This window comes from Peromyscus maniculatus, chromosome 5 (assembly GCF_049852395.1).
Source record: "Peromyscus maniculatus bairdii isolate BWxNUB_F1_BW_parent chromosome 5, HU_Pman_BW_mat_3.1, whole genome shotgun sequence".
Classification (NCBI taxonomy): Eukaryota; Metazoa; Chordata; class Mammalia; order Rodentia; family Cricetidae; genus Peromyscus; species Peromyscus maniculatus.
In genome coordinates, this window is record NC_134856.1 from 24,095,854 (window position 1) to 25,214,632 (window position 1,118,779).

Genomic DNA, 1,118,779 nt, shown 5'->3' on the forward strand with positions numbered 1-1,118,779 from the left:
AGGAATTACGCTTGTTGGCTTGTTCTCAGGATCATGCTTAACTAGCTTCCTTACGGCAGTTCAGGACCACTGGCCCAGCAACGCTGCTACCCAAGGTCAGCTGGGCCCCTTACATCAATTACCAACCAAGATAATCTCTTACAGACCTGCCCTCGGACCATTGTATGTGGTACCATGTAGACACTCCCTTCTTGGTGACTCTTGGCTGTGTCAAGTTTATAGTTGAAGCTAACTAGGACATCATGGACAGTCAGCTAGGGCAACTGTGAAGCATCAAATGAGTGAAGAAAAACCGGGTGAAAGTCACGAAGAGTTATTCCACCCAGCAGTACAGATGGTAAAAGAGGACATGAAAAATGCTTCAGTATCATGGACCACTAGCAAAATGTAAATGAAAATCACAGTGAGGTATCACCAAATGCCTGCAAGTGGCTGAAATGGGGAACAGTGACTACAGCAATGGCTTGTGATGGAGAGAACCCGGTCACTTGTGCATTACGAGAATGGAAACGGCACAGTGGCTCTGGCAGACAATTTGGCCGTGTCTTAAAACTACATCATAAGGCACAGCACTGGGAAGGCGGCTCGGTGTTTAAGAGCTCATACTTCTTTCCCAGGGGACAGAGTTGGGTTCCTAAGACTCACATCAGGTGGGTCACAACACCTGCTACTCCAGTTTCCGGATGTTTGATACTTCCAGCACATACCCACACATCGGCATGCAGGCATATGTGTAACTAAAAATAAAACAACATCAAAAATGCATAATTACATACATACCACACACCTCAGCAAATGTACTTCAAGATATTTAGCCAGATACATGAAAGTTTATATCCATAAAAGAAACTGCTTGTGAATGTTTATATTAGCTTTATTTTCAGTATCTAGAATCAGCAGCAACCAGGTATTCTTCAATGAATGAATGGGTAAGTAAATTGTGACACAACCATACTGTATAATCCCATTTGACAAAACAAAGGAATGGCTGACTGATAGGTCTGGATGAGTCTCCAGAAAATGCAATGATGAATGAAAACAAACCAGTCCCCAAGGATACACTCTATATGATTTCACTTATTTAACTCACTTGAAAGGGTAGAATTATAGTAAAAGGTAATATATTGATGGCTACCAGAAGTTTTCAAAAAGCCTAGAGATGGGGGGGTGGGACTGGAGAACTAACAAAGGGCACCTGGAGGGATTCTGTGGCATGGCAAAGGAACTGCTCTAGGTCCTAACTTTTTCAGTGTCAGGGTGCTGGTGGCTGTATTGAGAGCTGTTAGGTGCAGGACAGCCCTGCTGTGTCAGCAGTTACTGCTACAGGCCCAAGGGAAAAAAAGGTCTGTATGTCGTGGCAGAATGGGCAGTCGGCTCTAAAAGGCCCCTGCGTTTCATAAGTGACTCTTCCTAGTAGGTGAATCCAGGAACTGAAACCCCAAGGCTCTGATTCGTCAAGGCCTTGGCTAGCTCCCAGCCTTTGTTTTTCATTTTTCCTCTCCCCCTTGGAATTTTTTGACTGTCTTGCAAAGACAACAACAAACAAGAAGAAGAAGGAAGAGGAAAAGGAAGGAGAGAAAGAAGAAAATTTATCAAGTCTTCCTGAAACTCCATACATTCACCCACCTCTCAGAACTCCCAAATCTGCTCAGATTAGCCCATCAGATTTGTCTCAGCTAGATTCCTGATATATGTGTGGACAAGTAGTGAAGATCAGGGCAGACCCAATCAATCATGCCCACTATAATCCACTTACTTAGAAACATTTATATGGGATGAAATTGGTCTTTTCCTAGGGTATAAAAACAAACAAACAAGCTGGGCGGTGGTGGCGCACGCCTTTAATCCCAGCACTCGGGAGGCAGAGCCCGGCGGATCTCTGTGAGTTCGAGGCCAGCCTGGGCTACCAAGTGAGTTCCAGGAAAAGGCGCAAAGCTACACAGAGAAACCCTGTCTCGAAAAACCAAAAAAAAAAAAAAAAAAAAAACCAACCAACCAACCAAACAAACACACCAACCTGTTCTGTAATGACTCTTGGCATTCATTTTCATCTCTTTTCACCACTTATTTTTCTTGATCATGAGATAAGAAACTCAACTCTGAGACAAAAAACTAGTAACAATATTAACATGTCGTTTTGCCATATAATACCTTTAAAGCAGTGGTTCTCAACCTTCCAAATGCTGCAACCCTTTAATACAGTTCCTCATGTTGTAGTGACCTCAACCATAAAATTATTTTCATTGCTACTTCATAATTGTAATTTTGTACTGTTATGAATTGTAATGTAAATACCCGTGTTTTCTGATGGTTTTTGGGTAACCCCTGTGAAAAGATCTTTCAACCCCCAAAGGTTGAAAATTCAGAGAGCTGAATGATACCTGCAATCTCTATCCTTTCTACAACCACAGAAGAAAGGATATTATATCAGCCTCTGGAAAGTTAAAAAAATATCACAGCGCAATGCCCTCTAGTAAGATAGCATCATAGGTCCAGCTACTAGTAAAATATCAAACCTGGGAGAATGTTGAATTTCTTCTTTCAGATCAACCCACAACAGTTACAGGAGAAAAATAAAACCAAACAATAAAGAAATGCAGGGAATGATTTGAAACCCCCTGAAGTGACAGGATTTGCTTTGAACCCTCATGTGGGAGAGTGGCTTTTACCTAGAGAAGAGGCCATCAGGTGATACTTTGGGGGGGGGTGCAGGTGATGAAATGGATGTGACTCTACATCCCTTCTCCCCTTTGTAACTCAAGAGAAATGGAGCCTTTTCCTTGTACCCACTACTACTCAAAGCTTAAGGTCGGCTGTCATCAGATGTAAAATCATGACAAATAAGAAATCTCATAATTTCAAAGAGCAGATTTGAAAATCGAGTTACTTTGGACAAGATACTTTAAACTTCCATTTCCCAACATTTCCAACTACAGATTCTCCACAGGCTGCTGAACCATAATTTTAAGAAACATCAAAACATGCTTTTCCCTAGGAAACAGAGGAGTTACTTGGGGGGGATTAAGAATTGTTTTTATTGTTTATTGTATTGTTTTGCTTATTTTTTATACTCTGATACTGCCAGACAGTGTAGTGAGTAACCTCATAAGATAAGAACATGGAAGCACAAACAAATAGAATTTTAAAGAGTTCAAATACTTCAAAGGAAGGCAAAACAGCACACTGTATTGAAGGTTCTGATGTACAAAAGGTGATACAGGATGATGGTGATATTGTAACATTAAACAGGTGCAAGAAAGTTTTCAGACAAGATACATAAGTTATAAAAATTAAACATTTGAAGTAGAATCATAAAGAAATAAATTTCAAAGAATGTAAAGAATATGGAAGATTTCATACTGAAATGACCAGAGAAAGTCAAAGGAGAGAATTAAGGGAAAAGGTAAAAATCATAGCTCTTTGTACTAAAATAACATAACTGAATAACAAAGGCCAATAGAAAATGTTCTAAGTTTTCAAAAGCAAAGTATCACATGTAAACATCACATAAAGAAATGAGCTCATGGTATTTTTTTTCAACAGAAATTGAATATGAGAAAAATATAAAATATTTTTCCACGTACTGGCGAAAGGGGCAAAGACTGAAATGTTTTCTAGAGGCAGGCATTCAGTAAGACTTTCATATCTGTGGTTATTTAATACCTGCACACAAGTGGATCTAGACTTCAGGAGAGGAATGTGGAAATTACAAAAGGGAGTCTTGATTAGCTGGTCAATATCCCTTTCTTCCTACAAAGAAACCAAGCCTTACAGCAGGAAAATGATTCCTTGGAAGGGAAGGAGGGAATCTTTGGGCTACTGTTCATTGTATGTAAGTTTCTTAGGGATAAAGATAAGACAATCCACAGTTTACAGTCCTTGAAATATCTCCATGTGTATAGATTTTCCATCATTGTAATGATTATAATTAACTGGGGCAGTGGTTTAAATCAGTTTACACTTAGGGAAATTCTGTTCTGTGATTTATTAGCCACCCTGCCTTGAGCCTGTGGCAAAGCACACCATGGTAAGAGTGAGGGAAAGCAGGGTCACTTACACCATGGCCAGGAAGCCACAAAGAAAAAAGGGGAGAGGTGTTGGAGAGCCCCATGACCCTTTGGGGCATTCCCTTAATAACACAAAGAGCAACCTCCACTAAGCTCCACCCTCACGGGGTCCACTACCTCCCACAAGGATTCTTTGGGAAAAAGCTTTTATCCATAAACCATTGAAGGGAATCTGAAGATCCAAACTGTGGTATCTGTTTATGGGTTCCAGCTGCCTTTGGAGTACAATCCAGCCTCTCCATGCACATAATTCACACAGAGGGCTTTCATATTTTATTCAGTCTTCATTTAACTTTCAGTGTTGATCATGTAACCAAATATCTGCATTATTTTTTCTACCCAGAAAAAGCCCAAACAAACAAAAAACTGAAAAGGGAAGAATTAAATATTCTCTGATTTCAAAGCTTCAGAAAATTGCAGTATTAGAATCTCCCTCAAAAATTGCTTTGCATAAGTACATAGATAAGAAATGGTACATTCAAGTGTTGCAGAAGCCATATGAGGAGAGAATGATTAAAATCTGGATAAAATTACGTTCATTCTCAAGTTTCTTAAGCAAAATTAAAGAGGAAATAGGATACAAATACCCAAGAAATAAATGACTGCTGTGTTGTAGAATATTTTAAGATGTGTTACTTTTGTTTGTGTTGCATTTGTTTAACTCTTTGAAGCTGTGATACTGTGCCTATCTAAAACACCTGATGGTCTAATAAAGAGCTGAACCACCAATAGCAAGACAGGAGAAAGGATAGGTGGAGCTGACAGGCAGAGAGAATAAATAGGAGGAGAAATATGGGAGGGAAAAAAAGTAGCCAGAGAAGAAGAAGGACTCCAGGGGACAGCCACCCAGCTACACAGCAAGCCATGAAGTAATAAACAAAGAAAAGTATACAGTACAGAAATAGAAAAGGAAAAGCCCAGAGGTAGAAGATAGGTGGGATAATTTAAATTAAGGAAAGATGGCAAGAAGCAAGCCAAGCTAAGGTAATAATAAGACACTTATTGTTATAAGTAATAATAAGCCTCTGTGTGTGATTTATTTAGGAGCTGGGTGGTGGTCCCCCCAAAAGTGTAGTAAACAAAGAGCAACACTAGTGAATTCTACCCACAATGGGGAAGAGTAAATGGCGGAGCACAGCCCATAGGACGTGAGAACTGGCCAATATTCCTGTCACTCCTTGGAAGCCTAGTAGCAGGAAATAATAAAAATGAACCCAGAAACAGAAGGCAATATTGAAAAAGAATGAAAGTGACAGAAACAAACACGAATTCATTAATAATTATAAATGGGGATGCAATAAAGCAATGTAGTGACAGAATGAAAAAGGAAGAAGTATTAAAGACACAGTATCTAGAGTGAGTGTCAATAAGACAGCATACCCGGCCAGGCCAATGTCAACCAAAAAAACTATGCAAAAAAATGAATGTGGGATAAAATGGTTACTAACATAGAAGGTACTTACTGGTGATGGAGTATCATTATACTATGATACACGTTTCAAATACATCATGCCAGCACTATCTCTGTATGTTTAGTATGGTAGGCCATTGATAAGTGATGAAAACAGGAGATGGGGACAACTGAAGGGGTTGTTTCTTGGGCCATGATCAGAGTTAAAACAGTTTCCATTGTCACACCAAACCTCCCCGATGTATTACATCATCCCGAAACAATCTCTCGCTGATATGTTGGCATTGCAGGGTAGAATTGGGTAACACAACGGAAACATGTTTATGTGTAAGCACATGCATTCACACATAAATTAAATGATATATTTTAACCCAGGAAGATTGATGGCTAGAGGTACTAGGAGCTCATGTCTGGGGGTGGGGGGTTGAAATAGAGGGATCAATGAATATTCCTCCCCTTTCTAAAATGACTTGGGGTTGTAGATGGTAAAAACATTCCAGCTTTGCAGGAAAATTACTCATCACTACGAGTCATCCTAGTGTGTTTATAAAACAGAATTCTGGATCTTTCCCCAGAGCTTCTCATTTGTGCTGTCTGGCTTCTAGCCCAGGCTTCTGTATTTGTGACTTATGCCCTCAGAGCAACTTGATGATTAGACAAACTTAAGAAACATTACACTGTCAGCTCCAGAGCCTGAACTCCATGCACACATTACTTTGGTGTGGTTTTTATTCTTTCCTGTGAGACTTATCTGATGTCACACTCATTCAACTGTGACAGGTAGTTCTCATTCATTCCCCATATCAATTAATGCAACTCTGTCTTACACTTGTGCCTTGAGCCACTATGGTAACAATATCTAGTTCAGGGAGTTTTAGAGAATGCAACAAACTGGCATATATAAAGCCCTTACACAGAGCAGAGTAAGCATAGAATGATTTCACTTACCATAATCATTAGTTCATATGATAAACACATTTACTTGCCTAATATAATAACTGATTTAGAAAAAGTATTGTCATTATTCTTCTTGTGCCCAAACTCTTTATCAGTTGGATTTGCAGCCATTTTTATGGAGAGATGGAGACTACTTCTCTTACCATTGAAATTAGCGTGGTCTGGTCAGTTGTTTTAGGCAACAAATGTAATGTAACAATGCAATTCTGTTAATTCAGAATCTAGGTACCAAGAAGCCTTGCATACCTTGTCTTACTAGCAAAAACATACTGGCTTGATGAAAGGTGAGAGACCTACAGTTAGCTTAATGAAAGAGAAGAGGCCCAATGAGTGCAGTTGACTCAGGGACAAGAAGTCTGTTCCTGGGGCAAGACTAGGTGGTCCCCTCTGACTGGTCCAGGAGGAAGGGAGCACATGCATTAGGGTAACAAAGACTCTACACAAACTTGGATATACCTAGTTTTTCTTAAGAGAGTATCAGAGTCAGGTACATGCTAATCCCAGGGTCTGGTTGTATACTGCTGAGTCTTTGGCATACTTGTAGTGTGCTGGGAAACTATGCAGGAAAATTAACAAGGGCTATGCTGGGGCAGTGTTAGAAGTTGCACCTAGATATGGCAGCATTCTTGCCAAACTAAATTTACACATTTATGAAGGACACATTTTTGCTCCACTGTAGATGAGTCATTGAACTGCAGCATTAGCATTCTTGAATATACTGAATCATTCTTTTCTTTCCGGGAATACTAAATAAGACCAAATGCAGCACTCACAGATCTCATTCTAGATGTGAAGATAGGCAAGACCACCCTAATATGAAAGTACAGGCTGACCAAGAACATCGTGCTTAGGGCTCTCAGCTTCAACTTCTAAGCTTGAGAAACTTTGTAACAATCTGTAACATAATTTATCTGAGAGATGAGTTTGGCTACAAGAGTGAGCACAGAAGTATTATATTCTCTAGTTGGTGTATTGATAAAATGGGGAAGGAAACAGAAAAGTTTCCTGTTTAATTTATTCCACCAGCTGATACATTATGAATATGAAGTGTGGTCCCATTTCATAAAGCTGCTGCCATCCATCTCAAGGAAGTGAGAGAAAGGCTCTGACCTTTAGGAATACAATAAATTTATAGAAAACTAGTCCTCCAGGCATCCACATTGAAAAGTGCACTCTTATCTATAAACGACAGAGGCAAGCCACACTCTTAACTCAAATAATAGCTGTTCCCTCCTGAAAACTGCAGAACTATTCTGGGACTATAAAGAAGTCCAATTGTGAGAAAAGCTGTGGATGAATTTAGTGAGTTATTTAGATTGGACTGTGAAAGTAGAGATATGCCTTTTCCTCCTGAGTACAAATGCAATCTCAAACAAGCACATTTATGGATACGGGATGTTAGAAGTTGTAGAATTTGGTCCTGATGCTCTTGTCCTTAAATGGTATGTAATCATTTTATTAAAGTGAGCCAGTTCATACTTAGTGGAATAATTCTTTCTTTTTTGCTTGACTCTACTAATTCACTGCATGGAATAGTCCTTCCTGCCTTTTGATTAAAACTCTGGTGAATTTTAGACCTTCTGCAATCACTGAAATGTGTGAAATAATAATCGTCTTTTTAAAAGTCCCAGAATATGTAGTCAATGTAATTATCGTATCTATTCAGTCTTCATCAGATGTTAGCTTCCTTGACCAACTTATTTACAATTTCAGACTTCATTTTCACCCCATGATGAAGACATTGATTTTTTCCTGCCTTTTGAGCAATAATTTTCTGATTTTATTTATTTATTTATTTTGCTTTCCTTCAACAGTAAGTCCATTGAGGGGCAAGAATTTTTCATTTCCATTTTTCTTTTTCTGGTGTGTGTGTGTGTGTGTGTGTGTGTGTGTGTGTGTGTGTGTGTGTGTGTGTGTGTATGTATTCAATGATTTATTCCTTGAACCTAAATGGGTGGCAAGCACAACATCAATACTTAACAAATACTTATTGAGTGAAAGAGTTAGTCAGATATCTGGATTCTCATGCCGTTTGAAGCTTGTCTGCTCTCTTAGTCTGGGTAGACTTACAAGGAAGAAATGAGGAGTTGAAGAGGAAGTAACTTCACTTACTGTCTTCCTTTACACATCAGGTTTTACCTGTGGCTTCAAAAATCGGCTGCACAGCAGGATGAGAGGCAGGTGAATACAGAATTATTTATGGTCATCAGTTTTCATGAGAAACAATTTTAAAACAACTGCGACAGATGCTCAATTTGTAATATTTCCCACTGAGTGATATTTTAAAAGATATTCATGTTGATGGTGTTTTGAATGACAGGTTGGTTGTTATATTAAATAGCTTCTGTGTTCAAATGTTTTATGACTCAGAATAAAATAATTTTATAAAATATTTTATCACAAACAAAATAATTATATAACAGATATAAATACACAAAATATCTTTGCTCCTTATTTTACAAACACTCCCTATCAAGTTATCAACATTAGTAAGTCTTTTCCATAACTTTCTTTTATTTGTATAAATACATGCAAAATATGGAACACATTTTGCATATTTATATTTATTTAAAACTGTGTTCTGACTGACAAATTTGTGTATGTCACAGCTAAATTTTATTCAGAGACAATTGCTGTCTTTAATTTGAATATTTAAGTCCATAAGCAAACTTTGCTTTTAGTTTTTTGTTTCTTAACATATTTTTTAAGTGTCTTAATCTTTTTTTAATACTTGGATGAACAGTAAGGGATCACTTTAAGTCCTTCAGATAGAGACTCAATTAGGCAAACATAATATTCATTCTTAGACATTAATTAGTATTCAGGCTAGAGCATGAATTAAGATCGTCCTTTCCTGGTTTTGGTTCACTCTGATGGGGTAAGTTTCCATTTTAGCATGGAAGTTTCCAACAAACTTAGGATAGAATTACCACATGACCCAGTTCTGCCACTCCTGAGGAGACACCCAGGGGTTCTAAGTACTACAACAGAAATGCATGTAAATCCGTGCTTCTTGTTGCCCTATTCACTATAGCTAAAAACGGAGATAAAGAAAATATAGTGCATGTGCCCACTGGGATTTTATTTAGTTGTAAAGAAAAGTTAAATCACGACTTTTGTAGGAAGAATGATAGAATTAGAAATTACATTAAGTTAAATTACACAGGCATAGAAAGACAGAAATCACATTTTTCTCTCATAATTAGATATTAAATTTTAATTACACACACACACATACACGCGCACGCGTGCGGTGGGCTTAGGTACAGGACATAAAACTAGAGTGGAAACTGAAAGGAAAAAAAGGCAGTAAGATGTGAGGATGAAAAAGAATAATCTTGAACAACAGGAGATGTCTGATTTGTAAACATCCCCAACCATCCATTTCTCTGCTCCCATGACAATGGAACAGTGGCTAAACAAGCTTCACTCTGAGGCCTGATATTAGATGTCACTATACTTCTCTTAAATGCTTTCCTCCATCCAAATGTAGCATTTAGATTTTCCCATTATATAATTGGATTCCCTTTGGACATCCATGTTTTATCAAATATTCCTATTTAGCATGTTGAATTTTGAGGATAATATGGGGTGTCTGACTGTATTCTCAGAACTCAAAAGGGACTGAGGCAAGAAGGTCATGAGTTTTCTTGGCTATGAGACCCTGGTTCAGCCTCCACTCACCCCCAAAATGTGGAATTATTTTTCAATTTTGTTTTGGAATTTTACTATGTTTATGAGTTATATTTTATAGTTTTAGTTGTATAACTGTTTTTATTGGATTTATTCCCAGGAATTTATAGATTTGGTTGTTAATGTAAACATTGGTTTATTTCTACTTTCAAGAGTTAATGTCTAAGCTAGAGAAAGCCTATTAATTTTGTATTTTTTCTTCCTAACAGCCATCTATACACTTATTTTATTTATTCTGAGAGTGATTGTGAATTTCTTGACTGGTAAATAATCATATCATCAATCAAAATCAATAACAATAACAATAACTAATTTCCTTTCCAATGTTTATACATTTAAAAATTGCATTTTGTTTACTAGTATCAGATGTTTCTAATGCCTGGTTTAGAATTTTCATTGAAATTATTTCACTTTTCTTTTCAGAACTCAGTTAAAGGACAATTTCATGTGTTCAAGTCTCCCTGATTTATTATAATTATAATCTAGCTTATAATTTGAATTTCAAATGTGTTTTAAAATTTTCTTTTAGTTTCTTAGCAAGAACTTGGTAAAATATTTAAATTCCTATTATTTTATATATATATATCAGTATTTACATAAAATATTTTATTGCATCTTTTGTAAAAGTTAAGATCAGAGAGAGGATATTAGTACTGAAACTGTGTTGCGTGCAAGTGTATCCTGACAGCATCACAGAGTCCATGACCTGAAGACAGAGTGCCCTCCAAGTGGAAAGGTGGGTCATGGTTACAAAGCCATGTTGAAGCCCCTGCTTCTAGCTTGGACAAAGATCGACCGTTTAGTAGCTTGTTAAGTCTAGGTGGAAGGGACAACTGTATGGAATTTGAAGGAAGAAATTCAGGACTCAAACCACTCCTCTGCTATTTCTTTAAAGACAGTCACGAGCCCATAGAGGCTCAGTTTCCTATCCATGAAAATGAGATAAAAATACCATCTCAGATGATCGCTGGGAAAATATGTAAGATCACACACAGCCTCTCGGATAGGTATCATTAGGCACTCAAGGAACACCTTGGTCCCAGTCATCACAACAGAGTGCAGATATTTGCCTTAAGACAGTAAAACTAATTTGAAATTCAAACCTCACATTTCTCCTGCAGGGAATAAGAACAATTGGAAAGAAAGCACCTTTTCCCTCCAGCCAAGCATGTCTGCATCCATTTCTCTGTTCACTCTTTCTCTCCAGACACACATGCAGAGTTGAAAGTACCTCGAACTTGCAGGTTTATGTCTCAAAAATATTCTTTAGACTTTGATGAGCAGGTACTTTTTTGGCTCGTCTCTCTCTGTAAGATGTTAGGAATCATTGGAGTCTAAGACTTGAACTCAAGAGATAATCAGGTACAATGTAGAACAAAAATTCACAGTAGCTGAGGGACATAATTAAATTTTGATTAATCTGGTATCTTAGCATGTCTTAGAGTGAAGTAGACCTCCTTACAAAATGATTTATCACTTAACATGGCACTGTGGGAAATACACAAGTCTCCATCTGAAAGGGAATTGTAGAGGCAACAGAGCCTCACTGCCCTCCAGGTACAGAGGTTTCTAACGTTGTCACTACTGAAAGTTCTCTCCTTTTGTTTTCTTTTCATCCTTTGACTTCAGGGCTTGGACCTTTGTATTGAACGCACAAAACCTGAAAGCTTGTTTCTCAAACATAATTCATCACAGGGCCTTGGCTGAAATCTGATTTTTGTCATTCATCACAAAATGTGAACTCTGTATTTCAAAAAACCTGGTACTTATATCGCAGATAAGTATGAATCTTGTGATCTCCTGTAAAGTTTTTCATCATACAGCCAACTGTGATCAACTCTGTGGAATTTTTTTTCTAGGTGTATAATTAGACGAATCCCACCTAAAGAAGCCATGGTGTTCAAAATTACTGACCAGACAAGTGTCACAACATCACTGAAAATTTTTGATAGAAGTGAAAAAAAGTGAGCTCCACTCCAGATACAGCAAGCTAGAAATGTAGCAATCAGAGTTTGAAAGGCTCCATGTGTGAGAATGTGCACTAAAGTTTGAAAATTACTGGACTAAATAATAAAGCAACAGATTTAAATAAAAACTACTTGAAAACTAATAAACATTTTGTATGGTGACTCAGCACTTCAAAATTATAGCTGATATTCATATGTTTTAAAATCTACTATCCATTTTATAAATGGATAAAGGAGTTTGATTAGTCTGTGATTGTAAATATCAGTCACCAGTTTGATAGTATCTAGAGTTGCCTGGGGGATGGGAATCTGGGCATGCCTTTGAAGGATTGTGTTAATTAGGTTTACTGAAGTGGGAAGTCTTGCCCTCTGTGAGAGGCACCATTCCCTGGGCTGGGAGCCTTGCCTGACCACGTGAAAAGGGAACTGTGAGCTGTGAACAGGCTCTCATTGCTTTCTGCTTCTTACTGTAGAAGCAGCTCCTTCCAGCTCCTGCTGCTGCCTTCTCCTCCCCAATGTCATAGGCTGCAATCTCAAACTGTGAGCCAAAGTAACAGAAAATGTTGCAATGACAGGTTCCAAACACAAAGGAATTAGAACATGGAAGTGTTCCTTGACTTATTTAATTGGTATACTGTGTTGAAATATCACAGTCACAGCAATCAAAAGTTCCATGTTTAATGAGCTGGAACTGTTAGCTGACTTGACCATTACATATAGTCTACAGTTACTAAATTATTATGCAGCACCCTACAGATTTGAACAACTGCAATAATTTTAAAACAAACAAAGATAAAGAAAATTGCCAAGAGACCATCCTCATATGCTGTGAGGACACAGTAAAGAAACCACCCAAATGGCCATTCCATGGTTAGGTGGAAGGTTTCTATTGTGTGTGGGGGGGCAGAGACAGAAGCACCTGGAAGAGTCCAGACAGAGAGAGAAAGAAGCAGACTAGCCATGGCCAGCTTGTGGAAAGATCATGGAGGTATAAGGACAATGAGTAGCTGAGGGGAGGCAGGCCTGTGCACTGGAGCAGCCAGGAAGTTTAGGGTACAGTAGGAAGTAAGAAGGGTCAGCAGGCTAGCAGGGACTTGGAAATTTATAACAGGTACATATGAGTAGGGACTGAAGGAGTCTGGAGGCTTACATGGGCTTTGATGTGTAACCACAGGCATACCCAAGTAAAGTGGCCTTTCTGGAGGGCAGAGACCCTTATCACAGGTTCCCAAGGAACACGGATTGTTGACTTTTATCTCTATGCCAACAATTCTTTTATAACCTAGCTTGAGTTGAGCTAAGACTGTCATCTTGGACATAATCAGTGGGCTTGCCCTTTGGGTGTGTTTGAAGATTTTCCCTTTGGACCTAACACACATCTTTGGGTTAGTGGGTCAGTATGGACCACTCTCTGGGAAGCAGTTATGTCACAAAGTTCTTTGTTAAGTGTCAGTCACATAGACCAGGAAGTCCGGGTTCCTTGTGAGAAAGAAAACATAGTGTGAAGAAGGAATTCTGTTCTCTATTGATCTATTTCTAGGCCTCTCTGCCTACAATGGCTCCATTGGACAGCAAACCAAAATTTTCCTATCAAAGAATTAATACTTACCTCTCAGGAAGTTGTTGTCTCCTCTGAAAATGTAGAAAATAATTAAAGGTACTTTTGACACTTTTCTAGAAGAAAGTAAACTCAGGATTGCCGCAGTTGAATTCATGACCTCTGACTTCAGTGAACATAATTAAGGTGATCCTCCAAAGGTCTGCTGTCATGCCTTTCCTCACCTTTTCACAGAAAGCTTGAAGAGGCCCTGGTTTGTGAGGGGAGGAAAATCCTCGAGCCTGGCTGTGAGGAACAGGCACTCGACAGGTGACATGCTCGAAATGTTACCATCAGACTCTTCATCCTCCCAGGCTCAAATCTTATACAAGATTCGGCCCCTTTAGCATTCTCTCTTTGCCTTCTCTGATGTGAGTAAGACACTGCCATTTAGGTCTGTCTACATGTTACTTGACGCTGAAGGCTTCTGAGTATGTAGACCCCTACCCACACTCCCTACCCCTAGATATGGCTACCAGAAAACAAACAAACTTCAACAGTATTTCCATGTCTACTGTGAATTTTACAGTTTTCAAATTGGATGTGCCATCCTTGTGGTGGTATAAATGAGAATGCTTGCCCTGAGACTCATACTTGGTCCCTTAGTGGCGAGGTTTCGTGGATGGATTAGGAGATGTGGCATTGCTGGAGGAAGAGTCTCACTGGAGATGGACTTTGAAGTTTCAAAAGCCCAAGTCATTCCCAGTTAACTCTCTCTATCTCTCTGTCTCTGTCTCTCTCTGTCTCTGTCTCTCTCTGTCTCTGTCTCTCTCTTTGTCTCTCTCTGTCTCTGTCTCTGTCTCTCTCTCTGTCTCTCTGTCTCTCTCTGTGTGTGTGTGTGTGTGTGTGTGTGTGTGTGTGTGTGTCTGCCTCCTACTTGCAGTTATGAATGTGAGCTCTTAGCTACTGCTCCAGTGCCATGCCTGCCTGCCTGCCATCATTCTGCATGGACTATAACTCCCTGGAGCTGTAAGACCCAATAAACTGTTTCTACTAATAAGTTCCCTTGATCACAGTGACTCTTTAGAACAAGAAAAAAGTGACTAAGACAGAAGTAGGTACCAAGGAGGGGGCTATTTCTGCAACAGGCCAGATCATGCTGTTTTATGGAGAAATACAGAAGACTGAGAATTTGGACTAGGAAAGTGGTTGAATGCTGTAATCAAGGTCTATTAGACAATTCTGATGAAAGATTGGAAGACAGTTGTGCTGAAAACAATGAGGACTGTGGGGGCCTGACTCAGGAGATTTCAGGGGGGAAGATATTATCAGCTGGAATAAAGGCCATTCTTGAGATATTTTGTTATTTTCCTACATCCTTGCTAGCATTTATTATCATTCCTTTTGCTGGTTTGCTTGGTGTGTGTGTGTGTGTGTGTGTGTGTGTGTGTGTGTGTGTGTGTGTGTGTTATCCACTTTTAGTGGGATAAGATAGAATCTCAAAGTAATTTTAATTCTCATTTCCCTGATGGCTAAAAGGATGCTAAACACTAACAAGTACTTGTTGGCTATTTGTATGTTTTTCTTTTGGAAACTCTCAGTTAAGTTCATGGGCTAACTTACTGGTTAGTATTTTGTTTGATTTTGAAATTGTTTCAGTTATTTATGTAGTCTAGATATTAACCCTTTATCTGAAGAACAGTTAGCAAAGATGGTCTCTTTTTCTGTAGTCTGTCTTTTCACCCTGATGATAATTTTGTGCTGATATAGTGTGTAGCCCAATAAAGCTTGCCTGGGGATCAGAGTACAAAGCCAGCCACTAGATTAGACACAGAGGCCAGACAGTGGTGACACACACACACTTAATCCAATCACTTGGGAGGCAAAGATTCTTCTGGATCTCTGTGAGTTCAAGGCCACACTGGGAACAGAGTCAGGCAATGGTAGCATATGCCTTTAATCCCAGCACTTGAGATCTCATGTCTTTGCTTGGAAAGCACACACACCTTTAATCCCAGAAAGTGACAAGGCAGGGTGGAGAATGGTATGTAAGGCATGAGGAGACAGGAACTAAGTAGCAGTTCAACTGAGATCCTCGGGGTGAGGACTCAGAGGCTTTTATTCTGAAGATTCATGGAAACAGGATCGGCTAAGAAGCGGGCAAGATGAGGTTGGCCGTGGCTTGTTCTGTTTCTCTGATCTTTCAGTTTTCACTCCAATATCTGGCTCTGGGTTTTTTGTTTTGTTTTGTTTTGTTTTGTTGTAATTGTAAGACCTTTTAAGATTCGTGTTACATAATTTCTTTCATTATGAGGAATTTTTAAATTTCATGCAGTCCCACCTGTCAATTTTAGGCCTATGTGCTTTGCTCCTGGGTTTTATTCAGTATATTCTTTCATATATTTGCATTCTGAAGTATCTCCCCTACATTTTATTCAAGCAGTTTCAGGTTTTGAATTAAGGCTACTGATTCACTTTGAATTTATTTTCTGTGAGAAGAAATAGGCATGGATCTAATTTCATTATTTTGAAGGTAGACATCAATTTTTGCCAGTACAGTTTGCTGATAGGCTGTCTTTTGTCTAGGGTATATTTCCTACATCTCTGTTACAATTTAGGTGTACAAGGCTTGCAGGTTTGTTTCTAGACCCTCTATTGTATTCTATTGGTGTGTGCATTTTTTTTTGTTCCAATATCATTCTGTCTTTGTGTCTACATCTTCCCAGATCAGTTCCCAGATACCTTATACACCTTTGCCCATGCACATATACAAGCCCCCATTCTCAATAGACTCTGTGAAGTGGGAACATTGCTGTTATTGATTATCCTACATTAATGTTCTGTGATTACATAAACCCCATAGTTTGCATGAGACTTCACACTTGTTATTGTTCTTTGTGTGGATATGGAAGAATTTGTACCTGTGTTCACTCCTATGGTATCATAAGTTATAAGGAATATTTTCACTGTTCTAAGCCACATCTGTGATCTGCCTGTTCAACCCTTTATACCCTCATCACAGTTTTAAGGAATTTAAGGTAAAAGAAGATAAAAGAATTTCCACAGTGTGCAGAAGAATAAAAACAAGATGGAATTTGTTGCAGATTCTCATTGAGAATCACAAAATAATGGGAGAGAAACACAGGAAAGTAGGTGGCAGTCACTCACACAAAGAAATTGAGGCTCCTTGTGAGAAAGGGAACTGAGTACAAGGAGGGAAGTCCCTCCCTACTAAGTCTATTCCTTGGACTCTCTGCCTAAAGTCTCCAGTGAAGAATAAACCAGAATTTTGTCCACTAGATCTGTGTTTTATCTCTGACAATTTGGATATCATTTTACTGGGTAAAAAGAAAAACGTGATTACCAATGTGCCTGTCACTGCCCAAGAACATCCTATGTCTGGCAAGATGAGCATGATCTCTATCTTCCTCTTTCTTTGAACACTGTCCCTCTGAGTCATCACTACATAAACATCTTTTAGTGCTGAGATAGGCAGGTCCTTTCAGAATTCTGACCTTATCACAACAAAATCTGAGACTGAGAAACAGACAATTCACTTGCTCACTGCTTGAGGCATCTTCTCTTGCTTCAGGGAAGAAACATGGCAGGGTTCATAGCTTATCACAGTAATTGTTTCTTGTGGAAACAAGCCTTCTGGAAGCAGCTGTCTGTGAGGAAAGTTCAGTCACTTTCAACTTGAAGCTTTCCTAGGCTGGTTGCATTTGATACATCTATAGATAAAAGGGTCCAGCCAAGAGGTGGGCAGATCCTACTGGGTGCAAGGAGCCCCGAGCCAGCCCTGGGTCCATTGCCTTCAGCTGCCCCTTTGTTATTTCCCACTATACCTAGCCATAGTATATCAGAAAATCCTAGAGATTTAGACAGTTATTTCAGTAGGCTAGGAGTACAAAAATTTAGAAATTTGAATCTCTCAAATGTGATTTCCCCCCATCTTACGTTATCACCAGAATCCTATCCATTATTTGCTTAGCTTAAAAAAAGAGTCTTTTGATACATCCTTGATGCTCCCCATGGTCCCAGGCCTCAAGCAGAAATCACATGCAATGTGAAGAGTAGATTGCTGGATGTCATCTACAGAGATGCTTCTGCCCGCAACTGCAAAACTACCTAGCCTAGCTGCTAATGTGTGTCTGAGAATTTTTCTGCTAGTGCCTTTAGAAACCCGTTCAAAGTCTTCCTGTATCAACTGCATGGGGTCTCCCTGCTGAGGGTGCACCAAGGGCTCACTGATAAAGAGATAAAAATGATGGTTTTTTATCTTTCTATAAATTCTTTCTGTGTTGCTCTAACATTCATTCCTTTCTGCAAACAAGATTGCATCAATCTACACTGGATTAAAAAATAATAAATGTTGATGGTGTCCAGTGCCAAAGAGTGAAGTTGTGACCTTTGGCTCCAATGGTCATAGTCTCTGTGCATATGTATTTTAATTTAGCTATTCCTTTACTAGAGATATGTGAGGTAGATTAGTAAAGCATAGACACTATAACAAAATAATGACCTTCATGAAAATCTTTACAAAGTAAAATCCAAGTTAGAAAATAAATCTAACCAAAGTAAATGTATTACCCATAATTCAGCAGAGAGACCCTATACAACGTCTACAAGTAGACTTTAAAAGGGCTTCTAAATTGACTAGCAGAAACATTTTTAGATGCATATCATTGGCTAAGTGAGGCAATGGCCAGGTGGGGAAAAGCACATCTCCCACCTAAAGAGGAAACTATGTTCTTGATAATGAGAACAGAGATAGAATCTTGTGGATCTTAAAAATGCACACATATTGTGATATAATGGACAGTGCTCTTATAGTAATATAAACAGTAGACTTACTGTTTCCTTTCTCGTGGTGTTCATGTCTTCATGTACACAAGTCGGTGGCTTAGAACATGACATAAGCACAGTCTATAAATGCCTTGATGGGATGGAGTAGTCTCTTCACCTCTGGCCAAAACAAGGGGCAAAAGTGAACCTCTCTAGAGGACAGTGTTACATGCTTTTCTTGGAGTGAGGAATGGGTTAACCAGCATTTATTAAGCTCCACCATAGTAATTGGACATAGCTCTTCACTTACCTTCAGGCACTCAGTTAAATATCCATAGTACAACTCTTGCATGATGTTGTGTATGCTTTAAATAGTCCCAACTGCCAAAGAATCTGAGGCAGGAGGATTGCAAATTCTAGAGCCAGCTTGGATAAATTAGTGAGAACCTGTTTCATAGTAAAAATGGCTGGTGGAGTGCCTGCCAAGCATATGCAATGCCCCGGGTTAAGTTTAATGTGCGGAAGACAAAGGAAAGGAAGAGAAAGGAAAGGGAGGGAGGGAAGGAGGAAGGGGAGGGAGGAGGAAGGGAGGGAGAAGGGAGGGCAGGGCAGTGGAGAGGAGGGAAGAGGAATTAACCAGTAAATAAGTAAGTAAAGAAAGAAAAGGAATGTTAAACTTATCGTGTTTACCTTGTTTCTTGCTCTTTGGGGAGAATCATTAATTATAAAAATTCCTCTTCTGCTCCATAACCAACTTCTTGTAACCCCAAAGATGCAGGTATCTTAGCAAAATACACAAGGGTTTCAGATTTAAGCAATTCTCCTTAGTCCATCATTTCTGCACATTTACTCTGGTCTCAGGGAAACTAAACCCTTCCTTCGTGGGCTCTCTTTTCTCTGCACATCAGTGTGCTGTTACTCTGTACAAAATGCTTTCTCTACCATAATGTACTTGGCAGGCTCCCTACCTACACTTCCATTCAAACATTTCATATCATTTACCCAGATAGGATAGCATATTCCATATGAAATGAAGATGCATGCATTTTTACAAATTGGTTTTTAATCAATGCTGTCTCATTAAGTACTACAGTGAGCATAAAGAAGACCACACTCCATGGTGGGGTGTGGGGAGAAAAAGGTTTCTTGAGACAGCCGGATACAAAAGAAAAGCGAAGGTGTTCTTTGCATTGAATTAAGGTTACACATCTCCTTAATTACCTCTTTTTTTTTTTTTATGGAGTACGTGTGAATGATTGTCAGGTTCATCATTTGTAATCAGAGGCTGAAACAGATGCTGAAGGTGTATCTTAAAGTGATGTGGATCTGTTATAACAAGTTGCAATATGCTCTCCAAGGACTACTTACCTCCCACATTCTACAAACTCGGCAGAAGAGAGTTTATTCTTAAAAGCATTTGAGGTAAATTAGGCACAATGAATGCAACTTTTTCAGAGATAACATTTAGCAAAGTTATAATAGGGCTTCCTGTGTTGACTTTGAGGTGTGCGTTTTTGCTGCAATGGCTTTGATTAACAAGATTGCGTTCCTTGCTTATGTGATTTAAAGTGTTCTTACAAGTATTTGCCCTCCAAAATTTTATACCAGTATGTGCCAATCACTGCTGAGACTATTCTAAAAGCAAAATTGGTACTTAAGAGAAAAAAGTGAATAGGCTTCAATATCGAGGGTTAATGGTAAAAGTCTAAGTCTGTTATTCGTGATCTGAATCTAGATGAGTGGAATCTGATCCAGGTTCCTCTGATCCAGGTTCCTCTGACACACACAATATTTTGCAATTCACACATGAGTATCAAGTGTCTTTGCAGCATGGCCAGAGGGACTAGGAGAAAATACAGTTCCCAAAGCTAAGATAAAGCCATTACAATAGGTATCAGCTGGACAAAATTTGGGGTAAAGGATCATGGGAGAACTTAATTTAGTCTAATTCTGGGCTTTATATAGAAAATATGTTTATTTATCATTAATATAACTAAAATATGGTTGACAATAAAAAGGACTAGAAAAATGTACTAGAAAATAGGCCAATTTATAAATAAATTGGAGGGAGAACTTTATATAAAAGACTGCAAGAATTGTTTTTAATCTAATCTAATTTTACTACAAAATGAAACAAAATACTGGATGCTATTACAATTTTGATTGAGACACGGTAAATATTTTAAAAATGTTTTGTACAATAAAGCAAGTGAGTGCTATTCCATCTGAGATACTTAATAAACACTTCATTGGTCTAACACTCAGGATTGATAATTGGCCCTTCAGGGTTTCCCAGAAGATAAAATAGATCTGCAATGGTTATCCTCAATGTCAACTTGATGAGCTCTAGAATCACCTGTAGCAAGGGCCTCCAGACATGTCTATAGGAATTATCTTGATTAGACTAATTGATGTGGGAAGGCTTGCCCATTGTGGGCACTTCCTAGGCTGGGACTTTAGACTACATTAAAAGGAAAACATGAGCTGAGTCCATGGATCTCTCTCTCTCTCTCTCTCTCTCTCTCTCTCTCTCTCTCTCTCTCTCTCTCTCTCTCTCTCTCTCTGTGGGATGGTCTGTATGTCAAATCTGTTGCTCTGATTGGTCAATAAATAAAACACTGATTGACCAGTGGCCAGGCAGGAAGTAGGTGGGACAAGGAGAGAGGAGAATTCTGGGAAGCAGAAGGCTGAGGCAGAGAGACACTGGAGACAGGGCCAGGACAAGCAGCATGTAAAGACGCTGGTAAGCCACCAGCCACGTGGCAAGGTATAGATTTATGGAAATGGATTAATTTAAGCTACAAAAACAGTTAGCAAGAAGCCTGCCACGGCCATACAGTTTGTATGCAATATAAGTCTCTGTGTTTATTTGGTTGGGTCTGAGCGGCTGTGGGACTGGTGGGTGACAAAGATTTGTCCTGACTGTGGGCAAGGCAGGAAAACTGTAGCTTCTCTCTCTCTTTCTCTCTCTCTCTCTCTCTCTCTTGTTCCTGACTATGGATACAATGTGACCAACCATCTCAAACTGCTTCCCAAGGACTTAGCAGACATGATGAATTTTACCCTCAGGCTATAAATAATCTCTTTCTTTAAGTTGCTTTTGGCAGAGTATTTTATCGGAGCAACATGAAAAGTAACAAAGAGAAAGTATTTTCTATAAAACTGGGATATCTTTGAAGTGAGGAAGTGTAACTTCAGGAAATGCCTACCTAGCATGCAAGAAGCCTTGAGTTGGATTCCCAGAATCACACACACACACACACACACACACACACACACACACACACACACACACACACACTCACACACTCACAAGCATAGCACACAATATCTAGCTCATAACTGGATTTTCAGATATTTCTCCAATTCCATGTTTTTGAACTATAAACTATATATGGCATGTTTTGTGCAGTTCTTGTCTTTTAATGAAGTTGGCTGACTTCTTACTAAGGAAGTGGGTAGTTTTATTCGTTTACAATGAGTTTTTCTTTCAGGAGTTTTATCCCAACATATCCCAACACTAAATAAAAAATTAGTACTTAAAAAGTACTCTTATTTAACAAAACATAATAACGAGGTGGGGAGTGGTGAGCTAACTGTTCTGGTCACTCCCGTCTCTGGAAGAATGGCTGGGGAACGTTCCCAACTGTCTGCTCTCTCCCTCCCCTTCCTGTCTGCAGAGCCCTGTGTAAACTCACAGCTGTTGCCCCAGTGCCATGCCTGCCTCCTGCTGCTGAGGCGCTTCAAATCTCTCCTTCCATCCCATGTGGAAACTGCCACTTGTGCCTTTGTGGAGATAGAAATTTCTAGTTCAGGAAATGGATCATAGAGGACTTGAATAAGGCCTTGGGTATATCCTTCTTTCCTTCTTTCCTAGTCTGTCCCACTGTCCCATATGGCATATGCTCAGTAAGGGAAGACTTTTAATTTCAATAGACATTTTCAGACATTCACTCTGGGTAGGGTATAATCTATTTCACACACCTTTATCAAATGTAATGCTGCCGATCAGCCTTGCTGCCCACAGACACAAAGCTCAAGCTCCAAATGAAACTAGGTCATTGAAAACTTTCCAGTACTGATCTGAGTAGTATGCTTTATTTTACTCAAATATAACAATTTCTTCATTGATTAACATAGAAATGATTAGTGAGATGCTTTATTCTTTTGCACTAATCTGAAAACTGTCCCTTTGAACAAGCCATAGTTCAGGTGCTACAAACATGTGGATGGTGCCAACGGCTGTGGGCAGCAGAGGGCGAAACAAGGAAAGGTTTCAGAATGAGGTAGTTCTGGGTCTAACTCCTGGTTTAAGCTATACTCTCAGCAAGAAGTGGAGGACTTTAAAATTTTTAAATTCTTGCCGGGCGGTGGTGGCACACGCCTTTAATCCCAGCACTCGGGAGGCAGAGGCAGGCGGATTTCTGTGAGTTCGAGGCCAGCCTGGGCTACCAAGTGAGTTCCAGGAAAGGCGCAAAGCTACACAGCGAAACCTTGTCTCGAAAAACCAAAAAAAAAAAAAAAAAAAAATTTAAATTCTAATTTTCCAGCAGTTTTGAAATAGGATTAATCATATCTTAAACATGTTTGTGAAAACCAGAATATATGTACACAGAATATATATATATATATATATATATATATCCATATGTATATATACTTATGTACAGACATGTGTAGGCACACACATGTTTCCTACCACACTGGGACCTCAAGAGTTATTACTTCAAGAGGAATTTGGGGTTTCAGCATTTAAAGCATAATTTCTATTAAGTACATGATATTACCGGTGCCATTTTATATCTTTGAAATTCTAGAAAAAAATCTTTAGTTCAGCTTTCTTCACAGAGAAGCCTGTGCTGCACTGATGTGTGAAATGAAGCTTGTGATGGAGGGCCATCTTTAAGGTGACCTCATTAGCTCACAGTAAGAGAGATAATGCTCTTGTCACTTACTGTTAAATATTCATTTGTCTTGAAGCAGATCACCTTGCTCCCGAGAGGTCATAAGAAAAGTGACAGGTGATGCCTTCATTTTAGGGGAGGCTATCTTTACTAAAAGTCACACAAAACCTTGGAAACATTAAAATTCATCCTGGAGTAAAATAAAGCATTTGTGTGCACACTGGACTTCAGTTCACATTCCCATCCCCATCACTCCAGGAACAGAAACAAGATGTTTTTCCTTACACCACTAAGAGTATCCACAAGGAGAACAACTCAGGGTTCCTCTAGACAAGAATGCATGCTGATCTCTCTAAATGCTGTAAACAGATCCTAGAGGGAGAGCTTTGGGGCTTAGTTTAAAAACAAAGCAAAAGAAACTCACTGTCTTCCCAGCTTGAACACAGAAACACACTTCCCTTGGTTTAGAACACAGAACTCAAAGGCAGATGATACAGTTGAGCACTGTGTGGTGCATTTGTAAGATTTCCCACAGCGTTCTCATGCCCACTCTCTCATCTGACGAGGGCAGTGACTAGTGAATGACTTACAACAGAGCTGGCTGATTCTGTTGGTCCATGTTAGCCAAATAGTTATCAGTGTGGGGAGCAAACTGTTCTGTGAGCTAAGAAAGGCTGGTGGACAAGCTGAAAAGAATTTACTTTAAAATATAATAATTTAAAAATAAGTTGTTGTTGGTTGCTTTTTTACTCTTTACATTTTTGATTCTTTGTTCTTTTGGGAGGTTCACCGTCCAGCTCCCAAATAAATCACACACGGAGCCTGGCTTTAGCTTGGCTTGTTTCCAGCCAGCTTTTCTTAACTTATATTATCCCATCTACCTTTTGCCTCTGGGATTTTTCCTTTTCTTACCTCTGTATATCTTACTTTCACTCTTACTTCATGGCTGGCCGTAAGGCTGGGTGGCTGAGCCCTAGCATCTTCTTCTTCTTGTTTTCTTGTTCTTTCTTCCTTTCCTCCCAGATTTTTTCTTCTATTTATTCTCTCTGCCTGCCAGCCCTGCATATCCTTTCTCCTGCCTTGTTATTGGCTGTTCAGCTCTTTATTAGACCTTTAGATATTTTAGACAGGCAAAGAATCACAGCTTCACAGAGTTAAACAAATGCAACACAAAAGAATAGAACACATCTTTTCATCATTAAACAAATGTTCCATAGCAAAAAACAAATGCAAACATCTTAAAATAATATCCTACGATAGTTTTTTTTAAAGATTATGTTCATAATTATTCATGAATAATTAAAGGAAAAACCATTGTTTAAAAAAACAGGGTAATTGGATACTTTGATCTCTCTCTCTTTCTCTCTTTTTCCTGTCTGGTTTCCTGTCCTACATCTGCTCTGCCTTAGTATTTATCCATAGTAACTTTCTCTTTAACAGGACAAAACAGAAATAAAGATCAACAGGATAGTTGACTCTCTGGACTACCATCATCTGCCACCTGCACTTTATAGATGAGATACAGAAAAGAAACTGTCCTAACTGGAGAGAGAGGGGTTTCATTTTGAGCATCACAGAAATCTGAGTCCTAAACTAGTATTTCTTTTATAGCATGAAACTGTCACAAAGGAAAGTGAACACCAGGCTGGGGATGGTAGGGGGGGTGTGACTACCTGAACAGATCAAGTGGGGTGTTTTCTGGCATTTATTCCCCTTGGCTCAATCATTCACACATGATAAAGTAAAGACAATAATTAAATTACACTTTACTCTCAAGTCTTACAGCATAGCAAACTGAGCTGAGAAAATGATGACTACCTCTGGAGTGGATGGAAAAGAAGGGTGATTTATTCAAATAACTATTTCAAAGCCGTGCCTTATTGTGACCAGAGATCCCACTGCAATTTTTTTCAGTATGACTTTTATTTTCAATTGTTTTTGTATTTATGGATCATGAGCAAAGAAAGAGAAGTCATTCCTGAGGCATTTCTAGGAAATTCTTCTGGGTAATTAAGCAGTCATTTTTCTTTGAATTGCTGCAGAATCACACTTCCATGGTTCCTTGGAAATGGATCAGATGATCACTGGTTAAGGAAACAAGCAGCTGGAATTCTGAGTGTCTCATACAGAACAGGACCCTCTATATCACTGTTTTATTTTAGGGATCCATAAATCTGCAGGTGCCTTGGGAAAGGGTTTTCAGGAAAGACTCATTTTGTCTGAGATGTGAGATACTGTTTGATCTGACTCCCAGTTCTTTGACACTCTTTGTGCTTCCTGGGCACAAAGGGAGGTTACTTTTCATGACATATGAAGGTACAAATATTTCTGTGCTCTGAAGGGAAATCACACCTGCCAGTGTTAAGAGTCCCTGAGTCATCCCACAAAAGACCATTCCCGTATGCAATCAGCAAGTGTTTATTTCTCGAGAGTAAATATTCCAGCATGCAGGGGTCAGCCATATGATAAGATGGTAACCCTGAGAGAACCCCACAGGCTCCTTTTAAGCACAGCAAGGGGGAATTCCAGCTGTGGTCAAGTGTACTTAGAAGTGATTGGATATAGATCCTTACTGGTACAGGCATCATTTTATGATTGGCTCATGACATCTGGTCAGCAACCGTGGTTGCAGTGTCAGGGGACTGTCTACTGTGTGAGGGGTCTGTCTGCTATGTCAGGGGTCTGTTTGTCTGCTGTGTCAGGGGTCTGTTTGACAAAATAGCAAGAACAGTTCCTGCTTGTGGCTGGATAGGACCCTGATTGGCTACCAGATTGGACATACTTCCTGAGAGTCTGATTGAAGCCAGACATGAGTCATCATAGGATGTTGGGGTAATATGGGACACAGGTCTTAGCAAACTGACCCCCGGAAAAACAAACAAACAAACAAAACAACTTGTCTTGTTGAGGTCAGTCCTGTGGTAAGAGGGAATGGCTGTTTCAGTAGGCACTATTAAAAGAGACTCTCTAGAGAAAACTTAAGCTGTGAGGGCTGAGAGAACGAAGTGGAATATCTCAATAGTACTTCCCCTTCCTGATAGTAACATCAGGGCCAACCCCAGAAGTCAAGGTGAGATAAATATATATAGTTAGCAGGTGTCTCCATCTTCAAAGGGACAATTACCAAAGTTGAATAGTTTCAGTTTCCACAAAGAATTTAGTTTATAATTTCCTTAAGAAAGATAGCACTCACCCATGTGTACTTTCTTGTGATACCACACTGCCCCCATGAGCAACTGCTTGTGGTCACTGACAACAATTCAATTTTGTGTTCTCTGTTGTATACACTTCTGTTTCAGCAACACTTTTTCATTCATCCTGCACTTTTTAGGTAATCTATCTTTGACCTTCTTTACAGAAGTTTTGAGTCAATTCTAGTCTAGGTTAGATTTTATAAATATAGCATTCTTTCATGGCATTTATAGTCTTAAGCCTCATGACAACAAGTCTCCTTATTGATTTAACCCTTCCTAAGATTCTAGAATTAATCTTACTGTACATAAGGAGAAAGCAAAGGCTAATGAACTGGCTCAGCATGTGAAGGCACTTGTAACCAAGCCTAAGGACATGAGTTCAATTCCTGGGACCCACTTGGTGGGAAGAGAGAACAGTCCCATGCTCTCCTCTGACCTCCAGCCATTTGCAGTGACCTGCACATGCCTACACACACACACACACACACACACACACACACACACACACACACACACACGGAGGGTGGATAAGGATATTAAGTTAAGATTTCTGTGTCTGTAGGTAAGTCTGTAGAAAGTCTGTTGGGCTGCTGATACAAAATACCCGATTTTTTCTTTTTCTTTCCTTTTCTCAGCAGAAATGTATTCCTTGTAACTCTGGAGACTTTGAAGTCTGAGGTCAAGGCTTTATCAGATTTGGTGTGTGGCATGTACTCATTCTGCTGTATTGTTGATGCTTTCTTGTTGCATCTTTATGTAGTCAGAGGCACAAAGAATTCCCTTCAACCTCTTCTACCATTTATATGGAGTTCTTATGTTTTAGTAAATTCCCTTAGGTTCTTCTCTTAACTATATCCCATTCGACATTAGGTTACAACATATGATAATAGTCAACATCAAGCCTTGTCCTAGTTATAGTTCCCAAATATGGCAGAGATTGGCTATCTGCTTGATGACCCTGTCTTCTGCTTAGCAAGTGTACAGTTAGCCTCCATGGTCCAGCTATCTTTGGTCACACTCCTGAGTTCTGTCCCCCTAGAGTGCGATTAAAGTATGTGTGTTGATTTCATCCCTTGTCTGTGAAAAGGATATGGTTACTGACCATTTCATTTGCTTCCCTGTCTTTTGGCTGCTGAATGCAGATGGACATGGTGACCTTGAAAGCTCCATGATCAAGCTCACAGAATTTTAAGATGCAAGGATAGAGGATTTCTTAATATCTGCCTGGAGGAGGAATAGTCATCAATCAGAAATACATGCTTTAAATAACTAGAAGTGTTTCTCTATGTAAAGCTACTCAATATTTTGTGCTTTTTCTGTTAGTTTCTCTATATAATACCATGACACATACTTTTGAAAAAAAATGCTGATGCTTAAAAATATGGTTCCCACTTTATCCATCTTTGCTAAATCTCAGATGCCTCATAAAGCCTTGTCTTCTGTCTCCACACAGAAACCAAATTCTGTCCTGGACACCCATTCCAGATGACAGACACTGGTTTCCAGAAGCCCACTTGCACATGAAAGAGTGTTCTGTGCACTCAGCCCTCCAAATTGCTTTCCCACTTGCCTGTGTTGTGATATGGCTGTTTCCTGTGGGTACAACAATGCCACGATGGACCAGCGATTACTTTAGTATGTTCACGGGAAAGGTGCTGGAGCTGTTAATATTTTTCCCTGAAGGGCAAGGTCACCAGATGCTCACCTGAGATTTCACTTACAACTCTCAACTCTCCAGCGGGTTCTAGAGAATAGATAAGGGTAACTAAAGGTGAGATTCCAGGGATGAAGCTTCGTGAGTCATCATTCACATAGTGATAAAAGTCTTCAATGACGTGGTTGCCTTTCTGTCAATCCACTTTCCTAAAAGTAACCTCTAACCCATGTTTCCATGGGGACCCAGATAAACTCACTGGCTCCCTGAGCCAAACTTGGAAGCATTACTGCCCTCTGTCTCTGTTCTATATGAATAGACATCACTGTATGTCTCTCTAGGAAAGTCACATGCTGACCTGACTTTAGCATTTTCTACAGCATCTCAGGATTTGTTATTGCTATCTTTTTTTGGCCATATAAGTGGCTTATAGTTTGAAGTATTTCCTATGGTGGAAGAAATGTGTTGTGTATTATGTTTTAAAATTTGGCTTTTATCATTTATTTTAACTAAAGAAAAACACACAAGGAAAAGCAGATACTCTTCAAAATGAAAAAAGAAAGCACTCAGATTCATTGAACATCTTATAAGTTCAATGAAGTCATAATCAGTATTTAGTCAGAGCTTAATTAGAATAAAATTGATGAATAAATTTCTACTTTCAATGACAAACATTAAAACGTAAAGCGAACAAATTATACTTCTGTCTAATAAGCCTTCAAATAAATGAAGCTTCTTATAACAAACATCCATGTTTCCAATGTAACAAGCAGTGGTTAATCCCCTACACTTGCATACACATTCTTAATATACCAAGGCTCCTGGGAGTTGGGTGACCACATTAGTTTTTCACAAACTGAATCTGGATTGTCCATATGTATGTACTGAACCCCAGAAATGATGTTTATGTTTCAAGGATTCCAAGTCTAGGTCATGTAAAATGCTACATTGTTATCTCTTGAGACAGATCTTCTTCGGGAAGCCAGTAACCACTGAGAAATCTAATCCTACAAGACCCTTATGCTGCGCAGTGATGTAGTAGGTCATGAGATTCCCCAGTCTTCCCATGTGAAAGAGTCCTACCTAGTCAGGTGGAAAGAACACAGAGTCATCCAACCAGTGGCAACTAAATCCTCACCATAGGGATCCAGCTTGGCATGAGCAGCCATCTTGGTCATCATTGTTATCCCTCTTACCAACTAACCCTGACATTCACGAGATAAATGCCAGTTGTCGCATGAGCACATTGTGTCTACTACAGACAAGTACATCATAGTCACACTTTTGAAAATGCCTCCAACACCATGTCTTAGCCATGGAGGCACCAGGTTTGCCTATCTTAGCCTATAACTCCTTTACACATGCCATAGCTTGTGGAGACCATCCTCTTTTGCTGTTACCTAATACATGCTTCTGTTTTTAAGTAACCACAAAATTGCATTGCAGGCAATCCTGGATTTGCCCACCTCCTGCTTTCGTCTCTTTGCTCCTTATACCTTTGATGGTCAGTTATTATACTGAGATTTTTGCAAACACTTGCTATCCTACCTGAGGTACCAGCCCTGCAAATTAGCCTAGACAGCCAGCTAAAGGACTAGCAGGTGAATATCACCCCAGTCACCTGGCCATTGTCCTAGAATCAGGCAGCATCTATTGATGCAAATAATCATGGCCACCCGAAATACATTTGTTTTATTTTGGGTTTTGGTTTCTTGAAACAGGATACCCCTTAAATATTCTGGGCTTGCCTCAAGCTCATTGCCCTCCTGCCTCATCCTGTTGAATGCTGGTATTACAAGAATGTGCTACCAAGCTAGGCTTAATTATTGGTTTTAACCACTAAGTTGTGATGTTGTTTTCATGTTATTTGAAGGAGATAACTATGACAGAGGTCAAAAAGTTCTTTACAAAATATTAGAGCAAATATATATCCTTTATATTTTCTTTTCCTTATCTTTTTGTGTCTACATTGAATGTGTGCATTCAAGTGTGTGTGTGTGTGTGTGTGTGTGTGTGTGTGTGTGTGCGCGCGCAAGCAAGCAAGCAAGCAAGGGTGTGCACACATGTGCACATGCACACACACTTGTGGTCTAGACTTGAAGTTAACTCAGCAGCATTCCTTGCTTGCCACACACCATGTTTTCTTGAGACAAGATCTACCAGAGAAAGACTGGCCAGTGAGTCCAGGGATCTGCAGGTCCTCCCTCTGGAATAACAGGCATGAGCTGCATACCCTGCCTTTTTCTGTGGGTTCTGGGCATCACTCTTAAGCCCTCCTGCTTGTGTGCTAAGCATTTAACCCAGTGAACTGTGTCTCTAGCCCTCTTCCTCCCTTTCAATAAGCCGATGCTTTTATTTCCTCTCCCCACTTGAGCTCTGAATGAATAGAAGGGAAAGAGAGCAGCAGAGGCCAGTATGTCATTGTCCTTGTTAATCAAGGCCAAGTTGGAGGTTGTATGGAAGCCAAATGAGTCTCATTATATTGAAAAATTAAGCAGGCTTTTCCTACCTTGGCAACTGGAGCAGGGAAAGTGCCTGGCAGGGACATCCTGGGAAAGTTTCATGGCAGACAAGAACAGAAGAGAACTTGTGGGCAGGCTTGCCTCCAGGAGGGACAACGAAGTCACTCACCTGGGCTGAGGTCAGAGGACAAGGAGAGTACTGATGTCATATGCACCCCTAACTGCACAGGGAAGGGGGCTAAAAGGGCAGAACACGTTTCTCTTTAACATCTATAGATGTAACCAACCGTCTTATTAAATAAGAAACACAGAAACAATGTAAAGGAGAAAGCCAAGAGGTCAGAGCTCAGAGCTAAAATCTCACCCTTCCGCCTGCAGTGTCCCAGCTTCCCGAAAAAGAGCTACTTCCTGTCTGTAAATCGATTTTTCAGTCATTCTGCCTTCTCATTTGTTGTAAACACAAACACGTGACTGCCTCGTCACTGTCTGAATGTACAGCCCCCTAGGTCTTAAAGGCATATGTCTCCAATGCTGGCTGTATCCCTGAACACATAGAGATCTATGGGATTAAAGGCGTGTGCCACCACCGCCACACTCTTGCTATGGCTCTAATAGCTCTGACCCCCGGGCAACTTTATTTATTAACATACAATCAAAATCACATTTCAGTACAATTAGATTACCACCACAAACATCTGATAAATACTAAGAATATACATATATGTAATAAACATATATGAACTAAATGAATAATAGTGTGTCAACATTTTCTAATTGTCTTATTTTTAATGTTAGCTTATGTTCATGGTACAATGGGCTTCACTAAAGCTTCATACATTTCTGTATGAAATGTGCTTCACTTACCCCCATTGCCTTCTCTTGCACCCTGTTCTCTTTCTCCCTCTAGTCCCCTCATGCTTTCACTTCTTAGGACATTATCTGGGCCATTTGTAAGCAGAGAAAGTGCCCTCTCCTACATGCATGTACATCTATGCATTTATGCACACCCTGGCATGAACACATGTAAATGCCCCTACTCAAGACATACAAAAAGTTGTGTGTTATTTACTATCAGTTTTAGTGTAAATTATACTCTGCTCAATTTTAGCTAACAGCCTCTGTGGAGGGAGCGATCAGACACTGACACGGGGCACCACAAGGACACCCACAGCTTGTGAAGATACTTGGACAGTGTCTGTATGTCTGAGGTAACCGTGAATCTGGACGAGGGCACTCCTCTGCTTTCACCTGTTTCTTATGGCAACTTTGCCCTCGGTTTTCATCAGCATCACAGATCTGATCTGCCCTTCATGTTAACAAGAAAGGCTCTTTCAAGCTCTAGGCTTACTTAACACACCACAGGGTTATTCAGCTTCCACAGCAGTATTTTACTCAACAGTATACTTCTATGTTATCACATAAATGACTGTTGTGATAGGTCCCTGGTTCCCTCACCACCTCCAGGAAAGGTAACTTCACCAGCATGGTTTACAGTCAGAAAACACAGCTAAGGATCCGGTGCTTTCAGCTTGAGTATCACTTTTACTGCTCCTGGGTTGAACATAAAATCTAGTCAATGGGAGTGAAAAGGGTTCATCAGTAACATTAAAAGAAACACACAAAGCTGTGATTCCTGAATGGCTCTAGAATCCAGGAATAGTTACCAAGGCAAAATTCTAGACCTGTAGTCCACCATGGCATATGGTGAAAGCAAAGAACTGTACTACCCAATTTGGGAGATATGGTGCCTAGGAAGACCGTGATGTAAGAATCAGTGTATGCTCAAAACTTAAGTCCAAGTGGATCAAAGACCTCAACATAAATCCAGTTACTCTGAACCAGATAGAAGAGAAAGTAGGAAGTAGTCTTGAACACATTGGCACCGGAGATAACTTCCTAAATATAACACCAGTAGCACAGACACTGAGAGAAACAATTAATAAATGGGACCTCTTGAAACTGAGAAGCTTTTGTAGGGCAAAGGACACGGTCAATAAGACAAAAAACGACAGCCTACAGAATGGGAAAAGATCTTCACCAATCCCACATCTGACAGAGGGCTGATATCCAGAACATATAAAGAACTCAAGAAATTCTACATCAAAATACCCAATAGTCCAATTAAAAAATGGGCTATAGAGATAAACAGAGAATTCTCAACAGAGGAAACTCAAATGGCTGAAAGACATTTAAGGAATTGCTCAACATCCTTAGTCATCAGGGAAATGCAAATCAAAACAACTCTGAGATATCATCTTACACCCGTCAGAATGACTAAGATAAAAAACACTGAAGACAGCTTCTCTTGGAGAGGATGTGGATCAAGGGGAACACTTCCCCACTGTTGGTGGGAATGCAAGCTTGTACAGCCACTTTGGAAATCAATATGGTGCTTTCTTAGAAAATTGAGAATCAACCTCCCTCAAGACCCAGCTATACCACTCTTGGGCATATACCCAAGGAATGTTCAATCATACCACAAGGGCACATGCTCAACTATGTTCATTGCAGCATTATTTGTAATGGCCAGAACCTGGAAACAACCTAGATGCCCTTCAACTGAAGAATTGATGAATAAAATGAGGTACATATACACAATGGAGTACTACTCAACAGAGAAAAACAATGACATCATGAGGTTTGCAGGCAAATGGATGGAACTAGAAAATATCATCCTGGGTGAGGTAACCTAGTCTCAGAAAGACAAACATGGCATGTACTCACTCATAAGTGGTTACTAGATATAAAGAAAAGATAACCAGACTTCAACTCACAACTCCAGGGAGGCTACCTAGTAAAGAGGACCCTAAGAAAGACACAGGAATCATCCAATGACAGAGAAATGAATGCGATCTACATGAGCAAACTGGGGGTGGGGGGGTAATGGAGGGCAAGGGTTGGGGGAAAGAGAGCTTAGGGGAGCGGGAGGTCCCAGCTGGATCAGGAACAGAGTGGGAGAACAAGGAAAGATACCATGATAAATGAAGACCACATGGGAACAGGAAGAAGCAGAATGCTAGAGAGGTCCCCAGAAAACCACAAAGATACCTCCACTATAGACTACTGGCAATGGTCTACAGAATACCTGAGCTGACCTATTCTGGTGATCAGATGGCCGAATACCCTGTCATGATAGAACTCTCATCCAGTGACTGATGGAAGCAGATGCAGAGATCCATGGCCAAGCTCTAGGTGGAGCTCCAGGAGTCCAATCAGCACCAGAGAAGAATTATATGAGCAAGAGATATTGAGACTATGATTGGAAAAAGCACAGGAACAAATAGCCAAACTAGTGGAAACACATGAACTGTGAACCAATAGCTGAGGAGCCCCCATGGAACTGGACCAGGCCCTCTGGATAAGTGAGACAGTTGATTATCTTGAACTGTTTAGGAGGCCCTCAAAGCAGTGGAACCAGGACCTGTTTTTGGTTTCTTGAGCTGGCTTTTTGGAACCTAGGGCCTATGCTGAGACACTTTGCTCAGCCTTGGTGTAGGGAGAAGGGGACTGGACCTGCCTCAACTGAATCTACCAGGCTGGGCTGACTCCCCAGGGGAGACCTTGCCTTGGAGGAGGTGGACTAGGGGGTGGATTGGGGGGGGGAAGGCTGTGGGTGGGAGGAGGGAGGACAGGGGAATCTGTGGCTGATATGTAAAATTAAATTAATTATAAAATAAAAAATTTTTATATAAAAAAGAATCAGTGTATTCTCTTGGGTGCTAAATGTTTTTTGTGTGCTAAATAATGAGAATGGGACTTAGAAGTAATATGTTTATATTGCATAACGTTACAATTCACAGTAATCTTTTGTATTATGCTTGCTTGCATTTGGGCATTCTAAAACTCTGCAGTTACAGAGCAGTCTGCAGCCATCTCCAGGAGAAAAGCAACACAGACTCATCATATTCAAAAGTATTTTATTTTCATCCTTACGTTGATCAGAGGATGATGCAACCACTCGATGCTCAATGACCTCTCAGGTCAATTGAATCAGAATCTTGTGACAGAGATTCAGAACTGTGCACGCAGGCTGGCATTAGATGCTGGGAGAAACTCTGAGAGATGGGAGATTAAACCTCTCTGAAATTTGATGTATATGACCCTCAAACTTAAAGCAAGTCTAAAGATTTCACATCTGCGGTCTGTGTTACACAGTCTCCCAACTGGTGAGGTAACAGACTTTGTTGACTGGGCAGGAGATACTGGCTCTGTCTCTGAGGAAGCAGTAAGTACATTCCAGTCTCACAAAGAGAATCTGTAATCACTATGCCTGGCCTTGATTTCAAACAAGATCTCTTTATTTTACCTTGTAGTGAAAGTAGTTCACCGAAGCCTGGTCTAAATCGGCTGTTACAAGGAATGTGATTTTGTTTTAGGTTTTCTGTGATGACCCTCTTGATAGACTGCATGGCCACTGCATGGAATCACCCCAGTGCTTGCATCTGCATATGTTGTTTTCCCCTCATATTCTGCAACTGTTCCAAAAATTTACAACTCAATTACTTGGAAACAGAGTTTTATCAGGGGGAATCATAACATCAGTGAAGAATTGAGGGGTCACTGTATGGCACGCTATTAGGGGCAAAGGATACCAGCCTTGAATTAAGATGTGTGTGCTGCTCTCAAGTAGGTCATTCTATACAACCAGTGACCAAAGCTAAATAATTAGGACAAAATAAATACATTTAAATGAGCTTTCAGTATTTTTTTAAAGACATTTTGTGCCCAAGAAAAAGAAACACATGGGCAGAAGGAGGAAGCCGCATAGGAACTGTGGGAACAAATGGCCTTGGTTATTCAAACACTTTTTATCTGACGAAAGTACAGACAGGAAGAAAATATAGAAAAATCAGTCACTATTGCCAACAATGCACAATACAGAAAAAAAACAATGTGTTTCACATTTATATGAATGCATACATGGATGTGTATGCATGTGGCTTATATGTAACATTTGTGTATAAGCATGCATGTGTACTTATGCTATACATCAATATATGCTCTCACAGTTGCACACACATGGCATATGGGTATATTTTAGCACACATTTATACACTCATATATGCTTCTGTACTCATTTGTTTATGTATGTGTACATGTAAGACGCTAAATGACCCTTCCTAATGTTTCTATCCCTCTGGGTTCAGATGGAGGAGCACACCACACCTGACTAAAGAGACGTTCAGCAAGCTCATCCCAGGAAGGTGCCATATCCTCAAGGTCCTCAGACATTCTTTTTTAATCAATTTTTTGTATTTTTCTTCTTTTATTAAAAATGGATTCTTTTCTAATATGATATCTCCTGATTAACAGTTCCCGCTTCCCCTGCTCCTCCCAGTATCTTCCTACCTCTTCTCCCATCCAGATCCACTCCCTTTCTGTCTCTCATTAGAAAAGAAAGGCTTCTAAGAAATAACAACCAAATAGAACAAAATAAAATATAAGATAAAGCAAAAATCATCACATTGGAGTTGGACAAGGCAAGCCAACAGAAGGAAAAGAGCCCCAAGAGAAGGCACGAGAACCAGAGACCCACTGGTTCACACAGTGAAGGGTCTTACAAAAACACTAAACTGAAGGCTATGGTACCTACTCAGAGGACTTAGTCCAGCCCTGTGTCAGCTCTGTGCTTGCTATTTCAATCTCTGGGAGTCCATACCAGCCTTTCTCAGTTGATTTAGAAGACCATGTTCTCCTGGTGTCCTTCTCCTCCTCTGGCTCTTACACTCTTTCTGCCTCCTCTTCCACAAGCCAATCGAGTTACCTTCTTGGAACCCATGATGTGCTATGATAGTTGGTAGGAAAGCCCTAGCAGATGCTATATTTTTATCTCTAGGCTATGTTATCAACCTTACTAGCTGCAGTAACACAGTACCTGACAACACAATGTGAGGAGGGCAGGATTTGCTTTGGCTTTATGGTTTGAGGGACATGGTCCATGATGGTTGAAAGGTGCAGAAGAACAAGCTGATGGCCCCTGGAGATACTGTCTCTATGAACAGAAAACACAGAGATGAGTCTGATGCTGAGGTCACTTGCTCTTTCCTTTCCATTTAGTTGAGAACCTCAGCCTATGGGTTAGCACTACTCTCAAGCAGTCGCATTTTTGCTGTTCAGTTAAGTCTCTCTGAAAATGCCCTCACATACTTGCCCAGAGGTGTAACTCCTACATATTCCTACAAAGAGCCAATTTGATGGTGAAATATCACAAGTCCACACCTTGTTGACTTGACACCCAACACATCACTTTTATTTATTTTAATTATAACAATTTTTTCATTTAAAATTTGTTCATACAATATATTTTGATCATGTTTTTCCCATTCCCAACTCCTCTAAGATCCCCCCTGCCTCCCTATCCACCTTACTATATGTCCATGTCTAACATCACTTTTGTAAGATTCTACCTCTGGCTCTCAGAATGGATATCTCATAATGCAAAATACATTGATTTCAGCTTCAAAAATGCCCATAGTATTAACAATTTCAACACTGTTGAGAAGTCCAAAAATCTCTTCTGAAATGCAAACCTAGTCATATATTCCCAACATGCAATGTCACAGAGTTAACATTCTTGTTTCAAAAGGAAGCATGGGCGCACAGCAAATCCAGCACCAAATCTTGAAATCCCATGGCACCTGAAGATTGTGGTAACATCTTCTGGGGTCCAACAAGTTTGGACAGCCCTGCTCCTCTAGCCCCAGGTCCCACAGAGAGAGGAACACCTCTCTTCCACACCAGCAGCTTTTCTCAGTAGATTCTCCACAGCCTTGACGTGATGCACGTCCTCAGGCTTCACACAGGCTTCTGCCACTTTTTAGAACCCCCCAAACCCTGTCAGTCTTACATTTTGAATGCATTGATGCAATGATACCATCAGCCTGAGATGTCACCTGCCCCTCTTCGCCTTACCTGTGGTGGCCACAGTGCACTTTGGTGGCTAACATTAGCAAAGTACTTTCCTATGTTTGTAAGTGCCTCCAGATGTGTTCCCAGTTTACTGTCTCTGGGCTTTCTGGTACATTAGCATTGCCACAAATTGGGGTCCCCTGAGTCTGGGGTCTTTCCTTCATGGCTTCTTTCCTATTTCCCCAATGGAGGACAGGGTTATTTCTCTTTGGTGACATTAATGTCTGCCACAGTTACATCTGCTTCGTCTACATTTGCCTTGTCTGTTTCTTTAAATTTCATACTCCTTTCTCCATCACACTGTAGGGTTTTGTTCTGGCTGCGGCTGTTTTCTCCTGTTTTTCCTTACTCCTTATCTCCGTGGACACTAAGAACAGTAAGTAGTAACCCTGCCACAGTTTGGACATTAAGCGGTCTGGAAATTCCATCTAAATGAATTAGTTGATTTGTTTCGGATTTTGCCTTACTCAGATTTTCAGGACCGAACCAGAATGCAGCTAGGTTCTTTGTCAGCATGTACCATGAACAGCCTTCACGCTCGTTCCCAACACAGCCCTAGTTCTCTTCTGAAACCACACCAACTGGGCCTTCACTGCTTGTGTTCCGGTTAGCATTGCGGGCTTCAATGCCCCGTAAGAACGGCTGACTAACCTACAAACTGCAGAGCTTCCCCAGACTGCAGAGCCTAACTCTTCCACACTCTTCCCACAAGCCCACAGCCACAGCGCATGAGTCCAGTCAGATTTAACACAGCAATGACCTTACTCATCAGTGCCAATTTCCTGGGTTGCTCTTCCTATTGCTTGGGCCGCCAAAAGCGACAGAAGGATGAAAATGTTTGGTTTGGCCCATGTTTTGAAGGGCTGCAGTCCGCCATGGTGGAGAAGGATTGGCAGTGAGAACGGCAGGGACATGAATGTTGAAACTCAGTCTGCTTTCTATTCTTTCCCTTTATTCAATGTGAGCTCCCACGAGATGCTGACACCCAGATTTGATTCGTGGTAAGTCTTCCATCCTCAATAAAATCTGTCTGAAAATGCTTTCACAAAATCATAACAATTGTGTATCACATAGACGATTCTAAGCCAAGTGGAGCTGACCATGAAAATGAACCTTGGGCTGTGGGGGAGGACAGGAGTCCAGATGTGTCTTTCATGTATCTCTTAAGAAGGGCAGCACTGAAGCAATGTTTGGGTCTTTGTCTGTAAGGGCAGCAGCTTCCTCACTCAGTGCTCAGAATGATTGCTCCCCCCAACTCAATGTTTTCTAAACTTCTTGACTCCCATTTCACTTGGAGCACTTCAGCCCTGAAGATGGGCTCTACTGAACAGCACTGACTCTAAGGTGTCCTCTGAGCAGGCTCTCATACACAGGCGTACAAATCCTTGAAATGGAATTGCTATTGTCTAAAAATACACGCCGTCTATAAAAGCATTTACTTCAGAGCCAGTAGAAAATCGCTCTCTGAAGACTGCTGGGCTGAAACTGATCTGGAGGCATGAGGGCAGGTGTTTGTAGGGATTGTATAGGGCCAGGCAGTTTACAGTGAGAGCCAGAGTCCCAGTCCTGTGTTCCTCCAGCGTACACAATGGCTGTCTTTTCCATGTCATAAATTTCTTAAGTACTGTGAGAGCCACATGCCCAGCTACCATAACCATCATTTTAAAGTTCACACTAATGCTCTTCAGCATATTTCTATTATTGAGCTTTTGGATTAACACATAGAAAGGGGTAAATTTTGAATAGTTTGAGGCTGAGTTCTAAAGGCAGAAAGATGGACACCTATTGCCACCTGCAGCAAGAGACCTGAGATGCGCTCTGGTGTCTGGTGTCTGGTGTCTGCAGCCCCCATGTAATGGTGCCGCCTGCTCTGTAGATGCAAGTAATAACCCTACTTTTGTAGCAAGCGACACCAAGCCAGACTGTTCCTGCGTGGTAATAAACTACCAGAGCCTGCAGCCCGAGGCCCCACACCTGCCAGGAAAGCTGCCTTTCTTTGCTGAGGCCCTTGGCTCACACAACTCAAGGACAAACTGGTGCAGTGTGTACTCTGAGGCCAGCCATATGTGCTGGCTTTGGTCCTCTACTGAAGGTCACCTGGGGTCAGAGGCACAAGTTTCAGCCATAAGACAAAGTCAAAACTACCTCACGTCTAGGGCTGAAGGGCTATTTATGGGTCTAACAGTACAAAGATAATTATGCCGAGTAAAATCTATTGTGCTTAAACTAATCTCTACAAAGCACCAATGTTAAATTGTCCCCTAGATAGCATGGCATAATGCTGCATCTGAAATTTTGATAATTTCTTTTGTAGTTTATCTTTAAACATTCCTTCATCTCATTTTCAAATGTTATTGGTCATTGGACAAAAAATGTTGTTTAAAAACACGTGTGTACATACAAACATCTATATGCTTTGTCTTTACTTTTCTTCTAAATTCAGTTCATTATAAAACAATGAAAGATGTTGATAATCAATAAATTAATGAGCAAGAAGTTATTAAGCAATATTAATAAATGGTTTAGAGGAAAAGCTTTGTACTATTTAGTATGTCAGTGCTTATTGTTTCCAAATAAAAATAATACAACTAAAGTTATTTCATTTAAATGAAAACATCAATCATTCACAGAAGTGAGAATCTCAGCAGATCCAGATATCTATCCTGCATGCCTTTGCCCACCACCAATACCTTTACTTCTTTCTTTTCTGATCTCCTTAGCCCTCTAGCCATAATTGGCTGCTTATTAATCATGCCACAGACACAGTACAAATGATGGTTATTTGGTGAACATTTTTGAGTGTCATTATTCTGTCTCCTAGATGAATTATGAGAAATATATATTTTATGATAAATATTAGAATAACATTTTTTACTGAAATGAGACAGAAAAATGCAATGCTTGTTTTATGTTTGAGTGTAATCTAACTTGTTTTAGTTTTTCTTACTATAACTATAATCTTGGATTTTAATTATTTTCAGAAGAATTTACTGCACTTATTGATACCTTGAGTTAGGGCTTAATGCCTTTCCACAGGGAGGTGATTTGGGAATGGGTTGTATCCACTATGCAGATGTGCAGGCTAAAACTGATTTCTGATGTTAGATATGAACAGCTCGATTTACTAAACAAAAGAGTTAGGATTCAATTTGAGGTTTCCTTATTTATCTACACTACAATACTTTTTGCTGACATTATTCCTGCAACTGCTGATCATGTGGTGATGCCTTCAGTTCTTAAGGAGCTTGCTTTCCACATGACTTGACTCTACCCGTCTACATTCCCACCAACAGCTGGAAGTTTCTCTTTTTCTCTGATTTCTGAGGAGTATATGCTGGATATCCAAAAAGATGAGCAAAATCGACAAATCAAATCAGAAGTGAAAAAGGAAAACATTACAATTAACCCAACAGGGACATTAGACATTATTACAAACAACTGTATACCAAATGTTCAGTATCCTACAAGGAATTGGAGAATTACTGGATATGTGTTTACCTACCTAAGGTTGAATCAGAGGAAAATACAAAACCCGAACAAGCCAATAACACACAATAGTTTTATCAGCAAAACTATGCTATCAAACCAAAGGCCAAGACAAGATGGTTTCATGGCCAAATGTTATCAAATACTTATAGTAAAAACAATATTCTTAGATATGCCAAAAAACTTGAGGAGGTAATTCTTCCAAAATTCTGATGCCAAAACCTTATGAGGAAACTCTACCAAGAGGAAACTACAGGCCATTAACCTTGATGAATGTAGATACAAATTCTTCAACAAAATAAGTACGAATAACCATGTCAACAGAATGAAGATCAAAGACTAAAGACCATATGATCAAGCAAACAGGTAGTTGAAAGATAATTTATAAATAATACTTTATAAAAACTCTAACACAATTCAATTAGGTATAAAAACTTTGCAAAAGAAACAACTTCTAAAATCTTTGGCAACATCTGATACTTTTTTTTGTTTGTTTATTTTTAAGATTGTAAATTAATTACAGCATTTCTCCATATTTTTTACTCCCTTCAAAGTCTCCCACATACCCCTTTCTCTCTCTTCTCCTTCAAATTCATGGTCTCTTTGTTCACTAATTGTTATTGCATGTGTGTATGTTTTTGCATATATATATATATATATTCTCCTAAATATAACCTGTTGAGACATCATACAATGTTACCTCTCTGTATGTTTTCTTTCAAGATATGAAAAACACTGATGTCACTGTCAGCACTTTATTCAACACGGTACCAATTATCTACATTGCAGAAACGAGAAGGATCATCCAAACTGGAAAGGAGGACATTTGAAACTTCTTGTTTTTAGATGCTATGTCTGGCATGCAGAAATTCTAAAGATTCCACAAAAAAATAGTTGAGCAAATAAATCAATTCAGCAGAGTTTTAGAAAACAAATCAACACACAAAAATTAGTAGTGTTTTTATGTGTAAAATTTAATCATCTGAAAAACAAAAGAATCTCATTTATAATAACTATAAAATAAGAATCCAGAAATAAATTTAATCAAATAACTAAAAGATATCTAGTTGCAAGTCACAAAACATTGATGAAAGAAATTGTGAAGGACAGAAAAAGATGTGGAAATACACCTCTTATTTACAAATTAGAAGAATCCATGTTATTAATGCATCCACACTACCCAAGGCAAGTTGTTGATTCAGTGTCATCATATAGAAATACCAATGGCACTCCTCCTATTTCTAGGAAAAAAAGACATAAAGGTTGCAGGGATTTTCACAAAACCCCAAATAGGTAAAGCCATCTTGATCAAAAATAACAAAGCAAAAGTTATTACCTGTCTTAGTTGCTTTGCTCTTGCTATGATAAAACATGATCCAGAGCGACTTCTAGAGAAAGATTCATTTTACTTTACAGAGTAGAGCCCTTCATCAAAGGAAGCCATGGCAATAACTCGAAATGGGAACCTGAGGTAGGAGCTTAAACAGAGACCACAAAGGGTTGCTGTTGACCAGCTTGCTCTCTGTTGCTTGCTGGGCCTGCTTTCTTATTCAACTCTGGACCATGTGTCCAGGGATAGCATTGCCCGCAGTGGGCAGGACCTTTCCACATCTATCATTAATCAGAAAATACCTCACAGAGTTACCCATAGGCCAATCTGTTGGAGGCAATCACTCAATTGTTGTTCCCTCTTTGGAGAAGATCCTGTCTGATGTCATAATATTGTATTAGCTGTGATAATCAAAACAGCATGGTATTGACATAAAGACATCCCACATAGGCCAAGGGACCTGGAGATGGGTAGTAGAACTAACCTCTCTAACCTATGGTCAACTGATATTTGACAAAAAAAAAAATACTACAACAAACATCGGAGAAAGGACCACCGTTTCAAAATGGTGCTGAAAATGCTGTATATCCATATGTGAAAGAATAAAATAAGACTGCTCCTTCTCCCCATTTATAAAAATCAACTTATACAAGATTAAAGAATAGTGTGTGAGACCTGGATTTAAGAAATTACTTGAAGGAACATAGGGAAGTTTTCAGGGCATCAGAGAGAACAAGGAGTTTTAGACAAGTCTTCAAAAGCAAAAGAAACACAATTAAAAACAGGCAAATCGAATTGCATCTAGCTAGAAAGCTTTTGATCAGCAAACAAAACAATTGCCAGTGAAGGATAAGAGAAATTGTTTGCAAAGCATATCTGACAAGGATTGTGAGGAAGAATATACAAGGAACTTACAGTACTCAGAAGATATAATAACAAATATCCCATTTAAAAGTTGGCTGAAGTTCTAATTAGAAAGTAGCACATGTCTACAGTCTGAGTTCCTGGAAGACTGAGGCATGAATAGGAAACACCTGGGAACTATACCATTCTGGGCAATAGATACAAAGACTCCATTCTCAAAGTAATAGCAATGATCTATTACTTTATATACCATATGATATATAAAGAAAGAGCACAGGTTCTCATACCCAAATGAATGAAACCTGGGTTAAAATTGTTATACTACTAAATATTTAAGATTGTAACATGTTGTTATGCATTAGTTACCAAATCCCAAATAAAATTTAAAATCTTTATAACATGTATGATATGTCAAAACCTTTTTGCAAACATTGATTACTGAAGATTTACAAGCTTACTTAGTATTAATGATTTTGCAATCAAGCTGTGTGTTTACAATGTGTATGAAAACAAACACATCACACATATCTTTTCTGAGGTAGGCATTCATTGTGTAGACCAGGTTCGTCTCAAATTTGTGATCCTCCTGCTTCTGACTCCAGAGTTCTGGGATTACTGATATATGCCACCATACCTCATTCCATATGATCTAAATTTATTTTAATAGTAAATATAGACACATATAAAATGAAAAAACTATATGCCAGTTCATTTTAATAAACCAGTAGATACAAGATGCATAAGAAAACAAAACTGAAATAATTTTCTTTGTTTTTCAAAATATTATCCTTCACATGGGATATTAGGAATGTTTTCACATTTCAGGTGTTGCAAAAGATATTTTGATATAGCAACACAAGAACATTCTGCTACATTTCAGCCCTTTATCTCAAAGACAAGGCCATTCAACTAAACTGCTCAGTTGTCAGCATGGGCACAAGAAGGAAGGAAATTGCATCTCTTCTCTGTTGAAATAAAAACACGATCCACAGCATCCTTAACATACCACGTTAGTTATGTATCCCTCTGTTTTTTCTTCCAACATCCTTATAATTTGACATATTTCCTCTATGTCTGGCATCAGAAATTTATTCTTTGTTGTGGTATTTGTTTATTTAAACTATGCTGACAGCTTTGTTTATTAAAACTGTTTAAACACGCCGGGTGGTGGTGGTGCATGCCTTTAATCCCAGCACTCGGGAGGTAGAGCCAGGCAGATCTCTGTGAGTTTGAGGCCAGCCTGGTCTACAGAGTGAGTTCCAGGAAAGGCGCAAAGCTACATAGAGAAACCTTGTCTCCAAAAACTAAAAAAAAAAAAAATGTTTAAACACAACATAATTTTTTCATTTGTTCTAAGGCATCTGTCAGTTCCTTTAGCCTCTAGATGACTGATGAGGTGTGGATATTAATCAATCTGCACAAGTTTAATCAGAGAAATGAGTAAAAATTAAAAGTTATACAAATATATAAATATAGCCTGATGAGTCCTTTTTTGCTGTTCATACACATGTAATTTCAGGAATAACTTCTCTGTATCATCTCTCTCTCTCTCTCTGCATATGTGTACCAGTAATAGTCAAAGAAAAAATGCCACCAGTTTGAGAGGAAAGGGTATCATTGAACTTCAGAGGAGGAGGGAGGATGGCATGGGTTGGAGGGAAGAAAGGGGAGTGGGGGAAACGATATAATTATTTTTAGATTAAAACATATCAAGTATATAAATAAAATAAGAATTGCATTGCCACTTTTTAAGAAGACAATGTCTTCCCAAATGGCCTTGGGAGCTTATGCTCAATTTAGAGGTACAGACTACTTTTTACTGAAGAAATGCAATTAGACCAGATTCCCAAATATAATTTTGTAATGCCAGCTGTTAAAACCATCATATTATTGATATCAAGTAGCCACTAGGAACTGAGAATCCAAGAAGAAGAGAAATCAGTATTTAAATTACTATTTGAACAAGCTGCATTTTTGGTACTTTGTAATTAACATGAAATCTTCAGTGCAGGTACCTGATTATGAAATTTGTTTCTACCCAAGCCTCACAATTACCTTGGCCTTTAAAACAGACTTTTAAACCAGCCAGTGCATGAGATATTTTCAAAATCACTGTTATTTGCTTATTTCCTTCATTTTTCATATAACCAATGTAGATTATGACACGCTGCCTTCTCCGCTAACTCATTTGATAATTAGATGTTCCCTATTGGAAAGGCAGCTTATTACGGGGAACAAGCTGTCTTTGAAATTTTCTCAGCCTGTTTAGGAACCATCAGCTACACTGGACATCTGTCTGCTCTGCTGTGGGCTTCTGAGAAGAGATCATTTCTGTCAAGTAGGCTCCAGGTTCCTTTCTACCTTACCAATGCAGCATCTAACCCATTTTTAAATCTATGGTTTGCTATTTTCCCTTCTTAGAAAAGAGTTGGAAAAGTGGGAGATGCTCTTTATTAACACTTTCATGAAAATAATTAAACATCATCTCCGAAGAGCAGGGGTGTGGGCTACCACACTGTCAAAAGGCTGAAATTGCTTTTGTGTGATTATCTACTCTCAACACTTTTGTCAAAAATTCAACATTTAATACATTTAAATGTTTCTTATTGAGTTTAGTGAAGTCTATTAACTACTTCAATGGGAAAAGAATCAACTATGCACAATGGAGTCCCAGATGAGGCCTGTTCTATATTAGAGGTCTTTTGCATGTGTTGGGGCTTAACCTTTTACAAAATTCAAACCAATTAGATTGACATAAAAAATCACTACAAATATTTGACAGGAAATTAGTGATATAAGCTATGCATTGTGTAACTACTTAAAATGCTTTAATTTGTATTTGGTTTTATTGACTAAGCAAATGAATTGTAATACTAATAAAACCAACTTTAAATTTTTATGTAAACATATGCTGTTGAGGTCCTTCTCCGAAGGCTATTAATATGGCAGATAAGCAGACAAATAAACAGATACTGAGTAGGGGCAGTCTTTACTTCAGAGACAATCATTATTATAAATAAGTCACAAGCTTGTATTTTAGCAAATAAGCTATATTACTCATTAAGCGGCTATACTATTCTATAGTTTTAATGAAGTCCTGTGTCCATTGACCTCAGTTCCACTTATTAAGAGAAATCAACAAATGAGAATGTAATCCTTTATGTTATGTGAGCTGATTAAATTGGCCTGGTCCAGAAATGTATGAATGGAAAATACCGTGAAATAGTTAAGTACACACCTCTTCCCATGTTGCCGAGAAATGAATATCGTCTTGAGAAAGCATCAGGTTTAGCTATCAGAGCACCTGGAAAAGTGCTGACAGGCCTTTACTAGCTTGCATGGTCTCCGAACTCCTCAAATAAAGGAGATGAACCAACATTTGTCATACAGAAACTCTTTACTTAGCTTAAATGGTACTGTTTTGTCAATTTTAGTCTTTAAATTGGGCTAGAGTTTCCAGAAAGGAAGAAAACAATTCCATATATTCCATAGAGTCTCATGGTAACATATTTTTAAGTGAAAAGAAAGTTATTATTTTAAATTTTTGTTATTTAAAACAATTTTTAAATTTAAATATATTTTGATCATATTGTTCCCCTCCCCCAATTCCTTCCAAGTCCTTCCAGGTCCTCTCCCCCTCCTTATGCACCCAACAACCAAGAAAAAAATAAAACCAAGATAAAAACATAAAACAAACAACATCTTAAAACAAAATTCTAATTAAATAAAAGCACACACACACACACACACACACACACACACACACACACACACACTCAAAACAAAATTGAAGTCCAATGTACGTTGGTTAACTACTCCTGAACATGAGGCTTGTCCTGGAGGGGTTGATATACCCAGTGTCACTCCATTGGAGAAAATTGATTTTCCTTCTCCCAGCAGGTATAAATGACAGTTCAGTTGTTAACCTTCACCCTAGTAGCTATATATTCATTCATTCATTTTTAAATATAACAAAATACAATAAGATAAAACAAGGCCTATCACTTTGATGTTGAACAAGACAAATGAACAGAAAGAAAAGAAGTTTTATGTAATGTATTTGATTATGTTTTCCCCTCTTCCAAATCCTTCCAGATCCCCCTGCACTCTGGCTACCCAACATTATGTTCCATTTGTCTCTAAGCAATGAACAGGAAACGAAAGAAAGGAAGGAAGGAAGGAAGGAAGGAAGGAAGGAAGGAAGGAAGGAAGGAAGGAAGGAAGGAAGGAAGGAAGGAAGAGAGAAAGAGGGAGGGAGGGAAGAAAGAGGAAGAAGGATATCATCATATAAGTTTTTAAACTCTCATCATCTGCCTGTGTGTTTTTTCTTCCCTCTAACTCCTACAAATCAGAATTAGAACTACTTTTTTTTTTTTCAGAGCATATCTCTGTAACACCATCATAAAATATATTGTGTGGTGAGCAACAACTTAGGCTAGTAAGATTGAGTAATAGATGAACAAACAACTATTTCACTCTAAAATCACCTCATCTCCTTGACAGCTAGAGATATTCATAAAGTAACTGTAGCTTGCTTATCTATCACCAGCCAATACCCTACGTGCTCTGGGTGGTAATCAGTAGTATCATTGGAGAGCCCAAAACTGCACTCATGTCATCCCACATTCTCTTCAACATCTTCATCTGGCCTTTTCCTGTGTTACTCCTTTAAGAATCCTGGTAATTTCCCTAAGGAATTCATTCTACCTTCTGCTTGAGTTGAAAGCAATATCATATTGACTATGCCTATATTGACACTGGATTTCTGGTGACTCCTAGGTTTCTCGTTGTACTTAACTATTTCACGCTATTTTCTGTTCATACAAAGTCTCATCAGGTTAATGAAGAATGTGCTGACTTTGAGTTTTTGTTTTACCTGTTTGCAAACTAAAACTGCCAGGTTGTATTAGCACAAAATAATTTTGAAAGTCAGTGTGGGAATGGATGTAATTATTAAAATATGTGTATGTACCCACCACTCCAGCACCCCACGATGTGGTATGTACCCACCACTCCAGCACCCCACGATGTGGTATGTACCCTCCACTCCAGCACCCCACGATGTGGCATGTACCCTCCACTCCAGCACCCCACAATGTGGCATGTACCCACCACTCCAGCACCCCACAATGTGACATGTACCCACCACTCCAGCACCCCACAATGTGGTATGTACCCTCCACTCCAGCACCCCACGATGTGGCATGTACCCACCACTCCAGCACCCCACAATGTGGTATGCCCCCACCACCACAGGTTCTAAGAAGATGAGACTGTGTTGAAAGCGATGCTACACAGAAAAGCTGACAGCAAACACCAGTGTGGGCTGGTGCTCAGCTAAGCTTTTCAGAGTGTGGGTTTGATGAGCAACTCACAGTTGGAGCAGGCAGGTTTTAACTGAATAATTTAGGAATCCCTCCTCCGTGTGTATTCTTGTCCAACAGTCTCAGCACTGCATAGGGAGCAATCTCAGGAAAGAGATGACCAATATAAACACTTTCATAAAATAGAAAACTTTTCAGCTCCCTCAGAATGAATTAGGCATGAATAAGAACAGCACTGTTTTTATTTATTTTTCATTATCTTCATAAAAATTCACACAGGAAAATGCATTTCCAGTCTGCTGTCAAATTCAATTACCACTCCATTTGTACTTCTTTTATAAAGAAGAGTGGATACCAGTTTCAAAAACTTTGGCTTGATCTTCTCTAACACAGCTACTCCTTATCATGGCTATTCAAAGTCTTCTCTAGGTCTTGGAAATTGCAATACAGATATTATAATAATTACATCCATTCCCACACTGACTTTCAAAATTATTTTATACTAATACAACCTGGCAGTTTTAGTTTACAAACAGGTAAAACAAAAACTCAAAGTCAGTACATTCTTCATCAACCTGATGAGACTTTGTAGCAAATGATCCTTCCTTGAAGAAACAAAAATAGTTTGAACAGATCTGATCCTGAGCATCCTCTTAAGATTATCACAGCCCTTAAAAGCAAACTGCTGTGTGCCACGGTCCTTTAAGCCATGCTGGTGAATCAATAGTCTAACAATTTTATTTGCTGTCTTTTGCTCCAACAGTATTGAAGAACTGTCGGGAAGAAAGGCTCCCAGAGAGGGGGTTCCTTTTAGTCTGCAGAGCAGAGGCTGTGCTATTGATCTATTTATTAAGGGGAGAAATGGGGACTGCAAACTTGGATATAAGGCTCGTGTTTTCCTTTCTTTGCTCATTGAGAGGAATACAATAGAATAAAGAGAACCGTAAAGTGCATCAGCAGATCTTCTTTCATCCATTGGACGGCGCCTCCCCACTGCTGCTGGGACTATAATTATGGCTTGGTTCTGGTCAGAGGAGTGCTAATGACAATTTACAGGGATTTTGTGAAGGAGACACTAAGTACAGAGGGCAATAATGAAGCTGAGGAGACGTGGATATTGCACTCTCACATTCCAATCCGGTTTCCTGTCAGCCTGGTTTCCCTTTGAGACATATGTCATGAGTCACCCACACTCAAAGCAAGGGATGACATGGCAACTGCGGTATCCTTAACTGTCACCCGAAGCACTAACCACTGTCACTTTATCTTTATTTTCAAAACTCGCCTATTGGAAATATGTAGATAATTCCTATTTAGTAACTGACTCTTTCGTGCTGAGAATATCATGTGTGTTAATTAGTTTACTCAGCACAATTTACCCAGGACATATACAGTTATTCTCTTAACAGTTGAAGTGACTGGGCTTTTGCTTTGTAAGCTGCTTAAGTTCACACAACAAATAGAAAGAGAATGGAATTTGGTTTTTATTCTATCTTATTCCAAAGTTCACTGTTTTTTTACTCTATACAACAATCCAGTGTTTTGTTTTGTTTTGTTGATGTATGTATATGTGTTAATGTTTGAGTCTGTATGATTGTGTATACCTTGTGTGCATATATATGCATGATATATACACACATGTGTGTAAGGTTTTGTCTTAGTTAGTTGCTGTGAAAAAAGCACCATGACCAAGTGCAACTTGGAGAGGAAAAGGTTTATTTCAGCTTAGAGCTCTCAGATCATGATCCATTATTGAGGTAAGTCAGAGCAGAAATTCAAGATGGGAACATGGAGGCATGAACTGAAGCAGAAGTCCTGGGGTAACACTGCTTCCTGCCTTGCTCCTCATGATTTGCTCAACCTGTCTTCTTAAACCACACAGGACCACCTGCTCTGGAGTAGCACCATCAATAGTGGGTTGGACCCTCCCACATCAACCATTAATCAAAGACATTCTTTAACATGTGCCTATAGGCAATTTTATGGATGCATTTTCTCAATTGAGGTTCTTTTTTGCAGATATAACCAGTAATTGATGGATACAGTGGATGAGCCAGCCTTTTACTTCCATCATTTTCTTTAGGTGACTTCTCTTAAGTTATTGATGAGAACCTGCCTTGAGTTTCTGTCACAGTTCATTGATAAGGGCAAAGCACTATTCTAGGAGTTAGTACAGGTTATCTTCTATCCTCCTCCCACCCCACCAATCATGTCCATCCCAGGGTCCCTGTCTTCCTTAAGAATTTCTGTCACTACAGCTTCTGCTGTGGCTAACTGCGAGGCCACCTTATCAGCAGCCAGTAAAGCTTTTCTTACAGCCTCTGTTGAAGAACAATTCCCTTTCCCATTGTGTTCACAAAATCTCCAAGCACAGCTTCATAACCAACTTCTGAGGAACTTTGCAAGAGCATCCTCAATGAACAAAGGTTCCTCAACACCTGCATTCTTAGCAATGGTCACTGCAGAAATCCTGAGTGCTTTTGAATAATTTCTTTAGCTCTTTTCTGATCTTCATTAGCAGGATTTAATGAGGCCAAGACTGTGATGGGATGCACTGATGTGGCATGCAGCCCCTCCTAGAACAATGGCCTTTTTAGCAGCTGTTCTTGTAGCATTGAGGTCATCCAGAACTCTTAACTCTGTCTGTGTTCTCATTCACTGGACATAACTTGTTCCTTCAGCCTCTAGCACAGCTAGTCCTTCTGAAGGTTTAGTGAGTTTTCCCCTTAGCCTTACCTCTTCATGTGCACTAGTTGGGATGTGTGATTTCTTCAATACATTTCTCAATTTGAGCTTTTTTCACCTTTTCTTTTCAAAACATGACACCATCTTAGATAACAATGACCTCTCCAACTTCTAAGTCATGAGCCTGAACATCTTCAAGACTTAGATTCAACCCCACCTTCTCCAAATACTGCACCACCAATAACAATAGTCATAATTTCAAGTGGTTGTTCCTATTCTCCCCAAACCCTGGAATTTTGACGGCTACAACCTGAAGACCAACTTTTAGCCTGTTCAAAGCCATTGTGCTTAGAGCATCTGCATCAATATCTTCAGCAATTTTGACCAAGGTCACCCTTCTGATGAGCATTAGCCTTGTCAAGAGCATGTACAATGGACTGAACACTAGACATTTTCTTTTAACTCAACAGAACAGAGGTATTTTGGAATTTACATTTTTGAGCTTTTGATATATTAATAAAATGTGGTGAAATATATCCTCCATCTAATTTCATGTCTGCAATAATTTCCAATTCATAATTCAGGGTTTTCCCATCCTTCATTGTGATGATGCCCTTTCTTCCAACCTTTTTCATTACATCAAAAATGATGTTTTAAATGTCTTTGTCTCCATTTGCAGAAACTACAGCAACCTGAGCAATCTCTTTCTGATTGTCATAAGCTTAGACTGCTTTTCAAGTTCAGCAATTACAGCATCAGCAGCCAGCATCACACCTGTCCTGATTCCACTGGATTAGCACCTTTGCTGTGATTCTCGAGTCCTTCCTAGGCAATAGAGCATGGCAGAGTAGTAGCAGTCATGGTGCCACCTAGCTTCTTCATCTTGAACAAGTTTAGCTCTGATATTGCAGGGGACCATGGGAATATATAGCAGGTGACAACTAGTGTTTGACAAGTCGACCCACTAGACGTATAACTTCCTGATGGGGAGCCCCACCTGGCAAAGCCAGAGGGTCACTGGCTGTGGAAACCAACTGTTTTCTGTCTGTAACTTTCTCAGGTGCCACCATTATACCTCCCTATAAGAAGAGCTGTGGGGTTCCTTCCACAGTCCATTGATAGTGTGTTTTAACATCTTTGGGCATACTTACAGTTGTGGATGGTCAGGTTATGATTTCTGTTTAAGATGTATAATTCTGATGTATAAGAATAATACCACAATATTCTTCTTTACTGACACAGGAAAGTAACAGTATTCTCCGTTTCAAAGACAGCTAATTTTAGACTTTAGAACAAATTCAAAGCAGATTAAACTGCCCCTGCAAAAAATACACAAAGACTAACTAACTCTCAGGTGTTGTTTTTTGCTAAATCAAGACCAGGCAGTTTACACTGAGATATAGCTCCTTGCAGTAGCTCTCTTTCTGCATGTACCCTGACTGCCCAAAGTTCAGCCAATGTTTAATGCCTGGGATCCCTCACCAACTTAGAGCTAAGTGCATGAGTCAATGTGACATCACTATCCTAAGAAAAACTATGTGACTTATTTTGTGTTTTGAGAATGTGTAAGGCCCTGAAAATGTAACTTATAATTGTCCAGAGTTTGGCTGTGAGGCAACCGTGTTGGTGTGGAGAGAGACAGCTGTGTAGAGCTATGTGAGACCTGCTGCAGTGTGTGTGTGTGTGTGTGTGTGTGTGTGTGTGTGTGTGTGTGTGTGTGTGTGCTGAGTGAGAGATGAAGAAGAAGCATAAGAGGAATGTGTAGATGGAGTGAGTGGGTGAAAGAGTGAGAGAGTAAAGAGTGAGTGAAGAATGCAGAAGTATGTGTGTGAGTAAGAGAGAGAGAGAGAGAGAGAGAGAGAGAGAGAGAGAGAGAGAGAGAGAGAGAGAGAGAGAGCTGCTGCTATGCAGAGGAGCTGTGCCTAGGAACTGTGTAAAGTGCTGTATGGTGACAGAGCTGTGTAAATAAGATGTTTAGCTGTGGCTGGGTGGAGATTTGTAACTGTGTGGAGGCAAGAAAGATGAAGCTGTAGAAAAAAGATATGTAGAAGAGAAATGTATGTAAAAGAGAGATGTGTGGCCATGTGAAAATGTGTGTAAAGATGTGTAGCTGTGTGCAGAGAGCAGTGTGGACATATGTAGCTGTGTGGAGTCAGAAACAGGCAGAAACCATTCCTAAGATGATGTAAAAGAGAAAGTTATCATCAGAAAGCATGTGTTTCCTTATTTACATCTCAGACAGAAAAAGGCTAGCCTTTAGATATATAAGAATTTTTCCTAAGCCCTTGCCACATTTGAGGATTTTCTTACAAAACTCAGGAGGTGGCCTTGGAACAGGTTCTCCATAATGCCACTGATATGATGTTTTTATGTTTATCCTTTCAATCAATTCACTTGACAGCTGTAATCCCTCTTGGAGAATATTATTTTAAAGTGTGCTGCTTTTGTTTATGTTGCATCTGTTTAACTCTGTGAAGCTGTGTCTAAAACACCTGATGGTGTAATAAAGAGCTGAATGGCCAATAGCAAGGCAGGAGAAAGGATAGGTGGGGCTGAAAGGCAGAGAAAATATATAGAAGGAAAAATCTGGGAGAGAAGAAAAGAGCAAGAGAACAAGGAGGAGGACTTCAGGGGCTAGCCACCCAGCCACTCAGCCACCCAGCCACTCAGCCACCCAGCCACCCAGCTACACAACCAGCAAGCCACAGAGTAAAAGTAAGATTTACAGAAGTAAGAGAATGGTAAAAGCCCAGAGGCTAAAGGTAAATGGGATAAGTTAAAGTTAAGGGAAGCTGGCTAGAAACAAGCCAAGCTATGGCCAGGCAATCATAATTAAGAATAAGCCTCCGTGTGTGATTTATTTGGGAGCTGGGTGGCAGACCCTCCAAAAGAGCAAAAACAAACAACACACTCCATCTTTTGTTACTTTGGAACTTCCCAGCTCTGTTCAATACTCACTGTTCTTCCCTTTGACCCCATTGTCACAGCTACAACAATGGCTAAAGGTTGAAAAAAAAAAAACCTTTAAACAGTAAGATGAGCATTCACACCAATTTTACTTCTTTACAGTGAGAAGAGGAGCCAGTGCTACCTGGACATTCCAGGAAAGGTCTCATCTATCAGAAGACTGTCGGTATTCCAAACATTTCTTTGGAGTGGCTATTGAAGAGCACATAGCAAGGCAGGCCTTCAGCAGGGAGTGAGGACTATTTCTTGATTTGCTTACACAGAAGCTGGTTTCATCATGGCATTTCAAAAATAGCTTTTCTTGACCCCCTCCCCCTCCCTTCATCCCCTGATCCTCCTGCTTCTCATCCAAACGAAAACCTGGGTTATCTACCCAGGAGTAGTACAACTGGGCCACATGGCAGTTTTAGGTTTTTTGTTGTTGTTTTTTTTAAGGTTTCTTTTTTTTTTAAATTTTATTTTTCCTTCTATTTTATTTTACAATACCATTCAGTTCTACATATCAGCCACAGATTCCCTTGTTCTCCCCCTTCCTGCCTCCCTTCCCTTCCCCCCAGGACACCCCCCCCATTCCCACCTCCTCCAGGGCAAAGCCTCCCCTGAGGGAGAACTGAGATCAACCTGGTAGACTCAGTCCAGGCAGGTCCAGTCCCCTCCTCCCAGATTGAGGCAAGTGTCCCTGCATAAGTCCCAGGTTTCAAATAGCTAACTCATGCAACGAGCCCAGGACCTGGTCCCACTGCCTAGATGCCTCCCAAACAGATCAAGCCAATCAACTGTCTCACCTATTCAGAGGGCCTGATCCAGTTGGGGGCCCCTCAGCCTTTGGTTCATAGTTCATGTGTTTCCATTTGTTTGGCTATTTGTCCCTGTGCTTTATCCAACCTTGGTTTCAACAATTCTCGCTCATATAAACCCTCCTCTTTCTCACTAATTAGACTCCCCGCGCTCCACCTGGGGCCTAGCCGTGGATTTCTGCATCTGGATTCCTCAGTCCTTGGATGGAGTTTGTGGAACAACTATTAGGGTGTTTGGCCATCCCATCACCAGAGTAGGTCAGTTCTGGCTGTCTCTTGACCATTGCCAGCAGTCTTTTGTGGGGGTATCTTTGTGGATTTCTGTGGGCCTCTTTAGCACTTTGTTTCTTCCTTTTCTCATGTGGTCTTCATTTACCATGGTCTTCTATTCCTTGTTCTCCCTCTCTGTTCTTGATCCAGCTGGGATCTCCCACTCTCTTTCCCTCGACCCTCACCCTTCATTGCTCCCACTCATGTCCAGGTTGTTCATGTAGATCTCAGCCATTTCTCTGTCATTGGGCAATCGTCGTGTCTTTCTTGGGATCCTGTTTTCCAGGTAGCCTCACTGGTGATGTGAGTAGCAGTCCAGTCATCCTTGTTCCACATCTAGTATCCTCCTATGAGTGAGTACATACCATATTTGTCTTTCTGAGTCTGGGTTACCTCACTCAGGATGATTTTTTCTAGATCCATCCATTTGCCTGCAAACATCATGATGTCATTGTTTTTCTCTGCTGAGAAATTTATTTATCCATTCTTCAGTTGAAGGGCATCTAGGTTGTTTCCAGGTTTTGGCTATTACAAACAATGCTGATATGAACATAGCTGAGCAAGTGCTCTTGTGGTATGATTGAGCATTTCTTGGGTATATGCCCAAGAGTGGTATAGCTGGATCTTGGGGGAGATTGATTCCCAATTTTCTAAGAAAGTACCATATTGATTTCCAAAGTGGTTGTACAAGCTTGCATTCCCACCAGCAGTGGAGGAGAGTTCCCCTAGTTCCACATCCTCTCCAGCATAAAGTGTCTTCAGTGTTTTTGATCTTAGCCATTCTGACAGGTGTAAGGTGGTATCTCAGAGTTGTTTTGATTTGCATTTCCCTGATGATTAGGGATGTTGAGCAATTCCTTAAATGTCTTTCAACCATTTGAGTTTCCTCTGTTGAGAATTCTCTGTTTAGTTCTATAGACCATTTCTTAATTGGACTGTTGGTCGTTTTGATGTCTAATTTCTTGAGTTCCTTATATATTCTGGATATCAGTCCTATGTCAGATTTGGGGTTGGTGAAGATCTTTCCCCATTCTGTAGGCTGTCGCTTTGCCTTGTTGACCGTATCCTTTGCTCTACAAAGGCTTCTCAGTTTCAAGAGGTCCCATTGATTGCTTGTTTCTCTCAGTGTCTGTGCTACTGGTGTTATATTTAGGAAGTGACCTCCTATGCCAATGCGTTCAAGACTACTTCCTACTTTCTCTTCTAGCAGGTTCAGAGTAGCTGGATTTATATTGAGGTCCTTGATCCACTTGGACTTAAGTTTTGTGCACGGTGACAGATATGGATCTATTTGCAGCCTTCTACACGTTGATATCCAGTTATGCCAGCACCATTTGTTGAAGATGCTTTCTTTTTTCCATTGTACACTTTTGGCTTCTTTGTCAAAAATTATATGTTCATAGGTATGCAGGTTAATGTCAGGGTCTTCAATTCGATTCCATTTGTCCACATGTCGGTTTTTATGCCAATACCAAGCTGCTTTTATTACTGTAGCTCTATAATAGAGCTTGAAGTCAGGGATTGTGATGCCTCCAGAGGTTGTTTTATTGTACAGGATTCCTTTGGCTACCCTGGGGGCAGTTTTAGTTTTATAGAAACACTTTACACTTATTTTCACAGTGATGGAGCACACTGAATAGCAGTGTGTAAAGTGTTCTCTTCCCCACATCCTTCCCTCTGTTATTTGTTTTCTTGATAATATTCCAAATGTTGATAATGTTACTTGAGGTCTACAGTGTTTGGCAGCAGTCAGATAATCTGCTCAGAAGAAACCAAGCAAATGTTAGATAACTATTTTAATTTAAATGGTACAGCAAACCATTCATGATGTAACTAGCAGAAGTTTCACACATCTCTGTGTTTCCCCAACATTAGATATTCTCTAATTTAATATTTATTTATTTTGATTTTGTGTGTCTGAGTCTATATGTATATATGTCTACAATATTCATTCAGTGCCAGAGGAATCCAGAAGAGAATACCTTAATCCCTGGAACTGGAAGTACAGGAGGGTAGGGGAACCAAACCTTAGTCCTTTGCAGGAATAGCAAGTGCTTTTAACTGCAGAGCCAGCTCTCCAGCTCTGATTATATACTCTTAACTTGTGAACCGTGTCTTACGGGATCATTTTGGAGAATGAATTGTATTGAAGACCTGTTCATACAAAGAAACAGAGAAAATTGCAGAGTGACATTTAAGTATCTGGATTCAATGAAGAATCCTTCAGCTTTCACCATGAAATTAACTGCTTAGAATGCAATCCTCTATGTTCTTGATTAGTCCATTATTTCCAACATCTTGGGGCACCTGGAGTAGATTAATATTATTAGGTAAAATAATGCTACACATACCTTGAGGCAAAACTTTACTATTATTGTCAGCAAGCCAAAGACTGTCTATGAGATCAGGTCTGTGTCCTATCTCATGCTTTACCACGTTCTTCATGAGAGAATGAATTCACTCTGAGAGTTGCTTTGTCTTTAATGAGGTGGGGAGACCCGTCTTCTCATATACACATAGCTATTGGAGACCACCAATACTCATGAAATGGACTCTAATAGAGGAGGCTGACCAAATTGACTAAGATTAAGTCAAGAAAAAAGGTCAAATCTTGGTGGTATATGATCCTTAACTGTGCCGTTAACTAAAGGGCATTTATTTCTCTTTCACATTTACTGTCTGCTTTATTCTAGACTTGGTCTTACTATGTAACTGAGGTTGACCTGTACTAGTTATCCCCTTAACCAACTGAGGGCTGGGGACACAGCCTGACTTACTATTAGTACCTTTATGTCACCAAAAAAGATGTGTTTCTGTCAGGTTCTTACATAATTTCCAGGCTGGATTTTGGATATATTTGAACTTGTAGTAGGTATCTTCAGAGACTGATAGATTTCCAAGAAACTTTCATGTTCCTGATCTACAGAGCAGTGTCCAAAATGGCTGAACCCACAACATAATGAAGCAAGATTTCCATTCAAACTTGAACATAAAATGAACATCTAAGATTTAGGATATGACCCTTCAAAATATCCTCGTGAAAATCACCAAATATGCACCCTCAACATTATTTTCAAGGCGAGTCATTGGGTTATTAGGCCTAGAAAACTTCCGTTCACATTTGCTGTCTCTGGTGGTGGAGAAATATAGAATAGCTTCTCAATTTCTCATGGCTGTAAGTAGAGTTAGCTTGGCAGAGAAGTTGGTTCCCTCATCTGGGACCTCTGAGCTTGATGAAATGAGTTATGTTAGTAGATTTTTAGCACTGGACTTAAATAGATCAATTTCACCAACGGGAAATCACATTTAATCGGTATATACACATTTGGATGATATTTGGCAAAAGATTTGACTTAAGGCACAGTCTTTGAAAGCAAGCAGATTTTTATTTCTACAAATATCTAAAATCTTAATAAAAAACATATTTCTGAAATCTTGTGACTCATTCCTAAAATCTGGTATTATTGCTTGTACCAAGGCTAGAAGAACATAACTCTTCTTAGGTATTGGTGGTTAAAGAAGCCTGCAGTAAGAGGAGGTCGGCAAAACAGTAGCCAAATGAAAATAAAATGTAACTTCTCACTTGTTCACTTAAGTACTGCTGGAAAGAGAATACACTTCTAAGGCTACTCAAAACCTAGTGACTTTTAATGTGAAAAGAAGTCTATGAAAAAATTATATGGTAATTATGAGTAAAACAAGTTCTGGATTCAGACTTGATAATAAATTTCAAATTTTCCTCTTTCCAGTTAATATCTACATCAAGCAATTGTTTTGAAGATTCAATGATATAGTTGACATTAAGTGTTTAAGACAATATTTATAATATTTACATGACTATAATAAATGGATACTTCAACTCCCATTTCAATTTCTTTAAAATGGAATTATTTATTTATTTCAATAATTTGGAATTTTTCATGAGTCTTATTCGCTTCCTTAGGAGGAGTCAACAAATCATTGAGAACAACACAAAAACTAAGGATGTGGAAGAGAAGCCCTGCTCTGAATTCTTGTGATGTAACTGACAGTAGGCCAAGTAATCTTTGTGTTTCATCTTAAACTTGTCCTGAAAATTTAATGAAGAAGACCATAACAGCAGAAACAGCTGGTCCAAGAAATTGTCTTAAACACTTAATGTCACCTATATCATTGAATCTTCAAAACAATTGCTTGATGCAGATATTAACTGGAAAGAGGAAAATTTGAAATTTATCATCAAGTCTGAATCATTAGTAGATTCTCCCATCTAAGGTGTCTACTGGGGGATAAGAAGTCTGTTATAGACTCCTCTTTATTACTGTTGTTATTTGGAAAGTCTTGGAATCCACCTGCCAATTAAGTATCTCCAGGCTTCATAGGCAGAGTGCATATCCACTATATTTGAACATGTGACTCTGTAACTCATTATGTAAGCTTGATTGTTTTCTCTTCGATGTGTCTGAATGCTCTTCTACACCATAGAACTTCAACCATGCTATTTCCTTTACTAATGATGTCCAAACATGTTAAAATAAATTGCAGGGAGACACAGTGGGAAATGAGGCTTACCAGGTGGAAGATCAAATGGAATTAAGCTCTTGACTAAATGTCTGTAAAATTGATTTGACTTAATAAATTTGATGCAAATTGAGTTGTATCATTTGGGGGGGGTGCGCACACATACATACATGTCTTTAACTTGCCAAGTACATCTTTCCACTGTCCTCTTAGAAAATCTCATGAATAAATAAATATAAATTGGTCATTTTCATTTTAAGAATTCACACTTTTATCTGCAATTGAAAAGCAAGTATAAGGCAGCCTGAGTGCGGACAGACTTTAAAGGCCACGAGGAACTGAGGCTGCCCAAAGATAGCTCTGGTTGTTAGGTTGACATGTTGTTTTTGAAGTTAGGGTTACTCTAAGTTCATCTCAAGTTTCTTTTTACATCTGTTTATTTGTGGAGGGAGCAAGCATGATATGGCATGAATGTGGAAGGCAGAGGACAGCTTGCCGGAGGCAGTTCTTTTCTTCCTCCGTGTGCACTGAACTCAGGTCTTCGGGCTTAGTGTCAAGTGCCTCTACTTACTGAGCCGCCTAACCGGCACCATCACAGGTTCTTCATTAAACCCGATTACTTTCCCTAAACATTTTTTTTGCTGGGGAAGGAGAAATTCCCATACTTGTGTAGACCTTCAAGTTTGTACAAAGAACTCTGGGGTTTCAGTTGTGAAACATCTACCATTGAATTCTCTGTGTTCCCGTGAGTATTCCCTCATTCATACTCCTGTAAGTAGCCCCACTAAACTCATTAAATGACCAAGTTCTACTTTGATAGTATCATTTCACTTATCTGTCATTGGTGCCCTATATGGGTTGAATAGTGCTCTTTTGTTTGTTTGTTTGTTTTTTTTATTTTTAATTTGTTTTGCTTCTGCATTCCAACCAATGTTTCCACTCCCTTTTCTCCTGCCAGACTTCCTTCTCCGCTCTCCCCCACACCATCCACTCCTCCTCCCCTGTTTTTGTTCAGAAAAGGCAGGCCTCCCATGGATATCAGCCAGCCATGGTATAACAAGTTGCAATGAGGCTAGGCACCTCCTCTTCTATTAAGGCTGTAGTAGGAATGGGTCCCAAAAGCAGGCAATAGAGTCAGAGACAGCCCCTGCTTCCACTGTTAGGAGTCTCACACAAAGACCAAGTTATAGAACTATAACATATATGTAGAGGCCTAGATCAGTCTCATGCAGCCTCCTTGGTTATCTGTTCATTCTCTGTGAGCCTCTATGAGCTTAGGTTATTAGGTTCTGTGAGTTTTCTTGTGATGCCCTTGACACAACCGGCTCCTATAATCCTTTCTCTCCCTCTTTCACAGGATTTCCCAAGCTCAGTCTAATGTTTGTCTGTGAGTCTCTGCTTCTGTTTCCATCAATTGCTGGGTGAAGCCTCTCTGATGACAGTTGGGCTAGGCACCAGTCTACGAGTAGAGCGGAACATCATTAGGAATCCTTTCACTGACTTTTTTTCTAGTCATGTTTGGTTCTATTCTAGATTTCTGGGGTATATACCTCTGCATCCTGGCCCTCGGGAGTAAGTTCTTTCTCATGATATGGGTCTCAAGCTGGGCCAATCATTTTGTTAGTCATTCCTACAATTTCTGTACCATCGTTACAGCACATCTTTTAGGCTGACAAACTGTAAGATGAAGAGTTTTTTGGCTGGGTTGGTATCTTAATGCCTTCACTGGAAGTCTTGCTTGGTTACAGGAGATGGCCAGTTCAGGCTCTGTATACCTCCTTGCTAGGTGTCTTACTTAGAGTCACCCTCATAGATTTTGGGGAGTTTCCATTGCATTAGATTTCTAGCTTGTCCTAGAGATGACCCCAGAACCTCCTAGTACTCTCTTACTCCATCCTCCCTATACCTGATCCCTTATGTTCCCATCCCAATCCCTCCCACCCAGACTCCTCCCCCATCCATCAGCATTGTCTATTCTATTTTCCCTTCACAGTATCCCCCCTTGAGCCCTCCTTGCTACTTAGCCTCTTGGATCTGTAGATTGGAGCATGGTTCTCCTTTACTTTATGGCTAGTATCCACATATAAGTTAATACATACCATATGGATCTTTCTGGGTCTGGGTTACCTCATTTGGGATGATCTTTTTTAGTTCCATCCATTTGCCAGCACATTTTGTGATACCATCCTTTTTAACAGCTGAGCTATATTGAATTGTGTAGTGTACCACATTTTCTTTATTCATTCTTTAGTGGGGGACATCTAGGTTGTTTCCAGTTTCTGGCTATTACAAATAAAGCTGACATGAATATAGTTGAGCAAGTGTCCCTGTGGTATGATAGAGCATCTTTTGGGTATATTCTTAGGAGTGGTATAGCTGTATCTTGAGGTAGATTGAGACCCAATTTTCTGAGAAACCTCCATATTAATTTCCATAGTGGCTGTACAAGTTTGCACCCCCACCAGCAATGGAGGAGTGTTCCCCTTGCTACACATCATTTCCAGCATGCACTTATGTTTTTGTTCTTAGGCATTCTGACAGGTGTAAGATGGAATCTCAGGGTCCTTTTGATTTGCATTTCCCTGTTGGTTAAGGATATTAAACATTTCTTTAAGTGTTTCTCAGCCTTTTGAAATTCGTCTGTTGAGAATTCTCTGTTTAGATTTATACCCATTTATAAATTGGATTATTTGTGGGTTTTTTTTTTTTGGTCTGGTTTCCTGAGTTCTTTACATATTTTGGATATTAACCCTCCTGTCAGATGTGGTGTTGATGAAGATCTTTTCCCATTCTGTAGGATGCCATTTTGTCCTTTTAACAGTGTCTTTTGCCTTACAGAAGCTTTTCAGTTTCATGACATTCAATTTATTAAATGCTGATCTTAGTGTCTGCACTATTGTTGTTCTGGGCAAGGAGTGGTTTTCTGTGCCAAAATTTCAAGGTTATTCCCTACTTTCTTTTCTATCAGATTCAGTGTATCTGGTTTTATGTTGAGGTCTTTGATCCACTTGGACTTGGGTTTTGTGCAGGGTGGTAGATATGGATCTATTTGCATTCTTTTACATGCTTCATTCAATTAGACCAGCACCATTTATTGAAGATGCTTTCTTTCTTCCATTGTATTGTTCTGGCTTCTTTCTCAAAATCAGATTTCCATAGGTGTGTGGATTTACATCTGGTCTTAGATTTGTTTCCATTAATCAACTTGTTTTTTACACCATTAACATGCAGTTTTTTATTATTATTGTTCTGTAGTACAACTTGATATTATGGATGGTGATAACCCTAGAAGTTCTTTTATTGTACCTGATGTTTAGCTATCCTGTTTTTTTGTTTATTTGTTTTTCCATATGAAGTTAAGTATTGTCTTTTCAAGGTCTGAAAAGAATCATGTTGGAATTTTAATGCAGATTGTGTTGAATCTGTAGATTTCTTTTGGTAAAATGGCCATTCTTACTATGTTAATCATACTGATCAGTGAGCATGGGAGATCTTTCCATTTTCTGATATCTTCTCCAATTTCTTTCTTCAAGGACTTGAAGTTCCCATCATACAAGTCTTCCACTTGCTTGGTTAGAGTTACCCTAGATATATTATGTTATTTGTAGCTATTGTGAAGGATGTTGTTTTTCTGATTTCTTTCTCAGCCCATTTATCATTTGTATTTAGGAGGGCTGCTGGCTTTTTGAGTTAGTTTTGTATCCAGCCACTTTGTTGAAGGTGTTTTACCAGCTATAGGAGTTCCCTAGTAGAATTTTTCAGGTTGCTTATGTCTACTATCATATGATCTGCAAATAGCACAGCAATACTTTGATTTCTTCCTTTCCAGTTTGTATCCTCTTGATATCCTTAAGGGTTTTTTATTGCTGTAGCTAAAACTTAAAGTACCATATTGAATAGATATGGAGAGATTGGACAGCCTTGTCTTGTTCCTTATTTTAGTAGAAATGCTTTAAGTTTTTCTCTGATAAGATGTTTGCTATTGGTTTGCTGCATATTGTTTTTATTATGTTTAGGTATGTCTCTTGTATCCTTGATCTCTCCAAGACTTTTTATCATGAAGGGGTATTGGAGTTTATCAAAGACTTTTTCAGCATCTAATGAGATGATCATGTTTTTTTTTTCTTTCAGTTTGTTTATATGGTGGATTACATCGACAGATTTTTGTATGTTGAAGCATCCCTGAATTTCTTGGATGAAGCCCACTTGAACATGATGGATTGTCTTTTTTATGTATTCTTGGATTCAGTCTACAAGTGTTTTATTGAGAATTTTTTCATCTATGTTCATAAGGGAAATTGATCTGTAATTATCTTAATTCTCTTTCTTTGTTGAGTCTATGTGTGGTTTGGGTATTAGGGTGACTGTAGCCTTATAAAAAGAATTTGGCCATGTTCCTTCTGTTTCTATTTTGTGGAATAATTTGAGAAGTAATGGTTTTAGTTCTTCTTTGGAAGTCTGGTAGAATTCTGTGCTAAAACTATCTGGCCCTGGGCTTTTTTGATTAGGAGACTATTAATGACTGCTTCTATTTCCTTTGGGGTGATAGATCTATTTAAACTGTTTATCTGATTTCAGTTTAACTTTGGTAAGTGATATCTATTGAGAAACTCATCCATTTCATTTAAAATTTCCAGTTTAGTGTGGTATAGGTTTTTGAAGTATGACCTAATGATTCTTTGGCTTTCCTTGGTGTCTGTTGTTATGTTCCCCCTTTCCTTTCTGGTTTTGTTAATTTAGATATTATCTCTCTGCCTTTTACTTAGTTTGGATAAGGGTTTGTTTATCTTGACTTTCTCAAAGAACCAACTTTTTGTTTCATTGATTCTTTGTATTGTTCTCTTTGTTGCTATTTTATTGATTTCATTCATAGGTTTGAATATTTCCTGCCATCTACTCCTCTTCATGGTTTCCCAGATTTACTGGGTATTTCTCATTTGGAGTTTTTTAGAATTATCATTTTCTTTGACTGATGAATCTATTTTTCTTCTATTGCATCTTCAATACCTAAGATTCTTTCTTCTATCTCTTAAAATCAGGTGATGATGCTTGCCTCTGTAGTTCCAGTTCACTTATCCAGATTTTTCATTTCTTGAATTCCTCCAGTATGCATTTTCTTAATTGCTTCTATTTCAATTTTCCCTCACCTGTTTGTTTTTGTTTTGCTTTCTTGGCATTTTCTAAGGGATTTATTTATTTTTTCCAATGTTTTATTAGTCTTCTTCTTGATTTCTTTAAGGGGGCTTTTCATTTACTCTTTAAAGGCCTCTATCATCCTTACAAAGTTGTTTTTAAGGTTGTTTCCTTATGCTTCAGCTGCATTGGAATATCATAGGTTAGCTGAGCTCTAGTGGTACCATATTGTCTTGGCTGTTGCTGATTATATTTTTCATTGCCATTTAGGCATCTAGGTTTGGGATAATTATTATGTCTAGGCCCTTATTTCTGAGACTGTCTTTGTTAGATGGATGTTTTTCTTTTTCCTCTTTGTTTTTTTAGTCTTTATGTCTTAGATATCTGGCAGCTGGAATGGCCTTTGATCTAGTAAGAAGTCTCTGTCCAATTTGGGAACTGGCCTTCCATAGGTTAGCTTGGCCTTCGATACAGTCCATAATCATCATGGTGGGACATGGTGGCATGCATTGGTACAGGAGGTAACTTTCTGAACAGAAAACCATTAACACAGGCACTAAGATCAACAACTAATAAATGAGACCTCATGAAACTGAAAAGCTTCTGTAAGGCAAAGGACATGGTCAATAGGACAAAATGGCAGCCTAGGGAATGGGAAAAGATTTTTTACCAAATCCACATATGATAGAAGTCTAGTAACCAAAATATAGCCAAATAATACAATTTAAAAATGGAATATAGATCTTGACATAGAATTTCTAACAAAATAATCTTAAATGGCTGAGAAACACTTAAAGAAATGTTCAGCATCCTTAGCCACCAGGGAAATGCAAATCAAAACTACTGTGAGATTTCACCTTACTCCTAATAGCTAAGATCAATAATACAAGTTACAGCTCATGCTGCTGAGGATATGGAATAAGAGGAACACTCCTCCATTCTTGGTGAGAGTGTAAACTTGTACAGCCACTATGGAAATCAACTTAGTGTTTCCTCAGAAAATTTGGAATCCAGCTACCTCAAGATCCAGCTATACCACTCTTGGGCATATACTTAAATGACACTCCATCCTACCACAAGGACACTTGACCATCTATGTTCATAGTAACTTTATTCACAATAGCACAAAACTAGAAACAATCTAGATGTCCCTCAACTGAAGAATAGATAAAAAAAAGTCTGACATTTACACACTGGTGTATTACTCAGTTTTTAAAAAATGACATCATGAAATTTGAAATTAAATGGAAGAAATTAGAAAAAAATCATCTTGAGTGAGGCAGCTCAGACACAGAAAGACAAATATGGTATATATTCACTTATAAGTGGATATTAGCTCTTAAGAAAATTATAATCAAGCTACAATCCATAGACCCAGAGAGATCAGGTAAAGAAGAGGGCCGTAGAAGTGATGAATGGGTCTCCCTGGAAGGGAGAAATAGAGTAGATTTTTTTGTGTGGACTGGGGGCAGGTAGGGATAGAGGTAGAAGTGATCAGGTGGAGGGAATGCAATGAAGGGAGTGTATGGGGGTAGAGCTATCTGGAATTTGGGGATACCAGGGGTGGGTAGCATAGAAACCTAGCACAGTGGAAACTTCCTGGAATCTAGGAAGGTGATCCTAATGAGGACTCCTAGTAATGCAGGATATAGAGTCTGAACTGGCCAATCCTCATAGCTAGGCAAGGTTTCCAGTGGTGGGAGCTGTTGACTGAGAGGGTTCAATGTAGATTCCTAAGCAACCCAGGCTAATTCTAGGACAGAGGGTTTCTCTCCAAAAAACTGACAGTTGGCCACAGTGCTAAGCACACCATACACACAGCTCATTGAATGTAGAGTGGTTGAGCAGGTATCTGCATGGAGCCTTCACTGCTATGTTCTAGTTTCTTTGGCACAGGAAGGTACTTTGCAGGCTATGGAAAGAGAAACTTGGATATCAACCCAGCCACAAAACCCTCCACCTACAATTTGTCTAGCATGCAAGATCTGCTTGGGTAATGGTGGCACAGAAATTGTGGGCGTGGCCAACCACTGTCTAATTTAAATTGAGACCCATGCCACAGGAGGGAGCCCATGCTCAACACTGTCTGGATGGCCAGGAACCTGAGACTGGATAGCCCAGGGACCTAAAGTAGAACCAAACATGACTGGAAAAAAATCAATGAAATGATTTCTAGTGATAATCTGCTTTATTCATAGATCAGTGCCTTGTCTGATCATCATCAGAGAGGCTTCCTCCAACAGTAGATGGGAGCAGGTGCAGAGGCCCACAGACAGACATTATGCAAAGAAAGAGTGTCGAAATTGGAGGCCTCCAATAAGGTCCTTCCCCTCAGAACTTGGGGAGTCCATCAGAAGAGGGGAAAGAGAGATGATGCAGGACACCAGAACTTGGCCTATGGAGTCAACTAAATAGGGCTGTCATGGGCTCACAGAGACTGCACGGTTGGCACCAGGTCCTCTGCTTACATGTTATGGCTTGGTGTTTTTGTGGGACTCCTAACAGTGGGAACAGGTGTGTCTCTGACTATTTTGCCTACACTTGGGACTTCTTTCCTCTTATTTGGTTGCCTTGTCTAGCATCAATATGAGGACTTTTGCCTTGTCTTATTGTATCATATTTTGCAGTGTTTGGTTGTTGTCTTTTGGAGATCTGCTCTTTTCTGAAGGGAAACAGAGGGAGTAGGTATGGTTCTGGGGGAGGGGGTGAGGTAGGGACAGGAGCTACGAGGAGTGGAGGAAGGGGAATCTGTGGTCAGGATATATTGTACAGAACAGGAATTTATTATCAATTAAAATAATTAAATAAAAAATTTAGAAGTAGAAAAACCTGTACATCTGACAAGGAATTAGCATCTAAAATATATAAGGGATTCCAATAAATCAACAGCAAAATCTAAAAACCAGAAAAATGAGTATTTTAAATAAATAGGATATTTCTCAAAGGAAGATTTACAGTTACCCAACAGGCACATGCAAACAAATGAACAAACAAACAAACAAACAGACAAACAAAACAACCTTACTCACTCAAACATCACTAGTCACAAGGGAAAGGAAGATCAAACCCAGAATGAGATATTACCTCACTACAGGAAAAATGACTATTTCCTTATCAGAAAGACAAATGATGTAAGTTCTGGTTAGAGCTATGGAGAAAAGGGCAGATATACATGCTGTTTATGGGAATGTAAATAATGCAAACATTATGGAAAATAGTATGGATATTACAAAAATATTTTTAAAACTATTGGTACTAAAGAGATGGCTCAGCAGTTAAGAGCATATACTCCTCTTTCAGAGGACATGAATTTAGTTCCTAGAATACATATCAGGAAGCTGACAAACATCTGTAACTCTAGTTCTGGGGCATGTAACACCTGTGTCTTCTGTTGTCACTCTCTTCATGTGATTGTAACCCTCTATAATGGAAAATAATGAACATATATATGTTATCATATATATATATATATATATATATATTATATATTAAATTTAATGTGTATGCACACACATATAAATAAAATAAAACTACCCAAATAATCCAATGCTTCCACTAATGGTCACTCATCCAAAGGTAAGGGTCAGTGTGTAGAAGAGACCTCTGAACTCCCAGTCTGTTGGAGTTAGAGTCATAATGACTTAGAAATGAAACCAACAGGGATCCCTTTACTTAGTGAAGTGATGAAAAAAATGTGGCACTATGAATAAGACAATGCTCTTTGCCCACAATACAGTGATTTTCTGCTCTCACTTGTGACAGCACAGATGTAGTTAAATATTCCTACACTACATGAAATGATCCAGACACAGAAAGACCAGTGCTTGTGACAATTTCCTGTGGGATCTGAAAGTGCTGATCTCAAGAGTGCTAGAGGAAGAACAGTGGTCAGAAGAGGCAAGGACAAATGGAGTGGCATGGGAAGGGCATGGGGAGGGCGTGGGGAGGGCTGGGGAGGGCATGGGGAGGGCGTGGGGAGGGCTGGGGAGGGCATGGGGAGGGCATGGGGAGGGTGTGGGGAGGGCTGGGGAGGGCATGGGGAGGTATGGGGAGGGTGTGGGGAGGGCTGGGGAGGGCATGGGGAGGGCTGGGGAGGGCTGGGGAGGGCATGGGGAGGTATGGGGAGGGCATGGGGAGGGCATGGGAAGGGCATGGGGAGGGCATAGGGAGGCCTTGGGGAGGGCATGGGGAGGGCGTGGGGAAGGCTGGGGAGGGCATGGGGAGGGCGTGGGGAAGGCTGGGGAGGGCATGGGGAGGTATGGGGAGGGCATGGGGAGGGCATGGGGAGGTATGGGGAGGGCATGGGGAGGGCATGGGGAGGTATGGGGAGGCCGTGGGGAGAGCATTGGGAGGGCATGGGGAGGACATGGGGAGTTATAGGGAGGGCGTGGGGAGGGCATGAAGAGGGCATGGGGAGGGCTGGCCAATGAGTACAAACTACAGATAAATAGAAGTAAGAAGCTCTAGTCTCTTCACACTATCAGTAGACTGTACATGATAATTGCACAGTGTCCATTTCAAAAGAACAATAAAAGAGGTTTTAAAGTATAAATAAATGATAAACAGTTGAGGGACTATATATTTTTAAACTGTTTTATGCAGGATATAATGCACACATGAATAGAGAAGCATCAGTTGACTCCCCTATAAGATGATTCCCCTATAAATAAATGATATATATTTATATCAAAATATTTTTAAAAATTATAAAGTAAGTCATGTAATAGCTTCTACAAAATACAGTTTAGATTTGTAGATGGGCATCCATGTCGCATATTCTAGGCTAAATGAGTTAATTCTCTTTGTTCATTTCCTTGCCACTGAATTTAATAAAGGAGAAATTAGCATGGCTGAGTGGCAGGTGCCTTGTAGGTTGCCATGGTTTCTGCATCACCTTCAAGTGCTATTCTGGAGTAGCATCAGCAAGCAAATTCTGTTGAACATTCTGAGCAGGTTCTTCTTGTTTCTTTCTGAAAACTCATTATGCATCTTAATATATTTTAAAGGCTCCCCACCCCCAGTAGTCTCGTATTAGTTTCTGGCTCCAAGGGATTAAGCCATATAATGTATTCTCTTGCTTACATTTGTTTAAGTGCTTTTCTTCCCCTCTGGGGAACAGTACTAAGCATTGGTTCCAAGTTGATCTAAGCAGTTTGAACTATAATATATTCAGTATCTATTACATTTGGGTTAAATGGCAGATTAAAAACTTAAAATTATTGTTATAGGGACTCACAGGTTATATTTGGGAATATATGCTTATGCGAATACATATATGCATGTAATGATAACTTTGAAAAAAGAGGCCATGAATGTAAAGGAGAGTGGTATATAGAAGGGGTATATAGAAGGCTTGGAGAGAGGAACAGGAAAGATGAAATGTAATTAAAATACAATCTTGGACAAGACAAATAAACAGAAGGAAAAGAGGCAGAGAGAAGGCACAAGAATCAGATACCCACTAGCTAGAACACTAAGGAATCCCATAAAATCACTAAACTGGAAGTCATAATATATGTGCAGAAGACATGGTGTAGACCTGTACAGGCTGCTTCAGTCTCTGAGTTCCTATGAGCTTCGCTCAAATTGATTTAGAGGACATTGCTTTCTTGATGTCTTTCACCTTCTCTGGCTGTTACAGTTTTCTACCTCCTCTTCCAAGGGGTTCCCTGGGGCTGAGTGTTCCAAGGCCTCTCACTCTCTGTGTAACATCTGGCTGTGGGGCTCTGTATTTGTTTCCATCTGCTGCAGGAGGAAACTTCTCTGATGATGGCTGAACAGAATATCATTAGAAGTCATCTTATCACTACCCTGAAGCATGAATCTAATTAGTAATACTCCATTGTATACATTACCACAATTTCTTTATCAATTCACTGTTGAGGGACATCTAGGTTGTTTCCAATTTTTGCCTATTATAAATAAAGAAGCTATGAACATCATTGAGCAAGTGTCCTGTGATAGGATAGAGAGCACCCCAATACCTCAGAGTGGTATAGCTGGGTCCTGAGGTAGATGAATTCCCAATTTTCTGAGGAACCTCCATATTGACTTCCATAGTGGCTTACAAATTTGCACTTCCACCAGCAATGGAGGAGTGTTCCCCTTGCTATACCACCATCATGAGCTGTCACTTGTGTTTTTGTTCTTGGCCATTTTGACAGATGTAAGATGGAATCTCAGTTGGTTTGATTTGCATTTCCATAATGGCTAATGGTATTGAATATCTATGAGTGTTTCTCAGCTATCTGAGATTTCTGGGGAGCTCTCTGTTTAAATATGTAATCCATTTTTTAAATTGGATTATTTGTTTTTGATGTCTAGTTTCTTGACATTTATATTGATATATATTGGAAATTAGTCCTCTGTGGGATGAAGAGTTAGTAAAAATCTTTCCCCATTCTGTAGGTTGCTGTTTTGTCCTATTGATGGTGTCCTTTGCCTTACAGAAGATTCTAAGTTTCATATGAGGTCCCATTATTGATTGTTGGTTTTAGTGTCTGCATTAATGTTGTTCTGTTCAGAAAGTCATCTCCTGTGCCAATGCATTCAAGGCTGTTCCCCACTTTCTCTTCTACTAGGTTCAGTGTAGCTGGGTTTATGTTGAGGTCTTTGATACACTTAGACTTGAGTTTTGTACAGGGTAATAGATAATGAAATATTTGCATTCTTTGACATGAAGACATTCAGGTACACCAATACCATTTGTTGAAGATGCTTTCTTTTTTCCATTGTCTATTTCTGGCTTCTTATAAAAAATCAGTATGTGGATTTATGTCTCAGTCTTTAATTTGATTGCATTGATCAACCTGTCAGTTTTTATGCCAATACCATGTGGATTTTTTGTTTGTTTGTCTGTCTGTCTGTTTTTTTTTTTTTTTAAATACAGTTTCTCTGTGTAGCCCTGGCTATCCTGGAACTCACTTTGTAGACCAGACTGGCCTAGAACTCACAGAGGCCCACCTGCCTCTGACATTAGAGTGCTGGGATTAAAGTTGTGTGCCACCACTATAGTGCCATAGTATAGCTTGAAATTAGGGATGGTGATACCTATGGATGTTCTTTTATTGTAGAGGATTGTTTTAGACATTCTGTTTTTTATTTGTTTGTTTGTTTGTTTTTCCATACAAATTTGAGTTTTGTCCTTTCAAGTTGTGTAAATAACTCTTGGGATTTTTATGGCAATGTGTCAGATCTATAGATTGCTTTTGGTAGGATGGCTATTTTTACTATTTTAATTCTACCAATCTATAAGCAAATGGAAGATCTTTTCATCTTCTGATATCTTCTTCAATTTCTTTCTTAAAAGACTTGAAGTTTTTGTTATACATTCTTTCACTTCAAAGGTTAGAATTATTCCAAGATATTTTATGTTATTTGTGGCTATTGTGAAGGGTGTTGTTTCCCTGATTTCTACCCAGTTTATTTTTCATTTGTATATAGGAGGGTTACTGGTACTTTTGAATGAATCTTGTATCCAGTCACTTTGCTAAAGACGTTTAACAGCTGTAGGAATTTCCTGGTAATTTCTTTTTTGGATTGTTAAATTATACTATCATGATATTAACTGCAAATAGTGATACTTGGACTTCTTCCTTTCCAATTTGTATCCTCTTGATCTACTTAAGTTACCTTATTGCTCCAGTTAGAACTTCAATTACCATATTAAATCGATATGGAGAGAATGTGTAGCTTAGTCTTGTTCCTTATTTTAGTGGAAATGCTTTAATTTCCTGTCAATTTAATTTGCTGTTGTTTACAGGTTTGCTGTATATTTCTTTTATTATGTTTAGGAATGTCCTTTACATTCCTAATTGCTCCAAGACCTTTATCATGTGGGTGTTAGATTTTGTCAAAGGTTTTTTTTAGCATCTTATGAGATGATCATGTTGTTTTTCTCTTTCAGTTTGTTTATGTGGTGGATTACATTGACAGATTTTCATACGTTGAATCATCCCTGGAATGAAGCCTACTTGATCATGGTGGATGATCTTTTTGATGTGTTCTTGGATTTGGTTTGCAAGTACTTTATTGAGTATTTTGGCATTAATGTTCATGAGAGAAATTGGGTCTGCAATTCTCTTTTGTTGTTGAATCTTTGTGTGGTTTAGATATCAGGGTGACTACGGCCCCTGAAAATGTATTTGGCAGTATTCCGTCTGTTTCCGTTTTGTGGAATAATTTGAGGAATAACAGTTTTAGCTTTTCTTTGAAAGTCTGGTAGAATTTTGAAACTATTAGGCCCTGGGCTTTTTTTTTTTTTTTTGGCTGGGAGACTTTTAATGACTGCTTCTTTTTTTCTTCAGAGTTATAAGTTGTTTAAACTGTCTTTCTGATCTTGGTTTAACTTTGGTAAGTGGTATGTATGGAAAAAATTCTTTTAGATTTTCCAGTTTGTTGGTATACAGATTTTTGAAGTATGACCTAATGTTTCTTTAGATTTCTTTGGTGTTTGTTGTAATGTCCCTCTCCTTTTGTTTCTGATTTTATTAATTTGGATAGTCCCTCTGTGTCTTTTAAGTTAGGTTTATTAAGATTTTGTCTCTCTTGTTGATTTTCTCAAAGAACCAACTCTTTGTTTCATTGTTTTTTTCATATTGTTCTCTTTCTTTCCATTTTATTAATTTCAGTCCTGAGTTTGATTATTTCCTGCCATCTACCCCTCTTGAGTGAGCTTGATTCTTTTTGTTCTAGAGCTTTCCAGTATGCTGTTAAGTTGCTAGTAGAGCATTAAATGAAAATGAATGTACAATATACCCAAACTTATGGGACACTGTGACAGTGATGCTAAAAAGAACATTCATAACTCTAAGTACCTGCATAAATAAATTGGAGAGTTCTCATACATTTCTCTTTTGAGAGCATGCAGAGTACATTCTTGTACCAAATATGCTGGAAGGTAGATTTGAATGATGTATGTAGGCATTGGTTTAACTTTGTCTTCATCATCAATGAGTTGTGTAGGTGTTGTCTTTGGCAATGGACCTCGCTGTCAGTTTGTGCAGAGCAACCTATTGCCTGGCAACAGCCTGGGTTGTTTGGTGATTTGGTGGCTCCCTTTGAGCCAACAACTCAATTAGATATAATCCAATCCTGGTACTGGAAGCTTTATTTGGTGACAAGAGGTGGCCAATTTGGACTCTATCTCCCCATTATTTGGTGATTTCAATCTTTTGCTTAATCTTATTATATTTTATTTTGTTATTTTTTTTTAAATGAAGACTGAACCTAGTCCCTAGGGTAAAAGCTAACAACTGAACTGTCACTTACACCTTCTGGGAGAGGAAATCAGTTTCCTTCAATAGAATGACACTAGGTATATCAACCACACCAGGACAGGCCTCCTGTTTAGGAGCAGTTGACTAACATTTAATGGACTCCACAGTCTTTTGTGTGACAGTTTGGTGGGTTTGGGGAAGATGGGTGTGGTTTTATTTTGTTTTCTTTGTTTTGGAGTGTTCTGTCATTGTATTGTGGGGGTTTTGTTTGTTTGTTTTGAGAATGAACTCAAAGTTGAGTAAGTGATGAGAGTGAGAAAATCCAAAAGAACTTAGGGAGAGGGGAGGGGAAGAATATGATCAAATGTTTTTAAATTTTAAAATTGTTTTAAATAATAAAAGAAAAATATGCTAAAAATAAAGAACAACCCCAAAATCTTGTTATAAATATTAAGGAGCCAGTTAGAAGACTCAGTAGGTAAGGGTGCTTGTCACCAAGCATGGTGACTGGAGTTCTGTCCCTGTAACCCACAGGGTGGAAGTAGAAAAGACTATCACAAAAGTTATTCTTTTGTACACACACACACACACACACACACACACACACACACAGAGAGAGAGAGAGAGAGAGAGAGAGAGAGAGAAATGAATAAATGTATATGTGTTTTTTACTATGAAAACTGAATATTTACATGTAAAAGAATGTAAATTGGTCTTTATTCATAGCCTTTATAAAAATGAATTAACCTTTTAGTGTTTTTTGATTGCTTGGAAGTTTTACGCATGCATGCAATGTGTTTTGATCAAGTCTATTCCAGTCCCTCACCCCTTCCCATTCTTCTTCTTTTCCTTTCCACCACTCTTCCTTCTCAACTTAGCCACTGAGTCTACTTAGTGCTACAGATGTGCACAGGTGCAGAAAGAAAATGCTAGAAGAAATAGTAATGTGAGAAAGCAAGAAAAACAAACACATGTGTTTGTGTGTCTTTTATTGTAATAAGGAATTCGAATTTTATCCCAATGCAAATATTTTAATTAGTTTTTTTTACAATTTTTCTTTTTTATTATATTTTTGTTATCTAAATCAATATTAAAATTTAAATATATCTTGACCACATTCTTCCCTTGCCCCAAATCCTTCTAGACCTTAGCCTCCTTCCTACCCATCCAATTTTAAGTTCTTTCTCAAAAAATAAACAAAAACTCAATATAACAAATCACTTCAAAACAAAGAAAACAGAATAAAGCCAAGTCCAAAAAGAAAAAACAAAACAAAACATCAAACTACAACCAAATAAAAGCACACACACACAAATTATGTAGTCCATTGTATGTTGGTCAACTACTCCTAAACATGAGGCATGTCCTGGTGTGGTCAATCACCAGTATCAACCAACTGAGGAAATTTGATTTTCCCTCTCCCAGAAGATATAAGTGACAGTTCAGTCGTTACCATTTACCAGAGTGCTTAGATGTTATTCCTTCACTCATTCATTATAAAAAAAATAGCAAAATAAAATATAATTATATAAAACAAAAATCATCACTTTGAAGATGAACATGTCAACCAACTGAAGGAAAATTGTCCAAGAGAAGGCACAAGAGGTTCCATTGCTTAGTTTCCAATCTCATCCCATTCTCTTAATGGGTGGCAAATGTGCTGGTTATTCTAGACATGCCACACTTCCGGGTTCCGATAGGAGAAAGAACTGATCCGGGTATGTAGCCATGCTTGTCCATGAAAACAAGACAGAGCAAGGGATTACAAATGAGAAAGAGGAAAACTAGGATGTACTCTCTGATTTCTACCTTTTTGTGAAAAGTCTCAATTCATTGTTGAGTTCCTTACACAGTTTGTAGCCTTTTTCATTCACGTTATTGATTTCGTGTACATGTGGCTAGCTTTCTCACCCAGGTGGCTGATTCTTCTCCAGGTCTTGTATTATCTCACTCATCTGTTCATTTGTATCCTCTTTGAAAACAAAGATCATTTCACAAGAAAACTTTCAAAGTAGCCAACTAGCATTTTTCATATTTCTGATCGTCGCATTGGTTTTTCATGTTTATGTGCTTCTGTGTTGTGATTTGTGCAGTCTTTGGAATGAATATCTCATCTGGGGTGCATGAATATTGTATGTGTGTGTCTTATTCTCATTTTCCCACGTAAATGCCAGGATTGTAGAAGCTCACACCAATGTGTTCATTTTTTCATGGGAGTTCTGGGGATTCTAGGGATTAAAATAAAATGACAAAAGAGTATGATAAAATAAGGGGATTCAAATGCAGGCCCTCAGGCTTGCTCAACAAGGGCTTTTCTCTACTGAGTCATTTCCCAGTTCAGATTTGTTAATTGTCCTGATGAGTAGCCTTGCCAGATGAGGTGCATTTCTGGTCCAACTTAGAGAGGGGAAGTCCATCCCTGTGACAGCAAAAACAGTAAACCAAAACAAATTAGATATACAGTCTAAATAGAGTCAAGCCAAGCACTCTACTACACCACCCATGAGGAAATATGTTGTACAGGGCACTATGCAGTTAAAAAATTACATAGATAAAGTAAAATAATAATCACACAAAAGAAAGAATTGGCAAGGAAGGTGAAATGGGAAAGAAGAATGTAGGCAGAATATGATGGTATCATAGACATATAGGAAAGAGGAACACATAAAAACCAACTGTTTTACAGAGAAGAAATCTTTAAGCAAAATTACTTAGATATATGAAGATTCCAAAACTTCACGAGTTGCATTAAAATAAAACAAATAATAAAAGACTGTAATAAAGGCAAAAACATTCAAGGCAAAAGGAAATTTAACCAAAATCAAAACCATACAACAACAACAAAAAAAAAAAAAAAAAAAAAACTCTAACACAAAAACAAGGGAATGCAGAAGCTTCCTTCTGAATTCTCGACCACCAGACCCTGCCAGCTGGAAGGCTGCTTGCTGACACTGGAGGTCTTCTCTTTAGACTCTTCCAACCTGTGCTGTACCCAGAGCTGGTTGTGGCTCACAAAGCTGCTGAGCAGTGCTGCTATCTCCATTTTCTTCTATCATTTCTGTACCAAGATAAGGTTTCAAAAACCATAAGCTTTGCAGCTAGTAGACATGCTAGTTTCTCACTCACTCAAAAGTCTCCCGGTTTGTACATGTTGTGACAGCTAATATCAAAGCTATGAGATCTCTCCCTGATGTATTTGGGTGTGGATCAGGCAGATAGAACACTGAGATCCATCACTAGAAGACCCCTCTTGGTTTTCCTGATCTTGCTGATCACAGTATTGAATGTGTCATGTGAGACAGCTGAAGTCAGGTCCCCTGCACGTATCTTTAGAGTTTTCATCCCGGAGTGGAACACTGTATGCCTTTCTGAAGCTACCAATTGTTTTTGTTGAGGGGCATCAGTCTCCACTGCAGTTATCCTTTCAAAAGCAAACAAGTGAGATCATGAACTTATAAATAAGACCTTCATGACTCAAGCTTCATGTCTGTTGAATGTCCCAGTGTAGCTAGGTCCATCCCTCTCCCAATCCACAGCAGCCTCATGTGAACATTCTCCTAAATAGGGAAGGGAAATGCTGACTTCCGGTTTCCTGGCATGTAACTGTCCCTTGTCATCCCACCCTTAACCAGTTCAGTCTTAAACAATATGTTCCCTCTCAACATGGTTCTCAGCCATAACACCCTAAGGCAACAAGTATAACAAAACGAGGGTCTTCTCCACTGACTGTCCATGCTATCAGGGTGCCTGTCTTGTCCAAAGGCCCAGCTTGATTGAGGACAGTAAGAAATGTGATCTAAGCCTGTGTTAGAACTGTTAATCTCTTGACCAGGGCTCCCTGGATTACCTTTTAACATTGCTTCTGCTTCCTCGTCCTCTGTGGGGGCCCCATGGTGGGAGCCAGGTGATCCATACTTCTCTTCCTTGGTCACTCTCTGTTTTCAGCAGACCTTTCAGGTTTAACTATTTGTACCTTTGGGATAAAGTCTACAGACTGTTATCTCTGCCCCCCGTGTTCACTGCATCAGATAGTGGCAGCTCTTAGTTCACTGTTGTTCTAGTCTTGTTTCTCCTGCTGTGATAAAACAAAATTTCCTTCGTGAAGAAAAGTTAATTTTAGCTTACAACTCAAGGGTCACAGTCAACCACTGAGGGAAGTCAGGGCCAAAACTCAGAAGTCATGGAGGGACGCTGCTTCCTGGATCACACTCTGCCTTGCACTCTGCTTGCTTTCTTCTACATCCCAGACCCACATGTTTATGGATGGCCCCTCCCCCAGTGAGCTAGGGCCCCCTGTCAATCATCAGCTCAGACAAGCTCTCACAGATATGGCCACAAGCCAATCTGATCAAAGCAATTCAACTGAGGATCCCTCTTCCGAGGAAATTTATGTTATGTCAAGTTGATATAAAACCTACTGAATGTAACTATTATATCCCAGAACCATCTCGAATGAGCTTCCACAAGATGTTCTAGGTCTAACAAGAGCAGAGATGGTCTCCTCTTTTCACGAATCTGTTGCCTGTCTCATTTTGCTGTTCACTGTAACTAATAAATCCACAGCGAAGCTGCAGCAGTCTGCAGACTTAGTACCTCCCCTTCCTGAGGCTGCTCTAAGAGCAAGTGAAGACCCATAGGGTGGTGGAGAGCCACCAGAAATCCCTTGAATGAGTCAGGACAGATTGCAGATTTCCAAGGCCATGGGTTTCAATCTGAATTTTGTTTCCTATACAAGTAAAAGCAGCCACATGGTTATAGATTTAACATTAGTGGTTCTGTGACGAGACCAGATGACTCTGTAAATTTACTCACCTATGAAGATCTAAAACCTGAAGACTTCTTGTAAATTATGGTGCAAAGATTGTTGAATAAGTAACTTTAAAGATTATTTTCTTATGAGTTACAAATCCATGGATTTTAAGTATTCACCATTTCTTCATTCTATTTAGTCTCAATTCAACATCAGGCCTTCATGGCTGGGGAGAGGCAAGGTTTTTCCAGCAGGTCCCATATGGGGTCTTCTGGGAACGGGTATAGTTCTTTCAGGTACCAGAAGTTGTAGTAATTTATAGACAACTTTCTCACGACCCACGTTTTTGAAGCATGGAAAGTCTTATTGAGGCCTGTTTCTATAATACCTGGTGTTGGGAAAAACAACCCAGAAATTCAAATGACACCAAAAGACGGAGAAAAACAAGAAAATGGTAAATGTTTTATTTATTTAGTCCTATTATTGTCCCATTACTGTTGGTTTTCTGGAGGGTTCATGATTTATGAATCTAATCTCAGTAAGTAGAAATCTTTTAAATGATTGTTACCACACTTGGAGATATAATCTGGAGACCCAGGGAAAATTCAGCACTGAACGCTTTCTATTCTCACAGTGGGCAGTACTAGAAACATTGGTACCATTTTACAAGGAGTCTGGAGGTCAGTACAGACAGACAGGAAGTGACAGAGAGAGAAAATCATATCAAATGGCAGAAAAGCAAGAAATATTGGTGTGGGTAGACAGAAAGTTGCTCGCATTTGGAAGCTGAGGTATCAGTGAGGTGTGGTTAGCTGGTGGCTGTTTCTCTGATCTCTCTCAGGCTTTAAGCCCTATATCCGGCTCCGTGTTTTTTGTTTTTTTTTTTTTTTTTTTTTATTTAATAAGACTGTTTAGAAATTTGTCTATAGTTCTCTCCTGTTTTGTAGGTGACTGTATGGAATTTGATAAGTGATTAACAATACTTTCATGGTATAATGCAGGACAATTTCACCACCCTACAAATCCTCTGTACTTTGTTCAAGACCATGCCAGTGACATTTTCATTTTCTTCAGAGTTTTGCCTTTTATGTGGTCATAAACTCATGTCATACAATAGGAATCATGGAATATATAGGTATTTTAGAGTGGCTAATTCCCTTTAAAGATACGCTGTTGGGGAATATTATTTTTAGGTCTGTTACTTTTGCTTATGCTATGGAACAGTTGTCTAATGATGCAAAGATGTGTTGCATTTTCTTTGTTACATTTGTTTAACTTGGTGAAGCTGTGTTACTTTGCCTGTCTGTAACACCTGATTGGTTTAATAAAAAGTTGAGTGGGCAATAACAAGGCAGGAGAAAGTATAGGTGGAGCTGGCAGACATAGAGAATAAATAAGAGGTGAAAAGGGGGTTGAGAAGAAGAGAGAATCAAGGAGAGAGAAAAGAAGGGACCAGTCACCCAGCCACATAGCCAGACATGGAATAAAATGGAAAGAGAAGATATACAGATATAGAGAAAGGTAAAAAAGCCCAGAGGCAAAAGGTAGATGGGATAATTTAAGAAATGCTGACAAGAAACAAGCCAAGCTAAGGGCAGACATTTATAAGCAAGAATTAAGTCCCCATTTGGGGGCTTGATGGTGGATCCCCCAAAGAGCCTAAAGAGTAAAAGTGTAAAAACAACCAACTACAATATGCAATTAAGGTTCCTCCATGTCCCTGTATATTCTAAAAAGTATGGTGTTCTCAGTGCTTATCTTTTTTTTTTTTTTTTTTTTTGAGACAAGGTTTCCCTGTGTAGCCCTGCCTGTCCTGGAACTTACTTTGTAAAACAGGCTGGTCTTGAACTCAAAGAGATTCACTTGCCTCTGCTCCTGAGTACTGATATTACAGGTGTGTGCCACCATACCCAGCCCTAGTGCTTATCATTTATTCAGGTTTGGGACAACCCCTTCTTGTGCATCCACTTAAATACATTTGGTGTCGATTCTTCAAACCCATCTTTGCCCTTTTGAGCACATCTTTCTAGTATACCATCCTACACTGAAATTGTCATTGCCTTCATCCTTCTTATAAAATGCAGTTTCATCTTGATTCATTGTGATGGATTCCATCCCTCTGGTCATGTTATCATCCCTTTACCCTTGTCTGTTGAAAATTTGGCCTCAGATAAGCACTCATCAGAAAGCCTGCCAAGGCTTAGGAAGAACCACACCTCAGCTGTGAACAGCTTTAGGAAGGGAGCCGAACTCCCATTCTATGAAAATGACTTATGTAAATCTCAAAGCAAATGATACTACATATATTTACTTTCATATTTTTTTCTTTCAGATTCTGGGTTTTAATTGTTACTTCAAACTATTCCTCCTGGTGGATTCAAGGTTTCTGCTCTTATGCATTCAACATCTTTAGGATGCATCTGTTGCTCGCAATCCGTGTGTTACTGAGCTTGTTGGTGTGTACTTGTTTGTAATAGTGTTTTATGAAGCATTGTATTTCTGAGGCACATGATGTTTGCATTCTCCCTTTGAATTTTATAAACTTGAGACTTTTTCTTTCTCTAGCTTAATCTTAGAATTTGTTGGTTGATTTTCTTAAACTTTAAATAACAACTTTTAGACTTACTGTTATTTTCTAATTTTTTTCCTGTAGTATATTTTATTTTATTTTCCCTTTGCTCTTTATTATTTCCTTACTTTGCTGTCTTTGATTTACTTTGTTTTTCCCTATTGTAGTTCCTTGGGGTATAATGTTAGGGCATTTGTTGGAAACTTTCCTGTCATTTGATGTAGGCTGTTATTGTTCAAATAGTATCTGTTGCATCCCCCTTGGCATCGGCTCACAATTTTTACTCACATTGTTGTTTATCTAGAGAAACTTTGAAATGTTCCTCTTGAATTTTTCCTGTGGTCACTTGATTTATTCTTTCAGTTTACTTAGTTATTTAATTGGCATGTTGTTTATTTTTCACATATTTGTATGTCTTCCAAAATTCCTCATATTTCATAAAATTTTGGTCAAAAACAGTACTTGGGATGGTTTCAGTGCTCTTAAATTTGTTAATAGTTGTTTGTTTCTCAGCATATGGTCTATCCTGAAGAACGTTCTATGTGCACTAAAAGGATTTTGTTACCTACTATTCATGTATGTGAAGAAATATATACATATGAATATATATTCTTTATTAAATTGTTATTTTATTGATTCAAGGACAACATTTAACTATTCAATTATTATTTCCTTTCTTTTTGTTTATTCTTCCATATTTATTACAATGTTTATGATTTAGAGACTCCCAATATTGAATGAATGTATTTATTTGTAATTGTTATGTGCTTTTTTTTTGTTTTTTTGTTTTTTTGGTTTTTTTTGTTTTTCGAGACAGGATTTCTCTGTGTAGTTTTGGTGCCTGTCCTGGATCTTGCTCTGTAGACCAGGCTGGCCTTGAACTCACAGAGATCTGCCTGGCTCTGCCTCCCGAGTGCTGGGATTAAAGGCATGCACCACCACCACCTGGCATGTGCTTATCTTAAAGCAATCCATTTATCAACAATCTTATTTTATGTCTGTTGGCTGCTATATCCATGGTATATCAGCTTCCATCCCTTACCTTTCAGCTTAAATATGTCCTCTAGGCTAAAGTCAATCTTATTACTTAGGGCTGATCTATTTGGTCTGTGTCTTCTGATTGGACAACTTAGCCATGAACATGCAAAAATAATAATAATCGGTTTGATGGTTAACTTTGACTATCAATTTAAAATGGCTTCACTGAAGTATAATTTTATACAGTATATGAAACTCATTTGAAATGCAGAATTTGGTGAATTTTGAAATATAATTTGCTATTATCATTCTGATGGTATAGTTTCCACTAACTCTCCTCCATTTATTTATAAGTTCCATATACATCACACATTAATAAATGCTTATTCATCACTTAAAGATAGAGATATGTTCTAATAAATACATTGAAAGACAATTTTGATTGTGTGAACATGATAGAATTTCTTACATAAGCTAAGGTATCTTCAATGTCACCAGGCAACATGATTTTATGCAATTACCCTTCTTAAGGGTTCCTCATTAAACAAGTTGTTATGTGGTGCATGACTCTGTTTAAATAAAATATAAACATAATAAAGGCAATGAAATCACAGAAATACCAAGTTGATATTCTATATCAGTGACACAAATCTATCCCTCTACCTCCAACTTATACCAAAGGCAAGCGTTCATCTTCTTTCTACAACTGTACATTACATTGGGTTCCCCAGAATTTGTATAAATATAGTCATGTAGCATACACTGTTTTTCTCTTTTACCAAAGTCAGCATAGTTCTCTTGAAGATCATCCATGCCCTTGTCAACACTTGTTATGGTAAGTCATTTCAATTTTAATTGTTTCTTGATGTGTGTAGCTGTATATATGACTTCTAAATTTAAATTGTGTACTAACTTATTTTAAAAATCAATTAGTAATTGAAATTTAATCGAGAAAATGGATAAAAACATTAACTAAATTTACACAGATAATGTATTATTTTAACACCACAACAGAGACACATTATGTCCTGAAATTCTTTTGTGCTCAAGTGCTACTCTCAACCCATAATTTTTGGCAATCAGTGACCTCTCTATCTGCATTGTTTTCCCTTTGACATGTGACACACTTGAAGCAAACAGTACGTGAACCTTAGGGTCTCATTTCTACCATTTTGTAAAGGTGAATTTGAGAGCATTAGTTGTATATAGAAATAATTGGTTATTTTCTAGTTAGTATTTTACTGAGTGTTATTCCAAGACACATGTGAATCATGGAATCTTTATCCATCCAATGACTGAAGAACATGTTAAAAATCCAGGTTTAGAAATTTAAATTAGAGTTTGAAAATTATAATCAATGTAAACAGAAACATTCATATTTTTATATAAGTGTATATTTTCATTCCCCAAGGGGAAATTACTAAAAGTGAGGTGCATATACCATGTGCAGATGTTTGTTCCATCTTATAAGAAACTGAAATCATACTCAAAACTAGACACATTATTTTGAATTCTCCATTGCTGCAGTGTGTGAATGTGTGGTTTCCTCCACACTCTCATGTAGGACTACTTTGATTTTCATTTGCTTCCAATGATCAATATTATAGGCATCTGTTCATATTTTTACCAGTGAACTACAGATCTCCTTTGTAAAATGTGTCATTTCTAATGTTTTGCTCATGATAGTTTTATTTTCTTACTTGTCAATACTGAGGTTTACTTATATTTGTAATTTCAAGTCATGGGTCATACACAGCTTGCATACTTTTTTCCCCATAGTCAAGCTGTCCCTTATGTCAATAGTGTGACTATAAAATACATATTTCTAATTTCAATGAACTTAAGTCGATCAATTATTGTACTTTCATATTTTGTGTCTTTGATATTATATCTAAAATCTCTCTACCTCACTAAATATTCAAACTTATTTTTGTTTCCTAGAGAATTTTATCATACTTTGGTCTGTCTTTACATTTTTAGTGAAGCATATGTAGTTTGAAGCTTGGTGAATATTTGCCTTCATGAATGTGTGAAAATCTATCTTCCGTTTTATTTTGTTGCTTTTATATCTTTGTAAATGCTTCTTTTTATTTAATGTGAGTTGATGAGTTAGAAAACTTTAGTATAGGCAATTACATATCTATGTCTGTCATTTATCTTACGTTCTTCAACTTTGTTAGTTTATGTATCACTTCTTTTGTATAAATTTCACTAGACTTTCTACATAGTTGCTTTTTTCTTAAGAGAGAGATAATTTGAAATCTTTAGAAATTTGTGTGTTATCTCTTGGGTTATTTCACTGATTTATTTGTCTAGAACCTTCAATGCAATGCCCATTAGAAGTGAGAACAGATGTCTATATCTTATTCAGATCTCAAAGAGAAAAACATCAGTTTTCACATTAAGAGGTTCATTAATTTTTTTTCAATGAATGCCCAGTGTCAAAGATATTGCTCTCTTTTTTTAGTCCCTTGGACTCAGCTGTTTTTTATGCTGCTGCTGAGGAAGATATTACATTATTGGTCCTTCTGTAATTGGTTCATATGAACAATCATGCTGATTGGATGTGGAACATCAAACCATACAGTCCTTGCACTAATTGCCAATTATTACATTTGATTTCCAAAATTTTTCAGAATTTTGTATTTATTTATAAGTAATATTAGTTGTTGTGTTTTCCTCTCCCTGTAGTGTATTTATTCATAGAAGAGTAACACTGGCTTTCTGGGAGATTTGGGGATATTCCCTCTTTCTCAGTTCTATAAAATATGATTTCTGTAGGTAGGAAAATATCAGAAAACAAATAGGTATTAGGTAAACTATACCTGTTCTCTTCATCTTCCCACACTGAACAATCAAATCACAAAGGCAGTGCCAACAGTCTGTACGTCATGGAGGACAATAAATTCCACGTCAGAAGTCAGTGCTAATAAAGGTGAGACACAAAGTAAATTTTCGTAATTATATTTTCTTTTTTAACTATACAAATAAAATAAATTCAAGACAGCATTTCCCCCCAGGAGGCAGTTCAGGACTTCTAAGATCCAACATGAACTGACAAGGAATGTTTCAGAATCCCCCAAAGTCAGGTTGGTTTGTTGTTCCCAGCCGTTATGGGCCACAGAGAAGCAATTCCAGCATTGTTAGTTAACATAGAATGAAGAACAGAAAACAGACAGGAATTCATTTGTCTTTCACTACGGCCTACCCCCCCCCCCCCCCCGCCACCGCCGTGTTCTTGTGACATGGAACGCACAATGGAATCACCTTGCACATTCATCTTATTGGTGACTCTAGAGTGTAGCTGTGAATTATCTGCACCTTTCCTTCAAGAATCCTCCTTAAAATAGGTTGTTTTTTATCTGCAGCCTTGATTCTTGATATTGGAGCTTCTTCAAATTTATATCTGGGAATTTTCTCACTACTTTGACTTTGTAAGTGGACTTACCTTTCTTTTGTGTTATTTCTTTGTGGGAATTGGTACTTTCTGGTGATAAAGACATGGCAAAGCTGTCATTAAATGTACTCTGTTCATTCACCATAGATACAGAGAGGAAAATCAAACTGGCCCATCAGTCTCCACATAGGATTCAGTGATGAATAGAGTCTATTTGGTGAGTTATATGATTTTTTTTTTTTTTTTTTTTTTTTGGTTTTTCGAGACAGGGTTTCTCTGTGTAGCTTTGCGCCTTTCCTGGGACTCACTTGGTAGTCCAGGCTGGCCTCGAACTCACAGAGATCCGCCTGGCTCTGCCTCCCGAGTGCTGGGATTAAAGGCGTGCGCCACCACCGCCCGGCTGAGTTATATGATTATTGAGAGGCCAAACATCTTCTATTTTGTTGATCATGAACTGAAATTACCTTGCAAGCATGGAGTTGGTAGAGTCATTCTAAAACTAAGTAAATATAATATAATTCAAAGCTACAGTCCATGAAATGTACACACACACACACACACACACAGAGAGAGGGAGGAAGGGAGAGAGAAACACTTTTAACAAAACATTTACTGCTATTGGAAGTGGTTTGAATCACTTAACATATACTGAGAGCTTGCCTTATTATATTTTCATTTATGCTCTGCTCCAAATTTTAGATTCACATCTTTGATTATACTTATTTGACTTTCTCCTTGGGCTGCATGACTAAGAGGCAACTGAACTCATAATACTCAAAGCCAAACATTAGTTTCTCCCCAAAATTTATACAGATTAGTGCATCTGCCTCTCAGTATGTGATTACTGCCTTCCTGTCAGCCGGCCCATAGACTAGTTCTCCTGAATCACCTGTCTCCTCTCACTGGTCACACCACCCTTCAACGGGACTTGGCTCTTGCCTTCTAAATGCTGCATCAAACTCTCTACTTCTCTTCTTTCAAACCCAGTCCATGCCAGCCCACCTGTCAGTATACACTTCTCCAGTTGCCTCAGGACTTTGCAGTTCGATTCCCTACAATCTGTTTTCTGTACAACATTTAGAATCTTGGAAAATGTAAGCTGGATTCCTTTAGTTCCCGCTCAGAATGTTGTATTTACTTCTGATTGCATATAAAGCCTGAATCCATTCTTATAGTAAAACAGACTTCTGATAACTCTGATCTCAACTCTATTTCATCCTTCACCATTGGTCACTACACATGCCATCCTTTGTGTGTCCCCATCTTCTTCTGACTGAATGTTTCTCCTCCTCTATAGCTCAGTGTAGATTACATCTCTTTGAGAAGACTGCCTCTACCTACCATCTTTAAAGAAGCAACTCCTAACTAAAATGAGAATAAATTTATCAAGCCAACTGTAGTGTGTTATACCTGCAACTCAAGGTTGAGAAGAATAAATACAGATCACGAGTTAGAGGTGACCCTGGGCTACATAGTGGGACTGTTTAAAATCAACAAAATCAAAATCCTTAGATAATATTCCTCATATCTTTTTGCAATTAGTACTTGTAGTTTAGCTAATTTTCTTTTTAGTTGGTTCCTACACTAGACCAGACTGGAAGGTCTATTAACAAGTAAGTCATTACTCTTACATGCCACAAAGCATGCTGGATCTAGAGCAATGCTAGATTCATGATGCTCAGAGACCTTCTGACTGTGGCTGTGGCTGTCAGAGGCCATGCAGGGCACCAGCAGGTAGCATTAGAACTCATGGAACGTGGCTGGGTGGTTGGCAAAGCTATGCCTGAGTGAGCCTTGGAGAGGCAAAGCCCCAAGGACTATGTGTTCTGAGGATCTCATGCCGTTATTGAGTATAGCTCTGATTGTTGTTGTCAGGGTCACCACATTCCTCATCATCTGTGGGTTGTGTGAAAGCTCTCAGGAGGTTTCTAGCCCCTCACTGGGAAGTGTTACTGGTACTTAAATAATAGTGATGGACTTTTTCCAAACATTGCTGCTGGAGCAGATTAATGATTCAACCACCACCCTTAGAAAGAATTCAGACAATTGTTAGGAAGGTTAGCTTAAGATGTTTTTGTTTATGGCTTTGAGGTAGAAAATCTTGGGGAACAAATTACAGTTTATAAAGACACACTTTTCATAGTTGAACAAGGGATTTGTTGAGGTCAGAGAACAAGAAAAATGAGAGCCTGGCTATTGCTGGCTGGCATATATTTCTTGATAGGATGGGTTGGTGATCAAGGGTGATGATTAATCCTTGTGCCCATTTCTGCCCTCAGCTTCCTGATATAAAAAACTGTTGATAAGTGGGTATGCACCCTGGGGATTTACACATAGAGCTGACTGATTGTTTTTCATATGTAAAAGTTTAGGTTTATGATTATTTTAAGAATTTGTATAAGATTGCTTTTTAAGATAAATAATGAAGTGATTGATCCCTTTTTGTAACTACAAAATGCATGCTGCCAGCCAAAGAACTGGCTGTAAAAATCCTGAGCCCTCTGCTTCCCCTCCTCATGAGGGAACACCTTTGTTATCTCATTCAAGAGTTAAGAAAGAGGCAGCAAAGTATCATTATCCTAGTTGGACTTCCCTGAAAGGCTTAAATTAACTGTAAATGACTCTACAGGACCCCCTGAGAAACATAAAAAGGGGCTGGTGGAACTTGCTGCCACCACTACTGTAAGTGAGGCCCACCAGCAAGGGCGATTCATTAGGGAAAGAAAAGAAAGAGTTAACTTGCAAAATGCTTGGTGGGTGTGGGAAAATAACTTGGAGTGGTTGCTCAACTTCAACTAACAAAGAAAGCTTTGCTGACAGCGTCTGCCCTGCTATATCTGGCCCTGAAACTAAACCAAAAAATTTCAAAAGGTGATCCCCAATGTCCACCTTAATCCTAGCACTCTGGATAATTCTATTTGCTCATCTCTCCAGCTGTTTTCCCCTCTTCATGCTCTAACCACTTGTCACTCCCCTCCTACTGGGTAAGTGTCATTACCAGCTTCCTGCTTGGCTTATTTTTACTATGAAAGCCAGCATGCCAGGAAGCTTCATGTCGCCCTACCAGCCCCCATCACATGGAGAGAGACATTTCTGTCTAACAAGTCATTCAGTCCACTTAGAGATGTCCCTGATTGAAACTCTTATTACCAAGACACTTATCCTCTCTGCTTCCTCACACTTCCTCTTAGCCCCCTCCTGTAACTTCCTTACCCCTCTCTAAGAGCTGCCTGCATTCTCCAATTCTCATTTAACCCTGAAAATCCTTCTAAGGGTGGTGGTTGAATCATTAATCTACTCGAGCAGCAATGCTTGGAAAAAATCAATCACTACTATTGTTAAGTACCAGTAACATACAGTGAGGGGCTAGAAACCCCCCGAGAGCTTTCATACAACCCATAAATTATGAGAGATGTGGTGAATGAAGGCAAGAACTGTAGCTATGCTCAGTACAGTATGAGGGCCTCAAGGCTCACTCAGGCATGGTTTTGCCAACCACCCAGTCATGTCCCATGAGTTCCAATGCTGCCTGTTGGTCCCTTCAAATGGCCCCCAACATGTGGCTGAGGAGCAGAGAAATCCCTTCCCCTGGCATTTCTGAGGATCTGGGTTTGATCCTAGTGCCACAAAATTATATTAAATAAATATATAAAGGAATGGACATGAGGTATGATACAGATAAAAATTAAAAACAAAATGAGATTGATTCTGTTTGAAGGAATATTATAAGATTTCTGTGTTCCAGCTCAACCATCCCATTCCCTTATGTTCTCATTCACCATCCCCTACCCTCCATTGACCACTCCTCATCCCTAGTTTACTCCTGGAGATCTCATTTATTTCTCCTTCTCAGGGCGATCCATGCGTCGTTCTTTGGGTCTTCCTTGTTAGCTAGCTTCTCTGGAGATGTGGGATGTTGTCTGGTTATCCTTTGCTTTACTTCTAGTATCCACTTATGAGTGAGTACATACCATACTTGTCCTTCTGAGTCTGGGTTACCTCACTCAGGATGATATTTTCTAGTTCCATCCATTTGCCTGCAAATTTCAAGCTGTCATTGTTTTTTTTTTTCTGCTGAGTAGTACTCCATTGTGTATATGTACCACATTTCTGCATGGCGAGACAGTTGTATAGCTTGATCTGCTTGGGAGGCTCCCTGGCAGTAGGATCAGAATCCATCCATAGTGCATGAGCAGGCTTTTTGGAGCCTACTACCTATGATGGGACACCTTGTAAAGCCTTGAGGCAGGGGGAAGGGCTTGAACTTGCCTCCCATGGATGTGCCTCCCCATGGGAGGCCTTGCCTTCTTGTGAGGGGGAGTGGGGTGTGGGTTAGGAAGGGGAGGCTAGGGGGGTGGGAGGAGGGGAGAGGGGAATCTTTGGTGTGTAAAATGAATGAAAAAAAATGCTTAATAAAAAAGATAAAATAAAATAAATAAAAATAAAAAAGATTTCTCTGGAATCGAAAGTGTAATTGTTTAACCCGAAATGTGTGTGTATGTGTGTGTCTGTACTTTTGCTTAATGCAATGACTCCCATTTTGGAAGTCAATGATTTTCCTTAAAGGGAAAGTGAGGCCAAATTGTAGAAATGATTAAATAACAAACTTCACTTATTTGGGGTGGAACTACAATTATAAGGGTAATGGAAAATGCATTTGAAAGAAATCCCTTTGGCAATGGAAGGGGGAGGCATGCTTACAAGGCTCTGTGGTGGTAACATTTACAACCTTAGTGACAAAAGGAAGCTAACACACACCAACAGACAAGGAAGAGTCAAGGCTAATTCAAGCTTACAGGTCTTTGTGACTACTACACTGATCCCTTGAACAGACAGGAGGGCTATGCATAAATCGGGGTGAGAACAAGGCAATTATGAACATCCTGAAGCAGGGACATCACTCACAGAAAGCAGATACCCTGAAAGACAATGCCAAAACACAGCTTACAAAACATGAAAGATAAATATGATAACTAGCAAAAAAAATGAAATAGGAGTTTGATTTTAAAGAGTATTATTATTTATAGCAGAAAATTGAATGCTATATTTTATAAAGAGAATAAGATAAAATCATCGAAACAGACTTTGAATTCATCCATCGTAAGTAAGTGTTGTGGCTTCAAGGACTCTAAGGAGCTATCAGGAGCCACCATTGTTACTTTGCAGTCAGGAAGATGTGGTTTGGTGTCTTCTGCCAACACTGACATCATAGACACCCCACGCGAGGAGCTGGGGAATTGAGCATAGATGAGGGAATCCACTCAGGCTTGCCTGTGTGCCCACACGGGTGCAGAGAAGCCGTCCCCTGGCCCTGCTGCCTTCTGGGTGGGTATAGATGGATGCTTCTCACAGAACTTTTATAGTATCCTGAGCAAACATGTGGAAGCGATGAAGTTTTAGGTTTTAGCCCCTGTATTTCAGGTACGTGGTCTGCAGGGGTGTAAAACATAATGAGGCTGGGATTTTGAGTGACAGCAAAGGAGTAGATCTCTGCCCCAGAGCCACTGCTGTCGGGACCATACAGGTATACATGCTTTTCTTATGCTTCACAAAGCAGTAAGCCATATTATTGCCCTCATCTTACAGATACGCAAGAAGGTGAAGACATAGAAACATTAAGTAACTTGACATATGCCCTCATCTAATGAACAGGGGACTGATGGTTTCTCTCTAGGTACAACCACTCAGAAATGCACATTCCTTAGCTTTGTGCTAGAGTTTTCTCCTTGGAAACAATAGCTGTGAACCTGAAGGGAGAGCAGATTGAGCGAAGATGAAGAATTCACCTAGAATTTAGGGTATTTATTAGAGGCAGGAAATGGATACAGAAGGCAGGAGATATAGAGTAACTGGGACTGAGGACATTTAAAAAAGAATAAAAACTACAGATGGGTTGAACTGTCACCAAGGGTGTGGTAACTGATTGAAGTTTATGATCAAATGAAGAGGGGCGAAGCCATCTTTCCAGGACAAGGAAGCTGACTATTTCACAGTTCACAGTTCTGAAACTCGGGACCACATTGAAGAGTAGTCTCATGTACAGGAAGGTATGTGTGATGTTAGCAAGATGGGGTCACCCTCCAGTGTCCTACTCCAATTGACTTTCCCCATCTCTCACTATTTGACTTAAAGATTATTGAAAGAATTTTTCTTAATCCATGGTTTTTATCAAAATCAAGAGAAGAGAGAACTTGGTGCTTGCCAGTAAATGGACAGGTGGACAGAGCCACAGAACCATGTCTTGGTTGCTACACTGGCACAGACAGGTGTTGGCTTGACCAACAGCAATTATACCCACACTTCCTCCTGAATCCACTCTCCAATCAAATCAAAACAGTGTCCCAGAACAGTCTCTCTGCGTCCATTGTGGTACTCTTATCATGACTGATGATTTCATCCCTTGTAAGAATCCAAGGGCCCACACACGGATGTTTAGTACTATTTCATAAGGCCATTATCCAGTTCTCTAGTAAGCAGCATTTTACTGTAATTTACTGTGGGCTATCTCACATTACATCTACCTCCAGCAACTTTCCTGTGCTGATACAGAAAGATGCATTATTAGTAAGAACACGTCCTGACGGGGATGAGCTCACAGAAGAAGAATTCTCTCTCTGCTGTATCAGCTATGTTCCTGAAACACACCAGACGGTAAAAGTTCACTCTTAACATGTGCCCTGAGGCTCCCTCTGGTTAATTCCTTTGCAAAAAGATCTAAATTAATGTCTTTGGAATTTGTCTTCTATTGCTATCTGCTCTAAAGAAGCACAAACAAACAGCTTGAAGAAGTCTATAAGAAAAAGAATTAGTTTGATATGTTCAAATGACTCTACATTTAATCTAGACAACAAAGATTAATGATTTGCTCACTCCCAGCTGGGGAGTTATCAGCAGAGGATGGCTACTTGTGGAGAAAGAATCATATTTTTAAGAGTGTGGCCACTGGTAAGTTGCCTGTGCCCTGGAGGATGACCTTATACACACACATTGGGCAGCACTAATTGGACTCAGTGGGTTAAATCTACCCTACCCTATCTTATCTTATCTATCTATATTCTGTCTATCATCATCAATCTATCTTACATCTATCTATCCATCATCTAAAATTTTTAAATAATTACTGATGATTCCTTAGTGTAGAATCATCACAGCTGTTTTTGACTTTATTTGGGGATTGTGCTTGATGCTTCCCTTAGACCATGGAAGCCCACTCTGCCAGGAAAATTAGATTAAATAGTCATCAATGTAAAACACGCATTGCTATTGTGGTCTAGCAGAAGTGAGGTCTATTCTCCTTGAAATGTTATTTGTGCTATCCTTTTGTTATTTTCAATAATGTTTAAATGTTGCTAGATGGATAAAAATAAAAAATAATGTATAATGGGGGAAAAAGACAGAAACATAAAAATAAAACCATATTTATTTCAACAAAAATATACACACAGTGAACAATGAATATGATTACACAAAATAAAATGAATGTGATATTTCTTCAAATGCTAATATAAAACAATGTATCTATTTGTGGCTCATTTCCTAGGAAAACACATTATTGGTTCATGTAGGATATATATTTAACATAAAAAGAAAGCAAGTGCTGACCTTTCAAATGAATACCACAAGACTCTGAAAATGCATTACATGAAAAGATAAAATGTTCACCTGAGAACACATGTGCACAAAGGGTGGCCTGTGCAGATAAGACAGCCCTGCCTTTTGAAAAGTGTGAGGGTGCTTCAACACAGAGAAGTTATGATGTTGATAGTGACACAAATAATTCCAAAAATTATGTAGATATAATAGACATATTGGCCAAATTTGAGTCTCTAGAGTCTGCTGATGAACAACATCATGGGAAGACATACTATTATATTGTGCCCTTTCATTACATAGGAATAATTTTAAATGTTTGTAGAAATTCTTCCAGTGCAGAATGGTATATATCTCTCTCTTTTAAATACTGCTGTTACTGAGAGACATAGTATATTGGTGTGTACCTACAGCACATAGCTTGTAGACTGAAGCATTTTTACAAGTTGCATTTACGCTAATGCCCATGCTCTTTGGAGCTAAAGTCTGGACTTTGAATACATATGCCTGAGTATGTATTGGATTCATCATTTGAGGGATTAATATCATCTTATATACATTCCTTTCTTTAGTTAGCATTTTCTGGTCTTCCTAAATCAGAAGTATAATTGATGTATTTTATTGTCTTACAAATCAAATTTAAAGAGAAACTGACATGTCCCATTGCTCAGAAAGACAGAGTACAAATTCCTGTTCCTTAATTCCATATTAACTCTCATTGTATTTTATCTAAAATGTTGATTTTTATCTTTCTATTTTTAAAGACAGTTTTTTGCTATAGTTTGCATCTTTGTGTGGAAAGATGCAAACGAAAAAAACCTAATTTCAAGCTGTCAGAGAAAGAAAACTCTACAAAGACATTTTACTTAAAAAGCTAATATCATAAATATGGGAGCATAGCTTAAACAATTGGAAGTGGGCTAGATGAATACGAATTTATGTTAAACCTGTCCATCAATCATGCAAGTTTTTAGAAAATTGAATGTCATGTTCAGTTGTGGGTAGTGCACACTGTATACAAGCTTCTAGACAGTAGAGATGTTTGTGTCCTCTCTGCTTGCTTCCGGCCACACTGCTGATCAGTGCCTCAAACAAGTTTCTAAAACATGTGCTAAAAAGGGAACCCTGCCTTGAACACCCCAAAAAGTTCATTTAGTTCATAAAAGATTACAAAATGTGTACCTCAGATTGAACTAAAGTAATATGACATTTGGGATTTAAATAGCTGTATCTGGTTGTCTTAGCATATTTATTGCCAGAGTCTAATGTATTTAATCAAACAGTTTGGGTTTCAACTGTGTTCAGTTTAGTAAACATCGGACATAGTGGTATGATTCTGTTTTCCTCTCTACAATGCCGTCACCATCAGTTTAGAAAGTGAGATGGAGTGTATTTCAGTGATATTATGAAGAGCTTAACATTCTCCTGACTTTAGTCCTGATGTATTATTTACAATAAGGCTATTTTGCTAAGGGTCACTTGCAGCACATTATTGATAATTTTTAAACTCATCTCTCTAATTAAATAACCAATTATGAATAGAATATGTTTCCACTCTACTGTATAGACATGCAGGTTTCCTTAAAGTGGACAAAATCCAATATAAAATTATAATATTCTGATTAAAAACTACTTTCATTCAAAACCTTTCTAATAATCATAACCTCCGTCCAATAATTTGTTATTTTTGGGAGAAAAAGGTCGTAGTGGCACAGAACCATGTACTGGTTGATAAATGCTTAACAACTGGTATTTCAGGACATAAATATTCTAGGTTATAGCCTTTGCCAGTTTTTGTGGTGTAAATGTTCCCACAGTGGCTGATTTCAAGATACCAACATTGTGTTCTTAAATGTGGATTCAGGAGATTCACAATTGCATATTATCAATACAGCATTTGTGCAATGCAGAACCACCAGAGCCAACTACATTGGAGCAATGAGGGTCAAGACCATGATGGGAAAAACCAGAGGCAGCTGACCTGTTCTAGTGGGCACTCACAGACTCTGGACTGACAACTGGGGAACCTGCATGGGACCAAACTAGGCCCTATGAATGTGGGTGACAGTTGTGTGGCAGTGAGACCAGGACTTATCCCAGGTACATGAACTGGCTTTCTAGAGCCCATTTCCTATGGTGGAATGCCTTACTCAGCCTTGATGCATGGGGGAGGGGCTCAGTCCTGCTCCAATTTGGTATGCCAGCCTGTGTTGACTACCCAAGGGAGGCCTTACCCTCTGTGAGGAGTGAATGGGGTTGGGATGGGGTGTGTGGGGGGAATGGGAGAAGGGAAGGGAGAAGGGGGAACAGTGGTTGGTATGTAAAATGAAAAATGTTTAAATAAAAAGAGAAATAAAAAGAAAAAATCTGGTTTTAGAAAAGCCAGGAAGTTATAAGCTTTGACTGTCATCTTTACTTTTAATAAACTCAGTTCATATCTTATGGTTAGCCAGACAGACACTGTGCAGCAACCAGCTTGTACAATTCTTGAAAGCTCCATCACTTCCCGTGAGTCAACTACCACCAGTTTTGACACCCGAGAGAACGTCTCTTTGCACAGCATCTTTACAGAGGGAGGGATTTGATTTGATTAGGAAAATAACTCAATTTTCCCCCTTTACCATTCTGAGTTCTACTTTATGAAAACACCAAAAGGGTGGGTGTATCATGCAGTCAATGCCAGCTTTCAAGGCTTCCCAGTTTGTCAGAAGCATTAGTATTATGAGTGGTTAGTGGCCATAGGGAGCATGGCCCTGACTAAGGCATGGCCTAATTTTATATAATTCATCAGCAACATCATGTAGTTACCAGGACCCTGCTGCATTGCCAGACTGACCAAAATTTTAGCAACTAGAAGATGTTTTAAGCAGTGTGTGGGTAAACTCAAGGCAATATTTATGAAGAAAAGCAGAGGTGGGAATTCAGTGAGCTGGTGTACCCAAATATGGCCCTGTTTCAGTCAGATATTTCAAGTATATATTTAACTGTCCAGAGCACACGTGCACACTCTGGACCTTTGGGTAATAATTATGGCTTTGTCTTTTTTTACTTTTAATATATTTTTGCTAGGGCTCTGTAAATAGTTAATCCAGAATTGATACTTGCATTTGATGAGATTAGGAGAAAATCTTATTTGTGGGAAAGAAGACCGCATTGTTTAGAAATGTCATTTTCTTGATAAATTCTTTGCCTCAATGTGCTCTCCCTAGATATGGCCGCAGTACAGCTTTTCAGTGAAAACGTGGATAGCACAGCATGACAGTGGCTGATAGAACTGCGTGAGTACAAACTTATGTTTGTACGAGGGCGACTCTGATTCTGAGGAAGGTCTTGGTAATAATGAGTCATGAAGTGCTTGTCTGAGTGCATTTGGAGAAGTGATCATGTGTAGGAAATGAGGATTTTCTTGGTGAGATCCTCTACTCATCCTCTGTTCCCACCGGAAATGATGATAGTGCTGTCAATGACTAAGAATTCGTGTGCATGTACAGTGTAGACAGGTCCACCTTTCATGTTTCTGTACTAGCATTTGTTGACAAAGAAAAAAAAATGTCCTATGAAATGTCATACAAAACTGGAAAACCTTATTATTGGCTTTCCAGTTAATAAATATTTAGCATATTTGAGTTAAGATGGTTAATCTATAAAAATATATAAACTATTATTGTTTATAAAATATTTATGAGCTACAAACATCATATAAGATGTTCTGGGATGCATATCACCACTTCAGATACTAAGAAAAGCTCAGAGCTAGACACAAAGTTCCTGTGATCACAACTCTTTCTATCTTAAATCAATACAGTAATGAGAATAACCACAAATCCTACCACCTAGTCAAAAATCAATTAACAGATTACATTAAATCACTGAAATGGAGACTAGCTCTCAGAACACTAGGATAATTATTTCCATATTTAGATGCAACTTTTCCATTTTAAAGGCTACAAATAGTTTGGCAACTGCTTTGGCAACAGCCACAGGCCGTTAGCTAAAATAAGAAATGAGTAGTTGCATGGAGAAGCCTCAGGGGGTCATCGGCTGTTCTCAGACTTTTGAAAAACTCAACACGGGACTAGAGATCTACCTAAAACTCCTTTACAGAAAGCATCTTAGGCAAATGGCTATCATGTTACTTTTGAAGACATGAAATACAGCCCCTTGAATGAAGTGATGACCAAGAGGTGTCTGTGGAGGAAACCTCTAGTGTCCTTAGAGGAGACGCAGCTTTGGACAGTACTTCCCACAGGTGAAAATGGGGAAAATGCAGGGTTTTTTTCATATCACTTTACCAAGCATCAACTCCAGTGATAAAACCTAATTTCTATTTGACCCTCCTCCTCTGTGTATTTTCATACATAGTGTAGCAATCTGCAGAAGACAGAAGCCACAGGTTAGGAAGTTTAAAAAAGTTAGATGGTAAGGGTGGCCATAATTGCTCTTCTGCAGTCATCTAAGTGACCTGCTTTAATTTACCCACTTTTCTGAATGATGGTCTTACACAATGTAGTCAGTCTCTAAGACAACCACTAATCTGGAATGTTTGTAATTTTACATATGGTGGTATTTTACAATAAGGACAAATTTGAAATCTCAATTAACTGAAAAATACTGTGTAAATGTATCACTGTTTATTGCTCATGTATGTTATAGGGTTCTCCACTCTACATATATTGACCTATGATAGACCACAAATTCACACTAAGAGGACTGCCAGGGAACACCGTATAGATATGTCTCTCACTTCTGTGAATTCTTCCAAATGAAATTCACGCTGCTGAGGATTTTCATTTGGGGCACCAACAGACACTATTTTTAAATTTCTTTGAAATTTTAGTTCCTTAAAACGTTTTCCCAGGACAGAGATAAAGGTTCTATGCTGCTCTATCCCTAGGTGGGTTTCTCAACCCATATTAGAGTTCTTCAAAGATCCATAGTTTGCGTTATAGCTCCTGGCTGTAATCACACTTTCATGTACAGCTTAGAAGGTGGAATCACATCTGAGTTGGGTGACAAAGATGTGTGCAAACATATCTGCAAACCGTGTCAGTAATCAAGGGCGAGGGTCACCATTACCTAATTGCATTTACTATGCATGTTTTATAAAGCCCACTAAGCTAGGCTGTGAGGTTGTCTGGAGTCAAGAGTCTGAACTATTGTCACGTGAACTCAGTACCTTTACTTGCTCCTCTCTACAGCTTAGATGGAGTGTGACATTCTCTGAGTTACCTCTGGCACCATGGGAACAACCTTGTTTCCTCAGGACATGGTTTATTTAAATACACTTCAAACAGAATTGCATTTTCTGAACTAACCTCAACCAGTGAGAGTTAACACAAGGGAGAGCAGATAGACAGGACACAGCAGTGCGGGGTCACTTTCTGAGTGAAGTATTGGTTTTGGTATGAGCAACACCCATGAGTGCCTCACCCCACAAACTCATAACAACATAAAACAAAAAAGACAGAGGTGGAGATCTTCCACAGTGTGTCTGTGTTCCTGCTTGTTTCCATGTTGGTAAGCTTAGGTGTCAGCTTTTCCATAAGTGCCTTCTGGAGGTCGGTAGCACTTGGGGAAAGCCATCAGCTGGAGCATGTTGAAAGCATACCTTCTGCATTTGATATTCTTCAGTACATTCTCTATGCGGCATCCTTCTCTGGTGAAAGGGGAAAAAGTACAACTTCATGAAACACAGAATAAATAAATACGCTTTATTTGTTCAATGCAGAGTTGCAGCAACAGTCCAAGTAAAAATAATAAAGATTCAACTCTACATTGTTTTCCCCACAAGTGATGATACATCTTACAAAATTAAATCCTAGGCCAGGCTCAATACCATTATTGCCTTCGGAAAGATATGATTAAGTTTCTTAACAGATATTTAACTTTTGATAAACTCTTTAAATATAATTTGCTCCACAATACAGCTATACTTTAGTTTCATAAATATATCTGCCTTTGTATAACTTTTCCACAAATTAACTACCGGTCCCTTAAAACACATTAAAATCTACATGTAGCCCTAAGGATGCAGCTCTAGGAATAAGGCATTGAATTTATTAAGTCTGGCCCTATAGATTTTTAAAAGGAGGTTCCGTTCCTAATTGACTTTGTTGTTTTAGCTATGCAGTGAAGAGAGCAGATGTCTTTTTCGGCAGCCTGCTCCAAACGCCAGCTTCACAAAAGAGGAGCGCTCCTCAACCACGGTACAAAAGTCACAGGTGCTAAAAATGGCGCAGCAAGACACAGATGAGACCTTGTTAAAAAGAATAGAAAAGTAGTCTGAAAGCCAAATCAACCCAAACAATAGTTACAAACAGGTCAATTTAATTACAAAACAAAAATAGCCATTCTTTCCATAAAGTTACTTGACACAAGAAGGTTAAATGCCGAGATGAATAAGAGCCGAGGAGGAACAGAGTAAGAAAACAGACACATTTCTATCAGCTGATCGCAACTATGTTAGCACAGTGGAAAGAAAGTCTGTAACCTCCTGCTTCCCAGATTGTCTCCTGGGTTTTACTGGTGCACAATGTCAGTCCTAATTTCTCTAATAAATGAAATGGGAAGGGGAGGTTCAGAACTTCAAGCTTTCAGGATTCTATTTTTTGTCTTGTTCCAAAGACAGTAATTTTAAAACGCATCTTTAGCTACTTAACAGTGGGAAAACACTTTTCCGTGAACAAAAGAGGAAAATAATTCACTTAATGCATAGTACTTTTGCCTTTTAGGATTTAGGAAAAACAAACAAAACCACAATTCAAACATTTCCTTTTTGTTGTTGTTTTTTTAAATTCTGTGAATCTGAAAGTGTATAAATATTACAACATTGTCCCCAGAATTAAAGTCCATTGTCGTTTGTAGAAAAGGAAAGAACACATCATAAAATTTATTGGTATTTGGCTAGGAGTAATGCAAGACTTAAAATAAGCCACACAACGAGCAGGTGAGAGCTGACGAGAAGCAAGGCGACAGGGTAGAAGTGTCGAGAAGTCGGCTTGTTATCAGTTAGACAGCCTGTCTCGGGGTCATCGGATTCACTCAAGGCTCCCTGGGTTTGTCTGCTGTTAGACAGGAGGAAGGAGAGGAGAGAAGAGAATAGAACAGCATTTGCAGAGCATCCAATGTAACCTTAGAGAAAACACACACATACCTTATGCAGTACATCTGCACCGCAAGTTTTTATGCTAAGCAGCCTCTGCATCTGTACATTTTTTCTCTGTGCTACATGGACAAACTTTTTTTTTAAGAGGATATTTCCTTTGATTTTTGGAGGAAACAGCACAATGGTGATTCTTAGACAGAGCTACATGCAGAAGGAGGAATTGGGTGGGTACAATGGCACTGAATAAACAAGACTACATGAATAAAATTAAATGATGGAACAGTTCATATAAAATGATCTGATAAATATACCATTGGGAAATGGAATCAAGATGGAATGAAACACAGGATTTGGGAGACAAGTGGATATGTTTGACACATTAAATATACCTTCTTCTGGTATTGTATCTGTGTAATGTATTTAAAGTTGTAAAGTGATTTCTCAACATGGTTTGGCCTTTGAAAGGGCTGAAGCACCTGGCATGTCATCTTTGGCAGCCATATTATTAGTTTAAGAAAATCCCATGCAGAGCCCTCTGTTAGCTCAGTTCATAAATCATGTTGTCTTCAGCTCATCTTATTTACAGGGCCAAAGCTATCACTATACCCTGTTTGCTGAAAACAGAGGCATATAGCAATTCTATTTCAGGAAAGAAAAGACTCTCATTCACGTATGTCCTGTGCAAGAGAAAAATATTTTACTTAAAGGCAGTTCTAATTATGACAAATCTAAAACACATAATCAAAATCTCAGTATAGTCAATGGGACAGAAGCAGTTTCCTGTCTATTAGCTTCTCCTGTATTTGGTCACAGTCACAGGCTGTCAACGTATGGGAGTGGACTGTGTATAGGCTCCTCAGCCATGGCCCCTTTCTAAGCATGTGCGTTCCCTGAAAACTTCCTGTACTGATTTTTGACCAGGTTCTGACACCACAGGGGTCACATTTGATAACCATCACAATCAGCTCACAGAGTGACATTTAAAACACTGAGTTGGTGGTCATGGGCCTGGTCTCCCTGCCCATTAAGACCTAAGCATTGTAACCAGAGACAGCTAGATGATCTGAAAAACGTGAGTCATTGCACAAAAGGGAGGTAATTTTGGACTGGCATAATTCATGTTCTCATGTTTACAAGAATTTGATTAATTGTTCCACTTCCCCCTAAATGTCTGGTGAACTAGATTATTTTATTTTTGTTTTAATTTTTTGAAATATTTTTACATTGCGTGTTTGTGTGTTTTTCCTGCACGTATATATGTGTATCATTTGCATACTTGGTGGCTGGGATGCCAGAAAAAAGGTGTTTGATCTCTGGAATTGGAGTTACAGATATTAGTAAGCCATGATGTGGGTTCTGGAAATTGAACCCAGCTCCTCTGGGCGAGCAATCAATATTCTTAACCTTGGAGGCAATTCTCTAGCCCAAATTTTACGTTTTAAAGATTTGTCTCTTTTTATTTTATGTGCATTAGTGCTTGTTTGCATGTATATATTTGCACCACGAGCAAGCCTGCTCACTGCAGCCAAACTGTACCCAGAGATGGCTGTGAGGCACCATGTGTATACCTGGAACAGAAACCAGGCTCTTGCGAGAGCAGTCAATGCTTTTTGTTGTTTCTTTTTAAAATTTGAAATCACAATGTAATTCTCCCATTCCTCCCCGCCCTTTCCTTCAGCCAACCCATCCCACGTCATCACTTTCTCTCTTATTCTCTCTCAAGTTCATGGTACCTGTTACTTTGTTATTACACACACACACACATACACACACACACACACACACACACACACACACACGTATGTATATGTATGTGTGTGTGTGTGTGTGTGTGTGTGTGTGTGTGTCCTTGCTCACATTAGACTTGGCAAGGCCAGTCTGGGGCTGGGGCTGGAGCCTCAAAGGAATTAAGGTTTCAGTTCCTGGGAACTTGGCTTTTCCTCCTGAAAAGACTGGAGTTATCAGGCCCACGGCTGCTGTGTACTTTGCCTGTAATGCTCTGGAGTACCCTGTGTTCGCTCCCTTTGTGGACATTGCTTGATAACCTCCTGCTGACTTTGTCCCGCTGAATGAGGGACTGCACTGACTCTGCCCCATTTCTCTCCTGGAAATAGCACATAAGGTGCTGTACTTCTTAAGAGTTTACTTGGCATAAGACCTAGCTTGAGTAAGACCTCCTGACTTCAACCTTTATCTTCTCTGTCTTCTATCTCCTTATCTTCTGACCTCCTGGTCCTCTGGCTAAAGAGAATGACCTGCTGGTCCAGGTCAAAATGGCATCCAAACAGAAAGAAGAAGTGCTGCCATGATATATAGATAAATAAAAGAAGTCAGCCTGGAGGAGGAAGCTCAAGCATCAGAGTAAAACATGGGAGAGCAGAATTTTCTCTCTCTCTCCCTCCCTCCTTCTCTCTCTCTCTGAAGATTTATTTATCATGTATACATTGTTCTGCCTGCATGCATGCCTGCTCACCAGAAGAGGGCCCCAGATCTCATTACAGATGGTTGTGAGCCACCATGTAGGTGGTAGGATTTGAACTCTGGACTTCTGGAAGAACAGTCCAGTGCTCTTAACCTCTGAGCCATCTCTCCAGCCATGGGATAGTAGAATCCTTAAGAGCACAGTTTTTCCTTTAGATCAGAGGTTCTCAATTGACAGGTCAGGACCCCTATGAGTTGAACAACTCTGCCTAAGACCATTGGAAACACAGATATTTACAATAAGATTCATGACAGTAGGAAATTACAGCTGTGACGTAGCAACAAAAAATTTTATGGTTGGGGGTCACACAACATGAGGAACTGTGTTAAAGGGTCTCAGCATTAGGAAGGCAGAGGACCACTGTCTTAGATCCCCCCCTTTTGTTTTTTTGTAATGCATTGCTACGGTGCCTAGAGAAGTTCTTTTCTTTCATTCTAAAACTGCCCTTGGTTCCCTGAAGAAGATCCTATAAACTGTAGACATAGAAATGTATAGGTAAATATCAAAGACAAAATACCACCTACAAAGGCCACATGCGTTTCCTATAATTAATTTGCATGATAGAATTTGATTAGAGATCGTTTAGACCCACAGCATGAAGTTGACTCAATTATGATTCAATAGTCCTGTAAATCTGATCACTATACCCCGAAACAGACTCCCAGACTTGAGATGGGGGGGGGGGGGACTTTTAGAGATAAAAGGCCTCAAGGACGAGAAAGCAGGGTCAGTCCTGGATTTCTTTCCCTTCAAGGTGCCTCTCTCCAGGAGAGGAGACTGTTTCCGCTTCAGTTGATACAGTCTGAAAGTCACCGGAAATGGCCCTGACTCATTTAACTGAGGCGAGCCCCCTCCTCTTTCATCATGCAGGATTATTAGGTCTCCTATTAAAGCCTTCTGCTCTTCATTTGGGGAAACTGCCGGAGCCTGAGCCCCCTGATACTTGGCGGGGGGGGCGGGGGGAAGCATGCTTGATGTTTCCACTACAGCAGGAAAAAGGGGGAGTGAAATCAAAACACGGTGGCAGAAGCTGCGTGGACTGGAAGCCCGCTCAGGCGGCAACAGAGCACTGGGCTCCTTGGCAGAGTGGCCCACCCATGGGTCCCTGGGAGACCTGTCTCCCCACAGCAGGCCTGCTAGGGGCCGCTAGGTCCCAAACAGGGCTGGTGGGGCAAAAGTGCTTGAGGGGCTGAGACAGAGTCGGACAACTTCACCATGACAGAAGGTCCAGAACATTTCCCACACCAAGTGTCCTTTCTGTTTTCGCTCCTTTCACTCCGCACATCGGCTTTTACCAGCTCGACTTTGGATGTTGCCGGGCTAATGAGCCCCCGCTTGTAAAGCAGAGCGACCAGCGCTGCCAGAGACGGACCCTGACATCTGGGATTTGGCCCTCCATTTCATATTCAAGCACGGATTTTCTCTGTATATCTTTGCCGCCTTTCCTGGGCCAGACTGGCCTCTGACTGTGGCAGGGAAAAGGAGGAGAAACAGATAGATAAATATAAAAAGTAAAAGCTGGCCTGAGCTGTTACCATTCCTTAGGGAGACTTGGAAACCTAACTCTCTCTTCCTCCTTCATTCATTCCTTCACTCCTTTCTTTCATTCGTTCTTTTTTTGTTGTGTTTTTTGTTGTTGTTTGGTTTTTTGTTTGTTTGTTTTTGGTTTTTGAGATGGATTTCTCTGTGTAGCCCTGGCTGTCCTGGAACTCACTGTAGACTAGGCTGACCTGGAACTCACAGAGATTCACCTGCCTCTGCCTCCCAAGTGTTGGGATTAAAGGCATGTGCCACCACCACCTGGCTTTTCTTCATTTCTTAAAAAAACAAAAACAAAAAACAAGCAAACAAATAAGTGAACACACACAAAATTATACCGCCTCTGTCTACTACCTTAGTTCAGCTTCCTTACGTTAAAAGATATGATGCTATCATTTTAGTATTTTGTTTTTATTTTGATGGTTTTATATGATATTATATAACACTAACTATGATATATAACTAACACCAACAAAGAGAGCTAAACAGCAAATCTCAAAGCTACTGCCAAGATGGGCTCTGCTGGGTCTTAGTCTCACTAAAAGACATTTGCTCCAAGAAGGCCTTCTAGGCCAATTTTATATAAAAATTGAGGGGGACTTGTCTATATAGCTATAAAATCTCTTGGTATTAAATATAAAATTTTATAGGGATAAAAGAAAAAATATTTTAATAAATGAAGAGTTATTTATAATGATCGAGATATCCATAATTATAAAGTAAACTAACTAAAGTACATTTATAAGTTATAAATGTTCTAGTAAGGTCTGTAGGCATATAGACGATAAGCTTAAAGATAATGTGTATGATATTAAAGTTTATAAGATATAAGATTAACAGTTACAAACAAAACTGACTATAATGTACATCAAATCAAGGTTTATTTAAAAATAACTGACTATAAAAATATCACATAAAGATAAATATATAAGACCAGTGCAATTGATCCTTTGTGTGTTTCTCATCTGAGGCACTACACTGCTCTCTTTAGCTAAACTGGGGACTCATCAATCATTCTTTTTTGTCTGTCATTGGTGATTCAAAACAGATACGTCCTTCTGTATGAATGACATGTATGGCCTATGACTTTGGAGTCTATGAGAAATCTAAAGTATACTTTCTCATACATTGTCAATTCATTTCTCACTTAAGTTTTCCAGTTTCTAACCATGCACGTGTTTCCTCATTGGTGGACATTTCCCAGTTTGCAGTGAGAATCTGGTGCCCTGGTTACAGAATGGTAATCCTTCCTGGGTGCATGCTTCATCATGGTTCAAAAGAACTCTGCCTCTGAGTAGATGAACTAGAGTGCTGATTGACTTGTCCTGGAGCTGTCCACCTGGTCTGGATAAAGATAAGTTCCTTGATTTCCTCATTGGCTACATCCTGTTATAATGTTCAGAGAAAAAGCTTCAACTGGACCTTTGGCTATTAGCTACCCCTGGACAGTGGGATCGTCTATGAGACTTAAAGGAGAAAAAAGAAAAAGAACAACTATAACACGGGCATCTTATCATTTGGACTCACTGCTTATGTCAACCCCCCTTATATAGTACTAAACAGGACTTCCTCTATTCCAGAAAATGAGAGACACTGCTAAATTACCTGTTCAATTGTCCCTTCACTAGTTGTGAAGTTCACAGAACTTAGGAGTCTTTTAAACATTCAGGCACCAGTAACTCATCTGGCCTTAAGAAATAAAATAGGAGCAGCTGGACCAATCCAAGGCTTTCTCACAGGCCCTGATGGAAGGACAAAAGGAAGCTAGTTCTGGTCCTTGCTCAGGATTGGACTTGGCAGGGACAGTCTGGGGCTAGGGCTGGAACCTTGAAGAAGTTAAGGTTTCAGTTTCTGGGAACTTGGCTTTAGTCCTTAAAGAGACTGGAGTTATCAATCCTAGGGCCGCTGTGTGCTCGGTCCGTGATGTTCTCCAGATACCCTGTTTCTTCTGTGCAGCATTGCTTGACTAGCCTCCTGCGGACTCTGTGCCTATGCACGAGAGATTCTGCTGACTCTGTTCCATCTCCCCCATGCAAATACTACATAATTGTAATTATAAATATCATCCTTACTAATATGTCCTTCTGACTTGTCAAGTTTTAAAGTGAAGGTTATCTCTGCAATTTTGACATTCTTCTTCAATACTCCCATAGAACATCCATCTATTGAAATCCCCCTCTCTTCCTTTCTCTTTTCTTTCCTTCCTTTCATTCCTTTTCTTCCTTCGTTCTCTTCATCATCACTATCATCATCCTCTATCAATCTTGTATCTACCTATCTATCAATTTATTGCAGTGCACATGTTACATTCTGATTGCAAATTCAGGTTCAAATGCTATCTACAATTCACGAGCATCAAGTACAGAAGTGCCCTGTTTCCTACTGAGGTGATCCTATAAATAGATACTACTTGAGGAATAGAGCACTCAGACTAAAAGAAAATGGAAAAACTAAGGGTGAGAAAATGTTTTCTAATAATGGTCCTTACTCCAAGTTCAGAGTGCTAATTTAGATCAGATTGCATTCCCCCCACCCCAAAACTCAAAGAAACACTTCATATTTTCCAGTCTGAATGCTTCATATGCTTTCCAAGTCAACATTACTAAGTCGAAGGGTTTTGTTTCTGGAAGGGTAATTTTAGAATCAAATTAATTTGTTGCTTATTAACTTCTATCTCTGGAGATTAGAGTAATGCATTAAAATTGCCTCCCATATAATCATGATATTACTCAGCTAGAATTCAAAATGGTCTCGTCACGGAGCTACTTGAGGTGTGAAGGTGGTGATGTGCAACAGAGCAGACAGGTGGTCTTGGAACCACCTCCCTTATTCCTGCCAAATATAGCATGAATGGACATTTCGTCATGGACACCAATGGGTTTTTAAGAACTCTGCTTGAACAAAATGTAAAGGATGCTATCAGCAATTGTTTCACCAGGATATTATGGTAAGTAATTAGTGGCTCTCTTTCAAGGCACCCTGACAATTCAGTGCCATTAGTGATAGCTAGCAGTGACTGTGTATCACCATGAAAGCAAATCTCAGTGGTGTCCCCAGAAGAAATGCCACATGATCAGACATTTAAGGGCAGTTGAATATGAAGCCTATAAAATAATCCCCAAATCCCTGTCAAATGAACCACTTAAGAACAGGAATGAGTCAAAGACATGTCTCACTTTTAAATGCACTGCTGTCTACAAGAATAGATCATTCCTCAAACAAACCGCAGCACACATGACTCGATAATATTTTCTTTTTTCCTGGTTTTGACAGTTCTGAAGGTGGAGGTCTTAACCATTCACCACCGGTATTCTCTCAAATCATTCAGAACTCTGCACTGAAAATTCAGATGCCTTGCTTGCCTTGTGGAGATAATTATTCATTGAGAGTTTTGCTATTTGATATTGTGTTTCTTCAACTGCTACATTACTTCAGGCTCCCCAAAGGGAAAATCAGAAATTAAAACAATTGAACACAAAAACTTTTCTTCTGACCAGCAAACAGAGACCATTACACATTTAATCGTCTGCTTTAAGTTTGGAGCTGTGGAAATACCATCCTGACATTATGACCCATTATTTTAAAGCCAATATCTTAAAGAGCTTTATTTGACTCAATAGTCACTTATGAATCAGTACTTACAAAGAACCATGTTTTAACCCCCAGTTTCAAACTGTATAAGAGTTTAAATAGTCACATTAGTGTAAAATAAATGTGATGCATGCTGGGTACCCATGATAGCTTTGGGAATGCTACAAGCAATCAGAGAACCAAATACCCTCACATTAAAAAAAGACTTTAAAGAAATCTTCAGTTTGAATCTAAACACTGAATACTGGAGGAACTAAAGCCACCCTTGGGCTTCTATGCAATAAGAAAAGGAAAGCTGCCTTAGAACATAATTTCTCTGGTCCATATTTTATTTATATCATAGTCTCAAGTAAAGAGCAAGTAAAGAGAGAAGTTTGTTTATATTTTTTTCTTTTTCAAGTTAGCTCAAGATTCATGAGACTAGATGACTCCAGATAGACTCAATGAGTATGCTAGGTCTGTACCACACATACAAATATACTTGATGACAAATGATCCTCCAACACTTTTCAAACTTCTGGGTTATTGTTAGAATATTAAGAGAACAGAACTATATAACAACTGTGTGAATATTTAAATGCATATGCAATTTTATTAAATTATATCTAGGGAAAGGTAATTTCTATTGACCTAGAGGTAAGGGAAGCCTTTATGGCCAGCCACAGGGTCATCAGCCATATTTAAAATCTCTTCTTTCTAATGTAATTCCAGATGTGAGTTCAGAATGTAATGTTAGCATGCAAACTTTAAGAACAGTTCTGTTCTAGGGCTGGAGAGATGACTCAGGCTTAAGAACACTTGTTGCTTTTGAAGAGGACCTGAGCCTGATTTTCAGAACACATGTTAGATGGCTCAAAACCACCATCATTTCCAACTCTAGGAGATCCATTACGCTGTTTTGGCCCATGTGGGCACTTGTGTGTGTGTGTGTGTGTGTGTGTGTGTGTGTGTGTGTGTGTGTGTGTGTGTGTACATGTGTTCATGTATATATGTGCCTATACATACACACACACATAGATGAATGCATCAAAATAAAAAAATGTAAAAATAATATTTCTAAATCTTCAAAGAAAGTGACTTGGAAGACACAATTTTATTTCTACAGTAGTCCAGGCTATGTTAGGCAGTGTTTCTGGCATCCTTGGAATGAAGAGGAAGTGTGTGAAGCAGAGAAAGATGTATGCAACTCATTCTTCCATGAGAGAACTATCTTTCCTTCTCTATGCTTTATTTGTTCCTTACAGATGACCAAAATGGAAATGTCATCTCCAGACCATGGCCAAGCAATGGTAGAGGCTTTGAAGCCCATCTCTTATTGAAATACTCTGCATCCCTTTCCTGTCGTGACTGGAGTCCCTATAGACATGTGTCCTGCGATCACTCAGATGCAGGCAGATGCAATGTTCCAGAGGTCATGTTTTCTCTCCTAAAAGCACAAGGAACAGTTCACCAAGATATCGCAGGTCAAAGGGAAATTAGAAGAATTCCAGGCAGGCTGAACTTCTATTGGGCAGCAATGTAGTTATCATTCAAATCTACTTTGTCTCAATTTTGAGAATTCAAATGAACTAAAACTGACCGATTAGCTAAAGTAATCTGATTTTCCTTGATACTACTTTTGGGTTCTGTTTCGATGTTTTCGTTTCACAAAATACATAGACAGCAGATGATGCCTTCTTGGGGGTGGCAAGCACTTGGTGGTCATACCTTCGGGTGTGTACAGATTATTTTAAAAAGAAAGTTCACACCCTCAGAGTTATAATTTGTGAACATATGGCAGGAGTGACCATATATACAGTCTAAACTTTCGTATTACTGTAAAAGAAACAGAATGGGGGGAGGCATGAGAAGTATAACTGGTTTTGGTCTTTGGACTTTAGAAAGGAGAGTATTTAGATCAGGTCCAGAAAGAAATACTATAAATGAGTAAAGGACCAAGGAGAAACATTTTGGTAAAACATTTATGCTTAGTTTTGTGTGTCTAAAAAGCTAATGGGCAATGTGCAGGTTATTTTTGGTGTATGCAAGGAATGGTGAAATGAATTTGATGTATCCATTTGAGGTTTGCTCTCGATTTTTCCTTCTTCCTCATGTTCTTTGAGGCTGGAGTTTAAAGCATGTGCCCCGGGGATGTTCAGCAGTATTGAAAGTATAGTCTTGCCTGGACTAAATAGATTTGCCTTCTTTCGTGACAGAGGAAATGTGAAGTGTCCACTGGGAAGGACAGTGCACAGTGACAGGATGTGTGAATGCTGAGGGAACAGGAGAAGAAAAGGGAGGAGAGAAACGGAGGGCCAGAGCACATACAAAACACCACCTTGGCGTAGGACGCAAAGACAGAGGCTGGTGCCAGGAGGATCTTGTGAACTGGCAGAGAGTGCACCCAGGGGACAGGCTGTGGAATGTGGAAGGGAGGCTAAACCCAGCTCAGCCATGCTCTCCAAAGACACGTATGTGAGGATGGACTGGATGCAGTGAGGTAAAGACGCTTGATGGCAGGAGATAGGAAAGGCGGGTTAAACTGAAGACTGGTGCAGGCAATGCCAAGCTCTAGTGCCAGGCAAAACCCATGGCAGGACCAGAGCACAAAATCGGAGATTTTGTCTTCTCTAGGCAGAGATGAGCCGAAATGTCCACTGCCACTTATTTCAAAGACATTAAAAAGAAACGTGCTCAGGAGATAGCTCAGTGGAAAAAGCATTTGCTGCCCAAGAGTGATGGCTTGAGTTCAGATCCTTAGCACTCTGTAAGCATCTGGTGTGCCTATATGTGCCAATTACCTCAGTACTCAGTGCAGGTGGGCCAGACACAGGGAGGACTGCAAAGGCTCATGGGAGTTCCAGACTTCTATACCCTGCCCTATAGTCTCCTCTGACCTTCCAACATGAGTGCATGGGCACATGCACCTGCACACAAACACACACACACACACACACACACACACACACACACACACACACACACAAACACACACACACACCACATACAAAGAAACAAAACCCCAAATACATTACACCTTAGTGGACAAAATAAATAAGGTACTTCTGCAAAGCAAAGGGTACATACATAGAGATATACACTGTCTAGTAACTATGTAATTATGATTTCATTTGTAAAGAAACTCCAACAACATGCCTTAGTTCTAATTGATCCAAAGAAACGGACCTAAGAGTGGTCACTAAAATACTGCTAACATTTATTTCAAATGTCAACCATCGTAGGGTCACCCTCTAATTAATAACCTCCTGAAGTTTATAATGATATACTCCCAATTAATAGTCAAACCCTCAGGCTTCTATCCATCTTGATAAACCTCAGCAGAAAGTAATGGGGCATGGCTATCCTTACCCCACTTCCCTGGAGGGAGCAGGATGCCCAGCCTTGTAGCTGCCTCACTCTGGCTCTTTCTGAAACTTCTAGATACAACCAGATGCCATGCATGTCGTTAGACTGAGCCTACTGTCTTTTCTCAGCAGCCAGGGATGTGAGGCAGATTTTGGTAACAGGGCACAGTGCATATAAAAACATAAGCAGGAGGAACATGAGAGAAAATAGCGCAGCTTCTTCTTATCTAACTCCATTAAGTCTGAACTTCTTCCTTTAAAATGAGAACATTTACGTCTCCCACAGGATTTCTGTGAGAATTACACAAAAGCACACAGCACTTTCACAATAGTCAAAATGAGTAAATAAAGCAATTTTAAAGTTACCTTCTGTTTCTCTCCTCTACATAAGTCTTTTGTGTGTGTGCAAACAGAGCATGTCCTGAGGAGGCACGAGGCTGCTTATCTCTTCCTTTCTGTCTCTTATGTATTGATGAAGAAGCATGAGGGATGTAGGGCAGCACTCTTTTCATTATGGATGAGCCAGGGTCACCCTTTATGTTCAGGCTGGTCAGGAATTCATTACAGACCAGGCTGGTCTCTAAGTGGCCTCAATCCTTCATCTTCTGCCTCCCAAATGCTGGGACGGCAGGTATGTGCCACACTCGGTTTCTACTTTCTCTATTTCAAAATGTTTCCTGAATTTATCCTTATGTTATGCTGATGAATCTTAAAATTGTGTCTCTAGCTGTCATGTCTGAATTCTGCTGTTACATCCAGTTAGGTGTCTAGCTAGCATCACAAGGCCAACATTCACCTCGGTGCCCGCTACTCAGCTTATGTCACACCTTCCTTCTCATGAAAGGTGCTGCGCTTCGGATGGAGACTGTAGAGTGCTCCCCAGAGGCTATTGGGCTTGTATACTTGGTCCGAAGCTAGTAGCACTGATGTGGAAGGTTCTAGAACCTTTAAGAGGTGGAATCTTGCTGAAGGAAGTGTGTCACTGGGCTTTGAGGTTGTTTAGCCTGGCCTCACTTCCTGTCCTTCTCTTCCTGACTGCTGATGCACTGTGGGAACGGAAGTGAATAAACACGGTCACCCACCTGACGAGAGGGCAGGAGTGGCGGCGGTAAGCGCTAAGAGCAGGCAGTGTTTGCTCAGTTCATTTTCTGTTTTTCTCTGTGCCCTTTTGTAACAACACTGAAGATGATCACCCGGGTCCAACAGAGCCATCATCTGTGCCACTTAAAACAATGTGCCACAGTAATGCTGGAAACGGCCGTGCTGTTTGCCAAGCAGATGGCCATCAGGAAGAGTAAAATACCACCCGGAGCCAATTGTGGTAATGGCTCAGAGCTAACTTTTCTGATTAAAATAATAAGTTGTTGCAGCCGCTTCATTCGAGAATTACCAGGAGAAGTCTATGGGTACCACTGATTCTGTTCCTAGCTATTTCTTAGTGCTTTGCTGCACATCATTCAGAAGGCACACTCTGGATCAGCTATTGTGTTCAACTGAGTAAGACAGACAGGCAAGTTTGGAAAGGCGTACTTTTCCCTGCCCCTCCCCCTCCACTATACTCCCCTTCTGTTTAGATTCCCTATAAATTGCTTAAAGCCTTTCTGCCACTCACATTGGTAGCATTAATAGAGACTCCTAGTGGCCCTCTTCCTCCAGCCTCTGTTTTCATCTGAGGCTCAGAACGCTAAGGGAGGAAAGCTGGCTCATTAGCAGTCTAAGGGGCACAGGACTGGGGCTGTGTGCAGAAGAAATGGATTAATGAGACTCTGTAGCTTTACCACACACATTTCTGCTCTTACATCCTATCTTTAACAGAGGATTCACTAACTCCTCGGCTTTCATAGACCATGGGGGCTCCTGAGTGCTCTCCAGCCCCTTACTCCATAGGATTTACACACTGTGGGGCCCATGGCCTATTCCTAACAGAGAAGTCCCTAATGCCACAGGTTTATGCACTATCGAGGCCAGTGGCCCATTTTTGTGCTGAAATGCTTCCAAGGACTGGGAGGAGCAGAGGTCACACATGTGATTGAGCTGTCTCTGCCTCAGTAGACCTCAGGGCACATAACACTCCTTTTGCTACATACTGATGAGTCTGGCAGGGTGGCTGCCACGGTAACAAACCAAAAGAATGAGAATTCAAAGACCTGCTCCAAGAAGAGCAACCGAGAAAGGCCACAAGTGTAGGAAAGTGGCATCACTAGGGCTTCTTTGCAGTGACAAGCACCATGACTGACTTGAGGGCTCTCCCCACATAAATAAACTGTGGTCAGGATGTACTATATGAGATATGATTTTAAAAAAGATTACAACAATATTTGAGACTACATCAAGAAGTATATACATGCACGCAAAATTCTTAAGGAGGGATTGAAAATGTGGTAGAAGAAATAAAACCAACAATGTAATCTACGATTGGCATTTCAGAGTTGGCCCAATACTTGGCGTTGATTAAAGGTGAGTGTTATGTGTGGTAGATATTTACTAATACATTTCTTTCCACAAAGCTGATTATATCAACAAGCAGGAATCCATTTCCTAGGCAAATTAATGGATGGTGATTTACAAAGAACTCTAAAAACAAAGTATCAAGAAACATGGAAAACACTTCAGAAACCACACATAACTTCCCCAAACCACAAATTAATTATCTAAAGGGCTTTGGCTTAGTCTTTGGGAGGCCCCATGGATGTTAGGAACTGATTTCATGTCATTTCATCAAATGGCTTACAATTGTCGAGTTCTGGAATCATAGAACGTAAAGTACTTCCGTTCTTTTCATTCCCTTTCCTAAATAAAAGCAAATATTTGGTGGGAAGCCAGATGACAGGAAGTTGATGATAAAACTTTGTATAAATGAGATTGCAAAGACAATTTAGTAGTGACCCAGGACACTCTTACTTAGAAATGGAAGGATAAAATTCTAGTTCCTTGTGCTTTGGATGGCTGCATTCTAATAAATGTCATTTCAACAGAAGACACATCTATCTCCTTCATTACCTAAAAATACTTGCCCAGTAGAAGCGGTAATAAAAGGCAATAAAAGATTAAAATGAAAATGTGTATTATTACCCTGTAAATTTCTATAGTTCTATAAATATTGGGATATTTTTTGTCCTAATGAAAATCAGTATACACAACACATAGTAATTCTACTATGAAATGATGCTTTCATCCCCGAGGACAAGACAGTTCTAGGATGGAATCTGGATTTCCCTTTGTTATTTGTATTGTTTGGACAGGATATATAATTTTGCTTTACATTAATATAGTGTTACTGAAAAGAGGGAAGATAATTGTATCATTACATATGAGTTAATGTGAAGCTACATAATGAGTGTGAAGAGTCTCTCTCTCTCTCTCTCTCTCACACACAAACACACACACACACACAGATCAATCAGTCTTATACTTTACCTTGTCTGCCTGAAGTTTTTATGTATGTGTGTATACATATATACATATATACACACATATCTGTATTAGTATGGCATGTCTGGAGTACTTGAAGTCACTGAGAATTAGGAAGTGCAATTATTGTGACTATTGCTATAAATATTGATATTTATTTATTAAGAAACAATGAAATGACCATGAAATATTTCTATTACTAATTAAAATATTTTGGAAAGCATAACATGTAAATTAGACTAATGATGCCACAGTAAGAGTATTTAATATCCATTACTATTGTAGTCTTTAGATTTATAATTATGAATAATTCATAATGTATTGCTTTTTCTAAATTCTCTTTAAATTTTTCAACTCCAAATTTGATGGGATACTATAAAGGTTTAGTTTTGCTTTTCTTCTTATTTGGTCCTCAGGATTGAACCTAGACTTCATGAATGCTAGGTACGAACTGTCTCCCTATGCAATCTCCTGCCATACATTCTGGCTCTTTCTATCAATAACCAAAAAGACCTACTTAAAAATACTGCTTGCTTTTATCATGATATAGATCATAGTGCTAATGTTTCCTATTCCATGTCTAATAGAATACTATTCACAGAGACACTGAATCAATCAATCTTATTATTTACTTTGTGTACCTGAAGTAATCATTAAGTTCTGAAAATATTTAGCTGTAATTTTTTCAATCATAAATCATTAATATGTATTGCAGTTTTTGTTCAAATGTTTATATCTTTAATAATTGTGAGAATTTAATCTCTTTAATTTAGATAATGGTAATTGGAGATTGGATGCAGAATAAATTAGTAACATGCATAATAATTTATAAAGAAGAATATTGTTGCATCTTTATTACCAACTTAGTTTATTTATTCCCCAGGAATTACTTATTGAGAATTAATTTATCCAGAAAGTATTAACTGATTACTTAAGTATAACTCATGTTCTCCCATGTTGATAAATATAAGCTAGTGCCATACAGATACAAGACACATATTTATAAAATAATATGGAATAATTTGCAGTAGAGAATGAATTGACATTCCTTATACATTAAAAAATATATAATGCATTTGTTTCATCTACTAGCTAAAACTTAGGCTCAAATTGCCTGGTGCCTTAAGACAGAATTTGTATATTGCATCTCATGGGTGTGTAGAGCTGGGTTCACAGAAGTAAAGTTCTTTATGGTTGGGTTTTTCTATGACTTTAATGTATAAGTATAGTTAACAATATATAACTTGCTGGACTTTGGTGGTATTGGTTATGTATTTACCTTATAATTATTTAATGTACATTTTTGTTCAATTCACATTACCACTAATAGAAATAGAGTGGCCCCTTGGTTCCCTTGGGGAACTGCCTCCAGGATGCCTCCTATGGTTATCTGATTTGGAGGGTGCTCAGGTCCATTATCAAAAGTATTTATATACAGAGCTACACATCCTCCAAACATTTTGTAGATTACTTACACTAAACTAATATCTTGGGAATGCTTATTAAATGGTCATTTTCTGATTAAATAATGACAAGGACAATAAGTCTAAATTTGCTTAATGTGGACACTTTTTACAAAGGGTCATCTGCAAGGGACAGAGGTCCCAAGAACCTGGAGATTTGGTTGGGAGGGACAGGCAAGGCCACAGCAACACTGTGAAAGGCCACTCAACTGCTCCGAAGGAGACAGTGGATGGATCAGACGTGTTTTGAGACACAAATCCGAGCCATGAATGCAACATTGGCTCCTAGAAGGCAGTCAAGAGAGGAGCCTGGGGAGGGCTGCCAAGCTGGAACGAGAACAAGTGGCAGCTTGATGTGACCTTCTGCTGTAAGTAGCAGGATTCTGCATTCTCTTCACACTAGTTGTGGTGTCGATACTGTTTGGATATGGGTGGGTAAAACTGTACATGGTGACTTGTGTCCTTTGTTCCATTGGTGATCACTACAGTTTCATACAGACAAGAGTTAAAGTTGCATGTGAAGTTATGGCTCAACCTTTCAGAATATATACTAGTTAAAATTTAACCTGAATTTATTTCAATTATCCCCAAGAAACCGAAGAGAGGATTACCCTCACCTAGAAAACCAGAAAAGTAAATGACAATGATATAATAATTGCCAGTTTCTATCTGAATGGTACTTTAAAATTCCAACTGCAGGCCTTAACTGCTATGGCATTTCCCCTTTCATTTGGGCTCTAGCAACCATTCTTTAGCCTGCTCCAAGCTTAGTTATTCCACCTTGAATTTTAAACTCTTAAAGTCATAAGGAGCCATGGTAAATTCATATCTACAGAATATATTTCATCATCTCAATAATAAAAAAGAATGGAAGCATCTTCCTAAGAGTTTAAATGGAGATAGGATTTTTTAAAAAATTAATATTTGTTTTTATTTTTAATTATGTGTGTGTTGTGTGTATCTGTGCATGCAAGTGTGTGCATGCATGTGCCCATGAGTGTAGTGGCCTCACAATCCAAAAGAGGGAGTGAGATTCCTTGGAGTTGGAGTTACAGTTATATGTGCGTTGTCCTGTGTGGGTGTTAGAGATTGAACCCCTGGCCTCTGCAAGAGCAGTATGGTTTTTAACCCATGAACCATGTGTCCGGTCTCAGTAGTAAGAAACTTTTAGGGGACTGAAAAACAAGATCTGTTTCTTAGAAGTATTTTATAGTTTCAGTCAACCTTTGTCCTCATGTAATTTCTTTGGATAACACTAGTTACTTTTAGTATATTAATATGGAAACTTCTGATACCAGTCTTCCCAGGTAATTTATTTGTAAATGACAGTATACTGCTGTGTGTCCTCTGCTATGAAGAAACTAAAGTCAATCTGAACCTGGCTGGCTGCCCCATGCTGTGTGATAGTATGGCATTCATAACCCTTGCTTTGTTTTCTGATTCTGAAGAGCTGGAAACAGCTGTGTCTGAGTGCTTTGCTGTGTGTGCATGAGATAACCACTGCTGGAAAGCCAAGTTCATCACAGCCTCACTTCAGCTTCTAGCTGGAAACTGAACTTAAACTGACCCGGGAATGAGTTTTGTTATCCATACTGTGTAGTTTAGAGAAAGATGCATCATGGTGATAGGGAGAGTGATTGTCCCTGGGGCTGGTAACAGTTTGGGACAGTGCACATGTACTCACAATGATCTAAAAATGAGATCATGCCACAAAGTCTCATAGATACTTTTCTTCCTTGAGGATCGAGTCAGCCATGGTGTCTGCTTGACAGAGTTGGGAATATGTAGCATTACTCTTAATGTTCTCGGACCTCTTACTGTGGTAGGGGACATTATTTGAAGACGCTGGATAGAAAGCTCCATAAATTATGTTTAAACACATCTACTGACAGATAATGACACCATTGGGCAGTAAGTTTTGGAGATAGAGATAACAATGTACATAAGGTCACTAAATTTTCATTATGTACTCTTTATAAGAGTGACAGATAAAAGCCTCTCCCTATGTATGGTCACAGTCACAAATACCTGTGGTTGCTTTAATATCACTTACTTTAGCAATCAGTTGAAGATACACAAATATTAAGTATATATGTCATTAGTTTGAAGTCTCTAGATTTCTGACATTGTCTCATAAATTAAAAATATTTATTCCATTACGTACTCTGAGAATTTATAATTCCAAGTGATGTGAATCACAAAACTAACTTCTAAAAATACCATTTTTATACCATACCAGGTTCAAACTGGTTTCATCATTAAAAACACAAATAAGTAACCAACACTTAAAATAACAGAACAATTAGTACATTAGTAACGGTTACCAACTCTAAGAAACACTGAAATAGCAATTCAGGTTCTAAATTCATTGTTGTCATTTATAATGGGATGCATGGTGTTAAGGCACAGGTGGACTTTGTTTATATGGAAAGTTAACTCAAAATAACTATCAACCTCTAGCTAATGAATAAAAGCAGTTTCTTGTCAAATACAAAAATTATTCTCTATCATTTAACTGATTGGGTTACACATTTTGTAGCTAGAATGGTATGACCATTAAATTATTATAAAATAATTAAAAATTGTACTGCACTATTATCTAACTCAATCTCAGGGCTTGCTACACACACTTAAGGCATTAGACATCATTAAGTGTGCTGGTTGGTGGTGGTGCACACCTTTAATCCCAGTACTTGGGAGGCAAAACCATGCAGATCTCTGTAAGTTCGAGGCCAGCCTGATCTACAGAGTGAGATCCAAGACAGGCACCAACAGAGAAACCCTGTCTTAAAAAAACAAAAAAAGAAAGAAAGAAATCATTAAGTGGCCATTCTGAGTCCCGAGGGTCATAACTAGCACTTGTTTAATGCTATACAGATACATATTTATTTTCTACAATGAGCTTCTATACAATGTTTGCAGAAAGTTTTGTTCTACAGAATGTGAAAATAATCTTTCAATAATCAAGAAAGGAAGACTCAAGCAACCAGAATTTGTGAGTTTATGTGATTTATTTTTTAAGTGAGATTTTAATTCTGAACACTTCTATATTAAATAAATTTGAATTTTATTAAGAATGTTAATTTTAGATTAAACTTTCATTAAATCTTTTTCTGTAAGGACTCTTTCATTTTTTTTCTGTGAATAAATGAAGTTGTTAAAAGTGAGCTATTTAACACATCCTCCTCCATTCAGGCATGCCTGACAGATTTGACCTGGGAGCGATTGAAGGGGATTATATTCCAGCTGTAAGGAATATTCTAATCACAGACGTTGAAGACGTGGCTTCTGTTTCTGAAAGCTTCATGACAGTATCACTGGTACTGGCTCCAAAACCTTCACAACACCCCAGTCAAGTCCAGATGAACTTTGCATAACCCTGTTTTCAGCTCCTCTAGAGAGTCCTGGTTCTGGCTAACACTTTCTAACAGTGCCTTCAGTTGAGTCCAAAAGAACAGTTCAGTAGTGATTCATAGACACTTTTATGATGGACAGATGGATGGGCTGTGCCTATCTTCTGCTGTGATTGGTCTTTATAATGCTAGATGTTATCCTGTGATTAGTTAGAAGTTAAAGTCAGATTTTTATGCCATATTCTGGCCAAATCCACCTTTACCAGATTGTTAAATTCACTTTTGGAATCAGCTGGCAGCCCCTTCTGTGCTGTTCCTAACTCTGCATTAAACACAATAAAATGGGCTTTTCTCAAAGATCTTTGCATGCCCACTTGTGAGTTGTATCATAGATATCACTCTATGACCTAAGCTTATGACATACAGAGGAGGCAGACGCAGTGTCAATCAGAAACATCAGTAGCAGGGTCAGGGAGGGTAGTAGGTTGTGGAAGGCAGCTAAGAGAATGACTAGGGGAAAGGCAATGGGAGCAGAGACAGCTGGGATAAGGTAGGGCCATGGAACAAAGAAGAAGGTTATTGAATTAGAGTTTGTATTGCTGTGATAAAACACCATGACCAAAAGCAACTTGGTGAGGAAAGGGTTTTAGTTCACTATATTTCCATGTTACAATTCATTATGGAAGAAAGTCGGGCCAGAAACTCAAGGCAAGGTTCTGCAGGCAGGAACTGATGCAGAGGCCACGAAGGAACACTGCTTACTGGCTTGCTCCTCATGGCTTACTTAGTCAACTATCTTCTAGCACCCAGAACTACTAACTCACAGTGAGCTGCACCCTCTCATACCAATCATCAATGAAGAAAATGTACCACAGGCCAATCTGGTGAGGACATTTTCTCAAATGAGGTTCCCTCTTTCCAGATGACACTAGCTTGTGTCAAGTTGACATAAAACTAGCCAGTAGCCAGCATAATTGTCAAAAGCCAAAGTTGAAGACATTGCTCCTTGGAGGACTTCAGGGTAGCTGCTAAGCACCAAAGGACCAGGGTTCTGACAGTTAAGGCTTTGGAACTGTACTCTGAGCTGCTATGAATGGTGTTTTTCACTAACTGCTGAAAATGAGATTCCAGAGTTCCTGGGTTCCTGATAATCAAATATTAGGACAATAACCCTGCAATATCAGCAGCTAGCTCTGAAGATCCCCAGTTTCTAATGGTAGGGTGACAAGTCTCTGGGGCTACCAGCCTCTAATTCTGTCAGTCCAACACTCAGTAGACCTTCAACACTAAAGGGCCAAGGATTACCAAAACTAGAAAAAAGCCTCCTTGCCTTCTCGGTATTTCTATACAACCAGGGAAAAAAGGACACAAGCCAACTCACTGCTAACATCTTGATAGCAAATTAGACCTCACAGTTCAGGAAACAGAAAGTGCCAACATGGTAAGATGATGTGATGATACTTGAAACAGAAATCTGATCAAGGAAGTTGGTGATAGGAAGATGAAGAAAGTCAGTCAAGAGTTTTTTGTTTGTTTGTTTGTTTTTAAATTATCAAGACCTAAGTTCCAGGCCTCATAAAGAAGCTACAGTTGAAAATACTATGGTCAGTAAAAAGGTACACCAAATTCCTAGAAACAGCTAAGCATAAAATCACACATATTACAGGAAAAGAAAAACATCAAGTGCTAAGTTGGAAATATAACTTCACAAAGGGTTAGTAACCCAATCCTATCATGTCCATGATGAAGATGGGATGCACTGTTTAGTTGGAAGACTTTTCTATTCACCCTTAGAGGAATGAACAATATTAACAGGAGTAAGCTAAGAAGTCCAACCAAATAGAGCCTACCTTTTGCAGTTCTCTCAAATCTTGGCTGCTTGGTATGGTGGTTTGAAAGAAAATGGCCCCCAAAGGGAGTGGCACTATTAGGAGGTGTGGCCTTGTTGGAGGAAGTGTGTCACTATGGGGGTGGGCTTTGAGGTCTCTTTTCTCAAGCTTCACTCAGTGTGATAAGCAGTTGACTTCCTGTTGCCTGCAAGGTGTAGCACTCTTGGCTCTCGCACCACATCTGCCTGCTTGCTGCCATGTTCCTTGTCATGGTGATAATGGACTGGATCTCTGAAACTGTGAGCAAGGCCCCTCAATTAACTGTTTTCTTTATAAGAGTTGCCATGGTCATAGTCCCTCCTCATAGCAATCGTAAATCCTAACGAAGATGCTTGGGAATTCCAAAAATGTTCAAAGTCCTCACTTTCCATGTGTCAAACATATTCATGACTGAGATGAGGACCATTCTGAGAAGGTAACTTATTTTCTAAAATTGCATTATGCTATCTATGATGTCAGTATGCCCACATTCAAGAATGACAGGCATCATCAAAATGAGTGATTTAATAATTGAAGGATTTATGATGACTTTGTCATGTCATGAGTCAACAATAAGAAAGTGCAGCACATTTATATGAAGTGCAAAAATGACAAAAACATTGTATTTTAAGATAAGAATGTTAAAAGTTAAGCATATGTTTTCTATCTGTATCATTTTATCATTATTTTATTTTAAAATTACTGAAACTTTGCCTGTCATTGGGCTCACTGGCTGCCACTTCAAGCCACATTCATCCTTCAGTTATTGGTCAGTGAGGATAAGGTAAAGTTTCATTCAAAAAGATAGATGAATTCATTTGTTTCTACTCAAGTGTTAAAAATGAGAGAGCATCATATCTATTCCACATGCCAAAGTCAACTGGCATGTATGTGCATCTTTCATTTTGGATTTGAAATTAAGAGGGATGCAGTGCTGCCATTTGTGTTAGGAAAAACCCATAGGCCAGGCCGGAAATAAGCTTCTGTTTAAATAAACATTATGGAAATTCATACATATCCATGGGCAAAAGATGATGGTATAAAATCCAGAATGAGTAGAATCATATTTCCCTTGAGCTACTTCTGCTTAAATTCTGTCAAAATTATGCCCTGAAAATCCACAGAAATCCAATCCCTCTTTGTGTCATGCTCTTATTACTCCTCATTAAGCATTTCTGGAATCCACAGTGCCTAAGATCATGAAAAATGAAGAAATCAGTCCATTATCCCTCAAGTCCCAACTCAAATGCACCAGAGGCTGTCCCCTCCTCCTGAGAGGTCTCCATGCTCTACCTCCCTGCAGCAAATGATGCCCTTCAAAGCAGCCCTACACCTCTTTGTATGCTGTCCTTCACAACAGACTGGAGCCAATTTATGGAAAGGAGTATCTTATGCTATCTGTATACCATGCTGTATACTAAAGAACAACATATAAAATCACCCATGAATAAGGTCCTCCATGAGATAAGAGCCAGGTACTTTAATCTCTTTGAACTATGCTATATTTATTTGGGTCTATTAATAGGTTGAGTACTGTGGAAGGTGAACACATTACTTCAAAGTTATGTATGTCTTAGTAAACATCAGAGGATTTTGCACTACAAACAATGAAAGAGTTATTTTCATACTTTTCTGATTTTTTTCATCAGTTTGTATTATCAAAAAAGCTTCTCGACAGGTGGTGGTGGTGGTGTACGCTGAGATTAAATCTCAGCACTAAGGAGGCAGAGGCAAGCAGGTCTTTGAATTTGAGGCCAGCCTGGACTACAGAGTGAGCTCCAGGACAGCCAGAGTTACAGAGAGAAACCATGTTTCCAAAGACTGAAAACAAAACCAAGAAAACAACAACAAATGCAAAACCCAAAACAACAACAACAACAACAAACAAATGAGGAAACTTAAGTGAGAACAAACCCCAATTTCTTGGACCCATTCCCAGGAAGATAATCCTTCATTTTCATAAATGGGTTCACCTGAGCAGTGCAATATCACAAGGTTATTATTTCTCAGATTAGATGTGGTGTCTTTTTCTCCTTTAGAGTATCACCAAAGAAACCATTATGGGCCCAATCTGTTCTCTGTCCCAACAGCACATAGCTGTATGAGAGAGACTCTGCATTATCCAGTTCAATATCATGTTCAAACACCTGCAGAATTCAGGTAGCATGCTCACCTAACAATTATAAATGAAGGACTGCAAAGGAAAAAGGAGTTGAGAAAAAAAAAGACAAAGCCTGTCATGCAGTTCTATCTTATGTAACTACAATTTTAACATAATTTCACAAGTCTAATTGAAGATGAATGCTCTTGGGAGTGTTGTTGAAACAAACCACCACATGAGTATTTGCTGAAAGGTGGCTTGCTCAGACATAGCCGTCCTTGTCTGAGAGCAAAAGGCTGTTAGCTAGGCTTGAATAGTCATGGGCTTATTGGTGTTAGGTCAACTGCGGTAGAAACTAACAGGGAAGGGCGTTTTTGTTTGTTCCACATTTATGTATCTATTTATTCGCTCATTTTTAAGGTATATTTTCTTACTGGCCTAGACCTTACCACTAGGCTTGGTTAGCTGGCAAGTCAGCCCTGGGTTATTTGCCTATCTCTGATTTCACAATGTTGTGATTACAAAGGCAGGCCACCATGCCTGGCTTTTCATAAATGGCTTCTGAAGATCAAACACAGATCCTCATGCTTGGAAGGTAAATATTTTACCAAGAAAACCACATTCCCTAGCCCTAGAAAGAGGTTTTCAAAAACAGAAATCTTTGTAATTTGCTATGGGTAGAAAATATATCCCCTAACTGGCAACGATGCCAGGTGAGAGGTACCTTTTCCTCATAGCCCCCAACATGTCCTATACATTCTCCCCTTTCTCACTGACTTAACTATTCTCTGATCTTTGCAGAAGGATCCTGTACACAGGGCCATAGAGGAATATCTCTGTCACTGTTTATTCACACCTGATTCTCTCCAAACAGGTTTGGAGCTTTTTGAAGAGAAAGAACCTAGTACATGTTTTAGATGATTCCAGAATGTGGCATGATGTTTGTTAGACGATGTATAGCACCCTCAGACATTGCTCTCTTTGCTTTAGCTACATCCTGTGGTAGCTGTCTTCCACCACTGTGGTCTGATGACCCAGTATAAAATGGAATATGTTTTCTAGCTTTAACACACAATCAAGTCTACCCTGTGTTGTCTGCACATTACACAAAGAAGCAGAGTGGAGAAGCAAATCAAATTCCTGTGGTAGATTTGCTCTTTGTGGTGGTTGGCAGATTACTGAGCATGGCTCAGTGCTGTGACTTGTACCTTACTTCATCAAAATCAAGGGCATGGCCACTGCAACTTCACCAAGAGACACTCTGTTCCATTTGGCTTAGTTGTGCTGCTTGTGTTCAATGGGGAATTGAAGGGACCAAGAACCAAGCTGCAAATTAGCTATCTCCCAAAATTTCAAATTTGGTCAAGAATTCATGGTCCAGTTTAATCCCAGAGTCAACTGCAAACTAGTCGCAGAGTGGCTTCCTGTGGTGTACACTCCACTGGTTTTTAGTCTATGCTTTCATGATTTCGAAGTGTAGGTAACTCAGTACCCAAAGGCATCACTACTCTGGATTTACCTGTTAAATGATAATTTAGAGTACTTGCTTACTTATACAAATGCTGCTTGCTGAGCCCTGATTACTGATTAATTGGGCATCACTGGAGAGAGCCATGTTCTCTGAGAACTGGGAAGGCAGCTTAGCCAGCTAGTACTTTCCTGGATTCCTAAAACATACACACAAAAGCTATTCTTGACAGTAGGCACTTTTAAGTCCAGCATCAGGAGGCAGAGACACACAGATTCCTGCTGCTTGCCAGCAAGAAAGCCCTGCCCACTTGGAGAATTTCAGGCCAGTGAGAAACACTGCCTATAAATGAATGAATGAATGAATGAATGAATGAATGAATGAATGAATGATAAAATAAATAAAAAACAATCAAACAAATTAATAAATGTGGCTTGCACCTGAGGAACAACACCACAAGTTGTCCTCTGGCCCCTACAAGCAAGTACATGCACATTGACACACACACACACACACACACACACACACACACACACACACACATACACACACAACACCACATAATACATAACCATACAGAAAAATCAAGTATGTCCTATCATAAACTCCATCCCACTTCTTAAAACACAGGAAGCACATAATCCCCATTTACTTTACTGTTTTTATCTTAGTGATAATGCAATAGTAAGAGTGTATCTACTTGTATGTCATTGTGAAATATGAAGTAAAGATAGCCAGAAACCCTGCTGCAGAGGATACACAAGGCACTGGAAACATCTTTCTACTTAATTATCCAATGAGGCAGAGCACTTTTAAAAAATGTTATACAGTACATGGATCCAGGAATAAAGACAAATACAAGCTGGCCACCTTCAGCTCTTAGAAGCATGGATTTGAAGAAAGAAGGCCTCTCTCCAGTACCACATAGACATAAAAACATGAGCAACTGTACAACCGTATTCTTCGGACTTATTTCAAGACCTAATCCATGGGGTTAAAAGAAGATTCTAGGAACTGACACCTTTGGAGGACCTGGTATGTACAGAAGGTAGGAAGGCAGGAAGGAAGGTGATGGGAGAGAGGGGTGGGGGGGCATCGAGAGGAGGGAGGCAGCAGGATGAAGCTAGTTCTTTGACTCATGTTACTTTGTGTCATTCATATCCAAAACAGGCCATCTGGTTTTTGCTTGTAAATAGTTGTAAAGAATTAAAATAGAAAATGTATTGAGAAGGCAGAAATGACATTGAAGGAGAGTGGCACATGCTTTTCCATCATGAAGGATTTATAATAATTTCCTGCAACCAGGAAAGCACTTTCAAACATTTGAAAAGTGGATACAGGAGGAGGCAGTGACTTAAGATCTGTTGATCTAGATGGAGAGTGCATCCCCAGCAGGAGGAGATGAAGTGACATATTTCAGCTTTTCTGAAGCTTTATTAGGCACATAGCTGTCCACCTATGGGAAGGATTGTTGCATGAAGTAATGACCCCTGGTGATGAGATGTATTCAGGGAAAGGTCAGCTGACAACATGCCACGGATGTCATATAAAAAACCCTTGCCTTGGTTGACAGGGTCACTAGGTAATAACCAAGGTCTCTCCCAAATCCTTTCATAATAAAATAACATTAACATGGAAGGCTACAAGCACATCAGAAGAGAAGGCATTTGAAGCTGACTGATGACAGACGAGTAATCAATACATAGTGGTTCACCAACTCATGGAAACAAAGAATAAGGCAGTCAAGAAAAGTTAACACATCTATTTACAGTGCTTTTCTCAACTTTAGCTCACTTTAATAAGATCCATGAACACAGGGAAATTGAAAAGTTGGTATTAAATTTAGTTACTAGAAGGGTCTAAGGGTCTTAAAAGAACAAATCAGTCTCTAAGTACAGTCACAATGACTGGACGATGTGAATAAATTTACAAACACAATCAAGGTAGGTCTACGCAAAAGGAACATTCAAATAATTTTGTGCTTATATAGTTTAGTATAGATTATTATTTATGGGAACTAATTATATTTTATATATTGCTTAAATCTATAGCTTTGGTCTCCAGATCAAGTCAAAGAGTGACATTTAAAAAGCTTATTTCAATTCATTTTTCAATTTCAACTATTCTATTTGGATTATAAATTTTTCAATGTTTCCAAGGTAGGCAACTTTATGTTATTTGCTCAGACACATAGATCTAACCTTAATTACATATAAATTCTGACTTCTGCTCAGAGAAGCATCCCTTCATAGAGTGGAAACAGTTCAGATGCATGAGAACACCCCTGTCACTCATCAGAGAACAGGTCTGCCCTCATCAAACACACCATCAAATCCCACAGTACCTTGAGTGAGACATTCACTTACATTCAACACAGAATCCTCGATGGAAAAATCCCAAAGGGTTAATGCAAAGAATGATGCACAGACTAAAAATATGATGACGTAATTGTTCTCTAAAATATTGTGAAGTTTGAGAGAAATGATATCTACTTTGCTTCCCAATACTGATTTAATAGAGAAAAGTATTAATAGACTTTACATGTGTATGATGAAAAAATGGAAAAGACACTTACCTCTATTGAAGTTACTGAGGAGGATTTTTGTGTTCATTTGACATACTGAATCTTAGCCACATGAGCATAAGGCAAAAGTGTTATTTTGTATCTGAGAAGTGTTATTTTGTATCTGAGAAGATGCATTGTTTTATTATCTATGTTTCTTCAGGAGTATAACAAAGCTATCAAATGCTGAGCAGTTTCTACAGGGAGAAACCTGCACCTGTGGCATGCCATCTACCTTACTATGGAAGCTTCTCCTTTAGCCACTGGGAGAGGAGCACAGGTGAAGAGCTAGCTTACGGGGGAAGGCAGTCAGCTGTGTGGGAGCCACACACCACCCATGTGGGCCATGGTATCTCAGCCTTAAGAGGAAGAAAGAATCCACAGATAGTTCTGTGGTGTCAAAACCAAACAAAGGGGAACACTTGTTCTGGGTCTCCTTAATGAGCTGCATGCATGATTCTAGAGTCTAAGATCCTTTTAGTTTTATTCTTTTTCATTGTTTTCAATCAGTTCAATACATTTTTTTGTAATTATTTACCAAACGAAGGAAATGATCAGAGTCCATCGGCATTTGGAAATGTGTTAAGACATTGTAACTTATCTTTGAGATTAACATATTCCACCATTGCCCTTTTCTTTTTCTCCAAACTGCTCTGTGTATGGCTCTTTCCTTTCTTGATAAACATCTAACTGAGGTAAGGATGCCTAAAAGGGGAGTACTACCTTTCAAACTGAGGTCAGATATGAAAGAAGAAAGATACACTTTTGCCAAGTATTTTTGTGTTAACATCCCAAAATTATTAAGGCTCCTAGAATAGAATATTCTTCACTTTCATCTCAGCACCATTACAAGATTATTAATGTAACCCCATTCTTTGCTATTCAAGGGCTATAGCTAAAGGCAGCAAAATAACCATGCTCACATTTATCACAAGCTATATAGGGCAGACTGCAGAGAGTCATGACATTCCTTTACTTTGCCCTGTATAGAAAAAGAATACACCGTCCTTTTTCCATTATGATTTGAAACCATAACCTCTGCAGCATGAAATTTTAATTTATGAAAGAAGGAACCCGAAGCTCTGTATTAGAGCAGGTTACAGTGGATTATATGAATACCACAACTGTACCATTTTCTAAAAATAGATCTATTAACTCCTTCCCCACAAAAGAGCTATGGTTTAGAGCTGAGTTCTAATTAGACATAATGCCTGTAGATCATGGATGAGGCTTTCAAAACTCAAATTCACTACCAAGATACTGCAATACAAAGTTACATGGACCTGGATCATTTCCATTTCTAGCATATCTCACTTGCATTCATTATTAAGCTTATAAAAATAGGCTCAATTCTCTGTTCGGGAACTGCACAATTTATCACCAAACTTCAAGTTATTAATATACTTGTTAAGTTTGTATGAATTTACCCAAATCATTGAAATCAAACACCAACCTATTAAACACAGTTGGAGCTTGGGCTCTGGAAAGCCACCCAACAACAAATGTTCTGTGGTTAAGAAGCACTCGTCTATAGTTGGCCAGGGGTCATTTAACGTTATCATGAAATGCTCAATAAAATATACCATTGCTCTGTGTGTCATATGGATTTTGTATCTTATAATTTCTCTTCTTTAGAGTCACTGGCAATGCTGTGGATTTTCTATGAAGCTGTATATGTCAACTGCAGCTGCTAAAACCCAGCTGACTTCTACAGAGGGAGAGTAATTTCTTCTCCTACTCTGTCACAACTAATATCTCTTGGAAGCTCTCGCAGGCCTCTATCTCTTGTTCTTGTCTCTTTAAGAGAAAAAAATATTCACAGAATCAAATAAAATCTCATGTCATAAGAATTACAACAGTTTATGTTGTAAAGTTAAGAAATAAAAAGTTAACAAAGATGGTATAGATCGCCTTTCCACATTCAAGAACAAAGGAGCCATCAAGGTGATTGGCAAACTCTCATGCATGTAAAAGCATAGAGGCTTTATTTCTCAAATAGTTTAGAATATATACAATTTTGAAAACACATATATGTAAATGTAAGAGACTAAATTTGCTTGAAGTTTAGAAAAACTGCATTAGTAATACTCAATGTTGACGGAAAATGCATGCCACTCCTTTATTGTTGCTTAAGTGCTTGCACTCTGTCTTATTTTTTTAAAATTAGAACAATTTAAATGAGTATAACAAATTCAGCAAGTTATAAGAATGAAAAAGTTAGAAGCAAATGGTAAATGAATGAGGTGACTGCATTCAAAATGAAAACAAAAAGCCCCTAAAAATGCTACAGATTTGATATGGATGCGTCACAAAACTGGTTCTGAGCTTTTGACTAGTTCATCCAAGAAAGAATCCAATACATGTACACACACACACACACACACACACACACACACACACACACACACACCAATACACAAATAAATAGATGCTTGTTTTTAGAAAAAGAATGTTCTAAGTAAGTAAATCACTTAAGAGCCGGTTCTTTTCATTTTCTCGGTATAGTCTGAGGACATCACATCACCTACAGCTTTAGTAGAGACACTCCTATGGATATCCATCCTGACAAAGCAGCAGCTTACAGGGAAAAAAAGCAAATGGAGACCATTACTACACAGTGAGAGTGTCAGCCACAGCACCCTTTAATGCTGACTGAGGCACACTGTGAAACTAGTACTGTGTTATGTGCTTCGGGATGTTAAATTTACTACATGTTCATAAGGATCCTGGATGCTGAGATGGGGTAGCTGTGAAGGTATCACATTAAACAGTTCAACTTTATGATATGCTTTCCAGTCCCATTGTGTGTGTGTGTGTGTGTGTGTGTGTGTGTGTGTGTGTGTGTGTGTGTTTCCATTTTTACAGACAAATATCTAAGATCTTTTAGAATTTGACTCTCCTTGTTAAGAGATGAGAGAACTAGGTAATTTAACTCTGGACAGCATCTTTCTCCTCACTGTTCTGTGATTACTTTATGGACCATATTGAGGCACACTGTTCTCTGTAGGGCTAGCTCCACTTAGAGAGTCTAAGTATTTTTGAACAGTGATTCCCCAACAAACAATGCTGCAATGCTCTAGAAATGTCATGTGATTTGTTACAGCTAACAAACTACCAATTTTGCAAATGATATGCTTTATAAATTATATTCTTGATTCCCTATAATGATGTCACCCTTGCTCATGTGGATTCAGGGGTGCTCACTCAGTGGCATAGAATACAGTGTAATTGTACGTAATTACATGGGGCTTTTGGCCATGATCCTGCGGGCACAAATGTATTAAACTAGACATCTGAACGTCGGCAGCATCTGGGATCTCCCATTCTGGAGAAAAGCTTGCAGTCTTTTGGCTTGTGAAGACACTCAGTGTGTTCCATTGGACTGAAAATGGAGTAGCTTAGATAGAATTCAAGTTAGAAGGAGGATTGGAACTCTTTAATGATGACTGAAGGCATTCTGATGGAAGGCAAGAATTTCAGGTGGTACAAGATAATACATCATTTGCATCATCTTGTATTGATTTCTATTTGTGAGAAGGGTAATAGGAATATATTACACTAAGTATGTATATTCATGAAATCATCATCCAGCAAAGGGTTCAAGGACTGCTTATAGGGAAAGAACTCATGAAGAAATGCTAAGGTTGGGACTTGGTTGGTAGAGCGCTTGTAGGCTACGTAGGAAGCTCTGCATTGGTCCCCAGTACTACAAACAGAAGATGTGGTGGGAAGTAGAGGCAGGAGGATCAGCGTTTTAAAGTTATCCTTGAATCCAATGGGTTCCAGGCCATCCTGAGGTAAGACAACCTGCCTTGAAAAACAAACAAATCAACAAACAAGAAAGCATCACTAGGTTAGGTGACTGGCAGCATCTGGGAATCACTTCCTTCATTCTCCTGTCTCAGCCTTCTTGGACATGCACGGTCTTCCTAGGGTGGCCGTAAGTGCTTTAATAAAGATCCTTAGGTCCAAAGCTGCCTGCATCTTTGCTTCTTTAGTGAATACTGCTTTCTAAGACATGCTTCTACCACACCTCCTTTCCCAAGTGCAGAACCATCGGTTATTTTCCTAAGCTGCTGCAATTCCGTTTGTATCTCTGCTGGGACTTCCTTTTCCTTGTCTGAAATACAGTCTGCTCCTCTCACCCCACAGGCTTATAAAAATGCCCGAGCATTCCACAAACTCCCATCAAAACATCCTGTATTTCTCTATCTAAACCCAAGAGAGCCTCTTGTCCTATCCCACTACACTTCCCTGTTTTAAAAAGTGACAGCAGTTTAAAAAATACGTCCGCAACAACCACCGCCACTCCACCCTCTGGAGCCTGACAGAACCCCAAAGGCCAGAGGTTAATACGCGGTTGGCTCAATCTACCCTGTAATTATCCACAAACTCTCCATAACAAAACATCATGAAAGAGAAACTGGACCTAGTCTGGAGACTTCTGGAGAGGATGTAAATATGTTTGCATTATGAGGTAAATAGGAGTCTTCATTGGCCAGAATGGGATGTATTAACTTTTATCTGAACTGGTCCCCACCCTTTTTTTTAGTAAAGGTATGTTGCGAATCTGTTGTGGCATGAGGAGGTGGGACCCCGGTTAGAAGTAGGTTAGATTATTCTGGGTCTGTCTTTGAAAGCAATAATGAGTTTGGCTCCTTTCTATCCCTCTCATTTCTTCTGTGTCACTCTTCATTGAGCATCCTCCTCCACCACACACTCTAGTCATGATGCATTACCTCAGCAGGACCAAAGCAAGGGGGCAAGTGATGGTGGACTGGAGCTTCTGAAAGCATGACCCCAAATAAACATTCTTACACATCACTGACGAATCCCTCTGAGGTCATTCCTATTACTGGTCACATATCTGGACAGAGATAATACAGAAGCACATCATTGAAGTTCTTGATGAAGGCAACAGCGCTAACAGAAAATGTATCTCTGCCTACTGTGTTCTCTGCTGACATAGCCTTTAAGACAGTCTGCAATCATCTGCCAGCTTCAGTTACTTGTGGCTTCAGTGCTCACAAATCTCCTTAATTCTGAAACAGACTCTAGCGACTCATAAAACTAATCTGACCAATGAAAGTGAAGAAAAAGAACTGACATGGACAAAACAGAGACAGCCTGTACCTATTTGATAACAAATGAACTACCCTTCTTCGGGAGTCTTCTTACAAAGAAGCATCCTAAATACCATGTTGTAGACTTCAGTGCTGCAGGGGACACTTACTTCACAGAGCAGAGCATTTTGCAAATCATATCCCCCATGTTAAAGGCCAGGTGCAATATGTTGGGAATGAGGCCTTCCACTTGATAATAAAAATCTAGGAGCAAGAGAGAGGGCTCAACCAGACCAGTGCCAGCCTGTGAGAGAACCCTGAGGACCCAAGTTGTAACTCCATCAGTGACATACAAGCCAGGCATGGAGGTGTGCATAAATAACCTGAGCACTAGTGGGTCAGGGGACTGAGATGGGTGAACCCCTGGTGTGTCCTGATCATCCAGTCCAGCTAGTCAGTTGGCTTCAGGTTCAGCCCCTCTCTCCAAGGAAGAGGTGGGGGAATCAACTGGAGAACACAACTGACATCAGACTCTGGCTTCTACATGCACCTAGACACGTAGGCATGTGTACCTGCATGCATTGGAGCACAACGGCATGCACAACACACTCACATATTACCTCCCCCCTCTATCTCTCTCTTTCTCTCTCACACACACACACACAAATAAATTTACATAAAATCTAATAAGGTCACTGAGCCTTTAGTCTTTTACTAAAGAGGAATAATTACAGCCCTGTGCCTTAATGGAGATAACTGATCTCATACCAAAACTTACACTCTTCTGTCTCGTTAATGATTTATCAACTATTTTCATTTCAAGGGCCCTGGTGGAGTGACAAAGGGAGACAACTGAGAATATGTGTTCTATGTGATTCATACTATCCACAAGTATAACCTCTTGGTTCTTACTTAGACAAATAATTATCCCATGGCATTTTGTTGTCATTTACTCTGTAGTGGCCATTGAACTTCCCAATATATTATGTTAAAACAAAACTTTAAATCCAGTCAAATTTATTGAGCTTTTAAAGACTGGACCTGTATATCTATTAATCAAATGTGAGTTTATATTTCTGGAAAAAAAAATGCACCAAGATAAGATAGCTTTTAGCTCTCAATGGATATTCTAGAATTGAAAACAGAGGCCTCATTCCTATACTCTCTTCCTAAAAAAAAATCCTCAAATTCCAGGATCAAGAAACAACTAGCCAAGTATGTATCCACCATTTTGTGAAACTGAGTTTTGATGAGGAAGATTTTGACTAGACAAGGCACCTCATAACTCAAGAACATGATAGAAACTGGCTGTTAAATAAGTGAATTCCTTAGAACTTGTTTAAATGAGGCAGACTTGGAGTGATTCTCATTCTTGACTCCATCTCAGTGGCCAGCCTTCTGGGACTCCTGCCTTTTTGTTTATCTAATCTATGGATCTTCTGATAGAGTAGGGGATGATTGTTGCTAATCATTGCCCTGTAAAACACAGTCACTACAAAGCGACTGTGACTGAAGAGGAGGCACCCAGATTTCTTGCTACCTTTCCCATATGAAGAGATGGTCTGAAATCCACCATGTCTATCAAACACATCACCATGTCACAAGCATACCACTGAAAGTAACTCAGATTGTCCCCAGCTTGTGACAGAATCAAGTCCCAGGAATCCCGCTATGAGCTGACAATGCTGTACAAGTATTGCATCATATCTTAGTGCCACAGCACCACATGGCATTACATCAGTCCCCCATGTAGTTGTGTGACTGACTGGGAGCTGCAGGTCACTGCCAATACAAGCATCACAAGAGAATAACCTGCAATAGCTTTGACAAACTTTTGAAAAAGCCTGAAGAGTGTTTGGAATGATTCAAAGAAAAATAAAATGCAACTGCTGATAAATTAAAATTACAAGCGCAATAAGTAAAAACAAACAGTAAAATTTAAAACACTGGGCAGGTCAGGGGGTAAAGGTACTCCTGATAAGCCCAAGATCGGAGTTTGATCTCAGGAACCCACATGGTAGGAGAGACTCAGCTCCTAAGTTTCCCTTTGACCTCCATAAACATACCAAGACACATGAGTGCACTCACAAATTCGTATACACACAGAGAGAGACACATACACACACAACATATGCACACATACACAACACACACACACACACACACACACACACACACACACACACACACGTTAACTAAAACCTTAAGGTATTATTAAATCTAGTGTGGTATCTTAGAATATTAGTTAAGTTCTTAAATATTTTTTTATTTCCATACCTACCTAAGATCTTTCAATTATAAGCCATACAGACCTAAGCATAAGTATTTGTATAACTTCCTGAAGGTGTCTAATAATCACTCACGGTCAATGTCTGGAGAGTGGAACTTCACAGACCATGGAGTAAAGAGGTTAGAAAATAGCTCTAGCACCATGAATGAAAAGCTCGACTATTTCAATGGTAAAAAATTACCAGTTCAAGTTTCTGGTAATCAATTAAAGTCAACCAACAACTCGAGACATTCTTATTCCTGAGAAACTGCTGCCTGTACAGGAAGAACAAGTATCCTCTGTTGGGTTTTTGACGTTCTGCTACCTGCGTGTCCCTGTCCTGTTATAGTTATTTTATCGAGGACAAGACACTGCACTCAGTGTCTACATAAATTGGTGAACATAACAGAGCGTGCTGGCAGGAAGGAATATGAACTCTGCCATTATATTTGACTCATTATGGGCCAGTGTGGACAGTGCACTCTAGTTTTGTACATAACCTTGAAGTTCTAAAAAAACATGACTATTTTATATGATTTCTATTTTAACTAATGAACTTGAAGTAGTTAAACACATAATAAAATAATTTCATGTGATACCAGTACAAAGGATGAATGTGACTGGAGACCATTGGCTGGCTACAATGCTTCCGTGAGTGGTCAACACCAAACACTGGACATCAGGTCTATTGTCTGTTAGAAGTAATTTTCCAGATGACTTTTTGAGACCAAAGCTCATGATTCTTTGTAAGGACATATAATAATATATGTAAACATCAGTTATATTCAGAGGGAACCTTCACAGGCTTCTTTTGATACTTCTTTTTTATTTCCATAGTTAGTATCTGTAAACACACACACATACCTTTTTAATTGCTGATTGTTCTAAATTTGTAAAACACATGATTTGATGTTGTAGAATATTATTTTAAGATGTGTTACATTTGTTTGTGCTGTGGAACATTTGTTTTAATGATGCAAAGATATGTTGCATTCTTTTATGTTGCATTTGTTTAACTCTGTGAAGCTGTGTTACTTTGCCTGTCTAAAACACCTCATGGTCTAATAAAGAGTGACTGAGTCAGTAGCTAGGCAGGAGAAAGGATAGGTGGGGCTGGTAGGCAGAGAATAAAAAGGAGGAGAAATCTGGGAGGAGAAGACGAAAGCACAAGAGAACAAGGACACTCAGCCACACAGCCAGTCATGGAATAAGAGTGAAAGTAAGATACACAGAAGTAAGAGAATGGGAAAAGCCCAGAGGCAAAAGGTCAATGGGATAATTTAAGTTAAGGAAAGCTGGCTAGAAATAAGCCAAGATAAGGCCAGGCATTTATAATTAAAATAAGCCTTTGTAAGTGATTTATGTGGGAGCTGGATGATACCCCCCCAAAAAAAGCAAAGAGCCAAAAGAGTAAAAAACTAACAACAACAATTTCATATGTGGTACTGGAGTTAAACCTAAATCCCAACATTTCACAAACATGAAACTACAAAGGCTATACTTAGTTAAGTTTATTTAAACTGCAATGATATAATACCAACATTATAAGCTTTGATGTCTAGTTTTTATTTAATAAATGTAACTTACACTGTCAAACATTAGTCTCATTAGTTTGCATTTATCAATTTCTTTCATTCATGACACTCCCAAGAAGTGATTACTATTATGTGACCCTTTTACAGATGAGGACATTGAAGTACCAAGAGATTGACTAACTTCCCTGAGGCACAAAGAACCAATGAGATTAACTTGTTCCTGGGTAGTATTCTAAGTTAGTCCAACTGGTTCCAAGCTCTGTCCTCTGACCTCCAGTCCTCTGACCTTCCCTGCTGTCCTCTGACCTCTGTGTTGTCCTCTGACCTCCCCTGCTGTCCTCTGACCTCCGTGCTGGACTGATAGAGTACATATTCCTATGAGCTTGTCTTACATAGACAAATGCCCAAAGATGGAAACCCAGGCAGACACAAGTTTTTTTTTTTCTTTTCAATCAACTTGCCTTAAGTTTTTGAAATATGTGCACACCTCCACTCATTTCCAAAGAAACCCTCACACTCTAAAATAACCATTTTATATACACAAACTAAGAGATAAATTTGACTGGTTTGAAGGTTAGCATAAAAGAAATTTAACAGGAAAATATTACCAGGGTAATAGAGACATGAAATTTAAAAGATATAATTGGTTTTAGGTTAAATCTCCAGCAGCTTAATTTTTAAAAAGAAGAATAAAATAATTCTAAATCACAAAGTCCCATAAAAGTCACATCATAAACAAATAAGTTTCATATACAGTGCCAATTGTGTGCAAACCTATGTAATACAAAAAATATGCAGTCTTATGCTTCAGCATGTATAGGAACACATGCCTTTTGTTTACCTGTTTGAAGAATTTCCTTTCTAATTTAGAGGTCCTTTCTTCCAATCTTAAACAAATAGATGACAGTTTCACCCTCCAGACACCTGATAGCTAAGTCCTGTCAGTCCTGTGGTGGCCCTGGCCTATTTACTGTGCTCCCCCACTAGCTGGGCATCCATAGTGACATCTGCATTCCTGTTTGGCAATTAGATTCCATCTTCGCATTCAGCATTTTCCCCATTAGTACTGAAAGATCATGTTTGAAAGACATTTATGGCAACAAAGCATATTTTATATGGCTGAGACGTTCATGCCAGGCTTCTAACCCATCCTCAAATGGTTATCAAAACTGATGACAGAACTCTGCTGAGCAATGAAGATACCAGGAGACATGAAAAGATGTAAACAGAAGCCTCTTGTTAGTGGAAAACACAGGCATTGCATCAATGCAGGCAGGCATGCATCTGTGTCTCCACTGGGAGACTCGGAACCACAAAGAAAGTGCAGCCAATGGAAAGACAGACAGGAAGGAGCAGGAAGCAGCTCTCAGGGGGGCCGAAAATCTCTTCTAAGCTGACCTTTGTCACCTTTATATTAACACGTGTCCTTGCTCATAGACATCTTGAATGAGACACCTTTTCTTTCCAATTATGGCTTCCTTCAAGTTCTGATTTAATTATTGTAGAAATTAATCAAGATATAACTTGGGGCATAGTATTTTAAATGCTGGCAGAGTTGTAATATCAGATCTCTAAAGTATCAAAGTAACTGCCTTTCTGATGGCGAATGTCACCAATGTGAAGACCATACCAACATGGGTAGACAATCTCTTTGTCACAGTCTGGAGAGATTTTGTTTGTCTATTGACTTAGTGCTATTTTGTAAATACTCAAACATGTCAAGAAAATGTACTCTTTAAGGGGTGCCTTAGCTATACAGAGCCATTCACCTCAAGATGAAAAGCTAACCGAGTGTGTTTTCCATGCACATTACTGAATGCGTGCATAGCTGTATTTCTTTTCATTGCCCCAAATGAGTGGAGGGAATGCTTCTAATTGAAAGTGCGAAATACAAAGAAATCATGAAGTGTTTGGTCTTCTAGTGAGGTCTGTATTCTAATTTTTTTTAAAGTGACCTTAACATAAACAGAATTTAAGACATATTTGATACCTTCTCATACAGTCCAAGGCTCGGATGAAAAAGTCTTTGTGCAACTGATGCTCGTCTCTCAAGATGGAGCACTGTTCCAGCGTCACTGACATCGAGGTCCTGTCTTTGGCACTTTTACAGCAAGTAAATCGAATACCGTTGAGTTTGCGACAAATCTACAAGACACAAATGAAAACAAGGAATCAAGTGGTTCTGTCTACCCTAGAAATTCAGCACATTGCCTTGTCCTTTTCTAAGCTAGAAGGCTAACTTTAACTTGTTTATTTCTTTGAGTGGGTATGGGGCTACCAACCACTACATGAGATGTCCCAGATCCCACAGAGGAGGCATGCAGGATGCCTGATTTGCATAAATGCCACTCACAGCTCAGGAGCAATAGCTTGGCTGGAAATGAAGCAAGCCATTTAGCTTATCCCAGATTAAATGCTTGATGTTTACCTAAAGCTATTTTTTTAAGATCAACAAGCCAAAAATCTTATTACTGATATGAGAGGGTCTCATGAGTTCCCACCCCTAGCTGAGAAACTATTGGAAATTGATGACTGCTGGGGGAGGGAGAGTCAGTTTACATCATAGTTCCTGTATCCGAGAGGCTACTCACGCTCCATAGATGGCTCTGCATGCATTCACATATAGACAGCACTAAGTGGATTTAAAAATTCAGTATGTTTAAAAGAGAGCACAAGACACTGGGAGGGAGAAGTGGTGGTGTGGGTAGAGAGGAGGAATTAGAGGGAAGTGATTTGGGTAGATTTGATCAAAACACATTATATGGAGGTATAAAATTGTCAAATAATAAAAAATATTAAAATCACCTATTGGAAATAAAAATATTTTTTGGACTTGAATTTATGCTTCAAAATATCTATATAGATAAGGGAACCCTATGGCAATATTGGGAATACTAAATAGGCTACCATTACTTCACATTGATTGTCACAGAGCACAGAGTTACAAGTGACGATAGATACACTCTTCTAATGAAGTGAGCATGAGCCCTGGCGGAAGTCATAGTACCCTCACTCTACAGTGGGGAAAATGGGAACTTATGTAAACTGTGTAACCTGTCCGTGCACAGCAGAGCAGGAACAGGCTGGAAATGCAGGTCTGCCTAAGTCCAAACACCACGTTTTTCACTTCTGTATATCTGGTGTCCCTCTGTGACTTTTGTTATTATAAGACAGACAATGGTCTCTGACTCAGGAATACTCATTTTCTCATTGTCTTACACTTAACATGTAGACCCTCTGCTCCATTTTCTTCTAGCCCATGATGGTTTCTGAGATGAGATACCAATAATTAACTGCAGCATCAGCAATGCTAATCAATGTGCATTTAAGATAAATTTAATGTGACACAATAACCATCTACTTTATTATCTGTAATCAACGGGGCCTTAAAAGTGCCTGCTTGGAGAAGAAACATTAAAACTGTTTTTATTGAGGATTTCTTTCACTGTATTTTAATTGTAATTTGGTACTTAAATTAAGATTTATATGTCCCTATTAATTCAGATTTTTACTCCTTTCTATTTCCAATAAAAGTAGCTAAAGAAAAATGAGAGTATGGTTTTATCATATCATCTCTTTTTACTTAGAAAATTTTAATTATTTCAAATAAATAGTATTTTACATTTTCAAAAGCTGACTATATTCACAGTCATAAAATAGACCTTAATGTATACTTTTGAGTTATAATTTTAAAAGAATTAATATTCCTTAAAATATATCGCTACTTTCACATGTACCTCTCCTGCTGGAGATATTTAATGCTTTGCATTTAAAGTCAAGAGGAGGTGGAATTCTCCATATCAGGCAAGAAAAGTTTCCTTTTCAGTCTCTCTACAGCTTTTGAGTGATACAAGCTTGATTATACACACTCAGAGCACATTTGGTTTTTTAAATTTTTCTTTTTATTATTTAAATTAAGTAAAGAAAAAATTAAAGAGCTGTGCATTTTAATTAGACTGAAAAATCCACAAAGGCAGTATTTCATTAGACAGATATAAAGGGGACAAAGGGAAACCAAAGTAAAATCCTTTGGAATGTCAAGGAGGATTCCTGGATTTCTTCATTTTAGTTGTATTATTCAGTTGTTCTGGTTAGGAAGCTGGTATTGAAACTGAGCTGTCGCCTTACAATAGTGCTGGGAACACACAATCACCGGGGAGTTGTGTAAGAACCTTATGTGATTGGTACACACACCAGAATAACATTTAGAGATAAGATTGATGAGAAGTGTTTATATATTCAAATGGGGAAGAGAATATACCAAGAGAAGATATGCTTTCACGAATCTATGATTGATCTATCTTTTTAGATGATTTTATCTCATATATGCAATGCCATAGTCATAAGGTCCCCAGATATTGGAGGGCCTTGCAAATGATCAGACTTCCTGCATCTGTTTTCAGCAAAATATGAAAAATAATGTAAAGCTTACTATAGTGAATTTTTGTGAATTAATAACCATGATGGTATCTAAAGATACATGGAAGGCTGTAGCTGGTGTGGTGGTGAGTGTGGCCAGTGTAAGTGGCCTGTCTGAAAGCAGTGCTTCCTGGTTTGGTTGCCTTTCATGTTTTTTCCAAGCATATCAGGGAGGCATGGCAGGAACTTTCCTTTGTCTTCTTTGTGGTTGATTATTTTTTGTGGTTTCATGGTAAATTATCCCTTCCTTTTTTCCAGAAGTGGCTAAGTAACATTGGTAATAGTAGGAAAGGGTGATTTAAATGCTTTTGATGGGGCTTAAGTAATGTGTGCTGCAGGGCTAATGAATCTGAACTCTGAATTATAGGAGTAAAACAGCCAAGGCTACAAACATAGACTCTTCACAGAGGTCTCCAGAGTGCCTTTCCTGGTGAAGGGATGTTTTTCCAACGAAACTTCCTAGGATTTGAGATTTTAACAAAATTCATAAATTTAATATGAACTCTGTCTCAAGTTGTCAGAGAAAAGCTTAAAACCACAAGCATGATTCTCTCCCTAATGCTTATGGAAGTCTAGGCAGGAAAACAGGCGGATCTTCACCCTGAAGGTGCCATTAAGCAAGAGAGATAGAGAGATAGAGAGATAGAGAGATAGAGAGATAGAGAGATAGAGAGAGAGAGAGAGAGAGAGAGAGAGAGAGAGAGAGAGAGAGAGAGAGAGAGAAAGATCCATTCACAGTCCAGCTTGTTAACCCATGGCAATCAATCAATAATAAATTCTGTGCCAATACCTAAACTAATAAACACATTTACAAGCTCATTAACTGAACAATGGGTCTAGGAGTCTTAAGTCAGGGATCTGGTAACCACACAATTGGAATCACGTGTCTACAATGGCAGTTCAAAATTCCAATTGCCACATAACATTGACAAGATACTTCCTTTTGACCTTGGAGTGATAAGCAAGCCCAAAGTCAGTAAGGAGGGTCAATAAGGAGCATTTTCCGTGTTGAGCTCATCTTTCTCCATCTCTGTTGATAAAATGATCAGCAAAGAGATGATGCCTTGTTAACTAGATAATGCAAGATGAAACCTAGGAACCAAAGTACGGGGCTCAGACCCTGCATCACAGGTTCCTGACAACGCTTGTTGGTAATGGTGTGAGGGGAAAAGGTGGAGAGGAGTGCTTACAGTTGCTGCCAGCCACATGATTTCTACATTCTTTCTTTTTTTGGCTTGAATATTTTGATGGAGATTGTCCAACAATCCTTTTAAATCATTTTGTTCTTGAAAATGTGAAATATCTAAAGGAGAAGAAACAAAGGAGAAAACCATGAAACAATGTCAGCATGAAACTTCCTCTAGAGTTTGCTTGCACCATTTCTCCAAATGCAATTTTCAAAACAAGAAATGTCCTTCGGAGGAAAAGGTTTGTAAGGGGAAGATATCAATCTCTTTAGTTTTATACTTTATCTGATGAGGTGCTTCTTTTTCATCTCCCTCTATTTTATTTAACTATGGTAATATTAAACTGCCCATGAAACAACGAGGGAAACATTTTCCATGAATGTTTTCCTTTCCTGCTGCATAAGTCAGAGATGTCTTGAGATACCATCTCTTTGCCACTATGTAGCTAGCCTGGATCGAGGCTGTATATTAAGTTAGACATCATGTGTGAGAGAAATCTGAAAGTTCAGTTTATAAATACAAAGCCAGTTTCTAGACAGGAAGTTTCCCCCATCTTGATGCGATTGCCATTTGGGATCAGATAAGATTCGCTTTTATTTGAGAGGGAAGTACTGACTATTACAGGATTTCCAACTGCCTCTGGAAATCCAGAAACTATTTGGGAAATTATTATATTCAGACACCAGAAGCACTCTTTCCAATTTGACAGTGAAGACTGTGTCTGAGCGTTACCAAATGTTTCTCCCAAAAAGAGGAAGAACCACTGCTGTCAAGGAGCCCATGCGTGACAGGGAAGGGGGACAGCACCGGCAGTGGTGAACAGCTGGAGAGAACCGTGGGACCAGGGTCCCGCTGCTGCTCCGATGTGTGCACACTAACAAGTGAAGCACAGATGGCGCAGCAAATACACCCACCGCCAACCGAAGCCGAAGGCCATGTACAATTATGAACCAAGTGTTCCCGGCACCTGAGGAGATGTGAGTCAATGAAGAGGACAAAAGTGATCCTTGGAAACAGCATTGGATCTGTAATGCATAGTATGGAAAGGTGATAGGCAGCTCACAAGCTGAGACATGAGGAATTCCTGAGATCCTAGACTAAGGCTAAAGGACAGGAGTTACGTAACACCTAAGGACCAAGTCTAGTTTATCTAATTACATGGAATACACGGAACAGACATTCCCAATTCTAATCATAAAACTAGCCCAGATTTGCTTTAATAGTGGTAAGAGTTTGTAGTTTAAAGTTTGTGCCAGATGCTTCATTAGCCAAATGACACAGACGAGTAATCCCTGACAGAGTTTCCAGAGGATAGAGGTAGCATCTCAGTGAAATATGCAGGTAATGCATATACACCAACGACCACGAATGGTTGTGAGGAAACACACTCACTGAAAGTGATCGTATTTCATCTCAGGTATCATGAGAATAGAATAAAGTGAGTATTCTTCCACTATATATCCCATGTTATAGAAAACAAATTTAAAACATCTATCTGAAATATACACATGATTTTACTAAATGACATAAGTTTGAAAAGTAAAATTTTCATCATGGAACTAAAGCTGATTCTCAAAGAGAAAGTTTGACCCCCAAATGCTCTCTTAGTTAAGGCTGCTATTGCTGTGATAAGACACCATTACCAAAGCAACTTGAGGAAGAAAGAGTTTGATTTTCTTAGACTTCTAAGACACAGTCCACCACAGAAGGAAGTCAGGACAGGAACTCAGACTGGGAATCTGGAGGCAGGAATGAAGCATAGACTATGGAGGAACATGGCTTACTCCTGACTTGCTCAGCCTTCTTTCTTATACCATCCAGTACACCTTCTCAGGGGTGACATGCCACCCCACTGAGATGGCCACCTACATCCATCACTAATCAAGACAATCAAGAAACCATAGATTATAGGCAAATCTTATAGATGTGTTTGCTCAACTGGGCATCCCACTTCTCATGCGACTCTAGCTTGTAGGATATTGACAAAAACAAACCAGCAAAACAGATAACATCACATTGCCAGGGAGGTCACACTCAGTCAGACACCAGTGTTTATACTGGCCAATTGGAAAGAAACACTTAGTAAGAAATGAACTGGTCACCTTAAGATTATAAAATGATATACATTTTTCAACTGCTTTTTAATCATTTAAAATAAATATATGTCATTTTAAGACAATGAATTTCTTATAAGACTGGCAGAACAGAATATAAACATGAGAGAAAGACTCTAAAGACTGTGTTGTAAAGGCCTGTCTTTAAAATCTCCAGAATCTAATAAGGACAAATAGATGCCCAAGCTCATATTAAGTGTAAGAGAGTGTCCTGAGGCTACAGCACACCAGTGAAGGTGTCAGGACTGAAGGAAGGGGTGGCCAGGTTGGTGCAGAGGGTCCTGCAGGGAATATTCTGGGTTGCCAGGAGCCTTTGAGGCCAAGGGACAAACAGAGAAAGACATGGGCACAGGCGGCAGTGCTGTGAAGGCTAGAAAGTTGGGGTGCTCTAGACAACATGCCCCAGCACTGCATGGCCCTGAGTGCAGGGTTTGCTTAGATGCAGAGTCTGGGTTCCAGCCAGAAAACAATAGCCACTGGTCACTCACATCTTCACGGTCACGACGGTTCTTTCGAAGCAGTTCACTCAAGTATATTTCAACGATTTTTAAACCAATGTAAAATAATATATTTACTCTAATGTAAGATAAACAGTCTGGAACTGCAAAGTAGGATGATCACAGTTAATTAATTAATGTGTACTTTGTTATATATTTAATATCTTCTCACATACAAAGAAAGTGGTAACTATTTGAAGTAATAGATACATTAAATAGTTTGGCTAGGGTGATTATTTCATTATATGTATATTAAACCATTAAATTTTATTCCTTACATGTGCAGTTTTTAATTATTAAATATATTTCCATTAATAATTAATACAACATCCTGTGGAAGTCACATATTATACACACATACACATGTCCTCTCTAAAACAAAATTTGTGTGAAATAACATTTAATCCTAGTGTGTATGCTGCATCATAAATGTGTTTTAGCCATTTAAAAATTCCAGTTGTAACCTACCAAAATTATACAACATCAACACAGAGAATCAGTAGATTAGACGTTATCTCAAGACGGAGAAGAAAGAAATATAGAATAATGATTTTCTAAATACAGAATATCTGTTTTGTGGGACAGAATTGCCCCACAAACAGACAATAGTATCAGTACATAATATCATGAATGTAATAAATCAATACAATTAATGTAATTAATGAATATCATAAATATAATTGTTGAATGAATACTGCGAATGTAATCAATGAATTCCACAAATGTAATTAATATTATGAGTGTAATTAAAAAAATAAATAAAAGAAAAAAGAAGGAAAAAGCTGAAAAAATAATAACTTTCAGTTCTAACATCAAAATAAAAAATCTGCAAAGTATTGACTTGGAGAAGACCGACCACAAGATGCTTGCTGTAACTTGGGTGTCGATTGTCCTCCCAAAGCCACACAGTAAATGCGTGGTCCCCAGGAAGAGCACAACCTTGGAAGCTGGAGGCCTAGTAGAAGCCGCTAGGGCGCGTACGTTGTGCTCTCAGAGGAGACTTCGGGACTCCAGGTTTTTCTTCCTCCTTTCTTTTGCTTCCTGGCCATAATGTAACTTTTCTCTGCCATGTATTCCTGCCATGTCGCCACAGGTCCAAAGCAGTCAAGACCTGGGACGGCCAACGTAAAGCTGTTCTCTTCATGTTTGTTAACTGAGTTATTTTCTTACAGTAACCAACGCTGCCTAGCACAAACTTAAGGAATTTTTTTTTTTTCAAATAAACTTACAAACTAGTTCCTGAGCTCCTCCTCTACAGTTTTCCCTCAAGTCTTATTTGTGCTTGCACAGTTACTTGGGGATTTACAAACTACTCTGGCATTTTTAAGATAGACCAATATATAAAAGAACAAAACATTTCTGTTTACTAACCGAATATGTTTTCATTGTGGACATAGAATTTTAGGCCCTGAGCATTATAAAGGAGTTCCTAGAAGATGGTGAGAACCTGAAGACTACCCATGCACTCAAAAATACAGTAACCTAAACAAGACAAGCATAATGACCACACCAACTGACATGACAAAGTTGTTGGGGGACACTTATAAGGTCCTGCCCCTAGATGAAGAGCTACAGGCAACCAATGGCTGCTGAGAGGAAGAATCAGTTTTGTTTTTTGTTTTTATTCCTGGGGCACAACTTCCTCATAGAGTCAGCTCTTAAGATTCAGGTGTGTGTGTGTGTGTGTGTGTGTGTGTGTGTGTGTGTGTGTGTGTGTGTGCATGCTCAAGGGAAGGTCTTGAATTTGGAAGTGAGTGGGGAACACAGAATAAGTTGGAGGGGCAAGACAGGTTGGAAAAATAGAGCCATTTCAAAACAGACTGTAAGTCTCCTAAATGTGCGTCAAATGGACACTCTCCACCCACTGCCATCTCATAGTGACTGTTTGTTAAAGCACAGCACACAGCTATGGTGTCCCCCAGAAATCCCCGCCCCCTTGGGCCACGCTATGAGAAAGAAGCCAGGCTGAGGGTCTTTACATTCCCAGGTTCTTCGCCTTTCTCTGTCCTCCTTACCTTTTGTCCTCTGGCCTCCGTTCCACTCCACATGCTCTCTCTCTCTCTCTCTCTCTCTCTCTCTCTCTCTCTCTCTCTCTCTCTCTCTCTCTCTCTCTTTCTTCCTTCTTTCTATGCTGGAGATCAAATCCAGAGCCTTACAATGTGCCCTTCTCCTCCAAACTATACACCTAGCCTTCTAATTATATCTCTAGAATGGCAATTACGGAAATTCATCAATTTTTTTCAGCCAATATTGTGGTTGGTTCCAATTTTTTCAGCCTAATAAAAATCCATGCAGGGCATAAAATCGGGTATAATTTGAAAAAGGGTTATCACTAATAAAGACCATTTATTTGTTTGTAAACTTTCAAGATGCAATGATAAGTTCAGATATATGAATAAATTCATGATCATGAAGTAACATGGGTTTGCTTTTGATTTACACCATGCTTCCTGAAATGTCCATAAAGTTAACAGATCCTGCTTTGGCCATGTGTGCACACATTATTCTAATATCAAATTTAGACAGTTCAATTGAATCTCTGAGCAACCTCCATACATGTATTCTTTTACTGTTTTTCAAATTGGGTTTTAGAAAGCAATTGGAGGTAAAAGGTGCAAAATCCTAATTGAATTATTGTTTCTAATAATAAACAATAAAGGGGAAAAGGTTGATAAAGACAATGGGAAAATTTTAAGTGTTAATTCACTATGCTATTACATACACTAAGAAATAAAATAAGAAAACAGTGCCACGCATATCAACATGGATATATTAAGCCAGAAAAAGAAATGAAAACAATAGTATGATTTAATTGTATAAAACTGATATACATAAATATATACATATATTAAAAACATACATGAGGATAAAAAATAATAAAATCAAGGTGTTGCTTTCCACAAAGGAAGAAAGACTTATGTGTAGAAAAGCTGAAGGGAGGGGTCACAAAAGGGGCTTTTACTTTATCTGCGAATATTTGCTTTTTATAAAGGTTTTTATGCTGGGTTATAGATTCCAAATTCCTAAACCTTTCTTATCTATTTTTTTTTACTTGTGTATTTGAATCTCTCAGAAGCCTCTGAAAACAAAGGCATGATTCTAGGAAAATTACTTTCAATGCCAGTTCCACCCCAGCTCGATGTGTGGTGTGGGGTGAGTGGTTTGGCCCTGTGCCCCTTCCACAACTGTAAACTGTAGAGAGTACAATTAATCAAAGCTGTGGCAGAACTGCCTACATTATTCAGTCCCGTGACAACTGTAAAAACAGAGAAAGACATTTTTTGCTCTTGGGAAAGCCAATCTCATTAGGACAAAACAGACTATCCAGGAGAGCAAACACTTTCCTCACACACTTGCGGATGCAAACGCTACCACATTCACAAAGCAGTGTGCACCTGTCCGCCATGCCCTTATGTAATAGAACAGGCAAGCAAAGGGTTACATGTTATACTTTTATCTTCCGTGGTTCACAAAATGATGCTACTTTAGCAGCAAGTGTTCTAAACAAAATAATGACCAGAACCAATGGCAGAGTGCTTGTACATGAACAGGATTGGACTATTCTTCCCAGTGGGTTGAGCTATACCACCAAGGAACTGTGGGATTGACTTCATTATCTCATGGTCATATGACGTTACATTGCTAGAGTGTGCCAAGTTCATAGGCATCTTTAGTCATGAGAGACTAGCTGCATAGTTAAAAGCATAATGATGTCAATGCACTAAGAAGAACACAGAGATTAAATGGGGCAAAGCTATCTACTTTGTACTTCCGAGTCACTGAAACCACCCTACTTTGAAGCTTGCCTTACTGCTGGATTTCTCAGGGACATTAACCAATCAATATTCTTTATTGTTCAAAATAGTTTGAGTCGGGGTTTCTGTCCTTTGCCACCATTTAAGGTAAATACATGGTGGTGTATGTGTTTTTAACACTAACCAGTCACTTTATAAATGTGTGCTGTTATAGAATAGGACAGACACATAAGATTATTTTTGGATAGCATCCAATCAGCCAGTCCTGTGATGATGGCTTTAAAACACTGCACCTTTATTCCTTGGCATGTTCTTCTTAGAGAGCTGGAGTCTATGTCCTCTCACATTAATTTGGGTAGAATTGTGACTGTCTTGACTAATGAGGAAGACATAAATAGTGGCATTTTCCAAGGCCAGGTTGGAAATGACTATGCAACTCTTATCTGATTATTCTCTTTGGTAGTCTTCCTTTCAAGATAGTCTCTTTTTTTCCTATAAGGATAAATCTAATATAAATTAGGAGATGATCATGCCATCTGCAAGTTCCCCTTAGGTGACCATGGCCTTGTGTCGAGCTATCCCAGGTACCAGGGAATGAATACAGAGACCTCTGCATGACTCCAGCTTCCAGACACTGCAGAGATCCCTGACCACTCTCCCTTCTACCCCAAGTCACAGATACAAGAGAGAAACTGCCTTGCCTTCCTCTTCAGACTCCCCGACCCAGCAGATCTGTGAGCCAGTTAACTGGCTCCATTGTGTGTAAGAGACCGTGGGATAGTTTGTCCCGTGACAATGGATAGATAGAAATGCCACAGTGGAAACAAGGTAGAAGGGGCCATGCTGCAGAGACGGCAGGGCTTTCACAGTGCTCTCTGTCCACACTGCATTCTGCAGTAGGACTCTGCTTTAAGTAACTGAACAATGAGAGTGATTGTATTAGCAGGAGACAACCACAACTGGGGAAAGTTGCTGCACCATCTTAAAATTATCAATTACATTCTTTTAGAGGCTGCAGAACCTTGAAAGGCATAAAGAGAGAGAGTGCTGCACTAAAACTAGCTGTCTACTAGTTCACTCTCATCACTTACTAGTTTACTGTCATCACTTACTAGTGTACTAGTTCACTCTCTTCACTTACTAGTGTACTAGTTCACTCTCTTCACTTACTAGTGTACTAGTCCACTCTCACTAGTGTACTAGTTCACTCTCTTCACTTACTAGTATACTCTCACCTACTTTTATGAAGGAGGCAATATAAGAAATCAAATACCAAAATTCCAACCTGCTCAGAGATGAATATTTTGGCTTACACATGTTCAGAATTTCCTCTTCAATTAATTTAGAAACTTGTCACCAGAAGCCACAGGGAAAATACCTCAAAATTATTGTTAAAATGTGTTTCAGACACAGTACTAAAGATTTTATGAAATTCCTTTTTTGTGTATTACACATTGAAATCCATGCCTGTATTGAAAAGAGAAGAGTGAGAGAATAACGTATTAACTATCTTATTTTTAAAAATCTCATAGATATAGATTATGGCTGGATTACAGAGTCCCAAAACATGTGACAATTTACAGCAGGCCTGAGAGATTCTTCTTTGTTAGCTGGCACTTCAACAGCTGAACTTGAACTGCCTGTTCTTCGTGAGCTGGCTTTCCACAGCAACAGAACTAGGTGGCCAAAGTCTTTGTAAGGGAGGCTTTGTGTGCAGACCAGTGCAGGACTTCGGGAGTCAAAGGGAGTGTGTGGATCATCACTTCTGTTTGTGCTCAGGTGGTAAAGGTCCTAGCAATGAAGGGAGGTGGGTGAGCACCCCCACCCACCCACGCCAACCTCCATGAACCCTATTTTATCCAACAACAGGTGAAGACAGGAACAAGAATGGAGTTTTCAAAATTTGGCTAAAGAAGGAACGCAGGTTTGGAGGTAATCTCAATGTCCTACCAGCTGGCTGCTGCAACAGAAGAAGGTCAGAAGGCAGCCCGGGGGCAAAGGTCAGGCCTTCTCCGTCCTTCTTTATCCCTCCTTTCTGATGACAGAGAAGGAGCTGATTCTTCCAACAGTCCTCTTCCTTAGCTTATCACTTGCCTTTGAGGGAAGTGAGATCTTAGCATGTAATCCCACAGGGTCAGTGAGGCATCGGGGAGGGTATAAATGAAGTAAAACATAGAAAGAAAATTATAGAATGAAAAAAAGTACACCAAAAGTCTCCAAAAGAATAAGGGAAGCACTGAATAAATAAGCCCATGAAATGTACATTTTATTTCTCTTCTATACCACTTCCAAATTGAAGTGGCCTCTTACTTGGCAAGCTGAGACACCCATATTCCCAGTTTATCAAGAGAGCACCAAGTACTAATTAATTAGCATAAACAGATGGCTCCCTTTTGACCTACCTGACCTACCTAATAAAGATACCCTTTAGTTCTCCCTGTCCTGCTCGCCCAAGGCCATTTCCACTTTTCTGGAGATTTGTGATGCAAGAATGGGAGGGAAATGATGATCTAAATTGGATGAGAAGATGGATTGAACACAGAATGTCTCACCTCTGTGGGTTGACAAGAAGAGGCATAGTAATTAAAGAGTAACTATTCATATTAAATGCTGGAGGGATTTAGAGTATAAAACTATGTAAAACATAAAACTATGACTATGTAAAAGGTCAAATTCTAAGTTATTAGCAGTCCCTTCTGTGAATTATTTTTATTTATTTACTTTTCTCTTATGTATGAGTATTTTGCCTGCATGTGTCTGTGCATCCTCGCAGGCCAGAAGACAGCATTGGACTTTCCTGGAACTGGAGTTACAGGGGCCTTTGAGGTATCTGTGGGTACTGGTGAGACCTATGGAAAGCAACATAGGCTAAACCATCTCTAACTGCCCCACTTTGATTTTAAATTAGAAGTTGAAATTACATTTTAGTCACCCCTAACAGATGTTTTATTTATTGAATATGACATCAAATGACACTGAGCCATTGGAGACCCAGGTATTAATCCAGGCCAAATCCAGATACTTGTATTCTAAATACAGATCTTAAAAATTGAGATGATGGGCTAGAGAGATGGCTCAAAGGTTAAGAGCACTGGATGCTCTTCCAGAGGTCCTGAGTTCAATTCCCAGCAACCACATGGTGGCTCACAACCATCCATAATGAGATCTGGTGTCCTCTTCTGACCTGCAAACATATATGTAGGCAAGACACTATATACATAATAAATCATTAAAAATTGAGATAATACTGTTAACCTACTTCTTACTGTAAGTCCAAAATATTACCTTTATGATGATTTTCTTAGAAACTCTTATAGATATTCCAAAAAGAAAGGTAATTATTTTTGAAAAGCTATCAGCGAATTGGTAATCACTTGAAATGGTAATTAAAGTTAATACAAGTCTGAAAGAGGGCATGCAAGACAGAGAAATAAAGGTTATTCAATAGAAAGAATGTATCAATTCTTTCAAATGATAGAAAGAATTCACAGCCTCTATAATGGGAAGGATCAGTTGACTTGTCAGAACCCTGCAGAAACGAATTCCCTGAGGAGCTCAGAATGCACAACAACCATTATCCCATCCATCTCTCTAGCTTGCCTACATGGAGTGGGACATCTTTTTGTCATAGAAACTGACAGTGGAGATATTAACTTTCTTTCCCTAGAGAGATAACGGAGGAATGTACTTTGGAGTACAAAGTGTATGTGTGTTAATTACCCTCCTGTGGCTGACAAGGACATACGGGTGCTCCAAACAGCCAGAGACCTATCTAAGTGAGCTTTCAACCGAATTCTTGTCTTTTCATCCTAAGCCATTGCATGCTGGCAGAAAAGGCTGGTGTATTGGGAGACCATCCAAATGCAATGCTTGGCAGAATGTGAAATGCGTGATGGGGCATTTTAAGTTTGGAAACCCAGTAAAAAGGAAAGAGGAAGAAGAGGGAAGTTGACAGAAGGTCAGACATCTGCCTGTAGGGATGATGGAAGGTCAGATACTCCCTGTGCACCCACACATAGCAGAGCAGAGGAGGGAGAAGCAGGAACTTACAGATCTAAGCTGTGAACACAGTAAGGCAGGACTGGGGATTCAGAGGTCAGTTTGGTTTTTGGTCAGCCAGGCTGGTAGCTTTTTGAATGCCTGCCTATGTGACTAATTTTGGTTTAGAAGCGTTTTTATTTCATGCTTCTGGCCAGTCTATAATTTAATGACAATTAAGTATCATTATCTCTGATTTTATGCATATTGAGAAATAATGATTGACTACTATTTTGTAGCACATTAAATTTTCAGTGTATGTGTGGTGTGTGTATGTATATTTCTATATGGAGGCCAGAGGACAACCTCCAGGAGTTGGCTCTGTCCTCCTACCATGGGGATTCTAGAGATCAAACTCAGGTGATCATGTTGAGTGGCTTTTCCTTTCAAGTGGGTCTCAGAGGTGTGTTGGAACTGAGTTGAGAACAAATTCCCAGTTACAAATACAGCAAATGGAAAAGCAAATCTCCAGCATAGACCTGGAGATTCCCAGATATCTTAGTATCTGTCTTTTCAGTCCCGACCAGAGGTTGTAGACAGCACTGGTAGTTGGTTAAAAGTTAAGAAGACATCCAGCGGCAAGTCATCATGTATGGAGCTGAATCACTGTTGTCCCATTATCCAGATGTGTGGACCTAAAAGAACTCAAGGTGGAAACCACGTCCTTCCTAACAAATGATAAAATTGACCTACATCATTTTCTAAAATGATGTCTTCAGGAGCACTTATTTTATGATATGCTAATGATGTATTATATGTGTTCATGGTCTCCCAATGCTAAAATAAAATAAAAACTATACCTTTAAGCACAGGTTTATTTAGAAATGCTCCTCTAGCACATGAACTATTATCTATTGGGAAAATCTGAAGATTCACAAATTCGTGTGCTTCTCACTTGGAGGCTAAAGAACATAGGTAGCCAGAACATGGTATCCTCATATTTTACCACAGGATAGCTGATTGCAGTATATCCTGTCTGACTTAATCTTGTCTTCAGGATAATCTCTCATGCACAGCCTGACCTCCTTTCTGAAACTCAGAGACAACAACGAAAAGCAAGTTAATACAAAATAGGTGTTTGGGCAAGAGCTATGCCAAGGGAGGAGAGTCTAGCAGCGCTGCCAGCTGCCCACAGTCCAAACCCCATACACGGGTGGTGTTCTCTCACAGAGTTCTTGCTAGCATCCATAAGAAGCAATGTGAACAGTTCAAGAAAATCTAGTGTTACTGCAAGTGGGGGGAAAGGTAGTAACTTACATATTCATTACGGAGCCTGGAAAATAGTCAATCACTGTGAAAACGTCTCTTTGCTAATTAGAAATGATTATACCAGTTTTGTTTGAAGACCTTAGTGATGCCCTGTACACACATATGTGTGCGTGTGCATGTGCGTGTGCGTGTGCGTGTGCGTGTGTGTGTGTGTGTGTGTGTGTGTGTGTGTGTGTGTGTGTGTTCACACACTGTAGTATAATTGCCTCACTTCATTTCCCCATTCCATAAACACAGGTCATTTCCAGAGCCCGATGAAGTATGGGTGACCAGGCTCAGGGTTAACATCAATTTCTGACGCTGGGAAGCATGGCCAAAAATACATGACAGCAACACATTCAAGCTCATGCTGTGGTGAGCCTGATGTGGCATCAAAGCATGTGTCATGTGGATGGTGACTGGACAAGACTCACAGGTTGTAGACACTGGCAGTCTTTGTGGCTCGGGTAAGCAAGCTGTCACTTGTCACTATCAATTCTACTGCATAGTCCTGTCTGAGACAGAGCTCATAGAATTATCAGTAACTGAAGGACACACCCATTTAAGTAGTCACAGTCTTTACTGATATGTAAAGCGCGACACAGTCTTCTCTGACCTATGCACCCACTATACACAGACCTGAGCTCTATTCTGTTCTCTAATGAATGGGTGACTCCATGACCGTGAGCATTATGTGAGGACAACAGTGTGGTTTGCTGAAGAAGCTTTTCAAACCTAAGACAGATTGTTTTGTCCTTATAGGATGGGTCACATCATCCCCCTCATAAACTGTCACTTTCAGTGAAACTCATAGCATCCCTTGTAGGGCAGCTTTTTCTTAGAATCCAGTCCTGACTGATCACCTGTCAGCTCTGCTCTTTGCATTCCTTTGGGGAACAAAATCCAATAATTTTATTCAGGAAAGTATTATCACATAGCTATTTCTCAAAACAATATATTATGTGGATTTTTGAAAAATATTTGTCCCATGTTTAAAAAGCCAGGCAGATATTAAATGGCTGGGTGGCAATATTAAAACATGAAAAGCATTATGAGCTGGAGAGATGGGTGACTTGGAAAAGTTCTTGCCTCCCAAGCATGATGACCTGAGTTAGACCCAGAACCCATGTACAAAAGGCTGGGTGAGGTAGTGTACAAGTGTAAGTCCAGTACTAGTTAGGTACTTGGAGCTGGCTAGTCTTCAACTCTGGAGAGCCTCTGAGAGATCAAATCCAAGATCATCCTCTGGCTTTTACACTCATTTGTACACATGTGCACTTGTACAGATATGAACACACACTAAACAAACAAATAACATTATCTATTAGGAGTCAGTTGTTTCTGTTTGTGGCACAATAAAATTCAACTTGAGTTATTGTACGTTGTATTTATATGTAAGCATCACTTACCTTCTATCTGGTCCTTTTATCTACAGGGTTCCTGTCTCAATGTGGTGACATTACTTTATAAATGTTTATAAAATTTGTATCATTGTTGGTTTCACTGTTTAAAGTTTCTTTATTATGTTGTCCTGAGAAAAGACTTGATACATGCAATCTATGTTTGGTTGAGATTAAACGCCAACTGACAGGGTACAAATAAAAAATGCTGACGGGTTCGAGAACAGCTCAGCAGCAGAGTTCCCTGGGTTCAGTCACAAGCATAAAGACAAAGAGAAAGTGGACACTGACAATAAGGTGAAAGGTCAGCGACGGAAAGCCTTTCGGCTTAAGTAAACTGCAATGTTTATATTATAACTGAAAAGAGTTCTCAGCATGCATGCACAGCTTTTGCAAAAATTATCTACAAAGTATATGATAGTTGAACATGGTGGCTGATGCCTTTAATCCCCAAACTCAGAAGACTGAGGCAGGAAGGACACTGAGTTCAGGGTTAGCCTCAAATATGTGAGGGAAACCTACATCAAGACAATAGAAGAAAATGAAAAAAATGTGTTTTAGTAATTATGATTGATACTATGATTGATTTAAAGATGGTGGAGTAGATATAAATCTTTGTTTTGTGATTTCTTCTTCTAAAGCCACTGGAGAACAGTGGGAACCCCATAGCTATGGAGAACAACTCAAATCATACTATGAGCCCTTGGAACATCACCTGCATGCAGGATACAATGCTTACCGAGCTATAACAGGCCTAATTCTGAGAGGCTTCACACTGGCAGGTTCATGGACTCCACACAGCCAGGGCAGCTTTCTCTTTCTAGAAGCCAGAATTCTGATTTTCTTCCCCTTAGGATCATCTAGTTTGCCTCACAAGGAAGTGGAAACCTCTGCTCATTCTATGGGCTTTACTTTGTCTTTCTGGTGGTGGCAAGGGTCCCATTGTCCCCATCTCTAGAACCTCTCAGGAAGACCATCTCCTTAGACCATATCTACCACCCTGAACTTTCCATCTATCCTTAAACATGCTCATCTGTTGTGCTGGTTTGAATATAATTGGCCCCCATAATCTCATTGGCAGTGGCACTGTTAGGAGGTGTGGCCTTGCTGGAGGAAGTGTGCCACTGTGAGGAGGGCTTTGAGGTTTTCTATGCTCAGCATACCATCCCATGTATCAGTCTACTTCCTGTCACCTGCAAGATGTAAAGCTCTCAGCTACTCCAGCACCACCACTGCCTGCAGGCCACCATACTCCCCATCATGAGGACAATGGACTAAACCTCTGAAATATAAGTGAGCCATCCCAATTAAATGTTTTCTTTGTAAGAGTTGCCGTGGTCATGGTGTCTCTAAACAGCAATAAAACCCTAAATAAGGCACCTGCCATCTTGACAAATGAAAGGGAACAAAAGATGAAACAGTGCTCCTACTTACTTCTATTGACTTGAGCCTGCCTGTGTCTCTTAGTGCACATTGTTGAGTTTCCAAAGGGTATGACTTTTACTCTGTCTTCCTACATGTACCATATGGGTTCTCTCCTTAAAAGCCTATGATGGACTTGTATTTTACACATTTTATTAAAAACCATTCCATGAAATGTTGCCATTGATTTCCCAAGTCTAATTGCTTTTTCTTGTTAATCCCCATTGTTAACAAATGCACTTGCTCTCTCTGTTCACCTCCCCTGGATGACAATTCTGTTACTTTCTTATTTGACTCCACTCAGAGTAACTTCCCATTGTGGTGCACTGTCTCCTGTTCTCTGCATGGACAGATCTTTTCTTCATTTTCTATTGGAATTATATAGAAATCTATTCACATAATTTATCTAAAATTAATTCTAATAGAACACAAGAGTCATATTTTATTTCCTCATTTTTGTCAGGGGAGGAGTTATGTAAGATGCTTCATTTTTTTTTCTACTACAGAACTGAAGGCTTTAACCATGTAGAGGCATGTGTATCAGAAACTATCCAGGAGAAAGTAAAGCAACAGCAGAAAAACCATAGAGCTAAATTACTTGAGAAAAATTCATCACCCCCAAACCACTCTCTTCTGCAAAGGGGTTTGGAGTTAATTGTAGATTATCACTTGATTACACTGACTCATTAGACTGCAAGCTACCAGGGCGCAGCCCTACTCATCTTCATCTTCTTTGGTGATTGACACAGAGTATTATAAATAATATCATCTCTGCCAGTGCCTGCTAAATTGAATGTGAATTCCAGCAAAAATTGCATATGTATGATGAAATATATGACAATATTACTTATTCTCATTGCAAACCTGAGATTTTTTTTCCTGCAACAAAGTATTTTATATGCAATTCTTATTGTTACAATGGATGAAATATTATATACGACAAGGATGTCAAATGTTTTAATAATAGTTTAGAACAGCTAAAATGTCCTCCCTGTTTTTCCTTCTTAGCTCTCCAAGCTGCACAGCCCATACTAACTGTGTGAAGAAAGAAGTTCATTTTGGTGAATTTCTAGTAGACCTGGGTGTTAATACCATTCACTGCATTTTGCATAAATAAAAAAAGGTTTGAACATAATATTAGAAAAAGGGACATGACTTTGGATGTAATAAATTAGCAGTCAGTCCTTCCTCCTTTAAGGAGGGGAGAACACATCTCTGGCTCCTTCTACTAAGCTCTTGCTTACATCTGCAACAATATGGAGACTTTGAAATATGAAGCTATCTGCACTAGTGAGTTAGAGAAGAGCTCTTTCTTTGACTTTATTCTGAATGCAAAAGTTAAACCTTAGTGCTTGAGGGAGGCAGGAAAGCCTTGTGAGACAGTTGGTTAGCTTGAACTGTTTGGGAGGCAGCCAGGACCTGTTCTTAGTGCATGAGCTGGCTGTTTGGAGCCTGGGGCCTATGCAGGGACACTTGACTCAGCCTGGGAGGAGGGGACTAGACCTGCCTGGACTGAGTCCACCAGGTTGAGCTGAATCCCCAGGGGAGTCTTTGTCCTGGAGGAGATGGGAATGGGGGGTGGGCTGGGGGGAGGGAGCACAAGGGAACCCGTGGCTGATATGTAGATCAGGAGGAGTGAAGCGCTAGTCTGGCCTGCTGATTGCCCCAGCTGGTCAAGGTGCAGGTGACTAGCACAGCAATGGCCAGGGGGAGACAGCTCCAGATTTACCCTGCCTTGGTGTCAGGGCAGAAAGCATAAACCCCTGACAACTGTAACACTACAGAGAAAACCAGGAGTAAGAACCCACAACAGCCGGCTGTAGACACTTGGACCAGGTCTTTATTTCTGATACACGCTAGTGCTTCGGACCAATGTTCAGCAAAGATTGGCAGGAGAGTGACTATGTACTCTGGAGAACTTCCGGCCCACTAAGCCTTCCAATACTGGTCCTTTTTTTTCATGTGAGGGAAGATGAGAGCATAGGATCCTACATGAATTTAAATGAGATTCTTAAACAGATTAGCTGGTAATTCACTAGACTGTACCAAGCATCTCAGAAGGACATGGGTAAGGCTGATGGGCCACTTTTTATTTTACATCACACTCCTACTTACTAACACATAAGGCTAAATGCTCAGTAACGTTCATAGCAGCTACTAAAGGAAAACATTTTTATAGATTACTGAATTGAGAATATCCACTGAGTCTGTGAATATGTCATGGAATTAGTGAATACTTGGGGAAGATTATACTTGCACCCAAATTTTCCTATATGAGTAAAAGAAAAATAAGAGCTCTCTGACACTGAGTGAAAATATAGCTTAGGGAAGACCCATCATAGTCTTGATGTGATAAAGGTAGAGGATATGCATTAAGATTAATGGCATCCTCAGAGAAGAAGTAATTTTTACTTCAAAAACCATATAGAATCCAAGCATTTCACTTGTAAGTAATTTAAAACACAGGGTTAGGAATTTCACAGGCAATAAGTATACATAAGTATAGTGCATTAATAAAAGCAAGTATTATATTTGATAAATTATCTGTCATTTAATATAAGCTCCTTAAGTTTATTGTAAAAATAATAACAGATTTTATGGGTTAAAGAGATGACTCAGAATGGTCATATCTACCAGAATGGTGGTTCTTGCCATCATAGCTAATTCTTTAGCCCCTCCCTCTCTTTTCTCCTAACACAGCTCTTTGGTTGCCATTTGAAAATATAAGAAACAAAGTAGGGAAAATCAAGTACACTAAGATTTAACACATCGGATGTGGTTGGCTCAATTTAATTGTTTCAGTGTGGTTATAAGGGTTAATATTTAGAATGTAGATAGAAATTTTGCTCGGTTTTGTAAAGTGGCAGTTGTAGGCCCTCCAAGATCCATGACTTCCACTGTGAAGTGCAGATCTGACCCCTCATCAAAGATGTGTCTCCTTGGAACAGACAGAGACCACCACAGAAAACTGCAACTGATCAAAATGCAGAGAACAAGTTTTAACTTGATAATTAGCCCCAAGTTATACATGTACAACACAACTTCTTCACTAAAGGACCACGAGGGAGGAGGTGACAGAGGAACAGGAAGTTTGCTCTGAGATTTAGTTACCTAGAAATGTTAGAGAAACTATGCCCACAAAAATCTCATCAACATGGCTGCCTATACAAGACCTGAACAAGGACACCAACAGACATGCTGATATGGAAGACGGAAAGTTCATACTGCCTCAGTCCTTGATAAAGAATTTCAGGCAACTAAGGGATGTTGAGTCTTTCTCAGGAAAGAGATCCCAAGTTGGTTACCCAATGCCAAGTGGTCAGCTCCAAAATCATACTTACAAGTAACCTTACACAGACAGATCAAATTAATTTAATATATATTACAAATAGTATATATAATAGTATAATAATATGCAAATGTGTTTGTGTGTATATTTAACAACAATTAAAGAAATAGAGGTCATGAAATCGAGAGCAAGAGAGCAAGAGAGCAAGAGAAGGTCTAATTGAAGGAAAGGGAAGGCAGAAATGATAAAACTATATCTTAATTTCAAAGAACATAATGATTTAAAAAGTATCACACTTTTAAAGAATAACAAGAAAAATTCTCTTGTACACTGTAAAGAATTGTCACTCAAATTGGTTTAATAAAACACTGATTGGCCAGTAGCCAGACAAGTAGTGTAGCCAGGGCAACCAAACTAAGAATGCTGTGAAGAGGAAGGGTGGAGTCAGAAGTTGCCAGCCAGATGCGAAGGAAGCAAGATGGGAATGCCATACTGAGACGTGGTACCAAGCCATGTGGCTAAACACAGATAAGAATTATGTGTTAATTTAAGTGTAAGAATTAGTTAGTAATAAGCCTGGGGTACAGGCCAATCATTTATAAATAATATATGCCTCTGTGTGGTAATCTAGGAAGAAGCTGCTAGGTATTTGGGAGTTACTGGTGAGACAAAAACTTCTGCCTACATATGGCAAAGGTCCAGCAAGAATTTTCACATAAAGCCTGAAAAAGCTTTGAAAATGATTCTAAACACACAAAAGTCGTGTCAAACTTGGCTTCTTGGTAACTGCTTTTTGGGGGGTAGGCTCTGTTTGCTAGTGACAAGCAGAGGCACTGCTCTTTTAAGAGAAAGTTTCCTGACTCAACATTAGCAGCAAAAATGGGCTCTTTTAAGAGGCCTTGCTATTAAACACTTACATGGTATTTATGAGCAGCCGGCAGCAAGCTACTCAGTGGCAACATGGACCTAAATACTTCTCAGAGTTGGAACCATAAACATGGCTCCCAGAGCTGGTGGTAAATGTACCTCTGCCATAAGACGGAGGGAACCAAGGAGGAGGAGTCAGCACCAGCACAACATGATCTAAGTCACACAGCAGGTTTTTTTTGCTCATGGAGACAGAAAGAAAAGGTTACAGATGCACAATAAGGAAATATTCAGAAAACAAGAGCCTCTAAATGAGTCAAAGTGTATTTAAAAAATATACATAGTTTTGGGAGAGAAAAGAGAATGTATAGACAGTTATAAAAAAGAGATATATAGTTTTAAAATAATAAGTAAAGTCCTTAAAAAGGGAGTAAAGTAATATTTTAAAAAGCCATGTAAAGATGAAAAATACACAGAGAGTCTGGATATTGTATGTTGTTGTGTTGTACTTGAATTGTTTGACTGCTGAAGAAGAAGTAACAGCTGCTAAGAGACATTTGATTATAAATGGTGCTGGATTCATCCAATTTATACATTTTTATTTTTTTTATTTTTTTATTTTTTATTTTTTTATTTTTTTGGTTTTTCGAGACAGGGTTTCTCTGCGTAGCTTTGCGCCTTTCCTGGGACTCACTTGGTAGTCCAGGCTGGCCTCGAACTCACAGAGATCCACCTGGCTCTGCCTCCCGAGTGCTGGGATTAAAGGCGTGCGCCACCAACGCCCGGCTACATTTTAAAATTATCTTGACTTCAAAATTTAAGTCAAAAGATATGTTGCTTTGGGGGAGAGGCTATGCATTTGTTTCCACAGGAAATCAAAGGCTGTGTATTTATTCTGGGTTAAGAAAAATCAGGTTTGATTGAGGAAGACCCCCTCAAAAATCTGACTACAAACATAAAGAAATCTAAAAGAACTACAAGACATGTGATGTTTATTCTACATGCTCAAGCATAAAACAAAAATTATCTTTGGCTGACTTGTGTACAATGCACAATCTGTACTTGTACTAATACAGTTATGTACGTTACCTTTAAAAGTTTTTATATTTTTCAGAGCAAGGGAAACAGACACCAATGAAAATAACAACCCAGGTGATCCAATATCCAAAACAGCTTCCAGATTGCTTACTGCAATGATCCAGCATCACAGAACACTCTAGTCCAGACTTAACCATAATCCTAAATTTTCTCAGGGTCCCCCAAAGATTACCAGCAACCCCAATCAACAAGAAGTAGTCTAGAAAGCTATGTCCACATTTCCAAAAATAAATTATGGATATTTGTAATTGTTTAGGGGGATTGGTTACAAGTTGTTATGGATAATAGTCAGGAAAAAAGCTAAACAAAGGAGACTAGATTCAGGGATTTTCTTCTGAAAAGAAAAGGGAGATATAGAAAGGATAAAAGAGTAGATTATTGAATCTACTTTAATCCAAAAACAACTATTAATCTTACATATTTTACATTAGTATGGATTTTGATTTGTTGATACAAATTTAATATTAACTTTATTTTCCTGTATGTATATTTCTACTCTTATTTAGAGTATTATGTTTATGCAGCTCATTTAAAAGTGTAATATAGCCGGGCGTTGGTGGCGCACGCCTTTAATCCCAGCACTCGGGAGGCAGAGCCAGGCGGATCTCTGTGAGTTCGAGGCCAGCCTGGGCTACCAAGTGAGCTCCAGGAAAGGCGCAAAGCTACACAGAGAAACCCTGTCTCGAAAAACCAAAAAAAAAAAAAAAAAAGTGTAATATATAATTAAGAAATACAGATTAACAGTCATCTATATAGCAAACTTATAATCATGTTAGGTATGTTTTCAAAGTCATACAGAGATATATTTCAGATAGATAGGCCATCCTCAAACACTTCAAAGACCTACAGAATATGTCATTTAAAATGTTTTAAGAACTTAGACTTTTCTCAACAGTGAGACATGTCTGCTCCTGGCAGCACAAATTACTTCAAAGAGGATGACGGACATTCAAGAAACTCCATATAGAGTTTGTTTTCTTTATGGCAAAAGTTAGCCATGTGGGCAAAGAAACTGCCCTTGTCTCAATTGCTGACAGTTACTGTCCAAACAAGACCAGCAGGATGCAAAAAAAAAAAAAAAAAAAAAAAATGACTGCTGAACTTTGCCAAGACAAGGTAGGACAGTCCCTCATAATTCCCGGCTTCATTGGACAATCTGTCAGATATGCTAAGCCTGTAGGCCAGAGTTGGATGTCTCAATGTTGTAGAAGAACATCAGGTGACTGTCCAGGAAGATTGAGATCCCTGACATTAGGTCGCATTTCACCCTTTTGGGGTCTTTAGTGGAGCTGAAGACTAAATAGTTATAATTATAGTTTTCCTTAGTTATAATAGAAAGTAAATTAGATACAAAACTTAAGACTAGCCATGATAAGGTAAATAATTATTTTCTATAATTTTCCAAATGCAAATGTATTAGATAATGTTACTGTAATTCTTAATAACTGCTTTTATTGTATATAATATAACTATGTTAGTTAAAACCTTCCTTTCTAATTAGACAAAAAGGGGGAAATAATGTGGAATAATATTCTTGTACACTGTAAAGATTTGTCACTCAAATTGGTTTAATAAAACACTGATTGGCCAGTAGCCAAGCAGGAACTATAGGCAGGGTAACTAAAATAAGAATGCTGGGAAGAGGAAGGGCAGAGTCAGGAGTCGCCATCAAACGTAGGAAAAGCAAGATGAGAATGCCATACTGAGAAAAGGTACCAAGCCACATGGCTAAACATAGATAAGAATTATGAATTTAAGTGTAAAAGTTAGTTAGTAATAAGCCTGAGCTACTAGCTGAGCATTTATAATTAATATAAGCCTCTATGTGGCAATTTGGGAAGCAGGTGCTAAGTATTCGGGAGTTGCTGGTGAGATAACTTCTGCCTACAAACAAATTTAACAAATTTATTTTTATATAATATATTTTAAGTTTCTAAATACACTTGGTTATATAGTCAGCTTTTCCACTCATGGGATTACCATCTATGAATTCAAACACCATAGACCAGAAGTGTTCAGAAATTCAACTACATCTGTCCTAATCTGTCATAGACTTTGTGTATATGTGATTATTCCCTAGAAAAATACAGCATAGTAGACATTTTCATACAGCTTAGATTGCATTCAGTTTTTATTAGTAGAAATGATTTCATTTAAAGTATTTGTAGAGTGTCGAGAAACCAATCCCTCATGGACATTAGGGAAAAATTCTATATAGTTGGTAATATAGAACATTTAATGTTCTTAAATTTTTAAACATTTATTTATTTGAATAGTTTAAATTACTTGAGTATATAAGTATTTTATATTTCATATGTTAGGCAATGCTTGTAAGTACTTTTACTTATTTCCTTTTTAGGTGATATGGTTGTTTTTGGTATAATGAAACCCTTCACAGTTTTCCAATAACCTGCTTTTGATTTACCCTGTGAATAAGGATGGCATACTCAAAGCTCTCAAACACTACTATGGATCAGACATCACTGGGAAGCATGGGCTCCTGGAGGATGCTGGAGTCTTAAAGGGAATGGAGGACCTGCATTACTGATGGGTTCCCAGGGATGATGATGCTGTTGTACTGGGAACCATATATAGTTTTCACAAATTCCTCTCTCCCCACTTCATGCTGCTTTAGTCATAGCCCTTGTATCCAGCCTCCCCCGAAGATTTTTAATCAACAATTGATTGTTAATGTTTTCTACAACTCATATACTTACAATCAGGAGGCATCTTTTCCATAAATATCGAATAATATTCTTGAACAAGTTCAAAATTTTCTTGGTTAATACTTTCTTGTAAAGAAACATCACCAAACCTGAAAATAGGAAAACAAAAACAAACAAACAAAAAAAACAACAACAACAACAACAAACACAAAGAAGGGAGTCAGGTGGCATGAAACAACACCAAAAAGTCACATTTCCTGTCTTGTCCTTTTAGATAGATGGCGATGCTTTTCCTATAACCCACTCCACACCTCTTCTGCAAGTCTGCACCCCATCTGTCTCTATCTATCAGGATCTCATGCTCACATTTACACAGAAGTCTAGAAGAACATATCTGGAAGCTGGACTAGATGTCATCTTGCCCTTTGCCAACCACGGGGTACACTGGTATAACCCTGAATTCTGCCAGAGAGGACTTAACTCTGAACACATTCGGTGTAGGCCTGTGACGTCCAGCAGCTGTGTACCTGTGCCTCTCATCCCCCTTCGTCACAAAGCTTGTTCCTGCATTCCATTGTGACTGCCTTCTCTTTGAGTGTGTCCCAGTTTCATACTTGAAGTTCATCTCTCTAGCAAGTGGCTTCCAACAAGAACCTCCATTCAAATTTATGTATGTTTTTCCTAGGTGTCAACTGAAGTCTCACTGTAGATTTACTATTTGTTCCCAACCACAAACGGAAATTATTTTCTTCTATTGATTATTTCTAAACTGCTTCTGATTTCTACCACAAACTTTTGGAATCTAAGCAGTACTCAGATGCCCTCACTTTCTCCCATTTTACTCACTGGGGTTTTCAAATTTCTGCTTTTATCACTACCGTTATACAAGGTGCAATTCCTCTCAAAGTGCTTTGCAGACACTTCAGTGTTACACCTCCGGCCCCTCTTTCCCCTTCCACCCTCATTTAACGTATTCCTAGAACTTGATTTCAATCAGAAAATGCTTATTAATATCGGTTGTGTATCAGACAGCCCACTGTGCATTAAGTTAAAATGTTAGAAAAGTTCATCTAGTTTTATCATATCAGGTCACTAAACTGAAGTGTTTCCCATCTCTCTATAAAAACCAAATTCATGACGGTGGTGGTGGTGGTGGTGGTGGTGGTGGTGGCGCACGCCTTTAATCCCAGCACTCAGGAGGCAGAGGCAGGCGAATATCTGTTGAGTTCGAGGCCAGCCTGATCTACAGAGTGAGTTCCAGGTCAGGCTCCAAAGCTGCACAGAGAAACTCTGTCTGGAACAAACCAAGTTCAGCCCCATTAGTTGTAGCATCTCACCTCCACAAATTCTTGAGAAGATGCTTGTGGGCTACAGTTAGACCATTCTCCCTAATTTAAGCATTATAATGCCGATGAGACTTTCCCCATGTTATCTTCCTCTAGTAAGAGTATACTATCTTACCTCCCATGTCAGCTGGATGACTTTCTATCTGTCCTTCAAAGCCAGTGAAAGGCAAATTCCCCTACAACAGTGGTTCTCAACATTCCTAATGCTGTGGCCCTTTAATACAGGTCCTCATGTTGTGATGACCCCAACCATAAAATTAGTTCATAGCTAATTCATAACTGTAACTTTGCTACTGTTATAAATCATAATGTAAATATCTGATATGTGACCCCCAGTGGGATTGCTACCCACAGATTGAGAACCACATCCCTACAAAGAAGTTCCTATCCCAGAATTAACATTCTTTCTTAACTAGCTTTGTCTCTTCAACATCTCTGATTATTTCATGACCCAAATTTCATGTGATATTTGCTGACCTACTTCCTCTAAAGGAGGGCAGTATTTTCTCACTATGTCCTAGAGCTTGGCAAAGCAGTGACTGGCAGAAGCCATAGTCTACATCTATATCAAACTGCCTGAAGAACAGGAATATAGTATCCACAAAACACATGCGACAGTTTCCTCAGGGGTCTCAGACCTGGCCAGATGCTGTAAGCAGCTGGAGGACTGTTGGACTAAAGTTTTGTGTTCTCACAAAAGTCATGTGGCAACTGTAACCTCCAGTATGTCTATATTTACTGATGTGGCTTCTAAAGAAATAACTGAGTTTAAACAATGATATGAGAGTGGGTTCTGACCGCATGGGATTAGTGTCCTTACAATGTGATATCAATGATCTCAGCCCTTCCCCTACCTATGTGTAAATTAGAGGTCATGTGAGCATTTAGATAAAGAGCCATCACCAGAAACCAATGCCCTGGAACTGACTCATGGATTTTCCAGCCTCTTAACTGTGAGGAATAAATTTTAATCTTTCAAGCTGTCTAGTCTTCTAGGCTAGTCAAAGTTGATTTATACAATTCACATTTATTTACCTAAAAATGATCATATAAAATATGTATTTATTATTTGAGATAAATATCAAATAAAATGTTATGGGATTTATGCAGTATATCTCACATGCAAGAGTTGCTTGGATAGACCAAAATTTGAAATCAGAAAAATAGGCACCCAAGAACAGAGGGGAAGTGATTTGGCTGGATCAATAGTGTGTTGATGTGAGAGTGCCAAGCAAACTGGCGTTCCCGCATCCCTCAGCTTTCCCCTCTTCTGCAATTTTGTTTGTTCTTCAAATCCTATCACTCTCATACAGCTCCCAGGTAATTAAAAGATACATTTTAATTTACCAGGGAGATAGAGGAAAGGAGAGTGCTTTCAAAAACAGTCACCTATAGTGCAGTTTCAATGACACAGATGATAAAACTAGTCTAGTCTGGAGGCTAACTGGTCCTTGAAAATCTTAACTAGCTCTTCAAAAGTCTGTGAATGAGAGAGGCTGAGATTACTCTACAGGTCACACTCACAGGCTGTGTTCATATTTTCCTATTACATTCAATATATTTCTCAAAGTTTGGACACATTTAAATTTAATTAGGGGCATGATTCCTTCATATGTACAGTTTATCTTGTTACAAGAAGTAACTAGATAGTGCATTGATTGAAAGGCAAATGCTATACATACATATGTCTAAATTCTCTAAGCAGAAATATGGCATTTCAAGGAAACGCTGAACATCATCCTTCTCACGAAGCTTACCTCTCAGCAAGGGTCTGCTGCTCATTGATCCCAACATTAAACAGAACTGGATACACATGAAGCAACTGCCCTTCTTTAATCTGCAGCGGGAGTGACTCAAACAGTGTCGCTGGAAGCTTGACCTCCACCACATAGTGTTCACTGCGGACAGCAAAGGACAAAGAAAGAACGGCACTTGCTATTGCTTTAGGTTGTGTGTGGTTCCTTCAGAGGAAAAACAGGTTGGAATACAACACTGACTTAGGCTTTTGGAGGTAAAATAGTTTAATAACTGAATATGTAACCTTTGGCATTTGCGATTCCTTTGAAAATTTTGCAGAAAACAGAAACATTTTTCATTGGAAAATTCCATTAAAAAACGATCCTAACTATGCAATGTTGAAAATTTAGGATCCATAAAACGAGCTCTTCTCCTTGCACATGTTACACTTGTTATCTGATGCAGGAAAGACTTGAGTGTAGACATGTAAAGTATTTACCCTAGGAAGTGGATAAAGCATATGCAGTAGGCAAGAGCATAATTCACATATTGGAAAAAGAACAGGACAAAGAGTGAGTCTCCTTCAGGCAATCCTTCTAAATTCTCCAGTAAAACATTTTGTTAAACACTGTTGATACTCATGTTATGGAACGGAATCTTTGTTTAACTATGTAAAGATGTGTTGCATTTGTTTGTGTTGTAGAATAATTGTTTAGCTATGTAAAGATGTGTTACATTTGTTTATGCTGCATTTGTTTAATGATGTAAAGATGCATTGCCTACCTTAGGCTCCTGATTGGTCTAATAAAAAGCTGAGTGGCCAATAGCTAGGCAGAACAGGGATAGGCAGGGATGGTAAACAGAGATAAAGGGGGAGCCAGCCAGCCTGCTAGGGGCAGCCAGTCAGACATTGAGGAAGCAGGAAAGCAGAATGGGCAGTATATAGATGAGGTAAATGAGCCTTGGTGTAGTACATAAATGAGTAGAAACAGGTTAAATGAAGTTAAAAGAGCTAGTGAGACAAGCCTAAGCTACAGCTGAGCATTCATAATTAATAATAAGTCTCCGTGTCTTCATTTGGGAGCTGGTTGGCAGTCTGAGAAATATGGCTACACATTCACATTTGTTTTTTCCTTGTGATGCCTGAGAAAACTGGGAGCCCCATGGATCCTGCAGCCATGGATACTGGCAGCACCCTTCAAATACAGAAACTGTAATTTTCTCTGTTCACTTTCTCTTGGATTATTTCTAATAGGCTGATATTTATTTCAACTCTTTCAAGAATATTAAGACACAAATGAGTCACTTTTCATGTTGAAACGTCATCCATGTTGCAGCATATGTAGGTGATGCGTGTTACTAAGTCACATTTTAGCATGTTAGTACACCTTGTCACATTTTGTCCATGCATTCATTAGTGAATACAGATAATGCCTAATTTTTATTGTGAATAGTCTCACAGTGAATATTTAGGTAAATATTTCTGGGTTGGCAAATGCTTCATTTTCTCTTGGGTATATAGTTAAGAATTAAAGTGTAAGTTTGGATTTGATTTTTAAAGAAACTGTTTAGTTATTTCCTTTTAAATTTTCTAATTACACTGTTTTTCTTTCCCTTCTTCCCTTTCCTCCTTCCATGTCCTCACATCCTTGTTATTCCTTCTCCAATGAATGGCCTCCTTTCCTTGATTATTATTATCACATATATGAACAATACACAAATGCAACCTGCTGAGTCCGTTTAGTGTTGCTTGTGTGCATACAATTTCAGGGCTTAGGACTTGGTGTTGAATTAAGGTACTCTATTTTTCCTTACATTATATTTTTAAGTTATCTTTGAGATATGAAAAGTCTTATTATATTTTGGGAACAAGTCCTTTAAAATACATACAATTTTTATGTTTTCTCTCAGTTCGTGGCTTGTTTTCCCATGTTCTTAGTGATATCTTTTAAAGGTATACATATATATGTGTGTGCATACATGTGTGTGTGCTTGTGTGTATGTGTGTGTGTGTGTGTGTGTGTGTGTATGTGTGTTACTTTCTGTGAGAAATATCCCTACATGTATTTATGTAACCTGTTCCCAGTTGGTGGTGCTGTCTGGAAGGTTATGGAACTGTTAGGAAGCCTTGCTGAAGGAAGTATGTCCCTGGAGCTAGGCTTGAAGATGTTCTAGTAAGTCTCACATCCAGGTCTCTGTGTGTGCCTCCTATGTGCAGATTAAATGTGATCAATCTTCTTCCTGACTACCAGGTCTCCCCTGCAGTGATGAATAATCTCCTCTCTGGGACTGTAAAACAAAATAAGTCTTCTCTTTCCTTTCCTTGTAACTTGCTCTTTGTAGGGATATTTTATCATGGCCACAAAAAAAGTAACACACACACACACACGTACAAATATACACAACACACATGCATACACACACACACACACACACACACACAGTGATGGTGATAGTTTTCTCTGGGCTGAGGATCAAACCGAGGTCTCTGAGCTTGATATGCAAGTAATTCAACTAACTAAGCCTCCTCCCCAGACAAAACAGCTATTTGAGATGGCTCTTGTTATAGCAGAGAGGATGTGCCCAGATACAGGTTTTTGTTTTTTTTTTTGTCCTTCTGGGAATCCTGCACTTTTTTTTGACAAGTTCTGAACATAAAGGCAGCTGAAGGAATGTCTTCAGCAAGAACATCCTTCTCTTCACTTGCATAAATGGCTTGGTAAACTTCTTCATGAATTGTGACGGAAGTATCAGCTTGTCACATTCGGTAATAAACTTCAGAATAATGTACAAAGCTGTGCTATTTGTGAACAATTTTTATTCATTTTTTCCTCCAATGAATAGAAAAGGATACATTAACATCCAGATGAGACATTGACTTTCCTAGGGCTCTGTTTCCTGTATGTGCCAGAGTTATCTTTCAACTATGCATAAGGAACTGGCTGTTTTGTATGCAACTTTAACACACAGTTCTAAGTAATTACTCTATGTTTACTTAGTCTGTTCTCCATCTTTCTCTAGTACATGTTTACATTGTGACCTGAGACTATTTCAAAATTAAAGTAACTCATAGAGTACTTAGTACTTAAATGTGTTAACATCAGATCACTTCAAATCTGGATGACTTCTGATTGAAACAACTTATTATATGGTATAATTCTTCTATTAAAAGTCTCTTTTACACACCATCATTTTTTATTATTTCTGGAAGTTTGCCTGTCATAGTCTGACCCTAGAAGCTATTTATTAAAAAACCCTTCTCGGAAATCTCACAGTCTGAAAATGAATTGTCAAAAATAATTAAGAAAAATGGTGGCATATACACCCGACATAGAATATGTCCTTCCTTCCATGTTGCTGCTTTTAACTGATTTAATTTGAAGTCATCTCAAGAATTATGAAGCTATTAGCTGAGCAATTCCCGCAAGCGTAGAAACACCCAGAGCTTCAGATCAAACAGTATTGAAGAGGAGTCTCTGGATGCCACCGCTGCTTCAGATTTCTTATATTTCACAAACATTATCAGGTTTAACCTCATGACCATTTTACAAACACTCATGGGACTTCTCAGTTTTCAAGACCTCCTTGTATCATCCAATCTGCATGTATTTCTCACACACACAAAAACGAAGAAAACTCCCCAAGCAGAATCCGATCTATCCAAGGACATTTGCCCACAAAACACCATGAGCATGACAGCATCTGGGCTTTGGGCAGGAGCACCACTCACCGCCTTCCTGTGAGAACGGGCAGGTCATCACTAGATTTGGCTTCGGTTATTTTAAATGCAACTTTCCTCAAATCTGAAATGCCAACAGCCATGTCCTCCAGCATTCCAATTTCATCACCTGCAAAGGGAGAGAGGTGCCTCGTTACACACAGACTATTAAGATAAAATAGTGCTTCCTGCTGTGCCTCCCTGCTGGAATTTTTCTAGCAGTTCAGTGAATGAGTTTCTGAATGCACTGAGTCCATTCAGCATACTTCCCCCAATTGGTTGTGAAGATTTTATCAGTGAAATAGAATGGTTTCAGTGGACTCCAAGTCAATGTCCCTTTGAGGGAAGAAAAATGTTCACCTTTATTGGGGGCCAGAGAGAGATTTCTAAGACTTATATGAAGCAAAGTATCATTTAGACATCTTTTGATTGACAGGACTGTTACTTGGTATTTTAGAATAGAGAGAGCTCTACTGATCATTTTATCAATTATCAATCGCCTAATGCTAATTTTGTCTTCAAACTCTGAAAAATTTAGCCTGGAAGCATAATAAATATTCGAGATTAGCATAATCCAATAGAAATAGATGAATAGGATGTGGGCTACATATATAACTGCACATTTTCTGATCTTCATTTCTTTAAAGGAATAAAATAAAACAAAGCAACATTAATTTTAATAATATATTGTATAAAATCCCAGTATATACAAACTGCAGATTCACATGTAAAACAATATAAGCTACTATAAAATGCTACCTTTCCTAGTCTTTGAAATCTGATATTCATGTCTAGAACATATTGATTTGGAATAGGTGAATTTCAAGCACTCCATAAATACACGAGGTTCCCATATTGAACAGCACAGTTCTAGACACAAAGCTGCTGTGTCTTTAAAATCCAGTCAATGAAACCATTGTTATCAATGAATCTCTATATTTAAAAAACATCCACATGGCTGCTCAAGAGTCCACTCTGAAATAACCTGCAATTCCATTTTCAAAGCATACTATGAATCCCAAGGGCGAATGAGTACAGAAGTTAGAAGCTCTGTTATTTCTGTAATATGTGGCATAGAAAAGGCTCACTTTTTATTTTTGATCTTATCTGAGGAGACTGATGTATTATCACTACAGCTAGCAATAAGATCTTCATATGAACCCACGCAATACTTACTATAGGTACTTAGCAGTCCTTCATACTGTACCAGCAAGCCCACCGTGTGGAGCTGCTGTAGGAAGTGAGGATCATGCAGACTTGTATGCAATTTGATGATAAAGCCACACACCAATCCAGCAAGCTAAGGAAAGAAATCAATCAAGAAATTCACTGGGGTCAGCAAACTCATCACTTCAGTTTTTAAATATCTTCAGACTTTTGAGACATCACAGATTTAATTAAAATTCCTCAAGTGTATATAACAAAGCTGCTAGAATTTGCACATATTTATTAAAATAAATTGATGGTCTTTGATCTAGGGTAGCATTGTCTAAGGGCTTGGGAATACAGAATTGAAAAGAAGCTAGATAAATGGATTTTAGAATCAGGGTGGGAAATCTTTGAATTTAATGTCTACCGTCTAAAACCATGGCCCCACTAAACTTTCTTAAGATTTTCAAATTATGCTATTATTGTGTTTTTGCACATGTGACTAGAGTCACTAAAAGAACATCATGGATGAGTAGTCTTAAGGGAGAGTATAATGCCTGATTAGGCCCATCTGCCACTGGACCACTAATAGCACAATATACTAAAAATGGGCAATTTGGTTAAAATACCCCTTTGCAATAACAACCCATGAAGTGAAGCTCTGTCCTCTCCTTTCCTCCAGGTACTTGACCTATGAACCTGAATCATTGGCTGGAGAGAGGGAACAAAAGGAAAGAGTATCCTTGCCCTGGGGGTAGAACTGGCCTTGGAGTCATGATTAGGGATGGATATGCAAAGGGAGTCATCCTGCCAACAGACAAGTCTTGCAGCCTTGAAAACTTCTTTTATGAATGAAAGAAGAGGTCACTGTGAAACCCTGTCCTGAGATCTAAGAGCAAACTGAATAAATAAGGGGTTCTATACAAACGGCCCCTTTGCTGCGCTCTTGGCCATCACTTGCAGTGCAAGGCCACAGTCCCTTCCTTTTCACCCATAGGCTGTCCCAGGGATGATGCAGGGAACACCGTCTCTTCCCCACAGAGGCCATCCACTGTTCAAGCAAAACATACATTTCACATTGAAATGTATCTTTTCACAAAGCAATACCAAATGTTCAAAAGTTGTCTGTGATGTATCAGCCTGTTTATCCACATAAACAAAACAAGGTGCCAGGCTCCCAGAAAGGATCTTTAAAAGTAAAACTAGGCAGGAGCTCTGCCCCTGTCATGGATGGGACGCCAACAGTTCACATGGCTCTGTACAAACAACAGTGGGCACCCACCGCCTGACTGAAGACGATGTCTCTTCTCAGAGTCAGCATCAGACACTGAGGCAGGCTGTAGGCTAGTTCCTGAAGCAGCACAAATGTCAGGGATTGCTTGGCTCGGCTCACCACTTCTCCCATGCACTCCTTCAGGGTAAGGATGAGAGGGTGTAGCTGTCCATACCAGTCCTCTGTGACAGGGCGTGCGGAGCAAGAACAGTGGGGAAGATGTGAGTCTCTGAGAGCAGAATCAACATTTCTAGTAAACTTGTACCTCCCATCCAAGGTTCCTGGATCTTTGCCCCTAGATGTGTGTTGACTGCTGGCTGCTTTTCTGCTTTACTCTTCTTTAATATGGGCACTGTCTGTCTGTCTGTTATGACGCCATCAAATTCTCTTTATGCTGAAGACAGGACTTTAGCAGGATTTCTCCAAAGATTTCATAGAAACTTGACCATCAAATCAGCTTTACTACCACAGGAGCCCATTTGAGACCAATCTTCCCTTCCTCTGCCCATCATGCATTGCTATCCCTAGGCTGTTCTGGTCTATCCCTAACTTATGTCCCCTCCCGCCTCCATCACACGCAGCTCATCATATCCTTCCTCTATAGTGTGGATGGGAACTTCCCAATCAGTCCAAATGTCATTGTTCTCTTTCCCTTATTTGAGTGATATAAAGCAAAAAAGCCAACCAAGCACCATCATCACATGTAGAATCAGTCCAAACTCATGAAGAATCTCCTCCATGATCCGACCTCGGCACACTTGTCCAGAACCACCTCAGAAGATACTTTGCAATGTTGTGCTCTAAGTGTATTAAAATATCCCCCATCCTGCCCTACTTTCTCATCCCAAGGGCTTTCAAGATATTCTCTCTTCTAGAAGTTTACTTTTCGCTACTTATCTTTCTGGCAAACAGTTTAGCCTCTCTGAAAACTTAGTCTGGGACCTCTATCCTCAGCGATGTCGCCCCCCTGAGTCTCCCTGTCTTCCCAGCAGCTAGGGCTCTGCCATCCCCTTTGTGTGCACAGCTTCCTCCTGTTACTGCTGGGAACTCTTTTGAATAAGAAGCTTGTTGAGGAAGAGGAATATGTTTATTTATTAATCATTGAAGCCCCAGAAACTAGCACAGGGCCAGCTTTTAATAGGCACCAAAATTGTCAACGAAATGGTCAATTTACAACAAATATTGTATGTTTTTATAAAATGCAGGTATATATGAGAAAGTCAAACTTTTGACATTATTGGAGTTTCAAATAATGTTCTTAAAGAATTGTGGTGTGTGTGTGTGTGTTGGTAACAGTGTATGTACATGTGTGCACATATGTGTACAGGTATGCATGTTTGTATAGAGTACAGAGGTTAATATCATGCATCTTCTTCCATTGCCCGCATCTTACATTCTGAGACAGTCTCAGACTGTCCCTGGAACCCACCCATGGGCAAACCTCCGGCCAGTGGGCTCTAGTTTCCATCCTTTCTCTCTGCTTTCCAGTGCTGGGAATGCAGGTGTCAATCACTGTGCCTGGCCTTCTGTTTGGGTGCTGATTGGTTGTGTTTTGTTTTAAACATTTTAAATAATGAAGAAAGGATGATGAGATAAGATCCAAACTAAGGTCTTCATCTTTGACAGCAAAAAGTATACTCACTGAGCCTCTCTCCAGCACCCAAATAGCCTTTCTTAAAGTCAAAATAAAAATTGAAACCAATTAGGTACTTACATTTCTAACATACATCAACTGCATAATTATGGATCTGTCACATGATATAAGAACAAATTATGTCTTATTCAACTTATTTGGAGAACAAAGACTTGAGAAATATTAAATACAACTTTTTGATTGTGTGACATTCTATTCAAATATAAATTAATTAATAGTTGACAAATACAAGTTAACAAGAATGATGGAAGCTGCAAAAGTAATTATCAAGTCAGTTTGTGATAACATCATATCCTCAAGACAACACGAATCATCTTCAAGAGTGAACTAAAAGGTCAATAATCAGGACCTTGAACAAACACCAGAGAGTGATAAAAATAATCATATCAAGGCCATGCTGTGTTTACTGCCATTTATTTGATGTTGTGATTAATAAACCAGATGACCTAATCCAAACGGTTGAAAAGATAATGAGTGACCCCAGCTTCACAAAGAGAGAAATGAGACAACATAAAACAGAACATTGTATGTCATCTTTTCAAAAGATACTGTAAACTTAAGTGTTAGTACTGGATTGCAGGGGAAAAAAAAACACTAGAGAAGGGGAGATTCAAGGAAGGCTCATTACAGCTGGATTCATTTGACAAAGAATCAGCTTATGCCTCAAGATGAAGTATGATCAGTGGTTCAGTTGAAGCTGTTAATTCTCACACCATTGATTTTATAGGAAATGGGAAGATCACTTCTTTTCACAATAAATGACATTGCAGGCACCAACAGTGTGTCCTATGTTACTCTGTGTCTTCCATGTTTATATTCTTGTGTATCTCCTCTTCTCTAACTCTATAATTGCTACCCTCAATGTGTAAGAGTAGTCTGTATGTGTGTGTGTGCGCACACGCACGCGTGCACACGCACTGACATCACCACCCTCACACATGGAAACACCAGGAGAAGGAAATTCTGATAAATTTCCTCACAGTTCAATGCTGACCATTAGCTGCAAAGCAGTCCTGTTTTATGATTGGTGCTGTAGGGTTGAGGTTCCACTGTGCAATTACGAAGCAGAAAATTCAGATTTTGTGCAGTAGGTGGAGCTGCTCTATCAGGCTGAAGTAGAACTACCTTTCACTCATTTCATTCAAGAATGAATGAAACATTTTTGTGTATGTTTGCACAGTCCTCAAGAAACATGTATCTATTGCTTAAGCACCTTAACTCATACTCTCCATGTCAGGGGGTAATAATGGCTCAGAGGTGTAATATGTTCTTTCTAGTTTGAAAGCAAAAGGCCAACTTAAGTGTCTAAGGTTTTGTCCTTGAATGAATTTGTCATTTCAAATGAAATACAGCTGTTTGCTTTTCTTAAAGGGTTTTGCAAATGGAAGCTCCATGGACCACTGGCAAATACCAGGACGAGAACCAAGGGGAGAGGAGAGAGGGCAGAGCAGGAAATGAAGGAGAGAAAGATAGAGAGAGAGGGACCATTTCTAGTCCTCCTAGAATGGGCTAGAAGTACACTGATGTTCTAATCCTGGGAGAAGCAGGAGGCACATCTCTCGCTAGCAGCATTCCAGCATCTCCATTTAATACAATACCTTGCATTCCATATAAGATGGCAATCATGTGTTTATGATTGTAATTCAAGAAGAATGAGAATATGGGAAGAGATTAGTAATGAATGAAGAGTTAGAAGTATGAGAAAGTGGTAAGGTATCTTGAAGGCCGACATTATGCTTTCTGTGGAGAAGCACAAACCAGGAAGGTAGCAGATGGGTATTTCCTAGAGAGAGAAACAATCAGCTAAGTCAGCAGATAAAGGAACTTGTTGCAGAAAATTTCAAGGACTACAGTTTTAAATCCATGGTAACAGTGCCCTCCACCCCATAACTCACAGATTATGACACTAAACACAAAAGGCTGTGATGGCCAAAATAAAGGCTGTGTTCTTGTCACAAATGGTCTTTCTGCCCCAGTGATCATTTCATATCATTCTTACAAAGAGCAGAATAAGCTTCCGTTTTCCCTTCAATAGTGACGGTTGTTTTTTGGTGGGGGCAGCTCCTGGTTTGGGAAGGAGCTCAGTCTTCACATCCTTCCATATTCTGTCATTGGCATGGTGGCTGTTTTCTCCTTCACATAAAACCATCTCTTCATGTTGTGTGGTCAAAGTAAAAAAATCCCCACATATCTACTTTCCCAAGGTTTTGTTTTGTTTTGTTTTTCTGATTCAACTGCGGTTTTACACATGTGCGTGTCTGTGTGTGCAAACACAGATACTCATTTGTGAGACAGGAAGCAGGGCAGCTGTGCTTGCACCCAGGTTTCGTTCACACTGGTGCTCCCTCACGCAGCTCATCAGCTTGGCAGTCCCTGACTTTGCTTCTCACCAACGGGCTTCCTTCAGCGACAGAGGAAAACACAAAGAGAATGCTTCAGGGTCTCCATAAAAACTTGCTGAGACTCCTTAACCCTGAGCCCACCAAGCAGAACCTTGTCTTGGGAAAACATAAAATGCGTGTGGCTTAGCTGAGCTTTTCCTGAGCTCTGTGAAGGCGCTGGAAGCTGTCCAGGCAGAGCTCTGCTTCCCGGCCCTTTATGGCCTGCTCTAATGTATTCAAGTGAAACTAGCCAAAGGATTCAAGGAATGAGTGCCGGGCGCCCTCCCGCCCCCCACACACCATCCATTTCCTGTACAGGATGTCCCGAGTCCTCTGAGCTTGATAGCTCTTACATTGCTCGGGAGAAAAATAAAAGGGCCGTGGAGCAACCGACTGTAGCCCGGCATAATGCCGTCTCGCCAGCTTCAGAGCCATTTTCTTCTCCGGTGTTTGACTGTCTGTCCTCATTTAAAATAATTAACCTCACAAAAGCATGTCACCATTTTTAGTTTTGTTATCACAACTTTTCATCGGGGGTGGGGCATCTAAAAGACTGAACGGCACTAAATGCTCAGCAAAGAGCTGAGAGATGTCCCAGCTCTGTCCATGTACTCAAGAATGTCTATGAAGCCAAAGAAATGGAGCAGCTCTTAAAGCAGCTGACAAAATTCCTAATGCCTGAGATGAGCTCAGACTAAATCCTTACTTAACATGTGTTTTATATTTCATACAAATCCCACATAATACCAAAATGAAAACACTGTCATGGCTGGGTGGAGAGGATGGGGAGATGGGAATGGATAGCTATGCTCTTAGAATTTCCCAGCACTTTCAAAAAACCCACGTCCTATAACAGCATAGATATGGCTTTTTATGAGACCCTCTGTGTGAACATGTGTTGTAGGTTCAAGTTTACAATGTGAACAACACTATACAATTTATCGATATGGGTATGGGTAAATTACCAAGAAACTTTCCTCTGCACAAACTTTCAGCAAATTTCTCTGTATGAGTCTAACACATGTGGCCAACTTCAATTATAGACCTAGACACCTGCTCGCTGGAAGCCTGAAATCCAGACATGTCCCGAGGGGAGGATGGGTGAAATCCAGACAGGAATGGGTAATTGAGAGAGGAAAAGTGTCTGCTGGGTCTTGACTGCTCGAAAGGTGTTTGCTTTTGTTTGTCTATCTGTCTTTGCACACTCAGTATCTTCTTCCCAGCCATCCCGCCCCTTTTCTTGCCCTTATGATTCATTTCCTATATCTGATCCAGGAATTGAAAACTCAATTTATATTTATTTTACCCCGACAAGAACCTATCTGGCTCCCTTACATTATACCCACAATATTAGTCAAAATACAGCAACTTTGAAAAGAACAAAGGTCTATTTTGCCTAAGAGCTTTGAAGTATCTAGTCCACGGCTGGTTAAATCCACTCCTCCATGGTGGGCATCCTTGGGACAGTGACAGGGAGTAAGAGAGGAACATATTGCTCACTTCATAGCTAGGAAGCAAAGAGGGAAAGGAAGAGAACAGTTCTCCACATACTGCTCAGGAGCACATCCCCAGTGACCTGTAGACTTCTCATGGGGCCCTACCTCCTGAAGGCTTCATCATCTCCCAGGAGTGGTGTGCTAAGGAGCAAGCCCTCAGTACACAGCAGATGGTCAGCTCCAAACCAGAGCACCACATCTTTGCTTTCACAGAGCCATCTTGAGAAACACATTTTTTTTTTTTTTGGTTTTCGAGACAGGGTTTCTCTGTGTAGCTTTGCGCCTTTCCTGGAACTCACTTGGTAGCCCAGGCTGGCCTCGAACTCACAGAGATGCACCTGCCTCTGCCTCCCGAGTGCTGGGATTAAAGGCGTGCGCCACCACCGCCCGGCGAGAAACACAATTTTACTGGACCACAACAGACATGCATTTGAATTCTAATGAGTGTAGCAATGTTTGTACCATACACCTCCTAACTTCAAGTATCATAAAAAATATAAGACAAGGAAGGTTAAAAGCAAACAGTGGTACCCACAATTGGAGTGAGTATGGAAAGTAGGAGTTGAAAGAATGATTTTAAAAGTGAGCACTTAGAGGGAAGACAATTGGTCTTCTGTGAGAAGCTGTGGTCATGTATGGATGTGGCCTGTTTGGAAGAAAGGGAAGACATCACGTATGGAATGAGTTTAGTGAGGTTTGTGTGGTGTATAGGCAGCCATTATCTACAAAGCTCTGGAGTGTTGGGGTTCAGAGTCTGAGTCTCATAAATATTGTATGTGCTATAAACTGTCCATAAACCAGAGATGACTCAAGGACCCAGAGAAGTAGGAATTTAATGCAATAAATGTTGCACATTTAAAATATTATTATTGTGTTGCATGGTGGGGGCATCTACCTGCTAGGACACACTCATGGAGTTCAAACAACAACTTTCGAGAACTCTCTTCTACCTTATGTGAGTTTCAGGAATTAAACAGACTGTCCAGTTTGCATGGAACTCATTGTATCCACTGAGCTACTTCTTCGTACCTATACTTGTTAATATTGTAATTCAAGTCAGTTGGGTTGATGTGCCTAAGATAATCAAGCCAAATACCTGGGGCCTCTCCTAAGGTTTCCAGAAGTAAAACCAGCCCCTAATGCAGGCTGCACCAGAACAGACAGGTATCAGGTAGACTAAGAGGCAAGGGACAAAGCCTAAGGGAACAGGCATGTTTCTCTCTGCCACCTGGGCTGCCATGACTTGAGCTACTCAGCTGCACCACTTTAACTTGCTATATCAAGCATTTTGTCCAAGAAACCAGAAAAGTAACTAATATAGCTTGCAGCTGTAGTGGCTGTTAGCCAATGGAAAACTTGAAGTGTGAAGTCATCAAAGGAAGAATAGGGAGCAGAGGAAGGTGGAGGTGAGGAGAAAACAAGACAGGTCATATTATCTATCTGAAAAGTTTGAGAAAAAGTCTAGAAACAATGTATGTCAAAGCAAATGAAAGCCCTGGGAGGGAGGTAGCACTTGGGTGATTTTCCCTCTCTCGCCTTCCCCACAGGACAGTATTGAAGCAAAGGACCAAATTGCATCTTAAAGGATAATCACTCTAGTGTCTGCTGGGTACATGACTGTTCTTGACAACTTTGAGATGTATCAAAAATGAGCATGCTGCTTAGTCCAAGACAAATGAGCATGAGAAGAACAGAGGGAACCTTCTCTCATGTCAAGGGACCTTGGGAACCTTCTCTCATGTCAAGGGACCTTGTTTGTCTAAACCCTCCTAGGCTGAGAATAGTATCATAAAACTTTCCATTCTCGCTTTAGAGAAACAGCAAAGGAAATGCATCAGCTGAAACCCTGGTAAAACTTCTCACTTCACAGCACAAAGTTGGAACCTTCAGTAAATTCTGCTAAGACAGCTTCAAGCAACCATGTTCATTCGTCACACAAGCCTTGCATTTGCCGCAGCACTGAAGCTATGACCCAGGTTCTGGACCAAGAAGGGTCCCAGCCCCACACGCCTTGGTGTTATTTGGCTCTAAATAAATCGAAGTCTTAAGACTCTGGTCTACATGTGGGCTGAGTGAGACAACAGCCGTGGGTGCTACATTGACTAAGTAGAGTTCTATTAACCACAGGAAATAACTGTATTTTCACCCTCAGTCTACCAACATAGATTCAATAGAAGGTTTTAGTGATGTTCAAGGGCAGTGGAATATAGTACACAAGATTTTTTTTCTTTATACATATAAAACTGGAACACTAATGTTAAATATGTACTCAATTCACCAACAGTAATGTGAACATACATTTACTAGGATGTTTTCTATTCAGTAGTCACATGTCCTAATGTTCTTGGATGGAAAGGAGCATGTCCTCTATCCTAACCTAGCCCAGGTTATCTCTAGGTATGAGAATGTCTACCCAGACTGGAATTTGGGTCGACCAGGACATCAGAGATGGCAAGTGATAGAATATTTCAACTCTATATATCACCCACATTGGTTGTACAGCATTCCTCCTCTGAGTGTTATGAGTTCCTGCTCATGATCTTCTGCAAAATGGGGACGAAATAATCATACTTCTCTGTGTGACTGTGTATCTCTACATCCACTAACATTTGTCTTTTGTGTCCTTATTTTCTTCCTACTTCTGAAGATGAACTGAGCTCTCCCATGCACATCATCAACTCCACTCAGGATACATTAGATGCCATCACTAATACCCACTTAGGAGCATCATTCTGGCAAGGCTCTTTCCTCCCTTCTGAGTCTGCAATTTTTACTAATTTATTCCCATCAGCAAATCAACATGATACTTCTATTTACCCCTAAGTTGAGCTCACTTCCTCTACAGTTCCTAACCTGTTTCTGTTTCCTTTACTGGTCACCCTTTATAAATGAATATACAACTGTCTCCAGTTCCTTTGATTTACTTCCTCTTTGTGCTCTCCAGTGTGCTTTAATCACTACCTACTAAAGTGAAATCAATTACTCACTGTCACCAAGGACTTCCACCATGCGAAGTTCAGTCCCACCTCAACCCGGCTTTGCTCAGTGCACCTAAGCCTGTTTCCGGTGCCACAGTCCTAACTCATCAGTGATTTTCCAATAAAACATGGCTGCTCTCTCCACTTCTTTCTTATCTACTATTACTAACATTTCCCCCCAAATAATCTAGAGATGATTTCCTTATTCTCTGAAAATTCAACATATTGTTGATATTCTTGAATAAATTACCTTTTGTTTGTTGGAACCCCCCCTTCTTGTATCTAATGTCATAGCTGATATTTGTATGTCAAACTTAACACAGTCTGGATGAATTCCTACACTCCTTTCCACAAGATTTATCCTATCTAGAATTTTCTATAACTCATACATGGACCATTCAATCTTTTACTCCTTCCAGCCAAAACTTTTTAGTTATTTTTGATGCCTGTTTGCATGCTTCTGTTTAAACTATTAAACCACATTAAATAAGACTTAAAATAGGTCCAGCACCTCAGTACTGTCTTACCCGCTCCACACCAGGAACTGCGCCATGTCTCACCTCTTTCTTACTGGTTTAACTAGGTTTGCGTCTTTCCACTTACATTCTAATTGCAACACAACTCTGTTTCTATCCAGATTTCACTGGGTTAATCCCTGTTAAGCCTCTCAACTGCTCCCCATTTTCCTCAGAGTAAAAGTGGACTCTGTAGAGATGTCAGAGATGATCCTTCCCAGGGCTTACCTCTGAATTTCATTTTTTCTCTTGCCTCTAATTTCACTCACTGTTACTGGAGCCTTGATGTCTTCTGGATACAGCAGGCACATGTACCCACCAGCTGTTTTCTACATCCAGTAATCCCTCCCCCAGATATCCATGCTGATCCCCCTCATCTCCTGTGTCTTTGCTCAAATATTAACGTTGAAATGAAGTTTTTGTCAACTGATTATTTCATTATCCCAGTCTCAGACCCACAGCATCATTCAAAATGCTTTGACTTGCTCCCTATTTTCCAATACCTTTGTCCTCATCCAGCCACCCATGCACCATGCAATGCCTACCATCTCTCATGTTGTTTCCTAGTATCTTTTCTACTAAAACACAAATGTGAGGAGGGCAAATGCCCCATCTGCTTTATTCAGTGTTTTATCTTCCATGTCTAAAATAGTGCCTGGCACAGAAGAGTTATCCAAATAAAATATGTTGAGTGACTTTAGAAACATGCTGTATCTCTTTTACCATCAAACAACTTTAGAATGGAGTCTCCCTTTAATTTTTTTCTTTTAGATAATCACCATTTGACTGAAAAAAGAAAGTGGGCTCTAAGAATTTCAGTGATTTTCAAAGGCCAAACAAACAAGTAAAGAACACATTGTATACCTGCCAAGTATTTTCCAAGTCCCACATAGCTATGCTACATCATAATAGAGTGTATGATTTTAAAAGAAAACAATAATAATTTTTCTGACAGGAATAGCTATTACAAATTTAACTTATGTTCAAGTGTTATTGAAATTCTACCATTATAGAGAACAGATATGGTCCTGTTAGATTTGTAATACATCTATTAAGTGGTTATAATTATAGTATAGAAGTCATTTTAGCTATTCAATAGTGAATTTTTAAAGCCAAATCCAAGGATGTTTAATGAGATTGTGCTCATTCAATATGTAGAAATCCATAGAATTCAATAATATTAAGCCCCTTTAAGAAACCAAGCATTGTTTTTGATTTTTGTAGTTTAAAATAGCAAGGCAGATTTGTTATATATGGTAAAGTCACTAAAATACTTACCTAGTATAAAGGACAAGTTCTCAGGAGATCAGCTCCTTTCCATGTCTTTAAATGTGCACACACACTGTAAATGTGTACACACATTGAAGACATAAATGGCCTGAGCATTTCTGGTGGGTGGGAGACGCAGAGAAGGCAATGGTGTCTTTATTCCATAGTATGAAGAACTCACTATTTGTCAATAATTACATTATGTGCTGAAGACTCAGTAATAAATTATAACACTTAGTGTATTTCTCACAGAGCCGAGTCTAGTAGGGGAGGTAGCATTTAAGACAATGTATGTTGGACTCTGGACTCTGGACTCTGGGGAACATGCATGGGGCCAAACTAGGCTGTCTGAATGTGGGTGAAAGTTGTGTTACTGGATCTGTTTGTGGGGCCCCTGGCAGTGGGACCAGGACTTATCCAGGGTGCATGAAATGTCTTTTTGGAGCCCATTCCCTATAGTGGGATACCTTGCTCAGCCTTGATGCAGCGGGGAGGGGCTTGGTCCTGCCTCAACTTGGTATGCCAGCCTGTGTTTACTTGCCAAGGGAGGTCTTACTCTCTCTGAGGAATGGACTGGGGGTGGGATAGGGGGCAGTTGAAGGGTGGGAGGGAGGAAGAACTGTGGTTGGTAAGTAAAATGAAAAAAAAATTAAATAAGAAAAGACAGTGTGTATAATCAGTGAGAGACCTGGAGTTTACCAAAGAATTGCCAATGAGGCAGTCTTACTCAGACTGAGAATATACCTCCCTTGGCTTCACATGTTTTACTAATTCTGAGTCCTTAAACCTTGAGATGTATTATAAAGAATCCTGATTTACTTGAGAAATCTTAAGAGATGCTAACTTTTGGCTTGCCCATGTCCCACTGTGGAACTGGCAGGCTGGAGTCAGAGTGGTGGCCACTTCTGCAGAGATTCTCTCTCCTAGTTTGCTCTGGTTTCTGTTCGCTCCTGGCTTCATTCTTATTATCCTGTATGATGCCTTCAGGCTTTGTGCTTGCAGGCCCTACAGAAAGTGGAGCAACATAATTGGCAGAAGCCAGTGAAAATAAAATCCTGGGGCTTTATTCAAAAGCTGTAAACAAACGTCATCTTTTCTTCCTTGGTGGCGGTGGCGCTGCTGCTGTCCTGTCACAGCAGTTGGTAGCTTTAATTTACTTTCTCCTGTCACACTCCCTTGAGCACGGGGGTATGTGCCTGCCAAGCCTCAAAGACCCCAGCCTGACCCTGACTCCACAGTAAAGCTAATTTCCCTCAGGCGAGTGGACATGTGAAGTCCCTCCAACTGGGCAAGGATGGAGAGGCTGGGCAGACACTGCCAAAAGCAACCATAGGAGAGGGCATGGTAGAACTCATGAGTCAGATCTCCAAGTCCTGGCATGGGCTCCACTATCCCATCGGCCTTCACTGATGACACAAACCCATTGACATCACCAGGATTTTCCTACAGCAACACAGCACATTAATCCCAGAGCACTGAGTTCTCTTTAGGGACGACTCAAGAGCACTGACTCCATGAAGGCGGCTGAGGGAAGGCACACCAGAGCCGTGAAGGTCTGGCCTGTGTGAAGTGGAGCAGCAGCATCTTTCAAGGGCTGGCAGTGAAAAGCACAGGAGTTCTGAGTTCATGGTATATCAGAATGAAGGATGAAACCCAAGGAAGGAGAGCATGTCAAAACCCTTCAGCTAGACACCTGGGGGTTCAAAATCACGAGGGCTTGTGAAATAGGGAGGGCTTAGTACGCAAGTTATGCTGCCCGGTGACTCAGACACAGCACCTTAAAGTATGTCGGGAAAGACAGGCAGAGCAATCCACAGGTACAGAACTATTGAAATTTACGCATTCATTTTTTCAAGGGATATTCTAAGAACTCCAGATTCTTCTTGACTTAATTCTCCAAGTAGGAATCACTCTGTCCAGACTGCAATCCAATTTTGTGATTTTAGATAAATTGTTGAATCCCATCTATGAAATGAGGATCAATGGCAAATCTGCCCCCACAGGATTTTCATGAGGAGGGAGAGAAGAAAGATGGCTTGGATGTGTGCTTTACTATGTATGTAAGCACAGACCCTTGAGCTGGGAATGTGATTCTTATCAGGACCGACACCATGAAGGCTCTGTGCCATCCCAGCTCTGCATGGCTCCATGAATGCACATTTTATTACAGAAATGTGGCTGTTGGCTTGAACACGCTTACACTTTGGTATATCAGGACAAAAAATCCAGTTGCGCGGGATATTTGACCACAATGCACTGGAGAAAGACAGAAAGGAAGCCTATGCAACAGCCGACTGAACGCACATCCCAAAGGACACGACTCAACAAAGACGTTCAGATATACACAGTTGTTTCGGCCTTGTATCTTAGGACCTGGACTCAGTCCTGTTTTTCCCTCATTTTATCAGTGAACTCTATGAGCAGAAAGGGAATGTGTATGAAATGTGAATAAGATAAGCCTGAGTGGGACAGTAGATATGATGGATGAAAACACAAGTATTTATTAGAGTGTACTCTCAAAAGTGCTTCATACTGCAGTCATGGTGGACATCCATCTCTGCAGCAGCATCGGGATAGGTCATCTTACGCTCCTAAAGCCACAAATATTTCACCATATCGAGCATAGAGTGGTGCTTAAATGGTGTTTCAATCTTAAAAAACACCCGAGGCCTATGCCTGTCCATATTACTCCTAATGAAATGTGACTGCTCAAGCAGGTGTTATGGGTTTAGCTATCATTAAATTCAGCGGTAACTAAGAGTAAGGAGGTGATTCCCTTTATCACTCTGGAGTTACCAGAGGACACTGAGTCACTGCATAATTCTGGGGAAAGCCAAGACAAATGAGTACAAGCTTTGAGAAAAGCAGCTGGGGAGGGGGCTTGAGGCTGTTCCTTTGAAAAATGCCCCTCAAAAAGTGTCAGTTCAAACAGGACATGATAGCTGTTTGCAGAGATAATTTTGGCTTAATGTGGGAAAAACAAAGTAAAATTGTGTTTATTGCAAAGAATCACATCTGAGCCGGTGGGCAGAATTAAAGGAAGCATCTTTGGATCACTGTCTAGATTGTTCCACACTAGAAACAAAATGATGTTTCCTGTAACCACAGCTGTACATTACAGTCTAGGCTAGAGTTGGCAGAGAAAATGTAGGTAAGCCTCTTAACATAATTCAGGAGGCTTAATTGCATAATCGTTAAGTTCACATCAAAATCTAAGAGTTTAATATTCACTGATTTAATCTTTGCAGCCTCAATTTATTATGAAATTGAAGGCATGTGGTGCTACACAGAGAGCAGATGTCCATAATTGTGTTTCCGTGTACTGAAAGTAAAGGGGCAATCTGTGTTCATTAGCCACTCACACACAGATATATGAACACATACAAATATATACACACATATACATAACACCCATCTACATGCACAATACATACACTCAATATACACACACAAATGTACACACATATATACATAATAAACATATATTACACATGTACACATGTATACACACAAATACACATACATACACACACATAAATACAGACATTTGGAAAATCTATTTCAGTAGAGAAACAGAAATCTAAACAGTAGAGAAAGTGAGACTTCTTTTCATACTATTTATATTCATGATGAAAGAACTCTATAAAGCAAGTCACAGATCTATCTTAAAGCCCGCATTCTGAAGCAGATGATCCCACCCAAAACCCACACATCGCAAATGCAAAATAGTATTACCATGCTAATACACTGTTAGGAGAAGAAACTATCAACTCAGAGGAAGAAACGTGTACAGACTGAAGAGGAACACAGGAAAAGGATGAGTGTGCTGGCATCTTGGAAGGCTATCAGAAGAGTGATGTGCACACACATCAGCAAAGCACATAAATCAAGGCTAGAATAACAAATGAAGGGGGCAACAAAATGGAATTCAGCATGAGTTTGATTTACACTGTGAAATTTAAAAATATATCATAACATAAAGAACAATCTAAACATGTTACATAATGAAATCCCAGCAATAGTTTAAAAATATTTGCAGAATTTAATTTATAGAAACAAAGAGAAGCAGTGCAGCATGAAGAAATGGATCACTCCCAGGGTCAGTACTGTGGCTCAGAGAGTGCGAGCCCGGGCCACAGCCCAGTGACCTGAGTCTGACTCTAGGATCCATAGTGGAAGGAAGGAGCCAACACTCCGTAGGTTGTCTCCTCTCCTCCACGGCATGCCATGGCACATCTTCACACAACACAAATCAATCAATAAATAAATGAAAACACAACGTTTTAAGAAGCACTAACAATGATTTTGTAAAAATGTCAGATGGTATTTGTCATGTCAGATATACAATAAACATTAGATGCTGGAAATCACTAGGTTCATTGTAAGAAATAGAAACATATCATTTTTCTTTACAGCTAGTAGGTATGGATAATATGAGACTATTGAATAAACTTATCTCATTATTAAGACTATTTTGTGAAGATTGTATCGATTAATGCATTTTTACACTGTTAAATTTCCCATGTAAGCAAAATATAATTTTTGAAAACCAAATGTGGCATGGAATCAGAAAGGCAAAGGAGTGCTCTTGAGAGTGCATGCGAAAACACAGTAGATTCAGGATCTATTGTTACAGGAAAATGCTTCTGTAAACCAGGTGCTGGATCTAAGGGCAGTTACCCAATTAAAGCGACAAGAGTCCTTGGAGACTGTCTGAACATAGGGCTGTGGCAAGGAACTAAAAACACTTTCTGTTGCTAAAATCACAATGATTTGAGTCCAGAATAAATGGTAATGATATTAGATCATAAAACAAAAATAAAGAAGCATGTATGAGTCCACAGTGATAAAAATGATTAGTTGGATAAGTAATGCCTAAAAGGCAGGGGGATATCATAAAATATTCCCTCTCTTAGCAGTCTAACTTAAATGAGAATATCCACAGAACTGATGAATTAAATATTCAAAGACTCTTGTGTGTTAATTATAGCATTAGTAAAATAAATGAATATCTAAAAAAGCAGTTCCCATTTTGCTAAATTAGTTTACAATCATTAGAATCTCATTTCCACGAAACATTTATGGGAGAATGCTGATATGTGAGACATAAAAACATACAGTTTATTTATGATGTGTATTCCAGCTCATTTGAAGTACATTTGTGAGGGTGTCGATGTGTCTGCTTACAAACATAAGAATGCTTATATCCAGTTGAAATAAAAAGCATTTTCAATCCTATCTACTGCTTTTCAACAAACTTTGTAATGTATTACCTTTAATCATATGATTTTTACATGTAGATAAATTAGAGAACATAAGCACATGTCTCAAATATCCTTATCAATAATAATTTGCACTACAGCATGGACCCAATATATAACTTTACTTGATTTTTTTTATCAGTTCAAAGAGCATTACGTGTTTTTGTCCCATATTGCTTTGTGTGACACAAGTCAGTATAGAAACTGAAAGAGCAATCTGCCTCCATCAATGAGGAAGGCGATAAACTGATGAAAGGTAAAGAGATTTTTAATTAATAAACTGACTTAACTAATTAATGTCATTTTAGCTAAATGGTATCATCTGAAATTTATTTAAGTATTCTTAAAGACAGAATTATTTTCAAGACTCATTTACATAAGAAAATTACATTATTTTTTCATATCAATGGCTTACTTAAAACATACACCCTGTGTGCTGTTGACCAGAAGGTAAAATGTTAACAAAATATTTAACTTTGAAATTATTGAGAAAATATTCTACACTAAACAACTGCACATTATACTTTAGATAGTAACATCTAGGGAATTTTATAACACAAAAATATAAAATGAAAGAAATATCTATATAATAAAGTGAAAATAAGAAAAAAATATAAAACTTAGTTAGTGGGTGCACACTGTACCACAACTTGACTACAATAGTTCATGAGGGGGATCAGGTTGTTAATGTACTGTACCTTTTAAATTTTTATTTTTAATTTTATATGTATAAGCATTTTGCCTTCATGCATGTTTACATGCCTGGGTGCTGTTAGAGGCCAGAAGAAGGTCTCCTTCCCTGGAAATAGAAGCATGGTTGTGAGCTGCCATGTGGGTACTGAAAACTGAAGCCAGGTCCTCTGGAAGATCAGCCAGTGCTCTTAACCATTGAGCCATCTCTCCAGTCCCATTTTACTTTTGAAAAGTGTAACTTTAATCCAGAAGCATTGCTCTGGTTAGATACAAGTTGGGAAAAATTGTGTCATTTCAAATATTTCAGACCTTTATTTATATTGCTGAGCTATTTGAGGGGTTTCAAAAGGTAACAAAATCAGATACCCTTTGTCTCTGCTCTAATTAATATGCACTGACAATCCCCCAAGGAACAGCCTGATGCATTCTCCCTCTATCTGTGATCCTTGGGTTCTACTAACCGAGTCTGTTTTCTAGAACACAGCTGACTCTAGCCCACACTTGTTAGCCAATGCAGGTCCAACTGAAGAAAGTTAAACAGAACTATTTTTTAACACATAATTACGACAAGTTTCCATCTTGATTCATGTGAAATTTGAGACTTACTAGATTCATTAATTTTAAAAATTAGCATTGTATTATTAAGAAAACTTCTACAGACAGGGATACAAACACCCTGTGAGCATGAAGAACACTGGCTGTTCACTGATGTGGATGCACTAAAGAGGAAGATGGGCCATCCACGGAAGACAACTCTAGAATTCTATTATTTCCAAATAGAATTTAGGAAGGAGTCTATCATCAATCATGTGAGGAAACATGAAATTTTAAATTTATTTCTCTTATTTTTTTTAGATTATAATCATATCATTATCTCGTCCCTTTTCTTTCCAAAGCCTCCCATATACCCCTTTGTGCTCTGTTTCAAACTGGTAGCCTCTCTTCACATTAATTATTGTTGGTATATTTTATATATGCATATAATCACTGATATATGCATATACATATTAAACTTATGATGAAATATGAGCAATTGAACATTAAGATAAAAATTGGGAAAACATTAATTTTATAAAAGTCCATCCATACTTTGTTATGACTTCTTTTCTTAAAAACAATAAAGAATTGATTTTAGAAGTCAGTGTTAGAGAAATGCCTTTTAACTCCCTCTAAACACAAGATTCCCAGAAAAATGCTAGTTCAGTTATGATTGAATTACTGATGTCAATAAATATATGGGACATTGTTTGTTCTTGTTAACATTAATAGATTCACAACAAAAACAGCAAAACTATTGATAAATACATAAATATTGTTAAAATGTTCATTATGCTTATAACCAAGGTATCAATATGGCAAGCATTTGGATGCAGTTACCTGTCATCTATCTATGATCTATCTATACATCCATCTTCTATCTATTTAGTTATCAATTTCTATTCTTTTCTCTTAGATTCTGTCTATACAGTCTTCTATTCATACACACATACAGTTACATGAATATGCATATGTATATGTGTGTTTTGTGTACCTGTCTGCATGAAAATATAGGACTCAGATATGATAACAGACTAATGAATGATCAGAATCAAATCTTCTTATATGTCTTAGAATAACTGACAAAATGTCCTCAGAATAATGTAAAACTTCTGTATTGTGCTGCAGTCTGTTCAGGAACAGTGAGAGATACCATGTTCTGAAGCATCTAAGAATTTAAAAACACATGATTGATTGTCTCTCAGCTATCAGTTGGGAAAGTTGTAAAATTAGGTGAGACAGTAGCACACTCTACAGCAGTGGTTCTCAACCTTCCTAATGCTGCGACGCTGAAATACAGTTCTGTGGTGATCCGCAACCATATAATTATTTTTGTTGCTACATTATAACTGTAATTTTGCTATTGTTATGAATCATGACGTAAATATCTGTGTTTTCTGATGGTCTTTGGGGGTTGTGCCCCACAGCTTGAGAACCACTGCTCTAAAGAATGCACTTTCAGGAAGCTTTATGTAGTTAAAAAAAAAAAAAAAAAGAACATGGCAAGCAACCCTGAAATCACACCCACTGCAATTTGACAAATAACCCCCCCGTCGTCCACGGCAGAACAACGTACAGTCTTTCATGAGCTCTTCATGAAAGGCACAATTGACTCCTCTCTATCTCATTTTACCATGGGGTTCTCATTTCCTTTACTCAGCCAATGATTGGTGAAAAATGACTTCTTACCCTTTGGGTGAGATGTGATAGAATCCTCTAGGGAAGGAGCCGCGTCTCCGTCATTGCTACTGCTGCCTCCGGTACCTTCTTCATTGTGACTGTCTCTCTCAATCAGTTTGTCCACTGTAGCGATAATGCAGTTCAGGCTCTTCCCCACGTTGGCCCACACCCTATCCTGAAGATAGCATGGGTGTCACTACAGGTTTTATTACCAGATCATCACATTAACCAGCTTAAAGAAGCAGCCAGAGGTACAGTCATCAGAGCATTGGAAGGCTATGATAGTCTCACTATTTGGATTAGATTTCAGTTATACACAAAATCTATCTTCTCCCAAAAAGGTCAAGGTTAAATTCTGTTAATTCCTTAGTTAATATAGTATCTTTGAAACAATAAAGTACTATATAATGTTAACCAATAATTGAGCATAAACTGTGACATTTTGCTAGATACATGTCTTCTTTATTTACATAATAAAAAAAACCTAATATTTTAAAGAAAGGCTATCACATCAGAAAGTGTTTGTTCTTATGTCAACGTTCATATAACAGAAAAACTTGTGGACTTAGGTGTGTATCACTGCAGGGCTCTCGGTCTTTTTTTTTTTTTTTTTAGATAGCAGGGTTTCTCTGTGTAGCCCTGGCTGCAACTCTCTCTGTAGACCATGCTGTCCTCTAACTCAGAGAACCGCCTACCTTTGCTCCCCAAGTGCTGGGATTAAAGACGTGCACCACCACCACCCTCATCCTCATGTCACCAACATCTTCTAGAATGTGTTCATAAACTAAAAGTCTGTTGCCACTACTGATAACCTACCCTTCCCCCATGGCAACACATTTCTGACAACCAGATCCTTAGATCTTCTGCTTTTTATGTACGTGATGCACTGCAGCTACACAACTCACATCTTTTGTGTCTCCGCTCTGTGTGATGCACTGCATCTACACACCTCTGGTCATTTTTCCTTTCCTGGGAAACAGCTCATGTTCCTAAGGGGCGTCTTTACCACTGGTGTCCCCAGTTATGACAAGCTTGCACTTTTTGAATTTATTGATTCATAAGAACTGCACTGCATTTTAAATTAATATTTTAAACATAGTTGCTTTGATAGAGGAGACCAGTCTCCCTTCTTCGTATTCTTCTTACATAAGTTGGACACATAACTTGGAGAAAGTGATGACTCTGTCTCGATATATAGATATGAACCAAGTGGATTTGTGGTGTTTTTCACAAAGACAGAAATGTTTCAGTGGCTACCTCCTCTATGACAGAGCTATATCAGATACCTGGAATGCTGTTAACATAGAGCTAAGTAAAGCAAATACTGAATAATAGCACACCATCACTGGTTTATACATTTCCCTTAAGTGTGCATTTTCCATCTAAGTTAATTCTGTAAACACAATGATTTGGAACAGGGCAAATGTATGAAGAAAAACCTAAAGCTGAATTTAGATTATTTGATTGCTGTCTTGTAAAAGTTAAGTTGAACAATCTAGCCATGTGGGTTAGGTACACAGTTACTCTGTTTAGCTGAGAAAGTAACAGAATTTTCTTTTAAAGAGGCACATTCAAAGTGAGAAAGGTAATCTTGAGGATTTATGCACCACATGAATGTTGGACTGTGGGCAAAGCACCTCGTTTCTGAGGTCTCATTTGCCACCTACAATTTGAGATGATAATTCTTGCTCCACCTCCTTCACCATGGTGCCTTCAGAGCCAACTGCGCACTGTGCCTTGTGTGAAAGTGTTCAGGGGAAATCATTACAATTTAGCAGGCCCACATCCAGCCCAGCCTGGCTTTCCTCAGTGTGTCAGGCTTGCTTTCTTTCAGCCTGCAATCTTGCTCGTGAAGTATGCTATTAATCACAAATAATCATAACAATCTTTCCACAAGAGGCAGATCTTTCCTTCAAAGCACAGCAAGGACTTCCCCTCTCAGGGAAATTAAGACACTAATCACATCTGCGGATTACATCCATCCTCTGTGTGCTGCCTGGGGAAATGAGGCACAGGTGGTCCTTAGCTGAAGGGAGCTCAAGTATGCAGAAAATACTGGGCAAAGGAAGAAGCTGGAAGGAAGGCTGGGCTCCTTTCAGCTTTGGATTTGGGGGGAATCTACCTTCCAAACACAGTGACTTACTAAATGACCTGTGACCTCTATTCAATACATCTTAACCACTACCACCCACTTTATCTGTAAAGTGATAACATTAAAGAGTGACACAATTTTCTAGCTGAGCCTGGTAATAAACTCTATTACTGAGAAGCCGACAAGAAATAGACTCTCCTCAATTTTCACATTAGTTTTGCATGGAAGACAAATTTTCAGTTCTCTTTCTGCTGCCCATGTTGAAGGAAGCTTATGTTTTGATCCTATTGGCTCTTAGCTGCCTTTCTTATGTAAAGTAATACCAGAGATGACTTATTTTGCTCTTAATTCTGTCTCTGAAGAGCCAGAACACAAAGATATATAGAAAGGGATTTGAGATCCACATTCCTATGGGGTTCTCCATGTGTGTATCCCAAGACTATAAGATTCTACTAGTAGAGAACATGACTTCGGGTGTAAACAAAGGCAATGTTTTTGGCCTGAGGAGCACAGTGAAGCTTGTTCACTGAGCAAGGCCCTCAGGAATACAGTAATTGTGACAGATAGAAGGCATACATGCAGTTGTTCATGGTCAGAGGGCATTTCCTGAGAGTGAGAAATGGGCAGTCTCTTGTGCAATTCTTACATGCAATGAGCGGACAATCAAACTTTTATTACCGCAGCTGCAAACTCTGAGCAGAGTATTTCACTCTCCACCTGTGGAAGGGTGAACCTGTCTCCCCAAAGGGGGGAACACTGTGCTCTGCTCATCACTGTTGCCTCTTTTATGATCTCTGCAGATTAAACTTGCTGATTTGTGCCTGCCTCTAATGCTAGACTGTAAATTCTTTGAGAGTTCTGTTTTCACTCTATAGGACAGGAACTATCCCTCAGCAGACTTTTAGAAGTAAGGAAAAAGGATGAAAAGGCAGAAGGAAACAAGATGGGGGGGCAGTTGCTGTCTATATTCATCTAGCATCTATATACTAGTTAATTTCACCTTCAAAAAATATCAAATAATTACATATTTTGACTCAGTTTTTCTGAGGGATAAGACTTTAGATAAGAGAAGAAGAATAACATTCAATAGTAACATGGAAGAAATAAACTGGAACTTCATTTCTTTGACTCCAAAGACTTGATTCCTCCAATGAAGGAGTGCCCAGATAATGATGGCACACCATACCACATAGAACAGAGTCATGAGAAGATGTTCCCATGCAGGGTCAGAGAGACAAAGGTCATTTCACAGCAGTAAGGTTAGGCTTCAAGTATCTGAGATTGGACATGAGACCAATAGAAGCCATATTAAAATACATCCAACTACAACCACAGGTTAGTCACACACACACACACACACACACACACACACACACACACACACACACCTGTAAGTCTGATAACAAAGGATGTGTCAAGGATGCAGGACTGAAGAAGACACTTTAACAGTTGCCGATTAGTCTACTTCAACAAACCTAAGTGGCATGGCTAGCGGAGGAGGAGGAGGATATGTTCCTGATCCACTTTCTAAGTGGGATACGCAGAAGAGAAAGTAGTCCAGGGAGGAAAGATGACAGTTCAATTATGAAGCAACTGGACTCAATCATTTTGGAAGAGGGACACTAAAGACTTATTGGCAAGATTCTCGAAAGGGAACCTGGGTGTCTGAGTTCTCTCCCGAAGGAGCGCATTCCTTTAGATCTGAAAACACACATAGAAGGCAGTGAGCAACAAACAGGCCTTCTCTTTCAGATGGTTATTGCTGTGCCAGTCTGTGGCCGGGCTCCTGGAGCCTCTGCTGCTGACGTGATGGGGCCTACTCCTTTTTCCTCTCTATTGCAACCACACTGTACATTTCAGTCTGTTCCCAGGTCGAGGAAAAGCTTCTTAGTGGTCAGTGAGAAGACACCAGAAGCACAGAGATGTGACATTAATCCACATCTCTACCCTTTTCAGGCCAGACGTGCTAAATTAAGCTCGAATTCTGTGTGGCTCTTCTGTGCCCAGAGAGGTTTTAAAACAACCATTCCCCATCAGAGATCTAGCCTGGAAGGCCGTTCCCCAGAAATAGCAGCAATTATCCTACTGTGAAGAAGCAATAGAAGGTTGGTAGTCTACAGGCTAACCTTTACGAAATAGATCCTGAACTTTAATTGATGCCCTTAACCTTGATGAAGACTCCAGGACTACCCTTCTCCTGAGAGGTTCTAGTCACTGAGGGCACAAAGCAAGAGGGGAGTTATGGCAAAATTGACTCCATTCTAAGTCAGGTGCTAATCTAGACCCTCATTTATTTGAGGGTTAGGATGTAAGCTAACATAAAGGTCAAACCCAGTGGCGTAATTGACCACATTTGATAGATGCAGTAGCATGTAACAGGGGGAACATTACAGCTGCCAGAGTGAACCATGAAGGTAGAAAGCAGAGTGATTACTCAGTATACCACGTTTATGAACCCTGCAGCATCAAGAGAGAGCCTGGATCAGTAAAGAACTTGAAAAAGACAGCTCAGTAACGCTTAGATGATCAGCTTTTATGAGGCCAATTTTTGATCAGCAAAAATGCAATAACTCAGCCAGAACTGATGTGGATGTCCAAGGGAGAGAGGGGGGTGGGAGGGAGGAAGAGAGGGAGAGAGAGGGGGGGGAATAATTTTTCATTGGCTGTAACTCATTTTTAAGGTCTTTGATTAGAAACACCCAGTTAACTAACAAGGTCAATCTTCTCTTCAACTCATCCTTGGGTTAAGTAGAGGCTACTCTAGACTAAACACATTCTTTAACACTACAAATATCCGCTCCTTGTATGGATTGGTAGGTCTTCTCTCTGACTCTTCATCTAGACTATTAGTTAAAATGAGCTGCACATAAGATGATCTATAGGGCAACCAGCACATACATGATCAAGGCGACATAGGGCTTAAGCACTTATCTGTGCACATAAGTCCACTACAAATGCTAAGACCCATGGCTTCCATTGGAGTCAAGAGCAATTTCCTGGCTTTGCCTATTATAGATCTTCCTGCTTTACTTTGACTCAGCTGCAACCAAACTGAGGTTTCATTCATTCCTGACTTCATCCTGAGTTCCAGACTCTGCTCACCCTAATAGCCTCAGATAGCCACTATTGCAAGTAATGACCTCTCCACATTCACTCTTCCTGTTGGGGTCCTTGTCCAGTCTCACAGTCAGGGAGAAGTTACAGTCATCTTCAACCACTCCCAGGATGAAAGCTTAGTGCCAGAGCTGGTCCTGCACTGTTTCTCAGCCCGGAGCCACCCAGATAGCCAGGAAGACAAAGATAATTCCCATTCCTCTTAATCATCAGGAAAAATGCTTTAGCTAAGGCTACCATCCTTTCTATCCCCAAAACATCCTGTTAAAGTAGATCAGCACATGCTTCTCAGGCACCTGCTAGGTGCTTGGTCAGTACAAACATCAAAAATATGAAGGAAACATTGGAGGAAGCAAAGGAAGCAATATTTCTATTGTGAAGCGTCCTGAGTTTTATGTCCACTGATGACACAGTAATGATTTTAACTTTTTTTTGGAGGGGGTTTGTTTGAGACAGGGCTTTCTCTGTGTAGACCTGGCTGCCTTGGAACTCACTCTGTAGACAAGGCTGGCCTCAAAATCAGAGATCAACCTGCCTCTGCCTCTGACATGTGACACCATCCAGCTCAATGATTTTAACTTTTAATTGAAAGTTGCATGGACACATCACTATACACTCATATAATTATTAGCACCTGTTTTCACAGGTTATTACTTTTAATTGAATTTATGCTAATATAATCAGTCAGCTCTCTGTGTATAGCTCATCATTTTATTTACTTACTCAGTTTGGGAGCATCAAAAAATTTTTACACTGAAAAAAATCTCATCTTTCTTTATAGAATTTACATTGATGTCTGAGGGTACCTAGGTTAAAGGTATTAATAAATTTCTAAGGTATATAAGTACAAATCAATACAGTCAACAAAATATGTGAAACTAGACCAGGAATTGAAATAATTGGGAAAGTGTTCCCAAAGATATGGTGATATTCAGCATAAAACACCAATGAAGAAATCACAGTTACTAAATTTAATAGAATAAAACATCTCTGCTAAATCTCAGGTTGAGTTGGGGGATGACTAGTTATGGCTTTGGTCAATCCATCCAATCCATTTTTCCCACATTAACATAGAAGACTATCTTCCATTGGTATGTATCAAACCCCATGTTAAGTGCCATAAAGCAGGGACTGAAGGTGAAAGTATTAATTGTAGGTTGGGAAAATGTAGCTATGGGAGGGTTTCATGAATATGCATGCACATAAAGTTCTCATTTGGGGTTTCTTTTCTTTAATAGAACATTTGTGCATTTTAATGGACAGCCATGAACTCTGCTTAATCGCCTTTTGTAGACCTGAATAGTGGATAAGTATTCCAGGCACATATCTCCTGGGTGAAATGGACTGGAGAAGTTCAGGAATGCTTCCCATCCATCAAGGAAACTGATGAGCAACTATGTTCAGTTGCCACGTGGGGACCAGCTGGCTAAATTCCCTTCGCCTCTTCTCTGCCCTTTCTGGTGCTTAGGGCAACTGCTTGGAAAGACCCCATTTTTTCTTTTTGCTAGAGTATTTTTTCTCTTTATTTATTCTTCTTTCATATAATACATCTTGACTGCAGTTTCTCTCCCTCCAACTCCTCCCAGCCCCCCCCACATACCTCCCCTCTCCCCCAGATCCACTGCTCCTCCATTTCCCTTCAGGAAACAGTAGGCCCCCCTGGGGAGGAACATTCTAGAACATGAAATGAGTGCTGAGGAAAATACAAAATCCTTTCCTCTTCATTGTTTACTTGGATTTCCCCAATGTTATAAAAAAAATCAATAAAACAGGTTGTAAAACCAAATGAGTATAAAATTAATTCATTTGAATAGCCTGATAAAGAGCAGTTATGATTCAAGTTCTTAATAAATATAGTAACTCATGACTTTTTACATAAATAACTGAAATATAGATCACTAAATGATAGAAATAGTTCATATTAGACTACATAATTTAGTGATGTTTGCTTTTTTCTTTAAAGTTGTTGTATTTCCTTAATTTTTAAAAAGGAAAAATGAATTATTTTAATGAAGTCAGTTTCACTATTTTTAAGAAAATTTAAGGTCTATATGGGGAAAAACAAAATTGCTTTCTATATCAATGGTTCTGCTATTAATCTGCTAATGGGAATTGATTTTTAAAAGATATAGTATTATACAAATCACATAAATTTTATCAGCTGAAGAAATGCTGACTCAATATAACGTCTAGCCTGCTGCCTAATTCCTCATTTTTGCTGTCTCATGTGGACAGACACTGGAATCAACTACATGAAATAAGTGAAAGCAATCCACTCTCTATTATGTAACCTTGACCTTGTAACATGGGAGAACTCTGACGAAGTATTCCTTGTTAACTGTAAAACTGAACTTTATACTCAAGACAACTACCCCATCACTTATTAGAAAGACCCCATTTTAATCACTGTAAGATTATTGCATAGTTGTATAGTGTGGCTGAGGGATGAAAAGGAAAAAGTGGGACAAGGGAATAAGCTTCTTTGAATGTATTATTTATTTCAAATGTCTAAATTAAAAACAATGACAGAGCTTTGTATTCTTTGGAGGAATACCAAGCAAAATCAAAACTGCTGCCACCAAATTTCTAAGATGGGCAATTTCTCAGGGTACTTTGGCTCAGTAATCTCTGATGTAGTGATGTTGCAGTTTTCCTTCTCTCTGCTGAGAGATGAATAGTCACTGCAGTGCTAAAGAGTGGGGGATATGCACCCAAAGAGGAGTAACTGGAAGACGGAGGAATAGTCAGTTTGTGTTGGGACATTAATAAATAATAATCCAAGGCGCCCACAGTGCAGTGGCTGGTCCTACACCCACGCACAGGCAGGCAGCGCTGAGTGCACTCAGCAGTTTGAACAGAGAGCCCTGATGTTGGGATGGAAACGTGAGACGGGGAATAGGGAAGAAACTGGAGGTGAAGAAGTGGGAGGGAGGTTGATCAAAGCACATTAGTTAACTGCATGAAATAAAACGAACCTGAACTTTCATAAAATTTCATCCTACCAAAGGGCAGCATAGTTCACAAATATTAGTAGAATCTTGAAACGAATAAGGAATGGAGGAGATAACTGGGAACTTTTCATTATTTGGAGAATAAAAATTTTAAATTAATTAATGATTTCTAATACAGAACAATGTAGTAGACATAAGTAGATAATTACATGAAAATCAAATATTATGTTATTCAAACTAAGAAGATAGATATGAGTAATACATTAAAGGATAATTTAAAAGAAATCAATTAATTATATAACTGTATATTGATCACTGTTGGTAGGTATATAAGCTGTTTTGCCAACTTTGATAATATAGTAGTGAACAAGAGACTGAATTTTCCTATAGAAATTTATACAGTACACGAACAATATGAAAGAGAGAAATAAGAACAATTTACTGGGAGATGGTGGTGGTGCATGCCTTTAATCTCAGCACTCAGGAGGCAGAGCCAGGAGGATCTCTGTGAGTTGGAGGCCAGCTTGGTCTACAGAGCAAGATCCAGGAATTCCATAGACTATGTGAGCATGGGATTACAGAGTAATTATTAAAGAAGATCATTTAGATTTGAAAATATATGTAAGTAAATACGTACATACATACGCACAACTATCTGTCAAAACCTTCAGAAGTGAGTGGTCATATTTCAATGTGTAGAAGACTTATCCAGACAGCTAAACTACAGGTCACTGCTGCTGAAGAAGCATAACCAGAGGGTAGCTAGTGTCAGGCTGACTATAAGGATTAACCACCTCTAAGGAATGAAGAGGATTTAATTCCCTCTTAGTAATACCAGGTCAATAGTTTCACATAACATAACCCTAGCTAGTCAGAGAACAGAGCAGAATCTGTTTGAATATCAGTTTGCATAGGCATCAGAGTGTTTGCATGGAGTCTGAATCTGTCACTACAGGTGAGGTGAAAGATGGACGGGGTAACCCTCAAGAGGAGGTCAGCATGCAGACTACTACTGCTTGCTTATGGGGGTACCTGTGACTGAGTGTGTTTTGTCCTGAACAGTCTATAGCGTTTTACAAGCGAATATGCTCACTTCCACTACTTAGGGCAGTACACGTATACCAACATTCCCACAATCTTGAACACTTGTATTTGCCCCAGACATTACTAGACAAGGTGACAGTAAGGTGTTTGTAAGAACCCTATCAGAAAGCCATTCATAGAAATATGATTCCAAAGCACAATATTTGGTATCACTGAGTTACAGAAAAGCCTGAGTTTATTTCAAATTATAAATATGGACCTGATTAATGGGATGCTTGATATGAATATTGCTATGGAATCAACTATAAATTAAATATGACAGTTGTTTTCCTTATGTTAACATAAATACATTTATCTTAATATGGAAAAAATGTACTCTAGCTTAGGAAAGATTAGAATTTTTTTAATGAAATCAGGCTTATGACTCATTTTAAAGTTTGTATTTACTGGCTCTATATGAACAACATTTCCACATACAAACTCAGTGCCTTGTAATATGCAATGTATATATTCATGACCTAATGTTTAAGTCAGGCTAAAATACGCATTCTCTTAAACCTTAATTATTTCCTCCATGGTTAAAACTGTCACATTTTTAGCTTTTGGAAATGAACAGTGTGTGCACCATTCTTTTCCATAGCCACCCTTCTCAGGAGGAGCACATGGGAACATCTTATTCCCAGAATAAACATTAATTTCTGGATATAACTTGAAGTAGAAATCAGTTGGGTAATTTGAATGCTGAAATATAATCCAATTTGAAATGATAGTTTAGACGATTTCAATAATAAGAACAGTTTTGCTAGTTGTGTACCCCACTAGAATGGATTAGAATTTAAAGTATGATAAGATCATTTTTAAAACACTTTATTTGACTAGGAATAGCCAGATTTGGCTCCAAATCCACCAATGTATAATTCTGGAATTAAACCCCAATGTTGTAGAGAATAGTGTAATTACTGTAGCCACAAAATCTGGGACAGCCTAATCGTTTGGTTAGATGATGCGCTTTCACATGCTGGACAAACTAATCTTGGGATCCCAGCTGCTGGAAGCATCTGCTCTAGCAGGGTACAGAGAGAAATGCAGTATGTCATCTTCACAGGCTGAGAGATGAAGGATGCTGCACTCGTCAGTTTCCTGGCATAGACTGTCATAAAATCCCAAATAGTCTATTGGGGTTTAATTGTTTACTAACTTTTCAGGAAAATAAACCTGTAGAGCTTTCAATCATTTAATAACCAAAGTTTAGCAAATAACAGGCTTTTTTTAGGTATCACTCATTTCAGTTTCAACCTCCGTCATATCTACTTGATAAGTATCATCCACATTCATGTCATCAGTTTTTCTCCATTGAGCCATTTGACACTAAAACAGCCTTAGAAAAACATAGAGTTACCAGAGATTCTCTTTCATGGCTACAAAGGAAAAGTTGTTAGATGCATAAAAATGGAGTCAAGGGGAATTTACTAAGATGTGTGATGATATATTGTGTACCCTAATAAAATTTGCCTGAAGATCAGAGAACAGAACAAGACACAAGATTAAACACAGAGGTAGTACACGCATTTAATCCTAGCACTCGGGAGGTGGAGATTCATCTGGATCTCCGTGGGTTCAAACCTACCCTGGATCACATGAGATTGACTCAGTCTAGGAGAGAAAACAGAGCCAGGCAGTGGTGGCACACACCCTTAATCCCAATACTGAGAAGCACATACACCTTTAATTCCAGGAAGTGATGGCTGGGTGGAGAAAGGTATATAGGGTGTGAGGAGACAGGAATTAAAAGCTTTTTGACCAAGGAAGCACTTTCTGCTAGTGGCCTTTTGGCTAGGCTCTTTCAGCTGAAGGCTTTTGGCTGTGAGGACATCTTTCAGCTGAGGACTCAGGGACATTCAAACAGAGGATTCATTGAATTTGCGAGGTGAGACATGGCAGTGGCTTGTTCCTTTGTCTCTCTGATATTTCAGCATTTACCCAATATCTGGCTCCAGGTTTTATTATTAAAAGACCATTTAAAATTTGAGCAACAAAGATGTATTCACTTCCCATATGTTTATTGTAAGAAATGGTAGGCTTCAAACTAAGTGTTGTTACAGTGAGTGAGTGGAAGCTAAGAGAAACAAGTGGTATTTCTAGCAAAGGGACCAGTATAACTTCACGTTCAAATTCAAGTCAGCTAAAGTCGTCAGAGGACATCTTCATATGTCACCAAAACCTGATTACATTCATTTGAACATGGAATTACTTTCAGAATTTGACTATGTTAGTCATCAATACTGATACTTTTCTAACAAAAAATTAAGAGCTGTAATAAGTCAAGCTTATGATCCAAATCATATACTAGCAATATATCTAAAGACATTTCAATTATCTATATTTTCCTCAGGTTTACTCCATTGGTCAGAGGTGAAGAACATTTTGAAAATAATATGTTACATGGCTACTATGACTGCTGAATAATTTTAAGAATATTAAATCCCCTGGCAGAGAAATCTTTCTAGTAGAAAGTGGTTGCTGAGAAAAATCTGTAAGAATGCTATATGACCTTCACAATAATGATTGTAAACAAAGATAAAATATTTAGAGGAGAGAAAATTTAGTGAGTGGGAGTTTCCTTCTAACTGCATTCAACTTGTATTAAACATGAACTATTTCTAATATTTCAAGAAAAAAAGTGACTTCCGGAGGAAATTCTTAAGATGTGCAAGGAGACACAGAAACATGCAGACCTACTGTGCTCAAGATGAAATGTTGTTTGAATCTTAGATTGTCTTTTAATAAAAACCCTAAGCCAGATATTGGGGTAAAAGCTGAAAGATCAGAGAAGAAGAACAGCCAGCCACTAGTTCTTACCACTACAAAATCCTCAGCCTAAAGAGAGTGAGTTCCTGTTTCCTCACACCTTATATAACTTTCTCTGCCCTGCCATCTTACTTCCTGGGATTAAAGGTGTGTGTGCTTCCCAAGCAAAGGCATGAGATCTCAAGTGCTGGGATTAAAGGTGTGTGCCATCACTGTCTGATTTCTATGCCTAATCTAGTAGTGGCTGGCTCTGTCCTCTGATCCTCGGGCAAGGTTATTAGGGTACACAATATATTACCACAATGAAAACCAAAAGAAATGTGGAAGACACTTTATCAACTGCAGAAACAATCAACAAGCCTTTACCCTTCCCAGAGAATGGCCTGTGATGAACAGAGAACTATGCCCACCATTGGCTGGTTCCTTAAGGGTGGGAATCCTGTCTATTGTTCCAAATATTGCTAAAATTGCACCCAGTCAGCTCTTAAGCTTTCTCCTGTCCCTTCTTCCATCTTATGTCCTTCTCTCAGCACAAGGCTCTCATTATGAACAAAGGAGCCCATCTAGTCCAGAACACCTCATCAAAGCCCTTTCAAGTCCTTTGTATGTCTCAGCTGAAGAAAAGGTTTCTCTGGAGACGCCTCAAATGAGAAGTGAGTCTATTTTGTATTCTAGGAGGTTCTAGAGCTGTCCACCTCCACCTCTACTTTCTAAATGGTTATTTCCATTACAACCAAGGTAAACTTTCATCAATTAAAAAAACAAGTAAAATGAATAATAATCAGATATATCTGTATGCTGTGTCCATAGCCACTACTTCTGGAATGGTTAACTTCTGTTCCCGTGTCCACTTCCACTCTGACCACCACACTCTTACACTATTCTCTGTAGACCTCTAAGGCCACCTTATACAATAGCCACTTGTCTTTCTAGATTTCTGAATATGCTGAGGGCTCTAGGAGGCCCTAGGGTGTCGTCAGGGGCTCCCAGTGTGCAGTGCAGTGAATCAGGCAGAATGCCAATTCTGACTGAAGAAAAAGGCTCTCTGTAAAACTTCCCACCAATAATACACCTCTGTCTTTTCTTCGTGCATCACAAGACACACACTCCTGAATTCAAACTGGGTGAAATAAAATCCTATTACCAGAGGCTATCACACAGTATCCCGGCCTTTGCTTCAACATTTTATATCTGTTAAAATGTTTTATCTCCCCTAAGTCTCTGAACTTCAGGTGAGGACCAAACATGGCTAATCTTTCCATTTCAAATACCTACTGGACTGAAGACCTCAAAAATTATCTGTGGAACAGAAAATGAGGAAGAAAGAAGGGGGAAGGCCAATATTAAACAGTAGGAAAAGTAGGACTTTGTGGGAGGGATCACAAAGTAGTACAGGAAAATGATGGAAAGAAAGCACATCTATTTCAAGGTTTTTACTTGAGTCAGGATAAAAGTGGTAATTATTTCTCAAAAGCTTAAATTGGTTTAGTTAATTAAGTGAAGTAATTTCTTTTATATGTCTACTCAAATTCTTCAAATTCACAATGCATATTTTATTATATACATACATGTCTGACATATATATATGTGTGTCTGATTATATATATATGACTTGTTTATTCATGTATATATGTATATATATATTATAGAATATACATACATACACACACACACACACACACACATATATATATATATATATATATATATAGAGAGAGAGAGAGAGAGAGAGAGAGAGAGAGATCACAGAGATCACAACTAGAGGTCTCTAGGAATAGATTTAGTTGTCATGATAAGACTATAAGCCACATGCTTTAACCAAGAAGCACATATCAATACACCACCACTAAATCTGACTAGGCCTGTCCAGGCAGTAAAGTATCACCTACAAATAAGCCACTTATTGTACATCCATCCTAAGAGCTAAGCAGAGCAGATACAGTTTTCATTTTATAGCTGAGAAATTGAACTTCAGAGAGGTTAAGAGGTATGTACATCTTGGAGCTGTGAATGAAGTGAGGAAGGTGAAGTTAAATTGAAGAAATATCTAACTTGCTCTTTTGAAATGCTGTCGTGTGGGAAATACAAACTTCATCAGCAGCAACAACACTTACTCAGCACATACGTTGTGAAGCCTGTAGGTGGGTTTCCTGTGGTCGAAATTTTATAAAAAGAAAGATCGGTTGCTGTCTCGTAGACACTCAGATGCTATTTTAGAGACCTGGACCTCTCAAACACCTTATCCTCAACACTCTTAAATTTCAGGCTAACAAGAAAAGAATTGTTAACTAAAAATTTAACATGTAGTGCAGCTAGCACACTTCTTTTGTTGAGCGTGTGACTCAACAAAGGGATACCAGTATGCATATATATGTGTGTGAACACACACATGTATACATGTACCTCAGAGGCACTTGATGATCAATAGCACTCTGTTCTTCCTACCTCTGCCCCTTCCTGTTCCTCCCATCCTCTTCCTCTCTACTAGAGTTCTTTTCACACTTTTGTTTCCTTTGTTAATTTACCTTCTCCGGTAATTATGCACATGCATACACAGGGGATATGATGTCGGAGCCCTGCAACCAGTATCAATTTAATCACAGAATCACTAGATGGTGGGAATTAAGAAATCTTAATGTTCACTCTCATTTAAACATGAATAAGTTTCTTAGAATATGCATATGAGTAAACCTCTCCCTAGCAAGGGTGGAAATACTTGTATTCTATGACAGCTGACATGACTTTGGAGGGGGGGGGATGGGTGGTTCAAGACAGGGTTTCTCTGTGTAGCCCTGGCTGTCCTGGAACTCACTCTGTAGACCAGGCTGGTCTCAAACTTGGAGATCTAGCTGTCTCTGCCTTTCAATTGCTGTAATTAAAGGCAGGTACCACCACGGCCTAGCTGATTCTCACTCTTCTCCTGAAAAGTTTTTAAAATTTTAGTTTGGAAATGAATAAGGAAAGGCATTATAGGATTTTGCAATTTTAGTAATTGAAGTCAAGACTTATTCTTGGTTGTACACGATTTGTTTGATAACATACATATTTATAGCAAATAATTGTGATCAGGAATACAACTTTCACCTGCAACTTTCTCCTAAGGAGAAGTGTGGGCTATCTATGCACAGATGTATTTGTGACTGGGTTCCAATATATTTTTGTGAGAAGTGGAGCTTTCTTATTATGCTTGCTGGACTTCTTAGGGCTAAACCATGAGAGCAAATACAGTGAGAAGACTTACCCACTCTTCTTCATCATAGTCAGAATGATGTGGGATGGAGTCCTGCCTTCTTAGCTGAGGGGGCTCATCCTGGGGACAAGTCTCCTCTGTGCTGTCCTTGGGAGATGGTGGTTTCTTAAGGATGCCTCCTGGCCTTGCTGTGTAGAGAGCTAAAAGAGCACTCCTGACCAGCTGGTCCTTGAAGGCATGTACAAAAAGCTCAGTCTGGAAAGAAATTGATGAGGATTAGAAACCCATGGTAGGCATCTCTGTACAGAGCTGTGAAAAGGTCAATTGCAGATTTGTTGGTACTTAAGTGGTGTTTGTGGAAAATGCGCGGGCACCAAGGAGGGAGAGTGATTCATACCAATCAATGGGAAATAGTTTGGTTTTGGGATCCTGCCAAGGATTGGAGTCCTCCTGTTTTAAAGTAAACGCTGAGGTTTTAAATGCACTATAAACACCATCTGTCTCCTCAACTGCTTCTCTTTGAGCTCCACAGTCTTTGGAGACAGATTTCACTGGGGATAATCATTTCAACAACTACCTGCTGTACCTCTCATGCAATCTCAAACAGCCCCAAAGAAAGCCCGAACATACTATGTCTATTTTATATTTAAAGCAGGAGTAAAGGCCACAGGGGGGAAAGCTGCATTACAAAAAAATATTCAGAGTGCTTTCACGCCATGGAAAGATCTCAACAGGAGAGACAGCCTTCCCTATGAAAATATTTGCTATTTTATAATTTATTATCATCTCCCAAACTGTCTCCTTCACTACATTATGGCAGTAATGCAGTGTTAATGAGGTTAGGGTGAAACCTGGCATGGTAGATTTTACAATCTAGAAGTGAATACTTAGGAAGTGCTAGAGTAATGACAGTGTACCAACAGCAAAGAGTTTTACAGCTGTACTTTGCAATTTCCTGATCAAATGTTTAATAGCTTCATGCTATAATAGACTGAAGGATGCAGTAATTGATTTTCTTTAATATAGTAAACTTAACATGTCTGTGACCTAACAGTGTGTTCAAAGACTAGAGATAAGCCAGCATTGACCATTATGGTTCATAGTTGGTAGTCAGAAAGAGCCCCTTTACCCAAGTGTTATTTTTTGAGGGTTATTGATATCATCATCCAGTAATGTAGCAATCTCAGATAATGCTAACTTTATTATTGCAACATTACAAAGTAATTGTTTCTTAGTCTACTCTCAAAATCCAACCAACAGTGCCTTGGCTAACTTAAAATTAGTAAATTTTGTCTGTATCTTTTTGTGAATGTCAGTAATTAAAGAAATTCAGGTAATTCCTATGAAATAAGTATAAAATTGCTTATTATATCTGTATATTTTCTTTATTTCAATTGATCATAGCATTCTAGAGCTGAAACAGAATTGTGGTTGACCCTTCATTAATGAGATATAAAACTGTATTAGCTATTTTTCTATTGTTATGATATGACACCATAACCAAGACAACTTACAGAAGGAAGAATTTGTTTTTATGGCTTACAGTTTCAAAAGGTGAGTCTATGATGGCCGGGGTGAAAGGCATGGCAGCAGGCAAGGTGCAAGAGAAATAGCTGAGAGTTCACGTCTCAACATACAACCAAATGACAGAAAGAATAACTGGGACAGACACGGGTTTCTGAAATGTCAAAGCCTTCTCCCAGTGACACACCTCCTTCAACAAGGCCACATCTCTTCCAAACCCTTCCCAAACAGATCCACCAACTGGGGCCTAAATATCAAATGCATGTGCCTAGGCAGGAAGTTCTCATTCAAACCACCAGGGTCAAGGGAAGAGAGAGGAAGAGAGGAGGAGAGAAGAGGAGAGGAGAGGAGAGGAGAGGAGAGGAGAGGAGAGGAGAGGAGAGGAGAGGAGAGGAAAAGAGAAGAGAAGAAGAGAAGAGAAGAGAAGAGAAGAGAAGAGAAGAGAAGAGAAGAGAAGAGAAGAGAAGAGAAGAGAAGAGAAGAGAAGAGAAGAGAAGAGAAGAGAAGAAAGAAATGTTAACACCCTGCTCTTTGTCAGTCCAAATAACACTGGTCATGAGTTATCTAATAAGCTCAGTGGTCCTTCCTTAATCCACTCCAACCACCACTTGCAAGCAGTCTAGATGTCTGTGTCTTCCCTCAATCTACATCCCCACACATTTTGAAAATCTACTATTTTCAAAATGTATTTCCCTACTACAAATTGCCCATGGAATTATTATTGATGTAAAAATTCATTGACTATTGTCAACTTTCAACAAATGTATTAGTTACTCTGTAAGAAAACAATAAATGTGAAAAGCCAAATATAAAACACTAACAATTGGAAAATACTTTAGAATAAATTATGAGAAGTCAGCTAGCTTATAATGGAAAAGCTCAGTGAGTATTCACTTATGCACTAAATGTGAAAATGACAACGGAAAATGCAGAACAAATAATAATAAAGAAATTAACTAGATAGTACTCCATCTAGTCAGTGTGCATAAAGGAAAATGGGTAAACATGCTATTTACATAATTTCTCATAGCCTGGATATACCCAGTAATGCTAATTTAATTATTAAAAATGTTAATTTATTCCCTTTCAGGTTACCAAACTTTTTATTTCTTGCTAGTTTCAACACATTCTTTTGATTTACTGTTTGAACAACAACAAGACTCCTCTGCATCCCTGCTACTACAGCTACAATTTCTGCAATGCTTATGTAATTACCACGTAGAGGCATGGCAATTCACACCAACTAGAATCTTCTACAGTGCTGGGCTATTCACACTAACTAGAATTTTCTACAGTGCTTGGCTGTTCACCCCAATGAGAATCTTCTTCATTACTTGGGATTACTTTTCTGCAATACTTACATGATTCCTAACTACAGAGAGGCATGACTTGTTGACATCAACTAGAATCTTCTACTGTACTTGGGATCACTTTTTCCCAAACATGTATACATAGAATCTCCACTTCATTTATTTAAATCTCATTTGGGAGATAATGCAATAGTGTCTTGCAGACTCTTTTTACAACCAGGACTTCTTTTAGAGAGCTAAATACAAAGTAGTAACATTTTATACAAAAATCATGAGAGCTCCACTTTAACTTTCTGTTTCTATGTAAATTTTATCTGGATCAGTGGAAGTTCTCTGGATCTCTTGAAACCTGCACATGCAGAGTCTCATCTGCAAGATCTATGTGACTGGGGAAAATGTCTCAGTTTTCTTGATAAGCATTACTTATTATATAAGATGAGTAGAGAGGTTAGATGATTTATGATCAAAGTGGAAGGTTCAGGAAATTATAAGTCACTTCATCCCAATCCATTTGCATACTGCTGTTCTTGCAACTGGACAGTGTAAGGAAGACTAGGGAAGTCACACTCATGGGATGTTATGACCTTGTTTCTGAGTAAGTCATTGACTCTCTGTGAAACACTCTTCCTTTTTGACTCAGCTTACATTAAGAGAAAACAACAAAGCTGTCTAAATGTTGTCATAAGTGTAGGTCAAATAACTCATTTAAAATGTTGATTTAATGACGAAAGGATAAACTCTGAACCTGAGGATGATCTATATCACGCATTTCAGAATTTTTAAAAATGAAAGAAAACGCTATCTTAGAAGTGAAATATTTTACTCTTATAGCATTTTTTGAAATTCGTATTTCCATACAACTATTCTTCAAGGCAAAACACAGAATTACCTTAAAGTTTAAAACTACTAAAAATTACTTCTCTTGGGAATGCCTGAAGAAAATTTCCTAGGCTTCTGAATATTAATGACAGGAGAGTGGTTAGGATATGTTCATTTAAGACTACTCTTTTCCACGAGAGAATGCCACAAACTCAATCTATTCTTTTTAGAATTTCCTTCTCATTGAAAATGAATTCAAGGCAATGAATTACAGGTGCAATCTGGTCATTGCCCTTGTAACATAGAAGTAACCGGTGGCATGAATAGGTGACAGTTACTTTAATAGTCATTTATACAGCAAGAAAATCTCCATTTATTTGTATATTTGATATGCTTTATTTATTTCAAAGAGAAAATATTTTTATATTCCACCATTGTTGTACTGATATTTTTCAAAATCCCTTAAGGAAAATTATACTGAGCAGCCAGGAAGTTACAGACATCCCAGGCATTTATGTATCATGTATTTGACCTTGAATAAATCATTTCCCAGTTTATACAAAATAGAACTTTCAGCCTGTGAAAGTCTTAGTTCAAAATAAAGTGTAAACTTCTCTCTTCTGTTTACAATCCTGTTTTTTGACTGAATTTGTTATAAGTTTTCCTTTTGTGCCTCTTTACACCCTGGTCATTCTCGACACTGAAAGGGAAATCAGGAACCTTAAGTCACTTTTTCAAAAGCATTTTTCCCCTCTCTTGGTGATATACTGTTCCCTCATAGTCTCAATTACCATCATTATACTCAGGTCTCTGAAACCCGTCTCCATGCACGTTCTGAGCAATCTTCAGCAACTTAAGGTTTTTGCAGGAAGAGTTCAGTGCCAATCTGAATTCAAAGTGGGATTTTGCTCTTACTTTGTTTCTGTTCGGTTGTGTTCTAAGATATTTTACCCAATGACATCATTGCTTTTAGCAACCCACAATGCAAATTCCTGGAGTATTTTTCCTTGACTTCTTTATGTGGGATGTTGACCGGTTCCTTCTAGCTAAACCCTCCCAGTAATGGTCTAAGATTTAAACCCTGTCTTTCCACCCACAGTAAATCTCCTTTCCACAATCCAGTAAACAACTTGCCACAGAACCTTTATGGAATGATTTACTTTTCAAATGCTTTCTCTCTTTTTTTCCCAGGATGTTAGCTAAAAGCCACAAATATTAAAATATAAACTACGGAGTCTTGGCACTGAATAATGGATTAGAATTTGTATCTTTAGTAAGGTCTCCCGGAAGGTGACTGACATAACGTGATGCCCAATATTGACCAGAAAGGCAAATATACATCCCACTCTGCCTTTCTGTTGCTATAGGGATGGCCTGTGCAGAGCAGGGCACATGTGCAGACGTCAGAAGACAAGCGGGAGCCTCGGCCTTAGTCTACTTGGTCTAAGATTGGGTCTCTCTGTTGTTTTTAACTGTGTTCACCAGGCTGTCAGGTCTGTGAACTTCAGGAGATGCTCTGGTCCATTTTCCACCTCACTGTAGGATACTAGAATTCTATTTCTGTGTCTCTTTACCCTGCTTTACATGAGTTCTGGGAACACAGACCTAGGTCTTTATACTTGCACAACAAGCCCTTTCCCTACAGAGTCATCTCCCCAGCCCAGAGACTAAACCACTGGACAAAGAACTCCATACCAGTTAGGTGTCCAGATATCAGAGTTATGTGAAGGAGGGTTTTAGTTCTCCATTTCTTCATCCACATGTACCACATTTTGCTAGCTGCTTCAATAGGTGGTTAGTGGAATCTCATTTGAATTTCCTATTTCAATATGTGGTTAGTGGAATCTCATCTGCATTTCTCTGCTGAGAAATGATGCTGAGAAACTCTGCATGCACTTACTTATCACTCACATATATTTTGTGGTGGAGTGCCTTTTTAACCTTTTTCCATTTTAATTTGGTTGCTGGTCTTATTAAGTTGCATGAGCACTTTATATATTCTGATACAGGACCTTTATGAGACATATATTTCCCATATATTTTTACCAGGTTCATGACTTGACTTTTCTTTTTTTGTTGTTTTTAATTAAATATTTATTTGTTTGTTTATTGCATATGTGTGTATGTATGTATGTATGTATACATGTGTGTGAACACTTGCACCATGGGAACTTTTGGAGGTCAGAGGATGATGAGCGCCTTGGGTGTATACAGCAGTGTTTGACAAGTTGACCCACCAGACAGATAACTGATGTGGAGCTCCACCTGGCAAAGGCATGGAGTCACTGGCTGTGGAATTACTTTTTTTCTGCCTGTAACTTTCTCATGTGCCACCATTATACCTCCCTACAAGAACAGCTGTGGGGTGCTTTCCACAGCCTTTGGTAGTGTGTTTTACATCTCTGGGCACACATTTAGCTGTGGATTTCTGTTTAAGCTTTATAATTCTGATGAACAGAAATATTACCAGAATATTCTTCTTTACTCACACAGGAAAGTAACAATATTCTTAGTTTCAAAGACAGCCTTTTATACATTTTGCAAAGACCTTAGAACTAGCCCCAAACAGACTAAGCTGCCCCCACAGAATATACGCAAAGACTAACTCCCAGGTGTTGTTTATTGCTAAATCAAGGCCTGGCAGTTTACATCAAGACATAGTCCTTGCAGAAGCTCCCTTTCTGCACGTACTCTGACTGCTCAAGGTTCAGCCGGTTGTTTACTTCTTGGCATCCCTCACCAACTTAGAGCTGTGTGCATGGGTCAATGGGACATCACTAGCCTAAGAGAAACTCCGTGACTTATCTTGTGTTTTGAGAATGGGTAGGGCCCTGAAAAATGTAACACAATTGTCCAGAGTTTGGCTGTGAGGCAACAGCGTTAGGGTGGAGAGACTGCTGTGTAGAGCTATGTGAGAGCTGCGGCAGAATGTGTGTGTGTGTGTGTGTGTGTGTGTGTGTGTGTGTGTGTGTGTGTGTGTGTGTGTGTTGAGTGAGAGACGAAGAAGAAGAAGCATGAGAGAAGTGTGAAGGAAGGAGTGAGTGAATAATCTAGAAGTATGTGTGTGAGGGAGAGCTGTGTGAAAGAGCGGCTGCTGTGTACGCGCTGTGAGGAGCTGTGCCCAGGAACTGTGTGAAGTGCTGTCTGGTGAGAGAGCTGTGTCGATGAGATGTTCAGCTGTGGCTGGGTGGGGATTTGTAAAGATTCCTTGTGGAGGCAAGGAATGAAGCTGTATAGAAAAGAGATGTAGAAGAGAAATGTATGGAAAAGATAGATGTGTAGCTGTGTGAAAAGTGCACGTATGTAAAGATATGGAGATATGCAGCAGCGTGGAGACAGAGTCGAGAGACCATTTTTAAGATGAAGTAAAAGAGAAAGTTATCATCAGAAAGCATGTGTGTTTCCTTATTTCACCAGTCATAGATAGATTAAAACTTGTTCCTAATTACCCTCAGATGAAAAAGTTTCCTACACCGAGCTGCTCTGAGGCATCCCTTGTATTTCCCTGAGTGAATCGTGGCAGCTGGTCTCTCACAGTCTGTGTTAAGAAGACAACATGCAGGATTTTTTTCTTTCTTATTACCATGTGAGTCCTGGAACTTGAACTTAGAATGCCAGGCCTGGCCACAGGTGTCTTAATTCTCAGAGTCATCTGACCAGTCTGTTTTCACTTTTCCATCTTCTTTACTTTCTATTACATACCTGTGTCTGTCTATCTGTCTGGTGTGGATTTGTGCACACGAGTGCAGTTTCACTGAGGCCCCAGAGGGTGTCAGATAGTCTGAACCTGGAGGTAGGTGCTGAAACCCGAACCACGATCCTCTGGTAGAGCAGCTGGTTTGCTCAACTGCTGAGCCCCCTCTCCAGACCCCACCTTTTATTTACTTAACAATGTCTTCTCAGAAACATTTATATTTTTGTCATTATCTTTTTAAAATCCTGTTTCTCAAATTTACAGCAATATACAGTAAATAGTATTTTCATCATTAATCTATCCTTTCAATATCTCCTTTGGGGACTGGATATGGTCAAAATACATTTTATAACATTACCAAAGAATCAGTAAACATTATTTATTTATATAGATGAGGAATGTTATTTTAATAAAGTCATTTGTGTATCATTTGTTTGTGGAACCGGAAGTGGGCATGAGGTGCCCTGGAAGGAGCTACAGACAGTTGTGAGCTACCATGTGGGTGCTAGAAACCAAAGTCAGGTCCTCTGCAAGAGCAATTAGAGCTCTTAACCACTAAATCATCTCTCCAGCAATTTTTCAATACAAGTTTGGTATTTGTTTATATATTGGCATACAGTTTAATTTTATATTATCAATTTCTCAATTCTTATTGTATTCTTTTAAAGACTGTGTTGTTCTGAGGCAACTTTAGCTTACTTGAAATAAATGAGACCCTCTCAAGCCTTGTTTTAAAGCCTTATTTATGTGGATTAACCACAAATCATAATCTAATTTTCTTTTAGCTGAACCATCAGACCCAAATTTTCTGAGGACTCTACTCAGAAAATACTGAGTAAGTCTTTTCCCTCTGCTGTGTGAATATAAAGTATTCATAGCACTGTTTGAGAACAGAGAAAGTTCTATTGACTAATGTCTGGTGTTTCTTTCCCTGGACAAGTATAGTTTATTCATAAGCATCCATAGGTCAGACAAATCTTAAACACACTCATTTATGGAGCTTCAGAGTTCTTCTATGTTAAGTCCCATCCTCCTTAAACTAGCCTTTGTGAATCTAGCCAACTTGGAATTCCCAAAGTCTAGTTCCTGTCTTTTCTTTGAGAAATACAGTTCAGATCCTCTCTCCTGTACTACAGCCTTAGGGAGTCAGCTGGGTGTGCACAAGGATCAGCCCTCGTCCTCTACTCCGAAAGCATGGAGCCCATTTGACCGGCGTCCCTCTTGAGGAGGAGTACCTGTGTATCTACATCACACATAATATCTTCTGACACCGGGCGCTTCATATGCAAGTCAAATGCTTAATATCATCTTTGACATTGTTTTCTTTGTGTTTTCTATTCCCCAGTTTACCAATAAACACAATTCTTCATTGTATAACATTTCACTAATTAAATATTTATGATTTGACAGGGACTATGGAAAGCAGAAAGTAAATTCAAACCCTGAAGTTTCAACTGAATTTAATGAAGTAATTCTGGAGTTTTGTTTTGCCCTCCACATCTGCTTTTACCAACAACCATTAACAACCCCTTTCTTCTCTTCTTCCTTTCAATTTGAGGAAGAGACAGACCTTAGGATGGTTGAAGTGACTGAGGAGTGAGAAACGCCCTCTTAGGAACTAAGTATCAACACAGTGTTCTCTTCAATACCACACATCACTTTAACTTCTGAAAGACCAGAAATTGTAGAAAGAAATTTAAGGAAATCTTGAGTTTCAGAAGGAAACAGTTTTCATTTTCTTTTGGACATAATAGGGTGTACAGTTCTCTGTGGCTAAAGAGATGCTAGTACCAGATTTCTTCTGTACGCTGTGAGTTTGGCCTCTCAGGTTTGCATTGTAATTTCTTAAACCGTCCAGATGCAAATCTGAGGTTGTAAAAGCTAACGGCCATGTCTATGTAGACTTTATCTTATGGCATCAAGTACAGTACCATGCACTATTAAGTGCCCAATGGTGCTTCCTGCTGAGCAGGACAAAAATGACTTTTTATGCAGTGGAGGGAGAGATGGACATTTGAAAGCCAATGTCATTCATATTTCTGATCAATGGGTTATCTATATACTATCTATATTTTCCTTACTTTTCATTTGGAATTTATTTACATTAAATAATTTTCTTGAATTTTTGTCAAAGATCTTATCTGTATTTTAAGGAAAAGAAAACTACAATTTTAACTTACTCCGATATTGGCCATTCATATCATTTGTTAAAATTCTGACATTTATATGAAATTGTACCTTTTTTTGGACTTATTTAGCTAAAATCAGAGTTTTCTGTGTGTTAGATTAGTATGTAATTAAACTGCATCTTCAATATTTTTATGAACTAATAAGTTCATAAATACTAAGTATATACTAATAAGTTATTACAAAGAACGACTGCCCATCAGAAGATATTCCACAACAAGGGCTAGAGATTTAGCTCAGTTTGTTTGACTGGCATGTGTGAGACCCTAGGTCTAATCCCACATACCACAAAAGGATCTATAAGAAATATTAAATCATAATGCAATTTAACTGACTTTGTGTAGTCTAGGACAAAAATACACAGTAATTATTCATTATTATAAATTTCCCTTTATGCTCTCCATCACACATATTCCTTAGTCCACTAGATCATGCATATATTCAAAGATATTGTACAGTGGTATGAGCTCAAAGAAGCTTCAGCTACAGACACAATTTAGATGGGCACTAGCAATTGTTTAACATTTCTGTGTCCTAGTTTATAATGAGAACACTAACTTGATGGGATTATCAGTAGTGAATATTGGAAATGATACTAGCTCCCTCATGCAGTTGTTAAAGTTGGGAATCTCACTGTAAAGAAGCCTTCCACTGATCCTGAGGCAAACACCACTCTCCTCTGCCATCATCATTACTAACAACCATTACCATCAATGAAATGGTCTGGAATCTCTTGTTGGGAACAGAGCTTTTCTCATTCATATTCTATTCTGTGCTCCTTGGTTTGGGCACAGGGACAATAAAATTGTATGAATTGAGAAATTACACGCACACACACACACACACACATATGCTTTTATGAATTGTTTGGTCTTTGTTTAGAAAAGGACACAGTCCCACAGCATGGTTTTCAGTAGCAGCAGAGATGGCATGAACTGCTTTTGAATCAACAAATATCAACTCCTCTATCTGAATATGCCGCGCAGTCAATTGAGATCCCCTCTTGCTCTAGATTGAGTTATGGACATTGATAAGGCCTATTGCCGTGATCTCTGGGTGCCAATGCTTGCCTAAGAACAGAAACACTACCTCAGCTCTAGACTCAAACACTTCCTTTGGCATCAGTGTGCACTGTGCTTAGCCTGCCTCAGACAACCGAGTTTACTGTACAGAGCTCTCCTCTACTGTGTGCAGATGTTCAGTGCTGAGTACACAGGCAAGCATGAGCACAGGCAGATGCTAATGTTTCCTACGTGTTCTGTAGCATGAATTTCTAGACCAGAAAGACTAAGAAATACTATCCCCCAATGTATTAGTTTAGAAACAATAAAAGCGTGACATGTCAATCAGATGCTACAAAATTGCACACAGGTAGGATGATCAGGTCTTGAGACCAAACACACATGATAAACAAATATGAAGTTGTCCTGTATTGTGATTTGTTGAAAATGGATAGATTTTATCTATTCTTGCCTCAAAGGCACCAAAAATAAGAGCTATGAAATTACAAAAACAAACAAACAAACAAACAAAAAACCCAAAACACTAATTTGCTTCATTCTACTGACCTTTGAACTCTAAGATTATGTTTATGCCTTAAATAACACTGTAAATTTATTTTAAAAGTGAATACTATCTCAGGGTGTGGTGACACATGCTTTTAATCCCAGCACTCAGGAGAGGCAGGAGGATTTCTGAATTTGAGGCTAGCCTGGTCTACAGAGTGAGTTTTAGGACAGCCAGGGTTACACAGAGAAACCCTGTCATCCCCCCACAAAAAAGTGGATACTATCAATGAGGTAACTTTTATTCTCTAACCCACAGAATTGTAAGAAATTCTGAAACATAAGCATGCCAGCATAATATTAGATTATATTGAGATTTATGATATCTCTAAAACAACTATTTATGCTCAACTCAGGGACTAACCCTTCTTTTAAAGACCATGCAGAACTGTTAACTTTCATACCTCTTTGAAATTCCAGGCATGAATCCTTAAAAGGATGTGTGGCTTACAAACTTCTCTTTATCCTGTTAGTTTCTAGGGTAGAGAGATTTATCAGTAGACAAAGCCTGTCTACTCAACAGAAAACTTGAGAAAAATTTGGAGCAATTGTGGATTAAAGGAGGCGATAATACTCCGCCCATCCCGGTAGTGAGCTGCACATCATCTGTGAAATGACACAGCCCTGCCCAGGGCACAGGAAGGATATAAATACCACTCTGCAGATGCACTATTTCCTAAAACTTTCTGCTTAGGTGAACTCAGAAAAACTTCATCTCCTCCACCCACCTACCCACAAGAGAGATGAATCAAAGTGAGATTACATTATTTCACTGTACATAATCACCTTAGGGGTTTTCTCCCAACCCACCCAGTCCTAAAGGAGTTTTCCAAGTTAAAAACAACTTAAAAGCATCAATTAAAATATGTAAAACATTCACTTTACATAAATTAATCTGGCATACGTAGATAGATCACTCGGACTTTATTTGATTGCTAGGAATGACTCAAACTTTACGGCTTTGTGGCTTTTTTACTTTATCAGATTTTTAGACCTTTCCTCTGTGAAACAAAGGCAAAACTCATCCAACAACTGTGAAGATTAAATAAAATAGCATAAGCCTGGAGTCCCTTCCTTCCTTGACACAAAGTAGCTACTGGTAAAATTTGACAAGCATTTCTCTCCTTTGTAAGATAGACAAATCGGTTGTAGCATGGAAAGCCACTGGGTTGAAATGAGAAAGCTTGTGTTGAGTTCTTTTTCTTTTTAGATTTATTAGAAAAGTCATTTGACCCTTCTGAACAGAAACTGACTATTTTTCAATTAATGTGGATTTTAGTTTTCTCCTAGAAGTAAAATGTTCATAGAATTTAACAATTTAATGTAAAATTTTAAGTACAGCATTCTTAGTAGCAGTGGACATAGATGAATAAAAACCACAGAAATGCATGATATCCAGCTCTACAAATGCTGTCTTTAGAAAGGCAAAAAACCACAGATTTGGTTTATTCTAGAATTATTAGAAATGTTTTCTTTGGTCAGGTTCTTCACTGTGTCTTTATTAGAAATATCTTCTAACAGGTACAAAAAGTGTGGACACATAGGTGACAGATGAGCTCAGGAGTAGAAATCTCCAGAATGCTTTGCTTCACATTTAAGATCTTGCTCTGATTGGCCCATTTTCACCTCGGTTCTGTGTAATACAGCAGTTCTAATTATCTACAGAGTCGGCTACTGTGCATATGCCCCAGGCTTGACCACTTTTATTTGCTGGAGATATGGAGAAAGTCAATCTTGGAAAAACCACAGCTTGGGTTCTATCATATTTTTGGTAGTGTTGATAATCTTTGCCTGTTTGATAATGCTGTAGAAGACAAAAGGAGATGGAGGGATTGTCCCTTGTCACTGATGGGATCTACATTCAGGCTCTGCTTTGAATCAAGTGATCTCCCCATTGCAATTCACAACTACATATGCATAAAATTATGTGATTATCAGAGGAAAATAATTTTCAAAATCTAATTCAATTCACTTACCCAAACCATAAACCAAAAGAAGGAATAAAAATAGCAATAAAGGAGGAACTATATACCAGGCAATAACAGGTTTCATTTCCTACCAGAGAAAGAAATAATTCATACGAAGCCCACAAAGAGAATGAAGCCAATTCATTTTGATCCTGTGGCGATGCTTTGAAGCTTCTTTTAACCCAGTCTCTTTTACATTTCCAGATGCCATGAAAGTTGATGTAGGCAGAAGGCAACACTTATGGGACTGGGGGATTTCGTGTTGCCCACTAGAGTGAAGGTTTGGATCTTACTTTTTCTGAGAGCAGCTTTAAAGAACTCTTCAAGCTGTCTGCGGAGTGCTGGCTGGCAGAGTTTAGCAGCAGGTCGGCGTGGGTTGCTATGAGAGGCTGCAGCTGATTGATGTTGCTGAGGACTTCCTTGGCCTTAGCAGTGTTTTCCGGTGAATAGTAGATAAACTGGTAGCCCGTACTGCAACAACAAGGACAGCAGTTATGGAAGGCACAAGAAGCCTCCGCAGCTCTTAACAAACTCACTTCATTACTCTTACTTCATCAATAAGAACAGACGTAAGGCAGGTTTACCATGTCCTGAGAGTTTATGTAAAGTTAAGGCTAGATCATGTAAAACCAGCCCTCGATCAACCCGAGGAAAGATTTTATATGATTACATATGTTCAGAATTACTATAAGATGACTGCTAACATACATAATAAATCACTAAACCACACCAGGTGAAAGAGTAGACCCTCAACCCCGCCCCCCCCCAAGATCAACTCAGTTGCAGTATAAATCCTGGCTTGTGGCTCACTAGGCTGCTTTGGCAGGTTTTTCATCCTTAGTGGAAAAGAGGATCAACTTTGTAAGCAAATCTATGAAATGGTTAAATTTAGAGACACTCACATGCAGAGACGGAAACAATGCTTGGTAGGAAGGAAGCATTCGATATACTACCTGTAGTTTTCTCTGTGACATTGACAAGCACAAGGCAGTAACAAACACCATGAGCTCAAAAGTGGAGAGAAAATAAATCAACTCCAAGTGGCCAAATAGCCCATTCTATTTTAAAGAGAAAAAACCGAATCTAAAGCTCCATTTATTATCTTATCTCCACATTTGTTCTTAAATGTAGCCTAAGAAACTGAAGACTGGTTTATTAATTAGGAACTTTTGACTTTCATAATCAGTGTGTAGGAACTGCTGGGGAACCTGGTGAGAGGAAGGGTCCCCTGAGCAAAGGAGCCCGGAGCACAAAGCAGGGTTTGCGTCCCAGGATGTGCAGCAAAAAAAGAAAGACAAATGAGAGGTGGAGGAAGGGAAGAAGCAGGCAGAGCGGCCACATCCACGGGCTTGGTGCAATCTTTCCACATCCTTTTATAGCCAAGAGCCAAACTCTGTTTATTAAATACATTAAGCTGGGCAGTGGTGGCGCACACCTTTAATTCCAGCACTTGGGAGGCAGAGGTAGGCAGATCTCTATGAGTTCAAGGCCAGCCTGGTCTACAGAGCAAAATCCAGGACAGGCACCAAAACTACACAGAGAAACCCTGTCTCAAAAACAAACAAACAAACTAACTAACTAACTAACTAATTAATTAATTAATTAAAACCTGCTTTGAGTATTTGTGAAATATCTTCCTTATAGTTACTAGCTAAATTATTTAAATTCCCATAATTTTATTTTTATTTTTGAAAACTTAAAAATCACTGAAAAAAAATACTGTCTAGAAAGCAGTTTTTCTTTCTCCTTTCTTGGTTCTTTGGTAGAAATTATTTAAATCTTAAAAAGATGGTAATATTTTACAAATACATAATATATTCCTCACAATTTATATCCTTTTTTGTAAAGCAGTTATGAGCAATGTTCTGGCATGTTTGAACTAATCAGGAGAGAGCACAAGGAAGCAACGACAATGGTCACAGTGTTGGGGAGCCAGGAGGAGGCTGCAGCCTGGACAGCGCAGGGCTCGTCCTCTTGGGCTCGTCCTCTTCTCTCTGGTTGAATTTCCTGGTGGGAATGCTGCAATGCTCAACCCTCCGGTCCTTAAGAAATAAAACAACTCCACATTCCTTTTGTAAAGAAGACAGTTGTCTAGAGGTATCGATGTGGCATGACGGCGGCAATGGTTCTGGATACCCAACAGCTGTGGTTAGAGAGCTCAGGACTCACTGCACACCATGCACGGAAAATGGAGTGCAGTGGCTCATGGTGGCCCTCTGCACTGGCCTACTTTCCTGGTATGAATGTCTGCTTCCTGATCTTATGGGGTCTGACAAGCTGAAGCTCCCCACTGGCTTAGTCCTCAGAAAGCTAAAGTGCCCACGGCCAGCGTTCTCCCATCTTTCTGCTCACAGGACTTCTTTCTCGGTACATCATTTCTGACTCTCCTTATTCTTTCTCCCATCCCTTCATTGTGATGGCTGCCCCTCCCCCTCTCTGCTTTTCTGACACTTCACTTTGATGTTATTTGTAGATATCATCCACTTTCCCTTTATCCTTTCCTCATTCTGTGCCCTGAAAATTCTTAGCATTCTCCACCTGACTCTCTTAAATACTTTTTTTTCTTGTGCCTGAGGTGAGTGATGCCCAAATGTTAGCGGGCATAAAGTGCACTGACAAATGAAGGGACTTCGGCATTTTTTTTTAAGGATATGGAATCTCTTTGCAGTACCAAGAGACGTTGCTTCAGTGGGCTCTGCACTGTAATACACCATTGGGAGGCTTTACTGCCAGTGAACAGCTCTGTCATTAGAGACACCCACTGTCCCTGATTTGCCTCTGATGTCCCTGTAAATGCTGGGTCACACTTCACAAGGAGTCTGGTAAAAACCTCACTTTAGCCACCCTCAGTTTCTTAGAACTGTTTTACCGGGCTGCCTCTATTGTCTCTCTCTGTATTCTAAGGTCCTCCGGCTCCTCCCCCTGACCACTGCTTCTTCCGCCATTCCCAGCATTCTCATTTACCCTCTCGATGACCTCACCCTCTCACCCTGAGACAGTTCAGTCAAGCCTGGGACATAAACCAAGATCCTGCCACTTGTGGCTCAGTCACGTCTCCTCTGAAGCTGCTATGTAGCAGACATCTTGGTGAGGCTGAAAGATTCATTTTCCATAATGGAAGCCAGTGTTGCTGTCCACGATGACACAATATGGCATGGAGAAAAATCATCATCCACAAAATTATACTGAGTATGCACAGATTTCATCTAACTATTGAATGACTCACTCTTGAAACATGTCATATATTTAACAGTTATAGTTTCTTAAATGGGAAATTATGAATATAATTTAATTATCTAGAAAAAAAATAAGTATTTTATAGTGGTCTGAGATTTAGACTCAATCCAAACATTTGAGTCAACTGTCAGGATAAAACCAGAACAAGAGGAAAATATTTTTTTAGACTATAAATATTTTATAGACTATAAAAGCAAATTATGGATGATAGAAATTGAAATTGGTTTCACATTGTATTTGTATGAAATAAAAGATGATTTAAAGCATGTCCTTAGACTTTACACACAGCTAAAAACAATGAGAGTGTGGATACATGCCCTCTTACATATTTCATATGGATGTATGTATGACCTTAGTCTCCTATTGCTGGTCTAGCTTATCTCTTCATCTTCTAGTGCCAGCAAGACCCAGGTCTCAGCCCTTGGAGCTTTGGATTTTAGGAACCATTTGACATTCCTGAGCATTGAATCTAGTGGTTTAAATGAGTCAATCATGTGAAGGGTTCCTCTAGCGCTAACTCCAACCGAAACAAAACTTCTTTGGGCATTTCCAACTCAATATGTCCAAAGGAGATCTCAGGCTGCTCCCCATCCTCAACACCTAGCTTGGCTGGACTCTTCTGCACTTTTCTTCGGGACACGGCCACTAGCTTCTTCCACAAGGCCCTTACCATTATCAGAAGAGTCGCCCTTTTCTTTCAAATAAACCCAGAATCCAACCCCTTGTTTCCATGCTCACTACAAATATCCTGGTGCAAAGTGCCATTACCTCTTACCACTAGGGTTATACTACACACACACACACACACACACACACATACACACACACACACACACACACACACACACACACACACACACAATATAGCATTACATTTGGCTATTGGGGAAAAAGTGCTTTAAGATATGGACAATTTTTACTTCTATTCAGGGCTTAAAAGATATAGCCACACACACACACACACACACACACACACACACACACAGAGAGAGAGAGAGAGAGAGAGAGAGAGAGAGAGAGAGAGAGAGAGATATTTTTCTCAACCCAAGTCCATATAGCCCAGGACTTAACTGTAACTTACCTGTTCTTCCTCTACCTTCTCCAAAACTGCTTAACCCATTGCTCAACCTCATTACTATTATAGGCAATGGAGATATGGAACAATGTATATAAGAAACAAAGGACAGGCAGGAAAGGAAAGAAGAAGAAGAAAGCCACAAGGGAGAATAGCAGAAGACAGGGGCTGATGAATTTAAAAAAAAAAAAAGTATTCTAGAGTAGTAAATCTCTTTTTGGTGGAGTTAATTCTCCAAAGGAAAATTTCAGAATGATTTTGACGTACTTTTCCCCAGTGTGTGTGTGTGTGTGTGTGTGTGTGTGTGTGTGTGTGTGTGTGTGTATCCTGAATCCAAACAGGCATCGACATGCTCTTAGTTCTGAGAAGAAAACCATATGAATAATACATAAGAATTTCCACCTTAGTCCGTTGAATCTGCCCTTCTGGCTTCACAGGGCTTCACAACAAGCATCTGAAATGGCTGAAGGTGCCCATCAGCCCGCTCTGCCTCCCCTTGGCTGTTTTTTTTTTTTTGTTTTTTGTTTTTTTTTTTTTTTTTTTTTTTTGTTTTTTTTTTTTTTTGGATGTGAGGCTTAGAAAAAAGAACTAGAGAAAACAACACTTGCTTTCTTTGCCTGCAGTCGGTCCATTTATGAAATTAGATGACTTATAAGAGCTGTGCTTAAATTGGTCTTTGTTTTTCACGCTAGTCTCCTTGTGGAAAAACAAAAACAAAAACACGAACCTTGCACTCATGGAAACTTTAGGGTCCACATATGTTTTGATCAAAGCTTGATTCCACCACTCACTCTCTGTCAACTGGTGCTGATGCGGCGACAGAACCATGAACGGTATCAGCCACTCCACTCCTCCCTGGGAACTGTTTGTTACTCTCCTCGGTGTCTCTTACTACCTGTTTTAATTTTTAAGCTCTTGACTGTGATTTCTTAACAATGATGGCCTCTCTTGTATACAAGTAGATGTAAAAGGTCATCTTCATGATATGCAAATTGTATTTTGACAAATCTCTTTAAAAAAAAAAAACCAGTGTCCTTAGCATACATTCAAGAAATGGTGATTATTACCCATGGATAAGGATACAGGAAAATAGAAGGCACACTCATGAGCCATTTCATTTTCCCCTGTTAAATCTAATGTAAAAAGGAAGTTTAATCAAGCAAATAATTGATACTATAGATTTAACTAAATTCCAAATGTTTTCTCCATCAGAATAATAAATAATTGAGCCCATACTTTATGTGTCTAGTATTACACTAATGTTTTCGTGGGCTACATTATTTTATTTCCACAACTCTCCAGGAAGAAATACTATTACATTATGTAGACATTGAAGGTGAAGGCTGAGCGGGTCTTTGCATGGGTCCCACAACTAGTATGTGTGGCAGAACATGGATTCCAGATTAAACATTCATAATCACACAACTTGAACTCCTAATTATGTTTGCCTATCTCTTGAGCATTGTGTTGAGTCATTTTAGATTTTAAAACTTATGAAGCTATAATTAATGTGGGAAAGATCTACAATGTAATAATATCATAGCAGGTACAGACTATAAAAATTTAAAATTAAATCTCTCATCTTCTAATTAAGACTATTCATTAGAGAAGGTTATGATTCTAGTTTATAATAGAGATTAGTCTAAAGAAAAAATCTGGGAATCATCTGATGCTAAGTTACAATCAACACATTATTTACTGACTGCTACTTGGCCAATGAATTGAGCAAATGGTCAGAGCTAGCAGCCAGGCTGTAAGAGGATACATATTATAATTCCTGTTCACTAAATGTCACTAAATCCCATGGCTGGCTACATGGGATTAATAAAAAAGAATGAACCTTTTTTGGGGGGTGGGAGGGTGTCTTTTTTCTTGAAAAATTTCCAAAGTTGAACTCTCAATTCTGAGTGTCCACTAATACCCTGAGGGTGTCTACCATGACACAGCTTGCTCACTAAGCATTTTACTTTAGTCCCTGATGTTCACATCACACTACATAGATTTTCCCCACAGTCAATGACGTTTCTGTTCTTCAAGGTTTTATGATTGTTGGAAGTAAGTTTTCACACACACACACACACACACACACACACACACACACACACACACACACAATCTGCAACCTATAAGGAAATAAAGACCAACTATTTCAAAGCAAGAATGGTTTCTGTTCCGATCAGCAAACTTGCTAACTTTTCCAATATATTCACTAATGTGTATAAATTTGTGTCCTATGAAATGTATGTATGCATAAGTTCGTGTTTTTTTCCTTGTTACATCTGGATTCTCACCTCCCATCTTAACAAGCACACAGAACCCAGGCAATTCCCATTCCTTTCTGGACACTATTATCCTGATCCTCTTTCTTTTCACCTGTGCTGACCTCATAATTGAAGCCATCTTTATCTTCTGTATGCTCATGACAAGAGTATGATACTGGAATTTTTCAGAAAAAGTCACATTTAATAGATTTTTTTTCAATAATAAGTCATCTCATTTTAGGTAAGCCTATTTTCCCCCATGACATAAATCTCATGTGTACATTTTAAAGTTAGTATTTATTCACAATCTTACAAAAATGAGATTCTTCCTAGATTATTAAACGCTTTTTTTATGTATGTGTGTATGTGAAAGCCTGCTTATCATATGTGCATCATGTGTGTGTTTGTTGGCCATGGAAGCCAGAAGAGGGTTTTGGATCACCTGGAACTGGAGTTACAGGTGGTTGTGAGCCACCCTATGTGGTTCTGGTGACCAAGCACATCTCCTCTGTAAGGGTATCAGATGTTCTTAATGGAACCTCAGGCTCCTCCCTAGATAACTTTTTTAAAATCTGGAAAATACTGTTTTTAGATATGCTAAATTATTTTCTTTTGCTGCCTCTGAAATGATGATGGCCAAGTATATAGATTAATGAAGAGTTCTAAGAATTATTCTGGAAATCTCCGTGCAAGGAAGTCCCCACTGCTCTCATTCAGTACGTACAGGTCGACATGACACAGTGTCATGTCACATGCTTTCAAGTATTATTTTACTTTATGGGAAGCAAGTCCTCAGAATCTGCTCACAGTGTTTCAAAATAAGCAAAAGGAAATAGTTCTGGTCATTTGTTTATTGAAGCAATATTCTGGTTTTAATTCCTAATCTTTCTGTGGATTGACATCTTTTCTCTGATCCCTCCTTCTGTACTTCTCAACTCTCTTTCTGTGTGTCGGCATTGAGTGTGTGTGTGTGTGTGTGTGTGTGTGTACCTACATACAAACTTATTAAAAGCTAGAATCTTCCTAATTTTTATATGCAATTAAGACACTGAGTTATAAAATAAAATCATTTAAATTATTTTTCTGAGTAAACTGTGACTCGTTTACTTAATGTCAGTTCTCAAAAGTGTAAGATTTTTATTTATGATTTCCAGCAATTCAGCTGCAGCAACAATGTGGTAAATCAGGAGGAATCAGCCGTATATTTACATTGCAAATGAGGACCAAGGATGAATGGTTTTCTGAAACCTCACAATTCAAATTCTTCTTGTTTTGTTATTTTTACACAGCACTATTTTGACAAATTTAGTATCAAAACTTCTAGAGTTATTTACATATTGTCATTTATAAATGCGTAAGTCTTTTTCTTTAACAATTTTATTTCTCAAAACTTTGAACTGTCAAGTGCTGTTTCCTACCTAAACAACAGAACACACTTGGTCTCCCAAGCTACTGGTAGTTATTGGAGCAAATCCCCAACTTTCAAATGTTAAGTGGGAAGCAGACAAGGGGTATTATTAATTGTCAGCCATTAAGTTGGCTCGCTTTTATAAAAACTTCCACCTTTCTTGTTTAGAATACATAACTGTATATTTCCCTTCTTAGTGAGATGGGAGGAAGAGCACTTTTGTAACACATGCCTTGTGGCTGCTGTCTAGGACTACAAGACATTGTCTGCAAGTGTATATAAGACACTTTTACAAGTGCATGTTTCTGATTCTGATCCTGATTCCACTGTGTGTCTCTATGATCATTACTTCATTCAGTCACATCTGTCACTACAGGGAGAGTTACTGACCTCATAGGGAACCTTTTACTTCATGTATTCACTCCACCATTGTGCACCATTAACCTTGTCAGTGCACCAAACACCTGTTGAGACAGTTCCAGGGGATCTGGAGTATGCCAGATAACATAGTCCATGCTTTCAGAATAAGCTTTGTCTAGAAGGATGCTTACACTGAAGGCTGAATGCTGATGGAGGAATGTCTTTCTGTACGTTGGGAATATGTGTTTCTCTGATTGGTTGATAAATAAAGCCATTTGGCCTATGGCAAGGCAGTTTAGAGGCAGGAGGGAAATTCAAAGGGAGAGACAGGAAGAAGGCAGGAGGAGACACCAGCCCACTGTCCATGGAGCAGCATGTAATGACACACAGGTAAAGCCACAGACCATGTGGCAACATATAGATTAACAGAAATGGGCTGAGTTTAAGTGTAAGAGTTTGTCAATAGTAGGCCTGAGCTAATGGCCAAGCAGTTTTAATTAATATAAGCCTCTGTGTGTTTACTTGGGGGACACAAGTCGGAGAGATTTGTCCAGACCACTGATGGGCTGGGACACAGGAAATCTTATGTCTTAGCTACAGAATCTAACTGGGTTTCCAGTCAGTGCCCAACCTTAAAGTAGGGTCTGTGGCAGTGAGTGTGGATGCCCATGCTGGTTTGCTATGGTGGGCACTGTGTGTGAGAGGGATGGAAGTGTTAAGTGTGAGAGAGGAAGGTTAAAAGAAAGCACAGACAAATTCCACATGAGAGAGAACCCCTGTGTTACAGTTCCAATGTCAGATGTACTCCAACATGCTTGTGTGTCGAATGTTTGGTCCTACCTTGTAGTCCTATTATGGAAAGTTCTAGAAATTTCTGAAAGGGAAAGTATGTCAATGTGTGAGGACATCAATTTGTTGGGTATATCAGGTCTCTATATCCTCCCCTCAATCTGCTTCCTGTTCATCTTAATGTGAATAGCCTTCTCCTTACCACAGGCTCAGAAGCAAAGGAGCCAAATATGTGGATTGAAATCTGTGAACCCATGAGCTACAATAAACCTCAACTCCTCTTAAGTTGTTTATCTCAGGATTTCTAACTCAGAAAACTGCCTAACATACTCCTCCTTCCAAGTTATGCTTTTCATACTTTCAATGATCTATGGTCTACCATAATCTAAATGGAAAATTATAGAAATAAATGGTTCATATAATTTTAAAGTTACATGAATTTCTTAGTAGTGAGATGGAGTCTTGGAGCATCCTGCTCTGCTTGCTGATGGCTGCCCCATCCCTCTCTGCAGAGTGCTGAACACCCCACTTGATCACAGTCCCTTAGTAGCTTTCCTGGATATCAGCTCAACTATCAGGATATCTTAGAGCCTGGGAGCAAGTAAACTTTATTTTACTTAATAATAGACCCAACTATCAGGTATGATGCTACTGGTTACCTTATAACAATATATTTTTAGAGTTCTATTTTATTATTCATCCTTCTCCTTCTTCTCCTTATCCTTCTTTCTTCTCCTTCTTCTTCTCCTCCTCCTTCTTCCTCTTTTCCATGCTTATATTATCATATGTGTATGTATGAAGAAGTACAATAAAATGGTCTGGATCTATCTGAGGTTTAAGGTATTCTCCATGGGTTTGGGGATGCACCCCTTGAGGAAAAGGTAACACTAATGTACAATATGCACCTCAGATCATAACCTTCAAGTAAGAAATAGCCAAATTGTTTAAAATTATTAAATCACAAAATTATATTTGCCTTATAGAAATGTCATTCCAGACAAAATGAACCAAATGGTTGGATCAATGCCAGCCGAGAAACAAGGACAGTGATTAATCTCCTTGGCAGAGGAACACCTATAAGATGGTGCTCTGTGGGTCAGGATTATCTTAACCCATGATTCATTAGTGAAATGAAAGACTTACAGAGAAGTTTGGAAGCAGAACTGATATTCAATCTTTTCCTCTATTAAAATGAAGCAAAGGGAGTAGGATGCCAGGGATGTGCTGACCCCCGAGTAGAACATCTGAGGGGATGACAATGCAGGGTTTTTTTTTTTTTTTTTGGCTGTATTTTGTGCTTGCTTCAAGACAAAGAACCCTCAGGAGAGGAGACTGTGAGAGCCAGTGAAGTGGGAAGTGACTTGATATGGCCACCTTGAGGGTACGAGGGAAGTAGAGCTACCTATGGGTGGTTTTACACCCATATGTGCGCCCCCCACACACACACATATGCGCACGCACAGGCATGCACTCACACAGGCACATGCACACACACACACACACACACACACACACACACGCATGAACGCACACATGTGCGTGCGCACACATGCACACGAACACACACACACAGGCACACACTGATTTTACAAGACAGTCCTTCCAAATCTGGACATAACACAGGACTGTGTCTGAAGCCCAATGTTTGAGACTGAGTTGTAAACTGTGTATTTATGGAAATTAATGCTTTTTCAAAAGACAATTTAATATCATCTCTGAAATTTATGCACCTTTTGTACAAGAATTTATAAATAAGAACATAAATTTCCAGAATTACACGAATAAGGATATATTTTGGGAGTATAAGTGATTATAAAATTAATTAGAAATGATCAAATCTATGGTATATTTATTAATCATGTTATGTCCAATCAATAAAATCCAAGTCAAATTTTATAGAGCATAAAATCTGGACCTGGAGAGACAGCTCAGTTGATGAAGGGCCTGCTGTGAAACCATGAGGACCTAAGTTCAAATCCCCGGCACCTACCTAAAAAGCTCGGTGTGTGTGTGTATGTGTGTGTGCAACCTCAGTGCAGATGCCAGCGGCCTTGTAGCATAGACAGCCCAACCAAATTAATGAGCTCCAATGAGATATTTTGTCTCATAAAATGAGCTTGAGAACAACTGAAGAAGACACACAGTGACCACCCCTGGTCTCTATACCTATGTGCACAGCCCCACATGAATATGTACATGTATGGCACGTGCACAAAAGAATGAACATTTAAACATGGATTGATGAGATGTTAAAGTATTTTAATGAATACAAAGCTATTTATATGTTTTATATAACAATAGCTAATATTGATAAGTTTTTACCATATACAAGGGACAATTATAAGTATTATCAAAATTCCAAAACAACCTCACAGGGTAATAAACCTAATTTCAACTTTACAAATGAGAAAACTAATGTATGGAAAGGTGAGGTAATTTCATTAATATCACAAAGGCAATTAAATGAGTTAGAATTCTTTTTACATACCAATCAAAATGAAAAAAAACTTTTTAAAATAAATAAATTTTAAAAAATGAGTTAGAATTCAAACTCAAGCAGGGATTGATGTCTATGATCTATCTACAAGTAAAACTTTCTGTTTGCCCAAAAATAAAGAACAGAAAAATTAAATAGGACTAGAAAAACAGTCAGTCACATTACATTCAATGACTTGAATTTGTGAGGACACTGAGTAACATGCTGACATGGTTTTGACACATCTAAAATCATTTAGTGGGGTATACTGAACTGGTTTATTCTCGGAAAGGAGCCAAGGCATTTAGGATCTCAACTATATGTTCCTTTAGTCTGAACTGTATGCTACCAGCAAACATAATATACAACTAAGACAGGAATTTTACAAAGGAGAAAATAACATTTAAAATTCATTTAGGGTCACACATAAATTAGTGAAAACACTTCTGATCCCATGTACCATATTCCATCTGTGCTCTGCAAGCCTTGTCCTTCAGTTTGCATATATTCCCAAGCCATGGCAGGACTGTGTACTTAAAAGTACATATATATACATTTCCCAAGCTGTACATAAAAGACAACGCCCTTTCCTTCAGAAACATTTGGCATCATGTACAGAGGCTGTGCACAGGGGAGCACCCTTGAGCAGAAAAGCCACACGTGCAGGTTTGGCAGAAAGAGTTTTGTATTTGCTAAAAGATAAACTGAACTGTGAGCTAGAAGTAGCCGATGAGAACCAACTCACAGCAAGTAGAAAATAGACCCTTAAGGAATCAAATCATAATCAACACAAAAATTACATTACTGTCTCCTTCAAAATGACATTATTTCCAGCACCTGGATTCAGTTCAAGAGAAAAAGAAAAGGAATTGTCAAAGGCTTTTCACTTGGCCTTATTTCACTGTGCTGATGCGATTTCATCAAACCACTTACAAGAAAGTTTTTAATGGAATATGTTCTTTCTGAAAGCAGAAACAAAGCTGCACTTGAAAATGGATGATATGAATTTGAACTACTGGTTCAGAGACTGAACTTTTAAAACAAATTAGTTTGGGTATATTGGACACAACTCCCAAAGAAACAAAAAGACGTATTTTGTTTTAAAAACAAAGGGCATTCACTCATGAATGGGCCAAGTATTTCACACACCCTTCTGGCAAGACTTAGGAAAAATCCTGGAAGAGGGATAAAGAATTTTAAGAGCTGGAGGTTGGCAAGGACCTGAGAAAACAGTGTCTTCTGGGAGAACAGGACTGATGTATCCATGAACTTACATCTACTGTGCCTATACAAGATCACGTCAGTAAATATTCCAGTAGGTATGGAGTAACGGCATACAAGCACCCACCCCTAGCTGAGAAGTTGGTGACTATTGATCACTACTAGGGGAAGGAGAGTCTACTATCAGAAAACTCTGGACTGTCAAGTCGATGGTTAATATCACATAGGATGTCTGAGAAGAAGATAAAGATAAAATAATACAATGGCAGTGAAAGTTTCCCTAAACCATGGCTTAAAATGCCCATCTTTACCCATGTATCAAAGCAAAGAAGACCAAGAAGAGTTCCATCATTTAAAGTGATTTTCTGCCTTACAAAATTCAACCTCAACTTCTATTTATTCATTTTATATTCTGAGATATACTTTCTGGCATTGTCTCTCACTGAAAACACAGTATGTGTTTATTCAAAAGACTTCAGGAATATATGAATGGTGTGACAGCTCTTTTGATGTTGAGTTTGCTCAGGCTAGCTTTCAATGAGTAGCCCTAAAGCATTTTCAATTATATATGTCCTCAGCAAGTCGTATTTGATTCATATATTTCCCTGGAGCTCAGTACTTTTTGATTGACACTAAGTTCACTGATATCATTTTAGTGTATTTTACAAGTAAAACAGCAACAACAGGATATTTAACACATGAGTATTGCAAAGAAATCAGTGTTTAAAAGCACTGGACATATCTTTTCATTTACCTTAAATTTCATCCTTCATTTATACCCTTATGTGCAACTTCCCAGTGAGAAGTTATTAGTAAAGACATAATATATTCATGCAGATATTTCAAATGTCAACCTGTCTCAGAGTGCAAAGATGAACTCAACAATTGTCTTTGTCAATTGCATACGATGATAAATTATGAAATTGTAGACGTATGCCTTACATCTCACATATTGACAATTTGCGTTCAACTAGATTCTGGATGTCTTGTGTATTCATAAGTCTTGAGTCTTGTAATTATATTGTTATTCTCTTTAAAATATAATTGGTTGAAAAATAAATAAGACAAAATTACTAAGTCAATAAGAAATTTCCAGTTCCAGACAGGATAGCAGAAATAGCAACTATTTAACTTCTGCATATCACAATAAACCACTCCACATAAAATGTAGTACTCCTAAGAACTCTAAGGGGCAGAAGAAAAAAGGCAGAGGTTTGGAGGCCTCGGGGTGTAGAAGGTAAAATGAAAATGAATCTCTTTTGTTACTCTCTTTGCCCTCTATGTGCTGTTATTTGAGTTTCAGGGAATGCCTCAGAGCAGAAAAATGCCAACACCAGCAATAAAAGTCATAGTAACAAAATAACACTAAAAGAAAGCCAAGACCTGGTGAAATTGGTAGCCCAGTGAATCTTGCTTATTGGAGTCACTTCCATCCATTCCAGGGGATGAATGTGCAAGCCATGGCCCTTCTACCCGAGGCTGGTACGGAAGGAGATTGTAGGGAACACCTCTCCTCAGGAGGACGGTGGGCAGAAGAACACTGTCTGCCACTCACACTTGAGTAAACACAGAGCATCTCCTCTTCCTTGGAGTTTGTGGTTTAAACTGACTTCCCACTCCCCGCAGGAGGTAAATTCCTTCCCTGCAGAGAACCACTGGAACTCTGACTGTTACTTCCCAATGTCCCAATGAAACCAAACCACTTTCTACAACAGAAAGATTTGGAAGCAGGACATAGACAGTAAGGAGAAGCCAGGGGACAGGACAGGACTTCGTTATGACTACAGTGATGGGAACTCTATGATCCCCATGTGATACAATATTACAGACACACAAGCCAAAACTAAAGAAATGGAACAAGGCCTACAGCTGAGAACACAGTATGATGTGAAACTGGTAGTTTGAAGAAGGGGAGTTGGAAGAAGGAAAATACATTTGTATTGGAAATACAGTGATTCAGTTCTAGAACGCTTTCTTCTGAAACATCTGGCCTCTATGGAAATGGATGATTCTATGACGAATGTGCTCAAATGTTTAAAAGTTCTTGGTGTGTCACTCACATAAAGTGTCTAATAGTTATAAACCCAGCTGTCATTGTAGAACAGCTTCCCCATAGCTTTCCATTTGGAGGTTTCTAATCAAAGAAAAACCATTATTGTGAAGGAAAATAATTGTTCTAATCCTAATATGGTTTTTATGGCTTACACAAATGCAGTCATAGCTAGAGAAATTTACAAGGTGAGTACTCCTGAATGTGGGGTGAGGGAGGGCATATGTTACCGAGGCGGACGCTTTGATAAGCAGCATTTAAAAGTAGTTAGTGAGCAGAAGTGGAGGGACAGTAATGCAAACCGTTAAGAGAGATACTGTTTGAGATTCATGCTTTCTTTTTTCCTAAGTAACTAAGCTTCCAGCATTAGTTTAAACATCTAATGGACAGCTCTCCTTTACAAATGACACAGTTACAGGCTAGGGCAGTTTTACATTGTTCCTCAGTCCAAGGCATCAATCACCTACAGGGTCATCACTAACAAATGAAAGAAAAAAAGGATCTGTGTTCGTCATTAAGCATCTTTGTCTCCATGGTTATACCAGGTTATCAGTCTGCACACTACTTTTCCAGTGAGTAAGAGTGGTACCAGAGTATCCCATTGAGCTTTCAGGACAATGTTCTGCCAGCAGAGCTCTCAGGAAGCCCATTCATGAAGTTTGTGGGTTCTAGTCTATTCTCAAGTAATTGAGAGAAATTCAACAACTTTCATTTATCTGCTGGATAGAAATGTTAAGAACTATTCATTAGGATAGATTGATCTTCAATATACTAACCTTGTCTACAGACTTATTCAAAGGAAAGATGATGTCATCAATGAAATGTTTGTTTTCATTCTTTTTTTACTTACTTCCTTCTCTCTGTCTCAAATCTGTGGAGTAGTTTTCGAAGACCACCATTCTTGAATCCCTGAAAATGGGCAGCTGGGGCTCCCACAGTGATGACGTCATAGAGAGCATCTGGAATGAAAACAGGCAAGGAGATGAACACTTTGCAAACACTTGTCTCCTGCACTAAAGTATCCACTCTTCAGGAAGTTTCAGAAATTATTCTGTTTCAGTTTGTAGGAGTAACTATGAACTCTCATCTCAAGGGGGTAAGAAGAACTAATCAATCTTTCTAAAAGCTACCTATGCACATCAACAAGTTATAATATTTTGAAGATTTATAACTGCATCTTAATTATATGCTACACTGCAGAACAGCATGTTCTCCATCCCTCTATGTACTTACTGAGATAACATGTTAATTGGTCTTTTGTGTGTTTTACTTTATTGAGTTTTGCATCATTTAATTTGCAATCATATTGAAATTCAACAATAATGAACAATTTCTCAACCAAAGTTTTCAAAGAGAAGAACCAAAAATATTAATTTATTTTGGCTCAAGGGCAGAATGGTACAATCACATTAAAAACAAAATCTATCCAGTCATTTCCTGCTTATCTATTCTGAAATGTACACAGTTCGGAATACATACTTTTGTAATGTCTTACATAACGTAGAAAGAATGCAAAATGTCTCATTTTATTTTCCATCCAGATACTTTTTATAAAAATAAATCCATACATTTAAATTGAAATTAAATCTTTTGACCCTGAATGTTATGGCTGCAAAACATGTCATCATTTTTATATTCAAATGGACGATAAGGAGGGCAGAGTGTATGTTCTCTAGTTAAACTAAATTTTTGTTGAAAAATCTAATTTTATAGTAGATCTTTCTCAAATTGATTTTGATATTGACATATTTGTTGTTTCTGAGATATGTCCTACTGAGAAAACATAAATCGTTTTATTAGTCTTGGATAAACACCATTGCTTCTTCAAAATTATTCAATCTAGATCCACCTGAATTGTTATTGTTTTACATTTGAACGTCTCCACTCTGAAAATACAAGATCCGGAAAAATAAAATACAATTTTCAATGTGACCCAACCCTTCATAACAATCAGTTAATGGACTGTAATAATAATTACAACATGATAATAACTTTTCAACTTTTGAAAAGTCACTAATAAACTGAATTATAATAGTTCTTGAGATAGAAGAATAATTGTTTTATAAGAAATTTAATTATTTCCTACCCCAGAGAGTTTAACTTATGGTTAAGAAAAGGAATCTAATTCTAAGGATTAGCTTTTATAGTATCAGAAGTGCCATAGAGAAAGGCAATCAACAGTCTTACTCAGCTGTGAAACCTATAAACCACAATGACCAGCATGTCAAGAGATTACCAAGGATGGTAGTGGCAATTATATATGGGCTGTAACCAACAGCTGTCTAGTTTGACTTTAGACCTGCTCAATACAGGGAACACATGCCTAGCATTGAAAACCTAGCCAACTACTAGTAGTAAATGGACCACAGACCACGACTACTGCCACTTTCCCAAACCAGGATAATCTCTAATTGCATTCTTAATAGATATCCTTTTACCCATAGATAAGAGAAGCTCTTACCCATCTCTTCCTCTCTTTTCATTAGATGGGGACCATTATAGAAAGCCACAACTGTTCAAGATACAAGGAACAACTATTGTCTTTTTTTTTCTTTTTCTTTTCTTTTTTTTTTTAAGACAGGGTTTCTCTGTGTAGCTTTGCACCTTTCCTGAATCTTGCTCTGTAGACCAGGCTGGCCTTGAACTCACAAAGATTCACCTGCCTCTGCCTCCCAAGCACTGGGATTAAAGGCGTGTGTCACCACTGCCCAGCTACTATTGTCTTTTGATTAGAAAATGAAACATATGAATCAAGCCCTGAGAATTGGGTATGCTCTCTCCTATTAGAATGTCACCATTCCTGCCAATAGACAGAATAGGAAAACATTGTATACTTATTCACTACTGCACACAAACATCAGTATTACTCATCTATTTATCTCTACTAGACAACTAACAGAAATGTGAGTCATACGGATATCCTTGACTTCAATACAGAACTATAAAACTGACTCTGGGTTCTTCGACATTTATTTGTAACCTCTTTCTCTGTCATTAAGGAAGTTGATTCTAATTATCAACATATAGGCATATGTAATCAACCCCCCTATTCACATGAATTAGCTTTGTTGATGACCCACAAATGCTGCAAAAAGTTGCAGCACTTGCATTTTTTATAAACAGTGTTATTAAGAATAGCCCTCCTTGTCCCATTCACTTAATGAAATTACCAGCTTGAGTATTTTAAGTGTCATTTATTATCACATTTACAAGAAAGTAAAAATAAATTAAAAACAAAAGAAGGTAGAGTCTATGAAATTCTAGGGAAGATTTACATATTAATAAAAAGCAAGTTACATTTCTTCTTGAAGGTGAAAGGCCAGGATCCAAAAAAAGCAAGAGAAAAGAACACACTAATTGGCTACTCAATACCAAAAGCTCATCCTGAAAACATATACATACAATTAACACTATATAGACCAAGCAGGGTGTATTTATATCCTTAGGAAAAACTCTCCCTCTGTGTGTGTGTGTGTGTGTGTGTGTGTGTGTGTGTGTGTGTGTGTGTGTAACCACAACTGAAAAAATGCTATGAATTTGAATGCACAAAAAGCAGTACACTGGAGGGGTTGGACGAAGGGAAAAGGGAAGTGATGTGAAGACAATTCTAATCTTCATATAGAAAGACAAAAAAGTCAGGATAGTTCAAACAAAAGAACAGCAACAACAACAAAAGTTGCTGGAGGTATCACCATCTCTGATTTCAAGTTGTACTACGGAGAAGTAATAATAAAAATGCATGGTATTGGCATAAAACAGACAGGTGGATCAATGAAATCGAATTGAAATCACAGACATAATTCCACACTTCTAGGGACACCTGATTTTTGATAAAGAAGCCAGAAGTACACACTGGAAAAAAAAAAGAAAAAAAACTTCAACAAATGGTGCTGGTCAAACTGGATGTCTGCATGTAGAAGAATGCAAATTAGAACCATATCTATCACCCTGCACAAAACTCAACTCCAAGGAGATCCAAGAACCTTATTGTGACACTACATATACTGAACCTGACAGAAGAGAAAGTGGGGAACAGCTTTGAACACATTGGCACAGGAGACAGTTTCCTAACAAGAACACCAGTAGTGCTGGCACTAAGATCAACAATTAATAAATTGGACCTCATGAAACTGAAAAGATTCTGTAAGGCAAAGGACATAGCAGCAGCCTATAGAGTGAGAAAATTCTTACCAACTCCACATCCAATAGAGCTGTAGTATCCAAAATATATAAAGACCTCAAGAAACTAGGTATTTAAAAACTAAATAATCCAATTTAAAATGGGAATGCAAACTTGTATAGCCACTATGGAAATCAATACGGTGGTTCCTCAGAAAGTTGGAAATTCATCTACCTCAAGATCCAGCTATACTACTCCTGGGCATGTACTCAAAGGACACTCCATCCTACCATAAGGGCACTTGCTCAACTATGTTTATTGTGAATTTATTCATAATAGCCAGAAACTGGAAACCACCTATATGTTCCTCAATTGAGGAATGGATAAAGAAAATGTGGTACATTTACACAATGGAGTATTACTCAGCTGTTAAAAACAATGACGTCATGGAATTTATAGGCAAATGGATAGATCTAGAAAAAAATCATCCTGAATGAGGTAACCTAGATCCAGAAAAACAAACACAGTAGATACTCTCTTATAAGTATATATTAGCTGTTAAGTAAAGGGTAATCTAGCTACAACCCACAGATCTAGAGATGTTATGTAAAGAGGAGGGCTCTAGGGGCCACACATGGATCTCCCTGGGAAGGGGAAATAGATTTTGTAAGTGGACTGGGGGCTGAGGGGAGGACAGTGGAAGGAATCAGGTGGGGAGGTCAGGGAATGAGTGAGTGGACAGAGAGAGCTGGAATTGAGGGGCTTTGGGGGATTATGTGGAAACCTAGTATGGGAAAAATAATTTTATAAAATATTTAAAAATTATAAAGAAAACAAGATAGAAGTAATAGAAGAAACACAATGTTCATTTCTGATTTCTACATGCTCACATCAAAAACTTTAATGCTTAAATTAAATATGGCATGAATATTTATGACTCAAAAAGGAAATAAAATTCAGACCTAAATTTTAAAATTTATTTATTAAATTAAAAATGTCAAAGCATAACCAATGTTACATGATTAAGAAACTCCAAATCATCACTAGATATATTTTAAAGAGAGAAAAGACCCTAAAACATGCCTCATATTTGACCTTCATAGAAACATGTGAGATCATCCAGATGCAGGATCAGCACTTTATCTAAATTCTAAAATGGTGTCTCTTTCCCTTTCCCATGTCTCTATTCACCTGTGACATTCCATTAATGCAGTCTCTTGTACAGGGCACCTAAACTTTGTGTCTGGGTATTGAAGAAGCATTTAAGGTCTCACTCTGGTCTGCATTCCTGTGTGTATAGATAAATTGATTCTTCTTCTTAGCCAGACTCAATGCTTAGAAATCTTGGATCATTATGAATCTATTCTATGTTCATAAGTTTTGATGGTAGAGCTTTTTCCTATTTCACAATTTAAAAGGTTTATTTGAATTTTTAAATTTCAGCATTAAGACACAAAAAGAAACACTAAAGACACCAACTAGAAAATACTATTGAATCTTCTTCCTCAAATGAATATAGATTTCAGGATGAACAAACAGCTTTGTTTTACAGCTACAGATATGAATATGTAAACTTTGTCTCACAGTCTGAAAAACAGTGTAATGTATACAGTGTATAACTTAAAATCAGAGAGTCTGTCATATTCAAAGTAGATCACTCAGTTTCTTTTTTTTTTTTTTTTTTTTTTTTTTTTTTTTTTTTTTTTTTTGGTTTTTCGAGACAGGGTTTCTCTGTGTAGCTTTGCGCCTTTCCTGGAGCTCACTTGGTAGCCCAGGATGGCCTCGAACTCACAGAGATCCGCCTGGCTCTGCCTCCCGAGTGCTGGGATTAAAGGCGTGCGCCACCACCGCCCGGCTAATCACTCAGTTTCTTAAAAGCCACTATTTTCAATGGAACTCACAAAATTATTATCTAAGAGAGGCTTAGTATTTTGGAACACTCATCTGAGAACAAGTAGTTACTAATAAATGTTTGAACAAAAGTTTCTCCCGTTGGGTCCCAGAGCCTTGAATTTCACTTGCAATTACTACAAAGTAGCAGATTGATCTATGTAGGTAGTTAATTTCCTGGTCTCAGAATAATTAAGAAAGATGTCCAATTAAAGAGCCATATTTATTCTTAACCATATTCCTTCAAAATCAGAATTAACTACAATTTATTATTTTTCTTTAGGCAAGAGCAGATAGAATAGAATCATCCATATAATAAAATCCAAATTGAAAGGTAGCAATTTAATAACCAGGAAAGGTACTATCAGTTTAAATTATTCTTATTTCCCCACTCTTTGTGTATCTTCATAATTTGAACAGTTTTTAGTTGTGAATGACAGAACTCTTCAGATTTTGGTGCCAAGAAATAATCATTAAAAACAAGGTGGGGTGTTTCATAGAAAAATTAAAAAAAAAGCACTTAAAGCACCCCTCCCTTTGTCTTTCTTTAAAAATGTGCTGTAGCTGAAAGTTTTCTTGTGTCCCACCCGGTCAGCATCCACTCAGACCCAAGTAAACACACAGAGGCTTATATTAATTAAGACAGCTTGGCCATTAGCTCAGGCTTACGACTGACTAGCTTTTGCACTTAAACTCAGCCCATTTCTGTTAATATATATGTTGCCATGTGTTCTGTGGCTTTACCTATGTGTCATTACATGATGTTCCCTGGATGGCAGGCTAGCATCTCCTGACTCAGCCTTTTTCTTCCCAAAATTCTCCTTGTCTGCTTATCCCACCTATACTTCCTGCCTAGCTACTGGCCAATCAGCATTTTATTAAACCAGTGTACAAAAGCATTATCCCACAGCATTTCCTCTCTTCTCTTAAATTAAAAAGGAAGGTTTTAACTTTAAAATTGTAAAATTACATATAACAAACAAGAATTACAGTTTCAATATCTAGTCTATTTTGTAAAATTAAAGAAAATATTCTATCTATCCTATATTTGTGAGTCTAAAGTTTCATATCTATCATCTCTTATCATAACCAAGGAAAACCATAATTATAACCATCTAGTCTTTAACTACTTCAAAGACCTCAGAAGGATATAACATTACCTAAGTAAACAGGAAGTGCATTGCAGGCAACTTTCAAAATTCTAGAATGACAGAGACAGCTGCCTGCCTGGACAGTCACCCAAAGTTCTTTTGTAATATTGAGGCATCCATTTTCAGTCCACATGCCTAGAGTCTCTCAGTCATTTTTCTCTGTGTCTGGTAGAATATCTGGCAGTTTCTTCTGAAAAGCAGGAGCCTGAAGGACCATTTTGTCTTGCCAAGTTCAGCAGTCATCTTTCTATAGGGTCTGCATGTCCAGTCGATACAACCTTTTATCAAGCAGTCCAGGCAAGAACAGTTTCCTGCCCAAATTGCTATTTTTGCCAAGAAGAAGATAAACTCCATATGGAGTGTCTTTGATGCCCATATATTTTAGAAAGACAGGTCATCTTCAAACCCTTCAGAGATCTACAGAATATGGCATTTAAAATATTTTAATAACATAGATTTTTTCTTTCTTTCTTTTTTTTTATGACTATGAGACATGTCTGCTCCTGGCAGCACTAATCTACTTCAGAAAAGATATGAGCATTGAAGAAAATGCATATGGAGTTAACTTTCACTATGGCAAAAGTTAGCCACTGGGCAACAAAGTGCCCTCACATCGACAGGGGACAGTATGCTATCCAAAATGGACAAACAGGACACAAAACAAAAGACTGCTGATCTTTGCCAAGACAACTGTAGTTGCAGCTTTGACAACAGGCATCCTCTGAGGCCAGAGCAATATGGCACCATTGCTGAAGTGGCTTTGCAATCTGGAAAAGGTACAGTGCCCTCTTTCTTCAAAGGCAGCTGAACAGGCAGTGAACTGATGGCTTATAACAGTAGCTGAAACCATTATTCTTGAAGGAGTAACTAGGCTGACGGAGTCTAAGCTCTCAATGGTGGACAGACATTTAATAAAGGAGATGAAGCTACCCACAAGCTGAGAAGAATGGGCAGCCAAATTCCAAAAACACAAGCAATTTCCATGATTTAAAATCCTGAATCATGACAGGACACTGGTAGAATTCAAGTTTATCTGGTATATGGAAGACTCACACCAAATGTGAGGTCGAGCTGTAGGCCTTGTATACATCCTACTTCACAAATGAGTCTGTCAGATATGCTAAGCCTGTAGGCCAAAGATGATGCCCCAAAGTGCAGAGAAGCCCTAGGTGACTGTCCAGGCAGCTGGCTGTTTCTGTCAACTCACATTTTTTTGGAAGTCACTTGTTTGTACTTCCTGTTTTACTAGATAATATTATTTCCTTCTTGGGTCTCTGAGGGAGTTGAAGATTAGATAGTTATAGTTACAGTTTTTCTTGTTATGAAATTCAGAAAAGAAACTCACTAAGAGGTGTTAAGTGTGTGAGTTTGAAAGACATCATAAGATAGTTTTCTGTTGGTAATATAAGTCAGGATAGAAAGTGAATTAGGTACATTTTGTACTCACCAAAATAGGATAGATAATGGAATATTTTCTCTGAATTGGTCAATGCAAATGGACTAGACATTGTTTATGTATTTATTGCATATATATAGTATATAGTTATTGTACTTAGTTTTTCTTAATATGAGTTATAATTATTTTTAATTTTTTAATTTTTATTACACAAAAAAGGGGAAATATAGTGATATTTTATTTGTGCTGAAATGTGGTGATATTTTATTTGTCCTTTGATAAATAAAGATTGCCTGGAGATCAGGGGGGAAAGGCCAGCCATTTTAAGTAAACAAAGTCAGGCAGCACACGCCCTTAATCTGATCACTTAGCAGGCGGGGTCTCTGTGTGTTCAAGGCCGTACTAGGGAACAGAGCCAAGTGTGGTGACACACACCTTTAATCCCAGTACCAACCATAGAGACCTGGAAGTCTATACAGACAGACAGTGACAAGTAAGTGAGATAGGTGGGCTGAGAGCCAATGAGAGGGCAGAACAGCAAGACGTATAGAAGCATGGGTAGACAGGGAGTAGCTTGAATTTGGAAGCTGCAGAGTTGGTGAGGTAAGGTTGGCCATTGGTGATCTAAGTTTGGCTGGTGGCTCTCCCTATTTCCCTGATCTCTCTAAGGCTTTCTCACCCTTATATTTGGCTCCATGTTCTTTATTTAATAAGACCATTTAGAAATTCATCTACAATGTGCCTTCCTTTGTTGACATCACATGTATCTCAACAGCAACAAGTCCTATGCCAAAGGGAAGCAGAATTTCAGTGGGTGAGTTTCATCAAGTTACAAAGACCAGATTTATTTCAGAATTCATAATAGAGCTTTCTTGTAGCTTTTAAATGGCATTTAATAATAGAAATGAAATAGCTCTGTTTTCATAGGAGATCTCATTAAAATCTCTTCAGCTATAAAAATGTGTTAATAGAAAAATCTATGCATGATGATCTCATATCAAGGAACAATTTAAACCTAATCCCTGACTTCAAAATGGCACACAAATTCATTTGACATGAATCAGCAGACATTGGTAAGTTTGTGTTTCTAAATAGCTCAAACAATTTGGGATCGTCACTGAACTAATCTGAGAAAGATTATCCATACTGAGGAGGTGATGCATCCTGACTCTTGAGATACAGGGTTGAGGAAACTCTAACAGCCCCTCTTGTTTGTTTCTTCCTCATGGAACTAACACTCTCAGTTGCATTGAAAAATCTAATTGGTGTTGAATCTGATTCTAAGTTCATTCTCATGATATTAATATTTTTGTTTTTTATATTTTTAGATAGACATTATTTAAGGTACTTTCAATAGCAACCACTTGAAATAGTTAACAAGGAAAATCAATGAAAGTGCATGTGCATACAGTATGCTTGCAAGTTTTATTTTATTTTATACAAACCCAGAGCTGGTCCCTCCCCTATGGACTCAATTAGCAACTAAAAGGCTCCCATTTTCTGGTTGGCTTTAGTGGTATATCACTGATTTTCCTTTCCATGGTATAGGTTTGAATGAGAATCCCTCCCACTTCGTTCATATATTTGAAGGTTTGATTCCCAGTTGGTGGAATGTTTAGGAAGGGTTAGATGGTATGGCCTCGTTGGAGCTGTATAAGTGGGGGATGGGCTTTAAAGTTCAAAAGTCCACACCAGGTCCAGTCTTGCTTTCTCTCTCTACCTTTATCTTGCAGATAAAACATAGGCTTTTAACTCCCACTCCAGCTTTATTCTTTCATGCCTGCTTAGATGCTTCCTGCTATGATGATCATGGACTAGCCCCCTAAAACTATGCAAGCCCCCAATTAATGCTTCCTTTTATAAGTAGCCTTGGTCATGGTATTTCTTCACAGCAATAGAACAGTTACTAAGAAACATTGAAAAGAAACCAATGGTTGCTTCACTAGAGTGCAGTTAGAGTTAAACTCATGGACAGGATTGCCCAGGAAACTGAAAACTGAACCCATGAGATAGCTTCATTGAGTCAAGTTGGGTCAGGCATTCACTCTAGGGTCGTTCATTCTGTCTCTCCCCGCTCCTTCCCTTCCTGTTTCTGTAGCACAAACTCTGGCATCAGGGCCCTTTAACAAGTTCTACCTAGAGGACTAGAGTAAAGTTATAAAATTCTGGTCATATATCTAAGATTTATAGAGCTCTCCTATCCAAAATTAGCAATGTATTAATAGTGCAGTTCCATAAAAGAATTCAATGATATACATTTCAAATAGACCTGCCAAAATGTTGCTGCTCAATTACAGGATTAAGTGTAACTTAACTAACACTAAAGTTTTACTTCTTTAAAGAAAAACAATTGCTTTCATTTGAATTCATTACATTTTATACTCCCAATATAGTACTTTATTATATCTAACATATAAAAGAATTATAACAGATTATTATACTACTATAAGAATATGTATTTTATGGCCGGGCGGTGGTGGCGCACGCCTTTAATCCCAGCACTCGGGAGGCAGAGGCAGGTGGATCTTTGTGAGTTCGAGGCCAGCCTGGTCTAGAGAGCGAGATCCAGGAAAGGCGCAAAGCTACACAGAGAAACGCTGTCTCGAAAAATCAAAAAAAAAAAAAAAGAATATGTATTTTATAATGTTTGTAAGTGATAGACTGTAAAAGTAAAATACACTGAAGTATTCCAGAGGATGTACTTGTAATTTTCATTCTGGAGATTCTGTTTCTGTTATCATTGTCACTTCATCTCTATTGGGAATATTTGTTACACTTAGGTCATCAATAAAGATGAAAAATTAGTAGTCTGAGGGAACCTGAAGTTAACTGCAGGTTATCTCATTTGTCAGTTGGAGACATCACAACATTGGTGCTGCTCAGTCACCTGATTCAAGAGCTAGACATTAGCCTTGCATTGGAAGGATCTGTCCACAATCAAACCACTCTTTAGAACAGAGTCTTTGCAACACACTCAAGTTAATTACAGATCCCTGGGCTATGCCCTGGCCTAATATGACCAGTGTTCTTATAGAAGAAATTTGAACAGAAAGCTAGTGAGTGAGAGAAAAATAGGAGAGAGGGAGAGAGACAATGTTATAGAGGAGAAATGCAGGCAACATGTAAGCCTGCAGGATTAACAAGGTGTATATTCATATCAATAAAAAAGAAAGATCAGAATCCACTTAATAATGAAGGAAGGCTTCCTCTCAGGTTCACATGGTACATGGCCTGGCTGACACTTGGATTTCTGGTTGTTTCAGGTATTTCATCATGGTAGTCATTGGAGGCCAATATTCATGCCAAACCAGATTAAATAGATGAGGTTTTGTTTGATTTTCTAAATTCCTGCCTTTTATTTCCCAGTTGTTTTCAGAGAATCAGAGGCTAAAAAAAGTACATACATCCTACTCCACTATAGTTTATCTTTTAGATAATATTTTAGAACATGTCATAGTATACAAATTTTTATAAGAGATAAAGAGTATAAAAGCACTGTTAATAGATAATACAGCCTTATAATAAAATTATATATGAAATCATTACTAAATATTATAATGCCTAACTCAACCTGAACCCAAATCTGTACCCATTTGGCTCTATATGGTATATGTGGGTGAAGACGAAGACATTATCATTTGTCTGTGGTAAGAGTAAAAATTACTCTCTCCTTCCAACTTTCCTGTGCCTGCCATTAAGTACTTATATCTAGAAACAGTTCCAAATAGTTCTCTAGTTCACCTATTCCCTAATGGCCACTTCCTACTTCAAGACATTTGTCCTTGATTAGAGTTTGAGTTTTCTCTAGTTTTAATGGTTTTGATGACATACATGGATACATTTTGGCTTCATGATATCAAAGGATAACAACATGATCAACTACTATTCCTACATTGCTCTAGATGTCTTCCATAGTTCATCTCACCTAATTGTAAACAATATTAAGAGCCATAATCACTTAAAGAATTAAATGAAGGACCCAGACCATATGTAAAAGTTAGTACAGCTCTAATTCACACTCAAATCTGCTGCTGCAAGACATAGACTTTTCCTGCACCATAAACATCGTTTCACATTAGTTATTAGGAAAAATACATGGTGATTGTTCTTCAATATTAGATCTTACATTTTAGTGTCTGGTGGCTTTAAAACTATTTCATATCATTAATGTTGAAATTACTGACAGAGAGCAATCAAGGAAGAATTCTTGAAGGCCTTGATCCTGCCATCATATCCCCAGGACATAATAAGGTGAAAGGTATGGGCACACACCATAATCCCACAATCAGGAGGTGGAGGCATAAGGATCATCAACCTCATCATAGTAAATTTGAGGCCAGCCTGGTCTACATGTAAACTTGTCTCAAAGAAAAAAATTAAAAACAAAAACAAAGCATAAAATAAAACTGATAGATAAATAAGTTAAAGGGACTTAGGAGGAACATTTAAAATATTTTATTTTCAAATGACAAGGGGGGCTAGGAGCACTTGTAAAGCACTTGTCACCAATCCCAATGACCTGAGTTTGATGCTTGGTAGAAGGGAGACATGATTCCGACAGGTTGACCTCCACATAGGTGCTATGGTAGTGCATGCACACATACTATACATACCACACCCATATACAAACACCTTAAATGGGTGTTAAATAATAGAAGAAACAGTAAAGATTTTACAGAACAATAATAAATGTATTGCATCAGTCACTTGAGATCCTGCTCAGCTGTGCTCTAAGAACCCACATGATTCTCTTGGATAAGAGGTCAAACAAAATATTCTACCACTTGCTATTGACTTAATTTCACCAGCTCACTTGTTCTCACAAGAAAGAGAGTGTTGCTGTTAATAGTTACTAAAGCAGATAAGCAGGGCACTGATTCATTCTGGAGTTTAGGCCTCTACCAAAGATTACAATAGAGAGTTTGCTTCCTATTTTTCTTTTTTCCAATTAAAGCAGTCACAAAATGATTACCCTTCAGCCATTAGGAACACTATTTAGAGGGCCAATACTCTGAGTTTTCATCTCTAACTCAAGTCACGTGCCACATTTCTAACTATCCCAGGAAAAGCAGCAATGCTGTGGCTCTGTTTCATCTCTGAGGGCCAGCATCAGCTGCAGTTATTTTGTCCTCCTGCTAAGCGAACTCTTAATTAGGGACTCTGCTATGGTCAAGCTCTGTAAACAAGCACACCCGTGACACAACCTGACTCTCTTGGGGTATCAGATACCTTTGAGGTGGGGGCTGTGCACCTGCATCCGCTGCAAGTGTAGATTGATTGGAACAAATTCTAAGCTTTTCTCTCCTTTGCTGCTGCTGGATTTGAAAGAGGACCCTAGAAGATGAAGATTGGAAATGATTAGCAAATGAATAAACAGACACATAAACAAATATGAAACGCGTGTGTGTTCAAAGATACATTTGGCAAAAAATGATGTTACAGAACTTTAGAAAGGAAAACGCTAATTCCTTCACTTTCCCCATAAATATTAATTCAAAATTCTTTCCTTTATTATTATGTTACTATAATAATACCATAACGCAGAGTAACATAGTTTACTCTTCCTTGCTTTTGATGTCAAGATAAGAGAGCTACGCAGAGTTTAATTTTTGGCTCCCTTATCTCTACAGCAGCACTTCTCATCCTTGTTCCTACAGGGCATCAGTAAACATAATTCGGCTTGGGGAAGTGACGTCACTGCTTCTTACCTGTTTCCTTGCTGAGTTCTGTCAGGATGTCTTGGTACATAGTCACCATTTGATCACAGTGAGTAAGGACATTTTTCCGTAGGTTGTCCCAGTGTGGGGACAGGTCACCAAGGTCTTTTAACTCCTGGTTTCTGTTAAGAATACAAAACAGGGTCATTTATTTCTCAGAATATTTATCTACAGTTATTTTTATGTTTTGGTTAGTCACATATGTGATTTTTAAATAAACATGATTTATAAATACAAAAATAAAGAATACAAAACAATAGAACATTTTTTTTCCTTTGTCTCAACAATCAGAACTATTAATTAGGGCTATCAAATGAATAACAAATTGTTTCAATGTCCTTCTTAGGAAACTGAGTTTACCAGCTTGAAATAAAAATTAAATAAATAAATAAAATAAAAGTACAAGAAGTTTAGATGATACAAATATCAAAAAAAGTAAACTTTTTTGATGAAATCTCACAGATTGTAGACTCTAGTACAATTTCCTTGGCATTCACTTCTCTCAAGGACAATTTCAATACTCTGCATGCATATATGTTATCCCAGCTTTATCCAAAGGAAGACCTAATCCTGCCATTTAGGTTTAAATTATTAACTTTTATCCAAGTTCTAGCCTTTAGCCAAGTTAATTTAAATAATCAGATTGCCTTTTAAAAGTGATGGTGATGAATGGTTGGATACTTTGCTTAGTTGGATGGATCCTTATTTCCATGACCTTTTGCTGGCCACATTTTCGTGATGCTAATTTAACCAGCAATAATGAACTGTCTTTGCTATTTTGGCCATGAAACATGCTAAATACCAAGCTAATAAATTCAGGAGATGTAGAATCTTTACTATGTAGGAATGCTAAGTGCAAGAATAATTGATGGTGTATACAAATATGCCTTGTTTGCTGGTTTTTGCTGTTGGCTTTGCTTTGTTTCAATGGGAATGCGATGAGGTCCACTTCATCTTTCAATTGAGGTCTTTACAGTTTTTGCTAACATTAATCTCATTCTCAGCTTTTCCAGAGATTATCTTTCATGACACAATATTCATTGGAGAAGTAATTAATAGTGGAAAATGAGAGTAAAAAGCTTGTGATAAAATGGGAAGTGCAGATAGTGGAGAGAAGTTTTAAATATGGAAGAGTTACGTTCTCTGACCTCAAATCAAAATGTTCAAATTGATTACAGAAGAATGACAAAACAAGCAAGTGACTCCAGAAGGCCCCAGAAAGCCAAGCCTAGAAGAACCAAGGTTGGGTCTGAGATAGAGAACTGTGTGGTACATCAGCCTAATTAGTTCCAGCCTTTGCTATAAACACACAGCTCTATGTGAATAGTAGTACTTAGTATTTTTATGTAATATTAATAAATGTGATTTATGATGGCTCTAAGTCATCATCAGAAATCCTAACTAAAGGTTTCGATGATGAAGGAAAGGAGGGCGCATAACAGTGTTGCTGAACTTCATGTGCGATGAGTCCAAGTGGTTATGCATGCCAGTGACTATGAGATGTTTTCCGGAAACGTGGTCAAACAAGTTGAGCATTCTATGGGGAGTGACTTGAGAAGAACTGGAAGGATTTCATGAAAGATGGGATCAAATTTATTGTATTTCTCCAATATGTCACAGTCTATACAAAAATACATACATAGGCCTGGTAGTTCTAACAGATGAACTGAGAGGTACACACAGAAACATCAACATATGATTACTTCAAATTGAGAAAAGTTCAAATCATAGGATGAAACCAGAGCCAATGGATGGAAACAGCCAATGAGGCACCGAGTTGCTGGAAGGTTAAAAAATAATTGAAATAAAGTAATTATAACAACACATTAAGGTAGATTAAAAAGAGTTTATAGCAACAGAAATGAGTGAACCTTGCAATCAGGAGATCAGGGGCTATATGATCTGATATTGTACTTTATTGCTAAGTGAGCAAAACTTCAAACACCTTTTTCTACTACATGCTATACCTATTGGTTAAGAATTATCCTATAGCACATTAATTTTCTACACTTCTACCTGTGTATGTTCCCTGATAAGTTGCTACTGAACAGGCAATTTTCCTAGGTGAGAAAAAAAATGCTTCTTGACTATAAGAAGAGGATCCTACCTGCATTGCTGAGGATCCTACCATGACAGAAGTCATTTGGAGTATACTAAAGCCTGACCTTCCTCTCAAGGGGAGTTGATATACCTAGCGGTGTGGGAAGATAAGGTGACAATTTTGACAATATTGGGCTCACTACTGAGCAAGAGGCGAAGGCAAAACATGAATATGTACTTGAATTCAACAAATACAGAAAAGCCAATCAACTGAGCCACGACTAGCAACTACTTGCAAAACACGCATACACACAATTTTCATAGATACCATTAGCATATAAAACAATGTCTTTCCTCTATTCCAAGTTCAAGAATAATTGTTGAGGTAGGAAGGGGAAGCACTGCCTTGATCAGATTGGCAGATGGCCATGTCTGTGAAAGAGTGTTTTGATTGATGGTTGATATGGCGGAGCCCCTCCCACCATCTCTAAGCAAGCTGAGGATGACCCAGAGGGTGAACCACTGAGCAGCATTCCTCCATGGTTTCTGCTGCAGTTCCTGCCTGAGCTGTACTCTGACTTCCCTCATTGCTTAATCGCATACAATAGCAATTGGGGGAAAAGAGGCCATGAATTTGAAGGAGAATTAGGAGGTATAGATGGGAGGGATTAGTGGGGGAAAGGGAATGGAAAATGTTTTCATTAAACTATAATCTCAAAAAAGGTTAAGAAGAAAAAAAACTGAACATGGAATAAATTACACTGTGGGAATTTTTCCTTCTAATATTTTAGCAGTGCAAAGTAAATGAAATTATGTAAAATGTAACCAAATGAATAAGAGTGTCCTGTTCTGTAGGGCCTGTGTCCTCAACTCTCTAAGCCCCTTCATGAATATCACAGCAACCTGATGTTACTGCTGTCATTAATGACATGTTTTCACTAAGTCTTTGAAGAAAACGACAAAGGACATGAATTATGTAAATCTCTCCTTAATTCACAGACATAAAATTTAATAATCCTTTACAATCTATATAAAAATTATATCACTCACAGTATTAAGGTTTCTATTTTCTGTCTTCTACAGGTATTCCAACTTAAACACACAACCTGAAGATGCCAGGGTAGGCTCCATATTCCAGCCGAGGGGGCAGAAAGACTCTAAAATGCCAGGATTCTGGAAGGCTGCTGTGAAGTGGTCATTCAGTACATGATGGGGCCACTGCAATCATGAACTTGCAGCATTTGTGGGTGGCTGCACAAGACCTACACCAGATCCAGCCAGTCAACATGCCCCAGGACCAGAGAGTAGCTTATGAGCCCCGGGCTCTAGCTGAGAAGCTATTGACAACTGGCTGCTTCTCCAAGGGTCTGGCCCCTTTGAGAGTGCTTATGCTCTAGTGATGGCCCCACATCTGTGAGCATGTGGGCAGCACTAGTTGGAAGCAGTAGGTGATGACACAATTTAAAAGAAATAAAAAAGAAAATGTGGAAGACATGAAATGGAAAGGCAATTTGGGGTTATGGGGGAGTTGGATGCAAGAGCTGTGGATAAGATCTAAATACGTTGTATTCATGTATAAAATTACCAAGAAATTTTCATAAAAATAAAACATTCAAATCTGCCTTTCCATCATGCCTCTGTGTCTCCAGTAACACACTGATTCTTCCCAGAGAATGCTCTCCCCTGCCAAGAGCAATCACGTCCTCCCACTGCATTCCCTCATTGGCACTCCTCATCTTATGCACTCTTCTAGCCTGTCTCCCACTCCACCTCGTCCTTTAGCAAACAAAGGTAAATAGAGAAGGTTGAGAAGAACAGCTGGATATCAAAATATTAATAAGCACAGGTCCCTCACACATACAACATCTGCAAAGAGATTGATGATGGCTCAGGCTTGCTACACAGATAGCGCATGCTCCGTAGTTCTGGCCATCCCATGTGCCAAGTGTGACATTGTTCCTACCCAATCAGTAACTGCCACAGATCATAGCAATAACTTTAGGAAGAATCTACTGTGTGTGTGTCTGCTTTTGTATCACCTTATCTAACTATTTCAAAAACACATGTTTTTCCTGGCAGTGGGTGTGTAGTTCCCGGAAAATTGTCATGGTCCCCTGAATCTTCCACACACAGACTAACAGCATCCCTTCCCCATGTGAAAACACAAGCCACTGAATAATACAGATAAAAGAGATTTAAAAACAAAACATGGCTGCGAAGAGTGAAGGCAAATAATTGAACATAGAATGAGTCTCAAGAATCTGCATGAAAAACAACCAAATCCACTTTTTATGTTTTATCCTCAATGCATAAAATTTGCATGAGTACTCAACTGGTAAATGGTGTTAAAATGTCCCTTATACCTCGGGGCTACTGTGAATAGAGCAATGGGGGAAGATATTAAACTAAGGAGGCCAAGTGTGTGGCCAGGCACTAGCACTTCACCTTCACCTACCATCTCCTCCCATGAAGCTGTTCCATTTATATTTGATTTCAGTGTACAGTAATATTGCAGTGGGTAGGGTGTGCCTGCTGCTAAAATAAATGAAATAAGGTTTAAGGACAACTAAACAAAATTTTAAGACTGCTGGGAGGGGACAACTTGCAGAGGAGGGGATTCCAACATGGCTCACACGCACTAGGATCCTGTGAGTGAGAGCCATTGAGAAATTGTCACTTACTGTAATACTATATGTCAAATCCTTATTGCAAATCATACAAATATATGTATATCTGAACATGTATATGCATATAATATGATATACATGTAAAGTAGTTTGTGAGTCTGTATAGGAATATATCCTATATATTTTATCCAAAGAACCATAGCAGCAATAACTAAGCAGTAATTCCATAACATATGCTACATTTCTCTCTGCATGATACCTAAGAGGCCAAGAGTGGTAGGAGAAGATTGATTATGAAAATGGGGGAATCAGAGAGAAACATCTAGAATATAAGTGGTTCAGCCCCTCCCACGGACTTTTATTCCTCATTATTCATTTCATAAATAATCGCTTGACTCTTCAAAGTAAAAATTGCTATAGAGATGTCCAACCTGTCTGTGGGCTTTTACACGCACAGGGAATTTCTTTAATTCTAAAACCAAGACACCACATGTGGACACATTTATATTTAAAGGGTGTGTCCACAATTATAATTTTAAATGGGTTCATAAATTTAAAAATATCCTGGAAATTATTAAAAGTAATTATTGCAACAAGTATCTGAGACTAATGTTAATTCAGTTACAAGAATGTAGTCAGACCAAAGAGCTTGAGGAAAATTTATATACCAAAGACTATGGCTGAGTCATAGAGACAGTAAAACGGTATTTTAAATTGTTATTATTGAAGTAAATAGAAATATTTTCCCCACAATGAGCTCTATAAAACTATTTTGTGGAATAAAATAGCTATACAATTTGAATGGAACACTTTGGTAGTTAGACTATCATAAAACCACATGTGGGTGTGCATGGGTGGAAAGTTGCACGGCCAAGCTGTTTTCATTCATTAAGCAAAATTAGACCTTAACTCAAACCCAAAAGAAGTCACAAAAGATGATCTGTGAAGGACAACAATGAAGTACTAAATTGCCAGTGAAGAGGAGAGCACATAGATGATTGGTGGGTGGCTTCAGTTTCCTAAAGGGGTTGGTTGACAGCATGAAGCCAGCCAAGCTGAACTAGCTGTCAGGTTTCACAGTGCATGCAACCCACGAGGAAAACGTGCTTTCACTGACAGCAGGGTGACAATTCCATCCATAGATTGCAGGTTTCCTTTTTTAACACGTACTTTATAAATGACTGTGTGGTTAATGCTGTAATTGATGATCTACCATTTCACAGACAATGATGGAACCTTCTGAGTGGTCATTCACTCTGATTTTGACTTGACATTAAAATAAGTGGTTTCTCTACACGTAATAAGGCTTCAATTTATATGCAAAGACTGGGAACTAGAACACAGTTATTTCAGGATTTAGTTGTAATCACAGAATCTGTTTGTATGTGATAAACAGTAGGATTCTATAATTTAATTTTAGGCAACTGCATTAGAAGAAATGAGGGGCAATCAGCATGCCTTGTTCCAGGCTAAGAGTCTATTTGTTACTCTTGATAAAGGTGAATTGGTGTTTGCATCTAAACAATGCCTCATTCCTGTTACTGTTGGAAGTCATAAAACATGAACTGCAATTACTTCTTAATACCTGAAGCTCCCTGCTGACGTTCTGCTAGATCGTTAGGACACTGTGTTGTGTGATGGTTTCTCTCAATCCCTCTGTCCCATGCCAATTTGTTTTAACGAGTCATGAAAAGCACAAACTACACAGACACTGATAGAGAAAGGGAGGGGGTGAGGTTTTCTTTGTCTTTGCACCCTGCCTCTTCTCCCTCCTGAACACACAAGCATTTCTGGATATCATCTTTTCAAATTCCACAGCTGCATGGGCAGGTGTTACCCAGGAAGGCATGGAAGGTCTGTGCAAAGCAGGAGGTTTTGCAGATGTTTACATTGTATTTGGCTGGCTGGTGAGTGCCTCAAGACCGTCCTGGTAGTCTTCCTTTGCTGTTCTATTTGGTATTCAGAGTTAACTCGGCATAAAATACATCTAATCATTTGATTCTTACCACAAGACCCAGAATTCACTGTTGCGTGGTTACACTAAATAAATGGGGGATTTAACTGCACTGGGCACCTCTTAATGCTCAGTAGCCACACAGCTAGCGTCCTATGTGACATATTAGCAGCATAGAACCTTTTCTATCCGTGGAAGATGTCTTGGGCAATAACTTCTCTAGACAAGAGGGAGGAACATGACTGAGAAGTGAAGTGACAACTTCTGGGCCCCACTGAGGATGGAGACAGAACTGGGATGTATAAACAGGGCTCACGAGTGTAAATTCTACTCACTTTCTTATTTCCTAGTGAGAACTATTTTTTTCTAAGAAAGTATCTATGTGGGGGACTCATCTGAAGACTGTCCAACACCAAAAAGAAGCTGCTTCAAATGTTCTCAAAAGTGCATTTGCCACATAGTCTTGGCCGTATCAACTGCTGGAAAATCCAACCACACAGAAAAATATGTTTCTGCTATGTACTGATCAAACTTGTCTACGCCTGCTATTGCTCTGAGCACCTGACACATTCCCTCTTTTATTATCTGTAACCTGTTGATGAAGGTACAGTTTTCATCATTGTCATTATCATTTTACAAGTGGGGAAACTGAGACCCAGAGAAGTCAAGTAAGTCACCTATGGTCACCTGCCTGGTGCGAAGTTGAGCTGGTATTGCTCCCAGACAGTTTGGCTCTAGACCTGATAAAGGCTAGCTAGAGCTGTGTAACAAATACCATACTCTGGCTTTTTGATGGGAATGTATTTAGAGACTTCTGAAGGCTCCAAATCCAAGATCAAGGTATCAGCAGTTTGGGTTCCCTGATGCCTTACGGATCATTATCTCTGTTAAACTGTATCATTGCCTTTACTCTGTGTACATATTCTTGCTTTCTTCTTTATGCCCAGATTTCTCCTGTTTACATGGACATTGGCCAGGGTTGATGAGGATTATTAATATGGTAATGGCCTCATGGTCTCTTAACTACCTCTAAAGTGTATCTCCAGTACACTGAGGCTGTAGGGGTACAGTAACAGTCAACTGAAACAGAGCATGTGCTTTTAACTACTATTCTAGTCTGCAGTGACTTGAATCTTAAATTTAGCACCAAAGCCTAAGTGTTAAAAGTATGGTCACCAGCCATGGAGGACACATTAGGAGATGGTTGGGATATTTAGGAAATGAGGCTTAGCAGGAGAAAGTTAGATCGCTGGGGTCATGGTTTTAAAGGGAATGCTGGGACCCTGGATCTTTCCTTTATCCCTTTGGTTTTCTGGCCACCTTGAGGAAAATCAGTGTTTTCTGCCATGTGCCTCCCTCCCCCCCCCTCCTCACTCCCTCCCTGCTTCCCTCCCTTACTGCCTCCCTCCCTCCCTCTCTTCTCTCATCTTGAATCTACCAGTCTGGGAAAAACATAAGTGGAATAGCACAAGAATAAAGAGAAGGACGTCGCCCTTTGCTCCAGCGGGCAGAAGGAAAGGGTGCGAAGTTATTCTATCTCTTATTTCTACAGGCAGAGAACACCCACTGGTTCTCAATAGCCAACGGTCAGCCTGAAAACATACACATGAGTTAACAGTACACAGACAGAGCAGGTTTTGTTTAAGATTAAATACGTATGTGCGTATACATACATGCACACAACAATAATTAATGAAAAAGGAGGCCATGAATTTGATAAAAAGGCAGAAGGCAGAGACAGTTATCTGGGATGGTTTGGAAGGAGAAAGAGGAAGAGAGGAATGTTGTGATTATATTATAAATTTAAAAATAAAAATACAGACTCAACTGCTAAGTATCTTGGATCAATCCGATCACACAAAACTCTGTAATATCTGTGCTGTCTAACCTCGAGTAGATATGGCAAAACTGAAATAAACCCAGGGCATTAACATACAATTTTAACTTTATTTAATTGTAAAAAATGTAAACAAGGTTAAATAGCCACAGGTTGCAAGTATCAGATAGTGCAGTTTCAGTGTTAGAGTAGGTCATCAGTCAGGCACCCAGTAGGAGGCTGAGGCTTCAGGAGGCCGTTACAGCCGCCCTCTACATTCCACACGCCCTTTTATAGAGCTTGTCACAGTACTCATATATAAATGAGTCAGAAGACAGTCTGGGGCTGTCACACTGGCTGCCCCAAACAAGTTTAATTTTTCTCAGGAAAAAGACATTAACTAACTTTATATTTATTAGAGATAGTTTGACATGAAAATTCCAGAAGTACCATTAGCAAATTTGAGGTGTCCTTTTTTTTTATAATGTAGAATTCCTGAGACCCTAACACCTGATACCACATAGCTAAAGATATACCTATGATTAAAAACTACAATTAGCTGTGCCTTTCTGTCTCAAAGCAAGCAAAGCTGAGAGTAATAAACGTGGTTAGCTATTGTTTATCTGGGCCACAGAGAATAGCCTTTTGGAGCTCACTCACTAGCTCCTATAGCAATGAATTAGCCTTATAAACATTCAGGCAAGCATGATTGAGTCATCCTTGACAAAGCTCCTTAAAGATTTGAAGTTCATATGTTTATCTGCTTCCTCTTGGTTTAAAGTTTAAGGCAACACATTTGATCTCTACCCAGCCTTCTAATTTTCCAAATATAATCATACTGGCCTCTAACAATTTTGAGTTTTCTCAGAAAAAAAAGACAACATTATAACTAACTTCATATATACTAGAGGTAGCACTAATGTGCAGAAGTATCAACAGAATATTTGAAGTGTTCTTATTTTTATATTTCAGAATACCTGAGACTCTAATGAATCTGAAGCCTTATTGCTATTCCTAAATCAGTATCAGCTCCAACCTCCCAGCATGGTGGACAGAAAGTGAGTTCCATCCTTTTTTTTTTTATCACTGGGAGTTTTTGACACAGTGTATTAATGCTGCTAATGGTGTGTGGTACAGTATTAATCCTAAAGGTACACACTGACACATATTACATGCTCAATTTTGTGCCTCAAAAACTACCAACTTCCCATTGTGATAAGAAAGAATAATAATAACTTTGCTATATACATCATGTGGCTGCTGTGTTCATTATTTATTATATCAAGGCAAGGAATCTCAATATATTAAAGACACATGTGTTTATGTACCAGATATATGTCATTCATTGATCATTTTGCACATGTATGCATATTACTTAGGGGTTTTTGCACTTGGAAGAAATTGAAAATTTAGAAATGTCACACAGCTATTCACCATCACTGTGCAAATGGAAAAGTCAGAGGACAACTTGCAGGAGTTGGCTCTACCTTTCTTCCACAGAGACCCAGGGATCAAACTCAGGTATTCAGGTACAGCAGTAAGTGCCTTTTACTGATGAACCATCTCACCAGCTCAATACGTATAATTTAGTGTTTATGACACGCTCTCATATTAATTTTAAATAAAGAATCTTGGCATAAAAAGGCTGTAGCTGTAGCTCAATGACAGAATGCATGCTTAGCATTGAGGAAATTCTGGGTTTAATCCACAGTACCTCAAAAGAGTAAATAAAAAATAAGATAAAAACAATCACAACAGGACCGAATCTGCACACAACAGAACAATGCATCCTTCTAGATGAATTTCACCCCGTTCTTTCCTGTGAAGGTATTTTAATATCCGAACAGTAAAATAAAACCCACATTTTGTTGCCAGCTTGATGACACAAAATACTCCACAGGACCTCTCATTAAAGGATTCCAAGAACTCACAACAACGAACTTAATGGCACACAGCATCTGCCCTCTCTGTCAGGAGTTGGTAGGTCAAAGGCACTCATATGATGAGTAACATACCACTGTGCAACACCATAACATAAAGAAAAGTAAGCAGAAAAGTGGAGTTTGTCAGCACGAGCCCACAACAGAATCAGAATGTGGGGCTGTTAATTCATTCCTCTGCATCCTTAGGGTTGGAGTATCCTCAACGAGAGCAAACAAGGAAACAAAGAAAACACGTGAACAGAGGTGCTTGGAAATCTACACACCATCTATGAAACTCATCGGTTTGGGGCTGACTTGCTAAGTATACTGTCTAAGAAGAGTAAGTAGCTCACTCCTGACTGCTTGTCACTCTAAGGCATGTTCCTTTGAAGTCCGTAAAGGTTTTCATCATTTTTTTGCTTTTTTGCTTTTTTCAAGTATGTACAGCTCAAAGGACATTCTGAAAGGCTTAGGCTTCAGCTGTGTGGGAGAAAACAAGACATATTAGCCTGCCCATACACCAGGGACAGATCCCGATGCCCCTGCCTGGGTGCTCCCCAAATAGTTCAAGCCAAACAACCGTCTTCCATATCCAGAGGGCCTAGTCCAGTCCTGGGGCGGGGGGGTGGGGGGGGGTGGGGGTGGCTTCACAGCCACTGGTCTACAGTTCATGGGCCTCCAATAGTGTGGCCGGTCAACTCTGCACTTCTTCCCATCATGCTCTCGATGTTCCCAGACGTTATTCTGCTAAATGGACATAGCACGAAGCAGCCCTCCCTAAGTTTTTATACTTCTTCACATAGATTAGCGCACCTCTCAAGCCTTATCAGGAAATCTGTTTGCAGAAGATGGCAATCAATACGAAAACCTATAGCTTGTCAATGTATAGAGAATGAGTACATGGAATGGTCAGCTCTAAATATCATACCTTTCCCCACAAGGCTCGGGATCATCACAGGAGACAAACGGGGAAGAAAGACCATATGAGCTACAGGCTATAGATGTCTGCAGCAAAACTTCATTTGCGGGGTCCTTGTACAAAGAGCTCACAGTGTCTGCGGCTACATGCACAAGACCTGAACATTATTGAGTCAGTCAAATTCCCAAAGCGAATGGGGATGGAACATATAAAGTCCCATCCTCATCTGAGAAATGCTGACAATTTCTCTAAGGATGTGGTCACTGAGAGGCTGTGTTCCAGTAGATAGTCCTATACCCAGGTACATACAGGCAGCTCTAAGTGCATTCAGTAACTTCTATACACAAAATGAAATGAAATTGTGAGGAAATATCAGAGGGAGATTGGGAAGGCATTTGAGGAGGGCTTGGGATGTAATTTCAAGGAAGGCTTAAATAAAATATTTTATATACATGCATGAAATTTTCAAACAAAATTTAAAAATAGTATATAAGTAATGAAAAGCTCCCAGTTTGTGATCATTAAAAAGTATTTCAGATCTCTGAACCTCATTAGCAAACTTTAAATAATTATAATATTGAGTTAAACAATTACTGCAATAAGAAATTTAAGTAAAATTATAAGGATTCAATGAACATCTACTACTGTAATGATTGAATGATCTGTCTTCATAGTGCTTACAAGTTTTATTGAAGCAAATTTTATCATTTAAAAAGAAAAATTGAAGTATTTACTGACAAATAAACCACATGGTTGTCATTAATATGATTTATCATCATACACATGTTCAATTTTGGAAACTGAAATACTCAAGCAAAGTCTATCTATTCTTTCCTAGAAGTCAATGTAATTTTGCATATAAAGTGTTTTCAAACTCTGTTTCAGTTTTCTACACTCAAATACTTAGCTCATTTTTTCAGTGTTACTTCGTAAGTTTTCTCTGCATTATAAAACAAAGCATATATTTCTGTTTGATATAAAATTTGAAGAGTGGCTTCATGCTCATGATTATGAAACATTCTTATCCTCAGTTCCAACTTCATCACCCTATATACTGGAAAGATTCTCTGTTCATTAAATTAATGATTAAAATTGTAAACAGGAAAGGGATCATGGGAAAAAGAGATAAAAACTGACGCAATCGAATTATTTTCTTCTGGAAAGTTACATTGACTATAGAGTTCATTTATAGTAAAATAGAGTTTTAAATGTCATTTTATGGTATAAGAATTTATATTTCTTGATAAAGATAATACTACATAGCCACAGGGGTCTCATCTAAATACATGCATACCACACTAGATTTAATACAATATTTATAGTCTCCATGGAACTTATACCACATAGATACAACTATTATGTAGACTGAGCCTAGCAAGCTTTGAAATAGTGTGAAATCTAAAGGAAATACTCAACATAAAGAAAATATGTGGTGACATTAAAACAGACTATAAAAATTTTATGTTAGTAGTTTGAAAAGACTTATATAACTTACCCTACACTCAACCATGCTAGAAGAACTATAAACACAAGGAAAAACACACATAAACACACACACACACACACACACACACACACACACACACACACACAGATGTTGTTTGTAACATGTCTTTCTTTCCTTCTCATCAAATCACTCCACAGTATACTAGTTACTTCTCCTTCGTTCTCTAGTTACACTAGATCACATAAGTAATTTGCTTGTGAGTAGTAACAAACCCCCTATGTCTAATTATTATCAAAACAATTACACTTCTAAAAAGAACAGTGTAACTCTGAACACTCTATAAGGAGAAATTTGCCTCCTCATTCCATCCTGGCATGTAATGCTGGTCCAGTTCTCAAAGGGCTAAAAATCAAAGCTATCTCCAAAAAGCTCTCATTGCAACCTGCATTTTAGATATATTTCAATCAGACTGTATGAGCCTGCAATGTGATTTGTGGGTGTGATGTAAAAGTTAAGGCTGTGGGCAAACAAAAGCTGTAACTAAATTATCACAGGAACAGAATAGCGGGGTTCAGTCAGAGCAAAGATGGGGAGACAAATGTCATGGCTTTGTGAGAAATAGTAAAACAAGAACAATAAGAAATTGGAGTTGATGTGGGGTAAATTTAGTAAGATATACTATTAGGTTTGGAAAGGTTGTTTTGATTTTTTGAGACAGGGACTAGCTAAGAATGATTTTGGAAAAAAATCAATGAGTTAAGCTTTAGCCACGGTGGGCAACTGCAACAACTCATATAGGTAGTAGTGTTTAGCTAGCAATTAGAGGGGAGGATCTGGAGTGAGATACAAGGTTTAGGAAGCTACAGCATCAGAGAGCAGAAAAAGCAGGAGAGGTCAGCTGCCTAGACCTAAGCAGGAAAGCAGGACCATCCTGTAGAGCTCAGATGAAGGAACTGCTAGGGAGAAGCAGAAGGCACAGTGGGTTAAACTACCAGGAGAGTGTGTCTACAGAGAGGATGTAAGACTGTTTCTAAGTGAAAAAAATTCTGCTGAGAGAGCAGACACACAAAAGATAAAGGATGTTCGTTCTGAGTCATCGGCAAACTTAACCAATAGATTTTTTCATGATAAAACACTTAAGACTTTTGAAAGATCGAGCAACAGAAATCAACAACAAAGATGGAAATAATATCAGTAATATAGTGCCAATGTTACTTTTATGTTAATTAAAAAGAATGATCATATTTTTCTACATCTTGGATGCAAAGTAGAGTTTACTTTCAGCTATTCACGAAAACGTTGGGGAAAAGGTATATGTAAAAAAGACAATAAATAAGAAATCAGAAGCAACGTAAAACACTTAAGTTTGCCGGGCAGTGGTGGCACATGCCTTTAATCCCAGCAGTAGGGAGGCAGAAGCAGTCAGATCTCTGTGAGTTCAAGGCCAGCCTGGGCTACAGAGTGAGTTCCAGGAAAGGTGCAAAGCAAGACAGAGAAACCCTGTCTTGAAAAAAACAAAAACAAAATACTTAAGCTAACTAAAAATAAACACTGGTATCTTCATGAGGTTACAGAAAAGGAACAAATCTTTCTAAATATAATTTGGACAAAGGATGAAATCAAACTAAAGTTGAAGGCTTTGGAAAACAGTAAAATGTCATCATAAATCTCACAGGTGGCAGAGTATGTATGTGATCTCAGAAATATTCATTACAAGTCATAGTTTTAACTATTTCTTAATTTAAACAAACAGAATAAGAAAAAAAGCAACATGTGATCCACACAAGATGGAAGTTTAAACAGTGAAGATAAAATAATTTAATGAGATAGGAGAGATATACCCATAGAAATTCTTTTTAATGAACACTAAAAATAAAATACATTAACAAAAAACTGTATGAATGAAACTATAGATCTATATTAAAATAAATAAAAGATGCCATGGAGCTGGGAAGTTCCACAATCTCCTGCAGCTCCAGCAGTTGCTAGGGATTGGAGGGGCTGGCCCTGTCCTGAGCTGGGAATAGTGTTGTGCTCAGACCTCATCAGAGAATCTCCTTTGTGTAGCAGATGGTGCTTAATACAGAAGTTACAATTGGTCAAAGTGCAGAGAATAAGCTGAGCCACCAATGGGCCATCTATATCTCAGGCTGTTGTGATTTATTATGTTTGTGTTCTGATCAATAAAGCTTGCCTGAAGATCAGAGGGTGGAGCTAGCCACTAGTTAACCATAGAGGTCTAGAGGTCTGTACAGACAGGAAATAGGAAGTGATATGACTGGGCAGAGACAGGAAGTGATAAGGCAGGGTATAGACAGGATCTTGGACCCTTTTTGGTCTGAGGAGTTGGAGAAGTAAGAGATGACTGTGTCTGCTCCTTTACTTCTCTGATCTTTCAGCTTTTACCCCAATACCTGACTCCAGGTTTTTATTATTAAGACAATTAGGATTGGGCTACACAATGCCCTCCCCAAGGCTCAGAGACAGTTACCCTAGAAAATGGTGCAGAAAGAATGTAAGAGCCAGATTTGGGGAGGACTGGAGTGAAACAGTATCTTCTCAACATGACGAAACTGATACACTCACAAACTCACAGCAGCTGTGGTTGCCTGGACAAGATCAAGCTGGTCAACATTCTAGCATGGAGCAGGAGGGGATCAATAAGCCCTCAATCATGAGAAGCTACCAAGAGTTGATGGCTTCAAGGGGAAGCATAATCAGTTTTCTGTAAAAATATGGCTCCTGGCAGGCCAGCCACACTCCACTGGATGATGCCACACCCAGAAGTATGTGGATGGCACAAACTGGAATTCATGTGCTATTAAACTTAAAGAAATGAAAAGGAAGCAAAGTTGGAGGAGTAGGGAGGTAAGGCTAGATTTAGGAGATAAAGGGTTTATTAGGATGAATGTGATCAAAATACATTGTACAACATTCTCAAAGGATTAGCAAGAATATTTTTTAAAAGAGAGAGAAGATATTACATGACCACTCTCCAGATAAAAGAACTGTTATTACAAAGATATCAGATTCTTATTTCTTTTATTGAAAATAGATTTTCTTCTCACATAGTATATCTTGATTAAGGTTTATCTTCTTTTTATTCTTCTCAGTTCCTCCCCAACTTCTCTCCTATCTAGATCCACTCCATTTTTGTTTCTTATTAGAAAACAAACAGGCTTCTAAGGGATAATAATATAATAATAAAATTTAATAGGATAGGATAAAACAAACAGTAACATCTTGGAATTGGAGAAAACAAACAAACACAAGAAAAGAATCCAAGAGAAGGCATAAGAATCAAAGACCCACTCATTTGCACACTCAGGAATCCCATAAACGCACTAAACTATAAGCCACAATATACACAGAGGACCTGGTGCAGACTCATAAAGGCCCTATGCATGCTGCCTCAGTCTCTGAATTTATATGAGCTTTGATCATGTTTATTTAGAGGTTGTTTTCTTGGTGTCATCCATCCCTTTCTGGCTCTTGCATTCTTTCTGCCTCTTCTTCCTCAGGGATTTGATGGAGACATCCAAATTAGGGCTGAGTGTTCCAAGATCTCTCACTCTGCACAATGTCTGACTATAGGACTCAGTAACTGTTCCTATCTGCTGCATGAAGAAATTTCTCTGATGATGGCTGAACAAGGCACTGATCCATGAGTACAGCAGAATGACACTAGGAATCATTTCATTGCTACATTTGTTTATTTTAGAACAGTAGTATTTGAATTAGACTATCTAGTCTCAGGTTCTTGGTCACCCAAGAAATGTTAGATACAGGTTCATTCTCAAGGAGTGGGCCATAAGTCCAATCAGACATTGGTTGGTAACTCCCTCAAGCCTTGTGTCACCATTGCACTAGCTCATCTTGCAGGCATCGTATATCAAAGGGTTTGGGGCTGGATTGACATTTATGTTTGGTAGCAGGCAGAGTGTGTTTCTGTACAGAAGATGCTAGAATGTAGAGGTGAAGACTATGTAGGCACCAACTCAGCTTCCCCATGTTCAATGAGTTGTATAGGTGTTGTCTTCAGCAAAGGGGCCTTTCTGTCAGTTTGTGAAGAGCAACCTATCACTTTTGAAACAGCCTGGGTTGTTTGGGGATCCCCATGGGACTTCCTTTGGCCAACAACTCAATTAGGTACAACCCAGTGAAAGAAGTAGAAGCTTCATTTTGTGACAAGAGATGGTCAGTTGTGGCTCAGTCCACCCTGCTCCCCCACCATTATTTCCCAATTTCAATTAGACTACATTCATTTATAAAGAAGCCTCTACTTTATTACAGTTCCAAACTACCCTCAAATGGACCTTAATTTTCTCCTCCATCTCCCCATTTGATCCTGCTGTTTGCAATTCATCCATAACTGTCTATTCTATTTCCTTTTTCTAACAAGATCTATCTGACCCCCTGGAAATCCCTTTCTCTATACGTAACCTTTGGAGTTCTATGGATTGTAGCTTGGTTATTATTGACTTAACAGCTAATATCTACATATAAATGAATACATATCATTTATCTCTTTTTGTTTCTGGGATACCTCACTCAGGATGATTTTTTTAGTTCCATCCATTACCTAAGAATTTCATCTTTTTTAATGACTGAGTAATAATCCATTGTACAATGTACTACAATTTCTTTATCCATTCATCTATTGCTTGACATCTAGGTTTTGTCCAATTTCTGGCTATTATGAATAAAGCAGCAATAAACATAGTTGAACAAATGTCTCTATTGTAGGATCCTTTGGGTATATACCCAAGAGTGATATAACTGGAACTTGAGATAGATCGAGTCCCGTCTTCCTGAGAAACCACTACATAGTGATGTATAAGTTAGCATTTCCATACTGGCTGTATAAGTTAGCATTCCCACCAGCAATGAGTAGTATCTCCCTTACTCCATATTTTTGCAAGCATGAGCTATGATTTGTTTTTATTAATTTTAACCATTCTGATAAGTGCAAGATGAATTCTCAAAGTTTTGATTTGCATTTTCCTGATGGCTAAGGATGTTGAACATTTATGTGTTTCTTAGACATCTGAGTTTTCTCTTTTGAGAATTCTCTGTGCAGACCTGTACTTCATTTTTTATGGGTTATTGTCTTGATATCTGAGTTCTTCATGTATTTTGGATATTAGCCTTCTATTGGATGTGAAGCTGGAAATAAATCTTTCCCCATTCTGTAGGCTGCAGCTTTATCTGAATGACAGTGTCCTTTGCTGTGCAGAAGTCTTTCCATTTCAAGAGGTTCCATTTATTAATTGTTGGTTTTAGTACAAGGTGTCAGCTTTTTAAAAGGAATTCAGCTGGGCCAGCAAGATGGCACAGGAGAAAAGGTAGCTGTCACCCAGTCTTAAGACCTTATTTTGATGCTGGGGATTCAAGTATGGGAAGAAGAGACCCGATTCTGCATGGTTCTCTGACCTCCACACTTACATTGTGGCACATCCATGTGCACTCCTACCAGTCACAAACTTAAAGTAATAGTAACAATACTGTAATAGTAACAATCCTGGCTAAAAATTAAGTACTTCTTCCTGTGGTGACTGCTAAGTTCCCTTAACTTAGCGATGGTGGTGGGGAGCTGTGGGTATTCAGCCCAGAATAAAAGGTGAAAAAGAAATAAAAATTGGCCACATTTTCAGCAGTATGGCAAATTTAGCAGTTCCTTCTGCAATGCTAATAAGCTTCAGGTCACAAGACTTCAAATGTAAAATAAACAAAACATCAAGAGACTGATTAATATTTATGAGTGTATGTGTATGTTTGTGAATGCTGAATCTAGAGAACAACGTATGGTGTCATTCCTCAGGAGATGAGACAGGCCTCTCGGTGGCCTGCAGTTTGCCAGGTAGTCTAGGCTGGATGGCCAGCAGACCCCCCAGATCCTTGTGTTTCTCCCTCCTCATCACTGGGATTTAAGAATGGACCTCCAAACCCAGCTTCTTTTTCCCGAGTTCTTAGGACCGAATTCAGTTGCCACTCTTACAAACGAAGCACTTTGCTGGCTGGATCATCTCACTTGCTCAAAGCTGGCTTTTTAGTTACAACACAAAAGATCACAAAACATACACAAAAACTTGAAATGAAAATAATATAATGTAAAAAATATGATTAAAACAATATTTAAAACATGCCGTAGTATATATGTTAAGATGACTCTTAAAAGTAAAAAGGAACATTTTTATAGTTCTAACTAGGTCAAGGATCTTTTTGGTTTTGGTGGTGGGTAAGTGCATGAAAATATATTTGATAGTTAAAGCATAAAATCCATTGTAAAGTTCTATGACTTCAGAATGGCTATTCTAACTGTACAAAAGTTCAATGAGACATATAGACTTTGGGTCTGGTTAATTTTGGTGTGTAATATTTTTAATTTTTATGTTTTAAATAATAAATTTACTTAAAATTAAAAAAATTAAATATATTGGATTTCACATTGACATGTTCCTTGTGTTTTGTGTTATTGGTAATCAACACATGGGTGAATATTCATCCACATATGAGATAAAATATAAATGTCTTAAAAACAGTGAGTTTATGATTTGCATGTATAAGTAAAGGGAATTTTTCTATGCAAAGTTGCCAGAGATAAGTTGGAAATAGGAAATCAAGGCCATAAAATTCAAACAGACTTTGCCTCTAAACTCAAAATATATTAATGATATCCACTAATGTGTCCCTCAAATGTTTACTATTAAAATTATATTACATAATATAGAGCTGGGGACATGCCTCAGTAGTTTAGTAGTGCAGCAGGAAGACATGTGTTTGGATCACCAAAAACCCATGTAAAAGCTTGACATGGCAGCAAATACCTGTACTCAACACTGGCAAGGGAAGGTGGAGCTAGGCTGATCAGAGGAGCTCCCCAACCAGCTACTGTAGCTGAAGTGGCAAGCTCTAGTTTCAATGACAGAAATCACTTTAAAAAGTAAGGTGGAGGATAATAGAGGAAGATATGTAAAGTTAATCTCTGGCCTCCACATGTGCATGCACAGGCAGGTGTGCTCACATACAAGTGTCCTATGCTCTAAACACACAAAATAAAAAGAGGTAAATTAAATTGCATAGTATATGTGCAAACATTGAAGCAACAGTTTATATGTGTATTAGCAAACACTTATATGATAGAATACCATGTAATTATTACAAACAAAATTTTAGGAAAACTCATTAAGGCACAGAAATATACATAAAACTCAGGGTAAGTGAATGTCTTGTGTGGTATAGTATATATTTTAATATAATTTAAATTGTTTGAAAGAACATAAATGGAGCTACATAGCCTTGATGATGAGGCTATTTTTGTTGTTGTTGTTTTTGTTTTTCAAGACAAGATTTATCTGTGTAGCTCTGGCTGTCCTGGAACTCACTCTGTAGACCAGGCTGGCCTCAAACTCACCGAGATCCATGATGAAGCCATCTTTCCTCAGTACAGTAGCTAAACCATGCTGTGGAATTGCTGGCAGAAGACAGCAGCTAGAGGACTGCTTCCCTCTGACCCCACAGACAGCACAGGGTGTGTAAGAACGCTCAGTGACAGCACGTACCCACTGAGCTCTAGTGGAACGGCCGAAAACCCTACCATTTCTGGTGCAGTTGCACGATCAATATCAAGGAATAACCATGGGGAAGCCCTTTGAGATCAGATGCAGAGGCACACGCTGAGATGCCAAGACATTATCACCTGCCCGGAAGAGCCTTGAAAGCTCTGTGATTACAAGTGCTAACTACCAGGGAATCAAAGAGCCAGGTCTCGGGGTTCGTGATGTCTATGCAATACACACAGTAAGTCGATCAGCTACTGAAACATTTCCTTGGGGTAAATATAGGAGAAAGCAAACTTCTAAAGGTTTGCACAAGTATGTATGTGTATATATATGTATATATACAACAATAATAATGAAAGAAAAGAGGCTATCAACTTCAGAGTGGGGATGTGGGGAGGGGATTTGAAGGAGAAAAGGAAAGGGGGAAGTAATGTAACACTTTAATTAAATTGTGTTCTACAGATATCATTTATTATATATGTTGGTATCCATACATAACATATAAATTAGGTTAAGTTATATAAAAAACCTCTTTCAACTATAAAAAAATACAAGCAAAGGATAAAGGTTTGATAATTTCTCTAAAATGAAAGGAATAAAATATTTAAAATAAGGCTGAGGAGATAAATTTTGAATAGACAGTCATATTACTTGATAAACTAGAGAAAATGAACCTGCTATTAGCTGACAAGCCTAAGCTTTGTGTAAGAAGAGCAAGTGTTAGTATTTTAACTTTATATCACTGTGAAATAAATTAGCTTTTTCAATCTATAGTCCAGAAACAGCATTGTTAAGACATTAGTATATTTCCTTCCATGTGCTTTTAAAAATACTTATAAAAATTAAGACAAAATCTTTAATTGGTTATTAGCCTGTACTTTATTTGATTTCATATTGACAAACTGTAGATACATTTACAACATAAAGCAGACACTGGACATATAGATCTGTGTTAGAGTATGGTGGTATTCTATTTGTACTGAAATGTGATTTTAATTGTATGTTAATAAATAAAGTTGCCCGGGGGTCAGAGCTATTAGAGCCATAGGAAGAGCATGGCGGTGGTGGTGCAAGCCTTTAATCCCATAGATCTCTGTGTGTTCAGGGATATAGCCAGCATTGGAGATATATGCCTTTAAGACCTAGAGGGCTATACTTACAGGCAGTGACGAGGCAGTCATGTGTTTGGGTTTACAACCAATGAGAAGGCAGAACAGAAAGACTATTTAAAGACAAACACACAGGAAGTAGCTCTTTTTCAGAGAGGAAGGAGCACCGCAGGAGGAAGAGTGAGGTTTTAGCTCTGAGCTCTGACCTCTTGGCTTTCTCTTTTACATTGGTTCTATGTTTCTTATTTTAATAAGATGGTTGGTTACATCTACATTAGAGTGTTTCCCTGGCTTGTGCAAGGCTCCAGGTTCATTCTCCAGTACGATACATACCCAGAAAGTTACATATTAAAACACAGCTCAAGTAAGGAAATACAAACTTGATACCAAGGAGGTCATGACGGCCACAGATGGAAATTCTGCTTACCACAACCAGAGTAAATACTGGAGTTACAGACCCTGCCTTTTCCTTCTGGTGATGGAATTTAGAGTGATTTTACTCTTTATCACATTTTCTTTGTTTTATTACTTTAATTGTTTATATGCATTCTTTTCATAATAAAAATTCACTATATATTTCAGATCTGTATTATAAATTATATCTTCAGGAACAAATGTCCTGAAATCACTAACCACAAAATGAGCCCATCTTCCCATTTTCGCCGCAGTAAACCAGTGATGGCTCGGACTTTCTGCTTGTGAGGTTCCTGGAGCTAAACCATAATATAGAATCCAAAGTGCAGCACTATGAAAACCCTCCACTGCCCATTCAAAAGATTATTATATTTGAATTTAAACTGAGAAGATGCCACTGCCCAGGCCAGTTGGAGGGAGCTCCCAGAGGATTCAAACTCTGTCATAGCCATAAGACTGTGTATGTACAATCTCAAATCTAATAAAAAACGGTTCAGACTGGGTCCAAATGTCACACTCACTGTGAGACAAACAGCAAGTGTGGTTTTGGATGTCAGCTGCAGGCAAGGACAGATACTGTGAATGAATGATATGAAAGTGGCTGCTGTGCCACTTGTCACGTTCCTGCCAGCAGCATTTAAACTCGGGCAGGGTTGGCTGCAGAGACTATGCTTTTCTTCACTTACACGGTAAGAGGATACATTCTGCAAACAAGCAAACAGGGAAGACATAGACCTTGCAAACATGCCCAGACTAACTCACAAACATATGTCAAACTCAGATGCATGGAAGTCAGCGGTATACTTGACTGTCAAGATTTTTTCATCTTTAGAAGCAGATTTGACTATAAATAATTAGCATTGCATTAACCATTTCCTTCAACTGCTGTTACCTTTCAAAGGCAAATTCACAGTCAAACTTGAAGAAACTATGGGTCTCTGAGACTCAAATTCTCGAACTGATACCATCTTTTTCTTTCATTATGATTGCTACACACACACACACACACACACACACACACACACATGCATGCGTGCGAACACATGCAACCTTTTAGAAGTTTGCTTTCTCCTATGGTTACCCCAAGGGAATGCTTCAGTAGAGGACAGACATATTGCGTATATTGTTGCATATGCATCAAGGACACAGGGATCTGGCTCTTGGTTCCTTGCAGTGTCTTTAATTGCCCGGTGCTTTGTGCTGTGAGATGACTGGTAATCTCAGAGCTTTCATGGCTCTGCCTGGCCCTTTAGAGAATGCCCTGGTATCTCAGTGGTGCATGTCCTCGCATCTGATCTCAAACTGCTTACCATGGTAGTTCCTTGGTGTTGATAGTGTACCTCCACCAGCAATGGTGGGCTGCTCATTATTCCCTCTGTCATCATTTTCCTGTCCCTTTTCCTCCCTGTGGTCTTTTCGTGGGGACTGATGACGGCTCCTAGTGACTCTGTCTCCTCACACTGCAAAGATGGCTGGTCCACTTTCTATGGCTGCTATCCTGTTTCCATTTTGAATCTTTTGTAATGTTCTTTTTCTCTTTTTTTTTTTACAACATTTTAAAGGTTGATTTTTGAATTTTTAACAAGTTCTAACAATAGACGATTTATATAAAAATGGTAGCAAAAGGTTTACAGAGCAGGCTGGTCTTTGCTGTCCCTAGCTCTCCTATATACAATGGACAAAGAAGCTGAGAAGGCAATTAGAAATACATCACCCTTTACAATAGCCACAAATGACATAAAATACCTTGGGGTAACACTAACCAAGCAAGTGAAGGACCTATATGACAAGAACTTTAAGTCCCTGAAAAAGGAAATTGAAGAAGATGTCAGAAAATGGAAAGATCTCCCATGCTTATGGATAGGCAGGGTTAACATAGTAAAAATGGCAATCTTACCAAAAGCAATCTACAGATTCAATGCAATCCCCATCAAAATACCAACATAATTCTTCACAGACCTGGAAAGAATAATACTCAACTTCATATGGAAAAACAAAAAACCCAGGATAGCCAAAAGAATCCTGTACAATAAAACAACCCCTGACTTCAAGCTCTACTATAGAGCTACAGTAATAAAAACAGCTTGGTACTGGCATAAAAACCGACATGTGGACCAATGGAATCGAATTGAAGACCCTGACATTAACCCACACACCTAAGAACATATAATTTTTGACAAAGAAGCCAAAAGGGTACAATGGAAAAAAGAAAGCATCTTCAACAAATGGTGCTGGCATAACTGGATATCAACGTGTAGAAGGCTGCAAAGAGATCCATATCTGTCACCGTGCACAAAACTTAAGTCCAAGTGGATCAAGGACCTCAACATAAATCCAGCTACTCTGAACCTGCTAGAAGAGAAAGTAGGAAGGAGTCTTGAACGCATTGGCATAGGAGATCACTTCCTAAATATAACACCAGTAGCACAGACACTGAGAGAAACAATCAATCAATGGGACCTCTTGAAACCGAGAAGCTTTTGTAGAGCAAAGGATACAGTCAACAAGGCAAAGCGACAGCCTACAGAATGGGAAACGATCTTCACCAACCCCACATGTGACAGAGGACTGATATCCAGAATATATAAGGAACTCAAGTTTTCAAAATCTATTGGGTTTTATATAGTTCAGGTTCCTAAGATTGAAATATATTTTTTTTAACAATCCTAGTTCCCAGGTCCAGCCCTAGCCTTGGGACTCCACCCAAGCTTTCCACCAGCCTTCTGCATGTTCTAGTGAGTATTTGCTAACAAAGTATTTGAAAAAAGCAAAGATACAGGAGAAGAGGGAACCAGGAAACAAGGATGCATTGCAATTTTAAAGGAAAAAAAAAGATAACAGAAATTACTATGGCTTGTACCAACAAATTCGGCAACTTCGAGCCTTTCCTGACTTCATCCTCACTGATGCTCCTGATTTCTCTACCAGTGAATAGACTGGACAGAGAAGTATTAGTGAAGTAATGGCAGGTAGGAGGCAGGGGTTGGAGACGGGAGCAGGGGTGAGGCAGAGGAGCAGCTCTTCAGCCTAGGGGATGTTTTGGGGAGAGTAAGAAAGAAAGGAGTCTTTCTCTTGCACAGAGTTTGTGTACTCCATTCACTAATTTGTTGTATTTTTAAATAAAGTGGAATTAATGACACATCAATCAAGCTTTTCAATCCCCAAATTAGTCTAAAATAAGATGTATCAAATACAGAACATAGCATAATTATTTATTAGTGTGTGGACAGGTTTCCATTATCCACTCTCTGAGCCTTCAGCTAGTTTCTTGGGCATCTGGGACAAAGATGGAGTTCCTTAGATGCAGTTTTGGGGGTTAGGTCCAGTCATCACCTCTTCATCTGTCTCACTGGGCAAATCGTGCTTCTCAGCTGAGTGATGGTCCAGGTCCTGCCTGGTATTCTGCTGCAAAGCTCCCTCCTCCAGAACATGTCTGGGTCTTCTACTGGAAATCCCTGGCCATGCTTCCTGTGGCCTGAGTTCGTTTATACGATGTGATTTCTGTGTCCTGGTTTTCCTCATCCAGCCAACTAAACACCCACCTCCCTTTTCCTTTCAATTGTTGTTTCTCTAGACCCACACCAGTCTCCTTATATCCAAGATGATAGGAGTTCCAACCATGCTCCATGGTCGAGCATGCCTGGCCGGACACTTAGTCATCTCCTCCTAGTCATTTTTGGGTCATACGTCCTGTGTGACCCACGCCCCATGGTTATGTGGTCACTTGCAGGGACGTAACCACATGATCTCTGCGGGTGGGCCTGTGTGCGCAAATGCATCCTGGCCTTTATAAGGTAGCTCCATGATCGCCGGGTCTCTGTCTCTCTGTCTCTGTCTCTGTCTCTGTCTCTCTCTCTCTTTCTCTGCCTCTCTCTCTGCCTGGCTTCTCCTGTCCTATGCCCTCTTCTCTCTAATAAAGCCCATTCTAACTCTGGTAACCATGGCTGTGACTCTTCTGCCGAACAACCGGCACCATTATCCTTTCACAAGACCCTCCTTAATTTTTGTAAGTTTCAGTTTTTGCTAATACTTCTCCTTTTTTGATAAACAATAGTGCTGAGGCCGGGCGTTGGTGGCGCACGCCTTTAATCCCAGCACTCGGGAGGCAGAGGCAGGCGGATCTCTGTGAGTTCGAGGCCAGCCTGGGCTACCAAGTGAGCTCTAGGAAAGGCGCAAAGCTACACAGAGAAACCCTGTCTTGAAAAACCAAAAAAAAAAAAAAATAGTGCTGTATTTATTCCTACTCTAACTAATTTTGCCAGTAGTGTACCCACCCTTCTCTTGGGGAATATTATTTTAAGATGTGCTACTTTTATTTATCTTGCATTTGGTTAACTCTGTGGAGCTGTGTTACTTTGCCTGTCTAAAACACCGATGGTCTAATAAAGATCTGAATGGCCAATAGCAAGTCAGGTGAAAAGATAGACAGGGCTGGCAGGTAAAGAGGATTTTAATAGAAGGAAAAATCTGGGAGGAGAGAGAGAAGGAATAAGTAGCCAGAAAAGGAGGAGGACTCCAGGGGCCAGCCACCTAGCTACACAGGAAGCCACGGAGGAGTAAGAGTAAGATTTACAGAAGTAAATGGGAAAAGCCCAGAGGCAAAAGACAGATGGGTTAATTTAAGTATAGGAACGTTGCCAAGAAACAAGCCAAGCTAAGGCTGAACATTTATAATTAAGAATAAGACTCCATGTGTGATTTATTTGGGACCTGGGTGGTGTGCCCCCCCCCAAGAACAAAGAGCAAAGAGTCTGAAAGAGTAAAACAAACAACACCCTCCTGGTATGCCATTTCTGGTATAGGTCAATTTGGAATCTCCAGGGACTGCAGAGTCTACTAAATGGTACAATATCCCTTGTCATAGGTGTATGGCTGTTGGCCTGAAACAGGAACCCAAGCACAAAAATTTTACTTTCTACTATGTGTTTCAGCAATTATAGAATTATAAAACTATGAAAACACTGACAATTATGAGATTTTGGATGTTAAATGTGTTTCATATGATACAGTATTCTGTATTTTTAAGTCACTACAGGCTTGTTTGAAAAGCAGAAAATCAGATTATCTAATTATTCATGGTTCAGAGATGCTCTTACAAACCAATGAACTCACAAATCCTCCTGTGTTATTATAGAAATTGATTTGATTTCATTGTAAAAAGTACTTTCCATTAACATGTCTCATCAGTTATCTTTAATAAATGTTGGTTTTTTAGACCAATAAGTGTTTAAAAGCCTTGCTAAGTTGCACAGTCCATAGATAAGGCTACTCTCCTTCAATTCAAATAGGAACCAAAGAGTAATCTTATACAGATGAGGTAAAGACATGAATCAGCACTTGTAGTATTGGTTCACTACAAAGCTTTGCATAAGAATTGCAGCTCAAGATACAAAATAGCATCATAGTTGCAATTTGTATGTGTGTGGAGCACTGCACTGCTACTTTTGCACACACATTCCCAGGTAGATGAGCAAAGGTCGATCCTTGGTGTTTTCTTCAGTCACCCTCTACTTTTTCTTTAGAGACGGAGTCTCTCACAGAACCTGGAACTTGGCCATGCAGCAAGCTGAGCTGGCTTCAAGCTCCAGTAACCTCTGTCTCCACCCCCACAGCACTGGGACTGCAAATGTGGGCCACCTGCTTTTGGACTTGGCCACTGGGGAGTTCATGCAGGTCCTTCTGCTCTCACAGAAAGCAAGTAAGCTATCTCCCAATCCCCATAATTTCAAATTTTATATCATCCATATTGGAAAAGGTAATAACAAAAGTGAAAAGGCAGTTGAGGTCAACTTTAACATCATAAACAGGTGTATGAGGTAATGTATGTGTGAATTAATTGTAACCACCTCTCAATTTGCTAACTTCAAACAACATATTAAATATCTAGGATATAGAATTTTAGCTACAGCACAAAAAAAGAAATGGGAGAGATGATTGATATCTCTTACCTACACAAGTCTTCTTTTATGTGAAGGGAGATCAGTTCTTTAGGAATATGAAAAGAAAGAATGCTCTCTGACATCTGCTCACGGATCCGCATCCACTTATTGTCGGATGTGGGAAATCTATATAATTTACACACAGGATTCTTTAACACTGGCAAGAAGAAAAGGGCAACAGTTAGATTAGAAGCAAATGATGTGCATCACAAGAAGCTCAGTAAAGAAAACCATTAATCAGGGCAATATTGTGCTTATCCATTCAATAAAATCCTGCTTATCAGAACCCATAAGTGAACTTGAATTTTTAATAATTTTATTTACATCTTATTTTGTTAGCTTCTAGAACTCTTAGTTTTTGTTAAATTTGATAAGCACACCTGAAAATTCAATTACTAAATGCTACAATGGGGGTTCTTCATTACCTACTCAGTTCTTTGTCTTTAAATGTTTTCTAAAACACACACACCTATTGAGAACTGCTGGTAGCAAAAGTCCATGGAGTATACAGCAGTGACAAGTAGAGTTCAGAAGGTCAACCTATCAGAACTGAGGGTTCTGTTAGAGGAAACCATCATGCAAGGCATTATGGAGTTACTGCCTTTTGAATGAGTCCCAAACTCACAACATAGTCCCAATCATACATTTAAGGGCAGAATGTTCTTCCAATTGCTACTGAGTGATGATACCATTGTAACCCTCATACACCCAAGTTTAAATAGCAGTACAACCTCAGACATTACCAGTCAGAGGGAGTCAGCCCCAGTTCACCAACAGAGCTCATTAAAACTATTAGTTGAGGCCAGGCAGTGCTAATACATGCCTTTAATCCCAGCACTCGGGAGGCAGAGCCAGGTGGATCTCTGTGAGTTTGAGGCCAGCCTGGTCTACAGAATGAGATCCAGGACAGGCTCCAAAACTACACGAAGAAACCCTGTCTTGAAAAACCAAAACCAAAACCAAACAAACAAACAAAAAACTATTAGTTGATATTGAAGTGAATCTATCAGATTGTAAGTAATTCTGAGCATAGAACACGGATTAGGTCCACTCACCATAACATGGAAAAGGACTTTCAAATCTTTAACATTCTGTAAGAATACCATATCTCATTTGCTACTTGAGTAAAGATAAAATGTCTTTCCTGAACTTTGAAATGAGAGTATGTACACCCATCCATCTATAACCATCTGCAGGAAAGCCTCTGAACGTTATCCTTATGAATATGTATGTATATTATTAGAAGCCTTGATTCTAAATGTCACTTTTTATTTTGTATGCATGTTCATGAATACATGTGAGCATGGGATAAGTTCATGTATTATATGAGCGTATGTGTGCAATGAGTACACTTGTGCATGTGCTCTCAAAGGACAGAGGGCTATATCAGGTCTTCTGTTTTGTCACTCACTGCCTTCGTTGGAGACAGTGTCTCTCATCAAACCCGAAGCTAAGCTAAGAGCTTGTAAGTCCCCATACACCCTCCTGTCTCGTCTCCAGCCGCCCAGTGCTCAATGTTCCCATGCAGAGACATGGCTGTATCTCGTCTTGCCTGTGGATGTTGGGATCTGACTCAGCTCCCATACCAGCACCGTGAACATGCTTATCCACGGACACAGCACTGAATTCTTTAAATGTCTCCTTCTCAAACCAGCAAATTCAAGTCTCTTAAAACACTTCTCTACCCAGCCAAGAATGAGACAGAAGACTCATCTTCTGTGAAACTGACGAACCCACAAAGCAGCAGCAACTTTACAGGATAATGAGAGAAAAGAATTTAACATCTAGAAATGTATGCTCAAAGAGATCGTCTTCTTGATATTTTCATGATTATTCGAAAATTTATCAATTTGATTACACCACAATACTTACAAAGTTTACTATACTTTTTCATCTGAAAGAAGAGTCAGTAAAGACTTATAGCCAGAAACTATATGATTTCATCCATTATTAAAGTAAGTGTGTTTCAAAGATGTGAAAAGTTCACTACCACTTCTATTAGCCTATCTCTAAGAGTTGAGAAGAGAAGAGAAGAACAAAGAAAAAACATGAATTGAATTCAATAAAATACCACTTGGGTTAAGATTTTATGAATTCACATATGCATACTGAGTTTAGAAAGGTGAAGCTTTTTTGTGGTAAAACAAAACCTCAATATCTGAACTGTCTAAAGTATTTCCTACTAATGTATGAAAGTATTAATCAGTTATTATGTAACCACTCTGTTGCTATGCCTTAAACATCTTTTCAGAGTTACAAAGCATCTTTCTGTCTCCCAAAACACTTACAAAGGTTCTTTGGATTTTTCTTGCCCTTTAAAGATCAGTAATTATTTTTTTCATAAAATTTAGATTTTGAGTTCTGTCAGAAAACATAAAGCTCCCCGTTGTCTCTGCTGAGCCCCAAACAAGTCCTTCACCTTTTGATGTTTTGTTTGATTTTCCTTTCAATGCTCCTCAGGTTTTCTAAATATAAACCTGTGTTGAAATTTTTTAAAGCAGAAAACAAGGACAGCTTGATTAATGATCAGTAGAGAAACTCTCCTGTGACCACTATACACACAACACCCAGACTCCACAGAGGGGCCGCTGCTGTTGGAGGAAACCTGGGACAATAACAAAGTACACACAGGCACACACACACACACACACAAAAAAAACATGTATGCACACATACACTCACATACACACACAAGCACATGCATACACAAATACACACACAACACATACAAACACATACACAAGCACATGCACACACAAATACACATGCAGCACATACACACAAATGTATATAACACACCAACACACGGCAATATATATACACACAAACACATATACAACATACAACACACACATTGACAGAAACAAATACACCAACACATTCAATACACACCCACACACCCCCCCCACACACCCATACCCACACACTCTTCTGGTAACTTAACCATGAAAGAAAACTACTTCACGAATGTCTTCCATGAAACTTGTATAGTATGGGTGCTGATATTTGAGACTCGGGTTTCCCAAAGCAGTACCAAACTGCATATATTTGTCAGTCTCAGAACAAATATGTAATATGCTATGTTTTGCATCTGAAATGACTTTTAAAACCTTGTTTGTATAAGACTCGGCTGCCAGCCTTAGCTCTGTGGAGAGGTGGCAGAGCCATTGCTGATGTCCTAGAAACCATCAGACTTCACTCCTGCTTCTCTTTCTCTGCTTTCTGGCTACAATGAGTTGACCTACTGTGCTCCATCGCACATTCTGCACCATAATGGTCTGTCCTGCCACAGGCCCAACGGTATTGAAGCCAACTGACCAGGCCAAAATAAACCTCCCAGTTCTCGGGGATTTTGTCACAGTGATGGGAAGCTGACTGCCTATCTCATGATGGAATCCTCTTCACAACTCAATTTAATCCAACGGCTTTCCTTTATGACACTAGGTCTCAGGCAAGGATTTCTCTTCTATATCATAAAATACCATAGAATGGAGCATGAGTTTAAAATTGGTATGGCCTGATCTTTAACCATCATGAGAATATTCTGGGCAATTGAAAAAAAATACAGACAAGATGATCTCAAATCAAATTTTTACTTGGCCAATGATGGCAGGTTTCACATCCTCACATAAAAGGCTGCTGAGAGACTCATACATTAAAAACCCAGCAATGGACCCAAATGCTGAGTGTGTCTGCCAGCTCTTTTCCAGCCATTCTGCATGCACACTCCAACTGTGTAAATGAACATGTGACTGGGACCTTGAACTCTGAATCTCCATTATGCCTCTTGTTTACGCTTTTCTGACTGTACAATGGGCTTACCCCCCCCCCCAATTATAGGTGTGCAAAACCTAATGAGTCACAGTTCAAAGATTTACTTACTTTTATGTATGTGTATGTGCTTGCTTGTATGTTGCAGAATATTTATGCAAAGATGTGTTGCATTTGTTTAACTATGTAAAGATGTGTTATATTTGTTTATGCTGCAGAATATCTGTTTAAATATGTAAAGATGTGTTGTTGTTTACCTTGCCTGCCTAAGGCACCTGATAGGTCTAATAAATAGCTGGATGGCTAAAAGCAAGGGAGGAAGTATAGACAGGACTTCCAGGCAGGGAGAGTAAGTAGGAGAAGGAATCTAGACTCAGGGGAGAAAGAGAAGAAAGAAAAAGAGACACCAGGGAGACGCCAGGGGCCAGACAGACAGACAGAAGAAGCGGGAAAGTAGGACATACAGAATGAAAGAAAGGTAAAAAAAGTCCTGAGGCAAAGCGTAGATGAAGAGAAACAGGTTAAGTTAAGTTATAAAAGCTAGTGGGACAAACCTAAGCTAAGGCCAATAAGTCATAATTACTAATGTCTTTGTGTCTTTATTTGGGAGCTGATTTGTGGCCCAAAGAAAATTCCAAGTATATTTGTGGTTAAATGCATCACATGGATGCAGGTTCCTGTGGAGACTGGAAAAAAGTATTGCATTCCCTGGAACTAGAGTTATGAGAAGTTGTGAGATGTCTGATGTGGGTGCTGGGAACCAAAGCCAGGTCCTCTGCAAGAGCAGTAAGTGCTCTTAACGGCTGAGCCATCTCTCCAGCCCTACAGGAGTCATTTCTAAAGACTTCGTACGTGTATCCCCATTTTCATATTTATTATGTTTTTTTCCAAAGCAAAGGTTAAAAGTACCATATGACAGATTCCACAGAGAGAAAAGCTCTTGAGATGTTTTGCATCGTATTATTTATGATAACTTAATGAGTCTTGTTCTAAACTGGTCCAGATCTCAACTGATACATTACCCTCTTGAGGTCCAGCCCCAGGCAAACATAAGAGCAGAGAGGAAATGGAAGATTTCTGTCATTTTAGCATCTCTATTTAAATATCTGTATCATCTCTCCCAGACTCTGTAACAGAAATGTGCTAAAAGGTGGCATGCCACCTGCTTTCTACAGGGTTCATCAATTATAAAAGCCAAGCTGTGACAATTCTGAATAATTCAAAGATGCTGAGGAAATGTTCAACAAGACCAAGACAGACAACACATAATAGCCCTCTGTCCAAGCAGCCTGGGGCAAAAAGACAAATCAGAATCAGCAGAGATGTTTTTCTCCTGTCTATTTATGGAAATAATGAAGTATGAGGGGTATCAGTGGGCTAACTGGGGTTTTGAAATGTGACCAAGGGTCCAAAGGATCACCAGAAAGCACTATTACTTATTTTATCATGTTCTCTTCATCTGCTTCTTCAGAAGTACATCTATGCTCATCTTGATTCCCCACATGGCTGTGAGGAGGAGGTAAAAAGGACTTACTTAAGTAGGAACTGACGTCATTAATTTCAGATCTTCCAAAATGATGACTTTAATGTACTGTGGAACCTTTGAGGAAATCCATTCTTCCCATACTTTCAATTATACAGTTGTTTAATTGTTTAATTTTCCAGCTGCTTGTACAGATCCTGCCTCTTCTCTAAATACTGTACTGTATTATTAAGGGTATGTCCGTGTAATTCAGTTAGATACCGATGCACCTCAGTGGTGCTCAAAATTACCTTAGATTTATACACATCTGAAATGGTACTCAGCTCCCATTAAGACTGGACAAGAACTAAACAATCTAAACAGAAATAACAGACACCCTGACAAGAAGAGGAAGTAAGAAAACCACGAGAGCTTAGAAAGCAGAAGCAGAAAAATGGGGAAGAGAGAGCTCTGTAAAAGGCAACACGTGTGGTATAAACTGTTCACAGATTAAGCTCCCGGGGCTGGCAATGAGTCTGTGATTAACAGTGATGACTATTCTGCCAGAGGGCCTGAGTTCAGTTCCCTGAACCTGTGTTGGATGGTTCACAGCTGCCTAAGATTCCAACTCTAGGAAACCCCCGTTCCTGTCCTCTGTAGTCACCTGCACCAAGTGCACACACCCAAGCACAGATAAATGCATATGAGCATAACTTTATTGTTAATGATAAAAATAAGCTCCTAAGAAATTTGTAGTGATTTTCTCTAGATACATTATGAAATCTAAATTGTGTTGCCATCATTCAATCACAAACAAAAAAATACCACATAGAAATGGGTTCTAAGCTGAATTGACAACATTGCTTCTCTCATCCCTCCAGACCCATGGGTTCTTGGTCTTCCAAGTGTTGATTTAAGGGCAAGAACAATAGAAAACCCTAGCCATCACCCCGATAAAGAATAAACAAAATAAATGACTCCATGGCTGATGCTTGGTGAATTCAGTCTACAGAATTTCAGTAGTCAGAGAAGGGGTATGTTTCAGCTCTGTCCATTCTGTGATAGATAGGGCAGGATGCACCTGGAAAAACTCAAAGGCAGTTCACATTTCACGCAGAGAAGACTAGTTACTTACTAGTACACCTCTTCTCAAAGCCGTTGATATGCCTCAAAGAATCACCCCCTGTCTACCAGCCTCAGTTAGACTTTCTATAAAACCACCTGAGCCAACACTTAAGAAGACTTCCTCAGTCTCTACTGTTTCTGTCCATCAGGGGTCTCTTGTTTTGACTGCACATGCTCCATGCTTCTTAGTCTACAACTGTGTTGTCAGTTTAGATGTTGTGCTATGTCTTCTAAAGGTCCTTGTGTAAAACATGTGACCCTCTAAGCCGGGCGGTGGTGGCACAAGCCTTTAATCCCAGCACTCGGGAGTCAGAGGCAGGCAGATCTCTGTGAGTTCGAGGCCCGCCTGGAAAGGCACAAAGCTACACAGAGAAACCCTGTCTCACGGCCATCCCCCCCAAATGTGACCCTCAGGTGGTACTAGTAGAAAATAATCTAAATTTTAAGAAATGAGGCCTCTTAGGAGACTGTTAGGTCACTGAAGACTGGAGACATTCCCTCCAAAGGAAATGGGAAACTGCAGTTTCTGGTCTCTTTTCCTTCTCCTATTCCTTCTTGACTCCCATTGCAAACCATTTGCTCCATGGGTGCTCCCACGATGATGCGTCAGTCAAGTCAGAGACTGCCCATGAATGATATCACTTGATCGTGGGCTACAACCTCTAAACCTGTGAGCCAAAATAGCTTTCTCTTTATAATTCATTGCCTCAAGAGTTTTGTCACAGTAATGGAAGGCTCACAGCGCTGAGTTAGCATGGGACACGAGCCACCTTTGGAGAGTAGGTAGGGATGAACAGGTTGTTGGTTTCCCTGTATCTGCTGCAGGACTCAGGGCTCATTCCACAGAAATGCAACTCACAGATTCCCATGAGCAGAGAGGACACAGCACCAGCCACCATGTTACCTGAGAGGGCGAGGCAAGAGAAAAGGACAAGGCCGAATGCCTTGCTTATTAAAGCACAGAGCCTCAGGATGGTGGGAAGAGTAACCCTGGCTGAGAGTGCTCTGCATATCCTTCCAGCAAATTCTCCTGCTCAATGTCATCCCCCTGCATTGGTTAACTTTGTCTATCTGAGGTAGACAAAAGCACAGATAAATAGAATGCAAAGTTGGAACATAAAAGGGATCTTAATGATTACACCACTGGTTAGATGACATTTACCCTTTCATGGGAAGCTGATTAACATCCTAAATATGTTAGCACAAACTAAATGAGAAGAGCTGCAAAGTCCCCATATGCAAGGGGAGTTGATTACATTCGATTATTAAAAACAACAAAGGACAAGGGCATCTGGCATGTGGCAGCAAGAAGAAACCTGAGAAGTTGGAAGGGGACTCTTGGAGGGAAGGTGGGGCCAGTGGGAAGGCCTGAGCAAGAAGGGATAACGGAGGCTGAATGTGAGCAAAGTACAAGATGTGAGTGTGAGAGGGTGTCACAGAGAAAACCACTGTTTGGTAAGCTAATTAAAAGATAAAGAAATAAAAGGAATAAGGACCAGAGTTTTAAGTCAATATAGCCCTAAGTTTTATAATTACAGAGTAATGCTGTGAGATAATCCTTTTGTATGTTGTGAATATGTTCTATTCCCATTGGTTAGTAAAATAGCTGCTTTGGCCCATAGCAAGCAAGGATAGAGCCAGGTGGGAAATCCAAGCAGAGATATAGGGAGAAGAAGTGCAGCTTCAAAACAGACACCAGCCAGGCAGCCACCAGAGGAGCAAACTGTGTTAGAGCACAGGAAAAGCCACAAGACACGCGGCAACACATAGATGAACAGAAATGGGTCAATTTAATTGGAAGAGCTAAGTGGTAATAAGCCTGAGCAATAGGCCAAACAATTTGTAACTAATACAAGATTCTGATTGATTGATTATTTGGAAACAGCTATGGAATGGGGCAGGACAGAGAAAAGCCTCCATTGACAGAGCAACAATCACACAGGTATAGATCTTAAACTAGTTGAGCAAACACCATCTCTGACATGAAATGGCATCCCTGTACACTTGACAAGGTAACCATCTTAGTTCTGTATGAAAACAAGCGAAAAGGAAAAATACTGGAGAGCTGATAACGAGCTGGAATCCATGAGCACCCAGAATGAACAGGGTGAATATTTTTACAGCCTCAAGGTATTCTAAATCATGGATAGGGTGTTAGTGAGGAGAATACAAACCCAGTGTTTAGTTTAGTTATGTGTTTCTGTGAATGTAATTAAATCCTAAGGCAACACATAAACTAGAAAAAATGCTGAGGTGGAACCTGCCTATAACTGTAGTATATGGGGAAGGGCATAGCAAGAAGCATTATAAAGCCGGGCGTTGGTGGCGCACGCCTTTAATCCCAGCACTCGGGAGGCAGAGCCAGGAGGATCTCTGTGAGTTCGAGGCCAGCCTGGGCTACCAAGTGAGCTCCAGGAAAGGCGCAAAGCTACACAGAGAAACCCTGTCTCGAAAAACCAAAAAAAAAAAAAAAAAAAAAAAAGAAGCATTATAAGTTCTGAGGTAGCCTGGGATACAGGGCAAGATACTTTCAAAACCCATGTGCGCACATGTGCACGCACGCACGCACGCACGCACGCACGCATGAATTTCACAGTGATTTTTAAAGATAACAAATTCTATTATTCAAAACTTAAATGCAATTATCTGTTAAATGAAGCATATAATCTAGCAAGAACATGTATCACTGATCATTTGACAAGGTGGTATCAATTTCTTATGGTATTCTGTTATGGAAGAGTCATGTATTTGAGAGCGAAGAATGTATCGCTGATTCAAGTGCTCTCTCTGCACCTGCTCTCAGGACTTCTGAGCTCCTTGCTACTCTAGGCACCTTCCATTTCCATGTGTGCCTGTCACTGGCCAATGACCACCATCATCAATCACAAGAAAGCTCGTCTTGGGTACCTTGTGTTTTAAGAAAGTATCATTGAGAAGACATAGATATATCAAGCCCCCCCCCCCATTCTGGAGCTGGAAGTCCATTACCAATAATAAAAGTTTCTCTCTTTCCCTCCATCCTACCCTCTCTCCCCCCACCCTCCTTCTCTGTTTTGTGATCACTGTTAAATAAAGGACCATGTGGAAGAACTGATTGTTTTGTCAGGCTCACTTGAAATATCAAAGCTGTGCATTCACCAGGACTGAAACTACTATTTAATAACTAAACTTTATTTTACCAATAAATTGTTGGTCAGGTTCTACAGGGCTGAAGCTTCGTATTGTGTCAGGAGAAAAGGGTTATTACTAAACAACGGGAAATCGAACTGGCCAGGCTTAAGGGCCCCGCGTTTGTTAATGTGTGCAGCACGTTTTCAAATGAAGATGTGGAAGCAGCATCTGTGCAGAAGCTGGCAGTCTACATCACCTGCAAAGCGGAGCAGACAGTGGCTGACGCTACATACTGGGCCTATTTGGAGAAAGGTTGTGGTTCATCTCTGAATCAAAAAGAACTAGTCAATCCTCTAAATAGAAAGATAGTCTGTAGGTGTTGGTGGATGACAGGGCACATTCCCTATGTCTGTTTAGGATCCACTTATATGCCTAGAAATCACCACTGTTTGATAAGTATGCCCTCCCAGATTAGGAAGGGCAGTGACATCTTAATATACAACATGACAATAATCTTTAAAGGACAAAAGCTCATTTCATGACTCAGTAAATAGGGATGTATTCAAAGAAGATGATTCGTCAAAACTAACACTTGCTGACAGCCAGAAACTCATAACAGGGTCATTCACGAGTCTGATTTAACATCCTAATAAAAAGATTCAGAGGATTATTTACACTTCAGAAATATAAAATATGTGTACATATTTGACAATATAGAGAGAATCATTTCCTCAAAAAATTTTAAATGTTTTTGGATGTAAATGAGAATTTCCAGAAAAAAAATATTACAATGGATTAAGAGTTTGTGTGTGGCTCCACAAGAAAGTACTTCAAATGAACGTGCTTATGGAGTGTTTCAAAAAAGATGGGAAATTTTCAAAAGCAAAATTATGCTTGCTGCATTCAATTCAAATATTTAAGGGTCAAAAAGAAGCCAGGTCTGGGAAGATGGCTCAGTGCTCAGATCCTTACTACACAGGCTTGTGGGCTTGGGTTTCAATCCTCAGCTTCCATGCAAAGCACTAAGGAAAAGTTTGCAGCCAACAAGACAGACTGACTCCAGGTGCCTGAAGGCAGCCAGTCTAGATGAAACTGGGAGCTCTGGGTTCAGTGTCAAATCTTGTTTCAAAAAAACATGGTGATGAGCAATTGAGGAAGACACCTACCGCCTACCTCTGGCCAAGACACATGCATGCAGAGGTGAGCATACCCAGCCACACATGCACTCACACACAAAGCAGAACAAGATTTCACAGGGAAGCCCAAGACTGCTCAGGAGAATTTGGTCACTGACATGCAAAGGCTGAATGCCAGCTAGGTCACCTTGCTGCTTGGCAAGCCGAGGCTTGGACACCAGTTCTGGGAGCTTGACTATCTATGCTCCTGCTTTAACAATGCAAGCATCTTCCAACACTACAGGAACCTGTCTGCTACTCAGAAGCACAGAGGCAGAGGAGGTGCCTAGGCAGGAAAGCCCAACCTAGTGACTGTAGGACAAACTACCAGCTATACTTCTCTAAGTTCCAAATTAATTGTCCCAATTCCCCATTCCCCAACATGAAATAAGTTCAATTTTCTTACTACCACCCTGCTTAAATAAATAAAAATAGGACACACAGTGGGGAGGTTGAATGAGAAGTGTTAAAGTGTGGGAATGTTTAGTCCTTAGTGGGTAGTGCTGTTTGAGATGATTATGGAATCTGGGGAGGTAGAGTCTTGCAAGAGGAAACACACGGCTGAGAGTGGGTTTTGAGACTGTATAGCTTCACCCTAACTCCAGTTCACTATGCTTCCTGTTTGGGTTGAAGATGTGATCTCTCAAGCTTCCTGCTCTGGCCACCATGCTGCCACTTCCTGCCATGCCACCCCACCATGATGGACTCCTCCCTCTCTGGAACCATCAGCCCCCAAAAACTTTCCTTAAGTTACTTCTGATTATGTTTTAGCACAGCAACAAAAAGGAACCAACAACATATTTCCAACTTGATTGTATGAATTATATAATTATAATATGCAATTTTATCAGAGCTTCACATGCATGAAGCTTGCTCTGCTTCTAGGGTCTTGTTTTCTCACATAGTTAAGGTACTTGCAGATCTTTTTTTTGTGACCTATAGGCTCCTCCTTGAGTTTTCTCTGCTGCCCTCAGATCCCCAGATTCCCAACACACACGTTCAACTTTGCAGCATCAACAAGCCAGGGAAAGGATGAGACCTTCAGGCAACAGTTTTTGCATTTTACAATAGACAAGAGAATTTCCTGAATAGTGAAAAACACCTCTAGAGTTATAAATGGAAGATTGTAGATATGACATTCTCTCACACTCAGTAAGGATCCATAACTCACTCCACGCTGCCAAGTTGCATAGACTATATTAATGCAAGCCTAGAGAAGAATGCCAATAGCTCCCTTTGTCTAAAGATTAAAATTCCCACGGGGGAATTTAACCAGGTTCATGCCAAAGCTGCTGAATTTAGATAGATAAATAAAGACAAGGAAAGACAGGAACACATAGGCCAAAGTCATAGTAACTTTTTTATCATCTGCACAATGCACTTCTTATCTGTCTAATGTGTACTTTGGGTTTTTTAAATTTGGAAACTCTAACCCTTAGGGCCCTGACTCAAGTGGCCTCATTCTGCCTAGTGTAAGGTGACATCTTACATTCTGCACATTCCTTGAGGTTGCCTAGATTAAGACATTTAGAAATATATTCAGAAATGAGTGGATGGTCACCCTCAAACCTGTCACCTCCATGAAAAGAGAAAACTGATAATTCATTATGTTTTATTCCATCAAGCACGGTGTGAACTCAGTACTCAGGAGTGCCTCTGAGAGGATGCTGCCCAAGTTCAGCATCATAGAATCCACAGGAAATGAAAATGTATGTGTTCACATAGCATTAATGCAAGTATCCAAAGTTGAGTTACATACCTGCATTTAATAAAGGCAAGTTGTCCTTTCCGCTCACACTTTCTGGTGCTGTACATTCATATGCTAGCGCACACTAGGAATTAATAGAAAAAAATTAATCACACTTTAAAATAATGAAATGAGAAACTAAATGATTTACTTTTGTTTGCAACAACATGGAGCTCTACATGTGATTTCAAGAATTTTAAACAAATTGTTTCTAACTTCATCTTGAATGTATTGTTTGCTTAAACTGTGACCATTTGCTCATGTCTATATCTAATACACTTGGACTGAGTAATTACAGAGTCCACTTTCGTTCTGATTAAAGGGCACTCAAGGAATAACTAAAAAGAAAAAAATGACTGTCGCTCAGTACAAAAATAAAATATACAACCTTAGGAAAGTGAGTCAAGGACCCAAATATTTACATTCCCTTCACATTGGTAAATTTCAGCATGTCATTACCTATATTTTAAGTAAAGGAAACATCAAACTAAAACAAAAGCATATTGAATAATCTCACTTATAGGACAAACAGATATTCTTTGTCTCTAGCTCATAAATTAAGATAATCTGCTTTGCAAAGCCAATGATTGAGAGTTGAGAACATCTGGAACTAAGAATTCTCTAGATAGAAGGAGAGGAAGGCACAGAAGAGGACAGTCACTTGTCCCCAGCCACCAAAGCACAGCAGGCGACAGTGTCCTGAACATGTCCTCACTTATCCTCCTACGAAGCTGTAATTGATAGAAGAAACAAACCCCTTCCAGCCCCAAGAGGCTGGTGAGAGACTAATGTTCCTTCCTCTCCTGCCAAAGAGGAGAGAAAGCAGGGAGAATTTCCACAGCAAGCATGCCAGATATTAACAGTCAACAAAAACAAAACAAATAAAAGGCCTAGAATGTTCTTAGGTTGGGAGAGTCTAAGGAAAATGATTATCCATCTGTAAGTCCCACCGGATGCTTCAGGGAAGCATCTACAGCCTGAGAACCCGTTCCCAGGGAGGTGACCCAGAATTCCTTGGGCTATTTCCTATCTGCTCTAATATGCACCCCCTCACCCTCATTTCCACTCCTTCCTTTCCTCAGGGACTGGTCTTTTCTAGAAGCTCAGACACAGAACCCTCATAATAAAGGAATACACATATTCCTGAAACACTTTTGAAGAAGAAGACAAAAATTCCAAGTCTTTGTTAATAGCACTAAATTCTGTCTAGTACTTATGCCTTGACTGTGACATTTATTAACAATATGCAGTAAGTTGGCTAATACAGTTTTGCAGTTTCTGTATTGAGTTTACAGAAAAGTTACTACAGACTTTATTCTTTTAAATGATTCTTCTAACCAACTACAAGTCATCTGTGGTTATCTTCTTTCACTCACAGCTAGGCTGGAAAGGTATTCTTTTCTTTTTTCTTTTTTTTTTTTTTTTTGGGCGGTGGGTTTCAAGACAGGGTTTCTCTGTGTAGCTTTGGTGCCTGTCCTGGAACTCACTCTGTAGCCCAGGCTGGCCTCGAACTCACAGGGATCTGCCTGCCTCTGCCTCCCGAATGCTGGGATTAAAGGCATGAACCACCACCGCCCGGCTGGAAAGGTACTCTTCAAACCCCTGGAGACCCTTGCAGTGAGACTTGGGTTACTTCAGGCTCATTTCTCCCATTTCCAATATGTCCTCTTCTCTTTTCAGTTCCCACAAAGCTGTTAAATGATCACTTAGGAGTACTGTAATCATCATATCAGCATGTGGTGTCTACGTGCTGAAGTCAGATCTAAGGGCCTCAGACTGGTGTAGAAACTCTTCCACAGTGTGTGTGTGTGTGTGTGTGTGTGTGTGTGTGTGTGTGTGTGTGAGAGAGAGAGAGAGAGAGAGAGAGAGAGAGAGAGAGAGAGAGAGAGAGAGAGAGAGCTGCCCATGAAATAATTAGATACAGTTTTGAGACATCGTCTTTTGAAGAAGCATGCTGTCAACAAAGCACAGCAGAGCGATCTATATGGAACCTTTTTAACAAAATACTGAATTCACAGAGATCAGGACTGTTCTTCTGAGATACTGTTTTCCTCCATGGAAGCAACACTGGCTCTTTGTCGTCAAAGACCACTTTACGATTAAATACAGATGAGGACCTAATAGAAAGTCCTCATCTGTGACAAAGGACACATGGAAATGGGACCTTCCCATCCCACATCTCCCGTCCAAACTGGAAAGCAGATAGTATCATCTCAACTTAATAGCATTCTAATTTTGAAGGGACTATTCACAGTTCTCTGGAGATTTAGATCCATGACATAAAATCATACAACATCCCCCACAACTGATTAAATCAACAAATACTGCTCACTAGGAATCAGGATAAATCAACCAATTCTGCTCACCAGGAATCAAGTTAAATCAACTAATAATATCAAGTTACCAAATTGGCATACTGATTTTTAGGTTTATACACTCTAGAACTATAACAAATAAATTTCTATTTTTTACATTACCTAGAGCACGTACTTTGTCATGGAATCCCAAACTGTCCAATGCAAACAGCCTTTTGTAGGTTTCAATCCACGTGACACACGTCACTTCCTGAAGCACCAACTATAGTGCTAAGAGTTCTACTCTTTCCTTTCAAGTCCATGCAGTTTTTATTTACTGATTTCTTCTCCCCTCTCTCTCTCTTTGTGTGTGTGTGTGTGTGTGTGTGTGTGTGTGTGTGTGTGTGTGTGTGTGTGTCCATGTGCACACTGTGGAAGGGAGGGCAGAACTCTGGGTGTCTGGAGAGGCTGTCTCTCACTGAAAGGAAGCTCACCATTTTGGCCAGGCTGGCTACCCAGCAAGCTCTCAGGATCAGCCTGTCTCTACTCCAGGTCCACAGTGTTGGGGTTACAGGCACTCACAGTCATGCTCAACTTTTTAGTGGGTGCTGGATCTCAAATGCTTGTTTGGCTAGTGCTATTATCAAATGGGCCATCTACCCAACCATTCAAAACCATGTAGACTATAAAGATGGCTATTATTTCAGTAGTAACTCCTAGACTAAATCTTTTATCAGTCACCAGCCACATACATTTAGATCAGCTCTGGTGACAGATGGTGTCACACACTTTATAACAATTTTGAGTGGGAAGATCTATGGAGAAGTTTATCCTTGGCCGTTCTAAAAACATGTTGCAAAGTGCTGAAATAAAATTTATTTTCATGTAATTCATATGAATATTATATACATGAGAACTTAATATACATTCATCACTTAATCATAAATATTCTTAAGTGTTGGCAGAAGACTGTAAGTCATTTTATAAAAAAGAAAATTACAAAAAGTCAAGATTTGCTGAAAATCCAAACAGGACCAAGTTTATGCCAACAATGTTTGGCATATTTATGAGTTCTATTAACTTCCAACACACACCTGGGACTGCCAATGTCTATCAAAAACAAAAAATCCATTTCATCTGTTATGAATCCACATTTCTGGCCCATAAAAATTATGTGGTACTTTGGTGGGGCATCCTGGGTAACAAGTTCTACAGTTCTGAAAAAAGCATCTCTCTGGTTACACAGTTTTGTCATACTACTAAACTAGAGTACAGGGCAGGTGAACTGTGAGGAGAATTCAGAGGGGGCTCAAGGCAGACCCAACAGCCCTCAGTTTGCACGATCTTATCATAGCAGTGCACTGAGGTCCAGGAGTGGGTAAACAGTTGAGATAAAGTAGAACATTCTGGAACAGACTTAGCATCCCTCAGTTTACAAGGCTTTGTTCAAGTAATGGCCTGGTACCAAGGCGCTGGTCAGTACAGGGCCATCCAGGGACAGACAGATGAGGAAAAGCAGCTCATCTTTGACATGAGGGTGATGCTATGGCAGCTGGGGTCCCGGTCATTGTCACAGGTTCAGGCAGCCCTGTCTGCTTTCTTCAGTACTTGGTGCCCAGTTTAGAATTCGAATTGTCTTTTGTCCGAGGTAACGGGAGAATGAGCTTTATGTGGCGTGCTCCAGGGAACGTGGCTGGAGTGGAAGGACTGAGCCCTAGGCCAGACGTCTCAAATGCACAACCCCAAAGATCTGCTGCAGAAACTTGTCATGGCCCTACTTTCAAAGGCAGCCTTGGCATATGTCAGAGTGTCTGATAAGGCCCCTGGAGGATGGGAGAGGAGAATGCATTTGGGGAAAGAGGAAATAGCAGCCTGATCAGGGAAAAGAGAAACAGTTTTTGAAAGACAGTCTTAGATATTTTTTAAAATAAATAAGTATGTTTTATAAATGTTAGGTAAACATAATCTCCCAAGTAGATATTTCACAAGGCTCAAACGTCAAGCACATTCTATGCTGGCTAATCTTGGTTGTCAGCTTGACTACAACTGGAATCAACTGAGACACAAGCTGAGTGGGCATGCCTGTGATGGTGTCCTCAGGCAGATTATATGAAGCAGGGATATCCATCCTGAATGTGGGCTGTACCTTCTGGTGGCAGCCCAGAGCTTTCTGGACACAGAAGAAGAAACATTGCTTTTTGCCTGTTGGCCTTTAATCTTGCTGGCAATTCCATCTGTCCTGTGGCTGTGGCATTCCTTCCCCAATGTGAGAACCAACTTCTTTGACATGCCAACATGAATAAAGACCAAGAGCTCTCCAGGAACCTCCAGGCCTTTGGCATCAGATCAGGACTGCAGAGGTATCCAGCCTCAGCATGGACTGAGCAACTGCTGAATTCCCCACCTCTCCAGTGAGACAGCCATTGTCAGTCTCCCTGGACCATACCCTTATAACACACACACACACACACACACACACACACACACACACACACACACACACACAATCTATCAGTTTCAGCTCTGCTCCTTTACATAAACCTGACTAATACATATTCTACGTTAAGGAGTAACAAACTAGAAAGTAAGTCACAGCAGGCTTTATCCTTGAAAATGATCATTTAATACAAAGTATAGGTTATAGTATGAAAAAGCATTTTGTTGTTAAAATTATAGTATAAAATGTCTTCCTGTTAAACTCTTGGAAGTTTTTTAAGCCTGAACTGTGTGTCCTAATTGCTTTAATATAATAAAAATTACATTTGTAAGGAAAAGATTAGGCTGATGTTTATATTGTCTGTTGTTATTGCTGTCATTACAGAAAGGGGAAAAGAAAGAAAAAGGCCTGTGTAGATCTTCCTCAGGTTCAGACCTCAAAAACACTGTTTTATTTTATTTATTATATTGCTAGCATTGACTGTCCTCCAGACCTATGTCTCCATTCTATTCTGCTCTCTCCCTCCCTCTGTCCCTCCATCTCCCTCTCTCCCTCCCCTCTCCTCCCTCTCTGTGCAATTTTATAAAATACAAAGTTCCTGTTAAATATGCCCTCCTTTATATAAAATTCAAATTAGAATTGCATCTCTTTCCAAAGATGTCTTTGGGAATAAAGAGCAGGCTATGCTTGGCAGTCACTTTCCCAGAATCCTCCCTGTGTCTCACGCAGGGTAATCATGGCAGAATGCAACAATGATCTCCACTTTTGTTCCAGCTGAGAAGAGATCATATCAACATGGGGCTGGCACAGAAGAGAAAGGTGTTCTGAATGGCACAAAGCTTTAAGTAGCTCTGGGGAAATGGGCACTCTGCTTCAGAGAGGAAATGCACATATTGTGCCTTGATTCCAGGGATGATTTCTCATTTAGCTTTTGAATAATGAGATTTCAAACCCCACAGGATGTTGGCAACACAGGCTTCTGGCCAAACTTATCATTTCTAATTTAATCTGTGCAATGAGCTGACTGCAATCCTACCTTTTGTCCCTGCACATCTGTCGTGATGTGGTCGGTGTCCCCATCCTCAATCTCCCCCATCTTCACAAGGCTGACTTCTATGGTGCCGACCACTTTGCCACCATCTGAGGTTCTGCAAGTGAAAAATCAATGAAATACTAAGATAAGTATCCTCTCTCTTATAAGACATCCGGAACACATTTACTTCTGAAAAACAGGAACTGTTACTTAATTTAAACAGATCTGGTCCGTGCACCACAAATCACATCGCTAGCACTGTGTCATTTTCGTGAATTCATGAGGTAGGACCATGGACTGCAATGTGAAGAGGAACCTCCCAAAGGGCTCTCAGGAGCACCCCCAGAGGAAAGAACACAATGCCAGAGATCAAAACCCTACACTACATTGTAAACCCTGGGTTATAAATGCAAATCTCTACAACAGCATAAACTGGTGCTCCTCTATCCCAACCACATGAGATAAAACTCATGTCTACTACAGAAGTACTGCTGTGTAAAACCAAAAAGAAATATCTATGTATAGTGGTACAGCTGGGCCACTGGCACCAAAATGTAACTCTGTTCCTATTCTTTAGTATCGTCTTCTCAAGAGACAATGCAGAGATGTGCCAAAGAAAACCTAAGTGAAGATGCTTGAAGCAGAACCACGAGCATCTTAGTAGTAGTAGTAGTGGTAGTAGTAGTAGAGCATCTTAGACAAAAGTGGGAATCTAAAGCAGAAATGACTCATCCAGGAACAAAGCGGCAATGCTAGGCATCCATCTTCTTAATGTTTATTAGTAATTGAAAGGCTCATTTATATTTAGTGATGATGCTGATTGTATTAGTAAGATTTTCATCATCATAATTTTTATCAGTATAAAATACTACGATTGGCAATAATAAAGCACACTAAAGGGCTGGAGAGATGACTCAGAGGTTAAGAGCACCGATTGCTCTTCCAGAGGTCCTGAGTTCAATTCCCAGCACCCACATAGTGGTTCACAACCATCTGAAATGAGATCTGGCTCCCTCTTCTGTGTTCATAATAAATAAATAAATAAATAAATAAATAAATAAATAAATAAATAAATAAATAAATAAATAAATAAATAAATCTTTAAAAAAAATAAAGCACACTAAAGATAAAATTAACAAACCACAAAGTTTGAAGATTCTCTAGTTTTGTTTTGTTTTTCCCTAGGCAGGAAAATCTGAAGAAATGGTTCCATCACACCATGGAAACACCAGCACCATGCTACTAAGTTTCCCTTCAGCCTTGTGAAAACAGGGGTTGTGCCATTCCAGAGGTTTGATGTGTTAGAACTGCCTTCTAAGCCCTGTTGGCTCAGTATCTCAGGTTAGACTAATGCTCTTTGCCAGCATTCTGTTCTGAAATCTGTCTAACTTTATTCTTGATATTGATGTACATAATTTAACAAGCACCTTCTAAATATCCTTGTTATAAGAGGTGTTAGAAAAAAATAAGAAAATTAATGTAGTTCATCAAAATGCTAATTAAAGAATGAGTAAGTGAAAATGATGCTCAATTGTGTTACTATTTCTTCTAATAAAATAAAACGTAGAAATTAAAATGTACAAAAAGAAACTGGAATAGGGAAATCCTGGTGATATTTGTACAACTAAACTCACGTTAAAATAAAAATAGATATTCTTCACATAGAAGAAAAGTTTGATTTATTGTTAAATAGTATGCCAAATTTCTTACTAAGATATTAAATAAACGCTTCTTATAACTTTAATTTCAATAGTAATTAAAATATCATCTCCAGTTTTGAAATCAAAATAGAAAAACATTCATCAGTTGCTTTTGTATGTGTGTGTTGTGATCTGTGATAGTGTAGAAAACCACATTAGTGTCAATTCTGAGATAGTTTTAAGTAATTCATTTTATCATTTGCTGCTTAAATATGTCAAAACAAGGCGTTACGAGTCATAAAATGGCACATCTCTGAATAACTCTTCAACACCTGTAGTTAAAAAGTTTAATCATGACCTTTATTGGTAGTATGAATCACTGTTTCCTAGAGATGTGCAGACTTTCCCCCTGAAATTGCTTACCCATCACAAAAAAATAACTTTTAATTCTCAAAAAGAAGTATTTGAACATTTTTGCCTGAGCACACTAAGCTAGTCTAATTTTAAGTAATGTAGCGCCTATGTATAACATGCTGGATTTCTCTCTCAGCTAACACACGCATTGCATCTGATGACTGAACACCTGGTAAATGAGTGTCTCTCTTCTAGTGCTGTGTAATAAAGGGATTTATCCACACCGTGTACAGATAGGCACCTGAGGACTGGGTTTGCAGTCATGGGATGTTTAGTTTTCCTCATTTGAACTTAGTCCTTCTTTTCCCGACTAGATTTTGAGAGGTGATGAAGGTTAGATGTCCAGCCAGTGTCTTACCAAGGTCTCTACTTCCTCTCCACTTGGACCCGGTGCTAGAAGCTGTACAGCAGCAGGCAAGCGGGCATGAATAGAGTCTCCATGGTCATCACATTTAGTGTAATTCTCTCCAGACGGTTACCGAAGTGGACAGAAGGACTGTGACCAAAGCCTAGGCTGCATCTTGGCATCTTTATTTCAGGAGTATTTGGATGCTCACAGCACCTATAGGAGCTTAGTGCTGCTGTGACATTTAAAATCCTAATGGTGGAGAACAGGTCAATCACTATTGCAATGCAAGATAACCTGCTCAAAATGCTAAGGTAGATTAATAGACAATGCACAGGGTGTGTGTGTGTGTGTGTGTGTGTGTGTGTGTGTGTGTGTGTGTGTGTGTGTGTAAATTCTGATTCACTGATCTTTTGTTCCCTTTTAAAGCATCTGGCTGCTTGCTCAATGACCTACCTGCCTTTTGTGTTTCCTACATTATCTCCTATATCAGTGGCTCTCAACCTTCTTAATGTTGTGACACTTTAATACAATTCCTCATGCTGTGGTAACCCTCAACCATAAAATTATTTTTGTTATTACTTCATAATTGTAATTTGCTGCTGTTATGAATCATAATGTAAATATCTGTATTTCTGATGGGTAGGCGAACCCTGTGAAAGAGTCATTACACCACCCCCCCCAAATGGGTCATGAACCAGAGATTGAGAACCACTGCTCTATAGACTTCCATTTAGATACTGAGTGGAATAAAAGGAAGGCTCTTGCTAAAACTACTGATATTAGAATTCTAGCTTTAATTTCCCCCATAATCACTTTCCATAGGTAGCTGTTTGAAGTTCTCAGAAGTGCACCTCCCCATTTGAGATCTGTGACACACAGAGGTGGATCAGGTTAGATACTAAGGAACTGAATCCATGACCGCCCAAGCCTGCTTCAGCCCTTTACTGAACTAAACTGTAATGTACATTTGAGGTTCTTGGTTGTGTTACAATATTTTTCCACTCAGAGTACAGCCATCAACACACTTCTTAGATGGCAAAGTCACAGTTCATGAACCTAGAGGTCGTTACAAGACAACTTCTGAAAGATTTAGAAATAGATGTTTTAGTTTGTTTTTCAGATTCAGGACTAAAGACAAAATTTCCTTTATTTCAACATGGTAGTCTTAATGCCATTTCATAATGCCTTCCAAAACCAGAAATACTGGCCAGTGTACCAGCATCCATCATCCTCAGATGATGTTTAACTATGCTTCAGCTCATCTCTCTTCACAGGGAGAATGTTTTAGCAACAATAGCTTAATCATTATTCAGCATGAAAGCCCTAGCAGATTCTAATTTTTGAAAATGGATCATTATCTCTACAAAAATATATTGAAGAGAGTTTTGGACTAGGAACCAAGAAACCCCAGTTCTACACCCAGCTCAGTTATGGATTAGCTCCTTGAGTTAAGGCATACTACTTCTCTGGGTTCAGTTTAATTTACTGGAAAACAGAGTTCAAACTGGTTCTGGAAAAAAACCATTCTAGCTCCATGTTCTAGTCATTTCTGTGACCCCCTTATACACATCAGCAGCAAACATGTTGATGTACATGTGAGAACAATGTCAGGCATCATGCGGCCTCCCTGCTTTTACCTTATCTACCTACCCTTCTCCATTTACCCCCAAACAAACCAAATGTCTGCCAAACTTGGGGAGTAACTGAACAACAACTTCAGTTGAAGCAAATACAAAGGCAATCCCGGTACACCCTAGTGATCATGTGGCAATGCAGTGAGGTTAAAGTGTTACCACCCCTCTGCACATGAAGAGATAAGACTATGTGCTCTTATGTGGTGCACTGACGGCTCATTACTACCAGGAAGAGCACCAGAGAATATGCCCCCTGCAGTATTTCCATCAGACCATCAAGTTCCCTTCCCATCATCAAAGGGACCTAAATATTTCATTGTGACCAAGTTGTGGAAGGAAAGAATGGGGGATTTCAGCCACACAAATCTATACACCCTTCCTACTTAGGATTTCAGAGATATGAATGCAATAGTGATGGGGGCCCTTGGAAGTCTGACTTTAAAATATACCCCCTCATGCTTCCTAATGAAATATTCAACCTCACAGGCAGAAACATGCATATATTTTTAGAAGATAGAAGGAAATGCAAAAGATGGAGTGTGTGTCTTTTAGTGACACACATTCTCTAAGTGTTTTCCTACCTATTTTGCCATCCTTTAACAGATCAAAAAGAAAAAGAAAAGAAAAACACTCCGGAAGATGTTAAACATCAAAATGTAAACAAGGCCTCTCTTCTGGAAATGCCACTGCAATGCAAACCAACAAATGTCTCTGTAAACATCCAGGGGAAAGCCATCATTAGCCCTGTCAGGCTTTGTGAATATCAAGCAGTTCTGGTGTCATACACAGGGATTTGCAGCCGTGAGACATGCTTTGCATCTAAGCCATCTAGACATGCAGCTCGGAAATGGGAAATGAAAATCTCATCCGGACAAGAAAACAAACAAAGGCCATATGTAGCAGACACAGTGAGTCTTTCTGGTGCATATAATTATACTGTTAGATTAACCCAGGGTGCATGGAAGTAAGAAGACCATGTAGGAATATATAGCTGAGGACATCCGAATTCTGTAGGACATTCATGAATAATCAAAGCCGAAAAACTCTTCCAAGCAAGCTGTTAAACATTAGGTTCCAACAGGTCTCAGTCTTACAGCCCACACCCCCCACTGTGTCACCCTTGGGGCATTTATCTTTCTCTTTAGAAACTCATCCCCAGAAACTCTACAGGATTCAGCCCCTCTTCTGTGAAACCCTAACACAATTCAATACATCCAGCTGGGCCCCCAGCATCCCCATCTAGAACTCCAAATTCCCTTTCTCCTGACCTCACTATTTTATAGTCTATCAATTTATACCCAGACCTCCTGTCTTCAAATCCCAACTCGTTCACATAAACAGTATTGGTTTTGGAAACCCAAGCCCCAAGTATCCGGTTTCTACCTTTCCCTAGTCCTCCAGTCACTGAGCCCCAGTGTTTCCTCCCTGCCCCCCCCCCCCGCCACACACACACACACACACACACACACACACACACACACACCAAGCAGCTTCGTCATTTCTCTTGCATTCTACCCAAAGAACCTGCTTCTTCCCTGACGTCTTCCTCTCACATCCCAGCCACACCAGGCTCTCTGCCCTCACTCTTCCTTTTATTATTTTATTTTGTTTCTCATAGTAAGTCTTTAGCCATTGTTCAATCTAAATTACAGAGGCTAAACAGTATGATCTATCTTTCCAGACCTTATAGCAGGAACTGCTAAATTTTATGGAAAACTTTGTATTTTGATTTATAATGACTTACCTCATTACTAAGCAATTGTTTAATAATTAAAAAAAAACTATTTATTTATGTGTTTATGTGTGCCTAAGTGTATATATACATGTATATATAAGTGTGTGTGTGTGTGTGCATGTGTGCATGCGTGTGCATTATATGTATGCAGTGCTTTCAAAGGCTGGAGGAGCGTACAGGATCCCCTGGAACTATATTTATAAGCAGCTTTTAGACAATTGATATGGGTGCTGGGAACCCCAACCTCTACAAAAGCAATGTGTGCTCTTACCAGCTGAGCATCTCTCAGGCCCTTCTCTGTTTTTGAGAGAAGGTCTCATGGATCCTAGGCTTACCCTGGACTCACTACGTAATCAAGGATGACTGTGACCTTCTGCTCCTCTTGCCTCCTCCTCTCAAAGCCTGCAACGCAGGGTTATATATTATTATAGAATTATTAGTATAAAGCTTGGGTTACCAAAAAAATGCACAGGATGGAACTATTGGCCATCAATGTTTCAGACTCACTGGTTTGGAATTCCTCCTTATTGCTCAAAAAAAAAAAGTGCCAATCAGACATGAGGAATTCCAATCAAATAAATCAACAAAAGCAAATATTACTCTACTAAATTAAAATAAATGAATTTTAGTTGAGAAGCTGTTGGTTTGATGGTAAGTGTGACACATAAATGATTTCCTTGAATTGAGGCATATGGATCATCAAGATGAGGAAACAGGTTGACTTATTATAAACACCTTTGTCAGAATTTGAAGCAACTAAGCCTACACTGAAGTTCACAGGAGACTCTAGGCTGCCAGTTGAATTTCAGTTGTAGACAACGTGGAAGGCTACTGTGCCATCACACACTGAGTGAGCCACCCAGTCAGTGCAGAAAGCACAATCCCTGCAGTATTTGAGGTCTTGAAAGCAAATAGCAGCGGGCATATGAGACGAGAAAGTCAGAATCTCAAATATCAGCGAACCAGCAGCTATGAGCATCCATTTCCCTTCTGATCTTCCTTGACCTAGACTAAACACAGTCCCGGTCTTAGAGATTATCCTTAGTGTAAACAGGGTCCAGACCTCTGCTGTCAGCTCAGGATACAGAAGTTAGGACTCCTGATACTCCAAGATGAAGGAGTCTCTTTCTTCAGTCTCTTGTGCTCTAGATCCCTGTAACCTCATGGTGACAGTGGTGGGGGGCAGTGATCAAAGTGGATGGAACCAGGGCTCGTAGTCTGCTTTATCATTCACACCTTCCTATACACTACGAGAGGAGAGCTTCTCCAGGTGGGGCAACGATCCCGATTGTGTGGGATGGTGCCCTTTACATCTCCATCATTTCTGTTCTCCTCTCATGTGGGAGTACACAGAAAAAAGGGCAAATAATAATGATGGAGAACCAACAAGGGAAAGCTGCAGGACACAAAGCAGAGCCAGAGTGGTCATGGAGAAGACGGAGGAAAGGAAAAGGAGCTCCAATGTTGTTAGTGGGCTCCCAGGAACAGGCTGTGGATCTGATGTAGACTCTGAGAAGTGATGTATTAAGACAGATCATCAGGAAGGCTTGTGTACTTGAATGACAGATATCAGGATGGATCCAAAGGACACATGGCTTGGAAAATAGAAATGAGAATAGAAGGTTTCTCCAGACAAGAAGTTAACACACAAACATTCAGCCATAAACAACTGGAAAACACAGTTTTAAATACCTTTATAGGAGGTTCAAAGGAAATAAGAAGTTGAAACATAACTGTATCAAAAATTGTAAAAGGTAAAATCCTATTAATGCCAATGATATACATAAAGAAAGTCTAGATAAGTGGACACACATTGATAAAGGATTGGAAGATATAGAATTATTAAAGTTGTCACCTCTCCCCAACCTGGTCCACAGATTCTGTATGATATGACCAAAAGTCCAAGGACAAGTGTTTGGTGACTTCCTTGAACTGATTTTATGGAGTTCAAGAAAAAGGAAAGAGAATTGACAAAACAACTTTGAGAGAGAAAAAGTGAAATATTTGCTGGAACTGATGCAAGATGTAGTAGAAACCTATATAAACTATACAGCTATAAAGAGAGCCCAGATGCATTAGTAAAAGCTAAATAAAAGAAAAGAAAGGCAATATGCCTAATTGGTTTCTGAAAAAGTTATGAGCAAGTCAGTAGAGAAAAGTCTTTTCAGTAAATGGTGCTGAGACAATAAGATCTTTATTTGAAATAAATAAAAAAAAACCACTCGGCTTGAACTTCACAACTTTAGTAAAAGATAAAGTAGTCCATGAACCTGAACTTATAAAAATGATGCAGGGTAAATTGTGTACCAGACTTTAGCAAAGAACGTGTGACTCCAAATTCATGTCCTCTGAAGGGAGAAAAGTGTCAGGATATGGGAGCTAATTATGGTAAAGCCAGCATTTGGGAAATGAAGGTAAGAGGATGGGTAATTCCGTGTTAGCCTGGGCTAAAGGATATGACTATCTTAAAACATCAAGCGGTGGGCAGAGACCGCAGGAAAGAGGGATCAGGAGACAGGGGAGAAGGAAAAAAAGAAGAGGAAAGAGCCAGACTGGAACATCGTCAGAACGGACAACTTCAGTGCTGGGAAAGATTGTTACAAGAATAAAAGGTCAGGGTGGTGGTGCTCACACACCTTTAATCCCAACACTCAGGAGGCAGAAGCAGGCAGATCTCTGTGAGTTCCAGGACAGCCAGAGCCGTTACACAGAGAAACCCTGTCTTGGAAAACCAAAGTAATAATAATAATAATAATAATAATAATAATAATAATAATAATAGTAATAATAATAATAGTAATAGTAATACTAATAGGACAAGTATTTAAGTAGGAAAAAAATTCCGATGTGGCATGTGTGAAAAAGAATTTGAACCTAAAATACACAGAACGCTCTCAGAGCTCTGCAACAATGAAACAAGAAAACACCCAAATAATGAATATGTAAAATACGTGAACACTTACATTTGAAAAGGAGGGTGTACACATGGCACAATCACGTGACGAGATGATCTACAGCGTGAGAAAATGAAAACCGCTATGATATGCTGCTTCGATGGCTTAGGCAGCCAGCATGGCTACACAGTGACGGACACTCATGTAATGCTGACAGGGAAATAGTTCAGCAGCTTCTCAGAAAGCCAAACACTTACCAGGGAAGCTAGAAGCAAAAATCCTAGACATCTATCCTAAGAAGTGAAAACTTGGAATCACTTGTAAAAGTATACAAAAAAAAAAAATTAACAGTTTTATTCATAATCACCAGATAATGAAAGCACCCCAAATGTTACATAATGTGAATTATTCAACAAACGGTAGTATACCCATGGTATGAAATATTATTTATCAAGAAAAAGAAACCTGACCCACACAAAAAAAATTGTATAAATTTTAGATATTAGACTTAGTGAACGGAGTTGATTTCTATGGTTTTAGACATTATTAGATTCCCAATTGTTCAATTTCTATCTTAAAAATTAAAAATCTACTAGAAAGGACAATAGACCCTTTGGGGACAGAGGTGGCTTTGGGGGGGTGATCAGAGCTCAGCAGCAGCAGGAGGGCTTTCCTCGTGGTGGTGGCCCGACCTATACTCTGCTTCTGGTCCTGTTATGCACACTTCATCATGTGTTATAATTCACAGAAATATACAAACACTTTTACACTATTAGGTTGTAAAGCTGAATAAATGAGAAGGAAGACAGCAATCTTCTCTGAAAATAAATTAATAAAAAGCAAAACAACAATTTAGTCTGGGAAAATAAAAAAAAAATCCCCTCATCTTAAAGGGGTTTCTTTTCCATTTCAACCAAATGTAATTTTTAATATTTCCTTGGGATGGCAGACTCAAAGTATGCATTTTATCTTATGCACTAAGCTTTTAAAGTAACTAAAGACATTAGAAATCTCATACATGAACTGAAAAAATAATACCACAATTCATCAAATTGGATAGGAAATTGCTCATTCAAGGACACACAATGAATTTCCCATACCAGTGACCCAAGATCAGGGTCTAAGTCCTTCGGTCATCTACTGCAAAGGCGTTCATTGAGACAGATATAAGAAAACTATTGCTAGGCCTTTATTTTGTTTATGATGTTGACTTGTCAGCATTGATCACTTGAGTAAGAGTAGGGGGAAGGGTGGGTGGAGAGGAGGGTTCACATGAGGAAGAGCCAATTGAAAGAAGAAGGAAGTGGTGTCAAGACCAGGACTGTGCAGGGTTAATACACAAACAGCCACTAAACTTGAGTAAATGTGGACTTTTTTGAAAGGAAAAAATGGGACTGGTGAAATGACTCCCTGAGTAAAGGTGCTTGGTCAGTATGCCTGATAACTGAGTCTGATTCTGGAAGCCCCCACAGAGGAAGGATAGGCCCTATTTTTGAGTGTTTTCCTGAGGTCCACAAAAGTGTTGTGACATGCACATGTCCACACAGGTACACACAAACAACAAGAAAAATATAAAAATAAAAAGATTTAAACGAGAAGAATGTATATATATTTAAGGTTGGGGCAGAGCTTTTGTTCTTTCTACAGAACTTTTTATGTGAATGGCTTTCAAATGTTACAATGGTAATCAAAAGGCACTTGGATACTAAAAAACATACATGACAATCGTGGAAAATTGGCACACTCAGTTATTAAATGCTGATGATAAGAATGTATTTAATATTAAAATTTTGAGGTACATATTTTTAATCAGACTTTTTTGTGCTTTTGAGTTTTGTGTCAGCTTCTAATAGCAGGAGGCAGTACAAGAGATTTCTCAAGAATGCCAGAACCCAAAGGTCAGAATTATGGTGTGCGAAATGATTTTAAAGTATAATGTATTTCAAACCTGTACAGTCAGAAATTCAATGAGTTTTAAATTATAGGAGACATGTACTTTGAGACTGAACAGCTCTCATGACCTACATTCTTATGCTTAATTGCTTCTGGATTTGTTTTAAATTCTTCTAAGACTCACTAACAAAATCTTTCAGTTTTTCCAAATGGCATTTTCTTTTCTCCTTTAATTTAGCATCATCTTCCACCAATGGTAATTTGAAATTCATAAAAATTCTATAGAAATATATAAATAATGTAAAATTAATAGAAAACAGTCATTACTTAAAAACACTTGTTATTTGTATTATTAATCATTATTCAAGTCACAGGAATGGAACAGAGCAAAGGACAACAATGCTTATCTTTATGGAAATTACATTCTAGAAACAAACAAGCTATATATCAGATGGTCAGACCCCTGGAGGAAATGCAGTTAGTGGAGGATAGTGAAGTGCTGTGTTGAGGTTGTTACTTTGCAATCAGGGGTGGACAAAGGTCTCTAAAATGACATTTGAACAAGCACCAAAGGAAGAAAGGCTGAACTGTACATCTCCCTGAAGGAAGAGCATTCCAGGGAGCAGAACATTCAAAGGTCTTGAAATGAAATGGTGCTGCCATGTTCTAAAAACAGCAAAGCAGAGATCCCAGGTCACTGGAAAAAAAGGACTAAGAGATCCATCCTAGTTTCATGTCTATTTCTGTGATCAAATATCTTGACCAAAAGTAACAGTGGGGAGAAATGGCCAATTTGACTAGCAGCTCCAGGTTATCATGGGGAAGTCACAAGCTCAGGGCCTTTGGACAGCCATACCACATCCACAGTCAAGAACAGAGAGAAGCTCTATGGTTGTGGCACACACCTTTAATCCAGGAGGCAGAGGCAGGTTAATCTACAGGTTCGAGGCCAGCCTGGTCTACAGAGCAAGTTCCAGGACAGCCAGAGATACACAGAGAAAGAAACCCTGACTGGAGTGGGACAGAGAGAAATACACCAAGGCCTGCACTCTCACTCTCTCTCTCCTCTTCTCATTCTTGCAAAGTTAGGATGTAGCCTAGGTAATGTTGCTATCCACAGTGAGCTGGGTCTTTCTATATCAAGTCATGCCACAGACATGTCAAGAGCCCAATCTGATCTATTCCTCATTAAGACTTTCCAGGTGGTTCTAGGTTGCAAGTCACAGTCAAGATACAGGCTGGGTATAACAATCTCTTTCACTTATGGAGGCTCTAGGGAAGAACATGCTTCCTATGAGAGCTGGGAGAATGTATTCCCTTGAGGCTATGTTTGATTGAGGTGTCCATTTTCTGTCACGTTATCAGTTGGAGTGATGCTTAGTTCTCTATTCCATAAGAGTCTCTCCAAAGAAACTCCAACACAGTAGTTTGGTTTTTTCAGAGCTAACAATAGGCTTGCCATGCCCGGTTAGCTAAGACAGTATCTTACATGGTACCCTGGCCACTGATATATAAAGTATATGATTGGCTACACCACTAGCAGAGGATGAGAGCCGAACTGATGGACAAGACGGTTCCCCTGTCATTTTCCCAAGTCATACCCACACAGAAGAGGAAGGTGTTGTGCAAAGCATTTCTCTAGTGGTGGGGATCTTTGGGACTATCCTAGCATCCTGTCTCTCATTAACAAAGGTTTATGAAAGAGTTTAGACTAGAATTTTACAGGCCACAGTAGGAACTTTCATTTTCCTTCTACCAGAATAATCAACAGAGCATTTTGAACTGAGGTAAGCTTTGAAGCGAGAACTTGAGTTACGAGTGGAGACGTGATGGGTAACTGGGAAAGTAAAGCCCCAGGAAGACAACTGGGAGAGACAACGCTAGAGTCGAGGTGGATCGGAGTCTAGTTTAATTTGAAAATATGATTTGTAAGATATCTGAGTGGTAGGATGGAGAGAAAGAAAGAAAAATGGATTATAATAGTGAAGAGGATAAAATTAGAATGTCTTGAGTTGGGGAAGCTATGACAATTAATATGATTTGGGGAGAAAGGCAGGCAATATGCAGGAAGGGGGAATTCAATTTTGAATAGTTTAAATTTGAGACACCTATTTGGACTTCACTTATCAGGAGGTGGTTGGATAGTTGGCTTTTGAAAGGAAGTGTAAATCTGGAAGATAAGTCCATCATTACAGTGTGAACAACTGTTAAATTTTGCTTTCCATTGAAACAGAAACCAGGTAAGTCAGGAGAGAAAGAGAAGAGGAAAGATACATAAGGGATTTTATTGACATCAATATCAGAATATAGATCTAAGGGCTGGAAGAATAGCTCAGTATCTGGATGCATACACACACACACACACACACACACACACACAATTATTTATATAATTTTTCTCAGCACAAACACAAAATTGAGGCTATTGAAAGCTTTGGAGCTATTGAGAAAAGAATGACTGATGAGAGAAAATAGGAGAATTCCTATACTAAATTGCAGTGTAAGAGATATCAATACTTAGAAATCAGACCAATGAGGAACAACCAGGAGGAACAGAGAAGAAAAAGTCATTGGTGGTAGGAAGTGGGTAAAAGCCTGGTGTTCCAGATATCAAGTGAAGAATATCTTTTACAGAATAGGCAACTGATCCACTATGTCGATATATTTTATGAGAGGTAGTGGGAATTATTCATGGGCTTTAGCAGTGAGGCTACCGAGGATCATACGAAGTGCTGCTCAGGTAAAGCACCAGGGATGAAAGCCCGGGAAGGTGTTTTCAGAAATGCTCTAAGCAGGTGAAGTGGTTCTGCTGTAAAGGATGCAGGAGCCGGAGCGTGAGTCAGAGAGGCATGTGGAAGGGGGAATGGAGTGTTTCCGTGCTGATAGACAACTGGCAGTTATCAGTTTATGATGTATGAGTCAAAGTGGATAATCCCTGGAGCCAGCTCTCAGATGACTATCTAAAGCACGATTTTTAGAGAGAAAGAGAGAAAGTTAATTTACAGGAGGGCAAGAAGAAAATACTAGTGATTGGAAAATACACTGTGGGAAACTGTCAAATTATTCCAGTGAAGCAGAAACCAGACAAATTAGCTGAGAAAGAGGAAGGGGTGAGAAAGTTTCCAGATTTGAGGAATGATGTAGCATAAAGCTATGGCCCAGACAGTGAGACCATGAATGAATCACGGGTTAAATGGTGGTACTACACTGTTATTGAAGATACCCAAGAAATTAGGGTGCATGCTCCCAAATGCAGCCTGTGAACATGGAAGACAGATGCCTCTACACAGTTGAAGAAATGTAATTGTGAGGTAGGTGAGCTAGATAGTAGTTTAGTTAGATTTATTTGTATCAAAAATAGTAGCTTATAGTTTTAATTCAATGGTTTATTACACTACATTTTGCTCAATAGGAAAGGGGAGACTCAGGAGTTGAGGGCATATGATTTCTAGGAGATGGACCATGAGACCTTAGTTAGGCAAAAGGACCTCTCCTGTGAAAGACAAGGATGTGAAGTGGCAGTAGTGACTCGGGGATCACAGACATACTACTTGGAGTGTTCTAGAAAGATCCAAAGCCGTATGCTTAAAGTGGAGACTCTGGAGGGATGGGATTAATACCATCTGTCAGGTAGCTAAAAAGTAACCTTAAGATAAGATGAACTACTAAAGTAGGGTAGAAAAGCCCTAAGAGTTCAATGATTTCTAAAGGTCACTGACATGGCTACCGAATCCAATTGTCTGAGAGAAGTCATGCTCAACTGATACTGTGTGGTCAATAGTTAAAAGGCCCACAGATGGAGGTGACAGATAAAGTGCACCATAGAAAGGGGAGAGACTCCGATGGTAGGAGGCATCAAATTCAGAAGATTCAGATACTATACAAAGAATGAGGGTTAAAAACAAAGGTGGTTGGGGAGAGCTGGCCAGGCTGTGAGAGTGGACCTCAGATTCCAGAACTCAGTCAGTGAGCAGAAGCCAGCAGGGGGAGAGCCAGAGCACCAGAGAAAGAAGGCTATGACACAAGACAGAGGATGACAAAGGGCACCCTGGAATGCCACATGATGACTAAACACTGCAGTGAAACACAGACTGAGTTTAGTCAAAGCATGCCAGGGTAGGCAGTCTTAGTCATGAGGCTAGAATAAAGGCCTTCAAGGACCTGTCTTCTGGTTCTAGCTTGTTCCGCCTTATTGTCTGAACTCGGCATTGCTCAACCATTTGGTAAATATTCTGGAAGTCAAATGATTTCACAGATGAAATGGATTAAATAGAGTCATAAAGATTTGGACAGAATTCTGTTATTTTTGTTGAGGAAGTAGGGCGAGTATATTGTTTTTATCTGCACCAAATAGGGACATCAGCAAAGACAAATCAACAGCAAAATGAAATCAACTGTCTCCTACCAGTTATCTATAGAGTAGCCACGAAGGATGTGTGTCCTCTCTCCTCTACTTCTTCCCTCAAGATGTCATTTCAGATTTCTGACAATAGCAAGATGCCTCTCTTAGTAATTCTAAGCACACTTCTAAGGATTCATGTGAGGAAATAAATTTGGCTTTAATTTAGACTGAAGTGCAAACAGGACGGGGCGATAGATGGCCAGAAGCCATAGAATTAAAATTTATAATTCCAAAAACGTCATTATATTCTTCTGTACATTTTAGGTAACTAGAAGAAATGTGTTCCGAGTAAAAGGATTCACTTGTTTACCTAACACCGGATTTAGCATTTCTTATCTGTGAATATTCGAGAAGCTCTTAAGTCCTTTGCCCATCAGTGGGGACTACAGTGAGTGAATCCTGTGGTCCATGCTCACCTTCAGCCTCTCCTGGTTCATCTTGTGGAAACTGAGTAATCAGAGGTACTGATGATTGCCTAAGATGATTACCTAGGGTCAGAAGATTGGCTTGTATTTATTTTAAATGTATTACTGAAAGCCAGAAGAGAAGAGTAGCATTATTCTGATTTTTGCAGTGTCCGTGGGAAACAGCAGTGGTTTGGCTCAGTTCTCAGCAGCCTGCTCTTCAGCTCTGAGGAAATTTTTCCTTCTGCTATACTAATTGATCTTTCCTCAGAGCAGGCCACGTTTGGGAGGAATTCATCGCTCCTCTTTATTTCCTTCCCTGGGTTTCTTCTCATGGGCTGCATTGTCTACACAGCAGCAGGAGCTCCCACTCCTGTTTCCTCTGTGCTGGGTTGTGCTGTTCTTTATGTGTAGAGAATGTTTCTTATAAGCATCTTTATCTTCTTCCAGGAGAGTACACGCATTATCTGCAATGTTCTGGTCCATGGTGTGCTTCCAAATTACTGCTACAGTGAATTTTGCTTCCCAAATGTGACTGTGGGATCGTTCATTATCAAGAATGATAGACTAACTTCCTTCTATAACTCCCTTCAGAGCCTGTTAAATACTTTATTTCCAGAATATTCCCAACAAGAAGTGTAAGTGCAAAACATTTTCATGTCTTGTGAGGGGAGTTCAGAGGCGTGAGCTGCACAGAATGCCAGGCTCGGTCCCTGTAATGATCAATCCTCACTGTCAGCTTGTCTGGATTTAGAAAGTCAATGGAAATGCACCTTTGGGAGTGTCTATGAAAATGTTTCCAAAAGATTTCAGTCAGTGGAAAAGACCACTCTGCTGGTGAAGGACATCACACCATGGTCTGGTGTCAGGAACTGAGTAAAGTGAAGAAAGCAAGCTGCATCCCAGCATGCACCTGTCTCTTCTCCCTGACTATGGACACAATGTGAACAGCTGTGTTGTATTCTTTGGTCATGTCTTCCCTAGGATGATGGGCTGCTCTCAACAGTAAAGCAAAATAACCCCTTCCTTAAGCTGCTTCTGTTAGGCATTGTATCACAGCACCAAAACAAAAAGCAAGAAAGACCTAGTCCACCCTTTCATGCAGCCATGAGCAAACTGTCCTGTCGGTTGCACAAACCATCATCTTGGATAAGGATTCAGCGCATTTTTATCCTGGATGACTATGTGTCTTCAAATGCTGGCACATGTTTAACTCTTGCCTTCTTTTAAGCACACTGATGTCTTTAAGTAGACTGTATTCTTCACAACTTCAATAAACTTCCTTCTATGGAACTGAGTATCACATCTGTTGCTTTCAGAAGTGGAGTAATGGTATGTTTGGGTTTTTACTAGTAATGAGGAAACACATATGATGCAGCCAGGGTACTGCCTGAAAGTGTTTAAAGAACTGTAGCAAAATCTAATAACCTTCATTTTAATCCAGAGAAGTAGCAACTCACAACCCCACCACCAACCTGGGAGTTCCAAACTCATCGGTTCCCTCTCTCATAGTTCTGGAGACCGGATGTCAGGCTCAGGGCTCTCATTTCAGCTTGCAGGTGGCTGCCTTCAGCTGTGTCCTCACATAGGGCAGAGGGAATAAGTTCTTAGCACATTGAATTCGAGTGCAAATCCCAGGAAGACCCCTCCCCATGAATCCACAAAGCTCTAACCATCTGCCTAAATCGCCATCTTCAAGTTTAGCATGAGAATCGGAAAGGATGAGCCTCTAGCAATCTTCAAACACTCCCATTTCTAAAATTACCAAAAAAATCTTAATTTTGGTCACTAAACATAGTTTTTATATAATGAAAATCTTTGAGTCATAATTTGAGAAATCTGGGAAGTTTTATACTGTGGCTTTGAGTACTTGATCTGGTCCACCTTCTTTCAAATAACCCTCTTCTTGCATTCTGCAAGATCCCGTTGTGTACAAGTTGTCTTCTCTCGACAGAATTGTCCCAGGGGGCTGACTCAGTTGAAAACATTCTGTAGTTATTTGGCTGAGTTGTTTGTCCACAAGAACTATTGTTATTAAAGGATGTAGCCACTGCTTTCTCCCCAGAAGAGAGGGAATGCCTGGACTCACTGGGTGGAATTTTATAGTGAAATGAACTCAGATGATGCCACACACATTGTTTCCCTAGGATGTGGTGTTTCTAAGCGATATCTGGTCATACCTGGAGCAAAGAAAAGAGCGTGGGAATGAGAGAGTAAATGTGACGGTAGCTGTGTACCTGCACCTAGCTGCAATGTGACCATCTACCGAACAGTCCCACTGCCCTAACTGGAACCACTTCTGCCACCACACCCTCCCTGCCATGGTGGACTGTAGCCTCAGACTGACGTTTCTGCCTGTCAGTGAAGATCTTCTCAACAGAAGTCAAGAATGACGGCAGAGTCCCAGGAAGACACAAGGACTGGGATTCTAGAGACAAGTTACTATTTTCTTTCTATATGTATCAAACTCTACCACAATGAGTAGACATAGGAAACACACCACCTAAGGGTAACTATTAAACACACTAGTGTTCGTTGTCCTAGTCAGGAGACACTGATCAATATCGTGTCCCTAAGAACTTAGAGAGCAGGCATTCAGAAACTCCTTGTAGGATACAAAGGAACTTACATAGTCAATCCTGTGATGTTCAATGTTTGCCTGAGCCTTCTGCCTCTGAGGCCCAGTCAGAAGATGCTCACATTCAGGTTCCCTGAAAATACTCACAAAGATGTAGATTCAGAGAACAATGCTAGGAGGAGCCTTGAGACACTATGCTTCTTGGACAGTCATTACTCCGGCTCATAATTTTCAAGGGTCACTATATTGTTAGAGGATATATATATATATATATATATATATACATATATATATATATATGTATATATATATATATATATCCTCTCTATATATCACTTTTTCCTATATGGACTGATAGTCTCACCATGTATAAACAACATGTAAGTAGTGGTGTAAGCTCTGTATTTGATTATACTATAAAGCATAATAAATGTCTACTTGAGTACAAAAATCTCTGTGAAAATTTTAAGTGCATCAACTCTGGAAGAACGATAGCTGGAGGGAAGGCCTAGGACAGTTGGAGGACAACAAGAAGGCAGTGCTGGCTCAGAGGGTTTGGCTTCGCTTCACTCTTGGCTGTAAATTATACTTGTTAGTGCATTAAAATAACATTTTCTCTCTCTTTGTTTTCCATTTTACTTGCATCTGAAATGAAATAGCATGAGCACTCCACACATCGTTATTTTCTGGTACTTCTGCAGAAGGCAGGTGGCCCTAGCAATGCTAGGATTTTAACTCTTCAAATATGACTTGGGTTCGTTGTCAGTCTCAAAGGTTAACTTTTCTCCAGTAGGAAATTACTATTTTTTTTAAAAAATTTTCATTGTGTGTTTTATATAAGGCATAGGGTTCGTTTATCTCTATAATAGTCTCTCCTGCTATTTTTTAATGAATCAATGTGTTACAGACTATTTGTTGTTGTTGTTGTTGTTGGTTGGTTGGTTGGGTTTCTTTTTGTTGTTGTTGTTGTTCTGAGACATGGTTTCTCTGATCAGCCCTGGCTGTCCTGGAACTCACTCTATAGACCAGGCTGGCCTCAAACTCAGAGATCCACTTGCCTTTGCCTCCCGATTGCTGGGATTAAAGGTGTACACCATCATCACCAAGTTAATTACAGATCTTTTTTGAAAGCACTGAACAATGCTTTCTAGAATATCCTTTAATCACTGAATGTTAAGGCTTTGGTGATGATTTTTCTCCACTTAATCAGAAACATATGTCCTTGACTATAATTTTAAAGACCTTCCTGGTCTACAGGGAGTGTTATGATTATTTTCATATTAGTTCATTATTGCAGACTTCAGTCATTTAAGTGGATGAGATTCAGAACTGAGCTCAGGACTGTCTTCTTAACCCCACTTCCTGTCAGTCTCCAACAGCAGCTCCACAACCAAACCAAACCAACAAAACAAAAACAACAAAACCTTGCATTCATTTTGTTCTGTCTTTTCCTCTCACATCTCACATCCACCCTATTGCCAAATCAAATCCATCCTATCGCCAAACCAAGTTTGTCCTTTTATGGACAATGAATCCAGAATGGGATTCTGTCTCACCAACCCTGAACTACCTGCTTATTGCCAACTCCCAACACTGCTCACATGACCTGATATGGTGGCTTCCCAGTTCTCATTTTCCCTGCTCCCACTCTTGCCCTCCTGAAGTCTGTCTAATCACATCTTGGAGGTGAATCTTGCATTTGTCAGTTCTGACCCCTATTATAGCTCAGCTTTACTCTGAGTACAAGATGATACTACGGGTACCATGGCCTTCACCCATCCACCAACTGGATGTTAGTACTTCCTTAGTCTCTTCCTTGGTTCTGTGGCTTGCTCAACTCACTCAAACATTTGCTCCATAGGACTCTGCTACTCCTGGTACACAACAGATAACCTCCTTCCGGAGCTTCACCTGACCTCTGGTTTTCTGGGAAGAGCACCATCACCATCACCGGTGCCAGACTTAGATCTGTGAAGTGGTTTTTTTCACTGCTGACCTTGCTCAGATAGTCTTCCCAACAAAATCTGCACTGCAGTCTCAGGACTCAAGTGACAATATGTGAGGACAGTATAGGACAAAAGCAAGAAGGCATTAGTCAGCCTGGGTCGTTTAAATCCCATTTGACGAAAACAAAACAAAACAAAAAACCAAAACAACTGTGTCTTGGTGTCATGGATACTTGATGTCTGTGACAGCAGTAGTGAATAGCGGCCAGTGTTCATTACAGACTATGGAACAGGCACTGCCTCAACTGCATTGCATGTGTTACTAAAAAATTACAAAACACATGCTGTGCTTGGCTCCGTTTCCAGGTGATATTTGTGAGACTTCTGGAGAACCCGAACTAGTGCCTCTGTTTCCCTCTTCCTAAAACTTATGTAAAGTCACCAACTGGCAGCCCTACAGTTTGCCACAGACCCTCACGACTCATAAGGATGTGGTGACAGAGTACAGAGGACTCAAAAATTAAAGGGAAAACTCTCTCAGAGTGGCTGTTCATGCATTAGTATAAAACATTGCTTCATTCTCTGGTTCCGGGCTCTCTAACAGTTGCATGAGTGACCCAGATCCTGTTTAAAACCAATTACACTTAATGTAGCTTGAAGAATTCTCAGCTTCCTTTCCAACTCACCTCCCTGCAGGAGGGCACAGGACAGAAAGGGTGCAAGGCTCCCTTTGAAGACAGATCCACAAGGTGTAAAAATGGAAAAACTCTACAGGGACGGCACGTATCCCCATTTTTAGTCACCCTTATGAGGAAATTCAAATAAAACTCTTTTGTATCATTTTATTTTCATGACTGGGCATCTTCAAATTCAAAGAATTCAAAGACATGACAAGGATAATCTTTTAGGAAATACTATAATTCCATAATAAATATTACAAAAGAAGATATATGCATTTCTAACATTTTCCTCTTCCCACAGCCTTCATGCAGCTTACAATTTCTCTTGGTCTATTCTTCAAGTGATCACTTGAGTAGAATTTGCTTCATGATGTAGTGAAGGTGTTGGGGACTGAGAGATGACATGAAGAAGAGGAGGCAGAAAATCCTTGTGATCAAGTGATAGCATCATTTACTTTCAACCTGGCACTGGAGTTTATAATTTACCTCTTCTTATTGGTGTTATTCTCACCACTCGACAGGTTGGGAAATTTAAGCAAAGTAATTAGTTCCTGATGACAGTGACTTCTTTCATTATCGTCTCAGCTGATCCTTTCATGTTCTTAAAGGCCGATGCACTTATGCCCTGCAGAAATCCATCTGTGCTGGAACTAGTGGCAAATCTCAACAGCCAAGATATTTAGTGTCAGTGGGCAATTTGCCCAATAAGCAAACACAAGGCCCCTTGGAGACCATCTCTCCTATTTACCGTGTAAGCCACTGAGAAATCTTCAATTTGAGTTTAGATAAGAAAACAGTATTTTTCATGCAAATCTAATAAGTTCCAAATACTCCAATCAGGGAATCCAGTGACTCACTGGTCTAAAAACAAATGTCTCCCACTGTAACACAGCATTGAGGAAAACAACCCTGATACATTGGTTTTAATTGTGTTTATTTACACATATATTTATTTTGTTGTGCTGAGGATGGAACACAGGGCCTGTGTACACTAAACAAGCACCTTGTGCCTGAGTGGGGGAGCAATGCAATGACGTAGAAAGGACAATTTGCTGGAGCTACTTCTTTCTTTCCAGCGTGTGGGGCCATGCAATGAAACTTAGGTTGTCGGGTTTAGCGGCAAGTGCCTTCAGCCACTGAGCCAGCTCACTAGCCTCTGAGCTATGATTCTACTGTGAGATAGTCATATTGCATTCCACAGCAGCAGGACTCGCTGAATTCCACTAAGTGAGTCAGCACAGGGGTCCTGAACCCCAGAGCTTGCCAAAGGAAACACTCTACAAAGAAGGAAAGTTTTCCCTCTGCTCCCAGGCAGCACTTTCGATTGCTCTCACATGTGGCTATTAAATAGGACTGATCATTTATCAACAGAAAATCCAAAGATAGCCTCACAGTTAGGAGCTAATGACCTTCTTTGGCCATTCAGACTCTATTAGCTGGACTAGGAATGATGGACTCAATGGAAAGACAAGAAGAAAGTCATTGGTCAAAGGAAATTGAGGAGTCAGTGGGAAACCATGGACATGTCAGTGACTTGACCTTCCTGAGAACATGCCTGGATTGTTTCGGGTTTTCTACGGGGATAAGAGAATTTGGGGGTGAGGGATATGAAATGATCGCCAGACTAGTGAAGCAGTTTGATCTGCACGCCAACATACACAGACATGGCCACGCTCTCATCTAAACTGAGCTCAGAGACCATGAGAAAAAGGGCTAGCTATCACAGGAATGTAAGAACTCTGATCCCACACTAGGACAGGGACGGATGGAGCGAATGTGAGATTGAAACGCTACCTGGCTAAGGTGGAGAAGCTGCAGTGCCTGCCTGAAGTTCCTGTATTCCTGTGTGCCTGGTTCTGCTCACTGTGGATAGGAGGCCTTAGGTGGGGCAGGAGGAGCAATATGTGAAGTTCTAAGAAGAAAAACACATAATCAGATAAGAATTTCAGGAAGAGAGAGTTGCAAACGATGCTGAGATTCCTACATCAGGCTGCATTTTAAAAAGCTGCAAATGTTTCATTTTATCAAGAAAGGGACAGAGCTAACAGGAGGAGCTCTCAAAAGGAGAGTATAGTTCACTTTGTCATGGTTAAAACAAGCAGTCATTGTGAAATTTACATGTTCTGTGTATCCAAGCTTAGAAGAATTTGCCATGACCTCAACCCTTGATAAACAATTAGAGGTAAGTAAGGAATGCTGAGAGCAAGAGAAATAGTCTTCCCAGGGAAGAGCACCTCAGTTGGTTATCTAATATCAAGTGGTCCTACCTGACAACAGGCATGCAAAGAGCATTATTCACACCAAGCAGGTTTACTTATGTATTAGGAATGCTCATACACATATATTAACAATACTTAAAAAAAAAAGGAGGTGATAAATTTGAAAGAAAGCAAGGGGTAAGGGACATGGAAGTGTTTGGAGGATGAAAGGTAGGGGTTAAAGGTGTAATTATATTACAATATAAAAAAATCAAAACACCGTAGAAGAAAGAGATAGCGGACAATTTGAAAGTCTTTCCTTGAACATTTTGTATGACTTGCAGAAGTTGAGATCTACACAGTCCAGTGGTGTAGCTGTAAGTGTTCTGGGACTCTAAAAGCCTCCACGGGGAAATGGGGAAAGAACAGTTTGATATGTGAGTTGAAAGTGAATGTCCATTTGATAAAGTCCCACACACCAACCTACTTAAGTGCGTGCTAAAGAATATGCTATGGTAGAAGCTCATACGTAAAGGTAGACAGTGCATCTTCTATTTTCTTATAAAATTCTGGTTTTTCTTTACTACTGCTATGAAGGAGGATTTTCTAAACTACATAAGTATATTGAGCCATGGACTTAACTAGCTGTTAATCAATGGTCTGTGAAGAAATTGGCTCATAGTCAACCCAAATAAAGTTGTCGTCATGACATGTGTCCTAGGAGTCTCCCAAAGTGCCTTGGAGGACTAGTGAAGACCGAGAAGTCATTTCAAAACAAAGCTTGCCTTTCTTTTCTTTACAATGTAGGAGCTTCAAATATATTTCACCATCAAATTCCTTTCCTTGAATATATACCAATAACAACTGTGATAACTAGTAATACAAAAATCACTGTTTGCATAGAGATGATATAAATGCAACAGAGAGCAGAAACATGGTGATAATGATGAATATGACTCTGGTAAGTAGGAGAACATCTAATACAAAATGTTCAAGTTGAATGTAATTCTTTTCAGGCTAATCATTCCTGAAAATTATCTTCACAGGTAAATTAGGTCTCAGATTTCTCAAGCAGGTATGTCTTTGTGTACAGAGAGTAACTTCATGCAATTCACATTTTAAAAGAGGAAAGACTTCAGGCCTTTCTGTAAAAATTGAGTAGCTATTGAATGTACTCTAGGCATGTGCTATCCCATCAGTGTCTGAGAACTCTAAACCAATTTACAACATGACGGATTCCACATCTTTTGAACAATGCAAAGGAAGAAAGTGCTAATTGGCTTCCATGGCCTTATCTCTAGTCATGAAAATGACTTAGGGCTATAAATAAAGGTGCAGAATAAATACTTGCACAGACATCTAAGATGTAATGAAAGCCTAGCTGAATGCAAGGGAAAATACCATGTTGATATAATATGATAGTATTATTGTCAGTTAAGCAGTGGGTGGCTGAGGAGAACCTGTGTCATCTACTATTTCAGCCAGACTGCATACAGAATGCCTAATCTAGTCCTATAAAGAAAACAGAAAACTCCCTTTAGATACCAATAAAGAAAAATATCAAAAATAAATATTAGCATTCTCTGTGCTGGGCATCATTATAAACACTTCATGTTAGTGATTCACACAATCCTTACAACAAGCCCTGTGAGGGAGGCAGTACTGGAATCCACATCTCACAGACAGGAAACTGAGCTTAGGACTGGTGATGAAGCCCATTTGGTAGCTGGCCTAGCATTCTCAAAGCTCTGGGTAGACTTCTCAGTAGCTAGGAATGATGGTGTGTGACTATTGTCCTAGAACTTGGCAGATAGAGGAAGACCAACCAGAAGTTCAAGGTCATCCAGTCTCAGAGCACTCAACCATTTGGCAAGGCCATAGAAGAGCCAGGATTTAGGCTCAGGAATATTTTTAAATTAAATATTCTTTCTTTATTGTAGTGAACTGATACTTGTATGATTTTCATTTTCCACTAATTTTTAACGAATGGATGGAATTTCAAGAGATACTCCAAGATGGCTCATGTTAGAGACCTTTGGTGATGTCTCCCCTAGGGTCCTTAGCACAGGCGCTTACAAGAACTTAGTTTTCTAAGCAAACTCCCTGCTCTTCTCTTTGATGTATCCCTTCATTCTTAGGGTGCAAGCAAGAGAAAGAGTCACTTGAATTTATTCTGTACATAGTATTCGGTATATTCTGTTAAAAAAATAGTATCAATATGGGAGTGGTTAGGAGGCAATCAAAGGGGAAGTGATGTAAGTGTACTGAAACTTCAATAAAGTGAAAACTATTTTTAAGCATATAGAAATCAATAATAAAAATTCCAGATACAAATTATAGCCACGTGACATTTACAAAGTTCTGTCTTGATTTTAATCCTATACCCCTAACATTGTTAGTAAAAAGTTGTATTTACTTCCCCCAGGAGGCTTCATCCAAACAAACTGCTGTGTGTGTCCTCTGATGGGATCCAAAGGGATAAAAGCCAGAATTTAAGCTCCAGATAAGAATCCGTGTCTTGGTCATTGAAATTTTGCATTTATATAAAGAGTAAGTCCCTACTGCTGCCATTGGCAGATTAGAGAATTGTGGAGGTTATAGTTCCAAGCAACTAAATAAGCAAACTAAACAAAATATTAAGGGATATGTGAAGAAATTAACTTTAAAGCAAGGAGCAATGGAAAAGATATTATAATGCTTTTCTCTAGCACAAGGCAGGGCTTGGGACCTTACTGCATTTATTAATTTACCCAGAACCACCCACCTCAGAAAAGAAATCTTTACAACCTTCATTAGCAGACATTAGAGAGGGAGAGCAAGCAGCCTGACCCCAGTGACTTGAGTGGTCACAGGACAAGGACTTGAGCTCAAGGCCTCCTGGGACCTCAGCGCCCCCTGATAAGAATACTTAGGGTTGGGTAGAAAAGATGCTTTCAAAAGCATCAGAGAGCAGGGAAACTTCTACTCAACTCCGGAAAGATGAGCTGAAATTTAGGAGAAAGTACAAATACTTTTCTAATACCAGGCCTGTCTGTAAATGGAGAGATCATCAAGTGTGAGTACCTCGTCACTAGTGGGGTCCACAAAGAGCATCAAATGCCAGTTTGAAGGTCCCTCCCCATCCTCAAAATAACTAAGTGCTAACACGCTAAGAAAGATAATGCACATGCTCTGGGGAGTCCTTGGTGGACAATATCCAGTCTTCCTCCTGCAGAGGCTGTGGAAATTTAGGAAGTCAAGCTGCTGCTCAAATATTTGCTCATCCATAACACGAGAAAAATATCATTATCTATCCCCTTAGAAAATGAAATAACACAAAAGATGAAAACGCTTCCTCTGTGGAGATCTAGTAGGTGTCAGAGCTGCAGCAAAAACCTCCTGTAAAGTTCCCGCAAAGAGGTCAAAGGTCAGCAAGGGAGGGGTGGAGGAGGCTCCTGGGAGTGCACCATGGAGTCAGTGCTTTGGGATAGAGCTCTTCCAAGCAGAGCCTCTGGTTCATCCTGCTGTGGGGCTGCTGTGACTCATACACACTCCTGCACACTCACTTCCTGTGATAAGGATGCAGCATCTTGATGTACTGTTTTTGGGCACTAGTACCGTGATTTTTACCTTTGTTGCCAAAATAACAACGAAGTCCATGCCGTCCCTGTCATCTATATCTCCGCAGATGTGTTCCACAATATTCAATACTATTCTCCTTTAAAATTAAGCAGAGATGTGCTACTCTCTACAAAAGTGGATGTTTCGGGTGACAGTTCATTTATATTAACATTTTTTTAACACAGAAAACATTTTAGACATATATACCTGTGGGACTAGCAGGTAGTTCTGTCATAATCATAATTGATGCTCCAGTAAGAACGCTGACTTAAAGGCTAATAAAGCCTAATAAAAGAGAGAGTCTAGGGAGATGGCTCAGTGGATAAAGCTCTTATTATACAAGTGTGGGAACGGGAGTTCAGATCCCCAGAACTCACATGAAAGTCACACAGGCATGGCAGGATGTGTTAGGATGAGCTGAAAGAGTCTGTGATAAGGTAGGTAAAGGATGAGGGTACTGAGGTCTACGTTGAAATAAATGTAAATCTTAACCCGGGATTTAGCTTCTCAAGGACACTACAATCTATTCCTTGCTACTGTCCTGCAATTTACTTCTCTTGCTCCTGGACAGACACTGGGTGAGAAACAAGATAGGGAGGAAAGGTTTATGTCGGCTTACAGTTGAGGGGTTCTGTCCATCACAGCAGAGAAAGCAGGCAGCAGCAGGAGACGGAGACCGTTGTTTACCAAGCATTCCCTTAGGAAGCAGAGAGTGGACAGGCAAGGAGTCTGGCTATGAAGATTCAAGATCCTCCCCTAGTGGCCCCTGTCCTCCAACAGGGCTCCACCTCCGAATGTTTACATAGCGATCCAAAACAGCTCCACGGACTGGGAAGCACATGTTCAAACACACGAGCCTAGGGGGTGCATTTCACATTCCAACAGTAACGAACAGATAATCTTATGCTTAGACAATCATATTCACCGACTTACATGGAACCTACCTAGAAATAAATTCTTGGTACTATTCTTACATAAAGCAATTAAAAGATATATACAATGAACCCATCATCAAAATAAATTTCTAACTGAAATTCATTCACTGAAGCTGTGTTTTGCTTCAGGCATACAAAATTGAACTTTATGATGGAACATCAAGAAATTAAGACTTCCCAAACTGTCCAAATGGGGGAGTAGCTGCCAGAGATATAAGTAAGGATTTTAGTAAGGCTGTGAGCTTCCTACAAGGTGGTAAACTAGAAAGTGAACACATTAAAGAATTAACCTAGTTCTACCGTTCTGTGGATAGCCAGCAGCCATAGGATCTCAACCAAGCTAATGCCAAACAGAAATGGTGTCGCAGGAATTCAACAAGCTGGTGCATAAAAAGGATCGATCACAGTGCTTGCACGGAGTATTGCTTAATAGATTATTCACTAAACACGCTCTCCGTATCAACTGCGAAATAGTTACCACTGCTATGTTTTGAAAACCTGTCACTGTCCTTAGCACGTCCAAAACCTTAGCATTTGCTAACTGAATATGTGCTGAATGGAAGTTCACTGTGAGGAAAACGAACAACAAAGCCCAGGGAAGTTGGAAACACTCCTCTCTCTCTCTCCCTCTGAGGATTTTCTAGTAGAAAAGTTTAACCATTTTTATTGCTTCACGTGGCTGTTGGTTTGCCAAAGTGTGGTACAAACAATGGGATTGTTCTCTTGATTGCTAGCCCACTCAGTAACAGATCCTTGAATTTTCCACTCTGACACTAAATAATACGAAATACTACAGCTCTCCTAAGTTCTACTTGGATGGCCTCAGAGGTTTGAGACAGGCTAGAAGAGCACATGAATGCCAGGTACTTGGGTGGCAAACCGTGCCCAGTTGCTTCAGGTGGCCACATTTCTGAAGCTGGTTGGAACAATTTTCATTGTTTCCCTCAATAGTTTGAACTTGGTTCCCACTCTGGCACCATGGCGAACATATCCGAGTCCCCCACAGCATACTGATACTCATTTACTTGTTCCCTATTGTAAAACTGGGTGCTGTGAGGAAATCAGAAAATACAAACCAGTGAAGAAATGGCCCTGTATCCAAGTCCTTGCTATCACTCAGCCACCAAGCATACATGGCAGGTGATATTTCATACTGAATGCCAGCTGTCTCTTGCTAAGTTGTTGAAATGAACACCTCTCCAGTCAGAAGAATGTAAGCTTAGATCAATTCTTTCCTATTTAAGAACATGATAATCTTGGAAAACATGCTAAATTCTTTCCACTGCTGTTTGATTTATGGGATGGGTTAAATAGCATTGTTGGTTAGTTTGATAAAGATCAAATGAGCTACCTCCAATAGACTCTCAGAACAGAGCACACGATGTGCTGTTGGTGGTGTGTTTTCTTCTAACTTCAGTTACTAATGTAAGAATCCTCAATATCTGCCACAATTAAAATCATAATCAGCCGGGCGTTGGTGGCGCACGCCTTTAATCCCAGCACTCGGGAGGCAGAGCCAGGCGGATCTCTGTGAGTTCGAGGCCAGCCTGGACTACCAAGTGAGCTCCAGGAAAGGCGCAAAGCTACACAGAGAAACCCTGTCTCGAAAAACCAAAAAAAAAAAAAAAAAATCATAATCAGTCCTCTGATATGCGCAAGTCAGGACAGTACAGCAGCAAACTGCACAACCCCACAGAAAACAGAATTAACATACGACAGAAGTGGGGGATGGGCACACATATAAACCGACAAAACCAAGTCAATTAACAAAAAACCATAGAGGTCACTATTAAATAAGGACACCAAGTCCATTTGGGAACTGGTGACATGTGGGTAGGAACCAGGTTATATATTGGAGGCCTTTCTCCAAATATATGTAAAGAAATGTTATCCTACAATCTTAAAAGATACACACATGAAATTTGAGTCTAAATCTACAAATTATATGTATGTTTCTTTCTCCTTTAAGTTTTCTGTAAGAAAAAAAAATCCAATGTACTTGATGTCCAGTTCCAAGTGTGTGAGAGGAGCCACAATGAACACAGGCTCCTCTTCTAGGGGACTAGATGGAAGATTGGAATTTGAGTTTCCTGTTAGCTCCAGAAGGGCCAGAACCCACAGTCTGAACCTTCAGGTTTGGGGAACGTGAAACAAATGGGCCATAAAAACACCAGTGCCTGGAGGGACGTCTACCACCATGCCCTCATTTCTAAGGATGCGTTCATTCTACGGTTTCACAACAACAGCGGGAGTGTGGAAAGGACAACGGGCATGGATAACCACATGAAGATAAAAAGCAAATGAAAACAAAAATGTTCCTCAACCCGACTTACTGTATTCCAATGCAGAACCCCACAGACAGTCCATCAGAAGAAGATAAATTACATCAAAACCAAACCAAACCAATTACAGGTCATGTGCTGGAAATGCACAGGCTAAGGTAAGCTTATAATCTGCCTGGATCATGGGAAAGAGTGCCATGATTTGTTGCAGTTAATATTTTTCATACAATCAAAATCAAATGACTATGAATTAGAGACATTTAGATCAAAATAGGAAACATTTCTATTTCATGTAATTCTAGAGATTTTTACACTGCTTTTTTTTTCTCCTCAGTATTTTAAACTGGACCCTCCTTACACACTTTCTAAGGCAGTCTGTGTGTTCACTAATTTTTATCTCATTGAAGAGTTCTTAATTCCATCATTTAAGAAAGAAAGCAGGAGGATCCAGGCAAGTCTGAGGGCCACCTGGTCTACAAAGCCAGTCCCTTGGGCCAGCCTAGGCTACACAGTTAAAGCATGTCTTCACAATACAAACCTGGTTTCTGTTTTAGCCCCAAGTGCCGCATCAGTGTACAGCACGTTGCAGGTGCAAATGAAAGAGAGTCATAAGATGAGGAATAAATGTTCCTTAATTGCACTAGAAAGCACGTGGGCAAGCCAGGCACACTGCTGCCCAGTCTGCACTCCCTGTTGGAAAGGCTGAGGCAGGCAAACTGAGAGCTTAAGGCCAGAGCAGGCAAGATCCTATCTTTAAAAAGAGAAATGAATAAATAATCAGGCATGCAGGCTGATAATTTTAAGTAAGTTCAATGTTTGATATCTTCAGCTGATCCAGGGTCTTGGGGGTAGCCTCAGTTTCAAGCACCATGCTCGGCTGATATATTCCAGAGTGATAGCTAGTCTTTGTAGCTGGCCCATCCATAACCCAAACCAAAAACCACAGCAAAATTTATTGAGGAAAACATTACAACCCTAGAAAGAGTTTTATGTCTTCCCAGATAAAATATACTACCATACCATGTTTACAGAAACTCTCCGACAGAAGCTAGAAAGATTAGGATTGCCTTTCAGAACTTGCATTCTGCTATCTATAGAGTATTTATTAGTATAATTGTATAATATAACATAATATTTGGAATAAAAATGCAGACACATGAAGATCAGGGAAATTAAGTAAGAAAAACACATGAATACAGATTCCACCAAGAAACACAGAATACTTAAGGAAATAGATCGGATGAAAACTAATTGCTTAAATTTAATAAAATAAATTGTGGCTCCAAGTGGTTCTTGGAAAGAGAAAGTACAACAAATTTAGGACATTAGACCCTGAAAATAACCTCATCAGAACAAGAGCTTTTTGAGATTAATGAACAACTAACTATATATACAATTTTGTATCCATTCATGTTGCATAATTGCAGAGTGGTGTTCTTTACATATATTATGTCATAAAGTTTGTTATACACTAGAAATAATAAACTATTTTCAAATTTATTGCCAGTTTAAAAAAATACTCATTCTGTATCCTTCCTAGTACGAATATGCCACTTTGTAAGGCTGTTTATCTGATATCAAAATAAATTAGGCTCAGAATAGCTAGGACCCATTGATCCACTTAAATGTCTCATTGTCTTAGGATTAATACAGTAGTGACAACATGGAAGAAGTCAGCTCCCTTTTCCTATCATAAAGCTACCACTTTGCACCAAGCATAAAAACTGACCCATTGATACAGTGGCATTTTTATTAGAGAAATTTCTTTCACAGCATGATCAAGGTTTGTGCTTGTTTTATTCCAAAGACTGTTAACACCTTACTGCTGGCACAACTGTTTTCCTAACACAGACTAAGAGTTCCGCCTCTGGAAGTGATCCTGGTGAGTTGCTGTTCCGCACTCTGTCTGGGAGCAGTTGCCTGTGAGAACCGGGCTCCTTCAGTGCGCAGCCAGCCACACCCTGGCTGTTAACTCTGCAAACAAAGAGACTCACCTCAGGCTCAGCGACAGCGGTTGCTCCTTGGACCTCAGCAGTTCTCCAACTTTAAAACTGGCCCAGCCCAGGAAGCTCCTCTGAAAATGAGGGAGAATATTTTCATCAACTCCTGCGATTCTCTCTCTGTTTTTGTTCTCACACCAGTTACACAGAATTAGCTTTGAAAAGAACAAAATACTGAATCAATTAGCCCCCAAATAATTTACTGACAGAAATACCATGCTGAAATATCAGCTTGGTTAAAGAGAGACATTGACGGCATGGGAAACAACAAGAAGTAAAAGCCAGCAGTCAGGACTTCCCACTAACTACAGTTTCCTCCCCACAAGAAAACCAGGGTCAAAGAAGATGCTAAACTTTCAATAGTCACCAAGATATCCACTTACTAGAATGCCTCAAATCACTGGCAACAGCAACTCTGTTGAAAATAATGAGAAAATCTGCCTTCGGGAGCTATTTTTACATGGGGCTCTGCGTGAGTTATAAATAGAAAGACAATATTTCTCCCCAACACAGAAGCATTTCGAAGCATTTACTTCCTTTGTTGGTTTTTACTAGCCTGGGACAATTTCATCCCAAACACACAAATAAATCGTACTTCTGTTATATTTTCTCAAATTAGTTTTAAAACATCTCACAACTGGGCGTCATGTTTACCAGTAAACATTAGCTGTCTACTCTTTTCAACTCAATGGAAAGAATAAAACTGTAAATTGTTCTTTACTGGTGTTAGGATTGCAGTCCATTGACTGTTCTGGTTGCTTCTGGTTTGAATGGGACATTATGGCATAAACACCATAGAGAGAATTTCTTCTAGCCTTCCTTGAGGGTGATGGCCGAACATAGAAGTGTCAAGCCCATGTAGTCACCTATGCCACTGCTGATGGGCAGCATGTGATGCCCACAAGAGGCCAACAACACTTCTTCCAAACTTCCTCTGGCACAGCTCTGCTGCCAGACTATGCTTGATGAGAAGCTGTGATAAAGAGCCTGAGGCAATGGAATGTTTTCAGAAAAAATTGAAAATCACTCCATACATCAAAAAGGGCAGTGTGTGTGTGTATATATACATATATATGTATATGTATATGTATATGTATATGTATATGTATATGTATACTGAGTTATTGCTGAAAGAAAAATTTCTGGTCAGAATCTTGTATTAATGTGTACGTATATTACCTGTGTATGTTTTTGTGCTTTGGGATGAGCAAGGAAGCCAAGATGAGGAATCAGATTCACTGGAATTAGAGCTACAAACAATTGTGACCTGCCACATGGGTGTTGGGAACCAAAAGCAGGTCCTTTGCAAGAGCAGAAAGTGTTAACTGCTGAGTTATCTCTCCAGCTCCAGGTTGTAGCCCCCGAAAAAACTTTTTTTTTCTTTTCTTTTTTTGTCTGTAGCAGCAAAAGCTATATCCACCATGCACCATGCTGCAAGGCTTGGAGACGCTACTGTATACAGTGGCAGGAATCAACCATGTTGCACTCAAGCCCATACTCTGTAAACCCTCATACTGTAGCTCAAGTCCACACACCAAGGCATCTGAGTTCCTTGGCATCTCTATATCTCGACCAGTATGAGATGAAGTAGAAAGCTGGTTTTGGATCTGTTTCTGTGTGTTTAGAATCCCTTTTTAAACTCTTTTAGGCCTTAAGGAGATTCAAGAGTCCCATGTGGGCATGGTGGGACCTGGAGAAAACTTCCAACTACACCAGGTCAAAATTTTTGAAGCTCTTTTCAAAACTCTACCTTAGAAGAACAGGCTCAAAAGGGTTTAACGACAGACATCTGAAAACACAACATGGTTTTGAAATTGTACACAACCACCATTAATAGTAGCCTCAATTAGAAAACTTGAAGCTCAAAATGCTATGGTATGCACCCAGTCACCAAGGACTGGAAATTCTGAGCTCATAGTGTTAGATGGAAAAACACTGGGTCAAACCAGAGGATGTAAGGAGCAATGGTATAAGTCTGAATGGAAGCTGAAAACCGACAGCAGGGGCTTATCAACAGAATACAGAATCCGAGTGACTAGTGTGGTGGTATTGTGTTCCCCAAAATATTGTGTACCCTAATAAATTTATCTGGGGTTAGAGAACAGACAGCCACTAGATACAAAGGCTAGAAAATGGTGGCACTCACACCTTTAATCCTAGCATTCCAGAGATAGAAATCCCTCTGGATCTCTGTGAGTTCAAGGCCACATTGGAAAGAGCCGGGCATGGTGACTCACGCCTTTAATCCCAGAAAGCAAGCCTTCAATCCCAGGGAGTGGTGGTAGAAAGCAGAAAGATATATAAAGTGTGAGGATCAAGAACTAGAGGCATTTTGGCTGGTTAAGCTTTCAGGCTTTGGAGCAACACAGTTCAGCTGAGATTCATTCTGGATGAGGACTCAGAGGCTTCTAGTCTGAGGAAACAGGACCAGCTGAGGAATTGGCAAGGTGAGATAGCTGTGACTTGTTCTGTCTCTCTGATCTACCAGCATTGACCCCAATAACTCGCCTCGGGTTTGATTTTATTAATAAGAACTTTGAAGATTCATGCTACAGACTGGTGAATAGGCAGAGGGCAGGGCATGCACCAAGCCCACCCAGGCACTTGAACTCCCTCCTCAGAGAGCCTCTGGAGCAGACACCGACAGAAGGCACTGTCTCTCCTCCTCTCTGTGGGTCTCTAGTCATTGTTTCTTCTCCATTTGTATTGAACACCACCTGATATATTTAAAATGGCTTATCTTGAACCCCTGGAAATAATTATGATTTCAAGTTCTACAAGGATGATTATTTTCTGTTGTACTTTGCTGAATGCACACTAGACTTGGGAACAAAATGTTAACTGGCAATGAACGAGAGGCTGATGGAGCCCAGTTTTCAAGTAAGTGACTCACAAATTTATTTTTGAGATCAGATCTTGATCAATAACCTAGAAATCACAACATAGCACATGGTAGCCTTTTGTCTCAGGCTCCTAAGAGCTGGAATTACAGGCATGTACCATCATACCCAAGTCAATCAAGTTCTTTTAATACATGGGGGAGACATTTCTTGCAGTTATTTATAAATCACCGTAACTCACAAAAATGAGAATGAGATAATATAGCAGAACACCATTCCAGCAATTTGTATTTTAAATCTTTGTAAATGTATATTTTGCTTTTTTAAAAAATAATATGTATGTGTGTTTGGGGATGGGTGTATTCATGTGCACTCAGGCTTCCCTGGAAAGCTGGATTCCTGTGAAGTTGGAGTTAGAGTTGTGAGCTGCCAAGTGGATGCTGGAAATCAAATCCGGGTCCTCTGAAAGAGGAGCAGGTGCTCTTAACCCCTGAGCCATCTCTCTAGACCACACTATAAACTTAAAAAGCATATCCAGTTTACATTCTCTCTCATTGATAATTAGGAGTTTTAACTTAAATCCCTATATCCCATTCTATTCATTGTTTACCTTCCAATAAAATTCTCAACAGCTTGTGAATTTCATGAAGCCCCTGACTTTCTAAGCTTGTTTGCTGTACCCTTGAAAATCGTGTAGGTCTGGAGGAATGTAGAATAAAAGAACACATGCATGATACCATGGTGGCCTTTCAGCCACAAAGCAGCAATAGTCCCAGACTTGGATTCTGCAGCTAGAGACAGGTAGAGTGGCCTATCTGAGCTATGAGCTACGGCCACACCATAAGGCACAGCTGCAAACGAGGTTGGTGACCACAGCAAGGGCTGGCTCTGTCTGCCGGACCAGGAGCCCTTCCGGAAGCAGAGCTGCAGCCCGTCAGTCTCAGAGACAACCCAGGGCTGCAAACAGAGGGGCGTGTGTCATGAATTATGCTCTACAGTGAGCATACACAGTGTGCCACGGCCGATGACCTGAGGCAAGCACTCCCATCAGAACTGCCGGCCCAGGCTTGATCTTAGGCTTGATCCGACACTTCAGAGCCTTCCAAAATAAGACACATTAAAAATTAGTGCTGGTAAAGGCCTGAGAGCATGCCTGCCAAATGAGATGAGAAGTTACTTAGTTAGAAAAGTTTATTTTATTCAGTACCTAAGTTTATCTAGGGACTTGATGTTGGATGAAATGAACCATCGGAAGGCCCAATTTTGTTAAATTGTCTTTATTTACTCACATTCTAATTAAAATATAACTATGTCACTCCCCCCAGATCCCTCCACATCCCTTCCCTCTAAGCCTTTCCATGCTGTACCACTCTCAAACTGATAGCTCATTTTTCTTTAGCGTTGTCTGTCTGTCTGTATGTATGTATGTGTGTATGTATCTACATGCACATTAACATATGTGACTGCCCATGGAGAGGGGAAAAACAACACACAATGCTAATGTAAAACCATAGTGATACAGAGTGATATTTGTCCATATACATATAATATATGTATATATGCTATGTTATAACACTGTAACACCAAATAAAAGAATATATGTAAACACAATAAATTTCACAAGGTCCCTAACTTTGTTCACCTTGTGTATGAAATTGTGTAGGTCTGAGTGACTCTAGAATAAAGCAAACTAAACATGCTGTGACATTATGACAGTCTCTTTAGCCATCAAGTAGCAATTGCCAGATATATTCATGTATTTATCATTATGTATTTGTGTATTATATATAATATGTAAACAAATTCATAAATAAAGTTTTATGTGTAAATATAATGTGTGTGTGCTGAGTTTATTTTTATTGTTTATATGCATATGGTTTCAGGGCTGACCACTTTGCAATGGATTCTCCAATCTGGGTGCTCATCTCTGGAAAAGGCTAATTCTCCCTTTCTCAGGAGTCATCAGCTGTCTGTAAACTCTGTCCAGGGGTGGGGGCTCTGTGAGGTCTTCCCCTTCCGCTATAACAAGCCTGCTGATCTGTGCCATTGTTCAGGTCTACTTCTGGAACATTTCTAAGACAGGCAGTCGCACAGCAGACTTCCTGGTCCTCTGGCTCTTACAGTCTTCCTGCCCCTCTTCCATGATGTTCCCTAAGGTTCCATTTTTAAAATAGGATATTAGTGTTTTACAGTGTAACACCAAACAGGAGAATTATCTATACATTTACATTCCTGTATGTCTCTGTTGTCGTTATTGTGTTCCCTTTACCTCATTATAAGCCAACATAGGATCCTCTTGACCCCCAGCCCCCAGAGAGAAACAAACAGTCCACCTATGTGAACACTCACTGGACACACTGAAAGAGCATCAATTGGGGAAAAATCGGTCTTCTTTCTTTCTGAGATCTGAATAGCCACAGAGAGGGGACAAACAGCACACAAGGTTCATGTAAAACAATAATGATATAGAGCATTATTTCAAGCATAAAGTAATCCAGACAGAACCCTAGTAGCTGTGTGAGGAGAGCAGACCATGCATCATGGACACTGACCCAGGGACTGAGATGACACACCCACGGATCTACTGCCTTAGAGGTGTCTCTTGACCACCCAATGGGGAGGATAGAGAGTTTGAAGAAGGAGGGGAGGAAGAAGGTGGTGAAGAGGAAGAAGGGGGATAAAGAGTGGGAGGACTAGGGGGAGAAGGAGAGGAGGAAGGGGAGAGAATAAAGAAGCAAGAGAAAGACAAGGGGAAGATGGAGAGGGACAGAGAGAAGATGAGGAGAAGGCGGCTTATTTATTATTTAGTTGAAAAGTATCTGTAATACAGAAAGAAAAATATATATGCAAAAGTAAAAATTTGATTCAGGTGAAATCTAATGAGAAGGAATCTAAATATGATAAAAATAGAAGATATAAAGGCAATGATGTCCTATGCAGTTACTACTGTTGAGAAATATTACACATGACAATTTGCTCACATTTGTGTTAGCACATGTGAAATATTTACAAGCACTGTCTATAAGCAGAGGAAATTGCTGGAGTCCATAAGAATAATCTGTCTTGTACACAGCCACAATAATTCAGGTTCAGGAAGCCATGTTAGACCAGGTTAGTACCCTAGTCTCTTGCTCTCTACCCAGCATCTTTTCATCCATAGTATGCTGTGCCTAGATTCCAGGGCAATTCCCTATCCTGATAGACTCTTTGTTTGCACAATTCATAGCTCTGACTGCCCTTGCCTGCTCCTGACAATAGAGCACTCCCAAGTATCATCCTGGGGAAGACGATCATTTCAGCACACGATTTCAGTCACTCACTGGCTGGAGAGAATAGCCAGGTGAAAAAGAGGTCATCAATAGCTCTTCCTGGAATCTCCACATAGGGAATGTGGGGCCAAAAGTTTATCCTGATGCACTCTGTAGGGACATAGAGCATGTTGTAGATAGACAAACAGCTCACAAGACTTGAGACCTCATGCTGTATGTCCACAGCGGCTTCCTTGATCAGTATTAAGGATGCTGGCTGAGATATAGAACCACCCTCAGTGCTACAAGACGGCAAACCTCCATCATGAAGGCTTCTCACAGCATTAACTTGGACGTTAGTCCTTTTTACTACTATTTACAGGGTTCTCCTCAAAATATTTCAACTACTATATAGAGCTGTATTACACAAATGGATTAGTTACTACTTTAATAGCTTAAAATGTGGCTACTCCATGTAAAGGGATCAATAAAACTTAAAATATCCACTGGGTTTAGAAAACTCAGCATGGCAAATACAAACATGGACTATAACTTCGTATTATATTGAGCATATTTTTAAAATATATTATTTTGCATATATTGAGTTAAGTAAAAATACAATTAAGTTAGTCTATTTCTTTAAACTATTTAAAAACCTAGCTACTGAACATTTTTAAATGACATAAAAAATAAAAAAATAATTTTAAAAATTACATGTGGCAAATCTTATATGTTACTCATTTAATTTTGACTGGATACTGCTACATTGCAGATTAAATGAGTTGACCTTTCTTATAAAGCCATATGTATGTGTATTTATAATTATATAATGTATACATAAGATGTACATATACATAATCATAGAATAAGAAATTTTATAGCCTGGGAATTTGTCTTCACTGTCAACCATAATGAATTTGGTTGCATGGTGTCTCACTCTACAATAAGAACTGTTAATAGTGATAACAGCACCATAAAGAAAAAATGGAGGCTAACTATTAGGAGTTTATGAATAACCCCCAAACCAAACTAAAGAGTATTTTATGATGGGTCATCTACAAAAGAATTGCATATTTGTTATAAATATGGTTCCGAAGGTCTAAGGGCACAAATTTGTATCTATTTGACTAAATCCTGGGAAAGGTTTGGATATATCCAGTAAATGTTGCTGAAGTATGCTCAGAAATAAGCGGAACACAATTGTAGGAATCGCAGCGACAGCTTTCAGCTTAAGTTGGGATGAGTGTTCTTAGTACATCATAAGGACAGAGTCGCTATCAGCACTGTGTTCTTGACCAATAGCGTCAACTCTCAAACCCGTTAGTAGCATTCAAGGAATTATTCTGAAAATTGATGGGATATGTAATAAAGAGTGGTCCTTCACAGGCGCTCAACATGTGTTAAATCTTCACTATGCAGAATAACATGACTTAGTTTGTCAGAAATTCAAGCTATGTTGACTCATCCTTATTTAAGGTAATTCTTTCTGAGATTGATTTAATGATCCTGTTTAACAACTGATTGGAGTGCTGATGTCATAAAACATGCTCGATTTTCTCATGTTAGTATGATCATTTCTAGACTCTCCTCTGCTTTGTCTGTGATTTGTCCTCTTACGGCTCTAAAAACAATGGAAAGTAGTTAGTAGATCAAAAGGAATGCTCTTTGATTATTTTATCAAGAGTCTATGTATAAACCTAGAGTGAACCAAGTCAAGAAGTCATTTTTGCCACAAGCACAGTGCCTAGAAGTGTGCAAATATTACAGAAATCTAATACCCAAATTTCCATTACTAATAGAGTTTTATTTGTTGCTGTTGTTTAAGCAGGAACCATTTGTAGATGCTTCTGGAAGGACTCAGTTTTTCTCAATGACACATAAAGGGCAGAATACCAAGCAGGAATTCCCAGACAGTTTATGTTTTCTAAACCTGAAGGAGCACGGTGACCTGAATTTAATATCTTACTCTTCCAAATAGGAAGATGAGGAATATATTATCTGACATTGTGGTCAGAATGCACAATACCATATGAAAAGAAGCTTATGTGCTTATGATACTGGGAACATTTCTCAAGATTAAACAAACAAACAAAAAAACTACTAACTGATTCCTTTTAAGTCAGTTTGCCATTTTCTGTACTCTGAATGGCTGACTGGTTCAACAGTCATGTCACAGAATCTCAACTAAGACTTCTATTTGAGACCAGGAATTGTAGCTGAGTTTTGTCAAAGAAGGGACACGGTATCAGAGGCACCCCATCTCAGGTTCAGGGAACCTCCATTAGGAGCCGCGACCCATAGTGCTGGGAATAAAGTGCTGAGAGGAAATAAGTTTCACAGAACTGGCCAATCATCCACCCTCAAGACCTCCCATTAACAAAAATGTAGGGTTATGGTAAAGAAGGCTGGAGTTTCAGGTGTACTGCCTAGGTGCTGGGTCTTTCTCCTAATTGTTCTCTAGGAAAATATTTCTATGCCCAAGGCTAGTAGTGTTTTGTCCTAAACAACAGATTGGAGGCATCAAAACCATCTTCCTTCTGTAAGGATGTGGGATGGTCTTCTTTGGGAATCATGGGTAATCTAATGCTGAACGTCATTGGGTCCCATATAAAGGCACAGTGGAGAGAGGACACAGCAGTGAAGATGCCTGTGGGGCTTAGATGTGACACAGTAAACTTACAGGGGTTTCACAGGGTCAAGCTGGTGACACAGAAGGTGGCTCCCTGGCATCCCTGTGCTTAGGAGGAATCTTGGCAGGAAGAGTGCAGGGTAGGAATGGGGTTAGACAGTGAAAGAGCGGATCCTGAGCCACACCCTCCAGGCTAGGGAAGTAAACAGTAGGGGAAAACACACAGGGTCCCTTGGATCGAATCCACAGGGCAGCTTGACTTTCTGTATTGGCCATACTGAGGACTCTGACAGGTGTCAGAGCCACAAAAAGGCCATACCCTCACCCTGGCAAATGCAGAGCGGTCCCTGTCCCTACCCCTCTATTTCACAGCCTGAGCAATAAAAAGGGCACAAACATGTAAAACTCTTGGCAACGGCTGGAGTTACAGAGATGTGATTGTCATGGAAAAGGGTGGGAAGATGGGGCAAAAATAAAATAAAATAAAATCAATCGCCAATAAATTGACAAAAAAATTAAAAGTTCACACATTTAAGTCAAGATATTATTAAGTCAAAAACAAGTGTGCAATTGAAAACGAGCAACTTGGGGGACAGGGAATTAGAGTAGAAAATTCAACCAACTCATTCCTTGAACCTCAATAAATAAGCAGAACTCTTTAATAAAACACTGTATTAGTTATATCATGGGTTAAAATTTTCTGGGGTTCTGGGGTTTTACAAAGGCAGTCTAGGTGTGGTGAGGGCATGCCCTGGAGCCTGGTTTGCAGGAGGCCGTGGTTGGTGGCCGGATGGTGACTGTGGCTCAGAAGCAAGACAGAACAAGTGCAGAGTAGCACCAGGGTCAGCAGAGGCCTGGGCTGTGGATCCTCCTCGGCTGGGAAGAGCTTGCTGGGCCCTTTGCGAACTAGAGTACAAAGAGCGTGTGTGGCCTGAGGACCCACGGACACGAGTGCTGGAAGAGCTGTGCTGGGAGCTCGTACAGGCAGAACACCAGCAGTGGAGGTGCCGTGGTCTCTGGAAGCCCGACGCTCTGGTGGGGAATAAGGGAGAAGAATGCCCCAGCCTGCCTCCCTTCTCCTCTGTCCCAGCAGATGCTCTGTGAACTGTCATTCTGCTCAGCCAACTTGCACTTCAGCGTGTGCTTTTGAAAGATCCCCTTGGTACAATGGCAAGCGGCCACTTTCGATGAGAAGAATTGAATAGCACCTCAGCCCTCACGCCTCGCACAGTGGAAGAAGGCTGGCAGGTTCCTGAAAGATTTCTAAATGAGCTCTCAGTCACCTACTTTACTCCTGAGTGTAGAGGCCTCGGGGATTCTGCTGTGGGGCTGTTTGTTCAGATTCTACCACCGCCAACTCTGGCCTTGTCCAAGCAGAAAACACTGGTATCTTGCTCTTTCACAGGTTACAGATGCAGTGTCAGGCAGCCCTCAGTGGGTGCTCGATGCTGCACTAAACAGACATGGTAGCCTGCTGCTTGCTTCGCATCCTAGGCAGCAGGAAGAAGCATCCTGTCCTGACTAGCCCTCTGGCACTCTGCTGCGATTTCCCTGGCCCCCCAGGAGTCCAGGAGTGCTGGCTTATAGTTGCAATTCTGCAGGACAGTGTCTAGGCTCATCTCTCCCCATCTAAACTAAATAAAAAACTCCTTTAAGAATGGATTATTTCCAGGAGACAAGAGATGAATTCTGCTCAACTCAGCAACAAGACACGGTTGACTCCTCAAATAGTCACACCCTGGTAACTCACTTGCTTTTGGCAGCTATCAGGCAGACAGGAAGTCAGAGAAAATCCACAGAATTAATTTACAAACAATGTGTGTACCTTTGGAGTTATAAGAAGCACCTACCCCAACTTCTGGCGGGGGATCCTTGCGCTCCGGAAGGACACTGGTTCGAATCTACGGAGAAAAACAAACATTTCCTCTGTGACTTCTGAATAGGAACTTGGGCAGAAGTTTCACACAGTTCTGGGCTTCTGTTCTCTTCTTCTGATGTCAATTCAAACTTGTGAGTTAATCATCAACGAAAACACCTGCCCTCAATGTCCGCTGCAGGGCAATAAAGCTGTCTTTTTACAGTCCTAAAGCTTCCTGGCTTTTGGAGAAGACATAGCTCCTTGACCCTCACCCATCTCGTCCTTGTCAGAAGCAGACATCTGGGACTTAAGTGAATCGCCTTTTATTCCCTCCAAAACCAGCTTTCATTCACTGTCCCAAAGGAATGATAGAATGGGAGAGAGAAAGTAATTCCATGCATGCTGGATAACTGTTCTCTGAACGAGAGAGCCAATGCCCAAGCTCCTTCTAAGAGATTCCTTCCCTGTGAAAACGCTGGGCCATAGGATAGGGCAGTCACATCTGAATTAATCTGAAAAGTAAGTCTCATGCAGTGGTAAAAGGATCAAACACCAGTCACCAGGAGAAGCATGCCACATGAATATTCCCAGTGAACATGAACGCTTTGGATAATTAGACATGCACATTTTACTGAGGGGTGGTTATCTAACCTTGTTTTTAGCTAGAGTTATGGGGGTATTTTCAAACTATTTGTGTTCATCCTTGCTCCTGGATTTTCTGAGTCTGGTATGTAGCTACTGAGCCTAGTTCTCCTGAGGACAATAAAAAGTTCCAAGTAGGGGAGAGAGATTACCTTTCTCACCTAAGAGAAAAGGAAGCAAGAACAAAGAAGCCTGGTGTAACAGCCATTGAAATAAAATGGGATGATCCATTTGAATGGATGCAGGGCAATAGGAAACTGTGACCTGTTTAACTGGAGAGCAAGAGTCATCAGGCATGGGAATGGATGAACAGACAAGAAGTAGGCCATGGAAAAAATGTTTCTTGAGGTCATTCTAAGAAAACCCTTTAGAAGCACAGCCTGTGAGTCCCTGAGGTTCTGATACACCTGAGTATTAACAGGTCAATGGTTCCAAGAAGGGGTGGCTACAATATCCCTGGTATGTCAAAGGCTTCATCCAGCTTTTATGGCCTGTGGCTCTTTAACACAGTCTCCATGTCAGAATAAATTCATGTGCTTTGGCAGAACATGCCTTAAGGCTCTTCATTTCTTATGACAGATTCAGTTCAATCACTTGCACAATTTCTCAGTCATTGTACCACCAAGGTGTTTACCAGTGAGCAAAAGCAACACCAGGAAGGATGCCCAGAGTGTGAACAACACAATGTATGGCAGGTGCTCAGCTCAGAATGCATGAGGGAAGGCTGCCTTGCCAAGAGTTTGGTAGCTGCACGGATGCTCTTTGGCCAAGTTCACTATTAAGTCTCATTATCTGAGAACTGTCAGCTATCCTCGGAACGATGAGGAAAATATATAAATATTGAGCTTTTAGGGATCATGGAGAGCACACACACACACACACACACACACACACACACACACACACACACACACATCATAAGCAACTGTCCATAAGTGCAGCCTTGTTCCTTGTTCCTTTCTTCAAAGTTCGCAGACTACGAAGACAATATATCAAAGGTATGTATATATGTATATACAACCTATGCACATATACACACATGCTATTCACATTCTTTTTCAAACTACTGACTCCCAAAATCATTCTCAAAAGGGAAATACTTGTATTGAGAAATACAGTGAAAAGTGAGAGAAAGTGGTGAGGCTCAACCTGCCCAGGACTGATGAAGTAGTTGATTTAGGGAATACTGTGTGCATACAGAGAGACAAAGTTAGAATAATATTAACAATTCCAACACGGCCCATTAAACTCTGATATTCATGCGATTTTTATGATTCCTCATAAATATGAATAAGCTATAGAAGAAAGAAGATTCTTTATCTCAAGTCATATGCATAAAAAATTAAAGGTATCACAGACTGGTTTGCTCTATTCTGTGCACGGGTGTTTTTATGTATGTAGGGGAGGGAGGGGAGGAGTAGGAGAAGACACAGAAAATGAACTTAATATTTATTTTGAATAGTAGGAGGTTAAGTGCAGGTTTGCACAGTGCTAAAATGTTGGAGTTGATACTGTTGATGTCCTGGTACAGCTTTCCTTCCATGCCATGTGTCCTATTGCGCATCTCCACTGCTGCATGGAGGAGAACAGTGGTGTGCCAGTGAATAGGGACCTGTCCTTCTCTCTGGGGTTTCACTGTCTAGGGGCTGTGACAAATATAAAACGTCCACGTACAATAGCACAAGTGCTACAATAGCAATGTCCGCTTTGGCTATCAGTGTTTAGACAGAAGACTAAAGATTTGGCCTGTGGCTATCAGGGGAGGCTGCACAGCAGAGGTGCTCAGGGTCTTGAGAAATGGGGAGGAGTTCTCAGCAAGGAAGACCACAAGGGAGCATGAAGGGTGTAAGGCGGTAGGTGTGCACCATATAGCAGCTGAGGCCCAAATGCCTTTGCACAGTCTTTCTTCCTGAGGATGCTCCAGGGAGCCTGCAAGGAAGAGACTTGATTTAAATAAGTTTGGAGAAGTAGATCGGGCCCCCAAATGTATAAGGCCATGATGTTATATAATTGGAACCTTTTTATTTATATGCTTCTCCTAGGCAACAGAAAGCCGGGGAAGGCTTTGGGGGCAAGCATTTGAATCATCCCAAGTCCTTCTGAGAGCTCTGAGCCTCTGCCCTTCAGCCTTCCTGTTGGCTTGTGAGATTAGTGTAGGTCACTGTACTCCATCCTTTTCAGCCCTTGGAGCTGTCCTGGGCTAGAGAGAGGAGGTAAGGAGTAAGAGGAAAACTAAGGAAGTGGAATAAACGAGGCAGGAAAGGGGTGAGGTGAGAGGAAAACAGGCAGAAGACAGAGGGGGTGAGAACAGAGTAACTGGAATGTGGGAGAGGGCAGGAGTGTGTGACTCATGACTCAGTTCTACACAAAACTGGATGTGGCCTCTAGGCTTCCAGCGGAAGAAGATATGGAGTCACGGCTGTTAGTGAAGTATTTGGAATGTTCTGGTTCCTCACCATGTCATGCCTCCTGAGAATTAATGGCCTTCCTTGGGAATTCATTTTTCCCTTTTTCGGCCTTATTAACATTTTTTTCCTCCTGAGTGTCTCCAATGTGCTTCTTTTAGAATTTTCCCAGAGCAACAACAACAAAAAATGTTTATCCAACTATATAATTGAAGCCCTCATGGCTTTGGTCTAGAGTTTTATGACAGCAAATGAATCAAGGTGGACCAGGTGATATGTGCGACCCGATGCATGCTCACACTCTGAGTGTCATCGTCTTATCCCCTAAGTTCATGTAAAGGAAATTGCTTTCCTGTCTTTTCTTACCCTCTGTCAACCCCAGAAGTTCAAGGTTCACATATGTTAACTTTGAAATGATAAATATAGGTAGTTAACTTTGATATGATAACCACAAGCTAGCAGGTAGGGAAGTCATCCTGACTCTCTCATCAACTCCCTGCAGAATACTTTGCTAACTTTCAAAGCTTTAAGGAACTGTCAGACTATGACTCCAATAGGTGAACACAGCACATTCAAGCTCAAATCCACAGAGGAAAACTCCGGAAGCAAGTGAATCTTATTATACAGAACATGGGTAAAGACTGCTGCATTTTCACTGGGGAGTAAGTAACTGAGCATGTGGCAATGGGCTGTGTTGGAGATCCAGACCAGCCAAGGAGAAGGTCATGCTATCAAGAGTCTATGTTCCTGGCTGCATTCCCTGGACCTCTGGTTGGTCCATTTCTACACCAGTAGACAAGGAAGGAGCAACCTTCTCTAGACAGACACAGATGAAATGGGGAAGTTGGAGATCATCTGGGAGGAATACCCATGAAAGAGCCTCCGTCCTCCACCAAGAATGTGGTCTAACTTGGTAATGTATTTGGAAGTGAACTGCATATAGAATCAGTCTTTATTTCTTAATATAAATGTTGCTCTAGACCTCTGTGTGTCTTGACATTGTCTTGCTCCACTTTGATGAGAAATGTACCTACCTTGATATTAAAATATGAAACCATGATGGGGACAAAATATCTACTTCCTTCTGTAATATGAACATTCTGTAAGGAAGTGTCTCGGGACTCCCTTCACTCAGGTATGACCCTGTGACTCAATCCCACAGTCACAGTGTATGTCAGGAATAGCTGTTGCATTTACAGTGGGGTTTCTCAAGAGGCTACAGTATGCCATCTTAGTTGTCTCTTTGTTCTAGTGGCCAGTAGTCAGGTCATCCAATTATCTGGTAGTACACAAGCTGCAGACTTAGAGAGCCAAGTCTTACCACCAGAGCAAATGATCAACCAAGAGCCACTAACCAGCATATCTCTATACTAACTGGTTGTAGAATTTTTACTGATGTGTAACAAGCTCAACTGCCTAAAACAATGTGCACTGATTTGTTCTCAGGTCTGTGGGGACTCAGGATGTGGAAAGACTGGTTCTCCAGGCAGATCTCAAAGGCTGCAGTCCAGAGCAAGCTGCCCATGCCCTCACTTAGAAACTCTACCAGGGAAGACTTGCCTCCAAACTCCCACAGGCTGTGAGTAGAACTGAGTAGCCCACAGATTGAAAACAGAGGTCCTCATTTTCTAGATGATTGTCAGCTGAGACAAATGAAAATGTCACAGGCCTCATATCTGCACTCTGCTGTGTGGCCTCCTCCATGTTCAAGTCAAGCACTAGAAAATTCTTTGTGAAAAGAGACCCATATGCAGACCCGGGGCAGACTTCCCCTGGCTCTGAGGAGGAAGCTAATTCCTTCCCAGTGCCGTGATGGACCAAGCCGGGCAAAGAGACCCCTACACAGGCCTGCCCAGGCTTTGAGGAGAATGCATGGGCAACCTCGTACCTTGTGGCTCCAGGCAGACGGGGCACTATTATGGTGAGCAAATGTATGGGGGGGGGGGTTCATTTCCTGTGGACAGAGGCATATCTGAAGAGATGAAGCAGTGAGGAACAGGATGAGGTGGGAGGCTTCATTGCCACCCGGGCCCATGGTGATGTCTGGGCCTGGGCTGCTGCTGTGGCACATGTCTAGATTCATAGCCCTGATGCAGCCACAGTCTGTGCTGATGTTCCAGGTTCCCGATACCACCAAAAGCAGAGAGGATAGGGCTGTACAGAGTTGGCCCTGCCCCTCACTGGCTGCAGCACTAGGGAGAACTGGTCCTACCCCTCTCCAGCTCAAGTACTCAGGAAAGCGGGTCCAACACCTTACCTGGGCGGCACAGTAGAGCTGACCCTGTTCATAGGGGGCATGGGTGAGCTGGCCCTGAGGGCATGAGAATAGGAGAGCATATGGCGCCCCTCTCATCTGCCACGTGGTGGCGTGGGTGAGGGAAAAAACGCCCTCCTCCCCTTACCCTTAGACACATGTAACAGGTGGGAGACCTGACCCAACCCCTCACCAGCTGGAGCACTTGGGAGAACAAGCCCTGTGCCTCACCTCGGCAGGACAGTAGAACTGACCCTGTAGACACTGGTGAGCCAGCCCTGAGGGCATGAGAGGGGCATTGTTGGTACCACTTCCTTTGTCTGCTGTGTGGTGGTGGAAATGATAGAAAGATGCCTCCCCCCTCGCCCCTACCGCCTCCAGAGGGCGAGGGAACCGACCCTCCCCTTTACCAGCTTCAACACTCGGGAAAGCACAGCAGGCCCTGCACATCATCTGGGCAGCACAGCAGAGCTGACCCTGTGATGGGAGTCACAGGTGCGCCAGCCCAAGAACCAACTGTGGGAGATCTGGCCCCGCCCCTCATCTGCCTATGGCAGCATGGGGTGGGGGAGGGAGATGCCCTCCTCCCGCCCCTCTGCAGTGCCTGAGGCAGGTGGGAGGGCTGCTCCTGCCCCCACCACTGCAGCACTCTAGAGAGCAGGCCCTGCATAGGCCGGGCAGTACAATAGAGCCAACCCTGGTGGTGGATGGAGGTGTGGGGGAGCCACCCTGAGGCTATGAGTGTGGGAGAACTGTCCCCACTGCTTGTCTGTCACAGGGTGGTGTGGGTGGGGAAGAGATGCCCTCCTTACCCCTGGACCCTAACAGCCTGCAACGGACAGGGAGCTGACCCTCGCCCTCACCAGCTGCAGCACTCAGGAAAGCGGGCCCTGCTCCCCTCCTGGGCGGCACAATAGAGCTGACCCTGGTGGCAGAGGCATGGGTGAGCTGGCCCTGAGGGTGTGAGAACAGGATAGCTGGCCACACCCTCCTCTTCTGACATGTGGTGAGGGCAAGGGAAAGATGCCCCCCCCCCCTTGTTCCTGCCACCTGTGGTGGATGAGGGAGGTGACCCTCCCATTTACCAGCTGCAGCTCTAGGAAAGTGGACCCTGCACCTCACCTGGACAGCATAGTAGAGGGGACCCTATTGACCAAGGTGTGTGTGAACCACCCTGAGAACGTGAGCATGCGACAAGGCCCCACCTCTCATCTGCTATGTGGTGGTGTAGGTGGGGGAGAGATACCCTGCCCCCCACCTCCTTCAGTCCCTCAATGTCTGAGGCAGTTGGCAGAGCTGACCCTGAAGTCGTGAGAACGCGAGAGCTGTTCCTGCCCCCCCCCCACCAGCTGTAGCATTTATGATAGTGTCCCCTACACCTCACCCTGCTAACACAGTAGAGCTGGCCCTGAAGGTGTAGGTGTGGGAGAGCCAACCCTGAGGACAGGAAAGCAGGAGAACGGCCCCACCCGCCCCTTGCTCACTGCTGCAAGGAATGAACTCACAAGGACAACGCTGGAGCACTCACCCTGGTGGTGGAGACAGGGGACAGATAGCTGGCTGACCAACCCTGTAACTACCCAGGCCCAAAACCAGGGTTATGAGGTGGCCCACCCCAGCATCACTCTATATGTGATCTGCTGGAGCATGAGAAGGGACCCAAAGTTGCAGGATCTCCACAACACAGGGCAACAACAGGATGACCAAGAGGAGCTCCAGTGAGGGCCCAGCATGGATAGTGTAGCAGAAACCAGAGGCCTCAGACCAAACCAACAACTCTGCAATGAACACTTGCAAGTAAAGATACATGGACAAGGGCTTACTGTGTGACTCACTGTGCCACACTGCAGCTTCCATGATGAGATTTTTCCTTTTTTCTTTCTCTTTTTTTTCTCTTAAATTCTATTTTATTTTATTAGGGGGCGGGTTGCGAGAGCAGAGGGTGGATAGGAAGGGATGGAAAATGAATGGGATGGAGATGCGTGATGTGAAAGACACAAAGAGTAAATAAAAAGAAATTAAGAAAAAACAAGAAAATTCTTTGTACCAAATTCTTCTCACACAGCAGATCTTTGTCTTCAGAAAAAAATCTATTCCCTCTTATAATCTTACTTAGCAGGTCAGGGTGTCCTCAAAACACTTCTCTTTTCTCTTTCATTTAAAATAGACTTATTAAAACCGATAAGAAAATATAAAAAATAAACACGTATATGAATACCAATTTGGATCACATGGTATTTGGGCATATGTATGTATGTGTTACTATATTGCATACTGTTTGTGGTGCTGGGGACAGTACTCAGCACCTAGTACCTCACACTAGGTAAGGACTATGCTACTGAATTATAACCAGCCCTACATGGTGCTCAAAATCAAGTTAAACACTGCCATCTCCCCAAACACACATCATTTCTTTATCATGGAAACATTAAAAACCCTTCTCCTTTTGAAATCGAGAACATCTAACTGCTACATGTACCACTCTGTTATGCAGTAGCCCACTGGGATGTCCCGCCTCTCTGTCAGTCTTCCCTACCCGTGGCCGCCTGGACTCTCCCCAACATGCTGTAACCACCAGTTTACTCTCAGTGGCTGTGACCTGGTCTCTCTCGTAAAGGGAGCCGCGAAGACTGACGGGACCATGGGACTAATGCTATCATGTCATAGTTCTGGGAATTATTCTGGAATATGTGGCATAGAAGGAGGATCAAACAGCTCACTTTAAGATTCTGCCTCCCACAGTGACCACTCAATGAGCTTTCAGCATAAGACACAAGGGTGATTGATGTTCATAACTGTCTCAGAAGCCAGCGGAATTTACAGTTCTCATTTGTTTCTAATGGAAGTTTACAGTCAGATCGTAGTTAGGATGAAATAAAGCAAAATAGTTTATGCTTAATTGTTGTTTCCTACTTAAATCTCACTAAACATATGGCAAGCACTTAGTATGGTCCAACCACCATTATACATATTGTAGTTCTCAGAAAGTTAAAGGTTAATAAAACAAACGGGTTTTTTTTTCATGTTGGTATTTTTTTAGGGGGGTGTCATTTGGGGGTTATTTTGTTTTTTGTTTGTTTTGTTTTGTGTTTGTTTGCTTGTCAATCTACAGGCAATAAGAATGACCTGGATAATTAAGTGTCAAACGTCCAAACGTAATGGATAATAATTTTTAATTTTCCAAAACTCATCAGTGAGTCTGGGCTAGTACATGATTTCACTTTTGCTCAATTTTTTAAAGTAGAGGACATGTGACATATGTAAACTTAAGTGATTTTTGACAACAAAATGAACCTCGCAACGTGGAAATATGATTCTCAATATTCTAGAGCCATACTTAGAATTTCTGAATCCTGAATACTTCTAGTTTACTAGCTCATTTGTGAGGATCATAAAGCCATTAAACAAACCCAGGAGCAAGAGACAGGTTCCCTCCATGTGGTTGTTTGAATAAGAATGGCCCCCATAGGCTCATGTATTTTAAAGCTTGGTCTTTAGGTAGTGGCACTACTTCAGGGATTAGGAGGTATGGCCTTGTTGGAGAAACCCTGCCAGCGTCTGTACATTGCACTTCCTAACTACAGGACTATGGAAACGTCTCAGTTTCTATTATGTCAATATCCCTTCTGTGGTGTTTCTCCTGAGCACCTTGGTAATGACACTGGGTTTGTGTTGTATGACTTTCCCAGATTTAACTAAGATCATGGTTAGTCTTTGTTTCTCAAGCCCCAAAGAGCCCACAATTATCTTACAGGGCTTCTGTGTGTCTCTTTAAAAGCATTATACCTCCCACTGCCTCAAAATCTGGCAAATTTCTTTAGCATAAGACTAGCCTGGAATTTGAGTCCTTTTTTGGTCTCCAAGTTTGACACTTCAGCTACACATGCAATCCAGAATCTTTGCAGAGTTCTGATTGCCAGGATCTCTGTTCTGTTCAGTGAAACCTTGATATTTCAGACTTTCGGTTCCAGCAGGATCCGTGGATGCCTCGAGGTGAGAAATGGCCCTTTTGTCCTTCTGTGTCAACTCACTCCCTCTGTGCTTCTCAACTGTCCTGCGTTTTGTCCTTTTCCCTAGTTTCCAAAGCACTGGAGAACTCTGGGAAATTCCGTTCTGCTCCCCACCCCCATCCTTTGCCTGGTCCCTTAGCCTCCCACCTATCCAGGAATTCAGTAGATCAGTAGTTTTGAACTAATGAAAACAAAGCTCCTCAATGAAAACCTTAATGTCTCCATTTCTCACTTAATCCAATAGAAAGACTGAAAGCCTCACTGATTTGTCTTCTTCTATGCAGGCAGAGATCCTTAATGTATAAAATTTTCCATAGATGAAATTTCCTCTATCTGGTCATTTCTGCTCACACAGCTGGATGGTATGTTCAAACAACAGATTTTGTCATCTGTCTGGCTCTTCTTCTACATGTAGTCAGAGGATTTCTTACTCATATCATACTCCAATAGAATTTGAATGCACGTTGCGTGTGTGTGTGTGTGTGTGTGTGTGTGTGTGTGTGTGTGTGTGTGTGCGTGTGTGTGTGTGTGTGTGTGTGTGTGTGTGTCTGGAGATTGAACCCAGGGTCTCATGCATACTGTGCATGTGTTCTAGTATGAGGCAATACCCTGATCTCTGAACTTCTTAATATGCAGAAGTTGTTGGAAAGCTAGTGAATCTTCCCAACATGTGACTAAAGGATAAAAAGCTAACCTTTAATAGAGGTCATAAAGTGTGATTGCAATGGTAAATAAAATGATGCCCTTATATGTTAGTTTGTTCATTGAGAAGTCTCTGAATAAACAATTTACAAATGCATATTTATAAATGGCTTTTCTGGTAAATAGGATTTGTTCAAAAGCCTAAATATCATCCAAAAATGATGCAGTAATTATTGACAATGATAGGCTATATTGGTTGATACTAGGTAAATGCAATCATCTTTCAAATGCCAAAACACAATGTACCAAATTGTATGCATAAAAACATTCTATAGACTTCAAAGAAAAATATGAATAAAAGCAAATGTAAGCACAGTTTTAGTTTGGATGCATCCCATGTGCCCAAGATGTTTTTCATTTCTCTAAGGCAGTGATTTTCACACCACAGATCTCTAGTCACATGGGTCCCCTTACATTGAACGGCTGGCTCTTTAAGACGTCTAATTTCTCTCTATGAACATGCTATGATACTAAAGTCTAGCAAGCACACAGGAGGCCTATGGTTCTTCAGGTTAATGGTGACTATGATGGGGCTCCTGAGTCCCATAACTCTCAGTATCCCTGCCGTTACCTCCATCTTATTCCATGTCCCTTTCCAATGATAAAAGGATCTTTGCACACAGGTGAAAGAATAGGGAACAGTAAAAATGTCTGTCTATTTTCTTTCTTCTGAAGGCTGTGTCTGGAAGACCCACCTTCTGCTGAAAATATGAGCTGTCAAAAGAAAGGGTTCAATTCTGTGGGTAAAAGACTTCTCTCTTCAGCGGTTCTACTCTGTTTCCATATAGTTTATTTCTGTATCTTTCCAAACCCAACATCAGGCAAGGAAAGTGAGCATCCTCCAGACATAGATGAGTCCTGCCCTTTACATTTACCTAAAGTAAAAAGAAAAAATCTCCCAAGAGTAGTGCAGTTGAAAACAACAGATTTTCCTTAAGTACTAAGAAATGTTTAAACATTTCAAATAGAAATAAAGTACAATGCCCCTTTGCAATACAAACACATATTCTAAAGTTGGTATCCACAGGTGCTAAAGAAAAGACCTGGATCCTGACTAAGCATGTGTTCTCTGGGTGTGGACTCCCATCCTGCTGACTCACTACAGGTAGTCTGTGCCTGTAATGTCCACCTGTCCATCAAGGGTGTGGTGCCCAGCTTGGCTCTATGAGGATGCAGTGGAAACTTCAGGAGGTGAACCTTAGTGGGATGGCTTGAGGTGGCCAGGGGTGTGCACTTGAAGGGGAAAGTGAATCTGGTCCCTTCTTTTCCCTCCTATTTTCTATCACCTAGCTGTGAATTGGGCAGCTCTGTTTCTCCATACACTCCTGTCAGATCCACTACCTCACCAAAGACCAAAGCCAATGGCACTGATGTAAACCTAGGAACTGGGAATCCAAATCAGCCTTTCTTTGTAAGTTGATTTTCTATGGTATTTTCACGGTGATAGAAAACTAGCATGCCCCCCCCCAAACTCATGCATGTCTATTACTAGCATCTAAAGTATTTGTAGACCCCAGTTCACTTCCATATATTCTACATCAAGAGTTTGTCAGGTCAGACCTCCATAGTACATCCATCAGCCTCCCTGTCCTTATCCAGCATCTTAATATACAAACATAATTGTGTCATCATTCTGAAAAAAGAGAAGAAAGTCATTAAGGCTGATTCATTAATCTCACACTAGACCTATGAAAGTTAAAGTTGGAGCCTCATTTTTTCTCCCAACACATATTTGAAACAAAGAGCTATGAAGGAAAATTCGGTGCTTAAAGTGATCTAAAAATTTAAAGCAGTGAAGATCTATGTATTTCTAAGAACTTTCTACCTTCAAAAGACATAATTGAAAGCTTAGAGCTGGTGAATAAGATAGTGAAAGCAAAGTAAAAAAATAAAAATAAAAAATAAAATTAGGCTCAGGTTTATTTATTTCAGGGATGCATGTGCTAATTTTAACTCAAGGTCACCTCAGTTCTGTACTGCATTATTATTGCCCATTTTGCAGGTGAGAAAACTGAGTTTTAGAAAATCGAAGGAGTTCCTCCACATCACTTCATTAACAAGAAGCAGGTTTGACCTCAGATGGTCTGCTTGTGGAGCCCATGCCTCATGGCAGTGTGTCTCTTCAGAGCCAGGACTGATGGTGACTCTAATGGACTTCCCTAGGGTTGCTTAATGAAAAAAATTTAAAACTGAAACTTTATTAGCCTCCAGGAATAGAAACAGAAACAAGTGATCACACTACTAGATTCAAAACCACCGTTGTTACATATTAACAGCCCCACAATTAAGACCACAGTCATGAGTCAATGAACAAGCCATTAGACAGAAAACAGTAATATTAACACAGCACATGTCTATTAATCTGTTGCTCCCTGGAAGTCATTATCTCCAATAACTTAAGGCTAAATAATTTCTAGGCAGAATCAAAACAAATGTGGTATTGCCCAAGTATTCCATAAGGTCATTTACAACTTAGAGTTTGTTTATTCTTGTCAAGAGATTATAGAACCCTGTTGAGAAATCGTTTATGTAGTATACCTTTAAAGCCTATTTTTTTCATGAACTAGAAAATAGAAGGTTAATATGAGGCATGGGATGTAATGGCCAATGCATCTATTCAACAAGTATTGCCTTCCTTTCTAGGCAAAAAGGAGATGGTGATTCCAGTAGGTAGATTCTACTATCACAATAGATTCCTTCCCCATGGAAATTTTACCAAAGCCTCTAATACTTTGGTCCATAAATCTCAACACAGATCCTGATTTGAATTACCTGTAGAGTTTTAAAATATGCTTATACCAGGGTCTTTGTCCTCACTGATTTAAATTTTTAGATCACTCTAAGCACCAAATTTTCCTTCAAAGCTCTTTGTTTCAAATGTGTGTTGGGAGAAAAAATGAGGCTCCAACTTTAATTATCATCTTACAAGAAAACAAAAATCAAAGTAGCTTTTCCACCAAGACATATGAGTGATGAGTGGAGAGATTAGCATTTCAATATAAATTTGCTGTTTCCCAAGCCAATGCTTAGGCCTGTGATCATGTAGAAAGTGATAGTATACCATCTACCTGCAATTATTGACATTTCGGTTGTAAACCTAGCCTTTACGGCTGAGCTATCTTTCTAGCCCATCCCTGCAGCTCTTATCCAAACCACAGGTCTGCAGTTCTCCAGTGTGATCCAGTAAGAGGGCAGGTATGGTCAAAACTGTGTCCATAATCATGCTCGGGTAATAGTCTCCTTTTAAATTCTCATCCTTTGCCCAGGACACAGTAGAGTATTCCAAAGATTGTATGGTCTATAATACCACAAAAGATTACACCAGAACACACATTGTCTTTCCTTATTGATCAGAACTTAAAGAGATTTATGAATATAAAATAGTGCTACCTTCTTAGGACAGATTTTGATTTCTCATAACAAGACTCAAAATTACGTTTAATTTAACTTACAATAGATTGTTTGTGACTTTATACAAATCTGAACTTTGAAAGTTTCTGAGCTTTGATTTCTAATAAGGGAAATGTTCGTGGCTAGCACAACACATGTAAACAAAAGTGCCCAAGACTTTCAAGAATTCTTAAGATCCTAAAGTGTCTGAAACCCAATGTTTCAGAAATACTGGTGCAAGTGGGCTTCAGTTTTGGGTCAGTCTCACCAAGTCTTTGTCAGAGGTGAATGGATATTTGTCACAAGCACGTAATACCCCAGGTACCAAATATCCTAGGCTGCCCTGTGCCACAATGCTCCCCTGGCCTGGGTTGCTCTCTTTGCCTCTAGTGTCTTCATACATTTTGAGGAAAGGCAACACAGTCATGAACAAGGAACAATCTCTTCAGGGATCACATTTGAACATCAGGAAGAGATGGAAAACATCAAAATAGGGAAAGTGTGTATAATAGTGAATCAGCGTTGTGCTCTGAATTGTAACTAACTGAAGTTATGTCACCAGCTCTAGTGAAGCGAGGTTGCTCTGATTCTGACTTTAAGTCATTGCTAATGAGAAAACCCAACTCAGTGGAAACTCAGAAAGAATAGCATCTCAGCAGGCTAAGGAAACCGTAAGTGCAGAAGCTCTGAAGCCAGAGTGACTGACAATTCAGAGAGAAGAGGTAAGAAGTGAGAAGCAAGGTCAAAGAAAGGCAGGACTCCAGTAACACTGCTTCATACTGAAATTGCCATAGGAAACTCTGGTAGGGTTCTGAGCCAAGAAATGGTGTGACTTTTTTCATGCTTCAAAAATAGCATCCAGTCTGTGGAGAACAGATGGCAAGAGGTCAGCAATGGAAGACAAGACAGGAGCCATTTACAAATGAGAGTTGGAGGATAGCGATTCTCCTTTTTCTAGTCAGGACCAAGCTAGGCATGCAAGTTTGAGGGAACCCATCATTGAATTCCCTTAAGTCACTTGTTTTCAAATATTTATACAAAGCACATTGGTATTGACAGAAAGCAACACATGCATGAAAATTCCCTTGAGTGTGATTGCATTCATCCTTGAGGAAAATAATTCTCAAGGGTCACAAACATATTTGTGGGTTAATCATTATTTTAGTAATTTTAGCACTAAATAATGATTGATAAGTTGTTCATAGCCTATTTATATTGCAGCTATTAAACAATAGCACAGCTCTTGAAATATAGGAATAGTTAGAAGAATGTAACCTAGAGAATGAGGTTCTACAAAAAAAGTATATGCACTGAGACAATCATACCATTACAATTACCTGTGGGAGCCTGTAATGAGTGTGTCAGTGGAAGGACATGTGCACTCGGGCAGGAACCTACAGCAGTGCTGAACAGCAAATGCCTGTTGCTTCTTTCTGCATGGGGACCATATCAGCAAGCAAGGGCTCAAAGACGGGCCACTGGCCAGTGGTCACACATGTGGAAGGACACAGAAGGAAAGACAGAGCCCACAGGTTTAAAAGGAACTAGTAACAACAGTCCTATCAACAGGACTCGGTGAAAATGTGTGGGCACAGTAGTGTGCCTGATGGTACCTGTATCTGGCTTTGTCACTGAAGTAAGGAGGCATGCTTCATCTGCCTTAGCAGATGTGACGTGATTAAAGCCTTAGCCCTGTGACGTGATTCTTTGTCTACTGAGCAGTTTCCTCCATGTTTTACAAAGCAACACACACACACACACACACACACACACACACACACACACACACACGCATGCAAAGGAATATTCTACAAAGCAGATCAATTTCAGTGAACTGCATTTATCAAATGACCAAAATAGACCTGTACATTCAAACCATAAAATTTTATAAAATGTATCTTCTCATGTGCTTAAGGATTTTACTATCTCAAAGAAACTACATTTGAAATCAAAAGCTAAAGCGTCGGAGGATCTCTGTCATGGGTCTCTTTGTGCTTGAGTTGAGTTTAAACTCAATGTTTGAGCTGACAAACTGTAGGTAATGGGTTCAGGCATCTTAGAGAATTCTAAAATCCCATGTACTAAGCAATGTCCACTCATAAGAGAAATAAGAAATGTTGTCACAAACTCATCTTGACACAGATATGCTTTTTATCTCTGTCATTTCCTAAGGTGAATTTCCCTATGATGCAGTCAAGAAGAAACTAAAACATCTCACCTAATGATGTTCCTCATTCTCACAGGGTAGATGAAGCCACGGAGAGCAATGGATTTAATCCAAACTGGCTTTTCCCTTTCCTTTCCCTGTTTTAATGTTCTGTTTCATTTTGTTTTCACTAGTACTTTGAAAGTTTTAATTTTTGAGGTTTCAATATTTTATTCAGGTTTTATTTTCAGTAATGTTAATTGCAGCATTTGAAGTGGAGAAGCAAATTCTACACAAAAGAGAAAACTACATACTGTCGGAGAAGGCTACACTGAACCCATTAAAGTGCTGAAAATATGAGTGGTGAAGCTGTAACAGAAGCCAGGTTAGACCCCTCATGTTGTCATGGTGACTGCAGTCAACTGCCCAGCTCAGAGCTGGGGATCCTGGAGATTTCATACTCGGCTGCAATGGGAATCAAGGCAACTAAAAAGAAGAGGAGAGGAGGAGGAGGAAGAACAAAAGAAAACCATACCACAACACAAGGAATTAAGAATTAAGTCCTGAATGACTGTCTCCATCATACCCAACCTCTCCACCCTAAAATGGCACAAAAGAAATAGCTAGCCACACCCTGAAGACTACTTTTGGTGTAAACCAGGTAACTGATGGGGTAGAGATGGGAACAGGGCATGGAGATCTGTCTGAAAAGTCCCTTTCACACAGACGTGTACACGCTTCTCAGCAGTGAGCATTAGGATGCCAAGACTCAATGCTCAGGAAGCCACAGTTTCATGTGTGGACTCATACAGGTTTACAAAGGGCCAGCACATTCCCAGCTTCCATTTGCAGCCTGCCATCTAGAGGGGATCCTCCCCAACCCACATCTACAGCTAAAAGGATCTTTACTAGGCTGGAGTTTCTTCTGTACATCCCAAAGAGTAGCACTTTAAAGCTGAGCCATCCCTAGCCAAGAGATCTAAGGTGGTACTTATCAGTTCTTGCATCCCCAACATACAACATTAAATGGTACCCTAAATTCTGAAGGTAGCTATACTTCAGAACAGTTTAAAATGAATGACTGTACAATGTTCATTTCTGCTTTAAATTCAAGTCCTAGACCAGACTTGTGGCTACCAGCACTGATGTTCTTGCCATCGAACAGAGCTGGCATCATCAGTTTGATATCTGGCTTTATGGTGTGAGTGAGTGTACCCTAAGCCGATCAGGCATCAAGGCTGACCTAATACTTGGCTGCTATTCCAAAGTGAGTGTTACTGTTTCCTGATATCCAGGAGAGACTGAAAGCAATCTCTAACTTCTTGTTCGCCTTCTGATAAATGGGAGCTTTCAAACTCTGTCTGGTCGTTCACATTGGTATGACCCTGGAATTTGTCCATCGTGTAGTCAATTACGAAGTTGCTTTGGGTCACTTGGGACTTCAAGGTCTCAAAATTCATCTGATAGCCAGCCAGCCCTCATAGCCAAGCTCCAGGTCGCCTGGGACGGAGGGCCCAGGAGCGTCAAAGTTCACATCACAGCGCAGGTTAATATGCTCCCTCTTGTACTGTCTTGGTCTTAGCATTCCTCCCTCCCCTCTTAAGTAAGAAGGATGAATCAAAGGTCAGCTTCAGTGCATATGGGAATGGTCTTCCACGGTGACCTCAGTGCCCAAGGCACTGTCTGTGTTCCACTTCTCTGTAAATACCCAGCAGTACTCGATCCATCTGTACTTGGTTTCCAGGCTGCCACTCACTTTGATGGTCTCCGTGTTGGAGGAGCCTGAGCTGGTAAATTCCAATCCATTCTCGGTCTCATTTTAAAACCACACTTTACGAAGTCAAAGCTGTAGTCCTTGGTGAAGACTTCCCTGGCGAGCTTGCCAGCATAGGTGAGAGGCACAGCCATTGTCTCTGAGGAGGTGATGGCAGGATTATCGGCTGCTACCTTGAGGCTCAGTTCTTTGAAAGTTTTAAACAAGATGTTTTGATCACATTTACCCCTTCTCCTCAGCTTCTAAAGACTGTAAGCTCCTGAGGCAGCAGATGACCACAAGGAAGATGCCACATCCAAACTCCGAGAAGCTGTGACACTGGGTACAAATCCTGTGCACTGGGCAGCCCAAGCAGACCAAATCCCAGGTAGGGGAGAGGAGTTGGGCAAACAATCTCACCCCAAGCCATGGAGTTACCTGAGACTGACAGCTGCTGGGAAAGGGAGAGACGATTTCCCATAAGAGTGTAGCTCCCAAACATTTTTGTTTTTTAAGAACAATGGTATGCAGTAAATGTTTAACTGTAAACTCTCAGAAGCTAGGGGTGGAATACTCTGAGCTATCTGTGGCAATAAACATCTCAACTAGAGATACCATACTATTGACTTGAGATTACCAACTATAGGTTGGGTAGGGATGGGAGTGACTGGCTCTCTGGGGCTATGACAAACAGATTCTAACACCTATTATAGGATCACTGAGGTCCAGTGGTGGAGATGTCTGTGGGACCCATCCCTTGAGATTCTGGTGTATTACGAGACTGGCTACAGCTACCACAGGCTTTAACAAGAAAAAAAATTAGCATGCAACTACATTTTCATGTATAACCCTTTCATCTTATGTGTTACAAGATAAGATCATGTCTCTGAAACCAATAATTTTAATTAAGAGTCAGTAGAGTCTAGATGTCTAGCTAAGATGAACCCAGAGCTATCTGCTCAAACAGATTCCTAATTGAAAAAAATCTTTAAAAACCAATGGAAACTTTGGTCATGGGAAAGACACACACACTCCAGGAATCTGGCTCACTACAACTGGTCTCATGACATATCTGGGCCCCAGGGTCAGTGTTAAGTGCCCTGGCAGTAAGTACTGGATGCTTCAAAATTTTCTCTATCTTTGGAGTATCTAACTGCGAGCTTTGTAGACCACAGATCACGTTCTATACCCGTGTTTAGAAAAGTAATCTCACTCAAGGTCCCCGAAAACAAGGGAAAAAGCCCAGACTCTGCCAGTCTGTAATGGTTCATAGTTTCTAGGTAAAAGTCAACCCATAGAAAAACCTCCCATTAAGGAATTTTAAAATGTTTTACAATTAAGAAGAGGGTTTTATTTTGCTTTAGTTTTTTTTAGTATATTGACCATACTAATAATATCACCTCCAGAAGAAACTAAGTTCTTTGGCTTCTTTATATTAGTATAATTGCATCGTTTTGTCTCACTCAAGCTCTATAGTATGACAAGTTTTGCTTTGTTACCACGTTTTGGGAACATTAAATTATTTTATTGATGATAGAGGAAGAACATTTATAACCCATAATGAGACCCTTTATTTTTGGCTTTTCTTGAAATAAAACAGCCAAGGGGTTAACTGTCAGCAAGCATCTAGAACAGCTTTTATAAGGATTGTTAAATCAGTAGCCTTCGTGGGGTATACCAATCTTCATGAAAAGAACAAGGGGAGAGAAAAGTACTAAATGCTAACTTGAAAAGAAGCTAAACTGATCCTCAATAAACTTTGGGAAATGAACAGCTAGCTTGACTAAAGAGGAATAATATGAATCCGGTGACGAAAGAGAAAGAGAAGAAACAGGGTTGCTTTGTCGTGAAAACCCAAGGGACAGCAGGACGGTGCACCTGTGGACAGACAGATATTTATGAGCAAATGGTTATGAAGACTAGACAGGGCCAAGGAAGGAATTCAACCCTGCAATTTCTTCTTCTCAAGAACAAAATTGTGTCTAGACTCAATGTTTTCTTTTCTACTCTGTTTTTCATTTAGTACCTTTTAAAGCCACAGGCATAGACTCACATGGTAACCTGAAAAACATAAAACCTGGAGGTATCAAAGAAGCCATCCACGTGCATCCTGAGCATGGGTGCTGAGCAGGGACATGCCCAGTGTGCCTGCTCTGGTTAGCAAGTGTCATAGGTCTGTCCCCTCTTGTCTCACTAATCTAAGTGAAGTCTGTGGGTGACAGTCCCAGAATTACCTGGGAACTTGTTAGAAATGCAGACTCCTTTGGTGCCATGTTGGTTGGATTACAGCATTATACTCTGTGTGTTGCAGGGTGGTCCTTAAGTACATGGAAGTCTGAGAAAACCTGGAATAAAGGACTCATTCATCAAAATGTAGGAGTTTGCTAAACAAATGAATCGCCCCATTCTATCTTATCTGTATTGTGGAAGTCAGGAAGATGGAAACATAACAGAGTATTTAGTAAGACATATGTTTAAAATATTAAGGGTACTCCATCATAGTAAGGTTTAAACATCATAAAAGTCAACTGTAGAAGTTGATTGCATCATCTTGTCTTTATGACCGATAATGTATTTTTCTTTTTTGGTTTACTTTTATACATACTGCATTTATATCACTGATCTTCTTTCTGCCTTTATTTACCTGGGCTTTGTTGATGTACCCTTGACAATATGGACTGATGAATACATATACTGTGTACAACATGATGTTTGGGTATGCATGGATTTTGAAATGATGATGAAAAGCTCATTAACCTTTTAGCCACTTCCCAGATAGATTTCTTCATGGACATCTGAGATCTGCTCTCCTAATAAGTTCAAATAAACAGTCTAGAATTGTTAGTTGTAGTCACTACACTGCACTTGAGACCCTCACAACATTCTTATAACTAAACATTTGTGCCTTTGGCCAACATTTCCCCACTTCTCCTTCCCCTGCCTGCAATGACCACTCTTCTAATTCTTCTGTCTGTTCTATGAATTTGATGTTTAGAGATTGCACAGGTAAGTGAGATCATCCAATCTCCCTCTGCCTGATTTATTTTAATGTATACAAATATATATATTGTATGTGTATGTATATACATTATAGTATTATGTGTGTATATACATTATAGTATTATGTGTATGTATATACATTATAGTATTATGTGTATGTATATACATTATAATATATATATATATATATATATATCCCTTAAGGCTTACCCGTGTTATATTCCTCCCAGCAATGGTGTGCTTATGTTCCTTCCCTGTATCCCCACCAACATTTGTTTCCCTGTCTTTCTGAAAATAAACACTTTTACAGGTATGAATAGATCTATCCTCTGGTTTTGTGTCCATTCTTTTATGACTAGTGAAGTTGAACATCTGTTTCTTCTGCAATCATCCTTGCAGAGATGTCAGTTTGAGTCTTTTAAAAAAAATAGTTAACTTTGCATGTGTGTGTGTGAGTGTGTGCATGTATTCACATGTATGAACACCTGAGTGGAAGTCAGAGAGCAATTTGTAGGAGTTGGTTCTTTTCACCATGAGTTCTGAATACTGAGCTCAGTCAGTCAGCAAGATCTTCACCCTATGAACCATCCTGCCAGCACCCTCTGTCCATTTCTAGATTAGATTACTTGTTTTGTGCTATTAAGTTATGTCTTTTCCTTTACACATTTCTTACATATTTTGCCTATTAACTCCCTGTTACACACACACACACACACACACACACACACACACACACACACCAAATATTTTCTTCCACTGTATATATTGCCTTTTCATCTTCTTTTTTTAATTCTGTAATATTTACTAAAAATATTATCTTTTTAGGGGTATAGGAATTTATTAAGATATGTTAGGGAAATACTCTCATGAAATGCAGATTTTCTTAATTATATGTCTTTAAATACTACACACAAACAATTTAAGGAGTTACTATACATTTAACAAACACAAGCTGCCCAGTTAGAGTTTTGCGCTGTAATACCTCCCAAGAATAGTGCTTGAAATTCAGGCAGCTTCCTGGGAAAGAATGCAGGAGAGCGTATGTCTTTCTGAAGATTTGCAAACTCCCAAAGCAGCAGGAGAAGTTATAAAAAGAAAGGCATTCGACCATTTCCATGGGAACATTCTAATGACTCCCGTTATCTTTATTAAGTGAGAAAAAAATCTAGTGAACAGCTACCTAACATTTGTATGGGACAAAGGATTCTTTCTTTCCTAACTTCTGATACAGTGTGCTCTGTGTGTGTGTGTGTGTGTGTGTGTGTGTGTGTGTGTGTGGTTTGTGTGTACATGTCTGTTTTGTGTATGTGTGTGTAAGCTTGCATGTGTGGTGTGTATGTGTGACTGTAGGGATTTTTTGTGTGTATGTGTTTGTATGTGCCTATATGTGTGTCTGCATGTATATGTGTGTGTAGTATGTGAGAATGGATGTAATTTTGTATGTGTGTGTATATGGTTGTCTGTGTGTGTCCAGGTGTGTGCATGGATGCATGGATGTGCCTGTTGTGTGCTTGTGTTTAGTGGCCAGATCTGTAGAGCTGGTTTTCTCCTCCTGTCTTTGCATGTTCTTCAGAAGTTCCAACCATTGAACTCCAGCCAGCAGTCTGACTTCGTTTACCCGCTGAGCCTTCCTGCAGACCCACTGTGTGCCGACACACGTCACGGAGCAAAGTCTGCAGTTTTGTCACTAACAGTAGCTGTAGGTTTTACCCCTCAGAACCCACTGGATCCATTAAGCTCTTGAGAAATTCACTCTCTGTGTACCAAAGAGACAGTGCTACAAGCTGAATGGACAATAATCATGTATTCACTCAGCCTGAAAGTGTCTGATATTCGAAACTCTCCAACACTAGAATGAAATCTGTGATATAAAAACAATGCCACTACATCCCTGAAAGACAGGCAGAATTAATGATGAAACTACAGGATGTGAACAGGAGAATCAACGACTTTTAAAGTATTTGATATATATTTGTGGGACGGAAAACTGCGTAATTGTTTAGATGCAGTTAAATGACTGTGACTTATCAACATAGTGAAACTACTACCTGGGGAAAAATCATACAGCTTGGCCAGTAACCCGTCGAAGCCTTTTCCCCATGTGACTTCTGCCTCTGCCGCAGAGACGATCACGTCCTGCGCACGGCTTTCCTTTCTTTTCCTTAAAGTATTATCATGAAAGAATATGCCAGAGGCTACTGTGTCCACGTCTCATGCTTACTTTCATGTCTAGCTGAAACCACATAAATCCTGTACATATTCTCTTATTCATACATCTTTTGAAAGTTACTCACATTATTCCTTACTGCTAAGGTTTCTTTTTATTGCCAGATGTTAGGTTTTTGTTTTTTTTTCTGTGATTATACATATACAGTGTTCTATCCCTATTACTCTCAGTAGATATTTGGTTCATTTCACTGTATTATTGGGTTGCAATAAAAATAATCTGCTGTTATGAAATTCTTCTGCATGGGTCCGATGACCATGTGTAAGTCACATTCCAATATACAGACTCAAATCAGTAACTGCTACATATCTTTAGCCATCACACCTGCAACTGGACTCACATGGTTTATCACCCTGGATGCCTTCATGAACCCCCAGTAATGTGAAAGTGTCAGGGCTTGATCTGTTCTGGAAATGGTTAGAATTTGTTTTGGCCCTCATTGTAGTTTTAATGAGGCTGGTTGCTGCGTGTTTATTGGCATTTGAGATTTCCCTTTTGTGACCTGTGGGCTTAAGTCTCCTGCTCTCTATTTCCCCGGTTGACTTGCCTGTGCTCACTTATAGGGGTCTTGGACATGTGTTACTTAGCCATGTCTCTTTGTCCTTTGTAGCTTATATTTGTTGTAAAGCGTTCCTCATTCCTCTTCTTTTGACCCCCCGTGGTGCCTTTTCCACCTGACCCAGAAATTTGGGGTTGACAACATTATGATAAAGCAATACAAATGAACAAACAATGACAAACAACAATAGGCCACTCATTTTATACCTTTAAAGGGTCACTTCTTGAAAATGTGTCCAATATCATCCTCCCCGATTCTCTATCCTAGCGGTGATCCATTAGTACTTACACATCTGGCTTAAGCCACATTGGCTCAGAATTGTCTTTGTAAATGCTTTTAGGTTTTTCATGTGTCTGAAAGTTTCTCTCCCACGAAACCTCACCACTGAAGTCTTAACCAACATCCAACAAATTAGTTTTTTAAAATCCAGTTGATTAGTGCCACATGAGAGACTAACTTTCCAATTTCTCTAGCAGTTTGCAATTAAAGGCAACTCACAAAGAGAATAAGGTAGATTGTGTATGGAAATCTCAGTGGAAGTCTCACTGTTCACCTCAGCATACAGACCCAGCTAATGAGTAAGCTGGATTTTTATTTCCTTTCAAATTCAACACCACAAGTTTCTTGAAGCCTAAATTCCTCATAAACACCAAGCACTAGCGGCTTTACTTAGCATGAAGAACTCCACGCACTTCCAGGCTCTAATTCCGACACCCTGGAAGTAGTGTTCAAAAGACCCAGTCTTCCATGTGCCTCTCCCGATCCCTGGCCTGCCCTTCTCTGTTTTGACATTGGTGCCTGGAGGCCAAGCCCTGGACTCTACCAAAGGAATTTCTTCTGCTCCACTTTCCTAAGGTGTATAACCAGTAAAGACCATGACACGAGAACAGAACACCCAGAAGGGAGCTTGAGGTTGAGATGCAGGCTACCCTGTCTTCCTTCCTGCTCAGACACCCTCTGCTCAGTTCTGTCTGTGTTTCCTGGGAACTCTTCCCTTTGAACCCGGGAGTGCTGATGGTTCTACAATTCCCAAGCCATGCTATTGCATTCTCCGAGCTTCCGCTTGCAAACAGTCCCTTTGTAAATAAACTCTCCTGGAATTATTCTCATTTGCAAGTGCCATCTGTTTCCTGTTGGGACACTGACTGATACAGCTTTAATAGCCAGGCCATGCATGTGGCAAAAGGAGAACCCAAACAAAGCATTAAGGCACATTACTGTGAAAACTGCTCTCTCAGGCCCATGGAAAAAGTACAGAGAGGCACATATACTTTTTCCTGAGGATCTCAGAGAATGATGAAGGAGCACATTCACTATGTGGAGCTTTGGAGATATATGAAATAATGAACATGAGATTATCTGTCTCTCTGAAGGACAGGTGCTCTCTCCCAGGACTGGGTTGTAGACCTCAGGCATTGGCTGACAGCTGGATTTCATGCTGTTAGTTATGGAAAGCATTGTCTCTGTACAGTCCCTTCAATCTTCTTGTTAATACTTTAATAGTCACTACCACACTTCGAAACTAAAATGAGACATTACTGTAATACACTTTATTCATGAGCCAATGAATCCCAGCTATGAACTGAATTCACAAATTTTCTCCCTTACTATTTTTTTCTTTCTTCCCTTTGTCCAAAAATGACAAGGCAGATATTTTTGATACTTATTCATTGATTTCATATTCTATATTCTATCACTCTTTTATTTTCTCAAGCTTTGAATATTAAAAATTAAAATACCCCCTATTTAGTAGTTCACATTAATCCTGAAAAGTAAAATAATTATGAGAATGTGAATAAATGTATGTCAGGATACTTTAAGAAAAGACTACTTCTCAGATCCAGGATGGTTTTTTAGAGACAAGTGTCGTTGTTTATGGACCACAGGAAGAAATGTGTGCACACTAAGACGCATTTAACACTGCAGGAAAAGCACTTTGATCTGTGGAGCCTGTTAGCTGAAATCACCAGTTGGAAATACACAGGGTATCTGGACAGGGAAGAGCTGTGGGGCGCTCTCTGTAGAGCTGCGGCCCCTACAAAAACTGCGGCCCTGCTGTGAGGTGACAGGTGAGGAGTGATTGGCCTGAGGTCCCCGTGCTCCCCAGTGCACTCACTTTTGCTACTTATGGAATAGGCAACAGGAAAGTGAGGGCCACCCTCCCCACGCCTGCCCCCAGTGCATCATGGTTTCTCCTTTCCTTCAGCTGACAGTGGTGAGGAAGCTCAGGCCTTGCACTGCTCTGTAATTAGCAGATCATTCGGTTAAACAGCTGGTGATCTGAAGGCCCTGAAAACACACACAATCTTTTACTAACAGGCCATCAAATGCTGTCTGTATTAACACTCTGCTCTTCTGTTGGCTGAGTCTTGCTTCTGAGACAGGACCAGACATCTAAACCTTCACAGCTGGAGCACTGCACCCTAAGAACTGAAACTACAGCCCACTGAACCTTCACAGCTGGAGCACTGAACCCTAAGAACTTAAACAACAACCCAGAGCACACACTACCACTATTCACTGATGATTCTGATGGTAAAAATTAAGTTACATTTTTAACAGAAAAATACCACAAATTCTATGGTACTTAATGATGAATATTTAAGTATACTTATTTATAGAAAAGCTACTTTGGCTACTCTTTTGCTAATATTTAACACTTTATAGAAAAGTAAAAGTGGGTCTCTATGTTAATGCTAGTTGATATCTAAACTCAACTGCATGTTTATTTTTTTAAACATAAGATGTGATACAAAACATGGATTTTTTTTCAGGGGATAATTTAGATCGGAAAAAAATTCACCTATAGAAGTTTTATCACTTACATTCTACTTTTTAAGTCTATCAGAATATGAATGATAATAACCTTACATAGTTGTACTGGAATTACTTGTGTTCCATGGAGATTGAAGAATACAGTGGGTAATATATTGTATTGCATGTTACTTTTCTCATTGATGTGAGCAACACCAAAAGCAATCTAACGGAGGATGGGTTTGCTTTGGTTTACAGCTTGAGGGATGCAGCCAATGGTAGAAGCCATAGCAGCCGAAGAAGAGGGAAGGGGCTGTTGGCCACACTGCATCAGCAGCCAGAGGCAAAGAAAGAGAGCAAAGGGTTGCTGTAGTAAACACCTCAAGGCCTGGCCCTCAGGAACCTATTTCCTCCAGAAAGGCCCCACTTCATAAGCTTCTCCAGCTCTCCAAAGCAGTGTTACCAGCTGGGGACCAAATGTCCCAACACATGAGCCTATAAGGAGTATTTTGTTTTCAAACTACAACCTGCAAGCACATTTAATTCCGTGAGATTTAGCTGTAATGTGATCTCTGTGGCTATGATTAATTCATGGTGTTAAAGGTAGACCAGATCTCTAATGATCCCTACATCATGTAAGCCTCTCAAATCCTCAATATCCTTGGCCCACGTAATTTCTTTGCCTTGAGTGAGAACGAGACTTGAGGCTTGCTCCTAACTTAGGCAATGACAAAGGTGATGGGCTATGGCTACATTAGTGGTCATACTACATGGAAACTGATGATATCGTCTTCATGGACCTTTATATCGTCGTTATGGATGATTTAGCATAATGGGCCTAAAGGCTGTCTTTACAGACTGGGAGAGGTTCACATTGCAAGAAACTGCAAGTAGCCTCCAACATCTGAGATGACCTCAAGTGTAAAGGTAGCAAAAGCTGGGGTTCTTATGCAGCTGAAAGACACAAAGTTCTGCCTACAACAGGAATGATAAAAACAAAGAAAGAAAGAAAGAAAGAAAGAAAGAAAGAAAGAAAGAAAGAAAGAAAGAAAGAAAGAGAGAGAGAGAGAGAGAGAGAGGGAGGGAGGGAGGGAGGGAGGGAGGGAGGGAGGGAGGGAGGGAGGAAGGAAGGAAGGAAGGAAGGAAGGAAGGAAGGAAGGAAGGTAGAAAGAAAGAAAAAGAAAAACAGTGTTCTTGCCAAAGTGAGTTCCAAGACCAGAAGAACATGTGTTCAATACTTTGACTCTATCATCTGAGACCATGGGCAGAGAACTCAATGAGGACAAAGTTACTGGACCCAGAGTAACGAGGAGACAGTAAATATGTGAGGTGGTAAGCTACTAAATTGAGTTATTATACATTTCTCTACCCTCAGTTCTTTTACATATAAAATAGAAATGTTGAATCTCCTATATTAGGCGCTGTGGGCACTAAGGGCTTTAGTGATTTCATCACACACACACACACACACACACACACACACTTCATCACACACACACACACACACACACACACACACACACACACACTTCATCACACACACACACACACACACACACACACACGCACGCACGCACGCACGCACGCACGCACGCACGCACGCACGCACGCACACGCATGCACATGCACACACATTCCTGGACCTGATTCTGGGAAAATCTCAATTATTTCTACTGCAATGATGCGAGATAATTACATTTCCAAAGAGTAAATATAATTGTCTTAGCAAGATGTGAACTCAACTAAGGTTAATAGTGAAAATGAAATCAAGAAGAATACTGATTAACCAAGAACTTGACAAACTTAATTGCATTATATTTGACTTTTCAAACAATCCAAAACAAAATTGAAAGCCAGGAGAAATTGCCTCAAGGCATGCTTCCTTGTCCTTTCAAGCTTTCTCTCCATCCTTCCCATAATATTCTCCGGCCTCCAAGGCACAGTTTTCCTTAGTAACTCTGTATGGTGGAAAAGAAGAAATCTATTTTAAACTTATAATAGCTCAAGCCATGCTTAGAACATAATCACTTCTTCTGCCAAAATGTAAGAATTACTCCATATTTGTACAAGAGGATAAATTAAAATTATAGAGAAATATTTATAACAAAACAATTCCATAACACATAAAAAACTCAAAACAGAATTCATGCACTTAAAATAGATAAATCCCATGGCTAAAGCCCCCCTTTTCTTTAATAGCCACCCAAACTGGCTAGCTTTCAGCCTGAATCTCTGAAAGTGAGCTTTATTTATTACTCTCATTTTGATTTCAGATCATTTTAATTACAAATAAAAAGCAAGCACCAATACAGAATGGAATGTTTATGGAATGTTACTTATGTGGATGTTTTTAAAGCGAGAATAGATAGTGGCCTCATTCCAAAGGCTCTATAAAACACTTTTATAACTGAATGCTGATCATCAAAATTTTGTAAAATCCCTTTTACTAGTAGAGAAAATGCAAAACAGAATGGCTAGTGTCTTAAAGCATGCCACATACAAGTCTGGATATTTTACCTAACTATGTCAAGTGTCACCCATGCCTCAGTTCTGTTATCAGAATTATCACTGCCAATATGAAGGATTGCCTTTGCATACTTTCAGTGCAGACACATGAGAGGGCATTTGAATATTACCAGCATCAGAGCTGATGTGAAACAAACTGTGGTTCTAGTTTATCACTCTGAAACCAAGAGGACACTTCGCAATACAAGCTGCTGAACAAGAATTGGTAAAGTGGTATGCTGCCTGGTGAAGTCGACAGGGATCCCAATGCCGACTAGAATTTGTAGCCTGTCCTGTTTTATGATGAAGAAGATATTGATGTTCTAGAGATGGAGGAAGAGCCAGGAACAGAACATTTATCTAATGGATAATCAGAATATCTTTTGCTTCTAAGTTCACATAAATTCCCATAGCTATGAAAGCTTTAAAAAAATCCTGAGAGTTTATAATAAATCACACTAATATAAATTGGCCTTTCACAAAACTTGGAAACTGGAGTTTTGCCTGTGTTTTTAATAATGAATTCTACAGGCAGAACTACTGGCTGCTCTGTCAAAAAAAAGTAACCAAGAACTCCAAGTCACCCAAAATGCCTTTAATGCCCTCTTTATCTGCCCTACAATCTGATTTATATACTTTCTCATCAACTGAAATGCTAACAAAATTCAACTATTTGCTGCTTTTGATAGCTCAGCCACTAACTGCTTGTAAATTTGGTCAGACTATTTAATGTTTTTGACCCTTTGTCTCTACAAACAGCAAGGAATAATGTCCTTCATTCTTTTGTCTGAGGGAGGGGAGGCTCCAAAACAATATAATGTGAGTGTACCTTAAAAATAGCAAGATACTATGTAAATGCAACACAATGTTACCATTAATATTAATACAGCATTTCTAGCCCATTGGATGTGACTGTTGCTAATTCATAAACTGAGTTTCACAACATTTATTAGCAGTGGCACTTTGGTGCTTTCAAGATATCACCATTTAATAGTCAGCAGACTTTGCCTATCCTTTCTAATAATGGCTATAAATCAATTTCATTCATACTTTATAAAATACCCCCTCTCTTGCAGCTAATGGGGACCAACTACAGGAATAGCAACTTGACACTTCCTTCTTCCACAAAGGTTTCTTAAGCCGCTGACTGTTCCTGCCAGATCAGGAATGTAAAGGAATGTAAACCAAGTGACAATGGGACACACACACACACACACACACACACACACACACACACACACACAAATGCAAAATTTAAGCAAAGATAACCAATTCATTTAGATTCCCAACAGAACAACAGTAGCCTACATTTGAATCATTTTAAGATCACTAAAAGAGCTGGAACTATCACAGAAACATGTTTTTTGCTATACTGATACTAGGAACAATAACTGTCCATGCCCCTCCCTTCCCCAGTAGTCCCCTTTCTATAGTGTACAACTCACTTACCAAGCTAACCTCTGGACTGTGGTTCCCAGATCTCTATTTTTTTATTATGAGATTATGGTAATTCGGACAAACTTTCATCTCAAGTGCCCTCTGTTTACTGACACGGGCAAACAGCTATCCATCTTTCTCAGGAAGTCATAAAGACATAGTCACAACAACAGGAAAATGAGCCCTAACTCATCGCATGTCATTAGTGTCAAAAGGTGTGCAGACCTGGGCACTTAATTCACATAGACACAGTCTCTGCACCCTAGACGTTTATGAAATAGGAATCAACAGCACTTCCTTATTCCCTTCCAGGAGAATTTGCCCCGCAGACACCTTAATTATTAAACCCACATCAACGCTCTAAAACAAAATGGTCATTAGCTTGGTTCCATCTCACTTTCCATCTTTTTGTCTCTTGCCTTCTGTTACTCAAGACTTTAAGGAGATTTGTATGAGAGAACATACAAAAAGAATCAAAATGCAAAATATTTTCAAATACAAAATGCCATGAAATATTTGAAGCTGAAATGAGACCACAAAGAGTGGTATACTGATGAGGTGAGAAAGGATAAACAAACAAACAAACAAAACATTACCCTTATAAACCAAACAAGAAGCCAAATAAACAGAAGGAGAGAAATTTTATCTGGGTGAATAATGATAATCAACACTGTAGATTGAAGCCAAAAGGGAGAAGAGTGAGGATTTTTGTTTCCAAAACATTAAAAGGGAGATTTTTGGATCTGTTAAAATAAAATGTATTTTCCTAAGTATGATTTCTGCTCTAGCTACTCAGAAAAATAAAACAGATTAGAATACTGTCAAGTCAAGCCTCTTCTGTCTAGATCACTATTTGGTTTAAATCGGGGCCCACGTTCTAAGTCATAAGTGGTAATATTGAGTAGCTTCGGTGCTGGATTGGGACAATTCAAGAGGAGAACACGTTCCATAAATTGGAGTCCTCTGAATTTAAAATGGCTCAGGGAAGGGCATCTGGAGCCATTTATTCTCCCAGTGACCAGGTTCAATTTCACAGCTCATCTGGATTTCATTAGATGGCAGGCTTACTTGGAAATCTGCAATTGCTTTAATTTCCATTTCACTTTGTGAAAACGAAGCTCAGTCCACCCTTGTAGAAATTTTGAAACAACCTATCTACAGACTAATGTCTGAAAGTGCCTTGATAAGCAATTAATCTTCAATATGATAAAAGGAGGTAGAGTCGTGATGGTTCCTGTCATTTGACTCCATCACAGGAATGCCATCCATGGCAAACTTCTATGGCAAATAATGAGTTCTTTCTTATCGAACAAGCCAAATGGGAGATATATAAAAATTCATGTCATTTACATTTCAAATTTAATAAATAGTCAACAAATAAATATTAAATATCTACTATGTTCCTGAGTTTTGGAATGAAAATTCTTCAACTTTCTGCTTATAGATGTAAAATGAAAGTTGTAAAGAATTAGGACATGTATGATTTCAGTTTTCAGATGAAAGCACTACATATATTCAAAATATTTGATTATTATTATCTGGCCACTGCTCTGAGAAAAAACCTAGACCATTATCACTATGGAGCAAAATACTACATCATCACTGATGTACTTTGATTATGCACTGTTCTCCATGGACCCATGTGTTAAAGATGTGGTCTTCAGCTTTGTTCAATGAAAGGCAACAGAACCTTCAGGGTGTGACCTGTTGATAAGTCTCAGGTCACTGAGACAGTGTCCTCAAACAAGATTACGATGGGGTGATCCTTCTGTCTCCCTTCTTACATCCCAGCCACCATGAGCTGCACATGTGTGTTCTGGCATGTCCCCAACCATGCCGTGTCTATCACCACAGACCAAGAAGCCGTGGAACCAATTCACTATGGACTGAAATCTATGAGAACAGGAGTCAACGAAGACGTTTTTTTTTTTTTAAGCTGGTGACCTCAGGTGTTTTGCAACAGTGGCAGAAAGCTGTCTGACACCCAAAATAACGATTAGAGAAAGCCAATTAAATATTTACTTGAGCATCTGCCTGGGGTAGGATGTGTCTAATATCTAGTAAATTAACTTTCTTACTATTACACACATTAACAAAGAAGCCATTCTTTTCATTTAACTGGCAACTTGAGAAAATCGAAGTGAAAGATGGTAAATTTGAATAAAATATTATTGAAACTATCCAATGATGAAAATATCCAAGCAAATAAAGCCTGTATGAAGGTTGGTGACATCTTCTGGTGTCATGGACATAGATGACTGCAACAGAAATACAAGGCATTAGGAGAGTTGGGAAGACTTCAGCAGGTGAATATTTTCTCCTAGATTTAACTATACTTCGAACAAGGGTGGTTCATAAAAATGGGATTACCTTGCAGAAAGGGGAGGGGAAATAGGGTTCCAGGTCCCAGTGTGAGATGCAATATTCTCATTCTAAGTAAAAATTATTTATTAATATTTTGAAAGAAATAAAAGACAGAGTGTGGTGATAAATTTTCATGAAACCATCACTTGGATTCTAAGAAACTGGAACTTTTGCTGGACCTCAGAGCCAGAGTTAATAACACACCTCGAGATCACTTAAGACTTATTATTCCACTGTGTGCTCAGTAGTTTGTTTAACCCAATATTAAGAGAACAATAGAATGGCCAACCTCACTTGTCTTGGATTCCCTTGTTTAGTGAGCTTTTATAACCTAAGGTAAGTCTAGTTTTCATCTTAAATTATGTACTCTTCTATGCCCCAAACCAAAGCAGTGTGTGTGTATGTGTGTGTGTGTGTGTGTGTGTGTCTGTCTGTCTGTCTGTCTGTCTGTCTGTGTCTGTGTGTCTATGAGCAATAATTTACTGAAAACAGCAAGCAGGGTGAAAGAGACCTTATACAACAAATATCTACCATAAATGTTGGAAGCAGCATATTGCTTGGTAACAGTATGCTTGCAGTAGTGAATTCTTTGGGGTCAGGTGAAATGAATAATTTAATCCTTTGTTAAAAAAAAACTCTTCAAGCTTTCTGTAAAGCACCCCTCGTTCCTTTTCCATGTAATATTTTCTACACTGTCTAGTAAAGATAGACAAAGTTTTTCTTAGGGACACACACTGATAGGAATAGAGACACTTTCAAATCAGACAAACACAGGCAGATTACAGGTAGGTCAGCTACAAACTACAGCCAGACAGAAAGCATATGGAGTGAAGTGGAGAATTCAACCTTGGGCTCACTATCAGGCAAATTAACCCAGGAGGAAGTCTGTGATTTTTGTTCCTGAATTTAACATGGAGGCAACAGAGAACTGTGATTATAAGAAGCATACCAGAATATGAGAATAACATAACTCCAAACGCTACCCTGTAATTATGAAACAAGACATCATCACGTGACTGCAAAAGACCATGAAAACCAAAAATACTCTTAGTTCCATGTTGGGAATGATATCCTTCCATCTTGAAGCCTTTGCTTATGCTACAGCAGTGGGTTGAAACCAACCCTACCCTGCTTTCCCAGGAGGCTACCAGACAGCCTGTGCACTCATCAACCCCTAAGTCAGTTGTCTCACTATTAATTGGCAGAAGGTAATAATATATATATATAATGTTAATATTGCCTACTTATTGAGCTCAAGGCATTCAGCAGTTAGATACACCAATATCAGGTCTCATTGAAAAAAGTAATTTTATTTCCAGAATATTTTACTTTACCGGATAAATCACTAATCACTTAGGAATTAAAATCAGGCTTGCATCCATCATCTGCATAGAATGCTCTATCAAGGAGAAGCTCAAAATCACTACATGGAAGGCCTTTTGAACTTTCTTACTTCCTTTGCCTTGTTGGATTCAAACCCAGAGTCTTAGGCATAAGAGAAAAACAGGGTCCTGTCCATGTAAGTCACAAGTGTAGATCTAAGATATAAAGAGTAAATTTAACCTTTCTGAACAGGAGTTTGGTGATGGGCTAAATCAAGTAGTAGACCCTCTATTTTGCAGACCAGAGCTGGCCCAACTCAGGGCAGTGGCCGTGTAAACCATGCCTGGTAAGGAGTCTATAGGAAGGGCAGTTCCTTCTAAAGACATGACAGGTCACCAGAGCCAAGCTTTACTGTCCCACAAGCCTGCACAGTCCTCCTCACTGAGGGCCTCCTCCAGGCAGAGTCATTCTGTTGGTGCCCGGAGTGGCTTGAAAGCGTTTGCAGTGGGCCGGATTCGGCAAGCTGAAGGACTGACTGCTGAAGAAGCTGGTATTCAGTGCTCAGTCTTGCCAGCACCAGGGAAGGAAGCAGCTGTGAGTTTTCTAGGGTTTTTACAGCTCCTTCCCCTCAGCAAGAAAGATTTGTTGTTTCTCTGCCAGACTCCTACTACATTTGTCTGTTTATTAGCGTTTGCGGCATACTCTGTCCGGTAGCCAAGATCGTCATGGTGATAGCCACTTATTTACAATCTGTGTTTAGATAAATTAACTCCGAGTCAATTATCAGCTACATATCTTTATTTAGATAGAAACTCTGGCATCACTAGAGACAAGCCATTCTCGGGAAGCGAACCCCAGAGAGGAAGGATGGCAGCACCTGAGATGAAAGGGGCATTGCAGAACCAGTTCCCAAATCAGAGGGAAACTCCAACACAAAGGGATGCTATTTTTGCAGTCTGCCCTGCTCTCTCTTTGCAAGCAAGATTGTTAGGAATCCAGATCTACTTTTTCACAGTAACTTAGCACCACATGAACCTCTCAGGGAGGGAAAGTCAAAGAACTGTCAGCCAACTGCTCAGAAAGGCGGCTTGATTTAGACCGGCAGAATCTCAGGGATCAGTCTCTCTGTTTCTTGCAGAGACAAAAATGTTTCTCTAAAAATGTGAAGCACAGGTTTCTTTTCAGCGTCAATTGTTTCTGAAAATACTCAATAAAGATTCCTTATATAGCACCAAAATGTCTTTGAAGAAAAAAATGTATGGAAAAGGGGGAAATACAGGAATGTGTCCATCAATTTGGTGTTAAGAATGGCTTTCCATAAATGCTACATCTTTAGGTTCTTCCTGCTTCCAAAGGAACCAAGGGATCACAGATTCCATCAGGGTTATTTCTATTTTGTTGTGGCACTGAGGATCAGACCCAGGGCCTCTCTCAGGAGAGCCAGGCGCCCATGGCTGAGCTACAAGGCCAGCCCTGCTTCACTGTCTTCAGTCACTGTGTAGAAGCAAAGAAAATGAAACCTTGATGCACAAATAGTTTAAGATCTTCTTGGACTCTATCGACCATAGGTAAGCTTTGAATTAAACCATCAGCACCATGTGAATCTGTCCATTCCTTTTAAGTAAGACACAGTTGAAAGCAAACAAATAAACCACAGATACTGGACTTGTTCTGAAAGTGGTCTTGCTGGAGGACTTGGAGCATCATTGCCACATTGAACGTGGTGGTCTCTGAGCCTTCAGATGCATACAGGGAAAGCTTCCCTGAGCTTGCAATGCTGAGGAATGTGGGCTGGATAGAGTTTTCATTGTGGAAAATGCACATCTCCATCCTGCTTTCTCTGCACATCACAGGTATGGGCTGTGAGTTTAGCCCAAGCACACGGGCCATGCTCTTTCTCAATGAAGGCAAAATAATAAGAGCAGAATCTTTGTTCTTACATTCCCTGATCAATACTGGCTATCCATGTTTCAACTGTAATTTTCACAGGACAATTTAAAGATAAAACACGAGATGTATGACTTGCCTTCTGGCTATTGTCCTTGGCAAAACCAATAGGAATGTAAACCCTAAACCCATTTTTCTTACACATCACTAATATAGATACAACTACAATTCTCGGCACATTCTGTCTTACTCGGGTTAATTTCATTCCTCATTAATGTTTTTAGCATTACTTTACGATACTGGAATATGTATATTACTCATAAGCCATTGAGCCTCAATCAGAAGGAGACCTCACATGATGTAAACATTGGTTAAGAGCCCTGCTACTGGGAATCGATCTGATAATGTTGAAGTCATTTAAGAATATCTATCCTACTGTTATTTTTGAAGATTTAAAAGAGCCAGAATGTTAATACTTAGAAAATTCTGCTTTTACTTTGCGAAAATAAATTTGTATTTCTTATCCCAAAGCACTTTCTCGATCTAAGCTCAAGTTCTGGTTCTTTGTATTTGCTTTGTAATCTAGGACCCGAGACTCCCCGGATGATCTTTCTGTTATTTCAGCTGGTTCTCCCTCAGGCTTTCCCAACAGGGAATCTCTTACAAAGACTGAAAGATGCTCTCCCTCACTGAATCACCCATGGGCTGTCTTTTCCCCAGGGCTAGTGGAACCACCTGGCAATATTTCCAGCAAAACAGCACTATTGCGAACTTTGTGGGACCCCCAGGGCCAGCCACCCTGCTCCCTCTGAGGAGTATTTGCTCTCAGACCTCAGCCAGAGTTCCTACCCCCACTCATCAGATGCCAGTTAACTTCAACTCCACTGGTCATTTCCTTCAAAAGACCAAGTGTTAATTATTCCTGTTTTCTTATTGTCTCCCTAGATCTAGGGGAGGAAGTTGCCTTCTGCCTCTGGTACTTTAGTGACAATTCAGAGGGCTCTTTTGGCACTTTCCAGAGTCACAAAAGCTTCCAGCCTAATAAATGACCCCTTAAACACCGTGTTCAATAGGCTGTGTGGGTTGTCTTCTGACTGGGCCCTGAGGGATGTGATAAGTCTCTGAGACAACTAGGTTAGTGTCACTGCCCCGGCCTTGCATAGGTAACATTTTGCTAATCATGTGGTGGGTAGGAGGAGACCCTGGAACTTGAACTCAGTTCAAACTTCAATGTGAATAAATTCCTGGAGAAACTGCTTGTGCTCATAAAGGGAACAAAGTACTTGTATACTTATACATCAATCAAAACTTGTATGGATAGTTAAAGCAGATCTTCTTTATTATGCAAATGCAAAGCTAATTTTCACATCATGATTCTCCACTTGCAATCATTGCTGGAAATAGGTTGAGATGTATATACCATTAAAGCAGGGATGCCCCACAAAATGTGAACTTGCTGAAAATGTCCTAACAAACCTATGCACTTATTGTTTCCTTTAAAGCCAGGGAAGCAAAGTGTCCACGGAAATGGCTCTTGTCTCCCATTTGGTACTTTCAGGCACTCTTAAACATACACACAGACACACAGACACACAGACCGTGGAAGTAACCGGTCTATTTCCTGACGGGTTCTCGGTACAGATTTCCAGACAGGAGTATCCTTACTGTGGTCGGCCAATTCATGTGTTTCCCTTTCTTCTTGACTGCTCAGTGGCTCTGCTTCTAAAGACTGCTTTGTGTGCCCATAAATCACAGGAATTCCTGCCCAGCACAATGAGAGACACCAGCCAAAGTCTAATCAAGTTTATGAAAGTGTCACAAATACTTCCCCAGTGGCCGCCCGCAACTGGTGGCCTGAAGACAAGAAAGGAAAGTGAAGACAGAGGCGCCAAACCTTTCTCCTCTTCCCCCAATGTCAGAACTGAAGCAGGAAAAAACAAAGTTGCAATATATTTGTATTCCTTGCACTGTATGAATATGCTAAGATGTGTTCTGTATGCTATGAATACAATTTTTTATTTTAAAATCTTATATGTGCATATATTTACATGTGTGCTCTATATTATACTATCAGTTTTCTCCAACCGTATGTCTATGACTCACCAGGAACTGAATAAATTTATTTCTTTAACGTTTCCTTCTTTCCTGTGTGTTTGTATGGATGTATGTGGGGATGCTTGTGCCGTGGTCCATATGTGAATGTCAGAGGACAAAGTACAGGAGTCAGTTCTCTCCTTTGATCATGTAGGTCCCAGGGATTGAACCAGGTTGTCAGGTGGCAAGTGCATCTGCATGCCGAGCCTCTTTGCCTGCCCTAAAGACTGGAACAGCCTTCGTCCTACTTAAATGAGATGGGACTTAAACTGCCTTTTGGTAGCGGCACACAATGAGCAGAAGTCAAAGGAAGATACAAAGAACAAACCAAACAAATATTTCCACCTCTCTGTTTATTTGTTGTTGATGAGATTCCTGAAAGTGTAAACTTCTGATTTTAAGACCCAATGTTATCAGGATGTATCACTGAGAAACTAACAGCAAATGACAATTTCCAAAGTGTCTCTGTGTATTGGTGAACACGTTCTCCTGCAAGGGGCCGCTTATCACAACAGTCATGGGCTCAGTTATGCGTGGCAGCTTTTGCTGACAAGCAGCCTATTGAGCTATGAGTGCTCTTTCCGAGAAATCCATAGGCTGATGTCTCCCCAGACCATCACTCAGATAATTAAACTTTATCACTCCTCTTTAGAGAGTTCCTGTACTTGGAATCACTAATGCCTATGGTGCTATCTAAGAACATATATTAAAAAGTTAAGAGTAGAGTGAGGGGAGATGACTCAGTTGGTAAAGTGTCTGCTGCAGAAGCATAAAGACCAGAGTTTGCATCCCCAGAACTCATATAACAAGGCCTGTGTGGTGATCTGTGACTATAACCCCAGTGGAGGGGGCTGAGAGAGGCAGCTCACTGCAGCTCACTTAAGAGGCCAGAAACCATGTGCTTCAGGTCAGTGAGAGACTCTCAAACATAAAGAAGAAAGACACTAGACATTGACAGCCAGCCTCCACAAGCTTGCACAAGCACCACTTGCCTCTACAAGCTCATGTGTATAAGTACGCACATACACACACACACACACACACACACACAAAATTTACTAAATACAATTACATTAAGCATAATAGAAGCAATATCTACACCTTTAATATTTTATGAAAGAGTTGAAATTGTGTATATTCTAACTTTATCCCTCAAAATTTGTGAGGGTATTAGAGATCTCACTAGCATATTCAGCAGCAAATTGTCAAGGCTAGAAACACCAAGACTGCTCAGTTACAGTGTCTTCAATCTGCAACTGTGTGTGTGTGTTGGCCTCTAGGGGGAGCACCATGCTCTTCTCTCACTGTTGCTGATCAGATGTCAGGACACTGTAGGAACTGTGTTTTCAGGACTGGGGCTTTTAGAAGCATTGAGAGGTTAGTATAGTATCACAAGTATGACAAACAGTCTCCATCCATTCCTTCCATGTGGCAAGCCAACACAATCTGTCTCTGTCTCTCTCTGTCTCTGTCTCTCTGTCTCTCTCTGTCTCTGTCTCTCTCTCTCTCTCTCTCTCTCTCTCTCTCTCACACACACACACACACACACACACACACACACACTCACAGACACTTTTGGCATTTTGGGTGAACTGGCTGTAATACTGAAGCACATTAGTTCTTTTTTCTGGCTTCTAATAGTAGTATGTGATGATATTATAGAGGTGATTTGTTAACTTCATGGAAGATCAACTAGTTCTGTGACTTTAATTGTACCCGTTGCTCTCTGAATCCCACTTTCCTTACGAGATGGTTTCTGATGCACCCCTAACTACACAACTCTGTGCATCTTTATTTGTCACAATTTATTCTCAATGGCGTTTCTTTCCAAATGAAATTGTGATCAATAACTCTTGGCAGTCTAAGGCATTTCTCCACTGTGTGATTTAATTGGAATATTATTCCTAAGGTCACAGAACAAGAACAAAACCATACAGAAAGCACATAAGAACTCAGGAGAGATGCACATGATTTTTCAGAAGCAGAAATCTGACACAGAACAGCCCCAAACCACCTAAATAGAAAACTCACCAGCAAAGTCACATCTACCAAAATGTAATCTATCTTATTGTGCACCACATGCCACCCCAGCCTTGCCAGAGCCATGGGACTTGGGCTCAACAAATATGCACACATATCCTTACACCTACAATTTCAGAGGGTGTGCAGACACCCCGCCCCTCACAAATCATTGTTCTGCCTGAGCCAGCTGCATTTCTTCTATAACTATGGCAGTTCAGGCACATGTAGGGATGGCACACAGCTCATCCTTGTGGAAAAGTGCTGTGGATATCTGTATGCTGTGAAATGTTGCTCTGACTGATTGATAAATAAAATGCTGATTGGCCAGTAGTCGGGCAGGAAGTATAGTGTAGGCAGGACAAGCAGAGAGGAGAATTCTGGGAAGTAGAAGCCTGAATCAGGAGATGCTGCCAGCCATGGCCATGACAAGCAACATGTAAGATACCGGTAAGCCACAAGTCATGTGGCCAGATATAGACAGAAAAGGGTTAATATAAGATGTAGGATCTAGCTAGCAAGAAGCCTGAGCCATTAGGCCAAACAGTTTAAATAATATAAGCATCTGTGTGATTATTTGGATCTGAGTGGCTGTGGGCCTGGGTGGGACCAGAGATTTCCCCAGCTACAGAAAAGGAACAGGGCTTTCACAAACAAACAAACAAACAAACAAACAAAACAAGTGGGATTCCTCATCTCTCCCTTGCATATAATAAGTTCTCACTTATTACAATTTGTGTGTGTGTGTGTGTGTGTGTGTGTGTGCATTTGTGCATGTATGTGCAGGCACACCTATCTGTGTGGATATGCATACACATATGCACATGTGGAAGCCAGAGGACAGCACTGTATATTATTCCCCAGGAGATGTCTCACAGGGTTTCTCACTTCCCTGGAGCCTGACAGAATAGGCTGGCTCACCAGCAAACCCCAGGTCCCTCCTGTCTCCATCTTTCCACCATTGGAATTGCAAGCACATCAACATTTTATATATATTCTGGGCATCAAATTCAGGTTCCCCATGTTTTACAAGGCTTGCTATTTACTGAGAAGCCATTTCTCTAGCCCTCCAATTCTACCCCTTATGTATTTAGGGTACTCAGGAATTTACCTGAATTGAACTGGGCAGATCAATTCAGGTAAAGGACAGAGAAGAGAATTAGAATCATAAATTCCAACCCTTCTAAAGAATTCATCTGAACAAGAGTAGTTGAAATTACAGAAGAGAGGACAAAAAAACCTTAAATTGCATTTAGCCCATTAACCTAAATTTTCAAATTAGGAAAATGAAAGAAGAGAGGCCCAATACTTCACTAAAATGAACTTTATTTGGGCTCATCTCAGGTATTATTATGTTATCTTCCATATGGCATATGGGCAATCACCTTCTGACTACACTAGAGTTTAAGGACTCTGGTTAAAATATACTTGAAACATGATTTACCAGTCCGTTATCTGTTTAGAAACTCTCTTTAACATTTATTTATTTATTGATTGATTGATTGTCTAGGGGTCTGTGTGTGGGCATATGCACACCGTGGTGTGTGTGTGTAGGCCAGAGGACAACACAGAGGAGTTGGTTCTCTTCTTACACCACATAGGTCCCTGGAATAGAACTCATGTTATGGGGATTGGAGGTTGCTGATTTACCTACTGAGCCATCTCCCTGTCCCTGGTTACCTACTGGCTAAATGATGTTCTGTCATTCCTCACGTTGTTGTGGACTGACTAAGCAGCTGCATCTGGCTCACTCAGGTATTGGACGAGCTACTGGCTAGGCTGGAGCCAGATGCCCGAGGAGAGCTAATCACATGCCTGGATCCTCAACCAAGATGGTTGCAATAGCTGTCACATCTGGGACTCACTCCTTTAGCCATTCTTCATCTGAGCTTTTATTTGATGCTGGAAGTCTCCCAGGAGGGCAAAGGTAGACCCTGGCGTGCCTCTTAAGTTAGAGGACCAGAAGCCATCATACACCACTTCTGCGGCAGCCTGCCTGTCACAGCACAGGAGAGGGAAGAAGGGACCTAAAAGGTGGGAGATTAGACTTCGCCCCTTTATAAAAGAAGAGTCTAAGAATCTTCCAGCACATCTGACCAAACACATAAACACAAAAGAGAGGATCCAGGAGGTTGGATAAGCAATAAGATGTAGGCCCGTTTCTTTCTACAGAGTGTGTACTGACAGACAGATGAGAAACCGGAGGACCTTGGCATATTGCTCAGAGTAATTATTTTGAATTCTAACAAATAGGAGTCATGCCAATGCTGTGTTTGCATACCGCATGATTCAGGCTCAGCAAACCCTCACTCCACAGCAACGGGGACAGAAGTAGAAGTGAGATTTTCACAGAAACTGAGCTGGGCCTTGTCAGTTTATTTACCAGGTACATATTCATTCTTATCTGCTATGAAAGACCATGACCTTCTCAGCCAAGGGAAGCGATTACTGTAGCACAGAGAATTGTTATGTAACAACAAAAGAGATTCGGAAGTCACCGGTTTCAGGCAAGACTAACACATTCAAAGCAGCCACTGTTTAATCACAGAAACCTCCTGGAGCAGTTCAGCTTATCAGAGCATGAGGCTAATGAAGTCAAAGCTTTGATCCCCAGATAGGCCAATTAATTTCAAGGGGAGAAATACTTCTGTACAGAAGGATTGCCTCAACCGCACCCTTCCCTGCTGAGTCCTGTCTTAACCTCCAGAAAAATGGACAATAGGATTCAATAGGAAGCATCTATTTTTGTGAATTCCACATATGCTGCTAGATGCTGATGTGGCTACAAAAGTATGACCTATATAACTATGTTTCCAGAAAAATTCAGATTTGTGAAGGAAAAAATAGGACAATTCAAACATCTAATAGCTAGCAGGTGTGTCCAAACTGTGGCCTGAGCCATGAACCCATGTGTCCTGTGTAGCCGTGAATGTGACAGGTCATACTTTATAAATGCCACAATGTCTAACTATTGGAAATTCTTCTTTGCTGTGTCTAAAATGAGTAATAGCTAGATGAGAGGTGCAGATTCTGCACTGTGTTCAGGGGAGAAAGGTACTTTTTAAAAAGGAGTATAAACAAGGTACAAAGGGCTGGGAGATGGCTCCATATCAAGAGAACTGACTGCTCTTCCAGAGGACCTAAGTCTGATTCCCAGTCTTCACTTGGTGTCCCGTGATCATCTGCAACTCCAGTTTCAGAGGATCTGATACCTGCTTCTGGCCTCTATGGAATAGGGCACACATGTGGCACATGGACACACATGTAAACAAAATATTCATACACATAAAATAAAATAAAATTCTTTTACATGTACAAAAGTAGTGATATTCACACTACACATTTAAATATGAATCAAATGGTCCAAGTTAAGAGGAGGAAGTAGCATTCTGGATTTTCAAAAGGGGCTTGGGGAAGGGAGAACAGAGAAGCTTGAAAAATCAAGTTGTATGTGCATGTTAGTCTAAAAGGGGACCAAGACAGTGACTATGGATGCTAGTGAGGTGGGAGAATTTGGAACTGTGGGAGGTGATACATGCAAGCAATCCCCGAAATTAAGAGGAGGGCAGGGATGCAGTTTGCGGTCTGCCTGGGCTGAGAGAACCTGTCTTAGAAGAAAAATCAAAAAGAAAGTCAGAAAAGAAGAAGAGAGGAAAGCAGGGAGTAGGAGGTAGCCAGAGAGGAAAAAAAAGCAGAGAAAGAATCTACATTGTTTGGGAAAGTATTAGACAACAACTGTAGGTCATTGAGCAATGAAAGAAATAAACCAAGTATTTTTGGAAGCTTATTCTGGCCACAGAGAATGCAATTGCACGCAGAGGAAATGAATGGTCAGGAAGGAGACAGTAGTTACCCGATACAATAAATTACATGAGTACACAAAAGGCCAACGCCATGTGGAAAACATCCAGAGCACCAATGGACAGGTCACATCTCCAGGGTGATGTGTGGTTGATTAACTGTGCTCAGAAAAGAGTTGAGTGAAAAAAGAGAAAATGGAAATTTTCTATAATGCTTGATAAAAGAGAAAGTGTGAAGAAAACCTGCACAGCACAGAGTCTTCTACTATTGACTCTGCAGCTTCTAGACAATGACCAAAGGCTTTATTGGGACCACCCATTAAGTCTGGGGACTTCTTGATTTGTGTGTTAGGGTGGTGACCAGTTATGAGACAAAAGGTTGTGAACAGTGTCAAGAGAATAGCTGAGGTGAGTGAGGGCTGGCGAATCTGATGTGAAATTCTCTTCAGCCACACTTAGTGCCCTAAGAAAAACAAAAGTAACTGGACAGTGGAACATATCCAGGCTGGAAACCCAGAAACTGCAGGAAATGTTTTAATGAGGACATCTGAAACAATCCCATCATATGGCTGTGGCTAAAGAAAGGAAGCCAGGTTAAGTAAGCAAGACTGACAAGCCTGGTTAAAAAGGAGGAGGAGGGGAGAGCGAGGAGGAGGGGAGGGGGGAGGAGGAGAAGGGGGAGAGGAAGAGGAGGAGGAAGAGGAAGAAGAGGAAGAAGAAGAGGGAGGAGGAGAAGAAGAAGAAGAGGAGGAGGAGGAGGACGAGGAGGAGGAGGACGAGGAGGAGGAGGAGGACGAGGAGGAAGAAGAAGAAGGAGAAGGAGAAGGAGAAGGAGGAGAAGGAGAAGGAGAAGGAGAAGGAGACTTGGATCCTTAGTGGAAGAAAGGAAAGACTAATGTAAGACTTCCTAGCTGTTAGGAGACAACACAGGGAAACATTTCAAGATACAAAAAGGCAGGAACTTTCTAAAAAGGACAAACAGGATTGCATGGAATTAGAAAGGTTCTAGAAAAAAGGAAATAACAGAATAGAGAGATGTCGTAAAAAATGGGAGGAAAACCCTTTGTAGCTATTCATATAACAGGGAATTGGTACCTAGAATGTGTAAAGGTCTCACAAAGTCAGGAGCACAAATAAATGGTCATGCCATCTTAATGGTCACTGAAATCTATAATTTTATATTAATTCAAAACATTTTTGCAACAAAATTCTGGGAGACTGAATTCAATATAATTATAACATTATTGATATCTGAATAATTTTTAATCTGAAAGCTCTATCTTAAATCCACATATACCACTTTGAAATGACACCTCAGCAGAGATGAAATACAATATGTACAAGGTAAACTGATGCAAAGAGAGGCAGCTACTCACAGAGTGTAAAAGGGGACCTGTCCCCTGCTACATCACCAAGCACACCCAAACCCACCAAGAGCTACAGTGAATTAAATCTCACCAGACTGAAATTTCTCCAGCTTCCAACATAGCTGTATGGTGTGAACATGCACTGAGTCACCCTTTCTAAAGCAAGAATTCTCAAATTAAGCTGCATGCTGGAATTTGTCGATAAGTTTTAAAAATTCTGCTAACTCATGTTATGCCAGACAAAAAATATCCAGAGGAAAAGATCAAGACAATATTGTTTCTGAGAAACTCCCTGGTGACTCTAACACAGCCAGGGTTTAAAGTCATGCTGGTCAATGGGATTCCCAACTCTCCTAAAGTAAGGGAATCAGGTGGAGACCTTCTTACAACGTGAATCTCCAGTGCCTAGGTTCCTAAGCAGCCAGGCTGGGAATCTGTACATTCAAACGATGCTCCAGACAGAGAGCAAGAAGAAAAGTTCCTATGTCTCAGTGAATAGCGCTCAGAGGCAGGCTGTAAAGCCACTTGAAAGCTCTTATTTGCTGGAACAATCAATTTAGGAAGCAATCTCGTCTTTCCAGATAACACCCATGTCTAAATGGCCATTCTGACCTTCCTGCTGCAATGGTCAGTCTGGCTACAATTGAGAAAATCAGTTCAGAAACCATTACAAAATGATTCTGGCCTATGGAGGGACTTCATATGATGGTCAGTGGCTGGAGTTGTCATGCCTCTCACCCCATGGACATATCATCTTAGAAATAACCACCGATATTATAGCCTCAAAAGTCTCTGTGACATTTCTTCAAGGAGCAGCAAAGAACACTGGTGAATAGGCTTCGGGGCAGGGCTGCAGGTGCCTTGCCTCATAAAATTAACCATGCAAACTTGGGTTATTCACTGAATGGTATCATGCTCTGGTTTCTCCTTTGTAATCTCAGGAACTGTAATCATAGTACCTACCCTCACATTGTCACCATGCACATGACAAGAAAAACAAGGATATATGAGGACAACCTAAGCCCTTGGCAAGGTCCATATGTATTACTGCTAACCTCACAAAATGTACAAATCCTGTACAGTTAACCAATGACATCAAATGGCTTTTATGTCCATTCTGTTACTATCAACAAATTATGTTGAGATACATGAATTTAAAAGTAATGCATTGATTATGCTTACTTTGCTTAAAACTTTATTTTCCTTTAATTTGTGTTTTTCAAGGCTTTTGGGATCTTGAAGTCCTGTAAACTACTTCAGTAAGTTGTTGAGTTAATATAACCTATCTCAGCAAGAAATTCTTTTTCATGTCAAAGTTTATTCAGTCATGCTGAACTTTAATCCCATTTTTGTCTGGGTTTGGTTTCTGTGCCCATTTAGAAAAATGGTAAAGTGATAGCTTCTATTATATAATACTGATTGTAGAAAGAACATAAAACCTAAAAATTAATAGTGGAACCTTGAGATGTGTTTCCCTTTGCACTGAATGTCATAGGTAAGAAAAGATTTTAAAGAATGCCAAACAACGCATTATTAGAGGTCATTTTAACCACAGTGTAGACACCACTATAGACCATGAGTTCACAATCCTACCATCATCTTTTCAAATTCTGACTCTATAAGAGTATTCATATAAGAATAATGCATACATGGATGGTAATTATGAAAACAACCCTTCAGAAACCACTGTGTATAAGGGTGAATGAAGAGCCAACCCAGCAGGTATCAAAGAGGGGTCAAAGTAGAAAACTTGTGTACTTAAGATTTCCAGTACTATTTAGAGATTATTTTGTATTTAAGAAACAGCTGGTCATCTAAAACCATTTGATTTTTTATCAGATAGAAAGATATTATAGTCAAGATGTTTCAGAATCATTAAATGCACTTAAAACCAGGGAAATTCATGGGAATCTACCCTGAAAGTTCATTTCAGAGATTCATATTCCTGAGGAATATTTTATATTCAAAAGTCAAGTGTAGTTATAATATACTAGAAATAATTAATGCTAAAATCCTTCTCTAGCCTGTGAAGAATTTAGGTCATTCTGTGGATAGGATAATGTCTATGTTAATTCTCCAAATCCCACAGGATTCAGGTCAGAGACCTACACACTGCAGAAAGAGAGAACATAATTTTAGATAACGTTTGAAGGAAATCTTGAAAAATGATTAAGAATCTGCATCAGCATTATCCTTATTGGAAGCTCACCATAGGCAAATATTTATAGTATATAAATACTATACCTGCTCGTTATGTTCTATAGATAGCACACACGTGCTAGTTTTGCTCTTCGGGCATAATCTTGATGCTGTCTCATTATGCCAACTACTCTCTAAGGATCTGCTAAGTCCACTGTTTCAAGTGTATTTAAAGTCTCAGCACTTTGCTCCATTACACTGCCAACACACTGATGTGGCCACACTGCCTTACACTCTGTATCCCACAGAGCAGATGGCACAATCATTTAAAAGTGCAGAGAGGGGATTTGGGGGTCAGAGAGATGGCTCGGTAGTTAAAAGTACTTACTGCTTTTGCAGAGGATGCGGGTTCAGTTCCCAGCACCCACATGGCAGCTCACAACCGTCTTTAACTTTAAGGGTTCCTGATGCCCTCTTTTGGCCTTCGCAGGTACTAGGCACACTCATGGTATACATACATATAGGCAAAACACACACACACACACACACACACACACACACACACACATATACATATATATAATAAAAATAAATGTTTATTTTTAATTTAAAAACTTACAAATGTGGTTATGTCTTTTCCATGTCTAAGAGCTTTCAGAGTCTGAGAAAACTGAAAGCATCATTAAGATCCTAAGTGGGATGGTACAAACTACAACCCTAACACAATCTCTAGTGGGATATGAAGCAGTTTTGTTAAGTGGGGCAGACACTGTTATTTGCCTACCCTATATCAATTTGGTATATGTCCCCTAATGACATAGCCCCAAATTTGTCAGGACATGCAATTTTTCCAGCTTTTTGTATAGTCAAGGTACACTCTGCCTGATTGTAGCATCTATGACATGTAAGAGGCTGTATCTAATTGAGGGGCTTCTGCTAAGTTTCCAGTAGGTTGTTGAAGAGAAATCCCCTATCCATCCTCTAAAATTAGATTCCCTACTGTTACTGTGCATCATAGAATCCTGTTCTTTGTAACACTGTGTTTTTGTAATTTCACTTGTGTCTCTTGACTTTTCTGCACGTTCTATAATCATTATTTCTGCCTTATTTATAGTTGGTCATTGCCACCTCTCACAGTATTGGTACTAGATAAATATTTGTGGCAGATAAGAAAGAGTAAAGTCATTTATTTTATAAGAATTAAACATCATAAATGATATGATAAGTCCATTACATCAATGAGAGGTTGTGACACTTTTATCTTGTTTAAGGCATTAATGTTGACAATGCAAGAGTAATGAACAGTAATTATGACATGGGTCATGCCCTGAAGAATGACACAGACCAATGCAAAGAGAAATTCATGGGCACATGCGATTATTATGGGTGTCACAAACATGACGCACATGCCATAGAGTTCAAAGGAAAAAGAAATCCTTATTGCTGAGCACTGGTGTTGTGGCTGAACTGATGTCTAGGCTCACAACATTCAGTCCTATATGAACGAAGCAGGGAAGATGTGTGAACAGTGAGGATGAGCAACAACATCTCAAAGAGGTTACCCAGGAGGTGCCTCCACAAGCTCAGGTTGTGCATAGGGAACATGGAAGAGCTTACTAAATATGAAGACTACAAACAGCATCCCTGTGTGCTCACTTCCTTTAGCTCCACCCTCAAGACAATCCAGGTGGATGCAAGGAATAATAATGCTTGTGTTTTGGGCTGGCAAGATTGCTCAGTGCGTAATGGCGCTGGCTGACAAGACTGATGATCTTTGTTTGATCTCCCAAACCACATGGTACAAAAAGAGAAGCAACACCCACAAGTTGTCCTCTGATCTACACATGCATGCCTTGATAAGCACAGGTACACACACACCACCATCACCACCAACAAACACCGCTTGCCTGGGCATCAAAGGAAAAAGCTAGTCACTATATTAAACATAGAGGTCAGGCAGTAGTAGCACACGCCTTTAACCCTAGCATTCAGGAGGTAGAGATCCATCCAGATCTCTCTGATGAGCTCAAGGCCACACTGGGAACAGAGCCAGGCATGGTGGCCCATACCTTTAATCCCAGCACTAGCTAACTATAGAGGTCTGGAGGTCTGTACAGAGAGACAGGAAGTGATAGAGCTGGGTGGAAAGAGGAAGTGATGTAGCTGGGTGGAGAGAGGAGGTAAGATGGCAGGGCACAAAAAGATACATAGGCATGAGTATACAGGAAGTAGCTCTCTTGGGCTGAGGATTTCCTAGTGGTAAGAACTTGTGGCTGGCTTGTTCTATTCCTCTGATCTTTCAGCTTTCAACCCCATGTATCTGGCATTGGGTATTTTTTTTTTTTATTAATAAGACCATTTAGCAATTCGTGTTACAACCACATGACATGTAAATTAAAAGCAAAGTTTTAAAAAGAGTAATTATGCTCTAATGTGGAAAACTTACAAAAGTTCACTGTGGAGATGGAAGAGAGAGGAGGCACAGGGTGTGAATGTGGGGTCCTAAGCAAATTCTATCAGCATTTACAGAGGGTATGAATTAAAATTATTATAAAATTACATCTCCATAATTTGTAGAATCTAGAAAGATTAAAAGAGAAGTTACTTATTTAAAGGTATGGACATCATTTTCTTTCATGTCCAACAAAAAGTTGAAAAATGAAAGAAAGGAAGCACACGGGGCTTCCAGAATTTGCAGAGCAAAAAGACTTTGCCTCTGACAGCTGCTCTCTTGTAGGCATTCCCTACTTAGAACTACTTTGCCCTCACTGTAGCTTAAACACCACCACCAGAGGCAAGGTTCAGAAAATGCTGGCGCCTAAAACAAATTTTAATTACCTCTTAGAATCTAGTAACACAAACACACATGCACAAGTGTGTGTGCACACATTTTCAACTTTTCAAGGAGTTCCGCTGAACTGATTATATCATAGACTTATATCAATTCAAGAAATAGTATTGTCCCTTCAGATGGGCCACCTAAATAATGCAGTAACTGGAGTGTGCATGGATATACATAAAGAAAAATATGTAATGCAGTGTTCTATTATTTCATGAATGCTATAGTTTGAATGCTGAATGCCCACAAAGGCTCAGGCATTAAACCTTGGTCCCTAGAGTGATGATATTAGGAGACTGCGGAATCTGAAGAGTTGTAATCTTATAGGATATACTTAGAATAATGAAGGTGTGCTCTTTAAAGGCATTTGGGGACCTGGGAAATTCTTTGCTTCCTGGCTCGTTTCATGAAGTTTGCTCCAAATGTACCCTCTCCCATAGCTGGCTGGCACTGCCATTCCGTGCTTTTACCAGAAGTCCCAAACAATGGGGACACCAATCTTGAACCTCCAAAACTATGAGCTAAAGGTTCTGCTTTATGATTTAATAGTCTCAAGTGTTTTGCTGCAGTAATATATAGCTAATATACAATATATAGCCATATACCTATTTGCATAATACGCATTTCACAATGTTCTCATGGCTCATAGATTTCTCTTACTCCTTGAGTTACTGGACTCTCCCAGTGCCTCTGCAGGTTGAATCAATTTTGCTGCACATTTTTAAATATGGAAATAAACATAAAGCATTGTATGGTACTGCTTGCTTGAAAGGAACAAGAGAGTGTTTGTGCCCCAAAAGAAACAGAACAGAGAGTTCAAAGACTTTCAAGTCTTCTACATCCAGAGCAGCACAAAGACCCCTCTTGTGGCAGGGGGAAGAATGACTGAGGTGCGTATCACATGAAACATTTTCCAAGATTATACATCATATTCCTTCCAAAGGTTTTTGGATATTAGCTTATTTGTCTCCTTGCATCTCTGAAAGATAAATGAGAGCATGCAAGTTCATATTGCTTCTCTGAAAGGGGTCACCTGAGGCAGGGAAGGGTGAAGCTGAGAAGAATTGCTGAACTCAGGCAACATCGGACAGAATTGGAGTCTCCTCTCTTCCATACATAGACTCTTCCTCTTAACATAATGTCTCAGTGAGGGTGGGGGTGGTCCAGGGGAAGAGGCTGTGCCTATCACTGGAGGACCAGACTTCTTATATATTTGTGTGGTGCTTCTGCACATCAGACCATAGGATAACAAGGTAATGAACCTTAAATTTGACCAATTTGGACATTATGAGGAAGACCAGAAAGAATAGTAGTACCTCCCATTCTAAACAGAACTGCAAACAAATGGGCTACTTCTATGGCAAGCCTCCTCAAGTATCTGAAGTGGACTTAAAGTCACAGTAGCCTTCCAAGTCCCCTTAACTATAAAATACACAGAAAAAGAGATACAGAGGAAATCACCAAAGCCTTACATTCTTGCCACAAGCTGTTGCCCTGACGGGAGGCAGCATCTAATAGAGCTAGATGCTAGTATCTTACTTGTTTCCACTCACAGTCTTTTCCTGATCTTTCTGGTGTTCGTCAAGGATGAGAAAAAACAAACTGAAAAGAAGGCAGACAGCAGAACACAGTGATGCTCTCAGCACCACGGTTTGCTCTCCCTTCATGTATCAGATGGGAAGGTGGGCATCTGGGAAGAAAGCTGGATGGGAACCTGTCCCGCTTCAACCTCAGAGCAGTGGACACTGGCATTTCTAAAGCAAAAACTCCCAAGTGCAGTCATGAGATCTGGTTCAGGTGATTGCCAGGAAAACGTTCCTAACCCCTGAGCCATCTGTTTAGCCCTTATATGTCCCCAGGACAGACAGCCATGCCACTAACAAGCAATTGCCTAGAAAGCAACGATGATCCCCACAAGCAGGACACTCCCAGGAATGCAAAGGATGACTGGTCTTACTGGTCCCCTTTGCCTACCTCCCACTTCTCTAAGTAAGAAAGAGAAGAGGAAGAAAGAGTGCAGACCCCAGCCAATAACCTTTCCCTGAAGATGAAGAAGTAGATGAAAAAACCAAACCACAGCATCCTCAGAAATCAAAGAGCCCAAGACTGGCCTGTAATGTTGAAATTTCTACCTGAGAAATGATACTGGAGTTTTCAACCAGACAGAATGGGAGTTGTGAAAAGTGACTTGAAAGTTGTCTAATCTGCCTAGGATGTTGCTAAGGGATCTGTTACCCCGCTGGGAAGATGAATTTGACCTAGCACAGCAGGGGAGCAAGGACTGGTGAAAACTAAAACCACTTCATGCTTGTTTCCCACTGAGCCTAGCCTTCTCATTCTACTAGATAGACATGGATGCAAAAATCAACAGAGACCACGGGGGAGGAGGGGCAGGCACTGGCAGGGAAGGAAGACTGCTATTTCTGCTTCTTCACAGAGATGATTTACCGCCGTGAAAGCAGCCCATCAGCGCTAGGTGTAAGAAACACAAAGAAAGGAGTCTGCAGCCTTTCTTACAGCAGCGCCTGCTGTTTTCAGGTTCCCGCTTTCACACTCGGACGTGGGCAGTGCACACTGAGCAGTCTAGAGAGGGTCACACTTGATACCACAAGAACATTTATTTCAAGCATGAGCTACACCAATTAAATGCAATGTGTATTCACAACATTAGTCATTTCACACAGCAGCTGATTATAATGCACGCTCCCTGCAAAAGCAGCCAGGATTTAGCAAGGTATAAAACCACAAAATACTGTTCTCAATCATCTATCATGATTTTTAAAAAAATATTACAATTTTTAGTGGCTTAATGCATGCCAAGACAATCCATTATTTTTCCTCACTCCTGGTAACTGCCGTTCGACCTTATGATCATCTTGTGCAGATGAATTGAGCCTACAATAACCTTAATCTGGCAATAATTTTTGAAAGTATTTTCCCACCACCACAAAAATAATAGCTGTGAAGTTGCCATAAATACTGACAATAAATACTACCAGATGCAACTATCTCTGATTTAAAACTCCTGTGATTAAGTTTCAGACAAGGACAGCTACAGTAAGTCATATAATTGAGAAGTAAGAGAGGTGAGACTTAATTCTATATTTGACTGTTAGTTTATGTAAGGAAACTGCCACTCTGTAATCTATGTGCAGTTTAACACACTGCTGCATAGAGTGAAAATAAAAGAATCTAGTGTGTGTTCAAATCAATTCAACAGACTCTAAGCATCCTAGAATAATACATCTTGTAGAGGATTTATCAAAACTCACAATGGTAAAGATAAACAAGATACTAGAAGCATGTAAGTGTCACCATAAACAAGATGCTATGGAACAAGCCAATATATTTACAGCCCACAAGCAAGTCCCACTCCCTCTAACACTCAAAATGGTTGAACTATAAAAGATTAAAGGAAATGACAGTCTATAAAGGAGAGGAGGGTCAAGAGATACAAGAAGGATTAGGGAAGCAATGAAGACTAGAGCTAGATGGAAAGGTATAAGGGAAAGAGCCAGGTTAACAAAGGATTTGTTGAGAGAGTGAGTGAGGAAGTGGATAGGCCAGCCGGAACAGGAACTGGAGCAGGAGAAGGAAGCAGCTAGATCCCTAGAGAGGGAAGCTGATCTAGGGCTGGGAGGGTCAACAGCCCAGCTTTGCTCACCTTCCATGTTGTCTGCTGGTAAGGGCTCACACTGCCTAGAGCCAATGTCAAATTCACAGCAAGACTGGGGGCAGAAATCAGAGAGTCCAGAGCAGGGCACAGACATGTGGAGGGGATGGGTTTGGGTGCTGGAGGGAAAAGGTGAGTGAAATGCCTGGCTTGTTTGTTAAAAATAAGAATTCAGAAAACAGTAAAACAGATTTCTTGGTCAGGTGTTTGAGGTCACAAAATCCTGTCTTGATCCTGAAACCTAGCACAATACTGATAGAAGAAGACGTTGAAGAGCCTAGTAGTATACTCTGGTCAGGCCTCCTGACACTAAGAGACCATGCCACCGATCATTAATTAAAGAAATGACTAGTGGAACACATCAGCTTTTTTCCTTCTCAGGCACAGGTAAAAACTTTGGTACAATGAGTGCATTATTTTATGAAGCTCTGAAATCTTCTCCAGCTTACAGGACAAATTCATTACTCAATGAGTACTTAAGAAAGGCATTTAAGTGACAAAAGATTCTACGAGTCTTTAATGACTCAGAAAACATATAGGAGAAAATCCACAGATCTTGAAAACATGTTTAATTCACAATACAACAGATGTACAAAGGGGTTAGGAAAATGAAAGTGAATCATGGAAATAACACCATTAAAGCCTGAAAGGATTAACCCAAAATACAGTTTCACCACAGTCCTTATAGGCTGGGGGGAGAAGATGGAATAGCCGAAGGTTTTAATAGGAAGTCCAAGAGGTTAGGTCTCCAATGTTTGAATATATATATATATATATATATCTTTCTCAATGATTCTTGGTATTTGTGGTCACTGAATTCTTTGAAATTGATATACACAAGTCCTGAGATAGTCAACTTATTATTCTCTATTTTCATGACTGCATTCAAGAGAGAGAGTGCATTTTCAATTATAAGTGGAAAATTATGACATCTCTCTCCCACAGGATATGAGCAAGGCCTGTGTCCTTCTTTTGAATTACTGAATCCCAATAATAAAGAATAAATTATGAGCTAACATGTTGCAGGACTTTTCTGAGAGGCCACCAGCTGCACCTTCATCTGACACAGAGAGAAACACACAGACTATTCTCCTGCGAGTCATGTGAGCATTTTGGTGTACCTGGGCTACAAGACTGCATGAGTTCATATAAGGAGGTTTGATTTCCTGGGGATAATTTGTGTGTAGGAAAGGATATAAAAATAGATATGAAGAAAAATAATTACTCCTGGTCCCTTAAGATTGGCTACAAACATTAGTTCTGACTCACAAACTGGTATGCAAAAACAAGAGAGAGTTCTATCTTTTTCATCATTAAATTTATATGTATGTGTGTGTGTGTGTGTGTGTGTGTGTGTGTGTGTGTGTGTGTGTGTGTATGGGCATTTTGACTGCATGTATGTCTGAGAATATGTATGAACAGTGCCCACAGCAGCCAGAAGTGGATGTCATATCATATTCTCTGGGACTGGAGTTTCCAATGATTTTGAGGCACCAAATGGGTGCTGAAAATTGACCCTGGGTCCTTTAGAAGAGCATCCAGTATTTTTGACCACTGAGTCATTGCTCCAGGTCCTGGTCATTGATTTCAAATACAGAGGATCAAAGAAATACAAGATTAAAAAAAATAAACCTTTTTAAAGACACACTTTTGTGCTTACTGCCCTCCATCTCAGGTTCCCCCTGCTTAGCCTCTGGGTTCTGGATTATGTTTACCACCACTGCTTGCCAAAATTTAAATACTAACTGATCCATTGTGTGGCACATATTTACAACTAACAAGGTCAAATAATTGGCTCAGCACAATTTCATAAATGTTGTGAAGAGTCAACCATTTTCAGCTAGAGGAGACACTATAGTATCACACTTAGAAGCAACCAATGAGATAGAGAGTGGTTCAGTAGATAAGAGAACACATCGCTCTTGCAGGGGACTCAAGTTCAGTTCCTACATCAGGTCATTTACAACTGCCAACCAGCCCAGCTCCAGGGCAGCCAAAGCTTCCCTAAGGCACTGCACCCATGTTCATACAGTCATACTCAGACAGAAGCACACACATAAAATAAAAACAAAAACAAAGTCCTAAAAAGAAAACAAACATCTGTATTTCGGTTGTTTAAAGGACTGAGTTGGGAAGGACCTCTTTACTTAATTACCTGCTATGCTGGTTCCTTTTTTATCAATTTGATACCACCTAAGGTCATATAAGACGAAGTAAGCTCAACTGATAAAACTCCTATATTATATTGGCCTGTTGGCAAGACCAGCAGGCATTTTCTTGATTAATGATTGGTGTGGAAGGTCCCAGCTCACTCTGGGTGGTATGACTCCTGGAAGAGTGGTCCTGGGTGCTTATAAAAGAGCAGATGAACAAGGCATAAGAAGCAAGCCAGTAAGAAGCATCCCTCCATGGTCTTTGCTGCGGTTCCTGCCTTGAGTTCTTATCCTGACTTCCTCCATGATGGACTATAAGCTGTAAACTGAAGTAAACTCTTTTCCTCTCAAGCTGCCTTTGGTCACAGTGTTTATGATAGCAGCCACACAGTGATCACCACACCTGTCAGTAGTTAGTGCCCTCAATCTGTGTCACATTCCTGTAGTGTGGGAGGCTGTCATTCAAAGCTCTGTTCTCTGGACAGCATTGATAGACTACTACCAAGAATTCCCAATGTAAATTCAAAGGGATGCAGCATTATGAATGAAGGGAATGTGGTAGACTATCGCCTGAAATTGCCAATGTAAATTCAAAGAAATTCAGATGTATGAACGAAGAGAATGTGAAATAAATTTTGAAACAAACTTGTTACAATCATAACAATTATCAGAAATATATACATGCTTCTACTTTCAGGGAAAATGCCAATCAAATAACTAATAATCTCCCTCCAGAATCTCTGAAGATATGTCTCTATACACAAATCTCTTACTAAAGCCTCTTGTCTTCACTTCCACAAAGTCCATTCATTTCTTTTCTATGAGGAAATGATCATCAATATTTGGAACGCTTCTAATGCTTTTGTCTATCATTAATTTTAGATTGTATATGTAGACATACAAAAGAGGTGTGTGTGTGTGTGTGTGTGTGTGTGTGTGTGTGTGTGTATGTATGTGTGTCTGTGCACGTGCATATGTGCATGCACTCATCTATAATTAGAGGACTTCCTATTTGACCTGAGGAGGGAAATGGGAAATGGAGGAATGACCTTTCTTTAAGGGGCAGTGCCTTGAGAATGTCCCTAACTTTCTAAACCAGCTTTTACCTATTAGATGTCATCAGATGTTAGACAAGAGCAATAGAGACAATTACATGTATAGAACCAATGGTATATCAGGAATTCTGCCCAGGGCTCCATGTGACTACTTATTATTTATTACTTACAGTGGATGAAGAATAATTTATTACTGCCCCCACTTCAAAGAAGAGAAACTGGAGCCTTAGTGATGTCAAATTTGCCCAAGATCACAGAATCAGAACTCTGGAGCCAAGGCTCAAAATTGCATTTGCCTGATGCCAGGCATTGCATTAACATCATCCTTTAATGTGCCAAATTGACACACAAGTCACCATTCCTAAGGAGTCACAATAGGTGTGTTAGGCTCAAAGCTGAGAGAGTGTTCCCTCTGGCTATGGCTCTATAACTGCAGTAGGCTGAGCTACCTTACCCTGCTATGATGATGTATATAGTTTGTGTATCTGGACAAGTTGCAATCTGTTCTTGGAGGTAGAAAGATAATGAATTTTTTAAGAATTTAATTTTTGGTTAATGATGCTAAACTATTGAAAAGAAGTGTTGGAAGTATTACTTGCTAGGCTTTGTAAGTAAACAATAAAAGTCCTAATAAGTGTTGTACTTCCAATATCTCTGTACTAAGACATTCACAAATATGAAAGCTCACTTTTGACTGGCATGACTTATATGTGGCCTATGTAGTTAGTAAAGTCTCAGGGATTAAACAACAGAATTGTCTGCAAATCTACGATAACACTCCAAAACAAAGCCAGTGCCTTCATTACTGTGATGAACACAGATTATTATTGTCATATATATGTCTTCTAACTTGAAGCATCAAATAAAGTTATAATAAATGGTTTGATGTCAAGTAATGAGTCTCTTTTTCTGTTGTTCAAATATTGAATGAAAGTATGTCATTTTCACATTCTACAATAGGCGGACACATCAAAGCATCACACCAAATAAAACAAATACATGCTATTCTGTTTACTAGCTAAAAACTAAAGCACAAACCAACACAGATAATTTTTAAAATGTGAATACAATGTCTTTAAAACCAAGCAATAATTTTTCATTTCTATTATTCACTGTGCAGTTTTTCTTATAGTATTCTTAGTCCTATAGTCATGAAATATGAATAATAGTGTCTGTCTTAGTAGGGTTTCTGTTGCTGTGAAGAGACACCATGACCATGGCAACCCTTACAAAGGAAAACATTTAATTGTGGCTGACTTAGAGCTTCAGAGATTTAGCCCATTATCAGCATGGCAGGAAGCAAGGCAGTATACAGGCAGACATGGTGCTGAAGAAGTATGTGAAAGTTCTATATCTTGATCCTCAGGAAACAGGTAGTGAACTGTCTTCCACATTGGGCACCACTTGAACATATAAGACCTCAAATCCCACCCCCACATTGACACACCTCCAGCAAGGCCACACCTCCTGATAGTGTTATTCTCTATAGACCAAGCATTCAAACATGGGAGTTAATGGGGGCCAATTCATTTAAACCACTATGGTGTCTTTCCCCCTTTAATATGTGTAACAACTGAAATCTACATAGAATATCACCATTTACCAAAAAAAGCAATTGAGCAAACTCTTCGTTCTTCCAAAATACATACAATATAAAGGACATTGAAACTAAAGAGCAAGAAAATATACAAAAAGTTCTTCAAAGGCATGCCATGCAGCTATGACTGTGCACAAAGAACATAATTTTCCACCTATTCAATGGGAACTGCTAAGATGCATTTTATACAAACAGTGTAGAAACAGAAAAAACAATGAGAAGGATTGAGAGGTGCCTCCCCAATGGGGCACAGAGGCAGAAGCAAGCATTACATGTAGAAAGAGGCATAGATGTAGGGTGGAGCTCTTGAACATTTCTCCAAAGCAGGAGTGAGAGAGGAGGAGGGGGAGGAAAAGCCAGGGGAGAAGGAGGAGGGATGACAAAAGAAAACCTAGAAGTTGCCTGCACACCTACTATGTGCAGTCATCCACATCTGTCCACACTAGATACTGGTACCTACACACCAGGTCCATTTTTTTTTTTTTTGCTTTATGTTCATTTCTTCTTTGTTGTTCCTCTCCTTAATTCTTCTCAAATAATTGATGAGATTCTTCATCATATCCCAAGGAAAGATTCCCTTGATAGTATTTCCAGAGTGAGAAAACCAAAACCTTCAATCAGGATCAGATAGACTCCCAACTGGTCTCTTAAGCCACATGTCTAGGAAACTTGAGACAGAACTCTGTGATATACCAGTAGGCACACAATGGTAGCTTACAAAATGATAGCATTTAGGAAGTTAAAGGGTTAAGAATGCAGACACCTGGTCAATATTCAAACCTATTTATTAACCCTCAGTGTCTATCTTTATGGTAGTTCCCAGCCTGGGACTTTGCACAGCAGTTGCTTTGAAACCCCACCCCAACCTCCCATGCTGAGGCACAGTGACCCGTGCACTAAATCCCCATGCAGTGTGGGTAGAGCTCTCAAACCTTCCTTTAACACAAAGGGCACTAATAATAAAATGTAGGTCAGACTTGGTAATTTCCAAATTATAAGAGCTATACAACATAATTCAATGCATAAAAAATGGTAGGACTAAGATAGGCAGAAAATAGGAGCTGTCATTGGTTCCGCCATAGAAATGTTTTAAGAATATGGGACAGAGGTGACTGCCAGGCAGGCCCCCCTCACTAAGTCCTAAAGACATTTCCAGTGTGGTTTCTGACCTCTACTGGGAATGTGTGCCTCAGAAGGAGAATAAAGAGCAGAGTTGATGAGCACTGCCTACAGTGCTCGGGAGTCCTCCCTCTGTGGGGAGAATCAGTGAGCTCAGTGTCAGGCCAGAAGCAGCAGCCCTGGTGTGCTCACTACCCCATCCCTCCCTTCTGAGCCACTGCACAGAACCTCCCAATTGCTTACTTAGTTTTTCACACTCTGAACCAAGAACTTATCTTCTGCTCCACCTACCAAAAAAATGAATGCAGATGTACACACACATAAGGGCATCTGGACACGAAAGAGAAATAGTTTTAAACTGAGTCATCCCTTTTCTGTACCAGAACAGGGCTCATTCCCAAATAGCTGCTGACTCTTGCCACTACTATTTTGAATGTCTGACTCTATGTGGTGTGCCTTAGTGGAATGAGCCTGACTGAAGAGCCAAGGCCACGTGTGTCATAGCTTCTATTTTTGCATCTATATCTAACAGATCAGTGCCCTTTCTTAGAGCCAAAGGTGAAAACATGAATAGAATTAGCAACCTTTGACCTTTTAAAGTTCTGAAAACTTGAGAGAATAAATCTCAAATACTTACAGAAAAACATATTTTTGTGAAACAATTGGAGTTGTTCCCATTGAGGCTTAAAATGCATAAGTAAAAACACTTGTGTGGGAAAATCGACAGATACACAAGTACAATGCATTTGATTTAGCATGGTGCTTACTGTCATGTTAGAGCATGAAGGTCAAGTGCACAGGTTCTGGAGCTGAGCAGCTGTTCAAACCTTAACTGGCTTTATGATGGTAGGACAAATTATTTATTTCTATGTCTCTGCTTCAGTCTCTTAATCTAGAAAATGAGGATGAGTCAAATGTATCTTCCTATGGGATGTCTTTATGTATGCTGTGAATATTGTTGCTCCCATTGGCTAATAAATAAAGCTGCACTGGCCTATTGCAGGGCAGGATGGAGGCAGAGGTGGGAAAATCCAAGAGAGATAGTAAGAGGAGAAAAGAGTGTGTGTGTGTGGGGGGGGGGGATGCCAAACAGCTGTCCAAGGAGCAACATGTGATAGGAAGCTGGTAAAGCCATGGAACATGTGGTGATACATAGATTAATAGTTCTAGGTTAATTTAAGATGAAAGAGCTAGCTAGCAAGAAGCTTGCCATAGGCCATACAGTTGGTAATTAATACAAGCCTCTGAGTGATTATTTTATAAGCGGCTGTGCTATCTTCTGTTGAGATAGTATAGAGAGGTTAAGTGAACAAACGTGCTAGAGAATACCAGATGGCTTGATATCCCATCATGCCTCTGTGTAGTTGGGAGTTTTCCCACAGCACCTCTGTTTAGTTGATATGTGATAGAGCACAGTGTATGAAAAATTTGCTATTAATGATCATCAGTATAAGGATGATTAAAATATAAATAGTTGGGCATGGTAGCAAATGCCTGTAGTTCCAGCTAATAGGTACTTGTGAGACTGAAGTTGAAGTTGGAGGGAGGCTTACTTAAACTCATGAGTTTGAAACTAGCTTGGGAAAGATAGTGAAAACTGAGATTAATACAAATAATAACACATAACACAAGTATGCCAGGTAAGAGTCATTCGAGAAAGGCTGTCTTTGATCATACTCTTGAGTAAGAAATTTTCCCTGGTTATTGTTAAAACAAACAAAAGTGAGACAAAAATCATTCTAATGTTAATTATAGAATGAAGGTACAAGTAAAGATTATAGAACGAGAGGCCAGTGAGATGGCTCAGAGGGTAAAGACTCTTGCTGCCAAGCTTGATGCCCTCTGTCTAACCTGGAACTACCTGACAGAAGGTGAAAACCAGACCTGGCAAGTTATCCTCTGACCTCTACATGTGCAGGGAACACTTGTCCTGCCCTACTCAAATGAGCAAATGGAATAATTGTTTGAATTACAGAGGATGAAGGCCTCCAGGAAGAGCAACAGTGACTGTGTGTCAGGCACACTGTGAGAAGTTTTGCAGTGATGATCTCACTCTGCCCTTACAAAATTATCCCGACTATTCGTAAATAAAAATAGAGACACATTAAGTAACTGGCCCATGCTACAGAAGCAGAAAGCAGAGCCTGGATATAAACCTGCTGTGGGATGGTCTGTATGTCAAATCTGTTGCTCTGATTGGTCAATAAATAAAATACTGATTGGCCAGTGGCCAGGCAGGAAGTAGGTGGGACAAGGAGAGAGGAGGATTCTGGGAAGCGGAAGGCTGAGGCGGAGAGACACTGCGAACCGCCGCCATGACCAGCAGCATGTGAAGACGCCGGTAAGCCACCAGCCACGTGGCAAGGTATAGATTTATGGAAATGGATTAATTTAAGCTATAAGAACAGTTAGTAAGAAGCCTGCCACGGCCATACAGTTTGTAAGCAATATAAGTCTCTGTGTTTACTTGGTTGGGTCTGAGCGGCTGTGGGACTGGCGGGTGACAAAGATTTGTCCTGACTGTGGGCAAGGCAGGAAAACTCTAGCTACATAAACCTCAGGGCACAAGCTAACGATAATGTCGCTTCCAACAATGGTACATTTTCATGTTAACATTAACTTTTGTGAGTTCTCTGGATTTATCAGGGAATCTTACCTAAGTAAACATTTTCAAGGACAAGAAACAAAGAAGTTGATTTGTAATAAAATGGGGAGCTTTCCATACTGCAGTGTGGCTGAGCTGGTTCAAGGAAACAGCACCTCTCCCACGACTGAATGCCATTTCTTTCACAGTCTTCCTTCTATTCTTCCACAGAAGGTTTTAATCATGTTTACTTTGAATCCTTGTTTTTGTCAAACTAGTCAGAAAAATGTTTGTTGACCATGCTGTACCTAGTAAGAGATAGCCAGACAGCACAGATCTCCTCTTGCCTTAAGAAGCCATAATGGGGCCGGGCGGTGGTGGCGCACGCCTTTAATCCCAGCACTCGGGAGGCAGAGCCAGGCGGATCTCTGTGAGTTCGAGGCCAGCCTGGGCTACCAAGTGAGCTCCAGGAAAGGCGCAAAGCTACGCAGAGAAACCCTGTCTCGAAAAACCAAAAAAAAAAAAAAAAAAAAAGAAGCCATAATGACACTCTTCATGAAAAGTAATTTACCCCCACCTTCAATTTCCAAAGGCATCATGGAAAATAATTTCCCCACTTGGAATTCAAATAGTGTGGAGACTATTATTTTCCACTTGGTAGATTGAGCCAAAGAAGGAATTGAAGCATAAATAATGTTGCATAAGAAAGTTTGCAAATTAAAGTATACAAAGTAAAACATGGTATTTTGTCTAAAACATTTACTTAGAGACTCTAGCTCTGTCTTCTAGAATCCTATTGCTCACTACTCCAAGACTGACAGGAACTCAGCCCAAGTTGCTGCAGTGGCCTACAACTCACGAATAGATATGATCAGTCCAAGCTAAGATGACCGTCTTTCCATCCACTCACCGACACCCAGTCCTTCCAGTTCTGTTTGTGATTCAGCTTTGATGGTCTCTTCTCTCTCTTTAATTCCTCAGCTATTCTATTATTATTATTATTAGTAGTAGTAGTAGTAGGAGGAGGAGGAGGAGTGATAGGAGTAGTAGTAATACTCTTTGGTAGTAGTATTCTCTAGCAACAGTATACTCCAGTAGCAGTAGCAGCAGTAGTAGGATTCTCTAATACCTTGCACCCAGACTGCGGTTTCCCCTCCCTCCACTCCGCCCAGCTCTCCCAGGCACCTACCTTCTCTCCCACATCCTTCTCCATTTCCCTCCAAAGAAGAGCCGGGGCTAGCAACCAAACACGGCATAACAAGATGCAATAAGACTAGGCACATACCCTAAAATGGAGGCTGAACTAGACAGCCCAGTATGTTCTCAGTTACTTTAAGGATTTTCCAAGTTGTCAGTGTTTTTCATCTTCCTGGTATCTCTGTAGATCTGGCAGCCCTTTGTCTCCATCCTAAAGCTCTCTTCTACGTTGGTTTCCACATGTGCTACCTCTGTCTCATTCCTGTTTTTCTTATCATGCTTTCTCTTTGTAACAGAGCCTGACCATCCCTAACTCCCACTATGCCAGCATGTTCCAAGACTCTAGTCTATATTTGGACTATTTTCTCAATCTATTTTTTAAAGTCTTTCTTCGTTTCCCATGATCACTTCTGTAAGCCTGTCTCCCCATCGTTATTTCAAATTCACTGTTACTTAATCCAAAAATCATCCCAACTTGCTCCTTTTCCACACATCCCAGTATAGAGAGGAAGAACAGGCGCATAGGGCACAGACCTGGCCAATGAGACTCAAGAAAGGGTCGGGGAGAGCTTGTGTTCTTTAGTAGAGGTGCAGTGGATGGAGTCCTTTCTTTGTGACCTCCTAGGTTAGATAAGCAAACACAAAGCCCTAGAGCGCAGCATCCATCTTGCGCCCATGCAAGGGTAGGAAAGGAGGACTGGAGGTCAAGGACATTAGAGGATCGACTAGGAAAGAGGACCCTGGGCCTCTGATGGTATCGTCTCACACACAGCTGAAAGGGCATCAGCAATGGCCACATGTGACCTTTTGCTGTATATGTTGGGGCACGGGGGGGGGGGGGGGGCGTGTGCCATGGGGAGTAGACCTAATCACTTATGCAACTGTTAGATAAATGTTTCTAGAAAACAAGACAAGTCTTCTTGCTGTCTCTTTGTTCCCTGTGTCTACTTCCAAATGACTGCTTAGATTTTTCCACATGGATTTTCCAACTATACCAAATTAATCATAATGAAAATCAACTTGACAGAAAAGAGCCAGATATATGTGGCGTCTTTATAGTTAATACATAGCCACATTTTGTATAGAATAATAGTTAAAGGCATTTTCAAACCGTGATACAACTAAACCCTAATGCAGCAAACACAGCTTCTGGAAAGCCCTTTGGGGAAGTGGCCCTGGACTACTCAGCTCTTGTCTCACACTTCTCCGATGTTATCCTGGCATCTGCTTCCTGGAATAAGATCTCTTGATCACTTGTCATCTTGTCTGAAATTCTCTCAGATGTCACTTAGCTCATCGATACCTAAGCTTTGCTTCTGTCACTCAGCAAACCATGGGTGGGCACCAATAACCTTCAGAATTGAACTCTGACCACAATTAAATATGATCTTTAGCAAATTAAATTTGGCTTCCAGTTCTATTTACGTACTGAAATAATGGGGATGGCATGGGAATCAAATGCAATACTGTATGTACAAATTATTTCTTATCTGTTATGTTGCAAGTCAGTTATTTGATCTTTATTTTTGTAAGGCTCCAAACAGAATTAAGTAAGTACATGATTGTAAAAGAATTTACCTTCCCCTTAACTCTACCATTCATTAATTACCACCTCTTGTACACTGCCCAATGTGTAATCAATAATGGTATTATGCCTTTCTTTTATTGATCTTTGATGTTTCTGGGAGTCTCACTGGTTCATCTGTAGGGTGTGGAAGGGCAGACTTTTTGCATATTTGGGAGATGGTGATGTTCTCAGATGTTGCTTCCAATAACCTAATCTAGTTAGCCATTCATGAATTTCAGGAGGTTGAGCAATAGAGGAACCATTCAGCTAATCTTTTTCCCCTTCCTAACATTTTTTAAAGCAGAGAAAGCCTACATGAAGCATAGACAATTATTTTCTCACTGTTTTTACTTTTTGCCGTGTCCAAGGTCAAAGGATTCTACAAAGACCTTTGATTTGGTGCCCTATGAATCACATCTCAAATACCAAATTGGATGGTGACTGGGACAGAAAGAGGAACAGGGTGACTTTCTTGTCAGTACAGCACATGTAAGAGGGATTTATTGTGGTCTTCTCATTCTTTCTCATAAGTCATTTGAGGAGACAGAGACATATTGCCCATTATAACGGGACAGAAATGAGAACACGGAATCAAGATGGCTTGCTTACAGTGGAACGTGTGGACATAGCTGTGTACAGTGTTCACACTTTACAGTTTTCCTCCCCTTCGGAAACAAAGAGACTCAGGAAGCGGATGTCACAGTATCAGAAGGCAGAGGAATGGGCTTTTGTTCATTGTTCTTCACATGTGTTCAAGTGACCCAGCCCCGGAGCATCTTACAGACATGTCCCAGCTGCAGGTCACCCAATAAGAGCACAGATGAGATGTTGGACCAAAAGGCACATGGCAAGGACAGTGAACCTCATGGTGCCTGGTACCATCAAGTCTTCTCTTAGACATACACAGTGTCACTCAAAATGAACCTCTGAGTGCAAAACATGGAGCAGATGTGGCCAGTGTTGGCATTCCCACCGCATTCTGATATTCTAAAGCAACATTGCAGGAGTTTTACATTTTCCAGTCATTGAGAGAGCAGGTACTGAAGTCTCCACCTGAGAACAGTAGACGCTGAGATCCACATCCACACAGTCTGTAGCAGATCTTAGGCCAAAGTCGCTGGCATTAAACTCTATCTTGGACTCTCAAGGTGCCTTTCTGGCTGTAAAGGTATCTATGAGGGGGCTAAGCAGTGTACCCCTGACCCCAGCTGTGACATGTTCTTGGTACAGTGTTTGCTATGTATCCACTTTCTCTCCATGTTGTTCAGATCTTGGTTCTTGCAACCCCTGGTGAGGCTTCTAAATGCTTCTTAATATAATCGTCCATTTCCAGCTTGGCATCGTCTTTTCTCTGATACCTTCTTAGGTTGCAAGGAGATGCAGCCGTGTAACCCTGTGCATGCTGAGGACAGCAGCAGAGGGAGGCAGTGTTGCCCCACCCAAAAGGAACGCCCTGCCTGGGGGCTGCATTAGCTGGAAAGGTTCTTTGTAGAGACAAAGAACATTATTGTTATTCTCTGAATAACATTTCCAAGCATACCTTGGCCTTTTTTCAGCTGTAAATGAACTTAAGCCTTGAATTTAAAATTTAAAGCTGTACCTAACAGCACACGTGCACACAAATACATGCATGCACACACACTCGTGAATATTAATGTATAGATTCACACTTAAACGTGTGTGTATGTATGAACCACAACTACAGACTAGAGTTTCTGAGATAAGGCCCAGGTTCTCCATTGTTCTGAGGTCTGAGAAAGCAGCCCCGCACATTCCATTCCCTCACAGCTAAAATTGGAGAACGACAAGCAAGTATACCAGCTTAAACAATCTCCTCAATTCTAAGAGGAAGCAGAGTAAAGCTATAGTTGAATACAATGTGCTTATCAATAACTTCTTCAAAAAACTCAACTGGCAATATAAAAAAATAAAAAACTGTATAAAATAATAAGCCACGTGTCTAGTTAAAGAAATCTCTATGACAGCTTCCAAAAGCAAATCTTCATTAGGGTTCAAAGCTATGCCCATAGTTAGTATACAAGACTAATGTCTTTGCATACTCACACACTGAATTCCTCAGGACATGGTACAGAAGCCACTGCCAGCACAGCATTTAGAGCCTTCCTCAATGAGCACACTTTAAAAAACAGTTTGACTTCGTTCATGATACTCAAACAATCATGATCATGACAAGAGGAAAAGAAAATCTTTGTGATGTGGAAACAGATAGCCCTCGGCACTCATCAGCATGGGCCATCACCTTCTGTTGATATGCACACGACTTTTCCGTTCATTTAAAGATAATTTTCACTTCAGTTTAACCTAACCTGGTTGTAATTATCATTCCATTCACATGACTCCCAAAGAAGCCTATGTTTCTTCAGACTTGTCTTTTGTTCCCACTGCGCTGTGTATATAAACTTGCGGTAATTAAAAGCTATTCCTAGCCAGAGCAGTGAAAGCTTTTGAATAACTAACTGCTGCTCCTTTCAAAACAGAAGAAATATTTTGGCAATGTATCACACTTCAGCTTTACAAAGCCAAGCATTAGTAGGAATCTAATACAGGACACATGTCCCCACTGCCTACATTTGGCTATTTAAGGGTTCGCCACCATCAAACAGCGAGCTTACCAAACATCCGCCCACAGAGACAGCTGTGCCCAAAGGGCTGCAGGGTAGAGAGACACAGCACTGACGGCCAGGCAGACAGTAAGGGCTAAGCCACCAGGCAAATGTCAACAGCTGAAGAAACCTTGCAGATAAGAGGAGCAGGGCCAAGAGTCCAGAGTAGAGGAAAAGAGCACAGAGTAGAAGCGAGCTTTTTCAGCCCAGGGCTCCAGTTTCACTCACAGACCTCACAAGTTGGTCAGGCATCGGGTGATTTAATAAGCAGGTAAATGATGTGGGGGGTCCACTCTGAACCGGTGACTGAATTACTGTTTATGGATTCTACTAGCATAAGAAGGCTATGTGATATGCAACAGCCCAGGTAAACTTCCCCCATAGTTCAAAGAGTTTTCATATGCTTCAGGAAGTGTCAGGGTGACTGCCGTTCTTGTCCTTCTCTTACCTGCCTTGGGTTATTTTCACTGACAGATTTCACTGCATGTGGACTGTCACTGATGGCACGTCCTCCTACCTTCACAGGCCCACACCTGCTGGCCAGCTCCCATGTGCCCCTTGTTCACAGTGGACCCTCCTGTGTGTGTGGGCGGGGTGGGGGAGTTTTCACCATGACAACCCTGATTATGGAAACCTCCGAGTATGAAGATGACATTCTTCATAGGACTATGGCAGAGACACCCTTCTTTTTAAGTGATTTTATTTATTTACTTTTGTTTTAAGTAAGGAAATCTATTACCATGATTGTTTTATTCTTTTTTATTTTATTTCATATTTTTTCCTAATTTTTAAATTTACTCTCCTCCATTCCATCTATAGTATGGATTCTTCTACATCTTTCTATGTATTCATAGTTGTCCTATACAATAACACATATACGTAGTCACCCTTTATCATTGGCTATTTTAAAAGAAATGATAGCCAGGTACTGTGGCTCATACCAGTAACCCTAGCACTTTGGAAGTGGAGACATGTGGATCAGGAATTTGAAGCTTGTGTTAGCTACATAGAAAATTTAAGGCCAGCCCTGTACTTCAGAATCCGCCTCAGAAAATAATACTAATATTTAAATGGGGCTTTTAATGGCTTCTGCAGCATCTTTAAACCAGATGGTCTTTCCAGCCTTTGCCCTTTTATAGCTCTAACACATGCACTGCATCCTTCTTTCACAGAGACTTCATGAGGTCCTGCTGGAGTTCCGTTTGCACACATTTCCCACTGGCTGTGATGAGTTAGACTCAGCGGAGCATTTGCATTTACCTGTAAGTCTTGGCACTTTGATTCTTAGGGTTGATAACAAGGAACAATATGGCTGAAGCAGATGTACAGGTACTTTTTCTTTTAAAATGTCCCATAAATTACTTTTTGAAGATGAAAAACACATTCCATCAGCATTTTATAAGGATACATTTTTGTTATGGCCTTGCCAAAGACTCTCTTCAAAATGTTTCAGCCTTATAACATAGTAATCATATTACTTATCTAAGTTTGTGTTTCTAACCAAAAAAAAATGTGGGAAGATTTTTCTGCCATACTTCTCTGAAGCCTGTCTCTTTAATTCTTTGCCAGATTTTTACTACATTTTTCACATGGTAATTTTCATATAATAGAGATTAAGCTCTTAGCTTCAAATTGCAATGATTTTCCACATCTATTACTATTTCTCTTTTTTATGCCATATGGTCCTCCATACAAATCTTAGATTATCATCAAGTCATGAGTAGCCATATATGAATTTTAAGAGTGCCATTCTTCAGAAAATTTCCCTTGCCCCAGACTTCTGTATAATCCTCTCTTTCAACTTCTTCATTTGTACTCACTTAGCCTACTGAAATATAGTTCTCAATGGGAAAGGATGATACATGATTTTCTTCCAGATAAATAGTTGCCATTCAGCTTATTTAATTTTACTCACTTAATCTACTGAAATGTAGTTCTCGATAGAACAGGATAGTGACATGATTTTCTTCCAGGTAAATAGTTGCCATATAAGCTTATTTGGTGAAATCCTCCATCATTTACTTGCAGAGTTAAGTTGTCCTAACCATGTTAAATCATCAAGTGGCCTGCAGTCAGCTTCCAGATCAAATAGGCCTCACTTCTCTGTCTGTGTATTTTTGGGACATCACACAGATTTAATTGCAATCCCTTTTTGTTATGTTTTGATACCTGATCAGATTAGTGTTATCATTATGTTTAAAACTATCCTTGTATTCTTAGACAGCATTTTTTCTTTATAAACTTAAAATTTGATCTAATACTTAATATCCCTTTCCATAAAAAGGAATTTTTGAGACCTTTTTAAAAACTACATTCAATTTATAAGTTGAACTTAGACAATTTCTGTTTGGTTTCCTGTTCAAACATAGTCATACTCTTCCATTTATAAAGATTGTATTGAATATTCCTCCATGAGAAATACTATTTCAACTAATTAATGCTATTCAAGAAGAAGCTACCAGTGTATAAATGTCCGTGTGGTGGTTTGATGAGAATGACTCCCATAGACGCTCATGTTTGAATGCTTGGCAGTCAGGGAGCATAACTAACTGTTTGGGAAGGATTGGGAGGCGTGGCTTTACTGGGGGAGGTGTGTCACTGGAGGCAAGCTTTGAGGTTTCAAAAGCCCATCCAGGCCCAGTCTGTCTCTCTGTCTCTCTCTGTCTCTCTCTGTCTCTCTCTCTCTGTCTCTCTGTGCCTGCTGAATGTGGATCTGGATATGAAAGTCACGGCTACTGCTTTAATGCCATGCCTGTCTGCTTCTCACCATGATGATAACGAACTATCCCTCTAAAACTGTAAACAGCCCCAATCAAATGCTTTCTTATATAAAAATTGCCTTGGGCATGTTGTTTCTTCACGGCAATAGAACAGTGACTAAGACAGTCCATAACCAGCCAATTATACCCAGTTTACCAAATAATAATATTGGTTTTTATTTATTAAAGTCTTTGGAAGCTTCTTGGAATTTCTATCAGATTAGTAGAGAAGTATTAGTAGAGAAGTATGCCCATGCCTTCCTACATGCAAAGATTTTTTTCATTGCTCATACACTCCAAGAAATGCTTAATACTGTTAACTATAGTAGTAAGCTTCATATCAAGTGTATTTCCATATTTAATTATTTAAAAGATTTATTAGACCTTATTGGTAAATATTTTTGTTATGTTCTTGTAAGCCATTTATCTGTTAGCAAAGACATTAAATGTCTCATTTGCACCATATTTTCTCCTTCAGTTATTAACAACAAGGGCCACATTGACAGAGGAGGTGACAGTGAGGTGCTCTAGTTTCCTAATATAACTTCACTTGGTTCAGGCATATGCTTTCTTATATAGACCATCCGTAGTATATACTAGTCAATTTATCATTTTATGCCTATATTTTAATTGAAATTTGGTGATAAGTTCATAAACATTCTTCAGGTTTTGGCATTCAGCTTAACTAGCATTCACAATATATGCTTGGGAATTATTGCATTTTTCCCTACATATTTACTGTGGTATTGTTTATGTACCAATGATTTCTAGAACAGGGCAGTAACCACAGGGGTTGTTTGAAAGAATAACTCATACCAGAGGATGAAGTTCAGTGGTAGAATGTTTGCCTTACATGGTGTGACCTCATGTGACCTTAAACATCATTACCCCTCAAAAAAGAAAAAATTAAAGAGTAAGGAACATGTGGTTCTAACTTAAAGCTCACCCCTGACATCCTCATTCTCTGTGATGAGAGATGGGAAATATTTCTAAAATCCCCCAAGTAGGATCTCCTCAAACTCGACGTAAGGAATTTGCATGACTCCACTCTAAGGACAGGCAGGCGCTCTCTGAGACTCCTGCTGCACCCTCAGTTTTCTCAATACTCTTTCATGATGATTAAATAAGACAATAAAAAAACGCTTGCTACTTAAAAGTAGACAGCAGTGAAAACTGCAACAACAGCCATTGCTGAACGCTGCATGGAGGGAGGGCACCAGTGGACACAGTTCATACACTGCTTCTCTCCTCGACAACAGCCATTGCTGAACGCTGCATGGAGGGAGGGCACCAGTGGACACAGTTCATACAGTGCTTCTCTCCTCAACAACAGCCATTGCTGAACGCTGCATGGAGGGAGGGCACCAGTGGATACAGTTCATACAGTGCCTCTCTCCTCAACAACAGCCATTGCTGAACGCTGCATGGAGGGAGGGCACCAGTGGATACAGTTCATACAGTGCCTCTCTCCTCAACAACAGCCATTGCTGAACGCTGCATGGAGGGAGGGCACTAGTACACACAGTTCATACACTGCTTCTCTCCTCAAGTGATCAACAGCAATTAAGCTGATCACCTTTTCAAAACATACCAGGAAGTTGCCTCACCTTACCTAACTGAAACTGAAAGTAAAGTAATCCCAAGTGGTGGAGCTTTTCTTGAGTTTTCCTCTGCTAGTTTTACAGTGTTAGGGCTCAAATATTTTGTTTTCAGGTCCTTAGTAAATATGTTTTACTATTCCACTGTAATGCTCTATGCAGGTAGCATCATCATATTGTGGAAAATGACAGAATATCAATAACTATCCTTCCTTCTTTTGTGGAAGTCCAAAACAGACACAAAAATAGAATAAGAAACTAACAACATCCTTGAAGAGATGATGTAGAATAGCACTGTGTGTGAGGTAGAGTCACAGAGAGAACAGGAACATGAGAGGGACCAGAAAGAAAACAGTTACAAAGCAACCCTGAGAAGGATGTACTTGACACATACACCACAAAAAAGTGGGAACAAAGACAGAGGTGGGGATGCAGAGGTGTAGAAAGGTTAAGGTGTAAAAGGGACAAGAGACTGTCACCTCACAGGACACCAAGAAAGTCACACGTTTTATAAAAACCTTTCAGAAAACTCAGGCTAACATCCAACTAAAATGAAAAGAAATCTAAGGATTACTAGACTCTTCTACAAAAGCATTAAACATGAATATACTACAGTCATTGTGTTTCTTTACACCAATTCACTGAAATCAGGATTTCCAAGAGCAATTAGCACACCAGTGTCATTGTGGTGCTATTCATAATAGCAAGCAAGGAGAAACAAACCACATCTATAAGCAAATAGATAAAGGCAAGGTGATAAACACATGTGACAGAACATAATTTACCCTTAAAAAAAAACAGGAAACTTCACACAAGGAGACAAAATGGATGAACCTCCAGAACATTACATTAAGTGAAATATGTCTATTACATATGGACAAGCATTGCTGACGCTACTGTATAACATGTTTAAAGTTGGCAAACTCTCAGAACGTCAGGGATAAACTATGATGCAGAGGATAGGGGCTGGAGCAACTAAGGATCTGCTAATTCTTGGACATAAAGTTTCACTTTTCAGGACAAATAATTTCTAGAGATTGCGCACACACTGAGACTACAGTTTAAAGTACCATATTATGCACAAAGTCTTGTTAAAAGGGAGGCCTTCAGTGTTCTTATTACAATTTCCAAAAAGAAACACTAACCTTGAACTAAAAAAATAATAATATCAGCTTAAAAATTTTAAGTACATCCTAAGGAAATTATTAGGTCATAGGTTGAAAAAAATCTTGCAACACAATCATTCAACAAAAACATGTGTGTTCACACTATACAAAGAACTCTCAGAAATGATTAAAGCAAACTTTAAAAAACAGGCAAAAGGCTTGTAAGCTTCAGTAATAAAGATGTCTAATAAGCATGAAGATTTACACATAATCAGCCATCGGGAAATGTAGTTCAGGAAATCCTGCTAAATGAAAGGACTAGCAATGCCAGGTAGCAAGGAGCAAGTGTGGCATGGGACAGAGTTTGGTTGTTTTAGGAAAGGTAAACATGAGTCTGCCCTATCATCTAACAACTACAATCCTCAGGGTATATCCAAGAGGATAAAAGCACAAGTATGTGATGTTTTATTCACTGTTGTCAAATACTAGGAACAAACTAAATGTCTACCAATAAAGAGATGAATAAACAAACTGTAGCCTGTCACAACAGCTTTCAGTTCAGCAAGAAAAAAATATGGGATGTTGATTCATACAGCAAATGAACTGATCTAAATACTATGTTGAGCACAAGTCATTAGTCACTAGACAAAACACACTATATTATTTCATTCACATAAATTTCAAGAATAAATGAAATACCTCTATAAGACAGTAGTTGTCTGAGTTTGTATGGGATTGTCAGTCAGCTGCACAAGGGAACTTTCTGGACTAAATGGAATTATTTGGGCAGAAGTTACATGCACGTATGTAGCTAATAAACTCATCATTTTATATGCATCCATGTTATTATAGTTAAAGTATACAGTAATATAAAATAAGCACCCCATTTTTAAAAGCATGCCAGTTTTCGTCAGGCACATGGGAGGCAAACTCATTTAGAGTAGCAAACTTTCAAGAATGTAATTCCTTCTGTGTGGCTCTCTAGCCCCCATTGGAAACTATGCCTTCCCAAAGGCCAAGGCTGGGAGAAGGGGCAGGTTGAAAGGCCTACAGAGAACTCAAACAAACAGGAAAACATGGTCAAAGTGAAAACAAAAGTATGGTCGTAAACATAGAAATCTCACAAATCGTCTTACCACTATTTTTTACTTTTCTTTATGAATGGTCGTTAGATACTCCATTATGCAATATATTTGGATATATATTTATATTCATTATATATATATATATACACACACCCTATCATCTAACAATTATACTCCTCAGTATGTATCTAAGAGAATAAAAGCACAGATACGTGAGGTTTCATTCATCATTGTCAAATACTAGAAACAACTTAAATGTCTATCAAACATATACATATATATTTGAATATGTTACATATAATCAAATGTATTATATATATGATTATATGTGGTATATAGTATACATATATATATGAATATATATGATTTAAGTACTTAAAATTGGGTTCTAGACCTTCCCTGTCTGAACACCGATTTTTTAAAAATAATAAACTCTTAAGCTCTATGATAAGTGTTCTTTTTTTATTATTTTTTTTATTTTCTTTATTTTACAACACCATTCAGTTCAACATAATAGCCACAGATTCCCCTGTTCTCCCCCTCTCGCCCCCCTCCCCCTCCCCCCAGCCCACCTCCCATTCCCACCTCCTCCAGGTAAGAGTGATCTAAACACATCTATTGAAGTGAAAATATACCGTGGGGGTGAAAGGGAAGGCGAGATAACCAACAATGCCTGGGTCAGGGCACTAGCCAAGCTTGGAGAGCTGAAGGGGTTAACACGGCCTGAACTCTCCAGACACCAGCTGCATCTTCAGAGTCAGCACAATGACAGCCCACTCACCGGACTGTTGACATGAAAGGAAGCAGGCATGGAGTGCTCGGTGGAGCTTCAATGCTCGATCTGTCTCCCACCACGCCATGACTCCCTGACAACAGAATCTGTGTCTTAACTAGCTAGACTGAATGTCTGAAAGATCCAGTGCAGAAGCCTCAGATGCAGAGAACAGGGTCCTTTTGTCTAGGGACTAATCTGCACTAATGCTATCCACCTGTGGCAGAGAACACAGGAAGCAATACATTTGTAGCCACCATTGTTGATGCGGTTGATGTTCTGTAAGGCTTTAGTGGAAAGTCAGAGCAGTAACTGGCAGTTTTTAAAGTGAGGCAGGCTGCATCTTCTAACCCTAGGATTGTTGAGTGTCCACTACACACCAGATTCTGTGTTATGAACTAATTCAGTGATGGAGAGAGCAAAGAATTATTTACCCCCAGAGCAAAAAGAAGGAGGTCGACAGGCACTTCTGCAAAATGGAGCAGAAATTCATCTTCCAACCACCAGCGGAAGCAATGCTCTGACCTAATCATGTGCTGCCTGATTGGATAGCCTTGCTCAGCAGGGCTGAAGGAACTTGGTCCAGTACCTTCCAACACCCCCAAGTTTCATGAGAGAGAGGGGAAACAAACATTGATACTGATATTCTTTGCCACAAGTTTCTCCTTGCTCAGAAGTTTCCACAGTAATACAAAAGACTCCAATTTTCTGCTTGTCCCTAAGGCTGAATATTGTAAATAAATTCTGAAAAATACATCTATTTAAATTTCAGATCCTGGGGGAGATTTTACACCTCTCTTCTCCTAGCCCATGTGCTTCTGTTTCAGGCTTTAAAGCCCTACTAAGCAGCAGGATATTAGAACAGCCCATTCTGAAAATATATATTTTTTCATAATGAGAGAAGAACAAAAATGCTATAGTCTTGATAATGATCTTGACATCTCCTGTCTTCCCCCTCAGCCCCCAGCCCAACAGTATCTGTCTGTCTGTCCCAGAAGGCAGTGCCACCATGCAGGGGACTGTGAAGGATGTGAAGGAGGAGCAGTCATTCTGAAGCAACAGTTAGACTCGTCTCGATTGTTATGAAGATTAATTGCATTTCTTCTGAAGTCACTGAGATAATCAATCTTGGGTCCAGTTGTTTAGAGGAATATAAGAACAGCTAGGTAACAGCACGTTAAGTGCCTTGCAAGCACAGAAAATGTCAACTTTTCTCTCTAATAGCATGGAACACAAGTATGTCTGCAAGTTGGCATGAGCTAGTGAGCTGTCATGTTTATCTGACTGGTTAACTCTGAGCAATGATAAAGTCCATAGGAAGACCCAAAAACCAAGTCATCAGCCTCGGCCAACTAGAGGACTTAGCCAATTTAACCAAGAAGACCTGACTACTCTGGGTCTAATATGATTAAAGGCTTGCTGCAATCAGATATTTAAACTACTTTAAAGTATATGTACTTAATCACCAATCTTCGGAAACACACACAAAGTCACAGTCTCATTTCTTTTGGTTTAGAAGTGTTAGGATCTAAAGCACTTAGGTTGTGAAGCACTTCTAAGCTATACCTTAGCCCACCCACTTCCTCTCCCCACGACAAAGAGAACCTCAAGAGATGGCGGGAAAACATGAGAAGTTGGGGCACCTCTGGGGACTGTTTGCAAATTACTGAACTATGCTTCCATTTACACTTGCATCATCAGGACTACTTTCCTAGCTATTTGAAGGAACAGGTTATGCTTTAGTTCACGGTGTTTGGTGAAGGACAGCCAGCTGCATCTCTTAAGTGTGTTCTAGTTTCCAACCTTTTAGTCTACAGCTAGAGTTCCCAGCTCACCCAATACTCTAATATGAGAACACTGCCAATCAACGAAGAAAGTCTTTAAAGGAATCCACAGAATGAGTTCCCAGAACTAAGGCAAACAGAAAGTGTAGCTGTCGAGTAAACAAACTGTTTACCTGTGGAAGATGAATAAATGTGTGCATTTTAAGTGGAGGGGACTGCATTAGATTAAGGCATTCGGGTGGATAACATCATGTTAAGGTTTCAATGTGAAATATATACCACAGGTTCGTTGTGTGAATGCCCTGCCTCCAGTTAGTGCCATTGTGCTTGGGGTTGGGGAACATTTGGACATGTGCCCCTGAAGGTAAGTGTAGGCCACTAGACGTGTAGGAGTGGGACTTTGGGAATTATAACCCTGGGCTACTTCAGTTCTCTCTCTGTCTCTGTCTGTCTGTCTGTCTGTCTGTCTCTGTCTCTGTCTCTGTCTCTGTCTCTGTCTCTCTCTCTCTCTCTCTCTCTCTCTCTCTCTCTCTCTCTCTTTCTCCTGATCTGCCAAGATATAAAGAGCTGTGCTGTAGATTCCTCCAACCCTGGACCAAGTCGCTCACCACTGTGACTCTGGCTTCCCTGGCCTGATGGACAGTATGCCCGAAAGTGAAGCAGATTAAATATTTCTTCCTAAAGTTGCTTCTGTCTGGTATTTCAACATCAACACAACAAAAGTGCCTAATAAACCTCTAATATTTCTAAAAGTTTAGCAAGCATAACTCTTTGGGGACAAATCGTAATTACTGAAGCATAAGATTCCTAAAACTCTACCCTACTCACAGTCTCCATCCATTTGTCTGCACTTGGGCACTGCTGGAGGATTTCATTTAATTATGTGTATGATACAACACAAATGGAAATGTTTCTGCTTCCCTTCCTGGGCCTCCATCACACCCTCAGCTCATCATCTCTCGTCATAGCTGCATCATGGCCGCCCACCACCCATTAGAACCAGCTCTCCCCTCGCTCCCCATTGGATGGTTTTCCCTTCCTTTCTTTCTCTTATCTGACTTAAGTTTGTGGAGAGCGGAAAGAAGCTGGGGCCTCTGTGCCTAATCCATCAGGCCTCACTCACATCCCCACACAGTCTTCTTTTTCTTGTGCTATTCCCCAAATCAAGAAAAGAAAAATGAAAAACCACAACTCCCAAGAAAATAGGAAGGAAAATGTTCCTAAATTCTTGCCTCTGTTTAAGAATATAAACCATGTAGAAGAGCAGGAGGAAAGATTGTAAGACTCAGAATACCAGGGAGTCAGCTATGAAAGTCTCTCCTAGAACTGACTGTATAAAAAAAGACCTGAAAGTGGCAATGGACAGGACAAGATGGGGGTGGGGAATTTTGAAGGGTCTCACCCCTAGATAAAGGACTATAGGTAACTTCTGAGATTTCTGAGAGAAAGAATTATCCTCCCCACAGGATAACCCCCTTTAATGGCTCTCCAATGTAGAGTGGTCAGCCCTGAACCATATACACATAAACAACAATGGAATTAGAATTCTATTTCAATTAAAAACAGTTTTTTTTAGAAAAGAAAAAAGTTACTAAATATAGAAAATGATCTTGTTCATTAGACTTGTATTTGGCTTGTACCTGTTACGAAGAACTATGATGCAAAGTGATGGCTAGAGTAATAGTAATTAGTAATTGCTCATGTCTCTGTACACGCTGGACCTTAAACAGTTCACATACATTTACTCATGTTGTCCTTATAACAACACCTCAAACATATAGGGAGAAACAGATATAGAAAAGAAGCTCCCTTAGACACAAAGCTGGTAGGTGGAATAAATCCAGAAGCCTGAGCTTACAACTCTCTTTCTTAATGACTGTAGCAGGTTGACATGGCTATTTCTATCCCATGAATATGCTTACTTTTAGTTGGGAAATTATTCCAAAATTTATGAGAAGTGAATATTCCCGGTTTGATGTATATAAATCTCCTTAATATATTTTTCCTCTACTAAATAACCTCACCAGTAGACTGGCTGTATGAGTTCTTTCTACCTACCTTGTATAGAGTTATTATGGTCAAACCAGAAATGTCTAAGTAAGGCAGAGTCAGGGCTACACTTCCCCTGTGTGGTTCTTCAAGCCCATTAGCCTCCTTTGGCTTCAACCAGAGCCCTCCTTGGAACTTTCTGGTCTAACTGCCATCAAAATTCTTCCTTGCCTCATGCTTCATTTTTGACTATTAAAAATCCCATTGTTCTGCTGCCTTGAAAACACATATACCTTCACTTCAGCACAGATATTTGAAGGGGAAGGCTAGGCTATCCTCTTTTCAATGTCTCTCAGCAGCATCGAGACCTGGCCAGGAGTTATAAGAAACATCTCCTTGGACAGTGTTAGGACATCTATGTGCCTAATCAGACAAGAGAATTCATTTGATAAGAAAATCAAATTGGACAGGAAACTTGAAGTATCTAGACAAAAGAACAGTGAGAGTTTGCAAGTCCTTGATGCAAAGAGGCTGATTACAACCTTCGCTGAGTATTTCCACTAACTCCTATGTTGGGTAGTAATAACATCAGGAAAAATTGTTTCTCGAGATACAGTATAAAAGCATAAATAGTGAGAGTAGAGTACTGTCAATCTTCAGTTTTTAGTAATTACAGCATCTAAAATTTAGACTGTTAATCTGTTCCAATTTCCTTCACCCCAAAATATTATCCAATCAGCCTAAAAATACAGTAAAAATATAAGCCAAGAGATCAAATCAGCCTTCTTAGGGAAGAGATAGGTCTGTCCAGCAAGCTTTTGCTCCTGGCTAATTACCATGCTGGTAACAAGCCAAATGAGTTTGAACAACACACAGCAAAGTGCACCCACAAGACAAACACAAGTGCAGTGCAAACAGCCCTCTTTAAAATGCTGGTGGCGTCCAAAGTTCAACGGCTTGGCAAAGTATAAAGCCCTCTCTCTACTCCCAGAGAAAGAAGTTCAAGTACTTACCGTGTCGTGGGACTTATCCTTGACATCATAGACTGTCAGTTTGATTCTAGTCTCTTCATAGATGGGGTACTCAGATGGGAATGTGACACCCGTCAAGAACAGTGGGTCTTTTGTTCCCTGAAACAGTATAAGCAGATAACACAGATTCAATAAGGCAGCAACTGTAGCCGGCAGCATGCAGGGACAAATGAGAACACGGAGAGTGTGTCTCTTTCTGCTTTTCTAGGAAATAGTTCTATTCAAAGAGAGATCTGAAGAGCCAAGTGTTGTTTGTGGGCAATGAGCCCGGGGCCCCATCGTACTGAGGGCTACTGAGTAGGGGAACTTGCATTTTTTTAAGTGGCTAACTAGTCTTGAAAAGGACTTTGTTTTTAAAAATTGTAGTCAGAACATCTCTTTAGGACACATTGCCAGTCCTTTTAAATACATATATTATACTGTATGTATTTATCATTTAGACAAACGATCTAAGATACTGCCTCACCAAATTGAATGAAGCTATTTTCTCAAACCATGGTCAATCCTGTGTTAGCCTTTTAAAAATGTCTTTTCTTACTCTGTTTCATTAGAAAGCTATCCTCTATGAGTATGTGATTGCTTTTAGATGTTTAACAGTGACTTTTTATTCCCCAATCCAACTTGAAAACTAGTAAGAAGAACTCCAAACATGATGGATTGGGGGAAAGAAATCATTGCTTGGTATATGGTCCCTAAGACATTTCAATGCCTCCGAATCAGAAACCTGGTATCTAACATCACACTTTAGACATATACATGCAGCCAAATGTATTTGAAATGTTGTAAAAACTCAATGAGCCACTTGTCTACTAAAGTTTCTGAAAGCCTGTGGTGTTCACCTACTCTTTCCCTCATTCTTTCAGTCTTCAAAAGGCAAAGTGCTCTTTTCTTGGCCAGACACATTTGGAGACAGTGAATAAAACATCTAAGAAAACTGTGCATATTCTATATAAAAGTCAACATAAATAAATTTTATAGTTATGTTAATGAATTTCAAATATGTGTGTTTTATCACAGGAGAATCAGGAGCGTAGTAGAACAAAATCAGAAGAAGAAAATCGTTGCTTTAAAATTTGGCAATGTTTAAAAATAATCAAGTTATAATAATGTCTGAAGTGTTTTCATTAAGAAGATGACATTACAATTTTAGTCAAGCTGTCTTTCTATGAGTCAGACTACTTTTAATTTAATTTGGGCTAACTATACATTGTACCAGCTTTGGAACCTGAAGTCTCCACAGGGCAGGTTCAGGGCTGCCTGAGGGGCCAGACGCAGAACTACCCACAGGATTTAGGTCACTCCCAGAATAGAAGTGACTCTAGTGCAGTCTGAATCATTGGTTCCATCCACTGCTTCAAAGCAAATGGTGAGCTAAGCCAGCCAAGGTTAGAACAGACTGTCCATGCTTGTACAGAGAAGCTCCACATTCTGAACAGTGGGGCTCACAAGTCTACGAAAAACTAGAGAAGCTTAAGGAGCTGTGAGGACACTCTTCAGAGCCCCAGATGTTCACTTAAGTATCTGTCACTCACTGAGGTCATGATATGTGTCTGGAGAACAAAACCATCTAAAGGGAAACGCTGTCCTGTTGAATCTGAGCCAGCACCATAATGAATTTCCCTGATACACGTTGAATGTTGCATTAGCAACGATAAATGTAAATAGGAAATCTCTCATCCCCATGAGTAATATTTACACCTTTTGCCCGGAAACATTATGGCTAATCAAGTTAATCATCTACCTTTCTTTGGAAAACACTGTGTTTTGAAAGACACATAGTAGAGAATATAAAGTTTTCATTACTGAGCTGGAAAAATTGTAAAGAGCAAAAACCCCTTCACCTGTTTTAAATTCTGTAAGTATTTTACATTTTTTCCATCATTAAATGTTTTCATTCCATTTTATTTAAAATCAATATAGACAGTAGATCATACACATAGAGACACACAAATATATAGACCAGTATTCTGTTCTCTGGGAATTCACAGTGGAAGGTTTTCTATGGAAAAAAGCTAAAACTTTTCATGTGCCCAAGTTTTCCCATGTGCTTATTCTGCATTTGCTTTGAAACCTCAGATCTGCGTTCCTTAAGGACAGATGAAAGGAACAGCCGGGCATAGACCACAGGCTAACTTATGTCAGCTGTTCAGAGGGGCGGGAGAGGGAGAGGTGGGGGAGGAGAGAGCAGCATGCACAATGCACACAGACACCAGCGTCCAGAGAGAGAGACAGACAGACAGACAGACAGACGGAGACAGACAGGGGCTGAGAGAAACCCGTGCCAGGCTCACCTCCACAATTTCTGTGCTGGAGTACCTCGTCAGGGTCTGCTCCACAGGGTGGATTACTGAGATCTGCACTACTGTATTCAGTTTTCGATCACAGACAGGAGCCACGAGATCCTTGCACGCTGGCAACAGCAGAAAAAGAAAGAAAACAAAACAAAACAAAACACCTCACTTGATCTCTTAGGGCAAACTTCTGTCCAGAGCTGAAATCAACTTTGTCTACTGGCTGAAGGAAATCTCCTGGTTCTCAGCTGGCTTTACAGAGGAAGTCTCTTGGAAGTACCTTACAGAAATAGGAAGTCACGTGCTGCCAAGCTGAATTGAGAGTTCATTTCCACTGACCACATTTGCAGCACATGCAAATCTCGAGTGCTCTGAGATCGCAGACCCAGTGTGGGAATATGTCCACACACAGCTCAGAGACTCCGGGGCTTTGACTGGTTAGTAACCCCTAGGCTTCCATTCACACCCTTGCATCAAGTAAGTTTGACTGGGGCCACAGCCAGGAAACTAAGATGTGTCTTGTTGACACTGGCTGGGTTAAGTCGAATGTCTGGATGCCCTCTCCACGTTCCTCCCCTACCTGTGTACAGAACAGGCCTCCTCCAGTCCTCCACCCTGCGGAAACAGGAAGAGAGATTACCCTACCACAGCGGAGTTCAAGCAGAAGAGGAAGCAGGGGGGTTAAAGAGCCGTCTGTCTGGAATTCAGGACCATCCTGGGAGAGAGCAACTCAGATAAGGACTGAGTAATTGCTGCCCAGGGGCCATACATTCTAAGGACTTTTCTTTACAGGCTGGGTCCTGTTACAGCTCCAGCCACCACGCCTACTCACTGGACTATTTTCTCCTCTGACAGCATTCCCTAGTTTTCGAAAAGGAAAAAAAAATAGGGGGGGAGAAGCTATTCCTTTTCTCAGTAAGTCTGGCATTACTCTCCTCTCTGCATCCTCCCTCTGATTTTTGAAATAGTGAATTTTCTTGGATTTTTAAAATTTCTACCTCTTAAAATCAACTACTAAAAGTGATCAAAAGAGAGGGGACCAACTGCTGGCCTACTGCAGGCTGCAGCCACTGCTGGGTAAGCGAGAAGCAGCCCTGTGAGTGGTTCATGGTGATAATGTCCAGGGTTCCACACTGTCCCCACCCCACTCAATGACAGGAAGACATGCAGAGGAGGAGGCTGTGTTTACACTCTGAAATGGCACCTCCTGCCATTTGCAGGGCCACTGGGACAATGGTAATACAGCTTAGAATTGAAACTTGAAAGTGAAGCAATTTATAGATGCAATTATCACCTTCCCATGGCTAGAAGATCCCCTTATTTATAGCAACAGAATGAGATGGGAAAGGCAGGTGCTTCGAAAGGGAACCAGCCTGGGGCAGGTCCAGTTCTGGTACCTAACCAATCCTGGGGGTGCCTATATCACTTCTTCACTTCTTGCCAGACTTTGGGGTCTTTTTCTTCCTGTCTGGTATTTAGTTGTTAAATTCTCCTTGCTGAAACCACATGCCATAAGCAAAACAGACAAGCTAAGGGAAGCTTGGGTGGAACAAAACAGCCACAGCTTATCTATTCACTATTTTTGGGGCATTCAGCTCATTACCTAATCTTCAGAATATATCAAAAATCCTTGTCTCTATTTCTCTCCTTTGCATACCAACACAATCTCTTGCAAAATGGATCTGCCTTTGGAAGTCTCGTTGTCACGATGATTTATTGCTTAATCCAATAAATCTACACTTAAAAAAAAAAACCCACCTACACATAGTTTCAATAACATCAATACATCACTGGAAAACTTTTTTCACTGGAAGATTCTGAGCATACTGCCCTTTGGTGGTTACTTTGATCACTTTATTTGCTTGCCTTATGAGTGTGGTTCATTTTATCACTCCTCTTGGCTTTCTGCTCACTGTGAACACCTACTGAAGCTGACAACTATCTTGTCTTTGGGGATTAAAGCTAGGGGTTGTGAGTTTGAAAACCACCCAGCACACCCACTCTCTGGCGCAGCCTAACCCCTGTCTTACGAGCTCTTGACACCTTTGATCAAAATAAGTCACATCACTTCTGAGTTCTTATCGGGCTTGGCTGTGGCTGCGGTTCTTCCCAGAAGCGAGCAGCTATTCTGTGGTTCAGTGGAGAGCCTCTAGGCTGCACTTCCCATAAGAACAGACAGCATATAAAAGCAAGATTCTGTGCAGCCCTTCAGATGCCCAGGAGTGCGCCAGCAAGAACACTGACAGCATCACCATTTGTATTCAGCAGCTGTAGATGTTCAGAACCCGGCACAGAGAACAATAGCAACAAGTTACACTGGAGCCTGGGCTCTAGTCTCTCTTCTTCCTAAACAACAGCCCTCAGCATCGACTGCTTCTTAATACCAAAGCAGTGAGAGGGAGAGAGAGATCGTGAGATCAAACAGAATTCCTGAAATGCAGCTCCAGATTTCCTGTTGTTTAGTTCTGTGGCAGAGTAAATAAATGACAAACTCAACTGCTCATCTGTCAGGGTGGAAAGAATGTGGGCCTCTTATGATGAACTTTTACATGCAAGACTCACGTTTACTAATAATGCTATATTAATATTTAACAGTTTTTGATGCTATTGCTATGTAAAATAAATTTTACTGATATAGTTCTACTCAGATGACTCCTTAACAACTGTTACCAGATCTGCATCTCTTTATAAGTACCAGTCTATGACACACTACATACATGTCATAAAGTGAAATAGATAAACATGGATCTAATTCTCCTACAACTGCCCCTGGAGGACTGTGAAGGCTGAGTCAGTGGATAATGCATGGAGATGCTACTCATTTGAGCATTATGAGATCTAACCTGCAAGGGATTATTCAGTAGGCAATAAAGAACTGTGGTGGTTTGAATGAGAAAGGTCCCCATAGGCTCACATATTTGAATACTTGGGGCTTAGTTAGTGGAACTGCTTCAGAAGGGTTAAGAGGTGTGGCCTTGTTGGAGGAGTGTCACTGGGGGTGAGCTTTGGGGTTTCAAAAGATCTGTGTGATTCCCAAGGTTCTCTCTCTGCCTCTTGTTTTGGGGTCAAGATGAGAGTTCTCAGTTACTCCTATGCGCCACCACCATGGGATCTAACTCTCTGAAGCCACCAGCCAAATCAAACTCTCTCTTCTAGAAAGTGCCCAGGTCATAGTTTATTATCATAGCAAGAGAAAAGTCACTAAGACAAGAAGTCTAAAAATAGGCTTAGAATCTGAAACTGTTCCATCCATCTTCCAAAGCATTCTGACCATGATCTGTTACCAAGTGAAACTCTGCTCCAAGAGTCCCCTAAATAAATAGCCTTCCCCAGTTATAACACTAGAAGACTGCAATGTTTGGGGATTTTTTCTTTCTGTTTTATTTTAAAATGCTCCCTACACCCCCCAAAGCTCTACAAGCATTTAATGGTTGCTGGAGAAGAGAGAGACCATTTTCTAGTGGTGTTACCAATGGTAAGGTGGCTGTGATATGAATTCACAACACACCCCCATTGTTGGGCATGGTCGGGCATGCCTGGTGGGACCTAGTCACTTCTGCCTAGTCATTTTCCGGGTCAAACGCATGACCCAGGACTGTGGCTTTACACGCTTGCTTGCGTAAAGCATGCAATGCAAACATGTGATCTATGCGCATGCGTAGAACAGCCACATGGGCCTGTGTGCGCAGGCACAGCCCAGCCTTTATAAGCCAGCACCATGATTCCCTGGCCCCCTTCACTCACATGTCTTTCCGCAGGCCTGTGCACATCTGTCCCTCTCCCTTATCTTATTGAAACCCTTGTTAGTGGATTCTGTCGTGTTTCGTGACATTTCCTCATAGGGTAAGAATGCCACAAAAAGACCAACAGGCTGTGTTCTTATAAATGACCCCTTGCTTACCAGGAACCCTAATTAGACACATTAGGCCATCAAAATAAATAAATAAACAACAAATAAATGGCATGAAAGAAGAGGGCAGTGGTTGGGAAGAGGAAAAGACTCAGTGGGAGTAGGAGGGAGTCAAAAGAGAGTAGTGGGCAGCAAATACATTATATATATAATATATATGTGAAAATATGTAACAAAACTCATAATTAGGCATAATTAACTTATGCCAATAAAATGAGAAAATGGCTAAAATTAAATGGTGGATTAAAAAATAATTCTAACTATTTAAATTAAATGGTATGAACAAGTGATGCACTCATCAGTAGATCTTTAACCTTTGCTTCTGCCTTTTTACTCATTTTCTTTGGACCGAGCTATTGAAAAGCATTTCCCAAGATCAAGAGTTTGAAGGACCTGTGATGAAAGGTTGGGGTAAAAATGTGCTTATGCCCATTGATTGATTGTTTTATACTAAAAAGCAGAAAGGAGGGAAAAGGAGTCAGAAATGAACAGAAATTATAATTTTGTGGCTTTCATAGAAATATATAAACTAATTATAAATGATTCTTTTCCTGGTGACTTTGACATAGTATCCAGCAATAGGAGCATTCGCTTTCTTCTTCCAACGATGTTGAGCAAGGTGGCTATAAAACATACCCCAGCTTGGGTTTGTGTAAGGGCCAGGCAGCTCTCCTCTCATAGAAAGAAATACTCAATAGAAGTGTAATGATAAGAATAAATGGAGCCGTTGTGTCTTGGAAGGAGGCTGTGCACAAAAGCAATCAGGAAAAACCATGAAATGGCAGCCAATGTGTTTTGTTCAAACTCTGAAATCCCAGTCACTGTGTGAATGGATAAGCTATAGTCTCCATCCTCTGCTAACCTCTGCCTGAGGGCTAGAAGTTGCCAGTGTCTGTTCTAGATGCTTGTAGCATGGCATGGATGTCTAGATAAAGAAAAGAACATCTTCTGCTCTGGTAATTATCCCATTATTTGAGAATTCTGAGGTCAAAGAGCAGGCATCTTCAGGGTTGTTCTCAAGTCAAAGATTCCATCATCCACAAAAGTACTGTCATTATTAAATAAAATATCAGCCTATGTTTCTTACAGTTATCTAAATCATACCATATCTATTGGGCTCAAAGAACCTTTCCATCATTCTAGGTAACTTTAGCTGGAAGCTGACAAGTGTCTCACATCAGAGAATAACACAACAGTCCAATTCATGGAGATCTGAGCCTTATACTGGATGTGTTAAAGTAAGCATGCAGGGGTACAGGAATAAGGGATGACAGGTGATAGCTTTGGGGCAGCCTGTGCTCATAGACATCCCAACCAATCATCTCCTTCCCTCCAAGAACCATTTCCCCTGTGAAACTCAGCCATTTTTTCTTGCCTTAGCATCCAGTGTTAGTAACAACTGTCAAAGTTTACCTTCTTTCCCCTACATCTGGGCAGATGAGGAGTGGAGATGTGGGGGTGGGGGTGGAGGTTATCATGTATCCACGATGGTCTTGAATTCTCTGTGTTACTGAGGATGACCTTGAGCTTCATAGCCTACAGCCTCTACTTGGTTGTAATGGGATTAGGACACAGGTCCATCCACAGTTTATACGGTGCTGGAGAGAGACCTCAGGGCTTCACATGTGCTGGGACAGAGCTCTACCAAAAAGCTACATCCCTAGCCTAAAGATGGTTTGTTATTTGTTTTGTTTTTGTTTGTTTATTTTTTAACTGAAGATAAAACTGTGTTTCCTAGCTGGATCATACCTGAAAAACTATGGCTTTTTACAAATGACTCATTCTGTTGACCCACTGGGAACAACAACAACAAGACTTTGTAAATTTTGCATGAGAACTACACAAGGTAATTCTGATAGTTAATGTTGATTATCAACTCCACTGGAAAGACTTAGGAGACAAGCCTTTGGGAATGGCTGTGAGGGATTATGTATATTAGCTTAACTGGGATAAGAAGAGTCACCCTGAATGTGAGTGGCAATGTTCCTTGGAATTGGGTCAGAGTTCAGAAAGATTAAACAGGAGAAAGTGATTAGATCACCAGGATTCATCTTTTTAATTCCTGATTGTGGATGCAACATGCGCAGGAGCCTCCTGCTATGGCCACCATGTCCCCCTGCCATGACAGACAGTATCCAAGACTGTAAAGCCCATAAGCCTTTTCTTATTTAAATTGCTATTGTTAAAATGCTTTGTCATAATATTAAGACAAATAATAAGATAGCATGTGTGTATGAGTGTTTGTGTGAGAGTCTACATGTGTCTGTGTGAGTATATTGTATGTGTATATGAATGTGTGTGTGTGTGTGTGTGTGTGTGTATACAAAAGGCTGACTTTGTGATGATCCTCCTGCCTCAGTCTCCCAAGTGCTGGTATAAAAACCATGCATCACCACACCGGATAAATCTTGCAATAAAAGCAGAACAATGAACTCCAGGGTGGCCTGGCGGAAATGCACCTTTAACTCTGATGTAAGTCTAAGGAACTCTGTGCCCTGACTGTTCTCAGGGAACCCTGATGACAGACACCCAGGCCTGGAAAGATCAAGAGAGGTCACACTACAGAAGACAGGAAGTACTCTAGGTCCAGTGTGTGGCCTTACACACACACAGGGCCTTAGAGAAACAAACACAGGCTTCCAGCTTCTCCCAGATGACACTGCTCTTATCTAAGCACCTCTGAGATTAGGATCTGCCTCTTTCCTGAGAAACAAGGAAGACTTTCGCAGCCTGAGGACAGTGTCTTATCTGTGGCTCATATTCTTAATGTTTCGTTACATTTCTCCAAAATGCCACCTATATATTATTTCTTCTTGTACTCTAGAAAATTAGATTCTACCAATGACTTGATAAGCCAATTTAGCTTGTGTTTTTAGTCCAATAAATCATCGGACTCGATTATAGGGCTTCACAGTTACCAGTCTACACCAGCGATTATGTTAAGATTAAGTTAATTTACATCATGCATGGAAAGATATATGGAACACTTAATAGCCTAATAGCCCCTGTCCCTAATTGCTTCTCCGGTGTCTTAGGCTTTCTCATTTTCAGTTGCCTCTGCCTGGCTGTTTTTCTGTGTTTTCCCCTCCTTTTTTCAGGAAATTCAAGAAACAATTTTCTGAAGCCTGGGGTGCCAGCTTCTACAGCACCGATCTCCGAAGGAGATTTACTAGACTATGCTGCTGAGTTCCCTGGCTCTATACTCCAGAACACAACTGGGTGGAGGAAAGTGGCATTGAGTACTGTGTTTCTGACTGGTACCCACACCCACAAAAGGAGAGTTCCATCAGCAGCTGGGCATCCTTTCCAAGATGAGCTTAGAGCTGCTTCCTAGAAGAGGCAGACTCTAACGGTACTGAGCTGATCTACGGCCACTGACCTGCTCCACATCCATTCTCTGCTCTCTGAAATTTTAGCTGTCTTTAATTTAGTAACTATTTTTATTTTTATATTTTTATTCTTTATCTCTTTGCTCCTTCTAGTTTATTTTTATTGAAAATGTCTGCTTTCTGTAACTTTTCTCAGAGGTTTTATTGCTTTCTGTGTTCTTCTCCAGTATGTTTTCTTCTTTAATCTCAAATTTCCCTCTAACACATGTTCCTCTCGTCATCCTGAAAGACAAGCTCACAGCAACTGCTGCTTGTGTGTTCTTAAGATCTGGGACGCTAAAAAGTTAGTCTTTACTAACCATTTCTAAGACCTCTGTAGAAATTATATATATATAAAAAAAAGTTAATTTCTCCTTAAGTGCTGTGTGGGAGATTTTAATTAACAAACACTTCCCTAAAGAGAATATAAACCATGTATAACTGCCAACACGACCAAGAGTTGTTGGAAAAATAAGAATAAATGTATAAAAGTAGGTATGTAGGGGAAACATTTAAAGTCTTTGAAATTTTTCTTCATTTTTGTAAATTTCTCTTTTCCCTTTCTAGTTACCAAGTTAAAATAAAATGTAAGAAGAAAAACTGATTTCCAAAACTCAAAGTCATTCTATTTCTCTCATGAAAGATACCATTGACATTCATGTAACTGGGAATGACAAAAGATGAAGAAAGGATCGAGTGAAAGAAAACCAATCCTGGAGGCTGTCCTCATGCCACAGGCCCATGGGCACACTGGAAGAGCACCGTGAGTGTGTGCTTCTAAATCACCACCACATAGATTTTACAACTCTTCTCCTATAAGATGATATGTGAAGCATGCCGAGATTCTGGGACTGGTAGGACATTCATTTCTGGAACATGGACTGTTTGGGCAGTTCTGTGATCAGACACTTTGCTTCTGCTAATGAGTGCCCAGAGTGACAATGTGCTGCCTGCTCCAGCCTCACAGGCTCATCAGGTCCAAATGTGCCCCTTTTGGACAGTCAGCCAGTGGATATCTGTAGACTGTGATGGATGCTCAGGAATGAGGATTCTGTCTTTTCACTTTACCAGTAAGTCAGTGTTCAGAGTCCTAGTTAATTTTCTGTACAGCTTGCTCTTCGGCCTGCTCAGTAAAGGATCAGCTTTGCATCCGGCATTTCAAGGCCATACTCTTCAGAGTAGAACTCAGCTAACACTTGGGGAAAGCATGAAGCTGATGCTGTGTGGAAGAAGCAGATGACAGAGGAATCCAGGTGATGATTTAAAAGCAGGAGTTTCAAAATCCTGCCTTCAGAAAGACTGTTTCGCAGTTGTTGCTGCACTGAAATTTGAGCCCCACTGCTCCTAAATTCCATTACAGCCAATTCACTTATAAGTAAAACTGATTTCTTTCTTCTAAAAGGCTAGGATCGGGTTGGGAAATATGCCTTGAAATAAAATGTCTTACTTGGTCATGTACAGAACAATATAAAAAGAAGTCACCATAATTTATGTGTGTCTCTCTGTGTGTTAAGTGGAAACATGTTTTTATAAGAGGAGAAAAAGGTGGGCAAGAAGCTGGAACTCACATCTTAACTTAGGAAACATTATGGATGCTAAAATATACTCCATATCCAGGACCGAGTCAAAAACTTCATCAGGTAGTCTGGGGAAAGAAAGTGGAAATGTAACCTCATCTGGAACAACGGTGCTGTCTGAAAACACTGTTGGATTATCTGTGCTGGGGAGCAAGAAATCATGCCAGCTGTAAAGCAGACAGCTCATTTACATATAAAAAGAACAAATTTTGTTCAAATCACTCTTGTCAGCACCAGAAGACGTCCATTCTTGAACTCATCCCCTGCTCCCTCGGCTTCTCTGGTGTTGATCCTTAGAAAATCCTATTTTGTCTTGTTTTCATGAATATTACTGAGATGGCTCAGATTCCATCTTATAGCAACTGAATCATAAACAAGTCTGTGCTCGAGTCTCTTTGGATTTTGATATCTCACACCGACATGCCACAAACTGTCAGCTGGCCTGGCATCGCCTGGCATTGCACACAGGCCTGGCTCTGTCTGTGTGTGCTCCCATCCCACATTCCACTTTGGAGAGACAACGAGCGTGTGGTGCTTGCTGCTGTTCTTTTTAGCAGGAACATATGTGCTGCTTCAGAAAGCAGGAAAATGGTATTCCAAGGAGGAACGCAGATTCCGCTGAATACTAAGAGGAATATTGACATCCCATTAAGGAAATCTGTAGTGTTAGAACTAAAATAGAATCACTGTCTTCAAGCACAAGGATCTGACCTCAATCCCTAGAACATACATAAATAGATAGGTGTGGTTGTGCCCGTGCTTGTAATCTTACTGCAGGAAAGGTAGAGAGAGGCAGATCCCTGGGGCTTGCTGGCCAGGGCACCTAGCCATCTTGGTGAGCTCCATGATAGTGAGACCTTGTCTCTGAAACTAGGTGGAAGGCACATGAGGCGTAATACTCAAAGTTGATCCCTGAGTCACACTCTCCACAAACACATACATACGGGGGCGGGGGGGGGGGAGGAAGGGAGAGAGAGGGAGTGAGGGATGGGAGGGAGAAAGGGAGGGAGGGAGAGAGGGAGGGAGGCAGAGAGACTCTTACTTTTTAGTCTCCAAGGGTGACATTTTCCCAGAACAGTTACCATTGACACAGGGCAGACAGGATTCCTACTAGGCATAAGGCTGGTGAGTGGATTCAGCAAGGCCCATGGTTACTGGGTCTGCCTTGCTCTAAAAGGTGAGGCCAGTGTAGTTGGTGGACAGAGGAGGTACCAGCCAAGGTCTTGGGACACCACAAGCCTTGGTTGTCAAACAGGATGGCTAAGGGCAGGGTGGGCAAAGTTGATGAATTCTAACTGAATCTATCCCCTAGTTGTCGTTTAGGAGTCTGGAGAGCAAGGGCCTGGGATGATGCCTTGAGGGTATGACAGCTTCAGAGAAACGCTGAGGTCCACTTGTCTGGGCAGGAAGAAAGAATGGGAACAGCCACTTCCTGGCTGATTTCTCCTCCAGCACACTGAGTCATGTGGATGTTTCCAACAGATCCCAAAGAAGGCCATTTCCGGGTGAGTTTTTTCAATGTAAGCTGCTTTAGAAGGGTTGCGAAAAGAGATTTTGCCCAGGACTTGCTTTGTAGAGAGTGGTGCTTAAATTAAAGTAATTTTTTCCTGTGAATATATTGGGTTCAATACTTATGCGTGAAATCAATAGTTTTAATATCTGGGAATGGTGATGTATGCTTGTAATCCCAGTGAGTAGAGGCAGAGGCAGGAAGATCATGAGTTTGGGGTCATCCCCAATCTATAGCTAGTTCTAAGCCAGCAATCACTGTGTGAGGCATTGTCTCAAACAAAACAAAACCAAGAAACTCATGTGTGTTTGTGTGTGTGTGTGTGTGTGTGTGTGTGTGTGTGTGTGTGTAACTGATAAATTGTTTTCAGTCTATTGACAAATATTTTATAAGCAAAATTGAAACAAAAACTAAAATAAACATGCAAAATGTAGATTAGGAACTAAGGGTAGAAAGGAACAGGAAGACTAGATGTTTCTAGGGGGTAATTAATCTCATTTTAAGTGTCCTTGTTTCGACCTTTCTTTGTTGAACAAACTAAATCTCTTGAAGGTGATCCTGATTTTGCGCAAGTCTTCAAGCACATGTGGACTTTGTGCTAACAAAAGAAATTCTCAGTACAAGTGTTGAATACTAGGACTTGGAGGATACTAAGCCCTCTGAGGTAGGATGTTGACTCCCAGGAACTAGAAGACTCATCCAGGTCAGTTCAAGCTCCTACTGACTTCCGGTCCATGGTGTAGCAAATAGCTAGATGTGGAGGTGAGAAAGCAATATGGGCAAGTTGGGGGCAGAAAGTATGTGATGGTTGAAACAACCCTCCTGCTTCAACAGTCTAGGGGGAAGACGAAGATCAGTCAATGAAGTGGGAACATTTGCAGACACCAAAGGGTTTATTTTTCCTGAGTGTTTTGGGTCTTCTGGGAGGATAGTTCAGACCCACAGCCCAGCAGAGCAGCTATCTGATGGCAGACTGCTTAGAAGCCAGGGACACAGAACATTTTCTAACAAAGTGGTCCAAACCATTACATTAACTTCGAAAGAACGTCTTGACTCCTCCAGGATAAGCAGGAGCTTAAGCGAAATAAGAAGGGGTTGAAACAGGCAAGCTGGCACATGCCCGCAGTCTGCAATCCTAGTGCTCTGGAAGCAATAGCAAGAAGATTGTGAGTTCGAGACTAGCCTGAGCTATGTACCAAGACCCTGTCTAAAGTAAATGAGAACCAAGAGAAGGCATCTTCCATTTTGGTTTGGGGGAATATTTTTTCATTCTGTCTATATTCTAAATAGTCAAAAGAAAAAAGTTCAAGGTCATAGATTCTGACTCTATATGTCTTTAATTTTGTTAAAGATACCCCTCCTCTTTATCTGAAAATATGGATAATTCTATTCCTTCTCACTGGATGCTTATAAAGATCCAATTACATAGAATATGTGGGCAAATGATTTATGAAGTTCCTAATAACATTAATGGCACACGTCTTACATTCATAAACTTAGGTCAAACATTGTGGGTAATAAGAGCTGTCATCCACAATGTACAGATAAGGATTGGAATGGCAGAGATGGTGAAGGATTAACACAAATACCGATTAGACTGCCACCAAGTGAACCGCACACACCTAGCAGCATTCTTATTACTTTAGGAAACTGTCTTGTTCAATCTGAAAAGCAACACAGTGGAAACGAAGTTTTCACGGTCATGCAGGTAGCCAGGGGCAGAGTCAGGACCCAAAGGTCTGGAGCTGGCAGCCCAGCCAACTGCTCTCCAATGCAGTCTAGCTCTGCCTCCCTGTGTGGCATGCTGCAGTCTCAAATGCCATCTCCAATCTTCTGAGCACTCTATTCTTGTTATCTTAGTTGCCTGTGATTCTTCTTGCTGCCACCTGTAAGTGTCTATTCTTAAGAACATCTCAGCCTGGACTACTTGCTTCCCAGTGTCATCAACACAAGGGTTTTCAAAGTTATCTTGTGAGAAATTTTGAGCATCAAATTGGGCACACATATGATTCAAATCTTGACAGTCAGATACAGCCTGGTTATAGAATCCATTAATCACACCCCATAATTCTTTATATCAGCTCTTTCTAGAAGAACCCTAAAGCCCCCAAGACTCTAGTTTTCTGAAGAGAACATGGAAAGCATGAGATATGAATGAAAAATGAGTTGTATACATTATGGTCTCCGAACTTAATTTTTCAAACAATACTCTTGCAGCCAGTATGAAACACTGTCAGAAGCACCTGTAAAGACATCAATGCACTGCATGGAATTCATGTACACACCCAGCCCAAGGAAGCTTGCTGAATGCTGGAGAGGTGTTCTATGGGGGTCTAGGTGGGAGTGTCGTATAGTTTCAAGCATTGTAAACAGGAAAATAAAATTGAGAGAGCTGGAGGACATTGCCAGGACAAGCTTCTAGAATGACCAGACAGTTGGCTGTGATCTAGGAGTCAACATGCTCATATGCAGGCAATGCTCAGCCCACGTGAGGGTCAGAAGGACAGGGTAGATTGGATCACAAGGTGTGAATAGCATACTTCCCTAAGATCTAGGCAAAATTCAGTGAGTTGCTATGTAGTCTGTGAGGCTAGGTACCATGAGTTGGGGAACAGGGGAATCACCTTAGATACCTCTGACTACTGTGTCAGGAGAGAAGTGCAGAGACTGAAAGCCATACTGACACCTGAGGACTTCCTTAAGTGGTCCAGATGATGGCCCCCAGGGCTTCGAATTATTGGGCAGTGGTGGGGAGCAACATCAGTGCTTCAATTCACAGCACTTGTTCAACACAACGTGTGCAAAAGTAGACGGCAGCTCTGACGGCAGGTGATAAAGGAGAGGTCCCAATGGAGATAGAGTTTGGGATTTCAGTAATTGAGTGGATGGTGGTGTATTTTACTGACACAGGTATAAAATATTTTGGGGACAGGAATACAGATCAAGAAGTTGAGTTTTAGCTGTCCTAAGCTTTAAAAAAAACTTAGACAAATAAAGACAAATCCAGTAGAACTGAGTAGAAAGCTCTGGCCACATGAAGGCAAGGACGGCAAATTTCAGAAAGCCCCTTAAATGTTACTTTAAAGCCAAGGGTCTTTACATTGATATGGATATTTACATATTTTAAAACAAAACTGACATTCTGAATTTGAATACACTTGGACTTGGGAATGCATTGCTGAACGTGATTTCTGCCCCGATTCAGAGCAGTCTGTGTAGTGACCAGTGGGTAAAGTAGAGAGGGACAGGGACAGGAACAGAAGAGGGGAGGACTCCAGAAGCTTCAGGCTCCTCCCTTCCAGATAATGACTGCAGGCTTGTTGCTCAGACTCCGAAGATCCAACTTCTTCCAATAGAAAAGAGAACAGTGCTGTCTGCTTGCAATTGCAAAAGGTAACGCTCCAGTCAGAAGCATTTTGGGAAAGACTTTTTTTTTTTTTTTTTTTTTTTTTTTTTTTTTTTTTGAAAAGAATTTTTTCTTAATCTTCTCTTTCACTCTCCACTTGGTCTCTTTTCTCCATAGTGTGATTCCCCGTTGGTCTGAGATACACTTAGTTACCCAACAAGAAGGTTGACTGACAATATCTAACCACACACACAACATTAAGGGATTCCATACCCCACAGCCTCAGTGGCTTTAACTTTAACAGGATGCCGCAACACCCAATGAACAAAGCCTTGACATAGATCTGATTCCTCACTTGCTCATAAGTATCAATGAATACTTCAAAAGCAGCCTGTTCCAATGACCAGAGCTCTCAGCAATCAGACAATTCAAGGAAGAGAGTAATGAGGTAAAACGCACAGAGAGGGAAGTAGAGTGGATGAGGAATGGTGGTCATGAATAAAAGACACAAATAATCATGGCAGTAAGAGAACATTTAGGGAAAAATGAAGCACCCCACACTTTGTTTAGTCCATGAGTAACCATCCATTTAAAGCCAAGGTGTAAATATGTGAAAGACACCACTTTCATTAAATGACCTGCAATATGTTGCACAGAAGGAAATGGCATGGGGAAAATACACTTGTACCATAGCAACTGAGCTGCATTGAAAGGAGACAGGCGTGGCAAGGAGAAACAGGAAGGAAAAATGGCTCTCGCATACTTCTGGCTTGGTGACTGATGTCATGAGTCTCAACGGCCACAGACAGTGCCGTGCTGGCACTTAGACCAGCATTAAAGAGAAAAGCAAGGATCTGAGTGCAGAATGCACTAAATCTTGGGTGCTGGGAGTCACTGCCACAAAACAGACCTGTTAAAATAATCTAATTGGTTCATTTTCTCTTCTTCAATTAAATCTCTAATTATTTCAGCAATGCAAAAACAATTATGCTGGTCTTAGATGACCTTTTATTGCTCTTCTCTCTGCCATTCTTGTACTTTTAATAATCAACCACAGAGAACATGGCCTTTGTAGTTAAGAATCTAGATGCCTTCATATTCTCACTCAACACCGTTGTACAAAGGGCTGGACTTGTCTGTGAAATGTGAATATGGAGAAGCACCTTTGGAGTCCATTACAGCCACAGGAAGAAAGCATATAAACTACTCAGCTTTTAGAAGACATCAGGAAGTGGTAGTAATCATTACACACAAACATTACAGGACCCAGATGGCCTGCCCAGGGAAGCAGTGACTGCGATGGGTAGATCCACCCAAGGTATTATTCCTAACAATAAAAAGCCAATCTTACACTATGTCACATGCTAGTTTATGTGGTTTACATGTACTAACTAAGTTGTTCTTCACAGGAACCTTCTGTGGTAGATACAAATACTCTTCTCATTTATTCCATGACATTCAGAGATACAGCACAGTTATTCCATGACCGTGTAGCTGGGTAACTAATAACTAAGATGGGATTCCAAAGCTAGCAAGTTAGCGACACATCCCTAACTCTTAGGTGAGCTACTAAGGTGAACTACTGAATTCCTGGCTCAAGTTTAGGTTTAGCCTGAGCTAAGCCCATTAGCAAATTGATCATCTTTATTTTTGCTATTGTGTCCTTAGTAAATGGTTGCCTAGAAAAATATCTCTTTCCTTGCATCACTAATTAATCACTGTTAGCAAACTCACATAGTTCAAAGACTACCTAGGAAAATTTTCACATATGCATCTCTAAAGCAGTCGTCAGTTATCTGGACATGGTTCATTGAGGGTCCTCTCTGTCCATCTCAGAGAGGCCAGAGCCTCTTGAGTGTCATCTATCACAGTACTAATGTCAAAAGGACTCATGTGGTGATGGTAACTTAACACAATTTACTAACAGTTTAACAATGTTTAAAAACTGATTATTTAAAATTCAAAACAAATATTTAATGTAATAATAGTAAAAGTCACAAGAGGATTTCTGGTTCTTTCCTATTTCAGAGTGGGATTGTAAGAAAGAGTAAAAACTGGCACTAACTGTCACACAATGGAAAGGGAGCTCTGGGATTTTATGTTTTCTGCAGCTTACTACTCTGTCAGTTACATTATGTGTTCCTTCTAAACCAAAGGAGGTATTGCTCATCGTTCAAGACCCAGATTCAATGCCAGTTCCTCTGAGATACTCTTCTGATGCCAGAGTTAATCACTGCTTCCTCAGCATGCCCACAGTCATTGGAGTGTGTCATTGCATGTTTATAATGTAGTGTGCCTAGCATGGTACAGTTCTGTCTGCCCCATCACTGGAAATTCCTAGTGAGCAGGAACTGGACAGTGAGGATGCAGTCTGATGGTTAAATGCAGAGCTTCAGAACTACACAAATTCAACTTGGACCATGGCTGCATGGTCTCCTATAACATCTTTGGAAAGTTCACCTTTGTGAAGCCAATAGTCTTTGCCTATTGAGTAAACACAATATAAGAGTGCAGTTCTGGTTCCTGAGTTCAAACACTGGATTCTTTATTATATCATCTATTCATGTCAAATTTTTCTTACCTGTAAAATAAGAATGATGATAGACAAACTCTTCATGTTTTGTGAAAATTAAAATAATGAATCTGTGCCAGCAAGATGGCTTAGTGGGTACAGGTAATTTATGTTAGTTGTCTTCTGACATGTGTACTGTGGCATGTGCATGGTACCCATACCAACAAATGTGCACATGCATACAAACAAATTAAAAAGGAAAAGAATGAATCTGTGAATTGTGAATAACAACAACAAAAACCCACATTCACTAAGATTCTATTCTTTATAATAGCATCTGTCCAATTTGGATGATGTATACCTGTTTGTATACAGCTAAGCTAAAGCTAAAGTAATTGACCGTGCCATCTCTTGTGGCTTGGCACAATGGATCTGTCATTTATGGAGGAACATATCATTTTACATGTGGCAGAGTATACTGTAATTATTAGCAGGAGGATGGCAGTTAATTTATTATGTAAACCTTGTCTAATGGAAAGATCTTCCATGCTCATGAATAGGAAGGATCAACACAGTAAAAATGGCAGTTTTACCAAAAGCAATCTACAGATTCAATGCCTCCATCAAAATCCCAACACAATTCTTCACAGACCTCAAAAGAACAATAATCAACTTCATATGGAAAAAAAAACCCAGGATATCCAAAACAATCCTGTACAACAAAGAAACTTCCAGAGGCATCATCATCCCTGACTTCAAACTCTACTGCAGAGCTATAGTAATAAAAACAGCTTAATAATGGCATAAAAACAAACATGGGGTTTAATGGAATCGAATCAAAGACCCTGACATTAACCCACACACCTGTGAACACCTGGTTTTTGACAAAGAAGCCAAAATTATACAATGGAAAAAAGAAAGCATCTTCCACAAATGGTGCTGGCATAACTGGATGTCTACATGTAGAAGAATGTAAATAGATCCATATCTATCTCCCTGCATAAAACTCAAGTCCAAGTGATTAAAGACCTCAACATAAATCCAGATACACTGAAACTGTTAGAAGGGAAAGTAGGAAGTAGCCTTGAATGCATTGGCACAGGAGACCACTTCCTAAATATAATACCAGTAGCACAGACACCGAGAGAAATAATAAATGGAACCTCCTGAAATTGAAAAGCTTCTGTAAGGCAAAGGACACTGTCAATAAGACAAAATGGCAGCCTACAGGATGGGAAAAGATCTTCACCAACCCCATATTTGACCAAGAGCTGATCTCCAAAATATAAAAAGAATCAAGAAACTAGACATCAAAATACCAAATGATCCAATTAAAAATAGGGTACAGATCTAAACAGAGAATTCTCAACAGAAGAATCTCAAATAGCCAAAACACACTCAAAGAATTGTTCAACACCCTTAGTCATCAGGGAAATGCAAATCAAAACAACTTTGACATACCATCTGACACCTGTCAGAATGGCTAAGATCAAAAACACTGATGACAACTTATGTTGGAGAGGATGTGGCGTAAGGGGAACACTCCTCCACTGTTGGTGGGAGTGCAAACTTGAGGGAACCAGTTGGGTGTGGGACAGAGGGGGAGAGTAAGGAAAGAGATATCTTGATGGGGGACATTTTGGGGTTAAGGAGAAACCTGGTGCCAGGGAAACTCCCAGGAATCCACAAGGATGACCCCAGTTAAGACTCCTAGCAATCGTGGAGAAGGTGCCCGAACTTGCCATATACTGTAATTAGATTGGTGACTACTCTAATTGTCATCAGAGAACCTTTATCCAGTAACTGATGGAAGCAGATGCAGAGATTCACAGCCAAGCACTGGGGCGAGTTTGGAAAGTCCTCCTGAAGAAAAGGAGGAAGGATTGTACAAGCCAGGGGTGGGGGTGAGGAGGGTGGGGTCGAGGTCATGAAGGAGGAACTCAGAGAGACAGCTGACCTGAGCTCATAGGAGCACATGGACTTCAGACTGACAGCGAGGGAGCCTGCATGGGACCAGCCTAGGCCCTCTACATGTGTGTGACAGTTGTGTAGCTTGGTCTGTTTGCAAGGTTTCTAGCAGTGAGATCAGGACCTGTCCCTGGTGCTTAGCTGGCTTTTGGGAACCTGTTCCCCATGCTGGATTACCTCACCCTGCTTTGATGTATGGGGAGGAGCTCAGTCCTGCCTCAATTGATGTGCCATACTTGCTCAAGGCCATGGAAGGCCTGCCCCTTTCTGAATGGAGATGGAGGAGGAGTGGATGGGGAGGAGGATACATGAGAGTTGTGGGGAGGGAACAGGAGGAGAGGAGGGATGGGAAACTGTGTTTAGTGTGTAAAATAAATGAAAAAAGTTAATAAAATAAAACTAAATTAAAAAAACAAGTCAGGAACGAAAGAGACCCAGGAGTAGGGCCTTGCTGTATCAACATACTCAAGCCACCAACTATTCTATACTACTTGGGTATTCCAGTGTCCTAGCCAATGGTCCTTCACTAGCTATCAATCCCCTGTGCTACTTTTTACCTCAGAACTACATCAGCATGTCACTTGGTTTCGTGTCTGTTCAAATGAGTAACCTATTTAGAGCCAATTAGTACTCATTATCTCATCATAAGAACCATATGACCGGCTGCTCCAACATCTACCATTCTATCACCCGCTTTGTGTGAAGTCACCTAGGTCTTCAGTTCAGTATGACAATTTCCAAATATACATCTATACTTTGGACATGTTCCTTTGGATTCTTAGAGGCTTCTTTGGAATTATATGTATAAGAAAGTTCCTCTTCCCCAAGTAAACTGCCTTCCTTCATATAGGCTCTTTCCAGCTGCTCAGGTTTTCTGTCTGCATAAGACTTGCCATTAACTGGGATTGCTTCATTTCTGAGCTAGCAGTGACTAGCACAGTGCACAGATATGTGGCCCACTCTTCTCGGAGAACTCATTCAGGTTCCATATCTTCACCCTATCATAACAAAAGCTTTCTGCTATGGGCATATCACTTTCTGTGTCTTGTTTCTGTCTAATTGGCTGCCATTGAAAACCCAACTTTGAGGTAAATTAGCTTCACCGACATGACTTTATAGTGCCAAACAAAGAACTCCAAGGTCACGTGAAAAAAAAAAAAATATATATATATATATATATATATATATATATATATATATATATATGCCATTCTCTTCTATGCATTTCCAAGAAGTGCTACTTATTAATTTAAATTATAATATACATTATCTACATAAGAAATAAAAATGTACTTTTTAAAATTTTATTTACTTTTATTTTTATGTATATGGGCATATTGTCTGTGTATAGATTTATACACTATGTTCATTTAGTGCCAATAAAGGACAGAAGATGGTAACTGATACTCTGGAACTGGAACTATAGGGGTTATTAGCTGCCACGTAGTTGCTTGGAACTGAATCCCAGGTCTTTTGCTAGAGCAGCAAGTGCATTTAACCCCTGAATCATCTCCCCACCTGCTACCTACTTTTCTTTAAACAGAGTCTCACTATGTAGCCTTGGCTGGCCAGGAACTCACTCTATAGACCAGTCTGGCTTCAAGCTCATAGAGATCTGCCTGTCTCTTCCTCCTGTGCTTAGGTTGAAGGCATATAACACCATGTCCAGAAATAAAAACAAAGTTTTAATGAGCAATTTATTGACTTGAGATAGTAGAGATAAGTGGCAATCAACATTTTAAGCATACTTGGGAACAAAATTAAACAGTTTCTAAACATGTCAGTTACACCTTTTCCGCTGTCGGTCTTCTCTATATTTCCGTAACAATTTCAGGAACATGTGCCCCAAATTTAAGAAATGTCCCTGTTAGCTTTGCTTAAAATTGATGTTGCTGAACCTATTATGTCCAAAAAGGAAGACTCTTCCAACCTTCTTGTTTGTTTCCCTCAGTTCTGTGGGCCTCCCTTCCTTCCTGAAGATAGCAGTTCTTATCATATTTCTTTGCAGTGATTTATGGTTCTATAATCTTGGTGGGGCCTCCAAACCTTTCTGTCTTCCCCTCACAGACACAGTTGATCATTCTATCCACCCACATGTGCTTACTGTGAAGGCTAAATGGAATTACATGAGATGTCTGAAAGTTTCTGACAGCACACATCTGGAGTGTTTGTTTCTTCTTCTTTTTCTTTTTTTTCCTTCTTCCTTCCTTCACTAGACTAAGCCTATCCTGAGGAATGGTGTAACAGCAAATATTAATTCAAGTTTTTGAATAGATGTGTCTTCATAGTGTTAGGAATAGATCTACAGAGCCTGTGTCCTACATTCCGAACACAATCTGAAAGCAGGGCCCAGTGGGACACACCTGTAACCCCAGTATCTGGCTGCAAGATTGAGGCCAGCCTGAGTGACCAAGCAAAACTCATTCTCAAAACAAAACAAAACAAAAGTAAACAGCTTCCCACCAACAAATTAAAAACAACCCTCCCCCAATCTGAACAACCGGAAACCCACATTTCTAAATTCCAGTGAAATTTTCAGTGTGCACGTTGTTGAACCAAAGATTTTATGATTAATTTTGATAGACTTATCTTCTCATTAAATTGAATTGTATCCAATGCCAATATCTAGGTTCTTATTTTAGAGGGTGAAGCCTTGAGTCACTGCTTAAACAAAAACAATCTTATTAAACTGTAAACAAAATCAACATTCTCTGGGATTTTTAATTAGTTCTTTCCTTGTGAAAAATAAAGAACTGCTGTACATGCGGGAAGACAAGGAAACAAATGTGGATTCAGACTCCAAGCTGTAAGAGTAAATTACTTCATTTAGCTGTAGTCACTCATTAGAAATGTGGTTAGCAGTGGACAGAGTGCTTTCTCTGAGCATGCCTATCTAGTTCTATCTAGATGTCTTTAGCCAATTAGCTTGCTCAATTGACTAAGCATCTCCTACCTCATTTACTTGAATAAAGATGGAACAGAGAAATTCCAGCAAGAGAAAATGATCTTCACAGAGATCACCGAGAAACAAGTACTCACGTAAAATAATGTATTCAAAGTAATAAATCACTTGTATAAATATTAAGTGTGACTATTTCTCCAGTGTATAAAGCAAAGACATTGAAATTTCCAAGTTATTTTAATATTTTGGAAAAGGGTAGTGAATCAAACATCAAAGTATTTGAATAGGAGAAAAGGGCTCCTCTTTTGTTCTACTTTTTTTTTTCTAGAATTTGTTCTTTATTTATTTTGTTCAAGTAACTATGTATCTCCTTAAATAGTAATAAATGTCTTATAAAATTATTTTTCCTCTTATTCATTATGACAATAAATAGTTAACAATATAATATTTAAAGCCAAAGAAGTTTTGGAATTAAAAACATTTCCAAGGCAGGAAATTAACAGAATAATACACTGAAACCTACAGGCAACAGTTTATTGATGATGTCCTTGATGAGACAGAGAAAGTTCCGTAAGAAATGGGAAAGTTAGGAATCTTCACATGCCATGAAGCTGACAGATTGTAACATACATCTTCTAAATCTCCAATTCCCTCTAGACTGACTGTCTTTGGTAAATGTGTGTTCTGTTATTAAGCATATTGTGGTATTTGATAACATAAAATTATCCACCTTAAGCAATTTTACTGTGTTTTCAGTAAGTATAAGGAAAAAGAGAATGGACATTACTTAAATTGGATTAAGGACATTATCATGAATGAATTTTAGTGATGTGATTCTCTTCCACTGATGTTTCAAAATCCAAAATAGAGACAACAGAGCTGCCACTGAACTTGACAGATTTGCTACTGGACTGGGCTTTTATACTAAATAGCACAGCTGGCTTTGATAAAAACCACTCATTTTAACTGAAATAAAAAGTAGATATCTGTTCATATAAACTCTCTCTTGCAAACTAGTCTCCGTCTCCCTTCAATCCCAGGGCTGTCTCCTTCAGATCCCTCTTTCTCCTGCACGTGATAAGAGAGGACTGTGTTCGTACTTTGAAATGTGGCACATTGCTCTAACCACTCTTCTCTCTTTGGAAAGCTTAAAAAAGGGGGTTTGTTTTCTTTCAAATTAGTTTCCACTGGAAGATAGACAGGTACTCCAGAAGCACCGGGTTCTCATCAGTGTGACAAAGATGTCTGCATCTCTTTTTGCATCTCAGCTTACTTTCACAAAACAACTTCTTTCTATGCCCCAAACCATGTCAAAATTCAAGCAAGGAAGTACAGCTTTATCAGTTTTGCCATGAATATTTCTTGCAGTTTTTCACAACTTTGCCTGTTTCTCAATACCTAGGAAATTCCAATCCAGAGCGCTGAGTTACCATACCCTTTTAGCAAGATGCAACAAAACAGGATGCTCAAAATACTAATTGTATACAATTATTTTCTCAGTAAGTTATACTTCAAAATGGGTTGAAGAAAGGGCACAATTTTGCTACATTATCAATGGAAGCATCTGTGCCAAAAATTAAGACTTCATATCACTAAGACTCAGTTCAATATATCTATATTTTTAAATCTGTCCCCCAAACTTCAGAATATATCTTTATTGACATATAAAATATATCTCATCTCTGGATGTCAATTTGAATATGTGCACATTTAAATCTAAAAAGCTTAGTTTAAAACAAAATGTAAGCTAGTGTGGCACCTAATGGATTCTATATGCAAACCAGATTTTTGTTTATTAATACAAATTGGAAAAAAATAATTCCTATGTTATGAGAAGAGTTTTTAATAGAACAATGTTTATAAAAGTAAGATGTAATAATGCACATAATACATCCATAATTTGCAAACTTCTGCACAAATTCCAATTCTACTAGTTGCTATAAATAAGGTAGGATTCCTTACCTAGGATGAATTCCAACTGTGGCTCATTGGGGATCTTCTGGATGCCTATAAATAGTAGGGATAAGTTTAGGTTTTAAAAGTATTTGTTATCAATATTATAACAACATATGTACTGTTTCACCTGAGAAGATATTTACATACATTTTTGGCAGAATGAATAAAGGTAGATAATCAGGCTGAACCATTATGAATTCTCAGATGAAGGCACAGTGTTTTTGTAAAGTCAATGGAAATAGAAATACTTCATGGCCATAGAGAAATCCCCAAAGGACAAATATAAAATAATGTTTGTCAACTGTGTCTATTTATTTCGGAAGTCTGCAGGTAAGTGGCAGTTTTACAAAGAACCACCTCATCACAGGACTCTCTTAAGTGGGTTTCATTCAAGCTCTCTGACTTGTAAATATGGAATCATTAACAATGGGCAGAGCCCCAGTGAGTTCTAGTAGGCAAGGACACAGAGCTGCTTATTTTGCTTATTTATTATTTCAACAAAATTGTGCTCAACACCTTTACTCCTTTTGTCTGTGATATTTCCAAAAGAAGACAGCATATGAAATGATAAAAGATGAAGTGGGAGTGGGGAAGAGAGTCTCATAATGAGGGAGGAAGATGATCAGGATGCAGGAATGCATTGTGGGAGGTGGATGTTGAAGATCATAGTCAACAGCAGTCCCTTGGGGGAGGTGGATGTTGAAGATCATAGTCAACAGCAGTCCCTTGTGGGAGGTGGATGTTGAAGATCATAGTCAACAGAGTCCCTTGTGAGAGGTGGATGCTGAAGATCATAGTCAACAAAGTCCCTTGTGAGAGGTGGGTGCTGAAGACCAGACATAGTCTATATTAGAGTCCTAAACAAGTGTGGCCAAGGGTGTGAATTTCATTTGTTACAACTCATAAGTAGTCAAAGAAACCAAAGTAAAACATATAGAAAATTATATCACTTGGCAATAAATGTAAAGCTCCTGCCCTTGTTAGTGTATTCTGCAGAGACTATTTAAATTCACTGGCATTTGGTCAATAACCTATTTTTAAAAACACCCTTTTGAATAAAATACAATGCCTTTTTATTCACAGTTAGCAATTTCTTTTTTTAGCACAATAATCATTTATTTTTTCTCCTGCTGACATTTAAAATGCTTCAATTAATAATGTTAGACTGCCTAATAGATGTTAGAATCATTAGGTATGTTATTGTAAAATAATCCAGTTTTGTTTATGTTTATGTTTTGGATACTAATAATTAACTCCTCTCTAAGCTTTGGCAACCAAATTTATTGGCAATGCATCCAACCAATATCATTTTCTAAAGATGATTTTTAAGATATAAATTTAATGAGGCTAGGCATATATTTGCTAGTGCTAAAAAATATTTTTGAGTAAAACGACCATTCTGAAAGAAAAGGATGCAGGAAGGAAACTAAAGAACAAATTGAAAACCTAGAATTTTAAGCATGAGAGAAAACATAGTATTCTTTTAAATTTCTTAATTACATGAGTAGCACAAAAATTGATTCCAATGGTCAGATTTAAATCTTGGACAAATTAGGTGTTCTCTGTTACGTGAATTAATGTTGTCTGGGAGAGTAGCAAGGCAAACATTGTGTGATATTTTTCACTAATGTGTTCACCTTACATACTGTTTGGTCTTAACAATGTTTAACTTCCAAAATATTGATTCTCTATAGGAATAAATAAATACCAAGTAGAAGCTGTTCTTAAATATGATCAGCATCTGGAAAGGGTCCATAAAATGTATTTATCAGTGTTTTAATACATATTTGAAAACTTGATCATTTGATGCTGGTTCACGTTGACCTATCTATCAACTGTGTGATCCAAGATAAAAGATGAGAAGAATGTTGTCATGCACTCACTCACAGCTCAAAGCACAGAGAGAAATGGGGAAACAACTGGGTAATCTCATGCAGTTTGGTGAAATCCAGTTTTCTGTGAATACACAGCGATATTTGTCTGGGTAACCCAGTTTGGCTTCTTCAGAGACCTACAGGAGTTAGGACACATATACTTACTTGTGAACTGAATGTCCTCAGGATCATTAGCCTGAGCTGTAGGAAGAAAATGCTGGCCTTCTTCTGACGTTCCTTCCTCTTTGATTTCCATGATCCACCTCACAACTGACTTACTTTCCACGGTGTCTTGTCCAAATGGTACCAGATAATGGGCTCTGGTTTAACGCCGATGTATCTTCACACTAATGATCTAATATCTCACCGTGAAATTCTGCACATAGAAAATATCAAGATTCAACATTGCAGCCATTTTAGAGCTCAATTCCAAGCTAAGAATTAATATAAAAACTACAACTACTTACAGATTACCTTTCCTCCATGCCAAGCCCTTTTACACTTCCAGGATCAAGCCAAACAGTACACTGGAGGCTCTAGGCTAAGGTAATGTTTTCACGATAATCATTGCAGTCATAGGAGGAATTTCTGAGTCCAGAAAGTTATAGTCATCCCCTCAGTTTAACTCTCTGAGCTAGAACACAGCTGAGGGCATCCTGTCAAGGAAGTTGCCCACTTTGCCACTGTGACCGTCACTGTGACTCTTTCCACTGGAATTTCCCTCTGTGTCCCCTATGTCCCTCTCTGCCACCATCAGAACATTAGTCATGAGCACAGAACCATAATTTGGCATGCTCTTTTCTTCCAAAATGGGCTCATAGGTTGAAAAGGGGAGTTTCTGGTCTCTTTATTTTCTAGTCTCCTACCGTCTCTATGATAGTGGTTTAATTATTTAATGATTGGGGTATGGTGTGAGAAGAATGAAAACAATTCTCAAAAGCTGCAGCTCAAAGGAAAATGAAAGCAACGGAAAACTGATGGCAATCAACACTAAAAAAGGGCCCCCCCCCAGATTTAATACCCTGCTGTAGATAGCTTTAAATAGTTACAAAACCATGTTGATATACATGATGAAGAAAGATTAAATTAAAATGTGCAAAAATCTTTAAATGTCTGCACAGTGCTGTTTAATGAGACAGCAGCCGACAAGTTTGGTTTGGAATACTGATGTGACCTCAAAACCCACAATCAACAGTCCTGCATTCTGTTGTTCTTACAAAGTGGCTTCATGTAAGATTCAGCTTCAGTTCCTAGGAGTCATCGGGCAAAACTTACATGCAGAAAACAACCTGAATCTTGAGAAAATATTGCGAAATAGCTGCAGATAAATGCATATTGGTTCTTAATAATAAAAGCAGGAGACTATCCTCTAAGATAAAGGACTGTTTGCCATCAATTAGACCATAACTATCAATTTCAAAATTATTTTTTGAATTAAGACAATTCTTTCTAATTTCTTTTCTGTCTCTTACATTAATAATTCTTTTCTGATAAACACACACATTACATAGTGTCCCTAAGACCTGAAGATTCTGTGGCTCTTGGGTTATAAGAATCTTGTCAACCTCATTATACTATTTTAATTAAATACTCAACCCTAATCCTGATCAGTCATTTAAAAACTTTGAAAGACCCACAAAGGATGATGGAAATCCTTGATAAAATAGCCACTCAGCACAGTGAATGTGAATAATTGATAAAACAAATGCTAAGGCAGGTCCACGTGTGCACGTGTGTGATGTGGAGAGAAGGCCCAGAGTGAAGTAAGGCACTCTGAGCTCTTGTGGCCATGGTCCCATTTGAGCGTATCATCCACTCAGATAACACACACAGCAAGTGCAAAGGGTTCACAAAGGGAAAGTGAGTGCCACTGCTGAGCATGAGGTTCTATTTTTACACCTCTTTTGTTACACTAAAAATAATTACGATTTGATACGTGCTATCAAGATATATGCCTGGGAACATAGCAGCAGCAAAGCTCCAGAAAAACCACTGAATTTCCAGGTGGTAAGTACAGTGTTTATCTACTGCTGTGCTCGGCTTCCTTTTTTGGGTCTGTTGGAAGTTTTCTGGTTTGCTGGTCATCTACACTGTGGTTTCTGCATATTACGCATATATTTAAAGGTCTGTTTTTAAGTAGAGTGACTATTCAGTTCAGGTCTTCCTCCTTTGGGTCCACTCAGAGCAATGAATAAAATGCAGAGTACCACAACAGCTGGAAAGTGCTGTTGGTTCTCTCCTGCTTCTTCAGAGGAGGATGAATGATCAGTAGCTATATTTCAAGTTACATTTAATTGAACAGTATTTCTCATAAACCATGTGATAAGCATGGTTAAATATTTTACATAACACACTAAAATGAAAACTCTGACATGTAAGTCATGTAAGACATACATGTCTTACATGACACACTAAAATGAAAACTCTGACATGTAAGTCTTTTCATGTAAGTCATGAAAAGACATCATGGTTACTTAGGAAGAGACTGGCCACACATAGAGTAACACAGAGACATTCCACAGTGGAGGGGCAATATGAGATGTCTTCAACATTGCAGTGTGGTGCTGGTCATTCATTATTGGCAGCCAGATCAAATAGCATCTTCTGGTCAAGACAGAATGCTGAAGGTAAACAGTGGGCACAGACATGATAACAAGAATGATGTACTTAGCCATTGTGGTGTGTTTCAGATAACATCCTTCTATCACACTGTCCTATATTAACATAGCCTTGTCATGTTTGAGAAATGTTTCAAGAAAGGTTACATTAAAAATTTTTAAGAAAGACTGAAATTGTAATAAAAATTACCAAAAGATAAAAGAGAGAATAGAAGAAGCAGGTCTTACAGTGATTACATTCAAAATTTATGGTAAGGGCACACATGTTGTGATTAAATGATAGAATACAGGGACTGAGCCCTGTTAGTTATTCTAGGACAGGAAAGGGCAAGACAACTGAGGTTGACAAGGTGAGGTGTGCTCACTTCCTCTTCACTTTCTGTGATGTAAGTACCCGCTTCAGTGCTCTGCTCTCTATAGAGCTGTAATTGGAGTACAAGAGAGGAGTGTGAGACCAGATTCAAGGGTAGGGAATTTCACTCCACTCAAGAACTTGTAAGTCCCAAAGGGAGGAGAGGCTCATGACTGGATAAACACTTTGATGTCCTGCCTCTTATCCTAAATTTAGGGCAGCCACCCCCAGGTGCATTCCTTTGCCATTCTCTACTCACACAGAGTTCATGAAATATGTCCTAGAGCTCAACATGAAGACATAGTTCATTTTTTATTCTCTATTTTTAAGAAATGAGAATGCCTCCAAACAAAAAGTACAGACACTCAGTGACTAGCTAATAGGAAAGCCCACACAGAAGACCAGATAGAAAGAGAAGAACTAAACCATGGCACATTGACTGTATATTTGAACTGTAGAAAGTTCACCAAGGGTCAAAGTCAAGATTATCCCAGAAGTCTGAACAATGGTAATGATGAGGAAATCAGCTTATTTGTAGGTGATTTTAGTAGTGCATAACAATAAAATGAGAATTTTTGCCATCATAGAAATATCTGCTTTGAAAAGGGAGCCATGATTTTCAAAGGAAATTGTTAAACAGTCTTATTGGTCTTAGTGACAGAATTTGGTGTGATATTAGAGTAGCAAATGTGAAAAATAGAAATGTTATCGATACCTAGGATACTTAAAACCAATAAACTTTCTGGAGAATAAACAAGACAACATTTCAGTCATGGAGATGAATTTTGATATTTAAGCATGTTGCTCCACTTAGAACATACTTGAATACACATGAGCATAGATGTGTGTGTGTCTGTGTGTCTGTGTGTCTGTGTGTGTGTGTGTGTGTGTGTGTGAGAGAGAGAGAGAGAGAGAGAGAGAGAGAGAGAGAGAGAGAGAGAGAGAGATGAGTTGAGATAGAATAATATGTGTATATTTGGAAACACTGTCTAATGGCTAAGTCAATACAATGTGTAAGTTCACTGACAAATGAAAAGAAAGGTTTGGAGAATCAAACATAAGATATTTAGGGAGATAAGTAGAAATTCTTGACAAAAAAGCTTAAGAAGTAGTGAGGAAAGCTAGAGACAGGAATAAAGAAGCAGCCAATGGAATGCTGTTATTGCTCCATGAACTGTTCTTTCTCAAGTAGCAGGGCCACATGTAAGCATAACTGATTGATAAAGGGATGCAGGAAATAGTAAAGGGAAATATAAGAAATACAGTCTGCTATAAGGAGGGGAACTGGCATGAACTGAAAATGAGGCAGTGGTCTCACAGGAAAATGTTAAGTACTTGAGGATGCTCCCCACAATGACCTCAGTTCCTATAGAAAAAAAAGACATATTCATATTAAATATAGGGAAATCAAATCTCAATCCACTTTGAAAAACTCAGACCGTATAGGTAAGGATTAATAAATCCAAAGTCTTGGTTGTTTTTTTTTATTTCAACTTGACACAAACTTAGACACATCTTGTAAGAAGAAATCGTAATTGAGAAAATGCCTCCATAAGATTGACCTGTTGGCAAGTCTGTGGGACAATGTCTCGGTTAATGATTGATGGCAGAGGGCCAAGCATACCCGGCTGGTGCCACCACGGTGCTTGTGGTCCTGAGCAAGCTGTGAGAGACAAAGACAATAAACAGCGCTCTTTTATGGCCTTTGCTTTAGTTTTTCCTCCAGGTTCCTGCTTTGAGTTCTTGCCTTGACATTGCTTCATGATGGGCTGTGATCAGGACACACAAGCTGAAGTAAACCCTTTTTCCCTCAAGTTGCCTTTGGTCATGGTGTTTAATCACAGCAATAGAAACTTAAGGCATTTGTAAACATTAAAATAAAGATTATCTGTGAGCAAATAATACTATAACAATGAGAAAACAAAAAAACATACCTAGAAAGTAGACACAGAACTTTCGAGCTTCCATTTGCAAAGAACTAAAGTTAAACAGCCCCACCCAACAGTCAAGGAAAAGCCAACAATGTATACAAGTGAAACGTTCAACTGATGAATTAGGGAAAAGTCTCAAGACCATCAATTGACCTGAATCTAGGAAAAAATAAAACAAACAAAAAACACAGCGGCCTCCAAGGGACCAAGAACAAGAAGAATGGTAGGCCACAAGCTTGTAGTAAGAACTCGGCCATAATGTTTGATTAACTACTAATAGCTCAGAGGGAACAGCAGGGTAGAGAATACTCCTGAGATCCATAAGTCAAGGGGTTGTCTGTACTCATCAATAGGTCCTTTGTCTTAGCCAACACTCGGGTGCTTATGAAGGCAAAGCTCAGTGGGTGTCTAGATGGCACCTCTTTGTGACATATGCTTGTGGGGAAGGCATCACTGCAGGAAAGCACCTAGCATTAGTCTAGCCACACCCCTACAATGCAGAAATGACAGATCCTGTTTCCATGAAGGCACAACCCTAGACCCATTGCAGTTAAAGAGTGGGAAGAAGAAAAGAGTGGGGATCTCTGAGACAGGACCACCAATGACTTTCAAATCTTTATTACTGTGGCCTCAGGTCAAGGAGTTTACTATCTGAGCTCTAGACTCTAAGAAATCAGCAGAGAGCAGCCCTGCCTGACTCATGCCCCACTTCAAGAAAAACAGAGTGCAAATATAGCAAGCTGCCTACATTCCGCTTGTGAACATTGTGAGCATGTCACAGTTCACATGTGAACAGGGAACATTTCCCCCCTCCCCGCAAAAAAGCCTAAAGTTGAGAGCAGAGAGCAGTCTCCAGCCACTCAGGCCTACTCCGACTGTGTAGGATGTCTGGTTCGCTGTGCACTGAAGGTTGCCATAGGAACAATACTGAAGCCTGCTGAATTACTCACTAGATTGATTCCAGTTCCCCAACACACACATTAAAGGCTTAAAAGTAAAACTGGGATGTCCAGCTCCAGCCATGAACCCTCTTCAGCTCAAGGTCTGCTGTTCTACACAGCACACAGATGAGGATGAAGAGGAAAGCGAGTAAGGAAAAGGGGGAGGAGAAGGAATGTGAGCAGGAGGGGAACCAGAAGGGAGGAGCATGGAGGGAAACGGAAATGGGGGGAGGAGTAAACAAGAGAACTCTTCTAGAGAAAATGTAAGAGCATAATTAAAGAAGCTACACCCAGGCAGTGGACAGATACTGAAACTATCAAAGATAGAATTGGAAAAAGAGTGTTCTGAAAGCTATAGCAGAAAATTCTACACAGCCAACCAGATGAGGAATGATGCCAAATATGGAAATAGCAAAACGAATAAAATAAATATTGAAAAATGCAAAATAGAGTGAGTAACACAATGAAGACTGTCTGTAGATTTGTCACAACCTAGAAACTACCAAATCAGACAGTAGGTTGATAGAATGTCCCCAAATAGACACAAAGAGCACAGAAGAGGCCAGTGACAGCACATTGGTGACACCAAGCATGGGCACTCTGCCTCTCAGAAGAGGAAACAGCAAATATTTGAGGTGATTCTGAAGAAGATGCCTCCAAACCCGCTGAAAGATATTGAAACTCTTATCTAAAGGTGCTCAGAAAACATCAGGCCAGGGACTAGCCCACCCCCTTACAGCATTAAACCCCAGGCATCTCTCTCTCTCTCTCTCTCTCTCTCTCTCTCTCTCTCTCTCTCTCTCTCTCTCTCTCTCTCTCTCACACACACACACACACACACACACACACACACACACAACAGCATCAGTCCTACTCACAGTGCTGTAACCCATCACAGGGAAAAACCCTGTTATCTTTTGCAGTCCAAGCAAAAGATAACAAGTTGAGAAACACCATGGCTTCGATGGCTTCGTGTTAAGAGAGCAGACTGACATCTCCACTGTTCTGAAATAAGAAAACCCGTCAGCCCAGCATTCTACACTAGCAAAACTAACTGCTGAGCACGGAAGAGCACTAAAGGCTCTTCATCTGGAATCAAGGAGTGACAACCTCATCACCAGCACTTCACAAACGGGTGAGAGAAGTTCTTCAAGCACAGCGGAGATGCGAAGGTCTGTGAAATAAAGAACCGCTCTGGAGACAGCACAAGGAAAATAAAAGGTAACTCCAATTTCTCTTGCTTTTAATAAGAACAAGAGACAATCGCCTAAGGCAGAAGTGGGTACTTTCTGCTCAGACAGTAAGTTTACAAGGCCCTAGGTTTGTCCTCTGGCACTGAAAAAAAGAAAAAAGTAGAGAGAAACAAATAATTTGTGGGCCATGTTTTTGTTGTTGTTATTGTTACAAATACTCAGTTTAGATGTTGCTATGTAAAAATTAGCCATTGATAAACTTCCTCAGACAAAAGTCACTATATTCTAGATTTGACCTGTAATCTAGAATCAGAAACCACCAGTTTACAGCAAAATTAATAAGAGAATATTCTGTGTTTATAGCATCTAAAAGGATAAGATACATTTACACACACACACACACACACACACACACGCACACACATATATATATGTATATATATGAGCAACACTAAAAACAATGAGAAGAAGCAATGAGGAATACACTGTATTGCTTATATATTAAAGGCACATTATATGATTGTTCTTCTAACACATTAGGAGATAGACATTGAAGAATTACACTGGATATGGCAATCATCAATGATAATCATTAATGGCATTTAAACACGTATGATAAACTAATAATGGGGATAGAATAGAATAAAAATATAAAATTGCCAGGAGTCATGTAACTTCTTTAGGGTACAAGGCCTGAGAAGAGCATGAACAAATTCTTGTAGCAAGGCCCTGGAGAATCAGACCCATTTTGGCAAGGCTAATGGATGACAGTTCACTGCATAATTCTGGGCGTGACCCCAGGAGCGTATGTGCTACCTGCTGTCTGTGCTTTCTTTATACAAATCATATTGCTGGCTGCCTCTAGTTTCATTTTCCCAGAGCTACAGATAAAATAGCTATTACAAAAGGAAAACTTCCCCCTGATGACTCTCCTTTGGGTGAACCAGAGGGGATGTAGTTAAAAATGTACAGTGGATCTGATTCAGCTCCTAAACCTTTGATGTTTCGAGTGTGTCTATGAATTCAGGCTTCTTAAGAACAGGATACTGCCTTTCCAACCCACCCTATGACTAGCCTGAAAGAGTCATAGTAGCTCATGACATTACAAATTTGCATAACTGTTCTGGAGATGATTATTTTAAGAGAAATGCAAATAAATAGATGATATCAGGAGTTAATGGAAACAGTCTAGGGGCAGTGATTGAAGCAGAATCAAAGAAACCCATAGAGCCCTCATTTCTAATAGCTGTGCCAATACTGTAGGAAGTTGAGAGGAAGGGGACATGAGAACCAGGGATAAGCAGAGCTAACTATGAAGAGTAAGCTTTTAAGTTACGTAGTTTATAGGATGATAGGGAAAAGACTCTGGACTTTCCCCTGTAGGAGACAATAGCAGTACAGAATGAAGAATGCATTGATTCAGCCTTGGCTGGTGAGTTGATTGTGAGAACGTAGATTTTACCAGAAGTAAATATTAACCACTGGAGACAAAACTATCTCTCAGTGGCCATGACACTGTAACCACAAATGCTGTCAACTGGACACACTGTTCTACCTGTAGGTGTGCCTAGTTGGAAAACTTCCTTTGTCTCTTGCAACACTGCATATGCTCCTGACATTAGAGCTGTGGATCAAGTAGGTAATAGTTACCCGTGGGAAAGGAAGGGACGGAAGAAGAACGGGGTGAAGGAACAAACTGGCAGTTACTGTTACCATTATTAGAAACTTAAGGAAGCAAACTTGATTGTAAAACTGTTCATGCAAATTATTGAAATAGTATGAACAAAAAGGGCCTAGGCTACCTGGGGCCACTTGGTGGAAACAGGTGGTCATAGTTTCTTTGCTGAATCGACTTCACACATCTGTCGCAGGTAGTTGAACCCATGGGGAGCAAGGCTCCCTGCATAAAAATGCATGTGCAATTTTTAAAAAAGAGCAGAACTAGAATATATGGAATCCAGTGACCACAATGATTTTAATTCAAACATAAGTAATTATATTACACGCACACCAATTTTCAGAACTAAGATTATGCAGAATAGAAAATGCAAACTATATTATTTCACAACTACATTCAAGTATTTTCTTTACTTTCGTTACATTTCAATCTGCTAGCATAGAGATGGAAGAAGCAAAGGGAGGAGAAAACATGTGCACTACAGACACTTGTCTGAAGAAGGCTAGAGCAGCTTCCCAAATGCTTAATGAAATTGATTTTGCTTCTACTAATATTAGCAGGGTCATTGTTAAATTATAAAATGTTAATCACCAAAAGGCATAATAACCCTGAATGAGTCCTATATGAATAATCCTATACACATCTAACAATAGATCCAGAAAAAGAAGTAGATCAACTCACTGTTCCCCCTGGAGACATCGATGTTCCTTCAGTATATATCCAGACAAACCTTCCTGAGAAGCTCACCTAATGACCATCTAGACACCTGCCTATCTGACAACACAATTCCCATTTTCTTTTCCAAAGTGAACCCAGAGAATCCACTAATAGAGATTGTTTGGGGTCACAAAATAAACCCTAACAAGTTTAAAAGAAATGAAGTAATTTTTTAAAATTTTTTAAAATTTTTAAAATTTTTTAAAATTTTTAAAATGTATTTTTTATACATTTTTGGCCACAATAAAACTATACTGGAAATTACCCAGTAAAAGATATTTAGAAAATTCTTCAAGTGGATAGAAGTTAAATAATATATTTCCACATAACTCATTAATCAAAAATGAAGTTATAAAGATATATTTTATGTGTTTAAAATTAAGGGAAGTCTGTATACTATGTATCAAAATATGCTTGGAGGGAAAGCTATAGTTTTAAATGCATGTATTAGGAAAATGGATCACAAATCCATAATCTAAGCTTATAATTTATAATTAGAAAAGTTCAAATTACATTTACAAAAATACAACAAATAAAATAGTATAGACAACCAGTATAATGTATGAATATTTACTTTCCAGAATATATTTATAATGCCAGTAAATTAATAACAAAAGGCAAATCAACTCAATCAGAAAAAAATCTTTGTGACTATATGAACTAGTAATTAAAATATTAAACAGACTTGGCTAAGAAAAATATTGGGAAGTTTTCAAATTCATTAGCAGTCTGGCAAAGCAAATGAGATATGACCATATAGTCATCTGTAGGGAGCAGTATTAAATTGAAAGCCTGAAATGTTGGTGAAGACTTAAGCAATGCAAGTTTCTACCGTGATGGAGCATCAGCCATAGCGGAAACCAAACTGCCAATGTCTTGTAAAGTGGAAAACCAATACCACTTTGAAGCAAATATTCAAAAGAAACAGAATGGCATGCAAGGAAATAATTTGGAGAATGCTCACAACTAGTGAAGTTCCAATAATAAAAAGGGTTGGAAACAGGCTAAATATCCCTAAGTAAGAAAGTACATCAGTACATTGTGGATTTACCATTCTATTTGGCAGCAAAGTTAAAAAATTTTGTTTCATATAACAAAAAGATCAAATTCAGAAAATACTAAGAAAAGGAGAGTAAGACACAGGAGGGGCAGGAAGACAGAAAACATGATGTTTAGAAAGATTCAAAACATATAAGCCAACACTCTAATAATTTCAAACACGTAGCTCCATTTTGCACAGTGTACACAGACATGAGGCACTTCTTACAGAGAAGTACACAATGAACTGGGAAGTCTGACATCCTGGGATGTTGGCAAAGAGGGAGGCACCGGGGGTGTGGTCTAGAAGGGAACACAGTCATTTTAAACTCCATCTGTAGAGTTTTCTTAGAGATAAACAGAGGCATATAATCATTTTTCCTTATTCCTTTTTGTGTTTTACATATTCTTATGAACTTAATCAACTAAAAAGAGGCAAAGTCATGTGCTGGAAAGAAATAAAGAGGCCATGTGTAGGAGCTTAGGTAGGTAGATGGAGTCTTGAGTTGACCATCATGAATGCTGTGTAGGAACAAGTAGTTTGGGCTTGACACCACAGATGAGGGGGTGACAATTTAACTGCTTGGTGACTTTCTCCCAAAGGGCTGGGCAGACTAGCAAGATGGTACAAGAGATGAGGTGTTAAACATTTGTCTCATAATGCATTGAGAAAAAGATGAAACCAATAATGTGGTTCTAATAAGGAAATTGAAATCATTTAGGCTGAATTGGGAAGCCATCTAAAGGGAAAGATGTGATTTAGTGGCAGATGAGTGAAGTATTCCATTCTAACTGATGAGAACTTCTAAGTATAATCATGAGATAAGTGGGTGGCTGAAACTGGCTAACATCTAAATGATAAAGAAACTATGCATGACGGGTGTTACATAGGAAGTTTCCATGGAAATTAAATCATCTAATCATTTAAAAGAATAACAGTCAGAACTTGGGGACCAGGGGGAGATAATGTCCCTAAGAATAATTTGCAGAGGACAGAAGCTTGGCCAATAAATGTGACAAATGTGAGCAGAAGTAGAAGGTAGTTATACATCTGTAATCTTACGTGAGGTCATAGCAACACAGGAGGCCTAAGAAGATAGCCTCACCTTAAAGTCTACAGTGTGGACCTTTATGCTCCTTTGAGGAAACAGTACGGGCCATGTCCTTACAAGACAGAGAAAAAGGAAGTATTCCCCAAGAAAGTGAAAGGCAAAAACACTCGTGGACTTAATGTAACAACTTGAAAATTAAGATCAGGAGATGTCATGGTCAACCAAGCCTACAAAATAGGATGATATGGCATGTAAGAAAAGCTGACCAGAGGAGCCTGTGCTTCGGGATCCTGTGCAGAGGAGATGCCAATGTGAGGCACTGGCTATTGCCTGTTCTTGGATTGTAAATGGGCCTTTATTCCTGACTGGTTCCATTTGGTTCTAGCAATCTGCAAGAGAGAAGGCGCCCTGAGGAATGGTGAATGCATGCCTCATTTAATCTCTTTTTCCTCTTGAACCATTTAGTGATATGTTCACATACTACCAATCTTGAAAAAAAAAATAGGGGCTGGGAATTTGGTTCATTTGTAGAATGCATGGTTGGAATGTGGAAGGCCTTGGGTCCAAGCACTAGTACTGAAAAGAAGCAAAACAAGGATAGTTTACAAATAAAAAATAAGAATCAAGTATGTCAACAGAACATAGAATTAACAGACTATGAGAGATCTGGGATGATTATCTCTGAAGAGATGAAGACACTGAGACTCAGAAATGGACCCGAAGTGTACCCAGCTGCCAGGTAAGAGGTCCTTATTCTAGAGCAGTGGTTCTCAAACTTCCTAATTCTGAGAACTTTAATACAGTTCCTCATGTTGTGGTGACCCCCAACCATACAATTTCTTATTCATAACTGTACTCTTGCTACTGTTATAATCATAAGTGTAAATATCTGTGTTTTCCGATGGTCTTAGGCAATCCCTATGAAAGGGTCATTAGAACCCCCAAAGAGTCGTAGCCCACAGGTTAAGAACCCCTTTTCTAATATGAGCTGTGTAGCTTTCTCCTTTCACCCTGAGACACTCCTGGCTACTCATACACCATCTAAAGGGCTAAGAATTTCCATCGAATGTTGATAGAAAGTCTTGAAAGTTTACAAATTATTTTTCTACAGCTGCTTCCTGTGGCAGGTTGGATTTTTCTCAACAAAAATACATAAAACCTGAAACCCCAAATATGGTTTCACAACAGCTATCACACAGCCAAGTTTGTTGTTTGTTTTTGAGCTAGGGTCTCCTGTACTTGGCTGACTTTGAACTCACTGCATGGCTGAGAACAACCTTGAGACTTGAGATGCTGTGACTTGGTCCCTGAGGCTGACATCCCAGGCCTGCACCACCGCTTGTTTCATGTTGAGAACAGCACCCAAGGCTGTTTGCTGGCTAAGCCAGTGCTCCCACAATTCAGCAGCATCCCTTGTTCTTACATTTGAATTGAACATAATGGTTAATATTGGTAGCACCCTGCATCCTTATTGGTTGTCAAATGGCTTCCTCTGTTATCTTCAAGCAATAAAAAAATTAATTTAAAAATTAAACTGAAGGCAACCATAAGATGTTATTGTCCATACTTAAATGACAGAGGGTTTTCCCTGATACTTTTCTTTGAACTGTATATTACAAGCATATGGTATCTAGCAACCCATGTCCACTCTGTCTTAAGAGCAGAGGTGATAAGGTTGGCCCGTCCTTTGTATGTACTCAAGGGGAAGGCTAGAGAAGTGGGGCCTGAGCAGTGGCAGATGTTTCAAAATCCTTGTGAGTGCAGTCACATATACACATCCAGCATCCAAGGCCACTCAGATCTCATGTGCCTCAGCAAAATGAAAGTTGAAGCTTTGATTATATCCTCAGGGCATTCCTAATGCAGACATCATCAAAGTTATTAATTCACAGAACTGATTGAATTGCTTGTGATGATACATTTCAGGTTCTAAACAGTATTGGCTAAATTATCTGCAGTTTCTAGTGATGAATTGCTCGTTTTCTTTTGAAATTTAAATTTTTTAAAGTAAGACAGATAACAGATTTAATTAAAATGTTATCTTCTGCTTTTTATTATGGCAGGCAAGAATAAATGTACATACTGGAATTTCACTTTAGCTCTCCAGAGAAGTTCACAGAGTGCCTGAGGTTACCTATAAAGAATATAACATGGCCCACGAACCCTCCTTATTCCTGCTGCCTAATGCAGACACATCTTACACTCTTTCACTGCTAGCTCCTTACCTGTCCAATATGTACAAACCACACATCTTGATTTATTTAGTAAAACCATCCTACATGAATATAAGAACAAGCAATGTGCAATGTTACAAACGGAAACTGCACACAATGGGTAGAACACTACCAGAAGCACACGGGAGAAGTTCAAGGCCACCAGCACATCCAATGCAATCGTCTAGGACACATCACAGAGCGAGAACAAGTCATGGGTTGATTTAATAAATCCCCTCTATACCATGACTATGCTCTGTGATCAGAAAGGAATGTCTGGCACTAAAACACTGGGGACTGTGAACTCAAACACCATGAAATCACATCATTTATGCCTAAATACTGAAAAAATCATGGGCAACTTCTCGACAGCTTCTTGCCTACCTTCCTGATGTGTAGAGGGCAAAAGCCTTGTGCACACAGATCAGCACTGGAGACGTCAGGAACGTTAAACTCACAGCTCACCTCTTCAGCGGAATGAGGTGAGAAGCCGCTCTGCCTGGAACAGCAGCAATGATGTCCTTTACAACCTGATCCTCTGCATCTAATGAGACACGTTCTGCCACCTCCCAGAATTTATGTTTTTACTTATCCCAGGCCTCTCCCCCTAAATCTTAGGCATTACTTTTAGACCATAAAACCCAATCTTATGAGTGAGGTTACTTGTACTTTATAACAGCCTGAGTGACTTCTGTGTTGTCTTAGGGTCAGGCCAATCCCAGTACCCACACGTGTTTACCTCATTCAAGCTCCCTAGACTCTAAATCTTGGGCATTATCTGAGTCAGCAGTACCCATTCTTGTGAAAGAAGCCAGATGTCCTTGTAAGGAATCTCGATGTAAACATGTCTTAAATTGTCGTGTACTTGGAGTTTAGTTAATTGTTATCTGAACATTTTCTTCAAAAATTGTGCTGTGCTTAAATACGACTAAAGTAAAATGATCTGGGCCGGACTCTGGAAGGCCTGGTCCAGCAGCAGTTACAATAAAATCAGGCTGAGCGGAGGTTCATTCTGTCTCTGTGGATTGTTTTCTTCCCATGCCTGCTGAAAAGTCTGTAGGGGAATCACCACACTGATAGCTTGCAGAAGTTCAGTTTTCCGACTTCTTTGGTTTTAGCATAAGGAGAAGAGAGGAGAAGTATCCCATCTATGATTTGTGTGTTGTGCATTTGATCAGCACAGCACACATGAAGTGCACAGTACAAACAAAAGTTTCCTTTCAGTCTTCCAGAGCACGGAGTTTTCAGTGCATCAGTGACATGGCAGCTGTGCCTACGCCCCTCTCTCTGAACCCCTCTCTCTGCACCCCTCTCTCTGCACCCCTCTCTCTGCACACCTCTCTGCACACCTCTCTGCACACCTCTCTGCACACCTCTCTGCACACCTCTCTCTGCACACCTCTCTCTGCACACCTCTCTCTGCACACCTCTCTCTCTGCACACCTCTCTCTGCACACCTCTCTCTGCACCCCTCTCTCTGCACACCCCTCTCTGCACACCTCTCTCTGCACACCTCTCTCTCTGCACCCCTCTCTCTGCACCCCTCTCTCTGCACCCCTCTCTCTGCACACCTCTCTGAACACCTCTCTGCACACCTCTCTCTGCACCCCTCTTTCTGCACACCTCTCTGCACACCTCTCTGCACACCTCTCTCTGCACACCTCTCTCTGCACACCCCTCTCTGCACACCTTTCTCTCTGCACACCTCTCTCTGCACCCCTCTCTCTGCACCCCTCTCTCTGCACACCTCTCTCTGCACACCCCTCTCTGCACACCTCTCTCTCTGCACACCTCTCTCTCTGCACCCCTCTCTCTGCACACCCCTCTCTGCACACCTCTCTCTGCACACCCCTCTCTGCACACCTCTATCTCTGCACACCTCTCTCTGCACACCCCTCTCTGCACACCTCTCTCTCTGCACACCTCTCTCTCTGCACCCCTCTCTCTGCACACCCCTCTCTGCACACCTCTCTCTGCACCCCCTCTCTGCACCCCTCTCTCTTCACACCTCTCTCTCTGCACACCTCTCTCTCTGCACACCTCTCTGCACCCCTCTCTCTGCACACCCCTCTCTCTGCACACCTCTCTCTGCACACCTCTCTCTGCACCCCCTCTCTGCACACCTCTCTCTGCACACCTCTCTGCACACCTCTCTCTGCACACCCCTCTCTCTGCACACCTCTCTGCACACCTCTCTCTCTGCACCCCCTCTCTGCACCCCTCTCTCTGCACACCTCTCTGCACCCCTCTCTCTGCACACCCCTCTCTCTGCACACCTCTCTGCACACCTCTCTCTCTGCACACCCCTCTCTGCACCCCTCTCTCTGCACACCTCTCTCTGCACACCTCTCTGCACCCCTCTCTCTGCACACCCCTCTCTCTGCACACCTCTCTCTCTGCACCCCCTCTCTGCACCCCTCTCTCTGCACACCTCTCTGCACCCCTCTCTCTGCACACCCCTCTCTCTGCACACCTCTCTCTCTGCACACCTCTCTCTCTGCACCCCTCTCTCTGCACACCCCTCTCTGCACACCTCTCTCTGCATGCCTGGCTCAGCACCCTACGCTTTCGTCATTGTCATGTAGAGGCCCCGACTCCCTTCTCCTTGAGAAGTACTGTGATCATTTCCTCACTAGATTCTGTCCCTTTATTGCAGTAATAAACTCGCCTTTGTTTGACTACTTTTTGTTGCTATTCTGGGGCCTCTTTATATTCTCTTATGCTGTATTGGTCTGATGTGTATATTAAAGTTCCTCTCACATGGCACCTCTAATTGTGGTCATTCACTGAGAGAAACAGCGAGTGCATAAGAAACCAGCTACCGGCCCAGCTTGCCAAGCCTCTTCTGTTACTCTGGCTTCTTGGACAATTCATTTCACATACTACCCCTGGCTTATATTTTTGCATAGTGGGAAAGTGGTAATTCCCATTTATTAAACTATGGCAACAAGTAGATATATTAATACGCACTAAGTTTTCAGTGTACCATTTTGAAGCAGGATGTACTACTACAATTGAAGACCTTCCCAGTGACCAGGAACAAATGAATGCATGCCACCCACAGATGCTGAAGGACCACTTAAGTGAGATGTGTTTATTTCATCTGACTGTTCTATGACCCTTTGTATTGAGGGGACAAGAAGTGGGGCAGTAGAGAAGCGTTTGCACAGACTTAGTTCTCAGCATCATGTGCATGCGACTCATAAATCAAGGAAGGAGCACAAGGAAAGGACATAAAGAAAAGGATGCAGGGGCTTTTCAGAGGCTAAAATCCCACTGGCTGGCAGGGCCTGGCTCCTGGCTCTGAGGAATTCGGAGGGAGGGAGGACTGAAGACCAATTCACCTGACACCGCCAACTGATGGGACTTTTGTCTTGATGCTCACAGCCTGAACTCATCCCTCCAGCAGCACAGAAGTTGGGATGGGAGGAAGTCACAAGTTTTCTAGAGGTCCATTCTCATGGTAGAAAAGGGCAAAGGGATGCAGCAGAGAGAGGAAAGAAAGAGGCAGGGGCGTGCCTGTGACTTGGTTGTCATGGGCTCTGTGCTGAGCTCAGATTCTAGAGATGTCACACAGAGCATACTTTCTGAAAACCAAGCAAAAATGAGGTAGTAAAATGGCGATCTCAAGGAGCACCCAGCACTGAGACATGGATATGGAGTCTGACGGGAATTTCAAAGACTTGGAGACAGAGAAAAGGAAGAAGAGGGAAAGAGTGAGAGGAAGAGAGAAAGAAAAAGAAAGACAGTAGGAACAGAGCATTTGGAATGAAAACAAAGACCAGAGGCTACGGGTGTGGGCTGTGCATGAATGTTAGCGAAGTGACCAGTATGAGGGAAGCAGGAAATAGATGTGATGTCATCTAACAGAATCATTCACAGGAGGCTGTGATTCATTCTCACTGTATGTTAGGCACAGTTTATAATCCAAAAAATAATACAAGTGGAGTTATTTCTTCCCTGATACTGAGAGGTTACAGTGTTACTCAATGAACCAGATACTAACTGAGCATCTGTCATACCTAATGACATTCAAAGTGTCCTGTGTAGTTTGGCAACATGCTGCCTGGACTATAAGTAGAGCTTACATCCTGCATAGAAGGATCTATGACATCTGTAAGAATCAGTCTGAATGAAAAGATCAATAAATCTGCCTTTGAGTCTTTGCCTCTGTTGGACAGAATCAATAAACACAAGTCTCCATGTTTTCCTTGGCGACACTTGGTGTTAGGTATTGTGGTACATGTTCTCAAAGCTAGCATCCTTTCTTGTTCTTTTTCCCACTGTCCTCTTCTTTCCAGTGCTTACCACTGGAAATCTAGGTTGGCTGCTAAACATCAGACAGTATGTAAGTGGAGACACGAGACAAAATAGAAATCATGCTGAAAAATGAGTTTAGAAAATCTAATGATGGAGATGCATAAAAACGTTAGAGCATAGTTACCAACGAGTCCAGCACCGCACAGAAAGTATGGGAGTTGGCAATGAACCAGGCTTCAGAATTTAAGACTACTGTATTTCCTGACCAAAAAAAAAAAAAATGAAAGCTTTGGAAATCATAAGCTATGGAGAATGAGACAATTCACTTGCTTGAGAAAACTCCTCAGTGTAGTTCAGACTGCATCCAGATTGCTGCTTCCCGGAGGCCACTGCAGGCCCAGACTGGTGCTTGCTCGGTGTGGGAAACTATCACTAGTTCTGTTTCCTCCCCATTTTTATGCTTCCATGTCAGTCATGTTGCTTTCTTTTCTTTGTTAACAAAACTATTTTCAATTAAGATTTCTAATTAGATTCCACATTTGAAATGCATCTCTGGTAGAAAGCAAATGACAGGAGAGATAATTAAAAGGCAGCTGCATCTTGTCTTTCTGGGGATGAAACACAGCTTTGGGAATTATTTGTGATTTTCTTTTTCTTTTTAAATAATAATCAATTTAATTGAAAGATGTCGAATTCATATATAAAAGTCCATGACCTTTCTTCCACAAGTGCTAAATTCCTCTTCACAAAGTGTAAATGAACTCTGGATCTCAGAATTTGGGACATCTATTGCCTCAGGTAGGAAATCCTGGCTTACTCAAGCGTTCCTTAGCATACTGAACCATGCATCAGCCCTGCTCTTTGGCCCTGCTGGAAGAGGTTTGCTTGATCTGTGGGGTGGATGGGCTTAAAATACAAGAATTTTAAAAATCAGCAATAAGCATTTTTGGTGGAAAGGAATGAGTCAGATTAGCCAAGATGCAAACAGTATTTTTGTGGTTTTCCTGTGTTGCTTTGACTTTAAAAAATTAGCATTGTTAATGCTGATACTAAAAAAATATGTATTAAGCTCTTATTCAGAGATCTTTGTTGCCAACTCAGGCCGTCTTCACTTTTAAATACATTGAGTACTTGAAGCAACTAGTCATATAATCTAAGTCAAGAAAAACCGTGTGTGCGATGAAGCTAAACCACTGTGGCAATCAGGTAATTCCTGGCTTGAATTATCTGGATCCTAGAAATCTACCTGAACTAGTTTAATATGCATAAATGTGAAATGGGCCTCATTACCTAAAGGGAGCCTAGGCCCAGGTGTAAAGGAATATCATAAAACAGGTTGCAAGACAATCTTCTGGAGCTGCTCACACTACAATCCAATGAATAGCTTTGGGAAATATTAAGATAAATACAAAGCACATAAATGCATACAATTACATATTCATGTACATGTCTGTGTGCATATGCATGTGTGTGTGTTGATTTTTCTTTTTGCATGTCTAAAAATCTGTACTGTTCATCTGTGCTTCAAGCACCTGCAGATTTCAGTTTTCAGACATTTCCAAACTTTCTTTACCTCAAACCATGCTATGTAGAATATCACAGGGAAGTAGCACAAAGGAATGAACACACTGACCACTTCTCTACACAGCAGTGACCCATTTTCACTCTGCTTCCCCTGGAGACGAAATGTGAAGACTGGGGAAGAGGTAGGTGTGAAACCACCTGTCGACAGGACATCAACAGCAAAACCACAGGGTAAAATCGACCAAGGCAAACTGGTCCAAAGACACCTCAAGATAGATATTAAGGCCCTGCCATTCCAGGCTAGTTTCCATCTTCATCACAGACTTATCTCCTGTCTGTCTCCACCTGTGTGACCCCATTTTTTCTATCTCCTTTCTTAGACTTTTCCATTCCCTGGGGAGGAAGGGGTTCCTTCCTTTTTTCTTCTCTCTCTCTTCCTCTTTTTTTCATCCTCTTCCTCTTCCTCCTACTCATCCTCTTCTTCCTTTTATTTTTATTTAGTGTTCCTCAATCTGCCTGCATATCTTTATTCTCATACTTCAAGTCTTAATTTAAAAGACAGAGAAAAATCTATACTGTTTACCCTAACTCAGTAGACTCTTCCATTCTTTCTCAATGTACTGCCATAGTGAACTCTGCATTTTTCCTTAATAGCAGTCATCATCAACTTTTCTCACTTATGGATGTTTCTTATGCCAAGTTTCCCCCACTGGATTTCAAGTTCTGTAAAGGCAAGAATGAACATGCCTATTCTGTTCAATCATGTAAAAGCTTTTCAGAGGTTGCTTCCTCATGGGTAATGATAGTTTGCTAATTTTCACATTTCTGTCTATATCCTGTGTACCTGAAGCCCCAAAATATTATTTACTATAAAGAAAGCAATTAATTTATCTTCACAATATGCTCAACTACCTTTCAACATACACTCACACCTATCTAGGTCACCAAAATAGCAGAACGATAAAATAGTTTGTTAATAAAGAAGCAATATGCTTGAATAGTTATCAGTGTAACGAATACATGGAGAATGATTCCTGTACCTGATATATGCTGTGTTCTTCAATAGCTTGGATGTTTGCTTATTGTCTCACTTGTTTTATGGCTCTGTAAAGTACAAAAGAACAAAGTTTTAGAATATTGTGTTACATACACAAAAAAACACTTACCATAATAAAATCCCCATAATACTATCATTTGCTATGCTTCCAGTGAACAGCATTACAAATATGGTGGACTTACCATCACACTGTCCATAGAACATTGTTTACTTCTAGTCCAGGTTAATACGCCCCTTGCAGCTCAGAAAGTTCGCTAGAAGAATTGCCATTGCCCCCTTGTTTTCTATTCACACATGCCTGGCTCTCTTCTTTGCCAGACATTGCTCTAAGTTACATAGGTTAACTTATTTATTCCTTATAACCAAGGGCCAGCATGAGGTCAACTCAGTAGGTCTGTATTACCCAAACCCAACACATTCCAAGAAACCCTGTGTCAGGATTAGCCATTAGTTGGGTTCTGGGAGATGACCTCTGAACTCCTGAAACAGTCTGATAAGAGTGTTTGGTTTTTCAGACCACAGAGTCATTTATCCATCATCTCTCCTCTTCTAGTATTGCCGTCCTCCTTGCTTTTAAAGCTCTCTACCCATTTTCCCTTCCCCCATCCATAGCATCTGTGTCCTCCAGTTCCCCTCTCTAGAGCTTCTCCCCTCACACTGCTGCGCCTTTTAAATTTTCTGGTTTCTGTAGTTATTCCAGGTCCTATAAACAAAAGCCATAAGGATAGCACTGTTTTTACTGGAACTTTACTGGTAAACTGTGTTTACCTGGAATTATGCAATGTGTCCATGTGTTTGTGCAAGTGTACTGTCACACTTGGTTGCTTCCCAGAACTTGAAAGTGGATCTCTATTGTTGAAAACACCATACACTTTGGACACAGGACTTGAAGGAACCTAGCTGGACACAACTCAAAAGCCTCTTCCTAAGGACTAGCTTTCACAGTACCGGAAGGTCCTATATAGATATTGAGGGAGTAAAACATCAATAATATCCTACCCAGATATGACATCAAGAACCACAACAATGAGCAGCATAACAAGATACACTCAGGTGTAAGCTGGTACTTGTATCTTGGGAGTAACCCACAATTGTCTAACTGGACCTTAGCTGCACTCAGTGTGAGGGACTTTATGCTTTGCACTATAAACCTAGACAAACACTCATGTCTCTGAGTCCATGGGGACTAGAGAAGAACCCACTACTGCCATTTCTTGAGTCAGCATAATTTCTAACTGTGTTGTAAATACTCTTTCTTAGAACCACAGGTGGATGGAGCTCTAACCCCTCACCAAAGAAGCTTCCTTTTGCAGTAGATGGAAACCATTACAGATGCCACAGCTGGTCAAAGTGCAGAGACTGAGGGTGGTGTGCCCAGCCCCGAGTAACACATCTACCACAAGCTTTCTACATCTGAAGCAAGGAACACTGTGGAAGAGGGGCCAGAAAAATTGTAAGGGCCAAGGGATCAGGACATCTGCTGAGAGATAACATCATCTATATATGACAGGAAACTACATGTGTGAAAACTCAACAATATGGTTGTTTACACAAGACCTGAATAAAGACAACACCAGTTGATGCACCAATACAGATGAGGATAATCTCACAGCACCCGCCCCTTGAGGAAGAGCTACAGATAATTAATGGCTACTGGGAGAGGAAGTATCAGTCTTCCCCAGGGATGAACAGAAGCAATGAATTTGAGAAGTCAGGGAGTTGGAGAGAAGTTGGAGACAGGGTGGGGATGATGAAAATATAAGACATACATATGAAATTTTTAAATTAATTTTTAAAAGAGTGTTTGCTACATGCAATGCCTTGGTCTGTTTTGCTCCAGGTGACCAGGGAAGTGTATTACAAAGCATGGTTTAAAATGAATACCTAATGTTGTTTAAGGGAAAGGGACACTGGCGTCTAGTCAGCTGGTATCATTCACATTGTAGACTCATATCACTAATCTCAGCTAGGATTCTGGAGCTTAGAGACCACGTAAGTTCTCCAGGTTTTCCATAATTCGTCTGGGTTACATGTTTTGTTGAGAGCTCTGGGCATGGGCATGACTCCACTGAAAAGAAATACCTAAAAGTCAGTTCCTGAATAGCTTCATGAAACTTGTCCTTCCATGGCTTCAAGTCTGCATCATTTCATTCATAAAACATGTCAAGATTGTGTAGCTGTTCTGAGTCTAGTACTTGCCTAATGGTGAACTTGGGGGACATAGGACTCTTTGGCTTAGCAATTACTATCCCACAGGTATAGGAAGAGAATTGAACAAAGGTTAGGTGTCACAGTCATATCCTCACAGTTAGTTGGAATCAGTATTTGAATTCTACCACAATGATCTTAATCAAAAGTTTGGACATTTTGTTTATATTTTGTCCATTTTTTTCAATCATATAATTTTTTATATGCCATGCATAAGTATATTTTAAAATGCCACCTTAACTCGTTCCTTGTATTTACAATAGGAATGATAACTTTTAAATTTTATCTTCACTATTAACTATAAATATTTCATTTTATCTATAAGAATCATAATGAATTAGCATGTGCCAACGCCCTAGGTTTGACCTACAGGAATTAATAAAATAACAGAACACGCTCTATTGAGTTAAATATATTCTTTAACCGTTGCAATAATTGAAAAACAAATTTCTTCCAGTCTTGATTGTGGTGCAGGTGCAACATAAGATCTCCCCTTCACATAATCAGTTCTCTCCATTCCTGTCAGTCCTTGGTATCCATGGAAGACTGCTTCCCAGAATACTCTGAATGCCAAAATTTGAAGATATGCAGGTTGCCTCAAGAAAGTGATACAATATTTGCATGTACCCCAGGCATAGCCTATCTACACTTTAAGTAGTATCTTAATCATATTTAGAAACACCTAAGGTAAATGCTGTAGAAATTGTTGTGTTATATTGTTTAGAATATAATAAGAAGAAAATATGGGAATTTTCAGTACAAATAGAATTTAAAATATGTTAGATCCAAGGATGTAGAATCCATTGATACAGAAGGCTAGTGGGAAATGGCTTTTAATTTAGACAATTAATTAAACTACAAGAAGGGTAAATATTACATCAAACCAGGCCTAAGTCGAGAAGCAAAATACTCTATCCCTAATTCTCTTAAGATAATTTGAGTGTGATGGATTCAGTAATGCTCTGAAGGTGAGCACTTAGAAATTTTCACAATAAGAAATTAGACAAAAGTTATAACTGAAGAAAATAGAACCCACCAATCAGTCACTAAGTAGATGCAAAACAAAAAGTGCTTCACCAGTCCCAGAGAAATGTCATATGCTTGGCATGCTAAGCTTTATTTGGGTAGACACTGCTGCAAAAGATACTTTGGGCTAATTGATCACGATCATTATGTGTCTGCGATGGCAGCTTCATCCTAACTTGAACAAACTACAGAATATCCATCATTTCAAGTCAATACAGAAATTAACACTGTGTCCCTTTGTACATATTGCATATGGCTGGGCATGTCCTGAATATCATTACATTTAAAATTGTGATGAGCCAGGCGGTGGTGACGCACACCTTTAATCCCAGCACTCAGGAGGCACAGCCAGGCAGATCTCTATGAGTTAGAGGCCAGCCTGCTCTACAGAGCAAGATCCAGGACAGGTACCAAAACTACACAGAGAAACCTAGTCTCAAACAAAAACAAAAACAAAAACATCGCAGACACATAAAATAAAGTAAAATATAAATAAATGAAATTGTAATGAGTCTATTATGACTGTTTAGAGATAAACACATACTCATGTGGTATATAGTGTCCCATCAAGTCCTTAAATGATTTTTTTAAATGCAAGAAAACATACACAAGGGAAAGCCCTTACACAGTGATGATTAAATGCATTTAAATAAACAGGACAGTTGTGCAAGTCCAAAGAACAAGATTCTATGGTGCAGAAAGATCAGTTGTGTTATTTGAGCCTGAATCTTTCAGGCTCATTTCGTTCCCATTGCGGCACTAGTCATCACTTGTCGGCTCCCATCATGTAGCAAGAACTAATATTTGCTCTAATCTCCTGAAGGCTATAAACCCCCTAAATAAACACCCCAAAGAAGTTAGTGCAAACAGCAAGTCTCATTTAACACTCATCATTACCTTCTCAATAAATTATCAAATTTCCATTAATTAGAACAGGAAAGTTTTCTTTAAAACAAACAGCAAAATTCTATTATAAGTAACTTGTGGGTCTTAGACTGGCTTGAACATTATCATTTATGATTAGGATGTGGGACATTCAAACAGGTTGAAATGGCACCATCTGGGATCCCTTCTTCCATTATAGAAGTCGGTGCATTCTTTGGTCTTTGTATCCATTCCCTCTGTGATCCTGAAGGGGATGATGGGATGCTCATCACACCCAGCCTTCCATTCTGCGGTAGAGTGCGGGGATTATGTGGATGAACCCAAAGTCAACTCTGCAGAGGACTGTGCCTGTGTCACACTGCCCCATGGAAGACACTTGGGTTTCAGATGTTTATATTGACCTGAGACATCCTGGGTGACTTTTGAGGAAGAGCCTCCCTCACCAGTAAAAGGTTTTGGGATAAGCTGAGAAGGGTTGAGTTGAGAAGTGGTCAGTGGTCCAGGAGAGAGGATGTCAGGTGCCTCAGGGGATCTTGAAGTACAGAGGTCTTCTGGTGTCCTGAAAAAAATCAAACCTCTCTTCCCTACAAGTGCTGGCATTTATATATCTGCTTTACAAGGTATCTATATGTAGTTATTAAATGTTATTATAATCAACCTCTTATAAAGTTAAAAATTATGGTTTCAAGAGCAACTTTCTAAAATTTTACTACTGTAGCCTAATTTACATCACCCTCTTTAAGAGCAAAGTGCAATTTAGCAGTCACGAAGGTTGAGCTCAGAGTGGTCTTAATTCAACCATACAATACTACAAAAATTTGATAGAATTAATAAAATAACTCAAGCATATTCCCAGTGTGCAAGGTAAATTTGCAACAATAACTTTTCTATGTAATAGTAATAAATAGAAAGTAAATCATTCAAAATATATAAATGTGACTTCCCATAGTAGCAACAATAACTAGAATCATTACAGCAGTAACAACAAAATCAATACAATACTTATGAATAGCAGTGTAAATAAAATTATAAAAAGCTGTAAAGAGAACTAAGGAGCCATAACGCATGCATGAGTGGGAAAGTATTCACAATGAAAACAGTACTTCTTGCACAAATTAATTTCTATTTTTAATGCAATTCAAGTAAAAATTCCTATGGGAGTCATTTTACAGCCTACTAAATTTTTCTCGAGTTCATTGAAGCTGTGGATCATAAAGAAAATTTTGAATATGGATATTAAAAAGATGTATTTGCACTAATGATAAAATATGTTTTTTTAACACAACACTTACCATAGTGCAGATATGGCTCTGAAAGGGATGCACTTATTAGTGGCACAATATGGGAATCTCCTCAAGTACACTATCTTATGCATTCTTTCTTTCAACAAACTTGGAGCACCTGATGGGTACTATTATGCTACTTATTAAAATACAACAGTTGCTACGTCCTCCCATTAATTTTGGAGGGGGCCAAATTAACTGGTATCTTCTTCGGTATAACTAAATTGAAACTGACACAAGAGTGTATGGAAGTGGACAGAAAACAAATTCAGTGACCATTAAAAAGAGGGACTGCAAAGGCAATGGATGGAATTGTCTAGTAGCTGCTGAAAGAATTGCCTAAGTTTCAGAACTACAATCAAGTATGTTCTATTAGGTATCGATACTAATTACAGGTGTATTATGGAGGCAAACACAAGGAAATCCAAAATAAAAATAAAAGTCGCCGGGCGTCGGTGGCGCACGCCTTTAATCCCAGCACTCGGGAGGCAGAGCCAGGCGGATCTCTGTGAGTCCGAGGCCAGCCTGGGCTACCAAGTGAGTGCCAGGAAAGGCGCAAAGCTACACAGAGAAACCCTGTCTCGAAAAACCAAAAAACAAAAAAATAAAAAATAAAAAAATAAAAGTAAAGGTAGTTTATTTACATACAATTTTAGAGAGACCAAGTGTACTTTTGAAATCTTTAAGCTTATACAAAGAAAATGTCTGGCACATTATATTAGAGAAAAACTCCTATAGCTTAAATATCAAAATAAAAGTAGATGTTATTGCTAACAACTCAACTACATCAAAATATACTTTAAGTAAACAATTAACACTAAGAGATAAGCAGTCAAAGGAAAACTTATAATTAGAAACACAATTCCTTGATGAACAAATTGAAGAGTATTTGGCCTCATTAGTGCCCAAAATATAACTAGTAAAGCAATGGCCAAAAACAGTTCATCTAACATATTGGCGAGGAAGAATGTTCACATTTGAACGTTTGGGGGAGTTGCTATGAACAGTGATTTTCCTGAAAACCCCAAACATAGCCTCTAAGTGTTCTTGCCACAGTACCAGAACATAGAGCAGCCTTCAAACCCCATGTGGTTAGTGGATGATGCCCCTGACAAGTACATTGTATCTTAACATCTATCAAACATGATTTTAGGTAACTGATTGTCAAGCATTCACCATAGCCTTAAAGACACCACAGTCAACATTTGGAGTAAGTATGTTGAACAATAACATGAGATTGTGAAATTGTTTCTTCATGGTAATCCAAGCAAAAGTGTAACCCTGGCTTCCCAGAAAATGGCTTCTCATAAAACCCATGACCACACTTTCAATGCGGCAATTTCATGCGATTCTAATTATAAGATTCTATTCTAGAGATATAACACAAAGATAAGGAGGAAGTAAGACAGACAGGTGTGGCCACTCACACCTTGCTCATGCATTTGAAAGTCTGAGGAAAAGCTAACTGCAGTATTGAAGTCATCCAGAGTGGGCTGCATGCCAGCTAGGCCTATAGAATGTGATTTCATCTCAAAACAAAAAAATAGAAATAAATAAATAAAAGAGAGAAAAAGAAAAAATAAGGAGAGTATAAAGAATTTTTGCAGTATGTATTAAATAAGAAAAATTAGAATGTACCTAAAAATTAACAATATAGAAATATTGGCAAACATGTGTTACATTAACTTAGTTGACTATTATCACCATTACATTTTGACTCATAAAAGTCTAAAATTCACAAAGGCTCATAGTGCAATGCTAAGTCTACATAATATTCAAAGTTGTCTTTCTCCTTTATGAGAATGGTATCCTGGAGCCAGTGAGACTGCCGATCGACCACCCATCCTCACTCCTCTCTCCCCAGTAATACATTAGTAAGTTTTCTTAGCTATAAAATGAGAGAATAATAATAGCATGTTAATCTTCAGGTGCTATTTCTTTATGTAACAACAAAATCAGACCATTCCAGTGGTGGAAACAGGACCTGTCATACAGTAAGATTTCACAGCTGCAACTGTCGCATTTATGTCAGTTATTAAGCAAGAAGCTAATCTGTCCATACCCAGCATTTAGATGATAATACCTGGACTTGTGGGCGATAGACCACTGTGGTCATTCTGCTGTGTGGAACCGGTGAGGTGTGGTTCTTATGTCTGAAAAGGTTCCACTGCTTACAAATAGCCAAGGCAGATATCACAAATTCATTGCTGATTCTTTCTTGCAGTTTGAGTGCAAGCATGTGGCCTGGGCCTGTGATGTCATAGGACCCAGAGTCAGCTCAGAAACATATGCTTCACAGAAGCCATCTGTCTGGCTATCTGGAAGCAGCACCTCTGCCAAGTCTAAGAAGCAATGAGGCAGAGGCTCAACCCTCAGGCATTGGGTTTGGGGTTTCAGCAAAATCTCATGGGCCAGAAGCAGCCAAAAGGTATCATGTATGTTTGCTTGGACACAGAGCACTTGGGAGGGAGGCCTACCTCTGAAACCAAGACAATCCTTCCTTCATTACACCCTTCTTATTACACACACACACACATACACACACACACACACACACACACACACACACACACAAACACACACACACACACACACACACACTTGATAAATGCATTGGTTTAAAGATACATTATGTAAGAATTGTAATTTCCAATCTACAGGGTTTTTTTATTTTTCAATTGTGAAAACATTTTCATGTGTACCACCAGTGCATTGGGCCCGGGGCACCACAACTGTCTCTGTTGGATAATTTCACCCTCCAGAAGGTCTTCAAATGAAAAATACTTTTTGAAGTATGGAATCGATTGTATATTTGTGGCTATGCTAAAGTACATAGATATTCAGATGTACAGTGATAGGAATTTTATTTTACATTTTACTTTTCAAACATTCTCATATCCCTTGAAAATATGGATCACTTATTAAAAGAAAAATATGTTTAGCAGTAGCTTGCAGCATCATTTGAAACATTATGCATAGCTCAGGCTCACTGGCTAGGCAAGCCCTGTAAAGATCGTCACTTGTCATTGTATCTGGTCACACATCTGCTGTTTGAATCACCCTTACTCGGTGCCCTGATCAGACAGACTGTCACCCCCAATAATACTGAATTCACTGAAATATTATTCCAGAAGCAAATCAGACACTTTATGCCTCGATGTTTGTCTATCACAAAGCTTTTCTCTGGGTGTAGAACAGATAATGGATCAGGGATTTTCCTGTCTCTTATTGTTTGGTGGGAGGAAGAGCTGAATCCTGGGTCTTGTCTATTGCTACCAATAAGCTACATCCCTAATCCTTCACATTCTGATTCTTGGAACAAATTTTTGTTTAAAACATTATTGACCCAGGGAATATCATGGGAGATGGATGGAGAGACATAAGAGCAGCCCTGTGAAATTCTCTCTTCCGAATATGACATGGCCATCGCAGTCATGAACACAGCAGCAGTGGGTCACTGCATGTGTGCACACCCATGTAAATGCACACACACACACACACACACACACACACACACACACAAACACACACAAGAGAGAGAGACAGAGAGAGAAAGAGAGAGAGAGAGAGAGAGAGAGAGAGAGAGAGAGACTAGTCAGGAAGAAGAAATGGTTCAGAAAGAGTGAATAAGAGATAAAGGTAAATATAATCACAATATTGTATACATGTATGAAATTGTCAAAATTAAAAGAACAGTTAGTTAAAATTACTGAGGAGCCCACACATGCTGTCAGCTGGTTTAGAATGACTGAGGCTCTGGTTTCTTCCCTAGTACTAGCTGAGGACTTGAGAGGGACAAAGGTGCTGACCCTCGTATTTGTTGGAGCTCTCTTGTTAAACGGTTTGTTAAGACACTCATTTATGGCAAACAGCACCATCATTTGGACAAAGCAGAGCCTACAGAGTGGGAAGAGACTTTCACCAGCTGCACCTCCAATAGGAGGCCAATATCCAAAATATCAAAAAGCTAGATAACAAGAAAACAAATAAAGGAATCAATAATGGGTTGAAAATATAAACAGAATTCTCAAAAGAGGAAACACAAATGGCTGAGAAGCACTTAAAGAAATGCTCATCATCCTCAGTCATCAAGGAAATGCAAATCAAAACAACTCGGAGATTCCACCTTGCACCTGTCAGAATGGCTACAATCAATTAAAACAAGTCACAGCTCATGCTGGCGCAGATATGGAGCAAGGGGAACAATCAGTTATTGCTAGTGGGAGTGCAAACTTGTACAGCCGCTATGGAAATCAGTGTGGTAGTTCCTCAGGAAGATGAGAATTGATCTACTTCAAGATGCAACTCTACCACTCTTGGGCATATACCCAAAGGACACTTCACCTTACCATAGAGACACTTCATCAAACATGTTCATTGCCGCTCTATTCATAATAGGCAGAAATTGGAAACAATCCATGTGTCCATCAACAGAAGAATGGATAAAGAAAATGTGGTACCAAATGGAGTATTACTTCAGCCATTAAAAAATAATGAATTAATGAAATTCACACTTAAATGGACATAACTAGAAAAAATGTATCTAGAATGAGGTAATCCAGACCCAGAAAGATAAATTTGATATGTATTCATTTATATGTGGATATTAGCTGTTTAAGTCAATGATAACCAAGCTGTAATCCATAGAATCACAGATGTTAGGTATAGTGCAATGGACAGGGATGGGGGAGACAGATCTCCCTAGGAAGGGGAAACAGAATAAATAATTATGGATGGCTGTGGTGCGGGACTTGCTTGTGGGAGGGAAAGGGGAAAGAGAGGTTAGAGAGGGCCTAGGGGGAAAGATAACTAAGATGAAGGGACATTTGAGGGGTAGTATGGATACCAAACACAGTAGAAACTTCCTGAAGTATATAAATATACGAAAATAATCTAAATGAAAATGCCAAATAATGGGGAGATAGAGCCCCAACTTGCCACCTCTTGTCACTAAATGAAGCTTCCTGTATCGGGATAGACCTACATCTAATTGAGGTGTTGGCCAAAGGGGTCCCATTTGGGATCCCCCAAAATCTGGGCTGTCGCCAAGACTATAAGTTGCCCTGCATTAACTGACAGCAAGGCCACATTGCTAAAAGCAACATCTACACAGCTCACTGAACATGGAAAAGTAGAGCTGGCGCCTAATCAGAGCCTTCACTTCTCTGTTCTAGCCTCTTTGGTACAGGAAGATACTCTGCATGCTACCAAAAAGGAAACACAAATATCAACTTTGTCATAAATGCTTTGATTTACAATATTGTCTGCCTGCAAGATATGCTAGAGCAATGGTGGCACATAACTTTGTGGGAGTAATCAAACAATATCTGATTTGACTTAAGGCCCATTCCTTGAGATGGAACCCATAACCAATACTGCTTGGGTACCCAAGAACCTGAGACTAGATAGGCCAGGGACCTAGAAATAATAAAAAACTATTTATACTCTAAAAACAAACAAACAAACAAACAAAACAAAACCTTTCAATAAAATGACTTCTAATGACTTTCTGATGTACTCACAGATCAGTGCCTTGTTTAGCCATCATCAGAGAAGCTTCCTCCTGCAGCGGATGGGAACAGATACCAAGACCCACAAACAGACAAGCAGAGAGGAAGAAACTTGGAAACACTCAACCCCAAAAGGGACATCTCCATCAAGTCCTTTCCCTCAAGGATCAAGGAACACCAGGGAAGAGGAGGCAAAAAGAGTGTAAGAGCCAGACAGGATGGAGGACACCAAGTAAACAGGGTCCTCTAAATCGACATGAGCAAAGCTCACATGAACTCACAGAAACTGAGGTAGCATGCACAAAATCTGCACAGGTCTGCACTAGGTCCTCTGCATCATATACAGTATGCCTTCCAGTTTACTACTTTTATGGGATTCCTGAGGGTGTGAATTAGTAGGTCTCTGTTTCTTGTGTCTTCCCTTAGGCTCTTTTCCTCTTGTTTGCTTGTTTTGTCCAATCCTGATGTATTTGTTTTTGTTTTATCTAATTATATTTTAATGTAGTAGTATCCCTTAGAAGACTGTTTGTTTTCTAGTGAGGGACAACAAGAGATTGGGATAGGAGAGGAAGCAGGAAAGGAACTGGGGGAGTAGAGGGAGGAGAAACTCCATCATGACGCATTATGTGAGGAAGAAAATCTATTTTCAATAAAAGGTAAAAAGAAAAAGATTCATTTAAGCTATATTAAATATTTAGTTTTTTCCTTATTAGGTGAAGAAATACCTCTTCAAAAACTGGAGCTATTATTAAATATTGTCAGATTATGGCAGTGGGTTACTTCCTTTCATTCAGTAAGAACCTGTTCCTCTCCAGCCAGGGGCTGCGTGGGATGCAGAAGACTTTCCACACTGCCAAAGATCAGTTGTTCTTCAATACTGAGCCAAAACATATTCAGAAATGTGCTTTTGCCATTTGTGAACATTCTTTACATCCCCAGCTGAGACTCTCATATCAGTTCTTAAAATTCCAGCTTAGCTTCTCTGCTCAGAAGAGACTCAAATATGTGTTTCTATGCCAATCCACTGTTTCCTGGGGTAACCTGTTATTCCAAAGTAAAGACAGAAGTGCCAACCAGAGCACTCTCTCCCATCTCTTCAGATCTCAGCTCATCATTTCTTTGATCCACGTGAAGTAAACAAAGTTTCTGCTCTCCCTGGGTTGTAACTTCAAAAGAAATTTGAAATCCAATACAACACACAAAGATTTGAACTCAGGAATGGGAAACTTGCCTATTTTTAAGTTTTTCTTGAAGCAGCTAGCCAGATTTAAGAGCAAAACCTAAAGTGTCTTTACCCACCAAACCTTCTCACTGGTCCAAAGACACTTAAATGTTGATAGCTTGTTTTTGTTTTTGTTTTTAAATAAAGATTAGAACTCTTAAATCATCAATAAAGTGAAATAAAATACCCCTAAGGAAAAAAATGGTTACTTAGTGATATTGATTCTCAGTACAGGTACTTCTGCTCAATTTTATGACCTATAAAGTCAAAGTGTAGAAGTCACTTCAGCAACAATGTATAAGACTGAGATGTTCAATTAGTAGAGTGCTTGGATTGCATGCTTGAAGCCATGGGTTGGATCTCCAGGACCAAATACATAAACCAATAACCTAGATGCCAATTTTTACCTAAAATTTTAATGTGTGTGTGTGTGTGTGTGTGTGTGTGTGTGTGTGTGTGTGTGTGCGTGCAGATTTGTATGTGTTTGGGCACATGTGCCACAGTAAACACAGAAGTCAGAGGACAACTTGCAGAGTCCCTCCTCTCTTTCTACATGTGAGTCTCAGGATTCAAACTGGGTCACCAAGGTTTAGTGGCAAGTACCTTTACCCAAGGAACCTTCTAGGTGGCCTAAACACAAACTTTGATAGCTCGATACTAATAAAGATTAAAACTCTTAAGTCATGTATCATGTGGAATTTAAGCCCATAAACTATTGATCAACATAATTTCATTTAAGTTAGTGATTTCCTTTCAACCAATAAGCAGAAATGTCAGTTGAGCTGCAATAATAATAATTTCAGGTGTGGCTTCTGTTCTGTGGTTGAAAACCAACAGATGCATCTTCTGCATACTTTCAAGTACGAGCTGCCCCACCTAAAACTAGAGAAACCTTGCGTAGTCATCAGTGAGGGCAACACATGCAGTTCTCTAGCTTGCTGAAACCCTAGCCCGTATCCACTCACTCAACAGTATTTATTTCTTCTAATCTGGGCTAGTAGCATTTTTCAGTAATAGTTAACTATGAAATTTCAATCACTTAAGCCCTTTACTCATAAATCTAACTTTGCTTTTAAAAGGAAGAAGGTGGAGAAGGAATGTGCTTATTGAAATTCTTCAGAAACTCAGAGTGACAGAGAGAATCCTATATCACCAGAAGTTCCCTTAGTCACCCTGCGTATGTGCATCCAACAGAGAGATGAGAGGTGAGACAGAGTGGGTATTTACTGGACAGAAATGGGTGTTTCCAATAGTTCAGTTAGGGGACAGAGAATATGAGGCTGAGAATCTATATTATAACTCTAGGAGAGCAAGGATTTCTGACAGTCAGCCAGCTGTCCATCTCCCATCACAATGCATTTATGATGTTCCACAGCAGGCAGCCTGCATATGTCTATACCAGTACTGGACAGCTCCATAAGGAAGTGCACAAAGGACTTTCATGAAATTGCATTTGAGACGCATGAAGACAGAGAACAACCAGAAGATGATGACTACATGCACTTAACTCATCCTGGAGAACAGAAATCAAGAGCCAGGAGAAAAGGGGATTGTTTCCATAACTGTGTAACTAAAGATAACCTGCTCCACAGAAGTTCATCTGGGATGCTCAGCAGCTGCTGCTTTCCTTCTTCATTAGGTCTCTGCATGGAGTTAGTCTTGTTTTATGACTTTTCACATCTTCTCTGTGAATACTGCTTCATCATGCTCAACCTGCTGACACTTTATCAGCTCAGTGAAAGTCCTTTAAACATTCCAGAAGGACTATTCTCCTCATTTCCTTTTAGAATTAGATTGTTTATGATATGGTGGCTTGTGATGTTGCATTTTGTTGATATAAAATATCAATTAATTTTTCAGCTCTTTACTATATTTTTTTATGTCTAAGGAATTATTGACATATATTTGGTGAATAAGTAAACATGTAAAGATTTGTATAGTGAATTAGTGTTTTTGAAAACATTGCATAGCACAATTGTGAGGAGAGTGAAGATTTAGTGAAATTAGGATGTGTGTGATACATTTCTAAAAATCTCCCAACAGATTTGACTTTGACAGCTTTAAAGAAAAAGGAGGCCACATCTAAGCTAAAACAGCTAAGCCACATTTCAGTCAAAAGTACAACTAGGTCAGTGGATTCCATCCCTTAAACAAAATCCATCAGGCAAGTTTAGGAAGGTGGATATCCACTCCCTACGCCTATTTAAAGCTCACCATGAAAGAAAGGGTCATCGGCTTTATCTCATGTGGTCCAGTGCACGGAAAGCACTAGAGCAGACAACTGTGTGAGACACCGAACAGTGGTATGCCCTGTGACATTAGCCTCTATATCCTTTTGATGGTGAGTGTAGCCAAAAGGTTCTCCATTCCTGAGTTCCTCCAGGCCCACCCAGCCCCACGGTCCCACAACCACTTATAAAATAATCACTCAGAGGCTTAATATTATTCACAAACTGTATGGCCTATGGCAGGCTTCTTGCTAGCTAGCTCTTTTAACTTAACCCATTTCTATTTATCTGTAAGTTGCCACATGGCCTTGGTTTACCAGTACTTTCACAGATTGCTTCTCCTGACGATGCTGGTGTCTTCCTAGACTCTACTTTTCTTCTTCTTTTCTCTCTACTTGGATTTCCTGCCTGCCTCTAAGCTGCATTTCCATAGGCCAAAGCAGCTTATTTATTTATTATTTATTAACTAGTGGGAACAACATATATTCACAGCATACAGAAAGATATTCCCCCAGCACTCCCCCTTTTCAATCAAAAAAGAAGGTTTTAACTTTAATATAGTAAGATTATATACAACAAACAGTTATCAAGCAAAAATTACAGTTATAATATCTAGTCTATTTGTATTTGGCAAAAATTAAAGAAAATATTTTATCATCTATCCTATATTTGTGAGTCTAAAGTTTCATATCTAATTTATATTTTCTTACAACCAAGGAAAATTATAACTATCTAATCTTCAACTATATCAAAGACCCCAGAAGGATATAATATTACCTAAGTAAATAAAAAGTGCATTGTAAGCAACTTCCAAAACTCCAGAATGACAAAGACAGCTAGATGCCTGGACAGTCACCCAAAGTCCCTCTGCAACATTGGGGCATCCATTTTTAGCCTATAGGGCTAGCCTCTCAATCATTTTTCCGTGTGTCCTGTAAAATGTCAAAAAGTCTCCTCTGCAAAGCTGGAACCTGAAGAACTATCTCGTCTTGCAAAGTTCAGTGGTCACCTTCCTATGGGTCCTGCACATCCAATTTATACAACATACTGTCACTCAGCCGATGCAAGGGCACTTTTTTGCCCAGTGGCTAACTTTTGCCACAAAAAAAGCAAACTCCACAATGAGTTTCTTCAATTCCCATCATATTCCTTGAAGTAATTGGTGTTGCCAGGAGGAGATGTGTCTCATTGCCCATGAAAGTCTAAGTTTTGAAAACATTTTAAATGTCATATTGTGTAGGTCTTTGAAGTGTTTGAAGATTACCTACCTAACTGAAATATATCTATGTTTATCTAGGAAACTTAACTAACATGACTATAAGTTTGATTATAATGGATGAATATTAATCTGTATTTCTTAATTACATAATTTCAAATGAACTGCACAAACATAATATCTTAAACAAGAGTAGAAATATACATATAGTATATAACAAAATTAACTTTAAATTTATATCAATATTTGTATCCATAGCAATGTAAAACATTTCAAAAAAAGTTCTTGCTCTTTAAAAATAGATTCAATAATGTGCTATTTTATCCTGTCATATCTATACCATTCCCTTATCTTGTTTAGAAAGAGATTACATTTATAATCAACCCCCTTTAAATAAAAATAAACATTTATAAACAATATTTTGGGAATTTGATCAAAGAAACAATTAAAATGTTAGAGGGAAAACAAATACAACAATATGTGGGTGTTCATGCAGAAATCATTTCAAATCAAAATAGAAAAAGTCAATTGCCTGTGTAAGAATTCTGGTGACTGTTTATGAAATATGCTGGGAAAAATATACATTGAAAACCAAACTAAGGTCATGGCCTATATAGGGAAACAAAAATATCATTATAAGGGGGAAAGCATATATGCTTTGCTTAAAGTTCAACCAGCCTTATCAATTTTAAGGTAATACTGTATAAACATGAAGTTTTAGCTCTTCAAACTGAACAAGTTTCCTGGACAAGAGATAAAGGCCAGCAATCAAGTGTCACAAACTGGCTTGTGCTAACAACTTGCTTTGCAAACCATAGAAAGTCAGGCAGAGGAACATGGCAAAGAGGCTCTCAAGGAGTCTACAGGTTGAGTATTGTCTGAGAATGAATCTCAACATCGTTGGCAAGCTTATCTTTTAAGAAATAGCAAAAGCAAGCTTTTTCAACAAATCGAAGGGAAGAAGCCAGTTGGAGTCTCTAGGAAGCCTATAGTGATTACTGGTCAAGGGACCACTGAAAAAGCCAAGCAATTCCCAGATAATTGGGAGCTTCTGGCTATGGGGCAAAGACAGACAGATACCAACAGCTTCCTGGCCAGCCATGCAAGCCTAATTGGTGAGTTTGGTGAGTTTGGTGAGTTCAATCATATTCATCTCCCACTTTTCACCATAACTCTTCCCAGACCCACCTCACCTCCCTACCCATCCTCAACTTCATTTTCTCTTTTCTTTTTTAAAGGGCCCATCATATCCAATCTGTGCTGCCATATAATTCTGAGCATGGGACTATCCACTAGAGTGCATTTGACCTACTGGGGCCACACACACACACACACACACACACACACACACACACACACACACACACACAAGCATTTGGGGATTATGTCTAAAAGAGACTAGTTATTATACTAGTCACTAAATGGAAAGACTTTAGGGGCCATGATTTATTCCCTATAACTATAGGTTAGGAGTGCAGAAAAATTATTGTTTAAAAATCTAATCATAGAAGCTAGCTTTTTTGAGGCTTTATTATGCTCATGTTCTGTACCTAAAACACTCTCACCACCACCACAACCACCACCACCACCACAACCACCACCACCATCATCATCATCATCATCATCATCATCATCATCATCATCATCATCTCCCTATGTTGGAAAAGTGGGATATCACCAAAAAATTCCATACATAAAACTGGAGGACCAAACTGTAAGAACAGTTTTCTCCTGCCAAGCTATTGACATGCAGGCTTGTGGAAGGGAGCAAGAGGAAAACTGCCTCAAATATCCAGATCATTCTAAAAGATTTCAGAAACTGGGATTTTGCTGTAGACTGAAAAGACTGGATATGAGTGTGAAAGCCTCACAATACCATTGGATTCTGTTCTATGCGGCTCATAGTCGTAGATGGGGAAGCTGGCACTGTGGGGCACTCTCCTCTGCTGGTGTGCTCTATCCAGCTCATGACGGCCCATCACTTGCCTATTGTGTACTTGGTCAAATCTCAGTAAAAGCTTGAAATCTGTTATGGTGAAGATATTTACACCTGAGAAATGGGCTCACATTCCAAATCAAGATATACGGTTTGTTTGTTTTGTTTTATAGAAATTCAGATTGGCAGAACATCATTGCCCTAAAGGGACACACTCAAGACATTTTCAGAATTGTGACTACAAGGCAATGAACCGTTTTGAAGAATCTAATGGAAAGCTAAGGAGGATAGTGATGAGGCCCCGTTGGGCCCAGACTAAATGTTGATTTAGTGACAAGTTACCTGTGAAGCATTATCAAGGTTTAAGAGGTCAAAAGAAACATAAATATAAGAGGCGTTTGGTAAATGTAGAAGTGATTTTCTATCTCTCATTTTGGGAGTGTTTGTAAGTAAGAAATTACAGAACTGTTAGAAAGCAGTTTCAGAAAGACTTGCTGGTCCAATGTGGCAAACGGGGTCTGTGTTATAGGAAAGAGAGAAAATGGGAGCAGTTGAAGAAACAAAGGATAGTGTCTGTCCTGTTCCAAGCCACAGTGCACAGTGTGAGAGAAGAGCAGGGGTTACTGCTAGAGACCCACCACTCTGCTTTAGAGAACCATGCAGATTAAGAAAACATTTACTCTGACCCCGAAAAGATGGACAAACATTGAAGTGCAGAAAGATGTGAAAGGGAAGCATTAGTGTCAACTGTCACCCTGACACAGTCTGGCATCCCAGGGAGAAGGAACCCGGGAAACAAGGGACTGTGTGTGCTGATGTGAGGGACCTGCCCACTGTGGGCAGCACCATTTGGTGCTACATACCTAAGAAGGGGAAAGCTAGCTCAAAACTGGCATGGGTTGCTGCATCACTGTTCCTGACTGTGGGTGCCCTACCTTGACTCCTCAGCAGTGACGGGCTGTGACCTGGAACTGAGAATCAAACAACCATTTCTCCTTTGAGTGGCTTTTATCAGGGAATTTTATCACAGCAACAGGAAAAGAAACTAGGACAGGAACCCAGAAAAACAATTACCAGGCAGAATATACGTTCCTCGTTAGTCACGAAGGAGCGGTGCCTTTACACATGCATTGAGAGCCCTGGATGGAACAGAATCAGAAGTAAAATCTGAACATTTCCTTTCTTTTGGCTTTATCTGTGATTATTACTTCTTCTTTGTTAGAGTGTTTAAATATTAAAAATAATTTACTGACACTATATCATCAGGTCATCTTTGTGAGATATTATAGTTGGATACATTCTAAAGAAACATATTAGGCATTTGGCTCTTCACAATTTGGATGAGAAATAAAGTTGAGTGGGGTTTTGGAATAAAGTGCAACAAGGATCTTAAAGAATATCAAAACATGACTCAAAATACTCCAGTGTCCTAAAGAGTAATGTGGTCCCACATAAGGATCTGTAACAGTGGGAATATATTCTAGTATGTTCTATTTTAAGGTATTCCACTAGCCACTGAACACTGAAATTTGCCTGCTACAATGAATAGCAGTTAGCAGTGGCACTCAGAACTGACCTCTGGAGATGCCCAGGAATTTTTAGGTAGAGACTTAGATGTTTTCCCCATCCATTAGAATGAAAACTGAAGGCAATTACTGCTCTTAGGACATTAAAGCAAACTTGATGCTAGAAAGAAGGTGACATGTTTCTGGAACTCGGCACTCACTCTGAGTTCATTAGAAAGGGGTGTGTGGAACCAAGGGATCTTTGGATCACTGATGTGGACCTTGGGAATGTGGCCTTGGTGATGGAGTATTTGATATGGACCAGAGTCTGTTGTGCATCGTGAGAGATTAGTATTATCTGCAAACATTTCCTTTCCTGTGATACCTGCTGGTCTTATTGCTGTGTCATAAGAATATTTAAATTTTAACAGACTCAGAAAAATCTGTGTAGGCTGGCACATGCCTAAAATCCCAGCCCCAGGATGCAGAAGCAACATCAGAAAACAACACATTGAAACAGCCGGGAGATGCACTGGAGGATGTCAGCACAGTCCAATTCTAGTGGCCTGGCCTTGTTAAGTCTGCAGCAGAAACTGAAGAAGGATACAAACATGAGTAAGTTGAAATCAACATTGTGTATATATTTAATACAGAATGCCCAATAAATCTTAAAGAATCAGTGAAAGGGAATGTGCCTTGAGAGAATAAGATGTTCATATTTTATTAATATCTATTTGAAACACATCCTGAATATATATACATATACACATCTCACAAAAACTGTCAATTTTTGAAAAGCTAAGAAATATGTGTGTTTTCTATATTTAAGGTGAAAAGTTACAAGGTCCAGTCACCATGTCTTGCTCCCTTTGGTACCAAAGCGCTAGACTTAAAAGGGTTGTAGTTCACTAATAATACCTACCCCTCAATTATAGAGTATTTGGTAACATTCCATTTAAAGAACAGATAGCATAAAATTACATGAAATAAAACATTCATAAGTAAAGAGTTAGTTATAAACATGTTTTCACTCTGACATTATGGAAACAATTGCTGTTACATGTCCTGGATCTAGTGAGTGATTAACATTGATTTCTGTTTAAGAAATGGAAATGGAAGTTGGAGTTTCTAGGATCCTATTTTGTCATCCAGGCACTGAAGCAGATGCCTGACCATCACCAGTGAATCTCTGTCCCTTGTGGGCTTAGGAGATTAGTCTCTTTCCTTTTAGGGGATGAAAACAGCCTTCATTGAAGGCATACAGCAATAAATTTTTTAACCTGACATCAAGAGAGAAATGAAGTTACTTTGATGGAGGAGTCTTTAATCTTCTTTCTGCTAGAAAGCTTGGAGAACAGAACAAAGCCCTGAGAATCCAGGCATCTTCCCAGTCTTCAGTTCAACATTTTCAGGATCACTTCACTGTCGTGGAATGCTCTGATACAAACAAACAAACTACAAGAGTGATTGAACAAAATTTAGAGGTTCAGTCCTTAGACTGAGCATGTGGATTTCCAAACTGGAAAAGATACTCATTTAACTCTGCTTTCCAAAGTCCGAGTTTACATAAGCATCTCAGAGGTCAATGCTCCTTGATTAGCCACAAAGGAAACAGTAGATTTATACAATTTATACTAAAATCAGCCAGATAACGAGTAAATCTCCCTTCTTCCCTCCCTCCCTGTCTCCTTCCTTCCCTCCCTCTCTCCCTTCCTTTCTCCCTCCCTTTTTCCTTCTTTCCTTTCTTTTTCCACTCATTCATGCACATCTTTGTTATCTACTCTCATTCATCTTTGGTTATACTTATGAATGATTGGTATTTGTGAATTCTACTGTGAAAATTTCCATTTGCTAACTATAATGAATAGTGCTGTCTGCACATTCATATAAATGTATTTGTGAATATAGAAATACAAGTCAACTAGCTCTGTTTACTAGCGAAATTGCTCATCATGGAGTACATGCATGTGCAGTTGTGTGTTTATTGTGAAATATGTTTCCAAAGCAGGTTTCTAATTTGCATTTGCACCACATCTACGGGAGACTTTGCATTCACATACATTTAATGAGCTCTGATTTTTATTATTGCTGCTTCTCTGAGCTTTTCTCCCTACTTCTTTACTAGGGTATTGTTTTCCTATTGTTTTGCACAAACCATGTGTGCAGCAATGTTTCACTGTGTATTTTCTTCTTTGTGCTTTAATGGCCACAATGTCAAACAGGCACAAATGACTTTGAAAGCTCATGCCTCCACCCCATTAAACTAGATAATTAAAATTAGATAATTGTGCTAATCTTATTATGGAAGTTGATTTCTTATCAGCAGCCTTAGATGTCAGTACTCAATGTTATCATATGAAATATCACTTACATGTGGTCTTGATAAAATAACTTACAAAGAACAAACCCCTACTTTCACTCTGTGGGGGCAGAGAATCACAAAGTAGAAAATCATTTAAAAAGGGAAGAGGGAGAGGAAAAGCAGAGATCTCTGTAAACAGGGTTTTTAACTATGGAATCGGAGTAACCCAGATCTAGTTAGTAAGTGGAAGGAACTTGTGGGAAGGAGTGGCTGAGCTTGGTTCTTGCCCTGCTCTGAGCCCTGTGAAGCCACATGTGCCTAACTGTGGCTCCTGATGCTCGGCCATTTCCAAGTGAACCTTGCCTGCTTACCTGGTACTTTATTAACGACGCCTCATGCTGTTACTGCAGTTCTAACAGATAGCAGACAGAACCAACCCCAACCCCTGGCCCGAGCCCTGCTAGTATAACTGGGCTGCAAGCGCACAATGCCAAGCCAGTGGGAACTGCAGTAAGTTCCAATTGTTCTCATCTCTGTCCAGGATAAAACCAATCCTCAGGCTAATATGTTCACTTAGCTGGAGGATATACTAAAAAATGCAAAAGTATCAAAGCTATGTAAGTTAATGATGAAAACCCCAAACTTATAAGAGATGGTGAGCTCCAAGGCTTACAAGGAAAACAATGAATTCTCAAAATATTCCAGTGTTTAATCCTTTCTCAACTTTGAATGCACTTAAGGCACATGTTCTGTTGCCTATGAAGAACACTACACTTAAATGTAAATTCTGTCTGTGTTAAATTTCCGTAACTTATTTATTCAAAATTATCCTAAAACAATGATCTCTCCGGGGTTGTCCCAGTAGCCCCAGATGGTCTCCAGTTCAGCCCTTGCACTGGAAGCTGGCATCATTGTGGGCACAATGCCGACCACAAGTGTGCAGCAGTTTCGGGGCCATCGACACCCAGCTGTCCACTCTCATCTGACGTTAGGGGAAGGAGAAGAGGCCTCAAGAAGGAGTACACAGATGCTGACCAATGGTTGTGTAGTCTGTGCCTTATTGGGCACAGAAAATTGAAACGGTAATTACAACTGGAAAAAAAAACTCCATCCAAGGTACATATTAAGTTTACTCAATACAGGTGTTTTATCTTTGGCTTTAAGGAAATCTGAAATTCTACCATAGCCAGCTTATTTTATCTTGTAACTTATTTTTCATGTGTTTATTGACTTTGCATGGGTGATTCCATAAGGGAAATGAATCAGTGCTCACACATACCAACCCAGCAAGACATGCCCACAGCTCAGGTTGTGTCAGCCTCTACTATGATGTCACTCTTCCTAAGACAAAAGCCACTTCCTGATGAGCAATGTGACACAAAAACAAAGAGTTTCTCAAGAAAACAAACAAAACAACAAAAGAATGTCACTACCTCAACAATTGAAGACTACCGTGATTCTGAGGGAGCATCAACTTCCATTACGAAGGAACTACATGTTCAGAAAGTCTTGTTCAAAGAGTTTATTTGAAATATTCCAGCTTAGAAGACAATCTCTATAATTCATTATTCAAATACTAAAGACAAGGTATAAGTCTGAATTGTTAAACAAGGAAGCAAATTTTATGACTCAAAATATTTAGCTTCTGGTTTTAAAAGAGGATTGCAATTATCCAAATTGTCAAACAGCATTTTCAGAATTTTGAAATGACAGAGGTCAGGATTTTTGAAGTTGGGTAAGACATGCCACGTTCCGTTATTCCTGTGATCTAACCTGGATCTTCAAGAATAAAGGAACGGAGCTGGGAGATGGTGCAGTGGTGAAGGGTGGGCACTGATGGTGCAGAGGACCCAGGTTTGGTTCTCAGCAGCCAGGCCAGCTGGCTCCCAGATGCTTGCAACTCGAGCTCCAGGCAGATGCAATGCCTCTGGCCTCCAAGAGCACATGCACTAAAGTGCAGATACCCAAACACACACACACACACACACACACACACACACACACACACACACACACAGAGCTCACACACACAGAGCTCACACACACACACACACACACACACACACACACACACAGTAAGCTCCAACATTTTTCCCAACTTTGAATCAAACCATGAATAATATGTCCATCCCCAGCCAGGAAAGTCAATGAGTTTTCTCCCCAAAGGCAATGGCCAGGAAAGATCGTGAAGAACTTCACTGAAGCCCAAGGATAAACTTGACATAGGAAGCCAAATTACTCTGGAGAAAGCTAACCTAATGAACAGCCTTGGGGGAGAGGAAGTCCAGTAGGACTGACTGCCCTGTCCCTGAGACCAGAAGACCCTGAAGCTGTACAGCAAGGAGGTCTGCCCAGAAGCCCTGCTACTGCGCATGATCAGCATCATAAATCTCTCTCAGGCTCTGGCTGTTTTCATAAACCAGAAATGGTTTTGTAAACAACCTAGGATTCATCCCCTTGAGGAAAAAGCAGTAAGATAATACCGTGTTTCAAAAGGTTGGGCAATATTCCACTGCACACGTGAACCATATTTTCTTCATTCACTCATTAGCAAAGGCTGTTCAGATAATCTCCACAACTTGGTTGTCACCAATAATCTTTCCATAACCACAGTTGGGCTAACATCTCAAGATCCTCAACAAAAACATTCTGCCAAGAAACAATAGAGAGCTTGGGAACATTTTAATAAATAAGTGGTTAGTCACCAAAGGATGAATATTGTATGATTCTACTCATGTGAAGTATCTGAAATATCAAATGTACAGAACCAGAAATTAGAATGGTAGTTGTCTGGGCCAATAAAAGAAGAAAACAGTTATTCTTCAATAGGTAAAAAGTTTCAGGTGTGCAAGACAGAAAAGTTTTAGCAATGTGTGCTGTAAAACATTCTGTGGGAATGCTATAGTAATGCATATTAAAATTCGGCAGATGAAGCTGGGCAATGATGGCAAATGCCTTTGATCTCAGCACTCAGGAGGCAGAGGCAAGTGGATCTCTGAATTTGAGGCCAACCTGATCTACAGAGTGAGTTCCAGGACAGCCAGGGCTATGTCTCAAAAAACAAAACCAAAAACAATTCAGCTGAGGAGCTAAATTTGATCCCTAAATCCATGTGGAAATCAATTCCTGCAAATTGTCCTCTGAGTTCCACATGTCTGCTTTGGCACATGTGTACACACACACACACACACACACACACACACACACATGTACACACACACACACACACACACACACACACCAAATAAACAAGTAACTAATAAACATAATTTTAAAAATTAAAATAATTTTAAAAATTAAAGCAATGTCATGTTAACTGGGCAGACTGTCCTATGTATGTTTTCATATGTGATATAACTAATGATAATCTTACAAACAGTGCCAGCCTCTCACACTGCACAGAGGGAAAGGCCTCACTTCCAGGAGCTGCAACTGGAGAAAAGAAACTGTTATCACAGTGCCCAACCTACGCTCATTACCTCGAGCCCATCCGGGCCTCTGCAGACATTGCTCAGAATCCCCTATATGCATTTTTCCAGTGGAAAAACCTAAATGATCATATGTTATAACAAAACAAAACAGCACAACATAAAAGCACATTTTAGGTTATTAGCTGCCAAAGTATGAGGAAAATTAGAGGAAGAGAATTGTCCAAAGAAATGATATTTGAGGAATGCCAGTTGCATTTGAACTTTAGTTCAGTGCACACACATGTAACTAAATCACTTCCCTCGAAACTGCAGATTTCATGACATAAAGAGGAGCAGACTCTCACCATCAAAGACCGAACTGATGTGTTAGCAGATCAATTACTTTAGAAAATCAAAAATGAAATGCGGAGGAATGCTAGAAATTGTGAGAAAAATAAGATATTTGATGAAAAATACACTAGAATCAATGTAAAAAAATAGAAATCCTAAGAAGAAAGGCAAAGAACAGATGAAAGAAAACTAAAAATTGAACCAAGAGAGAAAGCAGGAGAAATCACCTTGAAATTTGATAAATAGTAGTCATTTTACTGTCTGTAGCAATAAAAAATATTAAAGTAAACTGAGGGGGAAAATACTACCTATAGTACTTGTAAACATTACAAAAGGCCAAAAAATATAGTAAACGGCATGATGGCCAAACAATTTTATCATAACTATCAAGCGATATCTAAACCAAATAGGTAGGTACTTAAGTGTGAAAAGTGGTGTAACAATGATAATGTCCCTCCACTTAATATGTACATTTAGCAGAATTATGGACAGAATCCCAATAAGACTTTAAATAGAAATAGATAGAATGATTTGATATTTACATATAGTTGATATATACATATGATTTTACAGACAGCTGCCAAACAATAGCCAATAAAATCATGAAGTAGAAGAACAATGCAATGCTTACAATCTTAAGAGTGCTGTGTTATGACAGAGCTGCTGAGTACCTAGCTCAATAGAAAGAGCCTGGATTGGATTTCACTACATACATACATATATATATATGTGGATGCTTAGATATTTAGATAAGTAAAGTAGAAATGGATTATTAAATAAGTATGCTAGCATCACTCTCTAAATTTAGAAGATTTATCATCTAAAATCACAAGCTATATAAATTATTCACTTACTTAAAATAACAGATAGAATCAATGGTAAAGGGCAAGGAAATCTATATAAAACTGGACTCCCATAATTACATATTTACATAAACACACACACACACATACACACACACACACATATATATGGAGGGTGTAAATTCTTTCTGAAGCAAACTCTCAATTAATAAACAATAGCATTAGGAAAATATATTTTCAAAGCCAATGATAGAGCAAAGGTTATCTATAATACCATAAATAAAATATTAAAATAAATAAGAAAGAAGGAACTCAACAGAAATATGGATAAAGGCTGTGAAATCACAAATCATAGACCAAAAATAAAATGCTTAATTTTACCACAATTGCTGAAAACACAAAGCCCAATGAAACATCAGGCTTTCAAAAATTAAAAATTGTGGCGGTGTCTATGAAAAATAAAATACACCAACAACATACTAAAGGAAATTCAAATGTGGGAATCCACTTGGAACTGATGTAATTGCCAGCACTTTTCTAGGACATTCCTTATCTTCTGCCTATGAGCACCACATCATCAGCATTTAAATACTGGAAAACTTGGTTTTATGTTCATTCTGACCAAAAATAAACACAGAAACAAAGCCCTGTTAGGCAAATGCTCACATGCAGAGACATGGCTAATGGGTGAATATCCAGCACAGAGCAGAAAGTCATTTATCAGTAAAAGAAGTGAGTTAGCATTTCAACACTTGAATGAGCAAACCTTGACACTGCATCAGCAAATCAGACACAGATGCTGACAAATAATGTAAACATCACCACATTAGCAATATAAAGGATTCCAAATACACATGTGAGCAACTAAAAACAGCACAAACATGTTTTTTACTTTGTAGTATCATATGAAGAGGACTTAACTGACTATTACAAAATTGCTCTGGACGTAGAAGTGGTCAGACTGATATTGTGTATTAAAGATGGAGAACAGAGCCACACACACCCCAAAAATAAATAAAAAGACAATTGGGTGCTGTGGAATGTTGTTCTGTATGCTGTGAGTGTATGTTGCTCTGATTGGTTGATAAATAAAACACTGATTAGCCAGTAGCCAGATAGGAAGTATAAGTGGGACAAGCAGATGAAGAGAATTCTGAGAAGAGGAAGGCTAAGTCAGGAGTCACCAGCCAGACACAGAAGAAGGAAGGTGACAAGGCAGAACTGAGAAAAGGTACCAAGCCATGTGGCTAAACATAGATAAGAATTATGGGTTAATTCAAGTATAAGATCTAGTCAGTAATAAGCCTGAGCTAATGGCCAAGCAGTTATGATTAAATTAAGCCTCTGAGTGATTATTTTATAAGCAGGCCATAGGACTGCAGGGAGCATGACTGGACCAGAGAAAACTTCTGAATACAATTGTGAATTGAAAACTATATAAAAATATGCAAAATTTCATATGAAAACATAATTATATGTAAATGTGTTTGTGACAATCAAGAAATTGGCATAATGGGGCTGGAGAGATTGGTCAGTATTTAAGAGCAATAACTGCTCTTGCAGAGTACCTAGCTTCAGTTCCCAGAAGCAACAGGGCAGCTAACCATCAGTAACTCCAGTTTTAGAGGATCAAACACCCTCTCTGGCTTCTGTGGGCACCAGGTATGATTAGATAAGATATAGAATAAAAATAAATCCTTTTAAAAATAGTTATGAGTTGTTTTTTTAATAGTGTTTTCCTTTTTCTTCATCAACTAGGAAAGTGCCTCTGGTGTGCTTAAGAAATGTCTGAGAGGTTGGGGATCCATAGTTTTGGTTGTAAATGGCTCTACTGCATACCTAAGTTCTACTCCGACTGGAGAGAAGAGTCTCACTGTATCGTCTTGCTTTTTGAGTTCCAGAATTATTAATGCATACATGAAGCTTTTAAGAATATAACACAACAGTATTATTAACTATTGAACACAGTATCTGTACATAGGAAGAGTTAAAAATATTAACATTATAAATATTTTGTACTATAAATATTAGTACAATCACTTTATTGTGATTAACAACCAACAAACAGGGTCTTGACTAAAGAGAGATTGTGGATACAGATGGATGCAAGATGGTTTTAAGATTTCAATTAGCTGATGAGAAATCATCTTGTTTCATTACAATTCTACCTCCTAGGTTATATCACAGACAGATAATTAAAATCTCTCACAATACTCAAAGTCTTTGAAACAAGTCTTTCACCTAACTTCAAAAATTCTGAGTGTAACTATACTATGCCTACATACCTCATCTATTTTACAAATAATTTTGTTGGATCTACTTTAAAAGTTGTTATCAGGTGTAGTGGGTAGCCATTCCAGCTTTGATCTGGAAGTTCGAACCCCCATCGAGACTTCGGCAACTGTCACGCCTACAAGGCGGGGCCAAGGGAGGCACCTGGAGACTCGAGATCTGGATGGGCCAGCGCTTGCTCTCGGTTCGAGGACCCTGAACGGTGGAGGTGGACCAAACAGAACTCCAGAGAACACCGCTGGACTTCGATACACCTTCCCCAGACCCCACAACCTACCTATCCCTTAATTTGTAAGTTATGCCATTAAATAAATAGCCATTAAATAAATATCCTTTTAACTATGTGGAGTGGCCTTAATAATTTCACCGAACCCACAACCCTGGGATTAAGAGTCCCATGCTCTACCGATTGAGCTAGCCGGGCTGGTGTTGAACAATTCCACCTGCCTCTGCCTCCCACTGCTGGGATTAAAGGTGTGAGCTGCCACCACTGCACAGATATTGGTGAAATTATTAAAGCCACTCCACATAGTTAAGAAGATATTTATTTAATGGTGTAACTTACAAATTAAGAGATAGGTAGGTCGCGGGGTCTGGGGAAGGTGTATTGAAGTCCAGTGGTGTTCTCTGGAGCTCTGTTTGGTCCACCTCCACCGTTCAGGGTCCTGGAACCGAGAGCGAGCACTGGCCCATCCAGATCTGGAGTCTCCAGGTGCCTCCCTTGGCCCCGCCTTGTAGGAGTGACAGTTGCAGAAGTCTCGAAGGGGGTTCGAACTTCCAGATCAAAGCTGGAATGGCTACCCACTACAATCAGGCTCAAAAAAAAAAAAAAGAGGTTAACTGACATTGTCCATGCCATGTGTTGCAGTATATCTGCTGTAACTCTAAATGTGTGCTACAGTCTGATACAGGAACTGTTACTACTGCAGTTGAAATGTGTGTGAAAGTTTGTTTGTATGCCAGATACATCTACTTCTAAATCTCAGGCTAGATCTAAAATGGTTTGTTGCTACTAGTGAATGTAAGTGCTCTACAAACAGTAAATATTCTACAACTTTACATGTAGCAGAATATTTTACAGAGTTTCTGTCACCTTAATAGTCTTGGATGAGGTCCTAAAATTGAAAACAGCAGGTAACAAATGTTCACATCTTCTAAAAAGAGGTGCCAGACACTCTTCCCCAGGCCATGTAAGATAATCTATACATGCTCTTACATCCTTTCTTTATCACCTATCATCAGCTGCAGATAAAATGAATATAAAGAGGCAGTAGAACATTAGAGAAAAGCAGCTGTCCTGGAAGAGGGGCAGTCAAGTTTTTCACCTCCTCATTTCACACCATGTTCAAGAGATATCCCATTGCATCAGCTACTAGGCACTAAAGCCACAGGGCAATGTGTCAGGATGCAGGATACCAGACAGAGAGAATTGTGAGTCCCTTCCTTCTGTTTCTAAGCCTCATGTCAGAGCTATGAGGGGAAAGAATAAAAAAGAAAGGACATGAAGCTTTGTCAGAGCCTGCCTCCTCTACCTAAGCTCTGGGGATTCATGCCAAACCCGGGAACTGGACAGAAAGATGCCTTAAATTCAAAGAGAGTAGAAAGTTATGGTGTGTGATATATTCATAATATCAGAAAATGACAGTCCTAATAACCAATGTCTGTTTAAATATTATTTCTGGAAAAGCTGAGAGATTTCCCCAGAGGCTAGAAGGGGAGTTCCAGCTATTGGAGGACAGTGGCGTGAGGAAGGACAAATCTGCTTCCCAGCTGTTCCAGGCTGTATGGTGAACTAAGCAAGCACCGTTCCGTTTGATCTGACATTGTACATTGTGCTCACCCCTGAATAGTTTGCAGTGTTCTGACCTTCGTTTTTATGACCCCATTTATGAAGGTTTTTTTCATAACATCTTTGAACAAATTAATCTTTTCTTCTCATGACTTTTAAGTGCAAGCAGCCATGCAGCATCGTAGCTTCTAGTGTGACCTGTCTCCTCTGAAACAGTGAGGTACTCCAAGATGTCAATGTGTTGGTTTTCTCTTATTCCCAAAGCTTAGAACAATCTCTCACTCAAACCAAAACCCCGGCATTAGCTGAGTGAGTTCCTAGGAAATGAATTATGAGTACAATCAGACTCCAGGAGCAGACAATACTTGCTGCATCCCAGCCCTCTATGGGATAGATCCAGAGAACAACCATAGACAGCAGAATGTGTTCCATGCTTTCCTGAAAACTCACCGGAGGAAAGTCAAGCAAACTCTGCCTGAGCCAGGAACATAGTGGTACAAGTGTCGTGTCTGCATGAAGCATATGGCTGTTCCTGTCTTGGAATGCATCAGGCCTCAGGCATGAGAATTAAAGACATAAAAGCCACTCTAATCCTTGTCTAAAGTATTACAAATAAAGCTTTCAATACTGTGTCGTGAATCCCAGTTCAGGAAATGCATGGCAATCCTTAGCCGAGAGTAGCAAACACTTAGAACTGGAGAAACTTGAGTTTCCCTGATGCAGGAAGATACAGACACAGAGGTAGACAGCATTTGAGCAGGTGAGGAAGTCTGGCATCGACACCCACACTCTCACAGCATCCTGTGCTGAGAGTGTATGCTGGCTGGCTGCACAATCTCAGTGTAACTGGTTTGCTATTGGTAGTGGTTTTAATGGTGCATCCAGATTCAACCCAAGTTTACAAGTGTATTTGTAACCCAGGAAGGTCACAGCATCCCTCAGTTGGTCTAAGGTTGAGAAAGTTCTCGATCACTACATGTCTAGACTATTATAGTTACTCTAGAAGACTTGCTGTTCTTTGACTACCACATTGAAGTACAAATGTCCAGCCAAAGCCATTCCACTTTATAACCTAGTGTTTTTAAGGACCTGGGACCACTCCTTCAAAATGTCGTGTTGAAGAAATCTAGGCATTTCATATCACAGTCTCTGTGGGAGGGTAAGAGCCAAACTCCAGCATTGACCATCCTTGTCTCTAAAAGGCTCCAGGATTTTCATTAATTCCCCACAGTGTTTATGGCATCTTCTGATTTTTGCCTCAGTAGAGTTGAGTTCAATGTCTTTCCAATATTTCAACATTCCTGATTAGAGTCTGTCTGGCCTATTTCACTCCATCTAATGTAATTCTTCTTTGATGTCCTTCATAGTACCTCAAACTATGTCACAAGGGTGAGAATAGTTGTCATTGTTACAAATAAAGAAATATACATAAATGTGTATGTACATATGTGAATGTATATATTCAATGGCATTTCTCAATATTACAAACCAATAGGTCCCAGTGAAGGTAAATTTTGCTTCCCAGAAAAAAAAGGGCAAAATCTAGAGACCTTGCTGGTTGTTGAAGAACCAAAGCCCCCCATTTCAGCAAGGCCCTCACCCCAGCTAGAAACAGGCCTGAGTTTCAGAATCCTCAGAGCTGCTGACATAGGTCCCAGGACAAAGTCAGGATGTTTGAAGAGCCATCTGGTGGCAACTGATTAACCATAGAATGCCCCAATGCTGGAGATGGTCAAAGGTACAAAATTAGGATGTTTGAAGGACTATCTGGTAGCAATTGATTAACCACAGAATGCCCCAATGCCGGAGGGAGTCTATAAAGTTTGACAAACAACCGGTTAAAACTACAAAGTAAGATAACACAGAAATTCTGGAAAACTCCTAAAACTTGAGCCAATCAGAACTGTACCTGTACTAGCACCCCTAAATGATGTGAACTTATGATTTTTGCCTTTAAAAACTGAGCTTGCAGAGGGGCGGGCACCTCCTCTAGCCTCCGCTGTGTCAGGCAGCTCGACCGAGATCCCTGCCACGTGGCTTGAACTGCTTCAATAAACCTTGCTTTTGCATTTCAGAGAGTTTGTATCTCTGGTGGTCTCTTTGGCAGTCGTGTGCCCAGGGCACAACAGTTATTACTGCTGGGGGAAGATCTGAGGAGGTCTGCTGTTGAAATCTGATGTGAAAAGGCCAGATACACTAAGCATTTCAGAGCTCCCAGAGAAGCCCTTTCTCCACAAGGAAGCAGGACTTAGCATAATGCCTTGGTGGGGAGGCCTTTGCAGGGGATTTGGCTCCTAAGAGCAACTGTGGGCAGGAAGCTTTCTGTAAATAAATAAACAAGACCCCAAGAGTGATCTTCTCTGGGACTTAACCCAGACAGGAAAATAAGGTCATGCCAAAGCCTTCAGTAGGACAGATAGTATCTCCTAGGACAGCAGAGGCAGGTGCCTGAGGAGAAACTAAACATCTCGTGAGGAGAGCACCAGTGAGAAATAGAAACAGAGGGAGTAAAATTTGTCACACATGAAATGTTAACACCAAACATATTTTGAAAAATAAAGAATCTATGAATTGACTCCTAGATAAGTAAATACCAACTAATGAAATCTCCAGTTTATTATCTGGTATATCCATGCCAAGCTAACACTTTCAACACCATGATTCTTATGAAAATTTAAGATCCATATAATCCAATCTGTTGGTTTGCTGTGTCACCTTGCACTTCCAATCCACATGAAGTTATTTTCTAGTAAGGATCTAATTAGATGTTTAACTAGTCTACATAGACTATGGCATTGCCACCCTGCCATTATCCGATTTAGCATTTCATCCCCATCATTTACTTATGCACTAACATCTCCAGTTCATCTAACACTGCACCACACCACCACTTAGTGTCTACCTACAACGCAATGGCTCTTACCATTGCCTCCTTGGAAAAATTATTTTGAATTTGCAGATGTTCCCTCTATATCTGGCAACTTATAAGGAGATTGCTTGGTTTTCTTTTCATTTACTAGAAACGCAGTTTTTTCAGTAATGACAAAGACCAGATGAATGTAATTCATTTGTGGTACAAAGATTGCATTTTATTTGGTCAATGAAATAAACACACCAAGCAAAACAAACCCCACTTCTCTTCATTTGCATACAGCTTGAAAACTCGTATCAGGACAAAACAGTTTAAGGTAAATGTGAATAGATCAGATGTAAATCAATTTGTCTAGTTCATAATTGAATGATCTAATGAGTTTTCCTCAAGAAGTACATATCAAGCCATAGCCAGCAAATAGCACAACTTATTTATGTCTCCCATTTAGAACTTACATAAGTTACGTTTGTCTTATGCCCTTGTAGCAATACACTCAAGATCACTTGAGTATCCACAAGAGCTACCATTTAAGTTTAAAAATGCATTAGTACATGAGAAGTAAAAGTGTGACAGACTCATTTCAGTCTACATTCAGTACACCATGACCAAGTGTTGAGAGAATCTTTCTGGAATAAACACTCTGTCACCAACAAGAGCAGAAGAGAGTCACCGGTGGACTGGAAGGCAGGAGAGATCCTAAAAGTCATCCATCCTGCGTCTGCTTTGTGTTTTCATTTTATGTTCTAAAACCACAAAGAGGCATGGACATGCAAGCAATATTTTACAGAAGTGTATGAGGCGGTCAGCAGGTTGTTAGGGCATCTATCCATTGTTTCAGCTATTTCCCTAGGTCATTGTGTTTCAGGTAACAAATGATGCCATGGTTTGTGAATAGGCAGTACAAGAATGCTTTACATAAATCACTAATAAATCAGTATCTAATAACTGGTCTTTTCTACCTTATTCTACTTCACAAATCAGTAAGAAGCAATGTTTTAAAATCACCAGAGAACACACATTTAAAATAAAAAAAGCAATGGGCTTCTACCTCCAAATTTCCTAAGACAATTTTTAGTTTAGATATACTTGTCAGTTTCAAATTGAACGTATCTTGGGTCCTTGAAATCCTTAGAAATGAGTATCTTATTTCATTTCTATTCCTTCATAAAGCAGAATTGACTTCAAATTTTCAAATTCTGTTCTCATTTTGTGATCTCCACGGGGTGTGTTTTGGTTAGTCTGGTATACCATTTCTCCTTTAACTTTCTTCTGTGCTCATTTTTCAGTTTTATCCCCAAATTTCAAGTTAAGGAATAAAAGCCCCAAAGTGCTAGATTTCCCCAGTGGCCTTTGATGAAGGGAAATTTGAGACGAAACTGTTAGAAACAGATCAGAGCATGATAAGAATTGTATAAAGGGAGAACTGTGGAGACTAGTGACTCAGAAGAGTGAGCTTACAATAGCTATCAAAGCTGGGACATGCTCTGCCTGGTGCTTCCTCTAAAAACCTTACTGTCTGGAAATCCTTATAGATGTGTCTAGAAAAGAAGACTCATTTACCAGTCAGCACCTGATTCTGAGGTAACAAGACTAAACATCATCTATTAAATCATACTATGGTCTGTTTGTAGATAGTGTAATAGTATGCATCAGGAATTTTCAACTTTAAGGGCATCTTAAACTAACTTATCAAATATGTAAGCATGCCAATGCTCAAACTGTTCCTAATTTCTTCAAATCAGAATATCTAGTCTGCGACACAAACATGGGTGTTTACTTTTATTTTTACTTTTTGATGCTATTGTTGTTTATTTGGGCGACTGTAATTTAATTAATTTTCTCCCTTCCCTTTCTTCCCTCTAAATTCTCCCATATATCCAACCCTGCTCTCCTTCCAATACTTGGCCTTTTTTTCATTAATTGTTGTTCTTTAATGCTCTCCCAGGTAAGATGTGGGATACTTCATCATCATGCTATAATGGTTAACATTGGCTATCAGTTTGGTGGGACCTAGAATCACAGAATATCTGTGAGCGATTTTCTTTCTTAGATTACCTAAGGTGAGAAGATCCACTCATATGTGAGTTATACCATTCCATGGGCTGGAGTCTAGAACAGAATAAAAAGGAGGAAGGAAGTCATCAACACTCTCTGTTTATTGACTGTGGAACTGGAGTTATCACGTGACCAGCTGCCTCCTCCTCCTCCTCAACCTCCTTTAGCCACATATTTTCCACCATGACGGGCTGGGTCCCCCCAAACTGTAAGGGGACAGAAACCCTTCCTTTCATCATAACAACAGGACGAGCAATCAACACACATGGCTACTGAACAATAATCACGAGTAACCTTTGGATTTTGTGCTGGTTGAGTTTGACTGTCAACTTGACCCAACCTAGAATCACCTGGGAAAAGAGTCTTAAGGAGGAAGTATGTAGCTCATGCTGGCCTGTGGGCATGCCTGTGGAGAATTGCCTTGACTCCTGGTTGATCTGGACACACCCATTCATGGACTGGAACCTGAACTTTATGAATGAAGAAAGCTAAGTGAGTCCAGGTGGCAAAGGAGTAAGCAGACAGGATACATGGGTACATTTAATCTTTCTCACACTGACTGTGATTATGTTGCTGAGGCTCCTGCCTTGACTTCCCTTCAATAATAGGCTGTAACCTGGAATTCATTGCAACCCAAATAATCCAAAAATAAAAAACCTTGCTTTTCCTTAGATTACTTGTTACAGATATGAAAGTGAGATGAAGCCAGAACAGATGCAGATGCCCAGAGCAGGCTGTCGCTGCAATGAACCTCACAGGATTGTCTTTGGAAAGAAGGTTGTGAAAGGGAAAAATCAGTAGCCATCTTGAGAGACGTTTCCCCTTCCCCTCCTCCAAAGGTGTTTGTGGACCAGCAGTTTTAGAAGTGACTGGAAATTCAATTTATAAGATTGGAACAATTAATCTGTGTATCCTAGACTTGGCAAAACAAGATATGGGGAGTAATGGGCTCAACTGACCTCAGAGGAGAGTAGGACTGCAACAATAAATCTGAATATACATACCTGGGTTCAGCAAACGTAGGACATGAGGAGTAAAAATTTATGTCTCTGTAGATACCCTGAATCCTGTTAGCCATCAGTAACCTCTTGCTTATAGTTCAGCCAGTAACTTCAAAGAACTGCCTCACCCCCAGCCCCCTCATCCAATCCCAAGCTGCCTGTAAACCTTTCTTATCTAAACCCCTTCAAGTGAGTGCTCAGGGCATTCTCCTCTACCCGCTGTGTTGGATGTTGGATGGCAGACCAAGCTCGCTTGTTTTGTTATTAAAAACCTCTGTGCGCTTGCATCAGATATTGGCTGTGGTGGTCTTCCTTGGGGGTCTTGTGACCTGGGCACAACTGCTGAATCCCTTAGAACTTTGGTCTGGAAAAGCAGTTGAGTGCTCAGAGCTTTAGGACTATTCCAATCAGAGCTTGAAAGCCTGGAATGCTAAGAGTAACAGGGGCAGTGGTGGCCCAGATCATGTTTCAGACAGATACAAAGACTCTATTGGCATTCAGCTTTATTTCCTCGAAAGTAAGACAGAAGTATTAAATTTAACATAAAAGTATAATTTTTAAAAACCCTCTGATTTCATATCTTATAATTACAAGTCATGATTGGTTTAGTAATTTAATCATTGAAAATACTTGAACAATTTCTAGGTATATTGCAACAAGACTTGGTTCTGATATGACAATTGAGAAGACTTCATTCTTACTATTATTGACTTAAAGGCCAGATGACGGATGTGTGAGTCAGGGCACAGGGATGACCCCCATCTGTATACTCACCATCTACAAGACATTACTGAACATTAGCAATATATCATGTTTTGAGTTGAATCCCATTTATCTGTATAATGTTTTCAGAACATCTTGATTCATTTATAACCTTTTTCTAAACTTGTAAAAGGCCATGACCAATAATATAAACATTACTTTTTGACCTTGTTCAAGGAGATGTAAAAATAAGGAAAGAATAAAGGGTAGACATTTATCACTCCACTTACTTTCTCTTCCTTATTTTATTTTATTCTCTTCCTCATCATCATCCTTGCCATTATTCTTAACTTGCCATGACTCCAAAAGTATAATCTCTAATGTGCAATCCCAAAAAGTATCTAAATGAAAGTTTGATCCATTTTGAATGCTTCAATTCTTGATAATCTTATACTATTCTTAAAAAAATAAAATATAAAAAATAAAAGTATAAGAGAAAGCCAGGTATGGTAGGACAACCTACAAATAACAGTACTTGAGAGACTAAGGCAGGAAGTCACAAGTTGGACCTTGTCCCCAAAAACCTTTTTAAAAGAAGACTAAAAGAAAAAAACCTACATGAAAAATTCACTCATGAATCAACAACATTGGCAATACTTCAACCCAACATTTAATCAAATTTTAATTAATTAAATTAATACATTAAATCAAATTAACCAAATAAAAATACTCATATGAAAGAAATTTCAAATCCAATCAGAAAGTGGTTGGTTACCCGCCCCCCCCCCCAGTCCTGTCACTACTGTACCAAAGGGCATATCTTAGCTGGCGTGTTATTATAGCTCACAGAATTTGTTCACAGCTGCATAAAACTACTGAAGACTTTCCACCCCAGAAGTCTGCACAACACCTTCTGGTTCTGTGAAGCTTGGGAGGAAGCTTCCAGTTAAAGTTTAGCTTGGTTTTTCTATGTCCTATGACCAAAGTATATGGTATCTTCAGGGACAGAATCTTGCTATCAAATCCAAGTGGACAATTAAGAGAAATCTAATAACTTTTATTGTTTGGGGTCTTGTGGGGACAATATGCCATATTGTCCAGTGTGATTTTCTTTTAGTAACCCATGGCTTCTGGTAGAAGCATTCATTATCTTCCCACACAGAAGGGATGTCTTCGTAGCACTTACTGTAAACCTAGGCAAGACTCCATGGTTGGAAAGGTCATAGGTCATAGTGAGGAATCCACTACTGTTGCTTTGCTAAACGACCATATTACTAAAGTGTCTTCTACATACACATGCTTATATCTATAGTTTAGTGCTTCACTATGACCTCATCAGAGAGGCATCTCATTGCAGTGAGGTGGTTAATAGAAAAACTGGTCACAATGTTAATAATTAGTGGCAATGGAGTGCTCAGCCCTACTCTAAATGAGATCGATATTGTTCCCTCAAAGGCTCAGGGAACATTATGGAAGAGGAGCATGGAAATAATGTAAGAGCTATACAATGGGGAAATGTATAGCAAAAAGATATATTCTGGTCGGGAGATGGTGGCACATGCCTTTAATCCCAGCACTCGGGAGGCAGAGTCAGGTGGATCTCTGTGAGTTCGAGGCCAGCCTAGTCTACAGAGTGAGTTCTAGGAAAGGCGCCAAAACTATACAGAAAAACTTTTTCTCATAAAATTAAAAAAAAATGTATTCTGCACGATATATAGCCATTGTACTCATGATATCACTGCTACTGAGGTCACCTGCATAAAACTTGCACAAGACTGTACCCATAAACATTTGTTACAGATAGAGAAAGAGTCCTTGAGCCCCCACCTCTACCTGAGGGATTAACGTCAGCTTGTTTGCTGGAGGGGAGGATGGCCCCTTTTCCATAGTGTAGCCACTGACAAATTCCCTTCCACCCATGCTCATGTAAACAACTCTAATCCAATTCAGTGGTTACATGTATCATAACAGAAGAAGGACTTGTCAGGAAGAAGGATCTCAGCAGGAGAGAGGGGGATGAAGGAGGGTAAGGGAAGGTAAAGACATTTGCAAGTCATTATATGCATGTATGAAACAGTCAAAGAATTAAAATATATTCAAAAGAAAAAACTAAATTCTTGAATCATTTTTAAATTTTTCATGTACTATATATTATAAGTTTTTAAATGTTTCTAAGAATTTTTAATAAACTGCATTTGAAATAGTATGTAGCTGATTTTTTACATCAGAGAGCATTTCAGTAGCTTTAGAATATTGTGACCAGATATTGGTACACTGTCTTCTGTGTGCTGGACACTGTTTGTGGTTGTGAGAGCACACAAGAGAACACAGACAATGACTGAGTCCATTTGGACTGCCATAACAAAATACCATAAACTGAGAAGCATAGAAACAATTTATTGAGAAATTTATGTCTCAAGGTTGGGGGTAGGAGGGCAGTGGTAATTCCAAACTGAAGATACCAGCACATGTGGCCTCTCAAGGGAACCTGGTTTCTGGTTCACGGATCTTTGGGGCTTCTTTACAAGGTCACTAATTCTTTTTTTGGTGTTTCCATCCACAGGATCTAATCAACTTCTTAAGACCTCAACTCTATTTCACTAGAAGCCAATACCTCATATAGGGACTTGAGGACATATAAATGTTTGCAGTACAGAAATAAAATTTCTTCACTGTGGAATTTATGTACAAAGCAAGCAAAAGAGACAGCAGAAGATACATAAGTGAGAATATCTACAATTCTGGTCTTAAAGAAAGGAAAATGTTTCTGGATTTCTGCTCTGTTAAGGACAGGCTAGAGAGGGTGAGGCCTGAGGAATGTTCTTTAGGTAAGTGTGTAGTGTTTGATCTAGCAACATGGAAATTTCAAGCACGTGTAAGTGTGAGGATAATAGAATGGCGGCACCTTCCAGGAGGCTTTTAATTATCTGACACAGACATCTTCACATCTTCACAAGATACAAGAAAGTGATCAAGCCATCAAAATGCCTATCATCAGTTCTCGTACGGCTTGTCTAAAGGCTCATTGAAATCTTAGCTCATCCTTGCTTCCTTAGAAGCCAATTTCTTTGTTATATCACCACCACTCACAAGGAGAATTCGTATGGCCACACTCTCCTAAGCTTCTAACCAAGGATGGAGTTGGAGCAGGTAAATAATGATGAACAGCTGCGCTGTCCTTTACTTTTACTACAATTTTTACATATATTTACAATGACTCTTAACATTTAACATTTGTGCTTTTTATTACATTGTATGATAACCTTCAAAGCTGAAATATGATGTCAGACTGGCAAAAGTGTTTGAGTTCATGATTAAAAGCCTTTTCTACGGACAGACAGATGCTGGCATAAAGTCTACTGCAGCTACTCAATTTTTGGCACAGAATTAACGTTATGATTTTTGCTAAGTGTGTGGGTCTTGACCTGGAATGCCAGCACTCAGGAGGTGGAGGGACAAAGACAGTGAGTTTGAAGCCGCCACCTCTGTTACATAGGAAGATCTCCACTGGGAATAATCTTAAGAATGATCATAACATGAGTTTACAAAGAGACCAGTCACCTACCACACAAGAAGTGTTCAAAAAATAGGGAGTGAACAATTGAGTCAGAGGGAAAATGGTCTGCAAACATGTACATGCAATTTGAGATCCTCTCACTTCTACACATAAAGAACTCAGTAACAGAGTGAGGCCTGTGTCACATACCCCAAAATTACCTCCTAAAAGTTCTTTCTCTTGTCTATGGTCATCTAGGAAGTGTTATTCACCTATTATTACATCAGTGAAACATTTGATGTTGGAATTGAGAAATCTGAAAGCCTAAGGTATCCTAACTCAACCAATGGAGTGCACATCAATCTTCAAACATGATGCTCATGACACATGGCAAAGTGAGGCTAAGGGGCCTCCCAAGTGTACTGGTGCTGCTAACGTATGCCATGCCTTAGATGACTTCCTCCATACTACACAAACACTTCCACAGAAGGCAGTCTGGAGGCCCAGCACTCAGCATTTGAAAAACAAATCCTAAAGACAATGGGATGACTGTGTTCTACACCCAAGGAACAAACAGGATTCAGGGAGATGCTAATAAGGCAGCTTTTACCCCAGGACTCTCTGGAACACTCTATGGGAGTCAAATCAGAGAGAGAATGAAGGCTAGCTGGATGAGTTTAGAGAGAAAGCTCCTTGCTCGTATTATGTACATATACAATTAGCAAAAATATCACATGTATACATGTGTGTGATATTCTTGTGACTAAAACCGGTTTAAAAATCATTGAACCAATAAAATAAAGGACTTTATAAACCGTAAAATGATTTCCTGATGCCATTTTTAAAAATCATTATGGCTGTTTCTTAGTTCCTGTGAAAATTTAAATGCCTGTTTTATTGTAAAATTGCTTAATTAGACAATATTTCTCAAAAACAGGCATTGTTCCAAGTCAAAGATTCATTTCGACTTCTACTATTCTGTCCCATAAGCACATTTGATATGTGGTTCCTAAAAGGATTCATTTAGTGGAGGAGGCAGGAATAGTTGACTAAACTCTTCTATCACAAAATTAATTCACACAGGGTCAACCTAGTCAGTCATTTTCTGCAGAGATAACAAAAAATGGACGATGTCCTGGTTGTTTTGAGGGTTAGCAAAAGAGTGTTCCCTACTTTACTGCATTGGAAATGAGGGCCCTAAAAGTCTCAGGTCAGTTACTGGCACTTAGATATTTATTCTCAGGTCATCGTCCAATACCAAAGGGATATGGAAAAATAATCACTAACAACAGGAATCCAACCTAATTCAATGCACTTTATTGGCCGAAAAAGATAAACTACTACACAATGCTGTGTCCAGTGAAGTCAATAGTATGAAGTTGTGTGATGCTTCAAGTACTTCACATGCATCTGTTAATCATTCCATGCCATGAAACACACGGACTTAAGACCATGGTTCTTTCATCACAACTGCGGCTCACAGAAAGTAAGTCACCAGCCAAAGGTAATTGTTATATTAATGATTTGAGTCCTGGAACCTAGTAGCAGACATCAAAATGCCATTTTTAGTTCTTAGTTTCACTACAATAAAGCAAAAGAGTATATTCTGGGAAGGGTCCTGACAATCTTAATGACACTTCTGTATTATCTCCTTATGGCCTTTCCAGATCCACATCCCTCATCTTAATCCATATCCTGGTACTTGTCTGGTTGGCACCAATGAGATTCCAGATGAATCTGATACCTCCCTGGGGTTTGAGGTGAAGGGCAAATGACCTCAAAGGACTTAATTTCTTAAATCCTCCTCGCAGGTCACCTATGATTGGCTGCATCCCTCTGTTGAAAGATGGAGCTTTGCTAAGTGATGCAGCCTTCTCTAGATTCTGGTACCTTCTCCCCCGCTATGCCCAGTAGAAGCTGGCTGTTTCACTCATCACTTTCTGTTTGTTATTTCCCATAAACTCTTATAACACCTCTGGAAATAGCTCTTTCTGCTAAACTTTTGATTTGCCTTTGCAAAAATATAAGCAGTGCACCAAAATTTTAGTCTAATTTATGCATGGTCATAACAGACAGTGCAGCATGACATGGGTTATCTTCATCTCCCATCCTTTGCATATTTGGCCCAGGAAGTAAATTCTATGAATATATAAATTCTACCCCATACAGCCATGGCACATGGGCCAATTAGCATTTTATCATCTTGTCATGAGCCAGGGTTATCTGGGAAGAGAGAATTTCAGCTGAGAAAAATGCCTCCTCCATCAGACTGTCTTGTAGTCAAGTCTGTGGGGGTATCTTCTAGATTAATGATACGGGGGTGCAGACCACTGTGGGAGGCCTCTCTCAAGATGCCCACTAATTATTCACATACGCATAGGTATCTCATTTAATGACCAAAGACAACTTCTACATTCAATACGAAACTGATAGTGAGGTTAGCTCCTCAGAGTCCTTTCTTGTTCTCTCATGTTACTCTTTCTAGAAGAAGCCAGTAGCATTGGGAAGGGGAACTCAATTCCTCAGTCCAGTGGCCTGTGTCCACTGAGTACTGGGACCTGCTACTAAGAGCCAGTGCCCACTGTTCATAATGTGGTTAAGATAGCTCATCCTGGGGCTGGAGAGAGGGCTCAGAGGTTAAGAGCACTGGCTGTTCTTCCATAGGTCCTGAGTACAATTCCCAGCAACCACATGGTGGCTCACAACCATCTACAATGAGATCTGGTGCCCTCTTCTGGCATGCAGGCATACATGCAGGCAGAACACTGTATACATAATAAATAAATAAATCTTTAAAAAAAAAAAAGCCAGGGGGTGGTAGTGCCCACCTTTAATCCCAGCACTGGGGAGGCAGAGCCAGGTGGATCTCTGTGAGTTCAAGACCAGCCTGGTCTACAGAATGAGATCCAGGACAGGCACCAAAACTACTCAGAGAAACCCTATCTTGAAAAACCAAAAAAAGGCAGAAGAAGAAGAAGAAGAAGAGGAGGAGGAGGAGGAGGAGGAGGAGGAGGAGGAGGAGGAGGAGGAGGAGAGGGAGGGAGGGAGGGAGGGAGGGAGGGGAGGGAGGGAGGGAGGGAAGAAAGAAGGAAGGAAGGAAGGAAGGAAGGAAGGAAGGAAGGAAGGAAGGAAAGAAGGAAGGAAAGAAAGAAGGAAAAAAGAAAGAAAGAATTGTAGCTCATCCTGAGCAAATGAAGCCCTTAGCCATGTGCTTCCTAGATGAGTGCAATCTCATGATATCTTTGAACCAATAGGACCCAGTGAAGATCCTAAAAGCAGAGACACATGAACTGTATGAGATAAGAAATGTGTGCTTACAAATGTTACTCTTCATCCTGTTTTCATATCTTATGCAAAGTTTATGATGTGTGTGTGTGTGTGTGTGTGTGTGTGTGTGTGTGTGTCTCCATCTTTTCCCACAAACACTCATTTTTCAAGGAAGCCCTCCATACAGGAAAACAGTAGCACATTTTAAAAGCGCAGTGCACTAAAAATCCACGCTTGTTCCTGCACACAGAATAAAAGGTAATTTATAAAATGTTTTTATCTAGGAAAGTATCCTCCCAACTGAATGTCAGTGCCACATTCTCAGCATATTAACATAACTTTATTAATTCATACTCAATTTTGTTTGTATCACCACAGAATTATTCCACTTCATTACAGTAACATGAAAATGTCATGCGGGTGGCATTGAATTTGTTAGGGAGTTAATAGAGCCATGTGTTTATGGTCGGCCACTACCTATGTTAACTTACAAAATGGAGTTCCCTTATCCATTAAGTAGAAAGTGAGTCAGTTAGAGAAGGGGGCAGCTGCCTGGAATCCTCTGAGGTACCACAGTGCATTAAAGAACATGAGTTTCTGTAGATAGAGAAAATTCAAGCAACTATCAATTATAACTTTACTGTGGGTCGTGGTGACCCAAGACAAGGAGTGCTAAGGTAGGGATGTCACCAGAGGCACCCGGAGCAAACACCACATCCTCCTCCTCCATGCCTTCCACTTGATGTGAAAGGCAGTTTATCACAACTGTTTCAGATAAACATCAGCATGTGATCAAATTTAATAAGGTAAATGTTTGCTGATACCACTGTATTTTCAAAATTAAAATAATCAAAGGAATTAAAAATGAATTGTAACAACCTTCTCGGCATCTGCAGACTGGTTGCAGGAAAAACTCACTCAGTATTATATCTCAATGACTCTGAACACTCAAATTATTTTTTATATTTATGTTAATCTTCTCTAGAAATTTCAAATTAACTTTAAAAAGGGAACAACATAAATCTGTACTTAAAATAAAATACTAAACAAATTGTGCTTTTTCAAGGGACAGTTGTTTAACCCTTAAAATATTTTATTTTTATTTTAAATTATGTTGTGACAGGGTGTACAATTCCTGTAGAGATCAGAGGAGGGCAGCAGATTCTCTGGAACTGGACTACAAGCAGCATTGACCTTCCCAAGTGGGTGCTGGGGGAACTGAACCAGGATCCACCGTGAGATCAGCACGTACTCTGAACCACTGAACCATCTCCCCAGTATCTTATTTTAATTTTATTTTTCCATTTTATTTTGCACAAGTCTACCAAACTGTTTTTCAGAATGGTTATAATCATAACAAAACTTAAAATAAAAAACAAATTAGATCCAAATGTTTTATTCTTAAATAAGTTACAACAGAATTTGATGAACCCAAAAACTATGGTAAAGTTATGGTTTTGGAACAGGAATCCCAAACTGCCTCTCTAGAGAACTCCCATGGACACAGGCTAATTTGTTCAGTATAGGTGTTAGAGCCTTAAGGCACTTCGATTTTACTTGATGTTTATTTCCATATGTTTACAAATGATTGCAGGAGCAGAATGCAGGAAACTTACTTCTGACCTTAAATTGCTTGAGAAAGTCTCATATTAATTGATTCTGTTTATCCTGTTTGGTATTATGTCAAAATTACATCTTTGCTGGTCAAGGGATTTGAGACATACGTAGTGACGCAAATCCTCCAATGAGTTGGCTTCTTAGATAAAGCTGTAGATTGAATTTCTGCTTAAGACAGTTTCAAAACACTGATATATTTACTATGAAGAATCACTAGGGATTTAATTCTGAGAAATCTTACTCACCAGATCATGTCCACTTTCTGTATTTTACAAAGATTTCAGTTTTCAACGTTTTATACCATTTGCTGAGTGAGATGAATGCATAAATAAGTGAGTACACACATGTTGATTCTGAAAATATCTTAGGGAAAATATACTGCACACATCTGAAAAATACTTATAGTCTTAATGTTAATCTTACTTTTCTTCAGATCTGTGTTTTAGGCCCCTTTCAAACTGTAGAACTAACATTATTACAACCTCCTGCCCCAGATCGATACTTAACACCATGAACTATGAAATAATTTCTAAGAGAAAAATGAAACAAACCATCAAAGTAGTACCAGCTAAAATGGATGAAATATAGGTCCTGTCATGAAGGAGATGGAAAATATAATCATGGAAATCAAGTTAAATTACATAAAACAATTAGGGGAAATTAAGTGTTATGATGTATAACAGGATTTCCCAAAATACCCACGAGATGTTAATAGATGTTTCATTATAAAAAGTAAAAGGCTTCTGTGATCAAATAAGCTTGGGAAATATTTCTTAAGACATTACCCTCTTGGCAATTCACAATTCCATTAGCACGTTAATGACTAAAAAGTTTCCTAGCATGGAAAATGGCTGTACTTTTGATTAACCCAGAATATCAAAACTTTCCTTGACTATAGAAGCAGTTGTTAAAATTACCTTCTTAGGAAATATATATATAGTCTATATAATAGAATACATAATATATACATTATAATATATGTAATATATATATATATATTAAAATTTCTAGGGTCAAGCTGGAGAGATGACTCACAGTGGTTAAGAGTACTGGCTGCTCTTCCAGAGGGCCTGGCTTTAATTTCCAGCACCCACATGGCAACTCACAACTGTCTGTAACTCCAACTTCCAGGGGATCCAACACCCTCACACAGACATACGGCAGGCAAAACACCAAAGCGTATAAAATAAAAGTAAATTAAGTTTCTAGGGTCAAAGTTCAACACTTTGATATCAAATCTCTACTTAAATCAACAGTTATTGGTCTCTTGATAACAGTTATAAGTACTGGCTTAAAGAAAAAAGATGCATGTCTAATCAAGGTTTATTTAAAAATGCTTGGTTTTTGACCAAGCTTTTTCTAATTATTACACAGTAGTTAAAAATACCAAGCTGGTAAACTGACCCAGGTGATCAATAACTACATTTGGAGGCATATTGTCATGCAGACAAAGGAATTATGAGACAATATTTTGTCCTTGCCCTACAAAGCCCACTGGATCCCTGGTGTGTCCAAACTTAGCTGTAGTATATCACCCATCCTCTCTTTCGGGGAGGGCAGAAACCATAGTCTATTGGTCTAGTCTACAAAGAGGAGGATCAACATGGGGAAACTTCCTCAGTACTTCCTAGATGGAACAACTGGTAAAAGGAAGGCCCAGGACTCAGAGTCTCCTCCTGATCCCATCACCATGAGGACCAGACCCTCCACTAGCCACAATAGTAAAAACCATAATTAATTGAATATGCCCAACATGAAGGTTACAACTAAACACTACAATGAGTGTTATGTTTCTTTAGCAACCCAAGGGACTTCACTCCCCTTATTTAAATCCATATTCTATTTAGAAATCTATTTCTCACTAGTGATTCCTCCTTTATAATAAAAATGTTACCCAGTCCTTGGCTCAATTCAATAGTGCTACCCCCACCCCCTGCAACCAAGAAAGACAGGCCCACCAATGTTTTAACCTAAATATTCAAAGATGGTTAAATTCTTCTCTAAAAGCCACCTGGGAGGGACCTTACAGTGGGATTCTTGCCATATCAGCAGCTATCGAAGTGCCTGAAATCAGATCCTGGTTTCATCACTTCCAAGACCAGTCTTGGAGGCCAAAGGAAAAATAAGGGAGGAGACAATTGGGTGAATGCTTTTGTGAGCCTGTTGAGAATTCAATGGACTTGGGTTTAGACATTTTTTTGAAAGTCCTGTTTTGGCTTCTTTGTCCCCTACTCATGGTTTATAACACTCATAACTCTAGCTCTGCTTCTTACTTTCAGGCATCTGTCAGTTACCTCTTTCCTCCTACATCTGGAAGGTATACAGTGAAACCACTGGGGATGTTTGGTGAGGTCTTTTAGATAGGCCCATGGACAGGTACTCCAGCCATCACACCTGATACCCCATTCAGCTGGAAGAAGTCATACTGGTCAGCATTCCAATTCCATAATGGCAACACAGGTTATTTCTTGAGAGGGGAAAATGATGAGAACAGGAGACAGAAATTGGGTCGACTGTTATGGGCTTAATAAAAAAGAAAGAAAAGTGACCAGTTTATTCTTGGATTAAAGTTAGAAATGTCCTTGGGTTTTTTGGCAGCCCCCTTCTTGCCAGAAGCCAGGAATGTCAGGAGTGTTGGGAGCTCTGATTCATGATCTAGTTCCAAAATGATTTAAGGGTTATCTCTTCAGAGGATAGAACGTCAGAGCAGTGATAAAGCCTCACTAGAAGGAAGAAAACTCTTGTGATTTCTATTGGAGCTCGTTTCCTTCTGCTGATTTGCCTTGTCCAACATCAGCGTGATGCTTTTTGTTTTATCTTATTAGTATATTTTATTTTGCTGTGTTTTGTTGTTATCTCTTAGAAGCCTGTTCTTTTCTAATAAGAGACAGAAAGGAAGTGGATCTGGATGGGAGGGATGCAGGGAGGAACTGATAGGACAGAGTAGGGGGGGGAATGTAATCAGGGTATATTGTATGAGAAAATAAACTTTTTAATAAAAGGAGAAAACAAAATAACTTTAGAAGTTGAAAAACAAAAGCTTCTGAGAATTACAGCTTGACTGTCATGAGATGTTTTCCTTCAAGACTCTGTCCACAAAAATCTGTCATCTTTAATCACACACACAAACAAAAACATAAATGCAGATGTGGAAAGAAAAACTTTCAATTAACTGATATCTTTTAATAGTTATCAATGTTTGCCATATTTGGTTCACATTTCTTTTTTCCCCTTGTTTTTATTTTACTTGTATATGTGCTTTGTTGATATGTATGTCTGTGTACCATATGCATACAGGGCCAGCAGAGACCAGAAGATGGATGCTCTGGGACCAGAGTTACAGACAGTAATGAGCTATGATGTGGGTTCTGGATTCGTAGTTAGGAACCAAACCTATGCCCTCTGAAAGAGCTGCCACTGCTCTAACTATTTAGACATCTCTCCAGCCCCAGGCTCACATTTCTTAATCTAAATGTAATATAACATTTCTTATACACTTAAGGCTGCCTGACCTTGTCTTGCTGCCTCCACCTCTTCAGATGCTACCAACATTTTGAAACATATATATTTGTTTCTTAAATAGGGTTTCTATTGCCGTGAAGAGACACCATGACCAAGGCAACTCTTACAAGAGAAAGCAGTTAATCAGAGTGGCTTACAATTTCAGAGGTTTAGTCCATTATCATCGTGGTGGGACTTGGCAGCATGCAGGCAGACATGGTGCTGGGGAAGGAGCTGAGAATTCTACATCTTGATCCTCAGGGAACAGGAGTGGGCATAGCTTGAGAATAGGAAACTTCAAAGTCTGACCCACAGTGACACACTTTCTCCAGCAAAGTCACACTTTCTAATAGTGCCACTCACTATGGGAGCCATTTTCTTTCAAACCACCACATTTTTGTTCATGAATTTTTGATTCTGGTTAGTGTATTAGTACCAACAAATAATTTATAGCATTTCTGTGTCTTAAATTTTTACAAATGTACCTTTTTAATTTTTTAATATGTTGGTTCTATTAAACATTTTTTAATGAAGTATATCTGTTATTACACACAGACTTAGAGTGTTTGTGAAATTTATTTTCTTTGCAAAATAAGTCACATAAATATTTAATTTGCTTCTTTAAAATCACTTCAAAATTAAGTAGTGAATTAACTAAAATGCTAATCTTTCACCACATCTATGCACTAATGATAGGCTTTTCCTCTCCCCTCTGACAGAAGTGTGATTTTGGAAAGTTCCTTCTTTCCTGCTGGAGTCAACCCCATATGTGTTAAGTGAGCACCCTTGTTTTAATTCTGTTGTGATATTTAAATTAAAGAGTGTGATGTGTGTGCACCATCCGGGATAGCTCAGTCAGTGTTATGTTGCTCACTGCCCTTACGTTATTCTATGCTGCTCTGAAAATGCAATGTTGCTTGTTCCCTTCCTACAGCAGTATTTTATGTTATGTACGTATTTTGACATTTTAATTTTTTTTGAGACAGAGTCTCAGGATGTACACCAGAGTTTGCTTGAACCCATGATCTTCTTGCCTCAACCTCCTGAGGGATGGGCTGCAAGTGTGTGCTATATTTCCTTCCCCCCTCCCTCCCTCCCCCTCCCTCCCCCTCCCTCTCTCCCCCTCCCTCCCCCCTCCCTCTCTCCCCCTCCCTCCGCCCTCCCTCTCTCCCTGCCTCCTTCCCACCTTTGCTTGCTTTCTTCCTCTCTATCTCTGTCTCTATCTCTCTCTCTCCTCCTCTCTTTCCCACTTGTTTTTTGAAATAGATTGCTCTCAATCTCACCTCAGCCTCAAGAGTAACTGGAAGTAAAGATGTATATTTTTATTGTGCTCATAATACTTTCTTTTATCTTTATTACCCATAAGATGTTCATCACCTAAGAAAATTGTATCTGTTGAAAAGAATAGACAAAAATTTAATGACAAACACAGACCATGTTTCTACTTTGGGATTATGCTGAATGCTCACTTTATAAAAAGTTATATTTTGATCTAATGTTGTGGAATATTTGTTTAACTATGTAAAGATGTGCTCTGTTTGTTTAGTTATGTAAAGATGTTGCTGTTTTACCTTGCCTGCCTAAGGTAACTGATTGGTCTAATAAAAAGCTAAACAGCCAATAACAAAGGAGGAGTTATAAGCAGGACTTCCAGGCAGGGAGAGTAAGGAGGAGGAGAAATTCAGGCAAAGGGAAGAAAGAGAGACACCAGAGAGACGCCGCTGGCCAGACAGACAGGAGAAGCAGGATAGCAGGACATACAGAAGGAAAGAAAGGGAAAAAGCCCGGAGGCAAAACATAGATGAATAGAAACAGGTTAAATTAATTTAAAAGAGCTAGTGAGACAAGATTAAGGCTGAGCATTCATAATTAATAATAAGTTTCTGTGTCTTTATTTGGGAGCTGGCTGGTGTCCCAAAGTAAACTCCAACTACAATAAGAGAAGAGAAGAAAAAATTCTCACAGTCAAAGAAACAAATAAACTCAAAATTAGTCATCCAACAATCAACCAAGGAAATTATATTGCTTCCAGTGTTTTAGTCCAAACAACACTGTGGTAAACATATGCCAGCATGAATCTGGGGTTGTTGTACCTAAGTTTGAAAAGATAAAACTCAATCTGAGGGAAATTCCTAGAAATGAGACAGCATTGGGCCATTGACTGACAAAAAAGAAAATTATCACTGACTCCATCCTGGATCAGGAAGCAGAGTCTCAGAATGGGGCCCCAAAATGCATAGCAGCAGAGCAATTCTGAAGAACTTTCTAGAAATGCAAATTCAGGGCATTAGCCCTGATGGCTAAGCTTTTCTCTGTGTACAGACTAGCAATCTGCAATTTAACCATCCTCCATTTGATTCTGAGGAGACTGGTGGTTGAGAACACTGGCTTAGATTATGAGGAGGAGGCAATCCCCAGACATAAGGCAATGCCTTGTGTGAGCTCAGGGCAGAGACATGGCCTATAACAGGCCTAAAGGCTTCTTTTATGATGTGTTTGCTTGTGCTCAGATTTTCATTGTTCTTTATTGAACATCTTTCGAGTCTGAAAATCACTTCTCAGCTCTTAGTTTCTCCTTCTTGTCCAGCTGCTAGGTCAGGCAATGCCAAGTTGATAACCCTCTATCAGCCTCTGCTATTTCCACCTTCTCACTCCTGCATGCCTTCAGCTTGGAGGCTCCTCAAGGAGAGCAATTTGTCTGGCACAATTCCATCTCTAGTTAAATACCATGCACATTTGCAAAGCTTCATTAATGATAAATGATAAATAGCCTGGATCCTGGCTTTTAATAGTGGGACTTCTTGGCTATGAATTATAAAACAGTTACTAATATATGCATAGCTAGGGACTCCCCTTTGCAGACTCAAAACACAGCGGTCCACAAAGAACATGCTGTGTCTCTACTGTGTAAGAGCACTTTTATTTCAGAAACAAATTTCATCTTGTTTCCAATAGACATGGTGTGTAAAAAGAATAAAATATTAGCCACCCACAAAAGTTATTTGGCTACTTTCAGATTTTACCATCATGTTTTCTTAGTGGTTTCATAGTTTTATGACAGGAATGGAGGTGGTGGCGTGGTGAGAGATGTCCTTGCAATGAAATGAGACTACCCAGTGTGCTAATGTTTCCCATTGTCAATCCAAGGATCAACATCAGTCACCCCAGGTGAGTGAGTGCCCCAGCAGGCTCTACAAGACATATCAGAAGATAGTATCTGGACTGTAAACTAACAGAGACTATCTTGTAACATCTGCAGATCGGATCCATATTTAATAAGACAGATTCATTCTTATGGCCTTGAAATCTCTTAACATTATTTTAAATATAATTCTGGTGTGTTTTTTTTACTTTATAATTATTATGTCATATATATTCATATTTATAAACTTAAGATCCATAAAATATAGGATCACTTGCAAAAAGAAGATCCCTAAAATATTTCATTATCACTATCTTTTACATACTAAATGATTTAGGGGAAAAGTGGAAAATATTTGAATTCTTACTATTTTGAATAGTTAAATATTGCCATCTTTAAGGTGAAAATCACATCGTGTTACTTTACAGTTAAATCAATTTACTTGACTACTCAATTTATCTACAACCACAAGTAGGAGTTTTGAAGCAAATTCTAATGTTGAAACTGCTCATTTATTTGCTAAGGAATTTTAAACTCCTCCCTGAACAAATTTCATGTACAAGAGAAAGATGAAAGATACACAAATATCTTTGGGTAAAGATACTAGCCATGATTTTGTCTTGGTGAAAGTACTATATAATCTTCAAATTATATATATATATGGCTATACATGTCCTCTGTTATAGCAAGTATCATTAATCATATCCTGTATACTTGGAAATATATGTAAATCATCTTCAAACTTATACCAGAATCTTATTTATCAAAGTTACATAAATATACAAATATGTACATATAGTCACACACAGCAAAAACACATTTGCAATGTCTCTCTTTTCAGTTAAGAAGTAAGGGGAGCTGGCAGGAAAGAGCCTGGGGAAACTGTGGTTGGGATGTATTATATAAGAGAATAATCTATTTTCAATTAAAAAAAAGAAATGAAAAAGAAATATGTAGACAGTAAGCACCACAGTCATCACTGTGGTCTTGAGATGCAGTTTTGAGCTGGTGGAGGTAAATATTGACGTGAAACCACATTTCAACAGACTTGGATGACTAAGCTGTCAGTCACATAAATGCACTCTGCAGGAGAATGTTCGAAGCTTGTAGAGCCTGTTTTTCTTTGATAAATAAAGAGAATCATGCATTTCCTTTTCTTGGGACAACTTTACTGCACTGTAACATGCCGACCAGGGACAGAAAATTAGTTCAGCAGAGCAATCACTGTGCCGCTGTAGATGAGCAGCAATGAAGGTGGGGTTGGGGATCTGCAAGGCCCCGCCCGCATGCTTTCCAGAAGCCCTGTGAAGTCAGTCGGCCTCACATCATCTGCCGTTTTAACACAGTCTTGTCATCCAGGTTCTTCCACTGTTTTGACGTTTGCACGGTTGCAACGACAGCAGTGAGTAGGTGGCTGGTGGTTTAGAGCGACCCGAGATGGTAAAACCGGCACTAGCAGACTCTGTGTATTTACACCACCGTGTACTCAACGGCTAGTTATACTTGAGACGGCCTTTTTAAAGCAGTAAAAATCATTCATTTTGTTGAGTCTTGGCCCTTGAATATACATTTCAATGTTATGTAACAAAAATGAAAGCACATATGAATGTCTACTAAATGGTGAAATAGATATTTGTATTATCTAGTTATTGCTGTGTGACAACTACCTCCAAGCTTGAGATAAGCTGAGTTTATCTTCCTGTGGTTTGGGAATCTATGCTGCTTACACGGATCAGATTCTCATACAATTGTAATCAATGTGATGCTGAGGTCAAAGTCATCTCAAGTCTCAACTAGGGAGAGGCAGGCTTCCAGTCTCACATGCAAGGTTGGTGAGGGAGGTCGGTTAGCACCGGGGGTGTCAGGGGAGGGCACTTCCCATTCTTTGCCAGCCTACACTCAACCCAAGCGGGCACAAGAAAAGAGGCAGAGAGCAGAGGCCTGCAGTTGAGAAATCACAACATTTCATGATCTAATCATAAAAGTGACAGTTCCTACTTTTGTCATACTCTGTTAGGAAGAGGAGGGTCATCAGGACCTGCCCACAATCAAGGAGAGGTAATGACAGAGAAGCACAAATGCCAGCCTGCCAGAATGACTGAGCACTCCATCAGAAGATGTCCCAGTCCAGGATGTCCAGGAAAGTCACTGATGTGACTGCTGCCAAGTTGAGCTTCCTGCTCTCTCCATTACACTGTGTCATGTGACTGGGTGATCCACAGAAAAGCTGGAATTAGTCAGGACTGCGTACTTCGTGTGTATGTTTGGAAACAGAATATTTCTTGAAAATTAACAGAGGGCATTTTATCATTTTAAAGAAAACAGTTTATTCTCATTGAAAGAATTTGAAGACTTATATAATAGAGTTTTGTTAACTTATATGTTTAATAGTATCTTAAGTTTCAAACAGATGTTTTTCATCTGAAGAGGTTCATAGCAATGTTGGAGAAAGTAATGGCAAGGTTGATGCTTACTGAGAGCCACTGGTAGCAAAAGTCCATGAGAGTAAACAGCAGGTGACAACTAGTGTTCAGAAGGTCAACCTATCAGAACCAAGGGTTCTGTTAGAGGAAACCATCACGCAAGGTGTTATGGAATTACTGCCTTTTGAATGAAGTGGCTGTCTCTTGTTGTAAACTTCTTGTGCAATAACAGCCATGATTCTCCCCATTTACCGTGCATTTCCATGTTATGTATACACGTAATCTCACAATTGCATCTCAGTCTTGGGCACAACTTTCCCTATACATTTGGGGTAATTGGATAACTGTCCCCAGCTGTGTTTATTTTTTATTAACATGTATCTGGCCAGGACCATTCTCTGGACAAAAGTATTTCAACAAAGATACCTTTTTCCAAGGACAAAACTGCACATAGATAAACATTAGCTCATCTCACCCACAGATAGAGAAAAGAACCACTAACAATTAAATCCTCAACCCCTTACCTTCACCCCGGGTTATTTACACAAGACCCTACTTTAAGAGATTTACTGTTCAACACACCTGGGATGATGTTTTAGCCACTTGCTAGTTACTGAGTTAAGGCAGTTACTTCCCACTGACCCAAGGCCTACAAGGCCAGGCGGCCATAGGTGCCAAGCTTCTTTCTCATGCAAATTAAGTTTTTATTTCTCCTCAGCCAGGTCCTATTCCTAGATTTTCTCCTCAGCAATTACACTGAGTAATTTACTACTAATTTACTAACCAGATACTTCTTGCTCTGACACAGGTTGCTTAGCCACCTAGCATATGTCCCCCTCCCTACCAGAAAGCAGTTGCAGCTGGGATGAGTGGGAAAAGCAGTGCCAAAGACAGTTTACTTTCTTGTGACTGATTGACCCCTAACTTTCTACATAGCCATTTCTAGATTATAGTTTGAGCACATAAATTCCCTAATTGATCTTAGCCTTTGGTTGACCCTACCAGAGAACTCCCCTTCAGTCACTCCCCTTTTGGGTTGTGATTGGGAGCTGACAATTATTGCTTTATGTGTGGGTCCTTATCACCTCTCTCTGCGACCCTGAAAACTTCAAGCCTCGCATTGCTTTACCAAAGAATTACTGTGTGGGCATATATGATTCTCTGAGAGCACTGGGAGAAGAGGATTGATGGAGAAGAAAAAAGATGAGGATGGAGATGGAAAGAACTAGGTAGAATGATGAGAGACAGCAGGAGGGACTGAGAGGAGCTAAGTAAGAGAACAGGAAAGAAACTGTGTAGATAGAATCGCCATAGAAGAATAAAGTGAATGGACTAAAGAACTCAGTGTGCTTAGATTCATTGAATATTCCTCAGATTAGAATCCTCAGCTGGTTGGTAGACTCTTCCACGGACCCTGGGAGAGAACAATATAGGCTGGACCTGTTATTGTTTGTGTTAAATGCTATATAATGAAATATGCTAGTAACTGAAAGCTATCAGATAACCAGTATTATAAAATCATGCATGTTTCTACTTAAGGGGAAAGATTAGAGGTTGGGGTAATAGCTCAGTCAGCAAAGTGTTCGCCTTGAAATCATGAAGACCCGATTTTGAGTCCTTAAAGGCCACATAAAAAAAAATGAGCATTATGGCCTGTGTTTTTAGTCTCAGTGCTGGAGAAATGGAAATAGGCAGATCCTCAGGGCTCTCCGGACAGGACAGCCGGCCTAGCTTGCTCATCCCCGGGGCTCTCCGGACAGCCAGCCTAGCTTGCTCAGAAAATTGCAGACAAGTAAAACACAAGGTGATGCCAGGAGTTAGTCGTCTTTAAGGACATGATCCCTGCTAGGTGGACCACAGGCCAGGACTTGTGTTCCCATTTTTAAGAGTAGATGGGCAACATAAATTGTATTTGATGGTTATATGTGTTATTTCTAAACATTAGTCACCATTCTAAGAAAGCACATAGCCATATATAACACCAGAGGGCAGGTAAAAGCAGTATCTTCAAAGGAAAAATAATTACATAGTGAATAATACCAATGACTTATTCCCAAATCTAACTCCAAGGCACAGTGGCTGTAGCACTCACTGAAAAGCATTCTGGGTCGCCTTTTAACTCACAAACTACATTAGTTGTGAACTAATTGTCACAAATGTGTCTTCAAACAGTCCCAATATTTCATTTTCAATTATGGAGGCAAGAAGCCATAAGGTCGGTGTGTTGGCACTGGCATGCTGTAATGCTGGAAGCTTGGAGAAGCATCAGCTCCCTGTTTTGCCACGTTTCTAGAAAACACCAGTCTGTAATATGTATTTACTAAGCCAGTGTTGACTGAATATCTGCTACAATGAGATGCTCTTCCAAAGGCAGTGGATATTCAAATGAACAAAGGTAGAAAGAGAAACAAAAAAGCAAATAAACAAGCATGTATATTTATTAGGAGAGTAACACATGGAATGGAAATCAAGGCAGGAAAACGAAATTTAAATGATGCACCAGGGCTATTACAAGTAAGGTAGTCAGCAAATGTCTCTCTGATCAGACTCAGTAGATCCCTAAGTCATGTGAGGGAACAAATCAAGGTATGGAGGGGAAGGACATCCAGGCACCAAAAACAGCAACTGACCAGGTCATGCTGTGGGAGGATGCATTAAGATTTTAAAGTACCATTTGCTTAAAGGAACATGAATGAATAGGCGATATTTTCAAAGAGCCGTAGACTGTTGGGCCTAGACTATAACCCCCGGGTCAAAGGCAAAAGCCTGAAGAATGGACAGAAACTGCAAAAAAAAAAAAAAAAAAAAAAAAAAAAAAAAAAAAAAAAGGAAGGAAGAAAAGAAGAGAAAGAGGGGGAAGGAAGAAAGGAAAGGAAGGAGGGAGGGAGGGAGGTACAGAAAAAGGGAGGGAGGGAAGAAAGAAGGAAAGAAGGAAGGAATAAAGAAGGCAATGTTGGCTTGGGAAAGCACTGTAGGTTAAAGGTGGGTAAAAGTGAGTGTCTCCTGGGTACAGTTTCAAAGTATAGTCAATGCATGTACAGATAGAGGGTGTGGATAGAAAGGGTCATTACCAAGAAAGTGGGGGTCTTCAAAGCTGGGAGAGAAACAGGAGGGGAATGAGAAAAGAAAAAGAGCAAGTGTTCTCTCAAGTGTTCAGGGAAAATATCTTTGTACTACAATGAGTAGATTTTTCAAGAATATTAATTCCATGGCTTATAGAATTCCTTGGATATCATCAAAAGAATGATGAGCCTAAGGTAAGAATAAGAGCTTGTGTAGCATCAAAAGCTGGAAATGGTGTTGGACACACTCCTACAAGCAACTGTCTGTGCACACTTGCACAGCATCTATGAGAAGTAATTTCTTTCATGTGTCCTAGTTGATGATACAGCTTTCAACGTTACTATGATATGATTTATTGTTATCTATTCTTCACTTGAGTAAAATGACACTGTCCTTATGAATGGCATAAAATTTCACAAATAGATTTTTTTAAGCTACGTGAAGGTCACATTTGCTGTCAAATCCACAGTCACCAAGTAAGGAAAAAGACCCCATGAAACAAACCATCTAATAAGTGGGCTTTTACCAAATAGAGGTACTAGAATTTACCAGTGCCATATAAAAAGGTAAATTATTTATATAAAAAATCTATTATTTAAACATTTAAGATTAATGTAACTAATAAATATGTAGGTCACATGTCTACTTTTTAATGTATTAGAGCAACTTACATAAATGATACTTTTGCCATAATAATCCTGTTGTTTTAGGGAGCCAGAGGTTGAATCCTGAACCCAGCAGCACTGATTACAGACATTTTGTTATAGCCAATTTCTATGTTCCATCCAATGGCATGTCAAATTATATATGCTTGACCATACTCTTTACTACATGCATGACATGGACACAGAAACATTCCCTGACCAGTCCTCTGTACCCACTCCTACTCAGCTTGGACCATTCTCCACAGGGCAATAAGAACCGTCCTCCTAAGACTCAAGTCAAAAATCCAAAGTACAACTTCCATATGATCCAGCCATATCACCTCAGGAGAAATATCCAAGAAAATCAAGGTGAGTATACAAATAGAGATATTTGTACACCCATGTTCAGAGCTGGTTCCAATAGCCAAATTAAGGAATAAGCCCGAGTGTCCACCCATGGATGATTGATAAAGGAAATGTAGTATATATGCACAATAAGGGTTTATTCATCCACAAAGAATATAATTACATTGTTTGCAGAAATGTGGATAGAATTGAGGATCAGTATATTAGGTGAAATAAACCAGTTACATAGGGACAATTATCTCTTAATTTTTCTTTTTTTATGTTAATCTAGGTGTATGTGGGGGTGGACTAAAAGGATATGGAAATAGAGTATACAGTAAGTATACTATTAGGATATAGATAGCAGAAGGAAAAAGAGGAGAAGTGTAAGAAAGTGATTGAGGTGGTGATTATGTTATATAATTCATATATGCTAAATGGAACTGCACAAAGGGGTCAGATCTGACATTTGTCCTCAGCAGCTCTCAAAAGTGTCCAGCTCTTCACAGGGTAAGGGCCAAAGCTGTGTCACACTCTCCTGCTACAGCACAGCCTGATCATGACTTTTCCTTTTTTGAGGAACAGATCTAGTCTTGACCAGCACAAAGACTTCACAGGACACCCTTTCCCCCAGTGTCTTCTGAGTCATATTCTAAAGGCTGTGATAATTGCACTTTATGTCAAGGAACATCTTCCTACCCTCCACGCTTTTCAGTAGTGGGTTTGGGGCTCCCTGCTGTATTCCCCGACCTTCCCAGCCTTGTGTGGTAGACAGTAACTTTAAATTAATGCGTGCTGATTTGATGGGTAGCTGTCTGCCTCATCTGATGGCCCTCAGGCTTCCACTAGAGGATCCCTATCAGTTCAAGCTTGCAGGCATTGGTAACTAGCTGATGAATAGCAAATGTATATAAATTATTCACAGAACAGAATAAGAGGACATTTAAAAATAAGCATTAAAATAGAACATATTAAAATTTGTACGTAAGAGTGCAAGATATGCACAAACATCTAGAAATCTGCTACTCTACAGGAGTCGTGGAATGAATAATTAGGGGAAGTGAGCTTGGTGAAGTCAAATCTTAGAATTTCGCTCAAAGGCCGTTCGTCTGCTGCCCACCTGCCTCCTGTGCTTGCAGAATCATTGCAGCTTTGTTCTGCTCCACATTCGCAGCTCTAACCACAGTGGTAAACATCAAGGATTTTTAAGCTAATGCTAAGGAGTGGATTGAAGACGCCACTAATAATATAGAAAGTGAATGAAACACATGGCAAAAATACAAGGTAATTTGAAAATAATTCCTGTAATATGGTACCAAAAATTACAGTTCTAAAAAGTAATTTGCCATTTGCTCTTTTCTCTTTGGAGATCAATGTCTAAAAACTAATCTGAATATATTCTGTCTTCCTATCAAAACGAGCTTTATCTCACCTGCTTGGATACAGTCCAAAGACAGCTACCCCCACTGTTCAGTGGTAATCTTATTAAACTCTCCACAAAAGACAATACCTCTTCATTTAAAAACCACCACTTTATTAAACAGCACTGTACTTAACTACATTCTAAATATTTGTCCTTATATTCCCAGGTAAGTGTAGATTTTTTGAGGGAGGGAGGGGAAGAGGATATGGAAGGACTTGGGATGGGAAGAATATGATTAAGATATAATTAAAAATTATTTTAAATAATAAAATGCAATAACAGAAAATAAAGAATAAATAATTTTTAAAACGTATTTTATTCTTAGTTATGTGTATAGGTGAGACAGAGGGTGCAGAGCTGAGTACAGGTGTCTACCTGAGGACGGCCTGGGATCCCCTGGAGCAGAGTTACCGTGATCGCGAGCCTTCGGGCATGGGTTCTTGGGACAGAATCCAGTTCCTTCCAGAGGAACACACTCTACACGCTCACCGCTGAGCCATCTCTGCAGCTCCGACGTCAACTTCTGTGTGTCACTGCTGCTTCCAGGGAGACAGCTTTTCACCCGATCTTTACCTGCCAGTTCCATACAGTCCGCACCATTGGTTTGAGGTTTTAATGAATGCAAATCAAATATACACAGGTATTTCAGAAGAATAATCCAGTGTTAGGGATAATGTTGAACCTGATGGTCCAAACAGCCTCAGTCAACCTCTGTGAACTCAAGTGTTGCTGCTCTTTTTAAGACGGGTGGAATCTAGTCTCAGCCTTTCATTCCGGTCAACATCACATTTTATAAACTAGAAGGAAAAACAAATGAACCTCAGTGGTAAATTAGGAGAAGCGAGGGGAAAGTGTCATTAAATGTCACCCTAACATCGGCTCTGTTAGGTTCCTACAGGTTCGGGTCTTGAGGACCCCTCCCTAGCCATTAGTGCTGTTCAGTGGCTGAGGAGCCTTCCCAGGTGAAGCCTAATTGGCAGAAGGTCCACACATTCAAGCTTTGAAAGTTGTGCTTGGCTTTTGGTTCCTGGTGCTCTGGATGCTTCCTGGTCTGTGATGAAGTGAGCAGCCTCCACCCCACATTTTTAGTGCCGTGACCTTAGCGCCTCACCATGACAGACTAAAATCATGAACCCGGATAAATTCCTCCTCCTGCTTCCGGTCACAGCAGAAGTAATCAGTACGGGTACCTAAGCCAATGAAATGGTGTGCCCATAAGAATATAGCCACAATACTGCCCAATACCAGATTTTCCCCTCTGGCACATAGTGGGACTGCAACGCTAGAATGACAGGTCATAAGCTTGCTTTAGACAAGAGAATCTGTGCAGAACTGATGGATGCCACTTTAGAGTCAACTCCCTTAACAGAAAATCCAGATTTGCTAGGTCCCTCTTCACTACTGCTGCATCTCTGTTTCTACAAGTGATGGAAATGCCTTCATCATGGTCTTTATATTGAAATGCATTGGCCAGAGCTCCCAGGAACTCATTTTGGATGCTTTCCCTACCAAGAAATATCTTTCTATTTAATCATCTACAAACTGAAGTGATCTGTTTCTCTCTCTCTCTCTCTCTCTCTCTCTCTCTCTCTCTCTCTCTCTCTCTCTCTCTCTCTCTCTCTCACACACACACACACACATCTCTCTATCTAATCTCTCATCTATCTCTATCTCATCTCTCTCTCCTCTCGTGTGTGTGTGTGTGTGTGTGTGTGTTTGTGTGTGTGTGTGTTTGTATGTGTGTGTGTGAATGTAGGTGTACATGTGCTATGGCATGTAGTGCATGAGTAAGTCAAAGGGAAACCTGCCAGAGTGGAGGTCCATATCTCCCATATTGCTTGAAGAGATCTCTTTTGGTTGCTTTACCACTGATAATTCCAGGCTAGCTGGTCTGGAAGCTTCCAGGAAATCTCCTTTCTCCACCCCCCACCTCATCGTACACACACTGTGATTACAGATGTGTGCTTCCACATCCAGCTCTCTCATAGGTTATAGGAACTCCAACTTGGATTCTCACTCTTGCATAGCAAGCATTGTATCGAGTGAGCTATCTCCCAAGCCAAAGTTATTTCTTAGCATTACCTAGCTCAGTAGTTCTCAATCTGTGAGTCATGCCCCCCTCAGGGGTCACATATTAGATGTTCTGCATATCAGATATTTATATTATAATTCATAACAGTATCATAATTACAGTTATGAAGTGGCAATGAAATAATTTTATGGTTGGGAGTCACCAAAACATGAGAAACTGTATTAGAGGGTAGCAGCATCATGAAGACTGAGAACCACTGACTAGCTCATCTTTAATAACATATGCATTTAATTCCAAGTCTCCAAAAATATCCTCAAGTTCTCTACTATGATGCTCCTGTGGTTAGAATGACAGAGTCCTCTCAAAACTAAGTTGAAACTTTGACCTAAGTACAACAAACAGCACTAAAGGGCATGTGTGGCTTTTTGCAAGTGATAAATTCATAAATGGTTTTAGCATCCTTCTAAAAGGACTTCAGGTCACTTTAGATCTTTGAAACAAGCATTTCTGTCTTTTATTTTTTAAAGTGTATTGATTTTTATTTTGTGTCTATGAGCATTTTGTCTACATTTATGTCTGTGTATCAGGTGAGTGTCATGGCTACAGAGGCCAGAAGAGGGTATGAGAACCCCTGGAACTAGAGTTACAAGTGGTTGTGAGTTGCCATGTGAATGCTGGGAACTGACCCTCAGCAGAGTAGCCTGGTCTTAATTACTGAACCATCTCTCCAGCCCCCATTGGTGTCCATTATAAATTTCTAGTTCTGGTGTTCTGTTCTAAGAGCACATATGAAGTAAACAGATTAAGTTAAATATAAGAGATGGATAAATACAATGATTACAAATGTCATTAGGTTTCAAGTCATTGAAATATCTTACTTTATGTAGCTCTTAAATTTCTTTTAAGATCATTGGTCTGAAAGAGGACATCTGCGTGCATATCTAAAATTATTTCAAGAGTAAAGAGAATATTTGTGATGTCCTTTCCTTGGCTACAGAACACTTTACTTATGAACAGAAACAATATCATTTGTTCTTAAAATAAATTCTCTGGAGATGAAAAGTTAATTTTGTAGCATTTTTACTAGTCATATCTAAAAGAGAATCAATTATCATACATTATTAATCGAGCATCATCATTTTATGGAAATGAAAATGGCAACACTTCTGCAGAATCCATTCAGCAATTCTAAACTCTAAGAACTTCAAGAGTCAGTTGTGATTGCTCTCCAGAGATGAATTCTGATGATGTCCCAGAGTTAACCACTAAGAGAAGGAACAGCTGAGAGAGAGCTCAGTTTACCCACCTACACAGAGCTGTGGACATCTGCTTTTTATTTTTTGCTTCCAAATAAATGTCAACAACTGGTGTGTGCTTTTAACAGAAACAGAATTCCATAGGTTATTACTTGCTATGCTCTGAGCAACTGCCATCTGTGTCTGCCACGGCAGGATTCTAGATTCTTCTTGGGAGAGCTCTTATACCTCCCAGCTAACTACACAGCTGTGCTGTCAAGGGAGAGGCTGGCTTACTGTAGCCACTCTTGATCAAGAAGAAAAGAAAGATTGTTGAACAATGATGGTTCTTTCTATAATACAGGCCAAATAATGCCATTTACCTCCTGGGACTGTGAAGTTTAGATGAGCCGATCCACACAAACTAATCGGCACATGGTTCTATAAATTGGTGTTAAGAAGTAATTACTACCTATGTGAGTCAATACTACTTGCATAGGTTTTTCTCAAGTTCAGCCCTTAGGCATCCTTATTTGTCCAATCATAGTCTCTCCCATGGAAATCTCACCCAATCTCTAGTCTTCCATTGTCAACTCTAAAACAAGATTCCTAATGTTCAAGCTTATGCATTGTTTCTAGACGGATTCTCACTCTTTCTGAAATACTCCCAACAGGATAGCCACTCACTTCTTAAATTACTCTTGTCTACATCATGCATTATATCCCAACTTATTCATCTCGGGATTAGGTGATGAGAGCCCTAGCAGGGAGCTGTTTAAAGAGCTGTTCTAGTTTCTCCTGAACTGTGCTTACCACAGCAAGGATTCTGCAAAGCCAATTGGTCTCAGAGCTATATAATTATTTGACAATTGCCCAAGTTTTTGAGAGGAGGTAAACACACTGATATATTAATAGTATGAAGTCAAATTTCTAATCATCTGTATAAGGATTAAAGTAAACCAGAGTAAAAGTGTTGATTCATGACTTCTAAGCAAGTCTTAGATTTAATGTTTTGATAAACAATACTGACTGATTTGCTATTCTTGCTTTTCTGTGTATGCTGTGGTAATTGGCCATCCTCTTTTTTCCATTTTCCACTCCAAAAGCTTTTCTGATTTTAACTTCTAAAAATTTAAACTAAAAATTTTCTAAGCAGGGAGAAGATAAATGGCCATTAATTCAAGAGATAATCAACCACCTGAAAATCAACAAAGGAATAGATGATCATCATTTTCTGCTGTTCTGAAATTTAGGATTTTATTTCCTTCTAAGCCACAAAATCATTCTTTTATCAGAGAAAGAAAAGTGTCGACTGCATGGGGAGTGATGTAGCCTGGCCCTTCTGAGGCTGAAGAGTCCTCTGCCTGCCCCTCACTCAACAGCTCCCATCGGAACTCAAGGACTCTAGGCAGCATGGAAAACAGGCGGGCCTCAGCACTCAGAATCTGTGAACTTCTCTGACAGCCACATGCTTCCTCTCATCAACGAACTTGACTCCACACTGCAAATAACTAAGGTTTGAAGGGACTGATTTTCTGTTACTCCTCTGGTGAGAATCTGTCAGGCCAATTGGGCAAGTTATTTAAATATTGTATTGCAGATTTCACTCTCCCTGTCTCTTCAAATGCATAGTTCCCTCATATTTAAAACTCTGATCTTGTATTTGTTATTGGGGGAATGGAAAACTGATTACAAATGTCATTTGTCAAGGTATCAGTTACTACACTTCTCCTCATGACTTTGGAAAACACAGTAAAGAAGAACAGAAGCCACATGGTAGGGGACAGAGCATGGCCCTGACTGGCCAGCGAAGACATCAGACATCGGCTGCCTGCCCATTATCTCTGGCTACAAGGAAGTATACTCATGTGACGTAGTAAGGCTCGGTAACTTTACTCTCTACAAAAGTCTACACTTCCTTCAGTAAATGTGTTCTTTCGAAATTATGCAATGTCCTAGATCACCTATAATTTTGCAAATACTTTCTTTTGCTTCCATATTTCCTCCTTTATCTAGAAATGTATCTATTTAAAAATTCGGCCAAAATCATAAGTCTTTCTGCTCAACCCTAGGAATGACTCAGTACATAAATAACATATGCTGATTTGGATGGATGTATTTCCATCTTCTTTGATTTTATTCTATGTTAGGCTTAAAGATAAAAGTTAACAAACAATATCATAAATAACTTGATTGTTTTCTGTGAAAATTTTTTTTCAAAATCAATAATTCTGTTCTTAGCCCTTCCTATATTTTTATTTTCATTGTTTTCCATGTTTTTAGAAGGCTGACATTATATTACATTTCTGCTCCTACCTGTTGCTAGGCTATCAAAGCTGTATTGTTGGCACAGACAACAGAAAGCCAAGCATTATTAACCAGTGACTTTGAAATGAGCAATGGCTTTGTCTCAAACATTTCCTGTATTGGCTCAAGTACTTCAATACAGTGTCTAGCCTCACTTGATATTTGGTATACATCCTCTGGTAATGTTAAGGAACCAAACAGTCAAACTCAAATGTAATAATCAGAATTAAAACTCATGTTCATAGTACGCATGGCTGGAATTCAATATTTAGTGTCTTACATAAGATGGAGTTGATAGAAAGAGTTGATGCATGTAAAACAATCTATTAAAGTTGTATTAACTGTTATAAATGTTAACAGCCATTACCAACTGTGGTGCTTTGAAAGAAAATGGCCCCCAAAGGTAGTGGCACTATTAGGAGGTGTGGCCTTGTTGGAGGAAGTGCGTGGGAGTGGGCTTTGAGGTCTCTTTTGCTCAAGTTTCCCTCAGTGTGACTTTCAGTTGACTTCCGGTTACCTGCAAGATGTACAGCTCTCAACTCCGGCACCACATCTGCCTGTATGCTGCCATGTTCCCTGTCATGATAATGGACTGAACCTCTGAAACTGTAAGCAAGCCACCTCAATTAAATGTTTTCTTTATAAGATCTGATATGATCATGAGGTCTCTTCACAGCAATGAAAACCCTAAGACATCAATTTATTAAAACTATAGTTTTATTGAAACCAAATTACTGATTATCCTAGTTAGCTTCAACTCTCAACTTCACATATACTAGAAATTACTTCAGAAGAGAACCTCGGTTGGAAAATTCCCTAGGCCAAACTGGCTTGAGGGCATGTGGATGGGGGACTGTTGATTGTTACCTGGCAATGGAGGGCCCAGCGCTCTGTGGGTGGTACAGTTTCTTGGGTAAGAGGTCCTGAGCTGTAAGAGAATTAGTCTACACAAGTCGAAGAGCAACTTGGCTGTGAGTCACCTGGTCCAGAGGAATACTGCATAAACTAGCAAGTGGGCTTGGCTTCAGTGTCCTGCCCGGACTTCCCTTGATGATGGACTATGACCTGGAAGTGTAAGTCAAATAGACTCTTTTGTCTCCTAAGCTGATTTTGGTCAGAGTGTTTTATCACAGTAACCGAAATGGGACTAGACCCTGTTTTAATGTATACTTTAAAGTGTGGTCAAGGGCCCTTTCCAGTATTTAAATGACTCTGTAGAAGCGTGAAAATTCTGCTGCTATTTGGGTTTGGTCATACTTATCACCAAAAAGTGGAAGGATGAAGGAATTGCACACATCACACACACACATACACACACAGGTGGCCTGGGACAGCTCCTTTGAACCTATGCAGTCTCCCCTGAGCACAGTTAATATGTTCAGTGGTGGTGACTTGGCATGCACAGGGGTATAGAACATTGTGCTGTTCCTTTTTATGTGCTCCCCATGTTTTATACAGAATTACTGCAGGGTGTGCTGAAAAGTATACATTAACAGCTGAGATTAAAGTTTTGACAAGGGGTAGTGATTCCACACACATCCTATTTGTCTCATATTCTATTTCCTCACACATTGATTTTTATCTTGTAGCCAGGAGCCAGTGAATGGTAGCATAGAGGTCACTTTATAATTTAAGTGACAACATTGTCGTTTTGACTAATATTCTCAAGATGTTTACAAGAAACAATCAAGTCACTCACACTTAAATATCAGGACAATGGCTGTAGTCCATAGGTAGGAGAGAACACTTGTGCAGAAAAAAAAAATGAACTAGAATTGTTGAGTTCTGAGTCAACACTGAGGATAAAATTCTGCAGGTGGTGCCAATGAGCAGGAGAGATGGGTACTTATTACAATGGGTTTGTGGGGTGACAGGGTCCATAAAGGAAAACTAATGTACTCACCTGGGCAGAGACTAAAGGCCTACACATAAGATGTTGTTTCCACGAACAAAAGCGAAAAAAATCAACGTGGGGGAAAGGAAGAGTGACATGGAAATAGTACTGACCAAACCACTTAGGAATGAGCAATAACTGGAGATGGAAAAACAGCCCTGATGGAAGAATGCTTGTTTCCAAATAAATCCCTAAAATTGTTTTATAATTTACCTAGAATCTTTCAAATGTTGGTTTCAAAGAAAACAGCATGAAAAACTGAATTAGTTTTAAATTTAAGTTTAAGATGCAACCCTTCTTAAGAAATGCATCATTTTTAAGTCCTTCTGTTGACTTTATAAACACCCTGGGCACCATTCTGTATACTTAACAAAATCAGAACAACAAAACGTTCATCTGAACCTGAAGATTTTGCAAAACAGAGCTGCTCATCCTGTGTGACCTTTATAAGATTGGAAGCAAAGAGCACAGCTTGGTCTTGATTACTAATCATCCACTCAGCCCTTATGTAAGTGGTGTTCCATATTCCTCTTTGTGATCATTATTTTTTAAACACTGAACATATTCAACACCCACTGCTAAATTGGTTAAATCCACATGGCACCAAGGGCAGCCAACAATCTGGAGTGTTTTTAAAAATGGGAATTGATTAAAAATAATTTATTGCAAACTCTGTGACAGAAATCTCCCAAAAATAATGTTGACATTCTAGCTATGATCTAGAGAATTCATCAGTAGTGCATGTATATGAGTATATATTCATATCAAACATAGTCCTGATAACAGAAATTCACTCCTAAAGCCACACATTGAACCATAAGCTTTCAATCAAACACATTCATTTGCCTGAATGCTCACAACACTAAAAATGATTCTTTAGTGATACTATAAAAAGATGCCTTGTGTATGGTAGTTGAAGAAAATACAGCTCATCTTAAATACTGTCTCAATTAACTTGAAGGCTCTTGTGTTAGTTGGCTCTATATAGTTTTGAGCAAATAGCTGAGAAAAGCAGATTAAGGAGGAAGGGTTTTATTCTGGCTTACAGTTTCAGAGAGTTAGGTCATGATCACTTGACTCTGGGGTTGAGTAAGGCAGAACATTTATGAGAAAACCTGTCACAGAGTTTGTTGACCTTGTGACAACCACTGAGAGACAGAGGAGAGACTAAGGACTGAGCACAAGCTTTGCCTTCAAAAATCACAGCCCAGACTCCAGCTGAGTACCATTCCCTAAATTTTCCTCTGTCTCCCAAAATAAAGGCAGCAGCTGGAAACCAAGTATTTAATACATGAACCAGTGGGAGCATTTGTATTCAGACGAGAACAGTTCTCTTATGAACACTGAGAAATATCGAACCTGTGCTGTGGCAAGCAGCCTGTTTTGAAACTGTAGCGTCCCCTGGAGGAATTCTGTCTTTTTCCTGTTACAGACAAGGGAAGGAAGGGTAAGCAAAATAAAAATATTTACCTAGAATTTTTCAACATAATAATCCCCCTATTTAAACATAACTTCTTTCTACTTAGATATTGCAAAAAAAAAAAAAAAAGACTTTTATCATCATTTTCCTACACAGTACCTTTTCCTGCTCAAGAAGTAAAAAGGAGTTTTGAAGGAGACGACAGGGAAAAATTAATGATAATGTTTGGGCTGGACACTGGATCAATTATACCTCAATAAAGCAAATAAATATTACAAGTAAGAAATGAAAGAGAAGTTATATAAACAATCCTGTCCTCATACCAGCTTCTTTCCATGTATATTAAAGTCACAAATTACACCACACACACACACACACACACACACACACGCACACGCACATGCACGCACGCACACACACACACACACACACACACACACACACACACACCCATCCTAAAGAGACATTCATTGGTTAATCACAGCTCCCAGGTAGTAAATGGAGACGGACATTGTTTCGTGATTCTCAAACCTGGAAGTCTGCATGGTCTTTAGGGTAAAAATGCCAACCTTGTTTTGGGCTCCTCATCCCAACTGCTTCGTGTTTGCTGTATGTGTCACTCAGATACCTGAGCATCTGGGGAACCCATGAAACAGCCAGATGGCACTTATTTGAATATTACATGATGATATCACAACAACAAAAAATACTCTCTACTGAAGCAGAGTGTGTTTCAAAGTATGCTTGATGGATTTTTCCAAAAGAATAGTTCTGTCTTTCCAATTTTATTTGAGTTTCTCTTGTTAACTGCCATCTACTGCAGAAAGAAGTTTCTCTGGTTAGGACTGAGAAATGCACTATTCTTCAGATTTCACAATAATTCAGTAGGAGTCAGGTTAATATTATGTCCATTTAGTAGCACAATGGTAGTAGATTCTCCCCTAAAATCTTTCTATCCACAGGTTCTTGGCCCCAACAGTGGTGCTGGGTATGTGTTTCATCTTATGGAGTAGATCATAAATCCAGTCAGAAAGTGATTGGTTATTCCCAAGACACAAGTGCCAGTGGGCATGTCTTATCAGGCTGGTAATTATTGTAGCTCACAGAGTTAACAGCTGGGTAAGACTAAGGATTGCTTTGCTCCTTTGGTAGCATACTTAGCCCCTTCAAACACATGGAAGCTGCTCAGTAGGGAGCAAGCTTCAGGTCCTGGCTGGATTTCTCCATATTCTATTACTTGAGTATGTGGTCTCTTCAGCAATAAGATCTTACTGTCAAGTTCTGGAGGTAAACCAAAATAATGGCAATAGCCTTTGTAGTATTTGGGGATTTATAGGTTCTCGCTGGCCAATAACTCCAAGGGAGGTAACCCATTCCTGGCAATGGGATTTTTATTTGTCTGTGGTATCTAGTAGGAACACCTTGCTGGATAGTTTTGTGTCAACTTGACACAAGTTAGTTATCTGAAAGGAGGGAACCTCAACTGAGGAAATGCTTCCATAATATTGCCTGTGGAGCATTTTCTTAATCAGTGATTGATGGGGGAGGGTCCAGTCCACTGTGGGTGAGGCCATCCCTGGGCAGGTTGTCCATGGTTCTATAAGAAAGTAGGTTGAGTAAGCTATGATGAGCAAGCCAGTAAGCAGCACCCTTCCATGCCTCTGCATCTGCTCCTGCCTCCAGGTTCCTGCCCTGCTTGAGTTCCTGTCCTGAGTTCCATTTATGATGAACAGTAATATGGAAATACAAGTCAAATAAACCCTTTCCTCCCCAAGTTGCATTGTCATGGTGTTTCATCGTAGTGAGAGTAACCCTCACTAAGACAGGCATTGTCTATTTAAATGCTTTTACATACAGAGACTAAAAGACCGGAATGCTCAGCATTAAATGGAATATTTATATCACCTGCTTTTTTCTTAAGGTCAGGAATCATTGCAGAATAGAAGGAGAAAAGAATGCAGGAGTGAGAGGCAGTGGATGAATGCAATGCAATGCTGTTTTACAGAAACAATAGAGCAGTTTCACATACAGACACACAGCAGTTGCAACAACATGCTGAAGACCCGTGTAAGCTTAAACCACATATAATCCCAGCATGGAGAGAAGGGGTGGGTATGAGATCTGCCTCCCCCACCACTCCCCCACCCCGTTAGCTGAAGAGCTATTGACAACTGACAGTTGCTGGGAGAGGGACAGTCAGTTTTCTTTAAGGGTTTGGCTCTTGGAAGTCCCAGAAACATACATGCAAGCAACATTGAATGTACTCAGAGTGTTGTATGCATATGTTCAATCATTTATATGTAGATGTAAAAACAATGGGTGAAGAAGAGAAAACCATGAATTTGGGAGGAAGCATGATGGAGCAGGGACAGGAATGAGAGAGGTGGGAGGGGAAAAGAACACAAAATCCAATGGCTAAGAAATGGGGGATGGGAGGTGGTCCTGGGAGGAGCTAGGGTAGGGGTATTTTGTCTATGATAGAAGTACATCATATGAGATTCTCAAATAATATTTTTAAATGCAAAATAAAATTGTGTTATGTCAATCAACCCTTCAGTGGGGTCAATTCTGATAGCTGATCAACTTGGTGGAAGTCCCAGGATACAAACTCAATTGCAATGGATGATTACATTGGCCAATCATCAGAACAATCACAATTTGATTGGTTTGAAGACACAGTTTAAGGTGATCATGGTGATGCAATGACTATGATTCTAGCACTTGGGAGTCAAAGTGGGAGAATCACAAGTTTGAGACAAATGTCAGCTGCAGAATAAGAAGCCTATGGGGAAAAAAGGAGGACGAGGATGAGGAGCAGGAAGAGGAGCAGGAGTTGGAGCAGGAGGAGGAACAGGAGGAGCAGGAGCTGTGCTTTTGTTTAAGACAGGGTTCTTTGGGGCAAAGAAGTTGACAGAGTGGAGGGGTACAGATTGTGATAAACTAAGTACATTCTAAATGATTTTGCGAAAATGTAGACAGTAAAAAAAGAAGTATTATGTTTTAACAAAATAGCCAACTTTAGAAAAATAAAAAATAAAAAGCCAGAGAATATGAAATTGAATGTCCATTTTATCTACAGTATCTACTTCTGATGCCTTTCTATGACCTAGTCCTTGTCAGAATTGCTCAAAAGGAAGGAATCTGACATCCTTAAATCTTTGTGCTGATGCTTTTGTTGAAATTTAGTTTAGTTTAGTTTAGTTTTACCCAAGAAAACCCATGTAAGTGATCACAGTTCCTGAAAATATTAGGGTAGGTACCACAACAAAGAAAAGTCTATTCATTACCTTGGTACTAATATTTTTCAGGATGTAGAGAAGACAGAAATAACTTGCTTGGGAAATGCCTGTTAGTTCTCCAGTGTTTCAGGGAGTTGACATTAGCTCGCTACTGGGATTAATGCAATGCCATGTTCTCTTAATAAGTCTGTGCTCCCATGTCACATGCTATCATACTCCTTTTTTTTAAATCTCTTTCCCAGTAAAAGGTATGTTCTGGAATTTTGCCCATTTTTATAGTCAGTTGCTCACGCTTTTATGGTTGGGTCCTTTGTGTGTTTTAGAAGCACTTCCTCACCTGACCAAGCCTTGACAAATACTCCATTCTATTTTGTAGCTGTGTCTCTTTCCTACGGCACCAAGTTTCTCAGCGGTTTCAGTCCCAACCAAGTCTAGCCTGCTGGTTCTCCTCTTCAGCTGCCTGTGCTGCTTTATCTTACACACTCACTGTCGAACCCCAGTTCCAGGTTTTCTCCAGTGACATACTTGTTTCACACTTTCTATTTAGCTCTGTAACTCATTTCCAGACAGTTGTGGAAGCTGTAAGGTCTGTATCTAGATTGATTGTTTCACTGGTGTCTATCTAGCTGATCAAGCATCATTTTTTTGTGAAGTCTCTCTGTGTTCCATTGTTTCACCTTGGTTCTTTTGTCAAATTCGGTTGAGTTTAGAAGGTCTGTTTTAAAGCTCTTCACTGTGTTCCATCGATCTATTTGTTTATGATTTAGAGAATACACTTCTATTATTGATGAAGTTGTATGATAAGTCTTACAGGCATATATCTCAGTTTCTGACATTTTCTTCATAGAAACTTTAAAATACACTCAACACCATACACACACACACACACACACACACACACACACACACACACACACACACAGAGTTGATTTTTCTGATAGAATTGAATGAATTTTGCAGACTCATTTGAAAAGAAATGAGACTGGGACTACAAAAAAAAATCCTCCTTGATGTTTTGAATGTATCTTGATATGGGGGTATCTTCCCATTTACCTAGATTTTTTGTTGTTGATTTGATGATTTTAAGAAGCAGATGCAGAGATCCATGGCCAAACCCCAGGCGGAGCTCCAGGAGTCCAATCGACTAGAGAGAGGAGGAATCATATGAGCAAGAGATATCGAGACCATGACTGGAAAAAGTACAGAGACAACTAGCCAAACTAGAGGAAAAGCATGACCTGTGAACCAATAGCTGAGGAGCCCCCATGGAACTGGACTAGGCCCTCTGGATAAGTGAGATAGTTGATGAGCTTGAACTATTTAAGAGGCCCCCAGGCAGTGGGACCAGGACCTGTCCTTAGTACATAAGCTGGATTTCTGGAACCCAGGGCCTATGCTGAGACATTTTGCTCAGGCTTGGTGTAGGGAGGAGGCAACTGGACCTGCCTCAGCTGAATCTACCAGGCCAAGCTGAATCCCCAGGGGAGACCTTGCCTTGGAGAAAGTGGGAATGGGGGGTGGGTTGGCAGGGAAGAAGGTGAGGGGCGGGGGGGGGGTAGAAGTGGGGGATCCATGGTTGATATATAGAACAAATAGAAAAATATCTTAATAAAAAGAAAATTTAAAAAAGGTTCATTTACCAGAGCTTTGGAATTTTCTTCATATGTATATCTTATTCCTCACATGTACGTTTCACTAAAGTTAAGGATTTCATTTTGGAGATACTAATATAAATAGTAATTTTTTATGTCAAATTCCAATTGTTCACCTCTGCAATGTAGAAAATTAATTTACATTTGTATATTAACTTTATATCACACAAACTTGCTATAATTGTTAATTCATGGCTGAGATGGTTTCTTTTCTTTTCTTTCTTCATACTGATTTTTTTAATGATACATACACACACAGAGACTCATAGGTGCACACACACACAGACACATAGTTGCACACGCACACACACACATAGGTGTGCACACACACACAGACACATAGGTACACACACACACACACACACACACACATATGGAGAGAGAGAGAGACTCTGGTTTCCAGAGCTGTAGCTTTTTGGCTTTTTTGGTACCATTTTTATTTCAAAAGCGAGTTTCATACAAAGATTTTTTTTCTCTCTCAAATTGGGAAGACTAGGCAATGAAATTTTGGCAAATACTTTGCCAAATTAGTAACAGCTACACTGTTGTCTTCTAATCAACTTAATCCATTGAGTGTCAATAAGATCCTGTGTGCACTGATGTAAGCTCACCAATGAATTAACATTTCACACAGTGAAAACACTGTCAAACTTCCTTGTCAAAATGAGCAAAATGGTGATATAATGAATGTGTTAGCAGGTGTTCAGAGAAAGAAAAGCCTTAATACTTACATGCACAAAACAATATATTTCTATTATCATTGGTGAAAAAGGCTCTGGAAGCCAAAGTCTCTCTCTCTCCATATGTGTGTGCACCTATGTGTCTCTCTGTGTGTGTGCACCTATGTGTCTGTGTGTGTGTATGTATCATTAAAAAATAAGTATGAAGAAAGAAAAGAAAAGAAACCACCTCAGGCATGAATTAACAATTATAGCATAATACCAGGGCCTAAAAATTACATTAATGGGAATTAGAAGCCCATTTCTCAAAGGATCAATGTATGTACATAATTTAAAGGTAATGTTGCTCACATTTACAGATTACATTGCAATATCCTTGCATTTAAGTATATAATCCTGAGAGAAAACATTACTTTTGTCCACATTTTCTTTTTTTTTTACTTTGCCAACTTCTTTTATTTTATTTTATTTTATTTTACAATACCATTCAGTTCTACATAACAGCCACAGATTTCCTTGTTCTCCCCCTTCCTGCCCCCCTCCCCTTCCCCCTAGCTCACCCCCCATTCCCACCTCCTCCAGGGCAAAGCCTCCCTCTGAGGACTGAGATTGACCTGATAGACTCAGTCCAGGCAGGTCCAGTCCCCTCCTCCCAGATTGAGCCAAGTGTCCCTGCATAAGTCCCAGGTTTCAAAGAGCTAACTCATGCAATGAGCCCAGGACCCGGTCCCACTGCCTAGATGCCTCCCAAACAGATCAAGCCAATCAACTGTCTCACCTATTCAGAGGGCCTGATCCAGTTGGGGGCCCCTCAGCCTTTGGTTCATAGTTCATGTGTTTCCGTTCATTTGGCTATTTGTCCCTGTGCTTTATCCAACTGACCTACTCTGGTGATGGGATGGCCAAACACCCTAATAGTTGTGCTAGAAATCCCATCCAAGGACTGAGAAGTCTGGATGCAGAGATCCACGGCTAGGCCCCGGGTGGAGCACTGGGAATCAGCGAGAAAGAGGAGGGTTTATATGAGCGAGAATTGTTGAAACCAAGGTTGGATAAAGCACAGGGACAAATAGCCAAATGAATGGAAACACATTTTCTAATTTCAATTTGAATCACTAAAGAAATGCTGTTTCCTACTGCTTTTAGGGGTTTATTGTGTTCTAACCATGGATTAGGTCTGTTCTTTCTCTACCACTGCATTTAGCGGTTTACTGTGTTCTAACCATGGTTTAGGTCTGTCCTTTCTCTACCGATCCTTAGCTAACAGCAGATACAATGCTTCTATTTTCAAGTAAATGAATTTTATGCAAACTCATTTCCACTGTTACACAATTAATTTACCATTAGCATTATAATCTATTATATTTGTAGATGATAGGCTGAAAATGAAATGGAACTTTTCTTTCTGATGGAGCGAAATCCATTAGTGGAACTTCAAATTGTATAGCTAAAAGGTCATTTCCCTTCATTGTAAAATAAGTATTCTTTCTCCCCCTTCATTTTAGAATTCAATTGTAGAGTCAGCATTTAAGAAACTGTCCTCCTAATGACAGTCAGTAATGTTTGCTCTCCTTCATTGCATGGCATTTTTTTCCTCTTTAAATCTTCAACTATTACCCAAAGTCTAAATTGTGTATGGTTTTATGTGGCCTTGGTTATATTTAACTTGAAATCTCCATAGAACATACATTTTATAAAATTGCTGAAATGGTTCTGGAAATTTTTAATGATATAAGAAGTCTTATCTGCTCCTTAAAAGGCTATTTTAACTTTGATGCTACCGTCAAAATATCAAGGATGCTAAAGGTAACAGACATACAGTCATGCAAGAAATCCCACTTAGGAATGTCAGAACAGGGCTGTGGTACCCCACCATGTGAAAGCATGAAGGGGGGGGCAGCAGAGTTTTAGGGAAATTGGGCCAGAAGTATTCTTTGGGGATGTAAGGCTCCATGACAGACAAAAGTATGTCCTGCATGGAGCTCTGAGGCAGCAAGACCAGGTGCTTTGGAGGGTAGGTCAGAGGCACTGCTGCTCAGGTGTGATCATTCCAGTGCCTGGGGTTACTAGAACATAAGTGTGAATGTGTGAATGTGTCCTGAGGATCAAATGTAAGAAGCCATGGGAGAGTGGACCAACCTAGAGATGATTTGAGTTCTTCTCAAGGGAAGGACAGGGAAGAGACCCTTGAAGGGGCTATCATAGGCCGGGCATGCTAATCGATGCAGCTAGATGGGAAGGATGCCTAACCTAGGTCTCAGGAGCTGTCATAATAAGAGACTTAGCATGTCGCTTAGTGGAGGAAGCTTCCATGGAATGTGTAAACCATAGGTTCAATCTACAATATAAAAAGGCTTCCCCTGTGGCACAACATAAAAGAATCACTCAAGAAAGAACTTCATGTCTTTCCAGTCCTCCCCTGCTATCCTATTTACTCTCTGGTTGGGTGAGAAGCAATAGCTTCCAGGATAAGAGAAACAAATGAAGATTGAGTGTTGACTAATAGATTGGATACGACAACCTATTTTCTGAGGTGAGACGTCTATTTTGTGTAGATAGTGACTGTAAGTCTTTATATTACCCAGGAGTAATAAACCTGTTGATGTTTCCAACCAGTAAGGTAGGAAAAAAAAACTTCTACTAAATCTGTTTTACATGAACACTCAGAAACAAAAAGATCTGGGTCATACAGCTTCTTCCCAAAAAATTGTACTTGCTTGGTATTGTGTATACAAATCCAGAATTTGAATCTAAAAGGTACTGACTTTTGACGTGTAGAAAAGAAATATAAATAAATGACTTGTGTGGGTTTACTCATGCCAAAAGCCTAATGGCTGTGAAGCAGTAGAATAAAATGTATTAAGGAAAGTACTACCTGCAGTATTTCTAGACACAAACATAGAAAGATGCAATGGAATTATAGTAAAACAATTTTGTTCTTAACAATAACAAGAGTTAACCTGTGATATGCACTTAGCTTTGTACATTTTTCTAGGCATTTTGTAGGAAGAGATTATAAAATGTTCTCCTGCATCCCATGACTTAGGTAATGAGAAAGTGATAGAGGCACACTATGGAATGTGCGCTAAGTGACAGAGAGCGAGCCAGAGATAAACCTCTCAAACAATATCAGTAATAGCTTAAAAGAAATAGAGGCTAAAGAGGGTTATCAGTCCACCCCACAGCCTCTGATCTAACCCCAAACACTCTTGTGGACAAGTAATCAGCCATTCCATGGCTCCCAGAGATATTCTTCCTTTATATCACTATGTAAAATTCAGGGAAAGTGGTAGAGATATCCATCTTTCTAAATCAGTTTATTTATATTAGTTTTAAATGTTTTAGTTCAGAGAATAAAATATCACTGATGGAGTGCTTTTGACATTGTCTGTCTCATGCTGAGGGACCTGGGATGCTTACACAAAACAAAGAAGATCACATGTCAGAATCCCTCAGTCTCTATCCTCATATGCTATGTAGAGTTAGTAGAAATAAAATATCAAGGCAGATAAAAATGTTTTATTAGTCAAATTGGGTATTAAAAACAGAAGTGCTTAAAAGTTGTTTAATAATAATGCTCACTATGAAAACAAGATCACAAAGCAATATTTCACAGTCTTAATATCCTTTGTTGATTTAAATAAAAAGGCTTCAGTGTTCAAAAGGAATTATGTTGGACAAAATACACCTGAGGATGTAAAAGATGCAACCCAAGAGGAAGCCGAATTCCCACTGCAGTGAATGTTCTAGTTTACAAAACCAATGCATGCTGTATTAAGAACCTCAGCAAAATACAAACAACATAGAAATCACCTATGATTTCATTACACATATGTGAACACTATTAATAGTTTATCATGCTTTTCAAAATAATGATGCTGTTATAAGCTTTGCTATATGATTTTGGTCAACTTAATACTTTGAATATTCATTTCATTCAGATTTCTTCTAAAGCATACTTTTGTTACATAGCAACACTGAGTTACTGCTTCCCCCACCCTGTTCTGATTCCCACTGCTTTCTTGACTTTTCCAAAGCAACCAGGACAGTAAACATGCTCTAGAATGCTGAACAATTGCAGTCTACACATTGAGAAGGCTTACCCAAATCAGGTTTTTGTGTGTAAGCCTTGTGTCTGGCATCTCAGAGATTCTACAAAGAATCTAGCCAGATCCTTTTAAATAAAACATCCAACTAAAGAGCACTGTGGCCTAATCCTTTCTCCAAGTTCTGGGGATCTCTCAGACATAATGAAGGATGCTTCAGTTTCTGAATCCCCAAGTACTTACAGAATTCCCTGGGCAATACTTAAACATTAAGTGCTGATCACTGGCTCCAAGTCTCTGTATTAATTTTCTGCAACCCAATTAGCAACTTTGGGCATAAAGAAAAGTTGCCTTCATCCTGTGGATCAGTAGCAAATTGGAGAGTGAGTGCCAAGCGGGTCCTCCGAGGTCACTGAGTTTATATCCCACTTTAGTCCTCGGGAAAACTAAGGGGCATGAAAGTTAAGTGGCTTGGCTCCGCACAGTGTACCGGGCGTAGCTCAGACTCCGGCTGGCAGAAGGGATACTGTTTCCACATTTCCTGAAAGGAAAATGCACACCTCTATAAATAGGAACTAAAAGAGACCCCTATATTCTATGATGCTGTATTTCCTTATTTGGGGTGAGATGGGCTAGAAATTACTTTAGAACCTGCGATATCATGTGTAACATCTTGGGAATGATAGTGGAATCTGTAATTAGAAATCACTAATATAATATTCAGTGGGCCGCAATCTAACTTTGTTTATTTGTGCCATCATATTTATATAAGAGGTTGAACTCCTAAATATTGGAAGGAGATCTGCTTATTCTTGGGGAAATCTAGAAGCTAATGATTGCCAGAACAGATACTTGAGATGGACAAGACACAGTTCTGGGCAGTGGAAAACCCAGAAAGAAGCACAGATGAACAACTTGGCATACTAAGCAATATCTCAGACTTCTCGCTAGTGTCACTGAAGATATCCCTTGGAATGTTGAAATGGAAGAAGACCCAAGATGCTCAGCACCAGTCACCACAGGACCATACTTCAGCCCAAACACCAAGAGACCCAGGCCTTAAGGCATATGTGTTGAAATTGTTAACAGAGACCCAAGTGATTTGTTTTTCTCTGTTGGTGGTAGAACCCTAGCCAAAGAATTAAAGTAATATAAATATCCAAACAGAATATAAAGAGGTCATCAGAAGAAAGGTCCTCCTGGAATGCAAGTGACAAGATCAAAAGATAAATTAGTAGAAGAAAAGGTTAAGTCGGTGCCCTGTCCTATAGAAGATATGCATGCCAAGAAGATAAAATGTTGAAGAATATAACATTTTAGTTTAGATGCAAACTTCATTTCTTCTACGACAGCATTTGAAGTATTTAATGTGGGGCCTTTCTCTGATACTGAAAAAAGCCTTGGGTATAAAGCAGTCATTTTGACTAAATGCTTTATAGATGCACTCACACTACAGCATTGCAGCAGCCTTGAGCTGTAAGTCATTCAAAATGACATGTTTTCAGACTATCAGAAGGGTTACCTTAAGTACCAAATATAATATGTGCACACACACATAAATGCAGATATAGGCACATTTGTTTAAAATCCTGACAGAAAATCATTCTAGAATGTATTAAACTTTATGAGGCCTTCCTTAAAAGCACACTGGGCATAATGTAATTTTCCTTGATGACCCAAAGTCATCACTGTGAATATTAATTATGATACTATACAGTAATAAAAGTATGCATCTGATGCTTTCAAAAATGTCTATTCTCTGCTGCCCTTAGAGCTACAGAATGCCAGAATTAAGAAGGACTTGAGTGCTTCTCCAACCTTCTCAGTTCCAGATGAGAACACCAGTGTCAGGAGAGGAGAGGAGGGGCTTAATGGAGAGGACGCGGTGACATACCTCACGCCTCCCAACTTTAATCCAGAGTCCTTTCAATTAACCCACACGGCTGAGCCCTGCGGCCTCTGCTTCTGCGTAGCCTCAGCTGCCTGCTCCGTTCCACCCTCAGCCCCTGCTTCTGGTAATAAGTGCAGTTCTCTATAATGATGCACTCTGAGGGGGAGATGCTGGTCCAGGAGCCTAAACCATGACAACGTGACTGATGAGGACAGGCAGGTTCTGGCAGTGCATAGATAAAATTTAAAATTTAAGTGATTATCTAAAACTTGGAGAGTAACCTAAACTGGACTCCAGCCAAGCGATGTGACCAAATGCTGGAGTTGTAGGTAGAAGGGGTGAAGTGGGGAGGGGATGCCGGACCAAACGCCATCAAGCCAGGGGGACTGGAAGTGTTAATGGAGTTTCTAGAGACAAAGTCCAGACTCTGGAACTTCCAATAAGCTAGGCTGAGACACCCCCAATGCACCTATTAAGGAAAAGCATGAGAGTGAAAGCAGAGGAAGAAGGTGGTCTCCCTGTGGCCACACTGGGGATGAACAAATTAAAGGGTCCAGTGAACCCCGACTTGGCATACTGCTGTGGGATTCAGACTTAGGGGCCAATGAGAGGTACTGGTCACGCTGTGGCCCTGCCCATCCCGCACATCATTTTCTTTGCTCTAGTTTGTCTGACAAGTTAGACAGACGGATGGGCGGAGGGGGTCACTGTGTGAAACTTCCTCCTGGGAGCCAGTTTCCTCTTCTGGCTGTCATTGGGGCTTCAACTTTTCCCTTCCCCCAGCCCAAGCTTCCTGAGGAAACTCCAAGTCCTTGGGGCTATTGTTTTACCAGCCTAATAGGTCAGGAGAAGAACACAAGTGTCTTTCTTTAGTCTCTTTTCACTTCTGCCAGGACAGTTACAGAGCCCCATGGGAGGTGGCAGGGGCGGATTCCCATGACTGAAATGACAGTGGCTTCTTCCAGCCTTACACTGTGTTTTGAAAATCAACACAATGGAAGGGGTGTGTCTTCTGATATAATGGTTTTATTAACTTTTTAAGGACTCTTTATATGCATAATAATGTATTTAGGACATATTTACCACCACCCCGCTTAGGTCCTATCAGATCCTTCCCATCCAAGACCCTTCCAAACTTCAATGTCCTCTTTGTTTCATACAGCCAACAGATTCTAATTTGTTTCCTATATACTCAGGAAGGTAGTACGCTCCACGGGCATGAGGTCAACTGACCAGGGGTCATGCCCTTAAAGAAACTGATTCTTCTTTCCATGGAAGCCATCAACCATCAGGAGTTCCTCAGCTGTATCTCAGGACTCATGAATGTGCCCCTATTCCCTGCTAGAATGACGACTGTCTGGACTGTGTTTAAGTCGTGTGCCGCACAGCTCCAGGGAGTTCTTGAGTGCAGGGGTGATAGAACACATCAGTTACTCTGATTTAGCCGGGCTCAGGAGAAGGTCATCTCTTGGATGTTAGGTGGGTTTCATGAACATCCAGTGAGAAACGTCAGGGGCTAAACCAGATGTAACAGTTGTCCATAAAGAGACTGGAAGCCTACGGCTGTACACGAACCAGTCTTATTTAGTTCTTTTGAGTAAACAAACATGTAGGTTTGTTCCAAAGTTCTCTGAGGTTTCATAACAAATAAATTCTAGGAAGAGGAGTCATCACTTAAAGCTATAGTTTCTAAGTTGGTAGAAAAGTCCAACAGCAGCCCAGTGTTCAGGACCAGGAGGAAAAGATGGAATAAAATATGGTTACACTGACCTGTTGCAGGAAGAGGGTGAATTTTCACTTTCAGAAAGAATTACGCTTTTTGAAAATAAGAAGACAGAGGGTCCAAGGGGGTAAGTGACTCACCTAAAGCCGAGCAACAGCATGGCCATCAACTCTGCTTAAAACGTCTCCCAGTCCATTCTATCCCAGGATCAACAGGGCCAAGACCTGTAAACTCTGTCTATCAAACAGTGTCAACTTGCTTCTCCACATCAACACTTGGTGTAATGCTCCAAGTACTGGTCACTGGTCAGGGTCCATTGTCCCTGAACACGTGGTGGTGAGCCAGTGGATGCTGAAGTAGACGTAGCATGTTCCAAATTCTGTGCTGCATAACTAGGGTGCAGGAATCAAACTGAGCAGACCAAAAGGGATGTAACCTCGGCAGAGAAGCAGCTTCAGTAGGCAGCTGTGTCTTTTTCTTTGATCTCTTTGATGAAGGACAGTTCCACTGCTCTAAGATGAGGGGATTTTCCTAGAGGATAAATTGTTTTCAAGTCTTCTCTCCCTTATATCATGATCTCTCACTCCCTTTGTCACATACAACACATGCATCCATGTGCACACACATAAACATACATGCACACACAGGCAAATGTGCATGCACACAAGCACACAGACACACACATACACGCATATGCACACATATACATGCATATGCACACACACACACACACACACACACACACACACACACACACACACAGAGGAATTTTTCATTTTCCTGACAAGAAATGAGGTTTGTCTCTCATCTCATGCACTTTGAAATGTTTATTCAATTCATATAATTCCTGAAACCCTGCAATGTGCCAGAGCACTGGACACCTCAAAGCCACATTTTAAGACAACATTTTTTTTCTTAACAAAGTACATATTCTAGTTAGGAAAGCAAAGAGGCTCATAAATTACATGGGCCCTTATCTAGCTGTGCTGTGTGGGTAAATTTAAACTTGGGCAACCACAGTCTCTGAATACAAGGTGACAGCAATCTTGCCATCCGTGCTATAAATATGAATGGGTTAACATATGAGTCAGTGGGTAGTGTGCTTGACACACATTGGCTCCTGGAGACAAGCTGGGAAGTGGTGAGACTCCCCAGGGAATGGTGGTCCTGAAACCTGGAGAAAGGCAGCAGACGTTGCCCCGCCGGAACATGGGTTGTTTATAAATGGACACGAGTTGTTTGATGAAGAGGACATTTGTTGCTTTGTGACGGTTGGTAAGGACCCGATCTGTCTTTGAGAACACCAGCCAATGTCCTTGGACAAGTCCCCTGCTCCCCCTTGTGGAATCCACATGTTCTTGAGGGAGGACACCACATTTTCTGTTACACAGCATGACCAGCTGCCTCTTCGAAGCATTTACAGCCTGGGCTGACAAAGTGGGACTAAGTACTAAATTACAGCACATCACAGAATGGAAAGTATTAGTCGATGTGTTTTCCTTTTGTGACTTTTTTAGAGGTTGCAGAGGTACACGAGAGGGTGGAAGGAAGCAGGGACTGGAATCTCAGTCAAATGTCTGTGGGACATTTCATGCCAAGAATGACTCGTGTCCTACACTGGATTACCATGTTTCTGTACTGCAAACCCTTCCCAACCCCTCAAGTCTGTTACAATTAGCCAAACATACAGAAATCTAGTGAGGCGGTTTCTGTGTCTTTATCTGGAAAGCAAGGAGTGTGTTGTCATAGAGTGGCCGGAAAACAGCACGCAGTAACTGGCCAAACTGACCCATAAATTAGAGCAATGAGTGAGGCAGAGACTGAATGACATATGGGCAGGAAATAAGTCCATACAGACACTGGAAAATTGGATGGTGAGAGGGCATTTGACCTCTAAAGGACGGGAATGATGGTTAAAGCCAGTTCTATGTACTTTAGAGGAAAGTATATGCAAGGGGTCATGGGTAACACAGTTCCACCTATTAAAAACCTGCTTGGATGGCGGAGACAAGCAGACACAGGTAGGCCTATGGCAGCGGCCTGCGGAGGTAGACGGGTCAGGTGGCAGTGGCTGACAGGGACATTTAGGCCCAGCGGCAGCTGGCGGAGACATTCAGGCCCAGCGGCGGCCCACAGAGGTGTACAGGCCCTGCGGCAGAGATAAGCAGACGGAGGTGGACAGGACCGGCAGCGGCGGCAGCCGACAGAGACATTCAGGCCTGGCAGCGGCCCACAGAAGTGAACAGGCCACGTGGCAGAGACAGGCGGACGCAGGTCGGCGACTTGTGGAGGTGGAAGGGCCTGGTGGCAGCGGCTGACATACAAGCCCAGCGGCAACCGGCAGAGATGTGCAGGCCCCGTGGCTGTTCCCAGAGGTGGATGGGCCTGGCAGCAGTGACAAGCAGAGGTGGGTAGGCCCGCGGCGGCAGCCGGCAGAGACATACAGGCCCATTGGCCGCCCGCAGAGGTAGACAGACCCAGCGGCAGCTGACAGGGACATACAGGCCCAGCGGTGGAGACAAGTGGACGCAGGTGGGCCTGTGGCAGTGGGCCACAGGGGTGGACAGGCCCGGGGACGGAGAGGGGTGGACACAGCTTGGAGCGGGGACGCCCCTAGCCCCAACACCTGGGGAAGAGGGTATCTCCGTGGGTCGGAACCAGGAGTCTGGACACTCCGTCTGGGGACAACCCAGGGCCCAACTGCTGATCGTGTGAAACCCAACAACTTGGAGGTGTTGGTGAGACTATCCTGCTCAGCTGAAACCCATCTGGGAGAGGATTCAGATGCCTACAGTTTGAAATCTGAAGAAACAAGATCAGCTGAGGAGTTGACAAATGAACAAAACGTGACCTGGGAACACAGAAGAAGGCGCTACCCAGTCACCAAACCAGATCACGAGAATCATAAGTATATAATTCACCGACTGAAATCAGCTGTCCCTGAAGAAACAGCCCAATAGCACCAATTTAACCAAGAACCCCTACTAAACCAAGACTAAAAATTAGAACAAGAGAGGCACTCTCAGACACAGACACCACCTGCACCACACAGAGGAAAAGATGAGTAGACGCCAGTGCAAAAATACAGGCAACAACATAAAGACCTATATGGCAACATCAGAACCTAGTGATTCTACACCTGCAAGACCTAAACATACCATGACAGAAGAAACAGAAGAGATCAACCCTAAAAATGACTTTAAGAAGATGATAGAGGCCCTTAAAGAAGAAATAAAACATTCCCTCAATGAGGAAATAAAAACTTTCCTTAAAGAGGAAATGAAAAACTACCTTAAAGAGGAAATAAAAACTTTCCTTAAAAAGGAAATGAAAAACTCCATTAGAGAGGAAATTAAAAACTCCCTTAAAGAAATGGAAGAAAAAACGAACAAAAAATGGGAAGAAATCAAATCAAGCCAAGAAAAAGCAATTAAACAGATGAAAGAAACATTCCAAGATCTGAAAAATGAATTTGAGACAATAAAGAAAACACATGCTGAGGGAATGCTGGAAATAGAAATCCTGACTAAACAAACAGGAACTACAGAAACAAGCATAACCAACCGATTGCAAGAGATGGAACAGAGAATCTCTGACACTGAAGACATGATAGAGAAAATAGATTCGTCAGTCAAAGAAAACACTAAAGACAAAAAAGTCATAACACAAAACGTCCAGGAAATTTGGGACACCATGAAAAGACCAAACCTAAGAATAATAGGGATAGAAGAAGGAGAAGAATACCAACTCAAAGGCACAGAAAATATATTCAACAAAATTATAGAAGAAAACTTTTCTAACCTAAATAAAGAAATACATATGAAGATACAAGAAGCTTACAGAACACCGAATAGGCTGGATCCAAAAAAAAAGTCCCCTCGCCACATAATAATCAAAACACTAAACACACAGAACAAAGAAAAAATATTAAGAGCCGCAAAGGAAAAAGACCAAGTAACATATAAAGGTAAACCCATCAGAATAACACCAGACTACTCAATAGAGACTATAAAAGCTAGAAGATCATGGACAAATCTCATGCAGACACTAAGAGACCACGGATGCCAACCCAGACTATTATACCCAGCAAAACTCTTAATCACCATAGGCGGAGTAAACAAAATATTCCAGGATAAAACCAGATTTAATCAATACCTGTCTACAAACCCAGCCCTACAGAAAGTACTAGAAGGGAAAATTCAACCCAAAGAAGCTAAACACATCCATGAAAAATCAAGCAATAGATAATCCCACACCAACATACACCACAGAAGAAACAAGCTGGTGTAGCTATCCTAATATCTAGAGAAAAAGGATGTTTCAAAAGAGAAGAAGTCTTGTGGCAATGCCTCAGTGGTCCAGGTAACTACCAGAACTCGGAAAAGTTGGTTTAATTTGGGATTGACTGGGAGGCCAAAGATTTAAAAAGCAAAAGATTCTCTCAAGACACAAGTTGTGTGATAATAGTGTGTTTTGTGTGTGTGAATGAGAATTTGTAAATGTTGAATTCTAGGCTTCGACAATCATTGTCAGTGCAGATTAAGCTGCAAGTATTTATGCTTTAAAACTTAAATTATAAAGCTAGTTACGTCTTTCTAACAACTAGTTTTAATGTTTATGAGCATATTTTACCTACATTACCTTTTCAGGATGTTGAGAAAGATGCATCACAAGCAAAGGCTGGAGGCTGGGGGCAAGATGGTTTTGAGGAAGAGGTCTTGGTGGACTCTTTCATAGAGAAAGGGAAGCAATGCCTTCTGGGAAATGAGCTAAGTTTTAATCTAGTCTTTAGGATTAGAAGTCAAAAACAAAAATATTAAGGAAAGGAAAACCTAATTGATCTTTGAAGTATTGTTATATGGAATTGAGTGGGACTTTTGAGGCCTTTCTTCCAGAAAACAAGGACTTGGTTGTCAGGCCTATATTAGGCCTAAACCTTGGTGTCTTGTAGTTGTACTTAAATCATTTCAATGGAAAGTGTCTTAGTGATTGGAACTTCTAGTGCAGTTTGGAGTTCTTCCATTTGAAAAATGTGATATTTGCATGGGATTGTTTGAATCTTGTTTTCTAGTCCCTCCCCATCACCACCCTCATAGTCTGAAGGTAGATTTTTCTCTTGATAAAGGAACAAAAAAGGTGAACATCTTGTTTGTAAATAGGTATCTAGTAACTAGTGGTAAACTTGAAATGGTAGAATTCTTTAAAGCCTAATTCTAGATAGCCTTAAGAAAATATATCTTAATTACTTTTGAACCTGTATTCACCTTGTTTTTTTCAAATATCTTAAGTTATATTTTCTTTTTCAGAGCTGCTTCTTATTTGGGGCTACTTTTTTTTTTATTGAGGCATAATTCATAAAAGGGTATATTGTTTTGATGAGACTTTTTTTTAGAGTTACTTTTTAAAGTCATGAGGTCAACAACTTGGACTACTATGCATGTAAGTGCTAATGCAAATTAAAGCCCAAGTTGACCTCCAGCAGCAGTTCATTCTATGTTGACAGTGAGAGAACACTTTGCCTGTTAGGATACTGTTACTCGTGGACTGAAATGCTGAAGAAACCCCTCCCCCTATTTTGTTTTTTTGCAAAAATCAAGGTATATTCTAGGGTTTCCTGGTTTACCTCAACAGATAAACTGAGATGATAGTCTTAGTTCAGAAATGATCTGAATGTAGATTTACAGTCTACGTGTACAGCTGGCTAAGTGAGATCGCTTTCACAGTTCTGCATGTATCCCATCGGCTCCCCATTAGTCACTGAACTCTTAAAACTGGTATTGTAACATTATTACAATGTTTTGCGCCAATTTTATAAACTTTACAGTACAATATGTGTTCCTTTTCTGAGGCAAACCAAAGGTATATTTTTCAAGGTTCTGCTGCTATCATCAGTGTTGATGGAGGATTTTTTATATATTTGTAATAGATAGAAATAAACCAGAAAAAAAGAAGAAAAAAAAAGTGGTGGAGGAAAAGGTGAACACTGCAAGAATACTCAAAAGGGCTGAGAGTTGCAAACGCCAAGATTGGCTTTGCATAGTAAATGGAATAGAACAGCTCTGAACTATAGCTTACTTTTCCTGGTTTGGTTGACAGAATGATTGAATGCTTTTGTACAAAAATCAGAGCCTTAAAAACAAGGATTTGGTGAGATTGTAAAATGGTGTGCCACTTTGGCAAAACAGTCTGGTGGTTGGTCAAAATGCAAAACATTGTTACTCTGTTACTCAACAATTCTACCCTTAGGAATATAACCTCAAACTACTGAAAATGTGCACCTATGAAACATGTACATGAAGATTTACAGCAGTGTGTTGCTAATAGTAAAAAAGTTAAAACAACTCAAATAGCTATCAAATACTGGAGAGAAATAAAATGTGGCTTATTCATACAATAGAATATTATTAAGACATAAAAATGAATGAGAAACTGACAGATTAAATGACTTTGGTGAACCTTCATAATTTCATTTGTAGATCTTTCCATTTCTAATTTATAAATACATTTGGGGTTATAAATTATAAATGTACTGCCTCCTGTCAACATTGTATACTTCTATTTGATGATTTCTGTGTCAAATATTATATGGAAATGTTTCCACGTATTTTCTGTATTAACTGTGAATGAATAGAACAAAATAAATTGCCTGTGATGGAAAAATAAATAAATTAATAAAAAAAAGAAAAAAAAAACAAAAAAAACCTGCCTGGTTGTGAACCAAATGAAAACAGCTGCCACCTTGTCAGGGGCATGTCAGAGAAGTAGTACCTGACTCAGCATCTGCCAGGAAGGTCATAGTGTCCCCACCATGGTCACTGGGGAGTTGTAAATGTATTTGGACATCATCTTACATTGTTTGGGTGATGAAGTTATCTGAGGCCTAACACCATGGCAGGGAAGAGACCTCATTTGTAGGCTTCTGAAATTCTCCTGTGCCTGCCCATCATCTAGAAAGCTTGTGAGAGAGAGAGCTCTCATGTTATGTCCCACAGAACCTGGATGTGTGCATTGCTAACTAGTTTCCCAGTGATGCTGAGGTTGCTGCTCTGAGATGAACATTTGGATGCCATGGCCAAAGTCTCCCAGAATAACAACGTGGGGCCATGAAATGAACCAAATCTAGTATATAAAATTCTGGAAACTTACAGTCTACCTTCTTTCTCCTTTTTTCTTTCTTTCTCTTCTTTCTTTCTGGTTCCCACTCAAGGAAGACAGAAAGAACTCCTGCAAAGCAGAGTGGGAATTTGAGAAGCTGAGCCTAGCTTTCCTGGGTACCATGTTTGTTGTTGTTTAATGTCTTTGAGGGTTCTTGCTCCTGTAATTCAGGGTTGGTCAGTTTGAGGAAAGACAGGATGACTGATTGGCCCATAACTGTTGTACAAACATGTCTTGATCCAGCCTTGTACTTGTTGAGGCAGTTGATCAGCATGGGCCCTACTGGCAAGCTTCATTGTAAGCTGCTAGCCTTTTTGTCTTGGGTCAGGAAAGAAAAATTATTTTTACATGATATTTATGAGTGTTTTGTCTGCATGTATGTATGTGCACCATATGTATGCAGGGCCTGGAGAGTCCATAAGAGGGCATCAGAGCCCCTGAAACAGGAATTACAGATGGTTATGAGCCACCATGTGGATTCTGGCAACCAAACTCTGGTCCTTTGCAAGAATGGCTGGTACATCTCACCATTGAATTGTTTCTTCAGCCCAGAAACTTGGAGTCTTTTAAGAATAAAGAAGGTATAGCCGGGCGGTGGTGGCGCACGCCTTTAATCCCAGCACTCAGGAGGCAGAGCCAGGCGGATCTCTGTGAGTTCGAGGCCAGCCTGGACCACCAAGTGAGTTCCAGAAAAGGCGCAAAGCTACACAGAGAAACCCTGTCTCGAAAAACCAAAAAAAAAAAAAAAAAAAAAAAAAAAGAATAAAGAAGGTACTTAATAGTGCCCTTCCCAGCACAGTCTCAAGGATACTAAATTTCAAGCTCAGATGGGGACTTGGGAGAGGATTGTGAGAAAGCAGGAGTTAGACAGATGCCCTGGTAGACAGCCAGATAGGGAGACAGCCATGATTAAATAATAAAAAGGGTGAATTTCCAAGATGCCTGGCTTCTTCCTCAACATCCTGACTTGAGACAAAAGCCTGGCATCTTCTATCTTGCACCAGCAGGGTGCTGCAGACGGAGCAACTGGTTCAAAGAGCTTAAGAATGGTTCGGGACATGTCATGCCACAGTTCTTGGCCGATCAAACATCCTAGATTTCTTCAAACTGACTCCCCTTAAATCAAGGGAGGAAGACTCTGCTCCAGAAGTCTGAAACCCCCAGACCTCTCGAAGAGACTGGATTTTCAGGCCTCAGAGCTCCAGCTCACAGCTCTCAGTGTGTCTGCTGCAGGGGTGTGCTTCCTGCCTTTCTTCAACGTCGGATCGTCTGTGGTGCTTGAGATTTCTCTGCTGCTACCTGTTCATGTTGTGTTCCAGATGTTTCCTGTCTTTCAAGTCTTCAGGTGGCAGAGGAGGTGAACCTATCAAGACCCTAGGCTCTACCAGTTGTATATTATCATCAACAATATCCTTGGAACATACAACACGATGGGCTAAAGAGACCAAGGAACGCTGACTCTCAAACAAACAAAAGCTGAAGAACAAAGTTCATAGTTACTATAATTTGGTGCTTACCATCTGTCTGGAATTATGTTAGTTATTTTATTTTATTTTTTTATTTTTTGGTTTTTCGAGACAGGGTTTCTCTGTGTAGCTTTGTGCCTTTCCTGGAACTCACTCTGTAGACCAGGTTGGCCTTGAACTCACAGAGATCTGCCTGGCTCTGCCTCCCCACTGCTGGGACTAAAGCGTGTGCCACCACCGCCTGGCGTTAGTTATTTTATATGACTAATTCTTGATCATATCACAATCCTAAGAAGTAGGAACAATACTTATTTGTGGATTAATGATGAGGAATCTAAGGCCTGAAGAAACAAATTACTTGCCCAAAGTCATAGAATTTTAGCCAGCATCTGAACACAGGCAATCCTGCCTACATTCATAGTCACTATATTCTACTCTATTCCTCTACTATCCTGCAAAAAATGGTTTTGATATGAGGATAAATCTCTATGAAGAAGGTATAATTTTTATTATTATTGTATTATTATTACTATTATTTTTATGTGCTCCACTGAATCCTGCAGACTTTTCCTTCTTTCTCTAATTATTTCCCTAGCATGTGTCCTGATTTTCTGGAGAGCATGGGCCTCTTCAGATTTCCATTCTGTTTTTCAAACAATACCTCTTTGTTCCCTATCAGCAGCATTCTCCTTTATCTGACCGCTCAATGCTAGGATTCCTGGGAGCCCTGTCTGCTCGTCCGTTTGCTCTCCATAGTTCCTTCCATAGGTAGTACCATCTGCTTCATCGTCACGTGGACTCAGAAGGAGCCTCACTGCATTCTATTCTACATAAACAACCTGACATCCCAATGTGCATATATGAAAGATCAGACCAGATGCAGGAGAGGTGAAAACCAAGCCTACAACTTCTATCTCCACCTTCATTGTCTTTAAGCACCATGATGTAGAGGTTGGTCCCTGTGACCGATGCATGTCCCACTGCCATGTTATTTCAGTTAACACCCCCAAGTTCTACCTGCTAGCATGTCTATGTCTTGTCTTGAAGATTTCTAGTGACCATTGGAGTTGTCAATGTTCACCCAACTTGGCAAGCCAAAGGGATAGAGTGTTGATGCCTACTAGTCAACTGTAAACTTACCAGGGCAAGCTAGAGAACAATATCCATGTCCCCTTCCCTCAGGAGGAAAAGCTTTGCAGCACATGTTCTATTCCAGTGTCTAGGATTCTCAGAAAGCATAAGATTTTACAAGCTAACGTTGTGATTCTTTTCATTCCTGGCTTTCCCTTCTCCAATCCATTTCATCACTTCTTCATTTGTGTTTCCCAAGACTGACTCTCAAATAAACCACTTGCCCTTAGGCCCGCCTGCAGTCTGCCACTGGAGAAGGCCATGCTGAGCCATCTCCTTCTCCATACAGTGTTTGAGCCCTGCCCCCCCCCCCCGTCCCCAGCTTCAAGCACCAAGTACACTAACTAGAACCACGGGGCCATCCTTGCTCTCTACTCCTCTCTTCTACTCAAGGACTCAAGTCCTGGAAACACTGCCTACTAGCTTCAAGCCACCCACTTTTCCATCATCTCCATCAACCATCCCACCCAGGGTACCAGAATTCCAGATATCAGAGGGCACTGGTAGCACACCCCTCACTTGTATAATAGATACAACTTATCTGAACATGTCCTGCCTCCCCACTTCCCCCACATCCTTTACCAATACAATAACAATATTCATTTTCCCTTTCTAGAAATGCAAGAATCTCTTCCATTTTCCCCACTGAGAGTTTCAGCATCTGTTAAACCCCTGGAATCTCAGCAACCCTGAAAAGGGCTGTTACAATAACCCCTAGCTCAAGGCATAACACTGAGTAATTGAGTAACAAAAGTAAGGGAGAATCTAACATCCCAGCTGAGAAAGGTTCAAGGAAAAATACATTAGGAATTCAAATATTAGGCAACAGGATAACATTTCAAGCTAACAGAGATAGGTAGAGATTGGATGAGGAGTCGAGTATACGGATGCTGCCTGCATCCTTAGAATGTGGTGGACAGGGATGCCCTGGCATGCTCTGGCACACTGTGAAGGAGAAACAGAGGCTGACAAAGTGTTGGCAAGGACATCATGCTTAAAGAACTAGTTCAGCAGCCCAGCTGCAGGCATGTTTGTAAAGACAGCAGCTGTGGGGTGGGGAGGAGGGCTTCACCCGGAGATGTTCTGGGGGGGAGTCTACAAGATCTGTGAACAATGCAGTCTGTTTCTGTATTTATTAGACACTGAACAGCTGTAAATAGGCATTTTACAGCTGATTTATATAAACTCCAGGACCAACTTTACTAGGGTAAGGATTTTAAGGCTGATGGAATAAAAGCTCGAAATATTCCCATGTTCTGCCTACAAGCAGCATATATATGTTTTTATACCCACACACATGCACTCACACATATTTCTTATTCAGCAACAAAGAAAAGTATTTAGCTTTTGGTGACTAATGAGGATAAAGATGTTAGTGTAGAATGGGTTGTTGTTATTCTTTTAATTGTTAGATAAGTATGATGGTTAATCTTTAAGATTTTGAAAAATGTTTTAATTATGTGTTTATGCCTGGAACGGTGTTGAGGTATAAACACAGATGAGTGCAGGTGAGCTCAGACCAGAAGAAGGCATCGGATACTCTAGAGCTGCAGTCACAAGCATGTGGGAGCAATTCCATGCGGTTGTCAGCTTAACAGGATGTGGAGTCACCTAGGAGATCAACTCATGGGCATTACTGTGAGAGCGTTTGTAGAGAAATTAGAGAGGTAGAAGACCCATCTTATATATAGGCACCTCTATTTCCTCGGCGACAGTGTGGTGCATATGCACTACACAATACAGTCATACATAAAAAGAAAAGAAAAGGTGGACGAAGGGAGAGAAGCACCCACGTTGTCTCCTCACTTCCTGACAGGAAGCAATGTGTCACACACCCGTGGCCGCAGATAGATAGAGCAGCTGTCGCCACCACGCTCCCCCAGCCATGCCTCCCGACATGGCAGACACACCGTACCTGTGAGCCCACAGTCCCTTTCTCCCTGAAGTTCTCTCTTCTGCTATTTTATCAGCAATCAGAAAAGAAACGAAGGCAGTAAAGAAACAGAACCTCAAAACTCTGTCACCTCACAACCGAAAAACAGAGTCCCCATCACTACCTAGTTCTAGCTGCCTAGAGGAATGCTTTGCCCACTCTTCTACAAATATAAAAAGGTGTAGCTTCCAAGAGGGACAGATACTATTCTCTGTGTTCCACACTAATCAGATCCAGAAATGCCTTTGGTCCAGGTACATCCTGTCCTTACTTTGTGGGTCACCTCTCTGTAACTAGGGCATCTCACGGCTAGGTCCCTGGCTCCAGATGGAAACCAAGTTGTGTTTTGATGGGTTCTTATTTGTAAAATGAGGACAGGGAAAGGACAACTTGAATGAAGAGAAGGTCTATACGATTTGGGGAAAAGAGGAAGAACTCAGCATCTGAGTCAGTATAAAGAAGACAGAAAAAGAGGAAGTCTGAACCCTGGACAGATGGAAAAAAGCCCATGTAGTGATCAAAACAGGCTCATCTGGAAAGAAAGACACTGGTCACAGGAAGAAAGGCAACTAGTTCAGCCTAAAATAAGTTCAGTTTGAAAAAAGGGCCAAATATGCATGTGGCCATTTTCCACTGAGGTGTTATTTGGGGGAGAACGCATTATATCACCTAAGACAGTTTTATTTCCACTTGGAGTCAGAAAGATAAGCTTAGCAGTTACAGGAAGAGAAATAAAGGCCAGAAAGAGGTGCACAAATTGTAGGGGAGCATATCAATTGCAGTTTTTATCACCCTGGATGATGCCTTGGAAATGACAATATTTCTTTACACCCAGGGGAAAGAAAAGAAGACAGAGGACCAAAAAAAAAAAAAACTTTTATCTTTTTCTATTGCATAAAAACTGATACAACACAAACTAGCCTCAGTGCCACAGGCCTACCAGCATCCTCCACTACCACACTGCAAGTCAGCTTTGACCACAGCTGGTCAGCCAGTGCGAGCCCTTCAAAGGGACAGCCTGGACTATCTGCGTGCAAGGGCGAGCATCTCCCAAAGTGTCCCTGACTGCTGACAGAGCTGGAGAAAGCCTGGCTGTTTTCCAGAGTAAGCTGCTGACAGGATATTTTAAGAAGGAATTGAGGAGAGGAAAAACTTAAGAATGGATAAAAGTTGGGGCTGAATATAGGTTCAGCTGTTATGATCTGAATGGATAAGAGATCCAGAACACATCCTAAAACCTTCAACTCCTTCAAAACCTCAAAAGGACTTTTGTGAAAAGCGAAATCCTCTTCAGAGAATGAGAATAGAATTCATAGTTCAGGAAGACTCAAACCTGCCATCATGAGCCTCTCCCCTTCTCACTAATGCAAACTCAAGGACTTCACACAGACAGACTAAAGCCTTAGAGCTCATGTGCCCTGCAGTGGCCGTGAGCAGGCACAATGACAGAATCCATAAATGCAGCCAGGACTGACCTTTATAAGCCCCCACTTTAACTGGAGGGCCACAGTGCTCTCAGAAGGACCTCAAGAATCAGTGTTAAATCAGAACCAATTCTCTCTGATTGTTTTCTCTTCTTCAATGCGTAATTATCCTTGAAAAAGGCTGTAGGGAGATTGGCTATCACAGAGACACAAAACCTGGTTTGCACCAGATTACCCCTCCCCTCATTAACACAGGCACGGGCCTCATGTGTCTTGAGATAGCAAAGATGTTTTGGTCATAGCAATACTTAGTATGGCCTCATGTGTCTTGAGATAGAAAACATGTTTTGGTCAGAGCAACACTTTGTATTTTTATGTGATCACAGGTTTGCAAATAGAAAAATCATACCATCAAGTCTTTATCAAGACTGATTTAATTTTAACATATTACCCACATGTCTCCACATACTCCACATATAAAATAAATTTATTTTATATAGTCATAGCAATTTTCAGATGCACCAATAACCCAACATATATATTAATTATGGAGACAGTTAAGCTAGGCCCAACATTAAAATAATTTAAATTATCAGTGCAGATGTTGAGCATTCTTTCAAAAGCACACCAAAACAATGAGCAAAGAAAGCTGGGGACTTTCCCTGTCACCTCCAGATCTTCTCCCTTGTCTTACACACTGAGAAGTTTTAGGGTCTTTATTACCTCTAACTTGTAAACATGGGTTTGATGTGTTTTGATTTTCACAATAAGAATAGATCAGATCTGATGACACTCAGTTCATGTCACTGCCTAGAGACCCCCAGCGACACATGTTCATCACATCTCATGATGCCACTGCATATAAACAGCAGGAAGAAAAAAACAAACATTCCCTGTCTAACTTTATAATATGTTTATTCAGTGAGACCTTCTCAGTTGGGGCTACATAAATGAAATGTCTGGCACGCTTTAGTTCTCAGAACTGGAAGAGCCCCGGGGAGAGTCACCTTAATGTGCCCTCTCTTTTGCAGCCATAAGAACTCTTGGACACAAGGTCATAAGCCCTGACTGTGGAAGGTAAGATGAATTACCTCATTATCATCCTCAGGATGCGTTCCTAGACCCTAGTATATGCTTCAAACCACTACATGACTCAAACCCTATGGATGCTGTTTTTCCTACACAAACACAGACACAGACACAGACACAGACACAGACACAGACACACACACACACACACACACACACACACACACACACACACACACGCACACGGCTATAATTAGTTTAACTTGTAGCAGGAAATTAATAACAATGATAAAATACAGCAATGACATCAATATACAATAGGCATTATTGCAATCTATCATGTGTTCATTTCTAGAATGTTTCCATTTAACAGTTTGGGCCTATAGATAACTGAAAACAAAGAAATTAAAACTGTGGCTGTGGACTTGGTGTATTTCCAAAGACTGGAAGACCTATAGGTGTTATTGTTGATTTTTAAAAAGTAAATCTGAAAGAGTTGACAAAAATCATTATTATACTTTTGGAAAATTTGAGTAATTTGGTGAGTAATTGCCAAACCTACAGATGAGCATTACAAATTACCCCCAAAAAGGTATTTGATAAGACAAAACTTTATCAAATATTAATATATATATATGATAATTTATGAAAGGTGTGAGAAATCAGAACTATATTTGCTATCCTATTCACTGAATGACAATTTTTTAAAAAAAGATACAATTCTCAACTCACTGACTTTTCTGGGCACATTTCCTGTTAGGGAAAAATAAGTTATAGTAAGTAAAGAAATTTGAGATACTATGGAAAGATACTTCTAAGACCTCAATTCACAATAGAGATGTAAGGCACACGGGGAAAAACTGAAGAAGTCTTAAATAATGTGCTCAAAACTTTGTTTTTTTAATTAAAAAAAAACTCTGTGTGTATGTGTGTGTGGTGTTTGTGTATATGTGTGCACGCATGTGTACATGTACAGGTGTGTGCATGGCACAGTGTATGTGTGGAATGCAGAGGATAACTTTAGATGCCAGCCCTTGCCTGCCACCTTGTCTGCCTATGGCAGGCTAGCTGCCCACACACACCTGGGGACTCTCCAGTCCACACATCTCATCCCTTCATAGGAGTGCTGGCATTACAGATACAAATGCTACAGTGTCTGCTCTCAGATGGGTTTTAAAGACTCGAGCTCAGGTCCTCACACTCACCCAGTGAGAGCCTTACCTCCTGAGCATCTTCCCAACCCTTGGTAAAGTTGATTTGTGAATGGAGCAAGAAATAGTTTCTTTCTAACATCTGTTCAGACAGCAGCTCAAGATGTGGTCAGCACCCAGGCTCTCCCAGGCCTGGAAAGCTAAGGGTCCATGCACATGTATACTGTAAGAAAGGTTTTGTGGAAGGTAGAAAACATCTTTTATTTTTGAGGCATCTATGCACATTTCAAGTTTGTAGCATCATGTCTGCGTTTCTTCTATTTCTCCCCTCCATTTTCACTTAGGAGTTTCCTATGTGAGAAGAAAAATGAAATTTCCTGAGAGAGCATTTCTATTGTACAAAAAAAAAGAAAGAAAGAGAGAGAGAGAGAGAGAGAGAGAGAGAGAGAGAGAGAGAGAGAGAGAGAAGGAAGGAAGGAAGGAAGGAAGGAAGAAAGAAAGAAAGAAAGAAAGAAAGAAAGAAAGAAAGAAAGAAAGAAAGAGAAAACCTTTAGCTTAGAGAATAAAAAAAGACATTTTTTTAGGGAGCAGAATCAGGGATCACTGCATCTTTTTGCTCTATGAGTCCAGAGTGGGGGAGTTACTGAGCTGATACATGTGCGTGTTCGTGTACATGTATGTGCATGCGTGCATGTGCGTGTGCGTGTGCATGTGTGTGTGTGTGTGTGTGTGCGTGTACAGATTGTCTTACAAGGTTTTGAAAGGATTTAGAGTTGAAAAGTGCTGTGAAAAACAACAAATCCTGCCACTGAATGATTGTTATGAGGCTCAGCACCTTCAATAAAAAGACACTTCCCTTCAGTTTCCAGTCACATCAAATTCTCATTACAAGCAGCTAAATCCCATTTCTCTATTGGGCAGACTGTATCACAGGCAACAGCTTTATGCATTGAGTGTTGCAACACACACTTACATCCCTGAGAGCCAGGTCACAGAGTAAATTATAGTGCTCTTTTCCCTTGATGAATGCCACTATTGCATGTCAGGCTTCAGGGGACCAGGAGCAAGAAAGTAAGGTAACCAGAGTGCCCTTGGAGATGAGAACAAATCCTTGCTGCTGTTTGAAAGCAGAACTATCCACCTCTGAGACTCACATAAAATCCTTTTTGTGTAAAGGGAAACAAGATGGAGGTTTTGGAGGGGTGGTGTTAGGGGTTTTTCTTTAATTCAAAATCCTTGAGAAAGAAAATCAGAGGCTATGTAAGGGAAAGAAAATAACATGAGAGAGAGGAGAGAGAGAGAGAGAGAGAGAGAGAGAGAGAGAGAGAGAGGAGAGAGAGAGAGAGGAAGGGAGGGAGGGAGGGAGGGAGGGAGAGAGGGAGAGGAGGGAGGGAGCAAGGAAGGAAGGAAGGAAGGAAGGAAGGAAGGAAGGAAGGAAGGAAGGAAGGAAGGAAGACAAACAGGAGGTGGAGGAGGAAGGAAGGAAGGAAGGGAGGAGGGAGGGAGGGAGGGAGGGAGGGAGGAAGGAAGGGAGGAGGGAGGGGAGGGAGGGAGGGGAGGGAGGAAGGGAGGGAGAGAGGGAGGAAGGAAGGAAGGAAGGAAGGGAGGGAGGGAGGGAGGGAGGGAGGGAGGAAGGAAGGAAGGAAGGAAGGGAGGAGGGAGGGAGGGAGGGAGGGAGGGAGGAGGGAGGGGAGGGAGGGAGGGAGGGGAGGGAGGAAGGAAGGGAGGAGGGAGGGGAGGGAGGGAGGGGAGGGAGGAAGGGAGGGAGAGAGGGAGGAAGGAAGGAAGGAAGGGAGGAAGGGAGGGAGGGAGGGAGGGAGGGAGGAAGGAAGGAAGGAAGGAAGGAAGGAAGGAAGGAAGGAAGGAAGGAAGGAAGGAGGTGGAGGAGGAAGGAAGGAAATCCCTAGACTAGAAAGCCAAAGGCCTACTTACTAATGTGCAAACTATTTTCACTTCTCATGCTATCTGCAACTACTATGTCTTGCTCTATTTCCTTCAAAGATCTGTTGAGAAAACTAAGAATGTCAGTGGAGTTAAAGTCCTAGGCTGACCATGGAAATCAAAATAAGGGGGTGCCAACACTAATAATGAATGTGGAAACTCAACATGCAAGCTTCATGTCAGAGCACACCCAGTGCCGTTAGCAAAGAAGCCTTTACAGAAAGGGATGTTTAGCAATAAAGAGTTCCACTAGCAGACAGGAAGATGAATGGCACTTTAAAAAGAAAATAGGTCAACTGACATGAGTGAATGGAGGCAGGAAATTGTCAAAATTTTAAGACAATAAAGCTGAAAGGGAGATGAATTTCAAGGATGTGAAAGTGATGGGCTCTCTTCCTAACAATGTGCCTTCTGGTTCACTTGCTGCCTTCAGTTTGCTGAGCTTGAGAACATCCTGTTGCGACTTAACTCAATCCAAGCAACTAACTGAAGACCACATCACTATCAGCATTCATCTTGACCAGATGAAAGGCCGACTCCAGAACAGGCTGAGTGAAGAGAGCTCAGACAGGAGAAATGGCAAAGGAGCAATGAAATCCAGGCCTGGAATGGTTTGATGATTCAAAAAAATCAGCCTGCTTATAGGCAATTGAGAATCCATCCTGTAGTTACATTGTAAACATCAATCCTTCATTCACATACATTAGATCCAGGGAGTGCATTAGAAAAAATGACCACAATGTAGTCCAATGACTCCAGCCAACTAATGAAGTCTTTCCTGATCTTTGAATCTGGAGTGGTGTTGAGCCTCACCTTGGCTAACAGAAAGTAGCAGACATAATTGTGTCAATTCTGAGAATAAGCCTCAAAAGAACATCTCCCGAGACAGATGTCCACCTCATGCCTTCAATCTCAGCACTCGTGATGCTGAAGCAGGCAGATCTCTGTGAGTTCCAGACCAGCCTAGCTTTTATAGTGAGTTCCAGGACAGCCAGAGCTACATAGTGAGATCCTGTCTCAAAGCAACAACAGTGAACTTCTCCTCATATGTTTCTCAGATTTTTCTGTTTTCCTAGGGCTACTCTTCAAATTTATGCATCATAGGCTAGCTGTTTCTGTTGCTCCACACAACAACAAGCCTATCATCAGAAACAGAAACAGCCATTTGACCTTCTTCTGTTGAGAATTCTCTGTTTAGCTCAAATGACTAAAAGACATTTAAGGAATTGTTCAACATCCTTAATCATCAGGGAAATGCAAATCAAAATGACTTTTATACCCATCAGAATGGCTAAGATCAAAAACACTGAAGACAGCATATGCTGGAGAGGATGTAGAGCAAGGGGAACACTCCTACATTTTTGGTGGGAATTAAAACTTGTACAACCACGTTGGAAATCAATATGGCACTTTCTTAGAAAATTGGGAATCAATCTCCCTCAAGACCCAGCTATACCACTCTTGGGCATATACCCAAGGAATGCTCAATCATACCACAAGAGCACTTGCTCAACTATGTTCATCACAGCATTATTTGTAATAGCCAGAACCTGGAAACAACCTAGATGCCCTTCAACTGAAGAATGGATAAATAAAATGTGGTACATATACACAATGGAGAAAAAACAATAGCATCATGAGGTTTGCAGGAAAATGGACAGAACTAGAAAAAATCATCCTGAGTGAGGTAACCTAGACTCAGAAAGACAAACATGGTATGTACTCACTCATAAGTGGATACTAGATGTAAAACAAAGGATAACCAGACTGCAACTCACAACTCCAGGGAGGCTACCTAGTAAAGAGGACCCTAAGAAAGACACAGGGATCACCCAATGACAGAGAAATGGATGAGATCTACATGAGCAACCTGGACATTGTGGGGGGAGTAATGGAGGGCAAGGGTGGGGGGAAAGAAAGCTTAGGGAAGTGGGAGGTCCCAGGTGGATCAGGAACAGAGTGGGAGAACATGGAAAGAGAGACCATGATAAATGAAGAGCCTATGGGAACAGGAAGAAGCAAAGTGCTAGAGAGGTCCCCAGAAATCCATGAAGATACTTCCACAATAGACTACTGGCAATGGTCGAGAGAATGCCCGAGCTGACCTACTCTGGTGATCTGATGGCCAAACACCCTAACTGTCATGATAAAACTCTCATCCAATGACTGATGGAAGCAGATGCAGAGATGCATGGCCAAGCCCCAGGTGGAGCTCCAGGAGTCCAATCATCGAGAGAGAGGAGGGATTATATGAGCAAGAGATATTGAGACCATGAGTGGAAAAAGCACAGGGACAAATAGCCAAACTAGTGGAAATGCATGAACTATGAACCAATAGCTGAGGAGACCCCATGGATCTGGATCAGGCCTTCTGAATAAGTGAGACAGTTGATTAGCTAGAACTATTTAGGAGGACCCCAGGCAGTGGGACCAGGGCCTGTCCTTAGTGCATGAGCTGGCTTTCTGGAACCCAGGGCCTATGCGGAGACATTTTGCTCAGGCTTGGTGTAGGGAGGAGGCAACAGGACCAGCCTCAACTGAATCTACCAGGCCAAGCTGAATCCCCAGGGGGGAGTCCTTGCCTTGGAGGAGATGGGAATGGGGGGAGAATTGGGGGGAAAGCCTGGGAGGTGGGAGGAGGGAGGACAGGGGAATCCATGGCTGATGTGTAAAATTAAATTAATTATAAAATAAAAATAAAAGAAACAGAACCAGATGTATAAGAGAGCACACTTGAATCAAAAGAGCCACTCAACTGATACAAGACCAAACTACTTTGCCACAGCATTATAAACCAAGCAGTGGCTGTTGCTTCAAACCATAATATAATTCAGGCTGTCTTCATGCAACTAAAGACAGTGGGTGAAATTCATACTGTTTTTCAAGCTTCCTACACATACTGCTAACTTGCCAGATCTTTCCTGGGTGTAAAGTAGATGACTATCATGCTGACAAAACTTGGTGACTGCTTTCAGGGAAGAGAACTCGTCATGCAGAATGGGTGACATGCTGATCACATGGGGATGCCAGCAGGTCTTGGAACACAGATAACTGAGTGATGATAGCTTTAGATAGATTTACTTGTGGGCAAGAAGGGAGTAAAGTGGAGTGGTATCCCAGACAAAAAGAATGCATATATTATGAAGAAGTGAAATAAGCAAATATAAGCAAAGACATCTTGGGTTTTATGATCAGAAACTAAGATTTAGTCCAGGAACTGAAGTTTTAGCAAGAATTAGACCATGGAAGACTATATATGGCCCCTTCAACACTTTAGAAATATATAAAAGAGCAATTATTAAACTTTAGGGCACATGAAAATCACACAATGATGTTGCTGTAAATGGATGGAGCCTTTGAGCTCTCTTCCATTGAAAGGATTACGGATTGAGTTATTGTTTGATGGAGCCATATTCTGGCTTCACATTCGGTTTTCATTTTTAATTTGCACCCTGGGGGGATCTAATGCAGGTTGCTAAGGACAAATATTGAAGTCCACTGCTGCAGGACTTGAGATGTAAGAAGAGGGTCTCCTTTTGAATATTATTTTCAGGTCAACATTTCAATCCATTTGTTTTTTCTGCTTGTAGTCTGGTAGGCAGATGTAAAGAAGCACAAACTCAAAGAAAGAAGTAAAACTTGGCAAACACAAACTAGGAGAAAATAGTAAGGATGGGGACCAGCAGGTGGGATACTCGGGAGGTGGGTATGTGAGGGATTTTGCTGATTGAGGGGAAAATGGATAGGAAAAGCTGAAGGCAGCACAGGATGAAATGAGAACTGAACTATTCCGATGAAGCCCAGACATCTCTGGTTTGTTATCCAGAGACACAGGTTTGGGAATGATGTCAACAGACAGTAAATCACAGTGTGGGAGCTGAGGAGCCCTCCAGGAGAGCGAAGACAGACAGGAGGGATCAGACCGAAGAAGAGCAAATGCAGGGGCATGTTAGCAAATAAAGGACATGTTAGAAGGGTGAAATGAAGAGCAGCTCACAGCTTGTGGATGAAAGAGAGTGAGATGGGAGCATGGCCATGATGGCATTACAGAGACAACACCTAAGCCAGCTTTGCTTTAGGGCAACGACAATGTGTGACCGCACGCAAAGTTGTCTTCTCACTGGAAGGTTGTTTTGATCAGCTCTGCTTCACTAGAGCTTTGGATGAAGACAGTTCAGCAGAGTGGATTTTAGAATCACATAGGAATGAAGCTATGAAGGCACAATTCATATTAAGAAAGTGCAATGGATGCATATACTATAAATAATATTAAATAATATATAATTAGTAATATACTTTGGTGAACTATTTTTCAAATTCAGTCCATAGATAAATTTTGATCAGTAGTATATTTAATTTAAATCTTATATTCACATATAAAATTATGGCTCTTTCTTATTTCAGTATATATCATCTTTCATACTAGGGTCAGAAAATAACCAGGAAAAAATTGGACAGAAATAAAGTGAGCTTTATGAGCCACAGAGTTTTGGCTGCAGCTATCCATTTCACAACTGCATGCAGCAGAAAGTAGCCCTGCATGTGGCAGAGACTGCCATTTTCCAAAGCCTGATCTATGCTGTGATCTGTAAGGATTTTATGTTCCTTATCTCTGTGCCATATTGAACCAACCTTATTGCAAAAAAGGAAATACCAAGGAGATTTTCAAAAACTTGAGAATGTATGCATAAAATGTCTAAATGCTTATCAAAAGGAAACCAATTATAGTCTTTGCATACATATAATTCTAGCCAAAAATTATAAATAATAGTTAGGAACTAAATATATTCTCATTTCTTTTTTAATTACCTTGCCCCAAACTCAGATTATTTTTTTAAACTGAAGAACTTGAAAACATGCACTGTGGCACATGGCTACCCACATATACACATCATATACCCACACTAGTTATAAATACTTTTTAAAAACAGAATCTCTACATGATCCTGCAAGACCACTCTTGGGCATTACCTGAAGGATTCTATATCCTACAACAAAGATACTTACTCCTCTGTAGTTGGTTTTTTACTCTTTGGGGGCCTGCCACCCAGCTCCCAAATAAGTACATTGAGACTTATTCTTACTTATGAATGCCCAACCTTAGCTTGGTTTGTTTCTAACCAGCTTTTCTAACTTCAGTTATCCTGTTTCTTTTTAATTACATTTTGCCTCTGGGCTTTTTACTTTACTTTATTCTAAATATCTTTCTTTCCTTCTTACTCCATTGTTAGCTATGTGGCTGCATGGCTGGCCCCTGGCATCCTCTTCTCTTTCTCCTTTTCTTACTCCTCCCTCTCCTTGAGCCTGGATTTCTCCTGCTTATTCGCTCTGTCTGGCAGCCCCACCCTCCCTCTCCTGCTTAGCTATTGGCCATTCAGCTCTTTATTAGACCAATTAGGTGTTTTAGGCAGGCAAAGTAACACAGCTTCACAGAGTTAAACAAATGCAACATAAAAGAATGCAACACATCTTTGCAAGATTAAACAAATGTTCCACAGCATAAACAAACATAACACAACATATCTTAAACTAATATTCCACAACAAGTATCCACATTAATTACTGCTTTATGCATGATGACAAGGCTATGGAACCAGGGTAATACCCACCAGCAGATGAGATAATGAAAATGTAGAATTTTACTCAATTGTAAAGAAAGGTGAATAAAACTTCCAGGAAAATAAAAACAGAAACACCATATACCTCTCATTTGCAGATCTTAGTTTTCATATGTATATCTATGTGGAACTGAGTGTGGACAGAGGCCAGGGAACTAGAACCAGAGAGGAAAAGAGTTTGTAAGGAAGAAGTTACTGAGAAGGGTGATGTAACACAGATATGAAAGTGAAATAGGGAATGTTGAAGAGGGAAAACTTAGAGTGGGACAGGGGCCAGGGAGCTCTGGGAGGAGTGAGGGGGGTCAATGAAAAACAATGTCTATGAAATTCCATTGGGAAACCTGCTCCTTTGTATGCTAATTAAAAAGTAAAATTAAATGAAAGAAACGCATGTAGATGTGGTTATCTCATTTCCCGAAACGTCTCAGTCTGAACCAGTTTCTCTGTCTTTGTTCTTCATCAGCTTAACATCTTCATAATTACTAGATGACAGATATTGTGAATCCCAAGTACCTATGAGCCCACCTAATATCTAAACTCTGATTTCTAAATATCCTTCAACAAAAGACAGCTACAGTAGAAGATTGGCTTCAATTCTGTGCCAGAAAAAAAAGGTGATGAAAAATAAAGAATAAAAAGCAAAAAAACAAAAATCTTCCTATATTCACAGCTAACATGAAGCCCCATCCCAAAGGTCACTCCTGGGGCACTGAACAAACCAGGGATTTCAATGGATTGCAGTCATTACAGCATCCATAAATATTCACAAAGAAAAATGATGGATAAAAAAAGGAGGGGGAATTTTTCTACTTCTAACTAACTAAAAATTTTAACTAGTGTCCATAGATTAAGGAGTGATGAGAAAAGAAAATTACTGAACTGGGGAATACGGTTTGGCATATAACAGTGCTTCACAAGCATTGGGACTTGAATTTGGAGCTCCACATCACTGTGAGAAAAGCAGTGTGGGGCTGTGCACACATATAGCCCCAGCACTGGGTAACAGTGGTGTTGGTGGTATAGAGACAGGAAGATGGCTGAGACTTAGCACAGTGAGCTCTGTGTTCAGTGAGAGAATTTGTCTCAAGGGATAAAACAGAGAGTGACAGAGGACATAAGATGCTGTCCTCTGCCCTTTGTATGCACATGTATGAGTATACATACCTCCCACACATGTACATATAAACACACAACACATGCACAAAAACCATAAAATTACTATTGTCAGTCATTGCAGTAATAACTGTTTCAGGCATAAGTCATCCTGGGTTATGACGTAAATTACCAGCAACATTATAATATATAACAAGGTAAAGAAACATTCAAGTTATTCTCCATGAGATATTTACATGAATAAGGAAACATAGGATGTTTGCAATAGAGAAACTTGGCTGAAATGGCCTTTAAACTGCCTTCACCAAGAGAACAAAGATAACGTTTTCAGTTAATGAAATGAATGAGTTTGGAGTCCCTTCCGATATCACACATTGAGGTTACAGCCTCACTTTTCAGTATTCTTGCCGGAGACACACAACTAAATTAAATGTGAAGAAACTTCAAAGAACATGTAATGATTGCCAGAGCCTGGTTGGCCTAGTAGTGAGCATTCTGGGCTGTACTCATGCCTGGCAGGCACACTCAGTATGGCCTTCATTTGGTCTCAAGGAGACTAATTTAAGGACTGTTTCATCAAGAGACAACATAGGCAGTAGACGGTGCAACACAAAATGAAGGCGTGAAAGTGAAAGTTATGGGAGATATTGACGGCTGTAGGAATCTATTACATTATTTTGGGTACATGGTGATAATAATCTCCACTAGGGTAATAGCCACAGAAATGGAGATGTGGAGGCTGAGCAGAGGAATAATATGAAGAATAAGAAAGATGGCATTTCCCTCGTGGATGGAATCAGATGGAGAAAAAAGAGGAGGCAGTCTGTACTCAACAACCCAGGCACATCGGTGTCTAGGCAAGAGGGGCATAAATGGAGGGACAACAGGGGAGTCTGCTTCGATAGATACATCAGGCATTATTGGGACACCCTGAAGAGAATTCTAGCATTCTGTAGGAGAGATAAAATCACAGTCGGAGAAAGAAGATTCACACAGGAATGATTTCATTTGACAAGAAACTGAGTTTAAAGAGAATATTGTAACAATTCCAGTATTATAAAGCCACAAAAGGAAAGAACTATATTTAGACACAACCCTTTTCTTTATGAAGCTTCTCTGGCATGTATAGTGGGGCTCTGCAGAGAGGAGGAGTTAAGAACAGTTGCCAATCTCTTAAATATCATTTTGTGGGTGCACAGAACATCAGTCTTATTTACAAAATTACACACACTTTGTGTGTGTGAGCATGCATGTGTGTATGTGGCTGGGAGTATACACACTGGTGTGTGCATGCACATGTGTGCACGTGGAGGCCAGAGGTCAATCTCAGGTGTCATTCTTCAGGGGCCTTCCATCTTTTGCATAAGATAGGATCTCTCATTAGCCCAGACCTTGACCAAGTTTTAGCTGGACAGTGAGCTCCAAGTATCCCTCAGCCTCTATGACCTAGCTTACCATCACTGGGATTATATGTATGTGCCATCATACTTGGCTTTTTACAAGGGCTCTTAGGATCCAAACTCAGTTCCTCACACTTGTGAAGCAAATGCTTAACCCATCTCCCCTGACCACCCCATGCACCCTATTAATATAATAGATAGATATGTTATAGGTAGACAGAGAGGTAGAGAGATAGATGAAGTTCCTTTTGCCTCTGATTTCCATTGGAATTTATGTCAAATAAAGACAATTCTCAGAGCCTCACTTTAATAATCACTGGGGCTGACTGTTAGAGCCTGTTAATCTCAGGGATCATGCACCCAGATGCCATCATTTCACACTCAGGCGTCTGATTCTGCACATTCCAATATTTAAATATAAGGAAGATGGGAAGACACATGTCCATTCATTTCCACTGTGTCTCAGGAGCTCATGTGTTCAGGCTCCAGTCCCTGTTAAAAGTCCCTGTTAAAAAGCAATGATCTATACCCTAGAATGTAGTTATTGGAGGAAAAGGGTAATTCTCTGAGCACATTTGGGTCCATTCAGCTGCGGGTCAGCTGGGAGGCAGGGAGAACAGCCTAGGTCCAAGGGTAAAACAGCCTTGAAAGAAAGAATGCCCCAGGAACAAAGCTGCCCATCAGTGACTGCACATAGTCATTTAGTCCTTCCTGAAGAGGCTGCCAGCAGGTGGGGAGAGTTAGTCTTCAGCCTAGAATTCCAGTCCCAGTCCTGCTTTGGGGCATGATGTTGGCGAAGGAGCAGGATGGCTTAGCCTTTCTCCACAAAAGTTAGAAAGAAAGAGAGAAAAATACCTCTTTCATTTCAGTTAACACTAACAGATTGGATGAATATATGCTGAAATGAGTGAGCTTATTCTAACCTTTATTTTCATACCTCTAACAACAGTGAATTAGACTCACAGATACTGGAAAAAACACACATTCCCCAGATGATTCCAAGGCTTGCCTTAAATTCTCAAGTCCTTCCAACTACAGGTCACTGCATACTGTAAGATGTTTTCATTATTGCTGCTCATTTATTTATCCTCCTGAAAAGGAACAACCATACTGAGAATAAACACTGAGATACCCAGGAGCCATGCTCCATCCTCCTGCAATTATAGCACAAATGTCTTTAAGACCCTGTGTGCCTCCAACAAGCATATTAAAGATAAAAACCCCTCCACAAGGTTCATCTCCACCAGATGTGTGCCTTGGAACGGAGCTTGGCTCCCATCATAGGGTCAGCATCAAGAGCTGCACTGGGAAGGGCTGTGAGTCTGAGCTGCCTCTTGTCCTCTCTACAGTTTTCCTTCCTGTTCTCATTCGGTTCTGAAGACTTTTTCCATTTTCTGTTGTTTCTTTCTTTCCTTACTTCTCTCCTCCTCCTACTCCTACTCCTCCTCTTCCTTCTTCTTTTCCTTCTCCCCCTCCTCCTCCTTCTTTTCCTTCTCTTCCTCCTCCTCCTTCTCCTCCTACACCTTTATTTCCACTGGACAAAATTCTAGGGCAACAGAGCAAGTTTGACTTAACCAAGTTATTTTTAGCTTTTTCCCATTTCCAACTTGATTCCCAGCTTCCACCTTTGTAAGACCTGAACCTCCATCTTCTGGTGACTCTCCAAGGTTCCAAGTCTGCCAAAGAGCTACCTGAATGCTTGGCTGGTACAGGGGTCAGCTTGCTGGCATGGACCCTTTTCCTTTACCCTGTGTATGCAAACAGGGTTTAGAAATGAAAATGAACAAGCAGTAGAGGGCAACCCCAGTGCAGGAGGATGAGGCTGGATGAGCAGGAGTAGCAAGTTACCCAGGGCACATGGTGTGTTCCAGGCTAGCCTAGGCTACATAGTGAAACCCCATTAGAAATGAAAAAGGAGGAGGAGGGGAGGAGGGGAGGAGGAGGAGGAGCAGGAGGAAGAAGAGGAAGGGGAAGGAGAAGGAGAAGCAGGAGCAGAAGCAGGAGAAGGAGAAGAAGGAACAAAAGCTGAAGCAGCAACTAAATGAAAGATAAGAGAAAGACTCCCTCCTTCTCCCTTCATTAGTGCCCACCCCTTCATTGCTACTTAATGCCACGTGAGGCTTCCCCACAGGTTGTAGCAGGCTGTCTTTTGGGCCAGTAACTAGCCCCAAATCATGACATGGAGACTTAGTATCAGCTGTGAATGCTCAGCCTTAGTCTAGGCTTGTTTCTGGATAACTCTTATAATTTATTTTATCCTGTTTATCTTCTCCATGTTTTGCCTCAGGGCTTTTTTATCTTTCTTTTTTTATCTTTATGTCTACTCCATGTCTGGCTAGCTGGTGGCTGCCAGGCTGCCTGGACCCAGACATCTCCCTCCCTCTCTCCCTGTTCTCTCTCCCTTTCTCTTGAGCCTAGATTCCTCTTTCTACTCATTCTCTCTGCCTGCAAGCCTTGCTTATATCTCCTCTGCCTAGCTATTGATTTTTGAGGTTTTTATTAGACCAGTCAGGTGCCTTAGGGAGACAAAGCATCATATCTTTACATTGTTAAACAAATGCAGCATAAATAAATGTAACATACCTTTACATAGTTAAAGTAATATTCTGTAACATAAACAAAAGTAACACACTTTTACATAGCTAAAGTAATATTCCACAACATAAATGAAGGTAACATACATTTACATAGTTAAAGTAATATTCCACAACATAAATGAATGTAACATACATTTACATAGCTAAAGTAATATTCCACAACATAAATAAATGTAACATACCTTTACATAGTTAAAGTACTATTCCACAACATAAATGAAGGTAACATACATTTACATAGTTAAAGTAATATTCCACAAGTTACTGAAAAGTGAACACTGAATGGTTCTTTTCCTCTCAAATATCCAACTTAGAACAGTGACAGTTTAAAAAAACAACAGGAAACCTGAAGAGGTGGGTGAGCATTTTTCTCATTTCTGATATGTTAGGAGCAGAGCCCTGGACAATCAGAGAGGCACTGAACAGCTACAGGGGAAGCTGGGACATGATGGACATACATCAGGACACCTATGAGTACTGCTCAGGACAGAGGTGGAATCGCTTCTCAATTGGAGAAGTATCATATGAACATACTTTTAACTTTTAGTGAGCAACAATAGGTAGGTCAGAGAAATAATTTACAGGCCTAGGGCTAAGGTAGCATGATGATTACAGGATTATTAATGCAGCTCTGAAGATCTGACTCTTCAGATGTAATAGTTTTGCTGACATTACAACTTAAAAGCAAACTGAATGTGTGACTTTTATTTGTTGTTTTTAGATAAATGAGAGATCAGGTTAGTGGGTGATTTAAGGAGATCGTGTTTATTTTTTTATTTTTTTAGTCTATATATGGGTATGAATGGAGAAGATTAGACATACATACACTATCTTATCTTACAAATTTGAAGTGGTCATGAATGGCAAAAAGGTACTGGAAAATTGTAATTTTCTTTATCTACCTCAATTTTGACCTCATATCTGGAAAAGGCAAGGATAATCCTGGCCATTGTTCAATTCAATGGCCTCCTGGAGGATATATGTAATTTCTTAGCTATGCCCTGTGCAGTTATTAACATCACAGCAGGGACAATTTCTACATATAAACATTGCTAGATGAAAGTCATAACACACAGTACACATTTTTAAAAAGTAGAAATTTTGGGGATACTGTTAGTACCTAACAACCAAAAAAAGATCACATAGTTTGGGCCAGTTATTTAAAAATGATTACCAAAGGACTATGCAAAATATTAACACTGCAAACTATCCTAAAAAGAGTATGTTCTTCATATGTTCAAAGGGCTCCAACTTCATGGAGGGGAGGTGGAGGTACCTTTGTTATCAGCACCCCATAGTACTGTGCACCAAAGTGTCCCTCAGGCTTTAGAAACATGGCACTAGTGGGTGCATACAACAGGAAATGGACATTGTTATCACGCCTGTTTTATAGATGAGGGAACTAGGGAAAGAAGCCAAGACTGGAATTCAGTCAATGACAGGTCTCATCTCTAAAACCATACTGTTACAATATTGGTGACTGCCTTCTTTCTCTCTTTCTTTCTCTGGTCATAAAAATTCTCTGAGATATAGGTAACTCAAAGTATGATTATATTGTGTGCAGATTAATTTCAAAATCACATCAATATTTATGTTAATTGTCACTGAGTACATACTCTATTTTCTGGAAAACTTTGACATAAAACAATCTGCATGAAATATGAAAGATGCTTCATCCCCTAGTGATAAATGATTCAGGGATCAGAGCCATTTGCCCTCACAGTCACACACACACACACACACACACACACACACACACACACACACACACACACATACACACACCACTCACACAATACATGTTTCACAAATGTCACCTCTCAAATAAATTCCCATATGTTGGAAATAATGACATAAAAAATCAATATTCTTTTTCTTTCCTCCCATCATCCTTCACCGTTTTGGTTTAATAGTTGGATGTAAGAACTCTTATGCACCCCTCCCCTCCCCTAAAAGAAGCCACAGCAATTTTAGATATAAAACGAAGAAAACACAGCTTGTTTCTCCTTAGAGAAAAAACACAATATAAACTTTAAAAGCCACATCATTTTTCAGTGTCCATGAAACAAGGAAGGACGCCAATATTGCTTCTTTATGTGTTTTGTCTCATATCAAATAATGAACTGATTTCCAATAGCATTAATAATACATTCTCCTGCTAAACAATCACATCCCAGGAGCATCGTTATCTTCTTTTTTGTTTTGCTCCCCAAACACTCATTTGAAAATTAACTTAGACCTCTTATTATGCTTGTTCTTATAGTCACTGAAAATTTTTAACACAGTACAAAAAATAATTAAGTGATATTTTATTGCCAATTTTTTTCATTAGGAAGTAATAGGAATAACATTTCTCAAAGGAATATAATTTGAGGGGGAAGGTTAAAACACACAATGGAACTTTGGAAAACTGAGTTCCTCTGAGTAGGATGAGGGTTCATTACACTTCAAGCTTCATGGAAGCAGATTGGAGTTCAGAACTTCATAGTGATCCTATCAACCAGAAGGTTCCAAATGATTAAGCCATTTTAAACTACAATTAAATGATGAAGAAAACAAATGTATTAAACAATCTAACTCATCTCGCCACGACTGCATGCTAACCAAATGATTCTGTGGACCTCAGACCAACTCTAAGCACGTTTCACTATTCCGAGCACAGTTGTAGCATGCACAACCTAGTTGTTAATGACTTTTCCTCAACCCTTTCATTTCATTCCAGGCCCGGTTTCTCTGTTACTACTCATCAGCTCCCACACCACCAGGGAAGACATATCCCCTTCCCTCAAACAACCCGAAGTCCCTCATCAGACTTTTACCCTTAAGGCTTAGCCTATAGTTGCCCTTGACCTTCCTACTTGACTCTCACTAATAATGACTCTTCTTCCTAGCCCAGTCCATTCACCCTGAAGGACCGAGAATTACTCCCTCCATAGGATCCCTCTATGTTCTCCACATTAGGAGGCCATCAGGTGGGGCAGGAGCAGGAGAGAAGAGCAGAGAGAGCCCTAGAACCAGTCCACCAGCTTCATTTTCTCCTCTTTTCTGGCCTCTGATATTTCTGTTTTGTTTCAAACCCTGAATTCTTCCCCTATCAAGCAAGTTAATCTGAACATTAAAAAAAAATAGTTACATACATTCAAAAGCGTATACCATGATGGTTTGCAGATGAAATCAAATGGCGAATATAGCCACTGAATTTGGTTGCATGAAAAAAGTCAACTGATAATGATTCACATGCACTGATTACTACATTTAAGGCAGTAATGATTATGGATCATCACAATGTATAATTGTCTCTGTTATTTCATTAATTAATGAACTTTTTTCTTATCACACATAGTCTGTAAATCCTTGAAAGCATACCATAATTGATTCCTTGCCATAAAAAAGTCAAAGAAATTTTGTTGCACACCTATCTACTGACTAAAAGCACTGGCACAAGGAATGAGAAAGTCACTTTTCATAACAGCCATGGAAGTAAGCAAAATAACAACACAGTGAGGACTTTGCCAATGGAGTAGAATAAGATTATTACAAAAGAACGCATCAGTCAAAGAAAATAGACATATATTGTGTCTAACCAAGTTTTTGAAGTTTCCGTTCAAGAATAGTAGTTAATAGTTTCTGCTACACACCAAATATGTAGGAAATATTTCATAGATAGATAGATTAGAAGATGGATGGATGGATGCATGGATGGATGCATGGATGGATGGATGAGTAGGCAGGCAGACAGACACACAGACAGAGTAGACCAGTTAATGTTTTTCCTGTTTTTTTTTTTTACCAAGACAACTAAGTTCATGAATATTTAGTCTTTTTCCACATATTTCAGTTGTGTGAGGCTGCTGCATAATCAGACAATATTAAAGAACTATGTTAAGATTGCCAGAGTCTCTTTAATTTTATCTTCTTATTCCAAAGTACTTCTTACTTTTGACCATTATTGTCACATGGACTATTGAGTTCTTTGTGTCGACACAATGTAAACATGCCATTCTGTTCAAAACCAAAAAAAAAGTAAATGATGCTGCCTTCTGTATTTTTAGAAGCACTGGGCATTGGCATGTGTGTGCCCCAAGAAATGACCATAAGCAAGGTGTGCTGTGTAAATGAATGTAGTATGTGTTCATTACTCAAAGTCACCCCAGTCACAAAAGAGAAATTACACTGATACTGATGTAGTCATCACTTAGAAACACTGACTAGTGGAGCAGAGGTAGAAAGACATGAGAAGATTGTCTTATTTCTCACAACCACAGCACCATATTCTAGTGAACAAGAATTAGGAAAAAGTTCGCATGTTATTAGTATTATTAAAAGAGGATGCTGAACCTCTCAGCTGGTAAAACTGGGATGGATATATTGAAATTAACAGTGACTTGAGCTTTTTGAAGTGAGCTATGTTTTTATCCAGGTCAAAATATCCAGGTCCCATTTGTGTGATATCTGATGTTAGACTATATTCTTACACTTTGTGCACCTCTCTCCAGTTTATCATCAAATGTGAGCAAATAATGCTTATTTTTACATTTATGAATCCCATGGCTGTGATTAAATAAATTCTCAGTGAATGATGTCAATATATAATATATATTTACATATATGTCACTACAGTATACATAATATATGTATATTGATATATAGAACAACCCATTCTCTTAATTGTGGGGTTTAAATTCACAAATTCAATGAACTATAGATTAAAAATTTTGAAAATAAATTGTGTTTGTATAAATACATAAATACTTTTTTTCATAAACTGCATTCCCTGAACAGTCAACAGCTGTGCAATATTTACATTGTCCTAAGTATTATAAATAATATAAAGATGCTTTAAAATTTTCATTTTAAAATATGAGACTTATTTAGGAGACTTATTCAGCATCCACAGTTTTTGATATACATTGAGTAATATGGACTCTATTTACCACAGTTGCCAAGTAATGATTATGTACATAAATATATACATACATATACATAAATTTATAGCCTCTTCTATATGTAATACTTGTGAGTTGAATGTGTTCTCCAATGCTTTTTCATTGGGAAATCAATTGCCAATGCAAGTTATCACATTGAAGAGACTATTATAAGATGTTTAGGTCATGAGAACTCATGGTGTCATCAAGGGGATGGGCTGGTTGCTGTAGAAATGGGTCATATTTGTTATTCTAGCAACTTGTTATCATAGAAATTGTTGTTGTAGCATATTTGTTATTATAGCCCCTCTTCTCCCACCTTCTGCTGTGGAATTATGTATTTATCATATGACGTGTTGCCTTGGACTTGCTAACATCCAGACTATAAGCCAATAAATTGTTACTCTTTGTAAATGATTCGGTCTATGATATTCTGTCACAGCATCCCAGAGGGACAAGCTTCTGTTTGCCTATTGTAATTCTTGTACAAGTCTTACTGGTTCCTACAGAAAGGAGAGAAATAATATCAACTCACTGCCAGGCTCTCTATAGTAGAGAAATATAATGAAAGAAATTTAAACAGAACAAAAGAAAAACCTCCCTCACTCTTCTGGATCTTTGCAGTTTTTCTTCTTCGGTACAGACTGCCCTGGGTGCTGAGCACTAGAATAGTGCAGGCAGCTGCATAGGAGCCAAGCACAAACATGAGGGTGTGGAGAATAATTTATTGAGTCATTGGCCTCAGAGTAGTATAAACAGCCCTCCAGAGAACCCTCGGGTAGTGGGCTCAGAAGTAGCTCCTTCCGGTCTATCTGGAATGCCTTCTGGAGAAGCTTCTGTGGAAGTACACAGGCTCCAGGGTACTCCAACGCTGCCACCTTTCCTGGCAGAAAGTGTTCTCATCACATCATCTTGGCTAAATGCTTTCATTCTTAGTTTCCCTGGTCACTTTAATATTTAAATAAAACAGGTCCTCTGCTGCCCTGCCTGCTAAGATTTGAGTGTTCGTTAAAGTGTCCCACAAGGATCATCTTGAACACTTGATCCCTAACTGATAGGACTGCTGTGGGACTTCTGGGATGTAGAGATCCTTGTTGGAAATGTTTGGTATCAGGGGTGGCCTTCTGGGTTAAGGCCCAATCTTACTACTGAACAAGACCCTCTGCTTCCTGACAATGCAAGAGACAAGTAAGATCCACCTGGCTCTGCCTCCCAAGTGCTGGGATTAAAGGTGTGCGCAACTACCGTCCAGCTAGGGGATTGTGCTCTTAAGGCAGATCATCGAAGTACTTTGGCCTATGGATGAAAATTCAAAATTCCATCATGGACTGGCACAGACAATAGTTACATATCTGTCTATTTTTAAAATCTGAGTGTGCTAAAGATGAAAATCTGCCACCTGTCCGGTTTAAATTCTAGTCTGTATAACCATGGGCCGTGGTAGTGATATACAAAAGATGTGAGTAGAGCAGGTTGAGAAGCAGGTCAGTGTAGGTAACTCAAGCTGAATGATGTGTTGAATGAGTGTATCATGAGCATAGACAAGAAGATGCCCAACACTAACCCTTGCACTGGATAAGTTACCAACATATCACCAGAGCGCTTTTCAAAACTGTCAGGGCTAAATTAAAAAATCTCCTCAGTTAACACTTCCAGTAGTATTTTGTGGGGCTCCTTATATACCTATATTGACTAGTTCAAACTCCCTTACATTTTACTTGCTAAGACTTGCTATTTAATATTTATTTTGTTTACATAGTACCTACCCTCTTGCCTTCAGCCTCATAGTTTCCTGAACACAAGACAGGTAACAGCCATGGTGATTCATATAATGCTGACTTCATTAAATGCTCATTATATGACTTTATAAATGAAAACATGGAAGAAAGAAGGAAGAGAGGGAGGAGGAAGAGAGAAATTTAATTTTAGAAGTCATGAAACAGTTACTAAATACCACTTCATGTCTCAAACTATCCAACAAGAACACTGAATGGAACAACTTTCAGCTCCCAATGGTTAAAACAAGAGAAACTTCCTGTGGATTATGTTTCCCTAAGGAGGCTCTAGCCCTGCTGTTTTGTCTCATTTTATCCCCAGATCCCATTTGACCCATAGTGCAGCAAAATTACCATAAGAATACATGCAAAAGGGAGAAATAGAGAGAAAGGGGAAATGATAAAAAGGATGGTTATATAATCAGTTTTCTGTGACTATAACAAATAAGTCAGATACTCTACTTAAAAGGAGGAAAAAAATGCTTATCTGAGCTCACAGTTTTGGAGGTATTGTCTATGATGGGTTGGTTCATTGCTTCAGGGCCTGGGGTGAAGTAGCACATCATGGTAGGATTATGTAGCAGAAGAAGCTATTTATCTCCTGGTGGCCAAGGAGCTTGACAAAAAGGAGGGACTGAGTCCAAGGGTCTCCCTTCAAAGACAAATGCCATGAATGACCTAAGTTCTTTCCAATAGACTCTGCTTCTGCACAGTCCTCCTATCACCAGGGAACTCCAATCACTCATGACTAAGCCTTTACCCTGTGAGCTTTTGGAAGCCTGTATCCAAGCAAAGAACTTTTACTGAAAGAAAAACTAGCAACTAGCATACAGTTGCAAGAAAAAGGAGCAAGAAACCATTTACAACCGCTTCTTTAAAACTGCAGAGCATTTTAAAAACACATTCTATACTAACTTGAGAATCCTGAGGCCCTGAGCGGGTTGTGAGTTGACCAAGATAAACTCACCAAACCAGTGTTTTATATCAACCATCGACTTTTCCCACTATACCTCACTGCTTTTCTGATGTATTTTTATTGCTGTTATAAACTTTAAAAGTTCTACTGTAAATAATAAAAACCGAAATAAAAACCCTTCTCAACCCCCACAGTCCTCATCAATACTGTGAGATGGCTAGAAAGCTCACTCACAGAACCACTGTCAGTGGTAGATGAGAGATGAGCATACGAGGCTTAGGTCAGAAGAGGCATATTGGAAAAACCCAATAAACATAACTGCCACTAGTTACTGCTATTTTCTTCAACCTAATACCAATTTCAATAAATATCTTCTCACAAAGCTAGCATGAAGCCCAAAGTAGAGCTGTGACAAATGTAGTTCTATGTCACAAAAATGAATTGACTCTGTTACACCCTGACCCCACGGTTACAAAGCTGCTCAATGATTCAAGGTATGACACACAAAACAATAATTTGCACCTGTATCACTTTAGGAGCCTGAAGGCTTGTCTGTGTTTTTTTTCCATGGCTGTTATAAATACATCAAGCTATGTGTTGAGAGATCTAATGCTCTGAACTACCCGTGGTATTCCAAGAACCCACATGTAGCACAGCTGTGTTTCTGCTCAACATCCAGGAAGGGCTAATTCATTTTAAACAAATATTTATTGCATTTCTAATATTGCCAAATATTTATTTGTTGCTAGAATATAGCAATGAATAAGAAAGAGTGGGGAGGGGTCCATGATATATTAGAACTATGTTCTTGTGGAGGAATGGGCTGGAATCGTGAAACAGTGGAAATGAAAGTGTTGACTCCTAGAAAATGCTATCTACTGAACCCAAAGTGTAAGCTGCTGCTACATTCAAGCAAAGAGATTTTTAATATCAAAGCTATTGTTTACCTTGACACCATGCATTCTGTTTTCTAGGTGTGGTTTCTTCAGTATGGTTAGTTATTTTGTTCTTCCTTATTTTCATCAGAGATTCAAAATGAGAATAATATGTAACAATGACTGATATCCACTGATAATTATAGATTATTATTATTAGATGGAAATGCTAAAGCTTTTTTAAAAAGGTGCATATAAGCATATCTTCAAGGAAAGAGACACAAGTAATGTTGAGACTCCCCATTCATGCATCTCTACCATCCTCTCTCTCTCTCTCTCCCTTTCTCTCTTCTCAATGTATTCCTTATGCTAAAAGCAGCACCCACAGTTGGTGGTCACACCCATGAATCTCCACACAATCTGCACTTCATGCCCCTCATCCACTACAAAGGAAATATCCACATCCTCATATCCAGGGACCAATTCAATAGAGCTGGAAAGCTGTGATTAATGAATGTTTGGACTACTGGTAGAATATTCTATACTGAAAATAATGTATTCTATTTTCAAATATTTTATTTAGAAACAAAAATAAACCATTGACTTAATAACAATATATACATTGATACACAAAAGCATATATGTATGAATTGAATATTAATCTTACAGACAGAAAGGAGGCACATAATTTACAAACAATAAATGCAATTAAATTCATATAACTTTTGATTTCTCAAATGATACTTTTGCTGACCTTATCTCTTCTTGTATCTATACTGACCATGGCCACACCTGAACTGTGAAGTGACTTCTGGATTTATTACCAAACGCTTAAGTTGAATCTGCGTGTCTAACATATTGTTCATAATATTCTAGTTAATCAACAAGCCAACACTTGACATACAGATTTCTATCTCTATCATGGGTGAATTTTAGTCTAACAACACGAGAGTGCTCAAGGCAAAATTGAGGAGATACTCAGAACATGGCACTGCATGATTTTTCTGTCAAAACGATGTGATTTATTCTTTATATCCAACCCCATGCTAATCTCCATGGAGAATGGAGAATCATGCACAAGCCCTGCTCTACAAGAGCCTCTCTGTGTGCTGGAGGAGATTCAGGTGAGGAGAGAAGGCAGACAGTAATCCAGGGACCTGTGGAATAAGACTGGCCTGTCTGCACCGCAAAGGACAGGGAGGTGGTGAACGTCTGCTAGCACAGACTGCCCTGATCTGTCGCCTGTCAGTCCTGACAGCTTACACAGGCCCCTGTGTCTGCAGGGGTCACCTGTCCTATGTGCAAAGTGTGTGTCCATCTCCAGAATCGAGCTTCCTTCTGTGCATAATATAGAGCTGTACCTTGACTTTCAGACACTGCCTGTTCCTCCCCCTTTCCGTTATCACTCCAGCTGTAGCTCTCTGTGTCTCTGGGCACCCAATTTTCTCTTCTTATAAAGACTGCATTCTGGGTTGGGAGCCTCACTAATGACTTCAAGTTAATCTCTGAAAGAGCCTTGTCTGAAAACACAGTTGCATTCTGCATACCAGGGTTTAGGTTTCAACATGAAGGTATATGAGGCAAGGGGAACATGACAGTTCAGAGCTGCCCTGTTTCTGAGAAGTATTATATCAATCAGTTTACACCTGGCCTCACCTGCAATCTGTTTAAAGCGATTTGCCCGCCTTGACTGTGATCCTTGGCATTATCATGAGAAACTAACTCTCAGGCAGAAATCTTAATTCTCTGGATTTTCATGTCTGAGGAAATGCATTATCATGGCCCCTTGTAACTGAAGATAAAATGTCTCATGGTCTACCTCAACCAAAAAGGCAGGGCAGTGGGGAGACAGAGGGACCGACACAGTAACCACAGTATTGCTAAATCCAATGTGTTAGACATTGTGCTGAAGCTGTTTCAATTCATTTAGTAAAATTGATTGGCTTGATTGATTGCCAAAACAAAGTCCACATGGTTCCCAGATTCGTGGAGCCAACATAAGAGTGGGTAGATAGACTAGTACATAAGCTAATACACAGAGACCACAACTGTAGTGTGAAGTACCAACACCGGTAAGTTAGGGAAGACACACTTATTTCACACAGGAAAGAGAGGCCATCTGCACTGCTGGCCCTGCCTTGCTCCGGAAGTTTAATGCACAGAGTTCCAAAGCAAGTCAAAGAGACACACTTCAGCAAGCTTAAAGGCCTGGAAACAGAGACAGTAAGTAGAAAAGAGCCCGCATGAAAGGAGGCCAGCTCTTGTGGATGCTGTGGAAAGGTAGCTGGAGGAAGCAAGCCAGGAGAGATCAGGGTGTGATGAATCCCATCCCTGTATCAAGTAAGATTCTGACTTCACAAGCAGCAAGGAGGTAGTGCAGTGGTAGTCACCGTGAAGATGCCATGCTTTAAATAATGTTGGGTGCTTTTTCCTGTCACTTGTCTACATTTGGCAAACATTAACAATGGTGACATGAGACCAGTCCAGCATCATTCTTCCATTAGTTCCGATTTTAAGCACCCATCTGGAGAGAACCCTAACAGAAGTTCTTGATTAAGGACCACCAATTAAAAGATACAGTCAAGTTGGAGGGCACTGAAAGTCACAAATTTCATGTGATTCAGGTGTTAACTCGACCCCTAGAGTCTATGCTAGTGCAGGCTGGACAGAATATGATTTTGTAATTATTATATTCAAGCAGCAATCAAAGAAAAACCATATTGAAGGTCAAGTTCCATTTTGTCCTAGAGTTGTGGAGGGGAAAGACAGGGGTGATGTGTGTGTGTGTGTGTGTGTGTGTGTGTGTGTGTGTGTGTGTGTGTGTGTGTAAAAGAGAGACAGAGAAGGATTTAAGTAAATCATGTCAAAGTCAATTAATCCACATCTTAGAAAATCTGGGCTTCTGTGGAAGATTACAAAGGTGTTATTTCATAGATTATCAGGCCTGATACATATATAGTCATGTGGAATATTATCTTATCATATGGAATTGGTCCAGGATCAAGATGTTTCTTGTTGTAAAATATTACATGATATATCTTTAAATCAAAAATAATTCAGGGCTCTTCTCTCACTTTATCACTGTGAAATTTATGAAAAAGGTACATCTGAAATATATGTGGACCATCAAGCATAATGAGAAAAAATTGTCACGTTATTACTTTGGTTCTTAAGAGAACCAAGGAAATGAGAGCAGAGGAAAGGCCATCTTGTCAGAGAAACGCACTGTGCTTCCCCTTCAGAGAACGGATGGGAGATGTGAGAGGTTGTGTTTTATGTTCCTCAGAGAGCTTCAGGGCCTCTCCCTCCAGTTCAGGGCTTTACAAAGAAAAGCCCTCCAGTGTATGAGTTATCGCTGAGATCCAGCTTTGCAAGCCCTCCTGGAAATCAAGGGCAAGCAAACAGACTACCAAGTCATTGTCAGATTAATAGGTTATTGATGGGTGTGCTATCGTTCAAATCATCAAACTCAGTGGGCAGCCATGCTCTGTGGAATTTAGGTCACAAAGGAAGAGATAAGAACTCTGCTATTTCCATAGCTGTTATTTCTAATTATCTAGTTTCCTTCAGAATTCCTCATAGGAAATCCTTGAAATTACATAATGACCAATTGTTTTAAAATATATATTTTATGTTTGGTAGCAGTACAGATCCATTTTTAATGAGATTGTTTTGGAGTCTTACAGTCACAAAACTGGTCCTGAGTCTCTGGTGGGTTAGTGATGGTACAGTGGACATGGATGTTACTTGAATGTGACTAGAGGAAGGCCAGAGAGAAGACTCAGCAGTTAAAGGTTCATGCTACCAATATTGACATCCCGAGTTCAAACCCTCGTCTCACATGGAGGAAGGAGAGAATTGACTCCTGTAAGTTGTCTCTGACATCCATATCCATGCCACGACACACATGCATCCACACATACAAACAAGCAAACATGCAATTACAATAGATAAGTAGATAAATAAGTAAATAAATACAATTATGTTTTAAATAAAAGAAAGGAGTAGTGGTCACCAGATGCACGACAAAATTAATGCCTTCAGGAATTGTGCTGAAATGGAGACTGCTAACCAAACTGAGGGAGCATCTGTTGAAAAAGATGGCATGTTGACAACTATGCACTGTGGAAGCCCATGGCCATGGCCCCAGCGGTTTTCATCCTCCTGTGGAAGCCCATGGCCATGGCCCCAGCGGTTCTCATCCTCCTGTGGAAGCCCACGGCCGTGGCCCCAGCGGTTCTCATCCTCCTGTGGAAGCCCACGGCACCATGGCCCCAGCGGTTCTCATCCTCCTGTGGAAGCCCACGGCCATGGCCCCAGCGGTTCTCATCCTCCTGTGGAAGCCCACGGCACCATGGCCCCAGCAGTTTTCATCCTCCTGTGGAAGCCCACGGCCATGGCCCCAGCGGTTCTCATCCTCCTGTGGAAGCCCACGGCCGTGGCCCCAGCGGTTCATCCTCTCCATGCCGCCTCTCCTCCTAACACTGCCCCCTCCCTGGGAAAGGCTTAGCGGTCTTGACCACCTGTCCATTCATTTCCCAATCTGCAGAAAACATAATCATCTAATGGCAAAGAAACAAATCTAATCTCAGGTGGCTGTAGATCATGTAAAAACTTATGTTATAAAATTATAAATTTGTTTTTAAAGGCCTGGGATTGGACCAATTATTCTTATTAAAGCTGCCAAGCAAAGCCACAAAGATATATTAGAAGAAAGACCTCACAGGGGATTCCCTTTATCTTATCGGGGTTGTGTTCAAGTGTGAGGAGGAGATCCCCAGGGTCCCTGAAACTGTCAGTGTTGTGCTCTAACATCTTCAGAGGAATGGAAAGTGGAGAGCAGAAAAGATCCAACTGAAACCTCACATGAACATGGCTGACATAGGAAAGGGGTGCTGCTAGATGTGGACAGCTTAGCTGGCTCATGAAGAATTTGGCTCACCCAATAATAAATGAGTGGTGAATGCCCAGCTGTAAATGGGCCATTTGTGCCACCCCTCCAAGGCTCAGAGGACATCTTGGGAGAAAAGGCAGAAAGAATGTAAGGGTCAGAGAAATGGGGATGGAGGTGTGGAACCCTGAGGTCTGGGCATGACAAGGCTGTCGTCTTCTTGAACTCATAGCAGCCATAATTACCATTACCGGCACAAGATCTCCACAAGACTGAGCTCATCACCATACTGTCCTGGCTGACTGAGGGCCTCAGGACTCCACCTTTCCTTTAGTATGTATATGAAGTTAATGGTTAACAAAGGAACAAGAGAGACCCTCTCTTCAGTCACGCACCACAAGCAAGGTACCCATGCTAAAGACAAACTCTCCCACATGCTGCTTTAAACAACCCTAATGAAACCCATCATATCACAAAATAAAAAGACTTGAAAGCAGAGGGAAGGCTAGTTGACAAGAGAAAGGTGGTTAACAGGAGTGGAAGAGGGGTACAAGAGATGGTAAGATAAGGGGGGCTATGATTGAAGTATTTATGTATGTATGAAAATGCCAAAATAAAATCTATGATTACACACAATTAATATATGTTAATAAAACATCAGAAAAGTTTTCTTCTAACTGAAGAAGAAAGGAGGCACTCGGTAAAAATTTCTCATAGCAGGTTGGTGTGTATGAAATCAAACTCTTAAAATGAGCATATGCCTGACCACCTGCATGTGACATGGCAGCTTCTTCACCGCCGGACATTGGCCATACTAGATTCTGTGACTGCTAAGCAAACACCAGGAGAAAAGGCCATTCTCCCCACAGAACCTTATAAAGCTAAACTGATTAATTCCTGGTGAAGGAGCATGTCACAATGCACTAGGAGCTCAGCATTTTGCTGCCTGCACATTTTACTGATGTTCAGCCAACGTACAAAGTCTTCTAGCTAGAGATCAATTACTGTTTGCATTGGTTTGAACATATATGATGCAGAGAACAAATTACTAGGATAGAGTCTCATTTTTCTAGTTTATTAGCTGTGTGACCTTAGCAAATCTGAACTTCTCTGGGCCCCATTTTATCATAAAAATGGATACAAGAATAATATCAGACCTCTTATACTCCCAAGCATGAGATAAAATATGCGTCTCTCTGATATTGCTGGCCTTGCCAATTTTTTATTCTGAATGAGGTCATATTTATTTTGAAGCTAAGATTATAATGACTTAGAGATATTCCCTGCCTAAATGAGAAATGAACCTCTCTCAAAGATCATGTCAATTACTTTTCAAGAGTCTAGAACAGGGACTCACCAGCTGATGTCATTCTGGGCTTCACTCTGCTGCCACACACTGTCAGGCTGACCCGTCCCTGCTGGGACAGGGAGCCCCAGCCCCTCTTTCTACAGAAGAAGGTGACTGTGAAAAGGTTTTGTCAGGTGTCACCTGTGAAGCTGCTGCCTGAGCTGAAGCAGAGCTGGCTGCATCCTGAGGAGGGAATGAGTCCTTAACAGCCAGACTGGAGGACAGACACCGGCCTGCAGCAGTGCCTCAGGGGTCCCCCAGGCTCTGCAGTCTCCAGAAAGGACACTTTGAGTCCTCCTTCCCTTTCCACAGGGACCCACCTAGTTCAAAGAGCTTGTGGAGTGGTGGCATGCTGTGATCCCTTCCAGCCATTTGTCATCCGTCTCTCATCCTTGGTGTCAAACAACATGTCTGAAAGGTTCGCAGTTTCCAGACAGCAAAGGCATGGCAGGACACAGACCCTGCTGAGGACTGCGAGGTGGGTGGGAATCGCTCCCGAGGCCCATTCAGCTGCACTGACTGAGAGGCCTGCTTATATGTGGATGTACTCATTTATTAATTATTTCATCCAAGCAGCTTATTAAATGAGACTTGTAGAGTGGAATCAAGAAATAATATTGTTTCTCTCATCAACGTTTTCAGGTAGTCGGTGCTTCTGACCAGCACTGCAGAAGAAGCTTTTCCTTTTCCGGGTTGTATTATTTCATATCAAATAGTTCTGCACAATCACTTCTAGAACTTGGTGAAAACCTAGTTGAAAACCTCCCACGTCTCTACCCTTGTTCCACCCTAGAACCCTGCAATAGAGACGGGATTGATGGTCTGTCCTAGAACCGTGCAGTGGAGACAGGATTAATACTTCATCCTCCACCTTCTCTATCTAGATTCCTGCCTCTTCTGACCCTTCCCTCTCCCCGCTCTGTTTGGATGAGTACATGGAACCATGCAGGTACACATATGCATGCATGTGTATGTGAGTGTGTGTGTGTGTGTGAGTGTGTGTGTGTGTGTGTGTGTGTGTGTGTGTGAGTGTGTGTGTGTGTGTGTGTGTCTGTGTGTGTCTGTGTGTGTCTATGTGTATGTGTATGTATATGTGTGTATGTCTCTGTGTGTGTGAAGGCCAAAGGTCAATTTCAGATACCATTCCTCAGACTGTGTCCACTTCATGCTTTTAGACAGTCTCTGGCCAAGAGATCACCAACTTGGCTAGGCTGGTTGCCCTCTGATCCCTAAGGACCTGCTGTGTCTGCCACCCTGGGTTGGGATCATAAGTGCTCACCACTATGCCTGACTTTTTTTTTTCATGGTTTCTTGGGATCAAACTGAGGTCCTCATGTTTATATATCCATCACTTACTGACTGGGCCATCTGGCTAGCCCTCTGGGTTTTCTGTATTCTCCTTTTCTGACAGCGTTAAATGGTGAAAAATAAAAAATGAGAGTTTTGTTTCTTCTTATAGTGAACCTTTAAAAGCACATTTTGTTTTAGAATGATTTTAGATACTCAGAAATTACCCAGGTAGTAAAAACCACAACCCAAACCAAAATAACAAAACTAAACTTCATACCCAGTTGACACAAAACATTAATTAACAGTCCTGTCAGAATTGATGAACCAATATTCACACATTATTATAAGACTTGACTGAGAAATACTGGGACTCTCCACTCTTCTCCAGAAGCCCCTTCACCCAGGCATAGATCTCTTCAAGCTCCTCTTGCAAATGACACTTTCTCAGATTTTCCTGGGTCTTGAGAATGACTGTAAGGCACTACAGGTCAGTTATGTTGTAGAATGCTCCTCAGTTGCGATTTGTCTATGTTTTTCTCATGATCAAATTGGTATGGGAGAGGAAGTCCACAAGGTGAAGTATCATTCCCTGTACTTCACATGAGGTCAGCATGATTTCTCACTGTTCGTATTGACCTTGATCTTGTGGATGAGGCTTTTTTTATTTTTTTCTTGTATTGAAAATAGATTTTTTTCTCACATAATACATGCTGATTATGGTTTCCCCTTCCTCTACTCCTCCCAGTTCCTTCCTACCTCTCCATCTGGATGCACTCCTTTTCTGCCTGTAGTTAAAAACAAACAGGCTGCTAAGGGAATATAATATAATATAGTATAGTATAGTATAGTATAGTATAGTATAGTATAGTATAGTGTAGTGTAGTGTAGTGTAGTGTAGTGTAGTGTAATAATATAATATAATATAATAAATTAATATCATATCATATAATGAGAGAAAGCAAAAACTATCACTTCAGAGTTTGACAAGGTAAACAGAAGGAAAAGAACCCAAGAGAAGGCACAAGAAGCAGAGACCCACTCATTCACACACTCAGGAGTCCCACAAAAACACTAAACTGGAAGCCATAATATATACGCAGAAGACCTGGTGCAGACCCGCGCAGGCCCTGTGCATGCTGCCTCAGTCTCTGAGTTCATATGAACTTTGTTCGCGCTGATTTTGAGAACCTTGTTTTCTTGGTGTAAACCATCCCCTCCAATTCTTACACTCTTCCTGCCTCCTCTTCCATAGGGTTCCCTGAGCCCTGTGAGGAGGTCAGGGGTGACTTTATGGACACAGTAGACGAGTCTCTTTAGAAGGTTTCCCCACCATAAAGCCTCTTCTCTCTCCCCTTCCCCCTCTTCCACGCTGCACTTGTAGAAGGAGGTCAGTGTGCACAGACGACACTTCAGGAGAGAAGCAACGCTCTCCTGCTAGAGAACATAGTGTCCCCACAGATCATCTAGATCTCTTTTCTGTGGGGCTTTATTGTTTTCTCATTTACTTACTGAGTAGTTTATCTGTATTTATATGGATTTATAGGCATTTGCTTTAAATTCTGATAGTCCAGTGCGGTTTTATTTTCTCACATAAATGTCCTACCTTGGGCCACTCAGAGTTCATTCAGTCATCTCCCCTGTCCCTTAGATCTGCCACAGCCTCATGTGTGTGTGTGTGTGTGTGTGTGTGTGTGTGTGTGTGTGTGTGGTGTGAGTTACACCCAAAGCACACCAGTGTTGCTGTATGCTGATTTTCTTGCTTTCTGGCGGCATGTTTCAGAACCTCCTTGTCTATTGACTGTCCCAAAGCAACACTCAGTCTTGGTTCCTTTTATAGAAGAATAACTAATAGCTGATCTCTTGTTTTTGTCCTCCTACCTCCACAGGCTCTCTGTGATCCCTCCTCAGCTGTGTGGCTAATGTCTTGGGGGGGTATTCTTTTGGGGTGGTAAAGTGATTCATACAGGAAACTTACTACTGCACATTCCTAGCCCATCAAAGTGCCCTAAGCTTAGCACCTTCAACTCCTGCTAATGATTTATCTTGGTGTAGCAGGTAACACCAACTCTTCCTGTATAACTAGCTCATCCAGGGATGTGCACCTCTTGGCTGGGGCATTTCCAAAGCCATCTTAGCCCACCAGTCAAAGAAGCCATAGACAAATTCATCTTTTCTTGCTTGAGTATCGGACAAAGTCTAATGTGGGCCCTTTTCTAATTTTACTGTCAAAAGAAATTCTAGAAGGCTTCTTTCTGTTAGATGTTATGAGGTGTGAAGGAAACCTCCCCAGCCATTTCAGAGGCCTATATGAAACTTCTAGTTTTTATATCGAGGTCTGTTTTCTGTGGCTTTAGTTGGGAAGTAAGGGTACAGGTCACAGAAAGAACAAGTAGCTACCTTCAGTGAAACCTACACTGAGAAGCTCTCCATGGACTCTTGGTCTAGCACAGAACCTGGAAAGAAGGAAGGGGAAACAGAACCTGCCTGCAACTCTCATGGAGCCTTATGAAAATGAATAATAATTCCTTTCCACTCTGACAGATTCTTGTCTTCTCTGTTATTGCAAAAACATATTGAAAACAGGTCAATTGTCACCTTTCAATACTGTGTTTTATTAACAAGAACTTTTGATGCGAAGGATCTGAGTTAGGGCCTAACACCGGCACTAGTGGGGGGAGGATTAACTGTGCAAAAGGCATGTTGGGGTCACAGAGCTTGTAAGGTGCTGCAGATTCCAAGAAACTGCAGCACTTTTTCCTCAGTGAAGGGGCAGCATGCGATTGGCAGAGTGTGCAGATGAAGAAGTATTCTGAAAAGTGACCTTCAGACCCAGCCACTGAGGATGTGCTGTCCTCGGCCAGCAGAGGTACTTGAAGGTTCTGAGCAAAGAAAGACTGCAAACAAAAGCTGGGCAATCCGGAGGAAAGGCTACAGAGGTGAGGTGTGGTGGGCAGATAGGCTGTGACAAAGGGACAGTGAGAACGAGAACAGAGAGCCAGCTCTTCAGGCCCTGAAGCCTATTCCCAAAGTGAGAGGGTTTTGACAGTAATCGTAGGAGAAATGGCAAGTAATTTGTGGACATCTGTACTGAACAGGAGAACTCTTTCACCACCAGGAATTTATTCATTTTCTAGACAAAAAAAAAATTGGTTATTATGCAACTGGGACTTGATAATAAGAAGGAGAAAGGAATGAAAGGATCAATCATATGATCTGTCATCTCTTCATGGGGGGTGCACAACAAAGGGGGACGCCAGGATCGCCTCTGCCTATCTCCTTTGTCACAATGTCTAGGTGAACCTCTAGGCTGGCAGCCAGCAAGTCTAACAACTCCTCCCTTCCCTGCCTCCAACAGCATGGGTTTACAGGTGGCCACACATGGCTGTTTGCACAGGTGCTGGGCTCTGAACTCAAGTCCTCATGCTTTGCAGCAAGTGCTCCTGCCTGAGTCGTCTCTCCCGCGGTCTTACTTCATGCATATGACTGGTTTTCTCAAAACTCACCGTTTGTGCTGTTTGCCTCAAGCGGACAGCACCAGTGTTTGTCCCAGCCAGAGCCCAGGGATTCCACAGGTGGACAGCGGTGGTGTTGGTCCCAGCCAGAGCCCAGGGATTCCACAGGTGGACAGCGGTGGTGTTTGTCCCAGCCAGAGCCCAGGGATTCCACAGGTGTGCAGCGGTGGTGTTGGTCTCAGTGAGAGCTCGGTGATTCCTCAAGTGGACAGTGGTGGTGTTGGTCTCTGTCAGAACTCGGTGATTTCACAGGTGTGCAGCAGTAGTGATGGTCTCAATCAGAGCTCAGTGATTTTCTTAAATTATGCTGGAAAAATTGAAAGTCACTTAGAAACAGAGTTTTACTATTAGATCACTCATAAGCCTATTAAAGACATTTAATAAATAGTTAACAACCTCCCCAAATGAAAATACCCCATCCCAATAACTTAACTGTTTTCTGTTATTAAATATTTAAAGATAAATGATACAATCTTTAACAATCCTATGGTGATATTGTGTTCCCCAAAATATTGTGTACCCTAATAAACACATCTGGGGTCAGAGAACAGAACAGCCACTAGATATAGAGGCCAGACAATGGTGGCACACACGCCTTTAATCCTAGCATTCCAGAGGCAGAGATCCGTCAGGATCTCTGTGAGTTCAAAGCCACACTGGAAACAGCCAGGAGTGGTAACAAGAGCCTTTAATCCCAGGAAGTGATGGCAGGAAGCAGAAAGATATTTAAGGTGTGAGGACAAGAAACTAGCCTGGTTAAGCTTTTAGGCTTTTGAGCAGCATTTCAGCTGAGATCCATTCTGAATGAGGACTCAGAGGCTTCCAGTCTGAGGAAACAGGATCAGCTGAGGAACTGTCGAGGTGAGGAAGCTGTGGCTTGTTCTGCTTCTCTGATCTTCCAGTGTTCACCCAATACCTGGCCCCACATATGTTTGTTTTTTGGTTTTTGGTGGGTTTTTTGTTGTTGTTGTTGTTGTTGTTGTTGTTGTTGTTGTTTTGAGACAGGGTTTCTCTGTGTAGCTTTGCACCTTTCCTAGAACTCACTTGGTAGCCCAGGCTGGCCTCAAACTCACAGAGATCTGCCTGGCTCTACCTCCCGAGTGCTGGGATCAAAGACGTGCGCCACCGCCGCCACTGCTACCATGACCACCACCACCACCACCACCACCACCACCACCACCACCACCACCACCACCATCACCCGGCTGTTTTTGCTGGGTAGTGGTGGCACACACCTTTTTTTTTTTTTTTTTTTTTTTTGTCGGAGCTGAGGACCAAACCCAAGAGTGCTTGCTAGGCAAGTGTTCTACCATTGAGCTAAATCCCCAACCCCTGGCTGTTTTTATTAATAAGGACTTTTAAGATTCATACTACACAATCCCTTCTGAAAAACAGAAACAAAAGGACTGCCTCCTTATTGTATTAGAATAGCATTATTTTAATAGAAAAACTAGATGAAAACATTAAAACGATAAATCATAAGCCAATAACTCTTATGAATAGATATGTAAAAATCCTCAACAAAAAGGAAACCAATCATATTCAACTATGTACAAAAGGAATTATAGCCTGAGGGCAAGTGGGATTCATTCCAGTTGTTCACATCTGGTTCAACACTTGAAAATCAATGTTACCTGTCATATCAACACAGTCTAAGCCACAAAGAAATCTTATCAACTGATGTGAGTCCACCAACCAATAGTGACAGCACTCTGATGAAATCCAGTAGATGAACTCAACAAAACTCGCAGTAAAATTGGAAGACAGGGACTTTGCTGACTTACTCTTAAATGACCTTCAACTGACATATTGTGATTAAAGGTAAGAAAATGGGCACTGTTCCTTTAAGACAAGAACAAAGAGAAGAATGTCCTCTCTTACAACTCTGACTCAACTTCGTCCTGGAAGTTCTTGTCTTAAGATAGGAACAGAGATTGTGTGTGTGTGTGTGTGTGTGTGTGTGTGTGTGTGTGTGTGTGTGTGTGAATGTCTGCATATGTATATATGAGGGAATTTGTTCATTTATTATTGTTATTTAGGTTTAAATATTTATATTTAGAAAATATCAAAGTGTCAAAAAATTGCACCCAAAATGTTAGAAGAAAATAAGGAATTCCATCAGGGTCGAGGATACAAGCTCCTGAACAATAACCAATCACTTTGCTACACACGAGTCGCTCACAATTAAATTTCTGGTTAAAAACAAATGCAGTTATACTAGAACAAAACAAAATATGTATGAAATATTTACAGGCTTGACATGCATCAGTCTGTAAATATTCAGTGAAATAAATTATCAGACTTAAATAGAGATACTTCATGTTCACAAATTAAAAGGCCATCAAGATTTTAATTCTTCCCAAATACATTTATATACTTAACAAAATTTCATAAAAATCTCAATACTCTATGTGATAGTTAGCAACAAACTGATTCACATGTTTCTGAGTAATGGCTAAAGTTTATGTAGAATAAGCAATACAGTAATACTGAAAAATAGGAATAGAGTTAAAAGCTCACTAGAAATGGAATTTTACTATCTGAATACTCATATATCTGTGAAAGGCACTAAATAAATAGTTAGCAACCTTCTAAAAAGACTCTATACAAAACTACAGAGTACTAGTCATAATTCAGCTGCTGAGAGAATGTCAGAATTTGTTATATTTAAAAATTTGTCACTGAATTCATGAAACAGCTTTTCCTGTTTTCTGTTGAAACATTTATAGTTTTGCATTTCATATTCAGGTTTACTATGATTCGTGTTCAGGTATTAGATTGTGTCTAACATTTAATACAAGATACACTCCATTTGCCTTCTAGCTTAAGAAGTTGGAGTTGATGGCCAGTTGTCCTGGCTGCTTTAGACTCAAGTGGAGCTAAAGATCATGGTAGTGGATGCATGCAACACAAGAGGCTGCTCACCTCCTGCGGGTCAGGAAGCAGATAACTAGAGCGGAGGGTGAGCCTATGCACACAGGCTTCCTCCTCCTCCTCCTCCTCCTCCTCCTCCTCCTCCTCCTCCTCCTCCTCCTCCTCCTCTGTATTCTACACTGATTAAAAGCCTATCAGATACTGCAGATCACATTCAGGGCAGCCCTTCTCCTCCATTACTCTCCCAGGATGTCAGTCTTATCTAGAAACTCCTCAAACACCCTTCTAGAAACTCATAGGGGTTCTACAATATAATTTCATTGACAATTATAAATCAAGATCAATAATAGCACAGAGCAATGAATAATACTTAATGACAAAGGACTAGTAAAGAAGGTGAATATAACTGAGCAGAGAGCCCAGAAAAAGAATCCCATAGACACGGCTGACTCCTCTTAGACAAAGAAACAAAGACAATTCAGTAGAGAAGGCATAGTCTTTTCAACATGTGCCAGAGCACATACACCTCCATACACACAAAAATGAACCTGGGTAGAGCCTTACACCTCTGGTAAACCTAAATGCAAACCTGAACAGAGAAACCAAGCTCCAGAAGCTTCGCAAGAAATCACGGTTAAAGGCCTCAGTGACCTTAGTGGTGGGCATGGAAAGACACCAGCACCATTACAATCTGTGAGAGAAAACTTGAGAACTGGACTTTGCTACATTCAAACTTTTCTCTGTAAAGAGCTTAAAAACGTAAGTTACAGGAAAAGAGAAAAAACTTTCTAATTTATATCCAGAACATAAAAGAGCTCTCTTTAAAAGTAAGCATAAGGGAAAAAAAAGAAACTTCAGAGCTGGGAGGTGGTAGTACACGCATTTAATCCCAGCACTCGGGAGGCAGAGCCAGGTGTATCTCTGTGAGTTCCAGGCCAGCCTGCCTACAGAGCAAGATCCAGAACAGGCACCAAAACTACACTGAGAAACCCTGTCTTGAAAAAAAAAAAAAAGAAGAAGAAGAAGAAAATTTCAGAATTAAAAATAGACTAAATATCAGCACAGATACCTCATTGAACAAGAGAAACTGCTGATAAATTGTATACAAAAAGATAAGCAAAATAAAGTTTCATTAGGGAATACAACTCACAGAAAAATGAAATATTACTGCATGCCAGCGCGATGGTTAAAGTCTAATGATAACACGATCACAATACCAACTACAGTAACAATGCAGGCCAACAGGACCACTAACTCCTTGCTGGTGAGAGTGTAAGATGAACCACAACATCTCTGCAGGATAAGTTGACAATTTGCTCCATGGCCCAAGATAGCTTTATCATACAACCTAGCAAGCACTTACCATGATGTGAAAAGTTGTGTTTACCTTGAAACTGACTAAATGGTGGTTGTACTGTGCACAATCACCTGCACCAGAATAAATTAAAGTGTATTTCAATAGGAGAATAAACTAATGCATTTGCAATACAAAATAAAACATCGCTCAGCAATATGAAAAGGTATTAAGTATTTAATAGATCAGGAGAACTATTGCCAGTCGGAAGAGGCCTATCTGAAAAAAGTACGTATGACATTCTGGAGAAGATAAAACTGTACAGATAATCAAAACTAGCAGCGCTGGAGACAAGAATGGAAGACTGACCAGGTGGAGCATGGGTGATCTTTGAGAGCAGTGAAACTATTTTGTACAGTATTATCATAACAGACATACTATGCTATGTCTTTCTCAAAACCCCCAATAATTCACAACCCAGGCATGGGCTGCAGACTTGTCAAATCAGCTAGCACACTGTGGCGTCTCAAGACTAATGCAGAATATAAACACAAGTCTAGTTGTCCTGTAAATGTGTTAAAAGACTGGACCAAAGGCCAGAAGAGCTGGACATCAACACTGTGTTCCAGCCGACAGAGAGCGACCCCATGGACATTCAGGTTCACATTTCTGACACTGCTGGCATGGAAGCTAGCACTTCACAGTAGAGGTGGAAACCAGGTTTCTCACTGTTCAAGTGAGAACCCACAGAGTAGCCAATTGGAGCAGGCTAAAATGGCTGTCTGATAATGGATTAGAGTTGGACTAGTATAAAATCGCATCAGCTAGCTACTAGAAGGTAGACAAATACATATATATATATATATATACACATATATATATATATATATATATATATATATATATATATATATATGTGTGGTTGGCACAGGGATAGGTAAGTTACATATGAAAATGTTTGCTGATATGAATATACCCATAAACACATATAAAAACATGCATTCCCTTGCTATGTCTACAGACAGTGCCCATCACCACTGACATTTAAGTAGCACAAAGCCCAGGCAGTGCCGTTTTCTGTTTTTTAACACTCTTTCTCCAAGACAAGGAACGGGGTTCTTTTGAGACATGGATGATTTTCCAGCTGAGAACAGGAACATGAGAACTTGGATGTGTCAGAAACACAGAAAGTGACCTTCAAGGAGTGACCACGAGAATGCTGTTGTGGAATTTTAGTTTAAGATGTGTTACATTCATTTCTGCTGTGGAATATTCATTTAATGATCCAAAGATGTGCTGCATTCTTTTATGTTGCATTCATTTAACTCTGTGAAGCTGTGTTATTTTGCCTGTCTAAAACACCTGATTGGTCGAATAAAGAAATGTGTAGCCAATAGCTAGGCAGGAGAGAGAAATAGGCAAGGATGCCCAGCAGAGGAAATAAATAGGAGGCGAAATCTAGTAAGGAAAGGAGAAGGAGAGGAGGATGCCAGGGGCCAGTCACCCAACCACACAGCCAGCCACAGAGTAAGAAGGAAAGAAAGATATATACAATTAAAAAAGGTTAAAAAGTCCGGAGGCAAAATGTAGTTAAAGAGATATGGGATAATTTAAGTTAGAAAAGCTGGTTAGAAACAAGCCTAGCTAAGGCCATGCATTCATAAGTAAAAATAAGTCTCCGTGTATTTATTTGGGAGCTGAGTGGTAGCCCCCAAAGAGTAAAAAAATAAATAAATAAAAATAAAAAACCTAACTACAGAATGCCCTAGATAAAATCCAATAGAAGCATGCTTTACAAAAAGTCTAGCCCACAATGTCAAAGTCATAAAAGCTAGGGGGTATATGATGTCTATAAATATTTACTTTTCTCTTTTATAACAATAAGTACTTTGTTTCTAGTGAGTCATTTGCTTCTCACAAAAATCTTATAAGGTGGATGTTATTTTTATTGTCAACCATAGAGAAAGCAGTTAGCCCAAATATCATATGCCTTATAAGAAAGAGTTCAGAGTATGGTCACTCTATTGGCACCATGGCATTGACTAATGACATGGGTCACATAATCAGGACATGTCTCATAACTATGGAGGGCACAAGTGCTGTTACAGTATAGAATAGGGCTTATTCTTTGATTATCTGCAAGAAATCTTAGTTTTTATGATTATAACTATTTTCATTTGGGTTTTTTATTTTCCTTTAAATAAAATGTGTTTATAGGCTTATATTCTCCAATGACTGAATTGGTTTTAAGGCTGTCAGTTCCTACATGTTGTAGTGTGAGGTGGACTGTGTAGTCTTTGCTGTCTTTGTGGTACCTCTCTCTTTCTTCCTGCCTCTCTCTCTGCTGTGAAGGAACCTTATGCGGTGCCTCACAGGCCCTGCCTAATAAACACCTTCATGCTAGCAGTCTGCACAACTGCAAACTAACCTATCCATGACTGGGGTCACAGATGACATGCACTTTCTTTTTTTTTTTTTTTTTTTTTTTTTTTGGTTTTTGAGACAGGGTTTCTCTGCGTAGCTTTGCGCCTTTCCTGGAGCTCACTTGGTAGCCCAGGCTGGCCTCGAACTCACAGAGATCCGCCTGGCTCTGCCTCCCGAGTGCTGGGATTAAAGGCGTGCGCCACCACCGCCCGGCTGACATGCACTTTCTAACTTCTCTCCTGTGGATACTGCTCTCTCTAGCTGCTCAATGAGGTGAGGATTCAAGCTCATCAAAATGACAAAAAGCCCAAGACTGGACAAAGTGGTGTTTTTTTTATAATAGTGGAATAAACCCAGATATATGGAATTGAATTACTTAAATTAAGCAAAATTTATTCACTAAAGTTTGATGTTTAGAAGAGTTCTTAGTTTGACTCCAGGTGAGCAGATATAAACAGAGGTACTGACCAAACCTGGAGTCATCCAGATATCATGGGATAAACTTGGCAATGAACAAATGGAGATTGTCATGCAGAGGCTATTTGCTTCTACACTTCCCATCAGTAGACTTAACATTCTGGCCACCTAGAACCTTTTTCTGCATTATGAATCTATCTTGTCTTGTGTTTATGAAATGCTATGACAGTTTTTTAACTTTTTAAAAACAATTTCATTCCTACAGAGTCTAGGGCATTTTTATCCACATTTTACCCATCTAATCTACTCATCTTCCCACTGAACCCTTCTCCCGACAATCCTCCATCTACTCATCTTCCCCCTGAACCCTTCTCCAAAGAATCCCCATCCACCCATCTTCCTACTGAACCTTTCTCCAAATAATCCCCATCTACCCATCTTCCCACTGAACCCTTCTCCCAACACTCCTCCATCTACCCATCTTCCCACTGAACCCTTCTCCTGATAACCTTCCTTCTACTTTGATGGTTTGTTTTTTAACCTATTGAGTTTAATCAAGGCTGGTTGTGAGGACGTGAATGGAAAGTTAATTTTTGTTTTTAAAACTGTCCTTAATTCCCAGGCTTGTCTGACATTCTGTTATTTATTTTATTTCTGTTCCATGGATGTGAAAAGGTCTTATGGCTTGCTTTTAACCAAAGACATGTGGGAAAAGGGATACCATGTAATGTATGGGGACTGGATATCAAAAGACAAAGCTTCTCCCTCCTGTGTCCAGTTGTCATGGTGCCCTGAAATGATGTTCATGTGAAGATGCCTCAGCAGCCAGGCCAATCTGCCTTGTAGAGGTCAGTTCCAACTGACCACAAGCTAATGCAGAAGTGAGATAAACAAATTCTGGGTTCTTTTTTTTTTTTTTTAATTCAACAAAGGGTAACTGAAATAAATGCTTCAGACCAATCATATCACTTTCTGTCTTTACTGGCAGTTTAATAACTACCATAAAAGCCATCTGGTATTTATTTAGGATGCAAGCTTTTTAAACCATGCTGCTTGTAAAACCACAATAATCCTCAATAAATGGCCTCTCCACTCTCACTGAAATGATCAGCTCACCCTGACCGGTACTTTAGGACGCCAGTGAACCACTGGCTCCACAGCTGCACAAAATAAAAGGCACTGTGTTCTACCTTTTGTTCTGGTCTCTAAGGCTGTGACATCTCGTTCATTCTCAAAAAGAAAATCGTTTTCTTTGTCCTGAAAGTTACAGTTCGTTCATTAAAACATGATTAACAGACGAAGGGCTGGAGACTCATATGCTGTCACTCAGCCTTCACAACACCAAGATGTCATGCATGGTGTGGGGAGGAAGAAAGCCTTGCTTAGGGTCTCCCCAACAGCAGGAGAGAGGACCAGCATTCTACTCTGAGGTGTGATTGATAACCAAACTTACAGGATGTCCTGCTTGTTTTTATCTACCTTAATGTCCAAACTAAGAGGTTCTTGTTTATTCAAAGGGATTTCTTCAGAACCACGTCATGGCATTCTGTGCCTGTGCCCAGGAAGAACAATGTGCTAAGAGAACATCGTGACTGTGGGGGTCACCATTGGGCATACTTGCTGCAAGTCAGGTTTCAAGAGTCCCTGGACATTATGCTTTTCAGATCCAGTCAGAAGACATCATTTAGATAAACATGGCAGTACAGATGACCCAGGTGCAGGTGATTTTTTCCCTCCAATGACTCCTTACATCACTCAGAATCCTCTTTTTTTTAACTAGATAATCTTCCCTGAGAGAGGATTAAACTCTGGAAGGTGGTTGTCAGCAGGTTTCAGAAGCAGGCTTGCTGCTGTATAAATCCCTTTATCTATAAGCATCTTTCCATTTGGGGAAAGCTAATGAATACAGTGATGAGTGTCGTTTAAGAACCTGTGGTAACTCATTAGCAATTTTGTTCACAGTGTCTGAGGCCACTGTGCCTTTTCCTGAGACACCGAGGGCTTCAGCAGGAGATAGCACTAGAGACCCCCATGCTGGGAGCCAACTCCCTCCTGCAAACATGAATTTACAGTCTGCAAACCAAATGTCCCCAATTCCACAGCGAATTTAATGTGGAAATAAGACCTGCATGAAGAAGCACTAAGCAATTTTAAAATATCAGATTAAAACACAGCTGTTCAAATACATATTTTCAAACATTTTAGATCTTAAGAATGTTTGCCTAGAGGAATTTTTTCAATCATTTCACATGTAATATTCTGGCCTTGAAAGTGCTAAAATTCCAGGAGGAAGCCAGTGGCAATCTTTCTGTTTATTAGAAAATGAACAGTGAAATCAGATAACTCTGGACTAAGATCAAATTATAAAATGAGTCCTTTTGAAAGTGTCAGTTTTGACAATCTGTTGAACATTTATAAATCTTTTTGGAACTTGGAAATCAGAGGCAAATTCATAAACACAAAGTGAAGGGGTGATTCCAAGTTTGTAACTGTCACTTTGCTGCCTTTCTCATTATGACAGATTGTGTACGCTCTATAGGGTAATTAGAAGGACTGAAATGTCCATCATCTAAATAACAGCTATCTACATCATGTTATTTATCATGATTATTAAGTGCCCTTATATTTTGTAATACTGATTTCAATCTTATATATGAGGTGATGAGGAAAATAGACTACATTCTGACTTATCTGTGCAATGCTCTGCATAAGCACTTCCCTATAATTCTTAACTAAAACAAGCAAAATGATCAAGAGGCAAATTTTAATACCGTCTATTGGCTATCATGCAGCTATTCCATAATTCATCTGATCATGCTTTTTGTTGAATATTGTAAAATTACATATGAAAAACAGAGAAATGTTATATAGGGACATAAAACGAACTATAAAACTGAGCATATGCAAATATGAGGGTCATTGTATTCATTCTTCTGTTACTTTACTATTAGAGAATTAGCACACAGATTCCTCAGACTGTCACATGTGTATGTGCCAGGAGCTTCATGTGTCATGAAATGCCTCATTCCGGGCTGTCACACAGTGTGACACCATCCATGTCTGCTGGAGACTTCTTGGTGTCTGCAAAATGTGCACTGGATTCTGGTTTGTCAGTCTCCTAAAGTCAAACCAGAAACCCTTGAGCTGCTTTTCCAAGTGCTGATGTACAGACGAGGTTTGATGTTGGTAGGTTTCCTTTCATGCTGTCTTGTTTTCTCTTCTTTTGCATATGGATATAATCTCATTCTGCACAAGTATTTACAAATAATATACTGCTTCTTCGGAAAATATATTCCACAGACTCTGCCACTGAAAACTGCAAGAAGTCTTGCTGACAAGACCCTCCCTGTCCTGACCAAATCGCATTGTCCAACCAAGGCTGTGGTCACGAATTTCAGACACGTTGGGCAGTTCTCATCCCGTCCACCTCTTCAGTGTCTGCTCTCCCACCCTCAGGCCTGGTGAGTTACATGTATATTCCAGTCACACACAAGAGTCCATCTTCTCACTCTTCCTCTCCAAACATTACTCAGGTTTTATGGGATGCTCCAATTTTTCTTTATGACTGTTTTTCCATTATGACTCTAGATTGAAATTTCATCTCCTTTTAAAAATATTTATCTACTACATTCATTCTGGCTGTTCTGTGGTTTGACTCTTGACCTAGATTCTCCTCAAAGCTCCTAATGATTTTCTAGTAGTGGCTTAGTATGATTAACATCAAGGTCCCAAAGCTGCTGGTGGAAGGTCAGAGCTTGCTGAGTCTGCCTACCAGTTGTCAAGATGCTGATTTAATTCATTAGCCAAGTCCAGCATAAGGCAATGTTGCAGGCTATAAGTCAACAAAGTGAATCTGAATGTTTCTATTCAATCAGAAAAAAAGCTTCATATTATGATTGTATGAGCCTGAGTTTATGTATTACCCTAAAAGAAAAGGCACAAGAGTCTCTTCTCTTTTTCTCCAGCTCTTTTCTTTCCCTTTGCCTAAAGAAAGAATATTGTGCTCAAACTCACATTGTTGGATATTATATTAACTTAAAGTTTTTAAAACTTCATTGACAGATCTCTAAAAGGGACACTTACCACATTGTCCCCAAAAGGCTTTTTTTTCTCATAAAAATTATGATCCAAAATGTTCTTGCACACAAAGCTCATCTGGAGGGCCATCTATAAATACCCATGGTGCTGATGACTTCCTAGAAGCTACTTATCCGCTTAGTTGCACTTATTATTCTAATTTCACACATACTCATTTTCTCTTGAATAGGAAAAATGCTTCTTGAAGAGTCAACTGTTTCTAAAGCCCTCGCTACCGCTGGTTTGCTTGCTCACTTCACACAACACCCCCCAAGCACCAGCTGAAGCAAGAATGGAATCGTGTGAGGCACCAAGGGCACTGCCCTAACAGCCCCCCACTACACCACTGTCTGAAGCCCCGCCAGTGGGAGAGATGAGTACTCTACACGAGCACATATATAAGCACTACCTCTGTCTGGGGATTGTGCATTCAAAATGCGACAAGGCTGGGGAATGGGGACATTTTATTTTAGTTAGTAGAACTTGGTATAGCAATATGTAGCTATTTCTACCACATGTGACATCTCCATTCTAATATAATCCACCTATTATTAAGAGTCCATATTAACCAAGAACACTAAGGAGAATGTGCTAATCAGCTGTATGTCACTATGTTAAAAAGTCAGAGGGAAACAATTTAAAGGGGTGAGGCTTATTTTGGACCACAGTTTTAGACAGCTCAGTCAGAGTTGATTGACACATTGCTTGGGGCCTAAGCAAAGCAGAGTATCCCGACGGTGGTGGGTGCTTGGGAGAGGAGGCTGCTCAGAGCATGGGAGTCAGGAAGCTAAAGAGAGGAGTAGGGGTGGGAACAAAACACTCCCTTCAAAGGCACGCCTCAACGGATGTCTAACCTCCCACTGAGCCCATGAGGGTGGGATCGCATGAATGCATTAGTGCATTGAGGGAAGCATCCTCAGGGTCCTCACCTCACAAACGTCCTACCAAAAAACATCTCTGCATATCCACTAACTCTTCAGCACTGATTCCTCATGAGCCATTTCCTAACAAAGCCACAAGAGATAAATATAGCACTCAGGATAAAGAGACATTTACTTTAAATTTCTCTCACTGGGTAAGTGAAACAAATTCTCATACTAGTTTTTGAGACTCAAATGAAACACACACACACACGCACACACACACACACACACACACACACACACACGCACGCACGCACGCACGCACGCACTAGCTCCATCGGAAGGCATCTACACTAAAAATCATTCCTTTGTCTTCCTCGCACTGAAGTTGCAGTCCCTCTGATAGAAGCAGAAACAGTAAGAGGGGCACCTGGAGAACTTCCTGAAATGAGTATGTGGCCTTTCTCCCTCCTTCTCCTTCCGGCTGCTGAGAACAGGACAATGGAGATGCAGCCACCGTGTCCTTAGGTGATTCCGGGTGAGAACAGAAGTTCAGTAGAAATCGTCTTCCCATGGTGACATCAGAGAACCACTGGCATTCTCTGACTGTCACCCTCCAGATTTTATATGAAAGAGGAATGAAATTAGATGCAGTATAGATGCTATTATTGTCTTAATTTTTCTACAACAACTAACTGAACCCAAGCTTAATTCACATGTATTTGTTAACAGCGGATGTTATTAGATGTAAACTAACACACAGTTAATAATAAATGAAGGCTCTTTAATTCCCAGAGAATGTATAATATAATAAATTGGGCTTTACAGGAATAAATGCCTATTATATTCTACAAGATCATCTATTTTTGAGTCAATTTTTTGACTGGCTATCACACATATCACAGGGCAATACACCCAATTTTGGGGGGAGCTATGACTGCAGACATTTGGGAAAGCTAAAATTCATAATATACACATATATACATGCATTAGATTGTCAGAATCATTATATAAAGAATCATAAGATTCCTGAAATCTTCACAAATAACATTTGTGTCCAGAGTATCATGTTCTCAGAATATATCCTTCCATTACAAAGAAAAGATACTTAGATTTTATCATATATCCCATATACCAAAGAGTGTGTACTACAAAACATATTAATATTGTATGGTTGGCAACAACTTGGTTCAGTTGCAGGCTGGCTATTTAGCCCCATGTATCAGTCTCATGACTCACAGTACCCAAATCCATACCCTGATTAAACTGTACATACTCATAGGTCATGAACCTTAAGATTGCTTACAAAAAGGAGTCCTCCAAGCCAAAAACACAAACATTAACTGTTAGTAATATTAAGGAGTCCGACGTTTACTGGATACCACAGTGTTATAGAAAGTTCTTTGTAAATGAAAACTCATGTTTACACTCAGTGGTAGTGATTACAGAAAGAAGGATGACAAATGGATATGAAAATAAGCCTCCAATTGGACCAAAGCATGATCACATGGTCCCTCTTCTTCCTACAGTGGTTTTCCTTGAATCCATGCACTTCTAGCCTGCCAGAGGTTTTATGAGTAGAGCCTTTGTTTCTATTGAAAAATTGGGCATTAAAAGGGAGAAATTCCACTCAGTCCCAGGATGTGGAGATATAAATGCTGAGATGTACTTCACTGCAACTCATGTAAATTATAACTGATGTGCGTCCAGCTTCTTACAGGCCACACTGACCCTGTGACAGCACATAAGAAAGCAGCGTTGATGAGGGTGACTGCTGTGTGCTACCCAGAATAACCTTCCCTCACAGGAGCAGGACCAGTGCAGCATCAAGAGACAGCACATCTGGGAATCACAGCTGGAGTTGGGGCTACATGACTCTCAGATGAGATGTGGCTTAGGAACACAATCAGAGAAGGCTTTCCACCAACTTCATAAAGTTTTGTCTGCAAAACAATAAATGAGAAACAGATACTCTTCCAGAGGCTGTGTCTATCACTCAAGCATAATATCTCCTGAAATTCAGAAAGACAAGCACAGGAGGGGAAATGGCCTACATGAAATCATCTGATAAATTACTCAACAACAATACCAATCCTACAGAACTCCCTGGGCAGAGCACTTGCTTATTCTTCATCTTACCTGGTCATGGGGATCACATTAATGCAATTTTTATACTATTCAGGGAAGGAAAAAGCATAGAAGTTGGAGTTTCTTGGGTCTCTGGTCATTTCACAAATTTTATATTCTTCTTTTGAAATGCAGTACACCACATTATTATAATTTGTTAACCAAACTATAACATTTCAGAAATAATATGAGAAACACATAAAAGTGCAGAGACATGGAGAAGAGCTGAGAAATGCCACCTTCTAGACTCAATCCAAGCATTGCAATCCTTAGCTTACAACTGTGGTTGCCTACACAGGGCCTGCACATGACTGGCTCTGTCAACAATCAGTCATGAAATGGGGTGCGGCTCCAGATACCCTATCCTTTCCTTAACGGCTCTTCATAGATTCTGGTAGAGGAAGTCACCATCATTAGTAGTGAATCTACTGCTGAGCATAACAGGTTCCAACAGATAGCTCCAAACCAATGCTTACATAGATGGCACTGAGTACTCAGTGAGTCACAAAGCAAAATGAATAAATACGAACTCAAGAGAAAGATTTTTGAGGAGTAGATAGATGGGGACCATGGGGACAAGGGAGGAGATGAAGACTGATAGTTGTCCGTGTGCACTGTGCACATGTGTGAAATTATCTAAGAACAAATTTAATTAATTAAAAATAGATAAAACTGTCAACATGAAGGAAGAAGCAATGTGGTAAAGTGTCACATAGTGATGGATGGTAAGTCAAATCACAGTTTCTAAAGGGAGTTAAAGGAAATATGATTTCATACACTCTGTGTGATGAAGTAGAATTTCCAATGGATACACTGAACAATGGATATTGAAAGAATTAATATTGTTAAAATGCTCATACACTCAAAGCGATTTAGATTCAATCCAATTCCCGTCAGAATTCCAGTGCCATTTTCCATAGAAATAGAAAATAATCTTAAAATTATAGGCATCTACAAAAGATTCAGTCACAACAATCTAAAGATCATTAAAGCTTGAAGTATTGTACTTCCTGACTTTAAAATATACGGCAATACCACTGCAATTAAAATAGCATGGTGCTGCCCTAAAGACACAGATGTGCCAAATGTAGAACAGAATGATGCTAATAAATAAATGCACACGTGTATGATCAAATGATTCTCAACAAAGTATCAATATTGCACAGTGGAAAGGACAAGCATTTCAGTAAATAACCTCGAAAAGTAGACACATGTAAACAAAAGGTTGAGGTTGGACCCCATTCTTCTGCTACACAAAAATCAATTCAAAATGGATTAAATACTTTCTACATAAAACCTAAAAGTAAACAATACACAGAAGAAAACTAAGGGAGAATCTTCATGACACTGGCCTTAGTCAGTGCTTCTTGGATTGGACAAAATCAAAACAAAACTGCAATTGGTAGTAATATATCAAACTGCTGTACAACCAAGAAAACAACCAAACAAGAAGGCAGTGGGATGGGAGAAAGACTTCCTGAAGTCTACCCGAGATCCAAAACAGAAACAGAAAACAGAGCTGAGCATAAACACCCAGTCTTAAACAATTGTAAAAAACATGGATGGACTTTCCCCTCACCAAATGATATACAAGTAGTCACATAGTGTACACAACCATGCTCAGCTTCACTCAGCATGAGAACAAAACAAAAGACTTCATGCATGTTAAGATGGTCACTGCTAAAAATCAAAAGAAGAAACTGCAATGCATGCTGGTGTTGAGGTGAGGAAACCGGAGCCCCAGTCTACCCTGGTGGGAAAGAATAGCAAACACACCCACAGTGCATGTGTGGATGGTATGGGCAGGTGGCTCCACAAATAATAATACAAAACAGAAATACCATGAAATTCAGTGATACCATGTCTACCTATGCAGAAGACTTCAAATAAAGATCTCCAAAAACTATCTATACTCCCACATTCACTTCAGCATTGTTGACAGCAACGGTGACGTGGTGACAGCCTCAATTCCAATGACAGACAAATGATAAACAAATTGACATAAATACAATTGAATATTATGTGAGCTCTAAACGAATATGGTCCTGCCGTAATTAATAACATTTATCTACCCTGAGAACACTGTAAGTAAAATAAGCTGATCATAGGAAGATCACTACTATCAAGTCCATTTAGATTAAGTTATAAAATAGTTAAAACCTAGAGGCAGAGAACGCACAGGGGTGGGAGACACGGGGTAATGGGAAACTGCATCCGATGGAAAAAAAGGTCCAGTTATATGAAATGTAAGTTCTATAGCTTTTTCTGTACAACAGTGCAATTATGATTAATACTCTTTGTGCACTTTAAAATTCATGAAGAGGTTAGTTCCAGGACTAGAGAGATGGCTCAGTGGGTGGGCTAAGTACTTGCCTGGCAAGCAGGAGGAACTGAGTTCAATCTATACTCCACCCAGTCTACATTAACAAGAACAAAAACACAACACTTGGGGATGTTGGCTCATATTTTAAACCCCGTGCTAACTATGGAAACAGGAAGATGTATGGGCATGGCAGGCTAGCCAGCCTAGCCTGTTAGGGCAACATCGTTGGCAATGAGAGACTCAGACTCAAAAATGAAACAAAACTCAGAGATGGATGGTGTCTGGGGAATGGCACCCACCTCCAAATGTCTTCTGCCCCCGCTTACATGCACACAGACTGTGTCTCAGGAGTAGACCAGAGGAAGGAAATGGAAGAAGAAAACACATTTCCTAGGCAATTAGAGCAATGAATATTTGTGAAATGTCCTGTCTCAATGATTTAACACTGGTTCACAGTTCTAGATACTAACATAAATGAAGGCAATAGTAAAATGAAAAACTTTTTAAGGCTCAGGCTGTCCCACCAAATTCCAGCTAATTCGCAGTCGAACTGGAGAACGAGGTGTCTGATTTTATTCTAATTTACTTGTTGTCATTTTCACATGCTTCTCTGTATCTCTTGGTTTAACCTTCCAATCTTATTTGTTAAAGGTCCACTTAAGACATCTCCTCTCCAGGAACTTACAGGAATGATGAAGTTTCTCTATCTGATTGGTTGGTGGCTGTGAAAGTCTATACTGCGTTAAAATTCATAGGACTGCACACCACAAAAATAAAATTTTAAATAGCCCTTAGTGCTACTGACGGCTCTCACTCCTGCGTAGTCTATTTGAATTTTTCATACTATAATTTCTTTGTTATTTTCAGCAGAAAGCAAAGAACACAGGCAGAACATTTTAACCCATGTTCGTAAAGTTTCTGTTTTGTTTGGTTGCCTACAGCACCACATACAATTCCTCTAACACCAACTATAAATGGAAAATAAGGTATTGAGAGGGGAAGTAAACTCCTTTCCCTGGTATACCAAATCTCCTCACCAAGGGGAATATTTAACAGCAGATAGGTAAACGGTGTGAATCTCCTAAGAAGATAGAATTGTATAAAGTTAGGTCAATCTCATATAGTTCAGGGTAAAGCCAACGGTGATCACAACTCCCCACCATCTATAGAGTCCTGTACACTAGACACAGTACTGGACGCGTGTCTCTCATAATTTATACTACCTTGCAGGAGAAAAAGGAACACCTTGCATGACACTGTCTGTAGTTAACATGGACATGTGGCTTAAACCTAGGACATCATGCAGGGTACCAGTGTTACTCAGTGTAATTTAAATTGTACCTATACTCCTGATTCCTAAGACTTCCAGGCATCCCTCAGCTTCTCTCTCACTGATAAGTAGGAAAACCATCTCTACCAGGCATACAGCTGTATGGATGAAATATGGTGGTGTATACAAACAATAATAGCTGACATTCTGTGTTTTCCATGTCCAAGGCTCCGTTCTAAGCTTTACTACACAGATACTCACCTGTATGTAGAAAAACCTCTAGAGATCTTTGCTATTATTTCAAAACTGCCACAGACAGGAATGCTGAGAGTAATCAGACTTCTCATTTTTAAATGTTTTCTTCCTTTTGTTCACATATGTGTTCTGAGGATGTGATCCCAGGACTCATACATGCTGGATAGGAACAAACTGGGCTACATCCACCTCCACTTTTCTGGTTTTCAAATTTTGAGTCAGCATTTTGCTAAGTTTCCCAGGCAAGGTTTGAACTGTCTTTATAGGTCAGGCAGGCCTTGAACTTGTGTTCTTCCTGCCTCCATTCATGTGTGGCAACACTAAGTAATTCAACAAAGTTCATATTGCTAACTATTGAAAATTGAGCACTGAGACCTATTGTACCCACTCCAGAGTCCATCTCCTCAACACCATCAATGCCTTGAGATTAAGTGACTCGTACAGAGTAGATGCTCCATTCATGGCTGTGGCTCTAATTGCAGCATTTTTATTTTGTATGGACTCCAAGTAAGCTCTATACTGTCCAGGGCTATAAATGTTAATGAAGTAAATAAAACAAGTTTGCTGACACTGATCATTTTCATGTTAAATGAAAACATTTTTCTTTTAACAATAAAGACATAAATTTATTTTTAATGTCCTTCCTATTCATCAAAAACAAAACTTCTGCTATAAAAAAAAGTCCCAACCCTTACTCTCTCTTCTGAGCTCTGGACCCATCTACTTTCTGACATCTCTAGATGCATATTATTCCTGGTCATAGTGGACATAGCAAAAACTATGTGAATGGATAGAAGAAATGGGGCATAAAGTGGAACAAAATGGAAGATGTGGGCTCGTTCTAGTGAATTATTTGTCTTCTCTCCAGAAGAGACTTAAGGAGGGAAGAAACGACTCCAACAGAAAAGCTCTTCAGATCAAAAGAGGGTAGGCAAGGGAGCTAAGACACATCTGGGAACATCAAAGGTGACACAGGAGAAGAAACTAAAATGTCACAGAAGATCAAGGTCTCTGTTCACAACAGAGGTCATGGCCAGATCTCAGCAATGCCTTAAAGACCCATTTCTGTGACAAAGAAGTTGTGGTTGGTAGAAGGAAGTGTTCGTATTCTCTCATGCAGCAGGGTGATGCAGCCAACGATGATGCATGATGATACGCTTCAAACAGGCTGGAAGAAGGGATGTGGAACATCACCACAAAGAAGAGATGAATGTTTGAGAAGTACCTATGTTTTATATTGGTTTGACATTATCCCATACATGGTGTATCCAAACATCACTTGTTATGTCATGGATATGTACAATTTTCTATGCCAATTTAAACAAAGCAGTACATTTTCCTGCAGCAGACCAGGTTTACAAAGCCCATGCCACAGATCTTCCTTTGGAGCAGGTTGATTGAGTTGTAATTTGCATGCCATAAAATCCCTCCCATTTCGTCACAAAACAAGATATTCATGTCGTTGTACAACCTCCATGACATCGAATTTAAAAGATCCCATTAAACCCATAAGAATTAAATTCTGCCAAAATGGATGTTTTGGCTCTTGAGACTTGTGGTGACTCCTTGGCATTTTAAATGGTCTCTTAGTTCAGGTCTTTCTGAGGCAACCTGTGGGCATCACCTTGGCACAGACGCCACAGAGCAGAAGCATGCTCACGTCTCCCTCTGATTTCCTCACCCTAAGGTCTTTCCACTGCACCCTGAAGGTCTGTCGTCTGTGTCTTCTCATCCTTGCTGTACCTGTTTAGATGAACCGTGGCATTGCCCGCTCTTGTGACTATGGAACACACACACACACACACACACACACACACACACACACACACACACACACCCTCTAAGATGCTAAACACACAAAATGCTTATGGCAACCCCTATTCCTCTGTGTTCATCTTCATGACATGGTAAACCCTCAGCCTCAGCCTCAGCCTCCAGGAGCCGCTGCAGTAGGGGTGATACATAAGAAGACTACATCTCCACATCCTGCTAATCCACCCTTCACACAGCATTAGAGCCACCTTCCGAAAACCAACAAGGTTTATTTTGCTGCAGGATTCTAAGATGACTCCCATTATTACCATCTCCTGTTTTACACGACTTACAGATTTCCATCCTTTTCAACTTGAGCAGAACTGTGAATACAATGGACTTTTGCTCCCATGATTGGGAAAACAATTGGTTGAGTTCAAATTATTTGAAAATACGGTTATTTGAGTGGCTCTGGCCTAGTCAGGTAAATGTCTAAGAAAACATGACCCTAAAATCAGACAGATATGATCTGATAGATTCTCCAGTGCTGGCTTTGGAGATGGGAGGAGCCATGTAGCCAAGACTTGAGATAAGTCTTAAGCAGCTAGGATATCACCCCAGTTGACTGTCAGCAAGAAAGCTGGGACTCATTTGTACACTCACAAAGAACCAGGTTATGCCAGGAACTATAAGAAGTGGAAACCTGACCTTAAATGCTAGTAAAGAATTTACCCCATCATGACTTCAACCCCTTTACATACTGAGAGAACCCTGTGGCACATGAACCCGTGAATGGTCACTCTTAATTCACTGAGTTGATATGAATTTTGATATCAACAGAAGAACTAGTTTATGCACCTTTTTCCATTTGAAAACCCTCACCTAGCTACCATATGGCAAAACTAATTAATCGTTCTTAACATTTGAGGACGTTTCCTCAAATGACATTTCATGCTGTAATGTGCATATTTCCTATTCTTCATGGTATGTGTCTGTCCAAAACTACCCATTAATATGTCTCTTCAATATATTCTCATTTGAACAAAAGCCCTGCATTATGAGTGATGGTTAAAAGATCCTGCTTAGGAGACTTTAAAGAAGCTCTGTGAGGCACTGAAGTGTCTGATACAGCCTGTAGAGACGAGCCTTTCACAGTCACACACAGCCTGTAGGGACCAGCCTTTCACAGTCACACACAGGCTGTAGGGACTAGCCTTTCACAGTCACACACAGGCTGTAGAGACGAGCCTTTCACAGTCACACACAGGCTGTAGAGACCAGCCTTTCACAGTCACTCACAGCCTGTAGAGCCTTTCACAGTCACACACAGGCTGTAGGGACCAGCCTTTCACAGTCACACACAGCCTGTAGGGACCAGCCTTTCACAGTCACACACAGGCTGTAGGGACCAGCCTTTCACAGTCACACACAGCCTGTAGAGACGAGCCTTTCAGTCACTCACAGCCTGTAGAGCCTTTCACAGTCACTCACAGCCTGTAGGGACCAGCCTTTCACAGTCACTCATGACACCACCTAGGATGACACCCTTCCTTGCTGTCTCCTCGGCAGAACCTCAGGGTGCTTCGGCCAAGCTGCACCACTCAAGACTTACTCCCGGCTGGTGAGGAGGCTCCCGCTGCCAAGCCTGAGAAGTTGAGTCTCTTTGCTGGGATCCCTGCGATGCAGGGAGCAGAAGGAGGGAAATGAACAAAATTTAAAAGTCAGTGACAGTTGAAAACACAGACAGTGTAGGTGCTTCAAGGAAGAGTGGTCAGACATGGCAGCTTAGTGGGGAAAGGCCCTTGCTGCCAACGCCGATGGCCTGAGTTTAAACCCCGAGATTCACAGAGTAGAAAGAAAGAGCTATCTCCAGCAAGTTGCCTCCTCACATTGTGTGTGTGTTGAGGGGGGTGGTGTATGTGCATGTGTGTATGTAAGTATGTGTTCACACACATATAAGCACATGCACGGTAAATAAACGAATAAACATTTTTAGAATACTTATTCTTTGTTGCTTTCTCTAGCACTATCCCCCTGCTGTGTTACTCTGGGAACGCATGAGTTGTTTGCATTTTCCATTGCTTCCTGTTTCTGACAGGCATTTCATAAGCTGAAGCCCTACTATATTACAGAGCTGTGGTGTTCAGTTTCTCTGCAGAGAAATATATTCCTTTGCTCTGACAAGTTAATTCTTCTGAAGTAGTTCTCCTCAAATAAGTGATAAACTCAGATAAGCATCCAGGCCACATCAGAGGCATGTGCTCCAGGGAGGCGCACGAACAGCAGCAAAGAATAGTACAAAGGATTTATTTCCTAAGGAAGAATCCACTGCTGTACATGAGACTATGACCGTAAAAGGCAAAATCAACCTGACTCGTATTTCACTAGTCGGCTCTCTTCTTAGCCATTATTTTTGTAGAGGTGGAATTTAACCTTCTTACCTGTAGGCAGTAACCCAGGAAACCACATGAGAGTATGCTGGCATCTCCCAGAGCCAACGAGATAAACAGAGGTGGTTGATGAGGAAAGAGTATGCCTAGTGGTTCTGTGTTCCGGTTGCCTAATGCTGGACTGTGTGCAGAGAAACAGGGATGTTCCAGAGGCTTCACCTCTTTTGGAGCATGGAGATAACACTGTATAGACTGAGTAAATCCCCGAGATCTTACCTGTAGGTGCCTCCATCAGGGGATGCAGTACTATAGCACTTCCAAAGACAGAGTGCACATAATTGGAAGGTTCTAGACTCTACCAGTCACCTTCAAATAAAGTATCTCATTTCATCCTCACAGTAACAACATCCAAAATAACAAGTTGCCTTCTTCTTAATCCAGATCTGAAATTTTCTGTTCTCTAATTTGTGGCATTCAAGTTTGATTTCTGAACTTAATTGGGCTTCAAAACTCAACAGTACGCATCCCTCCTAGGAACCCTTTCATTATTGCTGTGTGTGGCATCAATTTTGCTGGTTAAAAAGATACTTAGAGAAATCATCTCACCTAGCGGTCCAGCTCCGCAGGGAGCTTCATTATCTCCACGGTTGTACAGTCCTCGCCTTTCATTGTCTAATCTTTCATTGCCAGGGAAGAGCAGAGTACCATTTTCTATCCTCAGTGAGCACTGTGTAAGGGAAGCATACTGTGGTCCCAGGGAACCACACTCCTCAGTCTCGGCCCCGTGTGAGTGAGAGGAGCCTCCACACGCCATCTGCAATACCTCCTTGACAATTACCAGACAAGAGCGGCTGACAGTGCGCCCTGGATGTGAAGAGCTGGAGGCAGCTGAATCATTTCTGCTTCTTAAAAACTGAAAGAAGAGCTGTGCTTGGGTGTCCTAGAACCAACAGTGTGGGGCTACGGGTAAATGACAAGTCTTAACAGGGTAAAGCTGATGACGGAGGGGCACACTGAATTACATATGTATAAAAACAGAAATGTGACAGCATATTGTAGATATAAACTTAATTTTTCTCCCATTTTTATGCATCCTTCCTTTTAAGTCTGCAAAAAAAGGCTCCCTATAACCACTCTGCTCTTCCTTCTTGTGCCCTTATATGCCTCTTGGATTTTTGAAAGATTTATTTATTTATTTATTTAACATAATTCTTTATTTATTTGTGGCAGGCAAGTGAAGGAACCCATGGAGGCTAGCACAGGGCATCTGATCATCTTTGTTCGGAGTCACTAACAATTAATTGTGAGTCACACAGCATGGATCTGGGAGCCAACGTGAAGCCCAGACAATATCAAGCACTCTTAATGGCCAAGCCATCTCTTCAGTCCTGAGTTTCTTATAATGTTGTTGGTTCTCAAAGATGGATCTATTGTAGTTAGAAATATTGATTTTTCTTCACATATTAACACCACCACAGAATGCAGTACATTTTACTGTTAATCCTGAAATACATGATAGGGTGAAATCAGTGCTGTAGGCAGAGAGCAAACCTAAATCATTGCCCTGTGGAGGGTTTTAACTCACCTACGACAAAACTAAAACATATGGACAATAATCAAATAAATGTTCATAGGCCAAGTATCATAGTCAGCCATTATCTTTGCTGAAGAGCCAACAAGGAAATAAACATAATTACTGCATAAAGAATTTCATTCTCACACTGTATAGATTCCTAATACTGAGTCCTTAAAGCAGCTGTCAGCAGAACATGGTGGGGTTTTAAATATAGATGACACAGTGGTAATGCTAGGTGACAATCCAGGCTTCTACTTGCAATGTTGTGAGATTTGTAGTAATTGGACAATGGAGGATTTTCTTAATTTAATAATTCTTCTGAAAATGAAAAATTCTTTAAAGACCCTGCAGGATCCTCCTTGTTCTTTCGATGGTCACGTGAGACAGAAGCACCAGTGCATCTGTTCCTCCTGCACTGGCTGCTGACTGGGAAACAGGGGTGCTGTACTTCTGCACCTGCAGCTGCAGGTGTGGGGAGGCTTTTGCTGGAGCAGGAAATAGCCCAAAGCCTTTTGCAGATGTATAGAGGAGACAACTTTTTAATAGTGGGTTCCCAGGCAAGGTTACTTTGCACTCAAATCTCCCCCAACAGTTATGTGGGAACTGGGGACAGCAGGAAGCTAAAACATATCCAGTCAGAGGGTGGGGGCATTAAACATGAATTGATCTGCATTTATGTGGCCATGCCCTGTAAAATTCTCCACAAATTCTTGAAGCCTCCTTTTTACTACCTCATTATTAATGAACACCACATATGTTACCGATGGGACGTTCATAACGTTAAGCTTCTGTGGCCTTGAAACTAATTGCCCACTAAAATGTTGCCCCTTTTCTCTGAGAACATAATGCTAAAACTGTAAGGCTTCTGACTAATCAGTATGCTTCCAGATATGTTGAACTGGGCTTTCTCCATTGCATAGCTCCCATCAGAAGCAGGAGAAGAGACACAACACTTCTGTCTGAAGCCTCGGAGAGCAGATGGGCCTGAGGCAGAGAACTCAGAGATGCCAGCGGAATATGAGGTTGGGGAAACAAGTTGGAAGGTGGTGGTTCCCCTAAAGACCATGTGGAGGAAGACTCCACTAGTGAGAAACATACACACACACACACACACACACACACACACACACACACACACACACGTACACAAGCATGCACACTGGACTCCTATAGAAATGATAAGTGAAATTTTTATGCTTCTTTAATTACAGCAGGTAGAATAATCTTATAACTCCAAATCCAAGAGGAAACTACAAGAAAACTTTGCACACAGAAGTTTTTATATTGCTAACAGGGTAGGTTTGGTGACATACATTTTCATTCCCAGAATTCAGGAAGCTGAGGCAAGAGGATTAGGAGTCTCATAGTGAGACCTCTTTATATTGAGATGCCTAGCTCAAACAACAGCAATAATGTGAGGCCCTTAATTCATCTAAAATATTTAATGAATGTCTTGATTGCTGTTTGGTTAAGGGTTAAAAAGATATTGGAACACGTTTGAGGTCCTTTATTGAAACAAATGATCAGGATAAGGAGAAAATTCAATTTGGAAAATGAGTAACTGGAAGACATTAAGAACATTGATGGAGATAACAAGAAAGGTGTGAAGGACCAATGGATGTTTTTCTAGACCAGAAGTCATCAGGCAAGCCATTCCATCTCTCTTTACTCTCCTGAGATGTGTAACATCTATCATGTTTATCCACCAAAAGGTCAAGTCAGACAAAAAGATGAGAAAGCTTTTTAAAACTACTAAGAATTATACAATTCTGTCATTGCTAACTTATGCTAATCAAGAAAAGGTCTGTAGCCTGGACGATAATGAAACAGTGCTAATTTCACTTATCTTTCAGAACAGGAAGTAAAAGGAAAGTTATAATTACACATTTTAATGTAGAAAATGAAAGTCCAGAAGGAAAAGGAAAGATGGAAAATAAAGGGTGATGGATTTAATAACAGATTACATTGACATTTAGTATAGGCAATGAGTCAATGTTTATGTAATAATTGTTTTTGATACTGGATTGTGTGTTTTGAAACTATCTCACTTGCTGAAGTAATGATATTCAACATTTAATTTTTTCTTTTGTCTTAATAAAGAAAAATTAATACATTTGAAATTTATGGGGACCATTTTAATTGTGAGTTATGTGTTTCTAAGAATTTCTACAGCAACCGTTATCACAGTCATCAGATTTTAAAACAAACCCACTGAAGCAGAAATGTTTAGTAAGTGAAGATTTGTGCCCCTAAGCAGCAGGGATGGTGAGCTAGCAGCTCATACTGTCCTTGCAGAGGACCAAAGCTAAGTTCCTAGAACCCGCTCAGCAGGTTCACATCTGCCTGTAAGTCTAGCTCCAAGGGCCCTGACATCTCTGGCCTCTGAGGGCACCTGCACTCACATGCACATACCCATATAAGGCCCCACTCCCTGTACACATAATTAAAAATAAAATATAATGTTAAAACAGATGACAATGGACTATATTAGAAAAAAGGAATAATTATTTTTAATTTTTGCTCAAGTGAACTAATTATCTTGAGAAAATAATTCCTGATAATCCAAAAATGTGAGAAATAACCGACATAAAAAGATGGATATCATAGGTTGTTTTGAGCTAATCTCTGTGGTTCTAACTCTCTCTCTAAGGATCCACCTGGCTCACAGGTCAGCTTCCCTCTGGGCCTGAGGAGAAAGCATGTAAGAGGAGACACGCACTCACCAGTGGTGATTGTCCTCTTTACTACATCCAGAACATCCATGCCAGGACGATGGAAGTCACTTGGCATGTCCCACACTCCCCAGAAGTCTTGACTTCCAGGCCCAGCTACTCAGCTATCTTTTGGTCCTGGCTACTCCTCACCATCTCTGTTCCTAGAGCAAACATATCCCTTTACAGTCTCTTAGCTGATGCTCCAGCAAGGTCCCACCTAGCCCTGGGTCATTGTTTTTTTCCGGGCCTGTATTAAGTCGTTCCTTTCCAATACCCAGTATGCATGTACAAACTAGGGTAGTGCAAGGATGACAGATGGGAAATTCAGCCATTTATCACACACTGAAATCCCCACATCAAAGCTTCCCTCTTGCATTAGCAAACACGTAGACAGAAAGAAAACAACAATTTTATGCTCGTCATCATTTCTAAGTGTTAGTGGAGTGCTCAGCCACAAATGAGACAGCTCAATCGCCTCTACTAAGACATATGAACCCCTGGGGAAGAGAGGGTGGAAAGACTGTAGAGCTGGAGCTGGAAGAGGCCTAGAGCAGAACTCTGTCTTCTTGAACCCATAGCAGCCGTAGTCGCCGGCAAGGGACCGGCCCAGAATCAAGGCAACCAACAGTGTAGCATGGAGGGAGAAGTGCTCTTGCGTCCCACCCCCCTTACTGAGGATCTATTGACAGTTGATGGTGACTGAGAGAGGGACAATCACTTTTCTCTCAGGTAGGTTTACCACGTTCCAGAGGGTGGCCACACCCATGAGGCTAGGAGCAGCATAGACTTGCCTCAGTGACTTATTAAGACAAGAAAAAAGAGCCCACAGAGTTGGGAAGGGACAGGGAGGTGGAGAGTGGACCTAGGATGGGAGGGTGGGGGTGAATATGATAAAAATACATTGCATTAAATTCTCAAAAAATTATAAAAATACTATATTAAATTTTCTTAAAGAATTTGCTCTTAAAAAATTTACTGTATGTAATAGGTATATATGCACACCTGTGTAAGCAAGTATGCCTGCCTATGTATGTTTGTGAGTGGAAGCCAGAGGTCAATATTAAATGATTAAGTGTTTCTCTGTCTTAGTTTTTGACAGGGCATCTCATTGAACCAGAGTTCAGTGCTCAGCTAGACCATCTGGTAGGCAAGCCCAGAAGTCTCCCATCTCCCAGGGATGGGGCTACTGGTGCACGTCACTGTATGAAGCTTTCAATGAGTTCCCTCACACTTGATTGACAAGCACTTTTCCCACTGTGCCATCCCCTAACAATGTTTTTAAAGAAAAACACTAACAAAAATTGTACATAAGTATTTCACTTCAGTACAAAGTAATAAACAGCATCCCCAAACAATAAAAGTCACAAAATAGCTCAAGAAAGCATGGAAACATATCTTTCTATTTTCAACCAAAATATTTATATTTCATATATCTCTTGTCTCATAAATTTCCTTTCTATAAATTTATTTTCAGGAAACAATGATCAATGTGTCAGAAACCCAGCTGCAAGATTATACATGGAGGCTTTGTTTACAAACGCACAGACTGAAAGCAATATAGCAAACTAACACAGTTAAAATTTTAATATATCATCAGAAATATTCCCATGAGCCACTAGAGAGATTCACGGTGGTTGAGATCACCAGCCTCTCTCGTAGCACCCACCTGGCAGCTCAAGACCACTTAAAACCCCAGCCCCAGGGCATCTGACTACTTCTTCTAGACACTACATGCATGAAGTGCACACCCACGCTTTGAGGGAAAAACTCACAAATATAAAACAAAACTTAAAAAGAGCCTGTAAACTATGTGAAATGCCATAAAAATTTCAGCATGATTTGATTAATAAAATCACAATGAACAACTAGTTGACATTTAGAATCTGCCTGAAAGATAAGTCACTATATATGAATAGGTATATACACATATATATGTATGCATACATAAATATAGCAACAACTGGGAGGAAGGGATTAGTGATATATACATATATATGTATAATATAATAGTAAGTATATATAACTGATTAATAACATCTAAATATTCTCCTAAGAATCATGTAGTTTACTCTTACAATAAAAAAGTAAAGCTGTGTACAACTTCAGTCTAATAATTCTTGTTGACAAGAAATAAACATAAAGAAAAATAATAGAAATTTTAAGATGCAAACATAAGAATTTACAGACAAATTAAAACAAGAGTCAGCAGTGATTAATCCACTATTTCACAAAAACAGTTACATGGGGTTTAAAACATTTAATAATATTATGCATTCATTTACAATGAAGCAATAGTTAAATTTTTATTATATTAATATTAATAGGAATCTTATAAGGCAATAGTAAGTGGAAATGGAAAATGTTCCATAAGCCCCACTAAAATATGCAGTAGACATCATATATTATATTAAAATAATATGTGCACATGCAATGAAGTTCCAGACATCAGGATGGTGGCAGGCACCTATAATCAAAAGACTTGGAAGGTTCAGAGTTAGGGAATTGCAAGTTTAGGGTAGTCCCAGGCTACATGTCAAGCTCCAGCCTGGGGTGGGCTAAATGGAGAGACCCTGTCTCAAAAGCCACTAGATAGTGAACTAAATAAGCTTCTGTATGGTTCTCTTATGTGTAGAACATTTGACAAATATGTATTACAAGGCTAAGGAATGAAGCAACCATCTATAATGACTTCCCTGAGTGATTAATTTTAAGATTTGTGTGTGTGTGTGTGTGTGTGTGTGTGTGTGTGTGTCTGTGTATGTGAGTGTATGTGTGGGTGTGAGTGTATGCACACATGAGTGAGGGGCACACATGGAGATCAGAAGACGACATCAGATCCCATGTGCTGACGTTACAGACGTCTGTTGTAATGCCTGTCCTGTTAAGCAGGTGCTGAGAACTGAACTCAGCTCCCCACAACTGAACAGCAAGAACTCTTAAGAAACACTTGAACCATTGCTCCAGCTCCATGCTACTTTTTTTAAGTTTATATTTTCCTACTGATACACAAGTATGTGTATTATCAGACAAACTACTTAAAAATATAAAACATGTATCTGCTATTGAAACCAATTTTGTAATATAAAGAATATAACATTGAAAATGTGGCAAAAAGAGACCTCTTAGAGCCTAGAAATGATATTTCTAACAACCAAAAAGTCACATGAATTGCGTTTTTGTAACGGATTTGGGTTGTTCTAAGATTCAGCTCTTAGAAACAGACATGTTAACCTGAGATTGACTCTCTGTGTAGGGGAGTGTATCTTTGCTGTTGAATGCCACAATGTAATAATGTTCAGTGGCATCACCAGCACTGCCTTAGGGACAAGCGGGTAGAGACAAGCGTAATCTATCAATGTTTTAATGAGGACTAATAACCCTAATATCCATTGACTCAATAAACAAACTGTTCTCTCTGGATGGAAGGTCAGCACAGCCTGAAGCCGTCCTCCTGCTGTTCTCTCACATTTTCATCGCGGCTGGAGTCGGGACACTATAAATAAACACGGCAAGTGCCCACTCATCATTCTAAGTGGGGACTTCATAAAGAAAATCACTGAAGATGATGTGCACCTGTCAACATCCATCTTCCTTAGCCTGGATCAGTCATCTTGGTCCGACACTTGAAAACCTAAACTGTCACAGCATTGACCATGCAGACAGCATGATGCGTTCAGAATTCCTGTTAGACAGGGCCACCGAGCATGACCCCCAGAGTCTGCCGCAGGAACAACTCTCAGAACCCTTGTGCCTCCTCAGCTCTAGCTCGTGTTGCCAAGCCCTGCTGGGAGAGCCCAGTACTTCTTCCTGTAGCTTTTCTTGCTTATGAGCTATACACCCCATTTGGTTCCCCTAGAGCTCTAGCCTACTTCAACAGGACTTTGATATGTATACATTGGAAGCCATTTCCACTATAATGTATACTTTGATGCTGAATGAATCTGACATTGGGGCCAGGGGGGTCAGTTATGAGGTCAAATAAAGCATTCCCAAGCCCTCTTAGTAACTGAGTAAAGAGGAATGAGTCAAGTCGCTTCACTGAGCCTGTGCTTTCATTCAAGAAAAGCCTTCATGCTACTGCTTTGGGAAAGTCAATGACGTTTATATGAGAGGTTTCTCCTGACTAGCACTCAGTAAGTGGTTGCAGGGGCAGATTACTGAGGGTAGTGAAGAATGATGGGAGCTGGGAGCCTCTGAGAACAAGGCTCGGAGCCTGTAATTGGGTAGAGGCAATTGGGAAGGCAGCACAGCCCAGGAAACTGACGTCTTCCATCATGATGCGAGCTATAAAGTGTGCTCATCATAAAAGAAACCAGATAATTAGCTGTATGGTCAGTGCCAGAGTGCTTCTCATGCCCTTCCCTGAAATGCTGAACTTCGCTTTCTTGAAAGTCACTCAGCAAGGGAAACCATTTATAATATTAGATGAGGAGATAGTAGGAAAACCCGCCAAACCTTTTGGAGTTGAAGGAACATTCTATAGAGCATTATTAGACTGACTGTACATACTCTGGTTCTTAAGTAAAGACGAACTTAGAAATTAAAATGTGAGCAGTTAGTTTTCCCCTAGGCCCCTGGCCTATTTGGCCCCAGGTTCTTTGCCGCCTGAGCTGTTCTGCTAAATATAACCAAAAATGACTGCTATCAACATTCTGCTATGCTCATAGAGCAATGCATTGCTCAGCTGCCATCAGAGAAGCTTCCTCCTGCAGCAAATGGGAACAAATACAGAGACCCACAGCCAGACACTCTACAGAGAGTGAGAAACCTTGGAACAATCAGGCCTAATGGGATGTTTCCATCAAATCCTTCCCCTCGGGACTTAGGGCTCAGGGAACTCTGCTGAAGAGGAGGGACAAGGATTGTAAGAGCCGGAGGGGATAGAGAACACCAAGAAACAAGGCCTTCTAGCCACAGCAGTACCAACACACATATGAAATCACAGACATGATGGCCGCATGCACAGAGCCTACACACGTCTGTGCTAGATGGGGTCTCAGTGCAGGGAGAAGTGAACATGAGCCCTCCTCCCTGTCCCAGATTCTAGCTCCAGCCAATCAAACTGGCAAATGAAAACTGAGTTCTCTCTAATGGAACTGAACTCAACGTCAATTTTGGAGATTCTTTGTCACATAATGTTCAGTCGGGGACTTTTCTTTTAACCTTACATGTCCTTTGCATATGTATTATGCCTTCTGGTTTTGGATTTTTCTGGGATTCCTGTGCATACAAACGTGTCTGTCTCCATGTCTCTATGTGTTTTACACTTGGCTTCCTCTTGTTTGTTTGTGTGTCCTACTCCAGTTTGTATGCTTTTGTTTATCTTCTCACTCTTTAGATGCCTATTGTTTTCTAAGCAGAGACAGAAAGGGTAGAGATTTGGAGTGTAGGAGAGTTTGGGAGAATTTTGGAGGAGTTGGGGAAAAGGAAATGTGATCAGAATATATTATTATATGAAAAAATATATTTTCAATAAAAAATAGAGAAAAATGCCATCAATTTACAATATTGAACTGAAGCAATTAGGAGAAAGTCCTATTGGATATTAATCCATGACAATTGTTGGTTACTTTGGATATTCATACGGATAAACCAGTAAACAAGAAGCATCATGCTTCTGACACTTCTTAATTGAGGAGGCAGAGATTCTACAACCTGAAGGGAACAAAGAAACATAGCTCTCCCTTCATGGTAACTGGGGCATTTTTAAAAACTCTTCTACCATGTGTTAAAAGTAAATAGGAAAGTGTACTGGTATACCCTTTTATAGAATAGTATTTGAAGATGTGTTACATTTGTTTATGATACGGAATATGGTTTAATGATGCAAAAATGTGTTGCATTATTTTATGTTGCATTTGTTTAACTTTGTGAAGTTGTATTACTGTGCCTGTCTAAAACACCTGATTGATCTAATGAGGAACTGATAGCAAGGCAGGAGAAAGGATAGGCAGGGCTGGGAGGCAGAGAGACTATAAAGAGAAAGAGAAATATGGAAAGAAAGATAGAGGAGCAAGGAGCAAGAAAAGGAGGACAGGAGGATGCCAGGGGCCAGTCACTGAGGCACACAGCCAGTCTTGGAGTGAGAGTGGAAGTAAGATACACAAAAGTAAGAAAAGGAAAAGGCCCAGAGGTAAAAGATAGATAGGATAATTTAAGAAAAGCTGGCTAGAAACAAGCCAAGCTAAGGGCAGGCATGCATAAGTATGAATAAGCTTCCATGTGTGTGTTTATTTGGTAGATGGGTGGTGAACCCCCCAGAAGAGCAAAGAACCAAAAAAAAAAAAAAAAACCAACAACATACACTGGCCTAAGAAAGACATGAGAATTAGAGGTAGACCAGTAGACCTCTCTGGGAAAGTGAGCACAAAGCACAATGGAAAAAAGAGTGGAGTGTAAGATACACCATCAGAATCCTTTCCTGCTCTAAGCTGCTTTTCATTAGAGTGTTTCATCACACCAATGAAATGGAATTGGAACAGGGGACATAAGACAGAAGGGTTCTTGTCATGTTGAGACCAACTGAAGATACCAGTCTGAGTTCCTGCATTTATACGTGTTACAAATATGAAGGCTAATAAGCATAGCACTGTTATTTAGAATTCTACAGTGATGACTGTCCTGATTAAACCCACAAAGCCTTCTGACTGGATGTTAGTACGAGAATAACGAATGTGTTAGCCCAGAGAAGCCAAACACATCGAGTCTCCAGCCCTGCAATATGCCTGGTTCCTGCCAGTCAATAAAACCAATCTCATTTGGATAGAACAGATATTTAGTTCTTAATATTGGGTAATGTCCAAAATAATGACAAATACTGTGAGGAGCATTATCAACAGATTTGTTCTCAGCAGTCAGCCGGGCTTTCCCATTGTGCAACTGACTGTGTGTGAGCTTGGGAAAAAAATCACATCTCTAGGCTGCATTTCCTCATTTTCAAACTTTATATGTTTCACTCAGTGTCCCTCAGGCTTCCTCTGGCTCTCAAAGACTTGATTCTAAAAGACATGGATGCTAAAAAACACCACTCCCTCTCTAATAAAAAATCATGGTAACAGTGTCTTAAAAATTCTGACATTAACATAAGATATAGTAAGGGCCAAGGAAAGAAAATTTATGTGTCACAGATCCAATAATGAGACATAATTTGAATATGTAGTTTGAACTGAACTGGAAGGAAATTTAGATAATCTTCATGTGGCTTTGTTTCAGACATGAGCAACTTGTCTGAGGTTAGAACAGCCTTGCAGCATTTAGCAAGTAGAATGTCTCATTCACTTAATCCAATGCACTTTCTTTCATCTGAGCAATGAAGAAGTATATAAAATATCCCTGAATCATCTTCCCCAAAGGCATTAATTCATCTTCTCTAAGACTTAAAAATCTCTTTCTGTAGAGGCAAGGGAATTATTCTGTTGTTCTAGAAGAAGGTACTTGAAGGAAGAAGTCATTCCCTTACTAACAAAAATAGATTCCCTTTCATCTGCATCAACTCACACTTGGCTCCCAAAGTACATCTGACGTAATTAGCCAGCCAGACCCTCAGCCAAGGATGCCTCAGAGAGAGGCTAGTACGGTTCATAGGGAGTACGGAAGAGCCTTAATCCGCTTTATATGATGCAGCTACGTGATTGCCATGGGAAGGGAGTCCTGCAGCTTTTCCAAGTCAGATAAACATCTATCTAGACAGAAAAGGCTTCACAAGGCACTTAAAACAGCCTCAGAAGCCTGTCTTCTAACAGTGGGATCAACACAGTTCCCTGGGGGTGTCTTGGAAACTATGAGGCTATTTTTGTCCAGTGGTAAATTCCTCCATGAGTGTTTGCTTCTAGCAAGACAATTATTCTGACAATTTACTTTTAATTCTCTCTATATAGCATTAGATTGATTTTTTTATTTAAATGATGTGAGTTAAGTAAGTTACATTGCTTCTGAGTTTTCTTTCCTAATACAAAAAAGCCCATGTTCCAACATAGTTGCTTCAGAAAGGCCAAGAAGCAGAAGGCTGGGGAGATCACTCAATAGGTAAAGTGTTTTTTCCACAAGCATGAAGAACCACTAAGTGCTTGTAATCCCAAGGCAGAGACAGAAGGATGGATCCCTGGGGCTCGCTGCGCACCGAATCTCAAATACTAGAGACTGCAATAAGAGACTGTCTCATATAACAAGGTGGGGAAATGATTGAGGAAGGTACCCGACATCAAGCTCTGGCCTCGGCGTACTCATATCCACACATGTACATGAACGCACCTACTGAGAGAGAACAGCAGTAAGAATCATTAGTTAATTATTTATAAAATAAGCATCATTGTAGCAGCTATGAGTAGATACCCTCAGCCCCACTCAGAGCTTTGGGGTCCAGATCCTGAAGAGCTGCCAGGCCCTCGCTCAGGAGGCAGCGCTGCTCCACAGGGACAGGGCTTCCCAGGAAGACTCGTGGCCATTCTCATCACCAAAAGGCAGCACATTCTAGTTCTTCAGCCCCGACCCCAGTATCAATACTTTAAAAATAAAGATACTCTGTGTTTTTACCTAAACATAAAAAGCCTTGAGCAGTTAAACTCAACAGACAGCAACTTCAAGTGAAGGGCCAGTTTCAGTCTTGATTGTCCCATTTTTCTCTACAGCAAGGGAACAGCTGACTGGATTCAGCAAGCCTCGCCATTTACTGTAAGGATTCTGACTTAATTATGTCACCAGCCTGTGAAGGCTCTCCCAGCCTAAAAAGCAGGTGGGCCCTCTGTGTGCCCTCTCTTCTCTTTCCACTCTCTCCTTCCATCTGTCCTCTCTCTCTCTCCCTCTCCCTCCCCCCAATAAAGATCTAAAAGGTAACCATGGCTTGTGATTCTTCCGATCAGCATTCTCCTCTGCCGGCCAGTCACGAGCAGAGCCGATTTAACCAACATTTACCTCCTTTGAGTCAGAGTTGAAGATAGAGTATCATTGTACACGAATCTAATTATAGGTTTTACTTGGTAGATTCAAGCCATACTTGATCATTTTTAGTCTAATTTTATTTTGTTTTATGTGTATAAGTGTTTTGCCTGCATGTATATGTCTCGGATCTCCTGGAGCTGAACTTACAGACAGCTGTGACCTACCATATGGGTGTGGGAATCGAACCCAGATCCTTTGGAAGAACAGCTGGCGTTCTTAATCACTGAGCTAACTCTCCACTTCCCAGATGTGCAGCCCGAACTTGTGATCCTCCTGCCTCCTCCTCCTTCAGCAAATCCTACTGGAATGTACCACCACAACCAGCTAGTCTAATTTTAAAAATGGCATTTTAACATAAAATATTAAAACTTCATATATTCCTATTAATTTGATTTTCTTCCATTGTGCCAAGAACTTCAGCCAAGAAATCATCAGGGAAGCAAATCAAAATACCTCTTTGCTACACTGCACTCCCAAATTACTTATCATGTGCCAAATCCTGTTGCCATTCTTACCTGTCACAGCCCCCAAAGAAAGGACTTCAACTAACATGATTCTTTGTTCTAACTTGGTTTCCAAATTAAAGGGGCATTTAGTTCCTCCTGTAAAGTGGTTACTGGTAAGCAGCACAAATGTTATTTATAGCTAGTCATTCGTGTCTAGATAACCATGAAAAATCAAAAGGAAGAAAAGTTGTAGATACAAAGGCTCCTCTCTAGACAAAAAGAGCTTCCAGCAATTATGTAGTTCAAGCGTCTCTACTTAACTAGTTCCTTGTGTGTTACTACAGATTTAAGTCATTGATTTGGCAGAACACATTTTATGCTAATTGTTTCTACCAAGAATGTATTCATTCATCAAATGCGGTTCTAGAGCTGGGCTATCAGTCCTAGGCATGCCCTCTCCACCATCTTTGGTTTCCATCACCCTGGAATCTCACGTGGGCTTTTGGCTTAGGACTTAGGGAAGGTTCCTGAATTTTCAAGGTCAGCTGGAGCCTACTGGCATGGCCATAGCTGTCTCTTCTTACTCATGGCTCACATTGTCCTGGGGAACTCAGTAAACTTGATGGCTTGGCTCACCCTGCAACTCAAACATGAACTAGACTTTCCTCATAGACCTGCCGAACTGACAGAAAATCCAAGTACCTCTTGCGTAAATTCTCTTGAAAACATTCCTAAGGAGCAAAGGAGAATAACAATCCAGCCTTGCCTAAGCATTTATATAGGAATGAGTAGGTTAGTTTTCATATATATATATATATATATATATATATATATATATATATATCATAAGTAAGTATATTTTTCAGTCAACTTTTGCATATAAAACTCCACTTTCCAGTAATTTTACTCAGTATATATTACTGACTGTATTTACATGTCCCTTTGAACAGTGTCAAGCACACATTTATGCTAGCACCATTTTCTCAAATATTATATATAGTCTTTTGACAAGCCGTGCACATGAAGCTAATGTCCTTTCCTAGCGTAGACATGATAAGTCTATTTTCATATAAAGATGAGAACAGGCTGCTCAGAGTAACTAATTTCAAATAACCTGGGCTGCCAGGACCAACCCAAGGTCTTAACAAGCAGAGAAATTCCCTGAACGAAACAAGACTCTGCAAAGTTCTGAATGCAGTTCGTTAGTGAGATGCAGGGCATTTGGAAGGAGCACAACCCTTTCTCCGGTCTCTGTGGATGCTGACCAATTAGCTGCCTTTGACTACAGACAGGGTAGAGTTGAAGAGAAAGAAAAAGAGATTAAATGGACAGGAAAGGGCAGGTATTTAAAGCTTAAAATGAAAGGATGGGGTTTAAAGTGGCATTAAGTTTTACAATAAAGCAAACATCTGGATAAAAGAAAGTCAAAAGAAGAAAGGGGGAGGGAGAGGGGAAAAGACAGGAGGGGAAAGGGAAAGAGAGGGAAGGAGAGACTAGGGAGGGAGGGAGGGAGAGAGGGAGGGAGGGAGGGAGGGAGCAGAGGGTGGAGGGAGGAAGGAAGGGAAGGAGGGAGGGAGGGAGAGAGGGAGGGAACAGAGGGTGGAGGGAGGGAAGAGGGAAAGGTTTTCTAAACGGTTTTCTTTGATAGTAGAAAATAAAAGTAATTAATGATGAGCAGAAATAAAGGAAAAAGGTGTATAATAGACAGCAAATATGCAACCGTATTCCCTAACATCATTTCCCTTAACCTCCTTGTGATTACTTATACAATTTAATGCGATAAACTATTTTCCATAGGTTTCAATGTTCCATGTGCACTCAATCCAAAATACATATGGCTGGAGATTCTGTTGTCCACACTTCCCAATGTCTGGTCACCTCTATTTATCCCAAATCCATGCATAAACAACTCCAGAGATCATAAAAAGCACAACAGTTTTCTGTTGTGCATGCAGTTTTGCTCAGTGTAAGTCTTTGAGATGCTCCATGTCTGTCATGTTTTGTGAGCTGCAGCTCATTTGAAGAAGTATGTGCAGGAAAATTGTTTCATCTGCCTTGACATTTGAAAACAAATGTTCTAATAATGTGGAAAGTGATTTTACAAGAAATTAATTCATTTTATCAATTTCCACTTCTCTTTACATTTTTTTCCACAGACAGAATATTCAAGGTAATTACTTGGCAAGAATCCCTCTTCTCTCCCCCCCCCTCGTCACCTCTCCTCCCCCCTCTCCTCTCCTCCCCCTCTCCTCTCCTCCCCCCCTCTCCTCTCCTCCCCCTTTCCCTCCTCTCCCCTGCCCTCCCATCCCCTCCCCTCCTCTCCTCTCTTCCCTCCCCTTCCCCTCCTTTCTTCCCCTCCCCCTCCCCCCTCTCCTCCCCTCCTCCTTTATTCCTCATCTTCACTCTCTCCCCTACAATATTATCTACTCGATGTAACCTTGATCTAGGGTTGAAGTAAAACAGACTACAGACTATCTAAAGAACTATAAGTGCTATCCTATTTGAAAATCTATCTTTAGTGTCAATCGAAAATACACTCCAGAAAAGAAATTGTATTTCTACAATGTATTTCAAATACAGGAATAATCTTTAAAATAATCTTTAAAAGAGTATGTCACTACTAAACTAACTATAACGTTTTGTTTTTTATTAAAATACCATCACTGATGTTTTTCATTAATAGACTACTGAAGGAGATAGTGAGTGTCACTCACATGCACAGACACACACTTGAAATGAACTGCAAGTTCAGCCCACAGGATGACCTCAGAGGGAAGGAGAATCAGGTTGTTCCCTGGACACACTGTATGTATTTCACCTCTACTGAAGTGCAATTTTATCCTCGCACTGACCTGGATTCAGTGATAGATAACAAGGAAGCTTTGCAATAATTTACATGGTGAATCAGTACCATAGTGCATTTGGAGACTAAGACAAAGTTATAGTAACCAAGCTAAACAAAAGAGTATAACTAAGAAAGTGAACTAAAATTTTATGTAGTGTGAAAAGACCAAATCAGCAGGAATTATTTAGTGTTTATAACTATCTTAATGTACAACAGCATAGAAATTGTTTTCATTTCCTCTGCCAGGATGTTTTCCAACAATATAGCCGTTTAGCCTTATCATGGAGTAAATATTTTCCTTCTATAACCAAAAACTGGACTTGGGGATATAATTCCCCTGAATTTTCAACATATTATATATCAGTGGATATTTCAGCCTTCCATGCAATGCATAAAATAAGAAGTTTAAGGTTATGATGATTCTGTTATAATTTTAGGCCAGAGAAAAAGCAATCATATTTAATATAAAAGATAGCCTTATAATTTGAGCTATAGCTTAATATTTGGGAATGAAATGTACTTTAAAAAGGACACATTCATGGCAAAAAAAAAAAGCACTGCTCTTTTATTCATTTTAATAATATGATGTCAGTTTCCCTTTCTAGCAGCACCTACTTTTATGTGACACACAGAAGTGGCAATAAATACCTGTCAGATGAGTCAAATTGTCAGCATAGATATCTGTTTTCAAGAAACATCAATACCTTGAATTTCCTGGACTCTCCAACCCTGTAACCAGTGCAAAGAAGTTAAATTCCAGCTGTTTCCAGGTCCACGGTTAACGTTCATGGTAAGCCTCAAGTTCATCACCACTGAGTCAATAATTCAGTACTAAAGTTACACATTGTATGGAATGTATGATTATTAATATTATCTCTGTCCTTGTGGATGTAATGTATGATTATTAATATTATCTCTGTCCTTGTTTTACCCCTGAAATTATCTTAAAGCTTATTTAAGACTTTAAACACTTTAGTTTTATATCCCTACCATTACTATAAAGACATTTGCAAAATTCTCTATTGAAAATTGCACCAACACAATTAACAGCAAATATGAATTACGTAAAGAACAGATTTTCAGTAGGATTAAATCTGAATTATTACTAAGATGAGTAACTTCCTACTGACCTATCATTAGTGCTCTCCATGTGGTTCAGTGAGATATGGAGAACTCTTCAGAAATAGTGACTGCTTGCTCCAAATTAAAAAAATGAAAAGTTGCTTCTGTGGAAGGTCACAGGCCACACTCCACTGACCAGGAGGTCCTTGAGTTCTCATAAGGTCATTACAGCTGGGTACCTCTAAAGGGTCATGCTGAAACTTCTCCTTAGTTGTAGGAATGCTGCTAAGAGTCTTTCCATTTGCACAAGACAGGGATTCTTAGAGAGAAGTTATAAGCTGTTATGGGGGGTGGGGGTACTGAATCTTACTGGCTTGCATATATACAAATCTTCCATCATATCAGGGTAAAGGCGGGCATGGGTGGATACAGACCAGTTTAACTGCAGCATCCTTTGAGCACAAAACAGGACAAGAAAGAAACCCTAAAATCCTAAACTCCACTCTGAAATGTTATTATCTCCTTACATTTATGTCTACTGTGGAATCTTCTGTTTGGTGTCAAAACCTGGAAACATCTCTGAAAAAAAGCAAGAACTACCAGTATTTGTATATGCTAGATAAGGAGGAAGAAGAGGAGGAGGGGAGAGGAGAGGAAGGAGGAAGAAGAGGAACAGGAGAAGGAGAAGGAAGAAGATGGCTGTCATTTTTATTTGTAGTTGTTGAGAACACTTTGGTAATTTGATCTATTTTCATTTGCTATTCTTTTTATGTTGTGCTTTATGTCAAGGATCCTGCAGTCGTAAAATAATCTTAGGTTCATGAGAGGATTTTTGAGCAGATGAGATTGGCATAGGGGTTAATAAGAAAGTTAACAAATGGGAAAATTAAAAATGGCATTTCTTTCTTTAAAAGTTTGATCCTAATTTAAAATACAGACACACAAACATATTTTTCTTTCAATTTTCTGACGTTGAAACAAAGCTTTTTCTGTTAGTGTAGCCCCTCTGAATGCAACCAGGACAATGTTGTACATTGCTTTTGTTTCAATGATTCTAAAGTAAAGTCTACAAAAGATGTTTACTGACAGGACCAAGCCATTAAAACTCAGATCACTCTAAATAACTCTGCTCCCTAACTTGTAAGCCTTTGGAACATCCTGGCTCATAAGGATATTTGCATATCTAAGGCTTTGCACACCTAAGGTTTCTGGCAATTAAATCTGGTTTATGTTAAGAATGTGAAACTCTTTTCAAAAGACTCAAAGTTATTAATATTAATTAACTCTATTAATTTATGAAAAGACCAAGGATAATTCCTTTTGTATCCTTATTTCACCAATTTTTAACAGTCTTAAATTAGTCACTTAGTAATGATAACAACCAAGTTTAGAACTGAGACAATTAAATTTCTTAAAAAACAAAGGTCTTTATTGCATAAAAATGTAAAACAAGTCTCTAGAATATCAGTGTGTTGAGCTCAGGGCATTATCCTCCCCTCCAAGAACTCTAGTTGAGAAATTTCAAGAGATAGATGGAAACATGTAAGCAGTATCTTCTCCTCAGAAAAATATTGTTTAGAAATCTGTTCATGTAAAAAAAAAGAGTAAGAATATTCTGGTTTCAAAACTTGATCTCTTCAGAAATATGTAATAGGCTGTGTATAGGAGTGCACACCTGTTAACCTGGCACTAAGAGTCAGGGACAGGGGCATCACAAGGTTAAGCACTTACCTACCCTGTGTAAAACACCGAGTTCTACCCCAGCACTGCCAAAACTCGTTAATAGAAATTGAGAGTTCAGTAATAAGTATCACTAGTAAAGTAATGGTGTCTTAGTTAGAGTTTCTATTGCTATGAAGAGACACCATGACCACAACAACTTTTATAAGGAAAAACACTGAATTGAGGCTGGCTTACAGTTCAGAGGTTTAATTCATTATCGTCATGGTGGTGTGCAGGCAGACATGGTGTTGGAGAGTAGCTAGAAGTTCTACATCCAGATCCCCAGGCAGCAGGAAGAGAGGGTCACACTGGCCCTGGCTTGAGCATTTGGAACCTCAAATCCCACCCCCCAGTGACAGATTTCTTCCAGCAAGACCATACCTCTTAATAATGCCACTCACTATGAGTCTATGGGACCATGTTCATTTAAACCACAACGTTCTACTTTCTGGTCCCCATAGGCTTGTAGCCATATGATAATGCAAAATTATATTCAGTCTAACTTCAAAAGTCCCCTTCCATAGTCTATCATGATCTCCACACTGCTTAAAAGTCCTAAGTTCGCCGGGCGTTGGTGGCGCACGCCTTTAATCCCAGCACTCGGGAGGCGGAGGCAGGCGGATCTCTGTGAGTTCGAGGCCAGCCTGGGCTACCAAGTGAGCTCCAGGAAAGGCGCAAAGCTACACAGAGAAACCCTGTCTCGAAAAACCAAAAAAAAAAAAAAAAAAAAAAAAAAAGTCCTAAGTTCAAAGTTCAAAGTCTCATGGCACTCCCTGTAGAATCAAAATGAAAAAGAAGGTCACATACTTCCAACATACAATGGCACCAGATACACATTACTGTTCCAAAAGGAGGAAAGGAAGCACAGTGAGGAAATACTGAACCAAAGCAGGACCAAAAACCAGCTGGGCAAACTGCAAACTGCATCTCCATGTCTGATATCAAAATGCTAAATGCTCTTCAGATCTCCAACTCCTTTCAGCTTTGTTGACAGCAACACACTTCTTTGTCTTGTGCTGTGTCAACTCCTCATTAGCAGCTTTCCTTAGCAGGTATCCCACAACTCTGGCATCTTTAACATCCCTGGGTCCCTAAGGCAATTCAGGCTTCAACTTCACAGCTTCACACAATGGCCTCTGTAGACCTCCCTGCAGGGATATTCATGACACATGCCTGGCCCCACAGCTTTCCTTAGTCTTGGATGGAGATTCCACAACCTCTTTCTTTTGTCCTTAGCTCTAAAGCCAGAACCACATGGCCAAAGCTGCCAAGTTCTGCTGTTTGATGGGGCTGGAACATGGCCCCCTTGTTCAGTTACATCATCACCAGCTTTCTGTTTTCAGTGGTTTCCTCCACTTCCTAAGCTTAGCTATCCTGAAACTCCTGCTGTAGACCATGCTGGCCTCAAACTCAGAGATCTACCAGCCTCTGCCTTCCCAGTGCTGGCATTAAAGGTGTGCACCACCACACCCGGCTGCAAGCTTTTCTTTAATTCTTTTTCCTAAATTAGAAGCTTAGTTGGGTGAGATTTGCACTGAGGTCATCACTTCCTCTATTCCACTTAACATTGGGCTTTTCTTTAATCTGTTTTCACTTCCTGGTGCCCCTTTTCTCCTCAAATTGTACATTTTGTATTTTCTCTTGCTCAGCTTTCTCCTTTTCACTATAGATCTGCAAAAGTATGACCACTAATAGCTAAGCAATACAGTCAATACTGGGTTGTCTGGAGATCTTCTCTGCCAAAGCTCTTAATCTATAACTCTTCAATTTAGCCACAGGCAGATATTTTGGACAAGGGCAGAAATCAGCTACATTCTTCACCAAACTATCATAAGAATGGTCTCTAGGACACATATTAATATTCTTCTCCTCTGAAACTACTTGAGCAAGCTCCCACAGTTCAAATCACCCTCAGAATCACGGTCTTCCATGTTCCTACTAATATGGTTTGTTAAGACCTGTTTAAAGTATCCATTTGCTTTTCTAGTCCAAAGTCTCAATGTGTTTCATATTCTTTTAGACAAAAACATGGCCCAGCCTATCACAGCAATACCTCCATTTCTGGTACCAACTTCCCCCTTAGTAAGGGTTTCTACTTCTGTGAAGAGACACCATGACCATTGCAACTCTTATAAAAGAAAATATTTAACTGGAGCTGGCTAAAAACAGTTCAAAGGTCCATTATCATCATGGAAGGAAGGATGGCAACACACAGGCAGGCATGGTACTAAAGAGGTAGCCCAGAGTTCTACATCTAGATCCACAGTCAGCAGAAAGAGACTGCCACACTGGGCCTGGCTTGACCATTTGAAACCTCAAAGCCCACGCCCAGTGACACACTTCCTCCAACAAGGCCACACCTCCTAACAGTGCCACTATTAGCCTGTGGGGGCCGTTTTCATTCAAACCACCGCAAATGGGAAGAGAGAAAGAAGGGTGGATTAAAGAGTGCTAAGTTGCCATTAGAGAGTAAGAGGTTCTGATGTGCTGTTGCACACCAGTGGCTCAGGAGGACAGTGATACACTGTACATAACCCAAGAGCTTGAAGAACGTTGACAAAGGTGGCTCCTAGGGGACCACGGATCAATCATTTTCTTTATTCTTTATAGGTGTGGTCCCCAGTAGGTGGACCATGCTCCAGCAGACAGCCACACACAGCACTAATTGGGTTGAGAAGGCTAAAATAAAAAAAAAGACATGAAATTGGAAGGAGAGTGTGGGGGTATTCTGGAGGCATTAGAGGGAAGGGTGAAATTCCCTGTACACATGTATGAACTACCCAAAGAATAAGTACAAATGTCATTCAAAAGTTATAATGAAATTCATCATATTATACAGAGAATATATGTTAATAACAGAGGAAAGCTAGAAGGAATGACTTGGAATGACTCTAATATAAAGAAACAATAAGTGTTTAATGAGATAAAGAATTTAACCTAGTTTAAATGTTATATAATGTATACATGCATCAAAATCCCATATAGAACTTCATTAATATGCATGATTTTTGCTTTTATGTATGAGTTAAAATAATTTTAATTAAAAACTACTTAAATAGCAATGTTAATATTAATAGTATACTAGTCAGTAGGTATATAAAGAAGCTTGACATATGAGTACTCCAGCTTTGAAACAACAATAAATGTATTACAGTGATTGTGTTATGTGAATGTTTTCCACATACAAATATGGCTCATGGGGCAACTCAGGAAAAACGTATTTCCTAGGACAGATGATTATTCTAAGTAAGTGAATGTTACCTTTCCCAAGCTGTTTGTATCTTTGGCTCTCTAGCCATCCCATGGATGAACTCCTAGATCATTGCTAGTATGGAACATGCACAGTAGACACACAGCCTCCTGTAATTAAAAGCTTTCTCTCTCCATCCATATTCTGGTTCCTTTATTAGTAATTCTGTGACAGAAGAGCTTGGACGCCAGTTGTTCTGTATGGCTTCTATGAGGCATTGAGAGCACAAAATGGCCTTTGTAGGAACAGGAAAATAAGCCACAATCGCAGAGGGAGTGAATGGACTCTCCCATCAGGGAGGCTTGGGAAGGAAACAGAATGAACACTAGCATGTCAGCAGATGCTCGGCAGGCATCCATGTGGAGGAGAAGAGGTAAAGTGCGGGACAATGAGCTTCCTTGGCTGCCAAGGGACGTCTGTAAAACATGCCAGAGAAGAGAAAAATGCTCTCCACCACTGGGAAACTACCAGGATAGTTTACTAAGTTTGTATGAGACAGCCTCATGAACCAACCTGCAGGGAGCTCCAAACCAGAAAATATTAATACCTATTCCAGTGGGTATAAAAATTGAATAGTAAGTACAGGAAGTGCTATAAACCATTGTGCTTTGAAGATACGGAGGGGCATTTGGGAACCCTGCATGGGGAAAGGTATTTGAGTCAAGTCAGGAGAAAGGCCTGTTCATTCAACAGTGGCTGGACTGATGGTCAGCACAGGAAAACACGTGGGAGCAAGGGAGAATGTGGTAGGGTCCAGGATTCGCATGTCCATTACCGGGTGGCCAAAGCCAGGCTTCTCACATCTAGAGAGGAAGAGCTTCTGCCAGACAACTGGGTTGGTCAGAGGAGTTTGCTGAAATTGGGTAGGTTTTATGAAATTATACAGAGTGAGACATTCTTGGAAGGCAGGCTAGGCCTTTCTCAAAGGCTCTCCCCAAAAGGATTAAAGGGGTATGATGAGACTCAAGTCATCAGGAGCCACAGGGTTCTGATGATCTTCCAAAGACACATGATTGGCTGTGTGCAGAGGTATAGCCACGACAGTATCGTCACAGCAGGCACGAGTCCTAAGTGATGTAAAATCTACACAAATGTCTCTTCCTCCCTCGTGTCCTCTCTGACACAAGGAACTCTTCAGCTGTGAATCCCAGTAGCTCAACAGCCAGAAGAGATAAGATAAGAGAGAAAAGAAATCCTAAGAATTGAAGAGAAGTAGAGAGTTTAAATTCTAAATTAAAAAGCAAATCTTGCCAGGTGGTGGTGGTACATGCCTTTAATCCCAGCACTCGGGAGGCAGAGCCAGGTGGATCTCTGTGAGTTTGAGACCAGCCTTGTCTACAGAGTGAGATCCAGGACAGACACCAAAACTACACAGAGAAACCCTGTCTTGAAAAACCAAAAAAAAAAAGAAAAAGAAAAAAGAAAAGAAAGAAAGAAAAGCTAATCTCTTAATTATGTTTTAGTGCATACCACTAACATTCAGTTGCATTTTCCTCAAAAACACTTTTAAAGAGGTATCTTTGACATTTAGCCATTTCAGATTAAAGTGAAAAGCCAAATATATTTAATTAAATTTATCTTCTCAGTATTCCTATATAAGAACAAAATCACTTCCACACTACTAATTATTTGACATAATCACAATTGGACTATATTAGCAAAAGATTGCCAAAAAGAATTAGCCAGAGTGATAATTCAATCCTCAAAGGGCCAGTTTGAATACTGCATGCCAGTAATAGATTAACAAAAGGAAATAAGTCAAATATCTTATGTGTGCCTTTGAACATTCCTAAAATTTAATATATTTAAGCTGCTGCCAAATGTGGATATTTATTTTCTCTGGCATTATTCCCTGATTCAGACTTAAGTATGTCTTCAATAGTTCTGGCCTAGCCATCAGTGAGACATCAAAGGATGGCTGCCATTTTGGATGTATTGCCTCCCAGTTTTACAAGGCACAATGACTTTGCCTAACAGGTGGCAGCTGGTTTCTGCCAGAACAGTCCCACACTTGTTAGTGACAGGCAAGCAGACAGTCTTTGTAACAAAGGTGTCTGACCATCTCATGGGTCTTCCCAGGGAGGAGGAAAAAGAGGTCAACTGCAAGTTGAAACAATCTTTCATTAGGGAGACAGTATTGATAAGTAATATCTCAAGGACTATTCAAGGGTTAAAATTAACATTTTGTAAAATAAAAAAATTTTAGTGACCCTCCTGTGGTGCAAATTCCATCATATGGTTTGTTTTCGTGGTCTACTCCCATTTTGATGAATTCTCCTCCATTTCTAAAACTAGCGAGCACTCAAGAATTTCCCTAATAAAATAAAGCAATCTTTAAAATCATAAGTTAATTATAAACACTAAAATCAAATGACCTTCTGTGTGCAAATCTTCACCTGCCATTTTAAAGCACATGACAGGAAACTGACCTACATAGGTAAGTAGAGAAAAATCAGCCAGCTACACATAAATATCAAAAGACTGACTAAACAGAGTCCCCAAGCTAAAAAGAATACTTGATTAGGAAAACTAGAGTTACAAATTTCACAACTCATCACAGGGCACAGGGCACAAAAGCCAGAAGGCCTGCTTTTGTGTTGTATACATGTGAGTTCCTAGACGTCACCCAATTGTGCAGCTTCTAGAATGAGGTTCAAGTAGGGACTAAAAATGCTTCCAAGACATGAGGACTGGGTTTCTACCCTCCATGTGGTCCTAAGAGTTTGTTAAGTTTTCTAGAATGTCAGAATCCAGGGTCTAGGGTGAGACAGTCTGGTAATCCAGGTCTCAGGTAATGGATAGCCGAGGTAAGACAAGCTGAGGCCGAGAAGGACAAAGGCAGACACTTCCAAGTTTTAGAAGAGACCAAAACAGAAAGAAATAAGAATTTAACTCTGGCTACCAACTGGGTGAGGCTTACGGTAGTAGAAACGGTTATGGGTGCGGGCTAAAGCCTGAACAGAGGGTTGTCAGTAGTCCAGCTGGTCCCCGTGCAAGTTGTTCTGACTTTCACTGCAAGGACTCCTCAAGAAAATGTGGGTCTAAGAGAGGTAATAAAACAGAGACAGCCTTGCCGCACAGTCTAATGCAAAGGAAAGTCCAGGGAGCCCCCAAATGTTTGCAGCCTTAATTTCGTCTACCAGTCATCCTCAAATACACACACACACACACACACACACACACACACACACACACACACGTGTATACACACACACGCACGCACGCACGCACACACACACGCACACACACACACACACACACGCGCGCACACACACACGTATACACACACACACACACACACACACACACACACACACACACACGCGCATATGGTCTACAGCTTCAAATTCATTCCAAAGACCCAACAACATACCTGGAAAGCAGTTTCTTTACTTACCCTTGAGTGCTGGTTAATAATATTGAACGACACAGTTTAGCTAAGAGAAAATCACGTCAACAGAGGGAGGATGTGTGTCTCTGTTTCTTCTCTATAGAAATTAGAAGGCAAAGCAGGGAAACTAAGAATTAAGAGTGAACACGCCCCACCACTGGACAGAAGATGACAGCAGGGAGTTATTCTTAGGAATAAAGTAGATTAGGAGAAGTAAGGTAGAGAAGTATTTTCCCCATCCGTGGGAAACAGTGCAATGTTTGCCACTAGTGAGATCATTATTATTTTTTGAAAGCTGCATGTGCTAAGAGAGAAGTCTGTTAGACATAGTCATATACAAAATTACCCACTGACAGAGGATCAAGGATGTTCACCAACTCAGCAGAGAGCTGAGGTTATACTGGGAAATTCATGAGCTTAGAAAGATTTCTGATTATTTTTACTTATTAATTTTCAGTTCATTATAACAGGGTTCAGAGTGCTTCTTGAAATAGCTCCAACATCAAGGCACAAAATTAAGCATTGAGAAAATCAAGCAAAAGCAAAAATAACCATAGATAATTAAATAAGGCTCTGATTTGCATTTATACAAAGAAATACATGACAAAGTTTTACAGAGCTGTTGAGATAGGGAACATATTCAAATTTAATCTTCCCAGGATTCAAAGCATTAGAGGATACAGGGGTAGTGAACCTGCTAATTCTTGTTCTGACTCATTTGCTTCTCCTCAGGAAAACTTTTGAGAGAAAAGGAGAAGGTCTGGCCTGGTCCGGGTCCTTTGACATGCGAGAATTCTGTAGGACAAAGTACGGTGAGAAGGTGACAGCCAGGAATAGCCCCATAAGTGGGACATATAGAAAACACCAGTGCCGTTGGAATTGTCACACTAAAACTGTCAAGAATAGATGATGTTGTCCCTGTAAGTATGAAAGATGTGGATGAAATTTGCTGAGATAATCCAAGCATCTTGTAATGTTAGGGAACTCTTGAAGGTCATATGCACAACCAACATTCACTGCCAGGATGTCATTGTCCTCCCCTTCAGATCGATTTTGCCTTTCCTCCACTGTCACTCCCTGTCTCTTCCCCGTCTGTAGAACCCGTGTTCACTGTGGCACACTTCACTAAGCTTCTCCGTGTTTCTCTGCCAAGAAGGAAACACAACTCTTTCCTACCACCCTTAACGTCCACACCCACTTCCTCATGACTCCGGACCCATGCACAGATGGCAAGGAGCATCTAGATTTTTCTGTTATTATCTCTCTATTCCAGATTCTCTCTCTCTCTCTCTCTCTCTCTCTCTCTCTCTCTCTCTCTCTCTCTCTCTCAATAGTAATTATTTTCTTCTGTCCTTATAAGGCCAGATTCACTTCACCACCAGAATCAATCATTTAATCAATCTTAAATCATTCTGTTTAGCTCCTGCTAAAGGTCATGTCCTTGTCTTGCCTCTCACACTTTGCCAAAAGCAACATAATTTGTTTTCTTCTCAAATATGGAAATGAAACCAAGATTTGGTGGGAGATCATGCAGAGCATTCCCCCGCCCACCCTGCCCACCCCGTCTATGATGATGCAAATGCCATTTCCTCTTACTGGGATTTTTTTCCATAATATTTTAAAGAAAACAACCTATTCCAGAGCCCCATGTTTCTTGGATGCAATCTGAATGTATCTTGGTAAATTGTGTGTATGTATCTATTACAACCTCTAACAAGATGCAAATCTATCGTGCCAGCTTTACATGTTTCTTTGCTATGGGTTTCTCAGAATCAGGATCAGCACCAAGGGCCAAAGGAAGTTCCCAGCACAATGGCAGAGCATATGTGTATAATGAACTCAACATTCTAAACAATATCTTCAGTAAAAAATATGTTGTATTCTTTTAATAGGCAGCGCTAAATTGTTCACTGTAGTGTGTTTTATTAGTTTCAAGCAAACAAACATGAAGATAGATTCAATAATGACTCAGATGTGTCAGGGTCATTGTAGAAGAAGCAACAACATATTTGAAAGGTTCATGGTGTGACTCTGCTGTATTAATTCTCAGGGTGTGTGCCACTCACCTCCAAGTCAGTGAGTAGAGAACATTCCACAATACATTAGGATTGTATTGTACTAGGTTACTGTGGGGAGCCATGAGGCCTAGTTTTGGACCAGTATATGAGTGCTTGTCCAACGTGTCTCCAGATGCTGTAAAGCTCAGGGGGACAGTCTCACTCAGCAAGGACCAGTGGCCTTCGGGATAGCTAGAATGCTGCTATGGCCTGCACACTCTGCGCACTCTGTTGACTCTCATAATGTTGATGATTCTCTTGGTGGTTGTTACTCCACTTTGTCAGTCACCCTTGGGACAGATCTGATCATTCCTGGAAACCCCATTTTTCTCCAGTATATTCCCCTGAAATTCTTTGGGAGCTGGAGCTTCTCAGATTTCTCATCTGGGGATGCCAGCTGTCACTCCAGACCCTGGGAACTGTTCTGATTCAGTGCTAACAGGATCAGAGACAATTCACCCCTATTTCTTTAAATATGCTTTGTTAAGCATAACATATTTTGACCAATATTGTTGTTCTTGAAAATGCATGCCTATGTTTATCACCTTTTAGTTTTATAAAGACAGGATGTACCTGGCTCGATATTTGGCCAAGCAAGCAAAATGATGTATTGTTTTTTAGTTTAAAAGATGTTTTGATGTAACAAATTGGGGAAAATATATTTGACATATTTGTTTTTTGCCAGAGGTTAATGTTGGATGGTGGGAAAAATATGTCTGTTAGTATGTGAAAACATGCTTGTTTTTGAAGTATAAGTAAAGATGGCATGAACTGTTTGGGGCTGGTGACTTGTGTGAAACTCATTTGGTGGTCAGATACTTGTGTGAAACTCATCTGTGGTCGGACACTTGTGTGAAACTCATCTGGTGGTCGGACACTTGTGTGAAACTCATCTGTGGTCCGACAATTCCTTTCTTAACGCCCCTTTCCTGTATCAGGACCTGAACCCACGGTGCAGTGGGACCCCAGCAGGGTGCCACAAAGTTTCAACATTTGCATAGAAACATTTCTGAGTAAATTAATTCTGTTCTACATAAATGTGTGTTCAGATACAATAAGAATGTGTTTAAATATTAATATTTATCTTCTCCTTTTATCACACATTAAATTTTAAGTCAAATGAATTGTCTTTACATTGTATAAAAGATAGGTATGTAGGTAGGTAGCTAGATAGACAGAAAAACAGACAGACAGACAGATGCTACTGCCTACAGCACAGAATGAATTGCCATTTATACATCTACCAAATCTTTTCTGGGACATGTTACCTTGTATCTCTCCATATATCTCCTTTTGGATTTTTATTCAATAAGCAATGGCATGCTCAGCGGAATTTTTCAGGGAAAAAAAATGATCTAGTCATCATCTAGCATAACCTTAATGGGACACCAGAATCTGTCCCTTCACCTCCCTTTAGGGCACAATAGGACATCTTTTATTGCTCCAGGAATATATGAGCTGGCGGTTTTGCAAAGCACGGACACACGGGCTGAGAGCCTGGGCCACAAGGTATCCCCCAGGTGACGTTAGGATAATCTGGAGTGCCCTGACCTGGACACAGCATGGGGAAAAGAGATTTCCGATGGTCTTTTTGGTCTTTTAGACTAGGAGAAATATTAATCATGTAAAATACGTCATTCTAGCAGGCAGAGTAAGGACAAGACCTATGAAGATGGATGATGGGTTTTCAACTAAGCTAGATGCATCTTCCCTTCTTCCTGGGCCAGTCCCTTGGGTGGTTTTATTTCTTGCCTCCCTGCTTCTACTCCCCACAGGAGAGCTGGCTGCCTGCACAATTTTCTTAACTTAAAAAGACGGGATTGGGAGCTTACTGTGCTCTTGATTTAGTGTCAATTTAACATTGAAACAATCTGGTATGAAATCAGAGCTTCCCTGCAGAGAGCTGTTGGAGAAATGGCAGGAAGGGCCAGAGAAGGAAAGGTAAGTGGTCACCTCCTCTTCCTCCTAGAAGGCCTCCCCTGGCTGTTTCAGCTTCATTAGAGAAGCCAATTCAGACTCTTAAAACAGCTCCCAGCACCCCATTTCCATGCTGGAGAGTAATGACAGTGAGCTCCTCACACAGCACAGCAGGAAATGAGCTTAGACACCCCAGGACCCCACAAGCCCCCTTTCCCTCAAAGGCTATTTTTAGTCAACGCCCAGAAAAAGGCTTACAGAAAATGACTTGTCTTTTGTCAGTGTGTCTATTCAAGTTCTGATAGCTGATGATGCCTCCTGTCCTGTGTGTGAAGCCCAGCTGACCTGCCGAACTGAAAAGTGATAAGAACTTAATGGGAACCATGTACCCAGATCCATCACCAGACACCAGGACCACAAGGCCATCAAACCCTCTTCTTATTCTGACATTATCTGGAGTTGCAATGTCGCCACATTTCCCATCAGACTCTGAAAGAGCTCAGAGAAAACAGTAGCCATCCTATCACGGGGACTTCAATGTGACTTTGATACATTCTCAGAAGAGTAAGGAAAAGTGAATCCAAAATCTCTGTAAGGCAAATGTCCCTCTACCATTCCCCATAACATAGCACAGGCCATAAATACCATGTTTAAAATATGGATGTTTCTAGAAGAGAATGCTCAGATTAGTGCTCTTAATAAAGTCAAGCCATGATGTATATGCATAAAATCAAATAGAAGGAGGTGAATCACTGAAGAAAACTTATCTCCTAACCACGAGTAAACTGGAGTCTATGATGCATCTACAATCCTGATTTGGAATCAAGACAGACATAAAATGATAGTTGCCTGGCTGTACCTGATGAAGCCAGCCTCGGTGCAGCTTCTCGTGGCTGAGGAATGTACTGGGTTCACACTTCTCTATACTTCCTTGGCTGGATCAGAAAGCCAGAGACTGAGGTGGCAATTCCTCAGCTACAATGTCTTAAAATTACTGAGTGAATTAGACATAGCACTCTGCTCATGTCGACCTTCCTTTACCAGCAGCTTCATCTAAAACACAGGGGAGGAATTAAACAGATTGGGTTCGATGGACCATGATCACAGGCTACACTCTTCTAGATCCCATGGTCGCCTCTGAAACAAGGTGGGCGAAGCACAAGACCTGAGGCTCACCCTTCCCTTCTCATTCAAAACCTAGGATGACTTATGCAGTGTTCTGGAAGCAGATTCACACTGCCTCTTCATACACTGGGGTGGGTGGGGACTTATGGATCATATGATGTCATCTTTTCTGGGATTTCTATTCAGAAGCTGACAAAATTTGTGACAAATTAGAATGGGGTCTTATTTGCTTAACAGTTATTTTACATGCATGTGTTCTTAAAAAAACAAAAGGAAATATTCTCACAGGACTTACAAGAACAACACTGGGCAATTGATGGTTGCCGGCAATGGCAGAATTAGTCAGCCCAAGAAGTCAGCACTAAATACCTGTGAGCAATGCTAAATGATCTCAACAGGTTGTATTCATAAACGTGTGTGTGTGTGTGTGTGTGTGTGTGTGTGACAATTATAACTAAAGAATAGGAAACCATGAATTTGAGAAGTAGAGGGACATGGTAGTTAATTGGAGGGAGGAAGGGAGAGAATAATGTAAATACAGTACTTATGTATGAAATTCTCAAATAATTAAAAGTAGTGAATATATATATAAATATCCACTATTTCAGAACTTTACATCTTCTATCTGGTAGAAAGATTAATAGTTTTGAGATATCTGGAGAGATTGCTCAGTGGTTAAGACTGCTTCCTGAAAAAGCATGAAGATCTGAGTTCAAATCTCCACCATCCATGTAAAAAGCCAAATGAGGCCATGCATCTCTGTAATCCCAGAACTGTGAGGGGCAGAGACAGGAGGATCACTGTGACTTGCTTGTCCTTAGTCTAGCTCCAGATTTAGTGAGAGGTCTTGTTCCAAAGAAATATGGAGGAAAGTGACAGGTCAGGATGCCAAATGTCCTCCAGAACAGGACACCCAGGGCCCTCCTCTGACTTCCTTGATTTCATGCAGTAGTTCATGCACGCAGGCATGTGTTCCTGCACACTTGTGCACAGGACACCATACAGACACACACCATACATGTACACACAAAGTAGTTTTAAATGAAGTTGAACTAAATTTACTAAATTGGCTGTCTTTTAAAAGATTCTTGAGAACTAAACTTGATATGGTTACACATATAGGGAGGTAAGCCAACTAAATCCTCTCGGGAAAATGTTCTCTCTCCAAGGAACAAACACACAAAAAAAGTGACCTTCTAATATAAGAAGTTCAATTTCACTATCAGTCCAGTGGGGTTGTGGAGAGCAGAGGGGAATATTGTTCCAGAATAAACAAAGTTGAGGATAATTATAAAATCACAAAACAAGTTATGACTTAAGCATTCATTTTTAATTTCAGTTTTAAAGAACACTTATTCCTGCACAGTAAAATTATAATTATATTTAAATTATACAAAGTATTATTTGACAAAGTAAGCTCCCATTTGAAGATATCAAAGTCCTGGCCCTGTTTCATGATTGCACAGAGACACAGCATCCTAAAACTGATGTCCAATAACCCAGAAGCTGACAATTTCACACATGGGTCTAACTCTTACAAAGCTCTACAGAAGCTGGAGCATGGATGCTCTTAGCCAGAAATCCCCACACAGACAGTTCTGCCAAATTCAATAGCTATTTTCTTTTCCTGGAAGTAAAAAAATAAAATAAGATGAATACACAGAATAAACTTGAATAATGCTGAAAACGCTCCTTCTCAGGCGAAAGATCTAAATGTGTCTTCATCATTAATGTGTTTTTCTAAGCAAAACACCAAGTATAACAGAGCTGTCACTTTCCTGGTGCAATTATCTGAAAATTAGTGGTTTATTTGTAAAATACTATGTACAAATCTATGATTGGAAATAGAGGGTTGAAAGAAAAATAAGATGCATCGTGTTTTCAGCAGCATGCTACAAAGGCAGGAGCCTATCCAACAGCTATGATTTAATAGACTGTGCACCAGAATTTAAATCAGTTATATAATGTTCATTAAGACAGCTACAGTGGTCTGTCCAACTGAGCACTAAGTTATCTTCAATCAAATCTTGCTTGTCAGGCACAGGGCTCCATGGTCACATTGGTGTCACTCACACAAATGAAGGTCATGTATCATATCATAACACTGAATCACAGGGGACAGGATAGGCCAAGATGAACCAAAATTTAATCAGACAAGAGGTCATGTGTAGGAATACGTGAGAGCTGGGATTGTGAGAATTAAATAGCTACTCCTAGGTTGACCTAGAAAACAGTAACTATTGAAGGAGTCATCAAAAGGTTAGAATAATGCAGGAGGCTGGGAAGGCTGGTTTGATGTCTAGGAAGTCAATGGCAACAGTAGCCTGTTGGATGAACTGAATCGTGCCATAGTCCTAAGTCAGCATATTTGCTCTCTTCCCTTTTCTGTGTCCTCTAACAACACAGAGCAGTCTGAAACTACAAGTATGTATGCATCCTGAAGAGTCCACCAAACCATTATAGAGCATCTTAAGACAACCTGTGAAGCAACCAACCTTATTCCACACCACACCCTGCCACTTAAGAATGCAAGTAGAAAGGGAAATTCCACCCTATTGCATGACATTTGCTGGGGTGACAGAAAGAATTGCTTTTTCACCCCAGACAGACATGACACTGACAAAATAAAAGGCAGGATTCCACTCAAGGACGTTGGTAAACCAATGACTTTACTGGGTTTCTCACACAAGTATTGCTGACTCCTAGACAACTGTGTCACCTGGGAACTGTCTGGGCAACTTATAAGCAGCGAGACCAAGAATCATACTCTCTGAAGTCTATTGTTCAGTTTCGCATATGGTTGTGATTGTGGAACAGTTCCCTCATGAGGATCAAAAAAAGGCCCTATGAATTGGATAAGCTCTGTGACATTATACCTTCCCTCCACAGGCAATGTTGCTAGGTCCAATATCATTGGGGTTTCCTGTAGATCATCAATGCTACTCTGCTTCAAGATGGTGATGGTTGGGTCTGCCTGGCAGACAAAGGTATACTGTGCAGCTTCCAAAAGCATGCAGTCCAGGTGAGAGGACAAAATACACAGATACACTGTATTTTCATGGCATAAACATTTCTTTCCCAATTCTAGCCATACTGTTTGCTTTTGCTGATAAACTACTTCTCAGTTTACCCAACTTTCACCCTGACTTCCCGGCTTCTCTCACTTACATTGTCATAGTCCGGCATCTGTGGGACCACTAAGTCGTGCCTCATTATCAGCTACACTTCTGTAGTTCTCTAAGCATTTCAAAATGAGGCTCTACACACTCATAAAAGTCAGGGGCTCTATAGCCAGCAGCAGAGAAGGCCATCGAGGGAGCAAACTGAGTAGTGCCCAGGTGTCCAAGGAAACGTGGGGTTACAGTTTCACTCTTTTATTGTAAAATTACTTGTGATATAACTTCTCCTTGCATGTTTTACTTGGGGTTGTTTTTGTTGTTGTTTTTATACAAGCACTTTCCTCTGGCACGGAAGTAGATTAAAACCTCAGTGTGCAGCCTGGTGCACTCCATAGTAGACATTTATTTTTAGAATAGTAAAACAGAGGGAACAAAATACAATCATAGATTGGCAAGATTCCACTTTCAGTTTAAAAGTATGTCAGTTGTAGTGTATTATCTCACTATAAACTTCTAAATTCATATCGTATTCATATAATATTGAAGTCACCTATAAACAACACAAGTTACATTGTTATCAAGTACCTTTTACAAAATGCTTCATATTCCAGGAAAAGAAGAGAGGAAGTTGGCAGACAGCTAATGAAAGGACACCTGTGACTGAGCACAGGACAGGTGACCCTACTGTTGCCCCCCTTGCAACACTATCAGATTTACCAGTCCCACATCAAAGCTTTCAACCGAACTCCCAGAAAAATAACTATATTTGCATAGTTATCATAAATAAAAGAGTCTTAATCAACTTGAAAAGTAAATTATATACATTAGCAAATGAATCAAAATAATTAATCCAACCAAGCGAGCCAAATGCATTATTTCTGTTCATCTTCTCTTAAAACCATTATTCAGTTAGGGCTGAGGAGGTGCCTTGGTGGTGGGGTGCTGGCTGCTCAGGTGTGAGGACCTGAGCTTGCCTCCCCAGAACCCACACCGAACTGAATGTGGTAGTGCTCACTGAAATCTCAATGTGGAGATGGGAGGTAAAGACAGAAAATCTTTAGAAGTTCATGGGCCAGCTATTCTGGTGCACACAGTAGCAAAACATAAGAGAATCTGTTTCAAACAAGGTTAAGGATGAAGATCTATACTCCAGGCTGTCTTCTGACCTCCACACATATGCGGTGACGCAGACAAACCCACACTCACAGAAACACACACGAACACCCACGTTTCAACTCCTACCCCTTTCCCTCTAACCCACAGAGATAGAGGCAGAAAGAGAGAGAGAGAGAGAGAGAGAGAGAGAGAGAGAGATTTAATCTAAGCCTTGGGGGATGACTCAGTGACTAAGAACTCTTATTGCTCCTCCAGAGGGCAGAAGCTTTGTTGTGGTGACATTGTGTTCCCCAAAATATTGTGCACCCTAATAAACTTATCTGGGGTCAGAGAACAGAACAGCCACTAGATACAGAGGCTAGAAAATGGTGGCACTCCACGCCTTTAATCCTAGCATTCTAGAAGCAGAGATCCGTCTGGATCCCTGTGAGTTCAAGGCCACATTGGAAACAGCCAGGCATGGTGACACACACCTTTAATCCCAGAAAGTGAGTCTTTAATCCCAGGAAGTGAGGGCAGAAAGCAGAAAGGTATTTAAGGCATGAAAAACAGGAACTAGGCTGGTTAAACATTCAGGCTTTCTTTTTTTTTTTTTTTTTTTTTTTTTTTTGGTTTTTCGAGACAGGGTTTCTCTGTGTAGCTTTGCGCCTTTCCTGGAGCTCACTTGGTAGCCCAGTGGTGGCGCACGCCTTTAATCCCAGCACTCGGGAGGCAGAGCCAGGCGGATCTCTGTGAGTTCGAGGCCAGCCTGGACTACCAAGTGAGTCCCAGGAAAGGCGCAAAGCTACACAGAGAAACCCTGTCTCAAAAAAAAAAAAAAAAAAAAAAAAAAAAAAAAAAACATTCAGGCTTTCAAGAAGCAGTTCAGCTGAGATTCATTTAGATAAGGACTCAGAAACTTCCAGTCTGAGGAAACAGGATCAGCGGAGGAACTGGCGAGGTAACTGTGGCTTGTTCTGCTTCTCTGATCTTCCAGTGTTCACCCCAATACCTGGCTCCGGTTTTGTTTTTATTAATAAGACTCTTTAAGATTCCTGCTACACTTTGTTCTCATCGCCCATGTAGGAAAGCTGTCAACTGCTGGTAACCCCTCCAGCTCCAGAGAATCCAATACCCTCAGCACCTGCAGGCAGCTACACTCATGTACACACACTCACACACAAAAGCTCGTGCATACCATACATACAAACAAATGACAAAATTAATCTCTTAAAAGTATTTTAACTAAGTAATGCAATCACTCTCCATCCAAATGGCTTGCACAATGTATTCCCAGAGGCCTTTCTGTGTAAATAAATGGCAAAAGCTTCTTCTTCTTCTTTAATGTACATGACCAGAGAGTGTACTGGGGAATTACAGTAGACAAACTGAGCGTGTGAACAAAAGGAAGGCAATATCGCCACTAGAATTCCCAATACCACGAATTAGATGGATTCAGATGCCCTTTCAGCATAAATTCCAGATCACTGGCTAAGGGTGAAGATCGCAGGCAGGAACAAGACACTACAAATCACTTTCTAGGCACCAACTTACTTAAACTTCTTTATTTTCGCCTCCATTCTTTAGAAATTAGTAGTAGTAGCATCCTTATTTGAAAAATTAGGAGGTCAGTGCTGATCCAGATGTAGAACTCTCAGCTGCCTCTCTAGTGCCATGTCAGCCTGCACGCCATCATGCTTCCCATCATGATGATAGTGGACTAAACCTCTGAGTTGTCAGCCAGCACCGGTGTTTTCCCTTATAAGAGTTGCCATGGTCAAGGTGACTCTTCACACAATAGAAAATCCAAAGAAGACAGTCTTATCTACTCAGACATAAGACTAGACCACTACCTTCAGAAGAGTACAAGCCTCTCCTCTGTGATCCCTTAATTTTAACCTGTGTCAAACTGGATTCCTGTTGAGAGTTGTATCTGTATGGGGCTTCCACCAAAAACCATTGTGCTGTACTACATCTACTACACCCATAACCTACTCTGACATGTCTTCTATACCTTTTGGAGCTTGGCTTACTCTGAAGGTGAAAAATACAGAATTCATGCTCCCTCAAAAAAGAAAAAAGAAAAATTAGAAGTATAAAAAAAACTCTCAGCAATTATACACTCCCAGAATATCAAATATTTAACAGATTAAATGCTGTATAATTGAAGAGTAGCTTCTTATAATGTGAGAGATGGACTGATGATGAATTGGATGGATGGATTACACTCAGTTGAAAATGAATCCTATTTAAACCAAAATAAATAACCACAGACATCTTATAAAGTTTACTGTTAGTGAAATATATATACCACCAGTAAAAATAAGTCAACATAGTTGTAGATATTATAACAGAAAAATAAAAGAAAGAAAGGAAAAGAAAGAAAGCCAGGTGGTGGTGGTAGTGGTGGTGGTGGTGGTGGTGGTGGTGGTGGTGGTGGTGATGGTGGTGGTGGTGCACACCTTTAATCCCAGCACTTGGGAGGCAGAACCAGGAGGATCTCTGTGAGTTCGAGGCCAGCCTGGTCTACAGAGTGAGATACAGGACAGGCACCAAAACTACACAGAGAAACCCTGTCTCAAAAACAAAAACAAAAAAAAGGAAGAGAAAGGGAGGAGAAGAAAGGCCTCATAGAAATCTCTTCTTAATTAATATGAATCAATAAAATTTCCATGAACTATTGTTCATAGATAATGCACAGATGAGCTAATGTTTAAGTGTGTTAGTGCTGAAAAGAGGCTGCCCTTTACTTAAACAGCAGTACTTTTACCACATGTATTTTGTTTCTTTTGGGCTATGTTCTGTTGGCCTATGAAAACTGTACCTAGAGCCTTCCTCAAGAGTACAACGTACACTCTCTACCACAGAGCCACATCCCCTACCCTGATGCTTTAAATTCTAAATTTAAATTTCCAAATACACAACACCACCTCTCCGTTTCCTACAAATACTGGAACCATTCACTTCTGTTATGATATCCTGGATCTTATTACCAATGCCTCTGTCATCAGACCACTATTTCAAGAATCCCATTCCCCTCTTTTATCCAGGATTCTCCACACTGTATGACCTAGTGTGATGCTGACCAGAGACAGGTGCAATGACTTGACCTGGCAGATCACACAAGGACAGTATCTTTCTCCATACTGGATAAATAAACCATATCAAGCTATCAGTCCCTAGGGTTAGAAGTGCTCATTCACAATCTTAGCTCAGCACTGAGGCCTCTGTACCAGAAACCTTGGGAAAGGTCTTACTAACTTGGGACCTCTGCTGAGCCCATCTCAGCATGAGGGGAAGGAGCGTCTAGAAAACACTTCTTTACATTCTATGTAATTTTTTCCTCTAAGTCCCTCCATTTCACTCAGATTTCCAGATACACCAAACCACAAGAACCTTTTATTCAGGGCTTCCTTAGCAATAAAGTGATCCTTGTATCTCTGCTGATCCACCTGACCCTCAGCTCACACTGCTCAGTGGAGAAGAACGGCATCAGGTTGGGAGTGGGTCCTCACTTACTCTACTTCAAACTGCTGCTTATTCTATAGCAGTGATTACAGTCTTGACTGCTGCCTTCATTTTGCCCATCATCATCATCATCATCATCAGCAGCAGCAGCAGCAGCTATTTTGATGGTTGGCAGCCCCGTTCATCTGGCCCTTTCTGTCTGCAGTCCACTGTACCAGTACAGCTTCTTGCCTGCATCCTCTCTTTCATTCACACCCAGGTCAAATTTTATGGCTGATCACTGCCTTCAGTGCCTTGGGCACAAACCAAACACCCTTGACTCAGTTCATCACGCTCACACTGGAAAATCGCATATTTAATACAACCAGCTCCTGACCTACTCTGTTCTTAAGTGTGCAAAGTTGAATATATCCAGAGAAAAGGCCATTAACTAGGGTGACAAGCGTCTTTGTAAACCCATGATCTCTGTCATCAATGAGGGTTTAAGCATTACCATTGTATAGCTCATTTCTACCCCATTCACTCTTTCATGCGTCTATTAAACACCTTCCCATCCTACAAAATATCTGAACCTTCTCCATCCTAGGTCACTTATGACTGTGCTTCCTAATTCATTAAAAAAATACACAATCAGAAGTCATTAATGTGCCCATTAGTGGTATGCCCTATATGTCTTTATATTTTCTTTAATATAATTATATTTATATTTATTTATTTTTATATTCTATTTATATTTATAAATTTTAATTTATGATTTTTTACAACTTAATATAAAAATTTTACACTTCTTTGAGAATTTTATAGCATTGTATTTTGATCATATCTATTCTCATATCTCCTCAACTGCTCCCAGATCCACCTTCACCTCCATATCCCCACAACTTGATGTCCTTTTGAAAATAAGCCACTGAATCCACTTTGTGCTGTCCATATACTTCCGTGTGTGCGGCCATCCTCTGGAGAGTGGTCAACCCAGCAGAAGCCATATCTATAAATAAAATTGACTCTCGGTCCTCCAGAAGCCAGCAATAACCCAGAGTTCCTCAGCTAGGGTTGGGTCACATGAGTATTTTTCCTTCCCTGTGCTAGAATGTCAACTGGATTGATCTTATGCAGGTCTTACAAGGCTGCTGTCAGTCTATGAGGGAAGTAGTCCTGTTGTGTCGCTCCTGTCCTCCCTGACCTCATCTCTAGCTCCTACAATCTTTCTGTCTCTCTTTGGAAATGGTGCCTGAGCCTTGGGGGTGGAGGAAATAAAGATGTTCTATTTGTTGATGAGCACTCCACTGACTGACAATTAGTCTCTGTATTTTGACAGTTGTGGATTATCAGACTTTATCAGAGAAGTTTCTTAGTGTGATGGATGATGGTTGATACATTTTTATCTTCATCTGCACCTGTGCATCCCAGCCCTCCTGGATCATTGTGAGTGAATTCTAGGTACTCTTAGCTCAAGCCAGCCCTCTGCTCTATACTCAGTCTCAGAGGTTTTTCCTATTTAGATTATCTTTCCTACACAGTTTTCTTCTTTCCTTTGGCCCTATTAATGAGAATACAAATAGCCAATTCCATCCATACTAGAAGACAGAACACCATGTAATATTGGCCTATACTCCTCATCCTTAAATTTTTTCCCCTATCTTTTCTTCAAAACTCCAATTGGGCTCTGTACTCATCTCCCTTCCAAAATCCAATCTTTGTATTCCTGAAAACATTCATAATAGTAGTGGTCATGAGAACAGGATGCAACAGTTAACCAGTCAGCAAAGTTTCCAGTAACTTAATAAAGATTGGCCTCTCTAGGGAATCCAGGATGCAAGGGTCAGGATATACATTTAGCTTATGCTAATAAGGATGCAAATAAGTAATTTTTGAAGTCAGGGGTGGAAGTGGTGAGGGAGGAGTGACTAGGCTCAGTAAATGAAGAATTTGTGCCATCAGTCCACAAGGCTGTGTAAGAGCAGTAACCAGCCTTTCATTATTTTAAGTGAAGTTATCAAATTTACCATTAAACAATGGGAGAATTAGTTGTTTGGACTGCAGAACTTCTACTCCCACAGATGGCACAATATGGAGTTGAATATGCGTTCATAATTCTTTTTAATGCCTTCCTTCAACTCTTCCCACAGTGAGCTAGATCTTCAAAGAGGAACCAGTCAGATTTCTGTGGAACTGCGTGTATGCATTTCCTTCCATATGTGAAGAGAAAATTACTCCTTTTCTTCCAAATGTCTCTTCAAAACTATACCAGGACAAAACAAAGCCAGTAAGTAATTCAAACATTCCTACCAAAAGAACACAAAAAGAAGCAGTCAGCAATATTGTACAACTTATTGCTCCTTTGTTTTTGTTCTGGTTTGTTTTCACAGAACTAAAATTCTGTATTTTTACAGCAGGTGCTTTTTCCTACCTCAGATTATAATCTTTTCTAAGAAGCAAGTCACCTGACCTTTCTGTGAAATCATGTGGTTTTGTGTTTATACAGCAGTGAAATATCTTGAATTTATATTTTTTATGCCAGTTGTCAATTTTAAAAAACTCTGTTGGCCAAAAGCACTTAATATATTTAAAATACTGGAAAATATTATTATCTACGTGACTTAAATATTTATTATATCAGGATGTGCTATCATGATTGTAAGTTTATATGTCAGTCAGAGAATTGATCAAAATAGATTGAAAACAGTGGGAATTGACCCCAACTACTAAGTCATAAATGTTCACATTGGGGAGATATCAGAGCTGAAAAGACAGTCTCAGAGAACTTCTAGGTTCAAGGAAGCCACAGATCGGTAGCAGGGGCCACAGAAAAGGTCACCTGGCAAGCAGCGTCTGCTCTGTTTACCATTGACACAGCCACATTGACACATCGGAGCTTCGGGAAAGTGAAGCACAAGCCACACTGTGCCATAAGCAACCCATCACCATTCCCAGAAGAGCATGTCACACCCGCTGGACTTCCACAGCAGTCATTTCACAGTGTATATTTCTTCCCATCATCACTAAATAGCAGGAGATTGTCTGAAAGAAAATCATGTTGGAAAGCTAAGAAAGTGAGGATGGTAAAACACAGGCCTTCAAAAAGTGTCATCTGTCATGAGCAGCCACACTCCAATAAGTGTGAGCCTCAGAAACACTTCGAAAATGGCTAGTGATAGCAGTAAGCACTGAGCAGCCAGGAAAACAGAAGAGGCACGTGAGAGAAGATAAGCCTTAGTAACATTTGGGTTTTCTTCTGCTTTGCCATGTATATATTGATACATACAAAATCCTGAACCTTGTTATGAACACCACTTGGAAAACCATGACTTCTACAAATAGATGCCTTCCTGACTCATTGCTTCTGGTCAAAGTTCCCAGTGTCAGGGGTTGCTTCTTCTATTCTGATCAACAGAGAACAAGCACAGCTGTCGAGAGTCTGAAAGCTGATATTGTGGTACCAATGTCTTCTAAACTTCAATCAGAAATAGGTTGAAAGAATGGAGAGATGGATTCATGCTTAAGAGCACTGGCTGCTCTTCCAGAGAACCCAGGTTCAATGCCAAGTGTCCACATCATGGCTTATAACCATATATGCTCCTGTAGTTGAAGTTTTTCTGTGTCTTGCCCAGTTCACAGCTGCTCAGACCCAAGTAAACACACAGAGGCTTATGTTAATTAAAACTGCTCAGCCATTAGCTCAGGCTTACTACTGACTAGCTCTTATACTTAAACTCAGCCCATTTCTGTTCATCTATATGTCGCCATGTGTTCCATGGCCTTACCTATGTATCATTAACTGCTGCTTCCTGGATGGCAGGCTGGCATCTCCTGACTCAGCCTTCCTCTTCCTAGAATTCTTCTTGTCTGCTTATCTTGCCTATACTTCCTGCCTGGCTACTGGTCAATCAACATTTTATTAAACCAGTGTACAAAAGCATTATTCCACAGCATGCTCCAGAATCAGGGGAGCTGACACCCTCTCCTGGCTTCAGATGATACTAGGCATGCACATGGTACACAGACATACATGCAGGCCCATATACATAATAAAATAATGATAATAATAATTTTTTTAAAGAATGTGTTGACACTGGGATACTTCAATATAAAATACTGAGATATTATAATAATTTAATAAAAAATGGTCTAAATGAAATCAAGTCATGGGAAAGAGCTTCAACATACATGGAAGCTTATTTGGTCAAGTTGGACTTCAGTCTGAGACACTGGTGAGCTTTCCTACCCACACCCAAGATTTTCCTCAGCTGTCACTCAGCACATGTCACCTGTCCTCATCTGTCATCTATTTTGCACTTTTACATCTTCAGTTTCATTAAATTTTAGTTTATATCCAAAATCATTCATTTGGGTTGAAAATATTGTCTTAGTCAGAGTTTCTATTGCTGCAATGAAACTCCATGACCACATGCAAGTTCGGGAGGAAAAGGTTTTATTTGGCTTACATTTCCACATTGTGCTCCATAATCAAAGAAAATCAGGACAGGAACTCAAACAGGACAGAAACCTAGAAGCAGGAGCTGGTGCAGAGAGGGGTGCTTCTTACTGGCTTGATCCTCATGGCTTGCTCAGTCTGCTTTCTTATAGAACCCAGGACCACCAGTCCATAAATTACTAATCAAAATGCCTTACAGGTTTGCCTGTAGCCTGATCTCATGGAGGCATTTTCCCAGTTAAGGTTCCCATCTCTCAAATGGCTCTAGCCTGTGTCAAGTTGACATAAAACTGTCCAGCACAAATATCTATTACAATTAGACATAAGAGTCTCCAAATATATGTGTGTGGTTCTCAGAATTCTTATTGGTGATACCATCTTTAACATCATGTAGTTATCTGCAGGATATAGAACCCACAACTTGAAAATATGTAGAAAATGAGAGACCTTGGAACAATCAATGCTAAATGAAATATCTCCATCAAATTCTTCCTCTTGGGATTCAGGAAACTATGTGAAAGTGGCAGAAAGATTTTAAGTACCAGGATTCTGAAAGACACCAGGGAAACAGTGTCTTCCAGACACAGCAGGACATATGAACTCACAGAGACTATGGCAGCATGCACAAGGCCTGCATAGGTCCAAACCAGATGGAATCCCAAGAATAAGAGGTGTGGTGTTTTGAAAGAAAATGGCCCCATAGGGAGTGGCACTATTAGAAGGCATAGCCTTGTTGGAGTAGGTATGACCTTGTTGGAGGAACTGTGTCACTGTGGTATAGTGGAATATTAGCTTAAGATGTGTTGCATTGATTTATGCTGTGGAATATTTGTTTACTGATACAAAGATTTGTTGTATTCTTTTACGTTATTTGTTTAATTCTGTAAAATTGTGTTACTTTGCCTGCCTAAAACACCTAATTGGTCCAATAAAGGGCTGAACAGCCAATAGCTAAGCAGGAAAGGAATAGGTGAGGCTGCCAGACAGAGACAATAAAAAGGAAGAGAAATCTAGGCTCAAGGAGGCAAGGAATGAGAAAAAGAGAAGGAGAGGAGGATGCCAGGGGCTAGCCACCCACCTACCCAGCCAGCCACAGAGTAAGAAGGAAAGAAATATATATAAAACAAAGACAGGTAAAAAGCCCAGAGGAAAAACATAGTTAAAAAGAAATGGGATAATTTAAGTTAGAAAAACTGACTAGAAACAAGCCAAGGTAAGGCCAGGCATTCATAAGTAAGAATAAATCTCCATGTATTTATTTGGGAGCTGGGTGGTAGGCCCCCAAAGGGTAAAAAAAAAGACCATTACACTACGGGGGTAGGTTTTGAAGTCAACTATGCCCAAGCTGTGCCCATTATGAGACACAGTTGCTTCTGCTGCCTGCAGATCAAGATGTAGAAATCTCAGCTCCTTCTCCCAGCACCATGTCTGCCTCCCATCACATCCTGCCAGGATGACAGTGTACTAAACCTCTAAAACTGTAAGCCAGACCAAACTGAATGTTTTCTTTTTAAGAGTTACTGTAGTCATGTTCTCTCTTCAATGCAATAGAAACCTAAACTAAGACAGAAGTTACAACTGACTGGGGAACTGATGTGATAAGCTGGACCATGTTTTTATTTGGAGGGGTATGGACTTTGGGACTATGGATTACAAAAGCAGTTGAATGCTTTAAGTGGGGCTTACTGGGCCATCCTAGTAGGAACATAAAAGACAATAGTGCTGACGGTGATTTGAACTAGATGTGGCCTAGAGACCAGTCTTGAGATATTTGGGTGAAGAATGTGGTTGCTTTTTGCCCTTGTATGAAAAGTTTGCCTGAGGCTAATGTGAAGAGTTGTGGATTAATTCCATTGGCATAGGAAACCTCAAAACAGCCTAGTTGACTCTGTCATGTGGTTATTAGTGTTAACTCTGATGAAGATTTATAATGAAAGGAAGCAAGATGAGCAAAGAAAAATACAAAATGTACAATTTGAATAGAAAAGGAGCACCAGGAAGTGGATTGGAACTAAATATTATGTTCAAGGAGATAAACATATTAAGGAATGGAACAAAGGGAGCGGTGACCTTAGGGTAGGATCCCACCCAGCTAAGTTTCCAACTTGTGAAAAGGGATTAAAGAAAAGCTCAGAGCCAAGTGGTGGTGGTGGCACACATCTTTAATCCCAGTTCTCCTGAGGCAGAGGCAAGCAGATCTCTGAGTTTGAGGCCAGCCTGGTCTACAGAGCAAGTTCCAGGACAGCCAAGGGAGAGTAACCATTGAAAACAGAAAGCTGGTCAAGATATAATTAAACATGGCAGGTTCAGCCACCTAGTTCTGGCTTTAGAGTCAAGGATAGAAGAAAGGGGTTATGGAATCTCCCTCTACAACTAAGGAAAGCCACTGAGACCAGGTACATGTCAAGGGTGTCCCTGAATGAAGGTCTAGAGAGGCCATTGTGTGAAGCTGTGAAGGTAAAGCCTGGATTGCCTTGGAGAACCCAAGATCTTGGAGATGCCAGAGACATACTGAGGAGAGCTTCTGACAGGGAGAGGAAACGGCCTAAGAGAAAAAAGTAAATTGTAGTCAACAAAGTTGAAAGGATTTGGAGGTCTGAAGAGCGTGTTGACATCAGACATGGAGATGCAGAGTTTGGAGTTTGCCCAGCTGGTCTTCAGTCTTGTTTTAGTCCAGTATTTCCTCACTGTGCTCCTGTCCCTACATTTTGAAACAGTAACTTCCTGTGCCATATATGTTAGAAGTATATGATCTGCTTTTTGATTTTACAGGGGATTATAGTTAAGAGATTGCATGAATCTCAGAAGAGACTTTGAACTCTAGACTTTTAAATAAATTTGAGATTGTTATAGATTATGAGGACTTTTGAAGTTGAACTAAATGCATTTTGCATCATGATATTGTTACAAGCCTCTGGGGAACAGGGAGTGAATGTGGTGGTTTGAAAGAAAATGCCCCCCAACAGGAATAACACTATTAGGAGACTTGGACTTGTTAGAGGAAGTGTGTCACTGTGGGGGGAGGGTCTTGAGGTATTCTATGCCCAAGCTATGTCCAGTGTGACACACAGTTGATTATTCTGCCTTAGGATCAAGATGTAGAACTCTCAGCTCCTTCTCCTGCCCTATGTCACCTGCATGCCACCATGCTTCCCACCATGAAGATAATGGACTAAACCTCTGAAATTGTAAGCCAGCCCCAATTAAATGTTTTTCTTTATAAGAGTTGCCATGGTCATGGTGTCTCTTCACATCAAACAAATACCTAAATAAGACAAGAAGGGAGCTAGATATGACCCCAATCCCTGACCCAGAAACTATTTCCAGTTGACAACCATTCACAAAGGAAAAATCAGTTTTCTCTAATATAGTATCACTGGGTATACAAACCATACTTAAGCGTGGGTCCTGTGCCCAGCGGTAGATGGTAGACACAAAAAGAACTCCAGTTTTTTGTCTCATATTGCTATGTTTGGCCTTTTTATTTCTTACCTTATAGTTTTCTGATTTTGTGTTTCTATTGGTTGTTGTTGTTGTTGTTGTTGTTGTGTGCGTGTGCGCATGCATTGTTTTATTCTGGTTCATTTGTCTTTATTTTTTACTTGTGCCCATTTGTTTTTCTAAAGAGAGAAAGAAGGAAGGCACGATTGTGGTGGTATTGTGTTGCCCAAAATATTGTGTACTCTAATGAACTTATCTGGAGTCAGAGAACAGAAAAGCCACTGGATACTGAGGATAGGCAGTGGTAGCACTCATGCCTTTAATCCTAGCATTCCAGAGGCAGAAATCCATCTGTTCAAGGATAGAGCCAAGCACAGTGACTCAGGCCTTTAATCCCAGAAAGTGAGCCTTTAATCCCAAGGAGTGATGGCTGAAAGCTGAAAGGTATATAAGGCATGAGGACCAGAAACTAGAAGCATTTGGCTGGTTAAGCATTTGGCTAGTTAAGCATTTGGCAGGTTAAGCTTTTAGGTTTTGAGCAGCACAGTTCAGCTAAGATTCATGCTACACATGATGGGTAGAGAGGTAGAGAGCATCTGGGAGGAGAGGAGGGAGGGGAAACTGTGATCAGAATATATTGTATGAAAAAAATATTTTCAATAAAAACCCTAAGTTTCATTAAATTTATTCTCTAAAAAAAGAAAATTACAGAAATGATTAAAATAATTAGAGGGACATTATCATTTCATACACTAATGTATTCTTATAATTTTTCTCTAATTTTCAGTGTTTTGCTTTATTCTGATTGTTTTGGAAATATTTTCTTTTATCTTTAAAACCTTCCATTTCTTTGTACCATGATTTAAATCTCTGAAAATTTCCATTTTATGCATAATTTTTTAGAATTCTTATTTTCTGAAGGTTTGTTTCATAAAGAACCCAGTTCTTGATTTATAGTGGAAATTTAATAACTTGTACTTCTCAATAAATATGTGTTTGAATTACAACTTTCTTTTCCTTTCTTTTGTTATATTGTTATATTTGTTTTATTTGCTTCCCTTGTTATATTTGATTTTCCTTCAATATGGAAGTAATTAAAGTCTTATTTTCTACAGAAATAAAATAAATGTCAAAAAATAAATAAAATAAAATTATGTAATTCTCTTTAGACTAGCATTTTGCATATTTCAGAAACTCAAATTATTTATTCAACATGTGTAAGTAGAATTTTCTATCTATGTTGTATGTTTGGCTTTCATGGTCTTCCTAATCTTGGTGCTGGCTCCACCTGAAGTTAAGTGACTCTAAAGGAAGTCTTTGTTGTACTGCAAGGGAGTCTAGGCTCCTTTGCTAGGGTTTTGCCTGGCTTTGTTTGGTTGTTGGGTTGTTTGATTTTGGTGCTGGAGATTAAATCCAATGTTGGACTCTCAAGCACTCAGGTACACACTATATTGCCAAATTACATCCAGCTCCATGGGGCATTTTCATAAGGAAATGCTGATATCTAGCTTTGGCAAACAGAGACGGGTAAATCTAGAACACTTGAGTTTGGAGGAGAACTTGTTCTGGAAATGTATGTCAGCTTAGTTCAAATACTTGTAAGCGGTGCTGTTTTGAACAAGTTACCTAAATCCTCCTAGCCCTGATCCCTCGTCTACCCAAAAGAGATGATCATAGACAATGCTTATAACAGAGCATGTGGGTAAACTTGGTGCATGGCCTGCTAATCTGTGTCCCCTTCTCTTTGTGAACCCATGTCTATCCTTTAGCTAACACACTTTGAGATATTTGTGATGGCCTATAGTGTCAGAAGTGACCTCAAACTTCACAATCTGACACGGGCACTTTAAATGCAGGAAATTTCATAAAAGGCCCATCTGTAGCATTGATCTTTGCTAACAGAGACACTTTCTCTTGAGTGACAGATCTGTGTTCAAATCTCATCATTTTTAATGAAGGAAAATTTCTTCTTTTTAGAAATATGAGTCAATATAATATATTAAGAGTAATGAATGTTGCACTCAGTTAGATTAAATGGTCGGACGTTGATTCTATCACAGTCATATTTCCTGATAAGAGCTCAGTATGCAGCAAAGGTGGAAGTTTTGCCCTTAAACAGATTATTAAGACTAAGGCAAGAGCTTCAGGAGGACACAGGTAAAACACGCTCACTGTTTCCATGAGTCCAGTGAGTGCCATTAAATAATTAAGCACAGGGTCCAGAGTTTATTGATATGTAAGTATATATAGCTTCTTTCCTCTGGCAAAGTTTCATTCAGCCTGTCTCATTATCCCCAAAAGAATGAGTGTTACTGTTCATAATATCCCTTTGAAATAATGAGTGCTGAAAAAGAAAGGGCCTTTCTGCTTAAAGCACAGAGGCATTGGTTCCAAACCAAACAGCTTGAGAGAACACTGGAAAAACTCTGGTAGGGGAAGTTGACTAGTGGGAAGAGGGACCACACAGTCTCTGTTATGGTAGCACCAGGCCAGCATTTCCGCTAGTGCTCAATGTCTATATCTTTGCCATTTGGCCAGCTCAGTGTAAGAAAATTTTGGTCAGGTTTGGAAGGAGATACATATGGCAGTGCTGGCATCCAACTAGCCAGGGGTGATGACTGGTCTTGGCAGAAGAGGAGAGGAATACCCAGAAAGCCAATGAAGACGGACCGGTGGAAGTGGCTAGCACAGAAAGCTGTGTGCATCGCAGAGAGGACTCAAGACGCCCCCCCCCCCAGGATGGCCAGATAATGGAGTAAGAATGGACAAAGCACAGGAACTCTCTCCAAACACAGAGCAGACACACTTGGTATAGAAGGTGGCATCATGGGAAGACAGTGTTGGAGTTTGGAGTTGGGTTTATAGACGGCACACCAAAACTACTTTGAGTGACTGATTTCCAGCAGTAAACCAAGACGGAATATCTGCTGGAAAAACATTATTCCACTGAGTTCTATAACAGTGTGTACAATGGTAAAGAGTAGTATACAATTTGGTAAGGCTGTCCCTTATTACCCACTTCGTTTAAATCCTGTATAACCATGGTGTCTGTGACCTCTGTGAATTCACAGGACAAAAGAAAGCTTCCTGTGGAATTTCTGAACTTACTCTCATAAATACACACATCTGTGGTTCTCTGAATACATTTCCCATTGGATGCGGTTAAAACTGGCTTCAGAAGCCGGGCGGTGGTGGCGCACGCCTTTAATCCCAGCACTCGGGAGGCAAAGCCAGGCGGATCTCTGTGAGTTCGAGGCCAGCCTGGGCTACCAAGTGAGTTCCAGGAAAAGGTGCAAAGCTACACAGAGAAACCCTGTCTCGAAAAACCAAAAAAAAAAAAAAAAAAAAAAACTGGCTTCAGCAGCATGGAGTGCAGTGCCCTGCCTCCTGTCCTTGAGAAGCCCCGTCACGTGTCCTTCCTCCTTGCACCTTCCACCTTTCTTCACACACTCTTCCCTGCCAAGTAAACAAGTGGAAGACTGTTTGTTCCTTTACACATGATAACAACTCTCCCTTTATCCCTGACCCTGATGTTGCACAAGTTTATTCTTTTCTCTTGTGAACTTTTGAAATAAATGCAATTCCCTCTGAGCTCTACCCACTTCTCATTCTTCAGTCCACAGCAACTCAGCCCCGTCTTCCCCAAGCAGGTCCTCCTGCCATCAGTTAGTCACTTAACTAATCACCAAATCCAGTTAATTTCTCTGATCTTATAGGATTTGGCAGTTTGGAGAAACAGGGTAGCATTGGCCATTTTCTCCTTGAAACTCTATACTCCCCTAATTTTCTTTCTAATCCCATTTTCAATCACTTTCATTGCCCTGTTCTTCTGATTCGCCATAAAGCACTATATCTCATGGGCAATCTTTTATTTCCCAGTCTAAATCTATTTCCTGTGGATTCACTGGGTGTCTTGATATTCATTCGGGACCACTGCTTCTCAGTTGTTAATCCAGATCACAGTTCCATGTTAACAGCTCTTCTCTGTTTGCTAGGGGCACATTAAATCTAACATAGTGACTGAATTTATCATCCTCCCCCAATGAGCTAGCTCTTTTTCCTGTATTTCAGTAAATGACAAAAGTCATCCTCAAGCTAAATGATCTAGTCAGAAGCCTCAGTAGTACCATTCTTGCCTTTTAACCTTTACCAGACCTTGTAACCCTCCCAACACATCTAGATCAGTCAGACTCTCCTCATTTTTCCAAACATTTCTTCTATTCAGCCTAATCTTTTATGGTGCCAGAATGACTGCGAGTAGAACTTTTGCAGCTAATATGTGTGTTGTGGAATATTATTTCAACTAGGCAAAGATGTGGTACATTTGTTTACACTACATTTGTTTAGTTATGTAAAGATATGTTGCATTTGTTTCACCTTGCCTGCTTAAGGCACCTGATTAGTCTAATGAAGAGTTCAACGACCATTAGCTGGGCAGAGAAAGGATAGGTGGGACTGGCAGGCAGAAAGAATAAGCAGAAGGAGAAATCTAGGCTGGAAAGAGAATGAGGGAGAAAAGAGAGAAACATGCTCGGGGCCAGAAGCCAAGTAGCCACCAGGCAGCCAGACATGGAAAAGATATACAACAAGAAAGAAAGGTAAAAGGCCATGAGGCAAAAACATAGATAAAAAGAAACAGACTAAAATAAGAACTAAGATAAGACTGAGCATTCATAACTAATAATGAGTCTCCATGTCATGACTGGAGAGCAAGTTGGTAGCCCAAGAGAAAGCCTTCTACATAGGTGGGAGCATGATTCACTTGGAACCAAGATGGTAGATTCTATAGTTTGAATGTGAAGTGTCTCCCACAGACTCATGTGTTTGAACAGTTCATCTCTATATGGTAGTTGGTAGTGTATTTTGGGAGAGTGTGGAATCTTTGGTAGGATGGGCTAACTGGAAGAAGCAACTCACTAGGGGGTGGGCCTTATGAGCTCCAACCCCAATACACAGAGAGGAAGGACATCTTGGTAGAGAAAGTGAATGCCTACTCCTACCTGCAGGCCATTCAAAGGAGAAAAATGTATTAGCTTTCTTATTTTTTCTGAAAGTGAAGTTTTTTATTATTATTATTTACTGTTTGGTATACACACACACACACACACACACACACACACACACACACACACACACACATTTTAGTGCATTTTCTTATATTCACACTTTTGTCTGCCCCCTGCCCCAAATCTTGCATCTTCATTTGAAGCTCTTTAATTTAAAACTGAGATCACTAAGTATTAGGGACCCACAAATGGTAAAAATGCAAATAATGAGAGGCTGCAGAATGTCCAGCCCTAAATAGGATATCTATACAATAACCTCTCCTACCAAGGCTTAGTGATAATTGTGGAATAGGGGAGGTAGAAAGATTGTGGGAGCCAGAGGTGGTGGTTAACTACAACAGAACAGTGTCCTCTGGACAGCAGGAATGTTGCACATGTGAACTCACAGTGTCATGGTAGCATGCACAAGATGTGTGCATGCTCAAGCCTGACAAAATCTCAGCATGGGAAGAAGTAGGGGGAAGCTCCATCCCTAAATGAAGAACTATAGAAATTGATAGTTGCTGGGAAATCGAGGACCAGACTTATACAAGGGTATATATAACCCGTAGTATGTTGGCCATGGTCCAGTGAGTGACCTCACATGCAAGAGAATATGGGCAGTACAAATTGGACTCGATGGTTTTTTTAAAATGAGTTAGGCAGGTAGAGAAATGGAAGGGAATCTGGAGGATCTGGCAGCTGGAGGAAATACGATTAAAATGCATTATATGGAATTCTCAAAGAATTTTAAAAGGATATTTACATTTACATTAAGGAAAGAGCAAAGAATGGAGCTTAGTGTCCTAAATGCATTTTTATAGGACACTTTCTATAATTGTACATGGTGTTCACCACTTTACTTTCAGCTCTCCAATTATGAACCCAAAATAGTAAGTACTATCATGTGCAAAGAATAAATTTTTCATTTTTTTCTAAAAACACGAAATAAAAACTGAATTTCTGTAGTCTTCTGCTACTATTAAAAATCTGAAATATTAAGAATAAAATATAGAGAGCAAACACAACAAATTTATGATGCCAAATGCCTCGGGTCAGTTGCCAGTTCATGGCCTTAGCTTTAAAACAAAAGGAAAAGAGAGGATTTGAATCTGCAAATGGGAAGCCGCTAAGGTACCAACTGTGGAGCCTAAGCTCCCCGCAGCACAGCCACCCAGGGCAACCCCACCCTTCAGTACTTTCCTCTCATCTCACATCTGCTCGGAGCAAGAGCATCATTCCAAGGCCAAAGAGAAAATCATTGTCTTCTCATTGTCCGTCAACAAACTTAGCTCTACCTGGAACTATGCAACCTCAGAGGAGAGGTGGCCTCACTCCTACCAATCACTCTGTCCCTCAGGGATCTCTAACTACACCTCCCTACTCAGTTAACCTGGCAGATCCATCATGTAGGGTGTGAGATTGGGTTTTGATCTTAAAACCCTTTCTCCTGTCTACTGTTCATTTAAATTTTAATGTCTTTTCTGTTTGGGGGTCTTTAAAATTCTATTAACACAGACTCGCAGTACAAGAAGAAATAATTGCTTTCATTAGCTTATGCTGACTTTTCTGACTTTCAAAAATATCACTTAATGTCACTTGTTTATTTGATGTTTATCCATTCATAATATATGTCAACCCCTACTCAAGAAAAATCTGTTCTAAATTTCAACTGAGGACCAAACTCCATGGTACAGCTAACCCAAGCCTGCCCTAGGTCACAGATCAAAGATTAGACACCACAGATATAGAATAAAATCAAAACAGGAGACACCCATGTTGCTTTGTTGGCAGGAAATGATTATCTATGAACACAATGAATATATTGTGCCTGTAACTGTACATCAATTCAAATCTTTATTTTTATTTTTGTTTCTTGGTGTTGGGAATAAAACCCATGGATTTGCACATGTAAAGCATTCTCTGTACAACTGTGCTATGTACTGAAGAGTATAAATTCCATACATGAAGAAAAAGTGATGTTTCTAAAAGTTGAAACATAATGACCAATACATGATCCCAGCCCTCACTGGTGAGTATGTGCTCCTAGGTGGCAAATCTTTGGTCAACCACTGCCCAAATCATAAATTGAGACTCGAGATGGAGTCAATCAATTTATTAGATGTTGGTAAGCATTTTTATAGTATATTATATGGGAGATGATGAAGAATGTTAGCATACACTACACATATGAGAGCTCACCATGTCACAATGCACTTCTGATGAATCAGGCTACTGTGCATGCGCATGTGCAGATCGCTGAAGGACACGCACATTTCACTCTGGATTATGATGAAAACTTTGTCAGTCATGTCTGTATCTATCAAGTTTCCTGAAAGAAATCTATATCCTCTCTCTGCATGTCTTCACTTCTCGGTTGTTTCAGCTTTAGCAACCGGCTAACACTTCCCTTGATGATGTCACTATTGCCCTCCGCCTGACAGCTTGGAGGCTCCTCTTTCGGACACGTTCCTGTGGAATTCTCTGCAGTGCTGAGCACTGCTCAGACCCCCACAAGCTTGCAGCGTCTTTGTTCCTTTGGCTTCACTTTCCAATGCATCTTTCTGTCTTTCTTGTGTTTCTCTGTGTGTTTCTTTGTTCCCTGGCTCCTCACCCCACCACATCTGACTTTAGAATCCTATCCTCTCTGAAGAACAGCCTCAGCCTTTGAGACATTACATATATGATGAGTTCACATCCCTGCCATGTGTCACCTCTAATCTGACCACCTTGGCCCTATCCTCTACCATCTCCTGTGAAGAATATTACAATAACTGGTTTCCCCCTCTGTGTGTACTCAGAGCTGGCAGATGTGACCCAAGGTCCCGTTCATTGATCCAACCATTCACTTCTCCCTGACCTCTTCAGGGCTTTGCCAAACAGCATCTTCTTAGTGAAGATGTCCAGGCTAATTTAAATATGAACCCACACCCCCCACCACAGACACCCTGCCCCCTTCCCATTGATGCCTTCTATAGCTCTATTCCAGGCTGTTACACATGTGTTTATCCTCCGTCTCTTAGTATGACATAGAATCCAGCAGGGCAGGGATTTCTGTCTGTTTTGTGGACTGCTGTATCCCAGCATCTAGAGTTAATGGCCCATAGAGGGAGACCAATGGCATTTATTAAAGAAGGAGTGACTATCATTCATCATGGATTCTTCTTGCTATGTGGTAGGCCTGAGAGGCCACATGGCTGTGTCTGCACTCCAGGCACTTCTGTCTGTCTGACAGGTTCTTAAGAAGAATGTCTAGCCATTGCTGTCCTCTGTGTGTGTCCTCCCCAAACTCAGACAGTGAAACTTAACTACCAACACGATGAGATTAAGGAAGAACTTTTGGACCAAACTTCAAGGCTAAAACCTCCTAGTGAATGGAACTAATGGTTGTGGAAAGGAGGCTAGAGGCAGCTGGTTGACCTTTTGCCCCTTCATCTTTCATTTGCGTGAGAAAACAACAAGGAGGCGAATCTCTCTCCACACTGAATCCTAGCGCTGCCTTGGGCATCCAGCTTTCAGAGCTACAAGAAATAAATTTCTATTACTTCCAGGTTACCTAGTGCATGGGCTTCTGTTACAACAAAAATAATGCACTAAAATGGTCATTATGCAAAAGTAGGAATTGGCAGTGGATGCTTGCTCGGGAAAGGTGTCGCTTTCTTTCATACTGGAGTTACAAATGAATTTCCCTTTTCCTCTGAATAACCTCCTACCCATGTCTGAAAGGTAGCCCTAAGTAAACACAGTGGGCCATACACAAAAGAAGCCATGGAAGTTGAAGAATTCTCTGAGGAGAGCAGCAGCGGGAAAGGGAGAAGATGGTGGGGGGTGGGGGTATCACTGACGTCACTGCATCAGTGTCTGAGACTGACAAAGCTGGAGGGAAGCAGCTGGTGCTGATGCAGCCTTGACTGAGATCGCAGACCTCGAGGCTTAAAGGGAAAGGACATTTGTGTCCTGCCACGCACGGGCTTCTTCTGTGGACCCCACAGGGGGTTCATTTCACCTGGTTGACCTACAGTGAACACAAAGGTCCCAGGCATGTTGCTTAGGTCCCTGATGTGCGTGTACTCTATCACACACTCACACTCACTACCACCCCCCCACACTCACATACACTCTCCCATCCATGCACACATTCACCCACTTCTACAGTCCATTTTAAAGGGTATTTAAAAATGTTTCATTTTCTCTTATTTTTCTTGTACAATCAAGTCATTTCATATAAAAAGACTATTAATAACTACCTATTTATGGATTCTAACCAATCGCATTTTAGTTTGTTTTAAATGTTGGTCTTTTTAAAACTTATCACTACTATGTTTAAAACAGATTTTTCCCTGTGGATGCCAAGTAAAATGTGCACTAAAATATTTTTTCCATTATCTACCAATTTTAGAAAGTATTGGGTTAAACAAATATAAATTTTCAGAGATCCAGTGTTGGTTTGAATGTGAGTGTGCCCGCCCCAGAACACACACATTTACACACATGGGCTTGAACACTTGGTTTCAGTGGTGGCGGTGTCTAGGAAAGCTGTGGAACTCTCCGTCGTCTTGCCGGAGGAAGTGCATCACTGAGGGGCCTTGAAGGTTTCTAGCCTGGCTCCACTTCCTGTCTCCCCACCTCTAGACTACCAATGCAAATAGGACAGGCCGGTCTCCTGCTCCTTTCCCAGGCCTTCCCCGCCATGATGGACTGTTCTCCTAGGAACTGTGAGCTAAAATAACGCCTTCTGCCTTCAGCTGCCTTTGCCAGGGTGTTTTATCACAGCAACAGGAGAGAAACCAAGACATCCATATTCTTTTTTTTTCCTTTTCCTTTTATTTTATTTTACAATACCATTCAGTTCTACATATCAGCCACGGATTCCCTTGTTCTTCACCCTCCTGCCCCCCTCTCCTTCCCCCCAGCCCATCCCCCATTCTTACCTGGAAAAAGCCTCCCCCAAGGACCGAGATCAACCTGGTAGACTCAGTCCAGGCAGGTCCAGTCCCCTCCTCCCAGACTGAGCCAAGCATCCCTGCATAAGTCCCAGGTTTCAAACAGCTAACTCATGCAATGAGCACAGGACCTAGTACCACTGTCTGGATGCCTCCCAAACAGATCAATCCAATCAACTGTCTCACCTATTCAGAGGGCCTGATCCAGCTGGGGGCCCCTCAGCCTTTGGTTCATAGTTCATGTGTTTCCATTCGTTTGGCTATTTGTCCCTGTGCTTTATCCAGCCTTGGTTTCAACAATTCTCACTCATATAAACCCTCCCCTTTCTCGCTAATTAGACTCCCAGAGCTCCACCCAGGGCTAATGTGTGTCATAGAAATACTGGAGGGAGATATGAAATACATCATTTTCTAAAATCATCTTATTAAAAGAAGACTCCCCTAGGAGCCAGAAATTTGGGAAAGGTCAAAGGTCTTAAAAAGTCAATGTATGAGTTAGAATTTGAGGAAAATCTCTTGCTACAGAAAATACACAGGGTAATGTGACAGATTGATCAGCGCAGGGCATCAGACTCCATGTGGGTGGCACCACCCCCTCTCTTTCTTCTGTTCAGCTGCTTCCGACACTTTCTTCACTGACATAAGTGCAGGCACAGCCTCTTCTAATGGGAAATGACCTGTGCTTGAGGGTTAGTGTTTACTTTCTCTTTGGATCAATTAAATTCTACGATTTCTATAAAACACATGCACACACACACACACACACACACACACACACACACACACACACACACACACACCTAACAGGGCTTGGGGCTGGTGGAGCTCTTCATTTCACACTGTATGTGGGTGACTACAGATGAGGTAAAGCTGATGAATAAGTCTACTGATCACTGATATTATTTCTCTGGTGCTTTTTATTTTTTTCTTTTACAGCTTGCAAGCTCTGTTGTTGAAAGGAAAATCAATAAACAAACTTTCAAGGAAACTCACACCCAGGGAGAATAAAGACCCTTTTGCCTTGCAGCTATTCTTTTTCTTTTCAAGGGAGCAATATCCAAGCCCTGCCAGAGTTCACTGTCAAGTCAACAGGAGCTCTGTGTGCTGAGGACTCTCTCCAGCAGGAACAGGGCCCCTGAGTGTTTGCAGAAGGATCTTTTGTTATTAGGATAATATCTGTGAATTGCACAATTTTGGAAGTCAGGCTGCATTTTTTTTAAAGGAACTAATGTAGCCAAGAAAATAAATCATTGTCCTTGTGACCAGGGGCTAGAAGAGAATTTGGGAAAAGCTACAAAGGCCATCTTTGTGTGAATGTAAATGAAACAAAACCAGGTTAACTGAGACAGAGATTTCCAATTCTGTCTTCTCCAGAGCTCAGACCTGAAAAGAAAGCAGGTCCTTTAAGCTCTCCACTCAAAGTCATTGATATTTTTCACAGTAATATCTCAGTATCTAAAGGGTTTAGCCTTAAGGCACAAGGGTGAATTGTGGATCAGGGCACAGTCCAATAGAACGATGAGGCAATTGAAAGGCTCTTCCATTCGCCACTGTTCAACATGTTTAGCCAATAGCCACATATAAATACTGAACACTTGAAATGTGGCTAATGCAGTCAGAGAAGAAAATTGCTAATTATGTTTCATTTTAATTCCTTTCAGATTTGAAGATCACATGTACCTACAGCATATCGTATTGGACACCAAAGTCCTAGAGAGTGGGATGAAAATTTGTCAAAGTGGGATTTCCAGGCTTTTAATAAAGGCATGGAGCATTGGGAACACTCAACACATTTGGAAAAGCCACATCATAGTAACAGAGAAAACAACAATAGACATATGTCCAGAGCTATAAAGTAAATCATAGTAAGTTGAAATAAAAGTTTAGAGCAGTGTAGAACACCACTCACTAGGTAGAGACAGGGCCTGACAAGTATTTAGAAGGAGAAGAAAGCCTTGGGAAGGAGGCAGCTAAGATTATGACGCTAATGTCACAATCATTTGACTGCCTAATAAAATACCCAATTTTTTCAGGCTTATAACAGTGGCATTTGTTTTGTTCCTGAATCTGTATTTGGGACAGGACCCAGGAAAGCAAAGTTTCTCTTGTTCTCATCATTATTACATGGGCATCCCCTAGACTAGGAATCGGGCAACTTATTCACATGGCTGGCAGATGATGCTTGCTCTTGGCTAAGAACATAGAAGAAACTGTCCCCTAGACAGCTAACAAGCTACTCTTTAAAGCTTGAGATGTCTTACAAAATGATAGTCAGGACAAGTGTCTCCAAAGAGTTACAAACAGGCCAAACCCATAGCCTTACTGTGACCTAACCTTGGAAGTCATACACCATCACTTATACTGTGTGAGAGGTAAATTACCCAGGTTGAAAAGAATGAAAGAGCATTTTCACCTGATACTAAAGAGTGTCAAGGAGGCTCTGACGCAGCACAAGTGGCTGGAAACAATGGTGCTCATTTCTGCAAAATAATTATCACCGTTAACAGGATCATTTCAGCCAGTGCGATAGAGGAAACCTCAGCAAGCTCTGAAACAGAGATGTGTGGGTGGAAGCATGGCTGGCCGGAGCAGCTTGATGATGCAGCCACACCTCTGTCACATCTGCTCCTTCAGTTTCTGTGTCTTGGCTCTTACCTGTTTCTCTTTTTTCATTGTTAAAAATAGCTGTGTCGTTATCTTCCCCCAATGACAGAACAAAACCAACTTGGAAGTTGGCACGCTGCCTGTTTCGATCTGAAGAAAGCCTTTGTGCCTTATATAATAGATCCTGTGTGATAATGACCAATTATTTTGTGCAGCATGTGTGGCCACGTTTTGTCCAATCGCTGGGTTCTGAGAATGAAATTCTGTAGCAGGTCAGGAAGAGGTCCTGAGTGCATCCTAACAGCAAGCTATTCCGTCACGTTTACTGCACTTGGGTTTTCTTCTATGGAGGATGGACATTGCTGCATAAAAGACCCTCATTCTCCACCTGCCATTGGCTGATCATTGATAAACTTTGAATTTCCTAGACTTGTGTTGCAGCTCTAAGGACAAGCATACACAGTTGAGGAGAGAGACCAGAGAGAGCAGTTTGTGCTGGATGACTTCACAGGTGCACGCACACATGCACGAGTGTGTGTCTGTGCATGCACGCACGTGCACACACATGCAACAAAACCAACCTATAGCTGATTCTCTGACAGTCGAGTACAAACAGCATAACCCACAAACACCCCTGCAGAGCTGTGTTGTTAAGCTTTGTGGTTGGACATTTTATGGGGCTATTACCAAAAAATAAAATTCAAACAAAGGATAAAACAGCCCCAATGCCTGTTTCTGTGAGACTGCACTGAACTGAATGTCTATGTACCCCAGTGATCCTGTGTTGAAACCATAATCCCCATTGGGAGGGCACCAGCGAACAGTTCCCGTGCAGGATAGTTTTATGTCGACTTGACACAAGCTACAGTCATCTGAGAGGACGCCTCCTCTCAGATAAGAAGGGGCTGTAGGCAAGCCTGTAGAGCATGTTCTTAATTAGTGTTTGATGGGGGAGGACCCAGCCCGTGGTGTGTGGTTCCATCCCTGGGCTGGTGGTTCTGAGTTCTATAAAAAGCAGGCTGAGAAAGCCATGGGGAGCAAGCCAGTAAGCAGCTCCCCTCCATGGCCTCTGCATCAGCTCCTGCCTCCAGGATCCTGCCCTGTTTGAGTTCCTGTCTTGACTTCATTCAGTGATAGATAGTGATATAAAAAAGAGTCTAAGCCAATTAAACCTTTCCTCCCCAAGTTGCTTAGGTCATCATGTCTCTTTGCAGCAACAGAAACCCTAGCTAGGACAGTTCCTTACATTTTATATGGTCCTCTATTAGGGCTCTATGCTCTTGGGTGATATTAGTATCCTTCTGAAGGAACTTCATTTGACCCTCCACCATGTGAAGGTACATCTAGAAAACTGTATGTAAGGCATAATGAAGACACACAGCAGATACCAATTCTGCCACTCTGCTATAACATGAGTGCTGGTATCCAGAACTGTGAGAAATGAATTTCTATTGTTTACAAGGTCTCTAGATAATAGTGTTTTGTTATAGCAGATTGATCAGTGTTAGAGAGTGTGTTAACTAGTTTTATGCAACTCAAAACAAGCTAGAGTCAATTGGGAAGAGGGACTCTCAAGTGAGAAAATACCTCTGTAAGAGTTTTATGTCGTGTATTTTCTTAATTAGTGGTTGATATAGGTGGTGCTACACTGGACTAGTTAAACTGGGTTCTATCAGAAAGACAGTTGAGCAAGCCATGAGGACCAGGCCAGTAAGCAGGACCTCCAGGACCTCTGAATCAGCTCCTACCTCCAGGTTCCTTCCCTGACTTCCTTTAGCAGTGGAATACGACCTGAGGACCGTAAGTTGAAATAAATTCTTTCCTCCCCAGGTTGTTTATGGTCATGGAGTTTTAACACAGCATTATAAACCATAAGACAGATAGATATAAATGAACTAATTTATGCTGATAACAATGCCAGGCATCAAATACATACAGCTGTCCTTGGGGACCTTCATGGTAACTAAAGTCTATGTATGCTCAAATCCCTTATACAAAATGGTGAGGGCTTAAATATAGCCAAAGCACATTCTCCCAAGTACTTTAAATAATCTATAGATGATTTCTAATAGTTAATATAATATATTGTTATACAATATCACAGAGAATGATAAGAAATGTCTGTCTGTGTTCAGTACACATGCAATTCATATTACATATTATATATCTCCAGTTGGTTGATGGCAAGGACACAGACATCTCAGCTACAGAGGGCTGATTGTAGTCGATTAGTGTTTGCTGTTACTATATTCCATAGTTTGCCAATTTCACACAGACTGTGGTCACTTCCAATACAAATTCTCCTAACTAAACTCTAAAAATAATCAAAAGCAAAAGTTAGATGTCTACCACAAACTTTTCTGGAGGTTAATATGAGTGAGTACTGACCTGTTAAGGTTTTAACAACCGTAATAAATTTATACAGGAAGGCATGGATTCTGTCAATAGGAAGTAAATTCTGATAATGGGAACCAAATTATTTATTGTCAATGAATTAAGAAATCAGTTTCCAAAGGCTTTCATATGTAATATGTAGATTTCCAATGGCTAACACATGTCCAACCATCGTATCACAATTAGATCAAGGACCAAACTTCTTCCTTGCAAAGTACAATGAAATCTTCATGACATGGTTAATTGCTGCTGTTAATGATATTTATAGCATGTCAAAATCTAGGTCAAGAGTAATTTCACCTGCACTGGTTTTTCAAAAACAGTCGCTATGTTCAGTGCTAATTTCAATCGTAAACTTGAAAAGGACAAATGTGTCAGCCCTGCGAAAATTCTGTCACACGCCTTATGTGCAGAGGTTGTAGAAAACACGAGAGTGTGAGCAGGAAGGTGGGGGCGTGTGGTGTTCATGGCCCTTCACCGTCCCAGCTCTCAATGGCAGTTATTTTAACACTCACATGACTTCAGCCCAATTCTGTAACAGTGTCCACACATCTCAGGTTCTAACCTCCCTTCTGACCTCCCTGAACCACGGTTTTCTCTTTCCACATATGTTGACTTTGTGTTTGGATGTTCTTTATCTTTCCTCAGTAGGTGTAAGTAAGTGTGACTTCATTACCTCCCTATCCAGCAGCCATGAAGCACATGCAAGTCATTATGCCAAACTCTAACAGCTAGATGATGTAAATAAAGCCTTTGATTTAGCTCCTAATTCATAACAAGAATGGGATAAATGAGAATTATTACCAGCCCTGGTCTGACTCTATACTAACTCTAAATACACCTCTGCCATGTATTCCTGACCCTTTCTCTTGATGAGAAAATTAATACAGGACATGATTAAAAATATAGGTGATGAATTTAAAAGTATTGGTGAAGTGGTCAGATAAAGCTTCAAATACACATCAATGTAATTAGTAAGTCTAAGAATGACAATAAATCTTGAGGCTAAGTTTCATGGAAGTGGATTCTGAGACTGATTTGAAATTAATATTGGCTATTTATATGTTTTATCATTTGTGATGGAGGTGTGTGTGTGTGTGTGTAAGCCAGAGAACAACATCTGGTGCCATCCCTCAGGTACTGTGTGTCTTTATCTGTTGTACTGTTAGGACAGGCTTTCTCACTGGCCTGGAGCTCACAAAGGATCTGGCTTGTCTCTGCCTCTCTTGTTCTAGGGTTAGAAGAATGTACCACTGTACTCAAATTTCTCTACCTGGATCTCCATCTCAAACTCAGGTCTTCACACTTCCACCAGAAGTACTCTGCTAACTGAGCTATGCCCCCAGCCCACTGCCTAATTTATACTAAGGGCTTCCTATGTGCTAGCAAGTATTGTGAATGAATAATAATAGTCTTACTTTAAAAACTCAGTTCTTGAATTGTTTTTCTTTCCCAGGTTTATAGGACAAATAAGAATGAAACTCTGAGGGTTAAGTAGCTTTCCTTCAGTTAATCAACAATCTCTTAATAAATGGAGACTGGACGTGGTGGCACACATCAGGAATGCCAACATTAAGGAAGTAAAAACAGGAGGATCATAGTTTCTAGGCCAGCATGGGCTACATAGTGAGAACCTATCTCAGAATATACAAACAAACAAGCTGCCCACCTGGGATTTGAACCTGGTATACCCGGCTACAAAATATGCCTTTTCTTTCTGCTACATATAAAACGAAGAATCTATGGGAGGGAAGGAAAAGGTCATATTCTATGTAGCTAGAACTGTAAAAGCAAGGTCATCAAGGTCAAAACAAGGAAGTCATGTACAAGTGGGGTCAGCTGGGTTGTACACTCCACAAGACAGCATTTGGGCAAGGAATTGGTTAGAAATAAAGTTGGGAAAATGTGGGATGTGGCCAGCAGTAAGGTGGTTTTGGAACAGCTGGATGAGGTGTTTGAATCACAGACCTTCCAAAACAGAACCTGAGTCTTTCAATATTTTGTCTTAGTCCCTTTAAATGAACAGTCAAGCGAATCTGTTGAGAAGACATACACGATGCATAAAGGAGTGGAAATCAAAACCTAAATGAGACAGCAGCACCCAGTCAGAAACCGCAGAAACGAACAAATGTGGCCAAGGACGTAGAGAAAAAGAAGCACACACACTGTTGGGGAAGTTGTAAATTAGAATGGCCATTATGAGAAACAGTGGGGCATTACTTCAGGAAACTAGAAATAGATTCACCATACGATCCAGCGATCCCATTCCCGGGCCCACAGCCAAAGGAAATGAAATTGTTACATCAAGAACATTCTCACAGCCCCATGTTCATTCCAGTCTTGTGCACAATAGCCAAATACAGACTCAACCCAGATGGCCTTCCGTGAATAGGGACAATGGCATATTTTCACCATAAAAACAACAACATCCTATCATTTGAAGCAACGTGCATGAAATTGGCGGGCATTATTCCATGTGAAATAAGCCAGACACAGAAAAACAAATGCCACATGTCCCCTGGAGAAACTAGAGACTGGGAAAGGCAGAGTTAAGAGAGATGGAGCAGAGTCCGAATAAAGACCCTGGAACTCAGCCACAGTGTAGGAGTTCCTGTTCTTGTTTATCATAGCAGAATAACCCATGGTTAAACCATATAGGCTACATTTCACAATGGCCAGGAGAGCATGGAATTCCCACAATAAAAAATAATAAATAAAAGGATCTAATGTATTACACTATAATATACTAACTATATGTACTAAATTGCCATACCTATCACACAAAGATGTATCCATATTGTCCTAATAAAAAGTTATAATTAAAAAGGAGAAATATATACATACATATGAAGCAAGACTAGTTTACTGTGCAGCCAGGTTGAAACTGGCAGCCTCTCTATTCCATATACATCAAGAACAGACAGATAAATGAGAGATGCCCCATCAGATCTCAGCACTGACCTCTTTTATTTAAGGGATTAGATAGGGGGATCACAGGCTGGGCAATTACAGAGCCAGCAAGCTGCACACTTCCATCCCAGGTTCAAGTTTGTCTGCTGATGTGCCTCTCACATATCCACAGCATTTGCCTCCTGGCTAGGTCATTATATGGGTCAAGTCATTGCAACATGATTTTATCACCTGTGAATATAATTAAAACTAACAGCCACAGTGTTGTCTTGGCATGGTTTTCTACTACCGCTTCAAAAATAAATATGCAAACTCAAACTCAGAGTTCCTCTTACAAGTTAAACTAGAAACTTGCAAACGAACAGCTTCAGTGTGAAGCAACTGTCTCCAGCCTGTGTACTAAGCCATGTAGTCCACCTCACCGCTACCAGCTAGAACTATCACAATTTGATTTTTTTAAAAAAGCAGAGCCAATTTTACATTAGTCATTGCTAGAATTTTCTGCAGGAAAGGGGTTCTCTTTGTATTCCCTTGACAGCTTTTGTTGAAATGTTTTTAAAGGCAACTTATGTCAAAAATTTCCTGAAGGAGAGAAATGGAAAGAAGTCTACATTTATAGTATTCATAAATCTCCTTGGTACTTGTTTGATAGACAGGCATCTATGGCAGGGTCCTAGCACCAGAAATCTGACAGATTAGCCTGAGTCCTACCAATGGATGCTAATCTGACCAGATACTGACTGCATCCTTAAATAAATCCTATCCATGGAACACTGACAAGCTATGGTTTCTTATTAACATCTGCAAATGAAACTTTAACCTATCTTTATCTACCTTGTTAAGGCCTAAATTATAGACTGGAATTCACAGAACATATCATTTTTCCTGGTTCCATGCTATTTTATCAGTTGGTAAGAAGGCATCCATAATTCTGTGTGTTGTTTTTCTAAATGTTCTGAGTTCCATGCAATAATAGAACACAGATTATGAACATCTTAGACACAATAAATTAACAGGACACAGATGTGAGTGTTGAAAAATTAATGATGCACTGTCTTCTGATGGCTGATAGCTGTAAAACACACATCTATAAAAACAATGAAAATAAAAAACCAAAGAGCCAATGCTCATGAGCTAATGTAATACATGGAGCATGTGTGTGGGATTGGAGAGCTCTATCATCAGCATCTGCTGAGGGGACCCTGGAACCACACAGGGACGTGGGAATAAGGAACCGTGGGGAGGGCTACAGTAAGTACAAGCAGAAGCAAGTTTAAAACAACCTCACAAGACATTATATGTCCATGAGTCTACTTAGTATAGTTCAGAACTGGGTTAAACTTTTGAGAGAAGTGTTGTTTTCAGATAGGACGTGCTAATAAAGTTTCTTTTTGTTACAAAGGTCACAGGAACCCTCAGAGGTTGTTGCTGACACCTAGTGGCATAATTTTTAAAATGCTTAATACATTTAGAAAGTGAGACTATACCGACCATATAGCTTATCTACAGAGAATATATAGAACATAAACACTGTACAAATCTAAACACACATATATGGGAAGGGCCTGCATTATGGACTATTAATTTCAGCTCAGGTGCTTAATTTTCAATGGATTCTCCTTCATGATTAGTCCCTTGAATCTGAAGAAATGGAAACTAACACATCTGCTCACCTTTAAAGGAACCAGTCCCCCAAACCTCCTTAGTCCTTTTCTGGGCATTAGTGATAGGAACCCCAACTCATAAAAGCTCCCCATGCATCTATTGCACCCCAGCTTCTCAAACAGCCCTACCACACTCCAGCTTTCCCATTCAGCGTTTGTGTGCTTACAGAATCCTTGCCTACCATAGGGCAAAATGTATGTCCTCTCAGCCTGCACATCCACAAAATGGCACACTCAACATGGCCATGGAACTCCCACATGGGATTCTACAAGTATCAGTGATCTAAAACCAGGGCCAAGGACTTCTTTAAGCCATCTGCATGGATGATGATACAGAGCACACAGAAAAAGTTGAAATGTTTGCGAAAAAATAAATAGCTTAGCAGATAAATCTGTGTGTGTGTGTGTGTGTGTGTGTGTGTGTGTGTGTGTGTGTGTGTGCACGCCTGTGTAAGAGAGAGGGAGAGAGAGAGGCAGAGGCAGAGACAGAAACAGACAGAGAGAGCATGTTCCTCATACAGGTGTGTGCAAGGATGTACAAAATGGAAAGATACCTTCTATTTCTAGATATGTTTCCTACTTCAGCTAAGGCATTTGTGGACACAGCAGGTAGAATTAAACTGATAAATTAATAAATAAATATAACTTACTTTTTTATTGATTTTCGGGTAAGATATGAAACAGGTACAGGTCTCAAAGGGCACTGATTTTTCTCTTGGACCAGAGTGACTTGGCCGAGCACATTTTTCATTGATGACATGTGGCCCACAGCCAATGGGTGATAGGATTAGACCATCTCCCTATGGCCTAGTGTGTGTTCCACCCCTGCCTTTATAAATCACTGCATTTCCACTGTGATTTTATTCTCGTGGAAAATAAGGGATAAAAATAGAGTAGCTTCTCAAGGTGAGCCTGATTAGTAGAGAGCATAGCTAAGTTTTAGATCGCATTTACAAAGGAATTTTCCAGCCTCTTAAATATTCCTTCAGTGGAAATCTCAGAGAATCAAAGAGCATGCGTATTCATTCAAAGTGTCTATACTTACACATTGGAGTGAAAGTAAATGGCAGATGTTCAAAATTATATTAAGAGGGAAAAAAGCACCATTATATATACCGTCATATAAAATGATAGAAATATGTACACAAGGAAGCAGAATATATTCAAGTCAATGTAAATCAAAGATACTGTGATAGATTCTTGTCTAAGCAATGATACATGAGTGTAGTCTGAGAGAGACAGACAGACAGGTACATGAGCAGGGGGCGGGGGGCTATACTACGACAAAGATCTCAGAAGGGTAATTGTGTGTGTGTGTTTGTGTGTGTGTGTGCGTGTGTGTGTGTGTGTGTGTGTGTGTGTGTGTGTGTGTCTGTGTGTACATGAGTGTGCCACTATGCATGCAAACATGAGTGCATGTGTGGGAAGGCCAGAGGCCAATGGATATCTCCCACATCACTCCTCCAATTTATTGGGGTTTTCAAGACATGGTCTCACACTGAGGCAGGTTCACCTATTCAGCATCTCTGGCTGGGCTGAGAGCACAAAGCGCCCTCCTGTTCTCACCTCCCTAACACTGGGATTGAAGGAAGAGACGAGCCCCCTGAGAGGTTTCCCAGCCCCAAGTGATCAGCCCTTTGCCTCACATGTGAACAACACTAATCTGGCTTGTAGGTTACGTATTAGTCGGTCCCTCTCTCTTTATGTAATATATAGTTATAGAGGAGGACATGATTTTGAGAAGAGATATAGAGGGACAGGGAAGGAGTTGGAGAAGAAAGGACAGATGTAGTGAACATACATCGTACTCATTGTATGAAGTTATTTAAAATGCATGTATAACGAGGGTGGGGAGAATCACCTTTGAACCTGTGCAGCCATCCAGTGACTTGCTGTCTGACTTCTAGGGAAACTGTAGAGAGCACACATCTCACCCTGACTCTGTGACTGCGTCCATGCAAAGCAGCGTCCTGATCACACACAGCCTGACTCAGGCCTGGACAGGACTGCCTTACACTTCCCATCAGGCCTCAGGGGTACACAAACTTCTGCTTAAAATCATGGGGTTTTTAGTCGACTCCAATTTCTAATGTTCTGCTTTCTGTTGGTGTGACAGTACCTGTGTATGTACCTGATAATACTAAACACAATTTGTGAGAACTTCTTAAACTATCACAAGGTAGTTCTCTTTCTAAATATCAGCATGTAATTCATCAAGGAATAGGAAACAACAGTAAAACTGACCTATAAGCAGTATATTTAAAAAGCATTTCTTAATGTTCCCGAATACACATGAATTATAAAGCAGTTTACTTTAATTTCTCAGATGTATATTTCCACTAAACCCTAGATTCCATCCTAGTGTGCAAAAGTTTTGCTAAATCTTAAATTTCATATTTTGGTTTCCTAAGAAAAAGCTAAACACATTTGAGAAGAAAACCTGCTGTTCCTGCACAATAAAAATGCATTCCAGGATCTGGAGAGATGGCTTAGTGGCTGGGAATAGGAGCCACTCTTACAGAGAACCTGAATTCAGTTCTCAGACCCCACAAGCAGCTCACAACTGTCCATAACTCTAGTTCCATGGAATCTGAAACCATATTCTGCCTTCTGAGGCCACTGTATACACACGGTGCACAGAAATACACACAGACAAAACATCCATACACACATAAATAAAATAAAACTAAAAAATACAGTATAAAGATACATTTAAAAGCTATAAAACTGGAACTTTGTTAAATGAAATTCAGTCTATTTTCAGATAAGGAGAACAGGTAAATATTGAATAAAATAACACAATATATATATGAATATGTTATGGCATATATTACATATCAATGTACCCTATATTAACTACATATTATATTATATATAATCACATTATGTATGGAGAACATTTTGACATTAATAACTGAAATTGCCTCTACTTTTGGATTACAAAATTAAGAATGTTATAACTAACAAATGTCAAAAATGTAACAATACAATAATACATGAAAAATTATTTAAACAACCCTTTTAAAAACACTCAAATATAGAGTTTCCTGTTAATCTAACAGGTTGCACTCTGAGCCCCATTGGCAGTTAATCCTAGACAAAAAATGAGCACGTCAGTCATCATGCAGGACTAGCTCCACTACATACAAACTGACACTTATGTGCACATTTCCCACTCGAGCCGACAGGGGTAGAGCATCTCCACATGATTGCACATCATCTTATTAAGAGGAATACTGTCAGCCAGTCGTGGTGGGGCACAGTTTAATCCCAGCACTCGGGAGGCAGAGGCAGGTGGATCTCTGTGAGTTCGAGGTCAGCCTGGTCTACAAAATGAGTTCCAAGACAGCCAGAGCTACACAGAGAAACCCTGTCTCCCTGTCTTGACAAACCAGAAAAAAAGGAGAGGACTACTGTAAGAGTCAAGCACACCTAATTCAAAGACTCGGAACTAACCAAGAAATCATGACTTGAACTCGTTTCTCCACATCAGTCCGCCCATCCTCAGCCGCTCTGCACCCTCCTCTTACCCTGACACCAATGCAAATACATCCTGGATCACAATTTCTTTGGGAATTTTACCCCACCAAAACCTTAGATTTTGTTACTCTACAAAGCACCTTGTCTGACAAAAGGAAAGAAGCAAGTTTCAATGCTCTAATGTGACCGCTGGCAGGACCTCCCTCTCCATCAGCAGGCTCTTGACTATCATCTCCCCAAGACCACTCAGCCCAGCATCCCTCAGTTCAACTTCAGCATCTTCTGCATATTGTCTAGGTATAAGTTATTATTATGTTCCTCTCTGGAGACTCACAGACAATGACTGTAAGCAAAAAGCAGCCATCATAGCAATTTAATTAAGTATTGGAAACTTTTGAGTTTCAGTTTCTAGCCCCCACTCCCCCTGGCCCTCCCTCCTCTCCCTCCCTCCCCTCCCCCCTTCATCAACTCTTGTATAAACCCCCCACTAAGCTGACCTAGTGCAGGAATCATGTGCATACATACAGCACCATTCACTGGAGCACGGGCAGTCTATCATACCTGAAGAAAACTGGGACACAGCCTGTCTGAGTAGCCTGCAACTGCCACTAGCTTCTCGGCTAGGGGTGCGACATCGGGAGCCCTTTCCTTCTCCATGCTGGAATTTTTTAATTGGCTCGATCCTGTCCAGGGTTATGGTGGGTGATTATTGTGAGCTCCTGTATGTAACAGCCATGTCATGTTCAGAGCACAGGGTTTTACAGCATCCTCTGCCCTACACCCTTTCTACCCACTCTTTTCTGATGATTCCTGAGCCTTGGAGGCCATCCCAAGGCACAGTTTTTAAGTTTTGAAGATATATTAATGCCAAGAAAACCTGGGTAGAAGACTATAACTCAAATATCTCCTTTATGAAGTACAAGTTTTCTCAGGGGTTTGCCTCTCCTTTTAAGAATCAAGGAAGAAAAAAAATAAGCAGAAACACCACCCTCATCTATAAGGCAATTTAACAATTTAGCTTTGACCAACTGAAAATCAAAATTTAGCAACAGTTTTTCTATTGATGTTCACTAAATGAAAAACTCTATCTTAATTTCTGTTCTCATTTGGATTTGGTATATTCAACAATTAATCAAAAATAAAAGCCAATTAGTTCCAATTGGCATACAACTAAATAATATACCTCAATATGGCTCTATATGAGTATAGTATCCAACAGATACAGCTAGATCCATTCACAATTCTAACCCATCTGAACTCTTTCTGCAAAATCTGTATCTGTAACGCACACAGGTTTTATGTGTCCTCGTCTCTATTCACTTTGTTTTCATGTCTATGCCATTAGAATGTTTGCATGAGTTTTCAGACTCTTAGGACAACATATGTAAATAAATCACATAGCGATTTGAAAATTTAGCAGCTAAATATGCAATCTGTTAAGCATAATCAGGCACGCTATTCAACAACTGCGTGATGCAATTCAGTCTTCCCAGAGAAAACACATGTTTTATATAAGAGTATCTTCACAAAACTTGATGAAGTTTTCCAGAAAGCTGTATTAACATGGCTTTGTATATTCAAAAATTAATATGCAAAGCCTTCTGACTGATGCTTAAATAAAAGATAAGCTCCTCCCCTCGCTGTATCTTGACAAAACCTCACTTCTCTCTCTGCCTGCCATTTGTAAACATGGTTCACCAATTTGATTTATTTTCAAAAAAGAAAATGTAAAATTCTTGAGATTTTGTTCATATAAATGAAAAAAATAAAAAATTAATGGTTATTCCCAATTTTTTGTAAGCTGTTTTGTATTTTAATTTCTATTGTCCAGTTTATTAATATGGTGATCATCACAAATCCTTCCATCTACTTTTCAGATAAATAAATTCCTGATTTGAAGACTCACTCGGTGTTTAAACTCAGTCATGAAAGAGTGTCAACAATTCCATGTACTTAACAGACTGTAAAAAACATTAATTCGAAATAAGTACTACTACCTTGGTCTGAATTTTCATAAAACACGCCAGATCTCTTGCCAGGTGACACCATTTCTTTGGGTTCTGTGGGCAAAGAGAGAGAAGATTAATAAAAACAACCTTTCTTTTTACTCTCTAAATGCTTCTTAAAGAAGATTCATTAGTAATAAAGGTCAGAGAAGAGAATCATTTAACACAATACTCAGCTTCTTTCAGCAGCTGCCTCAGGAGCCACTTGCCTTAAATGCCAAATAATTCCCCAAAGGTCCTTTCTCCCCTGCAGCTGAGAACATGGGTGACTGTGGCAGATCCTCAGCCTGTTTTCCTTTGATTCTTTTCTTTTCTCACACAGAAATAAGATTTGCACTTAGCGAGGAAAAGCTTTAGCTTCCGTAATTTCAAAAGACAAGCTGTAAGCCATGTTGGGACCCAACATTTATGGGAACACAAAAGACTGAAATGGAATTTGCAATTATCCAAACTTCCTCCCCTCCCTCTCCCTGTGAGGATGGGCTCTAAAATATTCATGAAAGTCTGTGTCTTTCCACAGACATCAAAAGATGAGAAATTGTAGGATGGCTGTAAATAATTGCAGATTACTTTCTGTGGTGATATTTTATTTGTACTGAAATGTTATTTTAATTTTATGTTAATAAATAAAGTTGCCCTGGGGTCAGAGCTATTAGAGCCATAGTAAGAGCGTGGTGGTTAGAAGAGCTAGGTAGATTTCTGTGTGTTCAGGGATACAGCCAGTATTGGAGACATACGCCTTTAAGACCTGGAGGGCGGTACTTACAGGCAGTGATGAGGCAGTCATGTGGTTGGGTTTACAACCAATGAGAAGGCAGAACAGAAAGATTATTTAAACAGGGACACAGGAAGTACCGCCCTCTCTCGGGGAAGCTAGGAGCACTGCAGGAGGTAAGATTTTATCTCTGAGCTCTGACCTCTCGGCTTTTCTCTTTTACCTTGGCTCTGTGTTTCTTATTTTAATAATACGATTGGTTACATCTACATCTGGCGCCCAACGTGACAAGAATCCATTAAAAACTGCTTGGGGCCGACTCCCTAGCCGGAGCAGCCGGCTCCCTAGCCCCGGCCCAGGTCTGGGCTCAGGCTGGACTGTGAGCTGCTTGCTTAAAGCCAGTGCTACAAACAGCTCAGGCCTGCCCTGCTAAACAGGGCCCCTGGCTGTAAAGCCAAGCCTTGACTCGGCTCAAGAGGGAACAAGTGGCTGGCTTTAAGCTTTAGCCAGCTACCCCTTCACTTTCACTTTCACTTTCGCTTTCGCTTTCTCTCTTGCTTTCTCTCTGTCTCTCTGTTTCTCTCTCTCTCTCTCTCTCTCTCTCTCTCTCTCTCTCTCTCTCTCTCTCTGGATTTACACCTAGGACTCTAGGTGGCTGTTTTGAAATTTGCTCGGATTTCTACTGTTCTACGCAGATTTGGTAAGTCATAAAGGAAACTATTTAAAAGACAAATTTTTTCCACATTTAAAAAAATGGGTTTCCTGTGTACATTGGAAGAAAATTGGGTTTTGTTTGAAATTTTAGGCAGTCTGACAATGGAACAACTATATGAAAAGATTAGTATTATGGGAATTATGCAGTTAATCACCATGCTTATTCTCATTTTACTATTTAAAAAGATAGTCGATTTAAGTGCCAGGATAACAGCTTTAGAAAAACCTGTTAATTTTAACAGTGAAGTTGGTTCAAGTTTGGATCATAAGGTTACAGAAAGAAAGCCTGTTTTCACACAATCATCCTTAATTTATTCTGTAACCGTACAGCAGATGCCTGATCAAATGGCTACACAAAATATCTGGGCTCCAATTGAACTGATGGATTTTAAAAGGTTTAAGGAGGCAATAGTATCTTATGGCATGCATTCCCCATATGTAAAGCAAATGTTAAACTCTTGGTCAACATATAATAGGATTATACCACAGGACTGGCGGGACCTTGCACAAGCTGTTCTGGAACCCAGCCAGAGAATTCAATTTCTAACGTGGTTTAAGGATGAAGCTAGAAACGTAGAAACACAATGGAGGGATAAAGGAATACAAGTTTGTCAGGATCAGCTTATTGGAGAAGGCCAATATGCTTCAATACAAACACAATGTTTATATGATGTTCAAACCGTAATTTTATGTCGAATGGCAGCCTTGAATGCATGGGACAGAGTTGAGGAACCAGGAAAAAAATCTGAATCATTCACAAAGGTTATGCAAGGCCCAAAAGAATCTTTCACAGATTTTTTAGAAAGACTGGCTTCAGCAGTAAACAGAATGGTCTCAGGATCAGAAGCTAGTAAGGCAATAATTGAAGCTTTGGCATTTGAGAATGCTAATGCAGCATGCAAAAGAATAATCAGGCTGTTAAGGGCAAGATCTGCACCTTTGGAAGATTGGATTAGAGAAACAATTAATGTTGAGGTTGATGAGCATGATACGTGGGTAGGAGAAGTAATTTCAAAAGGTTTGAGGAGTGTTAGATGTTTTGGGTGTGGAAAGCAAGGACATTTTAAAAGGGACTGTAAACAGGTCATTCCTAGAAGCAATGTTTCTTCAAGGAACAATGGCAACAGAATGTCCCTTCCTTCTGGAGTATGCAGAAGGTGTGGTAAGGGAAAACACTGGACCAACGAATGTAGATCAACAAAAGACAGACAGGGTAATCCTTTGCCTCAGTTTTCGGGAAACTCCCGGAGGGGCCTCATGCAGGCCCCCATAGCAAAACCAGTTCAAACCTTTCCTGCAGCTGTAGAGGAAATCCCTGCTCTGAGCGATTAAATAACCAAATGACTATTGGAATAAATCATGCTGGTCAGGATGATGAAACAGAGAGAATAGAAAATTCAGGAGAAAACATAAAGAAAATTTTTTGGCAAACTTCTATTAATGAACAGAGACCAAAATTAACGATAAAAATAAATGGTGTTTTGTTGTCTGGTCTGGTAGACACAGGTGCGGACATTACCATAATTGCACCAGAATTTTGGCATCCAGCTTGGCCTCTTCAGGAGGTAAACGTTCAACTGTTAGGAATTGGGACATTATCTGGAGTGAAACAGAGTGCAAGATGGCTGGAATGTATAGGTCCAGAAGGACAGAGAGGAAAATTAAAACCATATGTCGCTAACATAGCTATGAACCTGTGGGGTCGAGACTTGTTGCAACAATGGAATACTCAGATTAAAATCCCTCCAATCTCAGAAACAAATCATAAACTAGCACATGTTTCTGAGAGAAATATTAGAAGGCATTATTTTGAGTGGTCACCAGCCATCCATATTATACAAGAACAGGGCACAACAACTGATAATCCTCCAAAAATACCAACAGCTCTACCTTTAAAATGGTTAACAGACAAGCCTGTATGGGTTCAGCAATGGCCTTTAACAACAGAGAAACTCCAGGCTTTAGAAGAGCTGGTAGAAGAACAGTTAAATGCTCAGCATATTGAACAGTCAACCAGCCCTTGGAATTCTCCTGTATTTGTTATTAAAAAGAAATCTGGTAAATGGAGAATGGTAACAGACCTTAGAGCAATTAACAAAGTAATTCAGCCGATGGGCTCTCTACAATCTGGAATTCCTTTGCCTACTCTGTTACCAAAAGGATGGCCTCTCATAGTTATTGATTTAAAAGACTGTTTCTTTTCAATACCCTTACAAGAAAAGGACAAAGAAAGATTTGCTTTCACAGTGCCTACTTATAATAACTCTCAACCGGTTAAAAGATTTCAATGGAGGGTCCTCCCACAGGGAATGTTAAATAGCCCAACTCTGTGTCAATATTTTGTACAACAGCCATTGGAAGTGATACGTAAAAAATTTCCTAAATCTATAATTTATCATTATATGGATGATATTTTACTAGCTGACTCAAATGCAGATACTTTAGAAAGAATGTTTGAAGAAGTAAAGAAAATTTTGCCTTGCTGGGGATTACAAATTGCTCCTGAAAAAATACAAAGAGGAGATTCTATTAATTATTTAGGATATAAAATAGAGCTACAAAAAATTAGACCCCAAAAGGTGCAAATTAGGAGAGATAGACTACAGACTCTTAATGACTTTCAAAGATTATTTGGAGATATTTCTCATCTACGAACTATTGTTGGGGTAAAAAATGATGAACTGACTAATTTGTTCAAAACCTTAGAAGGTGACAAGGACTTAAATAGTCCAAGAGAATTATCACCTGAAGCTGAGAAAGAATTGGCCTTGGTAGAAAAGAAAGTACATGAAGGGCACGTGGATCGTATTGATCCAAAGCTGGATTGCATTTTGGTTATTTTACCCTCTAGGCATTCCCCTACTGGAATATTAATGCAGAGGGAAGATATTATATTGGAATGGATATTTTTACCAAATAAACCAAATAAAAAATTAAAAACTTATGGGGAAAAAATCTCTGACTTGATTTGGAAAGGAAAATTGAGACTTCGTCAATTAGCAGGAATAGACCCAGCAGAAATTGTCGTACCTTTAACTAAGGAGGACATTGAAAAATTATGGACAGAAAGTGAACCTTGGCAAAGAGCTTGCAGTAATTTTTTGGGAGAAATTAACAGCAAATATCCCAAAAGCAACAGAATTGATTTTATAAAGAGAGCTGATTGGATCTTGCCTCGAATTGTACGGCAAAAACCCATATCTGGAGTTCGTACATTTTATACAGATGCCAACAAACAAGGAAAGGCAGGTTACAAATCAGAAAATTTAAGTAAAGTGGTACAAAGTCCTTATAATTCAGTGCAAAAATCAGAATTGTATGCTATTCTGTTGGTATTAATGGATTTTTCAGAACCTCTCAACATAGTAACTGACTCTCAGTATGCTGAAAGAGTGGTATTACATATTGAGACTGCAGAATTTATCCCTGATGCTTCAGAATTAACTTCACTATTTATTCAATTACAAGATACAATCAGGAAAAGGAGTCATCCTTTATATATAACTCACATCCGATCTCATACTGGTTTGCCAGGCCCTTTAGCACAAGGCAATGATGAGATTGATAAATTATTGGTAGGAAATGTGCTGGAGGCCTCAGAATTTCATAAAAAACATCATGTCAATAGTAAAGGTTTAAAAAAGGATTTTTCCATAACCTGGCAACAAGCCAAAGAAATAGTAAAGAAATGTCCTACTTGTTCCTTCTATAATCAAACGCCATTACCAGCAGGATGTAACCCAAAGGGTACTCAGAGAAATGAAATCTGGCAGATGGATGTGTTTCACTTTGCAGAATTTGGAAAACTGAAATATGTACACCACACTATCGATACTTATTCAGGATTTCAATGGGCAACTGCTCTGAGTTCTGAAAAAGCTGATTCTGTAATCACTCATTTGCTAGAAGTTATGGCCATTATGGGTATACCTGCACAAATCAAAACTGACAATGCTCCATCATATGTCTCTGTTAAAATGAAACAGTTTTTTGCTTATTACAATATAAAGCATATTACAGGTATACCACATAATCCTACAGGTCAAGCAGTTATAGAAAGGTCAAACAGAACTCTAAAGGATATGCTAAATAAACAGAAAGGAGTAACAAAAACCCCCAGAAATAGACTGCATAATGCTCTATTAACTTTGAATTTTCTGAATGCCAATGAGAAAGGAACAACAGCTGCAGAGAGACATTGGGTAATAGAAAAAACTACAGAATTAAATCAGCCTATATACTTTAAGGATGTGCTGACCTCAGAATGGAAGCCAGGGTATGTATTACGTTGGGGACGAGGTTTTGCTTTTGTTTCTATAGGAGAAGATAAGCTGTGGGTACCATCAAAATTGATAAAGGTTCGATTTGAACAAGAGAAACCTCTTAATTAGAGGAGGTGATAGTTCATCAATCAGCATGAACATCCAATTTAAACTAACTTGTACCTGTAACACATGTCTTTTCATTTAATCAGATAATAACTTGCCAAAAAGGAACATCCCCAAAATTAGTCTTGGGGGAAGGTTTTTGTTTTTGTCTTTTAGGAGAATGAAGGTTAAGGAATCTGAAGAACACAAGACAAATGAGACAACTGAAGAAAAGGGACAGATCATCTATCCCAGGAAACAGAGTATATTGGAGTATATGGCATATGGGTATATATTATCTAAAAAATTTTATGTCTTCTTAAATGTTTGTTTCTGCTTTTCTCTAAAGATTTAACACTATTGGTTTTCTAATAGTCCCAGTTCAATTAAAATTTAAAGCTGACTTTGGAGTTGGAGAATGGCTCTCTCCTTCTTTAAACTCAAGCATGTTGTTAAAATGAAAATACAAACTCCCTGTATCATGACAGAATAAAAGAGCCATTTTCTGCTATGGGACAGGACAAAAGCCAAATTAATTAAGGGACTATTCTATTACTAATCTCAACTCTTTGATTCTATTCTGATTCTTTAAACTTTTCTTAAAGTATAAATTTTATATCAAAATTTACAAGATTAATATATATATACATTTTAAACTTTGTTAAGATATGAATGGTCATATAGAGTACTAACTAATTCTAGAAAAAAGGCTTCAGTTAGCTGCATATATATGTCTTTGTGTTCGAGTCTCTTATCAGTTTTCTGCAGGAAATCACGGCCAGGCCTAACATCAACTGAAGTCTCCGGAAAGAAGATGGGGCCCCACAACAACAACAACAACAACAATTCCACGTGGACAATAATAATATCACTAAGCTGACAAACATCATCTACAGATCAGCTTTGAACTACAAGGTGCTCAGAACAATTTTGAGATGCCTAGCTGAGATGATCCAGTCTCAAAGACTACTTGAATAAGGACTTGAGATAAACCCTGAACTTTGGCTTTATACACAGACTGGATAATAATGAAGGATATAGTTACCTTTCCTAGAATTTGACAATTAACCTAAATTTTTCTTTCAGGATAAAGATAACTTCACCCATACCCAGCAGGAAGCAATTTTAAGAATATGACGCCCACATTCCCAAAGAGGTGGTGTGGGGCGGGTGGTTTTTTTTTTTTTTGGTTCTTTTAATGGGTTTTGGGTCTGGGATAATTTTCATTATTTAGGGGGGTTGGTTACAAGTTTCAAGGGTTAGGAAAAAGGCTAACCAAAGGAGATTAGATTTAAGGTTCTTGTTTTTTTAAAAAAAAAAAAAAAAAAAAAAGAAAGAAAAAAAAGAAAGAAAGACAAGAAAAGAAAAAGACAATTACTAGTTTTAAATACTTTACATTATTACCAACTATTAGGATATAAAGAAATGAAAGTTAGTAGTTAGACATTACAATAGAAATTGTAGTCATATTAGATATGTTTTAAAAATTGAGCAGATGTATTTTAGACAGGTCATCTTCAAACCCTTCAGAGATCTACAGAATATGGCATTTAAAATGTTTTAATAACTTAGAAATTTTTCTTTTTTGAGACATGTCGGCTCCTGGCAGTACCAATCTACTTCAGAGAAAATATGGGCATTGAAGAAACTGCATATGGAGTTAATTTTCATTGTGGCAAAAGTTAGCCACTGGACAACAAAGTATCCTCAAATCAACAGAAAAAATGGACAGACAGAACACGAAACAAAGGACTACCAATTCCTGCCAAAACAAGTGTGGTTATGGCTTTATCAAAAGGCATCTTCTGAGGCCAGGACAATATGGCACCATCCCTGAAGTCGCCCTCACAATCCAGAAAAGGTACAGTGTCCTTTTCTTCAAAGACAGCTGAACAGGCAGTGGGCCGATGGCTTCTGTTGTGCAATGGAACAGCAACTGAAAGCTCACGCCTCTCAATAGTAGACTGGCATTTAATAGAGGGATGTGGAGAAGGGCATGCTTAGATGAAGCCATATATACACAGCCAAGAAGAATGGACAGCTGAATTCAAAAACCATCAACAATTTCCAGAATTTAAAATCCTGAATCATGACATGACACTAGTGGAATTCAGGTGTTTCTGGTATATGGACTGCTCTCACCCAATGTGAGGTTGAACTGTTGACCTTGTGTACAACCTACTTCACAAATGAGTCTGTCAGATACGCTAAGCCTATAGGCTGAAGATGATGCCCCAACACTGTGGAGAAACCTCAGGTGACTGTCCAGGCAGCTGGCTGTTTCTGTCAACTCACAAATTTTTTGGAAGTTGCTTTTGTGCACTTCCTGTTTTTATTTTTGTTAGCTAATATTATTTCCTTCTTGGGTCTCTGAGGGAGTTGAAGATTAGTTAGTTATAGTTGAAGATTAATTAGGATAGAAAGTGAATTAGATACATTTTGGACTTACTAAAATAGGATAGATAAGGGAATTATTTTCTCTGATTTGTCAAATACAAATGGACTAGACATCGTTTAGGTATTTGTTACTTGTATATATTGTATATAGTTATTGTACTTTTGTATATAGTTTTTCTTTTGTTAGTTATAACCTTTTGCCTTTTTTCTTTTTATTAAAATAGAAAAGGGGAAATGTGGTGATATTTTATTTGTACTGAAATGTTATTTTAATTTTATGTTAATAAATAAAGTTGCCCTGGGGTCAGAGCTATTAGAGCCATAGTAAGAGCGTGGTGGTTAGAAGAGCTAGGTAGATTTCTGTGTGTTCAGGGATACAGCCAGTATTGGAGACATACGCCTTTAAGACCTGGAGGGCGGTACTTACAGGCAGTGATGAGGCAGTCATGTGGTTGGGTTTACAACCAATGAGAAGGCAGAACAGAAAGATTATTTAAACAGGGACACAGGAAGTACCGCCCTCTCTCGGGGAAGCTAGGAGCACTGCAGGAGGTAAGATTTTATCTCTGAGCTCTGACCTCTCGGCTTTTCTCTTTTACCTTGGCTCTGTGTTTCTTATTTTAATAATACGATTGGTTACATCTACAACTTTCCTTAGGAGATGCGATTCCCAAGCTTTTCTATGCTGTGAACAGGAAGGGAAACACTCTATGGGAGTCAAAAGTTATGGAAATATATCTTGTCTCCTCCCTGAGCATATAACAATCTCAAGGAGTGTCCCATAAAAGATTTTACTGCATCATTATCTGAATGTTAGGATTGGAGGATGAGAAATTCAGGGCTGAGCAATAGCTGTGCAGAGAGGGCTGTCATGTAAGTAGGTGAGAATTTGAAATTCACCCTTTAAGGAAGTTATTTAACTGGAGGAATGGTAACAGTTAAAAGCAGCATTAAATAATCGGCTATGTCAGCCATTATCAGAATAATCATTTAACTGCAATCGCCACACTTTCCAGCTGTGAGAACTCAGGCAAGTAAATTAAACTCTGCGTGCATTCACTTTTCCTCTGCAATACAGGACTGATTATGCTTCCTACTTCATAGAGTTAATATGATGATTAAGTGAGATAAATAAATCTAAAGGCCAGGAGACAGTGCCAGCTAAGCATAACAAGTGTCAGCTAATATAATTATCGGTGTAGTTATTAGAATTATTAGCAACTTTCTGCTTTAGAAAAGTCTTATGGCCCTATTGAGAGTCAACATCCTAGAGAGAGGCAGAGTGAGATGACTAAACCATAGCACACTGGAAATTTCCTCATTTCCTTGTTATTTAATCAAACTCTGTGATCGACAAAGAAACACTCAGTTTAGGTCTTTGGCAGATACGTAATAAAATTTGAATCATGTTTCAGGAAGATCATCTCTAAGCTATCAAGCTATTCTGAAGGCTTACATCTTGAGTTTGCAGAGGACTATGGATTTAAGAAGCCCTCCAACAAACTGTGATAGTCTTTAAGGTTCTCTTAATGTATCTAACCTTGTCTTCTCTGGTGAAGTATTGATTCCATTCCAGAAACATCTACAAAAAGCCAGACTCTCACACACTTAAGAGAAACTGTGCCGGGCGGTGGTGGCGCACACCTTTAATCCCAGCACTCGGGAGGCAGAGCCAGGCGGATCTCTGTGAGTTCGAGGCCAGCCTGGGCTACCAAGTGAGCTCCAGGAAAAGGCGCAAAGCTACGCAGAGAAACCCTGTCTCGAAAAACCAAAAAAAAAAAAGAGAGAAACTGTAATGAACAAAAAATAAACTGAACAAAGGTGTGCTGTAATTAGGGAAACATAGTCCAGACAATTATGCCAAGAAATAGGTAAGCTTGCCAGCATTAAACAACATATAAATGTGTTGAAGTTGCAGATTGAAAAGTAATCTGTACGGAATTGAAGATGATGACATGGGAAAAATATTTCAAAAGTAATCTAAAACACAGTCTCTACATAGACACAGCAGACAATTCGTTTTCACTATGAAAATTTCACAGGACAGGAAAGTCGTTGAATGACTGGGTCATGGTTTGGATATCGAATACCCTTCTCTAGGAAGCCCATGTGTGGGATTCTTGGTTCCCAGGGAGGAGCTATGGGGCCCTGATGAAACCTGTAGAAAGTGGGGTCCAGTAGAAAGACCTTAGGTTGTGGGGAGCATCACCCCAAAGACTGGGGACTCTTGCCCATCCTCTTCCTCTTTGTTCCCTGGCTCACAAGGTGAAGGATGGGCTTAGCCACTTAATCCAGCCATGATATACTAAACTTTTCAGGCACTGAAAATTATAGAGCCACTTTTCCTGGGAGTGACACCTCGAGACTAGTGAAGTAAGATAAACCTTTTCTCTTTATAAAATAATTATCCCAGTGTATTATGTTATAGTAACAAGAAGCAGGCAGACTCAGACTTTCAAGGGAGACAGAAACATGTATATAAAAAACTAGAAAATAAAAAATATGATGCCTACTTTGCTCTGACAGTACCTACTGTACTATACGTGTTCTCAATTCCCTTTAACATGTTCAGAGAATCTCTGGACAAAAATCAGCAGCACTGGGATGAAAATGAACAAAATATAAGCATTTGCAGTAACTGAAACACTCCTAAGGATAGATTTTTTTAAAATACCATTTTAGGGTCAGGGAGATGGTTCAGTGCACAAAAACAACACAAAAAGTATTTGCCAAGCATGCTGGACGACGTGGGTTCAGATCCCAGAACTCTTGTGAAAAGTTAGATGTCCTGGCCTCCGCATTTGCAATGCTAGTGTGCCTGTGCAAAATGGATGGTAGAGATGGATGCTCCAGAAGCCTGCTGGACAGCTACCCAGCTTGTGCATCTGGGAAGAAATCCTGCATCAAAGTATTAAACACATAAGGAAAAAAAAAAAAGGCTAAGGCTAACACCAGAAGGTTGTCCTTTGATCTCTGCTAGCATGACCCCTGCCCACAGACACATCCATGCACACACACAGGTACACATGTATGTGCACACACACACACACATATATGCAGAGAGGCAACATTTTAGAACCAGAAGCATATTCTGTATATTTTGAAAATAGAAAATATACAATCAGAAATAAAGCTAGAAAGCTTTGGACTTCTACCCCCAGAAGTGGTAGAGCATACATCTCTTCTTTGAAACCACAGTCTCTGAGAATTTGCAGTCGCTTTAGGAAACTAATGAAACATTTCAGTGGATGAAATTGGGCCTCCGCCTAGGCTCTTACCACCCCGAGGTTTTTATCAAGTTTTAACTGAGGAGGCAGAACTCAGCTGTGTATGAAAACGGGATTTAAAGTTGATTCTCTGTTCAGAGCTAGACTCCGCAGCTAATCTGCGGGAAGGGGGATCCGTTGCTCCCTTTGTTCCTTCCTAACCAAAGGGTTGACTTTGTATCCCGATGTCCCTGGAACAAGGGATAGAATAAAGAGAGGAAATAGAGAATGAGGAGAGAAGTGGAGTTTCCCTTCCAGCCACTGAACCAAGAGGACTTGGGATGCAGATCTGGCATGCATTTAAAGCTGAGTGTCAACTACAGGTGCATTTCCCCAGGCGGCTTGGGTCCATCATCGGCGCTATCCTCGGACCTTACATACGAATCACTGCAACCACAGCCCCAGCCGTTAACTTTTTTACCCATCAAGACTAGTTCAGGTGCTGGACAGCCCTTCAGGAGGGACCTACATCAATCAAAAATCTGTTCGTCGGCTATATGTCTTCCCAAGGAAACTCAAAGGATCCCCAGAGGCAGCCTCTACGCGCTGCCCAGCCGCCTCTGCCTCACCGCACTGTAAACTGCTCACTAGCTCATCTCTTCGCCTTTTCTTTCTCAGAAACCAAAGCGCTGCTTCCACGCTCTCCCCTGCGCGTCAAGAGACCGATTTAAACTCTCCTCTTACTGACACCAACAGGGAAACGCCCTGCACCTCTCCCTCCGCACACAGATACTTCTAGCATATTCTCAGCTCATCCCCGATACAGCTTCCCATAGTCTCCAAACCTCAGAACCCTTTTATTTTAGAGATGCAGAACTTATCTGATTTCCTTCTTAGTAAGGGAGAATTTCTCTAGGGTGATCTAACTCATAAATCATGTGACTATCTGATAGCTTCTGCTATAAGAGGTCAAACTTTAACTATTTTACATCTTGTAGTATTGGTTTTTCACAATTCCAGCTTACCTACAGGAAAATACCTAAAACTTGTATGTCTATTGGATACTGTATTTTATTTTATTTTATGGTCATTCCATGAATGTTTTATTGTTCTTCTGTTATAGCGCTCCTGCTCCATCAGGCAGAGTCCCAAGTGGCTGCCACGATGTGCTCTCTCTCTCTCTCTCTCATTTCCATTCTTAACAACAGCTCCTTCTGCTGTGGCTCAGGCCTTTCTTCTCAGCACTAGCCGAATTTACCTCCTGTCAGAACTTTAATACCCGCTTTCCCACAAAGTGATCCCCAGGTAGTTTGGACTCTGTTGGTTGGATCACTCACCACCACCGTACAGCAATTACAGTCAATGCCTGCAATTTATATTGCCTCCTTGCCTGGCCTTGTGTTCGGTGTCTCTCCACCTATTTCAATTTCCTCAAGGACAATTGGTATACCGGCCCATTGCTGATCTCCTTTGCCACTGAATGCAATGATTAATGAATAAAAAGATCCTTAGGAAGTATATTCCACCTTCTACAGATTAAATATTAATGCAGATAAAACAATTGACTTAGGTAGTGTGAATACCTCACCATGTCTTATGAGAACAATTGCACAGCCAGTCCTGATTTTTGTCACATCAATTATAGAATAATAAAAAAAAAACTACAGGGTAAAAAGACATAGAACACAAAAGAGCATGTTAGAAGCCAGTCACAACACCACAAAGGGATGCTCCTAGGTGTGGGAATATATCCAAAGGCAGTCTGTATTTGACCTCGCTTTTCTGCCGAGGATAGCACTTGCCTCAGGGAGAATTAAGATTGTTACAAGATAAACTGAAAAGGCGACAGTGTGGGTTTTGACATCTGGAAAGAATTCTGGACCCAGAGCAACATCAGGCTTTACTTAGAGATAAAACAAGTTTTACACAAAAATATTAGAAGATGTAGAACTTGACCATAGGTTCAATCCCCAAAACAAACAAAATGTAAGACTGACATACAAGTTATTATTTCAGTCCCTTGGGTATAAGGGTCAATGATTTAGATCTGGACTGCTTCCCCAAAGGTACATATGTCACATTGCTGGGCAGTTGTGGTACCTTTAAGAGGTGAGAGAATGGAAGAGCATAAGTGATTGGGATACTGTCCTTGAAGGAATATCAGAACCCTAAATGACATTAACCTCCCCCTCCCTTCCTGGCCACCATGAGTTACACAGGCATCTCCTAACATGTTCCCCTTGTCATGATGCACGGCCCTAACATGAGCCTGAAGAAAGAGAGTGGAGTAACTACAGACTCAAAAGTATGAAACTGGAAGCCAAAACAAGCCTTTCTCTCTCGTGAGTGGATCAGGTTGGGTACACTGTCACACTGGTGAAAAGCTAACTACATGACGTGGTGTGAAACAGGAAGAATAGCGAAGATGAAGAGGTCAACAGAGAATTCTTGTTTCCATTCTCCTTGAGGTTAATATCCATAGATAGGAAAGTGACATGAAGATGAGAGAACTGGGACGAAACAACTAATGCTCAGGACTCAGATTCACGAAGAGTCGAGATCCTCAGAGAAACAGAACTCAGCACTTAGCAGCACTCGGCACACCATGGAAGCAGTATGATGTGTAAAAGAAGGGGAATGTACATGGAGATGGCGCTGAGGCAGAATCTCATCATCCTCACAGCCAATAGGAGGAGTCCAAAGGCACAGACATTCTTAACCATCCTCAACAGGGAGCATGGGAATATTGAGTAGGCTGGTACCGCCCACTACCCTGCCTGAAAATGAGGTTCTAGGAGTCATCCCTGCAACTCACAAGACCACAGCTAAAAGTACAACAGTTTAGCCAATCATCAGCCCACCTGGGAAAAGAGAACGAAAACTAACACAGCCGATGTCACTATTTACAGATGAGGAAACTAGACCAGAATGGCAGGCTCGTTTCCTTGATTTTATGCATGAAGTCAGAGAAAAAGCAATCATTTCATTTTTATAGCATTTACTCATGTGTAGATACACTTTCCGATACTCTGAGTATACATTTTCTTCTTGCTATGAATATGAATTATATTATTGTTCAATATATAAAATAAAAACTCAAATTTTATTTTAGGTAAATCAAGATAAAATAATAATTTCAATTAACTTATTTTTCTTCTTCTTTTTGATTTTTTTAGTTATTTTACATCCTGACTGTAGTTGCCCCTCCCTCCTCTCCTCCCATCCCCTCCTCCACCCTGCCTCTGCCCCGCCAGTTCACTCCTCCTCTTTCATATTCAGAAAGGGGCCGGCCTCCCATGCATATCAACAAAGCATGGCATATCAAGTTGCAGCAGGACTAAGTATCTCCCCATGTATTAAGGCTGGGCAAGGCAATCCAGTATGAGGAGTAGGGTCCCAAATGTCAGCCAAAGCATTAGGGACAGGCCCTGCTCCCATTGTTAGCAGTTCACAAGTAGATCAAGTTACACAACTGTTATATATAGAGAGAGGGCCTGGGTTGGTCCCATGCAGGATCCCTGGTTGTTGGTTCAGACTCTGTGAGCTCCTATGAGCCCAGCTTAGTTGATTCTGTGGGTTTTCTTTTGATATCCTTGACCTGTCTGGCTCATGAGACTGAAAAGCTTCTGGAAGGCAAAGGACACTGTCAAAAGGACAAAATGGCAGCCTCCAGAACGGGAAAAGATCTTCACCAATCAATCCCACACCCAACAGAGGGCTGATTTCCAAGACATATAAAGAACTCAAGAAAGCAGACATCAAATAACAAAATCATCTAAATTAAAAATAGATCTAAACAGAATTCTCAACAGAGGAATCTCAAATGGCTGAGAATCACTTAAAGAAATGTTCAACATCTTTAGCCATCATCAGTGAAATGCAAATCAAAATGACTCTAAGATTCCATCTTACACCTGTCAGAATGGCTAAGATAAAAAAAAAATCACAAATAACAGCTTATGCTGAAGAGGATATGGAACAAGGGGGACATTTCTCCATTGCTGGTGGAGGCCACTATGGAAATCAGTATGGCAGTTTCTCAGAAAATTTGAAATTGATCTACCTCAATACCGAGCTATATCACTCTTGGGCATATACCCAAAGGATGTTCAAACATACCACAAGGACACTTGCTCCACTATGTTAATTAATTTATTTTAAAGAATTATAACGCACATTTAAAATCAAGATGCAGATAATACATAGAAAATTGTTAGGTTTAATTTGTAAACTTGGAAAAATTACTGAGTTCAGATTCATTCTACAAAAATAAATTATGTTATCATAAAATTATCAATAAATAAAAAACAGAAGCTGTGGCACTTGGGATGGAATAATAAACTGAATGTTTGGAATAAATGTAACAGGACATGTTTATAACTTCTATATGCAGGCGGATGAGCAGAGAATGACACACCATACCCATCCATCGGAAGGCTCACTCAGTGTTATGGTAATCCTCCTAAAACTGGCTCATGCGGTCAGTATGCTCACAGTCAATTCTTAGTCATGTTAGTTTGGTTGTTTTCTTTTTTTACATTAGAAAAAATCAACAAGCAAACATTTATTCAGAAATGTAAGGATAAAGATTACCCAAGTCAACGTTAATAAATAAATAAAGTTTGAATTATTACATTTTCACATATCAAAACTTATAAGGCCAAGAAACAGCTTGATAAAATGCTTGCCATATGAGCCTGGAGATCTGAGTTCTGATCCTGAACTCATGTAAAAGTTGGATGTAAGGGCCACATCTACAGTCCAGGGGCAGAGACAGGATTGGATGTGAGGGTGCACATCTATAGTCCAGGGGCAGAGACAGGATTGGATGTGAGGGTGCACATCTACAGTCCAGGGGCAGAGACAGGATTGGATGTGAGAGTGCACATCTACAGTCCAGGGACAGAGACAAGATTGGATGTGAGGGTCACATCTACAGTCCAGGGACAGAGACAAGATTGGATGTGAGGGTCACATCTACAGTCCAGGGGCAGAGACAGGATTGGATGTGAGGGCCACATCTATAATCCAGGGACAGGGATGGGAGAAACACTGAGAAGCTCAAGATCAGTTAGCACAGTGAGGAGGCAAGAAGAAAGAGACGCCCCCAAAAACATGTAATGGGAGAACCGACTCCCAAAGTTATCTTCTGACCTTCACTCATGTATGGCACACTCCTAAGCTCACATACACACCAATCAAACACAGACACTGCACATATACATATACACATACACACAAAATCAATTTTTAAAACTTACTAGAAGATTTGGTAATTAAGGCAGTAGTTTGTATATGCATGCATACACATATTTTCTCATAGGGTCCAGAAACAAACATATACAAATTTGTAGGAAGGAGAGCAATCTTATACAAAATATCTTCTGGAGGAAGAGGAATCCTGCCTCTTATATAAGCAAACCTCAGCCCCAAGGGGTTGTAGATCTAGTACATGGAAGATAAGACAAGCAAGTGACTTTAAAAGAAAATGTCATTTTCATTTTCTTTGGGGTAGACAGTGATTTCTTAAGCATCATTCAACTGATACATCAATGGAAATGCAGAAGTTTGTTTGCATTTAAGTAAAAATATTACCTTCATCAAAAGATGTCAAGTAGAGAACGAGATGCCAAACCAGAGTGCAAACACACTTCTAACAGACATATCAGACAAATACTCTGAATGCATAAAGTGATGTCTACAAGCAATAAGAAAAAGGCAGACCACTCCATAAAAACAATGGAAAAATAGATAAATGGAAACTTCACCAAAGAAGGCACTTGACTTTTTAACAAAAATAGTACAAAATCCTCAAATTTGTTAGTCCTGTGAAATACAAGATAAAATCATGAGCTGTGACTACATAAAGAAAAATTGCCCTCAATTTATAAAAAGGAAAGTTAACACCAACGATGAGCAAGAATGAGGGGAAATGGTACAGCCATATCCTGGTGGCAAGGCATGTAAATGGGTGGAGTTCCTTAAAAATTAGTGTGGCAGAGTCACTAAAATGAAGGATTGTGCCACTTTAACCTAGGCAAGTCCATGCTCAGGCTTACAGCCATTATAAAGCATCATATGATGGGTTTGCAAAAAATTACATATTTATATGAGCCCTACTCATACCAGGAGACTATTAATTAACCTAAATCCATGTCAACAGAACAAATAGGATATTTTCATACTATTAAATGTGTATATTAATGAGAAGGAAGAAAGTACACAAATATGAACATGCTGGATAAATATTCCAGACAGTTAAAGGAAAGAGATCACCTTTTCTTATCAGCCAAATGTGTCTTCTTAAAATTCCGATAGTGAAACATTGACTCCTGGCTTGGTTATATTTAGAGACAAGGCCTCTAGGGAAGTAATGCAGGTATCTTGCTTCAACAATATACTTTTGAATCACACGTATTTGTCTGTTTAGTGGAAGGAGGACTCACGCACCATGGAAAAGAGGTCAGAGGACAACTTGTATGAGTTGATTCTTTTCTTCCAGCATGTGGATGCAGAGGATCGAACTCGGGTCATCAGTCTTGGGAACAAGTACCTTTACTCACTGAGCCATTTCACCAGCCCCTGTAACGTGGCTCAGTGACATCCTTTGACATTGTTTTAATCCTTATGACTGATTTCCTCCTAAGAAGAGACTCCAAAGGACGACAGAGAAAAGGTCATGGGGGTTCACAGATGGTGCTTCCTGCAAGTTCCACAGTCATGGTGCTGTGGAATGCCACACCCTAGTAGAGAGCCCGCTTTGAATTCTGGTCTTTGTGGTTCGCAGTGTGCTACTCTCTAGTGGTGTTGGGTGAGCTCTGTGATTACAGGGGATGGGGTGGAGGACAGCAAATGCCCTCAAGTGCATTACATGGCTATGGCGTGCTGCTCAGGAGACAGTGAGTGTGGGAGATTTTCAAGTTATTATAATACAGCTCTGAGAATGCCAAGGACTGTATGTAGTCACCTACTCAAAACATGTAAACACACAACACAGTGACTGTGGAAACCGGAGGAGAGCCTCCGGCTACTGAAAACGTTTTATCATGTTGACCTGGCATTTAGGTCAACTGTGCTCCCATTGGCAAACAAATGACAAAGCTGCACGTTTAAGAAGTGTCTGCTTTCCATGTGCCTGTTAGAACTCAAAAAGGGGTTTAGGTGCCACCGACATCTCAGCTCTCAGGCTGCAGCTCTCACAAGTGGAGCAAGTGGATGTTTTTTAATGATTCCTGATTTGAAAGAACATCAGGAAGAAATTAAAAATGCAGAATTCATTATCATCTATAACTGTAGAATCAAGCTTTCAAGACAGCCCCAGGAACAGAACATTATTCTCTAGAACAAACCGTTTTCAGTATAACAAAGAATACACACTACTCAGTTTTTAAAACATATTTGCATAATACTGAGCAGTGCATATGTTTGAGGTTTTTTTAATTTTTACAACTTTGGTGAGGAAATAGAATCAGATTGTCAGTGTGATAATCTCTGGAATTAATTGCTTTTGCAAATTCTACTAAACATACTACCAATTAGATTTCTATGTAATTTCCCATGCTTATTAGCATAGAAAATAATTAGCCCAGAAAAAGAAAATAGAGTCTTAGATTTACAGGCTAAATTTAGGAGCATCTACATTTAAACTGCAGAAAGAAAATATAAATAGAAAAAAGGATAAATACCTGTTTGCACCCACCTACAAGCAATCAGACAGGAAAATCTTGTTTGGGACGTATAAGTAAAGCTAGATCAGGAGTCACTAGTGAGAAACCATGAAGGAAATGAGTGGGGCCCAGACCCTTTGATAAGTGTGCTCGGTCTATGCTGGGGCCCAGACCCTGTGACAGGTGTGCTCGGTCCAGGCCGGGGCCCAGACCCTGTGACAGGTGTGCTCGGTCCAAGCCGGGGCCCAGACCCTGTGACAGGGTGCTCGATCCAGGCCAGAGATGGGCAGTAACAACAAGAGGAGTGAATTCCACATTTAAAGCACAGAAAGAAGAATGGGGGGGGGGGAGTTCAATTCTCATCCTGCATTCTATTTAAAAAAAAAAAAAACTTCTATGTGATTAACTTCAACAATATTACTTAAAATAATATCCTATGATATGTGCAGGAGGTTGCTTCCAGAACCAGTGTGAATCCCCAAACTCTCATATGCTCAGGTCACCAACAAAAAATGGTATAATATTTATATATAACCTACATATGATCCTGTACACTTATAATTCTGTCTAGGTTATTTATACCAAACACAAGGTAAGTTGGTGAGAGGAAATGCTATATTCTTGTCTTTCAGTAAATGACAAGATGAAAATCTCTACATGTTTGACACAGATGCAATTTTTCACCAAATATAGTCCATCTCCAATGGGCTGATCACATGGATGTCGGAGTCAAAGACACAGAGGTGTCTAACGTCACCAATGATGACATTCCCTCAAGAATCTTTTGATTTTTGTTGTTCATTGAAAGAAAGAAATAAGAAAACATTTTCACACACAGTTTATCAGGCTCATAACTTCTGTTTCCTGAGAACTTTTTACATTATTTATGTCTGTATACTCAGGCAACACTGAATGGATGCAGCAGGTTATATTTATGTTTTTCATGTATATACATATATGTGTATATGTGAATATATGTAACAACAGTGGTTAAGGAGATGAGGCTTATGACTTTGGAAGAGAAAAGGAGGTAGACATGGCAGGGATAAGGAGGAGACAAAGGGAGGAAATTATATTTTAATTAAATCATAAAATATTTAAGTCTGAATTATTTTGAAAGTGACTTCTTGCTCTTCTTGTAAAAATAGAAACATCTAGCTCTGTCCAACCTAAGCCAATCATTGTTCTAAGTTGGATTTTGCCCATTAATACCAAGAACAGCCTTTGTTCTTGAGGCTTTATGTTACAGGTAAAGAAGTTGGAGCACACTGTACCCTATTTGCCTGAGCCACAGGGATAGTGAGCAAGAATAGGATCTGTGGGCTGGTGACTCTCAGTGTTTCATTCCAAGTCTTCAGTTGAGCTAACACACTTTTGTTCTTTCCATGAACATAACAGTACTATGAAATATATTATGTTCTTACTTCTTATTAAAATATATTAGCTCAGGGCTGGAGAGAAGGCTTAGCGGTTCAAAGCACTGGCTGTTCTTACAGAGGACCTGGGTTCAGGTCCCAGAGCCCACACAGCAGCTCACAACTATCTGTAACTCTAGCTCTGAGGGATCTAACATTCTCTTTTGTTCTGCACAGGTACTGCACACATATGGTATAAATACATACATTAGGGCATACACATACACACACACACACATACACACACATATATATATATATAAATATTTTTTAAAAAACACATATTATCCCTTAATTGTGAACTAATCCATTGTATGTAAATGTATGACTACAAAAATATTTCTGTTCTGTGTATGTCTTTGCAGTTTTCTGTATTTTTCAAGTATTTATTAAATTATAAATATACCAAGTCTTGAGTCTGGAGTGCATACTCTGTCCTAAGTAAGGCAAATTGTACTCACTATCAAGTTTAACTTGAAGCACACATATACATCCAGCATCACTCTTTATTTTTGTTTTGTTTTTTTGGGGGGGGGTTGTTTGTTTGTTTTGAGACAGGATTTCTCTGTATAACAGCTCTGACTGTCCTGGAACTTGCTCTATAGACCAGGCTGGCCTCAAACTCATAGAGATCTGCCTGCTTCTGCCTTCCAAGTGCTGGGATTAAAGACATGTGCCACCATGCCTAGCTCCAAAATCATTCTTTAGGTTGCTTCTTTACATATTTTATTGCGTTTTTCTCACCTTCTATTTCATGCCACTATCAAAGTCATATTGTCACGGTCTAGCTCCATCATACACAAAATAGTAGGCAACCCAGCAGCATCCCCATCCTGACTGGATGACCATTAGAAGCAACCCAGACAAACTGAGTCCAATTTCTCAGCACCTAGATACCACACGAGGTCTAAACGCATGTTAAAGTTTAATAAGGCTGCTTACATTATAAATTCTTCTTAACTAAAATCTTTTCTTCACCAATTTATTTTCCTAAATTCGGTGAATGGCAGCCTTATCGACTCTGTTAGCACAAAATGTTCTAGTCTGTTCAAATAATTCGAGTGTTTCTCTATCCCTATCTGTTGTTTCTGACAGCAACATTACTAAATTTGACTGACTTCATTACTGAGGAGTTAGGAAAGTTTCTCTTTAGCCATGTTGAGTTCTAAGTGGAAAACTGTACACCTCTGTACTGTCCACAGGTGACACAAATGTCATCAACTGCAAACCTGGAGAACTGGCAGGTCTTAGACCTGCTGAGTAAATGTCTGTGCAAGTTCCTAAATCAAAAGACCAACAGCGGAAGAGCTACAATTTGCTCAAAGCCCTACGTGGTGTACTGCCATGCTGTAGCATAGTGCAGATCTCAGTCCCTCTGTGAGTCCCCTCAGGCTTCCTTACTTCTTAGGCACACGCTTAGAAGTTGCTCTATGGATTTTTTCCTTTGGTATAAGTTGTCATAGAGAAAGTCCAGATAGTTAATTTATGATACACAACAAAGCATACTGAGTGCATAAACCTCCGTGTGTGTGTATATATGTGTACATAGATATTTATGTATGTATGTGTGTGTGTGCGCGTGCGTACGTACGTACGTGCGTGCGTGCGTGCGTGCGTGCGTGCTTGTGTGTTGGAAATTAGTTCCAAAAAGTCAGTCTTATTTCACTTTTTAAACTGAGATAAACTTCTCCATTTTGTTTTTTTGTTGTTGTTTCTTATTTTGTTTTGTTTACTATTTGAATGAAGGAGCCATACCCAAACCATTTTTTTAAAAAGGATTTGATCATTTTTTTCATAAGCTGTGGTTGAGAGAAGTTCCCATAGGCTCCTATGTTTGAATATTTGATTCCCATTTGATGGAACTGTTTGGGAAGGATTGGGAGGTGTGGCCTGTTGGAGGAGTGTACTTTTAGAAAGCCTGAGCCATTCCTAGTTAGCACTCTTTCTGTCTCATGGTGTGTCTCAAGATCTAATCTCTCAGCCATTGCTCCAATACCATGCCTGCCTGCTGCCTTGCTCCTCACTGTGATGCCATGGATTCAACCTCTGAAATCCTAAGTCCTCGTAAACTCCTTTTTTCTGTAAGTTGCCTTGGTCATGATGTCTTATCACAGCAGTGAAAAAGTAACTAAGACATACTCTTGTCTCCAGTGTTGGATATTGTTTTCCAATACATGAACTAGCTACAGTAAAAAATTTAATTTTGCTTGAGAACATAGTATTTTTTCCTTTTTTTTCCTCTGTTTTTATTAAGAAATTTTCTATTCACTTTACATACCAACCACAGATTCCTTCTTCCCTCTTCCCACCCCCCCAGCAGCCCACCCACCCACTCCCTATCCCCACATTTTCCAAATCAAGGTCTCCCATGGGGAATCAGCAGAGCCTGACACACTCAGCTGAGGCAGGTCCAAGCCCCTCCTCCCTGCACCAAGGCTGTGCAAGGTGTCACACCCTAGGCACCGGGCTCCAAAAAACCCACCCATGCACCAGGGACCAATCCCTATCCCCCTGCCTGGGGGCCCCCCCAAACAATTCAAGCTAAACAACTGTCTTTCATATCCAGAAGGCTAGTCTAGTCCTATGGGGGCTCCACAGCTATTAGTCCACAGTTCATGAGTTTCTACTAGTATGGCTGGTCATCTCTGCACATTTTCCCATTATGATCTGGACATTCCCTGCCCATACCCAACAGAATGGGAAAATATCTTCATCAACCCCACATCTGACAGAGGGCTGATCTCCACCATGTATAAAGAACTTAAAAAGCTAGACATCAAAATACCAAACAATCCAATTAAAAATGGGGTACAAAGCTTAACAGAGAATTTTCAACAGAAGAATCTCAAATGGCTGAAAGACATTTAAGGAATTGTTCAACATCCTTACTCATCAGGGAAATTAAAATCAAAACGACTCTGAGATACCATCTTACACCTGTAAGAATGGCTAAGATCAAAAACACTGAAGACAGCTTATGTTGGAGAGGATGTGGAGCAAGGAGAACACTCCTCCACTGTTGGTGGAAGTACAAACTTGTACAACCACTCTGGAAATCAGTATGGTGGTTTCTCAGAGAATATAGTATTAAAGAAAATATTTTTGAGTTATTACCAATAAGAAAGTTAGGAACATTTACTTTGTGTATGGAATGGGCATTACATAGTAACAAAAACTCATCATTAATTATTTTGTGTACAGAATCCTACCACATCTATGTAAGATGAATATTTGTTCCTTAAATGTGAAAAATGGCTAACATGCTAGAACATGAATATGAAATAAAATCACACACAACAAAAACAGAAAGGAAGAGGGACTTTGGATGTCTGTGAAAGACACCAACAATTAAGAAAGTTTAGTACCAAAAGTCAGTAAGAGTCAGAGGCAGCCCCTGTTCCCACTGTTAGGAGTTCCACAAGAGGACCAATCTACACCACTGTAACACATAGGCAGAGTGCCTAGGTCAGACCCATTCAGGCTCCCTGGTTGTTGGTTCAGTCTCTGTGAGTCCCTATGAGCCCAGGTTAGTTGATTCTATGAGTTTTCTTGTGGTGTCCTTGACCCCTCTGGCTCCTACAATCCTTTCTCCCCTCTTCTGCAGGATTCCCCTGAGCTCTGCTTACTGGTTATCTGTGGGTCTCTGCATATGTTTCCACCAGTTGATGGATGAAGCCTCCCGGGTGACTACTGGGCTAGACACCAATCTGTGTATACAGCAGAATATTGTTAGGCATCATCATGTTGACATTTTTATTCCTCCAGTGATGTTTGGTTCTATCCTAGGCCTCTAGGTCATCCAGACTGTAGATCCTGCTACTTCAGGCAGTGTCAGGGGTGTGCTTACTCTCTTGGCATGGTTTTAGGCTAGACCAGTCATTGGTTGGCCACTCCCTCAATCTCTAGGACACCCTTACCCCAGCATATCCCATAGGCAGGACAGACTGTAGGTCAAAGTTTGTGTGGCTGGGTTGGTTGGTTTCCCACTCCCTCTCTGGGTTGCCTTACACAGCCTTAATGCATGGGCAGGTGCTTAGTCTCAGTGCAACTTGATATGCCTTGTTTTGTTGATACTCTTGGGAGACCTGCCCTTTCCTAAACAGAAAGGGAGGAGGAGTGGATTGGGGCATGGGAACAGAGGGCGGTGGTGGAAGGAGGGACTGGGAAGAAAGGAGTGAGGGGAAAGTGTGGCTGGAATGCAAAATAGATAAATTTATTAAAATAAAAAAAGAAAATATAGTACTAAGAAATGAAGGGCCAATTAGTCCTAAGTTTATTGACTTAAAGTGAAAAGAGAAAGTGTGTGGTTTTTGTCTATAATGACCCAGTAGGACTGGAGAGAGGGCTCAACAGTTGAGAACACTGACTGCTATTTCAAAGGACCTGGGTTTGGTTCCCAGCACCCACATGGCAGCTTTCAACTTTCTGTAACTCCAGTTACAGGAGATCTGATGCCCTCTTTTGTAGTGGGTAGCCAATCCAGCTTTGGTCTGGAAGTTCCAACCCCCATTGAGGTTTTGGTAACTATCATGCCCACAAGGTGGGGCCAAGGGAGGGCCTAAAGACCTGAGATTGGGATGTGCCACACTCTCTTGCTGCTGGGAGCCCAGACGCTAGAGGTGGACAGAGGAGAGTTCTCCAGAGAACATCGCCGGACTACTGTTGTGTCTTTTCCAGAACCCTCAACCTACCTATTCCTTCATTTGTAAGTTACACCATTAAATAAATCTCCTTTTAACTTTGTGGAGTGGCCTTAATAATTTCACCAATACTCTTTTGGCCTCCTCAGGCACCAGGTGTGCAAGTGGTACACACATACATGCAGGCAAAACACCACACACATAAAAGAAAAGCGTTTTTAATACATTATAATGTCACTGAAACAGCATGTTACCTTTGAAAGCTGCTGTAGACACAGCATTTTATTGACTCTTATTCAAGCTAATCACACTGATCACAGTCTAATTTTTTGTTTGTTTGTTTGTTTTTCAAGACAAGGTTTCTCCCTGGCTGGCCTTGAACTCACAGAGATCTGCCTGCCTCTGCCTCCCAAATGCTGGGATTAAAGGTGTGTGCCACCATGCCCGGGTCTAAATTTTTATAATACTATCCAAGAAAGATATTTTTAAAAATTTGTTCATTTTCATGACAATCTGGCTCAATCCAAAGAAAGCAATAGGTAAAATAGCATCATTCATAAGAATTCATTTACTTGTGCAAAGTAACTAACATTTTATAAAAATCACTCTAAAGTAACTTTAAGACAATCTTTTGCAGTGCTGTGGATACAACCCAGCCTAAATAAACTCTTGCCACATAATCAAATGATTGTACAGACACCAAAAAAATTAGTGGAGAATATAAACAAAAAAATAGATAAAACCATAATGGTGAAAGTATATGCATACAGAAAACCACAAATAAATCTGAATGCAAGTCCAATAAGCAATCTGACAAAATATTTATTATAATTTGATGTCAATCAAAGAATGATTTATAGGTCACAGGCCCGAGAAGACACTGTAGTACTATTACTGTGCTAAACGGACATAATATTACACCAACTCCCATAGATTAACATAACCTTCACCAAAGAAACTTCTTTTGACAGTAGATTATTGTGATTCACAGAGAGACCCACAACCACCCAATTTGCAAAGAATTAAGAGACTGCAGAGTGCTTGGCCTAAATGGGACATGCACATCACAATCCTTTCTTCCAAGACTCAGGGATCACTGGGAAAGAGGAGGCAGAAAGAGTGTAAGAGCCAGAACAACAGGGAGTTTGCTGTAGGAGTGTGTCTCCTAGAGACATCAGAATACCCGTAAAGTCTCACCAGCATGACCGCCCAAATGTGAGCTGCACAGGGATAACACCAATGGGTACGGCAAACTGAATGGGGAAAGCCCATGAGGCCTCAACCCTACACAAAGAACTACAGACCACTGAGGACAGCTGGGAGCAGGGCAGGTGGTCCTCTCCAGGGAAGCAGGAGAGGTGGTCCTCTCCAGGGAAGCAGGAGAGGTGGTCCTCTCCAGGGAAGCAGGAGAGGTGGTCCTCTCCAGGGAAGAGCACAGCAATTGGTTTTCCAGTTCCAAATGGTCAGCCCTGAGAACAGGTAACATTGTACAGACTCTAAGAGTAATATTTAGGACTATATATGTATATAAAAATACGTATATGCCTGCAATAACAATTAATTTTAAAAGTTATGAATTTGAAGGACAGCAGAGAGGGGAATATGGGAGGATTTAATAGGAAGAAAGGGAAGAGAGAAATATTGTATTTAAAGTACAATCTTAAAAAACATGTAATAAAAACGAAAAGGAATCACAGTATTTCTTAATTACCTAAAATTATATATAGCACATATAAGCATATGTGTATACATATACATGCATAGTTTAAGTTAAGTTATACCACTTGGGATGACAATGCTTCCCACCAAGAGTCATAGACTTTCTGACAAAAACCCAGCACCATACAAGAAAAACTCCTTCTTGAGTTGTTGATCAGGGGAATCCAAGAAATTCCCCCAAATGGTACAGATTATTGCCATTGCCCTTGGCTGCCTCTCAGAGGTGGAAGTAAGTCCCTGTTGCTAAGAACAGTATTCATGCCATACATAGGACTCAGAGGATCCAAGCTGCGTGGGACCTGAAAGCCTCCTTTCTTTGAGGACTGGTGTCACAGTACTAGGAAGTGCTCTGCATGCTACCAAGAGAGGGAAGTCACCAGTAACCCTACTCAGCTGTGACACCTACGATGCACAGCAGTAACAAACCTTGACGAGATGGCCCTGATGCTGTAATAGTGGCACCCACATATTGGTAGCAACCAACAGCTGTTTAATCCGACCTAAAGCCCATTCAACAGGAGGAAAACCATGCCTGGTACTGGAAACCTTGCCAGCTTCCTGGAGCTAGTGAGATCATGAATCTTAGAGGAGGAGAATCTTATACTTTCACTTTACTAAATCAGCATAATTCCTAAGTACGTTCTAAAAACTATTCCTTATATTCACAGTGTAGCTGTCCCTCCTCATCAAAGAAACTTCTCCTTGCCACAGACAGAGACCATTCAGAAAACCACATGTCAAGATGCAGAGATGCCCAACTCCAGTGAATTCGTCTACCACAGAACAGTGAGGAAGAGGGGGAAGGATGGTTGGATGAGCAGGAAATCTGCTCTGAGACTGTGTCTCCTAAAAATGACAGGGAAGCGTTACCCATGAAACCTCAACAATATGGCTACTTAAATAAGACCTGAACATGTACACCACCAATAGACATGCTTACCCAGAAGGGGAAAACTCATGGGACTCCACCCCTAGACAAAGAACTGCAAAGCAACTAAGAAATGCAGAGAGTGGGAGAAATAGACATCCTCGGGGAAAAGCTCCGTAACTGGCTATCCGATACCAAGTCAGCCTGGAATCATACACATACAAGTAACACGAAACGGACTGAGCAAGCTGTATTTATATCTTTATGCATGTATATGTCCTATTTGATAGCTGTGGCTTCTGTGACATTCACTGTGTGTTAAGTTCTTAGAAATGTCTTAAGTTCTCATACCTGAGCCAATCCATTACAATTAACCATGTTGTTGTCAATAATAAAAACTGTTTGTGTGCTACCTGAATAAATGTGCTGCAGAACATTCTTCCATAAGCACATTGTTCTCCACATCTCTCTCACTTCAGGCTTTGCTCATTCTTACCTTTATTTTGATTTTATTTTCCTTTACTTCTGAAAAATATTCTTGTGTCTATATAAAATTATCTATTTTACTTCTTGCTTAAAACCTTACTGTCGAGAGATGTCGCTCAGTTTTAGAGCACTTAATCAGCACGCACAAGGTCCTTGGTTCAATCCCCAGTAATGACAAACAAACAAATAAACAACAACAATAATAATAAATACCTTACCTACTTGGTTCTAGTTCCCAATTGAATACCCCCTCACCCTCTCCTTTCCTTTCCACTTCTCTCTCTCCTTTTCTTCCTCTCTCATCATTGGGACCACTAAGAAGATGTAGCAAATGACAGAGAGAGAGTGAGGGAAGCAGAAGCTTCTCATAGCATAGCTGTGGGAGCCACAGAAGACTGGATCTGTCACACTCCACTGTGGTCCTGACAGCACACAGGCAGTTGAAGGAGTCAAAGCTCCTGTGACTCAGGTTGACAAGAAGAAAACTGATCCCACAGGCAGCAAATAACAGGCATGTCAGCCACCTGAGGAAAGTGTATGAGAGGAGATGGTTGCTTTGATGGAAGATGGATGGATGGATGGATAGATGGATGGATGGACCAACAGATAAGTACCAAAACATGATCTGACTCATACGTTGAACAGAGGGTATCATACAACACATATAATCTTGCAAATGATATTAAATTAAGAGAGGCAATCGATGCTTTCAGAAGTATCCAAAACGAAAGCTTTTTCATCCTGACAGCTAAAAGGAACAAAACGGTCAAGAGCCTCAGCTGGCGTCAGAAACATACTCAGGAGGTTCAAATGAATCACTTAACATGGGGAATGAGATAGTAATACACACCATATATGGGTGTTGCAGAATTAAGAGAAAGAACACCTCTAAAGAACTCAGCAGGGTGCCTGCCACACTGAAAGGGCAAGTGGCCATCATTAAGCTACTCATTACAATATTACTTTAGCAAGGAGTATTCGGAAAAACTCAAAGTATTAAGAGAAGAAAATTAGTCACTTGTAATTGGACCAGTTCTGATTTGTGTTCAGCACAAATGAAATTCATTTTAGTGACCTTGACAGGGCAAGATAAGGGTCTAATTCAGCAGGAAAATGGCAGGGAAAGATGAAAATAACTGTATTTTACCACCCTATGTTCCTTTCTGAATATGAGCCAGGCTCCAGAGGCAGGTGCAGAACCAGGGGGCAGGCAGAGCTCAGTCACTGTGGAACAGTGCAGAGAGAAGGGGGTCTCATGGCACAAAGGCTAACTCCACCAGGAAGTTCACAAGCTGGCACCAAACTCAGGGAGCATCAGACTACATGGAACCAACGGGAAGAGACCTGAGAGCAGGTGGTGCCTTGCTGCACAGACACACCGCAGAGGAGGGGTGTGTGTGTGTGTGTGTGTGTGTGTGTGTGTGTGTGTGTGTGTGTGTGTGTGTAGGCAGTCACAAGCCAATCAGACCAAAAGCGAATGCTGAGCAAAAACTAGGCCAGATGATGAGTAGTACTGGGTACCAATCCAAGTGATTTAGGCTTCATGTCTGCCAGCACGGGGAAACATCAGAAGATTCTAGAGAGGGAGTGGTATGACCAGCAGAAATATCTTGTAGATAACTTAATGAGGAATATATGGTAGAAGCATTAAATGCAAAAATATCAGATGCAATATTTTAATAGGGAAACTTCTTTAATAATGGTGGCAGTAATGAATGCAGTACATAAAATAACTGCAAATATTGTAAAAAAAAAAATTTAAGATATAGGAACTGTGCAGCCATTTTAAAAATGAAAAGTGCAGTTGTAAAAATAGCCCAACATTGAGAAAGGAATATGAGGCAACAGGGTCAGAGCATACTATACATACGGAAGTGCAGGCACCCATGTCATTTATTACTGTTAAAAAGTGAAATATACAATGTGATCATGAAGCAGGGCCAGTGAAATGGCTCAGGGGGCCAAAGCGCTGCTGTGCAAGCCTGCCTAGTACAGGTCTCTGAACCCACATTTAAAACAGCAGTGGGGACACCAGTAACCCCAGCACCCTTACACTCAAGGGAGGTGGAGACAAGACATTCGCCTGGGAGTTTGGGGGCAGCTAGCCTGGAACACACAGCATGGTATTAACAGGAAGAAACACTGCCCCCACCAGGTGGGAGGAGAGAACTGACTCCTGAAAGTTGCCTTTTGGCCTCCTGACAGCACATAGGCAGCAGCATTCACTCATACAAACACAAATGATGAATGTGAATAGAGTTTAAATCTTTAAATAGTAAAAAACAAAGAGACAAAACAAAAGGTTAGCTTGTTTATCTGATTGTTTTTTGAAAAGAGCAAAAGGGGTGGAAATAATAGACTCCAAAATGTCAAGCTGCGTAATCAGAGAAGATTACTGAAGAGGATTCCATTGATTAATTTATGCATTAAATTTATAAAGGATTCCACAATGCAAAATAGATTTAAGAGTCAAACAGATCTCTCTCTCTCTCCCTCCCATCATCCCTCCCTCTCTCCCTCCCTTCCTCAGAGTGTGATGAAACATTAAAAGTGTTTCATAAACTTGTTTTCTTAAAGACTGTCTCAAGATACTTCTAATCCTGTGCTCTTTGAATCTTCATCCTATTCTACCCTGTACACAAATTTCCCTTCTAAGTCCGTGGCTTCTACCTGGGAGGGTGCAGCAAAAGAACGGTGGTTAATAGAAGTCTACTGACTTCTATTAAATAAATAGAATAGAATAAAACACAGCAGTCTGCTGCAATTGCTGGTGTAACAGGTTGTTCTGCTTTTCTTTTAGTTGTTGTAATAAACACCATGAGCAAACACAACTTGCAGAGTAAAGAGTTCATTTCAGCTTTCAGGTTCTATCCAACATAGTAGGAATCCAGGGCAGGAACTCAAGCCAGGAACCTGGAGGCAGGAACTGAAGCAGAGGCTGTGAAGGAATGGAGAAATTCTATTCATGACTTTGCTTCCTTCTGCCTGCTCAATGTGCTTTCTTATAGGCACAAACCCACATGCCTAAGGATGGTGCTACCCACAGTGGTCTAGAACCTCCAACATCAATCATCAATCAAGCCAATTCCCAACTGACACATACAGGCCGATCTGATGCAGCCAATTCCTCAGTTGAGTTTCCCTCTCCCCAAGTGACCCCAGTTTGTGTCCAGGAAACATTAAAAATGAACCAGTACACAGATGTAAGGTCTACAGTTACTCCATAGTTGACTCTGGAATTGTTTAAACTGTTAAACAGCATCTCACTGACATGTGAAGAGGAAAATTATAAAATGGTCCCTGGAGCCTCGATGATTTAGCACATTGTCCAAAAAGGACAACTGATGAGAAACTAATGTCTAATTTTTTATCTAGTTCTGACCACTGTACATTTTGTTTCCCATGTTTCTACTGTTTTCCCATGAATTTTAAAATTATTCCAGTGTTTCTGATGCATTTTGTATCCTGAATGCATCTCCTTTGCCCCAAACAAGTTTCCATTTTCACCAACTGAACACAACTTAGGATGTGGAGCCCACCTTGCCATCTGTGAAGCCTACACCCAAACCTTAGAAGTCATCCAAGCTGATCACTGAATCTCACCATAGGCAGCTGAGAAAGACATTAAACTGTCAATGAGGGGAGAAGAGATAGAGGAGTCCAAAGCTGCCTCACAGGCTGGAGAGTGCAGGTCAGGAGATGGCATTTCATCTTTTCCTGAAGATTAGTGTCAAATCTCACATGTGGAGTCCATGTGCCACACATGCCCCCAGTTGTCTCTCTCCTGTCTGGGCCTCCACTCCAGATGCTTCGAAGGCTCTGTCTTTCATGTACCAGAACCCTGCTGGTTGCTGTAGGAGAACAAGGAGGCTTTGCCCTTTCTTGGTTTTACTATTTGATGTTAAAGCAACCAGCTGGGGAAATTCTGGACTTAATGAGCCCTTCTTTGTCCTTGAAAGAGTCATAGAATGCAGCTGCCAGGCAGCAAGAGCTGGAGTCTTACAGACCCTCTGTCATCCTTTAAGTAAGATTGTATTTGACATTATCATTTACCAATGGCTTGAAAGCTAAGATTGTGCCTCTACAAATCCCTCAAAAAGGAAAAGATGTACTGCCTTTATCAGCCACATTTTCCTACGCATCCCAAGAGCTCTTTGAAGAAAGGCAAATGTTCCTATTATACCAGGAACAAGGGAAGGAACAGGCTATACTAATGGGCAGTCACCAGTAACCCACAAAGGGCTTCCTAAAAATCTCCTTTGAGCTAAAAGCTGGGATCTCTAGATCTTGTTCAGAATAGTACAGATAATTCCAAGCAAACCCTTTCTAGGGCAAGACACTCTGGGGAGAAGACAGCCCTGTGTCTCAGGACACACAAAAGAGCCTTTACCTTTGACAGCTCTATAGATGTCCAGCTCAAGACATTTTAATCAGAAAAACACTTATTTTGTTGCAATCTAATGGTTAAAACTCAAGGCAATAATTTTGTAAGACTATACATCAGATTTAACCTTCACAGAGGAGTTATATCTTGAGGGAATGTTCTAGTTAGTTTTCATGCTAACTTGACACAAGCAGGAGTTATCTGAGAGGAGGGTCTCAATTAAGAAAATGCCTCCAAAATATCAGGCAAAGGACAAGCCTGTGGAGCATTTTCTTAATTAGTGATTGATATGGGAGGATCCAACCCAATGTGAATGATGCCATTCCTGGGCTGGCACTGGTCTGGCACTCCCCCATGGGTGCTGTAAGGAAGCAGGCTCAGCAAGTCACGAAGATCAATTGAGTAGGCAATGTTCCTCTGTGGCCTCTACATCGGTTCCTACCTCCAGGTTCCTACCCTGTTTGAGTTCTTGCCCTGAGTGCCTTCAATAATGAACTGTCATGAGAAATAGTAAGCAAAATAAACCATTTCTTCCTTAAGTTGCTTTTGGTCATGGTGTTTCATCACAGTAATGGTAACCCTAACTATGACACCTAATGAAATAACATAAATTACTTCAAATCCTTACATTTTGTCAATATTAAACACCTAACTGCCATGACTAAGGTGGTCAACTGATGATTTAATAGATTCCTGTCATTTCCAACTCATAAAATATTTTTGCATATCCAACATGACCTGCTAGTCAGCTTGATTCGTCAGAGTCTATGTGGTTCCGTATCTTCTTTAAGGTGAAGCCAAAATTGACTTGTCGTCAACATGGTAATTACCATCCCCTCATGAGCAGTCCAGCTGTTATGGTGACACCATGTCAGCACAGGAGACTCCTCAAAGCAAATTTGCATACCAAGTCTTTTCATTCCCAATTGCTTTTCGGCCAGATGGAGGCTTGTGTGAGTAAAGACACTTGGGAGCATATGTCTTTCAATAAGAGAAAAGATGAATTCTTTCACAATCTTTTATTTAGTGTGAGGGGGTATGCATGTTTGCATGTGTGGGGGCGCATCTATGTGTATATGCATGTCTGCAGGTGCACATGTGCATGCATGGCTGTGGAAGCCCAAAGTTAACATCAGTATCTCCCTCAACCACTCTCCACTTTATTTGTGGAGATAGAGTCTCTCACTGACCCCAGAGCTAAGGAATTCCAGCAAGTCTAGCTAGCCAGCTCACCCTGGGGACCCCTGATTCTATCTCTTTAGTTCTGGGATTACAGGCAATCATCAAGCCTGCTCAGCTTTAGTGTAGGTTCTGGGGATCCAAACTCTAGTCCTCATATTTGAATGGCAGGTATTTTATCCAGAGCTGCCTCCCCAGCCCCACAAACACGTTTTCACATAAATTTACACTGTTGAAACCTCGTGGTGGTAGAATATGCCCCTCAAAGAGGTAGTAAAATATTTTCTAATAAAATGTTCTTCCTTCTGTGGACAAAAAGAATGACCTTTGTGTCAGCGTATTTATAACATCACCACCAAAAAAATACTAAAAACTATTCTAGAATCACGTTCTGTTTGTACAGATTGCTACCCAAACCAAACTAGACTGCTTTGTACATGGAATCTTACAGAAAACTCAGAAGGCAGCTCACAACCAGCTTCCTGAAACTCCCGGGTTCACTCTCCATCTATTTCCCATATTCCTTTCCTTCCCTCCCACATATTCCATCCGAGTCTTCCTGGATCCCAAGAAAGCTGAGTCTGTACTGCTACCCACCTTCAGCAACCGAAAACACACAAAGATGACGGTAGGAAGGTCATTTCTAATGACTTCCTGGATCTGAAGAAGGCTGAATGTTATACTGCTTCCCTCCTTCAGCAAACGAAAACACACAAGGAAGACAATAAGAAGGTCATTTCTAATGACTTCCATGCCAAGTGTTTGGTTTGCAGACTAGCTGACCAGGAGCAGCAGGGCGTGTGAATTCTTCATTCGAAAGGTCCCTTTACGTGTTTGATAACCCCCTTGCATCTCTTCTTGAATCAAAAATAACTTGAAAATATTATTGGCTGGGGGTTTCTTTCACATTCCATTTTTCAAGTAAATGAGTCGTGCTGTTCTCCCAAACATCTCTTCCTAATGAGCTGCTTTATTTGAGCTGAGGCAATAGTGACCCTGAATGTGACAAACAATGGAAATAATTGCTTGAGACTCAAACTGTGTGCAGATGTGAATCAGCTAAGTATACTGTGCCGGGTAAGCCTGCGCTCTCTTCTTGCCCAGCCCAGCCCAGCCCAGCCCATCCTCTCTTTTGCCTTGTTTATGGTATAAACAACCTGAAGAATGCAGGCTAGGATATTTTATAAAATGTATCCTTTCTAAAAACCAGAGATTTTAAAGCTAATATATATATATATATTGCAATGGTAATTAAAGGAGAAAATGTTATGAACTTAAGGAGGAGGGTAACATAAGAGGAATGGACAAAGGACATAACTGCTTTAAATGCAGCGCTCATGTATGAAATTGTACAAACAAAGTCCAGCAGGTCCAGCTATAGACATGCAGCCTAAGAACCCACTAGTTTGTCCATGAGCTACCCTGGCCTGGGGAGACACTCCTTCCCTCTCTCATACCTGCCTCCTCCTACAGCCATCTCCACACTCACAGTCATCTCTGCCTGATCCAGTTAAACAGCTCATGTACTACCTTTGGCCAATCCAGCTCAAGTCTTACAAGTCCTGCACTAACTGGCCCAATCTAATGCATGCCAGAGTCTCACATCAGACACACAAAGAAACCAATCTACAGCCCATGTCATACCACACACTCAGTAACAACATGAATGGTCGGGACAGCATGTCTCCTATCAAGCCCACCAGTCTTGTAGAAATCTTCTCTAATGACAGCCACATACATGAACACCAGGACACAGATTTTATTTATTTATTTATTAAGGAGTTTTTTATTCATTTTACATACCAACCACAGATCCCCCTCTCTTCCCTCCTCCCACCCCTCCAACCTTCCCCTCCCAACCCAGTCTGCACTCCCTCCTCCAACAAGGCAAGGCCTCCCATGAGGAATCAGCAGAACCTGGTGCATTCAGTAGGGCCGGTCCAAGCCCCTCCCCCTGCCTCAAGGCTGTGTAAGGTGTCCCAACATAGGTAGTAAGTTCCAAAAAGCCAGCTCATGCACCAGGAATGGATCCTGATCCTACTACCAGGGGGCTTCTAAAGCAGATCAAGCTATATAACTGTCTCGCTTATGCAGAGGGCCTAGTTCAAGAGGACACAGAATTTAAAAGAACAATTTCCAAAGAACTTTATCAAAGAATTTAAAAATTTTGAGTTAAGACTCGAACAAAAACTTCATTGACCTTCAAGGGCCTAATAATAAATGCCTGAGTGATGTCTGAGAAAATACAAAACACCACCAAATGAAATAGCAAAGCCAATTCAGGATTATCAATCACAATTCAGTAAAAAGATAGGAATATTAAAGGGAATTCAAGCTGAAATGAAAATACAATTGGAAAACTCAATAATCCAACTAGAAAACTCAGAGGAAAGGTGTACACATAGAACGGACCAAGTAGAAGACAGGCTGTCAGAAGTTGAAGACAAATTAGAGGAATTAGACAACACGAGCAAAGAGTGTGAGAAGGGAAGGAACTGTGGGGAATGCAGGGCACCACGAAAAGGCCACGGGAAGAGACGAGGTAGGCGGTCCCAAATCAGAGCTGTAGACCAGATTCCTGCCAAGATCATAGAAGAAAACTACTCCCTCCAAACTAAGGAAAGACCCACCCATACAAGTACAATAAGCACACAAAACCCCAGATAGACAAGACCAGAAAAGAAGCTCTCCATAGCATATCATAGTTTAAAAACCCTAAATATATAGAGCAAAGAAAAAATTGAGAGTTGCAAGAGAAAAGACACAAAGCACATGCAAAGGAAAACCTATCAGAGGAACAGCTGCAACTCTGGAAGCCAAACACCCTGAGCAATGTGACCATGGCAGCCAATCTACACTGTTTACCCAGCAAAACTACCTGCCGAAGCGGAAGGGAAAATAAAAACTTCCCATGATACAAACAACCAAGAAAGAAAAAAATCCATGTCCACCAAAACAACCCTAAAGAGAATACTGGAAGCAATGGTTCAAACTGCAGAGAGGAAGACTCTAGACAGAAAACAAATCAATCTATAGTTAATAAAAGTGTAATTAAGAGCTCAGACAGGAAAAACACACACACAAAGAAAATCACCAACAACAAAATGACTGTAGTCGATGCATATCATTTAATAACAACTTTTAATATTAATGGCCTAATTTTCCAGTCAAAAGACATGAGTTAGCTGAATGGGTTGAGGACTAAAATCCATGTCTCTATTGTCTATTAGAAATTTATTTTGGCCTTAAAAATAGGTACTACCTTAAAGTGAAAGGATAGACAAAGAATTGTTGATGAGTGGAATTAAAAAAGAAAGCAGGCATTGTAGTTCTAATATTTAATAACATAGACTTAAAATTAAAATTAATCAAAAGAGATAAAGACTTCATTTTAATCAAAGGAACAAATATTCAAAAAACATACTTCAAGGTATGGAAGATGGCTCAGCAGTTAAGAGAACCTGTTGCTCTTCCAGACAACCTAGGTTCAGTTCCCAGCTTCCCAGCATGGTGGCTCACAACTATCTGTAACTCCTGATGTCCTTTTCTAGCCACCATGGGCAGAAAACACAAATGTGATGAACAGACATACATGCAAACAAAGCACCCATACATATAAAATAAAAATGAAATATATCGCTTTTAAAAGAAGGAAAGAAAATACTACAAATCTGAACAGATCTACACTAAAATTGAGTATACCCAATTTCATTAAAAGAATACTACTGGAATTAAAAGCACATATTAACACCAACCAATAATGATGATTTCAATACTCCACTTTCTCGAATAGTCATCTTAAATTTAAAAAAAGAAAAGCCAAACTTCAAAATATAATGGCATCTTACATCAAATGGACCAAACAAATATCTACAAAATACCTTACCCAAACACCAAAAGATATGCATTGTATTCTGCAGCCCACGAGAGGTTCCATAAAATGGAACACACGCTGAGATCCAAAACAAATCTTAGCGATTTCAGAAAACCTCCATCTCCTTCTTGATTCTAATGGGATTGCTTTGAGTTTTTCTCCATTTAGGATAATATTGGGTTGGGTTTGTCCTACATAACCTTGATTGTTTTGAAATATGTTTCTCTCAGTCCTACTCTCTCTAGGACTTATACCATAAAAGCACGTTGGATTTTTTTCAAGGGCTTTTTCTGCATCTATTGAGATGATCATGCAATTTTTGTCTTTAAGCCCATTGATATGATTTCTGTATTTATTGACTTAGATATGTTGATCCATCCTTTCATTTCAGGAATAAAGCCAATTTGATTGTGGTGAATGATCTTGACATGTGTCTGAATTTAGTTTTCTAGTATTTTAGAGGACTTTTACAGTGTGTGTGTGTGTGTGTGTGTGTGTGTGTGTGTGTGTGTGTGTGTTTGCCTGGCTTTAGTATTAGAGTAATGCTTGTTTCGTGGAACAAGTTTGGTTGTGCTCCATCTGTTTCTATTTCTTTTTAGTAACTAAAGAAGTATTGGTTATAGATTTCTCTGAATGTATGATAGGATATTTGTTTGGTTTGGTTTGATTTGGTTATGTCTTCTTGTTGTTAGAAAGAGATGGTGTTGTCCACTCTATCCCCTCTTTTTCAATATAGTGTTAAAAGTACTAACTGTAACAATAAGATAAAAGAAGGAAATTAAGAGCTACAAATGGGGAAAGGAGAAGCCCAATTATCCCTGTTTGTCATATGACATGATATTATACAAAAGAGATTCCAAAAATTCCACCAGAAAATTTCTAGAAACAAGTCAGCAATTTCATCAAAGTGGCTGGATACAAAATCAACTTACAAAAATCAGTAGCCTTTCTGTATATCAACAACACAGTGAAAAAGAGATCACAGACACACTCTCATTTACAATGTCCTAAAAAGCAATAAAATATCTTGGAAGAAGCTTAATCAAAGAGGTAAAAGACCTCTACATTGAAAATTTCTAAGTCTCTTAAGAAAGATTGAGAAAGACATTAGAAAATAGAAAGGCGCCCCATGCTCACAGGCCAGTAGATTTAATATTGTGAATATTACCATCCTACCAAAAGCAATTTATCGACTCAATATAATCTCAAGCAAAATACCCACAGCATTCTTCACATCCTAAAATTCATAAGGAACCAGAAATACAGCCAAAGCAATCCTAAATAAAAAGAACAATGATGGGAGAATTGTCATTCCAGAATTCAAGATCTATTATACAGTTATAAAAAGAGTGTGTTATTAAAACAAACCCAAACATGTAGACCCGTGGAATAAAGACCCAAACATGAGTACACACAACTGCAGCCATCTGACACTTGACTGTATGTATCAGCTATATTATTCTTTGGCCTATGCTCAAAGGACCCAACATCCTACTCCACAGACACTTGCTCAGCCATGCTTATTGCTGCCCTATTCACCATTGCTAGGAAAGGGAAACAGACTAAATGTCTTTCAAAAGAGTAATGGATAATAATAATGTAATACATGTACACAATGGCACATAAACAACTGTTTGACTGCAAAGAGAAATGAGATCATTTGCAGGTAAGTGTATAGACCTAGAAAAGACTGTATTGAGTAAAGTGACCCAAACCTAGAAATACAAGTACTATGTATTCCTTCTTATCTGTGCCCCTTGCTCCAACGCTTCAGATATACATGTATAACTTGGAGGAATCACAGACACCAAGGTGAGGAAGATGATGGAGGACAATACAGAAAAAGAAGGAGGCCAGTTAGAATAGGTAAGAGCTCCACCTGCCCTCAGAACCCTCCCACACCCTCATTGGATACCCAAGACCCACTCCACTGACATCCCATTCTGCCCCACCCAGCCTGTGCCACGATGCCCCAACCTTACCTTGGGTCGTCCTCCACTGCTCAGGTGCAGGCCACACCAGTCCGAAAAGTTAAGGGCCCCATCTGCCAAGCCCCCCCACACACACACTCACATACCTGCCCATTGTCCACCCCTGCTGCCATGTCCCCAACCCTACACAGGTGGACATCTGCTGCTCACCCCTTTCTGCCCCACCCTCCACCCCTGCCATCACTGCCTTGCCACCATCCCCTTTGGGCAGAAATTTACTGCTCATGTGCAGGCCACGACAGTCAGAAGAACAGAGATCCCCTACTTGACCAAAGAACACTCTGGCTATCAGAAGACCAGCCACCAACACTAACAGAGACTCCCAGCTGGACCAGAGGTCACAATGGCAGCCAGAAACACAGACCACAAAGACCACAAGACCAAAGAGGAAACAGAAACCACAGAGCAAAACATCCATCCAACAAAAACAAACTCAGAAATCAGCATCTAAACCTATATTCGTCCCAAACCCAGATGCCTAGACGGCAATGTAGGAACATAATCAACAACAGCCAGGGCAATAAGGAACCACTTGGGCCCAGCTGTACTACTACTATATTCCAACACAGTAGAAGCACAAAAACAAAACAAAACAACAACAACAAAAAAAAAAAAAAAAAAAACCTACCTTCAACCAACATTCTGAAGATGGTAGGGGTCCTTAAAGAAGAAATAAATCCCTTAAAGAATGCCAAGAAAGCCAAGAAACAAACAAACAAACAGTTGAAGGAAACTGTTCAAGACCTGAAAGTTGAAAAGAAGCAATAAAGAAAACACAAACTGATGGAATTATGGAACTAGAAAGTCTGAGTAAGCAAATGGGAACTACAGACACTAGCATCACCAACAAATACAAGAGATGGAAGAGACTCTCAGGCATTGAAAATATAATAGAAGAAGCAGATTCATCAGTCAAAGAAAACATTAAATCTAAAATATTCCTAACACAAAACTTCCAGGAAATCTGAGACACTATGAAAGGACCAAACCTAAGAATAATAAGAATAGAAGAAGGAAAAGAATCCCAGCTCAATGTCCCAGAAAATATTTTCAACAAAATCACTGAAGAAAATTTTCCTAACCTAAAGAAGGATATGCCTATAAAAGTGTAGGAAACTTACAGAACATTGAATAGAGTGGGCCAGAAAAGCAAGTCCCCTTGCCACATAATAATCAAAATACTAAACATACAGAACAAAGAATATTAAAAGCTGCAAGAGAAAAAAGGCCAAATAACATATAAGGTAGACCTATTAGAATCACACCCAACCTCTCAATGGAGACTCTAAAAGCCAGAACGGCCTGGACAGATGTGCTGCAGACTCTAAGAGACCACAGATGCCAGCCCAGACTATTATACTCAGCAAAACTTTCAATTGCCAAAGATGGAGAAAACAATACATTCCATGACAAAGTCAAATTTAAACAATATCTATTCACAAATCCAGCCTTACAGAAAATGCTAGAAGGAAATAAATAATCTCACACCAGAAAAACCAAAAGAAGAAAAGCACACAAACACACACTACCAGAATTAACAATCATTGGTCATTAATATGTCTCGGTATCAATTGACTGAATTCACCAATAATAAAAGGATAGAGGCTAACAGAAAGGATGCAAAAATATGATCCATCCTTCTGCTACAAACAAAAAACACACCTCAACATCAAAGATAGACATTACCTCAGAGTAAAGGGCTAGAAAAAGATTTTCCAAGCAAATGGCTCCCAAAAGCAAGCTGGTATAACTATTCTAATATCTAACAAAATAGACCTCCAACCAAAATTAATCAAAAGAGATGGGTAAGGATAGTACATACTCATAAAAGGAAAAATCCACTAAGATAACATCTCAATTCTTAACATTTATGTCCCAAGCACAAGTGTGCCCACACTTGTAAAAGAAGCATTACTAAAGTTTAAATCACACATCAAACCTCACACATTAATAGTGAAAGACTGAGACAAGCAGACGCAGGTAGGCCCGCGGCGGCGGCCCGCAGAGGTAGACGGGCCCAGGGACAGAGACAAGCAGACGCAGTGTGGAACAGGGACGCCTCTAACCCCAACACCCGGGGAAGAAGCTATCTCCGTGGGACGGAACCAGAACGAATCTGAACACTCTGTCTGAGGACAACTCACGGCCCAGCTGCTGATCCTGCGAAACCCAACAACTTAGAGGTGTTGGTGAGACTACCCCACTCAGCTGAAACCCATCTGGGAGAGGATTCAGATGCCTACAGTTTGAAGTCTGAAGAAAGAAGATAAGCTGAGGAGTTGACGAATGAACAAATCGTGACCTGGGAACACAGAAGAAGGCACTGCCCAGCCACCAAACCAGATCACCAGAATCATAAGCATATACTTCACCGACTGAGATCAACTGCCCCTGAAGAAATAGCCCAATAGCACCAATTTAACCAAGAACTCCTACTAAACCAAGACTAAAAATTAGAATAAGAGAGGCACTCTCAGACACAGACACCACCTGCACTGCACAGAGGAAGAGATGAGTAGACGCCAGTGCAAAAATACAGGCAACAATATAAAGACTTATATGGCAACATCAGAACTTAGTGATTCTACACCTGCAAGACCTGAACATACCAAGACAGAAGAAACAGAAGAAATCAACCCTAAAAATGACTTTAAGAAGATGATAGAGGCCCTTAAAGAAGAAATAAAACATTCCCTCAAAGAGGAAATAAAAACTTTCCTTAAAGAGGAAATGAAAAACTCCCTTAAAGAGGAAATGAAAAACTCCATTAAAGAGGAAATAAAAAAAACTCCCTTAAAGAAATGGAAGAAAAAACGAACAAAAAATGGGAAGAAATCAAATCAAGCCAAGAAAAAGCAATTAAACAGATGAAAGAAACATTCCAAGATCTGAAAAATGAATTTGAGACAATAAAGAAAACACATGCTGAGGGAATGCTGGTAATAGAAATCCTGACTAAATGAACAGGAACTACAGAAACAAGCATAACCAACCGATTGCAAGAGATGGAACAGAGAATCTTTGACAATGAAGACACAATAGAGAAAATAGATTTGTCAGTCAAAGAAAACACTAAAGACAAAAAAGTTGTAACACAAAACGTCCAGGAAATTTGGGACACCATGAAAAGACCAAACCTAAGAATAATAGGGACAGAAGAAGGAGAAGAATACCAACGCAAAGGCACAGAAAATATATTCAACAAAATCATAGAAGAAAACTTTCCTAACCTAAAGAAAGAAATACCTATGAAGATACAAGAAGCTTACAGAACACCAAATAGGCTGGATCCAAAAAAAAAAAAAAGTCCCCTCTCCACATAATAATCAAAACACTAAACACAGAGAACAAAGAAAAATATTAAGAGCCGCAAAGGAAAAAGACCAAGTAACAAATAAAGGCAAACCCATCAGAATAACACCAGACTACTCAATAGAGACTATGAAAGCTAGAAGATCATGGACAAATCTCATGCAGACACTAAGAGACCACGGATGCCAACTCAGACTATTATACCCAGCAAAACTCTCAATCACCATAGGCGGAGTAAACAAAATATTCCAGGATAAAACCAGATCTAATCAATACCTGTCCACAAAACCAGCCCTACAGAAAGCACTAGAAGGAAAGATCCAACCCAAAGAAAGTAAACACATCCATGAAAAATCAAGCAATAGATAATCCCACACCAACATACACCACAGAAGGACAACACAACACAACCACAAAAAATAACAGGAATTAACAATCACTGGTCATTAATATCCATCAATATAAATGGTCTCAACTCACCTATAAAAAGACACAGGCTAACAGAATGGATAAGAAAACAGGACCCATCCATCTGCTGCATACAAGAAACACACCTTAACTTCAAAGAAAGACACTACTTCTGAGTAAAGGGCTAGGAAAAGGCTTTCCAAGCAAATGGACCTAAGAAACAAGCTGGTGTAGCTATCCTAATATCTAATAAAATAGACTTCAAACTAAAAATCAATCAAAAGAGATCAGGATGGATGTTACATATTTATCACGGGAAAAATCCACCAAGATGAAGTCTTGATTCTAAACATTTATGCTCCAAATACAAAAGCACCCACATTCATAAAAGAAACACTACTAAAGTTTAAAACGCACATCAAACCCCACACATTAGTAGTGGGAGATTTTAACACACCACTCTCACCAAAAGACAGATCTACCAGACTGAAACTTAACAAAGAATTAAAGGTCCTAACAGATGTTATGACTTAAATGGACGTAATAGATATCTACAGAACATTCCATCCTAACACAAAAGAATATACCTTCTTCTCAGCACCCCATGGAACCTTCTCAAAAATTGACCACATGCTTGGACACAAAACAAATCTCAACAGATACAAAAAGAAATTGGAATAACCTCCTGTATCTTATAAGACCACCATGCCTTAAAGTTAGACCTCAACAACAACAAAAATTATAGAAAACCCACAAACTCATGGAAACTGAATAATGCCCACCTGAAACATTAATGGGTCAAGGAAGAAATAAAGAAAGAAATTAAAGATTTCCTAGAATTCAATGAAAATGAAAGTACAACATACCCAAACTTATGGGACACTATGAAAGCAGTGCTAAGAGGAAAATTCATAGCTCTAAATGCACACATAAAGAAGATGGAGCAATCCCATACCAATGAATTAACAGCACAACTGAAAGCTCTAGAACAAAAAGAAACAAACTCACCCAGGAGAAAAAGATGCCAGGAAATAATCAAATTGAGGGCTGAAATCAACAAAACAGAAAACAAGAGAACAATACAAAAAATTAATGAAACAAAGAGTTGGTTCTTTGAAAAAATCAACAAGATAGACAAACCCCTAGCCAAATTAACCAAAAGGCAAAGAGAGAGCACCCAAATTAACAAAATCAGAAATGAAAAGGGAGACATAACAACAGACAACGAGGAAATCCAGAGAATCATCAGATCATACTTCAAAAACCTGTACTCCACAAAAATGGAAAACCAGGAAGAAATGGACAATTTTCTGGATAAATATCACATACCAAAATTAAATCAAGACCAGATAAACCATTTAAATAGACCAATAACCCCTAAAGAAATAGAAACCGTCATCAAAAGTCTCCCAACCAAAAAAAGCCCAGAACCAGATGGTTTCAGTGCAGAATTCTACCAGACTTTCAAAGAAGAACTAATACCAATCTTCTTCAAAGTGTTCCACACAATAGAAACAGAAGGAACACTACCAAACTCTTTTTATGAGGCTACAATTACCCTGATACCCAAACCACACAAAGATGCAACAAAGAAAGAGAACTACAGACCAATCTCCCTCATGAACATTGATGCAAAAAATACTCAACAAAATATTGGCAAACCGAATCCAAGAATACATCAAAACAATCATCCATCACAACCAAGTAGGATTCATCCCAGGGATGCAAGGATGGTTCAACATATGAAAATCAGTCAATGTAATACACCATTTAAACAAACTGAAAGAAAAAAACCACATGATCATCTCCTTAGATGCTGAAAAAGCCTTTGACAAAATCCAACACCCCTTCATGATAAAGGTCTTAGAAAGATCAGGAATACAAGGAACATTTCTAAACATAATAAAAGCAATTTATAGCAAGCCAACAGCAAACATCAAATTAAATGGAGAGAAACTCAAAGCGATACCACTAAATTCAGGAACAAGACAAGGCTGTCCACTCTCCCCATATTTATTCAATATAGTACTAGAAGTTCTAGCTAGAGCAATAAGACAACAAAAGGAGATCAAAGGGATACAAATTGGCAAGGAAGAAGTCAAACTTTCACTATTTGCAGATGATATGATAGTATACATAAGTGACCCCAAAAACTCTACCAGGGAACTCCTACAGCTGATAAACTCCTTCAGTAAAGTGGCAGGATACAAGATCAACTCAAAAAAATTAGAAGCCCTCCTATACACAAATGATAAAAGGGCTGAGAAAGAAGTCAGAGAAACATCACCCTTTACAATAGCCACAAATAATATAAAATACCTTGGGATAACACTAAAGTTATCCTAAACAAGTGAAGGATCTTTTTGATAAGAACTTTAACTCTCTAAAGAAAGAAATTGAAGAAGATATCAGAAAATGGAAGGATCTCCCATGCTCATGGATAGGTAGGATTAACATAGTAAAAATGGCAATCTTACCAAAAGCAATCTACAGATTCAATGCAATCCCCATCAAAATCCCAACACAATTCTTCACAGACTTGGAAAGAAAAATACTCAACTTGATATGGAAAAACAAAAGACCCAGGATAGCTAAAAGAATCCTATATGATAAAGCAACCTTTGGAGGCATCACCATCCCTGACCTCAAACTCTACTATAGAGCTATAGTAATAAAAACACCTTGGTACTGGTATAAAAACCGACATACGGACCAATGGAATCGAATTGAAGACCCTGACATTAATCCATGCACATATGAACACCTGGTTTTTGACAAAGGAGCCAAAACTATACAATGGAAAAAAGAAAGTATCTTCAACAAATGGTGCTGGCATAACTGGATGTCAATATGTAAAAGATTACAAATAGATCCATATCTGTCACCATGCACAAAACTCAAGTCCAAGTGGATCAAAGACCTGAACATAAATCCAGTTACACTAAACTTAATAGAAAAGAAAGTAGGAAGCACTCTTGAACGCATTGGCACTGGAGACCATTTCCTAAATAAAACACCAACAGCACAGACCCTGAGCACAACAATTAATAAATGGGATCTCTCAAAATTGAGAAGCTTTTGCAGGGCAAAAGACAGTCAATAAGACAAAAAGACAGCCAACAGATTGGGAAAAGATCTTCACCAACCCCACATCTGACAGAGGATTGATCTCCACAATATATAAGGAACTCAAGAAACTAGACATCAAAATACTGAACAGTCCAATTAAAAAATGGGCTAAAGAGCTAAACAGAGAATTCACAAAACAAGAACTACAAATGGCTGAAAGACATTTAAAGAAATGCTCAACATCCTTAATCATCAGAGAAATGCAAATCAAAACGACTCTGAGATACCACCTTACACCTGTCAGAATGGCTACGATCAAAAACACCAATGACAGCCAATGTTGGAGAGGATATGGAGCAAAGGGAACACTCCTCCACTGTTGGTGGGAATGTAAACTTGTACAACCACTGTGGAAATCAGTATGGCGGTTTCTCAGAAAATTAGGAATTGAACTACCTCAAGACCCAGCCATCCCACTCTTGGGCATATACCCAAGGAATGCTGATTCATACCATAAAGATACATGCTCAGCTATGTTCATAGCAGCACTATTTGTAATAGCCAGAACCTGGAAACAACCTAGATGCCCATCAACGGAAGAATGGATGGAAAAAATGTGGTGTATATATATACAATGGAGTACTACTCAGCAGAAAAAAACAATGAAAGCATGAAATTTGCAGGCAAATGGATGGAACTAGAAAAAATCATCCTGAGTGAGGTAACCCAAACCCAGAAAGACAGTCATGGTATGTACTCACTCATAAGTGGATTCTAGATATAAAATAAAAAACAATCAGACCACAACCCATAGAACCATAGAGGATATATATATATATATATATATATATATATATATATATATATATATATATATTATGGAGGTCCCTAGGATGACTGTGGCTTATAATAAATTTCGGTTCTACTCAATTATTGAAAAAAAAATAGCCAAATGAATGGAAACACATGAACTATGAACCAAACGCTGAGGGGCCCCAAGCTGGATCAGGCCCTCTGAATAGGTAAGACAGTTGATTGGCTTGATCAGTTTGGGAGGCAACTAGGCAGTGGGACCAAGTCCTGTGCTCATTGCATGAGTTGGCTGTTTGAAACCTGGAGCTTATGCAGGGACACTTGGCTCAGTCTGAGAGGAGGGGACTGGACCTGCCTGGACTGAGTCTACCAGGTTGATTGCAGTCCTCGGGGGAGGATTTGCCCTGGAGGAGGTGGGAATGGAGGGTAGGCTGGGGGTAAGGGGAGGGGTTGGGAGCAGGGAGAATAGGGGAACCCATGGCTGATATGTAGAACTGAATGGTATTGTAAAATGAAATAAAATAAAATAAAATAAAATAAAATAAAATAAAAAAAAGAGAGAAAAAAGAAAAAAAATAGTGAAAGACTTTAATACTCCACTCTCACCAACAGGAATGCCATCCAGACAAAAACTAGGCAGAGAAATAATAGGGTAACAGATATTATGAACCAAATGGCCCTAACAGATATCTACAGAACATTTCACCCAAACACAAAAGAATATACCTTCTTCTCAGCACCTCACAGAACTTTCTCCAATATTGACCACATACTCAGTTACAAAGCCTCAACAGATAAAAGAAAATTGAAATAACCCTGTGAATCCTAATAAATCATCATGGTTTAAAGCTGGATTTCAACAACAGAAAACCTACAAACTCATGGAAATTGAACAACTCTCTAGTGAACAACTATGGGGTTAAGACAGAAATAAAGAAATTAAAGATTTCCTAGAATTCAATGAAAATGATTGCACAACATACCCAAACTTATGGGACACTATGAAAGCACTAAGAGGAAAGTTCATAGCACTAAGTGCCTCATAAGGAAATTAGAGAGATCTCACACTAGCAACTTAGCAACATACCTAAACGCTCTAGAACAAAAAGAAGCAAACACTCAAGAGAAGTAGAAGGCAGGAAATAATCAAATTGAGGGCTGAAATCAATAAAACAGAAACAAAGAGAACAATACACAGAATCAACGAAACAAAGAGTTGGTTCTTTGAAAAAAATCAACAAGATAGACAAACGCTTATCCAAACTAACTAAAAGGCAGAGAGAGAATATCCAAATTAACAAAATCAGAAACTAAGGGGGACATAACAACAGACACTGAGGAAATCCAGAGAGTCATTAGATCATAATTCAAAAACCTGTCTCCACAGAATTGGAAAATTTAAACAAAATGGACAATTTTCTCGATAGATACCACTTACTAACTTACTAAAGTTAAATTGAGTTCAGATAAACAATTTAAATAGATGGAGACTGTTACAAAAAACTACAATTTAACATAATGCGGAACCCAATGCATCATGGACCCAGCCCCAGTGAATACACCTACAACACAATTCTGCCACCCAAGGCCCAGGGAATATTGTAGAAGAGGAGGGCAGAAAAATTGTAAGAACCACAGGATCAAGGAGTCCTAAACAGACCTAAACAATGACAACATCAATAGACGTGCATATGCAGAAAGGAGAAAGTCTCCCAGGGTCCCATCCCTAGACTAAGAACTACAAGTGTGACTGCTCAGACAGGCAGAATTAGCCTCTCCCAGCAATGACCTTCTTAACTGGTTATCTGATACCAAGTGGTCAGCCCTGAAATCATATACAGACAAACTGCAAGAATAGACTCAGAAGGTTTTGGGGTGTGTGTGTGTGTGTGTGTGTGTGTGTGTGTGTGTGTGTGTGTGTGTAACACACTAAAAATCAAATAAAAAGAAGCAAAGCCATCAACTTGAGAGTAGTGGAGCATGGGAGGGTTTGAAAGGAGAGAAGATGGGAAGGACTGGGGGAAGAAAAGCGAAGACAAGTGATGTAACTACATTTTAATTTTAAAATATATTTAACAAAATAGAAATATTCTCCCAGAAGCTGAAGCTATTATCTCATGCTATCAGAGTAGTGTCACACACACACACACACACACACACACACACACACACACACACACACACACACACGCATGAAAAGTTTCAGTCCTATGATTGTGATTTTGTAATTTCTTATTGCTTTGATAATGTTCTAAGTATGGGGATAAGTATCAGAGATAAAATTACTTAATGGTTCTCACGAACCTAAAATTTGACCTATGGGGTTTTTGCATTAACATTAGCATTGAGGAAAAGCAGTGTGCTAGGTAACAGGTTGACACATATGTACAAAGACACAAGCTAAAAATGCCTCAAATTAGTACAATCCATTGTGATCTACAACTGCGTACATCTTCATGATTCTACCTGCCTCCTGGGGCAGCTGCTCAGGGGAGATGAGCACTGAGGGAAACAGCTCTCCACACATGGAGTCAGGATAAATGGAACTCTCATTCCGATTGCTTCTTCTGTTTTCTTCTGAGTGGCACCCACTACCACTCCATCTACCTTCAAAAAACTGTCAGTCTCTTCTGCAAGTTACCTTTAAACTTAAGCACCAATCAGCATTCACCCAGCTAGGCTTTTCTTTCAGAAGGAGATTGAGCAATTCACAGTACGTGACTCTTCAGAATACATGTGTGTCAATACTGACTTTACTTAATTTCCTGACTCTCTGTTTGACCAGGCTCAATTAGAAAGAATTCTATGTTGACACTGAATGAAGTTTTTCAAGCAGAAGTGTAATTTGTGCTTAATTATTCGGCTTATTAAACATTATATTTTCTCTTCCTGATGCTTTGTCAATGATCTTTTAATCATACTGTGTGGGTCAAGAAAGCCCAAGAGACTCCCATTTCCAATCTTCCTTTAAAAAGTTATTGGGAGGTAGTCATCATGAAAGAAATGTTTTAAAAATAAATAAAAGAGCTATTGCTTCTGAGAGATGAAGATCTACCCTGCCAAGCAAGGAACATTTTTTGTTGGCCCAGCAATCTATCTATGATTAATCTGGATCCATGCACACATTACTTTCTATGTAGACTTCAATTTTCCTTAGACAAATGCAAAATGTAAGCATGTGGCCAGCAGAGTAACTTATACTGTTAAGTTTAGCCCCTGCAAAGGTTGTTCAGCCCACGTGATCAGTTCTGGACACATGTACATCTGAGCAATGCTAAATGAACTCAGTAGGTTGTAGCTACCTGTGTGTGTGTGTTTATGTGTATATTGTGGGAATTCTGCCATTCAGTCTAATGACCAATGGAATGGAGAGGTTTAGCCCAATGGGTGTGGTCTTCTCTAAAACCACATGACCCTTTAAGAACCTGTGGGGGTTCCTGGAACTCAGCCTGGTGCCTGGCCATGGATCTCTGTATCTGCCTCCACCTGTCACTGGACAAAGGCTCTATGATGACAGCTAGGTAGGTTATTTGCTAGGCTTGTCACCAGAGTAGACCGGTCCAGGCACCCTCTGGACCACCGCCAGCAGACCAAGGTGGGGTCAACCTTGTGGATTCCTGAGAGCCTCCCCAGCACCCTGCCTCTTCCTATTCCCATGATATCCTCATCTATCATGGTATCTTCCTCCCTGCCCTCCCACTGTGTCCCTGTTCCAGCTTGACCTTCCCATATCCCTGTTCTCATCCCCCACTCCTCGCCTTCTGCCTTCCTCCCTCCCCAGTCCACTCATGTAGATCTCATCCACTTCTCTGAGCTGAGCTCTGAGAATCCAATTGATGAGAGAGAGGAGAGATACTGCAGGCAAGGGACATCGAGATCATGATGGGAGGACGTGCAGAGATGACTGGCCACACTAGTGGAAGCCCATGAACTGTGGACTGGTGGCTGTGGAGCCCCCATGGGACTGGACTAGGCCCTCTGGATATGGAAGATGGTTGTTTGGCTCGAACTGTTGGGGGGGGCACCCAGGCAGGGAGATTGGGATATGTCCCTGGTCTATGGGTAGGCTTCTGGAATCCGGTGCCTGTGGTGTGACACCTTGCATAGCCTTGGTGCAGTGGGAAGGGGACTGGACCTGCTCAGTGTGTTGGGCTTTGCTGACTCCCCATGGGAGACCTCAATTTGGGGGATGTGGGAATGTGGGGTGGCTTGGGAAAGAGGGCTGGGGTGGAAGGGGGGAGGAGGGGAGTCTGTGAATAGCATGTGGAATGAGTAGAAAATTTCTTAATAAAGAAAAATGAAAAAAAAAAAAACCAGTGGGGGAAGGTCGTGCTCTCTTGGACTGTGGAGGGCTTCCTGATGGACGGCTAGGTGACCTTCTCTGGACCGTCTCCATCTCTCCCTGGTGAAGCAAGAGGCAGCTGCACGGCTTCATTCTGTATTTGTGAGTGTACTGAATTGATTTCATCCTTTAATATATCTGACCTGATCCAAGACTTCCTTCCATATTCTGCATTTTGTGTGTGTGTGTGTGTGTGTGTGTGTGTGTGTGTATGTGCGTGTGTGTGTGCGTGCGTGCGTGCGTGTGTGTGTGTGTGTGTGTGTGTGTGTGTGTAAAACAATAACAAAGAAGAAGGGGTCATGAGTGGGGGTCTTGGGAAGTGATGGGGGAAGGCAGGAGTCATATGGAGGCCGCGCTCATGCATGAAGTTCTCAAAATGTTTTTAAACAAATATATTTGTTCCTCAGCAATAAGCCATTCCTATGATGCCCTATCTTTCCAAGCACATCATAACAACATACTCTGGACAAAGAAAATATCTTTGTGCTTTAGGAATGTCACGGACACAGGAACTTGCTCACTTAGGAATTATTCCCCATAAATCACTTTCATTATTCACAAAACCCCCGTCTTCTTCATCGTACGCTCATCAAGGGCCATTTTTAGTCAGGCACAGAGGCTTCCATTAGCTTCTGGAGAAGCAGGCCCATCCCCAGATCCAGAGCCCACCCTAAACCCCAGCTGTGAGGCACGTTTCTCTTCAAGCTGTTGTCTTGCCTTCACACCATTGCCAGGCTGCAGCCGCCATCATGAGGCGGTGGAGGAAGTCGGCCTGAGAGAAGTGCTGAGGCATGCAGAGTGCGAACATGAGATGGAAGGGAGGTAGGATCTGGATGACATTCGAAAACGCTGAACTGCCTCACCTTGGAATGGCCCTCCTCCAGGGCTCTTGCTGTGTGAGATAATGAATCCCTTCATTATTTAAGACATTTTAAATTGGAATTCCCCATACTCATGGCCAAAATCATCCTAACTAAACTACATCAATATCATTTTATGAGACTCTATCAAGAGTAGTAAGATGCCTAACATTACTACAAGGAACGGAAGTTTCTTCCCACACTGCCCGTTTGAGGGACGTTCGTTCCCTGTCAGCTTCCAGATCCATAAGCCAGTGTTGGAGCTTCACAAAGTAAACGGTGGTTCAACAGCAAACTAAACGATGTGTCAACTATGAAAGAGTGAGATCAGCGCAGAATGCTCACCCGGGAAGAGCAGCGATGAACAGGAGACAGCCAAATCTATAGCTCTGGCTAAATCTATCACTCTGGAATCTCTACCCAGAACAAATGGTACCGTCGGGTTATCTGGTTGAGTCAGGTGGGCATGAGCATGGAAAGATGATAACCAGAAACAGCTAAGGTGAATATAATCCAAATAAACACAAAGCCACAGATTTACTTCTTAGAAAGTGCGGTGGAGAGTTTGGGAAAGCTCTAATGAGGAGCCCTAATCGTTTTAATTCTCTGACGTTCGAAGCAGAGTGAATTGTGTACTATGACTGCCATAAACGTTTCTTCCTGTAGTAAATATTCTTTGTAGCTTACAGACATGCCTAAATACTAAATTATATGTGGGAACTTTAAAAATTGGTTAAATAGTAGATTTTATTATTTTTGTAGCTTTTTTGGGTTCTCAGAAATTTGAATGAAAAGTAGATAGAATTCTCACAGATCTCCCTATCCCCCACAGGAAAATTCTCCCTTCATTATCAACCATCCAAATGTACAGGCTCCCAAACCTACCATGATGGTGCATATGTTCTTCCTGCCAGATGTTTACACGGGCACATCCCATCACTCAGAGTTGGTAGTGTTCTCTAATACTTACTGTTGATTTGATGCAGTCTCTGGGCATTTGTATAACAAGTGTGCACTCTTACAATACTGTACAGGACCATTTCACTGCCCTCAAAAGTCTGTGATTTGCTATTCATTTTTTCCTCTCTCCAAGGTCCCTGACAGTAACTAAACTTTCCATTATCTTTATAGCTATGTCTTTTCCAGAGTAGCTATGGGCCTATACAGCCTGTAGACTTTCCAGATTGGCTCCTTTACTTCGTGATATGGGTCTGCATTGCACATAACTTTCCCACCTAAATTCTCCTTTTTAGTGCTGAATCACGTCCTGTCATCTGGACTCACACTGTTCATTTACTCACTCATCTCTTAATGTGACCAAGATGCTTCCAAGTTGGGACATTTATGAATAAATCTGCCATAAGCATCAATGGGCAGATTTTCATGCGGGTGGGAATTTTCAGTTAACTTAAATAAATCCATGGGTCTTATAGTAAAACCTGCCATGGTGTCTTCGAAGGTGTTTTTAACAGTTTTTATTTCTTATGGCAGTGAATAATGCTCTCTCTCTCTCTCTCTCTCTCTCTCTCTCTCTCTCTCTCTCTCTCTCTCTCTCTCTCCCATCTTTGAAGACGTCTAATAATGTCAAGAGATGCCCCCAAATCCAGACAAAGTGTATCAAAATGCTTGGGGTTTAGACCTGACTTTAGGCATTTTGTAAAACTCCATGGTGAAATTGACACTTGTCTGGAGTCTAGATCCAGCAGGATCTGCTGAGCTTGCCTCTGATGGCTCTCACCGGTGGAGCGGGAGTCTGAGCTCTGGAAACCACAATTCTGAAACCTGAAGTCAGATTGCAACCAAAGGAATTGGAATGTGAGGGGCTGTATGATTATGTCAGGTGATGAGAGATACTTAGTCTAGAAAGAAAAGGATTTCGATGGGAGCTGAGGAAGGAAGCCACAGCTTCTTGTTGAATATGTAAGGTCTGGTGTGTTGAGGAAGTGCCACTTAGCAGCATGGAAAAGCAGGCAGAGAGAACTAATCTGTGGAACAACAAGACAGCCTACAGCAACATATAAGACACCGCTCAGGCCATTAAATGTTCAGCCGTGGAAATGTCTGTTCCGGGAAAATGGTAAATTCTCTCACAACTGTATTTCCCCCAGAGGCCGATGATAAAAAGAAATGAATCCAGAAGGGCTGTAAAGAGAACACTTGCTTCCACCAGAGGGTGGAGCAATACCTAGAAGGCTGCTTTAGTTCTGAAATCAAGCAAACCGAAAAGCAAAGTATCCCCTGGGATCACCTATTTATGCCCACAGTGTATGGATAGCAGCTGCTACTGCCTATATATGAGCAAGGGCATGCCAGACACTCCTTGCTTCATATTCCCAATCCTCACAGCGACCTGGAGTGACCATACTGTCTTTCTCGGGTTTTGTAGATCAAGAAATCAAGTTTCTCAGGTGATGGCTAGACTGCCATTAAGCTCATAAAGAGCCTGGTGTCACAGGCCTGAAATCCCACCTACACGGGAAGCTGAGGCAAGGGGATTGCCAAGGCCTGAATGAGCTTTAGCATTAGTTCAAGGCCAAGTGGGGCGACTTAGAGAGAGCCTGTCTTAAAGAGGGAAAAGAGGGCTGGGGACAGAGTGCACATCCGTTGTAAAGCATTTGCCTCGCATGTTTAACAACCTAATACCAAGGTGGAGGGGAGGGAGGAACAGAGAGGGGTGGAAGAGACAGAAGGGGAGGGAGGGAGGAAGAGACAGGAAGAGGAAGGGAAGGAGGGAGGGAGAGAGAGAGATGGAAAGAGACAGAGACAACTGAGGGGAGAGGGAGAGATACTGCTTGAAGCCTTGTGTTCTCAAAGTCAGAACTCTAGAGCTTTCTGAACGTCTACAGAACAAGCGTCAGTCCCTGTTTGGTACTTGGGTCGTTGATAATCTGTCACCATCTAAAAGTCCAACATCGTCGTCATTTTCGTGGCAACCTCATTCACTTTAGCTGAAGTGACTTTGTTTCCCCAAGCCCACAGACTCCACTAGCAAGGCTTCCACAGAAGTTTGTTCTTCCGGTTCCAATACTGTTTCTTTTTGTCTCCACTTCTTCCTCAACAGAAGCTCATTCCAGGACCAATCAGAATCCTTCCTACTCAAATTTTTGAAGACTGCAACTCAAGCTAAATGCTCCATCCTGAGGCATCTCAGAGGTTTTATATTCACTCTCTCTTGGTATTATATATGTGCAGTATGATTTAAGAAAACAAGTTTATTGAGCATGCTGCAAGGGTCAACACCCTGGGCAGTAAGAATAGTGCCATAGCTTACCTAAGAACATTTTTTAATCTGTCTTGTTTCTCCTACCACAATCTAAAATGCCCTCCTAAACTCCGATCCAAAGATGAATATAGACACACACAGAAGATACTCAATGTATTTTAATTAAATAAAACAGTTGAGAGGGAGGCGACAAAGAAATTAAACAAATCCTCTGGGGCCACAAAGGTCATTGTATCTTAGCTAGACTTGCCTCAGATTCTTTACTGAGATTTTCACCAAAAAAAAGGAGAAGGAGAAGAAGAAGAAGAAGAAGAAGGAGGAGGAGGAGGAGGAGGAGGAGGAGGAGGAGGAGGAGGAGGAGGAGGAGAAGGAGAAGGAGAAGGAGAAGGAGAAGGAGAAGGAGAAGGAGAAGGAGAAGGAGAAGGAGAAGGAGAAGAAGAAAACTGCTTTTATCATAAGGACTTGGGATGTAGGTCAGTGGTAGAACATTTGACCAGCATATGCAAAGCCAGAAGTTCATCCCCAGCACAGGAAAAAATGCTGATGATAACAAATACCATAAAGAAATTTACTAGAAACAAATAAACTGAAGGGAACATGCTTAGCTCACCAAGGAGCAGAAAGCAGGTGGAGTGTTGGTAAAATGCTCCTCTGATTAAGGCTGGGCATATATAGCTCAGACGCTGAAATGTTTGTCTAGCTTATACAAAGCTGAAAATATCTACGACCATTGGCCTGGTGACTCATGTCAGTAATTTCAAGTGGAGATCAGAAGTTCAAGGTCATCTTTGGCTACATATGAGTTTGAAACTAGCCTGTGTTACCTGGGACCCCAACTCAAAATAAAATAACAAAATTTCTTTGTCTGCTCTAGAAAAAATAATCATAAACTTTGTATTGTCACATTTTGTAATGATACCTTCACCCCAGATAGGCAAAGTCAAGCTCAAACACCTCAAACCCAAATCTGTCAGTAGTCACTAAATATGTAACTACCACAGTTCACACATGCACAGAAACCCATATTCCTAATGACATCGGTGGTTCTGTGGGGTTTGGAGCATGATCTCTGAACAAGTCAATCTGAGAAATGCTATCCTAATGCCAACATATTAAAACAAAAAAAGGTAAAAAATCATGTCCACAGCATCCCTTCCATGTCACACGTGGAAAAGAAAAGTAAGATGTTTTTAACAAACAGAGGGATGCAGAGAGAGCATTAAAATCCGAGAACTTGGTAGAAAACACATATTGAAATGGTACCGATTATTTTGAGAGGTAATTGCTTTGTCAAACAGGCAGTTCATATGAATGAACAGCAGACACTTGAACTTAGTATCAGCATTTATAAACACCATCACAGCCGATTCCAGAGAGGATCAATTCTGAATCAGAAGAAACTCTTAAGGAACAATAAAATATGTTGAGAAAATAATCAATGACTGAACCCTACACACCAAAATAGATAAACCCAATATGTAAAATGGTCTATAGCAAAACTTTTACAATGTGAATTTGATCAGTTTAATGATTCCAAATGATTTTACAGTAAATTTTATATAAAACAGCTGGGGTGGTTTGAAAGAAAATGACCCCGAAAGGGAGTGTCACTGTTAGGAGGTGTGGCCTTGTTGGAGGAGGTGTGGCCTTGTTGGAGTAGGTGTGGTCTTGTTGGAGGAAGTGTGTCACCACAGAGGCAGGCCTTGAACTCTCATATATGCTCAAGATACCGCCTCATGAGACAGACCACTTCCTGCTGCCTGTAAGCCAAGATGGAGGACACTCAGCTGCTTCTCCAGCACCATGTCAGCCTTGCATGCCACCAGGTCTCACCATGATGGTAATGAACTGAACCTCTGAACTACCACCTCAATGAAATGTTTTCGTTTATAAGAGTTGCTGTGGTCATGGTGTCTCTTCACAGCAATAGAAGAAACCCTAAGACAGCTTAACGAGGGCTAGAAAAAAAATGGCTCAGTAATGAAGAGTTCCTGTGACTCTTACGGAGGACCTGAGTTCAGTTCCAAACACCGAAGTCAGGTGGCCCACAACCACTGTAACTCCAGATCCAGGGATCCAATGTCCTCTTCTGTCACCTATCAATGATGTCACCACCTCTGGAAACCTCATCATCAGTTTTTTCTCCTCACTCCCAATTCTCCTTTTCGGCCTCAACTGGGTTCCTTCTCTAGCTTTCAGGTGAGTACGTTCCCTAAGTATGCTAGGTGAAGCATACAAACTCAATACAGGTCCATCGCCCACTTCTTCTAGTCACAAAGCAAATTCAAATTCATTATCATTTTTTATTTTTATTCCTCTCACCTTCTAGCATGTATACATGTGCTCATGTATACATACATACATACATACATACACACATACACACACACACACACACACACACACACACACACACACACACACACACCTTGTATTTTTTAAGTCCATAGTAGGTATAATTGTAGTCTTTGGTGTGAGTGATTTGATTTTTAAAACCTACTGAATTTTGGAAAATTTCATCCAAATGTCACTGTCCAGCTGACTAAAAATAAGTGGCATTTCATAGCTTACATGTTTCATTCTCTTTGATGGGAGAATGATATTTGTAATGTATTATGTAATATTGGCCTGATATTACACAAGGGGTTCATTAGGAATTTAAACATGTAATTTTGGGACCGTCTGGATTCTCAAAACGGGACTGACAGCTAAGCGGACATTAGGTCTAGCCTGGTGTGAGCTGCTACTCAAAAATGGCCATTTCTAGTTGGGTCCAACAAGAAGTTTTAGCACAATTTCATTTAAAAGGAAAGTGGTTTTGAATAACTTGAACCTGTGGTTCAGAGGTGGAGTTGATGTTCTCAGTCAGAGAGAGGGTTTGTGGTGATGAGAGGTAAAGGAAGTCAGCTGTCCTTTCTGTCCTTACAGCTTCTGTTTTGCAAAACTCATCAAAAGAGACTACCTTCGAAACAGACACAAGTCCTCTCTAGACACCAAATCCATTGCTACCTTGACCTCAAATTTCCCAGCCTCCATAACTATAAAAAACAAAATTCTTTTGTTTATGAATTGCCTATGCTGGGCGATTTGGTCATAACAGCAAGAATGTACTTTGACAGTTATCTTGGAGAAATAATACATGTTCTAATTCATCCATTGGAGTCACTCTACATGTCTACTGTGCCCTGATTCTCATGTGTGTCTCTTAGCACTCTGGAATCACTTTAGATCTTGCAGAGTTCCAGGGAACACTCTGGTTGCAACGAGAGTGGAGAAATGTAAACCCACAACATAGCCATATCATTTCTTCAGATAGATCCCCTGGTCCCCTCACACAAATGCAAACATACACGTAAAGTTTACTAAAGTCAAGAAGAAAATCCCAGGAAGATAAGTCATGTTAGTGATAAACATATTTCAGTATGGTGATATATAGACATCACCACTGTCCTGTGAGGTGAGTTTATTCAGTAGTGGAAATTCAAGAGCCACTGCTTTGGTTAAAGCAGGTTTATGACATGGTAAGGCAATCCCAAGGTGCATTTTTTTTCCATGAGCCACACCAAGTTTTTCTGTGAATTTCTCTGCTTGACTTGTGTCTATCTACCTCATTATTCTAATACACACAGGACACAAGTACCTAATCCTTCATCACTGCAGTGAAATGCAGTGTGTGTGCAATGCAGTCTGTCGTACATCTGAAAGTTGTGTAAGACAGAGAAAAGGATGTGGCAGCAAGAACGGAATGTTGGCTTCTAGCCATGTCATTGCTGTGGCCTGAATGTGTTCTACATCCCCAATCATACGTTAAAAATTAATTGTCAATGTGACATTACTAAGTAGTATGACCTTTAGGAGGTGATTAAGACACAAGGGCAGAGCTGCCATGAATGGCATTAATGATCTGATGAATAAGTTGGAAAGAAGCTTTTTGTCCTTTGTCCTTATACCTCCTGCTGCATGAGACCCTCAACAGGGTCCATCACCTGGAGTGGATAGCAGTCCTCCTAGACATCATGTCTGCCAAGCTGTGACCTTGGATCTACTTCCTCCTCAATCGTGAGAATACAAACTTCTCTTATTTATTAATTACCCAGTCGAAGGAATTTTTTTTTTAGTAGCAGCAGTGAATAAAGATGGCTGAGAGAAATCATTTCAAGTCTAAAGCATCCATTTCTAACTGCTCACAAACATCTTACCTTAAACATTAAATAACATTCTGAAAATTGCATAATAACCTATGATTAAGTAAATACTTTTTCAAATATATTTATATTTGAAAATATATATTTATGTCCGAATATATACATTTGTTGGTGCTAACAGCTTTTAATAATTTTGTAATATTACTGGCACATTTGACTTATAAAACAAGCATAGCTTAAGAGAAATAACAAATATATATTATGTTCATTTCTCCTTTTAGCACAGAATTGCCGAGACATTGACCTGTGGAAGCAGATGGAGGAGTTTACCAGAGAAACTGCCGCATGATGAAGATCGGAAAGCAAGCTTAAGAGTTACAGCATAATATCCTAAGAAATTATAAACCACAGCTATGTCCATTTTCACATGTTCCCTTTCTAAAGAAGAACAAGAAATACTATGGTAAGAGACAGACACTACTAACTGCAAATCATTGTTCTAGCTACAGCACAGGTTAGAAGGGCACTAGAATCCATTGCAACCCAAATCCAGCTGTTAGATTTGGACCTGGAGAAGTGAGGGAATTTTCCAAAGATAAGAGCACATATGTGTAGGAGATTTGAACACAAAAGCAAAAATCAACAATGTAAGCAGTCAAGATGAATAAAGTTATTTAAGGTTTTATAAAAAGGGAAGAGAAAGTTCTGTAGAAAATTAATGATTAAACATACTCACAGCATCCCAAGTGCTCTCTCTGCCTTTTGAAATTCCTGGAGCTTCTTCGCTTTTAAGGTGCTTTATTTCCAGCTCAAAAAATAATAACAAAATGCCAATTTTATGACTTAATTCATGAGAGTGTAACTTTATTTTATTTTCTGAAAACATTCTAACACATTCCCAAGGTATTTTTAAACTCCCTTTTTAATGTCAGACAAAATTGCATGTGTATAAACAGTAAAAATGCATAATTTACATCCAAAGTGTAAACTATTTGATCAGCACTTTGTAAACACACACACACACACACACACCCCAAGAGCAATAAATGTTCTTCTCTCACAGAAATCGTTGGATTTATTCCTTGACCCCTTCAAAGTGGTTGCTTAAAAGTATATGAACTAACAAATACATCAAACAGATACCGACACTCTCAAAGGTCATTTCCTGCTTTATATAGTAATAAAGCATTCAAGGCAACTGTCAGGAAATAGCTTGCACAGCACCACACTGGGCTGACAGCAAAGGAGTTGTTGACGGTATAGTTTCTTTGAAACCAAAAAAGAAAAAGAAAAAAGATAATAATAACTTAGTTTGTGCTCTGAGCTCTGATGATCCTGAGTCCCTACACTCTGAACTGAACCAAGTTATTTTAACAAAACACAAAGAGGAAGCTGCTGCCCTAGGAATATATCAAAATTCAAAACAGCCTCATTTCATAGGAAATGCTTCGGCAGGAGGACAGTAGACCAGACCCCTAAAGGTGTCTTCAACATAAAACATGCATCCTTTATTCCCCCCTCCTCCATCTATTATCATTGGTGATGACAAGGATCTTCCCTGAGGAACCTTAAGAAACTAGAGAACCCCAACATACCTGATTGGATTATAGAGATAACGGGTAAGCCGGGCGGTGGTGGCGCACACCTTTAATCCCAGCACTCGGGAGGCAGAGGCAGGTGGATCTCTGTGAGTTCGAGGCCAGCCTGGGCTACCAAGTGAATTCCAGGAAAGGCGCAAAGCTACACAGAGAAACCCTGTCTCGAAAAACCAAAAAAAAAAAAAAAGAGAGAGAGAGAGATAACGGGTAAAGCATAGGAGTGGAGCCAGAGCATAGGGTGGGGCCAGAGGATAGATGTGGGGCTAGAACATAGGGGTGGGGCCAGAACGTAGGGGTGGGGCCAGAACATATGGATGGGGCCAGAGGATAGAGGTGGGGCTAGAACATAGGGGTGGGGCTAGAGCCTAGCTCCAGTGTGAGGCCAAGAACTTAGACATGGTTCGAAAATTCAAAAGAAACATAAAAGCCACTAGATCAAGAAACAAATGGGTCTCATCCTCTCAATCTGTCATATACTCTAGAGGTAGGTGGATAGTCAAGTCTTTTGCTATGACACGACAGCTTTCAGAAACATCCAGAAAGTCAGTAAGAAAGTGTAGAAGATGAAGCCACAATGAGAACACAGCTGGACAGAGAGAGCATGAAGTTATTTCATAGATTTCAGCAACAAAACTCGGGTTTTAATAGTGGAGACAGACGATAGCCGAGTGAGCACAGGAATGGAAGTACTAAAGGTGTCAATAGCCATCTGTGTGGCTGGAGGGAAGCGAGGCAAGTGGGGTCTACTGTGCTTGGGAGGGAGTGAGGAGTGGGTGGATGAAGCTAAAGACCTGAGTCTGTGATGCAACAAAACAGTTTTCAAAACCATGGACCCCTGAGTACCTCTTGAACCTCAAGGTGTAAAGATCATATGAAAATACACTTCTGGTTAAAAAGTCAGACTGGACCAAACACTTTAGTTATACTCGGAAAGGCAGTTATGGTGGACCATCAATATGTAACTGGAAAGTGACCCTTGGAATCAGAAGAAATGAATCTTGAACTAGGGCTATGCCATAGTTCAGTTGGTGTAGTGCCTGCCTAGCATGCTCAAAGCTTTGAGTTCCATCCTCAGCACAACAACAAAACAAACAAATAGAAAACAAAACTAAACATGTTGGGATGAGTGTAATCCAAGCCCTCTGAAAGTGGAGGCAGGAGAATAATATATTAAAGGTCATCCTCAACTACATAAAGAGCTTGAGACCAGCCTTGGCTACATGAGATCCTATATCAAAACAATCAGGAAGAGACTCTTCACTCCCCTGCAGTCACAGAGAGCAGAATTCATTTGAAACAAACTTAATTAAAATAAAAAGAACTTATTCTCTGCAGATAGTTTCTATCAATCCTGACAGAAGGTGCTAGCCCAGCATAATCATACAGCATGCCAATGTCTTTTATTTATCTAACATGGGTTAAAATCGAGGTCTATTTTTCTCATTTTTAATTCCCTCTTTTATATGTCAAAAATTTTAGATCATTAAAATTTATACAGGAAACTCATCAAAGAGCTACTGGTTTTTATCAAAATTCAGTATAATGTAAATAAAACCTACCATTCTTTTCCAGTCCACAAGCTGCTATATTTCTATTATAAGCACATTGGTTCATCAGAAGTCAGTCTGTTGGGTTTTTTCCAGCCCATTAGACTCCCATATAACATTGTTCTTCTTGTCAAACAAAATAGAAATATTGAATAATAATAATAACCCAATCAAAATGTTCAGAGCACTATAACATTTGCACAAATACACTAATTATAAACTATAGAATCAGCAATAGACATATATGGGGAAACCTACTCATTTAAACCATCATTATATAATTACTTTTAATTTCCTTTATATGACAAAAATTATTTTTAAGGCATAACCAATCACTCAATATACATTTCTTACCACAATGGCTTAAAGGATAATTAAACATAGAATACTACCAGAATAAGACACAAGTAGATCAAAATGTTTGTCTTCTCCCTAATGTCTATTTAAAAATCACATGGATGCTTATCAAATAATTGACTCACAGTGAGTCTGGCAGTTAGTAATAGGAACAGACATTTTGCATAGAAAAGTCTTCCACATGATGAGTTTAATGGTCGTGTCTTTACCTAAGATTACAGAAAGCTGGAGCTGGGATGGAGCCTGGAGACGTGTCCAGAGGGACCAGAGAAGACACAAGACCCTCAAATTATATAAGGAAAGACGCATGGTTTTGTGCATGTGCATTTAAAGGAGAGGAGAGAAATCAGAGTTAAAAATAGATTTCAATGGGCTCAAAACTCTAAAACAAGTAAGAGTATCCACTTGAACTCAGACTCTTCATTCTACATATAAGAAAAACGGGGCCTGGTTAAAGCTCTAGTGTCACTCAGAGTCATAAAAATCTCATGAGGTCCTATTTCTAGCAACGCTGTTAGGTGGAATGCTATCTAAATGCTCATTCTCCATCCACACTGATGACAATCGTCTACCCTGAGAACAACAGACCCATTGGAAATCTGAGGAAGCTGAATACTCTCTATGCCCATGTCGGGAACATCCACTCGGAAGCCTTCAAATGGCACCTTCTAGAATGAGAAGGTGCAGCACTTCAGTGTCTGCTTTATGTTAGTCTAGGCCAGTGGTTCTCATGCTGTGGGTCGTGACCCCTTTGAGGTCTAATGACCCTTTCACAGGGGTCCCATATAAGATATCCTGCATATCAGATATATATTTACATTACAATTTATAAATTCCAATTATGAAATAGCAACAAAATAATTTTGTGGTTGGGGGGTCACCACAACATGAGGAACTGAAAAGGTCACAGCATTAGGAAGGGTGAGGACCATTGTTCTAGACTGAGCTTCTTCTGGGAAAAACAGAGAAACTTGACCATCTAAATACGATAACGTAGGAAGTAGTATGATCTTGTTCCCAAATGCAGAACATTTCAGCCTTCCACCAAGATAGATTTTAAACACAAACATGACAGGAAACTTGTGGCAGGAAGTTAGAGTTTCCTGAATCTGTTACCATCATCAGTCAGTTTGCATACATGATCATGGAAATGGCCCTGCAGCCAGGCTCTTTGAGTCTGAAGGCATCCTGCTTCGCTTTCCAGGGATAGGAGCCTAAACAAGGTTCTTAGTTCCCTGTTCCTGTTTCTAACACAATGAGGACAAGGGGAGTTCTTGTCTTAATCTGAGTTTTCACAAAATAAAATAGGAAAAAAATCTTCAAGTTGACTTGACAGATGGCTGCGAACAAGGTGAAATGTCACAAGAGTGAGACAACTCTACACAAGTGAATAGTAAACATCGCTTCTACAAGCACTGGGGGTTGGAACCAGCCAGGGCCTCTGAGATGACAGTGTAGAATTGTCCATCTGAAGAGCGAAGGGTGGAGAGCATGCTCACCAGCTCTTTTCACCCATTCTTGAGGGTTGCCTGGAGTTGCTAAATCCCCTTCAATTTGTGATAGGCTGACAACAGACCAGGTGACTTCTGCTGCTTTCAAGAGCACCTGGGAAAGAAAGCAGACTGATGCAGAGCACACTTGAGTAACTCACTCAGCATGAGTCCGTGCTCTCCCAAAACTGTCTGCCAAAGCAATGGCTAGAATCAAAGTCAAATCAAAGGACTATGACACAGAGCACTGGAGGCATCGGCCCCTGGCTGTGTCATCCACAATAAACCATTGTAAAGACTGAATAAAGTGATTCATGATATTGGAAAAACCTGACCAAGACTAAAAGATCATTGTAAGTTAGCTCTGATTATTACTCTTTTAATATTTACTGCCTATAAGACACCAAGTGCTGCAATATGAGATTCAATAATTAAATAATAAATAAATGAGAAGGAAAATAATAGATTGCTCTAAATATCTTTCCAGACTTCTAGAGGCCGTAAGAAAGCATTTGTCAACCAAGACTAAAGGTTGTGATAAATGTGTCCATTGGGTTGAATTGTTACAGAAACTAAAGAGCGAAGCAGTCTACACAGAGAATATGGAAACTGGGTTTCTCAGCAGATGTGGTGTCTGCATAGATCCTCGACACATGTGTAGGAATGGCTTGCGTAAGGAAATAATCAGAGGAGAAGAAACGAACATGGGGCTTTGAGGCAACGCCAGGGGTCCCATGGGAACAGCCTGAAAATAGATCTCTATTATAAAGAGACATAGGTATAGTCATGAAACAGACAGAGAAGCATTTGCCTTCATTTAGAATTAATTCTAAAAGCAACAGATACAATAGAAGGATTAGTGTTTCATGAATTTGGTGGAAATTTGGAGGATGGCTTGGTAGAGAATTCTAGAAGCCTTTATGTTTGATTATGAAATGTCCCTCACAGGCTTTTAAATTCAACTCTTTGGTCCTCGGAGGGTATTACTATTTCAGAATATTCAGGAAACTTCAGTAACTGTAACCTTCCCAGAGGAAATGAATATGATGTCCTTAGCATATATCTCACTTGAGTCCCTTTCTTTTGTCTGTCTCTATTTCCAGACTACCACATAGTGAAGAAATTCCTTCTATACAATTCCACCATGCAGGCTCTGTGATGTTTTTATACAACTACATGGTACAAAGCATCCATGGAATGAAATATCTGGGACCATGGAACCGAAGAAATGTTCCCTTCCTGAGACTGTTCTCCTGGGCACCTTCTAAGTGATAATAAAATGTGCTGATATTTTGTTTGTGCTCTAACAAATAAAGCTTGCCCAGAGGTCAGAGTGCAAAGCTAGCCACTAGTTAACCATAGAAGCCAGGCCGTGGTGGCACACACCCTTAATCCCAGCACTTGGGATCTCATGCCTTTGATCCCAGTACTTGGGAAGCACACACCTTTAATCCCAGCACTAGGGAGGTAGAGACAGGAAGTGACATGGCTGGGCAGAGAGAGGACTATAAGGTGGGAGGAGGCAGGAGCTCCTCCCCTTTGAGGAGTTGGCAAGGAAAGAGGTGGCTGTGGCTTGCTTCTTTGTCTCTCTGATCTTTCAGCATTTATCCCAGTATCTGGCTCTGGGTTTTTATTATTAAGACCAATTAGGATTCTTGCTACACTAAAACTAGCCCAGAGGCTGCTACAATAGCCCAAGCTGAATGTGTTTTCTGTGTTCATGATCACAGAAGAGAGGCGGTGAGGATAAGAGGTGGGACGTAAGTGGTGGGTTTGCTTTGGGTCTGTTGACTTCGAGGGATCCACCGTGCATGTGCTGCCTGCCGCAGCTGTGGTTTGCTGCCATGGTAAACTTGGGGGAATGGTCCAGGCTGGGTGAAAACGACAGGGAGGGGCTGCCATGATGCTCTGCAAGGCACTGTGGAGACCAGATTCCAAACCAGAAACAGACTTTAATGAACACACTTGTGATGTGTTAGAAATCTACCAATGCTACTTGAACTGCTTTTGAACTCCACTAATTTATTACATCATCATTACAGCAGACATCAGGGCCTTGGCACTTGGGTGTTTTATAATATGATGTGGATTAATGTTATGTCTGCAATTTGGCCACTTGTTATTTATTACTTCTGAAATATTGTTCTCTCCAGGAATTTTTATTTTAAAAGTGCAAATACTACTGGATCCAACTGAAGTGTTATTACTCATTGACAAACCTCTGTTTTTTTTTTCATTAATCTTGCTAGAAGGAAGGCACTAAGGAAAGGAGCATGTGGAGGGCAGAGGAGTGGGGTCATCTGAAGTGCTATGGGCAAGGACAGGGCAGGAAGAGTGGTTTGGGGGGAATCAGAAGTCACCATCTCTGAGTCGAGCACTGCACAGAGGGAAGGTGAGCTGAAATGGGAACAGGGTCAAAGGAAATGCGACATCATTAAGAACTAACTCTACTAATTTAGCTCTTTGGACTGGGTCCTTGAGATATAGTATGAAGCATGCCCTAGCTCTTTCAATCTGTAGGTCATGACACCCTATGGAAATCACAGTACTGAATGTGGGACTCATGAAAACCTTGGCAACACTGAAAGGTTTCTGAATATGGGATGATCAAAATGAATTAAAATCAAACACCCAATGGTTGAGGCCTTGGAGACAGTGCTTACCTCAGATGCACCACACAACATCATCATAGGTTTCGTTCTGAACACACAATATGTATGCTCTGCCTGGCAAATGCCTTCATGCTATACAATGTAAGTGAACTCTGCCTGAAACACCATAGCTCAGATTGATGCTGTCATAAGTTATGAATTTCAGCATTTCACTGTGCATACAAAGTTTTCTCCTCTTGCAGAAACTTAATGGCTTAATTCCAGGAAACAAATTTTTAATATTTTTTTAAAACATCCCTCAGCATGTATCAAATTATTATATCTTTGAGTTGTGTTTTCCTAGCATGTTTTTATTATTGAAAATGGATTCTGGTTTCCTATCGTATATTCTGGCCACAGTTTCCCCTCCCTGTACTTCTCCTAGCTCCCCCACCCCCCAGATGCACTCCACCTCCTTTTCCTCTTCAGAAACAAGCAGGCCTCCAAGAGACAACAGCCACATGCTCATGCAAAATGGTGTCCTCAGCATTGACAATTAAAAAATCAAAATATCAGTCAAAGGCTGGGAAGTAAGGACCTGAGTTCAGATCCCCAGAAGCCCACATAAATGCCTGATTGAATTGGTGACCTGCAGTAATTCCAGCCCTGGAAGAAAGACAGAAGATCCCAGAGCAAGCTGGTAAGAAAAGTAGCCATATCAGCAAGTCCTGGATAAGACTGAGAGACCTTGACTCAGTGAGTAAGGTCAAGGAGAGATCAAGAAGGATTCCCAACATCAATCTCAGACCTCTGCATGCACACAAACATGTATGCAAACTCAACATGCATACACAAACACATGCAAAAAAAAGTACATGTACATCACACACATGTGTAAAATGGAAAAATAAAAAAAATTAGTAATCTCTTTAGAAAGTTAAAGATCGCTGGGCGGTGGTGGCTCACGCCTTTAATTCCAGCACTCTCTGTGAGTTCGAGGCCAGCCTGGACTACAGAGTGAGTTCTGGGAAAGGTACAAAACTACACAGAGAAACCCTGTCTCAAAAAACCAAAAAAGAAAAAGAAGAAGAAAGAAAGAGAAAAGAAAAATGTTAAAGATGTTCTGGCCCCACAGAATGAAATATTCATCCAATATTTAGTTTTGTGTAAAATAATAAAGGGTACACTCATCTCATCAGTATGCAAATTTGCTTTTGACTTTGATAAATTCATAAAGCATATGTATATCAAAGAATTGTTTTACAAGTTTATTATTTTTACCAGTAAATGTTAGACTTGTATACCTATTTTGTATTTCTATCTACCCAGAGTCATGTAAAAAATTTCTCAGGCAAAATGTAATGACAGCAGAAACAGGAAAAGAAGCCCTGATGTGGGGTTAAAAAAAAATTGAAAAGAGATTAAATCATGTTTTTGTAGAATAACAGTAGCAATTGCCTGTTTACATGTTGTTTTGGTTTGGCTCAACATGTATTAACTATAAAAACTGGAAGCCTTTGTGCCCAGTGGACTTACCAGCACCCTCCCTACCCACCCTCACTCTCTGCCACCTCTAGGCGTCACCGTTTCACAGTCCTGGTCATTGCCACTAGAGTTGGCCAAGGAACCTGGACTACCTCTTGGTTGGGAGTAAGACTGAGTTTCTAATATTGTGATCTAATCTAAAATTTTATAAGAAAGATAAATCTTGATTTAATAATGTTAATAAAGGTAAAAAGGTCTGTGATTTATGATGGACCTGTTCCTGTCCCCCAGCTTGAACAGAAGATGAGTGTCTCTGACAGATCATTTTTTCGGTGAATTAATAGTTGGTTTCCCTGCCTAATAAACTGGTACCCTGAGCATCAAATCTCCATCTCCTCTATTAAGTGAAACTATTCCCACTGCCCTCCTACCACATTCTTTCATTAAGCAAGCACCTTAGGTCAGAGTTTCTTTTACCAATTATAGGCCTCATCAATTCCCCAATCTCAGTTTTAAAAGCTGTAATAGGAATTTAAGTTCCCTACAACTAACAAGCAATTCCATCAGAAAAAGACTGAGGGAGGAGAGGGGGATTCGTGAATTAAAGGGAAATGCATGTGCTTACCTGCACCGTGCTACTCCAAAGCAAGCTCTGTGAGTGGCAGCAGGGACACAAGGTGGTGTCCACCTCCAAGGGGCCTCTAGTCAAGCCAGAGATGATGTGCAGAGACAGGAGAAGGGAGAAGACCCTGGGAAGTCAAGCCGAATGCCAATGAGATGGTATGGGGGCACCTGTTAGTCACACAGAGATGGAGGCAGATGATATTCCCAAAACCAGGTGTGCCCCTCTGAAAGGAAAGGGGGCAATGGGAACATCCTAAACCCAGTAAGGGCCACAAAGAAGATGAAATTGCAGGATGCTTTGACAATTGTTCTTCATGACTGCATTACTGGATTCATGGCCACTTTGGAAACATACCTCTGCATGTGTGTTTATAACAGTTTCCAAAATGAAGGAAGACTGATCCTAACTGGACAACAATGTCCCACAAGGCCGTGGACTGTTCAAAATGGCCAAAGAGCTAAGCACCTGCATTCCTCTAGTTGCTTCCTCGTTGTGAGCCAAAGTAAATCCTTCTTTCCTTAAGGGTCTTTCACTGGGCATTAGCCCATGATGAGAAAGTAATGAACGCTCACTAGCAAGGTGTTAGCGAAAGTTTCTGTGAGCACCTGAGCCACAGGAAGCTCTTCGAGAACACATCTCCAGTCTTTGATGGCCACAGGCAGCTCTCTGAGGACACATCTCCAATCTCAAAGTGGAGCAAGGTCACAGTTCCCAGAGAGGAAGACATTAGCTTGGCATGTCTGAAGGACAGAAATTGGTCCAGGGTCACTGCAGCATGAATGACGAGGAAGAGGGCAAAGCAAAGCCACTTAGGGTTCAGGTTATCTGGGTGTTGGTTGGTGTGGCTAGCAATCCACATTTTGTCATGAGTAGAAGCCATAGAGAGAATCTCTTCCCTTGCTACTGTGAGGGGGGATCAATAAAAGAGGAAGTGGGCAATTTGGAGGTCCCATTATGGTTTGGGTAAGAATACAGTAACACTATCCAGGTGAGTTAGGGTGGCAGCGTGGGCCAGCACTGTGGAGATAATGAAAATGCATAAGACTCGGTCTGTATTTTGGCAGTGAACTGACAAGAGCTATTAAGAGTTTAATGTCTAATATAAAGAAGAGAGAAATAAAGATTTCCAGCGCTAGCCTGAGTATTGCTATAAATGACATCAACTTTCACAGAGATAGAAAGGCCTAATGAGGGGGAAATGCCAGGGTTTTCTGACTCTGTTAAGTTTGATCCTAATTACAAACTCAACTATGCTGTATATATAATGGATCTATGGCATATAATTTTGTGGGAAACAGAGAAGAGATGGATTTGAAGCTGTTTGGAAGAGACCCTGGAAGAAGTCATTCAGTTATGATGCTAGGGCATCTTTAGTATGCAAAAGCAGATACTGGTCCTGCACTGGGACAAATGGTTGCCTGTCCTCTGGGGGCCTACGAGGGGTATGTAAATGCATGTAAAGCAAGATGCATAGAAGGAGAGAAGAACTGCCAGGAAGAACAAGGCAAAGTGCGGTGGATACTTGATTAATTCCAACTAAGCAATCTATTTCTTACAAGGTGTGACATTTTGGGCAGCTCTTAAATAATGCATGGATGTTCATAGGTGGATGAAGGCAGAATGAAGGTACAGTGTAGTCAACAGCAGAGGAAGGAACAGAAATGAAGAAATCAATATACTACAGTTCCCAGCAGCAAAGGAACTTACAATCTACGTAAAGAGACATATATTATACACGAATCCAATATCTAGCCAAAGAAGCCAGGAGGAGGGCTCATGGAAAGTTGGTATCATGTCAATTGACACCATATAGATAGAATCTAGTAGTATAATTCTAGAGTATGGATTCAGGAAATAGTTTGTCTTCGCTACTTCTCTGACAGGAAAGACGACTTGTTCCGGCGTATGGCTTTAGGAGTGTGTGGACGGTGGCTGGCTGGCCCCGTGCACTTGAGCAGAGCATACGTCGGCTGGCACTTGGGGCAGGGGCACCTTTTCCCTTTGCAATAGACGGGAAGCCAGGAGACAGGAAGGGGACAAGGAAGAGACTCTTCGGAGGGCTTGCCTTCCAGGTTCCACTTCCTCCAGGTAGTCTGTCTCCCTCCACCTTCTAAAGTTTCCAGAACCTCCAAAACTAGCGTCACTGCTTTGGGGGGCAGAGGATCAAGTAGTGAGCGTATTCGCCTATGTAGAAAATTTCATTCATGAACTCAAACAAGGATGACTTTAGAGACTGACGCCGGAGAGTCTCCTTTCACACTGGAGGAAAACTAGGCGGAGGTACCTGTCAATTCTCAAGGTAAAATAGTAAAAACCCTTCCTAGTCTATAGTACTTTTCATATTCCATACCATCCATTGGATCCAATTTAATATCAGTAAAGAAATCCAAAACTACTGTGATTTTCCAATAGTCATAAAATCCAAACTTTAAGTCTTTTAAAACATTAGCTGATTGCTGGGTGTGGTGACACCCACCCATAATCCCAGGATTTAGGATGTAAAGGCAAAAGGACAAGTTCAAAGTCATCCTCAACTACATAGGAACTACAAGGCAAGAATTGCTAAAAGATAACAACAAAAACATAACCCTATTAACATTGGCTTTTGCACACAAACCATTGATCAGTAATATATAAAACCCACAAATGACAGATTTTTCCAGACAAAATACTTAAGTATTTGTATTGCAAACAAACTGAACATATAGTTCATTATTTTTAAAGTATATCCACATACATCTATGCAAATATGCACATACATTACTTTATATTGCAAGAATACTAGGCTTTTTCTTGATGAGGTCTATTGGCCAAACCATTCTTTACTGAAATAACTACAGAGTGAAAAATAGTCTGAGCTTCAGTGTAATATATTTGTTAGGGACCTGACATGATTAAAGACTGCATAACTTCATAATCATATCCATTTCTGAAGCTCCATTTTTTTAAAGGACAAATCACCAAGTGGAAACATGTAAAAATACAAGAGCATAAAAACACATAAACAGGAACCCACGATGTTGCCAGTAGTATCAGGAGGGAAGTGACCCAAATCCCTCCTGTTTCTGTTTCCCCCGGAGAAATGGAATGGGTTTGGATTTCTAGAGGGCAAGAGCCATCTGGTACTGTAGATAATGGCAGTGCTACCCTCCAAGAACCGTTCCTGCTCGCTGGAACTGGCCTCAAGCATCATGATACCAGACAGCATTTGAAACCAAGATGATAATATCCAATATTAAAGCCACCATGGGGGCCTACTTGATGTCTTGATTCTGTAGCCTTCTGCCGTGTGTTTAGTTCTGAGAGAGGAGTGTATGTGCACAGATATATTGTTAGAAGCTCCCTCTCTTGAACTCATCCCTCACCGTGCACCACAATTATTTCTCACTTTCTAGCCAGAATGTAATTTCAAGACGATCAGAGAGAAACACACCATCTGGATGTCATAAGAAAATAACTAGCTTCTAAAGCCTGCCTCCAGCCACCTGAACCAATGTAGCTATGGTGGAGTTGGCTGTCACAGGCACTCAGAGCAGCCGAGAAGACACCTTCAGGCTCATCCTCATCCTCTTCTTCACTATGACATTCTGTCGGCCTCTGCTACAGGATCAGTGAGCTGAGTGTTCCACTTCCCTCCAATAGCAAGTTAGTCAGAGCTGGACAGTTCTGATCATCAGGGGCTACTTTTAATCTGTGTTGAAATCTGCTTCCTCGTGGTTTTGACCAGTCTGTCTTGGTTCCACCACTAGAAACTGTACTGGAGTACAATCCCTTCACACTCAACATCTGAGTATTTGAAGGCAGCAGAACTTCAATTACAACTATTTCATAATAATTACTTCACAAGGGCTAGAGAGATGGCTCAGAGGTTAAGAGCACTGGCTCTTACAGAGCTCTTACAGAGGTCCTGAGTTCAATTCCCAGCAACCACATAGTGGCTCACACCATCTATAATGAGATCTGGTGCCATCTTCTGGCGTGAGGGCATAAATGCAGGCAGAACACTGTATACATAATAAATAAATAAATATTTAAAAAAATAATTACTTCACAAACATACCCTCATTCATTTTCTAAGGCAACCATTATGTTTATAACTTTTGTAACAAAAGTAGTTTATTCCTGTGGATCTCCAAGACTCGGGGCAACAGCAGAATATCCAAGAGGAGTCCCAGTGAGGGTCCAACATTGACGGTGAACCATAAGCCAGAGGCTTTGTACACAGCAAATATCTGCAAGCAAAGCTGAGTGGACAAGAGGGTATACTGAGGACCCACTGCAGCTCCCAGTACCACAAAGATGGAGGAAGAGCTGTTAGATAGGTGGGAAAGACGGGGGAGTGAAGTGAGTTTTTTGTTTGCTTGCTTTGCTTTGTTTTTAATTAATATCTTTCTAATTTTCTTTTTTGTGGGGATGCTTCAGGGGTGAGGGGTGGATATGAAGGGATGGGGAAGTTAGTAGGGTGCATGATGTGAAATTCCAAAAGAATCAATAAAAAATTATGTTAAAAAGTGACTTATTGATTTTGTTTTCTTAATGCCCTGTTTTTCATATCAAAATAATGAAATAATTTATTTTGGAAATTTTGAAGACTTTAAAAATTTTCAAACACAGGGGCATAATTTACTCATGCCTGCACATGGTCTCCTTTATTGTCAATATTCAATACTACGTTAGTACTATTCTCATAATTAGTGAGCCTACGTAGACACATTGTTATTAACTGAAGTTCATCCTTTATTCAGGCTCCCTTGGTTTTCATTTGATGTACAAGAACCTACCTAGATAGTTACATCAGGTTTCTCTTGACTCCGAGTTTCTCATACCTTTTTAAAGGGTTTATTTCACGGGTTTATTTAATTGTACCAGAGTATCTGCAAATGTGTGCTCATGTTTATACACATGGAAGCCAAAGAGGGTGCCCCAAGTCCTCTTCTATGATGCTCTGCCTCTACTTTTTGAGGCAGAGTCTCTCCCTGAATCAGGAACTCACAGTTGTTTGGCTATGCTGGAAACCAGCAATGTCTTACTGTCTCTGCCTCCCTCAGCAGTGGGATTACAAACATCTCCTAGGAGTCCTGACTTATTATGTGGATGCTGGAACCCAGACTCCAGTCCTCAAGATTGTAGTCCAAGAATTCTTAACTACTGAGCCATTTGTCCAGCCCCTCATACTGTCCTTAGTTCTGGTGGTTTTGATACTTAAGGCAAGACTTGTCAAACATCTTGTAGAATATGCCTGCATATATATTTTTATGAGTGGACTAGAGTTGGTGAAGGGAAGCCACAGAGGGAAAGTGTCATTGACACTGCAGTATGAACAATAAATACTTTAACCATGACCCCCTCTGCTGAAGCTGACCTGGATCTCTTGGTGAGATAATGTCTGTCAGGTGGCTGCCCTGTAAACTTGCTCTGTCCTTTGAAAGGATGCAGACTTTGCATAGCTCTTATTTAAAGACTGGGTGTCTAAGCTCTGTGTCCCTGAGAACAGAGGATCCACATATATTATTTGGAATTCATTTGCATGGGCTACATGTGGATATTTGCCTTTATTAAATACATAATATCCTCATGTATCTACACTTTACATAATTTATTTTGTGTGTGTGAACATTATTTTATATTTTGGGTGATAATCCAGTATAGGTAGATTTTGTAGATGAAATCATTTCATATTTGGCTACTGGGGGTGTTTTATGTATTTATATCTCTTAAAATAACCATATATTGAGAGGATTTTGTTTTTTATTGACCTACTTATTTGTCCAAATAATGTTCCTCTTTCAGGTACTATAGAGTGGTGCTTTGTCTAGTTTTGTCTTGTATGTTACTCCTCACATCAAAAATTAAAAATTTCTACTATGTGCTCTGTGTGTGAATGTGTGCACGTTTACCTGTACACACATGTGTAGAGTCTAGATGTTGACATCAGTTGCCTTCCTCTACAGCTGTAGTATTTTTTTGAGAAAGCCTCTCACTGAACCCGGAGCTCACCATCTTGCGTATACCTGCTAGCTTGTGAGCCTTTGATGAGCATCTGTCCCTGGCTTCCAGCACAGGGCTGCAGACCGACACTGCCAAACCTAGATTTTATATGGTGCAGGGGATCCAGACTCAGTTCCTCACACACGCGCAGCAAGCATTGTCCACACTGTGCCACCTCTCCAGCCCTTTAACTATGTCTTTTAGTGGACTGATATTTAATTTCTTTTTACGGATGGATATATTCCATTGTATTGCATAAATGTACCAATTTATTGACCCATTGTTCTATCAAAGGAATAGCAACTGCTTCTAATGCTACAGACATTATGAAAACAGCTACTATAAACTTCACAAGTAGGATTTTATTAGACTCAAAAGTGCTTATGGCAGCAATCACTCAGTCATTATGCTATCGCTATGTTTCTCTGCGTACGAAACTGCCCACATGTCTTCTAACATGTCTACAGCAATTCTGGTTTCTACTAGCAAAGGATGAGGCTCCCTGTTGCTCTGTATCCTCTCCATCAATTGATGTTGTTACTTGCTTAGATTTTAGTCACTTTAGTAAGAACCACTAATGGTATCATGTTGGTGTTTGAACTTGAAATTCCCTGATTAAAATTGTATTTAGCATCTTCTATGTTTATTTTCCATCTTCATAATTTCTTTATTAAGATGTTTCTTCATATATTTAGCCTATTGTTTTAAAAAATCAGATTGTTTGAATTTTTATTGTTTGACTATTAAGAGTTCTTTATAGAAGTATTTCAAATAGAATGGAGTAGGCATATTACTTCCTTTGTTTCTACTATATCAGTAAAATATGAATTAATTTTCCAATACCCAAATTTTCACTTTGTGCTTCCTTTTCACAAAAACCCAAATCTATTTTCTCTCATGAATTATTCTTCATTCTCTACTTAAAGAGTTGATATTTTACTACTCAGTAAAAGGCGTTAATCTTGTTCTCATTAAATTTAGTTACATATCAACCAATAAATATTTATAGCATGTCATCTTCATCTAGGCACTAGTATGTCCTAACTGCCTTGGGTTGAGCAATGAACCATACAGGCAATGATCCTACTCACATGAGTTTGTATTCTGTCCTGACTGCCATGGGTTGAGCGATGAACCACACAGGCAATGACCTTGCTCACGTGACCTTGCATTCTGATCAGGGTGATACAACATGAATAAATCAAAGTTTTATAAAACTCTACTAATAAATGCTGTGAAAATACACAAAAAAAAAGGCTATTGAAGACATTGGAAATGGAGATGCTAGTTCAGTGAGCCTGGCGAAGAAGAGCTTTCCTAGTCACAGGCACTTTTGAAGAGGGAGAAGTTCATTCACTGGCGTTTTCTTTTGAATCCTGAAACCCAGCATGCTCGTCCTTCAGAGCTTTGCATTATTAATCATTCAGCCAAGCAAGGTCAAGGGCAGAGCTCTATTGCTGTGTGACCTTTGAACTGTGTATATACAGCTCAACTAAGCAGCAAATATATTTCCTACAAGTCCTAAAACTGTGGTTGTGCAACAAGGCTGGGCATAGAAGAAATGTATGCAGATTAGAAGTCAAGACTAGAGCTACAGCCCTGCCTCAGCCCCTAAATATTGATCCTGAGTCTGCACTTGGCCTCTTTGGGATGCAGCAGCTGTCAGGATACAGCTCTTTCAGCTTCTTTTTTTTTGTGGCAGATTTCTGTATCAATGGACTTGGAAGGTTAGCAAGTCAGCAGGGGCCAGACCACTTTCACGGCTCCCAGTCGTCTTTTCTCTCCTTCACTTCATATCCATCTTTTTCCCCCCGGCTTCCTCTCACATTATCAGTCCCAACAATTCTGTAAGATCAAATCCCCATACAAACCTATTCTCTATCCTTCCTAGGACTTCTGCCCTCTATAATAGACCTCTGACTGATACAGGGACCCAGCTTAAATTTCTGTCAAACTCCTGTCTTCCAAATATTTCTGACTTACCCTGGAGGAGACAATAATTCAGCCAGCTAGGAATTCATCTGAAAACATGATTTGTCCCGCGTTTCTGCATATGTGAGCTGGGTATATGCAGCTTTGTAAATACCTACCTAAAATATCAAAACTATTATACCTCTTGCTTTCCTCGGGCCTGGTAGTCCTGGAAATGCATTATAAGAAAAACAAATGAGGTTAATTTGGCCTGATTCCTGGTGATTGTAATCCCTGTTTCTAGGAGCTGACAAGTTACCTGTTTAATAATTCCTTCCAGAATTTTGTGGGAAATTACTCTCAGACTCACTCCCCAGTAATTTCCAGGACTCATCCTTTTCCTTCTTTGAAAAAAATGGCACCTAGCTGGCTCCCTGCGATTCTTCAGATTACTGCCAGCGCCTCTCTAATCACGGCTATAAATTCTCTCTGTACCCCAAGGATGTAATTTGTCTGACCCAGGAGAGTTATATTAATTCAAAGCAGTTTGATGTGTTCTTACTGCTTCTTGTCAAGCCTGTTACCAGCTGTGAGCTAAATCCTATCACCCACTCACTCTGACCAACAAAAACACAAGTGGGGTGCAGCCCCTGAGGAAGTGGTGCTGCTTGTAATGTGTGCTTTAATACGCCGCTTCTCCAGTACCAGCATTCATATGCATGTAACTATCCGAGGTCTTCCCAGATGCGTTCTTCTCCATCAGGTGTAGGTGAGTCTGTGTGGTGGTTTGAATAAAAATGGCCTCCATAGGCAGTGGCACTATTAGGAGGTGTGGCCTTGATGGAGTAGGCGTGGCTTTGCTGGAGGAGGTGTGTCACTAGGGAGTGGGCTTTCAAGTCTCAGATGCTCAAGCCACGCCCATGTGGTAGTCTTCCTACTGCCTGTGGATCCAGATGTAGGACTCTCAGCTCCTCCTCTGCATGTCTGCCTGCCCACCACCATACTTCCCACCATGATGATAATGGACTAAACCTCTGAAACTGTCGGCCAGCCCCAACTAAATGCTTTCCTCTATAAGAGTTGCTGTGGTCATGGTGTCTCTTCACAGCAATAAAATCTAACTAAGACAGTCTCAGAGCCTGCATTTCTAAAAAGTTCCCACAAGCTGCAATGTTGCTGTGTTTGGACCACTTGGGGAGTCAAGAGGAAAGCCTGGGGGTCAGGAGCATGTTCCCTGAGAGCGTAGCAAGGTCTCAAGCCCATCCCTTGCAATGTGTCTCTGGGGAACCGAGCGATTCCACAGGCTAAGAGCAATCCATGTGAACGTGAAGAAGCCAGGCTGTGATCAGGAAGTGTTTCTGACAGAGCACCGAGAGCTCACACACAGATCCAAACTGTCAGGTTTCGCAGGATCTGTGATGATTTTTCCTCTTTCCAGATGTTTGACCTGTATCTGACACTGTCAGTGAGGTGAAGCTCTCTACCAGCTATGAACTTTTCCAGGTGGCAAGCAGACCCTAATGAATGATGTCATATGCTCCTCACTCGCTGGTAATTCTTGCCAACTTCCTCCCTTGCTTATACTTGTTTTCAATCAGCAGAATGTAGCAAAATCAGTATTGTGATTAAATTAGAACAGACTGGAGGGGAAGGAAAAGGAGAAACACAGACAGACAGACTCTGCTACTGCAGTGGAAACTTCCTGTGGAGATAGGCACATGTATGGGAACTATGGGTAGCCTGTAGGAGCCAAAGGCCTTAGCCTTAGAATACGAAGATCCTAGATTCTGTCAGCAAACATGAGGCCAAGTTCGTACATAGAGGGCCCTGAGCTCCAACTGCTACCTTGATGCAGTCTTACACCACCCTGGTCAGAGGTAAGCTATGCCCAGACTTTTTACTCACAGAAAATGGAAGATAATGAACATGTATCATTTTGATTCATCCAGGTTATAGAATGTTGTCATGGACAATAGAAAATTGTGTAACTCCTCAAGCCATGTGGATGTCCAGAAACCATGAATACTAACACAGAACAAAATGGCTACCACACCCCCAAGATTAATATCTTGATCAGAGAGCAGAAAGTTCTTTCTACACCAGCCTTCGAGTCCCTTCTCCATAGTCTGCCTTAAAGAGCTTAAGGATCCTCAAGGCATGTCTTTAGGGAAATGATTTGGTATAGCCTACCAGCAGAATTGGCTACATGTGAGTATATAGTGCCAATGTGTCAGTTGGCTTTGACTAGTGGAACAAAATACCAAAGGTAACAATTTTTAAAAACAAAAGGAGGTTTATTTGGGAGGTTTGGGCTTTCAGTCCCTGATTCGCCCTGTTGCTTGTGGGAAGAAGTCATCTCATGGCAGGGACATGTGGGAGACAAACCCATTACAGGCAGGAAGTGGGAAAGAGGAAGAGGAAAAAGCCCTAAGATTCCCTCCAAAGGCATGCCAGGAAGCCAAGTTTCTCCACTTCTCAGTAGTGCCAGGCTGAGGACCAGCTTCAGTCTATAAGCCTTGCTCACATAGATATAAATTATAGTGCCAAGCAATGAGCTCACGGCAGCCCAAGGCCAATGTGACTACACAGGTCTCAGACACATGCATGAAACCAGATCTCACTGCCATATTGGATATGCTTCAAGCAGATTATTTAAACTTAGCTTCATTGTTCTCATGTGTGGAAATGGTACACAGTAATTCACGCTGGTTTAATGTTAGATTTGAAGGAAATGATAAATGGGTAAGTCCCTAATTCAGGTACTCAAAATGCACTCACTTTTTTTCTATTTTCCTTTTTTAGTCTTTGCTTGTTATTGAATTGTCAGCCTCAAAGATATATAAACTTCCTAATCCATCTTCTTTTTCTCTCCTAAACTCAGCTAGTCTAATGATTTCAGTTGTCTAAAGTCATACTAGTAGAGACGAAATTAATCATTTCTTCTGAGGCATGTTACTCATCTTTAGGTACATTTTGTGATTTATTATTTTTTAAACAAGTGACTTACACCAAAGTTTATAGCTCAGGTTAAACCACCTCTAGGCTATCCAACATAGACAGAACACTGTCACCTGAGTACATTATTCTTATAAGCACACAGTTAGAAAACGTCCCCTACCAAGCACAAGTGAGCAGTGAGGCAGATTGCCATCAACAACAGTGACTCCCCTGGACAGATTCCCCACTGAGGATGCCTTGGAGGTTGAGAGGAAGATCTTAAGGATTAAAGAAGGTAAGTAAACTGAGGAAGTCTCTGATGGCTGACCAGGTGATTGTACCTCAGCATCACTGCTTTGTGGGGAGGTATTCATCTGGCAAGATGCCACATAGCTTGCTATCCAGGGGTGTGTGAAGCTTGTGTTCATTTTCTTGGGTCTATAGCTTTTAGGCATTGATGCTTCTTTGCTTCTTTAGCATGTAAAATTTGGGGCAGGTAATACACAGTTTAATGATGAGGATGAGAGTGTCTGATGGGGAGAATATCAAAGGGCACAAATTCATAGACTCACACCTGACTACCCCACGAGAGTAAGATCCAGTGCTGTGGCTAGAGGTAAGCTGAAATGTCCGCTTCCACGTTTTATGGAAACAGAGGTAACTTCCCAGGTGTACAGCTGGAATGAGTAGAGCCCTGGCTCTAGGTAACACTACCCCAAGCCCGTCAACTCAGTCACTAACAGAATCACAGTCCAAATTCCCAGCATTCTGAGAGCATTTTCCTGAGAAAGTTTTGTAAATGCCAGTTAATGCTTAAATTCATTATAATGGGCTGAATGGTATTTTGTGGGCCACTCTGGACTCTAAATATTAGTAATGATATTTTAATGGGATAAGGCCTCAAGGTAACCATTTACAAACAAACTTTTGGCATACAGACTGTACATGATTTGGGGTCTACATGAAATCTATGACATTTAGAACTGTCAAGAATACAAGCCAGCTGTAATACGGTTTCGAAGGGAAAGTGCCACCCAAGATGATCGCCTGAGCTCTATGCTGAGACTGACACAGCAGAAAGCAGAAAGTGAGTTCCATGTGTTACCATTTAAACCCTGCATGTTCACCATGGCATGTGTGTGTACACAAACACACACACACACACACACACACACACACAAATAAATGCAACTTTCAAGAACAATTAAAAGGTATAATCAAAGAAAACTATGAGGAAAATATTAGCACATTAATGGTGGATGTTTACTATCCTGTCAGAAAAGCATGCCTTCACACTCTTCCTACACCTTTCAACTATTATTGTTCTTCGTTCATTTGAATCAATACACAGCCACTGAGTTGGTTAATAAAGCTATAGCACCTTCCATCTCTTTTCCTACATTCCATGGTCATAGAAAAAAAAAAACTGGTAATCATGAGATGTTGGTACATTCCCCCCATTTAGGAGACCAGAGATCTGCATATGGTTTTGGAAATGCAGCATGCAACGGGCTGGAAAGTCAGTTCAGTGGGTAAAGTGTTTGTTGTGAGAACCTGAGTTCAAATCCCAAGAACCCATGTAAAGTTGGGCGTGGTAATGCATGCCTGTAATACCAGTATTTCTGTGGTGGAAGATGGAGCCGGGAGAACCCCGAAGGTCACTGGCCAGCCTATGCAGCCGTGAACAGAAGAGAGACCTGCCTCCACCATGGTGGAAGGCAAAGGCCCCAGCACCCGGAGCTGACTCCTCACTCTACACCCACACTGTGATACACGTGTGCTCACATCAGCACACATATACATGTGTGCATACACCATATAGAGACCCAAAAAGCAAGAAAAGAAAGGACAGCAGGTGAGACTTTTATTAGAAATGAACTGCACATAAAGAAGGGGAGTGATGAAATCAAAGAAGAAAATCAGGAAGGTTGGAAGAAAACAAAAAAGACAGTTAGGAGCCCTCAGTCAGTGGGGTCAAAACCAGCAAGAAGCACGGGGGAGGTGAAGGGGAGAGACCAAGTCAGGGAGCCGAGCCGAGCCAAACACCTCAACAGAGAAGATGTCAGGAATCTGCAAAGAGCTCTTGTTTAGTAAATAAATATTGCTATTTTTATATTCATGGCCACAAAAGAATACAGCACATTCTGGCAACTTGGTGACACTTGAAGAAGTTCAGATTCAATTTGGAGAGGATTACATCTTTTTTTGAAAGGGAACGTTGTTTTCACAGTTTATTAATGTCACTTCCATAAAGCTTAGTAACTGTACCTTCACATTTGATAAAAATCAACTCGCATTCCTCATCTCTGACCTTCAAGGAAGTCCCAGGAGAGTGGTAATGAGACTTTATCTGAAGTTGATATCGGAGGAAATCAAGGGACGGGATGGACTCACGTGACATTTCAGGGAGAGAATCAACAAGACTTAATCAAGTAGAGGATGAGGGAAGAACAGCAGAGAAAAGCAGAGTCACACTCACATCATACAAGCTGAGAGCACACACACTTAGCACATAGAACATATTAATAAACTCCAAGAAAGGAATTTTCAATTTAACCCAAAATGTGATTCTGTGTGGACTAAAACTGATCTTAATGTGTTTCTCACAGAGGTGTCAGGAGCCATGCAATTGTTTCTTTGGGGGTTATGAATATAAAATTAATGAGAATATAGAGAGTATCCATGAGCTCATTTATCTTAGGCCCTCAGAGGTTGGGCGAAATCAGTCTCGTCGTCCTGGATCTCCAGGCTACAGCAATGCACAGTGTCGCCGCTCTGACTCTAGGCGTGCCTACGAGAGAGCTGGGAAACTTGGCGGCTTTTCCACAAGACGGTGATGACTTAAATGTCAGTATAAGAGTAGCTGTTAGTAAAGTGGGGTGTGGTGTGTACTCTTCACCCCACAGAGAATGCAAGGGAAGATTCTCCTTCCAAATTAAAAGAAAACAGCGCCTTGCCTCCCCCTCACTGGTTCCCTTTGCTGCTGAGTCTCTGCCAGGGTTGGCCCCATTCCCAAGGGTAGTGCGCATGCCTGCCCAGCCAGTGGTTGTCCTACATACAGCAGACCTTCATTCCTTACAGGCAGAGCCTTGGGGTGCAGGGCGGAGACGGGGGCATAGCTTTCAGTTTCTCTGGGAAAGAACCTCATCATGGTGGGGCTGGTCAATACAGGATGGCTCTGTCTCAGAAAGTGATGACTTTCTCGACACCAGAACTATTCACAACAGTCGTTGGCCCAAATTAAAAAATATGAGGTGTATTGTTGTGATTGGATGTGTATCTTCTTTTAAAGTGTACACACTATTAACATTATAATTTTTAAAATGTTGACTTAGGAAGCTGGGCATGGTGGTGCACACCTTTAATCCCAGCACTCAAGAGGTAGAGGCAGGTGGATCTCTGTTAGTTCAAGGCCAGCCTGGTAAGTTACAGGACAGCCAGAGCTACACATAGAGAAACTATGTCTTGGAAAACAAAAACAAGAAATGTTGGCTGGGGCTGGAAGATGGCTCAACTGGCAGCATCTGTCTTGAAAGCTTAAGACCTGATTTCAACCCTCAGAACCCACATGGAAAGCCAGGTGTGGCTGACTGAGCTCATACAGAGCTAAGGAGCCTGTGACAGGTGGGTCCCTGGGGTTTACTAGCCAGTCACCTCCTTGGTGACTGCCACGTCACTCAGAAACTCTGCCTTAAAGAAAAAAATCTGTGTCAAAAGATCACACTTACTGGAAAAAAAAACTGTGCAATCACTTTTTGTCATTTAAAAAATCTTAGAAACCTTGTACAGCAATTGGTCTGTCATTCTTTGCATACCCATGATGCACCTGTAACCGATTCTGAGCCATCCTCTAGCTGTGCCCTGCTCTACACTGTCAATTTGGCTGACAGTAGATGGCACCTGAGAATTGAGACCTATGGCTGACCTCCAACCTCTATACACATGTACACATACATATACATACATGTGCACCCACATACACATGTGCCTTCTTGCACATGAACAAGTATATACACACAAAAAACTGACTATAGAAAAAAAAATGAAATCCCACAAAAACGTGTATTCCCGTGTAAATAAACACTCAACAATAAGAATTCAGTATTTTCTTTAAGGAGTTACCACACAAAGGCCGTCTCTCCACTTGCTGGCCTCCACTTATGCTAGAATATCTCATTCCCTCTTTACATCTCACTAATCTCTTCTAGAGCAGGCATTTTAAGTTCGAGTGGACATCTTCCATGTCGACAGTGCTTACGAGAATACCATAGAATCATGCATCAACAACGCTCACCAACCGTCTCTGCTCCCTCCTGTGGCTCAGGCTTTAGTTCCTAGTTTTATTTTTATGTATCCCTCGTGGAAGATTAATGTTTTTAACTACTACATCTGCTACACTGGGATTATGATAAACAGAAATTTAGAATCCTCTGTGTCCTCTACAAAGCATTAAAATGACAGAAATGTGCATTAGGAAGAAGAGAGAGGATAATAATGCTCTCTGTACCACATTATCTCTCCCCCAGTCATCGCGCCTCTTTCTTGCCAATCATTGGGTGGATTCAGCCTCTACTGTGCAAGATTCACAGAACCAAACGGACCGTGTAGAGCAGGGCATAACTAGGGGGTGGCTGGGGATAGGTGAGAGGTGCATCATGGGTATGCAAAGAGTGACAAACAAATTGCTTTACAAGATTTTCCTTATGACAAAAAATGATTGCACAAATTTTTACTCTACAGTGTGATCTTTTGACATGGAAAGACAAATGTGGCCTCACTTGTATATAGAGTCCAAGAAAACAGAACTGTAAGAAATAATTAATTGGAATTGGTTAGCATAGGCGAGGGGCGGGAGGTATCCATGAGGGCTTGGGGAGATGGGGAGACATTGTTAGGCTCAAAGTCGGTTTTTTAGAGTAGGATGAGGGGTTTTGGTGTATTGTGGGAAAAAAATGTACTCAGTAATAACAAAGTGGGTTTCAAAACAAAGAAGCAGTAAAGGGAGAGCATTAAAGGTGACAAAATGGCAGGATCTTTCAGCTGAAGTTGTAGACTGCCAAGAGCTTAGATGTTCTAATTCTTGTACTTAAAGCAAGAAAAAGCAGAAAACAAACCACGTTTAAGATCCACTGGGGAGCTGAGGTCACAGGACAAAGCATGATCCCCCACATCTCTAAGAACAGCCAATTACAGAAAATCACAACTGAACAAGGTTGATATGCAGCAAATGTTTCTGGAACCACACTGAAGAAATACTTGGTGACAGAACACACTGACAGAAGCTGAGTGAAGGCTGTAGTGAGAAGACAGGCTGTCTCGGGCCCCAAACTCTAGTGGGCATTAACACATGATCCCTGCAAAAGCCTCACGGCAAAACCCAATATAATACCTCACATATCGGGAATGGTGGGGGAAGAGTGGTCCTCCTAACAGCCTTCTGCGAAACTTAATGGAAGCCTGATCCAACCTAGAAGAGCCATCATTGAACCTCAGCCCTGTTTAGACTCCTTGTCCTACCAAAGCAGAGGTTGAGAAAGAACTAAGAGACAAAGCGGTGATCCCAGCCCAGGGACACCACCCACTAAAAGATGGAGATTTGGCCAAAAAAAAAAAAATCTATCTATATCTATATCTATATCTATATCTATATATATCTATATCTATATCTATATATAGATATAGATATAGATATAGATATAGATAGAGAGAGAGGGAGGGAGGGAGGGAGGGAGGGAGAGAGAGAGAGAGAGAGAGAGAGAGAGAGAGAGAGAGAGAGAGAAAGAGAGAGATCATATTCTTGACATAATCTCGCCAGACACGGTGATAGAAGAGACACAGTGAGAGAGAAAACACAGGCTGAACTTAGCAAGGAGTTTTCAATGAAAACACAAGAAAAACCACAGAAAGGAAATCTAAGCCCATATCATCACAGCTACCACGAACACTAAATACAACCTGTTCTTTGTCAGAAAAAACACAAATCCTCTCACTATAGGTTACCTACCTAATTTATCCTTATCCAGTATGGCATGTCATCTAATTGAATTTTTAAAATAGTTATGATTAACACATCAAGGAACTTAATGGAAAAATTAGAAAACGTGTAAGAACAGATGGTCAATATAAACAAAAATATGGATGACTTGAGGAAGGAAAAGACATACCAGAAGTCAAAAATCACTGTGAAAGAAATGAAAAGTATCATTGACTGTTTCTCAATACATAGACTATAGGGCTACAAAAATTCAATAAGCTTGATTGCAAGAACAGATAATCCAAAAACTGTGAAACAAGATCAAAGGCACAAAAATATATACAAATAAATAAGAAAAGAGAAGGTTCTGGAGAAATATATAAAGTAATAAGGGTCACCAACTTTCTAAAATTAATGAGAGGCCCCAAACAACAGATTCAGGAAGCCCAGGGAGCACTACACCGTGGCATGTCTTATTGAAAGGAAAGAAATACACAGATACCAGACAACAAAAACACTTTACTTCTGCAGAAATATGGGTAAGGATTATACCAAATTTCTAGTTAGAAATCAAATAAACAAGGAAATGAAATATTACAAATGTTGGAAGAAAATGACAAACCTAGAATTCTATACCCAACAAAATGACTATTAAAGAAAATGAAATAGTGAGGAAGAATTTCTCAAGCAAACAAAATTGAAATAACTGATTGTAAGCTGATTTGTTTTGTTTACAGAAATCCTAAAGAGAGAAGGAAATTTATGTGGATAAATTAAATCTACAAAATAAAATCTAGAATATCAAAGGATGATTAAAATCTTTTATTCTCTTAATAACTGCTTGTCAAATATAATGGACAACTAGCCTATGTTAAAAAGAATGGAAAGTACAGTTAATAGTTTCAATCCACAGAAGTCAGTTTTCTAAGGGTGTGGCCCCATCAATTAATCATGCTCCAATGGATGAACCCACACCCATGAATACATGGGAAGCACCAGCTGAATTCTGGGTTATAAGATGGTTAGGGGGGTCGGTAACAGCAGAGAGAAGGAATACAAAATGCAGCTTTAGGAGGGGTGGGGAGGTAAATGGTAGATGTAGGAGGAGTTTTGCGGAAGAGTGGAGGATGAATATGATAAGAATACATTGTATGTATGCGTGTGTGTGAGTGTGTGTGTAAAATTCTCAAAGAATCAATAAAATATTATATTTTGAAATGGATGGAGCCATACATTGGTGAGAGTTTGATAAAATACTACAATATTTATGATGCAGTATAATATTAATTGAAACTGAACATAGATTAATTATAATGAGCTGTGCATTCTAATGCTCATGTCTAAAATCCCAGCCATCATATGCTGAGGAAAGATGACTACCACAACATTGAGATCAGCCTGGTTACACAACAAGCCTTTTATTTAAAAAAACAAAACTCTAACAACAATAACAACTATAGTAACAATAATATAACAATATACATAACAGTAACAACTATGTAACAATAACAACAATGACTAACTATAAATGTATGGTGAAACTTATCCACCAAAAGTTTTTAAAAGAAGTGTAATTGCTGTGCTAAGACAGAGCAAACTGGGATCATATAAAGTGTTCACTTAATACCAGAAAGGGAAAAATAATGCAAAAATAAAGGATGAAAAAATGAAAAAAAGAATAGAAGATATTTATAAACATAGTAAATCTCAATCTAAATGCATCAGTAGTCACACTGATTATGAATGACCTACATGTACAATTAAAAATCAAGGAAAATCAGAGTGGGGGAAAAGAACTAAGGATATACTACCATTAAAAATCCCCCACTGTATAAACAAAAACACACAAAGACAGAAAGTATATAGGTAGAAAACAAAGCTGGGCTAGTTATGTTAGCTTCAGAAAAGGCAGAATGCAGGAGAAAAATCATCAGAAATAAAAAGAGGTGCTTTATAATAAGGGTTTGATTCTCCAAGAGAACATACAAGTTGTTGATGTGTATTTCCCTAATAAGGAGGCACAGCATGCTGAGGCAGAAGCTGAAGGACTGAACGGAGAAGCAGGACAGCATGGCCTCCATTGTCCACTGTTTCCAGTAATAACCAAACCACAAGTAAAAATGATTGAACATATACATAATCAGTCAACTTAACATGGACATGTGCAGAGAATTCCACAGCACAACACAGAATTTATTTCTCAAGTTTGTATCCCCTAGAGTACATATGAATATTTTTTTAAATCATGCACAACATGTTAACAGATTTTAAAAAGTAATTAAACTGGAAACAGCAAATGAAATGCAAAGGCCTAAATTAGTTGGCTTTTAAACAGTGCTCTTCTATGTAACACACACACACACATGGCTATTCAGCAGTACTCTTCTATATAACACATACACACACGGCTATTCAACAGTGCTCTTCTATATAACACATACACACACGGCTATTCAACAGTGCTCTTCTATATAACACACACACACACACACACATGGCTATTCAACAGTACTCTTCTATGTAACACATACACACACATGGCTATTCAACAGTACTCTTCTATGTAACACATACACACACATGGCTATTCAGTAGTACTCTTCTATATAACACATACACACACATGGCTATTCAACAGTGCTCTTCTATATAACACACACACACACACACATGGCTATTCAACAGTGCTCTTCTATATAACACATACACACATGAAAGGGTTCAAAAGAAACATCTCAGGAAAAATTTTCAAATGTTGAAATGAAAATATTATCAAAATATGTAGTGTACAGATAAAGTCATAATTACAGATAAACATACATGTTAGGGAAAAGGACGATCTATAATTAATAATTTATATAAACACTGGTAATATTTGTACAAAGGAGTGTTTGGTGAAAAAAACAGAAATGAACTATCATGCTATGACCAGATGCATAAGAATGTAAAGATAAGTGAAAGAAGCCAGTCCATACGACTCCAGACTGCATGATCCCAACTGTGTGGTATTCTGGAAAAGGTAAAAAATTGAGCAATTTTAAGAATCAGTTTTTGCCTAAGGCTCAAAAGGGATGGGGGTAAGAAATGGGTAAAATAGACAGTATTGGGGGTTGATTAAACTATTCTATATGGTGCTATAATGAGATTTATAACAAATTTTAAATGTATATAAAATATAGTAGTTTTCAACTATATAAATTTTGCCTTACTTTTCTATTGCTGTAAAGAGACATCATGACCAGAACAATTTACAAAAGAAAAACATTAAATTGGGCTCATGGTTCCAGAGGATTGGGAGTTCCCAATTACCAAGGCTGGGAACATGGTGGCAGGCAGGCAGGCACGGCACTGGAGCAATAGCTGAGGACACACACCTTGAGACACAAGCAGGAGGCAAAGAGGGCACACTAGGTCTGGTGTGGACTTTTGAAATCTCCTCAGTGACACATCTCCTCCCATAAGCCCAAACCTCCTAATCCTCCCCCAAACAGTTCTACTAACTGGGATCAAGTGTTCAAACAAAAGTGCTTATAAAGGCCATTCTTGTTCAAATCATCAGTTTTTAAATTTATATTTTAAAATAAATTATGGATGTCAGGGTATCCAAGCAGTAATGTAGACTATTGTTAGAGAATCTAAGGGCATTATAAATATTTGGAACAAATTCACTGAAGCAGATAGGGACTTTGAAACTGAATAAAGACTGAGTCTGAAAGCTAAAGAAGACACACATAGACACTGTTCTTTGAATGACAGTTGTACTCACAGGACAACAAGTGAACTATTCAGACACAGCTCTAATCATTACTAAAGCTGTACAATTAAGCAAACAGGTAGCAATGGCGGGACTATCCACTAAGATGTGTGCTGCTGGAGTGGGACTTGGAGGCAAAGCCAGAGGAGGACCTGGATGACTAGAACGACTCATGGATGAAGCTGGAGTTATCAGCAGGAATTCAGTAGGGCTCAGTGTAGATGAAGGTTCATGTGGATAGAAATGTGCACATGCTCCCAGGCAAAGTGTGTGCACACAATTCTTTGTCAACTACACACTGATAGTTCAAAACACTAAAACTAACATCTAACACTTATTCCCACACTATTCTGCAATGAAAGGAATCTGGGCTCTGGTCCTAGGACTGTAACAAGAAATCTACAAGATGGCTCTAATCTAGAACCTCTACAAGGAACAGAAAATAAAATTCTCAGAAATAAAACCAAAACACCAGGGAATAGATTGATGTGAGTGTACCAGAATGGCACAGGAACCAAGTAAAAGAGCATCCTTTAGTCAAAGTAAGGGTAATTTAAATGACTAAGTAGCATTGGACTAGAACATAGATTTAAATTGGTATTCACAAGTCCATACTGAAGAATATTAATGCTGAGTAACAAATCAGGAAGATGAGACATATCCCAACTAAAGAAAGCATAAAGGATGTAGATCAGAGGTAGTTTTGCAGTGGAGACTCCTGACAAGTAGACCTTGAGACAGGTGACGCAAGGTCTACTTGGTCAATGATAAAGCATGTTCATGGTGTCTGCCTTCATGATGAGATAAAATAAACCTCAATTTTATTTCTCTTTCCTCTGAGAACATACAGCTCCTATGCAATCATAAAAGCATCTCATTCAATTCCAAACTGAGGGATATTCTATAAAATGTCTAAGCTGACATCCTCAAAACGACCAAGGTCACCAAAAACAAGAGGGAAGAAAATGCAACAGGTAAGAGACACCTAAGAAAATGTGACAAGAAAATGTCATGTGGCATCCTGAATGGAATTCTCAGAAAGATCAATGATATCAAATAAAAACTCAGGAAATATGAATAAATCATAAGCTTTAATCAATGATGGATCAATATTACATCATTAATTATTGGTGTTGTTTAAAACGAGAGAATGTTCCAAAATATGTAGAAATTCCCTGTCTTCTCTTTAGACCTGAACCTAATTCTAAACATGAAATCTAAAAATAAAAACTATTCAAATAAATGCCAGGTTTAAAATGCCAAATTCTTCTTGCGGCAGCTTGAATGTGCCTCCCTTCCATCACCAAAAGCATGTGTTAGAAATGTAATTCTTACAGAAAAGGTGGTCCCCGGTAGCATAGCAGCCTCTCCAGGCACACTGGGTGTGCATCAAAAGCTGGAGAAGGCAGGGTATGGTGGCTCGAGCCTACAGTTGTGGCCCTGGGTGGGGGGGGGGACGCTAAAGGCGATCAGCCTTGGCTGCACAAGCTTGAGGAAACTCTGAGAGAGGAAGGAAAGAGGGAGGGGAGGGAGGAAATAAGAGAAGTGGCAGGAAAGGAGAGAGGAACAAGATTAGGAAAACTGAAGAAGCTTCAGTGTGTTTTCAAAACCAAGAGGCCTATACAGGGAAAGGAAATACAAATTAGGGTAAAAAATGATGCAATTACTTTGATTGGATATTGAATTATTATATTTATATTTTATGTGAATATTGAGCTCTATGTGGTGCACGAGAGAATGTTGTTTTTTTGACTCAGCTGCTTTTTTTCTTTATGTTAAAAACAAGCCATATTCTCAGTTAAAACCCTGGAAGGATGAAGTGGGTGTCTGGCATCCTTAATGGACCACACTTCATCCCACTCAGCTTCAGCGCTGAACACAAACTCCATCACGGTGTTTTAGAAATCTGTCTACACTTGAGATTGCTCCACATTGAAGAATAGCAGTGGCACTGGTCCACATTTCTGTGAAAACTACAAGTTCCTTTCACATAGAGTCCTTTGACTTGGGGCTCCATGGCTGGCATCTAACACTATGCCGGACAAAGGAAGCGGAGACTCCGATATTGAAGCGAGCAATCTGATCAATATCAGATGGCTGAGGAAGGGACCTGGCTGGCTAGCTTTGTCACAAAAATTTCAAAGCATTAAAGATTTCATTTCAGAAAGTCACCATCACATATTTTTAAAAGCCTGTTAAATCATGTTGTCCTTAAGGCTTCAGTTTCATGTCACTTGATTTCAGCTGTTCGGCAGATATCCTTCTCTATGGGCAATTGGCCAAGAGAAAGGAATGGCTTCATGCTGCAGGGTCAGAAATTAAAGGAGCAGCGGCCACAACGGCTTCTGCTACAGCATCAGCACACTGTCTGTGGCTTGGGGTTCAGGAGAATTCCTCAGAAATGTATGTAGAGGAAGTCATTGGGAGAGGATGAGTTGGAGAAACGTTAGAGTCAGGAAAGCTTAAGACTTGGTCACCAGCTTGATGGATTCAAATCAGCTTGTCGTAACCATGCCTTGGTAGCGCTCTCCTCTCCTCTTCATCTCTTCTCTTCTCTTCTCTTCTCTTCTCTTCTCTTCTCTTCTCTTCTCTTCTCTTCTCTTCTCTTCTCTTCTCCTCTTCTCTTCCTCTTCTCTCCTCTTCTCTTCTCTTCCTCTTCTCTCCTCTCCTCTCCTCTCTTCCCCTCCCCTCCCCTCTCCTCCTCCTCTCTCTCTGAGTCTGCGTGTGTGTGTGTGTGTGCACACGCGCGCGCGCCTGTCTATCTGTGTGTCCATGTCTGTATGTGTGTGTGTGTGTGCCTGTCTGTCTGTCTGTGTGTCCATGTCTGTATGTGTGTGTCTGTGTGTGTGTGCATGTCTGTCTGTCTGTGAGTTCCATGTCTGTATGTGTGTGGGGGGGGGAGGAGTGTTACCTACTACCTTGCATGTATGGGAATCAGAGGATAACTCACAGAAGTCAGTTCTCTCCACTTTGTGGGATCCTAGAATGTCTCACAATCCCATTTATTCTTTTTTAATTTTTTGTGATACATTTTTTCCTCAATTAAGTCATAGAACATTGAGAAATCAAGCTGGTACTGTTATAGATGTTTCATCCCTACTGGGTAGCATTCATAGTTCTAGAAGGTGCTATGTGCGCTACATGGGGGAAAGTAATCACAAATCTCACTCAACTATAGACCTGTAAACTGCAACGACAATCAGCCTGGCAAGATACGCCTACTGTGCATCAATGGCCCACATAAATACTATAGGAGTGACCACCCACTGTGTAACAATGGCACAGATGTTACAGGAGTGACCATCCACTGTGTAACAATGGCACAGATGTTACAGGAGTGACCACCCACTGTGTAACAATGGCACAGATGTTACAGGAGTGACCACCCACTGTGTAACAATGGCACAGATGTTACAGGAGTGACCACCCACTGTGTAACAATGGCACAGATGTTACAGGAGTGACCACCCACTGTGTAACAATGGCACAGATGTTACAGGAGTGACCAACCAGTCTCTGGTTGGATTTAAGGCCCATTCTACAAAACAGAACTTATTCCACACACTGTTAACAAGCCCAAGAGCCTGAGGTCATGCCTTAGGGAAAGCCTGCTGCTAGTATTCCATTAGAAGGATATAACAGTAAACTGGCTCCTAAAAACCTGTTGTTATAACCATAGATAATCATATCTCTCAGCTCTCATCCAAGAGCCTGCTTCTAGCAGTGGATGACACAATTGAGGGCAACTGACACAGATTCACAACTGGTCAATGAATGGAGAAGGAGACTGTAGAGTGCTTGTTCCTAAAAGAGACGTCAATATCACTCTATCTCCTCCCAAGGCTCAGAGATCACCAGGGAAGACAGAGAAGAAAGACTAAGAAATAGAGGTCGTGGATGACTACAGAGAGACACAACAGGCCAACCAAGCATATGAACTGATAACAGCTGTAACTCCATGCACAAGACGTACACAAGAGCAAGCCAGACAAAATCCAGTGTGAAGAGGGAGAGTCAGAAGGTCCTACCCCAAGCTAAAGAGCTCCCGAGGATTAATGACTGCTGGGACAAAGTCCATTTTCTTCAGGGATGAAGCCCTGAAAAGCTACACATGTTTTAATAAATACCTGGACACACCTGTATTACTAGCAGTACCAAGTAGATTCCAAAGGTTTAAAGCCACCAGAAGAAGAAGACGAGATCACATGGAATTAGGAGAAAAGGTGGTGGTGAACTATGGGAGGAGTTGAGAGGAACTGACTCTTGCAAGTTGATCTCTGACCTCCACATTCACACGCAAAAACACACAGACACAGGCAATAAATAATACATGAATAATGTAAATTAACACCACAAAAGCACTTAGAATATTCTGTCCACAGTAACTGGCCATCAGATGCAACGTGCCCTACACACTATAGATCACCTTGTTCTTAGTGACACAGACAGTTAAGCAGGCACAATGGTCAAAAGCCCACCAGGCTCCAAATTCCAGGGGACAGAGAATGTCCTTAGATCTCTAGCCCCAGCCCCCTGTGTGGAGCAATGCCCCACCACCGCAGAGTCAGGAGATGCTGATGTAAACACAGGCCATGTCTGTGCAATAACCAAGGGAGCAAAACTAAACAAATGGAAAACTGGTCCCAAAGTCAGGGCTTAGACCCGGCAAGTAACAGAATAATTCTGTGAGGGTTTTCCTGAGTCCTAACCAAAGAACTGTGATAGGATTGGAGACGTGACGACCACCACTGTGATCACTTGTGCATAGTGAACTGTGATGGGGGGGGGGGGGGGTTCCCACCACTGTGATCACCTGTGCATAGTGAACTGTGATGGGGGGATTCCCACCACTGTGATTACCTGTGCATAGTGAACTGTGATGGGGAGGGATTCTCACCACTGTATCACCTGTGCATAGTGAACTGGGGGGGATTCCCACCACTGCGATCACTTGTGCATAGTGAATGGGGCGGGGGGTGTGGGGGGAGGGATTCCCACCACTGTGATCACCTGTGCATAGTGAACTGTGATGGGGGGGATTCCCACCACTGTGATCACCTGTGCATAGTGAACTGTGATGGGGGCGGATTCCCACCATGGTGATCACCTGTGCATAGTGAACTGTGATGGGGGGGATTCCCACCACTGTATCACCTGTACATAGTGAACTGGGGAGGATTCCCACCACTGCGATCACTTGTGCATAGTGAACGTGAACGGGGCGGGGGGTGGGTGGGTTGGGGGGGGATTCCCACCACTGTGATCACCTGTGCATAGTGAACTGTGATGGGGAGGGATTCTCACCACTGTATCACCTGTGCATAGTGAACTGGGGAGGATTCCCACCACTGCGATCACTTGTGCACAGTGAACGGGGCGCGGGGGGGGGGGGGGGGGGGGGGGGAGGGGGGGATTCCCACCACAGTGATCACCTGTGCATAGTGAACTGGGATGGGGGGGGGGGGTTCCCACCACGGTGATCACCTGTGCATTGTGAACTGTGATTGGGGTACAGGGATGACACTCAGCCTGATTTCTTATACACCTGAGGACCACTTTCCCAGGGTGACACCATCTGCGTGAGTTGGGCATGCCCACATCAATAATTAATCAGGAAAATATGCCACAGGCTTGCCGACGGCCCCACTTTATGGAGGTGTTTTCTCAGCTGAGGTTTCCTCTTTTCGGATGACTCCAAATTGTGTCTAGAAATTAGACACAAATTAGGACTTAGCCTATATACTCGACACAATCTAAATGCATCTATTAGACGATCAAATGCCCCTAAGAGCCATAATGCCCTGAAACTGACTAAAGAACAACCAAGACACAACACACCTGAAGACAAGAAACCTAGGGCAGCTCTTGCCAAACACAAGAGTGGATTTTAAATTATAGAGACCAAGAATATCAAGTTCTGGCTAAGGATAGTGTTGACTGGGGTAGAAAAGGCAAAAGGGAACAATGCGTTAGACCAGGAATCAAATACACGAGAGTTTGATTTACACAGATGTGAACTGAAGGTCAGTAGGACAAGAATAGACTTTTCAGCAAAAGGCATTGAGACAAAATGTGGAGAAGTATTACATTAGATACCTACTGATCACACACACACACACACACACACACACACACACACACACACACCCTGACCATGATCCTATGTAAGTGAAATAATTAAGTCTAAAAGTTAAAAACATAAAATGCAAAAATATATTAGAAATATATATCCTAAGGAAAAGAACAATTTCTTAAATATAAAAAGATCAAATCATAAAACAAAATGTTGACATTCTTGATTATAACAAAATTACAATCCCTTGTCAAAAAATCATAAACAGTAAAAATTCAAAGTACAAACCAAGAGATAGTAGCTGCCCTATATTAAAAGATTATCATAAAAATATGTAAAGCACACAGGTAAATAAATACAAAGTGGAAATTTTCTCATTTAAAAAATAGTACTTCACAGAACAGAGATGAAAAAGCTCAGAATTTCAGAGGCTGTAATCTGGAAAACAGTTGGCATCACGCAGCGCGGTGTGAGTACGTACGCTAGCGGTAAGCCAACAGTCAACTCACACAGACACTGGCACACATCAAAGACGCGCTTACAAGAGTGATTCACCAGTGTCTGGAAAGGGGAACCTTATCCAAGAGCAAACCGGTACGTAAACGCTGACAATTTCACTGTAGAACTTACGTCACAATGAGGCTGGATAACCCACAATTACACAAAACAACGCAGAGGGAGCTCAGAACAGAACAAGGAGTGAAAACGCAAGCCACGTCACGATTTTGTTTCACAAAACGAACAAAAGAGCGTAACTGGCTGGAGTTGGAAACATGCAGGTACAGCTATGAAGAAAAAGCAAAGCAGTTTGACCCACAGACCCGGAAGAGCTTTTCCCTCTGAGGAAGCAGAGATGAGCTGTGCGCCCATGGAGCCCCCAGCCACACGGCTTCTCTAAGAGCTAGCTGAGCTGTGCGAGACACTGCCACCTTTCACCCTGCGTCCCTTGCACGTTTATAAATGGTGTTTTGTCGTTGATTTTTTTACATTAGGTCAAAAAGAAAGAAAATGTTGTCTACTTGTAATACCCTTGAGCTGATAATCTTTTAAATCTGTGTTCCTCCGTTTATGAAATAAAGATTAACAATCTATGGGGCTGGTTAAAAACATGGCAGAACTTAGAACAGGACTCGGCATAATAGGTTCCTCATGACAGTTAACTACAATCATTTTTAACATTAATTCCATGTCTATTGTGAATATGACCATCAATATAGCCAATCTAAGGACTCTCTCCCCACCCAATGCTCACTTTTCTCCACAAATGATAAAATCTAAACCAACTGATGAAATCTGATGTGACTCAATAACTTCTTAAACATATCTGACATATCTGATGTTCTGTGGTTTCTGACTCTATTTAGTATGCCTCTGAAAGCTCACCTATGGGCTTAAGAATATTATCTGAGAGTCCTGAAGAGATGACTCAGGACTAAAGCTCACCTGTCCACTTAAGAATACTATCTGCGGGTTCCCAGCACCCAGATAGTGGCTAACAACCATCTGTAACTCCAGTTCCAGGGGATCAGACACCCTTTAATGGCCTCCACAGCACTGCATGCACATGGTACACAGACATCCATGCAGGCAATACTCCCATACACATAAAATAAAAATAAATCTTCTTTTAAAACGAAAGTATCTGAGGGATGAACAATGCTTCTATATTTTACCTTTCCTCCTAAAACAAAATCCTTCACCACTGAGCTTGGCTATAAAAAACAAAATCAGGTTAAGAGTGTGGTTTAGTGGCAAAGTGTGTGCTTAATGCATGCAAGACTCTGGGTTCGATTCCAAACACTGGAAGAGCGGGACTAAGTAAATAACTCCTTGACAGCATTAGTCTACCATGACTGGAAGATCAGAGAAGCGGAACACTCCTTGGTGCTGACTCCACCACCTTGCCCTGCGTCACAGTGTTGTTGGAATATATGATATGAAGACTCTTGCAACTGTGAAATAAATAAATTAGCAAGGACCAGGCAGAATCAGAGAGTTCTCAGTTAGTTAAGTAGAAGCAGAAGGTTGGCCTCGCATTTGTCCAAAAGCAACAGTGCTGGAGGAAATGACACAACCCAATGCAAAGGGGCATCTCTCTGGAAAGGTGTGGCTGCTGGATCCTGAGACTGAGACAGGGAAAGCCTCTAATTTATAACGTTCAACATGCAGATAGAAGAGACTGCAGACCTGGCGTGACAGCTGGATGGAGTCAGGAAATGGCTGCTGTTACAGGAGAGATGCTAAGCATGAGGTCGAGAGAAGTCTGCCTTCAGGGAAACTCGCCTGGAGGATCCTCCCACCCATTCAAAGACATGCAGGTAGAGGCAGCGGCAGCTTTTTATATTCAGCCAGAAAGAAACCTAAGGCCTGACGAATTCTTACAGAAATTAAGCTAACGATGATGAAGGTGGCACCTGTCTGTTATCACATTTTGAGTTCTCAATCAGTCTGTCTTTGACTTATTTCAAATACCAGTGGGAAATTCCATCATTTTCTTACTTGAGGATTTTCTTCTGGTGACCCGGTGTCTTTCTGTCTGAAGCAAAGCAGCTGCTTTCGGGGCCTGCTCTGTAGCCAAGATCTCCTTTTCACTTCATTTGTCTGTCATGGTCCTTGTATTTCCTACTTTCTGGATTTCTATTCTCATTCTAATGAAGACATCCCCCAAGTGACTTCCTTGGGAGCACACTAGAGATAGGCTTTCCCGTTCACATGTAAAAAGGAATTCACTGGGGCTGAGGTGACGGCTCAAAGGATAAAGTGCATGCTGTGCAGACATGATCCCTGCACGGTCTGCATCCCTGGAGTCTGTGTAAAACGCCATGTAGAACTCATGACATTAAAAGGGTAACAATTTCCAAAAAAAAAAAAAAGCCATGTAGATATGGCAGTCTGCTGGCTCATTTGTAACCCTAGCCCTCAAAACAATAGAAAAGAGAAAATAGTAATCCTTCAGAATTCTACAATCCACAGACATCCAGCTGGGAGACTGTCACACATTATTTCCATATTTCCTCTGTGTATGTATATGCACTGTGTTTCCAGTAACTGGCCTATGACATCTGCAAGTTTGCTCACAGCATGTTTAGAGTAAATGTTGCATCAAAAGTATTCCTCGTCTCCTCCTCCTCAATGTCCTTGGCATGTTTTATTTATTGAATTAATCAGTTCTTGCCCAACTATCAAAAACTTAGCAGATTTACAGTATTTTCTTTATCCGAATGGTGACTAATGATGCAGTGAAAATATATCTGTGCATAAATCCTTGCTCCTATTATTTTCATAGCTCAGATTTTCTGAACTAAAATACTGAATCTTAGAGCTATCCAATAAACTCAAACTGAAGAAAAGGTATGCTGAATGCAGTCGTTGGGAAGCATTGTAATTCAAGCCAAAGGAGGGAAGGGCTTGAGGCATCTGTGTTTGAAGGCTGGGTGGCAGCTTCTTTCCTCTGAGTTGTGAATCAGTAAGAGGATATGATGCCTTTTAGGTTGAATGAACATGACCTTAGCAACAGCAACCTCTGTTCTCCCAAAAGTGAGTCCTAATTTGCACCAGATAAACGCAATCACACATTCCCCTCCTTTTGTGGACACTATCTGTCTACAGAAGCAGTAGACAGGCAGAGCCCCAGTCCAACCAGGAAGATCCAGGGCATCCTTTCAAGGCTGTTCAGAGAATCGTCTCTGCAATCACGCTTCCTCTTTCATCCTAAGGGCTCCAGCATGACTTCAATATAAGGTGATGGTATAGATCTGATCAAATGGAGACAGAATTAATAGAAATAAAACAAAATCATGTCTTTCAAGAATATTAGTGAATTAGAATTTTCTTATGATTTACTGATTTTTTTTTCTTTTTTGGGTTTCTGGAAGAAAAACAACCTAATTATTTTTTTAGATTTCTCTGTATTTAAGTTCTAAAAGCAAAGCACCAAGTGATCTTATCATATTAGTTCATTTCTAACCCTGGCAATAACCTAAGGGCACTGGGAGTGTGACACAAACAAACAGGTTTTGTTAAATGCTTGAGTATTAAATGTGGGTGGCAATCATGATCTATCTTTCGCACCAGAGGCCACATGAGAAAAATGCCACCCCACTGCTGTTCCATGTTCAGCCAAGACTCTTGTTTCTTAAAGCTGAAAACACTTCAAAATGATCCAAGATTCCCTTCAATGTCAACTTATCAAGTCTGCTGAGGCTGGCAGCCCACAGCTTCTAGCTTTGGAACTCTTTTCTCCTTTATCAGTAGCTGTTTAGAAAACACTGATCATTTAAGATCGGTGCTGGCCCTCCTTCCTCTGCAAAACAGTAAAGCTGAACAAAGTGATGGACAGGAAGCAAGATCAGAAACAAAGAACCAAGGGCTCTAATGCACGTGATACCCAAACCCAAAGAGACAAAGACCACACGTTTTCATTCACACAAGGACCTTAGCTTGTGGGGGGCTAGCCTGATCCATCTTTCCCACTATAAGCCACATGGGGGAAATGTAGGTTATGTGGCTAAAGCCTTAAAAACTAGAAAAATGACCGAGATGGTAAAGAGAGATGCTGAGTAGAGAAGGGCAGGCAAAGGATGGATACCTGTAAAATTAAAGCACATTTGAAAGGGGCGGACACTTTCGGGGGTGTGGGGGAAGCGGGGAGGGGTGGGGGGTGGGAAGGACATAGAAGGAAAAGCCACCAAAACAAATTTTGTTTGAAAATGCCATAATCATACCTAATATGCTGTATGCTAATTAAAATAAAGTGTCTTATATCATCAAACAGGGTTTTGAAACAGATATCAGCTAATTTGCAGTTCATTATAATTTCAAGAATATATTCATATAAGAGTCAAACTGCAGATGTCCAATAAATACTTTTTTTTTTTGTTTTTGTTTTTTGTTTTTCGAGACAGTGTTTCTCTTGTGTAGCTTTGCGCCTTTCCTGGAACTCACTTGGTAGCCCAGGCTGGCCTTGAACTCACAGAGATCCGCCTACCTCTGCCTCCCGAGTGCTGGGATTAAAGGCGTGCGCCACCACCGCCCGGCCAAATAAATACTTTTAATCAGACTAATTTAAATAAAGATTGTCAGTAAATTCATTTTAGCTCTTTACTTTCTTATTAGGTAAGAATAAAATTTCCACAAAGACTCGACTTTGCATTTTTTCCAGAAAAGGACAAAACCACCACTGTTTTCCTGTTCTTCGTCTGAATTTTACTACAGAAAATCCTCCACAGTGACTTTCCTCCAATGGTCTAACGCAGAAATAGTGGTTTCTCAGTGGATTCCAGAAAATTTTGAAGAAAAAACAGTACAAAAAAACAAGAAGAGCAGATTACTGCCAACTCTTGTTAAACACTGTAAAACAGAAATATAAGGGGAAATCCCAGCTCCCTGTAAGAAATGAGCTAAACACTGCCATTAACACTCAATGGAGGCCCCATCGTAAACACCTGGACTCTCTGTGTCACTCAGTAAGACACGCGACACTCACACTGACTTCCAGGGTCCGTATCTCCATACAGCTGTTGTCCTTCACTTCTCTTGCCTTGTGCTCCTCACCCTCTGTGCCCTTGGTCTGGAATATTTCCTCACAGAGCTACAGAGTTTCTTAAAGATCTTGCTTAAATGCCATCCTCACAATAAGATGACCACCCCACACAAAGTGCCAACTGTCCCACCCACCTGAGGCCCTTCCGGTGCCCTGGGGTCTGCTCTGGGCTTTCCTTTTTCCTGAAGCATTTTGGAAACATCTTCTTGAACTTACTAAACTATTTATATATAGTGATTATTAGCTCCTCCATCATAATATAGACACCAAAAAGCTAAGACGTCGTGTTTTGTTCACCATATCGTTCCATATGCTGACAATCTTCCCCAGCCATACAACACCCAGTTGATTTTTTTCCAAATCAATGACTGAAAGATGACATTTTCACACGTGAAGAGAAAGCACAAAATATGCACTAAAGGCACTAAAAGTCACTTCACAGATACACATTATCACCAAATATCCATCTAAGTGAATTCTGACGGCTGCATTAGTCAGGTTTTCACTGCCGCAAGCAGATGCCTAAGCAAAATATCTCAAGGGAGGAAAGATTTGTTTTGCTCACACTTTCCGAAAGTTGACTGCATTGGGGTTGGGGAGGCATCATGGGCAGCTCAGGTCACAGTTGCTGGGAAGCAGAAAGGAGGCGGCTGCTCTTCCAGGCTAGGAGGGACTGCCCACTCTAACAAGCTTTTGCATTTTTCCTCCTCTGAAGCCATCTAGACCTCCAGCCTAGATGATTCCACCAACATTCAGCAAAGGTCTTTCCTCCCCAGCTAATTCTTTCACAGAAATATGAAGAGGAAGACTTTACAAAAATAGGCACCTCTCAAATCAAGCCCATCCCTATCACCTTGAAAGCCCAAACAGCATTTCCTTCAACTGTGATAATATATTCATGATCACCCAAAGGCTCGTGTCCATCTCAATTCAAAATGCACTCGGCTTACTGCCAGGAATCCTTATAATCTTAACACTTCCCTCCCTGTTCTGAAGTCTAAGCTCATAGCTCTAACATAGGATGGTAAAGCATAGACATTCAAACTCCACCATGTAGAACTAAGAGACGAGCAGGGGCAGCTCTACGCAAAGTAAGAGCAAGACTTGCGGAGTAAACATTACATCTGTGATTCCATGCCCAGTGTCCTGGATATGCGTTGACATGATAAAACCTGCACAGGGATTGCATAGGCAATCAGAACCCCGCCCCCATTCCTGCTCAGTGCAGCCTGCACGCTTTCATGCTTAGGCTGGCTCCGTTTACTGCCTGTAGCTTCCTCGGCAAGTCGTCTGTGTTCTTGGCATCACTAACTTCATGGAGTCTCCCCTGCACCTTCAGCTTCACACTCACAGCTTCAAACAGCACCCTTTCTAAGGCTGCCTGCAAGGATTCTAACGATGCCACATGTAGCCCGCCCCCAGACACAGGTTTTCCTTTGGGGTGGAAGCATTCATCGCTGAATAACTCTTACATCCCAGAGGCCTTCAAAGTGAGCATCTGGTGTGTATATCAAGGACTTCTGCAGGTGGGAGCAGCAGCCAAGCTGCCATGGACGATGGCTGTCACAGCTTCTGAATGCCTAGGTCACTGAACATAGGGAAACATTCGTAATGGCTCTGTTTTCAACTGAAAACAATTTACAAGCTTTGGTATGTATGTATGTATGTATGTATAGATGTATGTATGCATGCATGCATGTATGTATGTACGTATGTATGTATATACTTGATCTTGATAATTTATCATTAACTTGTACAGTGGTGTGGCTCTACCTATCACCACTGAACTGCATACAAAAATAGTCAAAAGTGAAAAATATACATTATTTATTTATCTGACCACAAAGAAGAAAAGAATTCACCATCAAAAACTTCATCAGTGGTGCTGTCAATTCTCATCTCATTTTGAAATGAAATATTTCACATTAGTTTGTTGTGTGTCCACACAGTTTAGAATGCGCCTTTGTTCCGGTGGTATCTGATTTTATAATGCATAAACCAAAGCTACACTTTGATCCACCCATATTTTTTATTCATAGATTCAGGATATAAATATTTCACTCTCATAAAGAAGAAAAGTCCACTGAGATCAGCATTTCAGTTATGGGATCACCACTAATACAGACAATCCATCCAGTTCCATACATCTCAGCTCACTCCTGCTGAGTCTCTGTGAGCGCAAGGGACTCCCCAGGATGCCCGTATCGTTGTCTCAATATCCAATTGACTAATCAATAGACTAGTCACGTTGAAGGTAGCCACCAATCTCCACTGTAATACCAAAGCCAGTGAGGAACTTTTTGCAAACCCAACCCTGGCTGGTGTCCTACATTTTTATATCTGGTTTCTAATGCTCCTGCCCTAAAGAAAAACGCCTTACACATAAATTGTCACTCAACAACAAGACATTGGCTGAGCGGTGTTTTTCTTCGGCTTGACTAGTGCTGTGTGGCCAGAGCAGCAGGCTCCTTGCTGGTAACTCACAATTTCAAATAGGGGCATGCTTCTTGGGCTTCCTTCCTGTTTTCTTCTTGGTTTCTGTGTGTGTGCTGAAGCTAATAAACTCGATTGCTTTCTGCTCTGAAGATCTTCAACTTGCCTCTTAGGTTGACTTTTCGGTGAGCATGACTGGGTCCTAAAGTGCCTCGCCTTGGGTGTCCAAAATTCGGTATTAGACTGGTAGTGTTCTCTGAGTCAGGGACCTGAGCTGCAGGTGTAGTAAGTCCTCTCAGGGTCCCAAGTCTCCTTGGTTGAAACCAAGGTTGATGTGAGCTGTTTCCTTCGTCAGAAACAAGAGTCAAGTTGCATAACCAATGGGCAGATGCCATTTCCCACCTTTCTACAGACGATCTGAGTCAAGGGTAAGGACAGACAGACAGACGATCTGAGTCAAGAGTAAGGACAGACAGACTGTCTACCTTGGTTACAGGGTCTATTTTCTGCTTCTTCTGCCGGTCAGGCCTCAGATGAAGACAAGGGTATTTTACAGTGAGGCTCTATAGTTTCAGTTGCTTTTCTGTATTTTATAGACTGAAGTTGCTTCTCTCTTTGTTCTTTGAGATGTAAATTTGCCTTTGACTGTGACCAACACTTTTTAGTCTGACCTCAATAAAAACGTATGAGAGCCAATCTTACTTCAAAGAAAAGCAGAGTCATTGCTCCCAGGCTGAAAGGATGCTTTAGACAAACACAACCCTAAGGAGAAAATATCAGGACTCTCTGGATGTGTGCATGGTCTCACAGGGTTTCAGGAAAAAAGGGCCTTTTAGGGACATGCACTCAGCTGGAAGGTACACAGAAATCCTGGTCATCTGGCACCTCAGCCATCCATCCACTCTAAGATATTTGGATTTACAAACCACAGAAAAGTAGAAAACTGACTCAAAGGCAATACTTTGAGGAAAAAGCTTGCAAACAACACACTTGACCAAGACACAGGCCTGCCACAGTCACATCCAAATTAAACAAAATTATTCATCCAAGCCCAAGCTTTCCTTGAAAACTCCACCTGACTGTGCAGAGCACTGTAGTACCTCATTTTCCTGGTATCTAGAAAATAGTATCCTCTCATTGCAATCTTAACCTCCAAGTGGCCAAAACAGAGAACTTTTGAAATTCATGTTTTGCGGGGGGGGGGGGGGGGGGGGGGGGAGCTTTTTAAGACATGGTTTTTCTGTGTAGCATTGGCTATCTAGGAACTTGCTTTGTAGATCAGGCTAACCTTGAACTCAGAGAGATCCACCTTCCTCTGCTTCCCGTGTGCTGGGATTAAAGGCGTGGGCCACCACAGCCCAGCCAGTATTTTTAAGAATTTTTTTTTTACTTGTATGTGTGTGAGTGTTTTGCCTGTGTATGTGTATGTGTATGTGCACCACATGCATGCCTGGTGCCTGCAGGGCCAGAAGAGGGCAATAGATCCCCTGAGATTGGAATTACAGGTAGTTTTAAACTGCTATGAGGGTGATAGGAACTGAACCCTGATCCTTTGCAAGAGCAGGAAGAGCTTGTAACCACTCTCCAGCCCCTGAATTTCTAAAACTATAATAATTTTTATGTCCAATTGGAAAACTGTTTTAAAACCAAAGATTGGAAATTGTTTTCAATGGTACTTTAAAGCTTCTAAGTATAGCTAAGGAAAAAGATCTGCTCCCTACAAGTAGTGCATTAAAAATGAACGGAGACTCTGTGGAATAATGCTTCACCTGCTACTGCCCTGTGGTCCTCACCCTTTGCTTTGGTCTTCAATGCCCTTCCAGTTATTTTTTTTTTCTGCTGGGGAAAAAAAAAAAAACATTCCTCAAATTTTAGTCAGTCACCTGTAGGAATGCCAACACATTGTGACATTGTTCTAGAGAAGAGGAGAGAAAACATGATGATGACCCACACAGTGCATGGACTCCCTGTCCGAACTTTCTCCCCGAAACTGGCTTCTGCCAACCGAGAGGCTAAGAATGCCATAGGCTCACATCTGCTTGAGTCTATACAGAAATTCCCTGCTTTACCGTAATCCACCTGCCTCATCTCCCCACCGATGCATTTGATAAATCTTGATTTAGAATTTTCTTTCTCTGTGACTATAAAATGTTCAGTGTCTTCAGTATTGGAACATCTGTGGCTCTGCTCCATACTCATGCACCTTTGACTCAGAATAAATAAATGTTTTATGACTTTGAGGGAAAGTTGTGCTTTTCATGGACAGCTTAACCTTTTTAGCTTAGACAGATTCTACTCTTGAAGAATATGGCTTTAAAAACCAGAATTCACTTATATGAAGCACTGCTAAGGCACATCTGTGTTTACATCTTAGATCCATCTCTTAGTGTGTTCACTGCTTTACTTAACCAGCTCAAGCTTGCTTCACTCTAACTGGTCCTGAATTCTTCTGTCACTCCTACAGTTGACTTGATGGTCTGCAGACTTGAAATGTCTTCCTACAATATTCTCTTCTAAAACGACTAAAATATGCCATCAATGACAACAAAATAGGCTGCTAAAAAGCCCCAAAGAGGCTTTTCCCCAAACTCAAGCAGGCTCAGACTGTTTGCATTGTTCTACTGCCTAAAAGGTTATGCCCTGAAGCCAGTATCTAATTAATAAACAAACTTCACCAGAAAACCTTAACTATGACCTTCTCATCGCACTACATGACTACAAAATAAATTTGCATTTATAAAAGAACTTGCCTCTCTGGGAGCTCCTGCAGTAAGGGGAGACTGACTTCTCTTGGTGACCAGCCCTTGACCATGTTGTCCAGTGTGGTTTTCCCTGTTTTCTTTGCCTTTGCAAATACTAACATCTAGGAAGTCTAAGTTTTATCTCTTTAAATGCTTTTCTTGTCTTATCAAAGAATCATGGATTTCAAATACAAAGTTAGAGTTGCTTAGCTCTCGACATTATTTGGTGAGATAAAGTCAGTAATCGAAATCCTAAGTCCATAAGGGAAAGAGCTTACAAGCAAATGAAAGCACTCAACAGGAAGTTCCAGATCTCTGTGTTTGTACATGTGCGTGTGTGTACTGTGAAGCATGCAGGGATGCTCATGGCTATACGTGGATTTGCAGGTTATCTTCATGATATTAAGTCGATTAAGACATGAACACTCATAAATTAAGTAAAATGAATCCAAAAGCATCTCAAAGTTCATGTGACTTGGCAAAGTTCTGAGATTGCACTAGACTAAAGTGACACTAATTAGATGGCTGTCATTTCAATATAACTTAAAATTTTCAAATAATTGCTGCATATGTCTAACTGTATAAATAGGGCCTGGAGAGATGGCTCTGTGGCCACTTTGTATATGGATGGAAAAAGTCATATTAATAAAGGAAGACAACTCTGCTCTTTGGGATGTTATTTAAAACATTTAGAAACTGTGTATTTCTATAAATTATGAATGTGTATAGTTTTGTAGGGTACTGTTTCTCAGCCGCTGTGGATTAATAATACACAATAACTAAAACTAAAAAGAAAAAGTCTGTAGATAAGGAAAGTGGGGCATGTTTCATAAGAAAGTTATAAGCATGAAATTCATTTTTGATAAAGCTATTAAAGGATAAAGTAATGTTTGAGAGAGAAATCTGTAAAAAAATAACAAAACTACTAGTCTAAACTGAAGATTTAAACAAGGTGCAAAATGTCTGAGCAGGTTGCATTTACAAAGGTTAGAAAATACAAATTTTTGTTTAAAAGCAATTTTCTGTGTGAGCAAGTTGGTATAATTAAAAGAGAATTGTCTATAGGTTAAGGTTTATGTCAAAAAACGCATGCTCAAAGCTAAACTATAGTGCTAACGCAGTTTGTTTCTCTTTGTGACACTGATTTGCTCTTACAGAAGGTGGTGAAAGGGAGTCCTCATTGTGCAGGCTGCTGGCCTAAGAAACAGCGGCCCCAGGTTTAACAAGGCAATCTCTAGCAGTTTGTACTGTCAGTTATTAGGTCTTTGCTACTTAAGGAAAGTGAGTCTTTTTACTTTGGAAGTGCTAAGCTTTATGGGTACTGTTTACATAATGAGAAACAATTGCTTCTTGTACTGCTGAGAGTCACAGTAAACATTCGCTTTAAATAGTTTATCTAATGCAGATAAAAGGCACAGGTTTTCAGTGGTCCCCACATAACACGAAGGGTACCAGTGCCTCACTGCATTCTCCATCAATTCTGTATATTTTCATAATTTTAATTATTCAAAATTGCATCCTTTTTTAAAAATCACTGTGTTCAATCTGGATTTGTCTTCATTTTAACTTTTAATGTAAAAATGGGATCCAATGTACAAAGGTGCTCATTAAATAACGTGACCTTCTATATTTGACTTTATAATCAATTTTCATTTTCAAATGGGTCACCAGGTTCATGCTGTAGCATTATTTCAAACCTCTTGGTATCTTTTTGAGACTATAATTACAACATTCCTCCCTCACCTCTTCTCCATCCAAACACTCCCATACACCTCCACTCTCCTTCAAATCCTTGGTTTCTTTTTCTTTTTTTAAAATTTCATTTAAATAACATTTTTTTTTTCATTTATTTTACATACTAACCCCATTTCCCCTCCTTCCTCTCTTCTCGTCCCCCCCACTACTTCCCATCTATCCCCCTCCCCATCCACTCCTCCACCATCTCCATCAGAAAGAAGCAGCTTCCCATGGGCTTCTACAAAGTATGGCACAGCAAGTTGAGGTCAGACTGACCTCCTCCCCTTGTGTCAAGACTGGGGGGAGGTCATTTTCATTAAATTGTTCTTACATCCATATAAACCTCTTGGTATTAAAATTTTATTCAAAGTAAATTTCTCAAAATTAGATTCTAAAGTTAAGGAGTTTTCAATCTATATGTGACCTTTGTATTTTCACAGAACTCATGAATATTTAAAAGACACATATTAGATATGTTTTGATAAATGTGTTATTTATATGTGTTCCATGTTTATATGAAATTAATTGTAATCTGCCTTGGTATATTAGTTCTCATTTGAATTATTTGGTCATTATTTGATGAAATTATTATATTCTATAGAAATAACCAAATTCTTTTTCAGTTGGGAAGAGTCACCAATAAGTTCTTTACCCATAGCTATTTAATGTCTGATTCGCAGACATTATTCTTATTCTTACTAGAAACTTTTGCAAGCAGAGTGAACCGTAAAGTCTCGTGTCTTCAAGAAGGTTCACAAAAGAATACAAGGAGCTCTGACAAGTGTTGACTTCTGCAAACACAGGTCACAGCTCTGGGTTGCCTAAGGACCTCGAAAGCTGTAACATGAGCCTGGTGGATTCATGGAAATTCTAACAGAAAGAAGCAGAATATGGGTTAGTCACATGCGACTAAATGAATTGATTTTTTTTTAAGGAGGGATTATGGGTTTCTATCAAGCTTTCCTTCAGACTCATCTTTGAAGATAAAATTCTGCTGTGACTTCCAACAGTAAGGAGAGAGTGGTATTCTCTTCGCCACTTACATCCTTGAGAGAGGCGCTCAGGCAAACTAGACCTAACTTACACATGGCCCTACATGGCTACCTGTTCTGTTTAGAAGATGTTGCCAAACGCTCTTGTATTATATATGCAGTTTCTCAACTACATACAATGTTTAGTTTGCTATCCTAAAGATGGAGAGGTTGGAAATTCCAAATTGTTCTTTTGCTGGTCATTATATCCTTTCTTCTATTTTTGACTTGATTATATAACTTACGTTTTATATATCCTAACACTTCAAAACTATGAGAAATTAAAGGGCTGGAGAGATGGCTCAGCCATTAAAGGCTAGGCTCACAACCAAAAATATAAGAGAAATTAAAATTGCGGTAGCCTAATGATGAGATACGATACAGGAGTTTACAACACTCACCTGACTGGGGCCCCATGAGGCCCGAAGAGGCCCGATGAGGCCTGAGGAGGCCCGATGAGGCCGACTGTAACTGCCTGAGGGGCAGCCCTAGCTCCTTCCTTACTAAGCTGGTCATGACCAACCAGGAATGAACCTGTCCATCAACGTCAGCCTTCAGTTCCCAACTCTTGTGAACCATTAGTCAAGAAACAATGTTTGCCATGCAAAGCTTTTTGTCAAGGCAGGAAAAAAAATGAAAAAGTGTTTTAAATGTCACAAGAATGAAGTCACAAAATCCTTCGGAATAGAAGAAAGACGAAGCATAAGACTGTAGCCGTCTGAGTCATTCTGACCTAACACAGGTTCCTGGGGACTCCCTGACATTATAAAGATAAGGAATTACAACTCCAGGAAGGGAGGAATATTAACAATAGTCCGTAGGTACAGAACAGATTCACTCTGTGCTCGATAAATTATCAAATCCCTTTAAATCCCATCATGACGTCCCACACACGTTATCTTTCAGGAGTCATCAATGCTGTTGCTGTGGCAGAAGGATCTGAGAAAGCAGATCATTGTTTCTGAAGGTGTTTTCTCTGCCTCCACTCATATGCATGCCTAGAATGCACAGGAGGAACCATGCTGTGGAGGCCTGGCCAGTGGCTGCTATTGCCTCAAACCAGCATGACACAGGCAGAGAAGGGTGCCGGTGGCGAGCAGGCCGCTCTGGCACAAATGGCATCAGCCAAGAACTGGTGCCTGCCCAGAAGAAAAGCACTGACATTCAGGTGCACATGAGTCTCTGCCGCAAGAGCAGCATACCACCCACCCTCCAGCTACACAGACAAGCTAACAAGGGGAGACTTGATCAGGAAATCATTGGAAATTTGATGCGACTGAGAGAACGATGCCATAGTTACTGACATCTCCGCAAATTACCACAGTATCTATCTAAAAATCTACCACTGAATGAGAATTCACGGAAAGGATTTGACAAGTTATTTGCATAATTTGTAGCAATAGTAGTCTTATGTCACCTAGATAATAAAATCAATTGGAAGGCTATTGTTTTAAATCTTAATAGTTGGTATATGAATCCATCTGGATGTCTAATATTAGTATTTTGAATGTTATTTTTCCAGTTAACTTTAATAAATCTCTATTCTATGAGAATTAGGGCCTACATCTGTGTTTGCTCACCAATAGAGCCCTGAAGAAAAATTCAGTGCCAGCATACAATAGTCTCAAAGTATTATCTACTAAAGGATTAAATAAATGGACAAATGCATACTCAATTAGAAGTAATTTCCCAGTCCTAATTCCTAGGTCAATAATTCAATTCCACAAGAAAAGGTTAGAAAGAACCTACTAAGCACAAGCACTATGGGAAATCTATGCAAGTGGGACAAAAAACATTTCTCCAATGCCTGTTCTCAAACAGAAGAAAACCTAGTGAAAGATAGACGTCTGTCACACACTTCCATTCTGAACTCTACATTCCAACAGCAGCAAATTCTTCAGGATGTGTGACTCTTTCACCGTGCATCACCCCCTGTACCTGGGGTATTAAAGACAGCGAACAGCCAGTGTGGGATGGTAGGCATGTACTTCAGCCACATTGTGCTGGAAGCCATGCTCCACTCAAGGCTGTAGTTCTGAAATGGAGACGCCACTGTCTCTGCCTCTGGATGCCACCCTCTCTTTTGTTGCCTGGGGGTGAGGTGGTTGGCTTTGCTGAGCCACTGCCCCTGCTGTGATGTGCTCTCTTGCCACAGGCCCAAAGGCAGCAGCAAGGCCAACCGATCATTGACTGAATTATCCAAATCTGTAAACCAGAAGCCATTCTTGTATTTATGAGTTTATTACCTTTGTATTTGTTCCAGTGATAAAAACTGAATTAACACAAAAAGGAAATATGAAAAAAGAAGATAGGACAAGAAAAGATTGTGTATCCTCCCCTTTAAAGAAGAGACTGCATGTTTGGTATGATGCTTTCATTTATTAAATAAAAAAAAAAAGAAAAGAAAAGATAAAAAAAGTCAGTAGGGGGCTGGAGAGAAGAAAGACAGGGAGGATGTCCTGGATAGTTTTATGTTAACTTGCCATAAACTAGAGTTATCTAAAAAGAGGGAGCCTCAATTGAGAAAAATGCCTCCATGAGATCCAGCTGTAAGGCATTTTCTCTATTAGTGGTCAATGTGGGAGGGCCCAGCCCACGGTGGGTGGGGCCATCCTGGGCAGGAGGTCTTGGGTTCTATAGGAAAGCAGGCTGAGCAAGTCATGGGAAGCAAACCAGGAAGCAGCTCCCTCCATGATCTCTGTGTCAGCTCCTGCCTCCAAGTTCCTGCCCTCTCTGAATTCCTGTCCTCACTTCCCTTGATGATGGACAGTGACAGAAGTGTAAGCCAAAAAACAAAAAACAAAACAAACACAAAAACAAAAAAAGAAAACCTTTCCTTCCCGACTTGCTTTTGGGCATGGTGTTTGCTGTGGATATCACTCTATATAAATAAAACACTGATGGCCAGTGACCAGACAGGAAGTATAGGCAGGAGAAGGAGAGAGGAGAATTGGGGAAACAGGAATTAGGAGGGAGAGACACTGCAGCCACCACCAGGACAAGCAGCATGTAAAGACGCCGGTAAGCCACCAGCCACGTGGCAAGGTATAGATTTATAAAAATGGGTTAATTTAAGATAAAAGAACAGTTAGCAAGAAGCCTGCCACGACCATACAGTTTATAAGTAATATAAGCGTCTGAGTGATTATTTTATACGTGGATTGTGGGACTGTGGGGCTTGGTGGAACCTGGAGAGAAGCCCTCCAGCAACAGGTGTTTCATCATAGAAATAGCAACTCCAACTAAGACAGGGGGTTCACACTGTCAACAGCTCCAGGAAAGAACTGTCGAATATATTAACATAAATAATGAAACCTAAGTCCATTATTCTTGAGACAGCAAAAATTAACTGAAAGCTAAGATGAAAATGAAAATAAGAATATAAATGGACACCACTGTCTGATTGAGTTACCGCCTACCTCTTTAGCCAAAAAAATCTGGTCTTTTCTCAAAAACTGTTTTATAGTTATTCCATGAAGGCTGGAAGAGCCATAACCATGATTTTAGTTTTCTCTGGCAGAACTAAAAAATTATACACAGGGACTCAGAAGCTGCCTGAAATGGTTCTCAATGACCAAACCAAAGAAAAGTTAAGTAAAAATTTTAAAAAATTCATAAAATAATATTGACTTATACATCATAAGACAGATATCCCAGGTTCCATGCTAATATAAATAAATGACTGAGCAACTATGAAAGAGACATGTCTCTTGTGCAGAGGATTTTAAAACCTATGTAGATGTTCTACCTAAAAAAGTGGAAAGTCACCCTACACTCCTTAATCATGAGCTGCGTACATTGACTCCCTTCCAAAGGATTCCCACTGTGGCAAGGGGAAAGTGGTGATGTAATAATGTAGTGTGACAGGTGACCTACAGTACCCAGCAGGTGACCAAGGTTACCTCTAAAGAGCAAAATCCTGTGCATAAAATATACTCTCGGTGAGTGACAAGAACAGCATTTTAATCTTGAGGTCTCCCTCCTCCAGACAACCATGAAAACCCAGCAGAATCAGATCAAAGCCTCACACTGCATCCGGGCATCCTGCAGTGTGTCTCACTAGTATTCCCCAAGACTGCCAAGGTCGGCCAAAGCCAGGAAGGTCTGTGACCCTGTCGCAGGCAAGTGGGGACTCCAGAGACATGACAACTGAAATATAAGGTAAAATCGCTGGGATCTCGGAAAGCAAAATGAAATTAGATACAAACTAAAGAAACCCCAGTGAAGTGTGAGCTGTAGTTAACAGTACAGTTAATGATGGGTGCTGGCTCATTAATCGTAACAGTTGTACCACTGTGAGATTTTATTATCAGAGAAAATCAGGTATGGGCTGCATGAGAATTGTATTGCCCAGTTTGTCTATAAATCCCAAGCTGTTCTAAAACAAAGCAGTTGTTTTAAAAGCAAAGCCATACAAACATCACTTCATGGGGTTACCACCTTCCAATTTAACACAACAGTGATGGTTCAGGAGGCTCATTGGTTAAACACAAACCGTGGTGAGAACCCTCGACCTGGCATCCCTGTCAGTCAAACTGTGCCTTTGGACAGGGAGCTTGTGGTTGATGTTAGGTTACCTCCATGAGACTCAACATACGCTGGGTGAGTTCCAAACACATCTTCATATACATTAGCTGTACGCACTGTGCATTTTATTCAGCATGAATCAAGAACATTGTTACGAAGTGTATTTCAAAAATTATGATGCCCTACTTTAAAAGTTCAATTAAAAATTACTGCAGAAAGAGAGCATTTTCTTCCAGAGATGATTATGAAGTTTATCTCCCCTTTTGTAAATCACTTGCTGTGTACTCAGACAAGATGGCTTTTCCTTTTATAATGAATCCCGTCTACCCACTGTGTAAGGAAAATAAAGGGCAGCTTTATTGTGAAGTCACATTGCTAAATTTGTGTTACCACCACCGTTTCTCTGGCAACAACGCGATGTCAGGAAAGCAATCACCTGACTGCAGGACAGAGAAGAAAGACACGTCTTCTCCTAGGCTACCTAACCCACCCTCCCAGGAAATGCCTGTCTTTACACACAGCAGTGAGTCTTCGGGAACAGAGTGCTCACTGAAGGGAGCCGATACCACTATCCACCCTTAGCATTGCCACATTCAGATAAAGACGCATTTCTCAGAATAAATTAAGAAGTTGCAACTCAAAGTTGCTGTTTTGCATTTCATAAGAAGCTATTTCATTGATAAAAGCCTGACGATATTCCGTTTTGAATGATTTCATACCAGCCATGCCTGCCCGCTAAATAAGCTGTCACGGGAGACGGTGTCTATGAAAGAAGAGAAAAGGAACTACCCAATCATTCCGTTCAGGCAGCAGGATTAACATCCCACCTTGAGAAAGAAATAGGGAGATTCTATGGTGTCTAACATTTTTTAGAAAAATCAAGGATATATATATATATATATATTTACATATAGCTGTATTTGTACAATAGGTGTGTGTATATATATATATACCTATTGTATAATTAATTTTGGTTTATAAGGGTGTTGTATGCCTTGCATTGCACTCCTTTCTTTATCAAGGTAGAGGTCATTCTGCTGTGCACGTGTGCGTGCGTGCATGTGTTTAGGGATGACAAAAGGCCATTATTCCCTCACAGAAATCTTGAATTTCTGGCAGTTTTTTCTTCACAGGACACTTGACTGTTCAAAGTAAACCAGCTTTTATCAAGCACTGACCCCATCCCAAGGGCTGTTTTGAACACGACAGAAAGAGAAGAGCACTGTTCTTTGAACAAGCACAGCACCTATAGTAGAGAGCACAGTGCCTCAAACAATGTCCTCTCAATATTCGTGTTCAGCCAGAGCCCAGAATGTGACCTTATTCAAAAAATAAAGTGTTTTCAGGCTAGTAAAGTTCAGGAAAGGGTACATTACATTAAGTGACCTATAATCCTTTTATTGTCATCCTTAGAATAAGGAGCACTAGACACAGGGGGAGAATATCATGTAGCAGTAGAGACAGGAATCTAGTCACTCTGGAACCCATGCATAGAAAGGACCATGAAGCTAGGTGGTAGTGACGCATGTCTTTAATCCCAGCACTCAGGAGGCAGGGCCAGGCGGATCTCTGTGAGTTAGAGGCCAGCCTGGGCTACCAAGTGAGTTCCAGGAAAGGCACAAAGCTACACAGAGAAACCCTGTCTCAAAAAACAAAGAAAAAAAAGGACCATGAATGACCATAAGAACAGAGATCCAGGCAAGGGGCAAGGAAGCCCCTCCCCAAAGCCACTGAGAGAGCAAGGCCCTGAAAACACCTTGATTTCAGCTGTCTGTGGGTTCAGTTCTCATCTGGAATGGGCATTCCAGTTCACAACCTCCTATAACTAGTTCCAGGGGCTCTTCCACCCTCTTCTGGCCTCTGCAGGCACGGAGCATGCAGGTGGTGCGCGCGCGCGCACACACACACACACACACACACACACACACACACACACATGCTGGCAAATACTTATATACATAAAATAAAATAAAAATAATTTTAAAATAGAATGGATTTAGGCGAAACAAAACTTTTTAAAATACTGCATCCCAGGCCGTATATATCCAAATAGATACCACAGTTGAAAAGGTCTAAGGCACACACAATTAAGAAGGGGCCGGGGAGAAAATGGGATCTGGTTCTCTTCTCTGCTGTTTAGAAGCCCAGTTCTACACCACACATCACATTTATTCATTTAACAGGGTGGTTGACGATTCTGACTAAAGGATAAAAGTTTTTCAGTGAAGTTTCCAGCCATGGCTAAAAGGCAATAAAACTAAAGATGTGTGAAATGAAATTATCAGTCACAGACCTGATGAGGTTCCAAAGCAGGAGCAAGCAGCATCCCTCAGCCCGTTGCAGTCTTCCAGCATCCCCCACCTTACTCAGTCTCTCAGCTGAACTGCACAGGGGTAGCGTTCTTACTTCTGAACACGCTGCTGCCCCAGCCTCTGCCCACGCTTTCTCCCTTCCCACTGATCTAACGGTCTCTTCTCCAAGAAGCGCTTCTGAGTAACCGGGAGGTTGGTATGATACCTCAGTCAGACAAGCCCCAGGAGAGGAGTGGATGCTAATTGATTAAATGCTTGGCTCACCCACCTACAGCAGCCTGGGAGCCAGAGCTAACTTCACTACACATTGCCCAGTAAGTCAGCACTCAAAAGAATGAGTGGGTTTTCGGTAACATCAGTATTTCTCAGCTCTCTCCCATCACCCTATATTATATGTATACATATATACATATGTAATATGTATCTATATAATATTAAAGTAAGTGTATTATTAACATATTTGGACTAAGAAAATACAAGTGTCTCTACCCAACTTTATGATGAATATGACATAAAAGGAAACCAACAATAGCAACAAAAGACACCAGGAAATTGGGACTTCTTAGATAAACTCGTGGGGGAATTTTGGGCTTGCTTTCACTAGAATTAGAAAAATAATCAGCAAGCTTTCCTGAACTGGAGCTCAAAAAGGACAAGGGAAGAGGAGGGGGCATAGGGAGGGGGCTTAAACAACAAGAAATGAGAGAGAAATAAAATAAAGTCAAAATTATCAGTGATGTGCAGGCCTAACCAGGTTAGAACACAAAACAGCAAGGACCCAGCTCATCCCAACACATGCAGGACAGCATTGTGCTCAGCGCGGCTTCCCACTCAGTCACTCCATACACTCTAATCCCGCCCCCTACCATCATCCTCTCTCAGACATAGACTCCAGAGACTCCTTCACTGAGAATCTCCTGCCTTCCCACAAAAACACAAAAGCAGCTTTTTATACTATGATTACATTTTTCTAGACACTTTTTATTTCAGAAACTTTGTTTATTGCGATGTGTGTGTCTATTTCCAAACACACCAATATTTAAATAGAATTATAAGTTCTGTAACGAGCAAAATTTGAACAAAGGTAATTGTTTTAAAATCTTTATTATAAAGCTTCCATTGGCATAATAGAAAGAAAAAGGTCTAGATTACAGAGTACATACTCAACATGCTCGAAGACCTGGGTTCAATTCCCAACAAAATACTGCTTCCTTATGCAGTTTTCACACATGCGTGTCTTGGACGGTATTCACCCACCATTACTCTCTCGTCTTCTCCTCTTTTCTCCACCAAACCCTGGTCTCCTTCCTCTCCCAATGCGGCCTTGCTTCTACATTCGTGTTATGTGTTAAAATCTGGATGCCACGTGCCCTGGAAAACACATATTATTTGTCCTTCTGGATCTGGTTTATTTTTCTTAACAGAAGGTCCATTCATTTCCTCCTTCTTTTTTTTTTTTTTTTTTTTTTTTTTTGGTTTTTCGAGACAGGGTTTCTCTGTGTCGCTTTGTGCTTTTCCTGGATCTTGCTCTGTAAACCAGGCTGGCCTCGAACTCACAAAGATCCGCCTGCCTCTGGGAGTGCTGGGATTAAAGGCGTGCGCCACCACCGCCCGGCTCATTTCCTCCTTCTTTACAAATAAATAAAACTCAGTATTATATAGTATTATATATAACATGCGTTGCATGTTCTTTATCCACTAACCCGGTGGTACCACAGCAAACGTCAGCACGCAGGTCTTTCTGTGCTGGCCTGGATTCCTAGGCCTGGTGTAGCAGATCACGGGAGCATATGGTAGCTCTGCTTTTCGTTGGTTTTATTTATTTATTTATTTATTTATTTATTTATTTATTTATTTATTTATTTATTTGAGGAACTTCCACATTGATTTCTGTGGCTGCCTAATTTACAATCCTGCCAGCAGTATATAAGGGTTCTTATGCATGTGTAAATACTGTGCAGGTTGCTTGGACCTCTGCCCTGCCCCAGAGCCATGGTTCTGTGACTCACTGCTCAGTGCTTCTGGATCAGAGTACACACACACACACACACACACACACACACTGTCTATATGAACTAGCAACCCTCAGCATCCCTTAATTCATCATTGTGCTGTTCTTATCCACAGTGAACCCTCCTGCTAATCAGTTCCTTTGTGAGGTATCAGTCCAATCATATGCAAAAGCCCAGAAGACAAGAACTTTACCATTTCTGCTTATTACCAGATGCCCAGTACTTAAAACACATTACCTTCCATAGGCTTGGGCGCCTTTGTTGGGAAATGAAGGATGTCCCATTCAGCATTGTGTACTAGGGTTTCTCTGCAGTGTTTACCAGGAACGGCAATCAGACATTTAGACAGTTCATTCCTAGTCTCCCTAGTGCTTTGGGGTGGGTGAAAGAACTAAAGATTGAAAGGAAAAGTATATACTGCTGAAAGCAACGGACAGCCTTAGCAGCTGGAGTAGAGGAGGCCACTTCAAAGAGCTAGAGACCGAAAGGACTGCACCTGGAGCTGACCTTTCTGTCCTGTCCTTGATGAATGACCTTCAGAAACTGTCCAAACATGTCCGAGCCATTTCGTTCTGACCAACCTGTAAAGCCAGGTCCCCCACTGAGAACACAACACAGGCTGGCTCCCATTTGAGTCACCAAGCAACAGGCAAGAGACAGCACACAAACATTGAAGGCCCACAACGGCAACTAGAAGATCCAAGGAGAGACTTAGAGGATGAGAAACCAGAATTCTAAATCAAGGCCTTTTACCTTCACCCAAATCTACAACACCCAGCACTAGCAGGGAGAGCACTAGTATGATTTTAGGCTGAACTTCTACGTGCATTCCTTCACTCTCAGGCAAGGAATATCTGAAGGCCAAAGAAAGTTGGCAAAACTAAAATTCAGAGAGGTATGTGGTGGAGGCTGTTTCGAAGCCCCTTTAAACCCCAGCGCCAACAAAGTTCTGTCATTGGGGAAGTTAGCACACAGATGAGCATGTACATGTGCGCACATACACACAAGCTCATAGCCAATGTCTGAATGGGACCCTTGGCTGACAACCAGCGACGTGGTGTGAATGCATCCACGATCCTTCCTCCTATTCCAGAGGGAATCCAGATCTAACCAAGTCTGTTAGACCTCACATCTTGCAAAAGAAAATTTATGTGAACCACATTCTTGCTAATCTTCCCCTATCCTGGGCCAGAGTTATCTCTCCTGTTCCTCAGCCCACACCACCTCCTCTCTGCCCAGCCCACACTACCTCTCCCGTGCCCAGCCCACACCTCCTCCCCACTCCCCACCCCCATGCCCAGCCCACACCACCTCCTCTGTGCCCAGCACACACCACCTCACCACCCCCTACCCCTGAGCCCAGTCCACACCACCTCCCCCGTGCTCAGCCTACACCAACCCCCACCCTCCTCCCCCCTGCCCAGCCCACACCACCTCCTCCCACACAGCCTTTTCCTAAAGGGAGTAAATTATGGCACCTAATTCAGGTTCTGTTCCTACAAATTCAACATCAAAGAGTTCATTTCCAGGTGAAGCTTTTGACATCAAATAAAAATAATGTAGCCCTCAATTAGGTTAAATTGGAATAAACCTTGCCTTGTATAAAGGTCATGTGAATTTAATTGATTCTGAGCAAGTTGATAGAAGTAGAGATAGGCTGGATGTGAATCCAGGACTGTCCCTATTTCAGTTGTCAAGTTCGTTACTGTGCCCGCTGTGACAGCGAGGGTAAGAAAACAGGCATGCTGTATTCGAATGAGGACCACGGGCGCTAGAACATTCTCTTCTCTGCCAACGTTACACATGTGCAATTGATTGGTTTACCTTTGTATAATCATACGATACGTAAGTAAGTTACTGTATTGTCTATTTATTTACTTGGTTTTTGATCTCCTACTGTGGAATTCTTGGCTCCCGAAGTTGAAGGAAATAATGTGTGTACCAGGTCAGCATCCTTCCATGCTGTTTTTGAGATGTTTATGTGCCTTGTGGAACCAGTCTTGGAGACTTGATGAATTTTGAGGACTCTTCCTCATACTTTCTATTACAGCTTTATATTGGTTATACTCAGTTAAGAACTTAGTCTGTGCCCTGCATTTTATTAGCAAATTGTGTGGATTACTTTCCCAACGTTTGGACGGGCTTCTCTTTGGTCAGTTGTTATTTCGGTTGTTGTTGCTGTTTGTTTCAGCTGACATGTTTTAGTGATAATATTATAAAGGTCTCCAATGAAGATGGAGTATTTATTGCTTTCTCTTGGGCCTATATTCTCTTGAGTGAATTATTTACTTGACTTATAGACTGCTTTCTCCTAAAGCAGTTAGATTTATATTTTAGTCAGTTTTCTATTTTCACATATTATGTTGGAAATATATTCTACCTTGATTAAAATGACACTACAAGGTAGCTATACATTTTCTGGAGGACAATATTTTTCTTTGTTGTTTGGAATAATATAAATAACTTAATAAGCATGATAAAAACATTTTATAAAAAATTTTATATAAAAATTATGTAGTGTTCATTATTTGATTCTCATATAATTACTATATTTTGTTTTATTTTTCAGGTTTCCACCAACTATGTGGCTTTATTCTATCTTTTTAATTATTTATTCTGTAACCCTCCAATTATAACTACACATGAATTATTTTCCCGTGTATTCCACAATCTTACCAATAAGCAGAACAGAGTGAAAACATGTGTCACTGTGTCTCTTAAACACAAATTAGACACAACAGCAAAGTCACTCCTGGACTTAAGGAGAGAGCACACCCTGGAGGTGGGGAGCCCGCAGCCTGCGGGTTCCCGATGCTGCTGCTGCTGCTGCAGGACCACTTAGGGTCTGGCAGGTCTATCCTGGACGTGGTGAGCACTCTGCAGCCAGCAATAACCTGTACTGGGTGTTGTGGCTACATCGGACCATGTTAGGTCTCAAGCACTTCCTAAGTCACTGTTACACCAAAGAGAACAAGGCAAGAGGCAGCCTCTGCTCCGAACCTCAGCTGAAGGAACGAGCACTCTTCAGGAGAAAAGTAGGTTTTTCCCTGTGTCCCATGAGACCAGGATTAAGACACATTATGAAGAAGCTGTAAAAAAGGATTGTAAAGGTGAGTCATGCACTGGCTGAGAAGTTTATCCGAAAGAATTCAAGATTCCTTACAAAAAGGAACAATTAAGAACAATTTAAAAAAAACTAGAGCCCCCTGTATACTTAATCTGTGACAGTGAGTTATTTCGCATGCATTTTCACATTTAATCATGATCTCAACAGGAGATAAGTGGATTATTACAAGAGCTCCATTTCTTCAAGTGTGTATCAGATCCTCCTGCAGATGGCATCACAGGAAATTGTGAGCAGCCACATGGGGGTGCTGGGAATCAAACTTGGGTCCTTATAGAAACTACTTTTTTTTTTAAAGACAGGTTTTTCATCTAATATATTCTGATTATGGTTTCCACCCAAAAATCCTCCGAGATCCTCTCCACTTCCCCACTCACCCAAATCCACACCTTTTCTTTTTCTCTTATTAGAATACAAACAGGCATCTAAAAAAGTAATAATAATAAAATAAAATACAGTAAAAGCAAAGAAACCAGAGTGGGAAAAGAAGAGGAGGAGAAGAAGAAAAAAAAATCACCAGAAACACATATAAATGCACATACACACACACACACACACACACACACACACACATTCACACACAGGAATTCCATAAAAACACAAAACTGGAAACCATAATATACACAAAAAGGACCAATAGGAAAAAAACAAACAGACACAAAAAACCCTGACAAAGCACTATAAACAAAGAACCTCCAACAATGCTGTGGAGTTCACTGGGCTCGTTTTGTGTTGGCATCTGCTGCTGAGCACCAGGCCTTCCCTCAAGAGTGCTTTGATACCCGGTGAGGCTAAATTGGGGAAAACTAATTTTTAATTACTTTAAAAATCTTTTCAAAAACAAAACAAAATCAGTCTAAGACTAGGGAAGAAAAACAACCTTAATTTTTTATTATATAAACTGGAAATTATCCAAAAGGAAAATCCTTGGATTGGGGTTTATTGTTCTTGACAAAGAATAGAGGACAATCTTTAAAGCTACCTCCATCTTACTGCCAGAAAATGTAAACTAGGAAATACACCAAGGGGAAGAAATACATGGCAATTTCGTGCAATTACTGTGCAGCCTTGGGTTGGTGGACTTGTTCTCTTTGATGAGCTAAAGTACATGTCAGACTTTTCTAGAACCATGTGCCCTTTGACATATTTTAAAGGGCAGGCTATTTGCATTTTATGAATGTAATAAGTTATTTTCTTTCTTTTGACTTCTAAAAGGCCTCTTGCCTTTTAAGACAGGGATGGTTACCTGAATTACCAAGTTGTCATCTGTGGGAAATAAAGATACCCAGAGGAGCACACTCACCTGACTTAGACTGTTAAGTCAGAAGTTTGGAATATCTTAATCAAATTTATTATGAAAGGTTTTGCTGTAATTTTGTGTGGTTGGTTTTAATCTGCCAGTGTGCTGTCTTCCTTGCTCAACTCTCAAGTGGATGTTGTACAAATAGAATGTACCTAGTGTGTACATTTGTGCAGTGTGTCACTATCTCACAACGCAGTCATCGAAGGTGGGAAACCTAGAGTCTAGAAGAATTCTAGAAAACGGGCCGATAGGCCAACATCCATAGTGCAAAAACAGGGTGTGGTGAATGACAAGTGTGGTAACAGTTGATGAGTGCTTGGATGCTGCTCACCTAAAGGTCATGCCCACCCAGCATGCTTTGGGATGGCTGGAGGGAGGAGCTCACATGGGCAGGGTCTTAAAGGATGGGGAAAACATTAAAGACAGAGAAATGATGGGTGGAGGAGGACACTAAAGGGAGGAAATGGTGAGAACAAGCAAGGAACAAAATAGTAGAGACAGGTGTTCAATGGAAAGTATCAGAATCATGCAATGCTCGAGACTGGGATCTCGGCAGCCTTGACCTTTCTGACTGTTACAGGTGCTCCTAGTCTACATTTACCTATGCACCTTAAATCTCCTAAATCTTATCTTTATTTTGAACATGATGCCCCTATAGTTGGAAAAGCCCGACTGTGATTCAATGTAAATGAAACTTAACTGGAAGTTGATTTTAGGATTCCACTTTAAGCAGAGATATAAGAAAACATTATCACCTTATTTTTCCTATTCTGAGAGTCAAAATTTGAGCATATAAATCTTCCTAAGCTTTAGCTAGTTTAGTTATGCTTGTAAATTATTTGTATTCACAAGGGAATAAAGCTCATATATCCTCAAGTGTCACAAACCAAGGCCTTCATTTTAAATAGCCTTATATTTCAGGACAATGCCAAACAAGAATCAGCAGCACTGACTCCTGACTGTGTCCTTTAGGTTTGCCCCAGAGATGGTGCTATTGTCTTCAAATCTGTGAGTCCTAATAATTATTGAGCCTTGTTCCCTTTTCCATTGTCCTAATACTAAATATGTTCTTAGACATAAAGAATGGAAAAAATATTGTGTCCATAAGTTGAGAGAAACCACATTGTTAAAACATCCATACTACTCTAAGATATCTACAATTAAATACACCTCATCCTAATAACAATTTCCATACAATTGAAGGAACAATGAATATTTAAGAATTATAGAAAAACATTTGTGCTAGGAGCAACACTTAAATGGACTTATCATGCTGTGTGTATGTGTGTATAAAACAATAACAACCTTTAAAAGGTCATGAGTTTGAGATGGAGTTGGGGCATATGGGGGAGTTAGAGCAAGAGAAAGTGAAGGATGAACATGATGAAAATATAGTACTGATGCATGAAATTTCCCAAAAACTAATATATGTGCAATCAGAGAATAAATACAAATAGCCAAAATTATCTAAACCATAGCAAAAAGCACAAAGAGAAAGCAACAGACTACCTGCTTCAAATATGTTACAAAACTGCAGTGATCAAAACAGCATGGTTTTGGACTAGAGAGATGGCTCAGCCATTAAGCACTATGCTCACACCCAAGAAATAGCATGGTTTTGACATAAAAACAGATGTACAAACCAATAGAACAGACTAGAGAGCCTGCAAATAAAGCTGGGCATTTATAATCAACTCCTATGTGTGAAAGGTGCTAAGAACATTCACTTGATGAAGGATAGATTTTTTTTCTAATAAGTGGCTCCATAAAAATTGAACATCTCAACACAGAATAATGAAATTAAATGAAGAAAGCATAAAGCATATATATATGCCTGGGTACACTGTCATGGGCAACAAGGTCCCAAAAGCGTGAGAAACAAAAGAAACAACAGAGAAATGATTACACCAAACAACAAGCTTCTAAACAGCAGAGCAGACAAGCCACAGGATTAAGAGACACCTACAGAACAAAAGAAAACTCCGCAAATGCTTCAACTCCACAAAGGGCTAATGTATGGAATGGATAAATGAAATGACTTGATAGCAAAACAAAAATCGAGTTAAAACAGGCAATAAGCCAGTAGACATTTCTCTAAGAAATACATGCGATGACCAACAAGTACATAAACATGTAATGCTTAGTATCAGTTCTCCCTAACTGCCAGCCCCCAAAGCAACAACAGTGAATAACCTGGCAAGACACACCCATTCGTGCAGTAGTGTCCCAAACAGCGTGGGAGGGACTGGCCACTTTCTGATTGAATTTAAGTCCCACTCCACACCTTAAAAACACCCACACCTGACACCATTGCCAGGCTAAGAACCTGTGGCTAGACGGGCTGTTAGACCCCGGGAGGAACCAAATACGATTACTCTGCTAAATAGACATAGCGTGAAACCTAACCCTAATGACTGGGTGTTACACCCACAGACCAGTGCACCTCCCAACCCTCATCTGAGGTGCTTCCCTTTGTAGTAGATGACTATAGCACAGTCTTCAGCCGTGAAAATTCAATGAAATGCTGTCATTTGCAGCAACTTGGGTAGAACTGGGCATCAGCAGAGTAAGTGAGCTAAGCCAAGCCCAGAAAGGCAAGTACTACAGGATTTCACTCCTATACCGAGTCCAAACAGTTTGAGTCATAGAAGCTGAGAGTAGAATAGTGGTTGCCAGGAACCAGGACAGCAGGGAGGAGGGAGGGGCGGGGAGAGTTGGCAGAGCACACTATCCCAAAATCAAATATGAGAAATAAATTTTGGTGCTCTACAGCGAGGAACGATGGTTAGATGATTACTGTGTGTAAATTTTAAATCACATGCACCGAAAAGAGAAGAGCGAAAACCAAATCAAGTCTTCCCTGCTCAAGTCTTTTGAAATTGCTCAGGGTCTAAAGAGGCACGCTGCTCTGATCCTTGCTTCTAGAATCTTCCCCAGGAAACAACTGTTCTTTTTCAAGGGCTACTTCTCGGTGGAAACTCCCAGCCAGCTCAGCCTGTCTCTTATTCACTCTGACCAGAGCTCTCCAGCTTCAAGCACGCCGGGAAAATGAACGACCCAGCAAGTTCTTTAAAATAGCCACGATTGTGTACAATAACCATTTCATTTTGAAAAGCCTGGCAACTTGTCGCTAGTTGAGATAGCTTTCGGTTGCAGATGCTGAGAACGCAGCAGTTGCGCCATGCCTCTGCCACTGTCGCTCCTGGGGTCTTCCTTCCACTTCCGCATGGAAGGCCTTCCTGCAGAGCACACACAGATCAGGCCCTGGCTTACTGCCTTCTGGGCCGCCACCTCTTGTTTGACAAAGCCAGGGCTTCTAAGCATCGTTTCTTTGTCTCTTCCCAGCAGTGACGCCTTCTTTAAAACCATCCTTTGTGGGAAGAATCCCCCAGCCAGCCCTGGTTGCTGGTATCTGAGCCGTGATGCTGTACTGGCTCAAGCTGCTCTTCCTTGTATTCAAGGTGCTACATGCTCTGAATATCAGCAGAAGTTAATTTTATTTTCTCTGCTCCACTTGAAGTGGAGTCTTCAAGACCAGCCATCCAATTTAATAAAGTCACTCACAAACTAGAAGGTCCTAATGTTAATTGGGAAAAGAGCCAACAATAATTTGTCAAAATCCACTAAAAAAGATTCAATAATAGCCACATTCATAGAAAGAAATATCCCATCACTTACTGGAGCTGCTGAGATCTCCACATGCCCACACTCATCACAGATATATAGAGTTAAAGGAAACAGCAAGAATGCTTAAGCTTTTCTATAGCATGAAGGTCTAGAAAAATCAAAAGCCAAAATTATAGTTCCCAAGAGGAGAGTCATCCCCCCAGAAAATTGACTTAAAGTGAAAGCATCTGTGCCATATGATCCTGTGACCTTTCTAACCCTTTCCATTCATAGTTCAAGAAACCAATCAGACTCTACACAGACACATGACCATCTATTCACACAACCTGCACAAACTGGACTCTCACCATAGACTAGATTCTATGCTGAACGCTAGGTAGATAGATATTGGTGAAAATTCCCAACACAAGTTCCACCTACATGACATAACAGGAGGCTGTAAATTAAAGTCGTAAATCGCAAGTGTAAGGTTGAATGGGAAGAGGGCCTGGACAGAGCTCTGAAGCACTCCAAACAGGAAGGATAGTCAAGGAAATTACGGTGGGAAGAAAACAAAGCATGGAGGAAGCAAGAAAGGATCCCTGCTCCCACCTCAGAGTTTCATATTCCAGACAGATTCAAAAGCATTCAAGATACCGAGTCCACAAGAAATAAAAATCCTTTGATAGCAAATTAAAATGAACAACAAATCGATAAGAGATCAAACCAACGTCAAGACCCAGAAAATTGCAGCTTGAATTGCTCAGGTCTGGGTATAGGTGGACAGATTCGAAGGCCTTGGACCTGTGTCATGTGTCACACAGATGACTTGAAGCCTGCTCCTATCTGTAACTCTCAGATAGAGCAGGTTGGAAAATGTCCACCCACCCACTAAAGAAAAAGATAGGAAAAGCTCTGAGCTGGAAACGGTATTGATAGCCTCTCAAAAAGAACTGTTTCTGTAATCATTCTTTTGCATAAGTCTGGGCTTGGAGTGCAGCTGTTCATATAAACAAGGCTTTGGGGAAGGGTCAGTGATGTCTTGTGAAAACAAACATAAATCCTATCTGTAGGATCCCTTAGGATCTACTTTTAAGATTAACCAGAAATGTACTCAGATTTTATAAAAGTGAATAGAAACTCAAGATAACAGTCCATTGTAAGAATCAATAAAAAACCATAAGACATTTAAACCTCAGATATCAGATCTCACAGGGAAAGAATAATATGCTGGAGATGCCTACAGAAATAAGAGCTAGAACTGAATTTTGAGAAAGAGGCAAGATGTGTGTAAAAATTCTTTGATAGATTTCCAGAGGAAAGGAAATGGAAAAGGGCTAGACACCTTGTGTTGACTCTCAGATCTGCCCTGCCCACCCCTCCTACCACCCAAAGTTGATCTCTAGGGACACTCAGACCAGGAGTGCTGTGGACCCCTTCTGAGCAGGTTTGGCCAAAGTGGATGACCGACAGGGGAGCAGAGGCAGGAGAGTGAGTCTGGGTGTTCACACTCCGGCCTTCTCCCTGGAGGGCCAGAGCTGGCTGTGCTCCTACAGTAGTTCACGGCTCCAGAGTTAACCCGCTCTGCACTACCTTCCCCTCTCCAGCTTCCACTGACTTCCTGTCTGTCTCAACTTCATCACTGCGACTTAGGAGTCTCCACCTCTTCCCGTGGATGATCTTCCCATGGCCAGAAGGGGAAAGAACGCTCACTACAGAGAAATGGTACTCTACTGACACGACAATTTTCAGTGATAACAACAGCAGCCAGAGAACTGTGGGCAATGTCCTCCAAGTGCCGCTGAGACGTGGAATCGCATTACAGTATCTCTCAATGGCAAACACAAGCAGCCGTTTAAGAAAAGCAGAAACCAAGAGGATTCTCCAACAATAGACATCCACTACAATAAATACACATGAAAATTGTAAAATTGCATGAAAATATTAGAGTAAGAAAATTTAGTAAAGCATCCGACAGCAAAACCATCATTAGTCAACACTATTCTACATGCCATTAACAGAGTAAGAACATGCACGCTTAAAAAGAAATACTATTTTAAATCATACAGTAAAAATAAGATGGCTGAGAGTAAGTCTAATGCAGGATCTGTTGTGTTGCAAGTTAGCAATTGATGGACCTACTGAGATATGCTTCAGAAGAGAGATGTATAAGATTATACTAGGCAGCCCAAGATGCCAACTCAAATTGACCTAATGATTAGCATTGTTCAAATCACAGAACAATACAGGGGTGTGGACAGGCATAGGCATGCTTAGTTTTTCAAATGTAGTACATGCATATGTGCATGATATTTCATCTTCAAAAGTTAAAATGTAAGGAGAATTCAGTACCAAGAAAGTCAACAAAAGAATTTTTAAAGAAAAGTTAAGAATCTGACATTGCCAAATGGTCAAGTAAAATTAAAAACAGAAATACCCAAAATATACTAAGTCTCTTTTTTCAATGACCGTGGCAACAATCTCTCACGGAAGCTGTAGGGATGGAGTCCAGACAGACTGCACTGAAATGGGAAGTATGGTAAGGTTGACAGTCTCTGCCTCGGTGCTTGGTTCTCTCCTGTGGAAGAGAAAGGGGTGGCCAGAGGAGAGTAGGGGGTGGGGGGAAGTTTGGTTCTTTTGAATAGATGAACATATTGAATGTTTACTGGGAATAAGAAGGATGGGGGAGAGGAGAGGGGAAGACACAGGAGACAGGAAAGTGCCCGACAGATGTGTTCCGGTTGCTTGAGGAAGGGAACACACAGCAAATGTGCAGATTTCGTGCAGCCCGGAAGGAGACAAAAGAACACCAACAAGAAGCGTGAACAAAGTAGAAAGGGTGGTGAGTTATTAAAGGAACCATTTCGAGGTTTGTTTTGGAAATGAGCACCGAGAGGTCCCAAGGGCACACGCTTCTCCCTCACACCATTTCCCTTTACCCAGCTTCGATGCCGGTAAATTGAGTAGCAAGTCCAAGACACTTGGTTAGGCAGAACCTGTTGATATTCCTGGTGGGTATTTACTAGCAGACACAGGTCTCATTGTCTGCTAATTTCATGCAGCAGACAGAATCCTCAGGTCTAGGCCAGACAGGGCTCAGCACTGGCTGCTCTGCTCTGTTTAACTCTAGGAAAGTTATCTGGAAGACAACTAGGGGGTGGGGAAACACTGTAAGACTGCGCAGCTCACAGTGCCACAGAGCAAAGGAATTGCAAATTGTCGAGTTTTGCACATTAAAACATTAATCTCCCTGCAGGGAGCAACTTCAGTCATTCCTTTGCAAATGTCTTCTTCAAGAATTCATTAGGGTGACTGGGACAACCTTCCTATCCATTAATTCAAAGGACATGTTCATACGCACTCCCCTGCATTTTCAGTGAATGATGGTCAGGCTGGAATCTCAAATTCTTCTGTTTCCAGAAAGCTTTTCTCGATCTTCCCAAAATTAAGCACCTCTGTTGAAGGATCTGCAAAGGAACCTCACCAGTGAGCTCACAAACAGATCTGCAGTGGTCATGCAATGCTGACTCCCAACAGCCTTCCAGTAGAAGATGGAAGATCTTTCACAGGACAGAACTGGTCCGTGCTTATCTTAATGAAGACTTGCCACCTGAGGTGCTCATTTCTTGCAAATACATTGTTCTTGCAGTGTAGCTGAATTCCCACGGTATCTGTACTATAAGTAACCATGGTACAAATAAACCTTAGCAGCACTGGTGCCATCTGGGGTAAACAAAGCCTTCTTAAAAATAAAATATATTTTGTGCTCAGCACGTATCTTCTAAGACAGCAGGAGGGAAAACAATCCAGCATATACTGTGGCCATTCTCTATTTAGCCACCAACATCTATAGACAGCTTTAACCAGTACATTTTATAGAAGCTAACATTTATTTCTACTTATGTGGATGTTCTGAGTAGAAATTCAGCAATGAGTCAAGTTTTTAAGCGTGCCCAATGCTCATAAAATGACCGTGTAAACGAAGTCGATTGGATTCCAAAGCTCTCGTGGATGGCACAGCAGATGTTTCCTTCAACTATGATGGTTTTTTAGGCCATGAAACAAAATTTGGCCTAGAATGTTCAAAGTGCATGATTAAAGGTTTCCAACTGCTGGACAATTTTATGCTCATAATCAGCCCAGAATCTCCAGATATTGGGTATCTACTCAACAGAGTGCCTCTGAGCAGACTTACACAAACATTTTCAAACGTTGAAGAGAAAAATCCTACAGGAGAGCATTGTTTTTAGCCAGACTCCCTCACAGACTGGAACAATCACAACGTCACTTCACAAACAGCAGACCAAGTCTTCCTAGCCTCTGCCACCCTGCTGCAAGCTTTGGGAATGGGGAAGGAGGGCACGTGTTTTCTTTCCCAACACTGGAATTTCACAGAAGAAGGCTGAACTCTGACCTCAGAAACTTGTCTTCACTTCTGGAGCTGGGTGGATTGCAAGGGCAAGTGTTGTAGGGATTCACTCAGAAGCCTCAACCTACCAGTTCCTTAGTGTGTGCCTGGAACATAATAAACTACCCCTCTCTGCTGTGGGATGGTCTGTATGTCAAATCTGTTGCTCTGATTGGTCAATAAATAAAACACTGATTGGCCAGTGGCCAGGCAGGAAGTAGGTGGGACAGGGAGAGAGGAGAATTCTGGAAAGCAGAAGGCTGAGGTAGAGAGACACTGCCAGCCGCCGCCATGACCAGCAGCATGTGAAGACGCCGGTAAGCCACCAGCCATGTGGCAAGGTATAGATTTATGGAAATGGATTAATTTAAGCTATAAGAACAGTTAGTAAGAAGCCAGCCATGACCATACAGTTTGTAAACAATATAAGTCTCTGTGTTTACTTGGTTGGGTCTGAGTGGCTGTGGGACTGGCGGGTGACAGAGATTTGTCCTGACTGTGGGCAAGGCAGGAAAACTCTAGCTACCCCTCTCTGTGTTAATTCTCTCACCTGAAAGGTGAGGGCAGCACTGATGCTGGCTCACACAACTGTGAGGAGGAGAATCAGTGTGCAGCTCAGGATGTCAAACAATCTAGCTGCTAGGACTTTTATCAAAACAGATCCTTCTGCTTTGTGTGTTTCCATGAATACACATTTTTTTCTCTCCGTGTCCCAATTTTTGATTGTTCTTTCTCACAACTATGATGAGGTGATGAAGAACGCTCCAAACTGTTCATCCTCACCAGGACAGGAGGTGGACCTGCCATCATCATACAAATACCTTGCAAGTCTTTGCCGAAGTTCACTGTCAAGGTGTGATGTGAATTTCACTGGTCCACCTTGCACAGGCTCTGGGGCTGGGTCAACACAGGCCCTCCAGGAAAGTAGAACATACTCAAAGCCATGCGCTTAGCAGGTGCCTGATGGCACATGGTGGACCCTGCACAAGTCTATGGCCCTCTTCTCGTTTCTGCCATTCTTTCTTCCTCCAGCTCCTGTGAACCCACACACATGATGGGAATGTATGGGTGCACACCTACAATGACTTTTCCAACACCAAAATTCTCCCTGAAACAGTAAGAATTTGCTACTAGGTCAAGTTTGGCTAGACCTTTAACTCCACTGCTAGGCCAGCTGTGTGCTTTTTCTTGGGTAAAGTCATCCTACTGTATTGTTCATTCACTTATCAAAACAATATTGAGACAGTTATATACAATGAGTCCTACTGGGCATTGCACCCATTGATTAACTGAAACAAAGTAAAAATACCAAAAGCAAATGAAAACTCCCAATAAAGAAATAAAAACTGTGCTCATTAATTTCAACCTTGAGCTTGATTGGATAAAGATATATCCAGGACATGTGGTGGCAAGGGCAGGGGAGAGAAGCCTCTTCCACTCCACCTCCAACCCCCCACCCCTGCCCATCAATGCCTGAAGCAGGCGGGAGAGCTGGAGAGCTGGCTCTGCCTCTCATCAGCTGCAGCACTCAGGAGAGTGGCCCCTATGCCATGCCTGGACAACAGAGTTGAGCTGACCCTGAAGGTGTAGGTGTGGGAGATCAGACCCTGAGGACATGAAAGCAGGAAAACTGGCCCCGCCCCTTGCTCATCACAGCAGGGGGTGAGTTCACCAGGACAATGCCGAGAGCTCACCCTGGTGGTGGTAACAAGGGAGAGCTGGCGGGCTGACCAATCCTGCAACTAACCAGGTCCAGAACCAGGGTTATGTGTCGACCTACTCCAATATCCAATCCATCTGTGATCTGCTAGAGCACGTGAAGGGACTGGTCCAGCAGACCCAAAGCTTCAGAATTTCCACAACACAGGGTAACATCAGGATGACCAAGAGGAGTCCCAGTGAGGGCCCAGCATGGATAGTGTAGCAGATATCAGAGGCCTCCAACCAGACCAATGACTCTACAATGAACACTTGCAAGTAAAGATACATGGACAAAGACATATGAGTTACTGCATGACTAGTATGTGACACTACAGCTCCCATGACAAATGGACTTTTTTCTTTCTTTCTTTTTTTCTCTTACATTTTATTTTATTTTATTGTGGTGTGTGGCTTGCAAGGGCAGATGGTGGATACAAAGGGACAGGGAAATGAATGGGATGAAGATGCATGATGTGAAGGACACAAAGAATATCCAGGACATAACTGAGGCACACCTTTGGGATCCTCTGTAAGGGCTTCTCCAGAGAAGATTAACTGGACATGGTGGCCTTCTCCCACAAACAGGGGTCCTGGACTGAATAAAAATGGGGAAGAGAAAACCCACAGAGTGTGAGCATCTTCTGAATTCTCTTCACTCTGCTTACTGGGAGGAGCTGGTTCCACCCCCACGACTTTTCCACCATGATGCACTGAATTCCTTTGCACCAGGATCCAGACAGTCTACCTACACCAGACAGTGTCACAGCAACAGGAGAAGTGACTAATGCAGGATCTAGAGGCATGGTTGCATGATGGTATATGAGCCAGTACTATTACTCAGATGTTCTCTACACTCCCGGCATTTACACATAATTCCACACATTTTTTTTTTTTGGTGCAACCAAGGAGTCTGCTTAAGCTCCTTAACTCTTATCATTAGAATATTTTTAAAATGTGAACTTACAAAATGTACTTTGTAATAATAAAATATTTTATATCAATTTTGGGTGCCAGAACTTTATTTAAAATTCTATTGCTACAATGTAGAAAATACTGTCTATTATATATTTTTTATTTCAATACACATTCATCCACATAGTAATAGGAAAATGTAGCCAAAAATTAAAGTAGCTCTAAAACTGACAACTTATTGAAGACACTGGTTCCTGAGCAGTGTGTATTTTATGACTGTTGTTGTATTTGCACCTCGTGGCTTCTTTGCAAGACTGGTAGTGCTAAGGAACCATGGCTTAAAATCCAATTGAATGGACTCTGAATTGTTATCTAAATTGTTTTGTGGTTTTACCCACAGATAATCCCTTGATCTTCTTCCATTTTCAAGTATAAGACTAATATTTAATTAGATAATTTTTGTTCAAAATGTGGGGGAAGGTCGGCATCAAGGCAGACATGGAAAGGTCATTAGACAAGAAGAAGAGTTTACTGTCTACTTCCAATGTGAGACCCAGGATGGGACTCAGATGATCAGGTTTCCGGCCAAGCCATCCCAGTATTCCCATCACTTGGTTTAAGTTTTAAGTTTGACCAGATGTAGACCATCTTCAAGCAAAAGTGCGGCCAGGAAACAGAGCAGTGACATCTATGTCACTTGCTTTGGTCGATATGAAAATACACACAAGTATATAACTTCAGAAATTATACATCCGCTTATACACATCTGTAATCCATTTCATTTCTTCTAGTTTTGGAGAACCAAGTTCAAATGCCTAGAAAGGCCAGACAAGTAACAAACACAAGGGAAATGAGTCAAATATAAGACAATAGAGAATGACAGAGACAGTGGCAGCTGAATAGGTATTCTATCCAAAGACAGCTGAATTCAATGTTTTACAAAATTCTGTTATCCTGATCTGACTAGACACCAAAATTCAATTTTAAAAGCATATTATGCTTTCATCATCAATTCTAGAAACACTCGGTAAATATTATACAAAATGTAGCAATTTTATTTATGATACCTATGGAGACAATTGACAGTAGCTGTAATTCAAAATGCTAATCAATGGTGAGTTAAAACAAACAGATTTTCCTGTTGTGCATACTCAGCCATATACCTCTTTCATGCAGAATAATTGGACATTGTTAGTACATTGAAAGCTGTAGGTGACAGGTGACGGGCTGGAGGGGACAGCTCAGCCGTTGAGAGCTCTTGCTATTCTTACAGAAGACCTAAGTACATTCACCACCTGAACTCCAGCTACAGGGGACCTAATGCCTTCTTCTGGACTCCCCTGGCACCTGCACACACATGTACATACACACAGATACACACATAAAATCTAAAAGAAGTATAAAGTAAAGTTGCAGTTGGGTTCTAATGCTAATTCTAAGCAAAAGAAAGAACAGATTAATAATTATATTAGTAGTTGTCAATACTAGTATTGGACTTTGATAGTATATTTTATAAGACATTGATGGATGTGATCTCATTTGATTCTCATTAGCAAATTGGTAGGGTGGTTATGATATCTACATAATTGGTAAAATAACAAACCACTATGTCTGGGTCCCAAAGGTTCAGTGACCTCCTCTGTATCAGGACCCACCATAATAGCCCATACAGACTACCTGTGGAAACTTTACATCATCAAATAATTACTGAAATGATTGTCCCTTTTATTCAAAATCATGGGAATCTATGGAATGTTTCTGAATGTCCCAGATATTTTTCTGCCTAGAGGAAAACTCACATGCCATGCTGGCTATTACTCATATTATAAACTTAATTTTAATGCTATGCTGGTTTTAGTTAAGTTCCAAAATACATTTTTGATGTTGTTATTGAACTACAGTCAAAATTTGGTGTCTTTATTTGTAGTTTTACCATATATGATTTCAAATCATTTTTTAAATACACAGGGAATAAATAATAAATAAGTAAGTGTAAGTACATAAATAAAAACACCTAGGACAACAAGGCCAGACATTGTAACCTCTCTAGAGTGATTATTATTCATAGGATGTTCAAGGAACACTACCCTGTCCCCATAAAACTCTTTTCTCTCTCTCTCAACTACAGGAGACTGTTGGGAGAATGCAGCTACAATTCTCGCTCCACTTTTCAAACATGTTTGTGGAGATGTTACCCAAGAATACCCCTTGCCTAGGTCCCTCCTGATTTTAGCACTAGGGTACCTCAGAACCAATCAAACCAAGATATTGTCTATCAGAAAATGGAATGTGGAAGTATCCTAGAGGCTCATGGAGTCCTGCTGAACTAAAACTGCATTTTCAGTAAGTTTTCATTGACTTTATTATAAATAATGTTCATGTGGACCAGTGTACTGGAAGGAAAAAAAAAAACACCAAACCAATATGTTACTTTTTCCTTTTTGCATGTATATGTATAGAGTATGCATGCATATGTAGATGAAAGTGTGGGGGGGTTGTTTGACCTCCACTGTATGTAATGAGGCAGGGTCTCTCACTTGAACCCCAAACTCACTGATTCAGCTAGTTTAGCTAGCTCGCTCGCTCCTATGTACACGAGGACCCAAATAAAATGTGTGATCTGAAGCGCTACTGCAGTGTCTCTCCTTGACAGCATTCACACTGGCCTGCTTTCTGCCTGCGTGTACACTCTTCCTCAGCACCCGTCACCAAGAGCTTCCATCAGGGAAACTTAAGCAAGGGAGAGAAAAGCTCCCTTGAGGCTTTGGGAGGCTTTTCATCTTTGCTGCTGCTCCATGCTTCAAGCATACAAGCAAATAGAAGCATGCAAAATGAAGCATAGAAAACAGCAAATAATCAGAAGCCAGTCAAAAACTCTTCCCTTGTCTTTATCTGATGCCTGGTTCAATTACCTGGCCCATGAAATCAAGGTGGATATTTGTAGATACTGACCCCTGCAACCCACCTGTCCAGAAGCCCTTGCAATTTTAAATAGGCAGATAAACCTGATTTTTGCACAACTCCAAAGTGCACATCTTAGAATAGCAGTTCCCATAAACAATCCTGATCACGCAGAGGAGCTGCCCTTGAAATGATGTGACTACAATTGTAGGCTCAACACAGACCTGAAGACCCCTTTAAAAATACTTATCTGTTGGCACTTCCTGAGACAAGCCCAAGAAGATATAGCCCTCCAGTCAGAGAGAAAAGAAACTCAACTTTGAGAAAATGGGAAGGATTACTGTTGAGAAAGCAAGGCTTACCCCACTTGTGTGATTTCAATATGCAAATGGTTTCCTACTCTAAGGTCAAAGCATGGGTGCAGCAGGCCACAAGAATATATTATAGAGATTTGGCTATATAGTAAAGCTATACATAGGAAAACCAAGGAACTTTTCTAGAGTAAAGCCATTTATCAAGGAATATTTGGTGTTATTTAGCTTTTAATATATACCAGCTGTCTTCTGCTATGAAATTCTTGTGCACCCATATACTATTAGGCCATATGGCAAACAGTTAAGCTTCTCAGACCTACTACTGATCCACTAGGTAACACCCTTACAGTGCCTAGGAGACAGGCAGGCTGAAGATGCACAGCTCTGTTTCTTGTGCAAATGAAGCTCAGATCATCCCCTGCCTTCAGGCCTAGCAGCATTGCAGAGCAACTGACTAAAAAAAAGTGGGCTTTTTGCATAACCAGGTGCAGTAAAGACTGGAGCAGGAGTCCTGGTCAGAGCAGAGTCACATGGCCAGGAGAGAAGGAACAAGGCAGTTTCTGTAGATGGCAGACAGAGCTGCATGGCCAGAGAGAAGAGAAGAAGGCAGAGTTTCTCAGAGCCAGGGGGTAAGGAGCTTGGAAGGAAAGATGGAGGACGAAGGGACAGAGGACGAAGACGAGGTCAAAAGCATAGGAGTTAGTTAGGTCTATGGCAGGGCAGTAGGTACAGAGAGGAGCTGAATGTGAGGACGGAGCTGAAGCTGCATAGATAGAATTTTTTCATAGATAAATAAAGTAATGGATGAAAGAGAATGGTGTACATAGATTCTTTTCCCTCAGACATAGTGTCTTCCCCAGGACCCTGGAAGGGATTTTTTCAGGGCAGGCCCTTGGGAAAATTCCATTAGATGGGTGTTAAAATAGATGGCGAGATAGCACTTTAGAAACATATAAACTAATTGTGTATATGAAAATATTTCTGGGCAGTTTTCATTTTAAAGAACTCCATTGTTAATGTACAGGCCCACATAATAAGTGATAGCCCCAGGCAGGACAGCCAACACCGCCACACATTTTTGACAAGCCAAAATTGATTATCTTGTAGGTAATTTTGTCAAATTTAATACAAGAAATAAAATCTTCCCTGAGCAGTATCTGTTGCAATTTTGTTGATACACAAATTTCTGTATATTTTTAAATCTGTATCTTAACATCTCATAAGTTGTCTGGTTAAGAAATTGAAGTATCATTGATAAATATTTATACTGAATGTACAGTCTGAAGTTAAAGTAAAAGAATTTAAAACCAGTAGATGTTGACCTCAAAGTTGTAGCCTAGTACCAGGAAAGGGAAGCCTTTAAGCCTGCTGTGCCTCTCTCCATAGGACCCTGTAACACCGTGAGTCAAAGGTACAAAGTGCTCTACAAACAAAATAAAACGAAAACAAACAGTTTAAACATGGCCACTCTCATTTGGCTGAAGGCTAGTAAAGCCAAGGTCAAAGGGTACATAATTTACAATTCCTTGGTCAGTTTGATGAGTGAATGATAAAAAGGGAAAAAATGTAGGTAGGATGGTTGGTGTCTTCCTTGTGTCCTTATACACAGCATGAAAAGTCGCCAAAATCAAACCTTTAGTGAGATTTAGATAAGACTGTATCTTTGAAAGTTGGCAATTTTCCTTAATTCCATTTATCCACTCAATAAGATTCAATTAAAACTCCAAAGTATATTGGATTACAAAATTATTCTAAAATTAATTTGGAAGAAAGATCAATGAGAGTGTCTTAAGAACATTGGGGGAGAGAAAAGTACTAGAAATGAGGTCTCAAGTGTACAGGACATAAAGGTATAAAAACAGCATTTAAGCCTGTGTTATATTCATAAAGCAAGTGAAAAAAAAAACACTAGAATAAAATAAGTGCAGCAGAACTGAAAGCCCACTAAAAGCAAGTGTGGGAGCATCTGCAAGCGTGTACACATGTTTGCAGTGTTTGTAAGTGTGGGAGCATCTGTATGTGTGCATATGTTTGCAATGTTTGTAAGTGTGGGAGCATCTGTATGTGTGCACATGTTTGCAGTGTTTGTAAGTGTGGGAGCATCTGCAAGTGTGTGCACATGTTAGCAGTGTTTGTAAGTGTAGGAGCATCTGTAAGTGTGTGCACATGTTTGCAGTGTTTGTAAGTGTAGGATCATCTGCAAGCGTGTGCACATGCAGACTAAGAGAATATTTTATTCCATCAATAGCATAAAGGCTAAAGAGAGAAGTGTCATATGTAAAGATTGCCATCGGAAGAAAATGCCTATTTTAAGAGGAATTTCAACTGATGGCTTATTTTGTATTAACAATGGGAAAAGTTGGACATATGAAAGAAAAAGAAAAGCATTTAGTAATTAGATATAAATTATTTTAAAGGAAAATAAACTTAAGTAAATCAGAAACTTCTTTGAGGATTAAAAAATCCAGTTTTCACACACAAAAATGTCATGGGGAAAAACATGGATATTCAGTTTAACCACAACTGTATTTTCAACTTTTATACACAAAAAAGATACAAGTAATACAATTGGCCAAAGTTCAATATTACTAGTACATAAAGGACAGTCTGGTGAAAGGGGACACAGAGTCTCAATGTACAGCCAGGCTAAACACATGAATTGACATCAAATTGTAATGTGCAAATGAAAATAAGGATTGTGCAGCATTCAGCCTTATTCAGTGGAGCCATGGAGAAGAAACATAGCACTTAAAAGCCTAGATTATATTCTCTTTTGTGTGTGCATGTGTGTTTTATGTGCATGCGAGGGCACTTGTGTGGCAGGTATACTGACTTATGCATGCATATTTAGAGGCCAGAGAAATTGCGATAGTTTTTGGAATGGGGTCACTTGCTAAACCTGGAGCTTTCCATTTTGGCTAATCCAGGATTCACCTGTCTATGCCGGGCACCCCATCATGCTGGAGCTACGGGTATGTGCACATGTGTGTGTGTGTGTGTGTGTGTGTTTGTGTGTGTGTGTGTGTGTGTGTGTGTGTGTGTGTGTGTGTGTGTGTGTATGATGGGGAAATAATCTTTAAACACATCCCAGGAAGGAAATCGTTATGGTTTGAATCTGAATCATCCAGGAGCTTTTGCTTGTGTTACCAGCTGGTAATTCCTTGTGTGAGTCCACAGAGGCACAGGAAGGTGAGACTTGGCTGCTGGAAGTAGGCTGTTACAGAACATGAGCTGATAGTGGCACCTGGCCCATGGCTCCTGTCACAGTCTGGGTCCCTCTCTGTGTAAGGAAACTCACATGGATCCTGCAACCATGAACATCACCATGTCTTCTGCTCCATGATGGACTGAGATGCTTCCAAAGCCTGAGCCAAAGGAATCTCCCTTCTATACCATGTTTCTGTCATGCAGAGTGGTCACAAATATAACTAATATAGAAAGCACCACATGAAAAATTAATTAAGTAAAAATACATGTCTATTAAGAAAATTATGCTAGTTTTTATTCCTTATATAATTTATACACATATTAATAAAATATGGTACTAAACTCCCTTAGAAAGAGATGATTAGTTTTTTCTAAAGGGAATTATACTTGATGCTGAACACATAATGGCCAGGAGACTGTATACTATCAACTTTCTGAAATCTTTCACAATTCTTTTCATTTGAAACTTCAGCGCTACAAAATGTAAAGGTTGTATTTCAGTAGATCCTTGCATTTCTCAAAGGAGAAGTCCAAACAACATCTCAAATTCTCAGATAGTCAAACATTCTTGCCTCAGATAATGAGTTCTAATTCAAGTAAATTTGTAAGATGCCATGATTTCTGGTTTTCTAAGGAAAGCATGATATTTTATTCTAGGAAGTGTCTTAAAATGTCCTTCTATGATACCTATCACCTTGACCCTGCACTCATTCTATTATTAATCAGTGATCTTGGGTAAATTAGTTAAATTTGTAAAGAACTGTTTTATGGCTATGCATCCTTGAATATAATTTCTATGATTTGCTCCCAAACTCCAAAGAGATAGAAAGTGCATGGGACTACAGATGAAATAAAAATGGTCCTGAATGGACTACTATAGTATCTGCTATGGGGTACATAAGAATCCACTTGTCCTGAGTGGACAACCGGAGCATCTGGCTATGAAGTAGACAAGAACCCACTGGACTAGGCTTATGAATTTTTACGTAATAAAAACATTTTAACTAATGCATCTCTTAGTTGCCAGCTTTGGTTGGTGACTGTTTTCCCTCAGTCTCCATCCCTAAGACAGCCACGTGCAGTGAACGTGATTGAAAGGCCACATCATCCAGAAAGGGAGAGAATACAGTTGCTCCATCCTGCTGCACTTATGAATGAACTGATTAAATCTGTTGTGACTCATAATTTAATCATTCACCTAAAGACAGGCAAGTCTACAACCAGGTTAACCAAGAAGAAATTGTCTCAGCAACTTTCATCTGCATAATCCCCAATACATTGTAAGTGCCTCACGGCTGGTCCAGTTTGCTGTCTGTTGCTATCATATAACAGAGAGCACTCAGGGATAAAGTAAGCATCCGTACTGTAGTTTCCTTCCTTTCTTCCTTCCTTCTTTCCTTCCTTCCTTCCTTCCTTCCTTCCTTCCTTCCTTCCTTCTTTCCTTCTTTCCTTCCTTCCTATGTTGTTTTGTTGGTAGTGTTGTTGTTTATTTTGTCTTGTTTTTTAAGAAAGGGCCTTGCTATGTATTCCAGGATGGACCTTAACTCATTATCTTCTCATCTCTGTTTCCTTAGTGATGGAATTAGAGACATACACCACTACGCACAAGTCACTTGGTTTTGGATTTTTGTTTATTTGTTTGTTTGTTGAACTGATGAGGCAGAGCTGGGAGGGAGGCTCAGAGGAACAGAACAGTCAGTGATCCTTAGGGGAAAATTAAGGGTGTGCTGTGAAAGGATTGGGATTCAAATGTGGGTGTTTGATGGGTGAGACAATGTCCATTTCTGAATAACCATATTCTTTTATTTTTATCGTGTTCTTTTAGTTTTTTCTTTCCTGATTGCTTACCCAGTAATAAGCAAAGTTCTGGCACATTCAATTCAATTAATCCCAAAGAGTTCTTCAGGTATGTACATGCCTCACAAAAGCAGATTATGCTAAATATTTCAAATAACAGATCTCCCAAATACAATTCTAATGTTTGTGTGCTTGTAGACTCTAACTAAATTAACTCACTCATGATATAAGTAAATAATTTCAAAGAAAAACTTTAAAAATGAGTGCAATGAAAATGACATGTAACAGCTAAGCGCTGCACACTGCCACCTGGTGTTAAGAGTCTGTAATGTCAGCCTCCCGTGGAAGCTACCAAAAGGGGCAAATGCTATATTTTAAAGCAATTCTACCTGAAGACAATTTGGAAACATATTTAACCTCAAGATTTCAACAGAAAAAGAAAAAGCAGGGGGTATTGGGAATAGATGAAATTATACATGCCATTAAAAGTAACCTTTCTCATTAAGACATATCCAAGTAGGTTAGTAAATATAAAAATCTGTAGATTTTGTTAACGAAGACAAGAAACAGTTTGTTTAAGGTGTTATTTGTGTATGTGATGCTTGGAATTGAATCCAGGGCTTTTCACATGCTAGGCAAGTTCCTCTACCACTGAGGTACGTCACCAGGTAAGGTGGGGTTCTGTTTATTATTTTCTTTTGTTTGTTTTGAGACAGGATTCTCTGTTATCCCACAGGGGCCTTAGACCCTTGCATATAACTGAGGGTGACCTTGAACTCTTCTAGTTCTTCCTGCCTCCAGCTCCCAAGTGCTGGGGTTACAGGGGTACAATACCATATGAAACTCACATTTTTACACGGAGCTTCCCCTAGCAAAATATTTTATTGTGGGGGCTGGAGAGATGGTTCTCTGGTTAAGAGTGGTCAAGAGGATTGGAGTTCAGATCTCAGCACTCACATGACAAGCTGACTATCCTATCCATGCCTGTAGCCTCAACTCCAAAGACATCAGGGGCTGACTTCACCCAGCCCAGAAAACGGCAACGTTAGGTTCAAGAGACACTCTCCCCCAAAGGAATAGTTAGTGTTAGAGGATAGCAGACACCCACTTCTGACCTCCATGTGCAAAAGTGAGTACACCAACACACACACACACACACACACACACACACACACACACACCTAAATAAATGTTACAAAAATATTTTTAAATAGTAAAATGTTGTAAAATGTTTTTTAAAAACTTTATCTGTAAGTGGGACACACCTAGTGAGTGTGTCATGTGAAAGTGTTCAGAATGACACCAGGTGATGGTAAATAATTATTAATGGCATTTTAATGTTTCCTCGGAGACTGCTGCCGTTTCGCTCAAGGGCACAGATTATAACCTCAGGTTAAGATGCCACTGACTCTGCTTTACCTCATTTCCCTCAAGTTGAGTGACTTTTTATATACCATTAAGGTAGCCCCTGGAGCTCACATCTGAGCTTTTGTCCAGTCAAGCAAAGCCCGACACCAACTCAACAAGAGCTGTGTAGGAAGTACCAAGAACAAGTCTGCTGTGGATGGCTTTGACAACCGACGAGGACATGTACTGAGAGTTATATTTGAGAATGGCAGTCTTCCTGCTCAGCCTCCCAAATTCTAGGACTGCAGGCCTGTACTATCATGCCCACCCAAGACCACCAACTGTCATTTTAAGAGCTTCTAGTTGGTTAGTTCAGTCTGTGGTGCTGGGGGCTCCCCGGGGTCTTCCACAAACTAAGCAAGTGCTCTACTTCTGACCTGATTGTCAGCTCGAAACGCTCTCAGATAGTCGGATGGGTGTTTGGTTGTCATTGTTGCTGTTGTTTGGGTGCTCGTTTTTGTTTTTCATCCATGTGCTAGATTGTTTTATTTCAGCAAAACACAAGCTAGAGTTGTCTGAAAGATGGGAGCCTCAGCTGAGAAAATGTCCCTATAAGATCTGGCTGTAGGGCATTTACTTAATTAGTGATTGATGCGGAGGGCCCAGCCCATAGTGGGTGAGGCCATCCCTGGCTGGTGGTCCTGATTCTATAAGAAATCAGGCTGAGCAAGCCGTGGGAAGCAAGCCAGTAGGCAGCTCTCCTCCAAGCCTCTGCACAAGTCCTGCCTCCAGGTTCCTGCCCTGTTTGGGTTATTGTCCTGACTTCCTTTGATGAGCAACAGTGATATAGAAGTGTAAACCACACTTTCTGGTCTTCGTGTTTCATCACAGCAATAGAAACCCAAACTAAGACAATTCATTTGTCACAGTGCCAGGACTGAAGCCAGAGCCTTTCACGGTTGAGGCAACCATCCTAACCCTGAGATGCATCTCCGATTCTTACTTCCAGCTCTTAGCTACAATTTCCATAGAGAACAATTCTGAAAGCTCTCTAAACCACTGCCACTTAACTTTTAAAAACTCGCTCTCTTTTGACAAATAAAAATGTCATTTTCTCTTTACAATATTTGAAATTAATGCATACATTATATAAACAGCTTATGGAAGCTTTTTAATATTATTTTCTTTTGTATCTTGCAAGATGTTTTTCATTGCTACCGTCATTTCAGTGATTCAATGTCAACATGACTATTAATGCAGCCTGTGGGTCCCTTTCCTGACACTGGAAACATCAGAGGAAACGATTGAACAATTTGCTATGAAGCTTGTTGCATTACTTTGCATGGATAGATGGATGGATGGATGGATGGATGGATGGATGGATGGATGGATGGATAATTGATAGGTGAGTACAAGGATGATTGGTTAGTAGTCAGATGATAGGTGTATGGATAAATAATAGATGGATGGTAGACAAAACTCCTGCTTAAAACGAGTGTTATTTCCATCCCCATGAAATTACTAATTCAAATAATTCCCAAAGGAAATCCCATGAAAACTGTATAATTTGGGAAACTTCCAATGTCCTTTGCTCACTCACCTCTGTGGAGGGTACCCATCAGGGCATATAGCAGAAACAGAAATTACTCCAAATACAACTCAAGAAAGCTAGCTTGGAAAACATTTGAGAGTGCTACATTGTGCTGAGATGACATCCATCATGACACCGACAGATCAGCAAAATTACAGAGACAGCTGGAGCGATGTAAGTTCAGGACTGTACCATCATAGTCTACAGGCCTTCCTTATGCATACTGTCTAAAATGAGGTACTCCCAGAGTTGAAGATAGGGGGCAACACAGTACCTTGGATAAAAGACAGGAAGTCCTTCAGCAGTCACAGACTGCTTAGTCTGTACTTGAGTCAGAATCCAGAAAGCACCATAGCATGTATATGTATGTATGTGTGCCAGTTTTATGTGTATTGTGTGTAGGTGCCTGGGGAAGGCCATACGAGGGTGTTGGATCCCCTGGAACAGGAGTTATAAGTCCTTGTGATGACCAGTGAAGTTGCTGGGAACCAAACCCAGGTCCTCTGCAAAATGCTAAGCCATCTCTCCAGCCTCACCATGAGCATTTTCAAAACTCTTTTATTGATGACTGTGGCACTGAAATGAATAAAGAGAATGAACTGAGCTGTCTTGACACCAGTGGCAGTGTGCCCGAGACTCTGGAAGCTTCCTTACGAGTTTTCTACTACATAAAAGACCTTTTCTAGGTATATACAGCATCTAAAGTTTTGAAACACAAAGACTGCAGAAATTCCACATGCAAAAATTCAACTATAGCATTATCATTGGATTTATCTATAAATAAATGTTTATGCAGAAACTATTTATTGAACAGAACTATTCTTAAGCCTGAGTATTGAAGTACATATGAAATTAGTGTCTTCTAAAGGGGCTCCCTGGTAGAGAGTTCTAAAACAACATACAAAAAAGAAAAACACCAACAATGTGGCTTTTGGAGCAAGTTCCTTGGGCCTTTAGAGAGAGAGGTCAGGCATTTTAAAAGAATAGATACAAAATACAGAAAATACATTTTTGAACATGAAGTCATTATTCAAATTAAAAGTGCTCTATGAATGACAGACAATTCCACGAAGATTATAAAACATATGACACTTAGCTACCTAATTATTAGCACCACGGAGTGAAAAATGCAAACATGGCAGGTATTCAGGAAGCATTTTCCTCACTAACTACACTTTCCTCCTGCTTGGACTTTTGCGTTTTCAGATGCTGGATGCTTACCTGGAAACTGACGTCTACTAGGTTGCTAAGCGATAAGATGGGTTGGCAGTTGTTTGTCTTTCATGGAGTTGCCTTCTAGGACTTTGTCTGAAGATAGCCGAAGTTAACCACTACCCATGCGGGGCCGGGCCTGACTTGTACCAAGAGCCAGTGCAGTGTTTCAGAGGAAAAGTCAGGAACATTGAATTTGCACAATTTGGAACAAATGACTGGCTTCTCCAGAGCTTAATTTCACTTTCCATTTTAGAAAACTAAAATGTAATTGCATTGTCTTCTAACCAAAGTTGACCGATGGGTCTCCAGTATTAGAGCCAGGTAGCATTTTGACAAGAGAATCTTATAAGCTATAAGGTCATTCAATCAATCTGCATCCTCAAAGTGGAACTGAGGCCAATATTCTAAGAGTATTTTCTTCCCAGAATGTCAATGAGTCTTAAATGTTTTGAGGGTCAAGACTCAGTTTGGTCTATCTCGAGGGGCTCTCATTTTGTCAGAGTCAAACACAAATCCCTGTTCTGAACACCCTATTGGCCATTAGTTTATCACAAATAAATACTGTTTACCTCATCAGTGAGAATGCCATTCTACAATCCAGAATGTTAGAATTCAATCAGAAAATGTTTTCCAATGGCACAGAGCCTCTAGCCTCTCTTGACATTCATGTTTCATAACCTTTCAAGGACAATCTTGTAAGTCACAGTTGAGAGAAACTCACATAAAAAGCATTCTTTTTTCTATTATTTTCCTTTAATTAAGTTAGATGTTTTTCAAACATTATATTCTGATTACAGTTTCCCCTCTCCAACTCCTTCAAGATTCTCCCCACCTCCCTCCCCTCCCATCTAAATCCACCCCCTTCCTGATTCTCATCAAAAAATCGGCATCTAACAGATAATAATAAAATAAAATAGAATAAAACAGAAACAAAGACAAAGAAGAAAGAAAGAGGGAGAGAAAGAGAGGAGGAAAGAAGAGAAGAAAGAGGAAGAAAGAAAGAAAGCCAAAGAAAAGGCACAAGAAACACATGTAGATGCAGAGACATTCATTCACACACACAGGAATCCCATAAAAAGCATTCTTTTGCAGAACTATTTCAACTTACTGAAACTCCAACAGGTTCGAGTTTAAGACCCATATGCTGATCACAGAGGCATTGATCAATTACTGTGAATTCATGCCAGTGCTTCCCTGGAGTATATCCCAAAGAACACGAGCTAATGTATTTCCCCCCACACTGAGTGAGCTGGCAGTGCCCGCTTGCCCAAGCCTCTCCTAATGCTACTTCTAACCCTCATCAGCCAACCACTCTGTTGATGACTCTCTGAACCAAGTCAGATTGATACCATTATGATTCCAGAACTCATTAAGAAAATTCTTGTGCAAGCAAGGTCCTCTAAATGTAGACATACACCTCTAAAAGGGGCCACCTAGTGCCCATCATCGGAGAGATGAATTCACCCCTGTCCTCTGCACTTTCATGTCTTTTCGAGCCACACCTTTATAAACAAGTCATTTCATACTAAAGGGGAAAGTAAGCAATATGTATCACCCAAGGAAAGACCTCAAATGGCACTTAAGAAAAGGGGGAGAAGCCGGATTCCGGAGAAAGAAAAACATTAGGATAAACAAAGAAGCCTTTCTACATCATAAAACAAACGTGACAGGATGTCCCTCAGGGGTTCTCTGCTAAGTTGGGGCTGCATACTCACCCTTAAGAAACCTTGGTCCCCTAACAGCAACTGCCTCTCTCTCTGGATTTTCCGGTAAGTTTTGTGCGGCAGCAACTATCTCATCAATATGCACATCCTCACCTATAAAGCTTCTGTCCCCAAACAGAAACCACTGAATGTCCTCAGGGACAGAAACCGCCGCCCCAGAGGGAAGCAAAATCAAAGGCGCGAAGAGGTGTAAACACGGGTGCCTAGGGCTCTAGCATTCCCTAGAACTGGCTGCAAACCTCAAGGTCCACACAAGAAGCAAGCTCCTGGGCTTACTCCTGCTCCTGGCCCTGCCCGAGGGGCCAGATGAGCTCAAGAAGGCTGCAGTGCAGATCTCAGACTCCAAACGATCATCTCACCGACCCCTCCACCCCCTCTTACCCCGGGGCCCTGATTTTTTAACTCCTTGACTCCCCTTTGGGGTAGGTAGTACACAAAGGTAGCCAAGGGGAAACAGGCCTGGCTGGTTTTTTGCCAGGAGTTGCTGAAGGTAGGGTTGGAGGTGGCCGTGGAGAGGAGGCTCTTTAGTCAACTGCGACCCTAGCATCCCCTCCACGTCTTAAGGACCAGGACCACTTGCTCTGAGGCAGGCGGCAGCCAGAGGTTGGGACTGGGGGTGAGAAAGCGCTCCCAAGCACTGCAGCATCTTTTCAGGACCTCTCAGGTGGGCACAGCCTGGGTAGGTTAGCTGAGCCAGAGCTCAGTGTACCCGGTGTGTGTGTGTGTGTGTGTGTGTGTGTGTGTGTGTGTGTGTGTGTGTGTGTGTGTGTGTACACGCGTGCGTGCCGGGCCGGGGGAGCTCCACCAGACAGTAATCAGGGTCACAGGGGTACCTCCAGCAGCCATCCCCTGGGCGGCAAGGCTGAAGGAAGGATTGCAGCGGCAAGCTGGGAAACTTGATAAGAAACACACAAGCTGCCTCTCAGACAGGACGTGTCCCCCAACCCCGAGCTCTCAGATGCGCCCCACAGCCTCCGGATTCACCCATCCTCACCCGCCGTACCCGCAAAATTCCCTCCCCCGGAGCCCCAGGATCCCAGGCAGGATGTTACCTCTCACAGAGGCTGAGTAGGGGGCGATAGCAGCGGCAGACACTTTCGGGCTGACTTTCCTGCGTTCTCCTGTGAGAGCGTGTGCGCCCAAGCAGAAGCTGTAACCTGCTATTTATAGCGGCGAGCTCAGCACCCGGGGCTGGGAACCCGGAGGATGCTAGCGCGCAGGGCGCGGGCCGTGGCTCCCGGCTCGCTGCTCCCCGCTCCGGGCTGGCAGCTCACGCTCCGCCCGCCGCCCCGCCGCACGCGCCCGGGAGAAGTTGCTCCTCGCCCGCGGCTCACACGCCCCCTGGCACTGTCGCCATGTCCCCACCCCCAACGCCCTGCCTCTCTGCCTCGTCGTCGTAGGCTCACTCCCTCGGAGCGGTCTCCTCCCAATGTCACCAACCAGCCACCTAAGAGGAACAGCGGCGGACTCGCAACTGGCGCAGCTCGCCTCCCCGCCACAGATGGAGTTGGTGGCCCGACCGCACAGCTCGGAAATGACCACAACACGCTGCTTCTGTTTACTGACACCCGCCACTCAGATTCTCTGTGTTGTCTCTAGGGACAGCTACCCCACCCTGGGGTGTGGGATCACAGGAGGGAAGGGGAGGGGTGGCCGGAGGCAGCCACAGTGTGACCAGGGCAAGAGAAGTGGCTACGGAGGAGAAAAAAGATAATGTAAAAGGACAAGAGAAGGTGCCATAGACCAGTCCCCACTGATTGTCCCCGGAGGAGGATTGGGCGTGGGAGTCTTGTGAAGCGGTGTCCCACGTTCTGGTGACTTGTGTATGTCACGGTCCTGAGAACTCTTTCTCCCTTGACCCAGGCTGAGCAGACCTGGGCACAGGGGCAGCCCACAGCCAGTCCCTGCCTGGCAGAGAGTGGCAAGTGCTCCCAACCACGGGGCTCGTGCCTTTGACAGCCTGGTTGCATGGAGACAAATACGCCCTCGGTGTGTTTGGGGTGTCAGGAAATTGAGTGTGTAATCACGCAGTCTGGAAAGAGACTAAAACTCCCCCACTTCCTCGCCAACAAGCCCACGGGGTGATGGGTAGCCTTGATAGTCCGGGCTATGGGGGTGGGGTAAATGGCTCTCCCCATCTGCGCCTTACAGGTGCCACCTGGCGGTTTTCTTGGAGAGATTTTGACCACTCTGCTCAGAATTAATCCTGCCCAGAGCTTACCCAAAAAGGCATGCTAGGCCTTTTTCTTACTTGCAACCCTTTAAACTGGCATTTTAAATAAAGTACAAATGCTTGTACACAAGTGTGACATTTGTCAGACAAAGAGCCTGGAATCTTAAAGTCAGTGAAATCAATTTGGGTTAAGGCAGTGCTTAACAGTATTACAAAACGGGAAGCTGTGTCTGCCCCCAGCTGTCACCCCTGCTGTCACTGCCTGAATCTAGACATCCATTTACTTCCCAAGTATTTGCTGCTAGATACTCTTTGTTGATGAGGGCAGGGACTTAGATGGCTTCAGTCCTTTGGGGTAGGGGTGGGGGCAAGGGGGAGAAGAAGTGGCGGGGGGGGGGGGGGGGGGGGGGGGGGGGGGGAGTCAGGGGGGAGAGGAAGTGAGGGGGAAGAGGTAGTTTCTTTGGTTGGTTGGTGGGTTGGTGGGTTGGTGGGTTGGTGGGGTTGGTTGGTTGGTTGGTTGGTTGGTTGGTTGGTTTGGTTGGTTGGCTGGTTAGTTGGTTTGTTTGTTTGGTTGGTTTGGTTAGTTTTTTGGTTGGTTGGTGGTTTGTTGATGTGTTGGTTGGTTGGTTGGTTGGTTGGTTGGTTGGTTTGGTTGATTGGTTGGTTGGTTTGGTTGATTGGTTGGTTGGTTTGGTTGATTGGTTGGTTAGTTGGTTTGGTTGGTTGGTTGGTTTGGTTGGTTCATTGGTTTGGTTCATTGGTTTGGTTGGTTGGTTAGTGGGTTGGTTGGTGGGTTGGCTTGTTGGTTTGTTGGTTGGTTTGGGTTGGCCAGTTGCTTGGTTAGGGCTGGTTAACTGGGTTGGTTAGTTTAGTTTCATTTGGTTGGTTGCTTGATTTGTTTAGTTTGGTTTTCAGATATTTTGTTTGCCTTCTATACTCCCAGAGCTTGGAGCAGTATTCAACATATTATAGTTTCAACAAATGTCTAAAGAATGACTCATAAACACTGTGGGCCAGAAGCTGTGTTGACTCCTTCTCACCCTACTCCCTGCAGCCTTCCCTTGCTTTCTCTCCAGGTCATTTCTGCACTGCTCAGCCATCACAGGTGAACTGAAGGGAGGAAAAGGTGGGATGCTGAGCACCAACTTGTCCATTAGACCCTGTCAGGTTATGGGCCACCCTTGAGGAGCTGGCTGTGTGCCTATAACACACCCTGGTAAGCAGAGGTGAGTCCTGCTCATGGAACCTGCCGGAAAGATGGTGCAGTCTGCCATAGGCAGCAATTCAGCCCCTAAAATAGACCCAGAATGGAAGACAGTGAGTGCCGGGCTCCAGAGCTTCACCAGCACACTGGAAATGCCACCACTGCATCTGTCCTCTGACTTCAAAGAAAAAGCTATAAGTGCAAAACGAAGATGGTGGTAAGGCTGCCGGAGAAGTGTCCAAACCCATAAAGTGTTCCCTCTAAAATAGAGTTGTCAAGCAGAGTTACTGACTGGACACAAATACTCAAAAGTGAGACCACCACCACCACCTGAAAGCCACGGTGTAACTAAAATTCAGACACAGGTCATTCTGACCAAGCTCCTCTACAAGACTTCAGAGAAGAATGTTGCATATCAACGTATATCAGCAAGGAAGTTTAAAATTGAGGGGGAGGGGATTCTAGGGAATCTGTGCACCACATAGCATCATAAAGGATTCTATCACCTTTTTTTGGTTATCTGGTGGCATTTTCCCTGTATGAGCCAGGGAGATTCAGGTGCTGCTGTGGTTTATTAGACTCGGGCAGCTTCTGCTTTCAGAAGCCTTGAACTTTCAGCCACTTGTCCTCTTGAAATGTAACTCCATTTGCCAAGGAAGGACAGAAAATTTTCTCATTTCCTTTTGAAATATCTTTGTAGGGCCAAAAGTCAAAGGTGATTCCCAGGAGTTAGCATGCTGTTTAAAGCAATAAAAGCAAGCCTAGGCAGTGAGATTGGTATCACCGCTCCTTTTCAATTAGGTAGTTTGCTCATTTACCATACATATTTCATTATCATTAGAGAGGCCATCTGTGGGCATCTATACTATAATAACCCTTCACTATTCAAAATGTCTTCTGAAATATGGCACCATGTATGGTATTGAGCACCACGTGTGGTATTGGGCTTTGTCTTAACCATAATCATCCATTCATATTAATGATACTTGGCAAAGCAAGTCTGGGTTTTTGACCAATTTTTTTCTTTTCCCCCTTTATTGAAAATACAGTATTTTCTCACATAATATCCTGATTATAGTTTTCCCTCCCTCTACTCCTCCCAGTTCCTTCCCCACCATCCCTCCGCTCTGGATTCTCTCCCTTTCTGCCTCTCATTAGAAAAGAACAGGCTTCTAAGAGATAACAACCAAACATGACAAAATAAAATATAATAAAAATGAAGCAAAAACTATCATAACAAAGTTGGACCCAGCAACCCAACAGGAGGAAAAGAGTCCCAGGAGCAGGCACAAGAGTCAGAGACCCACTTGTTCTCACAGACAGGAGTCCCATGAAAACACTAAGCTAACAGCTGTAACACACACACAGAGGACCTGGTGCAGACCCACGTAGGCCCTGTGCTGGCTGCTTCAGTCTCTGTGAGTTCATGTGCACCTTACTTAGTTGACTCAGAGGGCCTTGTTCTCCTGGTGTCCTCCATCCCCTCTGGCTCTTACAATCTTTCCTCTTCCTCTTCTGTGGGGTTCCATGATGCCTGAGGGGAGGGATTTGATGAAAATCTCCAATTTAGACTCTCTCTGTGATTAGTGTCTGGCAGTGGGTCTCTGCACCTATTCCCATCTGCTGCCAGAGGAAGCTCCTCTGATGATAACTGGATAAGGCACTTATCTATGAGTATAGCTGAATATCATTATGAATCATTTCATTGGGTTTTTTTTTGACCAGTAGTGTTTAGTGTTACCCTAGATCTCTGGACTATCTAGTCTCTGGTTCTTAGTCACCCAAGCAGTGTCAGGTGTGGGTTTCTTTACAAAGTGGATCAAATCAGACATTGGTTGGCTTCTTCCACAAGTTCTGTGCCACAATTACCCTAGCATGTGCTGTAGCAGGAAAGATTATAGACCAAAGGTTTTGTGGATGGATGGTGTCCACCTTTCTCTTTCTGCAGCCTGCAGAGTACCTTCCCACACCAAAGAGACTAGAATGTAGGGGTGACAGCTCCATGTAAGTACCAGCTATTGTTGGGTGAATTGTGTGGGTATTACCCTCAGAAATGGGACCCCACTGTCAGTTTACAAAGAGCAGCCTTTTGTCTTCACAACAGTCTGGTTTGTTTGGAGATTTCCATGGGACCCCCTCAGCCAACAATTTAATTGAATTTGCCCTAGTCCCACCACTGGAAGCCTTGCCTGGTTACAAAAGATGGCTAGTTGAGACTCTGTATCCCTCATTACTAGGAGTCCTTATGAGGATCATCTTCATAGATTCCAGGAAGATTTCACTGCACTAGGTTTCCACACCATCCACAAATTCCAGCCTTCTCTCCCTGCATTCTCTCCCTATATCTCATCTCCCCCCTACACCTGATTCCCACCTCCTGATCCCCACACTCCTGTCCCACCCATCCTTTGTCTGCCCCTAAAATCTGTTCTATTTCCCGCTTCCAGGGAGATCCCTGTGTCCCCACCTAGACCCCTTCTCTTTACCTAACTTCTCTGGATCTACAGATTGTAGCTTGGTTATTGTTTATTTTATGGCATATCATATTCATCTTTCTGAGTTTGGGCTACAACTCAAGATGATTTTTCTAGTTCTATCCATTTGCCTGCAAATTTCATGATGTCATTTTTTAACAGTTGAGTAATATCCCATTGTGTGCATGTACCACATTTTGTTCATCCATTCTTCCACTGAGGGACAACTAGCTTGTTTCCAGTTTCTGGCTATTATAAATAAAGTTGCAGTGAACATGGTTGAGCAAGTATCCTTGTGGTAGGATGGAGCATCCTTTGGGTATATGTCCAAGAGTAGTATAGTTGGGTTTTGAAGGTAGAGCAATCTCAACTTTCTGAGGAACTGCCATGTTGATTTCCATAGTGGCTGCACAAATTTTCACTCCTACTAGCAAAGAAGTGTTCCCCTTGCTCCAGATCCTCGCCAGCACAAGCTGTCACTTGTGTTATTGATCATAGCCATTCTGGCAGTTATAAGATGGAATCTCAGAGTTGTTTTGATTTGCATTGCCCTTATGGTCAAGGCTCCTGAACATTTCTTTGAGTGTTTCTCAACCATTAAAGATTCCTCTATTGAGAATTCTCTGTTTAGATGTGTACCACGTTTTTTTTAATTGGATTATGTGTTTTTGATATCTATTTTCTTAAGTTCTTTGTATATTTTGGATATTAGACCGCTATAGGATGTAGAATTGATAAAAATCCTTTCTTCTTCTATAGGCTGCCACTTTGTCCTGTTGACAGTGTCCTTTGCTTTACAGAAACTTTTCAGTCTTGTGATGTCCCATTTATTAATTGTTGATCTTAGTGCCTGTACTATCAGTGTTCTATTCAAGAAGTTGTTGTCTCCTGTGCCAATGAGTTCAAGAATATTCCCCACTTTCTCTTCTACCAGGTTCAGTGTAGCTGGATTTATGTTGAGGTCTTTGATTCTTTGGATTTGAGTTTTGTGCAGCGTGATAAATATAGATCTATTTGCGTTCTTCTACATGAAGACATCCAGTTATGCAAGCACCATTTGTTGAAGATTCTTTTTTCCAGTGTGTATTTCTGGATTCTTTATCAAAAATGAGGTGTTCATATATTTATGATTTTGTCTATGTCTTCAATTCAATACCATTGATTGATGTGTGTGTTTTTGTGCCAATACCATGTGATTTTTATTACTATATCGCTGTAGTACAGTTTGAAATCAGGAATGGTGGACATCCAGCAGTTCTTTTATTGTTCAGGATTGTTTTGGCTATTCTGGGTTTTTCATTCTTACATATGAAGTTGAGAATTGTCTTTTCAAGGTCTGTAAAGAATTATGTTGGAATTTTGATGGGGATTACATTGAATCTGTAGATTGTTTTTGGTAGGATGACCATTTTTACTATGTTAAGCCTACTGAACCATGAGCATGGGAGATCTTTCCATCTTCTGATATCTTCTCTAATATCTTTCTTCAAAGACTTGAAGTTTTTATCATATAAGCCTTTGTCTTGCTTGGTTAGAGTTACCCCAAGATATTTACATTATTTGGTGCTATTGTAAAGGGTTCCCCTGATCTCTTTCTCAGTTCATTTGTCATTTGTGTATAGGAGTGGTTTTGCGCATTTTTTAAAAAAAAGTTAACATTGTAAATTAAATTTTGTTATTTCATGCATGTGTATTTAAGTTAAAAGTAATATTATTAGAAATAAAAACTTGGCCTAACTTAGGCAAAGAGGGTAAATTAGTCTAAAATTAGTTGGCTATCTCATGGAAGCCAAGCAGAGAATGATGCTAAGGTTGGGGAAACTGAAAACAGACATTCCGTAGGGACTTTCTTCCCACTACACTCCCACAGAGACTTTCTCTGCTTCTCGATGTGCACTGCTGGATGGTTACTAGTGACTCTTGAAATTTATGACTTATAGGCCAATTGAAGCACTATGGTTGTCCCAGTCATCAGACCCTAATCCAGTCAGTCATAGCCAGGTCAGGCCACAGGCGTGGCAACCAGATAGATGGCAGTGCTGGACTGGGTTCGGAGAGAAAAATTGTGAATTATCCAATGAAATGAGGACCAGGAGTTGTCTCACTGCTAATTTCTTTCTGGTTTCTAAACTCTGCTAAAACAGGAAGTCGGGAGTGGGGAGGGAAACTGGAGGAGGACCAGGGCTCCTGTGTGCAAGTTCATCTGTTCATCTGAGCACAGCATGAGACAGAACGCTTCTCACTGCTGTTGGTGGCCCGAGAGTGGCTTGTCCCAGCAGAAATACCATTTTGTGAATTCCTGATGTGGGAATGGGTAAGCTAGAGGAAGGAATTAAGATTTTTACAGACAATTTAGTTTCTTTTTCCATGGCAAATTAGATAAGAGATTTTTTTTTAAATGAAGCAAGTGCGATATAATTTTACATTTATTGAAGATAAACATTCTGCTCTCACTTTACATAATATTTTTCTAGAATTGAATGTAAATTACATATTTGAAATTCAATCATATTTCAGATATAATTGGATGGTAGATATTAACATTCTTGTGGCCATAAACACATTTGAGGATTTGAAGAGATCCATGGACTTATTCTCCAGGGGACAGAAAAACAACTGAATCCTAAACATGACACCCACATTGACAGCGGGATGATACATGGCACATTTATGTGCGTTCTAGAACTGCTGCTCCACACTGACTTTTATCTTCTCTCAGTCATCCCCACTTGAAAAACAGAAACAAAGGCTCCTTGCACAAAGCCTTCAAAATGCCCGCAGGTGTATGCATAACTCAATAAGAACCACTTCCTGCCCCCTCCACTCTGAGCTGTGAGTCGAAACAGAATGCTGAGCTCTCAAGAAGGGAGCTGTGTGGAAGACCACTGCCTTCGTTTTCTAGGGCCTTCTGTTTTCTACACGGAAATGCAGACTGGATGGCTTGAGGGAGGTGTATTTTTCAGTCCAGAGTCTGTAACTCCAAGATCAAAGAATCTGAAGGCTTGATTTCTTTGGAACGTCTCCTTGGTTTGTAGATGCCACTTCTCTGGACATCTTTCACAGGGTCTCTGCACCTAAATTTCCTCTTCTTCAAAGACACCAATCATGTTAAGTAAAGGACCTTCTTAATGGTTTCCCTTTAAGCCAGTAACCTTGCTGAAGGCCCTATTTTCCAAACAGTCTTAGCTACTGGGAATCAGAGGAGGGAGAATGATTTGCCCATCATCAGTGTCCACAGCATCAAACTTATATTCAAAGGAATATAATATAAATCCTACTTTATGTAATAAAAACTCAGGAGTAAAAGCTCTGTGCCCAGTTTTCTTATTTTTTGAAAATTTTAGTCTTCAAGAAGATCCTGGAACATGGAACTACATGCAAAGTAAAAATATGCATGCTGGCTTATTTACCTAAATCCTCCAGGGTTGATGATCCCGGACTTCTGCATGTTGCCTAAGTGATGAGGAGAGCTTAAGCCTCCTAAGGGGCACTAGGAGGCTTAAGTATCAGTTAGAAGAGAAAGCCAGAGTGGTAGAAAAGCCCCAAGAGGACACCTAAGAGGGACCATTGTGTGACATAGCAATAAAAAAATGTGGCTCAGTCAGTCAGGGGTGGTGGTGCATAACTTTAATATCAGCATTTGGAAGGCAGGGGTGGGGTAGGAGGATCTCTGAGTTTGAGGCCAGCCTTGTCTACAGAGAGTTCCAGGACTACATAAAGAAACTTTATCTAAAAAAAAAAAAAAGAAAAGAAAAAAAAAAAAAAACAAACAGTGTGGTTTTCTGTCGGTGCCAGCATTGACCTCAGAATGTCCGTGGCTACTGGAGAGCCATGTCACATTTCATTCAAAGAATATATGTGAAATCAGCTCTTCAGAAAACCGCAGGAGAGCTCATCACCAGCCAGGGATGTCCCTGTGTCACAGTGCTTCAGAAATCTTCCCTGGAACACTCCCCAAACCGTGCCGGAGGTGAGGGAGCAGAGCAACTTCAAGTGGGTACATTGTAAGCCAGTACAGACTTGGTTTACATTCTTTAATAGAACAAAGAAGACCAAATGACGTTTTCTGAGTACCAATAGGGTCTCGTATAAGTTGATTTTATGGCAGCAAAAGTACCGTCTGTCTTTTCCACCTGTATTTTAAAGACTGCTGATACACTCTACATACCATGTACCTGATACCTTCTCAAGGGGCTCCAAGTATCCTTGATGGGGATCTATTCTAAGAACATTTTAAATCCAGATTAAGAACATTTGCCCAAGGGGATCTTTTTTTGTAAGTCCAATTATATGAAGGAGTTTTATCTGAATAATACAAAAACATATGTGTATATAAAAACCTCTATTGAGAAATTATTAAATTATTTGAAATTAGGTTTAATTTTATTTAGTTATTGAAATTTTCATGTATCTATACAATGTATTTTGATCATATTCTTTCCCTCTCCTGATCCTCCCAACACATCTCCCTCCCAACTTTGTGTCTTTTTTCTTATGACTCATTGAGTCAGGTTATTGTTGCCCCTATCCACTGGAGCGTGGGCAAGCCACTAGTGACCATCTCTGAAAGAAAAGTGACTCTCTGCCCCTTAGGAGCCACCACCCCCAGTAGCCCCTCCTCCCTCCGTGCTCAAAATTTTAGCTGTCTTGGTCTTATGTAGGTTACCACAGTGGCCATGAGCTCATGTGTGCAACAGACATGTCATGCCCAAAGAATGATGTGAAATATATTTACTTAAAGAAAACAATGTCTGTAAATTATAGTGTAATAACTTACTTGATTATATTTAGTAAATAAATATAATTTGGTAAACTCAAGAAAAGTGTTCATAAGAGAAAAAATTGTAGGCAGTCTCTGGGCAGATATAACTCCACTCAAGGACTGGGGTTTTCAGAAGGAACAATATTTCAACAAATATAAAGCTAATATTTTCTCACAAAAGTCATGAAAAGGGAAAACATCTGAATTAAATGTTAGTCTTCATGTTCTCATTTCAACTGCTTTTTATTACATAATTATGTCACTGGTGGGATAAAATTGGGAAGAAATTTATCAGACATATTTCAAGAAATGTTTATAGCAATCAGGGAGATTGATGGGGCAGTGAGTTCTTTGCAAAAGTATATTACTTTTGAAAACTTTATTGCATTTCATATGCAAATATATCCTTTTTCAGAGAATCCTTACTTTCAGAAATTTATTTAGCTCTAATAACCATGTCAAATTACCAGCCCTGGTCTCTTTCTTGGAATCATCCATCCCTCCATGGAAGATCATGGTTATCTACTAGTGACCTGGCACAGACAAGACTTGAATAGTAGAGTAAGTCAAAATAACTTGAGACTACCACCATCTTTCTTTTTCTTTTTTTTAAACATTTATTTATTTATTATGTACACAGTGTTCTGCCTCATGTGTACTTGCAGGCCAGAAGAGGGCACCAGATCTCATTATGAGTGGTTGTGAGCCACCATGCCGTTGCTGGGAACTGAACTCAGGACCTCTGGAAGAGCAGTCTGTGCTCTTAAGCGCTGACCCATCTCTCCAGCCTCACCACCATCTTTCAGTTAAACTCCTGTCTCACATGAGACTCCTCCCCCAACAGCACTTCATTGACTCATCAACACAAAAATTGCACTCCAGTATCAGACAAGTTGGCGCTTCGCTCATGGTGCTCATGGCCTGCCTGACCTTTGAAAAACATCTTCCAGTGATGGAGTCTCTGATTCCCTTGTCTCTAAAATGGGGCAGATGGTTCCTACCTCAGAGACCGGCAGTGAGAGTCACAAGACACTGTAAGGCGTTGTCCTGGTTTTCTGCTCAGCAGTCCTTTGCTGAGACTAAAAATGATGGATACATAAGGAACAAAATCATTTCCTCATGAGACCTTCTGATTCGTTTGTTCTGGGTTAGTTATTTCACCATTATCTAAAACCTGGTACTTGTCACAGAATCTTTGGCCAGCACCTGTGGAAGGTGACACAGCTTCACGGACATCAGCTGAAGGTGGAACCACATGGAAGGAGGCTTTCCCCGAGTCTGGAGCAAAAATTCTCTGCCGACTCTCTTCTGCTGCCTGCTTTTCCTGTACAGCTCTTTCCGGTGTCTTTTGATCACTCCTAGGAAACACACACACAGACAACTGCTAGCAAACATGGATTGTACTTGGTGATGGAAGGAACAAGATGAAGAAGGCAGAACTACTTTCATGATTTAGGAGGTTTAGAGTTGACTTTCCCAAATGTTCTAGTATCTATTCTCTACTGTATTTACTCTAACATAAACATTTACTGAGTATTTAGGACACACACGGTACAGGGATGTGGAAACACAGGGATAAGCATAAAATTTAATTGGGAGGTCAAGACAAGTATATAAGTATACAAATAGGTTCAAAGCCAAGTGAGATACTATGTATTAATAAGCAATCGAAGGAGCTGTAAACTTTAAGAGGCAGGAGAAACCTAGTCTAACTGGAAGGATCTTAAATAATCTTCATGATGTGGTGTGGTATTTGATACATTAAGGATTTCAAGGAACGTAATTGTCAGGTATCCCATAACAGGTCTGAATAAAGCTGACCCAGTGACAACCTCATTGATTCCAGTGGGGTTTGTATATTGCATTCTTTAAGACCATTAGTCCCTGTGTGTGCTTGCCTTAGTTTACCAATGTGTCTCCTTTAATGGGTTACAAGTTCCTCCTGGGAATATAAATCCTATTTTATTTTGTGTGAAGGTACAATGGGGCTAGCAAACTCCCATTTTTTTAAGAAAATTTAATTTTAATTATTTTTCACCAAATTAGATGTAGTTTGGGCCTTTCGCCAACTCTGTTCTAGACTTCCTGCCTGAGTGAGGATTGCTTAACCATAGGGCACCATTGGTTAAATGGACCATCTGAGGTTCATTTTCCTGAGGACTTCTGCATTTTCCACAAGATAGGCAGGAACTTAGTCCTCACATAGCACATCCATCTAGACAGCTTTGTCCACTAGCCCTCTTTAATATGCTACAACTTTCTGAGTATAGAATGGGAGAAATTCTGTCTTTAGAGTTCTTCAAAATGGGTCTCAGGGTTCCTACTGATTACCTCCTGTCAATCAACTTCTGAGGGGGAACAAGGATGCTCACATTGATTCTCTTGACTTTTCTCTTTCTCATTTTCTGAGCTTTTCCCTCTTCTCGGCTTTCTACATCACTGTTCTGTTTCATAAGCCTTTCCTATACCATAACTTTCTCTGTGGTAACAATCATGCTTCCTTTGCTCATGGATATGAAATAGTCAAATACAGAGAATTTGAGTTGCCACATGGAGGAAGATTCATCTGAGGTATTAAAAAAAAGTTATCTTGTCTTATTTAATAGGTAAATAAGTGCATGCAGTGTGTAACCACTAACTCACTGAAGACTTGAAATTTCAGGATAATTTGTATATACACTGGTGTACTCATTTCGGCCTTATATTCCAGAAAGTAACAAATGTTTTCTTTGAAAATAGAACATAAGCTTATTAGAGAGTTGCCATAATATTCTCTACAGTGAAAGCTGAGAAATCGTTGCAGATAGTTCAGAAATGTTCTTTCGAAATACAGCACTTATAAACAAATAGAATCATTTGAAACATGATAAAAAGAAGAATTCCATCAATATGAAAAAACAACTGGTCTAAGATGAAGTAACAGTTTACAGGACAGACTTTGTTTCATAAATGTTCTAATGACTCATTTTATGCTTTCCATAAAGTAGAAGATATTTGGAGTCGTCAGTGTTTTCTTGTCTTGCACCGACAAAATCCTAGATGCCTATAGTCTTGACTATTGTTGCAGCCTTGATGGATGGGCTAGACCACAAATAGAAGTTGAGGAGCACCATATATTTCCAAACTATGAACATTTTATCAAGTTTTCCCAACAGATGTTTAACTTGAATATGAGTCAGTTTTTCAAATGCATTGGTGTTGTTTTGTAATGGCAAAAGCAATGTAAACACAACCCTACAGTGAGAGGTCCAAAACATAGGTGGAAGGCAATGAGTCCTCTATGATGATGAAAGTGCTAGCTTCATTCTGGGTCTTACTCACTCTCTAGCGATGATTATATCTCCTGCCAGCAGGCTTTGGACTGAATTTAAGTGTGGTGGGTTAAGGAGAACCTGGATTTGTCTCTTTAGCCAAATACCAAGAACTTTGGGGGCCATTGGGATCTAAGCAAGCATTCCAGGAGATGTCTTGAATTCTGTTTTCAGACCAAGTATTATCCCCTATCACACAATTCCGTCCCATTATCACATCTAAGCAGTTCAGAACAATCCAGTAGAATGGACTGAATGGCCTAAACAGCAAGCAACTATTGCTCACAGTGGTGAGGTCTTGACAGGCCAAGATTAAAGCACTATGGTAGCATGCCTAGGGAGGGCCAAGTCCCTGGTTTAGAAAAGGCCACCTTCTACCTACAGCCTTATGTGGTCTTAACAGAGCAATCATGTTTTCAAATCTCCTCTCATAAGGACAGAAATCCTATCTGTGTATGAAGGATCCACCCTTGTGACCTAATTGTCAATCAAAGACCCCATTAAAGTTTTGCTGTGTGAGCTTCAGACAGAAGCAAATAAATAGCACTCTCTGTATCAGTTACCTTTGCATAGCTGTGACCACAATCCCCAAGAGAACAAGTTAAAGAGAGAAAGATTTATTTTGTTCGCCATTTCAATCCATGGTTGCTTGGCCCAGGCACTAAGACAGAACATCATACTGATAAGCACATATTAAGGGAGGAACTTCTTCACCTCCTGTGGTGTAGGGATTCTAGACTCGTGGGTCTGGGAGAAGACATTGTCAAGGACCTGCTCCCAGCCTCCTACTTTTTCCATCCCTCCTAAAATTTCCATAACCTCTCAAAATGTTGCCTAGCTGAAGACTTAGGCTGTAACCCATGAGCCTGTAGGGAACATTTCATAGGCAAGCTATAATACTGCCCATCTCAGTTACTCCATGTGAAAGTACCTTAACCTGAGGAAAAGCCTACAAGTGTCCTGTTCTGTGCCTGCTCTTCCTCCACTGTCATCTCACCCTTCCTGTGCTCACCCCATGATGCTGTAGCACACACTCCAGCTGCAGGAGCCTCGTCAGCTGCGCTTCACTCTCCCCCTCCTCCTCCAAGTCAAGAAGATGGCAACAACAGTCTGGAGAAGACAGCTGTGGAATCAGAACCAGGAGACGGTTGGCTGTGAGGACTCTCCAAACAGAAGGAAGGAAGCAGGCAGAATATAAACCCTGAAAATGAGGTGCAAGCTCCAACTCTGACTCGTGCATTTAAAGGGAAAGTGGTAGCTGTAATGAAGAACGACACACTGAGTAAACAACTCAGCACCAAGGCATGATGGCATTTGGTCTACATCTAGGTTCCTACTCTATAGAGAAGCTGCTTTCATTGCTGTGGCTAGGGCTGCAGTCACCTTCCGCAGGACAGCTGTGCATGGAGAGATAAAGGAAAGCTGCAGCTTTGGCATCCATGACCACTGTTCCACTCTTTTCTGAATCTGGTCATTAATACTTCTCAGTAGATTTCATCATCTGTGCTTCTATTTAGAGACCTCCCTATCTCATCCTACCACTAACTGAATAATAGCTATTCCCCTTAGTCTAAATTGCAGTTCATTCCACCAGGTGACGAAGATCATTAAAATCTCTCCTATAGAGAAGAGACCCTCTTACAGCAGCCCGACTCAGAGGTTGCTGCCCCACACGCAGGAAGGCTAGCCTTAGATCAGGTGTCTACACTTGCCAGGGTCTGTAGAGGGCAGCCTGGCATTGTTTCTGAGAGTGGGGAGTTGCAAGCTGGGGTTTCAACTTAAGGGAATGCTGGGTATCAGGCTGGTAGGGATCCTTGCTGAAACAAGCACACCTTCAAATGCCTAAGATAAAAGAGATTGGTGAATGCGCACACCCATGCAGTGAAACGTTTCAGTTAAGGGTCGTGGAATCCAAGAGAGAGATTCAAGCACTTCTAACTGTAGACCTGCATTTAGAGATGGGGGTTAAGTCATCATCACACAGGAAAGTCAAGTCTCTCACTGTTCAGGTCAAACTCCAAATATGTTATTTATTGTTGAGCTTTGCCTTTCTAAAGGAAAAAAAATACTGCCTACTCTTTGTCATGCACTTTATAATAAAGCATGCGGTTGTGGCTTTTACTACTGCAGAGAGAGAAAGCAAACTATGTGAAATAGTAAACCACAGCTCGATTGTCTCCTGACAATCTATATTCCAAAGAGGCTGAAGTTTATTTATGTAGGTATTGATGACAGGCTAAATTTTTATTATACACAAACCAATTTAAAATGTTCTTAAAATGAACAAAGAAGATAAGTCATCTCTGCTGGCTCAATAGCATAGTTTTCAGCAATTTCTGAGTGCTTTGTTTAAATTCCCATGGTACATAATTGTTTTTATATTACCTATAGGCAGAATTTTTCTTAGGAATCTGAGGTACACAATGATGAAATTTGACTGGCTTTTATCTATGTCAGACAATACTCTCAGTCAAAAATAGCTTACTGGTGAATAGACTCAAAATCAATATTGCGAGGACCTAATTTTTCCAGGCCCTGGTTCAGTCAACCTGGACACTGCATTCTTTCTTCCCTTGCAGCTGCACCATTTGATTTTTCTGCAATCATGGCCCTGGTCAGTTCCAAAGGCCCTTGATGAGAAGGATATGAGAACAGTACAGGAGAAGCTAGGGTCTTCAAAGACACTTCCTTTCACTCGTCCCAAAGCCTGTGGCTACTCTCCTGATGTCTATTTCTGAAACACAGGTTTAAAAACAACCTCCTGCGCCGGGAGGTGGTGGCGCACGCCTTTAATCCCGGCACTCGGGAGGCAGAGGCAGGTGGATCTCTGTGAGTTCGAGGCCAGCCTGGTCTCCAAAGCAAGTTCCAGGAAAGGCACAAAGCTACATAGAGAAACCCTGTCTCGAAAAACAAAACAAAAAAACCTCCTGAAAATCAGCTGTGTGTCACGGGCAGACCCCTGAGCTGACCTAGGTTTATCTTCTATCTTTAATAGTGAAGAAATTTATCAAGACATTCGTGGTATGCTCTACTTTTTCCCAAGACCCTGTAATTCTAGAATTATCAGAATAATGTGGCAACATAATATTTCAAGGATTGTTGAGATTGCCAAGTTCCCATGAGTCAATCAAGGGTCAGCAAACTATGACAACCTAGAGGCCAAATCTAGCCAGCCGCCTAGTTTATATATCTTGCAAGCAAAGACCAGTTTTTACTTTATAAAATTGTTTAAACAGGGGTAAAAATATGCAGCAGAGACCATATGTGGCCTGCAAAGCCTAAAGTGTCTATTTGGCTCTTTGGAGTAGAACTTGCCAATCCCTGAACTAACTTGTCATCCAGAGCCAGAGATGATACAGCCTTTGGCTCACTGTCGCTTGTGCCAGTTGAAAGGAAACAGATTCTGTGGCCTCTTCTTTGGGTAGCAGCAAAAGAGCATTTACCAACTTGATAACTGTATATTGGATAACAGAAGCTGGGCTCACTGGCTTCAGAAAACAAGGTAAACATGGAGCCACAGCCTCCGTGAGAATTGCTCTCTTATTAAGTCTGATAACCCATTGACACTGTACCCAGGACCCATCTATTTTCTCAGTGCTCAAAGAGAAGAATAAATAAGGGTCTAAGGGCTGAGGGAGGAAGGAAACAATTGGGAAGTGCAATAGCGATTGGTACCTTGCCTTTCCAACTGACTGATCGTAACCCTCAGCCCACAGCCCCAGCAAGTGTGTGACATTTGTCTGGGTTCACTACTTTGGAAGCACCTTGAGCACAGAGGCTTCCATTTCCCTTTCTAGAGCTTTCGCTCCATGGACCCAGAAGCGATATGGAGATGATGAAGAGTGTGTCTATGCCAGCTACAAGTATGGAAATTTGGAGAATAACTGAGTACATATTGTCCCACTGTAAGGCAATCCCAGACCACCCCCCATGTATACTTCCTGAACCCAGTAAGTAGTGGACCACAGCTCATGCTCAGTCTCATGGAATTAGCACTACCTAGAGCTTGTGTTAATGATGTTCTAGATCTGAGTGGCTCATTGGCTGCTAGCCTTTTTAAGAGGGAGAATAGGAAGAAGCCATACAGTACATGATTGCAGCCTACCTTTCATTATGAGCTGTGTGTCTATGGGTCAGTAAAGGGGTTATAACTCATAATTACATTTCCTCAGATTGCCTACTTTTCTCATTGCTGGATTTCACTTTATACAGATCAAGGGGAGAAAAGGCTCCACAGCATCTCTTTCAGGTCTTGGAACCTTTAAATTAGCTGGCCCCTGCCAATGATCCCTGTCAATCAAACCCTGTGATCATTACTCAAGTCCTAATGCCTACAATAAGCATACGTACCTTCCCTGTGCCACTGAGCCCTATCCCAAAGTCCTTTAGGACTGCAGAAGACAGTCACTCTGGATCTTTGCAATGTATTTCTTGGTTAAAGTAGAATCTTACTAAGAAGCCCCCTCTGGTTCCTGAGTTGGGGTATAATTAGATATAGATAAGTGATTTGCACATGATCAATACATCCCAGTATTTCTTTATCTTTATATCCATTTCTCTACATGATCCCAAGAAATTACTGGCAGCATAGCTCTAGAATCGACTAACACTGCACCCACATTTCTATCAAACACTTTGAGCTGTTCAAGTGAACATATTGAACCCAGAATCTCTGGCAAGTACATGCAACACAAAATATCCAACCCAATCTAAAATTGCGTCTCTCCCTTCGTGCTTTAGAGCTGTTGGAATCTGTTCTCACACATATTTCAGGTTTCTGACATTGCAAATGAGCAAAGTCTTGTGACTGCTTTTGTTGGGTAAACCCTTTCCCTCCAGCTCCTGCTTTCTGTTTGCTACAGTGCTGGTGTGCTGGAATCAGATTCCGCTGGCTGATTAGAAGGAGCATGGGGCAGGTAGAAGGCTGGCTTTACTGGTGTGATGATTCTTGGGGTCAACTTGACTAGATTAAGGGAATCTAAAGGATGGGTAGGCTACTGCTCAGGCTGCCTTCTTCTCTGGAGAAGCTCCTGTGTGAGTTAGTTGAATGAGTACCGAATGCTTCTGTATGCATGAGCCCCGCTTGATCAATTGGCAGCTGAGAGGGAACAGAAAGGCAGAGGAGAGCCCACTTACACCCTTTCCCAAAGCTCTGCAGCGTAAGCCTTCAGGATCTACAACAGCAGAGTCCCATACACACAGAACTGTTATACCTTGTACCTCAGACGGTACATCAGCTGAGGTCTTTGGATTTGCACTGAGCCATGGTATAGGCATCCCAATGTCTCTGCCTTGAAGACAGCCTGCCATGGGATTTATTAGTGTCTATAATTATGAGCTAGTTTCTCTGACAAAGGCCTCTGCTTGTCTGTCTGTCGACCATATATTTGTGTACCATCACCACAGTCTACCAATTGGATCCTGTTGGTTATCTCTGGTTGCTAAGAAACATTTCATTTTGAACTTGCCTGGACTTGAAATCTCCTGGGAATCATGCTTTCTGCAATTCCTTGTGTCTTGGAAGGAATTCCTAGAGAAGTTTAGATGAGGAGGGACTATCAACCTGAATATGATAGGCACCATCCCCAGGGCTGGGGGCCTAGACTGATAACATTTTTTCGTAGAGAGTGAGATGAGTGCCAGAGTTCTCTTCTCTCTGTTTCATGACTGGAAATTCACCTCACACTCCTCTTGTGAGATATTTGTACACTGTGAAGGTGTATTGCTGTGGTTGGTGTAATAAAAAGCTGAATGGCTGATATCTAGGCAAGGAGAATATTTGGGATTTCTCAGGAGAAAGAGGAAGAGGAAGAGAATCTTGGCCCATGGGAGATGCCAAGGAAACATGGAGGGAGTCGGACATACAGAATGAAAGAAAGGTAAAAAGCCGCAAGACAAAATGTAGATTAATATAAATGGGTTAATTTAAGTCATAAGAGCTAGTGGGACAAGGCTAAGCTAAGGCCGAGCTTTCATAATAAGAAGTCTCTGTGTTATTATGTGGAGCTGGCTGGCAGGACAGAAAAAGACTCGTTACACACTCCACACTGCCATGCCTTCCCACCATGATAAACAACTATACCCTCTCCTAAACTGTGGGCGAAAATAAAAATTTCTTCCCTTGAATTTCTTTTTGTCAGACATTCAGTATTTGGTCAGACTACAAAGTAAGTGACTAGTACACCAAGTGAGCAGAGCTCCTGAAGTTAGTCACCACAGAGATGTGAAGAGAAAAAAATGTACAGTCTCAGGCAATGGATGTGTTTGCTTCTTTCAAAAAAATTGGGGCTTTTAAGAGTCTTAGAAGTTGGTAGATCTGCCTCATGGAGCTTTACCTTTTTCTTAGTCCCGTTCTCTACAGGAAGTGGTCCAATGCTCGAGTTAGGGTGTGTTCCATCTCAGTCCACCTTTCCTTGCAGCTCAGTTCAACAATACAAAGCATCATGTTTGACTACTGCATTTTAGCCTGGCCAGTTCAGCAAACATGAGGTAGAAGAGACCCTTGAGTAACCACAGAGGTTATTTAACTTGTCTGTCTAGCCATGGTTTGTGCAGGGAAGGTTACATTATAATTTATCTTTTCCCCTCTTTAAATTCTCTGAGTAGACTGAGGGGAAAAAAAACTATCCCACTCCAAGTATACAAACACACACACACACACACACACACACACACACACACACACACACACACACACACACACATTTCCAATTTTTCCAAATGACCAGCATTACTGAATTGAGAAACCTTATCTTTGATAGGCTTCCTATCCTAAACAAGCTCAGGTAAGGATTTATGTTAATACAGAACCACAGGTACCATGGTCCATTTTATGATGCTAACAGGATCTTATTTGCCTTCACTTCAAGCTACTGGGTCAATCTCTGTCAGAATCTCATTTCTTTGAGAGTCTGTGGCTTGCAATTTCCAGAGCCAGCAACCACTCCATTAGGATTTAATAAAGAACAAAACAGATCCTCACTTGTGTCAACAGAAAGGAGTTTGTTTTGTAGAATATTAAATGGCTTATAAAACTGTTTATAAAGCTAAAGGCTGACCTTCCGGGGAAAACATCTCCTAAGTCATGAGACAGGAATGGACCCCCAGGATGCTGCTGCTACATAATGTGCTTGCTACGATGAACTACAGCCTGGAATCCTTTCTCCTCTAAGCTTCCTTTTTTCAAATCACATCAACAGGAAATTTAAAGACATGAATCATTAGGGAAATTTAAATCAAAATGGCAAAGTAATACCACCTTATTCTTATTAATATGGCATCTACCACAAAAATAGAAACAATTATAATTATGAAGCTTTCTGCTGCATAAAAACAAAACATGAGTCTCAATTTTATGGAAAGGGAGACAATGTAAAGAGGGCAAGGAGATGACTGGAGGAATGGATACGGTCCTGTACATGGTTTGCTAGAATGGAAATGTCATTATGAAATCCATAAATGTGTAATATGTACCAATAAAAAATCAAGGAAAGGGAAAAGAAGTCGTGAACACAGCTGGTGGCTGGACCTCATTCTGCTTCTAAAGAAACGTGTGCATCATGCCTCCCTAACTTCCACTCTTCTGGTAACTTCTCTGTTAACTTCCACTAATGTTCAAGTGGGTTATAACACGCATAACACAGCCCTTACCACCTCAACTGTGTTAAGGATGCGGGTCATGGCACTGAGTGCATTTACATTGCCATATTAGCTGTTGTCACCACCCATCTTTACAATTTTCTTCCTTTTCTTTCATGCTACACGCATGAAACATTTCCCATTCTCCTCTCCTCCATTCCATTTTCTGTCTCTTGTGATTTTGACTATTCTGTTTCTCAACAATGCAATATTTATCCTTTTGTGATTGGCTTATTTCATTTATCTCAGTGAGTTCAAGAGTCATGATGTTGTAGCCTATGTCAGAATCTATTACTTTTGAGGTTGAGCAATATTCAATCATGTATATGCCACACTTGTCTTACCCATTTATTCACCCTCGGTCACTTGGATGCTTCTGTTTTTGCTATTGAAAATGATGCTGTTATGAATACTGAATATGAACAACTCTTCCAGCTCTTGCTTTCAATTTTATTGCATCTAAACCCAGAACAGCCAGACAATAAGATAATTGTTTTAATTTTTGAGGAATTACCAGAAACTGTTTTCCACAGAGCTGTGTGTTTGTATGTTCTGACCACCAGTGTACAAGGGTCCCAACTTCTCCACAACATCATCACTATCACTTACTTGTGCTTTCTTTGGTAGTTGCCATATTAATGAGAATAAGGTGGTATCACATTGTCATTTTGATCTGCATTTCCCTAGTAACTCATCTCTTTGTTTCCTGTTGCTGTGATAAAATACCCTGACAAAAGCATCTTGATGGAGACAGGACTTAATTTGGTGCATAGTTCCAGATTACAGATCATCATAGAAAGTAAACCACAGTGTCAGAAACTGACCACATTGCATCTGTAACAAGGAACCGAGAGCAGAGAATGCATGCATGCCGATGTTTAGTTCACTTTCCCCACTTTTATACAGTGAGGATCTCCTTCCAAGGGAATTGTGCCACCCACAGTAGGCCACTCCTCCCACCTCAAATAATGTAGTCAAGATAATCCCCCACAGATGTGCCCACAGGCCAACTTAGCTTAGACAGCCCACCATTGAGACTCTCTAGAATCCAGAATCTCTCAAGGTGATTCTAGATTGCATCAAGTTAACAATTAAAACTGCCACAACTAGTGATGCTGAGCTTTTTTCTGTATGCTTATTGGTCAGTTATGCTGTGAATATCTATACATCTCCTTTGTTTTTATTTATACCATTTGTTTTATGTTTGGTGAATTTCCCACCACTCGTTTTATTGTGGGATTAGGTCTCTATGAAGGCATTTGGCTGGCAGAAGATAAGTCACATGCAGAAATGGGAATAGTGAAGTCTTTCCCTCATCAGGCTCTGCAGCATAAGAAGGCACACTAGGAGTGACTGGGCTCAGTTCTGAGGGAGGCGATCTGCACTACTGGCTACAGTCATCTTCCTAGGGTGGGTGCCCTGTGACTGGGGCCCCGCTTCATACCAGATCCTGAGGCCAACCTTCCTGTCTTGCCATGTGTACAGCTCCACTATTAGACCCCCAATGCACTATTAGGTATCACAAGTCCTCTCCAGTGTAGCTATGCCCTGGAATACCATGTTGACCTCCAGGTTATAGTCTGTGTTTTCTGCTGACATGGGTGAACGTTTTCCCACCCCGGTGCTGTCTCCTCATGGTACTTACTCCACAAAAGGACCTAATACTCAGCATAACTAACCCCAATGCATTTTACTTGAACATGTTGTATTAAATCCAGTAACATTTTCATAGTGGTTTTTTTATTAGCTTTTAATTCATTTATTCTTCTCTCATATATTACATCCCAATTGCAGTTTCCTCTCCCTCCTTTTCTCCAAAATCCTCCTCCCAAACCTCCTCTCTCCCCTAGATCCATTCTTCCTCCATTTCACTTCAGAAAAGAGCAGACCTCCCAGGGATATCAACTGAATAGTCCATAACAAATTACAATAAGCCTAGGCATAAACCCTCATATCGAGGCTGGACAAAGCAACCCAGTAGGAGGAAAAGGGTCCCAAAGGCAGTTGTTTGGGTTCTATTCTAGGACTTTGGGCTGTCCAGTCTCTGATTCCTGGCCATCCAGGCAGTATCAGGCTTGGGCTCCCTCTCACAGCATAGGTCTCAAGTTGGACCAGCCATCGGCCATGCCCACAATTTCTGCACCACAGTTTCCCCAGCGCATCTTGCAGGCAGGACAAGTTGGAGGACAAAGGTTTTGTGGCTGGGTTGGTGTCCAAGTCACACCACTGGAAGCCTTGCCTTGTTACAAACGACGCCCAGTTCAGGCTCTGAATCCCCCACTACTAGGTATCTTCAGGAGGGTCACCCTCATAAATTCCAGGAAGTTTCCATTGCACTGTTTCTACTTCACCCCAGAAATACCTCCCAATTCCAGCCGTCTCTCCCCATACTATCTCTCTGTGCATCCCCACTGCCTGATCCCCTCTCTTCCCATCCCCACCTACCCCCAGTCCATCTGCAAAATCCTAAGACCCAACCCACTGCCACCTCTTCCTGCCCACCACCCACACCCACTGTTGTGTCCTCATAGTGGTTTTAGGAAACACCAAACTATCCCATTGTTTTATTTTTTATTTTTCATACAATGTATTTTGATCATATTCTTCCCCTTCTTCCAACACCTCCCAGAATTGCTCCCATCTCCCTACCTACCCAACTTCATGATTTTATCTCTTAAAAAACAAATCTCTCTCTCTCTCTCTCTCTCTCTCTCTCTCTCTCTCTCTCTCTCTCTCTCTCTCTCTCTCTCTCTCTCCCTCCCTCCCTCCTTCCCTCCCTCCCTCCCTCCCTCCCTTTCTCCCTCCCTCTCTCTCTCTCCCTCTCTGTCACACGCACGCACGCACGCACGCACAATGATTTGTGAGCATGAGACTTGCCCTGGAATATTGTTGATACACACATGGGAAGAGCACCATTTCATCTCCTACTAGCTAGCTAACAGCAATAAATACTCATCAACTCATACCTGGGACCTCAATAATGTCTCCAATCTTCCTTTTAAACAGGCAGTGTTGGAAACAGTATTTTTCCTGATTCAAGCGTTTCCCCTTGTTCCCAAGAGAATATTAATTGTACTGATCAGCCACTCTCGGTTAATCACATTTACCCTGATTGAGCCTCACTGCTTCCCTGCGAACATCCATGACTCTGGAGGCTTTGTCTTGAATTCACAATTTTTCTGAAAAATCTAGTACAATTACATAGTGTTTCTCTACACATGATTATTTAAAACATTTTTTTCCATTATGGAATTAGATTTACCCTTAGTACATGAATTTTTACATTGGCCATAACAGGGCTTAAAGGGAGCTTAAAAATACAGTAGAATTATTAAACAGTGCTGAATCTCCTCGTTCATACATCACACAATTTTATTCTTGGTCTATGCACAATTTGGATCAAGTTAAAAGCTACATAGGCCCAGAGCTCTGCTTTAGTTCCATGAGATAGTTTTGGTTGGTTGAATTGTTACTTTTGCCACCCATAAAATATGCATTTTATTCTAAAACAACCATTACTCTTTTCATTTATTTTATTTTAGATTTGGTCTTCAGCATGTAGATCCAAGTTTCTATCTTTGATGGGTTACAAAATTGGTTTTGTGTAAATGTGTCTGACACATTTGTTTCTAAAAATAAATTTTGCATTTCTCCCAGGTTAGCCTTCTGATATTACATAACATTCACAAGTTATTAATATCACTCAGAATTTATCTTTTCATGCTGTTTTTAAAAATCAACATATTGTCTTTCCCACGAACACCATCATCCCATTTTTTTATTCTTTTAAGGGGATCCTGACTGGGGGAAGCGTTAATTGAGTCTGTCTTCTGGATCATAACAGGAAGTTTGGGCACCTCAAATTGCCCTACTTCCTCTCACTTCCCTTGACCTTTGAAAATAATCATTTCTACTTGTTCAGAATTGTTTAATGTTTTGGCTATACTGTTTTCAAAAGGCCATCTCCATGACAGGCTCTACATTCCCAAATGTTTAAAAACAGGTTTGTATGAGGTTAACAGACACACCCCAGCAGGCAAGATCCATGGAGTCGGTGCTCTGCAGCTTCTTCTCATGACTGATGCATTACTGCCGCTGAGCTAATTATATCACCATTGATATCAGCTATTTCAAGCTATTTCGAGCAGCTATGGTGAATTCTAGTGGCTGAACTTGCCTTCCTGAGACTTACTGCTTCTTGGCCTCTAAATACATGGAGCAATTCAAGCACTCTATGAGCCTGTATATAACTCTTAGGTCCATAATTCTATATGGCACAGAAATTTGGAGAGAGAATATAACTATTCAGTGTGCAAAGTATTTAACAAGTATTAACAAGTATGCAGAGGATTTAACAAAGTATCATCTTACTTATGTAGGTGGAAGTTTCCTGTCCCAAAAACAGCTCCCAATTAAACACCCTGAGGCTTAGTATTAACTATAAATGCTCGGCCAATAGCTCAGGCTTGTTACTAGCTAACTCTTATATTTAAATTAATCCATATTTTTTATCTATGCTTTGCCATGTGACTTGATATACCTTTTCTCAGTATGGCATGTCCATTTTGCTTCTCTCTGCATCTCTGCTGGCAACTCTTTTGACTCTGCCCTTCTTCCCATCATTCTCAGTTTGGCTTTCCCACCTAACTTTATCCTGTTCAGCTATTGGTCAGACAGCTTCTTTATTAAACCAATCACAGTGACGAATCTTCACACTGTACAAAAAGATTATTCCACAGCATACCCATTTTTAATTACTTCTTTTTCTTTTCAAATTAAAGTATCTGAGGATGTGGCTCAGTTAGTAGAGTGCTTGACAACATGCACAGAGGTCTGAATTTGATTCCCAGGACTACATAATTGGGGCATGGTTATAAATACCTATAACTCCAGTACTTGGGAGGTGGAGACAGGAGGATCAGAAGTCCAAGGTCATCCTCAGCTACATTGAAAGTTTGAGGCCAGCCTGAGATGCATGATATTCTGCCTCAAGGTAAGCAAATAAATAAAAATTTTAAAAGTAAATTAATTACACCCCTCTTCCCAAAGCCTAGGGATAATTAGAGAAGAGGAAGCAGAAAGATTGTAGGAGCCAGTAGTCTGGATGGCTGCAATGAAACAAAGTTTTCTTGACTCAATGGGGCAGTTGTACATGGGAACTCATGGTGGTTGTGACAGAATTGCAAGACTGTGTAAGTGCAGGTCAGACAGAATCCCACCAGAGTGGGGAGGCTGGTGTGAAGTCCCACCCCCAGCTGAGGAGCTACTAATGCCTGACAGCTTCTGGGACAGAGAGACTTATTTTTTTTAAGGGTTTGATCATTGCTTAGTTGAGCACACACCACTGGATAACCATACATCAAAGAGTATATGAGCAAAATAAACTGGAGTTGGTGGAGACAAATAGCACCAAAGATATTTGATTAAACATTAAGAAATCATATTATTTTATATGTACTTAAAATTATATACAATTGATACACTGCAAATATACACTCACATATATACCTGCTCATCTGTACATATGTTATGCCACTTGGGCTAGCAACGCTCCCCACAAGAGCCATAGACTGTCTTACAAAACTCCAGTCCCAGGAACGAGAAACCTTGGTTTAAGATGTTAGTCAGGGAGACCAAAAAACTCCAGAAACAATATAGGCAATTACTGTTGCCCTTGGCTGCCTCTCAGAGGTTGAAGGTAAGTTCCTATTGTTGAAAGTACCACATACTTTGGACACGGGATTCAGAATTTTCAAGCTGAGTCTAGTCTAAAAGCCTTCTTCCTGTAGTCAGTCCATCTTTCATTCTACCAGAAAGTACTATATAAGCCACCAAGGTGAAGAAGCAATCAACAGTTCTATCCAGCTGTGATGCCTGTGAATATAATAATGGCCCTTGTGGTAAGACAGCCCTAACAGTGCAACAGTGGCATTCAGATGTTGGCCATCACCAACAGCTGTATATAGGACTTCTTCAGGCCCACTCGATAGGAGAGAAATCATGTTTAGTATCAGAAATCCAGCCAAATTCCTGGGGCTAATGAAGTCATAGATTTTAGGGGGGAAAACCTGCTACTATCAATTTGCTAGACCAACACAATTCCTAACTGCATTCTAAAACTTATTCTTATACCTACAGATATGTGTAGCTTTCTCCTTCATCATAGAAGCTTCTCATCACAGCAAGTGGAGACCATCACAGAAAAACTGGTCATAATGCAGAGACCAGCAGACTGTGGTGAGCCCAGGCCTAGTAGATACAGCTGGGAAACAACCATTGTATCTGAGGCTCGGGGAGCATCCCAGAAGACAGGTGTGGAAAGCCTGCAAAGCCAGTCACCAAAAAGTCTGATGTGTCTCCAAGAAATAATGTAGAAGCAACACCCATGATATCTCAACAGTATGGCTGCCTAAACAAGACCCAAACAATGACACCATCAATGGATATGATAGCACAAAAGGGGGAAATCTATGGGATCCCACTCCTAGACAAAAAACTACAGGCAACTAGTGACTGTTGAAAGGTAGAAAAGCTAGCATCCCCCAGGGTTGAGCTCCCAACTGGTTATCTAATACCGTGTGGTCAGCTCTGAAATTATACACACAAAAGCCACACTAAAAGGACTCAGGTTATGTTTATATATTTATGAATATATGTAACACTAATAAAGCAAAAGAGGATATTAATCTGAAAGGAAGTGAGGGATGTGGGGTCTTTGGAGGGAGGAGAAGAGAGGGAGAAGTGATATCATTTAATTTTTTAAATTTTAATTAAAAAATTAGGACAAAATGGTCATGGGCGTGGAAGGAGGAATGGATCTGGGAGAAATTAGGGAAGAAGAAATAAATGTGATCAAAATACAATGTATGAAACTCTCAAAGATAAAAAAATTTTTAAGTTAATTTGAAGCAGGTGCTGATATTATGCATGAATTTAGTTTTATATGTGGGTGAGTTAGATCAGCCAATATCATTATGCTTATAAAGTTGATTTAATATCAAATAGATCTTGGCCCAATTTTTTTATATTTGAACATTATTCTAGGTGAAGCCTCAAGGCTCTAGTTATTTTACATTTAAAAAGTCAGGTTTTGAATGATTTCTCAGTTTTGAAGCCTGGGTCTTCTCCATGGAAAAAAGAGGAATATTTTCACACAGTTGGGTGACTATGGTTCTCCAGTGACTGGTCATATAATTGTATGTGCTTTTCCATGTGTGCAAGTGTGTGTGTCTGTGTGTCCGAATGTGTATATATGTGTGCATGTGTGTTTGTATGTGTGTGTGTGTGTGTGTGTGTGTGTGTGTGTGTGTGTGTGTGTGCAAGCTGCTTGCTTAGAACCACAAATCCTTTAAAGACAGGGACAACCAATGCTCTCTCAGTGGAAGCATTACCCAAGACCATTGGCTGGCCAGATGTGGGTGACTCCAGTCACCCCTATAGAGCTGGAAGCAGTCACTGTTCCAGCTAGCTCTTTACCTAAAGTAAATCAGGCTCCCCGTGAGTGCCATGATAAAAGGTCAGAGTGCTTCATTCTTATTTCAGAAGCAACAGCTCTTACAGGGTCCTTGTCCTGTGTCTTTGCTAAACAAAAGAGCTCCAGGGTAGCAAGTTTTAATTATAAGACATGGGCTCTCCTGATGGCCTTTTGACTTTGGGACATTAAATAGCCTGTCCACTAACAAGACACAAAAACAACAGAAATGTCAGTTTAAATGTCACATAGGAATTCACTTAATGGTACACACAAAAAGATGAAATTGTATGTCATATAAATAGTAATTTATTCGAAAATACCCAAGTTTCTTTGTCTTTCTCATTCGTGTATCTGAAGAAAGGGATGGGTACTTTTTGATGTACTATTGAAAACTGCTCGTTGATTTTGGTGTATTTTTTTTATTTGCAACATTTTTAGGATAATTCTATTTAAAAAATAGAAAAAGAAAACTGCCACAGAAGGCTCTCAGTGTGAAATTTTTTATTACACGAGTAGAATATATTTTAATGAAGAAAAATAAAAGATTTCTACTTATTGAGTCAAAGCTAGCATCTTAGGTTCATTTCTGTAGCTGTGATAAAATATCCTGACAAGAAGCAACTTAGGGGACAATTTCAGTTTACAATGCATCATTGTGGGGAAGTCAGTCTTGAAATTTAAAATAGTTATTCATCCGACATCCACAGTCAAGAGCAGAAAGAAATAAATGTATACATGCTCATTAGCTTGATTGCTTATGTTCAACTCAATTTCTATAATCTATATGATCCTGGAAGTCCTGCCTAGGGAATGCTACTGCTCACAGTAAGCTGAGCCTTCCTATATCATTTAACTCAATACAGTCCCACATAGACATACCCACAGGCCAACCAACATAGACAATCCCTCATTGAAACTCTCTCCCAGTTGATTCTAGGTTCTGTTAAGTTGATAATAAAAGTTGGCCATCATAATTAGTGACTAAATTTTAGAACGATACATCAGAATAAAAAAGAGTGGAGTCCATCAGTAAATTATCCTACGGTGTTCAAAAGAATTGTTTTCAACTGCAAAAGTATTGATAGACATTAAGAAAATTCAGGAGGTCATTTGAAATAAAAAACCCAGACATTTATTATTTATACTTTGACTAATTTATTGCAGTTTTAAGTGGTTCTAAGTGTGTCATACAGAGGCAAATCTAACTATTGAACCTTTGAACAGACTAGTTAACTATTTTATACTTTTAATTCGTATCCATATAATCGCCACGATAATAGACCTAGTGTCAAATAGACTTGATGGGAAGGCAGAACAGGAATTGGTCAAGTGATGCTGTAGCATATGAAGCATTACCAAAGTCTTGGGATGACCAAAACAATATTCAAAAGAAGACAAGCCCAGCTGCTGTTTGCAGCAAGGCTCCAGGGATGGATATGATTGGAGCAGCAAGGAAATGAAGGAATGACAGACAGATGGACACGTGGAACCAGGTGACCTAGGCTCGCAGATAGAGAAACTGCAGCACTCCAGAAGCTCAGTACGTTTATTATACAGAGATGAATAGTGTCTCAGTTACTTTCCTATTGTGGGGAGAGACACCATGACCAAGGCAACTTATAAAAGAAATCATTTAATTGGGGGCTTGCTTACAGTTCAGAGGGTGAGTCTTTGGAAAGGAGCAAGGTGGCATATTGAGACAATAATCATGAAGCAGAAAGAGAACTAACTGGAAATGGCAGGGGCTTTTAAAACCTCAAAGTCCACCCACAGTGACACACCTCCTCCAACAAGACCACACCTCCTAATCCTTCCCTAACAGTTCCACTCTCTAAGGGCCAAGTATTAAAATATAATATGTAAGTCTATGGGGGCCACTGTCATTCTAACCACCACAAACAGAGGAGCAGGGTTATATACAAAAGTCAGGGTTGGTAGATACAGATGAACAAAGAGAAAAGGTTATTATATACGGATAGACAAGGAGGTGGAGTTTATGGTACACAGCTAGATCAAGGAGACAGGTTTAACTAATGTGTGTAGAAGCAGTGTCTGCTGGAGGTACATATCTGGAGGGAGAAAGCTAAGGCAAACATTTTCTACACATTCTGTCAACATCTACACATGGACTAGAGGAAGGCTTTATCATTTCCCTCTGAGCCTCACCCTGGCAGATAGGTAGTACGGGAGAATACTTGGCCATTTCCTTCTAAGTTTGAGTCTAGGGTCCTTGACAAGACCATGTTCATGCCAACAGCACAAATTCACTCAGGATTTCACACACACAGGGCTTCCTCTGCTTCCCATAGCCACTCATTGGGCTAAATGAGCTAAATAATGTAAAATGTTCAGGAAAATATTGGTGCACAGTAAGAGTACAATTCAAGGCTTTCTCTTCCATGTGTTTCTTATATTAGTAATTATTAAGCTTTATCTCCTGAAACTTTAGGACATCTTGGAAAGTATGAACAAAATTAGAAATAAAGTTGTAATCACTGTTACAGTTTCAAATGTAACCATCATATATCTACAGGAACCAGCCGTATCCATTCATGAGACCACAAAACCCTCAAAAGAGATAAGAGATTTAAGAGACATAGACAGAACATATAATAAAATTTAATAACCATGTAGAATATTTTCACTTTAAAAATTGCAAACATAAGATAGAAAATTTCTAAATGATTAGGAAGGTAGTTCATGTACATTAACTGGAATACTTGATAGACTCAATACTTACCAAAGTTCCACCAGATTAGATTTTGTAGACTTGATGGGAAGGCAGAGCAGAAATTGGTTACATGATGTTGTAGCATATGAAGCATTACAAAAGTCTTAGGATGACCAAAACAATATTCAAAAGAAGAGCACAATGAGAAAACTCAACTCCCAAATCAAAACTTAATGCAAAACTAGAGTTAATGAAATAACGTGAACAATGTCAGGCAGACATTCATCTGTAGAGAGTGAGAGAAAATTCATTTGACTTTTAGCAAATGATGCTTAGAAAACTGGATGTCCATGTGAAGAAAAGGAACAGACTTTAAAAAAGAATTAAAATATTATTTCCCGTTGCTGTAACAAAAGACCTGACACTGGGCAAAAAGCATTTATTTAGTTCACAACTGTAGAGGCCTGAAAATATGGCACAGACTTCTAGAAATTCAGCTCTGATGAAGCCTTCATGATAGAGCACACAGTAACAGCAGGAGTGAGTATGTAAGAGATCCCAAGGCAGAACAGAAGGCCAGAGACAAGGGACACTCCAGGTTTGTTCCTATGTAACACTCAAGAAATGACGATCTAACTTCTTCCCCAAGACCAGCATTGTTTTCTTTCAAAGCAGTACCCACAAGGACCGAATTACTCTCTACTAGTACCCACCTCTGGTAGATTTTATCACATCACCACATCAAGGACCAAATTCTCATTGTAGTGGCTTGAATAAGATTGCCCCTCGTAGGCATTAAGATGCATGGCCTTGTGAAGTAGATGTGGCCTGGTTGACGGATATGTGTCACTGGAGGTGGGTTTTGGGGTTTCAAATGCTCAAGCTAGGTCTAGTGTCTCTCCTTTCCTGCTACTTGTCAACCCAGATGTAGAAATCTCAGCTACCTCTCCAGCACTGCATCTGCATGCATGTTGTCATGCTCCCTGTCGTGATGACAATGGACTGAACTTCTGAACTCTAAGCCACCCCAATTAAATGTTTTCCTTTATAAGAGTTGTTGTGGTCATGGTGTCTCTTCACAGGAATAGGAACCCTAACTAAGATACTCATGCGTGTATCCTTTGACTATAAACCACACCCAAATTACAGTATGTTCTTGTCTCAGACAATACATCAAAACTAAGACAAAATTGATCCCAGATTAAAAGAGCCTTGACAATAATATTTTTATAAGCTAACACAGAAAATATTTAACAACTTTGGGTTAAGATTTCTTAAATACTATACTAAAATCATGATCTATTAAAAAATAGCTGATTTTCTTCTAAATCTAAAATATCTGTACTTGCTGGGCGGTGGTGGCACAGGCCTTAAATCCCAGCACTTGGGAGGCAGAGGCAGGGGGATCTCTGTTAGTTCAAGGCCAGCCTAGGCTACAGAATGAGTTCCAGGAAAGGCTCAAAGCAACACAGAGAAACCCTGTCTAGAAAAAATAAAAAATAAAATAAAATATCTGTACTTAAAAATATATGATTAATAAAACAAAAACATAAACCATAGATGAGAAAACATATATCTGTGTGTACAGTATAACCAGAATATATAAAGGACCTTTACAATTCCGTAGTAAACAATCTTAATAGACATTTTTAAACATAAACAAAATGTTTCAATAAACAATTGACCAAAAATAATATCTGTATGGCTGATAATCCCATGAAAAGATGTTCAAAACAATTAACTAGCAGGAAAATGCAAATTAAGACCACAACTGGAATGGTTGAACAAGAAAGGCAGTCACTGATGTTGCCAGGTTGTACAGAATTAAGAAGGTAAAGTGGTGTTAGTATCATGTCAAACAGTTTGGTAATATATATCATGAAATTCAATATGAACTTACTATACAACCCAGAAATTCTGTTCTTTGCTATTCATCCAAGAGAAAATAAATAAAACACATATCACACAAAGATTTGGACACAGATATTATTAGCCATTTTATTCATAATAACCAATTTTTTTCAACCAACCAAGATGTCAGTCACCCAAAAATATTTTAGAGGAAGTATAGGATGCCTCTCTAATGGAATACTGTGCAGCAACCAACAGGAATGAGACACAGATATCAGCTACATCTGTTCTGAGAATTTGTATTCATTTGTTATTGACATTTAGTCCTGAAACTCAAACATTTCACTCAATGAAAGAAGTTAGACACAAAATCACTTTTGTGAAATGTTCAAAAAATTCTATGGAAAGAAATGAGATTAGCAGTTGTCCAAGGCAGGCTGTGTGAGCTGGAAGTAGAAAAGACAGAAAATGAATATGAAGGGCATTATCAGGGTGACAAGAATAGTCTAAGACTAATTATGATGATGCCTTCAAAAGTTACTAAATTATATGAAAATGATGTTTTATATATTTTAATAGGCAAGTTATATATTCTGTAAAATACTCCTCAGTAAAATGTTTTGTATATTTTAACAGGTAAGTTATATACTCTGTAAAATACTCCTCAGTAAAACTATGCTAAAAATATTCAGGAGCCAGCAAGATGGTACATAGTCAAAGGTGCTGGAGTTCCTAAAGGAAAACGACAGTCTTTCTTCAACAGACAATGCTGGGACATGCGAAAATATAAACCAAATATAGACTAGACTTCCAACTGACAGACACGCAGAGTGAATCAGACATGGAGATGAGAAGCCCAAAGACTTTTCAACAGATAATGATGGGACATGTGAAAATAGAGACCAAGTTCATCTCTGGGACCAAAGTGATAGAAGGAGAGGACAGACTCTCACAGTCGTCCTCTGACTTCCACAAGCACCCCAGAGAAAGAGACCAGAGAGACAGAGAGATATGCACAGACAGACAGACACACACACACACACACACACACAACTGTTTCTTTAAAAATACACCAGTTCACACATACACACACACACACACACACACACACACACACACACACACACACACACACAAAACTGTTTCTTTAAAAATACACCAGTTCTAGCCAGACGTGGTGGCGCACACCTTTAATCCCCACACTTGGTAGGCAGAGGCAGGTGGAATTCTGAGCTTGAGGCCAACCTGGTCTACAAAGCAAGTTCCAGGACAGCCAGGGCTTCACAGAGAAACCATGTCTTGAAAAACAAAAACAAACACACAAACACACTGGTTCTTTTCCACACATTAGGAATTTGGAAGTCATTACTTTATCCTTTAACAAGTAAATAACATATCATACTGCCAAACAATCACTCTTCTGGAGTCCAGCAAGGAAGTGGGGACATAGAGCAAGCCAAACCTCCAAGACTGAAGAGGCAGATGGATAAACATGGGGAGCCACAAATGACTGGTGATGAACACTCATAGGTAGAAACTGTTATATCACTATGGCCAAGAGAGGAAACCTTACACTGTGACTGACGAATTGCTACAGCTTCAATGTCAATGACTAGTAAAAGTCCAGAAGGGCTCTTGAGATTCTAGCCTTCTGTTTGAAAGAAAGGACTACCTGAATACAGATCATTAGTCACTCTTTACCATCCAAGGGAAGTATGAGAAACCATTATGGAGTTCACAGCACACTAACATACTGAATAAACACAAGGGGATAGACTGATGCCTATTATGGTGTTTCTCTCCCCACGACCAGCACCGTATCACTAGAGTCCTGTTAATTATAATGTACCTGTCTGGTACAGCATGTCTAGTCAACAAAAAATTTCTAAGGGCATATATGAATATGATTTTAATATATATGTATATATTATCTTCCTGGGATTTTGATATTTCATTTTTCCTTAGTGATGAGCAGTATTCTCTTTTATATACATACCAGTTTTTCATTATCCATCCATCTGTTGATAGACAACTAGATTGATCCCTTTCTTGGCGGCTATGATTAATACAAACTCTAATGGATAAGCAAATGGTACAGAAAAACAAGTGAGTGATGTAAGCAGAAAAAAATACTTCAAGAAGGAGACAAAAAGAAATACTAGAGATCAAAAAAATCTTGGAAACAAAGATTAGCTTTGATGGGCTCACTCGCAGACTGAACATGACTGAAGAAAGATGCTACCAACTGGAGATCATATGTTCAAATACATAATCCTGTGTGGGACATTTCACACTGAAACCAAAGGCGGGAGAAACTCATTGATTCTATAGATCAAGTTGAGAGGAACAGACATTCTGACACTATTTAGTGTTACTATCGTATAATACCAGGGTATGTGCTGTAGGGTATTTGTACGCTGTGTGAAGGTATATTGCTGTGATTTGTGTAATAAAAAGCTGAGTGGCCAATAACCAATAGCAGGAGGTATAGGTGGGATTTATGGTGAGAGAAGGGAAGAGGAGGAAGAATCTTGTGTGCAGGGCATGCCTGGAGACATAAAAAAAGAAGCAGGAAGTGCAAGATGGAAGAGAAATAATACCACATGATAGAACATAGATTAATATAAATGGGTTAATTTAGGTTATAAGAGCTGGTTAGGAACAAGCCTAAACTATAGGCCAAGCTTTAATAATTAATAAGAAGTCTCCATGTCATTATTTGAGGACTGGTGGCCCAAAGAAAAGTCTGACTTGTGGGGGACCACAGAGGTTCCCTAGTAAGACCTTACTCAAGGTCAGAGAATCTGAGCTTGCTTTACCCATTAGGGCTGCATAATGGGGTGATTTGGCCACTGGCATGATTACCAGGTATTTTGAAGTGTCTACACTTGGCTGTATGTTGTGCTTGATCTTGAATGGGGGAGGTCTTTTGCCTCTCCTCTTGACAGTGTATAAAAAACTCATTAGAATAAACCTCAAGGCAGTTGGGTATTGACCTAGGACCCTCCTGAAGCTATCCTGTATCTCTTTCTTTTCTCTCCATCTAGATCTGTATTTCTATCTAATACTTCCTCATTTCTCTCTCCTCCCCCCAAGAACCCTTCACCAGGTGGAGCTGGACTCCGACACCAGCTATAGGTATATTAATATTTATTCAGCACATCTTCAATTACTCAGTAGTTTTCCTTATATATGTATATATTTTAGAAGCTACAAAGATGTCCTTTAATAAGTGAATGAAGTCAAGTTGGTACATCCAGAGAGTGGGCTATTAGTATTGAAAAGAAGTCAACTATTTGCTCATATAAAGATATGAAGGATCCTTAGGGGCTTATTGCTAAATGAACAAGCCTGATTGGGAAAAGATGCACACTTTTTATATTGCACGACAGTGAATGTATTACATTCTAAAAAGGGTAAGACTATGGAGATACTTGAAAAACTAGTAGCTACCACAGGTTAAGGGTGTGGGAAGGAAGCATGAGCAGGCAGGGCACAGAACTTTAAATAAGTGATGGACTTAGATGATTATGATGTGTTGGTGCACATTCATTGATGGGAAGCATGTACCATTCTGGTGAAGGATGCTGATAATAGGGGAGGATACAGATGTACATGAGAATGGGTTATGTGAAAAAATCTCTGCAATTGCCTCTCAATGTTGCTGTAATCCTAAAACAATTTAACAAAAATAGATTCTTTAAGTACATAACAATAGTTCTCTGTTGCCCCAGATCTGATCCCCCAGTCTCATCCCTATTTCTGCAGCTGAACACCTGTGGCAACCTTCCCTGCCCCCCCTCCATCTCTTGTGAATCCCACAGACCTTCCCCTTCTAACCTTCCTCCCCTCCCCCCACTTGTCGCTTTGTTCCAGACCTCAACTGCAGCAGGTAACCCCTGCTGACCCAAGGGCAGCCCCTCCCAGGGCAACAAGTAGGCTAAGTGCACACCTCTCCTACTGCTCCCAAGAGCCAACAATATTCTCCCAGTCTCATCCCCAGCTCTGCAGCAAGAAACCCGCTGTGGTCTTCCACCCCCCGCAGAGAGCGAATATTTGCTCATCCAATCTTCTTTCCCCCAAACCATCCCAGTATCCCAGTCTCTAACACCAGCAGGCATTCCCTGGGAACACGCCAGTTAAGCAGAACAGGCAAACAGGTAAGCTAACTGAAAACCCTCACCACCCCCTCCTCCCCTCCAAATCCAATCGCTAGGCTCATGCCTCTGTGCTGCAACAGAACACCAGCTGCAGTCTTCCTTCCCTCCCGCCAACACCTCCTGCGGATCCTATAGCCCATCTTCTCCGAACCTCCCACCCCTCACTGCAGCAGGAACCCCCAGCTAACCCACAAGCCATGCCTACCAGGAGACCAGGTAGGCTGCCTGTGGATCTTCTCTCCTCTCTGTTCCTCCAGATCCAATCTCCCGGTCTTGTTCCCAGCTTTGTCAAAGAACACCCTGGGCAGCCTCTCTGGCCCCTGCTCCCATCCCTTGTGGGTCCCGCAGATCTTCCCCTCTAACCTCCTCCCCTCATTACTTTTGCCCAGTCCCCAACTCCAGCAAGAACCCTCTGCTAACCCACAGGCCACGCCTGTCAGAGAACCAGGTAGGCTGCCTGCAGAACTTCTCTTCTCTCTGTTCCCCCAGATCTAATCCCCCAGTCTCCTCCTCAGCTCTGCAGTGGAATACCCTTGGCAGCCTTCCTGCCCACCCCACCCCCACTCCCGACGGCTCCTGTCAGCTTTGGATCCCACAAGCCTTCCCTTACTAACCTTCCTCCCCCAACTTGTTGCTTGGTCCCAGACCCCAACTCTAGCAGGCACCCACCCACCCACGCCCCGTAAACCGAAGAGCAGCTCCTCCCAGAGCAGCTGGTAGGCAGAGCACACCTCTCCTGCTCTCCTACCACTCCAGAGAGCCAGTCCCCCTAGTATCTCCATCAGCTCTGAATCGGGAAACCTGCTGTGCTCTCTTTTCCCTCTCTGACTCCATCCCCACGGGATCACACAGCCCTTCTCCTCCAACGTCCCTTCTCCAACTCATCCCAGTGTCCCAGCTTCAGATACCAGCAGGCATTCCCTGTCAGTCTACCAGCTGAGCAAGCCAGGAAAACGGGCAGCACACAGCCTTCACACTCTCCAGAAATCCAGAGAGGAAACACAAACCAAGGAACAAAACACCCACCCAACAAAGACAAACCCAGAAATCAGTACCTAGGCCTATAATCACCCCAAACTCAGATGCCTAGACACCAACTTAAAAACACCATCAATAACAACCAGGGCAATATGTCTCCAGTAGAGCCCAGCTGTACCACCACAGCAGTCTTTGGATATTCCAACATAGCTGAAGCATAAGAAAAAGACCTTAAAACCAACTATGTGAAGATAGTAGAGGTCCTCAAAGAGAAAATGAATAAATACCTTAGCAAAATCCAGGGGAAAAAAAATTGAAGGAAATGAATAAATCCCTTAAAGAAATCCAAGAAAACACAAACAGTTCAAGGAAACTAATAAAACTCTTCAAGACCTAAAAATGGAAATAGAATCAATAAAGAAAACATAAACTGAGGGAGTTCTAGAAATAAAAAAATTTAGGAATGTGAACAGGAACTACAGAGACAAGCTTCACCAACAGAATACAAGAGATGCAAAAGAGAATCTCAGGCATTGAAGATACAATAGAAAAAATGGATACATCAGTAGAAGAAAATGTTAACTCTAAAAACTCCTGTCACTAAACACTCAGGAAATCTGGAACACTATGAAAAGACCAAACCTAAGAATAAGAGGAATGAGGAAGGGAGAGGGAGAAAAGAAAACAGTTCCAAGGTCCAGAATATGTTTTCAACAAACTCTAGATGAAAATTTTCCTAATCTAAACAAGGATACACCTATAAAAAGTACAAGAAACATATAGAACACCAAATAGATTGGACCAGAAAAGAAAGTCCCCTCAACACATAATAATCAAAACACTAAACATACAGAACAATAAAGACTATTAATAGCTGGAGGGGAAAAATACCAAATAACATATAAAGGCAGACCTATAGAATTGCACCCAGCTTCTCAGTAGAGACTCTGAAAGCCAGAAGGGCCTGGACAGATGTGCTCCAGGCTGTAAGGGAACACAGATCCCAGCCCAGACTACCTATACAAAGCAAAACTTTCAATCACCATAGATGGGGAAAATAAGACATTCTGTGATAAAGTCTAATCTAAACACTATTTATCCACAAATCCAGCCCTACAGAAGGTGCTAGAAAGAAAACTCCAGCCTAAGGAGGTTAATACACATATGAAACCAAGAAATCTCACACCAGCAAAATCAAAGGAAGGAGAACACACACACACACACACACACACACACACACACACACAAATCCAAGAGAACCAACCATCACTGGTCATTGATTTCTCTCAATACCAATGGTCTCAATACTAAATAACAGAATGGACTCAAAACCAGAATACATCCTTGTGCTGCATACAAGAAATATACCTCAACATCAAGGATAAACATCAGAGTAAAGGATTGAAAAAGATATTCCAAGCAAACAGACCTAAGAAGCAAGCTAGTGTAGCTACTTTAATATGTAACAAAATAGACTTCAAACCAAAACTAATCAAAAAAAGATAGGGAAGGACACTACATGCTGTTATGATACAGTGCATGGGAGGTCTTGTCAGGTTGGACCAAGGTGCCTCAGTGGGTGAGGAAGACGTGCACCACACAGACAGGGCTCAGGGGAGAGTTTTATTTGGTGGGGGGGGGGAGAGGAAGGGAGGGAGAGAGACAGACAGACAGAGAGAGATGGGGGAGGTGCATGTTACCTCATGGTGAGGGGGAAGAGGGAGAAAGAGCAAAGCGGGAGGAGGCCTTTCCTACAGGGAACAGGAATGAAGGATGATGTCAGGATGCTGGGAGGGCCAGGGTATTATCTGCCTATTGGCCAGGATTCCAAGAAGTGGGTCTGAATGCTCAAAGGAAAAATACACCCAGATGACACTTCACTTCTTAACATTCTTAACCCAAACACAAGGGCACCCAAGTTTGTAAACGAAACATATCACATACTACATACTACAGCTTAAGTCACATATTGGCTCTCACACACTGATGGTGAGAGACTTCAGTACCCCACTCTCACCAACAGAATAGTCATCCAGACAAAAACTAAACAGAGAAATACTGGAACTAACAGGCAGAGCACGTCCAGACTTATGGGACACAATGAAAGCCATGCTAAGAGGAAAGTTCATAGCACTAAGTGCCTATATAAAAAGATTGGAGAGATCTCATACTGGCAACTTAACAGCACACCTGAAAGCTCTAGAACAAAAAGAAGTAAGCACACCCAAGAGAAGCAGACAGCAGGAAATAATCAAACTGAGGGCTGAAATCAATAAAAGAGAAGCAAAGAGAACAATTCAAAGAATCACTGAAATAAAGAATTGGTTCTTTGAGAAAATCAACAAGATAGACAAACCCTTACCCAAACTAATCCAAAGACAAAAAGAGAGCATCCAAATTAACAAAATCAGAAATGAAAAGCAGTACATAACAATAGACACCAAGGAAATCTAGAGACTCATTAATACTTCAAAATCCTGTACTCCACCAAATTGAAAATCTAGAATAAATGGATAATTTCCTCAGTAGGTATCACTTAATAAAGTTAGATCAAGATCAGTTAAATGATTTAAATAAACCTATAACCCTAGTAAAATAGAAGCAATCATTAAAAGTCTCCCAACCGCTGGGTGTTGGTGGCACACGCCTTTAATCCCAGCACTTGGGAGGCAGAGCCAGGCGGATCTCTGTGAGTTCGAGGCCAGCCTGGACTACCAAGTGAGTCCCAGGAAAGGCGCACAGCTACACAGAGAAACCCTGTCTCAAAAAACCAAAAAAAAAAAAAAAAAAAATCTCCCAACCAAAAAAAAAAGTCTCCCAACCAAAAAAAGCTAGAGCCTGGCGGTTTTAGAGCAGAATCTACCAGAAGCCTCTCTGATGATGACAATGAGTACAGAGGAATATGACTAGGAGTCATTTTATTGATTTTTTTCAGGCCAGTGTTTTGTTTTACCCTAGATTTCCAGGCTATCTAATGGGAGACAGGGAGTGGATCTGGAAGAGAGCACAGGTGGGAAGGAACTGGGAAGAGTGGAGGGAGAGGAAACTGTAATGAGGATATACTGTATGATAAAAGAACCTATTTTCAGGAAAAGGGAAAAAATTAAAGAGATGCCCAACACAACAGATGTACAAATCTCATCCTAAAATATAATAAATATGAAACAAAAAAGAAATAAAAATCCCTACCAATAATAACAGGATTTATTGATTTGTAATATCAATCAAGAAAATGTTCAGAAAATTATAGTCAGAAGAAATTATTTATTGTAAGATTTTAAATTGTAGTATTTATACAAATCTTAGAAATGTTTCTATAGCACCAAGTATGGTGGTGCATGCTGGTAATCCCAGCACTTTGAGGGGAGAACCAAGGGATTGCTACAGAGCAACTTCAAGGCCAGTCTGAGCTACATAAAACCTTTCTCAAAAAAGAAAAAACTGGAGAGAGAAAATGAGATATTCAAATAAAATAGAAATGTAAATAAAAACATATTCTTTCTTGGGCAGTGATGGGTTACTGAGGAGGCAGAGACAGGTGGATCTCTGAGTTCAAGGCCAGCCTGATCTACAGAGTGAGTTCCAAAACTGCCAAAGCTACACAGAGAAACTTTGTCTCCAAAAAAAAAAAAAAAAAAAAAAAGGAGCAAACAAACAAAAACATCAAAAAATTATGTTCTTTGAAATAAAAAATGGACTACCTCACAGTCATTTTAAAAATGCATACTCTCCACTGTATCTGAAGTTCAATGATGTGTGGTCTATACACTATATACCCAGAGCCATCCTTGAAGCTTACCAAAATTAGCTATTTCTAAGACACTTGACTTAGAGTCTTGTGGGGAAAACAAAAATCTCTATCTTTAATATAGTCTCACTTAGTCAACTCATTTTCCTACTAAAATCAGAGAAGCTGACATAGAGATATAACATAGTGGGGTCACTGGCTGGAGCAAAGCAATGAGACAAACAGCAATGTCAGTGAAAGGGAAGACTGGCCGTGAATTCAAAGGTGGACAGAGTGCATAATGCAGACATTAACCTCCCTGAGGACTGAGATAAGACATGACGGGAGGGGCACACTTTAAGCCATCAGTTGGAGTATGATAATTAGGATTGTTTTAGAAGGTCTCTCCATCCTCTAGCACCCTGGGTCCCATCTGTCCTGGACCCACTGCTGTGTCCTGCATATCTAGAGCAGGCCAATCACTGCTCTGAAAGAGACTGAGGACCATCAGAATAGAAAGAGCAAAAGTCCATGACAGTTCTTCAGTGGTGCCCAAGCAATATCAACACGATACATAAACCTAGGTCTTATTTGTTTACAGCATTTTACCTGTCATTTTTGCATTAAATTCATGCACTTTAAAATTTAATACTTTTAGAGTTTTACAATCATCATTATAATCTGATTTTAGAATACCTTCATCACACAAGTCATATCCCATATGCCCACTGTCTGTTGATCCCTACTGCAGCCAGTGACTCTTGCCACAACAACCAGTGCTCTACTTTGCACTACAGTGGATGTGGGTTTACTGACAGTTTTGGTCATTGTGAGTGCATATCTTTGGACTACTATGAGCAATAATGCAATGAGTATTTATATGCTTTTTGATTTGGTATATGTGTTTTTATTCATTTTGAGCAGATAAGAAGGTATGGAATTGCTGGAATGTATGGTCATGTTTAACAAAAACATTCAAATTGATCATGTTATTTTATATCCTCACCAAAAAAAATATGAGTTTTGCTTATTCGTCACATCCTTCCCAACACCTACTGTCAGTCTTTCTGATTATGGCCGTCCTACTGGGTATGGAATAGGATGTCATGTTTTAATTTCCCTGCTACAAATGATGTTGAGCACTGTCCTGTGTGCTAATCACTCACTCACTCATATACCCTCGTGGATGAGATGTCGCCCCAATATTGTGTCCATTTTTTGTTGGGTTGCTTAATTTTTTACTTGGGGATGTAAGAGCTATTTGTATATTTAGAATACACACCCTCTATTAGAGCTCTGATTTGCAAACATTTTTTCCTTTTCTCTGGCTTGCCTTTTCATTTTCAAGATGGTGTTTCTGGAAGCATAAATGTATTGAAATTTGATGAGGTTCAATCTATTAAATTTTTATACTATGGAGAAATCAAACTTTTTATTGCCATAGCTAATAAATCTTTGCCTTGCCCACACTCTTAATGATTTCTTCCTCTATTTTCTTTCAAAAGACTTTGAACTTCTCATCTCCATATCTGATTCACCCTGTGTGTATGCAGTAGGGAGTCCAGGTCTCTATTTTCACATGTCCCAGCATTATCTGTTGAAAAGTCTTTGGGCTTCTCATCTCCATGTCTGATTCACCCTGCGTGTCTGTCAGTTGGAAGTCTAGTCTATATTTGGTTTATATTTTGGCATGTCCCAGCACTGTCTGTTGAAGAGGAGAGACTGTCGTTTTCCTTTAGGAATTGTCATAATTCCTTTGAAGGACATTAATTTGACTGTAAACATTAGAATTTACTCCAGACCCTGGGCTTTCTTGCACTTCTCTCTAACTATCTTTATGCTAGTACAATGCCCTCTTGGTTAAATTTCAAGTTATAACGTGAACACCCTTCAATTTTGTTACGTTTTCTTATTTTGGCCATTACTGTTTATTCACTTGTCACTGATATTTAGTATTTTAGCAAGAAAACACCTTTAAAACTTCATTCCTGTGTCATTTTTGTGCTATGTCATTCACAGAACAACAGACAAAGCTGTGGGGACGTGCTCTTGTACCCCAGCCTTTGGGAGGGAAAGCAGAAGAGTCAGGAGTTCAAGGTCCTCCTTAGCTACATAACAAGTTTGGGGGTGGACAGGGCTGCATGAAACCTATCTCAAAAAAGAAAAAGAAAACAAGGTGTTTTTGAGGCACTGTGGCAGATCAGTAACCCCAGAGAGCACTAGGTGTGAACACAGAAGTTTGACCTCGCAAGAATATACTATCAGCAGTACCATGTCATGGAAAAGACTATAGAAATATTTCTGGTAAACACATGAATAAGAAACATTAAGACAGAAATCTATCCTCTCACTTATTCTATCATGAATTTCCAGTCTCTGTCAAGGCACAAAGATATTTTCCATATATTGTTCATGATAACATTGCAATGTAATAAACTACCCAAGAAATCTTTGTTGTAAGTACCAATTAATCCATCAAAACAAGTTAAAATGGCTGTGCAAACTGCTGTGATTGCTAAGAAGATGCAGCATACCTCCCTGGTAAATGTATCTAATTTATGTTTGCTTGATACATTTTCAAGAAACTATGCTAAGGAAGTCACAAAAATATGTGATAAAATTGGCATGTTTCTTTTCACTTGATAGATAATATTGAATGTTACCACTTGCTTATGAATTTATTATCCAATAAATCTTTAATGGCTTTTTTTATCTATGAATAAAAGAAAATGAACATTACAACCTCAGGAGCCCAGAAATGCACAAACCACTAAAAACAGCACAGCAGCGTTTGCAGTCAAACCCATGCTGATAGCTTTGGATAGAATCTACATTTACAGACGCTCTGATGAGCACTCTGCACAATGCCGTTGTGATCATCAAAGTCATCAAAGTCTTGGAGTTGTGGAGAATCTTCCAGGTAGCTTTCACATCGGAAAGAAACCCCCCACATAACCCTGCTCTAACATTTTCTGTGCTGAGCTGCATTATTCATTGTGAGGGATGACGGGAGATTTCCTTCTACGTGGAGCTTCAAGGCAGATCATAAAATAAAGACTTTCTCAGTAAAACTCGCCATTTGATGTTCCTGAGACAGAAAGTTTAACACGGCACCAAATCACTTTGACGAGGTTCTCCTGGCTACCCTGTGTTCATCACTCAGGTGTGAGCTAGCGTGGCACACCCCTTCCCCTCCCTGAATCATCGCAAGTGCCATGTATCACTGCTGTGTGCTCACAAGAAAGATGCTTGCAGCAGGGGACACACTTCATGAATAAATTTGAAAAATGTTCTTAAGGTCCTTATCCAGGACGAAGTGGAGTGCTCGCTTTATGAAAACACACAAAGTCACACTATTGGTATCTTTCACAGAATCTCTATAATGTCTTCTATAGCAGTGGGATCAGGTAAAGGACAAAAGTGACCCAGTTTTACATGTCATGGAACTGGACAAAGGTTCCCTGGTCCAGGGGGCTGCTCAGAGAAGTGCTGCTGTGAATCTCATTGGTACCGGAAAACAACCCTTGGAAGTACAGACTTCCAAGGAAAAGGTTATCCATTACCTCCACAACCTCCAGGTCCCGTTCTCTTGGGTAGATTTTGTGTGTTCAGTAACAATTACATCAGCAATGACAACAACAAAATCACATCAGTTTGCACTGCTTAAATTTACTGGAAAACTCTTTAACTCCCCAAAGTATTCCTGAATCTGTGACTAACCTAGCACTCACCACATTCCGTGACCATCAGAGCTATTAGAAGCAATTAATTTTTTCTTTGATAACAGACCAACTAAAATAGACAAAATCAGACAAAAAAAATGTCAGGCCAGCCATGTTTCCTCAGCTATGCAAGAAGAAACACCTGAGCTTATCTCAAAACTTCTAGCAGCATTTGAACACTGCTTTTTAAATTTTAGCCTGTATATGGATCATCTGAGATCTTTAAAAAGATTCAGGATCAGTAAGTCTGGGGTAGAAACTGAACCTCTGTGTTTAACATTTTACAAATAGTGCTGAGACAGCTAGAACTGAACCCAGATCCTCTACAAAAGCAGCAAGTGTTCTTAACCACTGAGCCATCTCTCCACCCTCCTGAGAGAGCCAATTTCAGGATTAAATGGCAAAGTTCAGTGAGGTTCATTATTAAAGAGGCCATATCTGTATGCATTAAAATATCAAGGCAGCTGGGCAGTGGTGGCGCACGCCTTTAATCCCAGCACTCGGGAGGCAGAGCCAGGTGGTTCTCTGTGAGTTCAAGGCCAGCCTGGGCTACCAAGTGAGTTCCAGGAAAGGCGCAAAGCTACACAGAGAAACCCTGTCTCGAAAAAAAAGAAACCAAAAAAAAAAAAAAAAAAATCAAGGCAAAGCGTGTTTCCATTCTTCAGTATTTTACACTCACATTGCTTAGAATTTAAAATACCAAGTGAGAATGTGAGCTGAGTGGGAAAGAGGGGAGGTCTCTATAAACCTAAACATTGTTGTTTTCCCAGTGAAGACCTTTGAAGCTACAAGTTCATTTCTTTTTCAGTTGTTCCCGTATGCATGTGAAATATGCCAGGCTTCTACTATATGTAGACACTCTGCTAAATTCCAGGGTGGAATTTGTGAGTAGCATTTGTCAGCTTATGAAACTCGTAAGTTCATTGTAAAAAATAAATTGTGAAGCAAAGGAAACTGTGTTGCATAAAGAACTAATGACACAGGAGGAAGTGCTCTATTCGGTGACCAGAGAGAAGACAGGAAGCTTGGGGAAGAGTTCACAGTAAAAAATCGATACTGTCTTGAATGTCTTAACTCATGCCAAGTGCTGTTCTAAATACCTTAGTGCTCACAATGACCCCTTTAAATGGTGTTCTTATTATCCCTGACTTATAGCTGGAGAACCAAAGTTAGAGAAATCACACCATATATCAAACAAACAATTTGCTGATGATCATCAATAGCAATACAATATCCTCTGCTGACCTCAGTGACACTATTTACCATTAGGGTCTGCAAAGTGATGTGACTGGTGGGGGGACCCCTTGTTCTCCGTTTCTTCAGGATACAGTCCAGTTGGATATATGCATGGACACATGCTGATGAAATGTGGTCAGAAGTGGCATGGGTAAGTCCCAGAAAGAACCATTGAATAGCTATGTACAAGTCCATGTTCTCATTACCTGCCCCTGGGGACTGTTCTCACTGTTGATGTGGAATCCCCACAATAGGAAAAGATCTTCAATGCTGAACACCCACCAAAGGATTGTCTCTCAGACCCATGCAAGAGCTCGCAAATACAAACACTAAGCTCCTATCCTTCGCAGATTTTGGACCCAGCCTATCTTGATGAAGCATTCCAAAAGAGCTGACAAGCAAGATACACTGTGCACTATGTTACAGAAGGAAGAGCATATGGAAGCAGAAGACCAGGGTGGGCGCAGGACACGTTCAGAGGTTAAAGGACAAATATGGGAAACTTCATGTTGTCTAGCTGTACTGGAAGACAGTGTTCTGAGGAAGTTGCTAAGAAGGGAAGAGGAGGGAATGGATGCCTCCTGCGCCTGCGCAGAGTGACGGGAGGCCTAGGAAATGAGCGGCCGTGCAGGCAGTGCCCTTCAGACTGTGCATGGAGGAACACGACAGCTTGGTTTCAAGGTTAAAGAAGTGAAACCACAAGGGGACTGTGCTGGGAAGAGAAGCAAGCCACAGCAGGCTAGAGCAGAGGTGGGGTAGGGAGCGAGCTAGGGATTAGAAAAATACACAAGACAGAGCAGAGCTGGAGAAGATGGGAGGACCGCGATGGGAGGTGGGCTCACAGCAAAGAAGCCTGGAGGAAGCAGATGGATCTCTTTGCAGGCTGTCTGCTCCGGCCCACATACCGGGCACCTGAAGTTACGGTGTCTGCCTTTCCCACACACCTTCACCTGTCTGTGTACACTGGAAGACGGAGGCTCTGCGAGTGACCTTGCCCTCCTTCCTGGGTCCACCAGCCACACTTGTGTCTTCACAGAGACATCTCCACTATCATCAGTGCCTTCATCCAAGGGAATCCTAATTATCCATCCATCTGTTTGCAATCCAAGTATAACAAACTAAAACCTTATCTCATCTGCCATCTTAAACCCAGGATCAGAGTTTAGTCCATTGTAGTAACTTAAAACTGTGGCGACTGAGGTAAAACCAGGTGGGGAATTCTCCCTGCTTTATAAAAATATAATGCAGGAGCTCAGACGTATCTTGGAGATAAAGGTTGAAAGCTGGTCATCTTTAGAGAATTTACTCACTCAACAAATATTTGCAAAGGTTTATTATACTAAGTGATTAATAGTCTGTTGAGCAAGAGAGATATTGTCTGTGGTGTTTGAAATTCCTTAAAGAGAAGATACTCATTTGAAAAGCAAACAAACAAACACGTGTATCACCGTGGCACATCTGTAATCCTAGCCACTAAAGGCGATAGCAGGAAGAAAACAACTCAAGACCAGTCCCAGTTACACAATAAGACCCTGTCCCTACACCACATGCACACACACACACACACACACACACACACACACACATGCGTGTGCACACACATACAAGCACACATGCACACACACATACACACACATGTACATATGTGCACATGCACACACACATACAAACACACATGCACACACATACACATACACACATGCACACACACACACACACACACACATGACACACGACACACGTGCACACCCACAATCAGTTCTTCCTGAGGTCTCCAGCTTCATGTTTAATTCTCAGTCTTTTCTTACTTCACATTAGTTACTTCTCTCACCCATGACAAAATGACTGACAAGCTAAGGAAGGCTTTCTTTGGCTCACAGTGGGGAGGCTGTCAATCACTGTGGGGAAATCCTGGAGGCAGGAGGGCCCATCAATGAACTGGTCACATTGTGTCCATAGACAAGAAGCCAACAGAGATGGGTACGGTGGCCTTCTCTTTTAATTTCATCCAGTCCATGGAATGGTATTCCCTACATTCACAGTTAATCTAGTCTTCAAACTCTCACAGACATTCCCAGAGGTTTAACTCCTAGATGACTGTGGTGATTTGAATGAGATTGATCCCCATAGACTCAGATGTCTGAATTCTTGGTCCTCAGTTTGGGAAGGATTCGGAGGTGTGGCCTTGTTGGAGGAGATGTGTCACTGGGATGGGCTTTGAGATTTCAAAAGCCCATGCCAGGCCTAGTCTCTATCTCTGTCTCTGTCTCTCTGTCTCTCTGTCTTTTTCTCTGTCTGTCTTTCTGTCTCTCTGTCTCTGTATCTCAGTCTCTCTCTCTCTGTCTCTCTCTCTGCCCACTGCCTGTGGATTAAGATGTAAGGCTCCCAGCTACATCTCCAGTGCCATATCTCTCTGCTTGCCACCATGATGATCATAGATCAATCCTCTAAAACTGTAAGTAAGCCTCCAATTAAATGTTTTGTTTCTAAGAGTTGCCTTGGTCATGGTTTCTCTTCACAACAATAGAACCGTGACTAAGACAGGGGCTCTAGATCCTGTCAAGATGATAATCAAATTAGCCACCACACCCATCAACAGCATTGAATAGTTGATCACTCTTATCTCTAGCTTCGACTTTATCTAGACTTGAACCATTAAATGCCATCTAGATGTTAGTGATTCCCAAATGGTATTTCTAGTCTAAACTTCCCCAATGAACCACAGAACCCTATGTCTGAACTGCTTACTCAGGCCTCTCTAATTTGTGCATCTGTTAAGCACCCGAAGGAGAGCATGTCCAAGCTGGACCACTGCTACTGCCCAGATCTCCTATATCCTTCCTTATCTGTTAGTCAGGCCATGTGGGAGTTGATCAGAGATCAAAGAGCTTCATCTCACCTTTACCTTCTCTCTCCTCTCAGATTCCTCATCCTGCCTGTCACCAAATGCTGTCTTCCTAATATCTCCAATTCTTACCACCCCACGGCCACCACCCTGGTCCAAGCCTGCATCACTTTTATGTCAGCAGTGGCTTCCCAGCTGATATCCCAGACTTCAAACTCTATCTTTTCTGAACTCAGCATCAAGAGTGATGTTATTAGATCAAATTATGTCACTATTCAAAGTCCTGGAGTGGCTCTTATTTCACCTGTGGTAAATGTTAGGTACTCTCTATGTTTGTAACCTCCATATAATTTGGATGAAATATGGTCTATCTTGGAATGCAGACTATGATTTTCACACATGAAGTAATTTTCTAAAATCTCTGTCCCACTGTATTTATAAAGAAACAAACCCAGCACTGTTTAACAACGATAATGGGCATCTCTCTTTCATATACTTCCTGAATGATGGTGCCCAAGCAGTTGGGTGGACAGGAATCTTTTATCGTTTAGAATTCCCCTCATAAATCATCAATCATAGTTCAATGTCTTGCCAGGGCTGCTGTGAACCCATTTATGTAGCTCCCAGAATCTCTGTCTTATTTAGGAAACAACAGACTTGCAAGGTAATCAATTAGAACTGAGATTTAAAGATGGGGAAAGCCGACTTCAGCTGACAGAGTTCAGAAAGCATTACTTGGATGGGCTCAGCGAGTTCTGTGCCATTTATTTCTTCTTGCCCCGATTCAACACCAAACCACTGGGTTCTTTACCACTGAACCTCAAATGTTTACTGCTCACCTCATGCTGAACCACACATTTGCTTTCCCAGGCTGATCACACGGGGGAGGTGGGGCCGAGAGAGAGTTCAGAAGAAAAGAAAGACAATAGATCACTTCTTTTTACAGAAGAGTGTGTCAGCCACCCAAAGGACTGTGTGGGGCTAAAACAGGATTGAAACAAATATGCAAAAGTGTGTTTCTTTTGCAGTTTTACTCACTGGAACCTAAAGAAACAAAAAGTAGAGATTATAATAAACAGTGTTTGGTTATGTTAAAAGAACAAACACCCCAACCAGAAGCTACTTAAAATAATAAGCACATTTAAGACTAAATCGAGGAAGTGTGTGGACAGAAGAAAGACTTGTACAAGAACGTGGGCACCAAAGAGCTCCCCAAGACTTAAGTGTTCCCCCCCCCCAAACAAATGCATCAGTGAGCCCTGCTGGGAGCTGAGGACACTGGAAACTAGATGCACAGCTCCAAGCTCTACCAACATCCCAGAGTGGTGAATAAGCAGGGCTGGGCAAGGGGCCAGACCCACGTGCCACCTTTGCAGGGAGCAGGTACAGTAGGTAAGAGGGAAGTGTGAAGACAAGATCAGCAACATAACTGCTGAGTGAAAACAAAGGCGAAATCATGGCGTTGGAGACCTGAGAAACTCGAGATTCTGAGTCCTTAGATCCCTGCCTGATGCAACCAGTGACTCCATTTGCCCAGGAGAACCTCCTTGCTTACTTCTCCGAGCTCGTACAAAAAGAACTCTCTTCTTACAGCTTCTCTGTATATCTCAGAGGTCATGACATAGGCCATGAATAAGCTGTTGACACACTAAATGTCAGGGGCCATGCCAGCCGCATCTCCCTGACCACCTCCACAGACAATGGAGTCAGCGATCCCTGAGGTGTGCGCTTGCATTCAGAGCACATGCCCTGAGTGCTGGATGTGTAGGGGGCTGTGACTGGGCTACACCTAGAAAGGATCAAAACACATAAAAAATAGTATTGCCTCTCAAACCTTAGATTTAACTGCATGTTTAGCTCTGCTGTCTGTGTGGATAGCTAGAAGATTTCAAGAGGGAAACTGGAAGTATATAGTGAATGTCTATCAAATTAATCCAGGTTTATTATAATACAACTATTTATAAAATAGAACAGAAAATTTTAAAATCCTATAGTAGAAAAGCTGAGGCAAATACAAAATCAGACAGGCTCCCCAGGCAGTAAGTTAATTAGTAGATATAGATAGATAGATAGATAGATAGATAGATAGATAGATAGATAGATAGATAGATAGATAGATAGATACAGAGATACAGAGAATTAGAAAGTTATATAGCTATATAGAGAATTACATAGTTATATGTAGAGCTATATAGTTAGTTAGTTAGTTAGTTAGTTAGTTAGGAATACACAAAAAATTAACTCAGCTTGAAGAGAGAAAATTAGATTGGCTTCAAATTATTCATAGCAAGATTAATAGCAGAATACAGAGAGACATTCTCAACAAACTTGGCAGAGAAACAATATATAATGCCAAACCTTTGCTGAAGGCTAGCAATATCCAAGGCTAAGAATTTGAGGGCTATAGTGCTCATGAGCTATTTATGGAAATACTACTTAGTTATAAAACACAAATTTGTTATAGATGAAGGGGTCAATGAAATGGAACTGTCTTAAAAATAAATTTACATAATCTTAAACAATGCATGACATACTGTTTATAATGATAAAGGGTACAATATAGAACAACCTTAAAAATCTGTGAATCAAAAACAAACATGTAGTGGCAGTACTAATAAAGCAAAATTATGTTAAATGTAAGGAAAACAGAAGCAAAATAAGATGTTTATGAGGTACTAAGGAGATGATGATGATAGCATTTAAAGACTCTAAATAGCAAGACAAATATTCAACAACACTTAAGAATTCAATGTTTTCCAGGGGAATTCATGAAACTACACACGCTGAAGCCCAGAGATGAAATTTCTACACACCGAGTGGGTCAGGCAGAGGGCAAGCAGGCGTATTTTGCAGCTACTGACTCCTATCCAGTTGACAAGCAGTATCACCCAGTATCTATTCTGTCATCTACCTTCCCATTAGAACCTTTAACTTTTAGCTAAGCACATGCCCACTCCAAGTAACGGCATTCTCTGGCCTCCCGTGTAATTCTATAGTGACAAGTTACTAAGTTCCAGCCAAGGACACACAAGGAGGATGGCGTCCGCGTCTTCCAGAAACGCACTAAAAGGCAAATGCCCTCTTCTCTCCTCCTTACTGTCTGGGATGGAAATAACATGGCTGAAGCTGCATTAGCTGTTTTGGAGAGGAAAGGATCTTAGAATAGATGTCAGACATGATAGTACAAAAATCTAGATAAACCCTATTTTAAAGAAAAATCAGGGCTTCAGAGATGGCTGAGCATATAAGAACATTTCTTGTGCAAGGCTAAAGACCTGAGTTCAAATCCCCAGCACCCAAGCAAAAAGCTGGGCGTGGCTGCAAGTGTTTTAATTGGAAAGAAACAACAGTAATGACAGAATTTGGAAGTGCTGCAGAATTCTGACATAAGAAAAACATTTAAAGATTGTTGAACCCAGCTTTTCCACTCTATAGAGAACAAGGTCAAGAAAACCTAAAGCTACAAAACTAAGCCCAATTTATTTGATTCCAAATTCAGACTTTGTCATGGTTCTTATAGTGCTCTCAATGCTCACTTATCTGAAAATGAGACCAGACATCAATCCAGCACCCAGACAGGACGGCAAAGCATGGAAAGCAGCAGGAGCAAATGAAGCCGAGCCGCCAGCTTGCACCCCACGGTCATTTGTAGACATGTGCATTTCTGCTGTGGCTTCACACATCACAAAAAGTGCAAATTCACACTATTTTCTGCATATGAACCTAATTACAACATTCTTCGTTCGTTGTTAGACTCAATTGTCCAATAATTAACCTTGGCATGTGCTGCACAGTCTTTCTTACAATGAAATGTGCAGGAATTATTGTTTAATTAGGTTCTGTAATGGAAACAAATGAAAAATGAGCCAAGGACTCTGAGAGTCAGCAAATCTGTGATTTGCTTGTGCCTTTTTTGCTTAAAAATGTATCATTGCTCTCCAAAATACGATGTGAATATGTCCTTTGAAAATGAGATCTACATTCCTGAAGTGGGGCTAGGCCATTCATCAAAAGATAGATATATGGACTATAAAGGCAAAAGCCACAAACTCTTATGACTAGGAGCCATTGTTACAGACAAGTGGAGAGCTTGTCAGGAAAGGGGATGACCTGAGTTGGCATGGGTCCCATTCTTCATATTCTGATGATCACAGACCACAGACCAATCCGTTGTGATCCCCATTGTTTTTACCTCTGAGTCCCCAGAGTCTCTCCTTGACTGTCTCTACTTTGATTTTCTTCTCGAAGAGTCTGATGTCATCTGCTCACTGCACAGACTTCAGCGACCCATCCTGCTTTTCTACGAAGTCTGTTACTTCATGTTTGACCTTTCAGTTGTCACGTATGTGTCTATAAGCAAAAGAGTTCCCATTTTCTATTTGCCACAGTTATCAGCTTCCTTTATAGCTGCTTAAGCCCTGCTACCAATTTGCATAAGAGTCTTAAAAAGGGCAGCTAATTCCATGAAAATGTATTTTATTTCTTTAAGGGAGGGAAGGACCAGCCAATCTTTTAATGAGATGGAAATACAGGCTCTTTTCTTCACCAGGAGGCAACAAGACAGTTTGACCAGCGAGTGAAGCTCCCGACTTTACTGTTAGCCAGTGTGGCCACGTGTATTAGTGCTCGTGACTAAGGATTAAAAATAAGGCAAAATACAATAAACAAGTCAGCAAGCGAGAGAGCATGGAAGCCGCATGTCTGTAGCTGAGAGAAGATACTTATCTTTAAGCTTGGGTCTCTTAACCCATAGAGCTTAACTGCAGTAAGTACTAGCCCGAAATGATAAGGTGGACAGATGACATTAAATTCTCCTGTTATGACTGAGCAGCAGGCTTGAGCACAGCCTTTGTTAAACACCTACTTTTAAACACAGCCATCGGTGGAGCAAAGACCTACATATTTCCTCAGTCTGTGCCTCGTTCTAGTCTAGGTCTATAATCACAGAGTCAAGTGGGATGGTGAAACAGCCAATTACATTGAGCCACAGTTCTATCATGGCAATAAAAGAAGATTTGAGAGCCTGAATTTTCTACAGAAATTTATATTTTCAACACAGACTATGCAATTTTAGGCCCTGTTCTGAAGAGGTAGGCAGTGAAATGGCCCGCTTGATTGTCTGCTCACGCATGCTTTTATAGAGCATATTTATGGATACTAGGCCTTCTCCTTCAGAGCCCTTCCTGCTCTGGACCCTGGGGTTGATGTGATTCCTACTGGGGACAAAATGAAGCAGCTGTATTCTGGAAGCTCACCCGCCAGAAATCGAGGCAAGCTTTTCTTCAGTTGCTTAGCAGAATATAAAGTGTGAGAACATGAATTTTATTTCTTGCCCACTCAGCTCACAGATTCTGCACCTAATTTTGGACATGCAATGGGTAATGGGCATCAGGTAAAATGAGTGAACACATAAACAGAACTAATGGTTTCTCTGGTGCCCTCTTGGGCTCTGGCTTCTCAAAGTCCTTCTTATACTAGAACTAAAATTAATGAATCTTGAAGTCTTGCCTCATTTCCTGGGTTATCACTCCCTTTGCTTTACTGTGACTCCAAGAAGACCACAGCCCCCAACTATAGTTCTGTGGTTGAGTCCTTCCCCTATCTGTTCTCTCTTTGTGTCAGATAAATCCTGATTTTATGCCATAGCTTCATTTAGACTCCATCTCATCAGACTCCTTTTGTTTACTAACCTGGATTTTTTTATCTACTTCTATTGTTCTTACAAGGTTAGTGTTTGCGTGAAAGGCTCCAGAGTTATCAAGCTTATATATACAATAAAACTATTTGAACAATTTCTGCTAGAATTTTTCATGTCTGAAGCATTTCGTTTATGCAGCATCTGCACTTCCTTGAATGCCACTCTTGATTAGTAGTTGGGTAGCTGGCCTTCTACTCTTTTATCTCTCCAAATCCCATCAAAAGGCAGGAAGAGGATAATGAAGACCAATTTGTAGCTAAGAAAATTGATGAAAGGTTAGGAATGTGAATGAAAGCAAACAATTAGTTCTAGCTAATCTATTGAATCCTGGGTTTTGCTTTCAGCTTAAAAAATAATAATAAGATCTCAAATGTAGCCAAGTTTGACCCTGAATTTATAATCCTCCTGTCTCAGCCTCCTGAGTGCTTGGCTACCACACCCAGTGCTCACCAGAGATGTTCTGAGTTATAGTGCTAATCCTTGGCCAAACCAAAGTGAACTAGATGGACTAGTGATAAGCCTAGGTCCCCAAAGGGCCAGAGGACAACCAGTGCTGGGTTCTCAGTATTGTTTACATGAAGTATACATTGATGGCTTGCACCTGACTTCGTTATTCTCTTGGTCTCTGTTTTGGAGCCTTATCATGAATACCATTTTAAGATATATGGCAAGAAGGTTCTAAATGATGTCTACCCACTGGGACTCTGCTTTCCCCGACATCAGCTCAACTTGCAAGTGCACTGATAGTTCTTAATGCAAGGATAAAATAATTCCCATGTGACTGCAAGAGGATCCTGGGAGCAGATCCCAGGGGTCCTGTGCCTCTCAATAGATCATCCTTCTTCATCCTTCCCTCCCTCGGGATACAGCATTACTTTACCTTTCTTTAGTCTGAGATGAATGGACCGTGAAAAACACAGTAAGTTCTTTTAACCATCCAGCCTTGGGAAACTGACTTTTGACATACAACAATTTATTTGTATTTACACCAGCATGCATATTTAACACACTGATCCAATAGAAGGTCGTGTAAACCAACTTGTCAAATTAAGCAGGGTGCTTCTTGATGGAACACATGGCCTCCATAAGCTACGTGTGATAGTTTGAATGAAAATATTCCCATGGGCTCACAGGGAGTAGCACTTTCAGGAGGTGTGGCCTTGTTGGAGTAAGTGTGGCATTATTGGAGGAAGTGTGGCATTGTTGGAGGAAGTGTGTCACTAGGAGTGGACTTTAAGGGCTTAGAAGCTCAAGCCAGGCCTAGTGTGTCTTTCTGTTTTCCTGTTGCCTGTAGGTCCAAATGTAGAACTCTCATCTCCTTCTCCAGCACCATGTCTGCCTGCATGCTGTCATGAGTCCCACCATCAGATAATGGACTGAACCTCTGAAATTCTAGGCCAGCCCAGGTTAAATGTTTTCCTTTATAAGAGTTGCCAACCAGGCGGTGGTGGCACACGCCTCTAATCCCAGCACTCAGGAGGCAGAGGCAGGCAGATCTCTGTGAGTTTGAGGCCAGCCTGGTCTACAGCATGAGTTCCAGGACAGCTAGAGAAACTCTTGTCTCAAAAAACCAAAATCAAAACCAAAACCAAAACAAACAACAACAAAAGAGTTGCTGTGGTCATGGTGTTTCTTCACAACAATAAAACCCTAAACAGTCGGGGCAGTGGTTGTGCATGCCTTTAATCCTAGCACTCAGGAGGCAGAGGCAGGTGGATCTCTGTGAGTTTGAGGCCAGCCTGAGCTACCAAGTGAGTTCCAGGAAAGGCACAAAGCTATACAGAGAAACCCTGTCTCAAAAAAACCAAAACCAAAACCAAAAAAAAACCAAACCCTAACCAAACAGAAGTTGGTACCAGGGACTATGGTGCTGCTGTGATAGGCCGGATCATGCTTTTATTTGGAGGGATGTGAACTCTGGGACTTTGCATTAGAAAAGCAGTTGAATGTTTTAAGTGGAACTTAATAGGCCATCCTTAGTAGGAACATGGAAGACGTTGTGCTGAGGGTGATTTGAACTGTGGGAGTCTGAATCAAGAGGCTTCAGAGGAGAATGTTAGGATGTGGCCGAGAGACTGTGACAGTGGGCAGGTATGTTTTTATTCCATATGCTAATGGAAATTGGTCTTTTCTATCAACACCCTCACAATGTTTATTTGGATATCTCTTAATTAAGTCATATTGACATACTAATTAATTGCCACGGTGATTTATGAGATTTTTTTTCTTAGTAATTGTAAAACCTTTAAAAATTCCTAAACAAACACATATTGTCTGGAAAATGGTAATAATGATTGCAAATTCAACAATAAAAGGCTGCATTGAGCACTGGTGCGTACTTGACAAACAGTGGTGGTCATTAGCATGTCCTGACATCACCTGTCTTGCTGGCCTTTCTGCTTCTTATGGGTAAAGATAAGGCAAGCCAAAGTTTCATTGTAGATATTCCTGAGTAAACTATTAGCAGACATCATTTGGTGATGTCTCTCCTCTTACATAAAGAATAATGGAGCCATAGTAGGGTACACAGAACAAGCGTCCATAGTAAGGAAACCTAGCACAGAGTCACAGCTGTAACCCCAGTGCTCCAGAGGCAGAGGCAGCAAATTTGCTGCCAACTTGAGGCCAGCGTAAATTACAAGCTACTCATGACTATGTGGTGAGGCATTGTTTAATTAACAAGGCAGAAAAACTAAATGACTTCTCGGTCACGTAAGAGCCCCTGACAAGATGTCACTGCCGTTTTCAGTGAGCAGTTTCCATCCCCGGCTCCCAGTCAGAAGTTCAGCTGCCACACTGCAGTTCAGTGTGGAGGAAGGAGTTGTCCAGATGTTTGGATCTGAGACCTGTTCAGTGTGGAGGAAGAAGGAGTTGTCCAGATGTTTGGATCTGAGACCTGTTCAGTATGGAGGAAGGAGTTGTCCAGATGTTTGGATCTGAGACCTGTTCAGTGTGGAGGAAGAAGGAGGTGTCCAGATGTTTGCATCTGAGACCTGCTTGGGAATTGTATGGATCATTTCCACTCACACCTCGTTTGCCTGTCCCACACATGTGCTCACACTTTGCGGCAAGGCAGGGAGAACACCGTTGTCTCTAAGTCGGTAGTTCACACACCCAGTGAAAATTCCTGCTAGCTTTCAGAATCCCCAAACAACTCAGACCGCTGCCAAGACTGCAGGCTGCTCTCCAGGACAGCACAGTGCCACTGCTGAAGACAACACCCCGACACCTCATTGAACATGGAGAGACTGAGCTGGTGACAACATAGAGCCGTCACCTCTGTGTGCTAGCATCTTTGATACAGGCAGGTACTCTGCACAGTACCAAAGGGAAATGGAAACACCAACCCATCCACAAACCTTTGATCCACAATACTGTACTGCCTGCAAGATATGCTAGGGCAATAGTGGCACAAAGTTTATGGAAGTAACCAACCAAAAGCAGACTGGATTTAAGGATCACTCCACAAGATGAAACCTCTGCCCAACACTGCTTGGGTGATTAAGAACCAGAAACTAGATAGCCCAGAGAACTAGGGTACAACCAAACACTACAAGTCTGAAAAAGAAAAAAAAAATGTAGCGATAAAATGGCTCCTAATGACATTCTGCTAGAGTCATAGATCAGTGCCGTGTTCAACCCTCATCAGAGAAGCCTCCTCCTGCTGCAGATGGGAACCGTTGCAGAGACCCACAGCCAGACATTGTGCAGGGGGTGAGAAGCCTTGGAACACTCAGCTGTAAATGGGATGTTTCCATCAAATCCCTCTTCTAAGGGCTCAGGGGAACCCTGCAGAGGAGGAGGAGGAAGGAGTGTGGGAGTTAGAGGGGATGGAGGACACCATGAGAACAAGGCCCTCTAAATCAACAGAGCAAAACTCCTATGAACTCAGAGACTGAAGTGCAAGCACAGGGCAGACAAGGGTCTGCATCAGGTCCTCTGTGTATAAGTTACGGCTTCCATTCAGTGGTTTTTTGGTTTTGTTTTTTTGTTTGTTTGTTTGTTTTTTGGTTTTTTGAGACAGGGTTTCTCTGTGTAGCTTTGTGCCTTTCCTGGAACTCGCTTTGGAGACCAGGCTGGCCTCAAACTCACAGAGATCCGCCTGCCTCTGCCTCCTGAGTGCTGGGATTAAAGGCATGCACCATCACCATCCGGCTCTCATTTAGTGTTTTTATGGGCTTCCTGCATCTGCAAACAAATGTGTCTCAGATTCTTTTGTTTGTTTGTGTGGTTGGTTTGGTTTGGTTTTTTGAGACAGAGTTTCTCTGTGTAGCTTTGCACCTTTCCTGGAACTCACTCTGTAGACCAAGTTGGCCTTGAACTCACAGAGATCCGCCTGGTTCTGCCTCCTGAGTGCTGTGATTACCACCACTGCCCAGTGTGTCTCTGATTCTTGTGCTTTCTCTTAGGCTCTTTTCCTTCTGTTGGTTTATCTCATCCAACTTTGACATGATAGTTTTTGTTTTATTTTATTATACTTTATTTTGTTATATTATTATCTATTAGAAGCCTGTTTTTTTCTAATGAGAGACAGAAAGGGAGTGGATCTAGATGGGAGGGAAGTGGGAAGGAACTGGCAGTAGTAGGGGGGAGGGGGAAACACAATAAAAATATATTATGTGAGAAAAAAATATATTTTCAATACAAAGAAAAAGGGAAGGAAGGGAGGAAGGAAGGAAGAAAGGAAGGAAGAGAGGGAGGAAGGGAGGGAAGGAGGGAGAAAGGAAGGAAGGAAGGAAGGAAGGAAGGAAGGAAGGAAGGAAGGAAGGAAGGAAGGAAGGAAGGAAGAAAATTGACAGACATTCGTTCTACATAGATGCATGGGCTACTGAAGGCAGATAATCCCCAGGCTCAAATGGCTCCTAGGACGCAGTAGTGGGCATAAATAAAGCAGCTGCCCTCCAGAAATGGGTCCAGGATGCTGTAGATGTGTGAAATGACACAAAGGTGTAGGAAGACAGTCACCATTTTCCTCTAGAGGAATTGGCTGATGCTCTCACCAAGAATTCCAACCTTATGGATGCACAGACACTGTGAAAATGCTACTGATCACTCAGCACACCTTGCAATGAGTTAACTGGGTACCTTCACCTCAGCTAACGTGTTTTCATCGCTTGTGTGTTTAACATTTACGTTTGTTGCTTTGGGTTTTATTATTTAATGCATTTTATCATGCAATCGTCAAATGTCAAGTTGCTCTGCTAACAAAAGTGGCATTCCAAAAGGGTTGGTTCATCAAAGCATAATAGCACTAGTGAACATTTTAATATAAATATTGCAACTTAGAAAATAATAATAGCATGCTCAATGGATATGAATATATGGAATCATCTGGAACAAATGCATCTTAGCATTGTGGTAATTTTGCATAAGTTTTGATATTAAATTTTATTGAACCTTTGTTCCATTTATTTCTGGTCCCACTGGCAATTTCTGGTTCCTTGATGAAACATTTTCAAGGCTTCTACTTCATTTCCAGACAAAGCACTGGGGCCACCTTGCAAATGAATTTTGTCTTTTCTGAACAGTTACAAAATAATATTTCTGAGGAAGAAATTTGATAATGTTTCATACTAATGAGTGAGGAGACAGCATTGCAGAAACATTATTCATTATTACACACTTCCTGGTGACAATACACACATCATATTGTTGACAAGAAATCTCCAAAGCTAATGAAAAAATATGGGGCCGAAAAGAAAGCAATGCATCATTGACAACATTCTTTATCAAAAGTGCATCTGCAGGTCATCCTCCAGTATCCATGGCACAAAGTGTGGACTCCGGTTGCATCCTCCTTTATATTTGGATGAAGCTAATGATGCACAGTATGAATTGGTTGGTTTGTATTTTATTCTTTTTATTATAATTATTGAAACTATTTTGTGAGATAAGGTTTCACGTAGCTCAGGCTATTCCCAAACTCATTAAGTATAAAAGATGACATGAGCTTCTGCTCCTCTAAGTCTTCATCTCCAAGTGCTGTAAACATACCTGTGCACCAACGTAGCCAGGTAGTGTGAGGCCAGGGAGCAAACCCAGGAGTTCTTGAGCAGTTGACAAGCACTCTACCTGCTATGGATATCTGTATCCTGTGAAATGTTGCTCTGACTGATTGATAAATAAAACACTGATTGGCCAGTGGCCAGGCAGGAAGTAAAGTATAGGCGGGACAAAGAGAGAGGAGAATTCTGGGAGGTGGAAGGCTGAGTCAGGAGACACTGCCAGCTGCCACCATGAGAAGTAAGATGTAAAGTACCGGTAAGCCACGAGCCATGTGGCAAGGTATAGATTTATAGAAATGGGTTAATTTAAGACATAAGAACTAGATAGCAAGAAGCCTGCCATGGCCATACAGTTTATAAGTAATATAAGCATCTGTGTGTTTACTTGGGTCTCCATGGCTGCAGCCCCAGGCAGAACTGGAGAAAACTCCATCTATACTCTACCAATTGAGCTACAGGCCCAGCCCAAATCAGTTCTTTTAAAAGAGTAAATCTAAATTATGATTGGGTATGCTTTAAGCCAAATTTAAAATCTTTTAAAATTATATAGCCTAATGATATATGTTTTCAACCAAATTTTTTAAATTTAGAAATTTACATAATTATCTATGAAGATTTCTTATTACATTCAACATGGATTTCATACCACAGAAGAAAGTACCTTTTCAAAAATGTTAGTTACAATCTTTTGAGAAGCGAGGCAGCCTTGAAATGATGTGTTAGGATTGGTTCTTAAGTAGCTCTCATAGCTGTGGAGCAGGGAAGGCTGTTACTACATTTTTGCACCAAAATACCAATGAAACCTACTTTGTTTTTTCAAAAATGTGATTGATTTGATGTTAAAGAAAATGACCAACCTTTTGAATATTATCAAGCCGATTCTCTTTCTCTGAAATCAAGAAAACCATTACCAATTTCTGGCCTACTTACATAAATGTAAATGTATTAAACAGTAACAAGAATCAATAGGCAGGCAGAGCAGCAGACTTGGGAACTGGCAGATTGAAACTACGGTAGCTGGAGTTCTTCGAAGGAGTCCAGCAAGTGCGATGTGCCAGGGTCAGGCCAAGTCTGCCGCTTCCATGGGACAGAAAGCCAACTGTGTCTCCTTTTCCTTCTACACAAGATACAAGTAATCTTCCTTCAACGGTACGGGAAAAGGGCTCTGCTGAGAGTCCACCACATTATAATCCAGCCACCAAACCAAAGTGCAGTGGAGATGGGAAAATAGAGAAACATAACAAATGTCCAACATGGGCAGACTGAGAGCTTTATTCCCCCGCTACATAAAGAGCAAAACAAGAGCCAACCTGTCCAGGTTTTGTTAGAGCAAGAAGTCGGAGTCTCAGAAGAGCAGAGGGTGGTGGTGCACACAGCCATCTCTGAGCGCTCGGCCTCTGCGCCGCTCGCTGGCTAATCCTCTTCATGCTGAGGCTGCTGCTGCTGCTGACTGCATATTTTATATGTGATGAAGCATTTTATCATTGTCAGTTCTGACACAGAACAGAGTTTAATGAAAATTCAAATGAAAGCCAGAGGTCTAGTGACTTCTTTTTCCCTAAACAAAATAACTCAATAGTTCTTCAACTCGGTGGTTGCTGATAACTACAGCTGATAGCGTCACATCGAGGGAGTTCTGGGGGCTGTCACTTAGAGGTCTGTAAAATCACTAGATGCATATTGGATCAGAATATCTAGAATTATTGATGTCTGCTACATCTCCTAGGCTGAGGTTTCTCAAAGAAACAAAGAGGAGGAAGGCTGTCCCATAGCTCAAACTTCACACCCCTGAGCAATATACTATTCTAGGGAAAATCAAAGCAATCTCACCTTTGCACTTAAGACAAATATAAACTTGGAATGCCCATGTTTTACTGTGAAGTTTTCGCTTATTTAAAATGTGATTGTTAGCCAGGCAATGGTGGCACACGCCTTTAATCCCAGCACTCAGAGGCAGAGGCAGGCAGATCTCTGTGAGTTTGAGGTCAGCCTGGTCTACAGAGCGAGTTCCAGGTCAGGCTCCAAAGCTACACAGAGAAACCCTGTCTCAAAAAGACCAAAAAATAAATTAAAAATAAAATGTAATTGTTCATTGGAATGGAATTTTTCACCCAGAATAGGGAGGTTCCACTGCCTCAGGCTGAGTCCTCCCTAAACTGGCACATAGTTCAAAGCTTGAGAAATAACCTTCCAGCAGCTGCCTCCACTGTACATGTGACACTGAAGCATGTCACCTTTGCCCAAATTCCAATCTGGAGACACAGTGGAAAGCACCAGCCTAGAGTCTGAGCACATGCATGTTGAATGACAGCTACAGAAAGCTGATCACAGAACCTGAGCATCCGAAGTACTCTTTTGGGAAACACGCACTAGCAATAGTGATAAGTAGACTAACTTCAAAACAACAGATACAACCTAACGTATAAATTATTACAACTAGTGTCACATTGCAGGGAGGGCTGTGCAGTGTAGTAGAAAGAACCCGAGTCTGAACACAGAACTTGTTTTATTCCTGTTTTTTTTATTTGTTTGTTTGTTTTTTCTGCCAAGTAGTTTGCTTTTTTTGCTTGAGCTCGTGGACTTGTCTCTATCCTTCGCCATACTTCTCTGTAAAATGGGAATGACTATACCCTCACACAGCCTGTGAAAGCAAATACGTTAGCACTGGTCACATGGAAACGCAATCCAAAAATATTGCTGACTTTTCCACATGATTTTTCAAATCTTCATTCTACTTAGCCTGGAGAAATAAGATTAAAAATGTGTTTTAATCTTCTAGAAAAGACCAGCCTTTTTATCTCACTCCCTACAGTTAAAATTAAGGGAGATAGGCATCACCCGAAATGATGATGTCCAGTAGCTGTAATTCATCATTCCTAAAATGTTTCCAGTGTCAAAACTCATCTCCCTTCGGTACCAGTTCCAACGCCAGGCAGAAACGGTGATGTCAAAACGGCCACTGCACTTTGTATTATCCTGCACACTCCACTTTTAATATTGCCTTCCTTTCAAATTCTTATCAAATTATTGTGAATGATCATCAACAGCATTTAGATTTTCATGAACTGAGGAGTAATACATGTCCCCCACTATTTGATTGAAGGAGAAATAGAAAGATTTAAGACCTTTATCAGTACATAACAAAGGTCTTTTCAGAGTGTGGAAATATTACCTCTGCTGAATGGAGTAAAATGTTCTTAGCTACCAAGAATCCTTCTAGGTCCTTGACCTTTCAATAGTGGAGATCCTAGTTGAAAAGATTAATTTAAATATGAGATATGTTCAAAATATAAATACTCACTGAACATGGTACTGGGAGAAACAGCTGTTCGACAACCAAGGAGCAGCATTTACTGTACAGCTGCCCTTCATCAATTAATGTACTCAGGTTCTTTAAAATTCATACCAAAATCTTGAACAAAACCTCCATGAACTAGCTTACAAATTCCGGCCAAAAATCAGTTCTCCCAAGCATATCAGATATATGGGTCCCATGTTGCCATCTAAAACCTCCCAATTGCTCTTGTAGGTGCTGGATATTTGCCTAAAGTACCTTATTTGAGGCAGCAACAGCTAATTATCACCCAGAATATATCCTCTGTTATTTCATTTTTTGTAATAAAAGCTTGTGTTTCTTGGTATGAGATCACCCAGATGGCAGGTTTCTGTCCAGCCTCCTTGAAGTGGCATGTGACTAGTGACAGTCCTCGTGAGGCCTGTGGAAGTGGGTAAACAGCCAGGTCATCTCCTTAGAGTCAACACGGGTTGTCCTATGCCTTCTCCATTCTCATCAGCTATATATCCTATATATGTGTATACAATACATATATACATATATATTCATAAATATGTTATATTTGTATATAGTATTAAATATATATGTAATTATATATGTGTGTGTGTGTGTGTAATAACAGTTAATGAGAAATGAGACCATGAATTTGAAAGAGAGCAAGGAAGGGTATACGCTACTTAAATGGTACTGTTTGGAGAAACAATGCAATTATATTAATCTCAAAAACAGAAGAAATGATCAGTTGCTCTGCCGATGATTCCTTAGCTGAAGAGTATAGCCTATGTTCAACTAAAACCCACACCATCGGCTGCAGATGACAGGATAAATGGGCATAAGGTTGTAAGCCAGCATTTACTGGGAGTATCTACCCAGAACCACTGCACTGGTAACACTTGGCAGTCAGTTAAAAGTCAAAACGGATCCAGTGCCTGTGAATCCCAAAACCCTGGCAGGAAGGCCTAGAATCTGTGCTTCTCAAGGCTTCTGGGTGCTCAGTACTTCTCAGAACCACAGCTTCCTGCTAACCCTGGGTGAGACTTAGCGTCTGCAGACTTTGCATGGGGCAGAGAGAGCGCGTCTGTGATGGGAGGCTCTGACCAAGCTTTGACACACACGCGGCTGAAGGAACGGGAGTCTTCTAGTGGCTGGGAAAGGCGATTCTAAGCTATGCTGGCACGTTCTCTAGTGGTTTAAAACACTAAGTGCTTACAGCCTATGAACTGAGTCTATGTGAAATTACATGGAGGACCCTGACCCAGAAAACACTTTCCAGTCACCTCCCCATTTAAAATAATAGCTGCTGGTGATAATTTGGATGTCTGGATTCAGTAAACATTTGAGAAAGCGAAAAGGGAGGAAAATAGGAAAAGGATGAAAATAAAGAAGAAGGAACACAGGGAGGAGGGAGGAGGGAGGGAAGCAGGCTGAGTGGATGAGAGCAGGAAGGAGGATGAACACAGGGAGGAGGGAGGAGGCAGGCTGAATGGATGAGAGCAGGAAGGAGGATGAACACAGGGAGGGAGGAAGCAGGCTGAGTGGATGAGAGCAGGAAGGAGGATGAACACAGGGAGGAGGGAGGAAGCAGGCTGAGTAGATGAGAGCAGGAAGGAGGATGAACACAGGGAGGAGGGAGGAGGCAGGCTGAATGGATGAGAGCAGGAAGGGGGATGAACACAGGGAGGGAGGAAGCAGGCTGAGTGGATGAGAGCAGGAAGGAAGATGAACACAGGGAGGAGGGAGGAGGACCAGTTGGAGGGATAAGACAGCAATAGAACCCTAACTAAGACATCCCTCTTACCTGGCCTTTTGTGTGAGTGTTGAGATCTGAACTCGGGTCCTCATATTTATACAGCAATCACTTCACTGACATGGGCCATTTTCCTAGAACCCTGAGGCTAAGGATTTTGAACCCACAACCTTAGATTCCTAGTTTTCAGAACTCAGGAAACTCTCCCTGAAGAAGGCCCATCTTGTTTCCTCTGAGAGAAACAACAGACTGAGTAGAAGCCTTTCAAAAGCTGATTAGGGGATGCTGCTGCCTCACAAACACTGTTGTCAAGGTCTACCTGGACCTCTGACCCCCAACAAAAGGACGGAATAATCAAAGACCAGACCCAAAAGAGAGTTTGCACAGTAACAGGGAGAGAAGACATGCTGGCTGGGCTGAGAGGCGTGTGTGGAAGGAGATCAGAGTACTGCATCTTGATGAATGAAGCACAAAGCTTAATCCAGGCGAATCAATAAACAAGACATAGGATTCCAAATTAATGCACTCCATCATGAACATGGCAGCCAAGTTAACAGTCCTCTTAAGCTGGCCAGTTGGAGCAGGATCTAAAGGTACCAAAGCATCAACAAGCTCTGGTACAACAGTCAAGTCCAGTCCACCATCTGATTTTGTAATTAAAGTTGTAGAGGAACACACCTAGGTTTATTTATTTCAGTGTTGTCTGAGATTTGCTTTTGAGCTTATCTGTTAAGATGGAGCTCATATGGACATAGTCTAAAATATTTACTATTCAATCCTTTACTGTAAACATTTGCTCACCCCTGATCTACATTGCTAAGATCAAATGCTAAAATACTAGAGAGAAAGATGCACCAGTAGGAAATGGAAGGTGGGAATAGACCCATTGTGTGTAATTTGCTCACCCCTAGTCTTATGGCAGGAAAATGCTTCCTTCACCAAGGCACTGATACAAAGGCCACCGACATTTTGAAAAGTCCATGCTGGTGCTCCTCTGTAAGCCAGAGATAACGATGGAGGATGCTGCATGAAAATTTGGTTTTCTGATCTCAGTGGCAATAATGGAATCCCAGCGGAAGAGAGACCAGATGTTGGCACTTAACCATCAGCGATAAGGTGTGTTCAATTAAACAGCAAGCCTCTGGGAAAATGCAGCCAGACTATTTAGGCCCAAGGGGACTTGTGCAGATAGTGAATTGATCTCAGGCTCCCATCAAATGAAGCAGCCGGGCTGCAAATGAAGGGTTTTCTTTGCATGGATTAGCAGAACGACTCTATTAGCAGAAATAGTCCAGATCTAGGATCAAAAACATTCCTCACAATTAGTGAGGATCTAAGGCCCCTTCATTGTACCGCAGCCAGGTCACAATCCAAGAGGCCACCCTCAAGCTTTGGGAAAGGCCCAGGCCCTTGAAAGGGAGTCACATCCCAGTCCTGTGGTCACTCTCCAAGTTTGTGTACTATGGAGAGGAAAAGAAAGATCTCAGACCTTCAGAAGTTTGTAAGAGCCTAGTTCAGATCATCACTGAACAGCGAATGCCCACTCAATACCCACAAGAGGGATTTATGAAGTCTCTCAAGTCTCCAACAATGGGTCCAATGGGCCTAGTGGAGAGAACAGGACCAGGGTCTTCATTCTGTAGTAACTCTCAGTGACAGAGACCCGCTCTGGCCTCTTTCCTTAACTCAACTGTACAACTCTGCTCTTCACACATCTCTCTCTTCCCGGTTCCAGTTCCCCTTCTTTCTTCAGGGCATTTTGCACAGTGGTTATCACGCATACTTTAATGCTCATCTAGACAGCCCTCAGTCAGGTTCATGCGCATGTCTGACAGCTGCCCGGTGTCCAGCTTCAGCTTCATCTCTGCGCATTGTGTGTCTCCGCCATGTTGGAGTACCCTGCACTGAAGGTTGCAGTTCACGGTGTCCGGATAGCTCCCAGAGCTCGGGGGAATATGGAGGACTCTCTTTGCAGCCCAACTCCCTCTCTACCTTATTTGCATAGTGTCTCTAGGCCCCGCCCCACCCCATGCCTGACCTTATGTGGAGGATGACCTTGCACAAAAGCTCCCTGCCAATGCTCTATGACTCAGCACACAAGCCCAGCTCCTTTTTCCACACTCTGGTATTTGAATGGGTGTGTCATTAACATTCATCTGTCCTCAGTCAGGTCTGCATATGTAAATTAAGTGCTTTCCCTCCCTTGTTCATCCCCCTCCCCCCAACCTGGTCCATATAAATCAGCCTCAGGGCTCCAAAAACCTGAGCTATCTCACTGACGCTGGCTCCAGGAAGGTCTTTTCTGGCGTCCTTGCCAGCTGCTTGGGACCCACCTTTGGCCCTGTCCATGCTCAGTCTGTTTCCCCCACTGACCATGCTGGGACGAACCGGGGCTTGAGCCCAGCAACTCCAGATACACAAAGAAGAAAACCCCAAGGGTACATACATCTCAGGCTTCCACTCGTGACCCTTTTGTTAACAAGGCTATCGCTAAAGCAATCACAGGGTCAGCCCAGTATCAAAAGGGAGCCGGGCAGTGTGGCCCTATGGATAAAGAACTCCGAAGACTCACATATTAAAGGAAATTAGGACACAAGAGTGCAGAGTTGAAGACTGGAAGCCAGTACACTCATCAAGTAAATTTGAACTTGCCTTCCTCTACAGACCCAACTCTGTTTATTCACTTACAAGTCCAGGGGCTTTTCACTTGCGTTTACCCACTAACGAAGCACAGCTAGGGATTAACCAGGCAGGCCAGCTTGGAGCAGCCACCCAGATAGCCATAGTCTTGTCTTGGTTACACACACAGTCAAAGAACAAGGGAAAGCCAGAAAAGGCAAATCTCTACCATTGGTCAGGTCCAGTTGTAGAGAATGAGAAATAAGGCACAAAGGGACGCGGGGTCTTCATTTAAAGACAGAGCCTCAGGTAAGAGCAGCATAGCATATGAAGAAATATGAAGATCCAGAGATGAGAATTGGAAACATTAAATATGAACAACATGCCGAAGCCTGGAATTTAAATGTACTGGCCTCTAGCTACATCTGGCTCTTCTTCATTTAAAGGCACAGGCTCATTTAGATATTGGGGGAGCGAGACCATTTAGAAATGTAGTTTAAAAGTTTGAACTTAAATGTCCATCAGAGATTCATGTGTTAAAGCCTGTGGCCCCAACTAATGATGGTATTTAAGAGATTCTGGAAACTTGGGCAGGTGAGACCTTGCTAGAGGAAGTGGGTCACTGGGAGAGGCTCTTGGGTGGGAGCTTGTCCCTGGCCAGTTCCTGTTTTCATCCCCCATAAGATGACCCCTCTCTTCCCCCACATGCCCCTGATACTAGATGATCTGCCCAAACACGTGGGTTCCAGCACAAACCCTCTGAGACTGTGAGCCGGATCAAGTCCTTCCTCTTTTGAGCTATTCCCTCAAGTGTTTGCGGCATCAGCAATGTGAAGGATGCCAGGAAGTGTCGGACGGCCATGGAGACCTTCTCAGTCACTGTGACAGTGCTGCTGGCTCCCGTCATGGTCCTCTCTGCCCTGTCTCCCTTCTCGACACCCCACTTCATCACGCTGAGCTCTCCTCCCTTCATGTCCTTGCTCTCCTCCTCCTTCTCATCTCTTAGCCTTAAAGCTACATCTAAGCGAAATAAATAATGGATGTGTTCTAGTATTTATGTATTTCAGGAGCTGTCCTGGTGGGTTGATACACACCTCAATATTCTCTCTCTCTCTCTCTCTCTCTCTCTCTCTCTCTCTCTCTCTCTCACACACACACACACACACACACACACACACACACACACACACACACACATCTTCTCATTGGATTGGAGAGTCAGTCTAAAATTTCTTAATTACTAAGTGCTAAGAATCTCAGAGGCCAAGCTGAACCTGGGGCAGACCCTGCATCTAAAGTAGGCCACTGCTTTCACCCACAGAACATTCTTATTTAAATGGTATTTCACATTTCATTAAGGTAAATCGAGGGGAACTGTGTATGGCTATCTTTAAGTCAAAGTGAAAAATGGAAGACAATGCTTTTCCCCAACTCTTTTGGGTCAAGACTGGCAGGAAGCAGAATTGAGATGAGGGTGGAGGGGGATATTCCCTACACTACACATTACAAAATCATACATTGTGGTGTTGCACAGAGTGCTTACACAAATGTCTCTAAACTTCCTTCCATCATCAGAAAAACCTTCTCCTGCAAACATGAACAGGCTACAATTTTCCTCGAGTCCTTGTTAATGTTTGAGTTTTAACAGAATACCAGGCATAAGCCACAATGAAACGTCAGCTCTAACAATATAATAAGATTTAAACTCCTCTAGCATGCCAAAGTGATGAATAAGCTTCATACGAAGTCTCCTCCGTTAAGGCGTTCTACATCCTGTGTAATGGTGCATATTTTGCATTCTACAGTCAATGAAACACATAAGCTGAACATTCATAGACAGGAAAATAGTAAAAATATCACATCCATAGAACTTTTCTGGCTACAAACAACCTCCTTTATTAACAAAATAAATGCAGCACATTCACACTGGGGCTAAAAGAAGCTGCTCTGCATAAGGACAGCATCTGGGGGTCACACTCACCTCCATTCTCCTCTTCCTAATTCCCATGCTGCCACCATCCTGACCTGGGGTACAAAAGACTGCTCCCTACTTTCTGCTCTGATCCAAACCCAGTCACCCAAGCCACAACCGAAACCACACTGAAACAGGTAAACGAAATTCATAAACTGAAGCTCATTAACAGAACCTACCCAGAAATAGCATGAAACTAGATATCTAACTAATGGCAGCAATATTTTGAAAACAGCACCATGTGTTTTTAAATCCCAATCATTCTCTCAGGCATAGAATTCAGAGCTTTCATTTCTTTGGGGAAAAAAACCCTATAATGTTGTTTTTCCACCTACTGATGTTTTAACTATCGTCTGCACACCGGAGCCCACAGCCAATGCCCCGCTGCTCCTGCCATGGCCTGGTGGGACTTCTGGTCCTGCTGGTACTGGATCTGTTGCTGCCACAAAATGTAGTTTTTAATTAAGTCTCTATCATTCTATTTACCAATAAAGACTCGGGAGTCAGATGTTGGGGTGAAAACCTGCTAGATCAGAGAAGCTGAGAAGCAATCAGCTGACCTTCCCTTTTTGGCAGGAGACCCAGCAAGGAAACTTCTCTCCAGCCATCCCAAACTAAAAAGACCATGAAACTCCAAGTCCCTCTCTACTCCTTCCTCTGTGTCTCTCTATCCGTCTTCCTGGCTCCTCTGGACTCTCTATGGCTGATTCCTGTCAACTAGTTGCTGGTACTGCTCCCTGATCCAAGGGTGATTTTATTAGCATAGTTTCCAGTTTCATAGTTCGGTCAAATATCCCACAGCACTGTAATACCTAGAAAAGATGGCAAGTCTGGTCCCCTTCAGAAGTTCCTTCTCTAGCCACACACATGACATGGTGCCCCATAGTTTCCAAAATTCTCCTTCAAACACAGAGAAACAGTTTGGAAGAGTTGTTTTGGGTTTTTTTTTTGGGGGGGTGTCATTTGTTTTTAATTGTGAAATCAAGACACCCATAAAGAAAACTTGCACCCAGTGGCTAAGCCTCCCATAGGAAAAGGGGAGGAGAGAAGAACTCAGGGAAGACACTGGAAAGACCACTGCTCCTCCCTTGCCCCTGGAGCTGGGCCCATTTTCTAAAGATATTGAGTGTTGGGGTGGGATAGCTAACGTGTGAGCTCTGAGTCCCCTCGGCAGGAAGTCCCTTTGCTTGTCCTGCGGTACAGGCCGCTCTGAGAAACCTTGATTCACTCACAGTACAGGTTATAACCAGTTCCTTAGCAAAACTGTAGTTAAGGATGAAGGAAGTGGTAGCCTGCCCTCATGGTCCTGGGGTCCAGATAAAGAACGTTCCACACTGTGAGTTACAGGAACCATCCCCGAGGATGCTAACTAGCAGGACTGCTAGGAGGTAGTGGTGAGAGGATCCTGATTTGATGGAGATACTCTGGAGCAGATGTTAAACTCTGTACAAAGTGCCCAGAGATTAAACAGTGTGCCTAGCCATGCTTTGAAGGTTCAGCAGCATCTAGAGAATAAATGAGGAGGCTCAGTGAGCAAGCAAGGAGCCCTGACCTTGATCCCACAAAGAAGACCTCACCTTCCCAGAGGACATTCTGATTCCTTGCCATACTGAAGGTACCCAAGCTTCCTGTCTTGAGAAGCAGGGAAAAGGTGTTGCCCCTTAGTTGACTTCACATCCCATCAAGGTGATAAGCAAGATTAACTATCACCCACATACAAAGTTTTTGCAGAATGTGAGCTGCACAGAAAGAGCTAATGGTGTCCATTGTGTTTCTCACAAACACGTCTAAAATGCTGCTGAGGTTTGTCCTAAGAGCTCACTCTAAGGACTCCAGTAAGACAAAGATCTCTGGAAGGTGATCTGTTCTTTGTGTGACAATTTATCAGGCACAGTGATGCACCTGAGGACTGTCATAGCTCCCCACATTCTGCCCCTCTTGGCTTGTGTGTGGTCTCACTGTGTGTGTGGTAGTGATGTTCTTGGGCTCTGTTGTAGCAATGGGCTAGCCCTTACTGAGCAGCTTTACTGTGTGCTGTATACTGTCTTGAAAGCTCTACATATACTAACTCGAAGCCTACTACAGTCTTAACAGATGAGGCTGTTAGGCAGAGATGGTGGAGCCAGGAATTTGAATCATAGCCACTTGGTTCCTCTGCTTGCAAATGTTTCTTCTCCCCAGTCTTTGGCATCCCAAAATCCCATCTTCTGAAATGTTCCCTGCCATCTCTAGAGTGGCTTTGTGGATTTTTTTCTTGGTCTCTTCTTCATTTTATTCCTTTTGTCTTCCCCCATATCTCGGTTTGGTAGACCACAGGCAGCCAATGAACACCACACTCCCACGAAGAAACCTGCCATCATCCCTCACTGGATGTCATTGTATGTCTGCGTCTGGGCAATGTAGGCATGTGCTCTGAGACGTCTCTGGTTACAGTTGAATTCACAGCTGCCTCCAAACAGCTGAGCCAGCTCAACATCTCTAAACTCCTTTCCCTGTAGACTTGACTCAATAAAGCCTCCAGATGTGCCAGCTGGATCCTGAAACGTTCGGCAGAGCTGGGCCTGTGGATGCTCCGATGCCTCACAGACCGGCCTCAGGCTCCTCCCTTTGGTAGACCCCTGCAGGTCTGCACAGCAGCACAGACGGCTCTGTGGACATCACTTCTGTTTACAAGGCCATAGCTGTGAGCGTGTGAACACCTGGAGCCAAAACAGACTGCCTGGCTGACTCCACGGAGCCAGAGGGGTGCTGCTTTGCAAATCCCCCTGCATGGTGTCTCCCCACTTGGTAGAATTTATAAAGGTGCCAAAGACTGAGACATGAGCGTCTCAGGGTATGTCACCTTGAGGCTTCAGCAGATGAAGCTACTGAGTCAGTATAGTTGATTAGTGTCCAAGACCTTGTCCTTGAATTGTCTGTGATCATCTATAACTATGTATTAATTGATTAATTAATAATGATTTTAATAATGTTACACTGGTGGGGAGTACACAAATCTGTACAATCTGAACTAAACACCATATGTGGAGAGGAAAGGTTTTCCTGCATTACCAAAGGAATTTTTCCGGCAGTCTGGCTTCAAGGCATTAGGTGTTGGTATAGGATTCTGGAGGGCGTGCCGATGTTCTGGGAGGATTCTGGGTGTTCCGGGCAGGACTATGTTGGAGGCTGGGTTCCCAGTGGGGCAGTGTTGAGGTGGTGTAATCCCCAAGTGGCAGACTTACTGGGAGATGATTATGTCATGGGGCAGTGAATGGATCCATCTTGTCTCTTGGGAGTGAGGAAGCTCTTGGAAGGAAGGGTCAATCCCTGGAGAGTAGGTTTTTATAAAAGAGCAAGCCTGGTTCCTCCCCAGCATTTTGCTTCCTTGCTCACATATGTCTTCCTTCTGTGCACAGCCCATTCCCTTTCTGTTTCTCTGCTCTTGGGCCACAGCTGAATGGCAATGCCATGCTGCTTAGACCTCTCACCCTTACAACTGGGAGCCAAATAAACCACTTTTCTTTATGCATTACCCAGCACCAAGGATTCTGTAACAGTAACAAATAACTGCAATAAGACAGGCGGTCACAAACTATCTTTAGATTGAAAAAGGGGAGCTGATTATGGTAACATACCTGTAAGGCTAGCACTGAGGTGACTGAGGCAGGAAACTGAATTCCAGGCTAGCCTGGGCTACACAGACCAACTTTCAACAAAACACCCTCCTCACACCAAAAGAAAAGGGGGATAAAGAGTGGATATATTAGTCAAGGTTCTCTAGAGGAACAGAATCAGTAAGGTGAATATATAGACATGTGGGTGCCTCGGCAGCCCGACTAGGCTCACGGTGGCTGTCTCCCAGCCACTGGTAGTTTTGGTCCATAAGGCTTGGGTGCTTCAGTCGTCCTAAGAGGTGCTGGTCCTTAGTCCACAGTGGAAGTTTGGAAGTGCTGGTTCTGGTATCAGTGAAGGAATTGGCAGGGTAAACAGGGAAAGTCAACTAGGGGTACGAGGGAGACACGGGGATCAATGGGAGTCATCTTCCTTCTGCCCTTTGTATCTGGGCTTCTACCAGAAGGTGAGGCCCACGTTTGAGGTAGGTTTTCTACATCAATTAAGGGGATCTGGCCAATTCCTCAGTTGAGGACCCCTACTCAGATAAACCTAATTGGTGATAAATTGACCTTAAAACTCACTACTGCAGGAGGGGAGAAGTCTTCTTGAACTATGGGTCTTGATTCTAGATGGGGTCAAGTTATCAAATGTGAAGGTCAAGAAAAGTTTGCCAATAGTAAAAGTTTTCTGCATGAGCAACCACCACAAATTAATCCAAAGTCAAGTGCATAAGGCATCTGACAAGCTCCAGGCAACACTCACCCACGTCGCATCCCACAACTTCACTGCATCCTTGGTTCTGAACTCACAGGAGCACGTGGTATTGTGCATACATACATATGACTGGTCCATGCAAGCCCGGTGAATGCTGCCTAAATCACCACAGCTCAAGCTAAGACCGGGTATGTTGTAAAATGTGATGTTCTGCTCTTGTAGAAACAATGTTTTAATTTTCAGAAAACATTTTTCAATATTTTCATACTATCATTCCTCAGCATGTATCAACTTAGTATATCCTTAGAGTGTGTTTTTAGAATGTCTGACTTTTAAAATTCCTGTTTGAGTTGCTGACTCTAGCTTCATTAAAAAAAATCATTAAATAAATATTGGCTTACAATCAGGAGAGAATTTCCAAATGTTTCTGAATCTGTTTCTGTGATTTAGTACTACATATTTATGCAAAGTGACATTCTCGACATTGAATAACAAAATCAAAATATCACTCCTGCTCCACATCCTGCAGGATCAAATATTCAGCCAAGATTTAGTTCTTTATGTAAAAATAAAGAAACACATGCATCTCATTAACATGCAAATGTGCTTTCAACTTTAATAAATGGTAAGAATTATCTGTATACCAAAAAATCGTTTGTAATGCCTTTACATTAACAGAAAATGTTTGATTTGCATGTTTGTGAGTTTAAATAACTATTTGTATATTTTATGTAACTATTTGTATATTTGATGTAACTGTATACCCAGGGTCGAGTAACAACTGGTTCAAAGGGTGGAACGTGTTTTTGGGAAGCTCCACTCTAGAGACCCACAAAAAGGCAGATTTACATTTTCCATTACTAACTACCATTCACTACGTAGCCATCAAGAACATAGCTAATTTCCTCATAAACAAAGTTTACACCTATGCATATGGCTAAATTTTTATATGTGAAACTGCATGAAAAAAAACAATACTCATAAATTCACTTCATGCTCTGATTTCTTGAGACAGGGAAATTTCAAAGATTAATTCTATGAAATATAAGCACTAAAATATTAATTAATATTTCTATATTCCTTTAAGTGGCTTTTAATCTTTACTTCAGTATTATATTTATTACCAATAAAATTTAAATGTGCAAATTAAATATCTAACATATAATTATGATTTAAATAGCTACAAAATGTTTACTATTATATTCTAAATTCAGCTGAAAATCAAAATACTTTGAATAGTTAAACATGATTCTAAAGACAATATTTCTCACTAATATTTATAACTTGTAATGATTAAGTTAAAATCCTTTGAAGAAAAAGAGCATATGTCCTGAATTTTCTTTTTTCTTTATGGCTGTGTAGTCCATGTAGCTTAATATGTGTAGTCCTCTTGCCCTCCGACCTCCCAAGTGCTGAGATTATAGGCATGCACCGCTGTATTCAGAGCATTCTCTCTTTCTTTCTTTCTTTCTTTCTTTCTTTCTTTCTTTCTTTCTTTCTTTCTTTCTTTCTTTCTTTCTTTTTCAGTGAAATTTCAGTAAATCCCAGAGCAGGAAAACTATCTGGAAGAAGAAAGAACTACAGTTTGAGAGGACCCTGGTGGTAACTGCAGCAGGGAAAGCCACCAGCAGCCAGCGGACAGTGACAAGAGCCTTGGAAAGGACAAAAGTCAGGAAGACCAACATGTGCAGGTCAGAAGACAGGGAAGGGCAGGGAGTCTGGGGCACACAATGGTAATAGCTGGGAAGGGCTCAAAATTAAGTGGAACTGTTTCTTTTCTGTGCCCAAAACAAACACATAAGCCAATAGAACAGCCTCAGCAGTGGAAGCGGCTGAGGAAAACAGCCAGGAAATGACCTATGACTGGAGAAGACGGAAGTGGCTGTGTTAATTGTTTCCTCAGAGCAGTGACAAAGTGAGAAATTGTGAGAAAAGTGCAGGCTCAGACTGTGAGGAGGACTTCAGCATGCAGGTACTGGAGCTGCACAGACTCACAGACTGTGAGGAGGACTTAGCATGCAGGTACTGGAGCTGAACAGACTGTGAGAAGGACTTAGCATTCAGGTACTGGAGCTGCACAGACTGTGAGGAGGACTTAGCATGCAGGTACTGGAGCTGCACAGACTCACAGACTGTGAGGAGGACTTAGCATGCAGGTACTGGAGCTGAACAGACTGTGAGAAGGACTTAGCATTCAGGTACTGGAGCTGCACAGACTGTGAGGAGGACTTCAGCATGCAGGTACTGGAGCTGCACAGACTGTGAGGAGGACTTAGCATGCAGGTACAGATGTTGCACTGTGCTGTCAACCCACAGTTATACAACTAACATAATGGTCTGGCATAACACGGAGATAGTGAGTTACTTAAATTAACACCAACACCAAAACCTAGTGTGTCAACCACATCAATGAAGGAAACTTATGGGTCGTATTAGGGTCAACACAGAAAGAAAACAGACAGTGCTGAAGGAACTGTGCTACACAAGATTCCCTGCAACCTAGTCTGATTTGCTTACTCATTTATTTACTCTCTTGGGCAAGAGGCCAGCATCCACAGGAAGAGATGGTAAAAGCACATACTTAGTAAGACCATTAAAGAAATAAAGAAGACGCCACTATTCATGAAGCCATGAGAATCATGCCTCAAACAAAAACAAACATCAGACCAGTGGAATAAAACAGAGGACCCAAAATCAAACTCACACCACTACAACCACAGACATACACTCAAAAAAAGACAGGCCCTTCAACAGTTCTGGGGAAAATGGATATCCATACGTACAATATAATTAGATCTAGAGCCATTGCTGCACAAAAAACAATTCTAAGTGGATCAAAGACCTCAGTATAAGACCTGAAACTCTGAAACTACTAAGGGAAAATATTTCAAGGTCCAAGCACTAGGTCTCTGAAGAGTGTTATGGAATAGTTTTTTTATGCAATGTGAAGATGTGATGCTCTCATTGGTTTAATAAAGAGCTAATGACCAGTAGCTAGGCAGGAAGAGGTTAGGCAGGATTTGTGGACAGGGAAAATGAGAGCACAGGGAAGAAAAAGGGCAGAGTCACCAGAAGACATAGAGAGAAGCAAGATGAACTTGTGCTGAAAAAAAATGTACCACCACATGGTAGAGCAAAGATAAGAAATATGAGTTAATTTAAGTTGAAAGAGCTAGTTAGTAACAAGCCTAAACTATCAACCAAGCATTTGTAATTAATCAGGCTCTGTGTCATTTATTGGGGAGCTGTTGGTCTTGAAGAAAAACCCCACCTATAGAGGAGCACCCCACCAGCTCAGGAACAATTCCAAGGACTTTCAAATGGAATTAGATGAAATTAAAAAGTGTCTTAATAACAAAGAAAATGATCATTAGAGTGAGCAGACAATGTGCAAAATGGGTAAAAAAAAAAAAACTTCAGAATTATGTAGCCAACACAAGATTTAATATCTAGACTCTATAAAGAACTCTAGAAATTAAACACCATAAAAGCATCTTAACAATAAATGGGCTAATGAATTGAGCCAACAGATCTCAAAATAAGAAATACAAATGGTCAATCAATATTTGAAAAAAAAAAGATCAACATCCTCAGCTATCAAAGAAGTGAAAATCAAAGATACATTGACATTCTGTCTCACCCCACTCAGAATGTGGCCAGCAGCAAATGCTGGTGAGGGCACAGGGAAAGAGAACTCTTACACACTGCTGATAGGAATATAAACTACTAGAGAAATCTGTTTGGGGGTTCCTCAAAAACTAATGGTAAACAATACATGGTGTAGTTAATGCTAATCCACTCCTGGCTATATAGCAAAAAGAACCAAGGTCAGCATGTCACAGGTACACTTGCACTTCCAATCTACAGCTACACTAGTCACAACAGCCAAGACATAAACTCAACCTCGATGCTCACTAATAGATGAATGGACAAGGAACTATGGTATGTACATATGGAAACTGTACTCAGCCACAGAGAAGAATGAAATTGCATCATTCTCAGGAAAATGAATGAAGCTGGCTATCATCGTGTTAGCAAAATAATTAAATCCAGAAGGACAAATATGTTTTTTTCATGTATGTAATCTTGAGTGTAGGGCATAAAAATAAAAGGGAGTCATGAGGGAGAAGGAAGGGGTTCCAAGAGAGAATAGAACAAGAGATGTAATGGGGATGTGAAAGATAAAACATTTAACATTTTTCTCATATGTGGAGTGTATAACATATACATATATGTGCACACATAACATATATACATATATGTATGTATATATAATGGCTACTCAATCTTTCTAGTTCCCTAGAACAGAAAAATAGTAATGACTGATATGTATGAGGTGGTCAATAATGCTAGCTACTACTATTATAAAGTAACTCTGAGGCACCTCTTTGGATGCTGTTTGTGACAAATTAATTCCCATAATGTGAGCATCATTATCTTTACCAGCTAGTATGCATCAAAGATGCCACATCCATACTTAATATAAACATAATGACTAACTTTGTGAGCTTGAATGTCCCCCCATTATGTCTCAGTACTTTTGTGCATGTTTAGAATGGGTCCCCTGCTTTCTGGTCAAGCCCCATGATGCCTACATTGCTGTCAGTGAGCCTCCTCAGGGGACTGCGTCTCTCTGTCTCCATGAGGCAGGAGCTGCTGTATATCTTGCCTGTGTAGTCCAGACCCAACTTACACAGTCCCAAAATAAGAATCTAACTCCAGCCCATGGGTTACTTTCTCAGTAAAATCTCCCAAGTTCCTTGCAAAGATGGTTACCCTTCTTTGTTCACTTTTACCTAGAATACAGAAGCCTACTCTTGATCCAAGGTGCTTGGACACTCAGGTCCCAAAAAAGACAAAGCAGCCAGGAGATTATGAGTGTAGTTTCTCCTAAGCATCCAAGTAGTATGCACACGGATCTGGGCAGGCAGCTGACTCCGTTCTACACGCAGACTTGCTGTGAGAATGCTCTTCGCTGTTCCTATTTCTAGAGACCAGGATACACAGGATGACCTCCTACTCCCTCCACTGTCCGGCGAGCAGGGGCAGGGAGCAGCTAGAGCTTCGGAGGCGCAGGCTCCCTCGGCCACAGCGTTCATGCTGGTTTTACCGCCACTGCCCAGGGAGGCATCTGCCTTCACTCAGTTCAGATCGCTGGGATTTATCTGGCTGGTGCCCATGGAGTGCTTCAGACACTCTGAGGAGGTAGCTATCGTCCTACAGCCAAGACAAAGTAGCAGGCATGTTCATTTAACGTGTGGTCAAGAAGAGTCTTGGGAGCTCTTGTCTCGATCTCCCTCCACTCCAGCCTAGGATAAATGTTGCGGCTCTGTCCTGAAGAGCTCCGAGCTACAGTCACAGGCTGCAGTCTTGCTAGGAGTGGTGTGGAGCTTCTCATTCCCATCATCTCTGTACCGCCAGCATATGAGTAAGGGGACTTTGACATTTTCTCAGGTTATCCTGCCCTACAATACCCCACTTAGGAAAGTCCTAGCCAGGGGACTCCCGAGAGCACACAGATAAAGCCTTTTTTCCAAGAGAAGAAGAAATAGGAGCTATAAATCAAAATCCATCTTCAAAAATGAGAATTTAAAAAAGGAAAAAACAACTTGAGCATAGATTTTTATTTTAGGATAAAGACTATTTCACTCAGTTCTTCATCCCATACACACTAATGTCTTATATTGTGGGCACTAGCCCGAGGCACATAGCAGGGATCCCCCTTCACATGGCTAGAATCCATCTAGAGCCTAGAAGGGAAAACACTAATTAAGTTATCACGCACATAAGCATGGAATCCCATGTGTCAGAAGTGCTGTGATGGGGAGTGAGAAGCTTCTCTGAGGGCAGATGGTGACCACTCTAGGCCTATTCTGGGCATTGGAAGGAAGTTTTCCTGAGACAATGATGACAGAAAACACATTCAGAGGGAGAAGAGAAACAAATGAAGGTATGGACTTGGAAACCACATGTTTCTTGGAAGAAATCATCTTTAAATCAAGGTCTGTGTGGTGTTTTGATGCCACACATCTGGTGCTATAGTTATTATGACTGCATATGTGCCTAACAGTGTATTTCGCCGAAGGTGGTGGCACACACCTTTAATCCCAGCACTCGGGAGGCAGAGGCATGCGGAGCTTTGTGAGTTCAAGGCCAGCTTAGTCTACAGAGAGAGATCCAGGAAAGGCACAAAACTACACAGAGAAACCCTGTCTGGGAAAAAAAAAAAAAAAAAAAAACAACTTTGGGCTGCGGTGGCACACACCTTTAATCCCAGCACTCGGGAGGCAGAGGCAGGAGGATCACTGTGAGTTCCAGGAAAGGCGCAAAGCTACACAGAGAAACCCTGACATGAAAAACCAAAAATAAAAAAAAAGTGTATTTCTACATAGAACATGAGTAGACCTAGCTTTTTTTTCAGAATCAACAATTATAATCTTTTCATTAACTTCAAAGAACAAGAAGAACCAATGGGTCTTCTTGGACGAGAACACTTAAAGTCAATATGAAGTGCTGTGGGATGTCTTTCTGTATGCTGTGAATATGTGTTACTCCCATTGGCTAATAAATAAAGCTGCATTGGCCTATGGCAGGGCAGGATGGGGCTAGGTGGGAAAATCCAAGAGAGACAAGAAGAAGAAAGGCAGAGGCAGAAAGAGGGATACCAGCCTGCCACCCAAGGAACAACATGCCAGCAGACCAATAAGCCACAGAACACATGGCAAAACATAGATTAATAGAAATGGGTTAAGTTATAAGAGCTAGCTAGCAAGGAGCCTGCCATAGGCCATGCAACTGGTAATTAATATTAAGCCTCTAAATGATTATTTTATAAGTGGCTGCAGGACATGCAGCCAGGAGGGACTGGAGGAACCTTCCAGCTACAGTGAAGAGTAGGAAGAACTCTGCTTTCAGTTTCTCAGGAACTGGCATTGGCTTTCCATGAATGAAGTGGCCATAAACATGTCACTCAGTCTCTTGGAATCTCATTCATCATATATACAAGCTGAAGGTGTTATAATGAATCCTCCTGAATGTCCTTTCAATTTCCAAAATTCTGTATATGTGTAATTGTTCTCAGTGGTACCTGGAGACTTCAAACTAAAGAGAAGCAGGTGTCCATACACTTGTGTAGTGTAAATGTATAAAACAGCTTGGTGCGGCAGGATTTAGTCACTCCTTCTTGGGGCTGAAAATAGTTTGTTCCTTTAATTGGGCACATCTTAAATGTAGAATCAAAATTTAAAGTCAGTAAGGTCTTTCCAAAGGTCTTATCCATTTTGGGAAACTGGACTCATTTTGAAAGTCTGTCAGAAATAGTGCTGATGGAGAAATGGCTGTAAAAGAAGTAGGAACATCTTGCCATGTCACAATTCACTGAAATACTCACTAGACCACAGAATGCAGCAGCTGAGAAGCAAATCAGGCTTAGAACGCTATTTTTTTAAATTAAACTCTCAACTCACTTGAAATACAGTTTATTTAAAAAAAGAAAAGAAGTAAAAGCAAAATGCAACATAAGCATCAGGAAAACATGGCTGCTTATCCTGACTCCTCCTTCCCAGCGAGCAGCGCAGGTCACACCGTATAATCATGATGCCATTAAAGATATCATGAAGGATGTCACTGGTGGCTTTATGGAGTCTGAAGATTGCTTTTCATGCACCAGGCTTTTTTATTTAAATTCTGTTACTGTCATCATTTTTCTAGCTGTTGAGTTTAACCTTTGAATACCACCAACTACACAGGCCCATAGAGCATGCTAGCAAACCGTCCCTGGGCCCAGTGATCCGTAGGGCATGTCATTCCCTAGTGAAGCTTGCATGAAATGAGGCCCCTTTATTTGTCCACATGTTTTGAGCCGGACATAAACTGCCCAATTTATAAACCACCATCTATGAATTCAGCTGTATGACTCCTAATAGCAAAAAGGAAGGTGATTTAAAGGCTAGACTACACTGGTTAAAGTAGAGAAGGATTAGAATAATCACCAAATCCAAGGACTGCATCATCTTTCAAGGTCTTTTGAGTTAGTGCTCCCTCTATATATCTGAAAATAAAAATAAACTGGAACCTTATGAAGAGCTTGTAAAGGGCTGAGGAAATGAATCAGTTGTTAAGGGACTAGCTGCTCAAGTGAGATAATCTGAGTTTGAATCTCGGGGACCATTAGCATCTGTAATCCCAGGGCTCCTGGGGGCGTGGGACGGGCGGGTCCCCAGAAGCTCAGGGCTCAGCCTGCCTGGTGTACACAGTGCTGAACAACAAAGACATTGCCTCAAACAAACAAAGTGGAGGGCAAGGCTGATGACCAAGTTGTCTTCTGACTGCTACATGCATGTCATGTAGTCACATACATGAACACACACACACCCACACACCTCTTATAAACACACATATACACATCATATGCATATACAAGGATATTTACTTCTTAATTAAAAAGTTTTAAAGTTTTGCTGAGTTTGGGAGAACTGGTTTAGAGTCTCCAGTGTAAAAAGCCTTGACTAAACATCACAATTACTCACAGCTGACACTTAAGGACGGTAGATCCCGCTCAGTGCCTCTACAACAACGTGAAACTGTACCTTAGACTCCACTGAAGTCTTGGTGAATTTCAGTTTCAAAAATGAGTTTAGTGTTGCTTCCCCAGATGAACAGAAATCACAATTCACAACAGGGGCTGCAACACGTCATTTTACGTTTCAATTTGACTGGACTCTTGGCTATAAAACAAGTTGGCTATAAAGCAATGTGAACGGCCATCACCCATCCTGCCGTGGACCACATAAAACAAATGATGGAGGAAGGTGAATTTGCTCTCTATCCTCCTGCCCATCAACACTTCCTCCTGTGCCTTCTGCCTTCAGCTTGGACTGAGCCACAGACTGTTCTGTTCTGGGATGACACACTGTAGAACTCAGCCTCCATCATCAAGTGGCTTAAATCCTCAAATATCTCCTTCTATAGATCTGTATGTGTTCTGTTGGGTCTATCCCTGGAGAACCTTGAATAATCCAGCACCTTTATAACTATTTAGTTTGCAGATGTATTAACAGTCCTAAAATAGGACAGACAGCCAAGCTGCCTTACAAAAAGCCTGTGGCTTCGTTGACTCCATCTTTACTTGAACCCCTCTAAACCAAGAGCGAACATTACTTCCACTTAACCTGATCACAAAGATCCTGCTTCCTCTACAGAGGAGAACTTGGTATAAGAAACTATCATCCCACTTTTGCACATACACAAATACAGTCATAAAAAGAAGTGGAGGGCTGGATTCCTGAAACTGAGGCACTGGGAAGAGCTAAGTATTTTTGTGTTGTGACAGCTTTTTCCCAGCAACACGGCAGGAGGGGAAAGAGGAGGAAGCAATTTAGTCAAAATGTGTTGGACCTGGCAGCACACACAAAACAATTAGTTAAGTAACCAAGGTTCTAGTGCTAACTGATAAAACCATTAAAATATGGCTGAATACAAGGTGGCGTTACACATTTTGAAACTGTAAAGCTCAGCTCCTTGGTAATCTCTGGAGAAAATTACTGTGACAAAACACAACAAAAGCAGCTCAAGAGTCAAGGGGTTATTTCAGCTCCTAGTTTAAGGTGCAGTCCATTGTGGCCATCGTGACACAGAGGCTTGGAAGTAAGACTACGAGGCAGCTGGTCATGTTGCATCAGCAGTCAGGAAGCGGAGGGATGGACGCTGGTGCTCAGCTCCCTTTCGCCTTCATATCCAGTCTAGATCTGTCAGCAGTCAGGAAGCGGAGAGCAATGGACGCTGGTGCTCAGCTCACTTTCTCCTTCACATTCAGTCTAGAACCACAGCCTGTGGGATGGTCTCATGCATGTTTGGAATGAATCTTCTCTGCTCAGCTTAACTTTTCCAAAAACACCCCATACACACACCAAGAGGTGTGTTACCATGGTGACTCTAAATTGATGTCTTGGGTCTTTCTAACAGTCCGGAGAACCACTCCTGTTTTCACTGTTTTTCAGGGAATGTTCACTGACAGCTCACTACGTTCCAGCATTGGTCTGCTCTTGCAACAATAAGCTAGAACATCCCAGGGCCAATTCCAGTCCACCCTCCCATCTTCCTTTTGGCAAGGAATAAGGAGGAAACAACTTATAATGGAATAAATATGTATATAATAAAATATGTGGCAAAGATGAGGCTGTGAGGAAAATAAATCAGGATGCGCAGCTAGAGGATGACTGGAAGACTTTTATGGAACACAGCCTCTGGTGCATCACCATTAGCTGGCATTCATTAGAATGATTTATAGACATGTATCATCTTCATTCAGATAGAACTTTAACGATGCTGGCAATGCTACTTTCCATGTTTATGGATCTAGCTTGAAAAAGGAAAACTAATGCCTGCAGACTGCTCCGAACAGGGTTTGGGGAGCACAAGACCTGCCACCGTGGCTGGTTTTCCTAGCCTCACAGGCTGCTCAATACTAGGAAACAAAATGAGCCACCCCTTCACAACTAGTGCCCTATCTGCCCCCTGGGGGTGCTCCCCATTCATCACCCGCTGACAGCAGCCCCTCAGCAGGACTGATAGCCACGTTTTCGCATGGACTCCCCTGTGGCTGCTGGGTTGAGGGTTCTCTCGTGGCTTGCAGAGGAGTAGCCGCTGGGGTCCTGCTGTCATTCCTGCTCTGCCAGGATGCAGCCGTGCAGAGCTGTATGCACAGCATCAGCTCAAATGCCAACTGCTTTCCTGGGAAGCTGGACGGGGCTAGAGTGCACAGTGTTGCTGTGTATTTATATGGTGATTATCACCTCGTGGCATTGCCTGCTGATCAAACAATATGTCTAAATGAAACCTGGACAAACTCACAAATTCACCACCTCGCAAACCATTTTTGAAGAGAGAAGGAGGAAAAAGTGAATTGTGAAAAGGCGTTAAAAAATGACTAGGTGAGGACAATGCAGAGTTCACACACTTAAAACGTCAGATAACATCATGGTGACACTGTCCCTTGTGACCGTGCTGGCACCAAGTCTAGTGTGTGCCATTTGTCCTTTATCTTCCCCTCCCACGATTTTAACCAAATCAATAGGAACAGTGTCTTCCTGTGAGGTATGCAAATCACACCTTCATGTTCTCTCTCTCCCTCTCTCTCTTTCCTTCTCTCTCTCTCTCTCTCTCTCTCTCTCTCTCTCTCTCTCTCTCTCCCTCTCTCTCTTTCCTTCTCTCTCTCTCTCTCTCTCTCTCTCTCTCTCTCTCTCTCTCTCTCTCTTCCCTTCTCTCTTCCCTTTCTCTCTCTCTTCTGTGTGTGTCCTTGTAGCTAAATTTTCCTGCCTGGCCCACAGTCAGGACAAATCTTTGTCACCTGCCAGTCCCACAGCCACTCAGACCCAACCAAGTAAACACAGAGACTTATATTGCTTACAAACTGTATGGCCGTGGCAGGCTTCTTGCTAACTGTTTTTTATCTTAAAGTAACCCATTTGTATTAGTCTATACTTTGCCACGTGGCTCGTGGCTTATAGGTACCTTACATCTCGCTTGTCATGGCGGTGGCTGGCAGTGTCTCTGACTCGGCCTTCCACTTCCCAGAATTCTCCTTTCTCCTGGTCCCACCTATACTTCCTGCCTGGCTACTGGCCAATGAGTGTTTTATTTATTAACCAATCAGAGCAACACATTTAACATACAGAACATCCCACAGCATGTGCTTCTCTCTCTCTCTCTCTCTCTCTCTCTCTCTCTCTCTCTCTCTCTCTCTCCACATCACTGTATGTTTCCTCAGTTTCCATTAAAAATGCTGAAAGTAACATAGAAACAATGTGTTGTTTAGGACACTGCGTTTTACCAGACAGTTGTGGTTGGTGCTAATTGTCATTTGACGGCTCTAGAATCACCTGGTAGACAAGTCTCAGGGAATATCCGTGAAGGGTTACATGACTTATGGCTTAACCTCTGAGACTATCTGTGAAAGATCATCTTCATTAGGTTAGTCGGCCCCCTGGGTGGGGATCCAGAAATGTATCGATGGAGAGAGCCAGCTGAGCACAGCATGCATTCACTGCCCCCTGTGTCTTGACTGTAGATGCAAGTTGCTTCAGGTTTCTATCTCCTCTGTTCTGTGTGAGCATGGAATGTACCCTTTAACTTAGAGCCAGAATAAACCAGTTTGTTCTCCCTTAAGCTGCTTTTTCTCAGACTATTTCATCACAGCAACAGGAGAAGACACTAAGACAGAGGCCATGTCCTCAATTAACTCATACTCTTCTACGATAGGAAAGAAAACACTGGGGTACATTGTGGATCATCCGAAGCCAATGACACCACAGTTGCTCAACAGAATTCAGGGAACTGCGGGATTATGGATCATACGCCGATTCACCATTTCCAGCAGATTCTCACCTCTCCCATTGTCTCTCACTGCCCTTCCCTCAACTCAAGACTGTTCATCCGCAGCTGCATGATGCTTCTCTGAGCTAACTCCTCCGAAGGTGTCATATCCTATCTTTTAGTATGCCATCGTCTGTCCTATACTTGCTGCTTCCCCCAGATGCCATATTCCTTCACATCTTCAACTTTCATGGTATGTGTGTGTGCATGTGTGTGTGTGTGCAACATCCTTACCTTCTAATTCAAGACCAGCACACAAGCTCGTGCCCATTGCCTCATAAAAAGGATTAGAATAATCGCTCACTCGTTTGCATTAAAATATAGGTTCAAACCTTCATAGTGTAATTAAAATTCAATGTTAGGTGGATGAAAGGAAGATTTTTAAGAAATTTTTCTTGAAAGTGCTGAGTGGTCATAAAACTTGGAAGTAGAGGACAGAGAGATGGATGGGTAGACAGAGCCTCTTTGACAAGGCCTTTGAGGTATGGTAATGAACATATTTATTCAGTGAAAATCAAGGTGCACACTAGCACAGAACAGATGCACAAACCACAGATGAGGGAGACTCGGCCTCACTGCTTCTCATCTGCTGCAACTCTGTATCACATTGCAGTGCATACAGCACTGGTACAAAACAGCACACTGAACAGACTGTGAAAGTCAATAAGCATTGTAAAAATATAATATTAATATTAATATTGTTTTAATCATCAGACACAGAAATATTAATTATTAATATTAAAAGTATCATCCATATTACTTATGACTCCAGATTATCTGATCACTTGATTTAAAGAGAAAGTAAATCTCTATTTTATTTAAAATTATAGAATAAAGGTAAAATTTCTTAGATATGCCTTAAGATTTTAAAGTTATAAAGTAAAAGTTCTAAATGTGTTTTAAAAGCCTCCCAAAAGTAAGTAAACTGATAATAGAGATTGTCTTTAGTAAATAAATGCATCCCATTGGTTAATGGAAATGAAAATTTTTATCATAAAAATGTGTTTTATTATTTCATTTATTTATTTACTTACTTATTTTGTTCTTTAATACAGGGTCTCTAGCCCAGGCTAGCCTTAAGCTCTCCAGGTAGCTGAGGATGCCCTAGAACTTCTGATCTTTCTGCCCCAGCACCTTGATTACAGTATGTAATACCACACCCAGTTTTACACCGTGGTTCAGACCCAGGGCTTCAAGCATGCCAAGAAAGCACTCTACGAACTGAGCCACGTCTCCAGGCATCTCACTCTTTCATGATGAGAATATTATTATAGATTACTTACAAAGCTTTGAAGATGACAAGCAGGAAAGTACTGGGGGAAGAGAATGACCCATATGTCTCTGTCAAAACATCTCCGAAAGAGTTCATAAAAATACAAAACTATAACTTGCCTGTAATGCCGTAAGGAATACACTTCTCTACCCAGGTTATTCAAGTAGAAAGGCAGCTCTCAGTGCCTGGAAGAAAAGATAGAAACAAATATAATTATTTTATTGGAAATGTCAGAAACTAGAAGATGCAGTTATGGGAAACAATAAGATAACAAACTATGAGTCTAAAACAGCTGTCTCCTACCCCACCCCCTCTGGAACATGAGAACTTCAGAATGGAAGTGTTCCATAAAGGATCAAATTGCTTCATCATCAAAAATGTTTGGGAGAAATCTGGGCTAAGTGTGAAGATGTGTGTTAATTCCCAGACTTCTTGAAGTCCTGGCTGCATCTGTGCACATGGTGGATCCCAACAAGAAAATACTATCCAAAGAATCTCACATCAACTTGAACTCCTTCTTTTGCTATGGAAACTATCACAAGCTCATCTTATGCAAAATACTTAGCAATATGTCAAGGAAGATACTAAAGCCAAAATAATTAGTTCCAAATATAGGCATTACAAATTGCACCTCTGATTCCTAAGCTAATGAGATGAACTTACACCATAGACAGGATGCACATTGCTGAGTTCCATAACACAGAAAGACTTTTCAAAATCTCTGGGCAAATGAGCCTTTCCATTCACCCTAGCAGGCCCTCCAGGGATTCAGGTGCACCTTCTTCTACCTTATCAGTCAATTTCTATGATCTGTGATTTAAAAATATACAGTGCTTTTTAAATGGTTAATCAAGTTGTCTTCCTTTGAAGATTTTCACATCGATAGCTATTGAGTACAGAATTTTGTGTTTTCTAGATATAATTATACAAAAACACTACACACCAAGAAAGGTGTAGGCAAATTCCCCAACCTCAAATTATGTCAACTAAGTGCCCATATTCACAAATAACTTTATTGACAAGTAAAGGGAAAGTCAATTTGAGTTTTATTAAAAGAGAAAATCTAGCTCTAAAAGAGTATATACAGTGGGGTAACAAAAGTGAATTCAATATGTAGAATGTTTATTATTTATTGACACATACATGTATCAGGAATTTCATTTTCCCTCTTAATGGAATACAGTTGAGAAACAGCTCTGTTCTGCCCCAGATCCCTAGTCCTTTAGCATATACAACAGACACTTTGAGGTCAGAAATCACACTGCCCCCTCGGGCAGAGATCTGGGCATATTTTCACTTTCTGGACTACACAGAGCATCCTACCATGTAGGCATGTTTTGAAAAGCCCACCAGACCTTAAAATGGATCAACTGCAAATAGATGCTAACACTTTCTAAACATAGCCCCAGAACAAAAGGTCAACAAATGGTAGTCTTTGGGCCAAATCCAGATGGAGCTGTTTGTATGTAAAATTTCCCTGGAACATAACCATGCCCGTGCATTTAAATATTGTCAGTGATTGTTTTTATGCTGCGATGATTTCCAGCAATAAAGTCTCTTTTATGACCAACAATGTGTAAAATGTTGACTATCTATCCCTTTACTTAAAAAGAGGAAAGGTCTACCAAGCCATGGGACACATTTCCAAACAGGCGGATCCTTTGCTGACTGTCTCAGCTCTCAAAGTCTCTCTCCTTACCCGCTGTTCCAGGATGCCTGCTCTTCTGAGACTGATGAAATCTCCAGCCTCGTGTCCTGGAGAAATAAGCAAGTGAAAGACTCCCATATAGATATGCAGAAAGCATTGATGAGATAAATTTTTAAAAAGAGTTGAAAGAGGAAAAGGAGGAGGAGAACGGAAGGGGAAAACACAGTAGAGGCAGAGAATGAGTATAGCCATGAGTTGAAAGGAATCAATCCCCTCCAGATTGGTTACAAATGTAATAGAGGGGTTTCTTGATGAAAACCCCTCAAGATACTTTGGTAGAAATTAACAAGTTGATTCTATGGAAACATAAAAGAAATGTTAAGACAAATTTAGAGAACAAATTTGGAGGGTTTGTATTCTCCGATATCAAGATATATTACAACCGCAGGTGATGAGGAAAAAAAGGTTTCAGCACAAAGAGATAAATACGCCAGTGAACAGATGCCAGAAAAAGAGGCAAGCACAAAATCATCTGATGTATGACCTACAAACAGCAGTGAGTTTTATCCATATAAACTAAAAATGAATCCTTTAAAGATTTATTTAGTTAGTTTTAGGCCATGAGTATAAGTGTTTTACCTGAGTGTATGGGTCATGTGTACAGGCGCCTGCAGAAGTCAGATCCCCTGGAACTAGATTTATGGGACGTTATGAGACAACATGTAGCATGTGGAAACTGACCCCAGGTGTTCTGCAAGAGCTGTAAGTGCCCTTAGCCACTGAGTCGTCTCTCCAGCCCCTAAAGGAGAACCTTAACCTCTACCTCACTTAAAAATTTGTTCCAATAATTATGAGATTAAATGAGAGATGTAAAATCATACTCAAAGCGGGGCAGAGGTAGGGGCATGATGTTCCACTTCTGCCTGAAGGACTATTAGCAGTGAACGGTTGTTGGAGAACGGAGTGTCATTTCCTTCAGACACAGAGAGGTTGTCCTTGTGCCACTAAGTAGCCTGTCACCCACTCTGGGGCAAGTGACTCTTATTAAATGCTGCAGCCACACAGAAATGTGACCTGAATGGAAAAGAACTCATTGAGAAGGGTTCCAGTAGGAGAAAGAGGGGAATGTGGTAGGAAAGAGAAGAATGGGCAGTTAAAATGACTGACATACCTTAGATAAATGTATGAAACTGCCAAACTACAAGCGAGAATGTTTTAGATCATCAAGCCTGTTGAGACAGACCCTCCAGTGGCCCTGATGGTTCACACCCCCAGGTATTCACACCGTGCACAAGCCCAAGCCTATCTGTGGGTGTGATCTGACGCACTAACAACAGCACATGGCGCAGCACACAGATTTCTAATGTAATTAAAGCCTCAGATAAGTTGATTTAGAGTAGTTATTATCAAAAGAAAAATCCTGTATGGGCCTGACTTAAGTGAGCACCTTCAAAAGAGGGACTGACAGAGTGGGGTGGGGCGGGATCCAAGGTGGCTCAGCAGGAAAATGCACTTGCCGTTAAGCTTGACACCCTGAATTCAAGCCTTGGGGACCCACATAGTAGAAGGAGAGGTTCTGTGACTTCTGCCTGTGCCATGGCATATGTGCTCACACACACACACACACACACACACACACACACACACACACACACACACAAAATATCATTTTGAATTTTAAATCACTACACATTCATTCAATAGGTAGAAGCTTTTTAAAAAAAAACTAAATAATCAGCTGGTCATAGTGGCACACACTTTCAATCGTAGAACTTGGGAGGCAGAGACAGGCTATTCTCTGTGAGTTCAAAGTTATCCTGGTCTACATAGAGAGTTCCAGAAAAGCCAGGGCTAGAAAGAGAGACCCTGTCTCAAAAAGACAATAAATAAATAGATAAAAATAAAAACCAATAGTCAGAGTATTGTACAAAATAACTCTCACACATTGCTAGTGGCCACCTAAAATAGCACCACCCAAAATGGTGTGAATGCACCTATCAACATAAATGCAAATGCATATTCTCTGATCCTTAGACCCAGATTCAGGGTATTTGACAAACAAAAATGTGTATGCACATCAGGTCAATATTCTTTCTTCAGCATTCATATTTGGCTATGCTTGACAGTCATTATCTATAGGCAATCCACATATTCATTAATTACTGCATACATAAATAAATTTCATTCATATACTGTTAAGATACAATTAAAAAGATAGTTGATATAACTGAAGCACAGGTCTTTGAATAAAAGAACTCAAATACAACTAGATTCAGTCATATGATCTATTTACATAAAGTTCAAAACAGTCAAAACTAGTGTGGGGTTAAAGACTCCAAACCCTGGTGACTTTGGGGTAACATAGAAGCCTTCAAAAGGAGCTTTTCTGGATGCTTTAACTGTTCCAGTTTGTGGTCTTGTAGCTATACAAGAGAGTCTCGTTTTGAAAATTCATAGAGGAATGAACTTAAAATGCTTGTACTTCCCCACATGCATGTTAAGCTTTAATAATGCTTCATAAAAGCAATAACACAAATAGATCCATCAGGAAGTTGCATGTGGAAAGAGGACTGAAGAAGTAGAATTGGTTCAGTACAGTTTGGGCACCAAGACAAACAGATCGACAGAACAGAACAGAGTCCATTACCAGAAGCTCCCTTATAGGGTCACTTGACTTCTGCTAATAGACCATGACTTGGAGATTGTCCAATCAAATGGGAGAAATTAGGTAGCAGAGTCAAAGGATCCAGAGAAGAAGAGCAGATGGACTCAAAGCAGAAGAGATGGTCGCTCACTGAAGAAAGAGCACTGCTGGAACTTTTTTGAGATTATCTTTTTGGAAAGTCTGTCAGTGGAAACACTCAACAGCAGAAGACATTCACAGGTACAGGACTACAGAGCCCACTCTATTCTCCAGGGGAAAGGTCACCTTCATGACAATGAGTCACCATGCTCAAAGAATGTGTGAAACCAATGGGGTCAACTTGACTGCCTTGTGCAAGTAGTAGGGCTAAGCTCTTAGATATGAATTAAGGTCTTGTCCCACTCCTGTTCTGGCTGTCTTTCGCTGAAGGATGAATTGTTTCAAATTTTATTGCTTAAAATAAGAGTGACTTTATTCTTTCAGACAGTGCTGTGGATAGGAAATGAATGCTAAGCATTTTCTTCTTATGTGGTGTCCAGAAGTGTAACAGTGCTAGTCGATTTGTGGATGGATTTGTATAGAGAAACTACGACACACACTTATTTGTCTAGTATCTATGATGACCAAATCTGAGTGGATTTAGATCATGTATTGGGTTGGTGTTTTTGTCAATTTGACACAAACTAGCCATCTAGGAAAAGAGAACCTCAGTTGAGAAAATGCTCCCAGCAGATTAGCCTTTGGGTAACTTTTATGGGACATTTTCTTGATTAATTAATGATGTGGGAGGTTCCAGCCTACTGTAGGTAGTGCAACCCTCAGTAGGTGGTCCTCTGATACATAAGAAACCATGCTGAATAAGTCTTGGGGAACAAGCCAGGAAGCAGCACTCCTCCATATTTTCTGCTTCATTTCCTGCCCCTAGGTTCTCACCTTAAGCTCCTACCCTTCCTTCCCTAGGTGATAGACTGTAACCTATAACCAAATAAATTCTTCCCTTCCAAAACTGGTTTTGCCTGTGTTTTATCGCCACAATAGAAACCAAACCAGAACATATTGTTGATCAGAGTGTCTACCTAGAGATTTTCTGGAATGTTGGTTTTAGAGTAGCTGGGCTCTTTCCAGTGTGGACTTCAAAACATTTCAGGAGATTCAGTTAAAAATTGCAATACTCCCTATGGCCTGGAGTAGGAAATACCAGAACATCACTATTATCAGTTCTGTTAGTCAAGTAAGTCAACTGGGCAAGCCTAGAATCAAGGAGAGAAGGGTGAATCAGGTTATTGCTCACAAAGACTAGCTGGGGAGGACAAAAGTGATGGCACCCATCTTGGAGACATTGTCATTCCTGACTTGTGACAGCAGGGCGTCCTTCATGCTATGTCATTGATATGCATAGCACAAGAAGAGTTATAGGACATACAAAGAACAAATGTGTCATTGTAACTTTCATATAGATGAATATCAATAACTGGGACTGAATATCTACTATATAGCAACAAATGCCAGGGACGGTTGATCGATGAGGAGGAGATGCCCTGTCCCTCTCCTTCTGAGCACAGGAAGATGATTTCAACAAAACCTAAATGACAAAAAATATACAGATAGGAACCTATACACACATATGCATGCATGAGTGTCAACACACACACACACACACACACACACACACACACACACACACACATACACGAATACAAACAGTGAAGGGGAAAGAGAAAATCCTGAATGGTTTGATGAATTCTTGAATTAATTAAGTTTATCTTAAAGTAACGATACTTACATTTCTTCCTCTAGACAGAATGAATTGGAACAAAGACTAATTTCAGTGGTAAGAAAATAAAATCATATTTTAACTCCTAAATCTGTGAGAAATTAAATTCATGCCTCTACAGTTACTTTAAGATGTTGTTCTTATTAGTTTGATTGTCTTAATTATTTATATGCTACCATTCAAGAGTGGCTCTTTCCTGCACTCTTCATACGATCACACTCTCATGTCAGCGAATGAACTTCAGCATTATTTGCTTCAATTCCATAGTCTTAATGACTTTTAAAATCCAATTTGTCTTCGACATAAAATATTTACTATTTTAAACACTTAGTTAATTCCTATTGACTCATTGTCTCTTACTGCTCTCCTGAGAATGTCTAGCCTATTACTCCTGAAGGAGCCCTTAATGTCATACCTTCCCAGATTCATTATTTGTTTCTTGGAAGTTTCTGTCCTTGAGCAAAGTTCTGATATTTCTTCAGAGACAGGTAGGCAAATGTTCACTGACATAAACCACTAGATATAACTAAAGCAAGAAAAGGCATTTGGAGGTACAGATAAAAATGCAAAGAATAGGACTTCTGGGGACAAAGATGAGTTCACAATTGAAGACCCATTCACAACTAATATGAATAAAATCTAAATGACTCAGCAAACGCCCATTGCCATCAGATTGCTGACACACTTCAAATTCTGGCTTGTTCTGGCTTGTTCTTTGATTGTAGAATCCCTTGTGGTTCATTCCTTCTATGTAACACTCAAAAATTGTGTCTCTCAGACATGGGAAAGGTTCTAATTGTGCTCAAATTCAGGCCTAAAGGGAAATTCATTCTAATCATAATCTCCAACATGAAATACAGACATATATACACATATGCATGTATCAATTCAACAAAAATTTTCTTCTAAACTTTTTATCTAAATCACCCAACATAAAAGAACATTGTTGTACCAAATAATTTCATTTTGAATTCATTTGCAGCCACCTCAGCCCCCATTGAAGCCATAGCCACTAGTAATGTGAAATTGTACTGCATGCCTACCATAGGTAAGGAAGTAGGACAAGCAACTTCCTTACAGTCCATGGTTGTTCATGACTCTCGTGAAATGTTCCCACTGCACTCTGAGCAGATACTATTTCCTACCTGGGAAATCAAGAGTCAGAGAGCCTAAATAGTCTTCTGAACTGCATTCCTCTTCTGACTGCTGAGAACCAGCCAACGGACTGTCCCCTTATACTCTCGCTCCCCTCCACCATATTTCCTATCAAGATCTAGAAGGATCCATTTAAGGGTTGCCCAAATGGCTCTCTTCCAACTTCTCAACCAAACAACTGGCTCACTCAGAATAAATTCTAAATCTCTCAAACAGCAGAGAAGACGCTGCATTCATCCCCCACTGGGTACTTCTTTCACATTATTTCACCCTCATCTGTCAGCTCTGGCCCACGTTGTCTGTGTACCACTCAGCACCTCCCCTTCTGGGACATCCTGACGGCAGACTTCCTCTTAGCTTGTTCCCTCCCTCCTCCTTTTTAAATAGTTGCTCAGAAGCTCTATTCCTTGTCTTATTCGCTCATCTTCTGAGACGAGGTCTCACTTGGTACCCCATCCTGCACTTTAACTCTTATGTTTCCCAGGGTGGCCTCAAATCATCGTGATCTTTTTCTCCTTAGCCTCCTGAGTGCTGCGATACAAACATGCACTGCCTTCTAGTGTCCTCTTCTTATTGATAGCTCCCTGCCTTAAAAGTTCACTTTTTCCCTATCACTTACTACCCCATAACTTCTTAAATAATTACCCACTTGTTTTCCTTGTTTTCAGTTTACCCCATCCAAATGAATCACTAGAAAACTACTGGGACCACAGTAAGCCACCAAAATGTATCTGTTGATAAGTGATTGCATAGATTATAGATATTCATTCAAAAAACAGGAGTAACTTTAGATTCATTGCATTTTTGATAGGTTTCATTTTAGTTAGCAAAACTCAAGGTCTCTATGACTACTCTTACATGGCTAATAGCTAATATTTTCGTCCTATGTCCAATCCCAGGGATTTTTATCTTTACCCTTTGTAATGCACCATAGCACCCACTAAATATTCCTGCAGATCCAGCAGTTCTAACGTGTGCCTAGCTGGATGTGGTGATGTGCAGTTCCTCTTCACATTTAAGTTAGAAGATTTGCACCACAATCATATAGGAAGCTTCCTCACAAACAAAGTGCTCCCTGCACAATCTCAAAGGCTTGAGTTCAAGCCCAGCACCCACATGAAATTCAGGCATGCTGGTGCTCACTTCTAATCCTCCTGCTGGAAAGGTCGAGGCAGACTTGGTCTCAGAGTTCAGGCCTGTGTTCACAAAGTTATGTGTAAACTCATGCACATGTATATGTAGGTATGAGAAGAAGGGTTATTTCAGCCCCATTACAACTTTATCTTTCTGTTCTCCTTGTAAAAAAAACTCACTGAAATTTATTGCAAGGATCCTTATAAAAGCAATGAAATAATGTAAAATGATCATAAAACCAATCACTTATTTTATAGAAAATAGAATAATAAAATCACCTTTTGTGAGACGTCTGATGCAAAGAAATTTATCACTTAAGAAAAACCAACTCTGCTGCCTAAAAGCATTTAATCTCCTCAACGTCTTGTGCCCTTGTAGAGGGAGAAAGTCCTTTATTATCACCCTCTTACGATGACTGCTGCTCACCCTCCATGCTTGTAGGAGTCTTCAGCATGAACTGTCTTAACCAATGTCTGTATCTTATTACTTCTATTTACTCAGTTCCATCATACACACACACACACACACACACACACACACACAGGCACGTCAACACACAATAAGAGACTGAACTCAGCTTGCCAAGTCTTGGACTGCCTTGCAAAGGGAATTTCTGTGTGTCTGCTGCATGTGTGTCTGCTGCATGTGTGTCTGCAGCACGTGTGTCTGCTGCATATCTCTGCTGTTTGTGTCTGCGGCACGTATGTCTGCTGCATGTGTGTCTGCTGCATGCGTGTGTGCTGCATGTGTGTCTGTCTGCTGCATGTGTGTCTGTCTGCTGCATGTGTGTCTGTCTGCTGCATGTGTGTCTGCAGCAGATATGTCTGCTGCATGTGTGTCTGTTGCATATGTGCCTGCGGCATGTGTCTGCTGCATGTGTGTCTGTCTGCTGCATGTGTGTGTGGTGCATGTGTCTGTTGCATGTGTGTCTGTGGCATGTGTGTCTGCTGCATGTGTGTCTGCTGCATGTGTGTCTGTCTGCTGCATGTGTGTGTGGTGCATGTGTCTGTTGCATGTGTGTCTGTGGCATGTGTGTCTGCTGCATGTGTGTCTGTTGCATATGTGCCTGCGGCATGTGTCTGCTGCATGTGTGTGTGTGTGTGGCATGTGTGTCTGCAGCATGAGTGTCTGTCTGCTGCATGTGTCTGCTGCATGTGTGTCTGTGGCATGTGTGTCTGTCTGCTACATGTGTGTCTGTCTGCTGCATGTGTGTCTGTCTGCTGCATGTGTGTGTGCTGCATGTGTGTCTGTCTGTGGCATGTGTGTCTGCTGCATGTGTGCCTGCTACATGTGTGTGTGCTGCATGTGTGCCTGCTGCATGTGTGTCTGCCTGACTTTCCTCACCCCCATAAACGCCTCTCTTCAGCTGCTGATCCTGTCTGCTGTGTACGAGTTCTCCACTGCTGCCTGGCACACTCCAGATTTTCCTGCCTTTTAACTCTTTAACTGGCAGAAAATGAGCCAGTCAAGACCCTAGATGGTGACATAAGAACTTGTTATACTGTCCTGTGTGTGGCGAGGAGACATCGAGAATATCAGTGACAAGGTAGAAGAAAGGAAAGAAGAAAAGGCAGCCAACAAGATAGCTCAGCGTGTAAGCATGCCTGACACCAAGCCTGATGGTCTGGATTCTATTCTAGGACTCTGATGACTGAAGGAGAGAACAGACTCCCGAAGTTGTCCTCTCACCTCCACATGTGCACTGTGGTCCTTGGTACACACACACATGCACACTTGCACACACATGCATGTACAAACATATGCACACACACATGCACACACATGTACACAAACATGCGCACATGCACACACATGCACATACACACATGCACACGTACACATACACACACATGCACACACAGAGACATACACATGCACACATACACACACATGCACATGTACACATACACACACGCACGCATGCGCACACACACACATACACACACACACACACTGGGCAGGGAGTACATGCATAGAATGTCATAAGAACATAGAGAAGAAAGAAGGAAGGAAACAAATCATATGATGGAAGGAAGGGGAATGGGAAGAGCGATGTAAAGAAGTAAACAGCTGTAAGTCACGGCCTGTCTTAACTCCACAGCAGGCTGTGAGACCCTCTTCTTGTCCAGTAGGCTGTGCATAGGTCGGAACAGATGACCCTGGGTTTCTTCTGAGAAGAAAGCTGTCTGAGATACAAAGACACAAGAAAGTTTTATAATAAAATTGACACTCACCAAGGCCTAGATATCAACTAATGGAAGCTGGAGGAAGAGGGAGCAGTCTACACAGACTAAAGACAGGCTGGAGAATTCTGAGGCTAGACAGAAAAATAAGAATGGGACACAAAATAATAGTCACAGAAAGACAAGAACTTCATGCTCTCTCTCATACAGGGAAGCTGGAAAAGGATTAGCCAAATGTAGAACAGTAATGACTAGAGATTAGAAAGGGCAGGGAGAGGAGATGGAGGGAGGGAGGCTGGATTTAATCATGCATCCTGTATGCATGTGTAAAAATATCACCGAGGACCTCATCACTATATACAATTAATACATGATAATCAAAAGCAAATAAAACGTCTTGGGAAGAGGAAAACGGAAGAGGAGAGAAAATCAAACAAGGCCTCCAGCTTTCAGTCAGCCCTGTAGACTTCTGACGGCTCTGTCAATAGAGGTTCTTTGTTCTTCTTAGAATCCCATAAATGACTGAGTCCAAATTTTTCTTAGAATTCAAAAGAGAGAGAGAAAATCCACAGACACAAAAGTCAAGAATAGGATGACAGCTGGCATCTGGGTCTCTACTCAGCATCACGCATGACAGGGAGGTACCAGCTCTCCAGTGGCAGGAACCTAGCAGCTGACACAGGACATCGTCCTTGGCTTGGCAACCTGATACAAGAGATGGCATCGAAGAGGCAAGAGCCTGTCAGGAAGATCAGGCCGAAGTAACAGAGGCAACTGCAGAAGGGTCTCTACTCACTGCCTTAGTCCAAATGTAAAGTGACGGTGCTAATCAGATTTTCAATTCTTACAGGAACCCAAGTGATTCGGATTTCATCTTGGCCAGTCTCCTCCTATGCTCATTTAGACTGGTGACCTCACCACAGATATCCAAACACTCCAAAGCGAGGCCAGCTTGAAAATGGGCACCAGCCCTAATGCTTGTGTTGAAGAAAATCTGTACCAGCTAAGGGACTCATTGGCCGTGTGCCAATAATTAACTTCAATACACTCCCCACCCTCACCCAAGGGACAGACAGCCTGTGTATTCTCATAGCTGAGTCAGAGGAGAAGCAGTAGGAAGTGCTTGTGTCTGTGAAGTGTGAATGGAGGAAGATTATATCTGCCAATATTTGGTCCATGAACTGGAACATTTCCTACCAGCAAGCCACTAGACCCTAGACCCTTCAAACTTATTTTGACGCTATGCAGCCTGGGTCATTTCCTTTACTTATTTCCGTCTGTTTCATAGCTTGCAATCATGTGTGTTATAACATAAAACTTGAATAGATTGATAGTTTTGACAGGCTAATGACATACAGAAGTAAAAAAAATGCCAGTGGTCTGTGATTCTGTAAAACTGCTTGTATTGTCTCAGGCTGAACTGTGACCCTCTGAAACAAGCTGATGCCTTCTCCAAAACCATGAGAATCACAGCAGGAGTAAGTGAAGAGAATGCTTTCTTTTCAGCATTCTTCATTGCTACTGTCAAGATGATGCTCTTGATTGTTTTTGAGACAGAAAAATAAGTACACACCCAAGAATCACTCCAAAAACTGGGTCATCAAAATAAAACACAAAGCCTTACGGCTATTTGAAAACTACCCATCTTGCAGAGGTTATGACAATCTTAGACAGTGTGTACTCCATCATCCTGTTCAGAAAACATCCGTGTGTGTGTGTGTGTGTGTGTGTGTGTGTGTGTGCTTGCGTGTCTGTGTCTGTGTGTCTGTGTGTGTCTGTGTGTGTGTGCTTGCGTGTCTGTGTATGTATGTGTCTCTGTGTATGTGTCTGTGTGTGTGTGTGTGTCTTATGTGTGTCTGTGTGTATGAGTCTGTGTATGTATGAGTGTGGGTCTGTGTGTGTATATGTGTGTATGTATGTGTCTGTGTGTGTGTGAGTCTGCGTGTCTGAGTGTGTGTGTCTGTGTGTCTGTGTGTGTGCTTTGCTAATTTTCTGAGCCTTTGGCATGGTTCCCAGCAAGTACCTCCTCATCTGTGATGCTCTGTACCATGCTTCTATGTTGCTAAAAACTTTCTCTGGAGCTTTTACATTGCCATTTTCAGGTATATGCTGCCTGTAGAGACCCAGCTGTAGAGACCCAATCTTCCATATGAGCTAGACACCTTTTTCCCGAGAGAGCAGTCCCTTACCACCTCCCCCTCTCTAAGCCATGCTTAGGAGGTAGCCTTGGCAGTATGGCAGTAAAGAAAAGCACTGATGTTTGAGTCTCTCTTCCTTTTTTCCTTTGGAAGCTTTCCCTCTGACACCCATGAACCAGCATATGTGAAGGAACAGCTTCTGTGTGCTCCAAGTCAGGAGCCACTGAGCACGCTAAGACACTTGAAGAGAAAGATGGAACAATTTCCAACATCAACCAAGACGTACTAATGCTTCATTCTACCTGGACCCCCTGCTTGGGGCCTGGCCTGCTGCCCTTAGTTTAACTAGTCCTGCAGATGGGGATATTCGAAGGAGACATTTGTCTCTCGGTCTATCAGACTACTGAAAGAGTGGACTCTGAAGATATGGGAATTTCCCCAGGAATCTCATGCTGGGAAAGGGAAAAGGCACCTGCCAGAGGGAGAACTTGTCCCCTAGAGATTTCAGACAGTTCTAACAACTCACCGCCTGACAATGACGATGAAGCCCAGATAGTCAATGGTGGGAGGGACCTTGTCTTAACTGGGACGGCTTACATGGGCACATCCTTGACCCTCTGTTTAAACTTGGATCTCACATCAGGACACTGAAGACAGATTGAGGGGTTTCCTCTGGACCCCCTTCTCCTTCTCTCCAATATGGCCACATTGAGTAAGTCTCCTTTTTCTGCTTTCCACTTTAGATTTGGCTCTTTTGATCGGTGTCTTGAGGACAGGAGGCCAGACGTGACTTGAGATACGGACACGACCCCTACCACATTAGGTAGCACTAGCGCAGAACTAGTTCACTGCTCTCCCACACAACCGCCCACAACCGCCCAAAGCCTTACCTCTGTGGAACTTGCCTACCCTGCAGTCCAATCAGTAAGCAACAGAGCAAGCAGAGAACACGCTGAAGATCAGAAATGCTGCTTACGTTTGAGTGCTTCTCGCCTTCAGAGCTCTTATTCCTAGTTTGAGAAGAAGTTGATGCCCAAGGGCAGTGCAGTGTAATTATTAAGACCACTGGCACTGGTGAAGATGGAGTCAAATCTTGGCTCTAACGTTTACCAACTCTGTGACCTTGAGCAGGTGACTTAAGCTCGGCTCTGCTGGGTTGAGCATATGATGGGGGAAATGGCAATGTCTTTACGGGGTTGTTACAAGGATGAGATGAGTTGAACTATAAGAAACACCTAGAACTGTGCCAGGTGCATAGGTTTTGTTTCATTTCTAAACTCACAAATAATAGAAAGAGCAAGAAGAAGAGAGAGAAGGATTTCCGTAGGCACTGCCTGGACACCAGCCAGTAGGTATCAGTAAGCATCTCATAGGGGGACTTTTCAAATTAGATCCAAAGCACCCAAGGGCACCACTGCACTGCAGCACAGTGGATAGGGAAGATGTATAGAGAAGAACCTGCACCATCCAAGGACACTACTCTATTCCATCTCCGAATATAGATGGTGGCGGTTATGAAGAACCTGATAGTCAAGATTCAGTCATTTAATAGAAAGGGCAGTACAAACAAATTCTATTCCAAGAGTCCAAGTTTTTAAAAATAACTTCATAGGAATCTACTCGACTATCAAAAGGCCTCTAAGGGGTCATTATTATAGAAACTAAAAGCTGAGCGAGGTGGCCTGTGCCTGAAATCGGAGTGTTTATGAGGTAGAGATGGGGGGATTGCTGCAAGCTGAAGGACAGTGAGGACCACATCCACACAGCGAGCTAAGGAAAGAAGAGACTGCGATGGCTAAAGTTATGTTTTAAGTTTAAATGACTGTGCTTAAGAGATCTGTAAAATGAAAACGCCTCTGACCTGTGAGCCCCACTCACCCGAGGACAGATCACTTCCTGGAATGCTGGGAAGTACATCAGGAAGTGTGCTTGCACACGAACAGGAGGTGTGCGGCCTTGTGAGTTTTCCTTTAGAAGGCCATGACTAATGTAATTTGGTGACATACTCTGAGCATGAGTCTCGGGTATGAACCTGGCCAGTATCCATGGTCCTGGCCAGTATTTAATAATGCCTCTTACTTGTTCAAATTCCGTAATTGTAAGACTGGTGAATCTCTGAGCAAACTCAGACCTATAACAAGACAATATAAAAATTCAGCAAATCATTTTTTGAGGAAGTATGTTGACTACTAATTATCCCCTACTTTTCACTTCCTAAATATTCTTTTAAGAAGTGAAAATGTCCTGCATTTATCAGGATTCGCACACATTGCACATATGGAAACTACATTTCCCAAACTCCTTTTTGCAGCTCAAGATGGCTGTGCAGCCACAGTCTCATCACTGAATGTAAATGAAAATCTGTTCAGTCAATTCTGATATCCCTCTTCGCATGACAACTGCTCCCCTTACACTTCCTCCTCTCACCACAATCTATCTTCAGAACACAAAACAAGTAAACTCGCTTTTTTCTGTGCAGATGAACCAAAGCCAAGAAAACTGCTGAACAGAAGAATCTGAGTTCCCTGATCAGCTTGAGGGCAGAACGGGGTGACTCTGCCTTCCCTAGACCCTGAGCCTCTCTCAAGGATGCTGATGTCGATCTAATTTACGCCAGAGTAATGGGGGGGGGCTGAAGCAGCCTGCTCTTACCTTAATAAACTTAGAGAAGAGGATGGAAATTAAATTTAAATAGCACAGTCACCAGCACCTTCCTGTGTGCTACTCTAGGAAGACACAGCATAATTAAGCTCAAGTTGTACCTTCAAAAAAGCTTTCAAAAGCTTTATCCACAAAATGAGCCAACTCATTTTGCATGCATTGCATAACTACCTGGTCTACACTGCTTGTTACCTAAGAGCTACACGAAGGCAGTATGGTCTGACAGGATCAGACAGGTCTATCAGGTCAAACCAAGAAGTTTTTGGTCGGGAAAGTCTTCAAGGCAAACTCAATGAGAAAGATGTGGAATTAATAGATTCCAAAAGCAAAAGTAAATATTGACAGGAGATGGGGAAGCACTCTAAGGAAGGGAAATGTGTGAGTGAAACAAACAGGAGAAAGGTACATGTATGGTAGCTGGCCCAGGATGGGCTCCCAGGCCTTAGAAAACATAAGCTTGAAGAAAAGGTTTAGCTCCATTGTGGAAAGAACTACATTACTGTAATTATAAAATACTTATTAAGTTCTCTCTACATGTAAACATTGTGCTCTCTGTATACTTTTTCAGTTTGTCCTTAAAATATATTAATCTTTAAGTGCCACATTTAAACTGAGTCTAAATTAACAGGCCCTGAAATAGAAATTTTGAAGAACTAGAAAATATTATGGGACTCTGTACTTGTCTGCAGAGAAGCAAGGCATATGTGAGCCATTCATGGCCATACACACAACCCCTGCTCTCAGGAGGCTAAAACAGATTGAGAGTTCAAGGTCAATATGGGCTATATAACAAGTTCCAAGCCGTCCCAAGCTGCACAGTGAGTGTGGCCCTTTCAACAAAGCAAACAAAGAAATGAGAAAGATGTGGAGAGGGGGAAGGTGGAAGAAATGGGAAAGGAGATAGGGTTTCAGCTAGCATGCTGGTACTGATGGAGGGAAGGAAGACTAGACCCAAGACTATGAAGAAATTGGCAAGTAATTATGGGGTTTTGTGGAGTCCTGTGAAAGAAGACACAGAGCTCTCTATGACTTAAAATCTGACCTTTAAAGTTAGCAGAATAAGGGGCCAGCTGAACTAAATAACTAAACATAGAAAGTGAGGACACACGGGACTTACTGGATGTTTCTGGAGTCTATACTGAAGACCATTGCTTCCTCAGGCCTCTACCTGCCTATATGACACTTGCTTAATCCCAGCACTCAGGAGGCAAAGGCAGGCAAATCTCTGAGTTTGAGTACAGCCTGGTCTATAGAGTGAGTTCCAGAACAGCCAAGCTTAGGCAGTGAAGGAAATCATCAAAAATGGAAAGTTGGTGAAAATGTATTTGGATGAGGGGCCATGTTCCAGCTCCAGCAAGCAGCAGAACTTGGCAGTTTTGGCCATGTGGTTCTGGCTTTAGTGTCAAGGATAAAAGAAAGGGGCTATGGAATCTCCCTCCATGACTAAGGGAAGCCACTGAGGCCAAACAAATGTCAGGGGCGTCCCTGCACGGAGACCTAAAGAGGCCATTGTGTGAAACTGTGAAGGTGAAGCCTGGATTGCCTTGGAGACCCCAAGATGTTAGAGATGCCAGAACTGTGGGATACTTGCCAGGGAAAGCTGCTAACAGAAAGTGGAACCAGCCCAAGAGAAAGAAACATGTTGGTGGTGTTACTGTGTGCCCCAAAATATATTGCACGCTAATAAACTTATCTGGGGTCAGAGAACAGGACAGCCACAATATTAAATATGGAGGATAGACAGTGGTAGCACACGCCTTTAATCCTAGCATTCCAGAGGCAGAAATCCCTCTGGATCTCTGTGAGTTCAAGGCCACATTGGAAACAGCCAGGCATGGTGACTCATGCCTTTAATCCCAGAAAATAAGCCTTTAATCCCAGGGAGTGATGGTAGAAAGGAAAGATATATAAGGTGTGAGGACCAAAAACTAGAAGCTTTTTAGCTGATTAAGATTCAGGCTTTCAAGCAGCACAGTCCAGCTGAGAGCCATTGGGATGAGGACACAAAAGCTTCCAGTCTAAGGAAACAGGATCAGCTGAGGAATTGTCAAGGTGAGGTAACTATGGCTTTTTCTGTTTCTCTGATCTTCCAGCATTCACCCCAATACCTGGCCTCAGGTTTGATTTAATTAATATGACCTTTTAAGATTCATGCTACACGTGTTGCAGTCAACAAGGATGAAAAGGAGTTGGAGATCTGAAGAGCATTTTGATATCAAACATGGAACTGCAGAATTTGAAGTTTGCCCAGATGGGTTTCGGTCTTGCTTAGGCCCAGTATTTCCTCACTGAACTCCCTTTCCTCTTTTTGGAATGGTAATGTATATCCTGTGTTATTGTATGATGGAAGGATGTGATCTGCTTTTTCATTTTGATTTTACAGAGGTTACAGTTAAGGAATTACATGAATCTCGGAAGAGACTTTGAACTTTGGGCTTTTAAACAGTGTTGAGACTCTTATAGACTATGAGGACTTTTGAGGTTGGACTAAATGCATTTCTGAACTGATATGACTACAAGCTTACGGGGCTCAGGGAGTGGGATGTGGTGGTTTGAATAGGAATGGCCTCCATAAGCTTGTAGATTTGAATACTTGGTCACCAGGGAGTGATACTATTAGGAGGTGTGGCCTTGTTGGAGGAAGTGTGTCTCTGGGCGTGGCCTTTGAGGTTTCAAAAGCTCAAGCCAGCCCCAGTGTCTTACTTTTCCTGCTGCCTGCCAATGCAGATGTAGAACTCTCAGCTCCTTTTATAGCACCATGGCTGCCTTCACACAGCTGTGTTTCCCACCATGATGATAATGGACTAACCCTCTAAATGTAAGCCAGGCCCCATTAAATGTTTTCCTTTACAAGAGTTGCTGTGACTATGGTGTCTCTTCACAGCAATGGAAATCTTAACTAGGACAACTCTTCAAAAGGAAACAAGAATGCTAAGTCATGTGACTGATGGATGTTCCTGTACTGGGTGTCTCTGAAAGCATCCAAACATCAGAGACACCACTTTTACCAGAAAATATCTGTGTTGGTCCTGTATCCCGACCTAAAAACATTGTGAAAAATATTTCTTGAACCATCATTGTAAGTAGAGCAATGATTTTTCTTAAAGTCCTGAGGGGGAAATGATGCAGTAGACATGAAGAAAACATAAAAGGCCTCCTTTTGAACCATTGTATATATATAAAAAAAATTTAGCCAAGCTCCATTAGTCCTGAGATTCTACAGAAGAGGTCGGTCAGATAAGAATGAGAATTGATTACTTGGCATAACCAAAGGGATGGTGGGAGGGAGGAAGGAGCGCACTGGGCCCTAAATGTGACTCTTTAAGGGAAGGGTACCAAGCAGGACCTGGAGCCTGGAGCCTGGAGTGAGATGCAAGCTCACAAAGTGAAGTCCCTGAGAACACATCAGAGGGAGTCACTGGCAGGAGCAAAGGCAGCACTGGCAGAGCAAAGGCAGCGCCCACACAGCAATTGAAGACACCTGCTGAATTTTGCCACCTATTTGGATATGGACACAACCTGAACTCTATGCTTTGAGCCTGCATCACAGGAAGAGATAAACCCAAATGTAGAGAGCAAAGTCTGCTATTGTGTTGTTATCATTCTAGAGAGGGGGTGAGAAGGAACTAAAGAGGGCTACAATATGGTTAAAGTGAAGCCTTGGGAATGGGCTCTTCGCTTTCTGAACAATGAGATGATAGGAGACAGAGAAAATGATTCCCTTTCTACAGAACCCCTGGAAAAGATGTGGTATACAGATGCATGAAACGGACAAAGTTTAAAATAGGGGCAGTAGATACAATACCAAGAAATCATAGGGGACGTTATTTACAAAGAAGGTCAAAATAGGACCTGGAAGGGGGCTGAAATCCTTAGACTTTCAACAATTTGAGTAGCAAGATTAGCCCGAATAGTCAGAAAGATGTTGCTTTATGGTGATATTTTATTTGTATTAAAATGTTATTTGTATGTTAATAAATAAAGTTGCCCGGGAGTCAGAGCTATTAGAAAGCCATAGGAAAGTAGGGCACTGGTGGTGTATGCTTGTAATCCCAGCACTTGGTAGGAAGAGCTAGGTAAGTCTCTGTGTGTTCAGGGATACAGCCAGTATTGGATACACATGTCTTTAATCTCAATACTAATCATAGAAAACCTGGAGGTCTATACAGACAGACCGTGACGAGGCGGTCATGTGGTTGGGTTTACAACCAATGAGAAGGCAGAACAGAAACTCTATGTAAAGACTTTAACACAGGAAGTAGCTCTGGTTCGGAGAGGTAGGACCACCGCAGGAGGAAGGGTAAGGTTTTAGCTCTTAGCTCTGAGCTCTTGGCTTTCTTCTTTGCATTGGTTCTGTGTTTCTTATTTAATAAGACGGTTGGTTACATCTAAAAATGGCGCCCAATGTATTGGCAAGAGTTTCTACCTAAAACCTGAGAAAAGATTCTAAAACGGAGCTAAAAACAGCTTCCTAATTGTCTCTCTCAAATGAGCGGCAGCTGCCCATTTGAGCTACTTGCAGGTTCCTGGTGTGCACGCTCGATCTGCAGTATGGCCGGAATGAGGCCTCTGCAAGTGGCACATTAAGCTGCATGGTGGATTTAGCTTTTGCTAGTACAAAACAAAAAAAAAGAGGTTTTTGGGCTACACGCTACTTGGATAAAAGCATAGACCCATGATAGCTCCCAGAGCTGGCAGTAAACGTACCACCGCCATGTTGGGAAGCTAAGGTGGGCGGAGCCAGCAGCCATAGTGCCGTTTCAGTCTTACAAATGCTGCAGTTTAAAGCAATAGATTCACAATAAGATTCAGATGTAATAGTTTACAATGTGTATAAAATATATGTAGGCTTGAAAGAGACAAAAAAAGGTGATATATACAGTTATATAAACAAATACATAGTTTTAAAAAATAAAGTCTTTAAAGAGACAATAAAATTAATATAAAAAATAAGCCACATAAAGATGAATATTACACAGAGAGTCTGGATTGTGTTGTCTTTGGGATTTTTAACTGCAGAAAAACATTTGATTATAAAAGATGTTGAGTTAAACCAATATGGATATTTTAAAGATATCTTGACTTCAAAATTTGGATTTAAGGATATGTTGCTTTGGAAAGGAGGCTCTGCTTTTGTTCCCACAGAAAGCCAGAGGCTATGGATTTGTTCCCGATTAGGATACATCAGGTTTGACCAGCCAAGACCCCCTGAAAGGTCTCCGATGACACCATGGCCCAGATGATCCAGCATCCAGAATGGTTTGAAGGCAACTGGCTCAGACAATACAGCCTTATGGACTATTCCATAATCCTAAAATTTTCATTGTGTCACCATAAGATACAGCATCTCCCTCCAGCAGGAAGTAGTAAGAGAAGCTATGCCCAAATTCCCAAATTATATGTAATTTTACTTTGTTAAGATTAAAAACTTCCTTTTTGAAAAAAAAGGGGGGGGGGAGTGCTGTGGGATGCTCTGTATGGCAAATGTGTTGCTCTGATTGGTCAATAAATAAAACACTGATTGGCCAATGGCTAGGCAGGACATATAGGCAGGACTAACAGAGAGGAGAAAAGAAAGAACAGGAAAGCAGAAGGAGACACTGCCAGCTGCTGCCAGGACAAGCATCATGTGAAGATGCTGGTAAGCCACGAGCCACGTGGCAAGGTATAGAATTATGGAAATGGATTAATTTAAGCTATAAGAACAGTTAGCAAGAAGCCTGCCATGGCCATACAGTTTGTAAGCAATATAAGTCTCAGTGTTTACTTGGTTGGGTCTGAGCAGCTGTGGGACTGGTGGGTGACAAAGATTTATCCTGACTGTGGGCAAGGCAGGAAAACTCTAGCTACATTGCTTAAGTGATCATTAAATAATGTAGCTTATAGGCAAGAGGCAACTTTAAAAACTTGAACAGTTGGAAGGCAGAGGCAAGTGGACCTCTGTGAGCTCCAGGTCAGCCTGGTCTACATAATGAGTTCTATAACAGCCAGGGCTAAGGAGGGAAACCCTGTCTAAAACGAACAAACAAAAAAGTCTCTCTGAGCATGAAGCAATTAAATATTTGCTATACAAATAAAAAGACAAAGACCCAGAATTAAAATACAGATTAAAAACACAGACACATAGTCAGTCCTATGTCCCTCCCGCCCACTCTTCAGCCAAGACCTCCCGTTTTCCATTTTCTCACTGTCAGGTAGATTGTTCTATAGATCCATCAACCACAACATTGTCATTGCTATCTCCTGCCATCAATTCTCAGCCTATACAAATTAAATCCCACGCTTCACAATTACAATAATTTCTTTGAAGGTACCTCATCTCTCTACCTTCTCTCTGTCCATCTGACTAAGTCTCAGTGCAGATTAAACCCAACTCGCACCCTCCTTCACCTGTCCACCTAGACAACTAAATGGGATACTTGTTCTTTTATTTCATAATCTCAGACCATGAAAAGACCATGTCTTTCTGCTTTCTAAATCTACTCACTCTTGATTTTGCACAGATTATTATTTCTGACATTTTTCATGGTAATGCATTTTGAAAAAAGTATCTCTTATATTCAACGAGGCTATTGTTGTACCTCATAGCCAGAGTTAATGATACACATTGAGGTCACTTATGACATACAACTGCTATACTGTTGTTAGTTAGCCTGATTGTTTACCCTGTCTGTAAAAGAACAATGGAACAGCCAACCTTACAGCTTTGGATTCACCATAGAATCAACTTTCACAACCTAAGCTATTACATAATTGTAATCTTTTTTTTCAAAAACAGATTCTTCTTTTGTATAATACATCCTAACTACAGTTTCTCCTCCCTCCCCCAGATCTACTCCTTCTCCATTCCCCCTCAGAAAAGAGCAGGCCTCCAAGAGACAGCAACCAAACAGGGCAAGCCAAGATGCATTAACACAAGGCAAAAGACTTCATATCGAGGCTGGACAAGGAAACCTAATAGGAAGAAAAGAGTCCCACGATCAGGCAAAAGAGTCAGAGACACAACTGCTCCACTGTTAGGAGTCCCACAAAAATATCAAGCTCACAGCCATAACATACTCAGAGGACCTGGTGCAGACCCACACAGGTCCTGTGCTTGTCACTTCAGTCTCTGGGAGACCTTATGAGTCCTGCTTAGTTAATTCAGTGGGCCATGCTTTCCCGGTATCCTCCATCCCTCTGACTCTTACAATCTTTCCTCTCCTCTTTCTGCAGTGTAGCGGTAACGCCCGCGTTACCGATACCCGTTCACCATGTCCAAGCGAGGGGCTACGGATTAAAAATAGAGACAAGAGATAGCGAGTCATTTGCCACGGCTTAATGCCGAATGCCGTTTATTGAAAGAGGGAGGAAACCTTGAATACAGGCTTACAGCACAATAGAGGATCCCTGGAGGGCAGAAGTTCGCTACCTGTTACCAAATGTTCTATATTCTTGCATCTAAGTTGTTTACACCAAATTCAGGATACAGGAACAAAGAACCTCCGGTGAGCTCTCCGGTGATCCTTAGGTGAGAAGGAAACCGGCAGGGAATCTGAATAGGGAAGACATCTGGTCAAGGTCGGCAAGCAAGGCGGCAGCCACTCACAGTCGGGTGCTGGGGCCCACACTGTAGAGTTCCTGAGGAGAGGAACCTTATGGAGCCCTCCAATTTAGGCCCTCTCATAACATGTTTGGCTGTGGGTCTCTGTACCCACTCCCATCTGCTGGAGGAAGCCTCTATAATGACAACTGGACAAGGCACCACTCCATGAGTACAGCAGAGAATCATTAGGAATCATTTCATTTCTTTTATTTATTTATTTATTTGTTTATTTATTTATTTATTTATTCATTCATTCATTCATTCATTCATTTTTACCAGTCCTGTTTAGTTCTACCCTAAGTCTCTGAGCTATCCAGTCTCCAGGTCCATCCTGATAGTGCCAGGCATGGGCTTGCTTTCCTGGCATGGTCCTCAAATTAAACAAGACACTGATTGGCCACTCCCACAAGTTCTGTGCCACCGTTGCCCCAGTACATCTTGCCTGCTGGACAGATTGTAGGTGGAGGGTTTATGACTGGGTTGATGTCCAGTTTTCTCTTTCTATAGCCTGCAGAGTACCTTCCCCTGCCAAAGACTAGAACAGAGAGGTGAAGGCTCCATGCAGGGGGCACCAGCTGACCTCCCTACATTCCATGAACTGTGTGGATGCTTCCTCAGCAATGGGCTCCACTAACAGTTCTCAGAGAACGACCTTCTGTCCTAGCATCAGCCTGAGTTATTTAGGAATCTCCACAGGAGACCTTCCACCAACAACTCAACCTAATGCAACCCAGTCCCGCCACTGGATACCTTCCATGGCTACAAAAGATGGCCACTTCAGACTCAATAGTCTCCTCTGTTTCTAGGAGTCCTCACTAGGGTCACCCTCATACATTCCAGGAAGTTTCCACTGCACTAGGTTTCCATGCCACCCTTACCAAGAGCCCCTCAATTCCAACTGTCTCACCATACTCTATCCCTCCATCAACCCCCACTAGATCCCTGCCTTTTAGTTTGTTTGGATAAGGGTTTATCAATCTGGTGGATTTTCTCCAACAACCAACTCTTTGTTTCATTGATTCTTTGTATTGTTCTCTTTGTTTCTATTTTATTGATTTCAGCCCTCAGATTGATTATTTCCTGCAGCCTACTCTTGAGTATGACTACTTCTTTTTGTTCTAGAGCTTTTGTGTATGCTCTTAAGTTGCTGGTATGAAATCCCTCCAATTTTTATATAGGCACTTAGTGCTGTAAACGTTCCTCTTTGCACCACTTTCATTGTGTGCAATAAGTTTGCATATACTGTATATATTTTCATTGAATTCTAGAAAGTCTTTAAATTCTTCCTTCATTTCTGTATTGATCCATTTTTCATTCAGTAGAGAACTGTTCAGTTTCCATGAATTTGTAAGTTTTCTATTGTTGTTGAAATCTAGCCTTAATCCATGGTGGTCTGATAGATGCAGGGAGTTATTTCAATTTTCTTGTATCTGTTGTGTCTGAGTATGTGGTCAATTTTGAAGAAAGTCCTATGAGGTGATGAGAAGAAAGTATATTTTTCTGTGTTTGGGTGGCATGTTCTGTAAATATCTGTTAGGTTCATTTGGTTTATAACATCAGTTAATTCCAGTATTTCTCTATTTAGTTTTTGTCCGGGTGACCTGTCCAATGGTGAGAGTGGGGTATTTAATTTTCCTACTATCATTGTGTGAGGGTCAATATGTGATTTTAAATTGTTTAATGGTTTTTTGTTTTTGTTTTTGTTTTTTATTCTTTACAAACTTGGAGACCTTGTGTTTGGGACATAGATGTTAAGAATTAAAATGTCATCTTGATGGATTTTCCTTTGATGAGTATGCAGTGTTCTTCTCCATCTCTTTTGATTAATTTTGGTTTGAATTCTATTTTATTACATATTAAACTGGCTATACCAGCTCATTTCTTTAGGTCCATTTGCTTGGAATTGTCTTTTTCCAACACTTTAACCTGAGGTAATGTCTATCTTTGATGTTGAAGTGTGTTTCTTGTATGCAGCAGCAAGATGGTCCCTTTTTTTGCAACCATTCTGTTAGTCTGTGTCTTTTTATTGGGGAATTGAGGCCATCAATATTGAGAGGTATTAATGACCAATGGTTGTTAGTTCCTGTTATTTTGGTGGTGCTGCTGGTATTGGTGGTGGTGGTAGTGGGGTGTGTGGGTGTGTGTTTACCTTCTTTTGGTTTTTCTGATGTGAGATTATTTATTTCCTATATTTCTGTGTTTTCTTAGGTATAGTTAACCTCCTTGGAGTTTTCCTTCTAGCACTTTCTTTAGGGTTGGGTTTGTAGATAGATAGTGTTTAAATTTGACTTTATCATGGAATATCTTATTTTTCTTCAACTATGGTGATAGAAAGTTTTGCAGCATATAATAATCTCAAGTGGCTCTATGGTCTCTTAGAGTCTGCAGCACATCTGTCCATATCCTTCTAACTTTTAGAGTCTCCATTGAGAAGTAAGGTGTAATTCTAATATGTCTTCCTTTACATGTTACTTACTTAGTCTTTTTCTCTTGGAGATCTTAACACTCTTTCTTTGTTCTGTATGTTTAGTGTTTTCATTATAATGTACTGAGAAGTCTTTATATTCTAGTCCAATCTATTTGGTGTTCTGTATATTTCTTGTAACTTTTTTGTTTGTTTTCTGAAACAGGGCTTTGGAATCTGTCCTGGAACTTGCTCTGTAGACCAGGCTGGCCTCAAATTCACAGAAATAAATGGGATTAAAGTCATCTGCTACCACTGTCCAGCTGTTTCTTCTACCTTTATAGGCATGTCCTTCTTTAGGTTAGGAAATTTTTCTTCTCTGATTTTGTTGAACATATTTTCTGGGCCTTTGAGCCGGAACCCTTCTCCTCCTCTAATCCTTCTATTTGTAGGTTTGTCTTTTCATAGTATCCTTGATTTCCTGAATGTTTTGTGTTAGGAGTTTTTAGATTTAATGCTTCCTTTGACCAATGTATCCATTTCTACTAACATATCTTCAATGCTTGAGATTCTCTCTTCCATCTCCTGTATTCCATTGGGGAGGCTTGCCTCTGTGGTTCCTGTTCAAATTCCTAAATTTTTCATTTCAAGAATTCCCTCAGTTTGTGTTTTCTTTACTGTTTCTGTTTCCATTTTCAGATCATGAACAGCTTTATTCATTTCCTTCAACTGTTTGTTTGGTTTTTCTTGGCTTTCCTTAAGGGATTTATTCATTTCCTCCAAATGTTTGTTTGTGATTTCCTTAAGGGATTTATTCATTTCCTCTTTAAGGACATCTATCATCTTTATATAGTTGGTTTTAAGGTCTTTTTCTTGCGCTTCAGCTACATTGGACTATTCAGGGTCTGCTGTGATAGGGTAGCTGAGCTCTGGTGGAAACATACTGCCCTGGCTATTACTGGTTGTTTTTATGCTGGCATCTAGGATCTTGATCTGGGATGATTCTAGGTCTAGGAACTGATTTCTGGGTTTGTCTTTGTTGAGTGGGTGTTCTGTTCCTTGGTTTCTGTTTCCTCTCTTTATTTTCAGAGTGTGTTGACTGTGTGTTGCCTTCTTTACTGGCCTGCTTGGCCACTGTGTTCATGGAAAATGCTTGCTGGGGGACTGGGTCTGGGGAACAGAAAGAATGGAGAAGGGCCAAGGGCAGCCTACCTTATCTTCTACCGTCTGTCACCTGTTGTTGAGCAGGGTTATCTGCCCAAGTTGGGGGTTAGAACACAGAAGATGAGGCAGGGACAGGAGGCCGGGGGGGGGGGGGATGCACAGGAGGCATGGATCGGGGGCTGAAGCTGGTGTTCTGCTGCATCTCTATAGGTGACCCTGAGATTTGCTTAATCTTAAATTATATACTTATCCAGACCCCTGACCGAAGAGTAATGCTTATATGTTTATATGTGTGTTGTGATAATCATTTGCTAAAAACAGCAAATAGAGGTTGAAAACAATCTTATAAAATGAAATATCCACCATAAATGTGGAAAGCAATATTTGGATATTGCTTGATAATGTTTATTTGTTTCTTATCTGGGTCCACTGGGGTCAGTTGGAGCCAGTCACTTAATCTCTTGTTAAACTTTGTAAAAGATTTCTGTAAAGTGTCCCACTTCTTCCCCCATGTGATGCTTTCTATACTGCTCAATAAAAGAGAGACTCCTTAGTTAAGGTCAGACACACAAGAACAGACATGAGGACAGAGTCACAGATTCAGACAGGAATGGCAGCAGACAGGGGAGAACAAAGAAGAGAATGAACCAGGGCCACCCTTTGTCAAATGACACCGAGGAGAAGTGCCTTACCGACAGTGTGTCCTCCATGTGACACCGGCGCATTGATGCTGACTCCGAGTTGATTATTAATGCATCAAACCGACTGCATTTTAGTGCCCTCCATGAGAAGTCTCCAGTGCATTAAATCTTCACACATTGTCGCTCCATGTCAGTGAAGAAGTTTGGAGTATCCACTGAGATAGGATGCCCTCAGCTCATAGGAGGATCGGGAAGATCCCTTGGTAGAGGTGTGAATTTTGGATGTTCTCAGTCATCAAAACCGACAGGATCCTGGAAATTTCCCCCCTCATCTGCCTGCAGTGGTGGAACGGTCCCAAGGTGAAAGAAAGTCTGGGCACCTCAGGTGGGCTGCACAGGGAGGTCTCAGGAGCGGGTTCCGGTGCCCTGAAAGCCGCGCTTGAGCACCCGCTCTTCTTTCCTGTTTCTCTGTCTTTGTCAAGTCCAGTTCATTCTACTCCAACTTCTGTCACAAGGAAAGAGCATGGCTCTCACTGAAGTGCGCCAGCGTGCGAGCCTGCCTTTCCACTTCCTCTTCCTGACTGAAGTCTATGCACCTGCTGGCAACACTGTCTCCCTTTGGATCTTTTTCCAGTTTCTCAAAAATAAAAGTGAGTTCTGAAAAGAAATTTCAAGCTTGCACCATCATATATATATCTTTATGTCTGCTTTTAATGACTGGATTGAACAGCTGTGCTGGACAGTTTTTATTGTCAACTTGACACACTCTAGAGTCATCTGCAAAGAGACAATCTTAATTGAAGAGTTGCCTCAGATTGTCCTATGGCAAATTCTTCAAGAGATTTTTCTTGACTGGTGGTTGATGTGGCACTGTCTACAGGCAGATGGGCCTGGGTTGTATAAAAGCCAGGTAAAGAAGCCAAAGGGAAATGAGTAAGTCACATCCATCCACGGGCTCTGCTGTGTTTCCTGCCTGAGTTCCTGCCCCGACTTCCTTCAGTGGTGGACAATCACCTGGAAGTGTAAAATGAAAGAAACTCTTTCCTCCCAAGATGCTTCTGGCCAGTGTTTTATCACAGCAACAGAGAGGAAACTAAAGCAGCATCAGGGGAGATGGAAGTATGCCTCTGGCTGTGCGTCAGTGTGAAAACCAGAACAGAGCTGGGAATGGTACTCCTCAGGAAAGGGTTGGCTCAGAATACACAAGGGACTCGGGTTCAATCCCCAGAACCTCAGCACAAACAGGTATGCAGATAGGTAGCTTGGTAGATGGATAGATAGATAGATAGATAGATAGATAGATAGATAGATAGACAGATAGACAGATAGATAGACAGATGGACAGATAGAGGGTTGGATTATGGATAAATGACAAATGATAGATAGATAGATAGATAGATGATAGATGAATAGATAGAGATAGATGGATATAGATAGATGACAGATGGATAGATAAATAGATAGATATAAATATAGATAGATAGATGGATAGATAGATAGGTAGATGATAGATAGATAGATAGATAGATAGATAGATAGATAGATAGATGATAGATAGATAGATAGATAGATAGATAGATAGATAGATAGATAGATGATAGACAGAGAGACAGATAGATCATACATAGATACATAGATATATCAATATATAGATGATAGATATCCCTTTGACCATCAAAGTAGTCCATTCAAGTAGTCCATATTAATAACCTAAGAATGATACCCATAGTCATCTTCAGGAACTCTCAGAAAAGGCAAGCAAATCTCACACAAAGCAGAACCCAAGAAACACTAGGCCTCTTGGAACCTTCAACTAGAAAGCTGTCATTTAGAATTTGGGAAAGTAATGAATTCAAAATATTGTCAAAAGAAGAAATTATCCCTAAATTTAAGAATTAAAGATTCTATGCATTTCTCTTCTTGCTTCTGAAATGACTTTACATGCTCAGCCCTTAACTGCATGTATGACAGCATTATGATTAAATCAGTGTTTAATTATGCTCCCCAAACACCTTTGTTGTAGTAACAGCTCCTAATGAGACTATGAGTTGAATATATTAAACTTAAAACCATTATGTGGAAAATGGAACAAGAAGATCATCAGTTGTTATGCTAATATGCTGATCTTCTAGACAGGGGCTAATTGCAAGACCAGCCTTCATTATAGAACAAGCATTAGGTTGTGACTTAATGGCTGCCTCTTCCCATGCCCCAAGGCTACAGAGCAAACTGTACCTCATCCCTGGGCAAAGGTAATGAGGGAAAATCAGGAAAGTTCACACAGTAGGAAGGCTTCCCATTTCTGGATTGAAATTACCAGGATTTCAGCTGCACAAGGAAGGAGAAGAAGATCTCAGCCAAATTGCTTGGCAACCGCCAGGCTGCTTGATAACTTAGTGGGTTCATCTTGTGACTTTATTTGCACTCTCGGGAGAATCTTGAGACATAGCCTGCTGTAGACATCTTAATTTGTTTCTGAAATAAAATGGGCTAATTTTTTTCCAAACAAATTATGGAGAGTAATTCAAGTTTAGATCAGTCCTGTTTTGTATGACTATGGTGCATGCAGAAGAACATCTAAATCATTAAACAAACTGTATGTGAGCAAAAAGGAAGAATTTTAAGTCTGTGTGTTCCACCTTGTGTTAAGATTCATAATCCCTATTGATTTTACTTTGCCCAGGAAAACATTTTACTGTACACAGAAGCAAGCTTGGAAGCCTCCTACAAATCGAATACTGTGCTTCACTTACAAGCTGCCCCTGGAGGTTTGAACAATAATGACTTTTCCTTTGACCACCCTATTAACTGGAAAGGAAATATATGAGTTTATAAACATTTATTCCTGCGTGTATCATTGCACACTAATATAAAACTTTAAAAGATGAGAAGCTACATCACTTCTCTATAATAAGTAAATATTAGACTCAATGTTGTTATTACCATGGCCTGAGGTGGGCACATCATGATCTGATCACACTTGCTCTCAGTCATGAAAGCCTTTGCCATCCTTACTTAATAAGTATCTAAGCCCTCCAGGTTTCAAGGGTGCTATGGAAACGTGGTCATCTGAGGTAGAAAGTTCTACCTCAAGTAATGATCCATCTTATTTGTATTTAACAACCTTACAGTCCACAGAGTGCATCCCTAGATCTACATTCATAATGAATGATGACTTTAAAAAGTAGCTGAGAAATCAATGATGAATTAATTTAAAAGAATAAAATCATGCAGAGAAAAGGCAAAAGAACAAGATTAAAGCATAGCACTGGGGAAATGAAAGAAAAGCTAAGCAAAAACAAAATGAAAAAAATCTAAAGTAAAAATAATGCAAATAGCTAAAACCTGATGAAACAGACAGCAGGTAACTTACCAAAATAAAACACCAAGAAGTCACAAAGAAGACCAGGGATGATAATAGTTCTGAATTTTTTTTCAAGTTTACAATGTTATATATATACACAAAAAGTTAAAATTTTGAATTTCACTTAAAGTAAAAAATGAAATAGTTTTTGTTAGAACGTGTCTGTGCCTTTGATCCAGATTCCACGCCTGAGAGACTGGGCCCCGCTTCCCTGCAGCTTTCTCTGTACAGTTAAGAAACTATCCCTGCTGCGGTCTAAGAGCGAGCAGCCCCTGATTTTCTGTCCTTACCAGCCCCTGGACCCTCCACACTCTGTTCAACACACACTGTGTTGAACTAAATGACGTGATGTGAACCCTCCCCCAACTCCTGAAATGCTGGACAAAGTCAAAACTTCCCTGTTCTGGGATTGGCCTGAGACTCGGAGAGTGCTCTGAAGGCTCTTTTTGGAAGAGACTTCTCCGGCCTGCCCCACACCCCTGCTATCCCCATCCTCTCATGCTGGTCCCCCATCCTTCTCCTCCGTCTCTCTCTCTGTCTCCCTCCCCCTTCTCTGTCTTCCGTCTTCTCAATGAAGCACCTCTACAGGCTTCTAAAAGCAGCATCTCCCTCCCTTTAAAGCGTTGAGATTTCTTACGTATTATTTTCTTTCTGTCTAATGTTCTCATGCCTGTCTAGAGACCCACTCATGGCCTTGAGGGCCTTTCATTCTAATAAACCTCCCTCATTAAAGGGAATCACATTGCATGTCAACTTCCTTTCCGAACCCACCACTGTTGCTGTTCTCTTCTATTACATAATAGTTTTGAACTGCTTTACAAACCAGTTTAGATGCAGTCAAATTAAAATCTCACTGGCTGTTGTCTTTCACAACTGCTTCTAACCCACCATTCACTATTACCCTTGCCTGTGTTAAGATTCTCCAGCAGCTAGACATGATAGCACACATTTACAGTCTCAGCACTTCAGAGAGTGAGGTAGGGGGACCATGAGCTCCCAGTCAGCTTAAGCTTCCAAGTAAGTTCCAAGATAATGTGGGATGCATAGTGAGAGCCGATCTCAAAACAAAGCAGCAATAAATTCTCTGCTTTACCTTTTTTCTTACAATTTTATAGTAAACGCTGCCAATGCAAAGTGAAGGTCACCGATTATTAGACGCCAGAGCCTGTACCTCCGTGAATTGTTTGCTCTTTAGAATAGCATAGAAAGAAGATGGGATGGATCTCATGAGGTCGGAATGGTTTCGTGATTCTTCATGGCAAAGCAAATGTTACAATGGTAGGAACTGCTAGCCATTTATCTCAAAAGAGCCTTGTCACTAGTCCCCAGAGAACACTGGACTTGATTAATCTCCTTATTTTAAAGAATTAAGTAATGTTTCCGGATAAGAATGTAATTTATATAAGGCATCCATTTCCTAAGACCAAATATAACCCTTGCCAATCCTCTGCTTTCCTTCTCCTTCTCAGAGTAGAGTGCATCCCAGTTGGTATTTTCATTGTTTCTCAGGGAGCACATATGAAGAGAGAAAGGCAGTCCAATAATGATCCCTGTCTTGAGAGGGGGTGTGTAACTGTGATTGTTAACCCCACAGCAACCCAAGCAGAGAGGGAGTGTGTAACTGGGATTGTTGACCCCACAGCAACCCAAGCAGAGAGGGAGTGTGTAACTGTGATTGTTGACCCCACAGCAACCCAAGCAGAGAGGGAGTGTGTAACTGTGATTGTTGACCCCACAGCAACCCAAGCAGAGAGGGAGTGTGTAACTGTGATTGTTATTGACCCCACAACAACCCAAGCAGAGAGGGAGTGTGTAACTGTGATTGTTGACCCCACAGCAACCCAAGCAGAGAGGGAGTGTGTAACTGTGATTGTTATTGACCCCACAACAACCCAAGCAGAGAGGGAGTGTGTAACTGTGATTGTTGACCCCACAGCAACCCAAGCAGAGAGGGAGTGTGTAACTGTGATTGTTGACCCCACAGCAACCCAAGCAGAGAGGGAGTGTGTAACTGTGATTGTTATTGACCCCACAACAACCCAAGCAGAGAGGGAGTGTGTAACTGTGATTGTTGACCCCACAGCAACCCAAGCAGAGAGGGAGTGTGTAACTGTGGCTGTTGTTGACCCCACAGCAACTCAAGCAGTGGAAATAAACAGTCTTCTGGTTCATTTAGTCCTGATGTCTCTGAAGAATTTATTATTTGGAATATAGAGGATAGAAAAATATTCCCATTGGTTTGCTGTTGCTATTTTTAAATTTAGATAACTTTGTTTTGGGTGTGTGGTTTTTTTATTTTATTTTTAGGACTAACCGTTTAGAGGTTTTATAATATGCACATTGTGTTAAATGGTGGTGGTGTGTGGTGTACATGCCTGTATTTCAGTATTTGGAAGGCTTGAAGAAGGGAGAGCCTGAGTTTGAGCACATGCTGGGCTACATAATGAGACCCTGTCTCAAAACTTCCGATACAGCCACATTTACACACATGTACATTGAAGGTGGATTTGCTAGACATTTCATTTCATTATGTCATAAAAGACTTTCAGTATTGGGGTGGGGGAGTCACCGAGTTCAGAGGAGAACCAAAATCAGTTGGCCATAGATGTGCGGTGGGTGAAGTTAGACATGAGGTACTGTTAAAAAATAAATGAATGAAAACATGTAGATGTAAATGGGCAATCAAGTTGGAAGCGGGGTGGGGTGTCAAGCCGGACCCACAGCCAGGGGTGAAGCATGCAGCTGCCACAGCCTAAGATGGCTCAGTGTGTGTAAAGACAGAATGTGTGGGAAATGAGAGGACGAGGACAGGGAGGGTGGAATAACTAGACCCGACAGGTTAGGCCAGCCCTGCCCTGGTTTCTAGAATACAAGGATTTCCACAATGTGATGGTCCAGGACAGATAAACAAATCAACTCGCATTTGAAAAATGCTAAATAAAGTCCTGTGGTTACACATGAGGACCAAAGCCAAGTAAACACGCCCTCTCTCTTCCTGATCCTTCTGCCCGAGAGTCCCTGAGACAGGGTTCAGCCTCTGAAATAGGTAATGGATGTGCATCAAGCTCCTCGTATGTTTGTTTTCACAAGTTTCCATGGCACTTTCCCTTCGTGTGGGTATTGTTGAATGATGCTGTGAGTGGCCATTTCCTCTCCTTACTCCTCACAGACGTTTTCAGGCATGGCTTCTTACAGGCTCCACCCTCCGAGTGAGGTACAAAACCAGCTTCTATGAATTTTCATGAACACTCAGAGGATTTTCAAACTAACAAGTCTTTCCCACAGGCGATTAGACACCTTTGGGAACAGCAGTTCTGCATGGTTCTCAGCATGAAGTTCACATCTATTATTTTTTTTGAAAGTCAACAGCTAAAATAAATTTCTTACTCTCCACAGCAAAGCCATTCTAAATGGCTGCTGTATGCCAGCAATTTCCTGGAGGTTGTGCTCATGACATTGGCTGCCAGCTTAAGAGTTGAGAAGGGAATTCTAGCAATAAAGGTGTAACTAATACATAAACTCAAAGAGAATGAAACCACCATATTACTTGACAAATAACAGGCCCAGAGAAATAAGTCTTTGTTCAACTTTAAGACATCAAATACAAAGGGAGGAAAAGGTGCCTTTAAAATTAAGGCCCCTCTGTGACATACAATAAATAACTTAGCTACTGCCCTAAAAAATAAGTAGAAATAAAAGTTTATGTTCTTCCTGGGTTTTTTTAAAAATCTCAATGAAATGTAAGTGATCATGGACTCAGTGCAATGAAAGATAAACCAAGAGGAAAATTGATATAGCGGGGGGGGGGGGGGCGGGGAACCAGAGAACTATTCAAGAACCGTAGTAAAATATAGAAAAATTAAAGTGGTCAGTATAAGTTGTAAATGGCAGAGTTATGACAGAAAAAAGTGTTAGTAACAACCTAGAGAAGTTCTCAAAAACATGATAGAGGTGGTGCAAAAGGAAACAAGATACGAAAAGTAAACAAAAGAGCAGTAGCTGATGGAGATTCACCAGGAAGAAAAAAAGCAATGAAGCCCGAAGCAGGGGAAGAACGCGGGAACAGACGTCACCAGCTTGCTTAACTGTATATAAACATGTACGTGCTTCAGTTCCAACGGGACGAACGATGGTGCATACAGACAGTAGACTACAAAGAACGAGGCCAGCACGGTCTTCAGAGCTGGGCAGCAGAGACAGGCTGCTCACTTTCTGCTCACACAAGATAATGGGACCAACTGCTTAAAACTCGACTGCTCACGTGAAACTACCAGAAACAAAATTACTTCAGAGTTTTGAGAGAGAAATCAAAGTAAGACTCGGAATCTGGAATTATAAAATGACAATGGTGAACAACTTCAAACATTAACACAGCTGGTTGGCTGATGTCTGCTAGGGAAAGAGAGCCACTCTCCTGAGGGGTGTGGTCCCCAGCAGGTGCTCCATGGTCCAGCAGATGGCCCCACATTGTCCACACATGAGCAGTACAAACTGGACTCTACTGGTTACAAGAAAAGGGAAAAAGAGCTTGAAGCTGGGAGGGAATTCAGGAGTGGGGGGCATCTGGGATGAGTCATAGGGAGGAGTGTAGTCAAGTATAATCAAAATACATTGCATGCATGTATGAAATTCTTAAAAATTAATAAAATGCTATATCAAATAGAGATAAATATTAACATGACAAAATGGTGCACCAGAGAGTAAGATTAAAGAATGAGTTAGCACAAAATGAAACAGCTAGATTAGGACTGTACTCCTCTCTCTTCCTAGAAGAGGGAAGGCAGATTCCACGTGAGGACTCAGTCTCTATCTGAGGGCTCTGTCGTCTCTAAGAGTGCCATTCTCCTGCATAGGGTCAGAGGTGGCTGAGCAATCACATCCATATTCTAGACCATGGCCACTGGGAAACATGGCCAAGTTGGTAGTTTCCTTATACAGAATTGATAAGGAGATTGTAAACATAGCTTTGCTCACATTTGAATGAACAGAATTTAGTGAGGTGGTTTAACATACTGTGGTGGTTTGAATTAGAATGGCCCCGGTGGGCTCATATATTTAAGTGCTTTGTCATCAGGGAGTGGCACTACTTAGGATTAGGAGGTGTGGCCTTGTCGGAGGAAGTGCATCACTGTGGGTGGGCTTTCAGGATTCAGAAGCCCAAGCCAGGCCCAGTGGCTCTCTCTTCTTCCTGCTGCCTGTGGATCCTGATGTAGAACTCTCAGCTCCTCCAGCACCGTCTCTGCCTGGGTGCCACCATACTTCCCACCATGCTGATAATAAACTAAACCTATGAAACTGTAAGCAAGCTCCAGTTAAATGCTTTTCTTTTAAGAGTTGCCATGGTCATGGAGTCTCTTCATAGCAATAGAACATTGGTTAAGACACACACCTACAGTAAAATTGAGTGGACATGTAACCAATTAAAACTCAAGTTGCATTTGTATGTATGGACCAAAGGCCTATTTCAAAGAAAGAAAGCTAGAAAGATGACAGACACTGGGTGGGTTCACTGCCACATATAATTGCAAAGTTAAAAGAAAAATCAGGAGCTGAGGGGCTGGGGGGGGCAGTTAACCAGTAAGAGTGCTTGCTATGCACAAATGAGGTCCTGAGTTCAAATCCCAGCACTCACATAAAAAGCAGGCATGGATGTGTGTGTGTGTGTGTGTGTGTGTGTGTGTGTGTGTGTGTGTGTCCCCAGCACTGAGGAGAGTGAGCAAAGCCAGGAGGGTTTACCAAGGCTGGTGGTCACCAGCTTAGCTCCAGGTTCACTGAGAGATTGTCTCCAGGGAAAAGGGGAGAATGATAGAGCAGAACGGTCGACATCATCTTCCAGTCCCTAGGTGTGTGTATGTGTGCATCACTTGTACATACATGTGTATACACCACACACACTCACACATCCAAAAAAAAAGAATTAAAAGCTGACACTTGAAAGAAAAACATAAAGTTGAAATATATAACCAAATAAAAATATCAACCCCAATGTATAACCCTAAATTTCATTAAGGGATCAATATAAAATGAGCGTAGGGAAAATGTGTTAAATCATTTTATGTAGCATTTGAAAATCTTCAATCTATATAGTTAGATGCACTTTAGTTTCAAACATTTTTAATTAAATTAACTACTATTGACTTTAAAACAATCTACAACCATACCACCTGAATACTCCTGATATCATCTGAAGTTAAGATTTTTAGCTTTAAATCCATAAGAAGAAGAGAGAAATTGGAGAGTTGTGGATGATTTCAGTAACAAATGTTTAAAATAAAAAGGAAAGATGACAGAGATAAAACCCATATACAGAATCTAGACAAAGTCATTTAATTCACCTAAAACTAAGAGTATTCAACTTCGAACTAACTCAACAGAAAGACATTGAAATGCTAGAAATCAAATGGACTAGGAGATCAAAGGGAAGCGAATAGTAGACTAATTTCACATGTAATAAGAGAGCCATTTGTAGTGATGAGTGATTTACTTCACAATGAAAATAAAATAGTCATGAACTTCTCTCCCAGAAGGCAAGAGAGAGAGAAAAATTAGTTTTGTTAATGAGAATTTGAAACAACTCTATTTTACAGAACAAAGCCCCATAAAGATGTGACTAGTACAACTAATAAGATTGTTTATCATATGAAATAAACTTCATTCCACAGACACTATTTACAAAAATAATCACCATGCAGTAGTTCATGGTGACAACCTCAATAAATGCTAAAAAGACACAATGTGTTATACATTCACAGACTGTAAACTAAAACAGAAAATTAACTGGAAAGAAAAAGACAGAAAGCACCGAAATCTCCTGGAAATTAAAGGGGAAAGGTCTTTCTAAATAACTCTAGCATGAACAGCAAAGAAATTAAAGTCATTATTTTTTAATTAAACACTGGTTATTAAATAAAAATAGAAGCAAATGAACTCACGACTTAAATCAAAATAGCAGAAAATCCTAGGAAAAGTCAATGACTAAAAACACTCACTTTTTTCGGTTATTTACTCAGCAAAGGCTTTGGCTAAGGCCTATTAAGCTGAGGGCGCTGGGATATAGAGAAGTTACATTTTAGCAAGCATATAAATACACAAACAAATAAGCACATTAGCAATAATTACACAACAATGTTTAAAACAGAGATCAACCTTGTAAAGAAAAATGGAGTACCATGAGGGATTCAGGGCTGGGGTAGGAAGCGGCGGTTCTTTTATATTGAAGATAGTTTCAGGTTTATATGACGAGGTGATGTTTGAAAAGAAATTTGGACTGGGGTGATGAAGATGAGCAAATGTCTGGAGGAAGATGCTGACCGAAACACACACACACACACACACACACACACACACACACACACACACACACACACACACACACACGTGGGTAAATAATACAAACTGAGGGATGGTCCTTAGAAAAATCTGTAAACATGCCTTTCCATATTATCAACAAGTAAAGAAAGAGGGAAGAGAGAGGGGGAGAGAGGCAGGAGAGGGAGAGAGAGGAGAAAGGGAAGAGACAGGAGAGAGATGGGAAAAAGAGGGGGCGGGGAGAACTAAAACACAAGGGGGATTTTTAAAAGATTTTTCATCTTTAATTATGTATGTGGGGGGACACATATTGAACATGAGTGCAGATGCCTGGAGACACTAGAAAAAGGTGTCCAGTCCCCTAGAGCTGGAGTTACAGGAAGTCGTGAACTACCTGATGTGGGTGCTGGGAACTGAGCTCAAGTCCTTTGAAAGAACAGCAAGCACCCTCAAAGATGGATCCATCTCTCCAGCTCTGTATGTTTTTTAATGTGTCTCTGATATAGCAGAGATCTGGCTTTTGTTCTGCTTACAGTGTGAATTACTCATAAACATCCAAAATGATGAATTACAACATTTTACCTCAGCTTTCCCTAGTTCACACCCCAAAAAGGCATCCTCTGATTCCCCACCCATCCTGGCCCAGCAATTTATAGCTGCCTTTTCAACTTGTACATGTTTCCTCTCACTTAATACTCATTTTTCTCAAAGAACCCCACTTCATCACTTATGGTCCCTATTGGCAAGTAGCGAGAGACTCGCTCGAGATGAGATAGATAACGGGCTGGACTCACACTCACTCAGGCTGGCCCAGTTCACGTTCTTAAATCTGTGAAATTCCAAGTTCCTTGTGCCATTGCTCTTAGGAGCATTGTGAAGAGCCAAAATCAAAAGATTAAATCCACCAAATGATTATATAGCATGACTACGAATGAAGAGTATTGATGCATGCAACTTTTTAAAAATAAAATCAATTAGGAATTTTAGGAGTGAGTTTTACATTGCATTTTTTTTTTCTGGGATCTGAAAAATTTGGGTAAATGTTCAAAGGAACTCCACTTTAAAGAGTAAATGAACAAGGAACTGCAAGCATCCACTCTAGGGTTTATGAAAAGAGACAAAAATCAGGCCTGGTCTTTTTACCCCCTGGCCTATCTCCTGCTATCTAATGTCAAATCAACGATAGGGAAATTAATATACTAGGGAACTGACCTGAGACGTGAGGGGTGGGCTGCTGAGGAACGCACTGGGATTTCCCCCACCCCCTTGCAACTGGAGAGTGTCTCCAAGGGAACCAGGTCATACGGTAGGTCAAAGGCACTGAAAACACAGAGCATGGCGTCTGTCCCCTGTCTGGATGATTTATGTGGACTAGACGGGCCTTTGTTGTGCCTAGAGGACTACCCTGCTAGAAACTTCCAGTGATGCTGCATTCCCCCAGGAGGGGAGACTGGCAAGAGAGGACCACACAGTTTCCTCCTGCATCTGATGCATAGGTGCACCGCTGTTGAGACAGGGAGGGAGTATAAGAATGAGTCTGGGGCTTCCTCACCCGCGTCAGTGATGTGCCACAAAACTTACTTTGAAGTATGAGTCCAGGAAGGTCTACGTCTCCTGGATGCCTCTGGAAAAGCACTGTTATGTGATTACTTAAGGATGCTGGAAAATAAAGCTTGAAGGACAGCTAGCGTGTCTGCTTCAATTGCTATGACCCATGAAGAAAACCAGAATAAGCGTTGTTCAATTTTTAGTTTACATCTACTTCTAAACATGGATTTAGACTTTATTTGATAACATCTTTGAAAGGGTAAATATGAAAATTACAATAACAAAGGTCAATTTTTTAAAAAGATTTATTTATGTATGTGTACAGGTGTTTCGTCTGAATGCATATCTGCACATCAGAAGAAAATATCGGAATCCCTGGGACCACAGTTATAGACAGTCATGAGCCACCCTGTGGGTGCTGGGAATTGAACTCAGGACCTCTGGAAGAGCAACCAGTGCTCCTGACCACTGAGCCATCCCTCCAGCCCACAAAGATCAATTTTTATATCACAGAACTTCGTTTTATAGATAGATATGTTATATACTTACATGTATACACATATACACATACATTTGCATAAATGTGTGGAATATTCCTTTACACTATGTGCTGTGGGATGTTCTGTATGGCAAATGTGTTGCTCTGATTGGCCAATAAATAAAATACTGATTGGCCAGTGGCTAGGCAGGACGTATAGGCAGGACTAACAGAGAGGAGGAAAGAAAGAACAGGAAGGCAGAAGGAGTCACTGCCAGCCGCTGCCAGGACAAGCAGCATGTGAAGATGCCGTAAGCCACGAGTCACGTGGCAAGGTATAGATTTATGGAAATGGATTAATTTAAGCTATAAGAACAGTTAGCAAGAAGCCTGCCACAGCCATACAGTTTGTAAGCAATATAAGTCTCTGTGTTTACTTGGTTGGGTCTGAGCAGCTGTGGGACTGGCGGGTGACAAAGATTTGTCCTGACTGTGGGCAAGGCAGGAAAACTCTAGCTACAACTATATGAATATATGTCACTGTCTTGGTTTAATAAAGAAGCTGACTGGCCAGTAGTTGGACAGGTAGAGGTTAGGTAGGGCTTGCAGACAGAGAGTTTGAAGAAAAAGTGCGGGGAGTCTTGGGGTCACAAAGATGCAGAGAGAAGCAAGATGAACATGCCATGTTAAAAAGAAGGTACCTCCATGTGGCAGAGCACAGATAAGAAATATGGGTTAATTTAAAATGGAAGAGCTAGCTAGTAACTAGCCTGAGCTATCAGCGGGGTATTTATAATTAGTAATAAGTCTCTGTGTGGTTATTTAGCTGGTGGGGCAGAAAAGTCTACCTACATAAATGTAAATGTGGTAACCATAAAGTAGCTCTTTCCCTTGGAAGTAAGCAAAATACTATCAACAAAACCAAAAAAAGTAAATTCTGTCCTTTAAGCTGGTGAGGAGACATACACCTGCAGATCCATTATAGGGAGGTGGAGGCAGAAGGAACAGGATAGCCTGGGCTACATGAAGATACTTCATCTTTTAAAAATTATGTGAATATTGTCTTTACATAATTTAAAGTCTTTCTATGTAATAAAAATGGTTCTCTTTGACATGTCAGGAAAACATTGGTGCATTACCTAGATGTCACAGAGTTAACAATTTCAAGAGTTTGGGAATATTTTTTAATATCATCTAAGGACTGAATCCCAGAAACTATTTATTGAGTGACAGAAAAGAAGTATCAAGTTTTATGTTTCATCTTGCTTTGTAATGATAGACAGATATGTGGAAATGCTATTGCAAAATATCTTCAGTCTTAAGAAACGTATTTGTTATAACTCTAGTCAATGAGTGACAAAGCTCAGCTGGAATAGCACAATTGTTTAGAGGTATGTATCCTAGGTGAGCCTTGGAAAACCAGGAGTTCAAATAACTTTATGTGTTCCATCAATTCCTATCAGAATAAGTTGATAAGAATTAGTACAAGGCTCAGTAGCCTTGTACCCCTGAAGCCAGGAAATCTTTGCATTTATAATCCACAAGGCAAAAAAAAAAAAAAAACATGGTCAACAAATGTTCTGCAGGTCTAATTTTGAAAGACGTGCTAGAAGACGGCTGAACTCAATAGTGTTATTTCAAACCCCAGGTCCCTGTTGTGCTGACACAAATGGTCTCATTATAGCCATGCCCACGGAGTCAGTGGGGCTTAGGAGTCTCCAAGATCAACAAGTGGAAAAACAAGTCCAAGAGTTTCCTCTACAGAGTATACCGCTAATACATAACTTGAAATGTTCCAATTATAGAAATGTATTGATTTGACAACTTCTTTAGATTGTTATTATTTAAGTAAATGTGTTTATTTTGAGAGAGAGAGAGAGAGAGAGAGAGAGAGAGAGAGAGAGAGAAACGGTAATAGATCCTATAGTAAACATACAGCTTAACCATCTTTTCCATTTGCCAGTGTGCCTTGTAAGATAATTATTCCAGAACAAGAATCCAAGCTAGCAAATGTATGCAAATTAGGACAATCATCTAGCACAGTGAACAGGGAAAAGATGTGACTGTTGTGGTGGGAGGGAAAAAATCAACCCACACAACAGCAATAGAGAAAAGAAAACGAGATCCTTGGATATTCTTAGCTAAAAAAAAAAAACAAACAAATACAGATACATAATGAGGCGTCACATTTCTAACAGGGTTTCTGTTGGTTCCCGTTTGCAGACGTGGGTGCACATCTGACCAAACCAAAGAGCAGAGCCCCGGCATGGGGACATGCTTTCCACTCAAGCATAAAGGCCCTGGAAACACTCTCATTAGTTACAGTAAGAGTAACTCATTGTTCCTAACTACTTTATTTATGCTTATAGCCATTACTAGTTTTAGCATATAAGATAATGGGTTTGTTATGGCATTTTCATTCATTCTTTTGATCTTTTCCACCACTCCGCCTCTCTCACATGTCCTCCCCATTCTCTTTTTTAATACAATATTTTTAATAATTCCTTGTGAATTTCAGACAATGTGTTTTGATCATATCCACCCACACTGCTCCCCTTAACTCATCGTAGGCACACCCACCACCACCTCGTCCCTATCTTTCTTTCCTTTTTCTAATAACCCACTGAGTCCAATTTATGTCACCAAGATCTTCACAGATGTGGAACCATCTGCTGGAGCATGGCCAACCTAGAAGGCCCACACTCCTAATTTAGACTGACTCTCTTCCTCAGAAGCTATTAGTTATCGGTAGACCCTCAGCTCCAGGTGGGACCCCTGAGCTCCTCCCCTCGCAGTGCTGGGATGTTGACTGACTTGATTCTTCACAGGCAACCACGCCTGCTGTGAGTTCTGGAGTGCTGTGGTCCTGCATGGACAGGCAACCACACCTGCTGTGAGTTCTGGAGTGCTGTGGTCCTGCATGGACAGGCAACCACACCTGCTGTGAGTTCTGGAGTGCAGAGGTCCTGCGTGGACAGAAGACAGTTTTGCCTGGTGCTCCTCAGCCTCTGGCTCTCACTCTTATGCCCTTCTTGGTGGTCCTCCTCTTCTCCAACATGATTTTTAAAGTGAAAGGTATTAATAACTAAAAATTAAAAGGAGGGGAATAGGGAAAGTGGGAAAGAAGCAGAAAAGCAGGAATGAGAGAAGAAAAGGTTATAGCTTAAGGGTCTGATAATAGAGAAATGATACAGAAAACATACAGACACATAAAGGACAGTCATGAAAGCCTTTTAACACAAGACAAAAGCTAAAACAAAAATTGACCAATTAAAATATAAAACCAAGACAAAAAATGGAAGTATGAAATAAAGAAGAATGAAAATACATTGTCAGTCAATATTTTTTCCTTGTTTTACGCGTGGCTGCTCCACTCCCAATTTGCCTTTTTCCGCTGACTCTGCAGGTGGAAAGGTTGCTCCTCTCAAGACATGGCAGAGCAGAATGTCCTCTTTGCCGGGTCAGATCCTGCACAGATATCAGCTCTCCACTGGAGCGGTGCAGTGCTAGAACCACCGCCCACTCCCTGCTGCAGCGGAAGCTCTGGAGTTCTGGGCGCTTTCGATGCCCCGTTTTCAATTCTGAGGCTCTGGGGAAAGGAGCAGGGCACACTGGCTCTTCAGCTCACCGTTGCCGTTCTATGCCCAAGTCCCACCAGGAACCAGACTGTTTCTCCACACGTTAGTTTTTGCCTGAGTATATGTGTGCCTGTAAGTCTGGGTCATATTAGTTAACTTCTCCTGTGTTTGTGGATTGTCAGGATTACTGTTTGCTAGTAGGAGGGGAGGGTCCCCCGGGATCAGAACCTAGCAGTGACAGGTTTTTGACATCTCTAGCAGACTGATTTGGAACATACCTCTCCTTTGTCCCAGCACAGCCAAAAGCAAATCCCTTCCAAGCGTCTGCTCCATCTGCTCCATTGTCTCCACAGATCTCCCAACAAAAGTTCATCTACTGTTGGCTTCTGAATACCTTCCTCCATTCCTGTTTGTTGGCTCTGACAGGATGGGAGGAGAAAGATTTTCTCCTCTCCACTGTTCAGCAGACTCTATACTGGAGTCCATTGTTTCCTTTGTAAATCTGGTCCATGTTACAGGATTTTAAGCTTCCTCACTCTGCTTACTCTGTGGCTCTCTCCTACCTCTAGTTGGCTCTCATCTCTGCAGTGTGGATCAGTTGTTTCTTCCTGATTCATGGAGATTCTGGAGGGTAATGCTTGCCTCCATTCCACCATCTTCCAGTGTTTCTTATAATGAGCAAACAGGTGAAATTTCACACTAGCATCATATTCATAAATGAGAGAACGTCTAGATTGCATAAAATGTCAGCAAAAAGGTGTCATCTGGCAATACTACTCTCTGTAAAGCATCACTTCTATGTTTTACTAAGGAAAACCAAGTGAGAAAGAAATACAGCGTTTCCCAGAGCAATGTACCTACCCACTAAAGCAGAAGTTGGTGGAAAGCCAAATCATCATGAGTGACATTCATTTATGGAGAGGACTATATTCACCTACCATTGATAACACCATGTTACTTGCTAAAATCAAGAAATTTATACACATTCCTCAGGCTTTCCCAGATTCTAAGTTCATTTCAAGGAACGGCCTCAGAGGGCAGAAAGTATTATCATTCATTTTTATTTTTGTCAGGATTCCTGAGGAATTTGATATAAATAAAGTATTGCTTAATGTTCTCACTGGGATATACATGCCCTTACATGACTGTTTTTACCTACATTATATTCACCTAATATATATTTACCTATATATATATATTACCTGCCCTATATTAGGTATTTACTAGGATCCAAAATTCTCTATGCCACTGACTCTATGAGTCCCATTCTAAAATTTGAAAAGATTACACGGTTTCAAATCCACGGGCAGAAGGCTTGGGTTTTTATTCTTAGAATACATAAGACAAGCATCTGCTATTGTGAAGGTAAGCTATCTAAACACCCAAGACCTTGATCAGTTTTCAGCTACCATTGCAGTATCTTGAAGTTAAATTTGTCACAAGCAAATGTTTGGGAACAGTTTTTCAGCTCTTAACTTGATAAACTTATTGCAAACTTTATTTGAGATTCTTTAAAACAATCTTCACTTTACTGTTCAAAGTCTTTTCATTATTTTAACTTTGGCTTTAACGTAGCTAACCTACTGTGGTAGCACACAGGTACTTGGGATTTTATTGATGCTTTTTTGTCTTTAATGATAATTGTTCTGGACCAAAATGATAATTGTTCTGGACCAATTTCTACCAATCCAGAAATGTGAATAGCACTGGATTTTCCATTTAATAATAATAATAATTGCAATGACTTCACACTTCAGATGGAAAATCAAGCATCTCAAAGCTTCAATCTTCCCATCACCTTTTCCTTTTTTTTTTTTTTTCAAGACAGGGTTTCTCTGTGTAGCTTTGCACCTTTTCTGGAACTCACTCTGTAGCCCAGGCTGGCCTCAAACTCACTGAGATCCGCCTGCCTCTGCCTCCAAGTGCTGGGATTAAAGGCATGTGCCACCACCGCCCAGCTTCACAACATATTTCCTGTGTTTTACTCAGAAAAGATTCTAATGAAGCTCAAAGTAAAAACAGACAATGAAGTTGAAATTATTCGTTTTTCCTCTAATATAGTAAATATAATTATTATTAAATGAAATCTCATTTGATAATCTGAGAATATTATATATACACCAAGTCACTTTTTCCAGATTCATACCTGTAAAGGTAATTCATGTAGACATCATTGAGCCTCTTGGGAAATGCCAACACTACTAGCTATGATAAGACAAGACCCACTCTTTCTTTTTTCTTATTTCTAACACTACCATGAAATGCATGGTACCTTACTTGAATACGCACATATCCAAGAGTTATAAGAATGTTTATTACTGCTAATTTCTACCAATCCAGAAATGTGAATAGCACTGGATTTTCTATTTAATAATAATAATAATAATAATTGCAATGACTTCACAGTTCAGATGGAAAATCAAGCATCTCAAAGCTTTAATCTTCCCAACACCTTTTCTTTTGAAGTTCCTGAAAAAAAAGTCTAAAATAAAATTACTTAATAAAATAAGGAGGGAAAGATTTAGGACTCAGAAAGCAAGGGACCAAGCATAGGAAAATGTGAAAAGAATGTGTGTGAAGTTGCCAAAAGAAATCACAGCTTGATAGTAGAGGAGAATGTCTATCCTGAAATCCATCATGAAATAGAAAGACTCGTGGTTCCAGAAAGGATGCTCTCACTAAAAGATAAATAAAATGGAGTAGTATATCAAAATTTGACCTCTTATAAATTTGTATTCAGAGATATTTTGCAGCATTGCCAAACAATACAGAGAGCTTTCATTCTTCATTTAAAGAGTATCAGGTGAAGGGCAATTTCCCAAAGGATTCTATGTAAATGTGCTGCAGAAACATCTGCATATCTATGTTCATTCATTGATTCGATCTTTTATTTGTCATATCCGTGTTTATCACAGTACTACTCAAGACAGACAAGACAGAGAATCAGCCATAATGTTCTTCAACAGTTGAATGGAGAAAGAAAATGCATGGTGTATACAAACAGGAGTTACATTTGACCACTGTACTGATTGGTTTTGTGTGTCAACTTGACACAAGCTAGAGTCATCAGAGAGGAAGGAGCCTCAGTTGAGGAAATGCCTCCTTAAGATCTAGCTATAGACCTCAATTTGGGGGATGTGGGGTTTCAGGGTGGCCTGGGAAAGAGGGCTGGGGTGTGGTAGGAGGGAGGAAGGGGGATTGTGGATAGTATGTGGAGTGAGTAGAAAATTTCTTAATAAAGAAAAATGAAAAAAAAGATCTAGCTGTAGGGCATTTTCTCAATTAGTGATCAATGGGGGAGGGCCCAGGCCATTGTAGGTGGTGCCATCCCTGGGCTGGTGGTCCTGGGTTCTATAAGAAGGTGGGTTGAGCAAACCACGGGGAGCAAGTCAGTAAGCAGCAACCCTCCATGGCCTCTGCATCGGGTCCTGTCTCCAGGATCCTACTGTGTTTGAGTTCCTGTCCTGACTACCTTCAATGATGGATTGATTGTGATGTGAAAGTATAAGCCAAATAAACCCTTTCCTCCCCAACTTGCTTTTTGGTCATCGTGTTTCATCACAACAATAGAAACCCTAACCAACACAACCATAAAGAAAAATGAAATTGTGTCATTTGCAAAAAAAAAAAAAAATAAGAGGGAGATCATGATTACAAATATCATGTTTCTTCTGTATGCACAGCATAGGTTAGTAACACACAGAGACATAATTATATCTATATACATGCACATATATAAAGGCAGAAGAGGGTCTATTTGAGGAATGAAGGGGGCCAGTAGAAAAGGAGGGAACGGGGAGGGCAGGGGGGAGTTCAGGGAATAGGGTGTGAGTATGAGCAAAGCACAACAGTATATATGTAGGAAAATACAGCTTTATTAACTTATATGCTAACTTTAAAAAAGACTACTTGGTAAGTAGAGTACAGGGAGGAGAAGGCAGTTAATAACCTTCAAGGGAAGGTTTTACTAGAACCTGTGATCATGCTGCAACACTGGAAGTCTGCAGTGAAAACTACACACACACAGGCGCACACACATAATACACACATACACACAATACACATATACACACAGGCACACATACACAATGCACATATACACACAATGCACATACACAGGCACACATACATAATATACATATACACACAACACACATATACACACAGGCACACATACACAATACACACATACACACAATACACATATACACACAGGCACACACACACAATACACATATACACACAATACACATATACACACAGGCACACACACACAATACACATATACACACAATACACATATACACACAGGCACACACACAATGCACATATACACACAATACACATATACACACAGGCACACACACAATACACACATACACACAATACACATATACACAAAGGCACACACACACAATACACACATACACACAATACACATATACACACAGGCACACACACAATGCACATATACACACAATACACATATACACACAGGCACACACACACAATACACACATACACACAATACACATATACACAAAGGCACACACACACAATACACACATACACACAATACACATATACACACAGGCACACACACACAATACACATATACACACAATACACATATACACACAGGCACACACACAATGCACATATACACACAATACACATATACACACAGGCACACACACACAATACACACATACACACAATACACATATACACAAAGGCACACACACACAATACACACATACACACAATACACATATACACACAGGCACACACACACAATACACATATACACACAATACACATATACACACAGGCACACACACAATGCACATATACACACAATACACATATACACACAGGCACACACACACAATACACACATACACACAATACACATATACACAAAGGCACACACACACAATACACACATACACACAATACACATATACACACAGGCACACACACAATGCACATATACACACAATACACATATACACACAGGCACACATATACACATACACATGCACACACACGTGCACACATACACATACATATGTATACACAATACATGGTCATAATAACAAAAACACTAAAGTGGATTTAACCAAAATTTATGGACTTGACTATTGTGGAGGTTAAGAGAGAAAATCGTCAACTGTTGAATGACATCAGCAGGTAATGTCTGAAAGTTAAGAACTGACAGTTTTCAGATATTTAAAAGTAGAAAGCTGGGATGGGCTCACAGTTCAGTGATACAGACCTGGCCCAGCATGTGCAGGGCCTTGGGGTCAATCTCTTGTGCCAGTAGAAATAAATAAAACATAGAAGTGAGCTGAAAATATAAAGTAATAGTCCACAAGGACAAGAAATTGGAGGACGGAGGCGAAGGATGCAAGGGGAGTTAAGGCTTCCAGGGTAAGCTGAGCGCCCTGGCTGCAGTGCACCCCAGAAACAGTATTGGTTTGTTTTTCCGGGGTAAGCTGAGCGCCCTGGCTGCAGTCAGTGCACCCCAGAAACAGTATTGGTTTGTTTTTCCGGGGTAAGCTGAGCGCCCTGGCTGCAGTCAGTGCACCCTAGAAACAGTGTCGGTTTGTTTATCCGGGGTAAGCTGAGCGCCCTGGCTGCAGTGCACCCCAGAAACAGTGTCGGTTTGTTTTTCCGGGGTAAGCTGAGTGCCCCGGCTCCAGTGCCCCCCAGAAACAGTGTCGGTTTGTTTTTCCGGGGTAAGCTGAGCGCCCTGGCTGCAGTGCACCCCAGAAACAGTGTCGGTTTGTTTTTCCGGGGTAGGCTGAGCGCCCCGGCTCCAGTGCCCCCCAGACAGTGTCGGTTTGTTTTTCAACCAAATTGCAGCATTTCTATTTTAATGTACCTACTCTTCTCTTCCACGGTTTCTTGTTTCTGCAGAAAAAGTGAAGTGCTAACTGGAGTGTGCTGGCTCCATTAGCAGAAGGAAACATAGCACCGAGTCCATTGCACACGCTTCAAATCCGGGTCATCAAATGTTTCAAATTCAAAACACAGATACTAATAATTTATTAAACAAAAATGAATCCATCAGAAACTCATTCCGCTGATGGATGGTGAGGCATCTGGCATGATCGTAAGAATTCATTAGGCAAAAGCATTTGCTTCTCCATCTTGTGGTGAAAACAATGTGCCCACTAAGTTAAAAACCTGTGACATGTAAGTATATCTAAAGCTGATTGTGATGTACAAGTGATTCATGACTATCTTCAAACATGTTAGGATCTCCCAGCAGCTAGCAAAGAACATTTTAAACTTCCTAAATGCTTTACATACATATTCCAAATGACTGCAAATTTCATAGCAAAACTACTGTAAGAATAAAACAAAGAAAGGTAGAGGGATGGCTCAGTGGTTAAGAGCACTGGCTGCCCTTCCAGAGGACCCAGGTTCAATTTTCAGCACCCACATGGCAGCTCACAACTGTCTGTAACAACAGTTCCAGGGGACCCAAATCCCTCACACAGATATACATGCAGGCAAAACATCAATGCACATAAAAAATTGAAATAAATAAATTATTAAAAATATTAGAAAATAGGGCTGGAGAGATGGCTCAGCGGATAAGAGCTATTATCTTCCAGAGGTCCTGAGTTCAATTCCCAGCACCCACATGATGACTCACAACCATTCATAATGAGATCTGGCATACATGCAGATAGAACACTGTATACCTAAGAGAGAGAGAGAGAGAGAGAGAGAGAGAGAGAGAGAGAGAGAGAGAGAGAATAGAGAACCCTCAGTTGGCACATTTGTTTGCTCTTTGGTACCTATGGTGATATTTTATTTGTACTGAAATGTGATTTTAATTTTATGTTAATAAATAAAGTTGCCCTGGGGTCAGAGCTATTAGAGCCATAGCAAGAGCGTGGTGGTTAGAAGAGCTAGGTAGATTTCTGTGTGTTCAGGGATACAGCCAGTATTGGAGACATACGCCTTTAAGACCTGGAGGGCGGTACTTACAGGCAGTGACGAGGTAGTCATGTGGTTGGGTTTACAACCAATGAGAAGGCAGAACAGAAAGACTATTTAAAGACAGACAAACAGGAAGAAGCTCTCTCGGGGAAGTTAGGAGCCCTGCAGAAGGTAAGATTTTTATCTCTGAGGTCTGACCTCTCAGCTTTCTCTTTTACATTGGCTCTGTGTTTCTTATTTTAATAAGACGATTGGTTACATCTACATCTGGCGCCCAACGTGACAAGAATCCATTAAAAACTGCTTGGGGCTGGCTCCCTAGCCCGAGCAGCCGGCTCCCTAGCCTGACCAGCCGGCTCCCTAGCCCCGGCCCAGGTCTGCTTGGCCTCAGGCCAGACTAAGTGTGAGCTGCTTGCTTAAAGCCAGTGCTACAAACAACTCAGGCCTGCCCTGCCAAACAGGGCCCCTGCCTGTAAAGCCAACCCTTGACTCGGCTCAAGAGGGAATAAGTGGCTGGATTTAAGCTTTAGCCAGCTACGCCTTCACTTTCACTTTCACTTTCGCTTTCGCTTTTGCTTTCTCTCTCTCTCTCTCTCTCTCTCTCTCTCTCTCTCTCTCTCTCTCTGGATTCACACCTAGGACACTAGGTGGCAGTTTTGAAATTCGCTCGGATTTCTACTGTTCTACGCAGATTTGGTAAGTCATAAAGAAAACTATTTAAAAGACAAATTTTTTCCACATTAAAAAAAAAATGGGTTTTCTGTGTACATTGGAAGAAAACTGGGTTTTGTTTGAAATTTTAGGCAGTCTGACAATGGAACAACTATATGAAAAGATTAGTATTATGGGAATTATGCAGTTTATCACCATGCTTATTCTCATTTTACTATTTAAAAAGATAGTCGATTTAAGTGCCAGGATGACAGCTTTAGAAAAACTTGTTAAACCTGTAAAAGTTCAGACAGAAGAAATTAACAGTGAAGTTGTTTCAAGTTGGGATCATAAGGTTGCAGAAAGAAAGCCTGTTTTCACACAGTCACCCTTAATTTATCCTGTAACGTACAGCAGATGCCTGAACAAATGGCTACACGAAATATTTGGGCTCCAATTGAACTGTTGGATTTTAAAAGGTTTAAGGAGACAATAGTATCTTATGGCATGCATTCCCCATATGTAAAGCAAATGTTAAACTCTTGGTCAACATATAATAGGATTGTACCACAGGACTGGTGGGACATTGCACAAGCTGTTCTGGAACCCAGTCAAAGACTTCAATTTCTAACGTGGTTTAAGGAGGAAGCTAGAAACGTAGAAAAACAATGGAGGGATAAAGGAATACAAGTTTGTCAGGATCAGCTTATTGGAGAAGGCCAATATGCTTCGGTACAAACACAATGTTTATATGATGTCCAAACCCTAATTTTATGTCGAATGGCAGCCTTGAATGCATGGGACAGAGTTGAGGAACCAGGAAAAAAACCTGAGTCATTTACAAAGGTTATGCAAGGCCCAAAAGAATCTTTCACAGATTTTTTACAAAGACTGGCTTCAGCAGTAAACAGAATGGTCTCAGAATCAGAAGCTAGTAAGGCAATAATTGAAGCTTTGGCATTTGAGAATGTGAATGCAGCATGCAAAAGAATAATCAGGCCGTTAAAGGCAAGATCTGCACCTTTGGAAGATTGGATTAGAGAAACAATTAATGTTGAGGTTGATGAGCATGATGATACGTGGGTAGGAGAAGTAATTTCAAAAGGTTTGAGGAGTGTTAGATGTTTCGGGTGTGGAAAGCAAGGACATTTTAAAAGGGACTGTAAACAGGTCATTCCTAGAAGCAATGTTTCTTCAAGGAACAATGGCAACAGAATGCCCCTTCCTTCTGGAGTATGCAGAAGGTGTGGTAAGGGAAAATACTGGACCAACGAATGTAGATCAACAAAGGACAGACAGGGTAATCCTTTGCCTCAGTTTTCAGGAAACTCCCGGAGGGGCCTCATGCAGGCCCCCATAGCAAAACCAGTTCAAACCTTTCCTGCAGCTGTAGAGGAAATCCCTGCTCTGAGCGATTAAATAACCAAATGACTATTGGAATAAATCATGCTGGTCAGGATGATGAAACAGAGAGAAGAGAAAATTCAGGAGAAAACATAAAGAAAAATTTTTGGCAAACTTCTATTAATGAACAGAGACCAAAATTAACGATAAAAATAAATGGTGTGAGACGGGCCCAGCGGCGGCAGCCGACAGGGACATTCAGACCCAGCGGCAGCCGGCAGAGACATTCAGGCCCAGCGGCGGCCCACAGAGGTAGACAGGCCCAGCGGCAGAGACAAGCAGACGCAGGTAGGCCTGCGGCGGCGGCCCGCAGAGGTAGACGGGCCCAGCAGCAGCCCGCTGAGGTAGACGGGCCCAGCGGCGGCAGCCGACAGGGATATTCAGACCCAGCGGCAGCCGGCAGAGACATTCAGGCCCAGCGGCGGCCCACAGAAGTAGACGGGCCCAGCGGCGGCCCGCTGAGGTAAACGGGCCCGGCAGCAGCGGCCGACAGGGACATTCAGGCCTGGCGGCAGCTGGCAAACACATTCAGGCCCAGCGGTGGCCCATAGAGGTAGACAGGCCCGGCGGCAGAGACAAGCAGACACAGGTAGGCCTGCGGCGGCGGCCCGCGGAGGTAGACGGGCCCAGAAGCAGCCCGCTGAGGTAGACGGGCCCAGCGGTGGCAGCCGACAGGGATATTCAGACCCGGCGGCAGCTGGCAGAGACATTCAGGCCCAGCGGCGGCCCACAGAGGTAGACAGGCCCAGCGGCGGCCTGCTGAGGTAAACGGGCCCGGCGGCAGCGGCCGACAGGGACATTCAGCCCCGGCGGTAGCCGGCAGAGACATTCAGGCCCAGCGGCGGCCCATAGAGGTAGACAGGCCCGGCGGCAGAGACAAGCAGACGCAGGTAGGCCTGCAGCGGCGGCCCGCGGAGGTAGAAGGGCCCAGCAACAGCCCGCTGAGGTAGACGTGCCCAGCGGCGACAGCCTACAGGGATATTCAGGCCCGGAGGCAGCCAGCAGAGACATTCAGTCCCAGCGGCGGCCCACAGAGGTAGACAGGCCCGGCGGCAGAGACAAGCAGACGCAGGTAGGCCTGCGGCGGGGGCCCGTGGAGGTAGACGGGCCCAGCGGCGGCCCGCTGAGGTAAACGGGCCCGGCGGCAGCGGCCGACAGGGACATTCAGGCCCGGCAGCAGCCGGCAGAGACATTCAGGCCCAGCGGCGGCCCACAGAGGTAGACAGGCCCGGCGGCAGAGACAAGCAGACACAGGTAGGCCTGCGGCGGCGGCCCGCAGAGGTAGACGGGCCCAGCAGCAGCCCGCTGAGGTAGACGGGCCCAGCGGCGGCAGCCAACAGAGATATTCAGGCCCGGCGGCAGCCGGCAGAGACATTCAGGCCCAGCGGCGGTCCACAGAGGTAGACAGGCCCGGCGGCGAAGACAAGCAGATGCAGGTAGGCCTGTGGCGGCGGCCTGTGGAGGAAGACGGGCCCAGCGGCAGCCCGCTGAGGTAGACGTGCAGCGGCCGACAGGGACATTCAGGCCCGGTGGCGGCCCCCAGAGGCAGACAGACCCAGCGGCAGCTGACAGGGACATACAGGCCCGGCGGCGGACCGCAGAGGTAAACAGGCCCAGGGACGGAGACAAGCAGACACAGCGTGGAACAGGGACGCCCCTAACCCCAACATCTGGGGAAGAAGCTATCTCCGTGGGTCAGAACCAGAACGAATCTGAACACTCCGTCTGAGGACAACCCAGGACCCAGCTGCTGATCCTGTGAAACCCAACAACTTGGAGGTGTTGGTGAGACTACCCTGCTCAGCTGAAACCCATCTGGGAGAGGATTCAGATGCCTACAGTTTAAAGTCTGAAGAAACAAGATCAGCTGAGGAGTTGACAAATGAACAAAAAGTGACCTGAGAACACAGAAGAAGGCGCTACCCAGACACCAAACCAGATCACCAGAATCATAAGTATATAATTCACCGATCGAAATCAGCTGCCCCTGAAGAAATAGCCCAAAAGCACCAATTTAACCAAGAACCCCTACTAAACCAAGACTAAAAATTAGAACAAGAGAGGCACTCTCAGACACAGACACCACCTGCACCTCACAGAGGAAGAGATGAGTAGGCGCCAGTGCAAAAATACAGGCAACAACATAAAGACCTATATGGCAACATCAGAACCTAGTGATTCTACACCTGCAAGACCTAAACATACCATGACAGAAGAAACAGAAGAAATCAACCCTAAAAATGACATTAAGAAGATGATAGAGGCCCTTAAAGAAGAAATAAAACATTCCCTCAATAAGGAAATAAAAACTTTCCTTAAAGAGGAATTGAAAAACTACCTTAAAGAGGAAATAAAAACTTTCCTTAAAGAGGAAATAAAAAACTCCCTTAAAGAGGAAATAAAAACTTCCCTTAAAGAGGAAATGAAAAACTCCATTAAAGAGGAAATAAAAAACTCCCTTAAAGAAATGGAAGAAAAAACGAACAAAAAATGGGAAGAAATCAAAGAAAGCCAAGAAAAAGCAATTAAACAGATGAAAGAAACATTCCAAGATCTGAAAAATGAATTTGAGACAATAAAGAAAACACATGCTGAGGGAATGCTGGAAATAGAAATCCTGACAAAACGAACAGGAACTACAGAAACAAACATAACCAACCGATTGCAAGAGATGGAACAGAGAATCTCTGACACTGAAGACACGATAGAGAAAATAGATTCGTCAGTCAAAGAAAACAATAAAGACAAAAAAGTCCTAACACAAAACGTCCAGGAAATTTGGGACACCATGAAAAGACCAAACCTAAGAATAATAGGGATAGAAGAAGGAGAAGAATACTAACTCAAAGGCACAGAAAATATATTCAACAAAATCATAGAAGAAAACTTTCCTAACCTAAAGAAAGAAATACCTATGAAGATACAAGAAGCTTACAGAACACCAAATAGGCTGGATCCAAAAAAAAAGTCCCCTCGCCACATAATAATCAAAACACTAAACACACAGAATAAAGAAAAAATATTAAGAGCTGCAAAGGAAAAGGACCAAGTAACATATAAAGGCAAACCCATCAGAATAACACCAGACTACTCAATAGAGACTATGAAAGATAGAAGACCATGGGCAAACCTCATGCAGACACTAAGAGACCATGGATGCCAACCCAGACTATTATACCCAGCAAAACTCTTAATCACCATAGGGGGAGTAAACAAAATATTCCAGGATAAAACCAGATTTAATCAATACCTGTCCACAAACCCAGCCCTACAGAAAGCACTAGAAGGGAAAATTCAACCCAAAGAAGCTAAACACATCCATGAAAAATCAAGCAATAGATAATCCTACACCAACATACACCACAGAAGGACAACACAACACAACCAAAAAAATAACAGGAATTAACAATCACTGGTCATTAATATCCATCAATATCAATGGTCTCAACTCACCTATAAAAAGACACAGGCTAACAGAATGGATTAGAAAACAGGACCCATCCATATGCTGCATACAAGAAACACACCTTAACTCCAAAGACAGACACTACCTCCGAGTAAAGGGCTGGGAAAAGGTTTTCCAAGCAAATGGACCTAAGAAACAAGCTGGTGTAGCTATCCTAATATCTAATAAAATAGACTTCAAACTAAAATCAATCAAAAGAGACCAGGATGGACATTACATATTCATCACAGGAAAAATCCACCAAGATGAAGTCTCGATTCTAAACATTTATGCTCCAAATACAAAAGCACCCACATTCATAAAAGAAACACTACTAAAGTTTAAAACGCACATCAAACCCCACACATTAGTAGTGGGAGATTTTAACACACCACTCTCACCAAAAGATAGATCTACCAGACTGAAACTTAACAAAGAAATAAAGGACCTAACAGATGTTATGACTCAAATGGACCTAATAGATATCTACAGAATATTCCATCCTAACACAAAAGAATATACCTTCTTCTCAGCACCCCATGGAACCTTCTCAAAAATTGACCACATGCTTGGACACAAAACAAATCTCAACAGATACAAAAAAATTGGAATAACCTCCTGTATTTTATCAGACCACCATGCCTTAAAGTTAGAACTCAATAACAACAAAAATTATAGAAAACCCACAAACTCATGGAAACTGAATAATACCCACCTGAAACATCAATGGGTCAAGGAAGAAATAAAGACAGAAATTAAAGAGTTCCTAGAATTCAATGAAATTGAAAGTACAACATACCCAAACTTATGGGACACTATGAAAGCAGTGCTAAGAGGAAAATTCATAGCTCTAAATGCACACATAAAGAAGATGGAGCAATCCCATACCAATGAATTAACAGCACAACTGAAAGCTCTAGAACAAAAAGAAACAAACTCACCCAGGAGAAATAGACGCCAGGAAATAATCAAATTGAGGGCTGAAATCAACGAAATAGAAAACAAGAGAACAATACAAAAAATCAATGAAACAAAGAGTTGGTTCTTTGAAAAAATCAACAAGATAGACAAACCACTAGCCAAATTAACCAAAAGGCAAAGAGAGAACACCCAAATTCACAAAATCAGAAATGAAAAGGGAGACATAACAACAGACAATGAGGAAATCCAGAGAATCATCAGATCTTACTTCAAAAACCTGTACTCCACAAAAATGGAAAACCAGGAAGAAATGGACAATTTTCTGGATAAATACCAAATACCAAAATTAAATCAAGACCAGATAAACCATTTAAATAGACCAATAACCCCTAAAGAAATAGAAACAGTCATCAAAAGTCTCCCAACTAAAAAAAGCCCAGGACCAGATGGTTTCAGTGCAGAATTCTACCTGACTTTCAAAGAAGAACTAATACCAATCCTCTTCAAAGTGTTCCACACAATAGAAACAGAAGGAACACGACCAAACTCTTTTTATGAGGCTACAATTACCCTGATACCCAAACCACACAAAGATGCAACAAAGAAAGAGAACTACAGACCAATCTCCCTCATGAACATTGATGCAAAAATACTCAACAAAATATTGACAAACCGAATCCAAGAATACATCAAAACAATCATCCATCACTACCAAGTAGGATTCATCCCAGGGATGCAAGGATGGTTCAACATATGGAAATCAGTCAATGTAATACACCATATAAACAAACTGAAAGAAAAAAACCACATGATCATCTCCCTAGATGCTGAAAAAGCCTTTGACAAAATCCAACACCCCTTCATGATAAAGGTCTTAGAAAGAATAGGAATACAAGGAACATTTCTAAACATAATAAAAGCAATTTATAGCAAGCCAACAGCAAACATCAAATTAAATGGAAACTCAAAGCGATACCACTAAATTCAGGAACAAGACAAGGCTGTCCACTCTCCCCATATTTATTCAATATAGTACTAGAAGTTCTAGCTAGAGCAATAAGACAACAAAAGGAGATCAAAGGGATACAAATTGGCAGGGAAGAAGTCAAACTTTCACTATTTGCAGATGATATGATAGTATACATAAGTGACCCCAAAAACTCTACCAGGGAACTTCTACAGCTGATAAACTCCTTCAGTAAAGTGGCAGGATACAAGATCAACTCAAAAAAATCAGTAGCCCTCCTATACACAAATGATAAAAGGGCTGAGAAAGAAGTCATAGAAACATCACCCTTTACAATAGCCACAAATAATATAAAATACCTTGGGATAACACTAACTAAACAAGTGAAAGACCTTTTTGATAAGAACTTTAAATCTCTAAAGAAAGAAATTGAAGAAGATATCAGAAAATGGAAGGATCTCCCATGCTCATGGATAGGTAGGATTAACATAGTAAAAATGGCAATCTTACCAAAAGCAATCTACAGATTCAATGCAATCCCCATCAAAATCCCAACACAATTCTTCACAGACTTGGAAAGAAAAATACTCAACTTTATATGGAAAAACAAAAGACCCAGGATAGCTAAAAGAATCCTATACGATAAAGCAACCCTTGGAGGCATCACCATCCCGGACCTCAAACTCTACTATAGAGCTATAGTAATAAAAACAGCTTGGTACTGGTATAAAAACCGACATACGGACCAATGGAATCGAATTGAAGACCCTGACATTAATCCATGCACATATGAACACCTGGTTTTTGACAAAGGAGCCAAAACTATACAATGGAACAAAGAAAGTATCTTCAACAAATGGTGCTGGCATAACTGGATGTCAATATGTAGAAGATTACAAATAGATCCATATCTGTCACCATGCACAAAACTCAAGTCCAAGTGGATCAAAGACCTAAACATAAATCCAGTTACACTAAACTTAATAGAAAAGAAGTTAGGAAGCACTCTTGAACGCATTGGCACTGGAGACCATTTCCTAAATAAAACACCGACAGCACAGACCCTGAGCACAACCATTAATAAATGGGACCTCTCAAAACTGAGAAGCTTTTGCAGGGCAAAAGACACAGTCAATAAGACAAAAAGACAGCCAACAGATTGGGAAAAGATCTTCACCAACCCCACATCTGACAGAGGATTGATCTCCACAATATATAAAGAACTCAAGAAACTAGACATCAAAGCACTGAACAGTCCAATTAAAAAATGGGCTAAAGAGCTAAACAGAGAATTCACAAAACAAGAACTACAAATGGCTGAAAGACATTTAAAGAAATGCTCAACATCCTTAATCATCAGAGAAATGCAAATCAAAACGACTCTGAGATACCACCTTACAACTGTTAGAATGGCTAAGATCAAAAACACCAATGACAACCAATGTTGGAGAGGATGTGGAGCAAAGGGAACACTCCTCCACTGTTGGTGGGAATGTAAACTTGTACAACCACTATGGAAATCAGTATGGCGGTTTCTCAGAAAATTAGGAATCGAACTACCTCAAGACCCAGCCATCCCACTCTTGGGCATATACCCAAAGAATGCTGATACATACCATAAAGATACATGCTCAGCTATGTTCATAGCAGCACTATTTGTAATAGCCAGAACCTGGAAACAACCTAGATGCCCATCAATGGAAGAATGGATGAAAAAAATGTGGTACATATACACAATGGAGTACTACTCAGCAGAGAAAAACAATGAAAGCATGAAATTTGCAGGCAAATGGATGGAACTAGAAAAAAATCATCCTGAGTGAGGTAACCCAAACCCCGAAAGACAGTTATGGTATGTACTCACTCATTGGTGGATTCTAGATATAAAATGATCAATCAGACCACAACCCATAGAACCATAGAGGCTATATATATAGCATGGAGGTCCCTAGGACGACTGTGGCATATAATAAATTTCAGTTTTACTCAATTATTGAAAAAAAATAGCCAAATGAATGGAAACACATGAACTATGAACCAAAGACTGAGGGGCTCCCAGCTGGATCAGGCCCTCTGAATAGGTGAGACAGTTGATTGGCTTGATCAGTTTGGGAGGCATCTAGGCAGTGGGACCAAGTCCTGTGCTCATTCCATGAGTTGGCTGTTTGAAACCAGGAACTTATGCAGGGACACTTGGCTCAGTCTGGGAGGAAGGGACTGGACCTCCCTGGACTGAGTCTACCAAGTCGATCACAGTCCTCGGGGGAGGACTTGTCCTGGAGGAGGTGGGAATGGAGGGTGGGCTGGGGGTAAGGGGAGGGCGTGAGAGGGGGGAGAATAGGGGAACCCATGGCTGATATGTAGAACTGAATGGTATTGTAAAATAAAAAATATATATCACAAAAAAAAAAATAAAAATAAAAATAAATGGTGTTTTGTTGTCTGGTCTGGTAGACACAGGTGCAGACATTACCATAATTGTACCAGAATTTTGGAATCCAGCTTGGCCTCTTCAGGAGGTAAATGTTCAACTGTTAGGAATTGGGACATTATCTCAGGTGAAACAGAGTGCAAAATGGCTGGAATGTATAGGTCCAGAAGGACAGAGAGGAAAATTAAAACCATATGTGGCTAACATAGCTATGAACCAGTGGGGTTGAGACTTGTTGCAACAATGGAATACTCAGATTAACATCCCTCCAATCTCAGAAACAAATCATAAACTAGCACATGTTACTGAGAGAAATATTAGAAGGCATTATTTTGAGTGGTCACCAGCCATCCATATTATACAAGAACAGGGCACAACAACTGATAATCTTCCAAAGATACCAACAGCTCTACCTTTAAAATGGTTAACAGACAAGCCTGTATGTGTTCAGCAATGGCCTTTAACAACTGAGAAATTCCAGGCTTTAGAAGAGCTGGTAGAAGAACAGTTAAATGCTCAGCATATTGAACAGTCAACCAGCCCTTGGAATTCTCCTGTATTTGTTATTAAAAAGAAATCTGGTAAATGGAGAATGGTAACAGACCTTAGAGCAATTAACAAAGTAATTCAGCCGATGGGCTCTCTACAATCTGGAATTCCTTTGCCTACTCTGTTACCAAAAGGATGGCCTCTCATAGTTATTGATTTAAAAGACTGTTTCTTTTCAATACCCTTACAAGAAAAAGACAAAGAAAGATTTGCTTTCACAGTGCCTACTTATAATAATTCTCAACCGGTTAAAAGATTTCAATGGGGGGTCCTCCCACAGGGAATGTTAAATAGCCCAACTCTGTGCCAATATTTTGTACAACAGCCATTGGAAGTAATACGTAAAAAATTTCCTAAATCTATAATTTATCATTATATGGATGATGTTTTGCTAGCTGACTCAAATGCAGATACTTTAGAAAGAATGTTTGAAGAAGTAAAGAAAATTTTGCCTTGCTGGGGATTACAAATTGCTCCTGAAAAGATACAAAGAGGAGATCCTATTAATTATTTAGGATATAAAATAGAGCTACAAAAAATTAGACCCCAAAAGGTGCAAATTCGGAGAGATAGACTACAGACTCTTATTGACTTTCAAAGATTATTTGGAGATATTTCTCATCTACGAACTATTGTTGGGGTAAAAAATAATGAACTAACTAATTTGTTCAAAACCTTAGAAGGTGACAAGGACTTAAATAGTCCAAGAGAATTATCACCTGAAGCTGAGAAAGAATTGGCCTTGGTAGAAAAGAAAGTACATGAAGGGCACGTGGATCATATTGATCCAAAGCTGGATTGCATTTTGGTTATTTTACCTTCTAGGCATTCTCCTACTGGAATATTAATGCAGAGGGAAGATATTATATTGGAATGGATATTTTTACCAAATAAACCAAATAAAAAATTAAAAACTTATGGGGAAAAAAATCTCTGACTTGATTTGGAAAGGAAAATTGAGACTTTGTCAATTAGCAGGAATAGACCCAGCAGAAATTGTCATACCTTTAACTAAGGAGGACATTGAAAAATTATGGACAGAAAGTGAATCTTGGCAAAGAGCTTGCAGTAATTTTTTGGGAGAAATTAACAGCAAATATCCCAAAAGCAACAGAATTGATTTTATAAAGAGAGCTGATTGGATCTTGCCTCGAATTATATGGCAAAAACCCATATCTGGAGTTCGTACATTTTATACAGATGCCAACAAACAAGGAAAGGCAGGTTACAAATCAGAAAAATTAAGTAAAGTGGTTCAAAGTCCTTATAATTCAGTGCAAAAATCAGAATTGTATGCTATTTTGTTGGTATTAATGGATTTTTCAGAACCTCTCAACATAGTAACTGACTCTCAGTATGCTGAAAGAGTGGTGTTACATATTGAGACTGCAGAATTTATCCCTGATGCTTCAGAATTAACTTCACTATTTATTCAATTACAAGATACAATCAGGAAAAGGAGTCATCCTTTATATATAACTCACATCCGATCTCATACTGGTCTGCCAGGCCCTTTAGCACAAGGCAATGATGAGATTGATAAATTATTGATAGGAAATGTGCTGGAGGCCTCAGAATTTTATAAAAAAACATCATGTCAATAGTAAAGGTTTAAAAAAGGATTTTTCCATAACCTGGCAACAAGCCAAAGAAATAGTAAAGAAATGTCCTACTTGTTCCTTCTATAATCAAACACCATTACCAGCAGGATATAACCCAAAGGGTACTCAGAGGAATGAAATCTGGCAGATGGACATGTTTCACTTTGCAGAATTTGGAAAATTGAAATATGTACACCACACCATTGATACTTATTCAGGATTTCAATGGGCAACTGCTCTGAGTTCTGAAAAAGCTGATTCTGTAATCACTCATTTGCTAGAAGTTATGGCCATCATGGGTATACCTGCACAAATCAAAACTGACAATGCTCCATCATATGTCTCTGTTAAAATGAAACAGTTTTTTGCTTATTACAAAATAAAGCATATTACAGGTATACCACATAATCCTACAGGTCAAGCAGTTATAGAAAGATCAAACAGAACTCTAAAAGATATGCTAAATAAACAGAAAGGAGTAACAAAAACCCCCAGAAATAGACTGCATAATGCTCTATTAACTTTGAATTTTCTGAATGCCAATGAGAAAGGAACAACAGCTGCAGAGAGACATTGGATAATAGAAAAAACTACAGAATTAAATCAGCCTATATACTTTAAGGATGTGCTGACCTCAGAATGGAAACCAGGGTATGTATTAAGTTGGGGATGAGGTTTTGCTTTTGTTTCTACAGGAGAAGATAAGCTGTGGGTACCATCAAAATTGATAAAGGTTCGTTCGATTTGAACAAGAGAAACCTCTTAATTAGAGGAGATGATAGTTCATCAACCAGCATGAACATCCAATTTAAACTAACTTGTACCAGTAACACATGCCTTTTCATTTAATCAGATAATAACTTGCCAAAAAGGAACATCCCCAAAATTAGTCTTGGGGAAAGGTTTTTGTTTTTGTCTTTTAGGAGAATGAAGGTTAAGGAATCTGAAAAACACAAGACAAATGAGACAACTGAAGAAAAGGGACAAATCATCTATCCCAGGAAACAGAATGAAACAGCGTATGGGTATATATAATCTAAAAAAATGTTATGTCTTCTTATGTTTATTTCTGCTTTTCTCTAAAGATTTAACACTATTGGTCTTCTAATAGTCCCAGTTCAATTAAAATTTAAAGCTGACTTTGGAGTTGGAGAATGGCTCTCTCCTTCTTTAAACTCAAGCATGTTGTTAAAAGGAAAATACAAACTCCCTGTATCATGCCAGAATAAAAGAGCCATTTTCTGCTATGGGACAGGACAAAAGCCAAATTAATTAAGGGACTATTCTATTACTAATCTCAACTCTTTGATTCTATTCTGATTCTTTAAACTTTTCTTAAAGTATAAATTTTATATCAAAATTTACAAGATTTATATATATATATATATATATATATATACATTTTAAACTTTGTTAAGATATGAATGGTCATATAGAGTACTAACTAATTCTAGAAAAAAGGCTTCAATTAGCTATATATATATGTCTTTGTGTTCGAGTTTCTTATCAGTTTTCTGCAGGAAACCACGGCCAGGCCTAACATCAACTGAAGTCTCCAGGAATAAGATGGGGCCCCACAACAACAACAATTCCACGTGGACAATAATAATATCACTAAGCTGACAAACATCATCTACAGATCATCTTTGAACTACAAGGTGCTCAGACCAATTTTGAGATGACTAGCTGAGATGATCCAGTCTCAAAGACTACTTGAATAAGGACTTGAGATAAACCCTGAACTTTGGCATTATACACAGAGTGGATAATAATGAAGGATATAGTTACCTTTCCTAGAATTTGACAATTAACCTAAAATTTTTCTTTCAGGATAAAGATAACTTCGCCCATACCCAGCAGGAAGCAATTTTAAGAATATGACGCCCACATTCCCAAAGAGGTGGTGTGGGGCGGGTGGTTTTTTTTTTTTTTTTTCTTGGTTCTTTTTAACGGGTTTTGGGTCTGGGATAATTTTCATTATTTAGGGGGGTTGGTTACAAGTTGTTGTCAAGGGTTAGGAAAAAGGCTAAGCAAAGGAGATTAGATTTAAGGTTCTTGTTTAAAAAAAAAGAAAGAAAGAAAAGAAAAGAAAAAGACAATTACTAGTTTTAAATACTTTACATTATTACCAACTATTAGGATATAAAGAAATGAAAGTTAGTACTTAGACATTACAATAGAAATTGTAGTCATATTAGATATGTTTTAAAAATTGAGCAGATATATTTTAGACAGGTCATCTTCAAACCCTTCAGAGATCTACCAAATATGGCATTTAAAATGTTTTAATAACTTAGAAATTTTTCCTTTTTGAGACATGTCGGCTCCTGGCAGTACCAATCTACTTCAGAGAAAATATGGGCATTGAAGAAACTGCATATGGAGTTAATTTTCATTGTGGCAAAAGTTAGCCACTGGACAACAAAGTATCCTCGAATCAACAGGAAAAAATGGACAGACAGAACACGAAACAAAGGACTACCGATTCCTGCCAAAACAAGTGTGGTTATGGCTTTATCAGAAGGCATCTTCTGAGGCCAGGACAATATGGCACCATCCCTCAAGTGGCCTTCACAATCCGGAAAAGGTACAGTGCCCTTTTCTTTGAAGGCAGCTGAACAGGCAGTGGGCTGATGGCTTCTGGTGTGCAATGGAACAGCAACTGAAGCTCACGCCTCTCAATAGTAGACTGGCATTTAATAGAGGGATGTGGAGAAGAAGGGGATGCTGAGATGAAGCCATATATACACAGCCAAGAAGAATGGACAGCTGAATTCAAAAACTGTCAACAATTTCCAGAATTTAAAATCCTGAATCATGACATGACACTAGTGGAATTCAGGTGTTTCTGGTACATGGACTGCTCTCACCCAATGTGAGGTTGAACTGTTGACCTTGTGTACAACCTACTTCACAAATGAGTCTGTCAGATACGATAAGCCTATAGGCTGAAGATGATGCCCCAACACTGCGGAGAAACCTCAGGTGACTGTTCAGGCAGCTGGCTGTTTCTGTCAACTCACAAAATTTTTGGAAGTTGCTTTTGTGCACTTCCTGTTTTTATTTTTGTTAGCTAATATTATTTCCTTCTTGGGTCTCTGAGGGAGTTGAAGATTAGTTAGTTATAGTTGAAGATTAATTAGGATAGAAAGTGAATTAGATACATTTTGGACTTACTAAAATAGGATAGATAAGGGAATTATTTTTTCTGATTTGTCAAATACAAATGGACTAGACATCGTTTAGGTATTTGTTACTTGTATATATTGTATATAGTTATTGTACTTTTGTATATAGTTTTTCTTTTGTTAGTTATAACCTTTTGCTTTTTTTCTTTTTATTAAAATAGAAAAGGGGAAATATGGTGATATTTTATTTGTACTGAAATGTGATTTTAATTTTATGTTAATAAATAAAGTTGCCCTGGGGTCAGAGCTATTAGAGCCATAGCAAGAGCGTGGTGGTTAGAAGAGCTAGGTAGATTTCTGTGTGTTCAGGGATACAGCCAGTATTGGAGACATACACCTTTAAGACCTGGAGGGCGGTACTTACAGGCAGTGACAAGGCAGTCATGTGGTTGGGTTTACAACCAATGAGAAGGCAGAACAGAAAGACTATTTAAAGACAGACAAACAGGAAGAAGCTCTCTCGGGGAAGCTAGGAGCCCTACAGGAGGTAAGATTTTATCTCTGAGCTCTGACCTCTCGGCTTTCTCTTTTACATTGGCTCTGTGTTTCTTATTTTAATAAGACGATTGGTTATATCTACAGGTACCCCTCCCCATAAAATACTGAAGCCTCTGAAGACCCAGTTTGTAAAGCAAAGCTTTCAGTTTCAAGTGCCATAAACGGTCGTGGAGGATTTTGTTAGCGAGTCTTAACTTTTGATGGCATCTTATACATACTTGGGAATCTAAAGATTAAGTGATCAATGTATCAAAAATGCTCTAATTTTATAGCTTTTACTGAGCTGTAATAGTTTGAGTATTTGCAAACAGGTAGCTGAGATGTAACCACAAAAAAGGAAGGAAAAACAAATCTAAGTGACTTTGTTTAGTGGTCTTTATTATATGTAACACTGCCATGGTTTGTAGCTTCTGAAACTCAATTTGCAATTTTAATCCCTGTTTTGATGTATTTAAAGAATGAGAAGTTAATCTATGGTGTTTAGAGTTAAGAGTGTTGAGAACTAATTGGGACTAGCGAAGGTCATCGGAACGAACGGGACTCCTGTGACCAGACACTGGTAGCTTTGCCGGGAGAGAGGTGCGGAGACCAGGGCACACATGTAGGAGCCTGAGCTGCCTCAGGACTCTCCCAGTCATGCTTGTCAGTCAGCTCATCCATCGTGACAAAGTACCTGAGAAAAACAGATTGGAGGAGGGACATTGTTTTGCTCACAGTCTCAGAGGTTTGGCCATGGCTGGGGACTTCCGCTGTGGACAAACAGGAAAGGAGCAGGCCAGGGAACAAAGCTGAGCACCTTTTGATAGCCAGGAAGGACAGAGACAGGAGGGACAAAGCACTTTTCATACTTGTCCTCTCATAGTGAGAAGACAAACGAAATGTGAGATTTAAATAACAAGTCAGCCATAGAAACATGGTTCCCAGGGACTTAAATAGGCACAGAGCCAGTGTGTGCCCCCTAAACGATTCATGTAGTGAAGACCGTCCTCACTGCCGCAGTGCTGAAGAAAGCACCTAGATAGTAAGTGTACTGATGGACTCGTAATTTGATGGTATATGTGCCAGCTAATCTCCATTGCTAACTTGACTGCATTTAACATCACCTAGGAAACAGACCTCAGCGCACGTCTATAAGAACATTCCAGAAAGGGTGACCTGAGTGGGAAAGAACTCTGAGTCAAATGTGGGCACTGAGGGCCCAGCTTGTGAACTTTCAAAGGGGGGCAACTGTTCTTTTAGGAACTGGGTTAGATGCATTTATGTTGCATTCAGCAAAGAACTTGGCTGTTTCCTGCTCATGTCCTGAGAACTTTGTTTATCTGCAACTTTAAACTCACAAAACTTGATACTTTTATATATTTCTTCTATTACAGTTGATATGGCTACCGGTAAATAATAACAATGTCACAACCTTTAAGTTATGTTGTCTTGAAATATCTTCCACCAAAACAATGAGTTCATGACTTTTATGGTGGTTAATATTGTCAGCCTGATAGGATCTAGAATCACCAAAGATAAAAGACATAACCCTCTGGAAGTATCTAGAAGGGTCTAAGGGGAACATGTTCTGTCTCAAGCAGACATAGAACTTGGCAGCAGCATCCGAGTGTTATGGGGTATCAGGTATGAAAGAGGGCTCCTAGGGGATTATATCATGGGTCCAGACAGCCATTCTGTGCATATGACAGCCAAGATTAACTGTCACACGGGTCTTAGTGGTTGTTAAGAACCCTGTGTCCTTGGGTACAAAGACAAGTCTTAGTGAACTTTCCCCACCAAGACTGTACCTGAGACCAAGCCAGTGAGTTCTTGGTTCCTGGAAATGCACAATTTGCCTTAAAATCAACTCAGCAGGGTCCTCTGGGCTTGTGTCTAAGTGACAGTTGAACATTAAGGGACTCAAAGGCTAACAGAATAAAAACAAACAAACAAAAAACACTCCAGCACAGTTGCTGAGAGTCACACGGAGAAACGAGATCATTACTCATGCCCAGTGTCAAGTACAAGAAAAAGAAGAACAGGAAGGCAGAAGTTCCAGTCAGTTAAGCACAGACCTGAGCAGAATGCAAAGGGAAGTAAAAATCCTGGACTTTTGATGAGCACTGGACGCATGCTGTGTGGCTAGTCAGCTTGAGCTGAAGGCTGGATGCTGGAGCAAACCCAGCTCTCCAGAAACGGACTGCAGAGGCTTTCAGGAAACACTGCATAAACCACGCTATGATTCTCCGGGAATCGACCCACAGGGGAAGAAAGAGTCAAGAGCGTACTCACCACAGGAAAACTGTAATGCCTAACTCTCTATTAGTATAAACCATCATGGAATTCTGAAGAAATGCATCACACATGCGCACTGTAGTCAAGAGTGTGTGTTCAGAAGCAGGGCTGTGGAGAGGCCTCTTCTTCCAGTGATTACCAGAAGCCTGCCCTCTGGCCCCTGCTGTCCACATCTGGCCACTTCTGTTAGCTCGCATTCTTAGTATCCCACACAAATGGAAATGAAGACACTGCACTCTTGCAGGATGCCTGACAACTTCAATTTACAATTATCCAATTCAACAAAGAGAGAAAAGCTACAAAATGTCTCAAAGAAAAGCTGGTTTGGGTCTTTTGAAAGTATTTTGAAAGCATATAATGATAACACTACTATCCACGTCCCACTTCTTGGAATACACTTTTTAGATGCCGCCCTGGCGTGTTCTAATTTTATATTAATTTCCCTAAAGAAAATGAGTTTTGTGTGTATGTGTGTAAGTGAATATCCTGGGTAATTTTAGGTCAATATGATACAAGTTAAAATCATTTCAGAAGAGGGAACCTCAACTGAGAAAATGTTCCCACCAGATTGTTCTGTGGGGCAAGCCTGTGATACACTTTCTTGATTGATGACTGATATGTTTAGGCTCAATTTACTGTGGGCAGTCCACCCCAGCCAGTGGCCCCGAGTGCTATGAGTGAGCAAGCCATGAGGAGCAAAACAGTGAGCAGAGTACCTCCAGGGCCTCTGCACCAGCTCCTGCCTCCTGGACTGTGGTGGTATTGTGTTCCCTGAAATATTGTGCACCCTAATAAACTTATCTGGGGTCAGAGACAAAACAGCCACTAGATACAAAAGCTAGAAAATGGTGGCACTCACACCTTTAATCCTAGCAAACCAGAGATAGAAATCCCTCTGGATCTCTGTGAGTTCAAGGCCACACTGGAAACAGCTAGGCATGGTGACACACGCCTTTAATCCCAGGGAGTGAGCCTTTAATCCCAGGGAGGGACAGCAGAAGGCAGAAAGATATATAAGGCGTGAGGACCAGGAACTAGAAGCATTTGGCTGGTTAAGCATTTGGCTGGTTAAGCATTTGGCTGATTAAGCTTTTAGGTTTTGAGCAGCACAGTTCAGCTGAGAGCCATTTGGATATGAGGACACAGAGGCCTCCAGTCTGAGGAAACAAGACCAGCTGAGGATCGGGCGAGGTGAGGTAGCTATGGCTTGTTCTAGTTCTCTGATCTTCCAGTTTACCCCAATACCTGGCTCAGGTTTGATTTTATTAATAAGACTCTTTAAGATTCGTGCTACACTGGACTCTGCCTTGAGTTCCTGCCCTGACTTCCCTGGAAGACAGACTCCAAGCTGTAACACAGAGTAGACCCTTTCCTCCCCAGGTTGCTTCTGGTCATGCTGTTTCATCACAGCAATAGAAACCCTAAGACACAAGAGACTAAGATTAAGATCTTGACACATTACTCAAGTGCAATGTATAGGAAACTGGGTGTTGATGGTTCCGTGCAGATTAACACTGAACCAAAGGTGGGAAGACCATAAGGCACAGACTCACAGTCCACTCTTGATAGCTTCTCTTTTCTTTCTGCTGCCCTAGGGATAGTCATTTTCTTTTAATCGTCACTTTGTTTTCTGTTCTCCAACCAGGTAAACGGTGATTTGGAAACAGCCTCCTAATGCTGCGGCTGCTTTCGCAACTCCAAGTGAAAAATAACTTCTATTAAGTTTAGTAAATTTATTTATGAGACTAAAATAGACTTTTGGGAGCATCTGCTTTCTTCTGCTTTCAAATTGATTAGTCTAAACAGTGTTTGTTTGTTTATTTATGTCACACAATTCCCATAGTCATCGTGCAGTGTTCATAATCAAGCAGCTGAATGCTACTAAGTTTGTTAAATAGGAAAACGTAAGTAACCCTGGCTGTGCCATAGGCTCCTAACGCATTCGGTGGTGCATGATCTTGTGAGACATGTTAGCTACTTGTGGTTATTCAGACCAAACCAACAGCCCCCGTTTAATAGCTTAATTCAGACTCAAATATTTTTTCCTAATTTTGAAGCAGATTCCAACATTCCAGAAGTTTTTATACTATGTTCTAATAGGGAAATTGAGCCTAGAGATCATAGTCGGTTTAAATAGCAACAAGAAAAATTATGTGAAAAGACAGAAAAAGTAGAGAAAGTTCTCAGTCGCCTCGATAGCCCTCAACACCTTTTAAAAACAGGGTCTTCTGAAATCGCTCTCACATACTTTACTTTTGTTTTCTCAAAGGAGGAATGAATCCAAAATCTAAAAACTTAGTTTAAACAAAAATACATTCAGCAATCCTCATGTGACTATAAAAACAAAGTAACCAAACAACTTTGATGAAGTAAAAACATAAGAAAAATCATGGAATTAATGGTGCGCTGTGTTCCTGAACCTATCCCAACCACTTCCTCTGGGTTCCTATTTAGCTGACAACAACAAATCCTTTTAAGTAACACCTGCCAGGCACTGGGCTTCTTGCCATCGAATGAAGCGAGCGTGATACAGTAGACAGTGAAGCGAGGATGCTTTGTAGTAAGAAAACCTTGGACGTAGAAACCACACGTGGCTGTGATGAACTGGGCCCCTCTACAGACAAGTGGGCTGCTCATCATGACCAAGATGCTGAGGGGAACCAAAAGCAAGGGGAATTTATTAAATAAAGCCAGCAAAGATATCATTCCATGAAAGGCAGTTTTACAAAGGTACTTGACTGACCTCCGTAAGCCAATCTCTGCAAAGTTGTTCAGAGTTTAGAAAACACTCAGATAAATTCCCTTTTAGGGGAAACAGTCCTTGTGTAGGGAATGTATTCGTGAAGAATACTCCAGTGCTGTCTCTGTAAAGAGAAAGCCATAGGTATCATGGATGACTGAAAACCAGAGCAGGGTGGCTTTAGATGAAAGAGCAAAATAATATGGAATTCCCATGGCCAGTGTCTAGCAATGATATCATCCTAACATTTACAAAAATGGTCACACGTTTTTCATATATGTGTGTGTATACATATATGTATGTATGTATGTATGTATGTATAACATTTTAAGTTTATTCTTTAAAAATACAACTTTTTGTTAATCTATCCACCCCCAATGCTCCCAGCTTGCCCCAGAACCTCCCATGACATCTCTCTCATAACTTCATGTCTACTTTATGTCTTTTTAACTAATAAGCACCGAGGCCATTCAGTGTTACCCATATGCACATGAGTACAGAACCATCTACTGAGGCATGGACGACCTATTAGTGCTCTCCCTTCCTCAACAGTCATCAACTGCCAAGAGCTCCTCAGCTAGGGAGGCAGCCTCTGGTGCCCTCCGCCACCAGTGCTGGAACAGTGATTAGCTTGAATGCATGCTGGTCTTGTACAGGTGACCACCAGCGCTGGGAGTACTTGTGTTCAATGGCGTTCACAGCTTGCCTGCCCTTCTTCCAGCTCTTACTTCTCTTCCCTCTCCTGGGATGATTATACCAATCTGAACCGAGGTTGGTATAAATGACCCCTCTGTGGCTCACCACTCAGAGTCACTTATTCTCTTTGCTCAGTTGTGAATCTGTGCATTAACAACTTCCCACTACAGAAAGAGGAACAGTTACCAAAGTTGAGAACAGCACAAGTCTACGAGTGTAAATGTAAATATGTGAAATTGACTTCACAGTGTTCTGCAAACAAGGTGTAGTATCTTCAGCAATAGGATCATGACATCTAGTTATGGCATACAACCAAGGCAAATGGCAATAACCTTTATTGTTCTGAGTGCCTCTAAGACAGTGGTTCTCAACCTGAATTGTGACCCCTTTGGGGCTTGAATGGCCCTTTCACATCTTGCATACCAGATATTTACATTATAATTAATAACAGTAGCAAAATTACAGTTATGAAGTATCAAGGAAAATAATTTTATGGTTGGCAGTCACCACCACACAAGGAACTGTAGTAAAAGGTCTCAGCATTAGGAAGGTTAAGAATCGCTGCTCTAAGGACTCTGGCTGCTAGCTTGTAGGGAGGAAATCCATGCCTAACACTGAGATTTTCATTTAATGACCTGTCTTCTGGGAGTAGCATCATCCATCCATGAAGAATACCTCATTTTTTGAAATTATTTTTAAATTAACATACAAACTAGCAGGGCTCCACCGAGCTTCTTCATTCACCCTCCTTAACTTTGTTGACACACCCTTACCCACTTCTCTAACTTATCCCCTACCCCATCCCCACTGAAACCTTTAGCCACTGGTATTCCTCATTGCTCTTTCAAGTCAACTACATTCTACTCTCCCTTCTAATTATATTTTTTAAACTTGGATTGCAAGATTGTAGGTTTCCACATAGCTTCTTCATATACCCTTCATTTTGGTTAACTCTACCCCTGCCCACCTTTCACCCCCCCCACCCCTTCATGCTTTTATAAAGCCTAAATAGTTGTTCATATCCTTCCTTCATTTAAAAGAAAACTGAAAAATTCCCCATTCAGAACACAAAAGAATTGCTACCCAGTAAACAATAACCTGTTAGAGAGTATGCCAACAACCATTAACAATACACTGTTGATCAGTACCAATACACCAGTGCACACGAGAAAGGCACTCGTCCTCTGTAAGCTTCAATAAACCTCAGTGTGTACCTGTGATGGGGGAAGAAGTGTGAACCAGGTAACACTGAAGACTACAATTTTTAAAAGCACTTGCTTATTACATAAGTAATAGTGTTTGTTAGTGAGAACTACAAACACAGATGAGAAGAAAAACAGTAACACTGTCCTTTCCAAAACCAGAGGTGTCTTAGATGACAGATGCTTTTTGAAAGAGTGGGATGGAGATGCTGTAGAGCACAATGAAACACTCAGAGTTATTGGTCTGTCTTCTCCCCCAAACCATGGTAGACATGGCTCAGATATGACCTAACCGATTTCTCATGGATCTGCTGGCAAGACTTTTTCTTTCAAGTTAAAAAGTTATTATTCAGACCTCTTCAGGATAAATATTTGAGCAAAAATGGATTTTGTTATTGTTGAGCTTTGTAGACAAAGCCTGGAAACTGGTTCAAAAGAAAACAATAATCAATCATGATTTTTTTTTCTGTGCTCTACTGAAGTACCAAGCAGCAGTTTGCAACTTTTTGTTTATTTCCTGGACATAGTTTTCATTTTAGTTTTTCAATATAAATCATTAAAAGAATTGTAAGCTATAACTCAGAACAAAAGGCAGGTCCTTTCCACACTACTTGCTCTCTTGAACTGTCAACAGTTCTAAGCTTAGAAAAGCCAATATCATCTCATTGGTTCCATTTTTTTAACCTAGGAAAAGAAAAGTCAGTCACATGTCCAGTGTCACATCCCCCAGCTGTGACTGAGAAAGTAGGTTCCTGAGGATCTTACCATACAGAATCACTTCAATATCATAAATATCTTTCATGTCATTTAACACATTTCTGCATTATTATTTTTTAAAGAGAATTAACTTACTTACTATTTTCTAGTTACAAATATGAAGTATCTACCATTTCATTGTGGACAACTTACTTAATATTAAAGCTTCAATTTCCTCATTAGCAAAATAAGAATAATTCCAATATTTTTCTGAAACTTCAAAATTAACATATGTCAACTATGATAATACTGAATATATAGTATTATAAGGGAAGCATTGAAATTTAGAGTGATAATTTTTTTTCTTTTCTGTATTTATGTTATAATAGTTGGCACTGGATTATAATTAAGACAACAACTTGTCTCTAAGAAAGAAATTTAAGCTTGTAACCAAATGATGTGTGGTAGCATAGATTCCTAAGGATGGTCCTCAACAGAATGTATACATTTGCTTCTTTAAATAATCCTTTATTTGTACTCTCTTCAAGTCTCTTGCAGGCCATAAGAATATATTACAGAGATTCAGCTGTGTATTAAAGCTATACTTTGACTGGCCAAGGGTCTGTCAAATGGGAAGCCATTTATCATGAATATTTGATGTTATACAGTTTTTAATATTTCAGCTGTCTTCTGCTTTGAAATTCTTGCATGCCCAAATACTTGCAAACTATTTTGGCAAACAGCTAAGCTTCTCAGACACTGTTCCACTAGGTAGCTAACTCCTCTGCTGAGCCTAGGAGACAAGCAGGCTGTAGATGCATAGCTTTGTTTCTTGTGCAGATGAAGCTCAGACCATCTCCTTCCCTCAGGCTAGGGACATGGCAGAGAGACTGACTGAGGACAGTAGGACTTTTTGCATAACTAGGTGCAGTAAGGACTAGAGTGGAATTCCAGAGACACACACAGAACCTCTTGGCCAGAAAGAGAAGAGGAAGACAGAGGTTCTGTAGAGGGTAAGGCCGATCTCTGGTGGAGATTTCTGAGAGCCAGGAGTAAGGAGCTAGGAAGGGGAGATGGAGAACGAAGGGACAGAGGAAGAAGATGAGGTCAAAAGCATAGGAGCTTACTAAAACTATGAGGACAGGAACACTGGGCACAGAGAGGAGCTGAAACTGTGTGGATAGAATTGACCTAGAAGAATGAAGTGAATGAACTAAAGAACTCAGTGTCTTAAATTCATTTGATATCCCTCAGATTAGTATCCTTAGCTGCCTGTAGCATCTGTTCTGAACCCTGATAGAAATCTCCTCAAGGCAGGCACTTGGGGGGAATTCATTAATAATCAGTATTTCTAAACCTTACTACTAAGGAATAATTACAAATACTTCTTATACATGCATGAACAGGATGTAAATTTATACAATCACACTTCATTCACCTACCAGTGGTAATCTCTTATAAAATCAATTTGGGCCAGGTGGTGGTGGCACAAACTTTAATCCCAGCACTCAGGAGGCAGAGGCGGATGGATCTCAGTGAGTTTGAGGCCAGCCTGGGCTACAGAGTGAGTTCCAGGAAAGGCACCAAAACTACACAGAGAAATTCTGTCTCGAAAAACAAAAAAACAAACAACAACAACAACAACAAAAAGATCAATTTGGGCAGTGTACATATACTTCTTTAATATTTGATAAATATAAACACACAAAGTGTCAATAAGAGAGTTATTATTAAGCTATATAAATCAAAATGGCATTTGATTTTCCAGAGGCATTAAAAAACAAAGAGAAATAATCAATGTACTCTACAAATCACACCACACAGTACCTCATGGTGATCTATAAAATCCATATATTCTATCATAAACAATAGCAATAGTATACATTTAAATATAATCTTTTAATAATTTACCTTCTATTCATCAATACATGAAGGCATTCTAACCAAAGTTTTTCTAACTTTTCTAGCAGAAAATATTTGACATATAGATATTTCTACATGATTTTCATATCAATGCCATAATAATAAAACAAGATATCAAGTTCAATAATAAGCACAACAGAAAACAGTATAGAATGCCTTTGGGAATCGACAATTCAGGGGAGGGAGAGTTCTGCAGAGGAAAAAATCTAATACAGATGTGGTCAGACTCATTCAGGGCACTATGGCAAACTCCATCAAAATTCTAACACAATTCTTTCACAGATCTCAAAAGGACAATTTTCAACTTCATATAGAAACACACACACATACACTACCCCCCTTCAAAAAAAATGGATAGCCAAAACAATCCTGAATGATTAAAAAAAAAAAAAAACACTAAAAGTATCACTATCCTTGACCTCAGTTGTACTACAAATCTAAAAAAAAGCATGGAATTATCACAAAAACAGACATGTTGATCAATGGAATAGAATTGAAGACCGACACATAAGTTCACACACCTCTGAACACTTGATAGTTTCATAAAGAAGCCATGAATGAACAATGGAAAAAGAGAGCATCTTCAACAAATACTGCTGGTCAAACTGGATGTTGGCATGTAGAAGAATCAAATAGATGCATACTTACCACCATGCACAAAACTCAACTCCAAATGTATCAAAGATCTCAACATAAAACCAGAAACATTGAACCTGACAGAAGAAAAATGGGGAATAACCTTAAGCTCATTGGCATAGGAGAAGACTTTCTGAACAGAACACCGTTAGCACAGACATGAAGATCAACAATTAATAAATAGGACCTCATGAAACTGCACAGGTTCTGCACCACAAAGGACACCATTATTTGAATAAAATGACAAGTTACAGAATGGGAAAAGATTTTTTCCAACTACACATTAGATAGAGGGCTAGTACCATAATATATGAAGAACTCAAAAATCTCGATTTCAAGAAAATAAATAACCCAGTTAAAAATGGAGTAAGATTTAAACAGAATTCTCAAAAGAGGAAACTCAAATGGCTGAGAAACACTTAAAGAAATGGTCAATCTCTTTAGTCATCAAGGAAGTGCAAATCAAAACTACTTTAAGATTCCTTCTTACACCTGTCAAAATAACTAAGATCAATAAAACAAATGACAGCTCATGCTGGCAAGAATCTGGAGCAAGGAAGTACATTCATTGCCAGTGGGAGTACAAACTTGTACAGCCATTATGGAGATCAGTGTGGTGGTTCCTTGGGAACATAGGAATCAATCCACCTCAAGATCCAGCTATATCACTTGTATTAGTCAGGGTTCTCTAAAGGAAAGGAGCTTACAAACATATAGAATGAATATATATGGATATTCATATACATTTATATAAACACATTCAATAAGTGACTTATAGGCTATATAGTTCAGCTAGTCCAACAATGGCTGTCTACTAATGGAAGGTCCAAGAGTCCAGTAGTTGTTCAGTCCACAAGGCTGAATGCCTCATCTCAGCTGGTCTTCAGTATATGCCAGAATCCCAAAGAAGTAGGCTATAATGTCAGTTAAAGTATAGACTTGCCAGCAAGAGGAAGATCCAGAACAAGCTGGCAGAGGGAGAGAGAGGGGGGGGGGGAGGGAGGGAGGGAGGGAGGGAGAGAGGGAGAGAGAGAGAGAGAGAGAGAGAGAGAGAGAGAGAGAGAGAGAGAGAGAGATTACTTTTTCCATGTCCTTTACATAGACTGCCAGCAGAATGCATGACCCAGATTAAAGGTGAGTCTTCACAGCTTAAAAGATCTAGACTAAAAGTGGATCTTCCTACTTCAAATTATTTTATTAATAAAAGTCCCTCACAGGTGTACCCAATGTTTGGGTTTTAGTTAATTTCAGATGTAGTGAAGTTGACAACCAAGAATAGCCATCACATCACTCTTGGGTATGTACCCAAAATATGCTTCATCCTACCACAGAGACACTTGTTCAACCATGTTCATTGCTATTCTATTCATAATAGTCAGAAACTGTAAACAATCTAGAAGTCTCTTAATAGTGGAATAGATAATGAAAATATGGTACATTTACACAATGGTGTATTATTCAGCCATTTAAAAAATGAAATCATGAAATTCACAAAGTAAACAGATGGAACTGTAAAAAGATCATCCTGAGTGAGGTAACCTAGACCCAGAAAGACAAACATGGTATGTATTTGCATACCTATGGATATTAGCTGTTAAGACAATGATAACCAAGCTACAGTCTAAAGAACCACGGAGGTTAGGTATAGAGTAAAGGACTAGGGAGGGACAGCTAGAGGTTCCTTGGAAAGGGAAATAGAATAAATAGTTATGAATGGATTGGGGAGGACTGAAACAGGAGGATCAAGTAGAGAAGGGCAGGGAAAGGGGGGGTAAGGGAGGAAATATAGGGAGAAAGAGCTAAAATTAAGGGTCATTTGAGGAATCATATGGCAACCTAATACAGTAGACGCTTCCTAAAATAAATACATATATGAAATCAATTTAAATGAAATAGCCAAATAATGGGGAAGACAAGAGCCCCAACTGGACCTCTTTTGACACCAAATGAAACTTTTAGTATTAGGATTGTGTTACATCTAATTGAATTGTTGGCCAAAATGGAACCATAAGAACCTCCAAACAACCTAGGATGTAGATAAGACTATAAATAGGTTGCTCTCCACAAACTATTGGCAAGGTCATATTGCCAAAGCGAACACCTACACAACTCATTGACTATGGAGAAGTCAAACTGGTGCCTGTCTATATAGAGACTTCACCCCTACTTTGTAGCATTTTTGGTACAGGAAGGTACTATGCATGCTACCAAAGGAGAAATGTAAAGACCAACCCAGCTACAAACCCTCTGATCCACAATAGTGTCCTGTATGAAAGATATGCTACTTCAATGGAGGCACAAAGTTTGTGGGAATAGCCAACCAATATCTGATTTGACTTGAGGAAGGCCACTTCAGGAGCTGGAACCCATACTCGATGCTGCTTGGGTGACCAAGAACCTGAAACTAGCTAGCCTGGGGACCTAAGGTAAAACCAAATACCACTGTTCTGCTAAAAGAACACATCAATAAAATGAATCCTAATGATGTTTTGTTGTACTTGTAGATCAGTGCCTTGCTCAACCATCGTCAGAGAAGCTTCCTCCTGCAGCAAATGGGAACAAATACAGAGACCCATAGCCGAACATTATGCAGAGAGTAAGAGACTTTGGGACAATCTGCTCCTAAACAGGATGTCTCCATCAAATCCCTCCCCTCAGGGCATAGGGAACAACATGGAGGAAGAGGCAGAAAGAGTGTAAGAGTCAGAGAGGATAGAGAACACCAGGAAACAAGGCCCTCTCGACCAACAGACTGGTGCACACATGAACTCACAGAACGTGAGACAGAATGCTCAGGTCTGCACAGGTCTGCACCAGCTGGGGGCCTAGGGATGAAAGGAGAAGTGGACACATGCCCCAACCCCTAACCCAGAAGTTATCTCGAATTGACAGCTTCTTGCAAATGAAAATTTAGTTTTCTCCAAAGGAGTCTCACTGGGCAAACAAACTACTATTCAGGTTATATAATGGTATACTGCATGCCCATTATTAGATGCCAACAGAAAACAAACTCAATGGCATCTTTGGAGGTTCCTTGTCTTGTGTGGGGGCAGGGGGAGCAAAACAGCTTGACCACACAGCTGCCATGACAGGCTTAGAGGCCCAGACACAGCTGGTGGCAGACAACACCTGGACCCAGAAAAAGCCATAAGCTGGCCCCACACAGTGGGGCCTTCATCTAAGGGAAAATACATGACATTCCAAACATTCCCTATACCCATTGTTGGTTATGCCACGGTGCTGCCCCTCATGGCTGGGCGCCACCCACGGCGGCCATGCTGGCCAAGGAGCATGCTGATTGAAAGAATTTAGAGCTTTATTGGGGGGGGGGGAGAGACAGGGGGGAGGAGAGAGAGGGGGCCGACAGGAGGAAGGAGCAGAAAGGAAAGAGGACAGAGAGCGCACAGAAGGACCTGCTTTTTTAGGCTGGGATGCCGTCAAAGGCTGATGACGTAATTAAGGACTGATCCTTACATCCCAGACTTTCCCTTATTATAAAAAAAAAAAAAAAAAAAAAAAAAAAGCAGGTAGATGGGACTAGGGGCAAGGGGCATCGTTCCTCACAAAAACTGCTTCCAGCTGACTTTTGGACATCGGTTAGCTCTGGAGGGAATGAAGAAGGGGAGGTTTCCGAGGTAGACAGGCATTGTGGGATGCTGTCTGTCATCCTTTTGCTCTGGAGACATGTATCTCTCTTGGCTGTGGCTGGGAACTTTTTGCTTGACAAGATGCTTTTAGCTGTTACAGTTTCTTATTTGATGATCTCTGGACTCCGATTCTATGGTGCTCCTGTACCATTAGCTCAACAGTGAGTTAGAACAGGGAACTGGGAAGAGAAAAGCTTATGGTGCATGAGAATTTATTTTTTTGGAATTAGGGACAAGGCAAAGATCAGGGCCCTGTCTGTATGCACATGAGAAACACAGGCAGTGGATCTGGAGTGAAACGATGAGCTCTTATTTTAGGAGGAAATTTTTTTTCATTAAGTAACTCTGAAAGTGCAATTAAATCTTGTGAGGTGGTAAGGCTGTCCTCTGTACCCGACAATAAAGGAGAGGTGGCATCCCAAAACTCCCAGGACTGAGTCAGTGGCTCTGGTGTCCAGAAGGAAAGAAATGGATCACTTCCCTGCTGTGTTCTGGGTTCCCTGACATGTCTGTAGCCAAGCCTAGGTCTGCTGGAGGTCTTAGCTTGATGTACCCATGCATCTTGGTGCCTGAGGGCAGTCAGCTGACTCTTTGTCTTTCTAGGCATCACTTTTAACAAGGCTGTTGATGGCCTGGCAGGGCATTCGCTAGCCCCTGGCCTTTTCCTCACTTAAAACAGGGAACCAACAGCTTTTGGGAATCAGCGAGTGCCAGGTCTTGGCAATTTTGTTTTCGGGCTTTTATCTCTTCCCTGGCACACCTTAAATGCCACAGATGACTCTTTTGCCTGTGGGGTAGGGAGCCTTGCTCTCCAGATGCTTAAGTTTTAGTCGGGGAGGTCTGGGGAACAAGAGATGGATTTTACTCCATGTCCTGAATTTTTTTTTTCTTTTTTTCTTGATGATTGATGGCTTAAGGACAGCTTTTGGAATATCTGTCAGTAGGCTATAAGCTGATTTTTGGCTCAAGAGCCATCCTGACTACTGTAAACTTATTTGTATGGATCTTAGCCACTTCCAGACTCCTCTGTGTTTCTCAAGGCAGTATGAGAATGAGTGGGTGGAGTTAAGGTGAGTTAGGGCGAGTCATAGAAGTTGCCCAAGCCCGCCCACTTGAGCCTGCCTACCACCTGTGGAAGTCAGACAGAAAAGGTTGCACGTGGAGACCAGAAGTGGGGAAGGGGATGGGTTTAGAACTTTAGCAGAAAGCTTGGAGATAAAGTAACTCTTAGTTGTCCGTTCGCTGGCAGAAGTTCCCGCAACTCTGTTAGGCAGCCAAGTTTACGCTATTATGAGGCCAGGCTCGTCTGGGATCCCCCAAGCCCACTTGGACCATCACCCATAGAGCCTGAAGCCAGCAGTGTTTCTAAATGTCTGTCTGTTCTGTTTGTCTGTGTTCAGTTTCATTTCTGTGGCATGCCTAAAGTCAGAGATTGTGATCAGAAACAGTTAAAAGTGGACGCGCTGGAGGACCATGATCCCAAGGGTCTGGAAGACATTTCAGACCCCAGTAGTGGGATCAGGGAGTCCCACATCTGTCTGATTGAGAATGGAGAGCCTCAGATGTGGTTTCTGTGTTTCTCTGTATTTGTGTTGGTCAGCTATTGCCCTGAGAAAATTGTTTGCCTTTCCGTTGGAATGTCCTGCCTATATGAATATGTGAATGTGTGAAAAATGTGGCCACAAGTATGTGTGTTTTATGCCTGGGCTTGTGTGTGTGTGTGTGTGTGTGTGTGTGTGTGTGTGTGTGTGTGTGTGTGTGTTGTGGCTCCTGATAGAAACAGTACCTGGACAGCCTTTGGGGTCAGATGATGAGCAGAAGGGACAGAGGGCCCCTTTGGTTGAACTGGGAAAGACCAAGAGTACTCCTACCCCACCCCACCCCCATTGCTTCCTTGCTCTCTGACTGGGAGCACAGGCAGCAGTGGGTCAGGGAATGCACCATTGCAGTGCGGCATGTCGGGCAGGCTGCAGCCAGGGAAGCCCAGGGCTGCCAAGGGTACATGGTATGGCTGGGCACCAGGGCAGGCCATGAGTACCCCAGGGCCTGGACACAGCTGGTTCGATGCCAGGCCCCCATGAAGGGAGCCTTGGGGTAGAGATTTTGAAGCACAGCAGGAGCTGGTAGGGGCCTCCCATAGCTCAGAGCATGCCTGCCCCAGGCTCACTGGGGGACTCCAGGCTGAGGGACAACTGTCCCCTTGGGGTCATAGCCTAGGAGTGGCCTACAGGGGCTCAGCCAGTGCATGGAATCCATTCCAGTCTGCCGCTCTTGTGCACTTGAGAATCTGGAGTTAACAACAACCTTTTGTCCCCATGCTGCATGGTCCCTTTCCCCTCCTATGCTGATGGGTGGGGCTCCCAAGACCTGCCCTGGAGCTGCCCACCAAACCTGAATGAGGTTTGGCTCCAAGGGTGGAGTGGAGTGCCACTGCCTATGGTTGCTAAGTTACTGCCGCTGTGTTATAATGCTGTAGCCAGGGCTGCCTTGGTCATTTATATCCAATAGATTCTTCACATTGGAACAGTGTTGGTGCAAGTTTAGTTATTCTTGTTATGGTATATGCATGTATTTTTGTTCTTGTTTAAAAGATTGTATCTATACAATATATTCTAGACTACTAGGGGGAACCACAAGGAAGACTTTGCTGAGAATTTCTGCGTTTTAAAAAAATAAGGGAGAAAGCAGGAGACTGAAATAATAAAGAGAAGAAAAAGAAAAGAGAAATTTGTCTGAAGTAAATGTGTGAGGAATCAAAGGAACAGACGGAAGGTACATAGAAGGTTGTTGAAGGCCAGAGGGGAAGTGAACTATGTTGTGCTTTTCCATACCTGCAAATGATGAATTTGAAAGTTAATTCTGGTTGGTTTTCATTTTAAAAATAGCTGATGATTCTTCACGGCAATATGTTTATGTTAAAAATGGAAATACATATATGTGTATGTGTGGACACATACATGACTTGGATCTAACTCTGTATGTGTGAATATAAGCTAGCTTTAACTGTATGTATATGTATGTAACTTGGATCCAACTGTGCATAGGTGTGCAAGTAACTACTATTTAGAAAAACATGTTTTAAACAGCAACCATGTGGGTTTCCTCCATCTTGTCTGGTGACCTGATCACGATGTAGGTAGTCACGTGACTGGCTTTTACTAAGGTTATAAAGACCTATTCAGATTAACAAAAGCTAACTTAGAGATTTACGCCTAAGTACTTACATCTTTGCCAAGTATTCAATAGCAAGCTTCTAGAGAATTTAAATAGATGGCTACATGTGTTTAATAAATAAGGTATTTGATAAATATTAAAGTTGCACCTCAGTGGTTTTATACACAAGAATGTACCTTGGTTGGCAGCTAAACTTTGTAATTTAAGAGTCACCCAGGTGATAGTCATCAGAAACTGAGATGTTCATTTCTTGTGATGCAGAAAGACAATGACCTAGGCAAAAGGCTTGAAATAGCTTCTGACTCCATGAGTCTTGACCCTTTGTGTAGCTAGAGTTTTTCTCTCTGGGTCACGCCAAGCCCCAGCAGTCCCATTGCCCACTTATAAAATAAACATACAGACACTTATATTATTTAAACTGCTTGGCCATCAGCTCAGGCCTACCATTGTCTAGCTCTTACTCTTCTACTCAGCCCATTTCTGTTCATCTATGTGTCACCACGTGTTCCGTACCTTTACATGCTGCCTCTACATGATGCTCCCTGGATGGCAGGCTGACGTCTCCTCCTCTCAGCTTTCCTGTTCTCTCAATTCTCCTCTCTGCTAGTCCTGCCTATACTTCCTGCCTGGCTACTGGCCAATCAGTGTTTTATTTATCAATCAATCATGCACAACACTTCCCCTTTTTCTTTTTTTTCCAAAAAGTAAGTTTTTAACTTTAACATAGTAAAATTACATATAACAAAACAATTATCGAGCAAGAATTACAGTTACGATATTAAAGAAGATATCCTATCTATCTTATATTTGTGAGTCTAAGGTTTTATATCTAACCCATCTTTTATCATAACTGAGGAAATTATAACTCTAGTCTTCAACTACATCAAAGACCCCAGGAGGATATACTATTACCTGAGAAACAGTAGAAGGATGCAAGTAACTTTTGGGAATTTTGCAGGGTAGACAGAGACAGCTGGCAGCCTGGACAGTCATCTAATGTTCCTTTGTAAAGTTGGGGCATCTGTCTTCAGCCCACAGGCCTGTAGTCTCTCAGTCATTCTTCTCTGTGTCCTGTAGAATGTCTGGCAGTTTCCTCTGCAAAGCAGGAACCTGAAGGACCATTTTGCCAAGCAAAGTTCAGTGGTCACCTTCCTATGGGTCCTGCATGTCCAGTTGATCAAGCAGTCCAGGCAAGAACAGTTTCTTGCCCAAATGGCTATTTTTGCCAAGGTGAAGATAAACTCCATATGGAGTGTCTTCGATGCCCATCCTCCTCTATGAAGTAAATCGGTGCTGCCAGGAGCAGATATGTCTCACTGTCCAGAAAGTCTAAAATTTTAAAAACATTTTAAATGGCATATTCTGTAGGTCTTTGAAGTATTTGAAGATTACCTACCTAATTCAATTATACCTAGAAAATTTAACTAGCATGGCTATAAGTTTGACTATCATAGAAGACTAATTGTTTATCTGTACTTCTTAATAATCCATTACAATCTAAATGAGTTACATAAACATAATACTTCAAACAAGAATAGGAATATATACACAGTATAATGAAATTAACTTTAAATCTGTATCAATAAACTAAAATCCATAGCAATGTAAAACATTTTAAACAAGTTGCTCTTTAAAAGTAGATTCAATAATCTACCCTTTTATCCCATCATATCTACATCAAATCCCCTTTTTTTCTTTAGAAAGAGATTGCATTTATATTCAACCTGTTTTAAATAAAAATATTCGTTTTTCTCTGTCCCACACCAGAGGGCTCTTTTGATATGGGACACAAGAATCTCTTAACCTTTTCTTTTAGTAATATGCTTGGATTTAGAGAAGGAGTGAGCTAATTCCATCTCCAAAGCCAGCTTGCTATATTTGGAAATTTGGGCGTAGCTTCTCTTACTACTTCCTGCTGGAGGGGGGCGCTGTATCTTATGGGGACACAAAGAAAATTTTAGGATTATGGAGTAGTCCATGGAGTTATATCGTCTGAGCCAGTTGCCTTGAAACTGTTCTGGATGTTGGATCATCTGGGCCATGGTGTCATTGGAGACATTTCTGGGGGGTCTTGGCTGGTCAAACCTGATGTATCTTAATCTGGAACAAATCCATAGCCTCTCACTTTCTGTGGAAACAAAAGCAGAGCTCCTTTCCAAAGCAACATATCCTTACATCCAAATTTTGAAGTCAAGGTACCTTTAAAATATCCATATTGGTTTAACTCAACAGCTTTTATGATCCAATGTTTTTCTGCAGTTAAAAATCCCAAAGAAAACACAATCCAGATTCTCTGTGTAATATCCATCTTTAAGTGGCTTATTTTTATATTGATGTTATTGTCTCTTTAAAGACTTTATTTTTAAAACTATTTATTTATATAACTGTATATATTTGTTTTTCTCTTCTCTTACAATGTGCATTTTTACACACATTGTAAAGCATTTAAAGTCTTGTTCCATCTGAATCTGTCTTATTGTGAATCTATTATTTTAAACTGCAGCATTCTGAGACTGAAACAGGTGTGGCTGCTGGCTCCGCCCACCTCAGCTTCCCAACATGGCGGTGTTATAGTTTACCACCAGCTCTGGGTCTGGAGCTATGTGTACCATCAACTATCAGAAGCAGTTCTATCAAAGCAGCGTGTAGCCCAGAAACCTTTTTTTTTTTAACTAGCAAAGGGTAAATCTACCACACAGCGTAATGAGCCCCTTGAAGACAACTCATTCCCGCCATACTGCTGGTCAACCTGCCAACTTGAGAAAGATAACTAGGAAGCTGTTTTTAGCTCCGTTTTGAATTGCTTATTAAATATTTTCAGGTTTAAGATGGAAACTCGAGCTGTTGGGTGCCATTTGTAGCTGGAGAGGTTTCCTGCCTGGCCCACAGTCAGGACAAATCTCTGTCACCTGCCACAGTCGCTCAGACCCAACCAAGTAAACACAGAGACTTATATTGCTTACAAACTGTATGGCCACGGCAATCTTCTTGCTAACTGTTCTTATAGCTTAAATTAACCCATTTCTATAAATTTATACCTTGCCACGTGGCTCGTGGCTTACCAGCATCTTTACATGCTGCTTGTCATGGCAGTGGCTGGCAGTGTCTCTCCACCTCAGCCTTTCACTTCCCAGAATTCTCTTCTCTGCTTATCAATCAATCATGCACAGCACCTTTGGGAATTAAAAATAACCTTTTCAGAGGGGTAGCCCAGGACCACCTGCATGTCAGGTGTTTGCATTGAGATTCAATTGCAAAACTGCAGTTGTGAAATAGCATTGGGAAGGTTGAGAACCGGTGACCTGGAGACTATTTTTTCCTTAACTCAAAGTCTATTCAGGCTTAAGAATGTATGTCTAGCCTCTTTGTCTTTGCTAAATTTGTTAATCTTAAGCTATTTGGATAAACTGAGTCATATAAATGTTTTGTATTGATACTAAAAGGAGCTTCAATTGAGAAGTTGTTGTTTTTTAAGGCTCATACTCAATAGAGATAAAACTACAAAGTCCTTTTCCAAAGGTCAGGCATTTAGATAACGCTCCCATTCTCTCAGGGGCTTGGAGAAAGTTGCTGCTTTCTAAAAAAGGAGTCACTCTCCTTATTTCTGGTAAAAGGAACTTAGGGCCCTTCCATTAACATGTGGCTATTTGGTTTTTGTTTCTTTACTGGACCCGTATTTGATACTAGAAGAGCTTCGATTCAAAAATCATTGTTTTTAAGGCTTCTTATTGTAGACTGTTAGAGCACACAAGTAAATAGTCAGTCATCTTATAAATAATCAAGTTCTTTAATTGTAGTCAGGCTAAGTAAGGCCAGTCTTCCCCCATGTCCCTCTTCCTCAGTAAAAATTCTACCCTATTGTGCCTGATGGCTGAAGAAGATTGGTGCTGTTCTGATACTTGTGCTTCCAACGCTATGGAGACCTGGGTATGGTCTGGTCCCTGTCATTCGTAGAATCAAAAGCTGCTTGGTCTGCCCTCAAATTTATCCTTCTCAGTTCTCTGATAATATTGACAGCTTGTCTAGCTATAACTTTGTCACCTTGGCAGCATCAGACAACCAGATCCTCCCGCAAGGCTATGGCCAGCTTGTTAGCTCATTCTTAAGAAAATATTCTAAGATATAAAAGTTTAAATAAGTCTTAAAGGTTTGCATATGGGTCTGAAAAAAGGTCTGAGGATATAAAAGTCTATGTAAGTTTTGAGGATCTAAGAATGTTCTAAGATATATAAAAGGTCTGAGGATATGAAAGCTTATAAGCTTTGAGCATCTCAGAAAATTATTTAAGATATAACTGCAAGTTGTGAAGATATAAAAGAATGATTTAGATTATGAGAAATGTTTCAGATTGCTCTCCCCTTCTATGATATAAAAGTTCAAGCCGGGCGTTGGTGGCGCACGCCTTTAATCCCAGCACTCGGGAGGCAGAGCCAGGCGGATCTCCGTGAGTTCGAAGCCAGCCTGGGCTACCAAGTGAGCTCCAGGAAAGGCGCAAAGCTACACAGAGAAACCCTGTCTCGAAAAACCAAAAAAAAAAAAAAAAAAAAAAAAAGTTCAGAGTTTAACATATAATAGAGTTCTGATAAGCTGGTAGAGCAATGACTACTTACTGTTCTGTCACAAGCTCAACATTTTAGATTTATTTTGGTTGTCATCTAAATATAAACTCAAAGTGCTTCTCATCAGGCCAAAGACATCTTTACCCAATCTATACCTGGCTCTATGGACAGAAGGAAAATGTACATGCTTTCAACCCAAATCTGTAGTTTTTGTATGAGTTCACTTCTGCTGTTTTATAGATACCCATTACTTGCTTTGTCTATGATAAGAATTTCAGTACAGATTGTTAATACTTATGTCTAAAACTTTTGTGTCATTTTGTAAGATAATTCATATAGGCCTCTGAAGATTAAAATAGTCATAAAACTGGATTCACTTTACAGAAGTTGGAAGGACTCCAGATAAGTACAGCTTAAATTTTCTCCACTTGTCTATTCCTAAGGATGGTATTTTTCCCTCCTGGTCTTGGGACTCCTGCTCTTCCCAATTAGTAAGACTATAGGCCTGAAAGTTCTAAATAAGTTCATGAATTTTAACTTCTGTTCCTGGTTTAAGTTTGTCTCAATACTTTTCCACTTGGCTGGCAGACACCTCCAAGCTTCAGTTGCTGACTACACTGCTCTGGACAACTGTGAGCTCTGGACTTGCTGAAAGCTGACATGGACCAGTCCAGTCAATGTGATTGCCTCCTGTCTCTACAGCTGGGTCAGATAGCCATATGCTTCTGACAGATGCCCCATTGCCCAGCCTTTGACTAGCTTTTCAGCCTTTTGGGGGCCCTGACAATGGCACCTCAATGTCAGCTCAAAGCAGTTCCAGAAGAGGATACATCATCCCATGTTCCTTGCCCCAAATAGGTTGAAATCCTGGGTCTAAAGGAAACTCCCTGGCATAGAGGACAAAATGGCTAACTGTAATGCCCATTGACATACCAGGAAAATAGGTTCAGAGTTGTCAATTGATAAATTTAATAACTGAAATGTTTCTGCACTAAGACACTTGGCCTTCTTTATGCAGAGCCAAAGAGGTGCTGTATAAGATCATAATCTGGTTGTACTCAAAGATCAGAATTACAGGGCCTTAAGAATGGCAATAGATACAGATGTCACTGTGCTAGAAAAAATTGTTAGCTAATGGTTCTTAGGTCCCAATATTCTTAAACCCCTGGACAGATAGGACTCATGATTGAGTCCTGTCATTGGTACTTGTGAAAGTGGTAATGTGGGGAGGGGGGCGCAAAACAACTTGACCACACAGCTGCCATGACAGGCTTAGCAGCCCAGACACAGCTACTGGCAGGCAACACCTGGACCCAGGAAAAGCCATAAGTTGACCCCACCCAGTAGGGCTTGCATCTGAGGGAAAATACATGGCATTCCAAACATTCTCTACACCCCTAGACAAATGTCAGCTGGCCAAGGGTCCTGAACCTTGGAAATCCCCTCACCCCAACCTCTGCTATGATAAAAACCCATCCCTGCCTGGACTAAAGGCTCTCTGCTCTCACTGCTGCTTGGACAGAGAGTCTAAGCTTCAAGCTTGAAAATAAAGGCTCTTCAATTTTACATACAGGATTTGGTCTCCATGGTGGTCTTTTCAGTGTTCCTCAATCTGGGCATAACAGTCTCATAATGTCATGTCTGGCTTTTTTTTTTTTTAATACTAAGTTTTAATTTTAGTTTTAGTTTTAGTTTATTTGTATTTTTTTTCTCCCCTTTACGCTGTAAGTCGTCTGAGTATATTATGGCTTCCAGTTAGTGTTTTTATGGGATTCTGAGTGTGTACACGAAATGAGTCTCTGATTCTTATACCCTCTCGTGCACTCTTTTCCTTCTTACCAGGAATGTTTATAGACTGTATTAAATCACTGCTTACTCCAGGTTCCCTGAATATCCAGTGTGGTCACTTTTAGCTGACTTATAGCCCTTCAGATGTCCAGTGTTAGCCATCTGTTTGGCCCACTCCAGATACCAACACCATCTTGTCAAAACCTTAGTTGGTTCTCATCAGAGTCCACATCCCTAGAGCCTCAGCCAGAGAAGGCCCCATGCACAGAAACACTAAAGCTAAATTGCACTTGGCAGGTCAGCAGGCAGGACAGCTCAGAGTAGAGAATTCTAAGAGAGTAGAGGACCCTCACAGCAATCCTTCTCAGCAGGAAACACATGGATGCTTGATTTGTTTACATTACTGAAGCTAGCAGGCAACCCAGCTCTTGCCCAAGCATCACCACTTACAGATGTTAGGTGTCAAGACAGGGATTAGCAGCCTTGGGAGCTACTGAGAACTGATCCTTCCTTTGTGGCTAACTTTAGACCCCCACCTCCCACTTCCCCAGTAACAGTAGGAACATAAACATCATCTTTGACGCATCTTAGGATTTAAGTTAACATGTGAAATGGTAGAGATGTAAGAGTTTTGTTGAGGCCCATTAAAGTAAAAATATTTCTTCCTGGCCAAAAGAATAGACTCTACCACTGGCTCTAAGTGTAGACTTGACATTCTGATCTGCTTCGAAGGCTAGAGCATTACATACCCTTTTTCCTCCCTTAACAGTTAATCCAACTGGGCCAGTCCATCACATGGCCAGGATATCACTCCCAGGAAAGCTGATTCACTTGAAGAACTGCTAAGGAGATGAGATGAAAACTTATCCTACTAACAAGATAATGCATTTATCCTATGCAGAAAGCTGTCCCACTTTGTGCAAGTGCAGAGGGAGCCTCTGTCTGCAGCATGCCTGCTTTTCCAAGCTAGAGCAGCTCCTTTTCCTTTTTTTGGCCAAAAGTCTAAGTAGGAACCCCAACACCCTGGGTGTCTTCACTCTTTCTCTAGAGCCCCCCTCTCCTTCTGCATGCAGGTGCTTGTGACATCTGCTCCATCATATTTTGTTATTTCTCATACCTTTAGCTTGGGATTTCCCTCTCATTCATACCTTAATTCATCTTTTCTCTTTTCCCATTTTCTTGTTTTACTTCTGAAGCCTGGATTCCCTTAGCTCTAAAATGCATAAATATTTTCCTCCATCAACACCCTAGAGCTGTCTCTGAGTCTTATCTGTAAGATAAGGGCTCCAGTGTCCTGTACAGAAGCTACATGAGGACTCTGTCAAGTCACTGTGTCTCTCACTACAGAGGGACCCCTCACCAGGTATGAAGAATACAAATCTAAGTGAAGAGAAATGTCCCAGAAAGATGCAAAACACAAATAGTGAGCACAGGGGAAAGACAAAAACTGAAAGTCCTACCTATCCCAACAGATATGCAAAACAAAGAAAAATATGAGAAAATAGGCCACTTAGAGACCTGACTGATAAGTAAAAGATCATCCAGTAGTGGGTAACTCTGCCCATGCAATAAATCAGATCAGGTCAAATAAAACCAAATAAAAGTCCAGGTTTAACCTGAGCAAAGCCATTCCCAGGTGGTCCCAGGTGAAGAGAAGAAACCATGAGGGGAAACCATGAGACGAGTCTATGGGCTGGGTCTTAAATACCCTGTAGGTGTGGTCTTTCAGCAGCTCCAGAGGAGGAACAGCTGCTTATCAAGCTTTCTTTGGATGGGGTCTGGAGAGGGCAGCTCCAGGGGAGGAGCCACTGCTTGGCACGATGAGGGCAGGGTTTGGAATGGGGACCTGAGCTGGAGATCCCCAACACCAACCACAAGCTCAGCTCCTCAATATCAGAAACCAAGGATAATAAGGTAGCTGAAAAGTCAGAAGTGGCTTTAGAGTCCCAATTTTAAAGGATCAGTGACAGCATTGATGATTCAAATAAGCTGTAATGTAAGCTGAAATAAATCCTTCCTCCCCAAGTTGCTTTTGGTCAATGTTTTAGTATAAACCCTACAGATGTAGCACTACAAACCCTAGTTAGGACACAAACCTATAGGCAATGTTCTATTAAATGTGAATAGACAATATTTCCAGTAAAATCTGGAACAAGATATGAATGATATAACAAATATTTCCAGTAAAAGAGGATACAAAATTGATACATAAAAAACAGTAGTTTTTCTATATACCAATAACATACTTGCCAAGGCATAAATTAGAATATCCCATTCATAATAGCTTTTTTTTTTTTTTTTTTTCTTTTTCTTTTTTTTGGTTTTTCGAGACAGGGTTTCTCCGTGTAGCTTTGCGCCTTTCCTGAGACTCACTTGGTAGCCCAGGCTGGCCTCGAACTCACAGAGATCCGCCTGCCTCTGCCTCCCGAGTGCTGGGATTAAAGGCGTGCGCCACCACCGCCCGGCTCATAATAGCTTTTTAAAAAATGCTCAGGAATAAACCTAACCAGGAGGTAGAAGTCTTCTACAAATTTCAAAACATTGAGGCAAAGTGTTAAAGGAGACATGAGAATACAGAAATATCTTTCATGCTTATGGATTATCACAATTAATATCATGACATAGTTGTACTACAAAAAAACTGGTCTACAAGTTCAATGCAGTTCCTGTTATAATTCCAATTGTAATCTTCACAGAAAAAAAAATCCTAAAATTCATATAGAAACATGGAAGCTCATCCTCAAATTATAGCAGAACTATAATGATAAAAACAAATACATACATGTGAACAAACAGAGGAAAATAGTATCTTGGTTAGTTTTTTGTCAAATTCACATAAGTCACCTGAAAAAAGAAACTTTAATTGAGAAAAATACCTCCCTCAGTTTGCCTGTACGCAAGTCTATAGGGCATTCTCTTGGTTGTCATGGGAGAGTCCAGCCCACTATGAGCAGTGCTGCTCCTTGGCAGGTAGTTCGGGCTTTTGTAAGAAAGCAAACTAAACAAACCAAGGAGTATTGGGGAATATTATTTAAAGATGTATTGCTTTTGTTTATGTTGCATTTGTTGAACTCTGTGAAGCTGTGTTACTTTGCCTGTCTAAAACACTAGATGGTCTAATAAAGAACTGAACAGCCAATAGCAAGGCAGGAGAAAGTAGGCAGAGCTGGCAGCCAGAGAGAATAAATAGAAAGAGGAATCTGGGAAAGGAGAGATCTAAGAGCAAGAGAAGGAGGAGGACATCAGGGGCCAGCCACTCAGCTATACAACCAGCAACAGAGTAAGAAGGAAAGGTATACAGAAATAGAGAAAGGTAAAATCTCAGAGGCAAAAGATAAAAGGGATAATTTAAAGTTAAGAAAAGTTGGCAAGAAACAAGCCAAGCTAAGGCCAGGCATTCATATTTTAGAATGAGCCTCCATGTGTGACTTATTTGGGAGCTGGGTAGTGGGCCCCCAAAGAGACAAAGAGTAAGAAAACATGGTTCTCAAATTTCCATAATGCCTAAGAAAGCTCAAAAAACAAAAAACAAAAAATCCAGCTCCTTTAAGAGTTTCTGCCTGACAGTGAGCCCTTGAGCAGCTAGTACATTAAGTAGGAAAAAAAAAAAAAAAAAAAAAAACTAAGTAAAAACTCCTGCCACGGGGCAAGCATCAACATTCTAGAACTCTAGGAAGGTTGAATGCAGTTCTCAATCACAAACCTCCACCAGACTGTGAGTGAGCTTTTAGGCCTTCTCACAACCTGAGAAGTGGGTAGAGCTAACCAAGAGAGCCACATGGAGGATCTAGGTGTAGGTTAGCAGTTTAAAGGTTTTCTCACACAGTCAAAAAGGCTAAAAGATACCCAGTAAAAAAAAGGTCCAGATGGAAAAAAATCCTAAAATCCTAAACAGGTTCCAGTGTATTTTACAGTGTGCATAGGCTTAAGAAAAAAAGAAAAGGGATATGGGCAGACATAAAAAGAAACAGTTTAAAAATAAAATAAAATCTTTAAAGAGAGAGTAAAAGAAAAAGCCACCCAAGATGGGAAATACACAGTCTGGATCCTATATAGTATTGTATTGATTTTGAATTTTTTTTTCATAGCTAATGGGCAAGACACAGCTGCTGGGAGACATGGGACTATGAGCAGGACTACAGGACTGAGCCAACCTAGATACTTTAAGGCTTGCTAAACTTTAAAAAAGAAGTCAAAAAATATATTTGTCCAATGGAAGTCAAAAATGCTTTGGAGTTCTATTCTCACAAGAGATGAGAGGTTGTGGATTCCTTCAGGGTTAATATGGGTCAGGTTTGATCTGGAGAGACCTTCTAAATCTATCAACAAAGGTTACTGCTGGTCTTCCCAGAACTTGGTCATTATGACAAAATTTTCCCAGCAACCCCTCAAGATGCCTTCACCTATAGCCAGCAGGAAGCAGTTTAGGGAAAACTATGCCCACATTCCTAAGAGTTGGGGGGTGTGGGTGGTTTCTGGTTACTTGGTGGGTTATAGATGTTTGTTATCATTTAGGGGAATATAGAATATTGATAAATATTTTAAATTATTTTTGTTACACTGTATGTATTTTATATTCTTGTTTAAATGATTTTTGTATTTGATAAAAATTTAAGGTTATTTTTGTTATAACATATTATAGGTATGTTTCTTTTTTTGTTTGAGGTATTGTGCCTATGTAGTTCATTTGAAAATGTAGGGTGAAGTTCTAGTTTTTGAAAGCTGTTATTATAAACTATGTAGGATAATCAGGAATGTAGGTTTGTGGTTAGTCATTTATAACAATCAAAATTGTAGATATGTTAAGTATGCTTTCCAAATCATAAGAGATATATTTTAGATAGATAGAGCATCTTCAAACCTTTCAAAGACCTACAAAACAGGCATTTAAAATGGTTTTTTTTTTTTTTTTTTTTTTTACCTTAGGGCTTTTCATGATGAGAAACATCTGCTCCTGGAAGTACCAATTTACTTCAGAGATGATGGACATCGAAGAAACTCCTTATGTAGTTTGCTTTCAATGTGACAAGGCTAGCCATTTGGGCAAGAAGCTGCTCTTGCCTGGACTGATTGACAGTATGTTTTATAAACTGGATGTGCAGGAACCACAGGAAAGTGACCACTGAACTTTGCTAAAACAAGGCAGGATGGTCCTTCAGGGTTTCTGCTTCACAGAAGAAACTGCCTGCCAGACATTCTGTGGGACATAGAGGAAAATGACAGACAAACTTTATCAATATAGGCAGGACAGTCTTTCAAATTTCCTGCTTCACTGAAAGGTCTGTCAGATACTATGGGCCTGTAGGATAAAGATGGATGCACCAACGTTGCAGAGGAACTTTGGGTGAGTGTCCAGGCAGTCAGATGTCTATGTCATCTTTAGAGTTTTGGAAGTTGCTTGCAATGCACTTTTTGTTTACTTAAATAATATTATATCCTTCTAGGGCTTTTGATAGAGTTGAATACTACATAGTTATAGTTGCATTTTTCCTTAGAAATGATAGAAGATAAATTAAGTATAAAATTCTGGATTTACAAAGATAGGATAGATTATGGAATATTTTTCTTAAGTTTACCAGACACAAATGAATTGGAATCCAGTACATTGTAAATGTAATCTTCACTTGATAATTTTTCTTATTGTAAACAGTCTTAGTATGTTAAAGTTAAACCTTTCATTTTTGCTTGGAAAAAAAGGGAGAAATTTGGGGAATATTAATTTAAGGTATGTTACTTTTGTTTATGTTGCATTTGTTGAACTCTGTGAAGCTGTGTTACTTTGCCTGTCTAAAACACCTGATGGTCTAATAAAGAACTGAATGGCCAGTAGCAATGCAGGAGAAAAGATAGGCAGGGCTGGCAGACAGAAAGAATAAATAAAAGGAGAAATCTGGGAAAGGAGAGATGTAGGAATGAGAGAAGGAGGACATCAGGGGCCAGCCACCCAGCTACACAACCAGCAACAGAGTAAGAAAGAAAGGTATACAGAAATAGAGAAATGTAAAAGCCCAGGGGCAAAAGACAGATAGGTTAATTTAAAGTTAAGAAAAGCTGGCAAGAAACAAGCCAAACTAAGGCCAAGCATTTACAACTAAGAATGAGCCTCCACATGTGATTTATTTTGGAGCTGGGTAATGGGCCTCCAAAGAGACAAAGAGTAAGAAAACACCCAACAACAAAGGGGAGTAAGCCAGTAACCAGAACTCCTCCATGACTCTGCTTGAGTTCCTTCCCTGGTTTCCTTTCATCATAGGATATAAACTATACATTGAAATAAGCCCTTTGCTACCAAGTTTCTTAGGTCAGGTTGTTTATCAATAGAAATATCAATAGAAAGAAAAGTAGGATGAATAGAGAAGCTAGAAATAAGCCTAGACAACTACAACCACATAAATTTCAACAAAGAAGTCAAAAACATGCATTGAAGAAAAATAACCTCTAAGAAATGGGGATGAAAATACTGGATATCTAGAAGAATATAATCAGATACTTGTCTCTCACTCTGAACAAAATCTATTCAAAATCAATCAATGCTTCAATCTCAATATAAGACCTCGAACTCTGAAACTGCTAGAGTAATACACAGAGAAAAGTCTTCAGGATATAAATATAGGCAAGAACTTTCTAGAAATAGTACAACAGCAGAGAAAATAACCCCAAAAATTGACCAATGAGATTGCACAAAATTTCAAAGCTCTGCACAGCAAAGGAAACATAAACATGAAAATGAAGAGAAAATATTTGCCAACTACATGTTAGGTAGATATTCATATCTAGGACATAAAAAAACTGCAAAAATTAATCCCCATCTCTCTCTCTCTCTCTCTCTCTCTCTCTCTCTCTCTCTCTCTCTCTCTCTCTCTCTCTCTCTCACACACACACACACACACACACACACACACACACACACACACCATACACATAAATATAATAAAAAAAATGAAGGCTCTACCTTCAAATACTATTAACATATGAACTTGGGAATCAAGTTTCCAACAAAGCTTTGGAAGCCATGTTCAAACCATAGTGCGTTCCTATCTCTCAGTTCCTACAGCGGATATTAATGTTTTTGGTAACTTAGCATATTTTACATTTATTATCATTTATCTTTCATCAATCTCTTGTCTCTACATCCTAGTCACAAGCAATTTGAAAAGATCTATGCCATATGCTTCTTTAGGTCCCTATTCCCTTGCATTACAGTATAGCCTTAGAAAATGTCATGACACAGTTAAATTAAGCATACCTGTAAGAAGACAGGAAACAAATTGAAAAATATCCATCCCAACTATTTCATTCTAGCAAAAAAAAATATATATATGTCAAATTTAAAATGCCAAGATAAATACATGTCAAATTTAAAATGCCAAATCTATGTGTGGTGTGCATGAGAGTGAATATGTATGCTCAGGCAGCATTAGAGGAAAGTGCAAGCCATTATTTCCATTTAAGAGAGAATGAAGTAATGGAAGGAAGTGGGGAAGGAAAAGAGGAAGGAAGAGGGAAGAAGTCTTTCACAGAGAAGAAAGCTAGCTTGACTAAACAAAGAAGGATTACAAGATCCCTGCCATAGCAGGTGCAAACTAGAAATCAGTTGTACAGAACTTCTGAAAGAATCTAAAGTCACCTTCAGCATTTGTGGAACCTGTGAAATAGTTGGGGCCATATAAGGTCATGGTGCCCATTTTCACCCAAAATTACAGCAAAGAAGAGCTCTGAAGAGCAAGTGCCAGAGTGGACATGAGAGGCAGAGGCTTTGGAAAGGGCTGATCCTATCTGAGCAGGTTTGCTGAGATGGAGACTAGGTGGGGAAGACAAGAGAAAGAGGCAATTATTTCCCACTTTATCGACTCTGAATCTTCTCTGGTGTGGATTATGCTCGTTGTTAATAAAAAACTGATTGGCTGGTACAGGTCAAGAAGAGATTGGATGAGACAACCTAACACAGAGAGAGTGATGGGAGGAGGAAGGGCGGAGTCAGGAGAGTCATGAGGCAGCCCCTGAGCAAGCAGGACATGTAAAAAATGAGGTAACAAGTCATGAGCCATGTGGCAAAGCATAAATAGAAACATGGGTTAATTTAAGCGTAAGAGTTAGCTAGTGACAAGCCTGAGCTATCGGCCAATCATTTGTAATTAATATAAGCCTCTGAGTGATTCTTTTGGAGCAGGCGGTCAGAACAGGAAAACTCTGCCTACAGTTCTCACTTCTAGTTCTCCTTGCCTGTCTTTCATTGCCTGTCTGACCTCCGAATCCCTGTACTTTTTTCTTTCTTCCTTCACCTCAAAGAACTCAAAGTCATGTTTTAATTGGGAATGCACTTTGCTTTATGCATCTCAAATAAAGGTTTAGAAGTAAGATTTAATATTACATATTTCAGCTGCCTCTTGACCTGGCACCATCAGGTCCTGTCCCTCCAAGCACAGGAGCATCCTGTAGTCTGCAGCCAGTCAGAGACACCTCAAGGCCACTCAGATGGCCGTTTCTCCCTTCTGGTTGGTTATCCTCATTCCTCACCTCTTTTCTCATAAGGACTATCTTTCTTTCTTTCCATTAGATATTTATTTTCTTCAATGATTCCCCTAAGCTGTAGCCATGATACATATGATACTTATTTTTGTCTGTTCCTAATTCTTAGCTGAACAAATAGAAACTTTGGTTTTCTCTTTATTTCATACCACCCCCATACCAAATAATACACTTTTAAATTAGCGTCTGACTAGGATAAAAATAGCCTTAGCATACATCCACAAGTAAATATATAAAAGCACTTTGTTCTTGCTTTATTGCTATTTCAGACTCAGCACCAGCGGTTTGTCAGTGTTGGAGCAGTGAAAATAGCATAAATGTTTTAATGTATATGTTTCTTTCTGACAACCAGAACACAGAGGTGTTGCTTGTTTGCTTTCTAAAATAGTGCTTGCTGGCCTCTGCTTCTGCTGAGAGAACAAGAGCCACAGCAGTGTCCTAAACTACAGTGAGAACGCACAGTGAGTCCTCTCCAAACATCTTCCAGTGACTTCTCTTCCTAGACATGTTTACCACGGTCACTTCCTGATCTGTTGCATCTCAGTACTGTGTTGACAGCTACTTCCCTTCCCATCAACCCATGGCTTCGCTTCTAATGGAGAGCCTCATTTGCATGCCATTTACATATTCAAATTATCTCCCTGTAATTTTTATAATTGTACATCCTTCTAAGCATAGTGTAGCAATCCTGCCATGCTTCTGAAGATGTCGCCTGAGACTTAGTCATTTAGCCAATAAATGCTTTATACTGGTGTCTCTGCACATTGTTCTCGGAGCTAAGGAGGCAAGATGGCATATGATAGATGCAGCCATCATATTCCAGGGCGAGACTCATGGTTGCACTTTTATTCACATACAGAGGGCATGTTTGTTCTTACTTTTATATAAATAAGGAGCCAAAAATAACTAGAGGTTTCATTCTTTAGCCTCCTGCCTAACAGATCTAATGTAATAGCACATCCGTACATCTGATGTTATGGGTGTCTTTCCCAAGACCTCAGTGCCCATTTGATTTCCCTCTCTGGACTTACTTTTTTCTTTGCCTCTTTTCTTCAGTCATGTAGCTTGTTTAAATACCTTTCATTAAGTTCAGGATGGTTTCATGCTCAAACCAAAGCAAGAAAACAGATTGTCTTGCTTGTGTCTCAGACTTGGCTTCTGAGGCACAGAGCTCTAAGGAATGCTAACAATCCTGAGAACCTGTGCCACTCTGTTCTCTTGTTCATGAGTTTCAAATTATTTTTTTCTACATCTGTTTACTTTTTCTCCCTTTATCTCTCTGCAAACTGTGGTAAAAGACTTCCACTCAAAGTACTGCAAAATAGACTACAGGAAACTCAGGAACAGTAATTACCGGCACGCCAACATTCCTGCTTGTTTAAGTAAGTATTTTAAACAAATTTGGCACAGATTCACTTGCAACAGTTCCCATTTTTGTAAAACAAAGAAGTGATCATAAAAGAGCTTTTATCTGTCGTGTTTTTAGCTATACAACTTCTAAAAATTCTTCACATTCCCAAAACTCACAAGTAGTTTCTTTTCACATTTTATTCTGCTCACAATTAATTCTTTGAATATTTTCCATATCTGGAAAATGAGTTCATGTGCTAGAGAGATGTCCTGGGAGGGTTAAAGTGTTAGCTGCTCTTACAGAAGACCAGAGTTTTGATCCTAATGCCTACAATGGGCAGCTCACAATTCCAGCTTCAGGGATCTGACACCGTTTGGGTGCTGCATTCATGTTTACAAACCCACATACTCATGGATATAATTTAAAATGTGCTCGATCCTTCCAAATTTCCATTATCTTGCATTATTACTAATTATCTTAGTCAATATCAGTAAGTCAATAATTTTTATTGCCTAGTGATGTTTTGTTTTCATTCACTAATTCATTTCTCCACAGTTCTGACTACCTTCTCTTTTGATTGCCCCTACATAAACCACACTCCAATTAACAGGTTTTCAGTTCTTCAACACTAGGAAGAAAGATGCCCGGGAGAGGCGTGTGTCCAGACAAGCCACTGTGCACAGCACTGCTCCTCTTTGCACAACCGTGCAGTATTCTGCATTATCAAACTCACGGGAATTCATCCAGGCAACAATGAGTCAGCTTATTATCCCTGAGTCTACTGAGAAATTCTCATTTCTAGAGGTTCAAGGCAAACGAATTATTTTAGGCAGTAGGAATATTGCCGAGGAGCCTCGTCAGCAGCCAACACAGTCTCAAGCATCCACCAGTAGTAAAACATGCCGTTACTGTGTGTGACAAGCAACGCGTTAAAGACCATCGGGTGTACAGCGTGCAGCGCTGCGGAGTTTTTAGTCAAGCTTCGTTTCCTTCTTCCTCAACAAAGTGCAGAAGGAGCTCTTTTGCAATATAATTTGGATAGGAGAAAAGAAATAGGCACCCATATACTGCGCAATAAAGACCGTCACTAAGAACAAATCCTCCTGGTAGGGTAACACTGGATTTTATCGGAGATTTTTTTTTTAAAACCATCAGACTGGACTGAAGGCAATTTCTCTTCTTCCACACTCAACATTGAAAGCATACATAGAAGATATATAAAACTCTCAAAGAATAAAAATATTATATTTTTAGTAAAAAAAAAGAAAAAGAAAAAGAAAAGAAAAGAATTTACATGCAAAAAGGCCAAACACCCTGCCAAAAGAAACTCGTACTCACAGAAAGTGAGCTAGGCTGTGAATACCAGCTGTCTAGAACTAAGTTCACAGTAATATCGTGAGTAATTGAACCAGTTGAGGGGAAAAAGATGATGGGGGGGATGGACTGGTAATTCCATCCAAAGAAACGGGGAATCAAATTATCAACAACTATGCAAATTCAAAATAGAGGAAAAGCTATGATAGCAGGTTCCCAAGCGACCAGGACATGCCGGTCCAAGGGAGGGTGAACATCTGAGTGGCCTGCACAGCCAGGCCTGCTTCCTCACCGGGCAAAAAGCATCCCTACTCCCGTCAGCTTTGTCTCCGGAATCAATGAGCAGTGAGAGCCTCTCACTGAAGAAAGGGGGACTGCGTGACCCTACTCTTCCGATACCCAACCATAACAAAGAGATTAAACAGACAAACAAAACTAGTCGACTTTTTGTTTGTTTGTTTGTTTTTGTTTTTGTTTTCCGAGACAGGGTTTCTCTGCCCAATAGTCCTGGCTGTCCTGGAACTTGCTTTGTAGACCAGGCTGGCCTCGAACTCACTGAGTTCTGGCTGCCTCTGCCTCCAAAGTGCTGAGATTAAAGGTGTGTGCCATCACTGCCCGGCAAAATATTCTACTCTTAGGATGACAGCAATCAAAAGCAGTAGGGCCACTTTGTGCTTTATAAACTTACTTAAGACCCCATCATCAACACCCCAAGTGGCTTTTCTGGGAGTGGGAAAACACATGCATTCACGCCCAGTTTTATGACCTGTACTGATTGCACAAATATTAACCTGGAAGGTGGCTTAGTGAACTAATGATAGTGTAGACAGAGCTATTTCTGCTGCTCATGACGGCATAAACTAAAACGGTAATTTCCACCATTTGTAAAAGTAATATACTTTGGGAAAAGTTGTAAGGATAGAAACTTTTTTTTACTTGAAATGGTTCTTAAAAAATAATTTCTGGGAAACAAAAAGGAAAATGAAAATTGCTGTGTACTTGAGCTGGGACTGAACTCTGAGTTGTTATGCAATTTAACTGCACCTTCTGGGAAATGTCTCCTATTCACAAATGATGAAACATTTTCCTGACAGATTGGTGAGCCATGTGAGAAGTTAGAGCACTACCCCTGTCTTGGCCAGCTTCCTCTGGCTGTGATAGAACACTGGCCAAAACCAGCACAGTGCGGGGGATAGGGGGTTGGCTGACAGGTTACAGACTGTCATCTAGAGAAGCCAAGGCACGAACCGGAGACAGGAACTGAAGCAGAGACCATGGAGGAGCGCTGCTTACTGGCTTGCTCAGCTGGCTTGCTTCTACACTAGCTGGGTGATTATATAGCCTACAGTGGGCAGGCTTTCCCCCATCCATCATAAACCAAGAAAATTCCTCGTAGTCAAGCCCAGATGCTAGTCATGCTCATCTGAGGCAGCAATCTTCAATTGAGGTTCTCTCTAAGATGTCTCTAGTTTTCGTCAACTTGACATAAAAATTAACCAACACAACCCCCAGCCTACATACGTTTTATGCTGGGGGTTTGCAGTCCAGCCAGTCTAGCTCAAACAGCAAGCTCCAGGTTCAGTGAAAGAAACTGTCTCAAAAAGTAAGGTGGAGGGGCTGGAGAGATGGCTTAGATGTTAAGAGCACTGGCTGCTCTTGCAGAGGAACCCAGGTTCACTTCCCAGCACCCATAGGGCAGCTCACAACCATCTGTATCCATTTCCAGGGGATCTGATACTCTATTCTGACCCCCACAGGTACTGCATGCATGTAGGTGCACAGACATACATCAGGCAAAATACCCATACACATAAAATTAAACTAAATGAACTTAAAAGCTGGGGACTGATAGAGGAAGATACCAGAAGTTCGTCTCTGGTCTCCACATGCTCATACAGAGATGAGCCGTATACATACACTGTAGGAAAAAGGGACCAGGGAAAGAGCACCCAGCCCCTGGCCTGTCTCCAAGCCAGGAGACTTGGAAATCCCCCACTCTATGACTCAGTGTTTTGTTTCCTCCTCCTCCTCCTCTTCCTCCTCCTCCTCTTCTTCTTTTTCTCCACCTCCCCCTTCCCCTCTTCCTTTTTTGTGCCTCAGTGTCAAGCAATGTCTCAAAGTTGGCCATCAAGCAATACTTCCGGCCACAATGTAGTTTCCACTCGCTCACTGCGTATGCTCCAAAGACCCTATAAAAGCCTGCTCCTCCCAGGCAGCCTCCATTCAGGTCTCCCCAGTAAATCTCTTGTGTGAGGTTTGTTATGAGATGTGACTCTGTGTACTTGTACAGGAAAGGCCTTTGCATACACCCCCACACACCATGGGTTCTGATTTAGCCAATCAGGGGAGAGGGACAAAAAGCGGGCAGAGCCACAGAGACAGAAAGAGAAACCTTAAGCCCACGGAGGGATGATCCTCCTTCGCCTGGAAAAGAAAGCAACTCCAATAGAGAGGAGTTTGCAGCTGGGGCCGATGTGGATTCCATCAGTGGAAGCGTCTCCTCAGCTTCTAAGAGGAGTGGGCATGGCAGCTCCTAACAGGCCTGGACCAGTGAAGATCCAAACAGAAGATGTGATGTTTTTATGACACTTTGTAGACCCTTTGTTAGCGGTTCTCTGACTCGAGCGTTCGTTGTGTGTCTTCACCACCTAAGAACTCTTTTTTGGTTGAGTTCTTAAGAGATATTTTTCAGAATGTTCCAGTAGGAATTCTGTGTAGGAAAGGAATAATGTAGGAAATAAAAACAGGGTTGGCTTTTCAAAGCTACTAACCATGAAATATCCAGTTCCCATGGTGGCAGAGGCACGGGGAGACTCCTGCTGTAAGAGGGCCTGAGGTGTGTCTGATTTGTTGGTATCTGTTTGGCTTCAGAGAAGCCAAAATTGTACATGTAGTGACTCAAAATTGGAGTCACAAAGTAGCTTTAGATTTTCTGTGGTGGTGGAAGCTGTGAAATAGTTCCCCAAGAAGATGGTCCCACAGAATCAGCTTTTATGTTTGCCAAGTAACAAAGGGTGATTACACAGGGGTCTTCCAAAAACAGTCTGTTAGGAAAGAGAACAGAATTCAGATAAAAGTGTGGCAAATTTCTTAAGGCTGCTTGAATCAATCAATAGCCCTCCATCTAGTTCAGCAAATTCTTCATCCCTGGAGTAGCTGGGGAGTAGAGGTCAGGTGTAAAAGAGACAACAGCACTCCTTTCAGCCCCAACCCCCTCATCCATTTGTGTGTAGAAATATTCATAGCAATTTTTTAATAGCAAACAGACAAAGACAAAAACAAAAACAAAAAAACCAACAACAATAACAGCATAAACAACCTCAGTGTCCCTTAGGTGCGCGCGCACACGCACACACACACACACACACACACACACACACACAATGTTCACCAAAGTGTCCATGTAGCGGAACATAAGCAGTAAGAGGAAACAAGCTACAGATAGGTGCAAACACCTGAAAATGCCTGAAAACATTACGCTAAGCGAAGAAGCCGGATATGTGGTGTGGTTTCATGTAGCTCTCATATGCTAGGCAAGTCTATAGGGACAGACAGATGCTCCTGTCCTGGGGAGGCCTCAGGCAAGGGGGCCTCGTGGGTGATAGAACTGTCCTCTCCTGTGGCTGTGGTGACCTTTGTATGGGAAATGCATGTCAATGAGCATGGAATTTCTTAAATGGGAGCATTGTCTCAGTCAGTGTTCTATTGCTATGAAGAGATGCTGTGAACACAGAAACTCTATAAAGCAAAGCATTTGCTTGGGCTTGCTTACATTTTCAAAGGTTTAGTCTATTGTCCTCATGGTGGCAAGCATGACAGACAGGCAGACATAGTGCTGGAGAAGAAGCTTGACAGTGCTACGTGTGTATCCGAAGGCACCAAGAACAGGGAGACACCAGCCTGGCTTGTGCATCTGAGACCTCAAAGCCCACCCCCAGTAACACATCCTCCAACAGGGCCACACCTACTCCAACATGGCCACACCTCCTAATAGTGCTACCTCCTGGTGACCAAGCATCCAAATCTACAAGCTTATGAGGGCCATTTTTATTCAAACCACCACCAGCATGTTAGTGCATTAAACATGTTAGTGTTGATTAAAACAATAGTGTTGAAATTTTAAAACTTGAAACATCCGTATAAACACACAAGGTCTAGAGAATCTAGAAATATGCAAGTGCAGCAAGATTTGGGGCATTTGTTTTCTGTGAGGTTAGCAGAATCCTATTAGCAGGAAGCATTACTTGTTTGTTTCTGAGAAAGGATCTCACTATGTTGCCCAGGAGGATTTTGAAGTCCTTGGCTAGCTAGATCCTCCTGCCTCAATCTCCTGAAAGTCTGTTTCATGTTACTGTGATATGACTGGCCCTTCATCCATTTCTGCGGTTCATTCAGTATGTGTTTATTGAACATATCACAAACTAAACATTTCCCACAGAGTATTAGACAAGGCCTCCATATTCAGAAAATTAGTCATTTTTTCTAAATATATAGCACCCAGAGAAAGATAAAAATCACAAATTCAATTAACAATAACATAAACACATCAAAATGTAAGTCTGACAAGATTTGTATGTAGAAATCAGTTCTGAAACATGAACTACTAAATGTTCGTTTCCAAAAGATTTGCTGACATCATGTAAGAAAATACAAAATCAACGTGTAACTTTAACACATGCACCACAAACATGTCCAAATTTAAAGAACTAAACACAACAAAACAACACAAGTGCCTAGGAGAGCTCAGTGGGAAAACACTTGCCTAGCAAGCACAAATCACTAAGTTCAGTCCCGAAAAGGGGGAACCACACACAAGTATGGCAATGGAAAAGTTATGTTGGAAAAATTTATGATTTAGGGCACACTTAAAAAGAAAGATACGCAAATTAAAAGAAGGCCCTTTGAATGAAAATGTTCCCATAAATAGAACTAAAGGCCAACAACAGAGTAGGAAAAATGTTTGCAGCATATACAGCAATAATTATTATCAAAACCACCAGAAATTATAGCTATGAGAAGACATAGGTCAATATAGAATAGGAAAAAAAGAATTTCCCTCTGGTGGAAGCCTTCTACTTCTCCAGAGGCCAGGCCAGCATCCTGAATCCCGAGTAAGACTGCCCCCAACCTGGCTGGTGCTCATCCAACATAACTCCAACTGCTCTTCTCTCCTCATCACCATATTCTGGCCCACACCTCTGGCAGAAGCCATCTACGCCATCAGAGGCCAGGCCAGCATCCTGAATCCCAAAGACCAGGCCAACTCCCTGAAAACCAGGGAGAAGCCTCCTACACCACTAACTCAATAAATCCATGGGAGTCTGCTTAAGGAGTATTAGGGAAATTTATTCAGTTAAATTGAGGAAATACACTCACAAAGAACACAGAATGTACTAGACAGCTGAAGTCGTCCTCTGATCTGACCTGGAGCAAATCCAGCTGGCAGTTTGATCAGACCAGGAAGCAGACAGCAGGGAGAAGGGGCATGTGACAATATATATAACAGCAAGAAGCACCTCCTCCTTCAAGCCCTATAGCCCAAGGTCATGGGTGGAGCAAATACCACTACATTTCCCCTTTTTGTCTAAATAAGAAGGTTCTAAACTTAACATAAACAATATACAATAAGGATAATTATCAAGTATTGTTCAGGAAAAACAAAGGGTAATCACATAAAAGTGGAACTATAACCAACAAGAACAACATCAAACAAGAAAGACATGCTAAATGTCCAGAATTGTCCAGATCATAGGTAAATGGCAAATTACCGAGATTACTCCAATAGCTGTCCTGTCTTGAAGATTCTAACTCTAGTACTAATATGTTCTAGCTAAGATATGAGAAGATTTTAACTATCTAGTCTTCAACTCCATCAAAGACCTGAGAAAAGAGAAAATGCAAGCAAACAAGCAATTTCCAAAAATCTTGCCAGAATAGACAGACACAGCTGGCAGCAAGGTCAGTCATCTCAAGTTTCTCAGCATCGTTGGGGCATCCAGTTTGGATACAGACCTAGAATATCTGTCTGACCATTTTTAGAAGCAGGAATTTTGAAAGACCATCTTACCATGTCTTGGCAAGGTTCAGCAGCCACTTTTCCTTGTGTCCTGCTCATCCAGAAAGGACAGTTTGTATACTGTCAGCAGTTGAGGTACAGGCGGTTCTTTGCCCAGCAGGCCATTTTGTGCCAGGAAGAAGACAAACTTTCAAGCAGAAATGTCTAGGAAGTCCAGCATTCTCTTGGGATGAGATCAGTGCAGCCAGGAGCAATCATATCCCGTGTCGACAGAATTCTAAGTTATCAAAACATTTAAATGCTATATTCTCTAGGTCTATGATGTGTTTGATGATTACCTATGCATCTGACATATGTTTCTGTACATCTGGAGAACCTAACATAAATACAGAAATGACAAGCATGGGTGACTAAAGTTCAGTAAGTCTTCTCTACCTAAATAACCTAAGGACTAAGGCTTCACATTAACAAGATAAACAATCTGTAAGCAGATGTATAAGGACAATGACCTCAAAATTGTGATAATACACAAAATATCTTAAACAGAGGTAGAAATGTATAGTGCAATATGCAATATGACAACAATATCCTTATTATGTATCAATATACAAAATAACCTAAACAGAAGTAGAACATACACATAATATAACAAATATAATTTTATATTTATATCAATATACAAAATATTTCAAATAGGAGTAGAAATATACATATAATACAACAAATATAGTTTTGTATTTGTATCAATATACAAATTATCTTAAATTGGAATGTAAGAATAGTTTACATTTGTATCAAATATATAAGAATCCATATCAATGCAAATTATCCAAGGACAATAGTTTGCTAAATCAGTTTACTACCTTAATATGCTATACCTATCCATTCCCCTTTTTCTTTTCTAAAGGAGAATACTGAGTCTAAATTTTATTGTTCCACCCCCAACCCTATCACCACCCTTTATAACTCTGCGAAAAACAAAACCTTTGGGAGAGGGGGGTCATTTTCTTATAATTGCTTCCTGCTGTTTAGCTTATCTCTGTGGGGTCCTGTAAAAAATCTTAGATAGTTAGGTCTCAATAGGACTAGCCATAGAGTCTGCAGCCAGTCTCAGAGTAATGGGTAAGGTTGTCTGAGATTCTGGCTAGAAGTGTACTATGATGGACCATATCATCTTAGAACTGTCCTGAAGTTATCAGTCCAAGGCTAATCATTGAGTAATGTTCTTAGGTACAATGACTTCTTTCTGGATGGAGTAGAATCATTGTTGTGGGGCCCCATCTTCCTTCTGAAGACTTCAGAGATTGCTATTGGAAAAACTTATTTTTCATTGTGGAAAACTTGAACATTATTAATATCAAAACGGAAAGTTTGAATCTTAAGGTAACATGACATGTGAGGAAGGATGCTGAGAAATCAAGAATCAGCATGGAGAGAAATATAATCTTGACAACAATGGTGCCTAGATTATTGATTTTCTTCTGTCTCACACCAGTTGGTTCTTCTGATATGAGACAGAATCTCCTATTTTTTTTTAGCAACATACTTGGGTTTAGAGGAGAGAGCCACATTCCAACTCCAAAGCCAGATTGATTTATAATTGAATCGGGACCAGAACTTTTCTAGAGTTAAAGAGATGATATTGATGTTAGGCAGTGAAACATTATCCTATAGAGTATAGTGGTATCAATAGGTTCTTCTTTTATGCAGTAGACATCTAGGTGTCCAAGGCCTTATGATTTCTTGAATATGGGTTACTTCTATTATCCTGTAAAGACAAAAAAAAAAAAAAAAAAAAAAAAAAAAACAGAATGCTGCCCCGACCCTTGTTTGTTGAGTTTTTCTTACAACTTGTAGAGTTGTCACATTGGTGTGTGAGCTATCACTTCTCCTCATCAAGGGGTTTCTCCTGTTCAAAGTGAATTTTTATTAATTTTGTTGGTATCCACAGCTTTTCTTCTCCTGCAGAAACAAAAGCAAAACTCCTTCCCCAACATAGGATGTATCCTGGTTTTCATTCCAAAGTCAACACATCTTTGAAGTAAACTTGTTGGTTTAGCTCAGGAGATTTTTTTTCTGTTGTGCAATGTCTCTCTGCAGCTGTTGTTCCTTTCTCAACAAACTCAAGGTTAATAAAGCATTATGTAATCAATTTCTAGAAGTCATTGTTACCTCTTCCTGTTTATTTAGCATATCCTTTAAAGTTCATTTGGATCTTTTTATGACTGCTTGACTGTGTGATTGTGTGGTATACCTGTAACATACTTTATATTGTAATAAGCAAAAAAAAAAAAAACAAAAAAAAAAACAAAACAAAAACCTGTCCCATTTTATTGGAGACATATGCTGGAGCATTGTCAGTCTTAATGTGTACAGGTATTCCCATGACAGCCATAACTTCTAATAGGTGTGTAATCACATAGTCAGCCTTTTCAGAACTCATAGGAGTTGTCCATTGAAATCCTGAAAAGGTGTCAATGGTATGGTGTACATATTTTAATCTTCCAAATTCTGCTAAATGAAGCACATCCATCTGCCAAATTTCATTTATTTATATACCTTTAGGATTACTTCCTGCAGGTAATGGAATTTGGTTATAAAAGGAACAAATAGGACTTTTTTAAACAATTTCCTTGGCTTGTTGCTGCTGTGGGATGGTCTGTATGTCAAATTGTTCTGATTGGTCAATAAATAAAACACTGATTGGCCAGTGGCCAGGCAGGAAGTAGGTGGCCAGGCAGGAAGTAGGTGGGACAAGGAAAGAGGAGAGTTCTGGGAAGCAGAAGGCTGAGGCAGAGAAACTGCCAGCCGCCACCATGACAAGCCACATGTGAAGACACCAGTAAGCCACAAGCCACGTGGCAAGGTATAGATTTATGGAAATGGATTAATTTAAGCTATAAGAACAGTTAACAAGAAGCCTGCCACGGTCATACAGTTTGTAAGCAATATAAGTCTCTGTGTTTACTTGGTTGGGTCTGAGTGGCTGTGGGAATGGCGGGTGACAGAGATTTGTCCTAACTGTGGGCAAGGCAGGAAAACTCTAGCTACATGTTACCAAGTGATGGAAAAGTCTCTTTTCAAACCTTTGCTTTTTACATGGTGTTTCTTACAAAATTCTGAGTCTTCTAGCACATTACCTATTAATAATTGATGAATCTCATCATTTCCTTGTGCTAGAGGACCTGGCACATCTGTACATGATCTAATGTGATTATATATATATATTTTCCTATTTCTGATGATTTCCTGTAATTGTATAAATAGTGAAGTTAATTTTGTATTATCAGAATTTAAATTCAGCAGTTACAATACATAAAACAACTCTCTCTGCATATTGAGAGTCAATGACTATATTGAGAGGTTCCATAAAGTCCATTAGTACCATAATGGCATACAGTTCTGCCTTTTGTACAGAATTGTAGGGGCTTTGAACTATTTTACTTAAGACTCCTGATTTACATCCTGCCTTTTCTGATTTATTTGCATCAGTATAGAATGTGGGGGCTCCAGAGATTGGTTTTTGCCATACAACGTGAGGAAGGACCCATTCAGTTCTTTTTGTGAATTCTATTCTCTTGCTTTTGGGATAACAATTATTAATCTCTGCCAAAAAGTTACTGCAGGCTCTTTGCCAATATTCATTATCTTTCTATAAAGAGGAAATTCCCTCATTAGTTAAAGGTACTATAATTTCTGCTGGGTCCATTCCTGTCAACTGACAAAGTCTTAATTTTCCTTTTAGAAGCAAATCAAAGATCTTTTCTACATAACTTAAAAGTTAAACTTTCTTTAACTTCTTATTCAGTTTACATGGTAGAAATATCCATTCCAATACAATATCTTCCCTTTGCATCAAAATCCTTGTGGGAGAGTGTCTGGAGGGGAATATGACCAGAATGCAGTTAAGTTCTGGATTCACATGATCCACATGTGCTTCTCTTATTTTCTTTTCTACTACAGCTAATTCCTTCTCAGGTCAGCTGATAATTCTCTTGGACTATTTAAGTTCTTGTCCCCTTTTAGGGTATTGGCCAAATTTATTAGTCCATCTTTAGGTATTCCAATGATAGGCTGTGAGTTGGAAATGCTTCCTAACAATTTTTGAAAATCATTAAGAATCCACAATCAATTTCTCCTGAGTTGTACGTTTTGGGGTCTAATTTTTTGTAGATCTATTTTATCCTAACTAATTAATAGAATTTCCTCTTTGTATTTCTTTTCAGGGGCAATTTGTAATCCTCAGGGAGGCAAAACTTTCTTTACTTCTTCAAACGTGTTTTCTAAGGTGCCTAACTTTGGATCAGCTAATAAAATATCATTCTTATAATGGTAGATTATATATTGTGGAAATTTTGCACAAATTATTTCCAACAATTTTTTGCACAAAATATTGGCACAGGATAGGGCTATTTAACATTCCCTGTGGGAGAACCCTCCATTGATATATCTTGACTGGCTGAGAATTATTATAAGTAGGTATTGTGAAGGCAAATTTTTCTCTATCCTTTTCTTGTAGAGGTATGGTAAAGAAACAGTCATTTAAGTCAATAACTATAATAGACCATTCTTTGGGTAACAGAGAGGGCAAGGGCATCCCATTCTGTAGAGAGCCCTGTGACATGAATGTTAAAAGGTCTTATTAATAAAAAAACCCAGAGCCTGATATTGGAGTGAATGCTAAAAGATCAGAGAGACAAAGGAACAAGCCACCTCCTATCTCTAGGACTCATCAGCCTGAAAATCTTTCCTCAGCTGAAAGACTTTAGTTTCTGTATCCCTACACCTTATATACCTTTCTCTGCCCACCAATACCATTTTCTGTCTCAACTTTCCTAGTGCTGGAATTAAAGGCATGTGACTCCCAAGTGTGGGATTAAAGGTGTGTGCCACCACTGTCTGGCTGTATTTCTCTTCCAGACTGAATCAATCTCATGTAATCCAGGGTAGCTTTGAACTCACAGAGATCCAGATGGATCTCTGCTTCCCCAGTGCTAAAAGGTATGTGTCACCACTGCCTGGCTTCTATGTTTAATCTAGTGGCTTGTTCTGTTCTCTGATCTTCAGGCAAATTTATTAGGGTACACAATATATCACCACATTTCCCCTTTTTGTCTAAAATAATAAAAGGTTATAACTAATATAAGAAAAAGTATATACAATAAGTGCAGTAAGTATATACAATGTATATAGCCAAGAATTACATTAACAATGTCCATTCCATTAATATTTGACAGATTCAGAGAAAATATTCCATTATTGATCCTATTTTGGTGAGTCCAAAATGTTGTACCTAATTCACATTCTACCCTAACTTGTATTACCAAATGAATGCTATCTTTTGATGTCTTTCAAACTTATACAATTTACACCTCTTTAGTGAGTTTCTTCTCTGAATTTGTTAACAAGAAAAATTATAACTATCTAGTCTTCAACTCCCTCAGAGACCCAAGAAGGAAATAATATTACCTAAGTAATCAGGAAGTGCAAGCAAGCAACTTCCAAAAAATGTGAGAAATGACAGAAACAGCTGACTGCCTGAACAGTCACCCAAGATTTCTCTGCAACACTGGGGCATGCATCTTCAGCCTATAGGCCTAGCATATCTGACAGACTCATCTGTGAAGCAGGATTTTCTGGAGGGCTGTCCTACTTTGTCTTGACAAAGTTCAGCAATCCTTTCTTTTGTGTCCTGCTTATCCATTTGTACAGCATATTGTCAGCAGTCAAGGCAAGGGCACTTTCTTGCCCAGTGGCTAACTTGCCACAAAGAAAGTAAACTCCATGTGGAGTTTTCTTCAATGCCCATCATTTTCTCTGAAGTAGATTGGTGTCTCATTGTTGTAAAAAAAAAAATCTATGTTATTAAAACATCTTAAATGCCATATTCTGTAGATCTCTGAAGTGTTTGAAGATGACCTGTCTATCTAAAATATATCTGTTTGACCTTAAAATTATACCTAATTTGACTACAAGTTCAATTGTACTAACTACTAACATTTATTTCTTTATATACTAATCAGTTGGTAATAACTTTTAAGGACTAGCAATTTGCATTACATTGTTAAATGAGCTGTATAGGTACAATACCTTGAACAAGATTAGCAATGTATGTATAGTATGTTCTAACAAAAATAATCTCAAATTTGTATCAATATACAAAAATCCAATGCAATGCAAAATATTTAAAACTAGCAGTTGCTCTTTAAAAGTAGATTCAATAATCTATCTTTTTATCTTACCATATCCATATTCTCCCTTTTTTCTTTTCAGATTACAAACACATAGCCAAAACTCAAGCCCCAAACTTGGGCAGCAAACCTGTGCTGGACCAGAGACCATCTAGGCCATCAGAAGTCTAGCCCCCAACACAGGTGGAGACCCTCTACCTAACCACAGGCCACAACAGCCAGAAGACCAGAGAAGAAACAGAAACCAAGGCAGAAAACACCCATCCAACAAAGACAAATCCAGAAATTATTGACTAGCCCTATAATCACTTCAAGTCCACTCTGAATGTAAGTGTAAGAAAACAAACAACAGCCAGGTCAATATGTCACCATTAGAGCCCGACCATACCACTACAGCAAGCTCCAAATATTCTAACAAAGCTGAAACACAAGAAAATGACCTTAGAACCAGCTTTATGGTGATGATGATAGAGGTCCTTAAAGAGGAAATGAATAAACTCCTTAAATAAACCAAGGAAAGGACAATCAAAAAGTTGGAGGATATCAATGAATCTTTTTTTTAATGTCAAGAAAACCAAGATAAAAATGGTTTAAAAAAACTGTTTGAGACCTGAAAATAGAAATAGAAGAAATAAAGAAAACACAAACTGAGGGGAATCTGGAAATGGAAAATCTAGGTAAGCAAACAGGAACTATGGATGCAAGCATCACCAAAAGAATACAAGAAATGGAAGAGAGAATGTCAGATGTTGAAGACACAATAGAGAAAATAGATACATCAGTTAAAAAAATATTTAATTTAAAAAATTCCTAACATAAAACATGCAGGAAATCTGGGACACTGTGGAAAGAACAAACATAAGAATAATAGGAATTAAAAAAGGAGAAGATTCCCAGCTCAAAGGCCCAGAAAATATTTTTAACAAAATCACAGAAGGAAAGTTTCCTAATATAAGGAAGGACATACCTATAAAGATACAAGAAGTTTACAGAACACCAAATAGATTGGACCAGAAAAAAAAGACACCTTACCACATAATAATCAAAACACTAAACACATAGAACAAGGAAAGAATACTGAAAGCTGCAATTGAAAAATTCCAAATAGCATATAAAGGCAGACCTATTAGGATTGCACCCAATAGGGCCTGGACAGATGTGCTGCAGACTTTAAGAGACCACAGATGCCAGCCCAGACTAATATTTCCAGCAAAACTTCCAATCACTATAGATGGAGAAAACAAGAATTCCATGATAAAGTCAAATATAAACAATAGCTGTTCATAAATCCAGCCCTACAAAAGGAAAGGAGAAAAACTCCATCTCAAGAGGTTAACTACACCCACAAAAACACAGGCAATAAATAATCTTGCACCAACATAACCCAAAAAATGAAGACACACACACCATACACACAAACATACACACACACACACTACTGCCATCAACAACAACAAAAAAATAACAAGAATTAACAATCATCGGTCATTGATATCTCTTAATATTAATGGACTCAATTCACCAATAAAAAGACACAGTCTAACAGAGTGGATGTGAAAACAAAATCCATCCTTCTGTTGCATAAAAGAAACATACCTCAACATCAAAGTTAAATATTACCTCAGAGTGAAAGATTGGAAAAAGATTTTCTAAGCAAATGGACCCAAGAAGCAAGCTGGTGTAGCTATTCTAATATCTAAAAAATTGACTTCCAAACAAAATTAAATAAAAGAAATAGGGAAGGACACTTCATACTCACTAAAGGAAAAATCCACCAAGGTGACATCTCAATTCTCAACATCTATGCACCAAAGACAAGGGCACCCACATTTGTAAAAGAAACACTACTAGAGCTGAAATCCCACATTGACCCTCACACAGTGATAGTGGGAGACTTCAATACCCCTCTCCAACCAATGAACAGATCATCCAGACAAAAACAAAACAGAGAGATATTGGAGCTAACAGACATTATGACCCAAGTGGACCCAACAGATATCTACAGAACATTTCACCCAAACACAAAAGAATACACTTTCTTTTCAGTACCTCATGGAACATTCTCCAAAATTTACCACATACTGGGTCACAAAGCAAGTCTCAACAGATACAAGAACATTGGAATAACCCCCTGTATCTTATTGGAACACCATGGATTAAAAACTGGATGTCAACAACAGAAATCTTACAAAGTCATGGAAACTGAACAACTCTTTACTGAATGAAAAATGGGTCAAGAAAGAAATAAGGAGAAGTTAAAGACTTCCCAGAATTCAATGAAAATTAATGCACAGCATACCCAAACTTGTGGGACACAATGAATGTGGTGCTCAGTTCAGAGCACTAAGTGCCTTCATGAAGAATTTGGAGAGCTCTCACACTAGAGACTGAACAGCACACCTGAAAGCTCCAGAACAAGAAGAAGCAAACACACTCAAGAGAAGTAGAGTGCAGAAAATTATCAAACTCAGGGCTGAAATCAATAAAATAGAAACAAAGGGAACAATACAAAGAATCAGTGAAATAAGGAGTTGGTTTTTTAAGAAAATCAACAAGATAGAAAACCCTAATCCAAATTAAGTAAAAGTCAGAGAGAGAGAATATCCAAATTAACAAAATCAAAAAAGGAAATTCAGAGAATTATTATGTCATACTTCAAAAATCTGTACTCCACAAAATTGAAAAAAAAACTAAAATAAATGGACAAATATCCTGATACCATTTGCCAAAATTAAATCAAGATGAGATAAACAATATAAATAAACCCATAATCCTTAAGGAAATAGAAGAAGTTAGTAAAACTCTCTCAACCAAAAAACTCACAGGGCCAGATGATTTTAGCACAGAATTCTACCAGAATTCCAAAGAAGAACTAATAGCAATACTCCTCAAATTCTTCCACAAAATAGCAACAGAAGAAACTGAAAAGTTTCTGCACTCCAATAAGCCTCTCCATTGACACAGCAACCCCAAACAGATCAAAACATACTGAATTAGAAAAGGCCCAGTTTAATGGGTAAAACCTTCCCTGGTGATTCTCTGCACCCCACCCCTACCCCAGAGAGAAGATGGTGAAGAAAGACCGAAAAATCACATGTCTGTTTTCTGGAGTATTGGAGAAATTATTTTGGCCACTCCACGTAGTTAAAAGGATATTTATTTAATGGCGTAACTCACAAATTAAGTAATGGGTAGGTCGCAGGGTCTGGGGAAGGTGTAACGCAGTCCAGCGGTGTTCTCCAGAGCTCTGCACAGTCAATCTGCACTGGTCAGCATCCCGGCACCGAGAGAGCACCCAGAGAGAGTGCTGGCCCATCCAGCTCTCAGGTCCCCAGGCGCCTCCCCTCGCCCCGCCTCGTAGGCGTGACAGTTGCCAGAGTCTCAATGGGGGTTGGAACTTCCAGAACCAAGCTGGAATGGCTACCCACTATATCTCCCCCTTTTGTCTAAATAAGAAGGTTCTAAACTAATACAAGACTATATACAAAGGAATGGTTATCAAATATTGTCCAGAAATAATGAGAGATAATGACCTAGATAAGATGTAATTACAACCAATGCAAACAATATCAAGCAAGAAACACATACTAAAATCCAGAGAAGTATAGAGCATAGGTAAACAGCATGTTATAAAGATCATTCAAAGGTGTCCTATCCTAAAGAACCTGAATCTAATACTTAATATGTTCTATCTAAGATATTATATATACTAAGTTGTAACTATAACTGCTAGTCTTCAATCCCATCAAAGACCTGAGAAGGAACATAATGGTACCTGACAAATGGTAGATGGATGCAAGCAACTTTCAGGAATCTTGCAAGAGTAGACCAAGACAGCTAGCAGCCTGGACAGTCACCTAATGTTTCTCAGCATTGTTGGTGCATTCAAATTGGCTACAGGCCTAGAGTATCTGACAGACCATTTTCAGAAGCAGGATTTCTGAAAGACCATCTTACCCTGTCTTGGCAGAGTACAGTGGTCGCTTTCCTTGTGTCCCACTTGTCCAGAAAGGAGAGCATTGCATTTGTGCTGTCAGCCATCAAGGCAAGGCCAGTTCTTTGCCCAGTAGGCCATTTTGTGCCAAAAGACAAACTTCCAAATGGAAATGTCTTAGAAGCCCAACATTCTCTCGGGATCAATTGGTGCAGCCAGGAGCAATTGTGTCTCACGTCAACAGAATTCTAAGTTATTTAAATGCCATATTCTCCAGGTCTATGAAGTGTTTGAAGATTACCTGCCCATCTGACCTATGTATCTGTAAATCTGGATAACCTAACTAACATAACTATAGAGATGACAGGCATAGGCGACTATAAATCTATAAATCTTATCTATCGAAATAACCTAAGGACTAAGGCTTCACGTAAATAAGGTAAACAGTCTATAAGCAAATGTATGGTGAAGAACAATGACTTCAAAATTGTGACAATACACAAGATATTTATAACAGAGTTAGGAATATATAGTGCGATATGCAATATGACAATAATATTAAATATATATCAATATACCGAATATCCTAAACAGAAGTAGAACATATATAAAGTATGACAGATATAAATTTACATTTGTATCAATGTATAAAATATAAAAATATATAAAATGTTTCAACTAAGAGTAGAAATATATGTATATTATAACAAATATAGTTCTGTATTTGTATCAATATACAAATTATCTTAAACAGGAGTATAAAAATAGTTTACATTTGTATCAACATATAAGATTCTATAACAGTACAAATTACAGTGCAAATTATCTAAGGTTGCTATTTTACTAAGTTTGTTTACTAGTATATACAATGATTTACCATCATATCTTATACCTATCCGTTCCATTTCTTCTCCCCCCACCCCCCACCCTTTTTTTTTTACAATCCTGAGTTAATATCTTCTTCCACCCCCAACCCTATAACCGTCATCCATAACCCTGAGAATTATGAAACCTAAGGGAGAAGGGGCGTCGTTTTCTTAGAATTGCTTCCTGCCGTTTAGGGGGTGATGTTATCTCTGTTGGGTACTGTGAGAAAGCTCAGATAGTTAAATCTCAGTTAGACTAACTGTAGGTTCTGCAGCAAGTTTTAGAGTAATGGGTAAGATTGTCTGAAATTCTGGCAAGAAGTGTAGTATGATGATGATTACCATGGCATCATTCTGGATTGGGTAGAGTTGTTGTTGTTGGGGCCCCATCTTCCTTCTGGTGACTTCTGAGATTGCTATTGGAAAAACTTATTTGTTATCAAAAATGGGAGGTTTGGATTTAAAGAGGACATAGCATGTAAGAAAGGATTCTGAGAAATCAAGAGTAAGCATGGAGAGAATTAGAATTTAGAAGACAATGGTCCCTTTTTATTGGTTTCCTTCTGTCTCACACCAGAGGGCTCTTCTGATATGGGACTGAAGAATCTCTTAAACTTTTCTTTTAGCAATATGCTTGGGTTTAGAGAAGGAGTGAGCCAATTCCATCTCCAAAGCCAGCTTGGCTATAATTGAATTGGAACCACAACTTTTCTAGATTGATAGAGAGAAATATGTTAGACAGTAAGATTTTACCATATTTAGATTAGTACCAATAGATTCTTCCTTTCTGCTGTAAACATCCGGATATCCAAGGCCTTATGAGTTTTGGAAGATGGGTATTTCTATTATCCTGGAAAGACAAAAACAGAACCCTACCCCACCCTTTGATTGTTAAATTTTTCTTACAACTTGTAGAGATGTCACATTGGTGGATGATCTTTTACTTCTCTTCATCAAGGGGTTTTTCCTGTTCGAATCGGATTTTTATTAATTTTGTTGGTATCCATAGCTTTTCTTCTCCTGCAGAAACAAAGGCAAAACCCCTTCCCCAACGTAGAACATATCCAGGTTTCCATTCTGAGGTCAGCACATCCTTGAAATAAACTGGTTGGTTTAGCTCAGGAGTTTTGTCTGTTGTCCAATGTCTCTCTGCAGCTGTTGTTCCTTTCTCATTAGCATTGAGAAAATTCAAGGTTAATAAAGCACTATGCAGTCTATTTCTAGGAGTCATTGTTACCTGTTGCTGTTTATTTAGCATATCCTTTAAAGTTCGATTGGATCTCTCTATGACTGCTTGGCCTGTGAGACTGTGTGGTATACCTGTAACATGCTTTATATTATAATAAGCAAAGAACTGTCTCATTTTATTGGAGACATATGCTGGGGCATTGTCTGTCTTAATTTGTACAGGTATTCCCATGATGGCCATAACTTCTAATAGGTGTGTAATCACAGAATCAGCCTTTTCAGAACTCATAGGAGTTGCCCATTGAAATCCTGAATAGGTGTCAATGGTATGATGTACATACTTTAATCTTCCAAATTCTGCAAAATGAAACACATCCATCTGCCAAATTTCATTTCTTTGTATACCATTTGGATTACTCCCTGCAGGTAATGGAGTTTGGTTATAGATGGAACAAGTAGTACATTTTTTCACAATATCCTTAGCCTGTTGCCAAGTGATGGAGAAATCCTTCTTCAAACCTTTGCTATTTATATGGTGTTTCTTATGATATTCTGAAGCTTCTAGCACATTACCTATTAGTAACTGATCAATCTCATCATTACCTTGTGCTAAAGGTCCTGGCAGACCTGTATGGGATCTGATATGTGTTATATATATAGGATGTTCCCTTTTTCTGATGATTTCCTGCAATTGTATGAATAATGAAGTTAATTCTGTATTATCAGGAATAAATTCAGCAGTTTCAATATGTAAAACAACTCTCTCTGCATATTGAGAGTCAGTGACTATATTGAGGGGTTCTGTGAAGTCCATCAGTACCATAAGAATGGCATACAGTTCTGCCTTTTGTACAGAGCTATATGGACTTTGCACCACTTTACTTAAGTCTCCTGATTTGTATCCTGCTTTCCCTGATTTATTTGCATCAGTATAGAATGTGAGGACTCCAGAAATTGGCTTTTGTAGTACAATGTGAGGAAGGACCCATTCAGTCTTCTTTATGAATTCTATTCTCTTGCTTTTGGGATAGTGGTTGTTAATCTCTCCCAAAAAGTTACTGCAGGCTCTCTGCCAGTATTCATTATCTTTCCATAGTGATGAAATTTCCTCATTAGTTAATGGTACTACAATTTCTGCTGGGTCCATTCCTGTCAACTGGCGAAGTCTTAATTTACCCTTTTGAATCAAATCAGAGATCTTTTCTATATAAGTCTTTAATTTCTTATTTGGTTTACGTAGTAGGAATATCCATTCCAATATAATATCTTCCCTCTGCATCAAAATACCTGTTGGGGAATGTCTGGAGGGGAATATGACAAGAATGCATTTAAGTTCTGGATCCACACGATCCACATGTGCTTCTCGAATTGTCTTTTCTACTAGAGCCAATTCCTTCTCAGCTTCAGCTGATAATTCTCTTGGACTATTTAATTATTTGTCCCCTTCTAGAGTATTAGCCAAATTTTGTAGTCCCTCTTTGGGTATTCCCATGATACCCAGTAAGTTGGAAATACTTCCTAATAACTTTTGAAAATCATTAAGAGTCTTCAATCTATCTCTTCTGAGTTGTACCTTTTGGGGTCTAATTTTTTGTAGCTCTATCTTATATCCTAAGTAATTAATAGAATCTCCTCTTTGTATTTTTTCAGGAGCAATTTGCAGTCCCCAGTGAGGCAAAACTTTTTTTACTTCTTCAAACATGCTTTCTAATGTATCTAACTTTGGATCAGCTAATAGGATATCATCCATATAGTGATAAATTATGGATTGTGGAAACTTTACACGAATTATCTCTAATGGTTTCTGCACAAAGTATTGACACAAAGTAGGGCTGTTTAACATTCCCTGTGGGAGGACCTTCCATTGATATCTCTTGACTGGTTGAGAATTATTATAATTAGGTACTGTGAAGGCAAATTTTTCTCTATCATTTTCCTGTAAGGGTATGGTAAAGAAACAGTCTTTTAAGTCAATAACTATTATAGGCCATTCTTTTGGTAGCATAGAGGGCAAGGGCATCCCAGTCTGTAGGGAGCCCATTGGCTGAATTACTTTATTAATAGCTCTCAGATCTGTCAGCATTCTCCAATTACCAGATTTTTTTTTAATAACAAATATAGGAGAATTCCAAGGACTGGTAGATTCTTCAATGTGTTGAGCATTTAACTGCTCTTGAACCAGCTGTTCTAAAGCTTGTAGCTTCTCTTTTGTCAAAGGCCATTGTCCAACCCAGACAGGTTTATTAGTTAGCCATTTTAAAGGTAAGGCAGTTGGTACTTCTGAGAGTTCAACAACAGTCGTGCTCTGTTTGTGAACAGCCTGAATGGTTGGTGACTGATTTTTATAGCATGTTATGATATTATTCCTAGAAACATGCATTGGTCTGTATTCCTTTTCTGAAAGTGTAGGAATTTTAATCTGGGTATTCCACTGTTGTAACAGATCTCGGCCCCAAAGATTTACTGCTACATTTGCTACATATGGCTTCAGCCTTCCTCTCTGTCCTTCTGGCCCTATGCATTCAACCCATCTCGAACTCTGTTTTATCTGAGATAGGGTGCCAATCCCTAACAGTTGGACATCTACCTCTTGAAGAGGCCAATTCGGATGCCATGATTTTGGTGTAATTATAGTCACATCTGCACCCGTGTCTACCAGGCCCTCCAGAACCAGGCCATTAATTCGAATTCTAAGCTTTGGTCTTTGTTCATTTATGGAAGTCTGCCAAAATATTTGTTTTATAGTGTTCTTTGTAAACTGTGATCCTGTGATCCAGCTATCAAAGCTGTTTTATCATCCATTGCAGTATCGGTTTTTACATTAGGCATTGGTTTATTCAGTTGTCCTGGAGAGGAATTTCTTCTACAGTGGCAGGGAATGTTCGTACTACGTTTGGTTTGGGGGCCTGCAAGAGGCCCCCTGAGGCATTTCCCGCCAGTAAAGGGTTGCCTTGTATATCTATTTTTGATCTGCACTCACTGGTCCAATGTCGGCCTTTGCCACATCTTCTACATAATCCAGGAGGTGGTTGGGGTCTCCTGTTTAGGCTATTCCTAGAAGGAGTATTGCTTTTAGGAGTACCCCATGTACAGTTTTTACTTATATGACCTGGTGTACCACACTTAAAACATTTGGTAACACGGGGCCTTCTTTCACCTCTGGGATTTGTCTCTCCTATCCAAGCCTCATTACTGTAGTTAAGAGACTGAACACCATTAGTATATTGAATCCATTCTTCCAAAGGAGCTGATCTGATCTTTAATGGTGTAAGTATTCTTCTGCATTCTGCATTAGCATTGTCAAACGCCAAGGACTCAGTTAATACTTTTCTTAATTCTTTGTCTGACACAGCTCTTGTTATAGCTCTGTTCAGTCTTTGTAAAAAATCAGTGAAGGGTTCGTGTGGTCCCTGAAATATCTTTGTGTATACCTCAGTTGGTTTTCCAGGTTCTGGAATTTTTTCCCAAGCATTTAGAGCTGCTGTACGGCATAGGGATATTGTATGCTCATCATAAGTGGCTTGTACATTCCTGTCAGTGAAACATCCCTCACCAAGTATTTGATCTTGGGAGATCACAAAACCTCTGATTTTACCTTGTTGTTCTAAATTTTTTGCCTCTTCTCTCAACCAGCTTTTCCACTGTAACTGCTGGCTATATTCTAGAACAGCTGAAATTAACTGATGCCAGTCATCTGGAATGATTCTATGTGAGGTAGACCACGAATTTAACATCTGTTTTATTTATGTGGAGTGTATCCCATACGTAACTACTGCTTCCTTTATATTTTTAAAGTCCCTTGTTGAAATTGGTTGTAATGTATATGTCATATATGGCTCGGGGTGTGTGTCATCTGCTGGCTTCTCATGGACAATAACAGGATAAGCCATTGTATGAGAGCCATTTGGAGATGTTACAACCTCTATGGTCTTGACCTTCTGCTTATTAGTTCCCTTGTCATGTTTACTGAGAGTTTTTTCTAGGGCTTGCAAACGAGCACCTAGGGTCTGTTCTAGGGAGTGAACCTCCTCTCTTGCAAGGGACTCCATATTTCTCATGGAATCATAGAAGTTTTTATGTTCCTCAGAAACACATGATTCCATGGACCTTATCCTATCAATTAACGATAATCTTTCTTCCTTATATACTGTCTGAGTAGCCACAACTTCACTCTGGAGAGTTAGTGTTCTATCCATTAAATATTCATATTTATTATCAATAAAATCAATTTTGGGTACAAGCCTGTTTTGTAAATCCTGATTAGTAGATTCTAGAGAAAGAATCTTTTTCTGTAAGCCTTCATTGCTATCTTTTAAAGCAGATTCCAGAGAGAGAATCTTTTTCTGTAAGCCTTCATTGCTATCTTTTAAAGCCTGTATCAGTCCCAATAATGACTCATCTTTGTTCTTAAACCAGTGTTTGAACACTGTGTGAATTATTATGATGAGTGCCAAAATGGTATAGCCCAGATATGCCTTAGGAATGTCATATATTTCCAGGAAGATGTCATTCATCATACAGGCAAAAAGGTTTTTAAATTCTTGTGAGGTAATGTTGTCAGCCATATTACACGAATTACTCAAAATTTGTTAGTCAATTTTAAGGTGTAAAATTATCAAGTACCTTTACTTGAAACAATATGCTTACCTTTCGTGGGATTGGGGGCGTGTAGTAGCACTTTTCAGCCAGCAGGTGGCGTTGGTACAGCTCTGAAACAGGGCCTGCTGGCGATCTTGGCTGGAGTCGGAGGGAGATGGCAGAAATGGCGGAGATGGCGGAAATCGGAGCTAGCACTCTCCTGCCTCTTTCGCTGGTCTGGGGCTAAGCTAGGGAATTGAGATCGGACTAGCTGCTCCCTTTTTCAGGAATGGAACCGTGTAGGTGTTCCCTGGTTATATGGAACTTTGCAGGCGGGTTTAGGTACCTGCCAGCTAGGGAGGAGACGGTGGGAGCCGCCCAGGCCTTTGGAGTTTGCCCCACGTGAGCGCCAGATATTGGAGAAATTATTTTGGCCACTCCACGTAGTTAAAAGGATATTTATTTAATGGCGTAACTCACAAATTAAGTAATGGGTAGGTCGCAGGGTCTGGGGAAGGTGTAACGCAGTCCAGCGGTGTTCTCCAGAGCTCTGCACAGTCAATCTGCATCGGTCAGCGTCCCAGCACCAAGAGAGCGCCCAGAGAGAGTGCTGGCCCATCCAGCTCTCGGGTCCCCAGGCGCCTCCCCTCGCCCCGCCTCGTAGGTGTGACAGTTACCAGAGTCTCAATGGGGGTTGGAACTTCCAGAACCAAGCTGGAATGGCTACCCACTACACTGGAGTGCAGTTTAAATATCCTGTGGGAGTGGTCTTGGGTATCTCTAGGGGAGGAGCTGTGTTTGGTAGGACTTTCTTAGGGGCACCATTTGGGCAGAGAGGTAGGGCTTCCACCAGAACAGGAACATTGCCAAATTCTTTTTATGAGGCCACAGTCAGTCTGATGCCCAAAACTACACAAAGACTCAACAAAGAAAGAGAATTACAGACCAATTTCCTTAATGAACATAGATGCTAAAATACTCACAAACAGAAACTAAGAACACATAAAAAAGATCACCCAGCATGATTAAGTAGGCTTCATCTCAGAGATACAGAGAGAGTTCACCATATGAAAATCTGTCAATGTAATCTACCATATAAACAAGCTGAAAGAAAAAAAATATACATGATCATCTCATTAGATGCTGAAAAAGCTTTTGATAAAAATCCAACATTCCTTCATGATAAAAGTCCTACAGAGATTAGGAATACAAGAGATGTACCTCAGCATAATAAAGGTAATTTACAGGAAGCCTATAGCCAACATCAAATCAAATGAAGAGGAACTTAAAGCAATTCTATTAAAATCGGGAACAAGGCAAGGCTATCCACTCTCTTTAAACTATTCAATATAGTTCTTGAAGTTCTAGCTAGAGTAAAAAACAACATAAGGAGGTAAAGGGGATACAAATTAGAAAGGAAGAAGTCAAAGTATCATTATTCATAGATGATATACAGTATATGTATGCAACCTCAAAAATTCTACCAGGGAACTCAAACAGCTGATAAACATTTTTGGTGATGTAGCTGAATACAAGATTAACCCAAAAGATTAACAGCCCTCCTGTATACAAACAATAAATGAATTGAAAAAGAAATCAGGGGAACAGCTCCTTTACAATAGCCACAAATAATATAAAATATCTTAGTGTACTTTAACCAACTAAGTGAAAGACTTGTATAACAAGAATTTTAAGTCTTTGAAGAAAGAAATTGGAGAAGATATCAGAAGATGGAAAGATCTCCCATGCTCATAGGCCAGTAGGATTAACATAGCAAAAATGGCCAAGAGCAATCTACAGATTCAATGCAATCCCCATTAAAGTCCCAACACAATTTTTTACAGACACTGAAAGAACAATACTAACTTCATATGGAAAACAAAAAATCCAGGATAGCTAAAACAATTCTACACATAAAAGAACTTCTGGAGGTATCAATATCCCTGATTCAAACTCTACTATAGAGTTATAGCAATAAAAATAGCATGGTATTTGCATAAAAACAGACAGATGAATCAATGGAATCAAATCACATACACAGATATAAATCCACACACCTATGAACATGTATGTCTACATGTAAAAGAATTCAAATAGATCCATATCTATCACCCTGCACAAAACTCAAGTCCAAGTGCGTCAAAGACCTCAATACAAATCCAGATACACTGAACCTGATAGAAGAGAAAGAGGGAAATAGTCTTGAACACATTGGCACAGGAGACAGCTTCCTAAATAGAACACCAACAGCACAGGCACTAAGATCAACATTTAATAAATTGGACCTTGTGAAGCTAAAAATTTCTATAAGGCAAAGGACACTGTCAATAGGACAAAACAACTGCCTACTGAATGGAAAAAGATTTTCATCAATCCCACATTTGATAAAGGATTGATTTCCAAAATACATGAAGAACTCAAGAAACCAGATATCAAAAAAAACCAAAACAAATAATCCAATTAAAAAATGGGAAACAGATATAGAAAATTCTCAACAGCAGAATCTCAAATTTCTGAGAAGCACATAAAAAAAATGTTCAACATCTGTGGTGGTTTGACAGAAAATGACCCCCAAAGGGATTGGCATATTAGGAGGTGTGACTTTATTAGAGTGGGTGTGGCCTTGTTGGAGGAAGTGTGTCACTGTGGCGGTGATCTTTGAGATCTCATATATGCTCAAGCCATGCCTACTGTCTCAGAGCATTTCCTGTTGCCTGTAAGTCAAGATGTTAAGGACTCCCAGCTCCAGCACCATATGTGCCTGCATGCTGCCTTGATTCCTATTGCTGGAGGGCTTCTCTCCAGGTTCCACCAAGCCCCACAGTCCCACAATCCACATATAAAAATAATCACTCAGACGCTTATATTACTTATAAACTGTATGGCCGTGGCAGGCTTCTTGCTAACTGTTCTTATATCTTAAATTAACCCATTTCTATAAATCTATACCTTGCCACGTGGCTGGTGGCTTACCGGCGCCTTTACATGCTGCTTGTCCTGGCGGTGGCTGCCTGTGTCTCCCTCCTTCTTCCCGTTTCCCCAATTTTCCTCTCTCCTTGTCCCGCCTATACCCCCTGCCTGGTCACTGGCCATCAGTGTTCTATTTATAGAGTGATATCCACAGCAGATTCCCACCATGATGGTAATAGATTAAACCTCTGAACTGAAAGCAAGCCACCCCAATTAAATTTTTTCCTTTATAAGAATTGCATGGTCATAGTGTCTCTTCACAGCAATAGAAATCCTAAGACAACATCCTTGGCCATCAGGTAAATGCAAATCAAAAACAACTCTGTGATCCCATCTTATACTTGTCAGAATGACTAAGATCAAAAACACTAATGATGGTAATGAAGAGGATATGGAGCAAGGGGAACACTCCTCCATTGCTGGTACAAACTTGGAACAGCCACTTTGGAAATAAATATGTCAGTTTCTCAGAAAATTGGGAATTGGTCTACCCCAAGACCCAACTATACCACTCTTGGGCATATACCCAAAGGACATTCAATTATACCACAAGGACACATGCTCAACTATGTTCACAGCAGCTTTATTCATAATAACCAGAACCTGAAAACTATTTATATGACCTTCAACTAAAAAAATGGATAATGAAAATATGGTACATTTACACAATGGAGTATTACTCAGCTGTTAAAAACAACATCTTGAAATTTGCAGGCAAATGGATGGAACTAGAAAAGATCATCCTGAGTGAGATAACCTGGATGCAGAAAGACAAACATGGCATGTAATCACTTATAAGTGGATATTAGCAGTAAAGAAAAGAATAACCATGCTACAATCCACAGACTGAGAGAGGCTAGGTAACAAGGTGGGCTCAAGGCAGGGATGCTTAGATCTCCCTGGGAAGGGGAAATAGAAGAAATCTCATGGGTAGTCTAGGGGCAGGTGAAGATGGGAACATGAGAGATCAGATTGGGGAGGGATGGATAGGGAGAGTACTAAAAGAGATGACTGGAAAAGGGGGACATTTTGGGGTGAGGTAGAAATCTGGTGCAAGGAAAACTTTCAGGAATCTACAAGGAAGACCCCATCTAAGACTCCTAGTAATAGGGGATATGTGACCTGAACTGGCCATCTCCTGTGACCAGGCAAAATTTCTAGTGGAAGGATTGGGACAAAAACCCAACCACACAACTTTCAACCTATAGTCTATCGTGCCTATGGAATGTGCTGGAGTAAGAATGACACAGAGAACATAGGAGTGACCAACCAAGGACTGATCCAGCCTCAAACCCATGCCATGAGAGTGGGCCCATGCCTGACACTGCCTGGAGAGCCAAGACCCACTGGCTGGATGGCCCAGAGACCTAGGATAGAACCAAACATGATTGGAGAAAAAGAAATGTCAATGTAAATGATTCCTAACAATATTCTGCTATACTCATATTTTGGTGCCTATTCCAGTTGTCATCAGAGAGGCTTCACCCAGCAACTGATGGAAACAGATGCAGACTCACAGCCAAAGATTAGGGGGAGCTCAGGGAATCCTGTAGAAGAGAAGGAGGAAGGACTGTAGGAGCCAGAGGGGTCAAGGACAGTACAAGAAAGCCCACAGAATCAACGAACCTGAGCCCATAGGGGCTCACAGAGAATGAACGAACAACCAGGGAGCCTGCATGGGACTGACCTGAGTTGTCTGTATATATGTGACAATTGTATAGCTTGATCTTCTTATAGTACTCCTAGCAGTGGACATGGGCTGTCTCTGACTCTTTTACTGGCTTTTGAGACCCTACTCCTTGTACTGGGTCATCCTGCCCAGTCTTAATACAAGGAGAGGTACTTGGTCTTACTGCAACTTGACATGTCATGTTTTGGGATATCCATGGGAAGCTAGCCCTTTTCTGAATAAAAATGGAGAAGGAGAGGAGGGAGAGAAAACTGTGGTTGAGATGTGAAATAAATAATTTTTTAAAAAAAATAAAAGAGGTATGAACCAACAAAGAATTACAGAAACACAACCAATACATTATTCTTCCATTTACTTGACAGTTACTGAATCCTCTATAAGTGAATCACTGTCCTAGCAGGAGCATACATCAGGAAACAGGAACTACAGAATAGAGAATTAAAGTAACAAATATAACTTTCTCATCATTGGTAAAAGTCTGCAGAGATTGATAATATCAGCTGCTAGTGGGCTATGGGAATGCACATGTGTATGATGCTCAGAAGTGTAAATTATTATAGTCTTTTGAAATGTAGATCAGGCCTATATCAGAAGTTTAACTATTCATGTGATTTTCCTGATCTACCCTACATAAATATTCATATGTTGTACAGAGTTATACAAGGATATGCACTGGAGCATCACTTATGATTGAAAAGAAATTGGAAAGGGTCTATGCTATGTCTTAGACAGGAAACATCCCCTCCAGGCTTGCATGTTGAAGCACTGGTCCCTAACTGATGGTGCTATTTGGGGAAGTGTTAGACACTGTGGTTGGCAGTGACTAGACAGAGGAGCAGTTGACAGATTGGATGTCCTTGAAGAGTCTATCTTGTCCTGACTTCTCTTGTCCCTCTCTTTCTAAGTGAGTAGTTCTGCTCCAATACATCCATGATGTGGGGCTTTCCAGAAAGTGCAGAAACAATGGAGCCATGCCATGGATGAAACTCTGAAATTGAGCCGAAATAAGTCTTTCTTCATTCAGCAGCTCTCTCAGATACCTGTCACAGAGACAGAAAACTGTGTCTGCGCCATGACAACACTTTAGAAGCTTTGCGACGTACAGACCATAGATGTATAGAACGTTCAGCTGCCTTTTAAAACTATAATAGATACAAATAATGATATAAAAAAAACTTTATTGTGCAAAAAAAAGTTGCAAAACAATTTGTGTTTAATAAAAGGCATATGTGTAGATACAGCTGTGCATTTAAATGCATCCTGCAGGAATAACAAAGACACTTCACAGCTCACATGACTGTGAATGTCTGTGGGGATAAGAAGGAAGGAGGAGGGAGGCCGACATTAAGGTTTCCCTGCACATACTCGCAAGCAGATTGGAGAGACATTCCGAGTATGTATGGGCCTTGGGATCAAGCACATACCTTCAAACTCCAGTTCTGCTACTTTTCAGGAACACAAACCCAGGTTTCCTGTAAAATAAATATGGTACATATGTCACAAAATTCCTAGAATTCTGAGAATTAATTTAGGTAATCCAGGAAAAATGCTCTTACTAGGTATATAGACTATATAATAGTCAATATTAAAAAATTTAATTGAATAATTACAATGAAATATATTATATGATATTTGTACCACTGGAAAATCACAATTCAAAACACATTTCAGCAGATAGTAGAAGATGAGAGTCTGAGAATTTAGAAGAAACACAAATCTTTGCTATTATTCTACTACTCAGACACATGCTCCTCCCCTGACTATAATACATGCAAGCATGGATATCACAGATCATGTTGGATAGACCACAACTCAAAACTGATATTACATCTCCTTCTGTTAAAAAAAATGTATAGAAAATAGAATTATATCTGGGCCAAGTAACAGAATTAAACATTAACACTTTTTTAGATCAACATTTCCCTAGACTGTATGCCCGGCTTATCAGTATTCACCACAGACAAGACAGAACCATCTAGAAGAAGAGCCACAAGAGGGAGCAGCAGTGAGTAGGGAGGACAGTAGAAGACAGGAGATAAGAAGTTGGGATACTTTGGGTGGCCGGGTTTAAACTGGGACTGGGGCCAGAGAGATACGGAGAAGATGGAGTGTGCAGAGGAGTTAGTAGGTATGAAGATGCCAGAAGGAAACAAAACATTGATGAGAATAGGATGGTCACTGCTCTGCCTTCCCATGTTGACCTCCAGTGTCCTGGTCATGCAGCCTTTTTCTCACTGGATCCCCTTCCAAAACCTCTCCAGTCCTTTCTCCAAAAGCTGTGCATGCTTTGGAGACGGGTTCCTAAATAACTGTTAGTTTTTACTGCTAACCTGAACGGAATTTCTAGAGAGTGGGTGTTGGTGTGAAAGAGGAAGAAATATCTTACCCAGAGATGCACAAAACATCAAAGTTTAAAACAGTAATTTACACCACCATCCACTTCCTTCCCCTTGAGAAGTAGGACTTAGCAAAATCTCATGTATCCCATTAGCTCTTTTTCCTCCTCCCTCCTCCCTCCTCCCTCCTCCCTCCTCCCTCCTCCCTCCTCCCTCCTCCACAGTAGAAGTGCTGAATCATAGTGTCCTCTGCTCAGACTCAAAACTATTTTCTAGTGCGATATACCAAATTGCACTCTGCCATTCCCTGACTGGGTGCTTTCTGTTATTCTGGGGTTTTGAGAACACTTGGTGCGAGCTGCATTTTTATACCATAGCTGTTGTTTTTTAATAGATAGGTAAAATATACATTGGTGGTCTACACGTGTGCATCGTGGAATATAGCTAAATTGATGTGCATTGTGATGAATGAAAGCTCCTGTGGTGAAACACAATTTGCTCTCTTACCCATTTTCAAGTGTGTGACAGACTTTACAACCATTCTACTCCTGCTGGGTCTGTTGTTGTTTTGTTAGCAGAGGTTGATGACATAAGATTCCACGGATGACGTCATACAGCATTTCTCTTGCTAGGCCCGCTGGGTTCACAGAATCACAGCATGTCTCCAGGACAGGTGTGGTCCTGAGTGTCTGGCTTTCTCTCATTTGAAAGTTGACTTACATTCCATCGAGTGTGTGTTCACATTCTTTGTTCATTCTTCCACGTTAGATGGATGTTGTGTTGTTAGTAGTGGCTGTCGTGACGAAAGGCTGCCATGAAAAGAGGGCAGGTGTCCCTTCAGCACTCTGACCCCCTTCCTTTTGATAACTGCCCAGTTTAGTGAGCTTAGAAAACGAAATAATAGCTTCAGCTTTTATTTTTTGTAAAGAAATCCCATACTGTTCTCCTTAAAGGCTGTACTAACTTGAACTTCAACCAACAATTTGGAAAGGTACCTATTATCTCCTCATCCTCAGTGATACTTGTTATCTTTTGTCTTTTTTAATAATAGCCACCCTAACAGGTACAAAATGATATCTCACTGTACTTTTAATGTGCATTTCCCTAATGATTAGGGGTGTTAGTGTTTTTTCACATACCTGTTGGCCATTGGTCTGTCTTTCTAGATGAATAGCTATTTAGATCTTATCCCATTTTCAAACTGGGCTATCCACTGTCCTACTATTTAGTTGTTTGAGTTCCTTATTTCGGATGCCAACTCTTTATCAGCTGTGTGATTTGCAAATATTTGCCCCCATCCCATAGGTTGCTTCCTCACTCTTTCAATGGGTTCCTTCACTATGCAGAAGGTTTTTTGTTTGTTTGGTTGGTTTGGTTTGGTTTTTGGTTTTTGGTTTTTGAAGACAGGGTTTCTCTGTGTAGCTTTGCGCTTTTCCTGGAACTCACTTGGTAGTCCAGGCCGGCCTCGAACTCACAGAGATCCGCCTGGCTCTGCCTCCCAAGTGCTGGGATTAAAGGCATGCATCACCACCGCCTGGCTACAGGTTTTTAATGTGCTGTAGTCCTGTTTGTTTAATTTGTACTGTTGATGCTCTTGTTCTTTGGGGTCATATCAGAACATCTTACTGCCAGACTGCTATCACAGACCTATGTGGTAAAACAATGTAATAGAGTTTACCTCTAGGCATCCTTGGTAATTTGCAGTTTTATATCTATCTCTAAGTCTTTAATCCATTTTTAGTTTAGTTCTGCTTTGTTTTCAGACAGTATGAGGTAAGGATTTTAGCTCAAGTACTGGCATACCTGTGCGTTCATTTGTTTGTCTCAAATTTTCTTTGGTTATTCAAAGGCATTTGTGGTTCTATAGGAATCTTAGAATTGTTTTTTATTCCTTTGAAAATGCCTTTGGAATTTTGATGGGAATTGCATCATCTATGGATGACTACGAGCAATTTTATTGTTTGCTCACTCCATGAACACTCTGGATAGCGTTCCATTTTTGTCTTCAACTTCTTTAGTTTTCCATTTACATGTCTCTGAGCTTCTCGGTTAAATTCCTACAGAGCTTTTGTAGTTATTAAGAAGAAGTCTTCATTTCCTTTTCAGGTGATTCGTTGTGTGACATCTTGTAACACTGGATTTGTTATCTGACTCTGTGTGCTGCACTGTTTAAATACACATGCACATGCAAATGTGAGTGCAAGTGTGTGGCAGACAAGGCTGAGTCTTGGTTGCTGTTCCTCAAAATGTCCCTCACGATTTTTGAGGCAAGGCTCTCACTGTATCTGAAGCTCGCCGTCTGGGCTACAGTGACTGGCCAACGAGCCCCGGGGATGCGCTCCTCGTGGTCTCCCCAGAGCTGTGATGAGAAGTACATACTCTCAGGCCTGGCTTGTTACATGGTCCTGAATATCAAACTCCAGTCTTTATAATTGCACAGTAAGCACTTTGTAGGCTCAGCCGTCTCCTCAGTTCTCCATCACGGTTTCAATTCATGCTTCACCAACATGACTGTCAAGAGTTTAGGTTAAGCTTAGTTTTCCATATGTTTGCATGTCTGTTATTTATTTCATTCTCTTTTGTGAGATGCCTGTTCACATTTTTCAGCCATTTACTATTGGTGCCTCCTTTTCATTGATTTGCAAGATTTCATTGCATATTTTGAATATGAATCGGTTTCGGTTATATCTGTCACTTGCTTGGTTACTCCTTTCACATGGCTCTTGAAAGAAAAGTTACTCATTTTAAAGGAGGTAAATCGGAAACCCATGCTGCTCCACAGCATGAAGTTAATCTCTCATATTGCCTTCTAAAAGTTTTATTGCTTTGCTCTAAAAATTTTCATCTTCCTGGAGTTAGTATCTGGCAGGACACGAGGTAGGGGTCGAATTAAATTTTAAAATCACATTTTGTATTTTCTACTTCCTTGTAAACATCATGTTAATGTGAGTAGATTCACTTTTTAACTATGGTCTTTTCTGATTTTTCATATTAGTTTAATATTTGTTTTTATATTTTATAATCTTCTAAATGGAGAAGTACTTGTCTAAAAATTTTTTTGTTTCTGTCTAGTTCTACCCTGATTATTTATCCATTTTATCTGCTGCATTGGATTAGGTGTACAGAGCAAAATAAGCAGAAACAATACCAATGGGAATTCTCACCCAGTTACTGATTTTAAACAACAGGTTCTTGCTCAGGATACTAAGGGTCTTCCTATTGCGACCTCTAACTTACTGTCAAGAGTTTAGGTTAAGCTTAGCAGACTGGGTTTCCTTTTCATTAAAATTTTATTACTATTATTATGGGGTCGGAGGACATGAGGGAACTAGTGTCAACTCTCTCCTGTACCAGGATTCCTGCCAATCAAACTCATGTTGTCAGCCTTGGCTGCAAGAGCCCTCACCTGCTGAGTCATCTGCCCGGTCCCAGAACTGTTTCAAGTACAGTGGGCTAAATAACAGCTCCCGAAGGCAGCTGGAGCCTGATCTCAAGAGCCTGTGCATGTCTAAAATGGCAAAGGGACTTCCAGGGGTGATTAAGAATTTCCAAATGGGGAGAATACTATGAATTATCTAGTTGAGCCAATGAAATTGCATGCTTCCTTATGAAAGAGAAACAAAGATCAGAGTCAGAGAGAAGTCAGCAGGAAGATGCTGCAGGGCCAGCTCTGAAGACAAAGGATGGGGCCCCAATCCAAGGACAAGGGGCAGCTTCTGGAGCTAGAAGTAGCAAATCCTCCCCTGAAGCTTCCAGCACCTTGACAGTAGTTCGGTCTATGCATGATGATTACTGCATTTAGATTTCTAACCTTCAGACGACTTTGGTTCTGTCGAACATGTGTGACCATTTCTTGATAGTAGCAGAACCGGACAGAGGGGCGCTGTATTGCATTTAACCTCCTGCAGTCTGTGATGTAATCCTGTCAAATTACAGAATTCTGGTCAGCAAGGCACCCCCAGATTGAGATGACTCTTGCATTCCTAAGGCATTACATTTTTCATCCAGCTGAAATTTAGTTTGAAAACAGTACATTTAGACTCCTCAAAAGCATGTTCAGTTTTCCTGTCTTATAACTGTGCCATGTATCTGTGATCCTGGACTTATAAAGGGAAATGAGAAGTGCAACTTCTTTTATTGTTATGTAGACATGTTTTATAAGTAGGATTATTTTTTCCTTAAAGGCTCCATAAAGGCTATCTGTGGGAACTTAGGAGACAGGGACCATAGTCACATGCTGGTGTTTGAAAGATCATTCTGAATTTTTACATCTTACACATCTTCTGAATTGATGTTGGTGAATTACATTTTCTGAAGTCATTGTTCAAGCTTTTTCCAACTCAAAAAACAACTCTGGGACATTTACCTCTTTTCTATTTTATCTGACATGTAGTCATCCCTGCTCTTCAATTTCTACTATTATTTATTTGTGACTTCTCTTTATCTATTCTAATCTTGGGAGTAGTTAGCTCTCACTTTAGTTAATCTTTCTTTGATTTATATTACCTTCTTCAATTTTCTTAATTTTTTTAGATTTTGAAGTTGCTTTGTTATTCTTTTTTATTTTATTGAATATTTGACTTTATTTTTGTTCAGCTGGCAGAAAAGCCGCCAAAAATCCAGGCTCCTTCCCCTGAACCTGCTCAAGATCATGCCTACAGGGTATTTAAACCCCCTCCTCTAGACCAGCCATGTGATTTTTCCTGCCCCAACCCCCTCCTCACCTCTGGGGACTGGAAAGGTCACCCAGGAGTGCTTTGCCCAATAAACCCGGTCATTACTTTTAATTCAGCTTATTCTGGCTTACTGCGTTAGCAGAGAAACTTACTATCGGGGTACAAATACCTTTCAATCATTTTCAAACATCTTGTTTTCAAGTTTATATGTAACCACTACATTTTTTTAACTGAATAAAGTGTAATTTTTAAAATGATTGTAGCCCCTCTAGCCCATTGAAATGTTATTAGTCTGGTTCCTTCCTGCCATTTATGTAACGTTTACAACTAAACTAATTATTTTTCCATCATCTTAAAATGAGTATTCCAATCTCAGAATTAAAATAGTTGGTATCATGGAACAATCAAAATAAAAACTTTTGGAAAGCCCAACATTATCCTCAACCTAGTTCAGGACTGCCTCAGAAAGGAAATCTGTTGTGTTCAGCTGTTTCTGTATTGCTAGCCACCACTGCCTTCCCAGCATCTAACTCATTTAGTAACCAAGAGTGGCTAGGCACGGGAAGACCTCTTTCATTCCTTACACTTGAAGGGGACTCCCACATAGCGGGGGCTCCCTTCCAGACCCCGGGCCAGGCACAAACCACACCCAAACACCTGTCTTCACAGAGATCCTTTATTGAGAAGGGAAGAAAAGTTAGAGTGGCTGCTTCTGACTCGGGCAGAAAACAGCCGCAGATGACCTTGAAGGTGTCGCTCTTAAGAGGAGAAAATGGGGAGGTCTATGTTAGGATGGGCTAGGATGCGGTGGTAGAGGAGATAAGGGATGCGGTGGTAGAGGGGATAGGGGGTGAGGGAGAAGGGGAGGGGACGAGAGAGGGGGATGGGATGTTCCAGAGGGGCAGAGGACGGCCTCTGGATAGGGAGGAGGCCGACGTGGCACATGGGCAAATGGCAGCTTGGAAAGGTAAAGGGGGAGCCCCCTCCCCCTCTCATGTTAGGATGAGGGGTTTGATTTTAATTGCATATGTTAGTTAGGTGAGCCAAAGGGGGCTTCTGATAGCTGGACCTTGGTAGTCAACCTCAGAGGAGGAAGTGTCCAAATAAGGGAGCAGACCTTGGTGGCTAGCTTTAAAAACATAATCTAAGGGGTTTAGCAAGGCAGAGGGAGAGGGGAGAAGGGCAAGGCCTGCCAGAGCCACATGTTTAAGTGGGCTAGTGTCCCTCCAACATCAGTTAAAGCAGAATCCATGCTGCTATGAAAAAAGTTCTAAATTAGTGACTTTGATAAGATAAAAGCTTATTCTCCCTCAAAGAGGTTAGCAAGCCATCTGGGTCAGTGAGACACTTAGTTCCACGAGGTCGTTTGCCGTCTGGGTCAATGAGACACTTAGTTCCATGAGGTCATTCGAAGGCCCAGCTTCCATCTTCTTGATCCATTACCTCAAGAGTTTTGTCCTCATCTGTGAGCTCTAGTCTGGGTCGCCGTCATGCCTGCAATACAGCTAACACGGAGGAGGAGCCGGAAATGGAGCCCATCCAAGGCAGGCAGCTTCCTCTCCGGCAACTGATGGAAGTTACACATCACACCTTCCCACTCCTCCACAGCACAAACACCTCGCTCTCTCGCTTGGATTCTGAAGCATCTTGCTTACCAGAAATGTACTTTTAACTTGGGCATAGAAAAAATATTCCAACAAGCCTCAATTAAGGGCTACTGTTCAGTACAAATGCCCCCTACACTACCACAGTGTCATGATCACGAAAGACAGAAGAGTTATTTCAGGTCAGGGGAGACTGGGGACAGGTGACAACTGAATGCAACGCATAATCTTAGATTCTGCTTCTGGGGAACAAAACACAAATAAAAACCAATGACAAGGCGTGAGTAAAGTCTACAGATTAATTGGTCCTAATAAATGCCAGTGTCCTAGTTTGGATCATTGTAACAGCAATGTCGGATATGAGTTAGCATTGCTGGTGTATTTTATGACCTTCTGCTGGTTCGTTTGCTTGTATCAGTCTCTCACCCAAACCTTGAACTCTAGACTACTACATTCAGCTGTTTAACGGAAGTCTCTGTAAGGTGGCTCTAGGAATTGGAAACCTACCATTCCCAAATCTTGGGAAAATCTCTTCTTTCAAAAGTCTTTTCTGACCATGCTATGGTGGCGCACGCCTTTAATCCCAGCACTTGGCGGGCAGAAGACGATGGATCTCTGTGAGTTCGAGGCCAGCCAGGTCTACAAATGGAATTCCAGAGCTGTTACACAGAGAAACCCTGTCTTGAAAAACCAAACACCGCCACTACCCATGCAGCCACTCGAAGCAGACACTGTGACATTATTTCCTATAACCAGTAAAATTTGCGGATACATATCTCAACTCCATTTTATTCTAACCATCTACGTTGCTCTGGCTGGAGTCTAAGCCATCTGATCCCTTCTGTAGTTTGTCCTAACGGTTTCTTGATTAGTCTTCCTGCTGTGATTAGGCCCAGCTCAGTCATTCTCAGAACAGGAGCACATTTGATCTCTTTGAAATATGAGTAAGATTCAGTTTCAACCTGGCTTAAGGCAAATGAAGTTTTATATAATTCCTTCACCCTCCCTTGCCTTCCAGCATCCCACACCCCTGTACTCCGCCATGACTCTCCAGAGACACCCCACACCCCTGTACTCCTCCACCACTCTCCAGAGACACCCCACACCCCTGTACTCCTCCATGACTCTCCAGAGACACCCCACACCCCTGTACTCCTCCATGACTCCCCAGAGACACCCCACACCCCTGTACTCCTCCATGACTCCCCAGAGACACCCCACACCCCTGTACTCCTCCATGACTCCCCAGAGACACCCCACACCCCTGTACTCCTCCATCACTCTCCAGAGACACCCCACACCCCTGTACTCCTCCATCACTCTCCAGAGACACCCCACACCCCTGTACTCCTCCATGACTCTCCAGAGACACCCCACACCCCTGTACTCCTCCACCACTCTCCAGAGACACCCCACACCCCTGTACTCCTCCATGACTCCCCAGAGACACCCCACACCCCTGTACTCCTCCATCACTCCCCAGCGTCTGGATCCAGTGTGTGCACTTCTTTAAGAGCTGGGGTGAATTTGCTACAGTAGACCTCCTCTGCCGTGTCGTCTCTGTTGCCTAGGATGTTCCCCTGATTACCTGCACCCTCGCTTAGTTGTCACTTAACTAGTTCTTCCTTCTTCCCATTCAAATCTCAGATCAAAGGTCAGCTTCTCCTAGAGCAGCGACCCCAAAAAGACCATCAGAAAACACAGATATTTATGATTCAAAACAGTAGCAAAGTCACGGTTATGAAGTAGCAATGAAAATAATTGTATGGTTGGGGGTCAGCACAACATGAAGACATATATTAAAGGGTCGCAGCATTAGGAAGGTTGAGGACCACTGCTCTAAATTTCTTCGTCGCTACCCAGCTTTAAACATATCCTTCCTAGGATTCTCACTCTTAGCAACCTGCCCTTCTGCTTTATAGCACTTGGGATCATTTGTTCATTTGCTTGGGCTTATTTTGACTTCTGAGACACAGTCATATCCTCCCTCTTCTATCCTTCACCTCTCAGAGCTGTGCTACCCTTCCCAGTTATGACAGTTCTTCATTGCAGTGCTGTTGTTTGTGTGGTATCTGCCTCCCGCTAGACTGTGAGCTGAATGAAAGCTCTGGTGGTTTGAATGGCTGCCATAAGCTCATGTTTGAATACTTGGTCCCCAGCTGGTGGAACTGTTTGTGAAGAATTGGGAGGTACAGCCTTGTTGAAGGAGGCATGTCACTGGGGGCAGGCTTTGAGGCTTCAAAAGCCCGCATCTTTCCCAGTGTTCTCTCTCTCTCTTTCTGCCTCATGATTGTGGATCAAGGTGTAAGTTCTCAGCTACTGCTCTGGCACCATGACTGCCTGTCTGCTGCTGTGCGCCCAGTCGATGCTCACAGACTCAGCCTCTAAAACGATAAACGTCAATAAACTCTTCATCCGCAAGTTGCCTTGGTCATGATGTCTTATAACATCAATAAAAAAAGTAAAACAAAAGAAAAATTCAGGTCCTTTCTGTCTACATTTACATGTCAAGTGCTTACACTCAGTCAATACATGTTGAGTGCTGTAGTGTGAATGGGAAGTGTACCCCATAGGCTCATGCATTTGAACACTGTGCCTGCTGGTACAGAAGGCTGGGAAGACTGTGGAATGTTTAGAATCTGGCGTTTTGCTGTAGGAAATGTGTCACTGAGGCTTTACAGCCCAGCACCATTTCTTAATCATTCTCTGCTTTCTGAGTGCAGATGTGATATGACCAGCCAGCTTCCTGCTCCTGACATCACACCATCCCTGCTTGCTGCCATATCTTCATCTCCGTGGTGGACTGTGTGACACCCCTGGAACCATGAGCCAAAACATCCTTTTGTCAGGGTATTTTATCACAGCAATGGGAAAGACATTCAAAACCAGGAGCAATCACATAACTGAATGCCTGTGTTGAGAAGCATTGCCACCCTTATCATGGGAGCTGGAAAGCTCCAGCTCTAATTCCCTGAATAAAAAGTGGAATGTGAGTCCCATCCAGGAAAGCTCAGCTCAAGACTCAGTTTAGTTCTGTGGCACACATGTGAGCACCCGGCTAGATTTGCTTTGTGGTAGCAGTGGACACACGTTCTGCTCCTGGGCACCCAGCTGGATTTGCTTTGTGATGTAGTATTCCCAGCTTCAGTGGAGGCTCTGTTCTGATGACTTCACAAATATAGAGCAGATGTACACTCAGCGAACACGGTTATGGAACGCCGGCTGGAGCGCACTCTTAACATGAACCGAGTGGTTCACCGCATACGTCAGCAGGCCATTCTTCTAGCCATCCTCCCCCCAAAAGAGCTGTACTTTTCTATCATTGGAAGTACACATTATACCTCCACTCCAAGTATAAGCACCAATCTTCTGGGTCTCAGAACTGTGTTCATGAGCACAGAGATTATAGAGAAAAATTTGCCACATGGTGTATGTGTTTGAGTCAGAATATTCTGGGTGGAGCTGTGGCGGAATGTTCTTACCCAAGCTACTGAACTTTGGAAATTGGTATGTACTGAGTGATCTGGGTTTAGAATAATTTGGCTTTGAAGATTTTTTGAGAATACATTAGTTCCAGAAGCAAAATCAGAAGGAATGAGGATGTTTCATTTGAAGGGTTTTACTTATACTCTGGAAATTTGGTGATAGAAACAAATTAAGTATTCGCTTTTCAAGCTTTCGTCTGACTGTCACAGGATTGCCAGCATCTGTATGTAAGCCTCTCTAATAAGCTCAGTTGTATCATCCAAACGAACAGTAAAATGGGGAGTACAATTTTCCAGAGTGCTACCTGCATTAACATAGGCAATATCAAAATGAACAATTTCTTGGTCTTTCTTTCCTTGAAAGGTATCTTGATTTTAGATATAGCTTTTAAAATTCAGTGAATCAGCAAAATCAATAACCAAGGAAATGGAATGATTAGGAGAAGGGAAACACCTGGTATGAATTGAGACAGTTTTAGTTGCCAGAAACCATTCTCCCCCCCCCCCCCCCCCCCCCGCCCCAAAACAAATTGTAGCCCTGGCTGTCCTGAAACTCGCTTTGTAGTAGATCAGGCCGGCCTTGAACTCAGAGATCCACCTGCCTCTGCCTCCTGAGTGCTGGGGTTAAAGATGAAGAAACAATTCTTTAAACAAACTGGTTAAGGGGAAAAGAAATTTATTGGAAAGAAATCTGCATGACTGCAGAGTTAGACAGGAGCCAGGTCCTCCCTGGCACCATCCGGGTGACTCACTGGGTCACCGTTCCCAGGCTCCCCACCACCTCAGTCTAAGTGATGAGATGTGGAGACTGGCAGCTGTGATTCACAAGCTTCCAGCTTCCTTAGAGAGAAGAAGGGTAGATGGGGGGCGAGAATGTCCCCCATGAGTCATTCACAAAAAAGAAACAGCTGAAGGAAGGATTCTGGGTAAGGCAGTTTGGGTCACAGGCAGAGCAGGGAACTGCTGACAACTCCTGGGATGTGATGATGGAGCTGGGTGACTTAGGTCTCCTGTAGGACCCTGAGCCAAGGAGGTCTGAATGTCAGCTCTACGAGAGCAAGGAAAGCCTGGAAGTGGAAAGGGCGCTTACTTTGTCCTGTGTTAGCAGAAGAAAAGAAGGGAGGCCGAGTAGACAGCGCCAGGCTGTTCACATCACTTTATCTAAGAGGAGCATGGGAAAGGCGGAAGCGAGAACTGACGGCTATGAAGACGAAGGTCTTAGAGACAAAATTAAATTTTTCTTCACTTTATTTAAAGTGTAAAATGACTTTTCCCTTTATTTACAGAGACACGCATATATATTAAAACTAGAAGCAGAAAGATTCCTGCACAGAATTTACATGCATCCAATTTTCTCTCATCCTAGTTTTTAGAGAAAGGCGTGTGGGCAAAATAATGGTCTTAAAATACCTTTGTCATCATCCCCGGAAACAGTGGCTTATGTCACCTCACATGGCAAAGAGACTTTGAAAATGTTGCTCAGGGTCCAACAGCATGCAAGACAGAAATCACTCGGATTATCCCAGCAGACTCTGTCCATCTCTGCAATATTCAAAAAAGAAGACCTTCTCCTGGCTGTGGCTAAAGAAGGACAATGATGAAGAAAGACACGTGACGTTGTAGGTATTGAACATAGGAGAAGAGTTCAGGAGTTAGGCCGTGCAGATGACCTCTGACCCTGGAAAGGGCAAGGAGACCTTGTCTGCTAGACTAGCGCTCTCAGAAGGAACCTGGTGCTGCCACCCCAGAGAGAGCCCTTGCCAGACTCCAGCCTACAGAGCTGAGAGATGATAGATGTGTGCTGTCTTTTGTCTTGGAGTTTGTGGTAATTGCTATTGTACTGACAGAAAGCTAATCTAAGGAGGCATAAAAGTAGTTCTAGAACTTTATTAAGAAAACACTCTTCACACAGAATCTGTTCTTCTCATTTGCTTCTGATAACAAACTACCAAGCAGCTGGGCTGAGAGGGACTCAAACCTTATCAGAGGACTTTCTGGAAAATGAGTGTGATGTGAGGAATATATTATATCTTGCACACATGACATTACCTTGTGTCAAAAGGTCAGTGTACAATTTCAATTTGCTTTTTCCTCTACTTACTTTCCTTCAAGACAGCCTAAATTGTGGAAAAGAATTTTGGAAAGTCATTAAATCCTATAATAATCAAAACTCCCCTTGGTTTTTAGAAAAACTTAGAGACATTTGTACTTCTTGTATTACAGATTCATGAGGACAGGAACCATGATTGGATAGACAACTGCCAGGTGAGCCGCTCAGTTGTGAGGGGACAGAGACACAGCTGTACACTGTCATCCTCCGAAGCATGAGGAGTTCCCTCATCTTTCAGGATCTTGACTCAGGTCAAAGTGTGACTCATGGATCAAATGAAAAAAATACACACATAGCATCGGTCCTAGCAGGGTTGGGAGAATCTGCTCAAGATAATCTAATACAGACTTTAAGCATAAGGGTTAGAAGAGAGAGAGGTGGTCATAAAGAAAGACATATCCAAATGTGGGTACATATTTCCCAGGGGAGAGTAGGGGAAATCAGGGATATACAAGTGTGGGTATGGGCTCTTCAAGGGAGAACCAGAGAGTAAGACATCCCAAGTGTGGGCACAGGCTTTTCAAGGGAGAGTTCCAATTAATTGTCTCAACATTAGCCATGTATGCTATGTTGGCGGCTCTCAAGCTAAATCTCCATAACTTACTAAGAAATCTTTTCTCTTTTTTTCCTTTTTTTTCTCTTTCTTTTGATAAATGTGGTAAGTGAGGTGGTTCAAGAGTTTTACAACGTGATAAGGTGAAAGCAAAGCCCACTCGGATGGCACAAGGGTTTAGGATGTGTACTCTCTCTGTAAATGGACTTTCTTGGGGGATTCCTGAAGAGTTACAAGTATCCTTAGGAAGGGACACAGCACTAAAGTGGCTGTTAACTGTGCTAGAATTCTTGTTCCTCCACTGGCAAGAGATCTCAACCAGACTCCTCTTTGAAGGGCTCCTCTCTCTTCTCATGTCTGCATAATTGTCCTGTCTTTCCAAGTGGCAGGCAACAGAACGAGAAAGCACTGTGTAAGCTTGAATCCACACTTGTGTCTAGACAGGTAGATAAGCCCCTCTTCGGTCAGGCTCAAGACCTGGGGAAGACGTGGTAGCAGGAAAGGTCTCTATCCCTCAGAGAAGAAGTTCCTTTATAAAATCGTCAGCTGGGACTGTAGTGAGAGGACAGAAAGCTGAGAACAAGCGCCTCTCCCTGCTTTGTTCAAATGCCCAATAAATAACTTCAGTAGTCATGATGGATAAACTTTAAATGGGATGTGAATTATGTGAGCCATCCTGTAAGCCCTGGCCATGGTGTCCTGAGTTCTGGACTTCTTGAGGGGGAGAGTTTCATTGGTTCCACACTTCCCTCACTGCCTGACATTGGGCTCTCAGTGTAGTTGACACAACATGGTGTCAGCAGGTGCCCAGATGTCTTGCTTGACTTGGAGCCACCCTAGTAGAACTCACCTGCACCTCTTCACTACAGAACAGTCAGTTCCAGCGCTGGTGCTGCTGCTGCCTCTCTGCAGATGCCAGCTGCTTACACTGAGCCACAGTCCTTCCTGGTGTTACAAAGATGAGCAGCAGTGAGTGCTTTCTCCAAGAGAGGCCAGGACATTGGATGGCTAATATCAACCACTGCAAAGACACAATGTTGATAGACGATGAATCCTTTAGTACTGCACATATTTTATCTTTTTCCTTTTAAAAATTGTTTTTATTTTGTGTCTGCATGAGTACCTGCATGTATGTGTGTGCACTACATGTGTGCAGTGTCTGCAGCCATATGGGTGCTGGGAACTGAACCTATGTCCTCTGCAAGAGCAGCAAGTGCTCTTAACTACTGAGTCATCTCTCTGACTCCAGGGCAGACATGGTACTGGAGAAGGAACTGAGAGGTCTGCATCTTGAACAGGAAGTGAATGTCACACTAGACCCAGCTGAAGAATTTGAGCCTTCAAAGCCCGCCCCTTAGTGACACACCTCCTCTGACAAAACCGCACCTACTCCAACAAGGACACACCTCCTAATAGTACCACTCATTAGGAGCCTATGGGGGCCATTTTTGATCAAACCACATGAATAACCATGCCCTAAGAAGGCCTGGAAATCAGCTCCAGTCAAGAGAACAAGAGGCTGGTCAGCTAGATAGCATCTCCCCTTCCCCTCCCACTCCTCCCCTCCCTCTCCAGTCCCTCCCCTCCCTTGCACCCCAAACACACCTTCACTACATACTAATGAGCATCCTCTGGTTTGCTCTTCCCATATGGACCTAGAGATGCCTTGGGGCAGAGTCTGTTCCTTTCTCAGTCCTGTGACTGTAGCTCCTGATATGTGACAGGTACCAGAGGGTCATCTGTTAAATGGCTTTTCTAAGGGACAAAGTTGTTGAGACCTATCACACATACACCCCCAAAAAAGCACATCGAAAGCTGTAGTCAATAGATTATTACCTGAATCCATCTTCATTACATATCTGAAGAAGATTTAGGAAGTCTCTCACTTTGAGTCCCTGTTTCCTAGCCTAGTGAACAAATGTCAACATTCAAGACAGACTTCCCTAACATTGAGTTCGGACCATAATATAGAGAGACATACTCCTCAATACTGTAATGCCAAATGTTGAAATCCTGAAAGACCCCGGAGGTGTAAAAATCTCAAAGGGTTAACATACAAGCATTCTATTTTGTTTAAAATTTTTGTTTAAAAATGCATTTACTTATAAAGAGTCTGCTGACTATATAAAGCACTATAGAAGATCCATAGGCCACTTTCTACAATAACGGACAACTATAGCGTACACACATTTACTAAGACAGTAGCACAGACACAAACTGAGTTCATGAAGAAACAGGTCAGAAAGCAGAATTTGCTGGTGCCTAGCACTGCACCTGGCAAACGTTCACACAGCTTCCTAACTGCAGTCATTGATATGGATTCACAACACGCCCCCATGGTTGGGCATGGTCGCTCAGGCCCAACAGGACCTAGTCACTTCTGCCTAGTAATTTCCAGGTCAAAACCACTCTCATAACCAAGACCCTGTGGCTTTGTGTGGTTGCGTAAAATGCACAGCGCAACCATGTGATCTACGTGTATGCGTGGAATAGCCACATGGGCCTGTGTGCGCAGGCACAGCCCAGCCTTTATAAGCTGGCACCATGATTCCTTGCCCCACTTCATTCACGTGTCTTTCCACAGGCCTGTGCACCTCTGTCTCTTTACCTTATCTTAATAAAACTCTTGTTAGTGGATTTTGTTGTTTCATGACGTTTCTTTGCAGGGTAAGAGCACCACAAATAACCAACAGTCATCCCAGACTGTGATGGACAGACAGCTCAAGCCTTCCAACAAGCTAGGGCCAAAACTGGTGGGCTACCACCAAGTATGGAGTCGCTCTCAAAGCTGAGATCTTCAGAAATTTTATTTTACCCAAATGCAGGAGTGTTTTGACATATTTTCATTTATGAGGTGCGCAGACAGTGCGAACACACAGCATGAGCACTGTGAACTGTACTTCAAGGGCTACACTTGGCAAGAAGATGTGTGAGACAAATAACCCTAAAAACTTTTTAAAAGCCTTTATACAATTCCTAGTGACAACAGTGGACATGAGGGGAGCATGACACACACAGCCTCTAATCATGAAAACCGTGCTGGCAGTTTAGTGAAAAGAAGAAAAAGAAAATGTTGCATTGAAGTGAAGAGCGCTTGGGACAAACCACGGCAAACCGCGGCAGCTGCATGGACCCGGTCTGAAGGTACCGGCAGCTTTCACAATTGGTAAGCGCATCTGGAGGCCTCGGGCTGCAATCCACAGCTGCTCTGAAGTGGGACACAGATCTCTGTGGACACCTTTGCATCCATCTCCTCAGAAGCTGACCTTTTTCCCAGCACTCAGGGCAGGTTTGGGCAGCAGGGCTTTCAGGGTTCGGTGTGTGGATTATGATGCTGCAACTGATGTCTCCGGATTATGAGCAGCTTGCCTGGCACAGAGTCAGTTTTCAAGAAACAGCAAAGGAACGCTCGCTCAATTTAGTGAGGCTTCGTTTTAAAAAAAGTCACCGTCTTGAAGTCTAAGAACGAGAAATACCATCTACTATCCCATGTGTACCGAGAGACTTACTTCAATTTTATAATAAAGATAATATGGAAAGAACAATAAAGATTAAATCTTACTATTTCTCAAAGCCACAAGAGAAAATGATTAAGTAATACTATGACTTTAATATGATTTTAGATAAATAAGAAACTAGCTAAACACTAAAAGCATTTTAATTCCTCCTTCAAATTCAAGAATATACGTTATGAAATCTCTTATTTTTGCAGAAAAAGAAATGTTAATATAATAATTCAGGAGTGTTTGACGGACTTCCACAGTGAAAGGAGCCCACCTTGTGGCCTTTTCGAATATTACCGCTTTTTGGTTTAAAGTGTTTCTTCCTAACTACAGAGGTCAATGATGAACCCTGCACAAAGTCTAACTGCTGTGGACACAGAGATAAGAATTATGAGGGAGGAAAAGCAAAATTTTTGCCAGAGTTCATATCAACCTAAAAAAGAAGCAGACGTGTAAGCAAATACGACGGTGGAATTGCATTGTTACAGAAAGGTATAAACTTCAGTTACTATAGGGCAGGGTTGAGGCGTACGTCCCCAGAACTCAGAACGAAACTGATAGACCCTGCTTTCCTAAATGCTAACCCCAGTCACTAAAGCACGTGTATCATTAGAGGATGTATTAATATTCATTTCCAGCCTCCTGTTTCACAAAGCAGTGCTATAGAGTTCCTTCACCGAGTGAGCCCACAGAAACGCCAAGATGACGCTGCAGCGTCATCTCAGAGAGCACCCGCTGGTCCCTCCCAAACGGCTTCCTGGTGTTCCCTGTCGGAAAGGTTTCTTTCTCCCTGTGCTCACTCATAATCTTAGCTTTCAGGAAATGGAGAGGCGAGCATTTATTTTGGAAAGTTAAGGAAATGACAAGGAATATTTTAATTAGAAAAGAGAGCAGGCAAGAATCCCATCATTTAGAGCTCTGTGGATTGAGGGACAAAAATGGAGGGGAAGGAAGGGAGATAAGCCGGCTCGTGGGCTGGGGGGGAGGCGCATTTCCTGTTTCAGGCTCTGCTGAGAGACATCTGGGTAGCATGGCCAGCTAGAGACAGGGCTGTCCCTCTGCTCCTATGAGGCCGAGGCGCTAGGATGAGAACCCACGGCAGGGGAGGCTGGCCTCTCGTGCTGCAGTTGCAGGGCGAGAACTCGGGCTGGCTAAATGGAGACTGGAATGGAGATGCTAAAGCCTCTCATACCGTCAAGGACAAGTCAATAGCCAGAGGAATCAGAGCCAGATCTCCTCAGCCTCCTCAGCCTGTGTAGTAAAGTACAAGATCATCAACAAAGAGGTAGGCAGCGGACCCGAGCAGAACACAAGAAGTGAAATGCACCTCCGTGGGTGACAGCCATACCCCTCCAAGGGAGAAAACACGCTGACCAAAACTAAGGGTGCAGTGTAGGCTCCGGTCACCCACCCTGACAGCAACATCTCTCTGCTCCTGTGCAGAACGGACTTCACTTGCTCTCATTTATACCCTGCATGTCTCACTCTACAGAGATTCTCCCTAAAAAGCAAACAGCTGGGGAAAGGCTGATTAGTTTAAGTTATCCTTTCATGATGTCAATGAATCTAGACACAGGGCTTTACTACAAAATCAAATTAAGAAATAATATTGAAGGCCATAGAAGAAAAAATAAATTTTATGTCAACATTGGTTCTTTGGGGGTTGTGTACAAAATGTAAAATTTCCTTTTCCTTCATATTTTTCTTTTCAGTCAGTTATTTCAACAAATACTTTAAACACCTATCTTACACCAAATGTCATGCAGAAAACTGATCCAAATATGATTTTAAGGAAGAAGGAGTTCTTCCTTCCTCCAAGGTTTTCTAATCTGGACATTAGATGACTTTTTTAACAATCTGCTCAACAACCATGTGTTGATCACTGTGTGAGCATCACAAACTGTGGTGATGCACTGGACTTTAACAGTAAGACCAGAAAGGGTCAGGGTTTCACCGAGACAACCCATGGACTTGGAGCTGCCAAAGAAACCAGGAGATAATGACTGTATGTATGACTTCCTGCAGACCACTAGGGTGAGAGTTGCACTCTCTAAGATCAAGGTTTAGGATCAATTTCCCAGGTGAGAGATTGTAGGTCAAGTATCAATGTAACAGTTTCATTCACAAATTCCTTTTCAATAAATTCATCGTTCTCTTGTTCCTCCCTATTAATTTGGTCCATTCATAACTATTAGCTGTGGCTACGCACCAGTGAACTATACTAGATGCTTGAGTTAAACAGTCAAAGACCAGTCAGGTCCTACTAAATGTTTCCTTTGCCCACCAACCCTCCCTCTAAAACTTAAAAAGATTAACATTTGATTCAGATCACAGTTTGAAGTTTCAAATTTAAGAGTGGGGGTTCCATTTGTTTTGGCCTCTAGGAAAGACGGAAGACTATCAAACCAGAGCATGTGCCATATGGGTGCCTGAATCCTAAACCAGGAAGAAGACAGAAAGGATGGGCAGGTTCTGCCGTCTCTTTTGAGAGCAAGGCCTCTATGACCTAAGGACCTCCCTTAGGTCCCACTCTCTAAACACTGACAACACCTCCTAACACACCACCTGGGTAGAGGTGACACATGGGACTTTGCGGGAGACAGTAAATAAACTATAGCAATCTTTTCCCTTATATCAAGCTTGTTCACACAAATCATTAAGATTTGTATTCAACCAACAAGGAGCCAAGCTGTCCTAGCATCATACTACACTCAGGGCTTCTGTAGAAGGCTCCTGCCTGCTCTGAGTGATAGAAAGGAAAACAGAACACAAGTCCTACTCAGACATTCGTTGTTGTTTTCTGATAGGGTACCAGGTCCCCTGGCTGGCCTTGAACTCGCCATGTAGCTGAGGATGTCCTTAAACTCCGGATCCTCTGGCCTTCATCACCCTAAAGCTGGAATTACAGATGTACACCTCCATGGGCAAGTTATACACTGCTGGGGATTGGCCTCGGGGCCTTGTGTAAGCTAACCAAAGCTTTCCCAACTGAGCTACCTACTCAGATTTTTTCAGCATCATTTTAGAGTTTCTGTTACCACAAATGACTTAAACTGTGTACGGCAGCTTCTCTAGAAGAGCAGGAGCTATAGAATGCATGTATATTTTAAAGACAGATTTACTAGATTAGTTGACTCAGTATGGACTGGGTAGTCCAACAGTGACTGCCTGGTGCTGAGGAGGCTGGTGATGACCTGGTGGCTGCTCAAACCATGGAGCTGGGTAAGTCAGCAATCCCAACTAGATACCGAGAGGTGCTGGTCTTCAGTACTTGTTGGAGCCAGTGAAGCCTGGTGTCCCCAAAAGGTGGCAGTGGTAGCAACAGGCATGTCAGCTCAGCAGGAAGCAGAGGCAGGTGGCGGCGGTGGCGGCGGCGCTCTTTCCTCGCACCTCCTCATATCTAAGTGGTGGACTGGAACCCAGCTTGAGGTAGGTCTTCCTCTCTCTGTCAACCCTCAAAGACATGCACAGTGCTGTGTCTCCTCCATGATTCCAGGGTCGGTAGAGCTGAGGATAAGATTAGCCACCACAGGTTGGAAAAGGATGATAGGGATGTTCTCCATCACAACCCCCCCTCCACTGGCCTCTCCCCTCCTTCTAGGTTTCTCAGTCTAGGTCAAAGCAGGAGCCCCCTCTTCCCGAATAACACATCCTGTATCTTCTCTACGCAGACGGCTTCAGTAGAATTCTTCTTGAGTCCTCCAAGCTTTGAGTGCTGTTTATTAAAGATAATCCGTCAAAATTAAGAAAATCCTTTTCTCCTTGAAGTGAGTGACTCTTGCCATTGCGATCCTGCCTTCAGGAGTCCTGACCCCACCGTGAATAATGTTATTCAAATCTCTAGTCTCATTATTACAGGTCTTGTTTCCAAATTACTGAATGGGTGAAGAGCCTTAAAACAACACAAATAATTTCAGTATAGAGGAATAAGGAACTCGGCTTAAAATCTCTGAACCCTGCTGCTTACACTTGGATAATTACTTTAAAAATGTTAGTCACTCACGTAGCGCTGCGAGTGATTTTTCAACAGAAACCGGAGCTGTATTCCTCCCTATTGGGTCCTCAATTAATGAAGACATGGTCCTTGCCCTCACAATGCCAGGCTTCCCAGACAGATAATTATACAACCACGATGTAGTATGCTCCCATCTGTACCAAGAAAGTAGTGAGGGCCTCTCGAGGATGTTTGACTGTGACTGAACTCCGAATTGTGTGCAGAGAGGGAGCCCCAGAGGAAGCGGCAAATGAGCTGGGGTCTGAGGGGTAAAGAGATGTTAGCTGAATAAGGCACCGGCAAAGGGCTCTGTGATTTATGCTCAGACTTCGGGTTTATTTTGAAAGGCACAGGAAGGCACTGAAGTGTGTAAACAGGGGGCTGGGGACCCTTTAAAATGCCACCCTGTCAGATAGAGAACTCACAAAGAAGAGTGTCTGGAGGTGGGAACAGCTGTGAGGAAATGTTCCAACACTCCAGGCAAACGTGCACACATCTGGCAGCCAAGGCTGAGATACCGGCAGTGGAGATGGGCGAGTGTTCACATGGGCGACACAGAGCAGGGCAAGGGTGAAACACATTTGGCATGTAAACTGGGTCTCTGGCTTGGGTAACCAGGCAGTGCCAATGACCGATGAAAACCTGTAGAGATGCCTCGGAACAGTCTCCAAGTGCTGTTTGGATCCCCAGTACATCTTAGCTTCCTGCTCATTTGCTCATGCATAAAATTCATTTTCCTATATTTCTCCTTACTAACTACAATCCCATTACCATTTGGAGATCTGAATAGGCTTGAAGACCCCTAACCCTGTCCTTGCACATTAGCTAGATAAGGGCAATGCTTTTCTCTAAAGTGTCACACCATAAATACTTTTTTTTTTATTTGTGGTACATACAGTCTCTGTCACACTAATCACTTCTGCCACTGACATAAAAGGCAGCCATAAAGCATATAAAGGGGGCTGAAGAGATGACTCAACAGTTAAGAGTTCTTCCATAGAACCTAAGTTTGGTTCTCAGCACCACAATGGGAGGCTTAGAACCAACAGCAACTATACTCCAGGAGATCCAACACCCTCACTAGCCCACTCACCCACCAGCACATAAGTGGCAGACACACAAATTCGTACACACATAAATCTTAATTGTAAATGTAAATTAGGGTCAGAGAGCTACCTCAGTAGGTAAAGGTGCTTACCACCAAGCCTAATGACAACCTGTTTGATCTTCGGGAACCATTAAGTGTAGAGAAAGAACACATTCCCATAGGTTGACCTCTGAACTCCTCATTTGTCATGGCACATGCTACCCTCTCCCCCAATAAATAAAATGTAATCTTAAAAATTATATATTTAATTTATATACATTATATATACACATATGTAAAAGGAGAGGCTAAGCTGTGTTCCAATAAGACATTTGTAGTGGTATTTGCTCCATCCATATATGGCCCGAAGGAGGTGGTGCTTCTTGCTAGCTAGCTCTTGCGTCCTAAATTAACCCATTCCTATTAATCTATGTTATCATGTGGCCGTGGTGCTATCAGTCTTCTGGCATCTTGTTGCTCCTTCAGCGGCAGGCTCACCTCTCCCCCAGCTCCACCCTTCTTCAGTTTGAATGTACCACCTAACCTTATCCTGCCTGGGTAGCTCAGTCGGTAGAGCATGAGACTCTTAATCTCAGGATTGTGGGTTCATGCCCCACATTGGGCTCCAGATGTAGCTGGAAGTTTTCCTGTGTCCCGCCCAGTCCAACAGCCACTCAGTCCCAAGTAAACACACAGAGGCTTATATTAATTACAAACTGTATGGCCTATGGCTCAGGCTCATTATTAACTAGCTCTCATAACTTAGTTCAACCCATTTTTATTAATCCATGTTTTGCCACACGGCTTCATGGTGTAACCTGTTTTCTCACATCTTGCTTCTCCAGGCAAGGCTTGCAGCAACTGCTCCAACCCTGCCTCTCTTCTCTCTCTCTCGTGGATTTCCCTCCTAGCTCCATCCTGCCCTGCCACAGGCCAATGCAGCTTTATTTATTAATCAATGAGAGCAACATATATTCATAGCATACAGAAAGACATCCCACAGCATTTAGTTGGTTAATTTGTTTTTTGTTTTTCATAGATAGGGTCTCTTGTATCTCATATTAGCCTCAAACTTGCTATATAACCTTCAAAAGGATCTTCAACCTCTGTTCCCTCCTAAGTGCTGGGATTGCAGGCGTGTGCTCCATGCTAGGTTTACATGATGCTGGAAATCTAACAGGGGCTTTGTGCACAGTAGATGAACACACTGCCAACTGAACCACATTCCAAGGCTTCCAAATAACATCTTTTCATTTTGTTTTATGTGTATTAGTGTTCACCTGAATGTATGTCTGTGTACAGTGCCTGCTGAGGCCAGAAGAAGGTGTTGGATTCCCTGGGACTGGACTCACTCAGATGCTTGTGAGCTGCCATGTTGGCATTGAGAATTGAACCCAGGTTCTCAGGAAACAGACAGTTCTCTTAACCACAGAGCCATCTTTCTAAGCGCCACCCCAAAGATATTTTTGCAGAGGTAGTCCAATTATGTTGCTAAGGCTGGTATCAAATTCCAAGGCTCAAGTGCTTTTCCTACCTAAACTTGCTGAGTAGCTGTAGGTGTGTGATACTATGCCTGGTCTCTCAGATGTGTGTGTGTGTGTGTGTGTGTGTGTGTGTGTGTGTGTGTGTGTGTGAGCATAGGTCTCAATAGGCTTGTCTGGAACACATAATTCTCCTACTTCTGCCTCTTGAGCACTGAGATTAAAAATGTGTAACATTAAGCCTGGCTCTCAAAGAGTATTTTAATCATGCACAGAGAGAGGCTGGTCTTGGGTTTGGCCTAATTTCTTATGTAGCTTATCATTCCTGCAGTTTACTTTGCACTGTAGGGTTTCTATCATCGCTGTGATCAACACCATGACTAAAAGTAACTTGGGGGTAAAGGGTTTATTAAACGCAATCATAGACCATCATGAAGGAAAAGGGCAGGCCCTCGAGGCAAGATTAATAGTCATCTATGATAATCAAACTTATAGTCATATTAGTTAAGTTTTCTAGGTATACAAAGGTATATGTCAATTAGGTAGGTAATCTTCAAACACTTCAAAGACCTACAGAATATGGCATTTAAAATGTTTTAACAACTTAGACTTTTCTGGACAGTGAGACACATCTGCTCCTGGCAGCACCAATTACTTCAAAGAAGATGATGGGCATCAAAGAAACTCATCATGGAGTCTGCTTTCTTTATGGCAAAAGTTAGCCATTTGAGCAAGAAAAGTGCTCTTGCCTGGACTGCTTGACAGTATGTTGTATAAACTGGACATGTAGGACCCATAGGAAGGTGACCACTGAACTTGCAAGGCGAGGTAGTTCTCTAGGTTCCTGTTACACAGAGGAGACTGCCAGATATTCTACAGGGCACAGGGAGAAGCAACTGACGAACTTTGCCAAAATGGGCTGACAGTCCTTAAAATTTCCTGCTTCACTGAAAGCTATGCCAGAGACTCTAGGCCTGTAGGCTGAAGATGGGTGCCCCCAACTTTACAGAGGAACTTTGGGTGACTGTCCAGGAAGCCAGATGTCTCTGTCATTTCTAGAATTTTGGAAGTTGCTTACAATGTACTTCCTATTTACTCGATAATATTATATCCTTCTGGGGTCTTTGATGGAGTTGAAGACTAGGTAGTTATAATTATAGTTTTCCTTAGTTATGATATAAGGTAAATCAGCTATGAAATTTTAGACTCACAAATAAAGGATAGATGATAGAATATTTTCTTTAATTTTGCCAAATACAAATAGACTAGATATTGTAACTGTAATTCTTGCTTGATAACTGTTTTGTTATATGCAATTTTACTATGTTAAAATGAAAATCTCCCTTTTTGATTAGACAGAAAGGGGAAGTGCTATGGGATGTCTTTCTCTATGCTATGAATATGTATTGCTCCCATTGGTTAACAAATAAAGCTGCATTAGCCTATGGCAGAATGTAGCCAGGCAGGAAAATCCAAGAGAGAAAGAGAGAGAAGGTGGAATGGGAGCAGACACTGCAAGCCGCTGCCAGGAGAAGCAAGATGTGAGAGAACAGGTTATACCATGAAGCCACATGGCAAAACATAGATTAATAAAAATGGGTTAAATTAAGTTATAAGAGCTATTTAATAATGAGCCTGAGCCATAGGCCATACAGTTTGTAATTAATATAAGCCTCTGTGTGTTTACTTGTGGCTGAGAGGCTGGGGGATGGGCGGGACACAAGAAAACTTCCAGCTACAACTAAAAACTTGGATTATAGAGTCCAGAAACAAACCTATGCATCTGCAGCCAGTTTGCTTGTGCTGTTAATATTACTGTTGGTTTGGGTTTTGTTTTTTTGGTTTTTTTTTTTGTTTTTTGTTTTTTTTTTTTTGAGACAAAGTCTCACTGCCTTGAGCTCTTGGCAAGCCTCCCAAGTGCTGGGATCATAAGTGTGAATTTTGACAAAGGAACTAAAAACACACAGTAGGTTAAGAGCAGTCTGTCCACCAGGGCTGCTAGGAGAACTGAATAGGCACATGGTCAGTGTCTTGTTGTAGTGAGCAGTAGTCAGTGCAGAGATGTGTAACCGTCAAAGTGCTGAGAAAAAGAGGTTGAGTGTTCAGCCCTAACTCAGACATCTTTATCAACTACACGCACACAACACATGCCAACACACACGTGCACGCACAGAGACTCAGGGAACATGACCGAGAAGAGGCTAAAAGACTGGGAGAGCTGGAGGTTGGGGAGAAGGGCTATGGCATGCTGCCTTCTGGAAACAGCACAATGTACTCATCACCTCACAGCAGCCATGGTTACCTGAGCAGGTCAACCCAGCCAACATTACAGCATAGGTGTTGGGAGATCCTTGCCAAGCCCTGCCCCTTGCTGAAGAGCTATCCGCCGATGGTAGCCACTGGAAAAGGGAGAGCCACTCTTTTTTGAGGGTGTAGTCGTGGTAGGTTTCCACACTTTACCGGAAGGCACCATACCCATTCACATAGGAGTAACAATAATTGGACCTGGTGGGTTATCCAAACAATAAAAACAAAGAGAAGGGCATGTTAGGATTACCTGAGGGGAGCTGAAGGGGAGAATGGAAGAGGATACGACCATATCTCATTTATGTATCTATGAAAAACTATTTTAATTTTTTTAAATATATGTATTAGTAAATAAATGAAATTGTCAGGTAAATTGTTTAATAGTATAATATAATCAAAATTGTTCATTCTTTTCCAGAGAGATTTATGAAACTACATTACTAAGTTCAGGGTTATTTTTTCACATCACAGATGTGCCCAGAGGAGCCTGAGATTTTGGTCCATTTCTAACTTTAATTTATTAGACTTATAACAGTCAAATTCTTAAGGGAATGTTCCTTGATAAACTAATAGTTTGCCTAGAAAGGCATTGGAAGGACTTCAAGGAAAATCAAATATATTAAATTTGTTAACTGCCATTTAGGAGACTTCAGAAAATACAATTAAGCTTACAAATGGGACCCACTGTTAACTGACTTGGTCTATTCCGCTGAATTATGGGAACAAGTCAACTATCCTCTAAAAGGGCTTATTTTGTTTCACATAAAACTAAACTTAGAAAGTCTGTAATCTAGTTGCAAGTTAAGTAATTAATAAAAGTTTTATAAATACCAAAAATGCTTTTAGGTTATATAATCCTTTCCGTGCTCAAAATAAATCTTGGGCAATCAAACTTTCCACTGAGACTGAGAAAGGCCAAAGTTGAAATGCACTGTACACAAGAAATCATAATTAACTTTCAAAAAATGAAATTAACAAGCCCCGGACTGAATCATAGCAAAAGCACAGCTCCCTGCCCTGCCTTGTGGCTGGCGGCAGGGGCAGGACTCAACCAAACACTGTCTGGGGTCCCTAGCCCCTGGCTGCGACTCAGCAACGGCTCCATGCCATGCCATGATCTGCGGGGTCAGGTCTCAACCAAGTGCCCGCCTGGTGCCTATGGTGCCAGGCAGTCAGACACTATTGTGGTGAGCGGGTACAGGGAAGGGAGGTGGGAGAGAGAGAGAGAGGTGGAGTGGTTCGAGGGCAAGGGAGAGAGGCAGATCTGAAGCGGTGAGGGTGTGAGGAACAGGCTAATGGAAATGGCCTGCTAGCCCTGAGTGCCGAGTCATTTCTCGGCCTTGGGCTACTCCCGAGGGCCAGTCTTGGTCCGAGGCCCTGAAGCAGCTGAGGGGGAATGAAGTCTGCGGCTCCTTTGCCACTGAGCACCATGCAGAGGACTGCTGTGGTCGCCACTGAGCGCCATGCAGAGGACTGTGGTCGCCACTGAGCGCCATGCAGAGGACTGTGGTCGCCACTGAGCGCCATACAGAGGACTGCAGTCCGGGCCACCACCTGGAGCCAGGTTGCGGTCTGAGAGCCATGCTGCTCTGGGGGCCGTGCCGATCTGAGTGGCCTGCACGGCCACCTGAGGCCATGGTGACATCTGGGTCTGGGCTGCTGCTGAGGGCCATGTCTGGGTCTGTGGTCCTGCCACAGCCGGGTTCTGTGTTGATGTCCATGGCCCATGTTGCCACCAGAGACCCCAGAGATGTCTGGGGATCTAGGCCACAACCTTTGGTCATGTGGGTGTCCAGGGGATGTGCTGCTGCGGGGCCATGCTGATCTGAGTGACCTGCACTGCCACCTGGGGCCATGATGTCATCCAGGCCAGGGAAGCGGCCCAGGGCCGTGGCTGAGTCTGTGGTCCTGCTGAGGCTGTCTATGTTGATGTCCATTGCCAGTGTTACCACGAGAGGGCGGTGTCATAGGACCAGAGCGTGTTGAAATCCGAGAGCCATACTGAGCTGGCCCTGCCCTTCCCCCGCCCTAGGATAGCTGACACTGCCCCTCGCTGGATACTGCAGCAGAAGAGGTCCCTTCCCCCCACTCCACCCTCCACCTCACCCAAGTCAAGAAAGATCCCCCCACTCCACCCGACCCCAGTCAAGAAAGATGGCCCATCCCTCACCTTGGGTATGCACCTCACCTGGGCAGTACTCTAGAGCTGACCCTGTTGGTGATGGTGCAAGTGAGAAGCCCCTGAGAGCGTGAGAACAGTAGAGCTCACACACACACACACACACACACACACACACACACACACACACACACACACTCGGGCCCCAGTCTGCCATGTGGTGGCGTAGGTGAGGGAAATATGCCCTCCCCACCCCCTTGCTACCTGCAGCAGACTAGAGAGCTGGCATCGGGGTCACGAGAGTGGGAGAGCTAGCCCTGTCCCTCACCAGCTAGGGCAAACAGGAGAGCCGACCCTACACCCTGCCAGCACAGCAAACTAGAGCTAACAGTGTCATTGGGGATGCAAGTGAGGCAGCCCTGAGGGCGTGAGAACAGGAGAGCTGACCACGCCCCCCATATGCCCTACAGCAAATGAGAGACAGGGCCCTGCACCTTGCGTGGGCAAGACAGTGGAGTTGGCCCCGGGGGTGTGAGTGTGAGTGAGCTGGACCCAAAAGCCCAAGAGCAGAAGTGGCCCCGCTCTTGCGGCAGGCTGCATTGGGTGGTCTGGCCAAGGCAGTGCTGGAGAGCTCACCCGCGTGGTGACAATTGGGGAAAACTGGCGGGCTCACCAGCCCACCTACCACAGGCCAAGAACCAGGGCTATGAGTGGGCCCACCCCATGAACTGCTGGAGCATGTGAAGAGGACGAACCTACAGATCCAAGACAACAGGATACCCAAGAGGAGCCCCAGTAAGTCCTCCAACCAGACCCATGACTCCTGGCAGTGAACATTTGCAAGTGAAGAGAAAAGGACTAAAGGGACTGTGAACTGTGAGACTCATCCTTCTCCTCTCCTGTTGCTTGATTGTTCCGGTTGCTTGTTTTCTGTTTTTGCTTTGGTTTTTTATTGTTTTGCTTGTTTGCTTGGTTTGGTTTGGGAGTTTTCTTTTAAATTGTTTTGTTTTGCAGGGGAGCTTGCAGGGGCAGAGGTGGGGAGGAGGATGCATCATAGGAAATCTGCAAAGAATCAATGAGAGTTAAAATAAATTTCTAAAAAATGGAATTACCAAGGAAAATATCAGTGTCTCGACTATAGCAAGGAAGTAGTTTCTAATTTCCATATGTGTTTGAGCATATATGTGTCATTGGGCATAACTAAAAATCACCTGTTTACTGAGGATCACCGTCAAAAAGCTTTGAAAATCACTGGTACTGACACACTAGTACCTCCCAGCAGCTCAAATTCCCTGTCAGCCCCTCTATTGGAAGGCATCTGGAGTCTTAAAAATATCGTAAAGTTTCCTCAAATGGTAAGAACTCTATTCATGGAAATTCTTTTCATTGCTCATCCATTAATAGTTCCCTGATTTATTACTACTTAACACCACTGGCACACAGCCAGGTATCCAGATGGGACCCATTTCTGCATTTCTACCCACTGTCTTTATTCCCCATTTATTCCTAACTCATACACATCTGCTTATCCTGAGACCCACCTCCACCCCCAATGAAAGCAATCTTGAAATAGCAGTGATGATCTCTCCCCAGTGTTTATCATACCTGAGCTCTGTGATGTTTTATTTTGTGTGACCACTTGTGTGAGACACAGGATGCCTAGAGGGCTAGTAACACGTTGTTTCTAGGTCTGTCTATTGGGATACTTCCAGAAGAGATTAGTATTTGAACTGGCAGACTACATGAAGAACAACCCTAACCAATGTGGGTGGATATCAACTAATCTGCTGATTGCCCAAATAGAGCAGAATGAGAGGAAAATCTCTGTCTCTCTCCTCCGTCCCTCCCCACTCCCCACCCCTTCCTGTGCTGGACCATCCATCTTATCTTGCCATCAGACACTGGCAATCGTGACTCTCTCCTTCACGTTCACATTACTACACCACCAGCTCGCCTGAGTTTCCGGCTCCCAGATGGAGTCTCGTGGGACATCTTACCTCTATAATCACATGAATCAATTTCCATTAATAAATGTTCTCATATGCAGTCATCTGTTGCTTACTGACAAGCATGTGTACTGAGATACGTGTTGGAATAGTTTTGTCACTGTGCAAACAGCATAGAGTATGATTACACAATCCAAGATGGCCATGATGTCACAGGAAATCTGGTCCTATGAGATCGCTGTTGTAGCCGCAGTCTGTCACTGACCAAAGTATGACAATATGTGTACATGCTTCTGTCTCTGAAGAAGCTGTCCAGACAAGCTCCACGACATCTGATCCTATTGAGTGTTCCTCTCTCTGGCATTCTTCCCTTCCTGGGCACACACAGCAGTACTGCAATGAACAATCATGCTTTCCCACACACTCAACTCATCATTTTTAAGGGTGAGCTTCATTTCTCCTGAAGACTACCAGAGTATCCAGAGTATCTATACCACAGTATCCATTCCTTTCTCTGAAGTATTAGAACTCGAAGCTTTCTAGGGTGGTCCACTGCTGCCTAGCTTTTTCCTCACTCTATGGAAATTTAAAACTGAAAAAGTTAAGCCATCGCCCACTGTCTCCTTCATTACACAACCCACTCACACCCCAGGATCACCTTCTCTTTTGTTTGTTTTTCTAGACAGGGCTTCTCTGTGCAGCCCCGGCTTACTGGAACTCACTCTGTAGACCAGGCTGGCCTTGAACTCAGAGATCTGCTGCCTCTGCCTCCTGGTGCTAGGACTAAAGGCGTGCACCACACCGCCCAGCTAGGGCCACCTCCTCTTGAAGCTGCACATATTCTTGGGCTTTAGGAGCATTTCCCAGAGAGGAAATCTGTTGTTTTTATCTAAGTTGTTCTATTACCAATAAAGAGTCAGATACTGGGGTAAAAACCTGGATCAAAGAGGTGGTGGAGGAGTGACCAGATGACCTTCCCCTTTTTACCGGAGACCCAGCAAGTACATCTCTCCACACGTCCCACCCACCCACCCCCCAAAAAAAGACTATGAAGCTCTCAGTCCCTCCCTACTACTTCCTGAGCAACTCTCTATCCATCTCCCTGGGTCCTCCATACTCTCTATGGCTAATTCTTCTCAGCTAGTTGCTGTCTCCACCCCCTGTCCAAGGTTAATTCTATTAATACAGTCTTAGAGTTTCACAGTGTGATCGAATATCTCAAAATCAAAATTTCACACCCAAATTAAATTTTTATGTAATGCATTCCTACTCTTCAAGATGAGTTCATATATTATTTCTTCAGTGAAGCCTCCCCTAACATCATTTCCCTAAAATTATTAATTACCTCTTCATCTGAGTCCATTCAGGCTGTGAGAAAAACAACTAGACTAGGTAATTAATAAGCTAAATAGATGGGCTGCACACAGTTCTAAACAGAAGGAAATTCAAGGTCAAAGAGCTGGAAGATAGCGTGTCTGGTAAGACCCCACTTCCTGGTTCATTAACAAGTATCTTGTCATTAAATACTCCTGTGGACGTGTGTATGGTATATGTGCACTTATGTGTTTGTGTATGTGTGTGACATAGGGGTATTTTTATATTTGCATGTGTATGTGCACATAAGTGTTAAGGCCAGAGGCCAAAGTGGCCATCTTGTATTTTGAGAAAAGGTCTTTTAATGAAGCTATAGCTCCCTGGTTCGGCAGACTGGTAATCTAGCGAGCCTCGGGTTTGACTCTCCAGTCTGGGATTACAGGCATATATCACCACACCCAGCTTCTGACATGGGTACTGGGGATCAAACTCAGGTCCTCATGCTTCCGTGGCAAGTGCTTTACAGGCAGGTCCGTCTCTCTGGTGCCTTTCGCTGTTAATCTTGGAGGCTAGTAGTTTACATGTCATTAGCATCACATACTACTTATCTTCAATTGGAAGACAGTTTATCAATTATGGTTAACAATTTCATGCTGTAAGACTTTAAAGAACGTAACTTAAATAAATTATTGAAAATCCCATAAAGTGATCCTTATAAACTGATAGAACAAAAAGAGACCCAATGCATCAACCTTTTCAGTAGTTAGATAGGACATTCTAATTGTATAAGTTTTAAAGGCTCTGTCAAAATTAAACAGATAGCCACAGCAGGAGACATCCAACCTGGTTTTCTGATTACCTACTCAGCAGACAAAGGAAGTTATAATGACTTTTAAAAAGCTCATATTTGTTCTCATGAGAGCCAAGAACCAGGAGGAATGGAGTATTTCACAGACTAGTGAACACTCTTTCCCTAAACGGTAAGCTCCACTGAATTCTTGTGTTTTATAAATGAACTATTTCATAGTTCAAAGACAGAGACATTAAAAAGCTCACTTTTAAAAAAAAGAATGACTCTGATCATTCAAGAATTATATAAAAGCAAATGAGTTTTGACCTCATTAAAGTTAAACTACACTCCTCAATACCGCCAATTAGCATGGGCTACCGGTTTTTTCACCTAAAATCAACCCTAGAGAAACTATAAAAGCAAACCAGAAACATGGATTCCAAGAATGAACATCAATTAGAAAAACCACAGGAGACACTCTTGTGGAAACAGATAATTGTGCTTTGAATAGATTAGGGGGCTTGGAAACCCCTGATTTTATAGTCAGGTTAAGGCAGAAGCTTGAATAACCTGAATACCTGCTACCTACAGCTGGCGTATGAAGTCAGGGGCTGAGACTGAGGCCTCACCTGTCTTGTCTATGCAACCCCAGACACGATTAGGAAGGAGTCAAATTATAAAAATGCTCAGTTGGTGTGTCCAGAGTCATGGAAAACAGTGATGTGTGAAAGACCCACCTGGTCACGAGTGCTGTGAGTAGAAAGAAACATGTGTCAGGTATATTGGGCAAAAAAAAGTGGGTCTGCCCTCCACTCAGGGCACAGGGAACTTTGTGGAAGGAGGCAAAAAGATTGTAAGAGCCAGTGGGGATGGAAGGCACCAAGAAAACAAGGCCTTCTAGATACAACAGGGTTGGTACCCATGTGAACTCACAGAGACTGTGGCAGCATGCACAGGGCCCACACAGGTCTAAGCCAGATGAGCTCCCAGACAAGGAAAGTAGACACAAAGTCCCATCCCTGACCCACAAACTATCTCCAGTCAATAACTGCTCACAAAGAAAAACCTTGTTTTCTCCAATGGAGTCCTACTGGGTCTACCAAGAACACTCACGGGCAGGTCCCACGCACAGCAGTGGATGACCAACACCAAATCAACTCCGTGGTAGTTTTGAAGGGTTTTTGTCTCATTATGCTTTGTATGAGCACTTATTTAAATCTTACAGGTCTTTTGCTTATATACTGTGGTTTCTGGTCCTCTGATTTTATAGGATTTCTGTGTGTGCAAGTGTGTATGTCTCTGTGTCTATATGCGTTTCTTGGGCTTTTTCTTTAGCTCTGTTTGTTTGTTTGTTTGTTTGTTTGTTTTGTGCTATCCAGTTTGTTTGATAGTTTTTTTAGTTGGCTGTTTGTTTCCTAATGAGAAAAAGAAAGGGTATGGATTCCGGTGGGTAGGATCTGGGAGGAGATGGGAGAGGGGAAACTATGATCAGAATATATCATATGAAAAAAATCTATTTTGAATAAAAACTTTAAAAGGCATATATGTGTCTTGTATATGTGTGTTATATGTACATGTACTATAAATTCATATATATGTATAATGAAGGAAATTCATATACATGTATAATATGGAAACGTGAGTAATACAAAAGAAGCTGTACTTACGTAACTACACCTAACAAGGCATTTCCAGATTTATATAGTCACTGTAAAAGAACAGAGGAGAATCACTTGAGTTTGGGGACATAGCATGACAGAAGAGGTGACGAGACTTGTTGATGGTCACAATGAAAAGGACAAAATCAAGACTTGAGACCGAAGAAAAGGGGAATCCAGTCAGCAAGACACAGGTAGACACTAGAAATTAGTAGATCAGCTTTGGGGTTTGAGATGTTTATTTTATACCCAACTTGAGGTAATAAGCAGATCACTGGGTATAATAGTCTGTACCTCATGGAGAGAGCAAAATATAGATTAAAAATATAAGACCCAACAACACATTGGTGGCATTTAAAATGGCAAAACTAGAATGCAGTGTCTAAGCAGGTATCTAAATGATCTAAGATATCTCAATATCTAAGTGAACTGAGGACCGAACTCTAAACTTCCTAAGCTATAGAGATCAAGCAATGAGTCCCATGTAAACCAGAGAGGATGCTGTCTAAAGCAAACTAGAAGTCTCCTAAAAGCCAGGTATCATGAATTTCAAGACAAGAACAACCATCTGAGTCAAATATTGGTGAAAATTTGAATGAGGGAGAGAACCTTTCTATTTGCCAAGAAGCAGCTACAAGATGATAGGAGTAAGAGCAGGTTCAATCGATGGAGATGTCTATCTCATGAGCTGTGTGTTAGTAAACCAGATTCAGTTTGGACCAGCAAAGCTGACTGTGGTGATACATTGGGACGCTGCTAGCTGATTATATACTGACGAGGAGTGGAGATGCCTATCCCTGGGTAGTCTATGATACCCTGGACATGATACTTAAAATATCCTGGTTAATTCTTTATCAAGTAAATGATCTGCACTTAAAATATTATTTCCTCAGGGCATTGAATGTTCTAGACAAGCAGTCTACCAATGAATAACACAATCAGCTCTTGGTTTTATTAGATGGCTCTCTCTGTGTGGTCCAGGCTGGTGTTGTAGTTACCATGTTGCTGAGGCTAGCCAAGAACTCCCAGTCCTCCTAACTCCACCTCTTGAGTGCTAAGACTCAGACATGTACCACCATGTTTGACCTTCATTCTGTGTTTTGGGGTTGGGATTGGGGGAAGCCGTTTGTGGGGTTTGGGGGGTTGTTTTTGTTTTGTTTTGTTTTGTTTTTGAGACAAGCTCTCTCTATGTTGCGCTTGCTGGCCTAGAACCCCTAGAGACCTGCCTGCCTCTGCCTCCTGAGTGCTGAGATTAAAGGTATGTGCCACCATACCCAGCTCTTTTTTTTTTTAATAAATGAAAAATTTGGGGGAAAAAATACCATTTGCCTGAAACATGTTGTTGGGGAGTAAAACTGGCAGCTCGAATCACACCGAAATGTGGGGTGGCCCCAGGTTTATAATGGAGAATACAGGAGGAAGAAGTGGAAGATTTAAGAACAGTGAAAGTAAGACTTTGCATACAAACTTCCCAGAAGATGGTTCATTTAGGACAAAAACCCTGTTTATAGGCCAAGCCTAGTGGAGCCCCCTTGGCTTAGTCAGGGTTCCTATTGCTGCTGAGACAAAACACCATGACCAAAAGGCAAGTCAGGAAGGAAAGGGTTAATTAGGCTTATATTTCAGCATTGCTGTTCATCACTGCTGGAAGTCAGGACAGGAACTCAAACAGGGCAGGATCCCAGAGGCAGGAGCTGATGCAGAGGCCATGGAGGGTGCCTCTTACTGGCTTGCTCCTGATGGCTTGCTCAGCCCACCTTCTTATAGAACCCAGGACCAAGAGCCCAGAGACAGCACCAGCTGCAATGGTCTGGGCCCCTCCCACATTGATCACTAATTGAGAAAATACAGCTGGATCTCATGGAGGCATTTCCTCAAATGAGGCTCCTTCCTTTCTGATGACTCTAGTTTGTGAGTGTCCAGTTGACACACAAAACCAGCCAGTACAACCCTATTACTCCCAGCACTCAGGGGCAGATACCTGCAGGTCTCTGTGAGTTCAAAGCCATCCTGGTCTACACAGTGAATTCCAAGCCAGCTGCGAAAGCATAGCGAGGATCTATAGTGGGCTTGCTGTCAGCTGTGCACCAGGTAGTGTTTTAAACTCTTCAAATTGTCCTTACTAAGCTATTTTAAAAGATAAATAATATTGCCATATTGGCTCAAAGATATTTTCTAATTCTCAGTTTTCATGACTTCAACAAATAGATCTGGCACTCCAGCAGCTCAGAAAACAATTGGAGTAATTTTAAACTCCATCATAACTCATGTGTGACAAGCTAGCACATCACTAATTCTTGCATTTGACAAAGTTATAAATATCTGCCTATGTGATGCACTATGACCCAGAGTAATCAGACAAAGGATGTTACTCTTAACAAGGTTATAGGTGAAGGAAGTACCTTAGGTCAACTAAATAGCTCACAACATGCCACAACTCTGTCAGAATGGTGAACCAGCTGGCATAGGGCAGCTAGCTCTCAGGAAGAAGAGCTTGCTGCATGGTCAATCAAATAATCCTTTGAATAAAATTATAATTGAGATAAGATTTAAATTGTCTTTATTTTAAAATCCTCCCCTCCAAAACATAAAATTTCCATCGCAGCCCATCAAGGCTTCTGCTACAGCATGTATGTGTGTGTTCCCATAGAATTTCTCACAAACACTTTTTTATAGAGCAAAAAAAAAAAAAAAATCTAACATTTTAAGAATAGCAAACCTGTTTGATCTTTACTAATTTACACAATTCTGAAACCAAGCTATTCTGAAAATGGAGTTAGAAAAATTTATTCACAGAAAGATGTTGTTCACCTTGACATTTCATCTGGCTTTTATAGGTTTTGCTTTGCAGTTGAGCAGTTCAATTGAATCATAACTTATAAGCCTTTCACAGTGATAAAACTTTTTAAACCCAAGGAAGCAAAAATTGGATGGAGCTTTCAGAATTTTACAGTATTAAAAGAACTTTTAAATGTTATCAGTTTCCAAAGTACAGATCTTTGTGTCTCCAGTGTTCATCACAAGGCTTGATACATTTATCTTACATTCCCCACAACTACTTGTTAAACATAAACTGAATAAAGAAATAGATTAGTATGAGAGGCATTTCAGGGGAAAGATACCAAAACAGTATCAACACAAAAATGGCTTGTATAAAATATAAAATCTTTTTGACTAAAAAGATTAAATTTGAGAGCTTAGTGAGCTGGCTCAATGAGTACAGAAGTTTACCACCAAGTCTGAGTTACACACGTATACACACACACACACACACACACACACTAAAATAAATTGCAAAAAAAATTAAGCTTAATTGACTATAATTTCTATTTGTTTGATCAAGAAGAGGAATCTAAATATATGGTATGAAATTCTCAAAGAATTAGTTTCTTAATTAATTTAATTATCTTAGTTAATTAATTTAAAAAATTTTAAGATCATGAATCATGCCAGCACTCTGAGTCCACAACCCTGCTGTGAAGGGAAGGCCATGACTAAATAGCAGGCAAGCCTGATCCCAGCATCTTCCCAACAGGAAACTCTCAGCTCTGCTAGGCCCCAACAGCAGCCAAACAAAAGTAGCTGCAACCTGATGCCACAGCGTGGTTCATTTACGCAGCAGGAACTTTGTGGCAGGAAAACATATATCAAATGGCTCACCATCACAGAGATGAGGACTCCCAAATGAAGACCCCTGCAGCCCATCACCACCATTTCCATTACTGTCACACGATGTGTCTGATACGGTGCACTTATTTCTTTCTATCTTAGTTTAAACCAGCAGTTCTCAACATATGGGTCTTGACCCTTTTGGGGGTCGCATATTAGATACTTACATTACAGTTGGTAACAGTAGCAAAATTACAGTTATGAAGTATCGATGAAAGTAATTTTATGGTTGGGGTCCCCACAGCATGAGGAACTGTATTAAAGGGTGGCAGCATTAGGAAGGCTGAGAACCACAAGGCCCTACATTCCTTCCTCAACAGCAAGATAAGACAGCAAGGATGAAAGCTGCTTTCTCTAAAGCATATTAAATGAGCCACCCATACCTACCTGATGCACAGCTCTGGACCTATCTCAGAGTAAACATTCGGTGTGAAAAGGTTACATCAAAAGATAACGTCAGTGGTGGTGTATTAGTTCCGTCTTTCCTGAATTCCATGCTAACTCATCAACAAGAGCACCAAACTGACCTTGTGTCCAGTTCTGTCCCTTATCATGCCACTCTTTATACCACTGCCCCCAATCAGAAAACACTTATTGGTTCAAAATAGAAATGCAAAAACTAAAAAGTGAATATTTTATGGGTATTTGTTGATCATGCAGAAAAGTATCTGTCCAAGCTTGGATCTACTGGAAAATTAGTATCAAGTCAAATTTAAAGGGAAAGACTATAGTCAATTTTTGGACACAAATAAAATGTCTCACATATTGGCTAACTCTCATCACAGTAAATATATACATACATATATATGTATATATGTATTGAAGTTGACCTATGCTTATGGTTATTTATTGTAAGTTCTTGGTTCCTGATTCTCTATTGATAACCATAAAAAAGATATTGTCATTTATAGCTGTTTAGCTGTTTTTTATATCAAAAGAAGTCCATTAAGTACATCTGGTTGTACTGATTTTTATTAAAATTATTAACGTGTATTAACTGTATGTATTAATGGGAATTTCCATATCAATGTATATCATGTATGGACCACATTTGTTCTCCATTTTTACCTCTTTTCCTCCAATTCTCATGATCTTCATTTTTCCTAATAATACCCATCTTTTATTTTCAGGATTTTTTTAGTTTCCATGTATAATAGAAATCATGAAACCTGTCTTCCTGTGTCTGGCTTATTTTGCTTAACATGATAATCTCAGTTACTACCAATTTTTCTGAAAATTGCATAATTTTTTTCTTTATGGCTAAATAGATGCTGTTCTGAATATATACCATATTTTTTTAATTCATGCATCTGTTGATAAGAACCTAGACTAAATCCATTAACTGTTGTTAATAGTGCTACAACAAAAACAAGTGTGCAGATATCTCTTGTGCACCAACTTCATTTCCTTCCAATATACACCCAAGAGTGGCAGAAATGGATCGTGTGGCAGATCTGGTTTTAGTTTTTTAAGAGCTTTCATTGTAGCATGAATCCTAATAGGTGTTAGTAATAAAAACCTAGAGTCAGATATAGGGGTAAATGCTAAAATATCAGAGAAGCAAATCAGCCAACTACTAGAAAGACTTCTTACCTCTACCAAATCCTCAGACTGAAAAGGGCTGAGCTCCTGTCTCATCCCGCCTTATATTCCTCTGTCTGTCCAGCCATATCACTTCCTGTCTCCACCTCCCTCCTGCTGGGATTAAAGGGATGAGATCCCAAGTACTGGGATCAAAGGTGTGTGCCATCACTGCCTAGCTCTGTTTCTCTTTTAGACTGGATCAATCTGTGTAGCCCGGGGCAGCCTTGAACTCAAGAGAGATCCATCTGCCTCTGCCTCCCAAGTGCCAGGGTTAAAGGTGTGCGCCACCACTGCCTGGTCCCTGTGGCTAACCCTGTGGCTTGCTCCACACTCTGATCTTCAGGCAAGCTTTATTTGTCAGATCACAAACAAAAACTCACCGCACTCCATACTGCTTTCCACAGTAAATAATACTGAATTTTAGTAGACATATTTAAAATTCTGCACTACCAAAAACCTGAAAAATTTTGGAGTTGGACACAGCATGAAAAGACTTGGGATAAGGTATTGTTTTAATAAAAAAAATTCAATTAGCAAAACTTTGGTAAGATCAAGTCATTCTGTAAGATAATTTCCTTTCATAGATTATAGAAAATTGGCTGAAAAGAAAGACTATCCCACTGTGTTCCACATTCAACTCTATGGAAAACCTTACAACAAAAATTAAGAGAAAATTCTCTTGATCCAATGGGTTATGATAACCTAGTTGTATTTGTATCTATAAATGTCAGTCTATTATATGGCACTTACCATTTCCTGCCCGTAAAACCTGCCCCATCTACATCACTCGGAGCTGAAAGATGCTCCCTAGAGACAGCATAGTGATAATCTTGAAAAGCAAAGGAGCTACCCAGCAAATGTATTAACAATTAGGATTTTTCCCTTTTCTTTTCTTTTCTTTTTTTTTACTGAAAATAGATTCTTTTCAGACAATATATTCTGATTACAGTTTCTCCTCCCCCAACACCTCCCCCAACCTCACCACCTCACCACCTACCCAAAATCACATCCTTTCCTTCTCTCTCTCATTAGAATACAAACAGGCACCTAAAGAAATAATAATAAGATAAAATAAAAACAAGCAAGACAGAGTAGGACAAAACAAACAGAAGAAAAAGATCCAAAGAAAAAGCACAAAAAACACATACAGATGCAGAGACACACACTTTCTCACACACCCATAAAACAACACAAAAACAGGAACTGTAATAGATACACAGAGGAAAGAACCTCCAAAAATGCCAGTGAATTTGTTTAGTGTTGGCCATCTACTGCTGGACATGGGTATTTCCCCTAAATGTTTGTGTACCTAATGAGACTCCATTGGAGAAAACTAATTTTTCACTTACAAAGGGTTATCAATTTGAGATAGGGGCTCACCTCTACTTCCCCTCTCCATGTTGGGACCCCATCTGGCTTAGACCTGGCTGCAGCCCTGTGCATGCCGCCACAGTCTCTGAATTCAAATGTGTACCTGCCCTACGTTATTCAGAAGGCCTTGCTCCTATGGTGTCTTCCATTTCCTCTATTACAATCCTCCCACCTCTACTTCTGAGGGTTCCCTGAGCCCTGAGGGGAGGGATTTGATAGAAACATCCCATTCAGGACGGAGTGTTCCAAGGTTATTCACTCTCTACACATTGTTCGGCTGTGGGTCTCCATATCTGTTCCCATCTGCTGCAGGAGGAAGCTTCTCTGGTGATGGCTGAGCAAGGCACTGATCTGTGAGTACAGCAGAATGGCATTAGGAGTCATCTTGTTGCTATGTTCCTTTAGCAGGACAGTGGTGTTTGGACCACTAGGTCCATGGCCTACTTAGTCTCAGGGTTTTGGCCACAGTGTTGAGCGTGGGTTCCTGCTCATGGAGTGGGCCTTAAATCCAGATACTGGTTGGTTACTCCTACAAACTTTGTGTCACCATTGCACTAGCGCATCTTACAGGCAGGTCACCTTGTCGATCCCAGGGTTTGAGGCTGGGTGGGTGTTTACCATTCTCCTTTAGCAGAATGCAGAATGCATTCCAGTACCATGAACACTGCTCTAGGTAGACACCAGCACGACTTCTTATTTAATGAGTTGTATAGGTCTTGTCTTTAGCCACAAGGCCTTAACAGTTTCTGGAGAGCAACCAATGACCTCAGCAATGGCCTGGGTTGTTTGGGGGTTCCCATGGGGCCCCTTTAGCCAACAACTCTATTATATGTAACCAATTCCCAGGACTGGAGGCTTCATTTGGTGATCACAGGTGTCCAGGCGCTAAGACTCCCCCATAATTTGGATAACTTTAATATACATACATATTTTAGGAAGCTTCTACTGTATTGTTTCCATATGACCTCTCAAGTGGCCCTTAGATTTAGCTGTCCTTCATCCTATACCCTTCCTCTCCTTCCCCATTTGATCCTCCCGTCCCAATCCCCCCAACCTCCATCCAGCCATAATTATCTATTCTATTTCCCCTTCCTAGGAAGATCCAATCCCCAATCCTTTACTCTTAAACCTAACCTCTGTGATTGTATGGATTTGTAGCCTGATTGTCAAAGATTTAACAGCTGACATCCATGTATAAGTGGATTCATGCCATGTTCGTCTTTTGGGGTCAAGGTTACCTCACTCGGGTTGATTTTGTTCTGGCTCTGTCCATTTACCTGCAAATTTCATTATTTCATTTTTTAACAGCTGAATCACATTTTCTTTATCCATTCATCCATTTACAGACATATAGTCTGTTTCCAGTTTCTGGCTATTATGAATACAACAGCAATGAACATGAATGAGCAAGTATCTCTGTGGTAGGATGGAGTGTCCTTTGGGTATATGCCCAAGAGTGGTCTACTTGGATCTTGAGGTAGATCTGTTTCCAGCTTCCTAAGGAACTGCCACACTGATTTCCATAGTGGCTGTACAAGTTTGCACTCCCATCAGCAATGGGTGAGTGGTCCCCTTACTCTACATCCTTGCCAGCAGGAGCTGTCATTTATTTTATTGTAGTTTTGATTTTCATTTTCCTGTTGACTAAGAAAGTTGAATAATTAGGAAAATTTTAATCAGCATTTAAGCCATGTTAAAAAAAAAACTTGCATGATGCAGGATTTTTATAGTATTTATCAAGTCACATTTTAGTCAAATGAACCAAATATTGATATTGTCCACCCTCTACAAAACAAGTAAGACAATTGTCAACTGAAAGGATCTAAATATTCAGAACACCTTATATACTAAAGCCAAATAACCCAGGCGTTGCAATGGTCCTGCAATTGACATCCGATGGACAGTGAATGTCCCCAGTGTTGTGTTCTTAGAAAGTAAATTCATCTGTCATATGACCCCACCTTGGGCTTATTAAAAAGCTGTGAACTACACTGGGAGATCAAGATTGATATCTTCACAAATGAAATCATAAAGTCAATGAAACATATCACCCATGTAGAAACAGATGGAAACGGACAGCTTTAACTGCTATCAGACAAAACAGTCCAAAGAGGACCCAGCTGGTCGCAGAACAGACTCAAGTCATCAACCTGTTTCACTGGACATTGCACTAGAAGGGAACTTGTTCAGACTCTTTTAATGGCTGAACACTAGAGGTGAGTCGAAAAAGAAAGATAAATTTAAAAACTATTTTTGTCTAAAAACAAGAATCTTATTATAAAAGGTTGTTAGTAAATGATGAATTGGAGTCTTCCGAAAACATTTTGATCCCAACTCCATACTTCCTTTAGCTCTGACTGCAATAATATGAAAAAAATACTCTGGTATTTAACTAAACATAAATTTTGTTTGTTAGGGGTACTTGGAGGGTTGGCTTTTTTATGTGGGGGTCTTATTATGTTGCTGTAGCTGGTCTTGATCTAATAGGCTAAAGGTATCCTCCTGCCTCAGCCTGCCTAGGAGTTGGGATTATATGCAAAGCTCACCATCTTCAAAACAAAATTTAACAATTATCAGGAAAACATAAGTAGTAATACATAACATGAAAGTTGTAAAATTAAATTGAGCCCATAAAAAGTACCTTTCTCTACAAAATCATAAAAACAAAGCTAAAGTTCCTGCTGTCTTTCTGATCTCCTTCTGCACAGAAAAGCAGATCTTCATATTTCTGCTTTAATAATACAGCACAGCCTCTGTGATGCATCACATCACTGTCCATTCTCCTTAGCTGTAACTGAGAGACTGTCCACCTCCCTTACCTCATTTCCATCCAGGTGGCCTTTTGAGAACTAATGTCATACCAGAATTTCTACACAGATGCTCTGATTTATGATGAGGTTACACCTTGATAACTCTGTTGACTTAGCTAGGTTTTTTTTGTTTTTGTTTTTGTTTTGTTTTATTTTGTTTTGTTTTTCCAAGACAGGGTTTCTCTGTGCAGCTTTGGAGCCTGACCTGGAACTTGCTCTGTAGACCAGGCTGGCCTCAAACTCACAGAGATCGCCTGCCTCTGCCTCCCAAGTGCTGGGATTAAAGATGTGCTCCACCACTGCCTGGCAACTTAGTTAGGGTTTCTATTGCTGCAATGAAACAACATGTCCAAAAAGCAAGCTGGGAAGGAAAGGGCTTATTTGGCTTATAACTTTCATACCAATATTCATCATCAAAGAAAGCCAGAAAAGGAACTAAAACAGGGCAGGAACCTACAGACGGAAACTAATGCAGAGACCATGGAGGGATGCTACTTACTGACTTGCTCCCCGTGGTTTGCTCAGCCTGCTTTCTTATAGAACCCAGGACCACCAGCCCAGGGGATGGCAACACCCACAATGGGCTGGGCCTTTCTCCATCCATCAATCACTAGTTAAGAAAGGGCCCTACAGCTGGACCTTATAGAGGCATTTTCTCAATTGGTGTTTCTTCCTTTCAGATAACTTTAGCTCATGCCAAGTTGACATAAAACTAGCCAGGACACCTGTATTATGTTGAAAATATTGTAAATCAAAAATACATGAATTATGTCTAGTCTACCAAGCATCATAGCTTAGTCTAACCTACTGCAGAATCCTTTTATTACCCTACTTTTGGGCAAAATCATCTATCAAAAACAGTGGTGACTATTTATGCGGTTCTTATAATGCTTCCCTTTTTCCCCAAGACTTTGCTTTCTTTTCTGTCTTTGGTTTTGGTTTCCCGTCACCAATCATAGCCTTGAAAATATTAAGTGGAAAATTCCAGAAAGTTTTCCATTTGTGTACTTTTTGTAGGAGTGTGATGAAATCTTATACCATCCTGCTCCATCCTACTGAGTCTGGGCTGTGAATTACCCCTTCGCCTGGCCTACATGCTGTGTGCATTACCTTCCCAGCCATCAGTAGCTCTCTCAACCACCACATCAACTGCCATAATATTGCAGTGCTTGTGTTTAAGTATCCTGTACTTTACTTAACATGCACCCAAGGAGAAAAAGGAGTAATATTGCTAATTTTGCTATGTCAAAAGAAGCCTCAAAAGGCTTCCTTTAGGTACTGTCTCACAGTCTAATAGAAGAATGAGTATAGTACAACTAGATGAGACACTCATAGTCACATGGCCTTATTATGTATGCTAACATATGTATTTTACTTTTAGACAGAGAGAAGGTCTCATTGTACAGTTCAAACTGCCCTCAAACTCACTGTGCAACCCAGGCTGACTTCTACCTCATCATCCTCCTGCCTCTGCCTCTTGCCAGCTGAGATTATAGCATGTGCCACCATGCCTGACTTACTCTATTTACAACCAGTTATTGTTGTTACACTCCTCATGTGCCTAATACACAAATAAAAAAAAATTGAGCTGGGTATAGTGTTGCACACCTTTGAACCCAGCACTCAGGAGGAAGAAGCAGGTAGCTCTCTGAGTCGAAGCCAGCCTGAGCTATATAGTGAGTTTCAGGACAGCCAGGATTATGAGGTAAGACCTTGTCTCAAAAAGAAAGAAAAAAAGGAAAGAAGAAAGAAAAGAAAAGAAAGAAAGAAAGAAAGAAAGAAAGAAAGAAAGAAAGAAAGAAAGAAAGAAAGAAAGAAAGAAAGAAAGAAAGAAAGAGAGAGAAAGAAAGAGAGAAAGAAAGAGGAAGGGGAAAGAGATGGAGAGAGGGAGGGAGGAAAAGAAGGAAGGAGAAGGGAAGGGAACGGGAGGGAAGGAAGGATGGAGGAATGGAGGAAAGAAGGAAAGAAAGGAAGGAAGGAAAATATCTTAAGCATTGTCATAAACATGTATATACAAGAAAAACAAAGTGCATATGGGGTTCGGTGCTCTGCAGCTCTACCCTGGGACCTTGACACACAGGCCCTAGGGATAGTGGAGAACTAACAAGGGAGGAACTTGGTGCCCTGTCTGGTAGAAGATGCTAGGGAATGTTCTTAAAGCTGAAATTTGAGCAGTTACACTATTTTCAGTCCTGATAGGAAGAGAATTTTGTGTTAGTACTGTGCTTGCAAAGCAAGAGCCCTGTTGCTATGCATGTGCATGTACACACACACACACACACACACACACACACACACACACACACACACACACGATGTTTTGAGAGTGTCTTTCCTGATGGCTAATGGGCCTTTAAAGCTCCCAACACCACCAGCTATTCTTCAGACCACCACTGACCATTATTCTCCATGACACTTCTCAAAATTACATCCTCAATCATTACATATTCCCTTCTACTCTCTTCTCACGTCCATATCTTCTTCTGTGATATCCACCCTAAGAGAAATCAGATAAATAGCTCTTGTCATACTACTGCATTTTGAGTAAAATTTCAGTTTTCTTCAACAAGAAAGCTACAATATACTCATTAATTCTGGAGCCAGAATGCCTGTGATCAGGCTGCTGTATGGTTCTTACACTTTAGCTCTTCATCTGTAAAATAAAGATTACGGTCATAACCTAAACCACAGTGTCGCTGCAAGGATTAGATAAGTTAATAACTGGCACAAAATATTATATACACACATGTATATGTATATATTAACATTAGTTATTATCATCATCACTAAGATTAAAAAGGTACAGTTGCTTGGGTGTGTGTGTGTGTGTGTGTGTGTGTGTGTGTGTGTGTGTGTGTGTGTGTGTATACGTATGTGCAGAATTCATGTAGGCTACTTGGCTGTAAGTAAAATTAAGTCCTGTAGATTTTTGGTAATGAAAACCCAGTGAGTGGTGCCCCAAGTCCATTTTCATCCCATTTTGTTCTGCCACAACACGTTATTTTTTCTTCTACTCTACAAACATTTATCAAGTACTTACTAAATGCCAGATGCTATGCTTGGAGCTGAGAATACAAAGATGACTAAAAACAAATATTACCCTTCCCCTTTGGTGCTCCCATAGAGTGGGACAAAGCACCACAAATCTAATAATCATAAAACAAATGGAAAACATTAAGTATAAAATGTTACAAGGTGAGGTACATGATACTGTAAGAAGGCCAACTTACCAAAAAATCAATTTGCAGAAAACCAATTTGCCAAAAGTCAATTTTCCAAATCACTGATTCACTGAATTTCCTAACAGACAACTCTCTGAAAGCTAATTTGCCAAAAGCCAGTTTCTAGAAAATCAATTTGATGAGAAGTAGTCTGCCAGATCGTAGCTTCACCAAATGATCAATTTGCTGAATTGCTGACAACTTTTGAAGTCTTCATTTCATAGTTTTGATGCATTCATGACAGCCCTTTAGCCTCAAAGTTGACTGTTTGTCTGGAATGAACGTCAGTTTCCTGTTTTCACACTTTAAATGCAAAGCTCCACTCTACTACTGCCCAATGAGCTAGCATTCCAATGTGGCTCCTTCAGCGGCGCTCACTGTCTCCACCCTGGCTTCTGCCAGCCTCTGACTGCCAGAAAGGCAGCTGCGGCAGCCATCCTGGACCAGGATGATGAACTAATCTACAGATTGTTGCCAAATTGTTGTCAGCAGATTGGTCATTTGTGAAACTGACTCTGCACAAACTGTTTCTCAGTAAAAGTGCCTGAAGTCTGTGTGCTGAGGGCCTGCAACAGAAGTCTTCAGACACATGAAGAAAGCTTCACTGGAGAAAAAGTAGTAACAACTGAACTCAGATGTGAAGAATACCTGAGGCTGAGCAGTGGTGGTGCATGACTTCAGTCTCAGCACTCAGGAGGCAGAGGCAGGCAGATCTCTGAGTTCGAGGCCAGCCTGGTCTACAGAGTGAGCTCCAGGATGGCCAGAGCTACACAGAGAAACCCTGTCTTGAAAAACAAAATACATAAAAAACAACCAGGAGGAAGGAATATAGGAGAATGTCCAAGCAAAACAATAACATCAGGGACCTTTGGCAGGGATAGCGCTGCGATTGTAAGATCTGCAAAAGACAGAGTGGGTGGAGAGGAGTGTGGACTAAGGAGAAAGACAGCCAGGGACCAGGAAAAGTCCATCTGATTTTAATGTTTGGAATCCTTATCGCATTAAGCAGAAAAATGACACAGTCAGTCTTGTGTTTTAAAAAAATCACTGCTTTAGATTTTAAATGTGTGCTTATATAGGCTAATCTCTCACCTACAATTTTTTATTTGATAGTCTAGGAGAGAGATGCTAGTATTCAGACAGGAGAGTATGGAAGAAGTGAAGCAAATTATAATAAATCACCTGCCAAGTTAGGAGGTAGCAAAAACCGGATTTGTTATGGAGACTTTGGTTGAAAAAGAGAGTCATGGACAGTTCCTGTGTTCTGTTCTGCCTAACTATATTGAAGTGCTGTTGCTAAGAGAACACTGGAAGAAAACCAAGCTTGAATAGTATTTTATCAATGAATCGCCATATATGTCCTTATTTTATACATCTTTCAGGCTATCTTCTTTCAAATTTCAAGTTATTGAAGGATTAAATGGGGGTTTGGTCAAAGATGTTTCATACAATGTAGCTCCTCCTCTATACTTGTATTCAATAAACTGTAACTCTTTTTAGGGTATCTTTTATCTACTGAGAATTTTATACATGCATAAAATGCTTCTTGATCATGTCCACCGCTCACTCCCCCAACACTGCCCATCATCCCCTGTGCTCTCTTTTTAGCCCACTAAGTCCAGTTAGCGCTGCCGCCTGCCGGGCACTGGCTGGTCCTGCTCCTTGCTCTTGTGCTGGTTGCCATAGCTGTTGGGTTCCTAAGCGCAATGGCCACCGTGTAAAGCCCCGCCCAGAAGAGAGCGTTCCCCAACACCTCCCCATTTCCTGCTTCTCACATTCTTTCTGCCCTCTTTCCCACGATGTTCTCTGCTGTGTGGGGGTTGACATAGCTGTCCCGTTTAGAGCTGAGCATCAACAGCTGCTTACTCTCAGCCCTGTGACTTTGAAGTGCTGTCCACTACAGAAAGAAGCTTCCCTGGCCAAGGTTGAGAGCAGCATTAATCCGTGGGTATAAACACAGATATCTGGAAGGCAGTTTGACAACATGCCCATTTAGCAAAACAACGGTAGTAGCTTCCCCAGGAGAGCCTATGACCTCCTGAGTCACAGACTTCTGACTGGGTTTATAGTTTCAGGCATGAATTCCTTCCTATGGAACAGACATTAAATCCAAGGAAAACAAAGTTCTTGGTTAGCTGCACCGCCCCCCCCCCCCCAATAACATATGTGACATTAGGTGCATCGCTGGGCACATCTTGACTGGCAGATTGGTACTGTAGTATGCAAAGTTCACCACTGGGTAATAACCTTGATGGCTTTTCTTCCCCAGCAGTCAGCACAGCATGTTCCAGCACTATGAAAGCTGGCCAGCAGAGATGAAGTTTTCAGGTCCAGCTTGAATTCTCTATGTCTTGCAACCAAAGTGTGTTGTGCCTTCAAAAATAGGATCAATAAATATATAGCTATGGTGGACAGCCATAGCAATGGCACTAGTCTGTTTTGTTTGGGGGGTTTCTGGGGCCAAAAGTCCCACCAAACACTGATGTATTTTCTCCCTGCATTACTTATTTAAAGTCTTCATATGTTACCATGTGCCTGCGTGAATTTCTGACACAGCAAGAAAAGATATGGAGAGCAGTGTTGGTGGCCCTGGAACGTCCCCTGCTAAGCCTGTGCTGTGGTGACATGTCACGGGTCTAATAAAGCTTGGCATGGGGCAGGAGCTCTAGCTTGCATGAGTCGGGATCCTTTTTATTAAGATCAGTGCTGCTGTGGGTTGTTTAAGGATTCAGTGAGTAAACCTTGGGAAATGTTTAGAACAGTACCAAGCTCATCAGGTATTGTTATCTGTATTGTATTATAACCAAGGAACAATGGCGCTATCACTTCTAAAGTAAATTATGAGACAGGCGCTTATGCAGACTGTGTTCCATAATCTCATTTAATCACCCCAAACTCCCCAAGTTCTGGTTTTGTATAGCTGTTAACTTTAGATTGAAACATTCACTAATAGAGGAAGAGTGAGGCTCACAAGAAACTTACAGAACTCAGACAATCACAAAACTTACAAGACTCAAAAGGTTTCCCTCTAGCAGGAGGAACGAGATTCTTCTTCAGTGTTATAGCTGCCTGCGAGCTTTGTACGGAATTCCAGGAATCAGCTTCTGAGTGGCCGTGTCTGAGTTAGGGCTGCTGTGAAGAGACACCAAGACCACGGCAACTCTGATAAAGGAAAACGTTTCATTGGGGCAGGCTTGCAGTTTCAGAGGCTTGGTTCATTATCATCACGGCAGGACATGATGGTGCGCAGGCAGAAATGGTGCTGAGAGTCCTATATCTTGATCCAGAGGCAGCAAAAGGAAAAACTGTGTCACACCGGGCAGACTTGAGCTTCTAAGATCCCAAAGTCCACCTCCACAGTGACACATCTACTCCAACAAGGCCACACCTCCTAAAAGCGCCAAGCATTCATATTCCTGAGTCCAGGGAGGCCATTCCTATTCAAACCACCATGCCATGCATACTGGGTAGGATTTTTTGGTGACACAGCTGCTGAAGTCGTCCACACTCCTGTAAGTACCACTCGTCTGTACCAGTCAATAACCCAAACAGACTCACTGGTTTACCAAGCTGGACTTGGGCAGAACCATATTTGCCCTCTCTGTGTGGGGCAAATAGAAACAGCCTCTCTAGGCAGCCACTCAGTATCTGTTTATCACCAGTCTATAGATGAGAAGCCTGAAATGCTTCTTTTCCCAGCTCCACACACCTACTAACTCAAGACACTCAATATTAAGCATAGAACACTGAATCCTCCTGTACAGCTCTTGTTCCTAATTCTAAGACACGCTGCCTAGCTGCCTATGCTGCCCTCTAAAAGTTCACTGGTATGGCTAGCCAGGCACTATTTTAATGATAAAAAATATAATTAATTAGCACCCAAATAACAAATGTTAAATGTAATTTCCAAATAAATGTGACTTCTACCTAGAGACTCATTAATGTCAGAAGAAATTTTTAAAATAAGAAAAATTATTCTCCTATTATTTTAACTCCATTTCTCAGGATGTAATAAGGTTCTGATTAGTCTACCTTGCATCTGAGCTGGTAGATTTTTAACTAATAAAATGAAACAAGAATTGCAGGAAAACTTGCAGAAGGTTAGTGCGACTTGCTTCTCCCCACACTCATGGGTTTGGCAAACTATTTCACTTTCTTGGTGCTTTCAGAGCTTAGAAAAAAATGCACAAATCAACTCGATCAACTTTGCAAACACGAGTTAAACTAACATATATGGTTGATAATTGGTAGGGAAGAGTATTGGTTTGATGTCATTTTTTAACTGAGTCTCTATCATTCTACTTTATCAATTAAGACTTGAGAGCCAGATGCAGGGTGGAAACCTGCTGCTCAGAGAATCAGTGAAAGCAGCCAACTACTTCCTCCCCGGCCACTGTCACAGAAAGAGAGCTTTCTCCTATGCCATCTCAAACAAAAAACTCCTCCAACCTGATGTCCCTCCCTTCTACTTCCTGTGCATCCCTCTCTCCATCCTCCTGACTTCCTCCCATGCTCTATGGCTTTTTCCTGTCAACTGTTCCCTTGCTCTGCCTCTTGACCTATGGTTGATTTTATTTAATCCTGTTTATAATATTCAGGCAAAAAGCTCTTAGATTAAAGATGTGTGCTAGGGCTGAGCCACACTACAGCTAGAAGCAGGTTCCTCCAGTAAACAATGTAGTCTCGGGGTTCACAGTGTGATTGAATATCCTGCAACATTTCCCCCTTTTTGTCTAAATAAAAAGAAAAGGTTTTAAGTTGAACACAGTAAAACTATTTACAATAATGAAGCTATTTCTGTCAAGCTCTCCACAATGGCCAACTTGGCTGTATTTGGCACTTTAAGGAGTATTTCTGAGCTCAAAGTTCTGTAAAATGTTTGTGTTGGTCTCATATGAACTCAGCTACGAGCAGTTTGCAGTCTGAAGCTGATCTTTGGTTGGTGTTTGTCAGCTGAGTGGTGTTACCACAATCCAGGTGGATTCATCATTTCAGAGGCCCATCATCTTCTTGGAGACCTTAAAGATTATCTTTTACTCGGGACATTTTCTTTCACTGATCCGTCCTTTTCCTTCAGATGTCTCACTTGTCCGGTGGTCTTCGGATTCCTTAGATAATGCTTTTATTCTCCTGGAAAGATAAAAGCAAAACCATGCCCCAACCCTAACTCAAAATGTTGTGGGTTTGTTTTTTTGTTTGTTTGTTTGTTTGGTTTTTTTTGTTTTTTTTTTTTTTTGGCAACTGAAAAAGTATTATCTTTCAATTAAAAATGACTTTGAAAATTTGAAACTAAATATACCTTAGTGTGTGTGATAAATATACCTATATTTCCCTTTCTCTTTATATATAAATTCAAGGTTTAAGTGGATTTATTTTTAGATCACAAAAGGACATTCACTTTGAATTTCAGCCTGCCTGTTGCAAGTGACTTTTAAATTGAAATCACTGTAATTCTTATGTGCCTGCCTCTGCCTCCCAAGTATTGGGATTGAAGGTGTGAACTGGCTGTGGATTCCTGTAGTAGTTATTCTCATAGGCTTGTCCTGGTTTAATTTGGTTCTCCATTTCCCCTTATTTTTTAGTGTTAGGGGTAAGCTTTCAAGTGTAAGCTATCTTTCTTGCTGATTTATTCTGAATTTTAATATTCATTTTAATTAAATATGGTAATGATTTGTACACTAATTATTTTCAGATGTTTTGTCTGTCTTGCCTGTATGAGCTACACAGAAATTTGATGTCTTTGCTAGGTTTTCCTAGGTATTGCCCTTCCCACTCATGCCTCCCGTGGCCAGATGTCATTAATCTGACAGTGGTTTTCTGTCTTGATGACTGTACAGCTGTACCATTGCACATGCACTGCGAACTGGAGAAGACAGAGACTTTCCCTTGGCCTTCCTTATGTTTGTCTTGTAGCCAACAGTGCTGCTGTTGCTTCAGCGTGTTGTGCTGAGTTGGTGGTTCCTTCCTCACTAATAGCCATCCACCCCCTATTCTATAGGCTACACTTTCCATATAGCTTTGATCCCACCATCAAATGCTGTGACCTCTCTGTTGGTCCTCACAGTCCAATAGTCCACAGTGCCTCTTCTGGGGGAGGGCTGAGTTGTTTAGGGATGGGGATTATGGGAAACTGAGTTTTTTCTTCAGTGTGGGGAGGCATAGACCCCTTTGGTCAGGAAGGAATTGAGACAGGTAGCAGCTGCACTGTAGTGCCTTCCTTCCATGGCTGAGCCTGTGAAGGACTCTGGCTTCAAACAGTACCAATCCATCATTGTAAGGTGCCCTTGTGACCAGAGGGTGGTTGGCAATGACTGAGTAGAAGGTTCCCCATGCCTCAGAAAATGTCCAAATTTGTTCTCAAAGAGAGAATATTTATTCTCTGTGTATGGAAAGCATTTGCAATAGAAGCCAACAGGCAATTTTTTTTTCTTTATGAAGGGTCCCCAGTTGCCAATTCACCAATAAATATGATATCCATAATTAGGGTATCATCTGGTTCAATATTGGTCAGGGTTGCATGCACGGAGAAAAGCTTACCAACAGTCACAAAAGCTGCTCTTTGTCCCTGTCCCCATTGCAAATTAGCTGTCTTTCTAGTAACCCTGTAGAGGGCTTTTTATAATAATCTGTGAATGTAGTATGTGATTTCTCTAGTGTGCAAACATACCAAATAGGAACTATATCCGAGTTTTGTCTCTGGGTGGTGGGATTAAAGCATGCCCAACCACCACTTTGCTCTGCGTGACTATAAACAACTAACTCAAAGAGGTCTGCCTATTTCTGCTGGGATTAAAGGCATAGGCGACCACCTCCCTACTCAAATATTTATCTTAGCTCCAAATCACTCCAACTCTCAAAAGATATAGGAAAACAAGTTTGAACTGTAGTAACTGTTATATATTTTGTGGGAGACCCTGAGGGTATCCCGAATGTGCAGGGAAACATGCTGGCATGCTGGGCAGATGCAGTGGCAGGCTGGCGGGTGACCCACACCGTGAAAGTATGGCAGTGGGGTGACGGCAGACAGTCATTCATGACCCAGATGCTGCCTGCATCCACACAGAAATGGTTTATTATAATAGCAAGCGAAGAGAAGATAGGAAAGAGGGAGAGAAGAAAGAGAAAGAGAGAGGGGGGAGGGGAGGGTCCTTTCCCCCAAATGAGGCTTTTACATCAGGACACAGGGTGGCACCAAGGGGTGGGTCAGAACACTAACATTGGTTTCCAAGGGGCGGGTCAGAATATTAACAGTAACCTTTTAAATTTACTTAAAACATTTTAAATCCATTAACTGTGTTTTTAATACCAAACAGCAAAAATATCTTTTTATTGAAGAAAAAACTCAAAAGCTGATGTCTAAGATGGTGTGGACCATGTGGTAATCTACAGTCTAACATTCTAACATGGAATTAAGACACATGGTTTAAGAAAACCCATTTTTCTTTCATGCGGGTAAGGTAAGTGTGCCTTTAGTAAATTATCATTTGAAAATGTTATTATGTTTTATTTTCATTTTTCATACCTGATCAAATGTTAGTCTTTACAAGTAAGTTAGTTTAGACTGAACGACCAAGCCGTCTGATGTACTATGACTTCTTATTCAGGAAGTCTCTCCTGTTCAAATCTAATCTTTTTGAATCTCAATTGTATCCATAGCTTTTCTTCTCCTGTGAACTCAAAGGAAAACCTCTTCCCCAACATAACACATATCCTGGTTTCCATTCTGAGGTCAACACATCCTTAAAATATAAAAAGCTAAAGCAGTTTTTCCTACCAAAGAGCCTCTGGGGTTGTGGAAAACAAGGCAAGGCAAGGAAATCAGGTGGGCGGCACTCGTTTGAGAGGAGCACTACATAGACTTCAAGTCACTTCTCAGGACTACAGATACATGTAAAGAAACTTCTAGAAACAGTAATATGGACTTGGACGATGGTGCATAACCGAAGTTTCCATAAAAATAATACCACAGTCCCTGGCAGATTTGCAATGGATCAGAACCCTCTAAAGAAGATATGGAGAACTTGGGAGAGCATAGATGAGGGTTAGTTAAGGAAGAAATGGAAGTTGGCAACAGTATCCAATTGCAAAGAACTGGTTCTGAATTTTGTATGTCTGACAGCAGTATATAAAAATACCTGTGTGGTGGTTTTCTAAATCATAATGTGCAGGATTTCTTTCCTTCCATGTTGTTAGAAAGAGAGCTCAGGGCAGAAATGACCTGTTGGAAGAAGTCCAGTGCCATCATTACTTAGTGTGTGGTCCACAATAATCTTTGCCCAGGCCATTTCTCACAGATGAGTCTACAGCAAGCAACCCTAAGAAATAAAGGTTTGGCTAAGATAAAGGGCAGGGTTGCTCACTGCTTCCTCTAAAATCATCCGAGCATCTAGTTTGGTGTTGAACTCTTAGAGCACAAGCCGTTGTGTGGACAGGCTCCAGCTGAGATGCCTGCGCTACTTCCATAGGAATGAGAGGCAAGAGGAAGCAATACAAGTGTTTCCAGCCCAGAAGACACATCTGCTATCAGTGTGGACGCATGGTTGATGAAACAGCATCTGTCTAATTTACTACCTTGAAACACAGCAAAATCAAATCTTAGAAATGACAAATTCTGTTTTAAGTTGTAATAAAGACCCCAGAGTAGGCAGCCTGAGAGAAATGGCATGTTATGACAGGTTTTAAAATTTTACTGATTTCAAAGATTTTCACTCCACAAAGTGCCTCCAACAAGAGCCTCTAAAGCTCACTAAGGAACGACTCCTGAGCATCCAGAGGGAAGTAAACCTTTTTTTTAGGGAATTTACAGTGTTCAGTATCTGTCACTTTATAAACTATTGTTTAAATACTATAAGATCCTAACAGGCAGACAAATGAGACGGTAATAAGATTGAGGAAGAGTCCATGTGTGTCTGTGGAGGGAAAATTAAAGTGGAGAGAGACTGGTGCCACAGGATATGGCTGTGAAAGTAAAAAAATCACAAGGTGTACAGAAGACACAGAGATAGATTCAACAAAATTGAGGACAATACGGAAACCTTCTGGAGAAGAGAGAAATTAGGATGTGGCCTTCACTGCAGTAAGAACAAGAGTACTGCCAAGGAGAGGCAGAGGTAGAGCACGTGAGTTCTTGTGCACAGGAAATATTTAGAGGTGAATGTAAGACTTAAGAGCAATGAGGCCACAGTGGATGGAGATGACCAAATGGATGGTGTGACCAGATGGTGTGATTTGACGCGTTAGTCTCAGCACTATTAGGACGTTCTGAGATACAAGGCATGAGAAATGAGTTCAACTGTGGAGCTGATGCAACATCTGAATCCCACCATCATTTAACTGAATTTGGTAATGTTTGTGTCACGTACATACAGATTAATTGAAACATATCTTTCTACAAGGCCTCTTATTAGAAGAAGCTATAGGACATTAAGGCTACTGTGGTAGTATACATTGCTGGTAAGCATCAGAAAAAAACAACACACTCAAACTAGAACTTCTCCCTGTAATGTGTCACTATCAGATAGTTTAACCAGTGCTCAACTTAACCAATTATTCCAATTATGCAGTATAGTGAGACAGAACAATTGTTTGGGTTAGATAAACACAACATCATGGATTTTACACCGTAAGTATCGTTAGAAGAGAACAGGTTTTTTTCATCTTCATGACAAAGTACCTGTGGGTTATGTTCCAACTTTAAAATGGTGCTATTATCTCTTTATCTCAAACAAACCAATAAAAAACCAAAAAGATAGTTTTAGCCCTCCTTTCATGAGCTCATTTGTAATAGAGGAACTGTAATTGGAGTATTGATATTTGTGATTACTAATACCTTTACAATAATCTCTTAGTGTCATCAATCACTAGAAATTTTGTTCCCAATAATAAGGAATCCCCAGTTTTCTGAGCTTTTATATCTGTGTGTGTGTGTGCATGTGCGTGTGTGCGTGCACGTGTGTGTGAGATATATTGGGGGCTTCTTGCATGGTAGGTACAGCATTCCACCACTGAACTGCATTCCTAGCCCTCAGAGTTTTCTAAACCAGTCCAAGATTTATAGGTAGGAGCTGCACATGTTTACACCTTTCACTCTCCTTATGCCTTAATGATCTGCATCATAATTACAATTGCAATTCAAACCACAACTTCTGCTTTTTAAGGCAGGAAGTAAGATGGAGGGAACGAAGCAAGGAGAGATGCTATGAGGGAGAGAGATCTCGGAGAGCAGTACCAGGTCTGTAGTGATGAAGGATTTGGTTCAGTAACACTCTATTGATTTTTTTCAGCCACACAAAATACTACATCACTCTACACAAGGGACATGAGCTTCTCTTGTTATTTGTAACCAGTTTCTCATCAATACAAAGGGAAAACTACTCCCTGTGAGCCTATTAAGTCACATTATTCACACATTTTACTCTATAGAACATCTCTGAGAACAGAGTAATACTAGCATTCTGCCAATGAATAACTAAAAGTCCATGTAATTTACCCAAGGTTAAAATTAACTGGAAGTAAATTAAACCAAGCTTTGTCTGTTTTGGAAAGCAGGGATATATCTTCATGAATCTGCAATTCAAACTAGACAGAGCATACAAGATCAAAAACAGGAAGAAAGATGGCCTCCTTGGTTCCCAACACTTAGATTCTTTGCTTGGCAACCCCACAGCTGTATTTTCCAGCTAAAAAGAACACTTCAAGTTAGCTTGTCAAAGTGCTCAGCACATGAAAGTGCCAAATCAGACCCCTTACCAGCTCTTCCTGCACGTCTCCGACCCAACAGAAACAGTGTAGGAAAGGAAAGCCTTGCTTTGGCTTACGGTTTCAGACGATTGCAGGCCATCACTAGAGAAGGCGTCACAGAGTGCTCCGATCACTTTGGTGAGAGCTCGTGGCAAAGGCTCTCACATCAAAATATTACCAAAATATTTTAGGAAGCTGTGAGCAGGGAAAGAACTTGGGGCCAAGTGCAGCTTTTACGGCCCTGCACTGGTGGCCTGTTCCCACCTTCTAGGCCCCACCTCCCAATGTTACACCACCAAAGGGGCGGGGCGGGGGGGCGGGGCTCCAAACCAGAATCCGGGGAATTTTAAATTCAAATATGACAAACACCCTTTTCCCAAAGGGCAAATATTTTCTTCTACCTTGAAGCCTGTAACAAACTATCACATCTTGTTTAATCTAAGAAACAAATGTTCCTGGTTAAAACCTAAAAAAAAAAAAAAAAAAGTCAGTAACACATTTCAACAAATATTCAATATCCCAAAGGTTAGCAAGGTCTATTATCAATTTATGGAAACTGCTCAGCAGAGATGTGTCCCCCCCACCCCCTTACTAGTTGTGATGGGTAGCTAGAAGGTGTTGCCCAGCAGAGACATTCAGAGAGTCAAGCTACACACTCTATCAACAGGATTCTCTGATAGAAGAAAAAAATCCTAAACCCAGTGCTAGAGAAGCTCTTACATCAGCATGGCTCCCATCTCACTCTTCTGGAATTTCCCATCGTTCTAAGGGAAGCTGATCGCCAGATCTGCTAGAACAACGGGATCCATGAGACACTGAAGAAATAACAAAAATATTGTCTCAGAAATACAGAGCAAAACTATTGGTGAAATTATTATGGCCACTCCCCGTAGTTAAGAGGGAGGTTTATTTTGTGGGGTAACTTACAAGTGAAGGGATAGGTAACAGGGTCTGGGAAAGGTGTAGCACAGTCCGGCATTGTTCTCTGGAGAACTCTGTCAGTCTACCTCCAGCGTCCAGGGTCCAGTGCATCCAGATCTCGGCTCTTCAGGGTCCTCTCTCAGCCCTGCCTTGTAGGTGTGACAATTACCGAAGCTCAATGGGAGTTGGAACTTCCAGATCAAAGCTGGAATGGCTACCCACGACACAAAACATTTTAGGAAGAGGTAGAATTTATCCAAAATGTGGAAGCCACGTTAATAATTATCATGGCCACTGTATGTCATCAGATAAAAGAATTGTCTTTACAATGAACAATAAATTATATATTCAACAACTTTAATAAAAGTTCTGGAAAAAGTGAAACATGGAAAATTCATGTGGGTACTTGTATCTCATAATTTAAGTATCTTGGTCAGCTTCTTTATACACTCACACTAATTGTGTATATACTTTATACATATTAGAATATAATTTAAGTCCAGTCTAATAATTAGATTATCCAGTGCCCCAAGCAATGGACTGTATAATGCACACAGCAAACTACCATAGATTTCCTACAATTTCATCTTTCTTCCTGACATGAAAAGGATTTACCAGGCAGAATTACAGCCTTATAAAAGTGATATTTCCTGAAATTATATGAGACTTGCTGGAATAATTGCACCATTACTTGTTCTTTGGTTTCTAACATCTTTTTCATTCACAAGATTATGAAGTATAACCTGTTTAGTAAGTGTATCCTGCCTTAAAAGATAAAAATGTAGCCAAAACAAGAAATGTGATTGTGGTGTTAATAAGGAAGACAACACAAAAGATTATTTGTAATTTGAAATTCAGAAAAAAAAGTCAAAGAGTAAAAAGAAAAAATAAATGTATTAGCATAGAAATAAGTTTTCACTAGAATTATAATTTACTATGTTTGGAAGTGATTAAGAAGTTTGATTTTTTTGTTTATTTTACTATTTGTGATCATGTATACAAACCCCAATAACCATTGCCTTGCTTAAACTTAATGTCTGAATGCCATTTACATACATGTGTATGTGTGTATGTGTGTGTTACAATACATATGTTACAATAAAGAAAATTTATAGTAGTACAATCTTGGCACATATTTCTTTGAAAATAGATATATGGGTTTAGGGATTTAGCTCAGTGGTAGAGCACTTGCCTAGCAAGTGCAAGGCCCTGGGTTCGGTCCTCAGCTCTGGAAAAAAGAAAAGAAAGAAAAAAAGTAAATTGATATATGACTGGCTGGGTGGTGGTGGCACATGCCTTTAATCCCAGCACTTGGGAGGCAGAACCAGGCGGATCTCTGTGAGTTTGAGGCCAGCCTGGGCTACAGAGTGAGTTTCAGGAAAAGTGCCAAAGCTACACAGAGAAACCCTGTCTTGAAAAACAGAAAGAAAGAAAGAAAGAAAGAAAGAAAGAAAGAAAGAAAGAAAGAAAGAAAGAAAGAAAGAAAGAAAGAAAGAAGGGAGGGAGGGAGGGAGGGAGGGAGGGAGGGAGGGAGGGAGGGAGGGAGGAAGGGAGGATGGAAGGAAGGAAGGAAGGAAGGAAGGAAGGAAGGAAAGAAAGAAAGAAAGAAAGAAAGAAAGAAAGAAAGAAAGAAAGAAAGAAAGAAAGAAAGAAAGAAAAGAAAAGAAAATAGATATATTAGCATATACCAAAAAGGACTTTTGTTACAACAAAGATAAACTTTTTGAATAATCTTTGAGTATTAAGTGCTAGGACAGTGGTTCTCAACTTGTGGCTCACGACCCCTTTGGGTGTGAACAACCCTTTCACAGGAACGGGGTCGCCTAAGACCACTGGAAAACACAGATATTTACACTACGATTCATTACAGTTATGAAGTAGTAATGAAATAATTTTATGGATGGGGGTGACCACAGCGTTAGGAAGAGAACCACAGAATATTTAATATCCCAAAGGTTAGCAGGGTGGTACTGTTGTAATTTAAAAGTGGCAAGAAGGAGTTACACCACACAACAGGACTGTGGGAGGTTTACTGGGAGAAGGGCGGAGAAGAGGGCAGAGACTAGGAGGTGGGCATGGTGAATGTGCACATGGGTGCTCTCTCTTAGTGGCTGCAGCTGAAGCTGTATCCTGTCTGGCCAGTACAGATGCTAAACGCTAACAGGTACCAAGCTGGGAACTGAATTACGAACAAAAGAGGTGACCCTTGCCTATGAGGAGTTTGTTCCCTAGCACATAAAACAAATAAGAATCATAGAAATACAATCGTGGTAATTGCTAGAAATACAGAGCACTATGAGGCCATTTTATAGACCAGTTGGCTATTGTGTTAGTTTGGTCACGTGTCCTTGGGAGATAGGTGAGATGGTTCATTTTAGTTGCCAGCTTGAATGGGCTAAGAAACCCCTAGGAGGGCTGGGCATGTTGCACACTTTTAATCCTAGCACTCAGGAGGCAGAAGCAGACCTCTGTGAGGCCAGCCTGGTCTACATAGTGAAGTCCAGGACGGCCAGGGCTATGTAGAGAGACCCTGTCTCCAAAAGAAATTTTTTTCAGGAAAGAACCCCTAGAAGATTAGTAAAGTACAGCTCTGGCATGTCTGTGAGGCATTGCGAAGACTAGGTCATGAGGGCTCTAACCTAATGAAGGGACTATTGAAGTGTAGATCAATAATATGATGTCATTACTAAGAGCTGGAGAAAGGTGGCTGAAGCCTAGATGGAGGAAGGGGGTCACTGGGCATGTCCCTGAGGGCTTTAATTTACACCCACACACACACTCCTCTCTAGTTCTTGCATGTCACTGTCCCACTTCCATGATGTTCTGACCAAGCACATAGGGCCAAGTGAGCACAGACTGAACCCTCGCCCTGTGACAGACCGAATCTTCCCTCCTTTGAAGTTATTTGTATCAGCCACTCTGTCACCCTGACTAAAGGCTAGAGAGCATGGAGCCCTCTGAGCTGACCCCGAAGGGTGAGTTAACAAGGCAGGAGGGAAGGAGCCAGGTCAGAACAGATCCACTGTGACTTACAAAGGGACAAGTGGTTTAATGCTCCCGAGCAGGGCAGGCTCATCTGGACACGAGCGTTCCTGCAGCCAGACGCCATTGCCTGACTTCTGTTGCATTCGGATAGCAAATCTAATCACTTCATTTCAGAGTTCCTTCTCCAGTTAGCGTAGGTTGTAACGGATGTCCTTATGGCATTTTCATATACAGGTGCCATTATAGTTCCTTCCAGTGTGCTGCCGCCCCAATGTTCTGCTTGTCCCTCAGCCACCCCGCCCATTCAGGGTTCCTCCAGTCAACACTCCTCCGCTTTCTGCTCCATGTCACATGCATTCCTTCACACTCTTTCACTCCCTCTTAGAGTCCTCTATTCTCTCTCTCTATCTCTCTCTCTCTCTCTCTCTCTCACACACACACACACACACACACACACACACACAGGAGAGAGAGAGAGAGAGAGAGAGAGAGAGAGAGAGAGAGAGAGAGAGAGAGAGAGAGAGAGAGAGAGGCAGACAGACAGACAGAGACAATGAAACCCAACCTTTTTGTTTTGTTTTTCAAGACAAGGTTTCTCTGTTTAACAGTCCTGGCTGTCCTAGAACTCACTCTGTAGCCCAGGCTGGCCTCGAATTCACAGAGATCCACCTGCCTCTGCCCCCTGAGTGCTGAGATTAAAGGCGTGCACCACTACCACCCAGCTAAACCCAGCTTCTTTATATGAAACATGGTGTTTGTCTTTCTGAGACTAGCTAGCTTCACTTAACACAATTATCTCCAGTTCTAGCCACTTTCCTGCTGTCACAATTTCGTTTTTCTTTGTGGCTGGATAGAATTTCATTGTAAATATGTACTATATCTTCCTTTTCCATTCATCAGCTGATAGACTTCTAGGCTAGTTCCATTTCCTGGCTATTGTGAATAGAGCAGCAGTACATACAGATGTGCAAGTGTCTCTGTGTTATGTTGACTTAGAATCCTTTAAGTACATACCCAGAAGTGGCTGGATCTTATGTTAAGCTCGCTCGCGCCTCTCTCTCTCTCCTCTCTCTCTCTCTCTCTCTCTCTCTCTCTCTCTCTCTCTCTCTCTCTCTCTCTCTTTAGGAAACCTGAACATTGATTTCCGTAGAGGCTGCACATAAGCAATCCATACTGGTCCCCTTCCCCACATTTTCACCAGCGTGTTTTCATTGTTTTCTCGATGACAGCCATTTGACTGGTGTGAGACAGAATCTCAAAAAATTTCACTGATGGCTAAGGATGTTGAACACTTTTTAAGATTATTTGCTGGCCATTTGTATTTCTTCTGTTGAAAACTGTTTGTTGGGAGGCTGGAGAGATAGCTCAGAGGTTAGAAGCACTGGTTGTTCTTCCAAAAAACCCAGGTTCAATTTCCAGCACCCACATGGCAGCTCACAACTGTAACTCCAGTTTCAGTGGATCTGACACCTTCATACAGACATATATTCAGGCAAAACACCAATACACATCAAAAAAAATTAAAACAAGAAAACTGTCTGCTCTATTCATTAACCCACTCATTCATTCACTAAATGATTTGATGTTTTTATTTTTATAGTTATTTATATCTAAATACTAATCTGGCCACTGGTGTGTAGTAAGCAGATTTTTCGTCATTCTGTAGACTGTCTCTACATTCTGGTGATTGTTCCCTCCACTGTACAGAACCGTCATTCCTGCACTTATGATTATGTCCTGAGTTGTTGGGGTCCTTTCCAGAAAACCCTTGTGTATGTTCTACCTTGAAGGGTCTCCTTGGTGTTTCCTTCCAACAGTTTGTTTCAGGTCTTACAGTCATTGACCAATTTTGAATTGATTTTTGTGCAGGGTGGGAGATAAGAATCTAGTTTCACTTTCTACATGTGGAGATCCAGTTTTCCCAGCACCACTTGATAAAGAGGCTGTCTGATCTCTAATGTGTGCTTTTCAAGCTTTGTCAGAAACAAGGTGGCTGTGTGGGCTCATTTCCGGGCCTTCTGTTGAAGGACCAAGCAGACGCCATAACAGGCTGCTCAGTGTTCTCTCAGAGATCAGGCCTCAATTTCAGTTTCCTGACACTTGAGCAGCAGTTTCTGGGAGGGCCATGAACAAAAGACATAGTCCTTGCAGTAGCTCCCTTTCTGCACGTACTCAGACTGCTCAAAGTTCAGCCAGATGTTTACTGTCTGGGACCCCTCACCAACTTAGAGCTATGTGCGTGAGTCAAGGACAGAGCCTGGACCACTGAGGCAGCCCCCACAGTCAGTACATGCTAGGCCAGCCAGCCCCCATGGCAGCTCCAGTTCAGAGCCTGGGCCAATGAGTCAGCCCCCACAGTCAGTATGTGCTAAGCCAGCCAGCCCCCATGGCAGCTCAAGGACAAAGCCTGGGACTTGTCCCGGACTGCCCCCAAAATGATAATTGTAAACCCCAACCAGTAAATTCAAAGGTTACATACTCTCACCCAATTAAAAGAGAACAGAGACCTTCAAAAATAAAAATAAACCAATCCGAGTTGCACCTGCTGCAAAACCCCCAATGCCCTGTAACTGCCCTGAAGGGCTTGCGGTTTTTGCCTTTAAATAGCTAACCTTACAAAGAAAGAGCAAGCTCCTCCCAGCCTCACTGCTATGAGTGAATGTTTTGGACCGAGCTTCCCTGCCGCAACTTGTAAACTTAAAACAAAATAAACCTTGCTGTTGCGTTCTGGACATCCTCGGTCTTCAGTGGTCTCTTTGGGGTCACAATCTGGGCATAAGACTGTCTCATTAATTTATATGTTTATGTACCAGCCCTAAAATCTCTATTGCTATAGCTCTGTTAATATAAATTGAGATAAAATACTGTAATGCCTCAATCTTGCTCTTCCTGCTTAAAATTGCTTTGGCTATATGGAGTCTTTCAAGCCTCAATATCAATTGCAAGACTGTTTTCTTGTTCTGTGAAAAAAAAACAGCATTGACATCTTGACAGAGGCCGCCTAGAGTCTGCAGAACTCTTTTGGTGACATAATCACTTTCACGTTGTTCTGCTAATCAGTGAGCAGGCGGGGTTGGGGTGGGGGGGCGTCATTCAATCTCCTGCTGCCCAGCTTCTTAAACTGTGGCTTGTGACCCCATACGGAGTCACATAACTAAACGGGGGCAGAGGTCATGAAAATCTTAGCAAGAGTAAAAAGATTTCTGAACATATGGCCAAAAATAAATTCAAACACTTAATAAGGATAAGGTGTTTCTAGCGTGTTTGCCCGTGTTATATAACAGCATCTTATTGTGGCCTTATTTCTAAATACAGAATATGCTTCCAACTTCACATATGAATGCCATCCCAACACACAGTGCCAGTGGTCACTGCCTGAAACAATTTCAAGACTATTCTATGTTATCAAGTTTTTACTGTATATACTAAATTCTTCGTTCTTATACAAACAATGATTTAACTATGGAAAATGAAAATTTTTAAGCTTTCCTCCTATCATTCATGGGTACATAAGTAGCAAATTATATCTTAGTGTTATGTTAAAATGGATTTATATATATATATATGTGTGTGTGTGTACATATGTATGTACACACACGTATGTACATGTATGTGTAGGTGCATGTGTGGTGCACCTACATGTGTGTGGGCATATGTGTGGTGTGATTTCTCAAGAGGGTGAGACAAGATAATGAGTTCAAGGAAGTCTGAATATACAGTGAGACCCACTCTCAAAAAGGAAAAAAGAGAGAT

The 1,118,779-nt window shown here is 40.4% G+C and overlaps 1 protein-coding gene, 5 long non-coding RNA genes and 2 pseudogenes across 11 annotated transcripts; 3 read left to right on the top strand and 5 right to left on the bottom strand.

Moving 5' to 3' along the window:
• Positions 1 to 50,728: 50,728 nt before the first annotated feature.
• On the bottom strand, positions 50,729 to 52,208 carry LOC102905325 (60 kDa heat shock protein, mitochondrial pseudogene; annotated as a pseudogene).
• A 22,878-nt stretch (positions 52,209 to 75,086) lies between these two features.
• LOC121829370 (uncharacterized) lies at positions 75,087 to 80,414 on the bottom strand. Its single transcript, XR_013051225.1, has 2 exons — positions 77,962 to 80,414; positions 75,087 to 76,533 (listed from the first exon to the last, which is right to left on the bottom strand). It is a non-coding gene; the product is annotated as an uncharacterized LOC121829370 (long non-coding RNA).
• A 13,475-nt stretch (positions 80,415 to 93,889) lies between these two features.
• Positions 93,890 to 836,546, bottom strand: Inpp4b (inositol polyphosphate-4-phosphatase type II B). Of its 6 annotated transcripts, none has more exons than XM_076571928.1 (28): positions 836,316 to 836,512; positions 687,643 to 687,708; positions 593,934 to 594,249; positions 464,800 to 464,863; positions 458,360 to 458,474; positions 444,408 to 444,618; positions 442,375 to 442,419; positions 419,320 to 419,438; positions 417,011 to 417,127; positions 337,712 to 337,762; positions 327,139 to 327,218; positions 295,564 to 295,675; positions 289,809 to 289,881; positions 277,415 to 277,562; positions 249,648 to 249,778; positions 249,169 to 249,273; positions 236,233 to 236,341; positions 220,799 to 220,976; positions 207,491 to 207,694; positions 192,250 to 192,415; positions 173,786 to 173,958; positions 172,531 to 172,654; positions 171,367 to 171,484; positions 167,657 to 167,797; positions 164,605 to 164,702; positions 142,163 to 142,275; positions 138,544 to 138,698; positions 99,097 to 100,462 (listed from the first exon to the last, which is right to left on the bottom strand). In XM_076571928.1, the coding sequence occupies exons 6-28, from the start codon at positions 444,496 to 444,498 to the stop codon at positions 100,288 to 100,290; spliced, it is 2,826 nt and encodes a 941-aa protein (XP_076428043.1). In that variant the 5' UTR covers positions 444,499 to 444,618; positions 458,360 to 458,474; positions 464,800 to 464,863; positions 593,934 to 594,249; positions 687,643 to 687,708; positions 836,316 to 836,512; the 3' UTR covers positions 99,097 to 100,287. The 6 variants fall into 6 exon arrangements, with proteins under 6 accessions (XP_015861856.1, XP_076428043.1, XP_015861850.1 ...); XM_042277480.2 differs by having other exon boundaries at positions 99,098 to 100,462; positions 687,646 to 687,708; positions 836,316 to 836,448; XM_016006370.3 differs by lacking the exons at positions 99,097 to 100,462; positions 458,360 to 458,474 and adding an exon at positions 93,890 to 99,054 and having other exon boundaries at positions 687,646 to 687,708; positions 836,316 to 836,546.
• LOC143273286 (non-selective voltage-gated ion channel VDAC1 pseudogene) lies at positions 352,916 to 358,126 on the bottom strand (annotated as a pseudogene).
• LOC121829371 (uncharacterized) lies at positions 399,204 to 428,561 on the top strand. The gene is made up of 6 exons (XR_006072148.2): positions 399,204 to 399,297; positions 406,077 to 406,166; positions 424,373 to 424,467; positions 424,968 to 425,075; positions 426,328 to 426,581; positions 427,165 to 428,561. It is a non-coding gene; the product is annotated as an uncharacterized LOC121829371 (long non-coding RNA).
• Positions 801,183 to 809,776, top strand: LOC143273287 (uncharacterized). Its single transcript, XR_013051226.1, has 3 exons — positions 801,183 to 801,423; positions 807,804 to 807,958; positions 808,683 to 809,776. It is a non-coding gene; the product is annotated as an uncharacterized LOC143273287 (long non-coding RNA).
• Positions 836,547 to 994,100: 157,554 nt separating the features above from the next.
• On the top strand, positions 994,101 to 1,020,861 carry LOC143273146 (uncharacterized). Its single transcript, XR_013051058.1, has 3 exons — positions 994,101 to 994,265; positions 994,720 to 994,775; positions 1,019,062 to 1,020,861. It is a non-coding gene; the product is annotated as an uncharacterized LOC143273146 (long non-coding RNA).
• A 90,583-nt stretch (positions 1,020,862 to 1,111,444) lies between these two features.
• Positions 1,111,445 to 1,113,532, bottom strand: LOC143273288 (uncharacterized). The gene is made up of 3 exons (XR_013051227.1): positions 1,112,048 to 1,113,532; positions 1,111,841 to 1,111,935; positions 1,111,445 to 1,111,586 (listed from the first exon to the last, which is right to left on the bottom strand). It is a non-coding gene; the product is annotated as an uncharacterized LOC143273288 (long non-coding RNA).
• Between the last annotated feature and the right edge of the window lie 5,247 nt (positions 1,113,533 to 1,118,779).

Coding starts and splice junctions, on each gene's coding strand:
- Inpp4b (XM_016006364.3), bottom strand. CDS start 444,498: ATGGAAATCAAAGAGGAAGGAACGTCAGAAGAAGGCCAGCATTTTCTT. Junction 419,439..442,374: donor ACAGTTGGAATTCATCCTAG/GTAAGGAATCCT, acceptor TGCTGTTGCCAG/CGTGCAAGGATCTCGTGGCT. Junction 249,779..277,414: donor ATAAAAGAAGACTTGTGTAG/GTAAGAGATATC, acceptor TATTCTTAACAG/AAACCAGGAGTTAAAAGACC.